The 906,724-nt window shown below is 40.7% G+C and overlaps 23 protein-coding genes and 1 pseudogene across 44 annotated transcripts; 12 read left to right on the forward strand and 12 right to left on the reverse strand.

Moving 5' to 3' along the window:
* Window positions 1-3,620: 3,620 nt before the first annotated feature.
* On the forward strand, window positions 3,621-7,402 carry LOC109030993 (uncharacterized). The gene is made up of 2 exons (XM_019042255.2): window positions 3,621-3,793; window positions 5,476-7,402. Exons 1-2 carry the CDS (start codon window positions 3,773-3,775, stop codon window positions 5,893-5,895), a joined length of 441 nt encoding a protein of 146 aa, XP_018897800.2. The 5' UTR covers window positions 3,621-3,772; the 3' UTR covers window positions 5,896-7,402.
* Window positions 7,403-65,870: 58,468 nt separating this feature from the next.
* LOC109030996 (thymidine phosphorylase) lies at window positions 65,871-75,697 on the forward strand. 2 transcript variants are annotated; one of them, XR_011899445.1, is made up of 10 exons: window positions 65,871-66,088; window positions 67,658-67,791; window positions 69,603-69,683; window positions 70,226-70,417; window positions 71,427-71,585; window positions 71,939-72,057; window positions 72,636-72,798; window positions 73,257-73,478; window positions 74,389-74,755; window positions 74,792-75,697. XR_011899445.1 is itself a non-coding variant. In XM_019042259.2 (9 exons), the coding sequence occupies exons 1-9, from the start codon at window positions 66,066-66,068 to the stop codon at window positions 74,664-74,666; spliced, it is 1,371 nt and encodes a 456-aa protein (XP_018897804.2). In that variant the 5' UTR covers window positions 65,872-66,065; the 3' UTR covers window positions 74,667-75,697. The 2 variants fall into 2 exon arrangements, 1 of the variants encoding a protein (XP_018897804.2); XM_019042259.2 differs by having other exon boundaries at window positions 65,872-66,088; window positions 74,389-75,697.
* A 63-nt stretch (window positions 75,698-75,760) lies between these two features.
* On the reverse strand, window positions 75,761-98,427 carry LOC109030995 (periodic tryptophan protein 2 homolog). Its single transcript, XM_019042258.2, has 18 exons — window positions 98,270-98,427; window positions 96,892-97,004; window positions 95,710-95,804; window positions 94,799-94,927; window positions 93,965-94,082; window positions 93,044-93,369; window positions 92,225-92,450; window positions 91,516-91,723; window positions 90,825-90,973; window positions 86,141-86,288; window positions 85,207-85,363; window positions 82,217-82,397; window positions 81,228-81,375; window positions 80,400-80,577; window positions 79,413-79,556; window positions 78,893-78,967; window positions 77,457-77,661; window positions 75,761-76,732 (listed from the first exon to the last, which is right to left on the reverse strand). Exons 1-18 carry the CDS (start codon window positions 98,285-98,287, stop codon window positions 76,621-76,623), a joined length of 2,730 nt encoding a protein of 909 aa, XP_018897803.2. The 5' UTR covers window positions 98,288-98,427; the 3' UTR covers window positions 75,761-76,620.
* A 318-nt stretch (window positions 98,428-98,745) lies between these two features.
* LOC109030999 (MBT domain-containing protein 1) lies at window positions 98,746-129,451 on the forward strand. The gene is made up of 16 exons (XM_019042263.2): window positions 98,746-98,943; window positions 99,138-99,277; window positions 100,969-101,236; window positions 101,829-102,004; window positions 103,123-103,317; window positions 103,708-103,837; window positions 104,466-104,600; window positions 114,908-115,025; window positions 115,987-116,111; window positions 116,811-117,070; window positions 117,420-117,659; window positions 118,085-118,340; window positions 118,901-119,073; window positions 119,727-119,903; window positions 122,203-122,367; window positions 125,078-129,451. Exons 1-16 carry the CDS (start codon window positions 98,922-98,924, stop codon window positions 125,246-125,248), a joined length of 2,751 nt encoding a protein of 916 aa, XP_018897808.2. The 5' UTR covers window positions 98,746-98,921; the 3' UTR covers window positions 125,249-129,451.
* Window positions 129,452-130,557: 1,106 nt separating this feature from the next.
* crp (transcription factor cropped) lies at window positions 130,558-291,717 on the forward strand. Of its 2 annotated transcripts, none has more exons than XM_072297742.1 (7): window positions 130,558-132,158; window positions 178,727-178,937; window positions 279,143-279,296; window positions 280,693-281,021; window positions 281,546-281,750; window positions 282,595-282,877; window positions 284,001-291,717. In XM_072297742.1, the coding sequence occupies exons 1-7, from the start codon at window positions 132,070-132,072 to the stop codon at window positions 284,344-284,346; spliced, it is 1,617 nt and encodes a 538-aa protein (XP_072153843.1). In that variant the 5' UTR covers window positions 130,558-132,069; the 3' UTR covers window positions 284,347-291,717. The 2 variants fall into 2 exon arrangements, with proteins under 2 accessions (XP_072153843.1, XP_072153842.1); XM_072297741.1 differs by having other exon boundaries at window positions 130,570-132,158; window positions 281,543-281,750.
* Window positions 291,718-292,356: 639 nt separating this feature from the next.
* LOC109044281 (GDP-D-glucose phosphorylase 1) lies at window positions 292,357-301,938 on the reverse strand. Of its 2 annotated transcripts, none has more exons than XM_019061922.2 (8): window positions 301,739-301,938; window positions 300,790-301,128; window positions 299,586-299,782; window positions 298,343-298,484; window positions 297,435-297,786; window positions 295,641-295,801; window positions 294,227-294,292; window positions 292,357-293,140 (listed from the first exon to the last, which is right to left on the reverse strand). In XM_019061922.2, exons 3-8 carry the CDS (start codon window positions 299,772-299,774, stop codon window positions 292,983-292,985), a joined length of 1,068 nt encoding a protein of 355 aa, XP_018917467.2. In that variant the 5' UTR covers window positions 299,775-299,782; window positions 300,790-301,128; window positions 301,739-301,938; the 3' UTR covers window positions 292,357-292,982. The 2 variants fall into 2 exon arrangements, with proteins under 2 accessions (XP_018917467.2, XP_018917466.2); XM_019061921.2 differs by having other exon boundaries at window positions 300,764-301,128.
* Window positions 301,939-302,052: 114 nt separating this feature from the next.
* cin (Molybdenum cofactor synthesis protein cinnamon) lies at window positions 302,053-316,766 on the forward strand. Its single transcript, XM_019062020.2, has 13 exons — window positions 302,053-302,295; window positions 302,644-302,771; window positions 303,606-303,793; window positions 304,672-304,849; window positions 305,499-305,558; window positions 306,175-306,201; window positions 306,832-307,113; window positions 308,062-308,246; window positions 309,001-309,282; window positions 310,165-310,326; window positions 311,227-311,392; window positions 312,418-312,517; window positions 315,147-316,766. The coding sequence occupies exons 1-13, from the start codon at window positions 302,232-302,234 to the stop codon at window positions 315,308-315,310; spliced, it is 1,986 nt and encodes a 661-aa protein (XP_018917565.2). The 5' UTR covers window positions 302,053-302,231; the 3' UTR covers window positions 315,311-316,766.
* Window positions 316,767-318,633: 1,867 nt separating this feature from the next.
* On the reverse strand, window positions 318,634-452,607 carry LOC109044336 (uncharacterized). 4 transcript variants are annotated; one of them, XM_019062023.2, is made up of 5 exons: window positions 452,386-452,607; window positions 405,311-406,608; window positions 400,754-401,080; window positions 378,724-378,771; window positions 318,634-319,375 (listed from the first exon to the last, which is right to left on the reverse strand). In XM_019062023.2, exons 2-3 carry the CDS (start codon window positions 405,624-405,626, stop codon window positions 400,842-400,844), a joined length of 555 nt encoding a protein of 184 aa, XP_018917568.2. In that variant the 5' UTR covers window positions 405,627-406,608; window positions 452,386-452,607; the 3' UTR covers window positions 318,634-319,375; window positions 378,724-378,771; window positions 400,754-400,841. The 4 variants fall into 4 exon arrangements, with proteins under 4 accessions (XP_018917568.2, XP_018917566.2, XP_072153844.1 ...); XM_019062021.2 differs by lacking the exon at window positions 378,724-378,771 and having other exon boundaries at window positions 452,386-452,606; XM_072297743.1 differs by lacking the exons at window positions 378,724-378,771; window positions 452,386-452,607 and adding an exon at window positions 452,177-452,329.
* A 4,531-nt stretch (window positions 452,608-457,138) lies between these two features.
* Window positions 457,139-494,154, reverse strand: LOC109044370 (ras-related protein Rab-32). 2 transcript variants are annotated; one of them, XM_019062077.2, is made up of 8 exons: window positions 493,658-494,128; window positions 487,036-487,068; window positions 480,152-480,248; window positions 473,077-473,133; window positions 471,048-471,108; window positions 464,993-465,176; window positions 461,206-461,370; window positions 457,139-457,837 (listed from the first exon to the last, which is right to left on the reverse strand). In XM_019062077.2, the coding sequence occupies exons 1-7, from the start codon at window positions 493,782-493,784 to the stop codon at window positions 461,249-461,251; spliced, it is 681 nt and encodes a 226-aa protein (XP_018917622.2). In that variant the 5' UTR covers window positions 493,785-494,128; the 3' UTR covers window positions 457,139-457,837; window positions 461,206-461,248. The 2 variants fall into 2 exon arrangements, with proteins under 2 accessions (XP_018917622.2, XP_072153845.1); XM_072297744.1 differs by lacking the exon at window positions 461,206-461,370 and having other exon boundaries at window positions 493,658-494,154.
* Window positions 494,155-499,578: 5,424 nt separating this feature from the next.
* LOC109044334 (uncharacterized) lies at window positions 499,579-561,942 on the reverse strand. Of its 3 annotated transcripts, XM_019062015.2 has the most exons (7): window positions 542,528-542,789; window positions 541,812-541,923; window positions 537,965-538,435; window positions 535,086-535,266; window positions 523,114-523,314; window positions 519,437-519,545; window positions 499,579-500,404 (listed from the first exon to the last, which is right to left on the reverse strand). In XM_019062015.2, the coding sequence occupies exons 3-7, from the start codon at window positions 538,080-538,082 to the stop codon at window positions 500,192-500,194; spliced, it is 822 nt and encodes a 273-aa protein (XP_018917560.1). In that variant the 5' UTR covers window positions 538,083-538,435; window positions 541,812-541,923; window positions 542,528-542,789; the 3' UTR covers window positions 499,579-500,191. The 3 variants fall into 3 exon arrangements, with proteins under 3 accessions (XP_018917560.1, XP_018917559.1, XP_018917564.2); XM_019062014.2 differs by lacking the exon at window positions 541,812-541,923; XM_019062019.2 differs by lacking the exons at window positions 537,965-538,435; window positions 541,812-541,923; window positions 542,528-542,789 and adding an exon at window positions 561,026-561,942.
* LOC109044333 (protein Wnt-16) lies at window positions 556,423-590,277 on the forward strand. 4 transcript variants are annotated; one of them, XM_072297748.1, is made up of 7 exons: window positions 567,298-567,548; window positions 567,949-568,191; window positions 582,669-582,910; window positions 583,830-584,046; window positions 585,067-585,244; window positions 588,297-588,571; window positions 590,060-590,277. In XM_072297748.1, exons 2-7 carry the CDS (start codon window positions 568,106-568,108, stop codon window positions 590,232-590,234), a joined length of 1,173 nt encoding a protein of 390 aa, XP_072153849.1. In that variant the 5' UTR covers window positions 567,298-567,548; window positions 567,949-568,105; the 3' UTR covers window positions 590,235-590,277. The 4 variants fall into 4 exon arrangements, with proteins under 4 accessions (XP_018917555.2, XP_072153849.1, XP_072153850.1 ...); XM_072297749.1 differs by having other exon boundaries at window positions 567,961-568,191; XM_072297750.1 differs by having other exon boundaries at window positions 567,300-567,458.
* Window positions 558,653-559,623, forward strand: LOC140224135 (uncharacterized; annotated as a pseudogene).
* Window positions 590,278-591,368: 1,091 nt separating the features above from the next.
* Window positions 591,369-683,183, reverse strand: LOC109044277 (serine/threonine-protein phosphatase 2A regulatory subunit B'' subunit delta). Of its 2 annotated transcripts, XM_072297747.1 has the most exons (11): window positions 682,269-683,183; window positions 613,243-613,340; window positions 611,391-611,520; window positions 609,891-609,994; window positions 608,631-608,811; window positions 607,630-607,873; window positions 606,590-606,918; window positions 604,882-605,049; window positions 603,817-603,899; window positions 601,708-601,752; window positions 598,559-598,752 (listed from the first exon to the last, which is right to left on the reverse strand). In XM_072297747.1, exons 1-10 carry the CDS (start codon window positions 683,049-683,051, stop codon window positions 601,731-601,733), a joined length of 2,142 nt encoding a protein of 713 aa, XP_072153848.1. In that variant the 5' UTR covers window positions 683,052-683,183; the 3' UTR covers window positions 598,559-598,752; window positions 601,708-601,730. The 2 variants fall into 2 exon arrangements, with proteins under 2 accessions (XP_072153846.1, XP_072153848.1); XM_072297745.1 differs by lacking the exon at window positions 601,708-601,752 and having other exon boundaries at window positions 591,369-598,752.
* A 56,113-nt stretch (window positions 683,184-739,296) lies between these two features.
* Oscillin (glucosamine-6-phosphate isomerase Oscillin) lies at window positions 739,297-751,185 on the forward strand. 3 transcript variants are annotated; one of them, XM_019062045.2, is made up of 8 exons: window positions 739,298-739,546; window positions 739,983-740,119; window positions 741,923-742,024; window positions 742,868-743,050; window positions 743,932-744,116; window positions 744,758-744,931; window positions 746,105-746,251; window positions 749,052-751,185. In XM_019062045.2, the coding sequence occupies exons 2-7, from the start codon at window positions 739,996-739,998 to the stop codon at window positions 746,189-746,191; spliced, it is 855 nt and encodes a 284-aa protein (XP_018917590.2). In that variant the 5' UTR covers window positions 739,298-739,546; window positions 739,983-739,995; the 3' UTR covers window positions 746,192-746,251; window positions 749,052-751,185. The 3 variants fall into 3 exon arrangements, with proteins under 3 accessions (XP_018917592.2, XP_018917590.2, XP_018917591.2); XM_019062046.2 differs by having other exon boundaries at window positions 739,301-739,448; XM_019062047.2 differs by lacking the exon at window positions 746,105-746,251 and having other exon boundaries at window positions 739,297-739,546.
* An 830-nt stretch (window positions 751,186-752,015) lies between these two features.
* On the reverse strand, window positions 752,016-772,403 carry ScsbetaA (Succinyl-coenzyme A synthetase beta subunit, ADP-forming). 2 transcript variants are annotated; one of them, XM_019061962.2, is made up of 10 exons: window positions 772,237-772,403; window positions 770,203-770,471; window positions 768,002-768,164; window positions 767,031-767,133; window positions 765,822-765,983; window positions 761,299-761,442; window positions 758,446-758,606; window positions 755,765-755,884; window positions 754,733-754,922; window positions 752,016-753,445 (listed from the first exon to the last, which is right to left on the reverse strand). In XM_019061962.2, the coding sequence occupies exons 1-9, from the start codon at window positions 772,300-772,302 to the stop codon at window positions 754,758-754,760; spliced, it is 1,353 nt and encodes a 450-aa protein (XP_018917507.1). In that variant the 5' UTR covers window positions 772,303-772,403; the 3' UTR covers window positions 752,016-753,445; window positions 754,733-754,757. The 2 variants fall into 2 exon arrangements, with proteins under 2 accessions (XP_018917507.1, XP_018917506.1); XM_019061961.2 differs by having other exon boundaries at window positions 752,016-754,922.
* Window positions 772,404-775,548: 3,145 nt separating this feature from the next.
* LOC109044247 (uncharacterized) lies at window positions 775,549-793,120 on the reverse strand. 2 transcript variants are annotated; one of them, XM_019061864.2, is made up of 8 exons: window positions 792,978-793,120; window positions 792,091-792,406; window positions 789,718-789,900; window positions 786,513-786,593; window positions 780,766-780,853; window positions 780,412-780,450; window positions 779,368-779,462; window positions 775,549-778,410 (listed from the first exon to the last, which is right to left on the reverse strand). In XM_019061864.2, the coding sequence occupies exons 1-8, from the start codon at window positions 793,000-793,002 to the stop codon at window positions 778,221-778,223; spliced, it is 1,017 nt and encodes a 338-aa protein (XP_018917409.2). In that variant the 5' UTR covers window positions 793,003-793,120; the 3' UTR covers window positions 775,549-778,220. The 2 variants fall into 2 exon arrangements, with proteins under 2 accessions (XP_018917409.2, XP_018917408.2); XM_019061863.2 differs by having other exon boundaries at window positions 779,368-779,465.
* A 248-nt stretch (window positions 793,121-793,368) lies between these two features.
* Sys1 (Sys1 golgi trafficking protein) lies at window positions 793,369-802,492 on the forward strand. 3 transcript variants are annotated; one of them, XR_002010274.2, is made up of 5 exons: window positions 793,369-793,738; window positions 795,049-795,265; window positions 796,323-796,390; window positions 798,315-798,678; window positions 799,815-802,492. XR_002010274.2 is itself a non-coding variant. In XM_019061868.2 (4 exons), the coding sequence occupies exons 1-4, from the start codon at window positions 793,734-793,736 to the stop codon at window positions 798,553-798,555; spliced, it is 531 nt and encodes a 176-aa protein (XP_018917413.2). In that variant the 5' UTR covers window positions 793,369-793,733; the 3' UTR covers window positions 798,556-802,492. The 3 variants fall into 3 exon arrangements, 1 of the variants encoding a protein (XP_018917413.2); XR_002010275.2 differs by having other exon boundaries at window positions 802,252-802,492; XM_019061868.2 differs by having other exon boundaries at window positions 798,315-802,492.
* A 516-nt stretch (window positions 802,493-803,008) lies between these two features.
* LOC109044248 (gamma-tubulin complex component 3 homolog) lies at window positions 803,009-821,917 on the reverse strand. The gene is made up of 15 exons (XM_019061865.2): window positions 821,650-821,917; window positions 820,582-820,766; window positions 819,251-819,516; window positions 818,228-818,394; window positions 816,977-817,095; window positions 814,801-814,980; window positions 812,721-812,987; window positions 812,034-812,170; window positions 811,373-811,524; window positions 810,818-811,010; window positions 809,586-809,790; window positions 808,855-808,987; window positions 808,161-808,381; window positions 806,502-806,741; window positions 803,009-805,136 (listed from the first exon to the last, which is right to left on the reverse strand). The coding sequence occupies exons 1-15, from the start codon at window positions 821,732-821,734 to the stop codon at window positions 804,963-804,965; spliced, it is 2,724 nt and encodes a 907-aa protein (XP_018917410.1). The 5' UTR covers window positions 821,735-821,917; the 3' UTR covers window positions 803,009-804,962.
* Window positions 821,001-826,517, forward strand: LOC109044251 (guided entry of tail-anchored proteins factor 1). 2 transcript variants are annotated; one of them, XM_019061871.2, is made up of 4 exons: window positions 821,001-821,160; window positions 822,749-822,908; window positions 823,019-823,083; window positions 824,680-826,517. In XM_019061871.2, exons 1-4 carry the CDS (start codon window positions 821,140-821,142, stop codon window positions 824,866-824,868), a joined length of 435 nt encoding a protein of 144 aa, XP_018917416.2. In that variant the 5' UTR covers window positions 821,001-821,139; the 3' UTR covers window positions 824,869-826,517. The 2 variants fall into 2 exon arrangements, with proteins under 2 accessions (XP_018917416.2, XP_018917415.2); XM_019061870.2 differs by lacking the exon at window positions 821,001-821,160 and adding an exon at window positions 822,092-822,318.
* Window positions 825,832-841,263, reverse strand: LOC109044249 (gamma-butyrobetaine dioxygenase). Its single transcript, XM_072297558.1, has 8 exons — window positions 840,619-841,263; window positions 839,441-839,807; window positions 835,181-835,446; window positions 832,219-832,353; window positions 830,508-830,613; window positions 828,065-828,270; window positions 826,542-826,708; window positions 825,832-826,028 (listed from the first exon to the last, which is right to left on the reverse strand). The coding sequence occupies exons 2-8, from the start codon at window positions 839,726-839,728 to the stop codon at window positions 825,883-825,885; spliced, it is 1,314 nt and encodes a 437-aa protein (XP_072153659.1). The 5' UTR covers window positions 839,729-839,807; window positions 840,619-841,263; the 3' UTR covers window positions 825,832-825,882.
* Window positions 841,264-877,372: 36,109 nt separating this feature from the next.
* Window positions 877,373-882,380, reverse strand: LOC109044357 (rab-like protein 3). Its single transcript, XM_019062061.2, has 5 exons — window positions 882,095-882,380; window positions 881,055-881,264; window positions 879,729-879,880; window positions 879,133-879,240; window positions 877,373-877,673 (listed from the first exon to the last, which is right to left on the reverse strand). Exons 1-5 carry the CDS (start codon window positions 882,138-882,140, stop codon window positions 877,476-877,478), a joined length of 714 nt encoding a protein of 237 aa, XP_018917606.1. The 5' UTR covers window positions 882,141-882,380; the 3' UTR covers window positions 877,373-877,475.
* A 258-nt stretch (window positions 882,381-882,638) lies between these two features.
* Rrp46 (exosome complex component Rrp46) lies at window positions 882,639-884,045 on the forward strand. The gene has a single exon (XM_019062062.2). The coding sequence runs from the start codon at window positions 882,772-882,774 to the stop codon at window positions 883,435-883,437; it is 666 nt and encodes a 221-aa protein (XP_018917607.1). The 5' UTR covers window positions 882,639-882,771; the 3' UTR covers window positions 883,438-884,045.
* A 1,373-nt stretch (window positions 884,046-885,418) lies between these two features.
* On the forward strand, window positions 885,419-891,717 carry Tango11 (transport and golgi organization 11). 2 transcript variants are annotated; one of them, XM_019062036.2, is made up of 5 exons: window positions 885,419-885,619; window positions 886,442-886,663; window positions 887,296-887,396; window positions 889,041-889,216; window positions 890,561-891,717. In XM_019062036.2, the coding sequence occupies exons 2-5, from the start codon at window positions 886,447-886,449 to the stop codon at window positions 890,760-890,762; spliced, it is 696 nt and encodes a 231-aa protein (XP_018917581.1). In that variant the 5' UTR covers window positions 885,419-885,619; window positions 886,442-886,446; the 3' UTR covers window positions 890,763-891,717. The 2 variants fall into 2 exon arrangements, with proteins under 2 accessions (XP_018917581.1, XP_018917580.1); XM_019062035.2 differs by having other exon boundaries at window positions 885,421-885,619; window positions 890,558-891,717.
* A 926-nt stretch (window positions 891,718-892,643) lies between these two features.
* LOC109044341 (uncharacterized) lies at window positions 892,644-904,725 on the reverse strand. Its single transcript, XM_072297559.1, has 6 exons — window positions 904,690-904,725; window positions 902,713-903,288; window positions 901,282-901,377; window positions 900,274-900,393; window positions 898,556-898,677; window positions 892,644-894,513 (listed from the first exon to the last, which is right to left on the reverse strand). Exons 1-6 carry the CDS (start codon window positions 904,723-904,725, stop codon window positions 894,345-894,347), a joined length of 1,119 nt encoding a protein of 372 aa, XP_072153660.1. The 3' UTR covers window positions 892,644-894,344.
* Window positions 904,726-906,724: the final 1,999 nt, after the last annotated feature.

Consider the following 906,724-nt stretch of genomic DNA (forward strand, 5'->3'; position numbering starts at 1 on the left):
GCTGGAGGTCATAAATTTATGGTTCAGAAGAGAAAGTGAACTGATGCATGACAGCCACAATTTATGGCGAGCTGCAGTTGATACTGACTGTTCTCTTGCTGGTCAATCGATCCCTACTACAAGTAGCTGAGGCACAGGAGTACTGCCGTAACATGACTTCTGTTTCAACAGTTCTCTCTTACTTTCCAGTATGTACGTACCTCATGATTCGCAGTTTGCACTGCTTCAAAGTCTTTTGAGGAAGCAGACTTTTCGGAAGGTCCATTTTTTGGCTCATACTTAGTGTGGTTATTTTTTTTTCATGTTAAAAACCGTGATTCACGATAAAAATCCTCTTAATCAGGGCCGGATTTGGGGGGTGGCTACATGGGCCGCGGCCCATGTCGGCAAATTTAGGGGGCGGCAAATTTTGCAATTTTTTTAAAATGTATATCTATAGGAATATAAAAAAAATCGGATTCAGAAAAAAAATTATAATCCAGAAAAGGCGACAAAATCTCTCATTTCCTGAGAGTATAGTATTTTCTAATTTTATCGTCTTTCGGCGATACAAAAGACAGCACCTCTAATTAGTCGAGTGAAGAGAGAAACGAAACACTCAATTTGGCCTGGAACGGCGCGGCGCAGAGAGCAATGGTGACGAGGACAAGAGATGAAAAGGACAAGCCCTCGGCGCGGCGCGGCGGTCGGCATGTGACACATATTAGCGCCTACAAGACTGCATGAAAACTTCACGCATTGCGTCGAACACCATGCGGTGCGGTCAGCAACGGTTGGCGTGAAACGCATGGCGCCTACAAGACTGCATGAATACTTCACGCATTGCGTCAAACACAGTGCGTTCGGCAACGGTCGGCGCGGCGCGGCTTGAACCGCATAGCGCCTACAAGACTGAAGGAATACTTCACGCACGGCGCCAAACACGGTGCGCATGCGGTGAGCGCGGCGCGGCGGCGGAAGTTAAAATTATCAAACCACATTTATGTTTGTTCATGCATAATTTTTTCGTTTATTTCTTATAAATGGATGGCTTTGTCCACAGTTGACAGGGCTATCGCAAAAATTTGTCCAACACGAATAAACGAGTCTTACCCGTCTTATGCACCCTTCCCTCTCCGGCACGTTCACTTGATGGTTTTTATTGATGTTTCAAAACGAACGAGAAGGGGGCGGCAAAATACATGCGGCCCATGGGCGGCAAGCAGGTAAGTCAGGCCCTGCTCTTAATAAAATATCGACGGTGAAACTACCAAACCACGTATCTCGTTTGCGGTGTTTAAAAATCTACGCTCGCATTTTATTTTTTTGAAGTAGACCAAATCAATATCATTCCTTGAAATTTTCACAGAATTTTCTCCGCACGAAGAGGAAAAATCACAGAAATTTTCAAGACTGGACGTTAAGTAGTTTTTCATTTAAAAAATAAAGTATGACAGGAAGTCTGCGACGTCGCAAACCGAGATACGTGGTTTGGTAGTTTCACCGTCGATATATCCTCCAACGATTCTATCCGACACTTCCTTAAGACGCTCTTCATGATCACTTCAGACATATTAAGTATGGTTCGGATTTCCTTCAAATTTTCTTTTACAGATTCAGATTCGTAAGAAAAAATTTTTCTTCGAAAAAACTGGAAATCTTTTGAATCAAGTTTAGAAAATTCCCACTAATATCTCCATGCGTGAACCCCCCCCCCCCTTCAGGCTCCCATTCCTTACAATGACACGGAATAAATTTTAAAATTTACTTAATTTGCCCTGAGGGAAAGTAGAAGAAAAATTGATCGCCGCTTCGCCCCCCCCCCCCCTCCGGACTCGAGGGAACAGCCCTGTGGATAAGTTTGAGACACGACAGATTTACAACCAGTAAAATCCGTTCACTCTGCTCTATTTTTGACGTAGAAGGATATGACTTCAAACAAACATTCTTCAGGATAAGAGAATTTTAAAAAAAATTTCTCCGTAAAAAGGCACTCGGAATTTGCACTTGCATTGCACTTGCCTACTTATTCAACTGTCAATAGGTAATTCGACATGTCCCCTTTCTTCTTCTTCTTTTTCCCCCTTCCCTGCTAATGATAAATGTGTATGGCATCAGGAGGCTACGTTAAAGTGAAGTAATGCAGGAAACTGACCTTTCCTCATTCCGGACGTAAAATTACACCCATTTACCGAGTTCACACACATGCATGGGACAGGAAGCTGTGAGTGCGGAGCTGTCACTTACCATGTAAAATCCCCCTTCATTTTTGATGAAACTGCAGTAGCCTTGTAAATGCTTAAAATTGCCGCTTTTGGCAATGCTAGTTCATTGGCTTTAAGTACTCTCAAGTGCGTGTCTCATTCAGAACTTATCCGACATCTGAATTACATTTTGCAACAAGGAACCACTATTTCTGGCCCATTTTAGAAACAATATACATACCATTGGTTTCCCTGTGCAGACATGTGCTTTTAGGGGAGAGCCAGAGATTATTGGTTCCTAATTGCAAAATGTAATCCATCTATTCTTCTCGTTTGACAGCGATTAAACTTTGGAATGCATCATGGAGGTGGCCTATCCGCAAAATGAAGGCGCACTGACAGGCAGGAGGAAAAAATAGCAGTATATCACGACTAAACAAATGACATCACTTTTATCACTGACAATTATGTAAGATGCGTTAAAGTTATCAAGGCGTAAGAATCCTGAATGAACCGTCGAAATTTTTTGTGCGGACATCCGGCGATGGTTAAACTGCAAAATGCGTTCCCCACGATTGTAATGAGTGTTTGCAAACATTTAATCAGCCAGGAAAAAAGTAAAAATTGTAAGGAATACACTAGGGACAAGATAAAAGAAAAATCACGAACATAGCAAATGGGGTTCAAAGAATTCATAACTTTGCAAATTGATTATTCAACTTTTTGTATCGAACAATCGGTAATTCCATCAGCTGCTGCGAATATACTGATGGCTTAATGCGAAACAGGTGTATCTTAATTGCTATGTTCGAAAATCTCCAATTCCATTTAATTATTTCCGAAGAAAACTTATCGCAATCGTAATTTTGTATGAATTTTTTCTAGAAATGAGTGGATGAAAATTTACAGAAAACTTACTTAAACAGAAACACTGCTATGCTACAGAAAAACACCGTATGAGCCCTCAGCTATTGCCAAATTTCGTTTGATATAATACGATCCTTCAAGGATACTTGTGGAGATTTTGTCCGCAATTTGTCAGCGAATTTAATCTGCAATTTGATCTACAATATCTGAAAATTTCAAGGAAAAATATTCATAAATTTCCTTAGAATTAAATATTTTACAAGGGGAAGTTTGGCAATATACGAATGTATACGGCGTACATACGGCGAATGTATACGAATGTATACGGCGTTCTTCCTCAGTACGGTAGAACGGTTGTTTAGTTTTTCTACAAAAAGTAAAACAAGGGCGTCTAGACTTATAACTTCGCAAACTGAGTCTGAGTTACGCATTTTCGGACTTTTGCCATCATCGATAGATATAACGAATAATTACTAAGTAATCTGAATCATTCAGTGCCCCTTCAGGAATTTCCGCGGTCCGAAAAAATGTACTTGCGAGCTTATCACCTGATTTATCTCTGCATACGTCAAATCTTGTTCGAATATTCACATAAATATCCTAAAAGGTTAGAAAATCTGCCAGTTCTGATAATTCGTAACTAAAACCTTCAAAGTTTCTCCTTTCAGTGCTCTCATTTTCTTAATTGTGCAGCACACAACGTTGAACTTTTATTCTGTAAAATGCTCTCCTTTGAAATTACGGTGAGTTTTACAACACCTTCCACTCATTTTCCATCATTCATTTCTTGCACCTCAAATGAAATTTGACTTCAGAAATTTTCGAGCGTTTACTTGGGTTTTTATTTTTTTTAAGTATGAAATATTTATTTATTCTGAGCCTTTACTTCTTGATTTCGGATTATCCGCGGTTTCCGCTTAACCGCGTAGTGACGTGTCGTGTTTTACGATGAATCGATTGATTTGCCATATTTAAACCCATGGTAAAGGATCGATTTATCTGGAGTGTGTTTGCAGCGAATTTCTATAAATCGATTCTTTACCATTGCCTCGAGTGGAAAAATATCGATAGCCGAAGATTCACGCCATGCCATTATAAATCGAGGTACCTCCAATCCTAGCCCTTATCACCGCGTATAATATCTAAAAAAAAGGGTCTCCTTCGTCATTTTAAGAGCTTTCCCCTCTGAATTGAGATTTTCAGCTTATTATGCTGAATTTTTAACGCACGTTAGCAGGGGCAGATTCACCTACTTGTCGCCCATGGGCCGCCTGCATTCTCCCCCCCCCCCCCCTTCTCATTCATTTTGAGACATCAATAAAAACCATCAAGTGAACGTGCCGACTCGAGGGGCAGGGGTGCATAAGACGCGTTTATTCGTCTTAGACACATTGTTTGCAAAAGCCCTGTCAACATTAAGACCAGCCAAAGTTCACGGAACTTTGAGAGAATAAACAAAAATATGGTTGATAATTTTAATCTCCGCTGCCGCGCCGCGCCGTGCTGACTGCACTGTGTTTCCCGCAATGCGTGAAGTATTTATGCAGTCTTGTAGGCGCTGTGCGTTTCACGCCGACCGCTGCTGACAGCTGACCGCACTTTAGCGCAATGCGTGAAGTATTCATGGAGTCTTGTAGGCGCTAAGATGTGTTACATGCCGACCGCCACCGGGCCGAGTACTTCTCCTTTTTATCTCAAGTCCTCGTCATCATTGCTCTCTGCGCCGCGCCACTCCAGGCCAAATTGCGGGTTTAATTAGGAATTACTACACTCTCAGGAAATAGGAGGTTTTGTTGCCTTTTCTCGTTTGTAGTTTTTTTCTAAATACGATTTTTTTCATACCTACATTTAAAAAAATCGCAAAATTTGCCGTCATGGGCCGCGGCCCATGTTTCCACCCCCTAAATCCGGTCCTGCTCGTCAACAAAAAACTCCAACATACTATTTTAAAAGTGCTTTGAACACTCACTGCTAACGACTAGCCTTTGGCCAGAAGCGGCATTTAACGAGAGAGGGGAGGATTTGATTTCGATCATTTTTTGTACCGATTTTGAAGAATTTCAGGGCTTTGTTTGAAATTTGTTTGTGTTTTGCTGGGGATGTAACTGAAACGACCCTCCTACATCTCGTCACCTTCCGGCCAAAGTATCACAAGCGCCATGCGACGTTTAAAAATTTCCGCCGCCATTTTATTTTTTTACAGTGAAATTGTTGGTTGAATCTGTTTGAACATTTCACTGAATGTTCTTTGTGCTGCCGATAGAATTCGTTGAAATTTTCGAACAGATTCAACCAACAATTTCTCTGTAAAAAAATAGAATGGCGGCGGAAATGTTTACACGTCCCATGGCGCTTGTGATATTTTGGCCGGAAGATGACGATCTATCATAGTCAATTTTACCTATTCGAATCTTCCTTTTTACAGAGGCTGTTGGTCGCCGTTGGAATTTTTGTGCTGGGCGTATCGTCTTTCATAGGACCCGAGCTCGGTCGAACTTTTCAAGAAATCTACCCGCAACTTGCCGGGCGAATGGGATACAAAGAGGTGGCGAAAGCTGTGAACGTCGCGGCCAGACCGATTAGAGACAGGGTCCTCAAACAGGGGAAGGAGTTGTACGATGGGCTGGAAGGGTGCAGGCTGTTGAAATCCAACTTTGGGCAGACGTTGACTCATTGTCAAACCGCGACCCAACAAGTGAACGAAATGGAAGGAATGCAAGGAATGCAAGGAATGGAAGGAACACAAGGAATGCAAGCAGAAAGCACTTGGCAAAGAGTGTCGTCAAGCACCGAAGGAGCGCCAGAGGGGGCCGTCCACTCTCTTGTGATGGGAGTCATGGGGTGAAATCATGGACGCACCTAAGGAAGTTCCGGTGGAGTCTGGCCCTGCGTATTCTCGGTATAACGCGGATATGAGCCTGCGTTAAGCTGCGTTACAAGGGAGAGAGGAGGGAGGGGGGTCGCAGTCAGCGTCATGTAACCCTCTCTGTTGGTAAAAACACACACAGAATCCAAAATATATCATCCTCATTTCTTCGAGGTTATTTGTCACACTATCATTAATAATACTTCAAATTTTATTCAGCTACATATTCAAGAATTTCCCACAATAGAGAATTTTTAGGTGTCTGAAATTTTGTGAATTTTATCTTTAAAATAATACTGCTAGGAAAACTGAGTACGAGGATATCCTTGGTTTCTAAATTGGACAATTATTGGAGAAAATATGACAAAATAACCTAATCTGCAGAAATACATGTGTTTAAATGGAAAATGCCGCCAGATGACGTCATACGGCGGCACATTTTCTCACTTTTAAATCAATTTTGCTCCAATTTCCTGTGTCAGAAAAAAATTATGCAAAATACTGCGAGCTCAGCTCATAAGCACTCTCATATGAAGCAATAAAATTTGTGTGTGCAAATTCTACATTTTTGGGATCTTACGTTACGGTTCAAGCAAGCGATACGTGATTATTAAGGGGGAGTCCGGGTTTGCGCTACGAAGTTTTGCGAAGGGGAGCCGGGTCACAATCCCTACACATTTTTACATTTTTGTCGAATTTATGAATTTGTGTGAACATCCAACTTATTCTTTAAATCTGTCCTATCAATACAGTGATTTGATTTGATTGTTTGAATGTTAATTGTTATGTGAAATTGATTTTGAAGAAATTATAAGTTCATTTATGTTACTCAAATTTAAGTTGAGTTGGATTACAAATATGGATGTTGAAATCATTCCATTAGCTTAATACGAAAAGTCGATATACCTACTATATTTTAGTTATTTTATTTTAAAGAGTAAATTGTTGATTAAATGTAAATTTGAAAAGTTGATGCTGTTACGCGATCAGGCACTGAAATCCTCCTTGAAGAATGACGAGTCGGATCCAATACTATTGTCATTGTTAGCGTATAAGGAGATCTTATGACATCGTAAATCGCCTTCAATTCGACTGTGATACTATCAGCACAACTTCGCGTCAAGTGTGGTTGCTGAGTAAAGCATTGAGTAGGAGCAAGTAACCGCTTTTCGTGAAAGTATGAGAATTTAATTATTCACCTGTGTTATATTATAGTTTTTCCCGACTAATCCTAAAGAGTCTTTGATTAAAAGAAGCATTTAGGGAACTTTTAATTTCCTGTGTCTTTGAAAAATGTCCGTCAATTCCTGTGGGACATTTGAAAAATAACCCACAATTTCAGAGATAACTTTGTTATTCATTGATGTGATTGATTTAATTTTGGGTTGGAAGCAGTGTATGACTTCATCGAGTTGTTTTGGCTTGTCATGTGCCGGGTGTTTTTTTAACCTGAAAACCAAATGCACGTATTTTATCAGAATTTCTATTTCGCTTCAACCATGTTTTTATTTTTCATCCCTTTTCCTTGCATCCCCTTCTCCACCCTATCCCGTCCTATGATCATTTATTTCGGATGGAAGGGAAGGGGTGGGGAAGATATTACGAAACGATTCGTTTGTTGTTTGGTGTTGATTTGTACGCAATAATAACAACGTTTTATCATGGCACTGGAAACATGAAATTCGGATGAAATTACTTTTTGCCATTGTTCAATTTGGTGAATGTTTGGTGTATGTTAGTTGGTGTTTGGTGGTGTATAGTTGGATTGCATTTTGCAAAAAGGAACCACTAGCATTGCAACGATGCTAAGATTGTGCAACTTCATCCTTTGCAATAAAATTGCGGAAATTGTGAAAAACTATGAAATTTAGATGGTAATTTTTGTCTTAAAACAGTTTTCAGTGAGTAAAATAGAAACTATTAAGGGATATTCGGGTTCTTCCTCCAAGACAAAAGAAGTTGCACAATCTTAGCAACATTGCAATGCTAGTGGTTTCTTTTTGCAAAATGCAATCCAACTGATGTACTGTCTTTTGTAGATGCACAAGTGAGTATTGTCCTTAATAATTGATCGGCGCAGTTTGAAGCCTTATTATGCAAACTTTTTTTTCTTAAACAGTTTTACGTGGAAAGGAAGTCGTGTTTTTGCATCTCATGCTGGAGTATCATTCCAAAACAAAAAACAAAGACAAAAAAAAAAAAAAAAAAAAAAAAAAAAAAAACATGGGCCGCGGCCCATGGCGGCAAATTTAGGGGTTGGAAAATTTTGCAATTTTTTTTCAATGTATATCTATGGGTATACTAGCCGTTCTGGGCGCGCTTCGCGCGCCCGTCACGCCTAGCCGGGGGCTACGCCCCCTGGACCCCCGGTCACTCGCTACGCGAGTAACATTCGGCTCGCTTCGCGAGCCGATTTTGTAGTAGTTGCAAATTTTTAATCCCTATATTTTGAAGATTTCATAGAAAACATTATGAAATTCTCACTCCACAATTAACTTGTAGAATAATAATGGCAGCTGGCAAGAAATAGACTATATCTTAAAATGGACGGTTCCCACTTAGTAAAAACAGCCAACACCACGAAAAGGTGAGGAGCCACTGTTAGCCACTTTTTTTTTTTTTTTTTTTTTTTTTTTTTTTTTTTACTTTTCTGAAAAAAATTACTAAAATTTTAGTTGCGTCCCCTAAAAGGAAACACGGAGAAAAAAATTTTGTGCATGGAACCCGAAGCTGAGATCATATGGATCTCTGAAGTTTTCGGATCACGCATCCGAAAAGTTAAGGTCCATCTGCCGAAGTTCGGGTCAGACAATTGAAGTAGTTCGGTATATACCGAAGGTTTCAGGTCACACATCTGAAGTACTCGGTGCATACCGAAGTGTTTCAGATTTCTGACCCGAATTTCGGCAGCTGGATCTCAAGTTTTAAGAGATTCATATGATCTCAACGTCGGGTCCCATGCACGAAGTTTTTTTCTCCGTGTGAGTATTAATATAAATTTCAACACAGTCAAACACAGTAGAGAACCAAGGAAATCACAGTAGAACAGAGAAAAAATACCGTCGAATAAATAAAGAAAACTATTATCGAAGAAATTCTAATTATTTGGAAAGTAATTTCCTGGCGTAATCAATGCGTAGCTGCGTAGGAGCATGAGCGAGATTTATCATCAAAATGACCGCTGGCCGGTAGGTCCCTGGGCGGGCGAGCGACAATACGTAAAAGCGGTGGCATGGTTCGATTGACAGAGGAGTGGGGAACGGTCAGACGTAGGGGAAAGGTTCAGGCTGAACCGTTCAACACAGCGCAGCGTCAGTCACCGGGTGGGGAAGAGAGTCCGGGAGGGGACACTTCCCCTCGAGTGAAATAGAAAAAGGCAGAATCCTTCGAAGTTTATATTAATGATAAAAAAATCGGATTCAGAAAAAAAATCACAATCTAGAAAAGGCGACAAAATCTCTCATTTCCTGGGAATATAGTATTTTCTAATTTTATCGTCTTTCGGTGATACAAATGACAGCACCTGTGATTAGTCGAGTGAAGAGAGAAACGAAATACGCAATTTGGCCTGGAGCGACGCGGCGCGGAGAGCGATGATGACGAGGACTTGAGATGAAAAGGAGAAGCCCTCAGCGCAGCGGTCGGCATGTGACACATATTAGCGCCTACAAGACTGCATGAAAACTTCACGCATTGCATCGAACACAGTGCTGTCAGCAACGGTTGGCGTGAAACGCATAGCGCCTACAAGACTGCACGAATACTTCACGCATTGCGTCAAACACAGTGCGCTCGGCGCGGCAGCGGTCGGCGCGGCGTGAACCGCATAGCGCCTACAAGACTGTAGGAATACTTCACGCACGGCGCCAAACACAGTGCGCAAGCGATGAGCGCGGCGCGACAGCGGAAGTTAAATTTATCAAACCGCATTTATGTTTGTTCATGCATAATTTTTCGCTTATTTCTTATAAATGAATGGCCTTGTCCACAGTTGACAGGGCTGTCGCAAGAATTTGTCCAGCACGACAAACGCGTCTTTTGCACCCTTCCCCCTCCGGTACGTTCACTTGATGGTTTTTATTGATGTTTCAAAAAGAATGAGAAGGGGGCGGCAAAATACATGCGGCCCATGGGCGGCAAGCAGGTAAATCCGGCCCTGTAAATACACCATGATCCAAACACAAATCTCAATGAGTTTTAAAGGCACTGTGCCAAATGAGGCCCGCTTTTTAAGCATTCTCGAATTAAGTTAATACCAGCAGGTAGCACTGATCAAGGAAGTAAGAGTTGATACAGGGGCTTTCCAAATGCTGACCTCGATGATTCGTTGATGCTCGGCGCCAAAAAAGGCACAGTTTAAACTTCGTGAATTCATTAAACGCACTGTTGCCAGCAGTCAGCCCCGCACGAAAGACGAGGAGTAAAGCTAAAACATGTTTCGAAAACTGAAACTCGAAACTTTCTGAATTTTCAATTATCACGGTTCGCATCAGTCAGCATTGATTGAGAGAGGAAGCGATGATACAGCGTGTTCCGAAAACTGATCTAGAAGATTCTTGGATGCTTGCTGCCAAGAGCCGCGCAGGATTTAATTTAAGGGAATTCTCAATTTGCGCGGTTGGAAACAGTCATTCGGAATAAAGGAGAGTGTGTATGCACAGAGTGATTCTCGAGGGATCGCGATTTTCCAGGGATCCTTCTTGCCATGGAGGCCACTATGAACTCGCAGAAGAGTGCATAGATACAGCGTGTTCCTAAAAGCGATCCCAATCTTCCAGGGATCCTTGTTGCCAAGGAGCCTCGTATCAACTTGGTGAATTTCCAAGTTTCACGGTTGGCAGCAGTCGTCCCCGTCGGAAGGCTAAAAGCGCGGACACAGGATGTTCCAGATAACCGACCTGCACGGCTCATCGATTCTTCGTTCGAATGGGGGCGGCAGTTTGGGACTGGGGAATTCCGAAATTGCACGGTTGGCATCAGTCAGCACTGATCGAGAGAGGAAGCGATGATATAGCGTGTTCCGAAAACTGATCTAGAAGATTCTTGGATGCTTGCTGCCAAGAGGCGCGCGCGATTTAATTTAAGGGAATTCTCAATTTGCGCGGTTGGAAACAGTCATTCGGAATAAAGGAGAGTGTGTAGATACAGAGTGATTCTCGAGGGATCGCGATTTTCCAGGGATCCTTCTTGCCATGGAGGCCACTATGAACTCGCAGAAGAGTGCATAGATACAGCGTGTTCCTAAAAGCGATCCCAATCTTCCAGGGATCCTTGTTGCCAAGGAGCCTCGTATCAACTTGGTGAATTTCCAAGTTTCACGGTTGGCAGCAGTCGTCCCCGTCGGAAGGCGAAAAGCGCGGACACAGGATGTTCCAGATAACCGACCTGCACGGCTCATCGTTTCTTCGTTCGAATGGGGGCGGCAGTTTGGGACTGGGGAATTCCGAAATTGCACGGTTGGCATCAGTCAGCACTGATCGAGAGAGGAAGCGATGATATAGCGTGTTCCGAAAACTTATCTAGAAGAACCTTGGATGCTTGCTGCCAAGAGCCGCGCGGGATTTAATTTAAGGGAATTCTCAATTTTCGCGGTTGGCAGCAATCATCCTGAAAAAAGGAGAGTGCGTAGATACAGCGTGTTCCTAAAAGCGATGCCATTCTTTCAGGGAGCCTTGCTGCCAAGGGGCCCCGTATCAGCTTGGTGAATTTCCAATTTTCACGGTTGGCAGCAGTCGTCCCCGTCCGAGGCGGTAAGCGCGAATACAGGGTGTTCCAAATAACCAACATGCACGGCTCATCGATGCTTCGTTCGAATGGGGGCGGCAATTTGTGATTGGGGAATTCCCAAAATGCACGGTTGGCATCAGTCAGCACTGATCGAGAGAGGAAGCGATGATATAGCGTGTTCCGAAAACTTATCTAGAAAAACCTTGGATGCTTGCTGCCAAGAGCCGCGCGGGATTTAATTTAAGGGAATTCTCAATTAGCGCGGTTGGCAGCAGTCATCCCGAAAAAAGGAGAGTGCGTAGATACAGCGTGTTCCTAAAAGCGATCCCAATCTTTCAGGGAGCCTTGTTGCCAAGGGGCCCCGTATCCGCTTGGTGAATTTCCAGTTTTCACGGTTGGCAGCAGTCGTCCCCGACGGAGGCGGAAAGCGCAGATACAGGGTGTTCCAAATAACCGACCTGCACGGCTCATCTATACTTCGTTCGAATGGGGCTGGCAGTTTGCGATTGGGGAATTCCCAAAATGCACGGTTGGTATCAGTCAGCATTGATCGAGAGAGGAAGCGATGATACAGCGTGTTCCGAAAACTGATCTAGAAGATTCTTGGATGCCTGCTGCCAAGAGAGGCGCGCGGGATTTAATTGAAGGGAATTCTCAATTTTCGCGGTTGGCAGCTGTCATCCCGAAAAAAGGAGAGTGCGTAGATACAGCGTGTTCCTAAAAGCGATCCCAATCTTTCAGGGAGCCTTGTTGCCAAGGGGCCCCGTATCCACTCGGTGAATTTCCAATTTTCCAGTTGGCAGCAGTCGTCCCCGTCGGAGGCGGAAAAAGCGGACACAGGGTGTTCCAAATAACCGACCTGCACGGCTCATCGTTTCTTCGTTCGAATGGGGGCGGCAGTTTGGGACTGGGGGATTCCGAAATTGCACGGTTGGCATCAGTCAGCACTGATCGAGAGAGGAAGCGATGATATAGCGTGTTCCGAAAACTTATCTAGAAGAACCTTGGATGCTTGCTGCCAAGAGCCGCGCAGGATTTAATTTAAGGGAATTCTCAATTTGCGCGGTTGGAAACAGTCATTCGGAATAAAGGAGAGTGTGTATGCACAGAGTGATTCTCGAGGGATCGCGATTTTCCAGGGATCCTTCTTGCCATGGAGGCCACTATGAACTCGCAGAAGAGTGCATAGATACAGCGTGTTCCTAAAAGCGATCCCAATCTTCCAGGGATCCTTGTTGCCAAGGAGCCCCGTATCGACTTGGTGAATTTCCAATTTTCACGGTTGGCAGCAGTCGTCCCCGTCCGAGGCGGAAAGCGCGAATACAGGGTGTCTAAATAACCGACATGCACGGCTCATCGATGCTTCGTTCGAATAGGGGCGGCAGTTTGTGATTGGGGAATTCCCAAAATGCACGGTTGGCATCATTCAGCACTGATCGAGAGAGGAAGCGATGATATAGCGTGTTCCGGATACTTATCTAGAAGAACCTTGGATGCTTGCTGCCAAGAGCCGCGCAGGATTTAATTTAAGGGAATTCTCAATTTTCGCGGTTGGCAGCAATCATCCCGAAAAAAGGAGAGTGCGTAGATACAGCGTGTTCCTAAAAGCGATCCCATTCTTTCAGAAAGCCTTGCTGCCAAGGGGCCCCGTATCCGCTTGGTGAATTTCCAATTTTCACGGTTGGCAGCAGTCGTCCCCGTCCGAGGCGGAAAGCGCGAATACAGGGTGTCTAAATAACCGACATGCACGGCTCATCGATGCTTCGTTCGAATGGGGGCGGCAGTTTGTGATTGGGGAATTCCCAAAATGCACGGTTGGCATCAGTCAGCACTGATCGAGAGAGGAAGCGATGATATAGCGTGTTCCGAAAACTTATCTAGAAGAACCTTGGATGCTTGCTGCCAAGAGCCGCGCGGGATTTAATTTAAGGGAATTCTCAATTTTCGCGGTTGGCAGCTGTCATTCCGAAAAAAGGAGAGTGCGTAGATACAGCGTGTTCCTAAAAGCGATCCCAATCTTCCAGGGAGCCTTGTTGCCAAGGGGCCCCGTATCAACTTGGTGAATTTCCAATTTTAACGGCTGGCAGCAAACGTCCCCGTCCGAGGCGGAAAGCGCGGATACAGGGTGTTCCAAATAACCGACATGCACGGCTCATCGATGCTTCGTTCGAATGGGGGCGGCAGTTTGTGGTTGGAAAATTCCCAAAATGCACGGTTGGCATCAGTCAGCACTGATTGAGAGAGGAAGCGATGATATAGCGTGTTCCGAAAACTTATCTAGAAGAACCTTGGATGCTTGCTGCCAAGAGCCGCGCGGGATTTAATTTAAGGGAATTCTCAATTTTCGCGGTTGGCAGCAATCATCCCGAAAAAAGGAGAGTGCGTAGATACAGCGTGTTCCTAAAAGCGATCCCAATCTTCCAGGGAGGCTTGTTGCCAAGGGGCCCCGTATCAACTTGGTGAATTTCCAATTTAAACGGTTGGCAGCAAACGTCCCCGTCCGAGGCGGAAAGCGCGGATACAGGGTGTTCCAAATAACCGACATGCACGGCTCATATATGTTTCGTTCGAATGGGGCCGGCAGTTTGTGATTGGGGAATTCCCAAAATGCACGGTTGGTATCAGTCAGCACTGATCGAGAGAGGAAGCGATGATACAGCGTGTTCCGAAAACTGATCTAGAAGATTCTTGGATGCCTGCTGCCAAGAGAGGCGCGCGAAAAATTTCAGGGAATTCTCAATTAGCGCGGTTGGCAGCAGTCATCCCGAAAAAAGGAGAGTGCGTTGATACAGCGTGTTCCTAAAAGCGATCCCAATCTTCTACGGATCCTTGTTGCCAAGGAGCCCCGAATCAACTCGGTGAATTTCCAATTTTCACGGTTGGCAGCAGTCGTCCCCGTCGGAGGCGGAAAAAGCGGATACAGGGTGTTCCAAATAACCGACCTGCACGGCTCATCGATACTTCGTTCGAATGGGGCCGGCAGTTTGCGACTGGGGAATTCCCGAATTGCACGGTTGACATCAGTCAGCACTGATCGAGATAGGAAGCGATGATACAGCGCGTTCCGAAAACTGATCTAGAAGATTCTTGGATGCTTGCTGCCAAGAGAGGCGCGCGATTTAATTTCAGGGAATTCTCAATTTGCGCGGTTGGCAGCAGTCATTCGGAATAAAGGAGAGTGTGAAGATACAGAGTGTTCCTCGGGGTGATCTCGATTTTCCAGAGATCCTTGTTGCCATGGAGGCCACTATAAACTCGGTGAAGTCTCGATTCCCACGGTTGGCAGCAGTCATCCCGAAAGAGAAGAGTCCGTAGATACAGCGTGTTCCTAAAAGCGATCCCAGTTTCCAGGGATCCTTGTTGCCAAGGAGCCTCGTATCAACTTGGTGAATTTCCAATTTTCACGGTTGGCAGCAGTTGTCCCTGTCGGAAGGCGAAAAGCGCGGACACAGGGTGTTCCAGATAACCGACCTGAACGGATCATCGTTTCTTCGTTCGAATGGGGGCGGCAGTTTGGGACTAGGGAATTCCCGAATTGCACGGTTGACATCAGTCAGCACTGATCGAGAGAGGAAGCGATGATACAGCGTGTTCCGAAAACTGATCTAGAAGATTCTTGGATGCTTGCTGCCAAGAGAGGGGCGCGATTTAATTTCAGGGAATTCTCAATTTGCGCGGTTGGCAGCAGTCATGCGGAATGAAGGAGAGTGTGTAGATACAGAGTGTTCCTCGAGGTGATCTCGATTTTCCAGGGATCCTTGTTGCCATGGAGGCCACAATGAACTCGGTAAAGTCTCAATTTTCACGGTTGGCAGCAGTCATCCCGAAAAAAGGAGAGTGCGTAGATACAGCGTGTTCCTAAAAGCAATCCCAATCTTCCAGGGATCCTTGTTGCCAAGCGGCCCCGTATCAACTTGGTGAATTTCCAATTTTCACGGTTGGCAGCAGTCGTCCCCGTCGGAGGCGGAAAGCGCGGATACAGGGTGTTCCAAATAACCGACATGCACGGCTCATCGATGCTTCGTTCGAATGGGGGCGGCAGTTTGTGATTGGGGAATTCCCAAATTGCACGGTTGGCATCAGTCAGCACTGATCGAGAGAGGAAGCGATGATATAGCGTGTTCCGAAAACGTATCTAGAAGAACCTTGGATGCTTGCTGCCAAGAGCCGCGCAGGATTTAATTTAAGGGAATTCTCAATTTTCGCGGTTGGCAGCTGTCATCCCGAAAAAAGGAGAGTGCGTAGATACAACGTGTTCCTAAAAGCGATCCCAATCTTTCAGGGAGCCTTGTTGCCAAGGGGCCCCGTATCCGCTTGGTGAATTTCCAGTTTTCACGGTTGGCAGCAGTCGTCCCCGACGGAGGCGGAAAGCGCAGATACAGGGTGTTCCAAATAACCGACCTGCACGGCTCATCTATACTTCGTTCGAATGGGGCTGGCAGTTTGCGATTGGGGAATTCCCGAATTGCACGGTTGGCATCAGTTAGCACACATCGAGAGAGGAAGCGATGATACAGCGTGTTCCTAAAACTGATCCAGAAGATTTTTGTATGCTTGCTGCCAAGAGAGGCGCGCGATTTAATTTCAGGGAAATCTCAATTTGCGCGGTTGGCAGCAGTCATTCGGAATAAAGGAGAGTGTGTAGATACAGAGTGTTCCTCGGGGTGATCTCGATTTTCCAGAGATCCTTGTTGCCATTAAGGCCACAATGAACTCGGTGAAGTCTCAATTTTCACGGTTGGCAGCAGTCATCCCGAAAAAAGGAGAGTGCGTTGATACAGCGTGTTCCTAAAAGCAATCCCAATCTTCCAGGGATCCTTGTTGCCAAGGGGCCCCGTATCAATTTGGTGAATTTCCAATTTTCACGGTTGGCAGCAGTCGTCCCCGTCCGAGGCGGAAAGCGCGGATACAGGGTGTTCCAAATAACCGACATGCACGGCTCATCGATGCTTCGTTCGAATGGGGGCGGTAGTTTGTGATTGGGGAATTCCCAAAATGCACGGTTGGCATCAGTCAGCACTGATCGAGAGAGGAAGCGATGATACAGCATGTTCCTAAAGCTGATCCAGAAGATTTTTGGATGCTTGCTGCCAAGAGGGGCGCGCGATTTAATTTCAGGGAAATCTCAATTTGCGCGGTAGGCAGCAGTCATTCGGAATAAAGGAGAGTGTGTAGATACAGAGTGTTCCTCGGGGTGATCTCGATTTTCCAGGGATCCTTGTTGCCATGGAGGCAACTATAAACTCGGTGAAGTCTCGATTCCCACGGTTGGCAGCGGTCATCCCGAAAGAAAAGAGTGCGTAGATACAGCGTGTTCCTAAAAGCGATCCCAATCTTCCAGGGATCCTTGTTGCCAAGGAGCCTCGTATCAACTTGGTGAATTTCCAAGTTTCACGGTTGGCAGCAGTCGTCCCCGTCGGAAGGCGAAAAGCGCGGACACAGGATGTTCCAGATAACCGACCTGCACGGCTCATCGTTTCTTCGTTCGAATGGGGGCGGCAGTTTGGGACTGGGGAATTCCGAAATTGCACGGTTGGCATCAGTCAGCACTGATCGAGAGAGGAAGCGATGATATAGCGTGTTCCGAAAACTTATCTAGAAGAACCTTGGATGCTTGCTGCCAAGAGCCGCGCGGGATTTAATTTAAGGGAATTCTCAATTTTCGCGGTTGGCAGCAATCATCCTGAAAAAAGGAGAGTGCGTAGATACAGCGTGTTCCTAAAAGCGATGCCATTCTTTCAGGGAGCCTTGCTGCCAAGGGGCCCCGTATCAGCTTGGTGAATTTCCAATTTTCACGGTTGGCAGCAGTCGTCCCCGTCCGAGGCGGTAAGCGCGAATACAGGGTGTTCCAAATAACCAACATGCACGGCTCATCGATGCTTCGTTCGAATGGGGGCGGCAATTTGTGATTGGGGAATTCCCAAAATGCACGGTTGGCATCAGTCAGCACTGATCGAGAGAGGAAGCGATGATATAGCGTGTTCCGAAAACTTATCTAGAAAAACCTTGGATGCTTGCTGCCAAGAGCCGCGCGGGATTTAATTTAAGGGAATTCTCAATTAGCGCGGTTGGCAGCAGTCATCCCGAAAAAAGGAGAGTGCGTAGATACAGCGTGTTCCTAAAAGCGATCCCAATCTTTCAGGGAGCCTTGTTGCCAAGGGGCCCCGTATCCGCTTGGTGAATTTCCAGTTTTCACGGTTGGCAGCAGTCGTCCCCGACGGAGGCGGAAAGCGCAGATACAGGGTGTTCCAAATAACCGACCTGCACGGCTCATCTATACTTCGTTCGAATGGGGCTGGCAGTTTGCGATTGGGGAATTCCCAAAATGCACGGTTGGTATCAGTCAGCATTGATCGAGAGAGGAAGCGATGATACAGCGTGTTCCGAAAACTGATCTAGAAGATTCTTGGATGCCTGCTGCCAAGAGAGGCGCGCGGGATTTAATTGAAGGGAATTCTCAATTTTCGCGGTTGGCAGCTGTCAACCCGAAAAAAGGAGAGTGCGTAGATACAGCGTGTTCCTAAAAGCGATCCCAATCTTTCAGGGAGCCTTGTTGCCAAGGGGCCCCGTATCCACTCGGTGAATTTCCAATTTTCCAGTTGGCAGCAGTCGTCCCCGTCGGAGGCGGAAAAAGCGGACACAGGGTGTTCCAAATAACCGACCTGCACGGCTCATCGTTTCTTCGTTCGAATGGGGGCGGCAGTTTGGGACTGGGGGATTCCGAAATTGCACGGTTGGCATCAGTCAGCACTGATCGAGAGAGGAAGCGATGATATAGCGTGTTCCGAAAACTTATCTAGAAGAACCTTGGATGCTTGCTGCCAAGAGCCGCGCAGGATTTAATTTAAGGGAATTCTCAATTTGCGCGGTTGGAAACAGTCATTCGGAATAAAGGAGAGTGTGTATGCACAGAGTGATTCTCGAGGGATCGCGATTTTCCAGGGATCCTTCTTGCCATGGAGGCCACTATGAACTCGCAGAAGAGTGCATAGATACAGCGTGTTCCTAAAAGCGATCCCAATCTTCCAGGGATCCTTGTTGCCAAGGAGCCCCGTATCGACTTGGTGAATTTCCAATTTTCACGGTTGGCAGCAGTCGTCCCCGTCCGAGGCGGAAAGCGCGAATACAGGGTGTCTAAATAACCGACATGCACGGCTCATCGATGCTTCGTTCGAATAGGGGCGGCAGTTTGTGATTGGGGAATTCCCAAAATGCACGGTTGGCATCATTCAGCACTGATCGAGAGAGGAAGCGATGATATAGCGTGTTCCGGATACTTATCTAGAAGAACCTTGGATGCTTGCTGCCAAGAGCCGCGCAGGATTTAATTTAAGGGAATTCTCAATTTTCGCGGTTGGCAGCAATCATCCCGAAAAAAGGAGAGTGCGTAGATACAGCGTGTTCCTAAAAGCGATCCCATTCTTTCAGAAAGCCTTGCTGCCAAGGGGCCCCGTATCCGCTTGGTGAATTTCCAATTTTCACGGTTGGCAGCAGTCGTCCCCGTCCGAGGCGGAAAGCGCGAATACAGGGTGTCTAAATAACCGACATGCACGGCTCATCGATGCTTCGTTCGAATGGGGGCGGCAGTTTGTGATTGGGGAATTCCCAAAATGCACGGTTGGCATCAGTCAGCACTGATCGAGAGAGGAAGCGATGATATAGCGTGTTCCGAAAACGTATCTAGAAGAACCTTGGATGCTTGCTGCCAAGAGCCGCGCGGGATTTAATTTAAGGGAATTCTCAATTTTCGCGGTTGGCAGCTGTCATCCCGAAAAAAGGAGAGTGCGTAGATACAACGTGTTCCTAAAAGCGATCCCAATCTTCTACGGATCCTTGTTGCCAAGGAGCCCCGAATCAACTCGGTGAATTTCCAATTTTCACGGTTAGCAGCAGTCGTCCCCGTCGGAGGCGGAAAAGCGCGGATACAGGGTGTTCCAAATAACCGACCTACACGGCTCATCTATACTTCGTTCGAATGGGGCCGGCACTTTGCGATTGGGGAATTCCCGAAATGCACGGTTGGCATCAGTCAGCACTGATCGAGAGAGGAAGCGATGATACAGCGTGTTCCGAAAACTTATCTAGAAGAACCTTGGATGCTTGCTGCCTAGAGACGCGAGCGATTTAATTTCAGGGAATTCTCAATTTTCGCGGTTGGCAGCAGTCATCCCGAAAAAAGGAGAGTGCGTAGATACAGCGTGTTCCTAAAAGCGATCCCAATCTTTCAGGGAGCCTTGTTGCCAAGGGGCCCCGTATCCGCTTGGTGAATTTCCAGTTTTCACGGTTGGCAGCAGTCGTCCCCGACGGAGGCGGAAAGCGCAGATACAGGGTGTTCCAAATAACCGACCTGCACGGCTCATCTATACTTCGTTCGAATGGGGCTGGCAGTTTGCGATTGGGGAATTCCCGAATTGCACGGTTGGCATCAGTTAGCACACATCGAGAGAGGAAGCGATGATACAGCGTGTTCCTAAAACTGATCCAGAAGATTTTTGTATGCTTGCTGCCAAGAGAGGCGCGCGATTTAATTTCAGGGAAATCTCAATTTGCGCGGTTGGCAGCAGTCATTCGGAATAAAGGAGAGTGTGTAGATACAGAGTGTTCCTCGGGGTGATCTCGATTTTCCAGAGATCCTTGTTGCCATTAAGGCCACAATGAACTCGGTGAAGTCTCAATTTTCACGGTTGGCAGCAGTCATCCCGAAAAAAGGAGAGTGCGTTGATACAGCGTGTTCCTAAAAGCAATCCCAATCTTCCAGGGATCCTTGTTGCCAAGGGGCCCCGTATCAATTTGGTGAATTTCCAATTTTCACGGTTGGCAGCAGTCGTCCCCGTCCGAGGCGGAAAGCGCGGATACAGGGTGTTCCAAATAACCGACATGCACGGCTCATCGATGCTTCGTTCGAATGGGGGCGGTAGTTTGTGATTGGGGAATTCCCAAAATGCACGGTTGGCATCAGTCAGCACTGATCGAGAGAGGAAGCGATGATACAGCATGTTCCTAAAGCTGATCCAGAAGATTTTTGGATGCTTGCTGCCAAGAGGGGCGCGCGATTTAATTTCAGGGAAATCTCAATTTGCGCGGTAGGCAGCAGTCATTCGGAATAAAGGAGAGTGTGTAGATACAGAGTGTTCCTCGGGGTGATCTCGATTTTCCAGGGATCCTTGTTGCCATGGAGGCAACTATAAACTCGGTGAAGTCTCGATTCCCACGGTTGGCAGCGGTCATCCCGAAAGAAAAGAGTGCGTAGATACAGCGTGTTCCTAAAAGCGATCCCAATCTTCCAGGGATCCTTGTTGCCAAGGAGCCTCGTATCAACTTGGTGAATTTCCAAGTTTCACGGTTGGCAGCAGTCGTCCCCGTCGGAAGGCGAAAAGCGCGGACACAGGATGTTCCAGATAACCGACCTGCACGGCTCATCGTTTCTTCGTTCGAATGGGGGCGGCAGTTTGGGACTGGGGAATTCCGAAATTGCACGGTTGGCATCAGTCAGCACTGATCGAGAGAGGAAGCGATGATATAGCGTGTTCCGAAAACTTATCTAGAAGAACCTTGGATGCTTGCTGCCAAGAGCCGCGCGGGATTTAATTTAAGGGAATTCTCAATTTTCGCGGTTGGCAGCAATCATCCTGAAAAAAGGAGAGTGCGTAGATACAGCGTGTTCCTAAAAGCGATGCCATTCTTTCAGGGAGCCTTGCTGCCAAGGGGCCCCGTATCAGCTTGGTGAATTTCCAATTTTCACGGTTGGCAGCAGTCGTCCCCGTCCGAGGCGGTAAGCGCGAATACAGGGTGTTCCAAATAACCAACATGCACGGCTCATCGATGCTTCGTTCGAATGGGGGCGGCAATTTGTGATTGGGGAATTCCCAAAATGCACGGTTGGCATCAGTCAGCACTGATCGAGAGAGGAAGCGATGATATAGCGTGTTCCGAAAACTTATCTAGAAAAACCTTGGATGCTTGCTGCCAAGAGCCGCGCGGGATTTAATTTAAGGGAATTCTCAATTAGCGCGGTTGGCAGCAGTCATCCCGAAAAAAGGAGAGTGCGTAGATACAGCGTGTTCCTAAAAGCGATCCCAATCTTTCAGGGAGCCTTGTTGCCAAGGGGCCCCGTATCCGCTTGGTGAATTTCCAGTTTTCACGGTTGGCAGCAGTCGTCCCCGACGGAGGCGGAAAGCGCAGATACAGGGTGTTCCAAATAACCGACCTGCACGGCTCATCTATACTTCGTTCGAATGGGGCTGGCAGTTTGCGATTGGGGAATTCCCAAAATGCACGGTTGGTATCAGTCAGCATTGATCGAGAGAGGAAGCGATGATACAGCGTGTTCCGAAAACTGATCTAGAAGATTCTTGGATGCCTGCTGCCAAGAGAGGCGCGCGGGATTTAATTGAAGGGAATTCTCAATTTTCGCGGTTGGCAGCTGTCAACCCGAAAAAAGGAGAGTGCGTAGATACAGCGTGTTCCTAAAAGCGATCCCAATCTTTCAGGGAGCCTTGTTGCCAAGGGGCCCCGTATCCACTCGGTGAATTTCCAATTTTCCAGTTGGCAGCAGTCGTCCCCGTCGGAGGCGGAAAAAGCGGACACAGGGTGTTCCAAATAACCGACCTGCACGGCTCATCGTTTCTTCGTTCGAATGGGGGCGGCAGTTTGGGACTGGGGGATTCCGAAATTGCACGGTTGGCATCAGTCAGCACTGATCGAGAGAGGAAGCGATGATATAGCGTGTTCCGAAAACTTATCTAGAAGAACCTTGGATGCTTGCTGCCAAGAGCCGCGCAGGATTTAATTTAAGGGAATTCTCAATTTGCGCGGTTGGAAACAGTCATTCGGAATAAAGGAGAGTGTGTATGCACAGAGTGATTCTCGAGGGATCGCGATTTTCCAGGGATCCTTCTTGCCATGGAGGCCACTATGAACTCGCAGAAGAGTGCATAGATACAGCGTGTTCCTAAAAGCGATCCCAATCTTCCAGGGATCCTTGTTGCCAAGGAGCCCCGTATCGACTTGGTGAATTTCCAATTTTCACGGTTGGCAGCAGTCGTCCCCGTCCGAGGCGGAAAGCGCGAATACAGGGTGTCTAAATAACCGACATGCACGGCTCATCGATGCTTCGTTCGAATAGGGGCGGCAGTTTGTGATTGGGGAATTCCCAAAATGCACGGTTGGCATCATTCAGCACTGATCGAGAGAGGAAGCGATGATATAGCGTGTTCCGGATACTTATCTAGAAGAACCTTGGATGCTTGCTGCCAAGAGCCGCGCAGGATTTAATTTAAGGGAATTCTCAATTTTCGCGGTTGGCAGCAATCATCCCGAAAAAAGGAGAGTGCGTAGATACAGCGTGTTCCTAAAAGCGATCCCATTCTTTCAGAAAGCCTTGCTGCCAAGGGGCCCCGTATCCGCTTGGTGAATTTCCAATTTTCACGGTTGGCAGCAGTCGTCCCCGTCCGAGGCGGAAAGCGCGAATACAGGGTGTCTAAATAACCGACATGCACGGCTCATCGATGCTTCGTTCGAATGGGGGCGGCAGTTTGTGATTGGGGAATTCCCAAAATGCACGGTTGGCATCAGTCAGCACTGATCGAGAGAGGAAGCGATGATATAGCGTGTTCCGAAAACTTATCTAGAAGAACCTTGGATGCTTGCTGCCAAGAGCCGCGCGGGATTTAATTTAAGGGAATTCTCAATTTTCGCGGTTGGCAGCTGTCATTCCGAAAAAAGGAGAGTGCGTAGATACAGCGTGTTCCTAAAAGCGATCCCAATCTTCCAGGGAGCCTTGTTGCCAAGGGGCCCCGTATCAACTTGGTGAATTTCCAATTTTAACGGCTGGCAGCAAACGTCCCCGTCCGAGGCGGAAAGCGCGGATACAGGGTGTTCCAAATAACCGACATGCACGGCTCATCGATGCTTCGTTCGAATGGGGGCGGCAGTTTGTGGTTGGAAAATTCCCAAAATGCACGGTTGGCATCAGTCAGCACTGATTGAGAGAGGAAGCGATGATATAGCGTGTTCCGAAAACTTATCTAGAAGAACCTTGGATGCTTGCTGCCAAGAGCCGCGCGGGATTTAATTTAAGGGAATTCTCAATTTTCGCGGTTGGCAGCAATCATCCCGAAAAAAGGAGAGTGCGTAGATACAGCGTGTTCCTAAAAGCGATCCCAATCTTCCAGGGAGGCTTGTTGCCAAGGGGCCCCGTATCAACTTGGTGAATTTCCAATTTAAACGGTTGGCAGCAAACGTCCCCGTCCGAGGCGGAAAGCGCGGATACAGGGTGTTCCAAATAACCGACATGCACGGCTCATATATGTTTCGTTCGAATGGGGCCGGCAGTTTGTGATTGGGGAATTCCCAAAATGCACGGTTGGTATCAGTCAGCACTGATCGAGAGAGGAAGCGATGATACAGCGTGTTCCGAAAACTGATCTAGAAGATTCTTGGATGCCTGCTGCCAAGAGAGGCGCGCGAAAAATTTCAGGGAATTCTCAATTAGCGCGGTTGGCAGCAGTCATCCCGAAAAAAGGAGAGTGCGTTGATACAGCGTGTTCCTAAAAGCGATCCCAATCTTCTACGGATCCTTGTTGCCAAGGAGCCCCGAATCAACTCGGTGAATTTCCAATTTTCACGGTTGGCAGCAGTCGTCCCCGTCGGAGGCGGAAAAAGCGGATACAGGGTGTTCCAAATAACCGACCTGCACGGCTCATCGATACTTCGTTCGAATGGGGCCGGCAGTTTGCGACTGGGGAATTCCCGAATTGCACGGTTGACATCAGTCAGCACTGATCGAGATAGGAAGCGATGATACAGCGCGTTCCGAAAACTGATCTAGAAGATTCTTGGATGCTTGCTGCCAAGAGAGGCGCGCGATTTAATTTCAGGGAATTCTCAATTTGCGCGGTTGGCAGCAGTCATTCGGAATAAAGGAGAGTGTGAAGATACAGAGTGTTCCTCGGGGTGATCTCGATTTTCCAGAGATCCTTGTTGCCATGGAGGCCACTATAAACTCGGTGAAGTCTCGATTCCCACGGTTGGCAGCAGTCATCCCGAAAGAGAAGAGTCCGTAGATACAGCGTGTTCCTAAAAGCGATCCCAGTTTCCAGGGATCCTTGTTGCCAAGGAGCCTCGTATCAACTTGGTGAATTTCCAATTTTCACGGTTGGCAGCAGTTGTCCCTGTCGGAAGGCGAAAAGCGCGGACACAGGGTGTTCCAGATAACCGACCTGCACGGATCATCGTTTCTTCGTTCGAATGGGGGCGGCAGTTTGGGACTAGGGAATTCCCGAATTGCACGGTTGACATCAGTCAGCACTGATCGAGAGAGGAAGCGATGATACAGCGTGTTCCGAAAACTGATCTAGAAGATTCTTGGATGCTTGCTGCCAAGAGAGGGGCGCGATTTAATTTCAGGGAATTCTCAATTTGCGCGGTTGGCAGCAGTCATGCGGAATGAAGGAGAGTGTGTAGATACAGAGTGTTCCTCGAGGTGATCTCGATTTTCCAGGGATCCTTGTTGCCATGGAGGCCACAATGAACTCGGTAAAGTCTCAATTTTCACGGTTGGCAGCAGTCATCCCGAAAAAAGGAGAGTGCGTAGATACAGCGTGTTCCTAAAAGCAATCCCAATCTTCCAGGGATCCTTGTTGCCAAGCGGCCCCGTATCAACTTGGTGAATTTCCAATTTTCACGGTTGGCAGCAGTCGTCCCCGTCGGAGGCGGAAAGCGCGGATACAGGGTGTTCCAAATAACCGACATGCACGGCTCATCGATGCTTCGTTCGAATGGGGGCGGCAGTTTGTGATTGGGGAATTCCCAAATTGCACGGTTGGCATCAGTCAGCACTGATCGAGAGAGGAAGCGATGATATAGCGTGTTCCGAAAACGTATCTAGAAGAACCTTGGATGCTTGCTGCCAAGAGCCGCGCAGGATTTAATTTAAGGGAATTCTCAATTTTCGCGGTTGGCAGCTGTCATCCCGAAAAAAGGAGAGTGCGTAGATACAACGTGTTCCTAAAAGCGATCCCAATCTTCTACGGATCCTTGTTGCCAAGGAGCCCCGAATCAACTCGGTGAATTTCCAATTTTCACGGTTAGCAGCAGTCGTCCCCGTCGGAGGCGGAAAAAGCGGATACAGGGTGTTCCAAATAACCGACCTACACGGCTCATCTATACTTCGTTCGAATGGGGCCGGCACTTTGCGATTGGGGAATTCCCGAATTGCACGGTTGGCATCAGTCAGCACTGATCGAGAGAGGAAGCGATGATATAGCGTGTTCCGAAAACTTATCGAGAAGAACCTTGGATGCTTGTTGCCTAGAGACGCGAGCGATTTAATTTCAGGGAATTCTAAATTTTCGCGGTTGGCAGCAGTCATCCCGAAAAAAGGAGAGTGCGTAGATACAGCGTGTTCCTAAAAGCGATCCCAATCTTTCAGGGAGCCTTGTTGCCAAGGGGCCCCGTATCCGCTTGGTGAATTTCCAGTTTTCACGGTTGGCAGCAGTCGTCCCCGACGGAGGCGGAAAGCGCAGATACAGGGTGTTCCAAATAACCGACCTGCACGGCTCATCTATACTTCGTTCGAATGGGGCTGGCAGTTTGCGATTGGGGAATTCCCGAATTGCACGGTTGGCATCAGTTAGCACACATCGAGAGAGGAAGCGATGATACAGCGTGTTCCTAAAACTGATCCAGAAGATTTTTGTATGCTTGCTGCCAAGAGAGGCGCGCGATTTAATTTCAGGGAAATCTCAATTTGCGCGGTTGGCAGCAGTCATTCGGAATAAAGGAGAGTGTGTAGATACAGAGTGTTCCTCGGGGTGATCTCGATTTTCCAGAGATCCTTGTTGCCATTAAGGCCACAATGAACTCGGTGAAGTCTCAATTTTCACGGTTGGCAGCAGTCATCCCGAAAAAAGGAGAGTGCGTTGATACAGCGTGTTCCTAAAAGCAATCCCAATCTTCCAGGGATCCTTGTTGCCAAGGGGCCCCGTATCAATTTGGTGAATTTCCAATTTTCACGGTTGGCAGCAGTCGTCCCCGTCCGAGGCGGAAAGCGCGGATACAGGGTGTTCCAAATAACCGACATGCACGGCTCATCGATGCTTCGTTCGAATGGGGGCGGTAGTTTGTGATTGGGGAATTCCCAAAATGCACGGTTGGCATCAGTCAGCACTGATCGAGAGAGGAAGCGATGATACAGCATGTTCCTAAAGCTGATCCAGAAGATTTTTGGATGCTTGCTGCCAAGAGGGGCGCGCGATTTAATTTCAGGGAAATCTCAATTTGCGCGGTAGGCAGCAGTCATTCGGAATAAAGGAGAGTGTGTAGATACAGAGTGTTCCTCGGGGTGATCTCGATTTTCCAGGGATCCTTGTTGCCATGGAGGCAACTATAAACTCGGTGAAGTCTCGATTCCCACGGTTGGCAGCGGTCATCCCGAAAGAAAAGAGTGCGTAGATACAGCGTGTTCCTAAAAGCGATCCCAATCTTCCAGGGATCCTTGTTGCCAAGGAGCCTCGTATCAACTTGGTGAATTTCCAAGTTTCACGGTTGGCAGCAGTCGTCCCCGTCGGAAGGCGAAAAGCGCGGACACAGGATGTTCCAGATAACCGACCTGCACGGCTCATCGTTTCTTCGTTCGAATGGGGGCGGCAGTTTGGGACTGGGGAATTCCGAAATTGCACGGTTGGCATCAGTCAGCACTGATCGAGAGAGGAAGCGATGATATAGCGTGTTCCGAAAACTTATCTAGAAGAACCTTGGATGCTTGCTGCCAAGAGCCGCGCGGGATTTAATTTAAGGGAATTCTCAATTTTCGCGGTTGGCAGCAATCATCCTGAAAAAAGGAGAGTGCGTAGATACAGCGTGTTCCTAAAAGCGATGCCATTCTTTCAGGGAGCCTTGCTGCCAAGGGGCCCCGTATCAGCTTGGTGAATTTCCAATTTTCACGGTTGGCAGCAGTCGTCCCCGTCCGAGGCGGTAAGCGCGAATACAGGGTGTTCCAAATAACCAACATGCACGGCTCATCGATGCTTCGTTCGAATGGGGGCGGCAATTTGTGATTGGGGAATTCCCAAAATGCACGGTTGGCATCAGTCAGCACTGATCGAGAGAGGAAGCGATGATATAGCGTGTTCCGAAAACTTATCTAGAAAAACCTTGGATGCTTGCTGCCAAGAGCCGCGCGGGATTTAATTTAAGGGAATTCTCAATTAGCGCGGTTGGCAGCAGTCATCCCGAAAAAAGGAGAGTGCGTAGATACAGCGTGTTCCTAAAAGCGATCCCAATCTTTCAGGGAGCCTTGTTGCCAAGGGGCCCCGTATCCGCTTGGTGAATTTCCAGTTTTCACGGTTGGCAGCAGTCGTCCCCGACGGAGGCGGAAAGCGCAGATACAGGGTGTTCCAAATAACCGACCTGCACGGCTCATCTATACTTCGTTCGAATGGGGCTGGCAGTTTGCGATTGGGGAATTCCCAAAATGCACGGTTGGTATCAGTCAGCATTGATCGAGAGAGGAAGCGATGATACAGCGTGTTCCGAAAACTGATCTAGAAGATTCTTGGATGCCTGCTGCCAAGAGAGGCGCGCGGGATTTAATTGAAGGGAATTCTCAATTTTCGCGGTTGGCAGCTGTCATCCCGAAAAAAGGAGAGTGCGTAGATACAGCGTGTTCCTAAAAGCGATCCCAATCTTTCAGGGAGCCTTGTTGCCAAGGGGCCCCGTATCCACTCGGTGAATTTCCAATTTTCCAGTTGGCAGCAGTCGTCCCCGTCGGAGGCGGAAAAAGCGGACACAGGGTGTTCCAAATAACCGACCTGCACGGCTCATCGTTTCTTCGTTCGAATGGGGGCGGCAGTTTGGGACTGGGGGATTCCGAAATTGCACGGTTGGCATCAGTCAGCACTGATCGAGAGAGGAAGCGATGATATAGCGTGTTCCGAAAACTTATCTAGAAGAACCTTGGATGCTTGCTGCCAAGAGCCGCGCAGGATTTAATTTAAGGGAATTCTCAATTTGCGCGGTTGGAAACAGTCATTCGGAATAAAGGAGAGTGTGTATGCACAGAGTGATTCTCGAGGGATCGCGATTTTCCAGGGATCCTTCTTGCCATGGAGGCCACTATGAACTCGCAGAAGAGTGCATAGATACAGCGTGTTCCTAAAAGCGATCCCAATCTTCCAGGGATCCTTGTTGCCAAGGAGCCCCGTATCGACTTGGTGAATTTCCAATTTTCACGGTTGGCAGCAGTCGTCCCCGTCCGAGGCGGAAAGCGCGAATACAGGGTGTCTAAATAACCGACATGCACGGCTCATCGATGCTTCGTTCGAATAGGGGCGGCAGTTTGTGATTGGGGAATTCCCAAAATGCACGGTTGGCATCATTCAGCACTGATCGAGAGAGGAAGCGATGATATAGCGTGTTCCGGATACTTATCTAGAAGAACCTTGGATGCTTGCTGCCAAGAGCCGCGCAGGATTTAATTTAAGGGAATTCTCAATTTTCGCGGTTGGCAGCAATCATCCCGAAAAAAGGAGAGTGCGTAGATACAGCGTGTTCCTAAAAGCGATCCCATTCTTTCAGAAAGCCTTGCTGCCAAGGGGCCCCGTATCCGCTTGGTGAATTTCCAATTTTCACGGTTGGCAGCAGTCGTCCCCGTCCGAGGCGGAAAGCGCGAATACAGGGTGTCTAAATAACCGACATGCACGGCTCATCGATGCTTCGTTCGAATGGGGGCGGCAGTTTGTGATTGGGGAATTCCCAAAATGCACGGTTGGCATCAGTCAGCACTGATCGAGAGAGGAAGCGATGATATAGCGTGTTCCGAAAACTTATCTAGAAGAACCTTGGATGCTTGCTGCCAAGAGCCGCGCGGGATTTAATTTAAGGGAATTCTCAATTTTCGCGGTTGGCAGCTGTCATTCCGAAAAAAGGAGAGTGCGTAGATACAGCGTGTTCCTAAAAGCGATCCCAATCTTCCAGGGAGCCTTGTTGCCAAGGGGCCCCGTATCAACTTGGTGAATTTCCAATTTTAACGGCTGGCAGCAAACGTCCCCGTCCGAGGCGGAAAGCGCGGATACAGGGTGTTCCAAATAACCGACATGCACGGCTCATCGATGCTTCGTTCGAATGGGGGCGGCAGTTTGTGGTTGGAAAATTCCCAAAATGCACGGTTGGCATCAGTCAGCACTGATTGAGAGAGGAAGCGATGATATAGCGTGTTCCGAAAACTTATCTAGAAGAACCTTGGATGCTTGCTGCCAAGAGCCGCGCGGGATTTAATTTAAGGGAATTCTCAATTTTCGCGGTTGGCAGCAATCATCCCGAAAAAAGGAGAGTGCGTAGATACAGCGTGTTCCTAAAAGCGATCCCAATCTTCCAGGGAGGCTTGTTGCCAAGGGGCCCCGTATCAACTTGGTGAATTTCCAATTTAAACGGTTGGCAGCAAACGTCCCCGTCCGAGGCGGAAAGCGCGGATACAGGGTGTTCCAAATAACCGACATGCACGGCTCATATATGTTTCGTTCGAATGGGGCCGGCAGTTTGTGATTGGGGAATTCCCAAAATGCACGGTTGGTATCAGTCAGCACTGATCGAGAGAGGAAGCGATGATACAGCGTGTTCCGAAAACTGATCTAGAAGATTCTTGGATGCCTGCTGCCAAGAGAGGCGCGCGAAAAATTTCAGGGAATTCTCAATTAGCGCGGTTGGCAGCAGTCATCCCGAAAAAAGGAGAGTGCGTTGATACAGCGTGTTCCTAAAAGCGATCCCAATCTTCTACGGATCCTTGTTGCCAAGGAGCCCCGAATCAACTCGGTGAATTTCCAATTTTCACGGTTGGCAGCAGTCGTCCCCGTCGGAGGCGGAAAAAGCGGATACAGGGTGTTCCAAATAACCGACCTGCACGGCTCATCGATACTTCGTTCGAATGGGGCCGGCAGTTTGCGACTGGGGAATTCCCGAATTGCACGGTTGACATCAGTCAGCACTGATCGAGATAGGAAGCGATGATACAGCGCGTTCCGAAAACTGATCTAGAAGATTCTTGGATGCTTGCTGCCAAGAGAGGCGCGCGATTTAATTTCAGGGAATTCTCAATTTGCGCGGTTGGCAGCAGTCATTCGGAATAAAGGAGAGTGTGAAGATACAGAGTGTTCCTCGGGGTGATCTCGATTTTCCAGAGATCCTTGTTGCCATGGAGGCCACTATAAACTCGGTGAAGTCTCGATTCCCACGGTTGGCAGCAGTCATCCCGAAAGAGAAGAGTCCGTAGATACAGCGTGTTCCTAAAAGCGATCCCAGTTTCCAGGGATCCTTGTTGCCAAGGAGCCTCGTATCAACTTGGTGAATTTCCAATTTTCACGGTTGGCAGCAGTTGTCCCTGTCGGAAGGCGAAAAGCGCGGACACAGGGTGTTCCAGATAACCGACCTGCACGGATCATCGTTTCTTCGTTCGAATGGGGGCGGCAGTTTGGGACTAGGGAATTCCCGAATTGCACGGTTGACATCAGTCAGCACTGATCGAGAGAGGAAGCGATGATACAGCGTGTTCCGAAAACTGATCTAGAAGATTCTTGGATGCTTGCTGCCAAGAGAGGGGCGCGATTTAATTTCAGGGAATTCTCAATTTGCGCGGTTGGCAGCAGTCATGCGGAATGAAGGAGAGTGTGTAGATACAGAGTGTTCCTCGAGGTGATCTCGATTTTCCAGGGATCCTTGTTGCCATGGAGGCCACAATGAACTCGGTAAAGTCTCAATTTTCACGGTTGGCAGCAGTCATCCCGAAAAAAGGAGAGTGCGTAGATACAGCGTGTTCCTAAAAGCAATCCCAATCTTCCAGGGATCCTTGTTGCCAAGCGGCCCCGTATCAACTTGGTGAATTTCCAATTTTCACGGTTGGCAGCAGTCGTCCCCGTCGGAGGCGGAAAGCGCGGATACAGGGTGTTCCAAATAACCGACATGCACGGCTCATCGATGCTTCGTTCGAATGGGGGCGGCAGTTTGTGATTGGGGAATTCCCAAATTGCACGGTTGGCATCAGTCAGCACTGATCGAGAGAGGAAGCGATGATATAGCGTGTTCCGAAAACGTATCTAGAAGAACCTTGGATGCTTGCTGCCAAGAGCCGCGCAGGATTTAATTTAAGGGAATTCTCAATTTTCGCGGTTGGCAGCTGTCATCCCGAAAAAAGGAGAGTGCGTAGATACAACGTGTTCCTAAAAGCGATCCCAATCTTCTACGGATCCTTGTTGCCAAGGAGCCCCGAATCAACTCGGTGAATTTCCAATTTTCACGGTTAGCAGCAGTCGTCCCCGTCGGAGGCGGAAAAAGCGGATACAGGGTGTTCCAAATAACCGACCTACACGGCTCATCTATACTTCGTTCGAATGGGGCCGGCACTTTGCGATTGGGGAATTCCCGAATTGCACGGTTGGCATCAGTCAGCACTGATCGAGAGAGGAAGCGATGATATAGCGTGTTCCGAAAACTTATCGAGAAGAACCTTGGATGCTTGTTGCCTAGAGACGCGAGCGATTTAATTTCAGGGAATTCTAAATTTTCGCGGTTGGCAGCAGTCATCCCGAAAAAAGGAGAGTGCGTAGATACAGCGTGTTCCTAAAAGCGATCCCAATCTTTCAGGGAGCCTTGTTGCCAAGGGGCCCCGTATCCGCTTGGTGAATTTCCAGTTTTCACGGTTGGCAGCAGTCGTCCCCGACGGAGGCGGAAAGCGCAGATACAGGGTGTTCCAAATAACCGACCTGCACGGCTCATCTATACTTCGTTCGAATGGGGCTGGCAGTTTGCGATTGGGGAATTCCCGAATTGCACGGTTGGCATCAGTTAGCACACATCGAGAGAGGAAGCGATGATACAGCGTGTTCCTAAAACTGATCCAGAAGATTTTTGTATGCTTGCTGCCAAGAGAGGCGCGCGATTTAATTTCAGGGAAATCTCAATTTGCGGGTTGGCAGCAGTCATTCGGAATAAAGGAGAGTGTGTAGATACAGAGTGTTCCTCGGGGTGATCTCGATTTTCCAGAGATCCTTGTTGCCATTAAGGCCACAATGAATCGGTGAAGTCTCAATTTTCACGGTTGGCAGCAGTCATCCCGAAAAAAGGAGAGTGCGTTGATACAGCGTGTTCTAAAAGCAATCCCAATCTTCCAGGGATCCTTGTTGCCAAGGGGCCCCGTATCAATTTGGTGAATTTCCAATTTTCACGGTTGGCAGCAGTCGTCCCCGTCCGAGGCGGAAAGCGCGGAGGAGAGTGCGTAGATACAGCGTGTTCCTAAAAGCGATCCCAATCTTTCAGGGAGCCCTTGTTGCCAAGGGGCCCCGTATCCGCTTGGTGAATTTCCAGTTTTCACGGTTGGCAGCAGGTCGTCCCCGACGGAGGCGGACAAGCGCAGATACAGGGTGTTCCAAAATAACCGACCTGCACGGCTCATCTATACTTCGTTCGAATGGGGCTGGCAGTTTGCGATTGGGGAATTCCCAAAATGCCACGGTTGGTATCAGTCAGCATTGATCGAGAGAGGAAGCGATGATACAGCGTGTTCCGAAAACTGATCTAGAAGATTCTTGGATGCCTGCTGCCAAGAGAGGCGCGCGGGATTTAATTGAAGGGAATTCTCAATTTTCGCGGTTGGCAGCTGTCATCCCGAAAAAAGGAGAGTGCGTAGATACAGCGTGTTCCTAAAAGCGATCCCAATCTTTCAGGGAGCCTTGTTGCCAAGGGGCCCCGTATCCACTCGGTGAATTTCCAATTTTCCAGTTGGCAGCAGTCGTCCCCGTCGGAGGCGGAAAAAGCGGACACAGGGTGTTCCAAATAACCGACCTGCACGGCTCATCGTTTCTTCGTTCGAATGGGGGCGGCAGTTTGGGACTGGGGGATTCCGAAATTGCACGGTTGGCATCAGTCAGCACTGATCGAGAGAGGAAGCGATGATATAGCGTGTTCCGAAAACTTATCTAGAAGAACCTTGGATGCTTGCTGCCAAGAGCCGCGCAGGATTTAATTTAAGGGAATTCTCAATTTGCGCGGTTGGAAACAGTCATTCGGAATAAAGGAGAGTGTGTATGCACAGAGTGATTCTCGAGGGATCGCGATTTTCCAGGGATCCTTCTTGCCATGGAGGCCACTATGAACTCGCAGAAGAGTGCATAGATACAGCGTGTTCCTAAAAGCGATCCCAATCTTCCAGGGATCCTTGTTGCCAAGGAGCCCCGTATCGACTTGGTGAATTTCCAATTTTCACGGTTGGCAGCAGTCGTCCCCGTCCGAGGCGGAAAGCGCGAATACAGGGTGTCTAAATAACCGACATGCACGGCTCATCGATGCTTCGTTCGAATAGGGGCGGCAGTTTGTGATTGGGGAATTCCCAAAATGCACGGTTGGCATCATTCAGCACTGATCGAGAGAGGAAGCGATGATATAGCGTGTTCCGGATACTTATCTAGAAGAACCTTGGATGCTTGCTGCCAAGAGCCGCGCAGGATTTAATTTAAGGGAATTCTCAATTTTCGCGGTTGGCAGCAATCATCCCGAAAAAAGGAGAGTGCGTAGATACAGCGTGTTCCTAAAAGCGATCCCATTCTTTCAGAAAGCCTTGCTGCCAAGGGGCCCCGTATCCGCTTGGTGAATTTCCAATTTTCACGGTTGGCAGCAGTCGTCCCCGTCCGAGGCGGAAAGCGCGAATACAGGGTGTCTAAATAACCGACATGCACGGCTCATCGATGCTTCGTTCGAATGGGGGCGGCAGTTTGTGATTGGGGAATTCCCAAAATGCACGGTTGGCATCAGTCAGCACTGATCGAGAGAGGAAGCGATGATATAGCGTGTTCCGAAAACTTATCTAGAAGAACCTTGGATGCTTGCTGCCAAGAGCCGCGCGGGATTTAATTTAAGGGAATTCTCAATTTTCGCGGTTGGCAGCTGTCATTCCGAAAAAAGGAGAGTGCGTAGATACAGCGTGTTCCTAAAAGCGATCCCAATCTTCCAGGGAGCCTTGTTGCCAAGGGGCCCCGTATCAACTTGGTGAATTTCCAATTTTAACGGCTGGCAGCAAACGTCCCCGTCCGAGGCGGAAAGCGCGGATACAGGGTGTTCCAAATAACCGACATGCACGGCTCATCGATGCTTCGTTCGAATGGGGGCGGCAGTTTGTGGTTGGAAAATTCCCAAAATGCACGGTTGGCATCAGTCAGCACTGATTGAGAGAGGAAGCGATGATATAGCGTGTTCCGAAAACTTATCTAGAAGAACCTTGGATGCTTGCTGCCAAGAGCCGCGCGGGATTTAATTTAAGGGAATTCTCAATTTTCGCGGTTGGCAGCAATCATCCCGAAAAAAGGAGAGTGCGTAGATACAGCGTGTTCCTAAAAGCGATCCCAATCTTCCAGGGAGGCTTGTTGCCAAGGGGCCCCGTATCAACTTGGTGAATTTCCAATTTAAACGGTTGGCAGCAAACGTCCCCGTCCGAGGCGGAAAGCGCGGATACAGGGTGTTCCAAATAACCGACATGCACGGCTCATATATGTTTCGTTCGAATGGGGCCGGCAGTTTGTGATTGGGGAATTCCCAAAATGCACGGTTGGTATCAGTCAGCACTGATCGAGAGAGGAAGCGATGATACAGCGTGTTCCGAAAACTGATCTAGAAGATTCTTGGATGCCTGCTGCCAAGAGAGGCGCGCGAAAAATTTCAGGGAATTCTCAATTAGCGCGGTTGGCAGCAGTCATCCCGAAAAAAGGAGAGTGCGTTGATACAGCGTGTTCCTAAAAGCGATCCCAATCTTCTACGGATCCTTGTTGCCAAGGAGCCCCGAATCAACTCGGTGAATTTCCAATTTTCACGGTTGGCAGCAGTCGTCCCCGTCGGAGGCGGAAAAAGCGGATACAGGGTGTTCCAAATAACCGACCTGCACGGCTCATCGATACTTCGTTCGAATGGGGCCGGCAGTTTGCGACTGGGGAATTCCCGAATTGCACGGTTGACATCAGTCAGCACTGATCGAGATAGGAAGCGATGATACAGCGCGTTCCGAAAACTGATCTAGAAGATTCTTGGATGCTTGCTGCCAAGAGAGGCGCGCGATTTAATTTCAGGGAATTCTCAATTTGCGCGGTTGGCAGCAGTCATTCGGAATAAAGGAGAGTGTGAAGATACAGAGTGTTCCTCGGGGTGATCTCGATTTTCCAGAGATCCTTGTTGCCATGGAGGCCACTATAAACTCGGTGAAGTCTCGATTCCCACGGTTGGCAGCAGTCATCCCGAAAGAGAAGAGTCCGTAGATACAGCGTGTTCCTAAAAGCGATCCCAGTTTCCAGGGATCCTTGTTGCCAAGGAGCCTCGTATCAACTTGGTGAATTTCCAATTTTCACGGTTGGCAGCAGTTGTCCCTGTCGGAAGGCGAAAAGCGCGGACACAGGGTGTTCCAGATAACCGACCTGCACGGATCATCGTTTCTTCGTTCGAATGGGGGCGGCAGTTTGGGACTAGGGAATTCCCGAATTGCACGGTTGACATCAGTCAGCACTGATCGAGAGAGGAAGCGATGATACAGCGTGTTCCGAAAACTGATCTAGAAGATTCTTGGATGCTTGCTGCCAAGAGCCGCGCGGGATTTAATTTAAGGGAATTCTCAATTTGCGCGGTTGGCAGCAGTCATGCGGAATGAAGGAGAGTGTGTAGATACAGAGTGTTCCTCGAGGTGATCTCGATTTTCCAGGGATCCTTGTTGCCATGGAGGCCACAATGAACTCGGTAAAGTCTCAATTTTCACGGTTGGCAGCAGTCATCCCGAAAAAAGGAGAGTGCGTAGATACAGCGTGTTCCTAAAAGCAATCCCAATCTTCCAGGGATCCTTGTTGCCAAGCGGCCCCGTATCAACTTGGTGAATTTCCAATTTTCACGGTTGGCAGCAGTCGTCCCCGTCGGAGGCGGAAAGCGCGGATACAGGGTGTTCCAAATAACCGACATGCACGGCTCATCGATGCTTCGTTCGAATGGGGGCGGCAGTTTGTGATTGGGGAATTCCCAAATTGCACGGTTGGCATCAGTCAGCACTGATCGAGAGAGGAAGCGATGATATAGCGTGTTCCGAAAACGTATCTAGAAGAACCTTGGATGCTTGCTGCCAAGAGCCGCGCAGGATTTAATTTAAGGGAATTCTCAATTTTCGCGGTTGGCAGCTGTCATCCCGAAAAAAGGAGAGTGCGTAGATACAACGTGTTCCTAAAAGCGATCCCAATCTTCTACGGATCCTTGTTGCCAAGGAGCCCCGAATCAACTCGGTGAATTTCCAATTTTCACGGTTAGCAGCAGTCGTCCCCGTCGGAGGCGGAAAAAGCGGATACAGGGTGTTCCAAATAACCGACCTACACGGCTCATCTATACTTCGTTCGAATGGGGCCGGCACTTTGCGATTGGGGAATTCCCGAATTGCACGGTTGGCATCAGTCAGCACTGATCGAGAGAGGAAGCGATGATATAGCGTGTTCCGAAAACTTATCGAGAAGAACCTTGGATGCTTGTTGCCTAGAGACGCGAGCGATTTAATTTCAGGGAATTCTAAATTTTCGCGGTTGGCAGCAGTCATCCCGAAAAAAGGAGAGTGCGTAGATACAGCGTGTTCCTAAAAGCGATCCCAATCTTTCAGGGAGCCTTGTTGCCAAGGGGCCCCGTATCCGCTTGGTGAATTTCCAGTTTTCACGGTTGGCAGCAGTCGTCCCCGACGGAGGCGGAAAGCGCAGATACAGGGTGTTCCAAATAACCGACCTGCACGGCTCATCTATACTTCGTTCGAATGGGGCTGGCAGTTTGCGATTGGGGAATTCCCGAATTGCACGGTTGGCATCAGTTAGCACACATCGAGAGAGGAAGCGATGATACAGCGTGTTCCTAAAACTGATCCAGAAGATTTTTGTATGCTTGCTGCCAAGAGAGGCGCGCGATTTAATTTCAGGGAAATCTCAATTTGCGCGGTTGGCAGCAGTCATTCGGAATAAAGGAGAGTGTGTAGATACAGAGTGTTCCTCGGGGTGATCTCGATTTTCCAGAGATCCTTGTTGCCATTAAGGCCACAATGAACTCGGTGAAGTCTCAATTTTCACGGTTGGCAGCAGTCATCCCGAAAAAAGGAGAGTGCGTTGATACAGCGTGTTCCTAAAAGCAATCCCAATCTTCCAGGGATCCTTGTTGCCAAGGGGCCCCGTATCAATTTGGTGAATTTCCAATTTTCACGGTTGGCAGCAGTCGTCCCCGTCCGAGGCGGAAAGCGCGGATACAGGGTGTTCCAAATAACCGACATGCACGGCTCATCGATGCTTCGTTCGAATGGGGGCGGTAGTTTGTGATTGGGGAATTCCCAAAATGCACGGTTGGCATCAGTCAGCACTGATCGAGAGAGGAAGCGATGATACAGCATGTTCCTAAAGCTGATCCAGAAGATTTTTGGATGCTTGCTGCCAAGAGGGGCGCGCGATTTAATTTCAGGGAAATCTCAATTTGCGCGGTAGGCAGCAGTCATTCGGAATAAAGGAGAGTGTGTAGATACAGAGTGTTCCTCGGGGTGATCTCGATTTTCCAGGGATCCTTGTTGCCATGGAGGCAACTATAAACTCGGTGAAGTCTCGATTCCCACGGTTGGCAGCGGTCATCCCGAAAGAAAAGAGTGCGTAGATACAGCGTGTTCCTAAAAGCGATCCCAATCTTCCAGGGATCCTTGTTGCCAAGGAGCCTCGTATCAACTTGGTGAATTTCCAAGTTTCACGGTTGGCAGCAGTCGTCCCCGTCGGAAGGCGAAAAGCGCGGACACAGGATGTTCCAGATAACCGACCTGCACGGCTCATCGTTTCTTCGTTCGAATGGGGGCGGCAGTTTGGGACTGGGGAATTCCGAAATTGCACGGTTGGCATCAGTCAGCACTGATCGAGAGAGGAAGCGATGATATAGCGTGTTCCGAAAACTTATCTAGAAGAACCTTGGATGCTTGCTGCCAAGAGCCGCGCGGGATTTAATTTAAGGGAATTCTCAATTTTCGCGGTTGGCAGCAATCATCCTGAAAAAAGGAGAGTGCGTAGATACAGCGTGTTCCTAAAAGCGATGCCATTCTTTCAGGGAGCCTTGCTGCCAAGGGGCCCCGTATCAGCTTGGTGAATTTCCAATTTTCACGGTTGGCAGCAGTCGTCCCCGTCCGAGGCGGTAAGCGCGAATACAGGGTGTTCCAAATAACCAACATGCACGGCTCATCGATGCTTCGTTCGAATGGGGGCGGCAATTTGTGATTGGGGAATTCCCAAAATGCACGGTTGGCATCAGTCAGCACTGATCGAGAGAGGAAGCGATGATATAGCGTGTTCCGAAAACTTATCTAGAAAAACCTTGGATGCTTGCTGCCAAGAGCCGCGCGGGATTTAATTTAAGGGAATTCTCAATTAGCGCGGTTGGCAGCAGTCATCCCGAAAAAAGGAGAGTGCGTAGATACAGCGTGTTCCTAAAAGCGATCCCAATCTTTCAGGGAGCCTTGTTGCCAAGGGGCCCCGTATCCGCTTGGTGAATTTCCAGTTTTCACGGTTGGCAGCAGTCGTCCCCGACGGAGGCGGAAAGCGCAGATACAGGGTGTTCCAAATAACCGACCTGCACGGCTCATCTATACTTCGTTCGAATGGGGCTGGCAGTTTGCGATTGGGGAATTCCCAAAATGCACGGTTGGTATCAGTCAGCATTGATCGAGAGAGGAAGCGATGATACAGCGTGTTCCGAAAACTGATCTAGAAGATTCTTGGATGCCTGCTGCCAAGAGAGGCGCGCGGGATTTAATTGAAGGGAATTCTCAATTTTCGCGGTTGGCAGCTGTCAACCCGAAAAAAGGAGAGTGCGTAGATACAGCGTGTTCCTAAAAGCGATCCCAATCTTTCAGGGAGCCTTGTTGCCAAGGGGCCCCGTATCCACTCGGTGAATTTCCAATTTTCCAGTTGGCAGCAGTCGTCCCCGTCGGAGGCGGAAAAAGCGGACACAGGGTGTTCCAAATAACCGACCTGCACGGCTCATCGTTTCTTCGTTCGAATGGGGGCGGCAGTTTGGGACTGGGGGATTCCGAAATTGCACGGTTGGCATCAGTCAGCACTGATCGAGAGAGGAAGCGATGATATAGCGTGTTCCGAAAACTTATCTAGAAGAACCTTGGATGCTTGCTGCCAAGAGCCGCGCAGGATTTAATTTAAGGGAATTCTCAATTTGCGCGGTTGGAAACAGTCATTCGGAATAAAGGAGAGTGTGTATGCACAGAGTGATTCTCGAGGGATCGCGATTTTCCAGGGATCCTTCTTGCCATGGAGGCCACTATGAACTCGCAGAAGAGTGCATAGATACAGCGTGTTCCTAAAAGCGATCCCAATCTTCCAGGGATCCTTGTTGCCAAGGAGCCCCGTATCGACTTGGTGAATTTCCAATTTTCACGGTTGGCAGCAGTCGTCCCCGTCCGAGGCGGAAAGCGCGAATACAGGGTGTCTAAATAACCGACATGCACGGCTCATCGATGCTTCGTTCGAATAGGGGCGGCAGTTTGTGATTGGGGAATTCCCAAAATGCACGGTTGGCATCATTCAGCACTGATCGAGAGAGGAAGCGATGATATAGCGTGTTCCGGATACTTATCTAGAAGAACCTTGGATGCTTGCTGCCAAGAGCCGCGCAGGATTTAATTTAAGGGAATTCTCAATTTTCGCGGTTGGCAGCAATCATCCCGAAAAAAGGAGAGTGCGTAGATACAGCGTGTTCCTAAAAGCGATCCCATTCTTTCAGAAAGCCTTGCTGCCAAGGGGCCCCGTATCCGCTTGGTGAATTTCCAATTTTCACGGTTGGCAGCAGTCGTCCCCGTCCGAGGCGGAAAGCGCGAATACAGGGTGTCTAAATAACCGACATGCACGGCTCATCGATGCTTCGTTCGAATGGGGGCGGCAGTTTGTGATTGGGGAATTCCCAAAATGCACGGTTGGCATCAGTCAGCACTGATCGAGAGAGGAAGCGATGATATAGCGTGTTCCGAAAACTTATCTAGAAGAACCTTGGATGCTTGCTGCCAAGAGCCGCGCGGGATTTAATTTAAGGGAATTCTCAATTTTCGCGGTTGGCAGCTGTCATTCCGAAAAAAGGAGAGTGCGTAGATACAGCGTGTTCCTAAAAGCGATCCCAATCTTCCAGGGAGCCTTGTTGCCAAGGGGCCCCGTATCAACTTGGTGAATTTCCAATTTTAACGGCTGGCAGCAAACGTCCCCGTCCGAGGCGGAAAGCGCGGATACAGGGTGTTCCAAATAACCGACATGCACGGCTCATCGATGCTTCGTTCGAATGGGGGCGGCAGTTTGTGGTTGGAAAATTCCCAAAATGCACGGTTGGCATCAGTCAGCACTGATTGAGAGAGGAAGCGATGATATAGCGTGTTCCGAAAACTTATCTAGAAGAACCTTGGATGCTTGCTGCCAAGAGCCGCGCGGGATTTAATTTAAGGGAATTCTCAATTTTCGCGGTTGGCAGCAATCATCCCGAAAAAAGGAGAGTGCGTAGATACAGCGTGTTCCTAAAAGCGATCCCAATCTTCCAGGGAGGCTTGTTGCCAAGGGGCCCCGTATCAACTTGGTGAATTTCCAATTTAAACGGTTGGCAGCAAACGTCCCCGTCCGAGGCGGAAAGCGCGGATACAGGGTGTTCCAAATAACCGACATGCACGGCTCATATATGTTTCGTTCGAATGGGGCCGGCAGTTTGTGATTGGGGAATTCCCAAAATGCACGGTTGGTATCAGTCAGCACTGATCGAGAGAGGAAGCGATGATACAGCGTGTTCCGAAAACTGATCTAGAAGATTCTTGGATGCCTGCTGCCAAGAGAGGCGCGCGAAAAATTTCAGGGAATTCTCAATTAGCGCGGTTGGCAGCAGTCATCCCGAAAAAAGGAGAGTGCGTTGATACAGCGTGTTCCTAAAAGCGATCCCAATCTTCTACGGATCCTTGTTGCCAAGGAGCCCCGAATCAACTCGGTGAATTTCCAATTTTCACGGTTGGCAGCAGTCGTCCCCGTCGGAGGCGGAAAAAGCGGATACAGGGTGTTCCAAATAACCGACCTGCACGGCTCATCGATACTTCGTTCGAATGGGGCCGGCAGTTTGCGACTGGGGAATTCCCGAATTGCACGGTTGACATCAGTCAGCACTGATCGAGATAGGAAGCGATGATACAGCGCGTTCCGAAAACTGATCTAGAAGATTCTTGGATGCTTGCTGCCAAGAGAGGCGCGCGATTTAATTTCAGGGAATTCTCAATTTGCGCGGTTGGCAGCAGTCATTCGGAATAAAGGAGAGTGTGAAGATACAGAGTGTTCCTCGGGGTGATCTCGATTTTCCAGAGATCCTTGTTGCCATGGAGGCCACTATAAACTCGGTGAAGTCTCGATTCCCACGGTTGGCAGCAGTCATCCCGAAAGAGAAGAGTCCGTAGATACAGCGTGTTCCTAAAAGCGATCCCAGTTTCCAGGGATCCTTGTTGCCAAGGAGCCTCGTATCAACTTGGTGAATTTCCAATTTTCACGGTTGGCAGCAGTTGTCCCTGTCGGAAGGCGAAAAGCGCGGACACAGGGTGTTCCAGATAACCGACCTGCACGGATCATCGTTTCTTCGTTCGAATGGGGGCGGCAGTTTGGGACTAGGGAATTCCCGAATTGCACGGTTGACATCAGTCAGCACTGATCGAGAGAGGAAGCGATGATACAGCGTGTTCCGAAAACTGATCTAGAAGATTCTTGGATGCTTGCTGCCAAGAGAGGGGCGCGATTTAATTTCAGGGAATTCTCAATTTGCGCGGTTGGCAGCAGTCATGCGGAATGAAGGAGAGTGTGTAGATACAGAGTGTTCCTCGAGGTGATCTCGATTTTCCAGGGATCCTTGTTGCCATGGAGGCCACAATGAACTCGGTAAAGTCTCAATTTTCACGGTTGGCAGCAGTCATCCCGAAAAAAGGAGAGTGCGTAGATACAGCGTGTTCCTAAAAGCAATCCCAATCTTCCAGGGATCCTTGTTGCCAAGCGGCCCCGTATCAACTTGGTGAATTTCCAATTTTCACGGTTGGCAGCAGTCGTCCCCGTCGGAGGCGGAAAGCGCGGATACAGGGTGTTCCAAATAACCGACATGCACGGCTCATCGATGCTTCGTTCGAATGGGGCCGGCACTTTGCGATTGGGGAATTCCCGAATTGCACGGTTGGCATCAGTCAGCACTGATCGAGAGAGGAAGCGATGATATAGCGTGTTCCGAAAACTTATCTAGAAGAACCTTGGATGCTTGTTGCCTAGAGACGCGAGCGATTTAATTTCAGGGAATTCTAAATTTTCGCGGTTGGCAGCAGTCATCCCGAAAAAAGGAGAGTGCGTAGATACAGCGTGTTCCTAAAAGCGATCCCAATCTTTCAGGGAGCCTTGTTGCCAAGGGGCCCCGTATCCGCTTGGTGAATTTCCAGTTTTCACGGTTGGCAGCAGTCGTCCCCGACGGAGGCGGAAAGCGCAGATACAGGGTGTTCCAAATAACCGACCTGCACGGCTCATCTATACTTCGTTCGAATGGGGCTGGCAGTTTGCGATTGGGGAATTCCCGAATTGCACGGTTGGCATCAGTTAGCACACATCGAGAGAGGAAGCGATGATACAGCGTGTTCCTAAAACTGATCCAGAAGATTTTTGTATGCTTGCTGCCAAGAGAGGCGCGCGATTTAATTTCAGGGAAATCTCAATTTGCGCGGTTGGCAGCAGTCATTCGGAATAAAGGAGAGTGTGTAGATACAGAGTGTTCCTCGGGGTGATCTCGATTTTCCAGAGATCCTTGTTGCCATTAAGGCCACAATGAACTCGGTGAAGTCTCAATTTTCACGGTTGGCAGCAGTCATCCCGAAAAAAGGAGAGTGCGTTGATACAGCGTGTTCCTAAAAGCAATCCCAATCTTCCAGGGATCCTTGTTGCCAAGGGGCCCCGTATCAATTTGGTGAATTTCCAATTTTCACGGTTGGCAGCAGTCGTCCCCGTCCGAGGCGGAAAGCGCGGATACAGGGTGTTCCAAATAACCGACATGCACGGCTCATCGATGCTTCGTTCGAATGGGGGCGGTAGTTTGTGATTGGGGAATTCCCAAAATGCACGGTTGGCATCAGTCAGCACTGATCGAGAGAGGAAGCGATGATACAGCATGTTCCTAAAGCTGATCCAGAAGATTTTTGGATGCTTGCTGCCAAGAGGGGCGCGCGATTTAATTTCAGGGAAATCTCAATTTGCGCGGTAGGCAGCAGTCATTCGGAATAAAGGAGAGTGTGTAGATACAGAGTGTTCCTCGGGGTGATCTCGATTTTCCAGGGATCCTTGTTGCCATGGAGGCAACTATAAACTCGGTGAAGTCTCGATTCCCACGGTTGGCAGCGGTCATCCCGAAAGAAAAGAGTGCGTAGATACAGCGTGTTCCTAAAAGCGATCCCAATCTTCCAGGGATCCTTGTTGCCAAGGAGCCTCGTATCAACTTGGTGAATTTCCAAGTTTCACGGTTGGCAGCAGTCGTCCCCGTCGGAAGGCGAAAAGCGCGGACACAGGATGTTCCAGATAACCGACCTGCACGGCTCATCGTTTCTTCGTTCGAATGGGGGCGGCAGTTTGGGACTGGGGAATTCCGAAATTGCACGGTTGGCATCAGTCAGCACTGATCGAGAGAGGAAGCGATGATATAGCGTGTTCCGAAAACTTATCTAGAAGAACCTTGGATGCTTGCTGCCAAGAGCCGCGCGGGATTTAATTTAAGGGAATTCTCAATTTTCGCGGTTGGCAGCAATCATCCTGAAAAAAGGAGAGTGCGTAGATACAGCGTGTTCCTAAAAGCGATGCCATTCTTTCAGGGAGCCTTGCTGCCAAGGGGCCCCGTATCAGCTTGGTGAATTTCCAATTTTCACGGTTGGCAGCAGTCGTCCCCGTCCGAGGCGGTAAGCGCGAATACAGGGTGTTCCAAATAACCAACATGCACGGCTCATCGATGCTTCGTTCGAATGGGGGCGGCAATTTGTGATTGGGGAATTCCCAAAATGCACGGTTGGCATCAGTCAGCACTGATCGAGAGAGGAAGCGATGATATAGCGTGTTCCGAAAACTTATCTAGAAAAACCTTGGATGCTTGCTGCCAAGAGCCGCGCGGGATTTAATTTAAGGGAATTCTCAATTAGCGCGGTTGGCAGCAGTCATCCCGAAAAAAGGAGAGTGCGTAGATACAGCGTGTTCCTAAAAGCGATCCCAATCTTTCAGGGAGCCTTGTTGCCAAGGGGCCCCGTATCCGCTTGGTGAATTTCCAGTTTTCACGGTTGGCAGCAGTCGTCCCCGACGGAGGCGGAAAGCGCAGATACAGGGTGTTCCAAATAACCGACCTGCACGGCTCATCTATACTTCGTTCGAATGGGGCTGGCAGTTTGCGATTGGGGAATTCCCAAAATGCACGGTTGGTATCAGTCAGCATTGATCGAGAGAGGAAGCGATGATACAGCGTGTTCCGAAAACTGATCTAGAAGATTCTTGGATGCCTGCTGCCAAGAGAGGCGCGCGGGATTTAATTGAAGGGAATTCTCAATTTTCGCGGTTGGCAGCTGTCATCCCGAAAAAAGGAGAGTGCGTAGATACAGCGTGTTCCTAAAAGCGATCCCAATCTTTCAGGGAGCCTTGTTGCCAAGGGGCCCCGTATCCACTCGGTGAATTTCCAATTTTCCAGTTGGCAGCAGTCGTCCCCGTCGGAGGCGGAAAAAGCGGACACAGGGTGTTCCAAATAACCGACCTGCACGGCTCATCGTTTCTTCGTTCGAATGGGGGCGGCAGTTTGGGACTGGGGGATTCCGAAATTGCACGGTTGGCATCAGTCAGCACTGATCGAGAGAGGAAGCGATGATATAGCGTGTTCCGAAAACTTATCTAGAAGAACCTTGGATGCTTGCTGCCAAGAGCCGCGCAGGATTTAATTTAAGGGAATTCTCAATTTGCGCGGTTGGAAACAGTCATTCGGAATAAAGGAGAGTGTGTATGCACAGAGTGATTCTCGAGGGATCGCGATTTTCCAGGGATCCTTCTTGCCATGGAGGCCACTATGAACTCGCAGAAGAGTGCATAGATACAGCGTGTTCCTAAAAGCGATCCCAATCTTCCAGGGATCCTTGTTGCCAAGGAGCCCCGTATCGACTTGGTGAATTTCCAATTTTCACGGTTGGCAGCAGTCGTCCCCGTCCGAGGCGGAAAGCGCGAATACAGGGTGTCTAAATAACCGACATGCACGGCTCATCGATGCTTCGTTCGAATAGGGGCGGCAGTTTGTGATTGGGGAATTCCCAAAATGCACGGTTGGCATCATTCAGCACTGATCGAGAGAGGAAGCGATGATATAGCGTGTTCCGAAAACTTATCTAAAAGAACCTTGGATGCTTGCTGCCAAGAGCCGCGCGGGATTTAATTTAAGGGAATTCTCAATTTTCGCGGTTGGCAGCTGTCATCCCGAAAAAAGGAGAGTGCGTAGATACAGCGTGTTCCTAAAAGCGATCCCATTCTTTCAGAAAGCCTTGCTGCCAAGGGGCCCCGTATCCGCTTGGTGAATTTCCAATTTTCACGGTTGGCAGCAGTCGTCCCCGTCCGAGGCGGAAAGCGCGAATACAGGGTGTCTAAATAACCGACATGCACGGCTCATCGATGCTTCGTTCGAATGGGGGCGGCAGTTTGTGATTGGGGAATTCCCAAAATGCACGGTTGGCATCAGTCAGCACTGATCGAGAGAGGAAGCGATGATATAGCGTGTTCCGAAAACTTATCTAGAAGAACCTTGGATGCTTGCTGCCAAGAGCCGCGCGGGATTTAATTTAAGGGAATTCTCAATTTTCGCGGTTGGCAGCTGTCATTCCGAAAAAAGGAGAGTGCGTAGATACAGCGTGTTCCTAAAAGCGATCCCATTCTTTCAGGGAGCCTTGCTGCCAAGGGGCCCCGTATCCGCTTGGTGAATTTCCAATTTTCACGGTTGGCAGCAGTCGTCCCCGTCCGAGGCGGAAAGCGCGAATACAGGGTGTCCAAATAACCGACATGCACGGCTCATCGATGCTTCGTTCGAATGGGGGCGGCAGTTTGTGATTGGGGAATTCCCAAAATGCACGGTTGGCATCAGTCAGCACTGATCGAGAGAGGAAGCGATGATATAGCGTGTTCCGAAAACTTATCTAGAAGAACCTTGGATGCTTGCTGCCAAGAGCCGCGCGGGATTTAATTTAAGGGAATTCTCAATTTTCGCGGTTGGCAGCAGTCATCCCGAAAAAAGGAGAGTGCGTAGATACAGCGTGTTCCTAAAAGCGATCCCAATCTTCCAGGGAGCCTTGTTGCCAAGGGGCCCCGTATCAACTTGGTGAATTTCCAATTTTAACGGTTGGCAGCAAACGTCCCCGTCCGAGGCGGAAAGCGCGGATACAGGGTGTTCCAAATAACCGACATGCACGGCTCATATATGTTTCGTTCGAATGGGGCCGGCAGTTTGTGATTGGGGAATTCCCAAAATGCACGGTTGGTATCAGTCAGCACTGATCGAGAGAGGAAGCGATGATACAGCGTGTTCCGAAAACTGATCTAGAAGATTCTTGGATGCCTGCTGCCAAGAGAGGCGCGCGAAAAATTTCAGGGAATTCTCAATTAGCGCGGTTGGCAGCAGTCATCCCGAAAAAAGGAGAGTGCGTTGATACAGCGTGTTCCTAAAAGCGATCCCAATCTTCTACGGATCCTTGTTGCCAAGGAGCCCCGAATCAACTCGGTGAATTTCCAATTTTCACGGTTGGCAGCAGTCGTCCCCGTCGGAGGCGGAAAAAGCGGATACAGGGTGTTCCAAATAACCGACCTGCACGGCTCATCGATACTTCGTTCGAATGGGGCCGGCAGTTTGCGACTGGGGAATTCCCGAATTGCACGGTTGACATCAGTCAGCACTGATCGAGATAGGAAGCGATGATACAGCGCGTTCCGAAAACTGATCTAGAAGATTCTTGGATGCTTGCTGCCAAGAGAGGCGCGCGATTTAATTTCAGGGAATTCTCAATTTGCGCGGTTGGCAGCAGTCATTCGGAATAAAGGAGAGTGTGAAGATACAGAGTGTTCCTCGGGGTGATCTCGATTTTCCAGAGAGCCTTGTTGCCATGGAGGCCACTATAAACTCGGTGAAGTCTCGATTCCCACGGTTGGCAGCAGTCATCCCGAAAGAGAAGAGTCCGTAGATACAGCGTGTTCCTAAAAGCGATCCCAGTTTCCAGGGATCCTTGTTGCCAAGGAGCCTCGTATCAACTTGGTGAATTTCCAATTTTCACGGTTGGCAGCAGTTGTCCCTGTCGGAAGGCGAAAAGCGCGGACACAGGGTGTTCCAGATAACCGACCTGAACGGATCATCGTTTCTTCGTTCGAATGGGGGCGGCAGTTTGGGACTAGGGAATTCCCGAATTGCACGGTTGACATCAGTCAGCACTGATCGAGAGAGGAAGCGATGATACAGCGTGTTCCGAAAACTGATCTAGAAGATTCTTGGATGCTTGCTGCCAAGAGAGGGGCGCGATTTAATTTCAGGGAATTCTCAATTTGCGCGGTTGGCAGCAGTCATGCGGAATGAAAGAGAGTGTGTAGATACAGAGTGTTCCTCGAGGTGATCTCGATTTTCCAGGGATCCTTGTTGCCATGGAGGCCACAATGAACTCGGTAAAGTCTCAATTTTCACGGTTGGCAGCAGTCATCCCGAAAAAAGGAGAGTGCGTAGATACAGCGTGTTCCTAAAAGCAATCCCAATCTTCCAGGGATCCTTGTTGCCAAGCGGCCCCGTATCAACTTGGTGAATTTCCAATTTTCACGGTTGGCAGCAGTCGTCCCCGTCGGAGGCGGAAAGCGCGGATACAGGGTGTTCCAAATAACCGACATGCACGGCTCATCGATGCTTCGTTCGAATGGGGGCGGCAGTTTGTGATTGGGGAATTCCCAAATTGCACGGTTGGCATCAGTCAGCACTGATCGAGAGAGGAAGCGATGATATAGCGTGTTCCGAAAACGTATCTAGAAGAACCTTGGATGCTTGCTGCCAAGAGCCGCGCAGGATTTAATTTAAGGGAATTCTCAATTTTCGCGGTTGGCAGCTGTCATCCCGAAAAAAGGAGAGTGCGTAGATACAACGTGTTCCTAAAAGCGATCCCAATCTTTCAGGGAGCCTTGTTGCCAAGGGGCCCCGTATCCGCTTGGTGAATTTCCAGTTTTCACGGTTGGCAGCAGTCGTCCCCGACGGAGGCGGAAAGCGCAGATACAGGGTGTTCCAAATAACCGACCTGCACGGCTCATCTATACTTCGTTCGAATGGGGCTGGCAGTTTGCGATTGGGGAATTCCCGAATTGCACGGTTGGCATCAGTTAGCACACATCGAGAGAGGAAGCGATGATACAGCGTGTTCCTAAAACTGATCCAGAAGATTTTTGTATGCTTGCTGCCAAGAGAGGCGCGCGATTTAATTTCAGGGAAATCTCAATTTGCGCGGTTGGCAGCAGTCATTCGGAATAAAGGAGAGTGTGTAGATACAGAGTGTTCCTCGGGGTGATCTCGATTTTCCAGAGATCCTTGTTGCCATTAAGGCCACAATGAACTCGGTGAAGTCTCAATTTTCACGGTTGGCAGCAGTCATCCCGAAAAAAGGAGAGTGCGTTGATACAGCGTGTTCCTAAAAGCAATCCCAATCTTCCAGGGATCCTTGTTGCCAAGGGGCCCCGTATCAATTTGGTGAATTTCCAATTTTCACGGTTGGCAGCAGTCGTCCCCGTCCGAGGCGGAAAGCGCGGATACAGGGTGTTCCAAATAACCGACATGCACGGCTCATCGATGCTTCGTTCGAATGGGGGCGGTAGTTTGTGATTGGGGAATTCCCAAAATGCACGGTTGGCATCAGTCAGCACTGATCGAGAGAGGAAGCGATGATACAGCATGTTCCTAAAGCTGATCCAGAAGATTTTTGGATGCTTGCTGCCAAGAGGGGCGCGCGATTTAATTTCAGGGAAATCTCAATTTGCGCGGTAGGCAGCAGTCATTCGGAATAAAGGAGAGTGTGTAGATACAGAGTGTTCCTCGGGGTGATCTCGATTTTCCAGGGATCCTTGTTGCCATGGAGGCAACTATAAACTCGGTGAAGTCTCGATTCCCACGGTTGGCAGCGGTCATCCCGAAAGAAAAGAGTGCGTAGATACAGCGTGTTCCTAAAAGCGATCCCAATCTTCCAGGGATCCTTGTTGCCAAGGAGCCTCGTATCAACTTGGTGAATTTCCAAGTTTCACGGTTGGCAGCAGTCGTCCCCGTCGGAAGGCGAAAAGCGCGGACACAGGATGTTCCAGATAACCGACCTGCACGGCTCATCGTTTCTTCGTTCGAATGGGGGCGGCAGTTTGGGACTGGGGAATTCCGAAATTGCACGGTTGGCATCAGTCAGCACTGATCGAGAGAGGAAGCGATGATATAGCGTGTTCCGAAAACTTATCTAGAAGAACCTTGGATGCTTGCTGCCAAGAGCCGCGCGGGATTTAATTTAAGGGAATTCTCAATTTTCGCGGTTGGCAGCAATCATCCTGAAAAAAGGAGAGTGCGTAGATACAGCGTGTTCCTAAAAGCGATGCCATTCTTTCAGGGAGCCTTGCTGCCAAGGGGCCCCGTATCAGCTTGGTGAATTTCCAATTTTCACGGTTGGCAGCAGTCGTCCCCGTCCGAGGCGGTAAGCGCGAATACAGGGTGTTCCAAATAACCAACATGCACGGCTCATCGATGCTTCGTTCGAATGGGGGCGGCAATTTGTGATTGGGGAATTCCCAAAATGCACGGTTGGCATCAGTCAGCACTGATCGAGAGAGGAAGCGATGATATAGCGTGTTCCGAAAACTTATCTAGAAAAACCTTGGATGCTTGCTGCCAAGAGCCGCGCGGGATTTAATTTAAGGGAATTCTCAATTAGCGCGGTTGGCAGCAGTCATCCCGAAAAAAGGAGAGTGCGTAGATACAGCGTGTTCCTAAAAGCGATCCCAATCTTTCAGGGAGCCTTGTTGCCAAGGGGCCCCGTATCCGCTTGGTGAATTTCCAGTTTTCACGGTTGGCAGCAGTCGTCCCCGACGGAGGCGGAAAGCGCAGATACAGGGTGTTCCAAATAACCGACCTGCACGGCTCATCTATACTTCGTTCGAATGGGGCTGGCAGTTTGCGATTGGGGAATTCCCAAAATGCACGGTTGGTATCAGTCAGCATTGATCGAGAGAGGAAGCGATGATACAGCGTGTTCCGAAAACTGATCTAGAAGATTCTTGGATGCCTGCTGCCAAGAGAGGCGCGCGGGATTTAATTGAAGGGAATTCTCAATTTTCGCGGTTGGCAGCTGTCATCCCGAAAAAAGGAGAGTGCGTAGATACAGCGTGTTCCTAAAAGCGATCCCAATCTTTCAGGGAGCCTTGTTGCCAAGGGGCCCCGTATCCACTCGGTGAATTTCCAATTTTCCAGTTGGCAGCAGTCGTCCCCGTCGGAGGCGGAAAAAGCGGACACAGGGTGTTCCAAATAACCGACCTGCACGGCTCATCGTTTCTTCGTTCGAATGGGGGCGGCAGTTTGGGACTGGGGGATTCCGAAATTGCACGGTTGGCATCAGTCAGCACTGATCGAGAGAGGAAGCGATGATATAGCGTGTTCCGAAAACTTATCTAGAAGAACCTTGGATGCTTGCTGCCAAGAGCCGCGCAGGATTTAATTTAAGGGAATTCTCAATTTGCGCGGTTGGAAACAGTCATTCGGAATAAAGGAGAGTGTGTATGCACAGAGTGATTCTCGAGGGATCGCGATTTTCCAGGGATCCTTCTTGCCATGGAGGCCACTATGAACTCGCAGAAGAGTGCATAGATACAGCGTGTTCCTAAAAGCGATCCCAATCTTCCAGGGATCCTTGTTGCCAAGGAGCCCCGTATCGACTTGGTGAATTTCCAATTTTCACGGTTGGCAGCAGTCGTCCCCGTCCGAGGCGGAAAGCGCGAATACAGGGTGTCTAAATAACCGACATGCACGGCTCATCGATGCTTCGTTCGAATAGGGGCGGCAGTTTGTGATTGGGGAATTCCCAAAATGCACGGTTGGCATCATTCAGCACTGATCGAGAGAGGAAGCGATGATATAGCGTGTTCCGGATACTTATCTAGAAGAACCTTGGATGCTTGCTGCCAAGAGCCGCGCAGGATTTAATTTAAGGGAATTCTCAATTTTCGCGGTTGGCAGCAATCATCCCGAAAAAAGGAGAGTGCGTAGATACAGCGTGTTCCTAAAAGCGATCCCATTCTTTCAGAAAGCCTTGCTGCCAAGGGGCCCCGTATCCGCTTGGTGAATTTCCAATTTTCACGGTTGGCAGCAGTCGTCCCCGTCCGAGGCGGAAAGCGCGAATACAGGGTGTCTAAATAACCGACATGCACGGCTCATCGATGCTTCGTTCGAATGGGGGCGGCAGTTTGTGATTGGGGAATTCCCAAAATGCACGGTTGGCATCAGTCAGCACTGATCGAGAGAGGAAGCGATGATATAGCGTGTTCCGAAAACTTATCTAGAAGAACCTTGGATGCTTGCTGCCAAGAGCCGCGCGGGATTTAATTTAAGGGAATTCTCAATTTTCGCGGTTGGCAGCTGTCATTCCGAAAAAAGGAGAGTGCGTAGATACAGCGTGTTCCTAAAAGCGATCCCAATCTTCCAGGGAGCCTTGTTGCCAAGGGGCCCCGTATCAACTTGGTGAATTTCCAATTTTAACGGCTGGCAGCAAACGTCCCCGTCCGAGGCGGAAAGCGCGGATACAGGGTGTTCCAAATAACCGACATGCACGGCTCATCGATGCTTCGTTCGAATGGGGGCGGCAGTTTGTGGTTGGAAAATTCCCAAAATGCACGGTTGGCATCAGTCAGCACTGATTGAGAGAGGAAGCGATGATATAGCGTGTTCCGAAAACTTATCTAGAAGAACCTTGGATGCTTGCTGCCAAGAGCCGCGCGGGATTTAATTTAAGGGAATTCTCAATTTTCGCGGTTGGCAGCAATCATCCCGAAAAAAGGAGAGTGCGTAGATACAGCGTGTTCCTAAAAGCGATCCCAATCTTCCAGGGAGGCTTGTTGCCAAGGGGCCCCGTATCAACTTGGTGAATTTCCAATTTAAACGGTTGGCAGCAAACGTCCCCGTCCGAGGCGGAAAGCGCGGATACAGGGTGTTCCAAATAACCGACATGCACGGCTCATATATGTTTCGTTCGAATGGGGCCGGCAGTTTGTGATTGGGGAATTCCCAAAATGCACGGTTGGTATCAGTCAGCACTGATCGAGAGAGGAAGCGATGATACAGCGTGTTCCGAAAACTGATCTAGAAGATTCTTGGATGCCTGCTGCCAAGAGAGGCGCGCGAAAAATTTCAGGGAATTCTCAATTAGCGCGGTTGGCAGCAGTCATCCCGAAAAAAGGAGAGTGCGTTGATACAGCGTGTTCCTAAAAGCGATCCCAATCTTCTACGGATCCTTGTTGCCAAGGAGCCCCGAATCAACTCGGTGAATTTCCAATTTTCACGGTTGGCAGCAGTCGTCCCCGTCGGAGGCGGAAAAAGCGGATACAGGGTGTTCCAAATAACCGACCTGCACGGCTCATCGATACTTCGTTCGAATGGGGCCGGCAGTTTGCGACTGGGGAATTCCCGAATTGCACGGTTGACATCAGTCAGCACTGATCGAGATAGGAAGCGATGATACAGCGCGTTCCGAAAACTGATCTAGAAGATTCTTGGATGCTTGCTGCCAAGAGAGGCGCGCGATTTAATTTCAGGGAATTCTCAATTTGCGCGGTTGGCAGCAGTCATTCGGAATAAAGGAGAGTGTGAAGATACAGAGTGTTCCTCGGGGTGATCTCGATTTTCCAGAGATCCTTGTTGCCATGGAGGCCACTATAAACTCGGTGAAGTCTCGATTCCCACGGTTGGCAGCAGTCATCCCGAAAGAGAAGAGTCCGTAGATACAGCGTGTTCCTAAAAGCGATCCCAGTTTCCAGGGATCCTTGTTGCCAAGGAGCCTCGTATCAACTTGGTGAATTTCCAATTTTCACGGTTGGCAGCAGTTGTCCCTGTCGGAAGGCGAAAAGCGCGGACACAGGGTGTTCCAGATAACCGACCTGCACGGATCATCGTTTCTTCGTTCGAATGGGGGCGGCAGTTTGGGACTAGGGAATTCCCGAATTGCACGGTTGACATCAGTCAGCACTGATCGAGAGAGGAAGCGATGATACAGCGTGTTCCGAAAACTGATCTAGAAGATTCTTGGATGCTTGCTGCCAAGAGAGGGGCGCGATTTAATTTCAGGGAATTCTCAATTTGCGCGGTTGGCAGCAGTCATGCGGAATGAAGGAGAGTGTGTAGATACAGAGTGTTCCTCGAGGTGATCTCGATTTTCCAGGGATCCTTGTTGCCATGGAGGCCACAATGAACTCGGTAAAGTCTCAATTTTCACGGTTGGCAGCAGTCATCCCGAAAAAAGGAGAGTGCGTAGATACAGCGTGTTCCTAAAAGCAATCCCAATCTTCCAGGGATCCTTGTTGCCAAGCGGCCCCGTATCAACTTGGTGAATTTCCAATTTTCACGGTTGGCAGCAGTCGTCCCCGTCGGAGGCGGAAAGCGCGGATACAGGGTGTTCCAAATAACCGACATGCACGGCTCATCGATGCTTCGTTCGAATGGGGGCGGCAGTTTGTGATTGGGGAATTCCCAAATTGCACGGTTGGCATCAGTCAGCACTGATCGAGAGAGGAAGCGATGATATAGCGTGTTCCGAAAACGTATCTAGAAGAACCTTGGATGCTTGCTGCCAAGAGCCGCGCAGGATTTAATTTAAGGGAATTCTCAATTTTCGCGGTTGGCAGCTGTCATCCCGAAAAAAGGAGAGTGCGTAGATACAACGTGTTCCTAAAAGCGATCCCAATCTTCTACGGATCCTTGTTGCCAAGGAGCCCCGAATCAACTCGGTGAATTTCCAATTTTCACGGTTAGCAGCAGTCGTCCCCGTCGGAGGCGGAAAAAGCGGATACAGGGTGTTCCAAATAACCGACCTACACGGCTCATCTATACTTCGTTCGAATGGGGCCGGCACTTTGCGATTGGGGAATTCCCGAATTGCACGGTTGGCATCAGTCAGCACTGATCGAGAGAGGAAGCGATGATATAGCGTGTTCCGAAAACTTATCTAGAAGAACCTTGGATGCTTGTTGCCTAGAGACGCGAGCGATTTAATTTCAGGGAATTCTAAATTTTCGCGGTTGGCAGCAGTCATCCCGAAAAAAGGAGAGTGCGTAGATACAGCGTGTTCCTAAAAGCGATCCCAATCTTTCAGGGAGCCTTGTTGCCAAGGGGCCCCGTATCCGCTTGGTGAATTTCCAGTTTTCACGGTTGGCAGCAGTCGTCCCCGACGGAGGCGGAAAGCGCAGATACAGGGTGTTCCAAATAACCGACCTGCACGGCTCATCTATACTTCGTTCGAATGGGGCTGGCAGTTTGCGATTGGGGAATTCCCGAATTGCACGGTTGGCATCAGTTAGCACACATCGAGAGAGGAAGCGATGATACAGCGTGTTCCTAAAACTGATCCAGAAGATTTTTGTATGCTTGCTGCCAAGAGAGGCGCGCGATTTAATTTCAGGGAAATCTCAATTTGCGCGGTTGGCAGCAGTCATTCGGAATAAAGGAGAGTGTGTAGATACAGAGTGTTCCTCGGGGTGATCTCGATTTTCCAGAGATCCTTGTTGCCATTAAGGCCACAATGAACTCGGTGAAGTCTCAATTTTCACGGTTGGCAGCAGTCATCCCGAAAAAAGGAGAGTGCGTTGATACAGCGTGTTCCTAAAAGCAATCCCAATCTTCCAGGGATCCTTGTTGCCAAGGGGCCCCGTATCAATTTGGTGAATTTCCAATTTTCACGGTTGGCAGCAGTCGTCCCCGTCCGAGGCGGAAAGCGCGGATACAGGGTGTTCCAAATAACCGACATGCACGGCTCATCGATGCTTCGTTCGAATGGGGGCGGTAGTTTGTGATTGGGGAATTCCCAAAATGCACGGTTGGCATCAGTCAGCACTGATCGAGAGAGGAAGCGATGATACAGCATGTTCCTAAAGCTGATCCAGAAGATTTTTGGATGCTTGCTGCCAAGAGGGGCGCGCGATTTAATTTCAGGGAAATCTCAATTTGCGCGGTAGGCAGCAGTCATTCGGAATAAAGGAGAGTGTGTAGATACAGAGTGTTCCTCGGGGTGATCTCGATTTTCCAGGGATCCTTGTTGCCATGGAGGCAACTATAAACTCGGTGAAGTCTCGATTCCCACGGTTGGCAGCGGTCATCCCGAAAGAAAAGAGTGCGTAGATACAGCGTGTTCCTAAAAGCGATCCCAATCTTCCAGGGATCCTTGTTGCCAAGGAGCCTCGTATCAACTTGGTGAATTTCCAAGTTTCACGAATGGCAGCAGTCGTCCCCGTCGGAAGGCGAAAAGCGCGGACACAGGATGTTCCAGATAACCGACCTGCACGGCTCATCGTTTCTTCGTTCGAATGGGGGCGGCAGTTTGGGACTGGGGAATTCCCAAAATGCACGGTTGGCATCAGTCAGCACTGATCGAGAGAGGAAGCGATGATATAGCGTGTTCCGAAAACTTATCTAGAAGAACCTTGGATGCTTGCTGCCAAGAGCCGCGCGGGATTTAATTTAAGGGAATTCTCAATTTTCGCGGTTGGCAGCAATCATCCTGAAAAAAGGAGAGTGCGTAGATACAGCGTGTTCCTAAAAGCGATGCCATTCTTTCAGGGAGCCTTGCTGCCAAGGGGCCCCGTATCAGCTTGGTGAATTTCCAATTTTCACGGTTGGCAGCAGTCGTCCCCGTCCGAGGCGGTAAGCGCGAATACAGGGTGTTCCAAATAACCAACATGCACGGCTCATCGATGCTTCGTTCGAATGGGGGCGGCAATTTGTGATTGGGGAATTCCCAAAATGCACGGTTGGCATCAGTCAGCACTGATCGAGAGAGGAAGCGATGATATAGCGTGTTCCGAAAACTTATCTAGAAAAACCTTGGATGCTTGCTGCCAAGAGCCGCGCGGGATTTAATTTAAGGGAATTCTCAATTAGCGCGGTTGGCAGCAGTCATCCCGAAAAAAGGAGAGTGCGTAGATACAGCGTGTTCCTAAAAGCGATCCCAATCTTTCAGGGAGCCTTGTTGCCAAGGGGCCCCGTATCCGCTTGGTGAATTTCCAGTTTTCACGGTTGGCAGCAGTCGTCCCCGACGGAGGCGGAAAGCGCAGATACAGGGTGTTCCAAATAACCGACCTGCACGGCTCATCTATACTTCGTTCGAATGGGGCTGGCAGTTTGCGATTGGGGAATTCCCAAAATGCACGGTTGGTATCAGTCAGCATTGATCGAGAGAGGAAGCGATGATACAGCGTGTTCCGAAAACTGATCTAGAAGATTCTTGGATGCCTGCTGCCAAGAGAGGCGCGCGGGATTTAATTGAAGGGAATTCTCAATTTTCGCGGTTGGCAGCTGTCATCCCGAAAAAAGGAGAGTGCGTAGATACAGCGTGTTCCTAAAAGCGATCCCAATCTTTCAGGGAGCCTTGTTGCCAAGGGGCCCCGTATCCACTCGGTGAATTTCCAATTTTCCAGTTGGCAGCAGTCGTCCCCGTCGGAGGCGGAAAAAGCGGACACAGGGTGTTCCAAATAACCGACCTGCACGGCTCATCGTTTCTTCGTTCGAATGGGGGCGGCAGTTTGGGACTGGGGGATTCCGAAATTGCACGGTTGGCATCAGTCAGCACTGATCGAGAGAGGAAGCGATGATAAAGCGTGTTCCGAAAACTTATCTAGAAGAACCTTGGATGCTTGCTGCCAAGAGCCGCGCGGGATTTAATTTAAGGGAATTCTCAATTTTCGCGGTTGGCAGCAATCATCCTGAAAAAAGGAGAGTGCGTAGATACAGCGTGTTCCTAAAAGCGATGCCATTCTTTCAGGGAGCCTTGCTGCCAAGGGGCCCCGCATCAGCTTGGTGAATTTCCAATTTTCACGGTTGGCAGCAGTCGTCCCCGTCCGAGGCGGTAAGCGCGAATACAGGGTGTTCCAAAGAACGAACATGCACGGCTCATAGATGCTTCGTTCGAATGGGGGCGGCAGTTTGTGATTGGGGAATTCCCAAATTGCACGGTTGGCATCAGTCAGCACTGATCGAGAGAGGAAGCGATGATATAGCGTGTTCCGAAAACTTATCTAGAAGAACCTTGGATGCTTGCTGCCAAGAGCCGCGCAGTATTTAATTTAAGGGAATTCTCAATTTTCGCGGTTGGCAGCAGTCATCCCGAAAAAAGGAGAGTGCGTAGATACAGCGTGTTCCTAAAAGCGATCCAAATCTTCCAGGGATCCTTGTTGCCATGGAGGCCACTATGAACTCGGTGAAGTCTCGATTTTCACGGATGGCAGGAGTCATCCCGAAGAAAGGAGAGTGTGTAGGTACAGCGTGTTCCTAAAAGCTACCCAATCTTCCACGGATCCTTGTTGCCAAGGAGCCTCGTATCAACTTCGTGAATTTCCAATTTTCACGGTTGGCAGCAGTCGTCCCCGTCGGAGGCGAAAAGCGCGGACACAGGGTGTTCCATAAAACCGACCTGCACGGCTCATCGTTGCTTCGTTCGAATGGGGCGGCAGTTTGGGACTGGGGAATTCCCGAATTGCACGGTTGACATCAGTCAGCGCTGATCGAGAGAGGAAGCGATGATACAGCGCGTTCCGAAAACTGATCTAGAAGATTCTTGGATGCTTGCTGCCAAGAGAGGCGCGCGATTTAATTTCAGGGAATTCTCAATTTGCGCGGTTGGCAGCAGTCATGCGGAATAAAGGAGAGTGTGTAGATACAGAGTGTTTCTCGAGGTGATCTCGATTTTCCAGGGATCCGTGTTGCCATGGAGGCCACAATGAACTCGGTGAAGTCTCAATTTTCACGGTTGGCAGCAGTCATCCCGAAAAAAGGAGAGTGCGTAGATACAGCGTGTTCCTGAAAGCAATCCCAATCTTCCAGGGATGCTTGTTGCCAAGGGGCCCCGTATCAACTTGGTGAATTTCCAATTTTCACGGTTGGCAGCAGTCGTCCCCGTCGGAGGCGGAATGCGCGGATACAGGGTGTTCCAAATAACCGACATGCACGGCTCATCGATGCTTCGTTCGAATGGGGGCGGTAGTTTGTGATTGGGGAATTCCCAAATTGCACGGTTGGCATCAGTCAGCACTGATCGAGAGAGGAAGCGATGATATAGCGTGTTCCGAAAACTTATCTAGAAGAACCTTGGATGCTTGCTGCCAAGAGCCGCGCAGGATTTAATTTAAGGAAATTCTCAATTTTCGCGGTTGGCAGCAGTCATCCCGAAAAAAGGAGAGTGCGTAGATACAGCGTGTTCCTAAAAGCGATCCCAATCTTCGAGGGATCCTTGTTGCCATGGAGGCCACTATGAACTCGGTGAAGTCTCGATTTTCACGGATGGCAGGAGTCATCCCGAAAAAAGGAGAGTGCGTAGGTACAGCGTGTTCCTAAAAGCGATCCCAATCTTCCACGGATCCTTGTTGCCAAGGAGCCCCGTATCAACTGGGTGAATTTCCAATTTTCGCGGTTGGCAGTAAGCTGCCTTGTAGAAATCCAATTCTAGTTCTTGACCGCGAGTAAAAGTTTGTTTTTGCAGCCGATTAGACCTATAATGGTTTTGTTACATTACTTTTATTTCTGGCAAACGGACAACCAATTGCGGTTTAAACTTTTAACTCCAATTTCTCACTTAGTAGCTAGGCAGTGATTATCGATTGGGAATCAATAGACATGGACTTGTAACGGAGAGGATCAAATTTACCGTTTCAACTTTTAGTAAAACTTAAGGTACAGGAAAACCTGAAGTCAAGTTTTTGCTGACAAAAAAATGTGCGGACATTGGATCATTTCCGGCAGAAGAATTAGAGTAAATATCGACGGAGAAACTTCAAAAGCATGCATCTCGTTTGCGATGTTTAAAAATCTCCACTCCCGTGTTATTTTTTTACAGGTGAACAAATCATTATCATTCCTTGAAGTTTTCACAGAATTTTCTCTTTTCAGAGAAAGAAATCATGTCAATTTTTGAAGATAACCTTTGAGAAATCTTCAATTTAAAAAATGAAAAATGACAGGAATTCTGTGACGTCGCAAACCGAGATAGGTACGTGTTTGGGAAACTCCCGTCTATATTCTACTTGACGAGCTTAAATACATCCTTCCTCAATACCCTGGTAAAAATTGGCAGTAGAATCTGTGTTCCAAAATACCATAGACCTACAGCCGACTGTAAGATTTCCAATAGCTTCTATATCCGGCAACATAATTTCTTATAGCCTTTTACAGCCGATGGCGATTAAGCAACAGCCTGGTGATAAAGTGTATGCTGAACGGTACTATAATTACGGATGCTAGGACTTACAAGGGGAGTCTACGAAGTGACATCCTGGGATTGGGTTCATTTTGCTTGTACATGAAGAAAGAGACAAATCTAAGGTTGACGTATTTTTTTTTAGCCGCCAACTCCCAACCGTTCTCGAGATATCGATTTTTAAAGTTACGATTTTTGCACGTTTCCGCGCGGAGTTCCGGCGAGTCAACTGAGCGCCGGCAAGCTGCACGAAGCGTGTTTCCTATCAGCGCTGCAGACCGATCCGTCTCTATCATCTGTTCCGTGGCCGAGTGGTAGAGTGTTCGCCTGCGGGCCCAACGATCGCGGGTTCAAATCCCGCCACATACCGTAACTTTTAGGGTACGCCGCAATGCGTTTTTACAAGTTTTCTTTATTTTTATCACACACCAAGGGGTCCGCCCCCTGGCCACTGCTCGGCCCAACCCCCGGGGCAAAAAGGCGCGCTTCGCGGCGAGCGAAATCATCGAAATCGACCGTTGACGGTTGCAAATTCAGAGTAAGGAAAAAGTCATTAAGAATATTGTGTGGTGGGAAATTTTTAATTGAAACATCATTTTATCATTCAATTAAAATTATTTACCCAGTAACCGTCAACGGTCGATTTCGATGATTTCGCTCGCCGCGAAGCGCGCCTTTTTGCCCCGGGGGTTGGGCCGAGCAGTGGCCAGGGGGCGGACCCCTTGGTGTGTGATAAAAATAAAGAAAACTTGTAAAAACGCATTACGACGTACCCTAAAAGCTACGGCACGAGGCGGGGTTTGAACCCGCGATCGTTGGGCCTGCAGGCGAACACTCTACCACTCGGCCACGGAACGGATGATAGAGACGGATCGGTCTGCAGCGCTGATAGGAAACACGCTTCGTGCAGCTTGCCGGCGCTCAGTTGACTCGCCGGAACTCCGCGCGGAAACGTGCAAAAATCGTAACTTTAAAAATCGATATCTCGAGAACGGTTGGGAGTTGGCGGCTAAAAAAAAATACGTCAACCTTAGATTTGTCTCTTCTTCATGTACAAGCAAAATGAACCCAATCCCAGGATGTCACTTCGTAGACTCCCCTTGTTAGTGAGTTTTTGGACTACCGCTCTCTTTTTGGGCCGTGGTATCTTGATTTATTTTGCAAGGGAAGCTCCGTACTTTTGAAGGATGCCTGCCATTCCCAATATGTTGGAGCGCCTTCAATTTCGTACGATACTGTGCAATACCTCTGGTGTGAAATAGCTGCTTCAAGCGCCGTGGTACACTGAGGCGCAGCGCGGCAGGCGGGCAGCCAGCGCTAAACGCGCATTGGCGCCTACAAACCTAACAGGGATACTTCACGCATCGCGCAATGCGTGAAGTATCCCTGTTAGGTTTGTAGGCGCCAGTGTGCCGCCGCTCCGCTTTGTGTTAGGCTCTAATATTTAATCTCGTGGAGTCAGCGTTGTTCAACTCATGACTTTGAAATGTTTGCACACTCTGTATGGATTATTCTCATTTTAATTGATGAAAACAAATATGTAGTAAAGGCAAATATAATGTGCGTTTTGTAAATATTATGGTGATTCCGTGCAAACTTGCGGATTTACAATGCACACGAATTTCTACACAATTTCTCATAGCCTTTTATAGCCGATGGCGAAAAAGCAACAGCCAGACGATAAAGTGTAAAGCCCGGCGACAGGAACTATAGCCCGGCTGTTTAATTTTTTATCGCTTCGTGTAGCCCGGCCGTATGATTTTTTCCACTTTCTACAGCCAGCTATATGATTTTCTATCGCCTTCTTCAGTCGGCTATAAGAACTCCTATGGTATTTTGAAACGCAGCTCCTATCTCCAATTTTTACCAGGGTAGACGCTGCTCAGTTGATTTTATGGTGTAGAGTTTCGAATATCCGCTGTAATTGGGGCAGTGGCTACCGCGGATAACGAAGGTCGCGGATAATCCGAACTAAGCTAGGTATATATTTGGACAAGAAAAGTGGTCGACGAGACTGTACTTTAAAATACTCTGTAAAAGCACTGTCAGACAGAAATGTAACTGTTAGTTAAAAACGAATAAATTTTACCTTAAAAGGGATTATTTTGATGAGCAATTTTCGATAAGTTTTCTCATAACTTTGAGCAGACTGACCCCCATTATTTCCATGATCCATACTGAAAAATATACCGCGGATAACCGGTATCGCGGATACAGAGCTGCCATTTCCCGGAACTAGTTCCAAATTCCGGAACTTTTTTTTTTTTTTTTTTTTTTTTTTTTTTTTTTTTTTTTTTATTGAGAGTTTAGTGGCTTCTATTCCTTTTTAGGAATCTACAGCTATCTAAAGGCACTATTTATTGTCCGAAGACATCAGGGAGTTTAGTAGACATCCATGCTCGGGCTTACAAATTTTCACGGATTAAGGCCGAGCGAATTCTGCTTACAGATCCACTCGTCAGTTCTATGAAAAGAGCTTGATGCAAAAACGGCTTTTTTCGCCCCCCCTCTGGAAGTTCTTCAGACTTTGTCTATTGATTACTCATACTTGAGCGCTTCTTTTCCCAAATTTTCAGACCCCCAAAAAATTTTGGGGGGGAGCTAGGGGGGGTGGAAGTCAAAACCTGTGAACCTCGATATCTCTTGAACAAAGAAAGATATCGAAGTCCGGTTTGGACGAAAAATCGTCTGAAATTGCATACTTTAAGATTCTAAAGGTCGAAATCCCGATATCACATTTTTAAGTCAACATATGTGCTTTTTTCCAGTTTTTAGGTCTCGAAAATTTCTTTTAAACGAAGAATTTACGAAGATCTCAATTTTTTATTTGAACCAAAACCAGTTTTTTAATTTGTTCGTCTTTTTCCGCATCCAACGAGTGGTCCATTAAGCTGGGGAACCAAACGGTTCCGGAGTTATGATCGATTGAAGTTTCCGCTCAACGCGCGCCGACCGATTTTCGCGCGCAAAAAAGTCGGATTTGACTGTTATTAGATCAGATTGAATGTTCAAACTGAGCAAAATGCTTTATTAGGGACTCTTGAGGGTCGCTGAGTTCAGAAATTACCGAAACTTCCAAAAAATTCACGTTTTTAAAATTACAGCTCCGCAGCGCTATTTTAGAGGCCCACTGAGCGCCGACCGGCCGCTCAGTGGTCCTGTCCGAAACTTTTTGGAAGTTTCGGTAATTTCTGAACTCAGCGACCCTCAAGAGTCCCTAATAAAGCATTTTGCTCAGTTTGAACATTCAATCTGATCTAATAACAGTCAAATCCGACTTTTTTGCGCGCGAAAATCGGTCGGCGCGCGTTGAGCGGAAACTTCAATCGATCATAACTCCGGAACCGTTTGGTTCCCCAGCTTAATGGACCACTCGTTGGATGCGGAAAAAGACGAACAAATTAAAAAACTGGTTTTGGTTCAAATAAAAAATTGAGATCTTCGTAAATTCTTCGTTTAAAAGAAATTTTCGAGACCTAAAAACTGGAAAAAAGCACATATGTTGACTTAAAAATGTGATATCGGGATTTCGACCTTTAGAATCTTAAAGTATGCAATTTCAGACGATTTTTCGTCCAAACCGGACCTCGATATCTTTCTTTGTTCAAGAGATATCGAGGTTCACAGGTTTTGACTTCCACCCCCCTAGCTCCCCCCCAAAATTTTTTGGGGGTCTGAAAATTTGGGAAAAGAAGCGCTCAAATATGAGTAATCAATAGACAAAGTCTGAAGAACTTCCAGAGGGGGGGCGAAAAAAGCCGTTTTTGCATCAAGCTCTTTGTCGCCACCACCGGGATTCGAACCCAGGACCTATTGACCTAGAGTCAGACGCGCTAACCACTAGGCCAACCTGGCCGGCCCGGAACTTTTGAGATTTTTCTAAATTTTCCCGGAACTTTTGAAATTCCTGGAACGTTCCGCATCTTTTGGATTTTCCGGAACTTTTTTGGAATTGTTGAAAAAACCTAAAAGGAATCCCGGAACTTTAGACGGGGTTGGAACAAAAAAGTTCCAAATCCCGGAACTTTTGACGGACATGGAATGGGAGCACTACGGGTGATCGAAGCGCGGATAATCGAGGCGCGGACTATCGGGATCAACAATCATGTTTTGCAATAGGTAAGTGTTATTATTCTCACCCTGTCTTCATTATGATGGTTTGGTTCATGGTTCAAAGCTCGGCGTCATATTAAAATCTATGGAACTTCAGTGATTATTCGGCAACTTTTAAGGCTGATAACGCACGCGTTTCAGTTTTGCACAACATGAGTGAACCTGGAGGCATGATCAAAAGGCTGGAGGGGGCTCTCGCCTGCCTTCTTGTATGTACTTGTTCCACGATTTCATTCTCAATGAACTAGCCGCCTACACAGAAATACCGCGACTGGAGCAGTTATTATCAGCGGCTGCAGTCTGTATTTACATTACAAAAAATAGAACTAGATTCGATTCACTGTCTTTATCTTGCATTATTTTCCCTTATCAGAAGTCACCACCTGAGTTCAATGCCTCGTGTACTCGTGTGGACAAAATGCCGATGCGCACACTCTGCGCAAGGCAGTGGGCTAAAATCCTCGTTACATTTTATGATCACCAGTATGTGCGCTGAACATTTCTACACAATGAAATTACCTCAATGCATACGACTCGTGTGGACCCTTGAAAAATACTCTTATCAAAATGTTCGCCCCATACTTCCTCTTCGGTCGTCGTTGTTTACGTCATAATTACGAACCAACTAAACGAATAAAAAACGAGAGAAGAAAAAATTGCCCAAACAGAAAAATTGCTGTACGGTGTATGATTTCTGGTCTACCTCGATAATTTAAGGCGAAATGGCAATAAACGCAGCCTTCACACTCAGTTCGTGTCAAAAGGCACGTGAACATGTCCTCTGATGTAAGTTTCCTGTTCAAAATTTCTCGGAGAACACGATTCTCGCGCAACGAAAATAACTGACACTAACTCCAAAACCACGTTAATGACGTTTTTATTTGACATTAGGCACGAAAAATGTGAATTTCCCGCGCCCAAGAAAAACAAGAGTCTACTCGAATCAAATCACGCACTACAACGGTTTTGGGAGGACTCTCTATCGACCAGTGTTCCTTTCCTACCCTGTTGGTGTAAAATAACCGTGCAACATAGCTGAGCTGAAGTGTCAAACGTCACAGGTCGGCCGATTTCCTCATTTTTAGTCTACTTTTTACGATTTTCCACGTCTAAAAAATTATGAAAAATACGAACGCAGCTCATTGAGCATTCTCAGATCTCAGATACAAATACATGCAGTAATAAAATATTTCGGTGAAAATTTTCCAATTTCAGTCAGACAACGTCATTAGTCGTCGTTTCCTGCACGAAGGATTTTTCAGCTTGCAAAATTGTCTCTAACGATTCAATTTTTTACAAGAATGCACCTGTCCAAGTCCAATTTTAGTTCAAAATTTTGTCTGATTCTCCATGAGATCCAAGGAATAATCAGTAAAATTTCCAGTTAGAAATTCCCAAGATTCTTCTGGTAAAAATACAATTTCCCGCGGGAAATTTGGCAACACTGAAATGTAGTTACGTTCAGAGCTAAGATCGATTTTCGCCCACTGTGCGATATGAGTGTTGAGCAACGGGCTTCGGCCGGATGCAAAATACGAGAGTAGTCGAACGGGGCCTTTGGCGGCAAGACGATAGCATTTGAATGGGATCCCGGTTATTGTGCAAATGTGCGTAGGTCGGACCGGTCTGCGTAATTAGGGTGGGAACACTGGTCCAGGATCGGAGTATTCGCGCGTGTCGCGTCTAGTTTTTGCTTGGGTTTACGGCGAGTTTCGCGCTTATCTTCGCGGTGATAAGTCGCTTCGTCGACGGGCTCAGGATGGAGAACGGCTCAAGTTCAAGGTGGGTGATTTCACGCAGATTCCAACGTTTTCGGCTCTTAACCAGATATTACCGGTGTATTTTTTTGTTGATTAATTTTTACAGGGTTGCCAGCCAATTTTTTTTCCATTCCCTGACTTTCCAATATTTTTCCCTGACTTTTAAGTATGGATCTGACGCAGTCTGTTAAAGCGAAAAGTAGTCAGTTGATCCCGCAACGCGAGCCCGAGACCGCCCGCGCCTAATTCCACGAAAAATCAGAAAAATCCCTGACCAACACCGAAATTCCCTGACTTTTCCCGGTTTTCCCGGTCGCTGGCAACCCTGTTTTTAATCAAAATCCAACCAACTAATAACGCGACTCTGCAAATTTTCGGCCAAGGCTCGTCAAAAGTAGCCTCACTGCTTTTTGGGCGTTTTTTGGCGCTCATTTGGGGAACACTTACCTTAAAATTTCGTAATTTTATAACTTTTGGAAATTTTTAATGAGAATCAATTGACATTGCATTAGTAGAGATATAAATTAGCTTCACTGCTTGTTGAGCATTTTATGGCGCTGATTTGGGGAACACTCACCTTAAAATTTAGTAATTCTATATTTTTGGAAATTTTTAATGAGACTCAATTTCCGTTGTATTAGTAGAGAGAAAGACGACAGGATGAGGGGTTTGAATTTCATTTTTCCCTCCTACAAACAATAAAAATTAAATTTAAAAAATTCTCATAATAAGTTAGGAATTTTCCGAACTTCTTACAAAAAAAAAAAAAAAAAAAAAAAAAAAAAAAAAAAAAAAAATGCAAATGAATAATCAACATGACTGTTACGTTCAATTGCGTGACATAGCGAAGAGCAGGGCTACATGATAAGTGTATCCCCTAAAAATGCGCAGTATACTGATTAGTTTTAGGTATCATCATACGTTTCTACATCGACTAGGTAGCTTATGGCTAGCACATCCCGCTTGGGAAAATGATTTTCTTGAAATGATCTAATGCCACGTAGTCCGACTAAGCGACGAGAGAAATTTCAGACCGCTTAAATATCCAAGTAGCATGGGGTTCTATTTTCTGTCTAGCACTGCTAATTTAGAAATTGTCTATTTTCTAGAAAGAAAAATTAAATAGAAAGAAAATGGAAAGAAAATATATGAAGGTATCAAATAGAAGTAAGAAAATTATTAAAAAACTTCTATTTTCTGTTTATGTTCTACGTTTCGGACACTACAAATACAAGGAAAACAGACAATTATGTTGTTTACATTCTATGTTTTTTCTATCTGTTTTCTGAATTTTAAATTTCTAAGAAATAGATAGAGAAAATAACCAATTTGTGTCTATTTCCATCAGGTTTTTGGATATTTTTTCTTAAGTAAATAGACCTATCAATTTTCTAGACGGAAAAAAGATCCATTTTGTAGACAGGAAATAGACCTAATTTCTTTGGTAGGTAAATAATGACACTCACTTTAAATTTTCTGTCTACTTTCCATAATGCTATAGCTATACTCGTACTTGTTCTTTATTTTCTAAATGTATTTCATTAATCTTTTCTATAAAATATTTTCATTTTGCTACTTGGGCAATGTGCAGAGGCTCAAAGGCAGCCAATCTCAACTTCATGGAGATCCTCACGAAAAAAAGGGATGGGAAGGAACTCAACTGTGATGAAATCAAACACCTTGTTCAGGAGATCGTCAATGAAACTGTTCAGGAGTCTCAAATCGGTGAGTTCCTTTCCTTTGAGCTTGAGCTACATACCTATGTATGCAACGGAGAGGAGAACGATTTTTCCCATTTTCTTCACAATCTTCTCTTATTAGGAAATGATTTTCGAGTAATTAACATTTTGTCTTGATGAGTTTCATTTTGGGTAAGTGGGTGCAAATGTGTTCCGATCACACGTCATTGGTCGATAATCTATCTGCAGTTTGAAGTAGCCTTTATCTTAGACAGAGTGATGAGAGCGTAAGGGTTCTGATAAAGGAATCCAGAAAATATACCTACTTTTGTATCCCATTTCGAGTGGTTATTGAACATAAGTATAATAATGGAGGGGCTTGGAGGACAAGGCGCATAAGTGCAGTTTTTGAAAAAATTGAGATATTAATAAGGATTTCAAGTAAAACTAGTCTAACGCATATTCTTGGAAAAATTCGCTCCCTAAATTCCGATGTTTTAGCACCAAAAAGTAAGTTTGAACTTTCTTTTCGCCATAAGGATCAAAGTAATTTTGAAACTTCAAACACGTACTATTTCCCGCAATAGCAAATATTGCACTTACGCGCTTCGCTGCGTCTTTCAAGCCCCTCAATTGAGAATATTTTTCGGGAGATGGGTGGAGCGGCCTAAGTATGTGCCTGAGACGCGAAAAGCCCGGGGGGGGGGGGGGGGGCTGGACCGCGATGCGGACAATGGGCGCAACCCCCTGTTATCAGGGGTTAAAAATCCTTGAATATACTCTGAATATATGGAGAATATCCATGCATTATTCGGGTTAGGTACATGCGCAGCATAACTCAAACTCTATTCACTATGCCAGAAACAATTTAAATTATGCAAATCTGGGCGATCCGATTTTAAATTGGAACTTCTTCCCCTTTTATTCCGATTTGGTGCTATATTAACGCGAAATACCTCGAAAATGCGTGCGCCTTCAAATGGGTGGATCAGGGCCGGATTTACCTACTTGCCGCCCATAGGCCGCCTGTATTTTGCCGCCCTTTTCTCATTCGTTTTGAAACATCAACAAAAACCATTGAGTGAACGTGCCGGATGACGAGGGGTGCATAAGACACGTTTACCTACTCGTTTTGGATACATTTTTTGCGAAAGCCCTGTCAACACTACTAGCAAAATTTCACGGAACTTTGCGCGAAAGTTAAGTTCCGTAAACCTATCTTTGTGTGGACAAGGTCCTCCATTTATGAGAAATGAACCAAAAAATTATGAAAGAGCAAACATAAATGTGGTTTAATAATTTTAACTTCCGCCGCTGCGCCGCGCCGCGTTGATCGCACTGTGTTTGGCGCAATGCGTGAAGTATTCCTGGAGTCTTGTAGGCGCTATGCGTTTCACGCCAACCGCTCCTGACCGCACTGTTTGACGCAATGGGTGAAGTATTCATGCAGTCTTGTTGGCGCTAATATGTGTTACATGCCGACCGCCGCGCCGAGGGCTTGTCCTTTTCATTCCAAGTCCTCGTCATCATTCCTCTCTGCGCTGAGCTCCAGGCCTAATTGCGTGTTTAGTTCCTCTCTCACTCGGCTAATTAAAGATGCTGTCTCTTGTACTTGTATCGCCGACAAACGACAAAATTAGAAATTACTATAATCTCAGGAAGAGAGATTTTGTCTCCTTTTCTCGTTTGTAATTTTTTTTTTCTGAATCCGATTTTTTTAATACCTACATTTAAAAAAATTGCAAAATTTGCCGACATGGGCCGCGGCCCATGAGGCCACCCCCTTAATCCGGCCCTGGGGCGGATAGGCAATTTGTACAATTGTCGACAATAAATCTACATTGTTTTCATTTGTAGGAGCTATGTTGATGGCGATGTATATTCAATCCTTATCCATTCGAGAAACGACTTACCTCACAGAGGCATTTATTGAATCAGGTGAGTAGATACTTAACTTATAATTCACCAACCCTAATAGCCCCTCCCCCCCGTTCAACTTTGGAACACTTAAGTAAAATTAAACATTTACACCATCCAGATCATGGATGGCAGATTTTCTGGGAGAGAGTGCCTTAAATACTCAATGATTAAGTTTTCATAGAAATGGAATGTTTGGGGAAGATTTAACAAATAAAATACGTCTCTGAAAACAACAACAACAAAAAAACAAACGAAACAAACGCAACGTCGAATTAAACATAAATATATGATCTAAAAAAACGCCTCTGCAAACATCATCTAGTCTTTTCAATAATTTCTATTTTTACCTTATTCCCTTAAAAATGTTAGGTTAATCTACCTTATTAGATGATCCAATCATAGTTTACGTCTTTGCTTGAAATAGATCCTAATTTTTACAATGACTTATGACGGTTCTTTCAGCAGTTCATTGCCTCATAGACCGGAGCATGTTAATTAACGATGCTTTGAACTTGATGATATCCAGGCACTGTTTCTGCTGACAAGTAAATGTGTTACAGGAGAAACTTTGAGCTGGCCACAGGAGTGGGAAGCACTGCTCGTTGACAAACACAGCACAGGGGGAGTTGGCGACAAAGTGTCCATACCACTTGCACCAGCCCTGGCGGCATGTGGTGCCAAAGTGCCCATGGTGTCTGGCAGAGGTCTTGGCTTCACTGGCGGTACACTCGACAAACTTGAAAGTATACCAGGTAAACTCAGTGTCGTTGTTGATGAAAGAATACCCTAATGGCAACGGATGTTAAAATTTGTTCGTAAAAGACTGTTAAGATTTACGAAGAAACCCTTTTCGGGATTTTTTTACGGAAACCTTGTGAGAGGCCAATTTTAAGTAAAAACAGTGTTAGAAAAATACACTGGTTTTGAAGCAAAAAAAGAAGAGGAAAAAATGCGACAAATATGTACCAAAAAACGGTTTGCAGGGGATAAGTCTATGAGTACACTTGGACTCAAAATCGAGAAAAATCAAGATCTTGACTAATCCTAATTTCGAGATATCGCAATTTGAAATTTTCATGGTAAATGCAAGTTCCCTTCTAATTTATTGATCAGCTTGTTTTATTTATTTGTCCATTGAATCGGTGTTAATCGGTTCACGTTTTTATTTTTCGTTCGATTCATGTCGATCGAATACATATCCTCTCGTTACATGTAGACCACCTATCATACTCTTTTTTCCAACTGAGCAATTCGCCTTCTTTTGCATTTGCCGCAATTGTTGCTACGAATATGTTGTGCGTGCTGATTTCAGATCATTACATACTCGACTCTTTGAAGGCGTTTTACGTGCGCAAGTAGCGCAACCTGTCAGAGAATAATGAATATCGCCCAAGCCCCACTTCGTCCGTTCTTCGACAGATTGCGCTACTTGCGCACATAAAACGCCTTCAAAGAGTCGAGTATGTAATGATCTGAAATCAGCACGCACAACAAATTCGTAACAACAATTGCGGCAAACGCAGAAGAAGGCGAATTGTTCAGTTGAAAAAAAAGAGTATGATAGGTGGTCTGCATGTAACGAGAGGATATGTATGGATATGTATATTCGATCGACATGAATCGAACGAAAAATAAAAACATGAACCGATCAACACCGATTCAATTGACAAATAAATAAAACAAACAATCTTTGCTTCAAATTGAATTTAAATGTTGAAGAAGACAGGAGCAAATCCTTCAGTTGATAAACTTATTTTCTAGGTTTTAAAGTAGTACAATCCACTGAAAACTTGACGAAAATTTTGGACACGGTCGGATGCTTCATTGTTGGAACAACTGAGAACCTCACTCCAGGCGACAGACAAGTCTATAAATTCCGCAACGTTACAGCAACAGTCAGTAATGACTGCCTGATTACTAGTAAGAAAATTTATTTTGAAGATCTTGCTTTAAAATTGAATGTGTTTAAAATTTTCAATCCACAGAGCTATAGACGCCTGAAAATTATTTTCAAGGAAAAATTTTCTGTCGCAGAGAAGAGGGAAGGTGATTGAATAACACTTATCATTAAAATAATGGGAATAATTACGTAGAAAAAAAAAAAAAAATCCACGCTTTTCACACAAAAGAAATTAATCGAAAATTCGTTCGTCAAAATAGTGCCATTGAGTACCACACTGTTCTATCACATTTTAACTGTTCTCAATTGGAATTTTCCTGCAGTTGGGACAACAAATTTGACTTCATTGCATTTAATTAATGATATTTTCCAGGTTCAATAATATCAAAGAAAATTGCAGAGGGTGTCAAATCACTCCTACTTGATATCAAAGTTGGAAAAGCCGCTTGGTGTAAAGATTTGGAGAGTGGACGAAAATTGGCTAAAATTCTGGTGAGAAATAATTAGGTAAACTTTAGCATTCTTCAATTAGAGGCTCAAAATACTAGGAACGATTTTGCTATTCTTAGAAGATCTCGTTAAAGGATCCTCTCTTTAACAGAGGGTGACAGGTTTGTACGATTGACGGGTTTAATCAGAAAAATAAGTGCATACCAAATAAATATTTCATATAAAATCATGTAATGTAATATTTAATGTAAATTATTTTTTGGAAAAAATTATGAAATAATCTTGATTCAGAAATGTTTTTAATGTTTTTATTGATCCCAAATTTGAGGATTTTTTTTTTAAAAATCTTCTTCCATGCTTTTCTAATTCTATTATAAGGCTTAGGTACTAAATCTTACAACAGGAAGATAGTTTTTTCTTCCTAAAGTTTAAATTTGTCTCAGGATTACTGAGAGGAACAAGTGCAGCATCTTCTGCAAGTCTTTAATTTTTACTTTTCTCTCTTTTCAGAACTTTCTTCTCCCCTCAGAAGTCTTAAAATAAATTGGGGCTAGTTGAAACTGTACATTATTAGGGTTTAAAGCTATTAATTATTTAAAACCATGTAGTTTCTTTCATAGATATCTGTGGCAGAGGAGTTTGGAGTTTCTACCCATGCATTCTTGACCAGAATGGATGAGCCAGTTGGTTATACAGTTGGCAATGCATTAGAGATAGCTGAAAGTGTTGAATGTCTCAGGGGAACAGGATCAACACAACTACGACAGTTAGTCTGTGACTGCGGTAAGGATTTCAACGATTTTCAATTTCATGCCTATTTCTCTCTCGAGAGAAAAAACAGACAGATCAGTTTACAGTTTTTACACAAACATTATTTAAAGTATTTACCCACAAATTGAGCTCTTTAATTCTTGCCAAAAAAAATTTAATTCTTCCCAAAAAAAAATTTTTTTTTTGGAATGTACCGGAAAAATTTTAGAAAATGGGAGAATGCAGAGGTGCAAAAAGTTCTTCAGAGAAAAAACTTGTCTTTGCCTGAGCAAAAAGGTCAAGAGTACCCATTGAGCCGAATTATTTAAAAAAATTAGTGCACTTTTCTCATTTCTCACAAAAAAGTTTTGATTGAAGAATTTCCCCGCGTACTCGTGGATTTCTTCACATTTTGTTAAAACCTCTAAAGATACTATTTTATTGCTATTCATAATTTCTCTTCAGCCCTTGCTTTTTTCTATAAATTAAAGGTGGTGAGCTATTGGCGATGTCTAACTTGGCCTCGAGTGTGGAGGCAGGGAAATCAATGATTGGTGAAGTTTTGAAAAATGGAAAGGCACTCGAAAAATTTTATGCCATGATATGTGCTCAAGGCGTCAATGAAAACGTCGCAGAAACTTTGTGTTTTGGTGATATGGCCACCGTACTACCACAAGCAAAACACAAAGTACAAATAAACTCACATCAGTCAGGTAAGAGACTAGAATCCAAATTCTCTAAATACACTGCGAAATTTTCAGTTAGTGTCAATATTTCGTAAAGAAAAAAGTTTAAAACTAATTATGGAAAATTATAATTTATAGTTAAAATTCTAAATATCCACCAATATATTCAAATATTTCTCAACTCTTCGGACAAATTCTTATGAGGGGAGGGAGGGGAGGCAAAGCTAAAGGAAAGCTACTGGCTGCCCCCCTCCCCCCAGCATTCTGGCAAGATCCTTCAGAAAATTTTAGAGATATTATGAAACAACTGAGTCACATTACCGTTTTCGAAATTGCTTTTAATAGATTTATGGGTGGGAAAAACCTAAAATTTTCTTAAAACGTTTCTTCAGAGACGTTTCTCTGAGCTGCCCTATTTCAATTTTTTTTCTTTTTTTTATTTCATTTTTATTTTCTGAAAGAAATATTTCCTCTTTCTATTGTCCAAAGAAAAATTATACATTTCATGAGCTATTTTTATTCTGCTATAAACCATCATCAATAGTGAAAAGTGCTGTAAAATATGACTAACTTAGAAATATTACTCTTACTTTTGGTTAAATGTTCAAAGCAGCGCTTTGGATAGGAAAAAAGAGAGAAAGTATTTCGAATTAAGTATCTTCTATTGATATTGATAATGTACTGTTCAAAAGGGAGACCATTTGCATTAAGACTTCTTCTACTTGCATGAAACACTGACATGCTCATTTGCCATCATTATTTTACTCAATACAGAAGCATTAGAAAAGAACTAAAGTAAAAATCCACAACGGATTTTAGACTGGAATGATCTTAATGTGTTTTATAACGAAACTCCTGGTGAGTACATGTAATGATCATCTCAGAGATAAACTTTACAGGAATTATTTTGAGGCAGAACGATTTTTTTGTATTCTAGGTTATATTCAAGGAATCAACGGGTTGATTTTAGCAGAAGCTGCAGGTTCACTGGGAGCAGGAATAACAAGCATCGGTCAAAAAATTGATCACAGCGTTGGGTTCCGGCTGCTAAAAACAGTCGGGCATCGGATTAAAGTCAACGAGCCATGGGTAGAAATCCATTTTTCATCAGAATTGGACGATGATCTGAGGCTGAATGTTGAGAATGCACTCTCTGTTTCCAGTGCTTCGGTAGAATCCAAAGATTTTCTAATTCAAGTGATTAGCCAAGGGTAACTAAAGAAGGTACCAAAGCCACTTCCTCTTTTTATTTCCCTTCTAGAGGTTAAAACAATCAAAGTTTTCACATATAGAAGCGGCATATCAACGGTGTTACAACAAAAATTCACAAAGTTTAAAAGAACGGTGTTTCAAATTATCCTCTCCCATTTTCCTTTATCTAAGGAGAACAAACCATTGTTATCGCTTGAAATTGTCATAGAATATTTTTCACAAAGAGACAAAAAAATCAGGAAAGTATTCAAGAAATAACACAGAATATTTTTCCATTAGAAAAATAAAGTATGACAGGAAGTCTGCGACGTTACAAACCAAGATAGGCATTTTTGCAGTTTCACGGCTTTCACCGTTGATAAAGTAACTAGAAGCAGAGAGAGAGTTTAGCTACACTCGTTTCCATACTTAAGATTTTAAAGTGTCATCTCGCAATAAAAACCAGAACACAGTTAAAAAAAATTACATGTGGGGCCTACTAATGTAAGTTTCATTTGAGATTCTAAAAACTATTTAGAAATGAGGATAAACAAAATTGTTTTCAGAGAATAAGGTAAACGATTTTGGTAAATCTGAAGGAAACACAAAATTAAGAAAAAGTTTCTGTTAACTTTTTGAAGAAAAGCACTTCTAATTAGTCTCCTGTGCACACTCTTCACTGGGTCTTCTCCGACAGAAAAAAAGAGGGATTTTAACTTATCTACAAAGAAAAACAATTTAATTGAAGACAAATACACTTTATATTTTGTTTAGAGTTCATAAGCAAGTTTTAACTACAGCTTAGTTCACAAAATGTACATTATGATGATAAAAAAAATTTGCTAATAAACCCTGTAACTAGCAGTTGTAAAAACAATACAAAGCGTTTTGTCAATACTAGGTATTTTTCTGTACAGTCAAAGCACATTTTTTTAAAAAAAATATCACAGAAATAACTTAATAGATACAATATTTTACAATGCACAAAACAAATTCTGTACCTTTTATAAATAAATTTTGCTACTTGCGATGATTGAGCGCAGATAGAAGTCCTATTCAAAGAGAACGTTTTCTTTCTTGCCAAAAATTCCTTGTATACTTGGAAAATATTAAGGATGACTATTGGATGGGTTGGAATTTTATTTTATTTAAGTACTTAAATTACATATACTTAGTCTTCAACACTGTCAATACTGCACAAATATGAATAAAAAACACTTTCCAGGTTGAGAGTAATTTACATTTGACAAGATGATGAGTTTCTCCATTTTCTGAGTTTGAAATGTGTTCCATGACTTGCTTTTAAACGCATTAGAAGAACTGACTTGAGGCACACAATGTATTAAGAAGTCGCATTACAAAGCACTTGTTTATGAATGCTCACATTTTTCGAAAATTTAAAAGTGCAGCTTCCAACTCGAATTAAGAAAACCACTAAGCTCTAAAAAGTTGTGGATCCTTCAAATAGAACATATTGGCCTATTCTCCACTGGCGTTTGCAGGCAACTGATTGCTCTGAAAATTAATCGGCAATCGATTCCAACTTTTGCAAAAATTTTCGGAACTAGGCAAGTTTTTGATTTTGTTCATTGATCAATTTTGTTTCAATTCTTCCTAAGAATACTGAAATATTGTTTGTTCCAACATTTTACAGCCGCAAATAATATTTCAGAAAAATCTAGTGCAGACCTTTCAGATGCAATTAGGTAGAGATTAACACTTGAGAGATCTTCAGCCTGCACGAAGTCAAAAATTGACAAAATTATCTGCCACAAATTTCAGAGAGTGATCTCTGCCTTATGACTGAACTAAGGCACGAATGCACATTATTACAGCATCTATTTTTATCATTTCGGAGGTAAAAGTAAAGACTTGAAAATATTCTGATAAGATTTTCAAGAAGAAATATAATAAAATTCAACTCACAGTTTGGAGTTATTACACAACAAACTCCATCACACAGTGGGGTTTTTCTTCATCATAAGTCATCCAATTCCATTTCTTCTAAATCATCTGTCAGTTTTTGTTTCTCCTCAGCAAATTGACTCAGTTTCTCAATGTGCTTCAAAGTGTACGTGTTGAATTCGCAACTAGAAAAAAGATAAGAATTATAAATGAAAGAGGAAGCCTTTGCTAAGCAGTTGCCCTTTTTTAAGGTAAAAAAAAACCATACTACTCAACATATTTGGTTCAGGCAGAGAAATTTGGCGCTTGATGTTGCGCAAATCATGCTCTAAGTCAAATTTTGATGAGCAGATCGACGGTGTAAGTCGGCAATCACATATCTCGTTTGCAGTGTTCAAAAATCTCTGCCTCTATGTTATTTTTTTAAAGGAGAACAAATTGACATCATTCCTTTAAGTTTTTGCAGAATTTTCTTCGCACAGAGAGGAAAAATCACGGCAGTTTTACAGAATTGCCGTTGAGTAGTTTTCCGTTTAGTAAATAAAGTATGACAAGAAGTCTGCAACATCGCAAACCGAGTTATGTGATTGCCAACTTACACTGTTGAAATATGTATCATAATGCTTATATTCGCAAATTTCCTAGTGATTCATATGTGGAGACCTTAACTCAATAAACAGATGGTAACTCAAAAAAACCTGGTATTTTCATGATAATCTGCTGGTTGACAGAGTTAAAAACGAGAGAATTCTATGGAACATGACCAAATCTTGAATACACATGACACATTACAAAGAGATCCCATGAACAAAAATAGGAAGGAAAAATTAGATGAGAAGTAGAATTGTGCGTCCTGTCAGGATACTTATAAATTAGAGATGATCAAACCAAAAACTGATGAAAACTTACATTTTTGAAAGCTCTTGAAACTTCTTGGAGATGTTCTTCTGCAATAGAACGAGTGTTGTTTGAGATATGTTTTTGAACTTTGTTACAAGATGCTGAACCCATAGAAGATAGAACTCGATGTGCCGGGATGCTTCAATGAATGACGCGACGTAGCAAGTCACTTTCTCTGCATAGGCTTCTGGGAGAGCAGCTACTGTCAGTTCAACTGAGACACAATACAGAATAAATTGGGATATAATAAGAGTAGACAAAGCAAAAGGCTTTAGTAAAGAATCCCTCAATGTAAGGAATATGTTTCATGTTTTTTTTTAGAATCTTTGAAGAGAGGTATCATTTATTCAAATTTTCATTCACTCCATTCATTTTAAAAAAAACTGGTGTTAGAGGTGTCGTCAGCTAAGTTGACGATTGTCTACTTTCGGTTTGAAAGCACTAAGGACGAATTTAGGCCTCTGCACAAAGCAGCGTTCGCTACTATCTACCTTGAAAACATCCATCTCATGATCGTATCGTAAAAAAAGTACTCATCAGTTATGATTCACAACTTTTATGTGATAGTGATTTCTGTGTGGCTAAAAATTGAAGTCTTACAAGGTTTGAAAGTATTAAAAAACTTATCTTATCTAAGCTTGTGTTCTTGCTTCTACGAGAGTCAGATGTTTTCATGTGGATAGTAGTGATGCGAAAACGCTCGCAAACCGAGAGTAAACAACCGTCAACTTAGCTGATGACACCTCTACCAGGATGTATTTACTGATGAGCCTATGAATTTGAAAATGTTTTGTCTAGCTCTGTGATAGTTTTAAAGAAAGATGAGCTTAAGACTTGGTAAGGAATTAAAACTCAAGAGAAAAAACATGTGCTTAACAAAAAAACACCAAGGCACACAAATAATAAACTCTGCGGATGAACACTATCATATCATACAAAATTGAATAAGACTGGTTCAAAAAATGTCCAGTTCAGGGGTAATGATTAATTATGCCCCCTCTACCATAACAGATGTTTTTTTTATTCCCGTTGAGTGTATTAGAATTATCTTTTGCTGTTGTGCACTTACAGACAAGTGTTCTTAAAAGAGGTAGATTGATATTACTTTGCTCATAAGACGTTGATTCTCTGACGTAAGAGTATATTTTTTTCATCATAAGCCCCAACAAGCATGGAGTTATACGGTGAACAGGGCTCATGTGGAAATTGAGAAACGCCTTTATGTCAGAGGGACAGCAAAGAGTGCACTGTAGTTGTTTAGCATTGTGGACTTGAGGAGCAAAATTCTTCTCTCATACCTACTTAATTTATCATTCGAAACAATACTTTTCAATACTGATATTTTTTTTTCATATTCTTCGATTATGAAGTTTTGAAAATATAAAAAAAATTAGGAGACTGGGGTTAAAAAAAAGACCGAATCAATCTGAGGGTGAAATACTTACTTTCAGACACAGGAACTTTCTCTACAACTTCCCTCACAATGACTGGTTCGTTCAATCGAATGGACATCATTAGAGCTGTTCAAACAAGAGAAATTCGAGATGACTAAAATTAAAATCACGATTCTTTAAATAGGTAAAACAAGGGTGAATCAGGTTACAAACCCAGCTGAATAGAAAGCTGGAAGTTTGCCTGTAGAGGGGCTTTTATACAAGATACCCCTTACTGAGAACTTGAATTATGGTAAGACCTCGATTTATCAGATTTCACAGGACCGGAGGCCGAATCCGTTAAATCGCGATCCGATAATTTGAGGTCTTACTGTATAAGTTTTGATTTTGATCCCATGGTCTGTTACATCAGTTACGGGGCAAACTGAGAGCCTTAATCTTTTTTCACCGTATCTTTTATTGAAAATTGAAAACAACTTTGATTGCTAATGATTGGGCTCCTTTCACTAGGAGGAAGTTAAAGTTCACATTTTCACATAGTTAACACACTGGATAAGAATTGAAAACAAACCTTTAGCGTGATCATGCTTCCCTAGCGTTTCCTTCACTGCGGCTGGTGTTATTCCCATTTCCAGCTCAAATGGATCAAAGAGGTAATCAGATCTTAGGGAATAAATTAAGAGTCCTTCTGTTGTTGTTGCTGCCCATGACTGACCTAAAATAACCAGACAAAATTATGCCTTTTCAAAAAGCTTAAATTGTAAGACCAAAAGGAATACCTAGGTTTATATTTTGAGTAAGTATTTTTGGGCTGCAAACAAAGTCTTTTGTGACTTTCTTGGAATGAGTTCAGTATTCCTTTCCCGCTCGATGCACTCATCTTTCCTCTTATCCTTGAAAAACTTAACCTGACTGCGCATGCTTCAACTCTAAAGAATACTTGGATTACATTTTGCAAAAAGGAACCACTGTTTCTGGTCCATTTTAGAAACAATGTACATGCCATTGGTTTCCCTATGCAGATATGGGCTTTTATGGGAAAGCCAGAGATAGTGGTACCTTATTGCAAAATGTAATCCACTTGTTCTCCCTAAGGTAATTTTAAGTTTACTAGATGAAACTTAAAGAAAGTCAATGGACAATTTCAAAATGGTAAGCGGTAAAAATGTTTGCAAGTAGAAAGCAGATCTCAGAGGGAAAATAGTGCACAAGTTGAATCTGTGCATTTAGACTTACTTGATCCAAACAGCTGAGATTTGACAATCAAAATCACACTAAGCCCCATGATTTCATGCTCTCAACTCAAGCGAGACTAGCTTCAGTGCACTTTTGATTCATTGCCTTGCTGTGCGCTTGTTGTTGGTATTCTGAGAGGTGGTTTCTTTAATAAAGTGAAAATAGTTTCATGTGTGGCACACTGGCACAAACACCCTCTTCCACCCAGAACTTATCTGATTAGATTGAGACTTGATGCATCTTTCTCAAATGAAATTAACTGAACATAACATGGCCATGGTGTTCCGCCACAAGAAATGAAATATTGCAACAGCGTGAATACCTGTTGGAGAAAACTGAACATCAAAAACTCTGATCTCTGGTTTTGTTGACCTGGATGCCATGTCACCTTTCTTCACACCTGGCAGTTTTAGCATGACATTCCCTCCTTCACTGGGGTCACGTTCTTCCACTAATGCTACGTTCCCTAACTCAGTGAGTTTCCGCCGATTTATGAAGTCCTGGTGGAGAAAACATTTGATAATGAAAACACTGAAACTTTAAAATCTATCATTGTCCAAAATGTTAACACACGACAAACTCTCTTTCAAGATTTCATGTCATTTTGAAGACTCCAAGAATAAGACATCAAGGAAATGTGACAAGATAAATTTACTCTGGCTGCTCATAAAAAGGAAATTTCAAATAAAAATGAAAATACTGTCTTTTTTTAATGAGACCCATAAACCTTTGAGCCACGGTCTGCCATGGGAGAGCCACGGAAATCCAACAACTTATTGTCTTTTAAATTTATCTTCCTTTCTAACTACAGATATATTTTAAAAATTAAAAATTACAGTTGCACAATTTTAAAGCTGCCTCCATTAAGACGCATGGTGAGCACGAAGTGTGACACCAAATGCGGCGCAATGGAAGTTGATCGTTTAGTCAACGAATCTGAGCAGACAATTGGTAAACAACTTACGGCACTGACTACCAGGCTTCAAAAGTCAACCATGTTTGTTTTCCTTCTGACAGATCGTCAGCACTGACTTTGGTTACCGATTTCAGCATCCCGCATTGCTCATCTTCAATGCTGTACTTAAAATAAGGAATGGCATTAGAAAGTGAATGTTCTTCACTTAAAATAAAATGATGACTGAAAACTTACATCCACACCATCTAAGGATCGATTCTGCGTCACCTCGAATTTCTTTATGAGAATGGCCTCATCAACATTATAGATGCAAATAAATTTGGATTGTCCAGCTGCTATTATGAATTCTCCATCCGGTGAATAGCACAGAGTAGAGAATGCTCTGCAAAAAAAATATTGCATGAGAGCATAGCAATTACAGTTTTTGACAAAAAAAAAACTTCTCTTTTCTTTTTAAAGTTTCCCTGTTTTCTGATATACCTCTAAGAAACATCCATCTTTCAAACAAATGACCCTTTTCTAGACACACTTCAGCAGGAAAAACAAGGGAAAGAGATCAATAACCACTTTGATAAATTGCTTTGGCAGGCCCCTTCACACATTGTTCAGATTATTAAGGAGCAACACATTGCAGAGATGCAGAAAAGTCTAAGCATCCTCATTTTAAAAACTTCTTTTTTTCATAATTTTCAAAGAAATGACAGGCCGTTCATGCTGATATGTGAGGCCCTTCCTATTTTTAAGGCCCTTGTTCACGAGCCTTCTTATTTCCAGAATCTGTTTTTTGTCCCCTACTGATTGCAATCCACCAGTCTGGTAGCCAAAAAATTACTGCACCCTTTTTTTTATCACAAAATACACAAACTTCGATTTTTTAACATGCCTATCTCACATCTCCTCACATCTTATGAGGTCACTCATTGCAGTCAACCTATGAGAGTCAGTATTTCCAATCGGCTCATTTTGAGGGTTGCAATTTCTGCGATGCGCTATTCACAGGCTCTCTTCTAGACTAGGAGTTATTCCTCTTATATCAAGAAGTGCTACTGTTACTGTGGTCAGGATAATATCTTGTAAGTGCATTGCTTCTGTGTGCAAAGTTTCTGTAATTTTTGCTTGAATCTGTGGCAGTTAACGTAAAGATTTTTGTTCATTCGACCAGGGAGAATGCAGAACTTCTAAAATCATAATTAAATACATGCATACACTTCTTTGCCACGTACTTGGCTTGTAATGTTTTCTTGGCCGTGATACGGTCAGTCTCAAGACGGCCGCTGCCCAGGTCATTGCGCCCTTCAATGCATCCAAGTTGGTTTCCATGCTCGGAGTCAAAGAATGTTATATTCCCATCCAAGGTCGCAACGGCAACTTCCTTACCATTTGGTTTATACACAACATACAAACCTTAAAAGAAAAAAAAATTAATTAAAACATCAATAAAAAAAAATTTGAATTCATTGAAATTCTTTAACTTGCAAAATAATAAAATGCTCGTTTCATAAGACATCTTGCTTCAATTCAAAATGCAATCACTCAGCTCCCAGTACATGTTGATTAAGTTTAAGTATGTTATTCTTTGATAAAAGATTGATAATTCTTTCAAATTTTAAGACCTAAGTACAGCAAACTCCTGTCTCAATGTTAATTGTTTCTCGAAACATTATAACATTTTACAGATGTTGCATTTAAAATATTTAGAGGCAAACCCCAGGTTTGGAGCACTCCCACCCATTAAATATGAGCCAAAATCAATTGTTGCTCATACAAGGACGAATTCTGTTTCACATTAAAGAATACAGTAGAGTTGGGCCGGGTATCCGGCGATTATCCGGATTGCCGGATTATCCGGCCGGATACCGGATATCCGGCTCCGGCCGGATACGATTTTCGCGAGTATCCGGATCCGGCCGGATAATCGCGCTATCCGGTTTTTGGACCCGCCGAATAGTGCTTTTTTGGCCCTGAAAATTTCGATAAATTTTTGGTGATATTCTTTCTTTTTTCTTCCCTATCAATACAATTTTCTGTGTTTTTTCCTGAAACTTTTGACTTTTTTTCAGTCATGGTAATTGTTCGACCTTTACTACCGGAATAACGCACATGTTCTGCTAATTGACGCGATCGCAACGTAAATTCCTTTAGTCCGCGACCCGCGTGTTTCACTATGGAACGCCGTTACTTAGTGTCAAAACCCTTTTCTTGCGCGCGCGGAAAGAAAAAACCCGTTTTCGATGAAAATCTCTGAATTTCCGGATTCCGCGCCGGTTTTCGATATATTTGCACCGTTTGTGTCAAAACTATTTTTGTCGGCGCGCCGCTTCAAATCTGTTCCGCGCGCGGAATTTTCGATGTATCGATTCCTGCTCGCAGTTTGTGTCAAAACTATTTTTTTCGGCGCGACGCTCCGAATCTGTTCCGCGCGCAGAATTTTCGATATATCGATTCCTGCTCGCCGATCGTGTCAAAACTGTTTTTTCCGGCGCTGCACCAGGAAATAATTCCGCGCGCTACATTTTCGATATATCGATTTTTCTGCGCGCGGAGAATACAGGGTGATCCAAAAGTCCCTTCCACCCCCTCTAACTTTTTACCTAATTGAGGTAAAGATTTGAAACTTGGGGGATATTCCTAGGTCAAGGGGAGCTACTTTTTGGCCCCCCTAAAATTTTCAGGGGGCCCCCCTTAGTGGGGCAACGGCCCCCAACTTTTAATTTTCAAATGAGAAGACCCCCTTTGTGATAGTTCGTTTGAAAGAACATAAGAAAAGAAAACTTTTCACGCAAACCCGAAGTCAATATCTCAAACCGTTTCAAAATGGCGGCCGGTTAAAGTTCAAAATGGCCGAAAATTCACATCGGTAATTTGTCGATGGATTTGCGCGAAAATCGGTATGTAAGGGTATTTTGACACGAGAAAAACGAATTGGATGTTAGATTTTCAAAAAAAACCAAAATTTCCAATATGGCCGCTGTTTAAAGTTTAAAATGGCCGAAAATTGTCACCTCGGTTTTTCCTGATGGATTTGCCTAAAACTTGGAATTTGAGAGTATTTTGGCATAAGATAAACAAATTTGAACTTAGATTTCTAAAAAAATCAATTTTTGGTCATTTTGAACTTTAACCGGCGGCCATTTTGGAAATTTTGGTTTTTTTTTTTTTTAAATCTAACGTCAAATTCGTTTTTCTCGTGTCAAAATACCCATTCATACCGATTTTCGCGCAAATCCATCGACAAATAACCGATGTTAATTTTCGGCCATTTTGAACTTTAACCGGCCGCCATTTTGAAACGGTTTGAGATATTGACTTCGGGTTCGCGCGAAAAGTTTTCTTTTTTTATGTTCTTTCAAACGAGCTATCACAAAGGGGGTCTTCCCATTGGAAAATTAAAAGTTGGGGGCCCCCCTGAAAATTTTAGGGGGGCCAAAAAGTAGCTCCCCTTGACCTAGGAATATCCCCCAAGTTTCAAATCTTTACCTCAATTAGGTAAAAAGTTAGAGGGGGTGGAAGGGACTTTTGGATCATCCTGTATTCTCCGCGCGCAGAAAAATCGATATATCGAAAAAGTGGCGCGCGGAATTATTTTCTGGTGCAGCGCCGGAAAAAACAGTTTTGACACGATCGGCGAGCAGGAATCGATGTATCGAAAATTCTGCGCGCGGAACAGATTTGGAGCGCCGCGCCGGAAAAAATAGTTTTGACACAAACGGCGAGCAGGAATCGATATATCGAAAATTCCGCGCGCGGAACAGATTTGAAGCGGCGCGCCGACAAAAATAGTTTTGACACAAACGGCGCAAATATATCGAAAACCGGCGCGGAATCCGGAAATTCAGAGATTTTCATCGAAAACGGGTTTTTTCTTTCCGCGCGCCGAAAAAAAATTCCGTGCGCGCAAGAAAAGGGTTTTGACACTAACGGCGTTTCATAGTTTCACTTTCATAGATGCAGGTGGAAATTCAAGGCCCGAATTTTGTTAGCTACGACCGATCGTGAGTCGAGTAAACTTAACCTCAAAAATCGCGACATTTTTCTAGCGAAAAAGCACTATCCGGATCCGGTACTATCCGGATCCGGCCGGATACTTTTTTGAATTATCCGGTATCCGGATCCGGCCGGATACAAAAAACCGATATCCGGATCCGGTTCCGGTGACGCGAAAATTCCATTTCGGCCCAACTCTAGAATACAGTCAAAGGAAAATTAAGTTTACCATCTGCGAGAAGCTTGACTGTCTCGTGATCTGTCCCGGTTTCCACAGCATTCCAAAGTTTTAATGACTTGTCCCAACTGGTTGAAGCCAGCGCTGAACTTGACATGACTGGACTAAACATAAGACTTGAGACAGGTCCTTCATGCCCACTTAAGACCTAGGAGATAGAAAATGAAAAGATAAAACTCTGTCTTGATCAAAACTGGGTTTTACTTCACATATGTACACCTCATCTAATTTGGAGGCTTTTTGAGCTTTCAATATTTTTTTTTTAAATTCAGAATGTGAGGCAATGGTCTACTTCAAAGGTAATGTTAAATGCAGCATAACTTTTGGCCATTTTGAGCCCAAGCTTGGTTGAATTGCTTTGTTATCCCCTAAATACCAACATAAAATAAACTTTTAGGTTGGTGGCACCAATAGAAATTGGCGAAACACCTGCAAAAGATGAATATCAAAACTACCGCCATTTGTTTCAAGCGGCTTTAGCACTTAAGATGTATGAAAGCACATCCCAACTCAGCCGACAAAGCTTAGAATGAATGGAAGCGATGGAACTACTAACCTGAAATTTGAATGAGCAACAAGATTCAATCGTACAGGGGTGCAAAATTCTAACAAATCAAAGTAAATTCTCTCTTGGGTTTATAACTTTTGAAGACAATAAGATCTCAATTTATCGGATTTCAGGGGATTGATGAATTGATCCGATAAATTACAGAATCCGTTAATTTGAATTAGCTTGAAACCCTTGAAGGGGGCGAAAGATTGACTGCAATCCGATGAATTAAGATCTTACTGTATTCAGAAAATGATTGTTTTAATCTTCTCAAGTAACTTCATACATTAGGTGGATTTCAAATTTTGATATGATCTAGTGATCAAAGGCAAGATAAGTCAAGTAACATACAAAAAATTAGAGCATTTCTCAAACCTCAAGCAAGCGGCCAATTTTTATGGACCACAGGTAAATTTCAAAGAAGTCTTGGCCTCCAGCGGCGACTAATTCTGAAGTTGAGTCGAGAGCCAAACAAGAAAATTGAACTGGACGCGGAGATGTGAAGGTTCTGAAGTTACGATACCTAAATGAGAAACAAAACAGTGGTTGTTGAAAGATACAAAGAGGTCTGTGCAAAAACGGCAAAATCCGCCCACCCTCAGATTTCAACCAAACTTCGGATTTTGATAGGCCTATATGCCAATAGTAATCCCTGAAAATTTCAGCCCCCAAAAATAATTACAAGAGGGGGGGCGGGGGGTCAAAGTTGGAAAATCGTGCAAAATTCAAACTGCTATATCTCGGCAACGGTTACAGCTTTTTGAATGCGGTTTGGACCAAAAAACGCAGAATTGTATGTAGTTTCTATTTCATGTATCGTTTGTTACAAAATTTCAACGCAACGTTGCCATTTTTGCAATTTTTTCAATTCTTATCAAATTTTGACCCCTTAAATTTGGCAACATTGTAAATAGCAAAAAACGTCATCTCGCGATTTTGACCAAAATAAGATATGTTGTTCTCAATGCAATTCCCTACAAAACAGCACAAGTCGCATACTGGGGAAACGATTGGTTCGCAAGTTACAGCTTCTCAAAGTTGCGCACCTCGAGGTTGTTGCGCGCTGCGCATGGTATTAGCGCGCCTTGCCTCGAACTACAGCGACTTATTCACGGTTTAAAAACGCTTAGACGCTTTCATATGTTCTATTCTACTGTATTTTTCATTAGAAAACGAGAAAAGGTCCACGGGTACCAAAAGAAGGGGGGGGGGAGCCGTAAATGATAGCCTTTTTTTACGCTTTTCGCAATATTTTTAACTCAAACGAGCGGAATTAGGGCTCCTTGCACCCCCCCCCCCTTTTTAACTCACGCGTTCTCTTTTCTCAGTTTTCTAAGGCAAAAATGATGTATAATTAAATGCAACATCTGAAAATAGAAAGGTGTACCCGCTTGGCGACCGAACCCAGCACCAAAAATAACAAATACACAACCAAAAATTGATGGTAATTGTTCCATGACGAAACGAAATAACATAACTATGTTTATAGTTTGGCTTACCTAAACATCTTACTCGTCATCTTCTTCCTCATCAGTTTCTACAGATGATGGTTTTCCTAGAGGGAAACATCTATTCAGAAAATCCGATGGGCCTTTAAAATTCTGTTGATATCTGCCGTATCCAAGATACCAAATGATAGCGATGATATGAGCGCATGTACCAATAGTGCGAGCACCGTTTTTGCACGTACAGTAGTTACCGATAATCGATTCTGACGAACGTTTTTTTAAATCAATTAAAATAAATATAGAATAAACTTTATTCGATTTATGGCGAGACAGCAGTTTACACTTCAAAAATTGTGATTTTTTCACTGTAAATCCGTAATTAGAAAAACTAGGCATGTAAGAGTCTTTGCACACTTGAAATTCATATTTTCCCGAGTATAAATGATCCCCGATGTAAGAGCGTGCTAATGAAAGCTGATAAGTTCCACAGAATGGTTTAAAGTCACTGCTTTCCCAGATCGGAAAATCTTGAAGATGGGCCTCTGATAATTTCTCGAAGTTCTTGTACTTCCTCACCAATGATTCACATTCGACGACCTTTTGGAGAATATTTTCTTTTTCCAAATTCGCTAACATGCAAGTAGCCACAGAAGAATCATCTTCGTCGCTGTAAAGCCTTTGGAAAAAATTATTGTGGATAGCTGCTGCGATTCGAACATCCGTGTATAGATATGGATATGATTGAGAGGGAATCACCGAACGCAAGTACTTAAACCGCTTTAAACTACTATTTACAACCTCTACAACCCACCGCTGCTTTGTACAAACTCGACTCTGGTTAGCTTCTAAAGTAGTGAGCTGAGAATTATCCCTTTTTAGGCAAGGGATCGTTACTTTGAATCCTAGTGCTTCAAGGTCATCTTTTACTCGCTCAAAACCACGATCTAAAATAAAGATATCACCTGGCTTGAAGAGTTTCTTAAAAAAGTCAGTCTTTATAATGTTTTTCAAAATATCTGCATCGGAGACATTTCCTGCATACAATTCATCAGGACCTAGTACTTCAAGAATCAACCCATTTGTTGTTGTCACTATCATGGGTTTTACATAATTTCTCTTTTTTTGGCCCCCGAAAGTCTGACGCTGAAACCTAAAGTTTAAACTTTTATGTAAAAACAAATAAGTACCGTCCCAAATAGTGATTAAAGTGTCATCTCCTTCCTTCACACAATTTAAAACACGAGATATATTAGATTGTTCGGCTCGAATTTGTTCGCGCAAAAAATTCCCTAAGTACACCGGTACAAAACTATCGTTTAAATGTTGCCTGCATTCAGTAATTTTACGGCTAACTGTGCTTCGTGATATGTTTAAAATTGTTGCTATTTGCTCTTGAGTAATTCCAGCGTACAAGTACATCAAATAAGCACCCAAAACACAGTCATCTTTTTCAGGTATATACTCGAGTAGAGTCTCGAACTGCAATTTATTTAGGCCGGTCCATACCTGAATGTCATGGTCGGAAAGTTTTAAAAAAAACCCTGTCGCACTATCACTTGACTTTCCGGAGGATGAATTGTGGTATTTGCACGTTATTGACAATAACTCCTCAATTTCACCTGCACTAAAAGAAGAAGACTCAGAGCATTTATCAATGAAACCGGATAGAAATAAAGGATCCAAAACACCGTTTGTGAAATGATGAGCACAACACCGACTGCCCTCTCGTATAATGAACTTATACTCAAAAAAAATTGCACTTCTCAGCTGTTTGTTCAAAAAAATTAAATTACCTGAATCTAATGAATCTGAGCAATCAAAAATACATTTACGGTGAGTTTTAACGGAGGGAGACTTAAAGCCAATTGTCACTTTTTCAGGGGGTTTTTCCGCGACTTCCGACGATTTCCTGAGAAATTCCGCACTACATTTTAAACAAAACCACTGTCCACTTCGGCAAACTTTGTCTTTACGACTTTTTTTCTCTAACGAGACTTTACACTCAACGCATGTTTGTACATTACCACTCATCGTAAAAGAAAAATGACAGGATTTAAGAAAATAACCCGGCTCGATCGAAAGATAGAGGTCAACTAATTGATCAGTTTAAACAGGTGTTATTACAATTTGCAATGTGCATGTTATCATCGGTGTTGTGCTAATCTATCTTCACGATTGATTAAAATAATACCCATAGATCAGATAAGGATTCGCAATCTCCTAACTCCGCGGTCCATCAATGATCGCGCGCCCTATGCAGTGTAAGGTAGCCAATCCTACCAAATCGTTCAGTGTTCACAGAAAAATACAATACTGCGATATTGTCGAAAATCGATGAATCGATATAGTTTAAAAATTTTAAAAATACTTCAGAAATAGCTCCTGAAGAAAATAAGAATTTCAAGTGTGTCCATTCATGCAAATTCTACTGTTTGTGCAGGGTTCGGTCGCCAAGCGGGTACACCTTTCTATTTTCAGATGTTGCATTTAATTATACATCATTTTTGCCTTAGAAAACTGAGAAAAGAGAACGCGTGAGTTAAAAAGGGGGGGGGGGTGCAAGGAGCCCTAATTCCGCTCGTTTGAGTTAAAAATATTGCGAAAAGCGTAAAAAAAGGCTATCATTTACGGCTCCCTCCCCCCTTCTTTTGGTACCCGTGGACCTTTTCTCGTTTTCTAATGAAAAATACAGTAGAATAGAACATATGAAAGCGTCTAAGCGTTTTTAAACCGTGAATAAGTCGCTGTAGTTCGAGGCAAGGCGCGCTAATACCATGCGCAGCGCGCAACAACCTCGAGGTGCGCAACTTTGAGAAGCTGTAACTTGCGAACCAATCGTTTCCCCAGTATGCGACTTGTGCTGTTTTGTAGGGAATTGCATTGAGAACAACATATCTTATTTTGGTCAAAATCGCGAGATGACGTTTTTTGCTATTTACAATGTTGCCAAATTTAAGGGGTCAAAATTTAATAAGAATTGAAAAAATTGCAAAAATGGCAACGTTGCGTTGAAATTTTGTAACAAACGATACATGAAATAGAAACTACATACAATTCTGCGTTTTTTGGTCCAAACCGCATTCAAAAAGCTGTAACCGTTGCCGAAATATAGCAGTTTGAATTTTGCACGATTTTCCAACTTTGACCCCCCGCCCCCCCTCTTGTAATTATTTTTGGGGGCTGAAATTTTCAGGGATTACTATTGGCATATAGGCCTATCAAAATCCGAAGTTTGGTTGAAATCTGAGGGTGGGCGGATTTTGCCGTTTTTGCACAGACCTCTTTAACTCAAATATCCTAAACTCTCCAAATTATACATAATTTAATTCCAAATTGATAGTTGTATGTGTTGAGTCTGGCTATATTATTTAATAAAACACCATAGACTTAAAGGACTTGTATGATAGCTGAAAGAGAGAAAGATATGATCAAATGAAAGTGTGCAGTAAAAAGAGGTATGCTCCCTCTTTTCACATTCTTCTAAAAAAAATTTCCTAAAATAATTTTCCTCCTAATTTTTCATAATTAGAGATTGGTAATTAATTACCAAGGCGAAAGACTCAACGCTAGGGAACTTTCTCTAAAAAAGAAAAAAGAATCAAATATTAAACCTGGCTAAATCAAATGCTCGAACAGTTCCATCGAGTGATGCGGTGACAACAAATTTCCTGTTGTTGCTGAAGGTGACTGCAGAAACGCAAGACTCATGTTCCGTAAACGTGACAAAACAGAAGCCACTCTGTGTATTCCACAATTTCACCTGCCGATAAAAACAATATTATGTTATGAATATTGAATTAGGGCAAACAAATATTTCTAGTTTTTTGCACAGGGAAATTATGAATATTGAAAGAATTGGGTGTATGTAAGTTTGAAGGAATTATAAACATAGAGTTTACCTGTTCCGTTAAGCATATTTACATCCAATTGTCCCTGTAGAGAAATAACGCTTGCTTTTGCTTAGGCGTTTCAAACTAAACCATGAGATGATGCCTAATCCCACAATGTAAAATACAAATGATGTCATCTGCATTATCTAACTTCCATTACATCTGTGTCAAAAGTACGTAATTTTATCTCTTTTAGGAGTAGATTTCCAAAACTCCCGTTGTATGAATCATATCTATAAAATTTTAAAGAGAAAATACATATTTTTTTCTTGTTCCAATCTCGTCTAGTAGCATATTATATTAAGTGTGATTTAAAGAATTTAGGGTGGCTGACAATTTCAAACTTTTAGCTTAGACTTACATTAGAGGAGAAATTAATTTTTAGGGAATGAGAGAAATAAAAGTGTGATACCTTCCCATCTTCACCACCAGTTACAATCATGGCTCCGTCATGGGAGTAGGCAAGAGTAGACATAGCATTCTCGTGCCCCTGCTGCTTCATGATGTACGACTCACTCTGCCACTCCCACACTACGAGTTGACCTCGAAGGGAGCATCCTATTGCCAGCCAGTCTCCCGTTTTATTTAACGCTAACGATGAAATTGAGTTTTCTGAAATGCTGAAATGATTGTTAAAAAGACCATTTAAAAAGTTACTCATAATATGGATGTAAAAGCAAACCTTACTCAAGAGATTCAATGTTAGATCAAAGGGTGCTGACATGAGATCGTTAGGCCAAATGTGTCGGTGAGTGAAGAATAAGTTTCGTGTGCTAAGAAATTAACTTGAAGTTGAGACAACTCCAGATGTGCTTTGACTTGTCAATATTTGATGCAAGTTGAGATATTGATAGCTAGACCATATAAAAAGCTAAGTGCAAAAAAAAAGTACTTCAAAAACCCTATTCAGAAATCTCCTATCGTGTTTCAACACCCACAAGGAGAACTATTCAATATTTTCCCTGGCATTTTAGTGTGATGTTTTTGGAGCGTAACAACAGTTGTGGGTTGGTTTTTTCTGTAACAAAAATGAAATATGAACAGACTTACAGCATCGTAACCTGAGATACGATTTTTTCGATTTTAGCCATCGATACCCAAAATGAGACCCCCAGAATTACCTGAGAGAGTGAATAAGATTTACGTCAGGTAGCTCATGGATGAAAAATGAGCCATTGGAAAAACCCGTGACAAGGATATGTGTTCCTTTATGGTAGTCAGCACAGGTGAGAGATACATTTTTTGTGTCCATTTCTTTAAAGTTGTCCTTCAGATAGTGGCGTACTTTTTGTGAATACTGCAGCTTGGTGAATTCTTGAGCTTCTGATGAGGGAAGCTCCTTAATGTCTGAAAAATTGAATAGAAAATTAAAAATTGACTTTTGCAAAATTCAAATTATTAGAAGAAAACTAAAAACGTAAGCAAAATAAACAACTAAATAAAAAAAGTAAAATAAATACATCTTTCGAAAAACCCACAAAAGGTGATACTTTCTTCTAAGGCACTATAGGCAGTGGACAAATAAAATGAAACAACAACAAAACTATTAAGGGTAGGAGCTTGACTGCTTAAATTGAAAAAAGGCTGTTGTCTGCTTTTGAACAAGTAGGAGGATGAAAGAAATTTATCTTGGAGGCATAACTTTTTCATTAGCATTGTGTGACTGAACAGGGAAATAAGCTGCCAAACATGTTCAAAGTGGAGCAAAAAAGACTACATGGCTTTTGAAAATTGATGCATCTTTCTGTATAGAAAAAATTGTAGAAATGGAAAACATAATTGACAAGTATGTGAAAATAATTCAGATTAAATCTCTTTCAAATTTCCTGAATTCAAAAAATAAAATGTTTGAATTATTCCAATACACATTTATTTAGAATACCAGGTTTCTGCCATTAATCAAAATATTTTTTAAACCCCTGTGATAAATATGCATGTACCTGCTTCTTCCTGTAAGGCCTTCTCACGTTCCTCCCCTTTAGACAAATCAATATCATCCTCTTCCAGAATATGTGTGTCACGTTTTTTCGCTTTCTTCCTAGGAGCCTCAGGATCGAATGGCACGAGGTCTGAAGGATCAATGTTACAGTCCCACAGAACCAATCGCCCATTTTTGCTCAGAGATACAACATCCAGCGATTTAGTTTCGAAAAAAACAGCCATGATTTCTTCCGAGTGGCCACCAAGAGAATAGATGTGAAAGTTCGCCCACCGTTCAGCTCCAAAAATTTTTGTGCTGCCATCTTTTGAAGCAACTGCTATTACACTTGAAAGAAACAACAGAAATAATAACTATTTTAAAAATAGATCACAATAGGAGAAAATCATCATGCCTTTGGTGCTGACTTTATATAATTGTCCATCGATGAACGAAACTGTATTTTAGGAGGTCTTCTTATTTGACCTGTATACAGTGGTTTGTACTGCCTAGAGTTTTCATATTTTCTTCATTCTCCAAATACCTGGCTTTTCTCTGATTTTTCATGGTTTTTCCCCAACTTTCAAAATTCCGTATTTCATGACTTTCCCTGAGCTACAAACAAACTTCCACTTGCATTTTTTCTTTTGATTTACACTGACTTCAGTTACAATTTTTGAGGAATTCCACCGCTACAAATTAAATTTCAAAAAAATGCACACGGAAATTATTCCTTCTCTCTCCCGCGTGCATTGACTGAAGTTGCTGAGTTGTTGCACTTCAAACAAAATTCTCAGACTTTCTAAAAATTCCCTGACTTGCCAGGTTTTCTGAACAGCTCAAAACTTTGGCCGTGACTAAAACTACGAGAAAAACATTTTCAAAGTGAAGTCAATTTTGTTGACTTTGAATTTAAGTAAAAGATTAAATCTTGCAGAAATACCTTGAATCATCGCTCCAAGCGATGCCTGTTGTGTCGTCTAATGAAGCATGGAACACTCGTTTCATGATGAATTGATTAAACTGACCATCAAATTGGCCAGGGACTTGAAATAGGAACACTAAAATAAGGGAAAAGTAATTAGATACTATAAAAAAATAACATCATTCAATAAATACATGTTACATTATAGGCTCATTAAGTTCCTTTCATCACATTCTTAAAAAGCTTGTTAATTACAACTGATTGAGATTAACTAACAAAACGGATACTTAATTCAGTAGAGCAATTGAGCTTGGTGCACAAAGTTCCTTTAACCAACACACAACATTTTTACTTATAGTGGTAAGAAGAGACGCTGCAAAGCACTTAAATGCGAGTGGTTAAAATTTACAATTACTGATGCATTACATACAATGCTATCAGGGTCAATACTCTTTTGCTGCTACATTTTGAGATAAATCAGATGATTGAATCGGTATTCTTCACAGTACCCAAGCGCCAGAATCCACTTTTCATGAAGAGTGGGAAGAACTGTGCTATTTAGCGTGCGCTTAATCTTTTGAGCCCAAAGAATGTACATGCCTGAAGAATACCTATTATACTGGGCTGATTGAACTCATGTTGAACGGCTCAGTTTTTCTTAAGCATTGGATTCTGGCCCTTGGGCACTTGAGAAAAATATGAGTTCAATTTTGGATTATTTTACATAGTTTGATCGCCTACGACATGTTAGCAAATTAGCGATGAACGTTTTAGCTCTGGTTGCAATAAAAAGTTGGAAAATGTATGTTCTGGACATCTATGGTAACTTTCCCGAAAATTATGAATACTTACAATTATTTTCTTTTGAAGCTGCGAGATACTTTCCATCAGGACTGAATTTCAAACAAGTAACAGTTCCTTTGAATCTGTGGCGATGGACTACAGTGAGACTCATCATACTGACCAGATGCAGTTCTCCTTCTGCGCAAGTAACAGAAAGACAGAATTGAAAATAAAAAAAAGAATTCCAAATGCATATAGCTTGCTATCTTTCAGTTTACTATCCATTCCTTGTAATACCTGCTTGTTCAGCTTTGTCTGTATTTAGGCCTTTGTAATTTTTTGTGCATTTTTGTCATTGGGATTATTCCCGTTGGAATTTTAAATAAAAGTAAATAATTAAATAAATGAGTAAAGGAGTAAGTATTTTGAAAAATATATAATTATGCTGTTAATGGCCGTTGTGCATTATTTCTCACTTGCTGAGTCAGAAGAGCTTCACTTAAAATATGCTTCTTTGACTTATGATCTCTTTCATCTGCCTAGACAATACTGTCTAGTTTTCAAAATTTCGTTTCTTAGTCCAATTGAACACTGAGTGCTGAGATCTTAACTTTCTCTAGAGTCGAGTCTCTGGAAACTCAGATTCAGCCACAAAGGCTCTGGTTCCAATGCCCTGTAACATGCACGCGCAGATGCAAGGTCAGAAATCTTCTACACTCCTGGCACCGTCAGGTATTATAAGACCATCAGGATTTAGATCTTTCAACCGACAAACGAGACATTTAAGCCTATGGATGCCTGGATTGCTCTCATCTTTGAGATCACCCACCGACTTGATTCAAAATTCCTGATTGTGTGAGTATTTAAGGCTGTTAAAACATAAATAGTTATACCATCTACTAGACTTAAATACCTCTAAAAAAAGAATGGGTTCTGAAAATGCCTTAAAAATAAGCAGTTAATAAATTAAGCATTAATACCTTCATTGACGGCTGCAAGGATGGCGCCTGAAGGTGAGAGATCCAAGAGGATGAAATTAAATCGGCTCTCGACAGGTAAAGTTGATGTTCGATTGCTGAGGGAGAAGCAAAAATTTCTATTCAAGCAAATCATATGAAAGTAGGGCTGTCCTCGAAACGTTGTTTCGCTTGTTGGTTCGTACGAAATGATCGAGCGATCATTTCGTAGTTGCTCATATCGAAAGCCATTTTGTTTCAAAGACTGTTTTGAATCAGAATCAGTCACAATTATTTTGATTAGTGCAATCTCATGAGGATTCCAGTGGGAGTTATGCATCCACCCCTGATGAAAGCTCTAAAATGCTTCCCGAAGAAAGTTCACAAGATGAGAGGGTCCCAGCTGGCTAACATCTTTCCAGTAAAAAAATATGGAGAAGAACAAGACCAGTTCCCACATATTTTTACACAGTGATTACAGACCTACTTACTTATAGAGCCAAAGAGAGTAATTCCGAAAACAATTTCCGGGAACCCTTGTACCCGGTTTGAAACTTTCTCGAGAATCTTTGATCCCGCATCGGGAGAAAATACAATGAAGCACCCACCCTTCATTTGCTAAACATGGAAAATCTTGTTTCTACATTACAAAATAACATTTCGATCGAAACGAAACAGATCTTCGACGATGATCGAAAAAATCGCTCACTCGTTTGGCGGACAGACCTATATGAAAAAAGAAAATATTAGAAAAAAATTATTGTGTTATGGAATTTTTGTAATCAGGGGTGAAGAGAGTTCTTTGCCTTCAGATTTTGTGAGGCTGCCTTCACAATGCTATCCATATAACACTATTTTCCTTTCACATTTGTTGAGGAAGCCTCTACATTGAGCTTCAGTGTCACTTAAGAGCTTCAACAGTTACAGTGCAAAATTAACCAATACCTCTATCCTATAGGACTTCATCATTTTTTCATCTCAGAATATGAAGATGTGTGCGTTCCTAAGTAAAATCCAAACTTAAATAGCGATTAGTCGCTGTCAAGCAAGGATATACCTTCCCTGTAGGTAATTTTAAACTATGACAGGAAAAAATATTTACAGTCTGCTATTAAAAAAAAGTAACATTTCGATTCTGGAATCTACTTAAAATATACTGCATCATAAATGAAAATAAATATAAAGATACAGGGGTGGGTTACGTACTTCTTGAGATCAAAGATGGAAATCCGATTCCCGACAGGACTGATGACAGAATTGCCATCATTGGTGAATAACAGGTTTCCTTTTCTGTAAACTGTGCCCAGCAAGTTCGAAAACTGAAAAAGAGAAAAATTTGGTGATCTACAGCGCAAATATAACAGGCAAAGTGTATCGTGAACACACATAGCTAGCCAAAAAGTTCCAGTTTCTGTGATGAAAGAATGACAACAGTGAAATTACAGAAATGCATACCTGTATATCATAACACATGCTTACATAGATTGCAAAGTTCCAAATTCCTATTCCTATTTTTTTTTTTTCTTTTGGAAGTATTGCTTGGAGGGGAAAAATCCAACACACTTTTGTGCAATGATGATCTCCATCTTACAGACAAATTTTAACTGAAAATTCGCAACAATAGAAACCAAAATATGTCAATTTGTATTGTAATTTGAGATTAGTGCGGTATTGGAAAAATCAGAATGAGCCAACTAGCGACTTCCTCACTCTAGATAATCCGAAATTTTACATGAATCAAAATTAATTTTTTGAAGCAAAACACACGCACAAGCAATGCGCTAACATCACCAATACAGGGGTGCATTAAGCTCAGAGAGTCATATATCATTTACCAAAACCCACTCCGTTTAACGAGTAATTTCATCGATACAGCACTGATTATTCTTCGATCCCATCAGATGCTATATTATCAAAGTGTATAATGTTGCATTAAAGAGGCAGCATGGTCGCAGAAAAAAGGCTCTGACAAGTAAAAGAGAAAGGTAGATGTCAAGCCTTGGAAATTCCTGACTCTCACAGATATACTTTACATTGGGGAGTAGTAGCAGTGGTCTGCCTCTTAAACACCATGATAGACCATAGAGAAAAAGGAGGAGGTGTTTGCTTTCTGGCATCTTGGATTTTTTAATGATGAGGATCCGTACAATTTTTACAATCGACTTTTTAGAAATGGTGTGGGTAATAAATTCATACTATGTAAGGTGTTTGAAATTACAAATGAGTTGTTTTAAGCAAAATATGGACATTAAGGTCTATTTTTCATACTTCGACTTCCGAATTTTGCTGGAGTACCTGAACCAACCTGCGTTACAGGGTAAACGATCCTCAAGAAGTTGACACCTCCTTTCTTTTCTCTATGACGATAGACAATGGTATGAAATTACTATGGCTATTGAAGGCCTAAGGAAGAAAAAGAAGGCAGTAAACCGCATACTAAGTTCAGCCTCGTGCTTACATCCTCCTTTCTCTTGCATACAAGTTAGCATGGATAGCATGGTAGGGATAGCGGAGTGGTTCCTCACATTCCCAAATCCAACATAATATTAATGACAGCGAGGATAAATTTAATTAGGATACTTACCTTGTATGAGAACTTCATTGTCAAGGATAAAGTCGAAAAATAAGAATTATTAACTGCAGAAAAACATAGTTATCAAATATCAATGTGATAATTTCAAATGACCACGAGTTTCGAGGAGGTTAGCTGTGCGGTGTTGTCAGAAAGGCAATCATTCCTCGCTTCTTCCCGTTTTTTTAATTACAAACAAAACATAAATTTGTATAACTTGGCAACTCGACGCATCAGCAAGCTTGCCCATCACAACAATGAAAAATGTCAAAACCGCGAAGCTCAATCTACGTCTTTTCAAGAATGGGACTTTCTGAATAAACTCATATAATGTTTATTAGGATTTTCTCAAATAGACCAATGAAATTAATTCATTATAAATCAAAGTAAATAGAAAGAAAAAAACGGTCATTTTTCTGATTATCATTTTCCATTTTCATTCAGCGACGCTGTTCTTTAAGGGATTTTCAGACTATGCATTCAGCAATCTTGAATTCCCCGTCAGCCTCAACCGAAAATTCAACAAACAACAACGACCCTTGGAAAATTTACAAAATTTGACTTTTTTTCGTTAAAATTGTGTTATTTTGCGGGTTTCATGAGTTCCAGTGTCTCCTAATTTCGAAAAACTTTTCGGTGAACCGTTCCTTTGCCCCGCAAAAAAATGGATATGGCCACCCGAGATGGTAGGTCGCTTTGTTTAACCTGCATGCTGCACGACTAATCTAGGATTTTTCAACCCCATTCGGCCAAATTTAAGCTTAATTTTTGTTTTCAAATTCGGTAGTCTCCCCTGTAAATCTTTAAGCATTGTAGCCGTATTCTATATTTCGAGAATCAGGTCTTCTCTAATATCTGTTTTGGTTTCATTTTGTCCCAGACTTGGGGTTAGTTTGGATGGGCGAGATGCTTCTTCCGAACAACTCCAACGAAATGATGATGGACCATCCTGTTGACACTTCTGCTTATTTTACGGCGGCCCAGCCTGCAATTGAAGACTATCAGCCACGACCGCCCATGGTGAGTTATCATCTTCAGCCCCTTATTATTCATTTGTTGGTTTGCATCCAACTCGGACCATCACAGGAGGTACCGCAGATAGCCGTTCAGAAATCCCTAGCAAAATTTTAACAGGAAATGGATGTGCATTGAATAAGTTATCAATCTGCAGTGGATCATTTGAAGCTGAGGCATTTCTGACTTAGATAATGGCATTTTATATCGCAGTATCACGAACTCTTAGAGCAGCAAGCACAGCGAATTTTGTATGTTGCCTCCAACCAAGGAATCCTGAGAAGCTTCTGAGAAACCATAGATCTGACACCTATTAATAGTGAAACTGCAAAATTTTGAAACTCACCAGCAGTTTTCTAAATTACCCTTTTTCATTTCATTTCACCTGAAGAGAATGATCAAACAAAACACTGTTGCTGAGAATTTTCCCTGCCGTCTCTTTCTACAGAGAGTAAGTAAATCTCAGGGAAGCCCCTGAAAATGACATTGAGAATGTTTTAGAATTTAAATTTAGACACAAAGGATACGGCAGCCTCAGTGTAATGCTGCTGATCACTTGACTATCACATTGCTGAAAGGAGGTGGGCGTTATTTTGCACCTCTCCAAGAGACTGGTTCAATTATGAAGTCATTCGATACGATCTCGAACTCTTGGTTCAAACCAAAAAAAATAAAATGACCTAACATACTTAACCTCTCGTACCAATTCTTCGTGAGTCAATCGTGTTAATTCTTTACAATTTAGTCATTGACAGGTCTACTAAATCAATTAAGAACTCATTAAACATGAGAAATTTTGATTGCAAGAAACATTTTGGCGCATTTTCCTACCATGACGCAAAGGACACAAATCAAATACAAGGTTATGTGCTTGTTTACAATTGAACTATGAAATAGCCACCAAATCAGTCTAGTGCCACTATTCACCTGATTTTTACGATTTGATTATTTAAACTTCCGCGGCCCATTCAAGGAAATAGCAAAATAGGGGTGCGATAGTTTCATATTTTATAACTTATTCATGTCTATAAAATTTTGGCTGCACTTCAATCTTAATCTAGAGGGACTCCGTGAGACCTCCCGTTGTTGGAAAGAAAATTCAGTTAAGTAAGCCATTGATTCTCTGTGGAACTTTATGATAGCTTGTTTTGAAGAGTCTTAGTTAATCCATTTCAATTTATTTAAAAGCAGGCCCTAGTAGAATTATTGCATTAAAATTGCAATTTTCACCTCAAAATTGCATTTTGTCGTCGTCAAATTCCAATATCTTCACATTAAGTCTTTGGTCTATAAAGTGCAATAATAAACAATTAGACAATTCTTAAAATATTGGAAAATTGAAAAACAAGGAAAAATGTCTATTTACTTCAGTTTCAGTGCATTCTATCCCAATAGAAGATACCCCTTCAAAGGATAAGTAGGTAACATTCACTACACTCCGATGCTGTAGATAGAATTATTCCATGGATTCGCAACCTCTTGCAACCTGTGCTTCTTGGGTATGTTTGCCACCCCTCGGCTTGAAAATTTGACCTCTCTATGCAATTTTGAAAATTTGGAAGGTTATTAAAACGCTTCTCCTCCCTTCTTACACAGCTAATTGAACTCCATTTCAGTTTTTGAGCGAAAGCTTTTCTGTTTTTACCATATCATAGTATTTTTTTCTGTATATTTCATGTTAATCCTCTGTTCTTTAGGAGATGGATGGGTTTATGATCCTTGAAGAACTGGAGGACCCCATGTATTATGGTATGAATAACTCAATGACTATGATGGCGATGCAGGATGACCCACATACAAAAATGGTCACAACCTCTGGTACACAGACGGCTCAGTTGCCCCAACCAGTCTACGCTTCTCGCAAGATTAAACCGGTCAAGCACCCAGCACTCAAGCTACAAACACCTATTGCATATCAGAGTGATACCGATCACAATGTCATTCCTATTCAACCAGAAGGCAGAGGTATATCTATCATATCATCCACTTTAGCGTGAGCTATACTCAGATTGGAACTGTGGAAAAAGCTCAGCATCCTATGCAATTTTACAAGTTTAGTTGTGGCTCTTTTGAGGACTTTTAATTTTTTGCTTTTAGCTTCCAAGGAATTTGGTACTTGGGAGCATAATGGGTGTGTTACATGTTGCTCCATGATAACAACTTAATTTGCCATCTTGTAACGAATGATTTGTGAAATACTCGGCATGTACTTCAAGAGGAGGGCAAACATTGCTGGAACTAAGGATGATAATTTTACCTTATTTGCAGTCTCATTTTTAAGACATTTTTCAAGTGCTTATGTAAGCATCAGAAAAATTAGTTGACGATTAACTTGTTGACAAATTGGATGTGAACGAATTTCTAATCTTTCAGTATGTAGTGTAAAGTATCTCATAATGGACCAAATTAAATGTTAAAACTTTAAAAATCTACTTTAAAAATTGATGGGTAGGTATAACAATTTAGTGAAATCAATTCAGTGTCAGTAGAAAACCAGTCAACAAGTGATTGAAAGAATAACTGAAAAGAAACTGACTTGACTTTTATTGTTTGGCAGGTGTTTGTGAGAAATGCGGTGCTATAGGTGTAAAACACTCTTTCTACACAAGAGAACGACGATACTGTAGCATGCAGTGTGTGAAGTTGGCTAACGAGGATGCAGAGAAGTACTACCTAGCAATGAATCAAAAACAGCAACAGCAATCTGCTCCACCGCAGCAAGAGCAAAATACTGTAAGTTTCTCACAGCTAATATATCTTGGAAAATTGTCTTACGTAAGGAGAAGGTTTTCTATGCCAAATTGAAATTATCTGATCAGAATTTTCCAGTAACTCACAGGAGGCTGAAAACGTTGTGATTAATCATGTATGTGATTGTACGTGGGCTTCATATCTCAAGATGATGACGAGAAAACTCCATTTAACTGCAGATAACTTTCTCCTTCATCCTCAATCATATACAGCAGCATCTAAAAATTAGTAGAATTTACTATAATTTTGTTTCGCATCTGAAATTTTGAAATGAAAACCGATGAATGACTGATGGTCGGTGACAACTTCCAGGCACCCTAATATTTTAGAAAAACTCCTCTAGGAGACCATTGGCACCATTTTATTTTTTAACTGCAATTGCCTCCCTAAGGATTTCTTTTAAAATGATAAGCAGTACCAACAGTGATTTCCAAAGTGCGTTCTTAAACTGATAGGTTGGTGTTGACGTCCAGATCAGGAGAGTAACCGCCATTAGACTTAGTCCCAATCATGATTTTGATCAATGATCAGAGGACCACTGAATTCTTCCGGTACAATTTATTTGTACACCAGTGGTAAAATCTAGCCAATGACCGCTTTGGGACAACTGTGTTCTTAAATGGTGAAGAATAGAAAACCATTGGTTGTCGTGCCAATCAATAAAAATAAAAAAAACCCTCTTGTCAAGAGGTCCCAAAATGAAACTTAAATCGGAGCTTTTGAATTTGAAGGGTCTAGTCATATCTTTTTCATTCATAACCAGTTGAAGCTGTTTGAATTCAAACCATATCAGGATGTCATTTTCAGTTGGTGAAAGCTAGGGATTTGTGATTCTAGCAGGGGGAAAAAAACAAAAAAACAAACAAGCTAACAAATAAATACAAAAATTGTAACCTCATTGATGCAAGCAGCCCAAACAAATGAAACTGAGATTTACTCCATAATATTCAATTTCAAAGAATGTTCTCTTAACTAGAACCATATGAACAAAAATACACACATTGGGCCACGCTTTTCATTCGATTTGGTTCCTTCACTTACAGTAAAAATTCACTAAATTAAGATCTTTGTTTTTCATAATTTATTTATTGAACTTTCAGAGCTCTGACATGCAGGTGGATCCACCATCGAAACCATCACCTCAAATTCCACCACCAATACCCTTATTTCTCCCAGACGAGCCTCCTTTTCCACCAGATAAAAAATTAAACTCAGAGCTTCAGCAGTCCTACAACTGGTCACTTCAACTGAATGACCCGGAGTTTCAAGCTGCTCCAGTCTCAAACTTCAAACACGTAAGTTTAAAGTCACAAAAATTTCCTCGACGAGGAAGTGCTATGTTTGTTACTAATACACTTTTTCTCTGATACTAGATTCAAACATTTTTGGAAATAACTAACGCAAAAACGAATCACTCAGTGTCTTTAAAAAGTTAAATAAAACATGTTTTATGAACTGACTCACAGTGACTCATCCAATAATCGTCATGACTGTAGGCAGACAAGTTGACTCTTTTTTCGTAAATTTAGACAGACTAAGAGAATACCAGTTCTAATTTAACATATTTTGGCACTTATGAGAATGATTATTCTAGTTTGACTTACTTTTTATTCATGTGAAAGTAACAAGTCTAATTTGAAATCGTGCAATTCAATGAATTTTATATAAGATGTTTGGGTTTTCAGGCCCCCATGAGTGATTGTTGGGACAATGTCATCGTTGGAATGAAGGTTGAAGTAGAGAACACTGATTGTGATAATTTCTCAGAAGATTTCCCTGATTCATTTTGGGTTGCTTCAGTCTTAGAAATTTCTGGTAACGCTCACATCTTTATTATTTCTCTTTTTTTGTGAAATACCTCTTTAGCACCTCAATAATACACATGCTATTTTTTACCAGTCTCAATTAGCCTGCTGGAACTCGCAATAAATTCAAAAATTTTGAAGTATCCATTGAAGTTTTTGAGTTAAGAAATTATTTTTCTTTGTTGTGGGTTCTTTTTTTGTTTGTTAATTTCAGGGTAGCAAAATGTTTACATAACAAGGAATGCAACGTATTTTGAATTGTGTCAAAAAAAGATCGTGGCGTAATTGTCATGTACCTTGTCAACTTAACTGGGTTATTGTTACAAAATGTTTGTTTAGTTTCTCTATCAAGAATTAAAAAGTTCTTTTAATTATTTTAATTCCTTTATCTAAAAAAAAAAATTACTTTACAATGAAAATTTTCTGTAAAAATCGTTCCATTACTAAAAAATCCAGATAAAATCATCGCTTTTGTCTCACGCAATAAGTTGTCAGCAGAAGTCAAAGAGCTTGCAAGGATGTAGAAACTAGTCTTGAGATCATATTGAAGTGAAAGATCAGTACAAACAATTCTGCTTTTGCTATTTGCCTCTTTATTTTTCCCCTGTTAATTTTGAAACGTGTTCTTTGAATTTTAGGTTATAAAGCATTACTACGGTATGAAGGTTTCGGTGATAATTGTAGTAAAGATTTCTGGGTGAATCTATGTTCATCATCAGTACACCCAGTCGGCTGGTGTGCCACTCGTGGGAAACCTCTGATACCTCCTAAAAGTGAGTTAGAAAATTTATTTTGAACCATAAAATCTTGCATTCTGCTAACTCGTATGAGTGTTGAAGGTTGTCAGCAAGTTATATTTTGTTGATGCGTTTCCTTTACCTAAAATTTTGAATGTTTGAAAGGTAAATAAAATTTCTTAAACTAGCACAGAATTTTTAAAATAACCAATATCGGTGATAGTGTGGAGGGGTCTACACTTCTAAAAAGTCTAGTTGCTTGCACATTGTTTTGACTAATTTATTCTCTCTTCTCCTCTACTCACTCTTTAAAATCAAAACGTAGATAGAATATATTCAAGAAGGGTCTTTCACTGTAAGATTCAAAGGTTTTACTGAGTAACCAAGAATTAAATATAGATCAGTAACTGCATATCTTAAACTTTGTCGAATTTTATTTTTATAAGACTATTTGTTCATTGATGGTAGTTACAAGTAGTAAATGTTTCTTTTCTCATTCTGAGTACCGCATTCCGCTGTACCGCTTACCGCAGTACCGCTTTAGCGATTGAAGAAGGATTTGAAATAACAGGTATCAAAGTGACCTCAATAAAAAAAGTGCAACTTTTAAAACCAATTTTTATTCTTGTAGTGTATCGACCTCCAAAAGGAAATTTCAAGGTATTTCTTAGTAATATGGAAAAATTGCTTAACGAACTCAAACCGCAAAAAAATACAGTAGCCATTTACGGTGATTTCAATGTCGATATGAACGACTCGAAATGCAAAGATAACGCTTCTTTTAGGTTGTTGGCCAAATCCTTTAATCTAAAGCTCAATGTTGAAAATGTGTTCACAAGGATAGGAAAAAACTCCAAAACCCTCCTTGACAACTGTCTTTCAAATTTTGATATAGGGAATATAAATGTCTTTGACTCCACTCTAAGCGACCATTGTAGTATTGCTTCACAAACAAAGCTAAAAGGTAATGAGACAGAACCCATAATGAAAATATATTTCTCTGCAAGAAATAACACTATCTTTAAAAATGCCATAGGTGACTACATAAAATCGAAAAAAAAATTAACTTTACAAGAACTGCATGAATCTATTGTAGAAAACTACAACAGTAGTTTCCCGCTGAAAGTGAAAAAAATGAAAACAGATAATTTTGAGCTACCATCTCTAAAAAAAATTGAACTAGGGGAATTAATCAAAGAAAAAAACAAGAACTGGGAACTCATCTAGTTCCACAATTTGAGAAAATATAAAAAATTAGTAAACAGAGCAAATAAAAAGATAAAAAAACTCATAAGTAATTGTAGATACTCAAAAAATGTTGAGCGCATAAAGTCAGCCATTGCCAGTAAAAAAAATGCAGAGGTATGGAAGGTCATCAAAAACGATTTAGAATGTCAAGTCGTTTACGAAAATGTAAGTGACCTCCTGATGGATGGGAAGCTAATTGATGATCCAGTAGAAATTGCGAACAAATTTAATGACAGCTTTGTGAACATCAGGGCAAAATTTCCCAAAACAGGAAGTCCAGCCCTAGCTCGTAATTTAATGAGAGATAAAAATAAAAACAAAAATTCCTTTGATTTTAAATCCGTCACAAAGTACAAAGTTCAAAATATTATCAAACAACTGAACTAAAAAGCGGCAGTTGGTTTGGATGAATTTCCCAACAAATTACTGTTAGATAATTTGGAACTTCTGCTGGATCCAATAGTTCAAGGAGTAAACGAAACAATTTCCACAGAGAATTTCCCGGAATCATTAAAATTAACCAAAATTCTCCCGCTACATAAAAAAGGCTCCAAAAAAGATCTGGAAAATTATCGTCCCATTGCGATACTTCCTTTTTTGTCAAAGATTCTCGAAAAAGTTCTATACAATCAAATCTATGATTATTTTGAAAAAAACAATCTGTTTACTTCATCGCAGTTTGGATTCCGAAAAGGAAAAAATACAGGCTTAGCGGTCATGACCTTCCTAAACCAAATAAGGCAACTAAAAAATGCTTGTTCTAAAGAGTCAATCGTAAGCATACAGTTTGATCTGTCGAAAGCCTTTGACTTAGTTGATCACGATATCTTAATTGAAAAGTTAAAAAAATATGGCTTTTCCACTAAAGCCTGTAAGTTGGTTCGGAGTTTCCTCTCCGGTAGATTTCAAACAACCGAAGTATCGAAAAATGGCCGAAAATATCATTCCAATTTCACACCTAGTACCGCTGGCGTAGCCCAAGGCTCATTGCTCGGTCCACTTTTATTTCTTATATACATAAATGACCTGCCAGATTTTCTAGAGGACAATGGAATTGACCTTCAAACAGTAATCTACGCTGATGACATCAATGTGGTAGTTAAAGGGGTAGATATAGAAAATAAAATTAAATGGGTCATCGATAGAGTCAACAAATGGGTAGAGGATAATAATCTAAAATTAAATTTTGCTAAAACCTTTATATTAAACTTCACTAAAAATATATTAGATTTTCAATCGGTCAAAATCGGTGATAAGGAAATTCAGACAGATCAAACAGTGAAATATTTGGGCTTCTTCATCGACCAACAACTAAATTGGCATTCTCACGCAAAACATATTGAGAAAAAAATTGCAAGTAGGGCATTTGCTATTAGGAAACTTAATAGGAAAATAGATAGGGAGTCCCTCATGTTGTACTACCATTCTAACGTGGATTCCATAATTAGCTATGGCATACAATTATGGGGCTATACAACAGGTGCCAGAGATATTCTTTTAACTCAAAAAAAAATCTTAAGAATTATTGCAAACAAAAAAAAATTTGACTCTTGTAGAAAACTATTCCCAGAGTTCAATGTGATGACTGTCTTCTCTAGGTATATATATTCAACAATAAAGGAATCAATTAAATTAGGCTACATCATCAAAGAAAAATTAATTACTAATAATCAAATACAAACCAGAAATATCCTAGCAAAAATTGAAAAAAAACGGGGGGAAAAAGTAGACTGGGATAGCTTAGAAAGCAGAGGTATCAGATATTTTAACAAGCTTCCCAAGCCATTAAAAGAACTTTTCATTAAATCAGAAAATTCAAATCTATTCCTAAATAACATAAAAAATTACTTCATAGAAAACCCTTTTTACGAGTTAAAAGAATATCTCGACGCAAATCTCCCCAATCCCTAAATTGCCTGAATGTAGTCCCCTAAGTCTTAAGTCTTAGTTCTTCATTTACTGTTTTTTATTTGTTTGTTAAAATTTTTGTTACATTTATTTGATGTTAAATTTTGTTCCATTATATTATTTGACGAGTGTTAAGCTCATAAAGGACGACGGACCGGTCTTATGGGAAAAGTGGGCCCGGTTAAATCGGCTGGCGTTTTGATATGTTGTAGGTCTTAACCTACTGATCAAAAGTGTCAATGGGCATTTCTCCCTATCTCGAAGTTTTACCCCCCATTTTGGGGGTCAAAGTTGCCAATTCGGCGTATATTTGGCAGTTTTGACACCCGGGTTTATTGGTCGCCTATGAGATTCTTTGATGGTTTCTTGAGTCTTTTGTATCCTCTGAATAGGCTAGAGACCATCCGAACTCAAAAACTGACAATTTCGCCTTATGGGTAAGGGGGGGGGGGTGTTCACGCCACCGATTTCAGAGTCGGCGAGCCGCATTAAACCGATTCTTTCGCCATGTTTTGGAGAATTTTTTATGCAAATGATTGCGACTGCATCTAGAAAGGTCGACTAAGATGCAGCTCAGAATATACCCCCGGGCGGGGGGGGGGGGGGGGTGCGACCGAACTCGAGCAGCGTAACTGGCTTGCGCGGGTCGGATCAAACCGATCCTTCTATTATGTTTTGGAGAACTTTTTTGCAAGTGACTCAGGCTGCTTCTTGAAAGGTCTGAGATGCAGCTCAAAATATACCCCCCCCCCCCGGGGGGGGGGGGGGAGGCGAAAACTGGGCCGAAAAGCCGACCGAACTCAGGCAGCGAAACTAGCTCTCGCGAGTTGCATCAAACCGATGATTTTGTCATGTTTTGGAGTTTCTTTTCCATCCCAATGAAACAGACTGCATTTCGAAGTGTCGACTGAGATGGAGCACGGAATATGCTGTATGAGAAAGGAGGTTTCTCAATCCGCACCCTCCCTTGCAATAGGATCTCTCAGCATAGGTCAGTGTGGCACTGACACTAGTAGAGTGACACTTTTGAATGTGGCTAGGACGATTAAAACTTCATACCGTTTAACGCATCATTCAATTTTCAGCATATCCTGATGCATTTCAGAATTTCGACGAGGGGAAGGGTTATTTGCTTTTGAAAAGAAAAAAAATTAAAAAGAAGAAGTACATGACCTTGTTTTTTTCTTAGATTTTCTGATTACGTAAAAAAATCTCAGCGAGCTCGCCGCACTTTCTGCACTGAGAGCTTCCAGGATTTGATCCATTACTTATGGAGCTCCAGTAGAAAGAATGAAAAACCCAGAACTCGTCAAATACCTTCAGAACTGATTGCATTGCATATATTGCCTTTTTGCGAATGCTTTGCTTTCTTCCGTGCCTTTCTTGGCATTCTACAAAACTGTTTAATGCTCGATAATAATGTGCGATTTCATTTAAAAAATCACCTAGATGATATATTTCTGAAATCAACCGACGTTATATACGTCTCAGCCGTAGGGATCATCTCCACCATTAGCTTTCGCTTATAGAAATATTGGGCTCAGTCGGAAATGCGTGTCAGCTAAAACGACCCTCGGAATTATGTATGAGTGATGGTGGTGGTAAAAAATGCCACTATACTAGTGTCAGTGCCACACTGACCTATGCTGAGAGATCCTATTGCAAGGGAGGGTGCGGATTGAGAAACCTCCTTTCTCATACAGCATATTCCGTGCTCCATCTCAGTCGACACTTCGAAATGCAGTCTGTTTCATTGGGATGGAAAAGAAACTCCAAAACATGACAAAATCATCGGTTTGATGCAACTCGCGAGAGCTAGTTTCGCTGCCTGAGTTAGGTCGGCTTTTCGGCCCAGTTTTCGCCTCCCCCCCCCCCCCGGGGGGGGGGGGGGTATATTTTGAGCTGCATCTCAGACCTTTCAAGAAGCAGCCTGAGTCACTTGCAAAACAGTTCTCCAAAACATAATAGAAGGATCGGTTTGATCCGACCCGCGCAAGCCAGTTACGCTGCTCGAGTTCGGTCGCACCCCCCCCCCCCCCCCCGCCCGGGGGTATATTCTGAGCTGCATCTTAGTCGACCTTTCTAGATGCAGTCGCAATCATTTGCATAAAAAATTCTCCAAAACATGGCGAAAGAATCGGTTTAATGCGGCTCGCCGACTCTGAAATCGGTGGCGTGAACACCCCCCCCCCCTTACCCATAAGGCGAAATTGTCAGTTTTTGAGTTCGGATGGTCTCTAGCCTATTCAGAGGATACAAAAGACTCAAGAAACCATCAAAGAATCTCATAGGCGACCAATAAACCCGGGTGTCAAAACTGCCAAATATACGCCGAATTGGCAACTTTGACCCCCAAAATGGGGGGTAAAACTTCGAGATAGGGAGAAATGCCCATTGACACTTTTGATCAGTAGGTTAAGACCTACAACATATCAAAACGCCAGCCGATTTAACCGGGCCCACTTTTCCCATAAGACCGGTCCGTCGTCCTTTGTATGAATTTCATGAGGCTGTTGCATTAATAAATATATTATTATTATTATTATTATTATTATATGCGAAGTTATCTCCAGCTTTGCTGGGTAGTTGGGCTCTCTTCACGTGAGCAAACAATGCTCATTGGTAGAGAGAGTATAGTGGGTTGAGGCCGGTGTTAACTTGGCTATGAATGGCCAATTTACAGCCGACGATAAGGTTTGCAGTAACCGGGGTGAGAACTGTGTCCTAAGACGCCCACCCAGAGGTTGCTTCTCGTCGATGATGGTGGGGTAGGGGTTTAGGTTGTGGGGGAACAAATGAGTATGGATTCTTTGGTTAAGGTTTTCAACTTAAGACTTTCCTCAGTATCCTAGCAGTTCCGAGGATTGCTGCTTTCTGAGCTGTGACAAGAGAGTGCTTCCCAGGGATTTCTTCCTTAAATTTCTTCCATTCTTTCGAGACTGCTCCCGTCGCGCCGATTACGAAGGGTATGACTTTCGTGTCCGTTTTCCACATTCTACTTATCTCGATTTCTAAGTCTTTATACTTGAGTCTTTTTTCGGCTTCCTTCAATGATATGTTCCTATCCGCTGGGATTGACACGTCGATAAGCAAGCAAGTTTGCCCCCTTTTTCGCAGTATGATGTCAGGCCTGTTGTTCGGAACCGTCCTATCAGTTCTGACAGGAACATTCCATATGATAGTTGTTTGTCCATCATCCGTTGCTGTGATAGCTTTTGGCTTGTGCTCGTACCAGTTTGTTTCGACTGCTATATTGTACTCTTTGCACAGGTTATGATGGAGATGGGTGCACACTCTGTCATGCCGTTCTATGTAGTCCTTTTTGGCAAGGATCGGGCACGCCGATATTATGTGATCTATAGTTTCCTCGTGCTGATGGCAAATTCTGCACTTACTGTCTCGGGCTCTGCCGTGTATTTTCCGATCTCGGTACCTAGTGTTAAGAGCCTGGTCTTGGGCTGCTGCAATTAGGCTTTCGGTTTCTCCTTTTAATGCTCCTTTGCTCAGCCACATGGTTGAAAGAGTGCTTTCGACTCTGTCTTCTTCCAGTAAGCGAGGGTACTGACCGTGCATGTTCTTTTCGGTCCATTTTGATCTTAAGGTTTCGGCTATTTTCTTCTTGATTGTTTGGTTCCTGCTTTTAACTGGTGTTTGTTCAAAGTTTTGTTCTAACTCAGTTTCAAACTTGTCAGCTTTTTTGGTAATCGAGTGTAGCGTGTTCAGCTGGGTGTCCGCCTCGTGTACCGATTTAAGAAACAGATCTTCATTTCTCTTCTTTCTCAGGTAGTATTTCGTACTGATAATGGTGGACTTATACGCTGCTTCTATCTGTCTCAACCCTCTTCCTCCCAGTTTTCTGCTGACGTAGAGTCGGTGAACATCCGCGGATGGGTGGTGCATTTTGTACATTGTCAGGTATTTTCTTGTTTTGACGTCCAGAGCTCGGATTTCTGTCATCTTCCAGTCTAGGATTGCAAATCCGTACTGAAGCACGGGAACTGCAAGTGCTCCGATGGCCGAAATCTTATTTTTTGCTGACAGCTCTGTCTTTAATACTGCCCTAACTCTTCGGATGTATTCTTTCTTGACCTTCTCTTTGACTGTTGTATTTTGCACTCCTGAATTCTCTTCCATGCCCAGGTACTTGTAAGTTTCACCAGGGTCTAGTTGTCTGATGCTGGTTTCATTGTCGATGGTTACATTTTCACCTTTAAAAAACTTTCCTTTCTTGAAAGTCACTTTGGCGCACTTATCCAGGCCGAATTTCATTCCGATATCGTCACTAAATTCTTTTACTGTTTTAAGCTGTTGTTGAAGCTTTGTTTCATTGCTACTGAAGAGTTTCAAGTCGTCCATGTAAAGAAGGTGTGTCAGTTGTTTGTAACCATCCTCAAGGTCGTATCCGTTCTGTTGTTCGTTCAGCTTCTTCGATAGGGGTATTAGTCCTATGCAAAACAGAAGGGGCGAGAATGCGTCTCCTTGATAGATTCCACGCCTGATTTTGATTTCCGAAGTTACGATTTGGCCCGCGTTTCCGTTCAGTTGGATGACAGTTGCCCAGTGTTTCATCATGTTCTTACACGCGTTGACTAGATTTGGGTGGACTCCCATTATTTCCAGTGCTCGTATGATCCAGCTATGTGGCATGCTGTCGAAGGCTTTTTGGTAGTCTAGCCATGCTACGGATAGATTTTTCTTCCTCCTTTTGCAGTCTTCAATGGCAGTCTTGGATATAAGGAGTTGATCTAAGCATCCATTTGCTCCTTTTCGGCACCCTTTCTGCTCTATTGGGAGGAGTTCAGCACTTTCTAAATATTTGTAAGTTTTGCCAGCCATTAAAGCGGTGTATATCTTGTACATAATGTTAAGACAAGTGATCGGGCGGAAGTTCTTTGGGTTCGCTGTTTCTTTGTTTTTCGGTATCAGGTACGTGCACCCTTTAGCTAACCAAGGTGGGAACTCTTCTCCCCCCAGTAGTTTTATGTATTCTGTTGTTAGATACTTGTGGATGGGGTGCATTTTTTTGTACCAGAAGCTCTGTATCTTGTCTGGGCCGGGTGCTTTCCAATTCGCAAGATTCTTTAGGACATTCGCTACTTCTGCCTCATTTAGGGGAGTCCATTCCATCTGATGTTCGACGTTTAGATCCTTAATCCAGTCCGCTTCGGTGTTATGCTCTGTGGGAGTTTCGTAAATTCCTTTCCAGAACTCCTCTATTTCTTGTTTCTTAGGGGTTGCACCAGTTTCTGCTCCGTCCCCTTTGATTTTTCTGTAGAAGCTCTTACAGTTAGTTACAAACATCCTATTTTCCCTATATTGGTTAGATCGTTTTTTGTATCTCCTGATCCTTTGGCTGAACACTGATATGCGTTGTTTAAGTTGCTCGGCTACATTGTCAATATTGTATTCTTCTCCTTCGTCAGTGTATTTTTCTAGTATTGATTTAACTCGCTGTGTCATTGGCTTCTCGTTAGACTTGCTAGTCTCCTTGAAATTAGTTAACACTGAAAGGTTGCATCTCAGCTCTTTTATTCTGTTATCGATCCTTTTTTGCCACAGGGGTTTCGTTTCTTTCGCGTTGTTCTTTTTTACTGGTCTTGGGTTGTTTGCTTCATCACTGACTGTTAGAGCTGCCGCGTAGAGTAAGCAATTTATTTTCCAGAGGTCCAATTCCTGTTCGGTTTCTAGTATAGTCTTCACCTCACTGTTGGCCCGTGCAAGGATTTCCTTCTCCTTTTTTGCGCCGTTCAGTTTTCTGATCGGTTCTCTTTCCTCTAAGGTCATCTTCAGTACTTCTTGGTAGAGTCTCCTAATTGGTGACTCTGGCTTTTCGTTTTGTGATGACTTGGGTTCTGGCGTTGGGGCTAACGGCTCAGGGTTGGTCTCTGTCAGCTCATCGCTCGTAGGTTGCTGGTTTCCAGGAGGAGTTTGTGACGCTTGGTTTGAGATGTTTAGCTCGGCTAGGATGTCTTGGGATAGGATATCATCCAGTGCATCAGGTGCCACTTGGGGGGCTTCTCCGGCATGTTCCACAGTTGATGCTTCTAGTGTGGCAATAGCATCTGCTTTAATTTCTTCAAGCAACTCATCGCTAAGTTTCCTTTTGTTTTCTATGTATCTTCTCTGCGTGGCTAGTTTATTCGCATTGATGTGTAATCGGGTGTCAGGGTTCCTAGCTCTCCATAAATCGTACGTCTCCTTTATGTTGCAAAAGCCTGTACCTTCTTTAGTATACCAGTGACACCACATGATTTCTTTGTACTCTTCTTGAGTCCATTTAATTCTTTGTGAGGATTGGGCTACTTGAGACGATATTCCCTCATCCTCTGGATCTTTTTGGTTGGCTGAGCTGCTTTGCGAACGTTCTGTCTCATTTTCTGGGCTCTGAGATGTCTGTCCAAGGTGGAGACGGACGTCTGCTTTGATTTCGGAGAGTTGCATCTCATTCAGTTTCTTTTGGTTCTCTATGTACCTGCGTTGGGTTGCAAGTTTGTTTGCTTCAATATAAGGACGGGTAGCTGGGTTTCTCTTTCTCCAGAGATTGTAAATGGACTTCATGTTGCAGCTGCCTGTGCTTTCTTTGATGTAGAGGTAGCACCACATGACTTCTTTGTATTCTGCCTCGCTCCATTTTGTTCGCGTCCTTGTATGGTTGGGCTGAGAGTCTGGCTGGCTACTCAAAGGTTGTACTTGAGTCGGGCTGAGAGTTTGTGGCGTGTTTGTAGGCACATTTCTTGGGTCCGCTCGGTTTGTTCTCGAGTTTGTTGGTCTGTTCATCTCTTCATCTCTGTCCCTATTCGCTAGGGTGATTTGAGAGTTCTTGCGTTGTTTAGTAATTTTTCTGGAATCCATGTTGTTCCCACGAGTAGAGGAGGATTTGGACGGTCCGCCCGGCAGCCTCTTCGCCGGGTAAGGCTACGTACTCTGGGAGGTCGCCCGGTATCCCAGGGCACCGTGGGTAGACACCTTCAGAAGCACCCGATGCCAAGAGACCCGATGGGCACGGTTTGCTTACACCCCGGGTTGGGTTTTTTTATTGAAGTACTTCCTGGCACAAAGGGAGTGCTCAGAAAGTGACTCGGGACTGGAGGTGCGTGAATGCCCCAGACCATAGACAGTCCTCCCTGCAGTTTTATTATTATTATTATTATTATTATTATTATTAATAATTTAAAATTTTTTTTCAGCAATAGAAAATAAGTTCCAAGACTGGAAGGATTTCCTCGTTCGAAGACTGACAGGGGCAAGAACTCTGCCCTCGACGTTTTATTCTAAAGTTCAAGATAGTATGAAATCTAGATTCAGGTGAGTAATTTAATGTTTGGATTATTTCTCTTGCTGCATGCTCCCGCAAAAATTAAGGATGAAAGTATGATCCTAAATAGGCTCTTTCATTGGGCTATTTACTGAATAATATCTCTCAGTTTTTGAACTTCTCAGATATCGGGCTCATGTATTAGTTCTATATATCTTTCTTCAATCTAGATAGTTTTCTATTCTGAAATTATGAAAGGGTTTTTTGTATTTTTTTCAGTTTTCTTTATTTACTGTCAAGTTAATGTTCTCTGACTTAGGCAGTGAAAAAGATAAAATGAAAAGTTTTTAGTCGCATAGTGAGTATGCGTAGTTAGGACTTGAGGATTCATTGGATGGTTAAGCCAACAACAGACACATTTGCCATAATACATGTATCTCCCGTTAGGTTCTTAATGACACAACATTGATAACCAAACTGCGCCATGAAAGTATATTCAAAGCCATTCATTTTTTAGTCGTGTGGTTTAGCTGTTTGTTTATCATAGAGTACATATTATCAACCAAACTCTCAAACCACGTATCTCTGTTTGTAACGTTGCGGATTTCCTAATGTTCTAATTGGAAAAATACTCAACGTCAATAATTCTCCAAAACTTTCTTGATTTTTCTTTTTTAGGCAAAGAAAATTCTGTGAAAAATTTGAGGAGTGACGTTGCTTTACTCTCCTTTAAAGAAATAAAAAAGAAGCGGAAATTTTAAAAAATTGCAAATGAGATACGTGGTTTATGAGTCTCACCGCCGATATGTTAGTTCTGTATTAGGGCAATGTAAAAGGGAGAGACAGAAAAAAACCCTTAAAATTTTATGAAACATTCCAATATTCTTGAGCCTACTCCCAAGTGTCTCTTGTCTTCTGATTGAAAAGAAAGAGGCAAAATGAAATTATGTTTAATCCTCCATAGCATGACGACCCAATACATTTTTCTATACTGTGATGATTTCTTTTCAGGTGTGACCTCAACTTGGAAGTTGTTGATAAAAACAGAATATCTCATGTCAAAGTAGCAACCATTGAAAAAATTGTAGGCAAGAGACTGCAACTGAGGTATTACGATTCTCAACCTAATGAAGATGGTGAGTGCAAAATATAATACCTACAAAATGTCATCTAATACTTATTGGCCACGTCAGTGGTTCAACTGATCAATGGACTGAGCAACAGTGTACGTTTCCACGATATTATGAGATCAGTGACAAAATCGCCTCTAGTTTCTGTTCAACCTCTTTAAAAAATGCCAATTTTTGTGAGGGAGATCTTAATGGCAAAATATAAATTAAAACTTGCAGGATTTCCTGCTGTAAGATTAATTAAAATCAATATTCATATCTGAAACTCTGGAAAATTATATTCTTTTCCCCAAGATAATCCCGGGAAAGTGGGAGAAAACTTAGGTTTTTCATCAGGGAATGAGCTCCTGAAAATCAGGGAAAATCAGGGAATGAGCTTTGCCAAGAAAACTAGACACCATGCATAAAGGAAACCTTACATGTGCCATTTCACAATTTCTTGGAAAAAATTCAACAGAATGGACCAATCTACAAAGAGGGTTTTCAAAATTACATACTCTGATTGAGAGCTTGAGGAGATGCGAGCTTTTTTTAAGACTGTCTTTTCAAGATCCCTTCTCCTCAATGACGTCCAATTGTAATTTACATTATTAAACGGTGACTAAGTTGAAGCATTCCTACTTAAATTCCTCTCAAAATTCTGAGTATTATGCTAGAAAATGCAAGAAAAAGTCAGAAAGTGAAAAAGAAATCGTCTTTTTTCAGTATTTTGGTGTCATGAAGATTCCCCCCTCATCCATCCTGTCGGTTGGGCCAGACGTGTTGGCCACACATTGGATGCCCCTCCAGCATATGTGGACCGATGTTCCAAAGGCTTGCGGGATAAGGACGATGCAACTGAAGACCTTTTCCCAATGGTCGATTACAAGCATCTCCCCTCTGGACTAGCTTTCCAAGAGGGTATGAAACTTGAAGCAATAGATCCGCTTAACTTGTCTGAAATCTGTGCAGCCACTGTTAAACAGGTGAGAAAGCCCTCTCTTTATGATATCGATACTTATTGTCTTACAAACTCTGTTGACACATTTTTTTTTTTTAGGACATTCATGTGAAAGATGGAACCATTGGCATGTGCTGAGCTTTTGCAAAGGAAAAAGAAGAGCTGTCTTCTATTTAAAACTGCTGCTATGTTTGGCGGAACGCTTTACCTATTCATAAGCAAAGGTTATTTTGAATACAAGTTCGAGTATATTTTGAGTATCTTAAAGAAGTAGTACTAAGAAATGACCTTTGAATGTTATAGAAAGAATCATGTTGGTCGTATTAAAGATCTTATCACAGGGCTTTTCTAACGATCATTCAACTTTTCCACAGGTCCTAAATGACGGTTACCTGATGATCCGGGTTGACTGTTATGATGAAGATCCAAACTTAGTGGATTGGTTCTGTTACCATATTACATCCCCGTGTATCTTCCCTATTGGGTTCTGTGCCAAAAATGAACTACCGCTCACCCCTCCAAAAGGCTATCTACCGAATACTTTCAATTGGAATGAATACCTTGCAACCACTGGTTCTGCGGCAGCGCCAGTCAACCTCTTCAATAGCTTCCAGGTTTGTAACCTCTGAATTTAGGTTGATACTTGGTTATTACCTTTTCTGATTTTTTTTTTCTTCAAAAGTATGCATGACCGGAGAAGTTGGGTCCAAATATTTACCACTTGAAAAAACAGTATTAATCTGTTGAAAAATTGAAAAAATTTCCAGGCGCCAAACTCAAGTTCAAAGGCAGAAGGAAGCCTCAAGAGGGAGTGACGTGACAAGATGAATCTGATCTGTGATGTATAATTATAATTTCTAGTAGAAGCTTGTCTTAAAAATTGGAATTTTTGTAATATAAATGTTTGAGCATAAGTTAATGAGGGGTTGTTCATTAGGAGACATAGTCAATTGAGTAGACTTTCAAAAGTGAATTGCACTAAATTACACACATAGAACACATTAAATAAGTTATCTCATAAATATGTTAAATTTTGCAGGATCGGCCGATGCACAAGTTCACTGCAGGTATGAAACTGGAAGCGGCTGACTTAATGAATCCGCAATATGTATGTGTAGCAACAATATCTCGAGTTGTCGACAGACTGCTCAAGGTTCACTTTGATGGTTGGGAGGAGGAGTATGATCAGTGGCTTGACTGTGCCAGCTGTGACATTTACCCCGTCGGTTGGTGTGAGCTTGTTTCCCGTCGTCTTGAGCCCCCTCGTCCACCCAGCAAAAATGGTATCAATCAAGGTGACGCTCATTTTTAAATTTTATGCGTATTATCCTTAATTATGAAAAAACTACCCTACCACTGCACACAGTTTTCACCAATTCATAGAGGCAAAATAATAATAAAGAAATATAAAAAGTCGAAAGCAAGATAGAAATTACGTCTGTTAAACTTTCTTTCACAAAAGATTAGCACCACTGAAAATATGATAATAAAAAATAAGGCAGCAACTCCTCTCAGCTTGTTTGAAATTGACCGCAGCATTGCATTTGAAAGTAAGCGATATCACTCTGGCTGAATATGAACTAGAGTTACAAGTGAATTCGCTGTAAAAAGTTTTCAGAATCAACTAAAATGAAGGGAAACTTTCATTTAACAATTAAGAAATTTGAAGAATATGTGCCTAAAGGCCTGCAGCTTTTGGCATTGAAGACAAAACTAGAGAGACAGCAGCCAACAATGAAAGTATCGGCTTGCTTTTTCGGTTAAAAATGTTCTTGCAGCACAATTTTATGGTTGATGTGTAATTGGTACTTCTTCTTCTTCAACTCAAATGATTTTAAGTTTTCTTATTTTCTAGTGAGTCGACCTATTGGCAGAGGTCGAAAACGCCACAAGCGGCATAAACCTGTAAATAGCGGTGTGCGAAAACCAGCGCATACATCAGAACAACCATCACAACAGTGCATCAAGGAGGAGATTGTACCTGAGATAAATGATCCTCATAGTGGCACTAAAGATCATAGGATGACTGTAAGTGACCCTTCTTGTCAACATTAGTTCATTCAGTTAAAAGTTTTTCTCGGATTTTGATCATCAGAAGTGTTTAAACTTGTACTTAATCACCCTTTGACTGTTGTTCAAGAACTCCAGAAGTTTGATCTGAACCATCTAATAGTGAAATTATGAAACGATGTATTTCACTTTGCACAGTCTCTGTTGAAGGATGACTGCTCATAGTCATTCAATGATTTTAAAAATATTTTTATACAATTTTACTCACTAATCTAATCGAATGTTGTTTTTGAATCGTTTCTGTTGGAACTTTCAGCAAGTGCATTGATTCATTCAATCTCAAATATGATCTAGCTTCTGGCCAATATTTTTGTCCTGCTTGTATCGGTTCATTTAAAGCGATTCAGTTTAAGCAGGGACGGTGTGCAGGGCTTAAGTGGCGAAAAGTTTGTGGTCTTAATTGAGCAGAAATCTGGGGAATGTGGTTGACAACGCAATCTCTGTGCAACACATCTTTTGGTTCTTTGTTGCCTCTGATTATTCATTCCTTTCACTCTCTTCCTCTTAACCTCTTTAGGCTGTGCATGATTGACTCTAAGGGGGTGAATCTTCATAAAATTCATAGTAGAGAGACAAAATCATCTCTTTAAAATTTCTTTCACTTTTTTAAGGATGATAGCAGTTCCTCAATGAATGCCGACAAGAGGCAGCTGCAACATTTAGGATCAACAGTACGGTTTGAAGGCAGTAGTAGTACAGTTTCCAGTAACCTAGAGCCTGAGACAGCGATGGAATCAGTTGGACCTGACCAGTCTCTACCAATGTCAACTAGTTCATCTTCTGTTAAAGTAAGTTAAAAATTGAGCTTTGTCTAAACCTTAGTAAGTCCTCTGCCATGTCAGTTGATTTGACTGGGAATGGTGGTTAAACTCGGATTATTGGCCAAATGTAGTGCCCCAAAAAGTCATATGCAACCTGCTGCGAATTATTGAAGCTGAGCAGCAATTTCATCAGGAGGGTATGGATTGGGTCAACATGAATCGATCGAAAAATGAAAACGTGAATCGATCGACATGAATTGATCGAAAAATGAAAACGTGAATCGATCAACGTGAATCGATCAACATGAATCGATCGAAAAATGAAAACGTGAATCGATCGACACCGATTCGATCCACATGAATCGATCAACACCGATTCGATCAACACGAATATATTGACACCGATTCGATCAATCCATTCACGTCGATCGACATTGATTCAATCGATCGATTCACGTCTATCGACACCAATTCGATCGATTGATTCACGTCGATCGACACCGATTTGATCAATCCACACCGATTCGATTGATCGATTCACGTCGACCGACACCGATTTGATTGACACCGATTCGATCGATCGATTCACGACGATCGACACCGATTCACATCGATCGATCGATTCACGACGATCGACACCGATTCACATCGATCGACATCAATTCCATCGATCGACACCAATTCCATCGATCGACACCAATTCCATCGATCGACACCGATTCGATCTACATGAATCGATCGTCACCGATTCGATCGACATGTATCGATCGACACCGATTCGATTGACGTGAATCAATCGACACCAATGCGATTGACGTGATTCTATCAACATGAATCGATTGACACCGATTCGATTGACATAAATAGATCGTCACCGATTCAATCGACATGAATCAATCGACACCGATTCGATTGATGTGAATCGATCGACGTGATTCTATCGACATGAATTGATTGACACCAATTCGATCGACATGAATTGATTGACACCGATTCGATCAACATGAATCGATCGTCACCGATTCGATCGACACTGATTCGATCAACATGAATCGATCGACACCGATTCGATCGACACCAATTCAATCGACAAGAATCAATCGACACCGATTCGATTGACACTGATTCGATCAACATGAATGGAACGAAAAACGGAAACTTGAAACGATTGACACCGATTCGATTGACACCGATTTGATCGACACCGATTTGATCGACAAAATTCGATCGACTCACTGCTTTTGTCGATCGATTCATGGGTTTTTCGATCGATTCACGGGTTCATCAATCGATTCACGGGTTCATCAATCGATTCACGGGTTCATCAATCGATTCACGGGTTCATCAATCGATTCACGGGTTCATCAATCGATTCACGGGTTCATCAATCGATTCATGGCTTTTGTTGATCAATTCATGGATTCATCAATCGATTCAGGGGTTTGTAAATTGATTCACGGTTGTCGATGGAATTGGTGTGGATCGATTCACGTCGATCGATTCCCGTTTTCATTTTTCGATCCATTTATGTCAATCGAATCGGTGTGAATTGATTCATGTTGATTGACTCATGTTTTCATTTTTTGATTGATTCATTTAGATCTACTCGACACTGGTTTTTCAACAATTATGATCAAATCGGTGTTGATCGATTCATGTCGATTGATTCATGTTTCCATTTTTCGATGGATTCATGTCGATCAAATCAACACCCTCCATTGCATCATCATACATTTCAACTTTTGATTGCGCAAAGTGTAAATGTATTAAAAGACTCGGAATTAACTTAATTTTGGTTTATTTCTATCATATCTTTTCCATTACCCCACTTTAAGACTTTGTTTTTTCTGTAAAAGAGTTCTTCTAAAAACAGTGGATCAGTTGCCTTTTTTAAAATTCACTTTAGCTCATTATCAGAGAAGGTTTTGTTCCGTAATAAACCACTGAGTGAATTCCTCTTTATCTCAATGAGATCAAAGTGCGGTGATCAGAACCTTAAATGCCACTTTTTCAAAACTCAAAAACTCGATAGCCGCAATTGTCACAGACTTGGCTTCATATCTATGTATATTTAAAATAAGAGCTGTCATGTTGAAATGAAAAGCCACTTAAAAACTAATGTTTTCATTTTCTAATCTGGTTTTTGATCATCTCAGAAATCCTACACAGGTATGAGAAGGTTAGTTCCTAGTTTTCGCTGAAAGAAAAATAAAAAGCTTCATGGCAGTATGCATTTTGAAAAAAATACTTATCTCAGATTTTTAGTTTGAATTAAATTCAATAGAGTTTTAATGAGCCTAATATTTAAATTTTGACTAATTTGCAGACGGAGCCGCCTGTAGGCACCAAAGTTTCTAGTGTGATTCCGCGGTTATCAGACTCAACATCTAGTTCTCAACAAGTTACGCCAATGGAGTGGGATGTGACCCAAGTGGCTGAGTTCCTCCGGATCAATGATTGTGCGGCTTATTGCGACAATTTCTCTGGGAAGGTCTGTATTCTGCTTAAATTTTTTCATTCTTCACTGAAGCCAGAAAAACATAACATTACTGGTATTCTATGAGTCAAGAATTTTAAATGATAAAGAAAATTTAATCTGCCATTTATGGTCACTCAGGCATCTTAAAAAATCAGATATTCATGCACAATTGAGTAATTCGAGGAGGGTTGTCAGTGGTCTGGAAACTCAAGAAAGTTTTGGATTTGCGATGAGGGAAAAATCAGAGAATTTCAGACACATCTACTGATCATTGAAATATATCACTGATATTCTAATTGTTTACCCTTCCTGGCCATTTTTAAGGCTTAACAACTGTCATCTTTTAACCGGTTCCAGGACAGGAAGTCTACTCCAAAATGTCTACTAACACAAAGTCTACACTTTTTTAGGCTACAATGAAAAAGTCTACAAAAGCACGTCTACGGCAATAATGTCCACAGCTTATACACGTCCACTTACCAATACTGTCTTCACGTAACAAAGCCTACACGATTTCACCGTTGTAATTAAATACACATGAATTACTAGGGTGCACAGAATTGCAACTCTGTCTCCATTGTGAGAAGGGAGCAACTCAGTTGACATCTGTTACTGAAGTTTTTACTTTCTCGCTCCCCTAGGGTAGAGAGGAAGTATTGTCATCCTCCAAGAAAAAAAAAAAAAAAAAGTTGAAATTTCATCATTTCTAGACGTTTTAAGGTCCCAGGAGTCAAAATAACCATACTTGAAAAAATGTGTGTCCGTCCGTCCGGCGTCCCCCAAATCTGTCTACAGCGATATCTCAGAATCTATCTGTTCGATTTCATTCAAAATTCTCACAGAACACCATATTTATGGTCTCCTTATGCACGTCCAACGATTTTGGGGTACGCTAAAATTTGGGGGGGCTAGGGTCAAATTGGGTTAAAGGTCCATTTTCAGCAAAATCACACGGAAAGCTCATTTTGAGGGACCGTAAATTTTGAAAAATGCCTTTAATTCTTTAAAAGTGGGCATCAAGCACATCACCTGGGTCATTAATTTAAGTTCCTAAAAGATCTTTGGACTAATCTCAAAATTCAAGGGATTACGAGGCCCAAAAGTAGGGCACTTTGCTCCGCGACATCACACAAACAACTCATTTTCAAAGACTGTAAATTTGAAAAAAAATGCCTTTCATTTCTTCGAAAGTTGGCATAAGAGCACCACCTGGTTCAATAATGTAAGTTCCTATGAGGTCTTTGGACTAAACTAAAAATTGAAGGGTTACGCGTCATATAGCGAGGAGAGCACTTCGGTCACACGGAGAGCTCATGGACTGTAGATTTTGAAAAAATGCCTTTAATTCTTTGAAAGTTGGCTCAAAAGCACCATCTGAGTCATTAATTTAAGTTCCTAAAGGATTCTTGGACTAATCTCATAATTGCAGAGGGGCCGATAGGAAACGCTCAATTCTCTGATAAATGAGTCGGAACGCTTCTAGATAATAGCAGCAAACGCTTTGAGTCAGGTGAAACCTAGGAATTCAAATGCATTATATAATGCATCATATACTATTTCCAAAATTACTCCGTAGGTATACACCAAGCAAAATTAGACAACTAATTAGGTAGGTAAGTACTTACAATATATAGTTACTATTAGTCATCAAGCTGACGCAAGAACTGACACTTACATCTTTATTAAATACTAATATGTTTGTTGTTAATGAATTTAGAATCCCGGCAGATTCCATCTTTCGCGGTTCCTTTTTACGAGGTACTAAGCACAAATATAATATAATGATACGGCACAAATATGACTGATTTAATGCTTGTTACTTAATAAAGGAGGTTATAAATTGTTAGAACCCGAGGTTTGGTTGAAGGAGATGGCGCTCTCAGCGCTCTCTATTGTTTTCGCTTTGAATTACAGGGATACGCGGTAAGGAGATGGCGCTCCTGGCGGGCGTGTGGTGAACCTTCCAGCAGGTAGATTCGCCCGCCAAATTTAAAATTTGGGAGATGCTAAGCAAAAACCGTTTAGATTTAAGACTATTTGAACATCGAATAGTTATTCTACCCATTCAAGTAGATATTTGATGGCTTTTGACCGTGCTTAAGGAGAGATTATAATATAAAATCGTATCTGAAGTATGATGTCAATGAATCTAATGGATCCTAATGAATCGTAGAAAAGCTAAGATTTTTACGGATCGCCATCTTTGACAGGAGACTTTGTTAATCAATTACATATTTAATTGAAGATGCCTCATAAAATCAACAAGTCGAGGCCGAATATATGAATTCATCACATATCGCGAAGACATTTACAATAAAGTTCAGTGGTTTGAATAAAAATTTCATAACTATTATCCTGTGATCAAAATTCCAATCAAACTTTATGATTTTGTAAAATTGGCAATATTTTTCTAAATATTCCAGTAAAAGTGTCTATGCCGGCGCGAAGCGCCGGCTCGAGCGAGAAAGTCCCGTGCGGTCCCCGCACCAATCCGCTAAGCGGATGGGGGGGGCGAAGCCCCCCAAATGCCGGCGCGTAGCGCCGGTACGCGGCGCGAAGCGCCGCGCATAAATTGGCCGGAGGCCAATTTTTTTTATTTATATTTTTATTTCGCACACGTTACCTCAAGCCGTAATAACCATTATGGCAGTGGTTGTTAAAGGGAACAAGTCCTCTAGAAATTTACACTGCTCAACTTCATCTTTCCCATTTTTCTTTACAGAACATCAATGGCAAACAGTTACTGGAACTGACCAAGGAGCAGATAATTGACTTAACAGGAATGAAAGTTGGACCCTCATTGAAAATCTTCGACCTCATCCAACAACTCAAAAATAGAATGAACCCATCGTCATCTAGAAGTAAAATATTAGGCCTTAAAAAATTCTTGTAAATTTTTAATTTAGAATCCTCAATCCTTAAGTTTAAATGAATTAGGAGATAAGAAGTCACTAGCGACCTTGCATTATTTAGCTAAAATATTCTTCTCTTAGATTTTTTTAAGTTGAGACAGTCTTCTAATGCTCTTCTTGATCGATACTCTGAACTTCAATATTTTGAATTCATGAATCTAATAAGAAGATCTTCTATATTAAACTCCTCTCACTTTATATATATTGATGTCTTGATTCGTATTTTAAAATTACGAAGATAATCCAAACAAAGTGTTAATGTTTGAAGATGAATCTTCAAGTACTATTGTTTGAAAATAAATCTTCACATCCCACAAAAAAACCATAAATATGTTTAAGTCCATGAAGTTTGCGGACTTGATCAGAAATAGCAGGAGCAGCAAAATTTTAAGTGAATGGTTAATTAACAGCAATATATCACTCAGGGAACTGTGATTTTGAAAGTTGACCCCTCTAAAATTCATATCTAGGTGGAATTTTGGTATGACACACACTCTGGTGTGTCATTAAAATCCACTGTTTTTTCATGTACACCTGATATATTGACGCTCGACAGTGAAACTACGGAAATGGGTATTTCGTTTGAGGTGTTTTTATGTCTTAGCTCCCATTTTAGTATATCAAAAGAGAAAAAATCAACGGTATTGCTAGAAATTTTGGCAAAATGTTCTTTACTTAAAGGAAAAAAATTGAAAAAGTTTTCTAGAAATGACGAATATTTTTCCATCTATAGAATGAAGTATGACAGGAAGTCTGCAAAGTCAGGCAACAAGATGTGTGTCCCTGCAGTTTCACTGTCGAAATGCAGTATCAGAATCATTCGACTGTTGCTATGGATCACTGGTATTTCTAAAGAGTTATTAAAAATATTGATCTCATCCTAAATTCGTTGAAACTTTATAAGTTATGCGAATCATCGTTTATCATGAACGTCACCTTTTATGTATTTCAAAGCTACAGGAAGTCAAACATCAGGGGTGCACTTTTTCTATTATACGTAAGCTGTCCCATAAATACCTGGACTGACACCATATTTCAAAAATAATCTACTTAACAGACCTTGGTTTCATTAAAAATGGAGTAAAAAGCAATTGGCTGAGACCAAGACCAACTTATTCGGACAAAAATTGACGAAGTTATTGCAGTTTAAAAATAGAGTGTATGAAAAGACCTTACGAGTGTTTTACAAAAATTTCTCCTGTCTTCTGATTCTTCAAGAACCTCTCTCTCGTTCTTAGAGTATTTACCTTCGAATCTAACATTTTTCTTTGCGTTCTCTTCATTTTTAATGTATTGTTATCTGGAGTTTCTCCATGGGGATGCTTTTGAAAAATTCCTGTTTTTTGTTCTCGAGTGCTTCCTATGATTCAAATTGCTTTCCGCAAAAAACTTGCTTAAAGTCTGGAACTAGCCAGACATCACATGATGCTAAATTGGGGCTGTACGGTGGATGCCTAATGGTTTCCATTCTATTCTTTGACATGAAATCTGTGGTGACTTGCAAAGTGTGTGGTCGCACATTGTCTTGGTGTAACATCCAGGTTGCCTTTAAATGTGGACATTTTGCAAGACATGATAACAAAAGTCCTTTATAACACTGCAATATGCAATAATCTCTGTTTACCTTGGTCCTTTCTGGCTCAAAGTGCTGACAAACAAGGCCCTCAGAGTCTAAAATACAATTAGAATTACTTTGCATGCTGATTTTTTTACTCGAATCAACTTAACTTATCAACTCAAAAATTTTTATGGTCTTTTCACAGGCTCTATTTTGAAACTGCCGTAACTTTGTCAATTTATGTTGGAATGAGTTTGAGTAGCTCAGTTTTTGAATTGGCGCGTCAATATGGGTATTCATGGGACAGCCCTTGTACATATAGGAAGCAAATATAGTTTTTATCTGTCAACTCAATGAAAACATGTATTTTTTTGTCTTTGTAAGTTTCTGCCTTTTTTCGAAAAAATCAAAGTAAGCTCTTAAATTATGAAGACTTTTTAAGTTTATTTCTCCAAAAGTATTTTACAAAGGTAAATACACTACTGTTCTTCACACTCTTGAATTTCCCTGCATAGTGTGAAGAATTTCTTTAATTCTTGGTTTCTGCCTTCGTCATGTCTATTTTATGTTTTCTTTTATTCTTGTTTTCTTTTTTTATAATAATAAAAGAAAGAAAAAAACAAAAACAGCATTGTACTATAAAATTAAGTTTTTTCACTGTCTCTTGAAGAGCAACAGAATTTATATATCAAGAACAGTGTGTATATAAAATGTAAAATTTTAGATCTCCAATTTAGATACTACATGTTTTACAAAGTAGCAATGATTTTTTTATCATTTTACCTTTTGCTTTTTAATTTCTTCTTCTCTTTCTAACAATTTTTTTTTTTTTTTGCTTGTCCAGCCAAAATAGATTTACATCTATCTTGCCATTTGGTACATCACCATGAAAATATCTTCATATTTTTATTTGTGTGCTATTAGCATGTTTGTTCTCGAAAATCTCTGTAGTTTATAAGATCAAGACTCTTTTTTTTTTTACATTATTACCAAGAAAAGCAAAATTTCACCTGTGAAAGATTACTTCTTTTTTAACCATATTTTTTCTCATTTTCTTGTGTTGGTGAAATGGAACTTTTTTTTCCTTCTCCCTTTTTATCTAGAATTGTTGTTAGAAAATTATATATTTACATAAAAATCTGTCACCAATATTAGCACAGACATAAGAAACAAAATCCTAAAAATGTTACTTAACTCCTTAAATATCGTGAATGTGTGGAATCAGCTAATAAACTGTTTATTATGGGCTCTTTTAGACCAAAAAGCATGTATCAGCAATCTTCCTGATTAATTTCAACTCTTAAAAACTTCTAATTCTATATGTGCAATTTTACTTTATTTTTTGTCTTTGTCTCCATCAGGTTTAAGAAATTTTAGGTTTGAAAAATTCATAATGTCATACTAGCAGATAGTGCTTTTTTTGAGGAAGTAGGTTTTCTTATCTGCTCTGCTATATAACGCTTCTTTTTTCTTGTCATTTTTAAGAATGTACAAACCAACAGTAAGTTGATAATTTCAAATATTGATGTTATTACTTAATCAAGTTTGACCAAAACTTATTCAGCGATCAAATCATCTCATTTAAAATATAATTTATAAAAATAAGATGAATAAAACTCAAGACTTATTTCATGATCATTAATATCTATCTTTGTGTCATAACACCACTTTTTCATTTAACTGATCGCAACAAAAAAATCAAAATTGAAGTCTAGAACCATGAGAGTATTTTAGAAATCCTTTACTTAGAAATATCTAGCTTCAAAAAATGAGTTATTTTGCCAAGTGAAGCTACACCGTTTATTTTGTTTCTGGTGTTAATGTAAGCAATTTAGAATTTTTTGCTGATATATTTGCCAAAACACTTTTGGCCCCCCATGTGAGTAATATAATCCATAATGGATCTCTAGATAAGGTACATTAAGCATTCTGATAATTATGTTACCTTTTCAAAATTTCGTTTAAAAGATGATTTGCGCCACTGAAAATCGCAAAAATTATTTCCTAACCAAGATATCAATGTTTTTATTTAGCACTGGTTACGAATTTTTCTGTAGAAGGCAAGTCTTTGAAAGGATGTTGAAATCAAGTTCATAAATTGATCCTGTACACAATTTTTCAACTCCTAATCTCAGTTTCATCTGAGTTTCACAGTGTTATTTTAAATTATTAAAAATTAAACTTAGTAACAGTTTGATAGTATTCTTTCAATTGCTATTCAGGGCTGCCATATTTGTTGAAGGATCCTTGCATTCGTTCTGGTATCCTTCGGAGAATGCGGCTTGAATAGTATAAGCCAGCATAGTTGTATAGTGTGTACCACCGATTTGCCTTGTCAATATCCATTTTTGGAATTTGGTGAGAAATTTCACCCGGTTTTTCCCAGTGTTTCAGTGTGAACATTTGTTAATATTGAAACTGTCAGGTTATTCAGATTGGGTCTGGTTCTAACTCAGCCCGTTTTGCCTAGTCAAAATTTATTTGTCGATAAATTGTCAAGTGCTTTAATGTTTTGACGATTGAAAGCTGAAATCAACGCATTTTTGCAGTAGTTTTTGTTCTGATCATCTATTTTTTTACAAATATTTTTTCCTGTAAATAAACTATAGAGTTTACAAATCTAAAACTGCTGTACTTTTGTTTTCTGTTCCTTCAACATGCACTCATGGTTCGGAGCAAGGATGGGAAAAAAGCAAGTTAATATACTTGAGATTATGAGAGTGTGTCAAAGGAAATCAAAATGAGATTTATTTGAAACTTGTCAAGGTAGAATTTTTATGTTTCAAATGCTGTGCATTTTTCTTCTTCTTTTCTTTACTGCAGTCCTAAAATGTAAAGGAAGGTTTTTATTCCATCAATCTAAATTGACATAGTCAGCTTATATTAAATGAAAATGTTGAAAACGTCTATTTTCCATAGAACTGGCACTACTGTACAAAGCTGATCAAACAAAAAACAAGTGCATAGGCAGCACCCACCTTCTCCTTGCACACTTCTGCGCAGATAATTGATCATGCAGTATGCAGCTACTAAATGTGTGCGCATTACCTACTCTTCTACAAAATAATTTAAAGCTTTTGGCTGAGAGCGAATAATGGATTATAAAACGAACTCATTTAAAAACCCTATACATGATCATTTTGATTTTATAGAAAAAGAGAATATTGCAGTTATTAATTTTTCGATTACTTACCTAGTGATTTAATCACTAACATTTGGGCTTAGAGAGAAGGAGGTGATACCCCCTTCGTGGAGATCCCCACTCTCCTCCCGGACTTCCCTCCCGCGGATAATTTAACCAGGTCATCAATTTTTCAAAAGAGAGAGTCCCTATCCTTACCGTAGCAAACTTGGTGACAATTTCGTAGAATAAAGAAGATATCAAGGGGTTTTAATATCAGTCAACCTTACTCTCTAAGAATTCATGCGATCCTCACAACACAAGATGTCTAATCATCAGTTGAAAAATTACCATCATTACATCTCCCTCAGAATGTTAAAAATCTCTTACAAAGAAATAAATTACAAAAAACCGTCGCATCTAGTGTGTGTGTCCTCAAAACAGTATATCGATGGTTGAGGTTCACAAATTCGTAGGTATCTTTAAGTAATTACAACCTTGCAAATCTGAACTCACTTTAAAATGAACAAATAAAACAGTCTACATAATTAGAGTCCATCTTTAGATTTTCTTCACTCATTAGAAAAAAAAACAATTAAGAGAAAATTTTAAGAAAATGCTTTGATCAGTTTCCCACTTTGAAAAATCAAAGCTGCAAAAAAGACAACTTTCTCAGATTTTTGCCATTGAAATGCGGCAGTAGATGCGAGAGGACGGTGTGACATCCGCAACGCCTTGATGCAAATATTCGGGCTTTATGAATGTCCATGTTGAATACCCAAAAAATTGAAGGCGTTTCGGCTATTGCCCGAACAGGAAGGTACCCGTACCCGAAGTTCTCTCAATATAATTTTTTTCCCATTTTCTCGTTAAATAAGGGACGTTAAACGAGGGAGCAAGGGACTCCGATTTATTTCATCGGAAAACAAAATCTCAGTGGTTTTTGCGAACACCATGTCGCGCAGACGCGCTCATTGCTGCTTGGGATAGAATGAGCGCCTGCGTTTTTGCGAATATGCAACCCGGCTATCCATTGCGCTCGAATAGTTGCATCCAGGCGTTATGATAGGTGCAGATGAATTGCCACCTAATTTCAATTCCCGCCGCGCCAAGAAAAAGAAAACTATTGGATCTATTTCGGCGTGCAATGGGAGGAGTAAAGCCAACCCGACTGAATTATTTCTTGGGTCGTTTTAGAAAATGCGGCTGTTCCCGGCGTGCCGCTCAAATTCAGTAATTAATTCAAGGGAGGCGTTTACGAAGTAAAAGTTGCCAAGATTACGACAATGACGGTCGACAACTTGGCCGGCCGGGTAACCGATAAGCTTGCCTTCATATGAATGAAATATCTGAGTCACATCAGCTGTTATTGATGATGGGAAAAGGGCGTGTCGCGGCATTTCAAGTTTGCTCCGGGACTTGGACAACGTGAAACACAGGAGATTACTTGGACCGCATCACCGTGGCGCATGGCGGAAATTTTTTTGCATCGTTGCTGAGAAGCACGCAATTATTGAGTCTCAGGCTAAAATTCTGGTTTGTCCGAGTCATTTTCCAACCCCCGCCACTCCAAATTACTCTGAAAAATTCGGTTTATTTACTTGGTCACATTTCGAATTCTCCCTACGCTACTACGTAATGCCCGCACAGCTGGTTTGGTGTTAAGCGGTCGTACTCCGCGTCTGGCTACATAAAAGATAGCAACAAAGTAGTACCCCTCTTTCACCTCTATTATACGTACTATTGCTTTAGAATGTATTAATTTAGGGTGTTTTTTACTCATAAAACACATTTTTAAATAAGTAAGGAAAGTTTTCATGGTTACTTTAGGTTGTTTTGAGTGGGTGCAAAGAGTTATTTTTCATTGACCTGTCTGCGCGGATGAATACGGCGTGTGTGTCTGCGAAACACTTGGGGCTGGCTCCTTTCCCGCCAATCAAAGCATAACATACACACAGTGAGTTGCAGTGCGTTCTTGATTGTGGTTCGGTCTCGGGCCGTTTTGTTGTTTTTTTTTTATTTATTGTTTTTAGTGCCGTGATAATGTTTCCGTTGTGATACCAGTGTTTTGTTTGCTGTTTTTGTGTCTCCTTTTTCCGGGAAATCCTTCTAGATGTGAAATAATGTCCACGCTAAGTCGAAGTGAATCGAAACTGCAGTTTGATGATCTCCAACCTTACGACCAAGAGGATAACATCGGTGGATATTGCAGGTATTTTTCTTGATATTTTGCGCATTCCTCTTTGGTAGGCCTTCCTTGTTTGTCTATCCTCGTTCAAGCATGGATTCCGAAGAGTTCTTTAGCGGTATCGAAGCCGAGCACTTTAAATTGTCCCCTTCTCCGTCGGAATTTTCTTCCTGCGTCGTGGTCGACGTCGACGAGCACCTAACGAAATTGTCTGGACGTGGCCTCCGCGTCCGTCGCCGGTACGTCAGCTGTTCACATTCACGCCATATTCAAAGCCCTCTGCCAATTTGATCCGCTTTTTCGATATGTAGTCGCCTCAAAGCCCATTTTCAGCTGCTTTGCCCGTTTTGTTTCAGCTGATTCATTCCCCCTCACCAACCATTACTCAATCTGCTCACATGTTTTGAAATCCAAAACCCATACCGTCACCCATTTTTAGGGCCCCACTTTTGCTCCCACCAGCTCCTAGTTTTCGTTTTGGAATATTTTAATTTTTTCCTGGATAACTGATTTGTTCAACCACCTCAACGGTGAAATAGGCGAATTGTTTATTTTGTGCTTGATGTTTACGTCAATCAGTACTTCAATCAGTCGGTAAAATGGTTACTTAAAGCAGTTAAGCGTCATTTATGGGGTTACATTTAGCAGTTTTTACATTGGGTTTAGCATGTTTAGTCCAAATATCATTTGGTGTGGATTAGCGAGCCATGTTATTTTGCTGCCTGTACTGTACTGGTACAGCGGCAGATGTTAGTTAACCTCTAGCCCCAGAAGCTTCCGCCATAATATAATTTTGTCGTTGTTTGCTCTCTTAGTCAAATAGGTTATGTTTGACGCCACAGTTTTCTCAAGTTAGTTTAATTCTGCAGCTTAATTAGTCGTACCTGTCTTTAAAGTGTTCTAAAGTTTCGAATTAGGAACCTGTATGTTCTCTCGGACTGAATTCAATCTTAGCACCCTAAACTGGGAATTTAGTATTTACTTCAGTGATTTAAACAACTAAATTTCTCGTAGGAGCTAGGTTTAAGTTAGCATTCAGGACAGAGGTCTACTTTTTCTGTAAGTTTGAAGCAAGTATAGGTCCCTGTTTCTTAACAGTAATTTAAATATGAGAAAGCATTGTTAGCACTTTCAGGATCATCATTAAATTCATTCAATTTCATAGCTCACCAGCTGTTATTGCTCCTTCCTTTTGAAAAGAATCTGTTTTAATGCCACAGTTCCTCATGCCTCCATTGTCCTATTCAATGGTGCATTTGTTGAAAGCACCCTTCCTCTCTTTGCTCTCTAGTGTAAGTTGTAAACTAAGGAGACAACAGCATATAGCGCGAAAGAAAATCTTGATTCCAAACATTAACTAAATTATAGTTCTAGCATTGTTCAGTCATGCTTCCATAGCCAAATATTTTTCTCGTTTATAGGTTAAGTTATCACCTCCTCTTCCTTCTTTTCGTATTAGTCTTGAATGAGCAACTGCAGATTTAACTGATATTGCTGGAGCAGAACTAAATATTTTACAGAGTACTTGTTCAAGATGCAAGGGATTTTGATGTTTCCAAGCCCAAGTCTATACATTAAAAACAGTCCGTATGGCTTGCATTCCCATAATTTGCTCTATTGTCCACTTTCACTTGTAGGCTTCGTATATATCTCAAGTTATGTCATTATCCCCTACTTTTCCGTTGAGGCATGATTTGCAAAGTAGAGGAGAAAGTTTGTAAGGACCTTAATCATTCTTTCAGTTTGTTTGGTTGGAATGGATACAGTGTTTACTTTTTGGTTAGCTAACCTCCAATGACCTCTATCAGTCTCATTATATTCTGGTCACCACAGGATTAATATCCTTGTAATATGTCTAGACTGTTAATTCTATTTTATATTTTGAACAAAATGTATAAACCATCAGTCTCTGTCTCATAGCGTATTTTTTTGCTGAATTCAGGAAGTGAGGTTATGTCATACTACTGAGCCACTCGTAGTTCTAGAGGTCTAGTTTTCCGTCCCTACAAAAGTCTGTCCTTGATCATTTTGCCTGTATGCAAGGGTTAAAATAAACATCTGATGTGGGATAGGTTTATTTTCAGATCCTCTCTGTCTGTTGAAGTTTGTAGGTTGATAATAATGGGAATATTTGCGATGGGATGGACCAATATTGTCGCATTTTAAGACTCTAGTAAAAGAGCGATATGTTCTTTTTTATGTGTGTTGTGTTATGGTCAAATCACTCCAAGTAGAGTTTATTAGACAGCACTTAGCCCTCTTTGTCTTTGTTAAATTCTACACCAAGTTTCCAATTATTTCCCTGACTTCGGAGTCACCTGGTGGCTTGGCCTGGTGGCTGGAACCTGGTGGCTTGAATTGATATTAGGCGGAATCCTACTGCTTGAACTTTGCCTCTCACAGTTCATAATTTTTGAACTTGTGCCATAGCTTATACTTTGTTTTCTCAGCTTTTATTCACCTCTTTTATAGTTAATTCAACCGAAGTATCGGCTTTTTATGATTGATTTACAAACTGCACGTTAGCATTACTTACCTTAGTGGAAGAGATATTGAAAATACTTTAATTCTAACTTTGAAAAGTATTTTCAATTGAACAGCTCTTTCTTTCCATCACCATGTTAGACAATTCGATGCTGCATGGTGATGCTCGTCTCTCAGGTATATTTTCACGCCTAGAGAGAAACTTTTCAATGCAGACATTCAGAATTTGTGCTATTCTAGTCTGAATGGAACTGCAAATCACTCACTTATTTAGCAAGTTTTGCGTATTTCACCGTAGCAAAAATGCTTAAATGAATCGGCCTCTCATGTTGTTGATTGGTAGAATCTTCTTCCTCTTTCGTTTTGACGTAATTATCCTTATTAGTAGTAGAAGTTCTAGCTCTATATCTAGTTTATCCACAAATGATCTTGTCACGCTTGCCTAGGAAGATCTGTTTTATCCAAAAATAAAGAATGTCAGATCGAACATCTGATGTAACCCCATTAATGAACAAAAACACATAATGCATTCTAGTTTAATCATTTTTAGCTTTTTGGAACCATGTTTTGAATCCGATATAACATGAAAATATCGTTACTGAATTCGTGCAGGAGGTATCACCTTTCAAGTGTGAGTGCTCAAACTCTGCCTCAGGTTGTCATAATTGTTGAGAATCCAGCCCTACCTAAATCTAGATGAAAACTGACTGAAAATTTTCGAACATGTAGTTAGTGACATCCTGTTATTGAAAAAATTCGCGTGCTATTTTTGAAACCAGTGGCGATTAAAGTCACGTTACTAAACCTCAGAGCTGATGAGCAGGAGAAGTTAATTTTTTTTTTGTCACAGACCTTATGCTTGATAGCATGTCAGCATGTCGGGAAGTCTCTCTCAGAAAGTAGCAACGAACGATTCGCAGAAATGATTCGTCTCGTATTGCCGACGGCCGCGTGCTATTAAAAATTGTTGAAATTTCCGTTTATTTCCGTCAATTAGTAATCACAGAATGGCAACATCCATTCGTGCGATAAATCTGCGCATCAGCAGTTCCTTTTCGCCTCTTCTTTCGGGCCAATTGACAGTCTGATGATTTGCATGATGTCACTCACAGCGATCGATGCTACTCGCGGTGCTCCTTGGAAAATTAATCCGTTGGAGAAGGACTGGAAACTCAGGGATTTTTCCGGGAAGTTCTGTCCCAGAAATTTTGTTAAATCTGGGTAGCTGCTGTCATCGAAAACCGGGGGGAAATGCTGCCATGCTAAGGAAAAACGCCGTACGAACCTCCAGGCGTCGCCAAATTTCCTCTGGTGAGATACGAATTTATTGGGGTAATTGTAAATAATTTTCTTCCAATTTTTTAGACTATTTTTTGCGCACTTTAATCTAAAACATCTGAAAATGTTGAAGAACATAGATTTCGTCCAAATACATGTTTTATCCGAGGAAATTTAGCAACTCTCGAACGCCAATGTTCATACGGCGTTCTTCCTTGGCACGGCATAGTGGAGAGTGACTCGAGAACATGGTGCCTACAGTCTGGAAAAACCGGGGATAATCAAGGGATTGATTAAGATCTCTAGGATAATCAGGGTACTGGTGTTAGAAATCGGAAATCGCTCCTAAGCCCAATTATTTTTGAACAGTCAGCAGGGTGTCTACAAGGCCGGAATTTCTGGAAAGTCCGGAAACAGTACTGATTTAGTGATTTCCTAAGGCCGATCCGGAAACACTGAAAAAGTGCGGAAATTCCGCAAAAAGGTCCGGAATTGTTTTTACATTTTTTGTAATTTTTGTCGCAAAAATTGTCGAAATTCTTCTAGTTTCGTCAAATGGAGGTGCTGAAAAAGTACGGAATTTTTCTGTTGGGGGAGGTATTTTGAATTTCTCGAGAATGTACTGAAACAGCACTGCAAAAGTACTTATTTTTGACCAGACTGTTTTAGTAGACACCCTGAGTCAGGCAAACACCCCCCCCCCCCCCCCCCCCCAATATTATACAGAGAGTCTACAGGAGAATGAGCGGAACTCCTGGGTTTCCATCAGGAAATTCCTACGCGGAAATTAAGAAAAATCTGAGAATAGGAATCAGATGTAAAAATGAAAGAGGTAGGCGGTATCGTTCTTTAAACATTGCCATGCAACTTTGGAATGGAGCTCGTATCGGAAAATACAAATCGCGGATCGGAAATCCTGAAATTGGTCGCGTTCCCTCGTGGAGGTAATGATGATGCATAGTTGCCGGATACTCGCGAAAAATCAGGATTTGCCCATTCAAACCCGTGTAAATGATCCAGCTTTGTATGGCACAACCTGGCAAGCCCGCGAGGATGTGTGGCTCCTCGGCGTGGCGCCGCGACGCGCGACGGTGGCTCGCGGAGCTTTTCAAGCTTTTCTCGGAAGCGCGGATCGGGGAACGGCGGTGGGGCCACCGGGGGGCCTTCTACGTCGCGGTTTTCTTTGGGGGATTCTTGGAATCGGCCTCGGCGGCGGTCCCCCGTGCCATGTGTGTTCGGGTCCCGATCGGATTCGGAGGTCTGTAACCCCGGCGCCCGACGCCCCGGCCGCTCCACGCACTAATTACCATGAGAAGTGGCGTCGCGCCACGCCGCGGTGTCGTCCCGGCGCTACCGGCCGCCACCGGTGTGATCGGGATACCCGCTCTGCCGTCCTATGTAAAATCGCCGTATGAACATTCGAGAGTTGCCAAATGGAGATGTTGCCTGTGTGAGAAATGCGATTTGACTGTTGATTCACATGTAAAAGTTCGCGAGAAACACAATGGTGCCACTGGTTCCCTCTGAAATCAACTCCCAAGCTCAAAAAAAGCTCTCAAGTTGAGGCCAGAATGGAGGGGATATCCCACCCTACCCAGAGAGTCCACGTCTATATCAAAACTAACTGTCCATGCAAAGATAGGGAGCAAATACATTAGCAGTGCATCACTGCCAGTGATGCCGTGATTTCAGTTTTGGTGTCCCCAAATAAAGTGACAGCCCTGCGTCGATGTATTTGCTCCCTATCTTGCTCCCTTCAATCGGAGAAACTTAGATCTCGTCATTGGAAACTCCGATTTACGGGGTTTTACTGCAGGACCTAAAATATATTTTTTCCACTCGAAAAAATTATAGTTTTCTATCGACATATCGCATACCCTATCGACGAAAATTTGGACTTCCGAATCATCAATCGAGTCTCGTAAATTTCAAAAGACTTCCAGCTGGTTTATTTTTATTCAAGGACTTTTGACGAGGAATCGCGCAGGAAGAACGTCGAAAAGTCGCGACAAGAACAGAAAATTCTAAGTTCAAATTGCATAAAAAGTCGTAGAGTCTGGAAATCCTCGCGAGTTGGAAGTGTCGTGGGAAACCGAGAGAGCCGATGAACTTTCACAGCATTTGCATTCAGGTTACTTACCACGGTGCTTAGCTTACCCCACGTGCAATTTACGTGGATGGATATCCTGAAAACATTTTTTTTTGTCACTTTTCGAAGCGCGAAAATTAGACGAACCCACCTAGGCACGCACCTTTAATTGGACCGCGTCTAGCAGAAAGGATCCAAGCCACATCAACTGTTACCAAACGTAACTGGGCAATTTTATGTTTTACAAGGGAACGTTTGTGCCGTTTCCTTTGGTAATTTTAAGTAATTTGCTTCGTACTACGTAGAAAATTCATTAAAATTTGCACAAGAATCCACACAACCGTTTTTATTTTAACAAGTCAAGTCGCCCAATTAAATTTGGCAATAGCTGATGTGGCTTAGCTCCTTTCTGCTGATGAACGCGATCCAATTTTTCTTCTTGCACGTGATTTTTTTTTTTTTTTTTGCAATACCATGACGATCCGGCAACAGAGCCGGGAACCTGCGAACAATGACCGGCATCGGACATATACATCCACCTCGGCATACATTACCGCTTCTTTCATAATTTGTCCCCCTGCCCCCCCCCCTCCCCCGGGGGGGGGGGGGTTATGGTCGGGGAGAGGCTCGTTACGCGGCGAGCAGGTTACCGTTCCGATTTTTTCCGATTCCGCCGGGTCGTGTGATTTTGATTTTATCCTGCGTGCCCCCCCCCCCCCCCCCCCCCCGTCCCCGTCCCCGATCCTGTGGAAAGCGCGAAAATACGCGTGGGAACCGCTCGGCCGTATCCGGCTTTCACCGAAAGTCGAGTGGGAGCCGTTGCGATAACGTGGTCGTCGTATTAGTAAGGAAAATGGAGATGTTGCATGTGTGAGGAATTTGCGATTTGATTGTTGATTCTTGCGTAAAAGTTCGCGAGAAACACGATGGCGCCACTGGTTTTCTCTGGAATCGACTCCCAAGCTCAAAAAAAACATCTCAAGTCGAGGCAAAAATAGAGGGAATATCCTACGCTATCTTGAGAGTCCACCTCTACATCAAGACAAACTCTCCATTCGAAGATAGGGAGCAAATACATTAGCACTGATGCCGTGTTTTCAGTTTCGGAGTCCCCAAGTAAAGTGGCAGCCCTGTTAATGTATTTGCTCCCTATCTTTGAATGGAGAGTTTGTCTTCGTGTAGAGGTGGACTCTCAGGATAGCGTGGGATATCCCCTCCATTTTGGCCTCAACTTGAGAGCTTTTTTTGAGCTTGGGAGTTGATTTCAGAGAAAACCAGTGGCACCATCGTATTTCTCGCGAACTTTTACGTAAGAATCAACAGTCAAATCGCAAATTCCTCACACATGCAACATCTCCTTTGATAAATACGTGGCTTGACAGTTAAAGAAATGTAAAGAATTTAGTCATAGAGCTCCCAAAATGTGAATTTCCACCTTCATTTTTGCACTCACCGGCAGAGCGGAGGAATAAAGTGACAAAATACATCCTCGAAAGACTCGCGAAAGTTGTGTTGGGGCGATGCGCAATTTTTTGAGAGCTCGACTCCGGTAGCGACGTGCAAGGCGAAGTCAGTGACCGGGGCCGGGTCGTGCCACATTTTCGCGGGTAAACAAACACAATCTATGCATGACTTCATAACACACTCCTATTGACTGAATTTCGCCAACTAATTAGTCCGACGCTTCGCTTCGCCGGCCGGCGCGGCGGTTGCCAGGAAAACAAAAATAAGTGGATCTCGTTCGCCGAGCTGTCCTCTCGCTGTCCGATAGAGAATTTCAGCGATGGTCGATTTTCGTACTCGCGAATCGTGTTTCTTATGTTGAACCGGGTCCAATTCTCTTTGGTCTCTGGTCGACCGCAAGTATCAGGGTTGGCACAGTCAGGGAAAACCGAGAAAAGTCGGGGAAAATGACGCAAGTGTCAAGGAAAAATTATTTATCCGCACCTTTATTAGCTTTCTACAAATCATTTGAAGTTAAGAGTAACAGAGTTTACCTGAAAACTTCTTCAAATTTTGTCTTTTTGGCCATATGGCTCATCTTCAGTTGTTAAGGAATTTTACTCGAATGTGTCAGGGAATTTCATTTTCTAAATTTTGTGGCAACCCTGCAGTTGCAGAACCGGACTTCTAATTTTTACCTATTTATTTTTGTTTTTATTTTTTTTGCTGATTTATTGGCTGATGCTCTGAGCTTCCACCCTATTGAAAAGAAAAAGATACGGGCTTTATAGACACACCGTTCGTTCCGGGTGCCTCAGCCGTAGCTGCGACTGCTCCGGACGCCATTCCCCGACCTTTCGGCCTCTGTGAGCCCGAAACGCGGACGATATGTTTACATAGCCTGCGAATACAGCTCCCAGAGCCGGAGTTTTTTTTTTGAGTGCACTGTCAGTCAAGATAGCAATGGAGGTTGTCTCTGACCGTAACTCATTTACCCAGGGAATTGTAAATATGTAGAATGCCATGACGAAGTCTGCTAAAGGAGTTCGCAAGTCCTTCATTGCACTGCATAAGAACAACGTGAACAGGAACAAACGTTTTAAAAGAGCGTATTCTCTGCGCGGCATTTCATATTACAACAATTCCGTATCAATGAAATCCATTATTTCCTCGGGCTGTTTTTCCTATGCAAGTCAGTGACGTGGCGTACTTTACGATGTATCGATTAATCTGCCATTTAAACCCACGAAAAAGGGTCGATAAGCGGGGTTTTCGCAACGAACACCTTAACAATCGATTCTCAACCATAGCTTCAAATGATATCGAAATTCACGCGTCGCCACTGATGCAAGTGCGCCTCGCGCTCGCCTGCGTTCGTGATGCAGCGCCCGCCATGAATGCACGCGCAAATTTCTCCGTCGGAAGTAGTCTAGCGTGCCGCTCCGAGTTGGGAAGTTCGCGAACTTCGAAGGTCGCCCAAGTGTTGACTGATCATGCTCATCCATTAGTTAATGCTGCCAACGATGATCAACCTGGCTCATCAACGTTGATTACTGTTCTAACGCTCGAAAGTACGTGCAATGTGCATCCTGTGATTTTCGATGCATTCATTTCATGACGACCTCGTTATTTTAGTGACGTATCCATAACCGTTGCACGTTGACCAGTGGCGTGGACATCCAAAAGTTTAATCGTAGACGCAGTGCTTTTCGGCGAGATAGTGCACTTGGTATTATTGCGTCTACGGGCCGATTATTGAAATTGATAAAGATATTAGACCAAGAAGACAAAAAGGAAACGGAGGGATTCTCTTGGTGGAAGCGGGTGGCTGCAATGGACAAAGGCGGTGGGTAATAGACTAACTAATGGCAACCCACGAGAGGCCCTACAGTTATTCAATTATTTTATCCCTCAGTCCATAGGAGCCACCAATTTTAACCTATGATATCACTGCATAAGTGCATACTCCTCAAGTATGTCATCTTCGTCTGTCGCGCTTTGTCCATCAATAGCAGTAATCAGCCCGCTGGTTTCCAAATGGAGTCAGGGGTAGATTTCCTCCCATTCAGATCGTCTGTATCTACATTTCTCGTTTTTTCTTATTCTTCCTTCTCCATTTTTTCTGTCATTAATGAGCTGGGGCTGGGAGGTTGAGGTTGAACACGTGTCTAAAATCGATGGAACGTGATTACGACGCTGAGTGGAACAAGTCTTCAAGACAAGATGGACACGAAAGTTTTGACTGAAAGTGCATATTTTGATGTTTCTTTTGTCACATTACAACTTCTGAAGGATTCTCTTCATCGTAAATTTCTAGAGGAAACCAACTTTTAAATCTCAACATTTCGCATTAACGAAGGTTCGAACTTTCAAAGTTGCCATTTTAATGTCTGAATTCCTCCACCGATTCGCTACACTGTGCGACGATGCGAGCACGTGAAGAATGTTGCCATGTGGTCTGCATTCCGACTGTAAATCGGTATCAAAACTAACACAACCAGAAACGACGCAAAACAGTCTAAGTTGTCGAGAATGAGTGAGTCCCGGTGCTTGGAGCCGCTTCTCTTCATCGTCATATTCAGAAAATTGAACGGTTTATTTTTGTAAGAACTCAAGCGCCAGATGATTTTGGGCCGACTTTACCTATGGTTAGATATTTTTAAAATACTAAGGGGTCTCCTGACGGCTTCGCGACCCAACCCCCCGGAGCGTATAACAATGCGTCGCCTGGGTGACAAAAGGGCGTAACTGCCCATTCGGATGAGCCTGGAAAAGCATCAAATTGTATGGACGACAGGTTTCAACTTCGCATGTTTTCTCAACACTTTACGCGTTAATCTGCGCTGAAAAGCGATCGTAACGCAATGCTCAGAAACTGAGATGCTTTCCGCAGACGAACTCTGCTTTTAACTAATGCACTAAGCGTATAACAGAGAGAGAAAATACGAAGTTGGATTTGGGCGCAACATGCAGCTACTTAAACTCAGCAGTGAGCCTGGTCACGAGTGCGCGTGGGAATCCGCCCGCAAAATCGAGAGTATGCAACCCGGCCCACCGTGGAGTTAAAATAGTCGCATGCAGCGCCCAAACCCAACTTCGCATGTTTTCTCAACACTTTACGCGTTAACCTGCGCTGAAAAGCGATCGTAACGCAATGCTCAGAAACTGAGATGCTTTCCGAAGACGAACTCTGCATCTGATTAAGGGACCTAGCGTAAAACCCTCTCCTGAGGGTCGTACATTGCGAGAGCACGTTGGCCGGGAGAAAATCTCAAATTTCACCTGCAAATTAAGCGTATGCAACCCGGCCCACCGCGGAGTTAAAATAGTCGCATGTTGCGCCCAAACCCAACTTCGCACGTTTTCTGAATACTTTACGATCTTAGAATGCATTTCGTGGATAGTCTACTTTTTAATAGAACGTATTCGATACATCAAACGAGTGAGATTGTATCGATATAGATTGGTTCAAAAAAAGAAACATAGCTTCAAAAGTCAATTGAGTAATCTGACGGAACGGGTTTTTTGTGATAGATTTTTGATTCGTATGAGTACCAGTTGGCCAAGAGAAGTGAAATTGCCACGAAATTTCTCATTTTTAGCTTTTCCGACCCTAATCCTAAAACTTTGGTTTGAGGTTATGTTATATTGTTTTGACCCAAACGATACATCGAACCACTACCGAACACGATCCATTAGTCGATCGCCTCTCCGCGGAAGCCAGCCGAATGCGAGTACCCGCTTCGACCCTGCTCGGAGGCCGGAAAAACGGACGAAAGACCATCCCGTAACCGTGGAAACCCAACAGGTCCCGGTTCCAGGAGCCTCGGGAACGGGATCGGGAAACGAACGGGAACGGAAAGGCATGCACGGGAGGAGTGCAAGCGGCAAGTGTACAGCGCTCGAACCCGAAAGCGAAGCGATCTACGGCGCCGCGGAGTGTTGTACCGACCCGAACTACGAAGTATTATGGAAGTACGAACTCTCGGGATTCTAAATATAACCTGTTTATGGTGGATCGGTGCGGCGCTGTTTTTTACGTGCACACGAAACAGCTGTTGGGGCCGGGGCGCTGGGCTGGGCGGCTCACCCAACAGCTGGCCTCCCCTCCCCGCGCCCCTCCCTCCGTCCCTTCCCCCCGCCGCCGACCTCCCCTCCCGTGCGTCGCGTCGCGGCGGCGACCTTCTCTCGATCGATCGCGGGCCCCGTCGGCCGCCGCCGCCGCCGTTGTCGTCTCGCGGCTCGTCTGCTCTCGTTTCGTCGACGGGCGTCTCGCTCCCGCTCGTTGGGCGCGCGGGTGGCCGTCGCTCTCCCTCGCTCCCACGCCCCCCCCCCCCCTCTCCCACCGGTCCCGCCCTCCCCCGTCTGGGCAGTGATGACTCCGGGTCTCCGGCCGGACGCTGCGCCCCGAACGGGAGGCCGCCGACGCTGTGGTGTTCGCGGGGTGCCCCGGTGCCCGGTCCGATCTTCGAGTTCGGAGATGTCCGAATGCGCATTTCTTAGGATAAACGCCGTATGAACTTTCAGGCGTTGTCAAATTTCCCGGTGAACTTTTGAATATTTGCCCTCCCATTTTTCACGGTAATTTTGATCGCTATTTCACCTAAAGTTCCTTATAATTTCAAGGGAGGAATTCATAACTTTCCTCGAGAATGAACATTTTAGCGAAGGGAAGGCACTTCTCGAATGCGCCTATGGCGTTTGCGCATTCGTCTGCCGTGCTAAGGAAAAACGCCGTATGAACCTTTAGGCGTTGTCTAATTTCTTTTGATAAAGTACGAATATCCCGGTAAACCTATGGATGTTTTTCTTCCCATTTTTCAGGTGATTTTGGTCGCTATTTCACCCTAAGTTCCTTAAAATGTCAAGGGAAGACATTCATAAGTTTCCTCGAAAATATAAATTTTAGCGAAGGAAATCTAGCACCTCTCGAATGTTCATATGGCGTTTGCGCATAAGTCTGCCGTGTCAAGGAAAAACGCAGTATGAACTTTCAGGCGTTGCCAAATTTCTGCTAATGAAACACGAATTACCCGGCAAAATATGAATAGTTGCGCTGGTCGCAGAATCGTGTTTTGATGCTTGATTCTTGTAGATTAGCGAAGAATAATAAGATCCGTTCAAACAGACACTTTATACGTTCAGTATTAACCGAGATCTCGCCTTTTGAAAAGTAGGGTTTTTGACATCATCCACCGCGGTAGTGACACCCTTGGTCTCTTCTACCTTGCTGTCATCGAAGGTACACATTGAATAAACAGTGCAAATGTGCATTATACTGACTGAAGAAAGCAAGGTGGAAGAAACCAAGGGTGTCACTACCGCGGTGAATGACGTCAAAAACCCGACTTTTTTAATAGGGTGATATCTCGGTTAATACTGAACGTAAAGAGTTGCTGTTCAGACAGATTTTACTATTTTTAGCTTAACTACAAGAATCACGCATCAAAAACACGATTCTGTGATTAGTGCAACTGACCCATTGTCCAAAAGGAATTGTTGAATCCCTCAAATTAAAAGTTCCACCTTCGGCCAAGAGGCCAGCGGAGGGTCTCTTGTCTCTGGTCGTGCTCCTTTTTTATGGACGAAACGGAGCTTAGCTCGGGTCAGGAGTCGGTCAGAGGGTGTTATCCGAGCTTAGCCGACCGCTTTTACAGGTGGTGAGAGGCGCTAAGCCGGTTACCGCTTTTTCGGCTGTTGCGAGTCGAGGGGTTGGAGCTAAAAACGGATTTCGTGTGATTTCTCGCAGTTGTGGAGCTTCTGCTCGGGCCCGGGCCTCTGTTTTCTGTTTTCTGTTTTCGGCGCCGGCGAGCGTGCTCCGCGCTTTTAATCCTGTGTCCTTTCACCTCCCGCTCAACCCGTTCCCCGTTCCGGATTCGAATTCGCCGAGCATGTGTTCAGGTGTCAACACGCCGAGCCGCGCTGCCGAAGTGCCTTTTACACGGAATTTTTTCGAAGAGGGATTTTATGGAGGGTCTCTAGCCGTTTATGGATTGTATTCGATAGCAGTTCCATGTCTCGTTTGGTTCAAAATAATAGAACATAACTATCAGAAAGCTTAGGATTGAAGTTGGAAATGCTGGAAATCAGGGTGTCTACAGGTCCGGAATTTCCGGAAAGTCTGGAAACAGTACCGATTTTTTAAAGACGGTCCGGAAGTACTGAAAAAGTGCGGAATTCCGCAAGAAGGTCCGGAATTTTTTTCATTTTTTTGTCACCTTTGTCTCAATTTGGGCAAGAAGTTCAAGTTTTTGAATTTTTTCGAATTTCATGAAATGGAGGTACTGGAAGTACTGAATTTTTCCGTGAAGGAGGTACTGAATTTCTTGGGAATGTACTGAAAAAGCACTGCAAAAGAACTGATTTTTGGCCAGCCTGTTTACGTAGACACCCTGGAAACGAGAAAATTCCTTACAATATCACTTTTCACAGTCGTTTGGTTCTCAAAAGAATAAATAATCCATCGCAAATTAAAAGACCCGTTCCCGCAGCTTTCTAAATTGACTTTTGAGGCTATGGTTTTATGTTGAACCAATCGATATCGATACAATCTCATCTGTTGGATGTATCGAATACGATCTATTCTTTTGACAATTGGTTTCGGAGGTTTTTCAACGTTGATGATGAATGGGTGGCGTGAGGAGCCTTGATTTTGGACGTTTCCTCATCACTTCGGAAACTGATTCGACAATAGATCGATCAACGGACAATTTTTAGGTTTAAGAACGGTTTTTAATAATTTTTGAGCATCACATAGTCTGTCAGCGGGCCGATCGTTGAATTTGATAAATGAAGCTAAAGACACAGAAGACAATATGATCAGTCCGCAGGTACTTGTACACGAAATTTGACCTGTTAACAGTTTGGTTAAGCTTCCAAGTTACATCTCGAGTGAATGTTGCGAACCGAAAGGCAAAACAATTCGCGATATTCACCCGAAACGTACTTTTGGAGTTAATTCAAACTGATTCTTGGTCTTCAGTGCACGAAATCCTTGACGCACTCCGCCGTAATGTGAAATTCTTCTGAAATGTCCTAAAATTAAAAAAATTACCAAATAATCCGTAGAGAATCGAATCGTTTCCCAAGTGCTGAAGACTCACCCTAACATATTTGGATTTGAGAATTTTATCCGTCATTTTTACGTAAATACCGTCCTAACTACAGCTTTTTTCTTTTACTTTGAATTTTAGGTAACTAAACAGCAGAAGCGTCATTTGGTTGATCGCGTAGCGTGGTTCCTTTTCTTTTCATTTTTTTCGCGCGGATTTTTCAAAATTTGTATCCCACGTTGAACAATACGAAACTCAGATCGATGTCAGCGGCGAAGGTGCAATTTGTCAACACTGCCGTCGGCTTAAAATCTGGAACATCGAAAACCATGTTTCAAAATACAGAAAGGAGAAAAAAGTCGGAAAGGTCGCATGTGAACGCGTGTAAAATGAAGGATAAGGGCTTCGTTGTTGTCGCGGGGCGAAGCGCGAAGGGGGGGTCGCTGTAGCGCTGGGATTAGAGGAAAATAATCCTGAACGCTTCGGCAGCGAACCTTATCCTCTCTCCGTGATCGAGGACGTATTTTGTGAAATTCATTTTTCTCCGGAAATAGGTCAGCCCAAGTTGGTACCGCACATCGGATTCATTGCACTAGGATTTGGAGCGAATCAGAGGGATGGATCGACGCGTGAAATCCGGCGTGCAAGACATTATTGCCTGTGGCGTTGCGTGCTTTGCGATACATCGATTGTTCCGCCATTTAAACCTGTAAAAAAGAATCGGTAAACAGGGTGCTTGCAACAAACACCTTAATAATCGATTCTTTACCATAGCTTTAAATGGGAAAATATGGATAGTCAATCATTCACACCTCGCCACTGATTATTGCGGAGTTACCTGAGGTAACTTACCTCTGCTCTTACGGAGCATACTTTGCTCTTCATTTATACCACTGGAGTTCTTTTTTTTTGTGGGGGGAGTTAAACGTACTCCTAATTTTACTCACAAATCTCGAACAGTTTGTTAGAAACGAAGATTGGTTTCTATGCATTTCACTCCGGCTCGGCGCCGATTTACTCTCGAACAACCGGGGTGATATGAGTGCGGAGCGAAATCAACTCCTTTTGCTGAGTTAGTGCCGCCCCTACGGAGACCCCCTCTCCCCCTGAATTTTCTTACGTAAAACTTGAACGACATGCATCCATGACTGAAAATTTTTCTTTTCCGGACCTAAATCCTCTATTCTCCGTACACGGAGAAAAAAAGTTCGGCGTCAGCTACCGAACTTCGGTTGCCTGTGCCGCTACGATTGGTTCATATGGAACACCAATTATAGCAGTTCACTGAACTCCAGTTCTTCGGTAGAACGAGCCGAAATTTTTCGGTTGTCAGCACGAAGTTCTCGGTCCGGGGAACCGAACTTCGGCTCATCGTGCCGAAGGCTTCTGTACACCTAACCGAAATTCTTGGATGCATCCTAGTGGATCTTATCAAGGTTGCATTAAATTCAGGGGGGCTCTTATTGCTCTTAGCCAGGGGAGGGGGCCTTTTACCCAACCCCCCATGAATAAATTAAAAAAAAAAAAAAAAAAAAAAATAGAAGGGTATTACAACGCCTGAACAACGATTTGATGGGTGGAAATTTTAGCCTACATCGGGGATCGAACCTAGAACCTACCTAACACTAATCGAAGACCCTACCTACTGAGCTATGCCGGACGCTTGGGAGGAAAGGCGAAAAACTTGCATTAATCTTCGAATTGAACTGTGGACAACCAGGATATATCTAATTTACATGGATTTGTTCGTTATTTTATTTTATTCTATTATTTTACTTCAATTTACTCTCTCTATGGAACATGAAAAAATGATGAAAATTTAAAAAAAAACCTCAGATCAGATAGCAAGGAAAGGAACGAGGATAGAATACATACTCAAATTATAAACGCACATTATACCGTTATCAGTTCCCAAAGTTCACACCAGATAATATCTTATGCTCAATTTCAAGGCATTTTTTTAAATGATAACAATCACTGCACTTAGCAAGGTACAAACAAGAACATAAGTTAGGTAGATAGCAAATAGATAATATTAGGTACGAAAGGTCTACTAAGTATATAATTAAATTGAAAGTGCCTAGCATAAGGAACCATTTGTTATCACCAATAAATAAAATATGTACACTCCCTTACACAAACATAATAAATTTAAAATCATATCTACAATTGAAAGAAATCAGAGGAAAGGAGGACTCAAGCTTTCCTACACCGCATCATTCTCTACAAATGTAAAACTTGGCTATAGGTACTGATAATGTTGGAAATAAATGGATCAATTCTCCCGCAGACTTCCAATTCTCTACTCTTGACTCCTTAATAATAGCCAAATCAAAACAAAGCATGCAGGGAGACAAACATGAAGCTGTAACCGTTTCCATGAAATCTAGACATAATATTAACACTGCAACTGATAATGGGGCCATGTTAAGGTAGTGCATAAATTTACTTACAGACTTCTCATCCGTGCCAATCACTGTAGCTCCGTAGTCTGCGCTACGAGTTCTATGGGTTGAAAGTGTACATCGAAGGATATTCTGCTAATGATCAAATTATAGTTTCGCAATTTAATTACAGTAAAGAGCTGGAAACTATAATAATGAACGATGCAGGCTTTGATGTTTCGCAGGAGACGAAAGAATAAGTTAAAATAAAATAAATCACGGTCAATGATAACCTTTCAGCAAATTGGAAACACAAATTCAACTTTGTGAACTTTTCCACATACTTGAGGGTGACTATAGGACTAAGCTATACAGAGAAAACCGAGTCATTTTTGGACAAAAGTAAGGTACATGAGATGAGAGTAGAGATGACCGTCTCTGGTCAGAAATTTAAAGTTGAGTATAAACATTTTGAAATGTGCAAATGGGCAATGAACTTTCCCTCTGGCATACCTAAGTCTCGTAAAGTAATTAAACTTCAAACCTGTCTTCTACAATTTGATCTTAGTTCCTTTCCTAGATTATAAGCGGATAAGCGAAACGATTTTGTAGGTTAGGTCGATAAGAGAAAAAACAATTGAGTTCCGGCACTGAGAGAAGCTATGAGCTGATTTCTAAGTAAATATTCGAAGTTAAATATATGATTAATGAGTCACTTGAGAAACAATTGTCACTTTGAATTCTACAATTGAGAGAAAACAACAAATGATATGCACTTTCTGAAGTCCAGCCGAGCTGGATCAAGGCATTCAAGGGGACGGCTTTTACTTGCAAAAGTTAGAAATGGATAAGAATATGCTTTCGTGTGTGTTTTAAGTGTACGATAAGAGGAATTCGTAAACTCACATCTCGCAATCTTCGGATCGTACGCACTACGTAGTTTTGTTCCGAACGGAACGATGCACGTCGCGCTTCGCGCACTGGTTTGCGGAGTCATCAAATTCCTGCGTTCAGAGACAGAGAGCGCTAGCGTCGTTCCCTGTCTGCTAAAATCTTCGGTAGCTTGATACGAATACCCAGTCGGCAAAACGAAAAACTTCGGGACGGAGAACGAAAAATGCTCAGATCAGCAGACAAAGGCCAATTTGGGACCACGGTATGTTATGCCGAACACGCCCGCATACGCCCCCGAATATTCAGTTCCTCACGCCGAAGTCGGGCCTACCAAACCGGTCGGCGCAGATCCCCGAACTTTTTTTCTCCGTGTATGAATCTTACGGTCCTTGCAAAGCCCTGGATAGACGATCAAATTCCGAACCAATTCCGATCAAAGTAGACATACTGATGACTGATGGTCACCATCTATCATCAAATTTTGACGGGCCGCGCTATTTTGTTCAAAGTAAGATCAGAATGGAGTGCCACCATTCATCATTTCCTGCCTCAGGAAACATTTCTGCCAAGTTTTCATCTTGAAATTAAGCAAATTAATGAGTTTAAGACTGATGACTCCCGACACTTTGATGGCAATTGGTTCGGGAATTTGATCGTCCATCGAGGCCTTAACCAATGTTTTTCTTCTTCTTTCAATTGAAGGCAATGCATAGCCCTGGACGTGTAACGGAGTGACGTGACGTGTCACCAGACGCACTTGGAACCGCGTCAGAGCGGTACTTTTCCACTGTTTACGTGGGAAAGAGCGGCCAAAATCTATGGACATCGCGCACGAACCGGCCGATAACTCGAGCTCCGGAATACGTTCATTCTAATGGAGCCCAGAGCTCAACAGGGAATGGAATTGCGATGTTTTAACGATGACCGATTCGTAAAAGAGTCCGAGCCGAGTCCGACTAGAGCGCGGGCGGATACAGAGCGAAATGGGCGATCGGGGGGGGGGGGGGGGGGCTCATGGGCTTTCGATCGGCCGGGGGGGATCGGAAATCCAGCGTAGGTGATGCAAAGCTCGGGGCCCAGCTCCCCCGGGAAGGACCGAAGGGGGCGTGCGGCGGGGGGGGGGGGGGGGCGATTGGGGGCCCGGCTCCGCTCTGGCGTAAATAGAAGCAGGCTCGTAAAAATAGAACAAAAGAGTCGTCGCAGCGGCCGGCGGGCGCATTGCCGGAGTGGGCGCTCTCCGAAATCGAGCCCTCGAAAGTTTTTCCTGGAGTGACGGAAGGATTCTCTGCGAGTGTGTGGAGGATACGCGGAGAAGAAAACTTCGGTTATTAGATCCGCACGCAGTTCGGTCCACATGATTCTCTGGATCGTCAAATAGGGTGTATACACGTCCAGAATTTCCGGAAATATTGCTGATTTTTTAAGGACGGTCCGGAAGTACTGAAAAAAATGCCGAAATTCCGCAAGAAGGTGCGGAATTTTCGTCGCAGTTTCAGCGAGATGCCTTGAAAAATCACGGATTTTCATGAAAATATTTGAATATCTCCTCTCTGATTTTTCAGAGGATTTCGTTCGTAATTTGATCGAATGAGTCTGAAAATTCCAAGGAAAAATATTCATAACTTTTTTCAAAATTCAAAATTTTGTGAAAGGAAATTGGCAACAGTGGAATGCTCATGCGGCGTTGTTACTTAGCACGGCAGACTGAAATCAGAATTTGGCACGAGTGCGTTGTGGCAGTGCGCCTGATAGCCGCGGACAGGAAATGTCAGTGCAGCAATCGGTTTGCAACGGAAAGTTTTGAGATGAGGCGAATTTCCCGTGAGGCTTGTATCATTATTTTTACCGTCTAATCCTAACGCTTCATGTAAGAGGGTTGCAAAATTTCCTCCGGTAAAATGATTATCTTTGAGGAAAATAATGAATATTTGTCTGAAATTTTCAGGAAATTCAGATAAAATTGCGAAAAACAATTGGATTGCATTTTGCCAAAAGGAACCACGAGCATTGCACTTTTGCTAAAATTGTGCAACTCCGTTTGTCTTGGAAGAAAAACCTGATTACCCATTAACAGTTTCTATTTTACTCTCTGAAAACTGCGAATTTAAGGCAAAAATTACCATGTACATTTCATGTTATTTTACTGCAAAGGATGAATTTGCACAATCTCAGCATCATTGCAATGCTTCTGGTTCCTTTTTGCAAAATGCAATCTAATTATCTAAAAAATAGGAAGAAAAATATTCGTAAATTCGCCGTGAATTCGAATATCATCAAAGAAAATTTGGCAACACCTGAAGGTTTATACGGCGCTCTTCCTTATAGCGCGACAGCAGAGCGCGGTAGTAGTGTAGAGCAGGCTCCGTTAGAGAGAATTTCAGGTAGCTTCTGAAAAGTATAGAAAAACGACATCTGTAGTGGTCTCAAGAAAAAATTCCATCTCTCTGAATTTCCGTCGACGACGGATTTTCAAGTAAAACTTGCATGAGCTTGACTTTCATCAAGCCTTCGGGACCACCGAGGGATCTTAAACATTGATGCTAGTCAGAGAAAGCGAGTTGTTGAACGGTCATTTCCCTCGGGAATCGAATCCCGAACCGCTTGATTAAGATTAAAGCACCCTCACTACGTTCTGTGACCTCGCTGCCCTTCCTCCTTTTCATCGAAAACAAACCACCGTTCCTGGGGTAGCTCCCCATCGGTAAAGAAAGCGTGTTTTCAATCGGGTCGGGTAGTGCAGTTGTCCATCTTGGATTAATGGATTTATTTCGATTTGTTTGCAAGGAAACACCCCGACTCCCTGATTTGTTATTGGTATCCTTAATAAGCGCTTTGAATGTCTTCTTCAACCTACATTCATATTCCATTGAATTGGGGTTGCTGGCGGTCTAAAAAGTCGGGAACTTCAGGGAATTCGCGATGACTGGGAAAAGTCAGCAGATTTCTGACTCATCCACCTATCGAAGTCAAGCGAAAGTCAGCGTATTTCAAAAGAAAAAACAAATAATTGGAAATTTCGTTCCAAGGGTAGGGACAGTTCGGGAATTAGAAACTTATGGAGTCGCGGAAAAGCAAAGAAAGTCAAGGAAAGTCAGGGGATTTGAAGATGAAGAAATCACGGCAGCCCTGCATTGTGAAAGGTTATTTTAATTTTTTATTTTTCTACCTCGAGTTCTTCAAATGATATCATTCATAAGGATCCAGTGTTATTGATTTGCCGAAATATCTCGTTATACAGTAGACTCTGGATTATCCGGCTTCGTATTATCCGGACTCTGGATTATCCGGATCGATTTTGCAACCATGTAACTACGTACGCATTCCGATAAGTGAGCGGATCCGCGGAGAAGCGGTCGCAAGGCATATTGGCGCCTGCAAGGCTGAAGGAATACTTCGCGCATTGCGCCAAACAGTGAGGTCGGCGTGGAACGCATTAGCGCCTACTAGATTGCATAAATACTTCTCGCATTACGCCAAACGCAGTGCAGTCGGTTAGTTAGCCTAAAACGCACATTAGCGGCTACAAGACTGCTATGAATACTTCACGCATTGCGCGCTTTAATCGTTGTATTGTAATTTATCGTTGTCGGCTACCATTCACAATCACCATTGAGTCGTTCAATTTGGCGTTAACCTTTTAAATTCGTGTTGGTATGTACATGATATATACATAATAAGAATACTGTGGTGTTGGTTGGTGGTGTTTGTGTTTACTATTATTATCCGGATTTTTTTTTTTATCCGGATCGGGCCCGGCATCAATTAATCCGGATAATCCAGAGTCTACTCTATAATCCTTTCAAGTTAAAAGTCTGTTAAACATTGCCTAAAGGTTACTGGAGAAGGCAGATTAACTCTCTGAGTATAATTCGTCCGAAACAGCCACTCTGGTAACCTTTTTGACAATATTTAAAAGATTTTTACATTGAGTTTTAGGCAAAGGTTTTCTCACACATTCGTGTCTAAGGCTCTCAAAAATTTCAGAGATTGAGGCCGAGTGGAATCTGTTTCAATGATCGGCCATCAATATTTCCCCATTTGGAGCTATGGCCAAGAATCGATTACTAAGGTGTTCTGTTTATCGATTCTTTTTCCATCGGTTTGAATGGCAGATAAATCGATATATCGCAAAGCACGCCACGCCACTGCATAACACGTACACGAAAAAGGTAGTCCCTGTCGGAGAAATATGAATTTAACATGAATGACATTATGCCAACCTCTACTCACTTTTCCCACGGTCTCGATCTTCCACCATAGCGGCAGAGATAACTTTCTTCGCTCTTAGGCCGGTTTATATTCCGATTGAATCAAGGTAGACGTTTGGAGTGGACTGTTAAAAGTTATATTTTGAGTAACTCAACTCTGCCGATTTTTGTGGAGCCAGATCTCGGATCTCACATCCCTTGAGGTCTGTCAGCAGATAGTAGCCTTTTCCCCCTCTCCCGCGCCCTGTCTTAATTTTTGCGACCACCTCCGAAATCTCGCTGTAAGTTCCACCAGAAATATTGAGGAGCTTCATCTCAAGTTTTCTTTTCCGCCAAGTTTCATCGAAGGGCGATCGGTCGCTACTTCGGAAAGGATTATACCGCCAAAAATTCAAGAACAAGCCACCGTCGTGGAAATGCACTCATGTCCTTGTGTATGACAGCGAATACTTTTATTTCAATACAAAATCACAAACGATCAGATCGGGTTCAGCAGGTCACCTCATCGCGACTGGCAACATTCGATAGGATGGTCATTTTGAAACACAACCTGTTGAAAGTGGTGGCAGGGAAGGCTCATTGTTTTACGAGCTAGGCATGACGATCAGAATTTTACGACGGAACTTGAAACCATCTCGACTTGAAAGGTCCTCGAGAGGGCGTCGTTTATCTTGAAATCTCGAAACTTCAGGACGGCTTTGCGCTCACTTTTGCTTCAAAAATGAACTAAACCGCTCACAACTCACTCCACAGATGGATCCGGCAAAGTGGCCATCCCGGATTTACCCCATTTAGACCTATATTAAATAATCGATTCTCGTCGGAGCACCTACCCCTCTAAGATTCGATACATTTCCACAGGTTTAAATGGAGATAAACAATGTTGCCAATATGCTGGATCCGTTTTCGTCGGTGGTCGTGACTAACTTAGCCGTGCTAAGGGCAAACGCCGTATGAACATTCGAGAGTTGCCGAATTTCTCCGGATAAATCACTTATTTATGAGGAAAGATACGCACATTTTCCCGTGAAATTTTCAGATATGTAAGATCAAACTGCGAGCAAAAATCATCTGAAAAATTCAAATAAACATATTCAAAAAATTTCCAGTAAATTCTGTTTTCAGTAAAGGAAATAAGCAAAGTCAGAAGGCTCGTACGGCGTTTTTCTTTAGCACGGCAGGACAGCGGCCGGTCGGTCGAATGCGGTGAAATCCGCAACCGGCGGCGGCGGCGACCGGTCACTCGGTTAATTAATTAGTTTATTGGACAGCTGTCGTCGGAGCTTGAGATTGAGACTGCCGCGTCGCGACGCCGACGCGTCGGGTGTCGCCTGATTCATCGCCGCCCGTCGCAAAATTGAAAAAGCCGAACGAAGAAGTCGGACAAAACGTGGAGACCTATCTACACATACAAGCGTGTATCTTATAGTGTTAATACGGCGCGCAATGTTTTCAAATGCTGTTTTATTTATTTTCGCGTAAAATTTCTCTCGAGGAGCATCTCGTAAAGTTGAATGTGACGAAAGTAGCCTCAAAATGTGCAGTTATAGTCAAAAAAGTTTTTGCTCCGATCTCGCTGTAAAACGCGTGTCACTGTGCGTCGTTGCCGAATCCCGACCCGAAGCTCTGCGGAGTGCGGAAGGTCATACGTCGACAGCTGTTCCGCGACCGCGCGTCATGCTGCCGTCCTAAGGCAAAACGCCGTAAGAGCCTCCAGACGTTGTCAAATTTCCTCCGGTAAATCACCAATTTTCGGGAGAAAATTCGAAATATGTTTTGCCGAGTAGTTTGATTATTATACTTGCAATATCAGCCACAGTGACTGACAATTTCAAGAAAAAATATTCATAATTTGCCTCAAAAATAAATATCCACCGGAAGGAAAGTCAACATCCGAATGTTCATGAGGCCAGTGGCGTGGCGTGCTTTGCGATGTATCGATTGCTCTGCCATTTAAACCTATGGTAAAGAATCGATTAATAAGGTGTTCGCTGCGGACACCCAGAGACACACAGAGAGAAATGATGACGAGGATTTGAGATGAAAAGGAGAAGCCCTCGGCGTGGCGATCGGCATGTAACACATATTAACGCCTACAAGACTGCACGAATACTTCACGCATTGCATCAAACACAGTGTGGTCACTGCGGTCAGCGTGAAACGGATAGCGCCTGCAAGAATGCATGAATACTTCACGCATTGCGTCAAACACAGTGCGTTCCGCAGCGGTCTGCGTGAAAATCATAGCGCCTACAAGACTGTAGAGAGACTTCACGCACTGCGCCAAACACAGTACGGTCAGCGCGGCGCGGCGGCGGAAGTTAAAATCATTAAACCACATTTATGTTTGTCCTTTCATAATTTTTTCGTTCATTTCTTTGAATGGAAGGCCTTGTCCGCAAAGAGTTAGGTGCACGAAACTTAAATTTCGCGCAAAGGCCCGTGAACTTTTGCTAGTAGTGTTGACGGGGCTTTCCCAAAAAAATTGCTTAACACGAGTAAACGCGTCTTATGCACCCCTTCCCCGCTGGCACATTCACTTGATGGTTTTTATCGATGTTTCAAAAAGAATTAGAAGGAGGCGGCAAAATTCAGGCGGCCCATGGGCGGCAAGTAGGTAAATCCGGCCCTGTCTTTGATCGAAATTTTCTTCGACCTGCCTATCAATGCTAAAGTACTCATTCACCAAAAAGAGGTGTCAAAGGCCGAAATCGGTATCCTAGATACGCTAGCCCCTTTGCCTTTGATAGTGCAAGCTAAGCGCTCTCTGAAACAACGAAGTACGGCAATACCGTGTTCAGGAAGAACGTCGTATGGATACTCGATAGTTCCCAAATTTCCTTTGCTCAAAGGTTTATTTCTGAGGAAAGATACGAATGTTTTCCCCTGAAATTTCCAGGAACTTAAGATCAAAATACGAACAAAATTCTGTGAAAAATTGGAAGAAAAGTATTCATAAGTTTACCAGGGAATTCATGTTTAATCGAAGAAAATTTGGAAACGCCGAACGGAATACGGCGTTTTTCCTTTGCACGGCAGAACAGTTGTTGACGGACTCAGTTGAATTTTGGAGGTATTCAAGAGTCCTTGAGTGGACGCTCGCCGCCAATGTGTCGTCTGACAACATGGCGAAGCCTCTTTTCGACTCTCTGTCTGCGTCGACAAGGTGACCATGTCCTGCTGGTGACATGACACCTATGTATGACGATTTGACCCGTGGATCCGTCTTCGTTGTTACTCCTTTGTTCCACACTTTCAATATCTCTTCTTTTTTTGTTCTTGCTTTTGGAGTAGATTTTTTCCGGTTGTCGCTTCTTTTGATGTGCTGATTCCCTTTTTTCTCCGCGTTCATAAGGGGTAGGCGGGAAAAGGAGTGAGCTAAGTGCTGTTCTACCGTGGTAAGGAAAAACGCCGTATGATTCTCCGGGCGTTGCCAAATTCCTTTTGATAACATACGAATTTCCCGGTAAACTTATGAATATTTTCCTTCCAATTTTTCAGATAATTTTGCCCGCGAGTTTACCCAACGTTGCTGAAAATTTCAAGGAAAAATATTCATATCTCTCCTCAAAAATAAACATTTTATTGAAAGAAATTTGGCAACTCTCGTATGTTCATACGGCGTTCTTCCTTAGCACGGCAGTGTTGTGCACCGATCCCAGACGCACGGAGCATTTTTCCAAAAGCGCCCATAGGAACGGGCAAGGAAGTTTTTTCTTTCTCCCAGTCGCTCAACTCCAAACGCTAAAATTTTAAAATCTGGAACCGAGTATCAATTAGCGGTCATTTTTCATAGGTAATATCATCACGTTTATCTATCCATTCACCCTCACTAGGTCTAGGTCTTCTCAGCCGATCGTTTTGAAAAAAACCTTGGAAAACGCGATTCCCGGCGAACTTTATGGAACAGCTCATTCGCATGTCAATAAAATCCACTCAAGCGGGCCATCACCCCGTCCGTACCGCTGTTCTAAGGAAGAACGCCGCAGGCACCTCCACACGTTGCCATACTTCCTTCAGTAAAGGATGAATTTCCTTGGAAAATTTTGAATGTTTTTCTCCAAATTTTTCAGACAAAATCGTCCACGATTTGATCTTGAATATCTGGATATTGTGAGAAAAAATATGCGTAGCTTCCCTTCATGACATGCGTTTTATCTGGCAAAATTTGGCAATGCTTAATTGGTCATAGGGCGTTCTTCCTCAGCAAAGCAGCGTAGCCGAGGTTTAGTTAATCAGGAAGTCCCAGTGATAGATCGAGTGTGTAAGGGGGGGGGGGAGGAGGTTGTTCCCGGATGAAGTGGAGTGTCGATGAGAGAGCGCGGCTTTGTGCGACGGCCGGCGCGGCGACTGCCCCGCGAGACTGGGCCAATATTTGGTTCAAGGCCGGGTTTGACCACTTTCGGCCCCTACACTTGCCGCCCATCTCGGCCCCTGCCGGGCCGTCCGGCCTGTCGCTCTTCCCGTCTCGTCGAGTTGAATCGGATCGAGTCCAGTCTCGTTCTGACAAAGGAGCGTAATGAAATGAAATAAGGCCCAAGTTCGGAATGATCAGTTTTTGAAGCCGGGAAAATTTCGATTAAGTCGGTAAATCCTACTCGGTCGCGGAACAAGTAGTTCCACGGCGTGAAACAGGTAGTTCCAGCCAGTTCCGGAACTTGGATTTTTTCTAGCAATCCGGAGTTTTGGCCTCACTGCCGAGGTTCCTTGCGCTCCACTTTTGAAATTTTGCTCGTGACGTCTTCAAAAAGTCGGAAAGATGGATACACCGGATGGATACACACACAGAATATTTGCCGAAAAATTTCGGTGTCATTTCGGCCAAGAATTTCCTCACCGATCATGCGATCCGATTTTCCACCCCTGCAATATCCTTGCAATCGGTTCCTTAAACGAGACAGCGGATCGGGAAATTTCAGAGCCCGGGAATAATAAGAGGGAATCATAAAATGAAGAAATTATAGGACCTTTTCAACAGCGTTTCCTTGCGATCGGTTCATTTCTGCCTGTAAGCGGCAGATACCCCTGCGAGTTACAAGCGCTTGTTGAAAGTGGAACACCAATACGCAAGGAGGATTTCGATCGCTCGACGTCAAGCTATCGAAATTCTCCTTGCGTATTGGTGTTTCACTTTCAACAAGCGCTTGTAACTCGCAGGTGTATCTAGGCCTTAAACAGAGTCGGGGTAAAATAACAAAATCGGAAAATCGAGTTAGAACTGGGGAAAGAAAAGAAGAGACAAAAGTTACATCAGTCTGGATGCATCAACCATCAGTTGGATCATTGGCTACCATGTAAATATCTGTTGATCGGCGCAATTTCTGGATGTGACATGTGTCTCTTCTTTTCTTTCTCCAGTTCCAGGGAGCGGGAAAATGTATGCATTATGGAAAGCCTGGTACTTTGATGAGCGTTTCCAGTCGGTTGGTTCCTCTCTGCCGAATTCGGTGGGACGAGTGCTCGAGTGGAGGAACGCAGACGCAGACGCTAGACGCAGAGAATTGCGAATCGGAATCGGCGAATTGGAATTCCGCGGCCGCGGCTCCAGGCCCAAGGCCGTCCTTTGTTACCACCGTCCGAGTTGGAGTTGGGCAGATCCACTCCGGGCTCCCAATCGCGAATTTTATGGGTTTCGTGTGTAGTAAAGCGCATGCGTGCGAGAGTGTTTTCGTCACTCGACCCCTCCCGCCCCCGCCCCCCGCCCCCGCCCCCGCCCCCGCCACCGCCTCGCTGACTCGCCGCCACGATACACATGTCTCACAGTGGTGTGGTCACACAAGCCCGCGAGTTCCATGTATGTGTGCGTTGTAGTCGAATCTTGAACCTGGTCACTACAGGGTAAAAGGGGGGGGGGGGGTTAAAATCTTGAAATTGTATGCAAAATGTTTCATGAAACTTCGGAAATGTATGAAAAATATTGAACAGTACCGGCTCCTTTTGATGTTTCGCCAAATGTGAAAATTGTGACTTTTTTCTAGTTTCGCGTGTTTGATTTGAAGGCGGGTTGCATACTCTAACCTCTGACAAATGTGAAATATTTCAAATCCTCGTGAAATTTCATAATTTTTTTTTCATTTCTTTCTTGCGTCACATCGTGATGGGACCGGTCGCATCCGGCAATCCAACGTATGACCAATTTCTGTCTGGATAGATGAGGTTAATTGGAGTTCTCTCGTTGGTTTTTAGGAGTTGATTGAGTACATACGCGATTATGTGCTGAGGAGGGAATTTTCCTAACCTGGCAAGCGCCAAGAGACAGCGTTGCCAATATGATGCGACCGTTTCTCTCATTTAATGCGAATCCATCAGCCCAAGAATAACGATGGGTCAGTCGCGCTGGTTACAGAATCGTGTTTTGATGGTTTAAGCTTTCAAATTGGCAAAAGAAAGGAAGATCTGTATGAACGCCGAGTTTCTAAGCCCATTTTTAACGGGAATATCGCTTTTCGAAAAAAACGGCCAGTGACGTCATCCACCGCGGTAGTGCATCCCGTGGATCCTTCCGTCTGGGTTTCATCCGTGTACCGAAGCACAAATGTGATGAAACCAAGGTCGGCAGAAACCACGGGATGCACTACCGCGGAGAATGACGCCATGTGTCGTGGTTTCAATGAGTAATGTCTCCGTTGATACTGAACGAAAGGAACTTACAGTTGAACAGATCCTATTATTTTTTGCTAAAGTCAATAAGCTTTAACCATCGAAGCACAATTCTGTTACTATGAATTTAATGGACTGAAACTGTATACCATATCCTAATTCCTGTCCCCTCATTGAGCCCTGTTAAGCTTGAAAGAGACAATTTTTCCGGTTTCTGTCAAAAAGGATATATCAGTTATGGCCTTCGTAAGCACATGCGTGCTTTCACCGAGGACGCAAGTCCGGCATTTGGCTCCTTTCTGCCGAACTCGGTCGAAATATGGACCACTGTGCGTGCTGACCAGCCGACATCGATGACCGTCACTTCCTCCACCCCGCCTCGCCCATTTTCCCGCCAAATTTCCAGACACAATGAAGGACAAAGATGTCTGGGCCCAGTCCTGAGCCGGTATATTTGTCGTCGGATTATTCGATCGCTACAAATCGATTTAAATTTAATTCTTCGTCGGCGTTATTGCCGCTGAATTGTTGCTTTGTGCTCTGTGATGAACGTAATTGACCGGTTTCAAGTGACTACACACGCCCGACGCTTTCGGCTGATTTTTGCAGCAGTAGTTCGAAGTTCTTGATTCTTAGTGAGAAAACGTACATCACTCTTCAGTTTTAATGCTCCGCTGATGTAACTTTGGTGTCTGGACGGAAAAAGCACGAATATACTGTAAAAGTACACATTTTAGAAGGTCGGAACGGTATCAAGGAAAATGTAGGGTATTTTCGCGAAACGATCAAGGGAAATGCAGGTTTTTGGATTAGCCTTCTGATCCTGTCAAAATGATAAATATCTGCAAAACCTTTCAGTAAAATTGCGTTTTTTTAGGCGGAAATACTAAGGGAAATATAGATAATACTCAGGAGCCCTCCGCTAAGAATTGTCAGACGTTGTTATCTTGCCTTTAGCGGTGTCCTTAAATCAGGGTTTCTGGTGATCTGCCGAAAATGCACCAAATCAGGGAGTAGCCCGATGGGCAGTTTAGCTTTTCCGCCCAATTCGAGTGGTTTTCTCTTTTCCGCCCAGTTGCGGCAATTATCGTTTCCGCCCACTTTCATTTACAATCACTTATTTTCCCGAGTATGCGGCAACGTCGCACAAAAATCAAGAAATTGGACGGCTCCATATGTAAGTCCTCGGTAGCTCTTCGTTTCAACGTTGATCTAATTTGTTGCAGTTCCAGTTTTTTTTCACTGACAGTTCCATGTTGGGTATGAGTGCCCCTTACATCTATGATAGCTGTTTTCAAATGATTAGTCACACAAACCGCACCACACTTTTTGTCAAGAGAGCACCGCCAAACAATCCCCGATTTTGGCGCGCGGACCATTCTATATTTAATTTCTTGGTAAACTAAAGTGTCTTTTCCCCGGTTGCTCAAAATAATGCTAAAATTGGACGACATATTTCGTAATACATTAAACGCAAGTTAAAACAATAAAACACTAACTCGTAAAAGTAAACTCTTAAAAACGCACGGGTAATTAAAACACAAAAAAAATATCACAGATAATTTGTCGATTCTGAAGCTAAAACGTTAAAATGTAGTATTAACATGAGCCAGATAATTTCCCGGTGACCACCGTGAAGACACTGATTTGTGACACGGAGTAAGTTCCCAAAATACCTTTGCATCTGATCGTATCAAGAATGAAAGCAGACGATCTTAGATAGATCAGTGGGAAATCTTATCAGCGGCAGTGCTATTCCTCCTCATTGCGTGCCCGCACAGTTGCCAAATTGACCAACAAATCATGTCTGCGGAAATGAAGTGGGCGGAATTGATACTTTGAAAAGGGGCTGAAAAAGAGAAAGTGGGCGGAAAAGAAGTGCAGCCAGACGATGACCCAGAAAAGTCGGGGAATTTTGCGTGTAGCATGTTGGCTCAGCAAGTTTAGCCGATAGCACTCGAGAGACAAGCAGCTTCCCAGTGTCCTTCACAGTATGAATCCCTAGAAGTGAAAATGTCTTCGAAGTTCAGCGAAAGTCAGCGTAATCGAAATGAAGAAGAAATGTTGAGGTTTTATTCAATTATCTTGGAAAGTAAAGGAGAAGTTGAAGAAATGGAGCTATTGCATGTGTGAGGAAATTGCGATTTAAATACTTTTTCTTACTCAAAATTTTACGATGCGCAAAATTTTGCGAGAGACACCTTAGACCTTAGTGCCACCGGTTTTCTCTAATTTCAACTCCAAGCTTACACAAAGCTCTCAAATTTGAGGCCGTAATGGAGGGAATGAGGATGTGGATACCCTCCCCCATTACGGCTTCAACTTTCAGAGCTTTTTTGAGCTTTGGATAGAAATTGTTAGTTAGATAATGTACTTAAATCGCAAATTCCTGACATGTGCAAGAGCTCCATTATGGAAAAACTGCCAGTCCCCCATTATGGCTTCAACTTTCAGAGCTTTTTTGAGCTTTGGATATAAATTGTTAGTTAGAAAATGTACTTAAATCGCAAATTCCTGACATGTGCAAGAGCTCCCTAATGGAAAAACTGTCTTGGTGACGTGCGGATGGGTCCGCCTTGATCCGTACGGGCCGGCACTGGCTGCATCTCCCGGCCGGTGCCGGAGCCCTCGCGAGCGGAATCCGACGGTGGTCGAAACGGGATCGGACGTGGGCTCGTCGGCATGCGAGGATCTCGGAGGCTCGGCCGCGGCGGTCGTTGGTTCGGAGCCCGCCTCCGCCTCGCCTCTGCCCACGAGGCCCGCGGCCGCGCTCCGCTTCTAGCGGCTCCGCGGATGTTGTGGCTGGGAGGCTGCGAATCCCGGGCGTAGTGCCCGTCCACGCTGACTCATTGACTGGGAGCTCGCGGCTCTCCAAGCCCGGGAACCCGCGCGCCGGGGAGGAGCCGCCACGAGACGCTTCCCGCCGCCACGACCCATTGTTCCGCCGCGAATCCGCCCCGGGCGGACCTCTCCGCTTTTCGCCGCATTCCACCTCCTGTAATGGCTCACTCCGTCCTAACATCCAGAGCACCTATAGGTAATAAGTGAGAGGAACTCACTGATATTTGGACGTGTTTCTGCCGAACGGAACTACGGACGAGTGGGAAAGATGGGGTGTGCTTTAGAAAGCTGCATAAGATGCAATGTTGAAGTGGGCGTGATTCCCTTTGGAGAAATGGAAAAGCGGGACTTTACATTCTGTCAAACGGAACTATCGCCGACTAAATGGACTAAATGCGGCACTAATTAGCCATGGGCAATTCAGGGTGTATACTGAAAAGTACGGATACACCGAAAAGCACGGATTTCGGAAGGTCTGTGAGGAAGTACGGAAAAGCACGGATCTTCGGTGAAAAGGTACGGAAATTCGAGATTTTTGTGACAAACTCTAGTAAGTAGCGTTGGGAGTATGCGATTTCCAAACATAATCCATTTATCAACATCCGGTTGATTCCTCGTGTTTTTCGGTTTACTCCTTCGTCATTCCATCATTCCACGTTCCCAATCCGAATATAGTTAAAAATGCGTGTGAGGTAAGGAAAAGGTATGGAAAAAGCAAGATTTTTGAGAATCGCCAAGAAAGGAATTTTAGGGAAAGCAAGGAAAAGACAAGGAAAAGGTACTGAAAAAGCAAGGAATTGAATGACTGGCAGGCACTCTGATCAAAGTAACCACAAACACAGAAATCTTTAACATTGTACGCTTGTGAATTCAGTTGATTCTAACACAAGGTTTAAATTCCGTTTTCTGCTCCCTGAACGGCAGTTTTACGCGTTTCCTTTCTCTCTTTCGCCATTGAGACTGGCGATTACTCTATTCGCTCTGCCTGGGGATCCGACCGCGTAAGCGCTACGATCGTGGAATTGCGTCGAGAGATGGGATTCATTCATGGTGCAGTCGTAAAGACCTGAATGGGCAGCGACACCGCGCCAGCGTAGATGTAGATGTAGGAGGCAATGACAGCATAAGTGCGCGCCGCTGTGCAGTGGTGCCCCTTTGCATGGAATCGCGCGCCAATGGCCTAATATAGTCACGAATCCTTGCTCCGCGCCGCGCCGACCAGCTCCAGACATGGTGTGCGCCGGTCATTCGGTCTGGCTCTGGTTTATTTTGACGCTTTGAGATCGCTTTGTACTGTCGCACTCCGATCGCCCCCATTGTTTTTCTCGTCGGTAACAACGCCGACGCCTTGTATCTGGAAAAAGCAAGTCTCCACGGTGCGGTGGAGCTCTATAAAGACGGTCTTTGCCAGTCCAGAGACCCTAGGGTGGTAAAGACACCGATGGAGTTCTTGCGCGCAATAGGGATTTTGCATTCTCCCATCTATTTACTTATTTAGAATGCATAGGGATTCAGCAATTTAAATACTCTCTAGTGTATTATTTCGCAAGAATACGCTGGTTTTCTCTGGAACGAATTCTCAAGCTCGAAAAAGCTCTCAAAGTTGAAGTCGTCATGGAGGAGATCCCTAAATGTCACCCTGAGAGTCCACATCTTTATCCACTGCACAGATAATCTGCAGGGCTACCATTTTGTTTGGGGACTCCAAGACTGAAAACACAGCAATTTTGGAAACCAACTTCTCCCACACCGCGATTTCTAAGTGATTCGCAGCGAAATATCTTGAAAAAAAAGGAAAAAGTATGCGGTAGGGTTCTGCTCCGCGCCAAACGCTCTGGTTGGACATATTCCTGCTTTCCTCCGCGAGCAATCGTGACATCTGAGGGTGATACCACTATTCGACCACGTGGGAGCTCAGGTTGCCTACACTGAGTATTGAAGGCAAACCGACAGTGAGGTGAAGTCACCGCTCCGCATTACAGTGCACAGGCAGGGGGTTGGATAGAACGACACCTCTAACGAAATGTTCACCTGTGCCGTAGTATTGTGTTTGAAACGGGAAGCTAAAAAAAAACGCATCAATTTTCATCGGTCGGATGTCGATAGAGAGTAATCGATTAAACAGTCAAGAGAAATCTCAGTGGCCGATTAATTGATCGAATCGAAAAACAATCGATTTATTAATCGCTAATCGAAAAACTATTCGCATTACGTTTACTCGAACACTTTTGGTCGGAAGATGGGTGCGAGCAGCACGTGGCCAACGAACGTGGGAGTGAGAACCAACAGCGAGAGATCATCCGCCCCCTCCCCCCTGGCCCCCCTGTACCTCCGTCCCCCCTCTCCCCCTTTCCCCGCCCCCACCATTCTTGCCGGAGCTTTTTCGCGGAATCCGCTGTGCCCTGCTCTCGTACGTCCACCCCCTCCCGACCTCACACACACACACGAGCCGTGGCAGAGGTTAAAGGTCACTTCCGATCGCCAGCCTCACTCGGAGCTTTGCAATGCTGTCGTGTTGAACTGCTAAGAGTAAGGATTATATTGATTTTGTCGGTCTTGTTGTTTCGTAGGCCGCCGCAAAATGAGTGCCGTTCTAGTCAGCAAATCCGAAATTTTTAGTTTCAACTTTCCGTGGATTTCCCAGCAAGCAGCGCAACGCCGCACAGTGCGGCATGCTTATGGACGATGTGGACAAAAATCGTTACAACGATGAAAAAAGGATTATTGGCCCAAGAAGATGCTGATTCTGAAGTAATTTTTGCCGTAGAATCCGATTCTGAAGCCAAAAATTCTCTATGATTGGAATTTTGGCCTCAAAAACAAGATGGCTGCCGAAAAAACCTCAAAATGATCCTCTCAATAATGCAAAATTTGAATTGTACGGATGCAGGTCTTTGAGGTGTCAATCCATATGTAATTTTTCCCGTAGAATCCAATTCTACAACCTAAAATTCCCTAGAACTGAAATTTTGGCTTCAAAAACAAGATGGCTGCCAAAAAACCTCAAAATAATCCTCTCAATAATACAAAATTTGAATTGCTCGGATGTAGGTCTTTTAGGTATTAATTCTTATGTAAATTCTCCCGTAAAATCCGATTCTGAAGCCAAAAATTCTCTAAGACTGAAATTTTGGCTCCAAAGCAAGATGGCTGCCAAATAAGCTAAAAGTGATCCTCTTAATAATGCAAAATTTGATTTGTACGGATGCAGGTCTTTGAGGTATCAATTCTTATGTAATTTCTCACATAGAATCCAATTTTGCAACTTAAAATTCTCTAGGACTGAAATTTTGGCTTCAAATACAAGATGGATGCCAAAAAACCTCAAAATGATCCTCTCAAAAATACAAAATTTGATTTGTATGGATGCAGGTCCTTGAAGTATCCATTCTTATGTAATTTCTTCCGTAGAATCCAATTCTAGGTAGAACCTAAAATTCTCTAGGACTTAAGTTATGGCTTTAAAAGCAGTATGAAAAAAAAAATGAAAAAAAAAAAAAAAAAAAAAAAAAAACTCCTCATTAACGGAAAATTTGAATAATACGGATGAGGTAAGTATTATGAGCCACAAGATTTCAGTTTGTCCATTCTTCATGAAGAAACCTGAAGTTGGGTGAGAAATAACTAAATATTTCTTTTTTATTTTTGTAGGGATGATAATTCCATGCACCAAAGATACCTTCTTGATCTTTACAATAGAATGAGCAAATGCACAGTTGGTTCCTCTACAGATTTCTAAATACACATACCTGCATGATTCATTAAAATGAATCAAAAGCACACTAATTATCACTGACTTGTATGAAGAACACTGCAAACCAAGTGACGAGCACACATGCCGTCTCCCAAAACAGTTGTTTTTGGCCAAATGAATGCAGCCTATAATAACAGCCTGAAATATATTTCCCTTAATTTGACGCCAAAGTATAGTCAGTGGCAGGAGTAGGTAATTAAATCCATTAATTAGTGATGTAGCATCAGGGAGGCACTTTCTGAACCTCTGCGCATGCGCTTAAGCATTCTGCGCTTTGGGCAATGCTGATTCTACATGAGAAATTATGACATCATAGGATTTGTGCTGCAGCGCAAATGACTTTTAACATGATACAGGTCAAATCTTGGCATGACATATTAAAACAGAATCCTTCTCAAATCATCAAGGAGAATATATCCATGACTAGACTGATAATGGTTGGCATCATGTTATGAAAATGCAGGAAATAATGGTAATTTTAAGAATGCAGAAATTGGGAGCTAAGCATTTTAACACCTAACTTCCTAATTAAGGGTCCTGAATGAAACGAAATGCAGGCCCTGATTTGCTCAAATATAAAGGAGGAAATAAATTTTCTATTGAGTAGAAAGAAAATGAAACTCACCACGCAAGTGTCCTAAGGACAAACCAGAAGGAAAAATACTCAAGAGTAAGTATTTAGTCACACACCACATTCAGGAGTATTTCACTCATTCTCATAATGATTGAAAACACCACTGATTCTCCCATTCAAAGAGCACAGCCTTTTATGAGCTTCAAAAACTAAGGAACGATTAAGAACTGTATAGGATGGTAAGCACCGAACATGACTTGATTAACGCGCACAGTATTCAATGTGACGATAAGTAGGTATAGATGAATTATCACTGCTAAATTTTTAAACAAAGCTGAAGCACAATATGTGATCATGCCATTTGTTTAAATAATTATACAGCTACTATTGAATTGAGCAATGGATCTTGCTTTCATGAGAATTAGAGGTTATGCTGTTGACGTACCGCACTATCTGACCTCAGCGTAACAGTCAATACTCACTAATCAAGAAATTTCACTTGCTGAAGGGAGGTAAATTGTAAAGGCAGACTTTACCTGAACAATAGAGAAACCTTACTTCATTCAATTATGGGAAGAAAACGTTTGGGGCCTGAGATATCAGGTCATTCAATTCACTGAGAGTGAGAACATTGAAAATCATACATTCTGCCGGGTAAAGGTAGAAATCCGCACTTCGGCTGAAAGCTTAATACATTTGAAATAAGAAGGTGTAAATATTTGTTACCATGGTTAAGAATGGACAACGAAATCCACAAATCTCCAAGTACTTATTAGCACCCAAGACTCACATTTCTAGTGATAGCTATTCTATGTTTCACCTCCGGTTAACTGAACGAAATAGATCACAATTTTCTCGCTAAATCTGAGAGAATTTACTTCGGCACATGCACATGATTTGAGCTAAATACGATTGTATCTAGTGATAAGCGAGACACAAGACACAAGATTTGTTTTGTTTTGTTTACCATGAACGCTGTTCAGCGGGATTTGGGAATTCCCGCATGGGAAAACCCATACTATGTTGCCGCCTTCAAAAATTGATGCATTTTAGGTTGAAAACATAACACTTAACTTCAAATAACAAAGAAAGTAGCAGCAACATAGGAAAATCCTTTGGCACAGTCATTCTAGGACATATAAGGAATAAGAAAATGCTAATATCTCAGGATATTTTGCGTATTTCTCGAGAAAAGTCCATTTGAAGTTGGCAACCTCGAATAAGCCCTATGCTACCCATGTAAAATCCACGTATGCACTTATTACTCAAATTTAAAGTTCTTATAAAAAAATTATTAGCAGCAACATAGGAAAATCCTTTGGCACGATCAAAGTATGATACCTAAGGAATAAGAAAATGTTAACGTCCAGGAGTATTTTGAGTATTTCTCGAGAAAAGTCCATTTGAAGTTGGCAACCTCGAACAAGCCCTATGCTACCCATGTAAAATCCCCGTATGCACTTATTACTCAAATTTAAAGTTCTTATAAAAAAATTATAAGCAGCAACATAGGAAAATCCTTTGGCACAATCAAAGTATGATACCTAAGGAATAAGAAAATGTTAACGTCCAGGAGTATTTTGAGTATTTCTCGAGAAAAGTCCATCTAAAGTTGGCAACCTCGAATCAGCCCTATGTTAGCAATGTAAAAACACCGTCAAATACCCAAACTTTAACTTCTTATAAAAAAATTATAAGCAGCAACATAGGAAAACCCTTTGGCACGATCAAAGTAGGATACATAAGGAATAAGAAAATGTTAACGTCCAGGAGTATTTTGAGTATTTCTCGAGAAAAGTCTTTTTAAGTTTTTAGTCTTTTCCCCATATGTTTTCAATGGGGAAATTCATTCCCGAGATTTTTCCTTCAACTTTACCGGCTTATCCATGGTGATCTACGAATGAAAATCACAAATAAACTATCATTCCTTGTCAGAAAAACGTTCCTCACCATGAATATCAAGAAAAATTGTGCATTTTCAAAAAAAAAATTTTGACGACTTTTTCGATTTTTGTCCACGGAGTGCCGCACTGTGCGCCGCACAGTGGATCGAGTCAAAAGGAGAGGTCGGAAAAAATTTGGAAACTTTCAGAGCTTATTACTCCGTTTAAACAAAATTTTGAGGTTTCGAAAGTGGTTCCATCGGTTTCCTTGTAAAATTTTCTTCACGCACACCCTTAAAAATTTAAAATAAGGCAAAATAAACATACGTAATTGTAGTTTTAGTTAAAAAATTCATGTCCAATCTCTCTGATTGGCTCGATCCACTGTGCGCCGGGTTTCTAACCTCGATCGTCGCGCTGAAAAAGCTTTTCAAGGACTGGCGCTGCGTGTTATCTGCGAAGGACCCATTTCCGAGAGATATTTCGGCGGAAACGGCGTTTCTACTTTCCAAGTTCAATTTTATCCGTAAGCACGCAACTTGAATTTAATACGTAGGAATGCGGATCCATAGTTCATTTGACAATGAGTTGTGAATTCGCTTGCTCAGCCGCATGCTGAAAGGAAAGCTGCGGATTTGAAACGTAATGATCGGTGCCGATCCCCCAAAAATGATACAGGGTTGGACCCGGTGCTGGTGAATTGCGCATTCAGTTTTTGTGTCAAAGAAAGTGGCTGGTAAGCAAATTCCGCAGAAAGTTTTTCCTGCCCGAAAAAACCAGGCTCTCACAGGTACAACGCAATTAGGTAGATGCGTACTGAGTGTGTGACTCTTTGAGTTAGAAGCTTTCAACTTTCAGACCCTCCAAAAAAAGAGAGGAAATGTTGTGCAGCACTCAAAATCCATTTTTAACCTAGCATCTGCACCTATCGCACCCACACTAATGTGCGCTCGCTACTATTTCCGGGTTCGCATATTGGCTACCCACGATATAGCTACGTAACGGAACTCTTTCGGTGTCGTGGGAAGCTCTTAAAATATCATGATAAGGAGGTAGAAAATAGCAGTCAACCTCACAACTTAATTTCTAACAAGAAAAAAACACTAAGAAACGTTGCCCGAATTGTAAGTGACAAGGTGGTAAAAGAGGACTGGGTCCACACTAGTTTGCGGGGAAACAAGGCCAAAAAGTTCAAAACTTTCAATCAGAGTCCAGAGTGAATAATTTTTTACTCTTTAGCCATTTATCCCTGCAAAATAGTGTGGGCCCAGCACTATTCTACCACCTTGTATTTCTCAAACTTTGAAGGATTGTCGTAAAAAATGGATCCTTTCGGTCAACTTTTTGATCCTCTCGGTGTTCAGTTTTCGTACCTCTGCTAGCAAAAGCAACAGTTCAATGCCGTCGCATGTGGCACAGGGGACTTATGGATCGCTCTGTAGAGTGGTAGAATAAGCACAGGATCCCAGTCGGATCCGCAAAACGGAAAAACGAAATGAGGGTTCTCGCCAACCTCTGACGGTGTCAGCGCCTGCTGCACTTGTTGCCTACCTTGCTACTCGCGAGGCGCAAGCTTTGAGTGATATCATGAGAAACAAAGAGAACACTAGTTCAGGAGGACACTCTCTTTGCCCCCAGATGTCCCGGAATGACCTACGATCTCGGTGGACGTAACCTTAAAATTTGGTCAATCTGACGAAGAAAACAACCCAAAGTATCCATGAAAACGGACATTTTTAACCGTGTGCTCCAGGTTCAGGAGCGTGGGATTTGGCACGGAACTGGCGGTCTCGCGGTCGAGCGGTTCGGCCGCGTTGCTCCGAGACGAACCGGTGCGGTGGGGCTCGAGCGACGCCGCGATTGGTCGCCGCCGGTCGGTGTCGGTCGGACTCGATCGGTGAATGACTCCGCGGCCGCGTCAATGAATGAACCGGTGAATGGAGCCCGCTCGACACTACGCTCTCGTATCTCACTCGCTCCACCGACGCCGCTACACTCTCGCGTCTCACTCGCTCACTCGCGCGCTCGGGGACCGGTTGTGCCCCGTGGGGGGAGGGGGGAGGTCCGCTTTTAATTGGCACTCGTCGCGTCGGGCACGGGGTCCGGCGTCCGGCCGAGCTTGAATTTTTTCCCCCGCTAATTACTCGGCTTATGCACTTGTTCCGGTGATATGAATCATCCCCCCTCTCCCTCGTGATGCGGGGGAGGGGCGGGGGCGCGTTACTAATTTCTGGTCGTTATCGCCGGTCGGCCGATTAGAGGCTTCTGATGCGTTATCGCGCCGGCCGTGGAACCGCTTTTCGTGTGGGTGGTCGTATTTTGCAGCGTAGCGCTGGGGGCCGGGGGGAGATAGCACCCTAAATTTTGACGGAAATAGCTCATTGGGGGCCCCATTTTAGGGTTTCCTATGGGAGCCGTTTATAATGTAAGTAACGTTGGGGGAGGGGACAGAGAAGTGCGTTACTGCATTTGTGCTTACGTTTCAAGGAATAGCGACCTAGCTCACAGAAGCGATTCGAAGGGAAAGGGGTGGGTTGAAAAACTTTAAATGTAGCGTTACTTATTTTAAAGACGGTCCCTTGCCTCTTTTTGAGAACACTCGCAGAGCCTTTTTTGAATATTCTGTTCTCTTTTTTTGCCAGGAAGGTCCCCCCAATTCTCGTTTCTGTCGTTAGGCCCTGGAGCGTTTAGGATATGTAAGCGGTCTGGAAAAATCCGGATTGCTAAGTCTGGGAATCGTTTTTGACCTAACAGCAATCCGGATAAAACAGGAACTTTAGGGCCAACTTCATTTCACCCAGGTGCCATTTAGATCCCTGCTCGTGGTCTGTTTTTCTAAATCGCAATTTATGTCGATCTGACACTTTGCGCATTCGAGCTAATCACGTTTGACTTTCAAACCCGTATCGGTGTAACCTAACTTTGGCGAAGTAGTTAAAAGTCAGGGAATTCATGGACTTGCCTTGACTGATCATTAAAGAATTTGCTCATTGAACGTGGAATGCTACTTAGCCACACCAATTTACTATTTTAAAGGAATTTTAGAAACCAGCGATATAGGCCGATCTCGCTAGATCCATTCATTCATCGAAGAGGAGTAAGATGCACTCTGCGGAGAAACGAAAATCGTACGGAAATCCTTTCGTGACGTCACGCACATTGCTGTCGATTACGTAACGCAACACTCTCCGTTGCATCCCGAAACGTCTGTTCGGAGTGAAAAGCCACGGTTTGTTGTTGTGGAAGCGGCTTTGCCGTTGTGTTACGGAGAAGGATGACAAGTGCATTCTGCGATGAGACATAACATACATAAGAGCACGTGCTAACCGTGTATAAAACAAGAATGCACATGCGGCTCTTTTCCGTAACACAGCGGCAGTTCGGGTCGTGGCTCGGGAGCCGTCGTCGTCGCTGTCCTGTGTCCTGTCACCGTCCGGCGTCGCGACGCCGCGCCACGCCACGCGACGACGGCGACCTCGCGTGTCGTCCAGTTTCCAGCGCATCAATCTTCATTATCGATCGAAGCACCGATGAGGCAATAGCTCCACTTATAGATTCTGATTGATTACCTCAAAAGCTCCGAGTTCCTGCCTCTTGTTACACGCTGCATGACTCCGAGACCACTCCAGTCCGGGGCTGCGGCTTCAGCGGCCTGGCGTGCTTGCGATGTATCGATTGAACCGTCATTTAAACCCATGTTAAAGGATCGATAAACAGGGTGTTCGCAGCGAACATCTTAATAATCGATTCTTTACCATAGTTCCAAATAGGGTTAAATCGATTTCGATTATTCACGTCACACCACTGGGGGCTTTCGTCGTTCGACGCTTTCCAGTCACGTCGTTGCTCCGGGATTGGGCGTACTTACCGGAAGTGAAAATGGCCCTTTGGGAAAGTTCATGAATCACGGCGGCCTTTTGGCTTTTGTCGAGAGCGATCCCCCACTAAACTACTGTGCTAAGGAAGAACTTCGTATGAGCCTTCAGGCATATTTCCCTTTATAAGAATTGAATTTATTGGGCAAATTTAAGAATACTGTTTTTGAAATATTTCAGACAGTATTGTTGGCAATTAAATCTCTAAATATCCAAAAATTTCAAGGTAACAAACGCATTGTCCTCAAAAATGCATGTTTTTATAGGGAAATTTGGTACCTCTTTTTTAGATTGGTGGGAAATTTTGTGGAAAACCGATAAGAAAAGTGTAGAAACCCGGACGGCGAGCGTTTGAAAATGCGGAAGCTCGGAAAATTCTGCACCCCTGCAAAGTTTCGACTTGGATCCAAATATTTCTCGTTGAACGAATTTTCATGCCGCGAATGCTTGATAAATCGGATAAAGCTCAGACCATAAACATGAAAAGTCTGAGGAGAGTCAAGAAAATTCAAATTGTGTGGCAAACAGTGGACTCGGTCCCGTGTGACGAGGAAATACTTGAATAAGTCAGGATATTTTTCCGGGTGTTTTCCAAGCACCCTTGAGGCAGCCAGCTCGGCCTCGACGAGACAAACCAACAACATTCTAGAGGAAAGTTGAAACAGCGGAGTAGTCCCAGTTGCCACAGCGTTGCGGTGATGTCTTGTCGTTTACCGGACAAAGGAACGTAACTCCATTCCAAGGTCGCAAAATTGCCTCAAATAATCAAATTTTCCACAAGAATTTACCCGAAAAATATTCGCCACGAAGTCTGATTTTTGTACGAAATCGGAAGGAAAATCAGTGTAATTTTCAGTTAGAAATTCCCAAGATTTTCCTAGATAGTTAAGTAGTAATTTCTTCAAGGCAGTGCTCCCATTTCCCGGAACTAGCTTTGAATTCCGGAACTTTTGAGACTTTGCTGAATTGTTCCCAGAACTTTTAAAATTCCCCCGATGTAAAGGATCTTTTGCATTTTGCGGAACCTCTGAAATTCATCATTGTCAGTTGTGACAGATCTTTTGCATTTTCCGGAACTTTTGAAATTCCCCAGATGCAACGGATCTTTTGCATTTTCCGGAACTTTTGAAATTCCCCAGATGCAACGGATCTTTTGCATTTTCCGGAACTTTTGAAATTCCCTAGATGTAACGGATCATCTGCATTTTCCGTAACTTTCTCAGACCTTTTGAAATAGCCTAAAAGGAATCCCGGAACTTTTGACGGACGTGGAATGGGAACTCTGATGCGAGGAAACTTGTCAACGTCGAAACATGGTTACGTTCTTTCGCGGGGGAAACGAGGGTTTGTGTTACGGGGCCACATTGCGGCGTGCCGGAGGAGCCGGAGTCTGGTAGCTCCTGACGGCTGCGGTTGTAATTAACTCATTATCATTTCGATCGTTAGCGAGGATGGCGCACCGAACGAACGAACGGTGTAAACGACTTGTCAACTGCAACTGCAAGCGCCACGACGACACCGACACGACCGCCGAGCCTCAAGGCAATAAAAATTATTGGTCGCTCGTGCCAATGTCTCGCCGAGTAGTGCTAGTTCCGCGGTGCATGCGGCCACCCGCGCCTATGCTCGGTGAGAAAAAGTAATACTGTAAAAAAACAACTCCGGCCGTGGAAGCTGTACTTACGGGGCATACAGAGTTGTCACAGTCAGGAAATATTGGGAAACTGAAAAATGTCAGGAAAAACCGGAAATGTCAGGGAAAATGACGAGAATGTCTGGGAAAAATCATCAAGTCACATAATATAGCTTTCTTGAGTATGGGTTCTACGTTTCGACCAACACATTTTCCCTGAAAACTATTTTTTAACAATCTGGCATTTATTCAATTGTCAGGGAATCTCACCAAAATGTGTCGGGGAAATCAGGAAAATGTCAGGGAATTTTAAATAGTCAGGGAAACTTGGAAATGCCAGGGAAAATGACGAACATGTCTGGGAAAAATTATCAAGTCACGGTTATTTACTCTCTCAAGTAGGTTCTACGTTTCGAACGACAAATTTTGCCTGAAAACTATTTTTTAACCATCTGGCTTTTGTTTAATTGTCAGGGAATTTCACCAAAATGTGTCAGGGAAATCAAGTAAATGTCGAAGTTAATTTTCCAAATTATGTGGCAACCCTGGCATGCTTTTTTTTTTGTTTTTTTGAAAGTAAATAAAGAAAATCCTAACATCGCGGGGGTTATGGAAGCCTCTGCTGATTGGCTATCGTCCGTGACGTCCCATCTTGCGGAGTTATTTATTGATTAAGGTCGTTCGATAAGTTATCGCCGAAGGTTTAACCTGTTCCCGTTAACCTTGTTGGCATCTCGATGGTATCAGTCCCCGAGTACGATGATCTTATGGAACTTGGCCATTTCACGATTCTGCACGAAGGTTAAGAACATGAAATCACTTATGTAATTACCTTGTCAATACAATGATAGCGCCTCATAATACACGAGAAAACTGGGGGGTCTACCTCAGTAAACACCGAATAAACCGGGAAATATCAGGCAATTCGATGTCATCAGAAAGTATAACAAGAAAATCGGTCATGGATCAAGAAATTCCGAGAGGGTTAAACATTTTTCAAACAAGTACGGTTTAGAACGGGAAAAAGTGAAACACTTCATGCGATTCGGAACAAAGTGTGGTTCGTGAAATCGAACAAATGCCGATTTACTCGCGCCGAAAATTAGGGAATTTCTTTTGAAAGATCCAAAAAAAATGTTAGGAAAATCGATAGTACACACCGATAGCCAACACCGGCTGTTACCGACGCATAGTGGGCCGAGTCAGTAGGAGAGGTCGGACAAAATTTGGAAACTTCAAAAGCTTTTAACTCCGTTTATACAAAACTTCAAAGTTCTAAAAGTGGTTTCATGGGTTTTTTCGTGAAATTTTCTTTTAGAGGCACGCCTTAAAATTTACAATGTGACGAAATAAACATCAAAATTTGCCGTTTCAGTCAAAATTTCATGTCCGACCTCTCTGATGGACTCGATCCACTGTTTGGCGCGGCGGTCTGGAAAACCGGGTCGAAAGTCAGGAAGTTTGAGCCGATCCGGATAAGTCAGGGAATTTAAAGGAAAACCCGGGGATTTACCCCAATTTAAAAATTTTCAAAAATTTGAGTTTCTCCGTCATATTGCAACAAAAATGACAGAAAACGAAACATCCGGACCTACTGCCGAATTTCCCGTCATATTGCAACAAAAATGACAGAAAACGAAACATCCGGACCTACTGCCGAATTTCCGCACTTCTTCAGTACTTCCGGACCGCCCTTAAAAAATCAGTACTATTTCCGGACTTTCCGAACTTGTAGACACTCTGGCGCAACCTTGCAACATCCCTCCTCGAAGATTGTCATTAATTTGAGTTTCGCCCTCAAATACGATAAAAATGACAATAAACGAAAAATTCCGGTCCTACTACGGAATTTCTGCACTTTTTCAGTACTTCCGGACCGCCCGTAAAAAATCAGCACTATTTCCGGAAATTTCGAATTTGTAGACACACTGGCGCAACCTTGCAACATCCTGGAAAAGCTGATAAATTTTCGGCTGACTTCCTAATCTCAGGATGCAATCGAAATCAGCTCGAATCCTAGAACCGTTGCATTTCTCCGCGGATTTTCCCCGGGTTGGGGGGGGGGGGGAGCGCGGGCAGGGACGTCATTGCGGAGTCTCGGCACGAGGGGGTCGGCCGTGTATGTGTCGTGTGTCGCATGTCGGGCAGTCCGTTAACGTTGATTGGTTCATCCATCATGAGCAGTGCGTTAATCACCGAGCTGACTCCGACCGCGGCCCCGGCCCCGCTCTCAGCTCCGGCTCCGGGATTTGTATTCCGCCCGGATCGCCCTCCTGCCCGGGGCCCCACTTCAACCCCTGCCCCGCTCCAATGATGCCAGATAGTGGTGGAAAATTAGGACTTTCCCCATTAGAATGGAGATGTTGCATGTGTGAGGGATTTGCGATTTGACTGCTGTCTCTTATGTAAAAGTTCGCGAGAAACACGATGGTGCCACTGGTTTTCTCCGAAATCAACTCCCAAGCGCAAAAAAAGCTCTCAAAGTGAGGCCAATTGGAGGGGATATCCCGCCCTACCCTGAGAGTCCACCTCTACATCCAAACAAACTCTCCATGCAAAGATAGGGAGCAAATACATTAGCAAGGTTGCCGTGTTTTCAGTTTTGGAGTCCCCAAAGAAAGTGACAGCTCTGTCAATGTATTTGCTCCCTATCTTTGCATGGAGAGTTTGTTTGGATGTAGAGGTGGACTCTCAGGGTAGGGCGGGATATCCCCTCCATTTTGGTCTCACTTTGAGAGCTTTTTTGAGCTTGGGAGATTATTTCAGAAAAAACCAGTGGCACCATCGTGTTTCTCGCAAACTTTTACCTAAGAAACAATAGTCAAATCGCAAATCCCCTACACATGCAACATCTCCGTTGCATTCTGCAAAAAGGAACCAGAAGCATTGCACTGATGCTAAGATTGTGCAACTTCATCCCCTGCAATTAAATTACTTAAAGCATGAAAAAGAAGAGATTTACATACTTAGTAATTTTTGTATTAAATTAACAGTTTTTAGCGAGTGAAATAGAAACTGTTAATGGATAATCAGGTTTTTCTTCCCAGACAAAAGGAGTTCCACAATCCTAGCAACATATTGCAATGTTCTTGGTTCCTTCTTGCAAATTGCAATCCATTTAATCCCCGTGTTGAGTCCCTTTTTAGGGAGAGTTGAGACAATGCGGCTCATGGATGTCACAAACGGGAACAAAGATTACACGAATTAAAAGTTGCTCGTAATCTTTGATCGACTCATTCCCGAATTCCTGTCTTCGTTCCCTCCCTCATTCCGTTTGTTCCTTGCTATGCCCCTAATCCCCGGTCCATCCCAGTTTATGATCTTTGCAATTAGTGAAAATGTAATCACCCGTTTGTGACACTGGAGGCCAAAAATACGAGAACCAATCAGAAATGGATTCGTGTTGTCTTCACTCTCGGTATGAAGGGAATCTAGAGGGTTGGAGGGTGGAGCGTGAGCTGCGGGGTGGAGGGGGTAGCCGACCGCCCGAGCGTTATGCGTTTATCTTTTGATTTGATGTATTTTCCATGGTTTTTTTTTTGTTATTATTTTATCGGACAGTGGATATTTTCTAATTGGGTGGTGTGTGTTTTGTTTCAGCTTGAGCAGCGAGCATGCGGATTCGCCGGGCGGGAACTCGATGCTGCGGGGCGGCGGCGGCGGGGGAGGGGGCGGTGGCGGGGATCAGGAAAAGCGGATCCGACGCGAAATCGCCAACTCGAACGAGCGGCGGCGAATGCAGAGCATCAACGCCGGCTTCCAGTCCCTGCGCACCCTTCTGCCTCACCACGAGGGCGAGAAGCTAAGCAAAGTAAGTCACCATCCACACGTACCTCTACTTCTTCACTTTTCACACTTTTATCGTTCAGAAGCACTCTTGTTACTCTGGAAATAACTAAATCATAAGAAAAACGGGTGACCAAGGCTTTAAAACAAATAAACCTAGAGCCTGGGACGTTTCGGGGTGGTTTCAACCCCCTCCTCTATCAAGGAACAAAAATACATAAAAAAAATTTATGAAAATCAAAATACCTAGAAAAAACATAGAGCCTGGGACGTTTCGGGGTGGTTTCAACTCCCTCCTCGATCAGGGGACAAAAATACATAAAAAATTGTGAATATTAAAGTACCCAGACCCCTCTCTGGTGTCTAGGTATTTTGACTCTCATAAATTTGTATGTATTTTTGTCCTCTGATCGAGGAGGGAGTTGTAACCACCCCGAAATGTCGCAGGCTTTATGTTTTTTTGTTTATTTTAGCCTTTTCACCTGTTTCTCGTGTGTTTTTTAGTTAAATTATTCGGGCTATTTTCGTGTGATGTTTGTATCACTTAAAATAATTGGGATAGAGGCATGAAATTGTGAGTGGGTCTCAGGTCGGAGGAAACGACTTTTGAATCCCTCAGTATTGAGGGAATCGCCCTGAAAAGGGGCAAGAATCCAAGGGGGTGCAGGACTGTTGGATCTCCCTGCTTAAGAGGGTTGCCTTCAAATTCTGCACACCTTACCGAAAGGGTAGGCTCACCATTTCTCTAGAAAGTTGTTGGAGGAAGACGCTAGTTTTTGTAAAGAGGTGGAATTGCTCGTTAGGGGCAACATTTAAATTTTTTTTTTTTTTTTTCTGAAATGCCCATGAGTTGAATGAGTTCATAAATCAACCATCATCTTTAAACACGCCTCTCGGCTGCTGGGATATTTCTTCACGCACTGTATTTTATTCCACTTGTGTCGTGCTCTTAGCTGTTATTAATTTTTGAAAAAATGGTAAAAGCAGCGACTGCACCAAAAATTAATTTCTTGTAAATATTAAATATCTTTTCACCTATGTTTCTCTGCTATGTCGAACATGGTTTCGTATTGCTAGAAATTTTGAGCCTTACGAGACCCGCAGAGACCAGTAGTCTATTGCATGCCTCTCACTAATCCGGATTTTCAAATTTTCAAATTCAGTGATAATTATTAGTGCTGACTGAAGTCTGCTAACATGAGTTTGGTGTGCTTTTTATGAACTTGTGATGTGCTTCAAATTTATTAGCGGGCACATTGCATCGTTAATTTTAACTTGCATGCATGCTTGCGTTATCCTTGCAAATTTTTGAACTTGTAAAGTATGTTTACCTACATTTTTTCTCTTGTTTGCTTAATTTTGTCGAATGGCGTCTACTTTCTATGTAGATCGTTCCTTAAAAAGAATACTTTAAGGATGCAATTAAACGACCGTGTAAGAATATTTCTTCTCGATTTCGAATTTTTCACTGGAGACAATTTACGACCAGTTATATTCAAATTACTTCCAACCCATTTTTTTCCAAAATGCGACTTGGCGTGAGGTGTGTTTTTGGCAACCTCAATCCATAGGCCAAAGTTCGAAAAAACTTATTTCCATTTGCAACGTCAGAGACCTCCTATCTTGCTTTATTTTTTCAATGGAAAACTAATCAACGTAATTTCTTAAAACTTCCTTGATATTTCTTCTCTGAGGACAGAACCCTCTGTAAAAATGCCAAGCTGTTACGTTGGTTTGTTCCTCCTCGCTTAAATAAAGTAGGGACGGAAAATGGAAAATTAGGAACCCAGTAATGGAGATACGAGGTTTTGCCTTATTGTCATCGATATCTATCGAAGGAGTTTCGAGGAGGTGTGCATCTCTTTGATCAGCATACGGCATCTTACTTGGTCAGGATGTCTACAAGTTCGGAAAATACGGAAACAGTACTGATTTTGTTATGGGCGATCCGGAAGTACTGAAAAATTGCGGAAATGCCGCAGGAAGGTCCGGAGTTTTTTTTCATTTGTTAGTCGTTTCTGTCGCAATTTGAGTGAGAAATTCAAATTTTGAAATTTTTATTTTTCGTCTAAAGAAGGTACTGAATTTCTTGGGAATGTACTGAAAAAGTACTGATTTTGGCCAGCCTGTCCTGGTATAGACACCCCAGTACCATACTTGGTTTTTGAAAACTCCCTTTGCTCATAGGTCCCTTCCGCTCAGTCAGCGGCGTCCATCGTCCGAGCCTAATAAAGAAAATTCTCACGCCCCGACTTAAATGGAGCAGCGTCCCGTCGGCCTGTCGCCTGATTTATATTTCATAGCCGTACCACCACAACAGACGCTCGCCGAACCGAAACCGACAAGTTTAGTGCCCGGCTTTCGCGCAACTTTTCTCCGAGCTTTCACCCGAGGGGAGCTGCACGGGGGGGGGGGGGGGGGCTGCTGTGCCACTGGGCGGAGGAAGCGCGTGGGAGTCGGGGGGTCGGCGGCGGCGGTTGATCTGAGATTCTGAGATGTGGTCTTGTCGGTGCACTACGGACACCTACGTTACTGTGTCCTACACACCACTCTCCTCGCTTTGTTACTCGCGCATGCACTTAGCGCCTCCACAGCCGCCACATCTCGGCGGTGAACCCGGGTTTTTTTTGTGATGCAGCCGATGTAAAAATAACCGTGCTGCAGCCGGCACCGCACAATGGATCGAGTCAATGGGAGAGGTTGGACATGCTTTAAAAACTTTTTTTTGCATAAGATCAGATGAAAAATCAGGGAAATTTTCAGTTAGGAATTCCTTAGAGGCTATAGTTTCAATTGCAACTTGCGAGAAGAAATTTGGTAACGTCGAATGTAGTTTGGTTCTTTCTTGGAGAAAACGGCGATATGAGCCAAAATAAGATTTGTATTTTGTTTCTTTTTTCTAATAAACTTGGTCCAACTGCATTATAACTTCCATTTGCTGATCTCGATTCAGCCCAGGCCAAAACCAACTGAGGCATCGGTGTTGGTCCGGGCTGAATCGGGATCTACACATAGAAGTTAAATTGAAAAAATGGAATAGGAGTTCTTTCTACAAATGGACATTCTTTTTTCAACACGATTTAATCAACACAGACCCATCAGTAGACTTACAGCGGAATATATGCGAAATGTCAACAGTCAAAAGTATTATTAGCGACCCCTGGTCGCTCGGCCGGCCGCGGTAAAATTGAGCGCTCCCGCAGGCTGTCGGTCGGTCGCGGTTGGCAGGCAATTTTTGGCGTCGCGGCGCCGGTGCATTTCGGCGGCGGCGGTGAGCGGGCGTCGCGACGCGGCGATGAAAGTGGAACGATCAGCGTTTCAGTCGGAGGTTAATGTGCTCCGCATTCGTTGTTCGCCCTCCATTCGCATTTCTCCCGGCCCCAGACAACGGTTTGCCGGCACCGCTCGCACCATCACGTTGCACTTTTCACGTATCTCAATGTCCACGTGAGCCCTGTTTTACGTTTAAACCCATGCATTTTAAGGCTCAGGCCGAAATCGAGGCACGCCCTTACGTCAGAGCAGGGTCGTTTTCTGTCCCGGCTACCGTTGTCGCATTCTCACCGATGTTTTACGATGAGAGCGGGTCTGGAAACCTTGGAAGAATGGACCAATCGAGGATCTGGACTAAATTTTCCGGAAGGAGCCACATTTTTGCGTGTGATCCGAAACCTCCTATCATGATTGTAGTAATCATCGGAGGTACGTGGATTTGAGATGCATCCCAAAACTCGGTTTCTTCCGTTTCGATACAACAAAGCAACTTGTCGGAGGCTTCTGTCCTCCGCAAATTCCATTCTTTTCGACGGCTAGATGAGGTATGTAACATCCCTCTAGACCCGGAAGTTTCCTAACTCTAGCATCGTCCCCCCCTCCCCCCCCCGAAAAAGCACTCATGCATTCCCGAGATTGAGATGAGATAATGGGAAAGACCGAGAATTTCATAAACATCGCTCGAAATCCTGCGAATCCGTGCAAGTGGAAAGATGGGGTGTGCTCATGGTGAGCTGGATAAGAAACAATGTAAAAGTGGATGTAGTTCTTCTTGAGAAAATGAAGAAACGGGATTTTATATTACATCAAAAGTAATTAAAAGCTAATTCGTGAGCCGTGGACATATGACAAGAGCCTTGTGGGCAGGGCTCATGACTAAAGCCGAGCGAGAACGATAACGGAGAGGGTCTCGTTGCTGCTGATGTCAATGGCGCTTTAAAATCCCCATTCCTTCTTATGGCCCGAGCACTAACGAGCACACCCCATCTTTCCACTTGCACATAGTTCCATTTAGCACAAATACGTCCATTTGAAGCTATGGTAAAGCATTGGATTATTAAAGTGTCCGTTGGGAAAACCCTGTTTATCGATCCATTTCCACAGATCGAAATGGTAGATCAATCGATATATCGCATAGCACGCCTCGCCACGCCACTGGATACGGAAGAATAGAAAGGCGAGGGGCGAGGGGCGAGGGGGCCGAATTCCGGGAAATAACGATTGATAAAAAGAGTTGCGAAAGCGGGAACATGTGGCGGGAAGCCTGGGCGTCGGTGGGCGGCGGCGGCGGAGGCAGGATCGGCGAACGCGAAACTCCTCTCCCGTCCGGGTGCATCTGGGGCCACGCTGCGCTGCGCTGCGGCTGCGACGCGACGCGACGCTGGATTTCCGCCCGGGCCGACGTCGACGGCGACCGCGCCCACTACTACTCCGCGTCGCGACGCCCCCCCCCCCCCCCCCCACGCGCGGCCGCGGCTAGTACGCAGCCTCGCCAGCTCCGACCCTGCCGCGCCCGCCCACCCGCGCCACCGCTCAGCTGATGCCACCGCGGCCGGCGCGGCGTGGCCAGGGCCGGATGCTACGCGCGCTTCCGCCCTCCTCCCCCCCCCCCCCCACCCCGGGGTCGTGTCCTGTTCCATTGCTCGTCGGGCACTTCCGAGCTGCGGGGCCGCATGTAGTCGGGAAATCCCGGAAAAGCCATGAACTTCGACGGGAATCCATGAAAATATAGGGGAATTCTGTTAACGCCAAGATATCGGCCGCTAATAATGGTAGAGGGGTCGTTCATTTAGCACCTAATGGAGAAGGGGAGGTCAAAGGTAGTGTAAAAGTTAGTTTCGGAGGTTAACATTCAAGATTGCCCGATGATAACATGATGATGTAGTCGAAATTTTAAAGCTCTTTTTTCCATGCAAACTAGGGCTCTTTAACTGGCACTAATCTATTCCTTTCTCGGCCGAGCCCCGCACGGAGTTCCCTGAACATCTCCATATCTGACCTATGACGGGTCTCGATTAAGTACATCAATTATGTGCACAGATCCTCTCAGATGGAACATGATCAATAATTGAAAGGAAAGGGTTGCAGGAGGGTATTGAAAGGTGCCGAATGGATGATTCTTGGTTGCGGAGTCGCAGGATATCTTTTAACGTTTCATCCGTAAAAATTAAGGCAAATGCACTGAATACGTTAAAACTTTTACCGAATTTTCTTTACTATTTTACAACGCTGAAAACTAGAAATTTCAGAAAACTAACTACATAGTTTCCTCTCTAAAATATAGATTAGCAGTGGAGATTCTGAAACACCACAACGAAGAAACGCCCTTCCTGCACCCAACGCCTCAAATACGTCGATGAGCATCTTGGAAGTCAAACTTTTTCTTTCCAGTTCCTGCACTGGAAAAAAAAAAACACATTGGATCTAGAGTCTAGACTCTTGAAAACATTAAGAAGAAAAATACTCTTGATTCAATCAGATTTAAGCTTAAATCAAAAGGAAATCCGCTCAAATTAAAAGGCTCGGTTCTTGATCTAAGCTAGATTCTGATTGAATCAAGAGTACTTTTTCTTGTCGATGTTTTTAAGAGTCTGGACTCAAGATCCAATGTGTATTTTTTCCAGTGTGTGACGCCGCGCTTCAGAGGTGCCTCGGGATAAGATTCTGGCGCATGTCTTGAGTCGATGTTTGTGCCGCAAGATGTTGGCTTTGAAGCGGATAAGCAAAAGGCGCAAAAGGTTTCTTATCGATTGCAGTCGAGTCCCGCGGGGGCCCCGCGCAGCGCAGCGAGCGCGACACGAAACGCCAACCAACCCAGAACTGGACCGGGCCGAATCATGCCGAATCTGACCTATTCCAACGCCGAGACGCTTGTGTCAAAATGCCAGCGCCCCACCCTTCCCCCCGCGCCCCTGGTCCCCGACTCCCGACGCCTAGCTCCGCTGTTCCCTCTCCTCCGACCCGACTATTTCTGCGGTGGATATTCCCGCTTACGTAGGCTCTCTTCCTCCTTTCTTTCCTTTCGGAGCCTAAATTAAACGTGTTTCGTTACAAAAAGAACCAAGCGCATGTAAAATATATCAAAAGGAATGAAGTAGCGCTCGAATCTTGTCCAATGGACCATTAGACGAAGTGCGAATTGAAGCTTTCTTACAATTGGACCTCATATTGCAGTAAGGCCCCACTATTTCTGACCCATTTCAGAAACAACAAAAATGCCATTGGTTTCCCTATTCAGTGAGGTGCTTTCACAGAAGAGCCAGAGATCGTGGCTCCTTTTGGCAAAATCTTACCCCATTATTCCTGCTTCAACGAAGAAACGATTTGTGCATTGAAAATCAATAAAATTAATTTCCGACTACCCCATTCCTAAGAAGGAAATGTAATTTGAGTGAAACTTCGGCTCCCGAAATTTCTTGATCGATAGTTTGCATTGCTGAGATAGGGATGCTTCGATCGAGGTGCTTCGACAACGACCGAGCAATCTACTCGGAGGCGAGGAGCGCCGACCGTTTACGGAGCCGCGGTCCTGCTCCGTAGTCCGCGCCGCGACGCTAGGGAAGACGGTGCCGACGGCCGACGCTTTTTCGGGAGTACGGCGTGTCCTTGGACGCGGGCGGCCCCCTCGGACTCCCCCCCCCCCCCGGAGCCCCCCTCGGCACCTGCCTCGACGTGACCTCGGCCTCTCCGTCGGATCCAGACGCCCCCCCCCCCCCGCCACTGCGCCCTTGGAGGCTGGACATCAGACGGTCATTGTGATTGACCAATTGCCCGCTTTTGGCCCGTCCGCCGTCGCGGCGCGAACTTCGCAATATCAGTCTCGCTATGGAGGTTGTCAGGTTGTACGACGAAATTAGGATATTTTAGGTGGGTTTAAATGGAGGAAATGCTGATTTTCAGGAGTATCTGGCATCAGTGCTCGCTATTCCAGCGTCGGGAGCCCGGCGGTCGACGGCTCGCACGAAACCAGACAGACAGGAAGCTGAAAAAGTTTTTACGGGTGAGAAGTTAGGAGGAAAGATAAAACTGAGATAGCGGTTTTTCGACTGAGGTCTCTCTCGCACTAATCCTCATTACAGCGCAAGTTTTTGTTTTCTGAAATTTAAAATTTTCGAGGTTTTTGAAGTCACTGAAGCCTCCTGATAGTTGAATAATTAAATTAAATAAGGTGAAGCTGTGGCGAATCTTTCGCGCTATCATGTTGAGGGCTCAATAATGACACAATATCCCATGAAAATTGTTGGAAGTCCGAAAGCGTGACATGCCAACATGTTAAGGCTTTAGAGACTGCACGGAAAAATTGCAGTAGCGCAGGTGGTATAATTTGAGTTCTTGAACAATTTTTCGAACAGACCTCGTTGAAAAACCGTAGATCATCGGAATTCCATGTGTAACGTACTTTCTTGCTCGACAAGCGCGTTACGTAGTCGTCCTCGTTAACGTGCTCGTCGTTTTACGTAAGAATTGCGAACAATTTACAATTTACCCAGCTTGACAAGAAATATCTGAGGCGGTGGATGATCGATTTCGATATTTCCCCACTCGAAGTTGTGTTAAAAATCGATCGTTCAGGCGTTAGTCGCGAACACCTTATGTATGGATCCTTTTCCATATGATAAATAATATGGCAGATCAATCGATACATCGCAAAGCACTCCACGCCACTGATCTGAGGCTGAACTAGACGGATAACGATTATCATGATAGGGAAAACTTAACAATCCCACTCGGTAACTAGCCCAGACGAATGACGCGGTTCTGAAAGAGACTGACGAACAGCATTGCAGAATTTGCCCGATTCAGCATCACTCCCAACGACCGGGAAACCGAGCGATTCCCCTCCTCCACCGAGTTGGCAAACGCCGGGCGGTAGACACCTCAGGTCGCCACGACGAAGAGCGATCATCGGAGCCTCCCTAATCGGGGGGTCGAGCCCCCCGCGGCGATGGGTGGGGGGCGGGGGGACGATAATGCACCGTGCATCGAGATGCACCGATGCAGCGGCGTGCACGTCGGTAATGATGTGCATGGCGAGCGGCAATCGCAAACGAGACGACAACGACCCGCGATTGACCAAGGTCGCCCGACGCCAAATCACTGTAATTCGCCCGGCCGGCCGCCGCGCCGCACGGTGGAGCGAGCCGATGAGAGAGGTCGGACAACATTTGGAAACCTCTAAAGCGTATAACTCCATTAGTACGAAATGTTGAGACTTTAAAATTGGTTCTATTGGTTCCCCCGTGAAATTGTCTTCCAGAAACACCCCTTAAAATGCAGCAGGGGATGAAGTAAAGATTAAAATTTGAAGTTTCTTCCAAAAATTTTTTTATTCGACCTCTATGATTGATTCGATTCAGTGTGCGGCGTCGCGTCGTGTAACCTAATTTACACCGTCTACGTCCCGACGTCCCGCGCGTCGGACGTAACTTGTTATCTCATCTCGTCGGGTTTCGTGGCTGGATGGAGGAGAAGATTTCTGCATCCATGTAATGAAGGAGAGTTTCCTCAGTGAATGAGATTCGGGATTTGGGATTCGAACAGGTTTAAAGGGGAAGACTCCGGCATGACGTCGCAGCCATGAGGCTTATTCCAGGGTGTCCACCACTCCGGAAGTAGTGCTGATTTTTGGAAGAAGTGAGGAAGTTCCGTGAGGAGGTCCGGGATTTTTTCCTTTCCACCACGTTTGTTTTTTAATGAAGCTTGGAAAGAATGCTATCCCCTGCGCGTCGATTCTTAGAGTTGCATTTGGCTGTGAAATCTCGATTGTGCAGGCAATCAATCTTCAGGCCCTCAATGAAATTTTGTGCGCACGCCATTTTCGTCGCGATTCGAGCGAGAATTTCAAATTGTCGAAATTTTTCAAATTTCGTCAAACGGAGGAATTTTAAAAACCCTAAATTTTTCTGTCGAGGAGAATATGAATTTCTGGGGAATGTACTGAAGAAGTACTGTAAAAGTGCTGACTTTTGGCCAGCCTGTTTTAGTATACTCCCTGGGGCTGCAAAAAGTCTCCAGAATCATACTCCAATCGCTACCCACGGGTAAACCCAAACCCTCCGGCTTCGCAGACATGTATTTTTTGCGTGTGCGTGAATTCCATCCGCCCCGATCGAATGGGAGCAAACGGCGCGGTGTGGCAGCGTACGACGACTGCCGCCTCCGAGGAGACGGATGTTGCGTCGCCGTCGGTGGCGTCGCGGCGCCGGAACCGGGATTCTGAGCCGCGCGTCGCGGAGTAGAGCACGCCCGGGCCGGCCAGGATCCGATTCGCGCGGACAGGTCACTCCACCTGCGTCCATACGCACGCCTCTGCAATCCAGTTCGAGTGCGAGTGCACTCCCAGGCGCGGGCTCACGGAGACAGAGGGGGCGCATTTCCTGTCCGCGCAGCTTCGAAACCGTCGTAGGTTGTAGGTGTGCCCTGCCCCCTGTCCTGTGCCGCCAGCTTCATTGCTCGAAAAACAAAACCGGGCCACCCGACGCAGCTGTGGTGCGGATAAAATACATTACGAAGTGCGAAACCGCGTATCTTCACTGCGGTTTTTCGAATTGTCTGTTCCTCGTTCAGAGAGACAAGAACTTCGTGCATGGGACTCGAAGTTGTGGTCGTATGGAGCTCTGAAGGTTTCGGATCACGCATCCGAAAACTTGAGGTCCAGTTACCGAAGTTCGGGTCAGCCATCTGAAGCACTGCGACGAATACCGAAGTACCTCAGATGTCTGACCCGAACTTCGGAAGCTGGACCTCAAGTCTTCGGATGCGTGATCCGAAAAATTCAGAGATCCATATGACCTTAACTTCGGTTCTCACGCAGGAAGTTTTTTTCTCCATGTTCATCATTAAGGAGGGAGACAACCACGAACCACGACACCGAAACCACGTGTGTTGTGACACCCTTCGCACTTCGCTTTCGTCCGAGTTTCACATTGAGGAACCAACGCAAATGTGCGTCACGCTGACTGATCAAAACAAGGTGGAAGAAACCAAAACCAAGGGTGTCACTACCGTGATGGATGAAACCCTACTTTTCGAAGCGCGATATTCCTGTTAATATTGAACGTAGAAAGTTGCTGCTTGGGCAGATCGTATTATTTTCTACTGATCCACAAGAATCAAGCACCAAAACACGATTTGTGACCAGCGCAACCTGCCCATTTACCATACTTGTGGTAAAAATCAGCATACTTTTTCTTCAGCGCGGCCCTCAATACTCATCGCAAAGAAAAAACTAAAGAAGCCTTGTTATTTTTACAGTACTTACTAAAAAAAAAGTTATGGGCTAAATAGACATGTCATCCGTTCCGGGCTCAGAGGCCTAAATTTCCGGGTGCTGGAACTGTGCTGCGCCTGAAACTTTCGGCCTCTGAGCCCGGAATGATATGTTGGTACAGCGCTTAAGTAAGGCTTCCAAAGGCGGAGTTATTTTTTGAGTGTGGTATATCTCTGTGCGGAGTAATGAACTAAATGGGAGTAATTCGTTCATGTCGGCGCGGACGCGGTGTGTCAATGGATCCAGGATCCGGACGGTGGTCGGCGGGTCGGGTCGGCGCGGAGGCGCACGGCTGTCTAGGTGACCTCTTTGACTCATTGTCTGTCTACGACCGCCGCGCGCCGAGCCGTCGAGTCCGGAGTCCGGACGAAGTGGGCAGCGGCCACTCGACTCGGGCCCACTGACCTGCGTTGCGCTTTCAGACGCAGACGCCAGACGCCACTGATTCACTTCTGTCTGACCGGTCCCGCACGCTTTTGCGCCGCACGTGCTCAGAGCCTCACACGATCGGCCGAGTCACTCTTTCCCTCTCTGTGTCAACGTTGCTCCCGGATCCCCCCTTCGCGGGGATTTCAATGCCCTTAACTTATTTTCGGATTATAATTTGAAATTTAAATCTTGAGAGTAACGCGTAACGCTCATGGCGCGCAGCGCCTCGAGGGTTGGACGCGATCTACACGGAGAAAAAAACTTCGTGCGTGGGACCCGAAGTTGAGGTCATATGGATCTCTGAAGTTTTCGGATCACGTATCTAAAAACTTGAGGTCCAGCTGCCGAAGTTCGGGTCAGACATCTGAAGTATACTTCGATATGTACCGAAAGGTTCGGGTCACACATCTGAAGTACTCCGGTAGATACCGAAGTGCCTCGATGTCTGACCCAAACTTCGGCAGCTCGACCTCAAGTTTTCGGATGCGTGATCCGAAAACTTCAGAGATCCTTATGACCTCAACTTCGGGTCCCATGTACAAAGTTTTTTTCTCGGTGAAAGACGTAGCCACCTGGTCTTCTTAGATCGTCGTTTTTTCGTGAAAGCGAGGTGTCGCAAGTCATGAAAACTGGAAATTGTCAGAGACTTTCAGCAGGCCAGAAAAATCAGCGGGAAGTCGGGGAATTTCATGGAAAATACTGGTTTTTAAAAATCTCTCAATTTGAAATAAAGAACAGCTCATCACGCAATCCTGGACTAATACTGGAGTCCCGGCAACCCCCCCCCCTCCCCTTATGTGGGGGCCCCGGATTTGGCTGCAACGTAGACACCTTGAAGGTGACGGGTCTGGAAGACGGTTCAGCCGGGCGAGGAAGGGTGCGGCGTCGGCGAGGATTCATCATCTCGGAGAGGAATAAATTGGGAGTCGGCAGACGAGACGGAAGATGGGAGATAAGCAACCCGCTAGCCCGTCCGTCCGTCCGTGTCCACATCATAATTGGGCCATTAATGAGTCTAATTACCGGAGAAATGGGTGCTCGTCGAGAATCACCCGTCGATTTTTCTCTCCTCTCGTGAGCTTTTCGAGACTCGCTCCGGATAAGAGGACTCAACCAGTGGCGTGGCGTGAATTGCGATACATCGATTGTTATGCCATTTAAACCTATGAAAAAAGATCGATTATCAGGGTGTTCGCAGTGAACACCTTAGTAATCGATTCTTTACCATAGCTTCAAATGGCGAGATATCGATAATCGATTATTCACGCCACGCCACTGGACTAAACTGTCCTGCATTCGAAATCCTCGACCTCGGCTCCGCGAACGCAGATCTCTCACTCCAGACGTTCTAAGGAAGAACGTCGTATGAGCCATCAGCAGTTGCCAAATTTCCTTCAATAAAGTACGAATTGATCGGAAAAGTTTAAGTCTATTCCCTCCAAATTTTCAGACAGTTTGTTTGTGATCCAATCTGAAAATATCTGAAAATTTCAAGGAAAAAGATGCATAACTTTCCTAAATTATACATGCTTTATCCGGAGAAATTTGGCAACTCTGAAATGTTCATACGGCGTCCTTCCTCAGCACGGCAGTACTACAGACGTTCTTTTTTGTCTGCTATCGGTCTGAATTTTGGTTTAGCAATTGGCAGGGTTGCCGGCGGTCTGGATTACCAGGAAAGTCAGGGAATTTGTGGGAAAAGTCTGGGAGTTTCTGACACATCTACTAGTCCTTAAAATATATTACTGAACTTCCAAGTGTTTACCGTTTCTGGGCATTACTGAGGCTCATCATGAATGCTTTTTCCCATAATTTGATCTCAAAACAAGGGAATTTCATCCAAAGTTTAGCGGAAGTCAGTGTACTTTTAAATAAGTGGAAATTTTCGTTCAAAGGTTAGGGAATTAGAAAATTTTGGAGCCAGGGAAAAGCTGAAATAGTTAGGGAACGTGAATATAAAGGAATAATGCCAATCCTCGGTTGGACACTGAATTTTGTAATCAGAATCAATTTATTGTTTCGGATAGAAGTCATTGATTGCTCCAATTCGACGTTCTCGTGCATATATGTCGGACTACGTTAAAGTTAAAGCGGTATAGGAAAAACTACCGATTTCGTTTGAAAGAGCTTTAATCCCGAAATTCATTATATTTTCCTCGTGATTAACACCCACAAGAGCGAGCGTCAGGAAAAACCGGGGAAGTCAGAAAATATAAAAAATGTTGGTCAATCGGGGAAAAAGCAGGAAAACTCACAGTACCGTTAATTTTTTTCGGCTAATTTTGCCAAGAGCTCTCGGATTGAAGACATTTCTACGTGCTCTGTGTAACAAATTCATTCAATTCTTTTCGACCATCATCATAATAAAATGTAAAATTATTCCCATTTGTTACTCTTCTTGTCGGAACGTCGTTACTTTAATGTGTAACCAGTTAGAATTTAATCTGTAATAGTGCTAGTTTCGTTCATTAGGGCATTCTTAAGTTAGTGATGAGTGCATTATGACGGCATGCATTCCGAGCGTCTCCCATTAAACTGCGCATGGATGATTGTCGATTCCCAGACAGAACTGCACTCAATGGTAAGCGGAAAAGATTAACGATTCTCTCTCGAGAACGGGCGATGAAGAAGTTGCGACTTTAATCACCGCACGTTTATTACTGCCTCTATTCCTATTCAGTCCATAGCGAGATTTCAGGGTTCACCGCCAATGAGCCTCTTTTTAATTTCGACACTTGTAACTTAAAAAAATGCTCTCATTAAATCTTCCGCATGTCATTTTCGATGATTAAGTTCGGTGAGAATATCCACGCATCGGTAAAAAAGAGGCGTGAAGTAACGAAGGCTCTTCATTGCATTTATACTGATCATTTATATGTGGTGGTTATTTTTCTTTGGAAAAAATTCAAAAATCTCGTGAAAGTCGATGAATATCTCACCATTTTCGTTTCCTCTCTCGCGTTCCCGAAGTTATCAACAACGATGGGCGAGGTCAGTACATGCAAGAAGTATCTGTAGAATGTGAAACGCATGCGCGAGATGCGACAATTTTAACTACCGGAAGGTTTTGCGCCCTGTCGCGCAATTGAAAGAGGAACGCCTAATCAGGTCATGTGAGACGCTGTGCTTTTCGCCTTCCTTTACGACGATAGGCAAAATCACTTCCTCAGAGTAAATATAGTTGTATCACACGCACACGTGTGCATAACAGAATTAAGCGGAACCTGGCGCACCTAATCTTTGCTGGCCGTGCAATCGTGCATGGTTTGTAACTGGCGAAGATTGTTAGTCTGCGAAAAGAAGGAGATCACAGTGTCAGAGAAAATCGTTAGCTCTTTTCTCAAATTGTTGGTTAAGACAAAAATTAGAAGAAATTGCTAAATTTGCCAAATGGAATCCAGATGTTGTACAATAATGTTGCTTCAAGGATTCCCAAATTTGACGCGCGAAAATAAGCCCGGCCCCCACAACGCAAAACAACTCCGAACAAAATGCGATTGTTGCTTGTTTTCGCAACACGTTGCGAGTGTTGTCTCCGAACAAAATACGTCTTAGAATCGCATCCTCCCAACGCAAGAAAACTTTGAGATGGATCGTTGTTGGAATAGGGTTGTGTTGTTACAGGTATCCCGGAGGCTAATGAATCATTTTTGATCCTGAGCGTTTTATTTTTCACGGCGTTGGCACTGCGTCCTAAAGCCGTCTGATCGATCAACCTATTGTTTACCCCCAAGTTTTTCCTCATTGTTTTTCGGGGAATCGAATCCCGGGATCCACGGGGCATTGCCACGTAATTCGAAGAACCCGGGCCCGAAGCTGCCGGATCCGGTGTGGAAAACTGCCATTTACCCATTAGTCCCCATGGAAAATGGAGGGATTCTCGGCCCCGTCTGGCAGGCGGCGAAGCTCGAAAAATAAAGTCAATCATTCACGGTAGCAATATCGACGCCCGGGCTCATTGTATCAAGCCCGATGTTGCCAGTTCTTCGTGGAAATTCGGTCGTTTCGTGCAGGATCTCGCGGATGTGAAATCTGCCGTGCCAAGGAAGAACGCCGTATGAACTTTCGAGAGTCGCCAAATTTCCTTCGATAAAACGTTTCTTCTACAGGAAAGTTAGGAACATTTTTCCTTGAGATCTTCAGGTATTTTTGTCGAAATTGCGAACAAAATAATCTGAAAAATTGGAAGAAAGACTTTCATAAGTTTATCAAAAAATTTCGTGTTTTATCGAAGGAAATTTGGAAACTCCTGAAGGTTCATACGCCGTTTTTCCTTGGCACGGCAGAAACAGTCGGACAGGCAAGACAGGCTCACGCCAATGGCGAGGCATGACAATCGACTATCGATATTTTCCCATTTTAAGCTATGGCAAAGAATCGATCACTAAGGTGTTGCGAACGCCTTAACAATCAACCATTTTACATATATTTGAATGGTAGATCAAACAATTCATCAAAGCATGCCTAGCCCTGTGGATAATCGGACTTCTCGCAGGGCAAGCTTGCTGCGCGCGGCAGTTGAGTACCTCTATGATGGACGCTACATTGACGTCATCATAGGGATTCACAATTATATACAAGCGGATCCAAACGATAATAATGATATTAACATCTTTCAGTTCGACCGATAAGATTAAATCGATATTTATCCCAACCCTCCTCTCCTCTGCGTTTCAAAAGCTCTAGATAAACGAATAACTTTAATCGGATTGCTAAAAACTTGATTTTTTCTTTACTTCGAAATCATATTAGGGGATCATGTCAAGTCTCTTGTCCCCCTCCTCCGCTTTTAGGGAATTGACGTTACTGCTCAAATACAGGAGCCAATCAGAAACTGATTCCTCGTGTCTTTACTCTTAAGGGACTCTATTCTTATCCAGAGAAACCGAAAACCAAACCTAAATTACACTACTTCGGAAATTACAAGTGCTATTTACACGAATGGGCCCCTCTCCGAGTCCTTTTAAAAGGGGCTAAAATCAAGTTCCTCTACTTCCTGTTCTTTCTCCGCGGCCTCTCAACGCGGCGTCAAACCAACGGAGGAAGCACGGAATTTCCACACGCCGAAATCACCGATCGACGCCTACTTATCCACGGTCCATCGATCGCATATTACTTCGCAGAAAATCGCTTTGTGTCACTCCTCCCGGATTTCGGCGAAGATCGAATCGGCGCCTGGAATCTCGAAAATCGCGGGTCTCCGCACAGGAATGCTGCCGCCCCAAGGGAGAACGTCGTATGAACATTCGAGGGTTGCCAAATTTCCCCGAGTAAAACATGTATTTTTGAAGAATGTTGTGCGTGTTTTGCCCTAAAATTTTCCGATGTTGTAGATTAAATTGGGAACAAAATTGTCTGCAAAATTGGAAGAAAAATATTCAGAAGTTTCCTAGTAAATTCGTTGGTTATTTTTGGAAATATGGCAACGCCTGAAAGCTCTTACGGCGTTCCTCCCTAGCACGGCTGAATGCCTGACCTCATAGACGGGAGAAAGCCGCGCCTCAGACCGGGAAGCGAGAATATGCGTTCTACGGAAGAACACCGTATGAACATTCCAATGTTGCCTGCTTTCTTTGATAATACATCATACATAATCATTTTTAGGCAAAGTTTTCAAGATTTCTCTTTGAATCCTGTCGACAAATATGCTTTGTATGAGTTAAAAAAAGCGTCGTTTTATCATCGTTAAGTTTAGGCCAATAAAACCACAACAAAACAACGTATTTTGAACTCAATAAAACTGACTTTAAGTTTGAAAAAAAAACAAATTTTGTCGACAAAAAACGACAAGTCAAAATAATATCTCGAGAAATTGTTTTTCAGTGTTCGCGACTCCTCGGGACGGAACTTCTCGACGAACCTAGGAAGGAGGCAGAGCCTTTCCTCGAGTTTTCAGTAACGGGCAGTGATGAGGCGTAAATGATCGATGATTTTCGATATTTCCTCATTTGGAGCTACGGTAAAGAATCGATCATTAAGATGTTCGTGCGAACACTCTGTTTATCGATCCTTTTTCATTGGTTTAAAAGGCAGATCAATCGCTTTATCGCAAAGTTTGCCACGCCACTGGTAACGGGGAGACCGAGCACGGGACTCGGTACGTTCAACGATGACGTTTCCCTTTAAAGCCGGCTTAGCGGCATACCCTCTCGAGCCAGCGGATTCAAGGCTAATAGAACCCCATCGAGCCTCCGAGGTCTGACGTTTACGCGGATCGGGAGCTAAATAGTTCATTCTACCCCCACCCCCCACCCCCCGCCCCCCGAACCCCCAGCGCGAGCGTGTGTTATCTCTTTTTCAAGGTGTTAACAAAAGGCCTTGTGTTTTATAACCCCCCACCCCTAGCACTCGAGCTCATCGACGCCCGCCCGCCCGCCCTCCCGCTCCAATACGTTACGAACGATTTGATTGATTTTTGCCCTCCCCCTCCCCTTTCGCTTCCTCAACGGGGGAGCGGAGTCATGCTTCCCGGGCTCCCCCCCCCCCCCCCCCCCCCAAAATAGGTATGAATCGAGAGGAGAGGAAATGGTTCTTATGATTGCTGATGCGGCAAGTTGCGATCCTTCTCTCGTCCCGAGCGTAGTAATTCCGTCTGTTTACCCGCGGCTCGGCGCTCGAGAAACCGCGTAAGTCCTCGTGCGCCGGAGACGTGGGCAGCGTGGTGTTTTGAGGGGAACGGAGCGTATCCCGAAATGGGGGTTGCGCCTTTTCGTCGACCGAGCGACGGACGGTTCGTCAGGTGCGTCGGTTGTGGAACCGTTTTTTCCTCGCCTATAAACGGAGGAGATCGATCGGGTTTACGATGGAGGAAACCTTGTTTCGATGAAGAGTTGATGCGCGGTCGTTCGTTTTTACGGCGGAGGAAGGGCGGTTTTTTTTTCGGCAGCGGGAGCACACATCGCTGTAGCGTTCGAATATTGTGCTATATCCGAAGAGGGGGTTTCGAGAGGAGAGTCTAAGGAAAATTTGTCCTAGAAACCCCGCAACAACGATCAAAACAATTTGATCGGGGGATAGTTCGGTTCGGACGTTGATTTTACGTTTTGCTGGTGGACGAGTAACTTGTCGAGTATAAATTAAGTAAAATTCGCCTTATGATGAGCGAGGAATGTCGGGAAGACCACTTGACCACGCAAGTTTTTGTAAATTGGATCAGGATTGCTGCACCAATTTCTCAACCCCTTTGGTCATGAATCATTATCAGCCGAATCCAAGCGTTGCCCTCACCGATAATAATTACTCTTACACTGAAAGGCACAACGATTTGGACCATCCTGTCTCACAATCAGGCAGATCCTAGATTTGCCCGCAAAATCCAGGGTATGCAACCCGGTCTACCGCGGAGTTAAAATAGTTGCATGTTAGGTTTAAACCCAACTTCCCTCGCTCTTCGCGTTGTTTTGAGGCCAAAGCGCGTTTCACTATCTACGGAGCTATCACTAAGTTGGTTTTTCTTTACATTGGACCCGAAAGGTTCCTGAAAAGTCAAAAACTCGTAGACCTATCAGGTAGTGGCATACGTTTCCTACGCGGAAAGGATCGAGATGATTGTACCCTTCCCACGAGGGCACGCAAGCCTCTAGCTCGCGTTACGTAGGGATGGGGTTAGACTCGAGCATTACGTAACAATTTGTTGGGATAATTTCGCGATTTCAATAATGAGGGAAAAAGGGTCTCGCCCCGTCGAAAAATCGATGGCGATGGAGGGGGAGTTTTACCAACCCTGCGTTACGTAACCGGGCCCGGGTCCGAGTTTTCATCACGGGTACGTTACCTCAGAGCGGCGGAGAGGGGGAGGGGTGATCACGTTTGCGTTTCACATTCACGTCACGTAACTCTACCACGTTGTGCTCGTCGGTGATATTGCTCCATTTTTTCTTGCTCAATAAATTCATCTATCTACATAATTCAAACCCTAAGCCTGTTTTGTCCTCCTTCGATTCCGAATTTCGGAACGAATTCCAAACCTAATTCCGCATTTCGGAACTTTTTCCAGGATCTTCGTAATGTCCGGAATATTCCGGTACTTAGTTTTGGAATTTCGGGGTTTTTCGTCAGTTTGACCGATTTTTTTTTTATCAAAGTTGGTGATTTTTTTCCTTTTTTTCCATCAACTTTGACGATCTTCGGTACCAAATCCGGGCGTATTTCGACATTTTTTCCCGGAACTTCCGGAAAAAATTCGGATTTTTTCTCGGAAGTTTTGAAAAAAGTCGGAATTATCCCGGAAGTTTTGGAAATCGGAATTAATTCCGGGAACCTCGGAATCTGTTAAACTTAATGGCAGCACTAACGTAGCTCATGAACGGCTCCTACGCGGGTTTGGAGCTCGGGCAGGGTACGTCGGAGCAACGGCGCCGCCGTGTCACTCGGCGTTGTGGATGGGGAGGAAGGGGGGTTGGCACGGGCTCTCCGAAATTAAATAAGGCAGCTACCGACAAATAGCGGAATAATATTGACCAAGCAAACCCTCGCTCGCCCTCCGTGGCCCCTGCTCGATTGCGGAGTCGGATCGATAATTTTGTTTGTATTTTTTATTAGCGTATCATTTATGTTACGGGCTCAGGTACTATCGTTTTTCACCCCCACCCCCTCCCCGTGCTGGATCCGCCGGAGCGTAAACAAACGGGCGCCTCGCGCTCGGCCTCGATGAGCCAAAGGCGAAAGGGCTCGGAAATCGATCAAACTTGTGGTTTCCCGATCCTCGAGTGCCTACGCCTCGCTCATCGGACATCTCGCACGCTCCGCGAGGGGGTCTTCTCTCCTGCGAGTCGTTTAGAGCAGTAGAAAAAAAAGCACATTGTGTAGTCAGTCTTAACATCGACAGATTACTCATCGATTGGAATCAAGGTGCTAGCTTAATCAGAACAGCTCATAACGATTCGTGAGTCTCAGAAAGCCGTGAATAGGCATTTCTGTCAATGATTTTAGGCGGACTAGACCAATGTGTACTTTTTGCGTGAGTGAACAAAATGTTAGTTTTCACGATTGACGACAGAAAAAAACACACGTTGCATCTAGAGTCCAGACTCTGGAAAACATTGACAAGAAAAGAGACTCTTGATTCAATCAGATTTAAGCTCAAATCAAGAGGAAATCCGCCTCAATTAACTTGAGCTGGTTCTATTGATTTAAGCTTAAATCTGATTGAATCAAGAGTACTTTTTCTTGTCGATGTTTTCAAGCGTCTGGACTCTAGATCCAATGTGTTTTTTCCAGTGTTGGGAATCCAAGGTGGTATGTTCGAAAACTCACCTTTGAGTCTCAGGAGCCGTGTGGCCCATCAAGCTCGATTTTTACGGGCTAAAAATTGACTTTTTGCGTATATATCACAAACTTAGGTTGAGAGAAAAAGAGCGAGAAACAGAGAGAAGCTCCAAAAATATACTGAAAAAGCACTGATTTTGGCCAGCCTGTTTTAGTAGACACGTAGGCACGTCGAAATCGGAGGGGAAAAAATTTGCCCGCGAATTTAGTATAAAACATCTTGAATTGGTTTCATTTTTCCGGATTGAAGCATCTTGGTTCCTCGAGCGAGTTCAAGAGTATTTTTAGCTATACATCACGTCACTTTTTCCCATTACGATCATACTGTAAGTAGTGACGCTACGCTATGTGATTGCGGAACCTCCCACTGCACCCGTTGAGCAATCTTGTGGTATCTTGGTTCGGTTTCCACTTGAGTTTCGTCGATACCATGGATCGTATCAGATACATCAAACAGGTGAGATTGCATTTACATCTATCGGTTCAACATGTAAACATAGCCGCAAAGTCAATTGCGGAATCTGAGGGAACGAGTTATTTGTAATAGATCTTTGAATCTTATTAGTAAAAAATGGCAAAGAAGAGAGGAATTGTCCGGAATTTTTTTCATTTTCGGCTTTTCCAACTTAGATCATAAAATGTTTGTTGGAGGTCATGTTCCATTGCTTTGAACCGAACGATGCATCGACCCACTCTTGAATACGATCCGTATATCCAATAACGAGCTCGTCCTATCACAGACGAGGAGCAAGTAAATCCGAATACGAAACGCGCTCACCGGGGGCGAAAATCGCGGCGGGTAATGTATTCTAGACCGAGGTCAGTTTTCCGCGCGGCAGCGGGAGCTCCCGAGTTTCCTGGGCGGGAAAACATCCGAGACCGGGCCGGGAAAGCGCCGCGCCCTCGCCCGTCTCGCGAGCGGGGATTTTCCCGCCAACGCCGGCCGACGGCGGAGGGGAGGGGCGGTGGCGGACACAACCCCGCCGCCGCCGCGCCCGGATATAATCGATCCCGCGTAACGAGGCAGCCGCAGCCGTCGCGACGCCCGCCGTGGCGGGGGCGGGGGGGGGCGAAGGGTGGGGCGCCGCGCGCACCCGCCCCGGCTCTCACCTGTCCGCCACCCCTCCACGCCCCTGCGTTGACACGCTCACGCTCCAAATCGAAAGTTTCGCCAATTTTTGAAGTCGTGGAGGATCGTGGGAGTGAGGGTGGTTTTTCCTCGTTGGCGGAAATTTTGAATAATGACTAGTGTTATCGTGGAAAATTTAGGTCGTTTCGATCGAACTATTGCGACAAGTTCTCGTCGTATTGTAATAACGAGGAAAGTCAGTGTTTATTTTCAAGTAGGAACAATACATAATGATTGGGGCTTGTGATCCCTGACCGAGTCTGAAAATTCACTCCACATGCTTCTCTCTCTACAGAAAGTTCGAAAAAAAAAAATTCTGAACGAAATATTGAGGAATAATTGTAACACACGTCAAATGACGCACTGGAAAAAAAAGCACATTGGATCTGGAGTCCAGACTCTTGAAAACATTGACAAGAAAAAATACTCTTGATTCAATCAGATTTTTGCTTAAATCAAAAAGAAATCCGCTCAAATTGAGAGGCTTGGTTCTTGATTTAAGTAAAAATCCGATTGATTCAGGAGTATTTTTTCTTGTCGATGTTTTTTAGAGTCAGGACTCTAGATCCAATGTGTTTTTTTTCCAGTGCTTATCCTCTTGTTTACAACACTAACACTTGGTGTTTAAGAGTTGATTTCCCGACTCCTTGATGGCGATTCGTTTTCCACGTGGAATTTTACGGAGACAACACGCTGTGTAAATACTCTGATATTTATCTTTTATTGAGGCCAATTGACGACCCCCCATAATGCCATAGCGAGGGATGTTTCGTTCTAAATTAGCCCCTTCTGCTCGGAGGGGGTCCGTTGATTTCTCCACCCAAGCTGGAATATTTCCCGGCTCTGATCCCTTTCGGCCAAACCCACCAACTCCAACCCGAAAACGCGGACGGACGGGGCGAATCGCGACAACCCCGCGTTTCCACCCCCGACGCAGCTTTTCCCGTCTAGCCGCCCTCCCCTCTCGCCCCTCGAACCACACCCTTCGCCGAAAAAAAGCGCGCCGCGCCGCGCCGCTCGCACCCGCTCCCGTGTCCGCGACCTCGGATATCGCGGTTATCGTCCCGGTCCCTCCCCTCCTCCCCCAACCGCCCCCCTCCGGCGAACGACCTTCCGCACCCCCCACCCCCGGTCGAAGGCTGTCTGATTTACGGCCTTGGCCACGGCCGCACGCTTTCGGTGTCGTCCCCGAAATTCCCGGCTCGCCCGAATTTTAACCCCTTCTATGACGAGTGAGGGGGCCGCTCATCCAGGGTCGAAGGGGGTGGGACCTACCTGTGTGAGGAAAATCTGTCGCCCCGATTTTTTCCCTGGATTTTTGGGGGATGAATTACGGATGCTTTTTCGTGTGGGATCTGTGGAATTCTCGAAATCGGCCTTGCCGGGAGACGAGTTCAATGGGAAGGTAGGAAAATATATTCCATGCCAAAAAGTCTGGGTGAAATCGGAAAAGCCAGGGAAAGAGCTGTTTAAGTTTCCTAATTTCAATTCAGACAACGCATGAGAGATAGGAAGTATTTTATAAAGTCTCTGAGAAATTAATTCAGTAAGCGCCCCCCCCCCCCCTCATCGTAGAGTCTCGATACGCAAAAAATGGCAAAAAATGAATTTTTCACCACATAAATAATTGAGCAGGTCGTAAAATGTTTTACTTTTATTTTCTTCATGCATCATGCATCATAAAACAATAACTATCGCATACCAGTAGCGTAACTAACGCTTGGGCTAACTCAGCCCCAGAACAAACAGTTTTAACCTACGCTCGCTCCGTAAATATCTCGAGATCCGGGCAAATTTCCCCGCGGAGTTACGAGCCCCTCACCGATGGCCCACAGCCCCTCCTCGACTTTTTTCCAGTCCGCGTGTCGTGTGCCTATGTGGGTCAGGAGTTTTATCGAATCCTCTCAGGCGATCCCGCACGGTGGCCCTTCCCTCGTTGCGCCTGCATTTCAAAACGGAGGACGGGGCACCCTGGCGTCGGGGGAGGGTGGGGGTTGGAAGGCGGGGGGGAGGGGGGCTAAGGCGTGAATCGGGAGCGCCGGGTAACGGCGCGTGCGCGCTTCGTCGAGTGCAACTCGTTAGCGTACTCGCGCTCGCGGAAAAGTGCCACCCTCGCCCTGGAAAAGCGCGGTGGGCGGGGGAGCGGGAGGGGGATGAAGTGCGCTCAAAATGAAGAATGACGAAATTTTTGCATGAATCGACACGGCCGGTCGGCGGCGCTCGTTGAAGCAACCGAGCGTTTTTACGCTGCGTCGCCGCCCGTGCCGCTTCTTTCCAGATTTCAGGTTTTTGGGGAGGATGGAAGCAGGAATTGACTTCTTTCCTCCCTCAGAATGCATCGAGAGGAACTTGCGTGTGATGGATGGCAGTGTGCGCGTATCACACTACCTTTCCGAGCTTGGAAGCAGAGAATCAGGAGGTTGCATTCAGGATTGCACAGTCAGGGAATAGCCGGAAAAGCGGGAAATGTTAGGGAAAACCGGGAAATGTCAGGGAAAATAGTTGGGCCACCTTTATTTGCTACCAGAATGGGTTTGACATATCGAACAACACATTTTGTCTGAAAAATATTGCTAATGATGTCTAATTAACCATCTGGCGCATATCTTCAATCGTTAGGAATTTTCACCAGTATGTGTCAGGGAAATCAGGGAAATGTCAAAGAATTTCATTTCCGGAATTCTGCGGCAGTCCTGCGTAAATCGTCTAACCTTTCCTCTCTTTGCATGAACCCAGGGAAGTTAAAGAACAACACCAAGAAATGAGAGGATCAGGAATTCAGAACACACAAGCAACCCTGAGTTCACTGTCAAAAGAGGAATCGGTGAAAAATTGAACGTTAGCTCCAGAAGACGTCGGTACCCGTCCGAATAATCACGGCCGAAGTCTAGCAACGCGGCGTTACCGGGAACTTGTGCATACTAATCGGGATAATTACGGACGGGCGAGTGGGGGGGGGGGGGCACTTTTACTCTACTCTCGCTCGTAGGCTACACTCACTCACGGGGCGTTGTGCCCTCCACCCGTCCGCCCCCACCCCCTCTTTCCGCCCTGAATCCTAGTTTTAATGGTCGTTTCGCCCTTCCCTCCTCCCCCTCCCCTCGCCGCCTCCCCAGCGGCTAGGACTCGATTTGTTCATTGATCCTGGAATTTGCGCGCGTAAGCGTAGCGCTCGATTCTTGTGTCCTTGGAGTGTCCTCTGCGTCTCTCCTGCCGCGTCGGCTGGGATTATTCTAGGCAAACGGGGACGGAGCAAACTGGCAAGGGGGACGGAGGGAGGACGGGACTACAGCGCAGGATTATCGCTTGTGAGGTAGTTTAAGTAGTAAAAAAAGAAAAAATAAGAAGAAACATAAGAAAATGCCGTCCGTATGTTTATGAGTTTATCGAGAGGTAAATGGGGTAGGTTAGTGACGCCACGATTTTCAAACGGGTCTTCCGGCCTGCACCGCATTGGTAAATGAAGACAAGATACGAATTTTGAGCGTTCAAACATAACGTCGCCCCTCTGACGTAATAGCGTACCTCGATTTTCACGTGAGCCTTGTTTTACATATAAGTCCATGCTTTCTGGAGCTCAAGCGGAAATCGAAATACGCCCGTATGTCCGAGAAGCAACGATAAGTTACCTCTCCAAACTTTCATTCTAGAAACGATCCACGCGATGAAAATTACTGATTTCAACTCTAACTAAGATTTTGACTTTTAGTTTATTTTCCGAAGAAAATACACTTTTTATTTTCACTGGTCAAGAAAAATTGGAATTTTCCGCGGTACATAACGGCAAAAATTGAATCGAGGCATCGTCTGATTTAAAGAGATGACATATTTTTAGTTCTAAAATGTCGGGAATTTTCTGAAGAAAGTCTGGGAATTTCTCCCTCTCTCTCCCCCTCTGTTTTTTTTTAACATTTTATTCAGAGCAGGAGACGAATTTTTAAAAAATCTAGGGCATTTTTGTAGTATGGCTCCCCCGAAGATGTCGCAGTAGTTAAAAAAGCGTGATAGGAAATGTGTCTCCTCTATCTCTCCGAGTTGAGCGCCGTTATTTCTCGCTCCTCTAAGAAACTTGGAGGGGGGGGGGGGTTTAGATAAGGGAAGACGAGACGGCGGTGACGGGAAAGGGGGGCTGCCGCCGTGTCGGAAGAAGGGGTTGTAATGTTGAGTGATGAATTCGGTGAAAGGTCGCTGTCAGCGCTCAACGGGGCCGCCGGCCCCTCCCGACGCTCCCTCCCACTTCCACCCTTTTCTTCCTTTATTTTTGGTTCTTGTTGCCAGAGCAATGAAGCTTCAACCGGTTTTCCCGGATTGCTGCTGAAAAGCGGTATACTACCGACTGTACCAGTGACAGGCCGTGAGAGGTAGATTATCGATGTTTCTCTATTTGAAGCTACGGTAAAGAATCGATTTTCTGTCAATCCTTTTCCATAGGTTTCAATGGTAGATGAATCGATTTATATCAAAGTACGTAAGTCGCTAGGACCTCGCAAGGACTTAGCTCGGTGCTGTGTTTAGTATCGACTTAAATCAACAATTTTCCCAAATTCGAAAGTGATATTTTTCTCTGGGGCAAATCCCACGGAACGTCCTTTAAGATAAGACCAAAAGGGACTCTGGCAGGCTGATTGTTGAAATTGATAGACAAAGCCATAGAGAAAGAAGACACAAATGATATGGAGGGATCTTATAGGTGGAAGCGGGTGGTTGGAATGGACAAAGGAGGTAGGTAATAGACTAACGGCAACCCATGAGAGACCTATAGTTCGTCCATCATGTATCCCCTTAGTCCATCAGAACCACTCATTTCAACCAATAGGATCGCTCCATTCTCCCTATGTCTTCTTTGTCGATTGCTTTGTCTATCAATTTCAGCAATCAACCCGCAGGTTTTATCGTTTCTTTCAACGGGACACGAGGATTTGAGTGGGGACGGCTTGGACGAAGGAGGACAGGGGAGCGCTCCGTTTAACGGCGAGGGCCAGGGCCGGCGTGCATGTGCAATGTGGATGTGCCGCTGAATGGAGGATACGCGCATAGCGCACGGATGTGTGGATCTCTCGTCTGCTGTACACTGCACTATACTCGGCAAGTCGGCAAGTGGCTGATTTAGTGAGCTCTTGACCTTGCACTGTGCAGCGGCACCGGGACGGACGCAATAGACGCCCCGGCGCTGGCGACCCGCGGCACGGGTGGGCGGTCGCCGGTCCCAGTCAGCTGACTCGAGCGAGCTGCCTATTGCCGACAGAAGAGACTTACCAAGGTCTTGTCGTTTTTGTTTTGTTTTCGTTGTGTTCGAGACCGGTGCGATGCAGGGTGTCTAGGGACCTGGAGAACCAGGAAATGTTAGGGAATTTTTTTTGTGTCAGGGAAATCAGGGGTAGCGCCAGGGAATCCGCAAAAATTCGGCATATCAAGGAATTTTATATTGCAAGCGATTTTCGTGTCAGGGAAACGTCAGGAAAATCGAAAAACACGTATTTTTTTCTGTTGAAAATTGACGATGAGTCAAACACAAAAATGTAATCCATACTCTTTCCGCCGGAATTTCGGCCGATGCCTTTCAAATTAAACGTATCCAGTGTAAGTGAACACCATATATTTTGCTCTATTTATTACATTATATCCCTAAAACATGAGCAAATTCTTACTCACATCAAGTCAGTTCAACCGTGTCGAAAAAATTGGGAGTATTTTTCCTTTTTGTCAGGGAAATGTCAGGGAATTATATTTTCCGTCTGTCAGGGAATTTTAAATTTTTCTCCGGTTTTTTGGCCGTTTTGTCAGGAAAATCAGGGAAATGTCAAGGAATTTTATTTTTGAAAATTGCTCCAAAATTTTTATTTAGATTCAAATGGTGTGGACCCAGCAGCACCGAACGACCTTAAATACAGAAATTTTAACTCTGGGGCTTCTCTAGGGGCACGTTTTTAGTTCCAGAAACCACGTTACCCGACCAAGTTGTTTAATCCAGAAACCGCGTCTGAATAACTTATGCAAGTGCCCTGGTCGTTCAAATCAAGCCATCAAACGGGAAAAGATTGGGACGCAGTGCTTTGAAACAGGTTCCGACTGAGTTTTTGATACCTGGAAGCGTGTTGCAATCATCAAAACAAAACCCTATTCTCTGTTACGTCATGATCTCCCTCGGTGATTGGGTAACCGCTCCCGCCTTTAAGCAGCCACGTGACGTCACCTTTCTTCAAGTTAATTGAATGCACTCGAACATAATTAAGAACCGAAGAAAACCTTTTATAGACGGAATTAGTGGTCATGTCATTCGATTTCCGATGGATCCAGCGTGACCAGAAACAATGAAACGTAACTTCTTCGTATTTACTGTATTAACGCCAGGGTGGTCGGCTTTGTCCAAGTGTATCTCGTAATGGAAATTTCTCATATCTGATGATCATCTATCAATTCATAATTTAGTCAGTAGTTGAGACTGAGGAACCACTATTTTTGGCTCATCTTTAAAAACACCGATCTGCTCAGAAAAACCGACGGCACATACCGGTGGCTGAAAGCGAAAAGTGCGTACCCTGGGATTGCGACGTCACTCTGATCATAATTTATTGTGTTTTTAAAGAAAAACGAAGAAAACGGTTTCGATTCAATTATTTATGAATTTCTTCACTCATTCGGATAAAATTAGTCGCATTTGATAGTGGTTCGATGTATTAATTGGTTCAAAACCATAGGACATAACTTCAAATCATAATTTTTCGGATCCAGTTCGAAACGCTGAAAAAGGAAAAAGTCCCAACAATTTCCTTTTTCAATTGCCATCTCATGCTCATGAGAATCGAACATTTATCACAAAAACCGTTCTCACCGATTACTCGATTGACTTTTGAGGCTGTATCCAATCGAACCAATCGATATCGATTGAATCTCACCTGTTAGATGTATCAAACACGATAAATCGGCAATTTTGAACTTAAATAATACGTAGTTGCGCGGTTCGGGGACGAAAGTAGCCCAACATCAAAATAAAATTCGCGTATCGCTGAATCCATTCGCGAGCGCGAATTCGTGATGAGCCAACACCTTTTTCGTAATCTTTGATCGGTCCATTCTCAAATTCCTTTCTCCGTCCCTTCTCTCATTCCGTTTGTTCCTTGCCAAACTCGTAATTCTCCGGTCCATTCCAGATTATAATCTTTGCAATCGGTGAAAATGTAATCTTTATTCCCGTTTGTGACACTGTGAAGGCCTAAAATACGGGAACCAATCAGAAATGGATTCACATTGTCTTGACTCTCAGTATAAAGGTACTCAAGCCGCGGCTACGATCTTTGTTTACGTTGGAAGCACCGAACAGATCCAATCGCAGCCACCAAATCGGTCGGTTCCGATTGGTGGTCGCCGAACGGCGGGAAACGAGTTGGCGGCATCGCGCCGCGCGGTCAACACTCCCGCGAGCATTCTATAAAAAGACGGCGCGGCGGTGCGGACCCCGATTCTCGACGCTCGCTCGCTGCTGGTCCGGGCTCGGGACCGGCCGACCTTGGCGTTTAAACGACGAACGAGCCACAGCCCCCCCCCCTCCCCCCGCCCCCCGCGGGGCACCAGCGTTACCACGCCGCGCGGGAAAATCTCCCGGGAAAATGGGAGCTTCGCCCCCCGAAGCGGCAGCGACGGCGCACAGCGGATCGAGTCAATAGAAGAGGTCGGACACAATTTGGAAACTTTAAACGCTTATAACTCCGTTGATACACAACTTTGAGGTTCTAAAAGTGGTTCCATTGGTTTCCTCGTGAAATTTTTCGCTGGAAGCATACTTTGGAATTTAATGTGTGACGAAATAAACATCAAAATTTGCAGTTTTAGTCAAAAATTTCATGCCCGACCTCTCTCATTGACTCGATCCACTGTGCGGCGCGGGCCCGCAGGAGTAAGGAGAGACCGCATTGCCGTCATTCCTTCTGCCTCGAGTCGGGAGCCGGGAGCGCGTTGCGACCTATCGAACGATTAAAAGCATTGCTAAGATAGGGACTCTCTCGATAAGGATCGTTCGATACAACGATTCGACGATCGATCCGCTGGCCGTATGTATGTAGAGCTCCTTTTTCGGGAGAGGCGAGTTTTCACGACCTATCGAACGATTAAATGCATTGCTAAGATAGGGATTCTCTCGATGAGGATCGTTCGATACATCGATTCGACGATCGATCCGCTGCCGTGTGTGGAGTTCCTTTTTCGGGAGAGGCGAGTTTTGTGGAATCCGTCTCTCGCTGCCTTTCATGGTTCAGACCCTGGTTTCTAGGATTTGATAATGCGGGGAATGCTGGGACTCGTCGAGGAACGAAAATGTCCGGACGGGGTGATGGTTCTCGAAAAGTAAGGGGTGACCTGGAAAAGCCGTAGAACTTGGCCGTGGAACCCTTAATTTTTTCCTGCCAGCAGCCACATCGAGATTTTCTTTTGGTTTCGAGAGACTTGGCGCGGAAAATGTTTCGTGGGAAGAATTCTAGTGATAAATCGTGACAAAAGATTCGTCGTAATGTCAGGATGAAGTCGGTTGATTTTCCGTCCTGATTACTGGAAAATCTTGGTATAATCAGGGAATTTTCGAATTATAGAAAACTTGTCGCCCTGTTTATGCCTTGGTGTCCAAGGCTTGAGAAACCTGGCTGGAAAAAGCGACGATGCCAAAATACAAAAGCGAAGAGACTCCGGTGTATCGAGTGGTAGAACAATTCCGAATCCCGTTAGTTGAGATGGGCGCGGTGACCCCATTTTGAACCTATCTCCAAGTTGGTCCCGGAAAATCATTCTGGGGCGGCCTCTGGTCGTCGTTGACATTTCGAAATTGCGTCATCAATGAGTGTTTATCACCGAATGTTATCATGTCATGACCGCCGACATCAAATGTTATACGGAGCCTAATGTCCCTTCCTCTTATCTCGATAATAAAGCTTGAATGGCTTCCTGTCAGGACCTACAAAGTAAGCCCGTCGATGTATGTGTCCCCGGTCGATTGAATTGCTTTCGTCGAAGTTCGTTCCGAAGTCAACCCTGGGTTGTGACGATGGCGGTCACAGGCGGATAAAATCTGGAAAAGTTAGGGAAATTTGAAAAGTTCTAGAGATTCTCGAAATTTTTCTTTTTAAGTCCGGGAAAAGTAAGGAAATTTTGCCAAAAGCATTTGAGGATTTTGGCCTGAAGCCGGAAGCCTGATACCCCGCTTTCAGTGAAGCAAGCTCTCGCGAAGGCAAATCTCCGTGGATGCGACTATTTTAACTCCTAGGACCTAAAGTTGCCTATCGCCGTCGTTGAAGGAGAAATGCCATGCCAATCGCATGTTGCGTCGTGCTCCGAGTGTGATTCGCCTTCATTTACGACGACTAGGCCACCCCAGCTCCTAGGAGTTAAAATAGTCGCATCCTGAAGAGAGCTAACGTTTTCACTAATACCAGCCCTAGCTCTGCGTGGGCAGTCTCGCTGATAACATACGTGGTTTCTCTCTTTATACAATCTTTTTTTCTCGAGGGTATTTTTCTTCTTTTTTCTCCCTCTCTCCCTCTCTTTTTTTTTTTTTTTTTTTTTTTTTTTTTGTAGCGTAATTTAGGAAGGACTGCCTAAATACCCTCGCGAAACGGCTGTACCTTTAAAAGGAGCCTGCATTTTCAATCTGAAATGTTTAAAGCGTATTCTCTTGGTAGGCAATTTAAGTCAATATTTACATTCCCGGACATTTAAGTTGTCAAATTTTTCCGAGCTTGTTTTTGCTCGAAGCAAATGTTGCTATGTTTCTACAATTTTTGCCCCCCCCCCCCCCCCCCCAGATTTGAAGCCTCTGCCTGCGAGTTGATCTCAGAGAAAACCAGCAGAATATTTCTTATTTTACGCGAAATTTTTCATAGGGACGAATGAGCGAAAATCCCTCGCAGCATCCTCTTATTCTCCGCAAAATTTCGCATAGGGACGGATGATCTAATGGAAAATCCCTCACCCACCCTGAACTCGATTCGCGAGGGTGGAACCGAGGCGGAGGCGGCGGCGGCGTCGGAGAAAGTTTCTCGGGGGTGTGAGGCGAGACTAAGAGCCCCAGACGGAGGGATGAAGGATCCCGAGCGGCGGGTCGGAGGGGCGGCGGCGGGCGTCGAAAGCCCCGGTGAAAAATGACCCGGCGGACGGGTCTCCATTACGGGGGGCACCCGGGGGGCTCGCGGGGACGGGGAGGGAGCCGCGTTCGGGGGCAGTGTACCCGGGCCCGGTAGCCCCGCGTAATGATGCCGCGCTCGCGTTTCAATTTAAAAGCGCTTTTGATCCCGACGCGCGTAACTCCCGTTCCCGCTCGAGCCCCGGGAAAGCGTTAAGTCGTGCGGACGGCAGGGGGCGTGGCGGAGAGGGGTTACGCGGTTTTGGCGGGAATGCGTGCGGAACCCGCCTTTGACAGTGCGTGCCAATTACGCTAACGCGGAGTCTTTCATTAGCCGAGTGATGCGCTTTTGAGGGAGGTCGCGGCCACCCCGGAGCCGGGAGAAAAGCCGGGGTCTCGCAGGCGAAAAATTAACGGCTAGCGTCCGCAAACCGCTGTAAATTGATCGTCGTAGTCCATTTACCGTTTTTCCGTTGATGCGGAGGGTGTCTACGAGTGTGGAAACCCCGAGAAAACGGGTATTGTCTAAAATTTCGTCGAGGGTAGGTCGTGGAACTCCATGAAAAGGACCCGAAATTTGAACCATCTTAAAGCTTGAAATCTAGATGGACAGCCTTTAGCGCTGCCTCGATCCCTGACAATCAAACTAGTTCCGGAAGCTCAGTGCCCTGAACTTGGTCGTACGCATTTTCCGCACAAAATCTGGGATTTTGACATTTCCGCACGAAGATCTTGACAATTCCGCTGAAGTTCCATCTGTCAATGCAGGGCCGGAGTATGGGGGTGGCCACATGGGCGCGGCCCATGGCGGTAAATCTAAGGGGCGGCAAATATTTGCAATTTTTTAAAGTGTAGGTATAAAAAAAAAAAATCGGATTTATAAAAACAAAATTACAAACGAGAAAAGGCGACAAAATCTCTCATTTCCTGAGAGTATAGTAATTTCTAATTTTGTCGTCTCTTAGTGATACAAGAGAGAGCACCCTCAATAAGTCGAGTTACGAGAGAAACCAAACACGCAATTTGGCCAAGAACGGCGCGACTTAGAGAGAAATGATACCGAGGACTTGAGATGAAAAGGAGAAGCCCTCCTCGGCGCGGCGATCGGCATGTAACACATATTAGCGCCTACAAGACTGCACGAATACTTCACGCATTGCATCAAATACAGTGCGGTCATTGCGGTCAGCGTGAAACGGATAGCGCCTACAAGAATGCATGAAAACTTCACGCATTGCGCCAAACACAGTGCGGTCAGCGGGAAACGCATAGCGCCTACAAGACTGCGTGAATACTTCACGCATTGCGTCCAACCGCGTCCCGCGGTCTGCGCGGCGCGGCGGCGAAAGTTGAAATCATTAAACCACATTTATGTTTGTTCTCTCATAATTTTTTCGTTCTTTTTATAAATGGAAAGCCTTGTCCACACAGAGATAGGTTTACAAAACTTAACTTTCGCGCTAACAATAAGTTTCGTGAACTTTTGCTGGCAGCGTTGACAAGGCTTTTCCAATAAATGTGTTCAACACGAGTAAATGCGTCTTATGCACCCCTCCCCCGCTGGCACATTCATTTGATGGTTTTTATTGTGTTTCAAAATGAATGAGAAGGGGCGGCAAGTAGGTGAATCCGGCCCTTTGTCAATGTAGCTCGTAGAATTTACTACAACCAAAAGACATAGCCAACTAAAATTTTAAGGCAAGTTTTGAAATATAATGCCTCTGATGATGTCACCCATTACACGCTGAATAGCAAATAGAGAAAGGTGCGATTCCAATTCATGGAATGGTTGATATCTGAAGGCAAGGGAAGGAGGCCTGCAGGCCAATTGTCGAAAGTTTAAAGCAGCCCGACGAGACATCGAAATGCGATCTATTGCTCGGTAAAGATAGGTCTATGTCTTGTCTTGCTAACATAGTTCCAATAATCGCCCTGCAGGTTCTCATTTGCAGTCGACGATTTTTACTTTCTCGCTCCCCTAGGGTAGAGAGGAAGTATTTTTCATTTTCACTCCCTTGCGCTCAATTATAATCGACGTTATAATTCAGGGCATTTTGATAGTTTTGGTCAGAGAATTCTTGAAAATCTTGCAGCTTTACCCCCATTGAATGTGTAGATACTCTGATCGGCTCTCACTTCTTAGCTAGAGGAGGATGCGTTTAACTTCTAATTAGTCACTACAGTGGTCAAAACTGTCCAAACTCGAAGACTCCTGATCGTGAGATCCCGGGCTTGGGAGAGTCTCGGGAAAATTAGCAACTGCGAGAGGAACAACGTATCGCTTTTTGATTAGCCCGAACTGCCATGAGCCAACACCAACAGACTTGCGGTTGATTAATGCTGTTCCCGCCGGCAGCTCTTTTCACGCCAATTTGGACGGCGGGGGTGGAGGGGGTGCTCACCACCGCCCCCTCCTCCTCCTGGGCGTGTTCGGCAGACCGTGGCAGGGCGCACATCCTCCAGGTTGTGCCGGAAAACGCGTCTTTCCCGACTCGCAGTCCATCGTTTTTCCTTGGAATTCACTCTGAGAATCGTTTAAAATTCTGTGCGTTAAGTTCCTGGAACCTTAACGGTTTCAAAATTTTATTATCAGCGCGGCCCCTGTAAGAGATTACCTCGATAAATGACGGGAATGAAAGTGTTTGGAAAAAATTAGTGTCGACAAGTATCAAATGGTTCAAAAAGCAGTGAAAAAATATGTATCAGAACCCCAGGGTACCTAACTAACATGGAAAATATCAGGGAAAATCTCGTCCGTGGCGTTTTCGAAATCTCCAATATAACGGTTCCATGTGTGTGGAAATTTTGGTAGCCCTAAAAATTACTAAAATGGATTTAGGTACCTTATGGCTTTAGGGCACTGATATACATCAACGAAAGCATCGCACAGTTTCACTTGTCTTGTTACGTCACAGCTTCAACTCATCTTCTACCCGAATCGGATGAGATTTGAAATCATTTTTCACTATCCAGTGTCGTCTCAGAAGTGGAACAATGTTCTCCAATTATTCGGGGATTCTGAAAAAAGAAAATTCCTGAAACTTCTACAAATCAATGTCTGAATAGTAAACGAACAGCATTCTTGATCAAACACCTCTCTCATGAGTTGATTTCACCAGTTTATTTTCCAGACTGAGCGCTTTTATTACAGAAACTGAAAATGAAGTAACCAAGTACAGGATAACACTCAGCGAGTTTTCAAAGCGTAGTCTAGAGTCTGCAACTCTGGAAATTCACTCAGCTACCTCATTCAAGTTGAACTTTTCGAACTTCAAGCAACTTCACCTTAAAATATTCGAATTCTTTCGAAGATCACAACCACGCGAGACCCGACGATTTTTCGCAGGTCCGCTCCGATCCGTAAACGCGGAATTGACGTCACGATCCGGCGCCGCGGCCGCAGGTTTTCGACCCGGGAATCCGGGAGGGGTATTTTGGCGGGAAGTGGCGGGAGCGGCGGCGGGGCCGGGGGGACCCGGGTCGCGGGAAAATGGATTGAGGCAGGTTAGTGCTCCGCTCCGGCGGATACCCGACGCGACGGGTGGCAGCCGGGGGGCGGGCAGGGGGCGAGAGGGGGAGGGAGTGCTTTTATCAGGCGAGCAGCCGATTTTGACGTCATGACGTGGCCTCAAATATGAATTGATGGGCCGATCCCCGTTGCGCCGTTGTGGCGGCCAGGGCGTGGGGGTTCCGGGGGGGGGGGGGGAGGGCGCTCCGTCTCTTATCTCCGGAGGCTCGTCGTCGAAAATCGCTTTCGTTCGATGTCGACTCGACTTTGCGACGAGTTTCTATAAGCTGGGCTTGGAGAGATTGAATATTATGTCAAGGCACGAGTGAGCAACTCGTCTAGGCCATGAATATTATCTCTCGACCGATCGATTTTTGTAAATTATTTGCAAAGATCGAGTTACCAGTTCTTGAAAAATTAGTGGAAACGTGGATGTCCGTAAAATTCGGCGCTCCTCTCATGAAATAACGTAACTAGATTTCGATGTTGCCGAATTTCCCCTCGTTAGTTGCGTTTTTTCGGTGAAATCTTGGACTTTTCAACTGAAAATTGTATCGATTTTTCCTCCGATGTCATGCGGAAATCGGAAAAATGTTGGGAAAAATATGGCGCAGGTACAGCCGTGTAAAAAAGTGAAATGTTTAAGTCGATTTTGCCGAGTGGCGGATCTAGAAAGTTCATGTAGAGTCCCATAAAACCCTGAAGATAGTTGGACTATATTTTGTAATTAGGAACTACAATACAATTTCAAGCTCATTTTAAAAACAAGGTATTTGCCATTAGTTTCCATTTGCAGATGACTGCTTTAGTGCTTTCGAGTTAGACATCCCAGTTCCAAATTGCAAAATGAAGTCCAAATAGAGAAAGAGATCACCAATCTTTCGCTCGCTAGAATCAGCTGACCAACTCCAACTCGAGACCCCACGCACTTCCGGGTTCCAAGGCCCGGGAAAATTCGCGTTGTTCGAAAAGCTCACTGTGCGTCTGGCTTTCGACCTATGCTCGAGATTTCGGGACTTCAATTTTTCGCCTGTTGTGTATTAAATTTCTGAATTTTCTGCAAGCACACCGTGTTGGCCGCGCGGGTAGCAACACCACCGCACCGCGGCGGTCGCGGTATGCAGTCATGCCGTACGCACCAGTGACACTGTTACCAAGTCGTCGGGGTGAGAGTGCGGTGCGGGCGTCCTGAGAATGGCAATGTTGGCATTCCTGCCGGCCGCCGTGTTGCCGTCCGGGACCCTCCGCAACGCACACCTGTTCGCAAAGTTCAAGTTCTGCCGTTCCGAATTCCCTAGACGAAAGTGTATGAACCTGAGGACCCATTTGTGGAGAGTACGGACTCGGACATGTCGGTCTTGGAGCTTTTAGGGTCCAAAAGGGTAGCCAACCTGTCAACTCAAGTCATTCAGAATGATATATCAATACAATTGTTACGGCTCTTCGTTTGTCAAGGACGCAATTGACTTAGTTTTTGCATATATTTACACTCATTTTTGCGGAAAGACGATTATTTTTGGACATTCTTGGCCATCTCGGTTTGATGCTGGAATCTGAAGATTGACAGCGGCATTCTTCTGCGTTTTGTGTTAGGCTGACTTCTTTCATGGTTGCCTCGGTCTGGATAAATCGGGAAAATCGGAAAATCTCAGGGTATTTTGTAAAATCAAGGAAAATCTGAAAATTTCAGGGAAAATAACGAAAATGTCAGGGAAAAATCGTCAAAATATCTTCATTTGCTTCTTCGAGTGGGTTTGACGTTTCGAATAACAACTTTTGCCCGAAAACTATTTCTAACTATGTCTTTTTAAAAAGCTGGCATGTGTTCAATCTTGAGGGAATTTCACCAAAATGTGTTAGGGAAATTAGGGAGATGTCAGGGAATTTAATTTTCCATATTCTGAGGCTACCCTATTCTTTCCTTTTTGATTTCCTGCAGAACACACGCTGATCTCTGCACAGAATTTTCCCTCTGTCGCCGTAAATTTTTTCTTTAACCACTGACGTATCCACCCTAATGATACGACTCAAACTCGACGGCTGAACATGCCGCGCCTTGAAGTACGAAGTTGGAACTTCTCGAGAACCGCCGCGTCGCGACGCCGCCGCGCTGACGCCACTGCGGCGTCGGTACTTGGAGGTTAGCGGGCGCGTCTCATGAGCAAACATCTCAAAAATGCCGACAGGTTGCCGCCGAGCCAAAATAGGGCGGACAAATTTTTCGAGGTTTCTCTTCCGCGCTTGTCAAAGCTGCGCCATGAAGAGGGGGGGGGGGGGGGATTCTTCGAGTCCGGGACATGTCGGGCCGTGATTTTAATCTGTAAAAGCGACGGAAACGGAGACCGACCACAATCTGCTTATCCGAAAGGCTCAGCTGGCTCACAACTCCGCCGATTGGCGCCAGACGAGAAATGAGCTTTACGCACACACAGGCTGAGCCGGGAGGAAAAGAAATATGAGATCTTACGGTGCAGGAAATCTGTACCCGTGCCGTGATTGGCCGGACGCACGGACCCCGCAAGAATGGGATACTGGGCAGTGGGCATGGTGCAAGTTTTAGAGTTCTGAAAGACTAAAACACTTGAAAATATCACTAAAAACACGATTAGTGAAACGGAAAGTTACTGTATTACTGAAATCATCGTGGCGTGCTTTGCGATGTATAGATTGATCGCCCGTTTAAACTTATGGACAAGGATCAATAAATAGGGTGTTTGCAACGAACAACTTAATAATCGATTCTATATCACAGCTTCAAATGGGGAAATATCGATAATCGATCATTTACGCCTCGCCATTGAGGAAAAGCCGAAGATAGGGTCGGATGTATTTGCACCCGAATGTCAAAATGTCATCACTACCAATTCCCAAATCGAAGTCAGTTTTGACTACACAGGTTACCATCCCGGAGTTCCACGCCGATTTTCCGAGAGCAAGGGTTTATTGCATCTGACTGCGGGCTGGAATTCTGCAATCGATGATCGGCTGCCCGCGTCGCGGCGCATGCAAACGGCGAACGAAATCCGCGAAGCGAACGAAGGAGTGAGCTATGCCGGAGGAATGCAGTCGGCACGCATACCCAGCGGGCGCCGGGGGGGTCCGCTCGAGGGGGCCGGGCCCCTCGCGACGAGGCCGCCGCCCGGTGACGTCAGCCGCGGCACTAGCGCGGCCCCCTTCCCCCCCGCTTACCGCGGCGTCCCGGGGATGAAACAGCTGCCTCTCGTCGTCAGCTGACCTGACCGCCGCTGCCGGCTCGCCGTGCATCGACTGCATTGTCCATCGGGCATGCAGATTTGCAACTGGTTTGGAATCTCCGAATCGTTCAGGACTGAACGAAGCGAAGAGAGCGGCACAATTTTTCTGCACTGATAAAAAAAAACACATTGGATCAAGAGTCCAGACTCTTAAAAACATCGACAAAAAAAAGCACTCTTGAAGATTCAGTCAGAACCTAGCTTAAATCAAGAACCAAGCTTCTTAATTTAAGCGGATTTCGTTTTGATTCAAGCAAACATCTGATTGAATCAAGATTATTTTTTCTTGTCAATATTTTCAAGAGTCTGGACTCTTGATACAATGTGTTTTTTTCCCAGTGTGTAGTAGGAGGATTCTGAAGTCGGAACTACTGTCGGAAGTGAACCAGGGTGTCTACAAGTCCGGAAATAGTACTGATTTTCAAGGGCGGCCCGGAAGTACTGAAAAAGTGCGAAAATTTCGCCAAATGTCCGGAATTTTTTCTCTTGATTTTTTGTCGCAATTCGAACGAGAAATTCAAATTTTTTATCGTTCGAATTTCATCAATTGGGGCTACTGAAAAAGTACTGAATTTCTTGGGAATCTGGTGAAAAAGTACTGTAAACGTACTGCTTTTTGGCAAGCCTGTTTCAGTAGGCACCCTGTGAGCAAGTTCTGTTCGAGGGTCAGAGAAAGTCAGAGAAAGTCAGTGAAAAGCTGAGAAAGTCCGATAAAAGCCAGGGAATCGGAAAGAGAATAAATTATGGAAACTCTAGACCAATTGAACTGCAAAGGCGATACCTCTAAAATCGTGAGTTGGGAAATTTTCCGTCACAACGGGAAAATATTTCGATCGTTCCTCATTCATGATATCGTTCGTTTAATGCCAAACGGCATCCTAGTTAAATGATGGGCCGGGGAAGCTAGCAGATGCGCTGTCATGGCTAGAAAAAACGACGTGTGAACATTCGAATTGTTGCCTGAGTGCCCCTGATGAAATATTTATTCTGGAGGAAAGTTAAGTTTATTTTTCCTTGAAATTATTAGATTCTTTAGATCAAATCGCGGGTGATATTTCCTAATAAACTGAAGGAAAAATACTCACAAGCTTCCCTGAAAATTATTTTTCAATCGAAGATAATTTGGCAACGTCAGGAGGCTCATACTACGTTCTACCTTAGCATGGCACGGCAGTGCGGTGCACCCAGTCCACCCGCATTCGTTGTTGACCCTAATCAGTTGCACCAGTTGAACGAGCACCAACCCCAATGGAGTTGTATAATGGTCCTTATCAACGATAAATTATTATCCTATTTATACTGCCACGAGAAGCCCTACGAGCGGTCACATCGATGCACACCGACAGACATCCCAATCCGTGTACTGCCGTGCTTATTGTTAGGAAAAAAGGCAAATCTCCAGTGGAATTCCTATGCACATGTGCTCTTTTTGTTAAGCATGGCAGTATAGTTGGTACTAGAACGTGGCCCAATAAATCGTCGTGCCGCTGATGTAAGGGCCTCAGAATGCATGGATTTATATGTAAAACGGGGTTCACGTGGAACTTGGGGTACGCACATGACAGGGGAGCGACAAAATGTGAAGAATCATTCAAGCGTTCTTCGTACTCTGAGGAATCGTAACAGACATCAAAGTGACCAGCCTTAGATCTCATCAATTTATGAATTTAGGATCGGAATCGTGTTTTGATGGTTTGAATTTGAGCAATAGCAAATAATGCCCTGATCCTGATTCGTTCGAACAACCAGTCTCCGAAATGTGGTATAATCGAGAGACCCTCCACTGGTATCTGGGCAATGGTGAAAGCTTTTAGTTTCGGGATGCCAAGATTCAATTTTGACTTACCGACCCGGTGGGTGTTCAAAAACGAGGTGAGTGTCATGTTTTGCAAACAAACCAAAGTCCGGTCAAATTGTTTGGCTCATTACGTCACCCGAAACTCATCTTCATCTGATAGTAGACCAACAGCCGAAAAAAAATAGATGGCCGTTGCTGCCCTAAAATCGTCCATTAGGAATTTTTGAATCCCTGAAAGTAAAAGTTCCACCTGTCGCCTAGAGGACAGTAGGGCTTCTCTTTGTCTCTGCAAACAAGATCCACCATTTTAAACACTTTTTAAGTTAGGTTGCTACCGTGAAGTTGACAGTTTGACATCGTGCTCATCACGCGTAAGTTTGAACCGTTGACGGAGGATTTTCGAGCTGGGCGCAATCGACCCAATATCAACTCGGTGCGGTGTACCTGAGGTAGAAAGTCGAGTGCGTACGATCGGAGCGAGGCTTTTCTGCCGAGTTACGGAAGAAAGCCGCACGTACATTTCAGTATGAGCCAGGGTTAGCACGTTATCTTATGTGTCTGGAGGTTCATCCCGGATTTCACTTAGGGCTCTCCTGTGTATCTTGTCGGTTTTGAGTCGGATTTCGGGAGTGAGTTGGCGACCCCGACGCTGAGGTCATCGCAACCCGCGGCGCCGTGGGCAGATCGCAGCGAAAACGGGCGAATTTCCAAGGGTCGAGCGGGCGGCGGCGGGCGGTTTGGCAGCGGTGACGTCAGCCGTCGGGACCGGTTTCAAGATCTGCATACCGACGCTCGGATCGCGCCCGCGAGCGCCGCAACCGCGTCCAGACCGGATTTGTCCGGCTCGGCTTCGCTTTCGGTACGCGCCGCGCCACCGCCGCGGAGATGCGAATTGGAATTTCACGGAATTTTAGGTTTTGTGGGAATTTGGAGCGTTATGGGAAATGGGAAATCCTCGGCATTTTGAAATTTTTGAAAATTTGAGATTTCATGCATTTTTCTGATGTTACAAAGTTTTGAAATGTCACGGGAGTTAGAAATTTCAAGGACTCAAACCTTTCACGGAATTTCGAATTTCAGGGAATTTTGAACCGACCTGGATTTTATTTTGTCACTGAAGTTGGAAATTTCGCGGAATTCGTGAATTTGTGGAACTTTCCAGTATCACGGAGTTTTGAGTTGTCACCAAAGTTAGAAACTTCGAAGACTCGAACATTTCACGGAATTTGAAATTTCATGGTTTGAATCGTCCTGGAATTTATTATGTCACAAAAGTTTGAACTTTCGCGAAATCGTGATTTTGGGAATTCTCCAGAGTCGCGGATTTTTAATGTGAGGAAAGTTCGACATTCAGAGGAAGATTGAAGCGTCGTGGAATTTTAATTGTCACGAAAATCTGGAAATTCTAGAAATCCTAGACTTTACAGAATAACATTTTCATGGAAATCGGAATTTGACGGAATTTTGAAGTGTCACGAATGTTCGAAATGTCACGAAAGTTGGAAATTTCGCGGAATTTGTAATTTCATTGAATAACGAAGTTTTCATTGATTGATGGTGAAAACCAGGGGGCTTCCAACTTTTCCCGCCTCTTGGAGATCGTTTTGTCTCGTTCAAAAATCAGGATTGCAAATCCTTCCATGTATTACTGGAAATGTAAGTGAAAGAAATCGACAGTAGGGCTTTGGGATGGGACGTTATAGGTAACATCCAGGGCTAGAGGTGAAAATACCTTTATCAGATCCGCCCGGTTGACACTTGATCTTTTGCAAACAGTACAACCATGTCGATTCGTGTCCGTGAAATGAACACCCATTTCCTGTTTGCGTGAGATGTTTCAGCGCAGTCCATCTTGTCGTATGACATTCCCAGACTGGTATCTTATTTCATGCCCTTTCGAAGCCTCAAAACTATTCATTCAGTCGAACTAATTTTTTCGTGTTTTTCTCTTGTTTCAGGTAAGTTTCATCTCAGATCTGATTCGGTTCGATTCAATGGCGTGAGTTAAATATCACTTGTACATTTTTTTTAAATTCACCATTTTGCGTGCCGAAATCCCATTCATTTTAATCGATTACCTTATTCAATCCAGGGGAATCCAGGGGTTTGGCATATCGACGGTGAAAGTCGGCAATCACATAACTCGGTTTGCGACGTCGCAGACTTCCTGTCATACTTTAATTTTTAAACGGAAAACTACTCAACGGTAATTCTTTAAAACTTCCGTGATTTTTCTTCTATGTGCGAGGAAAATTCTGCAAAAACTTCAAGGAATCATGTCCATTTGTTCTCCTTTAAAAAATTAACATAGTTGCGGAGATTTTCAGGCACCGCAAACGAGTTATGTGATTGCCGACTTGCACCGTCGATATCTTCTTTGCTGTGCAGAGATAGTGCGATTATACATATGGTACAAAATTACATTTCTCAGCCGATTATTCTTTTGTTTTGCTTTCCTTCTTCCGTAAAATCGCATGTATCCTCTACACCTTAGTACTTCAGGGTGTATGTGCATCTGAAAATATCTGAAATTCCAAGGAAAATCTGGGACTAACAAAAAGTGAGCCGTAAATTTCAGGAATCACTAAAAGACCTTAAAATGAGATGAGGGAATGGAGTGAGGGTTTTCCATTCCTCAAAGTTCATTATTGAATTTAGTTTCGCTGGGCCCGAATCTTGTTCGTTCACAGTCGAATGCAAGTTGCGAAACCTTACCTCAAAATTCGACCATAAATCGTGAAAATTGCATTCCAAACTCAAAAGTTGAGCTTTTTTACAGCAGGTTTGAGCCATCCATAGTATCCTAACGATTCAAACCACCAATCAGCGATTGAACAACAAAGTTAACATTCTTGCCACAACTTTCAGCCCTACGTAAACTGGCCAACAAGATTCGAGTCCTAGGTAATCGGCTCGAAGTTGCAGCGTCACAAAAACATCGCATGTCAGAAAGCACCTCACTGCATGGAATCCTTCATTTGTGTTGGGTGTCAGTCATACGACTCTTTCACTGTTACCGTACAGAGATACGCTCACCAGTTCATTCTCTCCCGGAAAGAAGGGAAAATGGGAAAAGATGAGACAAATATGATTGGTCCATCCCACGAGCGGTTCATTGCGATTCGTCACCGCGTCCGACAGAAAATACCAAGTAGCTCTGCCGTAGACGCATCGCACAGTGCACCACTCACAAGGGGAACTTACGGACCTGCCGCCTCCGATTGGGCTGAATTTTTTTTTACAGACTCTATGGACCAATTCTAGAGGTCAATTTGAGCCGTTTTCCCGAATGCGCAATAGGAAGGGCGTAAAAAATTCCCAAAAGTTGCGTTTTCGGCGTGTGATTTGGTCGTGCGGCGCGTGGCAACACTGAAGCAGCCTCTAGTACCGCTTTATCGGCCTGAAGGTTTCAGCGGAGTCCGGAGCCCTACTGCACACGTACTGGTTCCATGATAGTGATGTCCCGGGTTCGATCCTCGACTTTTTATTTTCCGCATGATCACGTAACATTTTATTTTTAATTCTTCATCCGCATTTATAAATCAAGCAGTTCCGATCACTATCCCCCCCCCCCTCATTTTACGTACATTTTCCCCCGATATTTATTCACATTGGCCACATATAATCGTATGAAACTTCATTGATATAAATTAATGAATTAAAAAGCAAAAGAAAACCTTATTTGTTACTACATTATCTTCAAATGTTTTCCTGGAAAAATATGTAATGTGTAAATAAATCGAAGAGCAACCCCAAACCCATGTGCATGCAAGGGTCACCAAGAAACACATTATTTTAGCCCTTTGCTTTTTAATTCATTAATTTATATCAATGAAGTTTCATACGATTATATGTGGCCAATGTGAATAAATATCGGGGGAAAATGTACGTAAAATGAGGGAGGGGGGGGATAGTGATCGGAACTGCTTGATTTATAAATGCGGATGAAGAATTAAAAATAAAATGTTACGTGATCATGCGGAAAATAAAAAGTCGAGGATCGAACCCGGGACATCACTATCATGGAACCAGTACGTGTGCAGTAGGGCTCCGGACTCCGCTGAAACCTTCAGGCCGATAAAGCGGTACTAGAGGCTGCTTCAGTGTTGCCACGCGCCGCACGACCAAATCACACGCCGAAAACGCAACTTTTGGGAATTTTTTACGCCCTTCCTATTGCGCATTCGGGAAAACGGCTCAAATTGACCTCTAGAATTGGTCCATAGAGTCTGTAAAAAAAAATTCAGCCCAATCGGAGGCGGCAGGTCCGAGTTTCGACTTCCCGCGTCGCCCAACGATGCACCGGCGCACAATAGAATAGATAGAGTCAATTTGAGAGGTTGGACTTATAATTTTTGACTAAAACTGCTAATTTTTGTGTTTATTTCGTCACTTTTTATATTGCAAGGGGTGTTTCTTTTAGAACCTCTAAGTTTTGGTTAAATTAGGGTGTCTACAAGTACAGAATTTCCGGAAAGTCCGAAAATAGTACTGACTTTTTAAGGGCGATCCGGAAGTACTGACAAAGTGCGGAAAGGTCCGGAATTTTTTTCATTTTATTCTCATTTTTGTCGCAATTTGAGCGAGAAATTCACATTTTGAAATTTTTTGCTGTTGGTCAAATGGAGGTACTGAAAAAGCACTGAATTTTTCTGTTCAGGAAGTACTGAATTTTTTGTGAGTGTACTGAAAAGTTTTGAAGAAGTACTGATCTCTGGTCAGTCTATTATCGTAGGCACCCTGTTAAATGGAGTTATTAGCGTTTAAAGTTTCCAAATTTTGTCCGACCTCTCCTTTCGACTCGATCCACCGTGCGGCGCGTCGGATAAAATCATCGAAGGGAGTTGGCAATGTTCCACGGGTGCGAGGGATGGGGAGGCTCGGCGTGAGAAAGCTGCGCCGGGTCGGCGTCGCGACGCTCAGCTGTTGCGGTGACGTCGCGTCGCGACGCGCCGTCCGCGATGACGCGTCCGGCTCACGCCCCCCGACGCCCGACCCCCCGATCCCCTCCCGGGGCTCCTTTGTCGCCGCGGAATTCCGCGGTTTTCAATCGCGGATTTTTCATCCTACGGAAAACAGTAGTCGAGTGGGTTTCGGCGTGAGCCTCGGAGCCCGTTTGGATGCGTGGTAACCGCGGTCCACGTCGAGATGCCCTTACGCTTGTTTCCCGGTACCTCGGACGCGGAAGTCGAGGTGAACGTTCGATGATAAAGTGACGGGGCCCTCGTCGCTTCGACTTGAGCCCACGTTCTCTCTGACTCAGCGCCTCTTCTCGAAACGCACATCGAGTCGACTTCCGCCTCGAAGATGCCGCACCCTCGAACTTGATGACGTATGTGATCGTCGAGGGTTTGTGATGTACACTAGAAAAAAAAACACATTGGATCTAGCGACTAGACTCTTGAAAACATTGACAAGAAAAAATACTCTTAATTCAATCGGATTTTTGCTTGAATCAAAACGAAATCCGCTTAAATTAAGCGGCCTGGTTCTTGATTTAAGCTAGATTCTGATTGAATCAAGAGTACTTTTTCTTGTCGATGTTTTTAAGAGTCTGGACTCTAGATCCAATGTGTTTTTTTTTCCAGTGTAGACTTACGTCGGAGAAAATATATTACTGTTCTCAGGACGGAGCAGGCTGGTGGAAAGTATGAAAAAGAACTCATGTCATCGACTCGTTTCCCGCACGGAGGAACGTAACTACATTCCAAGGTTGCAAAACTGACCCAAACTATTCAATTTTTTACGAGAATGCACCTCTGCAATTTTTGGTCAAAAGTCTGATTTTTGCATGAGATCGTAAGAAAAATCAGTTTTTCCCGTTAAATATATTGACTGACGGAAAAAAATGAGGTAGCATTTACCATATTCTGGTTATTAAACGGCACAGCCAGAGAATACGGTAGCTTTCATCAAAATTATCGTGGGAGTAACAAGATTTTCCCTTATTGTGAGGATAATTCTGGTGGAAGTTACCATACCGTCTGGTTGTGCCGTTTTCTAACTAGAGTATGGTGAATGCAACCCAAATTTTTCAACATTTTTTTGGCAACATTGAAATGTGGTTACGTTTCCTTGCCCAGGAGACGAGGAATTGAGGTATCTCATCGGTCTAAGCTATTTGTTTTATCCGTGCAGAAGAAAACCATCATCAAATGGACTTCTTTTTGCAATCAGGAACTACATTTTCTGATTCATTTGTAAATGCTTTTTTCTGCATGGAAAACTAATGGTACTTGCGTTGTTTCTAAAATGTAGTTCCTAATTGCCAAATGTAGTGCAAATATGAAGTAGTGCATTTATGCAAGCGTTTTGAGAGCTGCTTTTTGTAAAAGCACTATACGATGCAGGTCACACATGATAATTCGTTGACCTGCGAAAGTGAAGTGCTCTTTCGTAATGAAATTATAGTGCAGTGTATTGCGCAATTTTCCCGCTGGATAACGGACGTAACAAAACTAACTCCAACTACGTTCAGTATCTTTCAGTTTTTTCTCCAGGCACGAGAAAGTTGGCGTAAGCACTTTCATTCTATCTTACGATTGTGCTTACGAATTGGAGCGAAAAATACCCGCTCCGCAACCGATACGGTTCTCAACGACCGGGAAAAATGATTTTCGCACATGCAGCAATTTGATTCCGCTGTGGGCCGGGTTGCATACGTTCGAGGAAAACACTGATTGCATCTGTAGGTAGCCCAGTGCCGTATTTCGCGAGCGCGTGTAGGCCGTGGGCAGACCTCACATTTCGCCTGCGAACTCTGGCATATGCAACCCGGCCCACCGCGGAGTTCAAATAGTTGCATGTTGGGTTCGAACCCAACTTTGCATGTTCTCCATTGTTTTCGCGTTGAACTGACACTGAGTTAAAAGAGCGCTCAGCTATCACGTACCTCCGTTCGGAACGTTGCGGACTTCCTGGCCTAGTTCATTTTTTCCATGAGAAACTGATCAGCACAATTTCTTAAAAACGTTAATGATTTTTCTTCTCTGATAGCAGAATATTCTGTATAAATTTCAAGCAATGAATCTGGCTTGTTTCTCTTTAGAAAAGTAAAATTGGGGTGGATTTTTTGAAACACCGCAATGGAGATATGCGATTTCGCACTTAAGTCATCGATTATATCATTTTGGCAAAAAATGGCTCATTCGCATTTTGCTAAACTCGGGACACGATGGGTTTTGCATGATTTAGCAACGTGGCATTTCAGATTTTCCCCTTTTTTCGAGGAAACGAAGCGCGGATCCGCGCGGTTGATGACGAGAGAAGACGCGCACGCCACGGCAATGTGCCAACCGCCGGCTACTTTGTAGCGTCGCGACGCGCGTTGCCATATTTATCACCGCTCATACACTTTTCCGGATTTCCGCGGGGGATCGCGGGCTCCGTCGAGCACAAGCCGGCTATTCGAGCCGCGTTGTCGTCAGATTGTGCCGAAAATCCAGCATTTTCCCCACATTTAACTCCGTGTAAAATACCCTATTCGGCAACCTTTGCGGGCCGCGTGACGTGGACGTGGGCCGCCATTGATTAATTGCATAAGTTGATTGGCCTCCACTCGCGGCCGCCGCATGCAGCTATAATAGCATCCCGACTTTGCAGTTTGCACCGCCGATATTCCTGGCCCCGGCCCGCGCGGGGGAACAATACGTCATCCGGGATCCAATGAAAGTGGGTCAATTAATTTCTTCCCCCCTCTTTCCCCGGCCTTACCTGTTTTCCGCTGAGCTCTATGGTACGCTGTATACGAAACTGTACTTTTTAAAAGGTTTCGAGACAACTTTTTGGTGAGTCTTGAGATACTTTTGGTCCACTAGAAAAAAAACACATTGAATCTAGAATCCAGACTCTTAAAAACATCGACAATAAAAAATACTCTTGATTTAATCAGATTTAAGCTTAAATCAAGATCCAAGCCTCTTAATTTGAGCGGATTTCCTTTTGATTTGAGTTTGATCTGATTGAACCAAGAGTCCTTTTTCTTGTCAATGTTTTCAAGAGTACAGACTCTACATCCAATGTGTTTTTTTATTTTTCCAGTGTCTAGTAGGTGTCTGCTAAACCGGGAATGGTTTAAGAATGTCATCAGATCAAGGGAATCAGGATGAAGTCTAGGATTCAGAAAGGAAGGTTGGAAATTTGAGAAATCTTCAAATTTGAAATCTGGGAAAGGCGTCATCGCTACCCTCAAAATCAAATTGAGTCTAGTTTGGTTCGGAGCTCAATGTTGAGAAACCAACAGTCATACTCTGATCTGAATAGTGAATCTAGAGGAATAAGGACAGGAACCATGAGGACTCAATAAAGAATTGCTGTATTAGTTTATTGACTGATGAATACCACGAGACAAGAATTTGGTTTGTTTCCATCATCTGAAAAATCTCAAATTATCGCCAAACCCCGGTTTATTTTATGTTCTGTACCCCCCTGCAAATTTTCAATGCGCAAAGGCAGGGAATTTTGATCATTTTATTTATTTTTGTTCTTCCGATTTGCGTCGCTCCCTTGGCGGAAGGGCAATTTCTACGTGAGCCCCAATAAGCATGAAGGTATCATGGACAACACGACCCACGTGGAAATTGAGATATGCCCTTGCGCCAGAGGAGCGACGAATTTCACTGCATTTCTCGCAAATTTTCAAAGTTGCCCCTCTCACCTCCCCCTATCAAGCTTTGGCTTAAACCGCGTTCCCGATCACACATACTTCCCACATTCCTGGACATTCCCAGTTTTCAGAAAAGTGCAACTCGAACCCGGCCGCTGGAACGCGAGGTATCCTTTCTCAATAATCATCAGAGCAATGCCTCCCTCCTCGAGTTACATGGACGGAGGGGGGGGGGGGGGCACAGGCGGCATATCCTCCAATTATCGGTGCGAATTAGCCATCGGATGATGATGATGGCGGCGCTGATGGTGATTGTGATGGTGATGGTGATGGTATTGGCGACGTATCGTTAGTTGCCTCACCGAGACACGACATCAACGTAATAATCTACCCAAGTGAAGAGTGCACAACAGCTGGGGTCCTCGCTCGCTCTTTCCACCGTTGCCTTTTTCTCGGGGGTCGCATCATCAAGCGGATTCCCATAGCACTGGAAAAAAAGTCGCTTGGATCTAGAATCCAGAGTCTTAAAATCATTGACAAAAAAAGTACTCTTGATTCAATCGAACTTTTTGCTTGAATCAATGGTAAATCCGCCTAAATCAAGAGGCTCGGCTCTTCGATTCAAGAAAAATCGGATTGAATCAAGAATATTTTTTTCGTGTCAATGTTATTAAGAGTCTGGACTCCAGATTCAAGCGACTTTTTTTCCACCGAACATTTTACATTTCACCGCGGTGAAATGTAGAACGTGTTCCGTGGAAGATATTTCAAGATGTCTTATCTTCACATAACCTGGCAGATTTTTCACCCCTGGTATTGTTCTGCGTTGAACGTCCTCCCCAGACTTTTGCACCGAGCCGCCCCCCCCCCAACCCTTGTTAATTATTTACACTGTTGTACCCCGCGTTTCAACCAATCAGCAAATTTGATTTTCAAGATGACGCACGGCCGGAAACCCATGAAACTTTATGTCCCGTGCTCCCGTTTTCCCTTTTCAACGAGCGCTTGTGTGAAGTCACCCCAGCACGTGAGAATTTCGAGCAGTACTGCATGTCTTCCGAATGCACCTACTCAAGTAAAACTGCGGTAGGAGACCTTGTTGACGCGCGAGATATCTGTGCGTGACTAATTGGGCGATGCACACAACGGTGCGAAGTCGTACGGTTTTCGGCTGGTGTGTGTTTCACTCGAAAACAATTTAGTACCAAGTTCTTGCCTGTATATTTCCGTGTAGATGAAACTAGTTTTAACTAGGGGTTTAGAAGAGGGGATGAAAGTTGATTAAAACATGGAAAGTGCCGAAGATTTGTGCTTAATCAGGAAGGTGACCAGTCAAAATGTGCCAAAACCTACCGCTGGCAGCCATATTTTCTGCAGATGCGAAGTTCAACCTCGTTAAAAAAAATCGAGAAAATTGCCTGACGGATCACCGCTCGATTTCCAGATTTTGAATCTTGCGCTCCGTAAAAGTAAGAAAGAAATTCTGAATAAAAGAGGTAGTTATCAAGCAAACTAGGCAAATTAATCAGGAGAGTTCGGCAGAAGATTGCAATTAATCTCTGTTTTTACGGCTTCATAATTGGACCTTATTACTAAAAATTCGTTCCTCACTCTTTTTCCGTCCACAAAAAATTAGAAAAGAATCTAGTATTCGATGAGTGAAAAAAACGAGGAAAACATTTTACGCCACTGAGGCTAAATCAGCAATGAGAATGAATTCCAGAATTTCATCAGAAATTGGACGGAGTCAAACAGAAAGGAACGAAGCCACATCATGGATCGAACTCGAGAATTCGGTTTTCCGCAAAACGTTTGGCTTCTGCATAAGACTCAATGTAAAAGATAAACTTCGAGTTCAATTTCTGCAAAATTATGCTCTAGACAAAAACTTTGAATTTTGGCGATTCATAGTAGAGCAGTGGTTGAGTTCAAAACCACTCATAACTCAACTTTTTCCAAAATGTAGGTTGGTTCCTTTCTGCTTAACTTAGTCCAATTAGTCCGTGCTCCGTGGAAATGAGGAAAGTATGAGGAATTGAACAAAATTCTTTGCAGAACTCGGAATTCCGTTTTTTACGCCAAAACGTTGCAATTTTTCGGGTTTAAAAGATACGGCGCTTAAAATTTTTTCTTGTGATGGTATTTTTGAGAATATGCGAGAAACATTGAAAATATATGCGAAAGTCCGGGAAAACTATGCTTCAAAACCCTGAAAAGTCTGGGAAAAATTAAGGAATTTTGAATTTCAAGAAAACTCGTCACCCAGACGAAGAATTCCAGGCAGCACGAGGCAAGTGAAAGTTGCGCTTTGACATCGTACGATTCGCATGCCGAAGTGGCGAAGTTGAACGTGGCGAAAAACGTCAAGTCAGAGGAGGAAAACGCTCGGGCGATAAGGGGGACCTTGAAGAATGGCAAAATTGCCGGCAACGCGGCCTGACGAGCTCATACGCTATAATTTCCGGTGATTAAACAGTTTTTCGCTCTGATAAGAGACCACCCGACCACGACCGAGGCACTAATGACCGTGCCGCTGCCTCTGCCTTTGCTTTTGCGTTTGCCCCCCTCCCCCCCCCCCCCGGCCCAACCCCCTTCCCCCGCCGCGACGTCCGAAGGCTATAAATAGGAACTCGTAAAATGCAAACTGGCCTCCTCCTCCACCAGCTGGCAACCTGCGACTAGGTCGCAAAGTTGTGCGATGAAATGTGGTTATTTTACTTTGACGTCAGTAGTGTTACGTCACACTGGAAAAAAACACATTGAATCTTGAGTCCAAACTCTTAAAAACATCGACAAGAAAAAATACTCTTGATTCAATCAGATTTAAGCTTAAATCAAGAACCAAGCCTCTTAATTTAGCGGATTTCCTTTTGATTTAAGCCTAAATCTGATTGAATCAAGAGTCCTTTTTCTTGTCAATGTTTTCAAGAGTCTGGACTCTAGATCCAATGTGTTTTTTTTCCAGTGCACCAAAAAACGATGCATTTATAACATCGATTCATTCTCATCGTTAGTATTAAAATAAGGTTGGCATTGTTATCATTGTTAGGATCCGATTCGATGTAATGAAGCAGGGGTGCAGAAAGTTCTTCGGAGAACGCAGTTTTGAGAAACCGGGGATTCGGCCTACGAAATATGACACTGCGCTTTCGCAGGGATTTTCACTGAAGATAGTACGATCGCTGTAAGTTTCTTTAAAGTTAACGCGGTCCCATTAATTTTCTAAAAATTACACGTTTTTGCAGTAAATTTTTCAAAAATGTAACACCTCTACAGTAATTTTTTCAAAATTTTAGAAGTTAAGGAGTGATTATGCAAAACATTTCAACACCTACGCAGTAATTCTCTTACAAATTCAGCGATTTCGCTCTGGTTTCGTTTAAATCAGCGTTTTTGCCCCAATTTCTCCGAAATATCAGTATCCTTGTCACACATTTTCGTACAAACCTGTGCGTTGAGCGTTCACTCTCCTCTAGTATTAAATCGATTTTTGTATTCATAAAACGAAATGTCAGGTTCATGTTACCGAACTTCTTTCATCTGTTTCTTTAACCTCATAAGTTCTATGCGAATCGAAAGTTGGGTGCGATTTTACTCACTTGGCATTCGAAATAATCGTATCACATCTTTCGCCTCATTCAACGTTATTACTCACGTTCTCTTTTACTGCGTGAATACGCATATGCAATTTTACCTCTTCGGAAGTCGAAAGAGTTGTATCACGCGTTTCGCGTCCATCCAATTTTTTTTACTCAGCGTTAAAGTCTCTGAGTCAGCGGAAATGAGACCCAGCTTATTTTCATTGGTGCGGATTTGCGAGAAAGTTTTGTTGCTTCATAATTGTGACCGAATGTGTGAAAAGGGACCTCATCTTTCGGACGAAAATTGCCGAAACTTTAAACTTCACGCGAAAAACGATCACCGGTAGCGCCTGCAAAACTGACGGGATACTTCAAGCATCGCACAATCTGTACCCGATCTCTCGTCTCGCTCTCGACTCTGGACTCGCGAATCACGCCGAGTTCCGAGATGCTCGAGCTATTTTGAACTGTGTAGAGCAGCGAGCTACGCTACCTACGAGGGTGCACACACAGAAATGGTGCGCATTTTTTCTTTTTCTTTTCCTTCTTCCATAACTTATTCCGATGGAGAAACTATCATTCTCTAGAGTGCTTAATGGGAGGAATCGAAAATATACATACTGTCCCCAACTGTACAACCACACATAATTCAGAAGAAAGTTGTCATGATGGCCATTGAATCGACGCCGCATTCTTGCTCGACCCGCTGATATTTTCGAAAATGTCGATAACGATTAAATATTCGCCTGCTTTCACGCCGGTAAGAAGCCTGAGGACGTTCAAAAAGGGTGATCCTAAAGTCCCGCACCTCTAATATCAGGCCCCCGTAAGTTTTGCACAAATCGAGATGGAGACTTGGCATTTTGTGAGTGCTCCCAGGTCAGAGGAAACGACTCAGGGGAACCCCTAAAATTTTAAATGGCTGGATCACCCTGTAAAAGGCAAGAACTCTAAGGGATACAGGGGTGATGCGGGACTTTCGCATCACCCTGTAAACACCAGAATGAAGATTAGCGTCTATTTCCTTATTATCGGTCATTCATTACATCTTCGTGAACCTTTCAAGCCTCTTCCCGAGTCGGTTCCAAGTCTGATTTGGCGCATGCGCGGCGCTGTGACATTCGCACGACATTCTTCACTCGTCAGTCGTTGACTTCTTCTCCCCCCTCCTACTCAAGGATTCCGCGGTTAGGTTACAAGGGAGCGGGGCGGGGTCCCTCGTGATCGCGGTGTCGCGTGCGATAACGCGGCGTCCTTCCCTCCCCCGCATGCGACGTGCCCGAAATTCCGCATTTCGATGTCTTGTCGTGCTGATTTGAACTTTCAATTATCAGACCGCGGGATGCATTGCGCCATAGCTGAAGATCCTTCTTGAAAGAGAAAACCAGCGTTGCCAATGGAGATGTCGTATGTGTGAGGAATTTGCAATTTGACTGTTGTTTCATATGTAAAAGTTCGCGAGAAACACGGTGGTGCTACTGGTTTTTTCTGAAATCAACTCCCAAGCTCAAAAAAGCTCTCAAGTTAAGGCCAAAATGGAGGGGATATCCCGCCCTACCCTGAGAGTCCACCTCTACATCACAACAAACTCTCCATGCAATGATAGGAAGCAAATTCATTAGCAGGGTTGCCGTGTTTTCAGTTTTGGAGTCCCCAAATAAAGTGGCAGCCCTGTCAATGTATTTGCTCCCTATCTTTGCATGGAGAGTTTGTTTTGATGTAGAGGTGGACTCTCAGGATAGCGTGGGATATCCCCTCCATTTTGGCCTCAACTTGAGAGCTTTTTTTGAGCTTGGGAGTTGATTTCAGAGAAGACCAGTGGCACCATCGTGTTTCTCGCGAACTTTTACACAAGAATCAACAGTCAAATCGCAAATCCCTCACACATGCAACATCTCCATTAGCTTGCTTGATCCTCCAGTCGCCAGTGTCTCTCCCTCGAAAGTCGGCCTCCTTTGACCTTACGGAACATGTGATAGCGTTGAAAGTAGGGCGCACCCCACCCGGAGATGGAGGCTCCGAGACGCCCTCGTCAATGGGCGGAAACGGCCTGTTACTGCCCCATTTATGAATGGAGTGATACGCGATAAAACACCCCGTACGTGCGACGGATTCCGACGACCACGTTGGGCCGCCCCGCGCCGAGGGTCTATTTTAGGTCGCCGCTGACGTCACCCGCCGACGGTCTAGCATGTCGCCAGCTGATCGGCCTCGCGAAAGGAGTCGGGACCGCAGACATTTGCAATGGGGGCAGCCCGATCCAATGTAACTGCTGTCGTGCCAAGGGAAAACGCTGTATAAATATCCGCAAGTTGTCGAATTTCTCCGATGAAAGTTTTGGTTTTCCGAAAATTTATGAATTTTTCCCCACGAAATCCAAGCAAACTGCGAAAAAAATTCTGGAAGGGACAGGAAGAGACCAGTGGAAGGTCTGCCTCTTTGTCTCTGAATAAGAGAAGCCCTCTCCCCTTCGTCTACTTGATGAGCAAAACGGAAGGGACGGACACTTGCTCGATACTATTCGCCGCTCACGACAGTGTAACCATAGATCGTATTCGATAGTGGTTCGATGTATCGATTGGTTCAAAAAATTGAACATAACCTCAAACAAAAGTTTTAGAATTTAAGTTGGTAAAGCTGAAAATGAGAAAATTTCTAACAATTTCACTACCATTTTATACTCATAAGAATCAAAAATCTTTCATAAAAAACCCGTTCCCTCAGATTACTTAATTGACTTTTGAGTCTATGTTTACATGTTGAACCAATCGACATCGACTTCAATCCCACCTGTTTGATGTATCGAATACGATCCATTGAGGAAGTATCGATTCGGCCTGAATGGAGTGCCGACCGGACCGGGCGACGAAGATGGACGCTTGTCCCGTGGGAAGAACGCGGGATGCGTCAGGAGCTGTGAGAAATGATCCGGAGCTTTTAAGGGCATCGCTGCCATACCTCCCTCCCTCCTTCCCCCGTCCTCCCGCCGCCGTGTGCATATTTATGCGGCCCCAGAATAGGGGGCGGGGGCTGGTGGGGTTAATGAGCCGCGCTCGGCCAGTTTATGAGCCGCAGCCCTTATTTAGAGAAGTTTCGCTCTCACAACCGATTGCTCGTCCGGTTATGTGCGCCGCGCCGCCCGGTTGCCGTTGACGCGGGATCCATCGAATTCGCCGATTTCCACGTGTGAGCGAATTTTCGCGAACATTTTTGCGCGCCTTTCCAATCGGTCGCAAATACGCAGATGTCTCTTATTAGTGACCCCGCACTGATATCTTCCGTATTTCAGTCCCGCCATTTCCCGGAATTCCCTCCGAATTTCGGAACTTTTCAAACAATCGCGGGATCTCTGAAATTTCCGGAATTTCGGGGATTTTCGTCAGTTTGACCAAATATTTGATTAAATTTGATGATTTTATTTATCAACTCCGACGATCTCCGGTACAAAATTCGGGCGTATTTCATGAACAGGATGTCTAGCATCAGGAAAACCCGGAAAATATCAGGAATTTTGGCCTATCAAAAAAATCGGACGTTTTGTCAGTAATTTTTCTTACGCGAATCTCCTCAGCGGAGAAAGTCTTACCGCTTTTTGCCTACCGTGCCAGGAGTCGAGAAAAATCAGGAAAATATCAGGAATTTTCAAAATGAAAAAATCAGGAATTTTTTATAAAATATCAGGAAAAATTAGGTAAATATCAGGATTTTTCAAAATTAAAAAATACTAGACACCCTGAAAAAAATTTCCTGGAACTTTAGAAAAGATCAGAATTTTTCTCGGAACTTTGGAAAATCGGATTTCGAAATCATCCCACACGGAAAAAATCTTATGAATACGGAGCGCCAAATGAAGTTGTACAGGACAAGAAAAATCGAATGATCAGTACTAATCGGTTTGACAACGCGCGTTAGTGTACCTACCCATCAGTGGTTGTTGTGAGCAACAGAGCCCGGAATAGCGTTCCCAGGTGTCGGGTTATCAGTCTGCCCAGTCATTGGAACGATATGCGCGGCTCATCAATTTTCATAATTGCCGACAAGGAATTAAAAATCCGGATTCTGGATACCTCATCGAACGAGTAACATCCGACGAAACGCTCAGCGCAGTAGGTGCCGGCTGCAAAGCTGAACGACTTGCTGAATTCAGTTTATGATGTGTAGCACTTCAAGGTCGGGAGCGCGAATTTTGCGCTCTGAAGTCATTAATTTGTTATTACTTTCAGAAAGTTACCGATGAATCCTTCAATTCTTCTCTGTAATTTCCAACTCGCACCGGAACTAAGGGCTACCCCGTGTTGTGTCTGGGCTCAGTGCCTTTGTATTCATTGAATATTCTGGCCTTGCCAAAAGCAAGGTTTCCAGCAGTCTAGAAAAGATGGAAAGTCAATATATTTACAGTGATCCGGAAAAGTCCGGAAAATTTACAGAGCTCAAAGAAAAAGTGGGGGAACTACGCGAATAGCGCATCTGCTCAGTCACTTCAACTAGCTGGTGCCATTCGAGAGAGCGTAACAATCTCCCACTGCCTTTTCTCTTAGTTTGAATCCCTAATAGTGGATACTTCGCTCAGAATCAGCGTAATTAAATAAATAAATAAATAAAAATTATAATAACTTTTTGTCGGAAGTTTTGTTTAAAGGTTGTAGAAAAGTCGGGGAATCAAGAAATTTTAGCATCGAAGAGAAGCTGAGGTAAGAAAAAAAGTTTGAGGAAGTCAGGGTATATTGGAAATGAAGATGTGTCAATAAGAAAAATTCCACTAAAAACCGTGGCCCGATATAGTGTGGTATATAGTGATAGCACATAGTTATAGTGCGTGGACAATAAACACAAACAAAATGGGTAAACAAGGCTAAAATCCAACAGAACAACCAGAGATGTTTCGGAGCTGTGTAGCTCCTTTTTCGATCGGCCAAATCGAGCAAAATAAAAGTTGAAAAAATAAGGAAAAAAGCTTAACTTTTTATTTTTTGATTTGGCCAATTGAAAAAGGAGCCATGCAGCTTCGAAACATCTCGGGTTGTTCTTTTATATTTTAGCCTTGTTTACCCATTTTGCTTTTGTTCATTATCTGCGTTCGGGCTACAAACATTTCTCAACTTAAAGTGAGGAGATACAGCGTCAGGGCCGGATTTACCTACTTGTCGCCCATGGGTCGCTAGTATTTTGCCGCCCCCTTCTCATTCGTTTTGAAACATCAATGAAAACCATCAAATAAACGTGCCAGCGGGGGAGGGGTGCATAAGACGCGTTTACTGGCGTTGAACACATCTTTGGGAAAGCCCTGTCAACACTACTAGCAAAAGTTCACGGAACTTTGCGCGAAAGTTAAGTTTCGTAAACCTATCTCTGTGTGGTCAAGGCCTTCCATTCATAAGAAATGAACGAAAAAATTATGAAAGAACAAACATAAATGTGGATTAATGATCGTAACTTCCGCCGCCGCGCCTCGCAGATCGCAGTGTGTTTGACGCAATGCATGAAGTATTGACGCAGTCTTGTAGGCGCTATGCGTCTCCCGCTGATCGCAATGACCGCACCGTGTTGCAATGCGTGAAGTATTCGTGCAGTCTTGTGGGCGTTAATGTGTGTTACATGCCGATCGCCGTGCCGAAAGCTTCTCCTTTTCATCTCAAGTCCTCGTCATCATTTCTCTGTGGGTAAGTCCAGGCCAAATTGCGTGTTTGGTTTCCCTCTTAACTTGACTAATTAAAGGTGTTGCCTCTTGTATCACCGAAAGACGACAAAAGTAGAAATTACTTTACTCTCAGAAAATTAGAGATTTTGTCGCCTTTTCTCGTTTGTAATCTTTTTTTTCTTAATCTGGAACGCGAAAATATGGGAACGCCTAAAATCCAGAATTTTAGACACCCAGGGTTGACGCGGTTCACGTTCCCTCATTCACACGAAGCATCAACCGAAAGCGAATAAAATCCGATGATGGGAAGTTGTCAATGATGGTCTAATCGCCACTCAATACCGGGCACACGGCCGCCGACGACGACGGTGCATGAATCAGAATGAGTCGGGTTCGTTTGGAAGTTGTTGTGGCTAGCGCTAGCTAGCGGCCGGACTTTTGCTATTTTTACCTCAAGGTGAGCGGTTCTTTCACCTGCGCCGGGCGCTAGGTGTGAGTACGGCGTCACGGCATCCGGCCGCGCGTGTGTGAGTGAGGTTGTATACGAGCAGCGCGGGGGGGCTGGGGGGCAACGAGGGGGCCCACCTGGAGGATCGTTCGGGGGGCTCTGCCCTCGGCGCCGCGCCGTTTACGTAAGGATCTCCGGTCGCCGTCAATGCGAGAGGAAAATACGAAGTACCCACTCGCTGACCGGCCCGGCCGTAACTTGAGCCGCGGGTTCTCGGCCGCCGGAGTGAATGTCATGGAACGTATCCGATACATCGAACAGGCGTTCTGTCGCTGAGATTGTATCGATATCGATTGGTTCGACATGTAAACAAATCCTTACTAGTCAATGGAGTAATCCATGCGGACGGGTTTTTGGGATAGATTTTTGATTCCTATACCACATAATGGCAATGGAAAGTAAAACTCTTCGGAATTCCCTTGTTTTCAGCTTCTCTAAATTAAGTCCTAAAATTTTGTTTTTGAGGTTATGTTATATTGTTTTGAACCAAACGATATATCGATCCACTATCGAATTCGATCCATTGCCTCCCTAGGGAAGAGATCAGAAACTCTGTTTTGGAGAGAGCCTTTGAGCGCATTTTACATACCATGTCTGCCGTGATAACGAAGAAAGCAGTAAGTGCATTTCTGTTTGGGCCATGATTAGCACATGCTTTTATGTGCATTGAGGTTCATCCCAGAACGCACTTACTGCTCTCTTCGCCATCACGGCAGATGTATTAACCGCGCCTCTCGTTCAAATGGACATACTGTTCTCTTCCGTAAATCAGCAATCCTCGCCTGTCCTTGGTGTACGTATGGAACAGCATAAACCCCATTCTGGAGTGAGCTCCCAAGCACACCTGTGCGAATTGCTCCTCACATTCGAATGGACATGCCGATCTCCTCTGAAATACGGCTGATCTCGCCTGTCTTTGGGGTTCCTGTGGAACAGAGCAGCAACTCCATTCTGGAGTAAGCCTCGATGCGCGTTATACAGCTCATGCTAACTACCGCAATACTGGAATCTTCTACTTTCAAAATGTTTTAAAACCTTCGAAGGAGAGAAAATTAAATTGTAGGAGTACGTATGCGTCGGCACATTCGCATTGCGAGCAATCTATGTTTTCGCCCTTTTCCGCGCCTCCTCAGGCCCCTTCAAGTTCGCCTCCCCGCACGCCTAGGATTCTAACGGACATATCGTGTTGGTATCGCAACGGCAGGGACCGAAATAGACGTCGGCGTGTGCGTGCACACCTCGAACGCAGCGAAAGCGCGGCGCTGCACATCGATACCGACCGAAAGATATCAAGAAGGGCGACGGGCGCGGAGCTCGATTTTTGCAGAGCATCGCGAACGGCAGCTGCCCCCCCCCCCCCCATTACACCCCCGCCCCGCCTCATCCCGCTCCCCGGGCCCCCTCGATGCCGGGTGCATGCGCGTGGGAGCGTGGAAGCCATCCAAGGAACCCCTTTTCACTCCCGTGCCACGCAAGAGCCCTCTCAGCGTGAGCCGCGAGGTGCATTGAAACGCGTGGAGACCAGGGTTCACGTCCCGTTGCACTTGCTGCACTTTTCCGGAGCGCGTCCCCCTCTTCGTTCCGCGGACGCTGACTTCGGCGATGGCCGGGCCCGGGCCGTTCCCCTGCACTTTTTCTGCAAGCCCCCCCCCCCACCCCACCCCCGTGCCGTGCCCCCGCCCCCCTGTTGTCGCTGCGGAGGAAGCTGCCGCGGAGAAGCGGATTCCGCGGTGTTCGACCGCTTGACCTTGACAATTGCGCGGGAAACGCGGCGGTGCGACGGGAGCCAGCCTCCGATGCGCACTAGAGGCTAATGTATTGCCACTCCCGGGAAGGTCGACTCGATTTCCCATCAAAACACGCTCTGCCAGCCCCTCCGGTTTTCTGATTGTTGTCGTTTGCGAGTTCTTCGCGCTGAAAGGTTTTCGGGATTAATGCGCCCAGCATCTGAGACGGAGATGACCGGGGCGCTGCGTAGCTGATGAAACCTAACCACGATTTCGGTATGATGAACTTGTGAAATTTTAACTGAACCCAAATTATATCCTTAACAACATTTATTTTATTTGTTTCATTTCCTATTCAAATATATCAGACTAATGCATTAGCCGTTACTCAATTACTCATTTTTGAGTGCGGGATGCATACTCTAGCCCCTGAAACATATGAAATATTTCATAGCCTCGTGAAATTTCATGAAATATTTCACTGAAATTTCCAATCTTTCATTTCTTTCCTACGTTTCATGCCACCCTGATGTAAACATTTGCTTGTATGAGTCATAACTTACCTTGTGCTCTTTTCTGTTTGTTTCAGGTAAGTGCCTCTTTTTAAATTCCAGCTATACAGAAAACATGGTCTAGCGTGAGTAATAGTAACTATTTGTATTCTGAATTTGAGTCAATCATTAGTGTGCCTCAAAAATAGTCACCAGTCGTTAACGCCTTCAGTTTTCCGTGATACCTCACCATTCCCACCGGAGTTCAAATATCTGCATCAAAAAGCATTGCGCATCTACACTGATTAGTATCTCTCAATCGCGTATTGAAAATTCATGGAATGTCGTCTCGCACTTAATAGTAACAAACACAAAAGTGTCGTAGTCTTAGTCAGAAATTTTTCATTTGAATGGTTTATTTTCTTTGGGAAATATTCCTGAAATTCATCTCATATGAAGTTTTTGGGGGTAAATTTTCCAGTCATGAGGAGCGCCCACGGCCACGCCCCTCCGCTTCGCAACCGCCTTTCCAAAGGTGTAGAGAAATAGTTGTGGAAAGCACGACTCGCCATCGGAGACAATATCGCGGCGCTACTGTCGCCGAGCCGAGAGCCATGACGTCATCCCTCCCCCCTTTGCCCCGCCCCCTCCCACCGCGGCCATGGCTCCAGCGCGGCATCGCTCCCATCAGCTGATAAGCGCAGCGCCGCGCGGTGCACTGCGCCATAACGTCTTCCTTGCTCCCTCCTGCACTTGTCGAGTCATCCGGGCTTGTTGTGTTTGTGCGCCCCCCTCCCCCCTCCGCTCCCCCCAACCCCCGACCGGCCCCCAACCCATCCCCCATCGCCCCGGGCCAAGGCGGGCGAGATCGGATCCCGGCGGTTCCGAGCGTTTCCCGGCAACGCAACGCGGCGAGTCTGCCACGCCCGTTGCGTTGCAGCCTCTGCCACTCTCAATGTTTTCATTTCGCCCGGGTATCTCGCGTAGGCGAACCGTTTCGGAAAACGCGGGGTTCCTCGAAGTGAAGCTGGCGATTCTCGGAATTTTACCCTTCTCGAAACCTTTTATTTCGGTCGGAAAAGGGTTCCAAGTTTCCGGGTATAGATGAAGGTTCAGACGCAAGTATACTTCGAGTGGAGTTCTGCGAAATTAATTTGAAACTCGAGAGAACCGTCCTTCGAGTTGATAAGCTCCTCTCTGTCGAAGTTTTTAGAAAATATTCCGCTAAAGGAAGGGGCTTCTTATAACTTATGTAACTTTCCCGATTTTTTTTCAACATCTACCCACTCTTCGTAAAGCGATCGTAACGCTGGTTCGGAAACCCCCAAAATTCTGAGGTAGCCTTTGCCTCGAACACCACCACCACCACCACCCCCCCAAAAAAAAAAAAAAAAAAATCTGAAGAAGTCTACGTTGTGACCCCCATTAGTTGGCAAATGTGGTTCTTAATAAATAGAAATGAAAATATGAGTGGATGAATGATTATTTGAAGCACTAAATAAAGAAATATACAAATCATAGGAAAAACTGGTTTTCAAGGAACGTGAAACTCGCACATCCAGGATATCTACTGTCACAGAACTATGAGTATTGATTCACCCCCATGTCACTCTTGGTCACAAAATTATGAAGACCCAACCACCCCCAGAGTGTTACGAGATGAATAGCCCTAAATGTGAGATTTCATTACCGAGAACAATTTTAAAAATTACGTATCGATGTCATTGCCGGAAGGTGTGTTTTATGAATCCATGACATTCGTCGGCGCCGACTCGAAAAGCGTCGTGGCAAAGGAGTGTTTTGAAGCCTTGAAGATGAGGCTGCTCAAAGGTTTAATTTGTCATTCTCGAAGTTGAAAATTGGAATTTCGGAAATAGTACTGATTTTTCAAGGGCGGTCCGGAAGTACTGACAAAGTGCGGAAATTTTGCAAGAAAGCTCAGAATTATTTTCATTTTTGTCGCAATTTGAGCAGAAAATTCAAATTTTTGAAATTTTTTGAATTTCGTGAGTTGAAGGTATTGAAAAAGTACTGAATTTCTTAGGAATGTACTGAAAAATTACTGTTCAAGTACTGATTTTTGGCCAGCCTGTTTTAGTAGCCACCCTGGGGACCCTGGGATCGAGTCGCGTAGCGGCCAGGGGGCCCCTTCGCATTTTTTTACCCTATCGATGCACCGTCGGTCGATGCGGAGGTCGCACCGCGCCAATCGCAGCGACGAATGCACCTGTGTGCAGCCTGACACGCGGACCCGCGCTAGCGTCGCGTCGCGGCGGTGGTGGGGGAGGGAGGGGGGAGCTGGCGCCTGTCGGCGACTTTTATTACTTATCGGGGCACGTGACCCGAGCCCGGCTCGACAACGGCGACGACAGCGGCCGAGGAAAAGCTTGGATGGCCGCCGGGCCCCGGGGGCCGTTGCAGCGAGGAATGCAGGAATGCATGCGTGCGCCGCTCCCCCTCTCTCGGGCCCGGGGGCGTCGGGACGCTCGCAGGAGCCGACAACGACGCCGGGCGCTCCGCTGCATTCCTCGTCGCCATTCCGTTTCGTCATCGCCCGCTCGGAGGTTTTCACGAGGTCTTCTCGCCGGTCGCACGGAAAGTTGGACACGATCCGCGTAATGAAAGACGCTACCAGTGGCGTGGCGTGCTTTGCGATTCATCGATTGATCTACCATTTAAATCTATGGAAATGATCGATAAACGCGACGAACGCCTAAGTAATCGATTCTTTATCATAGCTTCGAGTGAGGAAATATCGATTATCGATTGTTCACGCTTCGCTACTGATCAGCGTTACGCCGCGCCGCAGAAAAGCGGCGTGTATCATAAAAAAAAATACTAATATTTACTAATATTTACTAATATTTGAAAAAGAAACGTCTTTTTCAAATATTAGTAACGCTGAAAGAGGTCCCTTGATTGTTATTGTTTGAATTTAACCGGAAGCAATGTATTTTAGAGACGTCGCACTTAAAAAAGTGAATTTCGGAGTTCATCGCCATTTCTCGCCTCACGATGGTTGACGAGCAACTTGAGCAAAAAGTCAACCCCCGATGAGGATCGATGAATGTTGAGCTAAGCACATATCTATTATCTAGGCGTTTTTTTCTCTTTTTTTTTCTTTCTTTTTCTTTTTATTTTAAAATAGGTCAGCATTGGAGAACAGATTGCTCAACTTTTTGGTCTTGAGTCATCATCAGGCGAAACCGACACCTCAACTGAGTGTTGAGTTCCGAAAGTGATTTTCTCACCATTGGAAGGATGTGAAATACATTGGGGCTTGATAATTCCTAATGATGCATTTTGCTCGTTCTACCCTCGTACACAGAAAACATTCAGGTTTTTCAGAGTTTTTAAAATGCGTCAGGCCACAGACCATGCTATCGTGAATTTATGTCTTTGATTCGAACTCGGAATGTTTCACTACTGCGAGGCTTTTTTTTTTTCTTTCACCTTAAAAACGCAACTCAGACTTTGATGTGCTATTAATTGCATTCTCTCATTTGAGTCGCATATTGGAATTATCAGGGTTTCAGTCATTTTATATTTGTCTTTCATCATTGTCTTCACCAATTAAGTTGCATGATTTTAACGTTGTGATTTCGATACAAGGACAGTGTCTATTCTTTCCATTCTTTGCCACCGTCGCATTTTTAATTGACCAAGAGAAAACTACTATTAAATTGCCCACGACGTGTTCAGTGGTTTACAGCACGGCTCACACGAAGAAACACTTTATGAAGCGGAAAATATAGTTATATTGCAGTTACTTGCGTCAGTTGGAAAGGTTGAGAAATTGAAACCAAGAATTTTGATTTTGTAGGCAGCTTTTTCGAATCTCTTCGGGGGCTTTTTCGTGTTGAAAGGTTTTTCGGCAGAAAAATTTAGGGAACTGTGTTAGGAGCTCAAATCAAGGAATATTCGTGAAACTCTAGGAGAGATCGGGTAAATACTGCTTCGGTTCCACACTTGACACAGCAACCTGGAAAACTGAAATCTAGAAAGCAGAGGGTATAGGGGAAGTTGAGACAATTTTACGAAACAGATTTGGTCTTTTTTCCTTTCGTCTCATTCTTCCCATTCAGCAGAGTTTTTACCACTGCAGATCAAAACAAAAGAACCAAAAAATCCGCTCCTTGTTTCCTCTGAAAAAAATGTCAAAAATTTTTCAGAATTTTTTAGTCGCATATACTTTTTTCAGAATAAGTTTCAGAAGGACTTAGGTCGTCTCTAAAAAGCACTCTTCCCCGTAATTATTTTTTTCAATAGCTGCAAGTATCAGTGGCGAGGCGTGAATGGTCGATTATCGATATCTCCTCATTTAAAGCTGTAATGAAGAATTGATTATTAAGATGTTTGCTGCAAAACCCTTGTTTATCGATCCATTTCCATGCATAGACTTAAACGACGGATATATCGATGTATCGCAAAGCACACCACGCTTATTGACGAGTATCTATATTGAAGCCAGGCGCACCATAAACAAACCCTATAGCTACCAACACCGAGACGCGAATGTAAGGAACCGGTCTGTCATTATAGGATCCAGCACCTCCGAAGAAGCTTGTTTTTACATCTCGGATTAGTGTTGCTTCATTGGCACTCGTCGTGGGATTTGACACTTCGTCGTCCCTCTGACGTAAGGACGTATCTTGATTCACACTTGAGCCTCAGAAAGCGTGGATTCATATGCAAAACAGAGCTCACGTGGAAATTAAGATACGCCCTTTCGTCAGAGGGGCGACGACGTGTCTCATCATTCAACGACCCTGTTCTTGGCGCTTCCACCGGTTTAAACCTGGTCTAGCAGCTAAAGCGATTTTCGCTGCGATGAGGAAGAACGCCGTATGTGCATCAGGGCGTTGCCATATTTCCCCTGATATAATCTTTTTTTTTGAAAGTTGTCATGAGCATTTTCCAGCGACGAGAGACCCTCCACCGGTCTCTTGGCGAAAGATTGAAGCTTTTACTCTAGGGTATTCAACACTTCCCAATGGAAACTTTCGGGGAGCTTTATTCATCGTCCTTTCTTCGGCTCACTGGAAAGAAAGAAGAAAAAAAAAGAAAAAAAAAAAAAAAAAAAACACTTGATCTAGAGTCCAGACTCTGAAAACATTGACAAGAAAAATACTCTTGATTCAATTGGATTTTTGCTTGAATCAAACGAAATCCGCTTAAATCAAGAGCTTGGTTCTTGATTTAAGCTAGATTTGATTGAATCAGAGTGCTTTTCTGTCGATGTTTTTAAGAGTCTGGACTCCAGATCCAATGTGTTTTTTTTTTCTAGTGCTGTTGTCCTACCTACTAGGTAAATGACGAGCCTCGGGTGACGTAATGAGCCAAAAAAGTTTCCGAAACTTCGGTTTGTTTGCAAAACGAAGGTCTCATCACGTTGTTGACCATCAATCGTGTAGGGAAGTCAACAGTTGAATGTTGGAGTCCCGAGAGTGTCTCTGGTATTTTCCCTTGCAACTTTTAGATAGTTGCTTTTGATCAAGTTGCTTCTAAAATCCTCTGAAAAACTGGAAGAAAAATATTTACAAGTTCCCGGAAGATTCTTATTCTATCAAAGGCATAACGATTTTTCACTTGATAACGATTCATTAATCGATCTGTGTCATTCGACAAGGATTTAAGAATCGACCCGCAGGCGATGAATATGAACACGTAAAACGCTACGCGCCGCTCAGCTGCTGAATCCGAAGCGATCACGGGACTCGGCGAGAGCAAAATAACTTCGCCAACTCGTAAAACTAGTCTCAGGAGCGAGCGGTTAACGAACCTAGGTCCGTCGAGCCGGAATCCGGCCCGCTGGCCATTATCGCTACCCACTACGTCACAGCGCGTAAATTCCGGTCGTGAATGAGCCTCGTTCGGCCCATTCATGCCGCGACGACGAAGGGGGTCGAACCCGAGATCCTGCGATGCAGCCGTTGATCGCCACTCCACTCCACTACCGACCGCGTCACAGTCAGCTGACTGATGCACCGCTGCACCGCGCGCCTGCCCGCGCTGCGACTCCTGCCCGAGATGACGCCAGCCAATTCACCTTGTTTACTTTTACCGGCCTACGACGGCGTCGATGCGCCTTCAATTTACCTGTGTAGGCAACGACCACGCGCACAACACAGAATGGCCGCATGCTTGGAAATCTGTGTCTTAAAGTGATGGTACTCGCGTATTTTGCATTTTTGAAAGTTTAGTTCCAGTTTTTCAAGAAAACATTGATTTTAGAAATAAAAAAAAATGAGTTGAAAAAATTACCCGAAATTAGGTTCGAAAATAAAAAGAGAGAGAAAAGGAAAGCTTTGGAAACCTAACTAAAGCTTTGGAAATTAACTCTGATGCCATGCATAGTTTTGTTTGCTGAAACGCTGAGAGATAGCACCAGCAGCTGCCTGCGTGTCGATAGTATTCATGGTGTATTTTGCAAATATGTAAAAACTGACGGAACCCCATTTTTTAAATATTTAAAGGAGTGTGCCCAAAATTACTCTCATTTTTTTTTCTTTTTCCAATAGAATAATGAAAGCGACATAAATTTCAGTGCTGAAGTTCACGCTTTGAGAAAAGCGTATAACAGCATAAAAGAAACAATAAGGGGGGGAAGGGGCCAAAACAGTACCTAGAATGAAAGTATTTATGTACTCGATGAATAAATTCGACTTCGTGTTTTTCAAGTTCACTTGAACGAAGCCTTTTCAAACTCCAGGTGAGTTAGGCTGAGAGAGGGATGATTTTTGCGTAACGGAGGAAACATTCAAGGTAGAGGAACTCGCTACTCGATGACTGCATCTCCTCTCGTTATTTTGTTCTCCTCGAATCCTATTGGCCATCGAAACAAGCTGTGACCTCAGCTCTCGGGTCCATCGTAATTTTATACCTAGTTGGGGATCGCGACATCTCACGGCAGGTGCCAAGCCAGCGGCCAGCTCGTTGAGCGACCTCGATCGATACAGCTCTATCTTAGCCATGATATATATCGATGCTCGATAGCGATTCGACAATCGATCGGCACGTCAAGAAGCACGGCTGTGTGTGCGTTGTACCCCGTAACCGAACTCATTAGCACGTATCGCCTTCGCATGGGCTCGTAATTTGCTCGCCCCCCTCCCCCTCCCGCCACCAGGCCGGAGCCCCCTTTGTTTTGTTTACGTTTAATTTCGCCCTATTCTTCTACCGAAAGGCGACGGCGCCACCTGCGCTGCACCTCGGATTGTGTTTTGGGACCTGTGAATAATTCGTCGGGATTTTTCGAAATCGAACGGAATGGCTGCTAAATTGTCGATCCTCGGCTCAGTTCCGCTTACCAGAAAAATCTTATATGTGCTTATTCATCGCTGTAATTTTGGGTTTCCTAAATTTCAAGTCGAAGTGTGTTGATTTTAATCGCAACTTTTGGAGCCGAGTTGCAGGTGTCCTGTTAGCACTGTTGCCAAAATTTTACATAACCTGCGCTTCTGCTAAAGGCAATAGTTGGTCATTTTCCCATCAAATTCTACATTCTGAATCAAATCTTGGTTGCAAGGGTCAGGGAAAATCTGGAAAAAGTCGTGAAATTCGAGAATGGAGAACTTTTAGTACTATTTCTGAAGCAGCCAAGACTTGAATACAAATCTCTCTCCTACGTGCACGCTACACTACTGTCGCGTCGGAGTTTGCACTATACTGCCGTGCTAACGAAAAACGCCGTATGAACATTCGAAATCCGCCAAAGTTCCTCTGATACAATGTCAATTTTTGGGGAGAGTTATGAATATTTTTCCTCTAAATTTTCAGGTACTGTAAATTGGACCGCGTCAAGCAGGAAGGAATCCGCCATTGCTAGATTTAATCGGACAATTTAATTTTTCACATGTAAACGGTTGTGCGGATTTTTTTGCAAATTTTAGTGAATTTTCTGTATAGTACGAAGTACGAAGCAAAGTCTTGAAAGTTTTCAAAGGAATCCGCACAATTGTTCTCTTCTAAAATATTAAATTGTCCAGTTAAATTTGGCATAAGCTGATGTGGCTTGGTTAATTTCTTTTAAACCCGGTCCGATTAAACTGCGAATGGATTTCTATGAAAGATTGGGAGAAAAATATCCCTAAGTTTTCCCGGAAATTCTGCAGCCCTTGAAGGCTCTGACGGCGTTTTCCTTTAGCACAGCAGTATGAGGCTCATCGATGCTGGCTCCGACGGGATGTCATTGAAATTGAAACCGAAGTTGGAGATGCACCTGTCTGGGACATGGGCCGTCATCTATTTATACAGCGACCGGGAAAAAGGGGGCACGAAGGGGTAACCTATTTACATGCGATTTCGAGTGCGCCGTCTGGTCGCACGGGCGCGGGCACGGTGCAGCGGCAGCGTCAACGCCGCACAGTGGCACGAGCTAATATAAGAGGTCGGACACGAATGTTTTGGCTAAAATTTCAAATTTTGATGTTTACACAGCAGGGTGTCAGCAAGTCCGGAAATAGTGCTGATTTTTAAGGGCGGTCCGGAAGTACAGAAAAAGTGCGGAAATACCGCAGGAAGCTTCGGGATTCTTTTCATTTTCTTGTCATTTTTTTCGCAATTTGAGGGGAAATTCAAATTTTTGAAATGTTTAGAATTTCGTCAATTGTAAGTACTGAAAAAGTACTGAACTTTTCGTGAATGTACTGTAAAAGTAATGATTTTTGGCCAGCCTGTTAAAGTAGACACCCTGCACAGTCACAAAATCAATTTCAAGGAAAGGTTCTGAATGAAAATTTCACGAAAAACCTAAAAACGTCACTCATGAAATTTTTCGTTTATATTTTCGAAACTATAAGCTATTAAATTTTTCAGATTTTGTCCGACTTCTTCGATCGACTCGGTCCAGTGTGCGGCGTTATATTTTTAGCGTCTCGGCGATCCTCTCGCGATTCGGCGTCGCTTTTGCCTGTGACCAGCGTGACCTCTTCGTGGGGGGTGACCCGAGCTACTTGCAGGGCACGCGGGGCACCGCGCTGATTGATCGGGGCCCTCATCGCTGCCTCCGAATCCGCATCGTCGCTCCCAGCCGTCGGTGTCAGATTTGCATCAGCGACGATGGGACCAGACGACCAAGTCGGATTTTTTCGTCCGAAATATTCTCTCCCAGGAAATTCTACCAAATACTTAAGTCACACACGCGTGCAGGGACGGTTAGGCAGGCGGAAAATCGGGAAAAATCGCGGTTGGCCGGCCAATTTTAGATTTTGATCAATTTTGGACCGATTTATCTCCTCCCCACGGCCAAAAACGACTCATCTGGGACGTTTTGAACTCTGATGGGACGATATTCCCTTTTACTTTACCGGTCCCAATCCGTCCCTGCAATCGCGGTAAGGAAAATGACATTCCGTGTTAATATGGAAAGGAATATAGAAGCAGGTAACCTAAACGTGGGGTTAATATGTTATGGTTAGTTTTTCCTCGATTTACATCCACCAAAGCATCGCGTTGATAATTTGCAGTCTCGTTAATAATGATCAGTCTGGATTACAGTGGTGTCAGTCCAATGCGCTTAGTCCCCGCTAGTCGCAACCTCTGACATCGAGAATTCAGCAGGACACTTTCTTCTTTGCCAGCTGATGTCCGAGAGCAATTCGACGATTACTAACGAAAAATTTGGTCGATCAACCGACTCCTTATGGTTGATTGGACCAAAAAAAAGTAATTCCAAGTAACCGTCAACACGGACATTTTTAACTACGAGGCGTTTTCTGAGCAGCGGAATCCAGGCACTCAGGGAGGGGGGGGGGGGGGGGGCGCTGGCGGTCAGTAGAACGAGGAACCGGGATCGAATCCCGAGCGCGTGGCCAAGAACCGGTGCGCTGCATCGCGGAGGTGGAATGGGAATAGGAACCGGGGAACGGAGAGTACCGGGAATCGTCCGGTGGTCGTGAGGTCAGTGAGTTAGTGAGTTAGTCGGACGACGACTGCGACAAACGACGAGGACGAGGATGGGGACGACCGAACCCAGGACGGACGCCGACGGGACGGTCAGTCGGACGACGCGGACACGACGCGTGGTCCGGTGGCCGACCGGCTCCCGGTTTCTTTACGACCGTTGTCGGCGGCGGCCTACCGTCGGAATGTCACCGGCAGGACGTTGCCGACCTCATCATTGGACACTTGGACAGGGCGAAACGTTATTGGAAAGTCAGGGGAAACTTGGAATAGGTAGGCATGTTTATAAGCTATTGGAAAGTCAGGGAAAATTTGGGAAAGGTAGGCCGGGTTAGAAATGATTGGAAAATCAGGGAAAACTTGGAGAAGGTAGGTAGGATTATAAATGATCGGAAAATCAGGGAATACTTGGGAAAGGTAGGCAGGCAGGGTTATAAATTATTGGAAAGTCAGGGAAACCTGAAAAAGTTAGGCAGGGTTATATAAGATTGGAGAGTCAGGGAAACCTGAAAAAGTTAGGCAGGGTTATATAAGATTGGAGAGTAAGGGATAACTTGGAAAAGATAGGCAGGGTTAAAAATGATCGGAACGGTGGCGTGGCGTGATTTGCGATTTATCAGTAATTGATCTGCTGTTTAAACTTATAAGTAAAATGATCGATAAACATGGTGCACGGAACGAATGCCTTGGGCACCAAATGACAAGTTCTTGAAAATTCAGGGCAAATTTGGAATCGTCTTATACCACTATGAACTGAATAGTTAGGATAGGTCCGGTAACAAGGTATTTTGTACGCTCAATCATTGGACTGCATTTTGCAGACGGATACTATTTTTGGCTCATTCACTAAAGCACCCATCTGCATCGATAATTTAACGGTACATATGTTGTCTCTGAAATGAGCCTCAGATAATAGCTCCTTACAGCAAAACGCAGTTTAATTGGTTCATTGGGTAATCAGTGCAGTGCTTTCTTGTCACAAAGTGGCAAGACTGCCTCGAGCACCTGTCTGAGTGTCTGACGTTGAGCCCGCCAAGGGACGAGTGTAAAACGCATCCTGATGACTGATGACTGATGACTGATGACTGATGACTGATGACTGCCCGCTGACTGATGCGGGAAGCGGTACGGCACTCGCGCAAGTAGTGTCCGCGGATGCGGATCATCCGCGTGTCGCCGTCAGACGGTCAAATTCTGCCGTGCAACGCGAAACGCCGTAAACGCCATTTTACATTTTTTGGAAACAATGTATCGTAACAGAAAAACTCGCGTACTTTAGAACAATGTTTTTACAGAATTCTCTCGCAAATACTGTCAAGAACTCAACCTGAAAATTTGAGGTGCATGGATGAAACAGTTTTTATGTTATAACGTGTTAAGTTCCCAACAACGAGGGAAAATCTTGATGGATTTACGGCGTTCTTGCTTGGGACGTTAGAATTGCGCACCCGTTGAGCCCACGTTCATTGCGGTTTTAACAACACACTCAGTTTTTTGCATTTATAATTTCGAAAAGTATTCTTCTATAGGCGAATTTTCGCGACTGGATACGGTTAATTTTCTCCTTTTCCTCCGGAGGTGGGTTCAGAAATTTTGGATGTGTTCAGACCCCGTTGCTGATGAGCTCAACAGACTACTGGATTGGGTCGAAAGAAAAAACTTTCTTAATTAGAATTAGGTCGAAAAAGTCAACCAAAACCACTCGCGAAAATTCGCCTTAAATGTTTCATCAGTTTCTGAAATTTAATAAAATGTTTAACGCGAAATTCCAAGATTTCATTTTTCATGAAAAATTGTAACACTTCGGGCCCGTCGCGAGGGGCACAAAAAGCACCCTACTCGCGTGAGGCGCCAAAATTTCCCTCAATCCTCACAATTCCCTACACGCCGACCGCATCAAATATTAATTCTTTAATTTACACTTTATTTTTAATTGTCAAAAACGACGGCACCCTTATCGAAGGGCATCGAAGGAACCCCCGACGAGGACAGCTGGGGAAGTTGATCAGAGTTTCTATCATTATTACCGCTAATAAAAACGTCCGCGGGTCATAAACCGTCTTACAAATTCTTCTCTCGGCCGAACTTCATTCCGTGACTTCCTCCGTTTTTTTTATTAACAGTGATAACTAATATGAATTCCACTCTCCCGTCTAGATTAGGGATAAGACTATTCCCAAATTGGAAACGCGGTCTATTCCGTAACGTGGCCCTATTTATGATGTTAATTTATTAGCTCTCGGCTCGCTTTTTTTTACGTCGGTTGGTGCGTTTTTTTTGTTTTCTTTCCTCTTATCGTGGCGTTGCCGGTAATTATTTTTTCGCGCCTCCTCATCAATCATCAGAGCGCGGCTATAATTAATAAGAGCCGGGCGGAAAGAGGAAAAGGAGGGCTGGAAACGTGACGATTGTTGGAAACGCGGAAAGGAAAGAATTCGCAGTCATCAAAGGGATCTTGATCCCGGAAAAAAAGTTGTAATTCGTGGCTCCCCCGGCTCTATTTTAGCCCCGCTCCGCAGGGATGCCGGATCCCTCGCGAACGAAATCCCCACGATTCGTTCGGTCTTCACCGCCGTGCCAAGGAAAAACGCCGTATGAACATTCGAAAGTTGCCAAATTTCCGCCGATAAAATGTTTATTTTTGAGGGAAGTTATCAATATTTCTCCGTGAAATTTTTACACTGTTTAAATCAAATTACGAACGAAATTCTCTGAGAAATCGGAAGAAAAATGTTCATGAATATTCCTGGAAATTCGTGATTTATCAAAGGAAATTTGGCAACGCCGAGAGGCTTATACGGCGTTTTTCTTTAGCACAGCAGCTGGAATGGGGAAACTTGGCTTTTTTCTAGTGTGAGGCAATAAAGTTTAGGGCGCTTCAAGGCTGCGATCGCTGTTCCCGCACCGTGATGAAAGCTCACTTTGAAATCGATATCGTTGCTGGGAATGTTAATTTTTAATAGGGGTGACTCAGTTGAGAGGGTGACAGGCCGCTTTCTCCATCACTCAGAGGGGAGAGGGGAAATTGGGGCGATCAGAATTATGGCACAAATATAGTACGCGACGTTTTAACTTTTTTTGTCAGAATCATTCTGAAATGTGGGTTATTTTGAAATGGACCTCATTTTGCATTGGAGAGCTTTTTTTCCGGCTCATATCAGAAAAAGTATATGAATTCAAAGAACCCGTAAATTTTGGAGTCAGGGAAAAGTCAGGGACCTAGAGGATGAAGAAATTATCGCAACCCTGCGTCGATTTTCCTATGCAGCTAGGTGTATGTCTTTGTGTATGAGCCAAAGAAAATGGTCTTCTCTGCACCAAATTTATAGATAGAAAATTTTTGCAGAGACAAAACAAAAAAATCACCTGAAATTTCGGGCAACTAAGTGGTCTGTCATCCTTGAAAGAGACGTTAATCGCTGGTTTTTTTTTTTTTTTTTTTTTTTTTTTTTTTTTTTTTTTTTAATTTTTTTTATTCCTCGCTCGCCCAGCGCTTGTCCTTTAGATGCATGCTTCTTTTTTAGCTGATTCTTCACTATCCGTCTTGTTATTTCAGCATTCGGACTCATAACCATTTTACGAAATCGTGCAATTAAAGCGTCATTCATCTTCATTCATTTTAACAAACGAACAGGCCATTTAGACTATTTTCGGAGATGTTACGGCTCCCCTCGGACGGGTTCATCTCGTTCAAGCTATAGTTTGTTTTGTCCCCTCATTGGTTCCAAAACGCGGATACCACCCTTCAATGAAAAAAACACCGTATGAGCCTCTAGACGTTGTCAAACTTCTTTTGTTTAATTGCGAATTTTCTGGGTCGTTGGTAACTTTTTCCCTATTTAAGTTTGTAGCAGATATTTCTCCTATTCTATTCTGGAACTTTTTTTCTCGTGAGGAAAAATATGCATATAAATGGACCGATATCACCGACATGTCGGTGCTAATGTTAGTTGCTAATGTAGTTACGCTAATGCCGCGGCATTAGCGTAACTAAATTTGATATCGCCCTAATTTTCTTTCATGTATTATTTTTTTTTTTTTTTTTTTTTTACAGTGAACTTAATTACTTAACGCCTTTCAACGCGATTGCATTTTGCAATAAGGAACTACAGTTTTTGGCTCACACATAAAAACACATATATGCATAGGAAAACTAATAGCACTTATTATGTTGTTTCTAGAATGAGCCACAAATTGTACTTCCTAAATGTGAAATTTAGTCCAACTATTTGTTGATGTACCCAACAGTATGAGGAGTATGTTCTTAAAATCCAAAGTTTCTGTGCAGCTTACAATTAGTTTATTGTTGAAAAAAATTAAACATCACAGAAAATTAGGACTCTTCCGATACAGTGGCGATTCTTGAAAGTTGGGAATACTTTTTTTCCTCCACTTAAACGCATGTAGAACAATCGATTCTTGGCGAGGCAGCTGCCTTACGTGAAACCGATATTTTTAATGGATTTAAATGGAGGAAAATCAGTGTCGCCAATTTGCAAAATCGCCAGCGTCTGATGTAGTAACGCTAATTCCTTTTTTAAGTCGGGAAAATTTGGCAACACTTGAATGTTCTTACGGTGTTCTTCCATAGCACGGTGGGATCCGGACCCAAGTCTCGACCCTCTCGTCGCTCGAAGACGCTGACAAGAACAGCGTATCCACTCGGGCTGTTCCCGGGATTTAAGCGATTCTTGGCGCGTGGAGAGAGGGATTCGCACTGCGATCCCGATGTGATGAGACCGCAATCCAATGATTAATTGAATGTAAATGACGCCACTTTCCCCGCCGATTGCAAAAACACGCCGGAGCGGGGCCAGGGGGGGGGGGGGGTGTCCGGGGTCGGGACACGGCTCGAATCCGGACAATGCGAAAGGTGCCCGGTGAATGGGGGAACCTGGGCCTGATCCTCTTTTTTTCTCGATCGCGATCGGGTCGTGAAGCTGCGATCCGCAGGTTCCGGGCTTTCAAAACCGGAGGGGACCCTTTCTCGAAGGGAGGAGCGACCCGATTTCATCACGAGCTCGTCATATCCCGCCGTGATATGACATGGGAGAACGTCGTATGGGCATTCTGACGTTGCCTGATTTATCCTTTAATAGCTGGTATAAGGTTACATCAATATACTTCCTTAAAATTTCTTGAGGAAATTCAAGGAAACATAAATTACCCCTCGGAAATGTTCGGTTTTTACAAGAGTGCCTATGTAGGGAGAGTACGCTGCCGAATGTTGCTGATAGCGAAGAGAGCAGCAAGTACAATCTGGGATGAACCTGGAGACACATAAAAATGTGCTAACCGTGGCTCATCCAGAAATGCATTTACTTCTCTGTGCAGGGAGAGTATGGGCTTGTCGAAATATGGAGCTCTTAGGGTCTGAAAGGGCAGCCAACTTTCTGACACCAAAAATGTCACTGCCAATCTCCAGACTCCAATCCATAGTATTCATCGAAATAGAATAGCAAGTTGGCAAAGAATGTTTATAGATGAGCGTTCTTCCGCGAAAATGAGTGAATTTATGCTAAAAACTAAGTCAATCACGTGCTTTACAAAACGACGGACTGTAACAATTGTAGTAGTGAATAACTGTGGATAATTTGAATTCATAGGTTCGCTGCCTTTCGGGTCCTAAAAGCTCCTTCGACTAGAATTGTTCCGCGGAAGGTCAACTGCCAAATAGCTTGGGATCGGGGACCGTTCCTTCACTCTCTCCTTCCTCTCCGTGCGAAAGCGCGCTAAATGATCTTCGATACTTCGTCGCACCTCTGACGCAAGGCAGGCGTATCTCAACGTCTGCGTGAGCTCTGTTTTATAGACTAATCCATACTCTCTGGGGCTCAAGCGAAAATCTAGATATGCTCTCGCGTCAGAGGAGCGACGACTGATACGTCGGGACGGGCGGCCGGGGCAGACGCGGTCGAAATCGCGGGCAGTCAATGGCGAGTCGGAGGACGACCCCGGGCCCGGTCGGACGTAAACGCACGCAGGTGGAGGGGGAGGGGGTGCGCGGGGGGCACCGAGCTGGGGCCCCGGGTGGCGCGGATTATTAGATTGGCAGTCGAGTAGAGGAGGTGGAGACGCCGGCCGACGGTGCCCCGGGTTCAAGGTCACTGCAATCCCCCCCACTCAACGTCTCTCTTGTCGCTCTCGCAGCGGACGATTCGTTTCCTTTGCCCTCGGTTATTTATACTCGCGGAAAATGGAAAGAAGGAAACTCCTCGTCGTCAACCGTGACCGACAGAGATAACATCTGCCGGATACAGCAAAAACGCCGTAACTCCACTCAAAGTGTTGTATTTTTAGGGTGTCTACAAGTCCGGAATTTCTGAAAAGTCCGGAAATCATACTGATTTTTTAAAGCGTCCAGCCCACGTACAAACTGGGGCTCTCAAACTGGCACTAATTCTTCTATTTCTCACCCATTTCTGCACGGAATGCCTTGAAAATTTCAAGATCTGATCTGTGATGTATCCCGAACACATCGGTTACCCTCAAAGATCGTCGGTCCGACGATCTTTAAAAGGCAACAGTCAACAGTTCCATCGATGAGCCTCTTTGAGGCCCCTAGTTTGTAGGTGGGCTGGACGCTTAAGGGCGGTCCGAAAGTACTGAAAAAGTGCGGAAATTCCGCGAGAAGATCCGGAATTTTTTAAAAATTTTTGTCATTTTTGTCGCAATTTCAAATTGGTTAAAGTTTTCGAATTCCGTCAAATGGAGGTACTGAAAAATTACGGGATTTTTCTGTTGGAGGAGGTACTGAATTTCTTGAGAATGTACTGAAAAAGTACTGTAAAAGTACTTATTTTTGACCAGTCTGTTTTATTAGACACCCTGACTGTTCTAGTACTAGAAAATTCAGTCGCTTTAAAGCTCCATTTTTTCATTTTCAGCTCCGAATGGTATATAGCGGAGGCGTATCCAAAAAAAGAAGGATTAATACTTGTTAGGGTTTTTGTAAAACGACATTTTGCCAGAAAAAAATTGAAAAAGTGTTGAATGGAGATGCGGCGTTTTTACTTCGGACGGCACATATATTTAAGATACCCCGTACTAAGAATCGAAGTAATGTAATCGGTTGTGGCGAAGTTTGAATTCGAAGGTCCACGCTACTTTTTGTCTAATGATGATTGATGACCATCTTTTTGGGCCGAAATTCGAATAATATACTCTTGATGATGACTCGTGACTGTCGAGTCTCAGTCTAATGCGGGGTTCTTAGTTACATTTTGAATTTTGACCGGAGTGGTATAATCTCCATGAGGAATTCCTGTCCCTTTGAATAATTTTAAAAGAAAAACCTCAGGTGATCCTTCAGATCGCCACGATTTTCACATGGAATTGAACTTTTGAACGGTTCAAAACACTATCCTCCGGAAAATCCGCTCACAAAAGCTAGTCCCGGCTTGCGACCCTCCTTAGCTACTCGGAACTCTTCTTGGAGGTATCGGCCGCTTTCGAAAGGTAAACAGTAATCCGCGAGAACAATAAAACACGGCCGCTGCTCGATTGCTCGCCGAGCGTAAAAAAGTCAGATGGGGCCTGCCTGCCCACCTCGCCCCAATCAAAACGATACCCACTCGAGAGGAAAACTCCTCCTCCCCCCCCCCCCCCAGTCCTTGATTAAAGCCCTGACTAAATTTACCGAACCCGTGGAACAACTTTCGGAGCGACTTCCAGCGAAACTTTCAGATTAAAAACAGAGGAGAGCCGTGGACCCCCCGAAAAAAAGCTCCGCCCGAACTTCTGCGAACTTTACTGCTCCCTTTTGAGTTCCGAGGTCAGCACTGACGCAGTTCACATAATTACGGTGGAGGTCCTCTCTCTTTCCTCGAGAGGGATTACTGATGAGACACGATCGAACGAGACGATTCCCTCACGAAATAACGTAACTGCATTTCAACGTTGCCAAATTTCCCTTCGAAATGGCGTATTTCAACCAGGAGAGTCTTGGACATTTCTAATTGGAATTTTCACTGATTTTTCTCGTTTAAAAAAATGCAAAAATCGGACAAATTTTGGATGGAAATTGCACAGGAGTTTGCCGTGGGCAGTGCTATCGGAACAGGGGACGAGAGAGAGATATTGCACGGGCACATTTTTTCAAAATCAATCGATTGTTTGAGTCAATTTGACAACCTTGGAATGGAGTTACGTTCCTTCATCCGGGAGACGACGGCATTGTTCACTGATAGTTTACAAGTCCTTAAGCCAGAACAGTTGTGCCTCCATGAACAGCTAAGATGAAGACTCTCACAAATTCCCGTTGACTTTACGGAAACTCAACATGCAAGGCACGGGATGGAAACTTGATTTTTTCCCCCCGAATTGCTATTCCGGTAGACATCGGTGAAACTTTTCCTCGCCGATTGGGTATGATTTACCCAAGGACAATTCGTGGGCAGAATTCAGCAACTTTCGAGAAATGATGTGGCTGTTTTCATTGTTAAATTTACATATCTTAGCAGGTGTTTAATTTCATGTCTTAAGCTGGAAAAAGTACCTGAAAATCACTGAAAATGCAATTGATATCTTTCCAAAATATGTCTGTAGTTACCTGGAAAAAATATGTCAGTAGTTACCTGGAAAAATGCCCTCCAAAGTTTGTTTCCATTTCTCCTCGATGGTTCGCTAGCCCCGTAAGCTTCCTCGTTACGGCACCGAGCCACACGATTCGCCTTCAATTAATAAGATAGGCAAACGCGGGTACTTAGGAGCTGATAAAGTTGCATTCAAATTTCATTAGCCGCGCCATCTGCAGTCTCCTTTGTATTATTGTCACTTGATGAATAATTGACTGTGTCGCGGTGAAAGCATTCTTCAACAAATGTAGCGAATAATTTTTTATATTATATTTCGTCCACCACAAATAGGGCTCTAGTCTAAACATTAACGATTACCGGCCGCTCGATTCGCCTTCAACTAATCAGGTAGGCAAGAGTGGACACTGCGGAGTCATAATAGTCGCATTCCCATTGTGCTTACGAATCATGTGTACGAATGACATTGACAAGACGAAGCAGGCATATTTTGTGGCATCCAACAGCTTCTTCTTTCACAGTAAGTGAACCGTTGACCGCATTGTAAGAGAACCAAACTGCTCAATCTCGTACACCTAAAATTCTCGTGGTGATGAGGAACTAAAGTGGCATGAACTCTGCTAGCCACTTGGTTCGCCTTCAACCAGCAAGATAGGCAACAGTGGACACCCAGGAGCCGCAACAGCTGTAATCCCTCCTCGTGCGATTAACATAAGATGAAGTGAAATTCCACGGTGGTCCGATCCTCTCCCTATTAACGTCAAGTAAATGAAAAAAGAGAAGAGCAAAAGTGATTTCTCTAATGTTCCGCGGAACGTTATTGATTGTGAGTCGAATTCTCTCGAAGGCGTTTTTGAGCACGTGTGCAAGTGGGATTACCGGATGACCACTCTCGTATGGAAGTACGGTCAGCCGGTCAAACTTTTAAGGAACACTCGAAAGTCCTTGCCGTGAGTGCTTTCCGAGTTGAGAGACAAACGGGGATGGACTTTAATGAAAGGTTATGAAATGCTCCCGGAACGATATGAAAAGCAATAATCAGAAGTGCGCGGGGTGGAGTCCCCGTAAATCCCGGTGCTCGGATGTTATCGTTTGTTTCGGGTCCTTCGTAATTCGAGTTTATTGGTTTTTATTATTATTTTCGGCCCGCGCTCCACGCCCCTCCCCTCGGACCCCCTCGGAGGGGCGTGGGAGAGCCGAGACGGGCGTTTTCGAGTGCCACTTGCTAGCACGCGTCTTGTTTCTCATCGAGGTTTCTTCGAAATCAAAAAGCATGTTTTCAATTTCGGAAGATCTTGTACAACTACTTAACGGCAGTTTTTACCCAGTTGCACTTTTTTTCGCAAAACATATAATAACTTTGGATCATCCTCACACGAAGAAAACTCAACCCAAAAGTTTTGTTAGCAGGGCCGGATTAAGGGGGGTGGCAATATGGGCCGCGGCCCATGGCGGCAAATCTATAGGGGGCGGCAAATTTTGCAATTTTTTTAAATGTAGGTGTAAGAAAAATTCGGATTTAGAAAGAAGAATTACAAACGAGAAAAGACGACAAAATCTCTAATTTTCTGAGAGTATAGTACTTTCTACTTTTGTCGTCTTTCAGTGATACAAGAGACAGCACCTTTAATTAGTCGAGTTAAGAGAGAAACCAAACACGCAATTTGGCCTGGAACGGCGCGACTTACCTAGAGAGAAATGATGACGAGGACTTGAGATGAAAAGGAGAAGCCCTCGGCGCGGCGATCGGCATGTAACACATATTAGCGCCTACAAGACAGCACGAATACTTCACGCATTGCATCAAACACAGTGCGGTTATTGCGGACAGCGTGAAACGGATAGCGCCTACAAGAATGCATGAATACCTCACGCATTGCGGCAAACACCGTGCGATCAGCGTGAGACGCATAGCGCCTACAAGACTGCGTGAATACTTCACGCATTGCGTCAAACACAGTGCGGTCTGCGAGGCGCGGCGGCGGAAGTTAAAATCATTAATCCACATTTATGTTTGTTCTTTCATAATTTTTCGTTCATTTCTTATGAATGGAAGGCCTTGTCCACACAGAGATAGGTTTACGAAACTTAACTTTCGCGCAAAGTTCCGTGAACTTTTGCTAGTAGTGTTGACAGGGCTTTCCCAAAAAATGTGTTCAACACCAGTAAACGCGTCTTATGCACCCCTCCCCGCTGGCACGTTCATTTGATGGGTTTCATTGATGTTTCAAAACGAATGAGAAGGGGGCGGCAAAATACTAGCGGCCCATGGGCGGCAAGTAGGTGAATCCGGCCCTGTATGTTAGTACGGAAGGTAATACATAAAATAACCTTACCCTTCGGTTAGAAATTTCAAAAGAAAATATCAGCCAGTTTGCTTGAAGAAATTAAATAAAAAAAATGAGCGGTGTTACGAACGTCGCAATCGGAGGAATGTATTTTTCCAGTCCCTTTAGTGATTTTTGCGCTTAATTCGCCGCAAACTGTGCTAAAATCAACACAAAATTTGTGTTTTACATCCTATATTAAGCAAAAAGAACACAAGAACACAAATATTTTGATCAGTGCAGGCGCTTTACGGTAAAAAAATATCTAGATCGTGGTTCGAAAATTTCAATCGAAAAATCGAGATCCGTCCACAGCCAAGTGATTTTTTGTTCGTGTTTATGTCGCGCTCACAGCCGCTGCTCGATCATGACCGCTCGACTGCTCGAGTTGACCTGTTACTCCGCCTTGGCGCCCTATCACAGGAAACGTCAGATTTGGAGCAGCTTCATCCGAGGGAGGCGAAGGGGTCTTTTCCCTGCCACCCTCCCGCACCCTGCCTCCCTTAATCTGCCGGTGAAACATTCCCCCCTCGACAATGTAACCCGACGTATTTAAAACGTATCATCTCGGTCGTGACATGGGTCCCGTCATGCTTGTGCTGAGATGGGTCTCAGGGCCCAAGCTACAATGGGGGTGGTGCTTTTTGATTTAAATTCGTCCAACTTTGATCCCGATCCCGGGGTGGGAGGCTTCAAATTCCTCCTTGACGGCCGTGGAATTTCTCCGTCGTCCTCGTCCTCAGCCCCTTTGAGATTGACTCACTCGTCCGTCGAGGGAAATACTATCTCACTTTCCTCGAGTCGAGCCAAATGGATTCCCATTTCCCTTTCGTACCGTTCACGGTAAGAAAAACTAACTCAATTTTTTTGTCACAGTGGGAAGTAAAACTAGAAGTAACACAAGCTGTTGGTTAATTTTTTCATCCTCGCTGGATCGGGAAATCTTGATATCATTCCTTATCATCTCGTTTTGTCCTTAAAATCGGGGAATTTTCGCCAAATTCGTAAGGAGAGACCTGGAAAAGTATCAATTTTTTTTTATCCCCGCTGGACCGGGAAATCTTGATATCATTCCTTATCATCAAGTTTTGTCTTTTAAATCCGGGAATTTTCGCCGAATTTGTCAGGAGAGACCTGGAGAAGAATCAATTTTTTTATCCCCGCTGGATCGGGAAATCTTGATATCATGCCTTATCATCGCGTTTTGTCTTTAAAATCCGGGATTTTTCACATAATTTTCAGGGAGACCTGGAAAAGTATCCGAGTTCTAATCCTACATTTTTATGATCTCTCTGCTTTTCACCCCAAAGGCCCTCACTTAACTCTCTCGCTTGAACAGCGGAAATTTCCCTCCCTTGACGAAAGTGGGATAATAGTCGCTATCTATCTCGTATTTATTTATTCACGCGGGCTGACGGCCCTGAGTTCGTCCTGAATCCCGCGTCCCGCACGCCTCACCAGGATTCTACGTTCAAGGGCATCCTTACGATCTCCACCCCCCCTCTTCTACAAACGAGCCCCCTCCCCCGCCCGACTGTCGGCCCAGGCGGTCGAGACGGTCTCGTTTCGGGATCCGAATTGCGCCACCTCCCCCACCGTTGCTACTCCTCGAGGGGCGAGATTTGACCTCCATTTTCGCGCCCTCGCCTTCCCGCGGGGTCCTTGTGCCCAGGGTCATCGTTCGCGTTACAACCCCCACCCTCCTCCTCGACGCTCATTCACCTAACGACTCCATCAATGACGCTTTTCACGGCCGGGCAGGCGTGAGCACCTCGGCTCGGATTATGAAAGCCCCCCCCCCCCCCCCCCTCCCCGGAAAATTTTTACGATCTTATTTAATAATAAAAGGAAAGCTAGGCCTTGGCCTAATCGGGGATGTAGGAAATCCCGGGGGATTTAATTAGGTGAAATGAGCTGGGGACTTCGTAGAGTAAGAACGGGTGGAAATTTAAAGTTACGCCTTTCAGGATGATTTCCAAGCTGGATTACGAATATACAGGGGGGTTCTCGGAAAGACCCGGGTGGATGGAAATGCGGAAAATGCTACGAACCATTCCGGTTTTTAAAGTATTAGAACAGGGTTGCTTGCGGTCTGGAAAACTGGGAAGGTCAGGGAAAGTCGGAGAATTTTGTGAGGTGCGCCTGAGCAGAATTGAAGGTAATTAAAAGCGGGGAAAAAGTCGAAGTGGAAGTTTTCCTCGCATGTTAGGGAAAATTCAATGGAAGTCAGGGAATTTGAGAATGAAGAAATCGTGACAACCCTGAAGGAGGTCTTCGACCGAGCAGAACACTTGTCTATGCGTCGGGACTTGAAACTTGCAAGAGGGATTGATTTGTACGCTTTGAAAGTTACCTTTTTAACTTCAATATGTTCCAACTTTTGACATCTAAGATAGCCATCAGAAATAGAGGATACAGCCATGAAGTTTTCCTGTTCAGGGATCCATTTTCAAACACTATTTGAAGCAGGAACGGCTGAATCACCATAGAGATCTGATAAACTTGCGCAGTCGAGATATTTTTGCGCGCTACACACTTGGGAATGATGCATTGTTTTCTACTCCAATTTAAAGGGGCTTTTGCCACCCTGAATGTCGTGCAAAATGTACTCAATCATGGGGTTTGTAGATCATTTCGGTGGAAGTCGCTCAGTCACCCTTCTGGACGAAGTTCTCGACGGACGATTTTATAGGTGGAACTTCATATTTATCCAGTCCCCTTCCCTACTATTCTCCTTGATGTTTGAACGGGAAATTTAAGGAAACAAAGTTATTGATTTTAATAAACCATTTTCTTAGTTTTTATCATCAAAACAATCTTAGGATACATTACAGACCCATCGGCTCTATTGAAGTGCGGAAAAGAAAAACCGAAATCAAATCCAATGTTCTGTCGAATGTCAGAACATTTTTTGATCGGTAAGATCACAGCATACAAAGAAAAAATCGAAACAAGCAAGCTCTCAGCGTTACTTAATTTATAAGAACTCTTTCTTTCATTCCCTTCGTAAACATATAGGACTCTAATCGTGAGTGCCGTGATAAGAATGTGTTGACCTTCCTTGACTTTTTTAAAGTTCAACATCGATTCCAATGTTGACATCTTCAAAGCAGTATCCTCTCTTATTTTTTATTAAACACAGCATGCGCGACTCAAACTTATAGTCCATTAAGATTCCACAGACGATAAAGACACGCTGTGTCTAACAAAATACATTTTGGTAATGATAAACTATGATCAACTTTTAGATAATCGTAGCGATGTCGGACTATTTACATAAGTCATTCATGATAAAGGCGGAAGGAGTATAAATTTCATTGACCATAAATGATGAGCGTCACCAACAAAAATGAATTTGACTCTTTGATTTATCCTTAGGCTTATCCCCCTGTTACTATCCTTGGTAATTATAGATAGTCGAATCACCCTACTGGTAAAACCTTATACACATGAGGATTCCGTCCCCACTCAAAAACGTCCTCTTGTACTTTCACTGAGATTCAATTGAATAATTAAATTATTGATTTAATTTAATTTTTTTACCGAGTCGATTGTCAATCTGATGCGATTTTAATTAATTTTTTGTATTTTTTTCTGTTACAGGTAAGTTTCAAGCTCTGTCTGTTTCACTTGAACCAGCTTCGTGAGTAAAGCGTTATTTCGATCTTTTTTCTCTTTACCGTGAGATCGCCCTTGTTTCGCGTAATTTTTCTCTTGAAATTTTGCGTGAAAGTTTTCTAAAAGGTTCCGAATATTCGTGGAAAACAGCCAGAAATTTCAAATTATTGAAAGTTTCATAACATTTCAAGTGAAACTTCAAATCAAATTCTTATTTTTCATGAAATTTTCCATCTCACTCTCTACACCTTAAAGGGCAAGGCAAGAACCCTCAAAGTCCGCAATCTTTGTCGCTTCACTCTAATAACGAGAGATCTACCCTTAGGTTTCTCTTGAATTCTGTTATTCTCTAAGATATCTAGTAGCTTTGACAGAAGATGAGACCGATGCTTTTTAAGAATATTACGTTTTCTCTAAGATTTGTTTATAAGTTAGAACCACGATGAGCGCTCGTCTATGATGCCTCAGTGAAGTTTCGAAAGCAACAAATTCTCTAGTCTCATGAAGTGGTTCCCAAATATTTTTATGAGAATATTTCTAGAATCGGAAACCTTTCTTATGTTCCGACAAGGAAAAAAGCGCGCTGCATTAATTTCGTTGATTGAATTTTTCTCTGCTCTTTCCGCAGCTCTACCTATGAGTTTAAATAAGCTTTAAAATTCCTCCCGATCGTTTTACCCACATTTTCTTGGTTCTTTTCAATAGCCCACCGAGAGCAAATAAATCAATTTTAATTGATCCTCTCATCGACAGCTCTGCAGTCGGGTATTCAATTAATGAATTTCGATACGAGGCGCTTGATTGGTTCCGTTACTTTCGATCGAGGAAAATCGAAAAAGGTCGGAGAATGCCCTCCCATGAGGTTCCCTCACTGTGAGTAGCCAAAAGCGATTTTTGATTATTGGCAACACTGTAATTCCTCCATTAAAATCCATTATGAATATCGCTTCTAGGCGAAGCAGCTTTCTTCGCCCAGAATCGATTGTTTTACATAGGTTTAAATGGAAAAAAGTGATGTTGCCATCCGCTGTGGGAAATGGAGTACTCAGTAGAAATTCAATAATTCCGTTTCGAATATAAGTTGGTTTAATTGACTCGGAGATTGAATCAAATGTGATTTCAATTTAGAGTGAATTTCAGCACTTCAGAATCGAATAGAGGCGTTTAGGATTGAATAGAGTTAAATGGGTCAAAACGCAGGCAAAGGATCGAATGTAAAGTCAAAGTTGACACGATCTTATCTTCAATTTGAGAATAGAATATTATTATTAAGCGTGCCAGTAGGGCTTGCTTTTTTTTTAGTGTAACGGGGGGTTTCACGCACATTGACGTAACCTTGAGTCAGCCTGCTTCCCCCTCTCCCTCTCACGCTACACCTTACAAATTAATAAGTTGGGAAGGTGTGTGTACGCCGAGGGCTTGAAGGTGGGGGGGGGGGGGAAGCAGGTGTGCAGGCAAGACTCGTTGACGCCTGCATCCGACGAACTGTACCACTTGTCATTCACGGAATTAAAAAAACAAAAAAAGAAAACAAAACAAAATAAAAAAGATGAAAGTAAAAAGGGTGGTGCGATGCCGTCGCTAGTTTACCCTTTTTTTCTGCGTTTCAGGCCTGCGTTGCCCGGTGAAATTTAAATCTGCCGAATGAACGCTCAGTGCGCGGGCGTGAAAGAGCTCCGTCAGGAGCCTCCGACTTTAATTATTATTTATTGTTTTTTTTCTCTCTTCATGGGATCGTTCGTAAATTATGTCATCCTCCGAGACTAAGACGACATCATCCCACGTGACACTACTGCGTGACGTCATGTGGGATCAGTGCAAAACTTCTGCCTGCAGGAAATTTCGCGATAGTCGTGGGTATAATATTGACTGAAAATGCCAATTTTTTCACTTTATTTAAAGGCGTGAGCGTGGCAATCAATACGTGGTATTATCATTTTGAATTTCCAGAAATACCTTGCCAATTATGGATGGCTGAGGGTGCCTTCTACAGCACTGCTTTTTCTTTCTTTCTTTTATATTCAAATTGAATTGCATTTTGCAAAAAAGAACCAAGAGCACTCCAATGTTGCTACGATTGTCCAACTTACTTTCTTTGTAACAAAATCACTGAAATCTTCAGCAAAAAATTAAATTTACGAGTGTAATTTTAGTCGTGAATTTAATTATAGTCAATTGTGAGTAAAGATAAAATTTGTTTAAGACAATCAGGTGTTTTTGCACACTAGAAAAAAAATCTAGAGTCCAGACTCTTAAGAATATCGACAAGAAAAAGTACTCTTGATTCAATCAGAATCTATAGCTTAAATCAAGAACCAAGCTTCTTAATTTAAGCGGATTTCGTTTTGATTCAAGCAAAAATCCGATTGAATCAATAGTATTTTTTCTTGTCAATGTTTTCAAGAGTCTGGACTCTAGATCCAATGTGTTTTTTTTTCCAGTGCAAGGTAAAGAAAGTTCCACAGTCTTGGCGACATTGGAATGTTCGTAGTTCCTATTTGCAAAATGCAATTTAATTTGTCTTTCGTGGCCACCATGGTCGCTGAAAATTCTTTCGGGAATCCATTAAAGATGCTTGAAAGTCCTTGATTTGTCAATTAAAGCCCCTCGCAAGGTCCTTGTAAGTGTTTTAATTCGGCCATGGAAAGCTTGAGCTTGAGCCCCGTCGTACTAAAATGAGCTTTAGGGCTGAAAACTTCCCTCTCGGTAATCCCTCCGAAAGTTCTACGCGATAGCTCGTATTGTTAACACGTGACAACGAACCACTTGGCAAGAGTGTTGTGGTTGTTGGAGCCTTTGAAGCCGAGCCACAGGTGGCGGGCGCGAAGGACCGCCTGCCCCCCCCCCCCCCCCCACGCCGATTTTGCGCCGCGCTCAAATTAGACGGGGAAAAGTGGGCCTGGGCCCCCCTCTGCCTTTCCTTCCGCTTCGCAGGAACCCCGGAACCTAGGGACAGGTGCAGCAGGGTCTTGTTATTCAGCATAAGTAGCCCTTATTATGCCGGCCTGCGTAGCAGTTGTTGTTCCCTGCCCGATCGTCCCGGGGAAGCGAGGAATTACCTTAATTGTTTTTCTTTTCTGCGGCCCCCCGATTCTTGACCCGAAGAGGGAGGCTGTCAATTAGTAAACCGCGACCCGGGACTGTTATTAAATAAACCTGCATAGATGGAGGAAAGTTCTGAGTTCGGTCGCTGAGTGTACACAGTCAGAACGAACCAGAGAATATTAGGAAATCTGATGTCATCAGGAAAGTATAAGGAAAGTCGATCATGAATCAGGAAATTCTGAGTGCGTCGAGCGTTTTTCAACTCTATGCAGTTTCACGACGTGCATAAATTATGTAACGCTCTTCCTTGTAAAACCCCTCTGTGACGTAGGTCCCTTTCTTTTGACACGTTAGAACTAAATGGCCAGGGTGTCTACAAGTCTGGAATGTCCGGACATAGCACTGATTTTTAAGGTCGGTCCGGAAGTACTGGAAAAGTGCGGAAATTCCGGAAGAAGGTCCGGAATTTTTTCCAGTTTTTTGTCGCAATTTGAGCGAGAAATTCAAATTTTGAAATTTTTTGATTTTCGTCCAACGGAGCTACTGTAAAAGTACTGAATTTTTCTTTTGAGGACGTACTGAAATTCTCGGGAATGTACGGAAAAAGTACCGTAAAAATACTGATTTTTGGCCAGCCTGTTTTATTAGACACCCTGATGGCGTAATACCCTCCTCGACCCCTTTTCCTCCTACAAAGTTACGTAATTTAGGGACGGCCCCTAAACACTATGGCTTACACTTACAACCCTGGAGCAGAGATAGAAAAAACCCCAGTAAGAAAGTAAACACCACGCGCTCCGAAAATATTTTGATCTAAGTGACATTTAGTGGAAGAATTTTCGGGCCGGGGGGGGGGGGGGCGAGGAAGCACCGGCGACTGACTATTCGAAACTAGTTTTCGGTTGATTTATCGTCTAGAGCCGGGGCCGGGAGCCAGCCCCCCCCCCTCCCCCCGCCGGAGAGGTGGCCGCCAAGGCGCGGCGGCGTCGTTTCTTTAAAAAGTTTTCCCGGTGCGCCAAAGCCCCCGGGCCCGGAATCCCGTCGACTCTCGTTTTTTAATAATTGATAAAAAGACCCCGGCTCCGGTGTCTCTAATCTGTCCTCCGGCCGCCTGTAAAGCGGTTCCCCGACCGACTTGCCTTCGGGATGGGGGGTGGGGGGATACAGGATAAACAAAATTGGGGAGTTTACTCGAGGTTGAGGGATGCTGGATGGATCGCATCAGCGTTGCTCGACCGCTACAGATCAGATTTTCTTAGTGTTTGTCGCCCACTAAATGTGAGGGAAACAGTTTTTCATGGATCAACGCCACCGTGTGTACATTAACACCTATATCCTGCTGTCTATGAGGAAGTACGTCGTATGAGCTTTCCGACGTTGCCAAATTCTCGCTAACAAATCACGAAAATTTGGGATAAGTTGCAAATAATTATTTTCGATTTGCCCGAGAATTTGGTTCGTTATCAGATAGTGTCTGAAAAATTCAAGGAAAAATATCCATGACTTTCTCTAAAAATAAATCTTGTGAGAGGAAATTTGGCAACATTCGAATGTTCATATGGTGTTTTTTCTTTGTAATTCAGTATCGTATCGGACGCTCTTCAGAATTTTCCGCGGCGTTATCGCACTTTTTCAAATAGTTTCCCCAGTTCATCTTCTGAATCCAGGAATCATCCTCTATGGCTAATAGGGATACGATGCCCAATATTGAGGCGCTCCCGACAAAGGAACGGTCTTCGGTACGATTCTTCGCTCTTCGATTTCAGAATGAGCCCCAGAAAGCACGGATGTATATGTAAATCAGAGCTCACGTGAAAAGCGAGACGCGCCCTTATGTCAGAGGTGGTACGGATTCATAGAGAAAAAAAAGGAGGTGTTTGCATCTTGAGGATTTGTACCCACCTACGTCATCAATGTAAACAAGACGCTCGTTGAGGGTTATGTTGACGCTGTAAAAACGGACCATGATGTCCGATTTTTTTACTTAAATCAACTCTTTATATAATTTCAAGCACTTTTTATAGAATGACTTTTTCCCTTAAATTACACCATTTCCAAGAAAATCGACAGGATAAAAACGTCGCTGTACCCAATGACGTCATCAAAGCTATAGATACTCTATGAAAAATTCCAAGATGCCCGAAATACAAACACCTCCTTTTTTTTCTCTATGGTACGGATTAACTAATCGCTCGAGGCACACTGCTATATAGACCCCAATTTTCCTGAGCTTGCACTCAAGAGCTTTAATTAAGGGGGTTGCCAAGTATATTTTTCAACTTGATTTCCATGAAAACGATCCACGAAGGAGGAAAAAATCCAAGGAGGCAACAGGCCACCGCGAGAGCGTAATCGAGTAATTTACGACGATTTGCAGGTAAAAAGCCTCTCGCTCGTGCGGCAATCAGAGCGCCCTTTAATTCCGACCGATCCTGCGGTTGGTTTTTACTTTCGGCGGTCGCCGCCCCGCGCGGAATTGATGAATAATCTAACAGTGGTTACCGGGCAAGTTTTACCCCTGCGTTAAGATATCCGTCATCTCGTGGCTCAAATTTAATCAGAAACAAGTTCTAAACGGAAATCCTCTCCTAAATGATGTCTCTTCGTCGAAATCGCCCTCTTGTTCGAATAATTTTATTTAACCTCTTTGTGATCTTCCACCTAGTGTAATTACTGGCTATTTTTGGAAACCTACGAACGTTTTGAACTTCCACACGATTCAAAAATACTGATTACATCAATTTTTTTATCTGAAGCCTTAATTCTACGGTCTGTTTGGAGCTAATTCGATATATTGGCGAATCCCCAAGGTGACCTAACAAATAATAGCGACTGTATGAACCGGTTTCACAGAAAGGAACCAAGTCACATCAAGAAAGAACCAACTTGAAGAGCTTTGTAGTAGTGTATAAGGATCTATGCCAGAAATTCAGTTTAAACGCCTTTATTCTTTCTACACTTCTCATTTTTCACAGGAGAAAATTAGGTAGATGAGCTCGGAACTTCTTCCACGTCGCCCCCCCCCCCCCCCCTCCAAAGTATGATTTGTTTCGTGAGTCCATCCCATCGGGATGAACTTCGCAGTGGCGAGCTGTGAACGATCGATATTTCCTCATTTGAAATTATGGTAAAAAATCGATTACCAAGGTGTTCGTCGCGGACACCCCGTTTATCGATCCTTTTCCATGGGTTTATATGGCAGATCGATCGACATCTCGCAAAACGAGCTCGGAGCGGCCGGCAGCCGGGGTATTTCGGCGGGGTTTTCCTGGTGGCGTTCGGTGGCCCCGGATAAAAGCGGCCACGGCCATGGCCTATCGAGAGCCGGGGGGGGGGGGGGGGGGGGACAAAAGCAGGGAAAACGAAAACGCTGCCCGAGACGTGACGAATGAGCGGGACGGAGAGTGAGAGTGCACCGATGCAACCGCGTAACTGCATCGTGCGTTGCCAAATTTCCTCCCATATTTTGTTTTTTTTTTATACTTTTTTCCCTCTCATGTAAACAAAGCGAAACAATCCCTTGAATCTTTCTGTGGATTTCACCCGGGGCCTGGAAATTAAACTCACGAAAAGTTGGAGCAGGATGTTGCTTTTTTTTAGTAAAGGGAATATAATGTCAGAGTAAATTAGGCAACATTTGATGTAGTTAAGTTGATTTTGGCTGATGCTGTCCTAGAACTGGGAAAAGAAAAGAATGGACGAAAGTCACATCGGAAAAAGCACCATTCAACAGATATTCATGCTCTAACCAATCAGTAGCCCAACTGTTGATTGATAAACTTCAGGGCTGAGGTCGGTGTTATGTTAATTTTATTTAAGAAGAAAATTTAAAAAATGGAAGTTTTATTCAAATATCAGGAAAAGTCAGGGAATCCTAAAATTATGGAGTCAGGGAAAAGCAAAATTAGTCGGGGAATCCAGATAAACTTCAGGGCTCAGGTCGGTGTTATGTTAATTTATTTTTTTTTAAAAAAAATAAAAAAATAGTTAAGTTTTCTTCAAATATTAGGAAAAGTCGGGGAATCCTAAAATTTTGGAGTCAGGGAAAAGCAAAATTAGTCGGAGAATCCAAAGATGAAGAAATGATGGCAACCCTGAAACCATGGAAACTCTGCTTGTTACAGCTCTTAACCTAGTGTCCAGCCTCCCCCCGCGAAGGTACTCAATCCTGAACGGGTTTCCATGTTCACTTTCCTGTAATCAGGCTCGGAGCCTGACATTCGCTCGGCGCAACGCCACGAAGACCTGCGTGTAATTAATGGGTTTCCTCGTGCGATCTGACAAGATCCATGTTCCAGGCCGCCGCACAGTGGATCCAGTCAACAAGAGAGGTCGAACGTAGAATTTTTGACCGAAACTGCTAATATTGATGTTCATTTCATCACATTTTAAATTTCATAGGATGCCTGTAGAAGAAAATCTTACGAGGAAACTAATGAAACCACTTTTACAGGGTGTAACCCATCAGAAAAAAACCGGAAAAACCAGAAAATATCAGGAATTTTGGCCGATCAGGAAAAAATCAGGAAAATCGGAAAAATCGGACGTTTTATCAGGAACTTTTCCTACGCGAATCTCCTCAGCGGAGAAAGTCTTACTGCTTTTTGCCTACCGTGCCAGGAGTCGAAAATATCAGGAATTTTCAAAATGAAAATATCAGGAATTGTCTATAGAATATCAGGAAAATATCAGGATTTTTCCAAATTAAAAAAAAAAAAATACTGGACACCCTGTTTTAGAACCTCGAAGTTTTGTGCAAACGGAGCCATAAGCGTTCAAATATTCCAAATTTTGTCCGACCTCTCCTGTTTACACGATCCACTGTGCGCCGCCTCGCCCCGGAGAGGGAGGTGGGTCTAGGAAGAGTCGGGAGTGACGCAACAGCCGAGCTAAAAATAGCTCTTGGATTAAAATATCATGTTGTGGTCTCGTGAGGCGGGAACCCGCGGTGGAGAGGGGCTTCCCGGGGGGGAGGGGAGGCGGGGGGTACACGAACTGGTTCAAGTTCGTTGATACCCGGTGATACTCCTCCTAGCTTTGTCTGGAAGAGCGACTCCGGCCCACGGGACCACCACTATAATGGGCAATGATCGGAACTCGTCTAGGAAATGAAGATGGCCGTTCCTTCCGCACTTCTTACCCCACAGCCAACTTTCGTGAATGTTGTGGAAGCTTAGAACTTACTTCACTGTCGACGAGATCGTTTCATGTTACCGTGGGGGTGACCAACTTGGCTTTTGCGGTCTGAGAAAGGTCAGCTTCAGAGAATGTCAAGATGTTGGGTCGACAAATCGCCTGTGTCTTGTTTGCGTACAGTTCGCCGTATTTTTCCCCCTATAATTTATAACCTGTGATCTAATGGTGTCGTGGAGGTCGAATCTCATTGCATCACCGGAGGGTCTGATTTCTGGCCGCTCCGCGGCCCAACCCCCGAAGATTTGTGTCACTGCTAGCTTCACGAGGATTATTGCGAAAGTTTGAAGAAATGCAATTCTGCATGAAAATTGAAAGCACGGTGGCATGCGTTTGAACAGAGGAGTTAACGATTGGGCTACATTTTCCGATATGGGACTAATATTTTAGACCCTCGTTACATCCAAGTGAAGTGGAATAAGTATTATCCCAACCTTTCTCTCCATAAAAAAAATAATTTTAGTAACACGATTTTCGGTTTAAAATTCATTTTCTTATTTTCCAGTACCCCTTTTAGAATTGGAAACATCCACGAATTTCTGATATAACTTACTCTAGGCTCCTCAGTTAAGAGGGGATAATCATTACAAACAAAATAACGCGATGCAAATCAACGATGCCTTTCCGTAAGATGAACTTTGCATTTGATTAATTCTCGGAGCGTAAAACGATGGAAGAATATTCGAAGTTGGGTTTGGGCGCAACATACAACTATTCGAACTCCGCGGTGGGCCGGGTTGCATACACTCGATATTGCGGGCGGAATTAGAGATCCGTCCACGGCTTGCGTGATAAGGTCCGGGTGCAATTAGTGTTTTCCTTTGAAATTGGAAGCATCCGCGATTTTCTCGTATAACTTCCTCTAGGCTCCTCAGTTAAGATGGTATAAACATAACAAACAAAATAACGCAATAGAAACCAACGATGCCTTTCCGTAAGATGAACTCTGCATTTGATTAATTCGCGGAGCGTAAAACGATGGAAGAATATTCGAAGTTGGGTTTGGGCGCAGCATACAAATATTTTAACTCCGCTGTGGGCCGGGTTGCATACACTCGATATTGCGGGCGGAATTTGAGATCCGTCCACGGCTTGCGTGATAAGGTGCGGGTGCAATTAGTGTTTTCCTCGAGCATGACGCTTATTTTGGTCAAGTATTGGAAGCTCTCGTCGAACAGATTTCTAATGCGACATTAATAAATTAAATTGCTTTCCGAATGACGAATTCAGCACTTGAATAATGCCTTAAGCGTAAAACACTGTTGCGAGCATCGCAGGCCGTGGGCAGAACTCATATTCCGCCCGCAATATCGAGTGTATGCAACCCGGCCCACCGCGGAGTTCAAATAGTTGTATGTTGCGCCCAAACCCAACTTCGTATATTCGTCCATTGTTCCCCGAGTTGTTCGAGTTGGAAGAGCGTTCCGTTATCTATTATGTTAACGAAAATACTCGTCCAGCGAAGTGCTCGTTCCGATTTCATTAGTCATCCGACGAATTTTATAAGTTTTTTTGCTCAAGTAGTTGCTCATGAACCAATCATTCCGCCGAAAATAGCTTTTACTATCGAATTAAACCTACTATCGATGACCAAAGTGCGAAATTACGTATATTTGTTTGCGTCGTTACAGACTTCTCGTCATACTTTATTTTTCTTTTGAAAGCAAGTCAACGTTATTTCTTGAAAACTTCCTTGATCTTTTTTCTTTGCTAGTAGAATATTCTGCATAAATTTTGAGCTGTAATAGCTGGCTTGTTTCTCTTGGACAAAGTAAAATAGGAGCGGAAATTTTCACAGTCCGCAATGGAGATACGTGGTTTCGCACTTTGGCAATGGATATACCGTACGTATTTCTATTAAACGGAACTATGTGCATTATGACGTGAGCCCTGTTATGCATATATTCTAAGAGGTCTCAGGGCCCATGTCTTAATGCATATAGTTCGGTTTGACAGAAATACGTCCTATTATTGCTCTGCCTGCCAGTGCGAGGTTTTCCAATAATATTTTCTCCGGACCGTTGGTTTTTTGACCGAAACTTCGGAAAGGACGTGAAAAATCGGGAAATTTTAATAGCTCGTATTCGATAGTGGTTCGATGTATCGTGTGGTTCAAAATAGTAGAACATAACCTGAAACAAAAATTTTATGATTTAACAAGAAAAAGCTGAAAATGAGAAAATTCCTAACGATTTCACTTTCCATTTCCGTTAAACACTCACAAGAATCAAAACTCTATCACAAGAAACCCGTTCCATTAGAACAGAACCTTAAACAAAAAGCTGAAAGTGAGGAAATTCCCAACAATTTCACTTTCCAATGCCATCATATCATAAGAATCAAACATCTATCATAAGAAATCCGTTCCCCGTCAGATTACTCAACTGACTTGAGGCTTTACATGTTGAACCAATCGATATTGATACAATCTCACCTGTTCGATATATCGAATACGATCCATATAACAGGGAATTCTGCACCCTGGTGCATTCGCGGCAAAGAGTTACCATCAAGAGGGAATCTGCCGAACTGATTCGTTCACATGTTTAGCCAATCGATATCGATACAATCTCACCTGCTTTATGTATCGAATACGATCTCTGTCGCAGGGAATTCTACACCCTGATGCATTCGCCAATGGATATCGATACAATCTCAGCTGTTCGATGTATCGAATACAATCCATATCACAGGAAATTCTGCACCCTGATGCATTCGCGCCAAAGAGTTATCATCATGAGGGAATCTCCCGAACTAATTCGTTCACATGTTGAACCAATCGATATCGATACCTGTTCGATGTGTCGAACACGATCTCTTCCAAATGGAATTCTGCACCCTGATGCATTCGCGGCAAAAAGTTAGCATGAAGCGGGAATCTCCCGAACTGATTCTCCTGAAAATCCTGCTTTCCATTCATCGATGGCTGGAGCGGCCAGTCCTCATAAGCTGGCTCGTATGTGGTGTGTAGTTCCTGAAGGATGAGTCGGAGCATCGCCGTCACTCCTCGGGACTCGGGGAGCGCGGGACGCAGGAGTCGGGGCTCTGCACCCGCGGTGTAACCTTGAACGTGGCGCGGCGCTGCCGAACCCACCTCCGGGGGCGCTCCCGTTTTTTGTCCCTCCCGCCAGATTTGGCAGCGTCGCCGACCGCGTCTTCGGGGAGACGGAGGGGCAGGGTCATCCTTTCTTGCCGCGCTCGACGCACGCCGGCCCCGCCGAAACGCCGAATGGGCTTCCTCGATTTTTTGGGTTTTTTTTTTCGGATTTTAGGGTCAACGAAGGGGTTTCGATGGGGGCTGATTTGGGCCCACTCAAGCTAAGTTTCCTTAAGTCACCGTTTTTTCGTTCACCAAACGTCCATGTTGAACGGAATGCGTCATGATTTGGTCTCTTTTCGGTTTCTAATATACCGTCCTGACATGGGTCTGAAGGCCAATTTCTCCGAAAAAATCACAATTTGCGGCATTCGGCCGCTAATCCACAAAACCCGCATTTTTTGCCAGAAATCAGCCTCTAGCCCATGTTTAATAGGCCAGTGCTAAACACTTGAAGTGACCAAATCATGATACATTTCGTAGAATTTAGACCTTCAAGAGCCAAAATAATCGTAGAGTTGAGAAATTTCAGAGTGGCCTCAAAAACGGTCTTCATTGATATCTCTCGTTCTGAGTGGATTTCGGCGGATTTTAGTTCACTTTGATATCCTCCTGAAAAGAACCCACACCTGAGATTTTTCGTATTTTTGCTTTTATTTGACTAGTCTTTCCAGCACCTCATATGGATAATTTCACGGAAAAAAAGGTTTCGAAAATTTTGAAAAAACATGGAAAAATGGAAATTTAAGGCTATTTTTCATATTAAACTTTTTGGAACCTCAAGTGCGATTCCTTCCGGGTCTCGGGTGTGGTCGAACTGTTGTACGGTAAATCGCATCGATTAGGTCAACGATCGCGGCAGATTGCGACTTTTTTAGCCGCGACGAAGAACGATAGCCCCTGCGCGCGAGTCTCATGAATCATTTTCAATGGGAAAATATGTTTCAAATGCAATTTACATATATTTTATTACAAGGCAAATCCTGGTTTCTTTCCTCTGCAGTTTTTTCGTTGCGAACGATTGCCTGGACTCACGCGCAGGGGCTGTGGTCGGTTTTTTTGAGGCTGAGAAGTTACTTTGCCAAGATTCTTGACTCTGTCAATACTGCTCCCGCGCACGTCATCGACCATAAGCGAACTTTATTTAAAGTTCCGAACATCTTTGGCAAGTTCTTGCCCGGTTTGTCTCATCAATTACCCACACTAGTGGATACCGATGCTACCAGATTCGACCAATCAGATCCGTTGGTTTTCGATGGATCGAACCGTTTTTAGAACCACCTCGCGAGGCGGTACCAAAATCACGCACCAACGTTGCGATTCGTTGGTCACCGAATCGGAAGTTCCGAAATCAACTAAAATGGCAGCTCAGAGGTTCGGGTGCAGATGTGGTACCGAACCTCTAAATAAGTAACCCTCTCATGCGTTCCGAAACTCGAGGTGGTGACCCACCGTGCGCCGATAGTGGATGGAGAAGTCGAGGACCACCTGGTCCCCCTGCCCCTACCGATACGCTGCCCTGCCACGTCGTCGCTGCTTCGCCGTGTTTTTTCTCTCTTTTTTTCAAGGGGGGGGGGGGGAGAGGTCCAAATTCTCTTTCGGGATTCTGACCCACTTTCCCAGCCGTGAGTGTATTTTCAGGCACTGGTCTCTCAATGACTCCTGCTTGCCTTTTGTCTTTTGCGACTGTCGGATCAGCTCGGCAAGAGTGGGAATTCACAACCGTGGCGTGGCGTACTTTGCGATGTATCGATTGATCTGTCATTTAAACCTATAGCAAAGGATCGATAAACGGGGTGTCCGCATCAGCACCCAAATAATGGATTCTTCACCGCAGCTTCAAATGGGGAATTTTCGATAATCGATCACTCACGCCCAGTAAAATTTTAACACGAGTTCCCTTATCGTGTTGCAGTTTTTACTCTTCTTTGGTTGGGACGGACAGGAAAATGAGACTACGATGAGGAAACATGCGTTGTTTTAACGAAAAGTATGTGGTACAATGAATGAAAGAGTGTCTACCGTGAGAAATAACTGGAAAATTTCAGGAAAATCGTTCATGGGTCAGAAAATTCCCTAGCACGCCAAGAAGTTGTCAATTACAGGCAGATCAGCGCTTGTAAAAAAGTGAATCTTTCGATTCAAGTCGGGATATCTGTTAGTTTGTATAACCAAACGACCGTCGATTTACTCGCTCCAAAAATCAGGAAATTCCATTCAAAGAATCAGGAAAAAATCCAAGAAGTCATTTCAGCAGACACCCCGAATGACTTTCTTGATACAACCGGTATTTCTCATCGCAACTAAAAATCCCGAACGGGGACACTGCTCTCTTTATGCTAGCCTGATTTTCCTCATCGTCAGTGTATAACTGATTGTGAATTCATTCACTATGAGACCAGAGTAGAATAGTTTCAATTTTTAACGGCCCACGACGACTACACCGGTCCCAAACCGGGTTCCCAATCCAACCTGCCCGTCCCGAAAGAGGGGGGGGGGGGGGCAGCGGAGACCTAGGGGTGTCAAGCTAGGTATGCCCCTCTCGCCCTTCCCACTCAATCACCGTCCTGATTACGTTACTCACGCACTACGCTCGCCCCCCGACCCGCACCCGCCCCTCGTGGATCGTCCCCGCCTAAAGGATGACGAGACAGCCAGCGTAGCCCCCCCTCCTCCCCCTGTCTTCGCTCCGAGAGGATCAGGTGTTCTCGCCCCCCCCCCCCCCCTTTTTTGCTGGTCCAGGTCTGGAAGTCAGCTCCTGCGTGTAGCGCACGCGTGGACGGTTTGCTGTGCGTTCTGAGACTGAAAGTTGCGCACCAGGGAAAAAAATCCAAAAAATCTCTACAGAGTTGGCAGCAAGTCAGGGAATATCGGGAAAACCGGGATTTGTCAGGTATTTTAAAAAGGCAGGGAAAACTTGGAAATGTCAGTGAAAATGACGAAAATGTCAGGAGAAAATTCTTGGGTCGCTTTTATTTGCTGTCTTGAATGGGTTCGCTGTTTCAAACAACACATTTTACTGGAAACTATTTCTACTAAGTCTTATTAACCATCTGGCATGTCTTCTATTGTCAGGGAATATTACCAAAATGTGTCCGGGAAATTTCAGGAATTTCACCCTGTAAATTCTGTGACAACCTTTCCTTAAGGTTCACCACCTGGAGGACTTACGTTGTCAATCATGGGAACCGAGATTTAGTTCAGGTTACGGGAGTTTTTGATAGCCACACTGCCATTCGTATTCTTTACGAAAGACGTGGGTCGTCTGAAGTTCAGGCCCTAGGACTGAAAATTTCGGTTACCTAAACTTCCAGTAGCGAGGCGCGAATGATCGATCGATTATCGATATTTCCCCTCTTGAAGCTACGGTAAAAGATCAATTAATTAGGTCGTCGCGAACACCCTGTTTATCGATCCTTTTTCTTAGGGTTAAATGACAGATCAATCGATAGAGCGCGAAGCACGCCACGCAGCTGTTACCTGGACCGGAAACTTCGATGTTCTAATGTTCTGTACGAACTGAAGTTCAGTCCTCATTACAGATTTTTTCCCCATTATGCGGAATATCATTTTTTCAGTCTCGTCAAGGGAAAACCAGGGTTATAAGTTCCGTTCGTCGATATGTCATCTCGATAAACGATTTCGAGTTGCACTCAGGTTATTTACGGGAAATTTCTTCGGGCTTACTTCTGACGGTAATTTTATGCTAAATAACTTAAAATTCAATCCACCGAACCATTTCGCGACGTCCCAAGAAAAAAAATCAACATTTTCTCCCTTCTTTGATTTTATTTCTTCCAAAGGCGAACGCACGCCTTACTTTTAATCATAAGTTTTGGTGTCTGATTGTAAGCAAAACAACAATGCAAGGTATACTTTAAATGTATTGAAGTGTTTTTTAACATGTCTTTGCTGTTCTGTTTGTTTCAGGCGGCCATTCTGCAACAGACCGCCGAGTACATTTATCAGTTAGAGCAAGAAAAAACAAGACTACTATCGCAAAATTGCCAGCTTAAAAGACTTATCAACCAGCAAGAAGGTGAAAGCACAGTGTCGGCTGTCAAAAAGCGTAAGACTGAATCAGGTTAGTAAAGGTGTCTTGGCCCAACCCTCGTGAATGTTGCATGTTTTTTTCAGTCAAAAAAATCAAGTAGACTTATGATGAAGTTTATCATTCCTCTGGTTACATTTGCCGTACTTTTTTCAGTTTACTGCAAAGAACGTTTGTTTAGCATGATTAGAGGTGATTCGATGGACGCTATATTTTGTGTCAGAACGACATACTACATATCGCATCGATTGGTTCTATTTTTTCATACTCGTCATTTTTCTCGAAGTTTAAGATTGCAATTCTGCTGTAAGGAGACTAACCACCAATCACCAATTAAATCAATCACCAACCAATCAACCAGTCAGTGGATCAATTCACTTACCAATTTTGACAAACAAATTCAGCGTAATGAAGGCGTGGTTTTTTTAGAGGAAAAATATCGCATTCTAGTGCAGTTTCGATATCAGTATCTAATGCGATATTTTTCCTCTATGAAAACCACGCTTTCATTATGTTGAATTTGTTTGTCAAAATTGGTAAGTGAATTTTTTAGTCTCCTTACAACAGAATTGCGATCTTAAACTTCGAGAAAAATGACGAGTAGCTGAAAGAATGGAAGCAATCGATGCGATGTATCACATGTCGCTCTGACACAAAATATGGCGTCCATCGAATCACCTTTAAGGGTCCTTTTAATAAACAGACTGATGGCTGATCAGATTGTTATTTTGTCCTTAAACTTGTTTTACAAGCACTTAGCCCGAGCGCGAACGGTTCACGGCGTGTGCGCACTATTAGCAAGCCTGGGCAGTGGCACACGGCAGTCGAGCTGCATTTCATCAATGCTTTAAAGTTCCTTCAAATGAGAGGATACGCCACAAGCTACACGTGGCGAGCCAGGGTCCCAATTAAGTCCCGCCAGGATTCCATCCCAGATCTTGCGCTTTTGTTCGGATATTACTTTTTGTAGCGTACGAAAACCTCTAATCGATGTCTGAAAGTTATTCTGGAGACCCTGGAGTTTTCTGAAAAGGTTGAAATTTTGCTGATTTTGTGAAACGAAATATTTCATCAGCGAGAGAAAGTGAATAACCTGGAATGAAGGTGAGGTGGGCATTCAAAATCAAAGTCTTCTAGACATAAGCTCCGGAATTTTTTTACTTTAAAAATTTTAAGAATTTGTTTCGCACGATGTAGAAAATTTACTGAAATTTGCTCAAAAATCCGCACAACCGTTTTCATGTATAAAATTAAATTGCCCAATTATATTTGGCAATAGCTGAAGTGGCTTGGTTCCTTTCTGTTTAACGCGGTCCAAATAATGTTATTGAGAAAGTTATAGACGAAGAGCAATAGAAAATGTTATGGACAAACTTATGGATAAAAGCTTTAATTGTAGCGGATTAATACGTTTGGTTTGTTGTTTCAGGAGCCGTCATGGCGAACAATATAGCGATCTCGGAATCCAGCGACGAAGGCATTGGTCCAATGTCCCCTGAGCCACTAACCCTAGCAAATCCAGGAGCAGTCACTGTGACAACGTCCCTACCGATAACGGCAGTCAAAGACGAGGCTCAAGCCTCCAATGCTCAGGAAATGATGGAGCTTAGGGTCCAACTGGACAGGGAGCGCGGCTTGCGCATGATCCTCGAAGACCAAATCCGATCTCTAGAGACCCAGCTCTACCCAGATCGGATTCGGGATATCGCACAGCAGGTCCAGCTCAGATATCAAGATACGGATGAGTGTGATATGGAGGTGAGTTTCTGATCCTCTGTTTTGAATTTTTATTCATCGGTTTTTATTTTAAATCGCAGGTCGATAGAATATCCATGGCCAAAGTGGGGAACCGCAATTGTGGTGTTTCAACATTTGCCACTTCTATGTAATTGTTTCGCTAATCCAGAGGGGAAATCAGAGCATTCATCAAGAATTTATGATGACTAGTTTCCCCCCCAAAAAAATGTTAATAAATAAAGTACCTTTGACAAGAAGCTTGCTATGTCGCAAACGGAGGTGTGTGGTTTCACTTTTTGCTTTGGCCGTCGATATTCTGCATCATACTTCAGGAGGTTGTAATGGAGGGAACCGAAAACGTTATTAATTCATAGTGTTCTCAGGTAACTTTTCGGTGTGTTAAACTTTTTCATCAAGCCATCAGGGTAAAAAGTAATAAAATTCATGTGAGACTTGGGCATGTATGCCTGCAGAGCGCAGTGAGAAGTCTTAACTTTTCAGACTGAATATGTTTAATATATTGAAATTGCGTTTCATTTCAGCAGGATGACCTGGGACCAAGTATACCTGTTGAAATACTAAGTGTAAGGTCAATTGGTGCAAGACGCAGTTCTCAAACAACTAATGTGTCAAGTGTGGAAGAAGGTGCGTTTTCGGATACTGAAGGGGAAATCATTACGCCGGACCTACATACGGTTGCTCACACAGAGACTGTCATTGCCACCCCCTCCACACCCTCAGTGAAGAATGGTAAGCTCCTCATCATGATTTATACCCTGCCCTTAAAATTTAGGTGCACACGAAGTGTGGATCAAATAAAATGTCTTGTATGTAATTTAAGTTCATTAGATATCTGCTGAAATGTATGGACTTAAATGAACATTTTTATAACAAAAATAATCCTGAATGACTCCTATGAGTAATCTGGAAAGTTGCTGAAAATGGATGAAAATATCTTAAAATATCCCAGAATACATGCACCTATGACATTATGGATGGGTGTATGTCTAACATAGTTGTAAGGTGATGAAAATGACGAAAAATACCAGAAAGTAGCTGGATTTAGCGGAAAATGCCTGAAAACTCTCAGAAATTGGCGAAAATCCTCTTACTTAAGTATTTCTCCTGTCCAGAGACATCACAGGCTCATCGACAACTGGACTGCATTTTGTATGAGAAACTACTATTTCTAGCTCATTCTAAAAGTGTGCATATCATTAGTTTCCCTATGCAGATAGGTTCTTTTATAAACAAACCAGAAATAGTACGTAGTTTCCATGTTGCAAAATGTAGTTCAACTGATAGTTTAACCCAACTTGAAGAAGAGTTTTTGGAGAAAAAGAAAACCAGTAAATTCCTAATCAGTTAAGTTCTATTTCAAGACTGCTCTCCAAACTTTCCTTTTTTCTCCATGTTTGTATCCTTAGAGTAGCTCAGTCATCGGAGGGCAATGAAATGTATGTGTCAACAGAAGATTTCAAGTATGAAAATAATCGTTTGCCTTGTAAGTTAGAAATTCTGCCAGGAGTCGTTTCCTGCATTTAGGGTTCATTCACGACCAGATTCCACTGAAATTGTTTTCCGTTTATTTCAGAGCATCACCTAACGCAGACACCAGGGAGCACAGGCTCCATGGTGCCATCCTTATCGGTGCTATCGGCATCAAGCCCTGTCTCAGCCTCAACATCGCCTGCCCCTTCGGTTCCATCAGCGTCAGTCTCTCGACTACCGTCCATCCTAGAAGCTGCGATCAAAGCAGAGCCCAAAGTAGAGGTAGAGAGATTACCTTCCTCGACAGGGTCCGCACCAGTGCCCTCCCCAATCTCCGCCAAGACAACCACCATGACCTCTTCAGAGAAAGTCATGCCACAAGCTAGGTGAGATAAACTACTTGGCTTCATCCTTTACTTGGGGGTAGTATACATCAGAGAAAATAGGGAAAATTTGAGAACTCTTTAAAATAAGGGAAAACTTCACAGATTTTTCAGTGAAAGTGCTTGTTGCCAAGTATATCACGTTTTAGATGTCTCCACATGTGTTATTTCAATCGAAAATGAATTCGGAAGACCAGTTTTGTAGTGAGTTAAGATTTTCAAAGGATGAGTTGGAGGTCTCCATACAGTTTTGAAAACACCAGGCATTTCTAATACCTATTTCTAGTTTTCAAAACGACCTATTAAATGTTTAAGGCAATAATTCCATTATGAAAGTTTTAAAACTTGAATGCCTTGTCTCCCCGGGACGTTTCACAGAATTTTTCCTAAGTTCTAATCGCAAGAATGAAACTTCTGGGCTTTTTCCCGTTAAGTAACACAAAAAATTTCTTCTTCCTCTTTTAAGTCGTTCCTGAGACTCCACAATGACTCTTACTTGGCACTCTGATCAGTATTGACTTACTCAATATTTTTTGCAACTTCGCAAGTGTGTTTTTTCCCTGGGACAAATCCCATGAAACGTCCCGTGGAGAACAGGCCTTCGGTAGAGCGACTACCGCTTTTTTTACTACTCCTTTTCTAAAATTGTCCATCTTCTTTTTGAAGAATAAACTAATTACAGTTAAAAGTTTGCAAACAATGCATTCACTCTGTTATAAGAAGACTTTGATTTTTCAAAAATGGTTTGCGTAGGTAGTCGAATTATGAAGCTTTTTTGGTAAACACATCTGGCGAAAGTATCTTATACTCGACGTTTCTCGCTGAAACTATCACAGATTTAAAACTCCTGTGTAGAGGGGCTTTAAATTTGATTAAATAATCAATTACTTTGTAACTAGCAGTTTGCCAGCTCCATATCCTTACTGATTAATTAATTACTTGCTATGTAATTATGTGCGTTGACTCTTTTCTTCATCAGTCCTCTTTCTCCTAGAACTTTTCTCATGAACCTTCTGTTTCTGCCCTAATCAGGAACTTAATTTTTTCCAAGTCTAGGAAAATGGACATAAAACTGTGTTTGACTTACTGTTGTGTTGAAATACTAATCTGGCCATTGTCTCAACAGGGTTTATCTAGCATCAACGTCACGGCAAAACCTGGAGACAATAGTGGAAGCCATTCGACACCTTGAGGGTGACCATTTGACGAACCTCTTCAGTGAAGGCGAGACTGATGCTGAAACCACGGTACCCATCCCTTCGCCACCTGTCGAGGAAAGGACAGGTGACTTAGACACCGACGACACCCAAGATGCCCCCCTGGCGCTCACCAAGCACGCAGCCGGTCCTCACCCTGCTGCGTCGCGCATTCTCAAGGTGGACGTCAACCCATTCCTCCAGTTCCACACCCACTCGCGGCAACAGCAGCAGCAACAACAGCGGCCGGGAGTTATTGTCGTTAAGCATACGTGATCCCCCCCTCCCCTTCCCCTGCTCCCTGGCCCTTGTACAGTCCCCAGTCCCCTCAAAAGTATCGCTGCCAGAGTTTGATTTCCTATTCCATACAGTTTACTCTTAGTTGAGAGACCTATGGCTCACTCAAATTTGAAGTAACAGGTAATTCAAGATTACGTTTCCAAAGTTAGATTGAGATCTGTAGGTTTCTCTCTCCTTTTATGGCTTGAATCCGAGTCGAAGCAAAGTTGCTGCAGAAGTAGTTGCAGTGCGTGAAAACGTATTAGCTACCGCCGCAAGTAGTTTGCCAGTTCGTCTCTAAATCAGACTGCCGTAGTGATGAAAAAGTATTTTTCTGGGCTTTAGAGTAGCTTTATTGCCAGACGTAGACACACGGCTCAGCTGGAGCGATACTCCCTTATTTAGCTGTATATAGTTCACGAATATGTATCTAATCTAAAGTAAGATCTAGTTACTTCAGCAAAGGCTGAACTTTAAATTCGACGGTAGAACTGAATTCATTGCTCGAAATTTTTGTAAGGCAGTATCCATTGCGGGTAGTGCTTTGAGCAGGGATCCAAATGTGTTTTGAAGTCTATAAATTTGCTGGATCATCATGTCTCTTTCAATTCAGTGAAACTTGGAAGTATTCACAGCATTTCAGGTGCAAAAGATTGTTAAACTCTCTAATTTTTTGAATTTCTGATGACCTAATAAAAATGTGTCCATCGATAGAAAATTTCTATCTCAAACTGAAAGCCTCAGTATATGTACTCTCATTGATCAATAAAAAAGAAAGAAGAAAAAAAAGAAACTGCAGAATATTTTGAGCATCATTAGAATTTTCTATATTACTACTCATTGAAAAATTCAAGAACTGCAGAATTTGAAATCATTTTATAAACTTTTTTAACCCATGATTATTGGCGTCTACTAAATTCATGTCAATGAGAGGTATTTATAGAATCCTGTGCCTCGGGTATATACTCACAGAAACTTACATTTTTTCTAGGAAAAGTTTAGCATCTTAAATTTGTCATCAGTTCACTGCATGGTAGAAATCAGCCATCGTTCAGAATAAAGTGCCCCGTACTACACCCTCAAAATTTGTTCATAAGCCTGATGTATCCAAGTTTCACTGTATTTTTTCTCTAATTAACAAACACATTTCCTCATAATTTTAGCATATGCATGTCATCTCTTTTTGGAAGAGTGCGTAAATTTTACAACTGAGCTGAATTGAAACATGTTATTTGTTAATGGAGTTAGTAAATGATATCAATTTACTATATAATTTTTTCCTTTTTACTTCTGGTTCAAATAATTTTTTTCTCTCTTGGTAAAATGTGGTGGACGTTAAGTACAATTCCTCACTTCACTATTGTTGAACTCTCTATCAAATTAAATTGAAAATTAACATTCATGATTTTTCTCTCCGCTAAGTCTCTGATAAGTCACTTTTCTTGTATCAGTGTAGCGATTCTTGTGTGTGTGTGTGCGTGTGTGTCTCTTCTGTCTGTTGTATACGCATTGATTTCGTGTTGTGTTCTCTGTTGTACTTCTACGCACACACTCTCATGTCAGATAGTCACTTTTTCCAGGGCAAATCCTCATTGTTTTCTTTTTCTCGTTGAAATTTTCAAAAATATTACAGCTCTTATGTCAGCCTCTTGTACAATGTCTTCTTACATAACTGTCTTTCAATTGTTTTCTGAAAGCTCAGAGTTAGAAATTTATTTCTTGTGCTATTTTCAATAATTCCCAACCTCATTCAAAGAAATCATCAAGATTTCTAGAAAATTTCTGTTTCTGAGTTTTTGTGCTTTTTCGTCAAGCTGTTGTCCCTATGGATCTTGTTGTGAAATTTTAACCCCATCTTCTCGGCAGTGTTTAAATTCCAGTGTTTGGTTCCCTCGCCGTTCACTCGGCTTCAGAAATATTCGGAATCTGTCGAATTAATTTTTTGTGATATGTGTTTTATGATTGACTATTATTATTAGTTGTTTATGATTTATGGAAATTGAATCAAACGTGTATAATTTCTTGTAAATTTAGTGTTTTTCTTTGAATCTTTGATCCTCCGCTTCTTTTGACGGACTGCAGAGAAGGCAAAAAGCTGTTTCCATCCATCCTTTTGTAGAAGAAGAAATTCTATATTGAAAGTTTTGTATTTTAGCTCTACTTATGGGACATTCTAATATTGTTCTTTCTAAAAATTTTAAAAAAAAGGTCAGTCCAGAGAATTGTAGTTCATGGACTCCTTTTCAATAAAATTCAAAACAGAAGCTTACGTTTTCTATGAAACCGTAACATTTTGAACCGATTAGTAAGGGATTTAGTAGTCTAGACATGTATAACCTTAGTTCCGATGGACAGAAACAGTCTGGAGCCTGTAAAGTTATCCGCCGCTGAAATTGCTTTAAAAAGCTGAAATTAGTGTGATTCCTTTGTGGAAAGGTGTTCTGACTGTCTCAATTCCCTTAGTTAAGACTTTATTATTTATTCATTATTTATTTATTTTTCCCCCTGCTGTAATTACTTCATAAGTAATGGTAGAGCCTCTGGGACTCATTTTTTTACGATTTATTCACGACATCTAACTTTCAGTTTGTATAATTACATAAGCTCATTTATCATTAATCTTTTTGCCCTCTAATTCTTACTTCTTTACTTTTCTTTGTATATTTTCATTTACTTTTCTCTACTTGGTTCTGCGTGGTTTAAGTTCTGAGAAGTAGCTAGCCTTTCCCACTTTAATCAGCAACACTTCAGGCCCTTTTTTAAACACTCTTTTCAAGAATGTGAGTTTCCCTCAAATTGATAAAATCTCACTCCTTAAATCATCATAGGGAAACCATCTCTATTTTACTTCTAGTAACGTTTTTGAAATGTCCCTCTATACGTTACCTGTACTATTTGATTGGATGATGGAAGTCTTCTTGGATCTTAAATCTTGACTATCGGTACGCATGATTACGCAGAGTCAAAACTTATGGGTGCTGTGTTCCATTTTCTCTTCAATAGTTGCCCATTGTTGGCCCTGTCACTCCTCCTAGCCGTTTAAAACCCATCTTCGTTTTCAAAATGTTTTTACCCAAAGTTGGTTTGTGAGTAGAATTTAGCCATTAAGTCTGATTCCTGGAACTTAGTCAAATTCTTCGTGTTTTGAATTGGAACTAGGTAGCTCACTGAAGTGGGATCATCGATGTCTGATCTTTGGAAGCAGTGCTTAGGATTTGAGCTCATCAATCTCAACTTATGTATTTGAATTTTGAATTCTCTACAGAATAGACCGCTATGGAATGAACTTTGATTTTCATCCCCATATACTACAATCTCGATCTAAATTTTCATAAAAACCTGTCCATAACATCACTCACTTTTGTTTTCAATTTGAAAAAAAAGAGGTATATAAAACAGTGTTGGTTTTTTTTCCAATTGCCATTTTACCATAAATTGGGTTTTTTTTTAATTTTTTTTTTTTTTTTTTTTTTTTTCCCACTCAGAGGATCTTCCTCTCCTCAATGTTACCATAAAATGAAGGGTAGTCAAACTAAATTTTTTGTGTGATGAGTTTTCTTTGAGGAATGAGTGAAGCAATAATTGAATCATCAGGCAGAATGACCTGTGGTTTATAGATATTCAATTATTCTTGTCCAAACGTTACTCCCAAATTTCAGACATCAAGTGTTTCGTTCAGTGTTTACCCAGCACAAGTGAGCAATTATGTTTGCTGAAAAATATCCAACCTTTATGAAGGTTTTTTTTTTACAATTGCCTATATCTACATATAAGTGCTAATAAAATGAAAATAAATTTCAATCTGAAAATCGAAGACTTCGTTTACGCTTAAAACTCCTAGGGAAATATGGTTTTTTTTAAATTTTTTTTTTCTAAAGAAAAATAATAATTCCACATTATCGTTGTATGTTGATGAACTCCTGTCAAATTTTAAACGGTGACTAGTTTTTAAATAGAAATAATGGAGTTCTTAGTCAAGGATTGGGAAATTTTAGTGTTTTTTGTTCCAGTTGGTTTATGTTTGAGCGTTACTGCCAGTATTGTCTCATATCTAGGAATGGTCCATGCCAGTGCTGCAATCTTGAAGTCCTGAAGAAGTGTTCCATTGCCCTGTAGATGACAGTGCTTCAATAGATAAAATTCAAATGTGTTGAAACTCTAATTATGATTGGATTTCGGATCAAAATTGTTATTTTTTCATTTCATTTTCTTGCGTTAAAGTTGTTGAATCACTGTAAAGATAAGTTCTGTCTTTTCTTGAGCTTTTGTAACTCTTTCAATTTATGTTGATTCACTACCATCTTAGTTTCTTGTTCATCCTAGTATACCAATTTTACAAGGTTGCCACAGTCCGGATGAGAAAAGTCAGGGAAATCCTGAAAACGTCAGGGAAAATTGTTAAATCACCTCTATTTGCTTTCTTGAAAGGGTTTGGCGTTTTGAACAATGAATTTTTCGCAAAAACTGTTTCAAATTATGTCTTTTCAATCATCTGGAATATCTTGATGTCGGGAATTTCACCAAGTTGTGTTTGGGAAATTTCATTTTTTAACTTCTGTGGCAACCCTGATTGTATCAGTTGGGAAGTGTTAGAGATAAGTTTGCCTGTCTGAAGTGTCTCCTGAATTTCTGAAAGAAAACGTAGTGTGACCATATGTGTAAACTTACAATTAGGCTATTGATCTTGAGGTCGAAGTTCCTTGGGAAATGTTTCGAAGGAGTAAAAAAAATCAAAATCAGCCAAATTAAGTGTGTAGGTGCCCTACCCTCAAAGAGCATCAGTATTTCAGAAAGGGATTTTTCTGATCTTTCACTGCAACCTGGCAGGATCTTCATGATTCCAGCTTTTCTCTTAAATTAATTTCCGAGTTCCGAAGACATAATGTTTACTATTTTCTTTATTCATGGAACAGCACTTAATACCAACTCTAATCTCATACTCTTGGAGAGAAAAGTCCCTTTTTACAGATTCAGTGACATAATCTCTTTGCTGGTTCTGCTTATTTTTTTTTATTATTTTTTTTCAGATTTCTTTCTGTTATTCAGGAGCTCACATATTGACAAATTGCAAGTTTTATAAAATCATATTTTGAACAGCTAATTTATGAAATATAGTAACAATGAAAGTATGCTTGGTTCCTGCAGTGCATTTTTACACAAATACTGGGCAATAAAATTGAAATTATTTTCTAATTTGAAATTATTTTAATGATTGTCTTAGGATTTTCTAATATTCGTCGTGAGATCGGCAAAGTTACGGTGTGAAATTGTGATGTTCAGAACTGTCTTTCATTTACTTATCTTGACATGAGCCGCTCTTTTTTTTTTTTTTTTTTTTTATGTGACGAAAGGAATTCAAATATTTATGCATTTTAGTTTTTTATATTTTACCCCACCTTTAGAATGTGATTTTATGGCAAAGGCAACCTACCACTTCTCTTTTTAAAGCTGAAATCGCTCAACGTTATGTCAATTAATAAGTCGAATATACAAACTCAAGTTTGAAGTTATTGTAAACCATTTATTTGAATTAGTAAATGGAGGTATGAGAAAAAGGATTTACTCTTATCTGACCTTTAAGCAACTTGAAGCCCCTCCTCATTCTTTTTTTTTCTTTTCTGTCTTGGTTTTCAAAAAGCAGCTTTGGCTCTACATTTCCATTGATCCATTGAGTTTACTTTCAAATTTCAATTCGATTTGCATATTATCCTCTGCTAATTACAAAATTTTGATTCAAGTCAAATTGTAAAAAGTAATTATGTCTTTGAGCATAGCTCCCGATTTTTCAAGTGTCTCTCAGACGCCAGAACTTCACGCTTTTTGGTTTTCAAGATTTTGGTCTCACTTCAACAAATTGTAAATTATCAATCAATGAGAAAACAAAATTGTAAGGAAAGTTAAAAATGATCGTTGTTCTCTGCCCCCCCCCCCCTTTTTTTTTTGTAAATTGTATGTACAGATGTGAATTTGAACTCGGAACAGATCATAATTGTTTTCAACACTTAGAAACGGGATTTTAAGTATGTAGGAAATTTTGTTATTCAGCAGTGTCTGCTGCGCATGGTAAAGGAAAAGACAAGAAGCATCAAAAGTCGAAAAACCGCTAATTTCTTCTCTCAGCATTGATTGGTTTCAAACTGTTATGCGGGAAATAGATCTTAGTTGAACTTCTTTGACTGCCACTCCGGTTATATTGACCGATTGTAATCTTCTTTGCTGATTTTTATCGTTCCATAAAACCCGTGCTGTCAGGAAGTTTAGGTTGCTGTATCACTATCACTTGCAAAGTTGCAATATCCCATCAGGGTTACGCTTAAAAGGAATATACTTGATCGAATAAAATCTGTTGATCGCCCATTACTTTTCAAGTTAAAAATGAAATCAAGGATTCTGCCTTAGCTTTGATCAAGAATTCAAGCTATATTTAAGTCCATTTTCTAATTATTTCTGATATGTATCGAAAATTTCTTTGAAAGTTCGGGTGAAAACAAAGGACTTCATGCATTTTATCAACCCATTGATGAGCACAGGGAATTAGAGGAAATAGACCATAAAGCCATGTCTTACTGAGGCATTTTCATGCTATAAATTGCTACAACGAATTGCACAAATTAACTTTTATTCCGAATCTAAGGAAGATGTGAAGCGAAATGTATCATCGTTGAAGAAACGTATCTTGTCTGCTCTCTCTTCGGATGCCTGTGGACAGTTCATTGTTTCATGGGACAATCAGTTTAGGAATTCGCTTAAAAATGTCAGTGTCTTTTCTTGCAAGTGTTAAGAAAAATCACTGAAAATTTCAGGCAAATTTATGTGACAGTTTTCCCATTAAAAACTCAAATGTTAGTAAGAAATACCGAAAGAGCGCAATCAAGGTACATTTCTCTGTGGGGGAGATGACAAAATGAGCAAGACTTCTGAGAGTTGCTGGAAGGTCCATTAGGCAGTGCAATTCGTTGCAGCAAATTATTAAAGGAAAATATTGTAGATACTACACTTTTGATGCTCCTTGTCTTAGATCTAGACTAGAAAGCTAGAATTTTGGCTAAGTGCGGCGGCAATGTTATTTGGATTGTTTTGATTAGTCAAGTTTGTTTTGTATCTAAATTAATTTTTAATTTTTATAGTACATTTTTTATTTGAAATTTATTTTTGATTTATTATTTTCTTCTCATCTGAATTTCGATCGTCTCTCATGTTTGTTAATTTATTCTTACCTATAAGCCCAAGCCAGACTAGGGATGTGACGGAGAGGCCAGCTCCCCTCTCATGTTTCTACAGTGTTTTGATATTGGTATTTATTATCAGCTATCAGCATAGTGCTAGTTATTTGTATATTGACCAAATATAATACAATTTCAATTCTAACGACTGATTTATTCATTCATCTACCACCTCTCCTTTTTTAATCAGCTCAAGCTAAAACATCCGATGTGAGTCACACATTGATAGTAATTGCAGTCGTTCTTATTGCCCTCCCACAGTTAAATCTGTGGGGCTTCAAATACAACTACATATACTACATTTCTCATGTTTTAAACCAATTTTAGTAAATCGCCCCAGCCATCCTCTGAAACTTAGTATTGGACATCAGATGTTTTCAATCGAGGCGATTCATCTTTCAGGCTCAAAATGAAGGAAGAGGAGTCATAGGGCTGTATTCTCAGTCAGTACATAAAATTCAAAGTCTCCTTTGGTAATAAGCAACATATTTTCAGCAATATTTCAGTGTTGAATGATTTGAAAATATAACCTGTAGCCCCCTCTCCTTTGTAACATTTTTGTGATACAGGTCCTTTATCCTAAAAAACAAGAGACTAAATGGCGTAACGCTCTCCTCACCCCCCTCCTCTCAGAGCGTTACATATTTTATAAACGACTCCTAAAATTGATGGAATCTTCACTGTCACAGAAGATAAAGGATCACTGCCTTTGAACTTGCTTTCTAATCTGAGTTTGAAATGCACCAAACAGAAAATGGATTTTGAGAGCTGCTATGTCAGAAGATAATTTTTAGAAACTTTATTTTCTCTATTAATGTGAATAACAGTTCCAGAACTAGGAATACTTATTGAAATACATGAACTTAAAGACATACAAAACATAAAATCAGGAGGAAAAATAAACTGCTGGGTAATTAACAATGTAACAGTATGTAACAAACAGCGAACAATCAATCAACTCCACTCCTTAGACAAAACCCGCAAGTGCTATTTTGGCAGTAGTTGGTCCATTAATGGCTGAAGCTGTTGGTTGATAATGCAGGGCTGTGAGAAGTACTCTAAATGCAGTAAGGAACTGGGAAATCATCACTAAAATAAAATCAAATTTGAAAATGACACTTGGTCGAATTTTGCTGACAGTTTCTGGGAATAAAGGGGCTTAGACCTGCTGAGGCTGAAAGAAAATAAATTAGCAATGGGGATCCATTGTGAAGACTTAAATTATTATTCTTTCAAGAAGATTAGGAAAAAGATAATCTTTCTTCCAAGAATGAGATCCAGATTTGCTTTACACTAAAACACATTCTGACTCCCCCGGGCAGAACTCTAATACTTCGCCTAATATGATTTTTTATGTACTAATTACAATGATGGTTTCTGTGGAATTAAGAGGAGTTCTTTGTAATAAAATTACTTAAGACTTGAGCTACTGCTGGCAAGCGATGAATCATGGGTATCATCAAATAACAGTTTGACACCATTTCGCACTGATTGGTACACATCGTTGGTGACATCATGTAAAATTTTCTCCACATCTTCTGCGCTTACTTTTTCATAAACTGCCTCCGCTGTGACAGAAAAAGACAAAACATGAACATAAAAAACTAACTTTTGGTAAATCAGAAAAGCATCATACTATGAGGGCACAATCAATCCATATAGGTCAGTCATTCCCAGAACCAAAATGAGAATCTCCAGCATGTCATGTCAGTATTACTGCTGCGAAAGCCAGAGAGCTGGAACTCTGTTACCACGGAGACATGTCTGGTTGAAGCTTAATTAGCTTTAACAGGAGTCAATGCTTTTCTTATGGGGAGAAGGCTAATTTTTATTGATGAATTGTTTGAATTTCTTACTATTAAACCGTTTGAAGCTTTTTGAAAGTTGAAAAGAACGTTGGGACATTAGCTTTCAGGGTTTTGATTTAGCTGACTTTATATTTTTATATTTTTAAATGATAATTGAAGTCAGCGCTCTACGAGTCACTTTGTGGTGTAGATTCGGTGTGTAAGAATGGCTGATGCAGAGTAAACTGTAAAAATGAAAAAGCACAGAGTCGGCAAAATCGAAACCCTGAATGTTAACGTCTAAAAACGTTCGTTTCGGCACTCAGAAAGTTTCAAAGGATTTGAAAGTAAGGAATTTAAATGATTCATTAATAAAAATTAGTAATTGTCCCATAAGAAAAGCATTCTTTTCCTGCATTTCTCGATTGACGACGTAATACCAACATCGTGATCTTAAGAAAAGGGGCGACCCCGAGCAAGGAAATCTGAGCAATGACTGACCTATATGGATAGATCTTGTATCAGGGTGCAAAGGGAACGATTCTTCGTGACATTATTTTCGAGGTTAACTACAGTGCTATCTCTCCATTATGAACTGGCAACGGTCAGGACGATTTTTTGTTACAGATAAATTTTTGTTATAACGATCAGCAATTAAGTATTAAGAAAAGGCGAAATTTAAAGGACTGGACGATTTTTCTGTTAAATAGAAATTTTCCTTGTGACGAGTGTTGTCATGAAGAGAGAGTAACGTACTTTGAACTTAGGTGTATTTCAGAAACAACCAAAACATCCTTGGCTAAAACCTGAGATGAAGGGAGGACTATTCTCATCTTTAATAAAAAAAAAAAATTATAAAAAACTTACTTTTGGCAGTTATGAAGCCAAAAAGTTCACAAGCAGCAGGAAGAATTTCAAAAATTGTTTTTGAGTCTGAAAACCAAAGGTGAAAAATTCTTTAATTACATTGAAACTATAAAAAATTCTTGGATAGATAAACTCATAGTACTTGAACACAGAAGAGTATTTTACACATTCTGGCACAAAAAACACTTAAAAATGTTATTCTAAGCTGGACGTAACTATTTCCCGTAGTGTTTTAAGTTTTGCTTGACCAGGTTCTGAATTTGAATAATAAAATTAAAATGGAATGCACCCTCTGCACAGTGGAAAAAGCAGCCAATCTAGCGCCGAAAAAGTCTTGACGCTTGGGGCTTTCACTTCGCCATTGGTTTTTCATACTTAATCGGTCTTATATATCTACCTAAGTACCATACACAGCATAATGCACCGATTTTTTGTAAATTTAAGGAGTATTGGGCTAAATTTAGTCGGCAAGTTAGCTGTAATTCACATTCCTTGAGACTGTATTTCGGTTTGTGGTTCCTTATTGGTCAGCGGAGTTAAAGTTTTCCTTTTTTTTTTAATGGTTTGTGAGCTCAAATGCGAGTGTTTCAGGTGAAAGTTCTAAGAGAGAATGAATGTAATATGCAACTTATTACTAAACATTTAATGGATGAAAATTACATATTAATTGCAGCATATCTAATATAAGGAACAAATGTGGAGAAAAATTGCTTGAAGTCTAGAATTTCCAAAAAAAAGACGGGCGCACAGTGGAACAGTTAAACCTAATCCATGGATGAAGTGAAGTTCTGACAATGGATGAAGGTAGGTAATGCGCAGCTCATGACTATCGATGTTGACAAATAAAAGGTCATACTAATTGGCAAGCACTTAATAATGAGAGCAAACAAGGGGGAGAAAAATGCTTGAAACTTTAAATTTCAAAATTAACCGTCGAACAATGGAAAAGCTATAACTAATCCGAGGTTATTTACGTATTCTAATTTTTTCTATTTCTTGTTAGGATAACTATTAACTTGTGAACATTGAATTTATCATAAAACTATGTCAAACAGGAAATTCAATCGTTGAAACCCGTGTCATCATTTTATGAATCAGTACTTACTTAATCAGTAGATCTTCAGGCACACATACATACCAATTTCGTCCATTTTCATTAAAGTCAATTTACCGACTTTTTCGGCGCTAAATCGGCTGTTTTTCCCACTGTGCTGTGCTAACAAAACAATTTGTCAAGCAGTTGGTTAAGCAGGCTATATTAAACAAGACGTCAGACTTCTTGATGAGATCGTCTGTCTCCTTTTGGTGAGTTCCCTCCTCTCAAAGGCCTTGATTGAGATTGATCCAGGCAAAGGAAATTACAATCTGGCCGCTTCTATTAAGCCATGATAAAATTGGACTATGTGATGCTTACCAACGGTGGAATTGCAGGCAGTGCGACCCCAAACGTAAGCTCGGACACAATCCCTTGCTTCATTAGTTACGGCTGAAGAAACTTGTGAAGTTCCTCTTGTTAAGCATAGATTGTGAGCTATGTTATTTTTCTGGAAGAATGATACCAGTTTGAAGACATTGCTGAAATTATACAGAAAATAGATATTAGAAAAATAATGGGCATTAAGATAGGTCCATTCAGAGATGATCGATGAATGGAATCTGACGATTGATTTGAAAACACATTCAAAAGATTTGAAAACCCTTTAGGATTCTACTATGATTACAAAAAATCTTTGAAAGAAAAAAAAGTAAAATTATATTCTCTCGCAGTCCAAAAAATTGACGTCCTAGCCATACATCTATTTGTCCATTTACATCTTCTGGCAGTTTGAAAAGAATAAAAATCTTTTGTCATAACAGAGAGTTTTTTAAAACTATCTGTATTTCCTGATGATGAATAATTTTGCTCCACAATTTCCTCATAGTCGAAGTTTCCAATTTTTCACAGCTAAGTATCTGTACAGTGTAACTTTCCTCTATCAATCAGAAAGTTTTAGGGTAGCCTGGGGTTAAGTGGGCACGGCGGGTTAACTGAACACTCGACCTAGCTGTCACCTGGTGGGCATACTCAAAACCAACTACGCGTCAATTTCATCAGTTTATAGACCCTTACTAGTGTACCTTGCGCCGAGTTGATAATCTTTGTTTTTTTTGAAGTTATGTTTACAAACGTGTTTCGTGGGGCGAAAAGTAAATTCCCGGTGCTGTGAACTGAAGCCCAAATGACATATCTAGCTTTTGAGGAAGGCTTTGGTAAGTGCTTTATTGTTTCATCTATAGTTTTATGTACTATTTCCAGTGATTACTTTGGTAATTATTCCAATTGAGTATTATTTATGATTTTTTTTCTCTGAAATTCCGAAATGGGGTTAACTGAACACTACCAAATGGGGTTAACTGAACACTACCAAATGGGATTAAAGAGGCATTCCCAGTTAACCCCATAGATTACAAGTTAGCCAAAACATTCACTAAAACTTGTTTTTTGATTTTAATTGCAGTATTTTAACAACTAAAAGGAGAAAAAGGACAACCAACCATGGGACCTATTCAGAAGTCATTGAAATAAGTTTTCCGTATCTCTTAGTGAAAATGTATATAATATAAGTATTAAGACAAACAAAAAATCATCCTCAGATGTATTTCTTTAATTTTTAAGACTTTTCCACTTGTTCATTTGACTTAATAAAAGTTTCCTCTTTCAAAAGTATGCTTTTTCATAACAGAGAGTTTTTTTAAAACTATCTGTATTTCCTGATGATGAATAAATTTTGCTCCACAATTCCTCATAGTCGAAGTTTCCAATTTTTCACAGCTAAGTATCTGTACAGTGTAACTTTCCTCTATCAATCAGAAAGTTTTACTGATTCCTAGAAAAATAATCTCCTTCCTGGGCAGGATGTACGTGGAAAAGCAACTAAGGGAGAGTAAAACTAGCTTGTCCAGCTTTGGTAAAGCTAATTCTGAACCTGAGAGCCCCCTTGTAAGAAGCTGTTCAAGATGTCTGGTATACGTACAAAAATGGAAATCAAAATCACAGTAAATGTCTTAAAATTAGCTCGAACTAAGCCAATTTTCCAAATCAAACTTTCTGGACTAGACAGGAAAAGAGCTTGGAACTTTAAGGAGAAAAAGTTTTCTGTGGAAGACTCTCTTCTTTGAAGGAATCTTTATGATTTGCAGTCTAATTTGTAGGAAGATGATAACTAACCTACACAAAGCCTGAGAAGATCCTTCGCCCATTTCAAACATGAATCCCTTAGAAGGGAAGTCTACCAGCTCGAAGCAAGGGCCGCTCAAGTGTCGAGTGGGAGCAGTCTCCAATGTCATCCTCTGGTCCAGGTACAGTGCATGAAAGTGGAGATGATTGATGGATGCAAAAGCGCAAGGGCTGTTATAAATTACCCTCAAAGCAGGCGATGCACTCAAAAGCAGAACGTCCACCGATACTTGCAGACTCTCCTCAGTCATGACTTGTGGCAGACATGAATACAAAGAGGGTAAGATCAGCGAGTGACCGCTCTCGATAGGGCTAACATTCACAGCAAGTGTTGCTTCACAGCCTGGAATAGCAAAAAATATTAGGTATCAGCGGAGTAAAATTAGGACTTACAGTATGATCTAGAATATAATCATGATATTTGACTGTCTAATCAAATATCAAAAAGGGAAGTTAAAGATACAGATGCAATGAGTACGTAGATGTATATGATAGTAGGGTATTTACCCACTGCCAAGGTGTGCTGTATTCGGTAGCACAAGCCAGGACAACCCTGGGTGTATGATTTCTGAGTTAATCTAGGCACATAAACACAGATTTCCAACAAATAAAGAGATCACATGGCAATCAAAATGCGTTAATTTTTTGAGAGAGAAAAAAACACGAGTAATTAGCACTTGCTTTTTTGAGAGAGGAACTTCTTACTGGTGACCGAACACAGTAAAAGGGCCTGTTGCTTGACAAGCTGACCTAAGTCTAACGGTATTATTAGATACTCCAGTGAGCGTAAGACTATGACATCAACAATTAAAACTTAAGGATGACATTTAATTCAGTTGGGACCAACGATATCAAACGATAATAAAATGACGAATGAAACGAGAAAAATAAGAAATAACCTTTGAGATCCTTCCTTTTCAGCTCAAACATTTTTTCAGCCTCTTTCATCTTAGTAAAGTTGAACGCATTGGGATTGAATGGCTCATCTACTGATACAAATTTCTGTGGCTGTCGATATAAGGACCCTCTTTCTGTATTGAGCTGAAACCAAATATTCAGTTGAAGTTTAATGCTGAGTAAAGTAAAAATGGGTATAAAATGAAATATTAAGTAGGTACATAAATGCACAGACATAACGACAGTGACACTGCAGGGACAGCGTATCTCCCTTTGCCACATTGCAGACTCCCTGCCATTCTTTACTTTCTAAATGGAAAGATACTCAACATCATTCCTTGCAAACTTTCCTGATTTTCCTTGTGAGGAATATTCTGTACAAATTTAAAAAAATTGGGTCGGTTTGCTCTCCTTTGATAAAATAAATTGAAAGTAGAGATTTTGAAACAGCGTAGACAAGAGACATGTTTTTGCAGTTTCTCTGTCGATAAAGTGTGAGCACTTAGTACAAACAAACATGGGAACATTGATTTGAGAATTGAACAAACTTTGACAAAATTTCAACGCTGTGAATAAAAAGACCTTCAACATTTAATGGACAAAATAGCGGACAAGAACATTTTCAAATTCAAAACACAACCAGCAATATTTCAAAGATCATACAATAAGAGATTAAAACATACATTGACGCACAGCTTCCAATAAGTTGTTTTTCAAGAAAAAAAAGTTTAAAAAAACTAGGTCCGATTAAGTAAAAAACATTCAATTTTTGAAAACTATCTCCCACTCATTTGTCTCATCATAAAGTCTTAGTCCAGTAAAGTTGAGGAAGAAAAGTACTCATGAAAGGGTATCATTTTCTCAGAATCACTCCATGGCTGATTTCGCTAATCTTCAATATTTGTTAGGGTATGATAGGCACCTGGAATGTATGGTCAAAAATTGTGCGATTGGATTTGACTCCGTGAGATTTCTTTATGACCCCCGAACAAAATTCAGCATAGTTTCAGTCAGATTTGCATAGTACCTAGGTAAGTATGATACAAGGAGAGAAGGCAGGTCAGAACCCCAGACAAAGAGTGCTTTGCACACTTAAATGCCCTCAGAAGTCATTGAGCAGTCGAGCCAGACACTTTTTGATCATACTTTGTATTCACACCTACCATCATTTGTAATAAATTGTAAATGTATAGTTTTACACTAAAGACTACTGAAATTCAGAAGCAATGAAATGAAAAAATTAACCTGAATGAACAAGCGATGTTTTCCAAGGAATTTGGACTTCTGCACATTCAGTTTATACCGAAAAACATTATCATTCTGTTTGCTATGCCAACATTCTTGTAAGGCCTTATCAAACTTCGAAAGGGTTCTCACCCCCCAGTCTGTTATGTATATAAAATCAGCTTCTGAATATTCCCAGGTAACTGCCATTTTAAAGACTGAAACAGGATACAAAAGGTTTGGATTAACATAAAACTCCTGCAGCAGGCAAAAAAAGGCGTTAGGTGCCAGAGTCTGCACACTTCCAAGTAAAATTAATGATCCCACCTGTATTTATGAGAAAAAAAACAGGATCATTACAAAGAAATTGTAATGATACCCAACCTGACAGGCAACCTTGCAGTCTACAAAACCAGTCACAGAAAATGCCTTCTTACAATACTGCCGAATGTTTTTATTTGTGGTAAATCTATCATAAAGATGACAAGTTTTGACAGAGTGGAGGTTTGAATGGTGCAGTGAAAGATTATGAGTGGTCTTGTGTAAAGATTGTGTGGGTGGATTTTTTTCCTCTTCAAATCGAGTGACCAGGTGTCTTTTGGCCATCTACCATGTAGTGCTGACACATCGTCTTTTTTTTTTTATTCATGCAAGTGGGTGGGAAATTGCATTCCTACTACAATCCTATCTGCAGGCAGAGTACATAACCGATGAATTTTTAAACCGTGACCCATGGGAATGTAATATGAAATAGAATTTAATAAAACTATTCGACGGTGTAAGTCAGAAATCACATATCACAGTTTGTGACGCCGCGGACTTCCTGTCATACTTTATTTTTTAAACAGAAAACTACCTACTCAATGGCAATTCTTTATAACTGCCGTGATTTTTTTTCTCTGTGCGAAGAAAATTCTGCAAGCACTTCAACGAATGATGTCAATTTGTTCTCCTTTGAAAATTAACACGTAGGCGGAGATTTTCAGACATCGCAAACGAAATATGTGATTGCCGACTTACACCGTCGTAATGCGCCTCCTGCCAGTGCAGCGGCATGAGGAACAAAAAAAAGGATATGATACTTGGCTTTGTAAGAAATTAGGTGTGATCTTGACCTGTTTTTATGATCACCAATTAAATGAGTGTATTTTGCCTCTATCATCATGCTTATGAGCAGGGATTCTAATTTGTAAACTTACTCTACTGAAGAGAGAAATGTTGAGACCTTAACACTTCGAGAGGATCACGTTTTGCTCACAGTTCTGCGAGCTCTAATGGGACCTCTGACTTCCTCTGGACCCACCTCCATAGGAACAGGTTCACCTTTTTGAAGAATTTCTACTAGGCCTTGTTCTCGCATCTTCCAGAGTATACTTCGCACTTTTGGCATGAGCTCACGCCATTCCGTCACACCAAGAGACTTTAGCTCGGCACTTGAAAGAGAGCGTGGAGCTTCAGACGGACAAATTGTTTTGGGAAATTCTCGCTGCTTTAGCAATGTATCAAGTTTATCCTGAAGGATGTTTCCGTCCATGAGGGTCTTGCATGGAAACAATGTATGTATCTGCAACACAGTAAACATAATAAACAATCTGTATTTTCCTTCAGAAAAAACAGAGTACACATTTTGAGTTTGCAAAGCGGTATCATCTGATGGTAGTGCATATTTTCGAATGGATACCACTTACCATAGATACTTACTCGAAATCGACAGTGGAACTTCCGAACCACATATCTCATTTGCGGTGTTTAAAAATCTCCACTCCTGTTTTATTTTTAGGCAGGAGAACAAATCAACATTACTCCTTGAAGTTCTCTCAGAATTTGCTTCGCACAGAGAGTGAAAATCAAGGAGATATTTATGAATTCGCTCGGAGTGGTTTTGCATTTGAAAATTAAAGTATGACAAGAAGTCTACAATATCGCAAAACGAGATACGTGGTTTGAGAGTTTCACCATCGAAATGTATTTTGAGAGGAGTTTCCACATTGGCCACGTAGGCCAATGAACTGTTTCTGCAGAGTAGAGAGGCAAAGATAAGAGGTACTCCTCTACAAAACCAGAGGATAACATTTTTTACTTCAGCAGGGTGAAATCGATTTAACCAGTAAAGAAATTTTGCTTAGAATCAATACATTAGAATAAGTGTACAAATGAAAAAGCACTGTTCTTACGGTGTATGTAAATCAGAGAAGAGTGAGGCCGGCGAATCCTGAGACTAAACTTCACAAAACAATTGACGTGTGTAGAAATGTTAATCATCCAAAAAACTAGGTTTAATTTGATCTGAATAGGAATAAATCAACGAGAATTTGAAAATAGAAACCGCAAAATTATCAGACGAGTGCTGTGTTTTGGTTTACACGTGTGTCGTGTGATAGACTATAAGGGACTCTAGATAAGACTAGAGAGCGACACTGACGTGTCATTGAAAATCTATCGTCTGATTTGACATCGTTGGAAGGTTTTGTTATTGTTTCGATTGCGTAAGCTTCTGATAAGCCGCATATGGCACCTGTGGAGCTTGAGTCCTGAATTCGTGCGTGCCGTATAAAAAGCATCAAGTATCACTGAAATTTTTCCTTGAATCAAGAAGTGCGCAGTTTCAGGTTTCCGGTATTTGAAGATCAGGCTTTAACCGACTGTCAGTGATCTGTCATTTGTAAGATGAGCAACTCTTTGAAGAATGAGTATGGTGACCACTCGGGCATCTTTTATTCCATCGTAACTGGTAACTTATTTTATTTAATCGCCACTGTCTGTAGTTTTGCCCAGTGGCAATTTTGAGCTTGGTTTGCAGAAGGCACAATACGCCAAACAGGAAAATACTCTGTCTCTTTTTTTAACTGCGATTATTCAACAATGCGTTGAAGCAGTAATGATTAGGTAATTCTGCGCAGACTTAAGCTAGGGACTGAGTCTGCGGGAGAAAGTTTGAAATACCTCTGAAGGGTAAGCTCAACTTCCAACTTTTATAATAAGATGCTAGCCCTTCTGGTGTTTCTGTTATTGTCTCTGAGTGATCGTTAATGGCTTATATCTATTGTTTTGTTAATGGTACTCTCTCACAATTTTTCAGTGAGTGACAGATGTTATGCTGGAGTCGCAGAGGATCTCTCGGGAAGTGACCTGCAGAAGTTCATCAAAGAGATTGGAGGGATTGCGATTGATTATTCTGTTGTTCCTGATGATGTGAATCATATTGAGGTGAGTCCAATTTGACCTGAGACTGTAAGAAAGAGATCAATCCATTTGCTTGGCTTATATAATCATCGGCGGTCTAAGTCCGCAACCACGTATTTCGTTTGCGGTGTTTGAAGATCTCTGTTCCTTTATTATAGTTTTAAGGAGAGCAAATCAACATCATTCCTTGAAGTTTTTGCAGAATTTTCTTCGGATTGAAAAGGAAAATCATGGCAGTTTTTAAGCATTACCGTTAAGTGGTTTTCTATTTAAAAAATAAAGTATGACAGCAAGTCTGCTCTGTCGCAAACTGAGATACAAGTCGCAGACTTATACCGTCGTCATATTGTTTACTTATGGTTATTAGTTAAGTGTAAGAATTCGTAGGTGGTTCATAACAAAGTTCTCGAAATAACAGTACAAGGTAACTTCTATGGCACAAAACTTGATTTTTTTATGTTTATATGGTACTTACAGGCTACATACCTATGAACTTTGTATGTTGCCAATTTTATTTTATCATAAATTATTTGTCTTGAAGAAAAATTATCACTAATTCTCTTAAAATTTTCCCACACATTTTATTGAATTTTGAATACTAAATTTATGTAAAAAAAATCGAAGGAAAATATTTTCAAGTTACCTATCCTATGAACTATTTGTCCATCAGGAAAAAATTGGTACTTAATGCTCGAACATTTATCTTGGTCAGCCACCTTCTTTGGTCCTTGATGGTGTCTTTGGAGATATGATTTTTCTTTTGGGGATACCGGAAGTATTTCAATTAAACACTTCCGTAATCACTCAGACCAAAATTATTTTTGTATGACAGTTTTCATGTGGAAAAATCTTTTTCAGTCAAAACTCCGCTCTTTGGTGGAACAAGATCGTAGCCAAGTAATCCTCACCACTGGGGGTACAGGTTTTGCGCCAAGAGATGTCACGCCAGAAGCAACTTTGCGTATCATTGAAAAAAGAGCGCAGGGTCTCGAAACAGCCATGACAATGGCAAGCCTTCAGAAAACCTGTTTTGGAATGCTTTCTCGGTAAATATTTTGCTCAGATTTTCATTCTGTTTTTATCTATTTTGTTTTTAAAATGTTTATAATCTTAAGTCAGAGGAGAAAATAAACAAATGAAACCTTCATCACTCTTAACCTTTAACTTTTCATCATTTGTCAAAGTAAGATCAAAACAGAACAGGAGTAGCAGCTTACAGGACTCGAGCGCGGAGCAACCGAATCAGTTAATATGTCAAGGAAATTTTAAAATGACCAAAGAAAAAGGTAGTGCTCCTACATGCAATTGCACAAAATTGTGGACTTTTCCTCTGAAAATTCAGGATTATACGTGGAAGAAATTTTGCTGAAATCACATTTAAGAAAATATCACAATTAATTTTTTAGTCTTGTCCCAAAAATTTGCAAGGTGCTTAATCCAAATGCAAAGTCTCATAATTAGGTTGGTACATTGATTCGGTGGTCTTTCTAACAAAAATTGTTTTAAAAAATCCCCATGTTTTCCTTTTTCCTCTTTTTCTGTACCTATGGTTCACAATTATAAGTGGCAGTTTAAGGGGTTTTAATAAAGTCTTCAACACATTTCTTCAAATATCTATTTCAAACAAATTTTCCATATTTTAACAAATCACTATTTTCTGTTCATTCATCAAGTATAAAGGACCTACTTAATTCTTATTGCAGCATTTATGAAGTTGTAACTGTTTATTTCTGTGTTGTTTTCCACGCTATACATAAGTAGGAGACTTGGATTTTCTGAGTGGATTGATTTTGGTATATTGTTAAAATAAAAGTTTCTAACGCTACTTACTGAATGGATACTAGCCCTAAAATAACAATTGAAGATTTTCCATTCAACAATATTCTTTTATCATTCCACAACTTAGCCCTCTCTTTATTTTCAGAGCTGTCTGTGGCGTAAGCAAGAGGGCATTGATCATTAATCTACCAGGAAGCCGCAAAGGAGCCATGGAATGTTTTGAAGCCATCGTTAAAGTCATTCCTCATGCTGTGGCTTTGATTCGCGATGATATACACAAAGTCAAAGTGTCTCATGGTGAAGTTGAGAGCAAAACAGCCTCTGTAAGTCCATTATAATAACTTCAATGAACTTTAACTTCCATTAACTGAGGAGTGATCTAAGCATGATGACAGAGAGTCGTGACCTTCAGTAATGAATTAAAGAGTGGAAACTGTTGAGATGAAGTAAAAACCTTAGAAACATTGGTTTGACCAATGTGAGGTTCGCAATGTTTTATTGCCTCTGAACTTTGAAAGCTAGCAGCTTTAAATTCTATTGTCTCCTGGTTTGATTGGTAATGTATCAGTAAAATCAATTGGACTATTGCACAAGCTGAACTATGTAATTCATAGAAATATGAAAAGTCTTTATGATCTGTATACTTGACGTGTTTGATCGGTAATTAAGACAGGAAATGTCATTTGCACTGCACTTTTGATGTTTGGCTTGAATGCTATTGAAAAATTAGTTTGATACCGTTTCAATATTTAACGCAAAGATGCAGACTTCTTGGGCAGTACTTACAAAAATGAAGAAACAAGCATTCATGATAGATCCCTCAAACTAATCGGGATTTATATATCCATTTGTCGGTCTAGTTGCAAGCCCCTCAAACCAAGAAAACTATGACTTTATTTTATATTTTTCCATCCTTCTCTGATAACCGTGTGTTTGTAAAAACTGGCTAACATGCATCTTTCATATTTACAGAATGGCTGCACCACACCATTGGGAACTTGCACTGCTAAAATGAAGCCCGACGATGATGAGGTATTCTTGTAGCAAAGTAGTTTTTAAAAAAAATATTGCAAAATCTGAGTGTTAAGTATCTAATTAGTATCATCTCTACGATACAAATTTTTACACAGCAGCCTGTGACAATAATAATATGAAAAAACAAGAGGGAAAAACGGTAAATAAGGCTAAAAATATGGAGTAAAACCTGAGATGTTTCGGCTCAGGACTGAGCCATTTGCAGTCTGAGAAATAAGTACAAAACATAAAAATTTTCCAAAAATAAAAAACCGGAGATCTCCATGATGGAGAATAACAACCGAAATGAAAAACTGATAACAGAGACATTGAGGTAGAGCGCTGGCCTCACAATCATGAGGCTCTAGGTATTTTTTTAACAGTCTTTAAATTTTTCTTATTTGTCCGCAACAACACTCCATCTCAAATCATGTTATTATTGGAGTTTCAACAACTTCTTTTAGTTATTATAAAATTTCAGCCTAATCGGAGGTGGCAGCTTGAGAAATTCTCCTTTTCAATATAAATTTTTTTTTTATCATGCTCATATGATTCTAAAATGAAGAGATTTAATTTTCCTCTGATTTTAATTTTCCTCAATTCAGCTCATCAATCTGTTTTTTCTAATTTTCAGGCGCAAGAGACTCAATTCAAATCAAAGGTAATCACTCAAATCAACATTCAATTTAATATTCCTGGTGTGAAAATAAAACATTTTTCCTGTATAAAATATAATTTTGTTGCTTTCTCAGATTAAAAATATTGTGTTTATTTGTGAGTCAACTAATTATTCAACCAGCTACTTATCGCATTAGCAGATCAAGGTGAAAACTTACTATCCAGATTAGCCAATTTAAACTCAGAGGAATGGGTAGGACAGAATAAATTGTAAGAAATAGATATCATCGCATCTCTCCTAAATTTTTGAAGACCCTCTCCAAGTTTTTGACTTAAAATCAGTGGGCGGACAACTAGGTACTTTTATGTAGAAATAAGATTTAATCCTGTGTATAACGATTTCTTCAATAAAATTCCCCCCCCCCCCCAAAAAAAAAAAAAATTATCAATTACTTGCTAAGGCTTTTCAAAGGTACGTATAGGTATATTAACTAATAATTCACTAAGTATTGAAAGATCGGTAACAAAAATAACAATTCATAGAGCACAAAAAGTAGTGTTACACTTCATAATTAGAAAACAATCGAGGCTGAAATTGTTGACACAGTATTTCACTAAAACAACAATCCTAAGTTTACTTACTGCTTTGTTAAGAATTTTGATATCTTTCCAGGTAAATTGTGATGTGACTGGACGGCCGCGACACTCTAAGTATGATATGGTAGAGGACAAAGAGGCACTAAAAATCATTGTTTCAGCTATAGATGGTGAGCATAAACGAAAAACAGAGAAAATCAGCGTGAAGGCAGCTCGCGGTAGATCCCTCGCAAAGCCTTTGATTTCATCAATAAACATTCCAGCTTGCGATGTCTCCACAAAAGATGGCTATGCGGTGCGGTCAACGGATACTTCTGATTTGCGCACAGTGATCCATCACTCAGAACCAGCTTCTGATGTAAGTATTGCATTATTTAAGAAAGCTAATTGGTTTATTGTTCTGTTGTTAGTGCTCCATGTACCTGTTCTTTCATTGAAAATTTAAACATAGTGGTGGCATGGCGTGCTTTGTAATATATCAATTGATCTGTCATTTAAACCTATGAAAAAGGATCAATTAACAGAGTGTTTGATACGAACATCTTAATAATCGATTTCTTACCACGGATTCTAATGGAGAAATATCGATAATCCATCATTCACGTCTTGTCATTAAAACATAGTCTAGCTAACAAGGCTGTTTAACTACCTATTAATCAAAATATTCTGATAAAAGTGTATTTTTAAGTTTTTGGATCGGTTCTTTAATCTCTCACTAAGACTCACCCTGTTAGAATGTCAGGTATTACTTATTTGGTTAACAATATTTTAATTGTCAGACATGCAGCATGGCTTGTCTCCATCAAAGTAGTTTTTTTTTTTTTTCAAATGTGGTGGCTATGAACCAATCAAAACATGAAGGATACAATTTATTTGCGCTATTATTCAAATTTTTAACATTTTTTGAGAAGTTACTTTCATTTAAGTGTGTTAAGATCTCAAAAAAATAACGAAAAGAACCCCAAATGGAAAAGCTAATGCTTATTTTAAAGCATTAAAATTATAAAGTAAGATCTGTTTCACCAAAAATATAAATTTACAACGGTCCGTTAATGATGAAGTACTTTACATTCTTGAAAAAATTTAGATAACAGTGATTTTAAACTAAACTTATTTTGATGTGATTTTTTTTTAAGCAATTAACAAGCGCAAAAATTAATATTCAAGGCTGCATCATCAGTCTACTTTTCAGTTACCTTGAGACTCAATTTAATTTTTAATTTTCAACTTTTTTTCCTGGAAATTTTATAAAATTATTTGCCGCTTCATTCACTAGGAGCTAATTTTGTTTATACTGTTTGGGCAGGCATCAGAGTTGAGAAATCTGGGTGAAAACGAATGTATCAGAGTGACCACCGGGGCTCCACTTCCCCCGGGAGCAGATGCTGTTGTTCAGGTTGAAGACACAGAATTAGTCAGTTGTGATTTGGACAGAAAAGAAGAGACTGTCATCAAGCTGAAGAAATTACCCAACTTCGGACTGGATATCAGGTCAGACAATTGCTTTTATTTAAAAGGGACGGCAACCTAAAAAACAAGTCTGGCTAAATCAACAAAGAAAAGTGTGCGATGAACGGTGCCGAAATCCGTTTGCGAATGTCTGCATTTGTTAAGCCACTATCGCGAAAATATAGCTGAGCGTGGGACGTCATGAGCTCTGTCTCGCATTTTGTAATCTGCACTCTGCATACTGTCTCTGGTGTCAAGTGGCCGATGCAAGTTTGCCACAAGTTATTAGTTCGCCCCGATCTTGCTCATTCTTGGCCGACTCTTTTTTCTTTGCTTAGGTGTGACTATTAAGGTGACTTCACGGCGCCAGCAGCGAACGCGCCAGACTTTGAGTTGTGTGCATGTGAACCGCAGTCACACCGCAGTCAGACTTACAATCTTTCATATCTCTGCCGATTTTGCGAATTTTTCATTCCGGACAGAGCCATTTTGCTTCTTATACCTTCCTGCTTCAATTTTTAATACTATCTCATTTCCGATCTTAGGGTTGCCGTCCCCTTAAAAAAGCTTGACCTAGCGGAAAATTTTACTTAAAGAACGTTTGATTCAGAGGAAGTTAACTGTATGCTGTTTGCTTTTTGCATAGGATAAACTAATCATATTTCATAATGTTCTTTTTATTTTTGTTTATTTTTAATTAATTCTTGCATAGATGTAATCATACTTTTTTTTCAAATTTGATTTAAATTCATTATTTTATTTTACTTAATGTTGAATGTATATATTTTTTCATCAGGAAAAGTGGCAGTGATGTGAGAATCGGAGATTTAGTGGTCAGTGGAGGAACTGCCCTTAATTCTGTGGATATTGCTCGAATAGTGTCTGTTGGAGTGACAGAAATCACCGTGTTCAAGAAACCAATTGTTGCTGTTCTGTCTACGGGCAATGAAATTGTTGATGCCTTCACTATGAAGCGAGCAAAGAAAGGAGCTATTTTTGACTCGAATAGAATCATGCTTATCTCTATGTTGGAAAAAAATGGATACCCAGTTGTTGACATCGGTATTGTTCCTGATGAGTAAGTCTAACTGATTTACTGGAAGCCTCTTTTGCCTAACACTACCGTACTGAAGAAAAGGATGATCCGCACATTGTTTCAGTTGCTCTTTCATCATAGCTATTTTTATTGGTTATTTGTTTCATTAAATTGTCAGTGGAGATTTTGCACTGACAACTAAACTGAGATCATTATTCCTAATTTCCAAAATCTGTTTTTATAAATGTAAAATATTTACTGATCATAGTAGTGAGATGTTTTAAAATTACATGTAAGATTGTTTAACCCCTTACCTCTGATTCTTGTATTTATCATATTTCTTGTTTACTCGGTTCTTAAAGAATTTACCTGTACGTTATTGGTGAAATGACTAGTAGCCTCTGATTTTCCTAGTAAAAGACGAGCTGCATGCAAATATTCTGAAACACCTTAATACACTTGTGTCTGTAGACGGTGTTTAATATGCTTTTCTGTAGCCTACCGAATTATTCCCCCATAGAATGCTAGGAAAGGCTTACTTGTGGTAAGCTGCCGTAAGATTGAACTATTCTAAGGGTGTGAAAAATATACAAGTGGGGGGAGGATAGTCAAAATGAAATGAAAAATACATAATTAAAATATTGCATTTATGGATTAAAATAATTTTTTTTAACCTTTCTGAAACCTAGTCAAAAATTAGTTTATTGATTTATTAACATTCAGCGTAGGTATCCGGTCAGAAATTGTATGAACTCTTTTTCAGTTACAAAAGGATCACAGGGCTAAAGGGAGAGGAGTTGTCTTGCCAGCAAGCTTTTTTATAAAATGCCTTGATTTTATTATGATTCACTAAAGGGGTTACTCTAAAAATTTTGTCCCAATGTGAACTTATCACAGATTTTAACACTTTTATTTTTGCTTCAGGCCATCATGTTTACTGGAAAAGCTGTCACTGGCACTGAGCCAAGCAGACGTCATTATCTCATCTGGTGGTGTCTCAATGGGTGAGAAAGATTTCCTCAAGCCAGTCCTGGAAATAGATCTGGGTGCCAAAATTCTCTTTGGTAGGATCAGCATGAAACCAGGGTATGTACTGGTCTGAATATAACAGCCTTAGTTTTGTCCATAATTTAGACATCAGAGAAGCCAGAATCAACATTCAAGGCTCTCAAATTATTTTAATTGCTGAAGGTTTTAATAGCTGGCAGCTTTAAGAGCCTGTGTAGAATTTTCAAGATCGCTAAATGCACAGATAATTCTAAATTACTCGTATTTTCAGGACATTCTGATAAGATGAGTGGAACTTTGCATGATGTCAGAATGCACAATCATTTTTGGGCAAGGATGTAATGGCATGATTGAAAATCAATTGCCAATAATAATTTTTTTTATCTTATCTTCATGTAAGAAGACTTTAAAGTGATTCTAAAAGATCTAAGGACAAGGTTTGCCACTACGTTGCTCTGCTACAAGGTCTATGCCCTAGAGAAGAAATATTTATCGCACTGTACAAATTAATACAAGAAACTGATCCATAATTCGTAGCACTGTTAACACTGAGTAGTATGACAGCAAATTTGTGAAGATTCATTGAAAATTTGTATTGGGAACTACTGAAATGGATATTGCACATTGACTAGTTGCGTAAGAGAGATATTTCAACGCTATTCCTCTTATATGTTGAGTCAATGAACAATGTCTGTCATGGTAGTTTCTGATATAGATTTTCAATGAATTTTCACAAATTTGATATTATTTCGCTCAGTATTTATGCTGCTACAAATTATGGATCAATTTTCTCCATTCATTCGTATATTAGAATATTTCTTACTTTTCAAAGACACAGGCTGCGTAGGAGTGCAACGTAGTTGTAGATCTCGCGGCTTGATCAATTAGTATCACCTTAGATAAAATGTTCTCATTGATATATGAAGTTTTAACTATAAAATTATCAATAAAGACTTACATTGTCAATCCATTTTTTAGGAAACCAACAACGTTTGCAACGTTGAAGTGGAAGGATAAGACAAAATTTGTTTTTGCGCTACCAGGTAACCCAGCCTCGTCACTAGCAACAGCCATTTTGTTTGTTCTTCCAGCACTTCGACTGATGGAGGGTCTCAGCTGCTATAACTCTAAAGCAGACATTTCCGTAAGCAGTTGTCTTTCACTTTCTCTATGTATACATTAAAATCTCTAAATTCTAAATTCCCAATCATCATTAAAACCTATCCACCCACACATAATCAAGATAATGAAACCCTCTGATATCTGTCTCCTGCCAACCTCCTCCGCAACCTGCTGCCAACTTTTTACTGGATGGCCATGCCGCCACTTCCCGGGAGGAACCCAATCAAACACTTATTTGGGTTGTTCATTCCCCATCATGCTGTTACATACATATCGTCACCTTCTGGCCAAAGTATCACAACCGCCATGGGACATTTCAAAATTTCCGCTGCAATTTAATTTTCTATAGAGAAATTGTTCAACGAAGCTGTCCAAAAACATCACTGAATTTTCTTTGTCCCGCCAATAAAACTCAGTGAAATTTTCAAACAGATTCAACCAGAAATTTTTCTCTAATTAAAGAAAATGGCGGCAGAAATTTTGAAGCGTTGCATGGTGCTTGTAATACTTTGGCCATAAGGTTACGATACGTCATAACAATTAATTGCTTTCCTCCAAGTCTTTAAAGGCCATTTAATATTTATATGGACACAAAATTTCAAGTGAATTTTTTACTTTTCTCTCAAGATTATTCTTAGAATATACTCAGCAATTAATCTTATTCTAATTTTTCTCATTGAAAAATAGAAATTGGATGGAAACTTAACATTTCTGCCATCAATATTTGTGTTTTTCGAGTTTTACAATTAAATTATAATGCCTTAACCTTTCAAGGTTCAAATATTACTGCTGTTCAATCTGCTCTTGTGAAAACCTCTAATGTTTATTTTTTAACCGACAAAATTTTTAATTCTTAAGAATCTTGGAGATTTGGAGGGTTTAAGATTCAGCGGTTAGCTTTGGACATTATTTAATCCTACGATTGGATGGATGCGATGTCTATAAGATTGATTGGTAACTGTGTCAACTGTCAAACCCTAACGCTGTTTTTCTCTCTTTTTTATCTCGTTAAATGATTAATTTCATGGTCTCAATTTTATTTTCCAGGTGGTTACAAAAGATTCTTCCTATAAACTGGATACGAGACCTGAGTATTATCGCTCTGTATTGAGATATTGCAAAAGTATGGCGGAAGTTATCATTGATGGTGAGAAAGCACATAACTATCTTTCAAACATTTCTCTAGTTTCTCTGAGACTACTTTATTCAGAAATATACTACACGATACCTACGCTTCACACTGTCCATAGTTCATGGACACCACAAACAAAAATCTTAAATTAGTGTGTTCAATCTATCCACGTTCGTGGACTCCACGAACACAAATTTTATTTTAAATAAGTGAATAAATTTGGCATCATGTATATGTTTGCACAAGTTCTAAGATTTTAAAAGTTCAAGTTTGGAAGTTTAAAGTCTTCTTCAAAAGTTGCAAGTCCACATCAATAGTCATGCGTAAGCACAGCTTTGAATAATTTGTGAAAACTTGGTTCATGGACTCCATGAACAGCTAATATTGATTTAAGGTGTTCGTGGAGTCCCTGAACACTCCTGAGTGTTCATGGACTCCACGAACACCTTAAATCAATACTAGGTGTTTGTGGAGTCCATGAACCAACTTTTCACAAATTATTCAAAGCTGTACTCACGCATGACTTTTGATGAGGACTTGCAACTTTTGAGGAAGACTTTAAACTTCCAAACTTGAACTTTTAAAAACTTGGAACTTGTACAAACATATGCACGATGCCAAATTTATTCAGTTATTCAAAATAAAAGTTGTGTTCGTGGAGTCCACGAACGTGGATAGATTGAACACACTGATTTAAGATTTTTGTTCGTGGTGTCCATGAACTGTTGACAGAATGAAGCATTATCCTCTGGGACTACTTTATCCAGAAATATACTCAACGATACCTTCGCTTGACACTGTCCACAGGTCATGGACACCACGAACAAAAATCTTAAATTAGTGTGTTCAATCTATCCACGTTCGTGGATTCCACGAACACAACTTTTATTTTAAATAACTGCATAAATTTGGCATCATGCATATGTTTGCACAAGTTCCAAGTTTTTAAAAGTTCAAGTTTGAAAGTTTAAAGTCTTCCTCAAAAGTTGCAAGTCCACATCAATAGTCATGCGTTAGCACAGCTTTGAATAATTTGTGAAAACTTGGTTCATGGACTCCATGAACAGCTAATATTGATTTAAGGTGTTCGTGGAGTCCCTGAACACTCCTGAGTGTTCATGGACCCCAGAAACACCTTAAATCAATATTAGGTGTTCGTTGAGTCCATGAACCAAGTTTTCACAAATTATTCAAAGCTGTGCGTACTGCTTACGCATGAATTTTGATGAGGACTTCCAACTTTTCAGGAAGACTTTAAACTTCCAAACTTGAACTTTTAAAAACTTGGAACTTGTACATACATATGCATGATGCCAAATTTATTCAGTTATTTAAAATAAAATTTGTGTTCGTGGAGTCCACGAACGTGGATAGATTGAACACATTAATTTAAAATTTTTGTTTGTGGTGTCCATGAACTGTGGGCAGAATGAAGCTTTGCCAACCCGAATGATACGGAAACTATGAACTACCATTTTGGTTATCTTGCTAATGCAGTTAAAATCTAGAATCAAGAAAGAAGAGTTCAGAGTTGTGTATTATGATATTCCATTAAAACACACTTTGTGGAGAAAGCCATGATTACGTAAGAAAATACTTGCTGATCCCTTTGGCATGGTCCCTAATCCATGCAACCTGTACAGATCATAAATTGCCGCAGGAAGATTACACAGTTTAATGAGTACCTCTGGCGGTATGGATATTTTTGGATGCCATCTTTTTCAACAACATGCCTTTAAAAGGGAGTGTTAATATGCACTTTTGAACCTTTTTTTATGGCTTAATATCGTTCAAATAAAGTTGGGAAAACCTCTGTGAGATTAATGCACTTTTTATTTTTCAAAAATGTAAGAATTATAAATCTCTGAACCATGCCATTGAATAGGAGGTATCAAAAGAGATCATCAATGTCTTTTTAAGTCCTCTTTGGCCAATATTGCTGTTGGCAAAGGGCCTTTTCAGACCTCCACCTGGTTTCATTGTGAGAAAGAGGTTTTAGACTTGCCAAAAAATTAGCATTAGTTTTTGCTGTATTTTTTGAAAGTGCTGTTCTTAAATCTTGAATAATAATTTCAAGATAAAATGAACGAAAGAGTTACTTTTCTTCAGTGTGATCAATTCACATAAGGTATATCACTTTACTCTAAAGGAGATTAAAAAATTAAACACTAAAAAGTGGCCCGAAACTGTATTTATACAAGGTGGAGAAATGGTGCTGGGTCCACACCATTTCGCGGGGAAACAAAGCCAAGAAATACCAAAAATTAAAATTAGAGTCAAAAATAAATTTTTAGAACTCTAATGGGCACCAGTATGAAACTGAGGGGGGGGAGAGTGTTCAGCTCAGGCAGTTTGCAATGGAATATTAAGTTGGAGTCACGCCGAGAGATCTTTACCGGTTTGGGCCTTATTAGACCTCATCAGAAGATCACACTCAGCAGTGAACCCAACTTAACATGCCGCAAAATCCAAGACGACATTAAAACGCCGTCATGGAAGACGTCTAAAGGAGACTGATTAATATTATTATAATTAAACGAAATTTCACTCAATAACCGTATATTTAATGCTGAAGACTGGCAGTTTTCATTATCCCTAAAATATATTTTACTCTAGAGGTGTTTTCTCTTTTTCTGTCCCTTAGGGCCTCAAGCTAGTAGCGGTCTCAGTGAATTTGCTCAAGCAACAGTTCTAGCCCGACTGCCTTCAATTTCAGAAGCTTCGGCTGATAATTATGGTCCTCAGCACACAATAACACCCAATACAGAGGCTCTCTGTCCAGTATATTTTATTGGCCAATACATTTAGAGCAAAATTTTCCCCACATGAGTTCCTAAAGGATGAGTTCTAGCCGTACAAGTTGCAGGAAGGTATGATTTTTCAAGTAAATGTTAAGACATCATGAAACTATTTAAGTGCCTCTTCCATTAGATATAAGCTGTACATGAATTACGTAACTAAAAAATTTCAATATTTTCATACTTCCTATTACCCTTTAGTAATACTCTTCTGTATGTTTCTTTACCTCAGATTAACGCCACCAGAAACACTCGATACTCACGCACTACCCATTCCCTGTAGTCAATAGGAAATTAAATCAGCTAGACTGAAAAAGGGTATCATTAGGCTCTTAGGGCATAACATAGGGGTGCAAACATTTTCCGGTCATGGGAGCAGCTCAGTTATGTGAAAATGGGGGAAACCGCTGTGAGAACAGGAAGTAATAGTAAAGCCTCTATGAAGATGAGATAAAAACAGGGAGCCTCACCTAAAATAAGGTGTTAAGATTTTTATTTTTTTCCCCTGGGGGAAGCAATCATGAGTTTTGATCTAAAATAGGGAAGGTTGATTGAATTGGGGGAAGACCAATTCTATTTGAAGGAAAGCTTAGAACTGAAGGGAAGTCTCAGTAGAGTAGGGAATCATTTCTAATAATTTTAATCAAGACAAGGTAAACATTATACTATCATCAGGATCTCAGCAATTATGACACTAAATTTTTGAAAACTATTTTGCTTAAAATTGCGCAAATAGTTTGCTACAAAGACCTCTCAGGTTAATGTTTTGATGACCAAAGGTTTTTTTTAGGAGTATTCTCTTGGGTAGTCTTTTCTTTTAATGTTAAAAAGAGCTCTTGCAGTCTTGTAATCTTGTAATTTTAATTAATTCAAATCATTGAATAGAAAATAATGTCATTGTTGATTTACAGTTAAATTATGGTTACTGCGAATTTGTACTTCATAAAACTGTGTTTTATGCTAAGTTAACTTGTCAGAATTTTATTGTCTTGCTTGCTCGTTTGTTTGTTCATTTTTTTGTTTGTTTGTTTTTTTTTTTTTGTTTGTTTGTTTGTTTCTTTCTTTTTTCTTCCTTTCTTTCTTTATTTGTTCGTTGGTTTGTTTGTTTCTTGGTCTTTTAAAACGTTCTTGGTCGAAGTTATTTACTTCCAATTTCAATTTTCCGAAACCAGTCTCAATTTTCATAGTTTTAGTACAGTTGCTCAATTATTTTCACTGTTGTAGTGTGATGGTGAAGTTTCAAATTTCTCTTCCAAAAATTTTCGACAAGGGAATTTTGTATTTCTATGTATTTTGTCTTTACTTTTTAGTGAAGACAGGGATGCATACGGTGTTTTCCTCTCATATCATCTTGGAGCTCTGAGGAAAAGCTTCCAAATTTTTTATTTGAAAATTCAAAATACCAAGTAAAAATTTCAAAAATGCACAGGAGCATTTGCAATACTATTACGTTTTTTCGTTTTTTTCTTTTTTTTTTTTTAAAAAAAATAAACTTAAGGCTTTTTAAGCTTTGCCTGCCTTTTATTACGTCACATGAAATTTAGATTCCCATGAATTAGAATTTTTTGTGTTCCTGTTAGAAAGCTGTCTGTCGTTATTTTCTTGAAGTTCCCGAACATTTTTTCATTAATATTTTGAGAAGACGAATCTCAAATTCGACGATAGAGCCTATAGTTTTTCCATGACCCATCAACAGATGAAGTATTTTTTGCCTAAGTTCTTTTTTTGTGTAAGTTGATTGTTCCTAAACCTTTGATTAGCATTTAATACCTGTATGCTGTGTTATACCTAAAATGTACAAACATTTTAAATATTTAAATTAAAAACTATTATCAAAGTTAAAGTAAAATTAGTTAAATCAAAGCAAAAAAAGTCATGTAGTTGAATACTTCCTACAATGGGTATATTTTGTCTATTAGTGGATACATAATTAAGCAAGGAAAGATTGAGTTTTTAAATTTTAGCGATTTTATTCTTAATATTTTGTGTATTTACTGTCAAAATCCTGATGGCAAATATCCAGATTAAATGCAGAGTGATAGCTGAAGTCAACAAATGTATAACTCGGTTACCTAAAAAAATCTCAGATTATGTTTCATTTTTTAAGAGGAATCTTACCAAATGAGCTTCTTGAAATTTCCAATGGATATTTTAAAGTACCTTTTTTCAAAGAGTATGGATGTATGTGATCCAAGAAAAGATCTGCCCGATACTTTGAATGAGAGAAATTTCAAAAAATTTCATAGGTTTTGTGACTTTTAAACTGGAGACATACATTTTTAGACTTTAGCTATTGATGAGTCTAATTCGTAAGAAGAGGTCCAAGAAAAAATGTAGTTCAGCCTTTCTGTAAGAAATGGAGGTAAAAATGGCGATGTTTCACCTCAAGATTCCTATTATAAAAAGATGCTCACGTATATAATGTTGAGGCAAGTAGACTTTTTACATCAGCAAGTGTCAAATTTTATAAATATTTTACAGGATGATATAAGCTCTATTTCTAATTACGAGCTTTAATTTTATTTTTTTATGGTTTAGTAAATAACTGTACACCTGTAAACTCTCATTTTTATGTGTCATTTTTCATAGTTGCTAAGTGTTAAAATCTGTCAAATCTATATTTTTTCACGTTTTTATGAAAGAATCTTATATTTTTCTAGTTTTTTAGTTGCTTTTGTGTACTTCTCTCTTTTTATGGATTAGAATACTAAGCACAAGGAAAAATAAAGGTTTTTTAATCTTTTTAATTGATGATGGTATTCTGTGTTACCCTTGCAGATGTAAAATCATGCATTAGGTAAAATCATGCATAAAAAATTAAGTGAGCCTCTCCATTTCATCACCAAAATATGTGTAAAAATTCTAGTTGTTGGGCGTTTCAACAGAATTTAATTATGGAATTTTGAGAAATTCTCCTTCACCAAGTTATTTTAAGATCCCTTCGATTTTTTTTTTTTAATTGAGTGTATCTTTTATAAATGCTTCAGAATGAATAGGTACGCGCAAAACCCAAAGAAATGAAAACGACACTGAAACTAACGGAAAAAGCAAGGCAAATAACTGTGAGCTGAATGAATAAGGAAAGAAAGAAAATTGGAAAATCAAATTAAAGATAAGGAACGAGCAACATTGCCCTGTTAAAACTATAAAATATGTCAGACTGAATTATTTCAAAAATTACCAATAGAGCTCTTTTTTTATTTTATTTTTTACTTTAAAGTTCCTTTCAATACTGGATTGCTTATTCCATTTGATTCGCTTGGATTTCTTTTGGCAGCTCTTTGTTGGCTAGGAAAAGAGGCAAGGGAAATAGGGAAAAAAATAATTACTCCATAGCTTCACACTTTTTTTATTATTCTATTTTTTTAAAAAAATTAAACAACAAGAATTTGTTTAACAAAATATCTTTACAAAGAAGTGATTAATATACTATCTGAGTACCTACATTTAATGACACATCAATTATATTTACATCTTCGGATAAACCCCAGATTTGCACAATAAGTTTTCAATTCTGCTTTTGCCAAAATTGACCATGGCCTTTTCAAGATTCGCCAAAAGCCTCTCATAAATTGATGTTGAGACAGCAAATTTCCATTCACTTAATTATTCCACTCTTGTGTATTCTTTACTAAAGTTTCACTGCGACCATCAGCATTTTACAGTACCAAATAATAGGTAACGTCAACTTAGCCTGAATCAGAAAAGTTAAGTATAGGTATAAACATTTCTCTAGGGCGCGTTTTATCCGCCTGTTAAAATTTGCCATTATATAGTCCATTGTAGGATTAATACAATGACACTTATTTTACTAAATGAGATCAAGGTCCACAAATTAATTTCTGGTCCAATAGAATGACCTTAAAGGCAAATAGTAGGTAATCATCTGTACAAAATCGTAGTTTGAAGGTTGCTATAAAGTAAGTACCTAACCCTCCCAGATTTGATGAATACTCCAGAAATGAGTAGGAATAAAGTTTGTACGCTGTGCTGCTGTGTATGAATCTCGCAAGTAAATTTTGGAGCACACAACAAGATGCAAGATCTGCCGGTATCAAAAGGTGTTGACAGGACTCTGTAACAAACAAAAATTATACTCAGTTAACGTCGATCAAAAAAAGTTAGACATGATAGTGGTATAGTGATAGTTGGACGTATTTCTACCAAACAGACCTATGTGGAGGTGAGAAATATGGGGTGTGCTCGTTAGTTCTCTTTGCGTAAGAGTGAATGAGAATAATAAAGCGCCAGTGACGTCAGCGGTGACAGATTCGGGATCGGGGTCGACGTGTGCGGCTCGTGCGGAGTCTTTAACTCATGAGCCCTGTCCACAACGCTCTCTTGCCATGCCCAAGGCTCATGAATCCCGCATTCAGTAGGCACATAGGTCTCTTTGATAGAATGTAATATCCCGCTTTTCCAATTCTTCAAAAGGAATCACGCCCTCTTTTACATTGTTTCTTATGCAGGTTCGACGAGCACACCCCATATTTCTCACCTCCACATAGTTCTGTTTGATAGAAATACGTCCAGTTATAAAGTGGTGCAAATCATCAGGATCAACAGGACCCATAGTGTGTCTTGCATAGTGATGAGAGGAAAGCGTCCTTAACCGTTTTTTGCTGTTGTAAGGGTCGTTCCTTAGACAGCACCTTTCTATAAGAGGTCCCATATGGTTTACATTGTGATTAAGGAATGAGGTTTAAGGCGTTCCTTGACATGTGAAGCATCATACACAGTAGTCTTGAAGCGGAAAAGAAAATACGACAAAAGTGTACCCAAAAACGGTTTGCAAGGGCTGAATCTATGGTACGTCTGGACTTAAAATCGCGAAAAATCAAAATCTTGGCTGATCCTAATTTCGAGATACCTATAGCAATTTGAAATTTTCATAGTAAATGAAAATTTTCTACTGATTTTGATCCGCTTTTTTTATTTATTTGTCCATTGAATCGGTGTTGGTCGGTTCAACCTTTTATTTTTCGTTCGATTCATGTCGAGTGAATATATACCCTCTCGTCACATGCAGACCACCTATCATACTTTTTTTTTTAAACTGAACAATCGCCTTCTGCTGCGCCCGCAGCAATTATTATTAAGAATATGTTGTGCGTGCTGATTTAAGCTCATCGACTTTCATTGACTTGACTCTCTGAAGGCGTTTTATGTGCAAAAGCAATTCGCCTTCAGCTGTGTGTGCAGCAATTGTTGTTATGAATACGTTGTGCGTGCTGATTTCAGCTCACTACATACTCGACTCTCTGAAGGCGTTTTATGTGCGAAAGTAGCGCAATCTGTCGGAGAACAAACGAAGTAAGATTGAGCGATTCATTCAATCTCACTCCTGTTGTTCTCCAACAGGATGCTCTACTTTCGCACATTAAACGCCTTCAGAGAGTCAAGTATGCGATGAGTTGAAATCAGTACGCACAACATATTCGCAACAACAATTGCTGTGGGCGCAGCAGAAGGCGACCTGTTCAGTTAAAAAAAAAAGAGCATGATAGGTAGTCTGCGTGTGACGAGAGGGTATGTATTCGCTCGACATGAATCGAGCGAAAAATAAAAAGTTGAACGAAATGGTTTTTTTCAGGCGTTGGCGTTCTTGGCGCAGTAAACATCGAGTCTCCTACCGAAAATATTTGAGAAGTCAAAGTCCTTGTGGACGCAATCGCAAAACAACGTCGCAAAGTTTCACGCGAAACACAGTACGGTTGGCTGGATCGGCGCGGAATGCATATTAGCGCCTACAAGATCGTGTGAATACCTCACGCATTGCGCCAAACACACTACGGCGCGGCGTCTACGGCCGACTCGCTCGGTCGGCCTGAAACGCATATTAGCGCCTATAAGGCTGTGCGTGCTTTACGTAGTGCGCCTACACCTAATAGGTGCGCGCTGTATCGTTGAATATTCGTAATTTATCGGTGTCAGACCTATTGCCTGCGGCGTGCCAATTCCTGACCAGCGTACACCACGTGTGACAAACACCAGTGTACCAACTAATAAAATAAAATAAAATAAAATAAAATAAAATAAAGAAATCTTTAAAAAATGAAAATGTAGTGTAAATAATAGCGGCGTTTCTTCTATTGCAAATGAAGACATATAGTCAGTGAGTGAGAGATGTAATGAGTGAATGACACCAAAAAAAAAAAAAAAATCATTCCCAGCGCCAGCGCAGTTTTACTCTCAGCTATTCAATTTAAGGCGAGTGCGTAAAAACCTAACTATCTATTATGACAACTATAGGCAATAACGACCGAAAAGGCTGATCCCTCCAAGGTCGTTATATGCTGTTTAAATGTAGCTACAACTTTTTCATCGGAGAAAATCATCACCTCTTCTAAAATCATTTTCATCTAAAATATCGTTTCGTTCCTTTCAGTTTAATGCATTCAACCTATATGAACTAATTTTCGGAGGAAAGTCGATACCGTGCCAAAAAAAAAAAAAAAAAAAAAAAAAAAAAAAAAAAAAAAAAAAAAAAAACGGCCGAAGTCTTTACGTCTCGTAAGGAGGGGAAACTTTGATAGGAATCTATTTTTTAAATTCAATTTTCAGCATGATGTGGCGAACGTGGAGTGGATTCCTACTCCAAAATGCAACAGTTTATGGAGGTATCGCGTAAATCACCGTAAAATAAGGTAATTCTTATCCAGTTTGACAGACATGTTCGGCCAAAAAAATTTATTTATTCATTCAATAGAAGGGTTGCTAAGTCCCTATCACCAATTTTCTTCATTTCTATATGAAGAAATAGTTCAGGTTCTTATGTACTCCCGTGGAACGGTAAGTGAAGCAAGTGTGGAAAATATCTTAATCTCTTCATTTCGATGCGTAAAAAAAGAATTTCGATGTTGTCAAGCTCAATTTTGCGTCCAACCCCCCAAAATCAAGATGGCGGCCAAAATGGGGGCTCGGGGGGTGAAAATTATGGAATTTGATTTTGATGTCATGATTGGGGTCAATTCTTATGTAATTTTGGTCGTAGAATCCGAATTTGAGGTCCAAAATACTCTCCGACCCAAAGGGATGCCCCAAATCCAAGATGGCCGCCAAAATCTCCAAGATAGGGTCAAAACTGCGATACGTATGTAAAAGTGCCAAGTAGGGTGTCCTTGGTAGGGTTCTTTGGGTCGGAGATTTCACCTATGATGTCAAAAACTTACCACGGATCCATTGAAGCCCAAAAAAATCAAAATGGCGGCCAAAAGGGCTGCCGTTGCGGGGTGAAATATTTTGTTGAGGCAAACATCGTCGAATGAGGTGTCACTGTATAGGTTTTTTGGGTCGTAGATTCAAAAATGAGGTCCAAATAACAAAATAAGCTGATAGAAGTTCTCCAAAAGCCATAATGGCTGCCGCCCAGGCATTGAACGCGTTTGAACAGTAGGGTGTCCCATTTTGGACGTTAAAAAAAAAAAAAAAATGCGAAATCCAACAGAGATACCTGCCAAAAAGTTGTCTCATAGTTAGAAAAAAAAAGCAAAAAAAATCTCAGGGTCGTAGCTAAAGTTTGAGTGGTCCCGCAAGGTACTTAAGATGTTTCACCGATTTCTCATCTTGGCAATCTTGGCGATCTTGCAGTTTTTTTTTCGGTAAATGCAATCGAGGTAAAAGTCGCAAATGCGGATAATGAGACTTCTGATACTATATTTTAAGAGAAAAATAACGGTTTGGACGCACGAGGATCAGAATCCCTCGTTCTTAGCTCTCAAAATGCAAAAATCAGCGATTTTAGCATTTTGTAGTCAAACCGCTGCTCGACCGTCGCTCGACTTAAATGTCGCGGCATTTGACGCGCTGTTTCACAATGATCCCATTGTAGGAGTGAAAAGTCCTTCAAGTATGTTCATTAGAGGTGTAAGAGAGTCACTTTGACCAATTTTTGTTGCTTTTAAACATTGAGCTCATCGTTTAAAATGTTTTTTATTTTTTGTTTTTTTTTTTTTTTTTTTGTTAATATAATTTTCCTGTTTTTCATCATTTTTTTAAAATGGTTTAAAAAGGGCGACTCATCTTACACCAAAATTGAACTCCTTTGGCGAACAATATACGTAGATGGTCAAATACTTCCTCTAAAACAGTTTTTGGATTCAAAGCCTCCCAAAAAAGCCGATGTTGCCATATTTTATCCCCGGAAAACACAAAAAACCGAGTACCTATTTCAGTATTTGGAGGCTGTTCCTCACCGAGCTCATTGAGCAAATTTCAGCAAACCTTGAATTTTCATACGTTATGACCAGATTACTAGTGATTATGTACATGTGTTTATCTATACAGCCTCCCACCGAGGCGTGACGTTGCCATATACCATCGATAAAATTCGATAGAAATCCGCGTTTCCTTAGATTTGAGCCATTTTTTCGGATATTGCACATGGAATACTTATGTAAAACTTAAAATACAGTATTCAGAGATGGAAGGGGATCATACCTTGTGGCAATAATCATTATTTTAAGATCCTGCGCTTATCGACGACCCATTTCTTACGAATTCTAAGCATGATGTTTGTGATGTCTCCAAATCTGAGGGAGTGCAAACTCCTTGAAGTACTTTGGGAGGGTAGAGGAATTTCTATTTTGCGGTTTGAGAAAAAAATGGGGAAATTACGAGGCAGCATTCTTAGCAATCGGTACCCTTCCAAAAGGACGGGGGTGGGGGGAGGGCTAGGTTTAAGGGTGGGCAAAAATTCAGCATTGAGAACCCGTGTTTTTTAAATGTGGCACTGTTTCTTTATGGTCCTCAGATCACGGTCAATGTTTGAAAGTCGCATCCTCGTGCACAAACATCATGACTAGAAATCGTAAGAAATGGGTCGTCTATAAGCGCAGGGTCTTAAAATAATAGATATTGGCACAAGGTATGATCCCCTTCTATCTCCACGGAAAAAACGAGTTTAGGGTTAGGACCTGCGGGGCAGGGTCGGCCCTACACCCGGGGTAGGTAAAATTAATTCACCTAAACATCGAAGGGGCAGGCCCATGCTGAAGTTAAGGTTCAGCCCTACCTGCCTCAGGGCCTAGTCCTACCTGAGGCGGGGCCGAGCACTAACCACATAGGGCTGGGCCCTGGAGAAGGTACGGCTGGGTCCTGAAGAAGGTAGGGCTGGACCCTGCAATGCGGGAAGGGCCGGACCCCCTAAAAAAGAATTCGAGGATGTTACTCTACTTGTACGAGCATATTTAGCGCGCTCTATGCACTGTTCTATGAAGAACTCACACAAAATCGGAGAGACTGTATTTTGGATATTTCAGTTTGAACATTGAATGGCAAAGAAATAGTAAATTTTAAAAAAGCCTGAATTACGGGCATTTAAATAATTCTAAGCTCAATTTCAATGGCATATTCAGAATCTACATGAAAAAGTGGTCTAGAAACACTCTTTCAAAGCATGATGGATTGATAAAGAGTCTCGCTATGGAGAGTCAAAGAGAGGAGAGTCGAGAAAATGAGAATCGCTAAAACGGGCTGTTTTGAATAACGCTAAAATTCACCCCATCTTTGGGGGTCGATATCTCGCGAACGGGGCGTCAGATGGGAAAACCCTTCAAAATAGGTTTCTTAATATGATATAAAGACCCCGTACACCATTTTTCAGCCAAATCGGAGGGGGTCGGGTTTCGAGCTTGGTTGCGTTGACGTGGAATGACCCATATGTATTCCATGTGCAATATCCGAAAAAATGGCTCAAATCTAAGGAAACGCGGATTTCTATCGAATTTTATCGATGGTATATGGCAACGTCGCGCCTCGGTGGGAGGCTGTATAGATAAACACATGTACATAATCACTAGTAATCTGGTCATAACGTATGAAAATTCAAGGTTTGCTGAAATTTGCTCAATGAGCTCGGTGAGGAACAGCCTCCAAATACTGAAATAGGTACTCGGTTTTTTGTGTTTTCCGGGGATAAAATATGGCAACATCGGCTTTTTTGGGAGGCTTTGAATCCAAAAACTGTTTTAGAGGAAGTATTTGACCATCTACGTATATTGTTCGCCTTTTTAAACCATTTTAAAAAATGATGAAAAACAGGAAAATTATATTAACAAAACAAAAAAAAAAAAAAACAAAAAATAAAAAACATTTTAAACGATGAGCTCAATGTTTAAAAGCAACAAAAATTGGTCAAAGTGACTCTCTTACACCTCTAATGAACATACTTGAAGGACTTTTCACTCCTACAATGGGATCATTGTGAAACAGCGCGTCAAATGCCGCGACATTTAAGTCGAGCGACGGTCGAGCAGCGGTTTGACTACAAAATGCTAAAATCGCTGATTTTTGCATTTTGAGAGCTAAGAACGAGGGATTCTGATCCTCGTGCGTCCAAACCGTTATTTTTCTCTTAAAATATAGTATCAGAAGTCTCATTATCCGCATTTGCGACTTTTTACCTCGATTGCATTTACCGAAAAAAAAACTGCAAGATCGCCAAGATTGCCAAGATGAGAAATCGGTGAAACATCTTAAGTACCTTGCGGGACCACTCAAACTTTAGCTACGACCCTGAGATTTTTTTTGCTTTTTTTTCTAACTATGAGACAACTTTTTGGCAGGTATCTCTGTTGGATTTCGCATTTTTTTTTTTTTTTAACGTCCAAAATGGGACACCCTACTGTTCAAACGCGTTCAATGCCTGGGCGGCAGCCATTATGGCTTTTGGAGAACTTCTATCAGCTTATTTTGTTATTTGGACCTCATTTTTGGAATCTACGACCCAAAAAACCTATACAGTGACACCTCATTCGACGATGTTTGCCTCAACAAAATATTTCACCCCGCAACGGCAGCCCTTTTGGCCGCCATTTTGATTTTTTTGGGCTTCAATGGATCCGTGGTAAGTTTTTGACATCATAGGTGAAATCTCCGACCCAAAGAACCCTACCAAGGACACCCTACTTGGCACTTTTACATACGTATCGCAGTTTTGACCCTATCTTGGAGATTTTGGCGGCCATCTTGGATTTGGGGCATCCCTTTGGGTCGGAGAGTATTTTGGACCTCAAATTCGGATTCTACGACCAAAATTACATAAGAATTGACCCCAATCATGACATCAAAATCAAATTCCATAATTTTCACCCCCCGAGCCCCCATTTTGGCCGCCATCTTGATTTTGGGGGGTTGGACGCAAAATTGAGCTTGACAACATCGAAATTCTTTTTTTACGCATCGAAATGAAGAGATTAAGATATTTTCCACACTTGCTTCACTTACCGTTCCACGGGAAGCTTTTTTTGAACATAAGAACCTGGACTAAAAATTGAATTCTCCATCAGAATTCTTTCCTCATTCATCTGGAATTTTTCCTAGGAAGCATTGGAACCTTTGGGGACTAAGGAAGTAAGTCTTCAGGGTGAAATACTTTCACACTTTTGTGAAAGTAATGCGAACACATTTTTAGTCTGCATCATGTGTAAAATATTATTATACTAAAAATATGTGCAGTAAAAGGAGGCGGTAGAGGCCTGATTGAGAGCTCAAAGTGTCTCAATAATTGTGATCTGCAGCAATGAAAAATGGCTCAATTTTTACTCCACGTCGCACGTACGGGAGCTAGTCAAAAACGTAAGATTAATCTCCTCCCCAACGGAGCTCTGGAACAGGTAACTCTCACAAATCATTCATTCGAGAGCTCTCTGTTTGATATTCAGCGAGGCCTCCCAAACGATCCAGAGATTCCATCTCGGTAATGAGAAAGTTCCAGCCCGCCGCCGAATTATCAATATGTACGTGGTATTGATTGGTAGATTTCGTTCGGTGAAATGAATTTCAAGGTGTCCGAAACATTTTTGAAAAAAAAGAAAAGAAAAATCACCCGGTGACTTCGTTTATAAGGAGGACCTCCACCACTACACACCGTTGCCCGGTCGTGCGATGAAATCTGGATATTTTACATCGGTTCGAATATGGCAAAGTGGTGATTTTTCAGCACTATCTGACAGCAATGCCAAGGTAACCAGGTCGTGCGATAAAATTTGGATGTTTTACATTGTTCACAAATGTTTAGCCGGGTCTAAAAATTATTGTGTTATAGTTTTCAGCGGCGAAAATACTCTATCATCCCGAAGAATATCGATGGCGAAACTACCATAACACAGATCTCGATTGCGGTGTTTGAAAATTTCTGCTCATATTTTATTTGGTGTGATGAACATTGCTAGATATTTTTTCACCGGAATCATCGGAGAATTTTTTGACAAAACAACGAAAAATTCAACAAAATTCTGTCTGAAAGCGTTGAGCAGGCCTTCATTCAAGAAGAATCATGTTACTCAGAGATTTGCAATATCTCAGATCCATGCAGCTATTTCAGTTTTTTGTTGTTTCAAAAGGGAAAAAATGAGCTCGGTCATTTGAAATTTTCTCATGATGTCGATGGCTAAAGCCCTCCCCCCCCCACCAAAAAAAAAACACTTATCTACATAGCAATGGTTAAAAAACTCGGATTTCGTTCGTTTATTTATTTATTTATTCATTTTTATAGAAATCTACCAAATATATTTCCTCGCGATTGTCTGAATATTTTCGAACGAGTGAAGAAGATTAGCAGAAAAGTAAAGAAAAACTGTTAATAAGATCACTCATAAAAAAATGAAACAAAAGCGGAAACTTTCAAACGTCACCGCGAGAACTTTCGACCTTATTAGCCATTGATCTTCTAAATCGGATGAAGGCCGGTCATAGAAAAACTTTGGTTTGAATGTGGATAGTTACTTAGTTTCCCTTTGAAGATAATATAGGTAACATAACAGAAAATCTGTAACGTCGCAAATGAAGGAACTTGATTAAGACTTTCACGATCTTGGTGTGTTGTGATGATAGGTTAACGCCTTGATCTGATGCCACTATTCGTACTCGATGGTTGTCCGTGTTGCATACACAAAAAATTGTAGGCGCCCTGACTTTTCATGTACTCAAGTCCTACCGTCGAACCACACGGAGCATTATCACAAGATATTACTGAGATATGCTCCGGTGATGAATTGAGTATGATGAACATTTTAAGTACACGTAAAGACATCCATTTGTCATTCCTCGGCAAAATTTTGGAAGATAATGATAATTTTTTTTAAAAAAAACCACTTAAAATGACTTCATCTTCAGTTTTTACCATACGCGGGTTAATTAACGTTAACGGAAATAGTACAAAAATCCAGGATAAATTAATTTGAAAGAAAAATACAATTATTGTTTGAAAAATTTTGATTTTGTGACCTTGCATGAGTTTATACAAGAGAAACAAGAATGATTATGATAAGTAAGAATCTAAGACCACAAACTGTCGTGTCGATTTCTGAGCCGACGGAAAATTTGTTGGTATCGGTGCCAACGACGGTGCCAATGTTTGTGGTATCCGTACCTAGTGATAATTCCTCATATTTTTTATCATATGAACATATGTAGAGTCACAAATATTGACGATGCAAGTCCGCAACCAAATATCTCGTTCGCGGTGTTGGAAAATCTCCTCTCCCATTTCATTTTCATAGAGGAGAACAAATCGACATCATTCCATGAAGTTTTCGCAGAATTTTATTCGCACAGAGAGAAAACCACGGCCGTTCTTAAGAATTACAACATATCTATAACGTCGCAAACCGATGAGATACGTGGTTGAGGACTTAATCCGCCGATATGTTAATTGTTTTCACCCATATTTATTTTCAATTTAAATGAAGTGGCCTGCATACTCAAAAACAACAAAAGAAAACCGCGACGCTGCCATACCCGTTATCGTGAAATGACCCCTCAACTTGCCCATAAAAGCTGACAACTCTGCGAGACTAAAACGATGGGTATAATCGCATCTTCGATCGGTTTTTCTGTTCGTGTTTTCCATTCAAAATTTCTCTTGGGATATTGATTGCCTTGGAGGATCTGCGGGACACAAAGGGGCGCGTTGAGGTTCGCCACCCTAGGCTGTCGCCAGACATAATAGGCCCTTTCCGCACTGCTCCCAAGTGTTGTCGACTTATTACTCGAGACTCTTGATTTTTCCTCAGCACTTTCCCACAATACATTGGTAAAAGATGAAAAACATATCTTTATTTGCGACGTTGAAAATTATTTTAAAAAACCAATGGACAATATTTTTAATGCAGCAGGGTAACATGTTGTGTCTAAAATTGGCAGAAAAAACAGCATAATTTTGTATCACTGGGTGGAAAAACCACTATAAAATTCTGAAAACCTATCCTTCAGTAGCAATTCAAAGTATGAAAATAGAAAATAAGGATTTTTTTCCTTGTTTGGTTACGTTCGGAAATCTACACATACTTACATCCAGTTCGAATTTTGATGGGCCGAGTGTCATTGGCCGGCGGCTACCTTGGTATGAAAAATCAACAAACCGCTGTTAAAGTTTGCTCACGCTGTTTCCAATATTATAATAAATGAATTATGAGGAATTAATCAACGTCACAAATTAAAGAGGTGTGTGAAAAAACGGCCAAAAATGCCTCAAGGCATTTTCGAATTTTGATCACTTGGGGTGATACAGTAGCTTCCCAGACGCCCAAAACCGGTCGCCGTTTTGCTTAGAAGCGCCGGGTTGCGACGTTGCCATTTTTTAAAGTGGAAACCTTTAAAAATTCATATCTCCGCCGCATCTCAACCGATTTCAATGAACTTTTTTTTAAAATGTTCCTCTTAAATAGAGCTTTCTAGTGGTATATAGTTTTCTGGGGTTTACTTGGCTTTAAGTGGCACTTACGCGGTTTTAGCACTTCTTGATAGACACAAAAATGTAGTTTTTATTTTACCACGATCGTGGAATCGACGAAATCTAAACAAAAACCAGTCTAAATGAAAGTTCAGATTCTCACCTTTCTAACGAGCACAAGATCATCCCGGGGAAACGTTTAGTTTCCGAGATATGACCGCTCAAAGTTGGTCACATGCGCTTTTGCGCAATGTGAATGCGCCTTATCACTAAGTCATTCGCGAACTGGGGGTCCCTTATGTTCAATTTACGTTGAAATAATTACACAGAGCAGTAAGGTGTACAACACGAGCCGTATTTTCACCTTCGGCTGCTGATGTGCGACGTTGCCATTTTTTTAAGTGAAAACTCTTAAAAATGCATAACTCCGCTGCATTTCAACCGATTTCATTGAACTTTTTTTTAAAATGTTCCTCTTAAATAGAGCTCTCTAACGGTATTTAGGTCTCTGGATTTTATTGACTTCAAGGCGGCACTTAGGTCGTTTATATGGTTCTTTGCAGAGATTTTTCATATAGAAAATAGTGTTGCTATTTTTTATTTTTTATTTTTTTTTCCGCGGGTTGTGGGAGGGTTTGAAATGGCAAAATTTAAAAGAGAGAACTTTGAAAAAAGGGATTCTTTTAATCACTATTCTTACGTGTACAAATATTGAAAGCGACGCTCTCATTGTACAAGGGAAGTTGGTGTTGTTAATTTACCAAGATTTTTGCATTATACTTTAAGCGATGGTGATCTTCCGGTCTAGTTTGAATGTTAAAAAAAATCGGGGGAAATACAGACCCCCTTCCGAAAAAAAAAAGAAGAAAAAAAATAGCAACTCAATTATTTATATGAATAATCTCTGCAAAAAACCATACAAACGACCTAAGTGCCGCCCTGAAGTCAATAAAATCCAGAGACCTAAATACCGTTAGAGAGCTCTATTTAAGAGGAACATTTTAAAAAAAAGTTCAATGAAATCGGTTGAAATGCAGCGGAGTTATGCATTTTTAAGAGTTTTCACTTAAAAAAATGGCAACGTCGCACATCAGCAGCCGAAGGTGAAAATACGGCTCGTGTTGTACACCTTACTGCTCTGTGTAATTATTTCAACGTAAATTGAACATAAGGGACCCCCAGTTCGCGAATGACTTAGTGATAAGGCGCATTCACATTGCGCAAAAGCGCATGTGACCAACTTTGAGCGGTCATATCTCGGAAACTAAACGTTTCCCCGGGATGATCTTGTGCTCGTTAGAAAGGTGAGAATCTGAACTTTCATTTAGACTGGTTTTTGTTTAGATTTCGTCGATTCCACGATCGTGGTAAAATAAAAACTACATTTTTGTGTCTATCAAGAAGTGCTAAAACCGCGTAAGTGCCACTTAAAGCCAAGTAAACCCCAGAAAACTATATACCACTAGAAAGCTCTATTTAAGAGGAACATTTTAAAAAAAAGTTCATTGAAATCGGTTGAGATGCGGCGGAGATATGAATTTTTAAAGGTTTCCACTTTAAAAAATGGCAACGTCGCAACCCGGCGCTTCTAAGCAAAACGGCGACCGGTTTTGGGCGTCTGGGAAGCTACTGTATCACCCCAAGTGATCAAAATTCGAAAATGCCTTGAGGCATTTTTGGCCGTTTTTTCACACACCTCTTTGGTACGCACGTATAGCACAGAGTTTCAATTTTGATATTTATTGCGGCTAGAGGTGTCGTCAGCTAAAAATAAGTTGGCATTTGTTGTTCACTTTCCGCTCGCAAGCGATCGCAACGGAATCGCCCAATAGTGATTGAAGTTTGACTATGCTCGCAATCGCGCCACAATCAATCCTCGATTGCTATTGGACGATTGCATCGCGATCGCTTACAAACAGAAAGTAAGCAAATGCCAAGCTGAGGACACATCCTTGGTACCTTGGTACCTTGGTCCTTGCACCATTCATTTGCGACCATTCCTTCATGAAGTCCGATGAGAGCAGGTAACAGTCGCAAAGAATGTGTGCGAATGTAGTTTGCTCGCGTATACTTAGAGGGCAAGAAACACATTAATTTTAAAATATAGGTAATATCTGCCTCAGAATTCTGTCTGAAAAACAACAAAAGTTTTAACGCTCATTCACAGGAGTGATGGGATCGTACGGAGCGTGTACGAGCAGAAAAGGTAAACCTCCTTCAATTGATCGTGTAGGCAAAATAACGACCACGGTGCTGGTTTAGTTGTATTCAGACCTAAAACATAATATAAACCACCGATTGAAGCCATGAGCGAACAATATTCATCTTATTTGTGCCAATTTTGTGACCAATTAGGTTTTCCTATTTATGAAATTCTCTTTCGTGATTTCGTCGATTGTATACAAATTCAACATGGAAATAAATTTTTGATACAAGATTTCCTCCGTGTGAAAAATGCCCTTAAACTCTGACCGGCTAACCGTGCTAATGAATATTGACCTTCTCTAGATTATTTTAAGTTTTCATCAGATTCTAGCCATTATTTCCTATTTCTATCACAATGTGAAAAAATTGAGCAAAATACTGTGATAATTCGATCAAAAATTCTCTTAACTAATGATTATGGCAATGTTCAACACTTTGCTTGAAATTCCTCGCACGATGGATCAAACACCTTTAATTTTACTCAAATTTTCATTAAATTTCGTTAAGTATGATAAACATTGGATATATTAGCGTCAAATTTTATCATGTAATTACCATTGTCGAAAGTTATCAAAATTTGTCGAAGTTGAGCAGACTTTCAACGGAGAGGGGTTTCACTGTTGGCAAGTTGTATGATAAATTTTACTTTTGTGAATAAAGTTATCAGCAAAACAGGTGAATTCCTTAACGTTCCTCAATGGACTTAATAATTGCAGACTAGAAATAACATTTTATGGTTCTGCTTTGGATGGATTTCCGTTCACACTGATATGTTTGATAATAATAAACCATTTTTTGTTTAGTTCTGACGACACGCCTGAACCTGAGTATGAATGAAAACTTAAAATACGATTTTTTGACACCTGCTTTTTTCGCTATACGCTGTCTGGTCGGAAATGCTTTGCGAAATATCTGTCGCGGGCAGTCAGCAATCGCCGGCAATTTGCAAGCTCCGTACTTGTCAATTCATCAAATTGCATTTACCATAACATTGATATAGTAAAGGGCTCTTTAGCGAAGAAATGCAAGACACGACCTCAGCTTGGAACGCCTTCAAATCCAGCGATACTCTCCGCTTTGCCAAGGAGTTAGTTTAGTTGCTTAACCAAACTAAACCCAACGCAGATTATTGATTACATTTCACGAACTCGCTAGTGTGCTTTGCTGGTACCATGCATTCAAGAAGAAGGGGATAACGTATGTTTGAATTCAAAGCATAATAATCACTACTTCTTATCTCGTTTTTTCACTTTAAAATTTTTTAATTTCTTGATTCAACACGAATAGATTGCAATTTGCCGGCGATTGCTAATTGCCTGCGACATATCGATGGATCTGTCACATTTAAATCTGTGGTAAAGGATCGATAAACAGAATGTTCGCAACAAACACTTTGAAAATCGATTCTTTAAAATGGGGAAATATCGACGGTGAAACTACCAAACCACGTATCTCGGTTTGCGACGTCGCAGACTTCCTGTCATACTTTATTTTTTAAATGAAAAACTACTTAACATCCAGTCTTGAAAATTTCTGTGAATTTTCCTCTTTGTGCGGAGAAAATTCCGTGACAATTTCAAGGAATGATATTGATTTGGTCTACTTCAAAAAAATAAAATGTGAGCGTAGATTTTTAAACACCGCAAACGAGATACGTGGTTTGGTAGTTTCACCGTCCATATCGATACTCGATCATTGACACCTTGCCACCGATGTAATTCGTGGATGTACGCTGATTTCGCCTGTTTTTGGTAAAATCTTCGAGGGTCGTCAGTCATGGCAAAGTGGAACAACGACGAGAACCCTTAAACACATGCATTAATTTTTGAGCTCGCGGTGACGCACACCCAGGCAACGCGGGGGGGGATCTCCTTACAAGGCCCTCTCGCGGCAACCGGTAAGGCACGAAAGCGTTCATTTTTCATGTTCCGAAAGGTAAGATTTATTGTGGCCGCCTCAGTGGCGAGAGGGGGGGGGGGTATAGTCATTGATAAATTGAAAAGCGGAAAAGTCTTCCATAATTAATGACCCGGGTGAGCCCCCCCCCCCCCTCGCTGGCCCATCCCGGAGTATAAAGGGTGCGAGAGTAAATGAATTATCTGTTTTTTATGTGGTGCCGAGACGCGTCCGCACAGTGGTAGGGGGGGGGGGGGGCAATGAAGCGCCACTCTACGGCTCATAGTTGACTCCGCTGTCTCATTAACTTATGTCGGGGTGAGAGGGGGATCCGGTGGGGGACGCGTGAAGGGGGGTGGGGGTGTGCGGGTGGTGGTGTCACTCGTCTGATATGAGTCACTCAGGGACGTCACGCCCCCGCCCCGGATGACGCTAGGAGGGATGCTCAGTTTTTGTATTGTGGTTAAGGGATGAAATCGTTCCGAGATTGGTGTTTGAATGGTGGTTCTTCGTCAAAATTTGACCGGAATTGACAGGAGTGCTAGTTCGCTCCAATCGGAGAGGATTTGGGATCATGATTGCAAATTGGATGTGCTTGTTAGCATTATCTTCATCGCAAAAAAAAAAAAAAAAAAATCAATATCAACACAAATGATCTGTTCTTATGTATAAAAAGCTACCCTGTTAAAAATTTTGGAGAGAAATTCTGTGCTGGAGTCTGTGTAGCGGGCCAAAAAACCCCTATTGATATGAATGCAGAGCGGAATCTATTCTCCTTACATGTATTGGCTGCTTTAAAATTTCTGAAATTTTCTCTTGGAGGCCCCTCGGACCTCTCTTCTCTTCCTCCTGTTCAAAAGGTCTGGATCCACCTATGAATGCGTATGCTACCGCGCTATAGAAGAACGCCGCACGGACATTCGAGGGTTGCAAAATTTTCCCGTATAAATAAGTAATTATTTTACAGAAAGTTACGCATATTTTACCCTGAAGTTTTTAGATATTTCAAATTAAATTGCGAAGAAAATTGTCTGAAAAATTTGGAGAAAAACATTCAAAATTTCCCCTGTAAATTGGTTTATTATTGAGGAAATTATCGTCACCTTCTGGCCAAGGTAAAGCAAGCGCCATGCGACGTTTAAAAATTCCTCGCCGCATTTTTTTTTTTTACAGAGGAACTGTTCATCGAGGCTGTCCGATTCACTGAAATTTCTTTATGCTGCCGATAAAATTCAGTGTAATTTTCAAACAGATTCAACCAACAATTTCTCTGCAAAAAAATAAAATGGGAATGGACATTTTTGAACGTCGCATGACGTTTGTGATACTCTGGCCGGAAGGAGACGATATGGCAACGTCTGTAGGCTCATATGACGTTCTTCCTTAGTACGATAATATGCCCCTACGAAGAACTTTTCTGCAATAAAAGGAGATTCACATTTTTTTCCGCGTCGGGGAGTTTCCGAAGCGAGACGCTCATTCGAACCCGGGGCAGACATCGGGCCACATCCTTGATTGGATCAGCGACTCAATTCCTCAATTTCCTTTTTTCATCAATCCCTCGAGGGGCGCGCGGAGCCCTACCTCAGTCATAAAACGTCAGCGACACACGTCACCCGCTCGCAAACAAGCCATAAACCTTGTTTACCGAAAGAGGCTGCTCTCGCAAAATTGCATCTGGCGACCGGAAATGAGCGGAATGAGCCCGACGGAAATAAACGTTAGCTCGCCGCGGCGGATAAAGGCGGGCGCCGGTAAAGGGATGTGGGAGGGGGGAGTGGAGGCCGTGCCCCGGAGGGACGGCTCCCGGCGGTTTATGGGCAAGACAGGGTTAGGTGCTCCCGGGCGGCCCACCAGGCCCGATCATTTATTCATTTCCCAGACCTTTCCTCGACTCTTCGACTCCCAATTTAGGCCCGGCGTTGCCTTCTGCAGAATACGCCGGGTAGAATTTCCTTCTTATTTTTTCATTTCGTTGCACAAAAAAATTGCGAACCAAGTCTGTAGTGTTAGGGAAGAGAGCAGTGCGCGGAAAAAATTAAATTTCTGATTTAACAATTCAATTGCTAAAAAAGTGACTGCAACGTTTCAACGTGGATTTTACAACAAGAAATTGCTACTTTAACCACTATTATAAGCTTAATCGCGGAGGTGGTTAAAGTAGCATTTTTTTGTTGTAAAATCTGCATTGAAACATTACAGTCAATTTTTTTTAGCAATTGAATTTTTAAATCAGCAATTTAATTTTTTCCGTGGAGTGCAAAAGTGAGTTTTTGAGAAAGCGGACTCAGAAGCTTCTAACCGGAAAATTATATTGAAAGAAGCCTCCGTTCTTTGTCAAATTGCCACTAATCGTCCGAAAGAATCATGGAAATCGTTCGGATGATTTTATTTCGATTAAATAAAAAGGGCATTCTTAATTTTCATGCTAGGTTATTGTACGTGCTATCTTCTGTGTGCTTTCATGTTTTTTTCAATTCCTTATAATTTCACTTGACATTACTATTTTGTACTCATCAGAATAAAAAACCTACCTAAAAACCCCGTAAGCATTCTGACCTACGGCAGTGAAGTGTGGCCCATGAAAGAGCGTACCAAAAAGATTCTTAAGGCAACTGAGATGGATTTCTGGCGAAGATCAGCCGGAATCTCGAGGAGAGATCACGTAAGGAACGAAAGAGTCCGTGAGATCGTGAACGCCGAGCAGAACATCGTGCATGAAATTATGACCAAACAGCTTGTCTGGTATGGTCATGTTCAACGAATGGCGGATGATAGGTTGCCTAAGAAGGTGCTAGATTGGGTTCCTCCTGGGAGAAGACGTAGGGGACGCCCAGCAAAATCGTGGATTGGTGGCATTCAAGATGAAATCACAAGATGCCATCTACCAGATGACCTCTGGATCGATAGGCAAGGATGGCGATTAGGTGTCGCAGAGCGCCCGAGCGCGCTGTAAAGCGACTGGAATGTATGTATGTAAAAACCCCGTTGCCTCAGATTATGCAATTGACTTTGGAGGCTGTTTTCATCTTGAACCAATCGATATCGACACAATCTCACCTATGATGTGTCGAATTTGATATATACGTCCCTTTTTAACAGCTATCGTGTCATAAAAAAATAACCGCTAGGGTACCTTATTCAAAGACAACTGGAAGCGGCTGCGGAGACGGCGCCCGTCACGGCACCACCCGCGGCGGCCGTTGCGCCTGCCGCGAGACCGCCGATGAATGCGCCCACGGCGCCCCCTATGGCCGTCCCGAGGCCGGGAAACATGAGGGTACCAGCGAAAGCGCCCCATTGACCTCCCACATAGGCACCGGGCACTCCCGCAAGGACCGCCCCTCCTACCGCTCCTTTCCATGTCCCGTCAAAACATGGGTCTCCCCTTTTCTGTCGATGTAGCACTTTCGGAAGATCCGTTGCTTCGCTCATAGGTTTCACCATCTCCTCGAACGGACTGCCTATGTCTGGAACACGATTTTAATAAATAGAAAATATTGCGAGAAGATCTATTTCAGAGAGTAAAATGGGTCGCTAATGATTGTATTTTTTATTAAGGTGATTTGTAAAGCTCAAGTGGCGTGGTCGAACTGGCATGCTATATATTGTATCGATTTGGTTAATAATCTCGGTATATTTTGAATTTTTAGCGAAAAAAGGACGATAGCCCCCACGCATGAGCCTTAAAAATCATTCTAAACCCAAAAAGTGGCGAGATTTATGGAAATGAAAGCAGAATATTGTGTTCGGGAAAAAATCTCGCATTTGATACAAAAATCGATAGGTGTATCGCATGCGAGGTTTTTTCCCTAAAATTATTCTACTTTCATTTCTCTGAATTTTGCCAATTTTTGGATTCAGAATGATTCTTTGGGCTCGTGCGCAGGGGCTATCGTCCTTCTTTTCGCTAAAATTTCAAAATCTGCCGCGATTTTTGACCTAATCGATGGGATATATCGCATGCTAGTTCGACCACGTCACATGAGCTTAACAAATCAATTCTCAAAACTCTGGGTGAGTACATTATGCGCTGTTTTACTGCGTCTTTTTAGAGCCAAAATTCCGGAAAACCTCGCTCTCGAAAAAAAAAACAAAAAACTCCGAGGGATTTCAAACGCGCCGAAATAGCGGGAAAATGATAGCGGCGAAACACTACGGTGGTACAATCGTTGTCCATTTTCATTCTATACAGATGCTCGTTTCCATGTTGCAGCTAATTAATGCCGTGATTCGATGGACGCCTTATCTTGTGTCAGAAAGACACGCTACATGCATCCCATCGATTAGAACCATATTTTCAGGCACTCGTCATTTCTATTGAATTTTGAGATCGTATTTCTGCTATCAAGAGGCTGATAAATTCACTTACCAAATTTGAAAAACAAATTCAACGTAATAAAGGCAGGGTCTTTTTAGGAAAAATATTGCATTCAAGTACAGTTCCGATATCGGTATCGAATGCGATAGTTTTCCCCTAAAACATCCCTGACTTTATTATGTTGAATTTGTTTGTCAAACTTTGGGAAATGAATTCTTTAGTCTCGTGACAACAGAAGTGCGATCTGAAGCCAGCGCGAGAGGCTTACTGGTGCCTACAAACCTAAGTGGATACTTCACGCATTGCACAATGCTTGAAGTATCCACTTAGGTTTGTAGGCGCCAATGCGCGTTTCGCGCTGGCCGCCCGCCCGCCGTGCGGCAGCGCCTGAAGCAACTATTTCACAACAGAGGTGTTGCACAGTATTATACGAAATTGAACGTATTAAGAATGACAGGCATCCTTTAAAAGTACAGATCTTTCCTCGCAAAATAAATCAAGATACTTAGCGTACACTGGAAAAATCTGACAGCCTTTAGCTGAGGCAAATATAGAGGTTCATCCGGTTCAGGTATAACAAGGTGGGAAAATCTTGAAAGATAATTAAGTCCTGTTACACCAAAGAGGTGTAGAGAGTTTTAGTGAATTTCGTCTCATGGAATTGACGCTCCCCCATTTTTACCAAAACTCTCAACCATATATTATTTTCCGTTGGACCAAACAGACCAAACAAGAAAAACAAGCAAACCCTCATTCTTCCAAGACATTTTACATTTTCATCCAAAAACGTCGTGAGCAATTGTCGTTTGTATTTACATGTGGGCCAATTAACTTTGGGTCTCAACTGGCATGTGGACCAAAACTCCCGTGCCGAAAAGACGCGTGGACGTAAATTACTGGAAAAAACAGGTGTGCGGACAAAAAATCGTTGACGAAATGTCCTATAACCGGCATACGCCAGGCTTGCGCAAATTCTAGCCGTGGGGATGTATAAATCACTGTAGCCAACTACGTACCTGGAAAATCCGTGATATTCAAGGGATGGGCGTCAATAGCAGACACAATGGTTGATGCCAGGACGATAAAAAGGATAAGCGACATTTTGGCAGTACACTGTTTGAGCACATAATCCACACCCAAACTTAATTTTAACATGGTGTACGTATGTGGTTGAATAAAACTATATGTAACGCTTAAATCCAGTGATACAACTGAAGTTGATACCTCTGGAGATAATCTTTATGAAGATTTGAGACGTCTCCTTGTATGGAATCTACTGACGCTCCCCTCCCACAGGTCTTGAGGCATTTTCGGCCGTTTTTTCACACACCTCTTTTTGCTCGAAAGTTCCAGTTATCATCAGTCACCTTGTGACCTCATCTGGATGATAATTGGACGTACTTCTGCCAGACGGAACTGTGTGCATTATGACGTGAGCTCTGCCATGCATATATATAATGGGTCTTAGGGCTCATGTCTTAATGCACATAGTTCCGTTTGGCAAAAATATGTCTAATTGATGATCTCTCATTACATACGCGTCACTGATTGAGTGTGGTGCATGAGAGATGATTTGAGCCAGGGCGTATGAAGAGAGGTGGTCGCACGTCGAGTTGAGCCGCCATTTCAGAGGCTAAAACGTGCAGAGGGTGCATGCTGTGCCATGCAATCAGCGATCAGTTCGCTTCGGGATGTGCCCGATACCGTGTGACGTCAACCCGGTACGAGATGCGACCACCATGTTTTATACACCCTTGGTTTCTAGGGAGGTCGCCGCATGGGCCTGCGCGGTACGGCGCGGCGCACAAAAAAGGAGTATTTTTCGGTGCACGATTTCGCGGCGGGTGTAACGGGTCCATGCTAAATATGTATATTAATGATAGTTGCACAAGGTCAATGTGTCAGTGTGGTATCGATAACATTTCTACCGTGCTCGAAAGCACGTAGACTACCTTGATAGGAAGAGTGGATACGAGTTGTGATTGGCTCCTCCGTCTTGAGCTTCATGGATCTCTCGGTAAAGTACTTTATGCACGGGAGAGTATTCCCGTCTCTGTGCCGCCCTCTGATTGGTTCATCAGTTTCAGGCTATCATTAAGCTCCAAAGTTGGCCAAATATAAACAAACCTGACTCAGAGGAACACGTTTAATCGGCTGAGAAATGAATGATAATCACACTTGAAGATTAAATTTTGGCAAAAATATCTATCAAAGCTCGATCTGAACTAAATTCAGAATTTGATAATAAGAGCGGCACACAGTTTCAGCAGTAAAAGGATGAAATGGCAATACTCTTTCATATACAGGTACTCTAGCTCTTAGTGTGGCAAAACTCAAATGCCCATACGGCGTTCTTCCTTAACACGGCAGAATAGAGAGAAGGAGTTGGGTGAAACCACAAGGAAAGTGCCATGAACCACTCATAATCTTGATAGATATTCGATGGCTAAATTCGAAAACGAAGTATCTCCTATCGTGTCGTTGCAAAACTCTACTCGTGTATAATTTGTTCAATAGAAAACCAACAAACAGTTTTTTTTTAAATTTCCTGTATATTTTTTTTTTTCACTCAACCTGAAGAATTCTCAGAAAATTACGAAAGGATATTTAAGTCCTTTTCCGTCTCAGAAATGGAAAAATAATCGGGAATTTCGAACTGTTGCGATGGAGATACGCACTCCACGTACATAAATACCGATAGATCTGCTGTTTAAACCTATGGAAAAGGATCAATGAACACCTGGGTGTTCGCAACGAACACCTGAATAATCGATCCTTTACCATAGCTTCAAATCGGAGTTTGTGCCCGTTTGCGACACTGTGAGGGTCTAAAATAGATCGTATTCGATACATCAAACGGGTGAGATTGTATCGATATCGATTGGTTCAAAACATAAACATAGCCTCAAAAGTAAATTCAGAAATCTGAGAGAACGGATCTTTTGTAACAGATGTTTTATTCTTTTGAGTACCAAATGCCAATGCAAAGTGAAATTGTCAGGAAATTACTAATTTTCAGCTTTTACCGTTATCGAATACGGTCTATACGGGAACCAATCAGAAATGGATTCGCGTTGTCTTTACTCTCGGTATAAAGGGACTCCAGTCAAAGGCATCGATTCATCCGATGCTTCCAATATTCCTCGTTGACCGGCAACGCCGCGGCCGTAGCCGCAAAACGACGGCGGAGCCATTCACCGAGCGGCCGAATTAGCATAGAAATAAATCACACACGAAATTATGATGTTTTTTCCGCTCGCATCGTTTCGAGCGCGTCGGGTTGCCGGCAGTCGTCTCCGGCGGGAAATTCAAATTTTACACGGGGAGCCCGGGCGGTTTCGGCGAGGGAAGACACCGCCGCCGGGCTTCCGCCTCGATATCCCCCGTGCGCCTTCGGACGGGATACCGGCAACCCGCGCAGCGTGATGTAAATCTATTCGGGAATTTATGCTTGACCAGAACCAGAAGCGGGGCGCGGGACCCCAACTTTCAATAACCGAGTTTTTCCTCGCTTCGTCTTCCCGCCCGGGGTTTGTTGCCATTGACGGGTTTCGGCCGGCACCCGCACGCCCGGTAGGAACGCCGTATGAACATTCCGACGTTGTCAAATTGCTCTCGACAAAATATTTATTTTCAAGAAACGTCGTACATGTCTCTCGTTGAAATTTTCTGACACCTTACATGAAAGTGAAAACAAAATCCTATAGGAAAATCATAGGAAAACATACTTATATTATAGGGAATATTTAGCTCTAATTGGCAAGAATTTGGCAATATGTGCATTTTCATGTGGCGTTTTGCCTTAGCGCGCAGCGATGAAGGCAACAAATTTGATTTTATATCGATGGAGGAACTATAAAAATACCATCTTGAGTTGTGACCGTTCGGGGGAAGGGGCCTTATTGCATAGAGGAAAATATTCCCGCAGCTCGATTATTGAATCGATATCGAACGACCTTGATCGATAAGAAACATTGCTAAGATAGGGACTTATCGATCAGGCTCATTCGATAACGATAACACATAAGGGCATATTTCGATTTTCGCGTGAGCCTTGCTCCATATATAAATCCATCTTTTTTGGGCTCATGCGGCAATCGAGGTACGCCCCTAGGTCAGAGGACTGACGCTATGTGAAATTTTTTCAACTCGAGTTAGAAGATCAAAATATTGGTTTTCGACAGAAGAATACCCTTATCGAGGCATGATAATCGATTATCGATATTTCCCGATTTGAAGCCATGGTAAAAAATCGATTATTGAGGTGTTGGTTGCGAATACTCAGGTGTTCATTGATCCTTTTCCATAGGTTTAAACAACAGATCTATCGGTATTTTTGTACGTGGAGTGCGTATCACCATCGCAACATTTCAAAATTCCCGATTATTTTTCCATTTCTAAGACGAAAAAGGACTAAAATATCCTTTTGTAATTTTTGGTGAATTCTTCAGGTTCAGTGAAAAAAAAAAAAAATATACAGGGAATTAAAAAAAAAAAAAAAAAAAAAAAAAAAAAAAAAACTGTTCGTTGGTTTTCTATTGAACAAATTATATACGAGTGGAGTTTTGCAACGACACGATAGGAGATACGTCGTTTTCGACTTCAGCCATCGAATATCTATCAAGACTATGAGTAGTTCAAGGCGCTTTCCTTGTGTATTCACCCAAATCCTTCTCCCTACTCTGCCGTGTGAAGGAAGAACGCCGTATGAGTATTTGAGGGTTGCCACATTTCCTTCCATGAAATGTTTATTCTGTAGGAAAGATATGAAAATTTTCCTTTGAAAGTTTCAGGAGCTTCAGTCGACATTACGAACAAAATTATCTGAAAAATCGGAAGAAAAATATTCATAAGTTCATCGGGAAATTTGTGTTTTATCATGGGAAATTTGGCAACGCCTGAAGGCTCATAAGGCGTTTTTCCTCAGCGCGACAATATTATCGATTGACTTCGCAGGAAGGGAACACGGTGAAAGATCTGATCAGTGGCGAAGCGTGAATGTTCGATTATCGATACTTTCCCCATTTGAAACTGCGGCAAAGAATCGATCAATGAGGTGTTCGTTGCGAACACTCTGACATCGATCCTTTTCCATGGGTTTAATTGGCAGATTAATCGATTTATCGCAAGCACGCCGGCCACGCCACTGTTTGATCAGTCTTCAAGTTCGATGAATAGTGAGAAACTTAAAAAAACTTTCAAGTCGGTATGGAAGCTGCTTCGCTTATTATACGGCGAAGGCGGAGTGGAGCTAGGAAAGTTCCGTAATTGACAGCTTCATTTTCATACCCCCGCGCATTTATTTATTTATTCATTTATTTATTCACTCATACCTCAAATGCATAAAATATTGATTTCCGCGGCAAGTTCGGAACAAACAACTGCGAAAACTGAGTTACCTGGTTTTCTCGCCGTTTTTCCGTGGAAAAAACCGATTTCTGAACGGAATCTGGCGTTTGCGTTGGAGCCTCGCGAGTTCCAGAAACTTTCCCTTCTGGAAGGGATGCGCGGACTTGCCGAGTTGAGAGATAAATCTTCGTTTCCCCCACGAAAGAACGTAACCACATTTCCACGTTGCCAAATTGCCTCTCGCAGGTCGCAATTTTAGCTGAGGAATCTTGGGCATTCCTGACTTAAAATCTTACTAATTTTTCATCTCATCTGGTGCAAAAATCAGAAAAATTTCGGACCACGATCGCACAAGTGCATTCTTGTAAAACTTCGGATTTTTTAGTAAATTTTACAACCTTGGAATGGAGTTACGTTCCTATGTTCGAGAAATGACGAGATGGATCTAATCCACACTAGAAATGCAACTGACTGAATAGATTTGCATGGGTTTGAAATCGTGTAAAAATCAAGTTGAACGCAGCAGAAATGTCCAAACATCAAACCGGGATGTACAGTTTGTAGTAGTCAGTATTAGGCATTTTACGCACAATCAGACCTTAAAAAATCAGCAAAAAAATATCGATAATCGCAGGGTCGGATTAAGAGGATGGCCACATGAGCCGCGGTCCATGGCGGCAAATTCAGGGGGCGGCAAATTTTGCAATTTTTTTAATGTAGGTATCAAAAAAAGAGAGAAAAAAATCAGATTCCGAAAATAAATTACAAACGATATAAGGCGACAGAATCTCTCATTTCCTGAGGGTAAAAGTATAGTAATTTCTAATTTTGTCGTCTTTCGGTGATACAAGAGACAACACCTTTAGGTAATTAGCCGAGTTAAGAGAGAAACCAAACACGCAATTTAACCTGGAACGGAAAGGCGCAGCGGTCGGCATGGAACGCATAGCGCCTACAAGACTGCATGAATACTTCACGCATTGCGTCAAACACAGTGCGGTCAGTTTGATCTTTCATAATTTTTTCGTTCATTTCTTATAAATGGAAGGCATTGTTCACACAGAGATAGGTTCACGGAACTTAACTTTTGCGCAAAGTTCCGTGAACTTTTGCTGGTAATGTTGACAGGGCTTCGCAAAGAATGTGTCCAACACGAGTAAACGCGTCTTATGCACCCCTCCCCGCTGCACGTTCACTTAATGGTTTTTATTGATGTTTCAAAACGAATGAGAAGGGGGCGGCAAAATACAGGCGGCCCACGGGCGGCAAGTAGGTGAATCCGGCCCTGTCTAATCTTGTCCTAAAGAGTAATTTTTAAGCAATTGTGTTCATTTTTTTCGCCAATTAGAGGCGAGGTGATATTCTCCCATTTGAAGTTCCGGCAAAGGGCCACCCCCACACTCTGATAATCGATCCTTTTTCAAAGGTTTTTAAATGACAGATCAATTGAACGAGAACCACGAGAACCACGTTGATTTGAGAATCACGCTAGCCACTCTTAACGATACACGGCTTCAAGGCGCGTGTTGTTATTCGATAATGTTGTGCCCTGAACACTGTAGATAATATCTTATCATTTAGTTTCATATTTCATGCGTTTTTTGTGTCAGAATTTTCTTAGGAAAATCTTCTATTAGTTCTAATTTTCGGTCTCAATACACAATTTAGAATTCTCGTGATGTAAGATCGGTTTGCCCTTTAACGGTCACTTACCGGCGGCCCACAGTGGATCGAGTCAATAGGAAAATATTGGAAACTTTCCTTGCTTATAACTCCGTCTATACAAAATTTTGACGTTCTAAAAGTGGTTTCATTGGTTTCCTCGTATAATTTTCTACTTAAAGCATCCCTTGAAATTTAAAATGTGACAAAATAAACATCAAAATTTGCAGTTTTAGTAAAAAAATTTACGTCCGACCTCTCTAATTGACTCGATTTACGAGGGGCGTTCAATAAGTAAGTATCCCCCCCTCTCTAAAATCCATAAGAATGGACCAATTTTAAAAAACTTGGGCTCAAAATCTTCCTTAGGATATTTTGAGTTCAACAAAACAAACCGCAACAAAATCGGACCATGTGCGGCCGAACGCGAGCCGTTTGAACGCGCCGAGGTGCTCGACGCTCCCGCCGAATCTGCGAGGATTTGAAGTCCGCTACAGGAGAAGAGCTTCTCTGCCAAAGCCTCAGTCGTTCATCACTGACGAAAAATCCAAGAACTTTTTGTAGAATAAGGGGCTTACCTCACTTCTCCACATAACCAGCTCGATCCAAGCAAGTCTGATACTGAGACCAAGACTAAGAGAACAGCTTTTGGATGCCTCGTGCGTGGAAGTCTTTCAGCTGACCGCGGATGAAAGAGTGGACGGCTTGTTTGACCTCTTCCACAGATTCAAAATTAACTCCTCCGAGTTCAGATTTCAGGAACGGGAATAAATGGTGGTCTGGTTTGCCATTTATTATCGTATCTGAAATCTGAACTCGGAGGAGTTAATTTTGAATCTGTGGAAGAGGTCAAACAAGCCGTCCACTCTTTCATCCGCGGTCAGCTGAAAGACTTCCACGCACGAGGCATCCAAAAGCTGTTCTCTTAGTCTTGGTCTCAGTATCAGACTTGCTTGGATCGAGCTGGTTATGTGGAGAAGTGAGGTAAGCCCTTATTCTACAAAAAGTTCTTGGATTTTTCGTCAGTGATGAACGACTGAGGCTTTGGCAGAGAAGCTCTTCTCCTGTAGCGGACTTCAAATCCTCGCAGATTCGGCGGGAGCGTCGAGCACCTCGGCGCGTTCAAACGGCTCGCGTTCGGCCGCACATGGTCCGATTTTGTTGCGGTTTGTTTTGTTGAACTCAAAATATCCTAAGGAAGATTTTGAGTCCAAGTTTTTTAAAATTGGTCCATTCTTATGGATTTTAGAGAGGGGGGGATACTTACTTATTGAACGCCCCTCGTACTATGCAGCGCAGCGGTAAAAACGCGCGTGCTGTATCCCGTTCGCCGAGTTCTGCAATCTCCACTCACATTTCAACGAAAATTTGTAAAAGAATCATTAATACCAGAACAAAACACATTTTTTGTTGCATTTTTTTGTATTGTATCCAAAGAAAACCAATCAGCTAAATTTTCATGGAATTATCCGCACCTCGAGAGGAACAATATCGTAAGTCTCAAAGAAATGACGTTGAGAGTTTCTCGACGTAATAAATAAGGTATGATAGGAAGTCTCCAACATCGCAAACCGAGCCACGCGCTTCTTTATACATTTTCTTTTGAGTGTTTTAATCAAATGATGCCGGACTACGAAATCACACTTTTGTCAACGATGGAGAGAGAAAAAATTGGCATATATTTTTGGTTTTTGGCAACTATCCTGCGTAGCGGGAACTTTTAAGTTGGGTATGAGCTGTGCTAGAAGTTTCGCAGCGGCGGTGGAGAGAATTGGAACTGCTTTGTTGAGTTGGTCACGAAGCTGATCGAGACTTGGGATATTAAATTACGGCTGGACTTCAGACTCCAGAGTCAGTCTTTCCCTTTTTCATACGCTGCGGTTGTAGGCCACACGATGTGCACTGACCACCCTCACCACATGTTGCCATGTTAGTCGAAGAAATTCTCTTTTAAGAGAAAGGAAAGCAATAAATTATACATTTTCGGATTGAATTCGGAATCGTATGAATTTATTTGATCGAATTTTAGATAATTATCCAGTGCTGAATATTGATCAGAATTTTTTTAAATACACATCATCTTAGCGAAACATTATCAGTCCTCGACCAAGCTGTGAAATACGAAACGCAAAAACTTTGATCAGGTGCCTTTACAATAACATTTTTTGCCGTCCACACCTCGGGCAACTATTTTAACTCTTCAGTATGCCATATTGCATACTCGCAAAAATGAAGGCATTTTGAATGGCTCCCAAAGCGCAATCTCTTAGTAGATAAACAATTTTGTCTCATTGAAAAGGGAAACCGCTGGGAAGTGAATAAACAAGAACAGATAGGGAAGGAACAAATAGCAAAGATCTTTGCATCATGTTTCTCAGTTGCATACTCAGCCTCTAGATAAATATATTATACTTCTATGAATGTCAAATATGTGGAATTTATGTAATTTATACATTCTTTTAGGAAGCCTTTTTAAATTTTATGAGATATTTCAAGGGAGATTCCAATCTTTCATATGTTTCTGTCGTTTTATGCCATCCTCTTTTAAGAATAATACAAAATGTCGCTACGGGTTCAAGAACTACCTCCAGTGGCGGCTCTGTTTTTCTGAGTCACATACATTCAATTAATTAAGGGCAAGCCCTCAGAAAACCGAAGCCAGGTTGCTATCGCTTGCTTTGCCCTGATTTTTTCAAGAGCCTCTTATACTCTGCAACCGATACTTTCCGACTGCAACCACCCCCTCTTGTCCCCTTTTCTGCCATGCTAAGGAGGAACGCCGTAAGAGCCTTCAGGCGTTGCCAAGTTTATTTCGATGAAATACGAATTTATTAGGAAAGTTTTGAATATTTTTCTTCCAATTTTTCGGACAATATTGATGACAATTTAATCTAAAATGTCTGAAAATTTCAAGGACAAATATGTATAACTTTCTTCCAAAATAAACATTTTATCAATGGAAATCGGGCAACTCTCGAATGTTCATACCTCGTTTTTCTTTAGCATGACAGTTTTCCTCTCTCTCCCCACCCGCCCCACCTCATTGCTCGAAAAAAGCGTGATGACACGGACCTAGCCTGCCGTTTAATTGGGTCAAAAATCCCACAAGGTAGGATGCGAGCTGTACCCAACATTGCAAAGTTTAAAAAAAAGTGCACTTCAACCGTGTTTTAAAAAAACGAGGGTTTTTTTTAAAGCTCGATTTGGCAGTGGCGTATAATCCCGATTTAATTGCACTCGGCGCATCGATCATGGGCGATTGCTCCCTCTTCTCTTCTTTCGGCCGGTTTCGGCGTTGCAAGATTGTGGCTTCAACATATGTTTATATTTTTAATGAATATAAATATATGAAAGGTGAGAGGGTGCAGGAAATCCGGCAGCGGGGGAGGGGTTTCAAAGGGTGTCCTTTACCTCCATTCATTTGATTGGCCCGCAGCGATCGGTAGCCCCGCACGGTAGGTTTGTTACATTGTGAGGAAATGAATCATGTTACATTAATTCGTCGATGCGCATTGAAGAATGAAGCTGGAAAAATGTAATTTTCACGCTTTGACTCGGTGCACAAAAAAGAAGAAAAAGGTGACATTGAAACATCATATGTTTCGAGGTGGGGCTTTTTCAACATTAAGGAGAATTTATAAGGTTAGGTCCAAAAAAACCTCCCACGCCAGTTGTTAGAATCTGGCACAGAAATGAGCAATTATTTTTATAACACAATCGATTCATCGAATTTTAGGACTCACAAGCCCTAGTAGCCAAAAAAAAAATATGTAAAACTGGAAATAAGCTTCGAAAGTTATAAAATAAGGCCAGGCCCGCCACATCCCATCTCGGGCTCTGGTTCCAGTTTTAAGGCCCGGGCCCCAAGCACGGGGGGAGGGGGGTCCAAGGGGCATCCCCCGAGAAATTTTTGAATTTATAAATCTATTCGGACGCATTTTGAAGCTTCCATAACGAATTTTTCCAACAATTTATGAGGAATAGTAACGCTTTTTTTATACTTTCAGCACAAAATACTTGCAAATTGTTGCATTCAAAACATATAGAAAATTTTTATTTTTTTGGGGGGGGGGGCATATGATACTATTTTCAATTCTAAGGGGGCCAGGCCCCCCTGGACACCCCTTCATTTGTCTATGGCAGGGGAGTTGAGCCATGAGCCATTGAAGTCGAGGATGCCCAGACTGGAGACTCTCAGCATCTGACGACGGAAGAAAATGAAACGCAGTTACTAAAATATTCTTCTGTACTAAAAATCTCGAAAATAGATAGAAATTTTCCAAGAAGTATACTTCTTTGAAAATTTAAGAACAGTGCCCCTGCGAGTTTTTGAAAATTTATTCACCTTTTGCGAAATTTTTAGGGTAAATTTTTCACTTTTCCTTTCGAAACAAGGGTTGCATATGAATTCGCAGTGGTTTTTCACGGGCAGCACGGGCCCCGGTAGCAGGGACCCAGTATCCCCCCCCCCCCTCGTGGCGGGCCTGGTTGCTGCAAAAAAATTGTTTCCCGCAACCTCCCATACAATGCTCCAGTGACCGCATAAGTTGGCCCGAGCACAAACTTTTCGGGAAGAAAGGCTTTCCCCTTCCTGGTTTTTCACTTAATATCCGTCGGAGTTTAGCATATCTTCCGTTTCCCCTCATCCCAGCTGCAATCTAATCGCAATTGCCCGGAAAGTAGGACCGCACATCTTCTTATCTGATAAAATCGTTCGCCCTTTAGACCGATTCTGGGAGATTAGGCTAGACTAGTTGATGAGTCAACTGTTGGTCTAATTTCATTACTAGAGTCCCTTTATACCCAGAGTTACGACAACTCACTTTTGGTTGGGCCAGGATTGGGCTGAAAGTGGCCTAAAAAAAAATCCAATTCTGATTGGTTCTCGCTCATGGAGGCAAAAACGAGTGCACCAAGATGGCGGTACCTCGAATGTGAACAAGAATAATGAAAATATTACCTAATTGTGGTTTATCAAGAGTAAATTGTTATTTCCATAGGTCCAAAATGAAAATAGATTAAGAAATTATTCACAAACCAATCTCATTTTCTTTTTAATTGATCACTTTGTTGATGTTGTTGTTTTTGTGTGACAGACATCGCAGGATTCCTGATCCTTATCCCTCAATATCGTTCGTTTGGGTGCACTCGTTTCGGCTTCCATGGCCAGCCAAGGACGGCTGCCAGTCAGCTGATAATCGAGTTGTCGTAACTCTGGGTATAAAGGGACTCTATTCATTACGTGAACGCAGAAGAAAAACGGGGCAAAAGAAAACACCAATGCGTGATCAATTTTCAAGGACAATTCTGTAATTTCTCCTACAATTTTAAATAGATTAAAACGCGTAATATCCAAAATCTAAGCTCAGATTCGGATTCACCGCGAAAAACTGATGCGATTTCATTCATCATATGTTAGAATAGCGTGAAGGAAAGAGGTTTAATGCCGTAAAAAAAACACTGATGTGTTGATCAATTTTCAAGGACAATTCTGTAATTTCTACAACAATTTTAAATAAATTAAAACGCATAATATCCAAAATCTAAGCTCAGATTCGGATTCCCCGCGAAAAATTGTTGAGATTTTATGCATCATATGTTAGAATAGCGTGAAGGAAAGAGGTTTAATGACGTTAAAAAACACTACTGGGTAATCAATTTTCAAGGACAATTCTGTAAATTCTCTTACGGTTTAAATAGATTAAAACGCGTAATATCCAAAATCTAAGCTCAGTTTCGGATTCCTCGTGAAAAATTGATGAGATTTCATGTAACATATGTTATCATAGCGTTGAGGAAAGAGGTTAAACAAGGCGTATAGATTCTGTCGTACTACCCGTTTGAACTACGCCGCCGCGCGGGTCGCCCGAGTGAAACCGAACAGGGAGGCGCCGCCCGGCGCTTCAGTTTCGTCGCGAGGAATTCCTTACGATAAATTCTTATTCTTCCTCCTCCGCTGACCTACTGAGCACTACCCATGTTGCCACGTTGCATTCATATGCTCGAATCAGTATGCCTACGTTACGTCTCTTTCCTTCACGCTATGATCGGGTATGATACATGAAATTGCATCGATTTTTAACGAGGAATCCGAATCTGAACCTCGATTTTGGATATCACGCGTTTTAAGTCAGATTTTCCAAATTCGAAAATCTGAAATGACCGACGTGGCTTAAAATGCCATCTCGGCTCCTGTTCGATGGATTTTCCTGAAATTCGGTGTCAGTGTATGATACATGAAATCGCATCGATTTTTTACGAGGAATCCGTATCTGAGCTTCGATTTTGGGTATTACGCGTTTTTTAAATCAAAATCTGTCAAAATTCAAAAACTTCAAAATTCGAAAATCCGAAATGACCGAAGTGGCTTAAAATGCTATCTCGGCTCCTGTTCGATGGATTTCTCTGAAATTCGTTGTCGCGCGATATTTTTCGACGGGAAACTCGAATTATAAGTCAATTTTTGAAAATTCTCAAATCCAATATGGCGGACGTGGCCCAAAATGATATCTCGGTTTCTGTTCGTTCGAGTTTCGTGAAACTCTGTATCACGGGGTATATTCCGACGGGAAGCTCGAATTTTTAGTCAATTTTTGAAAATTCTTAAATCCAAGATGACGGACGTGGCTTAAAATGCTATCTCGGCTCCTATGGATTTTACTGAAATTCGGTGTCGCGGGGTATTTTTCGACGGGAAACTCGAATTATTAGTCCATTTTTGAAAATTCTCAAATTTAAGATGACGAACGTGGCCTAAAATGCTTTCTCGGTTCCTGTTCGTTCGAGTTTCGTGAAACTCGGCACTATTGATCCGGACAAATTCTTTATTTCAAAATTTGGGTAGTTTGAGCGTTACTTTCGCACGTCAATGGGAAATTTTCGGTGATAGACAGGGAAAATGTACCTCTGGGCGTAACGGTTCCGTTCTCTGCTCAAATTGAAAAATTAAAATGAAGAAAACTTCGGTATCTGAAGTTGGTTCTATTTTGGTATACTGAGTATTGCAACGAGATAACTCACATTACAAAATGAAGAAGAGACTTTCAAAGATACCTACTTCAACGTCGGCTCGATTACATGGTATCTTGTGGACCAGGCTCTCAGTGGCGTGGCGTGAATGATCGATTATCGATATATCGCTATTTGAAGCTATGGTAAAGAATCGATTACTAAGGTGTTCGCTGCGAACACCCTAATAATCGATCCTTTTTCATAGGTTTGAGTGGCGTATCGATCGATGTATCGCAAAGCACGCCACGCCACTGGCTCACGTTTATCATCTTTCTCTAACACGATATTATTTCGCTTTCTGCCGTTATTTTTGCACCATTCTGTATCACAAAACGAGTAAAAGATATTTTACAATGCTTATGGTAAATACCCATTCTTCCGTGGCAATACGGCCAGGCCCGCCACATTCCACCCCGGGCCCTGGTACCAGTTTTACGGCCCGGGCCCCAAGCACGGCGGGGGGGGGGGATGGTGTTCCGAGGGGCATCCTCGAGAAATTTTTGAATTTATAAATCTATTTGGACGCATTTTGAAGCTTCCATGACGAATTTGTCCATCAATTTCTGCGGAATAATTACGTTTTTTTTCTACTTTCAACACAAAATACTTGCGAATTGTTGCTTTCAAAACATCTGGAAAATTTTTATTTTTATTTTTTTTTTTGGGGGGGGGGCTTATGATACTATTTTCAATTCTAAGGGGGCAAGGCTCCCCTGGACCCCCCCCTTCGTTTGTCTATGGCAAGGGAGTTGAGCCATGAGCCATTAAAGTCGAGGATGCCCAGACTGGAGTCTCTTAGCATCTGACGACGGAAGAAAATGAAACGCAGTTACTAAAAATATCCCTCTGTACTGAAAATCTTGAAAATAGACAGAAATTTTCCAAAAATTATACTTCTTTGAAAATTTAAGAAGAGTTCTATAGTGCCCCAACGTGTTTTTGAAAATTTATTCACCTTTTGCGAAATTTTTAGTGTACATTTTTCACTTTTTCTCACGAAACAAGGGTTGCATGTGAATTCGTGGTGGTTTTCACGGGCAGCACGGGCCCCCTCCGGGATCCGGGCCCCGGTACCAGGGACCCGGTACCCCCCCCCCCCTTGCGGCGGGCCTGAATAAGGCCTAGACATTGATCGCACACTTCCTCTTATAAGTGTAAATGAGATAGCTTGGAAGAATTTCATATGGTACTGCTAAGAATAAAAAAAACTATTTTAATTACTTGTGCCACTAATCAGGTAAATAAAATTGGCTTAGCCTTACCACGCATACTAAATATATTGAAAAAAGTTAATTATATTTATTTAAAAGTTAGTTATATTTAGTATGCAAGGTAGGGCAAAGCCAATTTAATTCATAGTTTACATCTAGCTATCTCTTTCATAGTTTACATCTTGCTATTTGCAATAATGTTTATTTTACTATGCAGGTTGTGCGAAAGGAAAATATTCTAATGAAGGAATTTACTAACTGAGTAACAACTACAAGAGAATCAGAAGTGTAGACATTTCCCACGAAATTCATATTTCATATTGTTCGTATTACTCCAGGAAATTTGGAAGCACTTGCTCTTTATAAGGATTTTGAATCGTTGATTAGGAGGTGTAGACGCAATCCGTGAAGACTAAATCCCTTCAAATAGGAAGATAGGCATTAATCACGACAGTTAAGCTTGTTTAGTGGTATTCGAGAGAGATTTCTCATATTAACGCGAGAGCCTTACTCATGGCCGGATATACCTGCAATTTTAGGAATTTTAGGAGAGTAACTTACGGTTTCGATCGACTTAACCAAAATTTGGTCGATCAACAAAATTCTTTTAAGTTGAATGATTTCATTACCCATAATCAGGCTGATTCAAGTATCAAGATTTTGACTTACTTTTTACTTTTTGGTCCTGATTTGTTGACCTGTTACATTCTGTTACATCAGACTATGAGCATTTCGGTCTAAATTTTAGTCCATCATCAGGTCGGTGATAGCAGTCGCGAACAGCGAAATTGCCGAGACTTAAAAGATGAAATAAAAACACGCAATACTGCACATCGAAATTTCACGCACGTCTCAATTTTCGGTTTTTAAATTTCGGTGTGCAGTATCACGTGTTTTTCGTATCCGTCGTATCAAGACCAAAACATATAAAATAAGTCTATATTTTGATGCAGTCCTGTTAGTTGATCTGACCAAAACATGTATTTTTCGAAGTGTGATTCGATGGAAAAATCTAGAGTGCCTTTATAGGGAGAGTATAGCCACTTCGATTACCACCTTTGATTGGCTTAGTCATCTTAGGCTGAATGGAGCCTTCAAAAATGGCGGACGCTGTAAATACAAAATGACTGAAAATGTAGTTTTATTTGCGTATCGTAACGGGAACTTTGCTCAAATGCATTATTACGACGTATTTTCCAAGTTTCAGGGCTAATCGAGTGCAATTTTCAAGAAAAATCATCTCAAATGTAATAAGGTCGGCATCGAGTGCAGCTGGTGATAACCGTCAAAAGTCGGCAATAACCCCTCCCCCCCATCCGCAAAAAGCAAAATAAAGCGCCGACATTTTTGGGCTCTAAGCTTCTCCACGTAGCCAAGTGGCCATACTCTCCCTATGAAAGTACTCCAGGAAAATCTAAGCAATAAAAAAGAAAACTTTACAATCGAAAGATTCGACCAGAATACTATGCTGCCGCACTGAGGAAGAACGCCGTATGAACCTTCGGGCGTTGCCGAATTTCCTTTGATAAAATACGAATTTTTTGGTAAACGTAAACAGATTTTCCCGCAAATTTTTCAGACTTTTGCTCGCAATTTCATCGAAAAGTCCTGAAAAAGGAAAATATTCATACACTGAAACAAAAACTCCGGCTGTGGGAGCCGCAATTACGGGCTATATAGACATACCGTCCGTTCCGGGCTCAAAGGCCGAAAATTCCGGCTGCTGGAGGCGTAGCTTCGATTGCTCCGGGTTCAGAGGCCGAAGCTCAGCCGAAATTTTCGGCCTTTGAGCCTGGAACGGACGGTATGTCTATATAGCCCGTAATTGCGGCTCCCACGGCCGGAGTTTTTTTTTCAGTGTAACTTTCCTGATAATATAAAATGAACATTTTATCGAAGGAAATTTGGCAACTCTCGAATGTTCATACGGCGTTCTTCCATAGCACGGTAATATGGTAGGAAAACGCTTGAAAGTACGTTCACGCTCGTTTATGGTGGAAAAATCCCCGGATTCGCGTGTATCGGCATTGGGGCTTTTCATTGGACGGGGGGCGCGGGGACAGAAATCCTTTTAAAGGCAGGTGAAAGCCTTGTTATGGTAGCTGAAGGCAACGATACATTTGAGCCTGGCGGAGCAATAAAATGTGAAGCCTCTTCACCCGCTCGAGATGCGTTGGAGCCTTTCTCCTGACGCCGTGCGATGCGATCCGACTTGAGAAGGTGGAGTGGGCTCTTGTCTCCGGCTCAGCAGGTGCGGCGCCTGAACTTGACACAAATCCAACTCCCCCGCACTCGCACCGTCCCGGTCACTAGCCCTTTTCCGATTCCGTGCACACTCACCGTCACCGTTCAACGACGTGCGATCTCAAGCTCTCCCTTCCCCGTTGCAATATTTCCCGCCAACAGTCCGATTTCAAAAGAGGTATTCCTAGAGCTAGAGTACCTGTATAGCAAGAGTGTGGACAAATGTGAAACTCCGAAAATCCATCAGGCCTTCACCGATACTTCTGCGAATGAAGTTGGGGCCCAGAAATACAGCCAACCTATGAATTTCAATTATCCAGAACGATGTACTGATACTTTTGTTACGAACCGTCGTTTATAAAGCACGTACTTGACCCAGTTTTTGTATAAATTTACTCACTTTTGCGGAAGAACGCTCATTTCTGTACATTCTTGGTCAGAATTGGAATTTGCAGACTCTGCAGACTAGCAGTGAAATTTCGTATGTTAGAAGTTGGTTAGAGGGATGGCTGCACTTTTGGGCCCTAAGACCTCCATGAAGCGATCTGTCCATACTCTCGCTATACAGGTACTCTACTAGAGCAAGCGGAGTGAAACGAAGGTATGCTCATTTGCCACAACAGGGCCTCGATCAGAGACAAGAGACCCTCCACTAGTGTCTTGGCCATGGTGGGAGCTTAAACTTTCGGGACTTCAGCATTCTACTGTTGACGTGCCTACATGGTTAATGTTCAACAACGTGTGAAATATTAAATCGCCCCATTTTTGGCGATAGTTGATGTGGCTTGGCTCCTTTCTGCTTAGGGCGGTCCAATTCAAAATGTTCAGAGTGATTTATCGATACAATTGCTACGACTGTAAAGCACTTGACTTAGTTTTTCCATGAATTAATGATTTTTGCGGAAAAACGCTCGTTCATGAACAATCTTGGTCATCTTGGTTTGTTACTGGAATCTGAAGATTGGCAGTGAAATTTTTTGTGTCCGTAAGTTGGCTGCCCTTTTGAGCCCTATGTGCTCCATAATTCGACATGGCTGCACTCTCCCTTCACACATATAGGCACTCTATCCCCAGCCAAATGAGAAAAAGTGTGTGTACTGCGCATTTTTCAGAAATGAAAACTTGGCAGAGATGCACAATTGCACAGTCCGTCAAAAAATGATGAATGCTGACACTCGATTTTGATCAAAGGGGAATGTTGCGTGACGACCAACAGTTATCGAATGGTCAATTTTGATTAGAATTGGTTTGGAATTTGATCGTCCATCGAGGCCTACAGACCATCTAAAAGTGACAAAACGCTCCGTTATAATCGTTTCGTTCCAGTCTTGGCGGTGAGTTTGAAAGGAAATGCCAATTTTGCAATATTTGACCCTCAGTGGTCCAATGGCCCCTGCCAGGGGGAGATTGGACCGAAGAGTCGGATATTGGAAAATCGGCATTTCCTTCAAACCCTCTTGCTAAGGCTAAAACTGAATGTTCAGAACGGAGCGTTTAGTCGCTTTCGGGTGATTGAATGTAGGGGAATAGCGAGAGACGAGGAGAGACCCTCCTATCTTGGCAATGGTGGAAGCTTTTACTTTAGCGACTCCAACAGTCAACGGTTGACCACCTTCTGGGTGGATGGTCAAGAAACGTGTTGAGCATTTCGTTCTGCAAACAAACCGAAGTTTGGTAAAATTGTTTGGCTCATTACGTCACCTGAGGCTCATCACCCACCGAATAGGGGTAGGTAAACAGCAGACACAAGGGTGATGACTGACGTACATATACAAGCTTTCGGTATACGTCTGCTACAAATACATCCTAAAAAAAATAATCAGACATCAAAAAGGAAAAAGAAGCAGCGTATTCGGGCTATCTTTAACTTATTCCTCAAATCAAAGCCGGAGCTCGGAGCGACATCTTATTGGTAGCATAGATCAGAAAATCGCGAGTTCACGCTTCGCGACATGGCGCCTTCAATTTTGTGGATGCAGCGCGGACAGCCATCAAGCACGAATAGTTGCATCTCTGCGCCGTCATCAGCACGCGTTGAGGTGTCTCTTATTGTTGAAATGAGGAAAGTCAACATCAAATTTGCTCAAAATATGCTACGATGTGTCCTAATCAATGATCTTTTTGAGGAAACAAATTATAAAGGGCTCTCAAGCGCCTTAGGGCGCACGTCAAAAAGTTGGTCTTTTGGCGAGAGTTGTGTCGTGTCGTGTCAGGGAATTTTTTTTTTTTTTGACGAATACTACTAAAAATCTCAATCCGCGTCAAATTGACCTGATGATCTCTCTAAAGTTACGAATGGCGGATGAGGAATGGGGGTGAAGAAGCGCTGATAAGTTAACAAAAAAGTGAAAATTTTAATAAGTATTTCTTACCATTCCCTGGAAAAAAACACATTGGATCTAGAGTCTAGACTCTTGAAAACATTGACAAGAAAATATACTCTTGATTCAATCAGATTTAAGCTTAAATCAAAAGGAAATCCGCTCAAATTAAGAGGCTGGGTTCTTGATTTAAGCTTAAATCTGATTGAATCAAGAGTATTTTTTCTTGTCGATGTTTTTAAGAGTCTGGACTCTAGATCCTATGTGTTTTTTTCCAGTATTAAAAACATAGCTACTACTTCAAAAACTAACAAAATCAATATTTATAATTACGAGTCAAATTAACCCGACTTAAGACTTTGCGTATAAAAAAAGTCTTGTGCTTCTAAGGGTTACAGCCCATTTGCTCGCCGAGTTTCCACGTAAATGTTCAACTTAAAATCGTCGCGTTCTCCTTTAAATCGTAATCATTAATGTCACTTAATTTCTGCCTCCGAGAAACGCTTCTACCGTTCTGTAAGTTCATTTTAACTTCAGGAAAATAAAACAATCATTTCGGAGATTCATCTCTTCGAAATATTAATCGAGCTCTCCTTTCTTTTCCTTTCTCATTTTTCTAATTATGCACTCGGCGGAAAAGCGAAACGCCTGCATAACGACGTTTGCTATTAATCCTCCGATTTCCGGTGAATAAAAGAGAAGGTTAATTAAAATCTCGATGCCTTAATTACAAGTTGTTGAGGAGGCGGAACAACTTTATGGTGTAAGCTAAGGTAATATTTTCCTTCAGTCCATCAGCCATACTGCCGTGTTAAGGAAGAACGCCGTATGAACATTCGAGAGTTGCCAGATTTCCCTTGACAAAAAATGTATTTTTCACGACATTTATGCACATTTTTCTTCGAAATTTTCAGATATTTTAGGTTAAATTGCGTACGAAATTGTCTGAAAATTTTGGAAAAAATTACTCACAATTTTCCTTGCAAATTCGGTATTTATCGAAGGAAATTTGGCAACGTCAGATGGCTCATACGGCGTTCTTCCTTAGCACGGCAGCATAGTCCGTGCGAGGGGACCTGAGAGAGAAGGGAGAAATCCAGCTTGTCGGCGTGGAGGATTGGTCTGACTAAAGTCAATGAGTGGCGCGTGGCAGGTAATTGAAAATTAAACATTTACTGACCCATGTACTCCATTAATTATTTAATTGTCTCTGTTTTGTCGTATGGTTTGGCTGCGGACGGATTTTGGTGCTGAGTAAAAATAATTTGGAAGTTAAAGAAATATCCAAATGAAAAGGGAGTGTGCCGGGATGGACGTTCCACTCCCGGATGGGCAGAACTCTTATACTCGTATTTCCCAATCAAGGAAATACTGTCAAAAAAGATTGAGCATTATTTTTGTCGAAATTAATCACAGGGTTGAGAAATTGAGAAAGGCTATGCAAAATAAAGCCCAATTACTTTATTAGCCCAAACACTTAAAAAATTATAACTTTAGTACCGTGCATCGTCACCTTTCGGCCAAAGTATCACAAGCGCCATACGTTTAAAGATATCCGCCGCCACTTAATTTTTTTCAGAGAGTTTGTTCAATGAAGCTGTCCGAAAAATTTCACCGAATTTTCCCTGTGCTGCCGATAAAATTCAGTGAAATTTTCTGACAGATTTAACCAACAATGTCTCTGTAAAAAAGTAAAATGGCGGCAGAAATTTTGAAACGTCGCATGGCGCTTATGATACTTTGGCTGGGAGGTTAGGTTATCGATATATCGATGACTGAACTCAAAATTCTCGTGAATCTGCATGCGACTTCCAAAAGAACTTTCATTTTGATCGGCGTGCCATAAAATAGAATCTTTGTGAAGTACCCTGTGAATTTTCTTCTTCAATGGAAGGAAATTCCACGAAAATTTAAAGCAATGAAGCTGGTTTATTTCACTTCAAAATATGAAATAGGAGGGGCAATTCTAGAATTATGTGATCGAAATTTGTGATATTCGAATTCATCGATACCTATTACATGTCCCATATGCGTCGCCCCGAGCGCGGAGCATAATGTACGTAAAGAAATGGGAACGTAGAGAGCTAACTACGGAAACCGAACTAAAATTATGAGAGTATGCGAATAATTTCTGGTTTATCGGACCACCAAGCTTACCTCGTTGTTTGGCCTCGTTGCTTGTAAATGCTATCGCGATGTTTTTCGTTCCCCACTGTTAATCCATTACCTCATTTTCTACTCAAATGGAAAATTGTATTCGTGTTTTTCGATCGGAATTCAGTTCCAGCTTACGAAACAGCGAGGCACTGACCTAATTAAAAAGAAATTGAAATCCTCGATGGAAAAATCGTCGTAACCGCTCCCAAGTAGCAGTTTGTAACTGAAATATTGCATTAAATCGAAATAATATTGAAAATGATCACGATTTTTTTTTTTTTGCATTGCAATATTATTGTAATTTTTTACCCTTAAATACTCATAACTCTGCTAATGATGAAAATTTTGACTTGACAATTTGACACTGTGCATGCTCAATGGTATTGAATTTAGACGTTGATTTTCATCAAAAACGAGCGATATTGCGATAATTGTGACTTGTTTTGGAACAATGTTAAAAACAGCTAGAAGTTTTGGTCGGTCCTCGCAAAAAATTAATAAGATCGAACAATTTCTAGACAGGGCAATGGAGATTGCTGATCGCTTTTGCGATTTATCTTTTTCCTGGAAATGTTCTCGTCCCTTCCTCTCACGCTCGGATCACATTTGAGGCGTCTAGAACCAAAAACAGCAATCTCCATTGCCCTGTCTAGAAATTGTTCGATCTTATTAATTTTTTGCGAGGACCGACCAAAACTTCTAGCTGTTTTTAACATTGTTCCAAATTTTCTCACTTGATAACAGAACATTTACAAGGAACATGAACATAAGGCTTTCTCGTTCTTTCAATATTGAAATTATTATGATCGCACAATTATTATAGACAAGGCAACGGAGATTGCCGGTTTTGGTTATAGGCGCCTCATTAAAATTTGCGAACGCGAAAATATTCTAAACCTTGATTGTGGAGTATCCTGTTAGTCTTACACGTTTTTGGCGCTTACAGCATTCTCTACTGTTAGTCTCCATAGCACTTCAAATATTACGTGTGTTAGCGAGACAACCCCCCCCCCCCCTTCGCCCTCCGAGCTTTTCTACCTCTTTTTTTACGTTTCGACCAGTGTGTTTACGACTGAGTCTGGCACGGAAGTTAATTTGAAGTAAGGCCCCCTTAGAGCGTCGTTTTAATTGTAAATCGTCCTTAAGACTTAAAAATGAAGAAAGAACGAGAAAGTGAAGAGGGAAAAATAATAACCAAGGTGAAAAAGGTGGAAGGAGGAAGGTCGACACAGAACAGCATAGCTCAGTGAGTCAGTGAGTCGACTTTCAATCCGCCCACACCGTTGCCAAATTATTGGTCATATATAATATATATAATTATATAAATATAATTGGTGGTCAATGAGCCAACAATGAAACGTCGACGAATACTCAATTTTGAAGAATAATTTATTTAGACAAATTATTTTGTGCCCCAAGAATATTGCCGTGTTTTCATTTTTTAGACCTAAAAACTGCTGCATTCAGGAAGCTTTCGTTATTTATCAGAAGGGCTTACGTGGCATTTCCGAGTTTTATCTAACAGGATGTTGCTTTCATCAACGGATTTATATTTTGTTTCATTAGTCTCAGGGATTTCCCGTCAATTCACAACGAAAATTCACAGCTAGTTTAAAATATTACCAACGATTTTGAGTGATTAAAAAAATTGTCAAATATAGATTTGCAACCCCTCGTGTCCCATCTAGTGGAATTAAGAAAAAAAATTCAAGAGGCTCTAAAAAAAGTGACGAAAAGGGCTTAACAGGAAACAAGTTGGATTTTGCAATCGCTAGCGATAGCAATATTCGTCATGGGAACGTTAGTTTCTGGGATATGAAAATGTTAAGGTACAGTTCGTTTGTAGTATCTTCTGAATTGAAGGGGCTATGTAATTTCGTGTTGACATCTCTTTTTTAACATTTTTAATTATTTTTTTTGCATACAAGAAAGCTGTTATGTACCAATTATTTATTTTCGTTGGATTATTTATGGTTTTCGGAAGTTACCGCATTTAAGTTTCAGGTTCGCTTATTCGGCGTAAAGTATACAAAAGGTGTCCCAAAAGCACCGGGACTTGTTCTGTAACTTCGAAAGTAAGATGGATACAGACATGATCTTGATTTCATTTTAAAGATCAACTCAATACCTATCGATTAAAACCAAGATCAGCTCAATCGGATAAAAATTGACCAAGTTATGGCACTTTGAAATCAGCGAGGAAAGTTTACGCCTACGGTTTTTAAGGAAGATTCTTCATCGCCGTAAATCGAAAAGTCGGCCTATAAAGTGATGCTTATTGTGTTTTTTTCATTTTCGAGGTGTCATTTATCAACATTTTGTACCACCAAACACAACAGTTGACAGTGCGTATTATTGCTAAGTGCTAAAGGAGTTGAGAATGCACATTTCCCGGAAACGGTCTGACTTGAAAGCTTCGTGGATACTCCATCAAGACAAGCGCGGCCTCACACATCGAGCTTAACACGTGAATTTATGAGTAAAAATGGAGTTGAAACAATCCCTCATCCCCTTACAGCCCTGACTTGGCTCCATGTGATTTTTGGATGTTTCCTACACTTAAAAAGGAGCTTCGTGGACGAAGATTCGAATCGAAGACCGAAATCCAGAATGCAATTCAAAACTTTTTCAACGCCATCCCAGAGGAAGAATTCAGGAAAACAATGTTGGATAAGTGGCAAGAGCACATGAAAAAGTGCATCCGGTTTGATGGACGGTACTTTGAAAAGCAAAAGGAAGTTATGGAAGATTCGGAGGAAAGTGGATACGAATATTAACTTTTTGAATCCTGGTAAGCGAAAAATCTTCCTAAAAACCGTAGGGGTAAACTTTCCTCACTAATTTCAAATTGTCATAACTCGGTCAATTTTTATCCGATTGAGCTGATCTTGGTTTTAATCGATAGGTATTGAGTTGATCTTTAAAATGAGACCAAAATCATGTCTGTATCTATCTTACTTTTGAAGTTACAGAACCAGTCCCGGTACTTTTGGGACACCCTACGTACGATATTTTTACTCTACACATATGCCTGAATACGCATCATAAGGGACCTATGTGCTTCCTAAGTTGCCAAGTATTAATTATTGTTTGATGATTGGTCTAAAACATTCAATACAACCAGTAAAAATTAACTGTCCCCTGCGAGATTCGAACCCCCGCTCGCACAAAAAGTGACATTTACCCGACGTCAGAATGGTGTCTCTGCTGACTGAGCCATCTCGCCGTATGAGAGCTTTGGGAGAAATTAGCACAGTTAAGTGATCTCGGACGCTGAGCGGGGCTTCACAAAAGACGACCTTGAGATTTCGGCAGTTCGGCCACTGGCGTCATAAGAGACATCGGATTAAAGCGCATTACTCTGTGAGACATTGTTTACCTATGCTGTCATATGTCACAAGGTTCATCTCAGTATGGATTTGCGATCGCGGCAGTAAGCTGAGGCAATATTTCTGTATTCATGGATTAAATCCATCAATCGAGTTCTGATTTTGGCTCATATATCCGTAACGGGTCCTCCAGAGCAATTTTCCACCTTGTACGATGGTTATTATTTCTTTATATCTATGTTTAAAATTTGAGGTGGGATAATGGCGGCTTCTCAAGAACACCGAGGTAGGCGATCTTTTGCACCAACGAACAGAAAACTGATGGCGAAATATAACCAATCAGAACCTCCCAAAAAAAAGAATTTGCCTAAAAACGGAACTTCGTGGTTCTGCGCAGATTTACCAGTCAGACACGACATCTTAAGGTGGAAAAAAACTCGCTGAAAGCGAATTTTAGCAATCAACACAACTTGACGTAGAGACATGATTGGCTAAAAAATACAACGGTTTTTGATACATCGGAAAATCAACCAAAAATCGGAGACTGGGCGAAACGCTCAAGGTCGCAGAGGTATAGGGAATCCCATAGCGAAAGCAACGGAACGATTCTAATATCATGGGGAACTCCGTTCCCATGACAATAGTATGCGTGAATATTATTTCTAACCAGGAAAACACGTAATAAATCCAGCCCACTCTCCCAAGTAATTTCTTACCTCTTCATGCATGAAATTTTTTCCCGAACTTCTTGGACTTCAATTATGTACGTATACGACTTTTACAACGTTCTCTTACGTGTAATTCTCAAACTCGTGATATTACGAACGATGTCATTCGCAACGTATACTGCATACTGTAACGTGCTGTAACGTACCTACGTTGCAATGCATCGAATGCCAGTCCCTCTCACATGATTGAAACATGAGTGTGTGTTTTTTTTTTAAAGAAAAACAGAAAGCCTTCTCACCCGAAAGAAATTTGCATACAATTTGAATAAAATTTGTTTAATCAATTGATATCATAATTACCAACTCACTATAGTAGATTTAATTTGCTGAAAGTGTTTGAGTTCGAGTTAAATGATTTCCGATGTGCGAAATAAGCTAGTTATTAGGCACATTCCTGCAATCCTGTAAAGGGAAACAAGCTTCATCGGCGTGGTTCTAAATTATTTTATACTCTCTCTCTTCTCTCTTTATCCAGTGAAGTGGACAGGTCCTCTGGAGGCAATTGACCGCTCTAATTTGGACGTTTTTATGCTAAAAGAAACCATGTGCATGGGGGTATGCGTGCAACATATTTCATTTTAGCATAAATACGTCCATTTAATCCTATGTTTCAGCAGAAATTAAAGTGCATGAAAAGAGGGCGAACGAATTCAAAGTACGCTTATAAAATGGTTATTAAAATTTTCACTTCTGATATTTTTCATCCGATTTCACACTACGTTCTCTAATTCCGTTTAAGCGGAAAACTTTGCCTCAAAAAGCACTTTTTCGTGGAATGCGAATGCCCCTATTTTGTCGTTCTTCGCACGAAAAAACGTAACTTGACGCACCAGGTTGCAAAATTGACTCAAACCATTCAATACTTTATAAGAATGTACCTTGCCAATTTTTGTCCAGAATTTCCCTGATTTCAGGCCAAGATCAGAAGAAAAAGTATTGAAATTTTCATCAAGGAATGTCAAAGACTCATTTAGTACATATGCAGCTGCGGAGGGAAATTTGGCAATGTTCAAATGTAGGTACGTTCTTTTTGGAGGGGGAGGAGAGGTGGGGACTATTTTTGTAAAAATTTTGAACACAGAAGCGTGGCAACGTCGCATGGAAGTTTGGAAAAACAAGGCCGGACAACTAGAGTGAGCAGCGAATCGCTTGTTGCTACTCCTCCCGTGGTCCCCGGGGAAAGGGTGTCGGTCGAAAGGAGGGGGTGGGGGATGGAAATAAATTTCTGGAGGGCAAATTAAGTCGGTCGGCAAGTTCACGCTTCGGCCGACGGCGATGAAGTGTCAAACACACTTGTATGAAAAAGGCCTCGCTAACGTCACAGTCACACCGCGCCCGTCGCACACTGGAAAAAGCCACACTAGAAAAAAAAAAGAAAAAAAAGCACATTGGATCTAGAGTCCAGACTCTTGAAAACATTGACAAGAAAAAATATTCTTGATTCAATCGGACTTTTGCTTGAATCAAGACGGAAAACGCTTAAATTAAGAGGCTTGGTTCTTGATTTAAGCTAAATTCTGATTGAATCAAGAGTAGGTTTTTTTTCTTGTCGATGTTTTTAAGAGTCTGGACTCTAGATCCAATGTGTTTTTTTTTTCCCAGTGCATCGGTCGAGGTAAGTCAGGAATTTTTTTTTTTTTTTATATGGAAAGCTGTTCCACGAATTGTTGTTGAAAGTTGTTTCATAATTAATTTTTTACTCAACTCGCCAAAATCTTCATTTCGTCATATTGCACATTTTTAGGGCAGTGAATTTCCTAGAATTAATTCCGAACTCCGGATTTTTTGTAATTTCTCGGAACTTTACTCGGAACCTCCAAAATTCTCAGAATTTTCAGCTATTTTTAGAGTTTTCTTGGAACTTCGGGATTTTCCGTCGGCTGGACCGATTATTTGATCAAATTTGATGAATTTTTGGGTCCAGTTTGACGATCTTTGGCACCAAATCTGGATATATTTTAGAATCTCCCCGGAACTTTTGAAAAAATTGGAATTTTTCTCTGAGCTTTTTGAAATCGGAATAATTTGGGAGCCTGGGAATCTGGTAAAATTTACTGGCAGCACTGTTTTAGGGGTGCCTCGTGTGGGATTTTTTTATGAGAAAAGCAATAAGACCACTTTTAAGTTTCCTCGTTTTGTACTGGTGAAGATACGAGCTTTCAAAGTTTCCGTTTATGTCCGATCCCTCCCAAAAGCTCGTTCTACTGTGCGCCGCCCGGACCCGGACCCGTTATTGTTATTGCGCTTGTTCGGTTACGTCTGCAGCGACCCCGCCGCCGGCATTTTGGATAAGAAAAAACACCGTAACAAGATCCGAACGTTGCCAAATTTCTCTCGATAAAGTCTGAATTTCCCATGAAACCCGTGAATATATCTTCTTAAAATTTTCAAAGAATTTCCTTCGCAATTATCTCGAAATTATCTGAAAATTTCAAAGAAATACATCAATGGGTATCCTCAAAAATAGACATTAAATCGGAGAAAATTTGGCAACATTTGGATGCTTGTGCGAGGTTTTTGATGACACAGCAGGATAGCTCACTACTTCGCCGGGACAACCTCGTAAATTGAGCCCTTACGCCGCGGAATGGGCGAGGGGGGTGGTTTGGTCGGAATATAGTCACTTCAACCCTTCTGACCAGTAATTTGGGAGGCAGTAAAACTGGGCCGGCTAGATAAGTTCTTGATTAAAAATGATTCTGGATGGACCTCTCCCTATTTTGCGGAGTGTAACGTCCGCAGCAGAAGTTTGAAGATTCAAACTCGTCGGAAAAAAAATATTTGTTTGCATCATCCCTTTAAGCTCACTGAAGTCGTAACTTTTTCCATTTTCCCCGTGTTAGTTCTCGATATTTGCCAGAGAAATGCGGCTTTTCCCGAATTTTTGCGGCTGTCTACAGATAACTGTCTTAAGTTTAGCTTGTTATCCGTAAAATTACGATTTTTCCCCAATGCGCATAGTTCAGAGTAGTACAGAGTGGGGCACAATACAGAGCATATAAAGGAATAGTAGCCTAACATCCCTTAGAATGTGACAGAACCGTAATGTAATTGTCGACTCTGTAAAATTTCTGACTTTAATTGCAGAGAATCATTACTTTTAATTCAGGCATCTTAAAATTGTCATCGATATTGTATCGTTCACAATAAATTATCCCGTCGAAACTTCTTGCAGAATTTTTTACGCAGTATTTATCACCTATGTAAAAAAAATGTATCAGAAGATACACGGGGTTTCTATTGATTTCTGGAAGGAAAAATCCCACACCACCCCGTTCGATTTTTCCTTTCGACAGGGCTCCAACAGAAGGAGGTATGGACCGAAAGGCGAGCTCCGTTAAGTAAAATATGAGCTTGTACTTCTACGAAGCTAGTATTAATCAGTTATGGACACTTTCCGGCTTGAGCACAAAAGTTCCGGTTGCAGAAAAGAGAGAAAAGACGACAAAAAAGTTTCGAATTCGGGGGTCGGGCTAGGGAATATGAGTTTCGGGAGAAACCCTTTGTCTTGTTCAAGGCAGTGCAGGGTAGCCACTGTTCGTTCAATCGTAAAACGCGATCTTGGAGGCAGTCGGAAAAAATGTTCTTCGAATTCTGCTAGAATTTCTGCTGAATCTGTTGAATTTGAGACATTTCTCGGTAAAATGCCGTATGAGGCTTCCGATGTTGCCAACATTGTGCAACGTAGTTCTTTAGTTGCATAAGTAACTTATCTGACATTTCTGCTAGGAATTTCCCCCTGAATCTGCTTTGAGCATTCCCTCGCAATTTTAAGGAAGTGAGTCGACTATGAATAAATTCCATCTGCCGCAAACGCTATAAAAATTGCACAATCTTAGCAGCATTGCAAGCCTCATATTCCCTTTTACCGAAAAAGTCCTCAATTGTTGCCTCGTTTACTCACATGCTCAATGTTTGTATACTTTCAGTATAACGCGCTGCATAAGTTTTGGACTTACTTACTACTACTAATAAGTCTCTCTTATAGCGTTTCTGTGCGCTCTGTGAAATCCAACCGCCACTGATAGCGATAACACTATCGCCGAATTAAGTTTTGAACTTAATTGCCTTATTTTTGGAGGACTACTTTGATAAGAGTTAATTTTATCTTAGGGAGAAATTCTTAGATTATACTGATGATATATGCATTGATTGCCAAATAGTGCTGTATTGAAAAATATCATGCAGAACTACTGCGCAACTGAGAAGACTTAAAAATAATTGGTCCACTCATCCCTTCTTATCATATCCTACGAGTTAGAGAACTTGATACCTCTATTCGTGCTCTCAGGAGCTGATTTTGCCTGCACTTTCCATTGAAGGCAAATGTCGTTTTCCTCAATCGATGCATATTAGTATATCATGTAGAAAATACGGAAGATGTTCTATTTTTTCAACCTAAATTCCTCTCTCGTGTACATTTAATGTGACCTTCCACGAGAGGAAGCACCTCTACCGAGGCAAAATTTGTCGTAAAGTGATTCTTGAGTTTGGTCGAAGAATTGGATTTTGAAACCTCGATGGGACTCTCTCTCATGTCTTGAAAAATAAGATGAAAGTGGTTTAATTCATTTATAGTTGCCAGATTTTTTTGAGAAATCAACAATTTTCCCCATTTAAACCTATATAAAATAGCCATATTTCATTACAAAGCTTGACAACATTGGTGGTGATAGAGGGTGTAAATATTTGCATTAGAATCCGGTAATTTTGCAGATTGAATTTACAGATGGGATTATTTAACAGCTTTCCTCGAAACTACGTTTTTCAAACTGTAAACTTCAAACAGCTATAATTCTTGTTAATTGGTGTGACATGTTTAGGTATTATTAGTCTCAAAATTTTTGTAGAGTGTTCCTTGTTCCTCCATATTAACGTTAACTCAATTTTGAGTTTCGAAGGACCAAAATCACAGTTGACAATAAGAAACGAATACGCGCACCGAAAAAAACTCCGGCCGTGGAAGCCGTACTCACCGGCTATATCGGCACTTTCAGGCCAAAGAACACAAGCACCATGCGACGTTTCAAAATTACCGCCGCCATTTTATTGTTTTACAGAGAAATTGTTCAACGAAGCTGTCCGAAAATTTCACTGAATTTTATCGGCAGTACAAAGAAAATTCAGTGAAATTTCCAAATAGATGTAACCAACAATTTCTCTGTAAAAAAATAAGAAGGCGGCGGAAATTTTAAAACGTTGCATGGCGCTTGTGAAACTTCAGCCAGAAGGTGACGATATGGACATACCGTGTTTCAGGCTCATAGGCCGAAAGTTCCGGGCGTAGCACCCGGAGCAATCGAAGCTACGGTTCTGGCTGATTATTGAAATTGATAGACAAAGCAATAGACAAAGAAGTAATAGTGAGTATGGAGCATGCCTATTGGTTGAAATGGGTGGCTTTTATAGGCTAAGGAGGGAAATGATGGACTAACTATCGAGTCTCTCGTGGGTTGTCGTTAGTTAGTCTATTACCTACCTTGTCTGTCCATTGCAACCACCCGCTTCCACCAATAGGATCCCTCCATATATCTCTTGTCTTCTTTGTCTATAGCTTTTTCTATCGATTTCAATAATCGGCCCGCAGCAAACTTTCCGTCTCTGAGCTCGGAACGACGGATGTCTACATAGCCCGTGATTTAGTTTTTAGTGCGGCTATCAGGCAACGCTGTTTTTTTTATGATGCGGCCGAAATTTTTAGTTTCTCGCCCGACAGCAAGTTATCGGGTTTTTTTGTGGCGCGAAGTTCATAATAAGACGTCGAAATGATTTATCACGAGGGAGGGCTTGCACCTATCTTTTCCGTAGTGTCAAGTCCGGAAAAAAGTGCGAAATATGTTGCTCGACGATGAACAAAGATAAAGAGGGGAGGGGAAGGCTCGAGGAGAAGGAAGCATCCCAGTTCCGGAAACTTTTGGCACGAAACGATGAAGCTGTTTCCTCATAAACATTGCCACAACTTCCGAGATAAAACATAAAATGGTCGAGGACAGCTAATTAAACCATTCAGACAGGGAGCGCTGGGTTAAAACAGCGACAAAAACACCATCTCAAAGGTTCTTTTTAGTCGTATCTCACTGGTGGAACGGTCATTTTGGAGCCGTGCTTTTACGTCGGTTAAAAATTCCGGGAAAATTGAATGATCAGATTATTTGGTCAACCCTCATTCCGTTTAATTTTATTAACCTGACAGTGTTGACGCAGTTAATACAGCGATGATGAAACTACGAAACATAAAATTACGACTTTACGACTGTATAATACTTCCAAGGTTTGCCACTCTTGCAGGTTACATTTAACTTTTTTGAAAGGATGTGATCATTGTTATCGCGTCTCGCGTGGGATTCTTCCTTGTTCTATTGAGAATATTTGATGATTTGGCACACAGAATAGCTAACAATATTCTCTTAGACAAGAAAAGTAGGAGCGGGAAATTCAAAATAGCGCAGACAGGCACTTTTGGAAGTAAACCGTACCAATTTGAATAAGGGATTTGTGTCCTGTTATTATCAATTACACGTACAAAATGGTTAAAATTAGTTAAGATGTTGGGTTCAGTCACTCAAATCAGCTTCCCCGGCAGGAAATTCAATTTTAAGCATTTGTTGAGGTCTAAAATGTTTGCAATATATTCGCCATTTCGGAACTATTTACGAGCAAAGTTGTCGTCAAATATGTAAAACGTGGTAACTTGCAAAATGGCCACGAACTTAGCTCGCAGTCATGCTAGGACCTTGTATATCGAAAGTAAACATTGACGCTTACCAATTTTGGTCGATTACGTTAAACATTTTAATCGCATTTAACTCGTAGATGACCAAGCCGGGTTAAATTGGCCCGAGGCTAGCTGAAAACACCTACATGGGTTGTACGGGACCGGAACTTACGCGCTTCAGATACAGGTCTACATTACATATGCATCGTAAAAGAATCCGACATCCAGTTGAAAAAAACAGAAAAAATTGAGTGTTAATACAGCCGAAGACAGGAGGGATGTAATCCAGCCTTGCTTCTCAGTATTTCCTCTTTAATCAGAGCGACATCTTACTAGCAGGGCAGGATAGAGCAGAGCGTTGCGCGAATTCCCGTCTCGCGCCATCGCGCCTTCAATTTTGCGCACGCAACGCGGACATCCATCATGTACGAATAGTTGTATCTCTGCGCCGTGCGCCGTATCAACGCGAGTCCTTTTCCTCGCTCTTTTTCCATGCTGAGTTTGTTTCCATTTGTTTTATTTGTAGTGGTGGTTCAAGGGCCACGTGAGCAACACATCCGAAGATAGGAGAGACGAAATCCGGCCTTGTTTTTTAAACTTTTCTCTCGAATCGGAGCAAAATCTTAATAGCAGCGTGGAGCAAATTTTTTAAAACTCATCGCAATCGAGGTACACATTTCCCGGGCTGCTTATTATTTATCATCAAGATAAACGGAAAATAAACTGCCGCGGGTATTCCTTTCTTATTGCGGTACTACCTCAATTTGTCGGATGATATAGACATTTCCAATTATTTGGGGTCGTACCGTAACTGTTGCGTTCGTTGCATAATTTATTGAGGTACTACCACAATTAATTGGGGTACTAACTAAATTAATTGGAAACGCCCATTTCATCCAACAAATCCGTGCTCTTATTTTCCGTGTAAAGATTTTTATTTACGATTAAGATTATTATTTTATTTTATCTATTAAAGGAAAACCAGTACACGCATAATCAGTAGTAGAAATTAATTTTTTTATATGCTTTTCGGGAACTCCCATCATTTGCAAGAAAATTTTTAAGCAAACACAACAACAACATGTACACTGAAAACGTATCACAATGGTTTATACGATAAATATAGGGTAGAACAGTGAAAAATAAATGAAGTAATTGGAATTAGACGAAGGACTACATTTGAGGTGAATTGATCATATGAACACGGAAGAAATACGAATATAATAATAATGTAATCAGTCTCTAGTTTTATTACTTCATTTAAATACTTTATCATCACGCTATATAATATTTTCTAAAAAAATTCAATTTAAAAATGCTTTAACCCTAGGGAGAGAAACGAGTCCGTGAGAGCATTCAAGCACGTCCTTTTTCTGTGACTTCACGTGGGTATTAAAAATGTCACAAATTAAGTAACCAAGAGTTTATGAATTCGTATCAGAAGCAACATCTTCCACCCGTTAGTATCGAACGACTCCTTGGCTTTAGAAACAGTGCCTATTTTGTGTAAGAGCTCTCTCGAGGGGACATATTTATGTCTGGAATGTCGAGAGACCAAGTAACGGCGGGTCCTTTTTGCGATAATCACCTCTATTGTTGGCGGATTGCGACGTGGTCCCGAGATGAAAGTCCCTTAACTTGAATCTTAATCTTAAGTCAACGTCAGCCATTCCACCTGGCTGCACTAACTTTTCATTTATTTTAAGACCTCATAATCTTCAATTTTCCCCACCATTACTTACATTCATCCCTCCGACTCGCCCGACGCAATCATGCCATTCGCGTTCACGTTGCCGCGTTTGCGGTAGGTTCAAAGGAAATCGATTTTTTCCGTTTTCATGCACTCTGAGCTGAAGAGTGGGTAGATTGACTTTCGTAGCTTACTTATCTAACATTCTAGAGGATTGAAACTTTCCGTTGATACTATCAGTCATATCGGATTGAATATCGACGGCGAAACTACCAAACCACGTATCTCGTTTGCGGTGTTTAAAAATCTACGCTCGCATTTAATTTTGTTGAAGTAGACCAAATCAATATCATTCCTTGAAATTTTCACAGAATTTTTTCCGCACGGAGAGGAAAAATCACAGAAATTTTCAAGACTGGATGTTAAGTGGTTTTTCATTAAAAAAATAAAGTATGACAGGAAGTCTGCGACGTCGCAAACCGAGATACGTGGTTTGGTAGTTTCACCGTCGATTTGCGGTAGGTTCAAAGGAAATCAATTTTTTCCTTTTTCATGCATTCTGAGCTGAAGAGTGGGTAGATTGACTTTCGTAGCTTACTTATTTGACATTTTAGAGGATTGAAACTTTCCGTTGATACTATCAGATCATATCGGATTGAATATACTTGGATCGAGTTTAACAGAAAGGAACCAAGCCACATCAGCTATTGCCAAATTTGACTGGGCAATTTAATTTTTTACGAGAGAACGTTCGTGCGGATTCCTTTGAAAATTTTAAGGAATTTGCTTCGTACCATGGAGAAAATTCGCTGAAATTTGCACGAAAATCCGTACAACCGTTTACATGTAAAAAATTAAACTGCCCCATTAAATTTGGCAATAGCTGATGTGGCTTGGTTCCTTTCTGTTTAACGCGGTCCACTTATAAGTTGCACTGGAGAAAGAAACACATTGGATCTAGAGTCCAGACTCTTGAAAACATTGACAAGAAAAATTACTCTTGATTCAATCGGATTTTTGCTTGAAATCAAAACGAAATCCGCTTAAATTTAGAGGCTTGGTTCTTAATTTAAGCTAGATTCTGATTGAATCAAGAGTACTTTTTCTTGTCAATGTTTTCAAGAGTCTGGACTCTAGATCCAATGAGTTTTTTTTCCAGAGATTAGTTGTAAGCAAAGTAAAATACAGCTTATGAATCTTAGCGGATGTTGACGGGTTAGAGTGCTCAGCTCATACAGAATATATATATTTTTTAAATACTTGGGAAGAAAAATGAAGGACCTAACCGTCATGGTTCTTCAAAATTTGAGTTGCACTTCTCGCTGGAAATTATAGCAATCGCCAGCAATTTGCAGCGGGGCTGTTATTCCTTACATAAAGCGAAATAATACACGGTGAAAGTGCCTTCAAAATTATCTCGACTCGGAGCGCCTGCATTTTTTGTGATACTCCACTCTTTGTCATGGAGTTAGTTTAGTTACCTGCCCGATCTGAACCCAACTAAATACATGGATTTCACCTCCGCTCTTCTGAGTGTGACTGCACCTAATATTTTTTTACGGATGAGAGCGAGTCCCTGGTAAAAATTAGCGATAGGAGCTGCGTCTCAAAATACCATAGGAATTCTTAAAGCCGGCTAAAAAAGGCAATAGAAAATCATATAGCTGGCTGTAGAAAGCGGAGCAAATCATATAGCCGGGCTATACGAAGCGATAAAAAAGTATACAGCCGGGCCATAGTTCCTATCGCCAGGCTTTACACTTTATCGCCATCGGCTATAAGAGGCTATAAGAAATTGTGTAGAAATTCGTGTGCTTTGGAAACCATTAAGTTTGATACGGAACCACCATAATATTTACAAAGCACACATTATATTTTCCTTTTATACATATTTTTTTTCATCAATTCAAATGAGAATAATCCATACAGGATGTGCAAACATTTCAAAATCATGAGTTGAAAAACGCTGACTCCGCGAGATTATTTATTGGAACCTAACACAAAGCGGAGCGACGTGCTGCCAGCGATAAGCGCGCACTGGTGCCTGCAAACCTAACAGGGATACTTCACGCATTGCGCAACGCGTGAAGTATCAAGGTTTGTAGGCGCTAATGCGCTTTCCGCGCTGGCTGCCCCCCCCCCCCCGGCTGGCGCCGCAGCGTGCCACGGCGCTTGAAGCAACTATTTCACACCAGAGGTGTTGCACAGTATCATACGAGACTGAAGACGCTCTAATATATTAGGAATGGCAGGCATCCATCAAAAGTACGGAGCTTTCCGCGCAAAATAAATCTAGATACTACGGCTCAAAAAGAGAGCAGTAGTCCAAAAACTCACGAAGTCCTAGCATCCGTAATTAGTAACATTTAGCATACACTTTATCGCCTGGCTGTTGCTTAGTCGCCATAGGCTATAAAAGGCCATTAGAAATTGTGCAGCCGGCTATAGAAGCTATTGAAAATCTTACAGCCGGCTTTAGGACTATGGTATTTTGGAACACAGATTCTACTGCCAATTTTTACCAGGGGTCTGTTCACATTAGAGGCACAATAATCAGTAATTCCCGATCTTATTCTTGTATTACTAAATTTTATGCTTTTCTATTTATTCACCGCAAACTGCCGGTGATTGGTGACTGTTCGCGAAACTTGCGCACATCCCCCCATTGTTACTCTCCCCACGGTTATATCTTGATTTCAGTGGCGAGGCGTATCAGTCGGCTGTCGGTATTTTCCCATTTGACGCTATATTATGGTTCGCGTTGCGAACGCCCTGATAATCGATCATCCTCCATAGGTTTGAATGGTCCATTAGTCCATTAATCGCCACTCTGGTAAAAATTGGCAGTAGGATCTGCGTTGCACAATACCATAAACCCACAGCCGGCTTTAAGATTTCCTATAGCTTTTATAGCCGGCTGTACAATTTCTTATAGCCTTTTATAGCCGATGGCGATAAAGCTGCAGCCAGGCAATAAACTGCATAGCCCGGCGATAGGAACTATAGTCCGGCTGTGTAATTTTTCATCGCTTCGGATAGCTAGGCTCTATGAGTTTCTTCGCTTTCTACAGCCAGCTATATGATTTTCTCTTTCTGTAACCAGCTTGATGAATTTCTATCGCCTTCTATAGCCGGCTATAAGAATTTCTATAGTATTTTAAGACGCAGCTCCCAGTGCCAATTTTTACCAGGAAAATCACAGCTTTCTATAGCCAGTTATATGATTTTCTTCGCTTTCGACAACCAGCCATATGATTTTTCTATCGCCTTCTCCAGCCGGCTATAAGAATTCCTATAGTATTTCAAGACGCAGCCCCTAGTGCCAATTTTTACGAGGAAAAGCACGCCACGCCACTGCTAGATTTTCAGTGCCCGGTGTGGTGGTCCCTTTACCGTGGACCGTGACATAAAGACGGAATAGATTTCAATATCGGCACGAAGCGATACTTATTTCAATGTCCGGATCGTTTCCTCGGGGCGGCATCAAACGGCGGCTGCAAGGCGTGAGGTACAAGAAGCAGGGTTGCCATTCGGCAATTTCAAGACGCGGATATCCCTCCGTTTTCCGCGGGGCGCCCCCGCCCGCGTGGCACCCTCTCGGCGCGAACACGCGGGGGTAACGAGGAGTGAAATTGGTTTTTTGCGCCCGCGTCATTTTCATGCTGATCGGAGCGTTGAAGCTTATTCGTGGGCCGTTTCCATTTCCAACACCCCTCCTCCCCCGCCCCCACCCCCGGGCCGGTCTAATCCTCGCTCGTAGACCGCTGTTTGTTTTGTTTATCGCTCTTCCCGCTCTTTCCCCCTTTTCCCCCCTTTTCCCGGGGTGCTTTCCCCGGTTCGGAACAGGGCTTCCGGTTTTCGGGATTACGGAGACCGGTGGCGTGGCGTGCTTTGCGATATATCGATTGATCAGCCATTTAAACCTATGGAAAAGTATCGATAAACAGGGTGTGCGCAGCGAACACCTTAATAATCGATTATTTACCACAGCTTCAAATGGGGAAATATCGATAGATCGCAAAACACGCCACCCCACCGACGGAGACGGGCCCGCGGCAGACGGACTCTTGCGCAGGTGGAGTGGAGCTCGAGTATTCCCTGAGCAGGACAGTGGCGTGGCGTGCTTTGCGATGTATCGATTGATCTGTCATTTAAACCCTTGGCAAAGGATCGATAAGCAGGATGTGTGCAACAAATATTTTGATAATCGATTATTTGCCATAGTTTCAAATGCGGAAATATCGATCATTCACGCCACAGGATCAGGGATTCGCGTTGCGAGCGATACTTGCTTCAGGTAATGGGAGAGGCGGATAGCTTATAAAAGTTCCCTACCTCTCTTAGTAAGAAATAATAAAAATAAAAAACGAGCAAAACAAAAAAATAAAACCAAAGAAAATAAGGGGTGGTATACTGCCGTGCTAAGGGAAAACGCTGTATGATCTGTCGCGAGTTGCCAAATTTCCTCCAATAAATATTTATTCTTGAGGAGAGTAATGATTATTTTGTTTTGAAATTTTCAGATAACTTAGATCTGATTGCAAATAAAATTATCAGAGAGTCTAGAGGAAAAATATTCACAAAATATCTTGAATATCCATATTTTACCATAGGACATTTGGCAGCGTCCGAAGGTTCATACGGCGTTTTTTCTTATCCCAGCAGTATGATAATTTTTAAGTCATTGTTTTCAGCTACCTAACTCGGGAATCATTCATTTGCCACCGATATATTCACACATTTACCGGGTCGGTTTTCATGATTTTCCGACTTTCGGTATAGGTCATAATATCCAAATGAGCCTCCATGCGCTGTCGTCAAATCTTCGAATATAATGACAAAAACATGGGTTTGCACACACGAAGAATCCGTCCGGCAGAGGATGTTGAAATTTTGAAATTACTATGAGTGTAGAAATTTGAAAATGTGTTAAAGCACCCGTCTCACGCATTCGATGGATTTGTCGATTGTGACCTGTCTAAGATTGTCGGCCCGACGCGACGTTCTCTGCAGGTAACAGATGTGTTTGGGACACATTATAGATTAGATCTTGAGATTTTCAAGGAATTTCCTGCGGAAACGGCTGAGAAATTAAAAAATTAGTGCCAGTTTGAATGATTCAGTCTGTGTATAGGACGGGCGCTTAGAAAACATTGGGTAAAACTCAGTGAACGAAATTATGGAAATTGATTACAATATAAACTTACTCTATGTTTAGATCAGTTTCTAGGCCTGGTGCAATTCAGAACCAACATGCAATCGGTCAGATTTCAAAATATTTGGTCCAGCCATCCGTATCATATCCTGTGAGCCAGGGGACTTAATACCACTATTTGAACTTCTTCGAGCGCATTTTGCCTACATTATCAATTGAAGGAGAATGTCGTTTCCATCTTTGGATGATGTAAGGTCTCGATACATGATCAAATTCCGAACCAATTCTGATCAAAGTGGACGTGTTGATGACTATTGGTCACCATGCAACATTCCTCTTTGATCAAAGTTGGACGGGCCGTCAAATTTTGATCAGAATGGAGTGCCACCATTCATCATTTCCTGCCGCACGCAACATTTCTACCCTGTTTTCAATTTAAAAAGAAGCAAAGTAACGATTTAAAAACTGATGACTCCCGGCACCTTAATGAAAATTGGTTCGGGAATTTGATCGTGTGTCGAGAACTTTCAGCAGAGGACATTCAAGATTTTTTGGCTTTCATCAACATGCATTCCACTCTTACATAATTAGTTAAAACTGTAACCGTTTTCTAAAGTAAAATTCTTAAGCTTTTAATTAAATAAATTTCAATTTGATAATAATTTTTCGTAACTTCAATCACAATTTAAAAAAATATTGATCTCTAAAAAATCTGTAAACACTAATTATGAAAATTAATTAAAATCAAAACTCACTCCACGCTCAGCCCAGTTTTACCTCCCGGTTGAATTCGCCCGACTCACCTGGAACATAATCATAGAGCGGATCGAATTAATTTCAAGCTAATCTCTGATGAGCTGCGATGCGCCACGCGTCAATTAGCGTGTAGTAAATGGGGATTTCCGACAAAAAGGGCCCCCGTCATCGGAAACAAAACCTTGGAGCAGTTCAACTTGATTTACTTGATCCCCGTTCGGCTGACGCGTTAATTATCGTCATTTGAAGGGTGAGAGTAAATTGCAACCTAACCTCCCACACCTCATGAGCCCCCGTGTCCTTTACTCACCTTCGAAACCGGGGCTCAAGAATCCCCGGAGATTGCACCGTTTTCAGGTTCCGTTTCATTTTCGCAAGGTTCCGCGTCCTCGTAGGGCTAATCCGTTCTTGGTTTGGGGGCCTCAAACAAAGCCGCCCTTGCGTCCCCCTGGGAGGGGCAACCAGGAGGGGGGGAGGGGAGGGTAAACACGAGCACGCCTTGTTTTGACGCGGGTGATTATGACGGGGCAGCGATGCCGGATTGTCGCGTGAATACGGGGATTCGATTTTTTAATTGGTGTAAAAACGTGCACCGGGCGGCTACGCGCGGGATAATGGAGAGCTTGGTCCGCGCAGTGCCAAGGTTGAGATTCACGCGACAACTCAAATTACGCGCCTCTCGCCCCGGGTGCAGTTGTCATGAGCGGCTGCCGCTTTTCTCGGTTGAGATGAAATTTCGGAGCGCGGTACAAAAATTGAACGCAGGAGGAATCGAGACCAGTGACCCTGCACCGTAAATTAGGAAATTTAAAATAAATGAAATTAAATGTATATATTTATATTTAATTTTTATAAATTGAATTCGGCATAAAATAAATTCGGAGGTCAACGCTATCTTTTGCCTAATGATGCGCCAACTGCACGCTGCACTGCATGCTGTTGGTTGATAACCAACATGCTCAGCAAAAAAAAAAAAATTAAACGAAATTCGCTCAATAATAATAACTGATGAATGTCACGTGTACCTGTAAATTAGGTTAGGATTACTAAAGCAATAGGGTTTTTGATCATGAGTCATCACTCGGCGAATCTGAGCGGTAGAGTCAGAACGGTATTTTTACGCGAAGTGGCAGATCAAACCTATCTGCGGCAGTTACGCGAATCCACGAAAAACAAAAACGCCTTCAATTTTGTCTATAGGCAACATAGACAACCGCTGAGCACCATTTACTTTTTACACTGAGGATAAAATAGCAGAGCGGGGTCTCTGATATATAATGTCTCCGGGTAAAACCGCCGTATTAAAAGTACCAAAGGGAGCAAACGGAATGAGAAGGGAATACTGAAATGAATCCATCAATTTCAATTATTGACAGCAGTAAAATATGTGTAATTTTTGAAGCCTCATAACCCGCGATGTCTTTACTCGACCTATAAGGGAACTCACTTTATAGCAGTGCGATCAGTTGACTCGAACTCTGCCATGGATGAATCTCTAGGATAAGCGAAGGAATGGATGAATACTTCAAATGAGCCATGAACCGAGAAGAATAAAGTATTTTAGAAAACCATAAGTCAGGAGTAGTTTCAGACTCAAATATTCGTTTATATACTTTTATCCGTCAAATATTCCAAATTACGGCAAAATTTTTATTATATAAACATATGGGTTAAACTAAATTTTATCCCGGACATTACGCTTCATGGAGTAATCAGACTGCAAAATTCTCTTTGCCCGATTCCAATTTACTGTTGTTTGATTCCCTTTTGCTGAACTCGGTCTAGATATAGGTCAAAATTTCTGTGCTCGTCTGAATTTATTGGCATAATTTGATCACAAAGACGAAGTGACGAAGTCAAATATTTCACTTGCTGTGTTCATAATATTCATCTAATAACTACGATTTTTCCCCCATTACTCTGCATTGCTTCGAATATCTAGATGAATCTCATTCGTACTAAATTATTATGTCCCTCGTGTCTGCATAACTGATTTAACTTAGAGTTGCAGCACAGCGAGTTCGATTTCGCCACGAAAACTGTGTAAAAATTTGTAGGTAATACTTGAAAGTTGAGAAAAAATCAGGTTACAGTAACCACGCAGGAAACGTGGCAACATTGTTTTTCAAGCTTTAAATCATTGCCGGGACGCAGTACTTCATACAGATGTGCTCTGCTGTCCGTGATAACTTTGTTTTGTTAAGAAACACGGAAATGCTGGAGTTGAATGAATGTTTTATTTGTATAACAATCAGAGTACAGGAAATAATATTTTGTCAGGCATGCAGGCCTATATTTTTACCTACTCTCGAATTGTTTGAATTTTATTTGAGAAAAATGTTTATTTCTCCATTCCTTTAGAGTTTTTAGCCGGAGAAAACACGGTGAAAGTTTTATATGTGCGTTTGAAGGATGAAAATAAAAGTTTAAGTAGGGGAACATAAGCTAAGTCGCTGATTTAATTTTAAACTAATTTCAAAATCCACAATGCCCTGGCTGTTTCCCCTCAATTATAATTTTATCTTTTTTTTTCCAACCCTAAGAACTTTCGACAGTTTTCAATTTTGTCCAATTTTATTAACCAGAAAGACCACAAAATTGCTTAATACCTCATTCGTGCTAAAAATTTAAGGCTGACTGAAAGGAAATTTAAAGCATAGCTTATGCACACCATCGACATTATTCACTAGCATGAGATAAATTTTTGTGTTTCATACCCCATGACCTGTGAGAAAAATGTATTTTATTCTAAAAAATGTATTATTTATAAATTTCTCCTTTACATTAAAAAGCGATTCCTCAAATTAGTAGCATCAGTCATTTAAAAGGATATAGATATGATTTGTCGAAAAAAAAGGTATTGTCAAGAATAATTTTGTAATTAATGGCATTATTTTTATTTATCTATCGTTGTACTTAAGAGATTAACCTATCACATTTTTCTCCCATACTCCTAACAATTTTACGGAAGGGGAACAGCATAACAAAACAGAACAAACTCATCTGAGAGTAATCTAAGGTTTTCAAATGGTATTTAAATTATTCGAATCCTTTGTAATTCCAACCAATAAAAAGTGCTTGTTAGGGTTTGGCTATATGAAAAAGAAGGAAAGGAATTGACGTTGCGTCGCATTCAATCTAATATCGACCATAACATGACATTATGCACGCCGTTAATAATACATCTGAATCTAATTTATTGCATGCAACTATTCGTCCTCCGCGGTTGTCTATGTTGCCTATAGACAAAATTGAAGGCGTTTTTGTTTTCCGTGGAGTCGCATAGCTGTCGCATAACGGTTTGTAGTGCCATTTGAAGTCGTTTTACGGGAGTTACGTGTGTTCTGATTAGTAGGGGCGTATAAATTTGTGCTAAGAAAACATTTTAGGTACACAGCTGAACGTCATCCATTTTTTTAAATGAATTTCACGTTTTCTAGTAAACTCTTGAATATTTTTCTTTATAATTTCAGAGAATGTCAGTCGTTTTTTAATACTTTCATGGTTCGCATGAATGATTTCTGGTACTTCAGTAAACATCTGACTCAAATTTCTAATTGATTTTACAAAATACAGAATATCCAAATTTGTAATATTTAAACTGACCAAGAACATATCGACCATCAAAATTTAAGGAAAAAGCATAACTCAACAATGTTGATACTTAAAATATAGACGAATGGAACACTTTATATCACATCTGTTCGGAGCTTTTTTGAAAAGACTATCCACTGAAGCATTCGACAAGACGCCCGCTTTGACTATTGACCATCCACATAAATTACTAATATTTACGTAAAATTTCGAAGAGGAAACACGTAACGGCGTGCTTTAGTTCGTACCACGTACAGCATTTCATTTGCGTTAACAAGCATTTGCGCTTGCGGAACAATAAATTATTTCCCCGGCCGAAATTCTTCCCTGTTTAAATTAACGTGATTTGAGCTAAACTGTTCAATCGCATTACGTCCGCTAAAATTCACCCGATTTCCCACACACACATCTCCTCAGTGCCGGACAGGGCCTGTTTCACCGCGACCCCGGACCTCGCATCTGGCTGAGTCAGATGTTGCGAGTGTTTGCCATGTGAGCATAGAAACTCCCATTTTGCCTGGCGCTTTCGCGTATAACTGCGCTGCTGTTCTGAGAATAAAGTTGCTTTTTGGATATTGTAAAACTCACACGGTTTCGGTCAGTGGCGGCCTCCTGTGGTGTGGTGTAGTGATCGTGACGCTTGCTCTAAGATCGGGAGGTCCCGAGTTCGATTCCCAGCCAGGTGACCCGAGTTTGATCAAACAGCGGTTATCTGGAGCTGGCTTGATTAGTGAAGGAGGGGAATTGGGACTTTAGGGACGGTAAAAGCGCAAGATCATTCCTCGTAAGATATTTGAAGTGTAAAACAAAACAAAAATTGACCGAAAATTTGGTTGATCAACCAAGGTCTTAAAGTTGATCTGACCGAAAAAAGAGGCGACTCAAAGTAACCATAAACATGGATATTTTCAACTGTGTTGAGGCCCACTCTCTGAAGAACTCACAAGAATAAAACAAGCGGGAAAGCTCCACTACGTTCGAATTAGAGAGGCGCTCAGTTGTTTCCTGTGTAGGCGCATTTTCAAGTTCCCCGAAGAAGATGAGCACCGCTGAGGTGAAAGAACTGGCTCACCAAAATGTCAAGTATCAATTTGGAGGAAACTCGACGACCGCTAAGAAGATGAATTGTAGAAAAACGACTATCGTCCTCCATGCTTTGACATTAGAAGCATTAAATAAAGGTATCACAGATTAATCCACTCTGAATAATAGTGGTGATAAAAAGAACCAATGTGTTGTGGTTAAAAATTGTTTAATTACATAATTTACCTTTCGGTTACGCTATCATCAGAGCATTTACAAAACTTTAAACATGAACATAATCACAGTTTGAAGTTTTTAACGATATTTTACATCACGGATATGCTGATGATGGCGTAAGCCGAAAGGTACTTTAGTAATTAAAATTGTTTTTAACCACAGCCCCTTGGTTCTTTTTATCACCTTCGTTACAAAATAGTGTTGTTCAAGTGGAACTATATTATTCTTAATGTCAGGCCCCTCTCCGCTATCTTGCTGTTAAGATGGTGCGCCATTTGAACACTTTGCCAGTGCACTGAAAAAAATTCTCGGCGCTTTTACCAAGGTCCGTTGGTACCTTTTCCATCTCACTTTTTTTTACCAATCATTGGTAATTTTACCTAAGCCTTACCTAAAAACCTGTAGTTCTACTGTTTTTTTCCAGGTAAGAATACCACTTTTATCGGTAATCAATTCCCGGTAACTTTGTCATTTTATCTCGGTAATTCTACCACAGTTGATAAAAAATATTGGCGTTTTTACCAAGGTCCAGTAAAATTACCGAGAAAGTTCAATAGTTTTACCGAGATTTCTCGGTAAAATACCCAATTCCTAAATGGTAATTTTACCAAGCAAAAACTGGGATCAAATAGAACCCTGAATTCTTGGTAATTTTACCCTTTTCTTAGTAAATACATCGAGATTTTTTTTCTCAGTGGGGGTAGATTAGAATTCTAGAGGCAGGTTGAAATAAAAAATGGCTCCCTGTCGGCCGAGGGCTTTAGTTCCGAAGAGGTCGAGAAAATTCATGTTTTATGAGAGGCACTTTGGCAGCTCGCGAATGTTCATACGGCGTTCCTCCCGAGCATGGGAGTGCGGAGCAGACGGATTTTCCCAGGCGACCTGATAGAGCGCGGCGGTCGGAATCGGAGTGAAATGGGCCGGAAGGAGTAAATGAATAGGTGCGAAACCGGGGAGGAGGGACCGGGGAACGGCGCCCGCTCTCGCCAAGGGACAAAGCCGAGGCCAGCGCCGTGAAAAGCTCCCCGGATTTGATTGCTTTTTCTTTTTGTCCCGCCCCGGCCGGAGCCGGAGCGGATCGCCCCGTGAAAAGCGGGGCCGCGGTGGAGCTGAAAAGGCTCCCCGAGCCCCGATCAATCAATCACGCTAAAGTGAAATTAATTATCAAGTTTAATTGAAAAGAAGCAGGCACATCAGATTCACCGTGTCTCTAAGACTCGAGAGGGATATCCCTTGGTTTTTTCGGGAGGAGGGGATTTCCTCGATCGAGAGAGTAGGAACACCCCCCCCCCCCTCCTCGACAGCTTTTGGTGGCGGGGACTGTCATTGAAAACTCGAGAGGGATGGGACATAAAATGTTGAGCGATTGTAGGTTGAACGACGCCGTATGCTATTCGTAAAACGAAGAAAACCAAATGCGTTGTATATGTCAAATAGTCGAATCAGGCATTTTATCAAATGCCCGGGCAAACAGTCAAATTTTCAGAGTTTACGAGGTGTCTTATGTTTCCAGAAAGACCTCTCGGATTTCCAATGTTTTGAAAGTAAAAATCCATAAAGGTACAGACTGTCATTGCATTTCCCCTTCTCAACTATTCCTCATATTTCTTCAACCGTCATAATTGTGAAAACTAATTATTTTATAAAATGCTGTATGTTTTGGGATGGATGTGCATTTGAGGACTAGAAAAAGTTTTGCTTCCAAAAGTTTGGAAAGAGAAGGGTTTATGTAATTTTGATGACAAGTTTCGGTAGAAATGCATAGACGATTTTTCATGTATTGGCTTTAAATACATGTTGCACGTGTTGAGAAATTAAATGAATCAGCATAAAAAGATAAAAATTTTGAAGTTTAAATACACGCATTTCCCAAAACATAAGAGTTGGTAAACAAGGCTGGATGATGAAATCATGATTAGGACTTTTCAGAGGAACGCTGAAACTTGTTTTTGGAGTAGCTACCGGTCGATTCTGCATGCGATTTTAATAAATTAAATGAATAGCTGAAGGCTGTCTGCCGAGTGAAATAATACATCCAATATTAAATGAGGCAAATTTTCAACCCTTTCTACTCACTCTTATTAATTAGAGTTGTCGCAGCTGTCAAGTCACGGCGGACCTCCCAAATTTGCGTGCAAACTCATTTAAATTGTACAACTGTACTCGTACTAGATCATTTCGACAGCCCGGCGTTGCTTACTCTCTGGTCTACCAGGTATTTAATCACACTGAGATAAATTTTATCACGCACAATATTCTTACAACAGATTATAAATTATTAATTTTGGGTGAAATGACTGATTAAAGGGTCGTTTTAAACGCAGGAAATGCATGCAAAAGTATATAGCGCCAAGTGAATATTCTCTTGAAGTTGTATTCATTCGCGTGCAATCATATAGTGTTTCCGGCGATTAGATGATGTAACCAGAAATGCTGAATATTTTCGGTAAATGTATACAGAATATTTTGGCGCATTCCATTCCATTCTATTCCGAGACGGATTTTACTGTTTTAGTTGTTTTAGTGAGTTCATCTAAAAGATATTAGACGAACTTCGATAGAATTTCAATTTCGAAAATCTGAGCTTTACAGCTTTCCTAGCTATCACGGCAGAATAGTAGGACGTTTTCGAAGTAGCTCCTTAAAATACTCCTTTCTGTGATCGGTAGAACACAATGACAATGAAACTGTGGACCTACTTTCCTGTGTTTCAAATCCTCCGCTCTTATTTTATTCTATGATATAAGAACAAACCAATGCTAAACGGTGTTGCTAAAATATAAATCTTTTTTCGGTGTAGCGGAGAGTCAACAGTGGAGAATGAAGTTTCGAGAAGTAGACCTTTCAGTGACCGAGCGTAAATGATATTGAAGTCTTCCGTTTTTAAAAAGTTTTTAATGAAAATTGCAATAGGAACCACAAGCTCAGGTCATAAGTAAAACACAGTTGTCTTTAGCTTATGATGTCTAAACAAGACGTAACAGTATGTTTTCCCGTTTGGTTGTCCTCCTATTCTACGGCTCAAACAGCGAGCGGTGAGGAGTAGCAAGCCAGGTTAGGTCTAGTTGGGTCACGCAACTAAACAAACTCAGCGGTCGAGCGTAGGGTATCGAGCGAAATTGAAGGCGCTTCGCTACGTTCCCGCAGATCAATTTTACAAGGCCGTTGACAAGGTATATATCCGTATCCGTCCGGTATTCCGGTGTATTCATATTTTCGGGCTATGTTTCTGTTTTTTATCCTACTGAGAAAGTAAGCACACTGTCAGTAATTTTTTTTCTTTTTTTAAAAAAAAATTATTTTTCTATTATTTAATATTTGCATTTATTCTATGAGCGTTACGTGTCAAACCGAACTGGACACTGTGTGGCGCGCCACATTGAAAGCTTAATTAGTCTTACGGCAATAATTCGGGGCACCTTGTTGGAACGACGTCATTTTATCGGCAGAACCCCTGCATTAGTTTCACAAAGTGCCCCATCAGACGTTGCCGACGGGAGGGAGATTGGCCAATTTTCAAACTATCGCGAATAGCGCACGTAAAAGTTGAGACCCCCTCGCTCAATCACCAGCAATGGAAGTCCCCACCTAAACTTCGAGCGAATTGAATTCCTCGCCATACCTGACGGTGTATTTTAGCTACCTCGGGGCATATTTCGAAATATCCTTATTCCAACATTTCGGCTATAAGCGGATTGAAACCGGGGCTGTCAGATTTCCGCGAGGCTTGATGCTCTTGACGATGGAGGATAATCTTTTGCACAATTCTGTGGGAGAAACAGAAAGCATAATAGGAAAAAAGAAGAAGGAAAGGGTATGTATCGACAACGTGGTGAAACTGAAATACATAGGCATGGAATCAGCCTGACTGTGAGCATTTTCTTTAGAGACTAGGGTAAATCCGCAAAGAATTTAAAGGCCTTTAACCCTTAGATGCCCAAATCGGGTGAAAATGACATGAGGCTTATTGAAAAACGCGCCCCGCAGGTTGCATGGAACCGGCACATACGAGCTTCAGCTAGGTCTTCAAATACATCGTAAAAAAGGAATTTAACGTCAAATTGTAAAAAAAGGAAAAATCAGGTGGCAACACAGCTGATGATAGAAGAGATGTATTCGGCGCTTTTTCAATTCTTTTTCCAGAATCTGAGCGCCACCTCATGGCCAGCGTTGAGCACGGTTTTATATACGCCTCGCGCCTTCGCGCCTTCAATTTTGCGCAAACAACACGGCCATCCGTCAAGTACGAATAGTTGAATCTCTGCGCCGTATCAACGCGAGTCCTTTTCCTTGCTCTCTTTCCATACTGTGTTTGTTTCCATTTGTCTTATTCGTAGTGGTGGTTTAAGGGCTACGTGAGTAACGTAGCCGAAGATAAGAGAGATGTATTCGGACCTAGTTTTTTTTTAAAAAAAAATTCGTTTTTTTTGGTGTTAAAATTGGAGTCATTTTGCCAAATTTAATTTGAGCCGTATTTGAACTGTCGGCTCACAATACTTTTTTCCAAGAGCTGTTTGAAAATTGTATAGACTTTCAGAGGAAAAATTTCCGATTTTTACGAGAATGATCCCCCTTACGTTCACAATTTCAAAAAATATCAGCCGCACCCAAAATGCACCGCGCTGAGACATCGAGGACGTACCTTCAGAAAAAAAATATCCGCAGTTCTTAAACATTCAACTCTCAAAGATGCGAAATTTCTTTCATAGAGCAAGAGTTGACAGCACAGTTTCATCCGCGACCGTCGCATCAAAGAAATTGACTTCAAGGCCCTCCTTCCTTTACGCAACCAACCCTCCACCCATTCCTTCTCAACCGCGACCCCCTACCGCGCCACGGAATAATCGAATTACGGAGTTCTCCATCCGGTGCGGAATCTTTGGATTCCGCGGTAAATGTTTTAATTTCGAGAGGACGTCTAACGGATCGTGACGGGGGGAGAGGGGGTAGGCGGAGGGGGAGGGGGAGGGGAACGAGAGTCGTTGCGCATTTATTGAAAGAGATTACTCTCATACCCCGGGGCTCCGGGTGGGCTGGCCCCGTTGCCGGGAATAGTGGAAACCGTATTTGCATCAAAGAGGTAATGACGAGATCCAGGGTCGGAAGGGGAAGGGGCTTGCAATGCGATTGGTTCGGCTGATGATGCGCCCTCAAAGCGTTATTCAATGCGCTCACCTCATTACGGATGGTCCGAGGGAACGGTCCTGAGGGATCGGGGCAGTGATAAAGATTAGTTTCCGAGTGGAGAATGATAGGAAATCGAGCAACAATATGTGCGGTTAGGCCAAACATCGTATCCGCTCACTTGTCATTTCGCTAATTTGTCTGTGTCTCGCTAATGAGAAGTGGGTCAGATTTGGGGACGAGTCGTCACCTTCCGGCCTTCCGATATCGTTACATCAATCGTCATTAGGCGAAAAAACTTACTTTCAATGCCTCGGTACACGATCGAAGTCATAGCCTATTTCGATCAAAATAGACCATTTGATGACTTTTGGTTACCATGGAGCAATCCTCTCTGATTAAAGTTGGACGATCTCTTCAATTTTGATCAAAATAGGGTTCCATTTTCTGCCGCATGGGGCATTTCTGCTACGTTTTCTTTTGAAAATAAGTAACGATTGCCCTGCCGTCTAAGGAAAAACGCCGTGTAAACACTCGAGAGTTGCCAAATTTCCTATGATAAAATTTCCCTTTTTGAGGAGAGTTATGAATATATTTCGTTGAAATTTTCAAGACTTTCAGGTGACACAAAAACAAAATCATCTGAAAAATTGGACGTATTTCTATCAAACGGAACTAAGCGCCATAGGAGGAGGAAGGGAGAGGGGGGCTTGGATTGGCGCGGGTGTGGCGGTACGCGATGCTCGTTCCGTCCTATACTCGCAATGCTTTTCCATGGCGCTTAGTTCCATTTGACAGAACGCGCTATCCAGGATTCTAAAATCCTCAAAAGGAACTCAATTTGGCGCTTAGTTCCGTTTAACAGAAACACGTCCAATTGGAAGAAACTTTCTTGCAAATTTTCCCAAAAATTCGTGGTTTACCAGGAGAAATTGGGCAACGCTTGAAGACTCATACGGCGTTTTTCTTCAGCACGGCAGTGCAGGACCAATGACTCCCGACATATTTCCTCTCATTTGAATGGGAATTTTGATCGTCAATTGAGTCCTATGAAAGAACGGGAAGAAGAAAAGGATCCGACGCAACCGCAAGTGAAAAAGCTCGATGAATCGGCGTGGAAAGGGCTTCATTTCCTTTTGACAGCTGGAAGTGCGTCTGAAACGAGGATGCCCGAATTTTAATTCACCAGCCCGCACTCCAAGGCAGCAGAACCAACGATTCCTACAAGCCTCGCTTTTCTCCACCTCAAGTCTTCGTAATGAACCCAAACCGGGAATCCAGGATCCCGAGGGAGGGGAGTCGGAGTCGGGGGTCGCGGAGACCGAAAATAATTCGTCCTCACTTCCGCGGGCCTCGCGAAGGGGGTGAACGGGGGAGGGGGGTGGGGGAGGCGCGGGTGGCGGTGGCGGAAAGGAATGTCATAATGAAGGCGGAATAGGAGCGGGAACGGGGGCGGAGTTGTTGAGAGCGAGCCATTCGGACAATTGACAACTCTCATTTCTCGCCGCGATCCGCCGACATACCTCCTCGATCCCTTACTTAATGCAAAGTGAGCAACCGCCGACGCACAGTCTACGCGCCCGCCTCGGAAAAAATCCCCGGAAATACTGCCGTGATACACCGAAAAAAAAGATGCTGATTTAGCATTCTGGATGTAAAATAGTGTGCGAGAACTCACAAAACACTGACCTAGCCGCCACTAGAGTCTCTTTATACTGAGAGTCAAGACAACACCCCTCATGGAGTCACAAACGGGAATAAAGATTACAGAAATTGAACGTCCTTTGTAATCTTTGATTGGCCCATTCTTTAATTCCTTTCTCCGTTCCTTCTCTCATTCCGTGTGTTCCTTGCCGAACCTGTAATTCCCTGGTCCATTCCAGATTATAATCTTTGTAATTGGTGAAAATGTAATCTTTATTCCCGTTTGTGACACCGTGAAGGCCAAAAATACGGGAACCAATCAGAAATGGATTCACATTGTCTTGACTCTCAGTATAAAGGGACTCTAGCCGCCACAGCAGTTACTTTAGCAATGTCAAGATGTAAAACTAACAGCTGTGGCGGTTAATTCAGCGTTTTGTAAGTTCTCGCACACTTTTTTTACATTCAGAATGTTAAATCAGCATCTTTTTTTTCGGTGTAGCGGAGAGAGCCAACAGTGCGAGAATGAAGTTTCGAGGAAGTAGACCTTTCAGTGACCGACCGTAAAATGATATTGAAAGTCTTCCGTTTTTTTAAAAAAGTTTTTTAAATGAAAATATTGCAATTAGGAACCACAAGCTCAGGCTCCTAAGTAAAAACACATTTGTCTATAGCTTAGGATGTTTAAACAAGACGTAACAGTATGTTTTCCGTTCGGTTGTCCTCCCTTTCTACGGCTCTAACAGCGGGCGGTGAGGAGTATCAAGTCAGATAAGGTTTGGTTGGGTCACGCAACTAAACTAACTCAGCGGTCGAGCGTAGGGTATCGAGCTAAATTGAAGGCGCTTCGCTACGTTCCCGCAGATCAGTTTTACACTGCCGTTGACTAGGTTTGTATAATGTGCGAGTCCACCTTGGTCTTTTCATCGCCGTGTTTTATCATTTATGAACTTGCCGCTTGAGGTACCTAGGTGCTCGATTTCGTATGGGTTTCCTCTTCCCCCGATTAGAACGGCTCAAACAATTAGTCATATAAGGCATTTCGTCAATCGCACTTAAATGGTCGAGTATCAGACCGCATTCCGACACTATTGATAGAGACGCTTATAAAATGAAAAATGCATGATTTTTCCTTTTATATTTCATCGTGACAGCCGAAATGAAAAATTTTGTACCGTAATCAGATTTGACCGAAAAATATTTGATCCACTCTTGAAATAAAATACCGCAACGTGCGACGACTGAAGAAGGAGAAATGGCAGGGATGAGCGTGAAAAGGGAGGTAATGTGCGTTTCACGGCGAACAAATGACGGCCTTGCGGCTGAACCCGTGAGTGCACATAAACACCTACTGCTAAATCCATTGCTTCAGACGCTATAAATTTTACGTCACAAAAAAAGCTATTTACATCGATTTATCCTCATTTGTAGCTTTGGAAAAGGTTATTTCATCGTTATTGTTTAAATCCAGTTCGATATTTCGTAGAACCCCTGCAGTGACGTCACCACCAATAGCGAATGTATTCCCAAATCTCATGCACCAATTGCAACGTTTCTGAATTCCCACGTGTTGTTTACTTTTGAGAAGAAGAATACGTTATATTTATGGTTTGAAACTTACTTTGGTTCTGCTGGGCCATCCTATGGCGATTCTTTGAAAATCTTAGGTCATAATGTTAATTAGGAAAAAAAAAATTAAATCAGGGAAATGAAAATTACACTTAAAATAATTATAGCAGAAAAGCCTTTACAGCAATACGCGAGTCTCCCTTTACTTAATGACAGTCGAATATGAGATGTCTCTTACATTGTCAGTCATGTGAAGTTCGGTAACTTTTTTCTCTTCACTGTCACAGTACTACCCACGAAAACCGCCTTCAACTCGCAAGGTAGGCAAGAATGACCACACACGCGCTGGTTAAGTTGTCTCGCACTACATAGGCGCTTATCACAGTATCAGACATACGGAGATTGGTTACTCTCACCTGTTAACTGCTCTGATCCGCGAGTTCAGCCTTCAAAATATAAAATAGGCAACCGGAAGCTTGCGGGCTAAGTCGTACCATGTTTTTGTATCAATCCCCTAACTTCAATGGACATTTTTAAGCGCTCAGCCGATAGGCAGCGCTTTTTGATTTCGACTTGCCTCTGAGTACTAGTATACTAGTGCTAATGCGTTTAAATGGCGCAGCAGCTCATCGATGTGTAGGCTTTTTTTTTGGGGGGGGGGGGGTCCATTTTTAAAATAAATAAAGCTGTAAAAACTGTATTTTATGCTTTTAACGTAATGCGCAGGTAGTTTCGATCGTTTGTCTATAAGAAAATTTCTTAGCGGTAGAGTAATTCTTATCGAAATTGATCGTTGAACTCAAATGAAGCCTAAAAAAAACGCGCCTGATGAGCTCAACGGTGAGCTCATTTTCGGGAAACAAAAATACGCGTTTACGGTTTCCTTGGTAACCTTTGTTTGCTATCAGCTGATGTTTTATTTCCATTACCCAGCCAAGTCGACGGAGTTTATACGTCCTTTCCTCACTAAATACATTTACTAACACCTGAGCGCTTTTCTAATACGACAGTATTAGAACTTTCCCGCTTGTTTTTTGGAATGAAAAACACGAGCTCTTTGTGTCAGTTTAATCGCTTTTCAGTCTTCAGATCTCACCACCCTTTACATCTTAGCTGAATAGAAAGCTTTGGTTGTACATTTTTACGACATTTTTCTATCATTTTTACGACGTGCCAAATAATGAGAATCACTTCACCTCGAGGACGTCACAAGGACCCTTCTCGTAACAGTCACCTGGCGAGGAATATCGGAGAAAAGAAGCGTCTGAAATATTGGATGGAAACGTTGAGGGCGTTTTGCCGCGATAAAGAAAAACGTCGTGCGTACATTCAGGTGTTGCTAAATTTTTATTTCATTAGAAGAAAAAAAATTCAATATTCCGCTTTGGATCTTTTAGAGAATTTTATTAGTTTTTTTATACAACGTATCTGGAAAGTTTCAAGCAAAATACCCATTATTTGATTATTTTATCTGAGGAAACATGGCAACGTTCGAACGTTCTTGAGCCGTTTTTGTTTAGCACAGTGGTGTTGTGAAGGTGTTCGGAGCGAAATCCAGACCCTTTGGAAGTGAGTGGGAGTCGTGTGGTTGAGTTTAGCACCGCGATTCAATTGTGAATATCCATGCAGCGTGTAAACTCAAGAATGACCTAGTCCTTGCGAACAATACCCTTTCGCGGTAACACTCAAGCTCCGCGTTAAAGAATAACGCTGCTCATTCTAACGTCGCGCCCTGATTCAACGTTAAATTGGACTACGTCTTGCGATAAGGAACTACTATGTCGAACTCAGTTTAGAAACCGCGTATGGGTCATTATTTCCCCCATGTAGGAAAGTGCTTTTACGGATGAGCAAGATGTAGAGTTCCATATTGCAAGCCGCAGTCCAATCCGCTTGCCTCTCGCGTGTTAACATGAAATTCTGGCAAATCTCCTGAATAGCCGGGAAAGAGCCTTTTAGCGTGAGAATTGACGTGAGTGGCGAGCGTACCGCTTTAATTGGAGAGACGCGCAACACACTGGGTTTTTCGAGTGAGTAGAAATGAGTTTCCACCTGGGAGAAACTGCTCTGTGAAGCGTCAGGAGTGAACTTGCATGACCACACATTCAACAATTTAGCTTTTGCACGGTGATGAGGTCTTTTCGGGGATTGGAAAGGCTTTAGATACGAGCTGGTGTGAGCTGACTAATGGGCCTTTAGACAGGGTATGAATTTAAGCATTACGGAGCATGGTTCCTCCTCAAAATTTTATGTGGGAAGTATATCACACAACGGGGCGTATATAGATAACAACTACGTATATTACGGAAGATATGAGTGTTTACAATTATTGTACCAAGTTGATACCAACATGGTACCATGTCTCACTCTCCAACAAAGTCTGATAACAACAATAATCTGATAATTTCAAGGAAAAATATGCACAACATTCTTCAAAAATACATGTTTTAATTCGGAGAAATACGGAAACTCAGAGAGTTCATACAGAATTTTTCCTTAGCCGGCACTCCGGCAGTACCATCATGCTAAGGAAAAACGCCGTATGAACATTCGAGAGTTGCCAAATTTCCATCGATAACATGTTTATTTTGGAAGAAAGTACATACTTGTCCTTGAAATTTTCAAACATTTTAGATTAAACTGCCATCGATATCGTCTGAAAAATTGGAAGAAAAATATTCATAACATTCCTGATAAATTCGTATTTTATCAAAGGAAACTTGGCAACGCCTGAAAGCTCTTACGGCGTTCTTCCTCAGCACGGCAGAGTACGTTTCTTTTCGTTGAGTTTAAGCCGTGAATTTGACAACGGATTGGCAACGGCGTGGCGCGGTTCGGGGATCCCTTTTACCGGGAGGTATTGACAGACACACTGTCAAGATAGCAACACTTGTTATCGGCGAGTAGTGCTGGAGTGGAGTGAACAAGGGTCCGGATTAGGCACTGATTAAGGACTCGTTACACATAAGCATGAACACCCGCGTTGTAACAAGACCCCCCTCCTCTCCGCGCACCCCTCTCGTCCCCGCCCACCCCTCATGAGCTTGTCAGCGGGATCCATCAATCTGTCGAGGGGGTTCCTTGAGGGAGGTAGAAGCCGCAGCACCATGACTTGCACTATACCCACGCGTATTTTGATGGCGTCTTTGATATGAAATTCGGCTAAATGCTCTCGGGGTAATGGAGCGAAGTGGAGGCTTCCTCAGGAGGGTATGGATTCGATCGACTTGAATCGATCGGGAAACAAGAGCTTGAATCGATCAACGTGAATCGATCGACCATTAATTTAAAACACCGGTATTGATTCGATAGACATGAATCGATCGTGAGTCGGTTGAATCGCACTAAAAAAAAGATTGGTAGACTTTACCATTTCTTCACGCTGTATTTTACACAGTGTGAATTCAAAGTCGATTTTGTCAGAGGAATGGTTACCTGTACCAGTATATAGTAACGTTTACCTTTTTTCTGGCAGAATTGACTCTGAATTGACGCTGTGTGAAATACAGCGTGAAGGAATGAGAAATTCTACCAGTCTTCTTTTTCAGTGCGGTGTCGATCGAATCACGTCGATCGGTTCACGTTTGGGTTTTTCTAATCGATTCATGTCGATCAAATTCATACCCTCTGTTTCCTGATCTTAATAAATGGATAATTTGGAATGCGTTCAATTGAAACTCGCCAAGTCGCATTATAGGCAAAACTTTTGCATTATGCTTCTTGGAGGATATGGGCATTTCCAATTAATTGTGGTAGTGCCGCAACTCAGGTTAGGAGTAAGTACCACGACAGTTGGGTAAGTAGCGTAATTTATTGGGGAACTACCACAATTTTAAAAACTTGATGTGACTTGATGCATTTCTACTTAAATCAGTCAGTTTTGTTGAGTCTTGAAAGATATTTGTATTATTTACTTAATATGTGTGATGGATTCAGTCATAATTCGCCTAAAGGTGGAAATTCAAATCGCGGAAAAACCGATTTGGAGTCGAATGGATCAATCATCAGTTTCTAAGGCTGAACTCTTTCTGATGCTTTCAAGAACATCTGGTCAAAATTTCAAGACATAATTTGCATCATGAAGGATGCCATTAACGTTTGTAACGAATCGTGTCTAAACGAGCCCACTGTATTCAAATCTTCTAATTATGATGTAGGTTTCTATCCCATAAGCGACAGTGTAAAAGTGCGGATCGCTATTTTTGTCGGTCTCCTATGGTGTAGTGGTTGTAGCGCTAGCTCTGTGATCGGGAGGTCCCGGGTTCGATTCCCGGCCAGGCGACCCGAGTTTGATGGTCTCAAATAATGGTTGCCTGGGACTGGTTGCAGGGACGGAGGAAGGACGGGACTATAGCGCAATGATTAGCCCTTGTGGGCTATTTGAAGTAGGAAAAAAAAATTGAAATCGAGCTGCATAGCGACCAATGAGGAAGCCCTTGCTTCGTTTTCTATCCAAAGGAACCGAACCACCTCCAAAATAAAAATTTCCCTCGGCGATTTTATATTTTAACAAATAAACCGTTTTGAGCATTTCTTACTGAAAATTGTATAGCTTTTTCTTCGGATCACACGAAATTCATCAGCAGAATTTTGGACAGAAACTGCAGTCATATCATCATAAAAAATTGATTCCTTCGATTCGCTTTTACAACTGCACGTATTTGTGCAAAGAGGAACTATGTTGCACACAAACCTTGTGAACATAGTTTCTTTTGGCACAAATACGAGTACGTTCAACTTTGGAATGGAGTCACGTCAATTCGTCCTGGAAACGACGAATTTTTCAATATCAATCAAAAGCCGATTATTTGCTCAACACTTGACCTCATTCCATCTGAATGAATCTCCGTGGGGTATCCAACCGGCAACCCACATTCGGCGTACATAAGGGGGGGGGGGGTACCCAATGATGCATGTTGCACTCACGTGGCCTCACGTCTGGGCCATTGAAGCACGTTCCCCGGTATTGCAGTTCCGAGCAATTCGCCGCCAAGGGGGGGTTGTCGTGGGACGCCTTCAATTCGCGAGTAGGCAACCCCGGTGTTCTGCCGGAGGTTAAGCCCCTCTCCATCACCGTCTCACATCGTTAGCGACCGTGCGTCAACATGATTCACACAATGCGCTGAAATATTGCGCGCTACGAGGTACGACTTGGATTCCGACCTGACTCAACGTTCGGCTTCGCGTTATAATCTGCTCGCCGATCAAATAACGCCTTCGTTACCCACAACGATCGAAAAAGGAATAGGACACGTATACAGTCGTCCCTATATTACGTAACGCACTTTTCCGGCATTTTTGACCCCCCCCCCCCGCCCTGTAACGCTTTTGTGACGTAGGTCCCAATCCTTCAACACGTAAAAACAAAATGGCGCAACGTTCTCCTCAACCCCCTCCCTCCCTAGAGAGTGACGTAATTTAGGAATGGGCCCATAGATATAATGAAGCTCATAGGAATGAATTTCGTAGCTCAACCTGCTCAAAATTGAATCATTGGTAATATCGCGCACACAAGTGTTTAACGAACACTTTGAATCAGAAATGGCCTAATTTTTTTGAACTGAACCAATTAATACCCATACGGGGAGATTTTTGAGATGGGTTCGAAACAAACTTCGGTAGGTAGGTCTGCCACGAACTTTGCTTTCTCTACCGTTATCACTCATTTTTCGTCTTGGAAATACAGACTTCTCTGGGCCAAGTTTGTTTATAATGGATTTTAAGAGGCCGAACACTGAAGAGCCAAACGGGTAGCGGCATAGACATGGTAATACTCTCCCGAAATAGGTAATCTAGATGTGACCTTCCCAGGAATAAGGACCTTCGCACCAAAAAATTGAAGAATTAAAATACGGCCACCTCTGCTTTGACGAGTGTTTTACAAATGTTTCAGCAAATTTTGGATTTCGACAATTTTCTCAGAAAGGAACGAACTTAGCAATTAACATATCTCTACTTTTAAATCAGCACGATGATGCGCGAATTTTCTTAAATAGGACATTTTTCTCTCCTGTGAAGAAGCCTCCTTCGATTACGGCTTGAAACTTGAAGCCTAAGCTAACGTGAAAGCTTTTCCAATCAACGGACAAATCTTTTACAAACATGGCCGAGCGAGCATTAAACATAGTTGCCAAATATAATTTAAATTAGCCATTATGCTTGTTTTTACATTGTTTCTGCGGAGAAAAACGGTGGTGCGTTCGCGATGTCGAGGATAGTTTACACTAACATTAGGCTCCATGCATAGTAAAAATGTCAGTTCAAGTACATATATTTTTGTATATTTCTAACGTGAGCACCGTAAAGCAAGCAATGGTACCTCTCTTACGATGTTTCCACGTAGATAGGTCGGAGTATGTGTCATAAATTAAGAGAATTTCATCGGAATTGAAGGTCTCAATGTTCCGAGTATACCCCATTTCTGGAAGTATGAAGAAAATCCGTTCTTTGAACATAAAAATTAAGATTTTAGAAAGCTGTTTCTTAAAACCACGTTTTCTGAAACCTGGACTTAAAACTTCCAATACTTTCGCGCGAGTTGGTCCATTTCTGCATGTTTGCGCCGAAAATTTTGTAAAAAAACTCATCTCTGCTCAAGTATCAATACCTTTATTTTGAGTTTTCGTAGACTGAGGTGCATGTTTTGTGAACGGTCACAAACAGACTACATTTTCAAATTCGGAACCATACTTTCTGGCTCAACGGTAAAAACACTTATGTGCAGAGGAAAACAAACGGCACATACGTTATTTCTAAACTGAGGCAGAAACCGTAGTTCCTGATTGCAAAATTTTGTCCAAATCAGTAACCGTGGGTAACGGGCACGAGTATTTCGTCGTATTTATGAAGGCAATTCGGCAGCAGTGTTTTTACGGCACGTATAGAAAACACATAAATAAACGCGCCGGGGGAGTGATTAAAAACGGGGGACGCTCCATCCAGCGCCCCCAACTCGGGGCCGAAATTCCGCCATAATTTACCCACATCTAATGCACGTTGCGTCAAATTTGGCCTCAAGGTGGCGTGGGGGCGGTAGTTCGGACGGGTGACAGTCACTTGGGGGCGGCAGTGGTGGCGGCGCTAAGACCAGTTGAGCTTTCCGGGGCCAGGGGTGGCTTAGCATCCCGTTTGATCAACTTTCCCGCGTTATTTAACCATTTGCATGTTTTAACGTGGTCTGTTGGATGTAGGGCTTTTTTGACACGTGTAGCTCGGAAATAGTGACGCGGGTCCGTAGACAAAGCCGCAGATGCGATTGGTTTCCGGGCCGGACATTGAAAGTGCCCTGAAATTTTAAGCCGGTGTCGTTCGTTTTAACTGCTTGTCGAGGAGAAGCCAGGGGTGAGGCTGATTGAGTCTGGCGTGACGGGGTATTTATTGGACGTATTTAAATCGAAATGAACTGTCCACATGAGGACCTTGAGCCCTACAACCCATAAAACTACAAGTATTACTTAGCCCATGTGATGATGGAGATAGTTCCTTTTGCTTTAAATATTTGTACGTCGTATTATTCCTAAAGCGTGTGTCTCACGAACTTGCTCTGTTTACACGAACTTTATACATCTTTTATCAGCGGTTGAACTATAAAATACGCCATTTGATTAGGGGCTTCCAGAACCGATACGCTTTTCAATAAAATACTAATTTAACGGATTCAACCGATATTAGCGTAACTGTATCTTACGTTGAATAAAGTTCTCTTGTGTTCTATTTTTCGACAGAAAAAAACCATTAACGCCCCCAGCTTTTCGTGAATTTAGCCTAGATTATGAGGAATAACTCACAAAAGTCCAAGTTTTATTGCTACGAATCACCGTTAGGGTGCTGCGGAATTTTTTAATTTTTAAAAACACAAACATTTTGATAAATACTAACGTACTTGCTTGCGTAAATATTTGTAAGAATAAAAGAACGCGTATTGAGACCTTAGGTCCCATCATAAAGGTCGCAGCTGATGATGGGATCTAAGGACCCGAAGTCCCTTCATTTTTACGAATATTTATGCGAGCGAGTACGTTAATGGTTACAAACATGTTTGTTTTGCCTAGTTTTCTGTTTCAAAAATAAAACATCAGAAGGAATTAGGCAACGTCTGATATGGTTGGCAGTGGCGTGACGTGAATTGCGATGTATCGATTGTTATGCCATTTAAACCTATGGAAAAGGATCGATAAACAGAGTGTTCGCAGCGAACGCCTTAATAATCGATTCTTTATCATAGGTTTAAATGGCATAACGATCGATACATCGCAATTCACGCCACGCCACTGATAGTTGGACTGATTACGTTAATTAAAATCTTTACAATTAGTGAGTTGCTTAAAATTGTGCGAAAATTAACGAGAGGTGTTGTCTAACTGAAAACGTGAAAGAAGCAGGATTGAAATCAAAGGGTGTAAAGGTTACGAGCGTTGCTGTCGCAGCTTTCAATAACTCTAGATGAGAAAATATCCTCCGTGAGGAAATAGTCATCTATTCGAGTTATGTGCCTTCCTCTTTCTATAAATTTTGCCTCAAAAGTAAATAACGATAATCTTAAAACTGCAATTTTACGAACTCAAGTTTTTATGATTGATAATGAGGCATTCTGTAATGCTAGATTGCGGCTCGACGCACGAGTTTTTTCGACAGAGTTGGTGATTTTTTCATGTGCGATAAAATTCTATAATGGCTATAAAATCCACAATTCATAGAAGTGGTATGATGCACGGAACTAAAAACAAAAGTAACTTGTACGCACACTTTAAGAAAAGATACGGGCGCGGGATCGCTAAAATACATTGTCTCTGCGTAAAACTTCCTCAACAAAAAGGGAACGTGATTTTCCAGCCTTACCTTGAATTTATCCTTGCCAGCTCATCAGTCCACCTCCCACACATCAGTGCCGATTCCACTCTTCAGAAGGTAGAGCCTCCCTCTGTGGTCAATGTCCACCCGGATCCACCGGGGCGGGGGTTGGAGAGGAGGAAGAGGGATGGGTGGCGTTGAGTCTTGTCGTGCGGGTTGCGGGAGGCTGTGTTGCAGGCGTCGCTGGGGCCACGACGGCTTGATGATGCTCTTCGTGCGACAACTGACTGTCCAATTCTTCCAAAAGTCCCTGGGGGCCTTCCACCTGCTCGACCGGTACCACTATGAACTGTGTGCCGTGGATATTGTACCGCCCTGTACAGAAGAAAAACCGGTCTTAAGTAATTAAAAATTGTCAAAAAGAGTAATTCCATAATTTTAATGGGGGGGGGGAGGGGGAGGGTTCTGTACAGAGGAGGACAGTAGTATTTCCTCGTAATGGCAATAAGTAAAAAATTGGAGACTCCTACTTGTTTCAGTTATAATTATCTTTCCAAAGTTGAAATTTTCAAACATTTAACTGGTTGCCATTTTAAAGTAATAGTGGGAAATTAAAGTTGAGAGCTATAATCTTCTTTTTTCGTGCTTTTTCAAGATTGATTCTAAAGGATTTGCAAGGACCACCATTGGGTAATGTATTTTGACGAGAGATAAATGATATTCTTTTTAAGGCGTATGAGTCAGTGCCATTTTAATTTCAAATATAGATGAGTCTATGCTGTGTAAAAAAAACCTACCAGCAGTTTTCCAGTTTGATTGTCCTCCCTTCCTACGGCTCCAACAGCCGGCGCGGGGCGCGGCGGTGAGGAGTATCAAGCTAGGTTAGGTTTGGTTGGGTCACGCAACTAAACTAACTCCGCGGTGGTGCTTAGGGTATCGAGCGAAATTGAAGGCGCTTCGCAACGTTCCCACAGATCAATTTTACAGCTCCGCAGTCTATAGTGTGCGAATCCTCCTTGGTTTAAAAGCTCTTTTCATCGCAATGTTTTATCATTCTTAATCTTGACGTCTCAGGTACCTACGTCAGTATACGTCGTAGACAATTAGTCTTATCAGTCATCTTGTTAACTGCCTAGGCAAATAGTCAACTATTTTTACTCAGACGATTCCTCTGCCAATTTTGGCCAAGATAATCTGATTTGCTTCCCAGCCAAAATTATATTTCTAGGCATTATAACATCAAAAACATCAAAATCTCATTAAAGGTGTCCAAAAGCAACACCAAGCATCAACTCAATTCCTCAATTCGCTGCACTAAGACTAAAACTTCTGTTCAGGGACACAGGTTCCGCATCATTCATGTTTGAGCTCAACCAGCTCCTATATCGAGAAGCTTTTTATAGTATTGATGAGCTACTGCTGAAAGAATATGCTTCATGCTAATTTGTTGTTTTGTTGTTATTGTAATATTTTCATTTGTTATCGACCTGTATAATGTCTATAATTCCAGCTTTCATGTACGAGAATTTTAAAATAATATAAAATAAATAATAATTTTTATATTGGTGGTAATTATTATTGAAAAATTTTCATCATTCCATGTCTGCTGTTATGATTTCTATTCCTGAAATGAATTTTATTTCGAAAAATGGAGCATTTTTTAAAATAAATAGTTTTCACAATTTTAACGCATTGAAATATATGAAGAGGATTATTGAAAGGAAAATACAATGATAATTGGCTGTGTAATGAATTTATATTTTCAAAATATTGAAAATTCAAGAGGTTTTTGTGAAAACATACGAGACTTGGTAAACATTCAAAATTTGACCATGTGCTTAGGCACTTGCTAAAATGCCTGATTTGACTATTTCCCTGCTACAAATCCAAGAAATCGAGGCACCGGCATCTCCGGCACGAAATTTCACACTCAATTCTGACAGAACTTGAGCGTTGAGCACAACTCTTACCTATAAACGGCTGAGCAAACAGTACTCCACTTTCGTTCGAAAACAAAGAATCAAGCCCGAAGACGCACGGCATTATCGAATCCTCCATGATTCGATTCCCAACTTTCCAGATCAGGGAACTTTTCTCGTATAAGACGAACCAAGTACAATGGAGGTAAACATAAAGCGCCGAATAACTGAGCCGGCTTAGTTTTATTACAGTCGAGGTTTCTCAGCGGCTTTGCTGAATTATTGTGCTCGACAGCTCTAGTTTTCGTCCGCACTGTTCACGGATTGTGCGAGCTTTAAGTGCATCTCACGGGACAGTGCATTCGACTCCCCCTAGGAGTGGGTAGTTTTAAAGGGGATTTTGGCAACTTAATACCTCGCTACTATGAAGTCACTCACCGAGGATTTTGAGTCTGAGGACTGTGTTTGTCAAGTTTAAAAAGCATGTTTTTGAGTCTGAATTTGAGTATGTGGCGTAGCGTGCTTTTTTTCTCTGTGAGATTAGATGTTTGATCAGAGGAAGGGAACATGCAAAACTCTATAACACTTAATTTTTTTTAAAAAAAGAGGTACAAATCAGACCCCCATCCATGGGAAGTTAAAACTCAAAAGACTCATTTTCTAGCTTTTCCCTCATATTCTGGCAAGGATGTCAAAATTACGTTAATATTTCTTTTCTAATGGTCCAACATGGATTCGTCTCGCTCGCTAAACATCACCCAATTATAGTTTTTCATGCAAGTTTTAATAGATGCAAAAAACATCGATCAAAAATAATTGTAATTTTACTATAACGTTTTTCTCTGTACACATTTTTCTTGGATATCTCAATTTGAGAGAGAGACATTTTATTTTATTTACAACCTTGTTGCAAAATGCAAATCTTGGGAATGAATGTTGCAACGTATCGTGTCAGTTTCTCAACGGTCTCATACATATTTACCAAGAGCATAGCTTTCAACTTACGACCAATAAAAAGTGGAGCGAGTTAACGGCTCCAAGAATCGCATTCCAGATGCGATGTTTAAGCTGCTACATGGCACAGCCTCGGAGGAAATGGGTACATTGTCACCTTTGCATGAGGGCCCCATTAGCTTTTCTCCACTCTAATTCTTGAATGACAAAATCGTCCTTCCTTCAAATTTCAGCTCAGGCTTGGACTTAAGTTTTATCGTTTTATTAGGTGCTTGGTTGACAAAGACTTCCAGTGTAGTAATAAAAATGAGGTAATTTGCAGCTACAGAGCCCTAAGCGATTCCGTAATAGCTCAACACCTAATGTCTCTTTGAGCGACTTTAGACGCTTTTAAAATGGTAAGTAGAATATTTAGAAAAAAAAATGTCTGAAATTGTTTTTCTTCCACGGAAGTTAAAGAAAAAGCCTTGGCATAAACGCTTAGCTAATATTCATGTGTATTCGTTGATTTTACGGGAGAAAACCTCGTGGTCATTTTTCATAGCTATTGTCATACGAACAAACGGTGCTATCAATATATCAACGTTATATGCTGTGATTGGTCCAAGTCATTGAATAAGCCAATCACAACACCTGACCTTGATAAATTGATAGCACGGTTTGATCGTGTGATATAGAATAGTACTTTGGAGAACGATTCGAAAGTCGATAATTTCTGAATTTTAGGAGTTGCTTCAAAATTTCCGAGCATAACATCACACTAAAGTGCGTTTGGTATTTTTGTACAAAATTTGACAAAGGAACACCCTGAAATAACTCCGAAAGTACTTTCCGAGTGAAAATTGCAAACCACCTTTGCCATCGATTTGTGATATTCAGTGTCCTAAAGCCTTGGTAATCCTATAGACTATGTCTTAACATCCAGACATTATCAATTGGACCACATTTTGAAATAAGGAACCAGTATTTCTGGCTCATTTTAGGAACAGCATATATGCTATTGGTTTCCCTATGCAGAAAGGTGTAGCCAGAGACAGTGATTCCTTATTGCAAAATGAATTCCAATTGATCGATCGACTATCGAGTCGTTTTTCAAAGTGCCAAAGATACACCTTAAGGTGATTCGATGGACGCCATATTTTGTGTCAGAACGACGTGCAATATATCGCATCGATTGGCTCTATTTTTCAGCTACTAATAATTGTTCTCGAATTTTGAGATCACAATTCTGTTGTCAGGAGACTAAAGCACTCACTTACCGATTTTTACAAAGAAATTCAATGTAATAAAGACGTGGTTTTCTTAGAGAGAAAACATCGCATTTGAATGATATCGAATCTGCACAAGAATGCGATATTTTCTCTCTAAAAAAACCACGCCTTTATGACGTTGAATTCTTTGTTAAAATTGTTAAGTGAGTGCTTTAGACTCCTGACAACAGAATTGCGATCTCAAAATTGGAGACAAAATGACCGAGTAGCTGAAAAAAGGAACCAATGGATGCGTATACGATCGCAGACACAAATATGACGTCCATCGAATCACCTTAACTCGCAATCGTCTTTGATTTTTTCCAAGAGCTTTCGCCACTCTCTGCGAAGGGCGTACCTCAATTCCGCGTGAGCCCTGTCATACTTGTAAATCAATGCTTCCTGGAGCTCATGCGGAAACCGAGACACGCCCTTCGTCGGAGGAGCGACGAATTGCAGTACTGATCTACATGCGTACTCACCAGCATGTTCCTTAAGGCTGGAGGCGGCAAGAGCGAAGGTTTGGAACTTCTTGGAGGGGTGCGCGCCACCGGGGCCGACCGAGAGGAGGACCGGCACGACGACCGCACCAGTGACGGCGATGCAGACCAAGATGGCGACGATGATCCACGTGGAGACGCTCTTGCGCCGCGCCCGCCGCTCCGAGCTCCGCCTTCGGGCGCCCCCGGGCCCCCTCCCTCGCGCCCCTGGGGCACCCCCGGAGATGGCGCCCTCTTCGTCCTGCGGCAGGATCGTGTACTGCAGCACGTTCTCCCCGTGACGCACCGACTTGAACATCGTCGCACGGTTACGAAGCTACTCGCCGCATGGGTAGGCAAACTACGATACACCGCTGCTTACAGGTTGCCTAGTATGAGGAGCGACGTGAGTTTTCTCGACATGATCACTGGGAGTCGGTCACATAATTAATTCCGATTTTGGGTTCTGATTTTCGGAGGATTACACACGGTGTCAAACGCATTGTTCGGTAATTTCCGATGATATTTTCTAAGTTTTGTGCGGAGATTTATCGGGCCTAGGTGTGATTTCAGTGAAATGTTCCTTATTTATGTTCTTGGTAAACTCTGCGTTTGTTTTGGTTTTTTTTTTTTTTTTTTAATAATTCGCTTGCCTATACAATCATAATGAAATTTTTAGTTTGAAGCACCATGATGGTTGAAGTAAATGAAGTTTTAAACTTGTATTGCATGAATACTTTTTTGTAAACGAATGGTTTTTGGACGTGGCGATTTGGGCACCGATCGAAAGAGTTGAGCCGAGTTCTAAGCCGGTTTTTTGGTCGCACAAAACCTTCGCGGCATGATGAATTTGCGGATCATCCAATCAAAAAGAGCTTGATGGGGCATCACATTGTTGTTTGTTTGTAAAAAATAAATTAAATAAAAGATGAGATTAAAACTTTAATTACACATAAAAGTATCAAACCTCTGCAGGAATTATCATTTACAGCAATCACACGTACTCGGAATGGGAACAATAACACAATTTATTTCATGAAAACACGTCCCGATCGTAAGAGGAGATCGGTGATCATTACGTTATTCGAGCGGGCCCGCGCAGTACACGAGTGATAACACGAATCCCGAACTAACACACTCGCCGGACGCGGGAGTTGGTGATAACAGGGCCACACAGCTGTGATGGCACATCTGCAAGTGCCGGCGGGCTGGGCCAATGCAATCTGGAGGTGCATGCGAGCATGGCGGGTTGCCTATCCGGGCCTGTCGCCTCACTTCGCGGAATCCAAACTGGACGGGATCTGGAAAAAATAGAGCGTAATGAATGAGTCCGGGAACATTTGCCACGTTGTTAGATAAAGACACAAACACAGTCATGAGTCAATATGAGGTGGTGGTTATTCTAGTACAGTGTTCGAAACTCACAGGCGCCAACGCGCCAAATGCGCCTAAAAAATCGGCCATGGCGCCTAAAAAATGAAGGCTCTGCGACAACGTGGCTCCTAAAAACTGCCCCCTAAAAATCTGGATTTTCACAGGAAGTCACGTAAAGAAAGAAAAACAAATCTATTTAAATTGAAAAAACTCAGAATTTTCAGCACTACAAGTGAAAGCTTGCCTTTTATATTCTTCACGATTTCATTCTTAGTGCTTTTGTCCTCCCCAAGTTACAGCTACTTACTAGTTCTGTTACGAAAACATCTTGCGTCTAACTTTTCACTAATGCGCCGGCAAATAATATATAGGCAAAAAGTCAATTTGGCCCCTAAAAAATCTTCAATGGCGCCTAAAAATCGGGCTTGATGCGCCACATGGCCTCTAAAACTCAAAGGTAAGTTTCGAACACTGTTCTAGTACCTAACTTTATTTTGAGGGTATGGACACGTATGAAAGTCCGAAAATTCATCAGTTTTTGTTTCATTCTTCTGCGAATAAGTTAGAGCCCAAAAAGGAAAGATATCCATTGATTCCTAATGTCCTGTTTTTGATGTTAACAGTGTTTTGACTTCCCTATTAAAATTAAAATTCGATGGAGTTTGAACAAATTCTCCTAAACCCCGGGATTGAATTTTTCTCAACCCGACCGAAGACACAGACCTAACATAATATTTCCAGAACCCGGAAAATATTCTTCTCCGGTGTTTTACACTTTTTGTTCTCGTAAATCATTGCATCTTTTGCGAGGACCTGTGTCGGATTACTGCTTTTGAATTTGGCTGGCAGCTGGTAGAAATTAACCTTCTTGGGGAGCTGTGTAGAGGATTTCCCATTATCACCATGTAAATCGCACATAGCTTGAGTAGGAAAGGGAGCTGTTTAAAGGCCTAGATACACACGGCGATTATGTATCTAGGCCATGTGTTTCGATCCATTGACGTCGATAAATCGAAATCAAGGCTCTCTATTGGCTTGCGTCTTTCACCCGTGTGTATAGGCCTTAAACTGGTAATTCTTCCCGGACTCTTGACGTGTTTGAATTTTAGGGTTCACCGAAAAAAAAGTGAAGTTGCTTTAACATTCTAGATGTAAAAAAAGTGTGCGAGAACTTATAAAATGCTGAATTACCCGCTACAGCAGTTATTTTAGCAATGCCAAGATGTAAAACTTACTGCTGTGGCAGGTAATTCAGCATTTTTTAAGTTCTCGCACACTTTTTTTACATCTAGAATGTTAAATCAACTTCACTTTTTTCCCGTTGTTGCATCAATATCGCACCACTTTGGTCACAAATCTTTGCAGATCGTGCTTCTCAGCAAAAAAAAAAAAAAATGATAACCCCAGCTCATGAGTTAATATAAAGAATCTAACCAAATAAATTTTAAAATTCGGATAAATTTAAGGCCGAATTTGGGTACGAAAAAACTTGTTTGCATTGGATACAGTTATCGACCATTGTATCAAATGCAAAAAATTTCCCCAAGAAGAATCCAACTTCCGTTTCTCTGAATTTCGCAATTTTTTTGGTCGTAAATGACTCAATAGGCTCATCAACAGGGGCTTTTTTTCTGCGATGCGCTAAAAAGTCAAAATATGCCGAGATTTTTTACTCAACTGACGCAATGTAATCCATTCCAGTTCGACCACGCCAGGGCTCAGAGCAAAGTACTTTAAAGCACAACTAAAATTGAGGGGCTTGGAGGACAGGGCGTATAAGTGCAGTTTTTGAAAAAAAATTAGATTTTAATGATTTTCGGTAAAAGGAGTTTTAATACATATTCTGCGAAAAATTCGCTCCCAAATTTCAATTTCTAAACATCAAAAAGTGAGTTTGAATCTTCTTTCGGCCATAAAGACCTATATGGAATTTCGAAACTTCTGACACGTATTTATGGGAATGACAAATATTGCACTTAAGCGCCTTGTCCTCCAAGCCCCTCAATTATGGTGATTCATCTTGATGGATTCCGGAATGATTTCAACTGTGAGTGCTTTTGTAGACAGGCCTGGCATCTATGCCCGCGACCGTAATAACAGCAAAGAGCCAAAGCGACAGCAATAACATGGATGGTGAAGCGTGCCCTGACATTCGCCACTGCGCGGCATGCCTTGGCCGCCTATTGTCCGAGTCAACAAACGGGCACCGGGGCGGCAGGCTGTCTCGTCACCGTCCTTGCCCTTCCCTCGCCGTTGCACAACTCCCTTGTAAAACCCATCCGAATAAACACCAAAATTCAGCGAGACCGCTCCATTCACCGAAAAAATAATATGCTGTTTTAGCATCTAGGATGTCAAAAATGTGTCTGGTGATCCCAAGATGCTGCCTTTACTGCCCCCGCAGTTAATTTTACATCCTGTGAATGCAAATTCAACTGCGGGGGCAGTAGAGGCAGTATCTTGGGATCACCAGACACATTTTTAACATCCTAGATGCTAAAACAGCATATTATTTTTTTCGGTGTTGTGCTCGCTTTTTAAGTTTCAAAATGATTAGAAGAGATTTCTATGGAAATCCAATTTTTTGGCCCAACTTGACAAAAAGCGCTCCTCTAAAAATTTTAATCATGTGGGGGCTTATAGACCTCTTTTTCCTTGAATTTATTCCAAGTAGCTCAGTTCAGGAAAATAAAAATTACAGAGCCTGTGAATCGATGTAGCTCGAGAGATCTTAGTACTACTTAAGCGTGTTACTGCTTAGAGCTGAGGAAAAACTAAAGCGCCTTCGGTATTTTGGATAGGCAACACGGACATCCATCGACTGCGAATAGTTGAATCCAGGCGCTAATACCAACGTCGCGACGCATCCGCACACTTCATGTTCGTTTGCCTTGGTTTTTTTATGCATTGGAGGCATTTATCTCGGTTTAATTTTGTGCTGAAATACTGCAGCATACTATTTTTTATTTCATCTTGTGAGTTAGTCATATTAAAGGCTAGAGCCATAATGTTATGTTTGAATACAAAGCATCTTGCCCGTCTTTGTTAGATATACTCAAACTGAATCTTTAGTATTTTATAAATTTTGAACGTATTATAAGGCACGATTAGCAGAATAATCACTAAATTCAGTTTGATGAATATCTTGAGACGTTCGCTTCAACGCAGGTTCAGGGTGGCAAAATTTCATGACAAATGAAATCTTGAAATTTCACGGAAAATATTCATGAAATTTCTGAAATTTATGAAAGATAGTGAAAAATACGGGTTCCTTTTCGTGCTTCGCAAAATGTAAAAATTGTGACTTTCCTCTATTTTTGTGTGCGTTTGAGTGCGAGTTGCATACTCTAGCCCCTGAAAAATATGAAATATTTCACAGCCTCGTGAAATTTCATGAAATATTTCACTGAAATTTCCAATCTTTCATTTTTCCCTGACGTTATATGCCACTCTGCAGGTTACCTAATGTAAGCTGTTTCAAAAATTTTAAGAATTCATGTGCTACCTCGTCAAGGTCATATATTAAAAAATAAAAATTAAAAATAAAGCGGATTCTTTCACGCAAATGCCCCTTTACGTTTCCAAGGCAATCACACCTCGAAACTTTTTTTCTCGTAAAGAAAGAGATAAATCTTCATCGAATTCATTGTCCCCTACCTCCGAGGACGTTCAGGAGAGATAGGACCTGAAAAATTGAATGTTCCTCCCTTGGAAAGAGAGGCGATTTTGCGTAAGAAAAAAGTCGGGATGGGAGACAGAAGGAGAGAAAGTGGGCGGGGGATGAAAATCCCTTGGCAGACGTGAGACAGTTGGCAGGAGGGAACAGACAACAGCGAACAGACAACTTTATTCGTTCTGGGTCACGGGAGGTCGGCGGATCAGACGCTCGGACAAGGGATACAGGGATGCCGGGCTCCTGACCGGAAACATCCCTTTTTCGCTCTTGTCGAGCCGACTCGACAGGGAGCTCAATCCCCGGGGATGCTGTGCGATTTTCCTCATGGCTTAGTCTTTGTCAGCGGGAAGCTCGCGGAGCGTTGAGATAGGCTCATGCCGACCAAATGGACTATGAGGAAATGGAAAAGCTACCGAATTCGGGCAAAATGAATAATTTAAAAGCGAAGACAAATAAAATTGGCTTGCAATATCGATGGTTTAAAAATGTATCTTCGATTGCAACGTCCAAAATCTATGACTATCTTTTACTATTTTTTCAGTATACCGTCACCTTCTGGCCAAAGTATCACAAGCGCCATGCGATGTTTCAAAACCGCCGTCATTTTATTTAATTACAGAAACGTTGTTGGTTCAATCTGTCTAAAAATTTCAGTGAATTATATTGGTGGCACAAAGAAAATTTAGTGAACTTTTCGGACAGCTTTGTTGAACAATTTATCTGTGAAAAAATAAAATGGTGGCGGAAGTTTTTCAACGCCGCATGGCGCTTGTGATACTTTGACCGGAAGGTGACGATATGTAGGTATTGGACGGATATTTTTATTTTGAAACCTAGGACTTTTTCCATTCATTTTCGTCACGATTTTGCATGTCTGTACGTTCGTGTCGAAATTGCTTAATGTCCGTAAATGGCCGACTTCTTGATTTTTGTAGTTAGAATCAGAGTAACTGTGATGAAACGGGGCAAATGGATTGTTTTCCATTTCCTTTGATCCTTTGATCCCATTTAATCTCTTTTATGGAAGTCCCGAGGGCAGTTCAATCTGCTCGAACCGGCCGAATTCTTACTGGATGGCGCAGATCATGCAAGAGATTAATGAAAACGATTTGAACCAATTCATGCAGTCGGAGTCAATTATTTAATCAAATATATTCATTTGTATCTTTCGATCTGCTGGTTTGTTCATCAATAAAAGGCAGCTATCGATCTGAAGACTCTCTCACAAAAATAGGTCTTTTTATTTAACTCGACTGTCCTCTTTCGCCGAAAGTCACGGAACAGTGAACACTGATGAATGTGAAGATACGAAAGCTACAGAACTGGAACAGACGACAATGGACGGTGAAATTATAAAAACACGTATCTTGATCACGATGTTTTAATATTTCTGCCTCCACTTGATTCTTCTGATGGAATTTTACCAACACACCTTACACAAAACTTTCAGTGATACTTTTGAAATGGAAGAAGCAATGTCGAGATTTTGTTTAATGATGATCAATCATTCTTTCAAAAATAAAATGTGACGGGGAATATGGCAATTTTGCAAACCATTAGGAAATCAAAGAATATGACTGATGCTTGTGTTACAGATTCCTGCTCTAAAATAAATTCTTGGAAAGTTACTACAGTGATGGTGGAACCAGAAAAACATGAATGGCAATTGCGTCGTTTCAAAATTGCCTGAATACGTATTTATTTTTTCAAAGGAAAAAAAGAAGAAAAAAGTCAGTATTTTTTCATAACATTTTATATAACGACAATGATATGTGATTTTGTAGTTCCACCAACCATATCCTTATTGTACGGTGTAAAATTTGAAAGATCGACATCTGTCATTCTGGCTATAATATCAAAATCGGGGGTCTCGCCTCGTGGGTGATATGATCGGTTGCTCTAACTGCTATGCTTTGAAGGTATATCAAACGAGAGACCACTCTGAGGATTATTGAGGCACATAAATAAATCAGCAATTGCGAGTGCAAAAGTAACAAGAAAGAAGGAATAGATGGAGACTCGTATAACCTTAAGACGAACCTCACCGCAGTGCGATGTTGAAATCCTTTTTGTCGAAAGCTGCTCCTAAACCTTTCTACTTTGATGGGATAAAACTCTATTCAGGAGAAACTGACTCCAAGATGCGTTTGAATTGTATTGACTGAGCGAAAAATAAACTCTGCCACGTTGTCTGATTTTCCCAGAGCTGAATTGAACACACCTGTTGGTGGAGTAGGGTTGCCGGTATGAACATAGGAGGTAAGCAATAGACTCCCGGCAACTCACGAGAGACCTTATAGTTGGTCCATAATTTTCTTTCTGAGTCTATGAAAACCACCCGTTTCAACCAATAGAATTGCTCCGTTTGGACGTATTTCTGCTAAACGGAACCAGAGACAGGTGGAGAAGAGGAATGTGCTCGTTAATCGAGAGTCGTAAGAATGAATGGGAATCATAAAGCGCCTGTGACGTCAGCAGCGACGACTAAGACGAACAACGACAAGAACGATCGTTGCTGGGGCATTTTAACTCAAGAACCCTGTCCACAAAGCTGTCAAATGTCCACGGTTCATGAGTGCTGCGTACAGTTGGCGCTTACTTCCGTTTAGTAGAATGCAAAATCCCGCTTTTGCATTTGCCCGATGGGAATCACGCGTATTTTCACAGTTTTTCCACGCAACTTTCTAGAGCACACCACATATTTTCCGCACGTCTATCCCGCTCACCGGAGATACACACTTTTTTCTTTATCTATACCTTTGTCTATGAATTTCAATTATGAACCAGCAGACCGTTTCTAACATGTGCACCGAACTTACACTGAAAAAAAGTATGGTAACATAAGTCTACTTGATGTTTTACACAGTGACACTATTCAGTGAGAATAACCAGAATTACGGTAGTACTCACTAAAACTCCGGTGATGCTTGCCATAATATGGCAAATGCTACCATAGAGGCTGGTGTTTATTACCATCCTCGTATCACTGTTTTTTTAATGCAGTTGTGGTTGAACGATGCCATTATTTAGTGCGAGTTATTTCAAGAAGCAACGCCTTGGTTCTTGAAATAACTCACATCGTATCACTTTGTCACAGTATGCACTGAAAAAAAAATATCGGTATACTTACTAAGAATAGGGTATAATTACCAAGAATTCAGGGTTCTATTTGATTCCAGTTTTTTCTTGGTGAAATTTCCATCTATGGAATTGGTAATTTTACCGAAAAATCTCGGTAAAATTATCGACTTTCTCGGTAATTTTACTGGACCCCGGTAAAAACGCCAATATTTTTTATCGACTGTGGTAGAATTACCAAGATAAAATGGCAAAGTTACCGGGAATTGATTACCAATAAAAGTGGTATTTTTACCTTAAAAAAACAGTAAAAATACCGGTTTTTAGGTAAGTTTACCAGTCTGTCTTGGAAAATACAATATTAGTAAATTACCAATAATTAGTAAAAAAAGTGAGTTGGTAAAAACGCCGAGAATTTTTTTTCAGTGTGGTAAAATCTACCATATTTTTTTTCCAGTGCATCCTTTGATTCCCCAACTCGTGCTTCTTTGACGGATATAGAATAACGTAGAGGGGGATGTTAAAGGGGTGAATTTTGAGCGGAGCGCATCATTATAAGGTGGTCTGGTGTCGGAGTCGGAGAGCTGAGCGGCTTAAGCCACTGTCGGAGGCGCGCGCGTATTGTTAAGCGATAAGTAGGATTTGAGCGCTTGGTGCAGCAGCAACTCCGGATTCCATGAGTGATTACGTTGATCCCGCGCGCTGACGGCGAAGCAGTTCTGCCGTCCCCAGGAAAAACCTCGTATGAACCCTCAAACGTTGCCGAATCGCTCCCGATAAAGTATTTATTTTCAAGGAAAATCACGCGTATTTTCCCTTGAGATTTTCAAATTTTTTCGATTGAATTGTGGACGAAATTGCCTGGAAAATCGGAGGAGATATATTCAGATTTTTCCCAGTAAGTTCGTCTTTTTAGTGAAACAAAATATGGCAATGTCTGAAGGTTCATAAGTTATTTTTCCCCAGGATTGCAGAGTTCGAGTGCGTTGCTTTCGGACGCACAGTGGGGGTTACTACAGGGATTCGTCCCCGGTGAGGGATTTATATTCAGCGAAGGCATGTAAATAATGTGAACACTGAGGAAAAAAACTTCGATTTACAGGGAGTACCAATGTTTTTTGTCCGAGTATTTTAAAATTTTGATCATAGGAACAGAACTTTGGTCCACATGCCCTGAGTGTTTGTTCTAGGAAACTTAAATTGGACTTCATTTTGCAATTAAGACCTTTAATATCTAGCTTATGCTTAAAAACACGTATGTACAGAGGGAAACTAATGCTGCATACGTTGTTTCTTAACTGAGCCAGAAATTTTAGTTCCGAATTGCAAAATGTAGTCCAATTGTAAAACATGAGAGTCAATCGGACTACATTTTGCAATATTCGAAACTACAATTTCTAACGCAGTGTAGAAGCAATGTATGCAGCATTAGTTTCTCTATATACATACGTGTTTTTAAGGATAAGCCAGGATTGTACTTCCAAAATGAAGTTCAATTAGGCAACGGCTGTTGTAGAAAGGCTGATTCAAGTTAAATATATTAAATGAACTACATTTCGACGGTGAAACTACCAAACCACGTATCTCGTTTGCGGTGTTTAAAAATCTACGCTCACATTTTATTTTTTTGAAGTAGACCAAATCAATATCATTCCTTGAAATTTTCACGGAATTTTCTCCGCACAAAGAGGAAAAATCACAGAAATTTTCAAGACTGGATGTTAAGTAGTTTTTCATTTAAAAAATAAAGTATGACAGGAAGTCTGCGACGTCGCAAACCGAGATACGTGGTTTGGTAGTTTCACCGTCGATTTGCAGTTTAGGAACTACAATTTTTGACTCAGATTAGAAACAACGTCTGCATTATTGGTTTCCCGATGCACTTTAATGAAGACCCCGTAAAGAAAGCTCAGGCCCCTCCTCCTCTTTAAGTGGTTTACGTAATACTTGAACGGCCTGCAGTAAGGAAATAAAATTTCTGGCTCAAAGATAGAAACACCTATCTGCACAGGCAAACTAATGGCACCTATTTTGTGTTTAAAATAGGCAGAAAGTGTAGTTTCTAATTGCACGACGGGTCCAACTAGAATATTCTATCGAGCGCCTGGAAACTTTTAAAGCTTTCCGGTTAGAGAGGTATTTCAGGGTCAAAAATCGGGGACTCCGACTTTTTGCTAGATTATAATAGCTCCCCGGACTTAAAGTTTTCAAAAATATAACTGGCTGCCATTTTGAGGCAACGATAGGAAATTGCAGTTGTGAGCTATAACACCCTTTTTTATTGTTTTTTTCCACGATTTATTCAAAATGATTGTAGTCGCGCCAGTTGAAATCTCAGAGCGTAATCTCTTGCAAAACTTATTTAAACGATTGATAAATTATATTTTTTTTTAGCGCGCATGTGTCAGTACCTTTATTTTATTTCCGTCATAAGATATTGATGAGGGTCATGGTGTGCAAAGAAGACGTGATAGCTTTTTTCTCGTTTTGTTGTTATCTCTTTCTACGGCACAAGCAGCGAGCGGTGAAGAGAATCAAGCCAAGTTAGGTTTGGTTGGGTCACGCAACTAAACTAACTCCGCGGTGGTGCTTAGGGTATCGAGCGAAATTGAAGGCGCTTCGCTACGTTCCCGCGGATCAATTTTACAGCTCCGCAGTCTTTAGTGTGCGAATCCTCCTTGGTTTTCAAGCTCTTTTCATCGCAATGTTTCATCATTCTTAATCTTGACGTCTAAGGTACCTACGTCAGTATACGTCGTAGACAATTAGTCACATCAGCCATCTTGTTAACTGCTTAGGCAAATAGTTAACTATTTTTACTCAGACGATTCCTCTGCGTTCTTGCACATCAGTTTTACAACTCTCCGGGCTATAATGTGGGGAATACACCTTGGTCTTCTCGTTGCAGTATTTTACCATTGATGAACCTGCATGCCGCCTATGACATCCTAGCTCTCAATCTGGTATGCGTCCCTTCTTGCCCCGAATGGATACGTTGTAGAAAATTAGTCAAATCACTCATTTTGTCTTCCATCCATTCGATAAATGCTGACGCAATTAAAGAAACAAGTATTCCCACTCAGACGATTTCTCTACTGATTTTGGACAAAATGTTTATTTTTCTTTATTGATAGGAATTATTTTATAAAAATTAGCATCATTCTATGGTTTCTGTAATGATTCCTAATCTTAAAATTAATAATTATCTCTTACAGTGGAGCAGTTTAAAACGAAAAGCCTTCACAATTGACCACTAGACAAGGTACGATTTCAGCATTCTGATACATGTTTCTTCACCAAAATTTCACGTAAAACACGATGCGCACAACGAAAATTACCGAAATGGACTCCTTACAAAGATATTCCATGATTCCTGATGCGTGAATTCAAACCACCCGCTCATGAAAACTCAATGCTCTACGTGATTCACATCGCGCGCTAAACGTTATCATTACCGTCTCTGCGATATAAAACTCTGGCAACCTCAATCTTGACGCTTTGGATCAGGTATGGCAAATTGGCTTATTATAGTTTGAACAACACATGGTGGGAAATGAACATTGTTCGATTGAGAAGCTTGCTGAAACCATTGTAGTGCGCGTTTTGACTCACATAGAGCTTTGAGTTTCTAGTGAGCGGGCAGTTCAAATTCATCGTAACCAATGTGAAGTAAAAACGTTAATATCTTCGTTAGGAGTTGGTTTCAGTAATTTTTGCTGTGTTAATCGTGTTTTACGTGAAATTCTAGTGAAGAAACATGTATCAGATTACTTAAATTCGTACCTTGTCTAGTGGTCCATTACTTTATAAGAATTAGCATCATTCTACGGTTGCTGTAATGATTCCTAATCTTAAAATTAATATTTATCTCTTACACATTGGAAAAAAAACACATTGGATCTAGAGTCCAGACTCTTAAAAACATCGACAAGAAAAAATACTTTTGATTCAATCGGATTTTTGCTTAAATCAAGAACCAAGCTTCTTAATTTGAGCGGATTTCCTTTTGATTTAAGCTTAAATCCGATCGAATCAAGAGTATTTTTTCATGTCAATGTTTTCAAGAGTCTGGACTCTAGATCCAATGTGTTTTTTTCCAGTGCAGTGGAGCAGTTTAAAATGAAAAGCCTTCACAATTTCGACGTTTAAAAATCCCCGAAGTAGCTTACGTAATACTTGAACAGCCCCATACTAACCGCAGAGCCGTGCGTGAAAAATTAACGCCATCTCTTACTTAATCATTCATCTGGAGTTGACAAACCGCGCAACGCATCCATCATTTTCCCACAAGCACTTAAGCGCGGGCCTGGTGTGCGGTAGAGCGGGGCTTTTAAGCTTTCCACCGAATTCCAGGAGCGCGGTTTAAAACTCGCCTGAACTCGGGCTTCCAGTTATTGTCGGTGCCCCTACCCGAGCGACTTCAAGTCGCGATTAGCGATGAATCGATTGATCTACCGTTTTAACCAATGGAAAAGGATTGCTCATCAGGGCATACCTTAATAATCGATTCTTTACCATAGCTTCAAAGGAGCGAATATCAATAGTCGATGATTTATGCCTCGCCACTGGTTGTGTCACGGCAACGCCTATTCCGCCTCCCTACTAGCTTTCGTGCTAAGGAAGAACGCCACATGAGCATTAGAATGTTGCCGGATTTCTGCCGGAAAAATTACGGATTTTTTTTCTTGAAATTTTCAGATACTTTGAATAAAATTGCGAATCGAATTCTTTGATAATTTGAAAAGGAAAAAGTCACTAGCTTTTTCAGAAATGTCGTATTTTATCCCACGAAATTTGGCATTATATTATGGTTTATACGCGTTTTTCCTAGACGCGGCAGTACTGTAGTACTAAGGAGGAACACCGTATGAGCATTCGAATGTTGCCAAATTTCCCTTCAGAAAAGATCTATTTTTGAAGAAACTTACGTATATTTCTTTTAAAATTTTCAGACATTTTTAGATCAAATTATGTACAAAAATCTCTGAGAAATCTGAGAACAAATAGTTAGAAATTTGTCAGAAAATTCGAGATTTGTAGAGGGAATTTCGGTGACGTTTGTAGGCTCATAAGACCTTTTTCTTCAGCACGGCACTACTGCCGTGCTAAGGAAGAACGCCGTATGAACATTCAGGCGTTGCCAAATTTCTTCCGGTAAATCACCAATTTTCTGGAAAATTTGTAAAGATTTTTCTTCCAATCTTTCCGATAATTTTGTTCTCAACTCCACTTACAGTTCCTGAAAATTTCAAGGAGAAATATTCATAACTTTCTTTAAAAATAACTATTTTCTGAGAGGAACTTTTGCAACTCTCGAATGTTCATACGGCGTTTTCCCTTAGTACGGCAGAATACTAGTCGGTAATTCGATGAGACCGCGACCCAGGCTCGAAGAGACCCGACCATGTTTTTGTTCCGTCACCGCCGGAGCATTCTGGAAACGGTTCCGCTAACTTCTCGCCTTTGCGCCGGGCGTCCAACTTCCTTTGCGCTCGTTCAGGTTGAAACGCTGCTGACAATAATAGCGGTCGCTTTTGAAGTTGGCGTCGCGTCGCGCGCCGTGGGAACTTCAGCTGAACCTTCGTCTTGCAACAGAGGTTGGCAGTGATTAAATAGGGACTTTTCGACTCCGAGAGTTCCTCGGCGGACTGTTCTGAGCAATCTGTGTGAGGCAGGTTCCCTTTGTCGATTCATTCCTCGGCATTTAAAGAGGCAGTTTTATTGCCTGGGTCCGATGGCGCACAGTGGATCGAGTCAATTGGAGAGGTCGGACATAATTTTTTTGACTCTAACTATAAGTTTAGATGTTTATTTCGTGAAATTTTAAAGTTGGAGGGGTGTTTTTAAAAGTAAATCTTCGAAATAAGTAATGGGACCACCTTTAAGATTTCCACGTTTTGTAATAAATGGAGTTACGAGCTTTTAAACTTTCCGAATTTCGCCCGACTTCCCCAATGGAGATGTTGCATGTGTGAGGAATTTGCGATTTGACTATTGATTCTCTAGTAAAATTTTGCGAGAAACACGATGGTGCCACTGGTTTTCTCTGAAATCAACTCCCAAGCTCAAAAAAAGCTCTCAAGTTGAGGCCAAAATGGAGGGGATACCCCACGCTATCCTGAGAGTCCACCTCTGCGTCAAGACTACACTCTCCATGCAAAGATAGGGAGCAAATACATTAGCAGTGATGCTGTGTTCTCAGTTTTAGAGTCCTCAAATAAAGTGGCAGCCCTGTCAGTGTATTTGCTCCTATCTTTGCATGGAGAGTGTAGTCTTGATGTAGATGTGGACTCTCAGGATAGCGTGGGATATCCCCTCCATTTTGGCCTCAACTTGAGAGCTTTTTTTGAGCTTGGAAGTTGATTTCAGAGAAAACCAGTAAGAGCATTCCAATGTCGCTAACCTTGCAAAAATAAACGATCATCTAAACTAGTTTCACCTCTACTCCCAATAAACTATGAATTCAAGACGAAAATTACCGTCGCAAAGTTTACTTTTTGCAAAGAATGTACCTAAGTTGCACAATCCCAGCAACATTGAAATGCTCTCAGTTCCTTTTTGCAAAATGCAATCCAATTGGTTGTTGCTGCAAAAAAATAGTTACCCACAACCTGCTATACAATGCTCCAGTGAACATGTAAGTTGGCCCGAGCACTATCTTTTCGGGAAGAAAGCCTTTCCCCTACCTGGTTTCTCACTTAACATCCGCCCGAGTTTCGCATATCTTCCGTTTCTCCTCATCACAGCTTCCATCAAACCGCAATTGCCCGGAAACTAGGACCGCACATCTTATCTGATAAAATCGTTCGCCCTTTAGACCGATTTTGGGGGGTTAGGCTAGACTAGTCGATGAGTCAACTGTTGATCTAATTTCATTACGTGAGTGTAGAAGAAAAACGGGGTAAAAAATCACTAATGTGTGATCAATTTTCAAGGACAATTCTGTAATTTCTCCTACAATTTTAAATAGATTAAAACGCATAATATCCAAAATCTAAGCTCAGATTCGGATTCCCCGCGAAAAATTGATGCGATTTCATACATCATATGTTAGAATAGCGTGAAGGAAAGAGGTTTAATGACGTAAAAAAACACTAATGTGTAATCAATTTTCAAGGACAATTCTGTAATTTCTCCTACGATTTTAAATAAACTAAAACGCGTAATATCCAAAATCTAAGCTCAGATTCGGATTCCTCGTGAAAAATGGATGAGATTTCATGTATCATATGTTATCATAGCGTTGAGGAAAGAGGTTAAACAAGGCGTATAGATTCTGTCGTACTACCCGTTTGAACTACGCCGCCGCGCGGGTCGCCCGAGTGAAACCGAACGGGGAGGCGCCGCCTGGCGCTAACATTCAGTTTCGTCGCGAGGAATTCCTTACGATAAATTCTTATTCTTCCTCCTCCGCTGACCCACTGAGCACTACCCATGTTGCCACGTTGCATTCATGTGCGCGAATCAGTATGCCTACGTTACGTCTCTTTCCTTCACGCTATGATCGGGTATGATACATGAAATTGCATCGATTTTTAACGAGGAATCCGAATCTGAACCTCGATTTTGGATATCACGCGTTTTAAGTCAGATTTTCCAAATTCGAAAATCTGAAATGACTGACGTGGCTTAAAATGCCAACTCGGCTCCTGTTCGATGGATTCTCCTGAAATTCGGTGTCAGGGTATGATACATGAAATCGCATCGATTATTTACGAGGAATCCGAATCTGAACTTCGATTTTGGGTATCACGCGTTTTAAGTCAAATTTTTCAACTTCAAAAATCCGAAATGACTGAAGTGGCTTAAAATGGCATCTCGGCCCCTGTTCGATGGATTTTCCTGAAATTCGGTGTCAGGGTATGATACATGAAATCGCATCGATTTTTTTACGAGGAATCCGAATCTGAGCTTCGATTTTGGGGATCACGCGTTTTAAATCAAAATCTGTCAAAATTCAAAAAATTTAAAATTCGAAAATCCGAAATGGCTTAAAATGCTATCTCGGCTCCTGTTCGATGGGTTTTTCTGAAATTCGGTGTCGCGGGGTATTTTTCGACGGGAAACTCGAATTTTTAGTCCATTTTTTAAAATTCTCAAATTCAAGATGGCGGACGTGGGCTAAAACGCTATCTCGGTTTCTGTTTGTTCGAGTCTTGTGAAACGCGGTATCACACGGTATTTTTCAACGGAAAACTCGAATTTTTAGTCAATTTTTTAAAATTCTCAACTCCAATATGTTGGATGTGGCCTAAAATGAGCCCCGGTTCTGGCCTCCGTTTCTGTTCGTTAGAGCTTTGAGAACCGCGGGATCAGGGGTACTTTTCGACGGGGAACTCGAATTTTTAGTCGATTTTTGAAAATTCTCTAATCCAAGATGGCGGACATGGCTTAAAATGCTATGTCGGCTCCTGTTTGATGGATTTTTCTGAATCTCTGTGTCTCAGGGTATTTTTCGACCGGAATTTCGAATTTTTAGTCAATTTTTAAAAATTCTCAAATCCAAGATGGCAGACGTAGCCTAATATGCTATCTCGGTTTCTCTTCGATCGAGTTCGCTGAAACTCGGTATCGCGGGGTATTTTTCGACGGAAAACTCAAATTTCTAGTCCAATTTCCAAAATTCGTAAACCCAAGATAGCGGCCGTGGCCCAAAATGTCATCTCGGCTCCTGTCGGTTTTTGTTAAACGTAGTTTCAGGGTAACTCTTTCCAGTCAAATCTTCAAAATTTGAAAATCACGATTGCTAGAAACCAGAGCATTGTATGGCGGGTTATGAAAAACTATTTTCCGCAGGAACAAGTAACCCGCTTCTTCAAAAATAGCAACTTCACACTCATAAGTATGTATAGTGAAGAAATTTTAAGCCAGGATATTTTTTAACTGACAGTAAGTATTCCATGTAAACTTTTGATGAGCCGCCGGAAAATTATATTCTATATGTGTTGAATATAAAAAAGTGAACATTCTAAAATGAAAATCCAAAACAGAAAGTGCTGATCGTAATGCTTGGTATTCCAACAGAATTTTTTCTCTTCTTGAATGCACACATGATTCCTACCCCTGTGAAACATCAACAGAGGTTTTCATGGCATTTACAGGCAAAAAGCGAAGGCTAAAACAAGGTATCTCGTACACTTTCATTTCTAAAATCCTTGAAAAACTATAGCAGATTAAAGATGCCAAAAAATTGAGATAAAAATGCCTCCTCTCCAAAACTTATGGCTAACAAGAAATATTCTTTGTCCATGATTACAAAACTGGCAAACACAATCAGAAAATGCAAAAAAAAAAAAAAAAAAAAAAAAAAAAAAAAAAAAAAACTATGATGTGCTTCTATTTTCGATTTTCCACGTCAAGTTATATTACATGCGTGTTTTTGCCTCGTCATTGACAATTGAGTGAACTTGTGAATCGAATTGAGGATTTCATATGTTTCATGGGAGTAATTTTCTTCCGGCCGAGAATGTTTTACATTTGAGATTTCTTTTTTTCAACGATACAAATAAACAAAGTGTATTTCACATACCTAAACTCAAAACATTATTGTATGATATGAACGGTGTTGCAGCAATAACTGTTGCGCTGTTGACTCATACAGTAACAACTCGATGAGATTGAGGAAAAATTGAAAAGGAACGATGATTTATCAATGGGTATCTCATTTTTATAAAACGTAATACACCCGAGAGTTAAACGTGTACAATCGTTTCAGTGCGTATGCAACATGGCATCACGTGGTATAATGCAATTGGGCATGAAATCTGAGAGAAGCTCACAAGGGCTCCTGCCTCTTTTTAAAAATCAGGACAGCATTGCGTGTTCTCTCCCCCGCCCCTTACAAAAAAGCATACTTTCACACCTGTATCGCATGTCGTAATTTTTTTCGAGTTTTCAGTACGATTATTTACCAATTTTTTAGAATTCCAAATTTTAATTTTCTTTTTGAGTCTCCAGAATTTTTTTTCACGCAACAACAAAATCATTAATCTGTTCCATGAAACAAGTTTAAAAAATAAAAAAAAATGAAAAAAATAGACACGCTGCTTCTGCACGATTTTTCGTTATGCATATATGCCCAACATCAGATCTATCCTCAGCTCCTTCATTTTTTATGCACCAAAAGCTACAAGTATTCAACCCACGCCACAACACGGAACTCTGCCTCCCGCCCCTCACTCATTCTTCAGGGTGGTCAATTTTAAGCTATCCTTGATATTGCACTAAAGTTTAACATGAATGAAAGCTCTTATCATTTCATTAATATTCCAGCGCACGCAAGAGTTGCGAATATTGATTAGAACCGTACCGATCCGAATGACGGAAAAATTCAAATAATCAACAACACTTTTCCCAGTCTTAGTTCAGTCAGAATCCAAATGTACCGAAAATTTCAATCGAAACTGGTACCGGTAAGTCCAAAATTGAACGTATTTCTGCCAAACGGAACTATGTGCATTATGACGTGAGCCCTGTTATGCATATCTTCTTATGGGTCTCGGGGTTCATGTCTTTATGCACATAGTTCCGTGATGGGCATGTAATTGGCCCGAAACGTCCTGGTTGTTCTATGTCTCCTCTAGCCTTGCATACCCATTTGTTTTTTGTATTTTAGTTTGTTTTCATTGTTGACATTTCTTCGTGTCGACACTTTCTTTTTTAGTAAAATGCAATATTTCATGGCGCAACTTCTTTTTTTTATCAATTCTAGGGCTACCGTGGTGGGATTGCACATCCTTCTGAAAGCAGTTGTAGCAAAGATCTAAAAGGAGCTGACCATGGAATTGCATTTGTCTGCTACGGAGCACAGGGTACGTATCTTTTAATTGATATAGGGATAAGGGACTAGGGAGCCACGCGGCCCAGTCCAAAGACGGGGCATCGCATCAGTCCCTCTAAAGTCCGCTTGCGGGTTACCCTTCAGTTAAGTCTCCAAAATCTGGAAAGAGCGGGCTCATCCAAGAACTATGGCCTGCCAAAAGCCGCAAAAAGCATGGGAAGCGGCCCAGTGGAGCGATAAAACGAACTGTGACAAAAAATGAAAATTTATTGGCCTGAGAGCCTTAAGTATAGTGGCTTCACCATGCGAAATTTCACTGCGGCAACTGCGGCAACTGCGATTTCAACTATCGTGCACCAGTGGCACCATCGTGTTTCTCGCAAACTTTTACTCAAGAATCAATAGTCAAATCGCAAATTCCTCACACATGCAACATCTCCAATGACTGGATCCACTGTAAGGCGTTTCTGTAAGCCCAGAAATCTGCGATAAAACAGGTATATATACAGTGATGTTTCGTTGTGCAAGAAAGTTGTTTCAAATTTTTCGTCGTTAATTTCAGGCTGGGCTTATCATCTTCCGTACTTAGCATCGGACGACGAGAGCGAGGTAGAGAAAAAAGGAACGAAGGAAGAAAACAAGAAAGGAGAAGAAGGAGATGGTAGAGTTCCATGTAGTTCATGTAGCTGCAAGGTATGACCGTAGGGGAGACGCAAAGTATTAAGTTAGTGATTTTCAGCCCAAATTAACGAAAATTAGCAAAAAGTACGAGTAACGAGATGATGGTTTTTTTGTGAGTATCGGAGTTTGATTTTAGACCAACTTAGAGGCACCATTTACACTTTCGCAAAATTTTACAGAGTAGAATCGCTATACCGTTGCTCTCACAAGAAATTCATTCGATACGAGCGAAGAATTTATATTGGCAGCACGCATGAAATATTGAAACAGTGGCAAAGGGTGCGCTTCGGGCAGCCGGCTTCTTTCGTTGCTAACGGAGGTAGAGAGAATTACTTAATTGACATGTTGAAGTGAGATGACGGGATATGGATTCCGAGAAGTTGATGAAAAAATAAAGAGCAAAACGTTAACATCAAAGAATCATGACGGAATAGAGAACGAGGAAACGAAACACGTGACCTTTGACAGAGTGAAAGGCTGTGCTTGGCCAAAGAATTGACTCGATTCGAAACTATGAATAAAAGGGCGATGGAAGAAGATTCTTCGAATCGCAAAAAAGGCAAGCACCTGGTGTAATTTCTTGAATTTTATCTTAGTCTTCTCTAGCAAGTACATTCGCAAGGAGCCACCACAACAGGACTTGACTTATTTATGCTATAAGGAACTAGAGGTGGCTCGAAAAGAAGGAGTGTGCTCGTTATTGTAAGAATGAATAGGAATTATAAAGCGCCAGTGACGTCAGCGGCGATAACGGGGAAGATAAGATTCAAGTCGACGTCATTTAACTCATGAGCCCTCTCCGCGATGCTCTTGTCACATGCCCACGGCTCATGAGTTAGCATATCTTGACGCTTAGTTCCTTTTGATATAATTAAAAATCCCACTTTTCCGTTTTCCTAAAAGGAATCACGCCCAATTTAAATTGTTTCTTATGCAGCTCTCTGGAGCACACCCCATCTTTCCCACTTTTCTCTAGTTCCTTTCCACATAAATACGTCCAATTGCTTCGTCCTGAAAGTAAAAACTATCGGAACTCATGAATGACTTTAATACACACATTTCAACAAATTGTGTTATTTTTCCTTGGTTGACGATACACAAAGAATTTCGTTTTTCAGAAGGTCTTATAATCACATTAATCTGTATCAAGCAGAGGAAAATTTTGATTATTAAATCATGTTCTAATCAAGGCAGTATTACCAACTCTATCGGAACGACATTTCGTGTCACGTAAAATGGGCTGATTACAGAATCGTGTTTTACACGGCAGCACACAGATTAGTGCAGGAAAATAAGATCTGTTCGAACGCCAAACTCTCACGTCCGATATTACGGCAGAAATCGCCTATCGGATAACACGGCGTATGACATCATTGACCGCAGTAGTGCAAGCCGCGCGCGTGGTTTACTACATCATGGCCGTGTTTCACGTCGAGCGATTAGTGAAAACCTGTGTACCACTGATAAAACCAAAATATGCACTAGAGTATTGCGTTCCTAATGACCGGGGAATTCAAATATTTCGTAACCAACTAACCAATGTAAAATGAAATAGATACACATTTTTACGAGGCAGCCCGAGACAATGGTAACAAGAGAAAAAACAGGGGGGGGGGGGAACAAGGTGAAAACACAACATTAAAATACTCGAGACGTTTCGACTCATTTTCGAGTCATTTCCAGTCGGAAAAATACAATAAAAATTGAAAAATATCGATGAAAAAACCTGAGACCTACTTGTTGGTGGCCAAGATCCGAGAAAAAAACATAGGATTTTCATCATTTTTTGTTAGAACATCATTTGCTTTCGGATCCTGGCTACCAACATGTAGGTCTCAGGTTCTTTAAGGTTCTTTCGAGGTTTGAGGTATTTCAGGTTTTTTCAGGCTCGATATTTTTTAGTAATTATTGTATTATTCCGACCAAAAATTGTGCAGTTTTGAGTCGAAACGTTCGGGTATTTTATTGTTGCGTTTCAGCTTTGTTCCCCCTTTTCCCCCCTTGTTTTTCTCTTGTGAGATAAAAACGTTACTATCCACGTTAGGAGTTTATTTCAGTAATTTTTGATGCAAGAATCGTGCTCAATGTGACATTCTGTTCGGGAAACATTTATCAGAGTGCTTAAATTCGTACCTCGTCTAGTGGCCCATTTCCGGGTGGCACAGTGCAACGAAAACATTGAATTTAAATTGCAATTTGATTTTAATAAATTGTAATTTTTTACCATTGAACTGCAATATTTTTACATCATTTAGTCGATTTATGCCGATTTTAAGCAATCGACAAATTGAGCTCCGTGTGTCAGAAAGATAGGCAATATGCAATACAATGAAAAATTGCGACTTATTTTAAATTGTAATAAGTTTCAATAAATGGGGTCCCTTCAAATAGGAGCTAGGCAACATACACAACACTCAACGGAATTGCAATATTTTTACAATGTAATTGCTACTTATTGCAATCTGAGCTACTTGGAATTGACACCTCTAAGTCCTCTCTAAAATGAAGAGTCCTCCGAGATGAAACAACGAGTTTGGAGATGAAGAGCGCGGGTGTATTTCAAACGACGCGATTTGTAACAAGACAGAATAGAGTAAAAGACCAAATTGAACGCAAGTTTAAACCGAATTTCAAAAATAATTTGGCGCGGGGAATTTCTCGTGGCAGGGACGAGATTCCGGGCGTGTGAGCTCCTGCGAAATACTTCTCGCGAGTTTGCTGTTAATTGGGCGAATGAGAAAAGTTGGGACCGGGATGAGTCGTGGGGATGAAGGGTGGGGGAAGTGCGAAAGTCGCAACTTAGCGAGCAGAGCCGCGCATTATCCACGGTTTGCGGCCACCGGAATTATGTCCAACCCGCTGCCACATTACATCTTCCACATTCCTACAAGCGGGCCTATTATTGAAAATGATAGACAATGCTATACACAAAGAGGACATAGGGAGTATGGAGCGATCCGAATGGTTAAAATGGGTGGTTCCTAGACTGAAGAGAGAAAATCATAGACTAACTATAGGGTCTCTTGTGGGTCTACTACTTACCTTCTTTGTCCATTGCAACCACCCGTTTCCACCAATAGGACCTCTCCGTACCCTTCTAGTCTTCTCCGTTTATAGTTTTGTCTATCAATTTCAATAATCGGCCTGCAGTGGTGTGTCGTACTTTGCGATAAATCGATTGATCTACCATTCAAACATACGGAAAAGGATCGATAAACAGGGTGTTCGTAACAGTGTTCGGAACTCACCTTTGAGTTTTAGGAGCCAAATGGCGCATCAAGCTCGATTTTTAGGCGCCATTGAAGAATTCTTAGGAGCCAAATTGACTTTTTGCCTATATATTACGGCGCATTTAGTGAAAAGTTAGATGCAAGATGTTTTCGTAACAGAACTATAAGTAGCTGTAACTTGGGGAAGACAAAAGCACAAACAATGAAATCATGGAAATAAGAAAAGCTTGCACTTGTAGTGCTGAAAGTTTCGAATAATCACCTGATATGAAAATTCAGATTTTTAGGGGGCAATTTTTAGGGGCCACGTTGGCGCAGAGCCTTCATTTTTTAGGCGCCATGGCCGATTTTTTAGGCGCATTTGGCGCGTTAGCGCCTGTGAGTTTCGAACACTGGTTCGTAGTGAAGACCTTAATAATCGATTCTTTAACATAGCTTCAAATGGGGGAAATACCGATAATCGATCATTCACGACTCGCCACTAATTCCTTCAAGTGCCAACCGAGAAAGTTTCCGCAGTCTTAACCCCACCGTTCATACTCAATTTAAAGGATACTAGGTAAGTTTGGCGCAGCTTAAAATCGGGTTATGATGCGGTTGACTCTTATGAATCTGGTGGAAACTAATGAGATTCATCCCAACGCCAGGATTTCACGTCAGATAGCAAAAGAGGCTTTGGACTTTGAAAGTCATGATAGATGACGTCATTCGCCACTTCATTGTTATTCCTCTTTTCGCCTCGTCAATCAATTCAGATCAATTTAGATTTTATCAATTATCTGCTTCTTTAATTAGTCTGGCTCCTTTAATTATTGGAGAAATGGTGCTGGGTCCACACCATTCCGCGGGAAAACAAAGCCGAGAAGTTCCAAAAATTATAATTAGAGTCAAAATTAAATTTTTTGAACTCTAAAACTCTCGTTATTCTCTCCTCTCTCTTTTTTATTTTTTAAACTATTTTTTTTACTCTCTTCTTTTTTTATGGTACGTGGACCCAGCACCATTCCTCCATCTTGTTACATATAGTTCGGGCCACTTCTTAGTGTTTTTTTAAAGTATTAGCTTTTTCTTCCCTGTATCTGGTCCCGTTTAGCAGAAATACGTCAAAATCTGAATCATCCTGTGAACGTTTTCCCACGGAAGACATGTTCAAACCCGTTAATTTTCCAGGAAGCTCGGCTACGCAGGGCGTCACCCGCCAATTGTTGAAACAACAAAGATTGAATTTCTCAGGTTATCCACCCTCGGGTCCCTGCATTCCGTTCCTGCAACAATGATGAGTTTTCCATCCCCGGAGCTCGAAGCTCGAGACTCTTCAACTGTTCCCAAATTGTTTTTAGATTAATTTTCAGCGCGCAGCTCTCGCTACGTCAACTTTTCTCAAATTCACGCCACGTCGCTCAAAATTGAAGCACCCAAAGCTACACGGGCGCCGCACAGTGGATCGAGTCATTAGGAGAGGTCGGATAAAACTTTGGAAACTTTAAATGCTTATAACGAGCTGGGGAAATGGTGCTAGATTCACACACTTTCGCGGGGAAAACAAAGCCAAGAAGAATAATTAGAGTCGAAATTAATTTTTTGAACTCTAATGCGTATCAGTACAAAACTGAATATTAAGTTGGAGTCACGCCGAGAGATCTATACCGGTTTGGGCCTTTTTAGATCTCATCACCAGATCACAATGCAACATATTCCAATGCAAACTGCCTGAACTGAACACTCTCCCCCTCAGTTTCGTACTGGTATGCATTAGAGTTCAAAAAATTTAATTTTGAATCTAATTATAATTTTTGGAGCTTCTTGACTTTGTTTTCCTCGCGAAATGGTGTGGACCCAGCACCATTTCTCCACCTTAATGCATACAGTTCGGGCCACTTCTTAGTTTTTTTTTTTTTTTTTTTTAAATTTAAATGCTTATAAATCCGTTTATACAAAATTATGAGGGTCCAAGAGTAGTTCCATTTGTTTCCTCGTGAAATTTTCCTCTAGAAGCACCCTTTAAAATTTAGAATGTGACGAAATAATCATCAAAATTTGCAGTGATGGGAAAAAAATTCCATGTCCGACCTCTCGAATCGACTGGATCCACTGTTCGCCGAGGAAAACGAGGAATCGCCCTTGATTTTCTTGACATACCGGAGCAAACCCCTAGCCCTGTTCCAGCGGAAATTAGATCTTCTCGGCGGTCGGATACTCGAATCTACTTCGAGGAAGAATCATCCGCGTTTTGTGTGTCTCGCGGAAGCTTTGAGCGGAGCTTTGACCAATTTTTATATTACGAACAGTGCACGGTTCCATTCACGAGTCGCTCAGGTAAAGAGAAACGATGATTTTGTCATCAACGTCCGTGATTGCCTTTCTGATTGGTCGCACAAGTGTTACATTTGACAGAATAGGTAGCTTTGTCAGGAGAAATTGTCCTCAACTAAGCTTTTTTCGTCATAATCATGATCGGTTCAATCATTTTCAATCAATTTCAGGCCGGTTCAATCAATTTCAGGCTGACCGAGCCGACCATAGTATGTTTAACGCAATGCGTGAAGTATTCACACGGTCTTGTAGGCGCTAATACATTCCACGCCAACCCAGCCGACCGTACTGTGTTTGGCGCAATGCGTGAAGTATTCACTCAGTCTTGTAGGCGCTAATATGCATTCCCACGCCGACCGCACTATGTGCGGCGCTATCATTTATACGGGTGGAGAAGTTCTCATCTTGCTTGGTTGTTTGTTGGTTGCACAAACAACTACCAAACATTGGTTGGTGTCCCCATCGGTCCGCGAGTTTAAGGCTTCCATGGAGCTTCTAGGGCCTAAATAAACTAACAAAATTTCCATTGTCTGAAGTATATACAGTGGATATAGAATATAACGACATCTGAGTTCGGATGAGATTCTGAGACCGGTGAAATTGCGTCGTTATGCCCGATAGCTCGTTTTATCAGATGTCGTTATATTCGATATCCACTGTACGAAATGTCTGCGCTATCTTTACAGGGAGAGTTATCACACTGCAGGCCTTAATGTAACCAACGGTCAGAAAGATTGTACAGTTTATAAAGTTTATTTGTGATCTTTGATCAGCTCATTCCTGAATGCTCTTCCGCCATTTTCTCTCTCATTCCGTTTGCTCAGTGATTTAGCCTTACTTCCCCGGTTCATTCCAGTTTAATACTCTGGTATAGTTCTTACAGTTTATGCAACCGGTAGAAATGCGTATTTCTATCGGTTGCATGGGTCATACATTGGAATTAACCGGGGAATTAAGGCTAAATCAGGGAGCATAGGGAATGAGAGAGAGAACGGTTGAAAAGCATTCGGGAATGAGTTGATCAAAGATCACAAATAAACTTCATAAACCGTACAATCTTTCTATAGCCGGTTGTGCTGCCCTGGAGGCCCGAAAAACGGGAGCCAATCAGAAATGGATTCCACACGTCTCAACTCCGACCGTACAAAAAACCCTATTTTGCAACGGAAGGATTAAGATGACAATACTCTCTCTATACAGGAACTCCGGAGTAACCGTGCGAAGTATTCGAAGCATGCCTGGAAATCCTGATAGGATCCTTTTCTCTTCGGTCGCGACCGTGGGAGCCGCCGGTTGACAGATGCAAGGCTTCCGGCCAGTCGTGCAGGAAATGGAGAGACGAGAGCCGCCGCTGACCCGGATCCAATCAAAATTGAGCGGCGAACCGAACGCCACGGGTCCGGGTTCGGGTTCCGGGTTCCGGGCTCCGGGTCCGGCCGTAAGCAACGAGAAATGGATCCGTCTCCGACGCCCGGACACCGGACGTGCGGGGTCACCCGTGGACACCGTCCAAGGGTTGTCTTTCCAGTCAATGGGGTTGTTGCACAATTTTTTTAAAAAATACATTCTCGGAGAACGACTAAGTGTACGGCGTACAATTGAACGAGTCAAAGGGAGAGGCTGGATATGAATTTCTGGACTGAAACTGCAAATTTAGATGTTTATTCCGTCAAATTTTAAAGTTTGAGGGTTGTTTTTTGAAGAGAATTTCACGAGAAAACCCGTGGACACCGTCCAAGGGTTGTCTTTCCCGTCAATGGGGTTGTTGCACCATTTTTTTTAAAAATATATTCTCGGAGGCAACTAAGTGCGGCGCACAATGGATCGAGTCAATGGGAGAGGCTGGACATGAATTTTTGGACTGAAACTGGAAATTTAGATGTTTACTCCGTCAAATTTTAACGTTTGAGGGTTGTTTTCTCGAAGAAAATTATACGAGAAAACCAATGGACCATTTTCACGACCGCGACATCTTTTAATGACGGAGTTATAAGCTTTTAAAGTTTCTAAATTTTGTCCGACTTCTCCCATTGACTCGATCCACTGTGCGGCGATGCAGCGTGACCTTCCTATGGGCGAGGAAATGCAAATATTTAGGATAACTGCAAAAACGTGTGACGATTTGCCTCGCGTGTGGGCCCTCGGGTTGTGCACATCGATGGCTAAGGAACAATCCTGCCTATCTGCGAACTGACAATTTTACAGGACGAAGAGGAAACTTTGCCATTTTTGTAATTTCGAGGTTGGATTTGCAATTTTTTCAAACATTACAGCCTCATTATGGAATTTCCAGCAGAATTGAAAAATACTAAAATTCTGCCGAGCTAAACAAGAACGCCGTAGATCCATCTCGATTTTCCCTCGTTTTTTGGAACTTAACACTTAATAAAATATAAACCGTTATACCCATGCATCTCAAATTTTCAGGTCAAGTTTTTGATAGTATTTGCAAAAGAATTCTGTAAGAACATTGTCCCAAGGTACACATGTTTTTCTGCTATGATGCATTGTTTCCAAAAAATATAAAATGGTGTTTACGGTATTTTTGCGCTGTACGGCAGAATTGTCAGCTTGCGTATTTTATACTGTAGAATGCGGCAAAGTCGCTAACTCAATTTTGCCAAAATTGTCAGTTAGGCGGTTTTGTTCCTTAGCCCTCAAAATGTGTGTTTAATTTAGAACTAAACGTTAGGAAGGTCCTATACTGATAAATTTTGTACGGAAAATCTACCGTATTTTCAACCATTTTTCCATTAAAATTATAAGGAAAAGCGTTTGTTAGGTTTGCAACGAAGTTCCTTAATCTGAGCAGCCTCGGTAAACTTACACGTCGGTTATGCAAAGAATGGCTCAATTACACCCTGCACACGGAGGAGCTGTATCAAACTCAAATTACTGCAAATGCTGATTTGAAGCAGGCGTGGGGATTAAGAAAAACCAGAAGAAGAAAAAACGAAACGTAAAAAAAGGCCACTTTAGCCAGCGAGTGCTACGGATGGCATAAAACTCTTCTAATTTCCATCCCGCCATACGTGGAGCGTCGAGTCCGCGTTTTAATCATAAAATGCAACCACCTCTCGACTTCCGTTCAAAGCAGCGGTTTTTTTCTGACGCCGTTGGCCGAACATGTTTGTCAAACTGAATAAGAATTCCCTTATTTCACAGTGATTTACGCGATACCTCCATAAAATGTTGCATCTTGGAGGTGGAATCCGCTTCACATTTGCCATATCATGCTGAAAATTGAATTTTACTCGTATTCAAACAAGGTAAAATAATCTAATTTTTGTGTAAGGATCTGGCAACGGCGGTCGGTCCCGTGCGGGCAGCGTAATATTAAAAATGTAATCCGTAAAAAGCGCAAGTTCGCTTTCAATTCCATCCCTATGCAAATATTGGTTCTCAAGACCTCGGCTGTCAAGTTAGTTGAAAATGTCGCTGAATATTAAACATTCCTATAAATATCAAGCCCATGCACTAGTTTCGGTGACCGAAAGTCAAGGAGGAAAAAATTCATTAAATAAATTGGACGGATATTTATTGGCTACGAGTGCATGCAGCGATGTAGGGACCTCAATCGATGTGTGAGTAATTGGACCACATTTTGCAATAAGGCACCACTATTTCTGGTTCATTTTAGAAACAGCATTTATGCCATTGGTGTACTTATGCAGAAAGGTGATTTTGTGGAAGAGCCGGAAATAGTGGCTCCTTATTGCAAAATGTAATCCAATTGTGCAGTGAACGGAAATCTGATATTATTATGAATCATCATTTAACAAAAAGCTAATTTGGAAAATGCTGGAATTTCCTATATAGAATTTGCTATTTACTTTTATTTTCCAGACAAGAATGAAATTGATCGATGAATTTCAACCTCGAGTTCGGATGTTGAGCCTTTCGATGAACTTCGAGACACAAAGTTGCTCTCAAAAATCGAATTTTGAACCGCAGATAAATAATGTTCTACTATCTACTAGTCTACAATGTTACAATGTAAATGTGCTTTTTTCGTAAAAAAAAAAAAAAAAAAAAAAAAAAAAAAAACTTTCCAACCCATTAAAGGACAGAATTCTGACCGAGTCAGAAAGTCAGAAAGTCAGAAAGACTGTAAAAGACAGAATGGAATGAAGCCTACAGTTTAGATAGTCGTGGTTTCCTGCAGGGTTTATTTTCTTCAGCGGCGTGGCGGGCTTTGCGATGTATCAATTGATCTGCAATATATACCTATGGGAAAGGATCGATAAACAGGGTGTTCACACCGGTGAACACTTCGGTAATCGATTCTTTACCATAGTTTTACATGGGAACACATCAATAATCAATTAACAACGGCTTTCCACTGATTTTCATGGCACTCGTTGCTAGTGATTGTGACTACCTATTCTTCAAACCACCGCGCCGTCGCAAGCATAATCTAATCGTGCCAATAGAATACAACGGTTTTTGATGCAAAACAACGCTTCGATGATAATAAGTTCCAATCTCAATTTCAAGAGGGTGTTGGGTCTGAATTGATAAACTTCATCGAGTTCACAATGCTTCGGATCGTTTTCCTTTGAGGGATTTAACTTTTAATGAATAGGAATGCTCTCTCCTCGGAGTGCTTTTAGGTGCTTGAATTTGTAACCACATCAAGGCATCAAATGTTAACTTGCTGAAGCTAGGAGCGTTATCTCTTGAGCATTGCAGAGACATTGGAGGCGAAGATTGGAATCCCCGACGTAGAAAAGGGAGGACGGAGAGGAAATAAGAAGGGATAGGAGGGATGGAAAAAAGTAGCAGGTTGGAATAAGTCCCTATACCCCTCAGATTAATCTTCTCCCGATACACCGGGTGAGAGTGTTGAGATGTCTTTCTCGAACTTACAATAAGGAACAGTGTTGTCACAGTCATTGTCATGATACGAATTGCGTAAGCAAATCTTACACTGTTGGAAATCTCGGCGTGTTATCTGGAGTGAATTTCACTCCGGAGCAGATTTTGCCCCCCAAAAAACTTGAGTATTATGGATAAGGAGTGATATCTACTCCTTAAGTTCAGGGCTCATTTCACAAAAAAGAGTTTATACTGCTTCGGAAAAGAGAAGTTTACACCGCAAGAAGAGTAGATTTCGCTCCACACTTGTATTACTCCAGTTGTTTGAGAGAAAAATAAACTGCGGAGTAAAATCCACTCCAGATTTTCTCAGTGATTTTCAACAGTATAAAGTGAACAGTGGATGTGGAGTGAAGCACGTAGGATCAATACGCACAAAGACACTTTTGAGAGAAAATTAGAAATAGCACCAATGAATAGGACGTATCCATGCTGAAAGGTACTAATGTATGTTGCTCGCAATAACTCTATGCTTAAAGGTCCTTTCAGCATTGTACGTCCAATAGAACCTTCGGAGTCAAGAAGTAGAGAGAAATCGGCAAATGTTAAAATTCGGTGATCTAGCGGAATGGAAAATTTTGAAAAAAAAGATTGAAGTTGATAGGAATGAATTGTCTTCTTCATGTGTATTATGAAGTTTATAATTTGCCTCTTCCAAGTGAACTGTATCGTTTAACACGTGTTTCAATGTAACACTACTTGAGTACAAGGATTAAGACAGCATAAATTCTGGTTTGATTAATGATGGCGAGGAAAGGTTGAGATCCCAACGGTACAAATCCAATTTTATACGTCTAGGAAATTCGCATAAAAAGTTGACTTTGGATTATTAAATTTTCACATTCAACTGCACTATTCCTAAGCTGTAAAAGGTGTGGGACGTATTTTAATCATAAGAAACTACGAGAATCTCCACTGTGCCATTGTTATTCGCTGTCATGCATATATCTCAAGGAAGCTTAGGGCCGGGGACACAATGGAGATAGTTCCTTTCCATTTAATTTCGTTCGAGGCATCCGATATTTTTTGAGAAAATATATTTTTGAACATTAACATTCAATTTTTTTTAAAAAAATTTACCATTATTTCGAAGGAATGTGTAGATGAGTTTTTAAGTGCAACCAACTAAATTTTGATCCAACCAATTTATGAATGAAGTAGGGTTAGACGTTGGCTGATTTCTAATTGGATTGAATTTTGCAGTAAAACACCACCATTTCTGGCTCAACTATAAGATCACCGATCTGTAATGACAATATAATTGCAGATCGACGGTGAAACTACTAGACGACGTATCTCGTTTGCGATGTTTAAAAATCTCCGCTCCCATTTTATTTTTTTTGTAGGAGAACAAATCAATATCATTCCTCGAGGTTTTAACGGAGTTTTCTTTACACATAAAAAAGAAAATCACGACAATTATCAAGACTTGACATTGAGTAGTTATTTCCATTTCAAAAATAAAGTATGACAGGAAGCCTGCATTGTCACAAACCGAGATCCGTGGTCTGGTATTTCATTGTCGACATAAACTGTTCGTAAAATGATGAGGAGATAGTAGTTTCTTAGTGCAGAGTCGTAGTCCAATCGGACGTATTTCTGGCAAACGGAACTATGTGCATTAAGACACGAGACCTGATACCCATAAGAATATATGCAATACAGGGCTCACATCATAATGCGCACAGTTACGTTTGCCAGAAATACGTCCAATTAAAATTCGATCGATTGAGAGGGACTCGATGCCAATCAAAGCCTAGGGGAAGTTTAAGAAATGCAGCAAGGCGGAAGGTAGGCAACACTGCGAAGCAATGTCGTTCCAGTTTTTTCTTATCCTTTTTCCTCTCGCGAGATTCCGAGTCAACCTCCATTAGGAGGTATAATTAGGAGTCGGGTGATTAGAGCTGTTGCGTAGAATATAGGTTCTTTGTCGGATGCACTCAGGGAAAACTATAAATGACTTGAAGCATCTTCCCTAGAGATGTTGCTGCTGCACGGCGTGGATTCTCGACTTAGGGTCAAAGTTATCCCACGGTGGAAACGCACATTTTAAGTACAGTTTTACTGCTGCTCGTGAAATTAATTTCGTTTGAAGGCTTCGTTATCTCGAGTGTAGGGTGTTAGTTTTAACGCGATCATCTTTCTTGGAAGGGTACTTTCCTAATCAAATAGAGCGATGGAAGAGCACAAAACGATTTTCTTTTTGTTAAAATCAAACTTAACACAAACTTGATACTAGGGTTTTTCCCCTTGACATTTATCGGTTGATCCTAATTTGTGCCAGGCATTTTACGTCTTCGGTAACAATTTTACTTGTTGAGGTTTTTAGTTTTCAACTTTTTTTATTCTTATTACTTTTAAATTTTAAACTGATCAAATATTAACATTTCTTGCGATCTCTTTTAGTCTTAATTTGTGCTTCTCTATAGTGCTTTATAGACCATGGAAACTTAATTTTTTTGCAATCCTAAAGACCGACAACTATGTAATGCATTTAAAAAATTCATGCCTTTTTTGGAAAACTGAAAATTTAGTGATAAGAATAGGTAATAGTTTATTTTATCGGCGCATACGCATGGCTGGAATTAAAGAAAGGCGCACGAGACACAATCAAAGCGCCCTCACTTTACTGCATGCGAGCATGCGACGAATATCGAGCGAATTTCATCATAGCCCCTTAATGCAACTATTCGGGCTCCACGGATGGCCGTATTGCATACGCACGAAAGTGAAGGCGTTTTGAATCTCTAGGCACTCACCGATCCACCCGCGGCAGCAGCCAGTCTTGCGAGGATCTAGAAAAACAGAGCGCCTTTAATGCTTTCAGTGTAATACACAGGCACATCTTAGGCATGAATAGTTGCTCTACAGGCATGCACATAGCAACGTCAAAACTGAATTTCACTGTTATTCCCTTTTGATGAATGCGATCCAAATACATGAGCAAACACATATTAATGGTTAGCAGTTCCAGATACCTTCACTTATACGCCGGAAAAAAAAAATTGCTGCGATAGCAAGATGTTAAAAATGTGTTTGCAGCTCTCTGTGTGCTAACTTGGTTGCCCCTGCAGTTAAAATTTACATTTTTCTCGCTTTGAGAGGTACAGGTAAGTACTATAAGTTTTTAGATTTTTACAATTTTTCACTGTCTTTATCCAACTGAGGAAGGCAGAGTTTTCAGCCGAAACGTTTTGGTGGTATTTATGTGAAAATTAGCCGTGTATAAATTGTTATTATTGTATATCTTATTACGGGCTGCTAGACATCAAACATTTCTCATCCCTACAGTTAACTTACCTCTAAGAATGCAAACTTAACCGCAGAGGTAGTCAAGACAGCATCTCTGCCGCGCTTAGCAAGAACGCCGTAAATCCATCAAGATTTTCCCGCATTTTTTGGAACTTAACACTTTATGAAATAAAAACTGTTTACCTATGCACCTTAAATTTTCAGGTCAAGTTCTTGATAGCAATTGAGAAAGAATTCAGTAAAAACATTTTCCCAAAATATAGTTTTTTTTTTGCTATGATACATACTTTCCAAAAGATGTAAAATGGCGTTTACGGCGTTTTTGCGTTGTACTGTAGATCTAGAGGGCACCAGGCGTACTTTTAACATCCTGGATGCGAAAGCGGTGTATACTTTTTTTTCCAGTTTTAACTGCGCCCGGTTGAAGACTGTGCCCCGGCACCGACGATGTAAACATGGATTATTCGAAAGCCTTTTTCCCCCGCTCCGCTCCGTGGCGCTTAATTAAATCCTGGCGGGAATAGATTAATCTATCCCAGAAATGCACCGGTTGTCCCTCTAACCTCAATTACTTAGGAGCCTGCTCGTGGCAGACGGACGGACCATACCGAATTTCCTTAGAAGGAGCCGTGCTTTTAGCCAATTCACACGCTCTATTTACTGTCTTAAATATTTGATACCTGTATCTTAGCAAGCCCTCCGCGAAGGAGATCAGCCGGACGATGGTGGGGGTGGAAGAAGGGGGCGTTCTCAGAGAGACAGGGCTTGTTGCCGGTGAAGTAATTAAGACTAATTGGCTTTAGAGCCTTGTTGCCAGATCGAAAGGAAATCAGGAGCAATTTTGCTAGAGACTAAAGTCATTTTTAGCCCAATCAATCGGTCTCGAATTGGCGCGTATACGTAGTATACCGCCTTTGCGATCGTTTCGACCCCCCACTCGATACAATAACCGAGTCCCTTAGTTCCTTACCGAAAAGTGACTACCGCGAACTTCTGAGATTTTCCAAAGCCTGTAAAAAGTTTATTTATCCGTCAATAATTATGATTTAAAGTTGTTTCTCATTCTGGGGCTCTCTAGTTTATGTGCAGTGAATACCAAGAGTCTACGTTACTTGGTTTTTTTAAAAAAGCCTAAGAGTACGACGCGCTGATTTAAAATATGCATATATAAGCAGAAACAAGCGAACTGATTCGAGGATGGCTGATCAGGTCGGCACTCGTTGAATGAGAATTTCACTTCTTCGTTTTGTTTAAAACGTTGCTTTGACAGATCTCCGCAACCCTGTTATGATTTTCAAAATTTGGTACCTCTTGCTCTGATAGCCGGGGCCAGCAGGATAGTGGTAAGTGCAAACTGTGATGAGCCTCGAGACTCATTAGACCATGTGCTAACCGTGGCCCATACAGAAATTCACTCCCCTATCAGGCCAAAACAGTGCACAGGCAGGCACAAAACCCAGGTAGTGTCCCGGTCCTGGCTCGGTTCGCCGAGTCGCTTCCCAGCTGAAGAACAAAAGGCGACCCTCGCGGTCCTCGTCACAGTCAGACCTAATTACTTTCACTCGATTACCCATTTCACCGTCACGCTGGGATCCATCAAATTTTCGAAAAAATTCTTTCGCGAGTACTTAGCAATTTTTTCCTTACTCTCCGTTCAAAGACGAATTGAAAGAGGTCTCATTCATAAAAATCGGCCGAATAGAGGAGAAGTTGCAGTATTCGAAATTCGAAGAAATCAACGAAACTTCTCCAAATAAAAAATAAAATGAAGGGGAAAAAAGAAATGTATAAATTACAATTAAATATAATTGACCTCAGAATTTGGCAAGCAATTCAACTATATAACGGAGAAAAAATTGGGAGAAATTACAAAAAAATTCGCCTCTTGCAAGGGGCTTCCTTGTAAGAATTTTGATCTGAAGGCAAGGATTGAATACCAGCGCAATACACCATACAATACATGGTGTGCCTGAACGAACATTTTTTTTTTGTGTTAAAATCGAAAATTCTTTAGATTTTTTAACTACAGTGTCTCTTGAGTCGTTTAAGCCAAAAAAAAAATTCCGTCAAGATTCTGGAAAGTAAAGGCGCTTTAAAAGTATTCTGGGGCTATGTATCCTAACTGTGTCCACACATGGTTTCTGTTCAGCATATCCATGTGTAAGTATTTTTACACGTAGAATCTAATTTTTACGTCAGGGAGTCGACACGTCTCGATTTTTTCGATTTAATACGGAAAATTGATGGTTTTTCAGGATTGAAATTATTATTTTTTCATGAAAAATAAATGCACCCAAAATGACTATAGCATATTGATTTTTGTATATTTGCACTCACGAAATTGGTTGGTAAATTCAACGAGTGGGTGCATCGACTTGGTATATCGAGTTTCTGCAATTTTTTACGGCAAATCGGTAGATTTTCGGGATGTAGATTGCTTACTTTCAATTCATGAATGAATAAAGCATGGACATGGTTGAACTTCTTTGCATGGAAATACGTTTAAAATAACAAAATCAAGACATATCTAATGCAACTGCATTTATATCGAGTCAATTTCTTTTCAATAATATATCAGGATTTATAATAGGTACCGGTAATTTGGATATTTCAGCCCCAAAAATACCTTTAATCGACTGTATCTTTCAGGAGTTCGACAGAATTTTTCCTTTTTTCGCTTAAATTATTCCGTAGCACTTTTCTTTAAGAATCTGATAAGATATTGCTGGGGGCAGATAAAAAAACTTAAACTCGTTCGAATGGCTTTCTACATTCACAATACACGGTCTCGTCAAAGTAAGTCGTCGAAGAGTTGGATCGTATGAATTCTCTTGTTGTGCTACTTGCCTATTTTGAAATCTCTGTAAATGAAAACTGAAGGGGTTGATATGTGTGAGTTAATGACGCGCCTTATCAACACATTGTGTTGGAGTTCACTGCTTGTTTTTTATTGTTATTGCAACTTCACCAGAATCGTAGAATATAATCTTGAGATATATTCCGAATTGGAGGCTATTTTGTTGATTACTTCCAGGGTGTGGAATACTGCCTTGCTAAGGAAGAACGCCGTATGAGCCTTCAGACGTTGCCAAGTTTCCTCCGATAAAAACCGAATTTACTGGGAAAATTTTAAATATTATTTTAGAAAAATTTCAGACAATTTTATACGCAATTCAATCTATAACATCTAAAAATTTCAAGGACAAATATACATGAATGATGCAGAAATACATGTGTTATAAAGGGCAATTTGGCAATTATCGAATGTTCATACGGCGGCGTTCTTCCTTAGCACGGCAGAATAGGGGACAGGCGACAGAGAGTTATTACGAAGGGATTATTGTCGACGATGATGCCAATTTCTGCATTGAATTGCGTGTGGTGCAACTGGACCGCCGTGAAAAAATTTGAAGGCTCTGTCATAAATCGAAAGTTGATGTTGATAGAACTGAGAGTATAACCGCAGAGTGACCATCATTATCCAACTACTCGCCAATGTTATAACGCATGGTAATTTCAGCATGCCCTCACCATCGGCCGATTGAGTCATTTTTTGAAAAAAATCTCTATTATCTTTATTTATACCTCTCAATGTCATTTTCCCAGTGTTTTCAAAAAATGTCTAACTTGTCTTTCATCTGCTAAACTTTGTGCCCAATTATGTTATGATGTCATTTTTCGAGGTCACAAAGAAAAACCGCGGAGTGATAATTGATGTTGATAAAATTCCAAAACGAAAAACTTCATTTTAAATTTTGTGCGCTCCCAGACTTTTGCGTCGAACTGACATTGCGGTGAAAGCAGGAAGTCGTTTGCACGAATGATCGATCTTGAAACTAGAGAAAAGGAGACAAGAATTTCATAACCTATGTTAGAAATCTGGTTGATATGTAACAATATGTTTAATTACATACACGATGTTAACTAGTGTCCGTCTAAAAGAAAAACGAGTACTAAATTTTTTTTAATGTTTTTTTGAAATGTACATTTCTGACTGGACATTTTGATAATTTTTTGTGAAAAAAAATTACAAATATATATGTCGGGATACTTGATCGGAAATATTTCCTGAGTTTTTCTATGAAACAACGCAGCCACGTTTGCCATTCTTATATCAGTAAGTGTATAAGGGCCGTAATCCGCAGTCCATATTTCAAGAATGCAACGTTAAAATACATTCAAACAATTGAAGCATTTTCGGAAAGATCACAAGGTCGCGATAAAAATCAGGATTAGTTTACTACATCGGCACAAAATGCAAACAAGTAAAGCGCCCTCAGTTTGTACCGCAACACTAACCGAGTTTCGACTGAAAGATCACGAAAGTTTCGAAACAGATGTTTTTTGAGTCGCTAATTTCGAATTTGACGTCAAATTCCTTACATTTTAACACTCTGACCCAGAAATTATGGAAAGTTTATGGCACGCTGCGGCGGCGCGGCACGGCGTGCTGCTAGCTCGAAACGCGCACTGACGCCTACGAACCTAAAGAGATACTTCAAGCATTGCGCAATGCGTGAAGTAGCCCCTTAGGTTTGTAGGCGTCGATGCAACTATTCGGCCTCCACGGATGTCCGCATTGCATGCGCACGGATTTGAAGGCGTTTTGAAATTTCAGGCACTCATCATTTCACAGTTCACCTGTGGAGCGCCGCTGCGCCGGACTGCCTTGCGAGGATACAAAATGACAGAGCGTATTCAGTCGTTGCAACCAGTAGCGACAAGTAAAATCAATATTCCGCCTGAAAAGACGAGACGCAAAGCACGCTTTTTTGCAGTTTCACCGTCGATTTAGTATTTCTCAAAGTTGAAATGCAGTCGCACGATTTTGACAACACTGTGATCGAATTGGTCCCCTTCAATTAAATTCCCCTTAAATTCAGTCTAAACCTTCTTTTTGCTTTATTAGCATGCGCTTGCAACTGGGGTCGAATTTCGTCGGTCTTTTCACATAGAGGTGCAACAGCCATCGATGAGTCCAAATCGCACCACCGCCCAATCAGAAGCGCTAAGTCGGACTTAAGTGCAGTCAAGACTCGTCGCAAGTATATTTAAGCTCGCTGCCATGCTAAGGAAGAACGTCGTAAGAACATGCGAGGGTTGCCAAATTTCCTTCCATTAAATAATATTTTCAAGGAAAGTTAAGACTATTTTTGCTTGAAATTTTCAGGAACTGTGGGTGGAATTGCGAACAAAATAACCTGAAAAATTAGACGAAAAACATTCATAAGTTTGGCAGGAAATCTTGTTTTATCCAAGGAAATTTGGCAACTTCTGAAGGTTCATACGGTGTTTTTCCTTAGCACGGCATCACGGCAAAAAGACCAAGAAAATTCGGCCCTGGCTCATTCCTGGTTTGATCATTTTGCCGCCCAGCTCACAAAAAGGCGTAAAAACACATTGAGCTTAGCCTGGAAAAGCATGAAATAGAGAATTTGCAGGTGTCTGAAATTTTGTGAATTTTATCTTTAAAATGGTACTGCTAGGGGAACTGAGTACGAGGATATCCTTGGTTTCTAAATTGGGCAATTATTGGAGAAAATATGACAAAATAACCTAATCTGCTAAAATACAAGTGTTTAAATGGAAAATGCCGCCAGATGACGTCACAAGGCGGCAAATTTTCTCACTTTTATATCTATTTTTCTACAATTTCCCATGTGGGGAAAAAAGTATAAAAAATACTGCGCACTCAGCTCATAGCGCACTCTCAGATGAAGCAATACACTTTTTGTGTGGAAATTCTCCACTGTACGAACGACACATTGGAAAATAAAACACATTGGATCTAAAGTCCAGACTCTTGAAAACATTGATAAGGAAAAATACTCTTGATTCAATCGGATTTTTGATTGAATCAAAACGAAATCCGCTAAATTAAGAGGCTTGGTTCTTGATTTAAGCTAGATTCTGATTGAATCAAGAGTGCGTTTTCTTGTCGATGTTTTTAAGAGTCTGGACTCTAGATCCAATGTGTTTTTTTCCAGTGCAGGGTTCACTGCAAAGTGTAGTTACGCCTTTATGTCAGGAGGGCGACGATTTACCTTAGACACAGCCGCAAGAATTCCGTCAATTACATGGCGGGCAGCATTCGTGGGCGAATCATCGCCCCGACTGCACCCGCTCCCGATGCACAACGCAAACAGTGATTCATATTCGAGGAGCCGCACTTGGATGTCATCATAGGCTGTGGAGACAAGGAGCTCGGGCTTGGTTGGGGTTTAATTAAATTTCGGTTTCGAAGCCCCTAAGCCCGATTCGGGCAAACATGTTTACGCGACTGAGTAAGGAACCCGACTGGGACTGCGGTGAACTGTGTAATTGACATTCCCACCGCCGACGCCCGACGCCCAACGCTGACGCCTGCCACCGCCCGCGAGTCAATCAAAATTAAAGTCGCACCATCCTACCGACACTTGCGGCCGTGGGAGGCGCGTTCACGCAAACCGCACCCCAGATCGGATTCACTGACCATTTCACCCGTCTCCGATTGGATGCTAGCTCTGTGGCCCTCAAGTCTCGAGTAGAGTCCCTTTACACTGAGAGTTAAGATAACCCCCCTTCATGGAGTCACAAACGGGAATTGAGATTACACTAATTGAAAGTTTTTCGCAATGTTTGATCGGCCCATTCTCAAATCCCTTTCTCCGTTTCTTCTCTCATTCCGATTGTTCCTTGCCGAACCCGAAATTCCCCGGTCCATTCCAGATTATAATCTTTGCAATTGGTGAAAATGTGATGTTTATTCCCGTTTGTGACACTGTGAAGGCCTAAAATCCGGTTGACCAATCGGAAATGGATTCGCATTGTCTTGACTCTCAGTATAAAGGGACTCTATCACTGACCATTTCACCCGTCTCCAATTGGATGCTAGCTCTTTGGCCCTCAAGTCCCGAGTAGTCGAGTCTCTTTATACTGAGAGTTAAGACAACCTCCCTTCATGGAGTCACAAACAGGAATAAAGATCACGCAAATTGAAAGTTTTTCCTAGAGTCCCTTCCCAGATAAGACAGGAATATTTAGCCAATATTTAAACAATATTGTTTTGGTATTTATGCAAACATTGGGCCAATATTGGTTAAATATTGAGCCAATGTTAAAATCGTACACCATCTTTCCTTTTGGCATAAATACTGTGCCAATACTTTGGCTGAGAATACTGTGCCAGTACTTCAAAGGGAAAGTATTTGGATATCAATATTGAGACAATACTACACCAATATTGAATCAATTTAGGGGTTCGCAGCTAGGGGATGGTGGAAAAGGGTTAATTGTGGAAATAATTTTAGAAACCATGAAAAATAAAAATAATGAAACCACTGGGATGTTATTGAATCGATTTTGCAGATTAGAAATTTTTCATCCACCTTGTGGATTGAACCCGGGACCTACCTAACACTAACCGACGACCCTACCGATTGAGCTTCACTAGACGATGTATTTTAGTGACTTAAAACCGGTATTTAACGTCGAGTTGGACGGGCAACTAGGATATTTTCCATCTGCCTGGATTTGTCCGTGTATTTATTTTACTTTTTACTTTACTATATTTTTTAAATTTATTTTATCGTTTTACTTTGTTTTATTTCCTTGCTGACTCTATTTTTTTCTTCACTCTATTTTTTTTTTTTTTTCAAGCACTTCATTTTTTTTCTTTAATTATTTACTTCTTATTCCTTTACTTTGTTTTGTTTTACTGTAATTTATTTTAATACTTCATCATAATTTTTTTGACTTCAGTTAATTCTTTAAATTCATTCTATTCTTTAACCTCATTTAGTTTTTTCCCTTATACTTTATTTTTTTCTTCATCTCAGTTTTTTTACTTCATCTCCTTGCTCCCTCTAATGTTTTACTTCAGTTTAGTCTTTGACTTCATTTTATCATTAATTTGATTTACTTCATTTTATTTCTCTTCTTTTGTCTCTGTTATTCTATTATTTCCACCATTCTATTATTTTATTTATTTTTTTCTCTTTAAATTTTTCATCGACATTCTGAGATGCATTTTGCATTTGATTGCAGTTTGATGTCTTCCTCATAAAGACTATGCAGGTGTGATTGCCATAATCTCACAGCTGCACAGCTACTAAGTGCAAGTTCTACAGGAGACCAATAAGCACACGAGATCAATAATTTCTTCTTCAGTTGAATTTAAATGTTTCATTTGAAATTTGAAAAATAAAAAATAAACAACCAGATGTGAATGAATGATAACATTCTCATTCAATGATAATATTCACAACAGTACATGAACTACAAACGAAACAAAAAAAGAAATAAACTGAGATCACGCGCAAATACATTGAAAATGACCTCAAGGAGGTGGAAATTCAACAATTTCTTGGGAGGCAAAAAAATATATATTATATTATATTATATTAAATTTGACAACAACTGCAATAACCTTTATGAATAATAAGGTTGAAAATAATGGATAATTGTTCAGAAAGAACACATTTGAGCTACGTCTTAAATCTAAGCCTTATTATGTTTAATACTTTTCGTTATGAGCAGGCATTTAGTATGATGACTTATACCGATTAGGATATTGAAAATATTTCAAAAATATTTTGAATAGCAGTATTATTGTTTAAAATATTTTCAAAATATTTTGAAAATACTTACCAATGCATTACTGTCTTTTAAAATGTTTTTAAAATATATAATAAATATTTTGAATATAAATATTATATGTACTGATATTTTAAAAATACTCTCACGATATAAATTTTTACAGTATTAAAATACAAATATTTTGAAAATATTTTTATGATGTTTTGGGTAGACATATTATTTTTAAAAATACTAAATGATGATTCTTTAAATATTTTCTAAAAAAATAATTTTGATTATAATATTATCAAAATATTGTCAGTATTGTGTAAATATTGCGACAGTACTGACAATATTTGCCCAATATTGTAAAAATATTATGTCTTATCTGGGTTTATACTGAGAGTCAAGACAATGTGAATCCATTTCTGATTGGTTACCGTATTTTAGGCCTCCACAGTGTCACAAACGGGAGTAAAGATTATATTTTCACCAATTGCAAAGATTATAACCTGGAATGGACCGAGGAATCACAGGTTCGACAAGGAAGAAACGGAACAAGAGAGGGGTCGGAGAAAGGAGTTTGAGAATGGGCCGATCTAAGATTACGGAAAACGTTCAATTTGTGTAATCTTTATTCCCGTTTGTGACTCCATGAGGGGATGTTTTCTTGACTCTCAGTATAAAGGGACTCTAGTTTTTCGTAACCTTTGATCGGTTCATTCTCAAATTTCTCTCTCCGTTTCTTCTCTCATTCCGTTTGTTCTTTGCCGAACCCGCAGTTCCCCGGTCCATTCCAGATTATAATCTTTGCAATTATCGGTGAAAATGAAATCTTTATCCCTGTTTGTGACACTATGGAGGCCTAAAGTACGGGAACTAATCAGAAATCTTAATATCTAATTTGAAAAATAGAATGAAATTGTGAATCAACCACTGTACTAATTGCGAGGGGCGTTGGTTCATTTGAAAGGTGTTGTTCTCAATGCTTCGGGAAAACTATAAATTATTTTCTGGGGTTTGTCCCCGATTTTTAAGTCCCTAAAAACTCATAAATTGGATGAGGGGAAGTGGGGGTTTTTTGTTTTTTGTTTTTCGGAAAAGTTTTGTTGCTACGCATCTTACTTTACTGTTTGCTGTCTTTTTATCAGCTGTTTTCATTCAACAATCATCATTAAGTGAGGTTACTTCCAACACTCAACTGCCATCAACTTACATTTTTCTTTTCCCGCGTTTTTTTTTTTTTTTTTTTTTTTTTTTTTTTTTTTTTTTACGGTTTTTCATGATTGGTTCCATCTTTTTCCTATTGCCAATTTTTCCTCATTAAGTCAATAACCTCCAAGTTTTTTTTCTCTTTCACGCTGTTTCTTTTCAATGTGTATAAATATGTTTATTATTAATTTCCATTTTCATTTCATCCTTTTTCTTCTGATTTATTTTTTTTAATTTAAAAATTGAACTTTTCAGTTATGATTTTGTTAAAATAATAATAATTTTTACTAATTTTAATTTTAAATTTAACAGTTGTTATGAGTGAAATTTTCAATGACCGAGGCGGTCGTCCTCCAAAACGTGGTCGCGTTTTCCAGAATTCTTTGCATGTTCGTTTAGTGAAGCAAGAACTTAACTCTGTTATTAGTATAGAAAATCAAAGTTTCATTTCTTCATTTCGGAAGTATAAAATTGATGATCAGAACTTTGATGAAAATTTTGTTACCAAATTTTCAGTCGGTTCAATGAATATAATTTGTCATCATTGTGATGCTCGCCATTTTCAGGGTGAAATGTCCAATGGTCATTTTAATAACTGCTGCCAAAATGGCTTAATTTCTTTACCGAGTATTCGGACAAATACCAATTTGAAATCATTATTTTTATATTCTCCAAATTTCATAAAGCATATCAGAAATTATAATAGTGCTGTTGCTTTTGCCTCTTTCTCTGCAAATCGAATTGATATTCCGGGTGATGGACCTTATTGCTTTAAAGTTCAAGGATCCATATATAGGTAAGTTTATTACCGGAACCAGAAAGCAGACTGAACATGGAAAAAACGAAGAAGAAAAAGCGGAAAAATTAGATGAAGTTAAAACAGGAGCAGAAAAAGAAGAAGAACCAGAAGGAACAGCTACTGAAGAAGAAAAAGAAGAAGCAAAAAAAGAAAAGATAAAAGGAGGAAAGAAGAAGAGCAAAGTTGTAGGAAATATAGGAAGAAAAGCAGGACAGAAATGGCAAAAGAAGAATCAACAATTTAATCGAAAAAAAAGCAAAGTATTTAAAAAATAAAAAAAGATCTTCTTTAAAATTAGTTTGAAAACAAATGTAAAACCTAAAAAATAATTTTGTATGAAGATTAAAACAAAATTTTAGTTTAAAGTTTACTAAATAAAATTACAATTTTTGAAAACATTTGTTATATTTATTCTCTCAAAAAAATAATTAGACCCGATTCAAAGACAAAACAGAAAATTAAATGAAAATAAATAAAAAAAAAAAAAAAACGTGTGAAAGTGAAAAGTGTACAGGAAAAATAAGGGGCTGCGAAGCAGCCCCATAAGCCCCTAGTGGATTCTAATTGTCTTAACTCTCAGTATAAAAGGACTCTAGTCTCGAGTCCCTCAAAGGGGAGAGTTAGGTTGGCCCTATTGCATTCTCTAGAACAGTTTGATAGCCAGTGGGCTTTTAGAAAAGGTAATAAATTCTGGAGTCACAAACGAATTGCGGTAAAAACGCGTAAGTCGTACATAGACAGTAAGTTGGTGATGTAGCCAACTGGTTTGAAAATTCAGAAAACTGAAAATGTCGACACAGGGAAAAAGCTCATTCGAGCACAATTTCCCCCAAAGAGATCCGCTGTTTGGTGCAACACTATAGTTACGACCATTCAGAAGGGCAACAACAGACGCGTTTTGGGTCTAAATTCTGGATTCTGGAGTAAAATGTAATTCTGGAGAACCTTTATAGAGAGAATGTGGACGCACAGAGCCCCATGAAGGGCTAAGGGCCCAAAAATGGCGGCGCTTTGTCTTCGTTTTTGAGGATTGGGGGTCATTGCTAACCTTTGACGGTTATCATTAACCGCGTTTGCCGTCAACCTTACCATATCCAAGATGATTCTTCTTCAAAATATCACACATTTAGCCATAAAATTATGTAAATACGCGTAATTATGCATTTGAATAAAGTTCTCCTTGCGATGTGCAAATAAAACTACATTTGATGGAGGAACACCTCCGAATAACTCTGGCAGTAAATCTTTTAGCCAATACAAGAAACATTTTAGTCTTTTTAGGCCATAAATTGATGACACTTGTCACTATTGGTTGCACCAATTGTGTTGTAATGTGACGTAGAAATGCAAGGTTGTGATGCTTTATGAGCGAGCAACAAAATGTTTGGAAATGGGATACATAAGAATTCAACGTATTCATGCTAATAGGAGCTATGTGTATAGGTTTTGCGTGCAACTTAGTTCCTTTTAGTATTAATAGTCCAATTGATCAATCTTCGAGGAGAGTACACTGTTCAAATTTGCGATAAGGAATCCGAAGTACATTTCTTTCTGAAAAACTCGAAGTCTACGAGTGCGAAGCGGAACTCCACTCTTTTTGCGGATTTATTCCCGCTCCTGTAGCGCGGAATCAACTCTTTTTGCCGTCGAGTTAACTCCAATTTTACGATTGGTTAAAGTAAGTTTAAGGGTGCTCTACGAATCATGCTCAGAAATGTAGATTTTCAAAAAACATTTCAAAAAGACGGAGTGCCGTTCATGCTTCGTTTATAATACACAGATAATCTTCGGCACGAATGGTTACTCCACAAATCATACACCTCGCGATATCAAATTCGATCACAAATTATACTCGCATTTTCCATACGTGTGTTCATATTCGTGCTAAAGATGTTTCTTTGTAGTATAAACGAGGAATTAAGAGCACCCTGCAGCTTTGGATCCTCGCAGTAAAGTTTGCCTTACTGGAGCTGCGCTCGCGCTACGGATGAAGTGATGATAGTGCTTAAAAAGTCAAAACGCCTTCAAATCCGCGCGTATGCAACACGGACATCCCTAAGGCTCGAATAGTTGCATCCAGGAGTTATCCGTTCATTGTTTGACGCATGCAATACTAACTGAGGGCTCTTTGCATGTTCCTGTTACGCCTTAACTTCATTCGAACGTCGCGTCGTGTATGGTGCCGATGAAGTAAACTATTGCTGTTTATCACAACTTTGTCAATTTTCCGGATTTAAGTCAGTTGTTTGACGAAAAGTTGTAAAATTTCATGACTTACCGGCATGAATATTTTATTACGAAAAGTGCCTTGCGTTTGGCTAGGTTACATCCTTTTTATTTTCTTTTATTCTTTTTTAAGTAATTATTTGTTCCCTGTACACTGTTACATTAATTTTCCCCGTAAAGCTGGGATGGAATCGAAAACTATGAAAGGATCCGGATGGGAATGGGCGATTCCCAGCACGATTGAATAATCTACAAGTTATTAATCCGATTTGCAATTTTTATCAAAAAGCACCCATTTTCAGCCCATGAGGATACACCGAATTTTTCGAAGTAATTTTCTAATCGCACGATGTGATATTATATGTACTAAGTTTAAAAATTGAAGTATATCATATGCGGTTTTGGTTCACGCAGGTACTTTTTGGGGGAAAATGCACAAGTAAATACCTCGTTTAAATAGATCGTTTGATTCAAACGAAGCAATAACGCAATAAAAAATTCACGCTAATTTTGATCCAATCATCAGATTTTGTCAAGAAGCAACCATTTCCAGCCCACGAGGATACATCAAATTTAAGAATTATTAAAACAATAAGTTAGAATTTTTTAGCCAACGCGCGTTAAAAATCAGCATAAAGCTGAAAATTTCAATACAAAGAAAATAACAGAAAATACAGGAAATCTGTATTTAGGTTTTCAACTCTATGCTCATTTTTAACGCACGTTTGCTAAAGAATTCCAACTTAAGGTCTTACGACCCATGCGTCCACCGCAATCAGTTTGTGTAATTATTAAAAATTGAAGTAGACCTTACACAGTTTTGGTTCACGCAGGCACCGTAACAAGTAAATACTCGCACAAGTAAATAACTCGTTGAAATGGAGCGTGGCAAAACAAACTATTAACGCAATCAAAAGTCCACGCTGAATTGATCCGATCAACAGTTATTAAAATACACCCATTTCCATCCAGCATGCATGAAACTCTTTAAAAGCCCGTTAATTTTTCAGTACGCGGACTCACCTGGCGATAGAGAGAGAGAGAGCGAAAGAGAGTCCAATTACAAAAAAAAAAAAAAATAAAGGAAAAAAAGCCGTGACGGGAGTAATTAACTCGCGCGGCAACAAAAGCACAAAAGCACAAAAGCACGGGAGCACAAAAGCCGGGATCGCGGACTCGCGGCAAAAGCTCCGAGCAACCCCCGTGCGATCTCGTGAGCGGCGCGCGCCAAACTAAAAGCGGGACTCGCGAGACTCCGCGAATCCAACCCCCGCCCCGCCCCCTGCTCAGGGTGGCGGATCCAAGACTCAGGACTCAGGTGAGAGCGAGTGTTCTCGGGTTTGCGTTGCGCGTAATTGAGGGAAGGGGCGGGGAGGGGGGGGTGCGTGGAGCCTGAAATTAATTGGAGCGTTTAGTCGCGAAATTAAGGGCCGGGGCCGCGACAACGAAAATCAAATTCCGGGCGAACCTATGCAACAAGCAACATCAGATTCGCGGTGCTCAGCCCGTAGAGGTTCCCGCCAAAAGGCTTTGTATTAGGTATTGGGTGCGCTCATGTGCGGGGGTGGGAACTGTCGGAGTGATGATGGAAGTCGTTTAATGAGTATACGGTTAGGGAAAGTCGCAAGCGGATTTAAGGGTGCGGCGGGGGCGTAAGGGGGTGCGCCCCTTCCGTTTGACCGAAAAAAAGGAGAAAGAAAGCAGGGAAGAATGGAGGAAAGAGGAAGGAAGGGCGCTTTTATTCAGTAATTATTCATTATGAAATTGGCTCAAACTGCAAGTAGCTAGACGCTTCACCCGATTATTTTTACCCGATGCTTAGTTTGGCCAAGAAATGCAATCCAAGTTAAACTTTGACTGTGCTGCTCACATAGCCTTTTAAACATCACTACAAATATAAGACAAACGGACCCATCACGACATGGAAATAGAGTAAGAGAAAGGACTCGTTCAGTGGCGTGGCGTGCTTTGCGATATATCGATTGTTTGGGCATTTAAACCTATGGAAAAGGATCGATAAACAAGGTGTTCGCAGCGAACACCTTAATAATCGATTTTTTACCATAGGTTTAAATGGCAGAACAATCGATACATCGCAATTCACGCCACGCGACTGGACTCGTTTTGATGACGGCGCAGAGATACAACTATTCGTGCTTTATGGACGTCCGTGTTGTGTCTGCAAACTTGAAGGCGCGATGCGTGAACTCGCAATGCTCCACTATTCTGTCAGTGAAGTGTCGCTTGAGCTCGAGAGAAAAGGTAAAAAAATGCCCGATTTCATCGCTCCTATTTCCGGCTGTTTTCCTAACGAAGCCTTTGAAGTACTACTACAAATAAGACAGACGGAACCAATACAACGTGAAAATAAAACAAGGAAAAGGTCGCGCGTTGATGACGGCGCAGGTATACAACTATTCGTGCTCGATGGATGTCCGTGTTGTATCTGCAAAATTGAAGGCGCTAGGGCGTGAGTTCGCGATGCTTTGGTCTTGGCTACCAATGAACTGCCGCTCTGGTTCGAGAGAAAAGTTTAAAAAACCAAGCCCAAAAACGTATCTCCTATCTTCGGCTATGTTGATATTAGATTTTTTTCAATTTGATGTCTTATTCTTTTTTCAAGTTGTATTTGTAGACCTACATCTCAAGTTCGGATGCACCAACCCCGTGAAACCTGTGGGGCACTTGTTGTCAGCGATCCTTGGGTCAGTTTGACCCGGCCTGGGCATGTAAGGGTTAAATTTCATTATTTGGCAAAATCTCAGTGCCTATGTCGTTGCTTGTAACTGGACTAAGTAAACTCACTTTAATCAATTGCCAAGTACCAAGTAAACTATTGGTTCAAATAACATTCCGCAAAAAATCTATCGAACAAACTTAAAAATGGACCACAGACACTTTGGACCAAACAAAATTGGGTAAAGAGCCTGGCCACCAAATATATTAGTCTGACATATTGGGTGTTTTGTTTCCAAAAACTATTTGGGGGATGTCCCCTTGTCCCCCGAACTCCCCGGACTACCCCCTCGTTCGAAAGGCCTGGATCCGCCTATGGAAAATGTACGTAGCAGATATTTTGTGTTAGAATGGGAAGTAGAGCACAAAGTAACCTGAACATGTGGTTAATGTTTTTGATCAGTTTTTTTTTTGGGGGGGGGGGGGGTTACATCGACTAAATTTTTTGGATAAAAATCAGGCACGAGTCGCATCGGTGATAGTTCAATACGCCACCCTCGATTTTTACTTTTTCTTCGTATGCTCAGCTAAAGCCTCCCTGTAACTCCTATATTCATTGGTTGTTAACAAACGTCACCCAAAGATCTGGTTTAGCTCCGTGTTCCCCCCTGGTGACATACTGTGCTCGAATCGTGGTGCAAAGATTGCGCACAAGCTGTTAAAGAAACATTGCAGAAATGGGCGTGATTCCGTTTGGGGAAAACGGAACTGGGGGAATGTAAATTAAATCAGAAGAGACTAAGTGCCAAAATTTTTTTTTGGACGAAGGAGGTGGGGGGGGGGGGTCATTCCCCCCGGATACACCCATGTGAGCAGGGATTATGAGTTAATGCAGCGCACAATCGTCAAGCTCGTCGTCGTCGCCGCTGACGTCACTGGCGCTTTATAATTCCCATTCATTCTTACGGCCATCAACTAACGAGCACACTCCTTTCCCTCGCGTCTCAGCGGGCCGATTATTGAAATTGATAGACAAAGCTATAGACAAAGAAGACATAAGAGATATGGAGAGATCTTACTGGTGGAAGAGGAAGGTTGCAATGCGGACATAGGAAGTAGGTAATAGACTAGCTAACGGCAACCCACGAGAGACCCGACAGTTATAGTCTATCATTTTCTCCCTTAGTCTATAAGAACCACTCATTTCAACCAATAGGATCGCTCCATACTCCCTATGTCTTCTTTGTCTATAGCTGTGTCTATCAATTTCAATATGTAATCAGTCCACTGGTTCCTTTTAGCATATATACGTAGTTATTCGCTGAACGTGTCGCAAACATGCTTACGAAGTGCATCCCGCCTTATTTTGTTTCGGAACTTTGATTCTCCGTCCCTCGTCAGATCTCGCGAAAATGAGGTAAAAAGGAACTAGGTAACACCCTGCCGCCCCCATCCGTCACTCCAGGTAGTCATGGCAACGGAGCCGCTGGCCGCGAAATCCAGCCGGGCAATAATTACTTGTTAACGACGAAGTTTTCAACAATTTCAAGCAGAACATCCCCCTCCCCCTTCAACCCGGATATGCGAGATGCCAGGAGAGTCTACGTGAAAAGGGGGAGCTCGAAACAGTGACGTCATCGATTTTTTAATTAAGTTTTACTACGCCCCCCCCTCCCCATCGTCTGTGAGCTTAATAAAGGGACAGTGACGAAGCGATGGGCGCTAGCTTACTTTTTACTTCGAATTCAATGTTGACGCCGCACGGTGGATCGAGTCAATAGGAAAGGTCGGACAAAATTTGGACTTTTTAAACTCTTATAACTCCGTTTATACACAAAATTGAGATTCTGAAAGTGGTTCCATTGGTTTTTTCGTGGAATTTCCTTCTAGACGCACCCTTATAAATTTTAAATGTGACGAATTAATCATCAATATTTGCAGTTTTTGTAAAAAAATGCATGTCCGTCCTCCCCCAATTGACTCGATCCATTGTGCGCCGCCCCTTCCTCATCGTGCATCACCGCACTTTCCCGACCGCTGTAATTAACTGTCCCGATTGGAGCGGGAAAGTTTTCCACCTCGATCATACTTGAATTCCAACGAATGATGACATAAATAGCGGCTGCGTCTTTGTGTCAGATTGTTCAACCGTCCGCGAGAAATGGGGCCTGCACCGTTAAACATGTTCGTGTCTATGGGTACTTTGAGTCCCTTTGAGTTACTTTTCTTCGGTCGGATCGACTAAAAAGACTTGGTTGAATCACCAAATTTTTAGTTAAGTGGCCGAGACCATAGGTTACTGTTAGACACCAATTGTTGAAATCGGTAGACAAAGCTATAGGCAAAGAGGACAAAAGGGGTATGAAGTAGAGGGTTCCTATTCCGCCGTGCTAAGGAAAAACGCCGTATGAATCTCCAGGCGTTGCCAAATTGTCTTCTATAAATTACGAATTCCCTAGTAAACTAATGAAATGTTTCTTACATTTTTTCAGAAAATTTTGTTCGTATTTTGTTCTAAAGATCCTGAAAACAAGGAAAAATATTCATAACTTTCCTTAAACATAAACATTTAATCAAAGGCAATTTGGCAACTCTCGAATGTTCATACGGCGTTCTTCCTTGGCACGGCTGTATTAGTATGAGGGGGTGGTTGTAATGGGCAAAGGAAGTAGGCGATAGACTTTAAGTAACGGCAACCTACGAGGGACCCTGTAGTTCGTCCATCATTTTCTCTTTTAGTCTATTGGCACCACCCATGTCGACCAATTACATTGCTTTATGCTCCCTATGTCTTCTTTGTCCATCGCTTTACCTATCACTTTCAACAATCAGCCTGCTGGGGATGGCTCTTAACCCTCTAAATGTCACGCAGAGGTTGCGACTTGCTCACGTGGCTAGGGCATTATTGGACTATTGCTGATTCGATCCAGGTCCAACCTGACACCGTACATATTGTATACTATTTTTAAAAAAATGAAGAAATTTTTATCGTAAAGTGCCAGGTAGTGCTATAAAACGGCTCATATGTATGTATGTATACTATATGTGCCGTTAGATTGAAATCGTTGATAACAGAGGATGAAGGAAGTAAAACTTTAACTTCTAGAAAAATGCCCTATGTTTTATTTCTTCAATGAAGGAGAGTCGTTTTATCTTATAAATAATCTTTGTATAACGGTTAAAAGACTTAATAAATAATAGATACATGCCTAATGAAATTTACACGGTCTCTATGACTTTCTGTACAACAACTTACTTAAATATACAAACGTGTGGTAAAACAAGTATTTTATAAAATTCTGATTTAAAATTTTAACATTTCAACATGATCTCGGTAAAGAAACGTTCATTCATTTTTATTTGTTCTTAAAAATTGAAAAAAAAATCATTCTTGGTATCAAATTGCTTTTTGTCTTAAATCGGAAGAAAGCATTACCTTTCTCTCCTTAAAAATACAACAAAACAATAAAATATATGATGAATAAAAAGTATCAAGTTCTCATCTTATAACAAAGAATTAAAAATGTAAATATATATTAAGAATTAGTTTCTGTTTTTAAAGATCACAGCTTGCATGGTATTTTTAAACAAATCTGCTACTCGTGTTTCAAATACCAGAATGGCACAGAAAAAATTAAAAAAATTATTAAAAGGAATAATATCGGAGTGAAGAATCATGAAAATAGTACAGTTAAATCTACGGTTCACTCAGTTCCTTACTCTTGAACCTTGAATGCACGTTGATCCAGTAAAAACATCTCTAAATCCCTCACCACTTGAATAGGTGACGCGTCAAAATCTGAAAAGAACAGACACAAAAAATTAATGACTTTTCCCTATGGGGAACGGAGGTCTATAGCAGGAAGAGGATGGGGAAACGACCTCATCAAGACAAAGTAAAAAGTTTAGACAGCGGCTTTTAAATAATCGGTGCTTGAGTTGCAAAGCCATCAGGCAAAAGTATTTGTTGGTTCCGCGTGCGTATCGTCCGTTATTATTTTCCAGCTTAAGTCTCATCGTTAGCAGTTAATGACCCTCGCTGCAGGATATGTTGATGTCTACAGGGAAGCGAGATCTCGCGGTTTGTGATCTAACTTTTATAAAAGTTCGAGAGAATGTTTTTGCCTTCCCGAATCATTACACATGGAATCCTTTTCCGACCTTGAGACGAACTATTTTAGTGACTTCACACTGTAACCTTCCTGGAAAGATAATTTCAATTCGAGGTTCTTCTTAAGGTTCTATCCGGTTGTGTCTCAACAAACATCTACCTAGATTTATCCGTCAGAATGGTGGAACTTTTTAGAACTAACTCGTGAAAAGAGTCTGAATAGAGCCATTTAGGATCAAAACCTGCAATCTCCATTTCGCTGGCTGAGAAATTGGCAGTCTTTTTAATACATTCGTCGTATTTCTGACAAAAACACGTAACTACATTTCAGTGTTGCAAAATGTCCACTTGCTAATTGAATTTTGACCAGGAGCATCTTGGGCCTTCTGACTCAAAATTTTACTGATTGTTCCTCGGAAAGTTAAATCAGAAAAATTTGTGAACGAAAATGGCGCGGGTGATTTATTGTAAAAAATCTAATTTTTTTAGTCAATTTTGCAACCTCGGAATGGAGTTACGTTTATTCGTTCGGAAAACGACGTATTATGAGGAGAGCAGGTGAGTTTCTATTGGTGTACTTTCTAAAGAATTTCTTACATGTTACTGAGAAAATTATAGCAGTATTACACACACAAAGTCTCATTGACTACTCTTTTCTTTTAAAAAATTAAAAAAATTTCCAAATTTTGAAACACCGAAATAGAGATTGCAGCTTTTGAAACTCGACGTCTCAAATAATCCATCAGGAGCTTAAAACGTTACAATTGGACGTCACTGAAACAGTGGTTCAGAGCTCTAATGAAATGAGCGCCTACAAACCTAAGTGGATACTTCACGCATTGCGCAATGCGTGAAGTATCCACTTAGGTTTGTAGGCAATTGAGAGTTAAATTGTAAAAGTTCCTCTCGGGGATTACTAGTACTTTCTGCGTGATTATGATTATATTGAGCAATGCGTTCAGGAGACATGCATAGGGAAAGTATGGACATGTCGATTAGGTGATGGAGCTCTCAGGGCCCAAAAGGGCAGCCAATCTATGAATTCAAATTATCCTGAGTGATTTATTATTACACTTGTTACGATCCGTCGTTGGTAAAGCATGTATTTGACTTAGTTTTTGCATGAATTTACTCATTCTTGTGGAAGGAGGCTCGTATATGAACATTCTTCGCCATTGTGGTTTCATATTGGAGTCTGAAGATTACGGTGCCAGTTTCCATTTTCAAAGGTTGGCTGTTCTTTTGGGCCCTAAGAGCTCCATATTTCGACAAATCCGCATTCTCCCTTCATAGGAATCATCGGTGCTCTGCTCTGCTGAGGAAGAACGTCGTATGAACATTCGAGAGTTGCCAAATTTCCATGGATGAAATGTTTATTTTTGAGAGACATTATGAACATTTTTCCTTACAATTTTCAGATACTTTAGATCAAATTACAAACAAAATTATCTGAAAAATTGGCAGAAAAGTATTCAAAAATTTTCCTGAAAATTAGTGATTTGTCAGAGGAAATTTTGCAACGCTTGAAGGCTCATACGGAGTTTTTCCTTAGCATGGACTTAGTACTCTAGATGTAAAACCGAGCAATTGATCTCTACAAACCTGACAACTCGGCATTCATTTATCATCAATGAAAAAACGGAAAAAGGAGGAATATAGTGTAGATTTCCGAAATTAACTTTTGTTTCACGTGTTTATATTGTTCGGACAGCCAGCACGAGACCTCTCAGCTAAGTTCTTTCTGATGCGAGACTCCTAAAAGCCTTTTTGTTTAAGGCTTCAATGCGGCACTTAAAAGAAGAGAGCTTTTGTGGTTTTTGAGCATTAAAGGGAAATTCCAGGACCACTCGTTTTTTGTTTGTAAGGGAAGTTAACTGCAGAGCCTCCAGGTTTTTGCCAAAATTGATCTCGGTCTAAGTATGCAGCCGGACGTTGGACGTGATGGAGACGCACTCATGCAAAATACGTTCAACTGCCGAAATTAAGTAGATATTCTTCTTTTTCCAAAAATATGCATATGCTGAGGCTGCTAGTGACACATTATTTGTAATTATTTGTGCTCCATGGATGTCAATGTTGCATACCCACAAAAGCGAATGGGCTCTGACTGTTTGCGTTCTTGACATTGTGGGGCGCAATGAATGAAGTCGTGGGTGATAGGTTGCTCTAGAGCCTTACACCTGCAGAAGCGTTAGTTTTATCGACTTTCATTAAATTTTACAAAAACTACTGGTGCCTATGTTTATAAAGATTTTAATCAAATTTAGATAGTATTCATTTTAAGCGAGCGAATTCTTATATTACAAGTAACCTAATCGTTTACGGATCATCTCCCAATGACAGGAAATTGAAGTTACAGCGTTACCAATTTGGGAAAGATAGTTCATTATACTCGTCACTTCCGGCCAACGTATCACAAACGCCAAGCGACGTTTCAAAATTTCCGCCGCTATTTTATTTTTTTACAGAGAAATATTGTTCGACGAAGCTGTCCGAGAATTTCACTGAATTTTCTTTGCGCTGCCGATAAAATTCAGTGAAATTTTTAATCAGACTCAACCGACAATTTCTCTGTATAAAAAGTAAAATGGCGGCGGGAAATTTTGAAACGTCGCTTGTGTGTGATACTTTGGCCGCGAGGTGACGATATACGGGATAATTTAGATAATACTGGAAGCTCTGATGAAGACACTGATGAGCCTTGCAAATGTCGGTTGCCTGTGGTCTGATCTCGTTTAAGTGACTAAAAATTTCCATTATGAGCTAAAATTCGGATTTTTTTATGCAAAGTTACAAAAATAGGGTTTCTGAAAAAGATTGTGTCCGTGGACTTAGGTCCTTTCCATGGACGGTCACATGAAGTGATAACAGAGGCGGATCAAGCAATCTGGCAACAACGGATTTCCTCCATTTAAACATACGTTAACAAATCGATTCCTGGCGGAGCACCTGCCCCTAAGAATCGATACATTTCCATGGGTTTAAATGGAGAAAAACAATGTTGCCGATTTGCTGAATCCGTTAATGGGTGACAAGGATCTTGTTGGGAATCTCACCTTTAAAAATCCTTCATAGATAAAAGTAAGATTCGTAGTCAGATCATCTAAAGCAACATCTCTTGGAAGACTTGGATTTGCCTTGGAGCATGACCGTGTCACAGCATTTCGTTTCTTGGTGGTTCACATCGAGGGCTCGATCGATCAGATAGTCCATGGCCTCGTCTTTAATCAAAAATTCATAAATTAGATTAGACAAACGCCATGAATTGTGCGCTCGACAAAAACTACAGCTTTGATCAAGCGATCGTTATAAATTCGGCTCGCAGAAAAGCCATTATTCAGATTAAACGAAAACCGTGCGCTTGAAATTTAGCACGCTGAGACCGCATGGTAATTTATTTCTCGAACTGATTTATTCGGCCAACATCAAGTTTGAAAATGCGCGAGGTCGTATTTCTTAATCACTCTACACAAATGCAAATACAATGATTGCCTCTATTTAGGCGTTTGTATTGTTGAAAGTGACGTGTCAGCTTCTTGTAAAATTACACAAATACGGTGACGTAATCGTACTTCATAATTTTTGATAGTATATTGGGCCAGTATGCAAGGTCTGCTTGAAAAAAAAATGTTACGTGTTTTCTCTTCAAAATCTTGCGTAGAAAACGATTTACACGACGGAAAGTTTGGATATTTGTATCAAATCCTGAACGAGATATTATAACGAGTATTTTTGACAGAAAGGAAATGAAATGCAAATAACGTCAATTTTTTTTCTATGTAACCAATATGATCGACCAATGTGGTTAACACTTATATTGTCATTCGGATGTTGATTTCCATGCTTTCTGTTGTGTGAAATTTTAATGACAAAATGATGGTTTGATCCATAATTTCTCTTGAGGCCCGTTAAATTGCTGCTTAAATAGAAGAAGAATAGTGTTGCTAACTTTCAAAATCACCAATGGTCACAAATGAACGTATTTCTGCGAAACGGAACGTTGTGCATTATGACGTGAGCCTTGATATTCATGTATTTTTATGGATCTCGGGGTTCATGTCTTAGTGCACATAGTTCCGTTTGGCAGAAATATGTTCAAATACACTTTCACTAGTCCGGATCTCATAGCTTTCTAATTGCAACAAGTGTCTCCCTCAGCACAGGGACAGAAGCTGCCAAAGAAGCTGCGGGCTGATCGTTAGACAATCGATAGACAAACTGTTGACAAAGAGGACAAAAGGGATATGGAGAGACCCTATTGGTGGTTGAAATAGACAAAGGAGGTAGGTAACAGACTAACTAACGGCAACCCACAGGAGACCCTATAGTTAGTCCATTGTTCTCTCCCTTAGTCTATAAGAACCACTCATTTCAACCAATAGAATCGCTCCATTCTCCTTATGTCTCCTTTATCTATAGCTTTGTCTATAAATTTCAACAATCAGCCTGCTGGCATTATACATAAAGATAAAGGTTATAAAATTTAAAATTTGATTTTGGATTAACAATATGTTATACATTAGAAGAGTTAGCTTCAATTAGGTGCACTTATAATTTTTATATAAACTTCATTTTAGCCGGAATCATCTTTTGATAATGAACCCTTGTTTTGCAAGGGGTGAAATAATATCCCACGCACGGATATGTTGATACACAGCAACGTTGATGCCTGTCTCTCTATCGTTGCGCCGTCAAGGTATTCTTCCTCCCCAACCTCGACTGCGTAAAGAGGCACGAGGAATTTTAGATCCTCCCCCCTGCCCCCGCCACTCCTAAAATTGAAACTCACGCCGGTTAACGCGAAAAACCGCGCGCAAAAGCTGAAAGCTCATGCTCGGTGGGGGAACTTTCGTCTCGCCGCCGCACTGAACACGGAGCCCTTGAGGAGCCCCGTAATTAAGTTTACAGCTGGAATTTGAGTCTTTTCATCTCTTGACTGTAGACCCCCGACTGGGGCTGCCAAATCCACCTTGAAATCATTATTTTCCCTATAAGGAGGTTGTCGTATATGGACTACATTTTGCAAGGAAGGAACCTCTGTTTCTGACTCATCCATAAAACCACCTTCCCAGATAGCAAAAGCGGGAGAAGAGGACTGCCGTGTTAAGGAAGAACGTCGTGTGAGCCTCTGGACGTTGCCAAATTCCCTCTGTTAAAATTCGAATTTTTAAGGAAATCTGTGAATATTTTTCCACCAATTTTTCAGAGAATTTTGATCACAAACACATGTAAATTGTCTGAAAATGTAGAGAGGAAAAATTCATAGCTCTTTTTAAAAATAAACATTTTATCGGAGGAACTTTGGCAACTCCCGAATATTCATTCGACGTTTTTCTTTAGCCACGGCGAAAGAACAGGATGAGAAGGCAGCCCTATCTGCTTAGGAACATTAAGAGCACTTACGTTGTTTCTATAATCGTCGTCTCCCGGACGAAGGAAGGTAGCTCCATTCCGAAGTTGCAAAATTTTCGTAAACAATTAAATTTTTCACGAGAATGAACGCAAAATTTAAATAAAATTTTCCTGATTTTTGTATGAGATCAGAATAAAAATCAGCGAATTTTTCGGTTAGGAATTTTAAAGATTGTCTCGGTAAAAATACACTCTTCAAAGGGAAATCTGGCAACATTGAAATGTAGTTACGTTATTTTGTGAGGAAAATGACGAATTGCGCTCGAAATATCAGTTCCAATTCGCATAATGTGATACAATTTTTTTTGCATGCGGTTTGACAACCCTAAAAGCCTCCCGGTGCAATCTTTCGTCTTCCAACTGGCGTCGACTTTCACCGTAAATTGCGGGGAAAAAACTTGCGCGAAGTTCACGTCGCGTCAAAAATATTAGCGCGAGTCGGGAAAACTTTGCAACCTAGTTCGGAGGCGCTTACAAGTGGCTTCGTAACGACGTCAGCACGCAGAAACTCAGCCCTGTTGCGAGTTACCAGGGGAAGAAACAGGGTTGACTTTTGAATTTCCGACATGAAATTGCGACCGAGGGCGCAATTGTATTATTGCGGTCGCACCCTAAAAGCTTTGATAAAGTTACTGCGCACTGGTAAACTTACTAACAGGTCTCAATAGAGACGGTTTTCAACCGTCGAAAAATTCGGCAAAGCCACAAGGAACACTCTCAGTTGGGCTGCATTTTGCAATTTGGAACTACAACATCTAGCTAGCGTATCAAATGACATATCAGTTTCCCTATGCTTTTTTTTACAGTTTGGCTAGATATCGTAGTTCCTAATTGCAAAATGTGGTCCAATTATCGGAATAGATATACCTCAAATTATCTCAATTAATCGGATGCAACTATTCGTGACTCAAGGATGCTCATGTTGCATACACAAAAAATGGAAGGCGTTTTGGTATTTGATACCCTCGTAAACTGTTTATATGCGCTTGAAGCACCATTTTACTCTCATTAGCAAGAGACTGAGCTTCCCTTTTTTGTAAAATTCAGAATGTTTTATGGCAATATTGTAGTGATCCATGAATAAAGTGACGTACCATCCTATGGCCAGTCCATAGATTTTATGCACGACGCACAGAGGATCAAGTCAATCATAGAAGTCGGACATAAAATGTTTGACTGTAACTGCAAATTTTGATGTTCATTAAGCCACATTTTAAACTTTAAGGGGTGCACCTTGAAAAAATTTTACGAGAAAACCGATGGAACCACTTTCAGAATCTCAAAGTTGTATATAAACGGAGTTATGAGCGTTTAAAGTTTCCAAATTTCGTCCGACCTCTCCTATTGACTCGATCCACTGTGCGATGGTCAACGGTATGTTCCGTGTGCATTAAATATATGGGATGCAATAGCAATGAGACCGATGCCTACCAATATTAATGTCATCTTTGGCGGATGTGGGGAACCACTTCTCAATGCCGTGATCGCGGCAGAATTTCTTGATGGTCTCTGTCGGGATGGCAGCGCCAGCAATGTCACATTTGTTGGCCAGCAGCACCACCGGCACCGGGCTTCCGTCATACAACGCCACCTTCTCCCGCAAATCTGTCAGCCACTGTAATCAAACACGGACTTGTTTTAAAACAAGGCTGAAAAAAAAGGAAAGCACCTTAAGGAAAATCTGAATCGCTAAAAATTTAAAAAACTCAAAACTTTTCTTACATCTATTATTTGACCGGACGTCGTTTTGGAGGGTCCGCAACCATCCCTTCTTAGTAGCGGGCTGATTATTGAAACTGATAGACAGAGCTTTAGACAAAGACGACAAAAGGGATTTGGAGGGTTCCTGGTGAAAACGGGTGATGGCAATGGACATAGGAGGTAGGTAATAGACTAACTAACGGCAACCCACAAAAGACTCGACAGTTAGTCCATCATTTACTCCCTTAGTCTTTAAGAACCACCCGTTTCAACCAACATGATCACTCCATACTCCCTATGTCTTCTTTGTCTATCGCTTCGTCTATAAATTTCAATAATCAGTCCGCAGTGATAGCGTGGCATACAATGTCAGATTGGGTTTCACTGAGCGTCCTTGTCGTCTCCTCCCAGGAGGAGCCCAATCAAGCATCTTCCTCAGCAGCCTTCCATCCGTCATCCTGTTGACATGACTATACCAAACTAGCTGACCACCAGACATCGAACACCATGTCATTTTAGACTCCCATGATCTGACGCACTCTTTCATTGTGGGCCCGATCTCTTCTGGAAATTCCTGCCAGCCTCCTCCAGAAATCCATCTCCATTGTCCTCCTGTGTCCTTTTTTCAGCTACCAAACTTCACAACCATTTGTAAGAATACTCGTACTTTTGACTACAAATGGCAAGTATAACGATTTGCAATATTTACTTGGGACGCACTACTGACATTTTTAAAACACGTTCCTCTCCCATGTATACAGATACATGACGTTCTATAGCGTGTTGTAATGCTGAGAAATTCTGAAGAAATTGCCAAAAGTCCAGAAAATATCAAATCGATCGTCGAATGATTCGAAGCTTCTTAAAGAGACAACTCCTGTTCTTGCTCCAGCTGGAGTCCGGAACAAACCCATTCCATTGATTATTCCCATTGGCACGAATCATTGGCGTGGCGAGAATAATTCATTTTCGATATTTTCCCATCTGAAGCAATGACAAAAAATCGATTATGAGGCTGCTTGTTGCGGACACCTTGATAATCGATTCTTTTCCATGAGAGCAGGTCAATCTATTCACGATCGACATGTAACAGACGCGAGGACTCGACGCTTGAACCTCTCAAAAATTTACCAGCACTTCTTGGAATAGGACGTATTTCTATCAAACGGAACTATGTGCACTGAGACATAGGCTCTGATACCCATAAGAATATATGCATAACAGGGCTAATGTCATAATACACATAGTTCCGTTTGACAGAAATGCGTCCAATAGAATACACTATGCATGAACGCGAGGCGCTCGACGCGTTGCGTCTGACAAAACAAACCGAGTTACGATGACAGATACATTTGAAGCGTCGACACGCTGAAGCGCAGCGAGATGAAAAACTCGCAGAAACCTGAAAAATAGGATTCGATCGAAAGGAAACGCGGCAAGGCTCGAAGTTGAAAGGTAAAACTGGACGGAGACGTCAATGGAAGACGAGATGAAAATTCGGTAAAGCCGTGATTCAAAAACGAAACGCTATTTACTCTTGAGCTGTTTTCATACGGGCCGTCGAGTTCGATCAATCAGCCAGGCGAAAAAAAGAACCCACCTTGCCGCACGCCGCACTCAATCCTCTTCTTCTTCGAACATAAAACCTGGCCGAAACCCCGATTTTAAACCACTTCAAACCAGAGCGCAAGCTATAGTGTCAGGTTGAAATTTGAATTTGTTATTTGAGGGGCTTGGAGGACAATGCGCATGAGTGCAGTTTTTGAAAAACAAATGGAAAATTAATGATTTCAAGTTAAACCAGCCTGAATGCATAATCTGTGAAAAATTCGCTCCCAAATTTCAATTTTAAAGCATTAAAAATCCAGTTTGAACTTCCTCTACACCATAAGGATCCATGTAATTTCGAAACTTCAAACATGCATTTCTCGAGATAGCAAAAACTGCACTTATGCACCTTGTTCTCCTAGCCCCTCTTTTTTAGTAAGGGAGGAGTCAATCAACGCAAAAATCATTCTGAGACAGGGCGGCATGAAAAGTAAGAGAGAAATGAAAGATTTGGAAATTTCAGGGAAATATATATTGAAATTTCACGAGGCTGTGAAATATTTCATATTTTTCAGGGGCTAGAGTATGCAACCCGCACTCAAACACACAAAAATAGAAGAAAGTCACAATTTTTAAATTGTGCGGAACATGAAAAGGAACCGGTATTTTTCGATATCTTTCATAAATTTCTGAAATTTCATGAAAAATTTCGCCACACTGTTCTGAGACTAATATACGCTAAAAACGCGATAATGAAGTCAAAAAATTGTCTTTTTTGCTTTTAGTCCAATGTTAATGGCAGCATACACACTACTGAGGAGATGCGATGACCTAGTGAGTGCTTTCTGCTTTTAAACCGCCAGTAGTGGCTATAATAGTACTACACTGCCGTGCTAAAGAAAAGCGCCGTAAGAGCCTTCAGATGTTGCCATATGTCCTCCGATAAAAGTCAAATTTACAGGGAAAATTGTGAATATTTTAATTATGCAAAACTTTCTCCACTAATATGCCTCTTTCGAGTAAATTTGGCAACTCTTGAATGTTTATACGACGTTTTTCCTCAACGGCAGAGTACTGCAGTTATTCAGTAGTACGACAGCTCATCGACGAGATGGCAAAAAGTGCCTCGCATTAGAGAGGAGATTAGACCATTATATAACTTTTAATGATCTTCAAGATGCACCGCAGAGAGTATGAATAACTTTTTTCAAAATTTATTTCGCAGCGGGTACTCCAATTTTTGCGAAAACCATTGTCGACATTTTTATGAGTGTATTTTTTTTTTGTTAATTTTTTTATTATTCGAAGACCCCTCACATTTCTTATTTTACTTGGGGTTTATAAAAATCGCTTGCTTTGATCCTTTGATGCATGCTATTATTTATACAGGGTTATTCAAAAGTTACGCACCACTGGCCATAACTTTAGTTCTAATTATGATATCGATTTGCGGTTTGTGGCGTCCTTCCTCATATCGAGGGGGCAACTTTTTGAGGTACTTTTCAGTTCTTCACCCCCCCAGGGGGAGGGGGGGCGGGGGGCAACTCAAAAATTTCAAATGGCAACCCCCATCATGTGATACATCGTTAGAAAAAGCATGAAAAAAGAAAATTTTTGGCGCAAACCGGAAGTCGATCTGACCCCCCTGTCAAAAGTTAGGGGGTCCAAAGGTTATTTAGGGGGTCCGTACCTTCATTTTTTAGAGTAGCTTCGGCGGCTCTTGGACATACCGTTTCTCTTTTCAAAGAGTCCTCGAATACTCCAAGTCTGATACCGAAGTCTTCATATTGCCCCCGGGCCACCAAAGCCCCCCCGTAGGGGGGGATGGGCCTGTTACAATGAAACATTGCATTAAAATGCGAAAAGTCACAGAAGAGCTTCAAACTTAGCATCAAATCCGAGTGGAACTTCTTGCCGATGTTAACGCAAACGCAGCCTGCGACTTTAAAGTGAGTTTTCAAAACTCTTAGCCCCCTGCCCCCCCTCATTTTTGGTTGCAGAGCGGGTAAAAACCGGGAAATTCACTACAAATAATGCCCAAAACTAATGTCCAACTTGAGGAGGACCCTTGAAACGTTGCGATCAGTCGGAGCACTGCAATACAAGGACTGCCGCCCACTTTAAGGACGGAAACATCCATAAACACCCCCGCTGCCCCCCTCATTTTTCGTTGCAGAGCTGGTAAGAACCGGGCCATCATTTCTGGCGATTTTCCCGGTTTTTACCCGCTCTGCAACGAAAAATGAGGGGGGCAGCGGGGGTGTTTTGGATGTTTCCGTACTTCAAGGGGGTGGCAGTCCTTGTATTTCAATGCTCCGACTGATCGCAACGTTTCAAGGGTCCTCCTCAAGTTGGACATTAGTTTTGGGCATTATTTGTAGTGAATTTCCCGGTTTTTACCCGCTCTGCAACCAAAAATGAGGGGGGGCAGGGGGCTAAGAGTTTTGAAAACTCACTTTAAAGTCGCAGGCTGCGTTTGCGTTAACATCGGCAAGAAGTTCCACTCGGATTTGATGCTAAGTTTGAAGCTCTTCTGTGACTTTTCGCATTTTAATGCAATGTTTCATTGTAACAGGCCCATCCCCCCCTACGGGGGGGCTTTGGTGGCCCGGGGGCAATATGAAGACTTCGGTATCAGACTTGGAGTATTCGAGGACTCTTTGAAAAGAGAAACGGTATGTCCAAGAGCCGCCGAAGCTACTCTAAAAAATGAAGGTACGGACCCCCTAAATAACCTTTGGACCCCCCTAACTTTTGACAGGGGGGTCAGATCGACTTCCGGTTTGCGCCAAAAATTTTCTTTTTTCATGCTTTTTCTAACGATGTATCACATGATGGGGGTTGCCATTTGAAATTTTTGAGTTGCCCCCCGCCCCCCCTCCCCCTGGGGGGGTGAAGAACTGAAAAGTACCTCAAAAAGTTGCCCCCTCGATATGAGGAAGGACGCCACAAACCGCAAATCGATATCATAATTAGAACTAAAGTTATGGCCAGTGGTGCGTAACTTTTGAATAACCCTGTATATTAGTCATTAAATTCGATTACTTTAATTACTCTTTAAGGTGATTCGTCAAGCTCAAGTGACGTGGTCGAACTGGCATGCGATATATCGCATCTTATAGGTCAAAAATCTCGGCAGATTTTGAATTTTCAGCAAAAAAAAGGACGATAGCCCCTGCGCATGAGCCTGAAGAATCATTCTAAACCCAAAAATCGGCAAAATTCAGAGAAATGAAAGCAGGATAGTGTTTGGAAAAAAACCTCGCATTCGATTCAGCTATCGATTTCGGTATCGAATGCGAGGTTTTTTTCCAAACACTATCCTGCTTTCATTTCTCTGAATTTTGCCGATTTTTGGGTTTAGAATGATTCTTCAGGCTCATGCGCAGGGGCTATCGTCCTTTTTTTTGCTGAAAATTCAAAATCTGCCGAGATTTTTGACCTATAAGATGCGATATATCGCATGCCAGTTCCACCACGTCACTTGAGCTTGACGAATCACCTTAAGTTGGATCTGAATCTCTTCGGAGAACGATTCAATAGTACGATGGGTTAATTTATAAATTTCTGCATTAGGACATTTTCTCAGAAATTGTGAGTATCACATCACGTTGTAACATGTCAAATTTGCACGCAAAATTTGACCAGAAAACACTCTGAAATAACTCTGTGAGCACGTTCGAAGTTAAATACTGCAAGTAGTTTGACCTTTTGGTATGCGATATTCACTCCGGACGAGAGTTAAAAGCTATTCCAAAAATCCAAAGATTTTCACTCGATCTTTCAATCATTGCAATATTCGCAACATGCAAAAATTTGCAATATTCGCAACATGCGAAAATTTGTAATATTCGCACATTACAAGTAGGTATCTTTTATGCTTTTATTTCCATTGACTATTACTATCAACAGACTTGTAAACGATAACATGCACCCTCCTGTGTAAATATCTCCTCGCACAAGGAGGTCCGTAACGTTTGGACCCATTCCATAACAAGGTTCAATACCCTTTTCTTTTTGCTTACTTTTTATTGAGACATTTGCAGAAACACGTAGGAAAACATCAGCTCAAGAATTCATGAGCTCCCTTTCTCTGCAGGGGCAAGGGATTCTTAGGATTTTAAGACCCGAGGATTAAGCTTTATGCATCCGATGGAATGACCTTTTCTGCAGTTCAACGAAAGTTCGAGTTGACCGTATTTGTATTCTTTGTGAAGGGTTATTGAGCTGTACTTACTTTGACAACGGTTTTGAAAGTGCCCATCCTCGAAACATCGAAAACCACAACCGCACCGATGCTGAAAACAAACAAAAGACCGGTGAACAAACAGACAAAGCGGAAAGTTTCTCAATTTAAAATTTTCTCATTTCATGTTTTTATCCTATTGGAGCTCACGATGAGCCTTGCGTTTCATCTTCGCTTGCTGATCGCTTACGTTGTACAAAGGGTTATCCGGCAGTTGTTAGGTACCTTCGCAACCGTTGTCAGTGCACTGTTAAAAATAATAATATTTTGTGCCTATTTTGAAGACGGATTGAGTCAATTTACTGGTATAAGCAAATGAGACTCTAAATTAAGGGCAATTAAACAAATTTAGAGTCAATGTAACACTGGTCAAGGTACTAAGCATTCTGATTTATGTTTCTCCTTAAAAATTAGCCTAAATATTTGCCTCAGCTAAAGGTTCTTAGATTTTTCTTGTGTACAATAAGTATCTTGATTTATTTTGCGAGGAAAGATCTGTGCTTTTAAAGGATGCCTGTCATTCATACTGTGCAACACCTCTGTTGTGAAATATTTGCTTCAGGCGCCGCCGCACGCACGGCGAGCGGGCGACCAGCACGAAACGCGCATTGGCGCCTGCAAACCTAAGTGGATACTTCAAGCATTGTGCAATGCGTGAAGTATCCGCTTAGGTTTGTAGGCGCCAGTGAGTCTCTCGCGCTGGCAGCACGCAGCACGCGCGCCGCTCCGCTCTGTTAGGCTTTAATATTTATACTCGCATAGTCAGCGTTTTTTAACTCATGGTTTTGAAATGTTAGCACACTCTGCATTGATTATTTTCATTGAAATTGATGGGAAAAATATATGTATCAATTTATGAAAGGAGAATAATAATATAATATGTGTGTGTTTTTTTAAATATTGGTGGTTCCGTGTCAAATTTAATGATTTCCAAAGCGCTTTCATTTTTTCTTTTACATTTTGTGCTTTTATTGTGCTGCAGTGAGGTGTACGCGCAACGAAACGCTCAAAATTTGACGTATTTGACTCTAAAAGATCGATGTACAAATGGGTTAAAACTAAAGATTGCGTGCTTCTTGGTTTTTTCCCTCTTTTATTCATTTTTGCAGTTTCTGTCGGCACAACTGCGGCTCATTGAGATTAATGTCGCTTGGAAAAGGTTTTACAAATATTTGTCACGTTTTAAAAATATAAATGTTTTCAAAATGAAGTAATAATTTCGTAAAGAAAAAATAAAAAAATAAAAAAAAGTAGTTAGTTAGTTAGTTAATTAGTTATTATATCCTATACATATATAAGGTATATTGTACATTCAATATTTTAAGGATAGAAATAAAACCAAATATTCACCAATGACAATTTAAAAAGATGATTCAAAAGGAGAAAGTAATACCATTTCATTTAGAAAATGAGCAACCATAACAACACCTCCTTCTCTCTCAATTTCTCATTTCCATATTGTCAATATAATTTTACATATACCGACTAAAATAAAACGCTTGGACCAAGTCACTGTTGCTTATTTTACGTGCGGGCGTAAACTACTGGACAATAAAGGTGCGCGGACAAAAAGTCGTTGACAAAATGTCCTGAAACCGTTAATGAAGAAAATGGAGGCAAGGAAAATTGTTGAGCAGTTTATAAGAAAGACAAACTAAAGTTCGATATTCAAATTATTGAGTCCTGAGTCTCCGTATGAAGTTCCGGATTTTATTGCGAACTAAATAACGACTGCAAAAGTGCGTTTGCCGGTTGCGGTGTTTTAAAATCTTCGCTCGTATTTCATTTTCCAAAATTGAGACCACACCAACACTATAGCTCAAACTTTTCATTGAGGGAAAAAAAATTCACCTCCTCTCTTAGAGAAAAAAAAAATCAGTGAAGTTTAAAAAAATGACGTTTAGTAGTTTTCCATGTTGAAATAAAGTATGACAGGAAGTGTGCAACGCCGCTAATCGATAAACGCATTGCTGCAGTTTCACCATCGGTATGGAGTACAAAGTAAACAATGAATACTCACGCGTGTTTGTAGTAAACCCTTGTCATGAAGCCGTACCTTTCCTGACCAGCTATGTCCCTGAAAATATAAGACATACATTTTTTACCAGGGCGTATCCAACAAGCTTTTCCCTTACAAGGTTTCCTTACTTCGGTGAAACTATTTTTGAAAGTTTGTGCGTTCGTAAACTGTTTCCTCTGTGCTGGATACACACAAGAAAATCCGGACTCATCACATCAAAGAAAACCGTTTCCTCGGCGTTACCTTGTAGTGCTAAGGAATAAAATCGTTGCGTTAGGAAATTGATGTACTTCGCAGAGTTTTTTTTCTTCCTTTTTTTTTAACAACGAAAGTTTATTGATCGTTTTGAAATATTTTTTATCGTATTAATCAAATCTCCACGCAACAATCTAGAGCGTTCTCTGTCAACTGAGGCAGATTTCGAATACGCAGTTATAGTCGATCATCTTTTGCAATTGCAAAGTGCTTTATGAAAAGCGGACCGAAAGGGCGGGTAGGGAGAGAGAGAGGGGAGAGAGAGAGAGAGAGGGAGAGGCGGGGAAAGAGAGAAGGAGAGAGGGAGAGAGGCAGAAAAAAAACCACGGTGGTACAATTTAAAGCGATTTAAGGGAGAGGAAACCAATTTTGAGACCCGGGAGCACCTCTAATAAAAGTTGAGTGGTGACTCACTGACTCACTGCACTCTTGAGACTCTGACAGGTTTCTACGTTGCGCTGTTGCTGTAGATATAAAACATTCTGATCGACCTGAGCCGGTCTAAACGATTTGTCTATTTTGCACTTTAGTTGTTTCTATGTTTTGTTTTTTTCCAGGATATTTTTGAGTACGCCAACTCACGTTCAACACAGTGCCCTATAAATCGAGCATTTCAAAACGATTGATTTTAATACATTTAGGCTCAAAAACACGGTTTCGACCCTATTCAGAAGTTAGAAGAGAAGTTATGCTACCGAGGCTAATGAAGCTTTCAATTTTAAATGTATATCTACATTAGTTTTTACAAAACGTGTTTGAATTTCTATTTCTGAAATCAATGAGACTAATCGGTCTATTATAGATGTTTGCCAGGCAAAAGAACGGAACCACATTCCAAAGTTGCAAAATTTCCAGTTTGAATATTTATCTTTGCTCTGAGGACTAAATATTTTTTCTGAAAACACAGATTTTTTTCACGGTTAACTGTAAAAAACCAGAGGGATTTCCGACAAAAATTGCGCTGTCATTTTTGTGTGAAAAAGATAATTATTTGAGAAGATTTTAAGGATTTAATGACCACTGTTGTTCTTAACGACCGTTTTTGGCTGAAACAACTTATGCTGCCCTCAACGATCACATTCTTGCGATTAACGTTCACTGTGCCCCTGACGACTACTGTTGCCTTTAACGGTTGCTGTTACCATTGAACGTTATAATAGAAAAAAGCGGAGCAGAAAAAATATCTTGTAAAAATTTGCGAGTTATATTAGCTGATTTTATGCAACAATATGTTTTCGATACATTCAGACAATTCACTTAAATTGAAGAGATAAAACCAATATTTAAATAAACACCCTCAGATCGGAAAATATCGACGAAACAAACAGCATTGGCTCTAAACCCGATTGATAGTTTGTCGATTCCATGGAGTAACTTCGCAATGCCTGGGAAAAACAGTGTATGAAAATTCAACGGTTGCCAAATTTTCTGCGACAAAATATTCATTCATGAGAAAAGCCATGGGCAATTCTCATTGAAATTTTCAGACACATTAGATCAGTTCGCGAATAAAATTCTCTGAAAAATTCGAAGAAAATTATACATGCATTATGCAGAAACCTCGTGTTATTATCAGCAGACACGAAGAAACGTCTGGGTACACATACGGGGTTTCGGCACGATCGCTTCGAGGATATTTCCGAGGTAATTTCATATTCAGCGCATATTATTTCACACACGCATAATGCCATTCGGTTCGAGAGCGGCGCTGAAACGTAGAAAAAACATCCGGGGACGAGAAGAGGAGCTTTTCAGTATGAATTTCAATAAGAATACGTCTGAACGAATATCGAAACCAAACAAAAACGGATGGATTGGTTTCTGCTCCCTCAAGAGGCTGTTCTCGTCTCGGCTCGACGACCTGTCTCTATGTCTCTCCGTTGACGGAAGGACTCAACTCCACTTTCGCGCTGACTCTAAAAAGCACGGAGTTAAACGAGCGACGAGGCTCATCTCAAATTGCAGTTGTGTTATTACATCAGTGGAGCGACGATATTGGATCGAATGTAGCAGAGGGGAACGAACGCAAATACATTGTTGTAAAAATCGTGCATCTCCATTTTTATCTAAAAGAATACTGCCGTGCTAAGGAAAAACGCCTTATGAACCTTCAGGTGTTGCCTAATTTCCTTTGATAAAGCAAGAATTTTCTGGTAAACTTATGAATATTTTCCCCTCTTTTTTCCAGATAATTTTGTTCGCTATTTCACGTAAAGCTCCTGAAAATTTCAAGGAAAAATATTCACAACTTTCCTTAAAAATAAACATTTTATCGAAGGAAATTTGGCAACTCTCGAATGTTCATACGACGTTCTTCCTTAGCACGGCAGAAAAGTGAAGAGTCATTGTTTCTCTATCAAAAATTTGCTGATTTTAACGATTGTGAAATCATGTAAATTTTATTACTGAGCACCTAACGAATTCAATAGTTCCTAAAGCAAAGGAAAAGGTTTCTCGATTTTGAAAACCCTGCAATCGCATTGGTCCCTTTCTGCTAAATGCGATAAATTTGATCGAAAAATGGCGTAATTTTATTCTCACTTGATGTTTAGAAAGCATGAAGTTATACAAGCGGCGACGTTTATTTCAAATTGCAGCTACACCATTTCAACAGCGAAGCTACTTCCAATTTTCCCTTTCCAAGAATAATATCGCAAATTCATGCCATTTGAGCCTCGACACTTTGTCGCCAGATGAATCGGAATCATTTTAATTTTTTATTTGAAATTTTTGCACACACTTTCATGAAAATTTCAGAGATTAATCTTGTTGACGAAAAAATATTTGAGAGAAAGGCTCTTATGATTCTGTTAATCAATTTTTCCATGAGAAATAAAAAGAATTTGAGAAGTTTAGCAATCAGGTGCATCAGGGGTCTCCACCCCACATAAGTGGTATCAAAATGAGCTCGCTCATACTGAATCTCTTCCGATTCCCAAATCTCGACCACGCAGAAGATGTGGGAGAGTAGCAAAACTAATAAAAATAAATAAAAAAACAAATACGGAATTACTACTCTTGAATGGTGCTTGTGACATTTTTTCCAGGAGAGGGCGAAATCTTCAGGATCCAAAAACTTTGAGAGAAACGCGATTGATTTTTCAGAGAAAAAGACGAATTCTGGCGCAGTTTCGCAATTGTGTGTCGCGGCAGGTAGGTTATTACTTTGACAACCGTTTATATTGGAACCTAAACCCGAGACCTTTTAACTTGCGAGCCTCTGTTCTTCGAGAGCTCGGGGGTCTTTCCTAGCGAGGCACAGGAACCTCTGTAAGTTGGAAAAAAATAACTTCGCCTCCCCAGAAAAGCATCACAAGCGCCCTCGAGAGTTGCGAAGTTTTCCCGGTTTCTTTCAGTTTATAATCATCTAAAGGGCCGTCTTTAAATTGAAGCAGGTCGTCGCTCCTCTGATGCAAGGGTGCATCTCAATTTCCAAGGGAGCCCCGAGAGGCATATAGTTATATGGACAAAAAGACTCATGTGGAAAGTGGGATACGTTCTTATGTCAGAGAGGCGAAGATGTAGGATCAAAAGAGCACTTTTTCCAACTTTTAGAGAACCGCAAGAAACTGTAACTCCTTCCCGCACGGTGCGTTTATTTTCAGCGAAAGATTTAGGTAATTATAGGAAATTTTACGAAGACTGAGAGATTTGTTCAATAAAACATTTCGCTGAAACACATTGCGGTAAATTTTCTCAAAGCTTTATTTTTGAAATAACTGCTCTTTTCGCTGTCGGGTAGAATGGACGACAAACTATCTGCCTGTGTGAAAGCGTTGAAATTGCCGAGATTTCATCGTTGATTTTACCCGATGTAAACACGACAAAAAAAAAATAAATTACTGACAAAACCGACCAATCTTCTATCGTCGTTTCCGCAGGAGGGAACGTAACACAATTGCGAAATTGCAAAACTGATTTAAACAAGTTAATTTTTTACGAGAATATATCCGTGTAATTTCCCTCTAAATAATTTTGTTCTGATTTTTGCATGAGATCAGAAGAGAAATCAATGATGGAGTTTTATAGCCATCGTGCGTAAAAAGTTCAGCTTAAGCAGTTTTAAACAGTTTGAGAAGACAAATCGGTGAAATTTTGAGTCAGAAATGTCAAAGATTCTCCTAGTAAAAATGCAACTATGCGAGGACATTTTGCAACATTGAAATATAGTTACGTTCTTCCGTGAGGGAAACGATTATATTACCACTCTATTTCACAGTTTTCTGGTTCAGTGTTCAGTCAACAATAGGCAAAACCTCAATAATTGGACCGTAGAAATGGAATGGTGAGGCGCCTTCAATTATCGCAGTTAACAGCTATTGAACGCTCATAAAAACGCCTTGATACAACTATTCGAGCTCGATGGATGTCCATGTTGCATACACGAAAATTTGAAGGCGTTTAGGCTATTTTCGCTGGGCCGGAGCAGCTATGTGCGCCACGAGCATATGCGGCAGCGAGATTTTATGCTCCTATAAAAACAGGAGAGTGTTAAAAGGTCTTTTTGAACCATTCTCTTCGATTCTACATCTCTCGTTCTCAGGAATAAAATATGTGGTCAGTCAGTAACTCATAAACAATATTAGATAGAATATGATGGAGAGCGGAAAAAAATGCTGTAATAAACTCTGTTAAACTCAAAGCGCTCCAGCCGACCACTCGGCCGTTCTCATAGCAATCGGACGAAAATACAAGACATTCTGATACCATAATATTTTGAGCCTACGTCATAAAGATTTTTTCAATTGAATTTTATACAGGGTGAGCGAAAAGTCCCCGACCCCCCCTCTAACTTTTGAATGAATTGAGCTAAGGAAATGAAACTTTGGGAATGTTCCTATCTCAAAGGGGACCATCTTTTGAGGGGGTCAAAATTTTGGTCCCCCCCTCAGGGGGGACAGGGGCCCCCCAACTTTTTTTTTCAAGTAGCAACCCCTATCTTGTGATACCTCATTCGAAAGAGCATAAAAAACTAAGAATTTCGGCGCAAACCGCAGATCAATATCTCAATTTTTGACCGAGTTATGATAGGTCAAAGGTCAAATTTGACCTATTTTCAAAAAATCATAACTCCGGTTCAAATTATCGTAAAGAAAAAAATAAAACGGGAAAATTTACCAAATTGTGTTCGCTTTTACGTAAAAATTGCAGAAATCACTTTGATTTAATTTTAAGGGGGGGCTCGGACCCCCAAATACGTCAATTCAAAGGTCATTCAATTTTCCTGCGAAATAAGCCAATTTCCTCTGGATTTGCCTCCACATTATCTCAGTAAGGTCAAAATCAGTTCAACATTACGTTGGCAAGTCCCCAAATTTCGGGAAAAGTTAAAAAAACGAAATTTAAACTGTCAAATTTAATCACCTTAAATTTCGTTTTTTTAACTTTTCCCGAAATTTGGGGACTTGCCAACGTAATGTTGAACTGATTTTGACCTTACTGAGATAATGTGGAGGCAAATCCAGAGGAAATTGGCTTATTTCGCAGGAAAATTGAATGACCTTTGAATTGACGTATTTGGGGGTCCGAGCCCCCCCTTAAAATTAAATCAAAGTGATTTCTGCAATTTTTACGTAAAAGCGAACACAATTTGGTAAATTTTCCCGTTTTATTTTTTTCTTTACGATAATTTGAACCGGAGTTATGATTTTTTGAAAATAGGTCAAATTTGACCTTTGACCTATCATAACTCGGTCAAAAATTGAGATATTGATCTGCGGTTTGCGCCGAAATTCTTAGTTTTTTATGCTCTTTCGAATGAGATATCACAAGATAGGGGTTGCTACTTGAAAAAAAAAAGTTGGGGGGACCAAAATTTTGACCCCCTCAAAAGATGGTCCCCTTTGAGATAGGAACATTCCCAAAGTTTCATTTCCTTAGCTCAATTCGTTCAAAAGTTAGAGGGGGGGTCGGGGACTTTTCGCTCACCCTGTATTGTCATTTTATATAGTGTTAAATTGTTTGTATTTTTATTTGATTTAGAATGGCTGAGTGATTGGCAGAAAAAGCTTCGGGCCAAATGCTGTTTTACTCAGTTTTGATTTCATCGTCTAATTTTATTTCATTGTATTTTAAAGTAAGGGCATGACGACGGTGTAAGTCCGCAACCACGTATCTTGGTTTGCGACGTGGCAAACTTTATAATTCATTTTTTAAATGGAAAACTACTCAATAGCAATTCCTGCAAACTGCCGTGATTTTTCTGCCCTGGACAAAGAAAATCTGCGGAAACTTCAAGGAATGATGTCCCTTTGTACTCATACTAAAAATATAAAATAAGAGCGGAGATTTTCAAACATTGCAAACGAGATAGGTACATAGTTGCGGACTGACACCATCGATGAGCTCCTCGTAGAAACTTTATCCTTAACGCGCGAAGGCAAGTCGCAACTCCTGCAGTTCGGGTGAGAACAGCCCAAATACCTTTAATTTTATGATTTGAAACAATGTTTTATTGCCTGGGAAATGTAATCGGGCGGGGCAAAAATTATTGATGAAAAATCAAAACGTATGCGCCAAATGATGATTAATGTGTGCGGAATATTTTCTTGCTCAAAAAAAGACCAATCGATATTTGAACAAGCATTCAAAAAAGCAAGTTTGTCAAACAGTCTTGTTAGCTTGATAAGATTCTTCACGTTGCTCATCAATCACCATCACGTAAAAATTATAAATTCCTGAAAATAAGCCCCACGCTATCAAAAGAGAGAAAAAATTGGAAGTTCGGGAATATATTATCTCAGCATCTGTATGTATCAAATTGAAACTTTAGCCATAGGTAACTAGTCCCTTTGCAATGAAAGTTTGTTTCAGTGCTCACCAGAGTTGTAAATTGACTTTGACATCCTTATCTCGCATTACAGATTTGACAGCAAAGTCGGCTCCAATCGTCACCTTATAATTTGAACAAAATCTGCCTGAAAAAAAAAAATTAAATCAAGCGTCATTAAACTTACATAAAAATATTGAACGCACTATAATTCAGGAAAGGTCTAATGCTTAAATATTCCTTCCTCACATAGTAGCTAGTATCAAAACCTGATAAAATTTACACATCGTAATTGTTGGCAAATTGATAACATGAACAGAATCACTCTTAACATCATTCCTAGGGGCGATTCTGTGGATAATGCAATGTATTACTTACTATTTATCTCCAACTTAAATTCATTGTAAATACTAGATTCTACGAGAGACAGCCTGCTTTGATAAATGGACGTGTTTATAGCAGGAGGGAACCAAGCCATATCAGCTATTGTCACACTGGAAAATGCTTACTTAAAAATGTATTTCTTTACTCAAGAACGGTTGCAAGTTTCTTTAAAATCTTATTTGAATTTTTTCTGTCATTTGATAGCAATTCTCTGATATTTCTAATACAAAGCTTATACCTGTAATTAATAAAAGAGAAGAAAAAAATTAATGAAATTTTGTAACATTTTAATAGAATTGAGCTCCTGTGGCTTTAACCAGTTCTTTTTCTTTTATTAAAAAAAAACAAGCTCTGTTAATCTAAAAGCTCGAAGTTACTTTAGAAGAGCATCGACCATCCAGTAGGAGGAAATTCAGTGTTAATTGTAAATTTAATGTTGGTTTGCTCCTATAATAAACTATCTCGGTTGTTCTGAATACTAATTAGCACGGTTAATTTAGTATCCCTTTACTATCATGCCTCATACACTGTGCTTAAATGAAGACGAGGATCTTAATGAATGAATTTTACTCATGCACGTATGAACTATAAATCGGACTTAATTGAAAGGTAATGCAACCGAGAACACATGAATAGATGCATGCGTGCAATTAAGTTGCGTCCCGTCCTTTTCAGGGGCAGCGCGTGTCAAGAGAATCTGGAGAGCCGAGGAAGGATCTGCTCAGTTTATGATCGACTATCGATGTTTCCTCATTTGACGCTGTGGTAAAGAATCGATTATTAAGGCGTTCGTTGCGATCACCTTGTTTATCGATCCTTCCCCACAGGTTTAAATGGCAGATCAATCGATTCATCGTAAAGTACGCCAAGCCACCGGAGCAGCTATATTCTGTATCCGTATTGATTTATGCGAAAACAAATTTGCCGGCATCACAGGCAGGAGTGCTGGTTCTTTCCGAGAATTTCACCGATTGAAACCTGAGCGCGGCTATGCCAGGGTTATTAAAGGAAGAGACGTGAACAGGGTTGCTCGATTTCCGATTAGAAAATTGACGAGAGTTCAATAATGCTGCCGTGCTAAGGAAGAACGCCGTGTCAACATTCGAAAGTTACTCGATTTTCTCGAAGTGTATTTTTGAGGAAAATTATGAATATTTTCCCTTGAAATCTGCAGATATTCTATGCACTGGAACAAAAAGTCGCTTGGATCTATAGAGTCCGGACTCTTAAAAACATTGACAAGGAAAAAAAACTCTTGATTCAATCGGACTTTTTGCTTGAATCAAAAAGAAATCCGCCTAAATCAAGAGGCTCGGCTCATTGATTCAAGGAAAAATCTGATTGAATCAAGAGTATTTTTTCTTGTCAATGGTATTAAGAGTCTGCGCTCTAGATCCAAGCGACTTTTTTTTCGAGTAATATTTAATTGGACACAGAATTGTCTAAAAATGGAGTGGTATCGATACTAGCCGTTTCTGGGGTCACTCTATAGCTAAATTTCTTCATCTCAATTATTTTTTGCTCATTGACTGGTCACTCGGCCACGATTTGGTCATCCATTGGTGGCCAAAGTACAAAACCATGTATCTCCGTTTGCGACATCGCAGACCATTTATCAAACTTTATTTTGTCATTCGAAAACTAGCAGGTTTTTTGCTTGAGAACATCCTTGATTTTTAGTCTCTGTTAGCAGGCTATTTCTTAAAAATTTCAAGGTATGCAGATCGTTTGTTTTTCTTGGAAAAAACAAAACAGAAGCGAAAATCATCGCAACAGAGATTTGCAGTTCCGCACTGTAGCTATCGTCACGTTATCCTTTAAGTTTACGCAAAGTAATAGAATTGCTTCGTTTTTGAAATTTCACGGATGAAGTCGATGATCAAATGGCTAAAATTTCTTAAACCAGGAGGAGACTTTTGGGCCATGTTTAGCAGGAAGGAACCAAGCCTTATCAGCTTTTGCCAAATTTGCCTTGACACCTCAAATTTTTACAAGAGAACGTATGTGCGGATTCCTTTGAAAATGTTAAGGCATTTACTTCGCACTAAACTCGCAAAAAAATTCGCACGTCCGTTTTTCTGTAAAAATGTATGTTGCCCAATTTAAGTTGGCAATAGCTCATGCGGCTTGGCTCCTTTCTGCTTAACGCGGTCCAATTATAACTTCATCATGCGATACGACTTCAAAACTAAGCCACAGTCTTTTAATACTCGGTAATAAATAATAAATTTCGCCGTGTAGAAACTTTCGTGAAGCACCATATATTTCAGGGCATCTGCTCTTTCGCAGCCACGCCACGCCGAGAAAAATCAGATTCATTATCAGTATCAAGAGCCGTTTCCTCGGAAGTGTAGTTAGCGAATATACTGGCTCCGGCTACATCCCCCGGTTGGTGGGGCAAAATGGGGGGAGGAGGGTACAAAGCGGGGGGGGGGGGGTCCCGCCCCGAGCGCTGACGCGAATTGATGGAAACGCGGCCCGTTACGGCGGCAGCGGCGGCGGCGTTTTAACGACGCCCTTTTGTGCGGCGCCCGCAACACTTTATCAAAACATTTTTCTTCCGACTCTTGAAATTCCGGAGGGCGCCGGCCCGCGGAACCCCACAAAGATGCCGCGAGTGCAGAACCGCGTTCTCGTTAAATGCAACTTTTCATACGAGGCCAACACATTCAGGTCGACTTTCGGATGACCTCGACCGATAGATCCCTATTTAAGCGATGATGCTCATCGAACGAGGTCGATCAATCGATACCCAAGGTCATTCAATTGTGCTGTAGCGATACTTTCTTTTCCAAAATCAAGGCGCAGGGTAAATATACATAATACTCAAGGGTTGACTCGATCGCCCATGCTATGAGAGCATGGACATTCGGAGAGAACGGCTATTTGGACCGCGTTAAGCAGGAAGGAACCAAGCCACATCAGCTATTGGCAAATTTAATTAGGCAATTCAATTCTTCACATGAAAACGGTTGTGCAGATTTTTATGCACATTTCAGTGAACTTTCTGCATAGTACGAAGCAAATTCATTCAAATTTTCAAAGGAATCCGCACATACGTTCTCCTACAAACAATGAATTTGCCCATTTAAATTTGACAATAGCTGATGTGGCTTGGTTCCTTTCTGCTAACCGTGGTCCATTTGTATGCGCTACTTTTTTATTTTTCGCACAAAATAGGCCTTCGTGGAGCTATTACGGCCATAGAGTGTAGGTAAACAAACACAATGGCAACTGCAAATAAATGATATACACTCCCACCCAGTCAGTAGTCAGTGGGGTTGCTGCAAGATTGCATTATGGGAATCTGCCGTGCATTTCCATGCAATCTTGCCGTAAACTTGGATTGCAACATTCCCACAAAGTTACTCCAGTCTTGCAAAAATTAAGGAGAGATGAGTCGGCAGCAAGCAAGATGGAAAATTTAATTGAATCTTGCGCAAAACTATAATCGGTCTTGCTGCTCATTTGTGTTGTGTGATCTATGGGCTCTGGAAAGAATTCAGGAAAATTATCATGAAATATAATAATGAAGGGTTTTAACAACAACGTTGGGTGGATTTCTACCAACCTTAAAGTTCATCAAAGTCAAAGAATCTTTTCTTCCGTACTTTATATTGCTTGCAGTGAAAAATCATTGTATTTTATTGTAAGAATCCATTTTCATAGTTAAACTGTTGCATTTTACTGAAGTTTTGTATAAACTGTTCTTCCTCAAATTCTGTATACTACTTTTTAAGGGCGTCCTAATACCTGCCTTATTCACAATGTGAAATAAACGGGTTGTCCCAAATGAAAAGATCTGTTTAAAGAACATCCATGGATTTGGTTCATTGTGTGTGATGGCCACATATACATTTAGTGTACTCTTTGTTGCATTCATACGTTTTGAAGGGGTATCCAATGAATGCATAGCATCGACACGATGGCAATGAGTGTGGGAGAAAGTAGGTCACTATCGGGATGGGACAATTCCTCCGGCGATCCTACCGTCCCGGGCCGGCATCAAATGAATCATCAGAACCGGCATCAAATAACGAAACAAGAAAAAAAAAGTGCAAAACAGCAGCAATAATTGGAGCCAAGTAGGAAAAAATGAACCGCTGCTTACGTCAGTTACCGGCAGAGGCGTCCAATAAATATCGATAAAACCAACAATTTTATTCGGTGGAAGTAATTTGATTTTGAACTCAACCGAGCTATCGGATAACCCGCTGGCTATTATCAGTTACGTTGTTGAATTATGTATTTATAAACATTCCTTATCAGGGAAATATTTTTTAAAATGCGACAGTTTAAACGACGTTTGTTTTCAGAAAAAAAAACAACTTCACAATGTATGCGTAAAGCTACTTTGATATTTGTAGAAAATCTTTTTTTTCCAGTTTTAAAGTCACAATACAACAATTCATTCAAAACAATTGTTCAAATCTTTAAGGTTTTGTATTTGTGCCATCTAGTGGAAATTGATTGCATTCCTTAAAATCACAGCTCCAGTCCTTCCCTGGTAAAAATTGGCAGTGGAATCTGTGTTCCAAAATACTATACGAGGTCTGTTAGATTAGAAACCGGATTTTGGTCATAACCAGACCACAATGCGTCCGAATTAGGTTTTCTTGAGCTTTCCTGATAGCTGGAAATATACTTAAGAACGCCACGTTCACAGATCTTGTTTATTTTGATCAGTGTTTATTCTGTGTCGTCTTGAATACGAGTAAGTCAGGTGCGTTTTGCGATTTTCATCATGCGATCACTGATAGAGCAAAGATTCAACATTAAATTTTGTTTTAAACTCGGTATACCTTGTACCGAAACTTTTGGTATGCTAAGTAAAGTTTACCAAGATCATTCTAAGAGATGTTCCCACTGTTTTGAATAGGTTAAACGATTCAAAACTGGGCAGGAGTACGTCGAAGATGAGGAGCATGGGATCGACCCTCAACGGCAACTGACATTTGTCACGTGGAAGAAGTGCGGGCAAAAGTGCTCGAAAATGGTCGTTTCGAGCTTATTGAACAGAGTAATATTTCTGAAGGCTCTGTACATACAATTTTCATAGAATATGTAGACACGCATCGAGTTTCGGGTACACTTGCCCCTTGATTGTTGTCCGTTGAACGAAAATCAAAACAAATGTCAATTTTTCTTTAGCTGCTTGAAACGTTCTAACAATGATCCTACATTTTTGGATAGGATAATTTTCGGTGACAATACTTGAGTGTACGGCTACGATATGGAGACGAAACTCCAATCGTCCTTGTGGGTTGAAAAATGTAGTGCAAGACCGAAAAAAGAGAGACAAGTTCGGTCAAACATAAAAATCGCAAAACACCCTTGAGGTTGCCTTACTTCAAGCCACATACCAACGAAACTAATTAGGATTTTTCAAATTTGTGACCGTAGCGTTCTTAAATATATTTCCAGGTATCAGAAAAGCTCAAGAAAACGTAATTTGGACGCATTGTGGGCTAGTTATGACCAAAATCCGGTTTCTAATCTAACAGACCTCGTAGACCTACAGCCGGCTGTAAGATTTCCAATAGCTTCTATAGCCGGCTACACAATTCCTTATAGCCTTTTATAGCCCATGGCGACTAAGCAACAGCCAGGCGATAAAGTCTGTGCTAAACGTTACTAATTACGGATGCTAGGACTTAGTGAGTTTTCGGACAACTGCTCTCTTTTTGGGCCGTAGTATCTTGATTTATTCTGCGAGAAAAGCTCCGTACTTTCGATGGATGCCTGCCATTCCTAATATATTAGAGCGGCTTCAGTTTTGTATGATACTGTGCAATACCTCTGGTGTGAAATAGTTGCTTCAAGCGCCGTGGCACGCTGCGGTGCGGCAGGCGGGTAGCCAGTGCAAAACGCGCATTAGCCCCTACAAACCTAACAAGGATACTTCACGCGTTGCGCAATGCGTGAAGTATCCACGTTAGGTTTGTAGGCGCCGGTGCGTCGCCGCTCCGCTTTGTGTTAGGCTCTAATATTTAATCTGGCGGAGTCAGCGTTATTCAACTCATGATTTTGAAATGTTTACACATCCTGTATGGATTATTCTCGTTTTAATTAATAAAAAAAAATATGTATCAAAGGAAAATATAATGTGTGTTTTGTAAATATTAAAGTGGTTCCGTATCAAACTAATGATTTCCAAAGCACACGAATCTCTACACAATATCTTATAGCCTTTTATAATCGATGGCAAAAAAGCAACAGCCGGGCGATAAAGTGTAAAGCCCGGCGATAGGAACTATAGCCTGGCTTCATAATTTTTTATCGCTTCGTATAGCCCGGCCATATGATTTTCTCCGCATTCTACAGCCAGCTATATGATTTTCTGTAGCCTTGTTTAGCCGGCTATAAGAATTCCTATGGTATTTTGAAACACAGCTCCTCACACCAATTTTTACCAGGGTTCCTTAAATCAATGTCTCAGTTGGTATAGTGCGTTTTCGATCAGGGAGAATGGAAGGTTTCCATTTTCCTCGGTGCTTTTGAATTAATATAAATTTTTCTGGCATAAAAACATTATCAAAAGCAGCACTCACCTTCAGCATATCTCCTGACAATTGCTGTTTTTCCTGAAATCAAAAATAAACAATATTTTATTTTATGAAGCATGGTATGGTATACTCGTAAAATACCTGCAGGGAGAGAGAGATCATAGCTAGTGGTGAATTAAGGCTCCAACCTTAGTCTCAAAGTCTTGTTTACAATGTTTCTATTGTAACATTGACTGATTCGCCTGGTGCCACATTTCTGGAGCCCTTATGAAAAATAGCACGGAGTTCATATTTCATCGAAAATATTTTGAAAACAAGGAAAAATTTATACGTCGGAGATTTCAGAGATCAATTCTCCAGATTTTTCTGAGGAGTTTCATGGTTAATAGATTACACTTTTTTCTCAAACACACCGAACATTCGACCTTGAATTTTTTTTCATCAACTTGAAACATGACGTTTGGTGTCAGTTAGAGAAAGTTATTTTCCATAGGGGCCTCAGAAAGTGGGCACTAGGCGGCGGATCAACCAATCAAAGGCGACTCGTAAAAGTAGCGGGTGCCGATTCAAATTGCTGATCTTCTTTTCTCTTCGATGAAGATACCCTGCTCAAAAGTGTTTCGTTTTGTGTAATACCCTCAAAAATTCAAAGCTAGAGCGGTGTTTCATGAGGTATCACGATTTACATAGTGTCGAATCATTTTCAGGCGAGAAAATCTGAAAGGGTAGACTCCAAGCCCCCAAAAACAGGAGCCCTTCGCAAACTTTCTCGCTACGACCTGACAGAGGCAGAATAATCGCACAAAAGAAAGAACATTAGAAGACCCATTATACCGAATCGACGGCGGAATTAAAAACGAGGATTAGTTCGACCCGCGGGCAGACAACCTAATTACACAGGATTGATCGGTTCCCCGGCGAAAGTTCGTTGTTCACGTCCCTCCGTGGGAACTTCGCAAGGGGTAGAGTGAGTAGGAGGTATCCAAGGCAGAGGAGCTCGTTACAGCCGCCAGCGTTCCAAGACGAAATACCTCTCCAACTTGGTCAACTTCTCACTCTTGAAGATTCCGCGAACAGTGCTTTTGGCGATGAACACCGATGGAGGGGGAAGGAGGGGACGGTCATAAATATTTACTCTGGAGTGGCGATGGTGGTCGCAGTAGGATAGGGGCAGGCAGCGCGTCACGCGGCTATTCCGAGAACTAATAAAATGCGGCCTTTGACATCGGGTCGGCGGTTTGACACGCTTGTTGGAGTTCCTGAAATGGTCCATCTCCTGCCAAAATCCTCGGTCAGAGCCCTGAGGGAGGGTTTTGAAAGCAGGGAGCGTTCTAGGAGCACGTGCTTCGCTTAAGGGAGCGTTAAAAGATTACATTACGCATTTTTTTGGCATTTTTGAGCCCCCCCCCCCCCCCCCCCCCGCAGGCCCCCTGTAACACTTTTGTGACGTAGGTGTCTGTCTATTTATTTACACGTAAAAACAAAAATGGCGTAATGCTCTACTTGACTCCTCCTCCTCCTCCCTCTCCCCCCCCCCCCCAAAGCGTTACGTTATTTATGGCGTATCAAAGGGGGATTCTGAATCAGCGTTAAATGGATCACTAGACAAGGTACGAATTTAAGCATTCCGGTACATGTTTCTTAACCAAAATTTCACGTAGAACACGATTCGCGCAACGAAAATTACTGAAACCAACTCCTAACGAAGATATTAACCTTTTCATTTCACATTGGTTACGAGGAATTTGAACTGCCCGCTCACAAGAAACTCAAAGCTCTACGTGAGTCAAATCGCGCACGACAACGGTCTCAGCAAGTTTCTTAATCGAGCAATATTCATTTCCCACCATGTGTTGTTCGAACTATAGGCAATTTGCTATAGCTGAGCCAAAGCGTCAAGATTGAGGTTGCCAGATTTTTACATCGCGCAGAGACTGTCATGATAACGTTTAGCGCGCGATGTGAATCACGTAGAGCATTGAGTTTTCACGAGCGGGTGGTTTGAATTCACGCATCAAGAATCATTAAATATCGTTGTGAGGAGTTGATTTCGATAATTTTCATTGTGCGCATCGTGCTCTACGTGAAATTTTGGTTACGGATCATATATCAGAGTGCTGAAATTCGTACCTTGTCTAGTGGTCCATTGCAACACGCGAGGGAAAGGGAATTGAATCTTGGATCTCCAATTACGTAATGATCTAAATTTAAAAATTGTGATTTTTTTTTTTTTTTTTTTTTTAGTAGCAGCGATTTATTGGCTGCCTTTTGTTGGAAAATCGATTAAATTGTGGGGGCGATCGCCGCTTAGCACTAAAAAAATAAGGTTGGCCTCGGATTTGCGCTTTTAGTGCGTTATTCAAAACTGAGCCGGTCAGAAATGGAAGGGAAAGATGCGGAACCTATGAGCTTGAACGCTTGTAAGCTATCTATCAGAGGTTGGTTGCCATCTTGTGGAGGGTGGTGTGTTCCCCTCTCACCCTCCTCTTTCTCACTTTCTGTCTCCTCTGCTCTGCATCAGCATAGACTCAAATCACTCTGATTTAATTCACTGTGAGTGGGGGCCGACAAAAATTCGCCACCCCTATTTTTCCCCTTATTTTTTCTTTTCTTGTTTTTATGCTTTGGCTTAATTTTATTCAGGAGTTTTCCTCTGCGGCGTAACGATTTTGAAAATATTACTAAAACAAATTAAGAAAAGAAAGTATTATTTATTTGAAATTTATCTTCTCATGTGAGTAATTTTGCCATTGTGGGTTGAGATCCATGTGTCCCATGTCTAAATTGGCCGCTGTGACTGTAGTTTCAGTTATCTGGTCAGAGAACTTAAATTTGATAAATGATGCACGTAATTTAAAAGGTATATTCTGCCTATGAGGGTTTTTGCATATTGAAAAATACATAACCAATATTTTGCAGGGTCTCTAACAGTGTATTAAGTCCGAAATAAGTACGCTTTATCAGAAGATCTCGTTTAATATAGAAATATTGGAAACCTTCATCACAAACATCAGCTGACGGTCATGACAATGATTTAACGCCGAGATGCAACTATTGCTGCTCAACGTTTGTCCGTGTTGCATATGGACACAAATGAAGGGGCCTAAAGTTCCTCGCCGACGGAAATGCGTGCGAACTGAACAAAGTGATACCTGAGCATGCACTGATTGTGTATTGCAACTTAAGGCGGAAGATCATATAGTCGGATTGAAGTGCAAGCTTTAGAGTAGACGCAATAAAGGTGCTGCCCAGTCAAAATACATGAAGATCTTCAAATTTCACCCTGGTCTCTAATTATTTAATTATTTTTCTGTTAAATTTTGCAACTAAATGAAACTCGAATTCTTTGTGTAATCTATGTGATCGCCGGGGTGTCTAATTATACAAATAAATTCCACTCGCAATTTACCGAAAACCCCATTAATTCATACGGCCCATCCATTCATACATCCATTCTATCATTCATTCATGGATTCATTCGTCCACTCATTCATTCAAATTTAATTTCTCTTCCATTTTTCTACTTCATAAACCTCGAGTCCATCGATCCTTCCTAGCTATGATTCTAATCTTGTTACGAGCATTCTTTTAAATACGTTACAGATTGAAATTATCTTGTTTATGAAAGTATCAATGAGCAATCCTGTTCGGGTGCCTCTTCAAACAGACGAATTTATCAATTCATTAATAATTCATTCAATGCCCGATTCATTCATAGTGGGAGCATCTATGTATATGATAAAACCAGTAAAAACAAATTAAAAAGAGAAACACATAAATTGGGAAAAAATCCAAACATATAAGTCAGGCAAGGAGCTTTAATCCTGTCCATACGATCCCGGGCAGTTCGGCAAATCTGATCGTATTTTTTTCCTATCGATAGTCTAGAAAAGAGATCAATGATTTGAAAGGCAACGTTGACTGATAAGTCTATACTCTGAAAGAACTTTGCTCCCATCATTATGCGATAATTCTGGTGATAACAGAAGTCGAATATAAACTACTTTCTCAGCCCTTAGCCCTCAGGTTGAAGTAAAACGAAGAAAGGTGGGAATACCTCACAACCGGGGTACCTTTTTACTGTTTTCTTATTGTGTTTTAATATAAATGAACCATGAAGCATTATAAAAGGAGGAAGAAATTTTCTAGATGTATCCATGTTGATTAAGTCAACAAGATTTGAGATCACAACCTGGAAAGATCGGAGCTAAAAATAATACCGGGAATCATCTGGGCACATTTGATTACGCACTTTCACTATGTGCGACTGTATACACTCTCATTGTGACGCCACGCCTAGCTGATAGTAAACAGTTACCGTAGAACTGTTTTCTTCTCCACTCCTGTTATTTTGGTCTATTTAGATCTTGCGTCCAATGACCTAATTCTGAAGCAACCTGACAGAGTGGCATTTCGAGTGATAAAAATTTCAAAAATTCTCCTCATAGATTGCTTTCTGAAAATGAATAACCGACCAAAAATCGTATTGTGAACTCTAGGAGAAATTTCTCTGGATCGTTGGTTCTTCGGTGAATATTGCGTAGATTGATTGGGAATTTCGTCGTTTCCCGCACGAAGGAACGTAAAATTCGGGGGTTGCGAACTTGATTTAAACAATAACATTTTTTACGAAAGTAAACCTGCAAAATTTTCGTCGGAGATTTGTCTGATTTTTGCTTGAGATCAGAAGAAAAATCAGTAAAATTTTCACTTCAAAATTCCAAAAATTATGCCGGTAAAAATGCACTTCGCGCGTAAAAATTTGGCAACATTGAATTGCAGTCACGTTCTTTTATGAGGAAACTGACAATTCACAAAAAAATAAAAAATAAAACGGACATGGTTAGACAACACCAGACTTATTGCACGGAAAAAAAAACCTCGTGCGTGGGACCCGAAGTTTAGGTCATATGGATCTCTGAAGTTTTCGGATTGAACAGAATCTGAACACTTTAGGTCCAGCTGCTGAGGTTTGGATCACACATCTGAAACTTCGGTTCTTACATCTGAAGTACTTCAGATGTGAGAACCGAAGTTTTTCGGATGTGAGAACCGAAGTTTTTCGGATGTGAAAACCGAAGTACTTCAGATGTAAGAACTGAAGTTTCAGATGTATGATCCAAACCTCAGCAGCTGGACCTAAAGTGTTCAGATGCTCAATCCGAAAACTTCAGAGATCCACATGACCTAAACTTCGGGTTCCACGCACAAAGTTTTTTTCTCCGTGTGTGTGAAAAGCGAGATCAGAACGCTATTTCTATATTTTATATTTTATCGATTACGTTAATGAGCGACTTCCGATAAAAACATCTTGTCCATGCTTTCTAAAAAAATAACAGCCAGTTCAGAGTTTTTGGTCTAGAATTTTGTCAAAATTGGAAAACTAAAAATCAAAAAAAGCCGCAGAATTACTAGAGCCTGAGCTAGCTGATACCTATGATTTTGACGGTGTACAATGATAATTACGTCTTAGGGTACCAATTGGATGTATTAACGCTGAAAAGATCAATGGGCGGATGAATATAACATAAAAAAAGTAAAATTTAGCGCGCAAACTCTAAGCAAAAAGTTCCTTTCGATTCAATTTATTTAGTTCCTTTCGATTCAATTTATTTCCACACAATTCTTTGTGACATTGATGCGTCCAATTCTGAATCATTAATGTTCCAAAATGTGTCAAAATCAGATGAATAGACGATGCAAGAATGACTATACAAAATTGAGGAAAGCCAATGATATCGAAGAGGTAGGTTTCCATTTTCCGCAAAAGCTACATTTCACTGCCATTCTGTCGTCAAAAAATTAAATTTTCTTCCACCCAGGAATTATTTTTTAGGTAACTGCAATTTGGTTTTCTTATTCTTTGATGGTGGAATGTTTGGTATGCAAAATGGCGAGCTGAAATTTCTGATGTGGGCAGAATATTTTTGCGCAATCAGAAATTTTGTGGCTTTTTAGCGCTACGAGTCTTAAGGTCAAGCGAGTAGAAACACGTGATTTTAAAATCTTATCACTACGATAAAGTTTTCGTGAGAATTTTTTTTTTTTTGCAGAGAATCAACTGATGCATTGCATATTCGTTTGATTATGTAACGAGGAAAAGTTTCGAAAGCCAACGCCCAAGAAGATATTGAGAATTTTGCGACGTTGTAAGTTTTCGACTTCTTTATTTTAAGCATTAATTGAAGAGTGATCTGTACAGGGTGATGTAAAATTATAGCATGTTTTGAAAGGTCTCAAATAGACTAAACCACACAACTCCTCTGAACATTCATTCCGATCATTATTTTTCTATGGTGACACTTCGATGGGAATTCGTACGGCAAAAAGGAATTGCGATGACCAGATCCATGGTTATTTATCATTCCTAAATGGTCATTATCTGATGTGTGGCGGCATGATTCTTTAGTTTGATAGACCCAACCGGTCTTCTAGCTCATAACACTATCACACAGTAGCTAATTGCCATTGATTCTCTTTTTTAAAAAAATTGTATGGAAAAAATTTAAAGGCAACCACCATTTTTTCCCTCCCTTGCGTTTGTGATGAACTTAGTCGTATTTTTTCCCGCCTTTGACGAATAAAATTATGGACTTAAAACTTTCTTCTGTCAGGAATGGTCACAAAAGTTTTAAAAATAGATTAGAGTAAGGATTTGGTAACTTACCAACGCCATAGTCCCCGATGACTAAAAACTTGAAAGTCACAGTTTTCACCTCGGTGGGATATTTGATGTAGTCGAACTCATAAAAGTCATCACAGTACGGAATATCCCTGTTATACAGAGCGGGCATTCTCCGCAAGTTCACTTTACTCTAACACACGTTTTTTTTCACTCGAGAGAATAAAATGATGCACTATTCTCTTTTTAAACACAATTGTCCTTTTCAGAGACCGCGCGAAACTTTCTACCACCGCGTAAGTTCGGGATTCTTGTTTCAAGAGAGGACATATGACAGCACGATACGCAGTTAACCTAACTTTTCCTCGTTGTATAGGGACCGCAGCGTGGAGGAGATCAAGACTGCGTGTGTTTGTTGACATTCGAAATGCGGGCTTCCGTTACGGTAATAACAATCAGACAAGCGGTGTTATCGTCGGCCAGGTTTATCGGCTTTCGTTCACTTGTTGGCTGTCGGTTATTTTTGAGATTATCACTCACGGGTCTGAGGAGGTGGGATCGAGTCGAGATTCGAGATCACTTCCCAGTTTGAACTTTACATGGTTACGCCGTGTTAGGTAATGTAATGATGCGGCGATGTTTACGATGAGTACTACGTAGGTACAATACGGTGGTCAATTAACCTACTACATTGTCACCTCTTCGAAATTTCTCACGTCACACAGTGGATGGAGTCAATAGAAAAAGTCGAACAAAATTTGGAAACTTTAGGAGCTTGTAACTCCGTATATACAAACTTTTGAAGTTCTGAAAGCGGCTTTTTTGGTTTCCTTGTGGAATTTTCTGCTAAAGGCACCCTTTAAAATTTAATATGTGTCGAAAGAAACATAAACATTTGCAGTTTTCGTCAAAAATTTTATGTCCGACCTTTCTGAGTGGCTCGATCCATTGTGCGTCGTAGTGATATTCGTTTATATTTTTTTGATAATACGAGCCAAAAGTTCAACCATCAACTAAGGGGAAATCTACGTGGTACCGTCAAGAGTAGGTATTTATTCGATTAATTTTAATGAGGCCCGGTTTTATCACTTCTCGTTACAGATTTATTCCATGCATGGTTAAAATGTGACAAATACTCTGGGTACCTGTTAAAGTTTAACCAAAGATTCAGACTTGCAGTTCCAAAATGTCGCATCAGGACCAAGAATATCATCTGAACCGTGAAGTGTGCCGTACAAATCCTGAAATTTCTTAATATAGCTTTAAAAGTTTCATTTTACGAGAGGCTTTTAACCACAAGGCGTATGAGTGCAGTTTTTGCTAGGAATAAGTGTTTGAAGTTTCGAAATTACATGGATCCTTACGGCGAAAAGTAAGTTCGAACTCACTTTTTGATGCTTAAAAATTTGAATTTGGGAGCGAATTTTTTACGGAATATGAATTAAGACTAGCTTTACTTGAAATCATCAATAATTTAATTTTTTCAAAAACTGCACTTTTGCGCCTTGTCCTCCAAACCTCGCAGTTGATTAAATTGGCCTCAATAAATCGTCGTTTTCCAGAGAGAAGAACTGCTCAAAGTTGCTAAATTTTCGCTCAAAAATTGACTTTCACCAGGAAACTTTATTGCGCGTGCTTGTCTGGAAAAATCGCTGAATTATTTTCTGATTTCACGCATTAGTTACTAAAATTGTGGCCAAAAATTTTCATCGTCGTGTAAAGATTCGAATTGTGCGGGTCAATTTCGAAACCATGGCATCGCAGGATTTTGGATGATGGCTCGGCCTCAAGACAAACTTGTTATGGAGGCCTCGGTCCAAGCATAAGCAAAGCTAAATATTTTCTTTTTTAAGGAAGATCCAGTTTTTCTTAGAAAAAATTTAAGGCGAATGTGCACTCTGATTTGTTATTTGTCATGTAATTTTGGTTTTTAGCAATATGTTATTTCACTTGATTTGCATGGAATCTAAATTAGGAATTTCAAGTCATTTTCCAATTTTTACTCAGTCTAACAGTCCATTACATTACTGCTCTGCTACCTATCACGACGACACTTGAAGATCCTTCATTTCGTTGGATATGCAATTTGACCACCGGAGCGTTAAAATAGTTGCTCGAATTCAATTCATCCACGTGCCACAAAGGAGGTTCCTGAGGAGGTAAAAAAATCCCAAGATCCATGATGCGAGGTATATGTGCGATCCAGTCAATTTTTCATCAAGTCTGTGAAAAAACCTACAAATTATTAATTAGTGTTTGAAAATTGGAAGTATCCGTTGTGTAAAGTTGAAGCAGACCTTATTGAAGGATGGTAAAAGTAAAAAATAATTATGCCAGCCCTCCCCCCTGCGTTCCCTTTCCCGCCTATAAAAAGCTATGAATAGCCGTCATCACGAAATGCGTCGGACGATTTTGTCTAAAATTCAATACGAAACCCCTTTTTAGACCTGTAATTCATTTTCTTTTGAGTCCCCCAAGGAAATTAATTTTAGGTTTGGCGGCTGAAAACGGAGAAAAACCTTCCGAGGCTTTGCTACCCACATTTCATTACAGCATTAAGGTGCTCAAAGGGAACGACAAATAAGTCCAATCAAGCTTTGAATTCTCCGTCGGCGCGACTGAAACCTTTAGATGGAGTAAAACGCGGCACCCTGAGGTTTGGAAGTCATCAAGTTGGGAATAGCGTCGCAATTAAATAATAGTTAGGATTGCTCTGCCGTGTTGAGGAAGAACGCCGTATGAACATTCGAGAGTCGCCAAATTTCCACCGATAAAGTGTTTAATCTGTAAGAAAGTTATGTATATTTGTACTTGAGAATTTCAGGACATTTTAGATGAAAGTGCGAACATTATTGTCTGCAAACCTGAAAGAAAAATATTCATAACTTTCTCAATAAAGTCGTATTTTATCGAAGGAAATTTTGCGACGCCCTAAGGTTCATACGTCATTCTTCGTTAGCATGGCAGAGCTCATGGATACTGCACGGTTTCATGAGGCTCGAAGCAAGGCTGTCAGTTTATTTACGGCAAAATATTTTGACGTCATTGTAAATTAATATTTTTTGCATGGGCTGAGGTTAATTTAGGAAATACACATGTAGAAACGTAGCAGACCTTCAGAGGGTTCTGGTAAGATGGGCATTTGCTTTTCTTGAGCTATAGAGAAACATATTCTCTCAAGAAAACATTCGATTCCTGGTTTGAGTAGACGAATGATGGCCCGTGAATGTTTAAGGGCTCCATTCAAAGGGCTCGTAGAATATTGAAGAGACACGAGTGGAGAGTTTATGAGTTTAGGGACCGCTCATAAACTACGTAAAACTCTATTAGAAAGAGGGGGGTAGAGGAAATAAGCGTTACGCAATTTTGTTTTTATACATGTGAAGAGACAGGGAACGACGTTACCAAAGCGCTACGAGGAAGCCGGGAGTGGGAGTCAAAAATTTTAAAATATAGCGTTACGTATCTCATGAACGGACCCTTAGATAATGTGTGCACTTAGGGAGGGGGGCGAATGGTCGTATTTATGCTAAAACTGACCGTCTAAAAATTAATTTAACCACAAAGAACTATGTACACAATATTTGCGTTCTTATTCATTGTAGTTTTAATGTACCTCGTCTGTCCACAGTTCTTTTCAACATGATTAGTCCAAGTTGTCTCTTCAATATACATTAGGATACACGGTTCGAAACAGATATCTCACGAGCATCTTATCTGCCAACCTCCCCCTCCCACCGCCAAAATATTGCTTTACCACTGATAGCACTTAAAAAATTGAATGACTTAAGTTTGAGCATAACGCTCAAAAAATCGTGTGCACAATCACTCGTGAATCATGTATATAATCCTAATCTCTGAATTCAAGACAAAATTTTAAGTAGATTCTTACAATTGCAGCCACTTGAGACTCCTCACGAGATTCCTTTTGAGAGAGCTAATTGACTTAAATATGATAGCCGGAGCAATTTTCGAGTGAAATTTGTTGAGAGCAATGACTTGAGAAACGACTCTAAATCCCTGCACATACCTATAGGTACATTGGATGGCATTGCGCAACAGACCCCAAGTAGCATTTTCCAGCGGATAAATCGCAATAATTTAAAATTTAAGTTCGATTTCATTACGATTTTTTTCCGATAATCTCGCTAGGATCATCAACATCCGAGCGATTATCTTCAATCTTGTCGCGATTTTATCTCATAAAATTGGGGTTTTATTGCAAATTCATGCGATAAAATTGCAATTTATTATCCGATAATATTGCATACATCGACGTTGATAAAATTGCGGCACTTTCTCTGATCAAATCGCAACTTATCGCGATCAGTGCTACTTTGGGGCAGCCATCTATACATAATGTATATCTATGTACGTCTTAGAGCCCCCGTAGGTATTAGTATTTTGTGGCAATCAGGACTTATTGAACGTTATGTGTATGTATAAGCATCTTAGTTATTGCATGGTTTTGTTTGTTAAGAAATTAGTAATGAAACGTGAGTTTCACAGGCACTGTACATACGTAGGTATATAACAGGCTTTATTATCAAGGTTCATTTTGATTTTTGGCAAGTAGGACGTTTCAGTCAACAGATGAGTAAAAACCAATTTCTAGTCAATGAGTGGACTTGAACATTTTCAACGTGCTCAATAGTTCTACATGAGATTTTGATGGAAAAAACAAACAAAAAACATTGGTGTTGAGTCTTGTTTTGAGGTCTGATACAGATTTTCACACTTATCAAGACCAGCTCGCCTTCAATAGCGGGATTAGGCAATGTGAGTGGCTCAGGAGCACTAATAGTTGCTTGCAGTCGTTTGATTGGATCCATAACTGTGTTTTATACACTGACGCCCAAAGTTGAAACAAGATGACACCTCCATCGCAGCTACGATGGAAAGCTTAAGATTTCTTTTGGTTCTAAAGCGTCCAGCTATGGATTTTCTTGATTTGTTTCTTGCATTTTTCCGAGAAATTTTCCACGGCTGTGGCAACAGACGAGCCGAGCGTGTCGCGACTAATTGGCCCGGGCAAATTACAAGCAGAGTTTTTTCTCATCCCTCAGGACTCTCTTGCAACCCCATCTCACCCCTCCCCGGGTGGCACGGAGCGAGTCATACTGTGTTTCTCACTTAATTAGTCGTGTCCTTTCTTCGCTAGGGTCGGGGTCGCCAAGTATCAGCGTAAGCTCGGTCCACCTTTGCTTATCTAAGTAGCATTGGCTGTCAAACAAAATGAAAACACTTTTAAATTTCAAAGAGAAAACTCTTTAAAAAAAAAGAGTTAAAATGTCCAAGTTATCGGAGACCCTTCTCCTTTTTTACGTGAGAATGCTATCTCGCACTTTTACAAGTTTTTGGTCAAAGTGCGCGGAGAGAAAAATTTCGTGCATGAGACCCGAAGTTGAGGTCATATGGATCTCTGAAGTTTTTGGATCACGCATCCGAAAACTTGAGGTCCAGCTGCCGAAGTTCGGGTCACACATCGAGGCACTTAGGTCTGTACCGGAGTACTTCAGATGTCTTACCCGAACCCTTCGGTAAATACGGAAGTACTTTAGATATCTGGCCCGAACTTCGGCAGCTGGACCTCAACTTCGGGTCTCATGCACGAAGTTTTTTGTTTCGTGTGCAAAACCACCCATGTTCATTACGACGTTTCGAAATGTTCGCTTCTAATCAATTTTCTCGTCGAGAAACAAGTCAGTTTTTAGCTTGAAATCTGTACAGAATATTCTGCTAACAGAACAGAAAAGCCATGGACTTTCTCGAGGTATTCCAGTGACTATTTTTCCAAAAAAAAAGATAATGTGATGTAAAAATGTGTAAGAATGGATGTGTCTCTTGCGTGCAACAAACCCGTTCACTTTACTGCGGCAGGATCTACTTTTTTAAGGATAATGAAGGTTGAGCATTATTATTCATGATGCTAAAAATTAAAAAAAATAACTGTTGATGAACTTACGTAAATTACAAAAATAAATGTCTTTATATATGATAGTGACACAGTTGATGATGTATCTTACTTTATTTACACTTCAAAAAAGGCATCGAAAGAGAAACACACACATCAGAAGCGAATAAAAATATTTTCCTGGTTAGTATAAAAAAGTGATAAAAAATCGAGGCAACCATCACAAGTATCATTTTCAAGTGATTTTGCTTATATTCGACAGCCATGAAAAACATGAGATGATATGTACAGTAATGAATGAAATAAATAAAGCCGGTGAACAGCTTTGAGAACTTGAGGAGCAGAAATCAAAAACCTGGTAAGCGTCATTAGGTGTTGCTAACATTGTGAAGGGTGCTCCTCACTGTTAAAGACTCTGAACGCCCTCGCTACATGAACTTTTCAAGGGAGTTTCCCCTTAAAATTGACCATATTTTCAACACAAGAATGGTGATTTCTAGGTATCTCGATTTATGTTAAATGAAACAATCAGTTGCACAACTTCGACAAGTACCTGATGACCCTTGCCAGGTCTTGAATTTCCACTCCTCAAATTCTGCCTTTGGACGAGGGCTCTTGAATGTCCAATAGTCTACACGTTTGACCTGTAGAGCGATTGAGGTTGATCAGAAATATCTGCCGGATCTTTTGGCAACGAAGGGTGCTTGCGGAACCATCTGGCTGACGACGACCTGGCTGAGAAATGCGTTCATTTGCTCCCGGATCATCTTTTTGATGAGAGGTTTCCGCTCGTTCAGGAACCTCGTGCCCACGTCGTTGGCCATCGAGTTGAGCAGCACGCTCAGGAACGGATCGTCGAACACGCCGTTCATCTCCACCTGAAACATGTGAAATCATGAAAAAAAACTGGTCACCTCCAACAGTAGCAAAGTCAAGCATCAGGCCAGTTCCATTCAAATTTATGCATTTGGAATATTAATCTCATCCGTGGTTAGAACTAAGGAGCGGCGAAATGTGAGAAATTTTAATAAATAATAATTACGTAACATATTGTCCCTCTTTAAAATTATAATTTAAATCAATTTTTCGGTGAGAATGGGTCAAAAAATATCCCGTGACGAGTCCCTTTGGGGCCAAGGAAATTCTCCAGACCCACCTGTGCAGCTAGGGGTCTCTCAAAAATCTCTCTTGGTAGGGTGTTTTATAGTGTCATCAGAGGCGGATCCAGGAATTTGGTAACACCAGATTTTCGCCATTTAAACCTATGCTAAATAATCGATTCTGATCGGAACACCTGGCCCCTCCATGAATCGATATATTTCTATAGGTTTAAATGGAGAAAAGACTATATTGCCAATTTGCTGAATCCGCCAATGAGTGTCCTCAGACTTGATGAGGTGCCCTTCAGCTCCCCTACAAAAAGTTACTAGTTCTACCCTTGCTCTTATCAAATATAAATTTGCCCAGATTTTGAGCGAAAAACGCATTTCCGAGCTGGTTTTATTTTAACTTCAAAAAAGAGACATATAGTTGTTTGCACGATAAGATTAAGAGTCAAATGTCGACAGTAAGTTACGATTAGTGATTGTAGCATCAGTGGATTTGCCGTCGGGAACCCCTATTACAAAGAAATGCTGAGGTTATTAGCATCAACAATTACTAGCAAATCTACCGTAAAAGTATTCCTGTGCGCCATTTTCTTTTTCCAGTCCATAACATACTGTTAGAAATTCGCTCGTAAATGCGAGAGAGGTAACACTGAGTGGAGTCAGTAGCAACGATCCCTAGCCAGATCGTATCTTTACGATGAATAAAAACCGTTCTTTACATGGGAAAGTAAACACAAATCAAGACGGATTTAGATTCGGATTCAGTGATCCCGCGAACAACAGCGACAAATTAACGAGAGCTACGGATTTCGTTCACAGCGATGAGAGCAAAAGCTGCTCCTCCCCCCGAGGCACGGTAACCTCACCCCTATTGTTGCCATTCTCACAAGATCCCTCCATTATACATTTAAAAAAAAAAATACATAAAAAACGAAGCGATAAATTCCGATACAAATCATAAAAATGCGACTTTTGTCGTTTTTCTTTTTTAACTGAATGTCCATTATAAACGATTATATGTGTTTTCTTTTGGAGTTTCGCGGAAAAGTGTTGCACGTAACATTTTGAAGAGGGAAGGAATAACAGAGTGTTTTAGTTTGTACATTGTCTACTGCCTCCATGATTCAAGGTGTCCCAGATTTAAAGCGCCATGACTACATGAGCTTTTCCTATAGCCTCAAAACACGACTTTTTTCATCTATGAAGTTTTCTTTTCCAAAAGTGCCCCCAGCTGGAAGAGTAGCCTCCGAACTTTTGGGAAAATCGTCATAGTCCTCAATTTTGTAGAGAATTCTGGACCATAATTCCCAAGATCAAGAAATTCCCTTTGATGTTTCAAAGCTGAATTCATCCATGACCTCAGAAAATCGATATCTCAAATTAAAGGTAGATGTCATGATATTTCGGCTTTTTTAGGGTAAACAACGTTGTATGTCTCACCGTGGAGTCTGCAAAAGCGCCCAAAGAATTCGAGTGATATGAGTGCAACGTGGAATTCGCTCCAAGAGCGTACAAATTGCTCCGTAGAAAGAGTAGATTCTGCCCCGCGTTCATATCACTCATGTTCCTTAAGCGCTATATATAGATTTCAGAGTGAAACATATACCAAAATACACACAGAGCAGCTTTTCGCTCCATTTGACACCCGAAATCCCAATTTAATTATGGGGCTTGGGGCTATGGATAAAGTTAGAGCCAAAAATCATTTGAAATAGCTATTATCCGTAACTATAAGTTCAAAACCGTCACAGTAACTCAGAAAAAAAAAACTCCCACGTTCCAAAAAAAAATTTGGGGAGCCTTAACTTCGACTACAGCCACATTTTAAAAAAAATTCACTGAAAAAAGAGTTACAAGCTATATAGACGTACCGTTCGTTCCGGGTTCAGAGACCGAAAGTTCCGGGCACTGGAGCCATCGCTTCGACTGCCTCGGGTGCTCCACCCGGAACTTTCGACCTCTGAGCCCGGAACAAGGAGAGTACGTCTGAATAGCCCATGAATATACTGCTTCAACGGCCGGAATATTTTTTCCAGTGTTTATGGAAGAAATGAGTCTCATTTTGAATCATCGGATCCGCTTCAGCAGTCTAACAGTTTAACTTTAGGACACCCTGTATAAAAAATTTTATCCGGGCACGGAGTTCACAACACTGCCGTGATAGCGAAGAGAGCCGTAAGTGCAAAAATGAAGTTTTGAGAAAACGGGCTCAGAAGCTTCTGACAAGAACATTTTACGGAAAGAGGCCTCCGTTCTTTGTCAAATTGCCACTAATCGTCCGGAAGACTCCTAGAAATCGTATGGATGATTAAAAATCGACTGATCTTATTTCCATTACATAAAAAGGGTATTTTTCATTTTCATGCTAGGTTATTGTTAGACAAGACAGCCGTAAGTGGTATCTTCTGCATGCTTTCGTGGTTGCGTTTTGGACGCACAACAAACACATTTTCAGGTTAGAAATCGGCAGAAGAGGGCGGCACCTTACTGGAAAGCACTGTTTTCATTGGCTCTCATGCACCTGCGGCTGTCTTGAAAAAACTATGTCATTTTTTGTGCACTTACGGCTTTCTCATACGTCTTATTTTCATTAAATTAGGATGAACTTCGCTGTTTTAGCTGTCTAAGAAATTTCATCTAAAAGAGTTTAGACGAATTTTGAAGAAAACTCGATTTCGAAAATTTTGCACTTACGGCTCTCTTCGCTATCACGGCAGAACATGCAAGGCGAAAAAATCTAAGAATTCCGCACATTCGGCAACTGCTGCTGCATGCAAGGAGCGGAGCGCGAAACAAAAGCATGCAAAGGCGTATGAAAAAAGCGCAAAAAGCTTCCGAGCCTTTAACAAGAATAGGTTAGTGCAGGGGGCAGGCGGGGTGGGGGGTGGGAAGGAGCGGGGTATTATAATCGGCGGAGCGGGAGCTGGAACCCTTTGAGGAGAGAATCAATTGAAGCTTAAAGTGACACTTATTTTGATAATAAATCTCTCGTAGTTTTACGATCGTCGGCATTTTTGACGAGGAAAATGGGTTGGGAGCGGGAAGGGGGAGCCTCTCCAATCGCAGCGTTCCTTTCCCGGAGCGGGGGTGGTGGCGGTTATGGTTGGCAGGAAAAATGCATTAATGAGCCGTGTTGTCGACTCAGCCCCCCGTGGAGCGTGTGAGTGCATCGTTTCCCTCCATTTATTTAAATAGACCTCTATTTGCGCGTGTGCCGATAATTTTTCCGGATATGAGTACGTTAGACTGAAACTTTAACCCACAACCTAACCCTCATAGGCAGATCTACACACCTCGGAGTGGGGGGCGTAAGGGGCGGTCGAGGGGCCTCTTCCCGGAAAATGTTTGAACTTTCGAAGTACCTATCTATATGTAGTTTGAGTCAATTTTGTCATAAACAATTACAAAATATAAGCGTCTTTTCTTCTTCTTTCCTCCGTTCCTTCCTCCTTTCTTTCATCTACTTTCCTTCCTCCTTTTTTCTGGCAAACGCGGGGGGGAGCACTCCTGCACCCCTTACCCCCCTCCTTTATCCACCTATGCTAATCCCAAGGAGACGCCGTAGAGTGTGGCACTTCCAAGTTCCTCGTTACGCAGTTTGCTTTCTGGTAAGGCGTAGTAGGTGTTCAAGCCTACTCATAGCAACGGTGTTCTTTGAAATTCCTTCATTTCTTTAGGTATGCAATTTGGTCGCCGATATGAGTTGAAATGTTTGCTGGATGTCGAAGCAAAATGCCGAGGCCAAGAAAAAAAGAAGTTTAATCATATAAAGTACAGAATCCATGGTAAAAATTGGCGATAAGAGCTGCGTTTCAAAATAACATAGGAATTCTTCTAGCCGGCTAAAGAAGGCTACAGAAAATCATATAGCTGGCTGTAGAATGCGGAGAAAATCATACGGCCGGGCTATACGAAGCGATAAAAAATTATGCAGCCGGGCCATAGTTCCTATCGTCGGGCTTCACACTCTATCGCCTGGCTGTTGCCTTTTCGCCATCGATTATAAAAGGCTATAGGGTCATTCCACGCCTAGGTAGTCCGGGGGGTATTTTTTTTCCCCCTCCAAATGACCCAACGATATTTATTTTTGGACTCCTTAATACTCCTAGTTCTTGGAAATATATGTGGTTTACCTTCGTTTTGTTTTTTTTCTCGCAATTTTTACGTGTTTTGTAACCCCGTTGCTTAGCTTTATCCTACTGTAAAAAGAGTGACAGTTTGGTAGCAATGTTTTCTGGTGTTCCCACCAAAACCAAGTTTCAGGTTATGCTGGGAGTTGTCAATAAACTGATTCAATGTGCTCCTGCAAAGTTTCAATTTTTAAAAGTAATTACCGTATATTATATGTAACTTTTAAAACTTAGTGTACTGACTGTCACACCCGTTACGCAAAACATGGGTTTTTTAATGTAACTATTTTAATTCATGTCATTTTGAGATGCCAATTTTTTCCGTACGTCTTCAAGTCAAGTACAGCTTTGGAGTATTTTTTCCGAATTTTTATCTCAACAATTGACGGGCAAAAATGCGTAATGGGTGTGACACGTTACGGGTGTGACCAATGAGAAGAGGCTTCAATTATACTGATGTTGCCTCACTTCTCACCATTTTTTCTATACGGTTATCACAAGAAATACACTCATATGCATAATTAGAGGTTATATATACATCTAATAAGAGAGAGATAGCCAACTTTTTTGCCATATTTCAGTACTTAAAGTGAATACACCTTATCTCAAAAGGACTTCAAATAGAACTCGTTGAACTCTCTCCGATTTGATTGAAATATTTTCACTTTACTATAGGCCCAGACCTACCGTGCCAGGGTTTTTTTTTTGGTTAATTTGGGCCATGCGAGGTGCCGATGCCGATGGTGGGACCGCGGGGACGAAAGGGGAATCCTGGGTTACCCGAAGAAAAGCCCTGGGACGGTAAGTCTGGGCCACCCTGTAGAATATTGTAGTTTTGGCATGTTCTACATCAAAATGCGTCATATTGCAGATTGATTTACTGCTCAGGATTGCCTACAATAAGAGTATGAGGAGAAAAGTAAGTTTTTTAACTTTTAAACTCTCTCAAAAATGATGGACCTCAGAGAGACAATTTGTCACACCCGTTACGTCACACCCGTGACGCAAACGGTAGGTCTGGGCCACCTTGTAGAAAAATGTAGTTTTGGCATGTTCTACATTAAAATGCGTCAAACTGTTGATTGATTTACTGATTAGGATTGCCTACAATAAGAGTATGAGAAGAAAAGCAAGTTTTTTAACTTTTAAACTCTATCAGAAATGATGGACCTCAGAGAGACAATCTGTCACACCCGTTACGTCACACCCGTTACGCAAACTTTCCCATTTTTCAAGGAAAGAAAAACAGATAATCGAAAACGGATCATCGGCAGTTGAAGCAAAAACCCTTGGCTTCATCATATAATTTAGTCAGATTTTTACATTGATAAAATTCGCTGAGTTTCCACTTTACACTCACTGAGGAAAAACTCACTTCCAAAATCAGTCACACCCGTTACGCATGCCTTTTAATTTTTTCTGAGGAATGGAACAAAGTAAAAACAATTTCTGATAAACTGAAATGATCAATAAAAAAAGTTCTTTCTGCTGCTGCAGATCATTTTTTAATTAAACCCCAAGAAAGAGTTCAAATTCTTGTTTAAAGTTAAATTGTTGTCACACCCGTTACAATGGAATGACCCTATAAGACACTGTGTAGAAATTCGTGTGCTTTGGAAATCATTAAGTTTGATACGGAACCACCTTAATATTTACAAAACTCACATTTTCCTTTAATTCATACTTTTTTTCATCAATTAAAACGAGAATAATCCATACAGGATGTGCAAACATTTCAAACTCATGAGTTGAATAACGCTGACTCCGCTAGATTAAATATTAGAGCCTAACACAAAGCGGAGCGGCGGCGCACTGGCGCCTACAAACCTAACAGGGATACTTCACGCATTGCGCAACGCGTGAAGTATCCCAGTTAGGTTTGTAGGCGCCAATGCGCGTTTCGCGCTGGCTGCTCGCCTGCCGCACCGCAGCGTGCCGCGGCGCTTGAAGCAACTATTTCACACCAGAGGTATTGCACAGGTCCCGTATGGGGGACTGATGTCACAGGTTTAGCAATCCTGCGGACCCCAGCTGGTAACCCCTGCCTCATGGGGTAGTGGAGATGGTCACCGGCTTCAAGGCGTATGAACCACCCATTGGAAGGGCAGACAGGGCTCTCAGCTGTAGTGGAAGCAACCTGTCTAGGAGAGGAAACTCCGAAATCAAACCCCGGTCCTCCAGGTTGGGGGTTGAGTCATCGGGCTAACTCCCCGATACTCGGAAAAAGGAATACTGTTAAAAGACCCAATAACAATTGCCTCGGTACAAATGGAAATAAACGGATTTATCGGAAAAAATTACGTAAACGGATGATGGTTTTTGGAACATGGAACGTACAAGGAATTTCTACGAAAATGACGGAAGTGGTATCGGAGATAGGGAGTCGCGGATTTGATGTCACGGTATTAACAGAAACGAAGAAGAAAGGACAAGGCTCTGTAAGTGTAAAGGAATACGATTTGTTTTATAGTGGCGTGGAAAAAGATCAGCGAGCTCAACAGGGTGTTGCAATTCTTATTCGCAAGAGCCTACGGAAGTGCATCACTACATGGGAAGCTGTTAACCCCCGAATGATAAAGATGAATATGACAGTGTTTGGCCATAAAATCACCATTTTGGGAGTGTATGGAGTCAACGATGATTCCACTGTCGCAGTGAAGGACCAATTTTTCGAAGAATTGAACGAGGAAATTGGTAAGATTGGATCCAGGAGGGAAATCATTGTGTTGGGAGATCTCAATGGTAGAATAGGACGTCAAATTAAAAGTAAGATCGTCGGCCCTTTCGGAGAGGCGGCACTAAATGATAACGGAGCCCGTATCATTGACGTATGTGAGCAAAGGGACATGAAGGTGCTCAATGGGTTCTACCAACACAAGGATATCCATAAATTTACTTGGGTTCAGTCTACTCGCGGATTGAAATCAATCATTGATTATGTGGTTGTCAGACAAGACACGGGAATGAAGATTCAGCAAGTTAGAGTGTGGAGAGGTCTTTCCTGCGGCAGTGATCATTATTTCCTCGGGGCGAAAATAGCTTTCCCAGTGAAAGGGAGCCAGGAGACCAGGCAAGCACAGGAAGAAGTTCACCAACAAAAAGATCGTGTCAAGCTTGTAAACTATAACATTGACAGCTTGCAGCATCCAAGTGTAAGGGCTTTATATGGAAAGCGCTTGGATGAGAAGTTGGGCGAATCAAGGGACGGTGATACCGAACAGCAGTATCAGTTCCTGAAGGATTGCATTCACTCGGCAGCAATGGAAGCTCTTGGTGTCGCTGATGATAGGAAAGTTAGCGAAAAACCTTACTGGTGGGACGAAGAAATTGAGAAGGAGATTCAGGAGAAACGGAAAAAATATCATCAGTTCCTTTCCTCTAAAAAAACAGAAGACAAAGAGGCGTATAAAAAAGCTCAGACGCAGGTACGAAGGCTCATAACCAAGAAAAAGAACGAATCTTGGGAGAGGAGCTGTAACAAAATAGACACGTACATAGGAGGAAGGAAAAGCACTGAGAGCTGGAAGTTGCTGAAAGGGCTGCGAAGGGACATGAAGCGTGACTTAATATCTCCGATATCCATTGATAAACTGGAGGGGTATTTTAAAAATTTACTGACAGAAAGGCGACCTGAATTTCAAGATGGAGGCGTAAGCTTGGAGTATACTAACGATAATCATAACTTGGAGATCCATATGGAGGAAGTGGTAAAGGCCGTACGAGAGCTGAAGAACGATAAAGCTCCAGGTCCGGGAAATATCCCTGCTGAGTTGATCAAGTGTGGAACCTGCAAGCTGTTTCAACGGTTGAGATACCTGATGCAAGATTGCTTGGACGGTGGAAAGGTACCGACAGAATGGAAAGAGTCTTGGGTGTCACCTATATACAAGAAGAAGGGTAGAAAAGATGAGTGTGATAACTATAGAGGACTGTCGGTTGCAGGTACCCTGAGCAAAGTGTATGGAAAAATCTTGAAAGCAAAAATTGAAGAGGAGTGGAAAGAACATGAAGCGGAAGAGCAAGCAGGTTTCAGAGCCGGTCGGTCAACGATTGATCACTTATTTACCATCATCCACGTCATAGAGAAAAAGAAGGGAGTTGGCCAGGAATTACATCTAGTGTTTGTGGATCTCCAGAAAGCTTACGATAGTGTGCCATTGATGAAACTTTGGGAAGCCTTGAACAAAAGGGGTTTTAGTGGGGGACTAATTAGTGCTATTAAGGAATTTTATGGTGGGGCTTTCTCTAGGGTTAAATCGCATGGGGAGTTATCGTTGGGGTTTTTAATTACTAAAGGACTGAAACAAGGGTGTTGTTTGTCGCCAACCTTATTTAAAGTGTACCTGGAAGAAGTTTTAAAGGAATGGAAAAGATGCTGTTCGGGAATGGGCGTCCCGCTACGTGAAGATGGCACCCTTTATACTCTGTGCTTTGCTGATGATCAGGTGGTAATAGCTCAGGACGAAGAAGATGCGAATTACATGACGCGGAAGCTAGTGGAAGTATACCGAAAGTGGGGAATGGAAGTAAATGTGGTTAAGACGGAGAAGTTGGTTATCGGTGGTGATCAGCAAAGCATTGAACTGGAGGATGGCCGGAAGATCCTGGACTGTGAAGAGTATAAATATCTCGGAGTTTGGTTAACTAAGGACGGAAATTTGGATCGGGCCATTAAAGATCGGAATGTGCAAGGCAGGAAAGCTATCGCGATGCTAAATGGGGTTCTCTGGGACCAGAGTATCTCCAAGGAGACCAAAAGGAAAATTTACAACGTCATCGTGAAGAGTATCGTAACTTACGGGAGTGAGGTCTGGCAACTTAAGAAAAGAACTGAAGACATGCTTAGGGCAACCGAGATGGACTTTTGGCGAAGGTCTGCTGGGATATCGAGAAGAGAGCGTATCCGCAATGAAAGGGTACGCGAGATAATGGGTGTGGAAAAGGACATCGTGCACGATATCAGGTCCAAGCAGTTGGTCTGGTATGGACATGTGCGAAGGATGGCAGATGATCGGTTGCCCAAGCAGGTCTTCGATTGGGTTCCTCCCGGAAGGCGACGGCGTGGACGTCCTGTGAAAGGTTGGCGACAAGGGGTGGAGGAGGAGATCAGAAGGTGCCAATTGCCTGATGATCTCTGGGAGGATAGGGGGCAATGGCGATTGGGCGTCGCAGAGCGCGAGGCGGCGCTATAATCGCGACTTTATGTATGTATGTAGGTATTGCACAGTATCATACGAAACTGAAGGCGCTCTAATATATTAAGAATGGCAGGCATCCATCAAAAGTACGGAGCTTTCCTCGCAAAATAAATCAAGATACTACGGCCCAAAAAGAGAGCAGTATTCCAAAAACTCACTAAGTCCTAGCATCCGTAATTAGTAACGTTTAGCATACACTTTATCGCCTGGCTGTTGCTTAATCGCCATCGGCTATAAAAGGCTATAAAGAAATTGTGTAGCTGGCTATAGAAGCTATTGGAAATCTTACAGCCGGCCGTAGGTCTATGGTATTTTGGAACGCAGATTCTACTGCCAATTTTTACCAGGGATTTTATACCGGCCGCACTATTCGATCCAAGTAATTGTACTTTCGGTTCTAGGAATTGCAACCTCGGTTCGGACAGTGAGCTTTAAAACTAGCCCGAACTATAGAGAAAGCTCGGTTGCATAAACCGAGGCCATCGGCTCTAGCACCAAAAATACAGTTGAATGAACCGAACAATACGGCATTGATAATGTAAAACACTGTGCTTCATGTGCCCGAACTTTTCTTTCTAAGAACGGTTGGCCTTGGCACTTCGATTCGACATCGAGCAACTATTTCAACTATCCGGCGACCAGATTGGCTACCCAACAAAATGAAGGAATCTTGAAGAACGCCGTTGCCATGAGTTACTTTTTACCTCGATCCAATATCACATCTCACCAGCGATACAAATATTGCAGATCGAACGAAATGAAGGAAGTTTAAACTGACTAATTCGTAGCTAATTTTTTTTAAGGACTAAGCTGTGGGAATTTTAAAATACCGCAAACAAGATACTTGGTGTGGGAGTTGCACTGTCAATATGGTATCCAGCACTGTTGCAACAATCGATAACGCCGTTATGAACCGGAAAATTTACAAAGGCGCATTTGAACTAAATTTAGCAATTATGCACTACTGTTTCTGTCTTATGCACCAAAATTCCTATCTGCACAGAGAAATTGATGACACAAATGAGCTAGTACTTCCTTATTACAAAATTTGGTCAAAATTTTACTCTAATAAATGTAAAATCACGAGAGTAAAGCGCCATGTTTATAATGTTTAGACAGCTCTTGCGGTTAAGCTGAAATTCGCTTATTTTCGCCTTAACAGGACAACATTTTGCAATTGGGAGCTAACAGTTTTGGCTCATTCATAAAAGTGCCGATATGCGTTGAGAAAATAATAGCACGTGGGTTGTTTTTGAAATGATTCAGAAACAATAATTTCGTATCGCAAAAAGTGTAGTGCAATTGAATCTTATTTGTTGATCACATCGTTGACTGATCGGGGCTCCCTAAAATTAAACAATGGACCACTAGACAAGGCACGAAATCGAGCATTCTGATACATGTTTCTTAACCAGAATTTCACGTAGAACACGATTCGCGCAACGAAAATTACTGAAACCAACTCTTGACGAAGGTATTAACCTTCTTATTTCACATTGGTCGTGCAGATTTTGAAATGCCCGCTCAGAAGAAACTCAAAGCTCTACGCGAGTCAAATCGCGCACTACAACTGTTTCGGCAAGCCTCTCAATCGAGCACTGTTCATTTCCCACCATGTGTTGATCAAATTACAAGCAATTTGCTGTACCTGAGCCAAAGCGTCAAAAATGAGGTTGCCAGATTTTTATATCGCAGAGACTGTAATGATAATGTTCAGCGCGCGATGTGAATCACGCAGAGCATTGAGTTTTGATGAGCAGGTGGTTTGAATTCACGCATCAGGAATCATTAAATATCTTTATAAGGAGTTGATTTCGGTAATTTTTTTTTTTTTGTGCGCATCGTGTTCTACGTGAAATTTTGGTTAAAAAACATGTATCAGAATGCTTAAATTCGTACCTTGCCTAGTGGTCCATTACTCACTTTGATGACCTCTTCAGGAGATCATTGTCATTATGTCCATCACATCGTAAACTGCGCAGGGCTCACTAAAATTAAACAATTTCCCATTTTGATGCGACCTCATCAAGAGATCATTGTCGAAACTTGGCAGACTTTCAGCTGAAACGCTCTGGAGAAGCGACTTCATAAGCGGCCGTGAGCGCAGCGATTTGGCCGAACTCGATTTTTCAAAATTCTTGGCTCGGATCCTCGGGATTTTTCCCCACTCAATTGTTCGCCTCGTCATTGTTACATACTAGTTGCAAAGCTAGGGCCCGGCTCCGTTCCTCGCGGAAAGATTGATGGGCTTCGGACAGCGTTTATGGTGTGACTCAGTCTATTCATTAATCACATGGTCTAGCTCCGAAAGTGCTGCTTGGTGACTTGGAATCCAGCACTTAAGAGGGTCACTGACGGCTCACAATAGGGGATGAACCCTTCGTTCAGGCCACTCGAAATGTCATAATTATGTCAGGATATTTATAGAACGAGTAAATATCACGAGAGAAATATATTATGCATCAAGGAAAGGAGAATGGAAAATCCTCGGATAAAAATGGATTCTCACTCAGGAAATAAGTCGATGGTGAAACTACCAAACCACGTATCTCGGTTTGCAACGTTGCAGGCTTCCTGTCATAATTTAGTTTTAAAATGGAGAACTATTCAATGCCCATTCTCAAAAACTTCTGCGAGTTTTCTATATTTCTATAGTAAACATCACCAAAGAAATACATTATGCATCAAGGATAGGAGAATGGAAAATCCTCGGATAAGAATGGACTCTCACTAAGTAAGTAAGTCGATGGTGAAACAACCAAACCACGTATCTCGGTTTGCGACATTGCAGACTCCCTGTCAAAATCGGATTGCATTTTGCAATTTGGAACTATAAATTCTGGCTCTTCTGGAAAAACACTTTTGTGCATAGGGAAACTAATGGCACATACGTCGTTTTTAAACCGGGCTAGAATTTATAGTTCCAAATTGCAAAATATAGTCCAATTTACTCTCAAAATGGTGAACAACTTAACGCCCGTTCTCGAAAACTTCAGTGATTTTTCTTCTCTGAGCGAGGCAGATTCGGAGAGAACTTTAAGGGGTGATCTCAATTTTTTCTCCTTTTAAAAAATAAAACAGAAGCGGAGATTTTTAAACACCGCAAATGAGATACGTGATTTGGGAGTTTTACCGTCGAAACGCTGCTCTTCATATTTTCATGCTTGATTCGATGGCTATATTTTTTTTGATAATATATCGTATATAATTCAAAAAAATTTAAGGAAAGAAACTCTTTGTTTGAGCCTACAATTTTTCATACGAGCGACTTTCGTCAAGTTTATACGACAAACCGACGTTTCAGCTCTCTGAAATTAATTCGAATTACTTTATTCACTCGGAGCGATGCCTATTTTTCCAATTATTTTACTCGTTTCAAGTGGCATGTCAAGAGAGTATATTCTAAAGCAGGATATACATATAAACATCGATGTAATCACTCGATGCAATCTTAATCTTATCGATTGCGACTTCAAATCTACTTTTATTTCGAGCTATTCAAACGCTCCTGTCACTTTGCTCATCAAACACTCATTCTTAGGAGTTGCACTCTCAGTTGCAGCAGTCTTGCAGTTGCACTCTCGACGTCTGTGCATCTTTAACTTTGCATTATTAACGAGTAGGTACTTTAAGCGACACAATGACCTTTTCCGCATGACTGTAAACTATTATTATCGATCGACGAAAAAGGTCGATTCGTGACTTTTACAGTGTTTGATTGCTGCTATTTAACGCGGACGTGGGGTTGCGACTTGGATTCAAGAAATAGTGGGATCCCCATCCCGGGTTGCAATCGTGAAATGAAGAATATGAAAGATTGGAAATTTCTGTGAAATATTTCATGAAATTTCACGAGGCTTTGAAATATTTCATATTTTTCAGGGGCTAGAGTATGCAATCCGCACTAAAACACACAAAAATAGAAGATTTAAGTCACAATTTCCACATTTTGCGAAACATGAGAAAAACGTTGTTTTCCAATCTCTTTCATAAATTTCTGAAATTTCATGAAATATTCACGTTAAATTTCAAGATTTTATTTTTCATGAAAAATTGCAACCCTGCCCCATCACGGTGATACAACCAAACAGTGGACTAATTTGATGGAATCAGCCGAAATCAGTCTAACTATTTCAGACGTTTTCTGATTTCTTTTCATGCTCATATTTTGAACGGGGAAGTAACTGGACCGCGTTTAGAAGAAAGGAAACAAGTCACATCAGCTTTTGGCAACTTTAACTGGGCAGTACAATCTTTTTCAGGAGAACGTTTGGGGACTCCTTTGAATAGATCAGTAATTTCCCTCGTACTATGCAGGAAATTCACTGAATATTGCACAACAATCCGCACGACCGTTTTCTTGTAAAAAAAAAATAAATTATCCAGTTAAATTTGGGAATATCTGATGTGGCTTAGTTCCTTTCTGCTTAAAGCGGTCCAATTATCACTCTACTTTAAACTTTTGTGAGAATATTGTCCTTCCTCCCCAACTATACACAGCAAAGATTTGGTTCGGCAGGAAAGGGGCCTGGGGCCTGGCTAACATGGTAATGGGAGGGGTTTGAGGGGATACTCTTCTTCCTAAATTTCATTCTATGTTGCTTTTGGGGCTCATCCCTCCAAAATCGCCCCCTTTGGATACGTGCTTGACGCCAAGCGCCTTCAAAGTTATTTCCTGCAAAGATGTAGACACCGGCCTCATATAGTTTATTTTTACGAAATCGCGACAGATGCGATTTTAATTCAATTCCCCAACAGTCCCAGAACGGTGAAACACGTTTTGGCATCGGCGACCATTCAGAATATCGAACAGTCCCGATCGGTCGAGCAACACCGCTCCCAACCTAGTTTATAGATTATTCGTGCCAAGCAACAGGGATTTCACTTAGCGTCCCTGAGCTCCGAGAACGACCGAGCGGTGCGAATTTTACTGAGAAGTGGACCCTAAACATTGCGCGTTGGCACATTTTATTCATTTTATGACCCTCCCCTCCCCGCTGAGCCCGCGCGTTTCGACGGTCCAACCTGAAAGGGTCAACATTGTTCTTGTACAAAGCTCTCCGTCACGTACTTACCCCACGTCCCATTGCTGTAGCTAGCTTTCGTGAGCGCCACCTCTCCCTGCGCCGTGATTTTATCTGGAGCAGAAATCTTAGCCGGAACATTAATTACCTCGCGGGAGGCGAGACAGGGAAAGGGGCCAACAACACTATCGAGACTTGCCGATAAAATTTGGGAGGTTTAAACGCTGAGCAGTGATCTCGAATTTCTCAATAGCATCGAACCAATATTTTATTTGTCTATCAATCTCAATCATCAAACCGCAAGAAAATTAATTAGAAACCGTGTTTTGAAAGATTTCTATTGAAGCAGTTGTCAAATATTGGACATGAATGTAAGTGTGGAACTTGGAGTACAAGGTGCATAAGCGCAGTTTTTGCTATGTCGAAAAATACGCGTTTGAAGTTTTGGAATTACACGGATCCTTACGGCGGAGACAAAGTTCAAACTGACTTTTTGATGCTTGAATATTGGAATTTGGGAGCGAATTTATCATAGAATATGAATTAAGACTAGTTTCACTTGTGATAATTAATATCTCAATGTTCTCAAAAACTGCTCTTGGGAGCCTTGTTTCTCAAGCCACTCAATTATTATTAAAAAATGACTAAGTTTACTTTGAAAAAATGATGTTGGCGAACATAATTTTCTGGAAGACATTTTGATACTGAATGATGATGTTTAGCAGCACCACTTGATTATTCCACCCGATTTGCTATTACAGTTAGTAACGGAGGCCTACAACGCAACATCGTCGAAAAAAACCGCGGATATTCAAAAAGTGGATTATCGCGATTCTATACCGTAGCTTTGTCTCGAAGCTATGTTGTTTCAACCAGGTTTTTAACTGGAACTTCAAACCACCATGACACCGGTTTGGTTTGGTATTGTTGGGCGTTTTTTACCCCCAAATGTTCGTAGAATGTTCTGCTTCCTGCGATCAATAACTCATGGACGAAGGCTCTTTTACCCGCGGACGTTGTTTTCCTTACTCTCCCTTTCAACAATGTATAATCTTAAAGTTCTACACTGGAGAGCACAAACAGTCCACGAAACGCTGGGTTGGTCGGAGGAGGAAGAAAATGAGAAAGAAAAATAACAAGGAAAAATGACGTGGGGAAAGAATAACAGAGAGGGGAAAATAAAAGAGCGGGGCCGGGCTGCGTGCATGCACTTTAGGTTGAAAGGGGGCGCCGCCATGCCGACATTGCAAGTGGTGAGAAATTTGCATAAGTGCAACGTTTTCCCGATTTAGTATATTGCTCCGCGTTGCCGCAGCGCTCTTATAATACACAATGGAAAAATAACTTCTACGGTTTTATGCAGGTTCAAAGTTGAGTACCTGCGTAGCGAGAGTTTGGACAGATGTGAAACTCCGAAAACCTAACGGGCCTTCACCGATGCTTCTGCGAATAAAGTTAGGGCCCAGAAATGCAGCTAACCTATGAATTTCAATTATCCAGAACGATTCACTAATAATATTGCTACGAACCGTTGTTTATAAAGCACGTATTTGACCAGTTTTTGCATAAATTTACTTATTTTAGCGGGAGAATGCTCATTTCTGTACATTCTTGGCCATCTTGGTTAGAATTGGAATTTGCAGACTCTGCAGACTGGCAGTGAAATGTTGTGGTGGCTGGTTAGAAGGATGGCTGCACATTTGGGTTCTAAGACCTACATGAATACAGGTACTCTCGTTCAAAGGCAGTCTCGTAGCCTAGGGGGAGGGGCGAAATTATTTTAAAGGGAACTTAGGGACTTACTTCCTTCAAAACTCATGCCATCCCAAGTAGCACGGAAGGTTCAATTTAGAATTGAACAATTTGTGAGATGCACGCGTTAGGAAACCCTTTTTGTTTTTTTTTCCAGTAAAATTTACGTAAAATTTCCGTTAACCAAAAGTTATGAAAAAATTGGCTTCAAATTTTTGTTACATTTTAATAATTACTCAAATTGATGCTAAACAAGAAATGAACTGCAAAATGTGCAACATAAACAACTAAAATTGTATGTAAAGTTTTTTTAAATTTTGTTTAACTTTACTGAAATGAAGTGGTAAAAACTTAAACAATGAAAGTGCAAGATAGCACTTTTACGAAAAAAGAACAGGAAGGGTTCCACAACTCGGATTATTTAATCTACCCTTTAAAGAGTTTTATTTTTGAAATTGACGAGTTTTTTAACAGTCAATTTTAATCGGGTGGAGCCAGTTGAAATTCGCGATTACATAAAGTAATCTCGTACAATTTGTTAGAGTATTTTCTTAGAATTTTAGGTATCACCCCAAGCTTAACTTCATTAGGCTATTGCTCGTAATCGCACGATCACTTCATCTCACACTGGATGAGAGAGAGAGAAACCTAAGAGTAGAAAAGTATCTAGTAGGGTACCTTTGACAACGATGCGACGCAACCCACCTCTTTCTTCAAATCCTTTCACCCGTTTCTTTTCGAGCGGTAATCATTCCGCTGAAAATATAAATATTGATCTCTATTGATACGATACAGAACGTATTAAACGCTTATTTTTAGACAGTCCACCCTCCTCTTCACAAGTGTATACGTTGAGAATTTTCTCCCTGTATTTCCTAGTTCTCTTATTCCTCTTCAGATCACGATTCTTCGTTCGTTTCCTATTGCAACTTAGACTTCATCGTAGGAACAATATTCAATCTCACCCACCGAATAACCAGAATTTCAAATGGTCCTTGGAGAAATTTTACAAACGAGTAGTTTCTAGTATGCCCTGGTAAAAATTGGCAGTAGAATCTGTGTTCCAAAATACCATAGACCTACAGCCGGCTGTAACATTTCCAATAACTTCTATAGCCGGCTACACAATTTCTTATAGCATTTTATAGCCGATGGCGATTAAGCAACAGCCAGGCGATAAAGTGTATGCTAAACGTTACTAATTACGGATGCTAGGACTTAGTGAGTTTTTGGAATACTGCTCTCTTTTTGGGCCGTAGTATCTTGATTTATTTTGCGAGGAAAGCTCCGTGCTTTTGATGGATGCCTACCATTACTAATATATTAGAGCGCCTTCAGTTTCGTGTGATACTGTGCAATACCTCTAGTGTGAAATAGTTGCTTCAAGCGCCGTGGCTGGCGGGCAGCCAGCGCGAAAGACGCATTGGTGCCTACAAACCTAACAGGGATACTTCACGCGTTGCGCAATGCGTGAAGTATCCCTGTTATGTTTGTAGGCGCCAGTGCGTCGCCGCTCCGCTTTGTGTTAGGCTTTAATATTTAATCTGGCGGAGTCAGCGTTATTCAACTCATGAGTTTGAAATGTTTGCACATCCTGTATGGATTATTCTCATTTTAATTGATGAATAAAAAATATGTATTAAAGGAAAATGTGTGTTTTGTAAATATTAAGGTGGTTCCGTATCAAACTTAATGATTTCCAAAGCACACGAATTTCTACACAATTTCTTAAACGAATTCTTATATTATAGCCTATTTATTATTTATATTTATTATTTCTTATAGTCTTTTATAATCGATGGTGAAAAAGCAAGAGCCAGGCGATAAAGTTTAAAGCCCGGCGGTAGGAACTATAGAACGGCTGCATAATTTTTTATCGCTTCGTATAGCCCGGCCGTATGATTTTCTCCGCATTCTACAGCCGGCTATATGATTTTCTGTAGCCTTCTTTAGCCGGCTATAAGAATTCCTATGGTATTTTGAAACGCAGCTCAAATTTTTACCAGGGTGAGGTATAGATAATTTGTGATGTAATCATGCAGGTTAACTGATGTTTGTGAAGCTCATTCGTAAGAATGTATGATGCTGCAAGCTATGACGTAGTATGGGTGGACCAAATTTTGCAATACGGAACCACTATTTCTAACTCGTTTTAGAAACAACATATATGCCATTGGTTTCCCTATGCAGAAAGGTGCTCTTATAGAAGAACTTCGGGAAGTCGTCAATTGACATAAAGTCCACAAGCCTGGGTACTCGAGAATGGGGCTGGGGAATGTATTTGATGGGCATAAGATCCACACTCACGGGTTCTCAAGACTAGGAACCGTCGATGGGCTTAGGAATGTCGTTGATAGACATAAAATCCTCAGCCAAGACTGCCAACCAATTTCTCAACGATTTAGAAGTCGATTTGGCCCATGATGATTTCCGGATCTCGGGAATTTTTTTTAAAAAGTTTCTCCAAGTCACGTCAACCTCTGGTTCGTCAGATATTTCTCTACATAATTGAACCGACTTACCTTTTGAAAGTGTGCGTCCTGCATGAATATGGATCTCATTCAAACTTCCTGAGTACGTCAACCGTCAGCTTCTTGGTAAGCTGACTTTCCTATTGAAGTTCAACGGATAGATTTGTGTATATTTTAAAACTCATTAAAGTCCTTTAGTTTCTAATTAGTGAGAGAAGGCACTTACGTGGAAGTTCCCAACTTCGTAGTCATAGTCGAAACCTTGCATTTGTAGCATCAAATTTGGCATTGCAAAAGACAGAGATGCGTTTACGAAGACGTTAGAGAAGTTCGCCCTGAAACAGAATGGAACAGTGTCCATATACTCATTAGATTCTTTTACGTTTATCGGATTCATTTCTCTTAAATCATAATTATTTTTCCTGATGAATGATGAAATGAGTCTTTAAGAAAGCTACAAGGTAATGCTCCTCTCACTAGTAAAAAGTATAATTACTTGCTCCAGTATGTATTATTCAGAGAAAAGAAAAGAACTACATTATGATGTATTTAAAGTATTTCCAAACTACCATCGAGCTTATCTTTGGCTTTCAAACGATTTGGTTCCTTTTTGTTAATGAAGTGATCATTCGGCGGTACGGCACCTTCGAATAACGCCATCCTTTTATCAAACCTCTTTTGCATATTTACACATATATGTACATATATGTAATTTAACTTTCTAATTTAATTTAATTTTCTTTTTTACAAATTCTGTACGAGCGCAACAATGTTTCTGAATGCATTTACGCAAGCCCAAGGTTGAGTTCTATTGGATAAAAATGACGGAACTCACTCCAGCGTTGCTAAATTAGGTTAAAAAACGTGTTTTTTCGACAACCTTGGTCTGCGTAGGTCGGCTCTGGCAACGCATTTTCGGCGCAGGTAGGTTGGTAAGAGTGGCGTATGACGATGGAAAAAATATGTGCATCTAGAGCACACGTCATACTCGTTTTAGGTGACAACAGGAAATATTAGATGCAAATTGGGTTTTTAATCAATTGATTCAAAACCGAATTTAACATATTATGTGATCTCATGCAAATAACTCTGGTAACGAAAATGACAGACAAGTTACACATATGTCATTCCATTGCAACCAATTCTGGACAATAAAAATAGACACATGCCTAAAAATAACCTATAATTTGATTTATGCCGGCAAAAACAGTGGTCTCCTAATATCTAATCTCTGCGTAGACTAATATTTTCTTCTTTTTTTCAATGAAATTTACTTTCGCATGTTTTTATGTAACATCTCCTTTTTAGGGTGTTTACTAAAGTTGCATAGAGTCACATATAAGTAACTTTTCTTTTTATTTTATTATCGAAGTTGCATGGACCTACATATGTGTAACTACCAATTTGGGGGGGGGGGAGCCCCCTGCCGCCCAAAAAAAATTGGGACTTTATTTTTACAAAGATCTTTCAGAAAAATGTTTTTATTTCAAAATCCGTGATCCAAAACTAATTCATCCATTAGAGGGTTAAACTCGATCCATTTATCGGAGCCATCAATTCGTTTACCGCGCCTCGCAAATTGCTGAGCGGGAAGAATAGCCAAAACCCCTTCAAATTTCCGTGCATGCAACACGGACATCCACCGAGCACGAATGGTTGCGTCATGGAAGGAGATCCGAGAGTTAAGGTGGCATTTCCTTTCTTGACGAGTTATGCGTCAGTATTTAAGATCCGGGAGCGTCGCGACGCCCGACGCTGACACCCCGGCGACAGCTCATTCCCGAAAATCCCCGTGACGTCATCCGGAAGCTCGGTCTCAGGCCCCGGAACTCGAGATGACGACTCGCGTCATCTGAAAAGTCACTCCTGTCACACGGTAAAATACGACCCGAGTTGCAAATATATTCTCATCATCCTCGTCTCTCCCCTTTTGTGTCCATTCCCTTTTGCATTCAGTTATTGCACGCTGAGCATGTTGAAGCGCCGCACAGTGGCTCGAGTCAATTAGAGCGGTCGGACATGAAATTCATGACAAAAACGGCAAATTTTGATGTTTAATTCGTCACATTTTAAATTCTAAGGGATGTTTCTGGAAGGAAATATTACGAGGGAACCAATGGAGCCACTTTTATAATCTCAAATTGCTGTATGAACGGAGTTACGAGCTTTTAAAGTTTTTGTTCGACTTCTTCCATTAACTCGATCCACTGTGCGCCGCTCCCCGCGCAGCGAAAAACGAATTAGGTGGGGAAAATGGCTTAGAAGTGACGAAAGAGATGCGCAATGTGTGTCACCTATGTTATCGTCGTTATTTGTCGAGTTGACTTGAAGAATCGTATTTTGAGATTCTCACGGAAAACTGCCTGTAGTGTTCAGTGGCGGAGCGTGAATGATCGATTATTGATGTTTCCTCATTTGAAGCTATGGTAAAGAATCTACTGTTAAGGTGTTTGTTGCGAACACCTTGTTCATCGGTCCTTTTCCACAGATTTAAATGTCAGCTCGATCGATGAATCGCAAAGCACGCCACGCCACTGCTAGTTTTGTAAAAACTAGTATCATTATTAGGCAAAAAGTAGCGTTAACCTTCTCCGAATTTCACTTTTGCCTCACTAGATTACATTTCTTATAGATTATTGTTAGTGCAGTATCTTTAAAATATATTGTCTCTGGGCATCAGTAGCTCGTTTTTTAATATGCGTGGACTTAGGTCCCTTCTTCAGTCCGTGCGTGTAAAATAATCTGTTTACATTAACAACCTGCCTCATCTGCAATCGATAGATATCTATTATTTTACATGAATTTAAATGGAAGAAACCCGGTATTGCTAACATGCGAGCATCGCTAGTGATTTATCTAGGCAGAGGCAAATGACCCTCCATTGATATCTTTTCAATAGTGGAAGTTTTTACTTTCGGGACTCGAAAATTCAACTGTTGACTTACCTACTAGATGGATGTTGAACAACCGGTTGGGTCGCTCGTTTCGCAAACATTCCGAAGTTTTGGAAACTCGTTTGGCTCATTACGTCACCTGAAGTTAATCATTCATAGTAGGTGGGTCAACAACCGAAAAAGGGTGATGACTATGTTGCTCCCTTAAGGAAGTGTCCCCCTGTCCGCGTCCCCGAAGTTGAGGTCATATGCATCTTTGAAGTTTTCGGAAACTTGAGGTCCAACTGCCGAAGTTCGGGTCAGATACCTGAAGTACTTCGGTATATGTACCGGAGTACTTCAGATGTGTGGCCCGAGCCCTTCGGTATACACCGAAGTGCCGCAGATGTTCGACCTGAACTTCGGCAGTTGGACCTCAAGTGCTCGGATGTGTGATCCGAAAACTTCAGAGATCCATATGACCTCAACTTCGGGTCCCATGCACGAAGTTTTTTTTCTCCGAGCAACCCCGAAAGTAAAAGCTTCCATCCGCATATGAGAAAGCCGTAAGTGCACAAAAAATGACATAGTCTTTTTCAAGACGGCCGTAGGTGCATGAGAGCCAATGAAAACAGTGCTTTCAAGAGGAATTCCGGCCTCATCTGCCGATTTCTAACCTGAAAATGTGTTTGTTGTGCGTCCAAAACGCAACCACGAAAGCATGCAGAAGATAGCACTTACGGCTGTCTTGCCTAACAATAACCTAGCAGGAAAATAAAAAAAATACCCTTTTTATGTAATGGAAATAAAATCAGTCGATTTTCAATCATCCACACGATTTCTAGGAGTCTTCCGGACGATTAGAGGAAATTTGACGAAGAACGGAGGCTTCTTTCAACAAAATGTTCCGGTCAGAAGCTTCTGAGCCCGTTTTCTCAGAACTTCATTTTTGCACTTACGGCTCTCTTCGCTATCACGGCAGTTTTGTCTCTATGTTTGGGCGAGACTCGGCTTTTCATTGGGTACATACTTGAAGTGGCCATTGCCAAAGAGTTCGGCGGTGGTGTTAGCCTGATTCATGAGCCCGGAAATGTTGTAGAGGGCCGTGGCCTGGACACGCTCGAACTCTAACTGCACGTCTGACTTCATCCGCCGGAGGTCCACAGCCAGATTCCGCACGTACAGCTTTGAGAAGTTGTCCACGTTGAATCCGTGCAACGACCCGCTCACACTGCAAACATTCCAGCCTTATAGTAACTATTCCGCTGACGAATGGAAATGTTGTATGTGTGAGGAATTTGCGATTTGACTGTTGATTCTTATGTAAAAGTTCGCGAGAAACACGATGTGGCCACTGGTTTTCACTGATATTAACTCCCAAGCTCAAAAAAGCTCTCAAGTTGAGGCCAAAATGGAGGGGATATCCCACGCTATCGTGAGAGTCCACGTCTACATCAAGACAAACTCTCCATGCAAAGATAGGGAACAAATACATTGACAGGGCTGCCACTTTATTTGGGGACTCTAAAATTGAAAACACGGAATCACAGCTAATGTATTTGCTCCCTAATCTTTGCATGGAGAGTTTGTCTTGATGTAGAGGTGGACTCTCAGGATAGCGTGGGGTGTCATCTCCATTTTGGCCTCAACTTGAGAGATTTTTTTGAGCTTGGGAGTTAAGTTCAGAGAAAACCAGTGGGACCATCGTGTTTCTTGCAAACTTTTACATAAGAATCAATAGTCAAATCGCAAATTCCTCACACATGCAACATCTCCATTGGAGAGTGATAATTTATTGGCGGATCCAGTGAATCAGCAACATTGTTCCTTTCCCGTTCCAGCTCATTCAGGATCATTCAATTTTCAATGATCCTGAATGAGTTTGAATGATTCTTCAATGAGCTTGAATGATCCCGAATGAGCTTGAGTGCGCTGGCTCATTGGATCGTTCAACTTGAATGTGCATCGGGTCATTCACCCAATGTGCTTGAATGCGCTGGCTCATTCGATCATTCAACATGGATGCACTAACTCGTTGGATCGTTCAACTTGTATAATCAGGATCATTCAATTTGAATGATTCAATTTATCAGCTTATTCAAACTCATTGGGCCAATGATCAGGCTTATCGTAACTGAATCATCGAGAGCATTGAAATTGAACGACCCAACATGCTGGCTCATTCAAGCTTATTAAATCAACGATCAAGATTATTGAAGTTGAATAAGCCACCAGAATGATATGGATGATATGATCAGCAGATTCGGATATTCAAGTATCGGTCTGATGAGAATCTATCATAAAGAAATTGTAAAAAGTATAGAAGCAAAAGTACGTGGGTATCCATACTCACTTTGCAGTTTTTCTTCAACAGAAAAATGAAAGGGGAAAAAAAAACAAAAAAAAAAAAAAAAAAACATATGATGATAGAAAAAGTTAAAAAAACACAGGCTCACCAGAAGTTTAATCCAATTCCTTTTGAAGTAAGCTCATCCTCCGCCCTATTACAGTAATAGCGTGAATGTACCTTTAATAAAAGTAGTTTGAAGGTGAAAATTTTTGCTACAAACCATCTCCCCCACGCTGTCAAGAATTCAAACCACAAAACAGTCATGATGGGAGAGGCTCGTAGCTTTGCCGCCGAGTTGTAAAGCTGCTCTGCTCTGGCTCTGCCGTGCCAAGGAAGAACGTCGTATGAGCCTTCAGACGTTGCCAAATTTCCTCCAATAAAAACCAAATTTACTGGGAAATTGCGGATGTTACTTTCTGAAATTTTCAGATAATTTTGTACTTAATTTAATCCAAAATATCTGAACTTTTCAAGGAAAAATATACAAGAATGTTTTCAAAAATACATGTTTTATCAAGGGAAATTTGGCAACTCTCAAATATTCATACGGCGTTCTTCCTTAGCACGGCAGTGCTGCGGGGATACTTCTCATTGACTACTGAAAAAGTTAACTAAAAGGAAACATGTTAAATTAACAGCATAACCAGAAAAATGTTGAATTGAAGAATGAACCGCGCGTTTAGAATTACACGAGCAATGTCGCCGTTACTTTGATTTTAAAGAAAGAAAGCAGCAAAAATTACATTGGGATACAAGGATATGTAATTGATTTTGTCTTTGAAATAATTAAATTACCTTAGATTGTGCTTTGAATTGAAACAAGGCCGAACGTACTTACAATTTTGTGCTCGAGTGTTCGTTCTAATGAAGTGTCATCAATGGAGAAAATTTTATCGGAATAAAATTGTGTCTTCGGAACACAAAGCAGTGCATTTGATGGCTGGAACACGACTCACAAGTATAAGGTAAGTTCATACTTATAACTTGTTAAACAGTCTAGGGAAATAACAAGAGATAGAATTCAAAGCAGTATAGAAGAGAAATTACAGAGCAGAGGATTTTAATTATCGAGAAAAGAAGGGTTTCCCTCACACTAGCTTTTCCGGTAAATTCGTTAGTCTTATGACAATAAAAAAAATGAGCCTTACATGATAATATAAAAAATAGAGACAAGAAAGTGACGTAATCGTAGCAACCCTTAAGACAGGAGGATGGAAGAATATTTAAGCAATGTGGCAACGCCGTTACTTCCCCGCCTCCCGCCACTGGCCACTCTGCAGTTTGCTGCGTGAGGAAAACAAAGGAAGATGCCGTTGAGCAAGGGAAGATTTGGAAATTCCACCCCAAACCTACGCGGCCGAGGGCTCGCGGAGCTCGCGTTGGTCTGATCTGATCAGTCATTGATCGTAGACTAGGATTAGTCTTACTGCCTGCGTATCATTAGCGTGTCGCCGCTCAGATTTTTCTTCTGTGTTGCTTTAAATTTTCTCGTTTTTTCCCTAGACCGTCTAACAAATTATCAGTATGATCTTACCTTATACCTGTGAGTTGTGCTCCAGCCATCAAATGCACTGCTTTGTGTTCTGAAGATACATTTTTACTCCAATAATATGGTCTCCATCGTTGCCCTGCTAAAAATGTTCCATGTGGATTCACGTGGAAATGACCCGATTTCCATGTGATTTCATGGAAATCGTCTGACTTCCATGTCCTTCGACATGGAAATCATAACGTTTCCATGAAACTCACATGGAAACCAAGTCATTTCCATCAAGCCGTCATGGAAATGAAAACATTTCCTTGTGAGCTCGACATGGAAATCATAACGTTTCCATGCAACTCACACGGAAACCAAGTCATTTCCATCAAGTCTTCATGGAAATGAAAATATTTCCTTGTGAGCTCGACATGGAACTCATAACACTTCCATGCAACTCACACGGAAACCAAGTCATTTCCATCAAGCCTTCATGGAATTGAAAATCCCCTTCTCAGTTCGGCATGGAAATAAAAATTGCGGATTTAAACATGAATTTCGCGGCTTTAAAATCTTTCAATTTTTGGGCAATTCTAAACTGGACATACGCTCCGACATGCGCAACATGCGAAAATTACACATCGGAGCGTGAGTGTCGCGTTTGGAGCATAACTACGATGTTGAAGGCGCTCCGCAAGGTGCGCGCCAAGGAATTATACTCGGTATACGGTTCAAACCAGAGATGCAAGATTTTATATGTAACTTCATAAAATGAAATTTCGTGAATTCCAATCATTTTTGAAAACTTCTGTGCTATGGGCTCATTATGACATGAAAAGGAAAAATCTTAAGTTTTGGAAGGGGGGGGGGGGATGAAGAGGAAAAAGGAAAACAACCGAAAGAAGAGCTATACGATCATTGTTGCGGGTTGCATTAGCAGTCAAATTTTTTCTTCTCAGGCGTATGTTTAGAAAGGAGGTGAAGAAGATCCCCATATCAGGGTGATCGAAAAAAGTCTCAATTTTGGTCATCACTTAAGTACTTTTTCATCAGAAGGTAGTGTTTAGCATGTTATGTTTTTATCTTCAGTTATTAAGTCTTCTAAATTTTTTTGTAAAGAATTTGAAAAGAATTGCTGGAACCAATTTTTTTTAATGATATGATTTCGATCTCAGCCCCTGAAAATCAAGTACCTGAAATTTTATGAAGCTCAATAATTAAAGAAATGTGCCAAAATGTAGGATGGATAAAAGCTTAGTGTGTACTTACATCTACACTCAAGTGAAAGCAATTATAAGCACAATAATTTTAAAAAGTAAATGGTGTACTCAAAGCTCCTTGATGAAAATTAGAGCCACCCTTTCAGACATACTTTGTGGGCAGGCCATCTATGACGGCCATGGGAACTTGTTTGACGGGTATATGTCAGTATGTAATTGATATCAGCGCATAGACCTTCTTGGACTTGTAGGATTTTCTATATCATAGCAGCGTAGTTTTTCAAAGTTCGCATGTTAGCAGTTCTAAACACACATGTATCTTCCACTAGGCATGTGTAAAGAGAATCTTTCAGCTAAATATGCATCATGCAAAGTAATAATGGATGACATCTGTCATGCAGACATACTCAATAAAATAAAAAATGAACAAACAACACTCACCAACTTGTTCAAATCTGTAATCCACTGGGTCAGAAAAATCCACTTGAAGACAATAAATCCAAATTTCCGATTAGAACTGGTGCAGGTACGAAGGAACTTTTGAAAACACGATGAGTGCATTGTAAAAATATCTAAAGCACTCTTTAACGTAAGAGAAAAATTAGCACCATGATTTAATAGCTGATCAATACAGAACACCACTCTCAGAAAAGCACTGACACAACACGATTCTTCAGTTTAGTTTTAGAGGAGAAAGCATTTTTCAAAAGATGCGACATCATAGATCCACAGCTTAAATAATTTCACAATTTACTCCGATTATTGATGATATTAAGGTAGCCATCGATTCTCTACCCGACGTTCCTTCCACACATGACAGGAAACATCTACAGGCATAGAGCAAATGGCACTAAGCAGCAATGTACATCTGATAAGGCAAGCTCCTGGAAGTGTCGATCTGCAAAAATACAAAGCGGGAGACAGATCATCAAATTGATCTACCTATCGTTAATGGCCGTCCTTGGAGACAGACAATAAACTACGTAACAATATATCAACCACCTTTTGATAACAGAACGAATTTAAAATGAGAGCAAGACCCTTCCTTATGGAGGGAGGGCCAAGAAACATTTAAGAACGGAACAATTTACTACTTACAGGTCTAGAGCCACTGAATAAAATACATTCCACCAGTCAATAAAATTTTAAATTTTGAATGTTGATGGATAACCTGATTGCCAGTATACATCGAGTTGAAACATCTGATACTTAGAGCGGTTCATTTTTGTATAAGCTCTTGAGATATTTTAAAAATATACGACTTTTAGGTACATGCACAAACTGATGATTTGACTGTGGGTACCTTGAAGGGATAAAATTAGGGCAACATCCGCAGCACTGCAAATGTGCGATTGGTAAAATGTCTAAGGATGATGCGTTTTTAGTTCTCGCTAATGCATTAGCCACCCAATTCATGAGTGAGGCAGAGGATAAGCAGTGTGGATGCCTTGCTTTAAGTCAGTATTAAATTGACGGGTGAATAAGCTCTCGTACCTCGGTAGGTAACAGTCGGCAAGCTATTTGAGCGCTCAATTTATAACTTGAATATTTGGAATCGATAAATGCCATCAGGCTGAATTGAAGTAAGGAAAGGTGTGAAAGTGAAAAATTATTCATTAAATTACTTACTTGAACTACTTGAAGTGATGTGAGACTTGTGAGCGATAAATATAACCTAACTTTTGTGAAGAAGATGTTCCTAGTTCGTGGAATAATCGTTCCTTGCCGATACTTCCAGGGTTGTATTTATTATCAAAATAATTATCAGGCAGATGTTTTCAAAAGTATTAAAATACAAAAACTGGCTCTCCTAAATCAATATAGCGGCTGATTTTCACTCATTTTCATACGCAACCTCGATAAAAAGGCAAAAGGCGGAACCGCGGAATGGTCCCTCGTCCAACTGTTCGATGTCCAAGTCGGACTCGGAACTCCGGAGTCCGGACCATTGTTCAAATCAATCCACCCAGCCAGCCAAGCCATGCCATGCATGCCGTTAATTTGAAAATGAAAACTTAATTTGATCTACTTTTCATGATTCTTAACGAAGAATCGATTGTATTATCGGCGTCTACTTGACTATACTCAGTTTCATCGAACACAGGTAAATTATCTCTCTTTCACCTCTAGACGACGGACACACCTAAGTATGAGCCTGTCACCTTGTACTTACATTACACATTATTTGTCATGTCAAGCTATACTGATCAAGTAACTCGAGTTTAATTTTCTTTGCCGATTTACGATTCAGTCGATATTTTCTAACGAGCGAGGTAATCGTGAATTCTATTCTCTTGGTTTGCGAATGCATTTACTACCATGTGCCATTCCTAACCGTGGTTACGAAGTTGATCGAAGAGTCTACGTCTAATAAATCTATCCACTCCTTCCGTGGGAAGGGAGATAATCTTTCATCCATTTAGCATTGAAGGGAAAGACCAGAATCAAGATGGTGGATCTTCTGTCGCACTCTCTAAGTGCAAATCTTATTATCCGCGGACTTTATCACAAGTCGAAACTTCCCAACTCTTGCAGGCGAGTGCTATAGATAGTCTGTTGAAACATCCTCATACTGCCTGCATTTTCCTTGTGTCTTCAAAAGAATCAAGGACAATTAAAGTTTTGTTGCACCCATTTCCTCTCTTGTACTACATTTGACCGGTGTCTAATTTTAAAGTACCTATCTGAAACTACTTACGAAAGCTTCTATAAGAATGAACCGCTCTAAGTATCAGATGTTTCAACTCAATGTATACTGGCAATCAGGTTATCCATCAACATTCAAAATTTAAAATTTTATTGACTGGTGGAATGTATTTTATTCAGTGGCTCAGACCTGTAAGTAGTAAAATGTTCCGTTCTTAAATGTTTCTTGGCCCTCCCTCCATAAGGAAGGGTCTTGCTCTCATTTTAAATTCGTTCTGTTATCAAAAGGTGGTTGATATATTGTTACGTAGTTTATTGTCTGTCTCCAAGGACGGCCATTAACGATAGGTAGATCAATTTGATGATCTGTCTCCCGCTTTGTATTTTTGCAGATCGACACTTCCAGGAGCTTGCCTTATCAGATGTACATTGCTGCTTAGTGCCATTTGCTCCATGCCTGTAGATGTTTCCTGTCATGTGTGGAAGGAACGTCGGGTAGAGAATCGATGGCTACCTTAATATCATCAATAATCGGAGTAAATTGTGAAATTATTTAAGCTGTGGATCTATGATGTCGCATCTTTTGAAAAATGCTTTCTCCTCTAAAACTAAACTGAAGAATCGTGTTGTGTCAGTGCTTTTCTGAGAGTGGTGTTCTGTATTGATCAGCTATTAAATCATGGTGCTAATTTTTCTCTTACGTTAAAGAGTGCTTTAGATATTTTTACAATGCACTCATCGTGTTTTCAAAAGTTCCTTCGTACCTGCACCAGTTCTAATCGGAAATTTGGATTTATTGTCTTCAAGTGGATTTTTCTGACCCAGTGGATTACAGATTTGAACAAGTTGGTGAGTGTTGTTTGTTCATTTTCTATTTTACTGAGCATGTCTGCATGGTCCAAATATCATGTGCTCCCATTGGGACGCTTGTCTCCTTTGTCTTGATTCTAAGATTTATTTAATTTCCATGAGCAATTTGGATGGTACTGAAACCATCTTGTGATCATTTTTATGCAAATGGTTTTGTTTCCATGAAAAATTGTCACGGAAATGATTTCGTTTCCATGACAAATTTTCACGGAAATGATTTCGTTTCCATGAAAAATTTTCATGGAAATAAGCCACATGGAAATCAGCCACACGGAAATCAGCCACATGGAAATATTTCCTGTTCCATTTTTCCGTGTCATTTTTTCATGGAAATCAACTTCATGGAAATCATCCACACGGAACATTTTTAGCAGGGTTAATAGGGCGGAGGATGAGCTTACTTCAAAAGGAATTGGACGAAACTTCTGGTGAGCCTGTGTTTTTTTAACTTTTTCTATCATCATATGTTTTTTTTCCCCCCTTCATTTTTCTGTTGAAGAAAAACTGCAAAGCAGTGAGAATGGATACCCATGTACTTTTGCTTCTATACTGTTTACAATTTTTTATAACAGATTCTCATCAGACCGAGACCTTGACTCATTGGAATTCAACGATCAGGATCATTCAAGCTGGTTTGGATTCAACGATCAGGATCATTCAAGCTCGTTGAAATGCAACGATCAGGATCATTCAAGCTCGTTGAAATTCAATGATCAGGATTATTCAAGCTCGTTGGGATTCAACGATCAGGATCATTCAAGCTCGTTGAAATCCAATGATCCGGATCATTCAAGCTCATTGAAATCCAATGATCCGGATCATTCAAGCTCATTGAAATCCAATGATCCGGATCATTCAAGCTCATTCGGGCGCATTAAAATTCAATGATCAAGTGAACGATCTGGATCATTCAAATTTGAATGAGCTGACGAAAAACTCATTCAAATTGAATGACATTCAAACCTATGCGGAAATGTATCGATTCTTGAAGGAGCCAAGTGTTCCGACAAGAATCGATTTTTCCACGTAGGTTTAAGTGGAGGAGAGCCGGTGTTGCCAAATTGCAAGATCCGTCTCTGATGATAATAGACATATCGCAGGCAATTATCGTCAAATCGGGCGTTTTCATTAAATGCATAGACAGATACGCAAATTTTGACGGAGTCAACGAAACTTTGTTTTAATACGAAAAACAAGTGCGTTTTCTATACTTTGGAAAAAATCCCTCATCAAATCTCCGAACTCTCCTTGTTCCTTAATCCTCTTCAAACGCTCCTCATATATTTAAATATCAAAAGAGTAAATATTCTATGTTTTTTGACATGCGTCAAAGAGCCTCCCAAAATTTCGCCCCTTTTTCGGTACCTATTCGATTCGACCATCGAACCAAGGTTTAAGTGGAAACTTATAAGATTTTTTAGGAAAAAATTTCAAGATGAGTATAAAAACCGTTTTCGAGTTACGGGAGGAAAAAGGGGTCAAACTCCATCAGCAGTTTCAATAATTTCACGTACTGTTAGAAAATACAGCAGAAATGCCGATATTCGCGTTTTTTGGCACTAATAACCGACACTTCAGCAGGAAATACGCATTTTTGCATTTAGTGTTTTAAACTTGTTGATGGATTTGGATCATTCTTAGACTTAAAAAAGGGTTTCACACTTAAAATTCCTTATCAGATAAGGTTTAGTTGGTCATCCACCCATCCATGCTTTACGATTTCCTAATGGACCAGTGGACAAAGTACCTTTTTTTCAGTTTTCATTATTCACAATTGGACCACATTTTTGCAATTGGGAACTATAATTTCTGACTCAGTTTAGAAATAACTTATGAGCCATTAGTTTCCCAATGAACAAAAGTGTTTTTAAGGATGAGTCAGAAATTTAAATTCCTAATTGCAAAATGTAGTCCAATTAATCAAACAAAGCTCATTTTATCCGTGCGAAACTCTTTAAATTCACAACCGCTATTGAGTAAGTTGCGATCATCTAAACGGCGCTTCTTTCAGTTTCGCGTCAGAATACGATGACCGAACCAAGGGACTTAAAATACACAATCTCATCCAGCCGCCTGCGCTCTCTTCTTTGAAAAGAGACTTAGAGACCAAAAACAATCGCATTAATTTTCAAAATAATATTCCTCAGCATTTTACGAATATGCGGCTCGATTTGCAACTTAAAATTATGAACTTTTTGGTCAACATCATTGTGCAAGGCCACTCAGAATGGATACACAAGAGCGCCTTCAAATCAATCCATACATTTACTGCAAAATTCTGATACCACTATTCGTGCGTCACGGCAGTCACTTTGCATACCCGCCCATTTGAAGGCGATTCATTGACATCAGGCAACGAGATACGATTAACGGCAATATCATTCGATATGTGGGTTCCTTGTCACTAAGAAGCCAAAGCCGGGGGTCAGCCCCCTGACCCCCAAGGAGCCAAAGACGGGGGTCAGCCCCCTGGCCCCTAAGGATCCGAGGCCGGGGTCAGCCCACTGACCCCTAAGGAGCCAAACCCGGGGGTCAGCCCCCTGACCCCCAAGGAGCCAAAGACGGGGGTCAGCCCCCTGGCCCCTAAGGAGCAAAGGCCGGGGGTCCGCCCCCTGACCCCTAAGGATCCAAGGCCGGGGGTCCGCCCCCTGACCCCTAAGGATCCAAAGCCGGGGGTCCGCCCCCTGACCCCTAAGGAGCCAAAGCCGGGGGTCAGCCCCCTGAACCCTAAGGAGCCAAAGCCGGGGAGCAGCCCCCTGACCCCTAAGGAGCCAAAGCCGGGGAGCAGCCCCCTGACCCCTAAGGAGCCAGTGCCGGGGTCAGCCCCCTGACCCCTAAGGAGGCAAAGACGGGGGTCAGCCCCCTGACCCCTAAGGAGCCAAAGACGGGGGTCAGCCCCCTGACCCCTAAGTAGCCAAGGCCTGGGGTCCGCCCCCTGACCCCTAAGGATCCAGAGCCGGGGGTCACCCCCTGACCCTAAGGAGACAAGGCCGGGGTCAGCTCCCTGGCCCCTAGAGCGCCAAAGCCGGGGGTCAGCCCCCTGACCCCTACGGAGCCATGTTCGGGGGTCCGCCCCCTGACCCCTAAGGATCCGGGGCCGGGGGTCAGCCCCCTGACCCCTAAGGAGCCAAAGCCGGGGGTCAGCCCCCTGACTCCTACAGAGCCAAGGCCGGGGTCCGCCCCCTGACCCCTAAGGATCCAAGGCCGGGGGTCAGCCCCCTGAACCCTAAGGAGCCAAAGCCGGGGGTCAGCCCCCTGACCCCTAAGGAGCCTAAGCCGGGGGTCAGCCCCCTGACCCCTAAGGAGCCAAACCCGGGGGTCAGCCCCCTGACCCCTAAGGGTGTAGGAACCGGTGTGTATATCATGTGTAAACAACGATAACAACCCCGTAGACACATCAATTCAACAAGAAAATTGCGAAAAATAAGGCCGGAGTTTAAGCCCCTTTGCCCCCCCTAACTCGAAAACGGTTTTTATACTCATCTTGAAATTTTTGCCTGAGTTTTCTGTTATTTTAAGCTTCTACGTAAACCTTGGTTCGATGGTTGAATCGAATACCGAAAAAGGGGCGAAAGTCAGCCCCTATTTTGGGAGGCTCTTTTAAGATAAATGTTTGTTCAAGAGCTAAAAATCGTTTGAAATACTAGCCTATGATGCATATTTTTACAATTATTTCTTTCTTACATGATCGATGATGTATTTTGTCTAAAATTAGCAAAAGAATCAGAATTCAAATCTAAGAAAAATATTTGACGGTTTGCCTAGTCCTTTGACATATTAGCTGATTGGACTATTTCCCCGCCACATACATAATTCTGACGGAAATTATTAGATTACATTTGATGACTTATAATGAATACCGGGCCAAGTGCCGAAAAGTTGTTTAAAGTTATTCACACTGATATTTCCATCAAGTGCGCCGGCACATACGGCTTAATACCAACGCTACTTATCGAATGTCATACACACTGCTTAAATGTTAATAGTAATTTTATCTAGTAAAATTTCAATCACATCCTTCTAGGAGAGGGAGGTAATCTGTTCCTACGAGACGCCACATACTTCAATTTTAATCACTCCCGCAATGAAATCGTCACCTTCCGGCCAAACTATCACAATCGCCATGCGACATTTCAAAATTTCTGCCACTACTTTATTTTTTTACTGAAAAATTTTTGGTTGAATCTGTTAGAAAATTTCACTGAATTTCATCGTCAGCAAAAGGAAAATTCGGTGGAATTTTCGGGCAGTTTCGTTGAACAATTTCTTCGGAAAAACATAAAATGGCGGAGGAAATTTTGAAACGTCGCATGGCGCTTGTGACACTTTTGCCGAAAGGTAACTAAATAGTGTGCGTTGATGAAATGGGCTTTCGCAGAGTAGGAGTTACAACCTCCTATCGGGAAGAGTTTAGCGAATTTATCCTAGTTTAAACTCACTTTAGTCCGAGATCGGGCTCGAAAATGTCGTATTCGAGATAGCCTATGTAGAGAGGGTCCAGTTTCCGGACGAGACCGGTAAGGGTGAGATCTGTCACCATGTTGAGCAGACTCCGATTGAGAATGCAGCTGACCATCTTGGCCATCGTCTCTCGCTCTCCGAAGTCGGCCCTTTCATCTTCTGTAAAAGACAAAAAAATTCAAAGCTAATATGCAGAAAAAAACAAGTATTCATGTACAGTCACATCCGGGTGTATCATTTCTACTAAATTTCAAAGGTATCCTCGAGATATACATTGAACCCACTTTAACATGGACCCATCAAGTTCATTTTGAAGATAAATCATGTTGGGAGTACTTTTGGATTCAACTGGTCGTAAATTTTCTCCTGCCAAAAATTCAACGTCGCGGAAGAATATTGTAACGTGAAGGTAGTCGTAAAACTCAAAATAAAATGATTCACGTAAGTGAGACGCTACGCCACTAGTGCACGGCAGTGCGCTGAGTTTTTATGAACGGTTAAGAAGGAAAATGAAATTGTAACATTTTGAAACTTTCCGGTTTTTTTCTTTTTCTTTTATCCTCTGTTTTGTGCAGCCTTTCCCCAATTTAAGTTGTTATTCTACTTTGTTTAGAATTAATTTGGATTCCACGCTATTCCCCTTCGACAAAGGCTCAATTTAAAGCTTTGATCGTGTTTCCAAATTCCAAATGATCTTGCGATCAAATATGTGAAATATCATAACGGAAAAGTTGGGGTTTTCGGTCATCTACTTGCCTCCGAAGAGCAAGGTGAAAGCGCCTTCAATTTCGATTCATGCAAATTGCGCGTCACATCCCGAATAGCAAGTGTTGTGCTTGTTGAGAGGCGCGCTAATCCAACGAGTGGACTTATCATATAAGTTGCAACATTTTTGTCGACCGTTATCAGCAACAGTACCGACAAGCTGTACTGTTTTGCCACAAGAAGCCCCACTCAGAATTGAGGGGCTTGGAGGATAAGGCGCATTAGTGCAGTTCTTGCTATTTCAAGAAATACGCGCTTAAAGTTTAAAAATTACATGGTACCATGTGATGGAAAGAATGTTCCAACTTACTTTTTGATGCTTAAAAATTGGACTTTCTCGATGAACTTTTCACAGAGTGTGAATAAATACTAGTTTTTCTTGAAATCATTGATTTCTCACTTTTCTCCAAAACATCACTTATCCCATTGTCTTTTAAGCCTCTAAATTATAGTAATGAAGCTAAAAACTTTTTTCTTCCGCAAAAAAGTAACTTCAAGTATTCAAGTGTACTACTGAGTCAGATTAAAAATGACTGAGTCATGAATTTAAAATAAAAGTAAAGAAATATACAAAACCTGCTCTTTTAGGATCCTGTTTTAGCATTAAGGTCTCCGGTACTACCTATTGCTACACGCATGGACATTGCTTCGTTAGCAAGGCCTGTGGCTGTGGAATTACTATACTTTTGAATATTCAAATTCAAGAATTAACGCTCTTAAAAATGTTTGGATTTTTACTTTTTTCCTCCTCGTCATGAAACAACGAGGGGAATTTCAAGGTATTCATTTATTACAATCTACCACAAACTTGCTCTGATGTATAAAACAGCCATTTCATTTTAACATATAATCTTCGGAATAGAGAATTTGCAGGTGTCTGAAATTTAATGAATTTCGTGTTTTAAGTGGAAACCTACTGAGTAAACTGAACACTAGGATAAACTTGGTTCACAAATTGAACAATTATTGGAGAAGATACGACAATTAAACTGATCTAATCTGCTAAAATACATGTGTTCAAATGGGAATTGCCGCCAGATGACGTCACTAGGTGGTGCATTTTCTCACTTTTAAATATATTTTTATACTATTTCCCATATCAGAAAAAAATTATAAAAAATACTGTCAGCTCTTTAGGCATTTCCAGATGAAGCAATAAAAAATGTGCGTGCAAACTCTATCCATTCAATGTGGTCACTAAGAACGCAGCTATTTTAACTCTAAAGTGTGTTTTTGGCCTATTTCAGGAGAATGAAGGCGCATCACTTTCCACAACACAGCCATAGAAGCATTTCGACGGTGTAAGTCGGCAATCACATAACTCGATTTGCGACGTCGCAGACTTCCTATCATACTTTATTTTTTAAATGGAAAACTACTCAACAGCTATTCTTTAAAACTGAAGTGATTTTTCTTCTCTATGCGAAGAAAATTCTGCAAAAACTTCAAGGAATGATGTCAATTTGTTCTCCCTTAAAAAAAATAACTTAAAGGTGGAGATTTTCAGACACCGCAAACGAGTTATGTGATTGTCTACTTACACCGTCGATTTCCTACCGATTTCCTGAAGTTTAAATCGTTACATCTTAATACATTTTTGACGTATTTATCGTGTTCTCCTTGTCATTCTGATTGAAAACATGAACTGGAATTCATTTCAAAATTCGGAACTACGATTTCTCGCTCAGTTTAGAAACGACTCATGTACCACTAGTTTTGCTATTTTTCCGGATGAGCCAGAAATTGTTGTTCCTAATTGCAAAATGAAGTCCAGGCATTAATTTCTTACACTGCGGAAAAAAACACATTGGATCTAGAGTCCAGACTCTTAAAACATCAACAAGAAAAAGTACTCTTGATTCAATCAGAATATCTTGCTTAAATCAAGAAACAAGCCTCTTAATTTAGCGGATTTCGTTTTGATTCAAGCAAAAATCCGATTGAATCAAGAGTATTTTTTCTTGTCAATGTTTTCAAGAGTCTGGACTCTAGATCCAATGTGGTTTTTTTTCCAGTGTAGAACACCAATGTTTTTTGTTTAACATTCAGTGTACAGCCTGCATGTCTTGTGGTTCCTTGATATGACAGTTACCATGCAAAGTGTGGACAGTATTGATGTCAATCGGTTCACAGAAAGGGATCGTCTCGACGCTGGAAACGAGAGGCACCAGCGCGACCCCGAGCAACAGTAACAGCAGCGTCCAACCCATTTCCGGTCCAGCAACACGCACTACTTCCGGTTTCACCACCGATCCCAGCTCCGACTGTTTCCCGCTTGTGACGTCATCGCCGTGAACATCGCGGAGTGGCTTTCAACAGTTTGTCGGAAAATCGAAATTATCGCGGATCGGTCACTTTGAGGTTTCGATGAGATGGCAGAGTTGACAACAGGGAGTAGCGGGTACGCGTTACAGCTAACGATGACGTGTTCTGTTTTCCCGGGAAACGGACGGACGGGGTTTCTTCAAGTCTCTTCGAGTTGAAATACGCGAGAGCCCGAACTGATCAAACAGTGGACTCCTTCACTAAACTTTAACGGTTGATTGTATTTATTTTAAAGCCTCTGGAAAGCAACATTAGACAGGGTAAATAATGAAAATAGAGGTTCTGAAATCATGCGTTCCATATACTGAAAAAAAAAAAAAAAAACACATTGGATCTAGAGTCCAGACTCTTGAAAACATCGACAAGAAAGAACACTCGATTCATTCAGATTTAAGCTTAAATCAAGAACCAAGCCTCTTAATTTTAGCGGATTTCCTTTTGATTTAAGCTTAAATCTGATTGAATCAAGAGTCCTTTTTCCTGTCAATGTTTTCAAGAGTCTGGACTCTAGATCCAATGTGTTTTTTTTACCAGTGCAGCACTCTTGACAGTATGTATTACCGATGCACCAATGGATTTTAGAGTACCTTGAACTACAATTTGACATTGTTCCTAATTTTTGGAGGTGTACCATACGATTTTTTCCCCTTAATCCAGCGCGTGTTACTGCCAGTCAGTTTTGCTTTTTTATTCAATTTTCTTTTAAAATTTTGAGGTTTTTTGATGAACTCGTCTATTTAATTATAAATAAAATAAATTCGAATTGTGTCGGAAAGTAAATGAAAAAGAGGTCGTGAGATTTCACCCAAAGTGCCGAAAAGTATGCATAAAATAATTGGGCCACAGTCGCTGCAAAGACAGTTTTCTTTCTCCCATTTCAAATTTTGTATGGACTCTTGTGATCTTGGAAAATAGTCTCGACTTTTGTTTTCAGATTGTCAAAATTTATTTTAAGCATCTGAGGGCATGTTTTAAAATTGTTAATTTTTGCTTACTTTCCTAATTAAGTAATTAATAAATTTCTCGTTCAATTATTTTGTGTCTCCAAAATGAAGATTTTGCTCTTTGTCGCTCAACAATGACTATTTCACCAGTCACTAAGCTATTATTCCGCATGGATATCATCGTAAGTTACCGCATCAAACGCAAAAAAAAATGTGTAAACAAAATTTGAATGGATCTCATAATACTAACGCCTGGAGCACGTTTTTCTGCACTCCACCCGATAACGAATGCGAGTTAAAAATAGGCGATTGAACAAACATTTGTGAATCCTTTGGGGAATGACCTGGTTTTGCCGAATCGGTGTTCGAATTTCGGATGCTCTGAGGTCAGGAGGTCTGATAGCGGTGCTTGATGTGGTCGCATACCTCACTCCCTTTCGTAATCGGAGCGTTCAACTTTGCGACTCTAATCTGGCATTTTTCGTGAAATCATGCCACGACCGAGTTTACGGAGAAGTGACACATATTTTGAAAAAAAAAATTGTTAAAATGATGTAACTTCTGTGATATTGTAATGAATTAATTGGGGGCAGGTGTTGCAGAGCTTTTTTTTTTCAACGTAAAAAGAAAGTTATCGATGGCTGGAGTGTCAGAGTGCGTATTACCGGTGCAACTTTTAAAAATCTCAGCTCATGTTCTATTTTTTACATATGAACCCTCCAAAAAGTAGAAAAACATGTAGAAACATCAAAGCTCATGTATCTCTTAAGTATTTTTTAAGCGTGCCAGTAGGGCTCGCTTTTTTGAAATCACTTGGATGTACATAGTACAGCACACGATAACCAATGCTATTCAACGGGCCGTCCAAATATTTTTCCTCGACCGTTTTTTTGTCTTTGAACCGTTATACTGCCAAGCCCTGATGGTCTTTTACCAAAAAACTGAATGAACTGCTGATTGGAAACCCTTGAGAACATTTTCCGGTCAAAACCGTATTATTTCATTTGACAGATCCTTCAAAAACCCTTTTTTACGCTAGAGCGATTTGAATCTAGAATATTTTTCGCACTTTAATGGTGTACCCATTGACTATACAACATGCTGCATTACTCCATGATAGAATGCCATATCAAAACAGCTGATATTATTAGCTCTGGTTCAGCGATTCATTCAAGCTCATGTCGAAATTTCAGTTGTTATTTCCAACATATTCATGTTGGATGTTTTCTTTTTTTAATTTGTAGCGTTTACTTTCAACCTGTAATTTCAAGTATCAGTCGTGGAAGAGTACTTCCCTCATGATTAAAATTCAGATCTGATAAAAGAGCTTAAAATCTGATAAAAAAAAAGGTTGAGGGTTTCTTTTTTTACTACGGGCGCACCATGTCTCATCGTGTAGATTTATTATTCTCATCATGTATAATTTGACAGATTTAACTGCATTTCACAACGCTTAATTTTCTCTAAACTATTATTTATTTTAACAGAGAATCTAAATATTTGACGCCTTTAAAATTTTTGTGAGTTCACCCTACATAATGAAGAATAATTTTTTTCAATGTGGCTTACTTTTCTGTGCAAAAAACAAAACATCAGAGAAAATTTCGTAACGTCCGATGTAGTAAAGCTGATTCCGGTTTAATCTGTCCAATTGTTGTTTATATTTGCTAAGATGACAACTTCAGAATGTATTTTAGGCTTCTGAATATCATCTTTATGATTTTCATATCGCAAAATTTGAATATAAAAATCTATTAAAGAGGAAAATGAAAAAAGTTAACCATCTCATGATTGCAGATATCAAGCTACTAAGTTCATTAGAACACCTAAGGGTTCAGTGAAACCGAGGTCACTTTCAAGAGTTATCAGTTACTAATTGTAAGCATGAGTTCATACAGAGTAGTTTTAATTGAAAAATTGGAAAAGGTGATTCTGACTTCTTCCGTACTTCCTCTGCTTAAATTTTTGTGAAAGTTTTGTGTCGAATATACCATTTTTGGACAACAATGGACAATTTTTGGATTTATTTTTCACGGAAAACAATTTTTTATAAACTTTTTGTGTCAGAACGTAGGTATTGTTGAAAAACCCTAGGTCGCTCGTCATCAGGAATAGATCGACTTTAATTGAGGGCGCTTGGAGGACAAGGCGCATACGTGCAGTTCTTGCTACCTAGAAATACGTGTTTGAAGTTTTGAAATTACATAGATTCTTATGACGGAAAGAAAGTTCAAACTGACTTAGTGATGCTAAAAAATTGGAATTTTGGAGCAAACTTTTTCAGAGAATGTACATTCAGACTACATTCCCAGAGATCAACACTATACTACTATTCCCCCGATGATGAATTGGGCGTATTTATGCTAAAAGGAACTATGTGCAAAGGGATCGCGTGTAACATAGGTAGTTCCTTTTAGCATAAATACGTCCAATTCATCATCGGGGGAATAGTAGTGTTGATCTCCGGGAATAGCTTTTTGGTTTCAAATACCAAGTACACAAGCTGAAAATGGGAGTCATCAGACATCGTCGTAAATTTCAAGATTCTATTATTCAGTCCAAATTTTGTAGTAAAGTTCAGACAAACTAATTACTGTTGCGCCTTTGAACATCATCGATTTCTGAAAATTGTAAATATTGCGCAATTTTCAAGGCACATTAACAACGCACCGTTGACTTCTATTCACAGCCCCCACTTGTAGCACGTTGACCGGTCACTATGTCGGGAAATGTGTGTCTCCATATGCGTCATTGCATATCTCCACTCATGTTGAATATTTTCCTTTTCAAATAGAAGTAACCAATAGTTTTACTTGAAATTTTCTGTGAATTTTCTTCATTTTATACAAAATAGTCACAAGAAATTTTAAGTAAATTTTTTTCATTGTTTGCTTTCAAAATTCAAAATATAATCCGAGATTTTGAAACGTTGCAGTAGAGACACATTTTCCAATTATTGCAGCCATCGTTTTAGAGTACAAAAAAGTGAAGGACTGGCAAAAAGGATTCTGTGAAATAAAGATGATTGAAGTCGAAAATGTATATACCTATTGCAATGTATCAAAATTCCTGATTATGTTTGATTTTTTTTTTGAAAGAAAACTGATTAAGAGATCGCCTTAAAATTCTTTATGAATACTCCTGAATGACAGGAAAAATTCCACAGAACAGTTCAAAATATACTGTTGTTTTTTTTTTTTTTTTTTTTTTTTTTTTTTTTTTTTTTTTTTTTTTTAACGAATAAATAAATAAAATATGTGCGGGGATTTGCAAGTCGCGATTACGGGAGACGCATTTTTTTTACATTAGCAACCAAGCAATCATCTCTGTTCGGTTCATCTCTGAGATCTCTCATCCAAGTTTCCATGTAGAAGTATGATATTTACACTGATTTGCTTTTCTTCTAAGAATATATCGATTTAAACTTTCAATTCGAACGCGTCACAAAGTCACTCGCGTACGAAGTTCAATCGCAAACCCGAGATCGGAGGGACGACTCGCGTTTCCCGTGGGCGGCGCGTGGATTTACAAACCGCGAACTCGGAGGGATGCGGCGGAATCAATCGAAGACATCGAAGAAACGAGACTGTGAACACGAGTCGATCTGAACTGAACCCGGGGTGAACGCTATGTCGAGCGCCTAGAAACGGAAAGTGTTTATAAATCGGGAGTAAACTGCAATCATCAGACCAACTATAAACACAGCCGCAATGACGCGAGCAACGTTGCCGTCAATGACCGGGAAATTCGAGTTCCCATTTTTGAGGCCTCAAATCGTAGAGTACCTATATTGAGAGAGTATGGCCACTGGGCCCCATGGAGAGGCTTAGGACCCAAAAATGGCGGTGCTTTGTTTTGGTTTTTGTGGATGGGAGGGGGGGTCATTACCAACTGTTGACGGTTACCACCAACCGTACTTGCTGCCAACCTTACTACATTCAAGATAATTTTTCTCAAAAATTGCACACGATTAGTCTTAAAAATATGTAAAGAAGTCGTAAGAGTGCATTTGAGTAAATTTCTCGTTACGATAAGCAAAGAAAACTACATTTTCAGTCATTTTGCATTACATTAATTTATGGCGTCCGCCATTTTTGGGTCCTAAGGGCTCCACTCAGCCTAAAATGGCTGAGCCAATCAGAGGTGGTAACACCAGTACTCTCTCAATATAGGTACTCTATCAAATCGGAGAGGATCGTCATCAGAGAGGGCTGAAATCTACAGGATATAGCAGAAATGTCCATATAACCCTGAGGGTCGTATTAATAGTCATTCTTCAAACAAATGTAAGCGCTTAAGAAGTCTTCGCGTAGTTTCCATCGTGACTGAGGGAGTTTTAAGGAGGCCTTCAGTGAGAGCATCATGAAATGGACAATTTTTTCGAAATTCGAGTAAAATTTAGGAGTATAACTCCGGAAGTGGATCCTCCTAAGGGATTACGATGATTTGCCGCTACAAAATCATAAAATAGAGGGGAAAATATTGCTGATTTTGAGAATATCATTTCAAGGTAGGTCCGGGCCTACCTTAAATACTGCCAAATTCATAGAATCTTTCTTTTTACATTTTATACTTTAAGGTATACTATACATTCGACACTTTCAGTGTCGAATCATTATGATCCCTTGCAAGGCTATATTTCTGAAGTTATGCTCTTAGATTTTTCTCAAGATTTGCAAAAGTGTCCTTTTTATGCTCCTTTATAAAAGGCTTCGTTAAACGTGCCTCAGTCACAGTGGCAAGCATCAGGCTTTCCTTGCGAAAAAGTACTGTTCGAGGAACAACTATGAATACGCAACGTTTCAGCAGATGAAGATAGAGAAATGCAACTTCGAGAATGCAGCCGGGAATCTTAAGAGGAGAGAAGGAGAAAAGAGTCTCTCAAATAAATCAACATTTTTTGCTCTCCACCTTATTCCAAATCTTCACTTATTCTATGACAACCAATCACGAAGGAGCCAACTGATCTCTTGGCTCCTTTCTGCCGTTTATTTTAATTGGACTACATTTTGCAATAAGGAACTACTATTTTTGACTCATTTTAGAAACAGCGTGTGTAGCATTGGTTACTCATTAAAGATAGGTGATTTTTATGGATGAGCCAGAAATAGTGGTTTCTTATTAAAAAATGTACTTAGTCCAACTTACGAGAAGGAATAGCCTATGAATTATTCAGAGAACAATAAAAAAAACTACATAGAGAGAAATTTCAACACAGGAGTTTGGTTAATACGGGAAATAAAACACAAAATAACTCTAGCATTCTGTTTTTAATTTCAAGGGAAAATGCCAGCTAGTGCTCTTGAAGAAATTTAATAAAAAACGAATGGTGAATTTAAAGTCCCAATCGAAGGAATGCATTTTCCCAATTTCTCCATTCTTTTCTGCGCTAAGTTCACCGTAAACTGTGCCAAAATCAACATGAAAATTGTGTTGTTTTGTGTTTTACTTCCTATATATAAACCGAATAAGTAACACAAGAACACAAATATTTGTGTTAGTGTACAGAAGTCTTCATTATAAGAATAAATGCGTGATACTGTCATATAATGGGAAGATCTCTCTCAAGGGAGCTCAATACTGCGCAAATAACAGTAGCTTCCGATCAGCCGCTTGCATAAACGAAGCATGTATGAGGAGAGGAATTCTGATAGAACTTCAGTATGGTGACTTTACCCCAATGGCGCTACGGTAATAATTGTACCACTACAGTGTCAGTCAAATTTGATAGCTTGGTCTCGACCGCGCTAAACCCAAGAGTGTGCGGCACACATCAAGAGGTTTTTTACGAGGTATAAAACTCCGGTGGCTACCAAATGTGTGCCAAAGAACCTGCAAAATTTCTCTGGATATGCGGTGGAGAGAGAAATGGGAGGCACTTGACCATTATCGAGAAAGATGCGGCTAATGCATGGCGCAGGACAAGGACACAAAGAAACGAGTAAAGGGACGGGACGTTAACTGAAAAATGCGCGTCTAGTTTTGATACGTTGTTGCAACCTTTCGATCACTTTTCATCTATTGGATGGAAAATTGGTAGGCGTTATTTTTTATTTTTTACCTTCCTAATTTTACTACACCTTCAGAACTTCACTCAGGTTATTCTCTAAAAAAAATTGAGTGATGAGGGTGCTGGTGTGCTCCCCTTCAAAAACTGAAATATTAAAAATGATAACACTGAGCGAACTACCGAAGGACATACACTGGGGGAAAAAACACATTGGATCTAGAGTCCAGACTTTGAAAACATTGACAAGAAAAAGGACTCTTGATTCAATTAGATTTAAGCTTAAATCAAAAGGAAATCCGCTCAAATTAAGAGGCTTGGTTCTTGATTTAAGCTTAAATCTGATTGAATCGAGAGTATTTTTTCTTGTCGATGTTTTTAAGAGTCTGGACTCTAGATCCAATGTGTTTTTTTTTCCAGTGTATTTCAGCCAAGATCAGCCTAAATTTACCAGACGTTGCCTATATTTCCCTCGCGTCTTATTTTTCGCAAAATTCTTATTTCAAATTTTGTGAGTTTTGTTAGTTTTCATTATCCTGGAAAAATTTACAGATATTTACTAGGCCTCAATTTTTCATGGTTTTTGGATTTTTTTTGTTTTATGGCAATTTTATGGTTTCCTATTAAAGTGCAAGATAAAACGTGAGAGGAAATTAGGTAGCGAGAAATGCAGTTAGACTGTTTAAACCCGTCACAATCTGAATTGGGCCTTATTGAATGGGCAGAATGTATAACTTTAGTCGTGTGAAGGCTGGAGTTTGGATTATTTGTCACTTAGCTGACATTACATATTGAGATGAGCCCGGAGAAGCATTCAGATGCATGGAGGACAAGGTTCATTGCAGAGTATAGTTAAGCCCTTATGTCAGGAGCCCCCCCAAAACGCCAAAAACCCCAAAATAATTTCATCCCAAAAGCTTGCAATAAAATCGCGATATGTCTAGATATCGCAATGCTATCGAAAAAATTGTGATAAATTGCGATAAAATTTCGATTTTATGGAACGCGATTTTACAGAGATAAAATTGCAACGAGATCGAAGATAATCGCTCAGATGTTGACGATCCTAGCGATTTTATCGCCAAAAATCGTGAACAAATCGCAACTTAACTTCTAAATATCGCGATTCCTCCGTTGAAAAATGCCTCTTCGGAAATTTTTTAGCCCCAACGTTGAGAAAGCTCGTATGCATCTTCAAGGAGATAAACAAGAAAAACGAGGCTTCATCCAAATGTTATTGATATGGGGATCTTGGAGCCACCAATCTCTCTTTTCTGACGGAATTGAAGTTTTACAAAGGTGGGGTACTTCGCGATCTTGCTACAAAGGCAGCGGCGCGCGGAGGAGTAATTTTGTTACTTAATAAGACTTTATCAAAATTGTCCGCGCATATTACACCATTCTAGGTTACTTTATGAGCGTTCATGCCAAAAGACTCAGCTCGTACCTCAGAAATTTACCGCCCAAGTTTTAACGAGTTCATTCAAGCATCGCGGCAGAATGGAAGCTTATATTCAAACTTTCGAGCTTGAATGTGCAACAACTGTTCTCAGACTCAAACACTAAGCCAAAATAAGGCGGACTAGACGCTACAACCACGCGTTGAGTGCAAACAGAGACTAAAAATGGCTTAAGTGAAAATCTACGGTAGTGATGCATTGCCATGTCTCAAAGTTTACGTCCACATTTGGGTTGATAGAGCTTATTGGGACGCATTTAAATCATAAGGAAGTATATCCATTTTCACACGAGCTCTGAGATCTATACGTGTAAATGCGCGACAGGGCTCATTTCATGATGGATATAGTTCCTCCTTGGTTTAAAATACGTCCATTTGGTATGACCTATACGGTGAGGGGTTAAATCTTAACCACCACGATGTACCTTTTAGTAAAAGTGATGTATGAATAACTCTTCAATTGGCATTCCAGCATTTCAGGTGTGTGGGTCCTGTCTTCGTTTTATTTTATTTCACAAAAATGATTTTGAAGCTAAAAATTATATTCAGTCTTGAGCTTGATTAAATTTCAATTAATGTGTAAATTAAACATAAGTTCAAATATTCAGGCTGCGCTGAAAATTTAGTTTTTGCCGCTAAGTTTATTTTTACTGTAAAAGGTTTTTTCAAAATCCCCGATTTTGAATAATGAATAATCCCCAAAATAATTAACTGATAGGTATTTAATTGAAAATCTTTGTCGCCAAAAAAAAACCCCAAGAAATGAATTAATTATTTTATCACAAACAGAAAAAAAGAACCTTCGCGATAGGTAGTGCGGTCGTCACAACTAAAATCTTTTTTGGCATACTTAATCCGTACATAGGCTTTTAAAAACGACAATAATTTTTCTCAGCGCATCGAAATACTACGACAAGAAAACGGTTTTCTGACTTAGTGTGAGTCGATTTGTTTTTACATTATAATGTTATAAACGCTATCCTGCCCACAGGGCCGGATTTACCTCGGCCCATGGGCCGCCTGTATTTTACCGCCCCCTTCTCATTTGTTTTGAAACATCAATAGATCGTATTCGACAGTGGTTCGATGCATCGTTTGGTTCAAAACGATAGAACATAACCTCAAACAAAAATTTTAGGGTTTAATTTGGAGAAGCTGAAAATGAGAAAATTCCTAACAATTTCACTTTTCATTGCCATTTGGTACTCGAGAGAATAAAAATTCGTGCACATAAGACCCGTTACCTCAGATTTCTAAATTGGCTATTAAGGCTTTGATAACATATTGAACTAATTGATATCAATATAATCTCACCAGTGTGACCTGTCGAATACGATCTATAAAAACCATCAAGTGAACCGGGTGGGGGGGGGGGGGGGGAGAAGGGTGTATAAGACGCGGTTACTTGTGTTGGGTACATTTTTTTGTAAAAGCACTGTCAACACTAACAAAAGGTCAGTTCTGTAAACACATCCCTGTTTGGACAAGGCCTTCTATTTATAAAAAAGAACGAAAAAATTATGAAAGAACAAACATAAATGTGGTTAAAAATTGTAACTTCCACCGCCGCGCCGACCGCACTGTGTTGGCGCAATGCGTGAAGTATTTATGCAGTCTTGTAGGCGTTATGCGTTTCACGCCGACCGCTGCTGACCACACTGTTTGGCGCAATGCGTGAAGTATTCATGTAGTCTTGTAGACACTATGCGTTTCAAGCCGACTGCTGCTGACCGCAGTGTGTTTGACGCAATGCGTGAAGTATTCATGCAGTCTTGTAGGCGCTATGTGTTTCATGCCGACCGCCGCGCCGCTTCGTTCCAGGGCAAATGGCGTGTTTGGTTTCTCTCTTAACTCGACTAATTAAAGGCGTTGTCTCTAGTATCACCGAAATTAAGAAAAATTAGAAATTACTATACTTTTACTCTCAGGCAATGAGAGATTTTGTCGCCTTTTCTCGTTTGTAATTTATTTTCTGAATCCGATTGTTTTCTCTCATTTTTTGATACCTACATTCAAAAAGATTGCAACATTTGCCGCCCCCTAAAGTTTGCTGCCATGGGCCGCAGCCCATGTGGCCACCCCCTTAATCCGGCCCTGCCTGCCTATAGTAATCCTTTATAACGCGAAGTTTTGCAACATTGATCGGTGCTGTCTGTTTATAACATTCTCAGTCATGATTGCGAATTGACCCGCCAAATTACGTGCTCCAGACCGATTGAATAAGGATGAAGACTCTATTCGCTCTTCCTCCTAGCTTATTTTGCTTATTTATCGTGTTTTCGCTACAAGCCAGTCACTCGGCTTTCTCATCCCCCACCACGATATTCTCAACAACTGCATTATTCATTCAGAAACAGCTCTGGTCAACGTGGAAGTAGACTGTCAGAATAGTCTACTTCCAAGTTGGAACAGCCCAGAGGCTTACGTTTTTGAAGAAATCGAGTATATCCGATAGGTTTCGATGTATTCGTAATGGTACCATTGCAGGAATGGACCACTAGACAAGGTGTGAATTGCAGCATTTTGATACATGTTTCTGGACCAAAATTTCACGTAAAACACAATGCGCACAACGAAAATTACCGAAATCAACTCCTTACAAAGATAATTTATGATTCTTGATGCGTGAATTTAAACCACTCACTCATGATAACTCAATGCTCTACGTGATTCACATCGCGCGCTAAACGTCATAATGACAGTCTCTGCGATATAAAAATCTGGCAACCTCAATCTTGACGCTTTGGCTCAGATATAGCAAATTGCTTATAATTTGAACAACACACGGTGGGAAATGAACATTGCTCGTTTGAGAAGCTTGCTGAAACCGTTGTAGTGCGCAATTTGACTCACGTAGAGCTTTGAGTTTCTTGTGAGTGGGCAGTTCAAATTTCTCGTAACTAATGTGAAATAAAAGCGTTAATATCTTCGTTAGGAGTTGGTTTCAGTAATTTTCGTTGTACGAATCGTATTCTACGTGAAATTTTGGTTAAGAAACATGCATTAGATTGCTTCAATTCGTACTTTGTCTAGTGGTCCATTGGCCCATCTTATGATTGTTATAATCCAATGCCATACATACTTGTTGCGTATACACAGTGGTCTCGAAGCAAAAGAAAATGCGACAATTTACCCGAAAACGGGTTGCAGGGGTGAATCTATGCTATGTGTAGACTTAAAATCGCGAAAAATCAAAATCTTGGCCCTATCCTCGCCCTCGCCTCGCCGTATCCTCGCTCCTTGGCCTAATCTTGGTCTATCCTCGAGATATCGCAATTTGACGGTGTAAGTCGGCAATCACGTAACTCGGTCTGCGACGTCGCAGACTTCCTGTCAAACTTTATTTTTTAAACGGAAAACTACTCAACGGCAATTCTTTAAAACTGCCGTGATTTTTCTTCTCTGCGTGAGTAAAATTTTGCAAAAACTTCAGGGAATGATGTCAATTTGTTCTCCTTTAAAAAAATAACATAGAGGCGGAGATTTTCAGACACCACAAACGAGTTTTGTGATTGCCGACTTACACCGTCGAATTGGAAATTTTCATAGTAACTGCAAGTTTTCTACTGATTTTGATCCGGTTTTCTTTTATTTATTCGTCCATTGAATCGGTGACAATCGGTTCGAGTCGATCGATCCACGTCTTTATTTTCCAGTAGATTCATGTCGATCGAATACATACTCTTTCGTTACATAAAGACTTTCTATCATACTATTTTTTTGAACTGACCAATTCGCCTTCCGTTGCGTCTGTAGCAATTGTCGTTATGAGAATGTTGTGCGTGCTGATTTCAGCTCATTACATAATCGACTCTCTGAAGGGGTTTTATGTGCGCAAATAGCGAAATCTGTTGGAGAAGTATAGAACTGAGATTTAATTGCCCGATCCCTATTTCGATCGTCCTCCAACAGATGGTGCTACTTTCGCACATAAAACGCCTTCAGAGAATCGAGTATGTAATGAGTTGAAATCAGGACGCACAACATATTCATAACAACAATTGCTACAGACGCATTTGAAGGCGAATTGTTCAGTTAAAAAAAAATAGTATGATAGAAAGTCTCCATACAACGAGAGGGTACGTATTCGATCGACATAAATCTAACGAAAATTAAAAACGTGAATCGATCGACGTGAATCGATCGACATGAACCGATTGACGTGAACCGATCGACATCGATTCAATGGACGAATTAAAAAAAAGAAAACCAGATCAATATCTGGAGAAAACTTGCATTTACTATGAGAATTGTAAATTCTCATAGTCTCGAGGATAGGATCAGTCAAGATTTTGATTTTCCGCGATTTCAAGTACACACGTACCATAGATTTAACCCCTTCAACCCGTTTTTGGAAGGCAATTATTGAGGAGTTTACGACAGCGACTCTTAAAAAACAGCTCAGATTCTCTTTTCTGATATTTCAATTTTTACGTTCACTCAATCATTTTTGAGTGATGGGTGTCGGACCCCGATAAAGAGGTTTAATTTATGCTGACTTTAAATATTATTTGTTAAGTCGATCTTTGTTTGAAACTTCTCTTCTGTAAATGAATGGGTAACAATTAAACAATCTGTTTTGTTTCATCTCGCCCAACGCGGTCGGGTTTGTGTACACTGTTACCTATGTCGAGAAGAAACTTCTAATTTTTCACCAGCCAACATTCCCTTAAACTTAGAGTCCATTTGCTCTGCATGCCAGATTGAACCTAGAAAACCACATTTTCAATGTTTGAAATGTTCAACAAATAAGAATGTAAACCTGTATAATAGTTATTGATGTATAATTTACGGTCGCAATCGCAACTTCAAAATATCAGTCGTGTTCCCGTTAAAACAGAATGTGTTTGTGTATGCCCCATACCCTTTTAAAAACACCATCAACATATTTGACATTGTGCAAACTCGTGAATCAGTGTATGATTTGACAGCTTTTATCGCATGTGTTGCACTCTAGCACAAGTGTTGAATGAGACTTAAAATTACTGACTTCGCGCAGTTGGATGTGCACAATGCTTTTAGTAAGAAGAAAATGTCAAGCTTTTCTAGGCCTTTGTGTTTCTTTTTACCACAAGTCTTGTCACTCACACAATTTTGACCTCACTCAACCTTCTTCACAGGTTTTACATCACATCCCGTAAACCATAAAACACACAACAGGGATCTGCAGCAGCTCTGTGAAGAATCCTATTTTACCTGCAAAAGCCTATTTTCAGTAGGAATTTTGATTTTAGAAATTAAGTATCCATACGTGATGGTTCTTTTTTTTTTCTCAAATGTTTCCTTTAGTCACCGCCAAAAATATCATCGAATCACGGACAACCATCGAGTTAGAAAAATGGGTAAACGAGGCGAGCAGTATCACAATTGTTTGAACGTCGGACGATCTGTAAGTTTTTTCGTAATTTTTAATTTTGAATACACGATAACGCTTAAACAAAACGCTTCAGGCGACGGTTTTCACCCAAACATGAACACGTCCAATGCGAAAATCCGTAGGAGGGATAGTTGGCAAGCAGGGGATGTGAAGTAGCGTCTAATTTCCGTGTCGCAGGTAAAAGTTGTAAGTGTCCCGCGATAAGAAGGCAATCATGTCGGAAAACTGACATCCAACAAAGCGATCCGTCGACTTACTTCCACTACGCGCCGCCGTGTCGTTGCCCGCACTACAAACGTCCTTTCATTAAAAGTTTAATCCCGTTTTCGGTCCCATTGTTGCGTGCCTTTGAAGAAAAAGAAAGCCAGGCCACGATTATGTTAAGGTACGGAGGGCCGTAATTTTTATAAAATTTTGGTTCTGGTGTATACGCAGATGAGACTCTGTGCTTTTTGATGTGTCGAATTTTTTAACTGAATTGTTTGTAAGTGTCATATCGAACAAAAAGTTTCTTTAATCAAACTATTATTGACGTTAATCTGACGATAAGAGGAAAGTTTGCCTCATTAGAACGCTTTTGACTCAAACGGAACTGTCTCTATCGTGACAGGGGCCCTGTAATGCATACATTTTTATGGGTCCTAGGGTCCATGTCACATTTATCTAACTCTATTTAGAGATATTGCGTTTGCACGTTAGATGATTGTCAGGATTCCTCATCCACAAATAGCGTTTTCTGATGGAAAGACTGCGAATTATTGAAGTACAGTTGTTGTTCTACTGCTCTTTCATATGAAAGTAATTGCTAAGATCATCAAATTCAAGAGATTTAGCCCAATTAGCGATACATTATAACGCTTTTTCCCAATTCGCGATATAGAACAACGATTTTGCTTTATCGATGAAATTTTTATAAGATTTCATTAAAATTTTACAATATCACGATTTTTCCTCGATTTTTACAATTTTATCTCGATTTATCGTGGTTGTATTTACTGATTGTACAGCTAAAAATGGCATCAATGAGAAAATGATTTAGAGTTTTTGTTCCGATAATTCGACAATGAACTGTCGTGAAAAAATTTCAAATATCTGCCGATTGAATCGCGATGCGGTACCCGCATGCAGCTTCCAGTGGCTCGGAAATCACTCAGAGCGCCTTAGATTGCAAAATAGGCACACCGCGTTACCCAGCTAGACGCTCGTCTTGAAAGATGAAGGCTGGCCGGTTTGTGGATGTCAAGGTGCATTTGTACGTTCATTCCGCTACTACTCCAAATATGTTGCAATTGAGCCTTGTTTCGTTAAGGAGTAATAGTTCGGTTGTGCATCTTCCGGAATCAGCCTTTAGATTTCGGACTTTTTAAGAGGAAAGTGTATATGAAATAGTCCAATTCTGAGAAAGTTTTGGGATATAAGCTCTGTTCTGTCTGAAATATATTGATTCACAATGTACGTCATAGAGGAAATGATAAAGAATGATAATACCTTGGAATGTTATGTTACCGGAAATAGATTAGAACCTACGACAGCAATGTAAAAACAGATGGTATAAAAGGAAGAATAATTTTTAGCTGTTTACGGAAACATAAACTGAACCCGCTGAACCAGAACAAGCCCCAATACATCATTAGACTCTCTGTCATTCCCTCTTACGTTTCATTTTCATTTATGTCGCATTTCGCTGTTTTCTTTTTGTTGCTTTGCGCGGTCGTTCATTTCTAGCTCCCAGCTCCGCTCTCACACCGAAATCATAAGAAATACTCGGGTAAACTCCTGATATTTTTGACGCCTCATGAAGTCCACTTTAATTTTTGACTGATCCTATTATCAGGGAGGGATTCCTCAGACTTGGCTGTTCACAGTTTTAGTAGATATGGTTATGGGTTGTTCGAAAACACAAATACCTAAATAAATAGAAACTCATGAAGAAAGATTTACTCGATTTTTGAAGAAATCAGTAACGCAAGATACATTTTTTACAAGCTTCGGGGCTTGCTGCACTGGGCTCTGAATTGAGCGTGGGCTGATTTCCATATTCATGACTGGACATTTTTCTGACTCTTTAGTGAAAAAAGTACGAAAATGTTGAGATGCGCGCTCGAATTTTTCCTGAAGAGACCATGAAGCGACTTTGCCTTATTCGTCGTCTTTAGATCAGAGAATGTAGAGGTAGAGGCTGCAGCCCATATTCTAGGACGGCTACGTTGTTAAATATTTAAACAATCAAAGAATTATTTGGAAACTTGGCAATGTCACGATCGATATCAGGAATGGTCTACTTGATCGGCACAAAAGGTAACGCTGGAATTAAGTTAATGAAACAAGCAGAGCGCAATTTTGTTTGTTGAGTGCGACGATCACTGCTCAATTGAATCAGTGAGTTCGAAAACACACCAACTCGGAAAAAAAATTGTTCAGGAAACACCTAAAACTGCGCAGCGGGCGAAGAAGTTAGTTTAAGAAAAACCTTTTTGGTGCCAAAGGACAAGTACTTAGAGACTTTGTAAAGCACCAAGTTGAAATCGATACACCATGTTTGATGACAGAGAATTAAGCGTTTAAAAATTTCCGAGTTGGTATGTTTTCGTTCTCACCGACTTTCAGATACTGATTTTTCATAGTCTGCCCTGAAAAATTTATATTTTTCGATCTGAATAACGCTTGAATATTTATATAAACTGTTGGTACAAGGTATACCTACTGAACCGAAAAAAGAAAACCGCAAAATCGGATGGTCACCCGTTTCCCTTGAAATGGCCAAAAATTGGTATTTCCAATGAAATACTTCGATTCTTCCCTTTCCCCGTCGCTGTTTTGAGCACTTCCGATTGCAATTTCGAAATTTCCTTTTGCGTGCAGATGCTTCTATCCATAAGTGTTACTAAACCGTAAAAAAGAGAAAATCGAAAAAAACCCGAGTTGGTGTGTTTTCTAACTGATTCAATTTTGCTTTAACTCCTGGATGCAACTATTCGGGCTCCATGGATGTCCGTGTTGCATATGCACGGGGTTGTAGGCGTTTTAACTGTCCAGGTATTCATCACTTCACCCGCGGCTCTAACTGCGGGCTTCGCTGCGAGGATCCAAAATGGAAGAGCGCCTTCACCTCTTCGTTTATACTACAAAGTTATCTCCAGGCACGAATAGTAAGTTGCATACAGTCAGAGGATGTGAATATCCTTTGTACTTCAATAATGATATTCCAATGTGCTGAGCGCGTTTTGTAGAGCAACTATTCGTGTCCGAGAGATGCCTTCGAATTATGAATGTAGAACTGAAAAGCCCTGCCATTTTAGATCTCCGTAGTAAAGCCCACCGTACCACGGAACGGGCCTTTCAGAGAGAATGGACGTAAAAAAACTGCAAATTTCAATGTTAATCTCTTCACATCATAAATTGTGTGGGGTTCGAGGCATTTTACGAGGAAACCACTGAAACCACTTAACTAAAAACTTGACTAAAAACTGGGGGTGAAGGGATTTCGTGACTGGGGAAAATTCCGCAATGAATCAACGGTGGCCCATTTTTCTGTCCCTATTGAAATGATTGAATTGAAGCGGCGATACAATACCTCCCCGTGTCGGTATACTCTGGAATTCATAGAACACCTACTAATTGACGCATTTGAGATCAAAAAGTTAGCAGATCTTTTGTTTCATCTGTCAGAGAAACGAAAAACAAAATTCCTTATGACATGATAACTTCTTCTGAGCTAAAGCAAATTGCGGCTTGGAACCGATGTCATTGGACCTGAAAATTTTATAAAAGCCTCAGATGAAATTATTACGCAGAATCCCTGGATGGAAAAATTATTCATGTCTTTTTCACCATATTTTTTTCCAGCAGCATTAAGTCTATGATTTCTGCTTGGTTGATTCCAACTTTATTCCAGAGGACACAGTTGCTGTGACATTTTAAAAGCATCAGATGATATTATGACGCAGAATCTCTGGAGGGAAAAACGATTCATGCCTTTTTGACGGTATGTTTTTCTTCAGCAGAATTAAGTACATATTTCATGCTCGGTTGATTCCAACACTCTATTTGTAGCTTTATGTGAGAGGACAAAGTTAATGTGAAAGGAAGCAAACTATAAAATTCTTGTGATAGGCGTTAGAGTAAAATCATATATTTCAGTTTCAGTCCATCTTTTGAAAATTTCAACAGATTGGAACACCTTTATCCGCTTCGGTTCCACCTGTTTTTTTTTCCGTTTTCCGCTTTTTCATAAAAAATGAGCGGAAAATGTATGCGTCACTAAAATATTCTCGCGCAGATTCAAGGAGAAATCACTAATGGTAATAGCAAAAAATACCTAAAAAATTGGTTTCTGTCGTCTGATGGCGATGACTCAATCCCCCCCCCCTCTGCATTTTCACGGAATCCAGAGAATGCATATTGTATACTCTGGATTACGGGAAATGCAGAGCAAGATGTATAAAACGGAAGGTTGCGGAGTTGAAAATACCAGTTGTTGGTTACTTTGGTGGAATCATGGCGTTGCTCAAGCACCGCTCCCCGTGTCTACTTTTTGCGCTCATACTTCTGGTAAGTTTTGCAATTCTTAAACACGAGATCGTATCTTTAATGTGTTGCTTTAAAAGTTTTTTACTACGAACTTTTTCAAATTCGGCAGAACTGCCGAATCCTCGGCGGGATACGCCGGATTTCAGCAGCCGGAACCGCGAATGTCAGCTCCAGCTGCCAAAATTCTCAGGGTGCGGATACTGCTGTAAAATTTTTTACCGTGCACATTAAATTATTCTGTCATTATTTTATGATCACTAAGCTTGTTTGCGCCACGAAACCTGTGAGGAATTTTCGGACTTAAAGGACTAATTATGTTATTTGGACCTCATCATCTTTACTATAAACTCTCTGAGCTCGTACATTTTCCTTTTTTGTCACAGTTCCATTAAGTCGTTTTCCATTATTTTTGTGGCTAACCACAATTGAGAGTCCCTGCATGAGCCCGCCTTATTCAGATTTTGAACATTTTATTTGATCCAGGTTTTTTTGTACCACGCGATAAAATTGTGACTACTCCTATTTGAACGAGGTAAAAGTTCATTACTTGTCATAGTTTGTTCCTAAGATCGATTTTCATAATTTGTGCGACTTTCAGAAGAAGAAAGATGAGCCCATTTTTTTTAGATTAATTAAAGGGGACCTGCGAAAACAACCCTGCAGATTCTGCAGTTTCGACCTCATAACGGTCAGAGGTCGTACTTCCTGGTAATCAATGTTACCTGGTCCAATCAAATATGTTGAACACTATTCAACTGTGCATCCACAATGAGAAATTACACTTTAAATTATTCTCTCTCTCCATCGTGAGGGACTGTCCGAAAGAATTGATGCCCTTCAACGAAAAAATGAATGTCTATTTGATCGCACACACTCGGTACACGGACTTTATGTCTACTTTTTTTACGTCCACAGACTTTTCGTTTACAATTTTTACGTCCACAGTTCTAAAGCCCACACTATTGTTAAGTCCATTACTTAAAAATCCACTAAGTTAAGTCCACATATGTAAAGAATGAGCCATAGTTGTGATGAAAGAAACCATACAAAAATTAATAAAAGAGGAAAAAAGCTAAGAAGTACGCAATTATTTGTTTTTTAACTTATTTGTACATCGACAATTTTGAGCGTTTAGTTGCGCTTACACCACGCTGCAGGACAGTGAAAGCCCAAAACATAAAAGAATAAATTTGAATGCTTTTGTTGGAAATCATTAAATTTGACACGGAACGACTATTATACTTACAAAAATCACATTATATTTTCCAGTAGTACATATTTCTTTTGCATCAGTTTAAAAGGGAATAATCAATGCAGAGAGTGCAAACATTTCAAAATCATGAGTTGAAAAACGCTGACTCCACGAGTTCAAATATTAGAGCCTAACACAGAGCGGAGCGGCGTGTTAAGCGCAGAACGCGCACTGGCGCCTACAAACCTAACGGGATACTTCACGCATTGCGCAACGCGTGAAGTATCTCGTTAGGTTTGTAGGCGCCTATGCGCGTGTCACGCTGGTCGCCTGCCGCGCCGCAACGCTTTAAGCAACTATTTCGCGTCAGAAGCGTTGCACAGTATCCTACAAGATTGAAGGCGCACGAAATAACTAGTTAAAGAGGACTTTCAATTTTGACTGCATCTGTTTCCTAGGCTCCCGCTTTGGTTTTCATCTTATCATATCCGTGCAGTGTACACATGAACATGAGTCTGTTCTATTTCATGACTTGATTCATGAATGAAATGTTTTTAAGAATGAAGGAACTCTTCACCTCTCGTAATTTAAAAATCTAAATTTTCGTATATACTGCCATTTTCAAAATTCTCTGTAAAGACGTTAATAGCCTGTGACGTTGAACGTCTTAAAATATACTAACTAACTAACTAACTAGTAGTAGTATGCGTTTATTTTTGAGGTAGTTCCTGTCATTTAAATGAGAAGAAAAAATGTCCACAATTTGGACAATTTTGGACATATTCATGGTTGGGCATTAAATAATGTGGACTTAATGAAGACTGGATTTAACGTTTAGTGGACATGAATAGCGGTGGACATTTATTTAATGGACAAAAGGTAGGTGGACATAAAGTCCTGGAAGCACACACTCATAACAACTCATATCATCTAAGGTGTATGATTTTTTAAAATCAACAAGTATGCGGAGTTGCAGGCAGAAGCTGTCTCAGTTGAGCAGGGAAGTAATACAGAGCTCAACACGCAAGCAAGATTCAACGACACTGGTCTCAACGAAACACTTTTGAAAGTGGATGCAGAGGAACAACCCGGCGACGAACAGACAGAAAAAGTTGACGATACCCAACCGCGGCTTGTAGTAAGGCGTGTAAACTTCGACGAAATTGACAATGATGGGAACGTTGTGAACATTAATTCGGGCAACTTTAATAACATTAACGGCATGTACCTGACTCAAGGCCACTATCTCCGCATTAAAAATCACAGAGGTCTTCGGCTAATCGTAAAAAGTCCCAATAAAGAACAAAATATCCGGGCAATAAATGGTGTCGTTACAATCAATGGTAAAACCGTGTGCACGGATAGTAGATCATTACCCACTCAACCAACGTACCAGAAAACGCCGGATGGAGCCATGTGGTACACGAATCTCTCATTGGGGTCACCGATGTCACCGAATTAGATCGAGGAGTTCAAGGCTGAGGAGGAGCTAAGGCAGAAAAAGAAGGAAGATCGCAGGAGAGAGAAGGAGAGGCGAAAGAGCAAGAAAGCAGCGGCAAAAGCAGAGCGGAAGGAGAGGAAAAGGGCTCAAAAGGAACTCAAGCGTACCGCATCAACTTTGAAGAAAGAAAGCGATAGAATGGCAAAGGAGATGAAACGGCAAGGGAAAGCCGTGGCGAAAGAATGGGAACGAAACGAAAAGGATTGGCTGAGACAGAAAGAGAGAGCAAAGGAGGGAGCAGTAAAATTGTACGAGAAATTCACGAGAGGCTCCGAGAGTGAATCTGATGACGAAGACAGTGACTGGGACGATTGAGGAATTTTGGTTTTGTTTCGATGAATGTTCCTTGCTGGCATTTCTGTCCGAGGAAACATTCAGTTTTCAGCTAGTACACTATTAAAGCATGTAGAAAAATTTGTGGGTTCGTTTATTTATCCTATACTCCTCGCTCTCAGAAATGTTTGAACGAAACAGTGTGTTTGATAGATATTAGAGTCGAATGTAAAAAATTCAATGGAATTTTGGAAAACTGTACAAAAAACTGAAAGGTCTATCCTTTTTTATACTTTTGTCTACTTTTTATCCGTAATTTTCTTGAAATACCCGTGAAAAATTGTGTATGCATTTGCAATGACTTAAAGCCTGCACAAAAATCGACGAACTTCGGAACAAATGTAAAGACCCTGGTAAAAATTGGCGATAGGAGCTGCGTTTCAAAAAACCACAGGAGTTCTTATAGCCGACTGAAGAGGGCGATAGAAAATCATATAGCTGGCTGTAGAAAGTGGAAAAAATCCTACGGCCGGGCTACACGAAGCGATAAAACATTATACAGCCGGGCTATAGTTCCTATCGCCGGGCTTTACACTTTATCGCCTAGCTGTTGCTTTTTCGCTATCGGCTATAAAAGGCTATAAGAAATTGTGTAGAAATTCTTGTGTTTTTTAAATTCTTAAGTTTGTTAAGTTTGAATCACCTTAATATTTACAAAACGCACATTATATTTTCCTTTACTAAATATTTTTTTTCATCAATTAAAATGAGAATAATCCATACAGAGTGTGCAAACATTTCAAAGTCATGAGTTGAAAAACGATGACTGCGCGAGATTAAATATTAAAGCCTAACACAATGCGGAGCGCCGGCGCGGCGCACTGGCGCCTACAAACCTAACTGGGATACTTCACGCATTGCGCAATGCGTGAAGTATCCCTGTTGGGTTTGTAGGCGCCAATGTGCGTTCACCGCTGGCTGCCCGCCCGCCGCGCCGCACCGCAGGGTACCGCGGCGCATGAAGCAACTATTTCACACCAGAGGTATTGCACAGTATCATACTAAATTGAAGGCGCTCCAACATATTAGGAATGGCAGCAATCCTTCAAAAGTACGGAGCTTTCCTCGCAAATTAAATCAAGGTACTGCTGCCCAAACAAAGAGCGGTAGTCCAAAAACTCAGTAAGCCCTAGCATCCGTAATTAGTAACGTTTAGCATACACTTTATCGACAGGTTGTTGCTTAATCCCCATCGGCTAGAAAAGGCTATAAGAAATTGTGTTGCCGGCTATAGAAGCTATTGGAAATCTTACAACCGGCTGTTGGTCTATGGTATTTTGGAACACGGATTCTACTGCGAATTTTTACCAGGGGAATATACTTCGGTATTCAAAAGACTTCTTTATTTATAAAAATGTATGTATTTGTGTACTTGAGAACATATTTATTTTCATTTTTAATGACTTGTCACTTCCTTCAATCTCGAAGGTAGTATGAGGCGAAAAATAAAAATAGCCAACAAAAAGATAATTATTTGATAGATACCTTGACAAAAGAAAAGGCTGTCGAGACTCTTGTAGAAGGGTAGGGCTTGAGCCGAGGGGAGCCGAACCGAGGCACTCATCGACGTCACAACGAGGAACACCGACCACCACGAAAACATTCGAAAATTCACCACAAAACAGTCCCGAAATCGCCCAACGGCAAAACTCCCCTCGATTTTTAAGATCAACGGGACATCAAACACAGAGGCGCGAGCATGGTTGAAAAACTCACCTTTCCCTCACCGAAACTGACCTACGTCCCCTTTCAGGTATGAAAACTTCTTGGGGACGAAATTCTAAGTACTCAAATAGTATTTTTAATAAAGTCTTGAGTTTTCTAAAGCGGGGCGTATGTTTAGATATTTTGACTCGAACGAATTTTTAATCAAACGTTGATCTCTGAGACTTCTCGCCCGTTTTATCGTTGCTTGACCTGTGCGCTTTGTTTCTGTTCAGTTACAGTTTGGTTTGGTCTTAAATAGTCCAAGGTCAACGGTTTGATATGATTTACGCTCAATCTAAATTCAACTTAAACGAATTACATGAAAGGTATGAACACTGCACGAATCTTACTCAGGGGTGACTTTTAATTTTCGACACTGTGTGAGACGATTCTCACGCTTGAATTGGCAACCAAACACTGAGTTTTCTGAGTAGGAAACTGAACAGGAACTGTATCTATCCGGAAATTCGCACAATCTACTTTTTTCAAGGTTTATTAAAGTGATAGATTGGAAATTAGACGAATAGCCGCCAAAGCACTGAAATAATTGCACTGGTAACAGCTCTAAGTCTAGTAAAATTTATCTATCGGCGCCTGTTACTCCTTTTTCGCGGCTAAACTCGGGCGTTTTGAATAATTTTACTTTAGGTTTTTTTCACTTCGTGCGTTTCCGGCGCTTGTCGACTGCCGTTAGAGATGGAGAGACAGTGACGATATCAAGACGGGTACTCGGTCACTGAGATGCTCACTGCAGTATCGCCCGGCTTAACCTTGTTTTATTTGAGGGAATCATTTCTCCGTGGAATACTATTGCCTGCCTTATCGGTGCATTTTTCGCCACGTGGTTTTTACCGCATGGAAAAAATCCTTGCCGGCTCAAGAAAAACAGTCGGCGAGACAGGGTTCTCAAAAAAGATATCTGAAAAATTGGCTATAAAACTTGTGACCGTTCCGACAGGGAAAGGGACCGTGGCTTACAAAGGCAATCGATTTGGGTAAAACAAAAATTTAAAAAAAAAAAACTTAAAAAACTTTAAACACTTTTTAAAAAAATTAAAAAAAATTTAAGTTTTTTTAAAAAATAAAAAAAATATCGAATTTTGTGATTTGGACGGGGGCCTGTTTCTCCCTCCTCCCCCCCCTCTGGTGTTTCAAAGAATTAGTTGCAAGTGGGTTTAATTCATATGCGTACCACAATTGAACCGCGTTTAGGAACATCAGCCACATCAGCCATTGCCAAACTTAGCAATTTTTTTTTAAAAAGAAAGCGTTTATGCGGATTCCTTTGAAAATGTTGAGGAATTTGCTTTGTACCGTGCAGAAAATACACTGAAACTCGCACAACCGTTTCCATGTAAATAACTGACGTGACTTGGTTCCTTCCTGCTGAATGCGGTCCATTTGTAATAGGAGTCTGCTATTTCTGACTCATTTTAGGAACAACATATTAATGTGCCATTGGTTTCCCTATGCAAATAGGTGCTTTTATGGATGATCAGAAATTGTAGCTCCTCATTGCAAAATGTAGTCTTTTTGAACACAGTGAAATCAAAAGGAACTATATCTATTGTGTCATGAGCCCTACCATGTATGTACTGTTATGAATCTCAGGGCTCATGTTGGAGTAGATAAATAGTTCTTATGTTAATTTGTGTATGTCTATTTGTCCAACAGAGGGTGTATAATGTTGCGTTATTGACCGGCATTTTAGTACTTTGAGTATGGCAAATTAGAATTTTCAATACTGTTTTTCTTAGTTGAGTTTTTTTTTTAAACGCAAACTTGAAACCGTCATAAATCCGGTCTGGTCCGGGATTTTTGGGAGATATTCGTCCTAATTTTGTAGGATTTGTTGGAAAATTTGAGCATGTTTCGTGTCTTAACATGCGCAAAAAGTCCATCAACATAATGCTACCAAATACCGATACCGCATTACCGTCCTTACTTTTGATGTGCGTTTTAGGCATTAAGGTCCGTCCTCATGCCGGAAGTGACTTTAAAATGAGAGCTTGGTAAATCTTATCGAATTACATCGTAATATTTACCGACATTCGTGTAAAAATTTACCTCAAACATGCCCAAACCACGTAAATCTCGAGTAGCTCTACCTCAGGATCAGTGAAATTTGTACATCACCAAATTTCTATTTTTTTCTCGTGGTTTCTCTCAAACACCTATCGATTATTTCTTTTGACGTTAGGAAGCACGCTTATAAAGTAGGAGGCTACTTTCACTTTTTCGGTGATAAAAATGAAATGCAGCTGTATGCAGTTCATTGATATTGACTGTAACGTCGGAAAAAATGCAAGAACAAGGTTATGGCGCTAAAAAAATCGCTGAGCACAGCACCGAATTCTTGTTACCGATATATTGCTGAACGTTAAATGCACGACGATTCATCGATATGACATTGCTTACCATTTGAACTATAGGACTATAATGGTTGTTTGTCGATGCTCCTATCAATGCAGAGCAGGTTATCGTAAGAGTTCAGTCTCGTATTATCAGGTGCACATTTTTCTCACACCAGCGTTGCCTCATTAATACACTTTACTCCAATTATATTCAATAATCGAAGTTCATTTAATTTTTTCAGTTTTGGGTTCAAAATGTTTGCATTGTGCCGAGTTTCACCATTGGAAGTGTTGAAAACATTACCTCCCTGTAAATCTTTCTTGTGAAATAAAAACCAGGAAGGCGCAGTGTATTCCGGGGTTTGAAATTTTCACTAACACCTTTTGTGCTAACGAGCCTTCATTTTGTGAGGTACACCACAAAACATCCGGAGTGTAGCAATAGTTATCTACCCGAAGATTTGAAGGAGTTCAAGCCTTAGCGGCTGAAAATTGCTCTGCACACAACATTGTAATGTTTTGTCTGGAAATGTATATAATTACTCAATCGCGGTTGCATGTTTTCAAAAATTCTTGTTGGATTTTCTTCGTGATTTAAGGGCAAGGTGAATATTTTGATTATGAAACATGCACGGTCTATTAATTAATGAATTTACCAGTCTCCGAATAAAATCTTACAATTTTGCGATGAAATTAGGCCCCTCTTCAATTCACACATGCAAATATCCCTTATATGTTCAACCCTGCTTGCTCGTCAATCAAGTATGACAAACGTCCATCAACTAACTACATATCTCAAAGCTCCTTTTTTTATTTTTTTAAATTCAAATTCGTTTAGTTTTTGAAAAAATGTAATTTTTGGCAAACTTTAAATTACTCCAGCACACTAATATATCATTATATTATGTGGTATGTCGGTTCATATGGCAAGTCAGAAATTCCACTCCGCAGGGAAAATTTTAATTTTTCATAGGCAAGTTTTGGGGTGATCAAGAATAACTGTCGTCATTTTCAGCTTCAGCGCTGAAAAACCACTGAGAGTCACACCTATCATAAATCTTGCGGTTCCCTAGTTGGATACCTGAAGTTCACTTGAACTACATTTTACAATAAGGAACTACTATATATTTCTGGCTCCTCCGCGAAATCACCTATTTCTATAAGGGAACTATCAGTACGTAAGTTTTTCCTGATACTATCCAGAAATTGTAGTTCCTCATATTGCAAAAAGCGGTCCATTCGATCGAAGAAAATAATGGGCAGGTGGCAACACGGAGCTTCACTCACTTAAAAGCAGGCAAAACAATCGAATCATACCGAGGCAGCCTGTCTCACCTGGAATCGATTTTTATAATGGGTTCAAACGTGGGAACAACAATGTTGCCAAACTCCAAGACTCACCACCGGCAATTGGACGTAATCCTGTCGAACGGAACTGTGTGCATTATGACGTGAGCCCTGTCGTGCATATATCGATGGTGAAACTGCAAGAATGCGTATATCGGTTTGTGACGTTGCAGACTTCCTGTCATACTTTATTTTTCATGTGGAAAACCACTTAACATCATTTATTGAACACTTCGGATATTTTTCCTCTCTATGGGAAGAATATTCTGTGAAAATTTCAAGCCACAATTTTGCTTCGGTTTCCTTTTAAAAAATACACAGAGTACACAGAGTCGTAATGTAAGTGGGTGAGCTGGTGCCACTTTTAAGCATTTTCCAGGTCCCAAATTCCGAGACTCCTGTGTGACGCCGGGTCACTTTTTCGATACATAATCGATTGTTTGCGATACACGGGTACCCGGCCATCCGATGTAAACAAAGAAGATAGGAAACACCACGTATTCCACTCCGCCATTTTGGATCGAACATGTATCGAAAAAGTGACCCGAACTCGGCGCACACCGGGCTCGGAACTCGTCGAGCAGAACATGGCGCCAGCACTCCCATTTACATTACGACTCTATGTACTCTATGAAAAAATAAAATAGGAGCGGAGATTTTCAAACAGCGCAACCGATATACGCATTTTTGCAGTTTCACCGTCGATATTCTTATGGGTCTCAGGGCTCATGTCTTAATGCGCATGGTTCCGTTTGGCAGGAATACGTCCGTTTGAGTGTTGATACGGCGTTTTTCCTCGGCGCTCTTCGAGGGGGCCGGTCGAAATTTGATTGAGCGGGCCGCGAAGGGGGCGCAGTGCTCTTCTGCGGGGGGCGGAGAGCGAGTCGGAGGTAATAGTTTGCGGCTTGATAATCCTTAATCCTTCACCGCGATGGTGCAAGTTCTAAGCGTTCGCGGTCTCTCAGTTCTGGTTCTCGAGGGCCGGTTTCCGATCCTCGAGTGTTTGTCTGTCTGTCTCTTGTCTGTCAGTGTTCCGCCGCTTCGCCGCCTCCGCTGTTTTCCCGCCGCTCGAGAACCTCGCGTCTTCGCCAAGTGTCGTTTGCTTAGTCGCTGGAGCTGAATCCCTGGCAGATTAGCCGAGGGTCGTGCGATAGAGACTGGGATTTTTGTTAAAAAATGGTCTATTTCAGTGAAAATTACAAGTTTTTGGTTTAACTTGTTCTAAGTGTTCCCCTTCTTTTTTGCCACTCAAGAATTACAAATGAAAAGCCTTTTTTTGACTTGCGCTTCAGCGCCGCCTCTAGAGCTTTCAAAGCTGCTTCTTCAATGTTAAAGCGTCCTTTTAGAAGTCCTTTTAAAAATTGTTTTGCTGTTAGATACGAATAAAAGTCATAATTTGCCAAATCAGGACTGTAGCGAGGTTTTGGTGCCGTGCTTATCCCTCGTATTCCAGTGTTAACAATTTGGGTACCCATCGCGCGCAAACAAGTGTCAAATTTGGATGATCATGTAAAATCGTATGAGCACTCCAACAGATGTAGACAAATAATTATGCTATAGCCGTTGAACTGTTGTGTGACAATCAATCTGCATGATTTCACATACTGTGCTGTTTGCAACCTCGATGATCACGGATGTGAGGGCCTAAGGGCACCAGGACCTCCTTGCAGTTCGTGCTCATTTCAGCCCTTTCTAAAACAATGGAACCATCGAAAACGCTGAAAAAAATTTGCTCGAAATATTATTTAGACTTAGAGCGTGGTTTCATTTCGTCAATTTTTTTTTTTTTTTTTTTTTTTTTTTTTTTTTTTTTTTTCTAAGTTAAATCCGTGCGGATGTAATTTAAAGTCAGTTTTTTGAGTTAAAAATACGTTGTTTTGCTATCGTTAAGTTTAAGAAGTAAAAAAACGATAGCAAAACAACGTTTCTTCACCTCAAAAAAATAACTAAATTTTGCCGCCAAGAAACGACGCTTGAAGTCAAAATAATATATCCAGAGCATTTTTTTTCCACTAAAGGTAAACACAAGCTAAGGCCCATAAATTAAGTCTCCTTTTTTGAGATCTACGTAAGTCTTCGTGGCCGTTTTTCCTGGGAGAACACAAACTTTTATTGCGTATCGTTGGTCATGTAATTCAGACATCGCGAAAGTTCAGAGGCGAAAATCTCACTCTACACAAACAACTGTCGTGAGCGATCAAACACTGATAATTTCATGCATTTTGGTCTGTAACTCACAATCAGATGCCTGATCACCTGCATTATCAGTGGTCAAGATATTATCACTTATCGGTAGTCTGGCAGGCCCAGTCCTAGTCTTTATTGAACGACCCTCTTAATTCCTCCGTAGTGACGCGATCGAGATCGATTATCGCGCGATCGAAATAAGGATTGTCAGAATCTAGGAGTTCTAGGAGAAATATTTTAATTTTAAAACCATAATTTTTGGATTGCTGACTTTGAATCACCGTGCCTCTGGTTTAGTTTGACATTACTCATCGTTTATTTTGGTTCGTACAACAATTTTCTGTGTCTCGGCATCACGGAATTGACATGTGTCAATTGACTAGTGCGTCTTTTTAGTTCCTGCGACATCATTGGTAGTTCTATATCGATGACGGAGGTGCAACACCACATATTTCCATTGCTATGTTTTATAATCTCCGCTCCTTTTTTTATTTTTTCGGAGAGAAACAAGTCAACTACATAGCTTGAAACTAATGAATATTCTGCTAGTAGAGAAGAAACATCGAGGCAGTTTTCGAGACATTAAGTTGACTAGTTTTTCAGTGAGAAAATAAAGCATTGCATGAAATCTGCAACGTCGCAAACGGAGATACGTGGTTTAGCACTTGAGCCATAGATATGCCAAAGCCTAAAAAATTACTCATTTTATGAAAAAATCAAGAGCCAAGTGTTAAAGTTTAAATGTGGAGTGCTACTTTGGCGTTGATTAAAATATTTTAACCTATGTTTGTGATTACTTCATCGGTTTTGAAGTTTTTTCATTAGCTTGTATATACCGTTTGACAATGGATACAACTCCGGTGAAATTTTAATGCATTCGTGTAGTAAAGCATCTTCAGTTTGTCTCAACGATTCTTTTAACTGATGTGATTATTTACCGCGAATTTTATGGCATCAGACTCACGGCAGCATGTCCAAAACGTTTAAAAAATGTGAAATTTCTCTCCTCCTATTAATTTGTGTATTCTTCGGACCAGCAAGGGGCATTGGATGGCTGTAAGTACTCTCTCTTGCACGTTAAATTTAACGATACCCTCTATATCAATAGTGAAATTATCAAACCACGTAACTCGGGTTACAAAGGTTGCAAATTTTCACATTTTACTTGCTTGAAGAGGGCCTTATCTTCATTCTTGCATAAATTTGTATGCTTTTTTCCGTTCTCTAAAAATTATTCACCACATATTTTGCACATAAATGCGGAGCAGTATTCTTTTGCAAAAACTCAGATCAGCGAAAATTTTTAAACACCACAATCGAGATCTGAGGTTTGGTACAAATCACTATCCATTTACACAAAACCTCTTACATTCCATCTCAAACTAGATTTTTTGTGAAAATTTCGCAACTTTTCGCTTTGTTGTCATTTATCTTGCAAAACATTGCAGTTATTAGACGTTCACATAAAACTATACCTTTTTGCCTGATGTTGCCTTTTTTTAGTTAAGAATAAGATCGAAGCCACTGAAGGGTTTCAACTTTTGTTTGGGTATTTTATTATGGCATAAGAATGTAGTTCAATTAAAAGTTAATTACCAGAGGAGCATGCATTTAATCGGAAATTGCCTCAGGCTCGCGGCTGCGAAGGGGCGGTGCTTCAAAATTGATGTTCGATGACTGATGACTGGTGACTGATGACTACCAAAGCCTCCGCCACTCGGGGAAAGTTACACCGAAGATCGTAAAACAGGGTACGGAGTGGCGTTCGAGCACACTTTATTTTTGCAGGCGAATCAACTGATGAATAAAAGGACTAAGCAATCCCTCTTGCTGATTTTCTCGCAATGATAACAAGTATGCTATTTCCTGAACTTTCATTTTAATGATTAATTCATAGAAGAAAGAACATTACGGTCAGATTCCTCGGGAAAAGGACGTATGAGATTTTCAGTCTGAAAAACTGAAATTTCAACCGTTCAACCACAAAAATTTGGTTCTGGTAAACGAAGTCTCGTGGAATAAGAATTTCAGTTTATGCCTTTCAACAAATTCTGTCACCTCAACCGGAGTTGGGGCCTTATGGCCGAAAACCTCGGTTACCTGTTTCAACAATTTCGTTGTTTTATGTGAACAGATGTTTTACTCTCCGAAGAACCCTCAAAGAGATCAGCTTTTGTAATTGTCGCAGGCAATGAACAGTCGCCGGCAATTTGCAAGCGACATGAGTGTTGCTTCATCAGATTGCAAAAATTAGCATCAACGTGATAAACGTTAAATGTTTCATGAGTAAAGATATATTCAGGAGCACGATCTCGGCGTAGAGCGCCTTCGATCTCCCGTGATACTTTCCGCTTTGCCATGCAATTAGTTTAGTTGCCGATCCGAACAAAACCTAAAACTAAAGTCACTGATTTCATCAAGCGCATGCGGAAGTTTGTCAGTTGACCCCACGGATTCAAGAAGAAGAAAAAGTCTCTGTCCATCACAAGCTAATAATCACTACTCTGTATTTTAATCATCCTTCACCTCTAAATTTCTATATTGCTCTATTTTGTGCTCATAGGTTGAAAATTATCGGCAATTATTGTAATCTTCCGTCACATTCTTACGGCGCAATGATGCAACTAATTGAACTCTCCCGAATGCGTGAGGTATCACGCCGCATTTGAAGGCGTTTTCAAAACAGCGAAGTTCCGATACCCGGATTATCGTTTTGCAAAGTTCTTATTATTATGTTATATTTCCTACCATTTGTTTGTTTTAATTTGTTTGTTTCAAACTACTCATTTGCTGAATACACTTCTGCACGGAGAAAAGAACCTCGTGCATGGGAGCCGAAGTTGAGGTCATATGGATCTCTGATGTTTTCGGATTCACACCCGAAAACTTGAAGTCCAGCTGCTGAAGTTCAAGTCAGACACCTGAGGTACTTTTTTATGTACCGAGTTATTCAGGTGTGTGACCCAAACCCTTCGGTACATACCGAAGTGCTTCAGATGTCTGACCCGAACTTCGGCAGCTGGACTCAAGTTTTCGGATGCGTGATCCGAAAACTTCAGAGATCCATATGACCTCAACTTCGGGTCCCATCTACGAAGTTTTTTTCTCCGTGTGGCTGGAGCGCATTATAGCTATGCATTCACCACTGCAAAAATGTCAAAGGAAATCGACAAGCCCAGCGTGTATGGAGGCTATTTCAATTGTAATCTTCCGTCACATTCTTACGGCGCAATGATACAACTATTTTAACTCTCCGGAATGCGTGAGGTATCACGCCGCAATTGAAGGCGTTTTCAAGACAGCCAAGTTCCGATACCCGGATTATCGGTTTGCATAGTTCATATTCTTTTGTTATATTCCGTGCCACTTGTTTATTTTTAATCCTCGTATAAAAACCACCCATTTGCTAAATACAATTCTAGCTGGAGCGCACTTCTACTATGCATTCACCATTGCAAAAATGTCAAAGGAAATCGACAAGCCCAGCGTATAAGGAGGCTATTTCAATTGCAATCTTCCATCATATTCTCACGGCGCAATAATACAACTATTTGAACCCTCCGGAATGCGTGAGGTATCACGCCGCATTTGAAGGCGTTTTCAGAACAGCCAAGTTTCCATATCAGGTTTGCAGTTTCGCAAGAAATTGGAGCATAAAATCAATAGAATGACTGATTTTACGAGCTAATGCAACTCAATAAATTTGTGTTTTATTTGACGGAAGCGTTAGAAAACAGTTTGGTCAGAAATTTAAATCAACCTACGGTCCATTATATAGTTCATATTCTTTTGTTATATTCCGTACCACTTGTTTATTTTTAATCCTCGTATAAAAACCACCCATTTGCTAAATACAATTCTAGCTGGAGCGCACTTCAGCTATGCATTCACCACTGCAAAATGTCAAAGGGAATCGACAAGCCCAGCGTGTATGGAAACCGCGTTTTGAGAAAAACGCATTTAAAGTTTTGTTTTTGATGGACTGCGCAGACTTATATATGCAGGTACCCTGTTTTGGTGTTTTTGGGTGACCTAACCCTTCTATTGAAGGATGCCGGGTAGATTTTTGGATACATTTTGGGTTAACACTCTAATATATTTAATTTAAAAAAACGGTTTATAGGCCTTTATTACGCCCAACAGTCATTTTGGTGGCATTTAGGTTAGAAAATTCAAGGTCATTAAAAAGCTTAAAGTAAGTGTTGATCTTTTAAATCAATTATGATAAGATCGTCTATCTTTAATGAAAGCTAGTTTAGTTTAATTCCGCAGATGGGGCCGTTATGGTGATTTTATTTAATACTGATATTTTGATTAAGATGACTAATGATGACTGATGAAGTATAAATCATTTTAATCACGCATGATTGACGTAAAATGAAAGAATATCGATAGTGAGTAAAGGAAGGGGTAACTAGCACCTTATAGGCCCGTATATAGGTCATTCTTGCACCCATCGATCCAGAGGCCTGACTTAACTCGGAAAAAAAAGGTTTTTCGACCTCGAGCCGTTACCTATCTATATTCTATCGCTACCACAGCATAGTCCAGGGTACGTAGAATCCGAAAAGCAAATGGGCGTAATAACGACCTATACGTCTATAGGCTGTTCTTGGTGCGGTGTCCGCAATTGTTAGTTACCTGCGGCGTAGGACATGGATAATTGGCAGGTATCTGAAACAGTGCGTAAATTTCATTTTTAAGAAGAAACTACTGATTATGAGATAACCCAGCATGAGTATATCCTTAGTTTCTACCACTACTAACATGCCGCTCTTATAGCGCTTCCGTGCGCTCTGCTACACCCAATCGCCACTAACAGCGATCCTGCCAGAGCTAGAGCTCCTCCGGCAAATCTTATTTCCTCATTTCTTGCCTTATTCTATCAATCCACGATTTGGCCTAGAACTTTCTTAGACAACCTATCATAGGACATCCTTTGCCCACCCACGCCCATACCAGACAAGCTGTGGACGAGGTATGACAAAATTCCCTAATCTGCTAAAATACATGTGCTTAAATGGGAGATGCCGCCTGATAACGTCACAGGGCAGATTTTCTCGCTTTTAAATTTATTTTTCTAAAATTTCCCGAATTAGAAGAAAATGAGGACCAATACCGCGAACGCAGCTCATTTAGCACGCCCCAAAGCAATTATAAGAAATTTTTGTGCAAACTCTTCGATTAACATAAAACAAGAGGAACTCTCGCGCTTTCCAATGTAGTGTACATTGTCGGTTTATCTCGGGCAAAGCTCATCGCTCAAGTTTTCGGGGCGCTTTCTGGCGGGAAATGACGACATCCACCGCGGCTGAAAACGCAGAGACAAACAGAATGTGCTAATGGAGCGGACGGACCTCCGGAAGACGGGATGAAAGGAGACTGAGTGTTCCCTCACTTGGTCGCTCGGAGGAACAACGGTGTTTTATGGTGTTTTACGGCGCGGCGCGGCGCGCGGCGCGTGCTGTTTGTGTGATGCACCTGCGAAGAACGCTTATTGGACCTGTGTCTAAGCCCCGCCCGAGATAAGGTTGAGTAAATGCTTGCGACAAGGGATAAAGGGCACGCGTAGTTGCTGTGTCTATAAAACTATACCGCCGTGCTGAGGAAGAACGCCGTATGAACCTTCAGATGTTGCCATGCACACGGAGAAAAAAACTTCGTGAGTGGGACCCGAAGTTTAGGTCATATGGATCTCTGAAGTTTTCGGATTGAGCATCTGAACACTTTAGGTCCAGCTGCTGAGGTTTGGATCACACATCTGAAACTTCAGTTCTTACATCTGAAGTACTTCGGTTTTCACATCTAAAGAACTTCGGTTCTCACATCCGAAAAACTTCGGTTCTCACATCTGAAGTACTTCAGATGTAAAAACTAAAGTTTCAGATGTGTGATCCGAACCTCGACAGCTAGACCTAAAGTGTTCAGATGCTCAATCCGAAAACTTCAGAGATCCATATGATCTAAACTCGGGTCCCACGCACGAGGTTTTTTTCTCCATGCACATTTCCTTCAATAAAGATATAATTTACTGGGAAAATTTTGAATGTTTTTCTTCAATTTTTCAGCCAATTTTGTTCGCAATTTTGTCTAAAGTGTATACAAATTTCAAGGAAATATACGCATAATCTTTCTCAAAAATACATGTTTTGTCTGGGGCAATTTGGCAACTCTTAAAGGCTTATACAGCGTTCTTCCTTAGTACGGCAGTATGCTAAGGAAAAACGTCGTATGAGCCTTCAAACTTTGATAAATTTCCTTTGACGAATCAAGAGTTTTCGAGAAATTTTTGTCATTATATTTGATACGATTTTTCAGAGAATTTGGTTCGTAATTTTATCTACAGTGTCTGAAAATTTCAAGGGAGAGCACTCAAAACATTCCTCATAAATTAATATTTTCCGAGTGGAAATTTGGCAACATTTGAATGTTCATACGGTGTTTTTCCTTGGCACGGCAGTATATACAGCCGCTCTGCGCTTGCCGCTTTGTCCTCCAAATAATTTGAATGATATATTTTAAGAGAACATTACGTGAAAGGTACCTATATCAGAAATCGTGCTCGAGGTATCATGGGCGTTGAAGAGACAACGATGCATGAACAGTTGGTATGTGCGGAGAATGGTTGATACCAGGTTGCCGAAAAAGGTATTGAAACAGGGTTCTCCTGGCAGGCGTCGAAAAGGGGCGTTAAGATGAAACTTGGATACATGGCGTTCAAAAAGAAATGGAGAGATGCCAGCTCCGGAAAATCTCTAACCTCGACAGATTTTAGTGGCGGTTCGGTGTCGCAGAGCTCCTTAGTGCGCTGTAAAAGTGACTAATGCATATACAATTTATAGATTTTTAATTTGTGTTTACAGTGTTAACTAGAAAAATACGATGATAGATTGTTCAAAAGATTATTTTTTAAATAGAGATTTCTTCCAAAAAGCCCGCGGACCGATTATCGAAATTTTGTGTTTGACGACTGAAGAGAGAGGGACTGAGGTGGAATGCAGAGTAAAAGTACCTTAGCGGTGAGAATGTGGACATCGAGGTTCAGTTAGACTACATTTTGCGATTTGAACAACAATTTAAGCTTCTCAGGAACAGCATATAGATGGCTAAAGTGAAACACAATGTGTCTTCATTGCGGTGTAGAATGTCCGCTCCTAGTTAACATTTTTGGAAAGGAACACTCAGAACAGGTCAACTTTATAGCTCGAAAATTCAGAGTATTCTCACTAAGAGGAAAATTCAAAGAAGTTTTCAAGAAATTACGTTGACTATAGTATTCCAAGGAATAAATATAAAGTATCGCTGGAAATCTGCAACGTCATAATACACGATCTCGCACTTTAGCCATCGATGTAAGCCATTAACTTTCCCAGGGCTGGATTAAGGGGGTGGCCACATTTGCCGCGGCCCATGGCGGCAAATTTTGCATTTTTTTTAAATGTAGGTATAAAAGAAAATCGGATTTAGAAAAAAAAATTACAAACGAGAAAAGGCTACAAATCTCTCATTTCCTGAGAGTATAGTAATTTCTAATTGTATTGTCTTTCAGTAATACAAGAGACAGCACCTTTAATTATTCGAGTTAAGAGAAACCAAACACACAACTTGGCCTGGAACGGCGCGACTTAGGGAGAAATGATGACGAGGGCTAGAGATGAAAAGGAGTAAGCCCTCGGCGCGGCAATCGACATGTAACACATATTAGCACCTACAAGACTGCACGAATACTTCACGCATTGCATCAGACACAGTGCGGTTATTCTGGTCAGCGTGAAACGGATAGCGCCTACAAGAATGCATGAATACTTCACGCATTGCGCCAAACACAGTGCGGTCAGCGTGAAACGCATAGCGCCTACAAGACTGCGTGAATACTTCACGCATTGCGCCAAACACGTGCGGTCGGCGCGGCGCGGCAGCAGAAGTTAAAATCATTAAACCAAACTTTGTGTTTGTTCTTTCATAATTTTTTCGTTCATTTCTTATGAATGGAAGGCCTTGTCCATTAGAGATAGGTTTACGAAACTTGACTTTCGCGCAAAGTTCCGTGACCTTTTGCAAGTAGTGTTGACCGGGCTTTCCCAAAAAATGTGTTCAACACGAGTAAACGCGTCTTATGCACCCCTCCCCCGCTGGCACGTTCACTTGATGGTTTTTATTGATGTTTCAAAACGAATGAGAAGGGGGCGGCAAAATACAGGCGGCCCATGGGCGGCAAATAAGGAAATCCGGCCCCGAACTTTCCTGTGCAAAAATGTGCATTTATAGGTGAATCAGAAATAGTGGTTTCCTCTTGCAAAATGAGGTCCTTTTTCAGATGTGATCGAGTTCTTAGCAGGTCCGGATTTAAGATTTATAAGTCCAAAACTTTTCCGTTTCTAGCATGAGATCAGAGGAAAAATCGATGAAATTTTCAATTAGAAATGCCCAGGATTTTTTTTGGTGAAAATGCAATTTGCGAAAAGAAATTTGGCAACATTGAACTGCACTTACGTTTCTTCGTGCACACGACGAATCCCCTTCTATCTGGAGTCATCGTATTTTTTAGGTTCTTCGGGGTATCCATGAGACTAAGTTTCACACTCTTTCTATGAGATACCTACTGTTGTGAAATAAGGCCATGAAATGATTCAGTTTTGTAAATCATCCTCTTTGTTGAGGGCACCTCTCGAGTTTCTGCGACAGCTTGTCGTTGACTCCACCCGACATAGGCGCGACAAGGAAGACGACTATTTGTAACAAAGCCGACTAAGCAATACGTCGTTTCCTTCGCGAAAGAACGTAACTATAGTTCAATGTTGCCAAATCGCCCCGAGCAAGTTGCTTTTTTACCATGAGGTTTTGGGAATTTCTAGCTGAAATTTACCGTGAATTTTCTTCTGATCTCCTACAAAAATTAGAAAAATTTTCCATGAAAATTGAGAAGGCTTAATCTTGCTTTAAAAAATTCCATTTGAAAAATAGATGCATCTTGCTTAGAGCATCCGAAAAAGCTATAATTTACTGTTGCGAACACTATCCATCAAGAATCAAGGGAGAGTAGGTTGAAACTTGCTATTTTAGAGGGAATAGAATAGCTATCTGATATGAGTAGAATATGAAAAGTTATTATTAGGAGTGCTTTATCCAACACGTGAATGACGAGATTTAGAGTTTATGAGTTCTCCTAATACTGCTTAAACAAAATATTTCGGTTTTCAAAATATAGATGAAATATTGTTGCCAAATCAGCGAGATAGTATATTCAACAAAATAGGATTATTTACGCTCAATGCTATTTTAATTTTCTCATTTCTTTTCTTCGCATTAATCCGCATTGTTAAGTAGACAAACTTAATCAGGATTAGCCCAAGTTGCAGGGAAATCCCTGCTCCGCTAAAGAAATTCTGGAGAGAAATTAATTTTATATCATACATTTTTAACGATCAACTATAGCGCGCTTAAATGAATAAGTATACGGACCTTTAAGTAAGCGAGTGCAGTGAGGCCGTTTCTATTCATGTTTATTTTAAAGTAAGAATATGAAACCGTCTTTTAAATATTACAGCAAGTTGAGCGAATTTTCCACCTAATTATATGATAGCGTAAAACATCATGAGACCGTACAGATTTTGACAAATCTCATCTTATTAAAATGTACTTCTCTGCAATACTTTCAAATGTTTTATTCTAGATTTTAAAAAGTGTTTTATTTCAAATTAGATGAGATTGAGCAACATCAGAGGGACATCTAGTGAGAATTTTGAGAAAAATTCGTAAATGTAACAATCTAAGACTGGATAGAGGGACACATAAAAAATTTAAGGGCTCAGGTAGGAGGCGCTAACAAGCGCGTACAGTTTTAAGTGAAAAAGAAAATAAAAAACCGAATATTCCGTGATCACGATAGAATATCACTAGATTAAAGTGATCCGTAAATGCCCTCACGACATTGCTATCTTAATTTCTTCATCTTTTGTAAATAAAAAATCGAAGTAATATTCTGACATGAAATTTTGTAGGTATATTCTTCATAGCCTGAAGAAAAGTTAGAGAGATTTTTAAGGCGTTATATTGCTTATTCAGCCGATGGTATACCGCCACAGCCGATGTATACCGCTACAGCCGATGGTATACCATCACACGATGATCCCGGCCTGTCTGTTCCTCCTGTGTCCTAATATTTTAAAGTTGGCTCTTGCTCTTAAATTTAAATTTCTCCTTTTTTAAAATTTTTTCGATGTTATCTAAATTCGGTTCTTTTGTTTATTGTAAGTTTATTGATCTCCTTTCTGGGTCTTTAAGCTGTGACTTGATAAAAAAAGTCGTAAAAATTTTTTTTTAAAAAAAAACATAAATGGCTCATCTCTGTTAAAAATGAAGCATGAGAAAAAGCTTGGTCGCATGAAATACAGTTTAGCTGATTTTGGATAATATCTGATCTAATTTTGCAACATTCCGGTACACATACGGCGCTCCCTCGGCGCGGCAGTATTAGAGCTTGACTTTTGGCAGCCGGAAATTATTCTGGATGCTGCTATCGCGGTGTCGTGCAATTACGGCTGCCTACCTACCCGGGTGCCACGCTAAGCGCATCATAGTCTCATGATTAAAAACCCGAGGTGGGGGCCAATAAATAATCGCCGTGGTACCTGTAATTACTGCTCGCTTTATCCATTACCACCTATTTCTTTTTATTGGTCCGTTGGGAGCATTGGTGCTGTTCTGTAGGTAGTCCCGCATGTCTTACGTAGTTTTTTTTAAGGAAAAAAGGGTCAATTTAAATCAAGAACGGCAGCGCTGGTGGAGAATAGTCGATAAATCCATCCGACAATAATTCTAGATCCAAGGGTTCAATTCGGAACGGCAGTCAACTATCACGACCGAGATTTTTCGAACGTGCCGTAGATAGTGGCTGCTCCTTCAAAACGTTTTTGGATTCGAAAATGATAAGGATGGCCAAATAACTGCGCATAATTGAAATGTTTTATTTTACCTAAAGCTTTCTGCATTATTTTTCCATCCTTATCATCTTTGTTAACTCACCAACTGCTAACTACACAATGTTTAGTTTTTGGATTCGATAAAAGCCGATTAAAAACGAAGACATGCTTGAAAGCATGGTGATGTGGCATTGTGAGCAATTCACTGAAAAATAATTTAAACAATTTTCAGGCATAGTATCAACTTGGTCATCCAAAGAAAAATTTAATTTACTTCGATTAAAAAAATTCTCTCTCGAATCAATAACAATTCTTCCAATCAAATCAATTTGTTATTAAGTAAACAAATTTAAAAAAAACGTTTCTTAAACTCTCTGGTGCATGAATTCATTTTGGATCACGGATTCCTAATTGGATTGCATTTTGCAAAAGGAACCACTAGCATTGCAATGATGCTAAGATTGTGCAACTTCATCCTTTGCAATAAAATTGCGGAAATCGTGAAAAACTATGAAATTTAGATGGTAATTTTTGTCTTAAATTCACAGTTTTTAGCGAGTAAAATAGAAACTATTAATGGATAATCGGGTTTTTCCTTCGAGACAAAAGAAGTTGCACAATCTTAGCAACATTGCAATGCTAGTGGTTCCTTTTTGCAAAATGCAATCCAATTGAAAGACCTCTGGTGAGGGTTGGAAATATGACCGAGAAGAAGGTGGTGTTAACAAATTCTACATGAAAAAATTGCAACATCCAAATCCGAAAGCGAGTAACGACGACGTTGGAATATTTCAGGGAAACATATTTTTCCACATGACTGTAAAAACCACCTTGTCAGACAGAGCGAGGAAAATTTTCTGGACATGTTTTCAGTGTTTATTTTGAAATATCGAGTCCGAAAATGTCCTTGGTTTGTATTTAACATGCAACAATTTCTCAGAAAATTGAATTTTCCGAGGAAAAAACTGATTTGAGGAAACTCTCCATTTTCCGAAAAATTGGTAAGTATAGATAAAAACTAAGATCAAAGTCGGACTCAGAGTTAAAAATCACAAAAGAATCTACCATCATCCATCATGTCACCTAAAAAAAATTAAGAACCGTAATTTTTCTGCAAAAAAGGTCGTGCAAAATTACTTTGTTCACTAAAAAAATCGCCCCAAAGGCTGATTTTAGTTTCACTGTGTATGTTTTCCTGATCCTGAAGTATTTCCCTGTAGTTTCTCACTTTCCGCTGGAGAAAAAGTCTCTTGGGTCCAGGGTCCAGACTTTTAAAAAATTTGACAAGAAAAAATAGTCTTGATTCAAGCAAAAATCCGATTGGATCAAGATTATTTTTACTTGTAAAATTGCGTTTAAAAGTCTGGACTCAGGATCCAAGAGACTTTTTTCCAGTGTCAGATTTAGAGAAAAGAAAATGTTACACAGGAGTTAAAACCACTACACAAGTCGTTAAATTTTTGTAAATTTTTTCAAAAATTTTAAATTTTACCAATCAGATTCAGGGGTTGTGACTTATTCATGTAGATTTCGTAACCCGTGCTCTCGCTAATTTAGGAAATATATTTGGCCCGTGAGGATTTTTATTCTTTTTAAATTCAAAAACTTACCTATAAGACAACTGCGCATACTCTGAGGCTGCGCAGAAGAACTTAGGTGCCGACCGCAAACCCAGCGATGCGTCGCCGTCATTCCCTCAGAGAGTAGCAATCTATTCATCCGGAAGAAATTGATATTATCGGCCATAAGTGGCAACGCAGAGGGAGAATTGGGCCCATAAACGCGGGTACGAGACCATAACTCATCGGCTGACGGCGATGGACACCTCTCGTCATAAAATCAAAACTTAACCTCCAATTAATTCCTCCGCCGCTATCAGACCAAAGAGCCGCGTTTCCCGACGCAGAATAGGTTGTTTCCCGTAGAAACCGGTTCTGCCCCCCCCCCCCTCTTCCAACCCTTCCAGCCTTAATCTCAAGTAATTTCGTCGGAAGCTTCATAATCCGGGATTGTTTTGTTTAAAAAGGTGCAAAAAAAAAGCTGTGATAGCTTTTAGTCGTGACTTTTGTTTTAAGGTGATTCGTCCCAAATGCTTGGCGCGGCCGAACCAGCGTGTGATTACTGCATCGATCGAGTGAAAAATCTCGGCAGATTTTGATTTTTTAGCAAAAAAAATGAACAATGACATCGTTTCCGAATGCTACATACTTTGTAAAGTTTGGCTGTTTCAGCACCTCCTGAGACCAGCCTTTTTATAAAATTAAGAATTTTGACCAAATGCAATTTATACTGAGTGCAAGAATAAGTTTAGGTACGCTAGGTAAGTGAAGATTAATTGGATTACATTTTGCAAAGAGGAACCAGAAGCATTGCAATGATGCTAAGATTGTGCAACTTCACCCTTCGCAACAAAAATACTGAAATCATGAAAAAATATGAAATTTACATGGGAATTTTTGTCTTAAATTTACAGTTTTTGGCGAGCAAAATAGAAACTGTTAATAATGGATAATCAGGTTTTTCTTCCAAGGCAATAGAAGTTGCATAATTTTTGCATCATTGCAATGCTCCTGGTTCCTTTTTGCAAAATGCAATCCAAGTAAAGACGCATGTTGCGTCCCAAATTGAAAAAGAAAATTTCAAATTCCTCTCACCGCGACGAAAATTGAATCTTTTCATAGCGTTTCAAATTAATGTCAGACTTAAATGGATATGAATCAAGCCCCGAATTTTGACAACTCGATCTTTGTGACAGTCTTGCCATCTTGATCAGCCACACCCATGGGGCCAATGTCTTACGAACATAATAATTGGCAGAGAGATTAACATAGGTATTTGTGCCTGAAGACCTACCACTAGCGGATACTTTGATTTCACAGCAACAAGTCAGTAGCTTTGATGTGTCCAACAAGCGATGCATGACGTTTTCCTTCCTTCCAGATAGTGAAAATCGATGTATTAACTTAAAGAGATCTTTCCTGCATTTTTGACACCAAATCAGAAGCAGGCCCGCCACAAGAGGGGGGGGGATACTGGGTCCTTGGTACCGGGGCCCGGGCCCTGGAGGGGCCCGTGACGCAGGTGACAAACCACTACGAATTCATGTGTAACCCTTGTCTCGTTGGGAAAAGTGAAAAAATTACCCTAAAAATTCCGCAAAAGGTGAATAAAGTTTCAAAAACACGCTAGGGCACTATAAAATTTTTCTTACTTTTTTAGAGATTTTCAAGATTTTGAGTATATGTAGAATGATATTTTTAGTAACTGTGTTTCATTTTCTTCCGTTGTCGGATGCTAAGAGGCTCCTTTCTGGGCATCTTCGACTTCAATGGCTTAACTCCCTTGTCATAGACGTACGAAAGGGGAGTCTAGGGGGGCCCGGCTCCCCATAGAATTGAAAAATATCATCTGCCCCCTCAAAAAAAAATTTATAGATGTTTTGAATGCAACAATTCGAAAGTTTTTGGTGCTGAAAGTAAACAAAAAGGCGTAATTATTCTGCAGAAATTGATGGAAAATCTCCATCATAAGAGCTTCATGATGCGTCCAAATAGATTTAAAATTTCAAAAATTTCCCGGGGGAGGCCCCCCGGACCCCCCCCCCTGTGCTAGGGGCCCGGGCCAGAAAATTGGTACCAGGGCCCGAGATGGGATGTGGCGGGCCTGATCAGAAGAAGTACTAGATAGTCCTTGCGAACAGGGTCGCACGGGCGAAATGAAAAATAAGAAATATTAAAAATTTTCGTGAAATATTTCATGAAATTTCACAAAGTTTTGAAAAATATGAAAAAAATGAAACATATTTTTCATTCTGTTCGAGTCGATCGATTTATTGTTTTTAATTTCGCTCGATTCATGTCGATCGAATACTACCCTATCGTTGCATGCAGAATTTCTATTTACAATTTTCTATTTCCTCTATACTATTTTTTTTAACTGAAAAATTCGCCTTCAACTGCGTTTGTAGCAATTGTTGTTTCGAGTATGTTATGCATGCTGATAAACGCTTATTACATACTCGACTCTCTGAAGGCGTTTTATGTGCAAAATTAGCGTAATCTATTGGAGAGATACAGAAGTGAGATTAAATGAATGACCAAATCCCTACTTCGATCGTTCTCCAACAGATGGCGCTACTTTCGCACATAAAACGCCTTCAGAGAGTCGAGTATGTAATGCGTTGAAATCAGCACGCACAACATATTTGTAACAACAATTGCTACAGACGCAGTTGAAGGCGAATGTCCAGTTAAAAAAATAGTATGATAGAGAGGCAATTGTAGTCAAAATTGCAACATGTGGTCACTTAAGCTCTGCACCATTTCATCGTTGTATTTTTCGAGGAAACTTCCGGGCTTTCTCACCGAAAAGGTCACTTATTTCTTTCTGATCACGCGCAAAAATCAGGAAAATTTTGGACCGAAATTGAACAGTCATATTCTTGTAAAAAATTGGATTGTTTCAATCTATTTTGCAACCATCGCACAGATTGTGACTTGTGAGTTACGTTCTTACGACCGCTCCAGGAGACGACGATTTAAGGGCACAAGACCTCCTTTGCAATACCGAATGTACGTCGGTGTAACTCAATTTGCGTGCGTGGTGTTTCAGGGCGTTGCAGGAGCTTGACACAGGAAACGAGACAGGCAGCCCAGACTGCGAAGTGGCGACTCACCTGCTCAAGGCACAGACAACCGACTTGGTGCATCTTTGCGAATCCTCGCCTGCGGAAATGATGGAGATCGTGGAGGCGGCCAGGCTCACGGTCTCCTCCTGTCAGAATCTCTTCAAGCACAGGCGCTGGAACTGCTCCAGTATTAGGCAGGCTGGAACCACCCCAGATCTATACACAGGTAATGGATGTAAGGCAGCATAGACACCTTTGAATCTCTGACTGTGATGTGTGACTGTGACTGCTTTCTTTATTTTCGTCGTTTAATTTTGCTATAGTGAAAGTTGTAAGTGTTGCAAAACGTGGAACGATTTAAAGCTATTTGCTGGTTGATCAATGGAATACTTTCTCGTAGGTCTACAAATACACCGTAACAAAAGAATCAGACATTGAAGTGAAAAAAAGCGAAAAAGTCTATCGTCAACAAAGCCGAAGGATAGAAGTACTCGGCCCTCGTTCCCTAACTTATCTATCGAATCTGAGCGACACCGGCAGAGAGCGGAGCATTGCGAGTTCACGCATCGCGCCGTCGCGCCTTCAATTTTGCAGATGCAACACGGACATCCATCGAGCACGATTAGTTGTATCTCTGCGCCGTCATTAACTCGCGTTAAGTTGTCACTTATTATTGAAATTTGAGAGAATTTAAGGGTTAGTTTGCTCAAAACATGCTATGATATGGTGTGGCCATGAGTGGTCCCTTCACGACATTGAGAAGGAGATGGCACTTTTCCGTAATCATATATTTGCTTGGTATGCCATCAAGGGCAAATCAAAAGGAAGAGAATCATCCTTGCATACCCTTTTTCATTAAAGTTACGAGAAGAGAGTTACAGGGACAACTTTTATGTAGACTTTTTCACCTCGATGTTATCAACGAAAAAAATGTAATTTTCTAAAAAAAAAAAAAAAAAAAAAAAGAAAAAAAAAATGTTACCATCTTTCATGATCCAAGAATTGCAAGAGCTTTACTCCCCTTATCGTTCGAATGCGCGGTTGATTACACAAAGTACTCCACTATTCTCATTTTCAGACAAAATATGTTTAAATGATTTTAACTTTTAATTTAATGTTAAATGCACGAATGCGTTTGATTTCAGGGACCCGGGAACAGGCGATGGTGTATGCACTGAGTTCAGCGGCGCTCGTGTACACGTTGGCGCGGGCGTGTGCGGCAGGGACAACGCCGCAGTGTGGGTGCGCCCCCTTGCCACGGGGCCGGAGCCCCGCGGGCTTCCACTGGGGCGGTTGCGGGGACAACACTCGTCATGCTGTCCGCATTGCCCGCCGCGTCACTGATCGCCACGAAAAGAAAAGGTACCTATCGCCTCGTTAAATTCAATACTCTGGGATCAGAGGATCTCCACAAAAAAAGAAAAGAGGGATTTACAATGCGATCGTCAAGAGCGTAGTAACATACGGCTGCAAAGTATGACCGATGAGAATATGGACCCAGGAGATCCTCATGCTGAATTTTGAAATTAATAGACAAAGCAATAGACAAAGAGGGCGAGGAGAAAACGGCGTGATCATATCGAAGGAAGCTGGTGGTTGCAATTTATGGACAAAATACAGTGTGTCCGGAAGTTAACGTTTTTAACTTTTAGGATAGATTTTTCTGTTCAAAATATGACTATTTTTTTTTTTTTTGTATACACATATGCCCGAACATGCTTCATAAAAGAACTATGCGCTTCCAAAGTTGCCATTTTTTCTTTTGAATTATTGTAACTCCTCTTTATTTTGTCGTAAGTAGCTGGAACTTTGTGTAGCGGGGTATTTTTTAGCGTACTATTCATTTTTTGTTATTTTCAAGGTCGTATGTCTTTGGAAAATGACGTTACGAGTGTTCCCGAATTTTAAAATTGCGATAATTTTTTTGGTAGATGACATTTGGAAAAACAGATTGCGCACGTGAGAGAGCGCAAAAAGTAAGGCCACCAGCTTTCGCACAAAATTTGTCAGAAATGCGTCATTTCAACGCAACAGAGCTTTGAAAAAGTTTCAGATTTTCGAGGCTCTTTGCTGAGTAGGCATTTCCTACCACATGGACTGTAAGAAAATTGCCTACGAAGCAAGGGGCTTCGAAAATCCGAAGAATAAATCTGCGGGCCGTCGAAATAGCTTCGGTATTTCCGAAGCCCCTTGCTCCGTAGGCAATTTTCTTACAGTCCCTGCGGTAAAAATTGCCCACTCAGCGAGGAGCTTCGAAAATCTGAAACTTTTTCGAAGCTCTATGTTATGGTATCGAATAAAAAAATCTTTAAGTTCTTTCTGCGATACCCTTTCACCTGATAGCAATGATAGCTGATGAAGAGTTGAGATTTTCCCTTCTAGGTATCGGAAGAGGAACTCGGTGAACTATCGACGTGGCAGGGATATGCCTGGCAGGGACATGATCGAGGAATCGATGAATCATGGAATTAGACTTCTTTACGGGAGAGACCCACACGACGACACCACATCCCAGCTTGTGGCCCTCGCCAACCTCCACAACAACAAAATCGGTAGAAGAGTAAGAGCTTATTCCACTTATTTCACAGGCGGGTTCTTAATTCAAAATCCATTTATTCATCGCTACCTTGCGCCTCCAAATGAAATATTCGTCGGTACCATGTCCCGGGACCAGACGAATTTCTAAGCACCTCTCACGTAATTTTCCGGATGAATTTTGTATCGCTCACCAGAACACTTTCCACCCCTAGGGTGACTTTACTGGATACAGAAAAAAAAATCAGCCAATGAAACGTCATCCTTATGTCTAGAAATTGTCAAATTAGTGATGCATTTTTGATCCCAGTCAAGAAGCAATCGCCATTTATTGTGATCTTTTGGTATTATCTGGAGGAATTAGAAAAGCACGGGAATCGTAGACGCACAGTAATGAAACCACGCTCATTCGTATTATACATTGTATTAATGGAATGTTATCAACGGTGCATCGTCGCGCGCCCATTCTAACCAGTTCGCCTTCAATATTGTAATAGGCAATGTGACCAGCTTGAGAGTAGTAATAGTTGCTTGCAAAAATGTGGTCACGTTTATTCGTATCAAGCATTATGGTGAACTAATATCGTCTGCTTACAGTGTACCGCCTCACATTCAAGCTAACAGTTCGCCTTCAATTCTAAAGTAAGCAATGTCAGCAGCTTAGAAACATAAACAATTGCTCACAGTGATATGGCCACATTCAATTTTAAAATAAAAACATGATGATAATGTGATTTATTGAGATATGAAAAAATGTTTCCTGTAAGAGTTTCTGAATAAGCACATCACTAAGCTCTGTTTAGTGTGTTATACTCATGTTAGTTTGAAATTGTTTAAGTATAACTTTGTGCACATTTCTCAGAAAGTTTTCCGGTTAGGGATATGGAACTAATGAATAAAGTTTTATTAAGCGACACGGTACTGATGAATAACCACTTCGTTTATGCATGGAATATCTTTGAAGCCATCAGAAGGGTCCAAAAATGGGAAAAATACACGCTTTAAAAAAATTTCTTTTGATCGATACATTTTGGCTTTTTCGAGACAAACATGCCGAAGTTGTGACACTGACTAAAACAATTCAATTTTTTATAAAATGATTCTAAAATGTCTGTGAAAAAGTTTGTCCATTTTAGCGTGTAATTCGAAGAAAAGTCAGGTGCGATATCAGCATGAAATGCCCAACGGTTTCCTCGAACGTTAAAATGAAATTTAAAAAGGAAACTTTGCTCCATTGAAATGTAACTTGCGTTCTTTTCTCAAGGAAACGATGTCTACACAAGCTCAGGGCCGTATTAAGGGGGTGGCCACATGGGCCGCGGCCCATGGCGGCAAATCTATAGGGGGCGGCAAATTTTGAATTTTTTTTTTAAATGTAAGTATAGAAAATTCGAATTTAGAAAAAAAAAATTACAAACGAGAAAATGCAACAAAAGCAACAAATTTTCTGAGAGTATAGTGATTTCTACGTGTGTCGTACTTCAGTGATACAAGAGACAGCACCTTTTACTAGTCGAGTTAAGAGAGAAACCAAACACGCAATTTGGCCTGGAACGGAGCGACTTAGAGAGAAACGATGACGAGGACTTGAGATGAAAAGAAGAAGCCCTCGGCGCTGCGATCGGCATGGAACACACATTAGCCCCTACATGACTGCACAAATACTTCACGCATTGCTGCAAACGCAGTGCGATCAGCGTGTAACGCATAGCGCCTACAAGACTGCGTGAATACTTCACGCATTGCGTCAAACACAGTGCGTTCAGCAACGGTCGGCGTGAAACTCATGGCGCCTACAAGACTGTCGATATACTTTACGCATTGCGCCAAACACGGTGCGGTCTGCGCGGCGCGGCAGCGGAAGTTAAAATCATTAATCCACATTTATGTTTGTTCTTTCATAATTTTTTCGTTCATTTCTTATGAATGGAAGGCCTTGTCCACCCACAGATAGGTTTACTTCCGCGCAAAGTTCGGTGAACTTTTGCTAGTCGTGTTGACAGGGCTTTCCCAAAAAATGTGTTCAACACAAGTAAACGCGTCTCATGCACCCCTCCCCCGCTGGCACGTTCATTTGATGGTTTTTATTGATGTTTCAAAACGAATGAGAAGGGGGTGGCCAAATACAGGCGGCCCACGGGCGGCAAGTAGGTAAATCCGGCCCTGCACAAGCTAGGCGATTCTACTTCAATACTAATGAATCAAATGTCAAAAATTTCTTTACTGAAAATATTAAATGACATCATGTAAAGGGAAAAGAATGTCATTGCTAAAAAATTCCAAATTGAGTTTTTAGTAAAACTGCTTAAATGAGTTTTTTATGAGCATTTAAAGAGAAGAAAAAATCGCTAGGAGAAGATGCTCCAATCAGGCAGCTGATCACAGGTATGATGATTTGAAGTTTGCAATGCGAGAAAATTTTTTTGTCAGGAAAAAATGTTCAAAATTCTAACCTGCTGGACTGCTGGAGCTATAATTGTCGATTGATATGCAATTTTACGCATCCGGTTTACTTGAAAATGAATAAATCGCCTCTCGAAATGTATTTCCAGTAAGTTTTAATTCAAACACTCCAATGTCGATTTTCTTACCTGACTGCGGAACGGGTCGGCTGTCGGGGCACTCTCAATCAGAATTCGTGATTTTTTTTTTTTTTTAAAGAAAAAAAACTCGACAATTTTGAAAATAAAACAAATTTTACTCTCACCATTGTAATATTGATAAGCAAGACGGATACTAGATGACTAACTTCATTTGAACTACATTTTGAAATTTGAAACTATAAATTCTAGCCCGGCTTAAAAATGCTGTATGTGCCATTAGTTTCCCTAGGCATATAAGTGTGTTTCCAGAAGAGCCAGAATTTATAGTTCCAAATTGCAAAATGCAGTCCATTTATCAATAGATAAAGAAGAAATGCAGCCCTGAAAAAGTTTTCTGATCATTTTTGGAGACACCTCTCATGTTTGACCGTGTCGTCTCCAAAAATTAAGCATCCACATTGCCCATCTCAATCATCCGAAGCGCAAAGAAAGAGACATTTTACATGCAAAACTAATCTCAGGATTTCGTTGTAGGCTTCGACAAAAAGTGTGACGACACAATGCAAGTGTCACGGGGTGTCCGGCTCCTGCAATGTGAAGACGTGTTGGAAGGCGGTATCCAGCGACTTTGAAGGCTCCGTTGGCCAAGCGTTACTTGGACACTACGCGCGCAGCGTGGAGATCCGAGAACTTCCGAAAGGGCGGGCAAAATCTCACCCCGATGACGTCACGGAGCTCGTTTACGTCACTCGATCTCCAGACTATTGCATCAGGGACGATCGCACCGGCAGTCTGGGCACCTCTGGCAGGTGAGATCACGAAAAAAAGGCAACGTAAATTTTTTTTTCCTTTTTTGTAATTTTTAGAAAATTACATTTTCTCGTTGATTACATCGAGGTGATAAAGTCAACAAGTGTCCCTGTAACTCTCTTCTCATAAATTAAAAAAAAAAGGGTATGAAAAGATCATTTTCTTTCTTTTCATTTGCACTTTATGGCATATCAAGCAAATATATACTTGAATCAGTGAGAACGAAAACACACCAACTCGGTAACTTGAAAATGCTCACTTTTCACCGAGGACAAACAATTATCATAAGGTCATTGAAGTTACCGTATCTGTTCCAACTTGGACTTTTAAAGTGTCCTTAAGTACTTGCTTTCAGGCACCAAAAATCTTTTTCTTAGACTACCTAACTTCTTCACCTACTATGCAGTTTTGTGTGTGTCACGATTGTGTCTCATTTTTTCGAGTTGGTGTGTTTTCGTTCTCACTGATTCAATTTTGGAGCAGTGTCATCTCCTTCTCCATGTCGTGAAGGGACCGCTTATGGATACATATATTGAGCAAAGTAGCCCTTAAACATTCTCAAATTTCCATAATGTGTGACACCCCAACGCGCGTTGATGACGGCGCAGAGATACAACTAATCGTGCTTGATGGATGTCCGTGTTGCATCTGCAAAATTGAAGGCGCGATGGCGCTAGGCGTGAACTCGAAATGCTCCACTCTATGATGCCAATGAGGTACTTGATGTCGCTCAGATTCGGAAGGAGAAAACTTAAAAGAGGACCGAGCACTTCTCTCCTTCGGCTGTGCTGACAGTCAATTTTTTCTTATTTTTCACTTTAATGTCTGATTCTTGTTTTGAGTGTACTTTTAGACCTACGAGGGGGACCCAAAAAACCCAGAATTTTGCTATAACTCGGCAAAGGTGGAAAATTCCAGAATTCCACCGAAAGGAGATGTAACTAGAACCTATAAAGAGTCACTAGGACAAAGTAAGGTCGTAGCTCGTTTCATTTCGTTTTGGCCAGCCCTCGCGTGAGCGGTGCTTGGCGCAATATTATCAAACAAAAACAAAAAAAATAAAAAATGAAAAATAAATAAAAAAATAAAAAAAATGGATAAATTGAGATAAAATTTCGATTTTAACTAAAATCAGAGCGAATCGCTCAGATGTTGATGATCCTAGCGATTTCATGGCCAAAAAATCGTGAAAAAATTCGCAATCTAATTTCAAAATATCGCAATTTTTCCTTTGAAAAATGTTACTTGGATGAGGAGGAGGAATCAAAGAAAGTTTTTTTTTTTTTTTTTTTTTTTTTTTTTTTAAAAAAAGGGATTAAAATTAAATTAAATACCTTTTCACAACTGCGTTAGGGTGGACAGGGGGTCAAAAAATTCGATTTTTAGAGAAACATACTTTAGTTCGGTCACATATTTTGCAGCGATTGGCTTTTACATCACACATTCATTCCAACGTTTAATAAATTGCCTTGTCCTTTGGTCAACAGGGAGTGCAATGAGACAGCGGTCGACTCCTCTGGCTGCGGGAGGATGTGTTGCGGGCGCGGCTACCGATCGCGGGTCGTCGAACATATCTACAGATGCCACTGCAAACATATCTGGTGCTGCCGCGTCAAGTGCAAAACCTGCACCGAACTCCAAACTATCAATACCTGTATATAGCTACACTCTGAATTTTTAATAAAATCTACTTCCTCGTTCCGGATGTCAATAATTTTACTTTACCCACCTCTACGAGATGCTTCGTATCACTAAAACATAACTAAGAGAGAATAGTGGCCTCCTCTAACTCGAGTATTAGGGAAGACAATCCTCAGAAAACGGTCAAAAAGTGACCCGGCAGGGATTGTACGCAACTTTAGGGGATGATTGTGTAGGTCATCCTGGACCTGCATCTGGCTGGGTTTAGGCAAAAACCGCAGGGAATTGATGTTGCCACTTTTCAAAGCAATAACCTTCAAAAATCCATAGCTCCCATAAAAAAAAAAAAAAAAAAAAAGTTACAAAGCTTGTAATTATATTAAAAAAACGCAAAAAATTATGATGTATTAATCTATGTCAGAGTTCGGCAAACACTGAAATTGGTGCGGGAACTCTGACTAGATGCTCAGTCCTCAGGATTCTCTACCTGATAAAATAGATCAATTGTCAAATTTTTCGTCCGATTGACGATTGATTGAACGTTGCTGATTGACCAAATAATTTCCAACAATTTCTTCCCACCCCTGATTTACGTTGAAGGAATGTAATAGTTTAAGTTCATTGTTGTTGTTTTGGCCAATGTTTTAATTATCCTAATTATAAAAAATCACATTACCCCTTAGAAATGTGTTGGCAGTTGACAGAGATTGAATAAAAACCTGTCAAAATTATTATTCGTTCGGTTTAGCATCTAACGATATGTTATACTTTACTGAGAAGCTCAGGGAACTTAAGTTACAGCTATGCAAAAATTCAACAACATGCCCGATGCTCGATTTTGACGCTCGCTTGCGTATATTTTGCGACTCCATTTTAAAGCGCATACTTCCAAAAGTCTTTGAAAAGACTTTAAACAAATCAAGACAATCCCCGTTGAGTCACTTTGTGGCCGGTTTGCACAACCCTCTTTCATGTTTTGTAGATACCTTAGAAGACAACTTGGATATGATCAACTAAAGCCAGACATGGAAAAACTTGGATTGCCTTTTGAAAATTCCCAAGCATTAATTGAGCATGATTAGGTCTCAAAAGCTAGTCTCATTTACCTACAATGGGCATTGATTAAGAAGGTAAATTGAAATGACACACAGAAAGTTCTGAACATTAACAAACACTGGGTATATTTATTAATTAACTTTGCATTTATAAATTCTTCAGCTAGACAGGTTACCATTTAAATAAATCAAAGTTAAGCATGGTCAATTAATCATTATTAGCTATCATTTTCATACAAAACTTAACAATATTGATAGAAAAATATAAATACAATACTCACATTACTTACATACACTACACATAATGGTTGAAACAAAAAGGTGGATAATTACAAAACAGAGGCAAATGTATTTCAACATTGCAAAGAGACAGAGAGAGAAAAAAAAACATTGAATGACTCAAGATTCAATGCAACAAAATAATTTTTATGACCTTAAAAAGTAAATTACAAAAAAAAAAAATTAGAATATGTCCCCATTTGCTATTAAATACTGATTACTGATTTTCGGAAGTACGATAATGTACTAAAGGAGTCAAATAGTTTCCCCAGTATTGCGTTTTTGAGGTAGTGATGTTCAGGATTGTATGGCAGATGAAGAATATTCTATCAAGTTTTCTTTCAATACAAAAAAAAAAAATTAAATTTTATTTGGATAAACAAAATGAAACTTTAAACAGGAATTTCAAATAATTACAAATAGAGCTTGATGAAATCGTTGCTCCTCTGACATAAGGCCATATCCTTATTTCCGTGTAAGCCCTGTTCTCCGTACATCTTCATGCTTTGGGGCCGATCATAAAATACGTAATTATAAATTTCGGATATTTTGACCCCCTCTTCCCTCTCATAACGCTTTTGTGACGTAGGTCCCTATCCTTTAACATGTAAAAACAAAACGGTTAACTCCCTCCTTGATGTGGCATTACATATTTTATGACACGTCCTTTTTTCCGGGGCTCATGCAGAAACAAAATGTGTCCTTTACATAGGAGGAGCAACGAAATATCAAAAAAAGAAAACATAATTAAAATTGCACCGTGGTTCATTATTATCCTGATTTAGGCAGCAAATTAGGATAAAAACTGGTTCAACTATTGATTAGAAGTTGCAACAATAAACAAAAGCATGAACACGTTTGTACAAGGAGCCCCAATAAGTAAGTTTGTTGCCTCATAAAACCCACAACCGGCTCTCCCACTACTGCAATGTATCCAATTTTTCAGCAGTTTTGATTTCATGATTCTTGAGACGGATTTCAGATTCAAGATTATTACTATGTAAGAGCTACCTTGGAGCTTATGAGAAGGACCAATATACTTATTGAAAGTCCCTTGAATAAGGGGTGGAAAGAATGGTAACTAATCATAACAGATTATAAACTTTGGAAATACAATACAAAATAAAATCAGTAAGTGTGATACATGATCAGTAAGTAAACAGTGAAAAATAGCTAGAATCGTTTGTGAAACCAACAACCCTCTTCAACAGCAGCAGGATTATTTTATGCTTATCAAGAGCCGGAGCCTTTGAACACTCTTAAATAAAGGAACTTACTGATAATTGTAAAATACTGATTTTTAAATTTTATTTATTAAAAGACTTTTGAGAGACATAAAAGACTGGTACTCGATATAAGGACTTAAACAGTATTCTGAAAAAAGTGCTGAAAAACACGTTAGAGACATACCTAGGTAGTTGTTAGCTTCATGGATGTATTAACAGTGAAACTGCAAAAATGCATATCTCTGTGTGCAACACTGCTGACTCCCTGTCGTAGTTTATTTTATACATGGAAAAACACTCCACATCATGTGTTAAAACTTCTCTGTGCAAGAAATATTCTGTGAAAATCTCAAACTATAGCGTTGGTTGGTTCTCTTTTCGTAAAATAAAACGGAAGGGGAGATTTTGAAACATTACAAACAAGATACATGATGTAGCAGTTTTACCCACAATATTGCATATACTTGTAAGAATTTGGATTTATTTTAATAATGGAGATTTGCCTATTATGAGGCTTATGAAAAGCGAAAGCTAAATGATAGAGTTCATCATTGGTAACACAAACCCAGTATACATAGGTTGTACGGTAAAGCTTAGCAAGTTAGGCTGTTGAAGCGCAAAAGTGTGGTGCAACGCTTTGCCTTCTAACACAAACGCCAAAAATGACAATTATTATGGCATAATACTGTTCAAATAATACTTGAGAAATCCCCTGATGTTATTTGATAAAACTGTTCACTGAGAGGGGTGGATATTAGCACAATAATTTTGAGCTGAAGAAGCTCTTATCAGATTTCGTAAATGAAAAAAAGTGGATTTCATTTGGTCCATTTAAAGGGTAAGTATTTTTAGCTTGCAGCTATTTGTGCTGGACTTAACTTCAAATTTGTAAATAAATCATATTAATTGAATTGTATCATGATTTTCGCTATGATTTCACTGAGTAACAACAACAACAAATGGGCGCACTGATGCAAAAAAATATAATTTACACAAAGTTGACATTTTGGATCAACCTGTTTTGCATCAATGCGTTAAATTATAAACTAGGACAAAGAACAAAAATGTATGGGGTGATGTGTTGCACACAATGTACTATTTAAAATTTTAATAAAAAAATGTAACAAATAAGACTTAGAATAAAACAAGATAGGAAAGACAGAGTGATAAATTTGTGACCAATATTTTCAAAATACTTGAGTCGAAGGTTGCTTGGAAATACCAGTGCCCTGATAAAATAAAAAATCATTTTTGTGTTACATAATTAATTCTGAACTTGACAACAAGGAAGAAAATCATCGGACCAAAAATAATTGTTGAACCAAAGGTGTATATGGTGGTGTCAAACAAATCAAATAGCGCAATCATTACTAGAAAATTCAAAAATAAAGGGGAAATCCGTTACAATGACATTGCTTTTAACAACATTTCGGTCATATAGTCTTAAATTAGTTGTTGAAATTACATGTACTTAGGTTTCAGTTGTGACAGCAATCAGCTGTATTGACCAGAAATCTCTAGAGGGTCATTATACCCTATCTCCACTGTATTAAAAATTTAAAAAAAAAATTCTGGATTCAATTCAACATTAAATGAGAGGGTGGGGAAAGGATTTTTAATCTTAGGCTGTGACGGTAAAAAGCACCACCAATTCTTCTGCTTTTCTTCAATTTTTGATAGTTCAGCAAAAGTCGTTCCCCAAGTTATAATGAAAACATTGCTCATCATTTTGCCACAAAGACCTACCAAATCAGTAAAAGTTTAGGGTGCAAGTTAAACGTCATTGCAGTTCTGAAAATTAGTTTCGCTAAGAGATAGCACTCTCGGAGAAAATTTAAAGAGAAAATAAGGAAAAAAGTGAAGAACCACAAAACAAAAGGGGGATATTTAAAAAGATAGACAAAATAACACAGACTTGATCTAAAAAACTACAACTGAGGAGAAAGGAGGAGAAGAACCACTGAAATTACAACACTTACTAAAGGCGAGAAAGCACGAGGAGCCAAACGTAGAAATCTCTCATTTACAAGGAATGGTACATATGTACATTCAAGAATATTATAAAAAAAGTTACTGCTAGAAGATCCTAGTTTCAATTGACATGATCAAATACTTAGATACATTGATCAAATACGTAGTCCTATCCTAGATTGTAGGATCTTACAAACATAAATTCTAGTAATCAAAAAATACATTTGAGCTGAAAGATGGCCCTAAAAACTATCGACTATTCATTCTACTTCAAAAAATAGAAGAAAAAAAAAAGTTTTCAAGTGTAAATCTATCTCTTATATTCATCCAATTTAAAGTAGATGTGCGCATAATTCCGCAAGACCAATATGGGCTGCGAAAGAATGGTAAACAAAAAACCTAAGAGCAGAAGCTGTTTGCAATCTGTATCAAATTCAGCTGATCGCTCACTGGATATATTCCAGGTTCTTATCAACATTGTTACAGGAAGATATTCAAGGAAAAATCAAGAATAAAGACGGCATATTGAACACACAGACTTTACTCTCTGACGCATTGCCTAAAATATATTCTAACATTTAGTGCTGAGCAAAGCAAATTGAAACACGTCTTAAACCGAATTCCTGAGAACTTGAAAAATTGTCTTTAAGTTAAGGATCCTTTTTGTGAGATAAATAAAAATTACTAAAACTGCCTGTAGAATAAGGGGAAGATATTTTGCCTCCTATAAAAAATTATCATATCTAATTCATAAGTTCTCTAGGAGCCTAACAATGCTATAGGCTTGGATACATCCTGAGAAAGAGAATTTGTGAACATTGATTTTTTCTGAAACATGAGTTCAGTACAGCACTGATGTTACTGTGCAATTTATCGAATAATCAGTAACACAGAGCTCATTTTATGTCACTAGGTTGCTCGAGATTTTAAAACACCACTGTATTCTAAATAGAAAGCTTGTTTGTTTAAATATTTCAAAAACAGATTTTCACAAAAAGAGTTAATGCAATTCTCCAAGCTTCAAAACCCTTTTGTTGTCCACGTTGCACATTGTTGCCCTAGAATACTCTAATTGAAGATTTTTCGACACTAAAAGAACTGAAAAGTCCTACTCCAGAATTCTTTCCACAGAGAACTGTAGAATCATAAGGAATATCCAGTAAAATTTTTAGTGAAATGGATGTATTCACTTTCCTTACAATGAATGAAATATTAGAGGAGACTCTGAAACACTGCAACCGAGAAGTGTCCTTTTCGCATCCAGTGCCTTAATTAACCTTGGCTTTCTCTGACAATGAAATTTACATCAAAACTTATTTCCTAAATATAAGAGCAAATCAAAGTTTTCTTGTTTCAATTAAAAGATTGCAAGCTAAAACTTCAATTGGACCTAAAAGCATAAAATTGAAAACCGAATCAGCCATTAAGTTCCTTAGAGGATTAAAGGTTGGAAAATATTTTTTTGAGATGGACTTAGTGTTAGCTCGACCCTATTTGAGTGCTTTGATTCAATTAAAAGAAACATTATAATGATCCTTCTTTCATGAAAATCTTGTTTCTTTGGGACTGTTTTGCTTAATTGATTTTTGGTCTCGGTCAGTGACTACTTTAAAATTGAAGACTTGCTTTGGTAAGGATTAAAAGTCAACCTGAAAACATTGGAAGTTTGGATAACAACCCTTTCGTGAATGATTGAACGGCAATTTTCCTCAAATTAATATTTGAAATTGCGGAGCAACTAGGTCTGATCCACATCCAAATTTCAGAACTTTTTGGATGTCAGAAAAAAATATCATGGAGCTTTTTAACTTTACTCCACTGGATTAAAGGTATCTGAACATTATTTGTTTTGGCGTCTGCTTAATAACTTATTTTATGCTCATACATTGGCAGAAATGTACACCATTGCCTCAGAATATAGAGATACCTGAATCATATTTCTGGGAAATTCTAGTATTTGACATTTTGGAAATTTCTAAATAAAGGCTCTTGAGTTGGAAGCCTTATCAAGCGCCTGTGTCAGGGTATGGGGTTTCAAAAAGTGCGAAAACTTTGAAACTACTAGGGCCAGTGCTGCATGTTCCTATGATATATGAATTGTTAAAATGGTGTTGGGCGCCTTTTTGCTCTAGGGTATTAATATGATTTTAACCTTCGTTAAAACTGACAAATGTTTTCTTCTTGGTTGAAAGATAACTTTGTAATACCCGACTAAATATATTCTCTTCCATGCATTCTCTATGGAATTTCACATCACAATTTATACAAAAACTGAACACAATTTAGATGGTTAAAACTAAAAGAAAATCCCAGACTTTCAGTTCTGAGGCAGTGAACTAAAGAAAACAAAGCCTTAAACAAAAAACAAACGAAAAGATTACTTGAAATTACCACAGCTAGAACAGTTGAATGCCAGTGCAGTCAGTGCAAAATCAGTTTACACACTTTCAGAGGACACCTAAGAACCAGCTGTCTTCACTTTAGCATTGGAAAAATACAAAAATCAAGATGGCAGATCTTCTGTGGCGATCTAGAAGAGCGTAAACTGATCTGGCACGGACTTTAAGTAAAGGGAATCTTGCTACACTAAGAAATTAGAGAAAAAAGGCCCATCAATACACATTATGGTACTTCAGCAGAGGCAATTTTTCTCAAGCTTCTCCGTACATCACTTTGAATCAATGACTTTTTTACATTAAGCTCGATAAAGCCAATATATGTCTTTTATTCATTCATTCATTCATTGGGAAAAATCCACAGATTTTGACAGCTTGAATTTTACACTGAGAATCTGTGTCACTTACACCTACGTACACTGGGCAGAAACCTTTCCAAAATAATAAGATTGGTGATAAATTGTAAAGTTGCTTTTTTATAATTTTTTTTTTTTTTTTTTTTTTTTTTTTTTTTTTTTTTTTTTACAGAGGAAATATTCCTTAAACTTGGTGAACTGAAAGATAAATTGGTAAGTATTTACTACTTCCTAAATCCCTGTATCTTTTTCACCTACATTTTATCAAAAGACATTGAACAAGTTTCAATGGACACCTACCCTGCACAAGGTTTTTATACTTCATTCTGCTTGCTTTCTTCCTCAGAAATGTACCCTAAAATGTCCCATTACTACCCACTCTGCAGAGCAATTTTGCCACAAAAGCTCAAAAAATTGTATTTTAAAATTGCTTCAAAAATTCAAAAGCCCCAGGAATATTGTGAGGGGATGTTGGAGCGAGATTGAACAAACTAATAATATGACAGAGAGCAATACTGCCGAGAATCAAAATTCTTAAAAGCACATTTTTTACTCTTTTTTTGACATGATTGTTGATTTTCATCGACGATTACTTCTTTGACTTGGCGTTTGATCAACATTGCTATTTCGTTCTTATTGCTGGGCCTTTTCGCAGTCCAAATTTTGAGGAGGTATTATGGCAATATTCCTCCAAAATATCATTATCAGTCTTAAAAGTGAAATCAAAACAATATCGTTACGTGCTCTTTGCAAGGTGGGTGAGGTCTCTGTTAGACTGGGGTTCAGGATAGGATATCAATACTTATGATGGGTCGAAACCCATGACATGAGCCAGTAATTGAGCAGTTTATCAACTACAATCTTATAGCAACAGATATGTCTAGAGCGAGCAATCATCACTATCTGCAGCGTAGTCCGCTGAATCATCTGTGGAGACTTCCTCATTTTTAGGCCACTTTGACGTATCCTTCATGAAATCGCTGGAGAGGAGCCCCAGGGGGCTTGAGACGCGGAATTCTTGATTCGAGAAAACCATGGACTCGGATAGATCGACCGGAGGTGGGGTCGGGTTCCCTGTTATATACATGTACTCAATATCTGGCTTCAGTTTGCGGCTGGCGCGGAACGGCTTGCGAAGGGGCGCCGAGTTGGCTGAATAAATGTCATCGAGGTTTGGTGACAGCAGGTCCTCTCCATCACACGGATGACCCTCATCACTGGCCGACTCACTGGACTCATCATCTGAGTATGGTGTGCTGGAAAAAAAGCAAACAATAGGTGAAGAACAATGATATCAAGTATCCTAGAGCTAGATAGAGAGAGAAAGGGGGGGAGGGAGAGGGGGAGAGAGAGAGGAAAAAACCCCTCAAAAAATTGAAGATAAACGAGCTGTACGGTTCTGTGTCCATCAAAGCTTAGCCCCAGGGATGCCCATTTAATTACAGAGATAACATTTAATTTAAAATGAGGGTGAGTCACATTTTTGTAAAATATTCAGGGCTAATAAAAATTCACCATTTTCATTTGTACAGGCTCCCTGATTCCTCCCGATGTTTTAATTTTGTTTTAGTTGTATCTGATATTGTACCATATTGATTTCCATGATTTTTCAGCATAGTACGATACATGATGATCTCTGAAAGAACCTGTTGTCTTCGAGTTCCTAAATTATGAACCAGGTTTGTCATTACTGTAAAGCAACCTTTTTGGGGCCTAGAACATTCTTCGAAGGTTGAGCCTCACAGGAATCATAGGAAAACTTTCTAGTATTTGGTGTTCTTTAAAATTGTCAGAGCTTTATGAACTTTAACGGCAGATCATTTTATGCTCCAGTTAAGACAAAATTACGGCTAGAAGTGAATTTTCGGCAAATCTATATGCACATGCATTCTATTTGCATTTAAGGGTGGAAGTGTTGCCATGCCAATTGCTGTACTAAAGATTGAGAAAACCTCTTCTTAAACTTTATTACCATTGGAAAAAAAAACAGAAGCGCAGAAAATTCGATTTTCTGCCCTAATGGGCCACACTGTGTGGTGATTAATTAAACACTACTACTCACATTATCTAAATAAAATTTCACACATAGAATGTTTATTGTGTCGAAAACTTCCAAAATTATTTCAATAGTGACAGTAGGTGGTACTAGTAGACTCTGGTTACTCTGAGAGCAGGTGTGAATGATCATAGACAAAAGCTGATATTTTCTTTACATATTGAACTTGGAAAGTTTAATTAGTTTATTGTATTTACATAAATTTCAATAAGGAGACAGGTATTGCATTTTTAATTTGGTACCCTGTCTAAAAGTTCACTTCCTAAAAATTGCCCTTTAGATAGTAAGAGTCTTCAATCATATCATCCTCACGTGATCTTAAAGAACATTTCAGAGAAATTTCACACCGAAAGTACATATCGAATTCCTTAGTAAAATATGTATTGCTCTTGACTCTGAACCTACATCTATTAATTTATTTATGTGCTATAATGTATATTGACGGTGAAACTACCACACCAAGTATCTTGTTTGCAGTATTAAGAAGTCTCCGGTCCCATTTCATTTTTTTGAAATAGAACAAATCAATATCATTCCTTGAAATTTTCACAGAGTTTTCTTTGGAGACGGAAGAAAAATTACGGAAGTTTTCAAGAATTGAGGTTGAGTAGTTTCATATTTAAAAAACAAAGTATGACAGGAAGTCTACAACGTCGCAAACTTAGATTCGTGGTCTGGTAGTTTCAACGTCGCCACATTCTCAAGTGTACACTTCCTTGGGCATTCTTAAAATCCAGGGATGAGTAGGGTGAATGGCAGGATGAGGGTAAAGTATGGTATAATAGGCTTAAAACCTTCCCTCTGCAGATGCAACACCATATGATGGAAATCAACAGAAACAAACAATAGCAAAAACTGAGAAAAACAAGGAAAGCTTTGAACAATAAAACACAAAGCAGATGCTCTTTCAGTAGCAGTTCCTGCTGCTGGTTGGCTAACAAATAAAATACAGAAACACATGGTTGCCTCTCGGGAATTTGGGGCACCTCCTAAAACATGGAAGCTTACGAGAGTCAACATAGAGAAAAAACATTGTTAGCTTGGAGGAATTTTTCATTATTTTACGTTTATCTGGATCGATCACATTGTTGACTGGCAGTGTGATTTACATGCATCGAAGGGTCAGATGAGGAGTGTAAGATGTTTGATTAAAATCATTCACTGCCAAAACTAATTTACCTAATTTCTAGCTGTGGCTGATACTAACGCCTTTTGATGTGTTTCAATTATCAGGTTGAATGAATAAAGTTTACATGTGTACATCATGCTGAAAGTTTATTGTTTTGTACTGGGCGACGGCTCATTTCGCACAATCTGTGCAGTTTTAAATGACACACTGAAAAAACAGGGGCGGACAGGCAAGCAGGAACGCTGGGAAAAAACCTGATATCCCAGTCAGGAAAAGGGTAATTTTGGAGTGGGTTATCTCCTTCACACTGCAAAAAAAAACAACTAAATCGGGTCAGTTCACACACTGATGGGCCAATATTCCCCGTTAGGTACTTTATCGGTTCAAGTCCGCCCCTGAGAAAAAAAAAACAGGTATTGCTTAGAATAAAAATTAAGTGGACGAACAGATAATTTTTTGTGCTGTCTTCACAATCGATGATACTCACAATAAACGAATGAGGTAACAATAAGTGCATACGAAAATGACAATGGTAAGAAAAGAAATCAAGCCAAGCTCTTTGCGGCCGAGTGGTCAAGGCGCACTTTCAAACAAAACGACAAGGAAGTCAGATCTCAAACTTCCCTTCCCTCATACCCAAATTCAAAACGTAATTTAAAAATATTCCCTGAGGAGAATGATTCTTAATACCTCTACCGAAAATTTTGTCTACGTGGACTCGGGTTCTTTTTCATCTTGCAAAACCTCACAAATTATTCAAACGTTCTTGCATCATATGGGAACTAGATCAAATCTTAAGTTTTCTTGAAACATAATTTAAACATAGAAAAGAATACAAGCTCATAAAATTTCTCATGCAGTCTTACAGGTGCGACAGATATTCACGAAGACATGCCATGAGAAAATTGAAGCAGTGATTTGCCAAGCATGCAAGCAAGAACGGAAACAGAGAGAAACAGTAAACACAGAAGCAAGAATGAGACAACACTGGTGTTTGGTGGTCAAAGGAGGCTCAAACCAACTTACCAAATCACTTAATTAAACTGTGGCTAAATTTCATCTTCGGCCACTCTGTAAAATGATTGAAACCAAACCACCAAAATATTAATCTTTAGGTAATTAAAAGTACAGAAAGATCATAAAGAAGAATTTAATGATGAAAATACAAGATTTACAGAATCCTCTATAACTGTAACATTTGATGTTGAATACTGTACTACTAGAGATCAAGCCAGAGCAACCATTCGGTTGACGCCCGGCTATATTTAAGCTTCTAAATAAACGAAAGTTGACAACAATTTTTGTTGCAATATTATAGCTTTATAATATATCAATAAAGTACGCTGAGACACTGATTCGGTTTCCTACATTTAATATTAATTTGGATCCCATTAACATCTCAATTAGATTACTAGAGGAAAAAGTTGAAAGAGAAGAGACTGAAAGTTGTTAAATTAACTACTGAAATCCTTGATTAAGTGGATAGTGACAGATTACAGAAGAATTATCAGCAAAGTCTGTTCATGATGAGACCAGAGAACAGAAAATAATGACTTTTCCCACGATCACCACTTTGCTAACCAACCGTTCAGCATAATTTTGGTCCCTGGCATGCACTCATAGTTCTGCAAAAATGTCCATGACGCAAACCAATCTCAAAATGTGAAATTCTTCACTTTTCTCTTCCTTCGTTCAGCATTCTTAGACAAAGGGCAATAAACTCAGGTCAGCCAATCCCTCCAATTTAAAAGGTGATCTTCACGATCTTACGCACTCACAGAAGTGTATAATCCCTTTCCCCCACTACTCTGATTTACAACAAAGAATAAACATTTTAAAAGAAAGTAAGTCTGTATAATTCCGGAAAATAAAACAGTTAAATGCCTTCAATGAAGTTCTAATAATTCAGCTAGAGCAAACTCGTCTAGATGGAGGCATAAATGCAAATGGAGTATCCTACATTTGAAGTTTTGAGAAAATACAGATAAGAAAAGCTCAGGACTGGTAGCATACGTTCGATAGGACCTAAAAGTGAGAATCGGATGGGATCCACAGAACGGGAGATGAAATAAGGAGTACTTGCAAAAGCCTTTCAGACAGGACTGAAAGTCAGAAACAATTAGGGGTACTTTAACCTCTCCTGCAGATGTATTCTTTTTGTGTAATACAATTCTTTCTTTGTGTTGGATTACTTTAACCAAGCCTATCTGTATTGAAATTTTAGGAAACATCCTCCGCCTGCTCTGGGCCCAGTTATGTTTATGGCAGGGTGCAATTGTCAAATTCTGTTCAAATAAGTCTCCCGCCTAACTGTCTGGCTAGTCCTGAAATCTAACCCATCCTTGTGAATAATATATTGTTCCTTGAGTCTTTTGTTGTAGATAGGCTGTTTTTTGCATGAATGCGTCCGAATTTTGCTCTATTCATTATTATTCATTGATCAACTTTGGAGCTGATTTTTAAGGGAGGAGAAGTGGTAACATTGGATGGAGAGAAAAAAAAGAGGTAATTTTCTATTCAACAACGAGAGTTGTTTTAGGTATACGATTTGGTTTCAAAAACTTTTGACAGTCGACATTAGACAACAGTTTGATGATGAAACATCATTCAAGATTTAAGTGTCTATCGACAGATTCTGGCTTGCCTTGATAAATGGTAAATGCTATGAAAAACAGGTCATACAAGAGACAGAAATCGAGGGAGGCACAAAAATGAAAATCATTGCAATGCTTGCCCCTAAATACAAGACCGGCACAGAGAGTAGACCCAGGACTCTGAACCAAAGTAAAAAAAAAGATAAAGGGGTACAGAAAATAAGGTAGATGAGGCTAGATCTTTCAAACCAGATTCCTTGAAATTTAAGGGTTAATCATTAGAGAATTAGAACTACTTGGGGTTTCCAGTGAGTACACTTCTAGCGCACCTCATACCGAAACGACATGCAGTTACATGCACAATGAATAACATATCCTGCAACAGTGAGGTAAATTCCCATTGTGCCACACATAAAATTTAAGTGTAAATCTCTTGTACAATTTTTCTGATTTTCGTCTATCTTCAGACTATTAGAACAACTAAGTTCAGACTTAAATTTTTTTCCATAAATAAAAGATGAATATTAAAACTAAAACTTACATTTCATCAGGATTTTCATGGCCTCCTTCTTCAGCCACTAAGAGTTCGTACTCTTCTGCAGCATATCGATCCCAGTCTGAAATCTGGAAAATCAAAATACATTTGAAACATTATCTTTGTGTCAATGTGAAACTTTGGCATCTGAGCATTTTCCATCATTTGATGCAAGATTCATATTGAGAATGAAACTACAAACAACCTAGTATTTCTTGTCACAATTTACTGTTTTCGGTCATGACTAATCAGTTATTATCATTACTGCACAGAATTTTATGTTCTTGGTCCGCCAATAACATTCTCTTAACAAAATGTTGATTGAAAATGATTTGTATCGTTATCTTAAGAAAATATGGTAGGAGCAGAAACTTTGAAGCATTCATGAAGATGGATGTCTCTATGAGATCACAATTTCTATGAATGTGTTCCTCAAGGCAAAATTTCAATGTATGCCATTTTAATGGTATGCATTCAGGGATTCTTGATCACGAAAACGTAAAATATTGGAAAATAAGTAGAAAAAGTTTCAACAAAATATAAATGTCAGCTTTTCTTGAAATGGGTGCAATATTAGCGAGAATAAGAAATCACCGCAACTGAAAAGTGTTATTTTTGTACCCAGCACTTCAATTATGATAAAACAAGTTGGCAGGAAACAATAACATGTTAATGTATTCTTCCTTTATCACCTCATTGAGGTACATTTTTTTTCATTTTGAATCTTTCTAAGACCAATTTGTTTAATACAATACTTTATTTCTCTGGACAAGATACATACAAAAGAGGAAAAAAATTGGTCCCTCACGTTCAATGCGAAACGATGAGATTCACGGTTTAGTTCTGATTCTGTACATTTTAATTTATTTTATTCATGACTACCAATGGTAGGATGACCAGTTGAATTGTATTAAATTTTTTTTAATGTATTCTTAGCCTCGTTTTCTATTTTCTTTTGTTTTATCACACTTCTCACCGTTTGGCCAATGCTTGGCTTCAAAAAAAGAAGGCTTGGCTTGAGAAAAGATTCAGGTTGTTGCATTGTTAAAAGTAAAATGTGAGCAGGCGTACCTCATTCTCAGCATGATCCCTCTGCGAAGCAAATGGATCTCTTTGTTCGTGGTCCAGGTATTTCTCTAAATTGAAGAATGTATCGAAGAAAATCGATGTCATTTTTGATTTTTTGAGATCACTTAGTGAGATCTTATTAGGAACAGCTGGCTTTATCATATCCAGCATCTGGAAAAAGAAAATGAGCTTTAAAGTAAACAAATATTAATAGGATGATGCCTCATTCTCTAGCATTATATTTTGGATGGTTAAATAAAAGCAAAAAACTGATCAATGATCCTTTAATTCACCAATGTTCCAGAGTGAGAGCATTGGGCTAGTACATTACAACACGATGGACCACCAGATGGAATCAGAAATAAAATACTTCACATGTTTTCTACTTAAAAATTTGATAGAGAAAACAACTGCCCTCTCTTTATATTCCATGTCTGTCAATTCAAACTTAAAGTTCCTTAAAAAAGCAAAGTAACTTGGGTCGAATTGAGCACTTTACTTTTAGAGTGCTTTTCGATCACATATTATTGTCTGAGCGTTTAATTCATGCTACTAAGTTCGCTCAACTGTATATTAGAGGGCAACAGGAAGTTTTGTAAATGCAAACTCAAATAATTTCCTGAATGCATAATGTCATTTGCGATGTCCGAAGTAACTTGCATTGATTTTGATTTTTTTACGAACCGGAAATATGGACAGACCTATTCAAATGCTAACTACAGACGTAAATCTCTGACTTTTGAATTAATTTTGAGAGATCGCATCATTTTTAACATATTTTGCATAAAATTATGAGTAAAAATATCTTAAGGTTTTCCAATTTTCTCTCACCCTAGTAGTCCATTCAATTTTGGTGCTTCAAAACACAGCATATCAGGTAGCATTGTGCTACGAAAGCAGATAATAAGAATAAGAAGATCAGTTTGATTACCTACTTCCAGAAATGTGAAACACTCTGGAAAAAACTACCTTGTGACTTGATCTTGTAGGAATTGTGACAAAGACCGGACTTACTCAGTATTACAAATAATAGGGCCTCACCACATGCAGTGGAGAAAATGTCACTCACATTGTTTGATCATTCATTATATGAAAATGTCCTGACTACTTGGGACCCGTCTTTGCGTTTAGTACATTCATCTTTCTTTGATTAATGGAGCTTTTGCATGCGTGAGGAATTTGCGATTGAAGTACTTTCACTTACGTAAAATTTTGCAAGAAACATAACGGTGCCACTGCTTTTCTCTGAAATCAACTCTAAAGCTCAAAAAAACTCTCAAAGTAGGGGCTGTAATAGAGAGGATATCGCTTGCTACCATGAGAGTCCACCTCTTTATCTAGTCAAACTCTCCATGCAAAGATAGGGAACAAATACATTAGCAAGGTTGCTGTGTTTTCAGTTTTGGAGTCTCTAGATAAAGTGGCAACCCTACCAATCTATTTGCTTCCTATCTTTGCATAGAGGGTTTGTCTTGGTATAGAGGTGAACTCTCAGGGTTGTGTGGGATATCCCCTCCGTTACAGCCTCAACTTTGAGAGCTTCTTTTGAACTTTGGAATTGATTTTAAAGAAAACCAATGGCACCATCGTGTTTCTTGCAAAATTTTACATAGAATGCCGTACTTGAATTGCAAATTCCTGACAAGAATTCAAGAGCTCCATTCTGTGTCCTTCGAAAATAATTGCAAAACTAAACTTTCCCCTTCATTACCTGGCACAAACAGTCTTCAAATGGCAAGCACTCGATGCCGATGGACTCCATCCGCCGCAGTTGCTCGTCGTAGAAATAGTCCAGCTCATACATGGACAGAAACCCGTCTCCGTCAAGATCCATGCAGCGAAACCAATACTCGATTGCACGTGGATGAGTCTTGTCTTCCTCCGCCAATAGGAACCATACGAAATCAGCGTAGCACATCTCATAGTTGCTGTTTTCACCCCTGTCTGAGGTTGGAGAGCGCACAGCTTTCATTCGGTCTTTCTTGTCTCCATGTGTCACCGTTCCGGAGAATATCCGATCGATGATGCGAGAGGAGAGAGCTGGAAAAATTTAAAATAGGATAGATTTTTATTTTGCTCGATAATGTAGACATTCACTTTTCAAGTTGAGATTTTTCCTTAAAAACTTTGAGACGAGGGGTGTTGATGAGGACTGTTTTCGGCCCATCCTAAATTTCCTCAACATAATGATTTTTTTGCTCATTGAAGGTCTATATTCCACAGAGGGCATCATGATTTGGTCATTTTTGGTCTATTTTTGGGTTTAATAATGGACTAAACATGGGTCTAAAGGCCGATTTTGGCGAAAAATACGGGTTTGCAGTCAGATGCTGAAAAGTCGAAATTTTTTGCTATAATCGGCCTGTAGCCCCGTGTTTAGGCCAGTCTTAGACCTAAAAGAGACCCAAAAAACCAAATTATGATGCGTTCCATGGAATATATAAACCTTCAAGGACCAAAAAATCGAAAAATTGAGTGATTTCAGGAATGTCTCAAAGTGGCCTTTATCGATACCCCTCCTTTTTTAATAAAATTATTTTAAAGAGGAAACAAGCAATTTTCTTCTTAAATGCATTGGATGCTGTCTTGAAGGAATATTAATGCAACAAACATATGGACTTATCATTAGATAAACATTTGGGTTCGTTGATATAATTTTTGTTTCAAACTATTGTTGCATCTCATTTTGATAGGGTTTACATTTAAATATTACTAACCTGGCGTCCAATGTAAAAATTTGCTTCGACTTACCATGATCACTGTGACGAGCGAGATCGTGCTTGTCAATGCACAAATCATGATCTCGATCTAATTCCCAAAATTTACAATATATTACATAAAAGTGTTCGTAACTAAAGTACTGCGTCATCTGGTTGATGTCTTCCTCCTCTTCCAGCCGGGCTATCGATCGGAGCAGGTCGCTCCGCCTCAGTTCTGATAACGAAATTCGGCCATTCCACATTTGGTTAACATTATAGTAGATTCTTGATACCACCTTAAAGGAAAAACAGATGGCAAAGAGAAATCAGATATTTAATTGCACTGCACAATTTACAATCAGTACATTTTCCTGGAAACTACGTTTTCTGAATCGTAAATTTCGAACCTAAATTCATACCTCTGCTTTTGTTTTGAAATGTTTCTTTCGCTAAATGCTTTTTACAGCAATATCTATGATCTGAAGCAAATACCTCAATCTGGAGTTTTTACAGGCTAGGGTGCCTTTGACCACTAACAGTCACGCATGCAGATTCACTGGTGCAATTTTTAGAATTTAAACTTCATTACTAGAAATCTAAAGTAATTTATTGGGTTAGTTCCACTGGTCTTAGAATCGTATTTGGATTCTTGTAGATCAGCTAAAAATAATAAGATTAATCCGAACAGCAACTCTTTACCTTCAGTATTAACCGGGATATCGTGCTTTGAAAATTTCCTTTGACATCATCCACCGCAGTGGTGACACCCTTAGTTTCTTCCACCTTGCTTTCATCAGTCAGTAATGCACTAGTTACTCAACGTGAAACTCAAATAGAAGAAACGTGGAAGAAACCAAGAATGTCTCCACCGCGGTGGATGATGTCATAGCCCGAAATTTCAAAGCTTGATATCTCATTTATATTGAAGGCAGAAAGTTACTGTTTCAGCAGACTTTATTATTTTTAGTTTATCTACAAGAATCAAGCATTAAAACGCGATTCTGTGATCAGCGCAACTGACCCCTTAAAGTGAAAGGTAATTTGTATGCTTACCGTGAGGATATATCTGGAATGGAATTCAGTAGCTTGCTTAAGGAACACTAGGCCAGGATGCGTATCAACTACATCTTGTACTAAAGGTATAAAGTCTTCTGGATCTAAATAGTTTCTGGAAGCACCGCGAGTGAGAATATGCATGAACAAGGAGGCAGAATCATGATACTTCATTGATACTCTGAAAACAAGAGAGAAAAAAATGTGGTCTTTAGGGCTAGCTAAGTTTGAACACAATGAGCAGCGCCTGAACAAAAGTACATCCAAGATACGACTCATAGGACCAAATTGACAACATTTTACTATTAAGAACACAATTTCTGGCTCACCCGTAAAAAAACTTATGTCTACATGGAAAATGATGGTACATACATTATTCCTAAACCGAGCCAAAAATTGTAGTTCCTAATTAAATCGGTTTGTGCAAAAACGTCCGATGTCCAACACAGTTTTTAGAATTTGAGTGGACGCTTTCATTATAACTTACAGACACATGACGGTTTAAGACGTTTGGGAACATAAAACAATTTTGTAAATAATTAAACGTTTACTAGAGAGATTAATCTTATTCATCAGTGTCGTGGGGCATAAGAAACCACTGTAATTATGAAACCCTGAATTGGACAACAGATGTCTCGCATGAGCTGAAACAATTGCAAAATGTAGTCAAAATCTGTCAAGCAAGGAAAGAAAACATTTATTTTGAAGGATCTGATACACTGATAAACTGCTGTGAAAAAAGAAAAAAATTAATTTTGTCAAAAGCTGCTATTTAAGTACTTGCTGATGATCACTAAGCCTTGTCCACTTGCGCATAGCTCGCAGAACTCCCGGCGAATTAGCTCAACAAACCGGAGTTTCGCATGCCTTATACTGCGCATAAGTGTTTCAAATCACTGTTGGGGGCTTAGAGGACGAGGCGCATAAGTGCAGTTTTTCCTACTTCGAGAAATACACGTTGGAAGTTTTGAAATTACATGGATCCTCATGGCGGAAAGTTAGTTCAAACCGACTTTCTGATGCTTAAAATTGGAATTTGAGAGCGAATTTTTCACAGAATATGCATTGAGACTAGTTTTACTTGAAATAATTAATATCTCGATTTTTTAAAAAAAACTGCACTCATGCGCCTTGTCCTCCAAGCCCCTTTGTAGAGTTTGGATTGCACTATGCAAGTAGGTATTTGCAGTTTGCTCTTGTTGGATGGACAAGCATTTAATGAATTTCACTATTAATTATATGGAAAATTATTCGACTTACGACTTCCAATAATCGAGAAAATGATTTTGCTCAACATATCCTAGTTTGTCTCCTCCAGCAGCTAGAAAAAGGGGGGCTTTCCAGAAAAGAGGACAGCCGGCAGCCTGTAAAATAAGTTCAGAGACCATTATTCAAGGAATTCACTTACAGGTATTGAAAAAAGCTGATGAGGTCAGAGCACTACAAATAGATAGTGTTGTAAACAGTCACATCTACATGGCAGTGTTTCAAATTCTTATCTTTTATTTTGATTTTTGAAAGGAAACCAACCAAAGCTTTCACTCGAAACCTGTTGCAATTTTTCCAGCCCATACGAAGGTTCTCTCCACAAAATTTCAACTAAAAATGTTGCGCGGTTTCTTTCAAGAACAATAATATAGAATATGAGATTTTGGAAAGCTGCAACGACTGTTTTGCTAAACCCTATCTAAATGTAACTTGACTGACTACACAGATGTTTAGAGGAGAAAAAATTTGTAAGTGCGCAAGATATTTGTTGACGTGAAAAGTCCGAGTGCATTGAGCTTTCAAATTTTTTGATCTTGTAAGCTCTAGAGAAAATGCCTAAAAGCTTTCAACTACATGCTTTTTTCAAAACGTATGTTTGCGAAGAATCATTGAGCAAAACACTTTTATTGTTTCAAAATAAGTGCGTGTAACACGCATAAATTACAGGAGAAATCGATTAAAATATATAAAATTTCTGTGACTGACGATATAATATCTGGATGTTTTGATCATTGCTTTTAGCTGAAAACCTCGTGCGCGGTTTTTTTGTGTGTTTTGATCATAGCCACCAATTAGACCGCGTTAAACAGAAAAGAACCAAACCACATCAGCTATTATCAAAAATTAGGTAAGTAATTTAATTTTTTCCATGAAAACGGTTGTGCAGATTTTAGAGCAAATTCCAGTGAATTTTTTCCATAGTAACAGGCAAATTCCTTGAACTTTTCAAAGAAATCCGCACGAACGTTCTCTCGTAAAAAATTAAATCGTCCAGTTTTTGGCAATAGCTGATGTGGCTTGGTTCCTTTCTGCTAAATGCGCAATTGTAGACCCTGTCCGCAGGGAAAGGGACCTTAGTCATCAATAACTTAAAATTGCACGTCACTGGTGGTCACAAATAGACTGATAACTCTTCGATCTTATTTTCCTTTCCTTTTGGAAGATCATCAATTTTTTATCCAATTAAGTCGGAAATTGGCAGATACATATTGTTGTTCAGGATCCTTTTGCTGATGGTTCTAAATTCCTAGTTATACCTAATGCAAGAAATGTCTATGCCTGAGAAAAGTTAAATCCCTGGAACAATTTACGAAGGTCACATTGGTTACAGGTCTGGGGGGTTTCTTTTACATTCTCAGATCATTGTAAACGGAAATACCTAACACACAACTAGGAGAGAGAAAAGGAACGAGAGGCAAATTAAATTCAGTCAGACGGACTAAAAATGTCTGATAAGTAACGGTAAGTTTTTAAAAACTTAATTTTTTTTACCTTTGTAATAATTCCGAACTCTTCTTTTGATGCTTGCGGTTTAGGAAGTGACTGGAACGCAACTCGTACAGCATCCAAAATTTTTTCTAGATTATTTTGGTCTTTTGGTCTTCCATGAGGAAAATGAAACCTGTTTGAAATAAAAATATGCAATACTGATCAGAATATGCGCAGTTACCATAATAATCAAAGTTCATCACAGCTGATAGAGGTACATGCTTTCGAAAACGCATTTTAAGTTGATTAATTCCACATAATCTCATGTTTTAAAGGATATAAACCTTAGTTGAGGGGCTTGGAGGACAAGGTACATAAGTGCAGTTTTTTTTAAAAAATCGAGATATTAATAATTTCAAGTAGAACTGGTCTTAATGCATATTCTCTGAAAAATTCACAATCAAATTCCAATTTTCAAGCATCAGGAAGTGAGTTTGAACTTTCTTTCCGCCAGAAAGATCCATGTAATTTCGAAACTTCAAAAACGTATTTCTCGAAATAGCAAAAACTGCACATGTGCACCTTGTCCTCCAAACCCCTCAATTTAGAGGCAAAAAAAAAAAAAAAAAAAAAAAAAAAAAAAAATGAGATTCAGCGTTTAAATTTTCCAATAATTACACACTGAGACGAGTTTTACTCGATATAACAGATTTCAAGAAAGTTTGTTGATTCATTCATCTGAGAAATCCTTCACTTAGGTGGACGTGTTTAAGGGAAAGGAGGTGTGGATCTGCATTGAGGCAGAAGGTTAAAAAATTGAAAATATGCGTCGGTAACTTAGGGATGGTCCCCACTTGACTTAACAAAGAGAGGAAAGTCCGATGCAAATACAGGTGCAGGGCCGGATTTATCTACTTGCCGCCCCCTTCTCATTCGTTTTGAAACATCAATAAAAACCATCAAATGAACGTGCCAGCGGAGGAGGGGTGCATAAGACGCGTTTTCTCGTGTTGAACACATTTTTCGGAAAAGCCCCGTCAACAATAGCAAAAGTTCACGGAACTTTGCGCGAAAGTTAAGTTTCGTAAACCTATCTCTGTGCGGACAAGGCCTTCTTTTCATAAGAAATGAACGAAAAAATTATGAAAGAACAAACATAAATGTGTGTTAATGATTTTAATTTCCGCCGCCGCGCCACGCAGACCGCACCGAGTTTGGCGCAATGCGTGAAGTATTCAGACAGTCTTGTAGGCGCGATGAGTTTCACGCCGACCGCTGCTGAACGCACTGTGTTTGACGCAATGCGTGACGTATTCACGCAGTCTTGTAGGCGCTAATATGTGTTACATGCCGATCGCCGCGCCGAGGGCTTCTCCTTTTCATCTCAAGGCCTCGTCATCATTTCTCTCCAGGTTCCAGGCCAAATTGCGTGTTTGGTTTCTCTCTTACCTCGACTAATTAAAGGTGCTCTCTCTTGTATCACTGAAAGACGACAAAATTAGAAATGACTATACTCTCAGGAAATGAGAGATTTTGTCGCCTTCTCTCGTTTGTAATTTTTTTTCTAAATTCGATTTTTTTATTACCTACATTTGAAAAATAAAGCGCAAAATTTGCCGCCCCCTGTAGATTTGCCGCCATGGGCCGTGGCCCATGTGGCCACCCCCTTAATCCGGCCCTGTACAGGTTAGGAAAACATTCCTCCAATTTCTCTAGCCATTTTGAGCGATAAAAGAAGATGAGATTCTCTAAAAAACCAAAATCACTTGATTGCCTATTCACTCAAGCAGTATTAAGCTTAATTGAAAGTAGTGAGCGACAGAACTTATTTGTTCCGAAAAATTCCACGATTTAGACAATTTGTTTCAGAGTGAACTGTAAAGTATCTTTTCATGTTCGCTTTTTTAATACATACCTTGGTATGAAGACAGGTTTTCTAACTTTAACGTGCCTCTGAAGTGTTGTATGCGGCGGAGGACCACCAGGTTTTGGTTTAGCATCCTTACTATAATTCTGCAAACAAATAAACAAAAATCACAAATTAGATCATCTTCACGGCAGGAAAAGGTGACAAAAAAACAAGAGAATAGGATGAATGTTTCAGAAAACAGATTAAAAACGTACAAGGAGCAATAAAGCTCCCAGTTTCTCTGATTTTATAACCAGTTGCCGTGAAATAGAGCCTGTCTTTCCAGGTTTCCTAGGCCGCTGGAAACTCTGTAAAAGGCATTCGGGAGTTATTCGCGCTTTTTCAAATAGCACCAGCGGAATCATTTTTGAAATTGATAGACAAAGCCATAGACAAAGAGAGCGTAAGGAGTACAGAGTGATCCGATTGATTGAAATGGGTGGTCCTAGAGACTCAGAGAGAAAGTGACGGACCAACTATAGGGTCTCTCGTGGGTTGCCGTTGGTTAGTCTAATTATCTACCTCCTTTGTCCATTGCAACCACCCGCTTCCACCAATAGGATCCCTCCAAATACCTTTTTTCTTCTTTGTCTATAGTTTTGTCTATCAGCCCGCACCTGAAAATAACGAGCCGACGGACGCGACGTCGCGCTGTGCACTGAAAAAAAACACTCCGGCCGTGGAAATCGTACTTACGGGCTATTTAGACACTTACCGTCCACGTTCCGGGCGTAGCATCTGGAACAGTCAAAGCTACGGCTCCAGCACCCGAAACTTTCGGCTTCTGAGCCTAGAACGGACGATATGTCTATATGGCCCGTAACTTTTTTTTTTCAGTATGCTATTCGTGAAATTTCCCATATAAGTCGCTTTACAGCACTCCCTCGCGCTCTACGACTCCTAACCTCCACTGCTCTCTTTCAAACCACAAATCTTGGGGGATTGAGCACCTTAACATTTCCGCTTCAATCCCTTCCCTCCAACCTTTCATTGGGCGCCCTCTGCGCCCAAATGAAATTCCGCGTGAAATTCCCTAACTTCCCAAAAATTTCGGGCTTCTCCCAGTCAGTCGATTCGCAGAATTTCTCGGTTTCCCACACAACCGGAAACCTGTTATTTTTCCCATAATTTCCTATCAATATGGCAACAGTGAATCGACGACGGCGGAAGTGGAGACATCTTTCGCGGTTATTGCACCGAACCCGGTTGGGTCGGGACTTGAACGTAATGCGCGCTAACTAAATTAGCCAATTAGCCCCTCGTCACTCCGATGACTTTTCTCTGTTCGCAAGTCCAACTCCGCCCCGACGTATATTTCTCTGCCCTCTCCACTGTGCCGAACATGGGCGAAAAAAGGAAAGAGCGAGCTCGGTACGACTAGAGTCCCTTTATACCCAGAGTTAAGACAACTCACTTTTGGTCGGGCTGAAAGTGGCCTAAAAAAAATCCAATTCTGATTGGTTCTCGCTCATGGAGGCCGAAACGAGTGCACCAAGATGGCGGTACCTCGAATGTGAACAAGAATAATGAAAATATTACCTAATTGTGGTTTATCAAGAGTAAATTGTTATTTCCATCGGTCTAAAATGAAAATAGATTTAGAAATTATTCACAAACCAATCTCATTTTCGTTTTAATTGATCAATTTGTTGATGTTGTTGTTTTTGTGTGACAGACATCGCAGGATTCCTGATTCTTATCCCTCAATATCGTTTGTTTGGGTGCACTCGTTTCGGCCTCCATGGCCAGCCAAGGCCGGCTGCCAGTCAGCTGATAATCGAGTTGTCTTAACTCTGGGTATAAAGGGACTCTAGGTACGACTAAATCCATTTACTACCGGGCTAAGAAAGAACGCCGTACGAGACCGCAAAAGATGCCGTATTTCATTCAGTAAAACAGGAATTTACTAGGAAAATTGTGGATAATTTTCAGCAATTTTTTTAGATAATTTTGTTTGCACACTAATCTAAAATGTCTGAAAATTTAAAAAAAAAATATGCAGAGCTCTCCTCGAAAATAAATGTTTTATGCAGAGAAATTTGGCGACTCTCGAATGTTCATACGGCGTTCTTCCTTAGCACAGCAGCGGAAAGGTCTTCCTCAGCAAAGGCGAGGCGTGCTTTACGATACATCGATTGATGTTACCATTTGAACCTACGGAAAAGGATCGATAAACAGGATGTTTGCAACGAACACCTTAATAATCGATTCTTTACCATAGGTTTAAATGGGAAAATATCGATAATCGATCTTCACGCCTCGCCACTGTTCCTCAGAAATCGATGGCATGCAGCCAGTGCACAGGGAGACAATAAATTACAGAGATTCCACACTCCCAAGTATTTAAGCAATGTGATGAAACTTATGAATTCACTTAACTTTTTTCATACTTTACAGCGTCGTCGCAGCGCTCTCCTATAGAATTGAGGAAACTAAAATAATCAGATTGCGCATATTTTATTCTGTAGAATGCGGCAAAGTTGCTATAATTCATTTTTGTCGAAATTGTCAGGCGGTGTTGTTCGTTAGCCCTCGATATTTAGTGGAATTCCACGATGGACCACTAGACAAGGTACGAATTTCAGCATTCTGATACATGTTTCGTGACTGAAATTTCACTTAAAACACGATGCGCACAACGAAAATTACCGAAATCAACTCCTTACGAAGATATTTCATGATTCTCTGATGCGTGAATTCAAACCACCCGCTCATGAAAACTCAATGCTCTACGTGATTCACATCGCGCGCTAAACGTTATCATGATAGTCTCTGCGATATAAAAATCTGGCAACCTCAATCTTGACGCTTTGGCTCAGCTGTAGCAAATTGCTAATAGTTTGAACAACACATGGTGGGAAATGAACATTGCTCGACTGAGAAGCTTGCTGAAACCGTTGTAGTGCGCAATTTGACTCACGTGGAGCTTTGAGTTTCTTGTGAGCGGGCAGTTCAAATTCCTCGTAACCAATGTGAAATACATACATACATACATAAAGTCGCGATTATAGCGCCGCCTCGCGCTCTGCGACGCCCAATCGCCATTGCCCCCTATCCTCCCAGAGATCATCAGGCAATTGGCACCTTCTGATCTCCTCCTCCACCCCTTGTCGCCAACCTTTCACAGGACGTCCACGCCGTCGCCTTCCGGGAGGAACCCAATCGAAGACCTGCTTGGGCAACCGATCATCTGCCATCCTTCGCACATGTCCATACCAGACCAACTGCTTGGACCTGATATCGTGCACGATGTCCTTTTCCACACCCATTATCTCGCGTACCCTTTCATTGCGGATACGCTCTCTTCTCGATATCCCAGCAGACCTTCGCCAAAAGTCCATCTCGGTTGCCCTAAGCATGTCTTCAGTTCTTTTCTTAAGTTGCCAGACCTCACTCCCGTAAGTTACGATACTCTTCACGATGACGTTGTAAATTTTCCTTTTGGTCTCCTTGGAGATACTCTGGTCCCAGAGAACCCCATTTAGCATCGCGATAGCTTTCCTGCCTTGCACATTCCGATCTTTAATGGCCCGATCCAAATTTCCGTCCTTAGTTAACCAAACTCCGAGATATTTATACTCTTCACAGTCCAGGATCTTCCGGCCATCCTCCAGTTCAATGCTTTGCTGATCACCACCGATAACCAACTTCTCCGTCTTAACCACATTTACTTCCATTCCCCACTTTCGGTATACTTCCACTAGCTTCCGCGTCATGTAATTCGCATCTTCTTCGTCCTGAGCTATTACCACCTGATCATCAGCAAAGCACAGAGTATAAAGGGTGCCATCTTCACGTAGCGGGACGCCCATTCCCGAACAGCATCTTTTCCATTCCTTTAAAACTTCTTCCAGGTACACTTTAAATAAGGTTGGCGACAAACAACACCCTTGTTTCAGTCCTTTAGTAATTAAAAACCCCAACGATAACTCCCCATGCGATTTAACCCTAGAGAAAGCCCCACCATAAAATTCCTTAATAGCACTAATTAGTCCCCCACTAAAACCCCTTTTGTTCAAGGCTTCCCAAAGTTTCATCAATGGCACACTATCGTAAGCTTTCTGGAGATCCACAAACACTAGATGTAATTCCTGGCCAACTCCCTTCTTTTTCTCTATGACGTGGATGATGGTAAATAAGTGATCAATCGTTGACCGACCGGCTCTGAAACCTGCTTGCTCTTCCGCTTCATGTTCTTTCCACTCCTCTTCAATTTTTGCTTTCAAGATTTTTCCATACACTTTGCTCAGGGTACCTGCAACCGACAGTCCTCTATAGTTATCACACTCATCTTTTCTACCCTTCTTCTTGTATATAGGTGACACCCAAGACTCTTTCCATTCTGTCGGTACCTTTCCACCGTCCAAGCAATCTTGCATCAGGTATCTCAACCGTTGAAACAGCTTGCAGGTTCCACACTTGATCAACTCAGCAGGGATATTTCCCGGACCTGGAGCTTTATCGTTCTTCAGCTCTCGTACGGCCTTTACCACGTCCTCCATATGGATCTCCAAGTTATGATTATCGTTAGTATACTCCAAGCTTACGCCTCCATCTTGAAATTCAGGTCGCCTTTCTGTCAGTAAATTTTTAAAATACCCCTCCAGTTTATCAATGGATATCGGAGATATTAAGTCACGCTTCATGTCCCTTCGCAGCCCTTTCAGCAACTTCCAGCTCTCAGTGCTTTTCCTTCCTCCTATGTACGTGTCTATTTTGTTACAGCTCCTCTCCCAAGATTCGTTCTTTTTCTTGGTTATGAGCCTTCGTACCTGCGTCTGAGCTTTTTTATACGCCTCTTTGTCTTCTGTTTTTTTAGAGGAAAGGAACTGATGATATTTTTTCCGTTTCTCCTGAATCTCCTTCTCAATTTCTTCGTCCCACCAGTAAGGTTTTTCGCTAACTTTCCTATCATCAGCGACACCAAGAGCTTCCATTGCTGCCGAGTGAATGCAATCCTTCAGGAACTGATACTGCTGTTCGGTATCACCGTCCCTTGATTCGCCCAACTTCTCATCCAAGCGCTTTCCATATAAAGCCCTTACACTTGGATGCTGCAAGCTGTCAATGTTATAGTTTACAAGCTTGACACGATCTTTTTGTTGGTGAACTTCTTCCTGTGCTTGCCTGGTCTCCTGGCTCCCTTTCACTGGGAAAGCTATTTTCGCCCCGAGGAAATAATGATCACTGCCGCAGGAAAGACCTCTCCACACTCTAACTTGCTGAATCTTCATTCCCGTGTCTTGTCTGACAACCACATAATCAATGATTGATTTCAATCCGCGAGTAGACTGAACCCAAGTAAATTTATGGATATCCTTGTGTTGGTAGAACCCATTGAGCACCTTCATGTCCCTTTGCTCACATACGTCAATGATACGGGCTCCGTTATCATTTAGTGCCGCCTCTCCGAAAGGGCCGACGATCTTACTTTTAATTTGACGTCCTATTCTACCATTGAGATCTCCCAACACAATGATTTCCCTCCTGGATCCAATCTTACCAATTTCCTCGTTCAATTCTTCGAAAAATTGGTCCTTCACTGCGACAGTGGAATCATCGTTGACTCCATACACTCCCAAAATGGTGATTTTATGGCCAAACACTGTCATATTCATCTTTATCATTCGGGGGTTAACAGCTTCCCATGTAGTGATGCACTTCCGTAGGCTCTTGCGAATAAGAATTGCAACACCCTGTTGAGCTCGCTGATCTTTTTCCACGCCACTATAAAACAAATCGTATTCCTTTACACTTACAGAGCCTTGTCCTTTCTTCTTCGTTTCTGTTAATACCGTGACATCAAATCCGCGACTCCCTATCTCCGATACCACTTCCGTCATTTTCGTAGAAATTCCTTGTACGTTCCATGTTCCAAAAACCATCATCCGTTTACGTAATTTTTTCCGATAAATCCGTTTATTTCCATTTGTACCGAGGCAATTGTTATTGGGTCTTTTAACAGTATTCCTTTTTCCGAGTATCGGGGAGTTAGCCCGATGACTCAACCCCCAACCTGGAGGACCGGGGTTTGATTTCGGAGTTTCCTCTCCTAGACAGGTTGCTTCCACTACAGCTGAGAGCCCTGTCTGCCCTTCCAATGGGTGGTTCATACGCCTTGAAGCCGGTGACCATCTCCACTACCCCATGAGGCAGGGGTTACCAGCTGGGGTCCGCAGGATTGCTAAACCTGTGACATCAGTCCCCATACGGGACCAATGTGAAATAAAAACGTTAATATCTTCGTTAGGAGTTGGTTTCAGTAATTTTCGTTGTGCGAATCGTGTTCGACGTGAAATTCTGGTTAAGAAACAAGTGTCAGATTGCTTAAATTCTTACCTTGTCTAGTGGTCCATTGAGGGAATTGGAGGACAAGGCGCATAAATGCAGTTTTCGAAAAAAATGAGATATTAATGATTACAATTAAAACTAGTCTTCATGCATATTCTGTGGAAAATTCGCTCCCAAATTCCAATTTTTAAGCATCAAAAAGTCAGTTTTGTAATTTCAAAATTTCAAATACGTATTTCTCGAAATAGCAAAAGCTGCGCATATGCGCCTTGTCCTCCAAGCCCCTCAATTGTGAATTTCATGAAATTTCGCCAATTGCTTCAAATGCGTGTTTTAAAGCTGGAAATAAAGAGGAGAGGTCGACTGATTTCTACGGCGCGGTCCATTCGTTGCTCCTCTGACGTAAGGTCGTATCTTGATTCCCACTTGAGCCCTGTTTTACCTATGAATGCATGCTTTCTGGGGCTCATGCAAAAATCGATATACGCCCTTACGTCAAAGGAGCGACGCATTGACTCGTTAATGGAGATGCGTTTGCTCGTTTGTATGAATGACGTTTGACTCGCAGTGAATTGCGGGTTCCGCTACCGCTCGCGAGGCTCCATCAATGGCGAGAATGAATGGCCTCAAGTGCCGCGTCTCGTTCGTCGCGCAATTCGGGCACGAGCGCAAAAATTACGCGTGTTATTGCGTCACACGAGCACCCGCTCGCGGCTGCGTTGCCTCGGTCGAGGAAAATACAAAAAGCTCGCGTGGGAAGCGAGTATCATTGTTATGCATTAAAACCTATGGTAAAGAATCGATTATAAGGTGTTCGCTGCGAACTCCCTGTTTATCGCCTGGGATAAACATGCTATAAAATCTTAACAGGCATTGAAAGATTCGCTTAGGAGACGAACACACTGTCAAAAAATAAGTACTTTTACAGTACTTCTTCAGTACATTCCCAAGAAATTCAGTACCTTCTCTGACAGGAAAAATCCGTACTTGTTCAGTACTCCACTTTGACGAAATTCGAAAAGAATTCAAAAAATTGTAATCGGCGCCAGAATGACAAGAAATTAAAAAATTCGACTTTAGCGGAATTTCGAACTTTTTCAGTACTTCCGGACCGCCCTAAAAAATCAGTACTGGTTTCCGGAATTTTGTTTGTAAATCGGCTTCGAAGACTGATTGCGCTCCAAGCGTGTTTTAAGGTGTGAAGTTTCAGTGCCTCCGTTTCCGGGATAAATTCCGAATTTCGGAACTTTCCCCGAAAATTCCGGCTATTTTCGTAATTTTCTCGAAATTTCAAGGATTTTTGACAGTTTGACCGATAATTCAATCAAAGATGACTATTTTATCAAATTTGAGGATCTTCGACGATTCTTATCAAATTTGAGGATCTTCGACGGCCTGCGATTTCGGCCCAGAAATTCAATATGAACCCAACTTTTTTTCCGTATAGCAGGGATTTGGCATCAAAGCGCAAAGGCAAGATTCCTGCGAACGGTCGAAGTGCTGAGCGAACCTGATTAATGAGCAACATGTTCGGCATGTTTCGGGGACGCTAATTGCGGTTATGCACAAGCGATCCGAGCGGGCTGCATCATTTATTAGAGGCGACGGAATCGAAGATCGGACATCGCACAGAGAACGAGTCTTTGGAAGAGTCGGACATTAAATTTTTGACAAAAATCGCAAATTTTTATGTTTATTTCGTCACATTTTAAATTTTAAGGGGTGATTCTAGAAGAAAATTCACAAGAAAACCTCTAGACTCACTTTTAGAGCCTCAAAATTTTGTATAAACGGAGTTGAAAGCTTTTAAAGTTTCCAAAGTTTCTCCTATTTGACTCGATCCACTGTGCGTCGGTGGACGAGACGGAGACGGCGCCGGTGGAATGAGTCAATGGGGATAGGTCGGACAAATTTGGAAACTTTAAAAGCTCATAACTCCGTTTATACAGAAGTTTAAGGTCTTAAAAGTGGTTCGATTGGTTTCCTCGTGAAAATTTCTTCTCGAAGGACCCTTTAAAATTTAAAATACGACGAAAAAAACACTAATATTTGCAGTTTTGTTCAAAAATTTCATGTCCGACCTCTGTAATTGACTCGATCACTGTGCGAGCGCTCAGCGTTAAGCGCAGTGACCTCGCCGCGGGCAAACGACCCGGAGCAAGGTGATCCGATTGACCCAATGACAAGTGAGCGCCAGCTCCATATATTTAATCACCGAAATTTCAAGCGCTGAAGCACTATTCCAAGATTTCAGCGGATTTAATTTGTGTTTTCCGGTCACTCGAGCCGAATGGGACAGGCACCAAGGTCTGAAGACAAAGAGAAGCCCTCCGTTCTGCCGTGCTAAGGAAGAACGCCGTATGATCCTTCAGACGTTGCCGAATTTCCTGTGATTAAGTTCGGCTTTTCCAAGACACCTATGGATATTTACCTTTCAATTTTACGGTGAATTTAATTTACGATTTGATTTAAACTATCTGAAAAATATTAGCAAAGGTGCGGAAGCGTTTAATTTAGGGACTGGTAAAATAGCTGGTTACAGGATGATAAACCGTAAAAATGACCAGGAAGGACAAACAGTTGAAAGATCAGTGGTATATTTTGGTGATTAATGGATGTATCAGAAATTCTCTGACTTTTCCTTCAAATTCTCTGACTCTTCCCGATCGTCGCAAATTCCCTGATTTTCCTGGCTTGCCAGACCGCAGGCAACCCTGGGATCGGATGGTTGCCTTTTCTAACGAAGATAATAGAGGAGAAGGAATCCACATGAGTTGACGGAGGAAAAAAAATCAACTTTCCATCATAATATTTTTTGGCTTTTCCCTTCAATTTCCGAGGTAGAAGTGATAACATCCGCCGTACAGTGGATCGAGTCAATAGGAGAGGTCGGACAAAATTTGAAAACTTTAAAAGCTTATAACTCCGTTTATAACAAATTTTGACGTTCTAAAAGGTGTTCATTGATTTCCTCGTGAAATTTTCTTCTAGAAGCACCCCTTAAAATTTAAAATGTGACGAAATAAACTTCAAAGTTTGCAGTTTTAGTCAAAAACTTTATGTCCGACCTCTCTGATTGACTCGATCCTCTATGCGCCACGTTGTGATTGTACTTATTGATTCCAAGATTTGTCTCAGGATTGCTAGTTTTGCGCTGCATCACAGCAAAATCCGACCCAACATACTTATTTTTGCCAGTTTTGATGCTAGCTTTGTTTTCCTTCTGAAGTCAAAATGATTTCATAAAAAGATAATTTCATAAAAAAAAGAAGAGAGAAAGAAATCTTGTTGTGAACGCCGTAATTGGACATAGCGTCCGTTCCGGGCTCAGGAGCCGCAAGTTCCGGGTTCAGGAGCCGTTGCATTGATTGCTTCGGGTTCAGTGACCGGAGCGACACCTTCGAAAGGCGGAACTTTAAGCTTCTGAGTCCGGACGGGGCACTATGTCTAGAGAGCCCGTAATTCGTCGTCTCCTGGACGGAAGAACGTAACTCCATTTCAATGTTGTCAAATTTCCCTCGAAAATTGCCTATTAATCAAGAGAATCTTGGGCATTTCTGACTGAAAATTTTCCTGATTTTTCTCTAGATTCCAAGCCAAAATCAGACCAATCAGGGTTCATGCAGCCTCAGTGCTAAAAATTCAAGCACTTTTCAAGCACATTTTTCTGAATTTTCAAGCACTTTTCAAGCACTTTAAAGAGCCTTTTGGAAGCAGTTTTGCGCGAGATTCAAGAAATTTTTCCACAGGACCTTTGACATAAAAACTCCTAATAGCGAGACAGATATCAACAACCAACTAAAATGAGTATTTTCCTCTAATTAAAAAATACACGGATGTATAAATGAAAGACCATCCCAAGTATCAGTACCAATACTGACAACCCAGTAAGTAAATACCTCTAAATTCTAAGCAAAAAAAAGTTAAATCCTGGCTCACCGCATAAGTTTTCGACCAACTACCCATCCATACTTACACCTGAATGTTTTATTCCAATTTATTCAAAACGTTGGTTTAAAAATAAAAAGAAAAATAAATGATAATAATAAATAAATATCTTACCTTCATATTCATTGAGACAACGTTAATCATTAAGAAGTGATGGATATCGATAGGTATAAGATGGGCTGAAGATGGTGCAACTTATGAAAGAGTTAATAGAAAATCTGCATGCTATCCGATGGGTTAAATCCGATGGATATCGATAGGTATAAGATGGGCTGAAGATGGTGCAACTTATGAAAGAGTCAATAGAAAATCTGCATGCTATCCGATGGATTAAATTCATGAGAATAGTAGGGTACTTGGACAAGAAGCTCAAAATTGAAGATTCATTCTTGATAAAGCTGAAGCAAGATGTTTTCTGATAGTCTTTCACTATTGTAAAAATATTTGAATTTTAAAAGTGGGATTTCTTAATTTGAAGCTACACGTAAGGAGTATGTCTGGAGTATGGAACGGCACATCATTTGAAAAAAGAGTCTTTATGAACACTAAAAAACCGGACGAAAGAAGAAAAAAAAAAACACTTTCAAGAAGATAATGGACCCACATCATTGAAAAAAAATAAGGTAAAAAAACCAGAAGTAAAAAGAAAAAAATGTTAATGTGAAATTAAATAAATGTAGGTATGAAGAAAAATGTTTTTACAAGCAGTTTAAAAAGTTATAGATTTTAACCGAGACTTATGGTTCTTTTTCACAACTGTTTGGAGAGTTTCGAAATTTCTCCTTCGACGATTGCTAACTCTTCTTTTTTTCTTTTGGCACTTTGGCGGAAACTATTGGACTTAACAATTAATGAGAGATCTTGCTTCTTTTCAGCTTGTTCTGCCAGGTCGTCTGCACCTTTTTCTAAGGTCTTTACATCTTCACATAAGCGTCTTTTTCTCTCTTGTAGAGATTTTGTTTTTTCTGACTTTTCATTTTTAATAGCTGTGAGAGCCTTGATTTTCTTTTCTTCCTGTATGTAAGACAGACCTCATTTTCTTCTTGCAAACAGCTGACCGACTAACAGGAGAAGAATCTGCATCTAGGTGAATCATACTTCTCGGATCCAGACAGGACAAATTTCGAACTAAGTAAGGCATGTGATATTGGAGATTTTTCTAAAATTTTTGACAAGAAATTCTTGTAAAATCTAATAGCGCCAGTAATTAGATCAAAGTTATCTTTTTCAGCCACTTTCAGCAGCGACGAAAGACTGAGCAGGCAACTCAGCAGAGAAGTTCTCGTTTCAATTTCAACACGTTTTAATACTCTCCAGCGTACGTCTGAAAAGTCGAATGCTTTCTCATTTGACCTCCGAAAAGTGGATCTGAGAAATTCAAGCACGTTTTCAAGCACTTTCCAAAAAATCAAGCACTTTCAAGGCCTTGAATTTTTTTTTTAAAATCAAGCACTTTTCAAGCACTTTTCAAGCTTGCATGAACCCTGCCAATTTTGGATGAAAATTGCTTACGTACATTTTTGTAAAATAAATTAATTGTTCGAGTCAATTTGGCAACCTTGGAATGGAGTTACGTTCCTTCGTGCTGGAAACGACGAATTAGGGCGTCCACGGCCGAAGTTTTCTTGTTTCGGTGATATCGTAAAAATAAATATTGATCCTCTCATCATTTATTTGGGGAAGAAATTCTTTCTTAGCGTGCGCGCAGAAAACGCCACTGATACGGCGGGAGGGAGCAACGATCATCTTACCTACTAGGTGGATGATGAGCTTCAGGTGGCGTAATGAGCTAAACAAGTTAACTAAACTTCGGTATGATTGCCAAACGAAATACTCAACACTTTGTTCAACATCCACCTAGTAGGTAAGTTAACAGTTGAATGTTGGAGTCCCGAAATTAAAAGCTTCCACCATTGCCAAGACACCAATGGAGGGTCTGGGTCTCTTGTCCCTGGGTTGAAATCAAACAGCGCTCCCTATTGGCTGAGCGATTAAAGGGAGACCCTAGAATCAACCAAAGGCTTGGGTTAATTCGTGCTCACTTCCCATTTTAGCCGAATCCTGTCTTCCTCCCCCCCCCCCCCCCGTTCTTCACTTCCAGGGTGTCTACACAAACAGGTGGGCCAAAATCATTACTTTTTCAGTACCTCCTCAATAGAAAAATTCAGTACTTTTTCAGTACCTCCATTCGACGAAATTCGAAAATTTTCAAACATTTGAATTTCTCGCTCAAATTGAGACAAAAATGACCAAAAAATGAAAAAAATTCCGGACCTTTAGCGGAATTTCCGCACTTTTACAGTACTTCCGGACCCCCCTTAAAAAATCGGTACTATTTCCGGACTTTCCGGAAATTCCGGACTTGTAGACACCCTGACTACGTAAGTCGAGAATTTACCTTGTTGTAGGAGCGGGGCTTGCGGGTTTTCCACGGTTTGTACGGGAACTTGGGCTGTTCCTGGATGACGTTGTTGTTGTTCTGGAAGTAGAGGACTTGACAGGCGTAGCACCAGGGCCTCACGCTGACCATGGTATCTGCGCTTCCCCATCACTTCGCGCACCCCTCATAATCCTCACCGGCAGGCTCCTCGGATACCGCGCACTTCTCCAGTTCAACCCCCCATACAACCAGCGATGACCACTTGCGCTACGAAATTACTACTTAATAAATCACGATGAGGTGATAGTTCCTGTTCAACAAGCGCGCACAAATCTTGGTACTTCGATTCAATGTCACAATACGAGTTAACACCGGACGGAAATGAATCTGCGTTGATAAAACAGCGAGAAGAAAATCGATAATTTCGGTTTCAAGCTCTCCTTGAACATTATTGGACGTATTTACGCTAAAAGAAACTATGTCGCACGCAAAATGTATGCGCATATAGTTCCTTTTAACACAAATACGTCCAATTATGCTAAAATAGAACTATGTTTAAATGCATTAAATCAAAAGGAGCTATGTGCATAGGATTTGCAAATTTGCATGCCTCATAGTTCCTTTAACAGGCTTCATTGATTTGTGCGTATAGTACGTTTTAGCATAAATACTCGTACGTTCGCTAATCGTATGCTATGGCGTGATTTACGTTCCATCATCTCTTGAGGTAGTTCCAGTGGCATAGCGTGCTTTGCGATACATCGACTGATCTGTCATCTGATCTGTTGATCTGTCATTTAAACCTATGGAAAAGGATCGATAAACAGGGTTTTCGCAACGAACACATTGATCATCGACCTTTTACCATAGCTCCAAATGGGGGAAATATCGATAATCGATCATTCACGCTACGCAACTGTATAGTTAAGGCTCCGGTTAAAATCTGACAGTTAGATAGAGGTGTCTGTTAGGTGCTTTGAATACCTGTTAAACATTACTCTTATACTGGTATACTGTCACCAATACTGTTACTTAAGGTCAAGATTAGAGGTTCTAAATTGAATCTAAAGTTTCGTCCATGCTTTAAAATATTCAATAAGCATAACAGAATCTCCATAATTGTTTCAATTTCCTTTTCCCTGATTTTCTCTGACTCTTCCCTGACTTTTTGCTGTTTTTTTCTGACTGCAAAATTTCCGAACTCTCTGACTGTTCCATGCAGTGTTCCCTGGCCATAGAATAAAACTTCAATTTGGATTTTTCTTTCTTTTAACTTCGCTGATGTTTGCGAAACTTAAGAAAAAATCTCCACTTCTATAGGTCCAAACTTATGGAAAAAGCCCTGATGACACCAACTGAAGTTGTTGAGCCAGCGCGCAACTCGAAAAATTCCCCGATTTTCACTGATTTTTCATGTCCCCAGACTGCCGCGCCAGCTACCCCTATAAGCCCTACGATCTTCATGAACTGAATTTCAACCTCCCGCACAGCGTGCACGATTACTTCAACCATCTCCAAGTGTGATCATTCACAGCCGTAAAAGCTCAATGAAACCTTAAAATTCGCAGATCGAGCAGAAAGCAGCTGTTGTACTAAAACGATCGAAATAACAGTTACCTAGTGACCTATAACCCGTATACGCCACCAGCCCTGAAAATCAAGAGAATCAAGCTTCCGTGGCCTTTCACGGTTCCATCAACGCTCTACGGTTCGACCAAAATTTACTTTTCTCCTCCTCCCCCTCACCCTTGAGAGCGTCATTATGCTCGATACGCGCAGCGAGAAATATTCCCTCGTGCGTCGGGATAATTTTAGCGGATCGCTTTGAGAGCAATCGATAAAATTCTAGCACTCTCCGATTGCCGGTCCACTAAAAAGCGGGCGCCCCCGGCGCACGGTGGATCGAGTCAATGGGGAGGGTCGGACAACATTTGGAAACTTGAAAAGCTCATAACTCCGTTCATACAGAACTTTAAGGTTTTAAAAGTGTTTCCATTAGTTTCCTCGTAAAATTTTCTACCTTGAACATCCCTTGAAATATAGAATATGATGAAATAAATACCAAAATTTGCAGTTTTAGTCGAAAATTTTATGTCCGACCTCGCTAATTAACTCGATCCACTGTGCGGCGTGGAAAAGTGCTTCTGATGTTGCGACGGCAATATCCATAAAACACGCGACCAATTTCTGAACGGCCGAGGAGCCGACCCACGCGCGGGCCCAGACTGCCGTGGTGAAAGAAAAACACCGTATGAGCCTTCAGACGTTGCCAAATTTCCTTTCATAAAATACGAATTTTCAGGGAAATTGGAGAAGATTTTTCCTCCAATTTTTCAGAGAATTTTGTTCGCCATCAGATCTAAATTAACTGAGAATTTCAAGAGACAATATTCAAAATGGAGATGTTGCATGTGTGAGGGATTTGCGATTTGACCATTGATTCTTAAGTAAAAGTTCGCGAGAAACACGATGGCGCCACTGGTTTTCTCTGAAATCATCTCCCAAGCTCAAAAAAAGCTCTCAAAGTGAGGCCAAAATGGAGGGGATATCCCACCCTACCCTGAGAGTCCACCTCTACATCAAAACAAACTCTCCATGCATAGATAGGGAGCAAATACATTAGCAGTGATGCCGTGTTTTCAGTTTTGGAGTCCCCAAATAAAGTGGCAACCCTGCCAATGTATTTGCTCCCTATCTTTGCATGGAGAGTTTGTCTTGATGTAGAGGTGGACTCTCAGGGTAGGGTGGGATATCCCCTCCATTTTGGCCTCACTTTGAGAGCTTTTTTTGAGCTTGGGAGACGATTTCAGAGAAAACCAGTGGCACCATCGTGTTTTTCGCGAACTTTTACATAAGAATCAATAGTCAAATCGCAAATCCCTCACACACGCAACATCTCCATATCCCCCCAAAAAAATGTTTCATCGGAGGAAATTTGGCAACGATCGAGAGTTCACACGGTATTTTTCCTTGACACGTGCGAGATGGGGGCACAGACGAACAGAATTTTATGGGCTGATTTCAGAAACGACATAACCGTCGTCTGTTTCGCTGTATGGATAGGCGATACACTCAAAAACGAATTCGACTCGTCAAAGAGAAACATCAATTCACGATTTCTGTGTTCCTCCGCTTTGTTCTGTCACCGCGGCAAACTTAATGACTCGTTTTACTAGCAAACTAAAGAGGGAATTTCGCACTCTATTTAGTGAGTTGCAAGTTTTTCGGCGACGAACTTACGAAACAAGTCTTTCGCTAAACTTTATGGTTCTACCGTAATGCATTCTCTTCTTCTTGAATTGGGACGCCGCACAGTGGATCGAGTCAACCAGAGAGATCGAACTTGAAATTTTTGACTAAAACTGCAAATTGCGATGTTTAATTCGTCACATTATAAATTTTAAGGGGTCCTTCAAGAAGAGAATTTCATGAGGAAACCACTAGAACCACTTTAAACATTTCAAAGTTTTGTACAGACGGAGTTATAAGCTTTTAAAATGTCCAAATTTTGGTTTGATCTCTCCATCGACTCGATGCATTGTTCGCCGGCTCGACGGACGGAAGAAGTTCTTGGCAATGCTGTTCGGCGGAAACAATAAAGAACGTAAAGAAACCATAGTGACATCGGACGGCGTTCATTGAAGCTTGCTGCATAAGACGTGCTGTGCCAGCAAGCTCTAGGCCTAATTTTCAAAATGTTTCGAATGGTGATCAACTCAGGAATCCAATCCAAGACTGATAATAATTAACAAGTCAACTCTGAAGATAGACAATCCACGGAGCATAATAACCAACTAATCTATACAGCGATGGCTAACAAACAATATCGCCTATATAACTAACAATTTTCTAGAACGAGGAGAAAACTTCGCCATTTTTGTAATTTTTATGTTAGATTTGCAACTTTTTTTCATACATTGCAGCGTCATTGCAGCGCTCCGCTACAGAATGGGGAAAAAAAAACAAAATCATCAGCTTGCGTATTTTGCGCAAGGTGTTTTTAATATGCATGGCAAAGTCGCTAACTCATTTTTGCCAAAATTGCCGGGCGGTTTTGTTTGTGAGCCTTCGATAGATTGTTTCGACCGAGGCACTCAAACTGAATTGCGAAAAGACTTGTCTCAGCCTACTTGTACATGCATTTTAAAATAGCATGGTTCTGCATGCCTGCAATTTGCATTGCTTGAACGGGGACATTTAGAAATTGAGGTAAGTACAATTTCGAGAATTTTGAAGGCAGAGACGCGATTCCGTCGAAGACTGAAAACCGCGGTGAGAGAGGGGATACAAAAATGCTCCAGAAGAGGGCCAACTCCAAATTCGGAAAGGAAGCACCGCCCCTTCGGTGCGGAGATTAGACTTAGCAGGGCTCTACTTTGTACACGGAGAAAAAAACTTCGTGCGTGGGACCCGAAGTTGAGGTCATATGGATCTCTGAAGTTTTCGGATCACGTATCTAAAAACTTGAGGTCCAGCTGCCGAAGTTCGGGTCAGACATCTAGAGTACGTATCGATATACCGAAGGGTTCGGGTCACAAATTTGAAGTCGGTACATACCGAAGTGCCTCGATGTCTGACCCGAACTTCGGCAGCTCGACCTCCAAGGTTTTCGGATGCGTGATCAGAAAACTTCAGATATCCATATGACCTCAACTTCGGGTCCCATGCACGAAGTTTTTTTCTCCGTGTACCAATTCCAGACGTGGATTGCTATCCATACGAATCTGGCAAAGAACGAAATCTCAAGCAAACATCGGCGAAGGCAATGCGAGTGCCTTGCTTCAACAACAGTGCCTAAAAATGCGAGATTCGATTTACTACCTATATACGGCATGTGCGGAACTTCACGTAACTACTTTGTCACTGTACCACTTGAATTATCGGCTCGCCAACTGATGGATCATAGAGTCATTCATCACCGTGTGCGAGCGCTGCACTTATGAACTGGAATTAGAGGAACTTCATAGCTAAATGGGTTCTGACTCGATCGGTGCGATCGGAATGCGGAGCCACAATGTTGCATTTCCTTAGGTGGGCAGTCCAGCAGTGAGTACGTTGGTCGCAGATGCTTGGTGCATCCTTGAGATAATCCGAAGAAGCCAACGATTGAGCATCTAGGACTCTTGCAAATTAAACGATGAATCCTAGAGAACGAAGATGCATGTCGGAAATGCTGCCAGATCGGGCAACATAGACATAATTTGCGATTTGAGAAGAAAAAAAGAAGAGGAAGAATGACACGAAGAATAAGGATAGTTGAAAACGTAGGAAATCGGTGCGTAGAAATAGTGCACTGCTCGTGATCATCCACGAACGAATGGACGTCAGTCTACACGGACAAAATCTTCAGTACAGAAATTTTCGCCGAGCTGTGTCGGAAATGTGATTTTAAGGTTTCGAAAACGACGAAGACTCCCTTGCACCCAGAAGAAAAGTAGCGAGCAATTTAGGCTCATTATTGGAAAAAACTGGATTGCTGATTTAACAATTTTTTGATAAAAAAAAAGTGACTAACATGTTTCAAATGTACATTTTACAAAAGTGGAAAGCTAATAAATTAGCATTTTTTTAGCGTAAAATCTACATTAAAACATGTCAGTCACTTTTTTAAACTACAAAATTGTTAAATCAGCGATTTCATTTTTCCCGTGCAAGTGAGGGCTTACATTTACGTTGTAATCCGGCGATTTTCTACCCGGACCAAAGCAGATTCAAATTTTAGAAAACTTTTTCTCAAAACCACGTTATAGAACTGCAAACTTTTAACCATCATAACTCCTCTTTAGTTTAAAATTTTTGGGTGTGTAGTGTGCCAGAAAGTTCTTGAAACACTCCTTTTAGCTCTAACATCATAATACATTTCGAGTTTTTGTGAACTGAGGTCATTTTCCCGTGGATGGTCACATGCGGTGTACACTGTTCGGAAACGGTAGACACCGTGGTAAGCGGTAAGTGACACCGCGACATTACGAATTTTCAACGATTAGAGCACACGCCGTGTTGGTGTAATGCGAGAAGTATTCCGACAGTCTTGTAGGCGCTGATATGCGTTCAGCGCGCACCGTGATTTACGCGCAATGCGTGAAGTATTCCTACGGTCTTGTAGGCGCTGATATGCGTTCCCGGCCGACCGCGCTGTGTTAGGTGCGAATAATTATTCGTAGAGTCAGCGTTTTTCAACTTGTTACTGTCATTAAGGGTTTGCGCACTCTCTATAGATTACTTTTGCTTAAAATTACATTAGATTACCGATTTTTTACTGTCGACGTTTTGCCTGAGAACATGGCAACCGAAGGAAGAAAACTGAACACAACGAGATAAAGGGGAAAAAATGATTGGCAAGCACTGCGGTGGATCGGATCGGAGCTTAGCTCTATCTCTCTAGCTCAGGGTCTGCAGAGTTGGCAATTGAATGAAACATACAGTGACAGAACCGCAAAAGTCGAATCTCTAAGGAGCTGTTCGTTATGCATAGATGCCACGCCAGTTCTAAGGAACCACCACACTAGCTCAGTGTGACGAGCATGGGAAATAAACTAACTACACGACAACCATGCCAAGAGGTTGCCGTGGGCATAGATCACGGACCACCACAGTCCAATGATACTCCTACAATAGGTCCTATCAGCAACGTTGTCGAATCTACGGCTGAATTTGAAATTAGTATCCGCGAAACGCTTAATAATTGAAAAGTGCTACGCAAACCAGTTATGGCATTCATTGAGGGTTCGGGAAAAAATACCGATGTGCAGTAGTGTGGGACTGATAGCATATGAGGGGCTTGGAAGACAAGGCGCATAAGTGCAGTTTTTGAAAAAATTGAGATATTAATGATTTTAAGTAAAACTTGTCTTAATGCGTATTCTGTGAAAAATTCGCTCCCAAATTCCAATTTTTAAGCATCAAAAAGTCAGTTTGAACTTGTTTCCGCCATAAGAATCCATGTAATTTTGAAACTTCAAACACGTTTTTCTCGAAACAGCAAAAACTGCGCTTATGCGCCTTGTCCACCAAGCCCCTCATATGTTGGATAGGGATGCATACGGAATGGAGTGCTTGCACGCGTCAGGAATTTGAGATTAAATTACTTTTTCTAAAGTAGATTTTCGCGAGAAACACGATGGTGCCAATGGTTTCTTCTGAAACAGCTTTCTGCTTTCTCATTATATCTAAGATGATTTTTCTCGAAAATAGCACACGATTATCCGTAAAAATATGTAAATACGTCGTAATAATACATTTGAGTAAAGTTCTCGTTGCAATATGCAAATAAAAACTAAATTTTGAGTCATTTTGTATTGGCATTCACTTACAGTGCCCGCCATTTTTGGGCCCTGGAAGGCCCCATTTAGCCTAAGCTGGCTGAGCCAAGGTACTCTACTTAAAGGGAAAGGTGCTATACATTGTAAGTAAGTCCCTTCTGCTCGAAAACGTTCTATTTTTTTTAGACAGGTTATTCACACGGGAGGATTCTAAAATTTTGTGTGCGGGAGACCGAGGTTGTTGGCGCGAATTCCTGACATCGACAGAACGAAGAGTGGCCAGCAGCTGACGGGAGCTGGTTGACCGACAATTCGCAGAGCACGCACGAGCAATACTCGGACGGAGAATGTTGGTCGGACCTGACAGCTTAAACAGATTAACCGACTTCCAAATCGGGCACAATTACGTCTCTACGCAGCCCAAAGATGCCGTCATGTGCCAATTAAATGCGCTTAGGACCGACCACAGGGAAAGGAACCTTGTGACAGAAAACATCGACACCACTGCTTGGAGGAGTAAAAAAACATCTCGAGCAAAAAAATACCAAAATCATCGAAGTTACAAGAATTTTCAGGGTGTCTACTAAAACAGGCGGGCCGAAAATCAGTACTTTCTCAGTAATTTTCACTACATCTCAGTAATTTTTCACTACATTCTCAAAAAATTCAGTACCTCCTCAATAGAGAAAGTCAGTACTTTTCCAGTACCTCCATTTGACGAAATTCGATAAATTTCAAAAATTTGAATTTCTCGCTCAAATTGAGACAAAAATGACCAAAAAATGAAAAAAATTCCGGACCTTTTGCGGAATTTCCGCACTTTTTCAATACTTCCGGACACCCCTTAAAAAATCGGTACTATTTCCGGACTTGTAGACACCCTGATTTTGTGTTACAAAAATGCAAAATGAGGTAAAAACAGAAAAAACTGCTTAAGAAGGGAAAGGGAAGGCGCAAGTTTTCCTCCCGCGGGCTGATTACTGAAATTGATAGACAAAGCTATAGGCAAATGTGACAAAAGGGATATGAAGGGATTATATTGGTAGAAGCGGGTGGCTGGAATGGACGAAGGAGGCAGGTAATGGACTAACTGACGGCAATCCACGAGAGACCCTGTATTTAGTCCATCATTTTCCATCTTAGTCTGTGGAAACCATCTAGTTTAAACAATAGGATCGCTTCATACCACCTATGTCGTCTTTGTCTATAGCTTTGTCTATCAATTGCAACAATCAGCCTGTTGGGAATAAGAAAAACTGAGTGCCGTGTGCCGTGCTGATATGCTCGTACTTCGCTGTGCGGGAGCGCACGGCAAAAGCGCCTTCAATTTGCCTTGTAGCAACCAGCACATCCATCAAGTACGAATAGTTGCACTGAGCGCCTTGCTATCATCGAGAGCACGACATCGCGTCGCCGTATGAATACGGCTCAAGTGGCGACCGAGATGAAGTAATTATTAAGACAGGATGCCGCCTTCCATTTTAGTACTTCAATTTGTGGTTAGACACGATTCCTAATAGCGCTTTTTCATAGTCCGCCATTGATACCGAAATAATAACTCGTCAAAGTAACCATGACTTTATTCGGAAGTTCAAAATTCTACGACAATTCCATGACTTTTAAGAGATTCTGGACACAAAATTCCTGGACTTTTCGGTGTTTTTTCTAGCTCAATATCTCATTAATGTTTGTATCGTGAAAATTTCTTACAGAAGAGTATCTTTGAAATTGAAAAAATGCGATGTTTTCACCGAACGAACATTTTTCAAGGCGTTCAACCAATTTCCGTAACTTTTAAAATATTTTCAAGAACTTGTCACTCTCATAAGGTGGGAGGCGTCATTATACTATTCTACCATTTACAGTTTACACTGACGTTTGATTCATAAGAAAAAACTAAAATCCGTCCCGAAACGTGGGCATTTATCGATCGATAGCTGAGGAAAGGGTAGTTCCATCTGCAGTTTTTCTTATCGTACAAACTGGCAACTTGCGAACAGTGCCAAATCGGTAATATGGACCAGTCGGCTAAACCTCTCTCTCTCTTACCCGCAGTAAAAAACAACAGAAAAAACCACACCGGTTCTAACCTAAACAAGATCGACTGGCTTCTGTCGACAATGCCGTCACAACTTTCGGTTTCGTTTACGAGAGCGAGCTGGGAACCGGTTTCGCGGCGGCCGGCCGGGTGGATCGGGAGAGTTATGGGTTTATGAAACCGGATTACGTTTTGTCAGGTGATTAAGATTTTTCGGTGGGGTCCGTTGTGGGCTCGCCGTTATCCGAGGACGGATACAGCCGCTGAATCGTGGAAGATGCGGCCTTGAGGGTTCCGAAAGAAAGGTGTCTCCTCCTACTTTCCACCTTCGAATTCGTAAAAAAAGAGATAGTATATCGTTTCGAAAGCTGCGACGATTAGATGAGATTCGCGATGTGGGATGAATCAGCGCTTCCTCAATGTGAAACTCGCGGACGGGGCCTTCATTCGGACCAGATTTTGCGATGAGAAACTGCCATTTCTAGCTCGTCCAGAGAAAGGAAATGGTATGAGTGTTGTCTCTAAAATGAGCCGCAAATAGTAGTTTTTCATTAAAAATGTGGTCCATAAACCTAAATACGAAAAACTCGGGTGTCTTGGATTTGCTTGGACCCAAGCCTTGCTATAATAGGACAGCTTTTTCCAATAAGGAATTCCTATTTCTGAATCGCAAATCTGCGAACCTATACAAACATCAAACACCTTTCTCATTTTGCACAATTCCCACGTATGTTGTTTCTGCAATGAACCGGAAATAGTACTTGAAGAGTGGGCTACTAAACAAGGCGTGAAATAAGGTACGATACGACCTGTTTTCTCTTCAGCATTTCACGCGGAAAACGAATCTAACAACGGAAAATTTGAAAATCTAAAACAAGATATACATACGTGTTTCCAATTAACGTTGATTAAATGACAAAAGAAAAAAAAACAATTGACGTCATTTGTATCTCTCAACTTCCATTTGGATTACATTTTGCAGTAAGGAACCACAATCTCTGGCTCTTCCATAAAAGCACCTTTCTGCATAGGAAAACCGACGATGCATATGTTGTTTCTAAAAAATGAGCCGAAATAGTGGTTCCTTATTGTAAAATGTAGTCCATTTGACCTGTGTTACGAATACGTGTTAGTATCTCGTCCAGGAATTGATTTCCGAGTATTCCGTAGTGATGATCTTTTTTAACGTCCAGGTGTCTACTAAAACAGGCTGATCAAAAATAAGTACTGTTACAGTACTTTTTCAGTACCTTATCAAGAAATTCAGTACCTCCTCTAACAGAAAATTTCCGTACTTTTTCAGTACCTCCATTTGACGAAATTCGAAAAATTTCAAAAAATTGAAATTGCGACAAAAATGACAAAAATTAAAAAATTCCGGACCTTCTTACGAAATGTCTGCATTTTTTCAGTACTTCTGGACCGCCCTTAAAAAATCAGTACGTTTCCGGACTTTCCGGAAATTCCGGACTTGTAGACACCCCGTCAACGTCAGATTTTGAAGAGATTTCATTCGGTGTTTGTACGATGATTACGAATGACGAGCATTCATGAAAGAAACGACGAGGACAGCCTGAAACCCATCGGAAAAGCTGAGAGTGCGGACGAAGCGTTCAGAAGCGGCAACAGCGGTGGGCACGCTTTCGGCGGATGGGAGGGGGTGGGGGGACGGGGCTCAATTGCACGTTGCGCGAGGCGCGTGGCGTCGCGGGAAGTTATGAATGAACGGCGAGTACGCTACTACGCGGCCGGTCCCGGACATCCGCATTTTCTGCCCCGCTGAATCCCGATGGGAAACTGTGAATGAACTGCTCTGCCGAGGAGCCCCTCGCGGCGTCCTCGCGTAACCTCTTCGCAGTGCATCATACTCATCAACTGCACTGACGACCGATTATTGAAATGATAGACAAATCGATTGAATCGCTATTAATTTCATACGATCAATGATTGTTTCATACGATTCTCATTGATACGATCGATAGACTATAACAACTACCCGTTCCAATCAATAGGAGCGCTCCGTGTTCCATGTGTCTTCTTTGTCTATAGCTTTGTTTATAAAATTCAATGATCAACCAGCAGTGGACTGATTGCTGAAATTGATAGACAAAGAAGACATATGGAGTATGGAGCGATCCTAGTGATTGAGACGGGTGGTTCCTATTGACTAACTGTAAGGGAGAAAATTATTAACTAACTGTAGTGTCTTTCGTGGGTTGCTTTTGATAGTCTATTATCTACCTCCTGTGTTGGGGTGGGACTACTTTTTAGCTTTTGAGAACTTTCGCAACGCTAGGTATTTTACACTTAAACACGAGTAATTATTTTGTCTTCAAAATCCTTCATAATTGTGTATTCTTATAACCCATAGCACACTTGTTATGGAGTATGAGAATACACAATTATGAAGGATTTTGAAGAGGAAAAAAATTACTCGTGCCTTGGCGCCTCTGAAGGGCACAACTCCAAATTGCATCGTAAGAGGACTGCAACTTGTCACTTCTGATAAAAATTTTTGAGTTGCGGCCCTAAAGGGCAAAAGTTTCGTCCATTTTGACGTTTCTCCATGGAGCGTCTACCGTACTACAGTCGAGTACTTGTGTGTGTTCACTGAGAAAGAAAAGTGAGAAAATCGCATCAACACTGTTAGTTTGATCTTGACTGCAGGAAATGCGATACTATAGCGGGGATTCAAGGAGGCTCCGCAGCGTAAGGAAGTCGCTCAAACTATATACATGTCCAAATAGATCGTTTGAATGAAAAACCTGAAGAAGCATTGGTGGAATTGCACATCAGTCTACATGAGAATACCTATTTGCGTGTCTGGGTAATTAAGATAATGGAGTTGGCAATGAAGCTGAGCAGAGCTATTTATTTAAAATGCAGTGTAATGAAGGAGTGAATTTCCATTGTTGTCATTATATTGAGAGAATTTTTCCGCGTAAGAAACTTAACCGCACGGTTAGAGATATCCGTGTTTACGACTACTTTGGGTCAGTTTTCTTCGTGCCCGGTCAGTTCAGGCGAACCGATTTGTTGCTCAACACAATTCCGGGTTAAATCAACCGAAGCCACATTAACACACAATTTCGGTTACTTTTTCACTGTGCAGCTTCTGGCATTCTGGGAAAAGGGTCGCAACCCCAATTTAGCGGCAACACTTGAAATTCTCCCTTCTGGCCGAAAAATTCCATCATTTTCAACCGAGCGAAATCGACGAAAATTAAAACTTCCGCCTTTAACTTCTCAAATTTTGGGAATTTTAGGTTCTCGAGGTTTGGTCTATGTAACCAAGACAACCGACCAATACATAAAAACTGCAGAGTCAAACTACGGTTAAGAGAAATGCCGCTTTGTCGATTTTTTTCGGTCCTAGACACGTCCATATTTGAGTGGAGAATCGGTTAGACGAATTGCGCTTGAATCGATTTTTTTTCGTCCTGCACATTCAACTTAGCGGGTTTCACTGTCTTAAAGCACGTTTAGGTTACTTAGTGTTCTACTTCCCATCGTAACACAAAATATAGGTTACACTTCTTACTGTGCGACTGGGGCCCACCAGCATGCCTCCTCACATTGGCGGATCCAGCAAATTGGCAACACGGTTCTTTCCTTCAAACCTATGAAAATGTATCGATTCTCAGAGGGTCCAGGCGCCCCGACAGGAATCGATTATTTAATATATGTTTAAATGGAGGAGAGCCGATGTTGCCAAATTGCTGAATTCACCTCTGGCTCCTCGCTTCCTGAGCAACCGCACGTGCCATCACACGGTCTCGACTCGGAGCCAGGGACACCGAGAAATTCCCGGAGCGACGGGACCGCCTTTCTTCGGGGGCCCACTCGCGATGCCGTAACGCGCGGACGTCACGGATCCGCGGCAAGGTCGCCGGAGTGGGATGACGGGGGCGAGCGACCGGGAGCCGGGAGCGGCTGCGGCTGGACGTTGTGGCGTGCACTTGAGTCTGAATGCCAGAGTTGCTCAATTAATTGGGCTAGGTCATGCCCATGCCCATCGCCCAGCCGGCCACCGCACCGACCAACGGCGACCACCGCAGAGTCGTAAATCACAACGCAGATAAAATCTCCGAGTTCGGGTGCTCGCGGGTGAGGAGGCAACCTCACGCTTGCGACAGCTCCTCCAAGAGCCTTCCAAGAAAGCGCCAGATGTGGCGAAAACCATGTTGGAGGAGGTATACGCGAGCGAGGGACCTACGGCTCGGAATGGCAAATTTGCAAGGGACTGAAATTTTGTGGATTTCGTGTTTAAGATGAAACTACGGAGAGAACCAAGCACGAGGATATCAGCGTTGCCACAGAATTTAGAAAATGAAATTTCCTGACATTTCCCTGGTTTCCCTGACGCATTTCGGTGAAATTCTTTCACAATTGAAGATATGACAGGTGATTAAGAAGACAAAGTTCTAAAATCCTGATATTTTCCTGATTTTCCCAAGTTTCTGCAGCTTGAAACTCATCAATGTTCTTTTCAAAACTAAAATGAGAAAAGCTGAGATGTAGAGGTTCTGTTGTATACATCGTTTGTTTCTCCTTTTGTTTTAAACCAAAAAAGTTACCTAAGATTTAGTACTTCTGCCAGATGACAGGCGACCTTCGAAATGAAGAAATTCGTACACATTTTACGATCTTATGAGCATTGAAATGGGATCGACCTCCTCCGAAATGCTGGAATTAACGATTGAACAGCTAGGTTGAGGAGGAATTCACAAAGCTCTCCCGCTGCGCCACAAGAATCTAGCCGTAATGTAACTTAACATTACATAAATCAGTCCTTATTATTTGATTGACTATGACAATGACATGCATGAATGCCAACGTATGAAATAGTTTCCCCGGATTAAGGCGTTCCTTTCTTAATAGAATGATCTCGGGAATAAAATATTCTAATACACCCCTGCTGAAGAAGTCTGGAGACAGAGAATGCTTGGGCTACGTGCATATAAATGCTATCGACCATAATGTTATGACAATGAGACCTCACAACCACGTAGTACTTCACATACGTCGTCGCACAGTGGCCGTTTTCTTGCTGTAGCGGGAAGTAAGAACAGAATTGATCATTTTGAGCTGTTGCGTTAACGCTGTTACGGATGTCGGATCTCCTGTGTCTCTTACGGTCTCTCCGCTTGTCAAGAGTTCTTCATTTTTAAAAATCTATCAGGATCTGAATATATTACTTTAAACGACACAGAAAAGTAGTTTTAACGATCAAATCGACGGCGTAAGTCCGCAACCACGTATCTCGTTTGCGGTGTTTGAAAATCTCCGCCTGTATATTATTTTTTTGGAGGAAAACAAATTGACATCATTCCTTGAAGTTCTTGCAGAATTTCCTTCGCACACAGAAGAAAAATCACGGCATTTTTAAAGAATTGCCATTGCGTAGTTTTCCGCTTAAAAAATAAAGTATGACAGGAAGTTTGTGACGTACGTGGTTGCGGACTTACACCGTCGAAATGGCTCTTGAAACTTAAGGTATAAAGACACGACGCCCCTGTCTTGCGCCCTATCTGCACCCCTAACCTAACACTAGCCTATGAAAATGAAAAATATAATTTTGATGTGATTGAAATAGAATCTGTCAATTTTTAATCATCCATACGATACACTGGGAAAAAAAAAACACATGGGATCTAGTGTCCAGACTCTTGAAAACATTGACAAGAAAAATGACTCTTGATTCAAGCAGATTTAAGCTTAAATCAAAAGGAAATCCGCTCAAATTAAGAGGCTTGGTTCTTGATTTAAGCTTAAATCTGATTGAATCAAGAGTATTTTTTCTTGTCGATACTTAGAGAGTCTGGACTCTAGATCCAATGTTTTGTTTTTTTTTTTTCCAGTGTATCTAGGAGTCTTTCGGACGATTAGTGGCAATTTGACGAAAAACGGAGGTTTTTTCAATAAAATTTTCCGGTCAGAAGCTTCTGAGCCCGTTTTCTCAAAACTTTATTTTCGCACTTACTGCTCTCTTCGCTATCACGGCGGGACAGCTCTACCTCGGAGAGGATCATCATTCCGATGGATTCGTTTCCCGGCGCGGCCACAGTGCGCGCACGGGTCGCGATTGTGACGGGGCCCACGCGCGCCATTGTTCGCGCGAACTTGGGACGCCGCGAACGGCGAACCGCGACTGCAGCGACGCGGGTCGCGAGTCACTCCCCTCGACCAACAACAACAACGGAGCCCTGACGAATGAACCGTTTCACTTCCAACGCATCGTTCTCTCATAAAGAGACTGTTTTATTGCGCTACCGGGGTCCCCGCAATCCGCGATCCAGCGGATCACTTTGGAAGGGCGTAAACTCCCGGCACTTACGCCCTCCCCGGCTAAGCCGCTCCATTCAAAGTGGACAATATCGATGGCCAACGTGCCAAACCGCGTATCTCCGTTTGCGTCCTCGTGCAGGATTGCCACAGAATTTGGAAAATGAAATTTCCTGACATTTACCTAATTGCTCTGACACATTTTGGCAAAAATCCCTGCACTGGAAAAAAAAAAAAAAAAACACATTGGATCTAGAGTCCAGACTCTTGAAAACATTGACAAGAAAAAGGACTCTTGATTCAATCAGATTTAAGCTTAAATCAAAAACCAAGCCTCTTAATTTGAGCGGATTTCCTTTTGAATCAAGAGTCCTTTTTCTTGTCGATGTTTTCAAGAGTCTGGACTCTAGATCCAACGTGTTTTTTTCCAGTGTGACAACTAAAGATATGCCACATAGTTAAGACATAATGGACCACTAGACAAGGTACGAATTTAAGCAATCTGATACTAGTTTCTTAACCAGAATTTCACGTAGAACACGATTCGCACAACGAAAATTACTGAAATCAACTCCTTACGAAGATATAATAAACGCTTTTATTTCACATTGGTTACGAAGAATTTGAACTGCCCGCTCACAAGAATCTCAAAGCTCTACGCGAGTCAAATCGAGCACTACAGCGGTTTCAGCAAGCTTCTCAAGCGGGCAATGTTCATTTCTCACCGTGTGTTGTTCAAACTATAAGCAATTTGCTATAGCTGAGCCAAAGCGTCAAGATTATGAGGTTGCCAGATTTTTAAATCGCAGAGACTGTCATGATAACATTTAGCGCGCGATTATTTTATGATACAGCCTTTTCGATAGCTTTTCCTGGCCAAATCGCTTGGTTTCGGACTATCAGCGCATTTTGCCAATCTGCGGTGGTTCCAGTCTTAGAATTTATTGGTTCGTATGACCGAGGTTTCTCTACCGAACTGACCACAGCCGAAGTTGAGACGGAGGTTGGCGATGCGTCAAAGACTGAACCAAGGTGATATTCGTCTATGACTCATGTCCACAGAAACTTAAACCGACCGCTGGGAAGACACCAAAGATCTGTGCGGAGACAGCTGAAACCTTTGTGGAGTATAATGGGCTTTTTATGAGGAGCCATAGAGAAAGCACTGTCCGGATGAGAAGACCACATCGTCCGAGGTCTCTCGTTTTGGGCAAATGCTCAGAACAGCTTCACTCTCATGGCGCAACAGGTGCAGAGACACTTTTGTATTCTGTCCGCAATTTCCAAATGATCGATAAAATGATGAAACTCGTTACCTACACTAATGAAGATATCATCATTTGAATTCTAAAATGCACTTTCCATTAAGATGATTAAAGCATCACAAGACACGAAATATCATTGAAATAAACATGAATCATTACGTTGAACAAATTAGACTTTTTTAGAACTGATCCAAAGAAAAGAGGTTAGCGTTATGTTCACAAGAATAACAAGGCTGCCAGTCGGTTTGCCTGATATTTTGATCCGGTAAAAATTTGGTCCCAAAGTGATTATTTTCCTTTTCCCTTTTGTATATCCTTTTTTGGCTCATCATTTTAAAAAGTGGACCAAGAAAAAACGTGAAACAAGGCACTTGACCATGAAATCGAACATTTTCGAGAGGCTGCTCAAATGAGACAGTCGGCGTTTTTGAACTTTTTGCACCCTTCCGAAGAAATCAATGCGAAAATTCGACCGAGATACAAGTATTTTGTGCGGTTTCGGCGTGTAAAAATGAATAGAAACCGAAACGCATGCCAAAAGAGGCGAGCAACTTTAAACTAGGTCGAAGTCACCGAGCAAATTAACCGTCGCTGCCGAAAACACTTGACTGAATCTTGCTCCGGCGATCGGATTTCAGCGACAAGTTTACGATTAAATCCGCGGAAGAGATAACCCGAACCGAACGACGTTTGGGACGAAAACATTGGAAATTAGCCGCCCATCACTTGACTAATAATAAGACACCTTCTATGCTATGAAAGCACTTGGCTCGACCGTTCAGCGTGCAAAACACAATCTGGAAGCACTAGAATAATAACCACTTGCCTGCCAACTTGGACGAAGATGAAGGTCAATAATGTACCCAAATCCCTCCGAGAACGAAAAGAGGGCAAAATCAGCAAATAGAATGCCACTAGATGACGAAAAAAGGTAGAGTTCAAAAAAGTAAATCGAGTAGAATTCAACGAGACTTTTTTCCAGAGAAAATTTAAGTGGAGACCGTCAACTCAATTCCAGGAGAATTCTGTGTACATTGAAAAACTTTCCTAAATTTTTAACTAACTGTTCAAATCAAGAGCGTGATCAATTTTTATTTTTCGAACGCCGGGTAAAAATATGAAAAAAACCTGTCAGCAAAAAGATTTGAGGAGGAGAAGAGGGGTTCCAAACCTCATCTGCCGTGCTAAGGAAAACCGCCGTAAGAGTATTTAAATGTTGCCAAATTTTCTCTGAGAAAAATTAAATTTTGAAAAAAGTTATGAATATTTTCCCATTGAATTTTCAGACTTTTTGGATCAAACTAGGAACTAAATGATCTGAAAAATCGAAGAAAAAATATTCGCAGATTTTCCTGAAAATTCGTAATAAGTCGGAGGGAATTTACCAACGCCTGATGGCTCATACGGCGTTTTTTCTCAGCATGGCAGTCCAAGATTCCTACCCTTGGCCAACAATAAATCTCCAGACTGAGCGATTGCGTCATGCGAAGACTCGTGAGAGTTCAACGCAGGGTGACTCACTCACATGCATGCACAAATTAACCTCTTGAATCTTGAGGCCCGACACCCAACCAACGAGCTGCCGTGCTAAGGAAGAACGTCGTATGAACCTTCAGAAGTTGCCACATTTCCTTCGATAAAGATCTAATTCACTGGGAGAATTGTGAATGTTTTTCTTCAATTTTTTAAGATAATTTTGTTCGCAATTTGGTCTGGAACGTCTAAAAATTTAGAGGAAAAATACGCATAATCTTTCTCAATAAGACATGTTTTATCAGGGGCGATTTGGCTACTCTCGAAAGTTCATACGGCGTTCTTCCTTAGTACTGCAGCGCAGTGAGTCAACGTTTCCATCGGCCGCAGTCAGAACGACTTCTTAGGTTAGGAAAATATCGTCCGCAAAATTCTTAGCGCGAAGCATGAGAGAAATAGAATTCTCTATAGGTAATTAGAACAATTTGTCGCGTCGTTCCCCTTACAAAAGAGCGTAACTATATTTCAATGTTGCCTAATTTCTTCGCGCAAATTGCTTTTTCACTAGGAGAATCTTGGGATTTTCTAGCTGAAATTACACTACTTTTTCTTCTGATTTCGTACGAAAATTAGAAAAATTTCAAATGAAAATTGTGCAGGTTTTTTTCTAGTAAAAAATTGAATGGTTTGAGTAAGTTTTGCAACCTTGGAATATAGTTACGTCCCTTCGTGAGGGAAACAACGCAGAGAGCGATAAGGTATAAGGTACTTCAGTAGAAACACAGTATGTGCTGTCTATTGTCTCGTTTTGCCGGCAAGGACAGCATTTTTCACGTAATTATTCTTGTCTTACATCTCTTGTTTTTGCGTAAAAAGACAGTTTCAGACTGTTCAAAAGACTCATTCAACGTTAGAAGTCAGAAAGAGAGATGACATTTTCGCGAGGCAGCTGTATATACTGCTCTCAAGCGGGGTAATGCACGCTTACTGCTGTTTTGTCACAAATGACGTCAATGTTTACACACTTACTACTCTTTCACAACTCTCAATTTCCGCGAGACGTAACTCGCTACAACGGTTTTACGCAAAACCTTAAACTTGAAAATAATAAAATTTTCGATGTAACACTATGCCTCTCTATTCGGAGGTACGGTTAGCACAGCTCTTATTAGAGAAAGAAAGTTACGAGCACTCAAAACTTCACATACGAAAACGATAGTCCGTGAAACCAAGACTGCAGATCCACGACTCGCAATCGGACCGATGTGGAAAACAACGTAAGTAACGAACCAAAAAACCGAAAAACACGGGAAACTCGAACGCACTTTCCGCGGCACAGGTGCGTCGCACAAACGGACGGTAACTGACACGCACACCGAGGACAGTCGCGAGTGTGTGCGAGAGAGAGGACAAAAGCTGGACGCCCGGCGAGAGAGGGCCAAGCTCACTGATCGCGCGCCTGGTTCTGCGGGAGCGAGGGAGAGGAGGATGGTGAGCAAGGGGGGGGGGAGAGTAAAGTCGAGCTTGGGAAGGGATACTGATTGAATGGACAGGCTGCGAAACGAGAGACGTAGCGCGGCGCACAGGGGGTGAGCTTTCGGAGAGGTCAGACATAAAATGAAAACTTTAAAAGCTGATGCAGGGTGTCCGGAAATTAAACACGAATTTTTCCAGAGACGATTTCTGGGATCAATATGAGATATTTTTATCCCATGATGGTTTCCCGAAAATTTCGATTTCAAAAATTCAAACAGCCTCCTCAAAACCCCATCAAAAAACGGTTTCCGTTCCTTTTTAAAGTCAGAAATACACGAGATTGGTCACCTCACCCCAAATAATTGATCGGTTTGACACGGGGAAAACTAACAGAAAAAAAATCTATCAACAACTCGTGTTACTTCTTGTTTTACTTCCAATACTATCACATGAGTTTGGTTATTATTGTTTCTTACGTTCAGCACGTAAAAGAACATATAATTGCCAATTTCATTCATATTTATTGATAACTGTGAAGAAAAAACTGTTTTTGGACTAAAACTTCGAGAGGCTCTAACTTCAAGATGAGGGGGAAATTTTTTTGGAAAACGTTATAGAACAAAAATAAATAATACTTTAATCCCAAAATTCGACTCTGAAAATATTGTGCGTTTGAATTGGGGACACCCTGTATAGCTCCGTTATTACGAAACAAGAAAGTATAGAAATGGTTCCACAAATTTTCCACAAAAAAATCCTTCAAAAAGTACTTTTTAAAATTTTTACGGGACGAAACCTCGGAGTTAATGTAAAATTCCATGTTCGACCTCCTCTCGCGGCTTGCTCCACTGTGCGTCGCGGCGACACCCGCGGGTGGCGAGGGGAGAGAGGGGGGAGCGGACGCGTCGATTTAGGACCAGCTGATTGTCCAAGGACGGATGGGATGGAGATGCTGGTAAATAATACCGCGGAGATACGGCTCCTCATCGTCAATCGTGCCAGAAGACCACCATCCACAGCGTCGTGGATTTGTGGAAGCGTGTTTTTGAGGCTAAAACTTGCGGGTTGCACTGGAAAAAAAAACACATTGGATCTGGAGTCCAGACTCTTGAAAAATTTGACAAGAAAAAATACTCTTGATTCAATCGGATTTATGCTTGAATCAAAACGAAATCTGTTTAAATTAAGAGGCTTGGTTCTTGATTTAAGCTAGATTCTGATTGAATCAAGGGTACTTATTCTTTTCGATGTTTTTAAGAGCCTGGACTCTAGATCCAATGTGTTTTTTTCTCCAGTGTGACCATAGATAATTGAAAATCTTAAAATGGTGTGGAACCACCTTGATTGAGAGTTTTAATACAAGACGTGAGTGCAAAAGTTCAGGACATTTGGCATGCGTTGGAAACAGAGGTGGATCTAGCAATTTGTCAACACCGGATTCTTTCCATTTAAACCGAGGCTAAATGATCGATTCTAGTCGGAGCACCAGGCCTCTCCAAGAATCGACGAGATTTTACGATATCGATTGATTAACATTAAAACATAGCCTCAAAAGTCGATATAGAAATCTGAGGGAACGGGTCATTTGTGATTGATTTTTTTGTTCTCTAGAGTATCAAATGGCAATGAAAAGTGAAATTGTTGTGAATTTTCTCATGATTTTCCAACTTACATATATGTACTAAAAGTTTTGTTTGAGGTTACGTTCTATAGTTTTGAACCAAACGATACATCGAACCACCATTCACTATGACAGCAGTACTGCTGTGCTAATGAAGAACGCCGTGCGAACATTCAAGAGTTGCCAAATTTCCTCCGGTAAAATGATTGTTTGATGAAAGTTATGAATATTTTTCCTTGAAACTTTCAGACACTTTAGATCAAATTACAAACAAAATTACCTGAGAAATTGGAGGAAATTTCCAAACAAATTTTCCTGAAAATTAGTGATTTTCAAAAGGAAATTTGACAACGCCTGAAGGCTCATACGGCGTTTTCCCTTAGCACGGCAGAGTGCCGGTCGCCGGGCGACTGACGAGATGCGACAACGCGGCGGGAAGGCGGTGTTACTCGTGGATACATTGTGTCGGTCGTGTCGTGGCCTAGAATTTTAAAACGGCCCCAGACCAGTGGCGTGGCGTGAATTGCGATGTATCGATTGTTCTGTCATTTAAACCTATGGTAAAAAATCGATTATTAAGATGTTCGCTGCGACCACCCTGTTAATCGATCATTTTCCATAGGTTTAAATGACAGATCAATCGATATATCGCAAAGCACGCCCCAGACCGAGAGCGACAACAACATCGATACGAGTTTCGACTGCTGGCGCTACGAACAGGCCCATTCAAGATCCGCGTGTCGTCGATGGATCGATCGCTTGGCTCGCTGATGGCGTCGCGACGCGACCCGGTGACTTGAACGCTGGACCAGGGACCACCTGTTGGTGAAGTCGGAGATGCTGCCATGGACCATGCGCCGAGCGCTCACAATGCAGCGACCTCACCACCGACCGAAATGGCAACATTGGCTTTCGTCCAATTAAACGCAAGTTAAACAATCGATACACGTACTCAAGTGGGCTGCTTCGTCTGAAATCAATGGGCCACCGAACAACATATGAATCAAAACAACGCCTTACATGTTTGATCATCAAAAGTTTACGCAGAAAGCGTCCGATTTGGAAATGGACCGCTAGACAAGATGCGATTTTAAGCATTATGGTATGCTTTCCGTCATCAAATTTTGCACAGAACACGACTTTTTCGACGCAAATTTGACCGCGTTGAGCAGAAAAAAACCAAGCCACATAAGCTATTGCCGAATCCAATTGAGAACTTTAATTTTTTACATAAAATGTGTGATTTTTGTGCAAATTTCAGTGAATTTTCCGTATCGTGCGAAGCAAACTTAAGATTTGCAAAGGGATCCGCAAAAGTTTCTCTTGTAAAAAATTAAATTGCCAAGTTGAATTTGGCAACAGCTGAGGTGGATTGGTTCCTTTCTGCTAAACGCTCCATTCTTCATTTTAAATTCACGGACAAATAGACATGATTATAACCCTCTTCTTCACTTCGCTTTTACCGACACATCTCTACACCCTACACGGAGGAAAAAACTTCGTGCATGGGACCCGAAGTTGACGTCATATGGATCTCTGAAGTTTTCGGATCTCGCATCCGAAAACTCGAGGTCCAGCTGCCGAAGTTCGGGTCAGACGTCTGAAGTGCTTGGGTACAAATGTCTGACCCGAACTTAGGCAGTTGGACCTCAAGTTTTCGGATGCGTGATCCGAAAACTTCAGAGATCCGTATGACCTCAACTTCGGGTACCATGCGCGAAGTTTTCCTCTCCGTGTACTTTTCTCGATCCAACAATATCTCGAATCTCGAGCTTCTACGCTGCCAAAATACTCTCCACAATCCGACGCGTTGAGTCAATTTGTCCGCTTCATTTTACAAATTTCTCCGCGGTAGAAATTCCTTTTTTTTCCGAGAAAAATGCGGTCGACCAGGCGATTAGCGACGCACGGTGGATCGAGTCATAGGGCAGGCCGGACATGGCACATCACGCGACTTGGTTTGCTCATTTACGTAGTGTTTGCGCTCATAAAACAAATCAGGATACATGATTCTTATGTATTTTTCGTCGCAGATTTCATTTTTGATGACAATTTTCCTGATTATTGGGTTCAGATATGTATTTCGGCACAATTTCAGATAAATAAAGAGATATTGTTTAACAACAGATAAGTTTAAACTTTCTACACTCATTTCAATCGAAGTTTTAAGTGTTCAATGGACTTTTCTCTCCGGTAAAATGTTTAAATATCGTATATAAAACGTATATTACTCATCTCTTTTACCATTCCCCCTCCTCTCCCCCAAAAAATGAATTAATAGAAATCCGAAAATGTTGAGAGGAAAACAGAGGATCTCCTTTCCCCTTCATTCCTGGGGCACCTTTTTAGCTTTCTAACAAAAGAAAATGACAAGGGGGAAAAATATGAGAGAAAAATACAAATCAAATACACATCAATCAACACAAATCATGTATTATCCGAGCCTTCCTAATTAAGGGCCCCGCGAGTCACCATTGTACACTGCCTTTATTTATACTTAGGTATCTAATGGAGCTTCTTCGGCTTAATAATTGCTGCTGAAGCTCAAATTACCTCAATTTTCTCTATTAACTTCTAATTTTCCGAAGAAATTAAACATAAAAAAAAAAAAATCCGATGTCAAAAAACGCGAGTTTTTGGGAAATAGTTAGAAGATAGAAAAGAATTTAGGCCATTTTTGACTTTAGCATCAAGTAGTAGATGAAAAATGCTCCATTAGACACCAACTTGATATAATTTTCCCGTCTTTTCAGACGCAAAACTAACGGATCAGTATCATATGCGTCGATTAGGACATATGAGAGGAAAACCCCGTTATCTGAAACAACGTGGACATTTTTTTAACCACGCAAGGCATGTTTTCTCATGTATTTTTGTCTCCTGGATTCGAAAATGACCTTGGTTTCTCTTTACCATGCACCAGTTTTCCGGAAAATCACATTTCCCGAAAAGTCCATTTTAAGTGGAAAATCTCAATTTTCCGGAAAATCGGTGGATGTTGGAGAAAAACCAACGTCATTTTCGGACTCAGCACTAAAAATTACATACAGATCACCTATCAAATGCCCGGTGTTTATTCGCCACGGACCTGTGAAATTCGAATTCTCTCGAGCCACCATTTTATGAACTTCACTTTTTCAAAATCATTTAAGCTTTATTCCCAAAAGGGCACTTTGGAGCAGCCAATTTTTCTTGATAATGAATCTTCAGGGATCAGTTAACACTGCTATACAAAGGTTTCCCTGAAATACGCTGAAATAGCTAGTTAAAAGTCTAGCTATATTATTATTTTTACGGTATTGAGGAGGGTACTTTTAAGCAAGAATACCGCCTATAAAAATAGCGATATTTTAACTTGTTATTAGTGAAATATATTCTACTTAAGGAGGAGGACAAGCTACTTTAGTCAGAAATTGTCATAAATCTATCGGAGGGAAATACCAACAGGCGAACGGTTTGTCCCGAGTGAGGCAACATTTTTCGAGTGCCGCCTGAGTCACTTTAGGAGGCTGTGTGCGTTTAACTGGGGTTAAAAAATTGAAAACCAATACCTGTATCATAAAATATAACTCTTTGGGAAGACATTTACATCAATGAAATGACTGTTTGTGAGAATCGCCTATGTCCGACTTTTTGCAGGTTTCGATCCACCGTGCGACGGCTAGAAGAGGCGAAGCTGGTTGTCGCGAAGCGGCTTTACGCAACGTACACGCGCATGCGCGGCCACCGAACATATTATGTCAGTAAACGTCAGTACACGGATCGTGATAACGCTCTGTTCATCGCTGCTCCGGCGTAAGGGCGTATCATCATTTCCGCGTGATCCGCGGGAAGCATAGAGTTATACGGACGACAGGGCTCAGCCCAAAAATCAGTTAGGCTCTTACGCGTGTACGAGGATCGATGTATTGGGCAACTTGTAAGCTCAGAAATCTGGTCGCGAATCGCGGTAGCTCCCGAGTCTCCTCCTTTAGAGGCATCGGCAGGTTGTCATTTTATTGACAGTTGGTCATGAGGGAGACCGGAGGGGACTCTCTTGTTCTCCTAGAGTATGCCTTAATTGGCAGAATGCAGGCTTGTCATTTCACGCAGGCCTCAGGGTTCAGAAAAGCAATCGACCAGCCGAATTTGATGAAAACTTGGGAAAGTAATGTGAATAATTAATTCGATCCTGGATGTTTTAGGTAATTTCGTCGTTTCCTGGACGAAGGAATGTAACTCCAATTCAAGGTTGCAATAATTGGCTTAAAGGATTCATTTTTTACAACATAATACTTGTGCAATTTTTGTAAAAAAAAAAAAAAAAAAAAAAAAATAATCCGAATTTTTGCATGAAATGAGAAAGAAACTCAGTTGAATTTTCAGTTAGAAACGTCAAATATTTGCCTGGTAAAAATTCAATTCCTTTGCCAAAATAAATTTGGCAACATTGAAAAGTAGTTATGTTTTTTCGTGAGGGAAGCGACGATTTGTCTATCGCCTCTTATAAACGCAAATCTATGATTATAATAAATCTGAAATACTCCCTGGCACCAAGTTTCACCAAAATTGCGGGTGGTGGGAGGGAGGAGGAGTTGAAATTCAAGTTTTCCGTCAATAATATCACCTGGTATAAAGTTAATTTCACAAAAATCAATCTAACAAGCGCCGCATATCGCACGATCAGTAGGACTCTACACAGTGGTCGACGATACCAGTCAATTTACATACGGCAGCGCGCCTTCATTTTCGTCTGATACTGTGCAATACTTCCGAGGTGGAATAGTTGCTCGGTGCGCCTTAGAGAGTATCGCTCAGACAGCAGATGATTACGATTGCTATTACAGTCCTTCGCGTGCGCAGTTTACACATTTCCTCATCACGGACGGTGACATGTTAACCATTCATACCTCACTTTGCGACGTTGCAAGTTTTCCACTGTCAATTTTATGCCAACAGAATTTTCCTGAACAATTTTCCTGTGGTATAGAAGATCCATTTTCTGTAAGTTGGAATTCTTTAGCCAACGTGCGTTAAAAATCCAGAAAACTGGAAATCTCAGTACAGATGGAAAAAGCTCACACATGAGCAAAATTTTCTCTCAAAGAGATACGCTGTTTGGTGCAACACTAGATTACGATCATTCAGGAAGGCAACTGCATGTCTGACGACTCGTTCGTCTACCGCAATCAGTTTGTATTCATTTTCTCCAGAATAATCAGCCCCTCCTTTTTTTTATAAAAGCGGGCTCTTGAGATTTTTTTTTTTTTCAGTGACGTATAAAAGATAAAATTCAAGAACCGCTCGATTCCTTTCGGTGCAAATGCGTGCAGCGATATGGCCACGACTCGACGCGGTTAAATATAACCGCGGCCGAAGCACTATTTTCAGTGCAGGAAATCAGGGCGTTACGAATCGAAAAGAGCGTTAGCATAAAATGGCACACGGCAGCCGGATTGAATTCGTGAGTCTAACACGGTGCATTTGCATCAACGACTAATTTTATTCGACCATTTTTGAGAATAACCCACGAATGTCTTAAAACTTAATCTATAATGGAAAATACTCTACAGAGGAGTGTTCCCTGGCCGTTACGCGGGCCAACTCTCGACGAGCGCTCCGTGTCGTTAAGGAAGTCTTGGGTGTACAGAGTGATCCAAAAAAATCCGCACCGTTCCTATAAACCCTAGAGTCTTGTTCATCTCAGAGTGACCCCCTTAAAATTTTGCGCGACCCGGGAGTCGTTTCCTTTGACCTACTACACGGAGAAAAAAACTTCGTGCGTGGGACCCGAAGTTTAGGTCATATGGATCTCTGAAGTTTTCGGATCTAGCATTTGAACACTTAAGGTCTAGCTGCCGAAGTTCAGGTCTGACATCTGAAACTTCAGTTCTTACATCTGAAGTAGTCCAGTTCTTACATCTAAAGTACTTCAGATGTGAGAACCGAAGTTTTTCGGATAAGAAAACTGAAGTACTTCAGATGTAAGAATTGAAGTCTCAGGTGTGTATTCCGAACCTCAACAGCTAGACCTTAAGTGTTCAGATGCTCAATCTGAAAACTTCAGAGATCCATATGACCTAAAATTCGGGTCCCACGCACGAGGTTTTTTTCTCCGTGTAGCACTTACAAAAATTTCATGTCTCTATCCTAATTTTTTCAAAAGTTACGGAGGTAATGCCGGGTGCTGGTGATGCAGGGCTTTTAAATTACCCTACCCTGTATACTACGTATTCCTGACTCCCGAGAACGAGCGACCAAAACTTCCATCGTCTCCGTAGGATTTGATGTAATTAATTTCAGCTTCCTGATGTGCAGGGGGCTGAAAAGATTTATATGGAATTCTTTGGGGTTGAATTAGGTCATGGAAGGTTTGATTTAAAAGCTTTGTCTTGAGTTAAGAAAAAAAAGAAGAAAAAAGATGGTAGATAGTCTGGAACATCCTGTAGAACCTAGACTGTATTTCGAGGAAAAGCCCAGTTGCGTCTCGTGTTCTGCGATGAATTCATTGATCTGCCATTTAAACCCATCAAAAGAACGTAAAATACGACTCTCAGTTAGTGACGATACGTATTCAAGAGTTAGAATGCTTTTTAACGTGAGTTACATACGGTTGATTTCAATTCACCTTCAGCTACATTTGCGGCAATCGTTGTTAAGGATATGTTGTGCGTGCTAATTTCGCAGGTCATTACATACTCGATTCTCTGAAGGCGTTTGGTGTGTACAAGTAGCGCACTCTGTTGAAGAACAACAGAATGAATAAATCGCCAAATGCCTAGTTCGTTTATTCTCATACAGAGTGCGCTACTTACAAACATAAAACGCCTTCAAAGAGTCGAATATGTATTGAGCTAAAATCAGCACGCACCACATATTCGTAACAACAATTGATGCCGACGCAATTGAAGGCGAAAAAATGAAAGCCATTGTATTTTTCCCGTGGTTTTAAAGCCAACAGATGCAATTCGCTCAATCAAAGCTGTCTTTAAAAAATGAGAGAAAAATGTATGATAGATGTGAAGGCGAAAAATTACTTTGATCGATTTATTATGGAAGATATTTTTCTATAGGTAAGGTATAGGGGTACAGAGACGCATACGGAGCTCCGCTACAAAAAAAAGGGAGGGATTTCCGTATGATATGGGCATTTACAATTGATTGTGGTATATACCCCCATAAATTAGGTTGCTGACCTAAATGTTGCGGTACTAACATGATTGATTGGAAATGCCCATATTATCCTACAAATTATGGTGGTACCACAATTTTCGGGAATAACCCCTAACATTTTTTCTCCGAGTTGACAACCGCCAGATCGAGAAGTATTAAAAAACTAGTGACCCCTTCCTCCTTTTGAAACCACACGATGGACCCTGAAAATTTCCACAGTCTGTTATTGCGCTTTGTCGCGATTTCCAGTTTTTGCTTTTAAACTTGGCCGCGAAAGCACCGCTAATACGCAGAGGAAAAATAAGAGGGCGGGGAAGAAAGGGAGAGAATTGCTCTGCTACTTGGCTTTGGACCAAAGAGACCCGGGTTCGAGACCTCGTTGGAAAGTCTATAAATAAACAGTATAGTATGAGCGGGTTCCAGTCGCCCTCAACGGATCCGTAAACTTCTGTCTAATCCCCTTACAGTGGTGCGAGGAAGCTGGAATTAAGTTGTAGGTATGAAGGAAGAGAAACATAAGGGATAACCTTATGTTCACGCGCTCTCACACCATTAATACGCTATAATCACGCTTAAAATTTCGTCACCTTGGCAACAAAAAAATCTCGTATCCACAAAAATTCGAGGAGAGCCATGCTCACAAGCGTAAACCCACAAATCTTTAAAAAGAGCGAAAAATCTCGATCAAACGTCCGACCATGCATATTACAAAGATCAACGATATCAGCGGCGTGGCTTGCTTTGCGACATATTGATTGATTTGCCATTTTTTAAACCTAAGAAAAAGGATCGATAAACAGCACTGGAAAAAAAACAAATTGGATCTAGAGTCCGGACTCTTGAAAACATTGACGAGAAAAAATACTCTTGATTCAATCGGATTTTTTCTTGAACCAAACCAAATCCGCTTAAATTAAGAGGCTTGGTTCTTGATATAAGCTAGATTCTGATTGTATCAAGAGTACTTTTTCTTGTCTACGTTTTTAAGAGTCTGGACTCTAGATCCAATGTGTTTTTTTTTTTCCAGTGAGGATGTTCGCAACGAACACGTTAATCATCGATTCTTCACCACTTCAAACGAGGAGATATCGTTACTGGATAAATATCTAGAATTCTTGTGATACATGGAGAAAAAGGAGGAAACATGCAGAAACCGCGAAACTGCGAAAAACTGTGCATTACTATTGATCCTTAAACCGCAAGAATTTCGATCACGAGGACTTGGACATGCTATCGTTTTGGATTGGTCCACACCGTGGTGCACATTGAATAATTGGAAAACTCCCACGCTACATTAAGGAACAATAAAAGGAGCCGACTGATGGTAAAGTGCCGAGCTTCTGTGCGGCATATAGAAAATGATTGAGAGAGCACGAGGATCTGACGATCAAAGAAAACGCCTTCAGAACGCAAGCTAGGCAACAAGCCACTCTCGCACATGCCAGTCGTGTCCTTCCCTCACGCGCAAAATAGATCCAAGCGTGAACAATCTCACGATGACCACTACCTCCAACTTTGAGGGGAGGGGGGGTTGAATGATGTGCAAGGTGCAATCATTTCGCGAAGTTTTCAGAGTGCTTCATATTCAGGCGATGATGCTGAGAGCGAGGTGCTACCATGTGTCAATTTTGAAATATATCAGTACCGAAATCCAACAAAGTTACTGTCAATCGAAAGAGGGAGGATATTTATATTTAAGCAACTTAATTAATATAAACCAAAAATCAACTCTAGGTACATCAAAACAAATATTTCGGAAAATACACTAAAACTGGCGGAGTATTTTCGAAGGCCAGTTAGACTCATTTTCTAACTTTTCCAAAGCTATTAAATTTTTCTTCTTCTTTTCATTATCTTTTGCCACATTTCCTCGAATGGCACTTATATTTGGACTGCATTTTGCAATTTGGAACTATAAATTCTGGCTCATTTGAAAAAACACTTATGTGCATAGGGAAACAAATGGCACATACGTTGTTTTTAAACCGGGCCAGAATTCATAGTTCCAAATTGCAATATGCAGTCAATTTGTGAAGAAAGTTTTGCGCAGTTTTTCTTGAAATTTTCAGATATTTTAAATTAAATCGCGAACAAAATTGTCCAAGAATTTTGAAAAGCAATATTCGCAATTTTCCCGGTAAATTTGAATTTTATGGAAGGAAATATGGAAATATCTGAAGGCTCATGGTGCGTTTTTCCTCGGGACGGCAGATTAGGAGCCGACTCCGAGCCGAAATTTTCTCGTTTCTCGAGCATCCGTGCGGCGCTGAGGCTGCATCGGCGCCGCAATTAAACAAATATTTAGAGACGCCCGTGGCGACACGCGACACGCGTTGCACTCGCGTAAAACCAACAAACGCGACAGCCGCGTCTTGTCCACCGCCCGCGACGCCACGTCCTCCGGAAAACCCGCCAATCCGCAGAAAATGAATGAGCATAAACCGCCAACAGGGTATCAGGCTTTCTTAAATTTTGAAATTTTCTGGATTTTCAGAGTGGCTACTAAAACTGGCTGGTCAAAAATACGTACTTTTACAGTGCTTTTTCAGTACATTCTCTACGCTCTTTGTACGCAGCAAACCCTGACTTTTCAGGATTGGTCAAAATTCACAGAATTTTCCAGGTTTTCGATGGCTTTTCAGGAACTGGCCAAGTACGGCCAGTTCGGCCAGTTTCGGTTGGTTTGTCGAGTACGAGAGAAACAATCAATTAATGGACTTTTCATGGGTAAAATCGCAGGATATGCCAATTCACACGCTGAAAATGCGAACTGCAAATGGGAATCTTCAGTCGCTGCTCAACAATCGTAATGCCATTCATTTGAGTTTTTCGCCGGAATGAGAATCTGTACAGTGGCGTTGCGTGAATTGCGATATATCGATTGTTATGCCATTTAAATCTATGGAGAAGGATTGATAAACAGGGTGTTCGCAGCGAACACCTTAACAATCGATTCTTTACCATAGGTTTAAATGGCATAACAATCGATACATCGCAATTCACGCCACGCCACTGGATCTGTAGCTATAAGAACTTAAACCATTGTGAGGAACAGGCCCACTTGGCAACGTTGAATGGTTCATACGACGTTCTGCCTTATCGCAGCCGTGTTCAACCTCGAACACGGCGACTGGAGGCGCGGCAGGCGGCAGGCTCTCTCATGTGTGGGTGATAGCCTGTGATTTGCGGCGAGAATTATAGATTCGCACACCCACCGACGCGACGAGTCGTTTGAAAAACGGCACAAGTCAACTTCTGATGAGTTCTCATATACATAGGAATAAAATGAGAGCCCAGACTTATTCGCAAAGCAACTTGAGTCCTTTTTGAAAAAATTAGATGGCCGGAGCGACAACGACTGCGGATCGTAAAATACTTGTTCGGCCGATCCGTAGTCCAATCCGCCTTCCACGAAAACTCTGTCGCATGTTCCGTTTCGGGTAAACCAACCGGCGATCCGTCGTGATAAAGAAGAACGCCGTAAGTGCCTTCAGAAGTTGCCGAATTTCCTTCGGTAAAATAAGAATTTTCATGGAAACTTGTGGATATTTTTCCTCCGATTAGTCAACAGATTTCATTCGCATTTCAATTTGAAGAATTGGAAAATCTTACGGAAATTCATCAATACTCAATAACACTACTCGAACATGAATATTTTATCGAGAGGAAATTTGGCAACATTCAAAAGTTGATACGACGTTTTTCCTGAGTATGGGCAGCGATAAACTACCGTCGGAAGCAGAAACGTCTTCACTCCATTATAAATGTTTTTTTCGGACAAAACGTCCTATTGCGAGAGAACACACTGGCGTTCATCCTGCTTATTTTTAGAGTGACCATGACATACCGTTGAAGCAAAGGAGGCACGATGATGATCGTGTTTTCGTGAAATATGACAGTATAGGCGGGGGATACATGCAAAATCTGGATTGAAGTTTACGGGTTTTTTGCCTCAGGCTGTAGCTGTGTGAGTGGGTGGTTTCCCTTGGTCGTAATATTGACCCACTGTGAAAAATTGGGTTCATTATACGGAGGAAACAAAGGCTTCTTGCGGCTATGTTTCCACGATCGAAATGAAACAGCGATGGGACTGTTGAGTGCTCCCTTTTAAAATAGGTCACTAAACCATGAACAGGATGTGTAGTTTTTTGTTTTTTTTTTTATTATGAGAAATCCTAATTTTTCCTGATTTTTGACTGCTAAATCCTGATTTCATAATTTTTCAAAATCCTGATCAAATCCTGCTTTCATGCGGAGAAAAATTGAAATTTCTGCATAAACGTAAGCGAAAGCATAAAAAAATCCGACCAGACATAGCTTTACTTAAATCCTGATCTTACGACTGATTTTTCCTCATACACTGATGAAATCGGGATTAAATCCTGATTGACCTCGAATCCTGATAGAATCGGGAAATTCGGGAAAATCCTGCTGCTAGACACCCTGATGAACGAATTTTGACTTGCGAATACATTTCTCCGAAGGTAAATAGCACGCGGAACACGATGCGCACATTAAAAACTCGAAAAAGTAACTCAGAAACTGCGAGAAATACGCAGTCCCAAGAATTATTTTTTCCCTTGGAAACACCGGTTTTTGTGCAACTTAGTAACGCCAGCAGCCGCGCAGAGTGGTTTTGCGCTCAAAGTGGAGAAATTTCGTTCTCCTGCTTCAGTTTGACAAACTCTCATACCTCACCACATTTTCATGAAAAGAAGTCCCTCTCGCGTCTACGTGGTAAGGCCACGGAGACCTTCACAATTTCATTGTGTTCGCTTTATCAACACTCGTCGATGCTGAAATGTCAGCGTGTTTCTAATTAAATTCTCGAGCTACTTGATAAAATCCGTCACTCCATCCGTAACGCACAAACGACGCACAGTGCAGTGTCCTTATGGGCGGATGGGAAATAATTCATATCTGATCGAATAATGCATGGAATTCAATGAAATTTTGACAGTGTTAAGTACTCATCATGTACTTGCTTATATTAAAGTCAAAGTTTCCAAAATTCCCCAAAGGATTGAATATGGTGTTGCCAAATTTTGCCAAATGTGCCGTTATTTTTCCACTTATTTTAATGACATGAGTACATTATTTTTGTGGGTAAAGGAGAGAAAACCAACCTGAAATCACAACTAATAAGGCTTACGAGGGTATATCTGGCCCTCTCATAACACCTTTCTTTTAAATACAGTGTTGCCAACGCGCCTGGAAAAAGCAGTTTTTTCAGCAATAATTCAAGGATTAAAATGTATAGATTAACGCAAGCTCGCTCCAAAAATCGACTGTATACTTACAGATGCTAACGATGCATATTTTATTTTTTAACTCCGGGCCTAACAAAACTAAGGTCTATCCTTTCTTTCATTCCGAATTTCAATGCTGCGTGAAATGAAAGCTGAAAAATTCAAATATACACTATAAAATAATGAGGTTTCCGAGGATCAGCATGAGAAAAAGGACGAACACTTGGGTTTGGTCATATTACAAGTCTTTAATAAAAAGGAAAAGGCATTTCAAAAAATAAAAAATTCAGCACAATAAAACATCACCGAAAATTTACAGTAAAATTAAACTTCACAAGAGACAAGAGAAAAAAGAAAGATAAAAACAAAAAATCCATAAAAATACAAAAAATCCATAAATAATACAAAAAATCCATAAAAAATACAAGACGTTTTGTCAAATTTTCGTCTTGGACACGTTTGTCTGCGAATAGTTCTCGGAGTTTCTCCTCAATTGTTGTAACGCACTCCTTTTTCGATGCCAGTGTCCACAAGTCGAAGAGATCTAGTCCAGACGCCTGGTAGCTAAAAATGAGGCTACCTGGAATTTCGGGTACACAGCAATTTTTTTGATCTACTTTATGTTTTTTGGGTCGCTGCATCCGAATCTGAAGTTTCCAACCGCGTATCTGGTGAGCATTTTCCGCCATTTTGAAAAAAGGCTTTTTTTTGCGGTTTTTTTTATATAGCGGCTACGCATGAGAAAAAGTCCCAAATTTAGTTAATGTTTTGAATAGCTGACATAATTTGGAAGAAAATGGTGTATACATATGCTAGGTTTGCTTAAAAATTGAGGAAGATACAGCATCGTGAACATCGCGCCCATTCACGTTTTCGCGGCGCACCCGTCAACGCGCGATCCGGCTCGCCGCGGTCAGCCAAGTTCCGAAGCGTTCCAAAGTTCCGAAATCCGAGGTTCCTCAATTTTTGAGCAAACTTAGCATATTCATATACCATTTTCTTCCAAATTATGTCAGCTATTCAAAACATTAACTAAATCCGGGAATTTTTCTCATGCGTAGCCGCTATATTAAAAAAACCGCGAAAAAAGGCCTTTTTAGGCCATTTTTTCAAAATGGCGGAAAATGCTCACCAGATACGCGGTAGAAAACTTCAGATTCGGATTCAGCGACCCCAAAAACATAAAGTAAGCAAAAAAAATCGCTGTATACCCAAAATTCCAGGTAGACTTACCAGGCGCCTGGACTAATCAGAGTTTTTCAGAGCAAGACCTTGAGACAGAAAAAACTATATAACTTTATTATTCGCAGCCAGACGCAGATGGGACTTGAAAATTCAGAATCTACAGGAAATTTGCAATCATTATCACTTGTCAGGAAAATTGGTTATTTTTGGTTTTTCTTAAAAACGTCTTTAAAGTTTAAGTAAGAGGGAAGAATACTAAATTAGAGTACCATCGAAAAACGTGCTCAAAAGTAATGTTTAGAAGTTGAAAAAATAATTTTTACGATTAAATCTTAATTAAAGAACTTACCAGGAGTGTTTGTAGCCATTTTTATCACCAACCGGACATTTGGTACCGTGTCAATCAGCCTTGATAACTGCTATCACAACACTTGCGCGTCATCGGCTACCGGTCACCGCGCGCGGAGCTTAAATCTCATCACCTCCTCTCACGCCAATTCGATGCAAATCGGTAAACAAACATTGAAAATAATACCGCTAATGTCCCCATTTTTCGTATATCTCATTACTTTTTTCATTTTATATGTTCGAAAATTTGACTTATTTCCATTGGACACTGCACTGTGCGACGTAATCGCATTTCGAGACGAACCCTGTCGTTGTGTCTTTTCAGTCTTTCCAGGGCTCATGCGAAAATGAAATTACTTCCTTTCGTCGGCGGAGCGACGAAAATTGGACCCTTTAATGAACTCGACAGGCCCCGTTGAGTGATGAGCAGGATCCTTCGGAATTTTGACGGCTGCTTCGATAAGACTCCTCAACGCTCACGATCATGGTTTCGCGTAAATCAAACGGGTCAGTTGCGGCTCATCATTTTCTCAGGTATTATAAATGGGCATGTAAAGCCTCTACTGCCGTGCTAAGGGAGAACGCCGTATGGACATTCGAGAGATGCCAAATTTCTTCTTTGAAAATATTTATTTTTGAAGAAAGTTACGAATATCGTTCCTTGAAATTTTCAGACTTTGTAGATCAAACTACGAACGAAATCCAGTGAGCGATCGGAGGACAAATATTTACGGATTTTCCTGAAAATTCGTAATTTGTCGAAGGAAATTTGGCAACGCCTGATGGCTCATACGGCGTTTTTCCTTAGGATGGCAGTCTAGCCTACTGTCGCTACCGATTTTAAGTGAGGACAATACGGCAAACTTACGTGAATATTTGATGAAAATCAATCATACAGAAAGCGGGAAATTCCTCACCTGAAACAATCAAAATAAATAAAATAAGTTTGAGTAAGTTTTTCCCATACATACAAAATATTATAGGTACACGGTGGCAAATGTGAGGTACATTAGAACAGTCTGGAATAGTTTAGCCTTACGGAGGTAAAGGAGGTAACACTTCTGAAAAAATGATTCAAGTGCGATGATGAAAGTCGCACATGAAATTTTCAACATTATTTGCAAATTTTTGTGTTTATTTCGTCACAATGTATCTTTTGGAGAGAGCATCTCGACGTTACGAGAAAACCAGTGAACCCGCTTTTGAACCCCAACCGTTTGCATTACTGTAGATTTAAGCTTCTGTAGGTTTCCACGAGTGGCGTGGTTTGCTTAGCGATTTATCGATTATCTACCATTTAAACCTACGGAAAATGATCGATAAACAGGGTGTCCGCAACGAACACCTTAATAATCGAGTCTTTACTACAGCTTCAAATGGAGAAAAATCGATAATCGATTGTCGCATCGACCCATTTAACAGTGCGGCGCACAGTGGATCGAGTCAATGGGAGAAGTCGGACCAGATTTGGAAACTTTAAAAGCTTATGACTCCGTCATTACAAGATGTCGAGATCTCATTAAAAATAATCTCACTGATTTTTTCGTAAAATTTACTTCAAGAAGCACCTCTCAAAATTTTCAGTTAGACGAAATTAACGTGAAAATTTGCAGTTATAGAAAAAATTTCATGTCCGACCTCCCTCTTTGACTCGTTCCACCGTGCGGGGCCTCCAGCGACGAAAGCTCGAGGGCGTGGGTGTCGGAATGCGTTGCACGCGGAAATAATTGGCCAGAATGAATTGGATCCCGGCCCGCACCCGTTTCGGCGCCCCGGCCTCACTCTCTTATGACTTGAGCCCTGGAAAGCATGGACATATATGGAAAACAGAACTCATGTGGAGATGGAGATACGCCCTTACGTCGGAAAGAGCGACGAAATTAGCATCATGCCTCGTGTATAGTCCACGATAAATTGCAAGAAAAGCAGGGCTCCTATTCTGCCATGCTAAGGAAGAACGCCGTATGAACATTCTAGAGTTGCCAAATTTCTCTAGATAAAACGTTCATTATTAAGGAAAGTAATGAATACTTCCCCTAGAGATTTTCAAGAGCTATAAGTGAAATTACGAACAAAATTATCCGAAAAATTGGAAGGCAAAATATCTATAAGTTTACCAGGAAATTCGTGTTTTAGAAATGGAAATTTGGCAACGCCTGAAAATTCATACGGCGTTTTTCCGTATCACGGCAATATTCCCCGCGACAAGGGTGTGGAAAGCTCAAACCGTCCATTTTGTACGCAATGCGTCGAGAAGGTACGTAGATGTCCAAGTTTCTCCCCTAGATGCCATCACAAAATGGGTGATTAAACCATGGACGAATTTTGATTTGTGAAAACAAATTACCGAAGGTAAAGACGCGTAGAACACGCTGTGCACATTAAACACCCGAACAAGTAACTCAGAAACTGAGAAATGCGCAGTTCAAAATGCCCGACTTTTCCGTTTTAAAACGCCTCGGGTTAGCGCCAAAACGAACGATGTCCAATCAGAAGAAAGCACGGGTTTCTACGACTTCCGTCAAATGTCTTCCTATTCCTCGTACATGAAAACAACATAGAAGTCGAAACTTTAACTTCAGAACGAAAGAATCAAATCTCATTCATGTTATCTGTAGTTGACAAGCGACAATTCCACATTAAAATACGTTTTATTTCGACAAGCATGAGTGGAAAATGAGAGTGGATATCGATTTGACTGCCGTAGTGTATACTTCCATCATTTTCCCGCAATCCCAGCGCGTTTGAAATTCTTTCGAGTCTTTCGACAGAGCACAGGGGAGAACTTCATGAACAGCCCTGCGCCGTCGCATGGCGCACGACCCGCCTTCCAATATTAGACTTCATCTAACGTTGAGAGTTCACAGATTACCTCACCAGTGTGTAGTTTTAAAAGTCAAAAATTAAAAAAAAAAACAACAACAACAACTAAGCTATATACGAGTTTCTCCGCCCAGGGAGCTCTCCCTCGCAAGAAATCGTTCACCACCCGCCCGTCGGGAACTGCCAGCACGAAACGCGCACTGACGCCTACAAACCTAAGGGGCTACTTCACGCATTGCGCAACGCTTGAAGTATCCCCTTAGGTTTGTAGGCGTCAATGCGCGTTTTGAGCTGGCAGCACGCCGCACCGCAGCGCGCCATAAGCTTGCCCACAATTAATAGGTCAGGATGTTAGAATGTAGGCAATTTGACATCAAATTCGAAATTAGCAACTGAAAAGACATCAGAGACGAAACTTTCGTGATCTTTCAGTCATTATCCGACTTATTTCTTCCTATTCTTGAGTTTTGGACCATAGTGCGCCACGAGTGGGCGACGGCTCATGAAATCCTCCCCCGTGCTCAACTGCGAGTCTTTGGCCTTTTTAAGAGCAGGCTTGTCCAGGATTTAGGCTTCAAAAATACGCAATAAATCACCACGTAATCTACTAACCTGGTACTTTCAGAATATTAAATCAAAAACACAATGTTTAGTGACCCATTTCTCTGCGATTTCAAAAGTGAATACTTTTTTTTTTTTTTTGGCTTGTTGTATAGTCACGGTGGATTTTTACAATTTAGGGGCTTAGAGGACAAGGACATTTAAAAGTAGTTTTGCCCCCTTAAAGTTGAGCAATTCTTGAATTAAACGATTCATATCTTTCCGGCGCGAGAATGTGACATTTTCTAGTTTCAAAACAGTTGACTTGTTACTAGCAGTAGACGATCGAGCAACTTGGTATCCGTATTCAAAACAAATATTTGGAGGAAACCCAATATAAAAAAGCATCCGATGCAGAGTGTCAAGATGTGGGTCACGGACTCGTGGCTGATTTTATCACCCCCGTTCGGAAAAATTGTCTCCAGGAGGCCGGCTCCGAAAATATTGACTTATAAAATTTCCCGTTTATGGGGTTGGTGAGGAGAGCGGAACAAGGGGTGCCCAGGCAAGGTCACTGCGGGCGACAAGACAATGACAATACCGATGCACAACGGTTATTGATTTCGGGCGAGGTGCACGTAAACCTCAGCGGGGTTGGAGAAGCGGGGGGGGGGGGGGAGCACTTTGGAGTTGAAAGCAGTGGCCTTTGAGACTTCAAAGGGTGAGAAGCACTCGATGGATCGGATCATCCCGAGTGGGATGAAGGAAGCGAAAAACAGCTTCATTGAGACTTGAGTTACCAACTAAAAGAAACCTTCATTGTGGGTTAAAAGTTATTGGTAGTATTATACCTAAGGTACTATTTTGGATAAAAAGACTTGGACGTTGTTGATTAAAGTAAAAACTGGTTAAATGACACAAAATCATATCGACCTATAAAACTACTGCGAGGTTTGGTGGTTTCTTTCAAATGAACCATTAGCGATTTTGTCTTTCCCTGGACGAAGGAACGACGTGACGGTGTGAATACATGCTTTTCAAAAGCTACGCACGATTTTTCTGAAAAGTTTCCGCGAATTTACCTAAACAAATAAACGTATCGAAGATTTCGACGCGATATTTTCGCTCGTTCTATTTCCTTTTAATGTATAACTAAAAGGAAAAAATTAAATATCTTCTGAGTTTTTTCTAAATGGTTGCAATGAGGATACATATTTTCATTTCAATTAAAAACTGGAGGAGAAAGTCAAGAATGATGGCACGCAGTCCTACACAGCATTCCTACAGTCTTGTAGGCGCTAATATGCGTTTCACGCCAACTGACCGACTGCACTGCTTTTGGCGCAATGCGAGAAGTCTTCATGCAGTTTTGCAGGCGCTATACGCCGCCGCACTGTTTGGCGCAATGCATGAAGTATTTCCGAAGTCTTGCAGGAGCTAACATACATTCAACGCCGGCCGCACTGTGTTCGGCGCGATTATTCGAACGCGCGTTAGAATAATCGCGGCATCGAATAATAGAGCTTAAACGGCCTACGTTGTGTTTCGATGCCGTATGATCATTGCAACGTTGCCTCGCTTCTCCCGACTGAATATTTTTTCCGAGAAAAGTAAGGAAAAATCTTTATACCCACGACCATTATTCTATCTTTTCACTTCATTTATCATCAGAAGGTAAGACATCGATGACATGTCAACAAACTAACCTAAACTGGCGTTAAAATAAAATGCGTTTATTTTCCAACTGTTTCCTGTTTTGCCAAACTTCTACCTTAAATTAACTTCATTTTAAATTTGCGCATTCTTTAGCAGATGTTAAGGCTTCTATTCGCGGAAATTTGGAACTACGCATTCTGGCTTATCTGCAAAAGCACCTATTCGCATGGCCGCATAGCCGTTGTCTCTAAAATATATCGAGAATAATGCCGTGCTGAGGAAAAACGCCGTTGGAACTTTGGAGAGTTGCTAATTTTCCTCCGATAAAATGTGTCTTGAGGTGAGTAATGGATATTTTCTATTGAAATTCTCTGGTCGGGAATAAAATTCTCTGGAAAACTGTTTGAAGAGAATTCGCAGATTTCCACGAAAATTCATATTTTATCTCAGGAAATTCGACAACGTCTGAAGGCTCACACGGCGTTCTCCCTTCACACGGCAGAATAGTGGTTCATATTTGCAGAATGCAGTCCAATATTTTCCGTATTCCGTGAGTGGTGCAACTTATTTTTCCGAGTTTATGGGACAAAACAAACTGAGCGGTGACTTTCATGCACTCGTATGCTCCTGCCTTGTTTGCCACCTGCAATCTGCATTGCGCTCCCTTCCTCCGGCCCTGACCTCTAATTCAATTTGCCCCTCCCCCCCCCCCCCCCCGCCATCCGAGATTGTAGCGCCCGTTAAATTTGTCGCCGAGAGTTGAGAGCATCATCGGCGAGTCAACAGGGCGTGAGGAAGGGGCACCGGAGGCGGAAACGTTAGATACCCGTGAAAATCGTCGCTCCTCTGATGTAAGGACGTAACTCGATTTCCGCATGAGCCCCCGAAAGCGTGGATTTATACGTGGAACAGGACTCACGTGGAAATTGAGTTACGCCCTTACGTCAGAGGAGAGATGAAATTACCACATACGTGCAACATCTTAGGTTTCAGGACATTTTGTCATCGATTTTTTGTCCGTGCACCTTCTTTGTCCAGTAGTTTACGCCCACACGTAAAATAAGCAACAGTGACTTGGTCCAAGCGTTATATTTTAGCCGGTACGTAAAATTATATTGACAATATGGAAATGAGAAATTGAGAGAGAAGGAGGTTTTGTTATGGTTGCTCATTTTCTAAATGAAATGTTATTACTTTCTCCTTTTGAATCATATTTTTAAATTGTCATTGGTGAATATTCGGTTTTATTTCTATCCTTAAAATATTCGATGTACAATATACCTTATATATGTATAAGTACTTCTTTTTTTTTCAATTTTTTCTTTACGAAATTATTACTTCATTTTGAAAACATTTATATTTTTAAAACGTGACAAATATTTGTTACACTTTTTCCAAGCGACGTTAATCTCAATGAGCCGCAGTTCTGCCGACAGAAACTGCAAAAATGAATAAAAGATGAAAAAAAAAACCAAGAAGCACGCGATCTTCAGTTTTAACCCATTTGTACATCGATCTTTTGAGTCAAATACGTCAAATTTTGAGCGTTTGGTTGCGCGTACACCTCGCTGCAGCACAATAAAATCACAAAATGTAAAAGATAAAATTAAAGTGCTTTGGAAATCATTAAATTTGACACGGAACCACCAATATTTAAAAAAACACACATTATATTATTATTCTCCTTTGATAAATTGATACACATTTTTTCCCATCAATTTAAATGAGAATAATCAATGCAGAGTGTGTAAAAATTTCAAAATCATGAGTTAAAAAACGCTGACTACGCGAGTATAAATGTTAAAGCCTCACAGAGCGGAGCGGCGTTCTGACAGCCCGAGAGGCTCACTGGCGCCTACAAACCTAAGTGGATACTTCACGCATTGCACAATGCTTGAAGTATCCACTTAGGTTTGTAGGCGCCAATGCGCGTTTTGCGCTGGCCGCCCGCCCGCCGTGCGGCGGCGCCTCAATTAAGGACAAGTTCTAACAGGGTAGATGATTTAGAGTCGATTTGACCATACATGACATTATTCTAAGCTGTTTCAATTTTCGACCACAGTTAGGGCCAATATGGCCTTAATGGGACACATCCTTTTTCGCGTTCATTTTTGAAAAAGACTATTATGTCTGAACTTCAGTCAAATTTTTTAAGTAGCTCGGTAGTGGATTAAGTACAACCAATTTTAGATTTTCCTCAGCCCTCTCCCCATAATGCGTCGTTTTCCTCACGAAAGGACGTAACTACATCTAAATGTAGCCAAATTTCCCCTCATGAATTGCATTTTTACCAGAATAATTTTGGGCATTCCTAACTGACAATTTTACTGATTTTTCTTCTGATCTCGTGCAAAAATAAGAAAAAAGATGGACTAAAATTGCACAGGTATACAATATTCTAAAAAATTGAATTGTTAGGGTCAATTTGGCAGCCTTGGAGTTGAGTTACGTTCCTTCGCCGAGAAAACGACGAACTAGTCGTCGGTTCTAAGAAATCATAAAAAAACGAGTTGTTGATTTTTGACGTCTCAAAACAGTCATGACACAGCTGCACAGTGGATCGAGTCAATTAGAAGAGTCGGACATTGAATCTTGGACAAAAACTGCGAATTTATTTGTGTATTTCGTTATATCTCAAACTAAAATTGTTGCATCTTGAAGCAAATTTCACGAGAAAACCAATGGCACCACTTTTAGAACCTCGAAGTTTTATATAGACGGAGTTATGTGCGTTTGAAGTTTTCAAATTTTGTCCGACCTCTCCTATTGACTCGATCCAAAGTGAAGTGAGCCAGTTCCTGATAAACACCCAACACTCAGTCGCGTGGCGTGATTTGCGATATATCGATCGATTTGCCATTTAAACCTTTGAGAAAGAATCGAAAAACAGGGCGTTCGCAGCGAACACCTTAATGATCGATTTTTTACTACAGCTCTTCAAATGGGGGAATATCGATAAATCGCAAATCACGCCACACCACTGCCAACACTCCGAATCCGCCGGGCGGAAGCAAGTTGAAAGCTCCGGCTAATCGTGGCTTTTCGTTTGCTTTGTTCAGATCAATCAGATCGACCACAGCTGAGTCGTCTTTTTTTATGCCATCGGTCGCCATCAGTCGCCGTCACTGCGCAATCATTCGTGTTTTGTTTCGTTGATGCCATCAGAAATGGGCGGAGCTTAGTTTGTCAAACTGAGCTAGACCATCAGTCACGTGACGCTTTGACGGCATCAGCCGCAATCACTCGTCACCCGAGTCCGGAGTGTCTCCATGGAGCACCATCAGTGAAACCTAACCTCTAACAATTTTTTAGTAGCGTAATCCCGTGATCGTGACGGACTCGTGAGTTGAAGCTGTCTGTGAGTTGTCTGTGATTGGATAGAGAAAAATGGGCGTAACCATCAGTCGCAATCACAGCGATGCCATCGATAAGCGACCGACGACATAAAAAAAGACGACTCTGATCCGCGCGGTGGCTACGCAGCGTAATAGGTGCTGCGTCCTAGCGGCTACAACGGTAAGCTACGTTCATTGATGAATAAACTGATCGTAAACGACGGAGGAGGGGGTGAGGGGGCGGGGGCTCGTAAAAGGTGGGACACGGGCCTCCGAGGAGGGGGAACCCGCTGAAGTTCGTGGGAGATGCAGGCCGCTTCTGACAATGTGACTCGGGTCCAAGTCGTGAGTTACTGTTCATAAGCGATAAAGCTAAACCCAAAATAACCTCGGATGCAAATACTGGATGGTGTCATTTAATCATGCAGTCAGCCCAACGCGAGCTACACAGTTTTTAGGTTTGGTTAGTTTTTTCTTTCAGGTTTTACATGTTTTCTCTCTCCTCCGCCTCTCAGCTAAGCCTTCTTATCAAACCAATATAAGCATTTCAAATGAGAGGATCCAAACTACATGGGCATGAATTTTCATTTCAACTTTGTAAAATTGAAAGTTTCATTAGAACGACTAATATCTGTAAATATGCATGCTTTACATTGTAAATATCAGGAATTGCCGTCAAATATTCGGGGAAATTTATATCAAATTTTAGAAGAATTTAGCAACTCATATTGAGTAAAAAAAAAAATCGACTTTCTGGAAATTTGCAACATTGCAATATACTCGAGTTCTTTAGGTTCTGACGCTTTGAATGTAAACACACGCTATCAGGCTCCTTTTTCAGAGTAGAAAGCAGTGGCGAGGTGGAAATAATCAACCGTCGATATTTTCCCATTTGAGGCTATGGTAAATAATCGATAATGAAATGTTCGCTGCAAACACCCTGATAATCGATTCTTTTCATTGGCTTAAATGGCAGATCAATCGATTCATCGAAAAATACGACACGGACTGTCGAAGCGTGAACCATCAGTTATCGATATTTTCCCATTTGAAATTATGGTAAAGCATCGATTATTTTTCCATTTGAAGCTATGGTATTAAGCATCGATTAAGATACACCCTCAAAATCGATTCTTTTCCATAGGCTTAAATGACGGATCGATCGATTCATCGCAAAGCACGACACGCTACTGGAAGTACTGGATGGAGGAACGCAAACTAGGTGGAGCAGGTATGGCAGCGCTAGTGTATGCAAGCTCTCTTTCATGAGTTTTATGACCCATTGTTTTTGGGGTGTGATTAGGTCGTGGCATCGAGGGGAGGGGGGGGGAGGAGGCTCCTTGTGCATTCTATTCGGGCGCTTCTTAGCCTGGAGCTTTCAGTCATGGGCTCGTTCACACGTGCCAATCATGACTGGGCCTCGAGCTTGGAGCCACGGAGCTTTTCGAGGAATCCACTTTACTTCTCTGAAGCATACTACCGAAAGGAGTGGTGTTCTTAGAAGTGGAGTTTCGGAGCAATGAATTGTTCGTTGTTCAGCAGTGGTGAAGCTCGCAAATTGGTAACACTGAGCTCACTAAGTTGACCTCATTTAAAACGGCTAACATCTACAGCAAAGGGACTTAGCCTAGGTCAACACAAGCAAAATTGGATCATTCTTGGTAGAAACGACCAAAAAGCTTTGAAGAGCAGCACAGATTGGGCAACTAGTTGCATGATTCCAACTTCAAAGACTGAAATCCATCGTCTAAATTTGACCCTTAGATAGAGGTATTTGGCCAATTTTGATCAATTTTAAAGCATTTTTTGAGATTTGTTTAAAGTTTTGCCCTCATCTGCCGGAGAAAATTCAGCATCCTCTCGACAAGTCGACAACTGCAGTTCCTACTAAAAACTATAGCTAAAAAGACGTACCCCCTGTCTGCTTCCCTGCGTGGTTAAGAATAAAAAGACCTACGGACGAATGTGATAAAATTTGGCAGAGAGAAGAAAAATAGTTTTCATTTGCACAAGACAGAAGTATTTTACTGCTTCCTCAGTTTAATGTGCACTCCGTAATGTCCGTCGGAAATGACGGTCATTTTCACGTACTTACTGCTTTCTTACACGCTGCGCTGGTAGCTTTTCATTTCCAGCTAGGAATAATTTTCGCTATCTTTACAACAATATAAGCATTGCACTGCAGGCTAGTAGCGTGGCGTGCTTTGCGATGTATCCATTGATCTGCCATTTAAACCTACGGAAAAGGATCGAAGAATAGGGTGATCGCAACGAACACCATAATAATCGATTCTTTACCCCAGCTTCAAATAGAGAAAAAGTGATAATCGATCAACCACGCCTCGCAACTGAATTCAGGGATACCTTAACATTCACGTGGATATTCAAGACCTCCAAAGCAAGAATCCGCGGTGGCATGATTTTGCCCCAAAACCTGGGACTCACACGGAAAAAAATAGGAAAAAAATCCACCTGAAAAATAGCAACCAGCCGCTGGTTGTAACAACTATCATATTTTTTCCGTGCATACTATATTTACAATTTCGACCGAACACTGGAAAAAAACACATTGGATCTAGAGTCCAGACTCTTGAAAACATTGACAAGAAAAAATACTCTTGATTCAATCGGATTTTTGCTTGGATCAAAACGAAATTCGCTTAAATTAAGAGGCTTGGCTCTTGATTTAAGCTAAATTCTGATTGAATCGAGAGTACTTTTTCTTGTCGATGTTTCTAAGAGTCTAGACTCTAGATCCAATGTGTGTTTTTTTTTTTTTTTTTTTTTTTTTTTTTTTTTTTTTTTTTTTCCCCAGTGAGAAGAATGTTAGAAACTTTGAAAATCTGGTCAGATTTAAGAAAAGGGGATATTCTCATCAGGTTTCGTGGAAATTATTTTTGACGGGCGCGGTATGTCCGCAGCCAATCTGTGAAAGCATAATCACACTGCTCTTGCGGTCTGGCCGAAACTCATTTGGACCGCGTTTAGCAGAAAGGTACCAAACTACCATCAGCTATTGCCACAATTAACAATATAATTCTATTTTTAACAAGAGAACATTTGTGCGGATTCCTTTGAAAATTTTGAGGAATTTACTCCGTACCACGCAGAAAATTCACTGAAATACGCACAAAAATCTGCACAACCGTTTTCATGTAAAAAATGAAATTGCCCAATTAAGTTAGGCAATAGCTGATGTGGCTTGGTTCCATTCTGCTCAGCGCGGTCCATTACACTCCGTGAAGGAGCCGAAGACGGCTTAACCAATCAAAAATGGATCCCAAGGCGTCTGCATCCTCTCTGTAAACGCACTTCATGCTGCGCCCTGCGGCAGTGTGCGGCAATCATTACACCGAAACATGCGTTATGAAACATGCCAGCGGGACGCGGGTAAGGAACTAGGTCACCAAAAACCAAAACGAAGACGTCTGTCGACTGGACCCATGCAGCTATAGGAGACGGACCATCCCAGTACTCCTCAGCCGCGGTTCCCATAATTTTACGGAATTAATTACGCCATTTTTAACGGTTTTCTGTCACCCACCGAGAATAGCGCTTATATATTTGTGGATATAATGGGTCTACGGGAACGTCTGAGCAAGAGAAAAACTTTAAATGGTTTTTCCGTCAAACTCTTACGTGGAAAATGATTCACCCGACCGAGCGGTTTGGAAATTGACTCTGGAATGAGATATTAAACATTACTTTTGACACGATTCAAATGGAAGTTGAATTCTACAAATAACATCATTTGTATTCCTGCTTAACCATTGTTAATTTCAAACACTTATATTATTTTTAGGAGTTGATTTTCAGACTTAACGCTATGTGAGAGTGAGCCGTTTTTCTCGTGTTATGAAGAGAAAATAAGGCGCTGGGTGCAGAAAGGGGCATTTCTTAGTGTTAGTGCCTCAGAATCTCCGCTAAGATTTCATCCATCATGATCAAAGCAAATTTTTGGAATTTCTTGAAAGTTTCACTGACTTTTCTTGATAATTGTACGATGCTGAAAACGGAAAAATTCAGATGACACGCCGCGCGATAGTTTCCTCTCTATAAAATATAAATTAGCAGTACGAGATTTGGAAACACCGCAACCAAGAAATGCGTTTTTCTGCACCCAACACCTCAAATATGTTGTGTGGTGCTTTAATTTATAGCTTGTCGATAGGCCCATTATTTGATCGTTTCGTTAATTCGTGAAACTCCTTCCGCGGTAAATTCATACATGGCCACAAAAAACATGTGTACATTTCAAGTTAAGGGGGCATTTCAATCAGAAACGGATAGGATTTTGACCCATTTAATATGCTCCCGTTAAATCCTGAGGCACCCTGTACACTCGACGATACGGTGACCTAACTCTCATTTACCATCGAGGTCAAAACAGAGGTTCCCAATGATATTACCATCTAGGTTCTTCGCTTTAATACTTTTACTCCGATATTCATAGAATATATTGATTCCACATAAAAGATAAACGACGAATCTTAGTTTTGCAAGTTTCCTGAGTATTTAGAGTTGGCAGTTTGACTAGAAAAAGGGCGTAGTTCCATTTCCGCGTGACCCCTCGCTGGCGTGGGGCACCGTCCGCGACAGGGCTCTCATTGCCGACACGAGCGGATTATCGCCTCGATTATGGGCGCAACACACGCGATGAGCATCAAGCATCGGAATCAATTATTTCGAAAAGGGAACAAGTTCATTTTGACACGAGCTCCAGCTCGCATATGATACATAACACTTCAGGGCTCACGTCCGAATTGACCTGTTTTATTCGCGGGACAACTGGTTCGTTTTCCCTCAACGGCGGATATTGCGGAACGTGTGATTAAATTACGAGATGGTTCCGATGAGTAACCGTGACCTCCGGTGGTTGCGCCCGGCCGGGAGCAGAGGCGCCCCTCGGATGGGGGCCGGGGGCTCCAGGGGGCGGGGGAAGGTCAAGAGTAAGAAGGGGGGCTACGGGAATGATAGGGGGGCTCTGAGGCGAAGGCGAGCTGAAGAAGGTGGGGCAGCGGTCCACCCTCCCCCCCCCCCTACGGACTACCACTACCCGCCCTTAAAAATGCTAGCTTTGACTAACGAGAGTCACCGTTGCCGGCTGCGCTGTGAAAAATTCCGGCCGTGGAAGCCGTACTTACGGGCTGTATAGACATACCGTCCGCGTTCGGGGCGTAGCACCCGGAGCAGTCTAAACTACGGCTTCAGCACTTGGAATTTTCGGTCTCTGAGCCCGGAACGGACGGTATGTCTGCATAGCCCTTAACTTTTTTTCCAGTAAGAGAGAAAAAGTCGTCCTACGAGGAATCATGATCATGCAAATCGTTATTCTAGTTAAATTGCAACGGCAGTGTGGAGGATACAAAATATCTCCGACAAAAAAATGGTTACCGAATATTTTTTTGTTTTTTTTATATTACAACAAAATTCTCTTTGATTTACACATAGGATAATTTTTTCGATAAATAATTTTTCATTTAGTTAAACAAAAAAATTAGAAGGAGCAAATTTTTGTTTCAATTTAATTACAACGGTAGAATTTTTTTTATTCAAAGAAACGTAACTTTTTCATCGATGACAAAGGATGCGATGTTCTCGGAATTTTAAGGAATACTTAAATTCATTCTCGAATAAAAGAAAATTCCTAACTAAAGAAAATGTACTTGAATAAGAAAAAAAAAGGTCTTTCATTCAAAAACCTCTTCTTTCAATCAAAAAGAATTTTACTTCAATACAAAATAAAGTTTTTTGACCATTTTTTCAGGGTCGATGAGAGGCAAGACAAACCTTCAGTATCTCGATTCACTGTATATTTGTTTCTTCGACCCACTCATTAATTTCCTATCCTATCAAACTTCAATTTTTTTGTCCATCTTGGAGTCTGTTCAGTCATATCACTTAGTGGTTATCATAATAACTAGATGATTCTTCCGATCTTTACTCACTCTTCCATGACGTCACGATTTCTAAGAAAGCTGTTGAGGCTATATTATGTTATATAAATGTTTTATACAGATTTTTACAGGTCTTTCGCCTTTCCATCCACGCTGGCTCAGACACGTTCGTCGATATTACTCTTGCGATACTCAGAACATGCAATTCACAAGTATGTTCTCGTCATTATCAATTCATACGATATAAAGCCCTTATTTCAGTCTTGAGTTCTTGCTCCAGTTAAAGCTCTCCTGCTTTTCATGTTATTTCGAACTCATAGTACTCAACTATACAAATCACTGTAGCTTTACGGCAAGAACTTGTTCAATTCATCATCAACCAGTGCTGAGTCTCGAATATCTAAGAAACGAAAGCTCCCCAAATTTTATGTTGCTCAGAAAAAAAATAATAAATAAAATGAAAAAAGATAGATAATAAAAAAAAAGGTGCACACAGCAATTCTATTTTTCTAAAAATTCCCAAAATCGGAGAAAGACAGAAAAAAACAGAGAACTTAGCTGATTCAGCACATTATGATGGAGAAATAAAGTTTTGTTCATTTAAATTCCCTATTGCCGAGTGTTTTTGGTCCGCGATACGTGGCAACATTGCATGAAGATGGGCGTTAGTGGCATTCGCTAAATTAAACGTTGTTTACGACACGGTAAGAAATGGGTGTTGGATCGGGCTTCTCAAGCTGCAAGCGCGGCTACAATCATTTGTCAAACAGGACCCGGTGCAGAGAATCGGGTCAATGAGACATGAAATTCGACAGCAGATAAATATCTAGCGATTTCGGCCATTTTTTAGCGTCGAGTCTCGAAAAGGAAATAAGTCGAGTTATTTAACAAAAATGTATCTGCATCTGCGTATTTCCTCCCTGTCACGGCGGGAAACACTCTATCGGCACGATGACGTATTCGAGAGAAGAACGATTTTTTTCAAAATTTACACCTAAGTCACGAGTCTGACACTCAATTTTTAATGCACCATTGAATCTTGCATCACGACTAAAGTTTTACAAAATTACGGGAAAATATTGACGAGAAATTGAACGAATTTTTGACGGGAAAATTTGAACGAATGCAGAAGATGCAGGCCACACCAGCTATTGCTAAATTTAACTGGGCAATTTATTTTTTCACATGAAAATGGTTGGGCAGATTTTTGTGCAAATTTCAGTGAATTTTTTACCTAATACGAAGCAAATTCTTTCAAATTTTCAAAAGAATCCGCAAAAACAATCTCTTATAAAAAATCAAAAAGCCCAGTTGAATTGGACGATAGCTGATGTGGCTTGGTTCCTTTCAGCTTGTCGCGGTCCACCAAGACATGAAATTTTGACGAGGAAGCATTTTCACACGGAGAAACAAACTTCGTGCGTGGGACCCGAAGTTGAGGTCATATGGATCTCTGAAGTTTTCGGATCTCGTACCTAAAAACTTGAGGTCCAGCTGCCGAAGTTCGGGTCAGACATCTGAAGTACTTCGATACATACCGAAGGGTTCGGATAACACATCTGAAGTACTCCGGTACATACCGAAGTGCCTCGATGTCTGACCCGAACTTCGGCAGCTCGACCTCAAGTTTTCGGATGCGGGATCAGAAAACTTCAGAGATCCATATGACCTCAACTTCGGGTCCCATGCACAAAGTTTTTTTTCTCCGTGTATTATCTCTCCTCTGTTTCAACAGTTTCTCCCAAATCTAATCTGTATCATCGTTTCTAATATCGACAAACATAGAGGCGACCGCCGCTTACGGGTGCCTACAAGACAGCAGGAATACTTCAAGCATTGCGCCAAAAAGCAGTGCGGTCGCTATTCGGCACGAGAAACATATCAGCGCCTACAAGAGTGCAGGAATACTTCACACATTGCGTCAAACGCAGCACGGGCGCTGGTCGGCGTGTACGCAATGCGTACTACGCATGTAGGTAATTCGACAAAAAATTTCCTATTTCACCTCCAAAAACTAAAATTTCAACTTGATTGTTTTGGATGGAGGGTTTGTTTTCCTGGTCAAGTATAGCATTACGCTTAAAAATTTACTATGGGTACATTTTTTATCAGGTCTTTCCCCCAACCCCTTCTTTTTCAATATCCAATGCGGCGTGACTTTCATAACTGTGACGGTCGTGACGAATTTAAACAAAAACGGTAGGTGTATACTCAACAGCAATGAAGCACAATCTCAAAATTCGGTACACGTGCAATTGTTAGTACGGACTATGAATTGGGCAGCAAGATTTTTCAGAATATCACACACTTCAAAAATAAAAAATGTCAATTTTAAAGTTTTCTGTTAAAAAATATACAATCCATATGGCCTCAACTTCGGGTCCCGTGCACGAAGTTTTTTTCTCCATGGAGTTGTTCGACCTCTAACCTTGCCCGCGCGTTCATTCATCACGTTCGAAGATTTCAATTAAGTCCAAAAGACGGCATCCCTGGAGAGGCACCGGATCGTGGGTGCCTTTGTGCGCAGGCGAGCGAACCGTTTTACTCCACGGCGGGACGGAGCGAACCCCCCCCCCCCCCCCCCCCCAACGGGGACCCCCGCGGAATAGGCCGCTAAAAAAGGCTCTCGGTCTGGGCGACAATGAGAGCCGGTCGGTCGGTGAACGGCTGTTAATTTTATTGTTGTCGTCTCGGTCGGACGAGGCGAGCTCCGTTTGAAGCGCGGTTATGCAACTCGCTCGGCGTGCAGGCACGCGGCAATGGGTTCGCCGAGGCAAAGCTCCAACGAGGACCTTTTTCGTCTCCTCCGTAGGCCGCCCGTCAATGACAGACAGTGCAGTGAATGATCGATTGTCGATACATCTCCATTTGAAACTGAGGTACAGAATCGATTATTCGGGTGATCGTTGCGACACCTTGTTTCTCGATCCTTTTCCATACGTTTAAATGGCAGATCAATCGATAAATCGCACGCCACACGTCTGCGCTGCTGGAGGGAAAACTTCACATGGGCCGAGTTTGACGGATGCGCATTGAGTTTTGAGGAAAAGGGGCTTGACATTTTCTTCTTCCTTAAGGCTTAATGTTAAGTAATTTAAGGGTAGTTTAACGACTATTCTTACTTTAAAAACATTTGTCCTGTCGTGTTCGAACCTACGTCATATTTTGATGGTATGCACTATCATCGTGGATGACGTCGTGCAAGGTATTTTTCGAGAGGCGCTATCTCTGTCAATAGTGTACGCACAAATTGGACGTTTGGACAGATCTCATTATTTTTTCCGAATCTGTAAGTTTAAACCGTCAAAACGCGATTCCGTGACTGGCGCACCTGCCCCATTACGATGTCATGAACTCGAAATAAGAGCGCGAATAGATTCCACAGCCATGTCGGTGATACGAGTCGAATTGTGCAGGTCCTTCAACCGTAAAGCGCCTGTCGTGCTCGGGCAGAACCTCGTAACTCCCATTTGAAACCCTGTGCGAATCTGCGGTTTCTCCTAAGCGCGGCTCATACTAACGCCGCTGTCCGACGAGGGGGAAGGAGGGGAGGGGTTGGTTGGCGGCCAAGAATTCCCGACGCAGAGCGAAAAGCGTTTCGGAGGAGGCGAACCACCTTTCTGGCTTTCGGGGGCTCCAAGAGGTTCCTGCATCGCCGTGCCCAATGAGCAACCGGACGTTGTCGGAATTCTCAGAAAGTACACAATTTTCGGGAAAACTTGTCCAGATCGAACAAAGTAGGTCTTTTGAAGCAGAGCATTTCACACTGAAAAAAACAAAAAAAAAACAAAAAAAACCCCTTTGGATCTTGAGTCCAGACTCTTGAAAACATTGACAAGAGAAAGGACTCTTGATTCAATCAGATTGAAGCTTAAATCAAAAGGAAATCCGCTCAAAATAGGAGGCTTGGTTCTTAATTTAAGCTTAAATCTGATTGAATCAAGAGTATTTTTTCTTGTCGATGTTTTTAAGAGCCTGGACTCTAGATCCAATGGGTTTTTTTTTTTCAGTGTAGTTGTGTTTCATGGAAGGGGATCTACCGGGGTGACACGTTTTCTTGGGCTTCAGAAGTCCCTCACTTGTTCGTGAATTTCAAGAGTTTTGGCATGTAAAATTGTCTTACTTTTCCCAAATTTTTCAACTTAATTCTTCTGGTGACCAAAAATTGTAAGTTTGAAGTCTTTAGAAACAGTTTTCCAATTGGAAAAAAATCGGAATTCCGCCAGCAAAATTTCTTGTCTTTTCCGCGATTTTTGAAAGATTGGGCAAACTTCCCTCATTTTTCCAAGGTTTCTTCAACTTCAAGAACTTGTCACCCTATCTGGAGATTTCAAGAAAAAATGTTACCCTGTCAAGAAATTTCATGGAAAAATATGTTCCCAAAAATTTGATTTTATCTGAAAAAAGGCAAAGCTTGGTGCTCTTAAGTTGTTTTTCACCGGCAAGGTATTTCAACTGGATTGCATTTTGCAAAAAGGAACCACAAGCATTCCAATGTCGCTAAGATAGTGCAACTTTGTGTAACTTGCAAATATGAACTAATCATCGAAACAAATTCTATCTTCACTCCCAAAAACTATAAATTCAATACAAAAATTACCTTTGTAAATTTAATTTTTTGTAAGGTTTCAGTAATTTTATTGAAAGGTATGTAAGTCGCAAAATCCTAGCAACATTGGAATGCTTTTGGTTCCTTTAAATATTTTACGAGGAAACTGCACTGACAAAACGCCAAATCACTCATCTTGGAGCTCATAGTGCTCTCAAAATATCAAAAACCTGGAAGCGCGAATAGTTATCCATTCATCTCGCGATTGTTGAAAGAGTAAGGAGCAAAAGCGATTTCGGGATTTCATGAAGTCGCGCGGACAAAATTTCCCCAAAAAACGCGATTTTCCACGATTTTCAAGGATGTTTCACCGTTGGACCCCCAGTCTACATCCAGAGTCTAGTGCGATGTCTGGCTACGCCACTACATTCACTATTTGCTATGGAGACTTGGATTATTGCGGAAACAGCAATAACAACATCAACATTTCTCGACGGAAGTCTTTCAAGACAACTTTCAGACATTGACAAAAGCTCCCACCTCCTAAATCCAAGGCCTGAAATTAGGTGTGAAATAATTTAGATACGTTGCTGAAAAGATCGGTTCCGATTCTGCCTAGCGAGTAGTGACAAACCCACGTGGTTTCGAACGCGGATAACTGGCAACCCGACTCGAATTCATGTCTGTTTCCTCATCTATTCGTCGCCCACATGACATAAAGACTCAACTACATTTCGCGATGAACCCCGTCGTCCATGTAATTCAATGCTTTCCAGGGCTCATTTCCAAGTGCAGTTACGCTCTTTTAACAGCCGAGCGACGATCTATTCATGCACCTCTGTCGGCGACGACGACACGTCACGTCGTTCCCTCTTTAAATCCTGGTTTTGTTTGTAAGCTGCGACGATTTAGAAGAGTTTTATGGTTTCCGGTCTCGCTCTCCTTCTATAAACTGCTTCTTCTGATACTTCTACGATCTCTATGTTCTTCGGACACAGTGTTTTGAGGAAATCATGCGGTATGACTACTGTTAACACAACTCGAATCGATTTTTAAACATCATCTTTCCTCTAAATTTAATAAAGCGCAAAAAAAAAATGAAACAAAAAACTGATTTTTCAAGTTATTTAAGGTGTTTTCTTTTGTTTTTCTTTCAAATTTTACTAGTTTTCCTCCAACCAATTTTTCAAAATGTCCTGTCTTTTGAGATGATGCAGGGTGAATAATAATAATCTCAAGATCTCTCGATACAATGGAGAGACAAACTGATACTGTGCTTCCAAACGCCGTACAGTTACTTTTTTTCGGTTGGATTAACCAATTTTTTGGTTAAATTGGCTGAGACTGGAGGTTACGATGAGAAACCTGGAGATGAGAAGAGTGTCCTGCTGAACTAATGTACTTGAACTTTCCCTAGTCCGATCTCGGACCGAACCTGGTGACTCGCGCCTAATTTTTGACGAGGTTGTAAATTTTCAACCCGAGGTTTTGGTCGATGTGACTCAAAGAAAAACTAATCAAAAAATATTAACCGGACGTTTAGATTTCACTTCCTATTTTAACACAAAAGTTCGGATTAATATCTAACCGTGTAGGCGGATAATAGCCTTAAGCTCCTAATTTTACTTTTGGCCACTGGGTAAAATTATGATTGTTAGTGCGGGGTCTATTGAGTACATCGTCGTCACCTTCCGGTCAAAGTATCACAAGTGCCATGCGGCGTTTAAAAATCGTCGGTTGAATTCGTTTGAAAATTTCACTGAATTTTATCGGCAGCACGAGGAAAATTCAGGGAAATTTTCGGACAGCTCCGTTGAACAATCTCTCTGTGAAAAAATGAAAAGGCGGAGGGAATTTGTAAACGTAGCCTGGCGTTTCTGATACTTCAGGGTGTCTACTAAAACATGCTAGCCAAAAATCATTGCTTTTACAGTACTTTTTCAGTACATTCCCAAGAAATTCAGTACTGTTTCAGTACCTCCGATTGACAAAATTCGAACAATTTCAAAAATTTGAATTTCTCGCTCAAATTACGTCAAAAAAGACAAAAAATTTCGGACCTTCTCGCGGAATTTCCGCATTTTTTCAGTACTTCCGGACGGCCCTTGAAAAACCAGTACTAATTCCGGACTTTCCAAATATTTCGGACTTTCTGGAAATTCCGGACATGTATACACCCTGCTGGAGGGTAACGATTTCCCCTGGCACAGACCGCACAGAATGGAAACAAAACGATAGAAGCGACAGAAAAGCGCTTACCTGAACACGATTGGCGACGGAGCCGACGGTGGTTTTCCGCTTGTCCAGACAGAGCTCGGTGGGGCACTTCTCGAAGATGAGGACGCGCTCGGCGACGGACCCGCGGGTGAGGAAGGGGCGCACCGGGTTGATGAGGTTGGCCGCCGAGCCGCTCCGGATGTTCGCCTTCTGCTGGGAGCTCAGCTCCGGGTGGGGCACCTCCCGGCTGGACCACCCGCCGTTGGGCCTCAGCCGCCGGGCCGACAGCGCCGAGAGCCCCGTCACCTCCTTCGCCCCGTTACCGTTCGTCGTCCCGTTCCCGTTGGCCGTGCCCCCGTTGGCCACACCACGATTCCGGAGCATGTTCTTGTTCTCCTCGTTGACTAGCTTGCAGGAGTACGGTTTCGGACTAGAATCGTCGACGGTGTCCATGACCCCCGTCTTGAGGGCGTTGATGAGCCGCTCTTCCTCGCGGACCACCTCCGCCTCGGGCATCGGCGTCGGCGACGGCTTCTTGGTCGTGGAGCCCGGCGCCGGCTTCTTGAGCGGCCACGTGGACATGGCCGGGGCCGCCGTCGTCGGGATGAGGTGCTCCGGGAAGGACGTCACCGGGTCCACGATGTACTTGGAGATGGTAGTGTCCTTGGCCGTCGTCCCGTTACCATTGCCGTTGCCGTTGATGTTGCGCACAGGTGAGGGTGACTTCCTGTAGGAGAAGTCAGGTGGCTGCGCACAGTTCCGCTCGAACTTCTGAAGAGCGAACTGGATGGACGATGACAGCGGGGATCGGATCGGGGACCTCATGGGGAGGGCGATCTTTGTTTCGCGGCTGCGATGCGGGCCTTGTCCTCGACGACGAACTTGTTGACGAACTGCTCCAGGTTATTGGTGTTGAGCCGGGTGGGCTCCGAGGCCAGGAGCTCCATGACCGGGGATTGGTTCCGCTTCGCCGGTTGGGGTTTGGGGCTCTGCTTAGGGGTGAGGACGGAGGAGAACTTGTTCTCCGTGTGGCAGGAGAGGATCTCGGTGGGCGCCAGGCCGGAGGACTTCCAGTTCTGGTAGATGGCCTCGGCGTGGTCCGAGATCTGCTTGGCGATGGCCGCGATGTCCTCCTCCGGCGGCTCCGAGCCGGAGAACTTGTCGTTGTGGTGGTTCACAGTCGCCGCCATTGTCCACCGCGACGACCGCTACTCCATACAACCCGGCAGTGCCGGGACCGAGCCCCGACACGTGCGTGACGCGCGACTCCGGAACCGATTCACATCACGCGAACCGAGTTGCGAAACATTAGGAACTACACGAACTTAACTATAGGAACGTTTTCGAATTTCGAGGTGACGGTGATCCGGAGTAAAAAATACGCTCGAAGCTCACTTCGGGGTGAGAACTAAGTGCACTTCCGAGGTAAATGGGGATCAGGTGAAAGTTTCGTAGTTATAGTATCGAGAACTACGTCGCGCGGCTTGCCGATGAACTTTCCGATGTTGAAAACTCAGCGATGATGTTCGTTCTGGTCAAGTCCAGGATCACAAACTGACTCGTCTTTCAAGTGACTCTGCGGGATGGGAGATTTCAAGATTGCGGAGGCTAACACCCCTATGATGAACGTCGAATCACCCTAAGTGTGAGGGAGATTGCTCGTTTCAAGCTGGTTTAGCTTCGTTTACTTCTCCCATGCCTCTCAAGCTTGGGTTCCGATTTTCAACACCACCTGAAACACACAGAAAAAATTGACGTCAATGTAAGAGTTTTAGAACTAAGAGCCAAAATCTTCAGCGAGATAACCGAGTATCTAAAGGTAGTATCATCTGAAATTCTTCCTTTTCCGAGCCGTTTTCCTTGAATTTCCATTTTTCATTTATTAGAGGCTTCAATCTTCATATGCTTACCCCCTAAAACATTCTAAATTCGAGTCACTCGTTTCTTTTTTGTCAATTTTATTAAATACTCAAAGCGCCCTATTTTTATGCAACGACGTGACACATTTTCTTATCACGAGCGGGAAAAATTGAAGGCACTCGGGTTTTTTCGATGGTTAGGTCTGGATGCAACTATTCGTGTTCTCGGGATGTCCGTGTTGCATACTCCATTAAATGCAGGCGCGCTGGGTTTCTAAGGCACAATGCATGACAGCGATTGTTTGTTCTCAAGGATTTTCTACGTTGCATTTGCGATCGTGTTTACCATTAAATCCTCGAGATTCGGTTGAGTGTAGTAGCACCATGGCAGTGTTGCAAAATGGTGCGAATTGCGGAAATATTATTCATAGTAATTTGCGGGATGGACATCCGCGCTGCCTTTGTTAAAATGTTTTTGGTGGAAAGGTTACACCATTCGGTAGCCCCACCGTAATGTAACAGTGGGACATGATTCATTCGAACTCCTGGGATTTCATGATAAACACGATTATTGTAATGCAACGTGAAAAACCCTTGAGAACTAACAACCGCAGCCATCGGTTGTGCTTTAAAAAAGCCAGCGCCCCTACAATTTTTGATGTATGCAACACGGATGTCCCGAGAACACGAATAGTTGCATCCTCTTGAAAAAGCCTAATTGCCTTTGATTTCATCCGCGTGTGATAATAAAATGTGTCACTCATTACATTTATACGTCGTCGTTGTATGGAGTTAAGGGTAGTTTTAGTATTTAAGCAAACTTAAAAAAAAAAAAAAAAACAGAGATAAGTAAAATAACGAAAAGTATATTAATATTTACGTGTGGAGACTCTTATGCGGAAATTACTCGCCTGACTTTATCAGCAACTACATTCCTAGCCTTTTTCTACAAATATGTAATGATTGTTTCCTATCAATAATTTACTACCGCCCGCATGTGGAAGCTTTGCCAAATAGTGTGTTTGGCGAGACTGTTGGGGTTATCGGCAAAATGGAGCGGAATTAAGACCTATCGTAATCATCGCTGATTGTATGGGGCTACGTTTTCTTGGATTTTCATAATCATTGACTTTACGGATATTTAAACAGAAAAATGTCTGACTTTCCCTGACATTTCAGAGTTTTCTCTGGCAAGGATTCTGATAAAAATTCTAATCACAAACAATTCTGAGCGTAAAGTATCTGGGAAGCGAAAAAGGGAATGTTCTGGTCGGAGGAAAAAAAGTCCGCAGCAAAATTCCTTTAATTTTCCCGACTTATCAGGGTTGAACAAAATTTTTTGAGCACCTAACTGGACTACATTTTGCAATTTGGAACTTTAAATTCTATCCCGGTTTAAAAACAACGTATATACCATTAGTTTCCCTATGCACATAAGTGTTTTTCCAGAGGAGCCAGACTTTGTAGTTCCAAATTGCAAAATGCAGTCCAACCATGAGAGGTAATACTGAATTGTCTATGCGAGGTTAAGTGGATTGGACTAAAAGATCAGCGATATTGCACAGTCTCGGCAATACGAGATGGAAACGCGCCTTTTCTCGAATCATCCTATAGTTAAGCTTCAGGAAGATCCATTGAGCTTTAAGCATCTATAATTTTTGAACTAAGGCTTTTGATCAAAGACTATCGTTCTACAAGCAACGCGCCAAAGAAAAAGGGACGGCTGAATGCTTGGAATCGCAATCGTTCACGGAATGAATTTTCTTAAAGGTCACTTTTTTCAGGAAACCAGCAGCGCGGCGCGATGTCCCGCCTGAAAACTGTCAGCCATTGACCGTATATCACCGCGTTAAGCGCCAAGTTTGGGGAAACGGCGCAAGCGTATTTGTTTTTTGGTTCTCTTCCTTTCCCTAAAAATAAATCTGTCGTTCGAGCACCTACCCTCGAACCCCCCGGCCCCCCTTCGCCAGACCCCGTGTATAATGCTTGTCTGGGGCTTGTGTCATACACGAGCGTGAATTTATCACCTTGCCGCTCCCGTGATCTTGATTTCAAGTCATTGAGACGGGGCAAAACTATAACAAATGTGAAAGTAAAAAAAAAGTGACCGTTTATGCAGGAGGAAGAATAAGGTTCGAATTTATGATAGAGAGCGCTCTATAGTATTTCAAGTGAACAGTTGGGATAGCGTTTTCATTCATTTTTGCACTGAAAAAAGCTGTAACTTAGCGACACCATGCATCAGTATTCTGCCGTGCTGAGGAAGAACGCCGTACACCGGATAAAAAAACACATTGGAGCTAGAGTCCAGACTCTTAAAAACATCGACAAGAAAAAATACTCTTGACTCAATCAGATTTTAGCTTAAATCAAGAACCCAGCCTCTTAATTTGATCAGATTTCCTTTTGATTTAAGCTTAAATCTGATTGAATCAAGAGTTTTTTTTCTTGTCAATGTTTTCAAGAGTCTAGATTCTAGACCCAATGTGTTTTTTTTCCAGTGTAGGAACATTCGGGAGTTGGCAAATTTCCCTCGATAAAACATGTATTTTTGACGCAATTTGAGCATATTTTTCCTCTAAATTTTCAGATATCTTAGATTAAATTGCGTACAACATTGTCTGAAAATTTCGGAGAATAATATTCAAAATGTTCCCGGTAAATTCGGTTTTTATCGGAGGAAACTTGGCAACGTCTGAAGGTTCATACAGCGTTCTTCCTTGGCACGGCAGTATTGAACCCAAGGATTACAGCAAATCGATACCGTCCCGAAGGAAGAACCTCTGTTGTAGGATCCGAAATAGTCCAAAACGCGCTTTCAGGTTTGAGAAGTTGAATTTTCAGTTGGGCGAACCGATACCGCTTCAGTTGACGGAGCTGAACTTCGGTTCGGTAAACCGAAGGCTCAGGTTATACAAACGAAAAACTTAAATTTCTCCATTTTTTCATATCGACTGAAGTTTTTCAGTTTGGTGAAACTGAGACTTCGGTTCGTTGAACTGAACTCTGAGTTCACCGAACTGAGGTAAGATTCTCTGTCAACTGAAGCAGTCAGATTTTTCAACTGAAGACTCACAGCCCTCTCAACTGAAAAGCGCCAAGTGAAACATTCGGATCGTATAAAGGAGGTTGCTATCTTCGTGTTAAATAAGTTTTTCTCGAAACTACGGTTGTTAAACAACACACTTCAAACCGTCAACACTTGGGACTGAATCCACCTTTTCGAGTACTTTATGAGGGAGATTGTTAGTTGAATACTATACACTCTCAAAGATAGAAACAATGCCTTACTTTTCAGTTTTTTGGAACTAGGGTCTTTTTCCTGCTTAACACCCGCGGGACCGCTGAAAATAACACGCAGGCGTACTTACTAGACATATATTACATTTCTCACAGAGGACTAATTCTTGAAATCGATTGACAAAGCTATCGACAAAAAAGACAAAGGTGAAATTAAGCGATCCGACTGGACCAAGGGGTGAGTAATAGACACATAACGGCAACTCCTAGAGACCCTACAGTTAGTCCATCACTTTCCCCTTGGTCTTAAAGAACCACACGTTTCAAGAAAAAGGGATCGCTCTGTTTTCCCTTCGTCTCCTTCGTGTATCAATGGACCACTAGACAACATACGAATGTAAGGATTCTGATAAATGTTCCTTTGCCAAAATGTCACGTAAAACACGATTCTTGCATCAAAAATTACTGAAATCAACTCCTAACTAAGATTTTCAACGCTTAATATTACGTTGGTTACGGGCGAAATTTGAATTGCCCGGTCACAAAAACCCAAATACTCTATGTGAGTTAAATCGCGCACTAACAAGACGGTTATGGCAGGCTTGTCGATCAAACATTATTCATTTCCCACTCTTTATTGTTCAAAAAGTAAACAATTTGCTATAGCTGAGCCAAAGCGTCAAGATTGAGATTGCCATATTTTCGTATCGTATCAGAGGCTGCCGCGTTAGTTCGCGATCTGACGTACGTAGACCATTGTGTTTTCATGAGCGGGAGGTTTGAATTCACGCGTCAAGGATCATTAAATATCTTGGTTAGGAGTCAATTCCAGTGAATTTCGTTGCATGAATCGTGTTCTACGTTAAATTTTGGTTAAGAAACATGTATCAGAAAGCTTAACTTCGTACCTTGGCTAGTGGTCCATTTCAACAATCAGCCCACAGCTCCTTTGAATAATTCTGATTTACAATTATTCTGCTGTGCTATGGAAGAACGCCGTATAAACATTCAAGAGTTGCCAAATTTCCCTCAATGAAACATGTATTTTAGACGATATTCATACCTATTTTTCCTTGAAATTTTCAGATATTTTAGATTAAAATGCGTGCAAAGTTGTCTGAAAATTCTGGAAAACAATATTCCAAATTTTCCCGTGAATTCGGTTTTTATCGGAAAAACTTGGCAACGTCGAAAGGCTCATACAGCGTTTTTTCTTAGCACGGCAGTATTGGGCTCGGGAAAGTTCCGTTTGTGGTCGGCGAGATGAGAAAAGCGACCAGCGTGAGTTACTCGAGAGCGGAGGTCCGCGCGGCAGTGGCATGTCGTGTTTTCCGATGAATCGATGGATCTGTCATCTAGATCCACGGGAAAGGATCGATTATCAGGGTGTGCATTTGGAATCGATGCCTTGCCATAGCTTAAATGGGAAAATATCGATACAGAAGAAATCGAGTTCCGGTCTGCTACCTCCCGCCCGCAGCGGTGCGACTGGCCGGACGATAATTGAACAGATGAGCTCTTTCCTTCCCGCTTTCCATCTTGCTGCGTCCCCGCCCGACGCGACGTCCGCGGCGCAGTCAATGGACAGAGGAAGCTGTAGTGCAGAGGCGAATGATCGACTATCGATATTTCCCCATTTGAAGCTATGGTAAAGAATCGATTATTGAAGTGTTCCTTGCAAACACCCCGTTTATCGATTCTTTTCCATAGGTTTAAATGGTAGATCAATCGATACGAGGGATCGCGAAGCTGTAGTGGAGGAAAGTATCTGGATTCGTGTCACCATCTTCCGTCGGACCTTGAAAACCCTTTGGGAAGCTTCTAAACGCACTCCGGAGGACACTATCAACCGGATGTCAAAGGATTATTCGACGAATTTAACTTATACAGGATGATACAAAAGTCCTGTACCACCTTCAGGACCTCTCGGGGTTTAGGTCCTTTTCAGAGGGATTCTTTTAAAATTTTGGAGGTTCCTAAAAGTCGGTTCTTTTGAGCTAGGAGAACACAAAATTGAATTGGTTCAAACGTTACAAGGATGATGCCTCTCTGGTGGAGAAGGGCTTTTGAATCACCCTGTATGGTTTTCAACTTAAATATGTGTAGTGAGCCTTCCGGTCCCTGGTAAAAATTGGCAGTAGAATCTGTGTTCCAAAACACCATAGACCTACAGCCGGCTGTAAGATTTCCAATAGCTTCTATAACCGCGCTACACAATTTCTTACAGCCTTTTATAGCCGATGGCGATTAAGCAACAGCCAGGCGATAAAGTGTATGCTAAACGTTACTAATTACGGATGTTAGGACTTCGTGAGTTTTTGGACTACTGCTGCTCTCTTTTTGGGCCGTAATATCTTGATTTATTTTGCGAGGAAAGCTCCGTACTTTTGATGGATGCCTGCCAATCCTAATATATTAGAGCGCCTTCAGTTTCGTATGATACTGTGCAATACCTCTGGTGTGAAATAGTTGCTTCAAGCGCCGTGGAACGCTGCGGCGCGGCAGGCGGGCAGCCATCGCGAAACGCGCATTGGCGCCTACAAACCTAACAGGGATACTTCACGCGTTGCGCAATGCGTGAAGTATCCCTGTTAGGTTTGTAGGCGCCAGTGCGTCGCCGCTCCGCTTCGTTTTAGAATATTTAATCTGGCGGAGTCAGCGTTATTCAATTCATGATTTTGAAATGTTTGCACATCCTGTATGGATTATTCTCATTTTAATTGATGAAAAAAATATGTACTAAAGGAAATTATAATGTGTGTTTTGTAAATATTAAAGTGGTTACGTATCAAACTTAATGATTTCCAAAACACACGAATTTCTACACAATTTCTTAAAGCCTTTTATAATCGATGGCGAAAAAGCAACAGCCAGGCGATAGGAACTATAGCCCGGCTGCATAATTTTTTATCGATTCGCACAGCCCTGCCGTATGATTTTCTCCGCATTTCTACAGCCAGCTATATGATTTTCTGTAGCCTTTTTAGCCGGCTATAAGAATTCCTATGGTACTTTGAAACGCAGCTCTTATCGCCAATTTTTACCAGGGGTACTTTGTCTATATTCAGCCGTGACGAGCAAAAAATTATAGTCATAACTTTTAGAGACCCCTCATTGCTATCAACCCTACAGTGTCACAGTTACTTACTGTTGGATGTTGACGCTCAAATTCGCCTAACGATGACTAAGATGACCAAAAATTTGAGCAATTGGTTAGCAATCCTGGCCAAATTTGCTAAAACCTACCTGGCAAAGTGTTCACCCCAACATACCGTCATCTTCCGGCCAAAGTATCACAAGCGCCACGGGACGTTTAAAAATTTCCGTCGCCATTTCATTTTTTTACAGAGAAACTGTTGGTTGAATCTGTTTGAAAATTTCACTGAATTTTATCGACAGCAAAAAGGAAAGTCAGTAGAGTTTTCGGACAGCTTCGTTGAAAAATTTCTCTGTAAAAAAATAAAATGGCGGCGGAAATGTTAAAATGTCGCAAGGCGCTAGTGATACTTTGACCGGAAGGTGACGATATGTCAATCATAAATCTGCGAATAGTAGCCTTGACCGAATGACTACTGGACTTAACTTTTGCCTTACCCGAATTGCCTTGCTTACGTATATTGTTATGTCTCCAGAATATATTGTCTCTCGGCCAGGATGTCTACTAAAACAGGGTGGTCAAAAATAAGTACTTTTACAGTACTTTTTCGGTACATTCTCGAGAAATTCAGTACCTCCTCCAACAGAATAATTCCGTACTTTTTCAGTACCTCCATTTAACGAAATTGGAAAAATTTCAAAAATTTGAAATTGCGACAAAAATGACAAAAAATTAAAAAAAAAATCCTGACCTTTTTGTGGAGTTTCCGCACTTTTTCAGTACTTCCGTACCGCCCTTAAAAAATCAGTGCAATTACCAGACTTGTAGACACCCTGCTAGACCCATCACCAACATTTCATCATAATGACTTCATCTATTTTTTTACAGTTGCTTCATTACGTGTAATATCCCTCAACTGGAACGAAGGAGGAGTATGACATCTGGTCCTGCATGCTGCGGAATTTGCATCTTCCGGCTGCTTTGATCATGGCTGCGCTGCTGGGCGGTTGCGCCCCCTCGGGGGCCCGCGCATTGTCGCCAGACCGATGCTTAAAATTCAGCACATTTCCCCCATTCAAACCGATGTAAAATATCTACATTTCAATACGCAACTGGCAACCTTGGACCCGCGGTAGTCGCATCATATCGTTACGCGCAATTAAAAAATAATAACGCGCCGCGAACCCGCGATTCTGCCCACGGGGCACCCACGTTGTCGAACTGCATTGCTGTGCTAAGGGGAAACGTCGCATCAACATTTTGGAAGTTGCCAAATTTCCTCCGATAAAATAGGTGTTTCAGAGGAAAGTCATGCATATTTTTTCTTCAAAACATTTAGATACTTCAAAATAATTGTCGTAAAAACTCTCTGGAAAAATGAAAAATACTTAATTGGTCACAGATTTCCTCAAGAATTTCGTTGTTTACGAGAGGAGTTTTGGCAACGTCTGGAAACTCATGCAGCGTTCTTGCTTAGCATAGCAGTGCATGCGCCACGATTCTTTGACGAGTCCCAGATCACAGCAGAAAAAATGAAAAGAGCGTGACAGAGCACAGAGACGCGCCATGCCGCGTCAAGTTTGAAAAGAAATAATAAGATTTGAGGTTTCTATTATTCCTTAATATTACGGAAAGAGTTCACTGGAAAAAAAAAAAACCACAATTGGAATCTCTAGAGTCCCAACTCTTGAAAACATATGACGAGAAAAGGACTCTTGATTCCAATCAGATTTAAGCTTAAAATCAAAAGGAAATCCGCCAGAAAATAAGAGGCTTTAGAGTTCCTTGATATAAAAGCCTTTACATATCTGATTGAATCAAGAGCATTTTTTCTTGTCGATGTTTTAAAGAGTCTGGACACTAGATCCAACGTGATTCTTTTTTCAGCGTTTACCATGAGACTTCCATTTTCAAAATATCACTCGGCGACTTTGAACTTTTAACAGGAAAAAAACAACTTGTTGAATTCAAAGCTACTTCCGGCTCTATTTTTTTTTTGTGTGCAAAATTCAACTTACAAACTGGCCTGCGTTTAGCAGAAAGGCGCCCAACCACATCACCTACTGCCAAATTTAACTGGGCCATTTAAATGTTTTTACAAAGAGAACGTTTGGTTGCGATTCTTTTGAAAATTTTAAGGAATTTTTGCTTCGTTCTATATATATGCTAATAATTTCTTCCTCTAAAATTTTACAAAAAAATCCCGCACAACCGTTTTTATGTAAAAAATAAAATTGCGCGATTAAATTGGGCAATAGCTGATGTGCCTGGTTCTTTTATGCTGAACGCGACCCATGGTGCGTTTATGTTAACCTCGGTCGAAATCAGATTGCATAGGACTTCCGCACGGCCGTGTTAGGGGAAAACGCCGTATGAAAATTCGAAAGTCGCAAAATGTTCCGACAACAGAACATTTATTCCTGAGAAAAGTTAGTATTGTTTTCCATTTTAATTTTCAGGGATGATGTACGAAGTAACGTTTAAGAATCTCCGAAAAATTTCAAAGGAAATAACCTAAAATTTTCATAGACATTTGCATATTATTGAAATAAACTTGGCAACGTAGGAGAATATACATGCAACGTTCTTCTTCCGCACGGTAGCGTAAAAAAAACAGTCGTGTACCAGTACCGAACCGAACCGTCGCAATGGACCACTAGACAAGGAACGAATTTCAGCATTCTGATACATGTTTCTTAACCAAAATTTTACGTTAAAACACGATGCACACAACGAAAATTACCGAAATTAACTCTTACGAAGATATTTAATGATTCTTGATGCGTGAATTCAAACCATCCGCTCATGAAAACTCAATGCTCTACGCGATTCACATCGCGCGCTAAACGTTATCATGACAGTCTCTGCGATATAAAAATCTGGCAACCTCAATCTTGACGCTTTGGCTCAGTTATAGCAAATTGCTAATAGTTTGAACAAGACATGATGGGAAATGAACATTGCTCGATTGAGTAGCTTGCTGAAACCGTTGTAGTGCGCGATTTGACTCACGTAGAGTTTTGAGTTTCTTGTGAGCGGGCAGTTCAAATTCCTCGTAACCAATGTGTAATAAAAACGTTAATATCTTCGTTAGGAGTTGGTTTCCGTAATTTTCGTTGTGTGAATCGTTTTCTACGTGAAATTTTTGTTAAGAAACATGTATCAGATTGTTTAAATTCGTACCTTGTCTAGTGGTCCATTAACAGCGCAGTCGTGGTGGGCAGTGCTTTAAGTGGTGGCAGAAGTCCGTGAATCGAGCGAGGCTTTGAGCTAGCTCTGCAGATATAATGTGATCCATGTAAAAAAAAATTGATCGTTCACGGTGAAAGGAATGCTAAACACTTCAGGATGTCTACTAAAACAGGCTGGTCAAAAATAAGTACTTTTACAGTACTTTTTCGGTACATTCTCAAGAAATTCAATACCTCCTTCAACAGAAAAATTCCGTACTTTTTCAGTGATTTCATTTGACGGAATTAGAAAAATTTCAAAAATTTGAAATTGCGACGAAAAAGACAAAAATTTTAAAAAAATTCCGGACCTTTTTGCGGAATTTCCGCTCTTTTACAGTACTTCCGAACCGCCCTTAAAAAAGCGATACTATTTCCGGACTTTCCGGAAATTCCGGCCTTGTAGACACCCTGCACTTAAAACATGGACTGGGACGCAAACATGTCCCGAACAGAGAGGAAATGTTTTAGAGACTTCGCATCAGCCGTGTATGTGAGCCAGTTCAAAAGCATCGTCCGCCTATAGTTCGCCTTCAATTCATCTCGATAGCAAGATACCTACTGTTGAGTGCAAATAGTTGTCTGAGCTAAGAAAACACATTCGTCTCGCTAAATACATTGATTGAAGGTTGAACCTACGAGCTAAATGTAAACCATGTGTTTTGTTTCAAGAGGTTAGTACAAAATTGATGTTATTGGAAAACTGTAGAGGTCCCTGCGTCCGCTGCAGAGGCGATTCTAGGAAATTGGCAACGCTGTTAGCACTCATTTTAAATCCATTAAATATATCGATTTTCGTTAAGACAAGCTTTCTCACGAAGAATCGATTGTTTTGCATGAATTTACACGGAGGAACATTGTTGCCAGCTTGCAAAATCGCTGGCTCTTCATTCCGAGTCACAAGCAACCAAATAAGCCGAGAGCAACTCTTTGCAAGCATAACGTTCCTTGCAATCTCCTAAAGTGAGATGAGTTTTTAAAAGCCCGATTTTTAGGTACCAATCTCGATAAATTCGGGTCTAAAGAGTGTATTTTTCGGGAAATTAAAGCGTGCTATCATGCGGAGTGTAACACCGTCACTGAGTCAAAGATACGATAAGCCTTTTGTTTTGAAATGAGTTGACGTGATTTGGCTGGCCGGCGCAATATGAGGCATGCATGAGGAGTTCGCTTCTGGAGCACCCACATTAGTATCCACTTAATGATGCGTGTAAAACTAGCGAAAAATGCACTTTTCAAACTCGATTTTTCCGGGATTGGCGCACATAGCGCGTATATAATTTTAAGGATCATCTTACCCATGCGTATTTCTTGGGGAGCGTTAAGCCAGACTCGGCTAATACGGTGTTCTTCCTCAGCGATTAGTAGCTGAGTCAGAAGTTCCCTGATTTTTCCCTTGAATTCCCTGACTTTTCCCTGTCGTGGGAAATTCACTGCTTTTCCCGGTTTTCAGACCGCCGCGCCGCGCCGGTAACCCTTTTATCAGGATAGCATGGTGGTGGTGCGGCGGCAGAGGCGGATCCAGCAATTAGGCAACAGATGTAGGGTGTCCGCTAAAACACACTGGCCAAAAATAAGTACTTTTAGAGTACTTTTTCAGTACATTCTCAAGAAATGCAGTACTTCCTCAACAGAAAAATTCAGTACTTTTTCAGGACCTCTATTCGACCAAATTCAAAAAATTTCAGATTTGAATTTCTCGCTCACATTGCGACAAATGGGACGAAAATTCCGGACCTTATTGTGGAATTTCCGCACTTTTCCCGTACTTCCGAACCGCCCTTAAAAAATCAGTACTATATCCAAACTTTCCGGAAATTCCGGACTTGTAGACACCCTGCTAGGTTTAAATGGAGAAAAACAACGTTGCCAATCCGCTGAATCCGCGAATGCGCGGTGGTCCATGCGCGGTTATGACGAAGCTCAGAACTGGCGCGTAAAAAAGGCCTCCGAATTCTCTCGCGGGTCCGAAGGCACGGGATGCGCCCTGTGACCTACTTGGAGACCCCGGGCGGCCGGTAAATCGAGACGAAATCATTTCTCGGACGTGGCGTCGCGTCGCCGTCGGGCGACGATCGGGCAACACGGCGGCTGCCAGTGCATCGGGATCGGGCGACGAGCTATTTTTAATGAACTTTTCGCTTCTTCCTTCCTGCCGTGCTCCCGCTCCGCAAGACAGCCGTATGTGCGCGTCACGCTCTGAGCCTCGGAGCACGTGGGGACGGACGTTAGGCCCGGCTCGCGTTGGAAATGGACTTACTGCCGTCTGGCTGTGCTCCGGCTTGCTCGGGACACGCGACGAGCGACGCGGATCCACGATTATGCGCGGAATTCAGAGATGTTGCTCAAGACGTGGACGCGGTCTCGAGTGTCGAGTCAAGGGTGTAGCATCGGCGTCGGCCGAGGTGTGGCCATCGCTGCCTCATCCTCCGAAGAGGTCTCCTCGGGGAGCTCCCGCGTTGGGTCCCGCTAACTGCGCAACATTTTCTCAACCATGATTTTGCCGACTTCTTCGCCATCAGGGCCTGGATTTACTGTAAGGGGTGATCCAGGGTTGAACAGCTTCCCTTGGCGCTAGGAACAGCCGTTGCTGAGGCCTGTAGTAAGTCTCCCACGCAAATCCAGGGTTGAACAGCTTGACTGCAGGAACCGAAACACCCCCCGGTCCCCTCTTTAAATTGAGATTTCAGGGTGTCTACTAAAACAGGCTGGTCAAAAATAAGTACTTTTACGGCTCTTTTTCAGTACATTCTCAAGCGATTCAGTACCTCCTCCAACAGAAAAATTCCGTACTTTTTCAGTACCTCCATTTGACGAAATTAGAAAAAATTGAAATTGCGACAAAAATGACAAAAAATTTAAAAAAATTCCCGACGTTTTTGCGGAATATCCGTACTTTTTCAGTACTTCCGGACCGCCCTTGAAAAATTGGTACAATAAGACAATTGGCAGTGACGTTGAATGCCTTTTTGGGCCTTTAGAGCTCCACATTCAGACATGCCCGTACTCTCCCTATATCGGTTTTCCAGTTATTTCCACAAAATTTTTAGCAGAAGTGTTGATCGGTCTCATTTCAAAAAATTAAAGTAGGGGATGAAAGTTCGAAACACCGCGATGAAGATGTGGCCATTTTACCTAACTTTACCGCCATTTTCTCTCTGCATGGTTTCCACCATCGCATTCGCAGCATCGCCACGCTAAGAGGGTAGTGAAGAGTCTCAATTTGCCACTGCATCACGCGACTCTTTTTTTGCGGGTCCAGGCCGACCCGTCCGCCGCACACTGGACCAAGTCAATAAGAGAAATCGGACAAAATCTGTAAACTTTGAAAGCTTGTATTTTCGAAAATATGAATTGAAAAAGGTTTGTCGCCAACCTTATTTAAAGTGTACCTGGAAGAAGTTTTAAAGGAATGGAAAAGATGCTGTTCGGGAATGGGCGTCCCGCTACGTGAAGATGGCACCCTTTATACTCTGTGCTTTGCTGATGATCAGGTGGTAATAGCTCAGGACGAAGAAGATGCGAATTACATGACGCGGAAGCTAGTGGAAGTATACCGAAAGTGGGGAATGGAAGTAAATGTGGTTAAGACGGAGAAGTTGGTTATCGGTGGTGATCAGCAAAGCATTGAACTGGAGGATGGCCGGAAGATCCTGGACTGTGAAGAGTATAAATATCTCGGAGTTTGGTTAACTAAGGACGGAAATTTGGATCGGGCCATTAAAGATCGGAATGTGCAAGGCAGGAAAGCTATCGCGATGCTAAATGGGGTTCTCTGGGACCAGAGTATCTCCAAGGAGACCAAAAGGAAAATTTACAACGTCATCGTGAAGAGTATCGTAACTTACGGGAGTGAGGTCTGGCAACTTAAGAAAAGAACTGAAGACATGCTTAGGGCAACCGAGATGGACTTTTGGCGAAGGTCTGCTGGGATATCGAGAAGAGAGCGTATCCGCAATGAAAGGGTACGCGAGATAATGGGTGTGGAAAAGACATCGTGCACGATATCAGGTCCAAGCAGTTGGTCTGGTATGGACATGTGCGAAGGATGGCAGATGATCGGTTGCCCAAGCAGGTCTTCGATTGGGTTCCTCCCGGAAGGCGACGGCGTGGACGTCCTGTGAAAGGTTGGCGACAAGGGGTGGAGGAGGAGATCAGAAGGTGCCAATTGCCTGATGATCTCTGGGAGGATAGGGGGCAATGGCGATTGGGCGTCGCAGAGCGCGAGGCGGCGCTATAATCGCGACTTTATGTATGTATGAATTGAAAAAGTTTCAGAGTGATTTCGTTGGTTGAAATGGATGTTTGCATGTGTGAGGAATCTGCGATTTGACTGATAATTCTTATGTAAAAGTTCGCGAGAAACACGATGGTAACATTGGTTTTCTCTGAAATCAACTCCCAAGCTCAAAAAAAGCTCTCGAGTTGAGGCCAAAATGGAGGGGATATCCCACGCTCTCCTGAGAGTCCACCTCTACATCAAGACAAACTCTCCATGCAAAGATAGGGAGCAAATACATTGACAGGGCTGCCACTTTATTTGGGACTCTAAAACTGAAAACACGGCAACCCTGCCAATTCATTTGCTCCCTATCTTTGCATGAGAGTTTCGTCTTGATGTAGAGGTGGACTCTCAGGGTAGCGTGGGATAATTGGGATATCCCCTCCATTTTGGCCTCAACTTGAGAGTTTTTCTTGAGTTTGGGGGTTGATTTCAGAGAAAACCAGTGGCACCATCGCATCGTGTTTCTCACGAACTTTTACATAAGATTGTTCAGTCAAATCGCAAATTCCTCACACATGCAACATCTCCATTTTCAATGATTAGAGCACACGCCGTGTTTATGTAATGCGAGAAGTATTCCGACAGTCTTGTAGGCGCTAATATGCGTTCGGCGCGCACCATGATTAACGCGCAATGCGTGACGTATTCCTACAGTCTTGTAGGCGCTATGCGTTCCCCGCCGACCGTGCTGTGTTTATGTGTTGATTTCAGAGAAAACCAGTGGGGCCATCGAGTTTCTCGCGAACTTTTGCCTACATAAGAATGAACAGTCAAATCGCAAATGCCTCACACATGCAACACCTCCATTTTCAACGATTAGAGCACACGCCGTGTTTATGTAATGCGAGAAGTATTCCGACAGTCTTGTAGGCGCTAATATGCGTTCGGCGCGCACCGTGATTAACGCGCAATGCGCGAAGTATTCCTACAGTCTTGTAGGCGCTAATACGCGTTCCCCGCCGACCGCACTGTGTTTATGTGTTGATTTCAGAGAAAACCAGTGGGGCCATCGTGTTTCTCTCCAACTTTTACATAAGAATGAATAGTCAAATCGCAAATTTCTCACACATGCAACATCTCCATTAGCCAAAAATTTCATGACCGACTTCGTTCATTAGTTCGTTCCATTGTGCGGCGTCCGCGCAAGTTCGCCGAATATTTCGCCTCGCGCGTCTGCGAGTGGAAACGGCGAGTGACGTCGACGTCGACCGCGTTACGACTTACGCGCGAAACGGCCGGGGACGACGCGCTATAGATTCCTCTCGAGATTACGCATAATCGGCCGGCTTAATCCTACCTCGGCGAGATCGTTAACGTTTAACGCCGGCAGCGCGCGCGCCATGCAAATACCCGCCTCGTAATATCCATCGCATTGCGTCGAGTGGGAAAGTCCTCCAAGAGTTTAATCCCCCCGGAGTCGATCCGAAAAAGTTCACCCATTCCAGCACGTGTAATCCTCGCGCAATGAAGCGAGCACAACTTCGCGAGAAGAAGAGCTTTCGTTCGACTTGGGAGCCGCTTGAGTTTGATGTTGGTCGGGAGATTTTGACCTTGGACGGAACTTGATATTTCACCGTTGTTATTATGCGGTTGATTACTTTAGCTGTTGACACCTTCCCGACGAGAGAACGTGCTATGTGTTCGCTGTGCGAAAGTAGAACGCACCGAAAAAAATGGATTGCTGATTTGACAAATTGTGAAAAAATATGTCCGACACGTTTCAAATGTACATTTTACACGGAGAAAAAAACCTCGTGCATGGGACCCGAAGTTTAGGTCATATGGATCTCTGAAGTTTTCAGATTGAGCATCTGAATACTTAAGATATAGCTGTCGAGGTTCGGATCACACATCTGAAACTTCAGTTCTTACATCTGAAGTACTAGAGATGTGAGAACCGAAGTTTTTCGGATGTGAGTAGTACTCCAGATGTACTCCAGAAGTACTCCAGATGTAAGAACTGAAGTTTCAGATGTGTGATCCGAACCTCGATAGCTAGATCTAAAGTGTTCAGGCTTCCAGGACTTTATGTCCACCTACCTTTCGTCCATTAAATAAATGTCCGCCGCTATTTATGTCCACTAAACGTTAAGTCCAGTCTTTATTAGGTCCACATGATTTAATGTCCAACCATGAATATGTCCAAAATTGTCCAAATTGTGGACATGTTATGTCCACATTTTTTTCTTCTCATTTAAATGACAGGAACCACCTCAAAAATAAATGCATACTACTACTAGTTAGTTAGTTAGTTAGTATATTTTAAGACGTTCAACGTCACAGGCTATTAAAGTCTTTACAGAGAATTTTGAAATGGGAGTATATACGAAAATTTAGATTTTAAAATTAAGAGAGGTGAAGAGTTCCTTCATTCTTGAAAACATTTCATTCATGAATCAAGTGATGAAAGAGTTAGTTAGTTAAAGAGAACAGACTCTAAGAGCAGATAAAAACATATGTTCATGTGTACAGTGTACACTGTACGGATATGATAAGATGAAAACCAAAGTGGGAGCCTAGGAAACGCCCCAATGCCAAATTAAACATTTTTCAGTAATAGATGTAGTCACAATTGAAAGACCTCTTTAACTAGTTATTTCGTACGTCTTCAATCTTGTAGGATACTGTGCAACGCCTCTGACGCGAAATAGTTGCTTAAAGCGTTGCGGCGCGGCAGGCAACCAGCGTGACACGCGCATAGGCGCCTACAAACCTAACGGGATACTTCACGCGTTGCGCAATGCGTGAAGTATCCCGTTAGGTTTGTAGGCGCCAGTAGGTTTGTAGAGCACCGGCGTCTCACCTCTACTTTTCAGGGAATTTTATTCGGGGAAAATATGGAAACTTTTGAAGACTCATGCGACATTCTTCTGTAATTGCGGCAGATCCGCTAAACTTCACCTCGCCGGGGATGTCTAATCATGCAAAGCTCCTCTAGAAGAGCGGAGGAGATTCGTAACACAGAAACAATTTTAATGGACCAAGAATTTCGTAGGATGCCTTACTTGCTTATGTCTTACGATTATTTCAAGAACGCTTCATTCTTTTGGGAAATCAGTTCGACAAACTTTGAGTCATACAGCAACGTACCTGCAACACAATAAAACGAATAACATTAGATTGCGGCATGAGCGGGATACAATCAATACAATACAAAATATACAAAACGATACAACATCCATGCATTCGAATACAGGTTTCGATGAGTGGTTATGCGTAACGAATCACATTTTTTGTTTCAGTCGAGGCTGTCGAATGCTACGAGCTACATGTTTTCGCGCCATATCGAAGATCATGAAAGTTTTTTCACCCTTACAAATTGTACAAAAGCTAATCAGGATGAATAAACTTTTAAAATTTACGTTGTATGATGTTCCTTGATCCAGGATGAAATCGCGCATAGAAAAAAAAGGTCGGTTCATGCAGAATACCAAAGTTTGTCGATTTAGGTAACTGAAATTTCGGTCGCAGAACCCGAAATTCGGTTCCCTTGGCTGAAAACTTCATGGTTACCTGAACCGAAAAAGTCCAGTACCTGCAACTAATAACTTGTTTCCTCGGTTCATTACAAGATTTATTTCAGTCTAGGCTGCAAGAACAGCAGCCTGCACAACGTACTCGTACATTCAATGTGTGCGAAAACAGGGTATTCGCAGCGAACACCTTAATAGTCGATTCTTTACCATAGGTTTAAATGGCAAAACAATCACCAGGTCGCAATTCACGCCACGCCACTGTTTACAAGCTATTCAAATGATCAGCCCGCTGGTTGCCATTCTACGAACTTTTCCCCCGTATTATTACACCGAAAATTTGACAAAACGGAAGAGCGCTGGGTCACAAGTGCAAGTCCCGTTACCGTGCTGTGAAGTCCAGGCGGCGCTCTCGCGCTAATTCAAGTTCAATCCGCTGGGAGCAGAAACAAAGCGAAAACGCAACAACAGAAGTTACCGAGGGGGCGGGGGGGGGGGGGGACTTCCGGAGGTGGCTTCCGCGACGCCACTCATGAATCGGAATTGAGGCAGGAATGGGTTCCAGGCTGGACCCGGGGCCCAGGGGACCGCAGCGTGGACCAGGGCCCCTGGAATCAAGGACCACGGGGCCAAGGTCCAAGGCCCAGTTCACACGCCTCCGCCCCGTCGCTTTGCCCCCGTTTTCGGACCCGCTGATTGTGCCGACCATTCTCAATTGTTGAAAAAACTTGGGTGGAGAATGGTGTGAGGCGGGTTATGCAGTTTTTCCGCACGGGTGGTTTAAACGGAGCAAGTATGAAAACTGCGCAACCCCCAAATTGGAAAGCAGGAAATTACAGAAGAATAATTTAGGAAAACGTATACCAGCTCGATATATTTTACGGCGCAGATAGGGCTATGTCTTGTCTTATCTTGCCGACATAGCCGGTTAAAAATTCAACAATCAGCAGCCAAGTAGGACGAAAATCTTCGGGCATTGGGTCGATTTTTTTGTTTTATGGATTTTCGTTATTTTTTTGCATACATGTGCTATAATTTTCTGAGGCAAAGACGGCGAAAACCCCACAAACTGTACTTTAAAAAAATGGACTTTTCCGATATAGCCGATGTTTGTTTCACCGAATATGATTTCCTGAAGTATTCCGCTAATGCTCCTCGCTTACACAATTACACACACTCCGTTAAAATTACCCGCCTCTGCAAAACCACTCCTACCGTCGCATCCACAAAGCAGTGACGCTCCAAGTTTTCAATCGATTTTTCTGCAAAATTCGACTGATCAACTATTACTTAGCTAACGGATACAGCGAAATTCCTCTTGTGTATATACATAAATAATAAACGAAATAATGATTAAGTTAAAAAAAAAAACAAAAACCGAGAGTGATGAGAAAGCAGTCAATTTGTAAACATTGAAGTCCTTTCTGACGGTACAGAAGCAAGGCCCATTCCGTGACAGAACTGCAGTTACTGCTGAATTGAGTAAACTGGTACCTTCTTTTTTTCACTATTTCGTCGTTCCCCTTACGAAACAACGTACATAAATTTCAATGTTGCCAGGTTTTCTCGCTAATTGCATTTTTACCAGCAAAATTTTGAGAATTTCTGATTGAAAACTTAAATAAAGTTTCCTCTGTTCTCATGCAAAAATTACAAAATTTTCGATTGAAATTATGCACGTTTTTTCTCGTGAAAAATCAAATTGTTTTATTCAATTTGAAACATTGGAATGGAGTGACGTTCCTTCGCACGGAAACGACGAATTTGTGTGTTAAAAACGTAACGACGCTGAAAAAAAATCTCGGTGTATTTACTAAGAAAAAGGTAACATTACTAAGAATTCAGGGTTCTATTTGATCCCAGTTTTTTCTTGGTAAAATTACCATTTATGGAATTGGTAATTTCGCCGAGAAATCTCGGTAAAATTAATGACTTTCTCGGTAATTTTACTGGACCCCGGTAAAAACGCCAATATTTTTTATCGACTGTGGTAGAATTACCAAGATAAAATGGCAAAGTTACCGGGAATTGATTACCAATAAAAGTGGTATTCTTACCTGAGAAAAACGGTAAAAATACCGGTTTTTAGGTAAGCTTACCAGTCTGTCTTGGTAAAATTACCATTAATTGGGGAAAAAAGTGAGACGGTAAGGTACCAACGGACCTTGGTAAAAACGCCGAGAATTTTTTTTCAGTGCACGCGAGCATAGTTTACTGCTAGGTCCATTAGCCTGAAACTTCATTCTTACAGTTTGCACGTATTTCACAAAGATGTGGCGAAATAAATTCCCACACAAGGTACGAACAATCCTCAGAGACAGTATGGGTGGCAATTTGGGGCATGCTTTTAACTTTACGAGCTAGGATAACCGATTGCCTTCGACAATGACACGTGCACACCGCGCAGAGCATGAACACCCTCCTCATCCATCTGGAAATCATTGCCATTTGTCTTATTTTCCTTGTTATGAGGATCCAGCTGGAATTGGCGCCCTATCTCTCTTCAAATTGGAGCGAATCTGAAACTGCCCCTTTTTCAATGTCACTTCGCGGTCCAGTTGCAAGTCATCAAAATCAGGAGGATTACGGCCTACGTGGCTGTCGCGTCGCTGCCACTGCTTTATCGTCGAGGATAAGATGGACGCATTTAAATCAAAGGGAACTATATTAATCCTGATATGAGCCCTGAGATCCATAAGAATACATACATGACAGGGCTCATACCACAATAGATATGGTTCTCTTTCATTTTAATATACGTAGGTACCTATAGTTCGTCCTTTTCTCTCCCAAATGTCACCGACGAGGGTCATCGTGTTGGTAATAATTCGGTAAGATCTAAGAGTATATCGACGGTGAAACTACCAAACCACGTATCTCGTTTGCGGTGTTTAAAAATCTCCGCTCACATTTTATTTTTTTGAAGTAGACCAAATCAATATCATTCCTTGAAATTTTCACAGAATTTTCTCCGCACGAAGAGGAAAAATCACGGAAATTTTCAAGTCTGGACGTTAAGTAGTTTTTCATTTAAAAAATAAAGTATGACAGGAAGTCTGCGACGTCGCAAACCGAGATACGTGGTTTGGTAGTTTCACCGTCGATATGCGTATTATTGGAGACTGAATGATGCAATATTGGGGATTTTAAATCGATTAAATCGAGATATCGATTTTTGACGGAAATAATCGTTAATTTTACCTGAATTATTAGGTTAATCGGACAATTTTTGTAAAATTTTGAAAGTAGTGACGGTATTGACGTTATGTTGGCCTTTTTTGATCATTTCGATCCCCAAATTGAAAACATCGACTTAGAGTAATATATGATAAGAATTAATCTTACCAGCTATTTAAATGCCAGCAGCTGCGGTTAAACTTAAGGTTTTTTTATTATGTATGACGGAAAATTGATTTTTTGCTACCGATTATCAAACCGCGACAATTTTTTCGTCAAAATTGAATCGATTCGGTGAAATCAATTTCTCTCGAAAATCGCCATCCCTAAAATGAGTCTAAGCCTACCGGGCGTGGGCGGTACCTCCATCTCGGGGGCGGATCCAACACTTTGGGAACATCAGATTTCCTCCATTTAAATCTGTATTGAATAATCAATTCTTGTCGGAGCACCTGGCCCCTCTACGCGAATCGATATGTCGCAGGCAAATAGTAAAATCAGGCATTTTGTCAAATGCCTGGGCAAATAGTAAAATATTCTAACTCAGTTTGAAACTCTGATTCTTTTCCTAATTTCAGACAAAATAATTCATTGCTCCTGCAAGAAAAAATTCTCAGTAAAAAATTGCACACACAATAGTATTTTCAACAATTTTCAGCTCCTGAAGAGACACTGATCTTGAAATTGTTAGCATGTCGTAAAATACAGAATGTTTGGAATTTCAAAATTTTAAAAATATGAGAAGCAATTGAGGAGGAAGAGAAAAAAAAGAGTTCGTAGGTTTGATGAGTTATTTTTTCAGAGATAGTGAAAAATCGTGAGCTCTTCGCCATAAATTCACAAAATTTTGTAGACCATCAAACTTTGACTATCTGCCTAGGCATTTGACAAAATGCCTGATTTCACTATTTGCCTGCGACAGATACATTTCCATGGGTTTAAATGGAGAAAAACAGTGTTGCCAAATTGCCGGATCCGCCAATGTTACATCTTTCCGCGTAGCCATCTCTCGCGACCTTCCGTTCATGAACAACCGATCCACCTCACCGTAGGAAAGTGAGTGATGGCCCTGCCGATGTTGATCTGAAGCGCGTGCAGCATTGCCGAAGTAATCCATCGGAGCTTTCGATGGAATCGTTGGGGAGGAACTTGACAATGTATTCCTCGAAGAGCGACAATGCTGATCGTAAATGAAAATAGATGGCTCGCAACCCCGTTCGAAGGGTGGTACTCGTCTCGACCCGGGTCTCCCCTTTTGGGCCGTTTGGGCGTGGGTTTATTGGCTCAACCGCGCGCCGCGCCGCGCCGTGGCGTGGGCGTGGGGTGAGTCCGACTGTTTACTCGCAGCACACGTACTTGCATTCTTCCCTCAACATCGCTGGATAAGAAGAGAGGATATTCGAAACTGGCTGCCAAGGCCCAGGGTTACCACAGAATACACTGGAAAAAAAACAAGCAGTTCCAACGCCAAAGCGTTGGAGGGCGCTTCTTTAACACTGCGCATGCGAGGAACGTTTTCATACGGCCAAGCGAGAGTATTGCGGACGGACGATGTATAACAAATTGCCTACGTGAAAGTGGTCCGGCAGCAACATACCCGCCGCTAGTCTCTGGAAAACAATAGAAAATAGTAGTTGCGTACGTTGCCAGCGAGCGCGCTGCGAGCGCATCTGTTTCAGTTACCTAGCATCGAGTCGGGCCTCTAACTTTCTATTCTCTCTGACATAACCTTAAACCTTCAACCCTGTTCAACCCAGAGCCGCAAACAGCTGACGCTTGACGATGCTGCGCCGAGAAAACGAACCAATCACAAAATAGCACAGTAATACGTCACTAAAATGAAGAGATCACGTGACTGTTCGTGATTTTTTCGAATCAATCTGAAACTACAACCTCGAATATGAGGCATTTAAGCATAACGAAGCCCTAAAATACTTTAACCAGGTAATACGTCCGTGCGAGATTGTTATGCTTAAAAGCAAAACATTTCACGAAAACTTTTACGAATACCAGATGCAGAAAAAAATCCAATTTTCCCGGGTGTACCAGAATGGCGTCATTACCCATAAGGCAAAAGGGCATGTAGTATAGTACATGTTACATCGGGGGAGTCGAACGGTTGGAAAGGGCGCATCTGGTACCCAGAAGCGCCCAACACATTGGATCTAGAGTCCAGACTCTCGAAAACATTGACAAGAAAAAATACTCTTGATTCAATCAGATTTTTGCTTAAATCAAAAGGGAATCCGCTCAAATTAAGAGGCTTGGTTCTTGATTTAAGCAAAAATCCGATTGAATCAGGAGTATTTTTTCTTGTCGATATTTTTAAGAGTCTGGACTCTAGATCCAATGTGTTTTTTTTTTCCAGTGCAGAATACAGAAGATGAAATTCCCTGACATTTCCCTGATTTCCCCGACACATTTCGGTGAAATTCCCTGACAATAGAATGTATGCTTGATGGTTAGAGATACACATTTAGAAATAGTTTTCAGGAAATATTTGTTGTTCTATACGTCAAACCCATTCAAGAAAGCGAATAAAGGTAACTAAAGGTAACTCGTCTTTATCCTTCAGCTTTTCAGAAATAACAATAATCAGCCAACAGGACCGCAGGTGGGGTGCATTTCATTTCCGAAGTCAGGAAGTCGACTCATGACGCATTGCACAGAGGGGATACAATGGGCCTGTTGCAAACTTTTGCTAGAGCAAAACTAAGAGTTGTTTCCTGCAGATAATGCCTCAAAAATCACGATGAGCGCATCGGCAAAGTCTGAAATGCACTCATAACTTCACAATCTGCGTAAGATATTTGCGGTTTTTTAAGCTTCCCGCTTCGAAAACGATACTACGGTACAGGTGAACATTTTGTTAGAGGAGTCGTTCCATTGGCAACAATACTCATCATGGCCGACGCCAGTCGCCAAAAACACGTGTGATGGGACGAGATAACACCTGAACAGGATTAAACCATATAAACAATCGGCGTGTTTACGTTCATATTTTCCTCGCCCGCCTTAAATTGACCTTGAACTCTCCTCGAATTACGCGAGGAACTGCGCAAGCGTCGGCCATGATGAATATTGCCGACGATGGAGCGACTCCTCTAACAAAATGTTCACCTGTGCAGTAGTATCGTTTTTGAAGCGGGAAGCTCAAAATAACGCAAATTTCTTACGCAGATTGTGAATTATGAGTGCATTTCAGACTTGCCGATGCGCTCATCGTGATTTTTGAGGCATTATCTATAGGAAACAACTCCTCATTCTGCTCTAGCAAAAGTTTGCAACAGGCCCATTTTCAACAGTGCAGTGGGACGGTGCGGTGCACGTTGGCGCGCCGCAGCGGGTGCACCTCGACCTTCGCGGGGTGGAATCTCGAGCAATCATATCCGAGCCCACCCTCGCGCCCTCACAATCCCCCTAATCCCTGATTCCTCCGGTTCATCCCCGTCTTGTCACGATCTCTGCCCTATGCTTTACCTCAGGATCCCGCTGAGGGTCCGCCCTTCATGCCAGGGCCACGCGCCAGTTTGCTCCTCCGTGACTTGCACCGGGCAAAAGATAATAAGTTCGATCATGGTGACGAAGTCTCATGAAATTTAAAATCGTCAAATTTCGGGTTATATTTTCCAGGATTTTCGGAAAGAAGGAGAATGAGGCCATCCGGGCCATGGTCGATGGAAACTTAAATTTGATTAGTGGGTCAGTTGCATTGGTCACTGAATTGTGTTTTGATGGTTGCTTCTTGTAGACCATAATACGTCGTTTACCTCACGAAAGAACGTAACTCTATTTCAATGCTGCCAAATTTTTCCTCGCAAATCGCATATTAACCAGGTAAATTTTGGACATTCCTAACAGAAAATTTCAGTGAATTTCCTCAGGTTTCATTCAAAAATCAACAAATTCTGGATAGACATTGGACAAATACATTTTTGTAAAATAAATTAATTGATTGAGTCAATTTGACAACGTTGCAATGGAGTTACGTTCCTTCGTCTGGGAGACGACGAATAATAAGATCCGTCCACACCGCAACTTTCTACACATTCAATATCGACCCAGATATCGCGCTTTGAAAAATTTGGTTTGACGTCATCCACAGCGGTAGTAACATCCTTGGTTTCTTTCACCGTGCTTTCATCCGAGTTTCACGCAGAGCAACAAGTGTAAATTTATGTCTCACTGGTCGATGAAAGCAAGGTCCTCCAAAATTTCAAAAAATAGATTGTTAGAAAAAAGAGGATGGAAAAGAATAAAGAAAAAAAGGCAGCGTTCAGCATCAAATTTACTCAAAACTCAACCGGGTTCTGCCACAGTAGGGGATACAGTAGAATAGTAGCAACTTCTGATGCACCGGAAAAAAAAAACATTGGACCTAGAGTCCAGACTCTTAAAAACATCGACAAGAAAAAAGACTCTTGATTCAATCGCATTTTTGCTTAAATCAAGAACCAGCCTCTTAATTTGAGCGGATTTCTTTTTGATTCAAGCAAAAATCTGATTGAATCAAGAGTATATTTTCTTGTCAATGTTTTGAAGAGTCTGGACTCTAGATCCAATGTGTTTTTTTTTTTTTTTTCCAGTGTGGTTTTTTGAGTGTTTCAAATTTTCAATCGCAAAATAAATGTTGCTCTTAAAGCTCATATTGGCATGCTTTTTGAAAATGTTGAAATTTCGACACTTGAAACTTTTCGAAATCTCAACACTTCGAACGTCACGTTCTTGAAAAGTGGGATTCTACGGACGTTTCATACAAAATTTGACCACACGAAACAAGGCATGAAGCTCGTTAAACATGTTGATAATCTGGTTTCCTCGCTGAGATACTTGTGGGCGCGGAGCGGAGGGACACCTCTAATTGAATTTCCCACCATAATTTGAGACCCTGAACCCTCTGGGGTATGCGATGAACCAACTCTCCAATATTTCAGCCAAGGTTAGGTGGCGCTCTTGGTTATTCATTCCCACTAGCCTTGTTTCGTTTCAATATTTCCTTTCTGCAAAAGTTCTCAATCCGACCTAGACAAGCTTATACGTTCCGATGGCGAAAGAGCACATCTCGATTTGAAAAGAGGCTGATATTTGCAGAATTTTATCCTTTGGAGGGAAAATCAATTAAAATTAAGTTTTGGAGTTTCCACCAATTTGCCTTCATATTCTGTACAGAAGATTTTGCGTAAACGTCATTTACGCACTGGGAAAAATTGTCCAGTTAGTCATTCCTGCTGGACGAGATAATTCCTATTATGTCGACCGGAAATATCTTTACAGTGACAGGACGTCTCCTTGAAAAAATAAAAGAACCGTTTGAAAAAAAGGATTTCCTGTAGATTTCGGGAATCATTAATTTGAATTTTTATTGAGCCAACAGACAATTTTTCTCCGCGCTTCATTACACTTCATTCGTTTTTCTTTATAATTTTGATAAAAGTGAACCGGAAGTGGAAATGTTTAAAATATCACAGTTTAATTAAGCTTTTGGTTTTTGCACGGGGTTGTACTGTAAAACAAAAAAAAAAAAGTAATAAAGAAAATAAATTTAGCGAGCCATGTTTATTTGCAGGCGCGAAAGAACTTTCAAAGAGATGCTCCAGCTTATTCTTACATGATTTTTTGATCGATGATCGTCTGTACAGAGTCGTCGAGTTGAAATAAAAAGGTCTATAATAGCAGTCACTTCAACTTTTCGATAAGCATCAATCAATTTGCGACTAATTTACGGATCTGAAGTGTTTTCACAAACGCACTAATTCTAGGTCTATTCTCTCTTTACAATCGTTGCGCAACTCCACTTCACACGAGGAGATAGGCGATGAAAACTAGTACGATTATTAGCGCCACTTCTGCGCGAAATATTCAGTAAAAATTCCTTCAGTTTCACAGGTATAAGTTTGACTTCATTACTGCCGTGCTAAGGAATAACGCCGCATGAACCATTTGGCGTTGCTAAATTTCCTTTCGTAAATCACGAATTTTCGGGAAATTTGTAAATATTTTTCTTCCAATTTTTCAGATAATTTCCTTCGCAATCTTACTTAAAAATCTTGAAAGTTTCTCAGAACATTCATAACTTTCCTTAAAAAGAAACATTTTATCGAAGGAAATTTGGCAAATCTCGAATGTTCATACGACGTTTTTCCTTAGCACGGCAGATTAGGAATATCCGGAAAAATTAATTGCAAATGAGATCCCGCCAGCATCGCACTTGGCTCGCATTGGTGATGATCTAATGCGCTAGCCACTCGCAAGTCGCGACCTCTGAGTGACACCAAGAGAAACAAGAGGACTTTCATTGGCGGATCCAGCAAATTGGCAACATTGTCTTTTCTCCATTGAAACCTATGGAAATGTATCGATTCTTGGAGGGACCAGTTGCTCCGACAAGAATCGATTACTTGTCATAGATTTAAATGGAGGAAATCCCGTGTTGCCAAATTGCTAGATCCGCCCTGAGTACTTTACTTTCTTCACGGATTTTCCAACTTTCCCTGACTTAAATCTGTCGCCGCAAATTCCTGAATTTCCCGGTTTGGAAATCCCTGACTTTTCCCACGGATTCTCTAAATTTCTATGACTTTTCCCACGGACTCTCCAACTTTCCCTGACTTTTCTCCGTCGCCGCAAATTTCCTGACTTCCACAAGAACGCCGGCAACCGCGAGTCACCGCCTCTTCCGACTTGAAAAAATTGCGGGAGCGGGGGCTGCTTGACAACCCTGTGGAAGGCTATAGGCGGGCGTCTTGGTCCGATTAAGGGCGAAGGGTGGAAATCACAGGGGCTTAATTAAGAGTGAAGTTGCACGGGAATCAATCCGACGCCGACACCGGGCTCAGAACTCGGGTTTCCGCTTCCGACGCCCGCGTCGCGACGCTCGAGCTCCACCGCGACCGGAAACCCACGGATCCAACACCGGGCTATAAATATCGATTTTTCGCCGCGCTGAGTCTTTTCGATTCTATTTTGTTGGATCCCGGTGCCGTGCGACACCCCCGCGTTGCAACAGGAACAAATCCACAGGGGGTCTTGCTCCCCCTCCTCCTTGGATACCATCACAATGTTCAGAGTGTGGATCTTCGACATCCCAAGTAGCATTTCTCAATGGAAAAATCGCTATATATTGCGATTTTATCGGCGATAAACTCGCCAGGATCATCAACATCTCAGCGATTATCCTCGATTTTATCGCGATAAAATTGCGCTTTTATCGCCCGACAATCTATCGCAATATTTTCGGAATAAAAATCGCGAATAGTGGTGATTTAATTTCGATTATATCGACAAAAATTGATCACAATTTTATCGAACCAAAAACTGCGATTTGTAGCGATTTAATCGCCATCTATCGCGATTTTTCCGGACCTCCTTGCAGAATTTCCGCACTTTCTCGGTAATTCCGGACCGGCCTTGATAAATCCGTTCTATTTCCGGACTTTCCAGAAATTCCGGACTTGTAGACACCCTGATATGGCGTTTTTCCTTAGCACGGCAGCACACCCGGCGCTTTTTTTTCAGTGGTGGGATTCAATATGAGTGGAAGTTGAAGTTGAACAGATGAAAATGGGAGAAGACTGCACAATAATTTCAGGGGTGCTAGAAATGGAGGGATCGGTACGTTTTTCAGCGGAAAGGCTCGAGTGACTTTGAACGAGGTGTTAACGTCCGCGCTTCTGGCACGGGAGGGGTCGTTGGAACTCGACTGCGACAAATATTATGATGCGCAGCTGAATGAAATACATGAAAAACTATATGCTACAGTGACAAGTTGAGGAGCAAATAATTGTTTGTAGGACTTGACAAACTCATCAACGAACGTTTATACTTTTGAACTCCCTTCGCAGATTATGCAAATCGCGGATATTGGGGACGATTTTACCCCGAGAAATCGATTAATTCAATATGAGTGGAAGTTGAAGTTGAACAAATGAAAATGGGAGAAGGCTCCACGATAATTTCAGGAGTGCTAGAAATGGAGGGCTCCGTACGTTTTTCAGCGGAAAGGCTCGAGTGACTTTGAACGAGGTGTTAACGTCCGCGCTTCTGGCACGGGGAGGGTCGTTGGAACTCGGCTGCGGGTCCGTTGGAAAAATTGGCACGTGACGGGAGCCGCGAAAGGTCACTTTTACTTGATCACTTTCCACCGGCCGTCGACGCCGCCGCCGCGACGCACAGTGGATCGAGTCTAGGAGAGGTCGGACAAAATTTGGAAACTTTAAACGCCTATTACTCCATTTATACAAAATTTTGAGGTTCTAAAAGTGGTTCCATTGCTTTCCTCGTGAAATTTCCTGCCGAGCGGGCCCCTTAAAATTTAAAATGTGACGATGTAAACGTCAAAGTAGCAGTTTCAGTCAAAAATTTTAGTGGAAAAACAATCACTGAAAAAAAAAGTAGCTTGGATCATTGGATCAAGCATGATGATTCTTGAATTTGCCGCCAAGAATTTTCTTTATCTTGCTTTAAGCTGACTTTTTCTTGATTCAAGAAAAATAATGCTTGGGTTAAGCAAAAAAGTAGCTTATATTCATCAGCAAAATTCTTGATTTAAGAAGAAATACTTCTTGGCGGCAAATTTAAGATTCTTTTTTTTCCAGAGAGGGGAAAAAACGGGAAACAAGGCTAGAATACAAAATTAATAAAAACCGAGATGTTTCGACTCACAACTGAGTCATTTTCAGTCGGAAATACAATAAAAATTTATAAAAAACGATTGTTATCATTTTTCATTTTTTCTCGGATTCCGACCATCACCATGCAGGGCTCAGGTTGTCATCGTTTTTTTTCAACATTTTTCTTGTATTTCGACTGAAAATGACTCAGTCGTGAGTCGAAACGTCTCGGTTTTTACTAATTGTGTATATGCCTTGTTTCCCGTTTTCCCCTTGTTTTTCCACTGTTATCATTGTCTCGGGCTGCTCTTAAAAATTTGTATCCATCAAAAATTTCATGTACGACCTCTCTAATGGACTCGATCCACTGTGCGCGGTGACGCATGCACAAAGCGGACGGGTGGAATGGGAGCAGGCATTTGCGCCGATTAATTGTACTACGTCATACACCGCCAGAGCTTGATCTACGTGCAACACCGACTAATTGCACTACGAATGTATGGACGCCGCGATTCACGTCGATGCACCTCACCGTGAACGCTACCGTGCTATGGTGAAAAACGCCGTATGCACCTTCAGACGTTGCCAAAATTCCATCGACAAAATGAGAATTTTCAGGTTAACATGTGCATGATTTTCTTCGAATTCCTCACAAAATTTTGCTCGAGGTCGGATCTAAATTATCTGGAAAAATCAAGAGAAAATATTCATGACAAATCTCAAAAATAAACATTTTATCGAAGGAAATTTGGCAACTCTCGAATGTTCATACGGCGTTTTTCCTTGGCATGGCAGAGCGGAGGAAATACGCATTTTTTCGAATCTCCACCGCGTAACCGGAGACAGTTTCCTTTTCAGCGCGATAGCCAAGGTTGCCGCAAAATACAGGAAATGAAATTCTCTGTCAATTCTCTGAGAATTTTTATAATAAAATTCCCGAACATTTGAAGACATGTGGCATGCTAAAAAACTTCGTACTCGTAGGACCCAAGTTTTGGGTTATTTAGATCTCTGAGGTTTCCGAATCGTGCATCTGAAAACTTGTGAGTGAGGTCCAGCTGCCTAAGTTCTGGTCAAACATTCGAGGCATACTTAGGTACTTCCGCTGACTCCAAAAAAGTTCAACCGAAGTGCCGAGATACTCCATATGAGATAAAATACACCAACTTTGGCAACTACACATCAGGCTTTCGGATGCACAACGAACAAAATATTTCCCGACTTTTCCCATGACTGTTAAAAGGTTTGAGTATAAGAAAATGCATTTCCCGCGACATTCTTATCGAAATGAAAAAACTTAAAAAGTCGCGAACTTCGGGAAGCAAAGCTACTTATTCTTCAAAACTAGTGTATCACTTAACTATTCGACTTGGAAATTTCTGATCGGTAACTAACCGTGCTGTGCTTTCGAAAGATCTATGAGGTTTTAATTTACAAGAGATTCGGTGGTTGCTACACACGATACCATAAATATATTTTGATGACTCTTCAATCTAGTGTATCACTTAACTATTTGACTTGGAAATTTCTGATCGGTAACTAACCGTGCTATGCTTTCGATAGATCTATGAGGTTTTAATTTACAAGAGATTCGGTGGTTGCTACACACGATACCATAAATATATTTTGATGACTCTTCAATCTAGTGTATCACTTAACTATTTGACTTGGAAATTTCTGATCGGTAACTAACCGTGCTGTGCTTTCGATAGATCTATGAGGTTTTAATTTACAAGAGATCCGGTGGTTGATACACACGGTACCATAAATATATTTTGATGACTCTTCAATCTAGTGTATCACTTAACTATTTGACTTGAAATTTCTGATCGGTAACTGACTGTGCTGTACTTTCGATAGATCTATGAGGTTTTAATTTACAAGAGAACCGGTGGTTGCTACAGTTGCTACACGCGGTACCATACATATATTTTGACGACTCTTTGAAAAATAAAATAGAACTCGGAATCTGCGGTAGAATTGCGAATTCTAGTCTAGTATGCTTGTCTAAAAATACGACTCTGGTCGTTGGTCTCGTGCTGCTAGTCTACGTCTAAAAATACGGTGGGACCGTCACTTTAAACATTAAATTATGCGCTAGACAAGGAATGGACCCGCGGTTATATTTATTTTGTTTGTTAAAAATCCTCTTTCAGACTCTCCAAAGGCATCAATGCTTGCAAAGTGCGTAAAACTACAATAAGGAATTTACATTCACATCTTTTATTGCTTCATCTAAAGGTGCTTAAAGAGCTGATTTCACAGTATTTTTTACAATTTTTTTCTGATATGGGAGATAGTATAAAAATAGATTTAAAAGTGAGAAAATGCACCGCCTAGTGACGTTATCTGGCGGCATTTCCCATTTAAACACACATATTTTAGCAGATTTAATCATTTTGTCATATCTTCTCCAATAATTGTTCAATTCATGAACCAAGGGCATCCTCGTGTTCAATTCACTTGGTAGCTTCCACTTAAACACGAAATTCATCAAATTTCAGACACCTGCAAATTCTCTATTAAGTTGAAAATGACCACTGTATCTGCCACACGATAGCATGATTCAATGTTTTCCCCTGTTTTCGTAGTGTTTCCTAAAAAAAACACCAAAATAGGTATCTTTTAAATTAAGGAGGGTTCAGTCCAGACGAGTTGTTTTTAAAGTGGTTGGACTCATCTGAACGCGAGGCACAGGGATGGAAAGACACAGGTTTTCAGTGGAAACCATGCGTGCCAATGTAAATGAACCTAGTGGCGATTCTTAAAACTTGGCAAAACTGTTTCTAACTCTTTAAATGTATGCACACAATCGATCGTCAAGGCAGTTGGCCTTGCCTGATATCGATATTTTCATTGGATTTCAATGGGGGAAAGCAGGGGTGCCTACATTCAAGAATTGCCACTGTGAACCCTATTCTGCCATGATAAGGAAAAAAGCCGTATGAACATTTTAATGTTGCCAAACCTCCGACGAAAAGCTATAATTTTTTTTGGAAATGTTGTGAATATTTACTCTTGCTCAGATATTTTAGTTTCAATTGCGAATGAAATTCACTGAGCGATTGAAAAAAAAAATAAGAAACAGCTTCCAAGAAAATTGGACTTTCACCCAAGGAAAGTTGTCAACAATTGGAAGCTCATACAAAGTTTTTCCTTAGGACGAAAGTGTTGTCCATGTGACTCCTTACTTTCAAGGACTAAAGTGGAAATTACTTTAGGCGCGCCCTTACGGCAGTAGATGATTACTCTTCATTACTTGATTTCCAACTTAAGTACACTCAAACGTACCTTGTATGCGTTTCATCCAAAACTTATTAGGTACTCCCGCCGAGAGATCGGTTACACTCCTGGGTTCGAACTGGCGACCTGCTGATGGAGAGAGGGTACCTCGACGACCAAGCACGTCAGAGAACGTCACAAAGAATATTTCAGAATCGTCACGACGATTTGTAGCGACCGCGATAGTGGGGAGTTACAAAGGTCGAGGAGTGAACATTTAAGATTGGTAAAAACTTAACGAAAAAGTGATGAGTGAAGAGACAACTACTTCTAAGCCTAGGAGACTCTCACACGACACGACCGACGCGGAGTTATTTTTGCGAGCACGAGACTTCCCGACACTCCGCTGCCCGACCGCGATACTCGAACGCACGTTCAGGTTCTGCAGACTGAAAAGTCTATGATTTAAAAAGTCTATAAGTCTATAATTCGAAGGTTAAACTCGAAGATGTCTATTTTTCAAGGCAAGGATGCGCGTCCTTTATGAAGGTAAAATCAACTGATACCGTCAAACTTTGGGTCACATTCCAATGGTCCTTCGGAGGAATTATCGAGCTTAACGTTGGTCTTGATTATCCGCGGTGAATTCACGTATTTCGCGGAAAATGTTATTCTTAAAAACACTGTAAAACCACGAGAAATTCCTCGGGGATAGATATTATAATGTGCTGTCGAATGAAAGGAATGAATACAAATGTCCTTCAGCAATTTAGGAAAAATTACTGGGTGCAGTCTCGATTTTCCACGGTGTTCACATATTTCGCGGAAAATTTATGAAACCATGAGTCTTGGTGACAAATATTATGATGCGCAGCTGAATGAAATAAATGAAAAACTATATGCTACAGTGACAAGTTGAGGAGCAAATAATTGTTTGTAGGACTTGACGATCTCATCAACAAACGTTTTCACTTTTGAACTCCCTTCGCAGATTATGCAAATCGCGGATATGGGGACGATTTTACCCCGAGAAATCGATTAATTTCCACGATAAGGTTATTCGCGCTTTAAAAAAAAACCAGTCCAATCGAAATAGCGAGAAATGAGGGAAAATTAGCATAGACCGAGCCGTGTAGTTTTGGAGCACACAACCCGAGTAGGGATGACGTCATCCAGAAAAAAGGGACCCGAGAGGATGCGGCAGGGGCGTGGACGGGCACTGGGTACGCGTGGAAACGGGGACACCGCTGAAAAACTGGGGACTGAGCCTCGGCCTCGTCGGGCTATTCCGTTTTCTGGCTAAATTTAGACCTGGCTTTGCATCCCGCGGGAAGAGGGGGGCCTCGGAGATGCGGCTCTGGGCGGGGGCCGGGGGAGGCGGAGGGGGCGGCTGGAATGGGCCTGAATTCGCACTCGCGTGGCGCGGCCCGCGTGGCGTGATCCCGCACGGGAGGGCTCGCGGGTCAGCGCGGGTCACATCCAGCTCCAGAACGTCCAGACATCCTTTCCACGTCCGGAGACGCTCGGCCACGTTTCCCGGCGGGTTCCAGATGGCCACCCTGGGGTTCCGACAAGAGTCCCTTTATACTGAGAGTCAAGACAATGTGAATCCATTTCTGATTGGTTAACCGGATTTTAGGCCTTCACAGTGTCACAAACGAGAATAAAGATTACATTTTCACCAATTGCAAAGATTATAATCTGGAATGGACCGAGGAATTTCGGCTTCGACAAGGAACAAACGGAATGAGAGAAGGAACGGAGAAAGGAATTTAAGAATGAGCCGATCAAAGATTACGAAAAACGTTCAATTTGTGTAATATTTATTCCCGTTTGTGACTCCATGAGGGGTGTTGTCTTGACTCTCAGTATAAAGGGACTCTAGTCACATCCAGCTCCAGAACGTCCAGACGTCCTTTCCACGTCCGGAGACGCTCGGCCACGTTTCCTGGCGGGTTCCAGATGGCCACCGTCACCCTGGGGTTCCTACGAGGACTTACTACGGCGGTTCTGAGGAGGGTGTCTACTAAAACAGGCTGGTCAAAAATCAGTACTTTTACAGTACTGTATCAGTACATTCCCAAGAAATTCAGTACCTCCTCATGAGAAAAATTCAGTACTTTTTCCGTACCTCCAATCGACGAAACCGAAAATTTTCAAAAATTTAAATTTCTCACTCAAATTGCGACAAAAATGACAAAAATTCCGGGCCTTCTTGCGGATTTCCGCACTTTTTCAGTACTTCCGGACTGCCCTTAAAAAATCAGTGCTTAGTCCGGACTTTCCGGACTTGTAGACACCCTGGAGGACACCGCCCCCCCCCCCCCCGCTCTCCCGAACGTGTACGGTTCAAAGTAGCCTGTTGAGACATCGAAATGCGATATATTCGCATCGCAGTAAGAAAAAGGAACCGACATTTTGTTTTAGTGTGGGAAGTAACAAAGTGAACTAAACGTCTAGTCATGGGCGGATCCTGGATGTCATGTCCAGGTGGTGATGGTATGGACATAAGAAAAGAGTGGCGGAGGATAGGTTGCCCAAACAAAATTTGGATCTTACTGGAAAAATGAGAAATTTTGCAACCTCGTTCAAAATCAGGCGAGAGCCGCCAGGATCGAACCTGGATCCGGGATCATGCTCATCACCAATGGGATCCTGGATCCCATTGGTGATGAGCACACCACCATGTCGTTATGTTGATCTGACGCTCTTACGCGGAGTCAGAAGCCCAAATAAGCAGAGTTACTTTCTCAAAGCTTCAAAAGAGTTTTGCTCAAGACAAATATTTTTCAAAGACGCCCTTCTACGGGCAAACTCTTCCATTAAAATTTCGATTCCAATGACCAAAAACTTGGAATACCTAGACTAAACATAAACTGTTTCTTCAGAATTTTAGCGAAACGGTTAAATTCGTCATATTTTGGGCAGATTTTTAGCGCTAAGAAGGCGCAGGCTGCCAAATTTTAAATCGAATCGGTCATCTTTTGGTGTAGGAGTAATCTATTCTACCATTGGCGGATCCAGGAAATCGGCAACATTGTCTTTCTTCCATTTAAACCTATGGAAATGTATCTATTCTTGGAGGGGCAAGGTGCTTCAATGAGAATCGATTACTCAGCATAGGTACATATAAATGAAGAAAACCCGGTGTTACGATATTGCTGGATCGGCCTCGGTTTTTTACTTGCTTGGTTTATAACACAGATTTGAGGACGATATCCTAGATTATCCTACCTGATAAAATCCTGCGATACCCAGTTTTTCATACCAGGGTGTCTACCAAAACAGGCTGACCATAAATCAGTACTTTTACAGTGCTTTTTCAGTACATTTCCGAGAAATTTGGTACCTCCTCAACGGAAAAATTCAGTACTTTTTCAGTACCCTCATTTGACGAAATTCGACAAATTTCAAAAAATTGAATTTCTCGCTCTAATGGTGACAAAAATGATTTGGAAAAAGATTTTGATACATTTAAAATTTTTTTAAGATGTTGCTTCCTGCAGAAATGTATAAGAGAAAATTAACCCGGGTGTCTACGAAAACAGATTGACTAGAAATCAGTACTTCAGTACTTCTTTAGTACTTTTTCAGTACATTCTCAAGAAATTCAGTACCTCCTCAACAGAAAAATTCAGTGCTTTTCCAGTACCTCCAATTGACGAAATTCGAAAAATTTCAATTTCTTGCTAAAATTGCGATAAAAATGACGAAAACTTAAAACAATGCCGGACCTTCTTGCAGAATTTCGGCACTTTTTCAGTACTTCCGGACCGTCTTTAAAAAATCAGTACTATTTCCGGACTTGTAGACACCCTGCATACATCCTAGAGCCTAGAAACGGAGCTAGAGCTGTGCGACCATATCCCTGGCCGAGTCCGTAGCCGTAGACTCGCTGACGCAATCATTCGGTCGGCAGAATATGAAGGCTTTGAAAAACACGGCGGAGAAAAAAGCGCACGCGACGTGACGTCAGCCCAGTGGCGTGGCGTGAATTGCGATATATCGATTGTTATGCCATTTAAACCTATGGAAAAAGATCGATTATCAGGGCGTTCGCAGCGAACACCTTAGTAATCGATTCTTTACCATAGCTTCAAATGGCGATATATCGATAATCGATCCTTCACGCCACGCCACTGCGTCAGCCGTGAGGCGGTGACGGGTATGAAAAGATGAATGACAGTGATGGAGATTAATGGCAACAAGAAGGGACACTTCCCAATCTTTGGACACGGGGCGGCCAAATGGAGGTGGGTCTCAATTCGAAACTGTCAAAAAAGGGAGAGTAATGAGCCCCATCTGGCAAGAGCGCGATATGGAGCTCGGACAGACGGACGGCAAGAAACGTGGGGGCGTCGCGACGGTGGAAAGCAGTACGTGCTTTGCGATGAATCGATCGATCTGTCATTTAAACCTATGGAAAAGGATCGATTATCAGGGTGCGCATTTACTATCGATTCTTTACTGTAGCTTCAGATGGGAAAATATCGAAGGCTGACGGTGAAAAAGACAGTGGCGTGGCGTGCTTTGCGATATATCGAATGATCTGCCATATAAACCTATGGAAAAGGATCGATAAACAGGGTGTTAGCAACGAATACCTCAATAATCGATTCTTTACCATGGCTTCAAATGGAGAAATATCGATAATCGATCATTCACGCCACGCCACTGGAAAAAGATGATGCCCGCATGGCGTCCCGCACAACTTCAAGCCACCTCTGACCCCGACGAATTTGCTCTGGCTTCCGTTGATTCCTTGCGCCGCGCCGTGAGGAGAAGGTTTCTCCAATAAGAGGGCCTTAAACCTGCGTCCGAAAGAAGTAAAGCAGTTTTAAGACCTGGTGATTAGTTAGGTACCTATCTACCGAGTCAGCACGTGCGGTTGTGCAAATATTGAGATCCACCGGTATCATGTGTCAAGATCGTCGATAAAGCCGATGTTTGAGCTTTTTTCTTTTTGGAAAAAAAAAAAAGGTTCAACTTCAGTTCCGGAAAAAGTTGGCGAATCGATCTAAAAATTCATACAACTATGAAACTTTGTGAGAAGCACGCAACGGAGTGTCAACACTAGTATTTCATCATGGAGAATCCTTGCTATATCCTGACCTTTTCCGTTCTCTTCCCTTGCGTCCCAAAACACTTTTTCTTGAATCCTTGCTCACTCGCTATCGTATACCCTCACTCTTTCCTTGCTATGAACAACTTTGGCGAGGCAGAACCAGGCAACTAGAGCAGAAAGTCAAGAATGATGACACACAGTCCTAAAGCATTTCTAGTTAAGTAAACCGACTGCACTGCGTTTGGCGCAATGCGAGAAGTATTCATGCAGTCTCGTAGGGGCTAATATGGGCCATAAGCCGGCCTCGCCGTTTGGCGCAATGCGTGAAGTGTTCCTAAAGTCTTGCAGGCGCTAATATACGTTCAACGCCGGCCGCACTGTGTTTGGCGCAATTATTCGAACTCACGTTAGAATGATCGCGGCATCGAATTATGTAGCTTATGAGGCCCATGCTGTGTCTCGACGCCGTATGAATATTCCAACGTTGCCTCGTTTCTCCCGATTTTGTTTTTCTCCCGAGAAAAGTTAGGAAAGTTTTTTACTTATGCTTATTCAATCTTTTCACTTCATTTATCATCAGAAGGTAAGACATCGTTGACTTGTCAACAAACTAACCTATACTAGCGAAGACATAAAAGTTCCTTGCGCAGATCTGATATTTTTGTGCTTTTCGACGAAAAATTGGCGCCATGGCCGATTTCTTAGTCGCACTTGTCCAGGGTGTCTACTAAAACAGGCGGGCCAAAAATCAGTACTTTTACAGTGCTTTCCCAGTACATTCCCAAAAAATTCAGTACCTCCTCATAAGAAAAATTCAGTGTTTTTTCAGTACCTCCATTTGACGAAATTCGAAACATTTCAAGATTTTGAATTTCTCGCTTAAATTGAGTTAACAAAGACCAAAAAATGAAAAAAATTCCGGACCTTTGGCGAAATTTCCGCACTTTATCAGTACTTCCAGATCCCCCTTAAAAAATCGGTACTATTTCCGGACTTGTAGACACCCTGTTGTCGTATTGGCGCCTGTGGGTTTCGAACACTGCGCGGAATCCCGCATGATAGATTGTTGCAACTGGCATCGATAAAGTGCGTTCATGATCCCGTCCACGTGTGAAACAATGAAACGCGGAGCTTCTGGTTGACAATCCGGCGGAGGAGAGTGACGATGGGATCCTTGACACCTCTATCCTGTGGAGATGATGTCGATATTCTATAAGTAGATTCGAGGGTTGTTGAGGCGCGCTTGGCCCCCGGTAATAGTGCAATTGAACGGCCTATTTGAAGAGGGGCGTAAGTGCTACCCGGTTCCTACGGGCGTTCACGTCTTTCTCCAGACGTCTCGTTGCATTGTCGGCCCCGGTGTCGGGTGCTCGGGTGGATGCGGATGGATCCGGTGCCGGCTCGACGACTCGATTTCACGGAAGATTCAAAATAGAAGCGGAACCCATCTAACGCGCTTCGGAAAAACGCCGTAACAGTGTTAGTCCCTTGCCAAATTTCTTCACGGTGAAACATGGATTTTCAGGAAACATCTCTGCACTAGAAAAAAAAAAAAAAAAAAACACATTGGATCTAGAGCCCAGACTCTTACAAACATCGACAAGAAAAAGTACTCTTGATTCAATCAGAATCTTGATTCGATCAGAATCTAGCTTAAATCAAGAACCAAGCCTCTTAATTGAAGCGGATTTCGTTTTGATTCAAGCAAAAGTCCGATTGAATTAAGAGTATTTTTTCTTGTCAATGTTTTCAAGAGCCTCGACTCTAGATCCAATGTGTTTTTTTCTTCGGTGTGCGATATTTTTTCTTTCTCAGAATTAAGGGTGTTGAATTAAACATTTTTAATTTTTGAAATTTCCTGATGTTCTGCGCAAATAAATTGACACTTGTTTGATTATACAAACTGCTACTAAGAAGTCACTCTTATAGCGCTTCTTTGAGCTCTGTGACACCCAACCGCCACTGATAGCGATCCTGCCGAAGCTCCTCCGGCAGATCCCTTCTCCTCATTAAACAAACCAACGTGTTTGATTCATTGCATCAAATGCTCGATGCGCTCGGAATTTTCTGATCCATTACCGATTTTCGTGATAATTTTCTGGTGGAATCAAATTTCCTGACATTTTCCGGATTCCTCTGACGTGACGGTAGACACCCTGGAATTTAATTTTAAATTCAAGTTGCCGACGGGTTAGCACTTGGCATGTTTAGACAAATTGAAAATGGATTTCTCGCGGATACATCGTACAAATACACCCAACTTTTTCCGAACTATCGTGAAAACATCAGGCTTCCTCCGGATTTTCCGGACTTTTAGACGCCGGATGGTCACGTCTCCCGGATTTTCCGGACTTTCAGACACCGGATCGACCGACGAAGAATGGTCCGCGTGTGTAGTGTGGTAAAAGGTTATAATAATTAATATTTTAAGGTGGAAAATCTGGCAGCATTCGAATGTTGATACGATGTTTTACCTTAGCTAGGCCCGGAACAGGAATGGGTGCTGGATCTTGGTAGAGGGATTGATGAGGGACGATTAATCAATTAACCCGGCGATCAATCGCGGCTCCATTTATCAACAGCGATGGGAGCTGTGGGTCTATGCCCTTCTGTCGGGCACTCATTAATCCGGCAACTAAGATCCATATCTGGACGCATTTAAACCGAAGAGGTCTATTCACATCCGCAGCTTCGAAAAAAGACATAAGTGCGATAGTTGAAGATTGCTAGTGAAAGGGATGCGTAAGAAATTGGAAAGGCTAAAACGAAGGGAATGCATGCAGAAACCCGTCAAGACACCATTTAAAGCAGAGTAAGTTAACTCTCATGCAGATGGAATTTTAGTATTATGATTTTCACATAGATTGTAGGTTATATAACAAGGGGGCTGTGCCCCCTGACCGCTATGCGACTCGACCCCATTTTTCGTTCCAATTAGCCCCAAGTCTCGGATTATCAGCGATTTCCGATCAACCGCGGTAGCTCCAGTGCCTACCATCGTGGATGATCGAGCCCCTACTCCCTACTGTACTTTTCTTTTAAATTTCAGCAGATACCAGACTAAATTGAGGAAGACAATCTCTGGCCAATTTAAAGGGGGAAAAAATCAAGAATTTTCCGAAACATTCCTATTTTATCAGGAGAAATTTGGCAACGTTCGAATGTTCATAATATGATGTTTGGTCGTTTCCCTTACAGAAGAACGTAACTTTATTTATATGTTCCCAAGCTTCCTTTCGCAAATTGCACTTTTATCGGAAGGATCTTGGGAATTTCTTCTTGATAATATCCGGAATTTTTCATCAGATCTCACGCAAAAATCAGTAGGATTTTAGACACAAATAGGACAGGTTTATTTCTGTCTATTCGCGGAAAGAATTTACAAATTTTCCCAAAAATTCGTGATTTATTGAGGGAGATTTGATAACGCCTGGAGGCTCATAAGTACGGCGTTTCTCCTTAGCACGGCAGTATACAGTCCTATCGTCCAGTTCCTGTATCGCACCGTTTCGTTCATCTCTATCGTCAATTCGAAGCAAATAAAATAAAAGCGCAAAAAGTTCAGCGTTTGTTTTCGTTTTGGCGGCTGGGTGCGAACCGATCCAATTTAGGAGACTGCGCGCCGCCACCGCCAACACCTCCCCCCCCCCCCCCCCCCCCCCGAAGTCACCGAACTTCCTCATCGAGCAGTCAGCGTCGCCCAGTTTAAGACTTGAGGAGGATCGTAACGTCTGAAAAAAAATATTCAGAATTTCTCCAATAATTTACACAGACATTTTCTTTAATTTAAGAAACATCCTTAGGCCGGTTCTGAATTACGTAATGCACTTTTCTAACATCCTCCCCCCTCCCCCCATGTAACGTTGATGTGACGTGGGTTCCTATCCTTTAGAGCGTAAAAACAAGATGGCGAAACGCTCACCTTGACTCCCCCTCCCCCTCTGGAGCGTTACGTGATTTAAGGACGGCCCCTTAAAGCTTTTTTTTTTTTTTTTTTTTTTTTTTTTTTAAGGCAAATTAATTTTCCTTCGACGGTTTGATTGGAGTTGAAGAGATTGTTGTTAGATTCAGATTATTTGTTTTCTGAAATCCAAGTTTTTATTTTCATAAATACTTACCTAAGTTTTTCTTCAACAAAAACTGTAGTAAAACAGTTTTCTTTGCGTCAAAATTGTTCTTAAATAAATACAGGAAGTTTTTCCAAATTAATGATAACAGTTCTTTTAAAAGTAAAAAAAAAAAAAAAAAAAAAAAAAAAAAAAAAAAAAAAAAAAAAAAAAAAAAAAAAAAAAAAAAATCTGCACCTTTTTTTTAAGAGCTGCCGAAGTCCGTGCTGGAATAACGGTTTCAGCAAACTGATTTTTAAGATGGATAGACGAAGTTGTAGGCAAAAAAGACAAGGGGAAAATGAAGCGATCCTATTGGTTGTATCAGGTAGTGAGACGGGGGGGGGGGGGGGGGGGTAATGTACTAACTACAGAGTCTCTCGTAGGTTTCTATTAGTTAGTTCAATACTTATCTCCTTAGTTCATTACAACCACCCGCTTCCATCTCCATGAATATGATATAGCTTCATTTTATCACTGCTTATTTTGTCTATGGCTCAGTCTTTCAATTTCAATGACCGGTCCGCAGAAATAGTGATTAACTTTACAGGTATTCTCGATTGCGCAGGTCACAAGATCGTCTTCAGAGACTTAAGACACACAGATTAGACATAAAAAATAAGATTCATCAAAATGTCTCTACGTCATGTTTAAAAAAATAAAACCAGTGATTAACGTCATCCGTTACGGTTGCGCATGCCATGTTTTTTTCCGCCTTGCATTCATCAATGTCTGATGCACACATTTGCACTGGTTGCGCATAACAAATAGAGGTAGGAGAATCCATGGTATGCACTACCATAGTGAAAAACGTCAAATGTCGGGTTTTCCGAACGGCGACATCCCAGTCAATCGTTGACGGGCAAAAATAAACTTAGCGATGCAACAATTTCATGTTTTTTTTTTGTTTCTCTATAATCTGCGGTCATCAAAATACGATTCAGGACACCGCGTAACTGAGTTATAGTGGCAGAAAAACGAGTCAGAGAGTAGCTTCTTCTGACGGTAGAGTCTGAACTTAGGTGATTAAGGTTGGATTAAATGCATTCCACGGCTGCGGCGAAGAAGATATGTCCTTAGTATGGATCATATTATTTCGTTGGAAAAAAGGTCGGGTCAAGCTCAAAAATCACCGTGAATTGGAGGATTTGATCAGGATTTGAAAAATTCCCGGACTTCGCATTCCTCACCAAAAATCATCCACTAAGTATACAAAAAAAAAAAAAAAATCAAAAAGACGCATCCATTACAGTTTTTTTACGTTTACTTAGAAAGTTCCTGTAATCGGGTGCCTTATTCATTTCCTTATGTATACAACTCGGCCCACCGTGGAGTTAAAAAAGCTGCATGTTGTGTTAACCAAAGACGTGTTAATCCAACTTCGTATATTCTTCCATTATTTAACAATTCGGTAATTCGGTTCGCTCAGTAAGGATTGGTCAAATATGTCTAGTTCGTCTTTCTGAGAGCATCTCAGTTTGTTAAAATCGCGTTACAAATCTGCTCAGTGCGGATTGGTCTAATATGTCGAGTTGGTCTTTCTGAAAGCATCTCAGTTTGTTAGAATCTCGTTACAAATCTGTGCGACAGGAGCGTCCAACTAAAGTTGACTGGAATAGACGTCACAGTCGAGGAAAACACTCATTGAACCAGTTCCCTATCGCAAGTGTCGTGGGCAAATCTCAGAGTTCGCCTGCGAAATCGAGCATATGCAACCGGGCTCACCGCAGAGTTAAAATAGTTGCATGTTGGGTTCGAACCCAACTTGCAATAATTTCTCAAAGCGCGATATCTCGGGTAATATTAAACGTAGAGAGTTCGGACGGATCTGATTTTTTTTTTTGCCGATCCACAAGAATCAAATATCCAAACACGATTCTGTGACCAGCGCAACTGAACCATTCTCTAACTTTTTTCGGTTACTCAAGACCTTTGCGCGACCCCGGAAATTTGTTCAATGCCGTCTTCAGGCTTTTGACGTTTCGTCGAGAGGGAAATATTGCCTGCAACTCATGGCCTTCGACGATTTACATTTTTCGGTAAAAAGAAGAAGCTTGGAGCCCATCATTCTTCAAAATACAACTTTACACTCACGCTCCAGACAATGAGGTTCACCGGAAAACTTTCCTAGGCAAGTTGCCAAAAAAGGCGCGGGGCTTTCGAAAGGCTCACAGTGCTGATTCGCTGCGACACGACGGACAAAAAGTCATCTCGGCATTTGAAGAGCGGACATTTCTAATAACCCAATCGCCACCAGGAGTTGCTACTACAACAAGTTTTCTCGGATTTCAAAAGTGATCGTACTAAACGAGGTGCAAATTTAAGCACTCTAAAAAAGTTTTTGCATCAAAATTTGACGTTGAGCACTAATTGAGCAACGGATATCATCGAAAGGACTTTTAACCAAAGTATTAACGTTATTCCATGCATAAAGTCAAACTTCTTGCTGATGAGAAATACTTAATTTACCGGAGTTAAAACACACACTAAACGTTACTGTAACAGTCTGCGGTATGAAAATACGACATCTATCTATACTATAAGCTCCGAGACCTCCTAATTTTGCGAAACTGGTAACGCTTAGTTCCAGCGTTCTACCGGGCCGATTTTCATGATTTTTGCGGCTATCGACGGGCAATTGTCTCTAGATAAGCCAACTCTTTTCAGATTTTCAAAATATGGCCCAGGTTTTTTTTATATTACGTGGTAAAGTTGCGAATTCTCCCATTTAAAACAATGTAAATTTATACTTTTTGTCATAGTTCGTTTGAACGTTCTACCGGCCGATTTCCCAGTTTTTTTAAAATCACGTTATAAAAGTGAGTGAGTTTACAGAATGCTCCGGTACTGCTACCGCTATGCGCGCGAGGATGCGCAGTGGTCGAAGAGGTTGCGCAGTAGCTGTGTAGCCTGCGCGTCAGCTCTACACTTATCTCCACAAAATTCGCACTGACGATCTCACGTCGAGCGGTGGCTGAGTCGTCTCTCTAAGACGACGAATGCGTCCACTTTGTACTCGGTGTGGGTTCGATCCCCAAATCAAGAAATCTTAATTATTACCTGACTATATCATTGTTCATCGTTTTACTGCAATATTTCATTAAGCAGTCATTCCAAAACGCGTCCTTTTAATTTTAAAGTAATTTTAAGTAAAGTTTAAAATTAAAGTATACGTCATATCGTAATTTTTTTAGGGGAAAAATAAAACTAACACTGATAGGAGGGTAAAAATGGGGCCGCGAAGCGGCCCATTGATGGCGCGGAGCGCCTTCAGGAGGTTGGGCCGCGTAGCGGCCAGGGGGCGTAGCCCCCTAGTTCCCAATATCGGTGCTCCGGTTCAGCTGTTGGACGTGATTTCTCATAAAAATCATTTTCGCAAATTTGATGCAAAAAGCCTTTTAAACTTGAAAAACTGCGATGCAATTCTGTAGGTTACCTTACATTAAAACAAATAATAATAATATAAAAAATAATTTGTTTAATTATTGTTATTGTTTTAATATCTGATTTGTTTAATTTTTTAATTTTACTTGAAAATAAAATTTACTTTTCATTTTAAGCAAGATAGTGTGTGTTACTGACTTTGGCCTGTGGCCCGTCAGTAATACTTATACCGGAAGAGTTCCTTCTTCCGAGTTAAAAAATAAGTAAAAATAAACAATTAAAATATAAAATAATAAATAAAATTAAAAAACATTCAGCTAAAAGAGCACATTTTAATGCTCCCCAGGAAAATTCTCTACCTTGCCCTAACTTTACAGGATTCAGGAAAACTCATGGGCTTTTCCGGGTTTTCCCCGACTTTCCAAGGACTTGTCACCCTCGTGCAGGTCCTTTGACAGTGAGGAAGACCGCGCAAAATGTACGTAACACCTGGAAGCCCTTACGGTGTTTTGAATTCCGGCTCTTCATTAGCATGTGACGACGTCACGCGACCGAACGGATCGTTTTCTGGCGGCTCGAGCAGGTTTCCTAAACAGGACCCGCGTCTCACTGTCAAGGGAGGAAAAGTTCGAGGAGAGGGGATACACCGCCGACAGCCGCCGCACAGTGCAACGATCCATTGAGAGAGATCGCAACAAAATTGCTAACCAAAATCGCAAAGGATTTTGATACATTTCAATTTTTTTTGAGATGTTGCTTCCTGTAGAAATGTGTAAGAGAAAATTAACCAGGGTGTCTTCGAAAACAGACTGCCCAGAAATTAGCACTTCTTCAGTACTTTTTCAGTACATTCTCAAGAAATTCAGTACCTCCTCAACAGGAAAATTCAGAGCTTTTCCAGTACCTCCAATTGACGAAATTCGAAAAATTTCAATTTCTCGCTAAAATTGCGATAAAAATGACGAAAAATGAAGAAAATCCGGACTTTTTAGCGGAATTTCCGCACTATTTAAGTACTTCCGGACCGCCCTTAAAAAATCAGTACTATTTCCGGACTTTCTGGAATTTCCGAACTTGTAGACATCCTGGCAACGGAACTATACTTTCAAACTTCTACGATTCGTATTAAACGAAAAGAGAGCTTTTAAAGCTTTCAAATTAAGTCTGATCTCTTTTATTACTAGCACCGCTGTGCGCCGCCGGAGCGTGGAGCCGCGCCGAAAAAAATTTATGTAAACAACGACGAAACGTGGAGCCGCCATACGCCACGGACCACGCTGCTGCAAAGCCGGCAAATCATGCCATGCCACCTTGCTGTGCTGCATGCCGATCGACTTAGAGGTCACGTCGTTGTCCCGTGCCGGTGAACTGGTTCTTCGAACGTCATTTCTATGACGTCACTTGAGACTGATTTAATGGCTACGTCATGTCATGTATATCGCTATTCGATGGTTTCAATGTAAACAGATACATTACTTCGGGATATATATGCTCCAGAGAAAACTCGGCGACTGGTAGAAATTGGGATTCAACACTTCCTTATGGACAACTAAATCGCATTTAGCAAAAAGGAACCAGCGCCAGCGCGCTCACAGTATTTTCAAGATCGTGTAAGGTCTTCTTTCCTTTTGAAAATACTAAATTTAAGTACAGTATTAACACAATTATTTTCCTTTAACATTAACAATATATTTAGTGTATTGCGGACTCAGTAACTAAAGCTGGGTTTTTTTCGGATAGGTAACTAAACTAACTGCCTGGCAAAGCGGAAATTATCACGGGATTTGAAGGCGCTCCAAGCCGATGTCGTACTTTCGAAATTCTTTTGGTAGAAAGCAACATCTATTTGCTATTTTGACAGATTTTTCTGATAATGGTGAAGAAGCAAAATTGTAACAACACTGTAATTGCGCTGGTTCCTTTCTCCGAAAAACGATCTAATTATAAGGCAGCCATAATCATTAATAATCGCCCTTTTTTGGGTGTTGATCAAACTACTATATTGGATGATGAGCAACGAATGACGTAATGAGTTAAACAAGTTTACCAAACTTCAGTATCCAAAAAAATATCAACACTTTGTTAAAGACTAATAGGTATTGGTCAACTGTTCAATGTTGGAGTCCCGAAAGCAGAACTTTCCACCGCGACTAAGATATCGATGAGGGGTCTCTCTTTGTTGCTGAAAAGCATGCGGCTAAATATCAGAGAATCTCTTCGAAATGTCTCGTGTCTGATGGATCAAATCTATGATTCTTTTATAAGCAGTAATTATAACGGGCTCTGCATGAAATATAATGAAAAAAAAAATGTACCGCAAGCAGTGAGCAATCACCAGAAAATTGCATGTTGTTGAATAAAAAAATATAAACATTCGGAGTAAAGAAACGAAATAAGATTTTCTGGTGATTATTTTTGGAATTCAGACGGACTTTTTCCCTTCTTGAATGCATGGTATCACCTAGCGCACTCGCGAGTGTGTTGCGGACTCAGTGACTACAGCTAAGTTTTTCCGGATAGGTAACTAAACCAACTGCCTGGCAAAGCGGAAAGTATCACGGGATTTGAAGGCGCTCCAAGCCGAGGTCGTACTTTCGAAATTCTTAACGAGTGAGACCGTGTATATTGTAATTTGACGAGTTAACACCAGTGGCGTGGCGTGAATTGCGATTTATCGATTGTTATGCCATTTAAGCCTATGGAAAAGGATCGATAAACAGGGTGTTCGCATCGAACACCTTAATAATCGATTCTTTACCATAAATTTTAATGTCAGAACAATCGATATATCGCAATTCACGTCACGCCACTGGTTAACACGCAAATTGCAGGCGATTTCTGACCGCTGCGACACGTACATCATGATGCTTTTTCCCTCTTGCTTAGCGGTTCATTTATTCCTAACGGTGATGTTGCATGTGTGAGGAATTTGCGATTTGACTATAGATTCTTATGTAAAAGTTTGCGAGAAACACGATATTGCCACTGGTTTTCTCTGTTATCCACTCCCAAGCTCAAAAAAAGCTCTCAAGTTGAGGCTAAAATGGAGGGGATATCCCACGCTATCCTGAGAGTCCACCTCTACATCAAGACGAACTCCCCATGCAAAGATAGGGAGCAAATACATTGACAGGGCTGCCGTGTTTTCAGTTTTAGAGTCCCTAAATAAAGTGGCATTCCTGTCACTGTATTTGCTCCCTATCTTTGCATGGAGAGTTTGTCTTGATGTAGAGGTGGACTCTCAGGATAGCGTAGGATATTCCTCCATTTTGATGACCTCAACTCGAGAGCTTTTCTTGAGCATGGGAGTTGATTTCAAAGAAAACCAGTGGAACCATCGTGTATCTCGCGAACTCTTACATAAGAATCATCAGTCAAATCGCAAATTCCTCACACATGCAACACCTCCATTTATGGTTCTTTTGCTCATTTTCCAAAACTAAGCTCGGTGGTCTCTGCCTGTGCCCATCGCGAGTTTCCACCTGTTTCCCGATTCCTACGAATCCTGACTAAATACGAACACAAGAGCGAAGAAAACATGGAGGAGTGGAATCACTCGATAGGCCTTGTCACCAGACCCAGGAGCTTCCAAGCACAGAGAAGTGGTTTGTTTATGGCTTCCGCGACCGGCCGGCCGGTGCACCCGCCGTCTTAGAGACTAAATTGAGACGTCTACGGCAGAGCTGCCGAACTGTCACGCTATTGGCGCCAATCGACCAAGATTGCCAGATTGAGATGAAATGTGGATATTTCAGGTGGGTTTAGTGCTGATTTTTCAGCACCACCTGGGAACAATGCATCAACCGCACGCGCCTCACTCCGATGTTCAATCGCATGGATTCAACTGGGAACGGAACGAAATATATCCAATAGAGCGACAAGTATTCTTAAATTTTAAAAATTTTGCTCGCTTCCCTGCCTATTTGAAGTGTTTTGACACATTTGAGTTCTTTTAAGCAAGAATTAGATGCAATTCTAGTCTCAGAATTCCCAGGCGTGCAGAAAGTGCTCAAGTAAGCGCCCAGGGGGCGCTTGAAAATGTGGAGGGGCACTTCAAAATATGGAAGATGGGACATTTTTTGGGAGACAAAAGTAAAACAAAAAACAAAGAAAAACAATAGTGTATTTTCTTCGGAAAATACACTAAAAGAAGAAAAAGGCTTTTTAGAAATCGGAAGGACATTTCGCAAAAATTCGATGAGAAAAATGTGGAAAACACTGAAAACGTGGAAGCTCGAGAGATTCTAGACCCCTGAATTTCCCCATTCCAGTAAAAGGTAAAACAAGTGCGTTGAGCCGAAAAATTTGAAACGCTGCGCGATTTTCCAATTTATTCTCTCTCATTTTGTGTTGAGGTGGATCTTTAAAACGAGTCAATGGTCGAACGATAAATTGAAACATTCGAAGAAAAATATTCACAAATTTTCCGTAGGATTCGTGATTTACCAGGGAAAATTTGGCAACGCCTCAGGGTTCATACGATGTTCTTCCTTCGCACGGCAGAGCTATGCCCTGGTATAAATAAACTTGAAAATACTCTTTATTCGGAGAGTACTCGCACCCCTGCCCGAAAACAATCCCATTCCCTCGTCCTCCCACACAAACTATAATCGAGGTCCCAAGTCCAAGGAGCAAAAGGCGTCCCGAAACCCCATTCAATTACTGACCTCAACCAACCGTAACGAGGAGCACAGACAGGTTCGCCCTTTCCCGGACGAGGGAACCTAACTCCATTCCAAGGTTGCAAAATCGACTCAAACAATACAATTCCTCCACAAGAACGTACATGCGTGGTTCCCGTTGAAAATTTGTCCGATTTTTACACGAGATCGGAGGAAAAACCAGTGAAATTTCCAACTGGAAATTCCCAAAACTCTCCTGGTTAAAGTGCAATCTGCGCGGGGAGATTTGGCAACATGGAGATTGAGTTACGTCTTTTCGTGAGAAACGACGGACTGAGCCGTGACGTCACCGTGGGAATTCTCCGATCCGTTGAAACAGACGTCACGATGGTCAAGGTCGAATTTGTCCATGTGTTCGGTTTGCTCCTTTCTGCTGAATTCAGAATCAGACTGACTCGTATCTGTAACAACGACCTGAAATTCCTCGCGGACAGCCACAGCTCAGTTCGCTGGAGCAGGTAAATTCCTGCGGGCTGATTGTTGAAATTGATAGACAAAGCTAGAGTCCCTTTATACTGAGAGTCAAGACAATTCAGCTCATGGATGTCACAAAGGGGAATAAAGATTACAGAAATTGAACGTTTTTCGTAATCTTTGATCGGCCCATTCTCAAATGCCTTTCTCCGTTCCTCCTCTCGTTCCGTTTGTTCCTTGCCGAACCCGTAATTCCCTGGTCCATTCCAGATTATAATCTTTGCAATTGGTGAAAATGTAAGCTTTATTCCCGTTTGTGACACTGTGGAGGCCTAAAATACGGGAACCAATCAGAAATGGATTCAAATTGTCTTGACTCTCAGTATAAAGGGACTCTAGACAAAGCTAGGTATTGAAAAAGAAGACAGAGGGAGAATGGAGTGGTCTTATTGGTTGAAATGGGTTCCTGTAGACTAGAGGAAAAAATTATGGACAAACTGTTGGGTCTTTCGTGGATTGCCGTTAGTTAGACTATTACTTACCTCCTTTGTCCATTGCAACCACCAGCTTCCACCAATAGGATCCCACCATATCCTTTCTGCCTTTTTTGTCTATCGCTTTGTCTAACAATTTCAAAAATCAGCCTGCAGCACCGGATAAAAACTGTTTCCACGATAAAAATCGGACATGGATGCTGCTTTTTTAGTGTTGCTCATAAAAAAAGGGTGGCATCTCTTTTCCCATCGACATGAATCGCAAAAAGAATATCCAAAGACAAACATTCGATACGCTCATCGCAATTTGTGTTGATCAAAATAGAGAGCTGTCTATCTATATTCGTCGCTCACCTCCGACGTGAGAACGTATCTTCTTTTTCACGCGAGCCCCATTTTACATGTATAATAATTCATGCATTCTGGGGCTGGCGCAAAAGCGCATGAACGAGCTGATAATAACACTGGTTGTCAATCATTTCACTTCAGCACTTACAAACTTGTAATTCGAGGGCTTTCAATTCCGGATCCGCTTTTGTTCGCTCGAAAGTTCCTACTGCTAATATTTCTTTTTCCCTTTTTAACGAAATGCTACAAATAGACTTTAAAAAAAGACATCATTACCATGAGCTTTCTGACCCCCTAAATTTTAATTTTTTGTCCCAGTTCGTTCTACCATTCAACTGGACTGATTCCGATGCTTTTCGCGGCTATTAACAGGCGATAGTCCCCAGATGGGTTCGCTCTGTTCAGATTTTGAAAATATAACATAGGCTTTGTCATTACGTGATAGAGTTGCAAATTATCTCATTGAACCGATTTAAATTTGATTTTTTGTTACTGATCGTCCTAAAGATCCACGGTGCCGATTTTCATGATTATGGCGGCTATTGATAGGATACGGTTTCTAATGAGCCCACTCTAGTTAAATTAACCCCGAGGAATCCGCGAGGCGGGCCTCAGAAGAGAGCACGAAGCTCATCTCATCTAGGGAAAATCATGGCAGATTTTACAATGTTGACATTGGCTTATACCCGCATGAAATAGGCAGTGGAAAACTTGCAACGTCACGAATTGAGGTATATGGATATTTTTACCTCACCCTCGGTGATGAGAAAACGTGTCACTTTGCACACACTAAGGTGTAATTTCAATCGTAATTGCCATATCTTCCGCCATCACTTCGAAGCGATACGGTCGAAGCTGCGCTCTAAGCAACTATTCCACCATGGAAGTATTGCACAGTATCAGACGAAAATGAAGGCGCACGGCCTTGAGTAAATTGACTGGTATCATTTACCACGGTGTGAAGTCCTACAGACCCTATGATATGTGCAGCTCCTGTTACCTAGGTCGATTCTTGTAAAACTTGTTACCAAGTGGCGTTTTTTGACGGAGAACTTGAATTTCAATCGTTATGGTATGAGATTTGTGTGAGAGTCCTTACTTACTGGATCTTACCTCCGATTATTATAAGTTTTTAATATTTGATTTGATATAAGAAAACAAGATTACTGCTTTTATGAAGGTTAACTGAGCCAGTCGAGCTTCAATCTTGCCAAAAAAGTTAAGAGACAGTTTTGCCAGTCTGGTAAATATTTGAAGGCAGTTTTTTTTAACGCAAACATGTTTTTTTCTGAATCAATTTATGATGAGTGTCGGATACCTTTTTGGCACCTTTAAATCAGACTTTATACATTTTCATAACTTTTCTTTACCCAATAGAATTCATTCTAAGGGGCTCCTAATAGATTTCAGTTTTTATGTGAACCAGAAATATTACCTATCTAAGTTCCACCGTTTTCATGGCAGCTGACCACAAATATTTAGGCGCCGACTGTGGCTAAGACTTCAATTATTCGGGCGCAAACTTTGACCCTGACTTCACTTAGATATTTGGACACCAGTAAGGAAGGTTGAGGCACATTTTGCGCATGATGCCTTTTGAATTCTAATACAAAAATGAGCACTGTATCGTTTCTTAAGTTTCTCCTAAAGCATTCAATATTTTTTTACAAAACCTTTTGTAATTTCTGATCTCCACTGAGTAGGTCCCAGGACTATAGTGATGATCCAAATTCTCTTATTTCTTTAAGGGGAAATATTCACAGATCGGAGCACAACAGAACAGCCAGGAAACTCTTCATTGGAATCAGGAATTGATAGGTTGACAAAAACATATAATGTACTTTTACCGTCATCCTTACTGCTCTGAAAAATTAGGTAAATATGAAGGGTAAAAGAGTGCTGGTTCCATAATATTATACGAGGTAAATAGAGCCAAAAATTAAAATTAGAGATTGAAAAAATGACTTGTATGTTTCATTAAGAAACTAGGGGAGGGAGAGCGTTTAGACCAGGCATTCGTATAATCCCCCATCATTTGCCTGAGCTGAGCACTCTCTTGTTTCAGTTTTGCGCTGAGGTTACTTTATGTTTTAATCTCTAATTTTAATTTTTTTTCTTTTTCCGTTGTTTTCTCTCTGTACTAATTAAATTAGATGTGAAAGAAGACAGTGGATTACTAACTGTTGCTGCCGTCAATTGGGTAGACTTGTCTTACAAGTTAGAACTTCTGATCTAGATTTTTGTATCGATTATCAACTTTCTGGCATTAGTTACTATGATACGACATAAAATTACAAACAATGGTCCTTGTAGCTTACTTTTCATCATGTAACACCAGTGAAAAATAAGAGAGTTTTGGCAATTTAAAACCAATTGAAGCAATGACATCAACCTCATAGGTAAGTGTTGTCAAAGTGCTCATTGGCACTTTATCTGAACTGGTTCCAAATCCTTATCATCTTTGACGTCTGTGCATGAAATTTGAGCGAGTAAAAACAGGTAATTGTCAACATGTTTATAAAAGTAAAGCAATCCTGCTTGACAGCTATCAAATTCTACTCTGATATTTTCAGTGAATTCGGAGATGGTATCTTTAGGGGTGCAGAAACTTCCCAACACGTGACCGGCCGTTCGCGTGAAATGGGGGAACCCATGTGAGGACGAGAAAAATGGGGGAACCCATGTGAGGACAAAAAGTTGGGGGAACATTAGGAGGTTTGTTTGTTTGTTTTTGTTTTTTTTTTTTTAGGGGTTTAGGGGGAGCTTGACTGTTGAGTGCGCTACTTTGAGGGAACCTAACTGTCAAGCATGCTGTTTTTAGGGGAACAAACATTCAAGCGCGCTGTTTTTGGGGGAACCAAACCGTCGACCGCGTTACTTATGTGTCCGGCAAAATTCTGCGGTAACTTCAAATAGGGGAACCTAAATTTATTTGGGAGAACCCTTTGAAGTTTCTGCACTCCTGGGTATTTTATGGACTGTATTAGAGTAGACACAAATTAATTGTGATCTTGACAGCACCTCAAAATCGATAGGTAGCGTAAACAAACTATCACAATTGCGTGAAGGAGTGACAAATCTTTATGCTGGACAAAAATATAAAAAAGGTACAGACCCAAACACAAGAGCACATTCAGAACCAAGAGATAAAATCACGAAGACCTTCAGAGAATCTTGACAGGAAAAAATTATGAAGTAACACTACTGTGAGATTCCAAGTGATTAACCTTAAAAATCCACCCACTTACCAAAGAATTCGTGCTCTCCTAGAACTTGGCCTGGATTGATTCGTGAATGAAAGAACGGTTGACACTATTCGCGATAGGTCCTCGTAATTCGGGAAAATTCACATAAACTCAATCACAATCCGAGTAAGAAAAACCATTTACATTATCACTATTCCGCACTGTCTGCACCAAGAAACTGAGAACATACTCCAAGATTCAACGACTGAAAAACACGGAGGCTCTTCAAAAGCTGGACTACGGTGATACGAAGTAATCAATATGTAGTACGATGATAAAAAAATTGATTTGAAACGATAGATAAAAGATATCAGATAGTTTACACTTGAATCAAACTCAGACGAGCAGTCAACACGAACACAAACGCCGAGCTATCACTACTTACTACTCAGATTCTACTGTGTTGTCGTGTTGTGGTAGTAGTGGAGGAGGAGCTGTCAAGATGGAAACATGGGATAGTTCTGCGCGCACTGCAGTGTTGCCTGGTTGAATTTTTTTCTTTCATTAAGTAAACATCCAATATTAGATGAGAGAGTTACGAACAGCTGGCAAATGTGCATAATAAAGTTACGTATCCTGCTGCTCTGCTTGCTGCGGTGTTTCACGGCGCAACTCGGAGAGAAACACAAGTTTACATAGCTGCCGTTTCATGCTCGTATTGTCATTCTTTTAGGTTCTTTCCAGGGATTTTGAAAATTCAAAATAATATTTTCTCACATTTCAGATTGACTAGGAAAGAATAGGACAAGACTAGCGTCAATTTTCATTTTTTTTTACTTTTTTTGCTTTAATTTTTTTTTTTTATCACATATAATTGAAATAGAATTAATCTTCTGCAAGAAAATTTGTATGAAAATAACCGGATGATCTGCCCGTTGGAAATTACCAAGAGGTGATTACAACTTGCCGCTAAATGACTGTAACAAAGCTTGTTAAGGAATTGTTAAAGGGAGAGTTAAAGGCATGGCGAATTTTGAAATGCGCGCTCCTCACAAAATACGACGATTTGGCAACGGGGTTGCTCTCATTTGATCGATGGATGATGCTCTCCGTAGTGTTTTATTTACCTTTTTGTTATCATTACCCTCATTATCAGAGGTTGCGAAATAAAAATGAAATAAAAGATCTATGGTACCGTTAACTTTCGTCTTTTACCCATGCACACGCTGCAGACGCTGCAGCTGAGTGATAAGCTTTCAACTTTTCAATTATAATCCCCGATACATCGAAAAAACTTGATAATCACCCAGTTTTATCCTCTGCCACCTCCAGTATCAGTTCACAGCACAGCAGTAAGTAATCAGTCAGTTTCTGTCACTCTGTGTCAGTTCACTGTCGCCGAGTAGAACTTTCGCTTTTTAGGTCATTGCTCTTCAGTGCACTTTATATCGTAAGTATCTTGTTATAAATTGATCTCTTCCTGGTTATTATCACTAATTCACCTCTCTCCGATGGAATATTTATGCTTAATGATATAAATGTTTTCCTGACTTTGATTTTCAATGCATTCCACACCCACCTCCCCAAGATATCTCCACAAATACCGAGTATGTACCATTGTTAATTGGTACCCAATAATTTAACAGCAAGTTTAAATTTTCTACAGATTTCGTAGTTTTTGCCATCTGAGAGTATGTACGCAGACCATAAAACCCTGACCAGATGTATAGTAGTCTCCAAATTATACTTTTCACTGAAATTAAAGCTCAGATCAATCCTTGCAACAATATCTCCTGAACACTAACAGTAGATACCCGATCAATTTTGACCTGCATTGTCGCCGTTTTGATTTACCTATAATTTGATCCATTTTGTAATTCTTTCAGTTTTCAATAGAAGATGCGGCTCATTATTTTGGATGATGTTGACAGAGTTGCAGAATGGTCAGCGAAATATGTTCTCAAGCGAATCAATGATTTTAAACCTGGTCCAGATCGTTACTTTGTATTAGGGCTACCCACAGGTCAGTTCACCGATCATTAATCTTGAAAGGGAGTCCAGTCCCTGTTCCTCTCTCCTGCATTCTATTCACCACATCTGAAGGAGTTAGGTACCTAACAAGGTTTCAATTTTAATCAGCGCCTCTTTCAACATTGTTGCAACCACAACATTTTGAGGAGACTGAATTTCTGTTAGAAAATTTAAAATGTATGATTCCTGGACTAAACTGTCCATCAAAAGTTTAAAATGATGATTCAGAAGATTTAGTAACATCATAAAAAAAAATTGATAGCCGATTAACTTTGGGTCTAAAAAATCTGTTTTAGTGAGGGGAAACAACATTATTCTCAGATTTTTTTTCTCTCTCTCCCCCTCTCCCTCTCCCCCTCCCCTTATTTGCTGCTGTAAGACAAGAAAAGCAATATTGATTCCTTAAGGTTAATCAAGTAGATAAGTCAAGGAGCGATGAGTCTCCCCAAGAAAAGGGACTCTTTTGTCTCAGTTTATGGGTACCTGAAAAGTTCATTAATATGAGCCCAACAAGTGGCAAAAATAAAACCTTTAGATGACGGAAACCTATTATGAAGTTTTTAGCTCATGGTTAAAAGGTAATTAAGGTGTTAAATTTGTGTCGATTATACCTTGTACAGCTTCAAAATTAAATGCTGAAATATTTGACAGTAACGTAAATGATTCACTACTGTGAGGTAGCTTTGAATTCAAGTTAGAAAGACTAACAGCGACTTTTCTCCTTAACAGTATTTGAATTTTGAAGCGTCCTCTGCCGAAAGTAAACAGTAAAGTAACTTACTTTCTTACAATGTTTAATTTTAGCTACATGTTGATGAAATTCTCGGATTTCTAAAGCAAATAGGCAACATTTAAGTATGGAGGCCTTCTACTTACCTGACAGAACATGTTTTGTACCTGAGGGGCACATTGCAGGCGTGCAGAAAATGCTTGATCACAAGTCCAAGCGGGCGTGTGAAAATTTTGAAAGGCTCTTAAAACTGTAAAGGGAGGTGGCAATTTTAATGGGTCGAATGTCCAAAATCAAAGGAAACAGGGAGAAAAAGGTCCTTATTTTTGTAGTGGGGGGGGGAGAACTTTTATCAAAGCCAGGTAGGAAAATGTTTAAAGCCGACAGGCAAGCAATTCAGAACAAGGAAAGTTTGAAAGATTCTGCACCCGTGACATATTGTAGTGGCCTTAAATTGACAACATGATTTTTCCATTGATTTTTCTTTAAAAAAAAATGCAGCATCTTTTCCCCCTGTTTGCCTAAAGGTCATATCGATGGTGAAACTACCAGATGACGTATCTCATGTGTGGTGTCTAAAAATCTCTGCTCCTGTTTTATTTTTTTGAAGAACAAATCAATATCATCTCTTGAAATTTTCAGAGTTTCCTTTGCACAGAGAAGAAAAAACACAGAAGTTTTCAAGAATTATCATAGAGTAGTTTTCCATTTAAAAATTAAAGTATGACAGGAGGTCTACAACTTCACAAACCACGATACATGGTCTGGTAGTTTCACGGTCGATATAACTTTGATCAGAGGCTGTGAACTACTGAGACGCAACACACTACAAACAAATCAGTTTTCAGGGCTGTATAACACTACATCTAATATGACAAGTATGTTAATAATCATCGTCAAAAATGTTGTTTCTGTATGTATTAATCTAAAAAACACCCTCTTTTGTATCCATTCTAGTGGCCTCAAGCTTATCAATTTCAAATCAGAAGATTTTAATGGCTTGGTGTCAGAGGCTTTTTCGAAGCAATTTTTCTTTTTTTAATGTGCAGTATATTAAATTTTCAGGTGGAACACCCTTGGGCATGTACAAGAAGTTGATTGAATTCCATAAGGCAGGAAAACTTTCATTCAAATATGTTAAAACTTTCAACATGGATGAGTATGTCGGTAAGTTGTCTTTTTTTTCCTTTTGAGGAAAAGTACCTCGAGTTTTGCATTAATTTCAAAATTGCCCTAATGAAATGGCTGGATTAATGTTGTTGGATTATTATTGTTTGTTATTTTATGAACAAATTGTTTTGTTGTCAAGAGAAAGCTCCTCCTGTCCAATATTCTAACATCAGTTGTTTAATGAAGAATATGATGAATACCTCAAAATGATCACTGAGAACAGGCTTACAAAGTTGACAGGACTTGCTGAATATAATTGAATTTTTAAAGATAATTCCCTTTATCCTCTGTAAATAAAAAAAACTCTCTGGAAAAATTTATCTCCGCCATTTTTCCATGTCTCTCAGGATCTCATTTTTTTTTTTTTTTCAAGAGTGAAAAGTCAGTGTAAATCCTCCTTTAATTACCTATGTATTTAAAAAAGCATGGATAAAGACCAGTGCTTTGTGACAATTATCAGTAATTGTTTGGATGCAATTTATGTAATAGCTCTACCAATTGATTTTATCCCACCCAGTCACCAAATTGTTGGAGAATTTTCTTGTAATGTCATCTCTCAGTTTAACTCGAGGTATGGGGAAATCTGGCATTGTCACTTGCTTCTTACAAATTTTTCAGATAAATAATTATAGGAGATAAGACGGTGATTTAAATGTATATAACGAAGCTCTCTAAGTTCAAGATTCAAAGTTCAAATGGACCTTTATTGTTCTACCCACGCTACTTTTTTATTCTAGCAGATTCTCATGTGGTGAATTTTACATTTATGAAGATGAAATTACATTATTTCAGGAAACTCTTTTTGATGCCACAAGTAACAAAAATGTTGGTATTTTCCAGGATTACCTCAAGATCACCCAGAGAGCTACCACTACTACATGTTCTATAACTTCTTGCAGCATATTGACATAGAACCTGAAAATGCTCATATCTTAGATGGAAATGCTCCAGATTTGCAGAAAGAGTGTGAAGAATATGAACGGAAAATCCAAGAAGCTGGGGGCGTGCATCTCTTCATAGGGGGTAATTCTAAATTTGATTAATAAGACCCATATTTTACTAAAAATGTAATTAAGAATTAGAAAAAATCAATAGAATGTGACTCCTAAAATAGTGTTCTTTCTTTATACTTAGATTTGAATCAACAGAATCATATTGCATGCAAGCCATTTTTTTAATTAGTCTTCCAAATGAAAACAAGTATCAAATTTTGCAAAACGAGGAATAATTTTTTTCGACATAGGGCACACAAGTATCACTCTAAATAGTTTTCCATTTTGGACTTTCCTTATCCCTTCAGAATGTATAATTATGTTCCTCAAACCTGGCTTATGCGAATCAAGCAATTTCATGTGAAAACACATCAATAGAATGTGACTCCAAAAATAATTTTCTTACTTTATACTTATTGTTAGATTTGAATTAACAGAAACAGACTCAATGCGTGAAAGCCCTTTTTCGAATTAGTATTCCAAATGTAGTGAAAATAATTTCTACTAGAGTAAATGCTGAAGATTATGTTGCATTTGTATTGAATTTTGTATAAACGATGTTCTAGGCCTAGATTAGGTCCAGCGGTAGACTTAAGTCTTGAATTCAACATTTCCAAATAGAGGCCCCCAAATTTTCAATTTTATATCTTTGAGGGAATGCAAATTGCAGGAAAATGTTACATATCAAAATTAAGTCGGCAAAAGGTTCCTGAAAAAGTTGTAGAAACGTTATGAATAATTTTAGCTGTGGTCATGAGTAACGTTATAGCATCCTTATTACAACTTTTTTGGCACCCATTTGCCAGGCGAAAATAAGATTTTAATTCAATGGTATCAGCTTGTTATAGTTTTAATTCAAGTTAAACGTTCAAGTTAATTCAAGTGCCTCTATTTTCCCCCTCTTTTTGGCAGGAATTGGACCGGATGGACACATAGCATTTAATGAGCCTGGATCATCTTTAGTCTCACGCACGAGAGTGAAAACCTTGGCGTATGAGACATTAGAAGCAAATGCCAGGTTCTTTGGTAATGACATCACAAAAGTGCCTCAAGAAGCATTGACTGTAGGAGTTGGCACCGTAATGGATGCCAAAGAGGTTGGTTTCCATGTAAACAGAAGATTTTTAGCTGGATCAGTTGGTCAGTTACAATCCATATCTAATTCCGATAGTCGAACCCTATCGCTACAAAAAAATAATGAACTCTGTCCCAATGCCAAGTTTCTATGGTTAATATTGACAAAAATGTCCGCTTTTAAAAGATGATCTGTTTGACATATTTGTCTAAATATCTTTCTAACTCGCTAAAACTAAAAGATGAATGAGAACAAAAATATATACAAATTATAACTGTGTGAAGATTATGCGATGAAGTATCCTAAGAATTCCTTGAAATATTTTGCTTTAACCTTTTGCTTGCAGTGTAAAATGATACAAAAAATCGAGTCATATAGAACTTTACGCCAGGCATATTGCAAGTAACGAAATATTTTTATTCTTACCGCGATCAACTGGCCTCATAAATTTTTTAGGTTTCAAAAATTTGTCAACTTCTTAGATTTTCCTACAATTTTCAGTTGAAATCTCTTGCAAAAAATTCCATTTACCATCCATAATTTTGAAGAACAATTCCCGTGAGCCTTCATTGGGATTGTGTAATCAGACGTAATATAATCCCTTGGAAGATTTTAGTAGGTTATTACATAAATATTGACCACCACAGCTTTCCTTATTTCCAGGTCATGATACTGATCACAGGTTCGCACAAAGCTTATGCTTTATACAAAGCGATTGAAGAAGGTGTGAATCACATGTGGACTGTATCAGCGTTCCAACAACACCCGCACACAATCATTGTTTGTGATGAGGATGCAACCAACGAACTTCGAGTTAAGACTGTCAAGTATTTTAAGGTAATTTTTGCCCATCTACTTTATTAAAACTTTTTTTTTAAAAAAAGTAAATTAAGGCGTTAGGCCTCAATTATAATTTGTATATTTTAATAAGTATGTATCCATTTCCTTTCGATTTTTAATTTTTTCTGAGTCTTAATTGGATTATTTTCATGAACGGGTCTACAGGGAATGAATGTTTGTTTTCAGAATAAATTTCCAAATTTTGACGTTAAATTACTGAAAAATTAGAACAAAAGTATAGCATTTGAAAGGGTCGTTGCTCAATGTATGGTATGAATCAATGAAACATACGCTCTTGACTTCTTTCTTTGGTTCTTCAACCTCAAAATATTATTTGTATTTTACTCAAGAGGAAAGTGTTTACCATCCTTGGATCTAGTTTTCTGGAACTCAGTCAAAGAAAACTGAGAAAATGATGTACTGATGAGGAGAATAAGTTTGATGTGTATCAAAATAAGTACACCTAAAGCTCAGTTTTAACCAGAAAGTTTCGCCATTGACTTTTTCCCTCTGAAAATGGTTACCATCACTGGTTTCTGTGTGTCCGTTTCAGATTGCAGGCCATAAAAGAAGTTTACTATTCGGCCTACAAAAATTTATATTCCATCAATTATGCCAATCTAAACAGGAAATTATTAAACAAGGCTCAAATTTTATAGAACAGTTTACATACAGGTGTAAGTTGCGGAAAGAATGTCGATTTTGCTATTCGATCATTGTCTGCAACGTTGAGGAACCAAGAATAGCTTGAGCCTGTTGTGAAAAAAACTCAATCTCCCTACAGCTGAGTTTTGAATTTTTTTCTCGACATTTAGTTAGTTGAATTTACTAGTTAGTTTTCGTAACTTGCGGTCGACCGCAGCTCGTAAAATCTGAGCTCAGGCTGTCAAGGAAAGAGCCAATTTGCATTCCCCTCTTTCCAAAAATAAAAAGTGATAAAAAGTGAAAATCTATTTCAATTGAAATTATCCAGGAACTAACAATATTTGTGTAAATATGTACTTATTGTGAGCCCTGTGAAGTGTGTTGCTCTCTTTTTTTCCATCTTTTATGAGCTCACAATTAAATCGCCACCTCCAAAAATGTGTAGAAATTTCCTGTAAACTTTGCTGTTTTATGAACAAAGACTGCCATTTTTAATTCTTTCATCGTTCTATGTATTTCTCGCAGGCTTTAGGTGAAGTGCATCAGCAACTAATTGAATCGAATCCTGTCAGCAAAAAGGGCTCTGTTCTATCTGGTGTTAAGGGAGATTAACAATTGCTACTTCTCCGTAGTTTAGACGTCTCTTTAATCTTTCTTTCTACTTTGCTATTGGTAATTGGGTTTCTTTCTTATCTCTAAATCGATTTATAAATGCATTAACATGCTTGACTGAGGGTCATATTCTCAGTCATCCCTTTGACAATTCTTTTCCACAGGGAGGTCCCTAATAGTTTACATCGGGATTAAAGGAGGTTCAACGAGACGTTTAGTGTGGCATCATAACAAGGAAAATTGTTACCAAACTCCTGTTAAAAGCATCAATTTGACTTCAGAAATAGATTCCTATAAGATAATGCAAATATTTGTCACTGCAAAAAATATAAGATATGAAGGAAAATATATCGCAGATTTTGTAGATTTGTCCCTACCCACCATTAATTTATCAAAATCATACAATTTTTTCTCTGTTAGTTTACATATTTTTCAATGGCAAATTACTGTAGTGCCTTGTGAGGATCAATTTTTACAGTAAAATTGAGGGGCTTGGAGGACAAGGCACAGTTTTTGAAAAATTGAGTTACAAATGATTTCTAGTAAAACTAGTCTTGATACAAATTGTGTGATAAATTTGCTCCAAAATTCCAATTTTTAAGCATTGAAAAGTCAGTTTAAACTTTCTTTCCGCCATTAAGATCCATGCAATTTTGAAATTTCAAACACATATTTCTCGAAATAGCCGAAAATTATGCGCCTTATCCTCCAAGCCTTCAATTGATGAGTTCGACTCCATTTCCGTAAGTACTGTCTTTTCTATAAGCTTTGTCAAAGGTCTTCATAAACCTCCCTCCTCCCTTAGTCCCAATGTAAACCATATGGGGTTTACCTAAGGAAAGAAGCTGTTTAAGGAGCAACTGTGAATACAACCATTTAATTCAGGAAACCAAATCTTCATCGAAGGAACTTTGAAGGAACTTCGAAATTACTCTGACAAAATTGGTCTTTCAGAGTGTGCTTTGGCATCACAACTCTTTTTCAGCAAAATGCTCTAATTGAAAATTTCCTGACAAAATAATAATAGACTGAGAGGAAAAATTCTTGTCTCTTCTCTATTGCTTTTTTTTTTTTGCACGTTTCATTAACCAAAAACTAACTCATTCGCTGCAGATAAGTATGCCTCTTGTATAGTATAGGGAGAAAAATTTGCAGGGAAAAAGTTTATTATTCATTAACCTCAGTTTCTCGAATTACTAACCTTATTTATCCCCAGTTATTGTGTGAATATCTTGCCTGATCCTTTGATGAAGTAAATTTCAATTTTGACTGACCTTCATCAGAATCCAATGAATTTATCTTATCTTATTCCATAATATAAAAGCATAAGAACAACGTATAATATCTGAGGGGCAAAGCCCTCAGAGGGTTAGACCACAAAGGGGTCAGGAGGCGTAGCCCTCCCCCCTCTCCCATTTGACCACAAATTGAAAGCCTATGGAAGGACATTTAGCGTAGACTTGATTATTTGAATTACAAGCCAGTTCTTAACATTTTGTGTTTGCCTCTGATATACCCAAGGCAGAGCGTAGATGAAATGAAATTATGTGATCGGTTGGTCGCAGCACTTTTTATCTTTGCTTTTATGTGACCAGTTATTTCACAGGCTTAAGAAACTCTCTGTCAGTGATCGACAAGTATTAGATTCTCATGATCGATCAGGACATGACGAGGAAAGTGAGCGGGATAACCGAACAATCATCCCACTCTATTTCATTTTATTCTCTTCTTGTCCTTTCAATAACTGTGAGATCTCTTGATTGAGCCTTTGTGCACAACGGAAACAGGTTTATCAGTGCGGCCATATTTTTCCTTCCTGGCATTTGTATAATCTATTCCCCATATATCTTACATATCTCTTTTTACTCCTGTAATTAACTACCTCTGAACCCTGATTTCCTCATTGCCTGGTCGGAACGCTTCTGCACCCCATCTGATCACAATTCTTTGTTACACACAGCTGGCGATCCCAAAAATTTCTTACCCATCAACATTTCAGCTCTTCCTTGCAATTTCGGTAGATTACCCACAGGAAACGACAGAAATTTTTTTGGTTTCAGTCTAGGATTACACAATGAAGAACTAGGCACACAATACCAAGAAATTCAGTGCCGACTAAATTTCGATATTATTTGATATAATATCCCTCATGGCTTCAAGCTTTCACAATTGAACTTCCTATGTGCCAATCTCGAGGAAAACAGGGCTGAAATAAAAAACAGTTTTCGGTGTGTTTACACCTAATAGACGGTAGGTGGACGGAGGTTTAAGTAAAGACGTTGCAATTTCTTAGTGGTGATCGTGGAGAGCTTTTGTTTTATTGCAGGTCAGATGGACAAGAATAATTAAATTCGTTCGAATGATAGGCCTCCAGTGCAGCATCCACACACAAACACATAGCATTAGTCCCACATCCCCATTAGAAAATGCTTGTAAGATGGACGAAAGATTAGCATTCCAGCCCTGCCTTTTTCGATGTTGGTACATAGAGAGTTCCATCCTGAAAAGTCATTGCACCTAATCGAGAGATCATAAGGAACATCATATCAAATAGTATTGAAATTGAGCCAGCGCCAAATTTTTCGGCATTCTGTGTTAGGTCCATGGTGGCTTTCCTTTACAAGTCTTTATTAAACTTGGATGTGAATTAAAGCGCCTATTTACATGTTACATGTTTTTTTTAAATTTTTCACTGAACACAGCTCTAGCGATCAATGAAACAACTTCCAAATAAGATGACTTTAGTCATCTCAGGGTAATTTCCTACAATAGCTCGTTCTAAACAACTTGACGTAGAATTTTTGACTACCACAAGGCACCGATCTGAGCAAAGACTAATCTGGCTTTCTTTTACTTTCAGAACTTATCAGTGGTTCACAGCAAACTGGTAAATGATGTCTAACTCTTCAAATCCATTCAGAATGTGAGACTGATCGACCCTAGCCGCATCACTTTGTTTGAACTCACAGTCAGTTCATCTACTGCGAGGTGCAGGAGATTGGCACCCTCATTTTATTGGTTGATTTGTTATAATTTTGTTTTTTTGTTTTTCTGTTTTATGCCAATGTTTGATTTCTTCTCTTCAGTTCTAATTGTGCCTATGTTTTATTCGAATGAAGCAAATTAAACAATCAGAACCATAAGGAATAGTGATATGCTTTTATGCAAAGTGATATGAGGTAACAGGAGTGGTCGAAAAAATTTTAAAAAAAATTAACCTCAACATGAATTACTTAATCCATGTCCTATCAAATTTTCATTCCATTTATTTTATTTAATGCTATTCTCCAGAGACTCAAGAAATTAGGAACTTTTTAATCAAGCTCGGCTCTTCTTTACACTGATTTTTAAATAATTTTAAATTTATTTTTACCTTCAATTTGAGCTTTATGAATAATATTTTATGGTAATTATGTCTCTCGAACCACTACGTCTCTTATATCATTTTATTTGAGCATTTTACTGAAAAAAATTGAAGCTTTAATATTTAATCCCTCAATAGATAAAATGGTTTCTCAGGTATTGCATCATTACATCTTTACAAATACAGACTTTGTGAAGATTGAAGGTTTTAATTTTTTTAGTTGTTTTTTCAAGGTTTTGTGAGGTGTTCGACTTGAGAGCTATGAATAAATCAGAAACTATACATTTACAGTGGCTAAGTGTACAGAAATTATAAAGCCTGAATGTACGATACTTGAGCTTTAATGGATTTTGAGTTGAAAATACCGAACCAACGCTTGTAGAATTCGCATAGTTTTTATTCTATTCAAGTTGGGACGGATAGCAATAGTCTTCATTTCTCTTTTAGGATGCACTTGATTATACAGGATTATGAGGGTAGGAAGGACCGACCCGAATTTTAGAGAAAATTAAATCTGGAGTAATTCTGAGATCAACTAGTCATATACTCTCCCCTGTTAAAAAGAAAAAACGCCATAGTGTATTTTCCGAAGGAAATACACTATTGTGTACAAAGGAATCACAAATTACCTCTTAAATTGAGTGGTACAAAGGAATTTATCTTCAAAAGTATTTTTCTCTATTTCAAGTTGATATGTTTAGGTTGGTTCCTTTCCCTGATTTCGGCCCAACTATCGATTGGTTCTTAAAAATAGGTTCAAGGAATTTAGCTTCGTCTTCAGCGAGAGTTTTTACTTGTCTGATATTGCCTTAATTTTTCACAATGAAATTTTTCTTTGTGCGCTTTTAGCTCCGTGGAATAATTGAATATTTTCAGTATGTAATCGTCTTTACAAGAATTCCCAGGTCTCAAAGGCGTGTTTTCCAGAAATGTGCTTCTTGCCAAGTTTGGTCAGACATTCTGTACCTTGTGTTTTTGATAGGAAGTATTTCCTATTAGCAGAAAAACTTATTTTTGAGCTTTATGCTAAGGTGTTGATTCCCCTTATGCTGTAAATCAGTAAATTTTTGCTGTTTCAGCTTAATTTTGATGAGGATTCTCTACTCCAGAGGAGACTTTTAGTATTATTGAGTGAAGCTTCATTATGATAGCGGTAATAATTATAGCAAAGAACTCACGCCACCAAGTCTTCGTCTTTTTTTTTTTTTTCCAAGTGTCCATTAATGAACAAGTCCTGCAAGGACAAAGTGTCTTGAGATTGCATACTAGCACCAATTTTTCTTTTTTAGGAAGACAGCGATAATTCTAGTTAATTCATTCATTTAATAACCATCTCAATTATTTCTTCCTGCAATAAGTAACTACTTGTGTTCATTCCTCTCAAAATGCTGTGTAACAACTGGGAGAATACTTTCCACGATTTTTCCGTTTGTGCCGTAACTTTTTCAAGTCAAAATATTCTAGAAAAGCAAGTGGCTGATGATCAATCACTTGGTTTAATTTTAAGACAACCAGTACCTTTAGATTGTTACAACTTACAATGGTTTTTATTATATTTTTTTACCTTTTATCTTGTACTCATGCTGTTTTTACTAACCCTTTTTTAAGAGTAATAAAAAATAATGCCAAATTATCGGTTTTTCTTGTCAGTTTGAGCTACAAATCGACATACATTTCTGCTGAACGGAACTATGTGCATTATGATGTGAGCCCTGTTATGCATATATTCTAATGGGTCTCAAGGCTCATGTCTAAATGCACACAGTTCTGTTTAGCAGAAATATGTCCAAATTACTTCGAATGCGATTTAGTAAACCTCCAAAATAAAAGGTGCATGATACCAACAAATCGTTCTCTCCTGCACAAAGGAACATAGCTCGTTCGTGCTGTTTCAGTTTTCTACGAATATTTTATTTTTTCATGGGAGAGCAATTGTGCAAAATCTGAAAATTTTAGTCTTTTTTTACTTGTCTAAAGAAAAACCACTGGAAATTTCAGACGAGTTCATGCAACATTTCTCCTGTAAAAAAGTAAAACGTCAGTAAGAATAACTGAAAAGGGCAATTGAGATACATTTCTTCTCGTGGGAGATGACAAAATGCAAATGAGGACAAAATGAAATAGTATTTCTTTTCAACATGAAGAGAAAATACGATGCGCCTGCTTATTAAAAAGTTGGGAAAATTTCACTAAGCACCGAGAGACAAAAACAAAATTGCACAACTTTGACTGTATTGCATGCCAGACATGTCATTATTTCATGAATGAATGCGATCATCATCATGATTACATGGAGATTCTGATTATGCTCTCTGGACACTTAGAGAATCTGTAAGCAAAGTCAGGGAGAAATATAATTCCAATATTTTTTCCTGCCTCCAGCATGAGCTACAATACCATGAAAATTAAACAGGAACACTTTCGGGGCCTTTTGTGTTTGAATGGTTGAATAAGTAGACATTTTAAACAGTAACAATTATAATTTATTCCTTTGAGTTGTTACAACGTATCACAATAGTGTTCAAAAGTAACGAGACGGCCACCTTCAGATTTCTCATTTATCCTTTCAGTAATACCTTGGAATACAAAACTTGAGGAGGGATAGAAAATTAAAACAAAGTAATACTCAGTTTAAACAAAAAAGAGTAATTAAAGGTCAGTGTACGCCATTTCCAGAATTTGAACATTCAATTTGCCTGTAGGTTACTCTTACTTCCTGACTCTTGAAGACTGTTGTCTTAGACAATAAAATGATGAACAGAGAAAATTAATTATTGCTGAGCCAAAGTATAAAGAGAGGAAATCAAATGGAGGCTAATAACATTGATGGCGCGATGTTACTATAATAATACTGAGAAATATTTACAAGCAAATAAATATATTGTTTAACGCATAATAGTAGAAAGCTTTTTTATCTCATACATGCCATCCAGCAATTCCACTAATCGGACGAAAGTACTTCTTGAGCTCAAATCAATGACTAATGATGCTACTTGAGGTTTATTAATAGCTGAGGGGACAGAAGTTGAACAATGTATTTTCCTGAATACAAATCTTAAGATTTAATCACTCAGGAGGCAGAAAAACCAAAGAGCGGCACAGAGGTAGGAAAACATTAATTTTTGGAAGGACAAGGAACACTGTCCATTTCTGCAACGCAATTTTACGTAAAGGCTTTAAAAAAATTTCCCCATGGTGCCTCTTTTCTTAATCACCTGTTTGTGTTAGCGCAATGAAAACCAGCGAAATAAGGTACACGAGAAATGTGGACTTCACCTCACAAAAATTTGCTAGTTACTGTAAGGCTGTCATGGCATGATGATTTATTTCGCAACTTTTGTCCCATCAGTTGAGGCAAACCCTCCAAAGAATAATTTCGCTGCAGCAGCAACCACTAAGCAGCCAAAAATTTAACTCAGGAACTCGATCATCTTCGTGGGTTAAAATTTACAAATTAAGTAAAAATTAAAGGCAAAAATTTACAAAAATTTACAATACATTCGAACTTCAATAATATAGAATTTAAGGTATAACAGGTTGGTTGGTTGTGAATACGGTACAAGTTCACTACAATATCTTGGTGAATCCTGAAGTAAGGATTGAATGAAAAAATACATCGCAGCTTTGCTTTAATATCATTCAAAACCATTGCTAATTATTGCTTTTGAAGCAATGTAAAAATGGAAAAAACCTGTTGTACCAACACCTCCGCACTTCTTTTCCACCTTGTTCTTTGGATCCAACTTTCAATTCAGTTAAAATACTCTGAGACTAAAACCCCCCTACAATAGATCAGCTCAAGGATAATTACAAAATCAAGCAATGTACAAGGCAGAGAGCAAAAATCATATGCAGCTTCATTTTCCTGGTACACATGTCCAGCTCAGAAACTGCGAAAAGTATAAAAATTGATTATTTTGAGACATTAAAAGTATGACATATCATTGGGGAACAGAAAACAAGATTAGTTACTTCTTAAGAAAGTTTCATGCAACGGATAGTAAGAATCATAAGATTTTAGTGAAAAACTCTTTGGCAAGAAATTGGTGTTCGTGATTTATCTTGGAATTAGTTGCTTGAATGTTTAAGAGGGGACATCAATCATTGTTATTCTGGGTTTAGGACTGATTTTGAGAGCATTTTAAACTTTTTTTATCTGTAATCTTTGTGTATCTGTTTCTTTTTTTTAAAGAGTGAAGTCATGAGCGTAAAAATAAAAAAAAAATGTAACAGAATAACTTAAATAAACCATAAATCACAAAAATTAATTACAAAAGTGGCTTTGGTACTTAGGAGGAAAAAAGTATCCATAAAATTCCCTCCTTTCTTTAACCAAGACAACATTTCTTTTTAACCTTTAAAATACCATTCCATCTTTTCTCATCCTGTTTGGTAACTTTTGATTATCTGTGACTAATTTAACCACCGATGATTTTTCTTTTCTTCTTCTGTTCCAGTGGGAAAAAGAAATAGTAAACAAAATAAAAACCTTGGGGATTCCCTTATTTGAGATTTCTTGATAAATTTTAAAATATTTTTGTATCATATTCACAGAAATATTAGCTGCTGAAGGACGATATTGTAGATGTACACAGAGGCATATCTCTCTCCTCATTAAATTGAAAACTATGTATTTTATCTATTTTTAGCAACTCTAGACTGAAGTGAAATTGTTAAGTCATAAGCCAATGGTTACTAACCAAAAATGTTTTCATAACTTCTATAAATACATGGTGCAATATGAAAAAGGCCTTTATCATGAATAAAAAAAGATGTTAAATACAGGGAGAAAATTGAGTTGGGGGAAAAAATCTGTTAACATACAAAAAATTATACCAAATTTTCCTACATATTTCACTGTGATCTGTAACATTGATTTAAACCCAAGGAATGAACGTTTCTCAGTCCAGTCAAAAATTCTCAGTAAATAATTTTTGTTTAACTAAAGTTAGAGAGCCGACATATCAAACTGTAAATAGAGTATTGATGAGTAAAGAAAAATACATATAAAAAGCGGTACGATCAATAGCGGTGGCAATATTTTCAGGTAAACAATTGAAAACAAGTACAAAAAACTAACAAAGTGCTTAGGAACTGATATTTTAAAGGTGAAAAAATTGAATAACCATATAGTTGATGCTGTCTACTGTTAGATGACAAGTCTAGGATCAACATACCATTCTCCGACGAATTTGAAGGAATTTAGATTGGCATTTCAAAGTTGACATCCAAGTGGGCGGACCGCGCAAGACCAACAATGCTTGACAGCTTGACTGCCAGGCGGGCTGCTTCATCTAGATTGTCCACGGGCAGAATCTTCATTCCAGAGGAGGCGATCAATACCTTAGCATCATCAACATTTGTTCCCTGAAAGCAAAAACAGAGAAAAGAATGAAAAATAAGGCTGAAAATACTGAGTTCAAATTGTTATCCAAGAGGGTCTCCTATTTTCCGTTAGACTTCTCCCACAAAGACCATATGAACCGAAAAACTGCAAAAATGCTAACAGCGGTTGCGGTGCATTAAAATCTCCCCTATTTTATATTTTAAAGGGAGAGCAAACCAACATCATGGCCTGAATTTTTCACAGAATATTTTTCTTAAAAAGGAGAAAAATCACTGCAATTTTTAAAAAATGACGTTCAGTAGTTTTTCATGTAGAAAATAAAGTATTATAGGAAGTCTGCAATGCCGTAAATCGAGATACGCATTTCTACAATTTCACCATCGATATGTAGTTTGTAATGAACTTATCACTATAAGACTATGCACCAAAAAAAAATGGATTGGTGATTGAACAATTCAATTGTTAAAAAAAGTGACTGCAATGTTTCAAATGTACATTTTACAATAGTGGAAAGCTAATTAACCGCGGGGGGTAGTTAAAGTAGCCTTTTGTTATTGTTAGAGTGGCATTTTTTTGTTGTAAAATCTGCATTGAAACATTGTAGTCACTATTTTTAACTACAAAATTGTTAGAACAGTAATTTACTTTTTTCCGTGTGTGTATAAATAAGCTAATGATAAAATTAAGATTCGACTTCACGGTTCAAATGGAACATAATGAGGAGTAAAAACGAGATAAGAAGCTACATGGGATATTGACAGTGGTTAAAATTTACATACGGTAAAAGAAACATATAAATCTCAAAGGCTTTGATCACCAGACATCAAATCATGGTAGTGCATAAACAACATGAAGTACAAACCTGTAATCTACAAATGATTGGCAGTTTCATGTCTAATTCCTTGACGGCTGCAATAATACCTTCCGCAATGACATCACACCTCATGATACCTCCAAATATGTTGACCATGATTGCACAAACCTAGAATCACAAAATCAGTTTTATGAATGAATGGCTAATCTCAGAAAAGGTGTCAGCATGATGGTACATATCTTCGTGGTTTCTACGCCCTTCTTACAAGCCTTCCTCATAAATATACAATCAGGCTGAGTTAGATATTTTTAGAGGAAAAAAGCATGATTTCTTTGTATCGCTTTAAAATCTGTTTGTTCTTCCTACTTTAAAAAAAGGCAGCCCAATTTTCTATGACCAGTTTTTAATTAAAGTTCAAAATGATACCTATAGGTACTATACTTTTTGTAGATTTGATCCATGAAAAGGTAATACGAACAAACTGGAGATACAGGAGAGAAATAAAATACTATGGATACCTCCCCCAAAAAAAGGAGGAAATTCGAGGCGTTAGTGAGGTACATATATGTAAAAGGAAAAATTCCGTTTAGTCGAATTTAAAAGGAAGCTAAATTAAAATAAAATGTATGAATAGATAATTCATACTTTTTCTTGCACAAATTAATTAACATTCCAAGTCCTTCAATGATAGGAATAAAATATCCAGGGTAAAAATAAATGGAAATAAAGAAATGCACTACCAAATAATAATTTGCCTCAAAGTCAGAATATTGATGAATTGCATGTGCGGCTAACTAAGTCTTTAAAAAATTTAAGTCTTCAGTTTTCATGATACACATCTAATAAGCTCTAAGCACGAATAAACCGAACACAGTTGAATTCGAAAAAAAGAAACAGAATAGAGTAAATAGAAAATTAACTGGAAATGGTTCTGGTTAATCTTTCTTTAATAAATTTTATAATAGTAAATATACTTAAAGTGAACATGTTCAGTAATATTTAATTCATAAACTGATAGCAGTAGACGCACTAGTCGTAAGACAGTAAGTTGCGATTTTTTAGCCGAAGTGCATTAAAAATTCAGAAAACTGGAAATCTCAATACAGAGGGAATTTCCCTCTGTATTGAGATTTCCAGTTGTCTGGATTTTTAACGCGCATTAGCTAAAAAATTACAACTTACTGTGACATTTAATTCCGACATTTTTGAAAACTGGAGAGTGCACATAGTTCACAGGAATTTTCCCAATTTTTTTCTCAGAGTATCAAGCCACGAAAAACGAGCTCAAAGTTAGGAATTTTGAGCTCCAATTTTGAGTGCTTCGCCAAATCATCCAAGATGGCAGCCGCGGAAGCCTGTCGAAGAATGGACAAGAGACCCTCCTCTGGCCTCTTGGAGACAATTGGAAGGTTTTTTTTGTTCAGGGATTCAACATTTCCTTATGAAAAATTTTAAGGGGGCAACAGTCATCACCCTTTTTTCGGCTATTGATTTACCTACTGGATAGATGATGATCTTCGGGTGACGTAATGAGCCAAACAAGTATCTCAATCTTTGGTTTGTGCCCACAAGGAAACTCCCAAAACATTGTTAACCATCGACTAAGAAGGTAAGGTAACTAGCCGCGACCACATGGCCAGATCAACAGGGTGGCCATTCTCTGGCGGACTTCCGCAGCCGCCATCTTGGATGACTAGGCAAGGCGCGTTTAAATGGAAGCTCAAAATACTGAACTTTGAGCTCTTTATTCGGGCTTAACATTTTTCAAAAAAAAAAAAAAAAAAAGGAAAAATTTCTGTGAATTAGGCACTATCTCTAGTTTCCAAAAAAGCAGGAGTTGAAAATTACTAAACAAGTTCATTGTCTAGAATTAATGAGAAATTCAAATGCATTACAGGGTGATTAGCTATGGTAGAGTATTGATCGGATTGTTGAATCTTAATAATCTTCAAAAAGTTACGAGATCCATCCAATTTTGGTAAAATAATAACAAAAATATCCTTTCATGAAAAGGCGGTGGAAATTCCACCATGTTTTCCAAAATTGTGACATCTCCTATTTAGAGACCCCATTTTCTCGTGATTTATAATGACCCAAATTCTGGCTAAAAATCTCAAAATTCTCGCTAGTAACTGCCAAGTTCTTTCTAAAAATATGTGTTTTCTTTTCATCTCTTATTTTAAATTTGAAAAAAGTGGTTGGTAGTGGAAGTGGTTTACAGCGAAATGAAGCACAAATATACCATTGGTCGACAACGGAAACCGAAGTTTCCCGCGTCCCGCCCACTGGACTGTTCGGCCGCTCCGAAAACAATAAAGATAATTTTTCCGCAAATTTTCCAGCAACAGCGCAAATTACGTCTAAATTTCGCGAATTCGTGGTGTAAACTGGCGAATTCGCGTTAAATGCCGAAATTTTCGATTACATTTTCGAAATAAACGGAACTCCATGATGCCTCTGAGCTTCGTCTAAGTGTTTACAAATGACTTTCTGAAAATTAGCATAAAATCGCACGAACGAATTTCTGGGGTCTCTACATATCATACACAGGGTAGAAACCTTGTTTTTCAACCAGTCTCTTAATTTTTTGCTTACCTACGAGAATCAACCACCAAAAACATTACCATCTCCAGAGCAACTGACCCATTTTGATCAAAATCTTTTATTTCAGACCTCATAAAAGCTCAAAATATTTAGGAAGAATGGAATTCAAACGCTAAGCTCCTTACTTTAGGATCTGTTGTGATGATTTTGAAAGCTTCTTTGACCTGCGTTGCAGTTGCGCCACCACCAACATCCAAGAAGTTGGCTGGGTTTCCACCATGGAGTTTGATGATATCCATCGTTGCCATTGCCAAACCAGCACCATTCACCATACATCCAATATCACCTGGGAATACAATTTGTGTATTAGAGAAGAGCTAGTCAAAATATTAAGAACTCTAACTAGCTCAAAATATTAAAAAAAAAAACTATAGTTTCCAAATGCGCTTCACTTCATCCTGCAGCTTTGCACTTGGACCGCTCGTGGTTATTTCGGTTTAGGCCTCAGTATGATACTAAAAAGATTGCCAATACTTCAAGCTCATCATTTCTAAACATGTCTCGCTCCTTGTACACATGCAGTACATTCCTTATTCCTTTTACTTGCTGTTTAGGAATCTCCTTAATCCAGGGTCACCACAGAGTTTAGGAAATGAAATACCATGAAATTTCTCTGATTTCCAGTACATATTTTGGCGAAATTCCGTTACAATTACAGATATGCCAGATGATTGAAAAGACCTTATTTGAAATATTATCCACGCAAAATCTGTTATTAGAAAAGTCAAACCCACTTTGGAAAGCAAATAAAGGTGACATAACAATTTTTCCCAGACACTTTCATCACTATCCCTGACATTTGAAGGTTTTTTCTGACTTAATAAAATTCCCTGACATTTACCCGCTATCCCAGTATTCTCCAACAGTGGCAACCATTTTAATCCCATTTTATTTTATTGCTCGCACTATTCAACCTAAAATTTGTCAAAACATTCCTTTGTCAAGATCATACGCACACAGGTCAACTGAGCACACAATGAACAGTTTATCACTCAAAGAGCCTTGCACAAAGAGCCAAAATTGGCCCGCTTTTGGGTCTGCTACTTGCAAGGGATACAGCAAACTGAACTGACTTTTCGGTATAATCTTTCGGGTAAAATCACACAAATACAATGTTGGGCATATCAGAAATGTCCAAGATGTCAGAAATCCACTGCTTAGCACATGATGCGCGTATTTTAAATTATGTATTATCAAATTTACCATTTCTGTGGACATATTTTTCTTAGCTGCAGGCAATGAGTTTTGCATATGTATAGTGAGAGTGAAAAAATCTGACCTAAATGAAAGAACAATCTCACAACTGTTATGATTTTTTTTTTTACTTATGATTTTAGTCATTTTGAGGAATTTTATTTGCGACATAGAGAAATATGGAGAAAACAAACGATCAAGAACTACTGAGATCATAAGTATGGAACAGTTAGGAAGATTGTACGTTCACTCAGTTAGATTTTCTTATCCGTCCCTTTCTGGACAAACTCAATTGCTGGCAAATGAAAAATAAATGTCCTCAGAAATGGTAAATTGGAAATGAACCATAAGGACAGCCCTAATTTTACCTTTAAAATAGATTTTGGACATTACTGATGTGCTCAACGATGGCGTGGTGTTTTCGACTTAAACAACATCTGTTAAGTTGGCAGTGTCTCTTGTCGTACACCATACATCAATTACCATAGATAATTCTGAAAAATGTATTGAAAAATGTATCATCTGACACTTTTCTGCAATTTTCAATTCTCAACAAGCAATTACGAGAAAATTTTAAGGATCATCCTTAAGATCGTTTTACATTTTTAAACACAATGTATTTAAGGTGAATTAAGGGTTCCATTAGGGATAATTCAAGATTGGCGACAGCGCCACTAGTCACCACTGAGGATTTCACTTTCCTTCGAAGATTACTGAAATAATATTCCTCAAATTACAAGAAGCAGATCCACAAGATATAGATTATTTTTTGGTAGATTTTTTGAGCCAAAACTATTGGCAATTAGAATTACAAGCGCAGAGTTGATACGGCTGAAACTTTCAGCTCAGCGGCGGCGGCCGAGCGCGCAACCAAGTCCCTCATGTTCTGTCTCTCTCTCTCTCCCATTGCCGCAATGGGGATTACTTTCCGCCGTAATCACGACTTTATTTTTAGGAATTTTGAGAAGATTTTTTCATTGAGTGTTCCTCAAGTATGTTGCTACATCCCCTGGATCTCCAATCTTGAATAAGTATCACAGTTTTTATTATTTTGGCAAATATATACGACTATTTTGAGAAGCGCGACAAGGTGGCCAAATCGCGAAGTTCGAAGCCTGGATTCACCTTAAGATACACAACCTTCATCTCAACAAGTATAAACTTGACTTTTTCCACTTTTTATAGATTCTTTGAGCCATTCAACATTTTTTGGGTGAAGTCTGGTAAAAAACAGGTTTTCGGAAAAAATTGCTTGAAACTTTAAATCAGTACCCTTCTTACGGCCATGCTTTCATGTTGAGTAATTAAAATAGAAAGTTGGTAATTTTGCCAACGTGCATTAAAATTCAGTGTAAAAATAAAATTCTCATTGTTAACAGAAAAATCTCATTCAAGCACAATTTCCCCAAAAACGACTACATTGCTAGGTGCGACACTAGTTACGACCCTTCAGGAAAGCAACTGTAGATGCGTTTTGGGTCTGATTGGGTCTAAAAGCAGTGCAGTCTCCTGATTTTCTGCTTTCAAGCTCTGGGAGGTTGTTAAAACCAGTTCTAAGTTAGGGCATGCGGCCACAGAGGCAGGCGAACTTAACACCATCTGTTGAGCAAATTATCCAAATGTGGAAAAGTTGAAAATTACAGTTTTATGCTGAATCTTAACGCTTGTCAGCAAAGTACCCAACACTCTATCTAAACCAATAGTGCGTTGAACTGTAATCTCTTTGGTGTAATTGAGTTTGATGATTATTATGAGAAAGAGAAAAACTTTTAGAGCTATGTTACCATCAAGAGCAATGTAGTTCAGTTGATATTTTGAGGCTTCAACCTCCTTGGGATCTTCCTGGGTCCAATCTCGAAGGGCAAACAAATCTTTTTGCCTGAAGTCTGCATTGTCATCAAATCTCATTTTTGCATCAAGGCAATAGTCTGCAACAAAATGTTATTCCATCAATTCCTCCTTGTGTTAATAATTTAAAAGAAAAAAAACCATCAGTTGAACAGTTCCAAAGTAAAAAGAACATCTTGATTTATATCCATTCAATAAATAGTAAAAGTTATAAGAAAGAAAATGATGAGCTGGATTCTCAGTGCTTTCTATGATTTTTTTCGAGAAAAGGGTATCCCGGGATAAGGATGTCAAAATGCCCTTGTGAATGGATTTTTATTTTAACCATTTTAAGTCATCAAGGGGTCCTAAAACTTAGGTTTTGGGGGGTTTTAGCCCCCCAACCCCCTCCGCCCCCCTCAGACCCCCAAAAAACAGCTTTTTTGGGCTATTTTTGACTATGCTAACGTCATTTCCTCGTAACTTTCGTAATTTTCGATAGAATTGAACCAAAATTTGTCAGAATCTACATCAATTAGCTTAGTTTGTGTAGAAAAAAATTCATTATCATCGGATAATATTTTAGCCCCTAAAAAAATTCGTAAAATTTTTGAAAAAATCATTTTTTTTTCCTTTTTTCGTGGCTAGGCGGCGTATGGAAACATGTACACAAACAAAAATTGTCTCTTTTCCTTAATTTATACATCCAATAAGATACAGGAAAAATTTCGTGTTGATCGGAGTGGTGCGCCATACTTAAAAACGCAATTTTCTAACCTCAAAACGCCGAAATTGCCCATTTCGGCACTCATTATCACTCCGTGTGAAAAAATAAGAAGAGATACATACGATACTATAGTCCTACCACATGAATTAGACACTTAAGTGCATTTACTCAAAATTTCGAGTCGATCAGAGTGGTGCGCATTAACCGAACGCGCCGATTTCTAACCTCAAAACGCCCAAAGTGCCCATTTCGGCACTCATTATCACTCCGTGTGAAAAAATAAGAAGAGATACATTCCGATATTATTGTCCTACCTCATAAATTAGGCACTTAAGTGCATTTAGTCAAAATTTCGTGTCGATCAGAGTGGTGCACAACACCCAAGCACTGAGGGAAACCTCTAAACTCCCAGGATATATATGACGGTAAGGAGGCTCGCCCATCCCCACGAAGAAGCGTTCCTTCCTCCAAACTTCCATAATACGTAGCGGTGCAATGAGTACTGGCAAATTCAAGTAAATAAATTAACAAGAGGTTAGAAAGAATCCTAAAGTGAAAGGAAATCACTTTTTTAGTAAAGAAACTTTGTTATGAGTGAAAGAAACGGGTTTTTTTAAAAATATAATTAAGATAAAACGGTAAATACGACTATATTTATAGTCGTATTTACCGTGGTCTAGCATTGGCCTCAGTATACCCTTCAGCTCGCCCAGAGGGATTCCCTTCATGAATCCCCAGACACACCACGTGAAGTCTGACCCACTTCAAAAAAAAAAAAGAAACACACCTTCAATTTGTTTTTTGTTTTTGTTTTAACCTAATATACGTACAAATTGTTTCAGAGGTAAACAAAAAAAATTGTAATGAGCAAGTGTTTGTTGACAAAGTCTGTTAAAATGAACCTTCTTTGCCAAGAAGAAATCATACCAAATACCCACCAAATTAGGTCAAATTTATCTCCTGCTTCTTAAAAAAAATCTATCCTGTAAATTCAAACGCAAAATTGCGATTGACACCAGCAAAATGGAGCAACTTAAAACCATTGATCACTCGTCTTTATTTCTTCCCACTGATTTTTGTTTATTTTCCGATTTGTATATCATGTCTTACCTTAAGTAATAATTTTGTCACCTCTACAATTGTGAATATTAATTATATTTAAAAAAAAAAACCCTTTTCTTTCACTCATAACAAAGTTTCTTTACTGAAAAAGTCTTTTCCTTTCACTTTAGGATTCTTTCTATAACCTCCTGTTAATTTATTGACTTGAATTTGCCAGTACTCATTGCATCGCTACGTATTATGGAAGTTTGGACGAGGAAACGCTTCCTCGTGGGGGATGAGCGAGCCTCCCTACCGTCATATATATCCTGGGAGTTTCGAGGTTTCCCTGAGTGACCGGGTCTGCTACGCGGCAGGGTGCCATAATAAACTTTGAAATGTGCATCATGCAATTTTCAAGCGGGATCTTGGCTAACATACAGTGATAATGAATGCCAAAATGAGAATTTTGGGAGGTTTCAGGTTAGAAACCGGCGTGTTCGGGTGTTGCGCATCACTCTGATCAACACGAAATTTTGACTATAGGTATTCAAGTGTTTAATTCATGAGGTAGGACTATAAAATCGAATGTACCCACCTCTATTTATTTTACACGGAGTGTTAATGGGTGCCGAAATAGGCATTTTGGCCGTTTTGAGGTTAGAAAATTGCGTGCTTGGGTGTTGCGCACCACTCTGATCGACACGAAATTTTGACTAAATGCACTAAAGTACCTAATTTATGAGGAAGGACAATAATATCGGAATGTATCTCTTCTTATTTTTTCACACGGAGTGTTAATGGGTGCCGAAATGGGCAATTTGGGCGTTTTGAGGTTAGAAATCGGCGCGTTCGGTTGTTGCGCACCACTCTGATCGACTCGAAATTTTGAGTAAATGCACTTAAGTGTCTAATTCATGAGGTAGGACAATAATATCGGATGTACCTCTTCTATTTTTTCACACGGAGTGATAATGAGTGCCGAAATGGGCACTTTGGGCGTTTTGAGGTTAGAAATCGGCGCGTTCGGTTAATGCACACCACTCTGATCGACTCGAAATTTTGAGTAAATGCACTTAAGTGTCTAATTCATGTGGTAGGACTATAATATCGTATGTATCTCTTCTTATTTTTTCACACGGAGTGATAATGAGTGCCGAAATGGGCAATTTCGGCGTTTTGAGGTTAGAAAATTGCGTGCTTGGGTGTTGCGCACCACTCTGATCGACTCGAAATTTTGACTCAAGGTACTTAAGTGGATCACTTAAGAGGTGAGACGATAAAACCGGATATTTCTCCCTACATTTCTCCACGCCTAGTCATCAAAGGAGGCTAATGGTGGCATTTAGGCCGTTTTGAGGTTAGAAAATTGCGTTTTTAAGTATGGCGCACCACTCCGATCAACACGAAATTTTTCCTGTATCTTATTGGATGTATAAATTAAGAAAAGAGACAATTTTTGTTTGTGTACATGTTTCCATACGCCGCCTAGCCACGAAAAAAGGAAAAAAATGATTTTTTCAAAAATTTTTACGAATTTTTTAGGGGCTAAAATATTATCCGATGATAATGAATTTTTTTCTACACAAACTAAGCTAATTGATGTAGATTCTGACAAATTTTGGTTCAATTCTATCGAAAATTACGAAAGTTACGAGGAAATGACGTTAGCATAGTCAAAAATAGCCCAAAAAAGCTGTTTTTGGGGGTCTGAGGGGGGGCGGAGGGGGTTGGGGGGCTAAAACCCCCAAAACCTAAGTTTTAGGACCCCCTTGATGACTTAAAATGGTTAAAATAAAAATCCATTCACAAGGGCATTTTGACATGCTTATCCCGGGATACCCTTTGAGCGAAGTAGACTCTAAAGTGAGAAAACATCCCATGTATTAATCATACTATGGTATATCTCAATTTTTTCATATTAATATTGTGGCCTGTTTACATAATTCATTCCTTCGTACAATCTTTAAATTGAATCTCTTGAAAATATCCATAATACTTGTCCAATGCAAGCATCTGATTACAAGGTAAATACCATAAGCATCCGCGAACGATCCGCAAGTGTAGACAGGTCACACCTAGATTTTGAGAAAGCCAGCAAAACACTCGCAAAAAACTTTTCCCACCTGCTTTGTTAAGCAGGTCGTGGTTGATGTAGTTTTCATAACTTGACGCCTCCATAACTGCAACTAAATCTACTTTTGTTTTGTCATCAGTCGAGTCTAAGACTTGCCCCCACCACCGATGGACACCTATCATTAGCAGATTCATGCTGCGAAGTTCTTTAATTTATACCTTGCCTGGAGGCAAATTGTTTCCTTAGCAACAACTTCAAGGAATGAGTGGAGCTGAACCAGAATGGATGAATGGGTATTTGAGCGTTGCCCGAGTCTGAGTTGAAAACGAAGACTTTACACAATGACCGGAAGATTTTCTCTGGATAAAATGACATTTTTCGTCATTTTCAGGGATTATTCACCTTTGAACCCCCCACCTCCCCCTAATGTTTGGCTATACCAGTGCGTATACCTTCTACAGATGTATGATGAATAGTTCTTCTAGAATGTTTGAAGTAAATTTATAACAGTGCTTACCAGTGGTCCACTTTGTAATCGGTTTAGGACCTAAGCTTTAGTACTGCATAAATCACCTTGATGCAATTAAACCGGTAAATTTTTCTTGTCTACCGGAATAAAGAAGATAAAAACTTACAATCTCCACTGGCATCTTCAGCATAAGGGTTCACTTCAATCAGGAGGGCATCTTTCTTCAAGAACAGATCGTACAGCTTAAGCAGCATCTCTGCTGTTTGCTCTTTCTTGTCACCGAGTCCTACTTTCTCGGCAACAGCCAATGCTTGCTCCTTCTTAATACCTACGGGCATAAGAATGATAATTACAGCCATTGGATCATATGCTTTTCTTTTCAGCTTATACAGTGGACTCTCGATAATTCGAAATTGAAGGGAATCAGCTTTTTATTCGAATTAGCGAGGTTTCGAAATAAAGAGAGTTCGAATTAAAGAGATTCCATGCGGAGAAATTCCGAAAAAGAGAGGTTCGAATATAGAGAGGCAAATGGACGGATTTACGCCAAAAATAACCAAAAATATCAGTTTATTTCTTTACGGAAGTAAAAATTACACTAAGTTGTTATTAATTATTTATATTCAATCAGCTGATCAAGCTTTTCGCGGGAAGACTCACAGGACTTGTTTACATGTTGACAATCCTATGAGCTCTTTCAGACACCCAGATACATGAACAGTTGACTTTGAATTGTAGAGGGAATGTACCGTCTTATTTTGAATTATAGAGGGAGGACCATATTTACTTCCCACACTTTGAATTACAGAGAGAATTTTTGTCGCAATTTCGAATTATAGAGGACCACGCCAGCTTAAAAATTTCGAAATAACGAGGGGAGAAAAGTACATTGATTCTCTTCGAATTATTGAGAGATTTTCAAGGGAAACAGACTTTCCTTCGAATTAACGAGGTTTTCGAATTATTGAGGTTCGAATTATCGAGAGTCCACTGTGCATGGTAGCTTTCTATATAATTCATCACCACCCACAAACTCATCATGAGTAGACATGCCACCAATTAGGTATTTAAATCCTAATTTTTCAAACTCGGTTGAGTTAGGCAGAGTGTGGAAAAATAATAGCGTTCTTGCTGCTGAGCAGAAATGAATGAGTCTGAAATGCTGAGCAAAAAGAGAACGCAAAACACATTGGAACATTAAAATACATGAACTCGAAGCTTTTGAATTATGAATCACTACAGATTTCTTCATTGTATACTTTGCACATGGTATTTTTTTAACTTCATCTGAGGAATCATTTGGATGGGGAAATTATTTATTAGCCTTGACTTCATTTTGCAAGCAACAGACTGACTTTAGTGAAGGAGTTGTTACCTTCGAAAATGTTGATGGGCTCATACAGAATGGCATCTGGATTCTCAGCTGCTACTTCTTCAATGTTGACACCTCCTTGTGAGGAAGCAATTATGACAGGGCCCTGAAAGTTTTCAATATGTTAATACATATTAACATGAGAGAGACAAAACAACAATAACAAAGCATCAATGCCTCAAAACTTTTGAAGTGTGCAATATTTTTGGGAAAGAAAAGTGTTAAACAAGTTTTTTGATTCGCACTCAGCAAAAAGAAAAAAAAGCATTTAACATGAAAGTTTACTGATTTATGTGAAAGTAAAGTATGTTTGGACCCCCGATATTTAGAAAAATAAAAATTATGAGCCACCCTTGTGCAGACAGCAATCTGATCACTTGAAAGGATAAGATCTAAGAACTGTTCACTTCTATTTCTTTAATCTTAAATTTATCATTTCAACTGAAAAGTTGAAAAATTCAGAACTTAATTAATTTAAAAGTATTTTACCTTCCACTTTGCCTTTTTCAAACTGATCAATACCTAGTTAGTAATTGTGACACATGAAAAGTCCTTCCTTATGGTAGACTGTGACAGTGTAGCCAAAATAATCAGTATAAATGGTTTTGAGCAGAAAATTCCAATTTTTTTGATGATTTGATTGACACCAATGAGGAAAAATTACATAAAATGATGGAAAAGTGTTGTTCAAATCAATATTTGCCAAAAATATTAGCTTCCTTGAAACAACTACCATCAGAACAAAGTAAGATTTGGGACGTTGGGGTGACAACCTTTTTTTATCTCACATGGTGGAGTGATGAAAACATGCCCCAGAACATTGGTCAATGAACATTTTGGCCACAAGCAACAAACAGAGAAAGCAGTCACTTTGATCAACTTGACAGGGAATGTGTTGAGAGTGAGATCGAGTAAGGACGATTCTACTGTTCTACTTCATCTAAACCTCCATAGAAACTGATTTCCTAACTTACGTTGAATGCTCTTTCCATCATGATTGCAAAGTAGAATTCTCTTCGCGGGAACTTTCTCTCCGTTACCATGACCGCATTGCAAATCCTTCCCTTTTCTCCAGTCTGCTTCGTGATCAAAAAGTCTCCAATCATTTGAGAGGCTGTTTCCTTGGCTTCCTCAGGTCTTATTCACGAAAAAAAAAGAGAGAAATACAGATTCAAAGTATACACTGTTTCAGGGATGTAGGAATTTTCTAGCATTCTCTTTTTTAAAATTGGCTTTCTTCTTTTGAAAACCCTTTTTTATCAAAATTTTTTCCAAAAAAATATGATCTTTCTCTTCGCTAACTGATTACAAATGGTCGCGATTTTGCAAAAAACATTAATTTTTACTGCAATTTTTAAAGAAAATACAGAAAAACCCAATTTAAGCTATAATTTTGCGGAAAACACATGATCTAAACACTGGCCCATGCCACCTTCTGCTACTCATTTTTAAAACGCGTTTTCGGAGCCATCCGATCTTTGCAGAAGACCAATTGCAAGGTTGCAAAGTTTCTGCATTCTTGCACTGTTTCAATCTTCCTAAGATACAGCGTAGTAGGTAAAGCAGGGGCACTAAAGCCTACGATCATCTTTTTCAAGTATTTGGTGATAATGAATTGGTGTGAATGCACACCACTTTATAAATGTTTGGTGATCATGTTAAATTATTCAGTGCTCTTTATATGTCTTCAGGATAGTAAAGGCACACGCACACAAAACAAAAAAATTTGGCACCCACTAAATTGTGATATGATGTTCTTTACAGCCTCCTGAGCATAATTCAGCATTTTCACACGCAATATGCAGTGGAAGTGTTGCAACATCTTGTTGCTGATTCAGGAGATCTTTTGTTTCCTTGCAAGCTGCAGAAACAACACAGATGAAAAGAATCAAATTCCTCAAAATGATAAGAGCACGCACTGCAGTGGCGTGGCATGAATTGCGTTACATCGATTGTTATGCCATTTAAACCTATGGAAAAGGATCGATACACAGGGTGTTCGCAGCGAACGCCTTAATAATCGATTCTTTACCATAGGTTTAAATGGCAGAACAATCGATATTCGCAAAGCACGCCACGCCACTGACGCACTGGAGGGTCCACTCACACATGGCAAAAGTGCCACAACTCCATTGGAAAACGCAGATAAGGAGCTGAAGAAGTCACTTTTCAGACCCGCTTTTCTCAAGATGGGCACATAGAAAGTTGGATTTAAAAATGTTATAGGGCTCGGAAGACCTTAAAAAACGACATATCAGAAAAACAAAAAAAAAAAAAAAAACAACAAAAAAAAAACAACATAAAAAAAACAAAAAAAAATTTAGCTGGCGCCAAATTTAGTCCTTTTAAAATTAGGTATAAACAATTAATATGCTACTCTTTCAATCTGCTTGAACAAAGTCTGTGAATCTGTAGCTTTGGTAACATATCTTAATGCATTATTTTAGCCATTCCTTCCAACTTTTTAAACAATAAAGATTAGTGTTATCAGTAGGTATTCTTGATGGACCTGGCAGAGAAGAGAGGCATCTCTATCAGCCACCAACTGCATTATCAAAACACTCGAAAAAGCATCACAGAATGAGATGGCAAGACGGGTCAAAAGAGAGAAGTTAAATAAAAGGTAATTTTTCTTTGATAACGAAAAAAGGATTTCCGTCAGAGAGACTTAGGTAATTGCTTTACACTGTTGCCAACTTTGACTCAAAAGCTTACTTCTTCATTTGTTAATGGGTGCATACCTACTTTCAATTGAAAATTTCAGCAAATTTTTTTTCAGATCACAAAGAAATTCCACAAAAATTTCCAATTTAAAATTTGCAACCCATCTGATTAGACAGATTTTCAGGCGAAATTTCTCAACATTGCAATGTAATGAAACCATTCTAGCTGTCGCCCTTTCAATTGGACTGAATTAAAAAGAAAGGAAAGGAACTGAGCCACATGGAGACATATTTTGAGCGTAAAAATAGGCACTAAGCTTCATCTCCAACACCGAGTCTTAAGAAGGATTGAAACCTTAAACCTTTTTGTCTCGGTTTGATCTTGATTCCTTTCTATTTAAATTGATGCAAAGACGTGAGCAAAAATTTATATTTTCTGATTACAATTGCTTTAGCAGGAAATAGATTAACCACCTGGGCCAATGTCTTAAATAACAAAATGAATGACTCACGTGTAAACCATCTTTACTCCTCCCTTGAGACCACCTTTAAAATGACCTTTGCCTCGACCACCGGCTAAAACTTGAGCTTTCAGGACAATATCTTTCACTTGAAGATCCTTGGCGATTTTGGCAGCTTCTTGAGCATCTTTAGCCACCCCAAATCGTGGCACAGAAATGCCGGCCTCCTTCAGCAAGCTGAAACTGATGTGCTCGTGGACATTCAGATTTCGCTTTTGTTGGCTGCTCCATGGTAAGGTTTGGACAGCTCCTCCCAACAGCTGCACATTGTTACAAAAAAGTGAATCATTAAAAAGGTATGGAATAAATCATCAAAGTGTTACATATGAAAAGACTTCAAGACATGATATCTTTAAATTACTGCTAGTGAAAATAATCAATAGGTTGTCTCTACCAGCCAAAGTATCACAAACACTAATTACATTAAGACCCTACATGGCTGGACATCTCAATGTTATTTTAATTTTTTCTTTAAAACTTTTGTGGGTACATGCTTTCATGACTATTTCAGGAATTTACCTAAATGACAAGGAATATTCGGTAAAATTAAGTAGCAATTTTATTCCTTAGTTTTTCCGTAAAAAATTGAACAAGTTTGGCAACAAATTACTTGAGCGCAAATGGCACCAGTGATACCTACTTTGACCAAAAGGTGTCAAGGTAGTGATATCAATTTTTGATCGACAAAATTTCCTCTGTCAAGGTACAAGTCAAAAATGTAATGTTTGAACTGGAGGCAGTGTATATGAAAGTAGAAAATTATTTGATTAACTTAAAACTTTTTTGAAAACCGATTATATAGCACTTACTTTCTTATTGTTCTCTACGCACTATGGCCATTTTGAAAACATCTAATAAGAAATTAGCTGACCGAGAGGACGAGAGCCGCGATAATAACTGCACTGGCGCGGCTATCACGCCGGATTTTTGAACCTTTCCATTCCAATGCAGTCACCTGAAGATGGGCGGCCTGCTCGCTTGAAATGGCCATAGTGCGTAGAGAACAATAAGAAAGTACTTAAGTGCTATCTAATCGGTTTTCAAAAAAGTTTTAAGTTAATCAAATAATTTGTGTAGTGCCGATAAAATTTTTAAAAAAAATGTGCAATATGCAACAACACAATGAAAGTAGAAAAGTTTCATTCTGCTTCGGGTAACATATGAAATGAGGAAAACGGCAGAATGCATTAATATTTTGGATGTTCAGTGATGTTAATTCAAGCTAATCAAAATCCACTAAAAAGCTGAAATTGTAAACATATGGAAAGGTCATCAATGACACTTGCCGCCTACTACTTTCTCTAAACAGTAGCGTTTAATTTGTAAGGAGATCATGTGACAAGTACGAAACAATGGTGTTATGCGTGACATGCAATGGTCTGTTCAGCTTAATCGTCAATGATGATACCTCACCGACGGATGAGCGTAGAGAGGGGAGCTGAATGAATTCTGTAATAAAATCTGACTATAAGTACAGGGGAAAAAGGCAGATAAAATCACCTTTGATCAAACTTTCTTTCCATTAGAGAAAATAAACCATGATAATCAAATCTCCAAAATTAGGTGTAGCCTAGGGACCCAAGAAGTGCGTCAGAATTAAATTCAGTACAGCGAAAAGAGCCTACATACCAAAGCTAAAAGTGACTGATTATAATTCACAGGGTACAGCAAAAGGGGAAAAGACCCAGGCGAACTAGAAACTTTGAGAGGCGCCTGACTGGCATAAAGTCAAAAAATGTGTCATCGAATGACACTTCCAGTTTAGGACGCTGATGACTTTTTCAGGCATTTGATGAGCAAGGTTACAATTATTTGTGCTTCCTTTACGGAGAAAGAAGGGATGGGTGGATTTTAAAGTTTAAATTTCGGGAGCTCAAAGGACAAATTGATAGGTGTTGCTGAAGGTTATTATCATAACCTATTTATAGCTCCCTGATAAGAGGCTGTGGTCAGGGATGGAAAAAGATCATTCAATTTCTGCTTGGTCAAGATTTCTCGCATTAATGAGGGCGATTGGAGTGATACCTTAGCACAATTCTGCTTAGCGATTGATTCTGCGACAACTGCACTGCGGAGGAACATCGTGGACATATCGGAAATACACAAAGCTTGAAGGAGTTTGAAGGAAAACTCCAAAGATAAAGAATCTTTCCACTGTAATGTTTTTAGATGATAAGGGAAGGGGTGTAGGGGGGGGAGGCGGGTGGGAAAGGCGGGAAAGACAGGCGGCTTTGTTGTTAAATAGGAAAATTCCCTATTCTACTCTTCGAAAGTTGAAAGTTCATTACAATTGATGCACTTTTGATTTTATACTTTGACGTGTACAAAATCCTGCCGGATTTTTCCTCGAACAAAAAAAAAATTAGCAACCAACTTCCATTTATGATAGTCATATATCCTGTGGTGGACGAATACTGTTGACTTGCTTAATTTTATTGTTGCCCCCAGATGTCCCTGAAAAATTTAGTTCTGCACAGTTGGCGAACACGTCTTGTCTTTAAAGCGCGCGATATATGATTACTCAAGTCTCGTGGTTGAGTAATTTGAATGAGTTTACGAAAAAAATTATTTAATAAATCCAAAGCAAAAAACCAATGTTACGAATTGAAAATTTTCCACGGGGGTGTGTTGAGGCCGGCAATATATCCTGCTGCATGTTGATTTCAAAATCGTCTCTTGAGCTATACCATTCTGATGCCATTCTTCAATGCGCCAAATTCTTTTAATCCTTGCTCAACTGTGAATGTTGTAAAAAACGTTTCACAGGAGAAAAATCTCTTGTTTCTGATGCCTCTCAGTTGAATTTTTTAGGTTCAAACAGCATTAGAATTCGATTAACAACTTTGAGCAGATTTCTCTTGGAATTCAAAAACTCAACATCGCTTGCTTGAGAAAACCGCTTCACATGCTTTTGTATGTTCTTCAGAGACCTCAATTATAATGGACATTAAAACACCCAGAAAAATAAATAGAAAAAGCTCAGTCAATAAACAAAAGAGTTTAGGCATTTTTCACTGAACTTCTAAAACTTTGTAAGAACTTAGATCAAGGTGATTCGTCAAGCTCAAGTGACGTGGTCGAACTGGTGTGCGATATATCGCATTGATCAGGTCAAAAATCTTGGCAGATTCTGAATTTTTAGCAAAAAAAAGAACGATAGCCCCTGCGCATGAACCTAAAGAATCATTCTAAACCCAAAAATTGGCAAAATTCAGAGAAATGAAAGCAGAGTAGTGTTTTGAAAAAAACCTTGCACTCGATACAGAAATCGATAGCTGAATCCAATACTAGGTTTTTTTCAAAACGCTATTCTGCTTTCATTTCTCTGAATTTTGCCAATTTTTGGGTTTAAAATGATTCTTTAAGCTCATGCGCAGGGGCTGTCGTCTTTTTTTTGCTGAACATTCAGAATCTGCCAAGATTTTTGACCTAATCAATGCGATATATTGCATGCCAGTTCGACCATGTCACTTGAACTTGACAACTCACCTTAAGAAGGCCTGAAAAAAGGGAGGAAACTGTCCACGCAAAAAATACCTTTTACATTGACTGGGCTCTTCATAATCATACGGTATGTATACGTATGCAAAACTGAAGTGTTCAGCGAAAGAGAGCCTTCCTCTTGAAATAGAAGAGTACTTGTAAAAATTGAGAGTAGAATTGCGCATTATGTTCTTATACAGCAATAGGCCACATTTGGTGTCAGTTTTCATATCTGAATAACTGGACGGATTTGATCGGAATCAAAATGCCTGACTTTCCTTTGACTTTTTTTTCTTCTTCCATTTTGGCAGGAAAAGCAACACTGAAACTTGAAATTTTGTGAGAACATTCTGCTAAATATGAGTCAACTGAAGTCTCTGATAAATGAGAAAGATGAGTAGGTATGTACTAATATTCTTCCAATTTCAAGAAAAAAGTGTTTGAAGCTAAAGCGGCACATAGGGTCTTGAGGCTCAAAAAAGTTAGAACTGCTATTGCTGGGCTGAAAATTCAAATGTGATGTTGATATTTTTCAAGATTACATGGCAGCAAACTATGCTCAACCAACCTTAAATCTAAATTTTTTCAAAGAAGATCATTTGCCGCCTTCAATAAATGAAGGTTGAAATTTATCACTATTCTTGAGAATTCTTATCCTCCTATTCAGATGAAATGATGGAAAAATAACTAGGATAAATAATAGAAAACAATTACAATCATTTAATTTAAATAATTTTAATAGAAAAAATTAAAAAGGAATAAAAACATAAAATAAAAGTTTGAAAGTCTTCTGTTGCAAGTCTAGCGTAGCAAACAGTAGCTCAATGTAAAAGATCGCAATCTATAAGTAGTTCTAACGGTTCAGGCGTAGTCAGGAGAGTATCAGAGACAATAAACAAGAGGGCGAGACGCAAATGCCTGGAAAGTGAGCAAAAATTGGTACTGAAAGCAAATGAACCAAAGTGGGAACGCAAGTATGGGAAGTGGGGTTTGGAAGTCAGTACATCCAAATCAAAGAAATTGAATTTAAGTGGCGATCAGCAACGTATTCAGTTGTGATGTGGGCAGCAAATCAGAGGCTGTGCGGACTTTAACGATGCCTAAACTGCGAAAATTGATCACCGATGCGGTGTTTAAAAACATTCGCTCCCATTTTATTTTTTAGTGGCTTATAATGGTGAAATCTATGAATAAACCAATTTTGATCGAAGACTACACAGAAAGATATGTTATCATTTGTACAGCTTGCATATCATACATCCATGACAATGATTCAGGTAGACTTGCTGACACAGAGTCGACTTGCAATGGAGATGTTTCCGCCAACTTTTTAAACCAACCTCATACATATTTACATTATGTATGTCGCAGGCAAATAGTGAAATCAGGCATTTTGTCAAATGCCTAGGCAAATAGTCAAATTTTGACGGTCTACAAAATTTTGTAAATTTATGGCAAAGAGCTCACGATTTTAACCATTTTTGGAAAAATAATTCATCAAACCTACAAACTCTTTTTGTCTCTTCCCCTTCAATTGCTTCTCATATTTTTAAATGCTGAAATTCCGAAAATTCTGTATTTTATGTCAAGCTGAAAATTTCAAGATCAGTGTCTGTTCAGGAGCTAAAAATTGTTTAAAATACTATTGTGCACTGCAAATTTTTACCAATAATTTTTTCTTGCGGGAGCAATGGATTATTTTGTCTGAAATTAGGAACAGAATCAGAATTTCAATCTAAGTTAGAATATTTTACTATTTGCCCAGGCATTTGACAAAATGACTGATTTTACTATTTGCCTGCGACATTTATACAAATTGTGAGCCATACAAAAATAAAGAACAAAATGAAGGTGTAACAAATTTTAATATAATAAATGAATTCATTCAATTCATCTTCTGGTAGAAAAGAAAGATTTAAACTTAAACGAACTAAAAAAATAATAATAATAATAATAATAATAGTTAAGGAGAATCATTTTTATAACAAAAACAATTTGTTAATGACAAATTTTTTTGTTTTATTTTTTGTTATAACAAATTTTAATATAATAAATGAATTCATTCAATTCATCTTCTGATAGAAAAGAAAGATTTAAACTTAAACGAACTAAAAGAATAATAATAATAATAGTTAAGGAGAATTAAAAAAACAACAATTTTTCTAAATTGGAGAAATAGGTGAAACCCCTGACCATTTTCAGAACGTATCAAAGACGAGTTACACCAATAAAGTTTTCAGTGATAAACGGCAACAAGAAGAGCCAACTTTTTAACAGAAGCCATTCATTTTTCTTCCTATTTTTCAAACACAAAGGTCTACAGGCAATATGACGCGAGATTCTTAGATGGTGATTCCTGATGAATTTTTAGCGCTAAAACTAAAAATGAAATCCTTTTTTCCGACAGTGTAAGAGTTTTTCAGAACATCAAAGTTGCAAAAAACTGGGGCATGCTGGGCGAGATCAAGGGCTAAATTTTATATAGCAGTCAAAAATAAATGCCTGAGTACTTCTCCACCTCTTCCTGATGACGAAGTTTCATCAGCCGAACGACAAAATTCGCCCATTTGCAGTGAAAATTTGAACTATTTGTTTTCCACTTTACAAGAAGAGTTACAACCTTACAACCTTACTTTTTTTTTCTTTCACTTACAAGAAGAGTAAATATGTTTATCTGAGTATTCATTGAGACTGATCCTGGGTATTTTTGGTTGTTACAACAGACAGAGATTTGGATGGTTTTCTGTTACCTATGAATTAGTTGTAAAATCAAATTTTCCAAAATGAGTCTCATTTTAGCCCTAATGAAATACATTCAATTGAAAATTCAATTTCCAAGGATGATAAAAAAAACTGCTGTCATTTTATGCTCTATTAGCTAAAAACACAGAGGATTGGTCCCATCGGGCATTCGGAAAAAGTAAATTACTCTATCTATGGGATAAAAAACAATCAAATAGATTCTTCAAAGGATAATTGGGCACATTGAACTATACAAGGAACTAGAAAGAAGAGCAAACAATTTTAAGACTTGTCATCAATAAAATCAAGACAAAATACTTGGTAGTAATAGTTTTGGAGGTTTCACATAGTTTTGAGGTTGGTGTCATTTTTAGTTTCAGCACTAAAAATGTTTTATGCATCCCCATGCGAGATCTTCACCTATTTTCGAAGCCAAATTTATATGATGAAATTGAAAAACATTAAATTCTACGTCACTTACAAAAACTTCTGAACATCAAATATGCCTGTGAAAACTCAATATAATTTTCATTCGAGTATTTCGCTGACAGTGCAGCTTGACAAATAATTTTGTCCTGAAAAAACTATAGATCGTATTCGATACATCATACAGGTGAGATTGTAATGATATCCATTGGTTCAACACACGGTGGCATGAAACGTAAGAAAGAAATGAAAGATTGGAAATTTCAGTGAAATATTTCATGAAATTTCACGAGGCTGTGAAATATTTCATATTTTTCAGGGGCCAGAGTATGCAACCCGCACTCAAACACCCAAAAATAGAAGAAAATCACGATTTTTAAAACCTTCGAAACATAAAAAGGAACTCGTATTTTTCAATATCTTTCATAAATTTCTGAAATTTCATGAAATGTTTCACGTGAAATTTCAAGATTTTATTTTTCATGAAATTTTGCCACCCTGGTTCAACATGTGAACATAGCCTCAAAAATTAATTGAGTAATCTGAGGGAACAGTTTTCTTGTTAGAGATTTTTTATTCTTGTGAGTAATTAATGACAATGAAAAGTGAAATCATTAGGAATTTTCTCATATTCAGCTTTTCCTACTGTAATCAGAAAATTTTAATTTAAGGTTATGTTCTATTGTTTTGAACCAAACAATACATCAAACCATCTTTATCGAATATGATCTATTGGTGAGGATGTCACTGTCCACAGGATCAGGGGCCTAAATGCCAAAAAATTCAATCTTGGAATAATAGCACCAATTAATTGAAGAGGATGAATTTATGCCAAGGATGTACATTTGCAAAATAAAGTGATAGGAGATACTTGTTATACGTAAATGTGCCCATTTTCCAAATCATTAAGAGCGATTGAACACCTACGAACAGTGTCTATTGAAACCAGTATCACAAAAATTTGAAGTTAGCAATAAAGAAAACGTACTTAGGAGGAGAAACTTTTTACTATGAAATCATAGTATCAAGAATTCTTCAATTAAAAAAAAAAACGAACTAAGACAAAATGTCATGGAGTAAAATTAAAAAAAAAAAAATGAGGAAATGTGGCAGGATCTGACAAGGGTAACCTAGAATAAAAGCTGGTGCTTGGATTCCGGTTGAATGCAAAAAAACGATCGAGCAATCAAAAAATGGACTATCCACGAAATGTATTCTGGGATTGCCGTTAAGGAAAGCATTGGAGGCGGATGATGCATTTCCCAATTGGTCACACGATTTAAAGCGTGCGAAAGCACACATAGGTTTGCCACAGAATTTAGGACGTTTCAGTTGAATAGATTTGTTGGATTTCACCCCTACCATCTTTCCAGGTAGGTCTTGAATCTTTCATGGGTAGGGAAAACTGTCGTATGATTTAGTGCTGCAGAGTTAGTTTCGCTTTCACTTTTGATGTACGGTTGCGGTGTATAATAGTACGATGGATCAAACAAATAATCTTGCTCCTCGGCAATACTTTCTTGCAGCTTTCTATTTAGGCGAGGCTTGCTGAAAGCAGAGTTAAGTACAGAAAATTCATATTAAAGAGATTATCACGGATGGAAGAAATTTGAATGAGTAATTGAGTGACGCAAAAAGTTCTTAGCTTTCCCTCATGAAGAGCCTGTCATTTACGAGGGCTCTTCAAATTCTGAAGGAGGAAATTCCACGATTCTTATCCTCACTCAACTGCCCCTCTATTAATCAAAACCTCTTTTCACCACCTTCCTATTTTTGCTTGTGACTAGTCAATCAGGAAATTTTGACATCTCAGAAGGAATTTTTCGAGTTTACTGTTGAACAAACAAAGAAGATTTGTCTTGGAGGATTGACGACACTAGTCATCAGTGGCTACCTACGTTAACTTTTTCACTGCCACTGACGCAAAATTTGAATACAGAGGCTACATATCTAACCTATGGTGACTCTTAAGGGGAGTAAAAATTGTCTCAGTGAAGTACAAGTTAAGGCTTAGTATTAAATTTAAATCTCTTTTTAAATTGATCTTTTTTTTTGTAGAAAATAAAAAACTATTAGGGTTTTTATGACATTTCTCTTTTTAATTGAAGTAACTTTCCTTTCAGCCAAAGAAAGAGAAAAGAAGAAAAATAACTCAGTTTATATTAACCGCAGTTTTTCACTTCGTGTTACGAGGGGGTGTTTTGGAGACTGAGGAAGATTAGATGTAACTGAAGTTCATTTTGACAAAATTTCACTGTGGTGAATGTATTGACTTATGAAGTGAGTATTTTATTCAATTTTGTCACAGAATATTTCATCTCTTGATCTTCAAAAGAAACATGAATGAAAAATTATTGCATCTCTACTTAATATTTTGAATTCTGATCCAAAATTTGTATGAGGCTATCGCTGACCATCTTCCACTCATAAGGGAGAGAATGACAAAAACTGAAACTATTTGTAGACATTCAGTTCCAAATGTGAACAGTAGTAAAAAGTCTTTACCTTACAAGGTCTCGTTCAAATGAATTGTTATTGGGCTGGAATTGTTGATGGTTCTGGTTTTCATATGCAGTTCTTTGGTGATAAGAGGTCCAGGGCTGCTGTAAGGCAAAAACACAAATCTGTATAGTTTTTAACACCTACATAAAAAAAAAAAAAAAAAAAAAAAAAAAAAAAAAAAAAATCTCTATGTGTATTCATATACTTAAAACGTTGACATTAATTCAGAAAAAGAAATACTTTGATTACATTTAGGGCAGTGAGTGGCGTCTCTGTCAGCAAGGGAGGCATGGCATCCTGTATCTAAATTATTAGCCAAGTGAATGAAAAATAAAAGTGGTACTTAGTTATTCAGAGACTTTGAAAATTCATAGTTTCAGATTACGATTAACATGACAGATTGCGCAGCAGAGAAATGAGAGAGGGAATGATTATAATCTGCTCACAGGGCTGCTGCAGGGCCGCACCACTGATTTACCGATTTGACATGAGCTAAGCGGTCTGTCAAACAAGTGTTAAGGATGCTTTTTTGCGGTCAAATAGTGCTGCCCAGCATGCTAGCCTAGAGATGTAAATCAGCACTGCCGATTCCCCATGAGTTCCATGGCCTGTTTGGCCTTAGTAAGCTTTTGAAGCAGCAGGGCTTGATTGTAGAGCATGTGTGTGCCTCTTGCCCACAGCTTGCTTAAAACCCTCATGACTTGGATGTACTCATGCACACTGCATTGCACCATTGGAAGCAAGACTGGAGAAGTTTGAGCGTTTTACAGAGAATTAGAACAATTTCACTTCATAACGAACAAAAAGACAACTTTACGGAAATTTATTTACCTTTTTATCCCGATGAGCTAAGCTGATGAGTGATTAAACTATGATCATTTCGGAAATTAATCCATCTCCAGGTCTTCTTGAAACACTATTAATTTCCGAAATGATCATAGTCTAATCACTCATCAACTTAGCTCATCGGGATAAAAAGGTAAATGAATTTCCGTAACAATGGAACCCGATAAAGATACCACTTTCTACTTTAAAAAGACAACTTACTTTGCGTTGATAGCCTCCATAATTTTGTCGGTAATAGTTCTGAAAACAAAAATGAGATACTTTAATCCTTCCTTATCATCAACTTCTTGAAAGCAAATATACAATTAGATCTCTTTTAATACCGGAGTAATGCCAGGAATCTTTGGGAGAGAATTATTCTGAAGCACCATATTATCAAATATGATCACAATGATTAAAAAGTAGGTAAAATAAAAATATTGATGAGATTCAATAAAGATGCTACAATGTACTAATACACGAAGCAAGACCTGAGAGAGACCTTCCAGATTTTAAGTATGGATGAGAGGAAAAAAATAATTTCAGTAATCACGTATTATTTAAAGCATATCTTACATTGCTGAGGCTTAGTGCTCTAGGATTGGCTCTATGACCGTCATTCCACAATTGCACAGGATTGCGCGGCCTCGGGTTTGAATAGTACCTAAAAAATACAACATTAAAAAGGATTAATCCATTTGTTTATCTTCTATGCAAAATGGAATCATTTAAAAAATAGATTCAAAGAGATCAACACATTTTTCTTATTAACGGATTACTGGAAAAATTCTGCTAGCATGAAACTATATTCCTAACCATGCATGCCGCACAAACGGTGTTTTGAGCATTTGACCATTGTATTAAACATCAACTAATGTGGAACTCTAGAATATTTGTTTTGAAGAATGAGAAGCATTCCTACGATAAATGTGGGACTATTCAGACTGAATGAATACTATGCAATTTGCAACTTTCTCTGCCTCTGCAATGAAACAGTCACAAGGAATTCTCGCAGGGTATTATTATAATTCTTTTTGCATCAAAATTCAGGGAAAAACCAAGAGGTTTTTTTAAAAAGTTCAAAAAATCAGTTCTGAGGGGAGAAAAAGCGAATCTAAGTCCGACCAATCATAAGCTAGCAGTCAAGTTGATGTAGCAAGGCAATGCCTTAAGCAGAGTTCAGCCAATTAGCAAACGCTATTTTACGCGCCTGGCCCTATGTCATTAGAGCCCGCCAAAAATATCATTTTAAACGGATCCAATTTTCGGAAATTTCGAAATGGGGTTCCTTTTTCATTTAAAAATCTGAAAAATTCCAAGAAGCTTAGTTCACTTTCATACTTCCAGGAAGAGAGAGGGAAGAGGGGGGAGGATGGGGGCAACTAACTCATTCTATTGGAGACAGTTTGTGATGATATTATGTACTTGGTATGAAATCAATGCTGACATCAGCTACCTACGAGGTTAGAAAAGAAAACATAAGGAAAAATGATAAAACATATAATATGCACTAACAGGATTCTGTTACATCTGAAAGGACGACGGACCGGTCTTATGGGAAAAGTGGGCCCGGTTAAATCGGCTGGCGTTTTGATATGTTGTAGGTCTTAACCTACTGATCAAAAGTGTCAAAGGGCATTTCTCCCTATCTCGAAGTTTTACCCCCCATTTTGGGGGTCAAAATTGCCAATTCGGCGTATAATTGGCAGTTTTGACACCCAGGTTTATTGGTCGCCTATGAGATTATTTGATGGTTTCTTTTGAGTGAGTCTTTTGTATCCTCTGAATAGGCTAGAGACCATCCGAACTCAAAAACTGACAATTTTGCCTCAAGGGGAAGGGGAGGGGGGTGTGTTCACGCCACCGATTTCTGAGTCGGCGAGCCGCATTAAACCGATTCTTTCGCCATGTTTTGGAGAATTTTTTATGCGAATGATTGCGACTGCATCTTGAAAGGTCGACTAAGATGCAGCTCAGAATATACCCCCGGGCGGGAGGGGGGGGGGTGCGATCGAACTCGAGCAGCGTGACTGGCTTGCGCGGGTCGGATCAAACCGATGCTTCTATTATGTTTCGGAGAACTTTTTTGCAAATGACTCAGGCTGCTTCTTGAAAGGTCTACTAAGATGCAGCTCAAAATATACCTCCCCGTCCCCCCGTGGGGAAGGCGACAACTGGGCCGAAAGTTGAAGTTGTTTGATTGTTGATCGGTTGATGAGTTGATTGGTTGATGAGATTGAGTTGATCGGTTTGATGCAACTCTCGCGAGTTGCATCAAACCGATGATTTTGTCATGTTTTGGAGTTTTTTTTCTATCCCAATGAAACAGACTGCATTTCGAAGTGTCGACTGAGATGGAGCACGGAATATGCTGTATGAGAAAGGAGGTTTCTCAATCCGCACTCTCCCTCGCAATAGGATCTCTCAGCATAGGTCAGTGTGGCACTGACACTAGTATAGTGGCATTTTTTACCACCACCATCACTCATACATAATTCCGAGGGTCGTTTTAGCTGACACGCATTTCCGACTGAGCCCAATATTTCTATAAGCGAAAGCTAATGGTGCAGATGATTCCTACGGCTGAGACTATATAGCGTCGGTTGATTTCAGAAATATATCATCTAGGTGATTTTTTAAATGAAATCACACATTATTATCGAGCATTAAACAGTTTTGTAGAATGTCAAGAAAGGCAAGGAAGAAAGCGAAGCATTCGCAAGAAGGCAATATATGCAATGCAATCAGTTCTGACGGTATTTGACGAGTTCTGGGTTTTTCATTCTGTCTACTGGAGCTCCATAAGTAATGGATCAAATCCTGGAAGCTCTCGGTGCAGAACGTGAGGCGAGCTCGCTGAGATTTTTTTACGTAATCAGAAAATCTAAGAAAAAAACAAGGTCATGTACTTCTTCTTTTTAATTTTTTTTCTTTTCAAAAGCAAATAACCCCTCCCCTCGTCGAAATTCTGAAATGCATCAGGATATGCTGAAAATTGAATGATGCGTTAAATGGTATGAAGTTTTAATCGTCCTAGCCACGTTAAAAAGTGTCACTCTACTAGTGTCAGTGCCACACTGACCTATGCTGAGAGATCCTATTGCGAGGGAGGGTGCGGATTGAGAAGCCTCCTATCTCATACAGCATATTCCGTGCTCCATCTCAGTCGACCTTCCGAAATGCAGTCTGTTTCATTGGGATAAAAAAAAAAACTCAAAAACATGACAAAATCATCGGTTTGATGCAACTCGCGAGAGTTGCATCAAACCGATCAACTCAATCTCATCAACCAATCAACTCATCAACCGATCAACAATCAAACAACTTTCGCTGCCCGAGTTCGGTCGGCTTTTCGGCCCAGTTGTCGCCTTCCCCACGGGGGGGACGGGGAGGTATATTTTGAGCTGCATCTTAGTAGACCTTTCAAGAAGCAGCCTGAGTCATTTGCAAAAAAGTTCTCCGAAACATAATAGAAGCATCGGTTTGATCCGACCCGCGCAAGCCAGTCACGCTGCTCGAGTTCGGTCGCACCCCCCCCCCCTCCCGCCCGGGGGTATATTCTGAGCTGCATCTTAGTCGACCTTTCAAGATGCAGTCGCAATCATTTGCATAAAAAATTCTCCAAAACATGGCGAAAGAATCGGTTTAATGCGGCTCGCCGACTCAGAAATCGGTGGCGTGAACACACCCCCCTCCCCTTCCCCTTGAGGCAAAATTGTCAGTTTTTGAGTTCGGATGGTCTCTAGCCTATTCAGAGGATACAAAAGACTCAAGAAACCATCAAATAATCTCATAGGCGACCAATAAACCTGGGTGTCAAAACTGCCAAGTATACGCCGAATCGGCAACTTTGACCCCCAAAATGGGGGGTAAAACTTCGAGATAGGGAGAAATACCCTTTGACACTTTTGATCAGTAGGTTAAGACCTACAACATATCAAAACGCCAGCCGATTTAACCGGGCCCACTTTTCCCATAAGACCAGTCCGTCGTCCTTTGCATTTCTTAACAAGATTCTATTAAGACATGTCTTTCTTAAGTTCTTTTTATGAGTATAACACTTTACTTCTGACAAGTCTCACAGGAATTTAAGAAACTTATGGAGACCCTTTTAAGTTAGGGTGGAGCAAAAAAATCAAATTTCGTGAGGGGGGGGGGGGGAAGTGGCTATCATTGAAAAAAATTTGTCAAATGGGTCCTAATATCTCATACTGAAAATTTAGGCTTTCAATGAACAGGGGTGCACAATATTCTAGATCACGCGATAAATTATCGCGTGAAATTGTGGAAGGCCTTCCTGATTTTCGGAAGCGCGATCACGCGATAAATTGTCGCGTGAAAATGTGGAAGCATCCCAAATTTTGTGGAAATTTTTTTTTCTTTCTTTCTTTCTTTCTTTTCGTTTCTTTTCTCGCTCTTCACTTTGAATCTCATATTTTTTACCGAAACATTGTGGAAGGGTTTTCACGATCTTCACCAAAATCTTCGGGAACAGTTTCCAAATTTTTACCAAATTATTGTGGAAGGGTTTCCACAATTTTTACCGAAATATTGTGGATGGGTTTCCACAATTTGGACCAAAATATTGTGGAAGAGATCCATTTGTTTCTAGTGTTGTATTATTTCACATGTGTGGCCGAAATATTGTGGAAGGGTTTCCGGTTTCCACAATTTTTACCGAATGATTGTGGAAAGCTTTCCACAATTTTTAACAAAGTGTGGAAGGCTTTCCACAATTTTTACCGAAATATTGTGGATGGGTTTCTACACTTTGGACCAAAATATTGTGGAAGAGGTTTCACATGTGTGGCCGAAATACTGTGGAAGGGTTTTCGTTTCCATTTGTAAAACTGTTGGTAGTGTGTTGGGCTCACACCTGTACAATCGAAACTTAAAATCTGAAAATTTATCCAAGGAAGTGTTTGTAACATGGAACGGCCCAAAAGTCCACGCAGCTGATGGCATTTTAAAAGCAGCATTAAATAAAAAGTGCGGAACAAAATGCAAAAGTACCATTCCCGTTCCTCCACCTCATTTTTTTAGAGTAACTAAACAAAAAGACAAGCTGAAGCCTTATAAAAATTCGGAGGTCATCGATCGCCTGCGTAGTGAAAAGGGTAATTTACCCTTCCTTGGCGATGTAGATGATGTGTAGAATCTGATTGTATCTCATCTCAATTGTCAATTCTTCTATCTATTAATCTATTCTTGTATCTTCTTGTATCTAAAATACTAAATACATTGATATTCTTATTGCGTTACCACTAATACTTGCGTTCAGTTCAAGTCAACAACCCTCCTCGTTCCTAATTCCCCACTGGAAAGAACAAAACAAAACAAAACGAACAAAAAAAAAAAAAAAAAAAGAGGAAAAGCTTATCGCGCAAAATTGTGGAAGGATAGAAGAATGTGCACCCCTGTCAATGCCACTATAGGGTGGGAGGGGATAAATTTTATGCGACAAAATTTCTTGTACATCATATTGGGCCCATTTAACAAATTTTTTTTCATGAGACCAACTTCCCCCGCGATGTTCAATTTTTTGCTCCACCCTACCATCTGTTGTGTGAAAATGGGCCTGCTGCAAACTTTGGCTAGAGAAAAAATAAGAGTTGTTACTCATAGAAAATGTCTCAAAAATCACAATGAGCGCATCAGTAAAGTCTGAAATGCGCTCCTTACTTCACAACTTGCATAAGAAATTTCCGTTTTTCCAAGCTTCCCCCCTCAAAACGATATTGTGGCACAGGTGAACATTTTGTTGGAGGAGTCATTCCATCCCACCCCTGCTTACAAGGATACTACGCAATATTCAACATGGCCGATGCCAATCTGCCAAAACACATGTGACAGGACGATGATTCTAACCACCTGATAACAATCGGCGAATTTACAATCACATTTTTCTTGCATTGATAGATCTCCGCCTCGATTGACCTCGTACTCTCCTTAACTTGCACGCGGAAGCATTGGCCATATTGAGCAGGGATTGAATGGAACTAATCCTCTAACAAAATGTTCACCTGTGCAGTAGTATCCTTTTTGAAGAGGGAAGCTTAAAAAAATACAAATTTCTTATGCAGATTGTGAAGTTAGGAGTGAATTTCAGAGTTTGCTGATGCCCTCATCGTGATTTTTGAGACATTACCTGTAAGGAATAATTTTTATTTTTGCTTTAGCAAAAGTTTGCAACAGGCCCAATCCAACTTAATATGTTAATGTATTAGAGAGATTAGTTCACATGTTCCGAATATTCTATTGGCTTTAAAATTACTTGTTTACTGATAAAACCCATTTCATGAAGAAAATTCTACTCAAATTACCTATTATCAGGGTATTTGCTGCGAAAGTCTGTGGCTGTGTGAGGTCTTGAGCCGTGGATAGTTCTACTTTCTCTTGAGGATCTGAAACAATGTTTTGAGTTGAGAGAAATACACTAAACACTTCAGTGACAATGAAGGAATATGATTTCTCATTAAAGCTTCAAAAAATGATCACGCAAGTAATGGAATGTCTTCAAAACTATTCGTCAAAAAATTAATGCTTTTCATCTTCTGTGATGGCTTACTAGACAGAAAATGAATATATTTTAATTCTATCTTTAAAAGAAAAACAAAATGAATGTCTCTTTTTTCCTCTGATACAGAGTACTTGAATAATCTATTTAAGAAAATGGAGACCTTCCAAAAAATTATTTGATCATAAAGCACTGTTAGTTAGACGTTATTCAAAGGTCCAAACTAACTGTAAGTCAAGTAGACTGAAACGACTTTGAACTCTGGAAAGTTTGGATTCAAGAACATAAAACGCTTATTTTTCAGTTAGGAATTGAATCAAGAAATTTTTAATTTGCTCACAATGTTTGACAGAAAATTCAACGCAAAAAAATATCAAGATGCCTGGCTTTCAACGCTTTCAAAACAAAGAGTGAAGTCCACTTGCATCAAATCTTTCTTTAGACTAAATAGGGTCATTCAAAAAGTAAGCATAAATAAAGTTCCCCACACACCATACCTCAAGTTTATATACCAAGTTCAAATCTCAGGAACTAAAAATGATGGATTAAATTTGTACAAATTGCCTGATAACTAATATCCAATCTTCTCAACAAAGTCCAAGTTTTAAAAAATTTGAACAAGCGACATGCAAGAAATTTGATTGTCATGAGACAAGTTCCATCGATTAAACAAGGGATGCACTCTCTTTTTGCAGATTGAGAACTTCAAAAAATATGTTCTTTGTTTTACTGTTAAATTTCAAAATTAGAGGGGAAAGAAATGATCAATTTTGGCAGATAGTATCCAGACACACATTCGGAACTCTTCAAGATAAACTACCTACAACATTAAAAGTGAAGAGGGAGTAAAATTTTTGAAAATACCAACTACCACCATGCCAACATACCGAAAGCATCGTTAAGTTTGGAATCACTGAAGCTATTTGCATCTGTGAATATTGTAGGCGAAGCGCAGGAACAGAGCGCATTCAAATCAGCTCTGAAGCAACTTGGACATTTCTTAAATGAGTCCTCCAAAGCCAAAGAAAGAGCTTTACTTTGAAAATGTTGATACAGGGTGTTCGAAAAGTCCCCTCCCCCCCCTCTAACTTTTGACCTAATTGAGGTAGAGATTTGAAACTTGGAGGGTGTTCCTAGATCAAAGGGAGCTACTTTTTGACCCCCCAAATTTTTGGGGGGCCCCATTTTGGGGGGGTTACGGACCCTAACTTTTAATTTTCAAATGGGAAGACCCCCTTTGTGATACCTCGTTCGAAAGAGCATAAAAAAAGAAAATTTTTCGCGCAAACCGGAAGTCATTATCTCAAACCGTTTCAAAATGGCGGCCGGTCAAAGTTCCAAATGGCCGAAAATTGGCACCTCTGCTTTTTGCGCATGTATTTGCTTGAAACTCGGTATCTAGGGGTATTATGGCACGAGAAAAACGAATTTAACGTTAGATTTTAAAAAAAACCCTAATTTTTCAAAATGGCGACCGGTTTAGGCTCAAAAAGGCCGAAAATTTGACAAACTCGATTTTTTTGCCAATGGATTCACCTGAAATTCGGTATATGGGGGTATTTTGACCCGAGAATAAAGAATTCAACGTTAGATTTTTAAAAAAACCCTAATTTTTCAAAATGGCTGCCGATTAAAGTTCAAAATGGTCAACAATTGGCAACCTCGACTTTTTGCCGATAGATTCGCCTCAAACTCGGTGTTTGAGGGTAACTGGGTGGGAGACAAACGAATTCGACGTTATTTCACCGAGTTTGAGGCGAATCTATCGGCAAAAAGTCGAGGTTGCCAATTGTTGACCATTTTGAACTTTAATCGGCAGCCATTTTGAAAAATTAGGGTTTTTTAAAAATCTAACGTTGAATTCTTTATTCTCGGGTCAAAATACCCCCATATACCGAATTTCAGGTGAATCCATTGGCAAAAAAATCGAGTTTGTCAAATTTTCGGCCTTTTTGAGCTTAAACCGGTCGCCATTTTGAAAAATTAGGGTTTTTTTTGAAAATCTAACGTTAAATTCGTTTTTCTCGTGCCAAAATACCCCCAGATACAGAGTTTCAAGCAAATCCATGCGCAAAAAGCAGAGGTGCCAATTTTCGGCCATTTGGAACTTTGACCGGCCGCCATTTTGAAACGGTTTGAGATAATGACTTCCGGTTTGCGCGAAAATTTTTTTTTTTTTATGCTCTTTCGAACGAGGTATCACAAAGGGGGTCTTCCCATTTGAAAATTAAAAGTTAGGGTCCGTAACCCCCCCAAAATGGGGCCCCCCAAAAATTTTGGGGGGGTCAAAAAGTAGCTCCCTTTGATCTAGGAACACCCTCCAAGTTTCAAATCTCTACCTCAATTAGGTCAAAAGTTAGAGGGGGGGGAGGGGACTTTTCGAACACCCTGTATATATTTTTTCCACGCCAAAGTCATTTACTCCCAAATCCTTTTCACACTTAAGTAAAAGAAAAAATGATAATAAATAAATAAACCCCAGGTTATCAGAAAATCTGCGAGCTTCTGAAAATCTGGGAACTTCTTCAATAAAATATTTTCAGCCGACTAAGTGCAGAAAAATTTGTGGTTTCAGATTCTTGACAATTATAGTAACTTCAAGAAAATCAATGATAGTAAAATTTTGGTACAATAAACATCAAAACCATGCAACCATGGCTGCCTCTCATCAAATTTTAAGGTTCTTTTTCAGCAGGGATACCTTCAATTGATGGGAGACACAGCTTCATTTTCAGCTACATACAATCCATCTTCAGTAAATAACTGAAGTTTCGACAAATTCCACCAAAAATAAATCCTCATGAGCGGTTGGACATTACTCTTCATTTGATCATAAATTTCCATCATTTACCTTGCATGCAATGTGGCAGAAAAAATCAGCAAAATGTTTGCAGCTGTCTTCAGTATATTGAAAAGCAAGCCTTGAGTATGCCTGCAAGATGAATTTGATAAATTGAAGAAAAAGAAAGGATAAGATCGAGAAGATAAGAAACGAAAAATTAGTAAAATACCTGAAATATGGATTCTGGTATCTGATAGGATCCTGATGGTCTCTGATAGGTCTGTGCCCCTTGGTGACATTGAAATCCAGCCTCTTGGGCTGCGATCCATTAAATTTGGGTCTGTTCAAATTTTTCCTGGTATATAACCCACTGATGACTCTGGGCTGTGAATCGATTGATTTCGTCCTTCGTCTGTGGTCACAATTGAAACAATGCAGCGTTCATAAATCAGGACAAATATAAAAAAATACACCAGCCAAAATTTAAACTAAAATTCAATTAAACATGTGCAATTTTTTACCCTGTCTGGTGAATTATAAAATGGAAATTTAGCACAAATACGTGTAACTGAGTTTCACGTATTCGTGCTTATTGTATATTTTTTAACAGCAATACTGGCTGGCCCGTAAACACTTGGACTGATGCTACATTAGAAAAAAACTAGGCTACATATGGAGCTAAATTCATTGGATTCAATTGCAGAGGGCAAAGTAAAAAGCAATTAAGTGAGACCGAAGTCAGCTTGTATGAACAAAAATTAACCAGGTTATTGCAATTGGAATAAAAACGTATATGAAAATTGTCTACAATTTTTGGAGTGGTACCTATCATCAGAAAAAAATGTTTTTTCCTTTCAACGCTGTCCAAAAAATTTAATTATTTCTGAACCAAAAAAACCAATTTGGCAACATCTGAGTGAAACAACCAGCGCTGCCTCCTTGTTGCCCATGCCCAACTTGGAACATAACCATGGTATTGATGCAGAAGTGTGTCAATCAGTCACTAGCACCTAAATTTACAAAGTTCCTGTTCGTAGATTTGTTTTTTGCCCATACATATTCCACGAATTTTTTTTTTTTAGTTTTTTGTGCTGCTTTACGAATTTTTTTGAATAAGGTAGAAGACAAGTAATTAAAAAAAGAACATAATTCCGCTATGCTTCATTGAGGGTCGCATACATTGACATCAAGTCTGGCACAGAGCAAAAAAATGCAGTTTACACTAAACGGAGCTTGAACAGAACCCAGAGTGTTCAGTGAAAAAACAATTTATTGCCAATCATAAGTCTCAGAAGTGATTACCAGGTCATCTCTTGGATATAATTGGTTGTAGAGGAAAACCCTAACACAATTTGTGTCATTCCTAGCGATGACTGGCATCCGTCACTTTGTTGTGCGAGAGTAAAATTGTGTAAATAAATCATAGTCTATTTTCATGCACCCTACATTCAAACTGCCATTATAAACATAGTTTTTGTTGTAATAACCATGGCACTGATCTAGAAAAAAGAAAACAAACCAGGAAATACCATACAAGATAAGTAAGCCTAATGAAACTGCACCTGCATATGGGATCTTTGCACAACTGATCGATTTAATGACAATTTCTGAATCCTGGTCAAATAGAGGTTGCCATGTCATGCAAAAAAAAAATGATATTTTAGATAAAGAAGAGTAGAAGAGCTGATTTTTTGGCACGATCTGGTAACAATTGGCCACATCAAAGTTATTGAATCATTGGAAATATTACCAAGTTGATCTTGATGGGCAAAAGCACAGGACAAATTTCAAGAATCAATTTGTGTGTTTTTTTTAAAATGAGAACAGGAAAAAAAACCTTTAGTGGTTAGCATGCACCCTACTTCAAACAACCTTGACTTCATCAATTTTTGGTGGAATGAGATGATTTTGATATCCATGGCTCTTCACATCCTCTACAAAATAAAATCGAGATAGTCTCAATGAGTGGTTCAGTTCTTGAGTTTCAGGACCAGTCTGGGTTTTTGAGGGAAAACCAGTTATTCAAAGCATTTGCTAAGACTGACCACTGTTGTCTGGTAGAAAAATTACATTTTTTCTGACCTCAATCAACCAGTGTTCTTGATCATTCTTCCGAGCCAGATAACTAGGCTCAAAGCAGACTTTTATCGAAGGCTAAAGTGTGAAACAGCGAACCTCCCTCAGTGGCATTGCTGAGTTTCCACTCATAATTTTTCTTTGGAAAACTAGACAACGCAATTTCTCAAAATTTACAGGAACATTTCTCCTTTATTAGAAGAATATTCTGTACTAATTTCAAGCATTAAAGTTGGTCTGTTCTTCTGACACATTAAGAAACATTGTAATGGAGATACATGATTTTACACCTTGGCTATCAGTATGCTGTACCTATTTATAATCTTGTTTCTGCATTAAAACTGCCACAAGTAAACTCTCTGCCTCAGGAAAGAGGCAAGATTTCAGACATTCCTAATAAACAAAGTTTTCAACTAGGTACTCATAATATCCGCATAAAATTCATTAGTCATCAAAGTATGAAGTGTATTCTACTTCATTTTCGTGCACCTAGGCCATTAATAAATAATGAGGAGTGATGTCTTACCGATAATTACTGCTGTACTGCTCGTAAAAACTTGGGCTATCGGGGGCACATGATCTTGCCCTTGATCGGGATCTAGATGGAGCCCTGGAGTGGGATCTAGATCGGTATTCAGATCTCGCTCGGGACAGAGACCTGGATCGGGACTGAGATCTGGATCGGGACTGAGATCTGGATCGGGACTGAGATCTGGATCGGGACTGAGATCTGGATCGGGACTGAGATCTAGATCGGAACTGAGATCTTGATCTAGATCTAGATCTTGATCTAGACCTGGATCTTGATCTAGGCCGTATACTCTCTTCTTTAATTATGTCATCTAGAACAAAAGATCAGAGGCATGATTTTAAGATCGAAGCTAAAATAAATTGTGATGGAGTCGGAGAGGGGCACAAACTTGCTTGAGGTGAAAGCTCACAACAGTCCGAGGAGCAACGAGGAGCAGCTGGGGTCAAAATTTATCACCTGTGGGTGCTAGTGACAAATCTGCATGGATTCGCATAGACTAGCCAGAGAGCTTGCAGCCTTTGTAAGATAGGCGCACCTGGGAACACTAGCCTCAGATTGCATTGGTCACAGACCATGCGACTTATACAGGTTCGGGCTGTCATGAGAGTTCGGCCTATTCTGAACAGCACTGATTGCAGGTTGATGAGGTGACAGCGAGCTCATCTTCAAGATAATTACCTAGAAACTCACTTCGAGAGGTTCAACTCGTTCTGCTCTAATGTAAATGACAAACAGCATAAAAAGAGAAAAGGCTTCGACAAGGAGATAGTGCAATGCACTCAAACCCTGCATGTCCCTCTGTTGGCTTGGAAGTCTTCATTGAAGTGAATCTCATGAGTTAGAGATGATAAGATTAGAGGAAAGAAAAAAGTTGAAATTACCGAGTGACATTTCGATTTTGTCCATGTCTTCGCCGTTCTCGATTGTAATTCACGGTATCAAAATCTCGCTAGCGTTGGAATGGAATTCTGACTTTCTGAGAACACATGCCGCAAATCTTCGCGTCGCACTCACAGTGCATGCCGGCTGTACCTTGGCCAATCAGAGTTGAAAGTAGTCATGACGTATTTTAACATTAGCCAATTAAATGACTGCTGAAAGCAATGACGTAATAGAATGATAAGGTAACCTTGCTTTATTGCACCACATCCTATTGGTCAAGTTTAAAACTGTCTTATCTATAAAAAATCATATAAAAAATTATTCATTCGTGTTCGTGACGTCATACCAGACTATTTCGTGTTTATGTTTTCTTTGGTTATGGTTGGTTATGGTATATTATCATTGACGTATAATGTGGTATTATGGTAACTTTAACATTTAAATTAATTTGTCTTTTCTTGTAACATGTTGTGAATTGTGATCATGTTAGAACCAGAGAAAACGGAACGTAGAACTGGATTTTGCTTTAGCATACTTACAACACATATGTATTAAATGTTTAGTTGATGGAATTCTCTATTTTCTTCTCTGGCTTCGTTATTTTTCTGGTGCTTTTCGAGAAAGTGTACATAATTCCTGTGTCTCCCTGAACTGGTTATAATTCTCTTTCCTCCTTCAGCACAAAAGATATAATTACAATTACTTACTCAAGATTGCAACTACCTACTTCCTATTAGTGCACCATCTTTTTCATCATGATGTAAGTATTCAATTAAGCATGTATCATATATCAACGGTGAAACTTCCAAACCATGTATCTCAGTTTGCGACACAGCAGACTTTCTGTCATACTTTAATTTTTAATTGAAAAACTATTCAGCGTCATTTCTTAAAACTTTCAGTGAATTTTCTTCTCTGTGCAAGAAAAATTCTGTGAAAATTTCCAGGAATAAAGTTGATTTGTTCTTCTTAAAAAGAATAAAATGAGAGCTGATATTTCGAAACGTCCCAAACAAAATACGTGATTTGGGAGTTTCACCGTCGATGTGTTCATGCCAGAAATTTTTTGTGTTATTTCGACCAGTGACCTTTGTTGCACACCCATATCTCTGAGGCAATGGTGAATGGTTTTTTTTTTCTAATATGAAAGCTGGGAAGAAAGGACTTGTCTAGAGTCAGTGAAAAGATCACATATTCTAACTGCTAAGACAGTAGAGCCATGCTACAGTCATTGCTAATTAAAACTTTACGCACTTTTAGACTGTGTCGAAAGATCCATCATCTTGATTCTACCCTTTACTATCAATGCCTAACTGACGTCACACGATCTTCTGTCGCAGTTCCAAAGCGCGTAAACTTATCTGGCATAGACTTTACTTTAGTTAGAAACAAAGACTATCAGCTCTAATAGTAATCTCTTTTCAATGACACTGGGTCATTATTTCAATCGATAATACCACAAACATTAGAAATAAACTTAAACTAATGCCTAGCTTAATCGTTGCTTGCACACCTAATGCCTAACGATCGCATCGTGAGACTCCATCTGAATGACTAAGTGATGACTTGTGTGATTACTCATGGATCCCCAACATTTCAACTAAACCATCTTAAGAGGATGATGGGAGAGTTGAGTCGCATTTAGTTAACAGAAAAGCAAAGTTTACTTCGGCAACTCACCTTTTGTTGTTTGTTTGTCAAGGTTAGCAGTACCTAATAATGATCAATTTGATACACGTAACATTGAATTTGAACGTTTATTTTAGCTCTAAAAAAAATTGAGGTAGCATGAGCATAATTTTTAAGGCATTTGGACTGATAATGAAAAGGTCTTCTCTCGAAGAAACAGTATCAATCCAATCCTTGCACAACAGTTCCTACTAACTACAAAGAAGAAACAAGAACTACTAAGATCACCTCATTTTACATGCTTAGCTACGAATTAATTTTGAATTGTTGCCATCTCATAGCCTAGTAATGGCCCTAAAAAGAAAATACAAGTCTATGCTCATTGATCTTGAATGTACAAATGTGTTGAAAACCGCAGTAATTTGCCCCTTTTTTTTCCAGTGGAGGGATCAGTTCAACTTCTCTGTTTAGCCCAGACAGGAAGTCCATGGCTAAACTCTCCGGCCACTTTCGTAACACGCAGTGGGATCCTCTGCTTATTTCAGTGCAGATAATAGCTATCCAAAGTTTGTATTATTTCATGCTGGGATTATGGCTGTCGATTTTGAGTTTTCTCCTAGGTACACCAAAAACCCTGGACCATCTTTTTCGATATCAGGTACATTTCAAGTACACAAAGTGTGAATTAAAGAACAATGAATTTCAGGTTATAAAACTAATAAGTCTCAAAACTGAGAAAATGATGTAAGAATTAAGTTTAAAATATCTCTGCTTAGGACATTTCCATCCATCCGTCCATCCATCTATTTAATCACTGATTTATCCAAGTATGTATCTCTCTAGGTAGACTGGTTCTACGATGTCTCATCTTTTTCAATTTCACATTACTGATACAATTGCATGGGTGATAATTCCAAAGGAGGGGAGGAGGAGAGTTTAATAGGATGCTTTATGAGTCACCTGTAAAGTCACTCAATATGCTTCATGTTTAAAATATGAACTAATATTTTTAGGATTTATTTAAGTGCTTAAAAATGTCCACAAAATTTGACCAGGCATAGGAAATATTAAGGGTGAAGTTTTGAATGCCTCAGCTTTTTTCTCACCAAATGTGGAATGGATGATGAGTAATCCATAAATATTGAATCATTTTCTAAACAAAGATTTCAGCAGGCCATCTCAAAATTCAATGTTAAAAACACATCCGCACATGTTTATATGCTCTACCTCTGACACTAAAGAGCAGCCCGGAATATGTTCAGATTGAAGCATTTTTCCATAATAGTGTAACCAGATACACTTTTGACCTTCTGTCTCTATAGAGCCTGAAAAATAGCTTGCGTTATCCTCTTATACAAAACTGGTTTTTTTCTATGTTTCAAACTGGTTTTTTTTTTCCGGCGGGCGTAAAATGTATCACCCGTTAATAACAATTGTCAATCAATCTATATTATGATTTTTCAAGAATTTCTCCTACTTCTGTGCCTTTTCTGGTTGAGAAAATGTTTACAATTTTTTTCAGTATCAAATAATTTGACAGGAACCTTTTTAAATTCATTCAGGTATCAATAGAATTTTGTCAAGCCTGTCAAAAGTTTTCCAGTGCCATAAAACCTGTTGAATGCATACTCAATCATTACTTAATTTTGAAGACTTTAAATGTTTGTGTTCTCTATAGTTAATTTGATTTGTTTCCATTTTTTATTTCTTTTCAGGAAATGCATGTCCGAGACTTTTCCGGTAAAATGATTGTGATTGCTTTTGTTTTGAATGCTCTCTCTGGGTAAGTTTATACCATTTAAGTCTCTGCCCTTATACTTAAATTCCTGGTTGAAATCCAAAATACTGTCACTCTTTAGTGAGACAACCATTGGTGTAGAAGATGAGGGAGCAAGAGAGAAAAGTTCAACCTCTTAAATAAAGGAGAATAGCTCAATCCAGATCTTTTTAAAGCATATGAATTAGCCTGTGCAAACATTTCTGATGTCCCATACAGTACAGTGTTTTACCTGTGTGTGAAGCAATTTCATTGTGGCATATGGACCAAAGTTGGTTGGTTGGATGGCCCAGAGAAATTTTCTTTTAAGTCCCATAAATACAATTATAAGTTATAACCAAGATGCCCATTAATTTTGGTAATCAGTTTTCTAGAACAAAGCACCACTGCAATCCTGAAAAAATGCAGTTGACTTTGGACTTCTTCCGTTCTTGCTTAGTTGTGTTCTAATAGGCAATCAGTGTTGTTATTCTCAGGAGGAGAATCTTAACAGTTGATTTGTTTCTTTAACTGTATTATTGTATTCTATAACCACTGTCCTTCATCTACAAGAGACATTCAGCAAGCCTTCGCATTCTCCTTGCCATTTCTACAAAATTAGTTTAACTTTTAAAAACTTGAGATTTGTGGGAAGTTTAGAATATATTTGATAAGTCTGCTTAAACAACAATTTGATTTATGTATTCAAACCTTAATGCCGAGTACTCTACGGTGTGAGGGCTCCTGTCGAAAATGAGAAATATTTTTCTACTGTTCAAAGCGTAGCATTCCTTGCCAGGAGATTCCAAATTAGGTACAGGAGTTAAATTAAACATTTATTTTATCAAGTGAAACTCCTCTTTCTTATTTTTCGTTTATAATGTTCTTCCAGTTCCAAGCATGTTTGATGGTAGAAAGCAACCTATAGGTGTTAAGTGCATTGGAAGGTTGTAGTTGTGGATTCCACAGCTTCCTCCATAACTTCTGTTGTTTTATATGTACACTGTTGAGTTATATTCTGTAATTCAAAATGTAATAATTTCCTTATGGAATCAAATTAAAAATTAAGGTGGATAAAATAAAAGTTTTCTCTTAAATTTAGCGGCCAACAGGTTCATGAAGTTTGACTGTAGAGACTTTTGGCGCCATGCTGTGGAAAAATCGTCCCACGTGGCATTGTAGTGCCCATTCTTCTCTATCAAACATGTTTGGAACTGAAAGAATATAATACAAAAAGTAAAATAATTACTTCACATAATAACATTATTATTTTATTTAGGATCTTGCTTTTAAGTCAGTTTCCCCATGAGGGAACTTATTCTTTGAGGGGTAGAAAGAAACTGCTCTTTATTGGCAGGAGACCTCACACTCGCGCACCAAACGTATGTAACTATTTTGCATTTACTTATGGACAAATGCATGAAGTTAGTTATGGTTTGTGCGTACATGTCAGGTATATCCTAGGCTTTGTAAATACTCTTTGTTTATTTATATGGAAATGGCGAGAGGAGTGCAAAGACTTCTTAGATGCCCCTCGTATCTACGATAGTAGCTACTGGTTGAGTAAACGCACCTACATTTGCTTTTTTTCACGGCAATGCATAGTTTTTAAATTTTATCATTAGTCTCAAGGAAAGAGATTGAATTCATGAGTCACGACTCAAGCTAAAGTCTCCAAATTGAATTGCGTAAAGGGGAAGCAACTCCAATGGAATAAAAATCCTAATAAATAGGAATTAGCAAAAAACCTTCAAGATGACACATTTTAGCTGTTTTCAACATGGCATAGAGTACCCTCTACGTAAACAAAACCCTCCTCTCAGCAGTGATACGAATGTGACAATTTTAAATTTTAAGGCTGTATGAGTGTCATTTTTTTAACGGCAATATGTTTGGGTCTTTTTAATTTGCTGAAAGAAATTAATTGTAAAAAATTGTTTTCATTTCACAGAGCTTGCAGCTTATGGTTTGTAGTACAAAGAACGAAACTGTGTCTGGATTTCACAGTGACAACGCACTTCATTCATCTATTGGCTTGCTGGTACTACAACGGACATTTTCCATTCGCCTTTTCATGGTGGGTCCTAAATATTGCTTGTACAGCAATCATGTGTGTTTGTGCAGAGTTTCTTTGTTTGAGAACGCAACTGAAAGAAATACCATTGAACGTCGGTCAGAAAGTTGATTTATGAGGATAGTGAGCCCGTTTCACTCTCTAGAGGAGTTGAGCGGGGAAGAATCAAGTCTGCAAGAAGACTGAAAAAGGATTCTGTATTTTATCGCGAGCTGTGATCTCTCCTGGCGGAGAATACTATGTAAGTTTTTGCTTTTACTGTACTTGTATAATACTTTTCATGTATGGTAGGATAAGTAGAAAAAAATCAAAAAGGGTGGAATTTCATATCAACTAGTCTGAATTTTGCTGAAAGTGTAACAATCTTTCTAAGAGGATCAATTCTTTTATTTGCATCTAAAATCAATTTTGTTCTTTGTTTCTGATTTGAAAAACAGTAGTATTCACATATCAATAATTAAACTGCAAACATGCATATTTTTTTCTGGTGTTTCATGATTTACACTGATTTTTCTTTCCTCTGTCTTAAAAAAAATAAACTAACATCATGGTTCGAAATTTTAACAGAACATTATCCACACCAAGAATCATGGAAGTTTTCAAAATATGACGTGAAATAGTCTTTCGTTAAAAAAATGAAGTATGACAGGAAATTTAGAACTAAAATATGCTCTCTTGCAGTTTCACTGTTGATATAAAAGTTTAAAAGTTTTGGAGGTCTCAGCAATTTAAAGCCTTCGACTGATTTTGTTTCATCAATGATCGAAATTCCCATGCTTAGTTTCTTCATGTGAAAGTCACCATTTCAGACGAAAAATGAAGAGAATTATGAAAAATACTCCTAAGAAAATTTAGATCAGTAATCAAGTTGACTTCAATTTTTACGGAAAACTTCTTTTAAAATATCGCCCAAATCAAATATTTCTCTGCTAAACCAAGGTACATAAGGTACTTTATAATGTGATTTCCTTGTGTGAAAAATGATTTTCTATCAGGTTTATAAGGAACTTGTATTGTAATCTTACTCTAAACAAGCTGATTTTGAATTCTAGCAAGGTCCCGATTATCTTGAATTGTAATAAACCCACTTTTAATTAAGTGAAACAACATCAAGTAAACAGATTGCTAGTTTCCAGGAGGTTTCTCATCCAAAGCTGACTAATTTACAGCCCTTACACGTCTGACTTGAATTTACACCTTTTTCTGACTATTTTGAAAATTCAACCCCTCTGCAAAACAATATTTTGATTGGTCTCATCACAACATTAATTAAGGAATTCAATTCATGTGACCTTAATCCACCATTCTGTCACATTGACCTGCAATTGTCCATGTGTTATATTTTTTTTTTATTTTTTTTTATTTACCTCCCTTAAGGTTGATGTCGGCGAATCTCATTCAGTTTAAAACTGACCTATCTCTGGAATTTTCAGTCTTCTTTATCTCCAAGGCAAAAAACGCAAACAATTATGCCACTAACTGTCAGTCTGGCTATGATGGCTTAAGAATACAGAGCAAAAATATTTTCGGATCATTGAAAACCATTAGCTCAGTTCAGTTTTGTTTATTCTGCACATTTTTCCACTCAGAGTTGGGTGGTCTTTGAACCGGATTCATTGCACTGTTGTAAAGTCTCACTGAACTACTTATTTCTGTACTCAATCATGAGTGTTAGTTTTGTACTGAAAATTTCAGGGATTTTCTGTTGATTTTTTTAATGAATTTTTCAAATTCTTGAAGACAAATGAGAAATTGTCAAAGAAAACTTTCCTGGTTGTATTGCGATAAGGTCCCTCTGGCTAACCTCTTTACGTAACCTGAGGTCAAGAAAGGGTGATAAAACTGGGTGAAAGTGAGGCATATTTATTTTGTGTCAAAAGGAAAAACATCCATAGAGGGATGCAACACCCTCTTCACTATTCAGGGTTGCAATTGTAAGGGAATACTGGGAAATGTCAGGGAATTTTAAAAAGTCATTGAAAACCTGGAATTGTCAGGGAAAATAAAGAAAATGTCAGAAAAAAATCGTAAAGTCACTTTTATTTGCTTCCTCGAGCAGGTTTTGAACCACAAATTTTGCCCTTAAACTATTTCTAACTATGGTGAAAGCTCGCTAAGTTGAATTGTGTAGGGACTGACAAAAAATTCGACTTGAGTGGCAATTTGTCTTAACGGTTTCTCTACTTAACTTTGGATGTGTCCAGGGACCAATAAAAAATTCAACTCAATCGGCATTTCGTCTTATGCATAGTTCGACTCTGTGAGCTTTTACTGGATGTCTTTAACAATCTGGCATTTATTCAATTGACAGGGAATTTCACCAAAATGTGTCAGGAAAATCAGGGAAATGTTAGGAAATTTAATTTTCCAAATTCTGTGGCAACCCTGCCATCGTTTTTTTTTTTAATACTGCCGCCCAGTTTCGTTTGTTGATAAGGGATTCATATCAACGTTGTCGCATTTGGCCGAGTTCTGCCCGCATTCCTTGCAACGTATGTACGGATACGGATTTTTCCTTGTAGGTTGGCTGTCAGCAACACCGCAACGCCGAACCTCGTTGAGGCGTTGACCCGTGATCATCAGAAATTGACAAGATAGTATATAGCCGCCAACCCCCCCACCCCTGCATCTTGATCGATGGATGATAAAATATGATATTTGTCAGAATCAGAAGAGATGACCATGTGGGAGAAAAATCGTTCTTTTGGGCAACAGACGATTCATTGCAGATTTGAGTCAATATCGTGAATAATTATTATTGTCAGAGTTAAAGTCAAAGCCTTATCACAGGTCAAACATCCAAAAATAAATTAATAAAAGAATCAATAATCTCAGCTGGGTGGGTGTCATTCTCGACGAATTTTCTATTTCAATGAAATGAAAGCGGCTTTTTGCTATTATCGCTTTACAATGGCCTGAGAGTTGAACTACAGCAATTAAAATTGTTTGTATACCTACCTACTTGAGTCTTGAAATTCATTTTAATAAATATGTCACTGTCACTCTTCACCCTCAAAAATTATCTAAGAAGCCAAAATAATTTATTAATTTGTGTGAATCCTTCCTGGCTTTCTAGTTAGCATGGTAGGCATTTTAACTGGAAATTACGATGGTAAAGATTTCAGGTATTAGAATGACAAAATTTCAAGCTTGCTCTTGTATGAGGTCTTAGAAAATCAGTGCCAAAGGTGGTTCCAAAATACTTTTACTGTTAATCATTAGAGCTCAAAAAAAAAAAAAAAAAAAAATTTGGCTCTAATTGAAATTTTTGGAACTTCTTGGCTTTGTTTTCCCCGCGAAATGGTGTGGACCCAGCCCCATTTCTCCACCTTGTTATACACTTTTTTGTCGAGCACTAATGCCAATTGAAAGTAAGTCCCAATTGAATGTATTTATGCCAAAAGGAGCTATATGAAGATAAAATAGTTAAAAAGAACTGTAGACAACACAATGCCTATGCACATATTGATGGGGAAAGTGCAAAACCATGTGTCTTTGTTTGCGATGCAGCAAAATTCCTGTTGCACATTATTTTACTGTCAGAAAACTATTCCAAGTAATTTCTGGAAAACTTCCTCGAGTTCTCTTCTCTGTTAGCAGAATAATCTGTTTAAATGTCAAGCTACATATAAAGTTAGCTTGTTGCTCTTCGAGAAAATATTGTAGGAGTGGAAATTTTGAAACAATGCAATGGAGATTTGTAGTTTTGCACTTTGGTGATCGATATATTTCCTTTTGGTTTAATTGTTTTATGCATACTTCTTTTTAGCATAAGTAAGCCCAATTGCACTAAATTTATGTAAATGTTTTTCAGTTGAAGATCAAAGAAACAGAGCTTTTGAAGTGTTAAAGAAAATGAACATCTAGGTGCCTTGGTCATGCATGCTTGGATGAAGTTAGTTTTGACTGTACATGCAAGCTACTTTCTTCTCCTTCTCGCAGTATAAATTTACCTTTTCTGTTCATAAATGTCCGATCTAGCTGTAAGTTAACCGTAAGTGCAAGTTGTAAAGTCTACTATCTTTGGTTATTAAATGAAAGTTTTGTTTTCTAAATCGATCTCTTCATTTATGCTGCCAGTCTGTTCCTTTTAAGTTTGTCCCTATCTTGGGGATTTCAATGTTCAGATGGAACCAAAGCTTTAGTACTGTCAAAATTATAATTATCTTCATTATCTGGCAGCTCTATGCTGTTTCAAATATGTCAGTAGCCAAATCAAAGTTCATGTTCTTGAAAGTTTAAAGTTCCTTCTAAAAATGTATCATGTTTTGAAAAATTGATTGCACATTTCACTTTTCAAAATTTCTAAGACTATTCGGTGAACAATGAAACACTCATTAAATAATGAATAATCTTTGTTTAGTCCTCTTTACAAAATATGTCAAGATGAAGGTGTTTTAACAGAGGTATGAACGAATTTGGATGGTGTTTTTTTCTTGACCCTCTTGAGAAAATTGGCCATAATTGAAAACCTGTCAATGTGACTATTTTTTTTGTCAATGACTTTACTCCACTGTTACTGAAACAAGCAAAGGAGAGGCTTCAAGTAAATATACAGAGAAACTACAACCTAGAATGGGATTAATTTATTTTGAAATTTAAATAATGTAGATTTGACAGGAATATGCATTTGGAAGAACAAGTAACAAATCCTTAGAACAGGACAAATCAGTTTAAAGTTACATCTAAGCTAAAATATGAGGATCATTAAACTCAACAGAGAATTGGGAAAATGGTCAGATCAAATTCTCTGCACTGGAACTACATAACATGACAATGAATGAAAAAAAAAAAAAAAATAACTATTGAAGATCACATGATTATATGGACATGGTTTTCTGGAATACATTCTGAGGGATGGCACTAATCAGGTTCACTTGAATATATTATGAAAATAATTTTTAACATAAATTATGAGTATTATAAAGAGCTTGTTCCTAAATCGACATTTTCTATTCCTCCCTCCCTTGAATATAGACCAATTTTTAGGTGATATTCATAATATGAGAATATTCCTTTCTTGAAAATTTCAAGGCTTAAATTGATGCTTGCTTATCCATGCACCAACGTTGCCCTGTGAAAATCTCGAAAATTCCAATTTTTCAATTAAAAATGAAGGCTTGATTTGCAGTAAATATTTTAAAAACAAGTTTTTTTTTTTATATGTACACTAAAAATACGAATGTTCGGTCAATTGGTCATTGTAATTTTTTAACTCTTTTGACTGTTATTTTTAAAAATTATGATGGAACTGAAAATGAAGATTTTTCCTGCTAGCATAGACCCTTGGGTTTATTTTTTGTCTTTTCCCATTTTTTAGAAATATTCATAGCGTACATTACAGTCGCTATGCACTGGAGCGCTGCTGAAGGCAATCTTCAAACCGTCGTTTTCTATCCTTCTGTCAGCAGAGCGTTGGGATCCAGCTGGGATCAATTTTTCATACAGCAATTTTAACATGGCGGGTTGTGGAGAAATCGGGGGTTGCAAGTGTTTTCCGAAGTTAGTTGATTTAATTCATAGTGATTATCAAAAATTTTGAGTAAGAACGTTAACTGACCCTATAATTAAAAAATTTACCGATCTCTCAGTTTTAATGTTATACATTTTCACCTGAACACTTTTTTGGATGGAACTCAGTATCGGAAGCGTATCACCAATCGTCCTACCTTGCTCTGGAGTGCTTGACAGTTTCAAAATATGACTTAATTCATTTCCAGTACATATTAACTTTAATGTCCGCTAGGGAAATATTGTACTTGTGGAGGAATCAATTGTTCATTTATCCATATTTAAAATTAGGAAGACTACATTTCCCCACAAAAATGTTGATGCATTTCTGGAAGAATAAGTTAGTACGGAGACCTACAGCCAAATATGGCACATCATTGCCCAAAATAAATTCATTCTAGCAAATGCTACGTTCTGCCAGGCAGGTTAACCTCAACAGCAAAAGTAATTTGCTCAAAAAAACGGTACCTAGGGCACAAATGGTGCGTTTAGGATCTATTTCTGCACACATACAATAATGGCATGGAGTATTTCAACCTCTAATCTAACTTCACTGGGCATGATGCACCCGAAAAATTAGTGCACCCTTGATTTTTGTTACAACCTTGCTCTGAGCAAAGTTTCTTGATTCATGATCAAGAATCTTCAAGACCCCTAGAAATTTGGGGATGATACATAAAATGGCTTTTTGGCCAAAAAGCTCCTAAAATTTTAAGGTGAGGTTAGAACACTTATTTTAACCAACTATATTCAAAATAGGCCTGCTTTTGCTTGTATTTCGATTTCACACTTTTATCTTTTCATGATTCACTGGAGGACACTTAGCTTTGTCAACGTTAAATAAAACCAAATAGTTTTCTCCTATCTCAGAAATAGGCATAAAATATTCAAATTCTCTGGATTCTGGATTTCTATAATCTCGAAGAACATTGAAATTAATGGTAAGACAAGAAAATATTAAAACAACGACGATGGTAACAGTCAATGAGGATAACCAGGCATACACTTCACAAATCACAGTTCATCAAAAGTTTGGAAACGTTCTTTTCGACTGCTTAGTTTTATCGATTCAGATAGTTGAGAATCGTTTTTCTTGTAGAACTCATTGAAATCGATCCGACTACTGAGCATTTGCACTTCAATCAATGGATGTTTCGACAGATCAAGAAGTAATTTTCGCAGAAATTCCTGAAAAATAATAAGAGAACTCTAAAAAATCGAGCACAACAGAAAGAAATGACATAATTCATTTGAGGACAGGAACACACATTTTTTAATTTTCTACGATAAACGTCCCTCGAACTTAGCTGAATGAATTAGCGTTTAGCACATAAGGTGTGACCGTTCACGGTCCATACTTACTACAGACTCTTTTGGAAGAGCTAAAAAAAGAGAAAGAAACAATTTCTTGAGGATAATTTGCTGTCCGTTTGCTTAATTTATTTACCAATCATAGACATCAAACTGCATTTAAATTTAACAATTTTAAGCCCCTAACAAGGTAGATCAGAACTTCCGATTGCTTTTTCAAAAAATTAAGATATTTAAACGACAAACTTCAAATCATCATAACTCTGATTTGGTTTAAAGTTACACACACTGCACCATCATCAGATGCACCACTACTGGATTATGCGTTTTACACTACTTGGACACCCCAAGCAGAGCTATAGCTTAGGATACAATTTAGGGCTGTGCCGATATTCTCTTCGTCTGACTTGTGCACTATTCGCAAATTGCGAATAGTGAATTTTAGAATCAACATTTTCAAATATTAACGCCGCCTGGAATAACAAATTTTCAAATATTCGCGCCGTCAAAAATAACGAATTTTCGAGTGGTAATTGTGAAACTTTGCGAGGACCTGAGCAAGGCCTACATCCGAGACATCGCAAACAGAGGATCTCCTTTGATCTTTATTGACTTTGCCGAGTTTACCAACAGCGTGCGCGATTGCGAATGGCCCGCGTATCTTGGTTGCTCCACGAGTAACACATTGAAAGTTAAATAACCAAGACGGAAAAGTTCATGAACACATTTTCATCAACACTGAAAAAAATAAAATACTAAAAATGGGTCTGGTGATCCTTATATACTAGCTTTACTGCCCGCGCAGTTACTTTCAAATCTTGGGAATGCATACATAACTGCAGGAACAGTCAAGCCAGCATCCAGGAATATTCTAACTCATTCTTAACAGCCTATGCTAGGTTCTGCCACAGTATTTTATTGTTTTCTGTGCAGGTGTATGAGCAAATGGAAAATTCTTAAAAAAATTAATCACACTTATTGTTCAAGTTTTGTAATATTTGTGAATTTTCGCACTTGAAAAAGTCATTTTAAATTATTCATTTTACTATTCGTAGTTGTGAATGATTGAAGTTAATTACTCGTTATTCGCTTCGTTTGAAAAATTCACTATTCGCACAGCCCCAATACAATTTAAAAAAAAAAATGCAAGTAATTAAGAGTTCCAACATAAATTAGTGTCAAATTTTGTGGTTTTTTAAAATGAAAATTTAAGCATAAGAGATTATAACTTGCAGTATTTACCTGATAACTTTTCGAAATAATAGAGAATTGTGCTTTGATTGACTTGAGTTTATCTACGAATTCGCATAAACACTTGTCATTGTGCATTTCTTCTTCTATGCTTGTTCCTACTTCCGCAACAATCCTTTGTCTTTCTAAACGCCTTTCAGTCTCATCAGAAACCAGTTCTATGAACCTAGATTGGACAGTTTTCACTTCTAAAATCTGATCTTTCACTAGTGACATGTGTAAATTAAAACTCTGAAACAAATGAAAATAATTTCGTTACATCAAAATAATATTGAAGAATTATTGGAAGAGTGAAATTCAGGGCATTTTGATGAAGAACCACAAAAAAATGATTTTTGCTGAGGAAATACCCATGGAGATTTCTGCTTTTTTTCTGCCAGTGGAGTGGTCAATTTTCGATTTAATTTTTTTGTAAATATGTGACTTCAGGAGAAACAGGATTAGCGGCTGCGGCAGTAGTTTTAATCTAGATATGTTACTGCTGGTTATGTATTTCGTTTCAACATTCTATTGACAAGTAAAAACAAGCAGGAAAGCTCTAATACGTTTTTATTATGGAGGCGCTCAGCAGTTTTATACGCAGGCGCGTTTTTAAGTTCCCTCAAGAAGATGCGCACCATTGAGATGAAAGAACTCGTTCACCAAAATTTCAACTATCAATTTTGAAAAAACTCTACTATCGCTAAAAAAATAAATTATAGAAAGACGATTAACGTCCTCCTTGCTTTGAAATCAGAAGCATTAAATAAAGGTATCACTGATTAATTTATTTTAAATATGTTAGACCCCTCTTCGCCATCTTGTTGTTGGGGTGGTGCTCCACTTGACTGCATTGCCCCTAGTATACTAAAATTCTAGAGGCAGGTTGAAATGAAAAAGTGCTCCCTATTGGCTGAGCGCTTAAAATCCTAAATTTCAATAATTGATGTCTCTATTTGAAGACTTGAGAATTCATATACTTGAGAGAGATATAAGAACGTTTCTCATTTTAGATGTAATGCTGAAATAGTTGAGCATCTTTCATTTTGACCCTTGTAATGCAAAAAATCATAGAAGCTGATTATGTTAGTGGAGAGTGAGATAAAATTTCACATGAGCCCCCAAATGATAAAATATTTATTTATTAGAACAATTTTGGGTACTTTTTTGTGAAATATTCCTAGAATTTTACCTGCTGTGCGCCAAAGAAGGTCTTTACCAATTTTTCTTGAAAGTAAATATTTCATTCCAAGAAATGTAGGGATGATCTCCCATGGCAGCAACCTCCAACGTATAAGCCTATGAGGCATGATGCTTTGCATTTCAAACTTCTTTAATGTTTTACAAATTAAAAAAAAAAAAAAAAAAAAAAAAAAAAAAAAAAAAAAAAAAAAAATTGAACCGAGAACTAAAACTTACGATAGATTTTGCCGACTACCAAAATTTGCTTTTGTCATTTTAATGACCAAACTGAAGGATGAATTTAGTTCTCCATCTTTAGAACAATTGTACCTAGACCAAGAGCCTCTTGGGATTATTGTACAGTGCAGAAAGGACACTTCTACAAAAACCTTGTTTCAATATACAAGCAATTGAAAGTTTGAATGTGGTTCCTGTTCCTTTTTCACTCCTGAAAGTATTTCAGAACAAGTCTTTTAAACAAGTACTCACCCCTGAATTCCTATCTTGGAGCAGACCACTTTTGATTTTGCGCAGGAAAAGATCATGTGCTTCCACAACCTCTTCTAGCGACCCTGCTTTGTTGACAACTTGCTCGAATTCGTGCCACTGAGTCTCGAGCACCTCCGTCAGGAAGTAGTATTGAAGTTGATGGATGAAATGGACCATCTCGCTGATCAAAGAACAGCTCAAAACGAAAACAGACTTCAATTCTGTAACAAGAAGCATTCCTGTTACAAGAGATTCAAATTACAGCCAAAGGCTCTAGAGTTGTAGATGGCCTCACCTAGAATTGATATTCTTGATGGATTTAAATAGAGCAAAATCAGTGTTGTCAACTGGAAAGCAGCACTACTGTGATAAGCCGACATGCTACCTGCAAAATTCTCTGATTTTTTCTTCCGACTTCCTGACTTTTCTGGACAGCCGAGAACGCTACCGCTTCAACAAAACATTGGACACAAAATCATCAATCATCATTATAAAAAGATGGTACTGCCCAAAAAAAATTAAGAAAATTATGGATTACCAGAAAAATTTCTGACTCTTATTGATTGGATCGCTTAGAGGTTCGGTCTTGCCAGGGTAGTTCTTGCAAGTCTTAACATTTGCTACTATCTCAATACAAAGCTCTGAGTCCAAATGCCCTCTTCAAACATTTTGGGGAGAAAAGTAGTTTACTTACCAGTGAGCAAAATGGAAGATTTATTGATAAGGCTTTGATTGCGCCACAATTTGGATAAAACATACTCAAGCCTCTTTATATTCCAAAGAAAATTGAATAACTGGCTGTACTCCACTTCATTTTTCTTGAAAATCTGTAAATTTATAAACCAAAGATTAATTCAGCAGCAAGGACAGAGAGATGGAAGATAGAAAGACAGAATCTGTAGATTGTTCAACATGATAGAAACAAAGTGTCTTCATTCATTTTCTTTTTTGATTGTAAGAATGCAGTTGTAAAATAAAATCTTATCCGACAGCCCAACCAATGAAAAAATGTGTGATTCAAAAAAAAAAAAAAAAAAAAAAAAAAAAAAAAAAAAAAAAAAAAAGAGCGAGAGAGAAAACTGGCTGTGTCCCACAAATTATGAGATGGTGAAAAGTTAGCTCCTTTCTTTGAATAATAAAACGAAGTAGGTAAAAATATGTTATTGACCATTAGCTTTGAAATTAAGATTCTTTAATTGGTTGCGTTCATCATTTTTCATCCTACTATTGTGCTAAGGTTAGGATTCTGTCACATTTCGTCGTTCTTCTAATGTGGGGATGTACTTTGCTTTCTGCATGAGCCCCAGAAAGTATGAGTTTTTGGGTAAAAAAGGGCTCACAAAGAAACTGAGATACGCCCTTATATCAGAAAAGCGACGATTTTACGAGTCGAAGAAAAGCAAGAAAACAAACTTAACAACTCACAGTTGCCAGAGGACCATTCAACTCGTACTCCAGACGGAAAACATCCCAACCAAAATCTCCGTCATTTGGAGTCATTATTTTGACAATGAGGCTGTTCAGAATGACTATGTTGTCAAATTGAGCATTGGTTGATCGTATAGCTGTTTCTAAAATACTTTGTAAATTGTGTTGATACAAAATGTGCGCTGATCCATCCAATTTGTGCCTAAAAACAAAATGGAGCAACCATTAAGAAAAAGCTAAAAAAAAAAAAAAAAAAAAAACAGAAAATAAGCTGGAAGATCACCCAAGAAAGATGAGGAGTATAACCAAAGGATAAAAAGAGCCTTCAGAAGTCTCCACCTAATCACGACTAGTTGGGACTTTAATGTTTATGATCTCTCTGATCTTCTTCTCCTCTCCAGTTTTCCAAAGATGCCACAGAATGCGTTCAAAATTAGTTGAATGAGTTTTAGTTACTGTTGGTAATGATAAGTGAAAGCTTTTTAGTTGAAAAATGTAAAATGAAATGGAAAAAATTTATATATTTCTCAGTTTATTTTACAAAAATAAAGTGCTGCTACAAAAAGCTTTCTTCTTACATAAAGACATGCTGAACATCACTGTCTGTAATGCTGCATAATAATGGCAAAGTGACTACTAAGTTATGCTACAAACAAAGGATGTTTCAAATTTATCCCTGATTGAGTATTTATTCTTGGAAAGCATTAAAATATGGTTTCTTGAAATGTTCAGATGCTAAAGATTAAACTGTTTAAAAACTCTGAAAATCTTGAAGTGAAAAATTCAGTTTCGAGAAAATTTGTTTTTGTCAAAGAAAATTTATAAACATTCAAACGCTGGCACAACTTTACTCTTGAACAGAGCAGTGCTCAGTGCTCACCCCTGAAATTTCACATCCTTCACGGATGGTCAGGATCTTCTGAATAAATGTTAAGTCCAATTTATAGCAATCCAATGTGTTATCCTTAGTTTAAAGGTCACTGTTATTTAATTACAGTTGTATCTTGTTATGACGTTTCTTGAAGTAAAGTTTTCCCGGAAACAACATTCATTTTCTCCAGTCTCTGCTAGCCATTTCTCATTAAAGTGTTGCTTCAGAGAAATTTTCTTCTGAAAATAGCTTTCTACTTTTGATTCCCCTTTGAAAACGATACAACAACGAAACGAGACAAGATATGCGTGTGCATCTATTTCCTCTCATGATTCAATGGCAACTTTTCTTTACTTACTCGATCATTTCCATCAAATACCGAATGAAGTCTCCCTGGCCGAGCAGCATGTATTTGCGCAAACCATGAAGATGCTCATATAGGTTGAATTTCTGGCACAAAATATCTAAGACTAACTTTGAGGATTCTTCATGAGCTCTTTCTATCAATTCCGTGATAGAGTTGAACGGCTCCATCATTGGTAAAAGGTCACCTGTTGGGTAGAGAAGGAAATTGATATCATCATGTCAATGGGTCAGTGGCATAACATTTCTACAGAGTGTGTACATGACAGGTGCTTCTCATGTACTATTCCATTAAAAAATCAAAAAGTCTGTTTAAAAATCCAAAAAAGCACTTCCAAAAGGGGAAAACCTGACCAAATCTGACTGACCAGAGGCTGACAATCGTGATGACATAATGGAGTAAAACATTAACTTTGGTTGGCATTGGTTTACGAAGGTTTGAACTTTTTGTTTGCATTACGAAAAAGCATAAGGTTGATAAAGAGCTCCTGAGCACAGAGACAAAAAATTGAAGGTACATAGTAACAATGACTAGATGACGAAGACTTACCACCGCTATTTTCAAGTTGTTGAAAGGATCTCCGAGCTTTGGACACTTCCGTCTTTTCATTACAGATTTCATTCAAGAAATATATGCAACGACCGGCTTGCAAAACGTAAGCTGCCTCCTCTTTAGATATAAAGTCTGGTATCATTTCCTCCCTGGTGCACAAAAACGTACAATTTAGACTTTATGTTTTGCGAGAGGTGATGGATAACAGAGGCAACGCATGAGTGGAAACTTTCAGGGACAAAATTTGGAAAAATGAGACCGAGGGATAGGGAGGAGGGCCCTTCCGACTATGGGAAATCTCTGCAGGACAAACGTTGAAAATTAGTCACCATTAGAACAATCTTTTCGGTTTTCTTCCTGGTAAAATTTTTAACATTCTGAGACTTTGAGGGGGCAGCCGCTCTTTCTTGCCCTTTGCATGTGCTGCTACTGGAAAATAAAAAGAATGATAGTTTCATCCTTTTTCCTCTTTTGAGAAAGTTATTGTTTCCTAGTGAGGGGGAAAAAACAAGATAAAAACAAGCAACGTCAGTTGACACCATAAATAGTTGGAGTTGAGCACTTTGTTCATGAGATGAAAGCCCTCCTGAACTGGAAACTCCGGATATTTTTTGAATACTCTAAGCCTTGTAATTATGCAAAAATCCTGATTACAAACCTGAGGATGAATTGAGAATCCCAAGATGAAACACCCTGACTTAATTTATTGTGGGCTACAAAAAATTCATCAAACGGATCGAACAAGGTACCATCGACGATCCAATGGCTCATCAAAACAAGCAGTGAATGAGTTGTCTGAAAAAACGTGAACAGTAGTTTGATAATAAGTATGCACAAGAATTTACAGGTCAACTGTCAAATGAAACTCCTGAAACATAAAACATTTAAAATATTCCTGAGGATCCAGGTATTTTTTTCATACAAGTTGAACTCATATTAATTTAAAACTGGATGAAGGAAAAAAATGTAAGATTAGGCACTGTTTGTGCCTTGGATCAAAGTAAGTCTTGAATTTGAGGAAAACGCAAGAATATGTGGGAAGATTATGAAAACTTCCTTTTAAAGTCCAAGATTCTAAATATGGCACACTTTTCAAATGTGTGCCAAATTTTTGACCTTTAAAACACAGAGAGCTTACTATAACATTGCCGAGGGATATAATACGTCCCATCTTCGATTTTCATATTTAATTTTGAATACCCAGGCAAAATTTTATTTTATTGTTATATTTCCAAATATTTAGCTCAAAGAGTCCTTTACTCAGAGTACCTTAACTTTTACCTTGAAAATTCAACCTTGTAGAGGCTCTGATGTTTAACATTCTCTCAACACCACAAACTCTTACCGTATGTAAAAGGCGGGAGAAAACCGGTGTAAGCTCAGGGTATCCATAATGTGAGAATCTGTGGATGACAGAGATTATTTTCCCACCATGACACTTTTTCAACTCCTCAATGAGGTCAACAAGGATCATGAGCCTTAAGAATGCCGCATCTGTTCGAAGGAGGAGCCTACGTAGAGTCAGACTTTCCAAATGCGGTGTACGCGCCACGCGCAAGTTCTCCTCACTCATTGGAGTGTCTGCCACCAGAATTTCTTCATCTTGAGTGACCTGTGGATTATTTTTAAAATAAAAACCAAATACTGAGTAAACACAGAGAAGTTTTACAGTTTAGCTCCCACCATATCCCTCAAATAAGAAAATTGTGCTTCAATAAGCTTTTCCTCTCTTTAATGAAAATTTCCATCTGCTGAAACAAATTGTAAGTCTGATCGCAAAAGTTTGTGGTCAATTGATGATTAGGATTGAATGATCGATAGAATTTTAAACATTTTTTTATAAGAACCCTTGAAACATCCATAATTTTGTAGGTAACTTTTTAAATTCTAATGATTTTTTAGCACCACATTGGGACAGAAAAACCTCTCAACTATGAGCTTGGCCTGCTTGCTTGAAATGGAGGAACCTTTAAGTGAAACAGGGGAAGCCCACTGGATTTTTTTGGAAGTCCTCTGAGCTTTCTGCATCCCTGGTAACCATCTTATCAATAAACATGCGAAGAGTAATCAGTGTGTAATAACTCCAAATATATCATCCAAGTAAATATCGTGAATCCTTATGTCTCTGTATTCGCCATTTTCACTTAAGACACAGTATCCAAGATTTTTTAAATTATCTAATAACCAAATTTTGCCTATTAATACGTAACACACAACAGAATGGCTTCAATTTCGGATATTAAAAGTATCTTAAAAAGAGAAGTCTTGAAAATCAAAGAGATGGCATAACGCAGAGGTAAAGTTGTTCAACCACCTTAATGACACTCGTACATTGTCGTCTTCTGCATGAAGGAATGTACCTCGATTATGCTATTTTCGTATTCCTTACTGACATTTAATTTTTTTAAAGGAGGATTGTCACATGAATTTGCTTAAAATTTTCAATGATTTTTTCTCTACACTTACGCTTCACACCTTTCACTTACTCCCATGAAAAAATAAAATGTTCATAGGGAAGAGCTAGGTAATGAGAGACGAACAGGGTAAGGAGAGACATACCCCCCTGTTTCTGAGCTCCCTGTTTGAGTTTACAAATTGAGAAAATCAGGGTACATTAGTTACCTAATGAGAACTTATTACCCAAAGTTTCATCTCTATCACTGCAACAGAAAGTATTTTTTTAAATTTTTTTTCTTTTTCTCATTTTTCATGTCTCTCTTCACCATTACGGTGTAAAGAGAGACGTGGTCTGGATTGCCTCTTATATTGCACTGGAAAAATATGGCAGGGCAATGAGAGTGTTCTACTAATAGAGTTTGATTACCATTTCAAATTTCAGGTCAATCGGACAAAATGTGAATGAGTTACAGGGTTTTGAAATTGGACTACGGGAAGTTCACACAATCTCTCATTACCCTCCTGGAGAAAAAAAATCCCAAGTCTCTCTTTGTCCTGGAAAAAGTACGATCCTGGATAAAGAGAGACTTTTGCTGCCAGACTTGTAAATTTGTAAATAGCATAAAACAAAAAATATAGCCATATAGTACATATCCTAAGCTACAAAATTGTATAATTTTTTTTTTTTTTTTAGTAAAATTTACTTTCCAAAATCCATGAAAACTGCAGCACGAGACGAACTTAGAAACACAGTTCAAAAAAGAGGTTATGTTTACATGCACTTCCCGCGGTCCATTGTTGTCCGATCCAGTCCAGAATATGTACAAGAACGTAGAAATGGACCAAGAGTCCATTCCTTCTTGTTTCATTACTTAAATCTCAAATAGGCAGCAGCAGGAGCAAAAGTCTCCCATTACCCCAGTCTCTCTTTACCTGATTCTCCCCTATTTGTACAGAAACGGCGCTGACAAGATACCTTCCTTCTTGCTAGGAACGACAAAATAAATTGAATTTAACAATTTACAAACCTCTGAGTGAAGCCTTGAGACAAGTTTATAAAATTCCATCAATTCTTCACGGAGTGACATCACTAGACCTCGCTGAATAGATGATTTCCCTTGCGAGGACTCCACAAATTTTTTAATTACATTGTGCAGGTAGCCAAGCTCCATCAAGCGTAAAACTGCTACTACATTAGTGACTTTAGCCTGGAAAAAAAAAGGCTCCAGTAAATCTAGCAATATAAGTTCTTCAGATTTGAATAAAAAGTTCAGACACTGTCTAAGAAAACATCAGCTGAAAACTGGATAATTTATCAAGTTTAGGTAGTTCTCAAAGTTGAACATTAATTTTTGTATTATGCAAAATATAAAAAAAATTTTGGGTTGGAAAATAATTGTGATGAAATTTTTGGCGAACCTGACTTATTGTTAGCAATAATAATATTCATTGTGCAATGAAACAAACAACTTGATTGTCCTTAAGGAAGTGGAATTTCACCAGGGTTTGCCCGAGTAGCAATTAAAGACTTAGTCGTCCTCAACTGACTCTTCATTCTAACTGTTCAAAAAGGAGCTGTGGCTCCACCTTTAGGAAATTTTAGGAATTCCACTTTGGTGGTATTGATTTTGAAGCGAAAATATCCATGACATTTACATTTGGACTACATTTTGCAATTTGGACCTATAAATTCCGGCCCGGTTTAAAAGCAACGTATGTGCCATTAGAGTCTCTATGCACATACGTGTTTTTTCTGATGAGCCAGAATTTATAGGTCCAAATTGCAAAATGCAGTCCATTTAACCATAACAGTATAACCTCGATTATTCAAGGAAGTCATCCCATGTTTTCTTATGCAAATTTTTGGCATGAAGCTGCAATTTCAACCAAGGAGATTATTTGTCCATGACAAGGTCTGCAATCAGGAAGAGTTGAAGTAGCACTGCAAGGTTCTTCAATCCACCAAGCTCTATTTTGATGATTAATAGAGGAAATACAGCTTAAATCTGATTATTGCAAATGATAGGTGCAACAATGAGCCTGTTACAAACTTTTGCTAGAGCAAAAATAAGAGTTGTTACTCATAAAAAATGTCTCAACAATCACAATGAGCGCATCAGCACAGTCTGAAATGGACTCCTTGTTTCACAATTTGCATTACAAATTTCCGTTTTTTCGAGCTTTCCGCCTTAACAACGATACCACAGCACAGGTGAACATTTTGATAGAGGAGTCATTCCATCCAACCCCTGCTCACAAGGATACTACGCAATATTCAACAAAACCAATGCAAATCTGCCAAAACACATGTGACAGGACAATGATTCTAACCACCTGATAAAAATTGGCGTGTTTACATTCTCATTTTTCTCCTGTTGATAGATATCTGCCTTGCTTGGCTTCGTGCTCTCCTCAACCTACGAGCGGATGCGTCGGCCATAATGAGCAGGAATTGAATGGAACAACTCCTCTAACGAAATGTTCATCTGTGCTGCAGTATCCTTTTTGAAGCAGGAAGCTTAAAAAAAACGCAATTTTTTTACGCAGATTGTGAAGTTAGGAGTGCATTCCAGAGTTTGCCGATGCGCTCATTGAGATTTTTGAGACATTATCCATGAGGAACAACTCTTATTTTTACTCTAGCAAAAGTTTGCAACAGGCCCATTGAATTATCTGACCTTCCTGTCTGTCTCATTGGCCTGGATAATCAAGGCTCTACTGCATTCACAGAATATATAGGCTAACGCCAACAAACGGTTCACTCCCGGCACTTCCATGTTGAAGCAGAAGAACCCAGCTAGAAAGCATTATTTACATTTTGGGTATTGTCCTGAGTCTTGGGCAGCCTTCGATGTCGGTTTCTTTGGCAGAACAGACTCTTTCCTACCCCTACTTTTTTACTTGAATGCATTTATTTGGCAATAATGCAATGACCTGGGAAGTACCAAATGCGATATATTGGAGTAAAGAGGAGTGAACCTTCTGTTGGTGTAGCCTATAAATTCTGTGCTGTATTGGTGTAAGTTGAAACTCAGTTAGAATCAAACTTTATTTCATGTGTGTCTCAATTACTGTGTATCTTCTACTGAGACAGCTGATGGAGAAATATACTAAAATCTTTTTTCATGATACACATTTTATTAGAATATCATTGATTATAATCACTGAATATCCTAATCAGAAAAGATAATCTTGAGAATTTACCTTAGGATCAATGATATATCCTTCAGAGGATGGATCATGTTTGATGACTTGCCCTTCAATGCCTTGAAAGCAAAATATCAGTTCTTTGATGATCACTGCTTCCGGAACATCTGTTTTATCTGTGCAGAATAATGAGCAATTGCGAGTCTTTAAAAATGTATGTAGTTGCTCTAATAATACAAATATGAAATTTGCCCATTTGGACTACGGTGATAGGGAACCACTATTTCTAGCCTATCCATGAAAGCACCTATTTACATATTGAAACTGATGAAATAAGTGTTGTTTCTGAAATGAAAACGATGTAATTATCCTTTGCTGCAAAACTAAGTATATATATATCAAGCCGCTACCTCAGCGCACTAGAGCGCTCTGCGACTCCAAATCGCCATCGGAATCGATCCTCCCACAAATCATCAGGCAGATTACACCGTCTGATCTCCCCCTCCACCCCCTCCTGCCAACCTTTTACTGGACGTCCACGCTGCCTTCCTCCGGGAGGAACCCAATCAAATACCTTTCTGGGCAACCTACTATCTGCCATTCTCCGCACGTGTCCATACCAAACCAGCTGCCTGGTTTTGATATCGTGCACAATATCTTCCTCAACTCCCATTATTCCTTGCACTTGTTCATTACGAACGCCCTCTTTCCGCAAGATCCCTGCAGACCTTTGCCAAAAGTCCATTTCGGTTGCCCGTAAGATATCCTCGGATCTTTTCCAAAACTAAGTCCATTTGTGACTTTTACTGAGCAACAGAACCTTGTTGCCAAAAGAACTTAAAATTGAGATATTGGTACCACTGTTGGACAAGTACTTCATCATTTTTGTAGTACGGGAAATTTCAAAAAATGTCAACAGAATTGAACAGTTTCTTATCATAAGAAATATTTTCTTCCCCGAGAACTAATATTTCCAAAGAGAATTTAGCAAGTTTCTAGAACACACTGGGTTTTGGCAGAGGGATCAAGCGCGTGATAGCGCTTCCATAAAATCGGCAAGGGTTTCCAGAATTTCATGCAAAAGTTTTTCGTGTGATCTAGAATAATGTGCACCCCCTGGGTGACTTGTCAGTCGTGCACACAATGCATAATCTGGGATGGATTTTTGAGTGTCCCTAAAATCCCATCACCAAATTAGGAATTGAACTTGGGACCTCAGTGCTGGTAACAAACTGCCTTGACCAATAAAGTGATATGGGTGGCTCCCTGGAAAAGATTACTCAGAAAATTACAGCGTTCAGAACTCACAAGAAACGGAGTGATTCACAGGTAGGTTGTTCACCAAACAGACAGAGCGCACCCCAGCATTTAGGTCCAGCGAGATGGGTGTTTTTTTCTTTGTCCTGTCAGGCAATAGAATGTTTCTAGAAGATGTTGTGTTTTTTATGTTAGAAACCTTCCAGGGTTCTTGTGAGCTAGAACACAAAATGTCTTGTTTACTTATTATCTTACCCAAAAAAAAAAAAAAAAAAAAAAACACTAAAGAATTGATCCAAGCTGTGAGTAAAAGCATGGTAGAATAGTATGGGTAAACATACACTACATATCCTGCAGGGAAATCAATCGTTTATTGAAGTTTAAAAATATGAACAAATTAAGTAAAGTATAAAATTTGAGTGAATTATAAGAATTAAATGAAATATAAAAATTATCTTTAATCTGATCAATTAGAGAATCCACCTTAGAGTTCAAATTTCTGACTCTAGTGAACATTTTTTGAATTATTTTGACCATGATTATCTGGAAGAATAGCGTGGCCCCAACATAGTTCTACCATCCTGTTACTTATTACCTGTTTTATTTGTTCACCAGGAGAAAAATTCTGGAGAGGCAAGAGTTACGGGGATCTAACGCTAACAGCTGACTCTAATTCTAATGGCAGCTCATTTCTTCAGACTCGGATTTATAAGGGTCATTCCATGCCAAATCAGGCCAAAATAGAGATTTTTTTGTTCTGATCTTCTCAGATTTTAATTAGACTTAGTGTATTTATTCTCTTGAGGAAACATTGCAAAGAGCCAATAATTTTAAATTTTTTCTTACCATCTGATAAAATTTTATAGGGGTTTGATTTTCTGAAAATTGCCAGTATTGATTATTAATGACCAACGTCTTCGCAAATATTTGTCCTGGAACGTTCTGGTGCTGTTAGAAAGCTTATTGGAGACAATAAACTCAGGGCTGTCTATGTAAGAGTAAAAAGAACCTAATTTCTGATTGTTAAAATTTTGATGTCTCAAAACTAAAAATTGAGTGAGACTGTATAAGTACCTCTGCTTGCCAGCAATGACAGTGGATGAGGCAATTGGCTGAACATTACTGCTTGAAAAACTTAAAGGAGCAGTTGAAGGGTAGTTGATGGCTGGTGAGTTCCGACTCAGCCAATTGTGTGGGAGGTCCTTCATCAGTCGTTTTTGGGTCGTGTGCACCTTGTTTCGAAAATCTAGACTACTGTCCGAGTGGCTAGCTTCTTGCTCAGCTTCGATCAATTCACTCAATTTTAGGAGAAATGCAAGCACAGCTTGCTTATCAGAACTCTGTAGACACATAATTTTGGATGAAAGTAAAAATAGCGTATGGTGCATCAGTTATTGGTAAATGATGCTTTATCTTTTGATTTCAGCAGCAATTCTTTGAAAAAGCTACAAATAAAGTTACGATTTCAAATATTTGAAGTAAGTATTTTAGGAGTTCTATACATGAGGCAAATAAATACAGGGGTACAAAAATACTTGAGCACGCAAGGCATGAGGAAATCTGTAAGCGCGTGAGGAAATTTGAAATTTTTTTTTATCAAGCATTCATTGTGATCTTCTCCATATAAGAATTTTACACGTTGTAACTAATTTTGAATAAAGTGGATGTTGCAAACGACAGAGTAGTTTAAATCATTTATAAGAGATTTTAGTTTTGACCTACAACTATTGGCTCAGACCTGGGGGCTCATCAATTTCCAGGGCTTCATCCTCATGAGGCGTCTCAGTTCTGTGGAAATTTGATAATAATATTCATTTCTTTTTAAATTTGATAATTCAGTTATAAACCTATGAAAAATTATGTTCAAATCTCTAATTGCTTGTCTTCTTTTGATGGTAAAAACAAGTCGCAACACAGTAGATTTACTGGAAAGTAATTTTAGAGTAGGTAAATTGTTTTGAATTAGTGACGTTAACTTTTGAAGAAATTATTAATTCTATTCAAGTGATAAAGGCTTGGTCTTGAGGTTTATTTTATTCTATTTTCTACTGCTTTATTAAGGTTTATTAGATGATATGTTTCAGGTCTTGAATCTGTCGGTTAGAAAACAACCCACCTCTGCACAGTTAAATTCTAAATTGAACAATAAAAACAGCATGATAGCAAAACATGTCATGATCTAGACCTGAACAAATAAACTATGGACTTCAATATAGAGGTAAAATTATTTGCCTTCGTTTTTAAATTGCTCACAGAATATGTTCTGTGATGAGTTTAACTTGTGAGAGCAAACATCTAAATTTCTTTTAAAAATGTCACTTACTTCCTTCATTCATGTTACCTTTCAATTTCAAAAGAGATGACGATTTTGGAGGTAATAAGGTTAAGTTTTGAAATCAACTTACATCAACCTTCGAAAGTTTCCTGAAGAGAGTTTCAAATTCATTTATTGCATTATCAGCATCACTGTGAATGAGAGACAGTTGTTTTTTACTTTTTTCAAAAATTGCAGTGCAGCACGATGTGGAGATTTCCTCTGTCTTCAAATGTAAAGCTAGAGTGAGGATGAATTTTTTGAAAATTTCATCATCTGCAACAAAAGAAAAGTACTTAAGAGCTTGCAACCGCCAAAGTTTGACCATCAGATTTTTTTTTAACACACAGAGAACTAGAGTTAAATTAGCCGAAATTGTACTGATTCACAAACTGGGTACGTTGTACAACTGCAGATAAAAACTTGCCGTTATGCCTTACTTTTTTTTCAAATGCGTTAGCATTTATCAGTGTCATTGATTAGATATCATTGATTGAGTAGTTGGGTCTACTTGTTGTGATTATGTAAATGCCAGCTCCTCGCCGGTCAGTGATTAAAAAATTCCAAGCTTTGTTCGCATAGACTCTTGTATTATTACCATGTAATAGTGTTTAGTGCATGTATCTTCTGTTTGTTAAATGCTCTGAAGATGGGAGAACTCCCGAAACGCGTAAGCATGTATAAATAAATTGTTTATTGTCAATGTAAATACAGTGCTTTGGCTAAATGAGTTTGAAATTGTAACCTTACTTTTTTCACCATTGAGTAAGATTTCAGGTTTTTACACGTACATCACATTTCAAATTGAGATCTACTTATTTGAGTAAACTTGATGGACAAACATTCGTAGCTGTGGACACTATTGATGCAGATCAGCCATTCTTCAAGAAAGATACTTAGCATCTGGCATTTCTCCTGAAAATCTTTGCTACAAGTATTTCTGTAAATTAATTACTTAAGCTAAGTAGCAGGAAACTAGTGTTTGTAGTGCGATATTTTGACTAGGAAAGCAGGTTTGTTTTAATCGCAGGAAAACATGTGAGCGAATGATGAGATATTTATCAGTTAGAAGTTTATGTAAGCATGTCGGAAAAACAGTAGAAAAAAAAGGACATCCGCTGGGTCTACAGAGGAAGGATAAAATTGAGGAATTACTAACCTTTCTTGTTGGTGAGTAAGAAACATAATTGCTTCGATAAAGCTGTAGTTTGAGATCTTCTGACTGGGTCTGTGGGTTGAGACATTAGGAAGGTCCAAGACTATTCTGTTACTTAATTATCAAAAGACGAAAAATTAGAGATTGGAAAACTTTCGATAGATCAACTAAAAAAGTAGATGATGTCTGCACGGCACATAGTAATTCACTTTGAATTGAGTTACAGAAAATTAAAAGGAAAACCAGGTAGGTGAATGTGCATGATAACAATGGAAAATCGATCCCGCCATGATCATTGAAGTTTTTGTTTAGACTGATAAGCTTTCTGTATACACCATCCATCGATGTTGTTGACTGGCGAGATAAACAAAACACTGATAAGTAGAAAAATAGAATGATAAGAGCAAAACTGGAGCAAAAAGCGTTTTCTTTCTGCAATTTCTGCATCTGCACTGTGCAACCAATATAGTTTTTAGACGACTTGACTTGCTGAAAGTGTAAATTATATTATTTTAAGCAAAAATTATGATAGCCCATCACAAATTTATTAGCTGTTTAATTTTTACATCGTAATTTTATCTGTGAAAACTACTCTATTAAATGATGTACCTCTTCTTAGCAGCAACAGGTCTGAGCTTTCTGAGTGTGTTTCATTCAGCTCTTTTGGAATGGGTAAATAAATCTTATCTTTGCATTTTCTATTTTGTCTTCTGATTCTTTTGATTCATCTCCTTCCATCAGATTTTCAGGCTGCCATTTAAACCGGAGATCTACCGAGTAAAGCTCAACTTTCAAATTTAATACCTACGAACTTTGAGACATCCTTATGTTGTCTATATTATGATATTTTGATACCGTGGTTAGTAGGTAGCGAACTAAAGTGGTCATAGTTTGTTGCATGTCTAGGGTGACTTTTCCTACTGTGTCATCACTGAATACATCCTTGCAGAACTCTCTGATGAAAGTTGGATTGTGATGAAGAATATATCAATTAATGGATTGTGAATAGGTTGTGTAGTAGGTGTCCGAATCATTCATCTAAAAATCTTTCTACGTATGATTGTTTTTCTCGTACACTGATATCTTCTCTCTCAAATTTCAGATCCTGAATGTATGCTTTCCCAAACCTGTAAATGCACCAATCAGAGCTGAAATCAACGCAATCAAAGCAGAGTTACAAACGGTTTCCATGGTAGACGAATTTCCAAAGTATGCTAGGTTGCAGCGGAAGTTAAATGCTCTTAAAGAGCAGCTCTCAACCAGTAAGTTATCTGTCTTAATTTTGCTGTGAGAATCCCAGAGTGGGTGATAAGAGTTAAGAAAGCCCTACTCTCTGAGATGTTGATTAACAATGTTCCTCTTGTTTTTTCAGCTCCAAATAAAATAACTGTTGCCATGAATCGCATGATGGTGGACCTGTTTCTTCAAGGCAGCTTCGTAAGTAAAATCTTTTCAGTTTTCAAAATTCTTCAACCTCCCTAGCGAGTGCCTAGGTTTTAAAAATCATTTGCAATAATGATTTTTTCAAAATTCGAAAATTTAAAAACAGGTTTTGTCTATGTTGAATTATCGCCTCTGATGTGATCATCAATTTTTTGAACATGAAATTTTGTTTTTCCCTAATATCAAGCAAAATTAGATGACAGAAAACTAGGTTGAAGTTTCCATTGAAGAAAAAATCATGAACATGTTGCAGCCAGAGGATGAATAGAAACAGTTCTTACCATGAAATTAAATCCACTGGTCTGGTAGATACCTCCAAGTGGACATCATAGAGAAAAAAGAAGAAATGTTCGCACAGGTATTGGGTTTCTTGGAAAGAGATTAATGACATAAGTGAATACAGAAACCTTTTTCATTGCGATATTCTTAATCTAATGTGGTTGTCTGAAAAAATTCTTACTCTAAAAGGTGCTCATATACTTATATTTAGCGTTGAATTATGGCTGAACAGCTGCCATTGCAGTCCGTTTTCCATACTTTGAATTTGTATTTTGGAAGGACATTGGTGCCAGATTGCACCCATCTACGTCACAGTGCAAACACATCTGAAACTGCCATCGCTTTGATTATCCTTATGAAGTGCCTTAAAAGAAGTGATTACTGATACTGATAATGTTGAGCATTACTTGTTTTATAAACTTCAAGTATTCAATTTTTGGCATAAAAATATGTGCAAACACTCATATTGGGTCATATTATCCAATGCAGATTCTAAACTTCAACATTTTTTTCCTAGGAAACATGAAATGTTAGTTACTTACCTCTTTTATTCATGAAAGGTTTTAATTTATCTCTTTTAATTATTTGTATGATAAAACTGTGACTTAAGTTAAATTCAAAAGATGTTTTTTTCTGAATTTTTTCCTCATGGCTACACATATTCCTGTATTAACAAATTTCTGTTAAGTTAAAAGAAAAGCGGCTGATCTCTCCTCAATGTGGGAGTCACTTGATTAATCCCAGGGTCTGGTTTTGGTTCAACCAGTAAATTAATCGCATTAATCAGATTCAAAATGTGTGCGATCTTTTGAGTTCCATGCACAAAAAAAAAGATTGCTCCTCAGTTTAACTGTAATAATTTGCATTTAAAGTATTTCAACATTTACAGAGATGTAACTAAACGAAATTCTCTTGTGTAAAAAGTATCATATTTCTTCTAGCAATTTATTGAGATGTGAAGCCTGTCTTAATTTTTTCCTCAAATTCTATAAGTTTTTAAACTCTTGGACAAGAGCATTCATATCTCCTTTACCTAGACTTCGGACCCATTCATTAGGACAGATGATGACTGGTTTGACCACAGCTGGATTGCAGTTAATGGATCCGTCAGGAGACTCTGTAAGAGTATAATCTTGATTACAATAATTTAAATATTTTGAACGCTAGCATGGGAGGATTTGCTCATCATTCTCCTCTCTTTCATGACAATAGACTTACATGCACAAATGTGTCGAAGCAAAGAGGAACAATTTAAATTTTTGTACCTCTCATGTGCTGAAATTTATAGATATTATCATTTTTTTGTTTCAGGTGTGCACGAATCTTTTTTGCTTCTACATGTATCGTTCAGTTTCTGTCTTTAAACTTCCAGCAGAGTGGTTGGAGCCACATCCGATCCCGCGTCTTGTCAGCTGGCCGTCAAACGAAGCAGGTGGGATCAGCTTCCTCTTTTGGTTTACAGTTTCTAGCCAAGTTTTTCGGCTTCTAAAAACTCGGTGAAAGTGAGTATATGTCCAGTCTTGGACTCTGGAATGTCCAGCACTATCTCAAAGCCTTAAAAGATCCTTTTGGCTTCTGTCAGATAGAGATTTGCAATCAAGGCTTGTGCAGAACTGTTCCTCCCATGATGTCAACTGTTGCGTACATGTAAGTAACGATTAATTGATTTCAATACAGAATTTATTTGAGGAACAGAATATAAGAATCCAATAATTATTGTATGATGCCTCAGAGAAAATCCCAATAAATCTTTTGATGCTACCAAATCTCTTCGGATGAAGTATGAACCCTCTGGTTAAGTTGTCTCAGTTTACTGTATCTAGAAATTGTTTATGAAAATATGAGTACTATTAGGTTTCCCAAGAATTAAATATCAGTTAAAGTTTGGCACAAATTGGGTTTTCAGCAATATAGAAGTCTTGAATATTTTCCATTCTGACCCTAAAACTCAAGGAGGAAATATATAATGAAGAAAAGGCTGCATTTACAGATTGTAGTGTGGCTAAAGATCCGCAGAAGAGTTATTGCGCTTTTTCTCACTTTCTTAGTTCTTCATCGGTCTATTTCAAAGGAGAAAACAAATAGAGGAGATGCCGAAGCACCAAAAGCCAAAGTTTTAATACCTGAAGCCTCTCATATGCTCTCTATTTTTTGTCTGTGTCCACATGAGATTTGCTCTGAGCATTTAGCTCTGATTGTTAGTCTTTCAGTAAAATTTAAGTGTACTGTGATCAACTATTATTTTTAGGGTGGTACAAGTATCGTGTTCTAACATGATGAGATTCGTTTAGTTCAGTTGCTGCAGGTATCAAGCCCTCGAGAGCTTTGATATTTGCCTTGAAATCAGTTACACTCAGGTGCTCAACTATCTGCAATTGTTTTTGTTCTTGAATCATTTTTATGTGGCAGAAACAAAAACCCAGTGACCAACACTCAATTTCAATAAGGGAGAGAAAAATAGAATAACCAAAGTATAAAATTTTATTTCATTATAATAAAATACATGATTAAAGTTCATTCAACATGAAGTTGTTTGCGCAGTATTCTCATCCTTGAATGTGCTAAGTCCCAATCCATGTATCCACCCTCTAGAATCCGTGAGTCATTGAAAGCTGTTCGTCCATGAACAAGGCGTGTGTTATCGAATACCAGAATATCACCTGTTGACAAATTGAATGTTAGACTTGCATGTGAAAGTTCCTCCAGAACTTTGTAAAAATTTCCTTTTTACCTTTTCATAGAATGAATTTTTATTTTCTCTGAATTCTTTCTGATTCTGTATCAAGCATAATATTGCAAATGAAGTCTGTTTAAGAAACAGAAAAATCACTGTTCTCATCCGTGATTAACATGTTTGAATTTTCATTTATAAATGTCTTTTTTTACTAAACCTGGAGGGGCCTGAGGAGTTAGTCAACTTGATACGTCGACTTTAAAGCTCAAAAATAATGTTGAGCAGCATTAAAAAATGTTAATTTTTAATTTAACAATCTTGAAATTACTATTTCAAATATTTTGAAGTTTTCAGTGGTTTTTTCCAGCTTCTTCAAATTTCTCAGCTTTAAGATAGTTACCTAAAAATTTCAAACATTTTTTTACATTTTTATTGATATGAAGATATTACATAAACTTTTTTTTATAAAATCAAATCTAAACTGCTTTTATTTTCTCACCTTCAGTCAGCCTGAACAATGCTCTGTTCTCAGAATTATGAACCTGTTGTACAAACAAACTCCATGCTTCATACCATGAGTCAACATCCTCGGCAGGAATGTTGAAATGATTATCTCTTTGCGGTTGACTAAAATTTACACGCCTTATTTCTCCGTCTTTATTTTCACTGAAATCAGTTTTATTACAAAATTAGATCCACAAACCAGGTACATATGTTTTACATGAAAGTAGAAGTTCAAAAAAGGAATTATATTACAGGGGCAACCAACTCAATGATGTCCCATTAGTGATTAACTCAGAAATGAAAAATTGAAATTGAAATTGAAAATGAAAAACCCTCTTAGAAATGAAATATTAATATTCTCATCACTCTACACATACTTTGCCTCAACTCACATAGCAGATTTCATACCCGCATAATATTAATGTGATTTATTTATCAGTGTCATAATATTGCTTGCCACTTTAAGAGGGAACCCTTACCCAGTCACCTGTTATAGTCTAGATTTCTGCTATGTCCTCGCGCTTTGAAGAATTCCATTCTACAGGATGATTGAGTCGGAAATCTTGTTTCTTCCCTAAAATTATATTTGCTGAACACGACATGACTCTTAAAATTTCAGGGGAGAGGTCAGGACACATTCTCCAATATTGAAGTATTACCTACTCAGCATTATTCAAATTAGTATTAGTTTGACTTACCTAGTATTAGTTAGATTCAGTATTACTTTGTTTTCTTTTGATTATTTGCTCTCTTTGTATGTCTGGTCTGGTTGAAAATGCAGGTGTAAGAACTGCGAAACATCACGGTTTTTTATTTTATGTTTTATTTTGCGGCCTTAGTGTCATTTTATGTTGAGTTTGTATTTCTCCAATAGTAAATATTGAGAACAGCAATGAAAAAGGAAAATTTGATATCAAATTTACTCCTCTCAATTGCTTCGCAAAGAAAGAATGAGGTAACAGATAATCATAAATGAGAAGAACAGACAAAATAAAGCAGTTTAAAAGGAACACAAAAGCTTCTATAGTCTATGACATGAAAAGTAGCAGCTGAGGGGCAGAGCGATAGTGACTGGCTCGAGGTATTATTTAAGAGTTTAAACGAAGGTAAATTATGACTCATGCAGAGGACTTAGTCTTGACGAAGCATGTGAACCCTTAAATAATACTGCCGTTCCAAGAAAGAATATAATAAGCCTTCAGGCGTCGCCAAATCTCCTTTAACAAATCACAAAGAAAATTTGTGAATATTTCTTTTCCGATTTTTCAGACAATTTCGTTTGTAATTTGATCTAAAAAGTCCGAAAATTTCAAGGGGAAACTTTTCCTAAGTTTCTTCAAAAGTAAGTATTTTCTGAAAGGAAATTTGGCAGTATTCCACTGCTCATGCGGCTTTTAAACCTAGCACCGAATAGATCAAGCCCCTTACCTGACTCCGCCTCTAAGCTGCCTCTTTTCGTGTCATAGACTAGGTATTAGTAAATTATATCATTTGAGAAGAAACTAACTGGATACTGACCATACAACCGGTTCTCTGTGAATTGCATGAAACTCATAACCGCTGTCTTCACCAATATCCGACCAATCAACCTCAACCGACCTCAGTATATCATACATTTTTGGATGACTTGCTTTCATTTCCTGTCCCACATGCAGACAGTCTGTCAGGTGGCTTTCTCCTCCTTCTTTCTGCTTTGATTGAAGAATGCAATGAAGGAAGAGTATCTAAACATAAATAGATTTTGCTACTACAACACACATGAAAAAACTGATTCTCCGAAATTTGTCAATCACAATAATATCAGGGTATGGCCCCAGTCAGGGGGAGAGGAAGAAAGTCTGGGAAGAATATTAATGTGACCCAAAACTCAGGGGAACTTTGTATCTCAGAAAAAGGGGATTTTCATGTATCATGTCTCTAATTGCGGCTTTTCTAGAATCTAGATTAGAAATTATTTAAATGGAGCAATGGCATGGAATTTTTGTAGGGTTGCTGCTGAGTTTCTCTGACATCAAATTTTAAGAGCAAACCGACAAGTTCATTGAAAAAACGAAAAAAAGAATTTCTGAGGGGAGGAAAAGTCAATCAAACTCGAACCAATCAAAAGGCAACGGTCGAGTTGACGTGGCAAGGGATGCCTGAGGTTGAGTTCAGCCAATCAGCAAACGCTGTTCCCCCTGCCTGGCTTTGTCATCAGAGCCTGCCTGAAATATTATTTCAAGGGGATCCTATATTTTTTATTTGTAAAACGGGGTACCTTTGCCATTTTGAGTGAAACAAATCTGAAAAAATTCCTAGAAGCTTAGTTCAATCCTTACTTTCAGAAAATGAGTCGAAAAATAGTGTACGCCCGTCGAAAAATAAATTAGAAAACGGGTGCCATGTACGTACTGACCCATTATTATGTTTCATCTCGAAAATTTGACGAAATTGGTCTGAGTGAACCTGTAAATTTCAGGAAGTTCCAGTTCGAAATTTCTGTGGCCACTTTTCTTAGTAGCAACTACTGTAAATAACTTTTAAATTCACAAATTTCAAGAAGGCAACTCTTTAAAAAAAAACTGTTAAAATGTTCATATTAGGAAACCCTTTTTAGCTATTTTTTTTTAAAAGTAAAATTTTAGAGAAGTAAAACTTAAGTAAAAAAGCGTTAAAAAACTCTTAAAATATCAACTGTAGTTGAATTCAACACTAAAAATGTTTGAAAGAAATGTTAAAAAACTTCAGTGATATTTTAAGAGTTTTTTTCAACACTTTTTTCTTTAACTTTGACTTAAATTTTACCCAGCCGAAAAGGGTTTCCTAATACGAACATTTCACCATTTTTTAAAGAGTTTTTGAAAAATGTGTTTTAAGGCCTTCCCTACTAGGTTTGTAGTAACGATTAGAGGAAAACAGGAAAACACAAAATTATCTTCGTGTTTACAAAATTTGGACCATTGCCTCTCACACACTTTGTCCTTCTGGGACAAGTCACACAGTAGCCTAGCATTTATTTTAAATTGATGAAATGAGGAGGAGTTATAAGATTCGCTCCATGTTTTCCTCGAATGGACCACTAGACAAGGTACGAATTTAAGAACTCTGTTAAATGTTACCCTATCAAAATTTCACCCAGAACAAGTGCTTGGCACGATAGGTATTCACAATAAAAATTCAGCATAAAACTTTCTCTGCGCTGAAATCTCGCACGAGGACAAACGATTGATTGGTTCACTTTAAATTGATGAACGCAAGAAAAGCCAACATCTCTTGTCGCGTTGGCGGATGACTATCCCTGGAGACTTGAACGCTCGGGTAGGAAAAACAACTAATCGCGTTCCCGCAGTCGGATGAGCCCGGCATCTGCAATTTTTCGAATGGGCCGTTGAACAAGGCGCCAATTGAAACATCGTGACTTTGATTTCTCATCAAAATTTCACGTAGACCATGATTTGTATAACCAAATTGACTGAAATGAACTCATAACTGAGATATTCAACGTTTTTCGATGTGTAAATCGAACCTCCCGCTCTCAGAAAAACAATAATCTTCTTGAGTTAAATTGCACACTAAACGTTACCGTAAGATTCTCTGCGGTATGAAAGTATGGCATACCAATCTCGGCCCTTCGGCTCAGCTATTACATGTTGCTTATACTTTCAACAACATAGAATGGGGAAGGAACACTGCTTCATTGAGAAGCCAATTTGATTTAAGTAGACTCTGGTTTTCAGCTAAGCGGAAAATTTGAATTTTTCGTAACCAATGCCCTGCAAAAACCCTTATACCTTTGTTTTGAGTTAATTTCAGGAATATTCCTTTGTGCGAATCGCGTTCTACGTAAAATTTTGATGACGAACCTCATATCAGAATGCTTAAATTTGTGCTTACCTTGCCTAGTGGTCCAATGTAAGTTTTTATCTAAGACACACACATGTGGCCTTTTGAACTGTAGAAAAGGTTTGACAGTAGCACTTACCTCTGGCATGTAACGATTGTATGGCAAATCCACATGAAGTTGCAAAGCTGCTGCTTTATATGCAGAATTTGTTGCACCCTCTTTAGCCTCAACGTAGAACGTCTCTCTATGGACAGACGGAAGCAGTATTATTTTTTGACTCCACAAGCAGACGCAACACAGTCTCAATACCTTTACATGCTCAAAAAATTTGTGTATGTAATTAAAAGCCTTGCCTGAAAATAATTGCTACAGAGAAGGGGCTTGCATTACGTAACGCTCTAGGGTGGGTGGGCAGGGCCGGATTTAGGGGGTGGCCACATGGGCCGTGGCCCATGGCGGCAAATTTAGGGGGCCGCAAATTTTGCAATTTTTTTAAATGTAGGTATAAAGAAAAATCGGATTCAGAAAAAAAAATGCAAACGGGAAAATGTGACAAAATCTCTCATTTCCTGAGAGTATATCTCTAATTTTGTCGTCTTTCTGTGATACAATAGACAGCACGTCGAGTTAAGACTAAGAGAGAAACCGAACACGGAATTTGGCCTGGAACGGCGCGGCGCAGAGAGCAATGATGACGAGAACTTGAGATGAAAAGGAGAAACCCTCGGCGCGGCGGTCGGCATGTAACACGTATCAGCGCCTACAAGACTGCATGAATACTTCACGCATTGCGCCAAAGACAGTGCGGTCGCTGCGGTCAGCAGCGGGCGGCGTGAAACGCATAGCGCCTACAAGACTGCATGAATACTTCACGCATTGCGTCAAACACACTGCGGTCAGCGCGGCGCGGCGGAAGTTAAAATTATTAAACCACATTTATGTTTGTTCTTTCATAATTTTTTCGTTCATTTCATATGAATGGAAGGCCTTGTCCACACAGAGATAGGTTTAAGGAACTTAACTTTCGCGCCAAGTTTCGTGAACTTTCGCTCGTAGTGTTGACAGGGCTTTCGCAAAAAATGTGTCCAACACGAGAAAACGCGTCTTATGCATCCCTCCCCCTCCGACACGTTCACTTGATGGTTTTTATTGATGTTTCAAACGAATGAGAAGGGGGCGGCAAAATACAGGCGGCCCATGGGCGGCAAGTAAGTAAATCCGGCCCTGTGGGTGGGTCTTCATAATTTTGTGACCCAGCATGACGATGGGTGTTAGGGTGTCACGTTCAACGCCACGTAATAGCACATACTTACTGAATTCCAACTTGTTTTCTTTTTAAGTTTTATATGCTATTTTTTTGCAATATTCTTTCTTGTTTCCGTAAATTCAGAGCCAGAACATGAACAGTAGCAGAGGCTATGCTCTCCCCCAGTTTTTAGAGAAAAAATTTCTCTTGAATTTTTTTTTTGTGGAAAGAGGGGGGTTTTCGAAGCAAACATTGTGTGATTGTTTTGGGGGTGTCTGGTCCAGCATCACGATCGCGTTAAAAGGGGTGAATGGGTGTCACATAATCGCGTGACGTAATTTATGAACAGCCCCGAAAATACCTAGGTACCTATTTATATGTTTTTTTTTTCATTCTTTTTCTTTATTTGCATCTTATCAAAAATAATAGAAAAATGAAGTAAAAACTATTGATTCGTCAAAATTGAATCATAACTTGCTCGGGTGACTATAAGAGGCAAATAAGCTGAGGCATCAGGCTGACAATGAGCATGGACTGAGGAATGAAATTAATATAATTCTAAAGCTCAAAACACAAATTCAACAATTGATGTAGTAATATTACCCGTATTGTGTCCTCCTCAGAAATGCAACCCTTCTCGCAAGGATTTTTATAGTGCCCAGCTCAACTCCAGAGTTTTCTATGAGAGCCACCCCGTATGTAATAAGATGAGTTAGCCAGTCAAGTAATACTCGATCGCTAAAAATCAAACAGGCAAAATCCAAAGCAGAGATTTACAAAAAAAATCAAAATGAAAAATTGCAGTTAGGTAATTTTTAAGCCTTAAACTCTTTCAGTTCCGTTGCGCGTCATGCTGTGTAGTCATATCAACTCCTGAAGTTTAAGGATTCGTAGTTCATACATCCTGTTTGCAGTGGTGTCATGACAAAGCAGACCCTAAAAGTCAACCGACGCCAACACGGTAGCCCGCTCTACCTCGCCAAAGAAAAACGCCTTATAAACGCATGAATAGTGGTGCCGACTTGACAAAGACCACATTTTCTTGATAATTTTCTCGATATAATTTCATGTAGCACATCATTTTTTCTATAATTCAACCTAATATGTCGAATAATTTCAAAGGAACATGTTCGACAGAATCCTGAATAATTAATATTTTGTCACAAGAAATTTGGCAACGCCCGAAAGTTCATAGGGCGTCTAGCAGCGAAAGCAGCTTGTTATGCTCATTATTGTTAAGAATGGAGATGTTGCATGTGTGAGGAATTTGCGATTTGACTGTTGATTCATATGTAAAAGTTCGCGAGAAACACGATGGTGCCACTGGTTTTCTCTGAAATTAACTCCCAAGCTCAAAAAAAGCTCTCAAGTTGAGGCCAAAATGGAGGGGATATCCCACGCTATCCTGAGAGTCCACCTCTACATCAAGACAAACTCTCCATGCAAAGATAGGGAGCAAATACATTGACAGGGCTGCCACTTTATTTGGGAGTCCCTAAACTGAAAACACGGCATCCCTGCTAATGTATTTGCTCCCTATCTTTGCATGGAGAGTTTGTCTCGATGTAGAGGTGGACTCTCAGGATAGCGTGGGATATCCCCTCCATTTTGGCCTCAACTTGAGAACTTTTTTTGAGCTTGGCAGTTGATTTCAGAGAAAACCAGTGGCACATCGTGTTTCTCGCGAACTTTTACATATGAATCAATAGTCAAATCGCAAATTCCTCACACATGCAACATCTCCATTGCCAGCGACTAGCAACATTGTCATAAGCGCGAGCAAAATCAAAACGCCTTCATTTTTCCGTGTATGCAACACGGACAGCCTAAGAGCACGTATAGTTGTATTCGTCTTCTTAACGCTAACGACGCGGCGCGACGTGACACGTTCCCTCGCAGTAATCGCTGATCGCGATTTCTTTCCGCCCATTTCAAACATGAAGTGAAGGGCCATTTCGAAAAGAGGCACAAGTCACAAGTCCCATTTTTTCCAAATCGATTTTCTGACGGATTTCAACTCTAACTGCAGGGAAATGTACCATTAAGTTCGATAGCTGAAGTAAAATATGCCAATCTTCCATTATGACTTTACAGACCGTCGTTCACGGCTTATGTTTCTGGAAAGATCGAAGCAACAATTTTTTTTTCATTATTTTCTGTGAATTTTCTTCTTTCTGTAAAATGTATCCACAGAAAATGTCAAGCTCTCTTTTCACAAAATGTAACATAAATCGGCTCAGTCATCAGATTTTCGAACCCTGTAATGGACAGTATAGGTACGCATTTTTTCGACTTTATCTATAGAAATATTGTGCGTTAACAATTCTTTATGATAGTAAAAGACGCCGTCAAATAGATGACATTTATGTGAATCGGTCTAACTGTAAATTTCACGCTGCCTAATTTTCTCTTATATCGTATTTATTCCGCGGCAAACTAAAGAACAAAACATTTTGAAACTTTCTGCTGTGAATTTCCATAACGGAATTTTGCTCAGTTTTTTGTTTAAAAGAATATAAGGAGGTAGAGTTAGGCAATGCCTGATCAGTGTGCTAAGGAAAAACGCAGTATGTAGTGAATGTTGCCAAATCTCTTATCAGAAAATGTTTATTTTTAAAGAAAGTCATAAATATTTTTACTTGAAATTTTTGGACCCTTTGGATCAAATTACGAACACAATTTTCCGAAACATTCAAAGAGATATATTCACAAGTTTCGTTAAAAATTCGTAATTTGTCAAAGAGAATTTGGCAACGTCTGATGGTTCATACGGCGTTCCTCTTCAGCGCAGCAGTGGCGTAGTTAGATAGCTGATTCTTGTGAAATTCGTCCCAATATCGTCGCTCCTCTGCCTGAATGGCGTATCTCGATTTCCAGATGAGCCCCAGAAAGCATTATTTATATGTAAAACAAGGCTCTCAAGGAAATCGAGGTACGCTCTTACGTCAGAGGGGCAACGATATCTGGGCCAATTTGAATCACCAGGGTGTCTAGTCTACTAAAACAGGCTGGTCAAAAATAAGTACTTTTACAGTACTTTTTCTGTACATTCTCAAGAAATTCAGTACCTCCTCCAACAGAAAAATTCCGTACTTTTTCAGTACCTCCATTTGACGAAATTCGAAATATTTCAAAAATTTGAAATTGCGACAAAAATGACAAAAAATTGAAAAAATTCCGGACCTTTTTGCGGAATTTTCGCACTTTTCCAGTACTTCCGGACTGCCCTTTTAAAAATCAGTACTATATCCGGACTTTCCGAAATTCCGGACTTGTAGACACCCTGCAAGCCGATTATTGAAACTGATAGACAAAGCTACAGACAAAGACGACAAAAGGGATTTGGAGGGATCGTATTGGTGGAAGCTAGTGGTGGCGATGGACATAGGAGGTAGGTAATGGACTAACTAACGGCAACCCACCAAAGACCCGACAGTTAGTCCATCATTTTCTTCCTTAGTCTATAAGAACCAACCATGTCAACCAATAGGATCGCTCTATACTCCCTATGTCTTCTTTGTCTATTGCTTTGTCTATCAGTTTCAATAATCGGCCCGCAGATCACGATCCCGGTGACTCGGTCGTGGTCTCCGCGCCACAAATTTTGAAAGAATCCGAACTTACTCCTCGATGATCGCTCTGTAGTCGTATTTTTTGAAAATCTCCGGAAAACTTCTCGCCGACCACGGCTTTCCTCTCGAATTTGTAGTTTCTTCTGAGGTATGCGTTTTGAGTGTCAGGGTCGAAACTGCGTTCTTTGAGCCACTCCAAGGAAAAATCACTGTGATGACCATCCGACCAGGCCACCTTTAACTGCTGTGCGGCTGAGATCTGTTGACATTCCGGAAGAAACACCACATTCACAAACAGTTTCTCCCAGTGGAAAAAATAATTTAGTCTAGCATGGTATTCATTTTGGAACAAAGGAAAACCGTAGTTCCCGTGGCTAATTAAAACATTCAGTGAATGAAAGAGGGGTAGTTTTTGTGATTTCGAGGTAAACGAAACAGTGACGTGGCGTGAATAATCAATTATCGATATCTCGCCATTTGAAGCTATGGTAAAGAATCGATTACTAAGGTGTTCGCTGCGAACACCCTGATAATCGATCTTTTTTCATAGGTTTAAGTGGCACAACAATCGATATATCGCAATTCACGCCACGCCACTGAAACGAATAGCGGAGCGCGTGGATGGATGGAGCATGCTGCCGTGCTAAGGAAAAACGCCGTATGAGCCTTCAGACGTTGCCAAGTTTCCTTCGATAAAAACCGAAATTCCTGGGAAATTTGTAAATATTTTTAACCGAAATTTTCGGACAATTTTTTATGCAATTTGATCTAAAATACCTGAAAATTTCTGGGAAAAATGTGCATGAATGCCGTGAGAAATACATATTTTATCGAGGGAAATTTGGCAACTCTCGAATGTTCTTACGGCGTTTTTCCTTAGCACGGCAGTCCTCCGAGTTTCTACGGGCACCAGATGGCTGTAGGTTTCAAACGGTGTATTGTGTCAAAGTGTTAAAGAAAAAATCGAAAAAAAGTAATACCTATGTATAACTTTTTGAGGGTCCAGGCACAGACGATATTTTCTAGAGACTACGCATTCGCACTATCTTCTTATCTATGGTGTAAATTTACTCAAAGAACCTAGTTCTCTGATTCACTTAATGGTGACTCGTCGAATTGGGTCAACTAAAGCCTCTAAACAAGTTTTAAGTCTGAATAAATTCTATTTTTGATCTTAATAATCAAGAGCAGGTTTAAAACGCTTATTTCGGATATTGGATCAGCCAAGATTTTAAGCCTACAGCAATTGTTGCTACGAATAAGTTGTGCTTGCTGATCTCAGCTTATCACATACTTGAATCACTGAATGCGTTTTATATGCGAAAGTAGAGCTCCCTGTCGAAGAACAATAGAAGTGAGATTCAATGAATCGCTCAATCCCTACTCCTTTCGTTTTTAGGCACTTGTGCACATAAAACGCCTTCAGAGAGTCGAGTATGTAATGAGCACGCACAATGTACTCGTAACAATAATTGCTGCAGACGCAGCTGAAGGCGAATTGCTTTCGCACATAAAACGCCTTCAGAGAGTCGAGTATGTAATGAGGTGAAATCAGCACGCACAACGTATTCGTAGCAACAATTGCTGCAGGCGCAGCAGAAGGCGCATTGTTCAGTTACAATTAAGAGTATGATAGGAAGTCTGCATGCAACGAGATGTATTCGATCGACATGAATTGCACGGAAAATAAACACGTGAATCGATCGCCGTGAGCCGATCGACACCGATTCGATGGGCAATAATTTAAACCGGATCAAAATCAGTAGAAAACTTGCATTTACTAAGAAAATTTGCGATCTGTCGAAAATAAGATCGGCGAAGATTTTGATTTTTCGCGATTTTAAGGCTACGCGTACCCTAGATTCACCCACTCCAATCTGTTCTTGGGTACACGTTTGTCGCCTTTTTTTTGCTTCAAGATTACTCCGTCGCATGCACAAGAAATGAAAGGGATTTCGCTTTTATACTCAGTGGGAATTCCTCTTAATGGTGAGCTCATATGAACGTCCACATGCAAGAACAAAAACAAATAAGGGACTTTCCAAGGAGGTGTCTTTCCTTTGGCGGTCATAAAATCCTGCGCGCTGATTATTGAAATTGATGGACAAAACTATAGATAAAAGGCGACAAATGCGTCATTAACCCAGCCCCTGAAAAATCGTCAAAACATGGAAAATGAAAATTCATTTCGCAACAAAATGAAATCTTAAGAAATGAGTAATTGCATGTGAAATTTCATTTTTCATCACTGATCGCAATCAGTGTCAGTTCACTACTCATATGTATAAGCATCGATCAGCAAGGACAATTCTTTTTACGTAAAATTTACGAGAGGTCAAATTTAAGTGGATACAATAATGGTACACGGACTTTACGTCCACTTTTTTTACGTCCACAGTTTTAAAGCCCTCACTATTGTTAAGTCCATTACTTAAACGTCCACTAAGTTAAGTCCACAAATGTAAAGTCCACTAAAATCAAATTCAAGCGTCATATTTTAGTCCGTGTGTAAAATTATATTGACAATATCGAAATGAGAAAATAAGAGAGAATGAGGTGTTGTTATCGTAACTCATATTTTAAATGAAATGTTAATTTCTTCTTTTGATTCATCTTTTCAAATTGTCTTTGGTAAATACTTGGTTTCATTTCTATCCTTGAAATTTCCGATGTAAAATATGCCTTAGTACATTCCTTTTTTTAATGAAATCGATTACTTCATTTTAAAAACATTTACATTTTTAAAACGTGGTAAATATTTGTAAAACCTTTTCCGATCAATGGTATCGATATGAATAATCTCAATGAGCCGTAGTTGTGATGAAAGAAACTATACAAAAATTAATAAAAGAGGAAAAAAACTAAGAAGCACGCAATTTTTTGTTTTTAACTTATTTGTACATCGACCTCCTTGAGTCAAATACGTCCAATTTTGAGCGTGCGGTTGCGCTTACACCACGCTTCAGCACAGTAAAAGCCCAAAACATAAAAGAATAAATTTGAATGCTTTGGAAATCATTAAATTTGACACGGAACGACTATTATATTTACAAAAAACACATTATATTTTCCAGTAGTACATATTTCTTTTTCATCAGTTTAAAAGGGAATAATCAATGCAGAGAGTGCAAACATTTCAAAATCATGAGTTGAAAAACGCTGACTCCGCGAGTTTAAATATTAGAGCCTAACACAGAGCGGAGCGGCGTGTTAGCAGCGCAGAACGCGCACTGGCGCCTACAAACCTAACGGGATACTTCACGCATTGCGCAACGCGTGAAGTATCCCGTTAGGTTTGTAGGCGCCTATGCGCGTGTCACGCTGATTTCCTGCCGCGCCGCAACGCTTTAAGCAACTATTTCGCGTCAGAGGCGTTGCACAGTATCCTACAAGATTGAAGACGCACGAAATAACTAGTCAAAGAGGACTTTCAATTTTGACTGCATCTGTTACCGAAAAATGTTTAATTTGGCATTGGAGCGTTTCCTAGGCTCCCGCTTCGGTTTTCATCTTGTCATATCCGTACAGTGTACACATGAACAAATGTTTTTATCTGCTCTTAGAGTCTGTTCTCTTTCATGACTTGGTTCATGAATGAAATGTTTTTAAGAATGAAGGTAGTAGTAGTATGCATTTATTTTTGAGGTGGTTCCTGTCATTTAAATTAGAAGAAAAAAATGTGGACTTAACATGTCGACAATTTGGACAATTTTGGACATATTCATGGTTGGACATTAAATCGTGTGTACTTAATAAAGACTGGACTTCGCGTTTAGTGGACATAAATAGCGGTGGACATTTATTTAATGGACGAAAGGTAGGTGGACATAAAGTCCTGGAAGCACAATAATTGTTGGAAAAACCCTTAAAACTAATATACTGGGGGTTTAACACTTTTTTACGTTCATTTTATGTTAAAAAATTGTTTTAAAAAATCACGCTTTTTTGAAAGAGTTTTTAAAAACACTTTTTTACTCAAATTTTGCCTCTCGTAAATTTCACGTTTAAAAAATCCCCAAGAGAGTTATGATTTCTCCGTAAATTTCAACAGTTTGATCAAGAGTATTTCAATTACAATTAACACATTTTTAAGAGATTTTTTACAGTCCCTGCTAACAGGGCTGCCTTAAGAATTGAATGGGTTTCCGTCTTCGTAAAATTCTACAGTTTCTTCAGAGTTTTTTTAAAAACGAATTTTAACAGCTGTTGCTATAGTAGGGAAGCGAATTTTATAGTTTTTAGTCGGGACCAACCTGAGCCTGTTCGGGTTTGACCTTCCAGTCGAAATGCATCATGTCTATAGTCCTGGAGTTGGCTTGAGTGTCGAAGCACCGCGGACATTGGCAATTGTCCCGGAGCCAAATGGACGGGAAAATGAGCCTTTTGGTCTTGGCTCCGGGTTGTGTTGAGTCGAGTTGATTGGTTTCATCGGTGAGCACGATGAAACGGTCCTCCTTCTCGGTGCTCACCGTCCAGCAGCGACGAGAAAAAACACTACCAATGCTACGCATCAAGTTTCGTCCGATGATGCGCGGCTGCATATTGCACCTCGGCGGTCACTGTCGCTCAACCACGGGAGTTATTCGTTCCTTGCCGCATCAACGGGAATCTATCACCCACCTGCAATCAAATGGATTACATTTTGCAAAAAGGAACCACTATTTTTTGCCCATTTTAAAAACAACATTCATACCATTGGTTTCCCTATGCAGATATGTGCTTTTATGGAGGAGCCAGAGATAGTGGTTCGATTGCAAAATGTAATCCAAATATAGAGTACCTATACATATAGCGAGAGTATAGAAGGCGTATTTAAATATATCTGATCACCTTCAAAACGCGCGGAGATTTTTGACCGAAATTGATTCCAAAAAGTTTAAAATGGGCCGAACTCTGCCCGAAATACTGTGACCCCTGAGGTTGCGGGTCAGAGGTCCCTCGATGGATCACTAAATTGATGTAAACGCGCGAGAAAAGGATGTTTTCATCGGTTATCTGAATCTGACCGTGCCGAAACCCCAGCCTAGCGTAGCGCGCTAGTCTCATCGTCGCAGTACGACGCGCCTTCAATTGCAGCTAGCGGCAATATGAGTATCACCCGTGGTCGAATAGTTATCTCAAAACCGCTTTCCGTAAATGTAGTCAAATACCGATGGCTACACGCAGAAAAGACTATTTATCTCCAACTGCATCGTTGCACATTCCACGCTGCATGTTTTACATTACTTTAATTTTTTTCTTAACGAAACAACAGGTTTTTTTTAAAATTTTCTGCGGATTCTCCTAATTCATTTTTAATATACTCACAGAGAATGTCACGGCAATATTTAGGTTGGTTATTTCTCTTATTTACAAAAAAAAAAAAAAATGAAAATTGAACCTGGCCCGAGATTTTGAAACGTTGCAATTAAAATACATACTTTGAACGTACCTTTCTTTAGCGATTCACACCGACTTTTCCCTTTCATTCTGCCTAAAGAAGTGCTAATTGTATTTTAAAGTTAGAGATTTTACACAATTTCCAACTCTCTCACAGGAAGCTTATATAATTAAAGTGTCCTTATGATTCCATCGTTCATCTCGCGCGTAGAACATAGCGCGGAACTACGGCAGACATAAGTCACCATCGATGTGCAAAAAATCCAAGGTATTTTTAATAAGTTTTTCACCGTGACAAAGCGTCAGGGCATCCAACAAGAGTTGCGAGTCCATTACAGTTTCACGCTTCCAATATTATCACAAATATGAGTAATCCAAGGCGCACAATTTCACGTATCACGCACGTTTTATTGAACTCGCGATATCAAATCGTAAGTTACTGCCCCGATCACAACATTATCTACACTATTTCACTTCGATCGTAGCCGTCGCTGTAAAAGTAAAGCACTGTGTTAGGATTCGGGGAAATGATTTTTGATATGGGATGCACAAGGCACGTGCTTACGACTGCCCGACAAAGAGGCGAGGTTTGTAAAATTTCAAATTAATTCACGAGATCGAAACGTGGCGTCTAATCGTGGTGCAAATGTCAATATTTTTGTCACCTATCCAGCGAGGTCTTGATCGCCGCACTTCGACTCGCCGGCCGCGAGACTGGTCACGCGCCCAGCAATTTGACCACAGTCACTGGCCGCACCGACGCCTTCGTTGCCAAATCGCCGACAATCATGCTGGGAAAAAGATGCTGCAATAGAACTCATTGCAAGAAAACGGCGTTTTGGGGTGAATACCAGCAGTGAAGCGTGAATGATCGATCATCGATTTTTCCTCATTTGAGCTATGGTAAAGAATCGATTATTAGGGTGTTCGCTGCAAACACCCTAATAATCGATCATTTTCCATAGGTTTAAATGATAGATCAATCGATTTATCGCAAAGCACGCCACGCCGCGCCACTGCGACGCTCTAATTATCGAGATTTTCCGATTTGATCCTATGGTAAAGAATCGATTAATAAAGTGTTCGATGAATGAAAATGGAATGGAAAAAAAATAATCGTAAAAATAAAGCAGTGGAGATTTTGAAACACCGTAAAGAAGAAACGTGGTTTCGCGCTTCGGTTATCGATAGGAAGCTATTTACTTAATGCAGTGGGCATATACAAATTAGTTCGGTTAGATAATAGTTTTTATATTTACCTAGTTACACGAGATGCTTTGGTATGACTCGCATTATCAAATACCGATGATTGTCCAAGTAATCCAACTTGGAAATGTTGAGCTTTTTATTTTCCGGTCTATCCAGCCAAAGTTGGCAACTACGTAGGTGGTTATCGGATTTGTACCTACCTCTCACATATTTTTACACATGCTATCAAATCTACCTACACTATGAAGTCGGTGGTAATACAGGGTACTGTCTGCCTCGCGCAAATAGTTTTCTATACTTTTTTGCAAAAACACAAAAAACTTTTTTCTCGGCGGTGACCAAAGAGGCACTGACAGCAGTTTTTCGTATGCCTTTCTCGCGTCAAATACAAGAGGCGTGAATGATCGAATGTCGATGTTTCCCCATTTGAAGCTATGGTAATGAATCGATTGTTGAGGTGTTCGTTGCAAACACCCTGTTAATCGATCCTTTTCCATAGGTTTAAATGGTAGATCAATCGATATATCGCAAAGCACGCCACGCAACTGGCTGCAACAATATTTCACTAACGAGCCGAGCAACGTGCGTTTCGCCGCGGAGACAAGATGAACCTTAGAAGTGCCTTCAGTATCGTAGATATGCAACACGCACATCCGTGAAACACGTATAGTTGTATCCAGGAGCTGACTGCGAGTCATACTGGGCATTTGCGCCTGGTGCTCAAACTAATGAAAACGGCTTGGTTTCCAGTTTTCTTTCAAGAGTCTAAAACGCCATAATCTCTTTATATTTCTCATCTCTTCTTCTTTATTTATTCATTTCTTTCTTTCTTTAGCAGAACAATTTTACAAATTATTTTTTAGCTTGGCATCAACTCTAATTATTTCTATTCAATTTTCTAGCTATGAGGAGATTGAGGCATGATGATACTTCTGAATCAAAGGACGAATAAGCACAATCTCTTTGTGTCTTTGTCTTGTCCCTGTAGTTGCCATTTTATTTGATTTTTAGCATTACTACGTAATTTGGTTTTGAATTTATTTGATTTTTTCTTTTTAAACTCTGTTTATGGCAATTTTGGACTTTCGTTTGAATCTAAAAGTTTATTATGCATCCAATTGTACAATGGATCCGTATTTATCCGGGTAAAGAGAAAACCAGTACCAAGAGTCAAGGGACAATGAAATCTGCCAGTGACCATGAATAGGCTAGAAGGTCGGTGTATAATGTCAATTGATGTTTTCGACTGCCCCGTCAAGTGTAGAAGTGAATGGAGAATGTGTGTTGATTTCATGCAAATTAATGCATGATTTCAATTTCCAAAACTCTTTAAGTGATATAAAGAACTCGGCATCAGTGAAAGTCATTTTCCCATCGTTCCATGAATTTCGTCGATATTATTTCTCCAAATGCAACTAAATGTAAATCAGCCCAGCAAAGCACTCTTTCGTGCTTTTCTGTCAAAATCTAAAGTTAAACATGCAAATTTATGTCCGTCTTTTTATAGTTTGGTTTTTTTTGCCTTTTCAAGGCAATTACATGACGCATCAATGGACTCACATATATACTTGTTTTTCTTCTGGTAAAAAATTTCAAATTTTGCAACCTCCGCTTTTTCAAAACTCACATTCCGACTTTTCAAGCAGACTTGTCAGAACTTGCGCTTTTATAAATTTGCTTGCGTGCACGGGGATCCCTTATCAAGGAGACGTTCATATATTACAAGAATTTCGACAAAAAAACATAAAAAGTTATGATCTTAACACTTTTGCCTTTTACTTTGGTTCTCTTGGAAACGTTGTGCGCATTCGTTCTACTCGTGCAAAAACTACTAACTACTGCACCGAGAAAAAAGATTGGTAGAACTTACCATTCCTTCATGCTGTATTTCACACAGCATCAATTCGTAGTCAACTCTGCAAAAAAAAGGTAAACGTTACCACATATTGGTATAGATAACAATTCCATGGCAAAATCAACTTTGGATTCACGCTGTGTAAAATACAGTGTGAAGGAATGGTCAATTCTATCAATCTTTTTTCTCGGTGTGCATCAGCAGCGTAATCAGCTGTAGGTACATGCATACTCTGTGAGTCGAGCAAAGAGTTTTCATGGGTACAGAGGCTTAATTATTGAAAGTGATAGACAAAGCTATGGACAAAGAAGACAAAGGGCACATCGAGCGATCCTGTTCGGAACGCACTGAAAAAAAATTATCGGCGTTTTTACCAGGGTCCGTTGGTACCTTTACCATCTCACTTTTTTTTACCAATTATTAGTAATTTTATCAAGATAGACTGGTAAGCTTACCTAAAAACCGGTATTTTTACTGTTTTTTTTTTTTCAGGTAAGAATACCACTTTTATTGGTAATCAATTCCCGGTAACTTTGCCATTTTATCCCGGTAATTTTACCTCAGTCGATAAGAAATATTGGCATTTTTACCAAGGTCCAGTAAAATTACCAAGAAAGTTCAACAATTTTACCGAAATTTCTTGGTAAAATTACCATTTATGGAATTGATAATTTTACCAAGAAAAAACTGGGATCAAATAGAACCCTGAATTCTTGGTAATTTTACCCTTTTCTTAGTAAATACACCGAGATTTTTTTTTCAGTGCGGGTGGTTGGTATGGACTAAAAGGGAACAAATTATTCGTCGTTTCCCTCACGAAAAAACGTAACTTAATTTCCCGTCGCAAATCGGATATTAACCAGAAGAATATTGGGCATTTCTAACTGAAAATGTACCGATTTGTTTTCAAATTTTATGCAAAAATCAGAAAAATATTGGATAAAAATTACACGGGTACATTTTTGTAAAATAAATTAATTGTTTGAGTCAATTTAACAAGCTTGGAATGGGTTTACGTTCCTTCATCCGGGAGATGACGAATTATGGACGAACCATTTGGTTCTCCGTGTGGTACCAATAGTTAGTTATAGTTAGTTAGTTACCTCGTTTGTCCATTGCAACCACCTGATTTTACAAATAGGATTACTCCATTTCCTCTTTGTCTCCTTGGTTTATGGCTTTTTCTATAAATTTCAATAATCAACTCGCAGAAGACCAGATATAATCAAATGATGGTTTTTACTCATGGTGACTGTGAAAGTGTGAAAGATTGAAATTGTACTTAATTGAGCGATCTCAGCTTTGGATAAACTCGCACCTGCCGAGGACTCGACAAGCCAGTGACGTTTTCGTAATTTTCCGCGCGAATTCCACTTTCCATATGCTCAATATGAATTCAGGCATATTTTATGCATTTTTTATGAATAAATTAAGACGGATATCTTCATACCATCTTTCATGTTTTATTTCGCACCAGAATTTTACCGACTTATATGTATGTATAAATTTTTAATATTCATAGGTAATCAAATTTACAAAGTTTGTTTACCAAATTGCTTTAGGGCTTCTGAGAAAAGTTTTGGGCAAAAATAATAAGACACTTCTTGAATTGTATATCGATCTGTCAGCTTTACTATGTACAAATATGCATAGCATCGTACACGTGTTTGCAGAAGTTTTTATGCTATCTATAAAAATACAATAGTATATACTTAGAAAAAAGAGAAAAATATTGCACTTAAAATTGCACTCATTCTAAACAAAATTGATGGCAGTCTCTTAAATTAGCGGAATATTTACCTTTCAAATTAAATTTTCTTGCCAAAATGCAAGGGATACGAAATGTTGACGATTTGTCCTCGCCCCTTTGTAAAATAAAAATTGAGTTAAGTTTGATCATTTTTTGCTGATAGAGAGTGGGTAATTGATTCAGTGATTAACGTTTTGCAACGCAGCATTTATTACTAGAGGAATGATTGGAAAATAAATATTAAAAAACCAAAAAAATTTCAGAAGAAATAGTGAATAAAGTAACTTTCTTTTTCAATGAGCAACCCCCAACCCTTCATTTTAATGAAGAAATTTTAGAACCATTTTCAGGAACCTTCTGAAGCGTTTATCGGTTGGAACATGAGGAAATTCAGTAAATATTAGAAGGGGGAAAAGAGTTCGATTAAACTGATTACACACTGATACCTAACTGTTAACTGATAACTTAATTAAACAGTTAATTTTTCCCCAAAATGTTATTCTGCCATAATGGTATCAGTTCAATGATTTATGCATCGACTCTAAAATTTAAAAGAATCACGGGATCTAATTTTAGGACTCCATCAATTTACATCTAGGTAAATTTAAAATTAACTAGGAAATGCATCTCTTGATCGGCTTTCTACAACCTTATTATTAGACATGAATATGACCATTTGAAATTAAGAGCGAAATAATTTACATGGAACTTAAGCAGATCATCTTTTATTGAATCCGGAAATGTTAATTTCAGTCTTTATCTTTTCGTGAAAGAAGAATAAATGCTCCATCAACGAATTTAGGTATTACCTACGCTACTTTAGTAACAGATTTTAGTCTTTGAGTCCTCTCATTTAATGCTAAGTAAATTGTAACGCTAGAAAATAATATTAATCAATACCTACGTGTAGAAAAAATGGCAAGATATTTCTTAGAAACAACTGCACTTAAGCACCTATAATAAAAGTCATCAACTAGTTATAATTTTACCGCTCAGCTTTCTCAAAAATAAATTTTTCAGTATAGGTGCAGTTGGCTCGCTCCTTATAAAAAAAAAAAAAAAAAAAAAAAAAAAAAAAAAAAAAAAAAAAATGAAACTACGAGCGGAAATTTTGAAACACCACGACTGAGATGCTTGGTTTTCGAGCGAGGCCTTCGATACTTGTCTCTTACTTCATTTTATTTGTTTTCTTCTTTTTTTCTCGTGTTAAATTTACCTTACGTTGACATTTTTTAGCAGTTCCATGAGATACCCAAGTGGCAGTGATCGCGATAAGTTGCAATTTCACCGGACAACGTACCTCGATTTCATCTATTTATTGCAATAATATCGGATATAAAATTTCGATAGCTTGAACTTTCATGGCACGAATTTGCAATACAATCGTGATTTTATCGACGGCGATTTATCACAATATTATCGAGCAAAAAATTGTGATAAATTGAGATAAAATTTCAAGCTTATGGAACGCGATTTCATGGAGATAAAATTGCGACAAGATCGAGGATATCGAGGATAATCGCTCAGATGTTGATGACGTCTTCGCGATTTATTGCCAAAAAATTGTAAAAAAATCGCAACTTAATTATAAAATATCGCGATTTGATCGTTGAGGAATGCTATACTTGGGTAGTCATGAAAGGGCGCTGGCATTCCAATTAATAGACAGTCTTGGTGTGAGCCTCAGAGTGGGCCTCGTGGGAGGTTGACTGTCCGGAGGCCTGGTGGACGCCCGTGACGTAGACGGGCTGCCTAGCGGCGGCGTAGCGGACCTGGGCGGCGGCGGCGGGGACCGGGATGCCGCGCAGCTGGGCCGCGTAGTCGGGAATCAGCGCCTGCTGGACGGGAACTGGGCTGTAGATCGGCTGGTGGGAGATCCGCGCTGCGTAGAACTGCGGCTCTGAGACGAGCCCGGTGGAGTAGTATTGCCGCGGGCCGGAGTCGTAGAACGCCTGTTGGTAGTAGGCCGGCGCCGCCGAGTATACTCTCCGTGACGCTGCCTCGGAGGACGCGGACTCCTGGCTACCCGATTCCGACTTGACGTAGGAGTTGGCGACGTGGCCTACGTTCCCGACCCTGGCGTCGGCCAGCTTGTTGTCCACCACGACGGCGTCCAGACCGGAAGAGGCTACGCCGGAAGAAGACACGCCGGACCCGGAGGTGGAAGCGCTAGAGGCTGAAGAGTACTTGGAGGCGTCGGAGGCGGCGTACTTGGAGCTGGAGCTGGAGGCGTCGGAGGCGGCGTACTTGGAGCTGGAGCTGGAGGCGTCGTTGACGTACTTGGCGGGGGCGGGCTCGGCGAAACCGAAGCGGAGGGGCGAGGAGGTGTCGGCGGCGTACTTCTGTTGGTTCCACTTGAGGGCGGTGGCGTCGGCCCACTTCTGAGCGGGGAGCTCGGCCCATTTTTGGGTGGGAAACTCGGACCACCTAAGGCCGGAGGCGTCGATGAGCTTCAGGGCCTCGGGACGGGTCACCTGAGAAAAGAGGAAATGTGAATCGGTTAATTTGTAATAAAATCTTGTTCTGAGAAGAGTGGTTTCATTTCAATGACACTCTCGGTGAATTCACTTCCAAAGAGAGTTGGTGTCTCAAAAAATTGTGAGGGTGAATTAGTGCATTTACATGTTACAGTAATTATCATCAATAATACAGTCAAAAGACAGAGGAATACATTGCAAAATCGACGGGTTGGAATTTTACATGGTTTTCTGAGAGACAGGATTTGTAGACAACAGAAGGGAAACTATGTACGAAATAGCTAGTAGTATGTAAGTATTGCCGCATGGAGGATATTGTTTGGCCTACTTCAAAAATTGAAGGAGAAATGAACTGCAGTCTGCACTCTGCAGAGTGTAACTAATGGGACGGGAATGTTACTGCATGAGAAATGCTACTGCAATCTATCGTTGCTGTTGGATAGCACTACGGAATAATTGACCAATAGACAGGGTAAGAATTCAACTACCACAATACATGTTTTCCCACCAATATTAGACGCAGAACACGTTGAACGTATCAAAGATGTCCAAATATTTTCATACGAGAGTAATCAGCGTTTTTTGTTGACTTTAGGATTAGCACAAGATGATGAACATTTTTTTTTAGTGTCAATAGTTGAATGACAAAAACACAAATGACGCGACAGGTGTGCAACTTATGGTCCTTCTTATTTGCACGTGCACTTGTTAACACCTCGCTTGAAGCTGATTTCTGAACTTCCTGTCGCCTGAATCGATCTCTCCGTAAAATATTAAAGAGGAAACATATAACGTTGTGCTTTACTTTATACCTTGTCTACTCCGGGCTGATTGTTGAATTTGATAGGCAAAGAGATAGACAAAGAAGACACAGAGGAAATGGAGCGTTTCTATTGGTGGAAACGGGTGGTCGTAATAGACGAAGAAGTTAAATAATAGTCCAACTAACGGCAACCCACGTAAGGCCCTGTAGCCGGTCTATCATTTTACCCCTTACCACCGGTTTTGACCAAAAGGATCGACATTTTTCTCTTTGCCTTCTTTTATATGCTCTTGTCTATCAGTTTCAAAAATCAGCCCGCTACAGCCGCTGTCAAACATAAAAACGCTGACTATCTTTCACTCGAGTCGAATTTGGAAATGTCCAACTTGTACAGCGTAGGTACTTCACATGAACGCATTTAAATCAAAATTAACTATATCCATTATGACATGAGCCCTGCCACACATGCACTGGAAAAAAACACATTGGATCTAGAGTCCAGACTCTTGAAAACATCGACAAGAAAAAATATTCTTGATTCATTCAGATGAAAGCTTAGATCAAAAGGAAATTAAGAGGCTGGGCTCTTGATTTAAGCTTAAATCTGATTGAATCAAGAGTATTTTTTCTTGTCGATGTTTTTAAGAGTCTGGACTCCAGATCCGATGTGTTTTTTTTCCAGTGTGTATTCTTATGGATCTCAGGGCTTATGACAGAGTGGGAATACTTCCTTTTGATTCAAACACGTCCGAATGTTGGCAAGAAAACATGTATCATGGCGTTTAATCTCTCACCTTATCATGGAGTCCATCACAAGAATGCGGTACCTCGGTAGAGTAGACGGCGTAGGCGGGCTGGGGTTCCGGAGCGGGGGCGACCTGGGTGAAGAAGAGGGTGGGCGGCTGGTGGACGACCTTAGCGGTGTCGCGGACGACCTCGGTGGCGGTGCCCTGGACGAGGGCGGTCTGGGGGGCGGCCGGGTAGTGGAAGAGCCCCACGGCGGCGGGCGGGTGCGAGTAGACGTCCGCGGGGGCTGGAGCGTAGGGCGGGTAGACGGGGAGGGCGGCGGCGGTGGCGGCCGGCGTCTGGAGGACCTCCACGCTGGCGGCCGGCTGGAGAGCCAGGGGTTGGTAGAGCACCGGGGGAGCGATGGCTGCGGGGGCGGCTTGCACCAGGGAGCTCCCGCTGCTCACGCCTGAGGATCCGGAGGCGCTGCTGACGGCCGAGGAACCTGCAATGGAATTTCCGGTTCTTTAGCTTTTTGGAACTTTGACTGCTCGATCAGATACAATACAGGGTGTCCGAAAATTCGTCGCTTGGCTAACATGAGGGCGTAAGTACACATTGAGATGAGCCCGGAAAAGCATTGAATTGTATGGAAGACAGGGTTCATTGCAGAGTGTAGTTACGCCCTTATGTCGGGTAGGCGACGAAATAACGTACTTAACTTTCAGGATCGATTTTTCGATTCAAAATATAACTATTTTCCCCAATACTTACATACACGAAAACGCTTCATATATGAGCTATGCGCTTCCAAAGTTGCCATTTTTTTCTTTCAAATTGATTTAACTCCTCGTTATTTTGTCGTAAGTAGCTGAAACCTTGTGTAGGGAGGTGTTTTTTTAGCGTACTATTAATTTAGACGCTGATTAATGGACGGAGAAAAAAACTTCGTGCATGGGACCCGAAGTTGAGGTCATATGGATCTCTGAGGTTTTCGAAGTACGTATCCGAAAACTTGAGGTCCAGCTGCCGAAGTTCGGGTCAGACATCTAAAGCCCTTTGGTATGCACTGAAGTACTTCAGATGTGTGACCCGAACCACGTGGTGTGTACCGATCGAGGAACTTCAGATGTCGAACACGAACTTCGGCAGCTGGACCTTAAGTTTTCGGATCAGAAAACTTCAGAGAGCCATATGACCTCAACTTCGGGTCCCACACACGAAGTACTTTTCTCTGTGTATACACAAGGCAAATGACTTATTCGGCGTAATAGGAGATTAGTCTTAATACTTACTTTGTTGATCATGCTGTTGCTGCTGATGTTGCTGCACCTGCTGAACTTGCTGGACCTGCTGCTGCTGCTGCGTTGGAGCTCCTGGTGTTGCTGGTGACTCACCTGCTGGTCGTGCTGCCGCCTGATCTGCTCCTGTTGATGTTGCTGATGGCTCACTTGCTGGTCATGTTGCTGCCTGGCCAGGTGCTGCTGCTGCTGCTCGTGGAGTTGCTGTTGCTCGTGCTGAACGCGGGACAGCTCCTGCTGTTGGTGCTGCTGAATCAGCTGGTTCCTGGCCTGCTCCTGCTGCTGCTGCACGCGGGACAGCTCAGCCTGCTGGTGCGCCTGCTGCTGTATCAGCTGGGTCCGGGCCTGCTCCTGTTGCTGTTGCTGTATCAACTGACTCCGGGCTTGCTCCTGCTGCTGCTGCACGCGGGATAGCTCAGCCTGTTGGTGCGCTTGCTGCTGCTGCGTGCTGGAGGCGCTGGAGACAGCGCTGCTGGTGGAGGAGGCGCTCTTGAACTGGTGGACGGCGGACCCGCCGGAGGATGAGGCGGAAGATGAGGATGAAGAGGACCCCACGGCGGCAGGGAAGACGTTGGGGACATTGACGGGGTGAGCGGAGAGTGGGACGGCGACAGGCGCGGGGGAGGCGGGGATGACGGAGCGCTGTTCGTGGCGGATGGAGTAGGCGAAGTTATTGCCGACTCGGTCCGATTTGACGACGGCCTGCTCGGAGATGGGCACCGCCACCTCTCCGGCCAGCGTCAGACCCATCAGCGGGAACAGGAACCATAACTGTAACGAAAAAGGGATGTTCTTTTAGTCATTTCAATGTGGGAGCAAATACTCCTCACTCAACACTGGAAAAAAAACACGTTGGATCTAGAGTCCAGACTCTTGAAAACATTGACAAGAAAAAGGACTCTTGATTCAATCAGATTTAAGCTTAAATCAAAAGGAAATCCGCTCAAATTAAGAGGCTTGGCTCTTGATTTAAGCTTAAATCTGATTGAATCAAGAGTATTTTTTCTTGTCGATGTTTTCAAGAGTCTGGACTCTAGATCCAATGTGTTTTTTTTCTCCAGTGAAAAATGGACACCATATAGATTGCTGAGGAGCAACATCGCCTGTCTGCAAACTGACCATTTCCCATATATGCCCATTGGATCGTTAACGACCCATCGCAGTTTTTTACTTTTAGTGTTAGTGTAAATTAGGGAATTTCATGTGCTCAACACAGGATAATCCATGTCAGGGATATAGCCAAGCGTATTTTATTTTTGTTGTGCCTCAACACCTGTTTACCCTGTCGACATAACGTCAAAAACAACAAGTAAATAAAAAGTAAATTTAAAAAAAAAAAAATAGTTTTGGGCGTATATGGTCATAGGACGAAGAAAAAACTTCGCTATTCTTGTGATTATAAAGTTAGGATTGCATTATTTGTTAACACAATCTGATTGCAGTAGACGCACGAGTCATAAGACAGTAAGTTGGAATTGTTGAGCCAACGTGCGTTGAAAACCTAGGATAGGTTCCTGAATGGTCGTTACTAGTCTTTCACCAAACAGCGTATCTCTATGAGGGAAAATCGTGCTCACATGAGCTTTTTTCCCTCTGCACTCAGATTTTCAGCTTTATGTTGATTTTTAACGCACTTTGGCTGCAAAATTCTGACTTACTAATTTTCCCTGGTAAAAATTGGCAGTAGAATCTGTGTTCCAAAATACCATAGACCAAAAGCCGGCTGTAAGATTTTCAATAGCTTCTATAGCCGGCTGCACAATTTCTTATAGCCTTTTATAGCCGATGGCGATTAAGCAACAGCCAGGCGATAAAGTGTATGCTAAATGTTACTAATTACGGATGCTAGGACTTAGTGAATTTTTGGACTACCGCTCTATTTTTTGGCCGTAGTATCTTGATTTATTTTGCGCGGAAAGCTCCGTACTTTTGAAGGATGCCTGCCATTCCTAATATGTTGGAGCGCCTTCAATTTCGTATGATACTGTGCAATACCTCTGGTGTGAAATAGTTGCTTCAAGCGCCGTGGCACGCTGCGGCGCGGCGGGCGGGCAGCCAGCGCGAAAAGCGCATTAGCGCCTACAAACCTAACAGGGATACTTCACGCATTGCGCAATGCGTGAAGTATCCCTGTTAGGTTTGTAGGCGCTAGTGCGCGCTTATCGCTAGCAGCACGCTGCGCGCCGCTCCGCTCTGTGTTAGGCTCCAATATATAATCTCGCGGAGTCAGAGGTTTTTCAACTCATGATTTTGAAATGTTTGCACATCCTATATGGATTATTCTCATTTAAATTGATGAAAAAAAATATGTATTACAGGAAAATATAATGTGTGTGTTGTAAATATTAAGGTGGTTCCGTATCAAACTTAATGTTTTCCAAAGCACACGAATTTCTACACAATTTCTTAAAGCCTTTTATAGCCGATGGCGATAAAGTGTAAAGCCCGGCGATAGGAACTATAGCCCGGCTGTATACTTTTTTATCGCTTTGTATAGCCCGGCTATATGATTTGCTCCGCTTTCTACAGCCAGCTATATGATTTTCTATTGCCTTCTTTAGCCGGCTTTTGGAATTCCTATGGTATTTTGAAACGCAGCTCCTATCGCCAATTTTTACCACGGTATATAAATTGCAGCTTCATTACAACACTTTCATGCAAAATTGGAAAAAGTTATAAACAACAGCCTGCGTATTTCATACTCAAGAGTGGAGCAAAGTCGCCAAATCATTTTTGTCAAAATTGTCAGTACGCGGTATTGCTCCTTTACCCTCGAGATTGCAATGAGGAGCAGATATTTTTGGCTCTTTTACGAAAGAGCCTATTCGCATAGGATCATCATCAATCATGATCTACTGAACAAGTTAATAAATATCGTCAACAGCATAGTCTCTTGAAATACACAAAAAATGACTTTCATTTAAATGATTTGCGTGGCAGAGTAGGAGTGTGATTCTAGATCCAAGATCTTGCACACAAATAAAAAAAAGTATTATTAGTTGCCAGATTCTTGATCGTATGATCCTCAGGAAACCTACCTTAGTAGTAAAGGTTACAACAAATTGCAATTACATGGCAAGATTATTGCTAGGTATTGCATGGAAGTGTTGTCTATGTTGTCTATTTGCTAATTGAAGGGGCTCGTATACTATTAAAAATTGCACTGAAGTTGAAATAAGTTGCAAGTTTCGCATTGCAAATTATCTACCTTCCTCCGTCATGAAACTCATTTTGACGATTATGCGTAAAACCGGTATTAATTAACCAAACGATGCATAAATATTGCAATACCATGGTAAAAAATTACAATTTTATTGCATCAAATCACTATTCGATTTCAATATTATCGTTGCTCTGTGCTACTTGGGTAAAAACGAGTGTTAGATTTCCGCCAGTGTTAATCTTGCAAATCGTTACGTTTACCAGCCGCGTCAAGGAAGCACGGTAAAAAATGTAGGACTATGCTGCTGCACTAAGGAAAAACGCCGTATGAACCTTCAGGCGTTGCCAGATTTCTTTTGATAAAACACGAATTTCTTGGGAAACATGTGGATATTTTTTCCTCCAATTTTTCAGATAATTTTGTTAGCGTTTTTATCTAAAGTTCCTGAAAATTTCAAGGAATTTGCATAAGTTTCTTCAGAAATGAACGCTTTATCGAGGGAATTTTGGCAACTCTCGAATGTTCATACGGCGTTCTTCCTTAGCACGGCAGTATATGGCATAGAGAGTTCCTAGGGACCATAAGCAAATAGGAATCTGGTAACCGCTGACATTATTTTTTCTGAGCATGACAAGTGTAACCCCAGTATTTTTCAGTTTTTCAGCCAGTTTTGTCCTTGATAAGATCTCTGAATCTCGAGCTTAAGACTAACATCTCTAATGTTAAAGTGGATCCACCATTTCTATCATCGTAAAACAGTGAAAATGTTTCGCGCAAGCACGGTGAGGACCTTTAATAACATCGCTCCCCTGGCGAAAAGGCCTATCTCGATTCCTCCATGAGCCCCAGAGAGCATGGATTTATAAGTAAAGCAGGGCTCACGAGAGAAATTGAGATGGTGAGTGGAATGCGCAAGCGCAAAGGTGGGAATGATGAAAATCGGGTGGCCGGTGAAATTTATCCCCTGAAAAGTGGGAATATAGATGCTAAGCCTATCCATTCATAACACGGCGACTATGAAAAGCGAAACTCATTGCATGATCCGCAATCCGATACGGTGCTCATTTGAATTTTAAATCATGCGCCCAGTCCTCGTCCAGCTGGTCGGTGGCCGTCGACAACTTGCCATGGTGTCCCCGACGACGCACAGTGGGACGAGTCAATTAGAGAGGTCGCACATGAAATTTTTCACTAAATTTTGATGTTAAATTGAATTTAAGGGGTGGTTCTGGAAGAACATTTTACGAGAAAACCAATGGAACCTCTTTTAGAACCTCAAAGTTTTGTATACATGGAGTTATAAGCGTTTGAAGTTTTCGAATTTTGTCCGAGCTATCCTATTAACTCGATTTACTGTGCGACGAACGGTAGGATTTTCCGAGTGGCCCGAACCAACCGCCGCACAGGAGATCAAGCCTTTGCCAGAGGTTGGGATTGAATTTTTTGGCTAACATACTGCGAATTTCGATGATAATTCCATCACATTTGAAATTCCAAGGGGTGCTTCTGAAGGAGTTTTTACGAGAAAATCAATTCACTCTCAAAACCTTGACGCCTTGTATTCACGGAGTTAAAAGCTTTTAAAGGTCCTAAAATTTGCCCGACTTCCCTCATCGACACGTTCCATTGTGCGACGAACCGGCTCTTGGGTCGCGGTTATTTTTAGTTGCGTCCACTTCCTTGTCACTATAAATACACTCTCTTGCACTCGCTGCAGGTGTGCATCCTTAGTTTTCACCGGTTTCACACCGGATTTAAGACCATAAATCTCAACAGTTATAATCTGCCATGCCAAGAGAGAACTATGTATGAGCATCTAAATTTTTGCCAGATCCAGCCCCCCCCCCCCCCCCCCCCGAAGAAACGCACGATCATTGCTTATTTTAATGCAAAAGAATAATGTTTTAACCATTTTTTCCAGTGAGGTTATGAAGAGGTCATGAAAAGGAATGAATATTACTTTATGTAGAAGAATTTATTGCTTTGAAAGTTGTCGTTGGAAATTAAAATGAATGCAATTTTTTTAATTGTCCAAAACTTTGCTCACAGGAGTATCGCTACTAGTTTCCTTTGAGATTTTCAGTTCTGCTCTATTTTTAGCAAATTTAACTCATTAAAAAATTCAAATAAAGAAATACACCAGTTTTCTGACATATTCGTAATTTAATAGAGGAAATTTGACAACGCTTGGATTTTCATGTGGCATTTTTCCGTAGCACGCCAGCACTTGTTTCTATGCTGTTTAAATACCTACATGTAACAATCGAAAAGTGCGTGCGCAGCTTGAAACCTACAGTTCGTCAAATTCCGCTAGAACTAGAATTTTTTCTTCCCTTTCTGATGATCTCGTTGGGTTTGCTGCATAATTAGTTCAACGTATGAGCATCCCGGTGGACCCATGATAGATCTTTGATTCTGCGGCCGTGGTTTCAAGAAATACGAATGCATCGGGGAGGGTGGCAATTTTCGAGAATATTTTTCATTGATGGGTTTTACTATCATGACAAAAGACACTAAATAAATTTCGGGAAGGAACGGTTTTTTGGTGAAGATGTATAAAAGAAGGTGTACAGAAGAAAGGATTTCTAGTTTTCAAACTTCGAATTTTAATCATCTCCCAGCGATGACTAAACAATACTTGTAAAAAAAAAGTCCTCAATGAAAAAAAATAAGAATTGTATGCATGTTTTTTTTTTTTTTTTTTTTTTTTTTTTTTTTTTTTAAATAAGTGAATAAGTATGGAAAACTGCTGAATTTCACAGCACCAATACTCGAGAAACTTTACTTAAAAGTACTATTTTACCACTTCGTCAGCACAATTCGAATTCCGTGTTTAGTGTTTTTCCCCCTTAAAGGTAAATTATGTGTTTAATAAATTTCTTATCAGGTCGTATTAGGAAGCTTTTCCCAAATTTTAAATTAAATAAAGTTAGGATTTCATATGTAAAATGTTCAATGCAAGAACAATGTAACTCAGTAATAAGTATGAACGATGTTTCGTTTTCAAAAAAATATTGAATTCCTGATATATATATATAATTTTATGTAACGACGATCAGCTATATATAGTTTTCAAAACTTTTACATGAGTACCTATTACCAGAGACACGAATGTTAGCTTTTCTGACTTTATGAATTTGAAGAATCGCTTTGAAAAACCTTTATATTTACGCCCCTGACATTACGAAAGTGATCGACGGATGGGCCAATAGGATTTCAAGTTCCGAGAGTAGATTTAACAGTTGTGAAGAAGACGCGGGCTATAGATATGATCCCACAACATGGCTTAAAAAGAGAGTATTCACTTATTCAGCGGCTCTCTAAGCCAGCTTATCCTCTTAAGAGGACTGCATTTTTCAACCAGGAACTACTATTTTCCAGCTAACTGTAGAAACAATGGATGTGCCATTCGTATCCCTACACAGTTGAGTGCTTTTATAAATGTGTCAAAAATTGCGGATCCTAATTGCAAAATGTAGTCCAATTGTTCCTGGGTCACTAACAAGTGAAGTTTTTGCCGGAAATTTAAATGACGATCCTATTCGTCGCATGGCATCAGTGACCAGCGCTAAAAATTAAAACGCCTTCAATTTTACGTGTATGCAATCTAGGCAGCCACAGAGCAGGAATAGTTGTATCTTTTCCGGCGTTATCATTTACGTTACGTAGAAAGGGGACAGCAGTGCGCTTCTTTCCATAAACTCTTGCACAACTTAAGAATGTAAATGGTGCCTCATAAAAATTTCAATGGAAAAAGCACAATAAACATATCGTAAAATCGAGTCCGAAGTGAGATATGAATGCTATTCCGGTCCTAAAAAAATTAACACGCCACGAATTCAGAAAAAAAGGAAAAAATATAAGCTTCAAATTAATCAGATTGAATTGATTCTTTTCCATTAAATCACACTGTGACGATGGCGTACATTTAAATTAACGATATTTTAAAATTCTAAATTTCTTCTAAAAAACTTTTAAGCTCACTAGTATTGTTTTCTAACGCAGGAGAAAACTTGTGTGGACCAGAATGCATGCAGTTCACAAAATATGGAAACGTATCCTTTTTTCTATTTTAACGGGAGTTGTCTAAAAATATGAATATCTGAAATGGGAGATGACCAAAGAAGTTTTCACCGCATTTAAGTCCGCACTAAATTAGAGACTAAGGAAACACATAATGTATTGCTCAAATTTAAATCTGGTTTAGTGACTGGTGGCACTTTGTACCATGTAGACAGATATAAGGAAACACTTGTAGTAGTTACGTTTAATTTAAATAAAATTCCTTTAAAAAAAATAAATAAATAAAAAAATAAAAAAAAACAATATTAACAATTTTTCTTGAAAATCAGTGATTTGTCGAAGAAAATTTAACAACTCCTGAAGGCTCATACGACGTTTTTCCTTAGCGCGGCAGAACAGGCCCCGGATTCGAATCCCGGTGGTGGTGACAAAATGGAACAGAGTGGATCTGCAGAAACAGATTCCACTTGGCCTTAATCCCTGAAAATTTGAAATCTTGGAGAATGGATGTGCACTAACCCTAACCCGCTGCTCATTCAAGGTTGCAGAATCCTCAAATGGATTTAAGACCTCAATTATATAAAAAAATAATAAAATTAAAAAAAAAATTAAAAATAAAAACATAAAAAAAATTTTTAAAAAAATAATAAAAAAAAATTAAAAATCGTCTAGCTCGGAGTTCTTGGAGGAAGATTTATCTTCACTAGGGAAGCACAATCGAAAACACACATCTCAATTTCAAAGTCACAAAAGCTCAGCTGTTGTTTTGGAGGAAATCTACTATTTGCAATTTACTATTCGCGTTTTTTGATTTTCACCTTCTATGTAGTATTGGAGGCACAGCGAATACAATAAAAAGTTGATTTTTCTATTTCACAGCTTTACGTACCTGTCGTAACATTCTCCTCTCGAAAACACAACCAACCACTTAACAAACTATAACGACAACTGAAGGCCGAATGGTAGCTTATCATTTATATACGTAGCGAATCAGGGGAAATCTTTCACTCCTTTTCCATATGGGATGTTGGTGAAAAGCGAAAGAGAGGGAAACGAGGGATGAGCGAGAAATTAAGAGAGGAAGAGAGACGCGGGGAGGCGGAGAGGACGAGGAAAAGAGCAGGGTCAAAAGCTTGACCAATCCCGAGCTGGAGCCATGAGGAGAAATTAAATAGGTAGTCGCGATGATAGATAACCGCGGGGAATGGGAAAATGGGTGTTGAGTGGTTCGATACATCGATTGTCTATTTTTCTGCAATGATATCCGTGTCCTCGCGAGGGAAACATCGATGCTCGATGTATCGTGGAAAACAATCGTAAAGTTGCTCAGACGGGAGAATGCAGTCCGAGAATTGTAGCGATAGTTGCGGGACACTCAGGGATCCAGATGTGAAGATGCTGTGCGATGTTGCACTATCGCTTGAGAACTTTCAAGTGCATTGACTTTTACTGCCACCGTGCTTGGGAAAAACGCCATATCGACGGTGAAACTACCAAACCACGTATCTCGGTTTGCGACGTCGCAGACTTCCTGTCATACTTTATTTTTTAAATGAAAAACTACTTAACATCCAGTCTTGAAAATTTCTGTGATTTTTCCTCTTTGTGCGGAGAAAATTCTGTGAAAATTTCAAGGAATGCTGTTAATTTGTTTTCCTTTTAAAAAATAAAATGTGAGCGTAGATTTTTAAACACAGCAAACGAGATACGTGGTTTGGTAGTTTCACCGTCGATATGAGCGTTCGACGTTGACAAAGTCTCTACCATAAAGTGCGACTTTTCCATCTTTAATTTTATTACGCCTTTTTTTTACAAGAGTGAAAGTTAAAAATAGTGTCGGAATTTTGTTAAAAAGAAAAAATGTACAAAAGAAGTAGCATAACCACCCACTTAGATTTGGACTGCATTTTGCAATTTGGAACTATGAATTCTGGCCCGACTTAAAAACAACGTATGCGTCATTAGTTTTCCTAGGTACATGACTGTTTTTTCAGATGAGCCAGAATTTATAGTTCCAAACTGCAAAATGCAGTCCATTTAACCTTCTGTCGCGTGACGTCTCCCATGTAAACTTAAGCTGAGATCAATGCAGCAGATGACTAAGTGGAGCTTAAACGCAGACATTCAATGTGAAAGAAAGAAAGAGAAAAAGGAAGAAAGAAAGAAAGAAAAACAGAAAGAAAGTAGCGGTAGTAATATACATTTATTTTAAAGCAGTGCTTTAGCAACTAAGGCCATTTACACCGCTATGTGAAGAAAGACAGAAAGAAACAAAGAAGGATAGGTAGTAGTGGTAGTATGATAAGTTTATTTTAAGGCGCGGTGCTTTAGCATGTAAGGCTATTTACACCTCTGTGTGTTTACATGGAAATCAAGGTTACATCAGTGAAAATACAAAAGGGTTGAGGGGTAAGGTTAAATTTTAAGTTTAGTGGAGCTCATAAATTCAAAAAGTTTTACAGGATGAGTATTCAGAAGTAAATTTTTAAGAGAGAGTAAGGGGCAGGGAAAAAAACGTTTTCGCATTTCTTTATAAAGTGGGCAACTTATAAGAACGTGATCTACTGTTAAGGGGGAATAAAGAAGGATAGAAAGAAATAAAGAAATAAAGAGGAGAGAGAGAGAAAGAGAGAAATATCATCAAATATATTTTTTTACATATCGACCGTGAAACTACCAAACCACGTATCTCGGTTTGCAAAGTTACAGACTTCCTGCCATACTTTATTTTTTAAGTAGGAAATCACTAAACGTCAATTCTTGACAACTTCCGTGATTTCTTTTCCCTGTGCGAAGAAAATTTTGCGAAAACTTCAAGGAATTTTCCTGATTTATTTTTCTTTGAAAAAATAAAGTGAGAGTAGGGATTTTCAAACGCTGCAAACGAAATCTGGTAGTTTTACCGTTAATGTGTAATCAAGAAAGCTCGTGAATTACCTTACAGTTGGATTTTTCCGAGGCTTTTGTTTGGACCACGTTTTGCAATTAGGAACTAATATTTCAGGCTCAATTTATTTTTATCTTCTTCATTCTCCTTCTCTTTCTCTGTTTTTCCTCTTATTTCTCCTCCTTATTTTCGTCTGCTTCCTCCTCTTTTCTTTTTCCGTTACATACTAGTTCTCTCCAGAGGTGTTAATGACCATAGTTACTACGGCACCGCTTTAAAATAAAGGAATATCATTGCTCATTTTCGTTCTCCCTCTATCCTTCTTCTTTCTTCCCTTTTTTTTCTTTTCCCTGTGCTTCCACCTTTTCCCCATCTTTGATGCTCCTTATGCAGATAGGCGACTTTACAGATGAATCAGAAATCCTTATTGCAAACTCTAGTAGATTGGTCCTTCAATCGAGTACATCTGAAAATTCCAAGGGATAAATATTCGCAATGAGCTTTCCTCAAGAATAAAAATTATTTTTAGGAAAATTTGGCAGCTTTCAAATGGGGATAGTTCTTTAAAATGATAGACGAGAGGATCCGCTTGGTTTTTCCCAACGGGATTGGTTCATATTTATAAAGTCACATTTTCTGGAGCCCACGCTGGGGATGTCACATAACCAATTTCATAAATATATCCAGATTATTTTCTTGCCGCAGATGTGCTCAGTGAACTCCGCTCTGTATATGGCACTACCCGTCTGAAAAGACGAGCAAAAGAAGAATTTATTAACGGATTCATCACACGTTGATACTAAAATGTCGTAAAATTGCTATTTTTAACTGTTGACTTTGCTACCCTTTCGTTTAAGTCTCTCGGTCATTCGCGATTACCGCCATCATTTCCCGCGTTGTTGAACCGGGAAGATTATTCACGGGCATCTCGTCGGGTGAAGAACACATTGATGGTCAAGTACCGAGATTACGTACCTCAATTTGCGACGTTGCGAATATCCCGTTACATTTTGTTTTAAATAGAAAATAAATCAATCGTTTTTTCAGAACTTAAATAATACTACTCGCATATTTCTTTTTTCTTTTTTAGATTTTCCACAAGAATTTATAAATCATTCCGGGGAGATTTTTAGCGCTAATTCCGAAAATGACCTCAATTTTCTGGACTAGTTAAGTTTTCCTCGGAAAAGAGGGAATTTTCCCTAAAAATCTAGCTTTCCCAGAGAAAGTCAATTTTTCGGAAAATTTGTGCACAGTTAAGAAAAGCTAAAGTCATTTTCAAATTTAGCAGCCAAAAATACCCTTGCAGCAAAGTATAGCATGCCTATTAAAATTTTCTGCCTGATCTAATATCGTGGTTTTTTTGGTCAAATGCTCATGTCCGCTCAAACTCCACCATTTAAAACTCATCCGATTATTTTTCGTCGGGAAAAGAGCTCAGGGAAAATTTGTTTCCTCTGGTATTGAATAAGGTTGTTCCCACCCAATTTTTGCCGCCAAAGCCGGAAATACCGTCGGCTTATCTTAGCACTTTACCGAATTTTTGATGAGTCGAATTTTTCTAAAAAAAAAGTGTTTTTTCAGCTCAGAAAAACACATATTTTAAAAAAGTTGATTTCTAGGAGATTTCGGGAGAAAACAAAGGCTATATTAGGCTATAGCGGAAAAATTGGGTGGGAATAACCACAGTTTAGATTACAGAAAAAAATGTACACACTCCTTTCCCACGGAAAACAATTGGATGCGAGCTTTAAACGTGGCATTTAAGCGGAAAAGAGCATTTGACCGAAAAAAACCACGACATTAGTGACCGGCAGAAAATTTTAAGAGGCATGCAATACACTACTACAGGTACATTCTTAGCTGCAAAATTCAAAAATGACCTTTACTGCTCTGTGCGCAGATTTTTCGGAAAATTGATTCACCTCTAAAAACTCAATTTTTAGGGAAAATTCCGATTTTTTCGAGGAAAATTGAACTAGTCCAGAAAACTGAGTTCATTTTTGGAATCAGCGCTAAAAATTCTCCCGGAGTCATTCTGAAATTCTTTCGGAAAATCTAAAATAAAAAAAAAATTAATTTACAAAAAGTGTTACTAAGTGAGTTCTGAAAAAACAATTTATTGATTTTCTATTTTAAAACAACAAGATGCAACGGGATATTCGCAACGTCGCAAATTGAGGTACATATAATTTCGATGTTTGACCATCAGTGTGTTCTTCACCCGACGAGATGCCCGTAGTAATCTTTCCGGTTTAAACAACACAGGAAGTGATAGCGGCTTTTGTAAATGACCGAGAGACTTAAACGAAAGGGTAGCAAAGTTAACAGTTAAAAATAGCAATTTTACGACCTTTCAGTATGCATGCGTGATGAATCCGTTGGTATATTCTCCTTTTGCTCGTCTTTTCAGACGGGTAGTGCAATATATAAAGCGAAAAATTCCGAAATGTTCGGGGAAATCGGATTGATGAAAAAAACAACGGAAGTCATTTTTTAAACATCGCTAAAAATCTATCCGAAATGAGGTAACACATTTTTGGTAAACCGACCTCTGTTGAGCAGTAAAATTTTATCTCTTGAAAAATATCCCATGTAATTTTCAAATGAGTTTGGCTTGTTCAATTGAAAGAAGGTAAAAATTAGAGCGAACAATTTTGGAACAATATATTTTAAACATGTGTACTCAGAGCCGGAGCATATACATAAGCATAGTTTTGATTTAAAAAAGAAAGAGAGAAATACCATCGGAATCCGCAAGGCAAAACATCCAAAGCAAGTGTTCAGTTTGAATATGAAGCATGTTAGAAAAGAGACTTATCCTAATAGAACATTTGTCACAGGAGTAAAGAATAATCTAATGTTTAGGTACACTTTTTCAGTATACAGAAAGGGAGGGGGGGGGGGTACAGTGTAGGAGAGATCCGTAGGAATAATTCAAGAAAATAAGATTAACTTACTTTCGTGCTTTAATATAATCAAACCTTAGAGGTGGATCTATCGTATCAATACCAATTGAAGATGGACTGATTTAGGTACGCCTATATCAGACGTTGTCTGAAGTCCTCTCGAGATTATATTTTTCAACAGAAAAGTTACCTATGTGCAAGCAACATTGTAAACGGGAATTCTGTGACAACTTTCATGCTTTAATATTTCGGAGATAATCACAGAAAGTTTTTAAGTATCCTTATTTGGGGAAATCTTCCAACGAAGCAACGCTGCTAAGCTGTGTTTGGTCAACTCCTTTCAAATATGACCCATACTTAATGCTTAATTTTACCGCACAACTCATTCGCACCACGGCCGGTTCCAATCATCGTGGATAATCAAGATTCAATTGTAATTTTATAGGTCTCCTTCCCAGTTCATCACACTACTGATATGATCTTAAATTGAACACAGTTTGGCAGAAAGTAATCAAGAACATTTCAGTGTTGCCACGGTGCTGTAAATATTTCTTTGCAAAAAAGAGGAAAATTGAAAGCACGCGACAACTCTTCAGGAGTTCTGAAACTCTCAAAAACAGATTAAATTCTTTCCTTTTCAAAGGATTCCAAAATCCGAATCCCTCCCGCTCATAGACAATATATCTCAGACTTCGCACTAACAATCTAATGAAATCGAGCTAGGCAAAAGTTACCTACGTTCAGAGGTTGCCTACAGTGATGATTGATGAGCAACGTGCGTTGTCCAAAAATTCCAATAAGAGTCGCCTTATAGCCCTGGATAGACGATCAAATTCCCGAACCAATTCCGATCAAAGTAGCATCAAAGTGTCGGGAGTCATCAGTCTTAAACTCATTAATTTGCTTAATTTTAAAATGAAAACTTGGCAGAAATGTTTCCTGTGGCAGGAAATGATGAATGGTGGCACTCCGTTCTGATCTTACTTTGAACAAAAAAGTGCGGCCCGTCAAAATTTGATGGTAGATACTGACCACCAGTCATCAGCATGTCTACTTTGATCGGAATTGGTTCGGAATTTGATCGTCTATCCAGGGCTGAAGATGACTGAGTATAATGTCAAGATGAGCAGACATAGGCGAGTTTTTACAAAAAAGGTAAGGATTGCTAAGCCGATTGTTCACCTCTGTAGTCATAAGCCATGCTCTGGCAAATCTGGAGTTGACTTCCTTGAAACACTTTTACACTGTATGGAAGATATCAGTGCGGGATCTCCCAAATACATTGATGGCCATCAGAGTGCGGAAGTTACATTAATTATTATACAATAATTATAGAATTTTTTAAAATGAAGTAGAATAATATTAAATGTCATCAATAGAAAGTTAGTATTAATACTGTTTCTCCCTTAACGACGTTGCAGACTTCCTGTCAATTACTTCATTTTTTCATTAGAAAGCTGGTCATCACAATTTCTCGAAACTGCCTCGATTTATCTCCTCTGTTAGCATAATATTATTTACACATTTCAAGTTATATAGTTTACTTGCTTCTCTTACAAAAAAAAAAAAAAAAAAAAAAAAAAAAAAAAAAAAAAAAAAAAAAAAAAAAAAAAAAAATTAGGAACGGGAATGTTGAAACACCGGAATGAGGATACGTGGTCTCGCTTTTTGGCCATCGACATCGTTTCTCTCCCCGATGGTGAATGAAAATTGTGTATGGGTACAGTTTTAAGTCTTTGTCTCCACGGGACGTTACATGGGATTCTGCCAAGGTTCGAATCCTAGGAATGAACTTCTGAGCTTGTTTCCCGCTTATCAAAACAACAATATTTCGTCTTCTCTTTCTTCCTGAGTCGCTCCAGGACTCCACAAGGACTCGTGGGTCCACAAGGAGTGTGGTTAGTATTGACTATCACAATATTTTCGCCCAACTCCGCAAGTGAGATTTTTCCGAATTTCGCAAGTGACATTTTCCCCAACTTCGGGAGTGAAATTTTCCCAATACCGCAAGTGAGATATTTTCCAACTTTCCAAGTGAGATTTTGTCCAACTTCGCGATAGAGATTCATCCGAACTACGCAAGTGAGATTTTTCCCAACTTCGCAAGTGATATTTTTTTCAGCTCCGCAAGTGAGATTTTTCCCAACTCTACGAGTGAGATTTTTCCCAACTTCGCAAGTGAGATTTTTCCCAACTTCGCAATTGAGATTTTTTCCAACTCCGCGAGTGAGACTTTTCCCAACTTCGCTAGTGAGATTTTTCCCAACTTCGCGATAGAGATTCCTCCGAACTGCGCAAGTGAGATTTTTCCCAACTTCGCAAGTGAGACTTTCCCAACTCCGCGAGCGAGATTTTCCTCAACTTCGCAAGTGAGATTTTTCCCAACTTCGCGATAGAGATTCATCCAAACTTCGCAAGTAAGATTTTTTCCAACTTCGCAAGCGACATTTTCCCCAACTTCGGGAGTGAGATTTTCCCCAACTCCTCGAGTGAGATTTTTCCCAACTTCGCGAGTGAGCCTTTTCCCGGGACAAATCCCACGAGACGTCCCGTCCTGAAGTCGGCGACGAGGCCACCGGCCGACGGCCAAAGTCGGCAACGAGGTGCTAGAAGAACTCCACATGTCCAAGTCGGGAGATTTATTCGCGAGTCTGGATGAAACCGAAGCCGATGTCGTCTGCGCCGGGTCCGGGTCCGGCTGGAGCGGTGACCGTCGGTCGTCGGTGGCTCCGGCGCGCGGCGGGGTTGTCGCGATAGGTTGTCTAGGAGGCCTCGAACCTCGAACCCCCGTCGCAAGGACACGAGGGCATCGACTCCGGATACGGAGAGGCAACAGCGAGCATCATCTCGCACGCTCACCGTATATCTCACGCCGCTGACTCTTCAACCACAAATCAGCCGCATCAGACTCACCCGTCATGCGTCAGCTGATCGCCGAGTTTTCGACCGGTAGTAAAAGTGCATTTGCACCGCGTTTAATGGAAAGGAACCAAGCCGCATCAATTATTCCCAAATTTAATCGGGAAATGTAACTTTTTGACGCTATAGTTAGAGTATACCTATATTGAGAGAGTATGGCCACTGGTGTTACTACCTCTGATTGGCTCAGCCAGCTTAGGCTGAAAAAAGGCGTAGGAGGACAGTGATTATATAGTAAATATATATAAGTAAATATATATATATATGGTCCCTTAGGACCCAAAAATGGCGGACGCCATAAATTAATTTAATGCAAAATGACTCAAAATGTAGTTTTCTTTGCTTATCGTAACGAGAAATTAACTCAAATGCACTATTGCGACTTCTTTACATATTTTTAAGCCTAATCGTGTACAATTTTTGAGAAAAATTATCTTACATGTAGTAAGGTTGGCAGCAAGTGCGGTTGGTGATAACCGTCAAAAGCTGGTAATGACCCCCCTCCCATCCACAAAAACCAAAACAAAGCACCGTCATTTTCGGGTCCCAAGCCTCTCCATGGGCCCAGTGGCCATACTCTCTGCTATAGTCAAAAGTATATAAACGTGCGGATGTGAAGTTTGGCATATTATTGAATTTTTGAGTTTCCATCCCGTGCTGTAATTAATTTTTGCTTGTAACCAAATCGCTTTAAGATAATAAAACATCATAGATTTTAGTCAAAACGCGTAACTGTGCAGCAGTGCTCCGCAGTTGCTAAGTTTGGCAATGCGTATCCGCACTGATACTGACGTCCTCAAACATTCCGGTATTCAGCTTGATGGAAAAAGTTATTTTCCGCGACTACCTGGAAACTGCCTGAATGCATGCACTCGGCTGCGTCGGGAATAAGTTGTATTTGAATGCCATGAGTCGCGGGGTCAGTACAGGAAGAGGGGGGGAGAGGGTCAACCGAGTGTTTGTGCATTTTCTTTAAAATTAACCCAGGGGAATTTTGAAAATGCAACCGAGCTACGTCAACAATGCTCGCTGAATTGTTCGGAGGAGAGAATTGGATGAATTTCTATCAAACGGAACTATGTGCATTAAGACATGAGCCCTGATACCCATAAGAATATATGCATTACAGGGCTCACGTCTCAATGCACGTAGTTCTGTTTGATAGAAATACGTCTAATTAATGGCTCGCCTTGGTGCGACTTGCTCACAGTGACATTGTGGAAGTTCCGTCAGTGTGGAGGAGTTCTAGCTGCCATGCTAAGGAAAACGCCGTATGAACCTTCAGGCGTTGCTAAATTTTATTCGACGTAATACGAATTTATTGGGAAAGTTGTGAATATTTTTCTTCTAATTTTGCAGACAATTTTGTTTCCACTTTAATCTGAAGTATCTAAAAATTTCAAGGAAAAATATTTATATCTTTCTCCCAGAATAAATCATTTATCAGGGGGAATTTGGTAACATTTGAATATTTATTCGGCGTTTCTCGCACAGTGGAACGAGTCAATGTGACAGAGGTTGGAGATGATGTGGAAAGTTTTAAAATCCAATGCCCTGTTAAATATGGAAGTCAGAAATATAAAAGTTGTTTCATAAAAATTCGTGGCAAATTACCTTTCAAAATTACCTCACAAAATGCATGCTATTATAAGTCAAAAGTTAGAGTTAGTCAATTATTTCATGTCTGACCTCTCCGAACAGTGCCCCCCTCTCCCCGTGTTCCCACAGTGGTCTTGAAGCAAAAGCTTCAAGACCACTGTGTTCCTCTGTACGCCACGCGGCTAGGCGCGCGACCCATTAAATGGATTCCTCGCTTCCTGATCAAAGATCAGCTTAAAGCTTTGTTTCCACGATTAAAATAAGTCCATCAAAATGGGTCATCAATGAGACTGTTGATTCTTGCCGATCACAATGAGAATGCGCCTCTAAGTTGTTGACAGACGAAAATCGCGAGCAGAGCAATAAAAGGCATTACAAAAAAATCCGCGGAAACACCTGTTGCGCTCCCTGGAATGAACCATAGAGAAAAAAAGGAGGTGTTTGCATTTCGGGCATCTTGGAATTTTTTTGATGACAGAGGTCGGTACGACGACTTTCATCATCGATTTTCTTGGAATCGATATTATATCGAATGACGTAGTCGCACTAAATCAGTCTATAAGGTAGCTCTATTTTCTCTCCGTCCTCTTTGTCTATTGCCTTGTCTTTCAATTCCAATAATTGGCTCACCGTCAAATTATAATATCCCTGGTAAAAATTGGCAATAGGATCTGTGTTCAAAAACACCACAGACCTACTACAGCCGGCTGTAAGATTTTCAATAGCTTCTATAGCCAGCTACACAATTTCTTATAGCCTTTTATAGCCGATAGCGATTAAGCAACAGCCAGGCGATAAAGTGTATGCTGAACGTTACTAAATACGGATGCTAGAACTTAGTGAGTTTTTGGACTACCGCTCTCTTTTTGTGCCGTAGTATCTTGATTTATTTTGCGAGGGAAGCTCCGTACTCTTGAAAGATGCCTGTCATTCTTATTATGTTGGAGCGCCTTAAATTTCGTATGATACTGTGCAATACCTCTGGTTATTATCCTCTGGTCTGAAATAGTTGCTTCAGGCGCCGTGGCATGCTGCGGCGCGGCGGGCGGGCAGCCAGCGCTAAACGGGCATTGGCGCCTACAAACCTAACAGGGATACTTCACGCATTGTGCAATGCGTGAAGTATCCCTGTTAGGTTTGTAGGCGCCAGTGCGTCGCCGGAATGAGCATATCCGTTACTGATTTCCCCCGAGAGATAAATACTCAAATGATTTTATAAGAGTGTTGATACTGCGAGCTATTCCCGACGATGTGCCGAGCCGTTTGTTGGGGTTAGACGAATGAATGCAACTATTCGTGTTCGTAAGTCGTCCGCGTTGCATACACAGAAAAATGGAGGCGTTCTGACTTTGTTCGCGCTATCTCAAAACAGTAAGAGTTGCTAGTCGCTGGCAATTCTTAGCACGAATGAGCAAAATACGCCACAGCAAAAATTGAGACAACAAAGATGATGTGGTAAGGAAAAACGACGTATGAATGAATATTTGGGCGTTGTCAAATTATTAATCATTTAAGATTCTTACGTACATTTTCCTTGGATAGTTTCAAGTACATTAGATTTTGCACTAAGTATCACGTGCGCAAAACTCCAAAATTGTTGAGTCAGCCGGCTGATTATATTGGTGATTGATAGATAAAGAAGATAACGGTAAAATGGAGCTATCTAATTAGTCGGAACAGGTGGTTGCCGTAGACTAAGGTGAACCTAACCTACGATGCCCCACGTGGGTTGCTATTAGTTGGTCTACCACTTAATTACCTTATTTGTCCATTGCGAACACCCGTTTTCACCAATAAGATCACTGCATTTCCTCTTTGCCTTCTTTGCCCATGGCTTTGTCTATCAATCTTAATAATCAACCCGCAGCGCAATAGTGATTCTCGCATCTCGTAAGTTTGCATCAATAGGTTTTGTCAATGTAAACGCATGTAAAACTTTCTACTCATTTCTGCATGTGAAACAATCGATATTTGTTGAGGTATAGAATCGATTATTTGTGATGGGTCCGAATGAAGGGAAAATAGCGTTGACACCTTCACAATTTTTTCAGATGAGGTTTCAAGAATCGCTTTGATAGTTCCAAAATTTTCTAGCCCGGCAACCAACTTGAAGGTTTCCCGTGCGGTAGAGGTGCTACGCACCTTCATGTACACACATTCATGTACCTACACCACGAAGCTCATGGAGAATGATTCTGTTAATTTGTCAGGGCCGGATTAAGGGGGTGGCCACATGGCGGCAAATTTTGCAATTTTTTTTTTTTAAAATGTAGGTATAAAGATAAAATTGCAAACGGGAAAAGGCGAAAAAAATCTTGCATTTCCTGTGAGTATCTTAATTTCTACTTTTGTCGTTTTGCGGTATGATACAAAAGACAGCACCTTTAATTAGTCGAGTTATGAGATAAACCAAACACGCAATTTGGCCAGAACGCTCATTTATGAACATTCTTGGCCGGTTTGGTCTGACATTGGAATCTGAATTTTGTCAGTGACATTTTTGTGTCAGAAGGTTGGCTGCCCTTTCATTAGTCTAGTTGAGAGAGAAACCAAACACGCAATTTGGCCTGGAGCGGCGCGGCGCAGAGAGCAATGATGACGAAGACTTGAGATGGAAAGGAGAGGCCCTCGGCGCGGCGGTCGGCATGTAACACATATTAGCGCCTACAAGACTGCATGAATACTTCACGCATAGCATTAAACCCAGTGCGGTCAGCACGGTCGCCGTGTAACGTACATCGCCTACAAGACTGCGTGAATACTTCACACATTGCGTCAAACTCAGTGCGTTCAGCAGCGGTCGGCGTGAACCGCATAGCGCCTACAAGACTGCATGAATACTTCACGCATTGCGTCAAACACACTGCGGTCAGCGCGGCGCGGCGAGGCGGAAGTTAAAATTATTAAACCACATTTATGTTTGTTCTTTTATAATTTTTTCGTTCATTTCATATGAATGGAAGGCCTTGTCCACACAGAGACAGGTTTACGGAACTTAACTTTCGCCTCAAGTTCCGTGAATTTTTGCTAGTAGTATGTTGACAGAGCTTCCGCAAAAAATGTATCCAACACGAGTAAACGTGTCTAATGCATCCCTCTCCCTCCGGCATGTTCACTTGACGGTTTTTATTGATGTTTCAAAACAAATGAGATGGAGGCGGCAAAATACAGGGCGGCCCATGGGCAGCAAGTAGGTGACCCGGCCATGTGATTTGTCTATCTATTTTTATATTCACCTCCTAATCCTCGCCTCCACCTCGGAAAAACAAGCAGAAAAAGGAGAGTAAAAAGCTAAATCTAGTTTTCCGAAAAGAATAACTCGGGCCGGGTAAAGGTTTTTTCCCCCGAGAGGCATCAAGTGCGAAAGATATTGCCAACTGCTAACTCAACTCGTCGCTCCTCTGATGTAGAGACGTGAGCCCTGTTATTAATACAACTGCCTGTTTTCCCGAGCTTATGTGAAGATAGAGAAACGCCCTTACGTTCGAGGAGCAACGAACTGAACGAGAGGAAGAAACCACAGTGACGCAATTCGAAAGGTCACGAATCTAAATTATTACTCTTTACGTTAATATGTGTCTCGACGAGACGGTCATATGCCTGTTCGGGAATCTTTGTAGAAATTGTTTGTGTCTTGAAAGGGTCGAAAAAATTTGAATCTAACGAGCTGGATGACAAATCGAGACGCCCCACAGTGGATCGAGTCAATAGGAGAAATCGGACAAAATTTGGAAACTTTAAAAGCTCATAACTCCGTTTAAACAAAATGTTGAGGTTCTAAGAGTGGCTCCGGTGGTTTCCTCGTAAAATTTTCTTCTATCAGCACCCCTTGAAATTTAAAATGTAACGATATAATCATCAAAATTTGAAGTTTTGGTCAAAAATTTCATGTCCGATTTCTCTAATCGACTTGATCCGCTGTGCGCCCATCTAAAATGAAAGATGGAATTCCGAGCAGCGATTTTGATGTTAGCAGGACGAAATTTTAGTGAAGGGAAGAGGGACTGAAATACATCGGGTGAGAAGGGGAAAAATACCACAGGGTACATTTTACTCTCGATGAAGTTTGAAAATTTACTCTGCTATGAAAGAGGATTTCCATTGACATTGCCGAATGAGCATGCACTCGGGAAAAGTTATCATTGTCGCATAAAAACTATGGTGGATCTAAAGGGTAGTTGTAGAGGGTCTTTTGCTGGTGGAAACTGTCTGGTCGAAAATTTTAGCGGAAACAGATTAGACATGAATAGAACACGGAAATTACGTCTCTTTATATTTCGCCTTCAATTTTCGAGGTATGTGAAAAATCATACTCCGCGCAACAAAATTATCCATTCGCGGATTGGTGTATGAAAACCTGATCATTTTGTCCATGAGTGGACTAAAACAAACGAGGGCTCAGACTAGAAGACAATTGACTCCTTGAACTTTGACTCAAAAGGAGTGAGAGTTGTTTTCTTTGGTAGGATTTTGGCGGCTAGCTTGGACAAGTTTAAGATATCCCACAAAGCAAGGGGCATCTTTGGAATTTCTTGAGATGGTTCCAAAATATCGATCCAGTTTGAAACGAAAAGCCTCGCATGAATTTTTTTAATCCATCTCAGCCGGGGTATTTTTGGTGGGCCCCTTCCAATCACTTTTTTGCCAGATAGCCAAGAAAGATGCCAAAACATCCGATATTAAAGGAATGACACACTCTCATGACTTGGTCGAGATTTCGAAATACTTGACGAAGGACAATATTTTTACAAGCAAAAATTGAACATGCATGGAAAATTAGAACAACAACTTTGCATTTTTTTTTTTTTTTTTTCTATGGAATTCCTCTTAACCGGCCCAACCCCTAAACACGATGGGCACGTAAAAGTCCTCCCTCCGATCGATGACCCGGCTTTGCACGATTTGAAACGCTTGAATGAAATGAAGGGTCCAAGGATTGCGGCTCTGTTACAAATTGTGAAATCACACGATTTCAATTTTCCCCCAATTTCGCAAGTTTCTTAGACGTCGAAAAAGTCACTAATAGCGACGAATTAGTCAAAATTCGTCGATAATCACTAAATATTCTTCATTTTTGAAAATTTTCATTTATTTTATTAAAATGATTGCGACTTTTCGCCTCAATAGAAACACGACAACAATGCAGCGAATAAAAGGAATTATTTGTAAGCCTTGCGTCACTAGAACGAGCGTCCTTGGCCGAGACGAAACATGAATCTTCAGCAGCAGCGTGAAATGCGAGCGAAGGCGCCCTCTCTTGGACAAAGTATCCCTGGAACGTCATATTTAAACGAGGGCCTTATGACATCAGAGATGGGAAAATGTCTCGACCTACAGACAAATTTATGTCAGTCCATCCGTTTTCTGCGAATCAACGCGGGCCGTAGAGATCAACTTCACAAAAAATTGTCCGGCCCTTTACACTGTCTTGGTTTTTCGTCAGGATAACTGCGTTTGAAATATTTTTCTCCTCGCTTCACCTGTAAGAAATTTTCCACGAGTATCTTAATCGATGGGCAGAATTCCCTACGATTTTCCGAGTGCTGACGGGAGGAGAGCACTGTCCTCTTTTAATAATTATCTTTATTCCTCTGCTTCTTTTTTATCTTTTCTTTCTTCATGCCTTCAATTTTAACGCGGGTGGGGGATAAAAAAAACAACCTATTTGTGTGAAGTCCCAAGTGTCTGTTAGGTAATACTAATGAATGAGATACCTATAAAAAATAAATGAAGTCATTTGCATCCGCTCGTTCCTTGTTCGAGACTTACGGTTCACTTTCAAGTTCTCATTTTCTTGGGCTAACTCTATAGTCCATACGACTCATTGATTGATATTTCGCATGTGGACAATTGGACATCCCTGGTAAAAATTGGCGATAGGAGCTGCGTTTCAAAATACCATAGGAGTTCTTATAGCCGACTGAAGAAGGCGATAGAAAATCATATAGCTGGCTGTAGAAAGTGGAAAAAATCATACGGCCGGGCTACACGAAGCGATAAAAAATTAAACAGCCGGGCTATATTTCCTGTCGCCGGGCTGTACACTTTATCGCCTGGCTGTTGCTTTTTCGCCATCGGCTATAAAAGGCTATAAGAAATTGAGTAGAAATTCTAGTGCTTTGTAAATCCTTAAGTTTGTACGGAATCACCTAAATATTTACAAAACGCACATTATACCGTTACTACATATTTTTTTTCATCAATTAAAATGAGAATAATTCATACAGAGTATGCAAACATTTCAAAGTCATGAGTTGAAAAACGCTGACTCCGCGAGATTAAATATTAGAGCCTAACATAAAGCGGAGCGGCGCGGCGGCGCACCGGCGCCTACAAACCTAACAGGGATACTACACGCATTGCGCAATGCGTGAAGTATCCCTGTTAGGTTTGCAGGCGCCAATGCGCGTTCAGTGTTGGCTGCCCGCCCGCCGCGCCGCAGCGTACCGCGGCGCTTGAAGCAACTATTTCACACCAGAGGTATTGCACAGTATCATACGAAATTGAAGGCGCTCCAACATATTAGGAATATCAGGCATCCTTCAAAAGAACGGTGCTTTCCTCGCAAATGAAATCAAGATACTGCGGCCCAAAAAGAGAGCGGCAGTCCAAAAACTCACTAAATCCTAGCATCCGTAATTCCAACAGAAGCGAACAAAGAGTGGCAGAATGCCGAAGGCATGAGACATTCCAAGCAAATGCTGGAAGGCTACTCAAGGAAAATGACTGCAAACCTGTTGCATCGTAGCAGGGAGCAGCTAGGTATACTGTCGGGATTACTGACAGGACACAATCTCCTGCGGAAACACATGCACAGGATGGGTATCTTCAAGGATGAACCAAAGTGTAGGCTGTGTGAGGTAGAAGAGGAAACTGCAGAGCATATCATCTTCGACTGTGAAGCTCTGGAAAAGAAAAGACAGCACATCCGAGGAGATAACTCCTGGGATGACTGTCTAGCACCTGAGTTAGTTGCGGGCACTCTCCTCCAACTTGTTGAAGGGGAGGGCTTCTGGGACTAACCAGGAACCAACAACTGGGCACAATAGATCGAGAGGTCGCAGTGCATGGGGCAACCCACCAGAAAAAGGAAAAAAAAAAAAAAAAAAAAAAGCATCCGTAATTGGTAAATTTTAGCATACACTTTATCGCCAGGCTGTTGCTTAATCGCCATCGGCTATAAAAGGCCATAAGAAATTGTGTTGCCGGCTATAGAAGCGATTGGAAATCTTACAGCCGGCTGTAGGTCTATGGTATTTTGGAACACAGATTCTACTGCCAATTTTTACCAGGGGTGGGCAGTAAGAGGGGAACTTCCAAAGAGACTTTAACGCAAATGTAGAAACATAGAGGTCACTTTCACAACCAGATTTAGCTCAAGGACTAAGATTATGATTCGATAATATTTATATTTCTTGTATAATGGACGAAAGACATTGAGGCGACCTTTTCCACATTTGAGGAATTATCTACTAGATGATAGATATACATAGCCACACTAAGGAGAAACGTCGTATGAACATTCGAATGTTGCCTAAGGTCTCTCGATGAAGTACTATTTTTATTTAAAGTTCTGAATATTTTTCTTTGGATGTTTTAGGTGATTTTGATCGTATTGAGGATAGATTTCTCTGAACAATTTGAAATTTGAAAATAGAAAATCTGTTTTATCGAAGGAAAGATGGCAACAGACGAAGGTTTATACGACGTACTTTCTTGGAAAAGCAACATAGTTTTTATCCATAACCTACAGATATTCCTTCATCGCAAAATAAATATGATGGTGCTGCAAAGAGCGTCGAGGTTTGAGCGCCGCGCCGCCCCACTTAGCTTGGAAACGAAATCGCTGCTAGTTCGCCTTCAAATTCGGTGATGCAACCTAAACCAACACCGAAATTCATTAAGTTCACAGATTGGTAGTATTCTGTACGTTTCTACGTTTCCTGAGGACCTATTTCTTACACTACATTGGAGGAATTATCAATACATCGACAGACACGAGCAGCCACGCTAAGGAAAAACGTCGAATGAACATTCAAATGGTGCCAAATGTCTCTTGATAAAGTACTATTTGGAAAAAAGCATATATCTTAAAATTTCACTTAAAACTAAACATTAAAATCTCAGCAGTCATATTTCTGAAATGTGATCGCTCGGAGCGCCTTCGAAACTGCATGTAGGCTCCAATTGTTGCACGTGCTGCTGCTGAAAGCTTCAATGCTTCATTCTGAAGATTTCGAATGTCTTTCTCCAGCACTTACGAGGTCCAACTTCCGGCGACTCTGGCGTGTCCTCAGAGGGCCATTTGGATTGCATTTTGCAAAGAGGAACCAGAAGCATTGCTATTATGCTAAGATTGTGCAACTTCATCCTTTGCAATAAAATTACTGAAAAACTATTTTTGTCTTAAATTTACAGTTTTTAGCGAGTAAAATAGAAACTGTTAATGGATAATCGGGTTTTTCTTCCAAGCAAAAAGAAGTTGCACAATCTTAGCAACATTGCAATGCTCATGGTTCCTTTTTGCAAAATGCAATCCATTTCACAGCAGTAAAAAAAACAAACGAGATTCGAAAATTCTTAAAACAGTGGGCTCATCATAAAATGATTGTCGATAGTCGAATAATGACGTGTATGGACTTGGTAAGATTTCTACTAAATGCTATGACAAACAATTTACATGTAGGGGGTTAAAGAGCTCAAAATAATGATGGCAACTTGTTCCTCGCACCAAATAACTGATTCATATATAGATGACTGAAGGCGAAAAACGAGTAGGCACTAAAAGATACTCCACCGAGGATAGTCTGAAAAACATGGGCTCAAAGGATTTATTTAAATCCATAGGAGGGGTTCAGGGAGGCTCATGGACAAATTTTGAAAAACTGAGTCGTCTTGGGGGCAATTTTGAGCTGTCCTCACTGAAAAATTGATTGAATTATAATTTCGCAGATGAAAGATTTGTCACGCACTTGCTTAGCAAAATCCCTCAAATGTCTTGGGGAGGGCTAAGCTCGATTTCCCGGATGTGCAGGACAAACTTCTAAACAAAATTCTTGAAGAATTCAAAGCCAATAATTTACAAATTATCTGGAGAATTTGCATTTCATAAGAGGAAACTTGATAATCTTTGAATATTCATGGTGTTTTTCCTTGACACAGCAGTATGAATACAGTAAGAATACTGACAGGACTGATATTGAAAATAAATATAACACATCGAGGTCATTGGTAAAATATATTTAAATTAGCGTATAAATAAATTTTAAACCTATAGGATGTTTTAAATAAAAAATTTCATATGTACAATATTTAACAGGTAAAAAGACTAATCATTGTGGTAATATTTCGGTGAGACAACGGGTGAGACATAAGGTCTTCTGGGTTTTTCTATTCCTGAGTTGAAGTGTGGACTGATGCCATCCTTAATGGAATGATATCGAAGTTCGATTACTTTATCGAAAAACTGGCTTAATTTTTCCGATGGGGCTGAACCAGTTACTAGGGAATCTCCTCGCATACAATTCTGTAAAAGAGAAGAAATTAGTTTCCAAAAAATCTGTAATTTCTTAAAAAGCAAGCAATAATGAGGGAATGAAAATCTGTTTCACGGCTCTCTTTTTGAATCTAAAACTTGGTTATTCTGATTTTCAGATACCTTTGAAGATGATTTGTCCCTACACATTGAGAGAACTTAACTTCTGAGAAAAAATAACCAATTCATTCGATTGGCTCGATATTGAACAACGTTTTCAATTCAAGATGATTAATTGTAGCGTCGAACCAGTGGGTGCAAGACCGATCAATACGGATCATTCACTGCATTTCTTTTTGAGATTCACTCTCCTGTCTTGCCAATTAATTCCTTGCCACTTAATTACAGCCACTATGAAGTGGTGGCTAGATTGAGTGGCTTCTCTGATAAAAAAAAAAAAAAAAAAAAAAAAAAAAAAAAAAAAAAAAAAAAAAAAATTTGCACTATTTCTTGCTGCCAATGGTCTCTAAATTCGTACACAGGAATGACTGACCTGTATGGACAGGTCTTGGGTGTGTGATACATTGCATCCAATAGGAAAAATATCTTGGCAAAGTTTGATGTTTAAGATAAAAAAAACAAAAAAAAAAAAAACCGGCAGTGGTCTCTATGCTGGAGTTTAAAGAGTTATTCATGACATAAAAGTAGAAAAATCTGAAAAAGAATAACAGGGTTAGGCTGAAAAAATATTATATTGAATTTCTCTATTAAATGCAATCATTTTACCTATCTGACCTAATCTTGTATGAATATATTCATTCACATTTTTGCACTGAAGCTGTCTTTATTGTTTGGGCTTGGAAGTTAAAACTTTTCACAATTTTTGATCCACATGCTGCAATAGATAGCACTCAACAGTTCAACCACAATTTGATCCCTGGAAAAATCACTTTAGACTAAGAAATTGTTGGGTTGATTCAATGCCAGATGGCAGAGTCAAGTTTTCTTAACTTTGTAAAGACTTGGAAGCAGCACACCACTTCTGTTTTTGCTTCGACATGATTTAAATATATTATCTTGTAAGTCTACTCTGTTGTTTTTATAAAATGTGATATTAATTACTCAACAAACATCTGAAAAAAATATTTCCACTTTGCCAAAAATTCACACTTTTTGGAATAATACAGAAAAATGATCTCTTAGTGGCTAACATAACAAGTTTTCGAAGAGCAGCTCTTGAAATTTGTAAATCTGAATTGTTTTTAAGAATATGCAGACCCTTCTAATATTTTTTCAATACAAACAGCTTGCTGGAAAACTGTAAATGCGGCCAAAAAAAAGTTTAACAAAACTTCTTTACTATCCTTACTTGTGGAGAAAAAATTAAGGGATACATCCCAGGGAAGACTCCTGAAAAATCTATTAGGAACCACCGAAGTCAAACATACTCTTCAAATCTTCATCAGAATAACTCCAATTAATTTAAAAGATGAAAACACAATCAACTTACGATTAGGATCTCCTCTGCTCCACATTCTGAGGCAATGGTGGATGACCTTCTTTGGGTTCGTACTTTATCGGCCAAATCTAACTTCGTCCCGACAACAAAAATAGGAATCTGGAAAGAGAGGACAAGGTATGTAGCAATACTAACAAAGCTGGATGATTGAACTTTAAAAATGGGAGCGTCAAAATATGGTTTTAGTTCTGTTAAATTCTTATATTGAAATTGCAAAGGATCCTTCACGCAACTGAGCATTTCACGTTTGGTGAGAGATAACTACTTATTCTACAACACAAGCACTATACTACAAGCTGTGTAAAGTTTAGAAGCCTTCTCTTTTTCCCCTATTATATTCAACTGAAAATAACCATACGAACTGAAAGTTGATTGAGGTAATAGCCTTGTGCGCTTGGTTTGTTATGTTTATCTGTGTTTATGGTTTGTTATGTTTATCTGTGTTTATGGTTTGTTATGTTTATGTGTGTTTATGGTTTGTAATTAGTTCTTCTCATCCTAATTTCTAATGAAGAATTAAATGAGGATTTTGTGCCCTTACAATTACACTGTTTTTTCTCAGATGTGCAGAATTTGACAATGCTTACCTGTGCGGAGCCAATAAACTGTTCTGGGTCAAAGTCGTCAAAACTAGCATTGAAGGACTTCATCATGCCTTCTTTGTTTAGGATTTCTGCGAGCCATTTCTGTAAATTCTCTTGAGACTTGCGATTTGTTAGATCATGGACTAGAATTATACCTGAAATAAGACACAAATGAGATGATGATGAGAATTCTCTTCACTTATCAACACGCTTTGGATCAAGGAGTTGAAAAAGTCTGAAAATATTCATTTTAATTGGCACTTAAAAGGAAACCAAGATTCTTGGGTTTAATTGGGAAAGAATCAGCAAGCAGTGCTGTAAAGCCTCAAGTGACAAGGAGACGCACTTAGAGCAGAAGGATCATATCCAAAAAATCCTGCCAACAGAAAGAGTTATAATTTTTACATGATTGAGAACACAACAAAACGAATAAATTCAATAAAATGAACCGAACAACTTAATTAGTGACAAGATTTGTTGGATGTGTCAATACTGATGATAGACTGTGTAGACGTCCAATTAGTTTGCAGTATGAAGAACCCAATAATAGAAAGGCACTGAAATCCATTGATCTAATTTAGATACAAGGTTGCTTCATGGAGACAGTCTGAAGAAAGTGCCTATTAAACTCATTCCTTAGGCTTATTTTCTGTTAAAACTCTTCTTTTAGATAATGTCTAAATGGTGACTAAAATCACTGCATTATTCAGATTCGAGAGTAAGATTGGAGGATTCAGGGCTTTTGATTAAAATGAGACATCTTTGAGGTGTTATAGTTTTACCGGTACCGTTTACCCTCTGAACTTTGCTTCCTTAAGTTGATACAAATTACCTAACTTTTTTTAAAAGAAAATTGCGGCAACTTTTGTACCCAAACCAATGGGGTGGGATTTGAAATCTGTGGGTGAGTTTAGGCACTCGAATCATTCGATTATTTTTTTGAGAGGGAGGGGGAGAGGGAATTTTTAAACCTTTAATTGACTTGGATTAACTTCAGTGAAATTGGTGCCTCTTATTTTCTTCCATGGACAGAATGAGTTTTCTTTTTTATTTAAATTAATAATTAGAAAATCTCTCAAGTATGGACTATCTGCACAAATTGATTATAATTTCATTCGAACCATAAAGTGTGCTGTAATATTACAAAAACGAATGAATAAATCTAAGATATTACAGTAACAGAGAAAAATGTATATATTTTTAAGGTTGTGTGTGATGTAAGGACATGATTTGATGTAGCCAGGAGGTGCTTGCATATTTTGGTCAAATTCAATTGGCAGTAAAAAGGGAAGAATATGATTTAAATCACTCAAATAAGTTCCATCTTACCGTGTACAGGGTTGTAGAATATACAGCGTGCGTTCCTGTGACTTGAGCTTCCACCAATATCCCATAATTCTACAAAGTATGTTTTCTGGTTTGCAGTTCCTTTTTTGTACTCATGGAGGGTCACTTCAACTGAGCAGCCGATAGTCCAAGATGGATTGCTGATGGGTTCTTTTTCCGCAATAAGATGAGTTAAACATGATTTGCCAACACCTAGAAGAAAAAAAAGAAGAAAATTTGAAACACGAAAGACATAAGAAGATTAGAAAGCAGACATAGGAGTTATCGTATCTAATGTTGGAAAATTTTATGAAATGAGAATTTTGAAACTCTTTTTTAATTTTCTTCTGGCAAAAAGAGAGAAAAAACAGAGAGGCGCTCTGAGTTTTTTAATAGGTATTTAGGCTCAAAGCGTACGCCTAACTTTCCTTGTAAACTGGAAATTTTACAAGAATAAAGACTATTAATAGCCAAGATAGTGACTACTTATGTTCCAAAGGACTTTCTACACTCCTACGTGGAATCACTGTTTAAGGTGGCGCATATTTTACTAAAGGATCTTCATGATTTGATCAATTATCTTGATATGTTTCAAAGACTGAGTAATTTTTTAATTGCTGTCTCATTGTTCGCCATCCTGCGCTGTCAAAAAATTACTTGTAAGTTGGGCTACAATGACAGCTGGCAAGACAGAAAAATTTGTTCGTCCCAAAGAGGTTTGAGGAGAGTCAAAAGTGATTTCAGCCAGAGAAATGTTTCGTCAGCCCCAATGAGAACTGTCGTTCACCAACTTCCATAACATCACAGCGCGATGAACTATCAGCAGACACTACATAACTGGCAGTGCAAATTAAAAATAAAAGGTTCTAATAAATTTGATGCGTATATTTGTAAGAATTATTGCGTTCCATCTTGGGATCGAAACGGCTTCAATTCGAATATGATAAAATTCAAAGTACATTTGTGACATGTCAACTGATTAGTCATGAAGCAACAGTCACTTTGACAGATTTTAGAGCTAGTAAGATTATCGATATACAAACCAGAGTCTCCGACGACAAGTACTTTAACTTTATCAATTGCTGCCATAGAATACTGTCGCAGATAACTTGTTCGATTACTAGGGAAGTTTCTCCGAAATAGTAACACATAGAAAAGACGTAAAAATACACCCTATAAAAATTAGAGATAGATTTCAACACAGTGAACTAAATAGAAATAGTTCTTTCATTATTAAAAATAGGTAAAATAATTATTAAAATTAGAGCGGCTTGCTAAAGTGACACATACGCACTTTCATTATTCAAAATTTGACAATTGAAATTTGATTAGTCTAGGTTATGTTTTGAACAAGTGCAACAACCTTTTCATAAACTTCACATAAAATCAATACATTTACGTGAAGATAAATTATTCCGTCAGTGCATTTAAGACAAATAAATATTGGCGTTAAATTTTTAATTTTATCTTTGGAATAAAATCGTTATTGATTATCCTCATTAAACGGACGGTTTTCATTCATATCCAAAACATTTTGCATTTTGCTTCTAACAGTGAAAGTTTGAAATTATTATGATGAATAAACTGGAAGAAAAAAAGTAGGGTTATGTGCAAATGTTTATCATTACAACCATGTGAAAAATGTAGTTGACAATTAAAATAAGTTAATAACGAAGTATCGGAAGAGTTTTTAAAATCAGTTTACGTTATCCCAATAAAAATGGTAGGAGTTCAAGGATCATTTGAAGTAACAAATGTGCGTGTATTGAAGTGTGAACTAAACTATGTTCCAAGAGCTGACGGCTCCTCTATTTTCTCAAATGGTGATTCTGTTGCTGTTGCCTCTGTCAATGGACCGGTTGAAGGTAAACCACCTAAATTCAAAGAGGACAGAGCAGTTGTAGACGTTACTTTGCATCCTAAAATAGGCTCATCCTCCATCAAAGAAAGAATCATAGAAGGTTCGATACGCAGGACATGTGAACACGCAGTGAAGTTGAGCTACTATCCCCGGAATATTGTTTACGTCAACATTCAAGAAATTCAAGATGATGGCGGTCTGACTGCAGCATGTATAAACTCAGTTTGTCTAGCGCTGGTGCACTCCGGTATCAAAATGAACTATTTATTTGCAGCTGTAAATATTTTGATTAACTCTAGAAATGAATTTGTGATTGATCCAACTAGACGAGTAATTGAAGAAGACTGTAAAGCACTGATGACATTTGTCCTTGATAGCGTAGATTTCAATATCATCACATCTGTCACGAAAGGTGTGTTCTCTGATAATGATTACTTAACGGCATCAATTAAGTCTAAAGATGTTTGTAAAAAGATTTTTCATTTTTACAAAGCCACAATTGCAAAATATGCTCTAACTATTTAAGGGAAATTTTATTTGTCATTCATCCTCAGAGGTAGATCTAACATTGTAGCAAGTCATACATCAACTGGATCAGTTTGTTAAGTTTTTTATGTATCTGTGCTTTCAAAATCATCCTGTCTCTTGTTGCTATTCATGATTTTCCTTGCTCATAAGGCCCCTCAACTGTTAAAAGTTTGAAAAGAGATAGGAAAAAACATTTTTAAACGAAAAGCTGTAAAAAAAAAATTTTGCTTGTAACATCGAAAGTGTAGCTAAGAGGCCGTCTTTCTGGTAATTTTATTTGAATCTCTACAAATTGTATTCCATTTGATCATGTGTATCTTTCACTTTTGATTATGATAGATTGCTAGAAATCAGTCGTATGTGGGTTACTTTCCTGTTAATTTGATCTTTTGAACTGCCACTGGAAAAAAAAAATACACTAATAAAGGGTTGATACATTTTTTCTGGCTGTGTATCATCTCAATGGTCGACACGCTGTCAAAAAGAAGCTTATTAATGATTTGATATTTTGGATTTTATTTTTTAAATTCTGTTTACCAACTGATTTATTCTTCTATGTTTTTTAAATAATTTGTATTGGTACCTAATAAATTAATGCAAGCAAATTTATGGAACAGCAGTTTTTTTCTCTAGAATTCATGCGCTGAAAAGGCATCTACCCTCGTTCTATATTAGATAATCATGTTGATAAACAAAACGATAAAAATGATTTTTTCACTAAGATTTATTAGTTTAAGAGGACTGTAATTTATTCTTTGGCTTTGAAGTGTCTCATCAGTGGTTAACTATCAGTTTTATTTTATTTATTTCTCAAGATACATTTCCTCGTACATACTTATCATGGTAATATCATCTTAATCAGCATGGTATTGTAGCTATTGCTGCTTTTACAGAAAATCAGAGCTGAGGCACTCTTTGTTAGATTTTGCTGCTTCAAATTGTCTCCACATCATGATAATCTCCCCAACCCAATGTTGAATGAGGATTAAAATCCTAAAGTGGCAATGCTACAATCCAAATAGGGAGATCAATGTTGTATCTCTCTTTGTTGTTCAAAAGAGATTGAAATGTGAGGAAAAGACCCATAGACGGATGCTCTGCTGCCATTCAAGAATTTTGAACTAGATTTCATCAAATCATTTGAGCTGGCACTGACAATATAGAAGATGTTCTTTCTTGATTAATAAGAGCAGATTAAAGTCATTTGATAGGATACAGGTTTTGGAATTTTAATCTCATGAAAGTACAAAATGCACAGAGGTGATCAAATATTTGATCACCTCATAATATTACTCTACTTATGAAAAACTGAAACGAACCCGCCTACTGTAACCAAACCTGTCACACGAGATCGATCCTTATGAAAGGGAACTAATCTTTAAGTATTACTCTGTGAAATTTCTTTGACTTTCAATCGTCGAGAGTATCTCATAACATTTATAATTCAAACCACGGATGAATTCTTCCTTGAAGAATTATTTTGATATTGAAGAAAATTCTGAACCTTGTCCAGTCTGGGTTTTTTTTTCTAGTTTCACAATTATCAATGACCTAAGTCCACTTCTATGGCATAGTGCCTCCGAAATCTAGAAGTGACTTCAGCAAGCAAACCTCATATTCAAAATTTTGGCTTTTCCTAAATCTCACATAAATCTCAAAGATTGGCAATTTCTATTTAAATCTTACATTCAGGTACTATTAAGAAAACTTAAAATTGGTTCAAAAATATCTTTAGGTATATTGGTTCGTTGAACCGAAAAAAAAGAAGAGGGAAGAAAACACAGTTAACAAATATATCATCAATACCTAATTATTATCGAAAGAAATTAATCATTAATTAATTATTCAAGAACCATCACCTACTTGATTAACTTGATTGTCCCCCAGATGCCTGTCCTCTCACGGGCATTGCATGAGCGTTAAATTGAATTTCGCGGGTTCAAATCAACTTGCTCGCGAGCGCTACCTTACGAATTTTTTTCAAACTATAATGCACATTTCGTCGTTATCTCGGAATGTGTGTTTTTCTTCTCTCAAGTTCTGATTTTTTTTTAACTGAAATGATTTTCCCGTGATTACTTCGGCATCGCACCAAACGCGATCTATAGAGATTTTTCTAACGCTCTTTCTGATTATTATTTTATGTAATATTCATCTCTTCCGTTCTGGAAACTGGCAAGTATGTGTACCCTTATCTGATACCTCCTTTGTTTTTAGACCAATATTTCTTAGCTATTCAAATTTTTGGGCTTTATATGTAATTCTTGTTCTGTTTGAGCGATGCTCGATTAATTTTCAGCTTTAGTCCTTTCTTGAATGTTAAACGTCCGTCTGATGTTAAGTAAGCACGTTTGTACCCATGAAAAGTCAGGCATTCTCATGCACTGGCAAGGGTCATCTTGTGTTCAAGCATTCATTTCCTCTTATTCATGATCAGGAAGCTATGCAATATTCATCTGTCAGATGTTAGATTCAGTCATACCATTACAGCAAAACGAGTAGTTTAAGCACATACTGCTTGGCTCTACCTTAATCAGTACTGAAGTACATTTTGCACTTAGTTGCGCCAGCCTAGCCCCTAACCGGTACGCATCATGAGTTTTATCAGTGCGTGGCTTCTTGCTCATCCGGGGACCTTTGTCGAATAACAATAAAATAATACAGTGATTACTGTCTCCTACCAGGGAGTGCTCATTTATTTCACTCACAATCTTGGTTTGCTTGAGACATCAGATTATGAAATATTTGCGATTTTTTAAGTCATAAGTATTAGGGTCTGTGTAACAAAGCCCAGCAGCCCGATTGTTGAAATTTATGTCGGCACAACAAAAATCAAAAATCGATATATTACACGGCACAGATAGGTCTGTGTCTTGTCCTATCTTGCTGACATAGCCAGTTAAAGTTTCAACAATCAGGCTGCCGTAGTGGCTTTAAATTTTTCTCTCTAAAGATCATATTATTCTGTTATCTAAATAGTTTTTTCCTCTCGTTTTCACAGGAACCATGTCTACTGCTTCTAGTCCTACGCGCTTCAATGGTGAAATTGACAACTACTATGACTTGGATTTGGCAGCACAAGTATCAGCCAAGATGCAAGTTCCCAAAAGGATCAAGTTAAATGGTGATGAAGATTCGCTGGTTGCAAACGACCAATTTCCGCCCTCTTACGATTTTGAGCCAAAGATTGATATGTCAGTACCTGATAGAATTCTTGTCATGGGTAAGAAAGCAAATATTAAATACTCTCAACCTATCTGTGTTTTTGAATACAGCTGTAGTATTTTCATTTGATACCGTTCTCATGACTCAAAAGAGAGTTGCCGACAGGATCATACCTGTATACATATAGTGCCTTCCTAGGCACCCTGTCATCTGCCACTCTCTAAACATGATCATACCAGACATGCTGTTTGGTAATGTTTTCATGAACCATGCCCTGCTCAGTGTTCACTATTTTACACACTTTTTCATTTCTTACGTTAGTTCTTCTAAAGATTGGGGCTAATCTTTGCCGGAAATCTATTTTGGTTGTCATAAGAATCATCAAGGTGTGATTTTTGATGTGTCATACTTCACTGCCGCAGGTCAAAATCGTCCAAGGATCAGATCACAGAATCATTTCACGCTGAGTGAGCCGAATATAATAAAGAAGGATTTCAGGTCATATTTTTTACTTTTACCCTTTACTTAAGTATTAAAATATGTGCAGAAATTTTAATTCATTGCAATTGACGTGAGTCGTTATGGATCTCACCATTTTTCTGTAACCTGAAAGATTTAATATTTTTTCCTGAGGTTAAGTTTGAATTACTTATCTTGTCAGCATTTGATTTCTCAATTCTGTAATTTCAGGTCACGATGAACATATTGGGGTGCGAGCTCCGCCTAAAGAAATGCTTTTTGACAATGCTGTGTTTCCTGATCCTCCAGATTATTCACATATTAGGCTACAGGTATGTTCTACTTATTTCAAACTCAAGCACCTACTTCCAGCTTTTTCTGACTATTAGTGAGCCTAAATCGGCAGATTATGGAGGCCTCTCAGTTTTGGGGCATCATGGTGCTGAATATGATTATGAGGTATTTTAAGTTTAAATCATTTGGTGGATGAGTTTCGAAAATTCAAAATGTGCACGACTTGATCAGTTTCTGAAGAATGTGATTAATATTCTCTAATTAATTTCTCATTTTGCTGGGAAATTTGCAAGAAGAAAAATGCATTTCAAGAAATACGGAGATGAAAAGCGCGTGATGTCTCAGGATTTATAGAATCTGTTGGAAATATCGCATGCTTCTTGCAATATTGAGATGAAAATCGCACAGTTTCTCACTATTTAGAAGTCTGAATCAAAGCGAGCAACTATTTGAGCTCTGGAGTAGGTACATGGTATCACGCAAAATAGAAGAAGATTCATAGCTTTGCTTCTATTTGAATTTACCATGCCCATGAAAATTATGCTCGCATTGATATTAAATTTGCGTATTTCCTGCAATTAAGGTGGAAATTACGGGGTCTTCAATGTTATATTTTCTCCAAACTTTTTTGCGCATCTTCCTCCGGTGGATGTGCTTGGCCAAAAATGGATGTGAACAAAGTGGATGCATGGTGTCACATCCACTCACAAAATAAGGTTCCCGAAAAATGATCTCTCAAGATCTTATGATTCCGTCAGAAGGACCTTACTTTTTCCAATCGGCCCTTACCACCAATATACATCCAAATCACAGGAAAATTGGGACCATCGTTTTTTTAACAATTAATTTTAAGTCTTTAAGGTTGATTTTTTGTCAGGTGTTCCTCAAAAATTGATTCAATAACCAACATTTTAGTTGTCTTTAAAATACTCATAAATCCTGAAATCTAGAATTCATCGAATTGGTGGCTCTGCAAGCCTCTAAAAATTGAGAATCCACTCAGGGTTAGCAGAAAATTGGTATATAAACATGTTTGTCAATATGTAATTTTTTCCTGCAGTTTTTTACCCTTTCAGTCAACATCACCTTTTACACAAGAGAGTGGAGAATATATTTTCTCACTTAATATTCTTTTCTTTTCTCAGATTTTTATTTTTAATTTTTGCCTCCCAAAATAAGAATGAAAAAAATTAGAGAAAAAAGCAACTTGGTATCTGTTACCATGGTTTCTGCAGGCGTTTCTCAATCTAACCTCGGTTGAAATTGACTAGACGATCTATCCTTGATTTTATCAATTCATGATTAAAATAAATGTTTGAATTTTGAGGATCTTTAGTGTGTTAAATGTTCTAAATCTGAAGTACGAACGATTGTCAATGATTGTGCAATAACAAGTGTATTGAAAGAGCTTTAAATAAAGCTATATTTTAATGATAAGTACTGCTTTTCTTCTTATTTCTTTGGGAAAAGTAATAAAAGTATTCTTGAGAAGCAATGAGTCAATGATGGAATTAGTCTGCTGTCTCAGGAATTGCTCTTGCATTGGTAAAGAAGTATTTTCAATAACACAAAAATATCAAAACAATCGCACCTGATTTATCCTCAATTTTTTTTTTTTTTATTTCTTTCGCCCTCTGAATGTTATGCATTACATTATTTCTTTTTCTCTCTTTCGAACATAGACTCCACCGCAAGTTTTAACTCTTGATGAGCATTTTTATCCCTCTCTTGATGATCCGCCTGAACTACCCGGAGCGAAAACAGTGAAGCCAAGAAATGCTGACTTGGTCAATTTCCAACACAGCCGTGTTGCCCTATTTAACGACAGTGTTGCCTCCCAGGGAATGAACGCCTCTAAGTAAGTTGGCCTTTTTCATTGTTTTTATGTATATCAATAGATATTGTGACTGCATGTAAATTTGTGTTTTTTGAATGCCTTTGTAACATTAAAGGAAATAGACTGCAGTAATTTGGAAGAATAGCCTCAGGATTGCGAAGGAAAGAACTGAAATTAGGGAAAGAAAAAAGAGAATGAGTTGGGCAAATCAAAAATGGCTCCACTATTATGAGCTGGCAGCAATGCAACGGCTTGCTACGGAGGTTCGCCACAGACTCCCAAATTTTGTATCTTTCCTCTTGTAAGGAGATCTTGAGTTTGGCTAATGAAATCAAATTGACAGATTTTTTCAAATTTCTGGACTATTTGGACTGAGTTAAGCAGAAAGGAACCAACCCACATTTTGGAAGAAATTGAGTTATGAGTGGTTTTCAGCTCAACCACTGCTCTACTATCTATCGCCAAAAATTCAAAGTTTTTGTTGGCGCAAATTTTGCAGATTTTGAACTTGAAGTTTATCTTTTACATTGAGTCTTATGCAGGAGCTAAACTTTAAACCTCTTTTTCTCGGTTCGATCCCGATGTGGCTTGGTTCCTTTCTGTTTAACTCCGTCCATTTGTGAATCAATTTGTATTAAATTATGTTCTTTTTGTCTTTATGAATGGTAAAGACTGGGATAGCACAGCCTGTTTTTTGCTGTCTATGATTCAAAAATGACATAGGTTGTTGTGTACCAACATAACAAGATCACAAACTTAAATTGGTATTAGATTTAGTAAATGATTGAAGTTATCTATTGCTGAAGGTGATTCTAAGTGAAGGTATCAATTGCTGAAGGTGATTCTAAGTCCTTTATGGTAGATTCTGATGCAAATTTTCAAAGAACTCTCACAAATTTGATGTCAACTTACTCAATATTAATGCTACTACACAGTGCTTTTTGTGATGGATCAGCTTCTTGCAATGATTTGTACATTATGATCATTATTGCTTCTCAAAGACACAGATCAAGTAGCAATGCAATATAGTAGTGCACCTCCGCCCTAGTTCCTGAGAATTATCTTGATGTTAAGTTCTTCTGGCACTGTGAATGATCTCATTTCAGTAATTCCTTGAAAATTCTATACAAAATTATGATTAGTCTTTAAAAATTGTTGTTTTATTTTGACTCTTGCTTTTCATCTCTTTTCAGCTAGCAACAGTTTTTGACCGATGTCTTGAGACTTTACCTACGTATGTTTTGTTTCTTGAAATGAAATTTGTTGAAAGTTGATCTATTTGAGATTTCTGAAACTCTGAAACTATCATTTTGTTCTTTACAGTTCTGCTCTGTTAATTTGGTTCCTCTTTTGTAATTTCAGCAGAGACCTAGTCCCAGCCTTTAACGAGAGTATTTCTATGACGCCAGGAGAGGAAGTAGTTCACCTGCGGCGGCAACTAGCGAAACTCAATAGGCGAGTAATGGGTATAGAAATGGAAATCATCCAGCGTCAGAGGAGAGATCGTATAATCTTTTTTGTTGGTATTTCTTATTTAGTTTTGAGAACTGTGCTGAGGCTCGTCTAGTTAGTTTGAACTAGAATCAAAACTAAGTTTACTCCCTCTAAATTCGTCAGCAACATTTTTTTTGTCGCATTGTAATTTTGTGAAGTAGGCCTGAAAGGAAGTGATACTAAAATTGGCGATGAAGGGTAAGCAAGTTCTTCATGAATGCTAAAAAGACTGGTTTCTGTCAAGTTTTTGAGTGAAGTGCTGAGAGCACTCTGAAAGAATTTATAGAGTTTGAGAAATTTAATTTAAGGGAATGAATCTAAATAACTTTCCCAAAGCGATATGCAAATAGCTCTAATGTTGCAAATTTTTCATAAAATACTTCACTCTGTCGAATTTTAGCCTCATGAGCTTGCATTGCCATCATTTAATCATATTTGATGAACAGCTTGTCAATTTTTCCATTCTCCCATGTGAACCTATTTAATATCTTGGGATGATTATTTCAGTTTCTGAGAAAACAAAGCTCTGTGCTGTGCACCAGTTGGTTTTATTGCATCAAGACCGTGAAGGAATTGCATTTGTATTTTTCAGTAATCTGACACATTCAGGAAATGTGACATGCAGGACAAAAGGCAGCAATCAACTACGGCAACAAACAGAGAATACTTTAAATTTTATCTGCTATTTCCTGCTAAATGTTATGTGATTTTATACCTTTTGTTGAGATTTCTTATTGTCAGCATTCAATCTTTCAACCGCTCGTGAAAGAGCTATTAGCTTGTGCCGTGTTATTTCTGTTAGTATGTTTCTTTTTCTTTAATCCTTAAGGACCTAGTTTAATTTGACTCTATTTTTTAAGGAAAACAAAAAAATAGTATCTACATCCTGAACTTGTGTAAATATCTGTGTACAAAACTAAGCAAATGAAAAAAGGTCTTAATTGCCTGAAAATGATTGTAGTCTTGTTACCAACCCTTTAACCATACATAAGTTGATCGTAATAAAATAAAAAAATTAAAAGATTTAATGCTGTTAAACTTATGCATCAAAATGGAACATAGTCTCTCCACCCACTTCTTTAGGTTAGTTGGATGATGAGAAAATTTTTCCCTTGCGAAGGACTATGCAAGAAATACCAATAAATTTTGCGCTGGCTAAACTTTATAGTAATTTTCAGTATTTGATATTTGGTATGATGTTCCTTACAACCTCCCAATGACACTGAGCTTTTAAATCAAACTTTTCATGTGGCAACCTCTAGAATAACAGGGTTGAAGGAAGAGTGTATTTTTCAACGTTGTTACTCGTGTTTTCTGATGGAAATGTGGGACTGTCGCTATATTTGTGTGATTGCTGTGCTGCATGTTGTTATCATTTGGAGGATTTTGATTCTTTTCAGCCAGCAAGGAAGCAATAGCTCTCCTTGGTCACCCATCAGATGTTGCAACATTCCTTTTCGATAATACATTTAAAGACGCAAATAAATTCACTTTTCAGCTCTACTTTTCTCCAGATTAGCTCTAGAGGAGTTCGATTTTAAGACCTTATCATGCTCAAGGGGCTGCAAGAAACATTGCATCAAATAATATTGAAATTTAGCCAGTGCTGAATTTTTTGGTATTTTGTGAGTAGTCCTCGGTCCCAGATTCCAAAAAAATTGCTTTAAATCAGGTTTTTAATCAGATAACTGAATAAGGAAAGAGCATTTTGGAGGAAATTAAGTATTTTTTCCAAAAAATGACAAAGCATTTTAGAATATGGCCAAAAAATAAGTGAGAAAAAAGGAAAAAATGCATTAAGCTACATTTTCCAAATGTAGTAAAACTGAGTTGTAAGACACTGTAGTAAGATATTAAACGAAATACATATTGTTGACCAAAGCAGAATGGAAGGTTTGATGACAGTAAAAAGAGAAAACAGGAACAGAAATTATGAAATAAGAAGCCCACAAAATGGATTTTTATTGACTATCTTTTATTTTTACAAGAGATATTGAACACATTCGCAGATCCAGTCAATACTTCATGCTCAGAAACCTACGTTGATATTAATTACCAATTTGGTATTTAAGGATTAGGAGCATTTAGGATTACCCATCTGACGTAGATTTTGTCTGAAATCCAATCAACACAAATGGTTGGCTTGCTGTGCAGTATTTACATAAAATCAGTATCCTGTAATAGGATGATTGTATTTTAGCCAAATGACCAAATAAAGAATAAATGATAAAATCACAATTTAAGGGATCTTGATTGTAGACTGTGAAAAGGATTTTAATTCAAAGAGACCTCACACAAATTTTCTAAGTTTAAGCTACCCAACAATTGTTTTAGGCCGGGAAAGAATATCCTACTTCTTGACTTTTTGGAAACACTTCCATTGTCAAAGCGATCTATTTTATTTCTTTTCTTTATCACTAAAAACAAACATTAACTTGTGAAAAATTCAATTTTTGGACTAGACTGTATTCTTGATACAGAGCAAACTAAATTTTTCAGAATCACTTGGAGTTCAATTTATTCATGAAAGTAGAGTGAACCTATTTTCACAGTATATAAAACTTTTGGTTGCCGTCTTTTCTGTTTACCGCATTAAGAATCTTGGAACCAAAAATTGCATTTGTGTAAAATTGGAGGTTCTTCACAGAGATATATCCCCAGGAGAACCAATTGTTCCTAGTATTAAAAAACCAAATAAATGTACAAATTTGTGAAACCCTCTGAAAAATGTTTGCAAACATGTTTCAGTCTTTGCGACAAGAGAAGGAAATGTGTGCCAAGAACACAATATCTAGTCTGCATTTAATTTTATGAAAATCAGTTCTATTTGATCAAAACAATTTCAAATAATGAGGAGGAGTGCTAGATCCCTCCCTTAAAAGAATTAAGATTATGGCAGGGACAAATAGGAAAATATTTCCTTGATAGGGAGTAAGCGACGAACAGTCAAGTCGCTTCTGTGTTGATGCTGGAAGTTTCTGATAATTAAGGTACAACATGACTCAAACTCATGATGATGATCATTATTCATCATTATCACGGGATGGAGAAATGTTTCTGTTGAGTGTCAGTATTTAGTTGAGAGCAGGTCCATTTACTTGCAGTCATTTTAAATTCACAGTTCCGCTTCCAGCGGTTTTACTCCGTGAGAAGGCCCCTACTTATGATCAGTGGGCCGATTATTGAAATTCATAGACAAAAAAGACAAAAGGGATTTGGAGGGATCCTACTAATTGGTGGAAGCAGGTGGTTGCAATGGATAAAGAAGGTGGGTAATACACTAACGAACAGCAACCGACAAGATACCCTCTAGTTAGTCCATCATTTTCCCTTTTAGTCTGTAAGAACCACCAGTTTCAACCATTGGGATAGCTCCATACTCCCTATGTCTTCTTTGTCCACCGCTTTTTCTATCAATTTCAATAATCAGCCCACAGGTTTCACCGTGATTATGTCTATGGGGTATCAAAGCTGAATTTTAAACAGGTTAAGGTTGAGACCTGCCTGTAAGCCGTGCTGTGTGGAGTGCATGCGCGATTTTCTAGTTTTTTCTTTCTTCGAAGCCTTCTTTTGCACGTACTCATTTTTTTTTTCTCAGAATAACAGTAAACCCTCCCTATCAAGGAAACTTTGATGAGGTCGGCTAGACCCGTGACTAAAGAAGTGAGTCGAGCTGGGCAGTGTCACCCCCGTAAAGGAACTCATAAATGGCTACTTCCATGTGTTCGTCGTCCAAAGTCTGGTTTCTGCTTTTCATAGAGCGCATGTCGCCACCTCCTCCCAGCACGTTCTCGTCCAGGAAATCTTCGTTTCCATTGGAATACCTGTAACAATTGCATAATATATATCAGATATAACCAAAAAATTGACTAGTTATACGGAGACTAGATGAATCAAACTATCAACAATGGAGCCCTAACTGCGGGCTAAAAACGTAGTGGTTTAGTTCAAACGGATTTTCCTCCATTGAAAGAAAGTAGGTATTATAAGCTCCCATGAGCTGGAATTGTGGTATTCAAGTAATATACATGTGTGTTGTGTGTAGTTATGGACTAGCTTCCAAGAAGTAAGATTTTCTGGTCTAGAAAGCTGAAAGTCAATTCTACGCCTCGAAGTATGTAGGAGTAGTTGAATATCGAAAATGAAATCGGAGTTTTTCCCATCCAAAATCGAGGAAAATCGACAGGGGTTACGAAGTCTAAAAGTTTAGGGTTAAAATTGGAAGTTTCTCAATGGAGCCGAGACCAAGCTATTCCCATGTAAAATGACCCGACAAGTATGATTTTTTGCATACATTACAGAAATTTATTACCTTTTTATGATTTTTTATTGATTTTTTATGATTTTTTGGTCTAAAAAGCTCCACTAGTCCACCGCGCCGCGTAACCAGCGAATAAAACAAACCGGAAATGGTCGAAAATACTCTGGTAATCCTGGATTGCGCGAACGGTCTAAGAAAGTAATATGAGGATTGCGCGAATAGAAACCGTAACATCTGCTACAGGAATGCGCGAATTAAAAATGAAGTTAATTTAAGACAGAAGTTTGGCAAAACAGGAAACAGTTGGAAAGTAAACGTATTTTTATGTTAACGCTAGTTTAGGTCGGTTTGTTGACAAGTTATCGATGTCTTACCTTTTGATGATAAATGAAGTGAAAAGATTTGAATAATGAAACTTTTCTAACTTTTTCTTATAGTTAGGAAAGGATTAAATATTAAAAATATTTAATCGGTAGGAACGAGGCAACGTTGGAATGCTCATACGGCGTCATAACGCATTAATATGGGCCTCTTAAGCTCTATTATTCGATGCCGCGATTACTCAATCGCGAGTTCGAATAATCGCGCCAAACACAGTGCGGCCGGCGTTGAACGTATATTGGCGCCTGCAAGACTGTGGGAATACTTCAGGCATTGCGCCAAACAGCACGGTTGCCGTAGCGCCTACAAGACTGCCTGAATACTTCTCGCATTGAGCTAAACGCAGTGCACTCGGTCAGTTGGCTTGAAACGCATATTAGCGCCTACAAGACTGTAAGAATGCTGTAGGACTGCGTGTCATCATTCTTGACTTTCTGCTCCAGTTTTAACCATAATGAAAGGGAAAATATGTATCCTCATTGTAACGATTCAGAAATCCGGATGACATTTAATTTTGTTTTATTCGGTCGGATTAAAAGAAAATAAAACGAACGAAAATATCGCGGCGCAATTTTCAAATCTTTTATATCAGATCATTGAGGATTTTTTTTTTTTCTTTTTTTTTTTTTTTTTTGGGCGGAAACTTTTCAGAAAAACTGTGAGAAGCTTTTTAAAAACATTTATCAAGAATAAAACATGTAAAAGGAGCATAGCGCTGCAATACACCACTAGACAAGGTACGAATTTAAGCATTCTGATACATGTTTCCTGATCAGAATTGCACGTAGAGCACGATTCGCACAACGAAAATTACTTAAACCAACTCCTAACGAAGATATTAACGATTTTATTTTACCTACATTGGTTACGAAGAATTTGAACTGCCCGCTCACAAGAAACTCAAAGCTCTACGTGTATCAAATTGCGCACTACAACGGTTTCAGCAAGCTTCTCAGTCGAGCAATGTTCATGTCCCACCATGTGTTATTTAAACTATAAGCAATTTGCTACACCTGAGCCAAAGCGTCAAGATTGAGGTTGCCAGATTTGTATATCGTAGAGACTGTCATGATAACGTTTAGCGCTTGATGTGAATCACGTAGAGCATAGAGTTTTCATGAGCGGGTGGTTTGAATTCACGCACCGAGAATCATGAAATATCTTCGTACTTAAGGAGTTGATTTCGGTAATTTTCGTTGTGTGCATCGTGTTTTACGTGAAATTTTGGTTAAGAAACATGTATCAGAATGCTGAAATTCGTACCTTATCTAGTGGTCCATTAGAGAAAAATATACGCTTGCTTTAGGGTGCACCCGTCGGGTTTTGAATCCATTCATCACTTAAACAACTTAAACAGGGGTTGTTCTACGATTTTTATATGTAGTTTTTTTAATGGTTGGCGGCCGCGTAGCGGCCACAGGCCCTAGTTCACTTTTTAAATGTCTGTGAAAAATCTCTGGGTCATTCGTGCTGCGAGGGTTATCCATCGAAGAGAGTATGTGAGCCCGTAAGTGAGGAGGAAATAAAGAGTCTTTCGCGATGTAGTTATCTACTACAAACTACAAATATTACCAGATTAACGCTTCCTCGCTGAATATTGAATATTCGCGTAAACATGTGAGTTTTCAGTACCATAAACATTTGCGCAACTTATCCGGCCATCACCACTGCAAAAATGACAAAGGAAATCGACAAGTCCAGCGTGCATGGAGGCTATATTTGCATTTTAATCTTCCGTCACATTCTTACGGCGCAATGATACAACTATTTGAACTCTCCGGAATGCGTGAGGTATCACGCCGCATTTGAAGGCGTTTTCAAATCAGCCAAGTTCCGATACCCGGAATATCATTTTGCATAGTTCATATTCTTTTGATATATTCCGTACTACCTGTTTATTTTTAATCCTCGTATAAAAACCACCCATTTGCTAAGTACAATTCTAGCTGGAGCGCACTTCAGCTATGCATTCACCAGCGGCCCCCAAAAGGTAAAAAAGGGGGCATTCGCGCAATCCTATCTCAACCGAAATACCCGTTTCTCGGCTTGGGAACCCCGCGGAGCCTCGGGGCCTCGCGTAAAGAATTTTGCGCCTCAAACTACGTAGGATTAGACGGTGATCTTGAAATTATCCTCCCTATCCAAAACCGAGAAAAATGGCAGGGAATAAAATTCAAGCTATAAAGTTGACTTCTTTCCTTAAAAGAAAAATAAAACAGCATTGTAATGGAGACATGTCGATGGCTAACGAACAATATCGCCTAACTGGCAATTGTGGCAAAAATCGTCTCCTACTCGACAATAGGGCGTAACTACACTCCACAATGAACCCTGTCTTTCGTACAATTCAATGCTTTTCCGGGCTCATCTCAATGTGTAGTTACGCCATTATGTCAGCCAAGCGACGAAATGAGTTCGCAACTTTGCCACATTCCACAGTATAACACACACAAGCTGGTGATTTTAGTTTTTTCCCAATTCTGTAGGGGAGCACTTTGTTGACTCTGTTGTATGAAAAACTGCGAATCTAACCTTAAAATTACAAAAATGGCGAAGTTCTCTCTTCGTTCTGCGAAATCGTCCTTATGCAGGTCAGCGGTATTGTTCGTTAGCTATCGATGTGGTTTCGCACTTCGGCCGTCGAGATCGATGGTGAAAAATTTGTGAAACGAATCCAAGTTCAGACTAATTAATGAACACAAAAACAAGCTAGTAGAACCCTAACCTTTCAGGATCAAAATCGATGTCCTGCCTGTATGAAAAATTGCGATTCACATCCTGTGTATGTGAACATCAATTCGAGCTTAAGAGATGTCTTTGTGTGGTATACTCAAACGAAAAATTAAGGGTGCTCTGTCATTTTTGATCCTCGCAGTTCAGCTCACCGCCACTCTGCGGGTGAAGCGGCGAGTCAAAACGCCTTCAATACCGGGCGCATGCAACACGGACATCCGTAGAGATCGAACAGTCGCATGCATCCAGGCGTTATAAGGAAATTCGCCTAGTGCTCGTCGCATACGATACTAACTGATGGCACTTCTCACGCTTCTTTTACACTCCAGTGTTGCGTATTGTGCCGATGGAGTAAGCTGCCCCTGCACTCACAGTCATCGCGCAATTCAAAGGAGCCCCAGCTAAAACGGTTCAACTTAAAAAGATTAGCCTTAAAAATATTGAAGGTTCATGATCCATGATCCCCATGTGACGATAAAATTCCTACTCACCTTTCTCTTATATCTTTCATGATACACGCCTCAAGTTTTTTATGCTTATAACATCGGAAGAAGAACATAGGTCGGAGCATTTCTTTCGCTAGCTTGTCTTTCCTCGAGTCTGGAACGCATTGCTGAAAGAAGACAAAAACATCCAGTACTTTTAAAATTCAAAGTGTTCTATTCCACTTGTAGACGTTCATAGGCTGTCATCGTCGCTGTTCTTTAAACAACATATTCTCTCTCGAAGAAGAGGGGGGGGGGGGGGGCAGTTTTCGTATTTGTGATTAGGGATGGCATCAAGTTTTTACCCCACTCTCAGAGGAACACGACCCATTCAAATTTTTCAGCAAAAATCAATTGAATTATTCTGTTTTCCGGGCCATCTCAAAACCCAAGTAGCAAAAAGCAATGAAAAGGTTGCACTAATTTTGCTATTAAATGCAATAAAATTGCAATTTCCTCTTAATCATTTGGTCAATGAATGTTGATTTTAAAGATTAGTCAAATCAGTTCCACTTATTAACAATTTAGGAAATTTACAATGGAAAAAAAACTCTAAAAAAGTCGCAACTTATTTAAATTTTATCCCGATAAATGTCAGCCCCTTCAGTTAGAAAATAGGCAACACATACAACATTTTGCTACATTAGCAATAGGTTTACTTTACCACGCAATTGCAGATTATTTCAACTTGGGTCACTTGAATATGTTGCAGTATTTTAACAGGGTACCTATGTTAAAATATTCTGATTTTAGCAAATTTTATGACGGGCACGTGGCAATATCTAGATCTTCTTGCTATATATCTTTCTTTTTATTTTTAAAGTGTTTGAAGCATCATTGCCCAATGCTGCGTTTCAGATTGTTTACTTACATGGTTACGCCCTTAAATCTATGACCAGGATCTCGGGGCATACTACCAATTATTCATTGGCTTCTTACAATATTGATCAATAGTTTTGACCTTATGAGGATTTGGACAAACTGAGGATCATAGAAGGAGATTACAGGTTCATGAGTTTTGAAACAAAGGGTATGAAAAATACAGTTTGGGCTGTAATCTCCATGATTTTCCCCTTTTGCGGACCTATCTCTAGTGTCCAAAAACTTGAGCCAGAAAAAAACCTCGAGAAATAAACTTCGTGCGTGGGACCCGAAGTTGAGATCCTGTGGGTGGATCTTTAAAGTTTTTGGGTCGTGCATCCAAAAACTTGAGGTCCAGTTGCTAAAGTTGGGGTCACACGTCTGAAGTACTTTGGTACTTGGTTGACTCTTAAAGACTTTTCGACCGATGTACCGAAGTATTTCAAAAGTGTGACCCCAACTTCGGTAACTGGACCTCAAGTTTTCGAATGCACGATCCGAAAACTTCACATAGATCCACAAGATCTGAACTTCGGGTCCTATGCACTATAAGTTTTTTCCTCCGCATGTCATTCGATTACCTCATCTTGTGTATTAATGCTGCGGTGCTAAGTGAAAGCGCCGTGTAAACATCGAATGCTGCCTTTCTTCTTTGAAAATATATAATTTTGAAGGAAGTTTTGAATTATTTTCACACATTTTTCTGAAAATGTGTGCATTTTTGAAGGAAATTTAGCAACGCCTGATAGTTCATACGGCGTTTTTACTTAGCATGGCAGAGTGGTTTTGTTTTTCCTTCATCTTTATTCCTCAATCGTTCTTATCCCCTTAATTTTTCTCTGCTCCTTCCAAAATTAACTTACCGAAAATTGTCGGCAGTATTCGACGCCTTCAGCCATATCTCTTTTCAGCTCCTCAGATATTGGCAGTCGGTTTATCCTCTCTACCATTTTTACATAATCCGGCTCCAAATTTGAATCCAACTGTAACAAAAAAAGATTAATAAAATCGTTGAGGAACAGGCGATGAATCGACCTCACTTACGCTAAAATTATATAAAAACTATTTTCGTGGTCAAAATTTTATGCCAAAATGTGCATACTGCGCTAGGATGTGCAAGGGAACTTTTTAGTTAATATGACATTTATTTGTGATAGTCATAAAGAGCTATTTTTCAGGTCGAGTAGAGATCTAAAGTTTTTTGCGAAAATTGTTCTCTCCTCCCCCCCAAGGTACCTTTTTTGCATGAAATAAAACGAGGGCGTTTTCTGTAAAAGGATATATGAGGCTTACAATGCTGCCAAGGGTGGGCAACTTGCTATAGCGTTTGCGGCAGATGAAATTCTTTCACAGTTAACCAACATCCTAACAATAGTCAGGAAAAACTCGGAGCAGATTCAGGGAAAAATCCATAGCAGAACTGTTGGATAAGTTACTTACAACTAGAGAACTACGTTGCACAATTGTAGCAGCATTGGAAGTCTCATACGCCCTTTTACCGAAAAATGCCTCAACTGCGAGCGGACCAATTCATGCCTCTGCTAATATAGAGATTATTAAGTTACTTCATCATTCGAGAAGTTTCAACCCCAGACATGGAAAAAAATTGGTACGCCTTTTTCTTAAAACCGCGTTTTTTAAACCACAAGTTTCAAACTGTTTTAAACTCAGTTTTGTTTTGAAATGTTTGTGCTAAAGCACTGACTTGTGAAAAATGTTTTCAATTCATTGGTGTCAATATTTAATTCAGTTTGGGTTTTGCGGCATATTGTGATTCCTCTCCTTCAAGACGCACTCACTTTCATCCCATGGTTAAAAATTGACTATAAATAAGCCTTTAAAATGAGAAGTGATGTTGAGTTTATACTTACGTATCCTAATTCTTGCATAACACAAGTAACGTTCTTTACTTTTCCGGTCAATTTAGCCGTCAGCGTCTCGAGTTGTCCTTTAACATCCAAATCGCGCTGTAAGCAAACCCAATAAATATTACTCTTTCAATTACGTACTTTTTTACTTACTTACGTATTAGCATGGAGAAGGTTAGCTCATACAATTTGAGTTATAGGTTTTTAAAGCCCAAATCACGCGCTAAAAACCACGCCAAAAGTTTGAGAATCAAAATTTGAGGCTATACATATTTGCATTCACTAAAAGTTAATTTTGAGTTCAAAGATTCATTCTCTGGCAAATGAATTGATAATCAAATGTTTCGTTGTGCTAATTGTGAGTTGGACGAGATTGAGAATGAAATTTTCAGGAGTTTTGATGAAAAAATGCCTGCTCAACTTAGACCTCAAAGACTGGCTGATTATTAAGCTGTTTTAAAATGTCTTTTTTAAACCTTAGATGCCCAGGAATTTTCTTTTATGGAAAATCTCAAGTCAGGTCAAATAAACCCACATTCAAATACTGTGCTCTATGCCGCCAATGAGATTTCGCTCAGATTCGGGAGAAAATGTAAAAAAAGGAGACCCAATTACGTCTCTTCTATCTTCGTCTGCATTGCTTACGCAGCCCTTGAAGCACCACTACAAATACGACAAACGTAACCAATACAACACAGAAATAGAGGGAAAGGCGCGCGTTGATAACGGCGCAGAGATACAACTATTCGTGCTTGATGGATGTCCTTGTTGCATCCACGAAATTGAAGGCGCCATGGCGTAAGGCGTGAACTCGCAATGCTCCGCTCTATGTTCCAATGAGATGCCGCTTAGATTCGGGAGAAAAGTTAAAAAATAAGGTCCGAATACTTCTCTCCTAACCTCGGCTGTGTTGACACTCGACTTTTTTCCTTTTGAATTTGATGTTTGATTCTTTTTTAGGATGTTTTTGTAGGCCTATATCTATAGCTCATATATTCTGACATCATAACTATTTAAGATAAGGACACGGTCTGGTAGTTACAGCATCAATATATATCTATCTATGGTTTATTCATTACCATTCCTGGTGCAGCTAAGAAAGAACGCCGTTTGAGACTTTACCAAAGTCTGACGTTGCCAAATGTTCCCTGGTAAAATATGATTCTTCAGGAAAGTCTACGGATATTTTCCCTCCAATTATTTAGGAAATTTTCATCGGAATTCCACCTAAAGTATCTGAAAATTTAAGGCACCAACACTTTGAACTTTTCTCAAAAGGAAACTTTTTACCGGGGTATATTTGGTAACGTTCGAAAATGCATAAGGCGCTCTTAGTACGTCAGTAATTCACGTGGGTCTTTCTTAAAAAGTTTCAACTTGGATATACCTGGTTTATTTCATTTCATCCAAATCTTTACGTCTGGTTCAACTTACCGATGCTCTGGCGGAAAAGTATGGGTTGTAGAAAGGACTCTGGTAAAGGAATGGGTTATTATACTGCTGCAAAGGTTGCTGAGGTCCGAAGAGTGATTGCTGCTGCTGCGCCTGGAACAGGTCGTTGGTCAGAGGTGCAGGGTTTTGATACAAAAGGTTGGGGTTCTGCAACGGCTGCTGATATTGAGAAAATTGTTGCAGAGGCTGTTGCAGGGGCTGTTGCAACGGCTGCTGTAAAGGCTGTTGCACGTACGGCCGCAGTTGGGACGCCGCTGCTGTCTGGTACGAGGGCCGTTGTAGCAAGGCCGAGTTAAACAATGGTTGTTGCACCTGTTGCTGTTGTTGTTGTTGTTGCTGTTGCTGTAACCAAAAATTTAAATTAACCTCAATGCCTGAAAAAAAATAAAGAGAACGAAGAAACGAAAAAAAGGAAAGGCGAGGAAGAAGTAAACACACAGGAAAATGAAAAGAGCAAGAGCGAGAAAAGAAGAGGTATAGATTGTAGATATAAGCAGATTCATTGAGGCTTGTAACAATATCACCAAATGGTCCTGTTCTTTTAGGTCTCTCATTCTCCTACGAAGGAAGAAGAGAGAAAGAAGAAGAAAGAAAAGAAGAGGAAGAAAAGAAAAAGGTTGACCATAACGATCCCGGTCTATTGCCTTGGTAACACATTCAAGCAATGAGATGATCTATATTTAAAATCAGAATTTATTACCAAGCATTTAGACCCGTGACTTCAATCACAGGCTTTTCGCCAGTGTTTAATAATTGAACATATTTTATCCTATGCAAATCCTATGTGCATATTTTTTTCTGTGTTGAATACATGAATAAATATTTTCGATCCATATTTATTTACGAATTGAATTTAAATGCGCAAAAAAATTAGGTCTACTTTATACAGGTCAACTTTCAGAAGAACTTCCGGTTAAATTAATGTGAAGAAAAGTTTATTCAAGAAAGCTTATTATGAAGTTTGAGAAAGTAGGTGTATTTAAAGTTTATTTGAAGTCCTCCCGCAATTAAATTACTTCTTTTAAAAACGACTTGAAAATCATGCAGTAGCTTTAAATAGACTCTCAGATGTTTCAATTGTATTCTGATACAAAAAATAATTCGATATAATAGTCGATATAAAAATAATTTTATCCCAGGAAATGTTTGTTAAGACTTTTTGTTTAGCATCATACAAGTTTTTGAATTACACTATTTTTCATCGCTGATTCCTTAATTCCTTAATATTTCCTTTCTCCGTAGAAAAAGAAGAAGAAGAAAAAAAGAAGTGGAAAACAATAATTTCAGAACCATCCTTCAGGGTTAATACAAATTTCTGATCAATTGGACGCTTTTGATTAACAGCGGAATGTTTTGTATAACTGGGTTTATATTTGTTTTGCAAGCTCGAGAGTCACGACTCCGGACCGATACAACTATTCAATCTCTACGGTAATCTAAAGTATCATTCAAAATTGAAGGCGCTTTATAAGTCTTCGTCGTTACGCTTCTGCTTCGTGCAAATTATTTCCAGCCTAGACTCCCACGGACCCGATACGAGTTTTGTCATGCTAAAACAGCCTCTTGACTTTTTTCCGTTGTTCCGCGGATCCGAGTCTTCAACTCATGAGCCCTGTGCACGGCCCTCTTTTGCCGTGACCACGCCTCATGAGTGCTGCATACAGTTGGCACTTAGCTCCGTTTGGTAAAATGTAAAATCTCACTGGAAAAAAATGTGCTTGGCTTAAGCATGCTGATTCTCGAATTTGCCGCCAAGAATTTTTATCTTTTTAACTTAATTTAAACTGAATTTTTCTTGATAAAAAAAAAATTATGCTTGGGTTAAGCAAAAATTAGTTTATATTAAGCAGTAAAATTCTTGATATAAGAAAAAAAATACTTCTTGGCGGCAAATTTAAGATTCTTTTTTTTCAGTGCCCGCTTTTCCATTTCCCCAAAGGGAGTCACGCCCTCTTTTACATTGTTCCTAATCCAGAATTCCAGAGCACACCCCATCTTTCCCACTCGTCTACGGAAAAAAACAGTGTTAGGGGTTATCCCCTAAAATTGTGGCACTACCCCAATTTGTTGGATAATATGGACATTTCTAATTAATTGTATTAGTACCACAACTCAAGTTAGGGTAGTACCGCAACATTTGGGTTAATTACCTAATTTATTGGGGTATTAACATAATTAATTGGGGTGCCACCATAAATAATTGAGGTACTACCACAATTAATTGGAAAAGTCCATATCATCCAACAACATCGTCCTTTTTTCCCCGTGTCTATGGTTCCGTTTAGCAGAAACTCGTCCATCTAATGTCTTGTCAGTAGCTGCATGACATTAATGTCGAACGAGACCTTGTCAGGGCCGGATTTAGCTTTTTGCCGCCCCTGGGCAAGCTACATTTTGCCGCCCCTGGGTCTGCAATATTTCGCCACTATATTGTCAACAGTATCCCCTCCTCCCCCTCCCCCTCTCCGCACTCCCAACTTCCCACGCCATCTCATCTTGCCCCCCCCCCCCCTCGTGCGCCGCCTGGGCGCGTGCGCGTAGCTGCTTCAAAATGCGCCGCGAATATATAAAATGGAATGGATGGATGAGACAAAAATAAAATGTGGAGACAAAGTTGAAGCTAGTGTAGCTCAATGTATTAGTTGCAATGTATTTTCGGAAAATCAGGTTAAAAAGTTTTTCTCCGGGTTTTCAGTTTAGCAAAGCTGTCAACCAGAGCATCAACGTCTAAATTGATTATCAAGTCTGCCTCGATGTTTAAAATTGCCGTGTTGTTTAGTATCACTCCAACGAACGATCATCCTAGCGCTCAAGGCCGGACCTGAGGGGCGGCAGCTTTGCCGCTCCCGTCAAGCGTCAATTCCCTTCCTTCATACATTTTGCCGCTCATTTTTCACTTCGCTCCGTCTCTGTCTCCATTTTTTCCTTTTTTCTCGCTTTAACTTTCAATTAATCCAGTGCCAAAATTTGCCGCCCCTCAAAATTTGCCGCTATGGGCAAGTGCCCCAGTGCCCTATAGGTAAATCCGGCCCTGGACCTTGTTCCGGTGTTGCACTGAGATTGAGTCCGATGTTTCAGACGGCGCTGATATTACTCCCGCGCTCGGGATGGGATCCGCGGAGGGACGCGGGGGGATTTTCCTGAGAGCGTGGCGGAGTAGCGAAGCAAGACTCCGGAGAGCACCCACGCAAAGGTGAGATCTCTTCTCGTGGCTGGGTTAAGTCACGAGCGTGACCCAGACCCTCAACACCTGTTCCGCAGGATGCCGAGTCGAGCCATTATTCAAACCACGGGTGTCAGATACCTCGTCCGTCAGTGCTCTGGGCTCATTATTGAAATTGATAGATAAAGCCATGGACAAAGAGGACAAAGGAAGGATGGAGGAATCATACTGGTTGAAACGGGTGGTTGTTATAGACTAAGGGGGGAAATGATGGGGCGCTATAGATTAAAGGGGGAAATGGTGGACTAACTGTGGGATCCCTCGCACGTTGCAGTTAGTAAGTCCACTACTTACCTCCTCTGTCCATCGCAATCACCCGTTTCCACGGATAAGATCCCTCAATTTTTTCTTTGTCCATCGTTTTGTATATACATTTTAATGTAATCAGAACTCGGGTGTCTTTTCTAGGGAGGTCGTCCTGGAAGGCAGCGAGAGCACCGCTCTGAATTTTAGAGCTGACTCTTACTATAGGCAATTTTGATTGATTTAGGACGTTTTTTCTAGATTTCTTGAGAGTATGTCCCTTCAAGTAAACTTACCCCCCCCCCTCCCAGGGTCATCCTAAAATGATAACTTTTTATGGAGGGTCACTCGTGTCTATTTGTTTACAAACATTTAAAATTGTGAAAACTCAGTAACTATGTTAAACTCCACTACAATACAGCTTCCAAATTGCATGACCCCCTAAACATTTAATCATCACGAAAGCGTCCCAAACAGTTTCCCGCTGTCATATTTTTTGTTGCATTTGTGTCCGTTATAAAAATTCAA

The sequence above is a fragment of the Bemisia tabaci genome, chromosome 3 (genome assembly GCF_918797505.1).
Source record: "Bemisia tabaci chromosome 3, PGI_BMITA_v3".
Lineage (NCBI taxonomy): Eukaryota > Metazoa > Arthropoda > Insecta > Hemiptera > Aleyrodidae > Bemisia > Bemisia tabaci.

Coding starts and splice junctions, on each gene's coding strand:
- LOC109044370 (XM_019062077.2), bottom strand. CDS start 493,784: ATGCCCGCTCTGTATAACAGGGATATTCCGTACTGTGATGACTTTTAT. Junction 487,069..493,657: donor CATCGGGGACTATGGCGTTG/GTAAGTTACCAA, acceptor TTTTGATTTCAG/GAAAAACAGCAATTGTCAGG. Junction 465,177..471,047: donor CTTTCAAAACCGTTGTCAAA/GTAAGTACAGCT, acceptor GTTTGATTACAG/TGGCTGACAGATTTGCGGGA.
- LOC109044251 (XM_019061870.2), top strand. CDS start 822,247: ATGATGTACCTCTTCTTAGCAGCAACAGGTCTGAGCTTTCTGAGTGTG. Junction 822,909..823,018: donor TAAAGAGCAGCTCTCAACCA/GTAAGTTATCTG, acceptor TTGTTTTTTCAG/CTCCAAATAAAATAACTGTT. Junction 823,084..824,679: donor TGTTTCTTCAAGGCAGCTTC/GTAAGTAAAATC, acceptor TTTTTGTTTCAG/GTGTGCACGAATCTTTTTTG.
- Oscillin (XM_019062045.2), top strand. CDS start 739,996: ATGCGGCTCATTATTTTGGATGATGTTGACAGAGTTGCAGAATGGTCA. Junction 743,051..743,931: donor CGTGCATCTCTTCATAGGGG/GTAATTCTAAAT, acceptor TCTTTTTGGCAG/GAATTGGACCGGATGGACAC. Junction 744,932..746,104: donor AGACTGTCAAGTATTTTAAG/GTAATTTTTGCC, acceptor TATTTCTCGCAG/GCTTTAGGTGAAGTGCATCA.
- LOC109044341 (XM_072297559.1), bottom strand. CDS start 904,725: ATGGGGTGTGCTCTGGAATTCTGGATTAGGAACAAT. Junction 903,289..904,689: donor AATTCTGGATTAGGAACAAT/GTAAAAGAGGGC, acceptor CTTCCTTCGTAG/GAGAATGAGAGACCTAAAAG. Junction 894,514..898,555: donor ATGAAAGATATAAGAGAAAG/GTGAGTAGGAAT, acceptor CAATTGTTACAG/GTATTCCAATGGAAACGAAG.
- LOC109044249 (XM_072297558.1), bottom strand. CDS start 839,728: ATGCAGCCGCGCATCATCGGACGAAACTTGATGCGTAGCATTGGTAGT. Junction 832,354..835,180: donor ACGACCGAGTCACCGGGATC/GTGATCTGCGGG, acceptor TTTGATTTTTAG/CGATCGAGTATTACTTGACT. Junction 826,709..828,064: donor CACAGAGAACCGGTTGTATG/GTCAGTATCCAG, acceptor AACTGATTTCAG/TGAAAATAAAGACGGAGAAA.
- LOC109030993 (XM_019042255.2), top strand. CDS start 3,773: ATGCTCTCCTTTGAAATTACG. Junction 3,794..5,475: donor TGCTCTCCTTTGAAATTACG/GTGAGTTTTACA, acceptor TCCTTTTTACAG/AGGCTGTTGGTCGCCGTTGG.
- crp (XM_072297741.1), top strand. CDS start 132,070: ATGTCCACGCTAAGTCGAAGTGAATCGAAACTGCAGTTTGATGATCTC. Junction 178,938..279,142: donor AGGGCGAGAAGCTAAGCAAA/GTAAGTCACCAT, acceptor TGTTTGTTTCAG/GCGGCCATTCTGCAACAGAC. Junction 279,297..280,692: donor AAAGCGTAAGACTGAATCAG/GTTAGTAAAGGT, acceptor TTGTTGTTTCAG/GAGCCGTCATGGCGAACAAT.
- Rrp46 (XM_019062062.2), top strand. CDS start 882,772: ATGGTAGGAGTTCAAGGATCATTTGAAGTAACAAATGTGCGTGTATTG.
- LOC109044277 (XM_072297745.1), bottom strand. CDS start 683,051: ATGAGGTCCCCGATCCGATCCCCGCTGTCATCGTCCATCCAGTTCGCT. Junction 613,341..682,268: donor CCGTCGCCAATCGTGTTCAG/GTAAGCGCTTTT, acceptor ATTTGTTTGCAG/AATTATAGTAAGGATGCTAA. Junction 608,812..609,890: donor TTTCTCGATTATTGGAAGTC/GTAAGTCGAATA, acceptor TCTTGTTTTCAG/AGTATCAATGAAGTATCATG.
- LOC109044248 (XM_019061865.2), bottom strand. CDS start 821,734: ATGTCTCAACCCACAGACCCAGTCAGAAGATCTCAAACTACAGCTTTA. Junction 812,988..814,800: donor TCTCAAGGCTTCACTCAGAG/GTTTGTAAATTG, acceptor AATAATCCACAG/GTCACTCAAGATGAAGAAAT. Junction 811,011..811,372: donor ACAACTTGAAAATAGCGGTG/GTAAGTCTTCGT, acceptor TCTACCCAACAG/GTGACCTTTTACCAATGATG.
- cin (XM_019062020.2), top strand. CDS start 302,232: ATGAGCAACTCTTTGAAGAATGAGTATGGTGACCACTCGGGCATCTTT. Junction 304,850..305,498: donor TTGAGAGCAAAACAGCCTCT/GTAAGTCCATTA, acceptor TCATATTTACAG/AATGGCTGCACCACACCATT. Junction 305,559..306,174: donor TGAAGCCCGACGATGATGAG/GTATTCTTGTAG, acceptor TCTAATTTTCAG/GCGCAAGAGACTCAATTCAA.
- Tango11 (XM_019062035.2), top strand. CDS start 886,447: ATGTCTACTGCTTCTAGTCCTACGCGCTTCAATGGTGAAATTGACAAC. Junction 886,664..887,295: donor TGATAGAATTCTTGTCATGG/GTAAGAAAGCAA, acceptor CTGTAATTTCAG/GTCACGATGAACATATTGGG. Junction 887,397..889,040: donor ATTCACATATTAGGCTACAG/GTATGTTCTACT, acceptor TTTCGAACATAG/ACTCCACCGCAAGTTTTAAC.
- ScsbetaA (XM_019061962.2), bottom strand. CDS start 772,302: ATGTCCACGATGTTCCTCCGCAGTGCAGTTGTCGCAGAATCAATCGCT. Junction 767,134..768,001: donor TGATGGAAAGAGCATTCAAC/GTAAGTTAGGAA, acceptor GAAAACTTTCAG/GGCCCTGTCATAATTGCTTC. Junction 758,607..761,298: donor GAACTACATTGCTCTTGATG/GTAACATAGCTC, acceptor TTGTATTCCCAG/GTGATATTGGATGTATGGTG.
- LOC109044333 (XM_072297748.1), top strand. CDS start 568,106: ATGTCCAAAACGTTTAAAAAATGTGAAATTTCTCTCCTCCTATTAATT. Junction 584,047..585,066: donor GATCGCCACGAAAAGAAAAG/GTACCTATCGCC, acceptor TTTCCCTTCTAG/GTATCGGAAGAGGAACTCGG. Junction 588,572..590,059: donor AGTCTGGGCACCTCTGGCAG/GTGAGATCACGA, acceptor TTTGGTCAACAG/GGAGTGCAATGAGACAGCGG.
- LOC109044336 (XM_019062023.2), bottom strand. CDS start 405,626: ATGTTCAAGTCGGTGCGTCACGGGGAGAACGTGCTGCAGTACACGATC. Junction 401,081..405,310: donor CAGCCTTAAGGAACATGCTG/GTGAGTACGCAT, acceptor TCTTCTGTACAG/GGCGGTACAATATCCACGGC.
- LOC109030999 (XM_019042263.2), top strand. CDS start 98,922: ATGGATATGGCCACCCGAGATG. Junction 98,944..99,137: donor GGATATGGCCACCCGAGATG/GTAGGTCGCTTT, acceptor ATTTTGTCCCAG/ACTTGGGGTTAGTTTGGATG. Junction 117,071..117,419: donor GTGCAGCCACTGTTAAACAG/GTGAGAAAGCCC, acceptor ACTTTTCCACAG/GTCCTAAATGACGGTTACCT.
- LOC109044247 (XM_019061863.2), bottom strand. CDS start 793,002: ATGGACAAAATCGAAATGTCACTCG. Junction 780,854..786,512: donor AGCAAATACCCTGATAATAG/GTAATTTGAGTA, acceptor TGTATTTTTTAG/GTACTATTCAAACCCGAGGC. Junction 780,451..780,765: donor GAGCACTAAGCCTCAGCAAT/GTAAGATATGCT, acceptor TTTTGTTTTCAG/AACTATTACCGACAAAATTA.
- LOC109030996 (XM_019042259.2), top strand. CDS start 66,066: ATGGAGAACGGCTCAAGTTCAAG. Junction 66,089..67,657: donor GAGAACGGCTCAAGTTCAAG/GTGGGTGATTTC, acceptor GGCAATGTGCAG/AGGCTCAAAGGCAGCCAATC. Junction 72,799..73,256: donor ACAGTTAGTCTGTGACTGCG/GTAAGGATTTCA, acceptor TATAAATTAAAG/GTGGTGAGCTATTGGCGATG.
- Sys1 (XM_019061868.2), top strand. Junction 795,266..796,322: donor ACCATCTTTTTCGATATCAG/GTACATTTCAAG, acceptor ATTTCTTTTCAG/GAAATGCATGTCCGAGACTT. Junction 796,391..798,314: donor GTTTTGAATGCTCTCTCTGG/GTAAGTTTATAC, acceptor TTCATTTCACAG/AGCTTGCAGCTTATGGTTTG.
- LOC109044281 (XM_019061922.2), bottom strand. CDS start 299,774: ATGGCAGTTACCTGGGAATATTCAGAAGCTGATTTTATATACATAACA. Junction 298,485..299,585: donor AACATCGCTTGTTCATTCAG/GTTAATTTTTTC, acceptor ATTTGGTTTCAG/CTCAATACAGAAAGAGGGTC. Junction 294,293..295,640: donor TGCCTGCAATTCCACCGTTG/GTAAGCATCACA, acceptor TTTGGTTTTCAG/ACTCAAAAACAATTTTTGAA.
- LOC109044357 (XM_019062061.2), bottom strand. CDS start 882,140: ATGGCAGCAATTGATAAAGTTAAAGTACTTGTCGTCGGAGACTCTG. Junction 879,881..881,054: donor ATTCTACAACCCTGTACACG/GTAAGATGGAAC, acceptor GTCTTATTTCAG/GTATAATTCTAGTCCATGAT. Junction 877,674..879,132: donor GAGCAGAGGAGATCCTAATC/GTAAGTTGATTG, acceptor TCTCTTTTACAG/AATTGTATGCGAGGAGATTC.
- LOC109044334 (XM_019062019.2), bottom strand. CDS start 561,143: ATGTTTTCGTGGTGGTCGGTGTTCCTCGTTGTGACGTCGATGAGTGCC. Junction 519,546..523,113: donor TTTGGCAATGGCCACTTCAA/GTATGTACCCAA, acceptor ATTCTGTTTCAG/GGCGAACTTCTCTAACGTCT. Junction 500,405..519,436: donor ACGAAGTTGGGAACTTCCAC/GTAAGTGCCTTC, acceptor CACATGTTTCAG/GTGGAGATGAACGGCGTGTT.
- LOC109030995 (XM_019042258.2), bottom strand. Junction 81,376..82,216: donor AAGAAAACATTACAAGCCAA/GTACGTGGCAAA, acceptor TTTTTTTTGCAG/AGCATTCTCTACTCTGTGCT. Junction 78,968..79,412: donor GAAGCATGATCACGCTAAAG/GTTTGTTTTCAA, acceptor TTGTTTGAACAG/CTCTAATGATGTCCATTCGA.